The sequence below is a fragment of the Eurosta solidaginis genome, chromosome 1, assembly GCF_040869045.1.
Source record: "Eurosta solidaginis isolate ZX-2024a chromosome 1, ASM4086904v1, whole genome shotgun sequence".
Classification (NCBI taxonomy): Eukaryota; Metazoa; Arthropoda; class Insecta; order Diptera; family Tephritidae; genus Eurosta; species Eurosta solidaginis.
In genome coordinates, this window is record NC_090319.1 from 216,875,991 (window position 1) to 218,029,423 (window position 1,153,433).

Sequence of the window (1,153,433 nt, forward strand, 5' to 3'; positions counted from 1 at the left end):
GTTGGAAGCACACTGAGTTAACCTAGGCACATGCATTGGAAGGAATAACTAGAGAGGTTAGTAATGATGGTAACATTAGGCCCGGCATTATGGCATGGGTCCAGGCCACACATTGAGCGAGGGAATCACATGTTGCAGGCTGCGCTGCATTTTTTTACGCACTCGCTCCATAGTGCAGGCACCATCGACGGTTGCGAGCCTGTAACGCCAGCCTTTTACCACACGGGCATAAACGAGAGGCAACATGTGTCCATGGTAAGCGCAGCAGTATTGTTGCAGGTGGCAGAAACAAAAGGCGCTAGCAGCACGACGTTTGCAGCAGCCACAATGTTGCAGAAGGCTTAGCAACATTACGGAAAATACACGTAAGATTTACATTTAAGCCTAGTTAGTGTTAGTGTGTGGGTGTATTGTCACGGCTCTAGGCCCGATATAAAGGTAAGTGGTATCTGTGCTCTTTGTTGCTACGTGTTTCCCTTGGTTTACGAACGGGTGCATGGACGTCCAGTCCCCTACGTCAAAGCAAGGCAAATGAAACCCGCAACTGCTTTAACCCTTTCTGCTAGACAGGCTTATGTCGATGCAAGCAACGGAAGTCCAAGCAGACAAAGAAAAAATAATAATTTTTTTGTGTGTGCCCGCGTATAGTAGAGGCGGACATACATTTATATAGACCTAATTAGGACCTTTTCCTTGTATTTATTGTTTTAGTTCACATCCCATCCATGAGGAAGGAAGGGCCATCAACTCGCACAACACCAAACAACAACAACTGAACGACGCACTGGTATATACCGCACGCGCCCACTGTCACCTCGCACAACACACAAAAACAACACCAGGCAATACAATACCGTAGAGCAAATACCTCATAGGAGGCACAACTTTTTTAAAGTCGGTGACGGCAACAACAAAAACAACACCAGGAGCAAATATCTCATAGGAGGCACAACTTTTATAAAGTCGGTGACGGCAACAACAAAAACAACACCAGGTAATACGATACAGCCGTAGAGGAAATACCTCATAGGAGGCACAACTTTTTTAAAGTCGCTGACGGCAACAACAACAACAACACCAGGTAATCAATCAACAATTGTAGAACAAGTACCCCATAAGAGCCAAAACTCATTTGAAGCCGCACATGTTTTAGGTTAAACTATTTTTGGGCCCATTTTTAGGGATCTTAGCCTTTATAATTGCTAGGGCATAATTCAACCCCTACCTCGGACCTTCCGATTTCGCGGCTCCAAGCCGCACATTAGATACACACACCGCCCGTGTTTGGCCGCCTATATCTTCTTTAATTTTTTGGCAGTTTTTTTATTAACATTTTTTTTATTCCGATTTTTTAGTAAGACGACACGTTACTGCTGGGAGGGTGGGGCCGTGTGTAGAAGTCCACGAAAGTGGGGAAAGCTTCTAACCGCCATTCACCTGAGAATGGCTAGAGCGATTCTTTTGCATGCGGTTCAAGCAGCTCACTACTGCCGGTCGCTTGCGGCCAAGTATCCTCTGGGTAGCCGCTAAGCACCCGTTTAGCGGTGAGCTAATATGAGAAGGCGACAACCTGGCTAGGCCACTCTGACATAATCGGTTTAAGGGCTAGCCGTGGGAGATTTCATCGGCAGCGTCTGTACACCTCTAGGTGCGGCTGCAAGCGGGCGTCTGTCTGGGAGCAAGCGGCTCGCTATATAAACGTGCCAAGTAATATTTTCACCCCCGCTGAGCGGGTTGTGCGCTGGGCTTGGGACCCGTCACGTAAAACCATACTCCAATGAAATATAACAACAAGCCTCGGATAAATACACTCTCTATTGATGACGACCATGGCAAACGTTTGAAGGACAATGAATTGAGGGCATGCACCTGGAACGTCCGCTTCCTGAATGGGATTGGTGCAGATGCCCGGCTGGTTGATGTCCTCGTCAAAGCAAAATCTGACATCACCGCCATCCAAGAAATGCGTTGGACGAAGCAAGGAAGAAAGAATATCAAAAATTGTGACATATATTGGAGTGGCCATGCGAATAAGCGCAGTTTCGGCGTCGGATTCGTGGTGGGAGAGAGACTTTGTCGCCAAGTGCTGGCGTTCACGCCTGTGGACGAGCGTCTCGCCGCTATCCGAATAAAAGCAACATTTTTTAATATATCATTCATTTGCGCCCATGCGCCGACAGAGGAGAAAGACGATGAGGTGAAAGACACTTTTTATGAACAATTAGAATGCACATACGAGCGCTGCCCCCGTCTTGATATAAAAGTCATGCTTGGCGACTTTAACGCCAGGGTGGGCAAAGAAGGTATCTTTGGCCCTACAGTCGGAAAGTTCAGCCTACACAATGAAACTTCTCCTAACGGACTGAGGCTGATTGACTTTGCCGGTGCTCGAAACATGGTCATATCAAGCACGAGGTTCATGCATAAAAAGATACATCAAGCTACATGGCTGTCTCCTGATCGAAATACTCGCAATCAGATCGATCACGTTGTGATAGACGGACGGCATGCCTCCAGTGTTTTAGATGTGCGCACGATCCGAGGACCTAACATCGATTCGGACCATTATCTCGTTGCAGCCAAAATACGCACCCGCCTCAACGCGGCTAAAAACAAGGAACAAAAAACACAAGGAAAGCTAGACGTCGAAAAGCTTCAATCACAACAGACTGCCAATGATTTCGCAACTCGACTCTCACACCTGCTCTCTGAGGGCACAACTCATCCTGAAGGAATACAGGAGCAGTGGGAGCATATCTCCAAAGCACTTCGTACTGCCGCCGAGGAAAAAATTGGTTACCGGCGGCCACGATAAAACAACTGGTATGATGAAGAATGCCGCGTTGCAACCGAAAGAAAAGACGCTGCTTACAGGGCTACGTTAAAAGCGAGCGCGACAAGAGGAGTGTGTGAACGCTATCGTGAGTTGAAAAGGGAAGCGAGACGCCTTTTCAGGAAGAAAAAAGCAGAAGCAGAAAGGCGTGAGTGCGAGGAGCTTGAGCTGCTAGCCACCAGGAATAACGCCCGAAAATTCTACCAAAAAATACAGCGACAGACGGAAGGTTTTAAGACCGGGGCAAACTCCTGTAGGAATGAAAACGGCAACCTTGTAACTGATGTCCAGAGAGTGCTTAGATTATGGAGGGAACACTTCTCTGCTCTCCTAAATGGAGGCAGCAATTCACCGTGCAGAGATGAAGAACCCGATCCCGCAATCGATGATGATGGAATATATGTCCCCCCGCCCGATTATGACGAAGTTAGAATAGCAATAACCAGATTGAAAAACAACAAGGCCGTGGGCGCTGATGGATTGCCTGCGGAGCTATTCAAGTTCGGCGGCGAGGAGTTGGTAAGGCGCATGCAGCAGCTTCTTAGCAAAATATGGGCGGACGAAAGCATGCCCGACGGTTGGAATCTAAGTGTTCTTTGCTCAGTCCACAAGAAGGGGGATACTGCAAAATGCACCAACTATCGTGGAATCAGCCTTCTTAATATCGCATATAAGGTCCTTTCAAGTGTATTGTGCGAAAGATTGAAGCCCACCGTGAACCGGCTGATTGGACCTTATCAGTGCGGCTTCAGGCCTGGTAAATCTACCATCGACCAGATTTTCACAATGCGCCAAATCTTGGAAAAAACCCGTGAAAAGAGAATCGACACACATCACCTCTTCGTCGACTTTAAAGCCGCCTTCGATAGCATGAAAAGGAGCTGCCTATATGCCGCTATGTCTGAATTTGGTTTCCCCGCAAAACTTATACGGCTGTGCAAAATGACGTTGAGCAACACCATCAGCTCAGTCAGAATTGGGAAGGACCTCCCCGAGCCGTTCGAAACTAAACGAGGTTTCAGACAGGGTGACCCCCTATCGTGCGATTTCTTTAATTTGATGCTGGAGAAAATTATACTAGCTGCAGAACTTAACCGCACTGGAACAATATACTATAAACGCGTGCAATTACTGGCATATGCTGATGACATTGATATCATCGGCCTAAACACCCGCTCTGTTAGTCTTGCTTACTGAATGAGGGCAAAACGAAGTACCTGCTGTCATCGAGCAAAGAGTCAGCGCATATGCGCCTTGGCAACCACGCTACTGTTGGCAGCCATAATTTCGAAATAGTAAAAGACTTCGTTTATTTGGGAACCAGCATCAACACTAGCAACAACATCAGCACTGAAATCCAGCGAAGAATCAATCTTGCCAATAAATGCTACTTTGGACTAGGTAGGCAATTTAAAAGTAAAGTCCTCTCTCGGCGAACGAAAATCATACTCTACAAGTCACTTATCGTACCCGTCCTGCTATATGGGGCAGAAGCATGGACCATGACAACAGCAGATGAAGCGGCTTTGGGAGTGTTCGAGAGAAAAGTTCTTCGAAAGATTTATGGACCTCTACGCGTTGGCGATGGCGAGTACCGAAGAAGATTTAATGATGAGCTGTACGAGCTATACGCAGACATCAAGATAGTCCAGCGAATTAAAACGCAGCGGCTGCGCTGGCTAGGCCATGTTATGCGAATGAAAGATGATGCTCCGGCCAAGAAAGTGTTCCTATCGGAACCCGCCTATGGAAGCAGAGGTAGAGGGCGGCCCCCACTCCGTTGGAAGGACCAGGTGGAAAACGATTTAAACTCCCTTGGTGTGACCAATTGGCGCCGGTTGGCGGAGCGAAGGAACGACTGGTGCACCTTGTTGGACGGCCATAACCGTTTAGACGGTTAAGCGCCAATAAAGTAAGTAAGTAAGACACGTTACTGCAATGTGCATATAATTACGACCACATGGTGTTAAGTCTCACAAGCTAATACCCCAAAGTTAATGATAGGTGATAGAGCGTAGCGATCACGCTCACTTTATGTATGTATGTATGTATATTAGCATATGTGTTTCGAGTTACTTTTTTCAGCAAAAGGTGCTCAAGAGCGACGCTACCAGAGCGACGGAGTGACCAGGTGAGTGCAAATGCAAAACATAAAAATATATATGCGCTTATGTATGCACATATTGGCGGCCACCGTGGTGTGATGGTAGCGTGCTCCGCCTATCACACCGTATGCCCTGGGTTCGCACCCCGGGCAAAGCAACATCAAAATTTTAGAAATAAGGTTTTTCAATTAGCAGAAAATTTTTCTAAGCGGGGTCGCCCCTCGGCAGTGTTTGGCAAGCGCTCCGGGTGTATTTCTGCCATGAAAAGCTCTCAGTGAAAACTCATCTGCCTTGCAGATGGCGTTCGGAGTCGGCATAAAACATGTAGGTCCCGTCCGGCCAATTTGTAGGGAAAATCAAGAGGAGCACGACGCAAATTGGAAGAGAAGCTCGGCCTTAGATCTCTCCGGAAGTTATCGCGCCTTACATTTATTTATTTTTATTTTTTATGTATGCACATACATTAAGCTAGGCGCTCCTAATTCTATGAAGTTTGAATGATTAGTAGCTAGAGCAAGAAAATAGATGTATGTGCATACATTGTAGCTGAGAAAAAAAAATATTATACAAACATACATAAACATAAGCTTACCAGAAAAGCGATCTCGTCGAGCGTATTCCCCTTTCTTTTTATTTATTTTATTTTTTTCTCATATGAATTTTGTGGTAGGTCAGTAATCCTTCACATATAAAAATTTGCAATTTTTCGTTAGCGTTAGGCTAAGAGAGATTGTATCTTTTAGATTCGTTAGGTTTGCTTGTGCAAACGAAAACATTAAGATGGGGCGATATTTATATGATAATAAGAATAAAAATTAAATGTTTTTGGGTTAGTTAGGTTATAATTAAACTATACAAAGGCTAGGTGAAAGAAGCCATAGTTTAAGACATATTTTAGTGATAGCATTTTTTTTTTTTGGGTTTTAAAACACTTTATAAACTGAATTTGCCTTTAAGACTTGTACTTAAGTAGACTAGAAGAAACACAGTTAAATTGGATTATTATAGTTTAATCTTTTGCTGAGTTCGAGTTTTATGGGACTTTTTTTATTAAATTCCTATTTGTGAATATCTATTCTGGAGTTTTAATCGTAGAGATATGAATACTTAGACTAGGATATACCTAGATTTAAGAGAATTGTTTGTAAATAAACACCTGAAGAATGTATCTTTGAACTACGAGATCTTCATTGAAATGCAGGGCTGAGGTAAAAATAATTTTGGTGTGTGGTATGCCTTTGGCCGCGCTTCGGTAGGTGAAGGAGAACGGAGGAGAAATGGCTGAGTGACATATAAATACTTAAATGGACGTCAGGTTTGCGGGCGCTGTAAGAAAAGAGGAGTCAGCACAGCGCCCATGGTTCAGCGCAAGCTGCGCTCAAGAGGGTGGGAAGACTCCACCTGACAGGACAAGCTTTCAACCTTTTCTTCCCCTATTATTTTCCACAGGATTCTCCTATTTATTTCTTTTCAGCTAGGCATGAACCACTCTTATTTTTGTAAAGGTAACTGCGGGTAAGGAGGGTGTGCAAAACCCACCCCATTCGGCGAGTTAGCAGGGGCTTGCAACCATGCCGCATGCCACCTACGCTTTACAACCAAGTCAGTTACGTTACAGGTATTTAAGATGCAATTTGAGAAGACGTCAGCAGTGAACAACTGGAATGCGGAAGATAAAGTTGCTGCACTGTTCGTGGCATTGAAAGGGCCTGCAGCTGAAATATTACAGACTATTCCAGAGTACGAGCGGAGCAGTTATGAAGCATTGATCGCCGCTGTCGAGAGACGTTACGGAAGCGGGCATAGGAAACAGATATACCAAATTGAGTTGCAAAACCGTTACAAAAAGGCGAATGAAACTTTGCAGGAATTTGCGTCGGATGTTGAAATGTTGGCTCATTTTGCAATGCGGACGCACCCGTGAAATACACTGAAAGGGTAAAGATTCAGAGCTTTATAAATGGCATACGGGACGTCGAAACAAAGCGAGCTACATACGCAGACCCAAAGCCAACATTTGCTGAAACGGTATCCCCTGCACTGACTCAGGAAACAGCGTCACATTTGAGTTAGCCCGCATACAAAGCTCATCGCGTGGAAGTGGAAAGGGCAGATTGGGTAGAAATAATTTTGGAAGCACTGAAGGGATCACAATAGAAGCGTTATGAAGTGTTTCAAGTGCGGTAACCCAAGTCACATTGCACGTCATTGCAGCGGCGGTCATGGTAGTTCCAACTTGGCTGGTCTTAAACACAAAGCTGGATGAGATAAGCAAGAGCGAGTCAGATGTAAAGATCGAGAACTTGCTCCAGCTATTGAATGTCGTGTGATACCTACCTCGCAAATTGGAAAGAAATCGAGTAGGCTTACCGTCAAAAGAAATGTGGATGGCAAGTGGCGTGTACTAACTGTAGATACGGGCGCATCTCATCCTTTAATCCGATCTGATTTGGACAATAGGAGAGTAAAGCCATTACCTGGAGCAAGATTGCGTACGATTACTGGCGAATATAACCAAGTCCAGGGAGAAGTGTTATGTGAAGTCTTAATTGGGGAGGTCATGGTTCTACACAAATTCGTTGTGGCAGAGATCGTTGATGAAGTCATGTTGGGAGTGGATTTCTTAGTTGACTATGACATCAGGATCAATATGCAGAGAAGGATTATGCAGTATAAGTACAAGGATGGGCCACTTAACTTCAGTTTCGAGCAAGGGTGCAGCAGTAAACGAGTGCTGGTGAAAGGGGTTCGTCAAAAACCACAAAAGTCAAAGGCAGCAGATCGGGCAGGAGTTGATGGAACGAATGCGCCAAACAAATCAGAACCGAGGGTACCTGCGAGAAAATCACTGGCATTGACAAACCCTAATGGACGCACTAAAACGAACGAAAGAATTTTCGAGAAAGAATGCAAGAGTGGTTTCAAGCCAGGGCGCACTACTGTTGTGAAACGTCGGAACGATACTGATTATGCGAAATCAATCCGTTAAACGCAACCTCTACGAAGTAGTTCATTGGCAAAAAAACAGAGTGTGTGGGAACGGTCCAGGATAAAGAGTAGTAGGATGAAACACAGGTACGACAAAAACAATAATTCGGAAGGTTTCTTGGAGGGAGATTTGGTACTGCTATACAACACTCACCGGTGGAAAGGTGTTCCATCCAAACTTTGGTGCAGTTGGAAAGGCCCCTACAGAGTTGCTAAGAGGATCAGTGAGGTCATATACCGCATACAAACAATTGAGAAACCACGAAATAGAAGGGTGGCTCATTTGGAGAGGCTAGCAGCGGTTAGATCGAGAGATTTGTTTGATCGCGACGATCATACTTAGGTGGAGGGCAGTGTGACGAATATTAGTAAAACTAAGTAATACTCACATCACTAATCTGATACTAAGCCACAACAACAATAAAGGAAGCTGCCACATTTGTATGTACGTAAACAAATTAATCATCATATACACAAATACATACAAGCAGCAGAGAGATACTCACAAACGGATGTCATCATCAGCTACTGCTTCGCTCAAATATACACACGCATATGGTTACACACTACAAATAAACGCGCGTATGGCTGACGACCAGGTAGAGGATTCTAGAAGAAGCAACGTCTAGACATTTGGACAGAGAGTATAAAAGCAGCAGAAGCTGAGTAGTCCATTATCAGTTTGATTTAAGCACGCTATTGGTTGCGAAGTATAAGTGTTATTGTAGTCTAGTAAAGACCATTTTTACACTATTGAATATTGGAGTTATTTATGCAACAGTTTAGCAATGCGAACGTTAGAAGAAGGGGTAAAATAAGCGGAGTTTCACTAAATTCGTTACAATATATATTAATACGCCAACAAATTTTCCATATAATCAATTGCCAGGCTGTTTCACATATTAAGCGTACTTAGGCTGGGTGCGAGTTAACCTAAATTGTGGGTACCTAAACTAATATTCCACTGCAACTTTCCAGCACTGCAATAATTTAGGAAAAAAAACTGTCAAAACTGTGCGAGTCCATTTGACAACTAATTGTTGTTTGTTTATACAAACAATACATAACTGTAGTTTACTCAGGAACACATGCTTCTGCAGGACAGGGTTCATGGGGGAAAAGTATGCTTAGATCACATCCAATTTCAAAATTGGTGCCAGCCATCCAACCAGTCAGCCTGTCAAGTCAACCTAAATAAAAACGTTTAAAAACTAAAATATAATATAAACGCACATGGTTTCCACCTCACAAAATTTTTTTTGCGCTATATACCAATATATTACAGGTAATTCATATTTTATAAAATATACCGACATAAATATATTTTTCTAATATAGTTTTTATTTTTTAGTTTATGTTATTTTTTTTTTACTACTTTCTAGCTCCTTATATTTAATTTTTTCTAATATTCTTTTAATTCCACTTATTTTATATCAGTTCATCATATTATTTATTTAGCTTCCTATCACACGTTTTTTTTTAGGCATGCTTTTCCTTCCATATATTGCCCCGCTATATACATATTGTGACGAATATTAGTAACATTATGTGATACTCACATCACTAATCTGATACTAAATAAATAAAGCCACAACAACAATAAAGCAAGCTGCCACACTTGTATGTACGTAAACAAATTAATCATCATGTACACACCTACATACAAGCAGCAGAGAGATGCTCACAAACGCATGTCATCATCAGCTACTACTTCGCTCACATATACACACGCATATGGTTACACACTACAAATACAAGCGCGTATGGCTGATGACCAGGTGAGGATTCTAAAAGAGGAATATGAAATGTGGTCTTATACAAATAAAACAGGCGAATATAGATACAGAACATTACCTTAAAACAAGCTTAGATAAAGAGTACCAAAATTTATTTGAAGGTCTCGGTCACATAAATAGAAAGCCAATACATTTAAAAATAAATGAGATCATTAGGCCAGTTACAGATGCACCTCGTAAAATTCCGTAAATGTTGCAAGACAGATTAAGAAAAGAGTTATTAAAAATGGAGACTGCTGAAGTTATTGAGAAGGTCACAGAACCAACAGACTGGATAAATTCAATAGTTGTTGGAAAAACCAAATAAATCATTGCGCGTGTGTCTTGACCCAACAAATCTAAATAAAGCATTAAAACGAGAGCACTATCCACTAAATGATTAGGAGTTTAGTAAATCCAAACTAATGGGTGCTAAGTACTTTTCTACCCTAGATGCAAGTAACGGCTTTTGGATGCTAAAACTAGACGAACCAAGCTCTTACCTGTGTACATTTCAAACGCCATTCGGAAGATATTGGTTTAAAAGAATGCCGTATGGTGTTAATGTGGCACCTGAAATTTTCCACCGGGAAATGTCAGAAATTTTTTCTGACTGTGACGTCATAACTTATATAGACGACATACATATACATGTGTGTGGTAAAACAGTGAAGGAGCATAACAAAAGTTACAAATGGTTTTAGAGTATAAGTTAGCAAACAAAAATTAAACGAAAATAAATGTCACATCGGTTTAGGTCAAGTCAAATTTTTTGTAAGTTAGCAAACAAAATTTAAACGAAAATAAATGTCACATCGGTTTAGGTGAAGTCAAATTTTTTGGTCATATTTTTAGTGCAGAAGTTATAAACCCAGATCCAACTAAATTAGAGGCAATTATGAATATGCCAACACCAAAATGCGTGAAAGATTTCCAACGCTTTTTAGGACTAGTAAATTATTTTCGATCATTTATCCCTAACTTATATGAAAAACAAGTAAGGAAGGTTAAGTTCGGGTGTAACCGAACATTACATACTCAGTTGAGAGCTATGGTGACAACATAAGGGAAAATAACCATGTAGGAAAATGAACCGAAGGTAATCCTGGAATGTGTTTGTATGACATGTGTATCAAATGAAAGGTATTAAAGAGTATTTTATAGGGGAGTTGGCCATAGTTCTATAGGTGGACGCCATTTAGGGATATCGTCATAAAGGTGGATCAGGGTTGACTCTAGAATTTGTTTGTACGATATGGGTATCAAATGAAAGGTGTTAATGAGTATTTTAAAAGGGAGTGATCCTTAGTTCCATAGCTGGAAGCCGTTTCGCGATATCGCCATAAAGGTGGACCAGGGGTGACCCTAGAATTTGTTTGTACGATATGGGTATCAAATGAAAGGGGTTAATGGTCATTTTAAAAGGGAGTGGGCCTTAGTTCTATAGGTGTACGCCTTTTCGAGATACCGCCATAAAGGTGGACCAGGGGTGACTCTAGAATGCGTTTGTACAATATGGGTATCAAACGAAAGGTGTTAATGAGTATTTCAAAAGGGCGTGGGGTTTAGTTCTATAGGTATCGCCATTAAGGTGGACCAGGGGTGACTCTAGAATGTGTTTGTACGATATGGCTATCAAATGAAACGTATTAATGAGTCTTTTTAAAAGGGAGGGGGCCTTAGTTCTATAGCTGGTCGACTTTTCGAGATATCACCATAAAGGTGGACCAGGGGTGACTCTAGAATATGTTTGTACGATACGGGTATCAAATGAAAGGTGTTAATGAATATTTTAAAAGGGCGTGGGGCTTAGTTCTATAGGTGGACGCCTTTTCGATATATCGCCATAAAGGTGGACCAGAGGTGACTCTAGACTTTGTTTGTACGATATGGCTATCAAATGAAACGTGTTAATGAGTCTTTTTAAAAGGGAGGGGGCCTTAGTTCTATTGGTGGTCGACTTTTCGAGATATCGCCATAAAGGTGGACCAGGGGTGACTCTAGAATATGTTTGTACGATATGGGTATCAAATGAAAGGTGTTAATGAATATTTTAAAATGGCGTGGGGCTTAGTTCTATAGGTGGACGCCTTTTCGATATATGGCCATTAAGGTGGACCAGGGGTGACTCTAGAATGGGTTTGTACGATACGGGTATCAAGTTAAAAGTATTAATGAGGGTTTTAAAAGGGAGTGTTGGTAGTTGTATAGGTGGTCGCCTTTTCGAGATATCGGCATAAAGGTAGACCAGGGGTGACTCTAGAATTTGTTTGTACGATATGGGTATCAAATAAAAGTTGTTAATGATTATTTTAAAAGGGAGTGATCCTTAGTTTCATAGGTGGACGCCGTTTCGAGATATCGCCATAAAGGTGGACCAGGAGTGACCCTAGAATTTGTTTGTACGATATGGGTATCAAATGAAAGGGGTTAATGAGCATTTTAAAAGGGAGTGGGCCTTAGTTCTATAGGTGGACGCCTTTTCGAGATATCTCCATAAAGGTGGACCAGGGGTTACTCTAGACTTTGTTTGTACGATATGGCTATCAAATGAAACGTGTTAATGCATATTTTAAAAGGGCGTGGGGCTTAGTTCTATAGGTGGACGCCTTTTCGATATATCGCCATAAAGGTGGACCAGGGGTGACTCTAGAATGGGTTTGTACGATACGGGTATCAAATTAAAGGTATTAATGAGGCTTTTAAAAGGGAGTGGTGGTAGTTGTATATGTGAACATCAGAACATCATCTGTTGGATACCGCTAATTTATTTATATATATAATACCACGAACGGTATTCCTGCCAAGATTTCAAGGGTTTTTTATTTCGCCCTGCAAAACTTTTTCATTTCATTATACTTAATATGGTAGGTGCCACACACATTTTACAAAATTCTTTTCTAAAGTTATATTTTGCGTCAATAAACCAATCCAAATACCATGTTTCATCCCTTTTTTCGTATTTGGTATAGAATTATGGCATTTTTTTCGTTTTTGGTAATTTTCGATATCGAAAAAGTGGCCGTGGTCATAGTCGGATTTCGTCCATTTTTTATACCAATACAAAGTGAGTTCAGATAAGTACGTGAACTGAGTTTAGTAAAGATATATCGATTTTTGCTCAAGTTATCGTGTTAACGGCCGAGCGGAAGGACAGACGGCCGACTGTGTATAAAAACTGGGCGTGGCTTCAGCCGATTTCGCCCTTTTTCACGGAAATAAGTTATTGTGGCACATGGTTTCCACCTCACAAAATTTTTTTTGCGCTATATACCAATATATTACAGGTAATTCATATTTTATAAAATATACCGACATAAATATATTTTTCTAATATAGTTTTTATTTTTTAGTTTATGTTATTTTTTTTTTTACTACTTTCTAGCTCCTTATATTTAATTTTTTCTAATATTCTTTTAATTTCACTTATTTTATATCAGTTCATCATATTATTTATTTAGCTTCCTATCACACGTTTTTTTCTAGGCATGCTTTTCCTTCCATATATTGCCCCGCTATATACATATTGTGACGAATATTAGTAACATTATGTGATACTCACATCACTAATCTGATACTAAATAAATAAAGCCACAACAACAATAAAGCAAGCTGCCACACTTGTATGTACGTAAACAAATTAATCATCATGTACACACCTACATACAAGCAGCAGAGAGATGCTCACAAACGCATGTCATCATCAGCTACTACTTCGCTCACATATACACACGCATATGGTTACACACTACAAATACAAGCGCGTATGGCTGATGACCAGGTGAGGATTCTAAAAGAGGAATATGAAATGTGGTCTTATACAAATAAAACAGGCGAATATAGATGCAGAACATTACCTTAAAACAAGCTTAGATAAAGAGTACCAAAATTTATTTGAAGGTCTCGGTCACATAAATAGAAAGCCAATACATTTAAAAATAAATGAGATCATTAGGCCAGTTACAGATGCACCTCGTAAAATTCCGTAAATGTTGCAAGACAGATTAAGAAAAGAGTTATTAAAAATGGAGACTGCTGAAGTTATTGAGAAGGTCACAGAACCAACAGACTGGATAAATTCAATAGTTGTTGGAAAAACCAAATAAATCATTGCGCGTGTGTCTTGACCCAACAAATCTAAATAAAACATTAAAACGAGAGCACTATCCACTAAATGATTAGGAGTTTAGTAAATCCAAACTAATGGGTGCTAAGTACTTTTCTACCCCAGATGCAAGTAACGGCTTTTGGATGCTAAAACTAGACGAACCAAGCTCTTACCTGTGTACATTTCAAACGCCATTCGGAAGATATTGGTTTAAAAGAATGCCGTATGGTGTTAATGTGGCACCTGAAATTTTCCACCGGGAAATGTCAGAAATTTTTTCTGACTGTGACGTCATAACTTATATAGACGACATACATATACATGTGTGTGGTAAAACAGTGAAGGAGCATAACAAAAAGTTACAAATGGTTTTAGAGTATAAGTTAGCAAACAAAAATTAAACGAAAATAAATGTCACATCGGTTTAGGTCAAGTCAAATTTTTTGTAAGTTAGCAAACAAAATTTAAACGAAAATAAATGTCACATCGGTTTAGCTGAAGTCAAATTTTTTGGTCATATTTTTAGTGCAGAAGTTATAAACCCAGATCCAACTAAATTAGAGGCAATTATGAATATGCCAACACCAAAATGCGTGAAAGATTTCCAACGCTTTTTAGGACTAGTAAATTATTTTCGATCATTTATCCCTAACTTATATGAAAAACAAGTAAGGAAGGTTAAGTTCGGGTGTAACCGAACATTACATACTCAGTTGAGAGCTATGGTGACAACATAAGGGAAAATAACCATGTAGGAAAATGAACCGAAGGTAATCCTGGAATGTGTTTGTATGACATGTGTATCAAATGAAAGGTATTAAAGAGTATTTTATAGGGGAGTTGGCCATAGTTCTATAGGTGGACGCCATTTAGGAATATCGTCATAAAGGTGGATCAGGGTTGACTCTAGAATTTGTTTGTACGATATGGGTATCAAATGAAAGGTGTTAATGAGTATTTTAAAAGGGAGTGATCTTTAGTTCCATAGCTGGAAGCCGTTTCGCGATATCGCCATAAAGGTGGACCAGGGGTGACCCTAGAATTTGTTTGTACGATATGGGTATCAAATGAAAGGGGTTAATGGTCATTTTAAAAGGGAGTGGGCCTTAGTTCTATAGGTGTACGCCTTTTCGAGATACCGCCATAAAAGTGGACCAGGGGTGACTCTAGAATGCGTTTGTACAATATGGGTATCAAACGAAAGGTGTTAATGAGTATTTCAAAAGGGCGTGGGGTTTAGTTCTATAGGTATCGCCATTAAGGTGGACCAGGGGTGACTCTAGAATGTGTTTGTACGATATGGCTATCAAATGAAACGTATTAATGAGTCTTTTTAAAAGGGAGGGGGCCTTAGTTCTATAGCTGGTCGACTTTTCGAGATATCACCATAAAGGTGGACCAGGGGTGACTCTAGAATATGTTTGTACGATACGGGTATCAAATGAAAGGTGTTAATGAATATTTTAAAAGGGCGTGGGGCTTAGTTCTATAGGTGGACGCCTTTTCGATATATCGCCATAAAGGTGGACCAGAGGTGACTCTAGACTTTGTTTGTACGATATGGCTATCAAATGAAACGTGTTAATGAGTCTTTTTAAAAGGGAGGGGGCCTTAGTTCTATTGGTGGTCGACTTTTCGAGATATCGCCATAAAGGTGGACCAGGGGTGACTCTTGAATATGTTTGTATGATATGGGTATCAAATGAAAGGTGTTAATGAATATTTTAAAATGGCGTGGGGCTTAGTTCTATAGGTGGACGCCTTTTCGATATATGGCCATTAAGGTGGACCAGGGGTGACTCTAGAATGGGTTTGTACGATACGGGTATCAAGTTAAAAGTATTAATGAGGGTTTTAAAAGGGAGTGTTGGTAGTTGTATAGGTGGTCGCCTTTTCGAGATATCGGCATAAAGGTAGACCAGGGGTGACTCTAGAATTTGTTTGTACGATATGGGTATCAAATAAAAGTTGTTAATGATTATTTTAAAAGGGAGTGATCCTTAGTTTCATAGGTGGACGCCGTTTCGAGATATCGCCATAAAGGTGGACCAGGAGTGACCCTAGAATTTGTTTGTACGATATGGGTATCAAATGAAAGGGGTTAATGAGCATTTTAAAAGGGAGTGGGCCTTAGTTCTATAGGTGGACGCCTTTTCGAGATATCTCCATAAAGGTGGACCAGGGGTTACTCTAGACTTTGTTTGTACGATATGGCTATCAAATGAAACGTGTTAATGCATATTTTAAAAGGGCGTGGGGCTTAGTTCTATAGGTGGACGCCTTTTCGATATATCGCCATAAAGGTGGACCAGGGGTGACTCTAGAATGGGTTTGTACGATACGGGTATCAAATTAAAGGTATTAATGAGGCTTTTAAAAGGGAGTGGTGGTAGTTGTATATGTGAACATCAGAACATCATCTGTTGGATACCGCTAATTTATTTATATATATAATACCACGAACGGTATTCCTGCCAATATTTCAAGGGTTTTTTATTTCGCCCTGCAAAACTTTTTCATTTCATTATACTTAATATGGTAGGTGCCACACACATTTTACAAAATTCTTTTCTAAAGTTATATTTTGCGTCAATAAACCAATCCAAATACCATGTTTCATCCCTTTTTTCGTATTTGGTATAGAATTATGGCATTTTTTTCGTTTTTGGTAATTTTCGATATCGAAAAAGTGGCCGTGGTCATAGTCGGATTTCGTTCATTTTTTATACCAATACAAAGTGAGTTCAGATAAGTACGTGAACTGAGTTTAGTAAAGATATATCGATTTTTGCTCAAGTTATCGTGTTAACGGCCGAGCGGAAGGACAGACGGCCGACTGTGTATAAAAACTGGACGTGGCTTCAGCCGATTTCGCCCTTTTTCACGGAAATAAGTTATTGTGGCACATGGTTTCCACCTCACAAAATTTTTTTTGCGCTATATACCAATATATTACAGGTAATTCATATTTTATAAAATATACCGACATAAATATATTTTTCTAATATAGTTTTTATTTTTTAGTTTATGTTATTTTTTTTTTTACTACTTTCTAGCTCCTTATATTTAATTTTTTCTAATATTCTTTTAATTCCACTTATTTTATATCAGTTCATCATATTATTTATTTAGCTTCCTATCACACGTTTTTTTCTAGGCATGCTTTTCCTTCCATATATTGCCCCGCTATATACATATTGTGACGAATATTAGTAACATTATGTGATACTCACATCACTAATCTGATACTAAATAAATAAAGCCACAACAACAATAAAGCAAGCTGCCACACTTGTATGTACGTAAACAAATTAATCATCATGTACACACCTACATACAAGCAGCAGAGAGATGCTCACAAACGCATGTCATCATCAGCTACTACTTCGCTCACATATACACACGCATATGGTTACACACTACAAATACAAGCGCGTATGGCTGATGACCAGGTGAGGATTCTAAAAGAGGAATATGAAATGTGGTCTTATACAAATAAAACAGGCGAATATAGATACAGAACATTACCTTAAAACAAGCTTAGATAAAGAGTACCAAAATTTATTTGAAGGTCTCGGTCACATAAATAGAAAGCCAATACATTTAAAAATAAATGAGATCATTAGGCCAGTTACAGATGCACCTCGTAAAATTCCGTAAATGTTGCAAGACAGATTAAGAAAAGAGTTATTAAAAATGGAGACTGCTGAAGTTATTGAGAAGGTCACAGAACCAACAGACTGGATAAATTCAATAGTTGTTGGAAAAACCAAATAAATCATTGCGCGTGTGTCTTGACCCAACAAATCTAAATAAAACATTAAAACGAGAGCACTATCCACTAAATGATTAGGAGTTTAGTAAATCCAAACTAATGGGTGCTAAGTACTTTTCTACCCTAGATGCAAGTAACGGCTTTTGGATGCTAAAACTAGACGAACCAAGCTCTTACCTGTGTACATTTCAAACGCCATTCGGAAGATATTGGTTTAAAAGAATGCCGTATGGTGTTAATGTGGCACCTGAAATTTTCCACCGGGAAATGTCAGAAATTTTTTCTGACTGTGACGTCATAACTTATATAGACGACATACATATACATGTGTGTGGTAAAACAGTGAAGGAGCATAACAAAAAGTTACAAATGGTTTTAGAGTATAAGTTAGCAAACAAAAATTAAACGAAAATAAATGTCACATCGGTTTAGGTCAAGTCAAATTTTTTGTAAGTTAGCAAACAAAATTTAAACGAAAATAAATGTCACATCGGTTTAGCTGAAGTCAAATTTTTTGGTCATATTTTTAGTGCAGAAGTTATAAACCCAGATCCAACTAAATTAGAGGCAATTATGAATATGCCAACACCAAAATGCGTGAAAGATTTCCAACGCTTTTTAGGACTAGTAAATTATTTTCGATCATTTATCCCTAACTTATATGAAAAACAAGTAAGGAAGGTTAAGTTCGGGTGTAACCGAACATTACATACTCAGTTGAGAGCTATGGTGACAACATAAGGGAAAATAACCATGTAGGAAAATGAACCGAAGGTAATCCTGGAATGTGTTTGTATGACATGTGTATCAAATGAAAGGTATTAAAGAGTATTTTATAGGGGAGTTGGCCATAGTTCTATAGGTGGACGCCATTTAGGGATATCGTCATAAAGGTGGATCAGGGTTGACTCTAGAATTTGTTTGTACGATATGGGTATCAAATGAAAGGTGTTAATGAGTATTTTAAAAGGGAGTGATCCTTAGTTCCATAGCTGGAAGCCGTTTCGCGATATCGCCATAAAGGTGGACCAGGGGTGACCCTAGAATTTGTTTGTACGATATGGGTATCAAATGAAAGGGATTAATGGTCATTTTAAAAGGGAGTGGGCCTTAGTTCTATAGGTGTACGCCTTTTCGAGATACCGCCACAAAGGTGGACCAGGGGTGACTCTAGAATGCGTTTGTACAATATGGGTATCAAACGAAAGGTGTTAATGAGTATTTCAAAAGGGCGTGGGGTTTAGTTCTATAGGTATCGCCATTAAGGTGGACCAGGGGTGACTCTAGAATGTGTTTGTACGATATGGCTATCAAATGAAACGTATTAATGAGTCTTTTTAAAAGGGAGGGGGCCTTAGTTCTATAGCTGGTCGACTTTTCGAGATATCGCCATAAAGGTGGACCAGGGGTGACTCTACAATATGTTTGTACGATACGGGTATCAAATGAAAGGTGTTAATGAATATTTTAAAAGGGCGTGGGGCTTAGTTCTATAGGTGGACGCCTTTTCGATATATCGCCATAAAGGTGGACCAGAGGTGACTCTAGACTTTGTTTGTACGATATGGCTATCAAATGAGACGTGTTAATGAGTCTTTTTAAAAGGGAGGGGGCCTTAGTTCTACTGGTGGCCGACTTTTCGAGATATCGCCATAAAGGTGGACCAGGGGTGACTCTAGAATATGTTTGTACGATATGGGTATCAAATGAAAGGTGTTAATGAATATTTTAAAATGGCGTGGGGCTTAGTTCTATAGGCGGACGCCTTTTCGATATATCGCCATTAAGGTGGACCAGGGGTGACTCTAGAATGGGTTTGTACGATACGGGTATCAAGTTAAAGGTATTAATGAGGGTTTTAAAAGGGAGTGTTGGTAGTTGTATAGGTGGTCGCCTTTTCGAGATATCGGCATAAAGGTGTACCAGGGGTGACTCTAGATTTGTTTGTACGATATGGGTATCAAATAAAAGTTGTTAATGAGTATTTTAAAAGGGAGTGATCCTTAGTTTCATAGGTGGACGCCGTTTCGAGATATCGCCATAAAGGTGGACCAGGAGTGACCCTAGAATTTGTTTGTACGATATGGGTATCAAATGAAAGGGGTTAATGAGCATTTTAAAAGGGAGTGGGCCTTAGTTCTATAGGTGGACGCCTTTTCGAGATATCGCCATAAAGGTGGACCAGGGGTTACTTTAGACTTTGTTTGTACGATATGGCTATCAAATGAAACGTGTTAATGCATATTTTAAAAGGGCGTGGGTCTTAGTTCTATAGGTGGACGCCTTTTCGATATATCTCCATAAAGGTGGACCAGGGGTGACTCTAGAATGGGTCTGTACGATACGGGTATCAAATTAAAGGTATTAATGAGGCTTTTAAAAGGAGTGGTGGTAGTTGTATATGTGAACATCATCTGTTGGATACCGCTAATTTATTTATATATATAATACCACGAACGGTATTCCTGCCAAGATTTCAAGGGTTTTTTATTTCGCCCTGCAAAACTTTTTCATTTCATTATGTTTGCGGGGGGAATGTGGCACCCGTGTCGTAGGGCGCGATCGCACGCAAATATAAGAAATAAAAAGAGAAGAATTAATACCGAGTAGTTACAATTTATTTATAAAAGATAAATATTTCACAATATTTGTTCATGCAAGTGAAGCACTCACAGACTTCCTGTTCGTCAGGAAAGCTAATTATTTCACAGTATACTCGCAATTCAAAGCGTACAATTCTAATGTTATTAATCCAAATGCGCATGGATGAGCGCGATAAAGCTTCAGAAAAAGTTATATTGATTAAAGAGCAAAATTAATGAAATCGACAACTCACTCCTGGTAAATTCACATTTATGGAAACTATTAATTTGCGAATATTAATTACAATGACAAAATCGCAACTTGGTAAAAATTAAAAATGTCGAAAATGGTTGGTTTATACTACTCACCTGGGGCTAGCTGCTGGCTCGTGAACGTTCCAAAATAGAAAGAAAGTTTAAAAAACGAAAAAGGTCCGCACCACCTGCCGATAGCTAACTTTCGTCGAGTTTTCCCCTTTAAAGTTAGCGCTCGGCAGGGGTGGGCCGTTACCGGTAAATACTAAAATTGCCAAAAGTGTACATTAGGGTGGTAGCGAATATTTAGGCTGGTGGCCTAAACATGCCGGCCCCCTTGCGGCGAGCAACTCGAAAGAGCAAAGAAGGAAACTGATGAGTACGCCAGCAACCGACCCGAGGCGTGATAACTTAGATAAATTAAATAACTTAAAATAAATTAAAATTCCAATGGGATCTCCTGTGAACTCCCGGTCATCACTAATGCAGCCTCTCTTGGCGGAGCTGTGAATAAAAAGGGAAAAGTTAGTATGCATGTACGTGGGGTTGCTTGGTTTTGATGCACCTGGTTAATTGGATGTAATATGTATTATGTATTATATGAAGGCTGGATGTCGCTGTAGACGCGTAAGAACGCTGCCAGACCGTTATGGCTGGAACGCTCCTGAAACGACCAGTCCGAAGATCGTCGGCTGCGTGAGGATCCCATTGACCGTTACTGGGGCTGTGCCACTAACCATAATGGTGGCGTACACGTCGGCCCCGAGTGTTAAGAGGACCGGCGCAGATCGATAGAAAGTCGGGTCTTCGAGTCTCATAAATTGGAAGGGTGCCGTGACCGAGGAGTCAATCGTCGCGGTTGGGTTGAGACGCGTATGCCGTGATACCACCGTTGCCTGAGTCGTGACTCGATTCATTACTCCGTATTTCCCGCGCAACACTAGTGTGCACTTCGTAGTTCTGGCCGTATTAAGCCGTTCGAGTTGGAGGTCGTTGGCCAGGTGCGCGTCTATCACGGACGTCGGCGCGCAGGGATCAATGAGTGCGCGCACCAGATGGAGGCGCCCCCCTGCCTCTATCCGTATGATCGCTGTAGGAGCAATAGCAATAAATGCTCGGGTGATCGTCATCGCGTCATGGGTTTCCCGTAAGCGCCCTGTCCTGAAGCCGGCGGGGTGCGCCTGATGTGGAACGATAGTGGTGGTGGTACCCTTCTTGTATGGTTGATACGGGGCCGCTCTGCCAGTAGAGAGTCCGGTCGAGCGGAACGGACGCGGCTCCGCGCCGCCCCGGCGCCCACTGGCATTGCGGTGCGATGGGCGGAAAGGACGCGTCTCCGCGCCATCCCCGTGTTCCATGTGTCGCTGATTATTTTTCTGCTTCTCATGCTGAAGCAGCGGTCGGAAGGATCGTGCTTCTCCACTGGTCGTTGGGGCGATGGCTAAGGCGGCTGCACTTCGCGTGAACTCTTCCATCTCCTTCTCCTCCTCTTCTACCTGTTGGGCCCACGATCGTGTGTCCTCGGTGATGTTGATCGATAGCACCTCGTCGCTTTCGTCGTCGTCGCGCTCCCCGCAAGGGATCGGGCGTGGCCGTGCTTGCTCGTCCTCCATGTGAAGCGTAGTGTGGTGTGGTTCACGGCAGCGGTGGCAGCGGTCGTTGCTAGGGCATATCTCTAACCGATGGAACGGCGATAGGCAATTGGGGCAGTGCCGGTGTATAAGGACGGCCCGGAGGCGTTCTTCTGCCGACATTCCCCGGTACAGCGGGCATAGTCGCATGCCGTGGTTCTTCTGGCACAACCGGCAGGAGACGGTGAAGGAGTCAACGCGTTGCTCCGTCTTGTTGCGTTTGACCGAGAAACCCGTCATTCTGGAACGGGAACTTGTTATTATTTGGTTTGCATTTTAAGGGGGGTTGGGTGGCGTATGGGCGGAGAGTAGAGGCTTAATTGATCGAGCTTGTGGTTGGCGTACTCGGGATAAAGGGTTGTGTGGAACGAATAATCTTATTAAGTTATTCGGTCGATGTAATGATGGTTTGGAATTGGTTGAAACCACTGTTATATTTAATATAATTTTATTGAGATACGCCTAGAGGTATCTTTAATGTTGGTAAATATCCTCATCATAACGAAATTCTGATATTGAAAGCAGTCCCTTTTGGTGTTTGCCTAATACAGGCAATATGCGGTAATATACGCTACATTTGTGTAGCAGATGGTATCACGAGTTACCCGTGTATTTTCACGGCTCCTTGTAGTTGCCCTACAACAATTTGGTCACAAAACTCACCCACGCCGATACAAATGTGGCTGTGAATATAACCTATGAATCCCGGTAAAATGACTAGTCAAATGACGTCGTGCATACAAATGTGCGACAAATGTAAAGAGGCCTTTCCTCGCTGTCTGGGAACACTCTTTGTGTTGATTTGGGCCATGTTGTGTGAGAATCACAAATTGTGGTGTGTTTGTTGATTCCAACACAACCCTGGCGGGAGTAGCCTACGCTAACGAGTGTGGCAATTTGTAGAGCTGTCAGCTGTTCACTCTTCCAATCGTTGGAATGAGACCGCTGTGCGGTGCTGCCCATTGCAATGTATTGATGCATAATGGTCATGTCATGAAGTATTTAGGGACAGCTTGCGTCTGAGTCCTGACGCGACATTAAATTTATAGTCTGTTCTAAAGGGTTTAATTTCTCCCCTGTTTGTAGCATCGAAAGCATAGATGACACTACTTTATTCCTGCTGGGATTTCAAGCTAGAGGAATTGTCGAAACGTTAAAACACCAAAACAATTGCTCTCACGAAAGCGATGGCACTATTCCCCCAAAATTCGCGAGTTAGACCTGTTTTTGTGTAAGTTTTACTTTTTATTTTTGCATTAACATTTTGAATCAGGAAGAACAATGCAACGAACACGCGAAAATTATTTCGGTCCCGAGTGGTTCACCCTCTTCACAAGAAGGATGACTTTGATAGTGTTCTAATGCACCAAATTTCCAAACTAAAAGAAAGTGTTTATTTGTCAGAAGAAACCTATCGAAAATACGAACTGACTCGTTTGTTTTCAATGAACTAGGCTGTTTTATTTGTCAGAAGAAACCTATCGAAATACAAACTGACTCGTTTGTTTTCAATGAACTAGGCTGTATTTTTCGTGTTTCGTATTTCGTTAGTTTTGTTCGGGTACTAACACTGGAGTTTTTTGAATCCCACGGATCCGACTTGTTATCCCCTGGGATCGCGCGCAATGTGTTTAAGGTGTAAGAAAAGACAAGAGCAAATGTCATCGAGTGGCAACCGTGTTTGGGTCGTTCACAATGGCACTCATTCATGGATATATACTATTTCATTCACAATGACACTCCTTCATGGATACATACTATCTCGGAAATAAATTGACGAATTGGCAGAGCGTGGTTCCGGTAAGAATGTTGATTATTCTTATTACCGATTTACTAATTTGATTTCTCTTCTTTTTATTTCTATTTCAAGGTACCTGTTGGGGAATATCTACAATTTCCCTGGGGGATCGGTCAAAAATGACCGACGCTCACTTAGTGGTGACAGATGAACTCCTTTATTTGCTAAGTCCTGTAGCATCTATCATCCAAACCAGCGGATTCAGCCGAAGCGCGGCCATTGAGTGTAAAAAACAAGGGACAAGTATTTCCTCCAAATACTTTTCTAGTTGGTCACGCCGTTGTTTGAGAACTGCTGGACTCTTGTTGCCATCAGCTCTTCAGTACGCAAGCTCAGCTACTAACTTTCATGTAGCGGCCAAAATCTTTAGAGCGTCGCTCCCCTAACCATCCGACTTGGTGTACGCGTACAACATGCGTGCCAATCTGGTAATTGATTTCGAGCCCCATATAGTGGTGTTTTTACCTAACCCTTTCATCCGTTTTAGATGGGCTAACACTTTACAACTTGAATTGCGGAGCATGTCCTGAATACGCAGCCGGTGCCAGTGGTACTGCTGGTGACTTGCGCAATGGCCGAGGGGGCTTCCATCAACCTCGTCGAAAGCGCATCCAATTCGGAATATGGTACGCTACAAGGGGGGTGCGATGACACTTTGCCGAGACAACTGTAGGAAGGTCAATATGTGGCCATTACTGCCGATTATCGCTCTATATCCTACGGATCTTCTACAGGTATTTATGCCACAAAACATTTTACACGCATGAGTGAAATTTGGTGTACATTAGAAATGTGGTATGCATGATATATGGCCGATTTCCAAATAAGTGTAGTAATAATGTAGTTCTAATGCAAGGAAAACACGACGCCTATTTAGGCCAATGAATAAAAAACTGATTTATTAAATAAATTAACCGGTGCAGTGCTAGTCCCCCCTATGCGGCCGAGATAACAAAGGGAAGCCTTCAGTCTAAATTAGACGATCTCAACCGGCTAAACCTTCCTATTGGCTTTTTGAAAGGACATATGTTAGCCATCCGTCATATTGAGATTAGTCCTAATGACATTTAGGCGTTTCCCTTTGTTCTCTGGGTGCTTATTAAATGGTATGGTTGAGGGAAAAGGGAGCTTTCAACATTCTTTATTTAACCTTTCAGTTTTTACTCCCAACCAGATCTAATTTGTTCACTTGCATGCGTTGGTATGAGGTTATAGCCAATCATACAAGGTAGTCTGCATCCTTTAATAGACTCTGTTGGTGCAGGACTCAATCGACTGTCATTTGCGATAGGTGGTGTGGTGGGAAGAGGCTGCATCACTGGTATGATTGACTGTGATGACACCATAAGCGCTAGAGTATGTGTACGGGCATGTGCCTGGCAACCCTCAACATTGCCTAAGAAAGAGAATAATAACAAATGCACGAAAATGGTTTGGTTTACAACGAAAAAAAATGGTGTGATTTAACAAATTACACAGATGAACACAAACCGCTTGCCATCGTGGCTAGTGGCTTCCCGTTAAGGCTCGCAATGATCCAGTTATGTGGTCCAAAAAATTATGATGGTTTAACAAGGTCCCACCGATGTAATGTGGGATGGATCGGATTACTTGATTATTGAGACGGTCCTTCGTCAGATGAACATGTTGCTGTTATGGAATGTATGCGTGATGTGAAGTGTGAAGGTGCAATCCTGTCTACGACGCCACAAGGGGTTGCCTTTTCGGCTGTACGTGCGGGGTTAACATTTTGTCGGAGGACAGGTCTGCATGTTATGGATATTATGGAAAATATGGGTTGTTTGTCCACACTGCAGTGATTGCCCTAATATATTCGCATCTAACAGCGACGTTGAGTTAGCCAAAATTGCGAATGTCGCCCATTTGGGTACGTGACCAATTGAGCCGCGTCCAAATGGTTTAGTTGATTCTGGGTCAACTCCAATGCCGGATTCAAATACAGCACGTTTGGAAGTCACTAGTTACCCAGATAACAAGTAAAGAGTCTACATCCAGGCTAACGAGGAATCAAGCGTCAATTGATTCACTTTTATTTGAATTCTGGATTAAGGAACCGCTGCATTTTGACTAATACATTACGAAGCAATATACAAACTTTTAGGATATATGTAATACCAGCATGCCATCGTATTACTCCATGATCTTAAATGTTTCAGTGTGTTGACGGCGTGTCTCAGATCCCCTTTGGGAGCGTAGAGAGGCTGTTATCCAGACCCATGAGTTACTAAGATTATGTCCAATGTTGTCTTGGGCTTAATAAGCTTTCGTTTCGTAAGCGTTTCTTTACATGTTTAGAATGGTAGTTTAAAAATAACCTTGTTGTGCAATCCGTAAGCTTAAAGGGAGTTTTAATTGTGCAATCTTTTTTCACTTATCAGTTGGATTGGTTATTAAAGACCACAAAATGAGGCAATATGAGTGTCAGTGTTCCTCTTGGTTTTCCCTACAAATTGGCCGGACGGGACCTACATCTTTTATACCGACTCCGAACGGCATATGCAGGGCAGATGAATTTTCACTGAGAGCTTTTTCATGGCAGAAGTACACCCGGAGCGCTTGCCAAACACTGCCGAGGGGCGACCCCGCTTAGAAAAATTGTCTTCTAATTGAAAAACTTTATTTCTAAAATGTCGAGGTTGCTTGCTGGGGTGTGAACCCAGGGCATTCGGTGTGGTAAGCGGAGCACGCTATCATCACACCACGGTGGTCGCGCGTTTTAGCGCGTCGTTTTTAATCGTCGGAGCGGGCATCTGTCTGACTAAATAGTAGGATCTCGTACGATGGAACAAAGGAGATAACCACTGAACCATATGAATACTTCGATGATCGAAAACTGAATATAGTTTTCAATCATTTTTGGAGTCGTATGCGAATCGAATATGTTTACGTTAGATGGTCACCAATTTTTTAGTCATTTTCCATTCAGCTTTCTGAATCTTCCCTTATTATCTTGATTGACTGATTAATGAATATTCTACGTGTTAAAGTTTTACATCTCATCGGAGAATTTATTTGGTCTGAGATATGAATCAGGAATGATTATTTAAGCATAATCACATTTAAGATAAATTTTTTTTTTTTTTTCGAAAATAAATTAACTTTTGAACCGAAAATACCTTTGAATCTGACCGTTTTTAATCATCCTGGGGCATGATGTTTGAATGTTTTGAGTCGCTGGATATTCTGGTGGTGATATGATTTTTTTTTTTTTTTTTTTGGGGGGGTATGCGGTGACAGATAGTTTATCTGGTTTAGGCTTCTGTTGGCTTCGTTCGTGGTGAACGAGAGCTGGGTTAGGGGATTGGTTGGCCTCGTTCGGGGTGAACGAGAGCGGGGTTACGGGGTTTGTTAGAGCGGTTGGGAGTTACAAGTCTCCCTCACCCTCACTGGAGGGTGGCAGTAGGACCAATTTCGTGATTGGTCTGGTGGTTTGTCCCCTTGCCGTATCAAGTTCGACGACTCGAACTCGGTTATCGGGGCCATAATGGAGGTTGGCTATCCGACCTAGTCTCCATTCGTTGGGGGGCAGATTGTCCTCTTTAATGACGACTAAGTCCCCCTGTTTGAGATTCGATTGTGGATGCTTCCACTTAACGCGCTTCTGCAGTTCGGTGAGATACTCCGTTTTCCACCGCTTGCAGAAGGTTTGATGCAACGCCTTAAGTTTTTCCCATCGATTGACGAGCGAAGCGCGATTCTCGCTGACGTCAATCTCGGGTGGCGCTAGTAGGTGGCCCCCGACTAGGAAGTGCCCGGGGGTAAGTGGCTCCAGGTTGGACGGGTCATTTGAAGACGGGCTTAGGGGTCGGGAGTTGAGACAGGATTCAATCCTGCACAGGAGGGTGCTAAACTCCTCTAGAGTAAATTTATGATCCGATGCGATCTTTTTGAAATGAGTTTTGAAACTCTTGACTCCCGCTTCCCACAGCCCGCCCATGTGAGGAGCAGCGGCTGGTATGAAATGCCATGTCAGGGTTTGGTGGGCGTACTTCGAGAGGGTTTGGTCGCGCGCATCAACGAGGAATGCCTTGAACTCCGAGCGGAGAGCCCTCGACGCACCGACAAAGTTCGTCCCGTTGTCGGAGTAGAGGTTTTTCGGGCATCCTCGTCTGGAGACAAACCGACTAAATGCTGCTAGAAACGCGGCGGTGCTGAGGTCGCTAGTCGCCTCTAAGTGGATCGCCTTAGTTGCAAAACAGACGAATAGGCAGACGTAACCCTTTGACATGCGGCATCCTCGTCCGCTGTAAGACTTGATGTCAAAAGGCCCTGCGAAATCCACCCCGGTGTTGGTAAATGCCCTGCTAAAGGTAGTGCGTTCCGCAGGGAGGGTTCCCATGAGTTGCGTCGGGGAACGTTTGCGGAATAGCGTACAGGCCTTGCAGTTGTGTATGATGGATCGGATCATGTTTTTGACCCGAGGTATCCAATACTGCGTGCGTAGGAGCCGCAGCATTAGTTGGTTTCCGCCATGTATGGAAATGGTGTGGACAAACTGGACCAGGAGACGGGTGAGTCGGCAGGCGTAAGGGAGGATTATCGGGTGACGCTCGTCGACGGGAACGTCCCTGGATGCGTTGAGGCGACCCCCCACCCGAAGGACATTCTCTTCGTCGATAAAGGGGTTTAGAGAGAGAATCTCGCTTTTGGTCGCGATGGGTTTCCTAGTTCTCAGAGAGCTTATTTCTTCGGCATAGTGGTTGGTTTGGGATATCCTTATGAGGCGGCTAGTCGTAGCCTTGATTTCGTCGGGCGAGATCTGGTGAGACTCTGCTTTAAAGGACATTTTAGTTTTTGGACGTGTTCTATTCGAGAATCGTATAATGTAGGAGATTACCCGCAACGCTCTTGATAGATCGGAAAACCGATCAAGAATATCCTCGCTATTGTTGATGTTCGTTGCTACATGCACTTGTACTCGTTTTTCTTCGATGTTTGTGTGGTACTCCTGTTCGCCTTGAGATGGCCATTTTGCTTTGCCTTCTTGCAGCCAAGAAGGTCCCTGCCACCACAAAGAGTTGTCGACTAGGTCCGTGGCTGGAAGTCCTCTGCTGGCTAAGTCCGCTGGATTGGATGCGGACTCGACATGATGCCATGCTTTAGTTCCTACCTTCTCGACGATTTTCGTTACCCTGTGAGCTACAAATGTTGACCAGGAACACGGTGGTTTTCGAATCCATGCGAGGACGATGGTCGAATCTGTCCATAGGTGCATGTTAAATGTGCCTAAGTTCAGGTTCTCCATCACAGTTTCCAAAGTTTCTGCCAGCAAGACGGCACCGCATAACTCCAATCGTGGTAATGAAATTGTTTTTACTGGTGCCACCCTCGTTTTTGCCATGAGTAGACTAACGTATGTCCTGTCGTTGATCTTAGCTCGTACGTAAACCGTAGCCGCGTCGGCTTTTTCGGACGCGTCACAGAAGCCGTGAATCTCTATATCGTTGGTTGGGGTGAAGTGCACCCACCGAGGTATACGAATCCGGTTAATGGCGGGGTACTCCTGCATGAAGGTTTGCCACCGATCTAGAGTGATTGTGGATACCGGTTCATCCCAATCCGTCCCCTCCAGCCAAATGTTCTGCATTAATATCTTAGCTACGATGATAACTGGAGCAAGCCAGCCTAAAGGGTCGAAGAGTTTGGCGATGGCAGATAGGATCGCCCTTTTTGTTAAGATGTCCTGGTTTTCGATTGGTTTAGCTGTAAAATAGAAATAGTCGGAATGCGCGTTCCAACGGATGCCTAGGGTTTTTACCATGCTCGCGTCCTCGAATTCCAGAAAGTCTTCCGTAAGCCTGTGAGGTTTGGGTATGCCCTGTAGTATCCTACTGCAATTAGATGTCCACTTTCGCAGAGGGAATCCTGCTGACTTTAATGCAGCTGTGATTTCATCGCGGGCCGTGATTGCTGCCTCGATGCTATGTCCCCCTGCAAGGACGTCATCGACGTACATACTGTTTCGCAAGATGTGCGCTGCGGTTGGCAGAGACGCCTCGACGTCATCAGAAAGTTGATGTAGGGTTCTGATCGCTAGATAGGGGGCACAATTTACCCCAAAGGTTACCGTGTTGAGTTCAAACACGCTGACAGGGTCCTCTGCGTTGAGTCGAAAAACCATTTGCGGAGGAGTTAGTAACTATTTCACAGTGCGGTTGCACAGCCGGTGATTTGGAGCGTATGGCTGGTGTTATTGCCAATAAATTGGGTGTCCAAATGGGTACCAAACCGGTCACTGCCGTTACCATTTTGCGCGTCTTCTATGCTCTCTTCCGCAATTTAGCCAAAGAGGTGTGCGACGAATTCTATGAATTCTTTTTGCGTATGATCAAATTGGAAGATTTAGAAAATCGTTTGGAAAATTTGCTATGTGATGTAAAAACAACTGTTGTAACACCATCCACTTTGGCATTAATATTGATTTGCCTACATATGGATTTCCATATTAAGGCATCATACAAACGTGAACGACCTGAATTGAAACCCGTGTTCGAGTATATACTCTTTTTGCAACAATATTTGCGGATTCCCGATCGTGTATTCAGTTGTGTTTTTACCATTGTTGCTGACATTTTATCTCATTACAATGGTCAAAATAAGCAACCGTATAAGCAACGTTTAGTTTGGAAATTATCGAGTCGTACTATGAAAGTTTTACGTCCAACTAATCGTTTTTCTACCGATCTACCCACCATCGATGAGGGTCAAGTGAATATTATGGATGATGGATGCCGTTCTAGAACCGAAAGTATCAGCTCTGAGGAGGAAGAAGATTGGCCAACATCTCCAATTATTCCAATTTTCGAACAGTGTTAATACAGAACATACGCAAAACAGCAGTGTGCAGTCAATACATCAGATTTTTGCGTACAAACTCAACAAATAACTGCAGGATGATAATTATTTGCCAGTTAAGACGGTCAAAGTATAGAGGCAAGAAGCAAAATGAAAAAATGTGAAAAGCAAAAAAATTTGCTATAAAGAGATAAAAAGGTATTGTGTAGAAGTAGAAACAAATTTTGTATTATGAAACGTAAAGGAAAATTGAAGTTGTGAAACGTCAACGACAACAACATATCCTGCATGACACAATAACAAAACTTTCGTTCTCGTTAAAAAAAAAAAAATCAATGAAAAAGCGAAATCGTCAACGTAAGCAACTGGAACAGCGTACATTTAATTTTTTTTTTGTCATCTAAACAATAACACTCAACTCTCCACTGCGATGTGTGTATATTTTGCTATGCATCATAATAACGAAAGATTTAGAATTTGTTTGATTTTTCTTTATCTTTAAAAATAATGTATATGTATGCTTGTATGTACGTAAGTTAAGCGTAAGAAGAAGGTATTGGGTTTGATTTTCCTTTACCCAAATTTGCCTGTACATCTTCTCAATGTCGCTATTGAAGACGTACTTGTAGAATCTCCATCGGAGGAGCAGTATTGTTAAGTCGGATTGCAGTACTGGGCCGGTGTGTAGAACATCGTTCAGGCTTATGCCATTGGATGTCGGGCACGACGCGTTGAATACGACCCTTACTTTAGTCGTTGTGCTTTCTTCTTTGAAAACCGCATGATGCGGTAAGAAATAGCAATCAGTTGATTGTGGTGGTACTACGGTGTGCACCTTAGTCATGTGCCCTAACGTGACATATTCTGTCAGTACCCTATTGTATTCCATCTGTAGGGCCGGGGTCTTGGCTAGGCGCGTCTCGTTCCGATAGAACTGAGAGCAGACGCTCTTGAGAGATGGGCCCAAACAGACGGTTTTTGGGAAGCTTTGTTTGAATGGAAGGCCGACAGTATATCTTCCATCTGAATTCCTTTCCGTTGTGTTTTTATATAGTGCCTCGCAATAGGCATTATCTTCGGTCAGGGCCTTTTTTGTAGGTACGTTTTCAAGTTCCCAGAAAGCGGCTAGCTGCTTGTCTAGGCTAATTTCATTGAAAAAGGATACTCGTGTATTGGTTGGGTGAGGTGCATCTGCACGACCGGTTAAAATCCAACCGAAGACGGTTTCTTGGGCGAGAAGCGTATTTAGGACGTTCTTCCGTATACCGTTTAGTATGATCTGGGGATAAATATCGCCTCCAAGTATGAGGTCGACTGGTTCATTAATGAAGAACCTCTTATCCGCCAGAATCAGATCAGGGAATGCTTGCCGAGTCGTTGCGCTCACTTGGCAAGTCGGAAGGTCCCCTGTTAATTGAGGCAGGACTAGGGCCACTGTATGGATGCTTACTAAGGGGTCTGTAAGCGAACCTAAGTTAATTGAGCATGATTCCTTTACCTGTGCAGATGGTGTATTATTTATTCCTGACACCTGCACATGCAAACGTTTGGACGGAAGGTTTATTCGCTTCTTTAGTCTTTCAGTTATGAAAGAGCATTCGGACCCAGAGTCTATCAGCGCTCTGGCGGAAAATTTCACCCCGTTGTACATTATGTGAACCCGCGCTGTTCCTAATAACACCCCTTTAGTGGTGTTAGCATGACACGAAGAGACGTTATTAGTATTATCTTGTCTTTTTTCAGACTCCATCCTTGCCCTAGCCTGCTGTGAGGTTGAAGGTGAATTGTCGGTGGCGTTTTGAGTCCACCTTTGAGGAGTTGTCTTTGGTTGTGCTGTCGGAAGATGGAGCAAGGTGTTGTGCCTTGCGTGGCACGTGCTGCAATTGAATTGGCTAGTGCATCGTGTCACGGTGTGTCCACCCGACAGACAATTCAGACAATAACTATTGTTTTTGATAAATTCGATTTTGCCTGACGTGGACAACCTACGGAATTTTTGGCAATTTCGTAATTTGTGCTCCGTACTGTTGCACATCTTACATGCCGACTTTGGTACGCTTGCTTGGTAAACCCCAAGTTTCGTAGAATTCGAACTCTGACTTTTGGGTGTTTTTGTTGTTTTATTACCCCTCAGATCAGAAACCGTCTCCAATGTCTGGAAGCGATTGGACAGGAATTTGTCCATATCCTCCCATTTCGGAATATCTGTTTTCCGTTCTACGGTCTGTTCCCAAAGAGCCAGTGTAGATTCAGGGAGTTTTGTGGAGCATAAGTAAGTTATAATTGCGTCCCAATTTGTGATGTCAATATTATGACATTGTAGCGCAGAAATGCAATTGTTGATCTCACGTTGCAATTTTTTAATTGATGTTCCACACTCCTGCTCGACTGCCGTCAGATTAAATAAAAGTTTTAATTGTGTGTTGACGAGGATACGTTTATTTTCGTACCTGTCGCTTAGATTCTTCCAGGCGGTTGCAAAACCCTCGTTTGTTAATGAGCACCTGCCCACTATTTCTTTTGCCTCCCCTTGCGTTTTTTGCTTCAAATAGTATAATTTCTCGACATCTTTCAGATCGGTATTGTGGATGTATATCGCCGTGAACATATCTCGAAAAGCTGGCCAGGAGAGGTAGTCGCCTTTAAATACATCGGTGTCACAAGGCGGCAGCCGCATTTTATGTCCACGGCGCGAGGAGTCTTCCTCCTTTGCTTCATCTTTCGCCGGCTGTGGGGTGATAGCTTCGGCTTCAGCCGCCACAGCAGACATGCATTGCAGGTAGCATGCAAAGCAACTTTTATTTTTCTTTCTTAATGAGCTGAGCTCGTCTTTGGACAGTTCAGAATTGCCGAGAAGACTTTCATATGTGGACTTGGTCTTCTTCCATAGTGCCCTTAGCTCCTCTTGCAGTAGTGCAAGGGTGTGCTTGTTCCGGGATTCGGCCGGGGTGGAGTTGAACTCTTGTTCAAACTCCACTATGGAATCAGCCAATCTAATATAAGTCTCCATTGATTTTATTAATTTGAATATTTTGTCTCTTTGAAGGTGTCGAGCTCGGAGGTAAACGACTTAGTGGCTTTGGTGTCAATGCAACCACAACAAAAAATTATAAGAGTGTTTTCGTTTTTGCTGTGATTGCGCTGTATAAGTAAAAGCTTTAGGAACACACGAATTCTGATTGAATGTGTTAACACAGATAGCAATCTTATGTGAATAGTGCTAAGCAAAAATTTAATCAAATGTAAATTATGCCGTGTATGTAATGTGGCCGGTGATATGAACCACTTATAGAAATCCTTACGAGGATTGTGCAAGCCACAGATAGAAATCCTGACGAGGATTTAATGTGTATGCAGTGATATGGAAATAAACACAAATAGAAATCCTGACGAGGATTTAGTGTGTATAAAATGATATAAATGTAGTGATATGCAGCACAGATAGAAATCCTGAGGTTCTAGTCGGTGCAAAGTGATATTAAGCACGGATAGAAGTCCTGAAAGGATTTAATGTGTCTACAGTGATATGCAATGCAGAGAAGAGAATCGTCTGCAAATATTTAATGTGTCTTAACAGGTGTGTTGGACACAGATAGAAATATTTTGAAAACTTAGCGTGTTTAAAAAAAAATTAAAAACGCAGATGGTAATCCCAATGTGGATATAGTGTAAAAATGTGAACCACAAATAAAAAATCCCAATGAGGATTTAATGTGAAACACAGATAGAAAATCCCAATGAGGATTTAATGTGAAACACAGATAGAAATCCTGACGAGGATTAAATGTGTATACAAAGTGAAAGTGAACGCTGAGTATTCCCGAGTAGCCAACCAGGGATCTTTCCCAATATAAAAAATAAATTTGTTTATCTAACTTACTGTGGAAAATTACGATTTAAAGTATTTATTAAGAAAAAAAAGTGATAAAGATACAGCTATATAATATAAAACTCAGTATAAATTGTGTGATCAAGCCACTAGCCACCCAACGTAGTGATACTTTTTTGGCTTTTGGTAATATTTCAGCTCGCGAACTGATTACCAAAGTGAATTCTGTCATAGACAAGCTAAGGCTATCAACCAAGTGAAATTATGGTTCCTGCCTGGGAAGTTTGTCAATGTATGTGACGATGAGGGGGTACAACACAGTGCAGTGATGAGTGTGAAAGAAAAAACTAAAAAAAAATTCACTGACTGTCTGCCTTGAGCGGTGTCGAGTAACCCTTACCACTGGTGGGGGGAATTACCCGATCGTCAAAAGGCGTTGTGTGCTTAAAAAACACGAAATTTAGCAATTTCACTTGCTTTGCCTTGCATCAATCACAGAGTGCACCTTTTTACGTGAATCACGTACATAAAAAAAAGTTTGTGAAACCAAGCAACCACGTACGTACCTTAAGTTTTTATGTGTTGATGTGAAGTGATGATAATGTGTTTTCGATGTGATGCGAATGGACTGTATGTGATGTAGACGATGTGATGAACTAGGTAATGTGATGATGTGATGTGATTCGAATGGATGCGATATATTATAGTAATTTGATTGTGATGTTGTGTGATGAAGCTAATGGACTGTATGATATAATGGCTTGTCTGTGATGCTGGATGGATGTGATTATTTTAATGTATGTGATATCGAAGATGCTTTTATTCGTTGTTGCTGTCTGATGTGATGATTTGTGGCTGTATGTTACTGTATGACTGTAAGATGTGATGCTATATTGTGATGATTTAATGGACTGTATGTGTGTGTGAATGTTTTGTGAGATGACGAGTTGGTATTTGTATTAGTTTGTTTTCTCGGTGGTTTTCGATGATTTTAATATTGTAATAACCTCCTTCAAACTGTTATGTTTTCTCCAAAATGCGAATATTTCCAATAAGAATTTTTTAAAAAAAAGGTGCTGTTTTTGCTTGGGATTTTGAGGTATGTGTCTGTATATTACTTTCCTCGGCGCGTAAGGACCAAATGTTTGCGGGGGGAATGTGGCACCCGTGTCGTAGGGCGCGATCGCACGCAAATATAAGAAATAAAAAGAGAAGAATTAATACCGAGTAGTTACAATTTATTTATAAAAGATAAATATTTCACAATATTTGTTCATGCAAGTGAAGCACTCACAGACTTCCTGTTCGTCAGGAAAGCTAATTATTTCACAGTATACTCGCAATTCAAAGCGTACAATTCTAATGTTATTAATCCAAATGCGCATGGATGAGCGCGATAAAGCTTCAGAAAAAGTTATATTGATTAAAGAGCAAAATTAATGAAATCGACAACTCACTCCTGGTAAATTCACATTTATGGAAACTATTAATTTGCGAATATTAATTACAATGACAAAATCGCAACTTGGTAAAAATGAAAAATGTCGAAAATGGTTGGTTTATACTACTCACCTGGGGCTAGCTGCTGGCTCGTGAACGTTCCAAAATAGAAAGAAAGTTTAAAAAACGAAAAAGGTCCGCACCGCCTGCCGATAGCTAACTTTCGTCGAGTTTTCCCCTTTAAAGTTAGCGCTCGGCAGGGGTGGGCCGTTACCGGTAAATACTAAAATTGCCAAAAGTGTACATTAGGGTGGTAGCGAATATTTAGGCTGGTGGCCTAAACACATTATACTTAATATGGTAGGTGCCACACACATTTTACAAAGTTCTTTTCTAAAGTTATATTTTGCGTCAATAAACCAATCCAAATACCATGTTTCATCCCTTTTTTCGTATTTGGTATAGAATTATGGCATTTTTTCGTTTTTGGTAATTTTCGATATCGAAAAAGTGGCCGTGGTCATAGTCGGATTTCGTCCATTTTTTATACCAATACAAAGTGAGTTCAGATAAGTACGTGAACTGAGTTTAGTAAAGATATATCGATTTTTGCTCAAGTTATCGTGTTAACGGCCGAGCGGAAGGACAGACGGCCGACTGTGTATAAAAACTGGGCGTGGCTTCAGCCGATTTCGCCCTTTTTCACGGAAATAAGTTATTGTGGCAGAATCTAAGCCTCTACCAAATTTCACAAGTATTGGTAAATTTTTGTTCGACTTATGGCATTAAAAGTATCCTAGACAAATTAAATGAAAAAGGGGCGGAGCCACACCCATTTTGAAATTTTATTTTATTTTTGCATTTTGTTGCACCATATCATTAATGGAGTTGAATGTTGACATAATTTACTTATATACTGTAAAGATATTAAATTTTTTGTTAAAATTTTGACTTAAAAAAAAATTTTTTTTTTAAAGTTGGCGTGGTCGTTCTCCGAGTTTGCTAATTTTTATTAGGCATACATATAGTAATAGAAGTAACGTTCTTGCCAAATTTCATCATGATATCTTCAACGGCTGCCAAATTACAGCTTACAAAAGTTTTAAATTACCTTCTTTTAAAAGTGGGCGGTGCCACGCCCATTGTCCAAAATTTTACTAAATTTCCATTCAGCGTCGTCAATTCAACTCATCTACCTAGTTTCATCGCTTTATCCGTCTTTGGTAATGAATCGCACTTTTTCGGTTTTTCGAAATTTTCGATATCGAAAAAGTGGGCGTGGTTATAGTCCGATATTGTTCATTTTAAATAGCGATCTGAGATGAGATCTCAGGAACCTTCGTAACAAAATTCATCAAGATACCTCAAAATTTACTCAAGTTATCGTGTTAAGGGACAGACGGACGGACGGACATGGCTCAATCAAATTTTTTTTCGATCCTGATGATTTTGATATATGGAAGTCTATATCTATCTCGATTCCTTTATACCTGTACAACCAACCGTTATCCAATCAAAGTTAATATACTCTGTGAGCTCTGCTCAACTGAGTATAACAATGCCTTTACAACACCTCTTAAAGAAAAATGTAGATTTTCAGTGGAACGACAATTATGGGAAAGCATTACAAAGTTTAAAAATGTCTGTTGTTAGTCCACCGTGTTTAGCATTTATCGATCCGAAAAAGAGTATAACAATATCATGTGATTCGTCACAATTCGACGTAGGAGCAGTTGCATTCGCTTCTAAAACACTAACTGAGACCCAACAAAACTACGCGCAGATAGAAAAAGAGTTATATGCAATTGTATTTGCAGTGTCCAAATTTCATAAATTCGTGTATGGTCAAGATGTCGTTGTTGAAAGCGATCATAAACCTCTCATTCCGTTGTTTAAAAAACCAATAAGGTCAGTTCCTCCTCGTTTGCAGAGAATCCTACTTTCGCTTCAATCGTATAATTACGTTGTTTTCAAAAATGGGGCTATTTTTGTTCCCAAAGTGTTACAACAAAAAATGCTTGATTACGTTCATGAAAGACATTTTGGAGTAGAAAAATGTAAAAGCCGAACCTGAGGTCTGATCTACTGGCCAAATATGAGTCACGATATTGAGAGATATATTGCCCAGTGCACAGTATGCCAACAACATCAAAATTCGAAGCCAAAACAGATTCTCATGCCATATGATCTACCAGATTTACCTTTCGAAAAAGTCGGAACTGACATTTTTGAATGGCGGAAGAATCTTTGCATACTTGTCGTTGATTATTATTCCAAATTTGTCGAAATCTCCAAAATTGCATCTACTAGTGCAGATAATGTAATCCCCCAGCTAAAACAGATTTTCGCCCGACATGGCATTCCTAAAACCTTAGAAAAGATTTTAACTAAATGTCATAAGTCAGGAACAGATCCATATTTAGGCCTGCTAAGCCTTAGGACAAACACATTCTTAAAATATTCCCCTGCACAGTTTTTAATGTCAAGGAACTTACGTACAAGGATTCCCAGCTCAGTAATTAAGCTCTATCCTAAAGTTGTGGTTTACAATGAGTATCGTGACCACCATAAATACTATACAATGAAAATGAAAGCATATTATAACAAAACTGCCACTAGTCGCAAAGTTTGAAAATAACATGCCCATATTTTTTAAAAAATCTACGAACGATAAAAGATGGGAGAAGGGACGAGTTGTTAAGGTATCGAAAGAGCCGAGATCAGTCATAGTAGTAGATAGTAATGGCAAAAGATTTAGGCGAAACGAGATCCACGTTAGGTCCGACACCTCCGAAAGCAGTCAGAACACCGGAGCATTAAAAAGGAACAGCTTCAACGCTCCCATGAAATTGAGATCAGGGCGACACATAAGAAAATAGCGTAGCTTAGATTGCATAAGAATATAATGTAATAACCTTGTTATGTAGATGAATTATTAAACCACTACGTAGCTTTTAACACACAAAAAAACAAAAAAAAAAAACAACAAATAAATAAAATAACAATAACACAAAGAGGGGAGAGATGAAATATATAAATAAAATATCTAAAAGGGGGCGTGTTGTATACATATTGTTACGAATATTAGCAAAACTATGGGCTGCTGCCAACTCTAAGCCGATGCTAAACAGTGATATCATGCACATCCATAGATCAATCATTATGTATCTACTACATAAACGAATCAATAATTGCGTCTACACATATTTACGTATACGAGCTGCGGAGAAACAATGCACAAACACATGCATATATCTTATCTGAGTTGTCACAAGAGAGGGCAATAATTTGTGCAAGTATTAATCAAATGAGAAATTATACATCTGTAGTTGTAGCTGAGAAATTTATAACTAACTAAGTAAAATTCTGGAAGCGCCTAGAAGATGCCACAAGGAAATCACAGAGTATAAAACATGAGCGGTAGAGGCGCTATGGGCAGTTTCGATTAAGACGCTATCTAGCGAGCAATAGCAGTATTATTTTGATAGTAGAGTTTCATTTAAGTTATCAGTTTGGTTATTAAGCCAGCTAGTTGTAAAGTACTTTAATAAAGGCCATTTTTCCATTATTTAATATTGGAGTTATTTATTCAACATTTTAGTGATACGAACGTTGGCAGAAGATTGCAAATAAGGAGTTTTGCAGTAAATTCGTTACAATTTGTGTCAGGAGTGGAATTGTTGAATAAATTCCTGAGGACAACAAGGGCATGGCAAAGTTCAGTGAATTGAAGATCCAGCAACTGAAGAAGGAGTTGGAGAGCCGTGGATTGAATACAAGCGGCGTTAAACTCGAACTTCAGGCACGGATACGAGAGGCAATGGAAGCAGAAGGAGTTGATGTGGATGGGTATGTCTTTTATGCTGATGGGGACGAGGCAACAACAAAAATTGAAGAGAAAAACGAAACATCGCAGACAGTTACGAGCACAGACTTGAACATGATTTTGGCTGCAATATCTGCACAAACATCGACAGTAAAAGAAATGTCGTCAGAAATAACATCCAAGATGGAAACTCAACTGGAAGAACAGAAGACATATATGGCATCCCAACTAGAATCGCATGAGACACGCAAAACATCCAAGATGGAAACTCAACTGGAAGAACAAAAGACATATATGGCATCCCAACTGGAATCGTAGGAGACACGCTTAACATCCAAGATGGAAGAACAAGAGGAGCGCTTATCATTACAGGTGGCACAAAGGTCTTCACAGTTAGAAGCACAGGAAGCAAGGGTAACATCAATGCTGGAAGCGCAGGATGCAAAAATCGCTCAATTTCAGGCAGAAGTCGATGATTTGAAGGGTCGTATGGAGCAGTTTCAACTAAATCGCCCAGCTGTTTCAGCGCGTTATCCAAAGGTAAAAACACCATCCTTTGACGGATCTGTTCCCGAGGGAGAGCGGAACAACTACGAAACATTGATGAGCGCTCTAGAGAGGCGATACGGAAGCGAGCACAGGAAGCAGATACACCAAATAGAGTTGCAAAATTGCTACCAAAAAGCTAATGAGACTTTGTAGGAGTTTTCGTCAGATGTCGAAAGGCTTGCACATTTGGCGAATGCCGACGCACCCGTGGAATACACCGAAAGAGTAAAAATTCAGAGCTTTATAAATGGCATACGGGACGTCGAATCGAAGCGAGCCACATACGCAAACCCAAAGCCAACATTTGCAGAGACGGTATCACGTGCATTGACTCAGGAAACTGCCTCACTATTGAGTAAACCAGCATACAAAGCTCATCGTGTGGAAGTGGAAAGACCAGATTGGGTAGACACAATTTGGAAGCACTGAAGGGATCACAACAGAAAAATGCCGGAGTTATTAAATGTTTCAATTCCGGCAACCCAGTTCATATTGCACGACATTGCAACACCAACCCTAACAGTTCCAACGACGTGCGTGGTCGTAATCGCAGAGCTGAAGGAGATGAGCAAATCTCCAAGTCCACTCAATCGTTAAACTAAAGAGAGTCAGCCGCAAGGGGCGACAGCTGGCTCCCTCAATTGAATGCCCCATAATCTCTATCTCGCAAATTGGAGGAAGGTCAAGCAATCTTACTGTCGGAGGACATGTGGATGGAAAGGAACGGTTACTGACTGTAGATACGGGTACATCCCATTCCATCATTCGATAAGATTTAGCCAACAAAAAGATAAGGCCATTGCTTGGAGCAAGATTACGTACAGCCACTAGAGAGGACACACAGGTAATTGGAGAATTAGAATGTGAAGTAGCAATTGGGAACGTCACGGTACTACACAATTTTATAGTGGCAGGTATTGTTGATGAAATCATAATTGGAGTGGACTTCTTAATCAACCAAGGCATCAAAATCGACATGCAAAGCAAGACGATGCGATATAAGAACATGGCTGTGCCACTTAATTTCGGCTACGAGAGAGGCTACATAAGTAAACGAGTGCTGGTGGAAGAGTCAGCAAATACCACCAAAATCAGAAGCAGTCATCTGGGCAAAGGTTGATGGAGATTGTGGGTTGTCGAAGCAGCAAATAAATCAGCACTGAACATACTTGTAGGAAAAACCCTGGCTATGACAAAACAAGATGGACGTATTCCGGTAAGAGTACTCAATGAGTTCAAGTCACCATTCAATTTGACCAAAGGAGCTATTTTGGGAAGATGTCAAGTGGCCGAAGTAGTTATTAACTGTGAACAGCTCCAGGAACACGTTTCATCTAGTAATACTGATCTTTCAAATGACATCACGGCATGGACGCAGGGGCTAGAGGAAGCCTATCAGAGTAAGGCAAAACAACAGCTCCTAAAGTATGCGAACATATTTGACCAGGATGGTTCCAAACCAGGCCGCACCAATGTTGTGAAACATCAAATTGACACTGGAGATGCGGGGCCGATCCGTCAAGCTCCACGTAGTGTTCCACTGGTGAAGCGGGAAGTTGTGAGTCAAATCATACAAGAAATGAGCGACAGCGGCGTCATCGAACCATCAGCTAGACCATGGAGCTCACCGGTAGTACTTGTAAAGACGAAGGATGGAAAAATGAGGTTTTGCGTGGACTACCGGAAGTTGAATGTCGTTACGAAAAAGGATAGCTACCTATTGCCAAGAATTGACGACACTCTGGACTCGCTATCTGGTACGAAATGGTTTTCCACACTGGACTTGAAAAGCGGCTACTGGCAAGTTGAGGTGAAGGAGGAAGATAAAGAGAAAACAGCCTTCAGTGTCGGTGATGGTCTTTGGCAATTTACAGTGAAGCTTTTAGGAATTTGTAATGCACCAGTTACTTTTTTGACTCATGGACCAGGTACTGAAAGGACTACATTGGAAAACATGATTGGTGTACCTGGACGACATCATCGTATTGGGCAAAAATGATGAATTGATGATGAATTGATGAACATCTTAAGTTTTCCAGAGAATAGCTTGCGCTGGTCTGAAATTAAGTCCCAAAAAGTATGCGCTGTTTAAAAAGGAAGTAAATTATTTGGGTCACAAGGTAACAACAAAGGGCATCTGCACTGCGAACGAAAAAATAGAGGCTGTAAAGGATTGGCCAAGACCACAGAACCCATATGAATTGAGAAGTTTCCTGGGGCTGTGCACATATTACCGCCGATTTGTACCAAATTTTTCCAGCGTAGCCCATAGCCTCCATGAGCTTACAAGAAAACATAAAGCTTTTGAATGGAAGAAGGAGCAAGAAGTGGCTTTCCAAACATTGAAGGAGCGTTTGTGCACTGCCCCCATGTTAGCATATCCGATTCCAGGAGCAACATTTATTCTAGATACAGATGCGAGTGGATATGCTATAGGAGGCGTTTTATCACAGCTGGTCGATGGACAGGAGGAGGTAGTTGCATATTACAGCCGTTCGATTGGAAAACCAGAGAGGAACTATTGCGTTACGCGGAGAGAGCTGTTGGTATTGGTAGAATGCATTAAACATTTTCACAAATACCTCTACGGCCAGCGATTCCGTGTCAGGACAGATAACGAAGCGTTAAAATGGCTTCTGCAGTTCCGTAGTCCGGAAGAATAATTGGCACGGTGGATCGAGCGACTACAAAGCTATGACTTTTCCATTGAGCAACGAAAAGGTAGTATCCATGGAAATGCCGATGCAATGTCACGAAGACCATGTAGTTTGGAATGCAAGCACTGTTCAAAGGCCGAGGCTAAAGAAGACATGATAGATGTCCGGCTAATGACTATAACGTGTACGGATGAATGGGACAGGGAACAACTAAGAAAGTGTCAGCTAGAAGATACAGATCTGTCACATGTTATGCAAGGGCTCGAACGACACGAAAGACCAAGCAGAGAGGAGATGTCAACAGAGAGTCCCATTGCGAAGTCATATTGGGCACAGTGGAACAGTTTAGAATTGATATCCGGTTGCTTGCTGTAGCATTATACGTCATGCCCACCTATGCAATACATTTACGGCATTACGCATCATGAACTTCTATGCTAAATACTTCTTAGTAACAATCATATTACAATATTATACAACATAAATTATTGAACTAACCCAGCGGTTAGCTAACATCAATGGAATGCCGAATATGAAACCTTTGTCCGTTCACAGCTAATAAATTCTGCTTAGTACTTACATACAACCAAGAATATGAATTAACCAAATATTCCCATTGCACATGAATATCGATCTGCTGACTCTGCATACAAATCTGCATACATGCATGGTAGTACAAATATACATATATGCACAATAATACAAATCTACATATATGCATATTAATACAAATCTACATGCATGCATAGTAATTCAAATATACATATATGCATAGCAATACAAATCTACATATATGCATAATAACACAAATCTACATATACTGCATATATGCATATTAATACAAATCTACATATATGCATAACAATACAAATTCACATATATACTCTGTAATCCAAATGTACTTATTTTTAGTTGTTAGTATTAGGATATTTGTAAATGTGTAGGTTAAGTAATTAGCTATAAAAAGGGAAAGAATTTTTGTAATAAAGGCAATATTGATCTGACAACCAAAGACAACGCATCTTTTTAATTTTTTTACTTTTCATGGCTCTCCTGCCAGCTTGATCAAAAATCAGCAAAAATTGCTAAAGATCTTGCTGGAGGAAAAAATCCTGCCAATTTTATCTGCAATAAGCATAAGATTTGCTGACCAAGCAAATATCGCTTAAGATTTAGCTGCTCAGAGATTCTGCCCTAGAAACTTTAAAAAACAAAGTATAAAAAAGTTAATAATTTTACCATCCGGGCAAAAGTTGAAAGGATCCTGATACAAAGGATTACAACTGCTATCACAGCACAATAACGAAGAAACAAACAAAGAAGGCAAATAAGATTGAGGAACAAAATTAATCAACAGCAAGGATGAATTAAGCATAAGGCGAAGTGCAATAAATGGATTTAAAGGACACATTTTAGAAAAGGCAACCAAGGATGAATAAAGCATAAGGCGAAGTGGAATAAACGGATTGAAAGGACACATTTTAAACAGCAATATTCTGCTGGACCAATTGGTGGCATGACTGGCTGAAAGCAGTACTAATAAGTATATTTAGAAATAAATTGGGCGGCCTTGAAGGACGCTAAACCATTAGCAAAAACGAAAGTTTTTGCTTACGGATTTTTTTTAAAAACAGGAATTAAAAAAAAAAAATGTAAAACACTTCTTTTCACAAAATTTTTTTTTCTCTGCAAGAAAATCAAAATGTACTAAATTTTAAAGAATTTTTTTTGCTTGAAAATTTAAAATAATACATAGAAATCTACTTTGTTAAAAAAAAAAAGAAGAAAACTATTTTTTGAACAATTCAGCTATCTCCATTATTATGCAAGAAATAGAAACAGAAGAAGAATTTCATAGAATTTTTAAAAAGTGCGAAGACACTATAAAGAAATTCATAAAAATTTCTGAGAAAGTTATTAAAAACAGTAACACCACCAAACAGGGTCCGACACCAATTACTATAGAAGAGTATTGGCGACGGAACCAAACTATAAAAAAGGAAGAAACACCAAAAATGCCCACCCCAAAAATCATAAAAAGGAAAAAGGGGAGGTAAACAATTTAAAATAAAAAGAGAGATAGCTGAAACCTTCAAACAACTAAACTTAACCACAAATACCGAAGATAGGTTAAAATTAAAAAGGAAAATTAAAGAACTGAGAAACAAAAAATAAATATTTACAAAATAAAAAAATTTTTTTAAGTAAACTGGAATGCCAGCTAATTACGGGGAGCACCTCATTGCATGGGAAGATAGTGTAACAATAGCTAATGAAAGAAAACTGCAATGGTTAAAATCATTTTGGAAGAAAATAGGTATGACTAGGGAACCGACAATAGAAGACGTAACAAACCCTACAACAAGGGAAGAAGAAACAGTTAGGATGTTACTAATGGTATTCCCAAATAAAAAATAAATTTTTAAACGTAATTACAAATTTTAGAATTTAAATCTAATACTAAGTCGTATATTTGCTAACGAATAAATAAATAAATGAAAACTTAATACAAATTTTCTTCATTAATTGTAAATAATGGCATGGTGGAAAACCATATTAAATGGTATACTAATAGGTATTGCAGGATACGAAGTTGGTAAGGAAAATACAGAAAACAATGTTGAAAATAAATTGGTCAAGTACGAACCAAAAGAAATTATAGAAAATAAGGAAGAAATCTCCGATAAATGGCTAACTATTTTTGTTTGTGTAATTGCATTTTTGATTGTCGCAATTACAATTCTAATAAAAAACTATATAAAAAACAAACTGAGACAATTAAATAATGCACAAAGAGTTTAACGGAAATTCCAAAAAAAATTAGTACATGGGAAGAAATCTATAATAAATTAACAGAAGAAAAACTAAAAGCCGATAAATCATATAAGTGCATAAACAAAAGTATTACCATAAAAACAGAAACGATAGCAAAACATCTGAACATAATTTTAGAATCCCTAAATGCTGTTAAAGAATTGATTAGTAAAGTAAACCACATACTTACTAACGATCACCAAAAAGAGGCTCAACAAATTTTTTTCAACAGTAAGGGATAAATTAGTATCTTCGGTAGCAAGATATAACATCGAAATCCCCATACCAACTACTACAGAAGAAAGTTTCCAAATTGATTTCAACTCCGTTCTAACTGAACCTTCAAGAAACCGTACCCCTTCACCATCGTTTAGTCTAACCTCATCAGTGGAAGAACATAAACCACTGCTTAACCGACCCATAAACGTCACAATGTCACAAACAGTAGTAGAGATTATCAAAACTGCCTCATCAGTGCTACCAGAGTTTGATGGCAAGCCTGAAAATTTGCACAGTTTCTTAAATGCTCTTGATATTCTAGACCAAATCAAGGATAATCATGAAGCTTTGGCAATAACTATTATAAAGACAAAGCTAAAAGGCACTGCAAGAAACTTCATAAGTGACGAAAATACAATTGCACAAATAAAACAAAAACTAAGAAATGCAATAAAGAGAGAATCAGTAGAAGTTTTAACAGCTAAACTCCTGAATATCCAACGACGCAGCAAAACCGCAAACCAGTATACTGCTGAAATAGAAAAAATCACCAGATCATTGGAAGGAGCTTATATCTCGGATGGACTTAACCCAGATTTAGCAACGAGATATTCGACACAAGCAGCAGTAAAGGCCATGTGTAAGAACTGCTCCAATGATAAAGTGAAGATGATTATGCAAGCGGAACGTTCACAACGATGAATGCCGCAATTTCAAAATTCACAGCAGTTGCACAGAAATCACAGGCAGCTCGAATACAATTTTAAACATTCGTCAACAAAACCAATATCGCAGTAATTTCCGTGGAGGTTACCAAAGTAACAGCTATGGAGGTTACCGAGGTAGAAGATTTAGATACCCGACAAGATTTAATAACAACTTTAGAGGAAATAACAACAATAATAATTCCCAAAGAACATCACAAATCCGAAATAACAATAGACAGTACAATCAGACGCGCAACGTGCGAAATTGTAACCAGCAGGAAAACCAAGAAACTCCACTTCAAAATCAGTAGATAAGAAAATATGTGTACTAAACTTACACTTAAATAGTTATATATCTACAAAAACATCATTAAACAACTCAATTTCTAATTTTTTAGTAGACACAGGAGCAGATATCACCATAATTAAAAAGAATCAAGTACTTAATCATACAAAAATAAATACAGCACAAATAACAGACTTAAAGGGCATTGGTCAGGGTATAACCAGTACATTAGGCACAATTAAAGGTAATTTAAAGGCGATGACCTTCTAATTTATCATAAATTTCACGTCGTAGAAGAAGATCTTCCAATACCATGCGACGGAATAATAGGTTTAGACTTTATAAAGAAATATAATTGTATTCTAGACTATGGCAAAAAAGAGGATAAACTAATCCTAAGACCATATGATTTTCCCCAAACAATCACAATGTACCTAACAAATTTTCTGTCTGCTAACACAGTTACGATCCCTGCTAGATCTGAAGTCATTAGACAAGTAACAGTCAACACAGATAATAAAACCATCTTCATACCCCATCAACAATTATCTGAAGGCATTTTCATAGCGAACACAATCACAAATACAGAACAAACTTTTGTCAGAATTATAAACACCACACATAAAAATACAACTATTCAAAATACATACCGAAAATTTAGAAGACTACAATTTAATTAAAACAAACACACACAATAAACATAGTAATGACACAGAAAAATTAAAAAGATTAACAAAAAATTTCCCAAAATTTGTCAATTCACAACTAACCTCATTATGCACAGAATTCATAGACATATTTGCACTGGAAACAGAACCAATTTCCTCTAATAATTTCTACAAGCAAAAATTACACATGAAAGATGATACACCAGTATACATAAAAAACTATAGATTGCCCGAGACACAAAGAGGAGAAATAAGCAATAATAATAATAGGTTAATAAATTAATCGAAGATGACATCATAGAACCCTCAATATCAGAGTACAACAGCCCAATTTTACTGGTACCCAAAAAATAACTACCAGGTAATACTGAAAAAAGATGGAGACTGGTAGTTGACTACAGACAAGTAAATAAAAAACTAGCAGCGGACAAATTCCCACTTCCAAGAATTGATGATATTTTAGACCAACTTGGAAGAGCAAAATATTTTTCATGCCTTGACCTTATGTCAGGTTTTCACCAAATATAATTACACCAAGATTCTAGAGATATAACCTCATTCACAGCAGAAAATGGTACATATAGATTTAAAAGACTACCCTATGGATTGAAAGTAGCACCAAACTCGTTCCAAAGAATGATGACACTGGCATTTGCAGGCCTCAGACCATCCCAAGCATTTCTATATATGGATGATTTAGTTGTTCTAGAGTGTTCCGAAAAACACATGCTACAAAACTTAAGAGATGTTTTCTCTACCTGTAGGAAATACAGCTTAAAACTACATCCAGATAAATGCCTATTCTTCAGCGAAGAGGTAACTTATTTAGGACATAAATGCACAAGCGAGGGAATACTTCCCGACCCAAGCAAATTTGAAACAGTTCAAAATTACCCAACACCAAAAACAGCAGATGAAGTTAAAAGATTCGTAGCGTTCTGCAATTATTACAGAAGATTCGTACCGAATTTCGCAGAATACTCAAGAAAATTAACTAGGCTTTGCAAAAAGAATGTTTCCTTCGACTGGACAGAAGAATGTCAAAAAGCTTTTGTCTATTTAAAGGAAGCATTAATCAGCCCAAAACTCTTGCAATACCCCGACTTCAATTAAGAATTCTGCATAACAACAGACGCTAGTGGGTATGCTTGCGGAGCAGTCCTTAGCTAAGAATATGATGGCAAACAGTTACCAATTGCTTACGCTTCTAGATCCTTTACAAAAGGCGAAACAAACAAAGCTACAATAGAAAAAGAACTAGCAGCAATCCATTGGACCTTCTTCAGACCATACGTTTATGGCAGAAAATTCAAAATTAAAACCGACCATCGCCCTTTAACATACCTTTTCTCGATAAAGAGTCCTTCATCTAAGTTAACACGAATAAGACTCGATTTAGAAGAGTATGATTTCGAAGTGGAGTACATTGCTGGAAAAGAAAATCATATCGCGGACGCATTGTCTCGCATCAAGATAACAAATTTAAAAGAAATGTCAGTGGAAGCATGCAAAGTAATGAAAGTTTCAACTAGATCAGCGGCTAAAAATATAAAAAATAACATTAAAATTGAAGAAAGTCACACAGAGAACCCCAAAATATACGAAGCGCTAAATAAATTGGAAGTAAAAAGACTAGTCGAGCTCGTTTTCAACCCTTCGAAATTCTATTTCAAAAAAGGAAAGAAAATTTGTAGCGATTTTGATACAAGCAACCTAATTGTTGAGGATAAGATTGACTTAGGACAATTCTTTACCAGGCTCGAAAGAGAAGCCGGAAATTTAGGCCTTGTACGAATACAGTTGTCCTTAGGGGACAAATTGTTTAAAAGAAATTATACTGCAGTAGGAAAATTTATTGAAAAAGGAAACAAGGTTCTCAAAAAACTAACAATTGCACTAACCCCATAGGTTATACATGTGACTAATCCCGGGAAAATTAAGGAAATTTTGCAAAAATATCATGACGATCCTATTAGTGGTGGCAACCCAGGAATAAAACGCATGACAAATAAAATCAAGCAGAAATATAGCTGGCAAAACATGAAAAATGACGTAAGAAAATACGTAAAGAGCTGCATCCACTGTCAGAAAAACAAAATAAACAAGCATATAAAAGAGCCAATGACAATAACGGAGACACCTCCGAAGGCTTTTGATATAGTACAGATCGATACGGTTGGACCATTACCGAGATCAATAAATGGAAACGAATACGCAGTTACCATCATATGCCACCTCACCAAATATTTGGTAGCAATTCCAGTCCCGAGCAAACACGCGATAACAGTTGCTAAAGCTGTATTTGAGCACTTCATTCTGATTTATTGATGCATGAAAACAATCCTAACAGACATGGGAACCGAATACAAAAATTGCTTATTCGAAGAATTATGCAAACTGCTAAACATTGAGCATAAAACCTCAACACCATACCATCATCAAACTCTGGGCACCGTAGAACGTAGTCATAGGACGTTTAACGAATATGTACGTTCCTACATATCCAGTGACAAAGATGATTGGGACGAACACCTCAAGTACTTCGCATACTGTTACAACACAACTCCATCGACAGTACACGGGTATTGCCCCTACGAGCTGATATTTGCGAAAAATCCCCCGACATACGAATTCTTAAAAGAGAATAAAATAAGCCCATTGTATAATCACGAGGCATATGATAAAGAAGTTAAATACAGACTTCAAATAGCACAACAAAGAGCTAGAAAATTAGTAAAAGAAGCTAAGGAAAAACAAAAAATTAATTATGACAAAAGTAGCACCAGTAAGGAAATAAAATTAGGAGATTTAGTATTAGTAAGAGAAGAGGCTAGCCATAAGCTAGATAATAGATATAAAGGACGGTATAAAGTAAAGAAAATTGACAAAAATAACAATTTTACTTTAATACCACATAGAGAAAAAACTAGCAATAATAACAATAAAGATAAGGAATTAATAATCCATAAGAATAGGCTTAAACACATCTGAAATACCATTTGATATAATCTTAAAATAAGCATTCCACTTTACTTATCGCATATTAAATATCTAAGAAATTAAAAACGAAATTTTTTTTCTCAGTTCTACACAAATTATTATAAATATATAAAAAATAAAGAATATCTTCGAACAACGCGGATTTTAGGTGGGTGCACACATTTAAATTTCGCCTATAAAATAAATAAAATATATAAACAAGTAAAATACGTAAAATAATTGATAAATTTAAAATTTTTCCTATACGTAAAATAATCGGTAAATTTAAAATTTGAAAAAAAAAAGATTTTTACAAAATATTGAAAAAAAAAACATATATAAAATGTAAACATAATAAAAGTATCAAGGTCAGCAAATTAGAAACAAAATACACAGCCTCTCTCACTACAATTTCAAGTTAAGGTAAAATACCAAGATCACTTAAATTCGAACAAAGAGTCTTATACAATTGTTCACAAAACAATTATATAATACTCTTTTCCAAGGCGGATGGTGTAGCATTATGCGTCATGCCCACCTATGCAATACATTTACGGCATTACGAGCATGCGAGAGTGAGGATGGTCAAAGAAAAAAGAATCTGATAGTTGTTCCCAGAAAGAGGATTCCTGACGTGTTCAGTGAGCTGCATAATGGTCCAAGCGGAGGTCATCTTGGAATCACGAAGACGCTCGAGAAGATTAAACAGAGATTCTATTGGGTTGGTTGCCGTCAGTCGGACACTGAGTGGATTGCGAACTGCGAGGTTTGCAGCAGAGCGAAAGGGCCCAGAACCCGAAGTCATGGCCAGATGAAGCAATATAACTCTGGTCCGCCATTTGGAAGGATCGCTATGGATGTCGCCGGTCCATTTCCTACTAGCAACGGCGGAAACAAATATGTACTGGTAGTTATAGATTATTTCAGCAAATGGCCAGAGGTATACCCAGTCCCGAATCAAGAAGCGGAAACAGTAGCAGAAGTGTTTATAAACAATTGGGTTGCAAGGTATGGTGCACCAATGGAGTTACATTCTGACCAAGGCAGGAATTTCGAATCAGCTGTGTTCCAGGAAATGTGTAAATCATTGGGCATTCGAAAAACACGGACAACTGCATTGTATCCTCAATCCGATGGTATGGTAGAACGATTCAATAGAACATTGGAGAAGCACTTAAGGAAAGTAGTAGACAAGTACCATAAAGGGTGGGATACCCGCATACCATTATTCTTGATGGCTTACCGATCAGCAGTGCATGAGACAACGGGCCAAACCCCTGCAAAATTAAATTTTGGCAATGACCTAAGACTGCCAGCTGATTTGAAGTTTGGGATAGATGCCAATGCGGAGAGAAATGTCAAGAAATCCACTAGTGATTTGGAAGAAGAGCTAAGAGAAATACATGATCTGATAAGGCAACGAACAAAGATTATGAGTGACAAGATCAAAGCCAGATACGATAAAGCAATTAATTCGGAAGGTTTTCAGGAAGGAGATTTGGTGCTATTATACAACCCACAACATAAAAAAGGTTTGTCCCCGAAATTGCAGTGTAATTGGGAAGGGCTATACAAAGTTGTAAAACGGATCAACGATGTAGTGTACCGCATACAAACCATCGGTAAACCACGAACCAAAATGAAAGTGGTCCATTTGGAAAAGCTGACAACGTTTATATCGGGAGATTTGTCTGATCGGGACGATTACACTTAGGTGGAGGGCAGTGTTACGAATATTACCAAAACTATGGGGTGCTGCCAACTCTAAGCCGATGCTAAACAGTGATATCATGTACATCCATAGATCAATCATTATGTATCTGCTACATAAACGAATCAATAATTGCGTCTACACATATGTACGTATACGAGCCGCGGAGAAACAATGCACAAATACATGCATATATCTTATCTGAGTTGTCACAAGAGAGGGCAGTAATTTGTGCAAGTATTAATCAAATGAGAAATTATACATCTGTAGTTGTAGCTGAGAAATGTATAACTAACTAAGTAAAATTCTGGAAGCGCCTAGAAGATGCCACGAGGAAATCACAGAGTATAAAAGCATGAGCGGTAGAGGCGTTATGGGCAGTTTCGATTAAGACGCTATCTAGCGAGCAATAGCAATATTATTTTGATAGTAGAGTTTCATTTAAGTTATCAGTTTGGTTATTAAGCCAGCTAGTTGCAAAGTACTTTAATAAAGGCCATTTTTCCATTATTCAATATTGGAGTTATTTATTCAACAGTTTAGTGATACGAACGTTGACAGAAGATTGCAAATAAGGAGTTTTAAAGTAAATTCGTTACAATATTAAATAATGAACTTCTAGTATTACTTATGAGTATAATCTGGCTACCTTAAGCAAACATGAATTGTCATAACTATAACATTTATTATATCTGGCAGCCTTAATATGAATTGAAATAAAGATTGTAATTGTGTGGAACAAGTGATAACTACAACATGGTGTCAGGTGTAATTAATTTAAAATAAATTAATGTCGATAAAAAGTGAACCCGGGTCAAGCGAAAATAGTCCGCAAGAAGCAGTCAAAAGTATTTTATCGCCACCAATCACAAAATGATAAACCGTCGTCATGGAAAATTTTTTTCGTCTACCAGAGCAAATGAAATTTGCCGTCCCTAACCTAAGTCAGGCTTGGAAAGCATGGTCTCAAAAATTGAAGAATTACATAACTGCGTGTAATTTAGATGCGTAAGAAGTTTCGCGAAAAATAGCAATTTTATTACATTTACTGGGTGATGAGTGCATCAACACTTTCAACACATTTACGTCAAATTTAACTTATGATCAAGTGCTTGAAAAGTTCAACCTGCATTTCGAGCCAAAAAAGAATTTAATTTTTCAACGCTACAAATTCCTTCCGTCACGTCAAAAAGCAGCTGAAAAAATTTACTGCTTTCTAACTAACCTAAAGGAGAATGTCAAAGCATGCGAATACAATACTGACGAGTCTGAGATTGTCCGTGATGTTTTCATAATCGGATTATGCGATGACAAATTGCGTATGAAGCTTTTTGATATAGAAAATTTAACACTAGTGAAAGCAGAAATGACTGCCAAGTCGTACATTCCCAATCAAAGTCAAGCCAAGGAGATGTCCCGCCAAAACTAAGTAGTCCATGAAGATGCAGTCAACCTGGTAAGGAAATATACTCGAAAATCGAAGGAGCAAAATGAATGTCGACGTACACCAAGGCCAACAACGGCAACGTCAAACCAGAAAACTAGCGGGAAAAGTGAAAGCCAAAGTACGTGTCAAAGATGTGGTCAGCAGCATAGATCCAAATGCCCAGCACTAGGTAAAACATGCTTTAATTGTCAGGGTTCAAATCACTTCTCAAAATTCTGTAAAAAGAAAAATATTAATTCCATTGCGTTAGATAAAACAAAGAACAGTTTAGACGAGTTTGATAGTTCAGAAACAGGAAATTTTTTCATTGGCACTTTGAGTGTAAATATTAATAGCGTACATAGTTACAACGCCAATTTTTCTAAAGAAATAGTTGTTAATAATAGAAAAATTCAATGTGAGATGGATACGGGAGCGGAAGCAAATGAAATGTCTCTTAATACATTAAAACAAATAAATCACAATAATTGCATTGAAATTAGTAAGGCAAACGGTTTTCCTACTGCATTCGGTGGATCAAAGGTGCCCATTATAGGAAAATGTAACATTAATGCTACATTACGCAATATATTAGCATCGTTTGAATTCATCATAATTAAAGAAAATGTCAGAGCTATTATAGGTAAATTTGACCTTATGAAATATGGTCTTATACAAATAAAACAAGCGAATATAGATACAGAACATTACCTTAAAACAAGCATAGATAAAGAGTACCAAAGTTTATTTGAAGGTCCCGGTCACATAAATAGAAAGCCAATACATTTAAAAATAAATGAGAACATTACGCCAGTTATAAATGCACCTCGTAAAATTCCGTATATGTTGCAAGACAGATTAAGAAAAGAGTTATTAAAAATGGAGACTGCTGAAGTCATTGAGAAGGTCACAGAACCAACAGACTGGGTAAATTCAATAGTTGTTGTGGAAAAACCAAACAAATCATTGCGCGTGTGTTTTGATCCAAGAAATCTAAATAAAGCATTAAAACGAGAGCCCTATCCATTAAATGATTAGGAGTTTAGTAAATCCAGACTAATGGGTGCTAAGTACTTTTCTACCCTAGATGCAAGTAACGGCTTTTGGATGCTAAAACTAGACGAACCAAGTTCTTACCTGTGTACATTTCAAACGCCATTCGGAAGATATCGGTTTAAAAGAATGCCGTATGGGGTTAATGTGGCACCTGAAATTTTCCACCGGGAAATGTCAGAAATTTTTTCTGACTGTGACGTCATAACTTATATAGACGACATACTTGTGTATGGTAAAACAGTGAAGGAGCATAACAAAAAGTTGCAAATGGTATTAGAGAGGTGTAAGTTAGCAAACAAAAATTAAACGGAAATAAATGTCACATCGGTTTAGGTGAAGTCAAATTTTTTGGTCATATTTTTAGTGCAGAAGTTATAAACCCAGATCCAACTAAATTAGAGGCAATTATGAATATGCCAACACAAAAATGCGTGAAAGATATCCAACGCTTTTTAGGACTAGTAAATTATTTTCGATCTTTTATCCCTAACTTATATGAAAAATCAATGCCTTTACAACACCTCTTAAAGAAAAATGTAGTTTTTCAGTAGAACGACAATTATGGGAAAGCATTACAAGTTTAAAAATTTCTGTTGTTAGTCCACCGTGTTTAGCATTTTTCGATCCGAAAAAGAGTATAACAATATCATGTGATTCGTCACAATTCGCCGTAGGAGCAATCCTTATGCAAGATAATAAGCCGATTGCATTCGCTTCTAAAACACTAACTGAGACCCAACAGAACTACGCGCAGATAGAAAAAGAGTTATATGCAATTGTATTTGCAGTGTCCAAATTTCATAAATTCGTGTATGGTCAAGATGTCGTTGTTGAAAGCGATCATTCCGTTGTTTAAAAAACCGATAAGGTCAGTTCCTCCTCGTTTGCAGAGAATGCTACTTTCGCTTCAATCGTATAATTTAAATGTGATCTATAAGCCCGGTAGAGAATTAGTCGTTGTAGACGCCTTGTCTAGGGCACCTTTAAATAAAACAGAAGAAGATTTGATAGATATAAAGATTCAAATACACGTAGGCATGTTTAAATGCAAGTTAGCAATTTCCGATACACTTCTTAACCTCGTTAAAGCAGAGACGAATTGTGACTCAGAGATAAAAACAATCAAAACATTTATTAAAGAGGGATGGCCTGAACATAAAAGGCATGTACCTGATGACATACAGAAGTTTTGGAACTTTCGTTATGAATTTCACGAGGTAAATGACGCTGGTTTCCAAAATGGGGCTATTTTTATTCCCAAAGTGTTACAACAAAAAATGCTTGAATACGTTCATGATGTACATTTTGGAGTAGAAAAATGTAAAAGCCGAGCCAGAGGTCTGATCTACTGTGAAAGGTACTAAAATAAAAGAAGTGAAGACTTTGGTTGTCCAACATTAAATGTTCCTTTATTAATTAATTTCTCGTCTTTTATAGTAATTTGCTTAACCTATACATTCATAAATATCTTAATACTAATAACTAAAAATAAGTACATAGGAAATGGGTTATGCATACATGTACGCTTGTATACAGTCTTTGTATACATGTAGTTTTGTATGCATAACTCCATACATGTAGTTTTGTACATTTAGCAGCGTCAGCAGATCAATTTGAGTGTTTTGATATTTTCCCACCATGGGTTGTATGTTTGTATGTATAGTTTATTAACTGTGAATGGATATGGGTCTCATATTCGGCATTCCATTGATGTTGGTTAGCCGTCTGGGTTAGTTCAATAATTTATGTTGGAAAATATTGTAATATGATTATTACTAAAATATATTTGGGATTTGTTATGCGTAATGCCGCAAGTATGTTACAGTGGGTGTGACGTATAATGCTACACCATCCACCTTAGAAAAAGAGTGTTATACAATTGCTATGTGAATAAATTGTATAAGACTCTTTGTCGTATTGTTAATGTTTTGATATTTTGCTTTTTGTTTTTGATTTGCTGACCTTGATATATTTATTACCTCTATATTTATTGTTTACATTATTATTATCTTAAAAAGAAAAATTTTGTTTAATGATTATTATTATTATTTTATTTATTTTATTTATTGTATACATTTTTATATTCGGATTTTAAATGTGTGCACCCAATTAAAATCCGCTTGTCGGTATATATTCCCTAATGTTTATGTATTGATAATAATTTATATAAATATGGAATTGAGAAAGAAAAAAAAATCATTTTTTCGAGTTTTTAGATATTTAATGTGCAATGAGTAACGTGGTATGCTTATTTCATATGCCTATTCTTATGGATTATTAATTCCATATCTTTATTGTTCCTATCATTATGTAGTAAATTATGCAATTGGGGTTAAAGTGAAGTATTTTCCTAATATGTAAAAATATGACCTTAGACCTAGGCAATAAATGATTGTATTTATTTTATTTTATTAAACTAATTCTGTTTATTATTCAAGGAAAAAGATTTTTGTTTTCACTTGGCAATTTTTTCTTTTTTCATTCATAATAAGGTAAATCTGTAATAAACTGTATACAATAGAGGGGTTGCTGATGGAAGAGCGGGGTAGCTATGTATTGATAGTAGTTCTGTTAATGGATGAGTGGAAGGTACAGTGGGTGCAAAGAAGAATGTTTCGTATCTTTTAAATGTTATTTTTATATTTTCGATAACTTCCCTATTTTCCAGCAACATCTTTGATCTTATGAGTCATGCGATTTCTGCGGCGGCCACCAAGACAGAATCGTCATGACTTTTATCAAGAATTATTTTTATTTTTATACCGGGATTGTCACAGGCACAACCTCTTTGGTTAGTGCAATTATTTGATCTTAGAGAACATGGGTACCAATTATTATTTTATAAATTCGCCTACTGCAGTAAATATTCCATTATTTTCACCAATTTGTCCCTCAGGACAACTGTGTTTTCCTTATAAATTTCAAGTCCTGGATTGCCGGCATTTCTTTTATGTCTGGTCGAATATTGTCCTAAGTCAATAACTTCCTCAACAATCTGGTTGCTTGAAAATTTTTCTACACTACCATTTTTCTATCCTAAGATGAAAACGAGTGCGACTAGTCTTTTCTTGCAAATTTATATAGCGCTTTATTATATATATATATTCCCTTTGTGACTATTTCTTCATTCTTGTTGTTATGGGCTGGTTATAAAATATTAGTATTATTTATTTATTTTTTTTTTTTTTCGTTAGGTCTTGCTTACTTCCACTGTCCTAGAATTTCCTATTGCTTCCTGACCATCTTTGTCAGGGGCAATCGAAGGAATTATGCGAATTTTGGATTTGCTGTTCGCATTAGGCAGAGCTACCTTTACTGTCGATTGTGACATTTTGAGACACTATTTGAGATTTTACTCCAATTATTTATGGCTCTTCCTCAGCTTTGAGTTTGGAAATTTGGGTAGAAAGGGCAAAAAAAATTTGTATAAGCGTTGTTGCACGTTATTCGTTTGCCTATATTTGATGCTCATATAGTTTTTAAGAATAGCGGCTATCGCTATGATTAATAGCCCTATCGTGCATATTAAAGCACCCAGCCAAATGTCTGTAGTTTTTGTGTCCACTTGGGCTTGTGGCTCATATTTTACCAATTTGTTGTCAACTATTTCCTCTTCAGAGGTTTCTTTGCCGAATTCATAGCCAGCTATGGCTATCATAATGCCTTGGGCTATTTTTGTCCACCAAGATATTTTGGCTATCTTCCTGCTTCTATGAGTAATGAACTAAATTTTAATTTTTAATAAAATTTTTTGATTTTATTCTTTATCCTATGCATTCCATTTTATTTTTATAATTTTTCCTTATTTAGTTGACATAACAGTTTAAGAAAACTTGTGTTGGAAATATTTGTTTAATTTTAGTATTTTAATAAAAAAAAAATTTTTCAATTTACATAATATTTTAAAAATTAGTATTTATGCCATTTTTAACAAGTAATGAAGAAAATTTGTATTACGTTTTTATTTATTTATGTATTAATTCGTCAGCAAATATACGACTTAGTATTAGATTTTAATTCTAAAATTTGTAATTACTTTTAAAAATTTATTATTTATTTGGGAAGACCATTCTTATCATCCTAGCTATTTCTTCCTCTGTTGTTGTAGGGTTTTTACGTCTTCTACTGTAGGTTCCCTTTTCATGCCTATTTTCTTCCAAATTGGTTTTAACCATAGGAGCTGTTTTCATAATCTATCTCTTTTTATAAGCTTTTATTTAGTTTCACTTTTGTTGTCTATAATGGAATCTTGCAAGTTAAATTTGATACACTTCCCGGTGTCCGATTGAGCTGAAATTTTGCACACATGTATAACTCCGATGACAATGCAATATTACTTTGTTAGAATTCGATAAATTAATCGATAACACAGTTATCGGTAAAGATTTGTATTTACTTTGGCATAACAGCCTAACTCCCATACAAACCCGCCGGTACCTATCCGTGGATTGTGATATTTGGACGTGGTGAATCACGCGTGTCACGCGTGGTGAATCTCAACGCTTGCGAAAAGCGGAGACACAACCCTCTGTTGTATTTCTGTGTATAACCAACATAGCTGAATTTTTAAAGCTGTTTAACTCTGTAATCTTTTCTGTAATTTATTTTGCTTTTGGAAAAATTACCTATTTGAAAAAACTGGCAGAAAAATATTGGCATAACAGCTTAAGTTAAATCAAGAATGGAAAAACTTGGAAAATTTGAGCAGATGTGGCAATTACGCGTGCCCGTTGAACGAAATATTGACAATCTATTGATAATCGCTAGGAGATTAGCGACATTCCATCAACTTAGCAGCACTTTAGCAATACTACTGTTATTATTTGGCAGCTCAAACACACCCATATTAATTGTGCATTAAATTTAAAATATACAACTCAAAAATGACTCCGGTTGTTATGTCCGCAGCATTTATTTGGTGCAAATACAACATAATAATTTACACTGCCAAAGCCATAATAATTTGCACGGGTCATCAATTCTTTCTCTGATTCAAAAGCTGAACTACCAGCGCTACCGCCATCAGCTCAGTGTCATCAGTGCCAGTAGCGCCAATAACACCAAACTCGAGCCTGACACACAAAAGTCGTTTCACTCAATAGCGCAAGTGAAATGTACTACGCACTCACTACTAAGTAACGTCAAATATTCGATTGGAGTCATTTCGTCAATGAGCTACCATTGAGCTGGCACCGCATTGGCGCTGGCGCCATACAATTTACATCACTAAAATTGCACGAATGTCCAGGCTCATGACTTTGTTAATCCAGATGGTGAAAACGAAGACTCAAAGGAATGCAACCTTGCAAACAACAGCCGCCATTTTCAAAGTGTAAAAATTCTGTGATACAACGTACGCTAACGCCGTTAGGCTGTTATCGGTAAGTGTTGCCTACTTTTCTGCGCACTTGATTTTGTTTTACAGATTTTTGGTGATGGAATTTTAGCTAAGCGAAAGTAGAATTTTATTTTAAAACAGATTTAACCCACAGATGAGAGATCTGCAATAAGTAGTTGTAAACTGAACGCGGCATAGGCAGAGTTAAGTTATTTAACACTGTTTGACATAATTTTATATGTGCTCTCTGTCAAAAATGCTTCAACTAACTTAGTCACATTTTATTTCGATTATGAATATGCCCCAATATATTCGGATTATGATATAATAAAATTAAAGAAAAATATAAAATTTAAGAAAAAAAACTTTTTTTAAAATAAGCTTTTATTATTGGCTAATAAAATTAACTAAAAAGTAAGTTGGTGCATTAAAAGAAATGGATAGAATGAGAAACGTTACAAATAACTAAGTAAAGATTACGTAACTAATTTAAACAATATTTTACCCTACTAAAAATTTAAAAAAATTCCTATTTAAATTAAATTTAAGAAAAAGGCTTTTCTAAGAACAAGCTTCTATTACTTGTTAATAAAACGAACTAAAAAGTAAAAAATAAAATTAAAGAAAAAAAACTTTTTTAAAAATAAGCATTTATTATTGGTTAATAAAATTAACTAAAAAGTAAACAATAAATTGACTCTAAAGAAATATAACACTTTATAAGTTCATTGTTAGATTTAACGATAATTAGGCATTTTCGTCTGCGATAAAAGAATTCTATATTGTACATAATTATATATTTTTAACATTAAAACTTTACACCTAAATTATTAAACCTTACAGTTTATATCACAGTCCTAATTGTTCTAATAAAAGCGTGTTACATTGCGATAGCAAGAAAAGGAGATCCTAAATGTTCTTAATTATACCATCAAAATTCAACACGTTTTTTATTAGAACAATTAGAACTGTGATATAAACTGTAAGGTTTAATAATTTAGGTGTAAAGTTTTAATGTTAAAAATATATAATTATGTACAATATAGAATTCTTTTGTCGCAGACGAAAAAGCCTAATTATCGTTAAAGCTTACAATGAACTTATAAAGTGTTATATTTCTTTAGAGTCAATTTATTGTTTACTTTTTAGTTAATTTTATTAACCAATAATAAAAGCTTATTTTTAAAAAAGTTTTTTTTTCTTTAATTTTATTTATTTCTAATATCTTTATCTTCCCATATAATGGGGTGTTCCCTGTGATTAGATGACATTCCAATTTACTCAAAATTATTTTTATTTTTTCTTTCTCAATTCTCTAATCTTGTCTTTTAATTTTAATCTATCCTCGGTTTTTGTTGTTAAATTTAGTTGTTTATAACTCTCAGCTATTTTTCTCTTTTATTTTTCAACAAATAAAATTTTTGCTCGACGTTTAACTAATTTTCTTCGTATTATTATTTTGTTTCCTACTTAGAGAAAAAAAAAATTCTAAGCAAAAACTTTCGTTTTTGCTCATTGTTTAGCGTCCATAAAGGCCGCCCAATTTGTTTTCTAGAATTTAAATTAATTATGATACTTAAAAATTTACGCCGCCTTACTGCCCGTCAGAATGCTGCCATCAATATCTTCTTTTCATGTAATATTCCACCCTGTTATGCGGTCATGTCGTCAATGAAAATCTTCTTTCCGGGTAATATTCTGCTTCCTTTGCTGCTGGTTACCGTGTAATATTTTGCCTCTTTGTGTGCTAGTCATTTGATGGTTTTTATTGTTCCTTGAGATTAATGGCCAATTCTCCAAGTATTACTGTATTAAGTTGTTCATCATCTTCGATGGATTCAAAATATGTTAACCCGTTGTTACAAGGAAATAATTGATCCTCTTTCTTTTCAGAATTTAAATTTTAAGTCTTGCTTGAGAGAAGTTAATGATCTACTATACAACGCGAACAGGCAGGATCTCGTGTTGATTTGATTCTACACTGGATTCATTGACCATAAAATTTAATTGTCTATTTTAAGAACTAGCTGAGTTCCTCCAGTCGATCATTTTAGCAATATTTGCTTTTTCAGCAAATTTTTATGCTTATTTAGGATCGGACTGGCAGGATCAGATTAAACGTTTACAGGTGAATCCTGTATTTTTTATTTTTATTTTTATTTTACTGAACCGACAGGCTCTTCTGGCCAGCTAGATCTTTTAGCAGTTGTGCTAATTATTGACCTAGACTGGCAGGATCGCCATGAAAGGTACTAAAATAAAAGAAGTGAAGACTTTGGTTGTCCAACATTAAATCTTCCTTTATTAATTAATTTCTCGTCTTTTATAGTAATTTGCTTAACCTATACATTCATAAATATCTTAATACTAATAACTAAAAATAAGTACATAGGAAATGGGTTATGCATACATGTACGTTTGTATACAGTCTTTGTATACATGTAGTTTTGTATGCATAACTCCATACATGTAGTTTTGTACATTTAGCAGCGTCAGCAGATCAATTTGAGTGTTTTGATATTTTCCCACCATGGGTTGTATGTTTGTATGTATAGTTTATTAACTGTGAATAGATATGGGTCTCATATTCGGCATTCCATTGATGTGGGTTAGCCGTCTGGGTTAGTTCAATAATTTATGTTGGAAATTATTGTAATATGATTATTACTAAAATATATTTGGGATTTGTTATGCGTAATGCCGCAAGTATGTTATAGTGGGTGTGACGTATAATGATACAATACAGTGGGTGTGACGTATAATGCTACAACTGGCCAAATATGAGTCACGATATTGAGAGATACATTGCCCAGTGCACAGTATGTCAACAATATCAAAATTCGAAGCCAAAACTGATTCTCATGCCACATGATCTACCAGATTAACTTTCGGAAAAGTCGTAACTGACATTTTTGAATGGCGGAAGAATCTTTACATACTTGTCGTTGATTATTATTCCAAATTTGTCGAAATCTCCAAAACTGCTAATACTAGTGCAAATAATGTAAATAAAATGTAAAATTTTGGACAATGCGTGTGGCACCGCCCACTTTTAAAAGAAGGTAATTTAAAAAGTTTTGCAAGCTGTAATTTGGCATTCGTTGAATATATCATGATGAAATTTGGCAGGAACGTTACTCCTATCAGTATATGTGTGCTAAATAAAAATTAGTAAAATCGGATGACGAACACACCCACTTAAAAAAATTTTTTTAAGTCAAATTTTAACAAAAAATTGAATATCTGTACAGTATATAAGTAAATTGTGTCAACACTCAATTCCAGTGATGATATAGTGCAACAAAATACAAAAATTAAAGAAAATTTCAAAATGGGCGTGGTTCCGCACTTTTTCATTTAATTGGTCTAGAATACTTTTAATAAGTCGAACAAAAATTTACCAATCCTTGTGAAATTTGGTAAGGGAATAGCTTCTATGGCGATAACTGTTTTCTGTGAAAATGGGCAAAAGCGGTTGAAGCCACGCCCAGTTCTTACACACAGTCGTCCGTTTATTCTTCCGCTCAACCGTTAAAACGATAACTTGCGAAAAAATCTATATATCTTTACTAAACTTAGTTCACGTACTTATCTGAACTCACTTTATCTAGGTATTAAAAATGGGCGAAATCCAACTATGATTACGCCCACTTTTTCGATATCGAAAATTTCGAAAGATGTAAAAAATACCATAATTCTATACTAAATACGGAAAAAAGGGATGAAACTTGGTGACTGGAGTGGTTTTTTGACGCAAAATATAACTTTAGAAATAAATTAATTAAAAATTTTTTTTAAGTTAAACGGTTTTATTGAAAAGTATACTTACATGATGTAATAATACTAAAAGCTAGAAAATAATTGGGTAGTTCCTAGGTACTAGTAACATTCCTCATCAATCTAGGGCGTTGCTCAGACATTTAAATAAAAGCGTTGGGCGCGTGAAATTACTAAAAATGTGAGGCGTAGCATATCCTGATTAAGGTTCAGTTGATCTTATATATGACTTACTTACTTACTTACTTAATTGGCGCTTAACCGTCTGAACGGTTATGGCTGTCCAACAAGGCGCGCCAGTCGCTCCTTCGCTCCGCCAACCGGCGCCAATTGGTCACGCCAAGGGAGTTTAAATCGTTTTTCACCTGGTCCTTCGAACAGAGTGGGGGCCGCACTCTACCTCTGCTTCCGATAGAAACACTTTCTTGGCCGGAGCATCATCTTTCATTCGTATAACATGGCCCAGCCAGCGCAGCCGCTGAGTTTCAATTCGCTGGACTATGTAGATGTCTGCGAATAGCTCGTACCGCTCATCATTAAATCTTCTTCGGTACTCGCCATCGCCAACGTGTTGAGGTCCATAAACCTTTCGAAAAACTTTTCTCTCGAACACTCCCAAAGCCGCTTCTTCTGTTGTTGTCGTGGTCCACGCTTCTGCCCCATAGAGCAGGACGGGTACGATAAGTGACTTGTAGAGTATGATTTTCGTTCACCAAGAGAGGACTTTATTTTCATTGCCTACTTAGTCCAAAGTAGCATTTATTGGCAAGATTGATTCTTCGCTGGATTTCAGTGCAGATGTTGTTGCTAGTGTTGATGCTGGTATATATGATTATTAATAGAAATTTAGCGCCCAACGCTTTTATTTAATTGTCTGATCAACGCCCTAGATTAATGAGGAGTGTGGTGACTAGTACCTAGGACCTTCCTAATTATTTTCTAGCTTTTAGTATTGTTATTACTTCATGTAAGTAAGTTTTCAATAAAACCGTTTAAGTAAAACATTTTTTTTATTATTTTCTTTTCAAGTTTTTAGTCTTTATTTAATTGCCTATTATTTCTCACTCTACTTAGTTCATTTAGTGACTCATTATTACAAGGACTCTTTCCTGACAATTTGTTACAATCTTAGTGCTCAATACATAAACCTTGCAAAGATTTTCCTCTAACTCCAAAATATTTTGATGTCACTTCTACCGGATTGTATGTAATATTTGTTCCAAATATGAGCCAAATCGGACACCATAGGTCGCTTTCTATTCATGTATGTATTATTTGTTCCAAATATGGATCAAATCGGACCACAAATACGATTTTTTTGAATATCTCCATTTTGCGCCACCTAGCGTCGATTTTTTCATTGGTCGCTTTCTATTCTTGTATGTATTATGTGTTCCAAATATGAGTCAAATCGGACCACAAATACGATTTTTTGAATATCTCGATCCTTGCGCCACCTAGCGGCGATTTTTTCATGGGTCGCTTTCTATTCTTGCATGTATTATGTGTTCCAAATGTGAGCCAAATCGGACCATAAATACGATTTTTGTAAATATCTCGATCCTTGCGCCACATAGCGGCGACTTTTTTTCATAGGTCGCTTTATATTCTTGTATTTATTATGTGTTCCAAATATGAGCCAAATCAGACCACAAATACGATTTTTGTGAATATCTAGAACCTTGCGCCACCTAGGGGCCATTTTTTTCTTATTATTGCATTGTCATCGGGTTCTGAACTATATTTAAAGTTTCAAGCTTGTAGCTTATCGGGAATTTAGTTAAATTTCACTTACAAAATTCGTTCCAGCCAGCCAACCAACCAGCCTGTGAAGTCAAGCTAAATAAAACCGTTTAAAAACTTTGTAAAATGGGTGTGACACCTACCTTATTTAGTAGAAGAAAATGAAAAAGTTCTGCAGGGCGAAATCAAAAGCCCTTGCAATCATGGCAGGAATACTTTTCGTGGTATTACATGTATAAATAAATTAGCGGTACCCGACAGATGATGTTCTGGGTCAACCTGGTCCACATTTTGGTTGATATCTAGAAAACGCCTTCACATATACAACTAAGGGTCACTCCCTTCTAAAACCCTCATTAATACCTTTAATTTGATACCCATATCGCACAAACACATTCTAGAGTCATCCCTGTCCACCTTTATGGCGATTTCTCGAAAATAAATATGGCCCACTCCCTTTTACTATACTCTTTAATACCTTCCATTTGATACCCATGTCATACAAACACATTCCAGGGTTACCCTAGGCTCATTTTCCTACATGGTGATTTTCCCATATTTTGTCTCCAAAGCTCTCAGCTGAGTATGTAATGTTCGGTTACACCCGAACTTAGCCTTCCTTACTTGTTTACCTTAGTTGCGTTCAAAACCCATGAAATAAAATTTAACGAGCTAACTTTTTGATGAAACAAACTAAGCTAATTTTTAACAATTAATGGCAAATTTGCCTCAAAATTCTTTGGCATTTCCAGATGTTATGCTCATTTTAGAACAAAACAAAAGAGTGTGTTTCAAAAATATATCATAAATTTTATTTTTTTTTATGCCACTTTATTTTATTATTTCTTATTTTTTTATATTATATTCCCTTATTTTAACTTATTTTATTATTATGTAAATGCAACTGACTGAATCGGAAAATTTCACGTTGTATATTAAAACGAAAAAAAACGTTCAAAAAATTTTAAGTTTTAGGTTAAAACGGCAACCGGCATTATAGCGATATTTTTCCGATTTCAAAAATATAAACGCTCCCCGTTGCAACTTGACTCAATTTTATTATTTGTGCCAAGAAAACAACGCAATTTACCAAGATGTTCAAGATAATTTATGTTTTATAAATTATACCGACATAAATTTTGTGACGAATATTCACATCACTAAATAAATGCAGAACAACAAAAACCTTGTAACGTAGCAAAATGCTACGTCACAATAACCTACTCACAGCCCTAACATTAAATATATACATACCCTAACACTAAATATATACATACCCTACGTTCGCCTTGCACAGCGAACAACCATCCGCACATAATATGCCATTTAAACATACATACCCTACGATCGCCTTGCACAGCGAACAACCACCCGCACATAGTATGCCAAGTACCAACAGCGAACAATCAAACATACTCAGCACGTGTGGTACTGACTATCTGGCGTGCATTTTTCATTCGCTATCATAACGAGGAGTTATTGATGAGCTGAATTCTTAACCATTTTATACGCTAACTAGTATGAAATGGCAATCGCCACAACTCAATGCATACTTCACCTAGGTAAGTATCAAAGGGGCTCCAAGGTGAACGGGGAAGACTCCCAGCGAACCCATCGGGCTCATGGATCTCCCCCCCCCCCCCTCACCTATGGGAAACTAACCTTTGCACAACGTCCAACGGGGTAGAAGGGGATACGCTTCCTTTCTACCTTGAAAGACGGATGGGCACGGGTAGTTCCCCCAAGGCGCGTCCAGGGCCAGTCCTGGGCTCCACTTGAGGGACATGCCAGGCCCAATACATATATCCGAGGCTCCATGAGAGGGGTACTGAGTCTACCCAGCACCCATGTATATAAATACATCTAGACGTTGGGTAGTATTAATAGAAACTTTATATATACTTCACCTAGGTGAAACTGCGCCCTCCTTGCCCGCCGCTGTCAAGCATTAACCGTAGGAGCACTACCGTAATCCGCCGGAACCAATCCACGTGAAACTGAGCCCTCCGTGCAAGCATTAACCGTAGGAGCACCACCGTAATCCGCCGGAACCAATCCACGTGAAACTGCGCCCTCCGTGCAATCATTAGCCATAGAAGCACCACCGTAATCCGCCCGAACCAATCCGTAAGCTTTCTCTGGGGTAAGATACTTGATTATCACCACCGTTTCCTGAAAACCGCAACCCGTACTGTCATCTTTCCGCCGCTCCTGCGCTATTATCCGTGGCGTCTCTCTCTACCCCTCTCTCTCCCTCTGGGATCAAAGGCTGCCGGCATCGAAAGGCAAAAGCCGCATCGTGTGTGTGTGCGTGTTCGGAACAAAACAACAACTAATTGTGTTATTAATTGGTAGAGGTTAGTGGGACCTTCGCCTGACCCTGGAGCGGCTGAGCTTACCTCAGCCTTCGACAAAACCCACCTCACAAATGGCGCCCGAGCAGGGACCCATCTCCGGAGAGGAAAGTGTAAAAGCAACAACAAGCACCAGCCCGCCGGGAGATGGGCCACCGAACACGCAACCACAATCAGAGGAAAACACCAACCTATTGAATACCGACAGCTTGAGCTGGATATATTCGCTGAACAAAGAGAGACTCATCGAGGAGTGCAAGAGATACCGGATATTTGTTAACGGCAGCACTGTCGCTGAGCTACGCATAGCGCTCAGTGCCTACGTCAAGGCAAAACGAAATCGCAAGTCAACTGAAAATCTGCTGAGAGAGGTTGAAGACGAAATCAAGGCAGAAGAGAATAGCCAAATTAAAACCCCCCTCGACCACACTCCCTCCATCCATGTGACTACACCGTCTGCAGTTACAAAGGCCAATCAACGACCGTCACCACCCCGTACCGAGTTAACCGACGCCGAAGTAATGAATACGGTCCGCCGATGGGATGTACATTTCACGGGTGGAGAAACGCTTTATGACTTTTTGGAGAGAATTGAGGAGCTGGCCGAGTGCTATAGCATTCCATTGGACAGATTGCTCCCAACGCTGCCAGAGACGTTGCGCGGCAAGGCATTGCAATGGTTCCGTGTACGCAAAGCCGAGATACTCTCGTGGGCACAGTTCCGCACAGCGGCCGAGCAATTCTTCCTACCCAGACGGCATCTACACCAACTAGAGGACGCCATACGCCAGAGGAGACAGCAGGGGCGGGAAAAGGCTAAGGATTACATTCTCGCCATGCAAACCATGATCCGACAACATCTAATTATGTCACGAGAGAACCACCTAGAACGCATTTACGACGGGCTGCGCGTCGAATACCGGTTATTCGCAAAGCGTAGCGATTTCCGAACCATTGAAGAGCTGATGGAGCTCACCAACGAATTCGAGTTGCTAAAATTAGAGGCCACCAAACAAAGCAGACAAACAGCGCATTCTTTATCACCGTTGACCGAAGAATATAGCCGAGAGGAATCCTGTTAGAGATGCAAGGAGCGAGGACATAGGCGCCACCAATGCCGAAAAGCCCGAAGACTATTTTGCTCCAGATGTGGTCGGGACAAAGTTATGACCAGAGATTGCAGGTGCGATAAGGCGAGCACCTTGACTCCCGTCAGGCTACGACACTGGAAAATACCACAATCAGCAGTCGTCGATCAACAACCGCCGAATGAAAAGATGGATGGCCGTCACTACGTCAAGGTCACCATCGAAGGGTTAAACGTCCGAGCCTTGGTGGACACCGGCGCAACGCTCCCCTACGTAGGTGACACTATACGTAAGCATCTGGAAGGCAAGAAAATAGCATGCGCACCCAGCGTCGCAACGTACAGCTCGCCGATAGGACGTCCGTTGTTAGTTCGTACACCTACCAAGTAACCATACTCTGTAACAATAAACCGACCCACATGCGAGTGTCCACCCTGCCTAATTTGGCCGAATACATGATTCTAGGCATGGACTTTCTCATGGAGAGGGGGCTCACCCTCACCTTAGATGGACGCTTATTACCACCAGCCACGCCAACCCAGAACACCATAATTGCAAAACTAAGTACCGTGACAGAAGGAAAGCATTTAAGAGCAACTCAAAACGCCGAACTCGTAGTTTTTTTAAATCACCACCAACGGATATTCGGGGGAATAACTGGTCCCAGCAGGGCAGCAGAACATGTAATCTCGCTGAAACATGATCGCCCGCTAACACAGCGATATTACCCACGGAACTCAGCGATGCAACAGTTAATAAATTCTGAATTCGACGAACATCGAATAACCCACAAATTCACAGCCGCATACGCCCCCCACGAAAACCCGACCGAAAGAGCTAACAGAGTAATAAAGACCATGATAGCGCAGCGCTCAAAAGCCGATCACCGCACCTGGGACAGGGAAATTCCGCAAATCGCTTTCGCTATGAACACAGCACATCACGAAGCAACCCAAGCATCGGCTGCTGAAATCAACTTTGGAAGAAACATAGCGACAGCCCTGCAAATACGCACCGACGGCGCCGTCCCCGAAGAATCGCCGACCGTATCCCCAACAATAACCGACCTAAAGGAAGAGATCAAAAAGAACCTGGCTAAAGCAGCCAAGACACAGGAAAAATACTACGATCTGCGCCGTAGACTCTGGAAACCACAGTTTGGGGAAAAGCTGATGAAACGAGAGCATCCGCTCTCCTCCGCGGTCAATCAATTTACACAAAAATTAGCACCAAAGTTCTCCGGACCCTATGTGGTAGAAAAATACATATCATTCAATACCGTCCAGCTGAAACACACCGAAGAACATCACAAACGGACCGCGCATACGCATCTACAGGACTTAAAACCCTACGCTGACGAACGCCAACTCACTGCTGAACCAGTAATATCACCACCTAACACAACACGTACATAAATCTGCTCTTATCATTACAGATTACGATGCGTCAGCCAGTCCCACCGGATTCGCCACAAAAGGTAAATGAATGGCCATGGCCACCCAACAAGACGATAATACAGCAGGTACAAATATTTCACGACTTTATTCCAACTTCATGCAAGCAGTACACCCACTGCTAAGCATAAGCGAGTGCGGAGACAACACAACCGACCGTAACAAGGTAGAAGACAAAACAGCTCAACCCACCGAAACAGAGGCACCGGAAAAGATAAACGAAAATCAAAAAGAGAATAATGAATCCGTATCTTAGGCTCCGATGCATTCAATTTTTTTTTATATTTTTTTTTATATTATTTTTTTTTATTTATGTTATTGCATGGTAAAAATTGTAAAGAAAAAAAAACAAAAAAAAAATCCATGCAACCTTAGAAAACAAAGGAGTTAAATTTCTTTTTTTATTTATTTACACACAGATAAAAAAAAAATGGTTTTGTACACGGTACTAGTAAGAAGAAAAGAATATACTTTTATATGAATTGTTACTACCAAACAAAAGAAAAGAAAAAAACCACATGTGAAGAAAGAGATCTATTTTCTTAGTAATACACACCATTCCTCAAACTGCATACGACTTTACTGTTAGCTTGAGCAAATCATTGTCACAAATCTTTTTTGTTAACAATGGTAAATATAAGTTGAAAACAATTTTTTTGATGAACGTTATATATATATCATAAAAATTTACCTCTAAAACTAAGAAAAAAAATATATTGTTCAAATATATACCCATTTTTTTTAATGCAAAATACCTTTCAAACAAAATGTTCAACTTTATACAAACACTCCTACAAAAGAAAAAAAGGAGACTTACACAAGAATTTCAATTAATTAGTATTAAGCTAAAGGAAGAATTTTTTTTTCATAAACAAAAAATAATACAATGTACAATTTTTTTTTTGCTGATTTATATACAAGTTTAGAAAAAAAAAATATATATATAAGTAAATATATGAATAAAGGGAAATACCGGACAACAAACACACACACGTACGTCGGCCGCGCCACCTCATAGGCGGTAAAATATACCGGGACCACTTGGTCCACGGCAGTGCAGGCCGTAAGGCCACAAACTCCCGGATGCCAAAGCTTTTTTTTTCCCCCGAAGTGGGAGGGGGACTGCAACGTAGCAAAATGCTACGTCACAATAACCTACTCACAGCCCTAACATTAAATATATACATACCCTAACACTAAATATATACATACCCTACGTTCGCCTTGCACAGCGAACAACCATCCGCATATAATATGCCATTTAAACATACATACCCTACGATCGCCTTGCACAGCGAACAACCACCCGTACATAGTATGCCAAGTACCAACAGCGAACAATCAAACATACTCAGCACGTGTGGTACTGACTATCTGGCGTGCATTTTTCATTCGCTATCATAACGAGGAGTTATTGATGAGCTGAATTCTTAACCATTTTATACGCTAACTAGTATGAAATGGCAAACGCCACAACTCAATGCATACTTCACCTAGGTAAGTGAGGCTAAGGCCAAACTTCCAATGGTAGGTATCAAAGGGGCCCAAGGTGAACGGGGAAGACTCCCAGCGAACCCATCGGGCTCATGGATCTCCCCCCCCCCCCTCACCTATGGGAAACCAACCTTTGCACAACGTCCCACGGGGTAGAAGGGGATACGCTCCCTTTCTACCTTGAAGGACGGATGGGCACGGGTAGTTCCCCCAAGGCGCGTCCAGCACCAGTCCTGGGCTCCACTTGAGGGACATGCCGGGCCCAATACATATTAATACGGGTGGCATTTGTCGCGGACAGTTCACCCAGGGTTGCCGAGGATCATCCCGCTCCCCCGCTCTCTAGGTGGGGAGCCGAGCCATATGCAACGGTGGACCTTACTACACCCCTCACGGTCGCTAGGACTCCTGTCCGAGGCTCCCTGAGAGGAGTACTGGGTCTACCCAGCAACAAATGGGGGATGGCATGAGGCGCGGACAGTTCACTCAGGGTGGCCGAGGAGCATTTCCCTCCCCCGCCTCCTGATTGGGGTGCCGAGCCGAATGCAACGGTGGACTCCACTACCCCGCTCATGGTCGCTAGGACTCTCGTCCGAGGCTCCCTGAGAGGGATACTGAGTCTACCCAGCACCCATGTATACAAATACATCTAGACGTTGGGTAGTATTAATAGAAACTTTATATATACTTCACCTAGGTGAAACTGCGCCCTCCTTGCCCGCCGCTGTCAAGCATTAACCGTAGGAGCACCACCGTAATCCGCCGGAACCAATCTACGTGAAACTGCGCCCTCCGTGCAAGCATTAACCGTAGGAGCACCACCGTAATCCGCCGGAACCAATCCACGTGAAACTGCGCCCTCCGTGCAATCATTAGCCATAAAAGCACCACCGTAATCCGCCCGAACCAATCCGTAAGCTTTCTCTGGGGTAAGATACTTGATTATCACCACCGTTTTCTGAAAACCGCAACCCGTACTGTCATCTTTCCGCCGCTCCTGCGCTATTATCCGTGGCGTCTCTCTCTACCCCTCTCTCTCCCTCTGGGATCAAAGGCTGCCGGCATCGAAAGGCAAAAGCCGCATCGTGTGTGTGTGTGTGTTCGGAACAAAACAAAAACTAATTGTGTTATTAATTGGTAGAGGTTAGTGGGACCTTCGCCTGACCCTGGAGCGGCTGAGCTTACCTCAGCCTTCGACAGAACCCACCTCACAACCTTAAAGCCAGCTGCATAACCACACACATACACACATACATACAAACAGCAGATAAATACTCACAAACGCATGTCATCATCAGCCGAAGTAGTACTCACATATACACACGCATATTGTTACACACTACAAATAAACGCGCGTATGGCCGGTGACCAGGTAGAGAATTCTAGAAGAGAAACGTCTAGACTATTGGGCAGAGAGTATGAAAGCAGCACAAGCTGAGTAGTCAGTAATCAGTTTTGATTTAAGTACGCTATTGGTTGTGAAGTAAAAGTGTTATTGTGAAGTACCCTCAAAGTAGTCTAATAAAGACCATTTTGCATTATTGAATATTGGAGTTATTTCTTCAACAATTTAGCGATTCGAAAGTTAGCAGAAGGTTGCCAATAAGCGGAATTTCCCTAAATACGTTACATTTGGTGTCAGAAGAGGAATTGTTGAATAAATTCCGTAGATTTCGAATACAACTTGGACATGACAAAGTTAAGTGAATTAAAGATCCAGCAGATAAGAAAGGAGTTGGAGAACCGTGGATTGAATACAACCAACAATAAGATTGAACTTCAAGCACCGTTACGAGAGGCAATGGAGTCGGAAGAAATTAATGTGGACGACGATGTCTTTCATCCTGATGGGGACGAAACAACAACAAAAATTGAAGAGAAAAACGAAATATCGCAGACAGTTACGAGCATAGACTTGAACATGATTTTGGCTGCAATATCTGCTCACACATCGACAGTGTCATCTCAACTGGAGGAACAGAAGACATATATGACATAACAAATGGCATCCCAACTGGAATCGCAGGACACACGTATAACGTCTCAACTAGAATCGCAGGAGATTCGTATAACAACCAAGATGGAAACACAGTTAGAAGAACAGAAGACATATATGGCTGAGCAGTTGAAAGCACAAGAAACTCGCATATCCTCGTAACTCTCAGAACAGGAAGCAAGGGTATCATCAAAACTGGAAACGCAGGATGCAAAAATCGCTCAATTTCAGGCAGAAGTCGATAATTTGAAGGGTCGTATGGAGCAGTTACAACTAAATCGCCCAGCGGTTCCAGCGAGCAACCCGAAAGTAAAAACTCCATCTTTTGACGGCTCTGTTCCTTTCCAGATGTTTAAGATTCAGTTTGAGAAGACCGCAGCAGTCAACAACTGGAGTGCTGAAGATAAAGTTGCTGCACTATTCGTGGCATTGAAAGGATCTGCTGCTGAAATCCTACAGACTATTCCCGAGGCAGAGCGGAACAACTATGAAACATTGACGAGCGCTCAAGAGAAGCGATACGGAAGCGAACACAGGAAGCAGATATGCCAAATAGAGTTGCAAAACCACTGCCAAAAAGCTAATTAGACTTTGCAGGGGTTTGCGTTAGATGTCGAAAGGCTTGCACATTTGGCGAATGCCGACACACCCGTGGAATACATCGAGAGGGTAAGAATTCAGACTTTTATAAATGGCATACGTGACGTCGAAACGAAGCGAGCTAGAATGTGCCCAGATAAGCTCTTGTACCAAATTTGGTGAAGATATCTCAAAATTTACTCAAGTTTTCGTGTTAACGGACAGACGGACGGACGGACGGACATAGCTCAATCAAATTTTCTTTCGGCACTGATAATTTTGATATATGGAAGTCTATATCTATCTCGATTCCTTTATACCTGTACAACCTACCGTTATCCAATCAAAGTTAATATACTCTGTGTGCAAGGCATGCTGAATATAAAAACTCCGATAGTTGGCGCATGAATCGAAATATTTCAAAAAAATCGTATTTGTGGTCCGATTTGGCGCACATTTGGAACACATAATACATACAATAATAGAAATCGGTCTGTGAAAAAAATCGCCGCTAGGTGACGCAGGGATCCAGATATTCAAAAAAATCGTATTTGTGGCCGATTTGGTCCATATTTGGAACACATAATACATACATGAATAGAAAGCGACCTATGGTGTCCGATTTGGCTCATATTTGGAACAATTATTACATATCTACAGTCCATTAGAAGTGACATCAAAATATTTTGTAGTTCGAGGAGGGAAAAGCATACGTGGCGAAGGGTCGAGTAAAGCCTTTGGAAGGATTATGTATTGAGAACTTAGGTTGTAACAAATTGTCAGGAAAGAGTTCAGTAATAATGAGTCATTAAATGAACTAGGTTAGGTTGGGTGGTAGCTTTCCTGATAGGGGAAGCTCACTTAGATAACACGAAGGTCCGTTGTGATACCACATATAATAAACTAAAATAACGGTGACGTAGAGAATCGTTGGGTAGCAACGATAAAGCTCCGAATGATCCCGATCTCAACCTTAGATAGCTTCTCGGTGAGTCGCAACCGAAAAAATTTCGCCTAGTTCTGGCAAAAGTTGGGCAATCAAGCATAAAATGATTTGGTGATTCCAAATCATCATCCTCCATACACCTGCAGCAGGATGGAGTTTCCAATATATTGAGACGTACCGCATGGATGCCCACGGGACAGTGCCTTGTCAAAACCCCAATGACCATTGATAGGTGAGCCTTACTGAACCCAATTATTTCAGCAGACCTCTTGCCATCCACTTTCGGCCAAGAAGATCTTGCTACCCTGCAACACGTAGTGTCCGTCCAACGTTTGCTGAGCTGACTCCAGGCGCAGCTATGGAGGAGAAATCTACAGGTGGCTAGCGGAATCCCGAAATACCTACCGCCATCTTCATCCAGTTCAGTTGTACCGATTCGGGCTAAGACATCCGCTTGACAGTTACCCGGAATATCGCTATGGCCCGGGACCCAGATAATCTTGATTGTAAAATAATTCGATGCAATCGCTAATGCAGTCAGGCACTCCCAGACCACCCTCGATCGCACTGTAGTTGAGCTCAAGGCCTTTATAGCCGCTTGGCTATCAGAGTAGATGTTAAATTCCCTAACCGTACTAGCACTGGATAGCATTTCATCCACCGCATCCTTAATCGCAGCAACTTCCGCTTGGAATACACTCCAGTGATCAGCAAACTTAAACTTGCGGCTTACATTTAGCTCTTGACAAAAGACACCCCCCCCTCCCCCCAACCTTTCCATCCAACTTTGACCCATCCGTGAAAAAGTTAACCGGCCCCATGCCCCAGATAATTCGTCTTCCCCACTCCTCCCTCGGGGGAATGACTGGGGTGAAGGTTGCATAGGGAGCGGTTATCGGCCCTATCTTCCACATTGGGTCTCCAAGACAGCTTCTTGTCAAGAACAATCCCCAAATATTTAACCCTGTCAGAAAGTACCAACGGTACCCCTCCAATCGAGGGAGTTCTGAAGTCGGGTATCTTATATCTCCTTGTAAAAAAAAAAAACAATTCTGTTTTTCCCGGGTTGACCGCCAATCCAAATGATTCAGCCCACCTAGCCACAGTATCCAGGTAGCCCTGCAGAACATCGCGCAGGGTGTCCAGAAGTTTTCCTCTGGCTAGGATAGCGAGGTCATCTGCATAGGCAACCGCCCTACAGCCCTTGGCTTCCAGCTCCACGTTGACTACCAAAATCCAGAGCAGAGGAGATATGACACCAAATTGTGGCGTGCCCCTTCACACCTTCTTCTCAGTTATGGCCCCTTTCCACTCAGCTGCAACAATTCTGCTGCATAGAAGTTTGCTAATAAATTCAACAAGAGCCGACCCGACTCCTAGTCCCACCAGAGCTCTTTTTTTGATTGCCTTCGGTAAAACATTGTTAAAAGCCCCCTCGATGTCTAGAAAGGCACCCAGAGCAAACTCTTTGGGTTCCAGGGACCCCTCTATTTGCTTTACAATGGAGAGCCGTATCCGTCGATCTTCCCTTACAGTAAGCATGCTGTGAAGCCGACAATAACCCCCGAGGAATCCTTTCCCTTAGATACATGTCAGTCAACCGCTCAAACGACTTAAGAAGAAATGACGAGAGACTGATTGGTCTGAAATTCTTAAGTGATACATGAGAGCTTCTGCCGGCCTTCGGAATGAAGATTACCCTAAAGCTGTAGTCATTGGTGCCGTTTGTCGTATCGCTGTAGTCGTATCCCTAACGTAATCAGCTGTTTATCGTTACGGCGGTAAACCAAAAACCAATTGGTTGGCTACGATACGGTTATGACCTTAGCGGCACCAATAACCGATTGCATTGATTCTCATAAGGTTGGTCGAATCAGCTGTTATAAGGTTACCGATACGGTTACCGATAAAGCACCAATGTCTGCAGCTTAACCGTGTGCCAAAACTTCGGGCTATAGGGCTTGAACGAACTTATAGCCCAGGTTATTTGACTTTCCCGTAGTGGAATGATAGGCATTTCTGCATGGCCAGCGACCGCCGACCATGCATGCGATGATCCCTGCGCAACTGTGACATCGGGAATATGATTGTCTAGTAAAAGCCACCTGAGGGGCGGGATTACTAGGGAATATTTTTCTAAGCCTCGCGGATTCATTGCAGCCGTCCACATTTTCGCAGAAGCTTCGCCATGAATCCCCCTTGGCTATCCTTAAATCATATTTATAAATCAACAGACTCACCTTATAAAGCCCCCAGTCCGATGGTAATTTACTCCTCCTGGCTCTGCTAAAAGCCGCCTACTGGACGCTCTTAGGTCGTCAAGGGAATCAGACCACCAGGGCGGCTTGCCCTTCCCCCTGTAAGTTTTCAATGGGCAGGACAGCTGAAAGTCGCTATTGCTTGCCGAGGTGAAGTTTTCCACCAGAACGTCTATCTCAGATTCGGACAGGTCCGAACAAACGATAGGTGCCGTGGGCAATAACTCTCCCAGCTTCCTACAATTCAAGTCCCAGTTGGTACTTTTAGGGTTACTAACAGATATTTTACTGGGACGCTCTTTGTTCACCGAGAACTGAATATATCGGTGATCCGAGAAGGAGTGCTCGTTGAGAACCCTCCAGCCAGTTATCCGATCTTCCAGTTCTCTACTAACCAGGGTAAGGTTCTCTACTAACCAAGGTAGGCCGCTGATATGGCGCTGGCGACCCACGGCCACTCCTCTCGGGAGATGGCACCATCCTCCCTACTCCTATCCAGAGGGTGATGGAGCCCGCTCATTTAGCGATTTCGCTAAACGGAATTGCGTTCCCACCTCCTCGGTCCCTTTTTGTCGTTGAAGCATTCCGCTCATCCGACCTTTGCCGCTTCCTATCCCCCAGACCCTGCTGCTCACCCGAATGGTTCGACAACGGTGTGCGGTCGTCGCCAGCTACGACGCTCCTGGCCCACTCCAGCATCCGGGAATGTTTCTCAGAAGTATGAGCTGCATCCCTTCCGCCGCAGCGCTCCAAGATCTTCTCAGCCAGGCGCCGATCACCCAGTGCTTTCCTACGCGGCGTCGATTGCCTACCTTTCAGGCAGGCTTCGACCCCAGGGCTCCCGTTGGGAAAGCTCTTCGCGACAAGGCTTCCTTACTGGTGCTGTGCTGGCCCGTCGCATTCGCCGGACTTCTCCCTTTCCCAGTCACAGCCCCATATGGGTCCGCATTGAGTGTCGGTTTCGACACCCCTCCACTACCCGTACCTACGGGGATTGAAACCAAAACCCTGCGCTGATCAGTGTGATCAGCCCTTCTGATCTGCCGGGTGCCTTCCCGGCTGCCAGCGACCTGCTTCGGAGAGCTCTCCGCACCTGTCGCATCCCCCGCACCATGACGACCTTCGCCGTCACGCCTACCCTCCTTTTTATTTAAGTTCGTGTCCATTCTAAGAAGTCCCACCTCAAGGCCGCTATCCGGAGCCGATTGTATAGTCGCCCTTCAACGGCCTCGTGGCTATATATGCTGCGCAGGGAAGCCACGCTACGGTTGACGTGTTACCTTATGGGTAATGCGTTCAGAGCCAGACCGGACGCAAAGCGGGAAAATCTTCAATCGCACCTACACCACCAATTTAACGGCGACGGAGCCGGAACGTACCTTGAGGCACGCTACGGTTTTAACTGGACGTGGGCAGGTGCAGCATTAGCCTACCAGCTGTTTCGATAGGGTTTCACCCCGACCTACTATGGTGGCAGAATACCGCACTTACCAGCCCAAAATCATCAAGTCCAAAACATAGTCAAAATCAAAATCCCTAACAATCCAGGTCGTCACCGTTGTGTACCGTTCCTGACTTTTAACAGGGTCCTCTCTCCCCGATCCGCCATTATCAGTAGAAGCACGGGCACCTCGTGCAGGACGTGATAACTAATCACGTGTGATAATTCGTCACTATGGCCTGTTTAAGACTGGTACCAGTCCCTGATCCAGAGCTTGGAACCACGTATGTTATCCAAGCCAAGTATCTTAACCCCCACTAAATGAGCTAAATAGAATGAGAAATAATAGGCAATTAAGACTAAAACCTTGAAAATAAAATAATTTAAAAAAAGATTGTAAGTTAAACGGTTTTATTGAAAACAACACTTACATTAAGTAATAATAATACTAAAAGCTAGAAAATAATTAGGTAGGTCCTAGGTACTAGTCATCATACTCCTCATCAATTAAGGGCACTGATCAGACAATTAAATAAATGCGTTGGACGCGTAAAATTTCTATTGATAGTCATACATAAGACCAACTGAACCTTAATAAGGTTAAACATTTTTAGAAATTTCACGCGCCCAACGCTTTTATTTAATTGTCTGATCAACGCCCTAGATTTATGAGGAGTGTGATGACTAGTAAATTACTATAATTTACGTTTCTACATAACACGTGGCACCGCCCGTTAAAAATAAAATGTCTCCCCATTCTGTGGTTCGCTCGACAATCGCTGGAAAAGTAGACGGTTGCCTTGTCGAGGACAACCGTTGAACCGCTGGAAAAGTTTCCGGTTTTATGGGGAAGCTTCCCCACACAGTTGAACCGGCATGTATGTATATGTGTACGGACAACATAACCCTACCTATGTACACATATACATACATGCATGTGGGCGAACTAGTTGTCGATAATATAGTGCTATTAGGGTGGCGCAAATTAATAAGAATTTATGCTTCGGGCCTAAACATGCCGGCCCCTTGCGATACGCAACAGCTCAAACTCCGCCGGAGCGTCCCAGACCATGATTTGTCTTAAAACTGCATTGTAAAGCTAAGAGATGCGCGCCGGATGGCGCGGCAGCATCCCCTTGCCTTCGCCGTTACCCAGAGCTAGGATGATAAGAAAAAATTAACGAAACCTGCATGATATATATTTCTTGCCGTTTAATTAAAAAACTTTTATTTCGAGAAAAAAGATGTTGTTCATATATATAAACTTAAGCTTAAGTAACCCTTTAAGGTCATGTTAGATCAGGTGTGTCCCCGAGAGCAACCATCCAAAGATAGTGCTTTGGGCTAGGAGCGAGCCAAAGGACGGTGGTAACGTGCCCGGTGTAATAATTTCGGTGTAAACGTCGCCGCCCAGAACGAGGAGGATTGGTGGGGATGCATAAAATTGGGGGTCCGCCAGATGAATATGTTCGTATGGAGGTCGACGTTTAAGTGGGGCTGATGCAACTGAACTCATGGACGCAGACTGCGCGAGTCATCACCGCCTTGCTCTGTCCATGTTTGCCTCTAAATCTAATAAAACAGCCGGTTTCGCCGGCGGCGTTGGTTGTCGGCAGTGCTGACTCTCGCGCAAGCCTGCGGTCGATCGTTGTGCGGGGGGAACATGCGTCTATGAGTGCAGACGCCCCCCGGCTTCCACCTTTACGATCGCAGTTGGTGCCAGAGCAGCCATTGGCCGAAGGGTTGGACCGGCTGTAGCGCGGGCCGGAATGACCCCGTTCCGGAATGCACTGTGTTGAGATAGCTGGCGCGGCCGAGTGGCCAGTCTACCGTCCCGATGGTCTTCCTTCAAGTTTCGTATCGCGCGTAGCTGGCGCGGCCGAGGGGCCAGTCTACGCTCGTATGTTGGCCGATGTGCTTGCGTGCGTCGTTGCGTAGGTGGGCGGAAAAGCCGTGATTCCGCTCCACTTTTCTCTCGTCGTTCGTATGTTAGTAGGGGTCGGAACGGCCGTGGGTCCGATCCCCTGGTGTCGGAACGGACTATAGGGAGCCCGCTCCACTCCCGGATGTTATTTGTGGTTCATCTACAAAGGCCGACTCGGCCGCATGGAGAGACAGCGCCTCATCCATCGTCCCGTCGTCTACCTGCAGTGTCGTGGGCATCCTTTCATAGCCTTCTTCCTCCTCTTCTAAGACCAGCTGATTCCAGTTCTTGGGCTGCTCTGGCTCCGTTGAGAGGTCTTCCATCGAAAGGTGCAATGTGGTATAATTGTTGCTACCACATCGTCGGCACCTGCCCTCGCTGTTACAATTTTTCGCGCGATGCACCATCGATAAACAGTTTTGGCACTAGTTAAGGCGGATGATCTCGCGCAACCGTTGCAGCGGGGTTTTCGCCCTATAGACGGTGCACGAGCGAATCGGATGTCGGGCGTCACATAGAGGGCACATCTTGGGGTAGCAAGCGGCCTGCCGTTCGGTTCTTTTGCGTAACGATGCGTAGTGATTCATTCTATTCAGAGAATGTGGAAGAAAATAAACGGAAACTCTGTTTATCTTATCATGACTATGTCACGCGTTCGGCGGCGAGTAAGCCCTAATTGTATTGTCGAGATTTGTTAAATTTTATTAGCGCATTAGTGGGGGGGAATACAGTGGTATGTGTCTAAGAAAATATGCATTCATCATGCATGTCATTTGCATGGCCCCTTTCCATGCGCGTTATGTGTATGGGTCTTTAGTGCCCTATTTTGATTATTTTTGTGTTACCCGGTAGCGTTTTGGCTAGCCAGGCACAATAGTGCTGCAGAAAAATGAGCATTTAAGTTATTTGGTACTCACATTTTGGTACCGAACCGGGTAGAGGGTGTGTTATGTGGTTGATTTTTGCGTCGTTGTTGTTTGTGTTGTTGGTGCTAACACCCAACAACTTTCCTGTCCCCCGCAAAGAAATTTTGGGAAAACATAATTTTATGCAGAAGTAGACTTCTTCTTATTAACTTACCCACTCTGGAAAATCGGAGAATATTACTGGGGGTATTGTTCATCCATAAGCTCATTATTGGAGAAATTGATTCCGCGGACCTCCTCAGCCGCTTGTTTTTTGCGGTTCCCCCTAGAGTATCCAGACACTACGTTCCTTTCTATTTACCCCTTTGTCGACGAAAATTTGCTAAAAATAATCCTCTTCTTATCTGGTGCGCGCACTACAATGACTTGTATAGCTGCATCAGTCTTGAATGTTCTTTTGCCACTATACCTAATGCAATACTTGCCTATCTAATTTAAGAGATACAATCTAATTTAATTTGCCGGCATTTTATTCCTTCGATAAAAAACAGGAACTATCTCGCTTAAGGATGGAGGAACATTTATCAACATGTATCATTAAGGAACAAGATAGTACTGTGTTGATTGGAATCTGGTGCATTCCAACAACGTAAAAAACATGCTTTTTCAGGAGTCACTGACCGGAATCGTATGCATTCCGGCAGTATAATCTTATGGGTCAGGCATCGAGCTGATTGGAATCCGGTGCATTCCAACAACACAGATCATGTTACTTTTTATGCCTTGTGATGGCGTATCCTCATTACACTACTCTTAGCACTGCCGGATTCCCATGACATGCTGATTGGAATCTTGTTGCATTCCAACAGGGAGATTGGAATCCACTGCATTCCGAAATCATGCTGAGCGGAATCTGATGCATTCCGCCAGTATAAGATTTCGGCATAAGATCTTATTTCTGCTCATATTTCTTATTATTATTATATTCTGAAATTAAATAGTAATGTTCATTAATATTTCTTTGTTTGTAATATAACATTGTTGAAAGCTCGATATATCTTAAATTTTATCTTTTGAGTTGTATATTTATATATATTTTATATTATGCAGTCGACCATAGTTTGTCGTCGACTTTAAATAATAAATAAATAAATAAAAAATAAAATAAAAAACAATAAAATGATCTTCATTTGAGACAAATATGCTTGGGGTCCTGTTTATTTGGTGGCATTTCCCAAATGACACGATTCCCGAAAGGTATTTGGATCCGATACCGATTTGTCAGAAACGTGTCTTTGGGTACCCGTTTGCATCTTCTGATGCATCACTAATATAATGAACATTTAAAATAGGGATATATATGTACATACGTTGGTATAAGTATACCAACAGTCAGTGCGCGGACTTTACCATTATTGTTAGATGTACCAACCTTTTGGCCCATTTTAATTTTCAACTACTTCCAACTACTGCGATCATTATGTAAATGTATTGATTTTCCGAGCACACCTAAATAAGGTTCAAAGGTGACACCAACCCAACCAACCAATTTTGCTAATATTTCTGCGCTGTTTGAGCAAAAACTCAATTTTAACAAAGGAATCGTAAGTTCTTTGTTTTCAAAAAGATGTTTCCTTTAGGTATAATAAGCTTATTTTTATATCTGCAATTATCGTTAAGGAAACGCAAAAGAATTTACAGACCCGAATACATATAATATATTCGCAAAATAAATGTATGATTGCGCTTCTTTCATCAGTTTCTGTGCTCAATTCTGAACGAAAATAAAGTTTTAAGTGTACGATAACATGCCGATGTCGATTATTTGAAGCAGTATTTTTTGCACATTGGAAAAATCTACCACTACCAATATTTTCATTATTCAAAGTCCGCGCACTGGTATAAGCATACCAACAGCAAAGGCAAAAACGGAAAAAATACTCGGGAACATTTATACACACCTATGTATATAATGTAAATTCCACAGAATTGAAACAAACGATAAATTCGATTCATTGTTCCGTTTGCTTCATTCTTTTCATTTTACGCGTGGTTGGAGTACGATGTTGATCATTGATGAGAAAATGGTAAGTAAATTTTAATATTGATGATTTAATTTATAATTAACCATATATTATGTTAGTTTATACTATTAATTGTTGTTTTATTTTCCGGTGGAGATTGGGCATGGAGCATATTGGTTTGTTTGAATTTCGTTTTATGTTAGAGATACCGGCTGTAACGACAGCCTGTCGCCATACTGGCTTGAATGAGTGGCAGAGTGTATATGCGTCTATGTGTTTATGTGTTTTGTGTCCAGGTCCGTGCCTTAGCCGCAATGTTGCCATTAAAATAATATTAACATGATAACATTAACATTGACAACATTGTACCTGTAGTGAACCCAATGTTGCAACGGAAATTAGATGTTGCGCTTGGCATCATGTTGTTATAATAAGAAAAATTTCACCATGCTGCTAACAACCTAGCAGCCTTGACGAATGATATGTAACTATGTGTTTGTTCTGTTCGGTATTATGTAGGTGGATGTGTATTTGTGAAAGGCTATGAACGTGTGGATGCATCAGTGTAAGCGGCCAAGGCACGAACCAAATGTATCTGTGTAGGTGTTCGTTGTGTGGAGCAGTAAGCGTATGAATGTATGAGTGCATGATTGTATAGATGGAAAATACGGGAAAGCCGAAAAGAAAGTTTGGCATGTAATGGTAAAAATTCTCCGTTTCTGGGTAACGTTCCTTACCACGGTCATCAGTGCCAGTGAGTGTAAGTGCAGTGTTAAAGCCTTAAAAATCTTTAAATACACCCAGTTCTTAGTGCGCGCCTCAAATCGCAGTAAAGACTGTTTGCTAAATAGTTTAGACAGTTAAAGTTTTTTGTGTAGTGCGCGGCGAAAAGAGTATCGCGAACGCTAACCTTGCCACCTAGCTCCCGATCCTGACTGTGACAGCAGAAATGAGCTAAACCACAACGGGTGTCGCGACAGCTAAAAACCAGGTGAGTCTAATGGTTTTCGTTGGCTTTGGATGGGTTTTCTTTTTCAGCTTGGCAGGCCCACTGGGAAGTTGGCTTCCATATAGCCAATTTTCCAAGCAAGCCAAGAGAAAACTTGCATGCATGTATGCACGCCTACATACAGACATATGTGTGTCGGTGCGTATATTAATAATGCAGACAAAAAAAGAAAAAAAAAAAAAAATAATAAGTTTCAGCTTCACCAGTTTTTCCACATTAGGAATTCTTGAAGAATAATGTTTTTTTGTATATTACCAGGGCACTTTTGGAAAGAACGCACGCGGCGGAGAATTGAAAATTTCGGTTAGCGGCCTAAAAGCCAAATTAGCGACAGCGCACCCAACAACAAACATATATTTGTTCATCGACGGCACAACGCCAGTTACAAGTAAAACCCCTTTTTTCTATTGGCAATTACAATTCCCACCTGCGGCCACACTTAATTGGTATTGCAACAAAAGAAACGTGTCACAGAAAACATCAGCAACAACCACAACACATTTTGACAGCAACGTTTTTCCGACGGCACATCACGCATACAAAAACTACACAGAGGTTTTTCACCGACGGCACAACACCTAGCACAACACAGGTATTTATTGGCGGCGCAACGCCAACAACAACCACATATTTTGATACCGGCAATACATTGCCACCACAACAACAACTATAACAACACTATCTCCATCCACCAACCAGCCCAACAAAGTAATTGTTATCAGCATCACACGGATAAGAAGCTAACATATAAAGAAGCATAAAAGCGGTATCGGCGATATATCACCACAACAACTACAACCACAACAACTCCATCTTCATCCCTGCTCAACATAATAAATTTGCATCAGCTCGGTCAGCCTCCAGAGGCCAACAACAACACCATTTCACAACAAAACACAACACCACGGCGGCAGCAGAAATAACCACCAACATTTAACTTCAAAATTTCTTTTCTGTCCTTGTAACAAGTAACACGTTTGTATTTAACGCATACCTTTTTACATATGTATATTTCTATCCATATGTATGTTCCTTTTGGGATATAGATTTTGGTGCAAAAAAAAAGGTGTGAAGAAAGCGAAAGGCTTCGAGCTTTACTTTTGCTAGTTTCTAAATTGAAAATTTTTCGAAGTAAAGTTTTCGTTAAGTAATTTAACTTCACTTTTTAAATTTTTGTTGAGTAACTTTTCACTCACACTTTTCCTTTTCTTCTGACATTTATTTACTCATTTATTTTTTTTTTGATTCTTTACACTCCTTTTTTTTGGTTAATTACTATGTTCTGAGTACGCCGATCTTTATCGGTGCGCTCTGCCCACAGTTCCACGTCCGCACATGTTTTTTTTTTTTTTTTGGACTAAGTCGGAATTATGCAATTTTGAACTTACTTATTTTACTAATTTGGTTTGCCCAGATCGCACATACATACTTCTTTGCCGGAACGCTTCCGACAAACTTACCCCTGACTTCCGCACATTTAGCCTCAGGAGCTTGCTTTTAAACTCCTGAAACATTGTTGAATTTTTTTTTATAATTTTTTTGTTTTCTTTCGAATTTTTCTTTCCTTTCACTCGTTTTTTTTTTATATATATTGTCAGCACGGCTATAACTTTATCACTATTAATACGCTCACATCCAAGACCGTATGCGATCGATCTTGATCAGTGGTTGGGCGTGGTCATATGTACGTATGTATGTTTGAGTTTTTTTTGTTTCAGCTACTCAACTGCAGCGGCGCCGTTGGATAAGGAGAGTAACTTGGTGAGTGTTTTGAGTGAAATATAAAAAATTTATCAGAATACGCCTGTTTAGTTGTATGTACATGTGTTAGCACAGATTCCTGCTCTTGCAAAAATAGAACAGGAATTAGCAAGGCAGAAAATAAAAACAGAGTGCAACGAACATATGTGCATGCATGGAAAACGTCACAAACGTACTTACATACATACCATTTGTTTGCATATACACATGAATTCTTTTCCTTGATGACCTACTTTTGCTGTGTACATAATTGATCTTATGTTTATTTGAGCGGTTGCGGTAGGTCAGGGATTAGGGTACTTGAATTTTTTTTCTATTCGCCCTCTTATTTTATTTTATTTGAATTTGTATCTTTAGAATTAGAATTAGCTCCTATTAATAATACCGCATTAGGGTGGCCCTAAAAGTTTAAATTTTTTTGTTTGAGGCCAGACACTTGGTCTATTAGTCGTAGGTATTTTTTTTTATAGAATTGAATTTGGAATGTATCTACTGGTTCTTGCACTCTTATGAATTTTTAATGTTCGCCAGTAATAAAAGTTAGCATTAAGTTTGAGCAATTTTTTTATTGTTACTTTGAGTAAACTTTTGAAGGCCTTGGAAAATTATTTTGTAGTAAACTTTGAGTTTAAAGTTTTATTGAAATTATTGAACTGGTAGTAGGGTATTAGTCGGTAATTTGTAAACCAAAAATTTTGTAAATAAATTATAAGAATTATGTTTGGATGAAATTTTAAGACATTCATAATGCAGGGCTAAGTCGAATTTTGGTGTTGGTGCTGCGCTTGCGCGCGGTAAGGTAAGGTGAAGGTGAGTAATAGGGAAATGACTTATTGACGGATGGACAGACTCAGGTCAGGTTTGGGGGCACTGTAAGGTAAATAGGAGTCAGCACAGTGCCCACGGTGCAGTGCAAGTTGCACTGCAGAGGGAGGGTAGACTCCACCTGACAGGACAGGCCTTCACTTTTTCTGCCCCTCATGCTTTCCCCTCTATAACTTTGCCCCTCACGTCTATTTATATCTTTTTCAGCTTTTCTTTCATCCTTTTTTTCCATCATGCAGGTATGAACCCCAATTTTGTTCAGGTGGCTGCGGGTGAGGTCGGTGGTGCAATACCCCGCCCAAGACGACGAGCTATCCTGGGCCCGCTAGCATACCTGCTTGCCGCCGCTCCTCACCACCCAAACAGTCAGCCACGTAACAATGGCGCCCAACGACAATAGCCCGATCACTTTTTCACTCTTCCATTTCCCTTTTTATCAATTTTAAATTTGTATTTTGTTTTGCAGTTTTTTTTCTCGATCCCGATTAATCCTTCAAGTTCCGCTTACATTTTTTTTTTTTTAGTTTCCAAAATTTTCTATCAGTTTTTAGCGTTGGTATTACGAACGTTAATAGCTCGACCAATTTGTCATTTACACGTTAATTAATGATCTCTTCTTTTAAATTTCCCATTTTTACTTTAATTAATTATTTCCTATTTGTCATTTTTGAAATTCTTAATTTTTTCCCAACCTTTCCTTTCTTAGATTTTCCATTTTTCTTTTACCCTTCCAAACCCAATCCTTATTTCCGTCTTTTGACAGGACAGGGACAGTCATGATGGCAACGCCGGTTGGGTTCACCTGATCGACAAGTGTCATCATGACCAGAGGATAGGGATTAGCTGAGTGCCCATGTCAGGGTTCCTTTGTTGAACTTTAACAGCTCGACAAAGTGGTAACTGGTATGGCACTTAGCTAGCGACGGACTTAGGTAGGAGATCGTGGCGAGCTGTTTAAGCTACCTTACCGGGAGTCCAGCACTGCCGGTAAGTGAGGTTTACAGTCGTCGCCACGATATTTAGGAGTAGGAGGTGTGGCATCCACGCTTAGGAACAAGTTCTTGAACGTGAAGTGCCACACTTCCACGGACAGCACGAAGACTGACTACACAGGATATAGATACGAACGAACACACTGCCTTCACCGAACCTTCGCCAAGGCAGCACCGCACACACCAATACACACTCAATTTCAGTAGTGACTTTTTTTTTACTGGCTAATTTCCAATTTAGTCTTTTTATATTTTCTTATTGGAATTATTTTCAAACAAATTTGTTCAAACTGCGTTATAAAATTTTTGGTTTTTGCTATTATATCGTTCTTAGGGTTGTTTCATATTGCTTTCCATTTTTAGTATTAGGGACTTGAAAAAAAAAAAAATTTTTTTTTACACATACATATGTATATTGAAAGTCGTATACATTTTGTAGGTGTTTAGCATATTCCATAAATTACAGAGTATCTTGGAATTTTTTTGTAATAATTAGAACTAAGTTTTTATTTTTCTATTTTTATTTTTGAGCTTGGGTTTTAGGTGAACTTTATTAATTCCTTTCTAGGCGTTTAAGATATACAATTTCAGTTTGTTTTGTCATATCCACACCATTACTTGAATTACCATACACATATATACATACACACAAACATATTACCTATTAATTGATTGAATTTTTATATACCTACATTGTAATTTTTATATCTATTAGTTAATATCCATTATTTATATATTTTTTTTTATTGGGTTTTGGGTGAATTTGAACCTGTTATCTTATAGTGTTTACGCTTTTATTACTTAGATCTGCAAATACAAACAGTTTGCTTTTATTGGAATATTTTCTTCGCATCTTATCTTTTTTTTTTTTTTTTTTTTTTTCGCATAATTTTTTTTCTCTTCTTTTTTTCCATTTGGGTTGCGGTTTGGATATCGTGTCCTTGGATATATTAGGGTGTCTGGCTAAATAGATTCTTTTAATTTATTTTTTTTTTCAAATTTTTGACATAAATCTATTGTTCAGACAGTGAATGTCTGATAAAGAGACAGAGAACCGCGTAATTGGGGGATTGGGGATTTTAAATTCCGATAGGCGCGTTACGAGAAGTCACACTCGAGCGCTTGAAAATCAAATCGTGGGTTCAGTTTTCAACCAGATCGACACTGGTATTCCGAGGGCCGTCGACTTTGTGCCCACAGACTATTTTAATAGGTGCGCGTCGCGGATCTTCGGATCTTTTGGCCCTGAACGCCCGATTGGGATCTCTGTCGCGAACGGGGTGTCAGTCAGTGAGGCTGAAAATTCATTGAACTTTTCTCAGAAGATCGATTTGGTGTGCCAAATGTCGGATAGCGGAGATGAGGGTGCCCGAGGGGGCGATGTTCCAGTGGTGCGCGCACCGGTAGGGGATCCCAGAGGTCTTAATGCCCCTCTTCCTGAAGCCACCCGCCAAGACACCAATGTCGAACAGCTGAGCCGAATGATGGCTATGATGGCGCAACAACAAGACTTGGTTGTGCAAATGGCAGGGGAGGTCAGGAGCATTAAGACCAATGTTGATATCCTTGGTGGTCGCGTAGCGGATATGGAGGCTTCCGCCGTGGCATCAACGCCACAACCTCAAAACCAGAGGGGGGAAACTACTGCTCGTGACGGTACGCCGAATACCAATCGGACTGCCGAGCGGGACGGTGGTAACCCTCCAAGGTGGAAAAAATTAGATTTGGACAAGTGGCACATCAAATTCGATGGGACAAACAAGGGAATGAGCGTCGAAAGCTTCGTATTCCGGGTGGAGAGAATGCGGGAACAACACAACATCTCCTACTACCAGTTATTCACGGACTTTCATTGTCTGGTTTCCGGCGGTGCCTTGAAGTGGTATTGGCAGGTGCTCGAAGACCATTCCGATGATCCCGATTTTGGGTATTTTGGTCTGAAAGCAGAACTGCTAAGTCACTTCAAGTCCGCCGAGTCCGACTATGAAATAATCCGTGAAATAATGGAACGGAAACAGCAGCCCGCAGAAGCTTTCGACGACTTCTATAGCGAAGTCCACAACCTGACGTTCCGTTTGCGGAAGAGGATCCCTGAGGGGGAATTGGTTGGCATAATTAGGGGAAATCTTAAACCGTACCTAGCCAACCTGACCTTCGCCATTAAAATGGACTCGTTGGCGGAGCTCAAAGCTGAGTGTAAGAGAGCGGAAAAACTCATTAGGGAAAATAAGAACCGGTCCAGACCAGTTAGTGAGATAGGGTTCGAACAGCCCGACATACTGGGAGAGAGAAAGTTAGAAGCTTTTGATAGGAAGCCTCAGCGCCCACCCCAACACCAATCCCAATCCTTACCCCAACACCAAACCACAGCCAATCCCAATAGTGTTCGTCCTTCTGTTAGTCCTTCCGTGTCCAACTGTACCGTCAATTCCTTTTGTGCATCACCCTTCCACTTGATGTTGTGTTTTTCGTGCGGTATGCCGGTGGATCACTTTGTGAAAAACCCGGCAGCAGCACAAAAACCAAATAAATGTTCGTCCTCGTTCCACAATATGGTCTGTTTTGCTTGTGGTAGTGATTCGTCCTTTTGTGTATTTAAGCCTCAGCAGGGAAACCCGAGACTGGCGGAGTTGACCGGGGACTCCAGCCAGAGGACAGAAAACCCGGCAACCCAGCAGTAAAGATTTTGAAGAAGGAAATGAAAGAGAATAAAGTTAAGGTAGAGGAAAGGATAACAGAAAAACGGGAGGTCAAAAGTTTGCACCAGAGGAAGTTAGATTACGAGGAGGCAAGACGTAGGATTTTTTGTGAAGCAATACTAAACAATAGGAGAAATAGAAATTTTAAAAAGATAGAAAAGATGAGGGAGAAGGGGAAATATTTCAAACGCTTAAGAAATAAAATAATTTCAACAATTGTGACTGTAAAAGGCGATAACAGGTTTTTCGCCAAAACCGCGATAGGAGGTAGGGAAGTTTTAGCTCTCTTGGACTCAGGGGCGAGTGTCAGCTGTTTAGGGAAAGGCTCAGCGGCACTCCTGTGCGGTAAAGAGGCCTTGATTGTGCCAATCAGGGGCCAACATATCCGGACCGCGAACGGGGAGGAAACCGCCGTGGTAGGGGTCATAAAGTTACCAGTCGTGTGGGATAATACGACCAGGGAATTAGAATTTTTGATAGTTCCTGATCTGCAACAGGAAGTATATTTTGGGATAGATTTTTGGCAGGCCTTTGGTATGAGTGTTGTGAGTAAGGGTATGAATGGGAATGTGTGTCCAAATATAGCCAGTGTGGCGGAGCTCGTGCCCGCCGAGGGTGACTTGTCTTTCGAAGCTGTGCAGCACGTTTTAACGCCGGAGCAAAATAATAGGTTGGAGCGTGTGAAAGCCCAATTCCCGTCCTTCGCGGTATTAGGGTTAGGTCAAACAGATAAGGAGGAACACGTCATCGAGGTGGTTGACGAGAATCTGCCAGTAAAGCAGCGCCATTACCCGATTTCACCAGCTATTCAAAAACTCATATACGCAGAGTTAGATCGAATGTTGGACATGGGAGTCATCGAGGAGTCCAACAGCAGCTGGAATTCGCCGGTATCGCTGGTAATAAAAGGGACGAAAAACCGCTTATGCCTTGACGCTCGCAAAGTCAACGAACGAACAATTAAGGATGCCTACCCCTTACCCCACATTGATGGAATCCTCAGCCGACTAAAAAATACACGATTTATTTCCGCGATAGATTTGAAGGACGCTTTCTGGCAGATTCCTCTGGAGAAGAAGTCAAGAGAAAAGACTGCTTTTACTGTCCCTGGCCGACCCCTATACCATTTCACCGTCATGCCTTTCGGGTTGTGCAATGCAGCGCAACGAATGTGTCGTCTCATGGGCAAGGTCATTCCGGCCGCTTTACGTGAATGTGTTTTTGTTTATCTTGACGATTTGTTAGTTTGTTCTGTAGATTTCGAGTCCCATATGTGTTTATTGGAAAAGGTCGCTCGGTGTCTTCGCGAGGCTAAGTTAACAATTAACGTAGAAAAAAGCAAGTTTTGTTTTAAAGAAGTTCGCTATCTAGGATACGTAGTCGGGGATGGATGTATTAGGACAGACGCCAACAAAGTGGTAGCTGTGAGGGACTTTCCAGTTCCGAAAACCCCGAAGCAACTACGACGGTTCCTGGGTATGTCGGGCTGGTACCGACGTTTTATACAGGACTATGCGACTATTGCAGCCCCGCTGCACGACTGCCTCAAGAAAGACAAAATCAAAAAGTTTGCAATGACGGAAGAAGCAATAAAATCATTTGAAATTTTAAAGCAGAGTTTGGTTTCGGCACCGGTGCTCACACATCCTGACTTTAAGCGTCGTTTTTATATTCAATGTGATGCATCAACGGACGGAGTGGGAGGGGTTTTGTTTCAGTTGGACGATGACCAGAACGAAAGACCGATTGCCTACGTTTCGGCAAAACTAAATAAAGCGCAGAAGAACTACAGCATAACAGAACTAGAATGCTATGCTGCGATCGTGAGTGTTAAAAGATTCCGACCTTATGTGGAAGGAACCCCGTTCACCATCATAACTGATCATGCCAGCCTCAAATGGCTCATGAATCAGAAAGATCTTTCTGGGAGGTTGGCAAGGTGGAGTTTGAAACTCCAGGGGTATGATTTCGATATCCAACATCGAAAAGGTGCACAAAACGTGGTTCCCGACACACTCTCACGAATGCACATGGACGAAATACAGACGAATTACCGAGCCATAGACGTGTGTCTCGAGTCACCGTGCTTCGAGTAGGAGGAGTATACGGAGTTGAAAAAGACGGTCACCGAGAGCAAAGACAAGTTACCGGATCTGTGTTTATCGGACGGTTACGTTTACAAACGGACGCAATTCGACAGGGGGGACGATCTTCTAGCGGACCAGACCTGGAAGCTCTGGGTTCCGTCGGAACTGCGACCGGGGCTGGTAGAGTCGTCTCATAGCTCACCGTCCGCTGGTCATGGTGGCATCCACAAGACACTGTCACGACTACGTCAGAAATATTACTGGCCAGGAATGGTCACCGACGTATGCGCCCATGTAAAAGACTGCGAAACCTGCAAAACTAACAAAACTCAAAACGTGTTTAAACAACCGATGATGGGTAAACAGAAGCTAACAGAACGACCTTTCCAACGTCTGTTCATTGATTTTATGGGTCCTTATCCGCGTACTAGTGAGGGTCATGTGTATGTTTAGATCACTTCTCGAAGTTTGTGTTTTTAAAACCAATGAGAAGGGCAACTTCAGCTGAAGTCATAAAATATTTAGAGAAAGATGTTTTCCACATATTCGGCGTGCCCGAATATGTCCATTCGGACAACGGAAAACAGTTTGTGTCTGAGATCTTCAACAACTTTTTAGAAAAATATGGTACCAAACATATAAAAACTGCATTTTATTCGCCACAGGGTAACGCTGCGGAGAGGGTAAATAGATCTGTTCTGCAGATCATTAGATCCTTTATAAGGGATAACCAGAAAAACTGGGACAAATGCGTCAGCGATGCCGCATTTGCCCTCCGCAGCGTTGTACACTCAGCCATCAACATGTCTCCATATTATGCCACTTTCGGTATGCCTATGATACAGCATGCTGCATCATACGAGCTATTCCGAAAGCTGGCGGCGGTAAAGGATGTTGATTGTGAGATAGAGGCAACAAGCGATAGAATGCAAATGATTAGGAACAAGATTATGAAAGAGCTGAAGTTGGCCCATGATAGGAGTAAAAAGATATATGACACTAGAAGTAGAGATGTAAAGTTTCAAATTGGACAAGTGGTATACCGCCGAAACTTTAAGCAAAGTTCCCAGGTCGATAACTACAACGCCAAGCTAGCTCCGAAACAAGTAAAGTGTATCGTACTTAATTCTATAGGTAATTCGATGTACGAGCTTGGCGACAGCAATGGGAAAAAGATCGGCGTATACCACGCTAAAGACATTTTTGCAAAATAGTTTAATGTTTTTTGTAGTGCTAGTACTCTTGTTCTAAGTTATTTATTTATTTGTCGACTTATTGTATTTATTAATTTATTGACGTATGTGACTATATTATTAAATTACTTTTATTTATTTATTTTTTTTTTTTTTTTTGACTTTTTATTTATTTGATTATTTTTGCATTTATTTATTTTTTTATTTTATTTATTTTACCTACTTGACTATTTGATCTGTGATATTTTTTGCTATATACATTTTTTTTTTTGCCATCTGTGATATTTTATTTCATAAAATTTTTTTTTGTTCTGCTAACTGTGATATTTTATTTTTTTTCTATTTTATTTTATTTTTTTATTTATTGGTTTTGTTATTTATTTTATCTGTGATACCTTATTTACTATTAGAGATGTATAGGTGATATAGGTGTAAGTAGTAGCATTAGCCCAGTGATTTAGTTCGTAGTTAAGTAGTGTGAAAAGTTTAAAGGCGTGAAAAAAAATAGGCCCGGCATTGAGTCGTGGGTCGAGGCCACACGTCGGACGCAGGAAATAATACTTAGCAGGCTGCGTTTGGATTCTTTACGCACACGCTCCATAGTGCAGACACCATCGGCGGTTGCGAGCCTGTAACGACAGCCTGTCGCCATACTGGCTTGAATGAGTGGCAGAGTGTATATGCGTCTATGTGTTTATGTGTTTTGTGTCCAGGTCCGTGCCTTAGCCGCAATGTTGCCATTAAAATAATATTAACATGATAACATTAACATTGACAACATTGTACCTGTAGTGAACCCAATGTTGCAACGGAAATTAGATGTTGCGCTTGGCATCATGTTGTTATAATAAGAAAAATTTCACCATGCTGCTAACAACCTAGCAGCCTTGACGAATGATATGTAACTATGTGTTTGTTCTGTTCGGTATTATGTAGGTGGATGTGTATTTGTGAAAGGCTATGAACGTGTGGATGCATCAGTGTAAGCGGCCAAGGCACGAACCAAATGTATCTGTGTAGGTGTTCGTTGTGTGGAGCAGTAAGCGTATGAATGTATGAGTGCATGATTGTATAGATGGAAAATACGGGAAAGCTGAAAAGAAAGTTTGGCATGTAATGGTAAAAATTCTCCGTTTCTGGGTAACGTTCCTTACCACGGCGGTAGCTATAAGAAGGGGCAAAATGAGCCAACGGGCCAAAGTATTATTTCATCAGTGCCAGTGAGTGTAAGTGCAGTGTTAAAGCCTTAAAAATCTTTAAATACACCCAGTTCTTAGTGCGCGCCTCAAATCGCAGTAAAGACTGTTTGCTAAATAGTTTAGACAGTTAAAGTTTTTTGTGTAGTGCGCGGCGAAAAGAGTATCGCGAACGCTAACCTTGCCACCTAGCTCCCGATCCTGACTGTGACAGCAGAAATGAGCTAAACCACAACGGGTGTCGCGACAGCTAAAAACCAGGTGAGTCTAATGGTTTTCGTTGGCTTTGGATGGGTTTTCTTTTTCAGCTTGGCAGGCCCACTGGGAAGTTGGCTTCCATATAGCCAATTTTCCAAGCAAGCCAAGAGAAAACTTGCATGCATGTATGCACGCCTACATACAGACATATGTGTGTCGGTGCGTATATTAATAATGCAGACAAAAAAAGAAAAAAAAAAAATAATAAGTTTCAGCTTCACCAGTTTTTCCACATTAGGAATTCTTGAAGAATAATGTTTTTTTGTATATTACCAGGGCACTTTTGGAAAGAACGCACGCGGCGGAGAATTGAAAATTTCGGTTAGCGGCCTAAAAGCCAAATTAGCGACAGCGCACCCAACAACAAACATATATTTGTTCATCGACGGCGCAACGCCAGTTACAAGTAAAACCCCTTTTTTCTATTGGCAATTACAATTCCCACCTGCGGCCACACTTAATTGGTATTGCAACAAAAGAAACGTGTCACAGAAAACATCAGCAACAACCACAACACATTTTGACAGCAACGTTTTTCCGACGGCACATCACGCATACAAAAACTACACAGAGGTTTTTCACCGACGGCACAACACCTAGCACAACACAGGTACTTATTGGCGGCGCAACGCCAACAACAACCACATATTTTGATACCGGCAATACATTGCCACCACAACAACAACTATAACAACACTATCTCCATCCACCAACCAGCCCAACAAAGTAATTGTTATCAGCATCACACGGATAAGAAGCTAACATATAAAGAAGCATAAAAGCGGTATCGGCGATATATCACCACAACAACTACAACCACAACAACTCCATCTTCATCCCTGCTCAACATAATAAATTTGCATCAGCTCGGTCAGCCTCCAGAGGCCAACAACAACACCATTTCACAACAAAACACAACACCACGGCGGCAGCAGAAATAATCACCAACATTTAACTTCAAAATTTCTTTTCTGTCCTTGTAACAAGTAACACGTTTGTATTTAACGCATACCTTTTTACATATGTATATTTCTATCCATATGTATGTTCCTTTTGGGATATAGATTTTGGTGCAAAAAAAAAGGTGTGAAGAAAGCGAAAGGCTTCGAGCTTTACTTTTGCTAGTTTCTAAATTGAAAATTTTTCGAAGTAAAGTTTTCGTTAAGTAATTTAACTTCACTTTTTAAATTTTTGTTGAGTAACTTTTCACTCACACTTTTCCTTTTCTTCTGACATTTATTTACTCATTTATTTTTTTTTTGATTCTTTACACTCCTTTTTTTTGGTTAATTACTATGTTCTGAGTACGCCGATCTTTATCGGTGCGCTCTGCCCACAGTTCCACGTCCGCACATGTTTTTTTTTTTTTTTGGACTAAGTCGGAATTATGCAATTTTGAACTTACTTATTTTACTAATTTGGTTTGCCCAGATCGCACATACATACTTCTTTGCCGGAACGCTTCCGACAAACTTACCCCTGACTTCCGCACATTTAGCCTCAGGAGCTTGCTTTTAAACTCCTGAAACATTGTTGAATTTTTTTTTATAATTTTTTTGTTTTCTTTCGAATTTTTCTTTTCTTTCACTCGTTTTTTTTTATATATATTGTCAGCACGGCTATAACTTTATTACTATTAATACGCCCACATCCAAGACCGTATGCGATCGATCTTGATCAGTGGTTGGGCGTGGTCATATGTACGTATGTATGTTTGAGTTTTTTTGTTTCAGCTACTCAACTGCAGCGGCGCCGTTGGATAAGGAGAGTAACTTGGTGAGTGTTTTGAGTGAAATATAAAAAATTTATCAGAATACGCCTGTTTAGTTGTATGTACATGTGTTAGCACAGATTCCTGCTCTTGCAAAAATAGAACAGGAATTAGCAAGGCAGAAAATAAAAACAGAGTGCAACGAACATATGTGCATGCATGGAAAACGTCACAAACGTACTTACATACATACCATTTGTTTGCATATACACATGAATTCTTTTCCTTGATGACCTACTTTTGCTGTGTACATAATTGATCTTATGTTTATTTGAGCGGTTGCGGTAGGTCAGGGATTAGGGTACTTGAATTTTTTTTCTATTCGCCCTCTTATTTTATTTTATTTGAATTTGTATCTTTAGAATTAGAATTAGCTCCTATTAATAATACCGCATTAGGGTGGCCCTAAAAGTTTAAATTTTTTGTTTGAGGCCAGACACTTGGTCTATTAGTCGTAGGTATTTTTTTTTATAGAATTGAATTTGGAATGTATCTACTGGTTCTTGCACTCTTATGAATTTTTAATGTTCGCCAGTAATAAAAGTTAGCATTAAGTTTGAGCAATTTTTTTATTGTTACTTTGAGTAAACTTTTGAAGGCCTTGGAAAATTATTTTGTAGTAAACTTTGAGTTTAAAGTTTTATTGAAATTATTGAACTGGTAGTAGGGTATTAGTCGGTAATTTGTAAACCAAAAATTTTGTAAATAAATTATAAGAATTATGTTTGGATGAAATTTTAAGACATTCATAATGCAGGGCTAAGTCGAATTTTGGTGTTGGTGCTGCGCTTGCGCGCGGTAAGGTAAGGTGAAGGTGAGTAATAGGGAAATGACTTATTGACGGATGGACAGACTCAGGTCAGGTTTGGGGGCACTGTAAGGTAAATAGGAGTCAGCACAGTGCCCACGGTGCAGTGCAAGTTGCACTGCAGAGGGAGGGTAGACTCCACCTGACAGGACAGGCCTTCACTTTTTCTGCCCCTCATGCTTTCCCCTCTATAACTTTGCCCCTCACGTCTATTTATATCTTTTTCAGCTTTTCTTTCATCCTTTTTTTCCATCATGCAGGTATGAACCCCAATTTTGTTCAGGTGGCTGCGGGTGAGGTCGGTGGTGCAATACCCCGCCCAAGACGACGAGCTAGCCTGGGCCCGCAAGCATACCTGCTTGCCGCCGCTCCTCACCACCCAAACAGTCAGCCACGTAACACGGCATCGCAAAAGGGGTGCTCCAACTGCGGCGTCGGCCGCGCTGTCAGTTGTCACTTGTTTGCGATGCCCACTTATGCATTTATTAATGAATTTTTTCTTCGCAGGTTTTGGTACGGAACATCCTGGCGTGGGGCGACCAAATTACTAAAATTTTTTGCACAATGCTTGAAAAAAATCAAAAGCATGGAAATTTTACTTTTACAAACACCGTTTGGTATTTTAATCTAATGAAAGTGACATATTTTCTGGCGAATATGTCACAATTTTACTTACTGTACGAGTATGCTGCGGGCTACTCGCTCTTCTCGGTTAAGGATTTCGAGGAAATATCGATGTTTCTACCGCAGATGGAGTCATCCGAACTGATATTTTCAAATTTAATTCCACTGTAGAAGTAGTTGGATAAAACAGCCATTGCAGCGCTGGAAAATATTAACCCCCTCTCTGAAGGTCTTGCACCACAAAATCTGCTGGCCTTTTTGGATGTCTTCTCTGCTAAACTACAGCAAAAGAAATGTACTTTGGGCATAGCTGATGCTAAATTGGGCGCTGCCATCACATAATCGATTGGTGTACAATGTAGTCATTTTGGTGCAGTACCAGAGCTTGTACGTGGTATGCGTTTTTCAGTTCCAGAGACTGGTTAAGTTTTCACTCACAAATCGGCCGGTGTTGCACAACTTGGCTTGGGCCACAGCTACTCACGCGCCAAAGTGAAATTCCATGTACATCGTTCAGAAAATATCATACAGTCTATTGCTTCACTAGATCAGTTGGATTTGGACGTTAATAGATTCTCAATGCGCATACATGAAGGGTATTCCTATCATTTCCCAGCGTTGGTAAAAATTGTACCACTCAATTACTAGTTTGCCAAAACAGCAAAGTATATCAACAATCGTCTTCTGATGGTGGATATATTAGAATTAATTCTTTCACGTTCCAATTGCTTTAAGCGGATATTGATATCGTTTAATTCGGCCTCAGCGGTTTTCTGAGTTTGCGCTGCTTCCATAATTTTATTAGATTCAGTGAGTGCTACTTCCATTTCCTGTTGTGATTTATGTGTTTCATTTGTTTAGCTAATTGTATTCATACAATTTCCACAATTATTAGTAATCGCGTAAGGCTTTATTGAAGATTGGTATATTTGGAGTTCTTTCAACTCCTCTGTGGTGGCCGTGGTTGTTCCAGCATATTCGATTTATAAGAAATTCATATGCAGGCGGCACATCGGTGAAAAAATCTCTGCGGCTCCGCAATAAGCGATCGTCAAGGTAATCATCAGGGTGGTGAGTTAGCACAAGATATCGATTTGGCGCCATGTAAACGGCTCGGATCATCCTATTGTGCGTTACCACAATCACTTGTTCCGAAGAAATGCTCTGGACGAACACCATTGTGTCACGAATAATTAAATGATAAATGGGTCTCATTTTCTACATGGGCAAGCGAGGATTCGACATTTGTACCATCACGTAAAACACAGTTTGAGGAGACTAGTTACAGGAAGGAAGATGAACGCTACGAAGTAGATGTTGTAATTGAAACTAACAGTACACCAATTCGTGTTCTCGAGGGAGTCCAAAAGAAAATGTCACGCATGTCGCCAGAAGATTTGAGCCGATATTATTTAGACGAGTACTTGGGTGGTACCTCACAGACCATACACCAACGAGCAATACATTGTGTATATGGTGACAAAGCTGGAGAAATAGTTCAGGGCTTAAAAAATAATCCATCTGTTGCTGTGCCAATTGTTCTAAAACGTTTGAAAGTTAAAGAAGAGGAATGGCGGGAAGCTCAAAAGGTCTCCAATAGAGTGTGGCGTGAACAAAATGAAAAGTATTATTTGAAGTCCATCGATCATCAAGCAATCAATTTCAAGCCGAACGATATGAAGGCGTTACGTTCCAAAATCTGTTCAACGAAACTGAGACGTTGTATGATGAGCTTCACGATCAAGACGATGAGAATGGTGAACCTGTCACTGGTGCACATGTCGTGTTACTATATTAATATAAAACCATACTTGATGATTCTGCGAATTTTAATTCATTTAACGTCAGGCTGGTGTACAAAAGCAGGAAGTTGCTACTGCGGTCAGTAAAAAAAAAAAAAAAAACAACATAATACAGGTTGTATATTCATTGTAACATATTACGCATTTACGCAAATAGTTTTATTTTTAGCCACACGATTACCAATGAGGAGTTTAGTGCAGATTGGACAATAAGCACAAAAATGAAGTACGCATACGCAAATGAATACCGAGAAAAAAATTTAATTCAGTTCCATCAAATGGAATTGAACGAAAGACTCCAAAGGGCTACTTTCAAAATGGGATGGATGCAGCCAACACTTGTACAAGAAGCTGCCCTTCCATTGCTGTTGGAAGTTAGTGTTTGGTCTTTGGTGAGCTTAAAGTATGAATCAGTAAATGCAGCTGTGGAAGAACGTGTAAAAAGTGGCTACAGGGGCGACGATCAAGGTGATTAAGTATGATTGTTTAAAAAATGTGAATATAATATCTCAATTACTTAAAAGGCTGTCAATTTTTTGCTTCAGTTATTATCAATTCTCGCTGGAGGAAGCTGAACCATTTAGCTATCGTGCACAAGATGCATGGCGTGTGATAACCCGTATCGCAGTACACGAAGCGCGTATGTGTGAAATTGGTATAGAAAAGTGCAACCACATTTATCATACGTGCCGGAGTATATTGCACCCAAAGTTTTAAAGCGCGTGGCAGCAACAGCTTTAACACGCGCTCCCAAACAACCACGTGGCTATCAATCAAAAACGAAAGCGGTATATGAAAATCCAAAAGACAATCCTTTGTTATGTAGTGAGATTGATTATGGGCGAAAGCGTTGTGGTGGTAAAGAAGGAAATAATAGTCTCTATTGTTTTTGTGTGTGAAACTTGAATTGTTTCCTTTTTTTGTTTTACAGTGGAACCACCGTTATCGCATCACCGCGTAGCATATCCTTGGACTTGATCGTTTATTTATCATACGTAAATTACCGTATTCCTCAACTGAAATGGACACAAATTATTAAATTGCGCGCTCATACCGAAGGTCTACAATTGGAGGACGGAGGTTTAACCTGTCTCAGTGAGCGGGTGAGTTTGATTGAATAAACTTACACTTAAGCTGTTTGACTTAAGTTCCGAAATGCTATTGATTTGATCAAATCAGACAAGATTGGGTGGTTGCATGATTCAATTACCAGAGGTTTGTTCTTCAATGATGACAGATCTTTGACACTCCCAAATTGAAAAATCTGGACGGGTTGCTTTTACAAAGTAAGGAAAACGGGGAATAATTCAATCCCCTTCGTTGAATTTGTCGTAGACAAGTATCTTTGGTTTTATATTAGTAGTGATAATAAATTTGTAAATGCCAAAAGTTTTTGGGGAAATAATTCATTTTCTACTAAATATTTCGTGAATTAAAGTCATGTTGGTTTGGTCATTCTTTCAGAAATTGTTTGAAGAATGCCGTACGTTAGAATTTTATTCAAAACTGCACCATCTCAAAATTTGTAGCCAAAATTCCCTATATGAGCATAAGTTCAATGCATTTTGTCATAAGAGGGAGTTAATGAAAAGCGTTCCGATATGAAGCGTTCTTCAATCTAACTCTAATATAGGGCGGTTTGGTGGCAAATCCTGAATTAGGAAATTTTTGACAAATACTTTCAGATAGCATGATTTTGAACAGGCAGCCGACCTGGGGTGATACGCCACTCAGCAGCCGCAATGAACTGACAAAAACAAAAACAAAAGAAAATGGCTTATCGTCTAAGAACTTTATATTCCTACCTTGACTTTGACAGAATAGTCAAGCTTTTGTGCGGTCCTGCTACACAGGGAGTATTCATCTTTTTATTCTGAAATTTCGGAAAGCTCTTTTCCGTTAAGTATTCATGGAAGCGTTCCGGATGGACCCTTAATTTAGAATATTCGGAATACGTTCTCTGATACTACCTCACGAGGTCCGAATATGCATAATATTCCAACTATAAACCGATTCTCCGAATTCTCAAATGGAGACGAATGTTCCGAACATACGGAGTTAATAGAACAGAAGGTCGACTTTTAACACGCCCACAAATATTTCTTAAATTTATTCAAAAACAATGTTTCGACGCTGCATGCAGTTGGATAGCATTTATGCATGTATGCATTTCCTATGCTATGACGCTGAATGCTTAGATTTTTAAAATTATTTGAAAGTTTTGGGTTTTTAATTGGAAGTTTCGAATAGTCAAGTGATGTTCTTAAATATTCGGATTTCTAAAATAATAAATAATTTAACACTGCTATTATCTGGGGCAGAAGAGTTGCCCTTCTGCGGTAGGCTTTTCTGTTGTCCTCGTTATGGGATAACAGTTGAATTGGGGTTGCTTCTTGAAAATTATAAATAAGATAGGCCGAGGGCCTTTATGTTCTGTGGCAGATAGCGGATCTGTGTTAGGGCTTTTCTGGTATCTTCGTTATGGGATAACGAGTGAGTGGGATGGTATCTTCGCTCGGGGGGCGAGTCGATAGTGGGATATTTTCTGGTGCCCTCGCTCTGTGTGAGCGAGTGAATTTGGGTTTGATTTGGTTCTCGATAGGAAGGTGGAGTTCAGAAGGGGGTGAGGGAGAGGAATGGTTAGGAGGAGCTATTGGCCTTCTCGCAATCCATCTCCTCCGTTGGGAGGAGTATCAGTTTGACCAATGATCGTTACACCTGACTCTTCTCTGTCAGAAGATCAACTACACGTACTCGGTTATCTTCCTCGGAGTGTACCTTGACCACTCTACCCATCATCCATTCGTTGGGAGATAAGTTGTCCTCTTTGATGACAACTAGATTATCCACCTTAAGATTCGGTTTCGAATGTTTCCACTTCACTCGTTTTTGAAGTTCGGAAAGATATTCGGTTTTCCATCGCCGGCAGAAGGTGTGATGGAGGCCTTTGAGCTTCTGCCATCGGTTTACCATGGATGCGGGGGCTTCGTTCACGTCCGGTTCTGGCGGAGCTAGAAGATGGCTGCCGGTTAGGAAGTGTCCTGGGTTTAGTGGCTCCAGGTCCGTTGGGTCACTGGATGCCGGGGTGAGAGGCCGTGATTTAGACATGCCTCGATCCGGCATAAAGGGGTTTGGAATTCCTCCAAGGTATATTTATGGAGAGAAGCAACCTTTTCAGAGTAGCTTTTGATGTTCTTCACTCCCGCTTCCCACAGGCCGACCACATGTGGAGCGGCGGCGGGAAAAAATGCCAAGTTAATGCTTGATGGCTATACTTGGAGACTGTTTTATCTCGGCTTTCTGCCAGAAAATCTTTAAATTCGGATCGTAAACAAGTTTGTACCATTGTCTGAGTGGATGTTTTTCGGACATCCTCTTCTCGCGAGAAAACGCGAAAAGGCCGCGAGAAAGCATGGGGTACTAAGGTCACTAGTGGCTTTTAAGTGGCCTTAGTGGAGAAACAGACAAAAAGACATACGTAGCCTTTGGACAGTCGACATCCCCTACCGCGGTAGCGTTTGATGTCGAAAGGCCCCGTAAAGTCTACCCCGGTATTGGAGAACGCGCGGGTAAAGTTAGTACGTTCACAGGGAAGGGTGCCCATAAGTTGGGACTGCGCCTGCTTTCGGCGAATAATGCAGGTTTTGCAATTCTGGATGATGGCTCTGATCATGGTCTTGACATTCGGTATCCAATATTCAGTACTATCAAAGTATGGAACTCATTACCTAATCTTATTAAAAATGAGCCCAATGCATCGCGCATTTTTGATATCCGAAAAACACTATTCTAGCTATTTTCTCGAATCTACATTGTCTATTTCTGTTATTTCTTTTATATTAATATAAATATTGTTATACTCACATTATTATATTGTACACATATCCAAATATCGATGTACTTTAAGAGACAATAGTATCACTTGTACAAATGTGTTAAATAATAATTGAATATTGGGTTCGAATAAGACGGAGCCTGAGCTGGTTCTCGCCATGAAGGGAATCATGATGAAACATCATGACTGTAAGGCGAGACAGCCTGTAATTGTAAGGCAAGACGATCGGATGACGCTCGTTGTATTACATGTCTTTTGAGGCCCCTAGACGCCCCCCCCTCTAATAATATCATCTTTGTCGATGTATGGGTTGAGTGGCAGTATTTCACTCTTGCGAGCAATAAGTTCCCTATTTTTCAATTTTAAATATTCTGTACCGTAGAATTGTTTCTGGCAGACTCTTATAATGCTTTAATCTCATCGGCGGAGATTATGCACGACTTTTCTTGGAACACAGCTTTTGTTTTAGGGTGCGTTCTTGTTAAAAATCTCTTAACGTAGGATAGGACTCTTAGAGCTCGTGGCAAATCTGAAAAACGATCGAGTATATCTTCTTGTTCGGCCTTTGTGATGTCATATGACTGTGCTGTCACTTTCTTCTTCTCATATGATATATGGTAATCCATTTCCCGTACTGGCCATTGAGAGTTGTCTTCTTGCAACCAAGAAGGTCCCTGCCACCACAACGAATTGTTTACTAATTCACCCACTGGTAGACCTCTACTTCCTAAATCCGCTGGGTTTGATTCTGAGTCCACATGTAGCCATTCCTTGCTTCCGACCATGTCGATGATCTTCGTGATGCGGTGTGCGACGAAGATTGATCAAGAACAAGGCGGTTTTCGTAGCCATGCGAGTACAATGCTGGAATCAATCCATAGATGTATGGTGATTTGTCTTAATTTGTTGCTGCTAAAGATTGAGTCAATCATCTCTGCGAGCAATACCGCGCCGCAAAGTTTTAGACGTGGGAGGGAGATTGTCGTCAATGATGCGACTCTGGTTTTTGCCATAAGTAGATGGGTATACACATTGTTTTTTTTTTTTCGCGCGTGTACAAGGTTCCTGCATATTCTTTCTCAGATGCATCACAGACGCCGTGGATTTCAACCTCGTCTTCTGGTGAGAATTATACCCAACGTGGTATTGGAATTCTATCTATTTCCCGGTAATCTTGAGTGAAGTTAGTTTTTCCACCGCTCTAATGTCGTTGGTGAGACAGGCTCGTCACAACCTGTGTCTTCCAACCAAATGTTTTGCATAATTATTTTGGCCACTATGACCATTGGGAAAAGCCACCCTAACGAGACAAAGAGTTTGGCAATAACTGACAGTATCTCTATTTTGGGTAGCATGTTAGGGTTGTCTAGTGATCCCGCTTTGAAATAAAATAAGTCAGAATGTGCATTCCACCTTATACCTATTGCTTTAACTGTGCTGGTGTCTTCAAAGGCGAAAAAAGTCCGCACAGAGCAGGTCCGATTTTGGGATGTCTTTAGGAACCTCTTCCGAATTTGATGTCCACTTTCGTAATGGGAACCTGTTATGTAGTTGACTTTTGGGGTAAGGCGAAAGTGGCGTGTGGCATGGTTGCTGGCCCCTGCTAGCTCGTCGAATGGGGTGGGCTTCTGCTCACCAGCCTTACCAACAACTACGACAACAAAATTATGAGAATCATGCCTGATGAAATTTGTTAAGGAGAGACAAGTCCAAAATGTAGAAGAAGAGGAAAAAGCAGAAGAATAAGCGTTTAAGAAGGGAAGGCCCGTCCAAAGTCAGGGGGAGTCTACCCACCCTCTTCAGCGTATTATACGCGAAGCCATGGGCGCCATGCTGACTCCTCTTATTTTACAGCGCCACTGTGAGGACCCCAAAGCCGAGGACTTTGTATCCTCACAACATACACATATCCATACATTTTTTTAAAGAACATACATTTTGAAATAACTTGAAATTTATAATAATATTTGAATTTATCACTTATACATTTTGTATGAAGCACCAGAAATATACATACGTATACCTTTATGAATTACACCCTAAATACATATATTCTGTTGAACATTGAATTGATAATTATTAAATTAAAGAACAAATTAGACTTTCGCACTTTTGCACGCAAGCAAAATATTTACATTTTCGCAAACATAAATTTTAAATATAGGATCACCCTAACATGCATTGAATATTTGGAAGGGAGGTAGATACGCACAAAACATAAAAATGCAGTGGTCAATCAACCCTTTGCACACTCAAAATCCAATACACCCAGCAACAAATACAACATACATAATAACTTAAGTGAACTGAGATCAGCAGCAAGTCGTCAAAATAAGCGCCGCTACTAATTGAAATTTCGCTATACATATTTACGCACTAGCATACAACACACCAACGCACGCCATACAACAGAAGGCAGAAGTATTGGGCAAAGCAAAACACAACATTAGAATCAGGTGATCACAAACAAATGTACAAACACACAATAAGTATAGCAACGGCTGGAAATGCAGAGATTAGGAGACAGGCATACGAGTCGGTAGGATTTATCACTCCCGACCAAGAGTACACCTGAAGGTTTTTCACTTAATTTATACTAAAAGTATACTCGTCTGGAGGCTTTATTACTCCATTCGACGCAGAGGTTGGCCGAGGGCTTTATTAACTCAGTCACCTCTTACAAAGCAAGGGAATCAGCTAGAAGTAGGAAGAGAATTTTATTAAATAAATACTTTTATAACGTTTTATAAGAACTAAACAGTGTTATTCTTTTAGAAGGACCGGTAGGAATTTCTACTTTGAGGAACCCTGGACGGACTGAGGCCAACCCTGGCAAAATCAAAGGAAAAGTCCGTCATACCCCCAAAACCTGATTCCTGTGATTCTAATCTAACATTTAAATAATTCAATTCCAAATTTGATTCTAACCTAGCATTTAATTAAATTTTCTTAAATTTAACCGTACTACTAACTATTTCCTATCTTTATTAATTAAATTTCTTAAACAAAATAAAAAAGAATAAGGTAATTCAAACGCAAAAAACTTACAGGCAAAAAAGATAATGAACAGAAAGAATGACAAGATAAAAAAGCGCGGCCAGCCAAAAGCTGAACACCCTAATGTGTGCGATCCTTTTTGGTTCCTTGGTTTTTTTTTTTTGTTTTTTTTTCTAGACTCTTACCCAAGATACGTCTTTTTAAGATAAATTGCTCACGCTCATATGTGTTGCCGGGCAAATAAAAATTTATTTGAGATTTTCACACCTCTAATCCCTGACCTAGGTTCATATGTCCTTAATGTGTATATGAATGCCAATGTGCATAGGTAAGTGGAAAAATGGAACACCAAGTACCACTCACCTGATCACTTCAGCGTTGTTGGTACCAGCAAGTCGCAGAGAATCTGTGGAGGAAAAACAAAAAAGATTCGTACACATACCTACATACTGCGCCCAAGCAGGGTTCAGTGGGATTTAGAGTTGAATACCGGTCTCATTCACTCGTGATAGCGGGCAACGAGTGAATCATCCACGGCATTTAGCAATAAATACGAAAAAAATAAAAATAGCAAAAATAAAAAAGGGGGAAAATACTTCTGACGGCCGTAAATCAGATAGGCGAACAAATTATTATTTTTTTTATCGCACGCTGCCGCTAACAGCTAAAGAATTTACTAATTAACCGATGTAAATGAATCAAAAGTAAGCTCGAAGGAAAATTAATGAAACAAAAGAATTTGGAGACCAAAAGTAGTGCACCAGGTGCTTAACCAGAAAAACGTAAGCAAACAAAAAAATATAAAGAAGGTAAAGAAGATTCTAAATGTGATTTTTCATGTGAGTTGTCAAACAAAAAAAACAAACTAATGTGGAAATGAATTACGAAACTCAAAAATTGTACAATTCGAACCAAAAAAAGAAAAAGTCAAAGTTTTATTTTTGTGACTCCGGTGACGGTTAGCGTTGGCCCGCCTCTGAATTGCTGGTTGCGCTGTCAGCGATCCATCGCTGCTCTGCCGGTGATGTTGACGTTGGCGTAAGCAGCATTTATTTAATATGACGTTGCTGTCGGCGCCGCCGCTCCTGTTGCTCTGCCTCTTTTGGCACTGACGCTGTCGATGGCGCTAATAGGTGGCGTTGACTTGTCTCGGTGCTCTGGCACGGTGACCCAATCCCGGTACGTATCTCTCTCCCTCTCTGGTTCTGTGTAGAACAGAACTGCCGTCGCTATGTATTAGCGGTCGCTGCACCTTGAGGTATTTCCCAAATCCGAGTTGTATGTTGGTATGTATAGCCACTCTTGAGGTTTTTAAGGTTTAGGCCTTTATCTGCGTCCTGCTACTAATAATCTGTAAAGATATACAAAAAATATACACTTGGTAAATTTTGGGAAATATTCATGTATCCGCTATGCTATGCTATGCTTTCTTGGCCACGATTATTAACTTTTTTCTGTTGGGTGTACATATATTGGCCAATGGATTTGCACACCGGCATGTAAGTATGTATATATATATGCATCTGCAATTTATTTTATCGAATTTTTCCTCTAGCTTAACTTGATTTGGATTTTATTGACTTTATTTTCTCTATACCTTACTTTTTATTTAGTTTAATTTTCATTTAACTTAATTTTTATTTAACTTGCTTTTCGTCCAATTTCACATTTATTCTATTTACTTTTATCTTGGTTTTTATTTAATTTTATTTTCATTTTACTAGGCGTTTGTTTTATTTTCTTTAATTTAATCTAATTTTCATTTCATTTGGCTTCTATTTAATTTGATTTTGCTTTAATTTCATTTTTATTCAATCTAAATTTTTTTTATTTACTTTAGTTTTAATTTTAATTTAATCAAATTTTTAATTTAATTTAGTTTTTATTTGTCTAAATTTTTATCTAATTTAAGTTTTATTTAATTTAATTAAATTTTCATTTATCTTAGTTTTTGGTTTTATTTAATTTAATTTTCATTTAAGTTAGTTTTTATTCATTTTAATTTTTATTCAATTTAAGCTTTAAATAAATTTTATGGGCTTCACCTTTTTTCACTAATTTCACTTCATCACACATATATATATGTATATGCACTTACCTGTAGCAGGACTCACAGCGGCTTCCTTTCAGTTGCCTGGGCTTTGCGGTTCATAAACTGCCCACAACATTTATTTATTTATTATTACGGTCTTTAAGACCTTTAAGACCCTCATTGTACATTTTATACCATAAATATTCAAGAGACCTTTTGGCGAACTCAGTTCTTATTCTAGGCAGTCTTATATTATTGCAATTTCTAGTTCCATAATTGTGGATTTCATGATTATAATGTATTTTACTACTCAGGTAATTCGGTAACATTCCTAACCTAGTTGGTGTATAAATTTCAATGTGAAATAACTAACTGACGGTTTAATACTAAGCCAGTTTAATCTATTGAGCATTACAATTTTTGGCGTTCTAGGAGGACATTTTAAAATAAATCGCATTGCCTTGTTTTGCTGTATTTGAAGTTTCTTAATATATATATCATTACTTAGTAGCAGTATAGTAGGACAATAAATAAAGTGTGGTTCAATAATTGAACGATAAACCAATATTTTATGACTTTGACTGATAAGTTTACATGTTCTATACATGAAGCCTATTTTCTGTGCAATTTTCGATTCCAGATAAGTTACATGCTCTCCAAAATTTAGATTATCATCAATCAAAACTCCTAAATACTTAATTTTGTCTACTCTTTGGATTTCCATGTTTTTTACCTTCAGCGTAATATTATTTAAACTATTGTTAAAAATAAAAATAAATGTAAGGCGCGATAACCTCCGAAGAGATCTAAGGCCGAGCTTCTCTTCCAACTTGCGTCGTGCTCCTCTTGATTTTCCCTACAAATTGGCCGGACGGGACCTACATGTTTTATGCCGACTCCGAACGGCATCTGCAAGGCATATGAGTTTCCACATTTCATGGCAGAAATACACCCGGAGCGCTTGCCAAACACTTTCGAGGGGCGACCCCGCTTAGAAAAATTTTCTTCTAATTTAAAAACCTTATTTCTAAAATTTTGATGTTGCTTTTCTAGTGTTGCTTAGTGTTTTTACAAAATATCATGAACTTAGTTTTTTCGACATTTAATTTCAGTTTTCTAAGACATAACCATTTGTATAGCGAGTCCAGGTCTTCTTGTACTTTCAGCATTCCACATTCTGCATATTTTTCACTTATGATAAGCAATGCATCATCTGAAAATAGACGTATTTTACAATATTTTAAGCATCTTTTGATATCATTGATATACAATGTAAACAATATTGGCGCCAAGACCGAGCCTTGTTGTAAACCAATGTTAACATCCACCACTGAAGAAACCTCCTTTCCAATTATCGTTCTCTGTTTTCTGTCACCCAAATAATTCCGGAACCATTCCAATGCCTTTCCTCTTATACCAATTTTAAACATAACGTCCAATAACTCAGATCTATCGACAGTTTCAAAAGCCCGTTTTAAATCCAAGAAGACAGACAACGTAAATTTTTTGTCCGCCATGTCTTCTTTCTAATCTGCAATTACCATATTCAACGCTGTTTCACAAGAATGGCTCATCCGCAATCCCCATTGTTCTGGGATAATCACACTGTGCTTCTCTAAGTATGCCACAAGTTGATTCTTCACCACTGTCTCCATAATTTTTTCATCTGTAGGTTACGTGTTAATTGGACGTAGTTCCTCAGGTTTCATTGTATTTTTTACTTTTTCCACAGGTATTATTGTTGAAAATTTCGAGTAACTAGGTACAATACCGCTGTTTAAGGATTCGTTAATTATATCTTTGTAGAAAATAGCAGTATATATCATGGCATCTCTAAAGACACCCTCCGATAAAAGCTTGTCGCCGCCATATTTGTTTTTAAGTGATTTTGTGATAATAATAATATCGTCCACTACAATGTCAGTAAATTTAAATGTTTCAAATGGATTACTGTGATTTGCGCTTATTTCATCGCCATTTACAATTTCTTCGATGCTATCATTAATTTCAACAATAATTTGTGTTGGATATCTTACTTTTTCTTTGACGGATCCAAGTAGAAAAACATGATTGAATATACTATTCAATGTTACAAAATGTGGCTTTTATTCATTGTTATAAAAAAGGAAGCAAAAAAGATACAGAAAATTTGGTTTTGCTTTTACTATACAAAAACAACAATTCAGGTTAGCTAAAATATGTAAGTTGATAATAGGGTTGCATTTCAACACGCCCCCTCAACGAGCATATTTGAGCATAAAAGTTAATATATGTTCAACATTTTACAAAACTTTTCATGACAAGGTTTGGCTAGGTTCTTGGTAAATATGTCGGCAATCATATTGTTAGTGCTACAATAATTGAGCTCGATTTCGTCTCTTCGATAAACATCTCTTATAAAATTATATTTAATATCTATATGCTTACTTCGAGCGTGGTATACGGGGTTCTTAACTAAATTCATCGCGCTTAAGTTATCCCCGTTCAAAACCACCGCTTCCGGGCTTTCTAGTTCCATTTCATTTAAAATCTGTTTTAGATAAATGGCTTCTTTTGCAACACAAGTTAGCGGCCTCGGTACTGCTAAGGGCTACGGTTGCTTGCTTCTTACATTCGTATGAAAATACACCTCCGGCTAACATAACTGCATACCCCGTATACGATTTACGGTCACCTGTGCCCCAGTCGGAATCTACAAAACACTCAATTGGTTTGCCTGTCTTGTAGTACGTCAGTTGTTTATTTTGAGTTGTGCATAAATATCTCAATACCCGCTTTGCTGCCAATAAGTGCTCTACATGTGGATCATTGTTCCGTTGCGCTAGCTTAAAAACTGAGTGCAAAATGTCAGGCCTGGTGCACACAGCCAAATACATAAGTGACCCTATGAGAGATTGGTACTGCATTTGATCTGTTCTTTTGCAATTTTGGACATTGCACTTAACTTGGTGCCCTGGGTCTAAAGGGGTGGCGATCGGCCGACAATTTTCCATTTGGTACTCACGAAGTAACCTTTTAATATGTCCCTTTTGACTGACAGCTATGCTTCCAGTGTCGCCATCTCTTTCGACCTCCATGCTTAAAAAATGTTGGACTTGACCCTTGTCCACTACTTCTAGTTCACGCGATATCAAATTCTTAATGTGCTGTAAATCACTAAGTTCTATATCAAAAGATCATCAACGTATACGGCTATAATATTTATCTGTTTGTCTCTGTGCATAATGTATCCGCACGGTTCACATTTGCACTGCTTGAAACCTATCTGCTTCAATATGGAATCTAATGTCATATTCCACTGTCGACCGGATTGCTTAAGTCCGTATAGCACTTTGTTCAATTTCAAGCAATTATCCGAATAACGTTTATCAACAAACATTTCAGGTTGGCTAATATAAACATCTTCTGTCAATTCGCTGTTCAAATAGGCGGCGGAAACATCCATTTGGTGCAAGTGCAAACGATACTCCGCAGATATAGCAAAAATCATTCTAATAGTGTTATACCTTACAACGGGTGAAAACGTCTCGGTATAGTTTACGCCATACGTTTGCGAACACCCTTTCGCAACTAACCTAGCTTTATAGCGGTATACATTTCCATTCACATCCCTCTTGACAGCAAACACCCACTTGTTACGCACCACCTTTTGGTTTTTAGGACGCTTCACAAGCTCCCATGTCTTGTTCTTCAATAGCGATTCGTATTCAATCTTCATTGCTTCATACCACTTGTCTGATAGTGCACTGGATAAAGCCTCGTTTACTGTCGCAGGTATTTTAATATCGTCACTTTTCATCAAGCTTAAATAGTTCTGCTTCCCTCTAGGTCTAATCCTGTGCGAGTTACCTCAGGTCTGTCTGGTTCACGTTTAAGCTCAGTTTGGTCTTCTGAGAGGCGGTCTTCTTTAGCAGATTCTAAATCATCATCACTTCTCTCTAGCTGTACACGAGTCATGTCGTCACCGACGGCAACCTCATCTTCGTTCGCGTTCTTCGTAGCTTCATCGACTTTAATGGAAGGTAAAGGAGCTATCTCCTCATTTTCGGAAACATTTATATGTGCTGGATTCAAAACGTCAAAAATTACCTCAAACTGTTGTTTGTGTTGTAGTTGCTCAATAAAGTATACATCCCGACTAACAATTAAACGTTTCATTTCTCTATCAAACAACCTATATGCCTTAGACGTTTCGGAATATCCGACCATTACATACTCCTTTCCCTTTGGTTTGAATTTGTCTCGTTGGCGTTTATCAAGTGCTACTGCAAATGATCCAAATGCCCTCAAATGCGATACTGTTGGCTTGTACCCATGCTATGCTTCATATGGCGTTACACTATCTAACGCTTTAGTTGGAGATCGATTTCTCAAGTATGCAGCTGTGTATACTGCTTCACCCCACAATGACTGTGGTAGACCCGAATCTAACAGCATGCACATTGCCATTTCAATAAGCGTACGATTTAATCTCTCTGCAGCGCCATTTTGTTGTGGCGTATATGGAACCGACAGTTGCCTCCAAATTCCATTTTCTCTTAAAAATTCATTAAATTCATTGTTGACAAACTCTGTGCCATTGCCACTTCTTAATATTTTAAATTTTTTGCCCGTTTGATGCTCTACCATTGCCTTAAACTCTTTGAATTTGTCAAACACTTCATTTTTATTCCGTAGAAAATAAACAAAAATGTACCGCGTCTTATCATCCATAAAGGTTAAGAAGTATCGGGCTCCACCGATTGAAGAAACATTCACCGGACCGCATACATCTGTATGCACCACACCTAATATATCTTTTGCATAATTTTGTGAGCTAACATATGGCCTTTGACTACATTTACTTGCCATGCACAAAGCACACATCAGACGGGATGTTGAGAGAAAGTCCAAATACCATATTTTTATTAATTAGTTCCCGTAAACTAGCGAAATTAAGGTGGCCAAACCTTTCATCACGTCATCAGAAGTTTTCCTCGAAAAAAATAATTTATTCTCATTTGCTTGAAATATGTACAAATCACTGACCTTCTTAGCACAAACAATTATTCCTCCGTGCTTGTCAATGATCTTCGCCGTGTTTTCCTTAGACTCGACAATGTAGCCGCTGTTAACCGCTCTGGCCACTGACGTAAAATTGCACTGTAAACTAGGAACAAATAAGACATCTACGAGTGTTATATCAATTTCGCTTGTTCTTAACCGAACAACACCTCTTCCTTTTGCTAATATTTTGTGTTCCGCTGCTAGCATAATTATCTCTTTGCATGGTTCGAACTCTTCAAACATGTTGCGATTGCAACATAAATGCGACGAAGCACCGCTGTCAATACACCAAGCATTGATATTAAAAATTCTGTTAGTAACAGCAGCGAACAGCCCATTTCGTTTAACATTTTGATGCGATGTTTGATCTCTTTCTTTTGATTTGCATTGTGCGGCGAAATGACCTTTTTTTCCACAGCAATAACATTTTAGGTTCGTTCGTTGGCTACTACCAGTGCGCTTACTTGCACCATCGTATGATTTTGCATTTTCATAACACTTTTTCTTTACGTTTGTGTTTGGGTGTGCTACAAAAGCTTGCATGCTACTTTCGGTCTGTTCTGTCCGACATGTTTTACGCCGCTCGCCTTCTTCAATTAATTTTATTTTCACCGCACTGAGATTTGGTAGTTCGTCGCGAGATTCCAAGGCAACCACCAAATTTTCAAATGATTTCGGCAAACTTGCAAGAAGCATAATGACGAACAAATCATCTTGGAGACACACTCCGATTTTAGCCAACTTCTCTGCAACTGTTGTGAATTTGCAAACGTATTGCTGTACACACTCACCGTCATTCATTCGGATGCCAAGCAACTGCTTAAACAAGGTTACCTTTCTTACAGGTCCTTTTGGTCTATGCCCTTCCTGAAAACTTTTACAAGCCTCATTCGCCGTTTTGCAGTTTTTATATGGCCTATCTGCCAGGCGTGATGCTGAGGATTATTGTTGCTTTTGCCTTATCATCCTTAGCCTTCCACAGTTTTATAGTCTTTTCCGCTGCATCGTCGCCTGGCTGTGGTGATTCTCCGCATGTAACCGACCACAAATCTTGATGGACGAGCACACTTTGCAGTTGCAAGTTCCATGAGTCGTAATTGGACTCGTTCAGCTTCTCTATGTTGAAAAGCGAGGAAGTCATTTTTTCCATTTGCCACTTAATACGTTTTACTTGGTTCCCAGGAATTTGCACCTGTGCCCATAACCTGTTGGATATCTTACTTTTTCTTAGACGGATCCAAGTAGAAAAACACGATTGAATATACTATTCAATGTTACAAAATGTGGCTTTTATTCAATGTTATAAATAAGGAAGTAAAAAAGATACAGAAAATTTGGTTTTGCTTTTACTATACAAAAACAACAATTCAGGGTAGCTAAAATATGTAAGTTGATAACAGGGTTGCATTTCAACACTTTGTATAAAAAGTTACTTAGGGCATTAGCCATATCATGTTCATTTTCCAGGCATTCACCGTTATTTACAATTTTAGTGATATGTTTTTCAACATCATTAAGCACGACGAGGTCTTTTAGACACTTCCACATATGTTTCATATCGCCATTGTTATTATTTACTCTATCTTCCATGTATTTCTTTTTTTTATTAATTATGGTTCTTTTATATATTTTCTTAATGACGTTATATTCATCCCAAAATCCAGTATTTCGAGCAGTTTTATAAGATTATATTTTTCTTTTATGCAGGTTTGTTAATTCTCGGTCGTGCCACTTATTTCTTATTTGTATTTGGGTCCTCTTTATATAAGTCAGTGTTTGCATAGCTTCAGTTAAAACTTCGTTCAGGGCTTTAGTTTTAGTTTCTACTCCTGAAATTGACATACAGCTGAAATCGCATTTTCGTAGCAAAGTTAAAAGATTTTCAGCACTTTAGTATTCCCAACATGTAACAGTAGCATACCTTCTCATTTTACAAAGCTTTGTTGTTGGCACTTCGAAGTGGATTGTCTCATGGCCAGAAATGCGATGTTCACCTATATACACTGCTTTAAGTTTATCATTGTTACTGAAGAGAAAATCAATTCTTGTATGCGAGTACTCTGTTATCCTCGTGTCAAAGTTTATCTTTTGGATCATTGCTATTTGTGCAAATAAACTTTTTAGGTGGTTTGAGTATGTTGACGGTACATTTACATTGATATTAAATTCACCAGTGATGATTACATTTAGATAAGTAATAAAGGTGGAGTCACTGCTACTTGGTGAGTGATATAGTACACCGATTTTCCATTTTAACGCGTATTTGTTTATTTTACAATAATGCACCACACATTCATGTTGATGGCTTTATTACAAACTATGCTAAATTGTATATTTTCATACACATACATGACAATACCGCCAATATGCCTACTTTGAGAGTCACAACGAATGCATTTGTAGGTCGGAATACTAAGTTCAGAATCCAAGATATGTTCTGTTGTACACGTTTCCGTACATAACAAAATACTTGGTCTTCTTATTTCAATAATAAGTTCCAGCTCAATTTTATTTGCTATAATACTACTAATATTAAGATAAATGCTTTCCAAGTTGTATATATTGCTATCTCGCTTTAAATAATATTTTGAATTTTGCGCTGCAGTAAGGATTTTCTTTGGTTGCTAATAAACAACATTCCTTTTCCTTGCATCTAGCTTTTGTTGGTATACGGGACAAATTCTATCCAGAGTATCATGGTTTTCGTCAAGTCCTAGATTCAGATCCTTGTTTGCTCTTATGCAGTTAATGCACTTGTTTACTGCATCCTTTATGCATTGTGTATGTTTATGCACATCCAAGCATTTTGTGCATACTTCCTTTTCCTTGCAGTCAGCTGCTTTGTGATTGAATCCTTTGCATTTAAAACAACACAATACCTGCGCTGCATCATATACTCGGCAACGTTCCCAACCTACATTAAGCCTCTCTCCAGCTAGTACATTTGCGAACGCTTCAACATTCATTTCTATCACAGCATTATAGTAGTTTTTCGCGTTCTTTTTCACTTCATATTGCTTAACAATTTTGATGTCCGTTTCACTTAAACAAATGTTTTGTCGTTTAATTCTTTGCACCAGTTCCTCGTCGCTATATTAAAAATTTATACCAGTCACCATGACTGCTGGTTTCACTTTTTTGGGAATCTTAACCTCACAGATATTTCCCAGATTGTTCTCAATAGCACTTCAGCACTTCTTTTTTTTTTTTGTCTATCATTTTTTGTTATCGCTTCATATGACACTTTGGCTTCAACACTACTAACATTTTTCTTTATTTCATTGCACATTTTTTTATTCTCTTTACTTATTTCTTCAATCATTTTCTTGTCATCCTTACTGTCAACTCATCACAGACCTGCTCGCTGCTTCGCTTGAAGCCTTCAGCAATTTCCCGTATTTTGTTCACTTCTACAATACTCTTTTCGCATGATTCTTGCGCTTTTTGCATTGCCTTAATTCTGTCGCTAAATGCAACTTCCACTGCTTTTAAAACTTGCTTTATTTCTCTTTCATGTGTCTTGAGAGCATTATCAAATTCATTCCGGTACTCAGGTAGTTGTTTGCCATTTTTGCTCACTACCATCTGCATATCTTTTAGAATGTCATCTACGTTATGCACATACTGCACACAATCAGTACACATAAATCTAAGCATTTCACATTCGTCTGATTTATTAACACTGTATTGGTCTATGCCAGAGCATTTTTGTGCTAAATGATATTATTTCCCACACACCCCTTCGCAACGAATTTTTGACACTTCTCCACGTATTGTACTTTTGCACTTGTCGCATTTGCTCTCCATTTTTTATATAGAATGAAAGAAAAAACTTTTATTAATTTTTTTTTTGTTTCAAAAATCGCGCGAACTTTTTAGCTTTTTATTCAGGCGAGACTAAGGTTCACGAACGCACAATCAATAATGATCAAACCCGGAGTTCGTATCCAAACGGCATTTCCCTACAACTGTCGTACGAATTTACACGCACACAGATGCATCTGGCCTCGTTTGCATCCACACACACAGTCACACCGTGGGTGCATGAAAATACCCTTTCACTAGTGTTGCGCAACACGAGCGCATAAAAAAAAGGACTGTTGGCGGCGTACTTTCGGCATAAATGTTGGCGTAACAGGCTCGCACCCGTCGATGGTGCTTGCACCATGGAACGTGTGCGTAGAAGAAATTCAGACGTCGCCTTTGGCGTATTCTTTGCCCCTTTTGCCCAATGTGTGGCCTCGCTCCACGACTCCATGTCGGGCTAATGATCTAGGTCAGGTGAAGTAACGCATGGGTTAGGCATTTGTGTAACTATATCTCCTACGTACGCATTCATCTACGGACTATGCCACAGTGTCTACTTTTACTTTCAAATCCTTCTATTTCATTAAATATCACAGGGTAATTAGAGTAAGTAGTCAATAGGTGTAAAAGCCAAATATCACAGCGTTTAAGGTAAAAAAAAATAAAAAATTATAATATACAAAAAAAAATAGAAGTGATGCCGGAATAGTCCCGAAATGACACTTAAGGGGTCCTTGACGGATCCCGTAAACCATCCAGAAATGATCCCGATATAGTCCCGAAGAAGTCCGAAATGACGCTGACGGGATCTCGAACGCATCCCTAAATGACCCTGACGGGATCCCGGACAGATCCCGAAATCCATCCAGAAATGATCTTGGGAGGGACCCCAAATGATCCCGAAAAAGTCCCGCAATGATTCCGACGGGATCCTGAACGGATACCGAAAACCATGCAGAAAATGATCACCTAATACCAAAATAACCCTAACGGCCTCCCGGACTCATCCCGAAATCCATCCAGAAATGATCTTGGGAAGGTCCCAAAATGATTCCGAAATAGTCTCGGAAAAGTCCAGAAATTACCCTGACGGGTTCCCGGACGAATCCTGAAAGCCATCCTTAAATGATCCCGAAAAAGTCCCGAAATGACCCTGACGGGACCTCGAAAGGATCCCGAAAACTATCTAGAAATGATGCCGAAAGGTCCCGCAAATGATCCCGTATTAGTCGAGAAAAAGTTCCGAAATGACCCCGACGGGATGCCGACGAATCCCAAAAAACATCCAGAAATGATTCCGGAAGGGACCCCAAATTATCCCGAAAAAGTCCCGCAATTATTCCACCGGGATCCTGAACGGATACCGAAAACCATCCAGAAGTGATGCCGGAAAGGTCCTCAAATGATCACCTAATAGTCCCAAAATGACCCTGACAGCATCCCGGACAGATCCCGAAATCCATCCAGAAATGAATTTGGGAGGGTCCCAAAATTATCCCGAAATAGTTTCGGAAAAGTCCAGAAATTACCCTGACGGGATCCCGGACGAATCCTGAAAACCAATCTTAAATGATGCCGAAAAAGTCCCGAAATGACCCTGATAGGGCCCCGAAATTATCCCGAAAACTATCCAGAAATGATGCCGGAAAGGTCCTCAAATGATCTCCTAATAGTTCCGGAAAGACCCTGATGGGATCCCGAACGGATACCGACAACTATCCAGAAATGATACCGAAACGGCAAGCAAATGATCCCGTATTAGTCGAGAAAAAGTCCCGAAATGAACCCAACGGGATGCCGGACGAATCCCAAAACCCATCCAGAAATGATGCCGGAAGGGACCCCAAATGATCCCGACAAAAGTCCCGCAATTATTCCGACGGGATCCTGAACGGATACCGAAAACCATCCAGAAGTGATGCCGGAAAGATCCTGACATCATCACCTAATAATCCCGAAATAGTCCGGAAATGACCCAGATGGGATCCCGCACAGATCCAGAAATGATTCCGGAAGGGTCCAAAAACCATCCCGGAAAAGTAACAAAAAATTCCGAAATGGCTCCTATGGCATCCCGGACGGATCCAGAAATGATCTCGGAAGGGTCCCCAAATGATCGCAAAATGGTCCCGAAATGACCCTGATTGATCCGGCAAACCATCAAGAAATTATGCCGGAAGGGTCCCCAAATGATCCCGAAATAATACAGAAAAAGTCACGAAACGACCCCTAGAGGATCCCCAAATGATCCCCTAATAGTACCGAATTGACCGTGACGGGATCCCGAACGGATCCCGACAACTATCCAGAAATGATACCGAAAGGGCCCGCAAATGATCCCGTATTAGTCGAGAAAAAGTCCCGAAATGACCCCGACGGGATGCCGGAGGAATCCCGAAAACCATCCAGGAATGATGCCGGAAGGGATCCCAAATGATTCCGAAAAAGTCCCGCAATGTTTCCGACGGGATCCGGAACGGATACCGAAAATCATCCAGAAGTGATGCCGGAAAGGTCCCCAAATGCTCACCTAATAGTCCCGAAATTACCCTTAAGGGATCCTGGACGGATCCCGTAAACCATAAAGAAATGATCCCGATATAGTCCAGAAGAAGTCCCGAAATGACCCTGACAGGATCTCGATAGCATCCCTAAATGACCTTGACGGGATCCCGGACGGATCCCGAAAATTATCCAGAAATGATGCCGGAAAGGTCCCCAAATGATCCCCTAATAGTCCCGAAATTACCCTGATGGGATCCCGGACGGATCCCGAAAACCTTCCAGAAATGATGCCGAAAGGGTTCCCAAATGATCCCGTATTAGTCGCGAAAAAGTCCCGAAATTACCCCGACGGGATCCCGGACGGATCCCGAAAACCATCCAGAAATGATGCCGGTAGGTATCCCAAATGATCCCGAGTAGTCCTGAAATGACCCCGACGGGATCCCGGACGGATCCCGAAAACCATCCAGAAATGATGCCGAAAGGGTTCCCAAATGATCCCGTATTAGTCGCGAAAAGGTCCCGAAATGACCGGATCACGAAAACCATCCAGAAATGATGCCGGAAGAGCCCCCAAATGATCCCGAAAAAGTCCCAAAATGACCCCGACGAGATCCCGGACGGATCCCGAAAACCATCCAGAAATGACGCCGGAAGAGCCCCCAAATGATCCCGAAAAAGTCCCCAAATTACCCCGACGAGATCCCGGACGGATCCCGAAAACCATCCAGAAATGATGCCGAAAGGATCCCCAAAAGATCCCGTATTAGTCGCGAAAAAGTCCCGAAATGACCCCGACGGGATGCCGGACGAATCCCGAAGACCATCCAGAAATGATGCCTAAAAGGACCGAAAAATAACCCCGAAAAAGTCCCGTAATGATCCCGGAAACCATTAAGAATTTATCTCTCGAAGGTACGCAAATGATCCCGAATGTACCCCGACGGGAACCCGAAAACCGTCTAGAAATGATACCGGAAGGGTCCCCAAATGATCGCGAAATAGTCCCGAAATGATCCCGGAATAATCCGGAAAATATCCCAAAATAATCCCGACGGAATCCCGGACGGATCCCGAAAACTATTCACAAATGATCCCGGAAGGGTCCCAAAATAATCCCGGAATAGTCCCGAAAAAGTCCAGAAATGACCCCGGCGGGATTGCGGACGGATCCCGAAAAACCTCCAGAAATGATCCCGGAAGGGTCTCGATATGACCCAAACGGGATTACAAATAGGGTGAAGATAATTATAAAATCATGTTAATAAGGCAACAGGCGCGTTGGAGCGAATGAAGAGTTACATTGAAACATACAGGTAAAGCTAATAAAAGCGTGCTAATAAAAACAACTGAAGGAGGGCGGATGGCGGGAGGAGAAGGAGAGGACCACTGATCGTTTTTCCAAAATTGGTTAAATCTCGATCTGTATGTGCCAGATACCATAAACTCTTGATTTTGGAGAACATTTATTTTGAGTTGTAACAATTTATAGATTTTACACCAGAGGTGGAGAGAAGGGGGGAGGGAGACGGAGGGTGTCACTGCTCACTTTGTAAGGCCTCGACTTATTTGACCTCTTGAGTCTGTGATATTGGTGAAGGCCAGTATACGTAAAGTTATAATGTGTAAAAATTATTAAAAAGTAATTGCTCGAAGGGGTCGTGGGACCCCCACCCCTCTTTCCATGTTCGAAAAAAATTTCGCTAGTAGACTACTGTCTGTGTCCCAAATTTCATCAAAATCCGTGTAGCCATTCTGGCGTGATTCAGTCGCAAAGACCAAAAAATATAATAATTAAATTATAACTGTTCCTAGGGGGCGGGGACCTCCCCCCTTTTGAAAAATGTATAGCTAGTAGATCCTTCTAGACTATTGGCTATACGTGTGCAAAATTTCATCCAAATCGGTCCAGCCGTTCTTGCGTGATTGAGTCATAAAGCAAACGTCTGGACAAACATCCAAACATCTTCACATCCAAACTTTGCCATTTATAATATATATTAGATATTAGACGAGCCTTTACCCGCGTCCCCGTTCGCAAAGGAAAATAAAATATATGGGCCATTCACGTTAGCCTGCTTATCAAGTTATCTGTTTAAAAATTATTTTTGCCAATGTATTTTATTTTTGTAATAGAGTAAAAAAAAAACGTAATGAGCTCATAACCAGAGTCAGCCTTAGTTCTTTAGCTAGACGCCTTTTCGAGATATCGCAATAAAAGTGGACCAGGGGTGACTCTATAATGTGCTTGTACGATATGGGTATCAAGGAGTATTTTAAAAGGGAATGGCCCTTAGTTGTGTATGTGAAGGCGTTTTCGAATTATCGACAAAATGTGGACCAGGGTGACTCAGAACATCATCTGTCGGGTACCGCTAATTTATTTATATATGTAATACCACGAACAGTATTCCTGCCAAGATTCCAAGGGCTTTTGATTTCGCTCTGCAGAACTTTTTCATTTTCTTCTACTGAATATGGTAGTTGTCACACCCATTTTACAAAGTTTTTTCTAAAGTTATATTTTGTGTCAATAACAGTAGCGGGTTTGAGGGGGCGAAGGGGCGATCGCCCACCCCTGCGCCCCTCCCCCCCGACTAGATTTTTTTTTTTAAATTTATTCGGAACAAAATGTTTTCACGAAGTCCCAGAAACCCACTATTTATATGCAGTATTTGTATAAATATAATGATGGATATTTGATCGTTACTTTTCATAATGTAGTTTTTGTATGCATGCATATTAGCGCTCAACAGTAAGAATGCTCATGCAAATCAGTCCAATGCTCAGAAATATTTGCGCTGTTGATAACATACACTCTACACATTTTTCACCACTTTCTACTGGGCATTTGTCATCTCTGTAGAAACTGCAGTGCACATATTCAATTACAGTAGAATCGCGAGAAAGTTAATCGCCAGTGTTCGGACTTCTACCACTAAAGTGGTAGATCTACCACTATTTTTCTTTTATTTGAAGTTCTACCACTTCCACCACGCAAGGTTTTTGAAGAAACCTTTGCTTTTCCACAATTTTTTGAGAAGAGAAACAATATTATTTGTAGAAGAATAGTTTTATAAAACTCAAAATAAAACCTAGCGATACTTTGGTCACCAGTTAATCTCTTTTCCTTTAGGTTTTTAGTACATAACTGCCACTTCCACCTACCTATGTATATATAGGAAAAGAAGTGAGTAATATTCACTACTTAAAAACATTTCAAATATAACCCAATGCTACCACTTTTTCATAAATCTACCACTATTTTCTGAAAAATCTACCACTAAAAAAATTTTAAAAATGTAACTATGTATTGGTTAACTTTTCTGAGCTCATAAATTTTTTCAAATCTAGCCGTTTGTTTGGCAATGAAAAAAGTGCGGGTATTCCCCGAATTCCTGTGTGAGAAATTACTGTCGGTGTCGCGTGACACAAATGTAGTTAGTCCTGGGCATTTAAACTTTTGAGTTGTGTACTTGTGTTAACTTGTGTTAAAGCTTGTGTCTTGGTTATCTTTTTCGCGATTCTACTGTATTAACCTTAGAATATTAAAAAAATTAACCTAATTCATTCGATTTACCGACTCGTTCGGCATCGTGAACTATTAAATCTGTTTTACTAATCGACAATTGGGAATTCGAGTGACACATAACCAGCAAACTAAAAGACCGAGGGCGGAGGACCTCGAAAATGAAAATAAAATACGAATTTTCCATTAAAGTGTGATTCGGGTTTTCCATCGAGCATACATTGCTATTTTCATATAATCGTTAAACATTTAATAAAATTTCATGAATCATATTGCTTTTTAACAGTCGAGTATAAATAACAGTAGTGAGCAATATATTTGCACCAGCTTTTTTTCGTGAGATCACTTGGATATAGCATGTTTATGCATACACTGAAGTCGGGGGAAGAAAACCAATGCATATAGCTTGTTTTTTTTAGCTTTTTTTTAATATCAAAAGAGGAATCTTGTGTCTACGTATTTCTAATTCGCTACATCAATCAGCATCAAAAAAAATTCAAGTAGATAAACTTCATAACATGCAAATATTGCTCACTGCTTCTCCGTAAATCAAAGAGAATTCCAGGACGGAAACCCTGATGGAAAAGATAATAAGAAGCGACGAGCTATCAAGAGCAAAAAAGAATATATTTGCAAGCTGCCAAAACTTCAAGAACAGGTTTGCGATGATACAAATGTAGAAAACGGAAGTACTGTTCCACTCTTAACTCATACTGATCGCGACGCTAATACATTGTTGGTTGCTAATAATAATGAGAAAACCTTGCATTCAACATCTATGAATATTGAATCGGGTTCGAATGTAACTATATCACTTTCACAAAATTCTATTGTTGAAAAATACGACATAGGTAATTTTATACGAAAACATTAATTATATGATTATACGAAGTACAACTTACTAAAATGTCCTTGGGTACCACCGAAGGACTTATCTTCCCGTTTTCGAGTCATAGTAAAAAAGGAAAAATAGAAAAGCGATACTTTAAACATCATTTTTTAACTGAATATGAGTGGCTTGTATATTCTGAACAAAAAAAGTGTTTTTGTAAATATTGTTTCTTATTTGCAAGTGATACTCGAAATCGAATGTTCCTCTCAATGTACTTGTCAAAGTTCCGGTGAATCCTTTGCAAAGTTGTCCGGTAAAGAAAGTGTACCAAATTTTTTTATTTTATTAATAAATATCACTCTAAGTCAGCCCTTTTTAGTCAAGATTTCATAAATACTTATGAAAATCGAGGAAAGGAAATCACTAATTTGCTTTCTTCTCATCGCATGGAACAAGTTGAGAAAAATAGAAGATTGTTGGAGATTATTATAAAAACTGTTATTCTTTGTGGGCGGCAGAATTTAGCATTAAGAGGCCATAGAAATGACGGTAAACTTAACTTTTCTGAATCAGCAACAAACGAGGGTAATTTTAGGGCAATTTTGAAATTTTTAGTCGCTGCAGGTCATAAGGAGCTTGAATAACTTAAATTATACACATAAAAGAGCTACTTATATAAGCAACACAACTCAAAACGATCTTATTCAATGCTGCAAAGATGAAATTCAATCTATTTTGATAGAGAGGGTTAAAAAAGCTAGATTTTTTGCAATTATTTTCGATGAAACTACTGATTGTAGTCATATTGAGCAACTCAGCATTTGTTTGCGGTATTTATATGATGGCAATATAAGAGAAGAGTTTGTAACTTTCCTTGATGCGTACGATTCGATCCGAGAAGATGTTATAAATGGAGGAAAAAAGTGACGGGTGTAGCCTTGGCACACATAGTGATCGATATTTTTAATAATTTAGGACTACCCTTCGAAGATTGCGTTGGAATTGGAACGGATGGATGTTCTGTAACGACATAAGAAGTTAAGGGAGCTGTGCAGGAACTTCTTAAAATATGTAACACTACTAATCATTGTCCGTGTTTCAACCATTGTCTTAATAACTCGCTTGCGAAAACGTCGAAAGTTCTTCAAATAAAGAATTGTATTGCGTTGATGAAAAAAATTATCAGTTTTCCAAATCAGTCTCCGAAACGTACCATAGTTTTCAAAAAACATCTGCAGGAATCATTAAGTGGACTATGTGAAAGGCACTGGTCTGAAAATCATGATGGTATAATGCAGTTTGAAGAAAACATCACAAAAATTGTTGCTTCGTTTCAAGAAATTTCTACTTGGCAAGATTCAACAACAAGTTCTGAGGCCCGTTCTATATTGAAATTTATTTGCGAGACAGAGTTCGTGATTTCAATGATTTGTTTGAGCAATATACACGACCACTAAGCTTACTTTTGCAAACACCGTCAATAGATTTGAATCAAGTTTCTGAAGCATTGAATGACACTTTGCGAACATAATAAACGATAGACTTGAAGCAGAAAATCGTTTTTCGGAACTTTACAAAAAAATAGTCGCTTTAGCAGATGAGTTGAAGTTTGATATCGTCCTCCCACGAATTGCTAAAAAAACAAATACATCGACCGAATCAGACCCTGAAGAGTAGTATCGAAAAGCAATTTATATACTTTTCTTGATCATATCATTCTTGATTTACAAGGTAGATTACCTGAAGATACATTGCAAGTTTTTAATGTTAATTTGCTACTCCCATCGCGAATCATCAAAGATAATACACTGCAAAAAAAGAATTTGTCTAAAGAGCTTGTCCAAGATCTTGGTAAACGATACGCATCTCTTATTGGAGGAAATAAAATTAATGTAGATGTAGAGTACGAAGTGTGGTCAGAAAGCTGGTCTGATAAGCAACACAAAAAATCAATTCCACTATCAGCTGAAAAAGTTTTAAATGATTGCAATGAATATGTGTTTCCATCAATAAATGCTCTTATTAAAATTCTGGCCACGCTTCCAGCTAGCAATGCTTGTACTGAAAGGAGTTTTTCGACACTTCGCCGGTTGAAAACGTGGTTACGGTCCACAATGTCCCAGAACAGACTCACTGGTCTTGCACTTTTAAATACCCATTTCGATATTGCGATTGATATTGATCATATAATTGAAAGATATGTAAAAAAAAGGGAAGCATGGAATTAAATATGAACTATGCAGAAGATAAAAATGATGTCAAAAAATTGGATGTGCTATTGTTAATTTGAATAACTAAATGAATCCAAATATTTGTATGAAATTATTAAGCAATGTAAAAAAAATACTAATAAATTTACCCCTAAAAAATAACGGTCTGCTATACGTTTCCCTTGTTGTTTTGTCTTGAATTTTCACGTATAAAGTATCTTGATGTGAACTTTGGTCAAAACACATCAGCTATTGCGAGAAACAATTACTGACTGAAATCGCCCCCCCCCCCCTCAAAAAGCAGCCTGGATCCGCCACTGGTTAATAAATCAATCCAATTACCATGTTTCATCCCTTTTTTCGTATTTGGTATAGAATAATGACATTATTTTAATTTTTCGTAGTTTTCGATATCGAAAAGGTGGGCGTGGTCATAGTCGGATTTCGGCCATTTTTTATATTTTTATTTTTATTAGATAAAGTGAGTATTAAAAGTATTCTAGACAAATTAAATGAAAAAGGGCGGAGCCACGCCGAAATTTTCTTTTATTTTTGTATTTTGCTGCACCAAATTCATCATTCATCATTACTGGAGTTGAATGTTGATATAATTTACTTATGTACTGTAATGATGTTCAATTGCAGTTTGCAGTCGTTGAAGATATCATGATGAAATTTGGTAGGAACGTTACTACTATTACTATATATATGCTAAATAAAAACTAGCAAAATCGGATGAAGAACACACCCACTTAAAAAAAAAGCTCGTGCGGTGGGACGTGGCCAGGCAATTTAAACAATACTTGTGGACACGTGCTGATTCGTAATGTTCGTCGGTTGTCATGGCTAGGAATGCATTGCAGAATCGTAGTGAGTGATGACGGCAACACAGGCGGCATTGAGCAAGCTCCATGATACTAAACGAAAAAGGAAAAAGAAAATCGAAACACATGGGGTGTTAGTGAGTTATTAATATATGAGACAATCATATTTTGGGTAACAAGAATGACGAGGGGTGCTAGCCTGAGAACCAGGGTGCTATTGGGGAGGCAGTACGCATAGTTTTGTGATGTTTCGTGTGATAGTGCCTGCCTGAGTACGAATTTCAGCGACGCGGATGTTTTTATCATGCCCTGGGTGGAGTTTGGCAATGCGCACCAGCCTCCATTTATTTGGTGGCAGCAAGTCATCTTTAATGACCACGAGATCTTCTTCTTGAACGTTGGGTTCTTAACGCTTCCATTTGTGCCTCTTGTGAAGTTCCTTGAGATATTCATTTTTCCATCGGGAACTAAACTGCTGATGAATGACTTTCAGCTTTTGCCACTTATGTATCAAGGACAGGTTCTCAGTAGTCGGTTCGGGCAAGGCGAGCAATGGGGCGCCACGCAGAAAGTGTCCAGGCGTCAATACTAGCAGGTCAGAGGGGTCCTGAGACATAGGCGACAGTGGCCTTGAGTTGAGAACCGATTCAATGCGAACGAGAAGCGTGGTGAATTCTTCGAAGGTAAACTTGTGATTTCCTGCGACTTTCGTGAGATGTGTTTTGAAACTTTTCACCGCGGTTTCCCAGAGACCGCCCATGTGAGGGGCATAAGGAGGAATGAACTCCCAAGAGAAGCCTTGGGTCACATATTTGTGAGAGATGTCATTCCCGATTTCGTGTAGGAATTGTGAAAATTCCTTTTGGAAGCTTCGGCTGGCCCCTACGAACGTTTTTCCGTTGTCACTCATCATCCTAGAGGGGAGACCACGGCGTCCAACAAATCGGGCGAAGGCAGCATTGAATGCTTCCGTAGTCAAATCGGAGCATAATTCCAGATGCACTGCCTTGGTAGAGAAACACACGAACACACACATACCCCTTAGAGTAGGGGCGCGTCGTAGGATAGAGGTTTTAACCGAGAATGGCCCGCAAAATCCACCCCTGTGGTGTGAAAGGGAAGTGAGTAAGTACATCGCTCAGGGGGGAGTGCGGACATAATCTGCGTTTGCATTTTTTTGTTTGTAAATGGTACACGTCTTGCAATGGAAAATGCATTTCTTGAGTATTTGTTTCAATCGGGGTATATAATATTCCTGCTGCACCATGCGAACCATTAATTGCTTTTCAGCATGCAGCATGTTTTCGTGGAGAAAAATTAGCAGCAGTGAACACAACTTTGAGTTGCCAGGGAGAATAATCAGGTAACGTTCATTATCACGGACGTGGGCTTGGGATAAACGGCCATTAACTCGCATGACGCCCAACTTATCCAAAAGGGGGTTTAATGTAAGCAGAGGGCTCTTTTCACCGATGGGCATTGCCGATTGTAGTCAACGCATCTCGAGTAATAAGTTGTGTTTTTGCTCGAGTGACTTCACTCTGAGTCAATGTGAATGACTCGGGAATGGCATGATTCCGCGACTTGTTGATAAATCGATACACGTATGCCATCACTCTAAGGACTCGAGGTAGGGAGGAGAACCGTTCAAGAATATCAATATATTCGACCGTACGAAATGATTCAACCCGGCGTTGTTCGGGTGGCAAGAGGGAAGTTGGCCGTGCTTTTGGCCACATCGAAAGGATTTTTTGTAGCCAATCCGGACCTTTCCACCACAAGTCATATATCGCGAGTTCTTGTGGGGTACAACCACGGGTGCCAAGATCGGCGGGGTTATCGGCACTCGACACATGCCTCCATGTGGCACTGCTCACATGATCGAGAATGAGAGATATTCTGTTGGCAACATAAGTTTTCCAGGTGTGTGGTGGTTTCTCTAGCCATGCTAACACTATGGAGGAGTCTGACCAAAGAAAGAGTTCGCTTGACTGCAAGTGTAGTTCAGAACGAATTTGTTTTACTAGCTTTGAAAGCAATACGGCTCCGCAGAGTTCGAGTCGTGGGAAGCTGACGGTTTGTAGGGGTGCCACTTTGCCCTTCGCTACGAGTAGATGGGACGAGAAAGAGGTTTCATTTAGTTGTACGCGGAGGTATATACAGGCGCAGTATGCCTTTCAGAGGCGTCTGAAAAACCATGCAGCTGTATGTGCTGGTTTGGGGAGAATTGCACCCAGCGGGGTATGGAAATTTTATTGATTTCGGGGAGATTGTTGCGTAACGCTGTCCATTTGTGAAATGCTCCGGGCTTGATGTGCTCGTCCCAATCGGTTCCTTCCATCCATAATTGTTGAAGGAGCATTTTTGCTGTGATCATTATTGGCGTTAGCCATCCTGCGCGGTCAAAGAGTTTGGCTACCGCTGACAATATCTGGCGTTTTGTTCTCGAGTCCGCAGCGGGTTCAGGATCATACGTATACAAAAACGTATCTGTTAGGGCATTCCATTTTATGCTTAGAGTTTTCGTGGAGCTGGAGTCCTTGAATTTTAAGAAGCCTATATCCAGCACTTCGGAATCGGGAACTAATTCTAAAATTTTTGAGTGATTTGCGGTAATTTTTCGGAGGGGAAAGCCGGCTGATTGTAGAGCATATTTTACTTGAACCATTGAGCTGATAGTGGACTGTATATTGTGGCCACCCGAGAGTATATCGTCCACATATGTTTCATGTAGAAGAATATCGGTGGCTAGGGCGAATTGCTCTTTACAATCTTGCGCCAATTGATGGAGAGTGCGTATAGCGAGATAGGGTGCGCAATAGACACCGAATGTAACCGTTTTTAAAAGAAAGTCTTCTAAAGGCATATTTGGGGATCTACGGAAGACTATTCTTTGGAGGTCTAGGTCATCTCTGTGAACGAGAATTTGGCGATACATTTTCTCTATATCGCCGTCTAACACAAATTGATAAAGTCGCCATTTTAGAATTATGAGCATTAAGACGTTTTGCAGAGTGGGGCCCGTGTAAAGCAAGTCATTAAGGGAGCTGCCAGAATGGGATAACTTTGATGCATTGAAAACTACGTGAACCTTTGTAGCTTTACTGTCTGGCTTGATGACTGCATGGTGTGGTAAATAAAATGAGAAATATTTACCGTCCTTGATGATTTCTTGGGGTGAGGTGGGTTCCATGTCTCCCAGCGTGAGGTATTCTTCTAGGACCTCGGAGTACTTCTTCTGCAATGTCGGGTTCCTCTCCAAAGTCCGCTCAATGCTGAGATATTGTTGTTGAGCTGCAATGCGGGAATGTACAAGAGCAGTGGATTTGGGGAATTCTGGTTTCCGGGGGAATCGAACCATGTATCTTCTCTCTGCCTGTCGGGTTCTTGTGCGTTGATACAACTCTTCACAAAAATCTTCTTCGCTGGATCGTGCTTGAGTCGTAGAGATTTCTTCTTGCTCCCAAAATTTCCTAAGGAGCGTATTTAGGGAGTCATTTTCAGATGGTCGAATCTGAGTGGTGAACGTTGAGATCCTTTCGGGAATTGGGCCACTGAGAATCCATCCGAATATCGAGTTCTGGGCTACGAGGCAGCCGCTTATATTGGTGTGTAACCCTTCTAGGAGAATGCGGGGAATCACATCACTGACGATGACCATATCAATACGGTGAGGGGTGAAACAGTCGGGATCGACCAGTGTCAACTGAGATATTTTTTCCAAGTTTATATTTCAGATGTTAGTTGAGGGGAGAAAATGCGTCAATTGTGGCAGAACAATGGCTTGGGTACTATTTTTTTGTAATTTGTCTGCTGAGCAGAGTGTGACTTCGCAAATCTGTTTTGAGTTCTGTACCACTGTGCCTCCCATTCCCAAGATTTCAAACCTAGCTTCTTTAGTAGGGAGACGCAAAAGCTTTTGAATCCGGGACGAGATAAATGTTTTTTCGGAGCCTTGATCCACGAGAGCTGGAATATTGTTATATTCGCCATCACGATGTATGGGAATTACCGCTGTTGGGAGCAGCGTAGTGACTTGGGAACTTGAATGGTGTGACGCACTTTATTCACACCCGATTGAGGTGGACTTTGTTCCGTGGGTAAGTGAGTTGAATTTTTCGGGCAACAGGGTGTTTCATCAGCAGCATGATGTTGGGTGGTGAGTTGGCTCGTCGTTCGCTGGGGTAGCGCGTTATGAGCTTGATTTTGCGTGTTACGCGGGAAGTGCAGTAGGGAATGGTGTCTTTTTTGACAATACACGTACGACAAGCTGCTATGGCAATTATTGCTTGAGTGGGAGTTGGACAAGCATTTTTCGCAGTACCCGTTTTCGCGAACGTATTTTACGCGTTCGCCTACCATAACGCTTTAAATTTGATACAGGTTTTCATTGCGTGCCTGGAGTTGCATAATTTACATGAGATCCGCGGAGTTGATTCAGCAAGAAAATTTTGCTTTCGGTTTTTATTTGCGAACGTTGAGTTGTGAGATGGTGTTCTGGGAGTGAAATTTGAGTGAACTGGTTTTGGGTTGCCCGGCCGATAGGTATGCAGTCTTTCTACTACTTCATATCGGCTTGTGAGAAATTTGTTCATATCCGCCCAAAGAGATAACTCTTTCCGTGAGCTGAGTGATTGCTCCCAGAGAGAGAGATGGATTAACTGGGGAGTTTAGATGAGCAGAGATACACAAGAATGGGGGTCCCAATTGCTGGTTGGGATTCCATGTGTGGAGAGAGTTGCTAGGCAATTGTTGATGGTTGATTGTAGGTTTTGAATTTTTTCACCATTTTCCGAGTAGATGGGAAGAAGATTTAAAAGAATTTTTAATTGCGTGTCCACCAATATTCTGCGGTTTTCATACCGAGATTTCCCAGGCGAGTTCAAAACTTTCATCGGTGATGGGGAACTGTTTGACTATTTCTCCTGCCTAGCTTCTGGTTTTCTGACGCAAATGGTAGAGCCTTTCTGCTGGAGAGAGTTTAGGATGATTCTTGTAGACGGCTGTTAACATATCTCTGAACGCAGGCCAATCTTCATATCCACCGTGAAAAATTTCTGTGTCACATGCTGGCACCTTGAGAAACATTCCTTGAGAGTTGGAATTTGGTGGATTTGTGGTTTGGGCAGGAGATGGCTGAGACTGAGGATTCGGCTGTATAAGTTGTAATGCTTCAAGAATTTGGGTTTTGCATAGCTCGTAACTTTCTGAGCATTTGCTATATTTTTTATATTTTTGCTCGACCGAACCGCTAGATTCTGCGAATTCTGTTGATCGAGACACTGCTCTGAATGAGAATACTAAAGAATCCCATAGCTTATCGAGTTGCTGTATTTTTACATTGAGTAGGGTTGGGGTTAAATCGTTTATGATTACCGATGACCATTTTGAGTAAAACTTTTCGAGCCGGTTGCTTTCGAAAATAAAGTCTTGTAGACTTGCATCAATTTCTGACTCGTCTTTTTTGGCCATTTTCAATTTTATCAAGCTTTGGATCGGAAATTTGAGAATATTAAAAAATTTTTTTTTGTAAATATTATTGAGGCTCTACTGTATTGATTGTTAATTTGAAACGTGTCAACAGGAGTGGAGTGTATGTTTTTATTTGTCTCGCTTGTTTGAAATAAAAAATTTTGGTGGTCCTGTAGTGAGCAACCACTGTAGCTGATTGGTGGTGGTTTTTTTGTGTGTTTGTATTTGATGAGCTGCAACCTGCAGACCCACCTATTGTTAGCGACAGAGCCGCTAGAAATAACACTTGAGTGAAGGGAATGCAATCAACGTTGAGAATATGTATTTGCCTGTATGTGTGAGTGTTTATATATTTGGTATATGACGGTCGCGACGCTAATACATTGTTGGTTGATAATAATAATGAGAAACCCTTGCATTCAACATCTATGAATATTGAATCGGGTTCGAATGTAACTATATCACTTTCACAAAATTCTATTGTTGAAAAATACGACATAGGTAATTTTATACGAAAACATTAATTAGATGATTATACGAAGTACAACTTACTAAAATGTCCTTGGGTACCACCGAAGGACTTATCTTCCCTTTTTCGAGTCATAGTAAAAAAGGAAAAATAGAAAAGCGATACTTTAAACATCATTTTTTAACTGAATATGAGTGGCTTGTTTATTCTGAACAAAAAAAGTGTTTTGTAAATATTGTTTCTTATTTGCAAGTGATACTCGAAATCGAATGTTCCTCTCAATGTACTTGTCAAAGTTCCGGTGAATCCTTTGCAAAGTTGTCCGGTAAAGAAAGTGTACTAAATAACCACGCTATTAATAAATATCACTCTAAGTCAGCCCTTTTTAGTCAAGATTTCATAAATACTTATGAAAATCGAGGAAAGGAAATCACTAATTTGCTTTCTTCTCATCGCATGGAACAAGTTGAGAAAAATAGAAGATTGTTGGAGATTATTGTAAAAACTGTTATTCTTTGTGGGCGGCAGAATTTAGCATTAAGAGGCCATAGAAATGACGGTAAACTTAACTTTTCTGAATCAGCAACAAACGAGGGTAATTTTAGGGCAATTTTGAAATTTTTAGTCGCTGCAGGTCATAAAGAGGTTGAAGAACTTAAATTATACACATACAAGAGCTACTTATATAAGCAACACAACTCAAAACGATCTTATTCAATGCTGCAAAGATGAAATTCAATCTATTTTGATAGAGAGGGTTAAAAAAGCTAGATTTTTTGCAATTATTTTCGATGAAACTACTGATTGTAGTCATATTGAGCAACTCAGCATTTGTTTGCGGTATTTATATGATGGCAATATAAGAGAAGAGTTTGTAACTTTCCTTGATGCGTACGATTCGATCCGAGAAGATGTTATAAATGGAGGAAAAAAGTGACGGGTGTAGCCTTCGCACACATAGTGATCGATATTTTTAATAATTTAGGACTACCCTTCGAAGATTGCGTTGGAATTGGAACGGATGGATGTTCTGTAACGACATCAGAAGTTAAGGGAGCTGTGCAGGAACTTCTTAAAATATGTAACACTACTAATCATTGTCCGTGTTCCAACCATTGTCTTAATAACTCGCTTGCGAAAACGTCGAAAGTTATTCAAATAAAGAATTGTATTGCGTTGATGAAAAAAATTATCAGTTTTCCAAATCAGCCTCCGAAACGTACCATAGTTTTCAAAAAACATCTGCAGGAATCATTAAGTGGACTATGTGAAAGGCACTGGTCTGAAAATCATGATGGTATAATGCAGTTTGAAGAAAACATCACAAAAATTGTTGCTTCGTTTCAAGAAATTTCTACTTGGCAAGATTCAACAACAAGTTCTGAGGCCCGTTCTATGTTGAAATTTATTTGCGGGACAGAGTTCGTGATTTCAATGATTTGTTTGAGCAATATACTTTCTGTTACACGACCACTAAGCTTACTTTTGCAAACACCGTCAATAGATTTGAATCAAGTTTCTGAAGCATTGAATGACACTTTGCGAACATAATAAACGATAGACTTGAAGCAGAAAATCGTTTTTCGGAACTTTACAAAAAAATAGTCGCTTTAGCAGATGAGTTGAAGTTTGATATCGTCCTCCCACGAATTGCTAAAAAAACAAATACATCGACCGAATCAGACGCTGAAGAGTAGTATCGAAAAGCAATTTATATACTTTTCTTGATTATATCATTCTTGATTTACAAGGTAGATTACCTGAAGATACATTGCAAGTTTTTAATGTTAATTTGCTACTCCCATCGCGAATCATCAAAGATAATACACTGCAAAAAAAGAATTTGTCTAAAGAGCTTGTCCAAGATCTTGGTAAACGATACGCATCTCTTATTGGAGGAAATAAAATTAATATAGATGTAGAGTACGAAGTGTGGTCAGAAAGCTGGTCTGATAAGCAACACAAAAAATCAATTCCACTATCAGCTGAAAAAGTTTTAAATGATTGCAATGAATATGTGTTTCCATCAATAAATGCTCTTATTAAAATTCTGGCCACGCTTCCAGCTAGCAATGCTTGTACTGAAAGGAGTTTTTCGACACTTCGCCGGTTGAAAACGTGGTTACGGTCCATAATGTCCCAGAACAGACTCACTGGTCTTGCACTCTTAAATACCCATTTCGATATTGAGACTGATATTGATCATATAATTGAAAGATATGTAAAAAAAAGGGAAGCATGGAATTAAATATGAACTATGCAGAAGATAAAAATGATGTCAAAAAATTGGATGTGCTATTGTTAATTTGAATAACTAAATGAATCCAAATATTTGTATGAAATTATTAAGCAATGTAAAAAAAATACTAATAAATTTACCCCTAAAAAATAACGGTCTGCTATACGTTTCCCTTGTTGTTTTGTCTTGAATTTTCACGTATAAAGTATCTTGATGTGAACTTTGGTCAAAACACATCAGCTATTGCGAGAAACAATTACTGACTGAAATCGCCCCCCCCCCCCCCCCCCCCCCTCAAAAAGCAGCCTGGATCCGCCACTGGTTAATAAATCAATCCAATTACCATGTTTCATCCCTTTTTTCGTATTTGGTATAGAATAATGACATTATTTTAATTTTTCGTAGTTTTCGATATCGAAAAGGTGGGCGTGGTCATAGTCGGATTTCGGCCATTTTTTATATTTTTATTTTTATTAGATAAAGTGAGTATTAAAAGTATTCTAGACAAATTAAATGAAAAAGGGCGGAGCCACGCCGAAATTTTCTTTTATTTTTGTATTTTGCTGCACCAAATTCATCATTCATCATTACTGGAGTTGAATGTTGATATAATTTACTTATGTACTGTAATGATGTTCAATTGCAGTTTGCAGTCGTTGAAGATATCATGATGAAATTTGGTAGGAACGTTACTACTATTACTATATATATGCTAAATAAAAACTAGCAAAATCGGATGAAGAACACACCCACTTAAAAAAAAAGCTCGTGCGGTGGGACGTGGCCAGGCAATTTAAACAATACTTGTGGACACGTGCTGATTCGTAATGTTCGTCGGTTGTCATGGCTAGGAATGCATTGCAGAATCGTAGTGAGTGATGACGGCAACACAGGCGGCATTGAGCAAGCTCCATGATACTAAACGAAAAAGGAAAAAGAAAATCGAAACACATGGGGTGTTAGTGAGTTATTAATATATGAGACAATCATATTTTGGGTAACAAGAATGACGAGGGGTGCTAGCCTGAGAACCAGGGTGCTATTGGGGAGGCAGTACGCATAGTTTTGTGATGTTTCGTGTGATAGTGCCTGTCTGAGTACGAATTTCAGCGACGCGGATGTTTTTATCATGCCCTGGGTGGAGTTTGGCAATGCGCACCAGCCTCCATTTATTTGATGGCAGCAAGTCATCTTTAATGACCACGAGATCTTCTTCTTGAACGTTGGGTTCTTAACGCTTCCATTTGTGCCTCTTGTGAAGTTCCTTGAGATATTCATTTTTCCATTGGGAACTAAACTGCTGATGAATGACTTTCAGCTTTTGCCACTTATGTATCAAGGACAGGTTCTCAGTAGTCGGTTCGGGCAAGGCGAGCAATGGGGCGCCACGCAGAAAGTGTCCAGGCGTCAATACTAGCAGGTCAGAGGGGTCCTGAGACATAGGCGACAGTGGCCTTGAGTTGAGAACCGATTCAATGCGAACGAGAAGCGTGGTGAATTCTTCGAAGGTAAACTTGTGATTTCCTGCGACTTTCGTGAGATGTGTTTTGAAACTTTTCACCGCGGCTTCCCAGAGACCGCCCATGTGAGGGGCATAAGGAGGAATGAACTCCCAAGAGAAGCCTTGGGTCACATATTTGTGAGAGCCGTCATTCCCGATTTCGAGTAGGAATTGTGAAAATTCCTTTTGGAAGCTTCGGCTGGCCCTTACGAACGTTTTTCCGTTGTCACTCATCATCTTAGAGGGGAGACCACGGCGTCCAACAAATCGGGCGAAGGCAGCATTGAATGCTTCCGTAGTCAAATCGGAGCATAATTCCAGATGCACTGCCTTGGTAGAGAAACACACGAACACACACATACCCCTTAGAGTAGGGGCGCGTCGTAGGATAGAGGTTTTAACCGAGAATGGCCCGCAAAATCCACCCCTGTGGTGTGAAAGGGAAGTGAGTAAGTACATCGCTCAGGGGGGAGTGCGGACATAATCTGCGTTTGCATTTTTTGTTTGTAAATGGTACAAGTCTTGCAATGGAAAATGCATTTCTTGAGTATTTGTTTCAATCGGGGTATATAATATTCCTGCTGCACCATGCGAACCATTAATTGCTTTTCAGCATGCAGCATGTTTTCGTGGAGAAAAATTAGCAGCAGTGAACACAACTTTGAGTTGCCAGGGAGAATAATCGGGTAACGTTCATTATCACGGACGTGGGCTTGGGATAAACGGCCATTAACTCGCATGACGCCCAACTTATCCAAAAGGGGGTTTAATGTAAGCAGAGGGCTCTTTTCACCGATGGGCATTGCCGATTGTAGTCAACGCATCTCGAGTAATAAGTTGTGTTTTTGCTCGAGTGACTTCACTCTGAGTCAATGTGAATGACTCGGGAATGGCATGATTCCGCGACTTGTTGATAAATCGATACACGTATGCCATCACTCTAAGGACTCGAGGTAGGGAGGAGAACCGTTCAAGAATATCAATATATTCGACCGTACGAAATGATTCAACCCGGCGTTGTTCGGGTGGCAAGAGGGAAGTTGGCCGTGCTTTTGGCCACATCGAAAGGATTTTTTGTAGCCAATCCGGACCTTTCCACCACAAGTCATATATCGCGAGTTCTTGTGGGGTACAACCACGGGTGCCAAGATCGGCGGGATTATCGGCACTCGACAAATGCCTCCATGTGGCACTGCTCACATGATCGAGAGTGAGAGATATTCTGTTGGCAACATAAGTTTTCCAGGTGTGTGATGGTTTCTCTAGCCATGCTAACACTATGGAGGAGTCTGACCAAAGAAAGAGTTCGCTTGACTGCAAGTGTAGTTCAGAACGAATTTGTTTTACTAGCTTTGAAAGCAATACGGCTCCGCAGAGTTCGAGTCGTGGGAAGCTGACGGTTTGTAGGGGTGCCACTTTGCCCTTCGCTACGAGTAGATGGGACGAGAAAGAGGTTTCATTTATTTGTACGCGGAGGTATATACAGGCGCAGTATGCCTTTTCAGAGGCGTCTGAAAAACCATGCAGCTGTATGTGCTGGTTTGGAGAGAATTGCATCCAGCGGGGTATGGAAATTGATTTCGGGGAGATTGTTGCGTAACGCTGTCCATTTGTGAAATGCTCCGGGCTTGATGTGCTCGTCCCAATCGGTTCCTTCCATCCATAATTGTTGAAGGAGCATTTTTGCTGTGATCATTATTGGCGTTAGCCATCCTGCGGGGTCAAAGAGTTTGGCTACCGCTGACAATATCTGGCGTTTTGTTCTCGAGTCCGCAGCGGGTTCAGGATCATACGTATACAAAAACGTATCTGTTAGGGCATTCCATTTTATGCCTAGAGTTTTCGTGGAACTGGAGTCCTTGAATTTTAGGAAGCCTATATCCAGCACTTCGGAATCGGGAACTAATTCTAAAATTTTTGAGTGATTTGCGGTAATTTTTCGGAGGGGAAAGCCGGCTGATTGTAGAGCATATTTTACTTGAACCATTGAGCTGATAGTGGACTGTATATTGTGGCCACCCGAGAGTATATCGTCCACATATGTTTCATGTAGAAGAATATCGGTGGCTAGGGGGAATTGCTCTTTACAATCTTGCGCCAATTGATGGAGAGTGCGTATAGCGAGATAGGGTGCGCAATTGACACCGAATGTAACCGTTTTTAAAAGAAAGTCTTCTAAAGGCATATTTGGGGATCTACGGAAGACTATTCTTTGGAGGTCTAGGTCATCTCTGTGAATGAGAATTTGGCGATACATTTTCTCTATATCGCCGTTTAACACAAATTGATAAAGTCGCCATTTTAGAATTATGAACATTAAGACGTTTTGCAGAGTGGGGCCCGTGTAAAGCAAGTCATTAAGGGAGCTGCCAGAATGGGATAACTTTGATGCATTGAAAACTACGTGAACCTTTGTAGCTTTACTGTCTGGCTTGATGACTGCATGGTCTGGTAAATAAAATGAGAAATATTTACCGTCCTTGATGATTTCTTGGGGTGAGGTGGGTTCCATGTCTCCCAGCGTGAGGTATTCTTCTAGGACCTCGGAGTACTTCTTCTGCAATGTCGGGTTCCTCTCCAAAGTCCGCTCAATGCTGAGATATTGTTGTTGAGTTGCAATGCGGGAATGTACAAGAGCAGTGGATTTGGGGAATTCTGGTTTCCGGGGGAATCGAACCATGTATCTTCTCTCTGCCTGTCGGGTTCTTGTGCGTTGATACAACTCTTCACAAAAATCTTCTTCGCTGGATCGTGCTTGAGTCGTAGAGATTTCTTCTTGCTCCCAAAATTTCCTAAGGAGCGTATTTAGGGAGTCATTTTCAGATGGTCGAATCTGAGTGGTGAACGTTGAGATCCTTTCGGGAATTGGGCCAATGAGAATCCATCCGAATATCGAGTTCTGGGCTACGAGGCAGCCGCTTATATTGGTGTGTAACCCTTCTGGGAGAATGCGGTGAATCACATCACTGACGATGACCATATCAATACGGCGAGGGGTGAAACAGTCGGGATCGACCAGTGTCAACTGAGATATTTTTTCCAAGTTTATATTTCAGATGTTAGTTGAGGGGAGAAAATGGGTCAATTGTGGCAGAACAATGGCTTGGGTACTATTTTTTTGTAATTTGTCTGCTGAGCAGAGTGTGACTTCGCAAATCTGTTTTGAGTTCTGTACCACTGTGCCTCCCATTCCCAAGATTTCAAACCTAGCTTCTTTAGTAGGGAGACGCAAAAGCTTTTGAATCCGGGACGAGATAAATGTTTTTTCGGAGCCTTGATCCACGAGAGCTGGAATATTGTTATATTCGCCATCACGATGTATGGGAATTACCGCTGTTGGGAGCAGCGTAGTGACTTGGGAACTTGAATGGTGTGACGACACTTTATTCACACCCGATTGAGGTGGACTTTGTTCCGTGGGTAAGTGAGTTGAATTTTTCGAGCAACAGGGTGTTTCATCAGCAGCATGATGTTGGGTGGTGAGTTGGCTCGTCGTTCGCTGGGGTAGCGCGTTATGAGCTTGATTTTGCGTGTTACGCGGGAAGTGCAGTAGGGAATGGTGTCTTTTTTGACAATACACGTACGACAAGCTGCTATGGCAATAATTGCTTGAGTGGGAGTTGGACAAGCAGTTTTCGCAGTACCCGTTTTCGCGAACGTATTTTACGCGTTCGCCTAACATAACGCTTTAAATTTGATACAGGTTTTCATTGCGTGCCTGGAGTTGCATAATTTACATGAGATCGGCGGAGTTGATTCAGCAAGAAAATTTTGCTTTCGGTTTTTATTTGCGAACGTTGAGTTGTGAGATGGTGTTCTGGGTGAACTGGTTTTGGGTTGCCTGGCCGATAGGTATGCAGTCTTTCTACTACTTCATATCGGCTTGTGAGAAATTTGTTCATATCCGCCCAAAGAGATAACTCTTTCCGTGAGCTGAGTGATTGCTCCCAGAGAGAGAGAGGGATTAACTGGGGAGTTTAGATGAGCAGAGATACACAAGAATGGGGTCCCAATTGCTGGTTGGGATTCCATGTGTGGAGAGAGTTTCTAGGAAATTGTTGATGGTTGATTGTAGGTTTTGAATTTTTTCACCATTTTCCGAGTAGATGGGAAGAAGATTTAAAAGAATTTTTAATTGCGTGTCCACCAATATTCTGCGGTTTTCATACCGAGATTTCCCAGGCGAGTTCAAAACTTTCATCGGTGATGGGCAACTGAGCATTTGCTATATTTTTGCTCGACTGAACCGCTAGATTCTGCGAATTCTGTTGATCGAGACACTGCTCTGGATGAGAATACTAAAGAATCCCATAGCTTATCGAGTTGCTGTATTTTTACATTGAGTAGGGTTGGGGTTAATTCGTTTATGATTACCGATGACCATTTTGAGTAAAACTTTTCGAGCCGGTTGCTTTCGAAAATAAAGTCTTGTAGACTTGCATCAATTTCTGACTCGTCTTTTTTGGCCATTTTCAATTTTTATCAAGCTTTGGATCGGAGATTTGAGAATATTAAAACATTTTTTTATGTAAATATTATTGAGGCTCTACTGTATTGATTGTTAATTTGAAACGTGTCAACAGGAGTGGAGTGTATGTTTTTATTTGTCTCGCTTGTTTGAAATAAAAAATTTTGGTGGTCCTGTTTAGTGAGCCACCACTGTAGCTGATTGGTGGTGGTTTTTTTGTGTGTTTGTATTTGATGAGCTGCAACCTGCAGACCCACCTATTGTTAGCGACAGAGCCGCTAGAAATAACACTTGAGTGAAGGGAATGCAATCAACGTTGAGAATATGTATTTGCCTGTATGTGTGAGTGTTTATATATTTGGTATATGACGGCGGAGTTGTTATTATAATATTAATGTATAGCGACAGGAGATGTATGTACATTAGCCACGTATTAAAATATTGCAGCTTTTTTTTTTGTTTTATTCTTGAGGATTTTGTATATATATGCCTATATGTATATATATATTTTTAGAGCGGCTGAGTGCAATTAACGGGATCCTATTGAGAGGGTAGCATATTTTTCGAGAGAAATTTATTGGCACGGCCAAGAATTTGAGATCTCAATTACAAGTATATGAATCGATAGGTATGTGAGATCTACCATGGGATATATACTCGCGATGAGACGTGGGTATATTTAAATAAATATGTGCAGTGAAATAAACGTGATGAAATGCAATTGGAGTATTAGAGATATATTACGTAAATATCTTTGTAGCGGTTTATTCAGAGTACTTTTGCGAGTGGGAGTGTGTTTTCGAGTTGGAAATTGCGGTAATTATGTTTTTGGGGTATGTATCGCGAAAAAACATTCCAAGGGAATATTGTTACGGGAAATTAAAGTTCGACAACTTAATTATACCGTGTATAAAACCGCTACTTATTTACATACGTAATATGTGTATTTCGAGACTTACCGAGCTGCTTGTTACCCTCTAATATTTTGTGAGTTTTGTAGACTGTACCTCCTGAGTGCCTTTCCTGTTGTTGTTTTTTTTTTTTTTTTTGTTGAAATTAGTAGTTCTTCTGTCGTATATGTACCAGTAGTTATTAGAGTTATGTATATTTTTAAATGCCTTTACATAGGTTAGTATTTAAGTGATTGTGAGGATATTTTCGAAAGTGGTACAAGTTCACTATTTGAATTTTTTCGGATACTCATTTAAGTCACGTATTTTTTTGTTTGTTTTTCCCAGGAAGTGTGAGTATTTTTCTTCACTTAAATGTATTTTATTTTTTGTAAGGTAAGTATTTAGTTTTAGTTTTTTTTTCAACCTTTATTTGCACGTATATTTATTTTTCCTTTCTCAGAGAGTTTTCCTTAGGTAAGTGATTTTATTTTTTAACCACTTTCTTTTCTTTTTTCAGATTTTTGTTTCCAACAACATACACAACCTCGCCTTTGTTTTCCAAATTTTCTTTTCTTCTCTGTTTCAACTTTTGTACACTTTTTCGGCCACCCTAATGTGACGTATTTTACAATTGTTTTTGTTTTAAGCACTTAGTTTTGTTTTATATTTGAATTAATTTACCGCCCGCGTCGTTTCACGAATTATGTTGTATTAAATCAGTTTTTATTTTAAATTATTTCGCACTGCACCCAGTGCATGTATGTATATATACTATTTTTATTTTAGGCCGCGGTTCTTTTTTAGCCGCGAAGGATCATGTTTAATTCTAAAACATGGGGATCTGGGACTCAATGTATCGACGCACAAAGTGGGGACCTGAGGAATAGAGTGCCGATGCACCAGCGACTCCTATCTCCAAATAAATCACAACACTTCTTAATAATTTCTTCGTACTTTATTGTAAAGAATCTATAAACACTTTGTGTTGACGACCACGAATAATTCACGTGTTTTTCTTGTACTTTATAGTTACGCACTTATTCGATAAATATAAACGTTTAGATATTATTTAATTCAATTAAAATCGGAATTTTATTTGTTAATATTACAATAGATTTGTATTAGCTACAATTTTCAACAAGTTGAAGATAGCGTTTGCAATGAGATTATACGCTGCACGTTTTCAAACGCTTCGAACACAGCAATTAAATTTTTATGATAGAGTTTCCTAATTTGTCAACTTTGCTATTTGACACTTTTCAAAACTGAACTATGCGATGCGGACGCGGCGGCGTCTTTTACTTCTCTCGTTAATCGTCTATGCTTAACTAACTTCTTTGCATATAATTCATTTCAATATTAGCATTAATATGTATGTACATAGGTAAGTGTTTTGCATTCCAATAGTTAGCGGTGTTTTGGTTATACATAAATGGTAAATGTTCAACCAGATAAAGGTGAGTATATACAATTCCTTACAGGGTGAGGATAATTATTATATTTATAATTATTATTTTTCAGGTATGTATTTTGGTAAGTATAAAGCTAAGGATTTCATAAAGGTGTAAGTATACATAGGTATCTTAGTATAAGGTAAGTATAAAGGTAAGTAATTTATATATATATATATATATATATATACATATTATTTCAATATTTCAATTTCATTTCTGTATATATTAATTTTAGTCCTCGAATTGGATGAGGTTTTCATGCATATCTACAACAAACAGTTATCGTCATAGAAGCTATGCCCTACCAAATTTCACATGGATTGGTAAATTTTTGTTCGACTTATGGCATTAAAAGTATTCTGTATTTTGCTGCACCATATCATTACTCGAGTTGAATGTTGACATAATTTACTTATATACTGTAAAGATATTCAATTTTTTACTAAAATTTGACTTTTAAAAATTATTTTTTTAAAAAGTGGACGTGTTTTTCGTCCGATTTTGCTAGTTTTTTTTTAGCACATATATAGTAATAGTAGTAAAGTTCATGCCAAATGTCATCATGATATCTACAACAACGGCCAAATTACAGCTTGCAAAACTTTTAAATTACCTTCTTTTAAAAGTGGGCGGTGCCATACCCATTGTCCAAAATTTTACTAATTTTCTATTCTGCGTCATAAATTCAACCCACCGACCACGTTTCATCGCTTTATCCCTCTTTGGTAATGAATTATCGCATTTTTTCGGTTTTTCGAAATTTTCGATGTCCAAAAAGTGGGCGTGGTTATAGTCCGATATCGTTCATTTTAAATAGCGATCTGAGATGAGTGCCAAAGAACCTACATACCAAATCTCATCCAGATAACTCAAAATTTACCCAAGTTATCGTGTTAACGGACAGACGGACACACGGACATGGCTCAATCAAAATTTTTTTCGATACTGATGATTTTGACATGGATTTCTATATCTATCTCGATTCTTTTTTATACCTGTACAACCAACCGCTATCCAATCAAAGTTAATAATCTCTGTGTGCAAAGCGCCCTGAGTATAAAAATACATTTTGTTTTTAAGTTAAATTAATTGATATGACAGGCATGAAGGAATTAGTATTCACAGAACTACAATTAGCTAAAACCAAAGAGAATTTTTGAGATGAAAATAGTGTTGCGCTGTATAGCTTAATGGTTAGCGCAGCATGCCTAAAGCGTACTGATGATGAAGGCTTAGCACCCTTCGAAATGGATCTATCTGCGCAGCTAAGGCAGGTTGTCTGAAAAAATTTTCTCTTACTATTCCAAAAACAAAATACAATTTTTCAAATTTAGAAAAATTAAAAAATAACAATAATTATCATTAGAAAAAAAAAATTATTGTTCTGGCCTTGAGCTCGATCCAAACCTTGAATGATTTATCAATAGGCCGATAAAAACAAAAACAATTCTTTTTTTTTTTTAGTTGAATTTATTTCTTTTACTTTTTTTGAATCTTAATTGAATTATTTTTTTATTGTTTTGTTGTTATTTTATATAATCGCAATAGTTGATCTCTTTCACATTTTTTTTTTTTTGATTTTTCCATTTTATATTGGGTATTTGTTTTACGTTGCATTTGTTTTGCGGCATTCAAAATTTAAAAAAAATTTTTTTTCTAAGTTTGGGTTTGAATCCGTGGATTCTTCAGTATATATATATAAAAAATTGTTTTTTTTTTTCAACCGATTTCTTGTAGGCTCAGCGTGACTGACCTTGTGTGAATCAGTTTAGTGAGTCTGGGTACATGTTTGATGAAAACAACTGGGCAGAAAGAGCACCAGGTGGATTAGGCCTATTACGCATGGCTTTGCGCGGGAGTAAGGAAATTAGTTGGTTGGATCATTGTTCAATCAAATTGATACTGATGTTCAGCACCCAGTAGATTTCGTCCCTATAGATTACTTCAGCCAGTGCACAGCAAGGATCTTCGGCTCATTCGAAGGCGGGACTGGACGCGAAACTAGTGTGTCCATTGTTAGTCAAGTAGTGGCAAATAGGTCCGAAGAAAGTTTGAATTTTTCTAAACAACTCGAGGAAATCTTAGAAATGCCTTATAACGAGCAGGGCGCAGCTGAGGGGGAGTTGATCCAATGACGGGTTGGGCGTCAGCAGGACCGGCAGCTGGGGTTGCGACGGCAACGGGAAATAGGGTTACAATTTTAATGATTTAATGGCTTAGTGGAAAACGAGCTCGGAAACATAAAAACTTATGTTGCTAACTTCAGCGGCCGAGTAGCCGAAATCGAAACCTCCGCAGAGCAAGCATTGGATCACTACTCCACCCAAGCATCCACACCGAACAACAGGTGTAAAACAAATGGAAATGGTGGAACGGGCAGCAATACCAACGGCGAGGGACGACGATCGGACGTAGGAGGTCAAACCATGCAGGAGCCACATCGTTGGAAGAAGATGCACCTCGAGAAGTAGCATATAAAGTTTGACGGCACACATAAGGGGATTTCTGTGGAAAGTGTTTTGTTCCGCATAGAGAAGATGAGGGTCCAACATCAAATCACTCATCATCAACTCTTTGTGGATTTTCATTGCCTCATATCGGGCGTGGCTTTGAAATGGTACTGGCAGGTATTAGAGGACCATGCCGAAGATCAGAATTTCAGATACACGGATCTGAAGGCAGAAATGCTAGCCCATTTCAAAAACGCAGAGTCCGGCTACGAGGTGATAAGGCAAATCATGGAACGTAAACAGTTGGTGCATGAGGGATTTGATGAGTTCTATGGGGAGGTATACAATTTGACTTTTAGGCTTTGGAAAAGTATACCCGAGAAAGAACTGGTAGGTATCATTAAAGGGAATCAGAAACTCTTGGCTAACCTTACCTTTTCGCCAAAAATGGACACACTGGCAGAACTAAAGGCTGAATTTAGGCGGGCTGAAAAGGTCTTAAGGTTGAACAAAAGTAGATTTAAACGGCGTAAGTGGGCTGGTTTACCCGGATGTGCAGTTCCTTGAAGAAGGGGGTAGTTCCACGACACTGGCGGCGATTGGGAACCCATTCAAAAATAGGTCGAACAGTGGCCAACTTCCTGATAACAGGGCACAAAACACGGTGCCGCGTAGTGCAGCTGCCACAATATCTGCAACGGGTATCAAACCATCGAACCAACCCTTAATTTTTTCTGTCCCTTACCTTTCCACTTAATGTTGTGCTTCTCGTGTGGAATGCCGGTTGACCACTTTGTTAAGAATCCTTTGGAAGCGAATAAGGAGACGCGATGCAAGTCTATATTCCACAAAATGATCTGCTTTGTGTGTGTGTGGGGGGGGGGGGGGGGTGGGGGGGGGGGGGGGGGGGGGGAACAGCTCCTTTTGTGTCTACAAGTCACCGAAGGTACTCAGCCAGGAGAAGGAACTCCCCGACAAAAGCAGTAATAATTTTGAGAAGAGAAGATAATAATGAAGTTCAAATTAGTGTAGAGGTAAGGAAACAAAGGGAATTAAAGAGTCTACTTGTTAGGAAAGTAGATTATGAAGAAGCGCCGAGGGAAATATTTTGTGAGGAGATGATAAGAGAGAAACGAAGAAGCAGAATTTTAAGAAAATAGAAAGGATGTGGGAAAAAAGGAAAATAATTAAAAGAATCCGTAGCAAAATTATATAGAGAATAGTTAATTTGAAAGGCGAAAATCTAGTCGTCTTTTCGCCCAAACAAAGATAGGGGGAAAATGACGCGTTAGCTTTATTGGATTCGGGAGCAGGAGCAAGTTGCCTGGGGAAAAACTATGAAAAATGTTTAGTGGGTAACGATGAAAGGATTCTTCCAATAGACAACCAGTCTATTAAGACGGCAAACGGCGGGGAAATACCAGTGACAGGTGTGATTACTCTACCGGTGAGGTGGGGTGAAATGTGTAGAGATTTAGAATTTTTGATAGTGCCAGGACTCCAACAAGGAGTGTACCTCGGGATTAATTTTTGGAAAGTCTTCAATTTGAATGTAGTCAGTAGAGGCCCAACGGCTAGTCCAACCCACACGACTGTAGCAGAGCTCGTTCCCGTCGAGGGCGACTTGTCCTTCGATGCTTTAGAGCATGTATTGACCCCAGAGAAGACATTGGCCTTAAATAGGTTAAAGGCACAAGTCATGTCGTTCGCTGTCTTAGGATTAGGCCGTACCGGATTGGAAGAACACGTCATCGAAGTGCGCGATAAGAACCTCCCAGTTAAACAACGCCATTACCCAATTCCTCAGCGATTCAAAAATTAGTTTACGCGGAATTAGATCGAATGCTTAGTATGGGGGTAATAGAAGAATCCAACAATAGTTGGAACTCAGCAGTATCTTTAGTAATAAAGGGGACTAAGAATCGGCTGTGTCTTGACGCGCGTAAAGTTAATGAACGAACATTCAAGGACGCCTATCCGCTCCTCCATATCGACGGAATACTTAGCCGGCTGCAAAATACTAGGCTATATCTGCCATAGACTTGAAGGACGCCTTCTGGCAGGTTCCGTTGGAAAAAAGGTCCAGAGAGAAGACGGCGTTCACTGTGCAAGGGAGACCCCTATACCAGTTTACAGTTATGCTCTTCGGACTGTGTAACGCGGCACAAACGATGTGTCGATAAATGAACAAGTTTATACACGCTTCGTTACAGGAATGTGTCTTTGTGCACCTTGATGATTTATTAGTTTGTTCCGAAGATTTTTCGTCCCATATATGTTTGTTAGAAAAGGTCGCTCGATGTTTTCGCGAAGCAAACCTAACGATAAATGTAGAGAAAAGCTAATTTTGTTATAAAGAAATTCGATAACTTGGTTATGTGGTAGGTGACGGCTGTATTAGAACTGATGCAAATAAGGTAGCAGCTGTGAGGGACTTTCCCGAGCCTAAAACCCCGAAGCAGTTACGACGGTTCTTAGGCATGTCATGCTGGTACCGACGCTTCATACAAGACTGCGTGACTATTGCAGCCCCACTGTAAAGTAAAGAAAGAAAGAAAGACAGGTAAAGAAATTTACAATGACTGATGACGTCAGGCGGTCGTTTGACCAGCTGAAACAAATCCTCATATCGGCACCCGTTCTTACGCATCCCGACTTCAACAGACGTTTCTATCCAACGCGACGCATCGACAGACGTAGTGGACGGGGTTCTTTTCGCACTCGACGAAGACAATAACGAAATACCAATTGCATACATGTCAGCGAAGCTTAACAAAGCCCAGAAAAACTATAGTGTGACAGAGCTGGAGAGTTACGCCGCAATTTTGAGCATGAAAATATTTAGACCTTCAAGTTTCGATGTAATCCCGATAAAGTGGTTTCCTTTGCCCTTGACAGTTTCCCTGTCTGTACTCCCTTCCTCTGCGCTAACCCGAGAGAGCTTAATCGAAATTAGAGGGGACTCCCGTGGCGAGCCCAAGAATTCCAAGTTGGCACAAAGTGCTAAGGGTAGGGTTGGAATCCTCAGTGGGAAGTTAGTTGTCCATCCATGGGTCGCTGGTTCATATCCGGCTCGAAGGACCAATGATTACGCAGTTGGTGATGCCCAATCCGCTCCGGCGCGTTGACACGTAATAAAAGTAGAGAAAACAGCGAATTAGCAAATAAATAGTTACAATTCACTTTATTGAATAAAAGGTGTAAAGGAACGAGAAGTGTCAACGGTTATCTCTATAGTTGAGCGTAAATATCAACTTAGGGAAAATTCAAAGGGATAATTTAAATGTGACAATTTACAGTGAAGTAAAAATGCTAAGTTAATGTTATTGACTATGACGTATTACCTTGGCTACGGGCTCCTCTCGCTTTGGTGTCGAAAAAATAATAGAAAGAGTGTTAACTGTAAGTTCGTTTTAGGCTGCTACCGAAAGATGGCTGTCGTTACCATTCGAAGGGGTAAGCCCTGTTACCGGTTAACAGAGAAATTCATAGCAGATACACAGGATTGGATAGATATGAGGGGGGCAGTATTTTTAGGCCTGTGGCCTAAACAATCTTGATTCGGTTATACCGTTACGATCAACAGTTATGCCACCAAAGTTTATATACTCCTGGGATGCACCTTAACGTTAAGCTAATCGTTTATCAAAAAATTTCCAACGTTTCTGTTGAAACACTTCGAAATATTATCAAGAAATTATCAAGATTAATTGTATCTCGTTTTTAACCGAAACGAAAAGCTTTCGTTAACGTTAAAAACGTTAACAAAAACGTGATACTTTATGTTTGAATTGTGCTGGCAATGCTATAGCCATGGTGAAGCCGTAAGATTGTAACAGCGAGCGGACATATACACACAAACTCCATGTAATTTGTTTGTGTAATTCATTGGTGGTAATGTCAAAAATATTCTGAGAAATGTTCGTACTGTCAAAATTCATGAGAAAAGTTGCAATCAGCTTGGCTAATGCTTTCACCTTTAATGACTCCGCCATCAATCAGCTTTACCAGCATAGTTTGAAATTAATAATCAACATAAACAATTTGATTTCGTTTTGATAGTGCAGAAAACGAAACAAAATCATTTCGTTAATTTGACGTTCTTAACGTTAATAAACGAAACGAAATGACTTTGTTACGTTTATTAACGTTAATTATCGTAACGAAATGATATCGGTTCGTTGGTTAAGCATGCCTGATATACTCTTTGCAAAGCCTGCTAGGTATAACGATAATAACTCTTAGAAGGGACATAATAAATGTCGATAAGTATGCACCTACACAGATATGTTGAGGAACTTCAATTGAACATTTTAAAAAACAACAACTAAGTAAACTCAAAATTACATTCTAAATAATCCGTTCCTACCGGAAATAAGGTGTTAGATGGCATGATACTTATTAACTGTAGAGTCCCGGGTTTTAGAGATTGATGGTAATGAGCCTTTTATTTTTAAATCAGTAGTGTAGTCTTAATATGAACTCGACTAATAAAGACATATTTGACAAAGCCACTATAAGTTTTTTGTGTGTGCAAATTCGTCACAATGCCAAATCAAACTTCTCTTGTTATCCTCACTAAAAGAACTAAGCATATTATAAACCAAAATTAAACAGAGCAATGGAGATCAGCTTTTCACACCTTTGTTGGAGAATACATTTGTGCATCCTGCTTTTCATTATTATACAAGGAAACTAAGCAAAAACCAAATACTCTGTTTGAGAAAGTGAATGAGCAAGTAGAGACTGAGCATTAAATTGATGTTTAGAGGAGGAGGGGAAGAACTCAACGAGAGGCTGATTACAATAACGCTAAATTTGACAACGCTGCTAATAAAAATGAAAGTGACTCTGTGTAGCGGCCAGCCGACCGTTGTTTACGAATTTTGTAATTAAAATTTAAGTAACATCCCGATAAGCTACAAGCTTGAAACTTGAAATATACTTCAGAACCCGATGACAATGCAATAATAAGAAACAAACTCCCATAGGAGGTGCATGGGTCGAAATATTTCAAAAAATCGTATTTGTGGTCCATATTTGAAAGACATAATATATACATGAATAGAAAGCGACCTATGGAAAAAACGTCGCCTGGTGGCGCAAGGATCGAGATATTAAACAAATCGTATTTGTGGTCCGATTTGGCTCATATTTGGAACACATAATACACACATTAATAGAGAGCGACCTATGGAAAAAATCCCCGCTAGGTGGAACAGTTTCTATTGATAGTTGTTGTTGTTGTTGTTGTAGCAATGCTTCGCCCCACCTAACAGCCGCGACCGATCATAAATTGTCATCCAACGGGAGTCCAAGGAAACTTGCTGTTTCAACAGGGGTGGACCATAAGGAAAGGGGTGTTAGATGCGTTGGTTCCACATTACAATTAAAGAGATGGTTGGTGTCATGTGGGGACACATTGCAAGCGGGGCATACATTTTGTATGTCGGGGTTGATTCTGGATAGGTAAGAGTTTAACCTGTTACAGTATCCAGAACGAAGTTGAGCAAGAGTGACTCGCATTTCCCTGGGGAGTATGCGTTCCTCTTCCGCGAGTTTTTTATACTTTTCTTTGAGTACTGGATTCACCGGGCAATTCCCGGCATAAAGGTCGGACGCCTGTTTATGGAGTTCACCAAGCACCTGCTTGTGTTTTTTCTCTTCATACAGCTGGGTTCTCAGGTGCCGTATTTCCTCAAAATGCTTACGGAGATGACTCCTTAAGCCCCTAGGCGGTGCTGGTTCATCAATCAGATGTCTGTTGGGATGCTCAGGTTTCTGGGTAATCAACAGGAACTGTTTGGTCAGCATCTCATTTCTCTCCCTGATGGGGAGTATTCTCGCCTCATTATGCAGATGGTGTTCTGGGGACATAAGAAGACAGCCCGTGGCAATTCTGAGAGCAGTATTTTGGCAGGCCTGTAGCTTCTTCCAGTGGGTAATTTTTAGGCTTGGCGACCATATGGGTGACGCGTAGCACGTAATCGGCTTACTAGTTGCTTTGTATTTAGTCATGAGCGTTTCTTTATCTTTTCCCCAGGTACTGCCAGCGAGGGATTTGAGGATTTTGTTACGGCTCTGAATTCTCGGAACAATTGCGGCTGCGTGCTCACCAAAATATAGATCCTGATCAAACGCACCACCCAAGATTTTGGGGTGTAGGACAGTCGGTAGCGTAGTGCCGTCGACGTGGATTTTCAAAGTAGTCGACATTTGGGACGTCCATGTTGTAAATAAGGTTGCGGAAGATTTAGTCGGTGATAATGCCAGATTTCGCGAGGCGAAAAAACTGGAGAGATCAGGGAGGTAGCCGTTTATTTTATTGCATAGCTCATCGATCTTTGGGCCTGGGCCTGTGGCCATTATTGTGCAGTCATCGGCGTAGGAAACGATTGTGACTCCTTCCGGTGGTGAAGGTAGCTTAGATATGTAGAAATTAAACAAAAGTGGGGATAGGACACCACCCTGTGGCACCCCTTGTTTAATTCTCCTTGGTTTTGATGTTTCGTTTCTAAATTGCATCGATACCTGCCGACCAACCAGAAAATTTGCGGTCCACCTTTTAAGACATGGGGGAAGGGTAGACCCTCCCAGGTCTTGCAGTAACGAGCCATGGTTGACCGTATCAAAAGCTTTTGTTAGGTCTAGCGCTACGAGTACTGTTCTATGGTGAGGGTATTGACTTAAACCGCAATTTATCTGGGTGCTAACGGCATTTAGCGCGGTGGTAGTGCTATGGAGTTTTCTGAAGCCAGGCTGATGAGAGGCTAGCTGCAAATTTGCTTGGAAATAAGGGAGCAAAATGTCTTCAAGCGTCTTTGCTACTGGCGATAGGAGAGATATCGGACGATACGACTCTCCTATGTTAGCTGGTTTCCCAGGCTTTAGTAGCGGGACCACCTTGGCCATTTTCCATTTCTCGGGTATGACAAAGGTGGAAAGAGAAAGGTTGAAGACATGCGCTAAATATTTGAAGCCCTCTTTCCCTAGGCTTTTAAGCATCGGCATGGCTATGCCGTCTGGGTCCACTGTTTTGCATGGTTTAGCGCGACCAATGGCTTCCTCAACCTCTTTGGCGGTGGTCGTGATTGGTGACGTGCTGAATTTGTGTTTATGTGCGTGTCTATTGGCCCTCGGTCTATCTTTGTCGACCATAGAATGCATTATATATTGTCGGCAGAAAGCGCTCGCGCATTTTTTCGCATCCGACAGCACTTTGTCGCCAACGGCGATGGAAACTTTGTCTTTGTGCTCAGTCGGATTCGTTAGGGACTTTACGGTGGACCAAAGTTTACCCACACCGGTAGAGAGGTTACGACCTCTTAGGTGCTCCTCCCATTTCGCCCGCTTGTGTTCGTCCACAAGCAATCTGATGCGTTGGTTATATCCTTTATTTGGGGGTCGCCTGGATGAAGTTGTCTTATAAGGTCACGTTCTCTCGCTAAGTTTGCGGCCTCCGCCGGAAAGTGGGGCCGGATTTCGGGAATTCTCCTGGCGGGAATGAAACGTGCCGAGGCGGGTTCAATGACCTTACGGAAGGCACGCTCCCCTTGGCGGGCATCAGTCGGTATAGGGAGGGCAGCAAAGAGGTTGTCTCTAAAAGATTTATATTCTTCCCACTTTCCTTTTTTAAAGTTTATGGAAGTGCGTTTTTCGGTGACGATGAAGTCGGCGGTACGCTCGAGCGAAATAAGTATAGGCAGGTGGTCGGATGCCAATGTTACCATCGGCTGCCAGTTTACGTAGTTTACGAGTTCTGCGTTCACGATTGAAATATCCGGCCAGTTGTGACAGCTTCCTACCATACATGTGGGGGCGCCTCCGTTTATTGTGCAGAACGTCGTCTCTTCTATTTGATCCGCCAATATCTCACCCCTACTGTCCGCCCGCAAGTTTGAGTTCCATAGATCGTGATGGGCATTGAAATCGCCTAAGATAATGCGATTGTTGCCAGTGATTAAGGCTCTGATATTTGGGCGGTATCCACTGGGGCAACAGGTGGCAGGAGGGATGTAGATGTTGATGATTTCTATGTTTGCATCACCTGACCGGACAGATAGGACTTGACGTTCTAAGACATTGTCCCTGCGGTCGATGCCAGGATCAAATATATAGTATTGCACAGAGTGGTGTATGATAAACGCGAGGCCGCCTCCATTTCCTCTCTCGCGGTCTTTCCTGTGGACATTATACCCAGAGCAAGTCTGCAATGCAGATCTTGTTGTAAGTTTAGTCTCTTGAATCGCAGCAATGCGGATGTTGTGCCGCTTCATGAAATCGACTATCTCCGTAATCTTCCCAGTTAGTCCATTACAGTTTAACTGCAGAATTCTGAAGTGCGTAAGTGGAGACGCCGCCACTCTGGGGGTAAGTGACGGGTGACTACGCCTGGGTTGTGGAAGGCCAGGACGCAATTGCTGTTGTGGCCCTGGGACTGGGCGTCCTTGGGCAAGCATTGGGATACCCGGATGATTTAGGTTTGCGACCTGGCAACATGGCGCGATGAAATCCGTCGGGGGTTGCTGTTGCGGAGACCAGAACATCTAGGAAAGTGGCACCACCCAAGGCAGGAGCTGCATTGGGCGGATGTCGCAAACATATATATTCTGTGCTGGCAAAAGGTGCAAACGGAGGTAGGGACTAAGAGTCTGTTTCCCTGACCTACACGACTGCTGCCGGAAAAGAGGGGGGGGGGGGGGGAAGACAGGGGCAGGGGCTGATGCTCAGCATTGCTACAGACTCTACTACGAAGGTAGTAGTTATGAGTGGTAGCAGCTGTTTGAGTTGTTGGCACCGTGGGGCGCGAGCAGCAGCGGGTACTTGTTGTGGCTTTCTGAGCAGCGGGGCTGCTGGAAGGTAGTGTGGGGGGGGGGGTGATTAGGCGTGGACTACGGGACGCCCTTGGGCGTGAACAGCAAGGAGCCACAAAAGATTTATAAAAGTTACGTGGACGTCGGGTTTTGGGATCAAGCCCAGAACAACCTGTCCGATGCAACCATCCCAACCATCCCACGAGACACACTGAACAGAGTATGACCGTCCTAAAAAGATTCTTTTCTGGCAGATGCAGCAAAACTATTTCTCAGGACCGGGGTCAGGAGACGGACCCGGATTGGATTCGAGGCCTTCCCGGAGTAAGAGAATATGGAGCAGTCCTGCTGCAAGGAGCTGGGAGGCTGACAATTTGTGGGAGGGACGCAACAAATTAAATGGGGTTACACTGAAATGACAATTATTGGTCGGGAAAAATCCCGGGTCGCTCCGGTACATAGAACCGACTGCCTTGGGAAGCGATTGATAGTCATAAGTAAGAATAACTGAACCTTAATCAGGTTACACCTCACATTTTTAGAAATTTCAAGCGCCCAATGCTTTTATTTAATTGTGTGATCAACACCCTAGATTGATGAGATGTATGTGACTAGTACCCAGCTTTTAATATTATTATTATTTAATGTAAGTATTGTTTTCAATAAAACCGTTTAACTAAAAAAAATTTTTAAATTATTTTTTTGTTGTATTCTCAAATCTTCCAGCGTCATTCGTGTGCGTTATTTCCCCTCAATATCCGATATTTTCATGTTCGCTGTGTGTCCTGTGTTGGTTAAATGTTCACCTAGTGCTGTTGTTATTTTCTTATTTTTCTCGTCAAGTCTGTGTTTATTTATTCGGACGCCTAGCGATCGCTTTTGAAAATTTACTTATATTTTTTAGTAACAAAACTTTCTATTTACTAGGTGAATACAAAAAGTATATTAATTTTAGGGGAGCACAAATTACACTTTATAATATTGCCTGTCGCATTAAATCCGTAGAAAGACAAACACCGCCGTTGTCGATTTCTACTTTACTGTAACTTTAATAATTAATTTTCCTCTTTTTATAATACATATAAGCGGTAAATTCTTCGCCTGTAACTAAGAGCCTACGTATGTGTGTATATGTACAAGAGAGCGTGGACAAGCCGCGCTTGTTAGTAGGTATACACACACCGAATGCACATAGGTACAGTAGAATACAGACTGTAATCATGCATTTACTTAAATTAGGGTGGTGCGTAAAAGTTAAGGTAAGTAAATTGGTATGTAATTAAAATCATCAAAAGGAAAATAAGGTAAGTGTAAATTAATTATAAGGTAAGTAATAGAAAAACATATGGTAAGTATAAGGTAACTCTATTTTAATTATTTAGGTAAGTACGTAATTATTTCTATTTAACTTCATTATTTAATTATATTTCATTTTGTTTACATTTCATTTTCAGGTATTAATTTATAAATTAGTCTGCTTCAACACCGACCACCTGGAACGAATCTGCATTCTTCAACTTAATGGTAACACGGCTAGCTTGTGTATCGGACGCCTAGTTATTTCGTTTCTTGTTTGAACGCCGGCCACTACTTATCACCTTCCCATCCTGGCCGACGATCGTATCTGACACTCGGCTTAGAATCCATTGCTGGGGCGGGGCGTTGTCTTCGTGAACGATGACGAGCTCTCCTACCTCTACGTTGGGCTGTGGGTGCTGCCACTTGTTACGCTCCTGCAAACTCAGGAGGTAACTCTTGGACTACGTTTGCCAAAACCGACGCTTGATTGAGCAAACATATTGCCATCTGTCGGAGTAGCGCGTGCTGGCTTCCGGGAGTTCTGTTTCCTCTGGCATTTCTCTGAGCCGGCAACCGATTAACATATGCGCCGGAGTTAGAGCCTAGCCGTCGTTCGGATCCTGGCTGAGTGGAGCGATTGGGCGCGAGTTGAGCACGGCCTCTACCTCAACGAGCAGCGTTTCTATTTCTTCTGCGGTCAGACTCGCGTTGCCTACGGCTCGTACGAGCAGGTGCTTCGCCGACTTCACTGCGGCCCCCCATAACCCGCCGAAGTGGGGAGCCCTGGGAGGAATAAAGGTGAACTTGAACCCTTCGTCCGCGGCGTTTTGGGTTACCTCCTCCTTCTGACTCAGAAACGCTTCCCTCAGTCCCTTCAGCTTGCGACCGGCTCGTACGAAATTCGTCGCGTTGTCGCAGTGAATTGCCACTGGTGTTCCCCGGCGTCCAACGAACCTTTTAAGGGCGGGAATAAATTTATCAGAGCTTAAATCAGAAACAAGTTCTAAATGGACAGCTTTTGAGGTAAACACACAAAGACCGCAATGTAAATTTTTTCCGTATATCTTGTGTGACGTAAATTGGACCGCAAAAATCGACCCCACAAACCATAAAGGGTCGTAGAGCACGTAGCCTTTCGGCTGGTAAATAGCTTTTTAATTTTGGCTTATAATGAAAGCAATGTATGCAGTCTCGTACTGTTCGACTGCATGCTTCTCGAGCATTAACTAACAAAAATTTTTCACGTAAAATTGCAACCAATGCTTTCGCGCCTGCATGGGGGTTGCGCAAATGTAGGAACCGTATATACGAATTTACGAACTGCGAATTTTACTCAATAATACAGGAAATTTGGCACCGTACAGGATAGGCGCATTTAATAAACGACCGCCTAATCGTAACAATTTCAGCGACAAGGACTTTTCTGAGTACTCATGCAAAAATGGATTCAACTTTTGCAAGCTCCACGGTAGTGGAAGGTTTTTTGACAATTTTGTTATTTCTTGGCTATTTTCATCACCTTGGACTATGTGAACAATTTTTAAGAAGCTTAATTGCAACTATTGTGCCGATGGTGTTGGATCATACTTGATGGATCGATTTCTCACCTTTAAGACCCATTGCAGAACATAGGCAAAAACTCGTAATAATCTTTTGTGTGAGGAATATTTTTCAGTCACAGTTACGAGTGGATTACGGTCTTCACTAACTACTACTAAGGCGCTGGCATTTTTCTTTTTTTCCAGTGCTTGTTCTTCAGACGTTAATTCGAAATGGGTATTTATTGGCCAGCGGGGTCTTCTAAGAGGGACTGTGGGCCAGAAAACTATATTGAGTTCTGTATTTCATCCACGATACAACCCCGAGACACTTGATCCGCAGGATTTTGTTTAGTTGGCACATGCCGCCACGAAGTACTTTGAGTCAACTCTTGAATCTCGGACACTATTTGCAACAAAAGTTTGCAACGTTCATGGATGTCTTTTTATCCAATGCAAAACTATTTCGGAGTCTGTCCAGAATGTTATGCTGTCAATAGGTCGATTCAACATTGGCGCAATGCGGGACCATAACTTGGCCAAAAGATGCGCTTCCAGGAGCATTAAACGTGGAAAAGACAACCCTGGATTTTGCAGTTAGCAGAATGTATTTAACGTTGTTAGCGAATTGGCTTCGAATGTAAATACAACAACCATACGCCCTTATTGAGGCGTCGGCGAAGCCATGTATTTGACAATTAGCACTTGACTCAGTATAAACAAACCGGCGAATGCTGATTGACGGCAACTGCAACAAATTCGCTTTAAAATTCAGTTTCTTAATCCACAGCTCTTGCAATAAGATTTTAGCTGAGGTCTCTAGCGGGGCCAGATATCCAAGAGGATCAACTATTCGGGCAGATACCGATAAAATATTTTGTTGTGTCACCTGTTATCTTCGGATTCCATCGTGTCCGACACTGCTTATGGTACGCCATGTGCGTTACCTTCTTACCACTGGTTTACCGTCTTGGAGGTCGCCGCCTCCATATTGTTGCCATACTGTTACCTAAAATTCTTCGCGAGGCGGTCTCCTTCGCCAGTAACTCATTTAGGTTGTAATAAAAAACTTTAATTCGATTTAAAACTTCACTTGGCGTTTATTGAAGTAAAAAAATTGAGAACGCGTCGAAGTTGTACAGTGGCGAAAAAATAGTGACGCTTCGTTCTTTTTTCTCTATCTTATTTTCTATTTCCTTTGTGTGACGTTAGCTGCAGTTGTACTTGACATGCGTGTTGCCACTGCGCGCCTGTCAAGTACCACTAAAGCCCCAACCACGTAGGATACCTTATTATAATTTTGCTAATGCTACATCACCCTTCCTTTGAAAAAAGAAGAATTTGGCAAATTGATCATTTTTGCCACATTCTTCTTTTTGCATTCTATACAATTAATTGGTTCGAATGGACGAACATATTAGGGTGTACCTTCCTTTTGAATTCGTTCATTAGAAGCAATTTTAAATTTTTATTGTTATCTAAACTTTACATTAGGGTTTTTGAATTTTTGTTTTGTTCTTTTCTCTCTTTTATGTACATATATAAATCAGATTGTATGCATTTCCTCTTCTTACATTTATATTAAAATATATATTAGAAAAAATTTTACAAATTGTACATATTCAATTTAGTATAACGATTTGGTTTATATTAAATTTTTTCATTTTCATAGGAAAATAAATTTCTTAGATACTATTTAAATAGTTATCATTACATTATACATTAGTGATTATTTTTTTGGTTCTGTCATTTTTGATAATACAATTTAACTTTGAATTTTCATTTCCTTGATTTTACGTTAGAAAAATATAAGTATATACATTTGAAATTAGTTTTTTTTCAAGTTCTTTTTTTTGTTTTTTTTTTTTGTGCCTTCTGGCTATTTAACAGTGCTTATTTACCTAACACTTAAATTATTAGAATATTTTGGATTTTTTTTTTTTTATAAAATAATACTTTATTTTTATAAGTCGATTTTTGTGTACTTCTTTTTCCTTTTTATTTGTTTCGTCAATAATTGTTGCATTAGGCCCGTCTATTTTAGTTACCGTAAATGGACCTTGGTATATATTTTCGTATTTTTGATGAGGATCTTTTTGTAAAAGAATCTTAACCTGGATAGATAACGGACGTGCCGTTTTATCAAAATGTGTTTTAGTTTGAATTTTATGCTTATTTATTAAATGTTTTGCCAGTTCATGTGATTTTTGCATTCTAAATTTGACTTCTTTACTATAGTTTTCCACATTATAAATGGGATCTATTTGTTCTTTTTTTAATTCGTGTGGTAATGTAGCCTTTTTCCCAAATACTAACTCAAAGAGTAAATTGGTTATTGAAAGCTGTATGTGTTGTTGTGTTAAGGAAAAATGTGAAGTATTTCAGGTATGTGTCCCAATCGGAAAATGTTTCATCTAGGTATGCCCTTAAATATTCATTAAAAACTCTATGATTTCTTTCAACTGAACCAACCTTTTCATGGCAGTAGGCCGTTGAAAAAATCATGTTTAATATTTAAAAGTTTGGTTAATTCGAAAAATACTTCATTTTTAAACTCTGTTCCTAAATCAGATCTAATGGATTTCATTATTCCGTAATTTAAAATGAAACTCTCAAAATTTGCTGATGCTACTGTTTTAGCTGACTTATCTGGTATTGCAACTGTTACCAGATATTTAGTTAAATCACAAATCATGGTAACTGCGAACCTGTTACCATATTTGGATTCTGGTAAAGGTCCTATTGTATCTATTATTAAAATATCAAACGGTTTTCAAGGTGTAGGTGTAATAACTAATTGTTCTTTTGTTTTAGGTTTCGCTTTATTTAAAAGACATTTATTGCAATTTTTAACGAATTTAGCTATATCACGACTCATGTATTTCCAATAGTACTTAGTTCTCAATTTTGCATATAGTTTTTTCGTACCGCAGTGTTCGCCTAGAAGTGGGTCATCGTGAAAAATTGTCATCAGTTTCTGTTTTTTGTCGTTCTCTGTTACCGTTTCTACTGGGTCTGTTGGTATAATTTGTAAACTTTTTAAAATTTGATTTCCTCTATCTTTTAAATTTGTGATCGTGAAATATTTGAAAACTATATCATTTTTTGGCCATTCTAACTGCTTAATCTTGTGAATGTCGGCTACTTTTTCAAGCCTCAAAAGTAACTCATCTAAATTCGTTATTTCGTTGGCATTCGCAAAATTAAGTAACTCGATTTTTTTGTGTTTTAAATATGCACATAGTTGAAAATTTGAAATTTGGTCGCTTTTATCGTAGGTTAGTTGTGTTTTAACTCGCGGTATTTTCTTCGAGAAGTCGTACGAAAATTTGTCGTAAACCTGTACTGCTTGCATTTCACTAGTTTCGTCTGTCTTGGGTTTGTCGTCATTTTGTGGTTTTGTCTGTCTTGACTTTGACCTTGTTGTAACTGCTAAAACATATTTCGTCGAGTTTTTTATTTCATCTATCGTTATTCGTGAAAGCGCGTCAGCCACAACGTTCGATTTGCCTTTAACGTATACTATTGTAAAATTATATTCTGCAAGTTCTAATCTTATTCTTGTAAGTTTGGATGACGGATCCTTCATATTAAAAAGATAAACTAATGGTCGATGGTCGGACTTTACTATAAAATGTGTACCGTAAACGTACGGACGAAATTGTTTAATTGCGAAATATATTGCTAAAAGTTCTAACTCAATGATAGATTTTTTCTGTTCTGCTTTGTTAAAAGATTTTGAAGCAAAATAGATTGGTAAGTCAGCATCTTCATGCTTTTGACTTAGTATAGCACCGCATCCAACTTTTGAAGCATCAACTGTAATTATGAACTCTTTACTAAAGTCAGGATACTGTAAAATTTGTGGAGATATTAGAGCTAATTTTAATTTCGAAAAAGCAACTTCACAAGCTTCGTCCCAAACAAAGTCCACTTTTTTCTAATTAAACGATTGAGAGGTGCTGCCAGCAATGCGAAATTCGGAATAAATCGTCTATAATAGTTTGCAAAGGCGACAAAGCGCCGAACGGCATCTTTGTCAGTAGGCTTTATATATTTTTTAATCGCATTTATTTTAGAATCGTCTGGCAGCAATCCTTTCGAGGAACATTTGGAACGAAGGAAATTACATTTGTTGGGATTCAGCTTTAAGTTGAATTTTGTACAAGTTTCAAAAACTTTCTCTAAATTTTTACAATGATGTGTCTCGCTACACCCTATGACGATAATATCGTCGATATACATGAATGCTTGATTAGGCGCGATGCCTGAAAATGCTAGTGACATCATACGCGAAAATGAATTGGGTGCTACATTTAAACCAAAAGGTAAGACTTTCCACCGGAAAACTCCTCTATCAGTACTAAAAGATGTTACGTCCCTGAAGTTAGGATGCAATGGAATTTGATGGAAACCAGAAAAAAGATCTAAAGTTGAAAAATATTTTGCCCTACCAAGGTTGTCAAGTATATCGTCCACTCGTGCTAACGGAAATTTGTCAGCGATAAGCTTTTTATTAACCGCTCTAAAATCTACGCACATACGATATGCCTTTTGACCTGTGGGATCTTTTTTTGGAACTAAAACCAGTGGGCTATTGTAATTTGAAAAACTTGGCTCTATTAAATCGTTCTGCAGTAAATTATCAACCTGTCTATTTATTTCTTCCCGTTGTGAATAAGGCAAACGCTAGTTTTTAATGTAAACCGAATTTTTGTCAGTCAATCTAAGTTTCTGTTCGTAAAAGTTGTTAAGAGTAATACGGACCGTTTTTAAAGCAAATACATCGGCATATTTTAGGCATAAATCAAGCAATTGGCATTGGTCATATTTTGGCATTTGTTTTTGTAGAACACTTTTTAATTCTTCCAGACGCTTTGTATTTTCTGAAGTTTCACTGATTTTGTATACGTTGAAGTTGGTAATTTCTTCGGTTACTATATTGCATTTGTTGACATATTTTACCTCATCGGTTATATTTAAAACTTTTAAAATTGGGTTATTTTTGTCAACAATGCACTTTGCGGTAAAAACACCACCACAAATTTCTTGCGCGTCTACAAAAACAGGATTTTTATATTTTTTCAAATTAAACAAACGATAAACTTCACATCTTGGAGGAATCACTAAAGTGTCTGTGGTCATACCATGTAAAATTTTTATACTATGAGTTTCTGAGCCAATGCTAATTGTTATGCTACTGTTTGCATAGTCGATTATGCACTTATATGTTTTTAGAAAATCCTTGCCGAGTATGCCGTCCGGAGGTATGTTAAAATCGTCACTTACTACGTGTAATTTATGCGGAATGAAAAAATTTGATGCAATTAAATTTGTATTTACTGTACCTAACGTTGAAACCGAATCTGTTGTTACACCTGTTATGTTAATAATATCTTTACCGTTAATTTTAACTCTATCTGTTAAACTTGAAAATTTAATTAAGGAAATATCAGCTTGAGAATCTATGAGAAAAGTGCATGGTTTTTAAGAATCACTACATTTTAATTCGATGAAATCGGAATAGTTGAGATTCAAACAGTAAACAGCGTTTTTAGGAAAGTTGTAATCTAGTATTCTAGCTCTTGCTCCCCCAGTGTCCGCTCCTGAGGGGCATCCGCGTTTAAAGCACGCACATTAGCATTATTACTCGCAATTCCACGTCTGTTATTATTGTTTCCCCGAGAACTAGATCGATTGCCCGAATTATTGTTATTAGAATTATTACTGTGGCCTCTTCTACTATTGTTATTAAACCTATAACTGTTTCCATTATTATTGTATCTGTTGTTATTGTTATTGAAACGGCTGTTATTGTTATTGAAACGACTGCTATTGTTATTGAACCTATTACTGTAATTATGTCCCCTAAATCCGCCTCGAAAACTATTTGGCCTATTAACACGCGACTGAAACGCTAGCAATTGACGTTCTTTAACCTCATTATTACGCTCTACTATCATTTTTGCAACTACGTCCTTTGAGTTGTTGAAAGTAGTTGATGCTAAAATTGACTTTACTAATTCTGAACGAATGTTCAGCCTACATACGTTAACTGTTTGCTCTACAGCCATTTCGTGGGCTTTCGCTTGCGTCATACCTTCAATGATCAGGGAACGTTCTAATGAGTCTGACAATTCTTCAACACGTTTGGCAAATTCCGAGTAGTTATTGTTTACCACATGTAAAGACGCGATTTTACCCGCGACAACTTTTGAATTGTCGGGTTTAATTCTACTTCGTAACGCGGCTTTAATTTGACTAACGGAATTTACCTCAGTTGGAATTGCTTCGCGTGCTTTACCCTCGAGTTTCGATTTTAGAAACGATATGAAAGTACCAGTTAAATTTTCATCGGCGAACTCTTCAAGCAATTCAATTTTGTCTATAAAGGACTCAAGTGCTAACGGATCGCCGCTGTAGTTTTCTCTAATAGAAGTAGCACACATGGTAATGAAAGATCTCTTTTGCTCGAGTGTTGCCATGATTTGATCGTTAAGATCTGAAGCTGAATTAGAAGAAGTTGAGGCAATGTTTGGACTAATTGGATCGTTAAGATCTGGGTTTAAGTTAGAAGAAGTTGAAGTTAATTTTGCACTATTGGAATGGTTGAGACTTGATTCTAAATTAGAAGTTAAATTTTTGCTAGAAGAATCTTCAAAGCCTGGGAAATCTGTTGACAAAGATAATTTATTTTCCTGTTTTGTGACTTTTTCGGTCGACGATGAAGTTAAACTTTCCGAGCTTGACGTTAGTTTATCGGAATCTGGTTCTGAATCTGAAGTTTTGTGAACTCGCTTCCTATCTCTAAGGTTGTACATGTAGTTATAAGAAGAGCAAAAGAATTATGATTTTAATAATCGGGGATTGCCCATATTGCTTTTTTAAATGTATGAAAACATTTATTTGAAGCAATTTTTTAATTTATAATTAATAAAAAGATTTAAGTTTAAACTACTATGAAATTAATGAAGCACTTATTTGAATGTATACTTGAAGCTGAAATTTTGAAGGGAAAAATTGGAAAGGGAACTGGTTTACAGTGAATTGTCGCTAACGAAGCATTTGTAATTTACTGGAGAATCTAATTGAAGCAAAAATATTGATACTAGAAAGCTGAAAGAAGAAATTGAATTTAGAATGGGCTCAAAGATTTAAAAGTATGAATGGCAAACATCTCAGTAATGTGGTAATCACGGACGCACCGCTTTGTTAAAAAAAAGCTCAATTGGTTTTCCACAAACCAACGTTTATATCAAAATTCCAAAATCTATAGATTACACGTGAACTGCTTATCTAGTTCACTTATGTAGTGAAAAATAATTTTTTTGAGAATGTTAGTATTAAAAAACTGAAGTATAATGAAAATTTGGGAAATAGAAATACAGACATGTGAAACTTTGAATGAAAGATGTGTGAAATGATTTGAAAATTTGAAATTAAAATTGAAGCTTGAGAGTATGGGAATTTGTAAAATTAGTTGAGAAGCTTTTAAATTAGAAATTTGAAAATATTAAAAATTTGAAGAAAATGTGGATTCTCAAAATGAGTTGAAACTTGAGAAAAAAATGTAAATGTAAATTTGCAAATGTTGAGTTTTATAAAATGGTTCGAAAATTTTAGAATTGTTGAAAACTGAAAAAGTATTAATTGTTAAGTTTAGACGGAAGCACCGCTTTAATCAAAAAATGTATTTGGTTGTTCAATAGTACCACCATTTTAATCGAAATCCAAAATTATTTATATATATACGTAAATGTGTGTATGTAGAAAAAAAATTTGCACAAAAGCTACATATACATATGTAAGTAATATACTTAAGAGCTGCTTCCGAGGTTCTGCCTTAGCCGCCGCTGGTTTTTCTGCTGCGCTGCTGCCCCGATGTTGGTCCTGCTGCTGCTACTGGGCTGCCAGTATTATGCGCTGCTGGTGTAGAAATTTTACAGATTTTATATGGCGTGGTTTTCGCGCCGTTATGCGTCTATATGTATGTATATGGCGTGGGTTTCGTGCCGCTATATGAGCAAGTGGAGGAGTGCCGTTATGAAATTTGGTGACTGGTGGTACAGATTGCGAATTAATTTCGCACTTTAAATTATTTTCGTATAAATTAATATTGACAATTTTTTCTGCTTTTCTTAATTTTGTATTATCTCTGTTTGTTTTATTTGGTTTTATTATATCGAAGATTTTGTGTTATTTCCGTTTCGATTAAAATTTTGTATTATGGTTTTACTCTTTGTTAAATTTTGTTACCTCCTTTCTCATTAAAGATTTCGTTTATAAGTGTCTTATTTCTGCCGTACTTAAATTTTGTACTTTAGTTTTGTAGAATTTTAATTATCTCCGTAGAATTTAGGTTTTTTGTATATTATAGATTAATTTATGTTCTTTTATTTCTGTAAAATTTAGTACTTTGTATTATTATTTTTGATTATCTCCGTAGAATTTAGGTTTTTATATTATAGATTAATTTATATTCTTTTATTTCTGTAAAATTTAGTATTTGATGTTATTACTTTTTATTATTTTAAATTTATTAAGTTGTGTTAAATTTGTATATTGTATATTGTAACTTGTATTTCACTGCACCACCACTTTTCACTTTTTCACTCCACTCTACTGACTTTTTGACTGCCAAAATTAAACTGACCGAGGCTCCAGCCTCACGGTCGCCATGTTGTGTCACCTGTTATCTTCGGATTCCATCGTGTCCGACACTGCTTATGGTACGCCATGTGCGTTACCTTCTTACCACTGGTTTACCGTCTTGGAGGTCGCCGTCTCCATATTGTCGCCATACTGTTACCTAAAATTCTTCGCGAGGCGATCTCCTTCGCCAGTAACTCATTTAGGTTGTAATAAAAAACTTTAATTCGATTTAAAACTTTACTTGGGGTTTATTGAAGTAAAAAAATTGAGAACGCGTCCAAGTTGTACAGTGGCGAAAAAATAGTGACGCTTCGTTCTTTTTTTCTCTATCTTATTTTCTATTTCTTTTGTGTGACGTTGGCTGCAGTTGTACTTGACATGCGTGTTGCCACTGCGCGCCTGTCAAGTACCACTAAAGCCCCAACCACATAGGATACCTTATTATAATTTTGCTAATGCTACAATTTCGTTTTGTAGCTCGTAACTCATCAAATGTATCATCCAATATAAACCGAAATAAGTCGTCTTTTGGCGACCAGTGGATTGCCAGCGTTTTAGTGGAGTCTGAATCGTTGAAAATTAACGATTTTTCCAAGACTCTGACTTTCCAAAAAACTTGGGTGGTTGGAGAACCACTTAGCTAGATGGAATCCCGCCGACTTTAAGACGTCAGTTACCTCACAGCGAATTCTGTCGAGGGATTCAAAATCTTCAGATCAGGTTAACAGATCATCAACGTAGAAATCGGCATATCCGAGTGGATATACTTGTGCATTCATATCACTTAGCATCTGCAAACACCGTGTTGCGAGAAATGGAGCTGGCGCCGTGCCATAGGAAACGGTGTTTAAACGAAAAATTTGCAGTGGCTCGGATGGATGCTTTCTCCACACTATTAATTGAAAATGTCTATCATTTTCATTAGCGGGCTTCACTCGGATTTTTGTTATCAGTGGAGCTCATGTGGCCCAATGTCAAGTACTCTTCCATGAAGTCCAGATACATTTGACGAAGTTCTGGATCTTTCAACGTACGTCTCTCCAGCGCCTTAAACCGCCGAGCTGCGGTTTCAAATGACTGACCCAACGCATTTTGGTGAGTTTTGAACGGCAATATTATTTGAACCCATCCCAACGGTGAGACTTCAGTAGTCTTAACGAAGTAGTCTTCGCATTCCATTTGTTCGGCAGTAAACTTTGTAGCCTGTGATTCCGAAGGTATTTCTTCCATTGCCCAGAATCTTTGGACAATTTCATCAATTGCTTCGGAATGATCTTCGGCTTTGCATAACGCACTGCTAGCTTCGGAGTGTCCATTTTGGTGGGAGACGTATTTGCCTGAAATAACTCAACCCAAAAGTCTTTTTTGAAGCGTCGGAAACCTTGAGTCAGTTTTAATCTGACCAACCGACAAAAGAGGATTTATGGAACCTAGGATCAGCTAATTCAATATTAGTTGGAATTTTCCAACCTGTGCTGTTAACAGCCCGATCTGAGTGATTTGCCGAAATCGCTCCCATTACCCAAAAATCTGCGAGGAACTCGAAATTGTTAACTAGGGATTTTATGACTGCACTAACCTTGGACCGAACCTTTTGGGATGCATTACCAATCCCGATAACATTTAATGTTGCCTTCTCTCGCCCAATTCGCAGCCTTTGTGCAAGCTCTTCAGTCATGAAATTTACTTGTGACCCTGAGTCAAGTAACGCACGAGCTGACACATATCCACCGGAACAAGTTTTCACCTTGACCACTGCTGTCGCTAACATAACGCGATCCGGCACGCTCAATCTGTGCATAGCTTGTGAGGTCGAAGATTGTGGTGTTGTTTCGAACGATATAGGGTATTGGTGTAACATGGTGTGATGTGACCGGTTACAAACTCGACACCGTTCTAGTTGGCATTTAGAAACCGTATGTCCCTTGCGAAAGCAATTTATACCAATGGGACCGATTTCGCGAAATCGTATCTCTGCTGAGGAAAGAGTTTTGAATTTAGGCCAGTTGGTTAAGAAGTGGTCCTTGGAGTTGCAATGGAAACAAGTAGTTGGCTTAGCTTTCGCAGCCACAAAGGATGACTTTGCTTTTCAGCACTCTTGTTGTTGTCGACGCTTCTTCAGGCGAGAGGTGCGGGTATCTCTTATTGAGAACCGCTTCGCACTCACTCCACAGCGGAAGCTTGTCGTATCATGTTGCTCCTCCCATTTAGACCGCGTCGTGGGATCAACCTTCGACATTACTAAATGTATCAACATCGCATTGGAAATATTTCTATCATCACCCAAAGAAATCAGGGAGTAACAGGCAGCTGATAGGTGTCGATCAACGGCCGCAGCGAAAGCGACGATGGCTTTTGGATTTTCGGAAGCTCATAAAATTTCGAAACTGTGTTCGAAAATATAAGACATTTATTTTCATATACATTTTTCAGGCTTGCCAGCGCCTTCGGATAATTTTCTTCCGTCATTTGGAAGGCCTTCACCGTTCCTAAAGCTTCACCAGACAAGTACGAAACTAAATGTGTGAATTTTTCAATTTCTGAAAGCGCTGGGTTATTATGAACGAGGCTATCAAACAAACTCATAAAATTTTTAAACTCCGAATACTGCCCCCGAAACTTCGACAGCGACATTTTCGGAAGTCTTGAGCTGTGAGGCGCTGTAAATATCGATTTTAACATCGCCTTGGTTCCAATAATTAAATCTTCAAGGCTGTCACGAGTGTCATCATCTTCATCGATCTCTTCTTTTTCGGACTGACACGCAGAAGCTTTTCGTTGTAACTATTCAGCATTTCGAGTCAACACTCAGCTTCCGCGATGCGAGTGCCTGATTATGAATGCCCGTTTTAATTAGAGCTATAAAAATAAAAAAAATTAGAGCTATGCTTCTCTTTAAAATCGTCCTTTGTCTTTTTAAGGAAGTAGCGTCTTCCACCTGGCCTAGATGATTCTCACTTTTACTCATCTTGATTCGCTATGTAGAGTAACTTTGTACAAATTTATAGTTTGGAAGTTTTCAACGCGGCAATACGAAAACGAAAAAAAATCGCTGAAACTTCACCAGAACTATCGAAAAAAAGGCGCAAATCAAGAGATAAAAGCTTATAATTCCTTAATTGGGAAAACTAAACGCGATGTGGAAGGTTTTTTAAGGGCCTAACCGTGAGCAAAATTATGGTCAATGACTTAACCAAACACTTAAAGCTGTACAGCTTTCGAAAAATATTTGACAGAATGGTAATTGGAGCTTTGTCGGAAATTGTACGAGGTAGTTTTTCACTAAACAATCCCGAAATCTTGTTTCACGAAATTTGTTTATAAACAATTTAATTTTAAAGTGAATACAAGAGATGCCAAAAATTAAAGCTTGTTGGGTGATCTTTGCAGTAATTTAACACAACCAATAACCTCAACAGCTTTTAATTGTTCGCACTCAATACCTGTTATTTATGGACTGGTTCGTTTCCAGCTTCGACTTCCCTTTTGCAGAGTATACAGCTGCACTTCATTCCTGTCCAGAAATCCTTAAGTGGCCAAATATTTGATCAGGAGGGGTATCGCGTACAGGCGGCACTGGATATCAGCAGCAGTATTTTCGTATTTGCATGTGTGTGCAGCACAGTTTATTGCGCAAATAGCCTTTCAATAAACCCTTTTTTTGCACTTGTCGCTTTTTGGTGGTAAGTATAGAATTTCCTTTTGCCCTTTTAATTAGATATAGTAACGCACTTGTGGGTAAGTACCTCTTAATAACATAAATTTTTTGTATCTTTTTAGGTTTTTCACACTGGCACTACTATTATTTTGCGGGCTACTGTATACAAACGCTGGGTACACAGGTAAACTCTTGGCTTTGCTTTACTTTAAAACACTTCATAAACTGCTTATTATTTTTAAATATTTTTTGTGTGTATGTATTTTTAATTTTTTAACACTGTTTTAAGTTTTTGTTGTATTTTAATTTTTAGGTTGATATAAATATTTTTAATAAAGGTAAGTATTTTTAACCCATATTTTAAATTTAGTTATCAAGGTAAGTATATAATGGTTTTAAAAAACTCTTTTAAACTTTTTTGTTTATTTTCAGCCACTGCACTGCACTATCAATTTATGTATGTATTTTGTTTTTGCACACGCGACCGCGACAGGGAATTAATTGTTCAAATAAATTACTTCAATATTTGTTGTTTTTTGATATAGTTATCATAAAAATATTTATTTATTTAATTTTTTGTTTAAGTATTTGTTTATAGTTGTATGCACGTTTTTAATTTAACGCTTTTGCACTTTGTTTAAAAAATAGGCCATTACCAAACCAAATTATTAGTGGTTTTTTAATTAAGCACTCAATTGCACTTGTCACAATTTGAATAGTGTATTAAATTTTTTTTTTTATTTTTAATTTGCACTTATGTCGCTGCTTCGGGCGCCATGAAAATGTACTACTACGCCCAAGGGCGTCCCGTAATCTACGCTGCTCAGCAAGCCACAACAATTAACCGGTACTGCTCGCGTCCTACGGCGCCACCAAATCATACAGCTCATACACATCGTGTAGGTCAGGGAAACATACTCTTAGTCCCTACCACCTTTTGCACGTTTGCCAGCACAGAATATATATGTTTGCGATATCCACCCAATGCAGCTCGTGTCTTGGACGGTACCACTTTCCTATATGTTCTGGGATCCGCTAAGGAAACACCCCGACGGGCTTCATTGCGCCATGTTGCCAGGCCGCAAACCTAAATACACCGGGTACCCCAGTGCTTACCTAGGGACGTCCATTCCCAGGGCCACAACAGCAATTGCGTCCTATTCTTTCACAACCAAGGCGTAGTCACCCGTCAGTTACTCCCAGAGTGACGACGTCTCCTACGCTGCATTACAGAATTCTGCAGTTAAACTGTAATGGATTAACGGGCAAGAGAGCTTTCTTCGCCTGTACTCGTCTCTACGGCAAAACATGGGGGATTTGTCCAAAAATGGTATATTGGACATTTAATACTGTCGTAAGGCCAATAGTCACCTATGCTTCCATAGCTTGGTGGCAGAAGGCCACGCAAAGGAAGGCAGCGGCTAAACTAAGCAAACTTCATCGATTACTTTGCGTTGGTATAACGGGTACGATGAGAACCGTCCCTGCTGACGCACTTAGCGCTTTAGTGGGAATACCTCCCTTCCCTATTCTGATAGATAAAGAGGCAACACTATCAAAAGCTTTTGACACGGTCAACCGTGGGCCGTTACTGCAAGACCTGGAAGGGTTTACCCTTCCCCCAAGTCTGAAAAGGTGGACCGCAAATTATCTGGGTGGCCAGCAAGCATCGGTGCAATTTATAAATGCAACATCAAAACCAAGAAGAATTAAACAAGGGGTGCCACAGGTTGGTGTCCTATCCCTCTTTTGTTTAACTTCTTCATATCAAAGCTACCTTCGCCACCTGAAGGAGTTACTATCGCGTCCTACGCCGATGACTGCACAATAATGGCCACAGGACAGGCCCACAGATCGATGAGCTTTGAAACAAAATAAACGGCTACCTCCCTGATCTCTCCAGTTGTTTCACTTCGCGAAACCTGATATTATCACCGACTAAATCATCGTGGACTTTATTTACAACATGGACGTCCCAAATGTCGACCATTTCGAACATCCACGTCAATGGCACTACGCTACCGACTGCCTTACACCCCAAAATCTTGGGTGTGACCTACGATCAGGATCTACATTTTGGTGAGCATGCAGCCGCAATTGTACCGAAAATCCAGAGCCGTAATAAAATTATCAAATCTCTTGCTGGCAGTACTTGGGGAAAAGAAACGCTCAATACTACTTACAAAGTAATTGGCCAGCCGATTGCATGCTACGCGTCCCCGATATGGTCGCCAAGCCTAAAGACTACTTACTGGAAGAAGATACAGGCCTGCCAATATACCGCCCTCAGAACCGCCACGGGTTTCTTCTTATGTCCCGAGAACACCACCTACATAATGAGGCGAGAATACTCCCCATCAGGGAAAGAAATGAAATGCTAACCAAACAGTTCCTATTGAATACCCAGAAACCTGGGCATCTCAACAGACATCTGATTGATGAGCCAACACCGCCCAGGGGCTTAAGGATTCATCTCCGTAATCATTATGAGGAAATACGGCACCTGAGAAAACAGGCGTACGAAGCCAAAAAACACAAGCAGGTCCTCAGTAAACTCCACAAACAGGCGTCGGACCTCTATGTCAGGAATTGCCCGGTGGGTCCTGTACTCAAAGAACAATACCCTAAACTTGTAGAAGAGGAAGGCACACTCCTTAGGGAATCGCGAGTCACTCTAGCTCAACTTCGATCTGGATACTGTAACAGGTTAAAGTCTTACCTATCCAGAATCAACCCCGATATACAAAATGTATGTCCTGCTTGCAGGGTGTACCCACATAACACGAACCATCTTTTCATTTGTAATGTGGAACCAACGCCTCTAACACTCCTCTTATTATGGTCCACCCCTGTGAAACAGCAAGTTTCATTGGACTCCCGTTAGAGGATATTGATGACAATTTGTGATCGGTCACACCTATTGGATGGGGCGAAGCACTGCTACAACAACAAGAGTTGTCGACAGTTTTAGTCGATATTGAAGCGGTGCTTAGCTCACGCCCTATTGCACCACTGTCATCTGATCCAAATGACTACGAAGCATTAACTACTGGTCACTTCATCACTGGAAGCGCTTTGAAGCGTCTACAGAGCGAACAATATGAAACGATCTAAGTCATGTGGAGAAACGAGACCAAGTTACTGCCATAAAGCAACGTTTTTGAAATCGATGGTCAAATGAGTATCTGAACGAACTTCAAATATGTACAAGATGGGCTAAAGATACGATGGTTATCATTCATGAGCACAACGTACCACTGCTACGATGGAATAATTGTAAATGTCACACCAGGGAAGGATGCACGCGTGCGAGTAGTTGACATACGCACGTCGCGAGGAATCATTCGAAGACCAATAGACAAAATTGCCACATTACCTGCTTGAAAGTTCTTTCAACGGGCCCGGGATGTTGGGTCATAGATTGGGATGTTTGGTAATAAATTAGGGCACCTCATAACATATAATAGATTCAGAATCTCTGCATTACTGCAGACATTGAATCACTATCATGCATTTCTTCAATACAGCATATTCCCGCAGCTTGGCATTGAACTCAGATGTACTTTGATGACAATAGCCTAACAGCACAATTATTTCGCCATATGTAAATATGTATGTACATACCTACATAGCTAATCAAATATTTTTCACCTACTCTTTATGCAGACCTTTGTTAGTTAAGCACAATCACACGTACATATGTGTAAGCATAGGCGGATCCTAGGGGGTGAGGGCGTGAACGGGGGAACGTGTCCCCCTCGACGGAATAAAAAACCAACGCTTCAATGAAAAAAATTTGCAGCATCAATCCCTCTGCCCAAGGACTTACTAAGAATAACTCTGAACGAATAATTTTCAATACTTAAGTGAGTCACATCTTGGAATTTCAAGTTCACATATCTAAATTGATTTGCATTTCATCAATAAATTTCTGTTTTAGAAATAAAAATGTTTAGTTTTAATTCTTGTGTTTATTAAATGTCAATTTTCTATTTTCAAATATTAACTAGTAAAAAAATTTACAGTAAAAAATTTTAAATTTTTTGTGAAAATTCGTAAAAATTTTTTGATAATGAACAAATCTAATTTATATGTTTATCTTTACCTAAAATTTTGAAAAATAAAACTTTGGTACAATTTTGCTTATAAAACCGGCCTAATAGGTCAAAAAACTCCTTGAGGTATTATCAGAGTCGTAAAATATCTCTATCTTCTGTGTAATTTATTTTTAATTTCAGGTACACTACTAATCAGGCAAAAAGACGCGGTAGCTCTTACAGACGAAGAAAGGTACCAGTGGTTGAAATATAACTAGCAGCCTACAGCGGAATTCAAGTTTCCAATGGTGATTGAGGGAAAAAAGATCGGTATTTTCAAGTGAACCGGTTGAAACAGCATGAATGGCTAGCATATAGTAAAATTGCTGGTGGCGGATTATGCAAAATATGTATTGTGTTTGGACGATGTGAAGCGGGTACAAATGATGTGAAATTGGGAAAATTGATGTTGGAACCAACCAAAATTATAAGAAAGCAATCCAATCGTTTAGGCAACATGAAAGCGCGAACTACCTCATAGCGAACGTGGTAACTTCTAAACAATTTTTGATGTTAATGGAGGGAAAAGCTATGGATGTTGTTGAATAAATCAAATCCCAAGAAATGGAAACGGTCGGAGGTAATCGGAAATAAATGATACCAATTATAAAAACCGTAATATTTTGTGGAAGGCAAAACATACCTTTAAGAGATCAGAGAGATGACGGTCCTCTAAGCTCTAACGAGCACGGAGATGGAAACTTCAGAGCGTTGCTGAAATTTCGAATCGATGCTGGAGATGAAATACTGTAAGACCATGTAAACAAGTGTGCCCGAAACGCCTGCTTTATCAGCAAGACCACTCAAAATGACTTAATTGAATGCTGCGAGGAAGTGATCACGAACAAAATAGTGGCCAAAATTAAAAAGGCATAATATTTTACCATTATTTCCGATGAGACCACAGATGTTTCTATTCACGAGCAAATATCCATTTGTATTCGCTATTTCGATGTAGATACAAACGAAATTCAAGAAGACTTTCTAATGTTTGTCGAAGCTGTTGAGACTGCTGGGGAAAATAGTGCTCAACATATTTTAAAGGCTTTGGAAAAACTTAACCTGGACATAACATTGTACCGCGGACAAGCATATGATGCATGAGCTAACATTAGCGGTAAAATAAAAGGCATCCAGGCACGTATATGCAGCATTCAACCTTTAGCCTTTTTTACCCACTGCGCAAGCCACCAACTCAACTTAGCTATTAGTTCAGCCTGCACCGTAGCGGGCATAAGAAATGTCGTAGGCGTTATCTCGAGTGTAGTAAATTTTTTTCGAGAATTAGCTCAGCGAACACATATCATCAGAGAAGAAATGATATCTCATCTGCCGAATGAAAAACAGAATATGTTAAAAAAATTGTGTGAGACCAGATGGGTTGAAAGACATGAAGCAGTTTGACATTTTTGGGCCTATTGCCATGCTTTTTTCGCAATATTGCAAAAAATGTCGGATGAAGGAAACAAAAAACTGCTCACCTCCATTTTCGTTGATCCAGTCTATAACCTCATCGGAATTTCTGATAAGCTTGGTAATCCTCTCTGATATTTTAGGAATCACGCTGCCCTTATCCCGATCATTACAACAGAAAGAAATTGATATAATAAAAAAAATAAAAGAAATGTAAGGCGCGATAACCTCCGAAGAGATCTAAGGCCGAGCTTGTCTTCCAATTTGCGTAGTACTCCTCTTGATTTCCCCTACAAATTGGCCGGACGGGACCTACATGTTTTATGCCGACTCCGAATGGCATCTGCAAGGAAGATGAGTTTTCACTGAGGACTTTTCATGGCAGAAATACACCCAGATCGTTTGCCAAATACTTCCGAGGGGCAACCCCGCTTAGAAAAATGTTCTTCTAATTGAAAAACCATATTTCTAAAATTTTGGTGTTGCTTTGCCCGGGGTGTGAACCCAGGGCATAAAGTGTGGTAGGCGGAGTACGCTACCATCGCACCAAGGTGGCCGCCAACGAAATTGATATACTTTATGCAATTTAGCTTGTCAATTTGACCACAGCGAGTTTGCAGAGGCAACGTGAAACTAGCACAGTCACATTTATAAAACTATTCAATCAGGCTGAGGGCATCTTGTAGCAATCACAGTCCGCAGAGTCACAAGCCGTAAAGGAAATAGGCCAAACATTAAGACTGAGTCAGGTGAAGATTATTACCGACTTACAGTATACATCCCGTTTCTAGACTATATGCTAAGTGAAATGAAATCCAGGTTCCCTAGTGCTCCATTGAAGGAATAGGAAATTTGCAAAAGTTGTTGTCCCATAACTTAGCGACGAAGATGCAGTTCGTGTATTACAAGGCGCGGAAATAAATAAGGACAATGCTGCCAAATATAAGAACTCTTTGGCAATTACTGTGTATGCTTTCAGTGACTACTAGCACTGCCGAGCGCTCCTTCTCCACATTACGGCGATTGAAATCATATCTTCGTAACAGGATGACAGAAAATCGTTTTAATGGATTGGCTTTAATGCAAATTCATGGCGATATTGCGTGAAAAATGGACCCTAATGAGGTGCTGGACATCTTCAGTAGGAAACGTAAGAGAAAACTGTCTTTATTCAACATTTAGTATTTTTAATATTTACATTTTTACACGTTCCTACATACTATAACTTGCACTAATAAACTTAAAGTGTGTCACTTCTTGTATTTCTATCAGTTTTTGTAAATTTTTTTTTTGACCGTTCGTCCTTTGGGTCCCCCCAGAAAAAATCCTGGATCCGCCCCTGGGTGCAAACATATTCCAACACATAGTTCCTAAGAATTAAATATACATACATAACTACATAATAATCCCATATCAGCAGAGGCTGACAATTCTTAGCTTATTGTAATTTTGATACTTTGAAATAAATTAGTCACTTTTTGACCATCAATTGGAAAGATGACATTCTTATTTATTTGCACAGCCCGCATAAATTAATTAATCAAAATTAGGAATAGCCCTAATCTTACAATTGTATTTTAGGTCCTTTTATGTTAAATATACGGAAACTAGTTAGATTAAGATACACATACATTGATTAAATTCCAATAACAGAAGTGGGAACAGATGGTAACAGGCATCATAACAGCAGGGCTCACACTGTGGGATTTGTGTAGGAAAATGTTGCAGAAATTACGTGGGAGATTGCTTATTAAAATAACAGCGTGAAGTATGGGTTAGGTTAGGTTGAACTGGCCGGTCCATGAGGACCTCACATAGACTGATTGTGTCCGTAGCGTTACCAGAAGTTTGTTTTAACGACCAAACTGAAAAACCCTATCAAAAACTAGGACCTATGTTATAAAATAACTCCGTCCTCTTGGCAAATACTAGAAGCTTCCTAGGACTTAAGCCACTTGCTGCTTCTAGATCTTATGAGGTGGGTTTGGTCAAAGGCTAAGGTATGCTCAAGTCAATCCAGAGTCGGATGGAGGTCCCACTTCCCCCACCTAAATAAATACACAGTAAATTAGTGTTTTGATTTCAAACACACACACACGCGGCTTTCGCGCTAAAATATCCACAACCTTGAATCCAGAAGAGAGAGAGAGAGATGTTCACTAAGTAGTATCGCTGATATTATAATCCAAGGACGACGGCTCTCCGCAGAGAGAGAGATAGAGTGCTAGCTAGCGGTGGCCGAGATGGTGGAGACGACGGTGGCTCTCGCTAAGGGGTGCTAACGGCGGTACTAGTGACGGCGGAAGTTAGGATCACGCCCAGAGAGAGAGTACTGGATGACGGTGGCTCTCACCAAATAGCTATGACAACGGGTGGCTAGGCTTCGGGATGGGATGTCCGTGGATCGGGATCGCGATGATGATGGTACCTACGGCGAAGTGTGTGTATTAGTATGAGGCTAACTAACTACAATATATTGGCTAGGTGTTTCGATATTTCCTTCCATAATTCGGTAACGAGTGGTTGTGCCGTGGGCGGTTCTTCGGGTACCGTATATTTTGATCGCGCTTCTCTTGGTCCAACGGCGTTGCGGTTAAAGTTTATTTCGGCGGCGGATGTGTGCGTTGATTCGTGTTGCGCAGTATTTAGGGCGAAGGCGATTTCTGGTAGTTGCTGATCCCAGTTCCGATGGCCTTGTTTTGTTCGCTGTGCTATCATTGTTTTGACCACGCGATTAGCGCGTTCGGTGGGGTTTTCGTGCGGGGCGTATGCTGCGGTAAATCGATGAGTGATGTTATGATCCTTCAGGAACGTCGTCAAGGTGTTTGCGACGAACTGCTTACCGTTATCGCTGAGAAAGATGGCTGGGCATCCGAAGTGGTAGATTATCCTTTCTCTGAGTGCCTTAATGACGGCAGCGGTGGTGGCGCTGCGTACGGGGACCAGTTCGACCCACTTAGAAAATTTGTCGATCAGGACTAGTAAGCATGTGTTTCCCTGTCGTGATCGCGGAAGTGGCCCCACAAAGTCAGCCGTGACAATCTCCCATGGTCGTGAGCATTGCATTGTGGCCATCAGACCGGCGGGGCGTTTTTGTTCTACCTTATACGCTGCGCAGGAGAGACACCTGCGCACATAGTTGGCTACGTCCCGGTACATCCCTGGCCAGTAGTAGATTTGTTGTGCCCGTTTCAAGGTTTTTTTAATACCCAGGTGTCCTGCGGTGGCTGCGTCGTGGACTTCTTGCAGGATACCGGTCTTCTGGTTGGTCGGAATGCAAAGCTTCCACTGTGGCGCTCGGCTCAGGGAATTTTTCGGTGCTACGTGTCGGAACAGCCGGTCGTTAATCACTTGGAAGTCAGGGTTCTGCTTCGGGTTTTTGCGTACCTGCAGCATTCTCTTGTCGTACCAGTCGTTGTTGTTCGTATTGACGGTGAATAGTGTGCTTACCCCTGTGTCTGTGTCTGATAACGGGCATCTGGAAAGAGCGTCGGCTACCACGTTGAGGGTGCCCTTCCGATATTCTATGGTGAAGTTAAATTGGTGCAGCTCCAGGGCCCACCTGGCTAGTCGTCCTGATGGGTTCTGCAACTTGTGGAGCCATTTTAGCGAATGGTGATCGGTGATTACGGTAAATTGGTATCCTTCTAAATATGGCCTCATTTTACGTATTCCCCATAGTACAGCCAAGCATTCTTGTTCGGTAGCGGAATATCGTTTTTCTAATTCCGTGAGACTTCGGCTGGCACACGCTACTACCCTTTCCTGGTCAGTATGGCGTTGGAAAAGCACAATGCCTAGCCCTTCGCCACTTGCGTCGGTCTGTAGCACAAACGGCCTAGCGAAGTCAGGGCAGCAAAGAATTGGCGCGCTGGTGAGTCTAGTTTTGAGGGTTTCAAATGCATCTTGTTGTGGTTGTCCCCATTCCCATTTCTGGCCCTTTTTGAGGAGGCGATTAAGCGGCGCGGCAAGTGTTGAAAATTTTTCCACGAAGCGACGGTACCATGATGCAAGTCCAAGGAAGCGGCGTAGTTCTCGTATGGTTTGTGGTGGCGGCATTTCTTTCACGGCGGCTACTTTCTTTGGGTCGGTGTGGATACCTTCGCGGCTGACGATGTGGCCTAAGTAGTTTAGCTCTCGTCGCGCAAAGCTGCATTTGTCGAAGTTGATCAGCATTCGGTGCTTCTGTAGTCTTCTGAAAACCTCACGTAGGTAGGCCATATGTTCGGAGAAGGTGTTGCCGATTACGATGATGTCATCTAGGTAGGCGAATAGTTTTGGTTGTAGCTCGGGACCTAGGATGGCATCTAAAGCTCGTTGGAATGTAGCGGGGGCGGAGTGGAGGCCGAACGGCATCACTTTCCATTGGTAGAGTCCCCTGCCTGGAACGGTAAAAGCGGTGAATGGGCGTGATTTCTTGGCTAGTGGGATCTGCCAATAACCATTTTTTAAGTCGATGGTTGAGATGTATTGTGCTTCGCGAAGTTGGTCTAGCGTTGCTCCAATCTGAGGTAGGGGGTAGGCGTCAGGCTCGCTGGCGGCGTTAAGCTGACGATAGTCAATGCACATCCTCTAGGTTCCTTGTTTCTTCCTGACCAACACGATGGGCGAGCTGTATGCGCTCTTCGACGGTTCTATTCTTCCACTTGCGAGTAGTTCGTCGACCTCGACATCAATCACTTGCTGCATGGCCGGGTTGCGCGGATAGTAACGTTGTTTTAGCGGTTAGTTGTGTCTAAGAGTGATGACGTGTTCTGCGGCGGTAATCGGCCCTTTCAGGTGTGCGGATGCCTCTTGCTGTGTCTCTATGAGCTCGAGGAGTTCCCTTTTTTGTTCTTTGCTGAGATGTTCGATTTCCCTAATGCAATGCAGGGTGGCGTGTGTGTCTCCTTTCGTTGGACCGGCTGGGGAAAGGGGCTTTCCATCCAGTGAGAAGGTAAAGTTCCGTTTTGCCATAAAATCCATACCCAGGATGACGCTCTCGGCCAAGTAAGGAATAACGGATACTAGTGTACTGGTGGTTTGGCCATTGTACTTGATCTTGACTGGGTAGGAGTGAGTGCTCGAGATGCACGATTGATCGGCGAGTTGCACGTTGCGACGGTTGGGTAGCGGTGGAATCTTTCGTCGTTCCAAATGACTCCTGACCTCCTCATCGATATACGTCAGGGTGGCCCCAGTGTCAATCAGGGCGCGGCATGCTAATCCTTCGATGGACACTTGGGCGTAGAAACGTCCGTCGTTTTGCTTTCTCCTCGCAACGGGCGGTGGTGGTGTGGGTGTTATCGGTTCATCTCGGCTCCTTCCGTGGCAAGCACAATCCCTGGAGAGCGTTCCGTCTCGGCCGCACCTGGAGCAGAAAAGTCGTCTCTTGGTGTTCCTTGCGTCGTACCGGTTAGTGAGGGTGGACAGTGAGTGCGTTAGCTGATCATTCCGCTCCTCCAGCTCCTCGATTACTACTGTGCTTAAGCTATGCGCTACCAGTCGGCTCTGCTTGGCTTCTTCGCTTCGCAGCAGTTCGTACTCGTCGGTGAGCTCCATGAGCTGCTCTGTCGTTTGGAATTCGCTCCGCTTCACGAAAAGTAGATATTCCACCCGTAGGCCGTCGCAGATGCGTTCCAGGTGATCTTCCTTGCACAAGGTCGGATGTTGGCGAATCATCGTCTGGAGGGCGAGGATATAGTCTTTGGCCTTCTCTCTGCTCGTCTGTTTTTGCTGGCGGATAGCGTCTTCTAGCTGGCTAATGTGTCGCTTTGGCAAAAAGAATTTTCCGGCTTCAGAGCGGAAGTCAGCCCATGTTCGTAGTTGTTGTTTTCGCACGCGGAACAATTGAAGGGCTTTGCCCCGCAGGATCTCTGGAAGAGTTGGGAGGAGTCGATCTGGCTGAATCAGATAGCATTCTGCCAGTTCCTCAATCCTTTCCAGGAAGTCGTATAATGCGTCGCCTCCAGCGTAATGTACATCCCAGCGGCGGACCGTATTCATGACCTCCGTATTACTTATGCCGCTCTGATCGCGCTGGGGGGATATTGCTTTGGTTGTGAGGGCCGGCGTGGGGTTTTGGCTAGATTTGACTGGCCTGGCCTCTTCGGCGGCGATCTCCAGCTATGCCTCTCTCAAAAGATTTTCCGTCGACTTACGCTTGCGTTGGTCTCGGACGTATGCGCTGAGTTTGTTGCGCAATGTCCTTCGGTGTAGATTCGGTAGCGTTTGCATTCTTCGATTAGTCTCTCCTTCTTCAGCAGGTAAATCCACCCTAGAGAGTTGACGTTCAGCGTGGTGGTGGTGGTTTCGCTTATCTTGGTAATGATTGTTGGTTGTGTGTTCGATGAACCCGCTCCTGCAGTGTTGGTGCTCTCGTTGGTTTTGGCATAGTCGCCTGAGGAGACGGGTCCCTGCTCGGGCGCCATTTATGAGGTGGGTTTGGTCAAAGGCTGAGGTATGCTCAAGTCAATCCAGAGTCGGATGGAGGTCCCACTTCCCCCACCTAAATCAATACACAGTAAATTAGTGTTTTGATTTCGAACACACACACACACGCGGCTCTCGGGATAAAATATCCACAACCTTGAATCCAGAAGAGAGAGAGAGAGAGAGATGTTCACTAAGTAGTATCGCTGATATTATAATCCAAGGACGACGGCTCTCCGCAGAGAGAGAGATAGAGTGCTAGCTAGCGGTGGCCGAGACGGTGGAGACGACGGTGGCTCTCGCTAAGGGGTGCTAACGGCGGTAGTAGTGACGGCGGTAGTTAGGATCACGCGCAGAGAGAGAGTACTGGATGACGGTGGCTCTCACCAAATAGCTATGGCAACGGGTGGCTAGGCTTCGGGATGGGATGTCCGTGGATCGGGATCGCGATGATGATGATACCTACGGCGAAGTGTGTATATTAGTATGAGGCTAACTTACTTACTTACTTAATTGGCGCTTAACCGTCTAAACGGTTATGGCCGTCCAACAAGGCGCGCCAGTCGCTCCTTCGCTCCGCCAACCGGCGCCAATTGGTCACACCAAGGGAGTTTAAATCGTTTTCCACCTGGTCCTTCCAACGGAGTGGGGGCCGCCCTCTACCTCTGCTTCCATAGGCGGGTTCCGATAGGAACACTTTCTTGGCCGGAGCATCATCTTTCATTCGCATAACATGGCCTAGCCAGCGCAGCCGCTGCGTTTAATTCGCTAATGATGGCTAACTAACTACAACATATTGGCTCGGATATTCGGCTAGGGTAGTAGGGGAGTTTGTCCCGCCGCAGGCGTTGGGAACTGTTCCCCTCTTACCTGAGCCGTATATCCGTGCATTACCCTTCCTCTGAGTAATAGGGGGGTGAGTCCCGTCTTACTCAGAGGAGATGCTAACAAAATATTAGGGTTGCCCAATAGGCCGGGGGGGGGGGGGGGGGGGGGGGAAGTACCATCGGCGGAACCGACCTTGTAACTTTACCCCCCGTCGACCCAAAGGGAGCCCCTACAATGTATTTATATTGGCTCGAGCAGTCTACCAGGGTAGTGGGGAATTCCGCCCCGCCAATGGCGTTGGGACGGGTTTTCTTCCTACCCGAGAAGGCTGCTCGTGCATTACCTTTCCGATGAGTAATAAGGGGTGTAAATCCCGTCTTACTCACCGGGAATGTGGGTAAACCTGCGGGGTGTCCGATAAGCAGGGGGGCGTACCATCGGTGGAACCGACCTTGTAACGCACCCTCCTAACCCAAAGGGCACCCCTTGTCGACAGCCAGTGGCGGCCGACACGCACTTCACTTACCTACGGCGAAGTGTGCCTGGTGTATTCCGGCCAATCATTTTATTCATAGGTAGCTATGAACACGTTGGGAATTATGCTCGCATTGTCGCGCACAGCGCGCCACGAATGAAAATTCCCAAGCATTGTGCGTTCACCATCGCTGGCTTGCTTTGTGCTTGCGCGATGGGTGTTGGGCCGGTATGTATGTATATATGTATTTCGGTACATACACTACTAGGGGTGGGCAGTAAATGGAAAATATGATGTTAGGGGTGGGCGCTAAATAGGAAATAGATATTGTGGCGTAGCATTTGCTACGTTACAATCTGACAGCTGTATCACTCCTAATAGCTGGAGTCTTAGCCTGGCAAGTGCAGGGCACGAGCGAAGAACATGCTCGATCGTTTCCTCCTCCAACCCGCACTTCCTACATCTGCTATCACTGACCGAGCCTAATTTAAAGGCATGTGATGCCAGAAGGCAGTGTACAGTCAGAATACCCGTCATGAGTCTACAGTCCTCTCTTTTTAATGATAGAAGCAACTTTGTTAGTCTAAGGTTGTAACACACGCCTTTCCCACTTGGTCGATCATGTGCACCTCTCGCCTTCGCTTAATCTAGCACAGTCTAATTGGGACGTCTACGGAGCAAGCTTCAAGGGATGCGCCCTTTTTAGCTAGTTCGTCCGCTTTTTCATGCCCATCTATTCCCATATGCCCTGGGACCCAATATAGCTGTATGCTTTTCCCTGTCCCGATTCTCTCCAGAGACTGCTTACACTCTAACATGCATTTGGATGCTGTACTATGCCAGATTGCCTTAATTGCTGCTTGACTGTCAATATAAAAGTTAACACGGTTGCAGCTTAAGCTATTCTCTCCCAGGGTTTCAACTGCTTTGGTTACGGCTAATATTTCCGCTTGGAAAACGCTACAGAAATCCGACAGTCTGTAATATCTGCTTATTTCCGGATCAGCACAGTATACCGCAGACCCTACTCCTTCCACTACTATGGAACCATCTATGTACACATGTATCGCCTCGTCTGCAATTTGCGCACTCTTGCGCCAACTGTCCACATCTATTGTTGCCTTAAGATCTCCCTCGAAGCGCAGATAGGGAATCAGGCCATATGGTCGGCGCTCAAGCTGACCCGAGGCACTGAGCCTGGTTGCGATTGTTAATGCTTTGTTCTTTGCTACCAGGTCTACAAGTGGAATGTGCAGAATGGCATACAGTGCAGCCGTCGGGGTTGTTTTCAGGGCTCCCGTAATGCTAAGCATCAATAGTCTGCATACCCCCTCTAATTTTTTGAGGTATGTTGTTTTTTGAGTGGCTTTCCACCAAACGAGAACTCCATAGTATAGAATAGCGCTTACAATCGCTGTAAAATCCCAATGAGAAAGATGGGGCCGATAAGCCCCACGTACACCCCAGCATTCTTTTACAGGCATAGAGTGCCGTTGAGGCCTTCTTGAGCCTCTCCTCCACGTTGAGTTTCCATGACAGCTTACTGTCTAGGATGATTCCTAGATATTTTGTGCAAGGTTTTTCCTGTAAGGTCACCCCTCCTAACTTAGGCCTGGTCCAATTTGGGCCTTTGTACCTCTTTGTAAACAAGACCATATCCGTCTTCTCCGCATTGACTTTCAACCCGACAATAGATGCCCAGGTATGAATATCCCGAAGCGCCCGATCCATCAAAGAACTAATCGTTGGAAGGCACTATCCATTGATTTGACAAATGTAACGTCATCTGCGTAAGCTGTAAGTTTTACGGGTCCGTCATGGAATCGCCTGAGCAGTCGGTTGATGACCAGCGTCCACAGCAGAGGTGATAGCACCCCTCCCTGCGGCGTGCCCCTGTCCACTGATTTCGTGGCCTCGTACAATCCCTATTGTGATGTAATCTTCCTGCAATTTAACGTGAAGCCGATCCATCTGATTAATGCAGGATGTACTTTAATGTAATTAAGACCATCCATAATCGCCCATTTAGAAACATTATTGAAAGCCCCGGCAATGTCCAAGAAGACTCCTTGAGCATACTTCTTATATTCCAGGGATTTTTCTTTGCTTATTACCACCCTATGCAATGCGGTGTCTGCCGACTTGCCTTTGGTGTACGCCTGCTGTGTTGTGGAGAGCAGCTTTTCATCCACGTTGGACTTTGTGTACACATCTATCAGCCTCTCAAAGGTTTTGGGCAGAAATGATATTAAACTGATGGGTCTTTAGCCTTTAGGATACACGTGACCGATCTTCCCCGCCTTTGGTAGGAAAGCTACAAGAGCAGTTCTCCAAGAGTGCGTACATTCAGCCTTATGCACCCATCGAATATTATTTTAAGCCATTCCACGACCGCCATATTTGAAACTTGTAGCATCGCCGGGAATATACCGTCTGGGCCCGGTGATTTAAACTGCGAAAACGTTTTCACTGCCCATTCGATCTTGGTATCGGTCACCAAGCCCGGCACTACCCGCTCCGTGATCGAAGTGTGAGTGATGTCTGCTGGCTCTTCAAAAGCGTCTCCCGATGGGAAATGTGTGTCGAGAAGCACCTCAAGGGATTTCTTGCTATTACGTGACCATTCCCGTTCTCTTTCTTTATTAGTCCCCGGACTATGTTTTCCTTTGCTAGAACTTTTTCCAACCGTGCTGTTTCGCTGGAGCGCTCTATGTCCGTACAGAAACTTTTCCATGAATTTCTCTTTGCCCTGGTAATTTCACGCTTGTAGATACTCAGTAGATCCCTGTACTCGTCCCGACACGCTTCGCTTTCTGCGGTCTGTACGAGCTTAAACATTTCTTTTACCTGTCTTCTTAGAAGATTCAGCTCATTGCTCCACCATGGCGGATTTGCTTTTCCTCTGAATTTTCTTAGAGGGCAAGCTTTGTTATACGCAGTCATAAGCGTCCTTGTTAGGAATTCATTCGACTCCTCCGATTCCTCCACATTGGCCACCTCTTTGGGTTGTCCCAGTTTTGTTTCTACATGTTTCTGGAATTTAGGCCAGTTCATTGACCTAGGGTTTCTAAAGGTTCCTCCCTTCTCTACCCTCTTTAGGGGGATGCTGAAGCTGATATACGCATGGTCGGAGAAAGACCATCCAATCATACCATGATATACCACGCTCGGAGCTCAATGTAATATCCAGAACATTGCTGGATGTTGGACCAATGTATGTAGGGACATTTGCCCTGTTGGCCATCTGCAAATCAGTTTGCAGGATGTAACAAAATAGAGATTCACCTCTCTCGTTCGTATCTGCTCCTCCCCACGCATTGTGGTGCGCATTTTCATCTGCGCTTCGTCTTGACGTTGTCGTCCTCTCCTTGCCCTTTTGGTTTAGAGTTTTCCAGGCCCCCTTCAGCCTCTCGTTACTGTTGTGTCGGGTGTTCCTCTGTGCGAGTCACAGCACCATTTGGCGGTTGGTCCTCTGCTAACACCTTCGTGGTGACGTCGGGTACCTCCACCTGTCTTTTTTCCCTTAGGCTTTTGAGGTCCTTTTCGACATCGCCCACCTCTAGCGTGTTAGAGTTTTTATCCTCGGGACTTCTTTTCCTGAGTCGCATGTAAATTTTGCCAGTGCCAAAGAATATTTTTCCAAGCTGCGTGAACTGACCATTCTCGGTAGGCCGAGATACAGTAAGTACCTTCCAATCCTGGTTCGGTATGTTCAGATCCTGATTCTGCAGAAGTCGCAGTGTATCCTCCGATGTCATCACGCATGGTATCCAAACCTTAACTTTTGGTACCGTCGGTATTTGCGCTTTATACACCACCTCAAACCGCGCGTTCGTGCCTTGCCTTTGGAGGTTTGGAACCACTTCCTCCAGCCACCGCAAGCTCGCGATGTTGTCGCACGCAATCATCTTCACATCATTATACCATCCCCCCGAATCAAAGGTTGGAAGAGCTGACTTGGTTGTTCTCGCATCATCTTAAGCATTAAGCGAATAAGCTCCCTTTCCACAGATATCCACCTTTCAGTAGTCATTTTTCCAAAAGGACTGCTACGATCAACCAGCGCCACAGTCAGTGACTGCTTTGCCACATCACTCGGGAAAAGTCGGAGTCTTAGTGTTATCTCCCTTTGGCACCTCAAAGAAAGCCGGATTCTTAGCGTTATCTCCCTTTGGCTTATCTCCTACTTCCGTAGTTGGAACTTCCCTCTGACTCGCAGCTTTCGAGGTAGCTGCTACCTCGCTATTGGGGTCCATCTGACAGGTTTGTGCCTACATGTCTATGCGACTGTCCTGTTTCGCGGCTCTAGGACTGGATCCTTTCTGCCTCTTCAAAGCAGGCTTATCGCCTTCCGCCGAACGTTGCCTCTTCATTCTGCCATTCGACGCTTCGTCCTCCTCGTACCGGTTGCAGAACCGATGGTTACTCGCAGCAAACCTTTTGAACTGCCTTCGACCTACTTTTACCGCTTCATGGGCCCATTCTAAGCGCTCCGTATGGGAGTAAAATATAAATTCTATAGGTTTGAAGAGACTAAAAATATAAAAACTATACAAAGGAAAATAGTTCGAAAACAGCCGAATAGCGGGAAAAAATAGCTCGTAAACAATTTTTTTAATAGAAAATAGTTCGAAAACAATTGGAAAAAGATTACAAAAGTTGGAAAGGTCAGTTGCTGAAGGAGTTGAAACATGATCGGTTGTCCGGGAAAAAAGTAAAGGAAAAAAATAGACTCGTTTAATTTCCCGTCCATGCACCGCGTGTATTTTTTAATTTTTGAAAGTTGAAAAGAAAAATACATATATAAAGAAATAAAATCAAAATAAGTAAACTTATAATAAATCTAAGACACGTAAACCTAAAACGATCAACACTAAGCAAATAAATCTACGTTCGCCAATAATAATAAACGGTGTGCATATCGACCATTTTGCACAACGCTTCAAATAAGTAAATCGACGCGTTTTCAAGCAAGGTGATAAATGGATTGGATTTTTTTTCTTGGGAAATAACATACTTATAACGGAAATTTCGTAGCGCACGTATTTATCTAGAAAACCAAATAACAAATATGTACAGATACGAATAACTAAAAACATAAATAAATATAAACACAAATAAATGCAATTATAGCGAAGGTGCGACGCAGGATCATGTTGAGACTCCTTGCAAGCACATATATAACTGATCATGTTTAGGTAGGTGGATAGATACGAATGCCTCACGTCCTTCTTGTAGGGAACCAGTAACCATGTCCGATCTACAAAGCCCTACTGGCGTAGCGGGGGTGACAGCCTCACCAGCAGCTACTTCATTCCGAGCCAGAGGAGGAGCTATATCCCGAAATAGAGTAGCGACTCGATCAATAACACAGGCACTTCGAATCACTGGCACTGATTTAAATAGACCGAACGCATATCGTTCACCTAGACATGGCCACAGATTGCCTGCTACTGCTCCTATGTCAACCAGTAATATAGATTATTCTAGAGTTCGAAACATGATTCAGAAATCTTTGAGCGGCTTTCGCGAACAAATAACCGCCCAAATCGGTAGTGATTTGAGCACCCTCTGGCGACATTTAAATGTAGGAGAGAATTGCTCTCGCCAATCCACTCAAGAAACACCAAGGTGGCCACAGGAAATGCCACTTGATCAGGAGGAGCAGCCGAACCGACCGAACCGTGATAGTGAACCTCTGCCCCTGACGAGCACTTTACAGGCTAATAAGATCTCAAGTATGATTTCCAATACGTTTCACTGGTAAACCAAATGATATGTCGGTGGAGGATTTTATATGTCAATCCTTGAACGGAGATTTCAATGTATTGTGTCAATGTATCCACAAGCTTTTTGCAGAGAATGCGCAAGCCTGATTTTGGAGTCATCACCGGCAAACAGATCGACTAAATTGGTAGGAGATTTGTGAAGGATTGAGGCAAAAATATAAGGACTAGTTGAGCGACTACGACCGGAAAGAAAATATTTGTAGACGAAAACAGAGAACCAACGAACCATTTGACCAATTTTTAGACAAGGTGCTTACCATGAATAATAGGCTTTGAATTCCCATGACAGATCGGGAGCTCATAGAAATAATGATTAGGAACTTAAAACCTGACCTTAGATACGAGCTTTTGCATTTGGACATAACCGACTTATCTATGCTTCGAAGAGAATGTCACAGGCATGAGCACTTCATGGTTAATTTCATTAATAGTGCCCCTATCCGAAACTTCCCCGCTAGAAGAGACATATCTGAAATTGCTGAGGAAATTCAGAAGCGCGTTGATCCGCATACAACCGACTCATCGGATGTTGCCGAAATATCAACGGAAAATCTGAAGTGTTGGAATTGCGAAGTGATGGTTCATAGATAGACCCCTGCTTGAATGCACAAAGATATGCCTAAGAATACATTCACACAAATTTTGTACAAGCGCTCATTCAATTCACTGGCATTAGAATTGATGTGTATGCCTACAAAAGGTTGTGAGCAGTACCGCGGACTTTTAAAAAGAGAATTATCCCTGCAGTCAAGCCAACTAGTTGTATACTAGAAGAATACTAGTTTGCCAGAAATGCCAACTAGTATGAGTTCTGTAATTTTTCCATATTAGCAACTAGTATTTTTAACACGGTGATGTCCTACGAAATATCAATTGCCAGTCTCTGCATCAGCATCATATCAATTGACAAACTAGTCATTAAATACACCAACATCGTACTAGATGTCATACTAGTCAGCATACCCATCAGGATCATACCAATTAACATACTAGTCAGCCTTTGCGCCAGCATTATACCAGATGGCATACTATTTATTATATACATCAATATAATACCAATTGACACTAACTAGAGTGGATTAAACATCAACATACCAGTTGGCATACTACTAGGGCTATACACCATTGTAACACCATTTGACATACTAGTCGATATTTTCATCAGCATCCCACTAGTTAATATACTCAGTCGGGTTGAAAAATTACTTGAAAATTGATAAATTAGCTCAAATTCATTTTATTCATTATATTTCATATATATAAAAAGTATGTATATTAACCTGGGTCTATTTGTATGGACGAAAGTTAACCGATATCGCGCCATCGATTTTTCGATAGAATTTGGCCTCAGGAAAAAAACGTTCCACTACGCATACCCAAAAAAATAATTTTCAAGCGTGCGAAAAAAAAACTGTTGTAAAAACGTTGGCGATACCAGTTTTTTGAAAAAAAAAAGATTGACCCTTTCCCCCTTTTTTTCAGGCTCGAAAATTAGTTTTTTGGGTATCCTTTTTTTTCCTGAGCCCAAATCCTATCGAAAAATCGATGGCGCGATATCGGTTAATAAATCGAACAAGTCTAATGTATATATATACAAATATAACTTTAAAATTGATCACTTCAATACATTATACTTTTGAATAAATTTTGATAAAAGTACGTACATATATATAAAAACTAAAAAGTAGCGGAACAACACATGCCGATTTTGTGATCGATCAGTAGAGACGGCGGACCATATCCTCCTGGAATGTGACGTAATCTCAAGACGCAGGCCAGAATATTCCCACATTAAATCCCTCAAGCCAAGAGAACTGCTAGGGTTCAAGGAAGTCGGTTCGAATGCGGTGCTGTGAAGGAGGTGAAGGCACAATAGACCAATGGTCGCAGTGCAATCCTCAATAAATTATCTATCTATCGGAGAAGGAACAACCAGTCATGGTTGACTGTGTCAAAACAGGCGAAGCTGCACTAGCACCGTCCTATTATGAGTGTTAATGGAGTTCAGAACGGTGGTAGTGATATACACTTTAAGGAAGTCATGCTGATGGCTGGATAACCGAAGAATTTCATTTAATTGAGTGAATCATAATGGCTTTAAACGTTTTCGTTACTGACTAAAGGATTAATATCGGTAGATACTGGATGGGTTTCCGGTCTTTGGTAGTGGGTCATTCTCTGTTATTCTGGAATGGCAAAGGCTTTTAACGACAAGTAGAAAAATTGTGCTAGGCTTCTGATGCCGGCATGGCCAAGGTGTTTTGGCATCGGCATAGGTTTTCCGTATGGGACTATTGATATGGAAGGCTTGGCCTTTTCAATGGCGTCGTTAACCTCTGTTGAGGTGACGGTGAAGGTCGACTCGTCATGCTTGTATTTATGTGCCCGTTGATTTGGACGATATCTAGCATTGTCAACTGAAGTATGCATTGCAAATTGGCTACAGAAAACACTCGCGCATTTCCTCGAGTCCGACATATGAACTTCTAGTCGAGTAAATTATTCAAATACTAACTAGTATGATTAACATCACAAAGTTATGGTCAATGAACCATTCGAAAACTGACTAGTATGATGAATGCCACAAAATTGTAGTCAATTAACTACTCATACACCAACTAGTATGAATAACACCACAAAATTATAGTCAATGAACTATTCAAAAGCTGACTAGTATGAATACCCCCATAAAATTCTAGTCAATGAACAAGAATGTTTGCTGACTACTTTGGCTTTTGACTGCAGGGATGGTAGACGAAAAATGAAAATAGTGGTAGAAGTTGGTAGAGTTTTTTTTCAAGAAAACAATAGCTATAGTTTATATTTATAGAGAACAATTCATAATTTATTGTAAAACAAATAAAGCACATTTCACGGAAATAACACTTAAAAAAAAAACATGTAAACAAAACAAAAAAATGCATGTAAATTTGTATATACATAGCTTATGCCTATATGATACTTGCTGTTTTCCTCTATTTCGAGCTTGAAATACTAACGAAAATTTATCGATACTTCTAACTACAACAACAATTTTCCAATGTACAAAAAATACTGCCACAAAATAACCGACTTCGGCAAGCTATTATTTACTTGAAACTTTTTTTATTTTCGTTCAAAATTATTCGCAAAAACCGATGAAAATAGGGCAGGAAAATATTTGCTACATTTATTTCATAAAAAAATTTATTTTTTGTTTGAATTTGTGCACAAATTTTTCAAATTTGGTTAGCGTCACCCCTTATATGCTCGGCAATTAAATACGTTTACCTAATGATCGCAGTATTTGATTTGCGAATATATTGAAATGTTGGTAGATTTTTTGGGCTTTGGTGGTAGAAGTGGTAGAAAATGCAAATGGAACAAAAAGTTGGTAGATCTATAGATCTACCAATAAAGTGGTAAAGTCCGTGCACTGGCTGTGAGTAGCAAAATATACAATTACGTGCACGGTCTCATCTCATGCAGCACAACTACAACCAATGGCGTCAACACATGTGTGTAGTACAACTTGTATATTCAGTAGTACAACTTGTTTATTCAGTATATTCTTGTATATTCAGTAGAACTACTTGTATCGCAGGTATACTTGTGTACACAACTACAGTTTCGTGAATTTTAAGGAATTATAAAAATGTACACTAGTTGTAAAACCCATTTATTATAATAAAATAAAGGGCATAAATGTGCCATTTAAGGAGTTTATTTATTTTTCATATTAATGCGTTTTCTTATGTTAGATATTAATATCTATTTAACTAAGTAGATTTAACTTATATTATTTAAGCAAACAAGGTTTTTTTTATATGATATGTTCTAAATATTTTTCATATCGATATGTAAAAACATACTTTTTTCAACACATGTCGGGTTAAACCCTAGGGAACTAAGCTTATCTGAAAGTAATTGCTTGGCGCTTGAGCACTACTAGCAGGAGTAGCAAATATTTTTCGGTTTAGCTGGAATAACGGAGGATATTTAAGTTTATTATACTCATATCACCTTAGAACGTCAAAATCGTTGTGCATGACCTCGGAAATATTTTCATATAGCACCTATTCTTGTTGTACTCGGCCAATACTACTAGGTATGTTTTGAGGCTAGAGAAATCCGGAAAATATGCATTCTTTTTCGTTTGAAAGAGGATTCTGCTGACAGTTTTCATTGTTTATCAAACTGTGTTCATTTATTAGCCTTTCAAGCAAATTTTTACAATGTTCTTTGACTTCATTTTACTCAACAGCAGTAAACTGGGACAGATTGTTAGTCGGTGGGAACAGAAATAGAGCTATTTTATGAATCATTGTTAAATTACTAAGTACCTACAGAGTCCTTAAGCAAAGTGCGCAGCCGTAGCTTCAAATCTTGTATGCATTCTAACTCATCGTTGGTTGATTCACAATGCCACATTAAGTAGTAAACATGTACTATTACTAAATGTAAGGTTGGATAGCTATCGCCTTCTAACTCTTTTGATGTTTCCTCAAATTTAGCCAGCACTTTAAGGGTATCTGTTAAGGTATTTAAACTTATTCCACTAATGCGGCTCAGTTGACGATTTTCCTCCAAAATATTTCCAACGTCAAACCAGTTATTTTTGAGAGACTGTAGCATGTAGTAAACTCTGTTCCATCTTATCGGAGCAATGCTTCTAAGGGTTGTTGTTAATTGTGCATTGGCTCCAGATTTCTTGAAATACCTGACGACATGTGAGCATTTTTGTTTCATTTCGCTAATATCGGCTGACTCGTTAAGCCCTTTTTCCACGATGTTGTGCAATAAATGGGTAATACAAAATATGTGGTTGTGATGTTGGAAAGTGGCTTTCATGTTAGTTCCTCTATCCGTAACAATAATGGCTTTACCCAAGGAGCAATCAAATTCGTCCAGAGCTTCCGTCACTTTTTGCAGAATTCTTTAATCTATTGTGAAAAAGTTCGCGAAAAAACAATCAGGGATTCAGCAGGGTATAGAAATCGGCAATTCTTACTGGTACAGGGCTATGGACTTAAAAGCAAGCAATTCTGTGACTAATTTTGCATTCGTAATAAAGTGCACCGTTAGTGATAAGTAGGAATGCTTTGAAACAGTGTCTGTCCATAAATCCGAAATGAGTCCAAGAAATCCACCTCTTAGTTCTGTTCTCATTTCATCGTACGCAATTTTGTAGAGCTTGTCTATGTTTCTGAATACAGTGGTAGGGTGTGGTAGCAATTTTTCGACGTCTACATTTGGCCCATACTAGGCTCTTTCATCCTCGACAACCCATCCTGTAACAGATCGAACAACGTCCTTTCTTGTTTCGTTATCAACTTCGATATCCTGTAACACCTAGAAAACCTAAAAACTTCTTATGGTAGTGGTCTCGACAGCATTCCTTTTATTGTTCTAAAAAGTTGCAAGGTGTATTTCCCTGTTTCTGGAAAGAGTCTTTCATTATACCACTGTACAAAAGTGGCAGTAAATCATGTGTTGCAAACTATAGAGGCATTGCAAAACTTAGCGAAATACCTAAACTTTTCGAATCTATTATAACTAAACAACTAGCTCATTCAGTTTGTCCTATCATTAACCCAGCTCAGCATGGCTTCTGCATAGGCAAGTCAACTGAGACGAACCTGTTGGAATTTACTACTCATGTCTCCAAAAACTTTAGAAATAACCTACATACCGATGTAATTTACACGGATTTCAGCAAAGCTTTCGATAAGGTTTCCCACACTATGCTCACATATAAACTTAATGGTTTAGGGTTTCCACCTCAACTTCTGAGTTGGATTTCCTCTTATTTAAAAGGAAGGAAACAAAAGGTGTTATTTAAAAACAGTGAATCTCAATTCATTAGGGTTACTTCTGGCGTACCACAAGGTAGTCACCTTGGTCCTTTGCTATTTTTGCTATTTATTAATGATCTTCCAAGCGCGTTAACTCATTCCAAGATTTCTGACGATATAAAGTTTTTTAAACATATACTCACTCCGGAAGACAGATTGCTCCTTCAAGAAGATCTCGATAGTTTACTCAAGTGGTGCAATATTAATGATATGAGCCTCAACCTAAATAAATGTAAATTCATGAGTTTTGGCAGAAAATCATTTCAAGTGCACAATTACACGGTTGGTGACTACTGGCTGGAGCAAGTTACTAGATTTATTGACCTGGGTGTTACATTGGACCCAAAACTTGACTTTAAATTTCATATTGAAACTTGCGTGACCCGATCGAAAGGAGTTCTTAGTTTTGTTAAACGATGATCTAAGGAATTCAATGACCCCTACGTTACAAAATCTCTCTTTACTGCTTTAGTGAGACCTATATTGGAGAATGCATCAATCGTTTGGAACCCGCGGTATCAAATCTATCGTAACAAGCTTGAATCGGTTCAAAAACAATTCCTACTTTTTGCTTTGAGTCATTTGGCGTGGGATCCAACAAGAAGTCTTCCCTCTTACAAGAGTCGGTTAAAGCTTATAAACCTCCCTTCTCTCGAGAGTCGCAGGGAAATGCTTGGTGTGTTGTTTATGGTAAAATTATTGAGTGGAACGGTGAATAGCCCGTTTTTACTTAGCGAGATAAAATTTAATATTCCCATGAGGCTATCAAGGCATTTCCATCCACTTTTTTTGAGCACATGTAGGTCTAATTTCGAAATGCACGAAGCTCTTCGTTGTTTGTGCCTGGATTTTAACAAGCATTATAGTAATTTTGATACGTCGGACTCGCTTTTCAAAATAATGAGGTGTATTTTATTTGAGTTAAATTAGTATATATGTTTACATATTTCAAATAACTAACAATAACTTACTGTTACTCCATCTTATGTATATATAATATAGCAGCTCTTTCTGAGCGGTTCGCGTCAGCTCCCTTCTGAGCACCTTTCGTTAGCCCCCTACTGGGCAATCAGCTCCTTTCTGAGCAATTCTCGTCAGCTCCCTTCTGAGCACATTCGTCTGCCCCTTACTGGGCATATGTATACAAGACTCATACCCTCTTGTAAAGTTAAGTTATTTATTTAAATTATCGCGCATATAATTATACATGTCACCTCTTAATATCAAATATGTAACTATAACTCTTAAGATCGTTTACTTAATGTTTTACACTGCACATTCGTTTTGTATAAGACATAATATTTGTAAATGTACTGCTATTTGCTATTTAGTCTGTTTAAATTCCTCAATTTGTAGACTATTAAATAAATGAATAAATAAATAAATAAACATCTATTCTGGGCCTATTGTCAACTCAATCTGTAAAAGTTTTTTAACACTTGTGTTTGACTAAATCCGATGTGCTCTTTGTAAAGGTTAAAACGCTACTGCAGTCTTTGCAAGCTACTACTTTGTCCAAAAACGCCGCCAATATCTACTTTGCCGAAGATACCCCAAACTTTGCTCTTTCCGGCAGGTAAATGATTTTATAGTCTCCCTTGACTATTTTTTCTTTTATTCCGGCAAATTGGTGATTTTTTACGGATGTTGGTGAATTGGCTTATGCTAATTGGTCCATGATATAAGTATATATTTGTGCACTAAATATTAAAAGGCTTCAGAAAATGTATTGTGGTTTAGTTGGTGATACCTCAATGTAGTTATGCCTTGGTATGATCTTTCTTCAGTTAATTTCTCTATTTATATAGTTCTATTCCGCGCTTTATTTCAAAGGGTATGTACATGTATTCTTTATATACTGAAATGCGTTTAGTTATATAATAAATTAAAGAAATAGATAATGACATTTTTCTACATTACAATATGTATATACATAAATATATCCCAACCCATTTTTTAAGGCCATAATCGATGGTCTTCAGGCAGGCAAGTGTCTGTCATCATACAAGTGTATGTATGGTGATTAGCGATGCACAACATATGTACATATTTCAGGATCGTCAATTATAGGAAATCCCCACATAAATTGAGAATGCCTACCGTTGGTTTGTACCGCGGATTTTCATTGTCTAATGCAAATAGTTTTATGTACATATGTATGCATGTGTATTCATTTTAGGGAAATAACGTTTAACCAAATAATCAATGACCTTCAGCCTAGAATAATTCTATACATACATCATACAAGTTGATGGTGATTAAGGATAACGGCGCAATATATATTTTGAAGTCTTGTTAATTTTTGAAATTTTTGTATGAAAGGCGGGAAACATTGCAAATTTCCACAGCATGGCTGATTTGTAAACGTTTATTAGCTCTTAAGAAAAGATATCTAGTATTTTTATTTCTTATTAAAAAATTTTGTATTCGCCACTTAAAAATACCCATATTTAAACTCGGCGTGCTTTTCACACAGAGTATATTAACTTTGATTGGATAACGGTTGGTTGTATAGGTATAAAGGAATCGAGATAGATATAGACTTCAATATATCAGAATCATCAATATCGAAAAAAAAAAATTGATTGAGCCATGTCCGTCCATCCGTCCGTCTGCCCGTTAACACGATAACTTGAGTAAATATTGAGATATCTTCACCAAATTTGGTACAAGAGCTTACCCACTTTTTATATATATAACATTTTGGAAAATACAAAAAAACCTGATTATTTAGTAAATAATACACCTAGAAAGTTGAAATTTGACGTGTGGGCTGATATTGAGACTCTTGATAAAAGTATGAAAAATTTTTTTAAAATGGGCGTGGCACCGCCCACTTGTGATAAAATCTATTTTACAAATATTATTAACCATAAATCAAAAATGGTTAAACCTATCGTAACAAAATTTGGCAGAGCGGCTTCCTTTATTACAAAAAATGCTTTGGAAAAAAATTAACGAAATCTGTTAAGGACCACACCCACTTTTATATAAAAGATTTTTAAAAGGGTCGTGGACGAATAAAATAAGCTATATTTTTGCAAAAAAGAGCTTTATATTAATAGTATTTGATTTCCTAAATGGATATATAACAATAAATAACAAAAGCTTCAAATTAAAAAAAATGGGAGTGGCACCGCCCCTTTTATGACTAAGCAATTTTCTATGTTTCGGGAACCCTAACTCAAAGAAAAATCAACGGATCGTAAAAAAATTAGGTACAGAAAATTTCCCTATAGCAGGAAATATTTCTAGAAAAAATGGACGATATCTGTTAAATACCCAGCCCACTTTTATATAAAACATTTTTAAAAGGGTCGTAGGCGAAAATAATAAGATATATCTTAGCGATAAAGAGCTTTGTATCAATAGAATTTTACTTTGTAAATTGAGTTATAAAATTTAATTGGAAAACACTAAAATATTTGAAAATGGGTGTGGCACCGCCCCTTTTATGACTAAGCAATTTTCTATGTTTCGGGAGCCATAACTCGAAGAAAAATTAACATATCGTAATGAAATTGTGTACACATATTTTCTTATAGCAGAAAATATTTCTAGTAAAAATGGACGGTATCGGCTAAAGACCACAGCAACTTAGATAGAAAGCAAGTTTAAAAGGGTTGTCGACTAGAATAATAAGCTATAACTTAGCAAAAAATAGTTTTGAATCAATGATATTTCACTTATTAAGTTTTACTGTAAGATGAAATGGGGAGACATTTTTCTTTTAAACGGGCGGTGCCACGTGTTATGTAGAAAAGTAATTTATCTGAAAAAAATGTACAATTGAAGCTCACGCTGAGTATATAATGTTCGGTTATACCCGAACTTAGACACCTTTACTTGTTTTTGTTACGTTTTTCATAGTTTCAACGCAGACATTTAACTTTTCATAAATGCACACATAATTTTAGAGCGAAAACAAGTAGGTACTTAGTACTCGTAGTGTATTCATTGGTACAACTTGTACAACGTTCATCTCATTGTGCTTCTCGATGAGACATGTGTATGTATGAATTTCTTTGGTAATGATATGAATGCGCACATATACAACGCAGACAAAGTGCGGGCACATACAACTTCTCTTTGCATACCATTACTCATACAATATAAACTCATTGGCGTGTAGTACAATGGATACTGAGGCAGTATCAGTATGTCTCATTGTACATTCACGTATGAATACATCCATGCAGGACTCTATTCATAGGTATCAAGATTGCACGAACCCAGTGCGACGAATATTTTGTTATGGATGTGGGAAACCAGAGACGTACAAATCTACATGCCCAAAATATAATGGGGGTGCGGAAAACTCGAATCAGGATGTCCGCAGAAGGAGATATCCGAACCACAAGCCTCGGATGTAAATAATAGCATAAGTCTCGCGAACTCCAACGACATGATTCCCATGCCATCTTGTGAGCCCAAATTAACTCCAATAAGACCTTTTCATGTCCGATTAGCCGAGTACTCGGTTAGCGTCGCGCTGAAATTTTCTCAGCGCCACCAAAAATTGTTTCTCGTTCGCCACGACGAATGAAGAATTTCTGGGCTAAAAAAGCGTTTACGAAAATTTACCATCTCACCCATTGTGTACAAAATCTCAGATATTAGGCCTTATATACAAATTAACACTAAAGGTGAAAATGTTTTAGCATTATTAGATAGCGGCGCGAATAAAAGCGTAATAGGAGGCCAGTTGGCCAAAACAATTTTAGAGCAGAATTCCACTTCCCCAGCCTTTAGTGGCTATGTGAAAACAGCTGATGGTCAGCGACAATAAATAAGTGGTATACAACTGTAGCCGTTAACTATAATGGTCAAAATAAACACATAGAATTTGTTATAGTCCCATCTATAACTCAATCAGCCATTTGCAGTATGGATTTTTGGAATGAGTTCGACCTAAAAGTGAAGATTGAGACACAAAGCGGTCACCTAAATACATTAGAAACTAGTTCCGAGGGAGTGGCGTCTCTGAATACCCAGCACCAAAAGCAATTAGATATTATAATATAATCATTTCCGATCTTCGAGAGAGATGGGCTGGGATTAACCAATTTAGTGGAACATGTCATAGATACAGGAGATGCAAAACCCATAAAGCAGAGATTTTATCCGATATCTCCAGCCGTAGAGAAAATGCCATGCCAGGAAATATATAGAATGTTGGAACTAGGAGTGATAGAAGAAGCTCAAAGTTCAGCGTGGTCTTCACCAGGAGTGTTAACTGTCGAACCTGGAAAGGTTCGATTCTGCTTAGATTCGCGCAAATTAAACGAGGTGACGTTAAAGAATGCATATCCCATTCCAATTATTGAGGGATTGCTAAGTATCATTATATTTCCAAGATCGACTTGAAAGATGCATTCTGGCAAATTGTTCTTGAAGAGAAATCACGGGAAAATACTGCCTTTACCGTTCCTTACAGGCCACTGTACCAATTCAAAAGGATGCCTTTTGGATTGTGCAACGCGCCACACACTATGTGAAGAATTATGGATAAAGTGATACTATATAGCTTGAAAAATCACGTTTTCGTATATTTGGATGATTTATTAGTAGTGTCGTCATCAATTAATGAACATTTGGTTCACTTGTACGAAGTCTCCGCATTATTAAGAAAGGCTGGCTTGACCATTAATATTCGAAAGAGTACATTTTGTCTAAGCCAAGTCAACTATTTAGGTTTTGTAGTGGGGAACGTCTCTCCAGGTAGACAAAGAAAAGATTTCTGCGATTCGGACTTATTCCATTCGGAAGACTGTACGCCAACTTCGGAAATTCCTTCGCATGACCGTATGGTATAGGAGATTTATCAATGATTATGCTTCAACTACGTTTCATTTAACCCTAGGACTTATACCCAAGTACAGGTGTAGCCAGGAGCTACTTTGGAGTGATGTAGCTCCTAAATCGCTAAAGATATTGACTTGTCATGCTAGGTTCATGCATTGATGAGATATAAGCTTTCAAAGTTGACACCTACGACTTCTTATACCCGGGTACATGTGTGGCCAGTAGCTTTTTTTCTCGTTTTTTCTCATTTTTTGAAGGAAAAAAAATTTTATTTATTATTTTCTTTATAAAATATTATTTTATTGATTATTTCTTATAACTAAATACGCAAACAAATTTAAATTATTCAATTGTCTTCATTATTTTCACAAATATTACATGTAAATGTATTTGAAGAATGCTGTATGCATATTGGGCGCTAACATATTCTGCACATGTTACGCGTTCGTCTTCTGTGTTGGTCATGGATGTAGCAGAGAAAACAGCTTCCAACCTGCTGTTTCTTTGATTTTGCACCAGCAGCTGCAGACGTTGATGGCCTATTGCCAGCACTTCCTTGCAAGGCCGTACTTATGAAACTCGCGGCTGCATTTTTGTGTTGAAGTTCCGCACCACTTGCTGATTCACCGATCGCTCTTCAATTATGGGCATAGACAGTTCCTTGACGAGCTGGCGAAGAAATCTCTTAGGCTTCGCATTGGTGCATCTGATGTTGGGATTATTCTCATAATATATGATGTACGCTGCCAATGCCGTCAAATCAATCATATTGAAGAATAGGGACAACGGCCAAAGCTTTGCCATCCTTTGGCAAGTATATTCTCCAAGCAATTGGTCCATCACGTCCACTCCTCCTTTTGTCTTGTTATAAAACTCGATCATTTCTGGTTTGCCGCTTTCGCCAATGTGATCATCGTCATGCATTGATGATAGTAATATAACTGCCTTGTTTTTTTCGGCACATAGGAGCAAATGGATATGTTGGGCCTAAAACCGAATGTACTTGACCTCTCTGCACGATCTTTGTGTGCCAACATCTCCTTTGGTATGTAGGGCTTATTTTTCCGCAGGGTTCCAACTGCCGTCAAATTCATGGATGACAAGCTTTCCAGTAGATTTAGGGAAGTAAAAAAATTGTCCAACGTTATATTTCGGCCGGTTCCATGAAAGCGGCTTACTAAATCCTTGACCACACGTTCACCTTGGCTATTTTCCCGTCCCGTAGGTGCTTGGCCAGTATATATTTGTCCATGCAGTGGATATGCGTTTTTGGCATCACATACCCACCGCACTTTGATGCCATATTTTGCCGGTTTCGATGGGATGTATTGCGTGAAACGGGTGCGGCCACGATATGGAAAGAGCTGCTCGTCTACCGTTAGATATTCACTTGGCTTATATGACTGCTCAAAGTTGTAGTTCATCATGGTCCACAGCTCGGATGTTGGTGCAGCTTTGTCAGTTACCAAACGTTGTGCCCGTGTGTTGCCATCGTCAAACCTTATAAACCGCAGTATGGCCTGAAAGCGGTTAATGCCCATTGACGCACGATATAATGGAAAATTTTCCACCGACCACAAGTCCGGCGCACATTCGGCATTGCTGCGGTTAGCGCCAGTCATAATAAGCACTCCAATGAACGCATACATTTCCATGTTTTTGGTTCCGCCTCTGGATGTTTTGCGTTTGATTCCGCATATGTAGCTTCTGCTTTTTTGGTGGTGTAGCGTACTATAATATCCACCATTTCCGTAGTCACAAAACATTTATATGTGTTGACTATTGACATCATAGTAGTTGATCTTGCGGGCCCACTTCGCTGTCGCAAAATATTTTGTTGCCTAGTTTGGCGTGCAAGTCGTGGCTATGAGCTCCATATGGTACTATCACGTGCTACGAATTCAGCTGCACGCAAATTAATCTCCTCAGAATCATCTGCAGCATCGGATTCATTGTCAGATTCTCCGTAATCAGCCTCATCTACCTGGGCATTGTCAATTGTGTAATCAGGGTCTTCTACATCCGATTCAACCACGCCATCTGCTACTGCTACTTGTTCGCTTTCATCCCCTTCAGGGTCGGAAAATAATTCATCATCTGAGATTTCGTCAAACAGGTTTGTATGTACTGCTCTTTTTCAGCGTCAGATAATCTATATAAAAATAATTAATTTTTATTCCATTTATGAAATTATATTTGAGTTATTTGTATTAACCTCATATATTGATTCGAAGACAAATATTCCATGTTCCTTCTGCTATCCATGTTGTAATATTTTAAATTTTTTCTGACTTGTTATTTTCACAAATATAAATCAACTTCACACTTCAAAAGAACGCTTTACAATGAATATAAACTCGCAAAACTGCCGTTTATATAGCTGCAACCATTAAGTTACTGGAAGCAGGTTACCACTTACCTGACAGGTAGTTGGATTATATCAAATGTTGTTTGTCAGCAAATTCTAGCAAGGGTACAATATAATGTCTTCTTCTAAATAATTAAGAGTGGGCGAAAAAGGTTGTATTCTAAAAATTCTAACAACAATAGAAATTATTGACTTCTTAGAAATAACTTAGAATGCGCGCAATTCTTAGAAGCAGGCTACTAATATATGTTTATAACTACTCAAAATGTTCGTAAGACAGTCAGCTACAACATTGCATTAAAAAAAAAATTGTTTCTCAGAAAAAATGAGAAAAAACGGGTAAAACAGGCTACTGGCCACACCTATACCCGGGTATAAGAATTCGTAGTAAAAGTTGGGTATAAGTCCTAGGGTTAACCGAATTACTCTCCAAGAAAAAACAGTTTGAGTGTAATTCAGAGGTCCAGCAAGCATTTGAGGACCTCAAAGAAAAATTGACTTCAGCACCTATATTAATACACCCTAACTATAACAAACCTTTTATTATACAATGTGATGCTAGTCAAGTAGGAGTAGGACCATGTTTACTACATGAAGATGAGAACGTCCAAGAACGAGCTATAGCACACATGTCACAGAAGCTGAACAAAGCGCAGCGGAGCTTGAGTTTCTAGCCGTTGCTCTTGCAATAAAAAAGATTAGAATGTATATTGAAGGGATGGAATTCAAGGTTGTGACCGATCATGCTAGTTTGCGTTGGCTTATGCAACAAAAGGATCTTAGTGGGAGACTAGCGAAGTGGGCCATAAAACTGCAAGGTTTCAACTTTTCAATTGAGGACAAAAAAGGTAGTGAGAACGTAATCGCGGATGCCCTGCCTCGAATGTATGAAGACATGCCAGAGTCCCAAATTAAGGTAATATAACTTCCACTCCTACCGGAAATTGCATGGAGGGATAGCAAAGACTGTAGAACGTGATAGACGGCGGTTCTATTGGCCCGGCATGATCACACAGATACGCGACTATGTACTAAACTGCGACAGCTGTCAAACGACGAAAACGCCATCAAAGCCATTACGACCACCAATGGGACAGCAAATTGTTTCAGATAGGCCTTTTCAAATTTTATATATGGATCTCATAGGACCATTCCCGCGTTCCAAAAAGGGCTTGCTAATTGTACTTGATCATCTCACGAAGTTCGTATTTTTGAAGCCAGTAAAAAAATTTACATCGAATTTAATTATAGAATATTTGAAATATTCTCTATTTCTTATTGTTTTAGTATTCCCGAAAGTGTCGTAACCGACAATGGTAGCCAGTTTAAAAGTAAAGAGTTTGACCATTTTTTGCAAAAATATAGTGTTTCCCAAACCACAACAGCTGTTTATTCCCCTCAGTCTAATGCCTCTGAACGAGTTAACAGATCCATCAACGAAGCCCTAAGAAGCTATATACGAAAAGATCCGCGAGATTGGGAGGCATTTATCAGAAGCATTAATTGTGCGCTCCGAAACAGCTTGCACCAATCTTTAGGTTGTACGCCGTATTTCGCAGTGTTTGGACAGCATATGATTACACACGGCGCTGATTATAAACTTCTGCGGAATCTGAATCTACTTAGTGACAATACGGTAAAACTGGAGCGTAGCGACAATTTTCAGTTAATACAGGGAGTAATAAAAAAAATATGGAGGAAGCTCATCTCCGAAACGCCAACTCTACCCAGTCGGATTAGAAGTTTTCAGATGGGTCAAATAGTAACGCGTCGAAACTTCGCACAGAGCAATCTAATCAAAAATTTTAATGCTAAGCTAGCACCTACTGGAGTAAAAGCGAGGGTTAAGGCCGTGAAGGGAAATTGCTATTACCTTTTAGAAGACCTAGATGGCAAAGTCGTAGGAACATATCATGCAAAAGAATTGTGGTAATTAGTCGCGGTTATAATATCATTTTTGAACTCTCCCTGGTATGGTAATTTTATACTCATAGATTATGAATCTAGTACCTTCAGACCGTTTTCTCTCTGTGTATTCATATCAGCAGGAGCAAATGATCTGTGTTGTGAGGTTCGACTGATATCCGCCAGTTATAAGCATTGTATTTCCGGTAGCCATAGGAAATGCTTGTCGTGTATTAGTAGGTGGTATAGCAAACATGTAGTATGTTAACAGGGCATATCCAAATAGAGAGCGTTGTTTAACAGCATATGAGCAGTTTCGAAGTTCAAGTCAATGTTACATTAATGAGTTCGAACAAAAATTCCAATAACAGAAGTGGGAACAGATGGTAACAGGCATCATAACAGCAGTGCTTACACAGTGGGATTTGTGTAGGAAAATGTTGCAGAAATTACGCGAGAGATTGCTTATTAAAATAACAGGTTGAAGTATGGGAGTAAAATATAAATTCTATAGGTTTGAAGAGGCTAAAAAAATAAAAACTATACAAAGGAAAATAGTTCGAAAACATAACGGGGAAAAGTAGCTCGTAAACAATTTTTTGAATAGAAAATAGTTCGGAAACAATTTTTTTTAGAGCAAGTGGCTTAATTGCTGCGGATATCGAACTTGGAAAAGGATTACAAAAGTTGGACAAGTCAGTTGCTGAAGGAGTTGAAACATGATCGGTTGTCCGGGAAAAAGTTAAGGAAAAAAAATAAACTCGTTTAAAATCCCGCCCATGCACCGCGTGTATTTTTTAATTTTTAAAACTTAATAAAAATAAAAAGTTACAAAGTGAAACTTTATGAAAAAAATAAAACTATTTTTAATTTATAAAATCGAAAAAATCAAAAAAGAATTTCTATATGAACATGTGAACAAGTGGGAAAAGTTATACAAAATAAAGTAATTGCAATCTCAGTTGACAGCGAACAACCACACGAACTGCATTTTTTTGTAAAAATGGTTAAAATGTTTGTTCTTTTCAAGTCATGCAGGGTGGCACTGAACATTTTAAGTGGCTACAATTTCACAGGGCGAAGTGCGAATTTTAAAAATGTTTGCCTTGAAAGTGGCGACATTTTCGTGTAGAAAAGAAATCACCATAAATTTGGTGGAAAAAAAGAAGAAAATTTATTAAAATAATTATTTGGAAGTGTCAATACAAAAAAAAAAAAGAAAAAACTAATTATTATATATTAATCAAAAGTTTTTCCCGGCCGTGCACCGCATCAACTAAGAAAAATTTAAAAATTTTTAAAGTTAATAAAATTAAAAACTTATAAGAAAAAAAACATTACCAAATGGGAGGGAAAAATTATATCAACACGTGAAGAAGTAAGAAAAGGTTTATTTGTTAAAAAGGAAATAAAAACTAACTATTTGGATGAATTAGTTGAAAAGAGAAAAAAAAATATTATGAAATTGGAAGTTTGAATGGTTGAATGCAAAAACAAGAACAAAACCAAAAATATTATATACTGCAGAAGTGAACCGAAAAGTTATACAAAAATCGAGTAATATTGTCAAAAAAAACCATTCATTTGGAAGTTTAAAACAAAAAAATATACAAGACCAAATGGGAAAAAATATTTAATTTCGAAAAGCATTTACGCTAAGGAATTAGTTCTTGGGGAAAAAATATATATATATTTAATTTAGAATCGAAGAAACATCAACACGAGTGAGCCGAAAAGGTATAAACAGAAAAAAAAGACAGAATTATTTGTAATTAAAAAAAAAACATCTACAAGAAAAAAAAATCTTGAAGAAGAAAAACTATAATGTGTAAATTTTAATACGAAAGTTAAAATTTAAATAAAATGAAAGCCCTTTTATAAGCGAAACTTTATAATAAGAAAGAAAGAAAAAAATATTTTTTGAACACAAGTGAACAAAAACTTTATTTGTAAATTTTAAACTTGGCAAAGTAAAGTTCTGAATAGCGCAAGAAATGTTTTTATGTGTACAAATAATTTGCGCACTTATTATAAAAACAGCCAAAGCAAGAGGAAGAAAATTTTCAAGGAAATGAGGTCAAGACGGAGTCCCTAACATCGGCAGGAGTTTCGTCCAGGTGCAGGAGGCGCAGCGAAAAAAAAACATTTTTTTAGTTGTAGTCTTGTTGGATATATGTATAGGTATTTGTAACAAAAGAAAAAAAATCATTTTGATATATAGATATTTCTAACAAAATGAAAATTTATTGTGAAACGATTAATGTAGTCGCAGTGGTGAGTGAGCTCCAGAAAATATACCACTTGAGAAAAATGGGTGTTTTTAGGAAAAAGTACTAATAAAAAGTGATTGTGTTTTCCTCCTAATAATATTGTAGCTTCAACCGACAACACTCCATCACTGGCCAGCGGAAGGAGGATGAATCGGTGAGTGCCTCATCTTTTATACCCATTTATACATTATACATACAGACCTGTTACATATTTATTCACATGCTTTGAATTAGGTTATTTATTAATGGAGTTATACTGTTTTCACATAGAACCTTAATGATCTCATTTCACCTTCTAATGAAATCGTAAATTTTTTGCTTTCACACAGAAGTAACTGCTCGATTAGTATAAAGGATGAAATGTCAAGCGAACAAAATGAAAATGCTATATGACAGACTATCATGGCGGAACGATACAAGGAGGCAGCATGGTGACATACCTACAAACATAAAAAAATTCCATGTACTTGTAAATTCGATGGACAAATGTCAAAATCGTACTGTGCGGGTAGTTGATGTATCAAATCAAATAAAAAAGGTTATAGTCAGCTGTTCGATGCGGCCACCTTGTATCGTTCCGCCATGTAGACAATGACATTTACTTTGACAAATGACATTTTTAAGCACCGAACACACCAAAAACTAAGAAGCGGAAGGCTGCCAACAGAGTTGCATTGTGCTTTTGACTTCATTAGGAATTCGATTAGCTACTAATGAAATAATTATAGATTCGAATTTTGTAGGGAAGATTCAGCTCAATAAGCGTCTTAATGTAGAAATTGCCTTTATTATTCAATAAGCCATCTGTGTAGAATAGTATAAGAGCGATAAAATTAGCTAATCCAATTAGCTTGGTTCTTTGTTAAATCGTTCTAAAATTATTTAATTTTTGCATTTTTTTTTGTGCGATGAATATTGGACACATAGTTTTTTTCATTAAAATGATTACCTTAATGAAAAGAAAAAGTAAGTAATCATAGTAAAAATTAACCGGTCTGTATATCTGTAATCAACCTATTCATGTTTTTATTTGCACCACTTGAGGGGTTACATCGTCATAAAATTCTACTAAAAATTTTTCGTTAAAAAAAATTATGGTACAAAAAAAAATTTTATTGAATATTAATAAACTTTTGCGACAGGAGGTTTTGAATTTCTTTTGTTTTTTTTTTTTTTTTGTTTTTGTTCTGCTCTGGTAATTGGGGCATGTAACAACGTTAAATCAGATTATGTTGCAAGAAGGCTATGCTACCGCATTCACATAACTTCGATTTTTTGCTAAAGATTTTTTTGTTTTCCTTCTAATGCTCCGCTGCTCATTAACTTAAATTTTCTTTCGCTGTTGGTTCATACTCCATGCACCACCTCAATTAATTCTAAAGGCTCCATTACTTATACTTAGCATAGACTGAATTGACTTGGCGTAAACTTGGCAACTTAGCCCCGATTATACTCCACTTAGCGCATACAATCTGGCATCATAATCAATAAATGTCAATTTGTATGAAAAAAGGTCAAAATGAAATGGGAACAAACAAATGGCATCTCAAAATATAAACGTCACTTAGAACTTACATAGAAAATCAAAATTCAACAGCCTTCTAAGTCCAGTTAAATGTTGCTAAGGTTTGAGTAATCAGTAACATGCAATGATCATTTAACAGAACTTTAAGTGACAGTTCTCAAGTCAAGTCAAGTCTATGCTAAGTATCAGTAATTGAGCCTTAAGTGTCCTGAGCATATGAGAGCGCAACAACGAGAGATAACATACTGCTTATTATGCGCAGGCGGTGATCCTCGCTCAGTCGCAAACTGAGAGCGATGTATAGATATGTTTGAAACCATGTTAAATATCAACTTAGGAAGATCTCAGTGAGATAAGATTATTTTAAATGTGAGAGAAATAGTATTGACAGATAACAGATAACTTTGTTTCTTTTTTTTGAATTAGCATTAGGCTAATAAGAGAATATGTATAATGAGCGACCTTTTCAATTGAATTTAGTAAGGAAAGCTCAAATTAACATTTTTGACTAATGATAAGAAATAAGAAGAATTTTGGAGAAGGTAAAGAAATCATAGAAACCAAAGAGATGTTTTTTATTTGTTCAAGAGAATTAACTAAAGTATGCGAAACTTTTTGTAAATTGACTTTGAGAACTTAACTCAAATTGAGAGACTTCGAAATATAAATGAAATATTGAGAATCTGGTTTCGATAAACATATTCGTATGTAGGATAATAGATATGATGTAAGGAACAGTTTAAGTATGTCAACATATACATATACATAAATACATATCGCACAAAATAATAAATAAAAACAAAAAAGAATGAAATTCAAGTTTAGCGTAGTACTAGATATAGGAACAAATGATGTATGATTGAACAAACTTTAATTAAAATCTAAGGATTTGTAAAACGGAAAAAATTAAGGTTTAACTTATGTTGGATATTTGTGATAGGGGCAATGGTGAGTATGTGTAGGCTAAGAGAACAACTTTTACCATTCTTTTAACTGGTTGGGCGGGTGTAGACGGAAGGGCAACGACAGCTTAGCCATCCATCTCTGCCGGAAGAACCCAAACGATGCAACGCGTGGCAGGTAGTTTTGAATTAGTTAACCCTTTTCTTCTTTATTTCCGTAATAAATTTGATACATTCTTTTGGTTATTGTTTGATTTGGATGAGCCTAACCCTTCGACGGCTTCAAAATTTAAATTTTTTTTTGTAAATCTCTGTTTGATTTTTTTTATGAGAAACCGAGATAAAAGTCAGTGTAGAAGCAAGATGACAATGATGATGCTGACGATGATTTTAATGCTGATTTTCAAAATTTTCCTTAAAACACTCAGGATGACCTGAAATGGTAATTACAATCTTCTACATGATTTAATAACTAGATGTTTGTTCCCCAATGATGACGGGGTTTTGACGCTCCAAAATTTAAAAATCTGGACGGATTGCTTTTACGAAGTAAATAAAACGGGAATAATTCAATACCATTCAGCGGAAATTGTAGTAGAAAATTACCTTTGTTACTATTAGTAGTGATAACAAATTTGAGAATGCCAACAGGTTTTGAGGGAAATAATTAATTTTCTAATAAATATTGCGTGAATTTACAATTTTTGTTGTTGTATCGGCCTACTGACTTGTAAGATCGCGGGTTCGAATCGAAATCAATGCCTAACAATAATTATTTTATCTTATTATTGTTATGATACATTTTTTCTCAAATGAAAAAATTTCTGCAACAGATGTCGGAGCGCTGTGAAAACCAATTGGCAAGAAACAGGATAGAAGTAGAAATAAAGCAGACAAACAAACAACCGCTGTGATAGCTGAATGGTTATAGCAGAGGCGCCTAAACGTTGCCGATGAAGGAATTTAGCAGCTCCCGAAATGGACCTTTACAACGGTCTTTGACAGTTGTCTAAATTTTTTCTTTCTTCCATTCTAATTTAAAAAAAATTTTCATTTAAGAAAAAAATGTATCATAACAATAATCAGATAAAATTATTATTGTTAGGCCTTGAGCTCGATTCGAACCCGCGATCTTACAACTCAGTAGGCCGATATAAAAACAAAAATTGTTAGTACATCCCAGAGCACGGGAATAAACACTTTATGAATAGGACACTATGGCATCATTGCCATAAAACAAGTCCAATTTTCACATCGTTTCTGCAACAGATGTCACAGCGCTGTGAAAATCAATTGGCAAGAAACAGGATAGAAGTAGAAATAATTAAGACGAACAAACAACCGCTGTGATAGGTGAATGGATATAGCAGAGGCGCCTGAAGGAATTTAGCAGTTACCGAAATGGATATATACAATGAGCTTTGGCAGTTGTCTAAATTTTTTCTTTCTTCTACTCAAATTTAAAAAAAATTTCATTTATGAAAAAAATTATCATAACAATAATAAGTTAAATAATTATGTTAGGCCTTGAGTTCGAATCGAACCCGCAATCTTATTTCGTGAATTGATAAAAAGTTATGTTGGCTTGGTCGTTTTTTCAGAATTTGTTTGAAGAAAGCCGTACGTCAGAATTTTATTCAAAAATACACTATCTAAAATTTGTTTTCAAAAAATCCTTATCTGAGCATAAGTTTAATGCATTTTGACATAAGAGGGAGTTAATGAAAAAAACTCTGAAATAAGGCGTTCTTCAACCTAATTATGATATAGGGCGTTTTTGCGACAAATCCAAAAATGGGAAATTTTTGAAAAATATTTTGAAATAGGACAATTTTGAACTGGCTGCCGACATGGGGTGATACTATACACAGCGCCCGCACTGAACTGACAAAAAAAGTAAAGAAAAGAGCTCATTGTCTTATAAATTTATATTACGACCTTTACTTTGACAGAAGAGTTAAGCTTTGTCGCGGTCCTGTTACCTTTTTATTCTGAAATTTCGGAAAGCTCTTTTCGTTTAAGTATAAACAGTTAATTCGGAACACGTTCGTTCGATACTACCTCACGAGGGTGGAATATTCCAAATAAGTATATACATAATGTTTTAAATATATGTAAAACGATTCCACAAATTCTCAAATGATTCCACAAATTATAAATTTATAATAAAAAAAAAAAAAAATCGTTCTAAGGAATTATGCCGTTCAGTAATTTTCGGGTATTTGTAAAGTGATTGCTTTCGATTTCTACTAATAAATAAAATTCGAAAAATAGCAACGAAGCAGCACAGTTAACGGATATCAATTCGATTTGGGAGCAAAATGGCTGCAATTGCCAAAAAATTGAAATTTTCTAGAAATAAAAACTTTTATTTTGAATTAATTATCTCAAAACTATATTTTCATTTTGGCACCAACAAATAAAATTTTCTTTAGCAAAAACTAACTCAATTATTTTAAGAACAAAAAGTAAAGTATATAAAATTATTATTATTATTATTTTTTTTTTGTTACGTGGAAGGAGGAAATGCTTTATACACTAACCGGGTTGTTAAGCCTTGGCGCTACTCTCTGTAGCAGCGAGCTTCTCCGAGTTTAGGACTCCTTTTCTTTTTCTTCATGGGCTACCCACTAAAACCTAACCTCCCACGACCCGCGCATTTTCCGCACCAGGGGCCCCCTTTAGCATAACTTCGGGTACGGAAGCGCGCTACGTGAGCTCATTGGATACTCTCACGTTATTGGGCTAAGCAACCATCTTGCCGTTTATCGAGAAGAATATTTCTTGCATATATGTTGACCATGTCCCATCTGTCATTTCCGCGGTCATTTTATGGATGACACTGCCCGGGGATAGGTTACTTCCAATCTTCTTCGTTGTTGTGCGAAGTGATCGCTTTCGAAAAAGGTGTGGCGTACGCCGTCCATGAGCCCACAGTATAAGCAATTCGGATTTTCAACCTTGCCCATTCTGTGGAGGTATTCCCCGAAGTAGCCGTGACCACTTAAAAACTGTGTCAGGTAGAAGTCGACCCCTCCATGTGGCCGTTCTAACCATGGCTCCAGCTCGGGATTCAGTTCCCTGGTCCACCTGCCTGCAGTACTGCAGCTCCATTGCTGTTGCCAGCGTCGGATAGAATCTTTTCGCGCCTGCGCGGCAGCAACATATCTGCATACTTCTCCTCGGAGGTGGTAAATGGATTTCCTCTCCTCAGCGAGAAGATGTATCGGTATGGTTCCCGCAATAACAAGAACTGCGTCTGCGGATACCGTGCGGTAAGCTGAGGCAATTCGTAGCGCCCCTCTGCGTTGGACAGAAGTAATAGCTGCTCGGTACTTTCGGTTGCATCAAATTTCTGTACCGTACAAGAGTATAGAATCCGAAGCGGAAGCAAGCAGCTTTCTTATACATGGCCTTGGTCCGCCTTTGTTTGCCATTAATCGACTTAAATATCCTATGGTCTGTGCAGTTTTCTCGCAGGCTCCTCGAAAGTGTTCCGAGAAGCTTAGCTTGCTATCTAGCCTCACCCCAAGGTATTTCTTGGAACTGCGTGTTTATACTTGTTGTTCTCCAACCATCATATTCATAATGGTGGGAATTCGTCTCTGTCACACATCCATGGTCACGCATCCATCTATTTACCCTGCGCATTACTTGGTTTAATTTAAGCTGCGCCAGCTCGCAGTTCCGTGCTCTAAGAAGCACTTACTCTAGAAAAGCACTTTCTGGTATGTGCAAGCGAAGGAGGCTGTCATACGAAGCATTCCAGAGGTCGGGACCTAACACCGATCCCTGGGCTGCTCCGCCAGTTATCCTCACCTTTCTCTGACCTCGATTTGTTTCGTACGTGAGCCAGCGATATTGTAGGTAGTCCCTTAATATGGCTAGTAGATAAGCAAGTACTTTGAAAGAGTGTTTCAGCGCATCCAGCATGTCGTCCCACCTGACGGAATTGAAGGCATTTGTCACGTCCAGCGTGACCAGCAAGACAACCGGCCTAGCTTGGTGGCACGCGGTTTCGGCTTTCCTTATCGCATTTATAACCTCGGCTATGGCATCTATTGTGGAGTGACCTTTCCGGAACCCATGCTGCCGATGGGACACACCACCGCCATCTTAAATGGCTGCTATCAGCCGTTATTTAAGGAGGCTTTCCACCATTTTCCCAGCCGTGTGGAGCATGCATAATAGTTGAAAAGACGACGGGGAGTTCGGGTCTCCCTTGCCTTTCGGGATTAGCACGATGTGCGCTGTCTTCCACCTTGTAGGAAAGATCCTGGCTTCCAGATATTTGTTATACATGTGCAACAGCAACTCAGGACTGCCCTTAGCAGTCAGTCTTATTGCTTCAGCTGGTATACCATCCGGTCCTGGCGCTTTACCGGGCTTCAGTCTGTGTAGGGCCGCTTTTAGTTCACTTTTACTGAACGGCTGCACGTCGTGGCCCTCGTGGGTGACGTGGTCCTCTGTCTAAGCCTGCATTGCAGCCAGCCGATACAGATCTTGCCCTTGGCGAGTAAAAGGACGCCAAAAGCTTCGTCCACTTCAATGGCTGCCATCTGCTGTTCACGCTGGTTTGCCGAGAAAATAGACACACGGACCTGTCCCGTCATTTCCCCGCCAGCAGCTTTCCTAACAGCCTCGGCAACTTCTTTGGCGGTTGCCAGACAGTCCATGCCCAGCACCTCTATCCGCATTCGCCGCGTAAGCTGCTTGGTTTCGCCCGCTTCTCCAACAGCGCTTCCTATCGCTTGCATGAACGCTGATGCAGTTTCGATAAGTACACTCCCGGATTTGGTTTTTCGGACGGAGCGTATGACGGTCCCTGTATCTTCAGGCCGATGCTCGTCCCGGATGGCTCCTACGACTTCGGCGTAGTTCTTTCCCTGGGCTGGTCTAACTACGAAAGTTGCGGCCCGTCTCTTTCTGGCTTGCCTTTTCTTTTTGCCTTCTTGGCTTGCCCAGGTGGTGTCCTTTGTTCTTTCTCTGGGCGTGGTTTGGCTTTCCGGTTCCTTACGGTCGTACAGGCCTCGTCCAAGATTGTCTTCGCAGAACTCTCATCGCACTTGTTCTTGGCCTCCGAGGCCCCCGGTTGCGAGCCAGAGTTCGTTGCGTTCGTCGTGGGGTGTCCCTGGCCATTGCTGACCTGCCCCTTGTTTCTCCACTGGTGCTATTGTCGCATTGGCAGCGGCTTTTATTATTATTATTATTAATATTATTATTATTATTATTATTTTTTTTTTGTTTTTTTTTTGTTACGTGGAAGGAAATGCTTTATGCACTAACCGGGTTGGTAAGCCTCGGTGCTACTCTCTCTATAGCAGCGAGCCACTCCGAGTGTAGGACTCCCTTTCTTTTTCTTCATGGGCTACCCACTAAAACCTAACCTCCCACGGCCCGCATATTTTCCGCACCTGGGACCGCGTTTAGCATAACTTCGGGTACGGAAGCGCGCTACGTGAGCTCTTTGGCTACTCTCACGTTATTGGGCTAAGCAACCATCTTGCCGTTTAGCGAGGAGAATATTCCTTGCATATCTGCTGACCATGTTCCCATCTGTCATTTCCGCAGGTCATTTTACGGATGAAACTGCCCGGGGATAGGTCGCCTAGTGTTACTTCCACTCTACTTCGTTGCTGTGCGAAGTGATCGCATTCGAAAAAGGTGTGGCGCACGTCGTCTATGAGCCCACAGTATAAGCAATTCGGATTTTCAACCTTGCCCATCCTGTGGAGGTATTCCCCGAAGTAGCCGTGGCCACTTAAAAACTGTGTCAGGTAGAAGTCGACCTCTCCATGTGGCCGTTCTAACCATGGCTCCAGCTCGGGAATCAGTTCCCTGGACCGTGCTGTAGATCCATTGCTGTTGCCAGCGTCGGATAGAATCTTTTCGCGCCTGCGCGGCAGCAACATATCTGCATACTTCTCCTCGGAGGTGGTAAATTGATTTCCTCTCCTCAGCGAGAAGATGTATCGGTATGGTTCCCGCAATAACAAGAACTGCGTCTGCGGATACCGCGCGGTAAGCTGAGGCAATTCGTAGCGCCCCTCTGCGTTGGACAGAAGTAATAGCTGCTCGATACTTTCGGAATTTCATTGCATCCGCCAATTTCTGCACCATACAAGAGTATAGAATCCGAAGCGGAAGCAAGCAGCTTACTTATTCATGGCCTTGGCCCGCCTGTGTTTGCCATTGATCGACTTAAGTATCCTATTGTCTGTGCAGTTTTCTCACAGGCTCCTTGAAAGTGTTCCGAGAAGGTTAGTTTGTACTTGTTGTTCTCCAACCATCATATTCATAATGGTGGGAATTCGTCTCTTCGTGAGGATTACGATCTCAGTTTTCGCTGTCGCGAGATGAAGTCCATGGTCACTCATCCATCCATGTACACTGCGCATTACTTGGTTTAATTTAAGCTGCGCCAGCTCGCAGTTCCGTGCTGTAATTGCGGCAGCCACGTCGTCTGCGAAAGCGACAAGAAAAGCACTTTCTGGCATGTGAAAACGAAGGAGGCTGTCATACGAAGCATTCCAGAGATCGGGACCTAACTCCGATCCCTGGGCTGCTCCGCCTGTTATCCTCACTTTTCTCTGACATTGATTTGTTTCGTGCGTGAGCCAGCGATCTTTTAGGTAGTCCCTTAATATGGCTAGTAGATAAGGAGGAACCTTGAAAGAGTGTTTCAGCGCATCGAGCATATCGTCCCACCTGACGGAATTGAAGGCATCTTTCACGTCCAGCGTGACCAGTAAGACAACCGGCCTAGCTTGGTGGCACGCGGTTTCGGCTTTCCTTACCGCATTTAGAACCTCGGCTATGGCATCTATTGTGGAGTGACCTTTCCGGAACCCATGCTGCCGATGGGACAGACCACCTCCATCTTCAATGGCTGCTAGGAGCCGTTGTTTAAGGAGGCTTTCCATCATTTTCCCGGCCGTGTCGAGCATGCATAATGGTCGAAAAGACGACGGGGAGTTCGGGTCTCCCTTGCCTTTCGGGATTAGCATGAGGTGCGCTGTATTCCACCTTTTAAGAAAGATCCTGGCTTCCAGGCATTTGTTATACATGTGCAAAAGCAACTCAGGACTGCTCTTAGCAGCCAGTCTTATTGCTTCAGCTGGTATCCCATCCGGTCCTGGCGCTTTACCGGCTTCATTCTGTGTAGGGCCGCTTTTAGCTCACCTTCACAGAACGGTTGCACGTCGTGGCCTTCGTGGGTGACGTGGTCACCCTCTCTGCTTGTGCGAGTGAGGAACAGAGCATCTACTATATTTCTCATCTTTCCCTCCCTCATCCATCGTTTGGTTCGGTGGGCGGAATTTCCGTATTACTATTTTATTACCCTTGTCCCCAAAGATCACGATCAACTTCTTTGCAAAGCTTTTTTCCAGCTATCAAGTTTGCTTTGCTTTATGGCGGCACAGAGAACCTTTTTTGCTCTTTTGTATGCCTCCGTATGCTCTAGCGCGTCAGGCCTGCTGCGTGCGCGGGTTGCCAGCCTTCCGCTTTCTGTGGCATACCCTGCGTAGTTCGTTGATTTCGCTACTCCACCACTGCACTTCTTTTTTACCTCTCCTAGGCCCTTTTCGTGGCATTGAAGTCTTGCATGCATTGTTCAGGCAATGCATGGTGGCTTCTACCGCAGCCGTCGCCGCTTCGGCACTGTCGACTATCTGTCGTGCGCTCGCTTGTACAACAGCGGAGCACTTTGCAGCGTCAACCTCAGAGGCGTCCCATTTTGTTTTCATACGGGCGGTCTCCCTGTCCGACTTTGCCCTGAGTCATTAAGATGGAAGGTGATGTAGTTACGGTCACTACCCGTGAGATCCTCCATCGCCCTCCATCCAGCCGCCTTTGACAGCAGTTTTTCCGATTCTATGTAATATCAGGGATAGAGTGTCCAAAACCTGGTCGCCGATAAGTCGGTGTCGTGCTGGTATTCAGAATGACCAATCCAAGTCGGGCAGCCATTTCTAGCATTAGCCTTCCTCTGGAGTTAGGCTGGAGCATTCCCACTCAACACAGCCCTAGCATTGAAATCTCCAGCGACGACCACGTACCGGTTTCATCACGCAAATCGTCTTCGAGTAGTTCTAGCTTATCTTTAACCTTACGATTACTATAGATTTTTATGTACGAAGTTTACTAATACCCACCCGGGTGACCCGTGTTCAATTTGCTATGTTGCGTGGTAGATTTATATTTGTTACTTGTTACAGCGTAGAGATATTTATGACTGTTATAATAAACAATGTCTTGTAATCGTTCGCATATATAATTTTATTAAATGCCGATTAGTAAATTGTCTATTTTAATAATATTTTTCTCCTAAGTGGAATAAGTTGTGACCAAAGTTGTCCAATGAGAACGACACATATGGTCCAGCGAATTAATTATTAATTATTTGCTTTATTTCGCCCTCCTTATTTCAACAAATCAGCTGCTTTGTTATTGAATTCGTCCTGGAAAATACCGTTGTTCCTGAGAAAGCGGTATTATGAAAGCGATTCACCGTGTCCGAATAAGCAGAAGTTATTTTTCCTAGAGAGTGTGGATAAAATAAATAAAAATAACTTAAAAATAATAATAAATATGAGTGAAAATAAGTTTGATATCTTTCTGCCAGCAAGCTGTTGCAAGGTAAGCGAACATTTTCATTTCTTAGGTAAGTGAACATTTTGGTTTCTTGGTCATAGGCTTTCTTACGAAGATAGGGAAGCATATTATCGGAATTTGATTGATGCTGACTCTGAGGCGGACGATGAAATGTTTGAGGATGACGATGGTGAAATCGATGTACATATCAGACCAAATTGAGACTCAGATATGGAAGTATAAATGATGATACAGATAGCGATGAGGATGATGCCTATAATGAAGAACCATTATCTGCTTCTAATAATGACGGTTTTTTCTCTTCTAAAGATGGTACGAAGTGGTACAGGCACCCTCCTCGAATTAACCACCAACCAGCTCATAATATAATAAGAGATACATCCCTTATGGGGCCTAGTCCCATTACAAAAAAACCTTTAAAAAATTGATATATTCAAACTTATATTTAGTGAACCTATAAGGGACCTTATATGCAGATATTCAAACAAAAAGGCTGAGTATGTATACGCCCAAAGGAACGAGGTAAATTCTGAAAAGCCATCGCGATCATGGAAACCCATAACGGATGATGAACTACTAGCCTTTGTTGGAATTTTGCTTTTCACTGGTTGCCATATTTCGAGTAAAGAACCAGTAACTGAACTCTTGTAAAAAACGCTTACCCTCTATATTGCGCGACAATGTCTCGCAATAGGTTTACAGAAATATTACGATTCATCCGTTTTGACTGGCATACTTCTAGACTATCTCGTCAAGAAACTGACAAAGCTGCAGCTATAAGGGACGTTTTTGAGATGGTTAACTCAAATTTGGGCACTTACTACCGACCACACGAATATATTACTGTTGATGAACAATTATTTGCATATCGAGAACGAACTAGATTCACCCAGTACATGCCATCTAAGCCTTCTAAGTACGGAATCAAAATCTGGTGGACTTGTGATTCTTATAGCTACTACCCGCTTCGGGGACAATTGTATACAGGAAAAGAAGGTAATGTGCGGGAAAAAACTAAGGCGAGCGATTTTTGAAAGACTTGATAGCTCCATACAAAGGATCCGGGAGAAATATCACAATAGACAACTTTTTTACTATACTTTCATTGGCTAACGAACTAAGAATTTGGAAATTGTCTATGGTGGATACAGTAAAAAAAATAAAACATATATTCCAAACGAATTCAAACCGTCTCGAAATCGGGAGGAGCATTCCAGCTTGTTTGGATTTAACGAAACTACTACAATGTGCTCATATGTCCCAGCCAAGAATAAAGCTGTAGTTATGCTCTCAACTATGCACGCAGATGGACGTATTACTGGGCCAAAAAATAAGCCTGATATAATTATGTTCTACAACAAAACCAAGGGCGGAGTTGACATGATGGACAGAATGGTATCGCAGTATTCCACAAAGAGAGGAACGTTTCGCTGGCCTTTGGCAATATTTTTTAATATTCTCGATGTTGCAGCTCTTGCTGCATTTATAATATACGAAGAGAACCAATCCAATCGTGTGAACCGAATTAAAAGAAGGCGTGTCCTAGAGGATTTAGGTGAGGAGCTCTGCAGACCACATATATTGTTGAGATCTACAAATCGAAATATTACTGGAAGGTTCCATATAAAATCTGCAATAGAATGCATTTTAGGTACTTTTTATAGATATTGCTTCGAAAAGTATCTCTAGTGTTTATTTTTGTAGCAGTCCCAGCCTCCGAACCCCACGATCATGAGCAGTTTGAGCCAAATGAAGCCCTGGAAAGGGATGCAACTGGACGAATAAAGGTCAAAGGCAAATGTTACAAATGTCTTGTCGAAAAGAAAAAGAGAAACACTCGCCAAATCTGTATAAAGTGCAAAAACCCTATGCGCAGAGCATAGTGTAAGTCAAACGAAATGTGAAAACTGTCACGCGGGCCCTTCAACAAATCGTTTCGTACGGAAATAGTGTACATATGTTTTTAGTTTACGTTCAATGCAGTAAAGAGACATATTCCTTGCAAATATTTCAATTACATTCATGAATAAATCGTTTGCAACAACAGTATTCATGTATATGGTGGTCACCAGGGTGGGTATCGGTAAACGACGTATATAAAATGAGAAAGTCCAAAAAAATACATATTTCGAATTATAAAGTCAATTTAATTTTTGTTTTTATGAAAGAACTCAAAATTTTGATCAGCGAGTAAAAAGCATTTTTAGATTGAGTCAATGGTTGTCGAATAATCAATTAATGAAATTCCAAAAGGTCACCCGGGTGGGTATTGGTAAACCTTAGTTGAAACCCCTGAATTGGATCGTTTGGGGACAGGTAGCAGCTCACTAGTGTGGTGTGCGCCACTGTTACGCGTACGTAGCCGTTTCCGACAACACGGCTTCGTACGTGGGTGCCAGCGTCTAGGATCCAGATCGCTGCACCTATTAGGTCTACGTGCCAGTCACTCCTGACTCTATAAGGTTCGCTGATGATGGCATAGCTGGCTCTGTTTTCAAGAACCAATTGGTCCAGCAGACTATCGGCTAACCTGCTTCGGTTCAGGTTGCCTTGGATGAACCTGGTTACTCGCGCGCCTGTCTGGCCTTTTCGGCAGCGAGTGCCTCCCTGAAGGTGCTGCATGCTCCAGACCCGGGAAGGTGGTCGACCTTCTCTTACTGGCATAAAAAGCACCTTGTAGTTTCCGTACAGACCGAGGCCTGTGGCCACTCTGTCCGCATTTCCAGCAAGCAATGCTTCTATCAGAGCCTTTGCAGTCTGCTTTTTGGTGTCCGTAGCCTAGACACTTGAAGCATCGCTGCACGTCTACCATCTGTCTAGGCCTGCATTGCAGCCAGCCGATACAGATCTTGTCCTTGGCTAGTAAAAGGACGCCAACAGCTTCGTCCACTTCAATGGCTGCCATCTTCTGTTCACGCTGGTTTTCCGAGAAAATAGTCACACGGACCTGTCCCGTCATTTCCCCGCCAGCAGCTTTCCTAACAGCCTTGGCAACCTCTTCGGCGGTTGGCAGACAGTCCATTCCCAGCACCTCTATCCGCATTCGCCGTGTAAGCTGCTTGGTTTCGCCCGCTTCTACAACAGCGCTTCCTATCGCTTGGATGAACGCTGATTTATCACCGCAACGTGCAGTTTCGATAAGTACACTCCCTTATTTGGTTTTTCGGATGGAGCGTATGACGGTCCCTGTATCTTCAGGCAGGAGCTCGCCCCGGATGGCTCCTACGACTTCGGCGTAGTTCTTTCCCTGGGCTGGTCTAACTACGAAAGTTGCGGCCCGTTTGTTTCTGGGCTTGCCTTTTCTTTTTGCCTTCTTGGCTTGCCCAGGTGTTGTCCTTTGTTCGTTCTCAGGGCGTGGTTTGGCTTTCCGGTTCCTTACGGTCATCCAGGCCTCGCCCGAGATTGTCCTCGCAGAACCCTCATCGCACTTTGTTTTGGCCGCCGAGGCTCCCGGTTGCGAGCCAGAGCTCGTTCGTGCTCTTTTGTTCCCACGAGTCGCTTTCGGTTCGGTGTACTCTGCGCTTTTACCCTCTAATAAAGAGCGCATGCGACTCAGTGTCTCTTCAAGTTGTGCCATGCCGTTCTTTATGTCCATCGACACATTTTTCTTTTTGGCCGCAGCAGCCTGCATGCTGCGCAGCACAACTCTTGCATACTCGAGGAGGTCAACTTGACTTGTCCTCCCCGGTGTTGCACCGCATACGGAGGTTTCCCGCCCGTCATTGCCGTCACCTTGCTGTCCAGGGGTAGATGGGGTGGCATCTACTTTCCTACTGTTTTCCCTAGCTTTTGTCCCCCCTTGCGTTCGTCGTGGGGTGTCCCTAGCCATTGCTGACCCGCCACCTTATTTCTCTGCTGGTGCTATTGTCGCATTGCTAGCGGCTTTTAACACTGGCGTTCGGAGCAGCTTGCCGCTCCTTTGAAAATCGGTTACGCCGCTATCATTAACCTCGTTACTTTTACGCATTTCAATTGTTTGGCTCATTTCTTTTCAGTTGGGTCTCCGCTCCAAGCCGCTATCTCCGCCCGATGTGCATTCGCCGTTTTAGATTCCCGTGGTTATCTTTGCATGTGCACGGAGGCCACGCGAGGGTTGACACAGGTCCTTATGAGAGTCTGTTTTCAGAGCCAGAATCCGGCGTAAGTCAGGAGTCATCTCAACTGAGCCTGCACCGCCAACTTAATAGTGACATGGCTTCGAACGTACTTGGAAACCTGCCAAGGTTTTAACGAGACGGAGACGAAGACGATATTAGCGCACCAGCCGTTTCGACGAGGTGACATCCTCGGCTACTAAGATGGTAGAATACCGTCCACGCCAGCCCATAGCAATCTTTTCCTTAACATTTTCCAGTTGTCGCCGTCAGGATCTAACCTGGGCTTGATCCTGAGGATGCTTATTGAAGTTTTAGGGCAGCACCCACTCGCCCTGCCACCAAGATTCATTGGGTACTTGTGGCCTTTTGCGCCACGCCCTCCTCTATGGTCGCTCTTGGTCGGGGACTGCTTATTGGTTATTCGCAGCTAACCTACTGGAGGCCGTTCACGATCCGCCACCTTGTGACCCCGGTGGAGCCCTGAGCTCAGCCTCCACCATTATTATTATTATATAATTATTATTATTATTATTATTATTATTATTATTATTATTATTATTATTATTATTAGACAGTCTTTTAACGTGCCATATTTCATTTCATACAATATTTTCACAAGATTAAGGATTAGGGATAAATGACTTAAATCTACAAGTTATTTGAACTTTACAATAAATTTCAAGATACATAGATCAATAGATCAATAAGCAAATAAAAGGAATAAAGGAACACATAGAGAAAGAAGGAAAGAAAGAAAGGGTGTATTCAATGTTTTTATTTTTATTTTATTTTACATGCACATGCATGTATAAAAATAGTATGAAAGTAGCATTCGATACTATCTGATAATCACAATTTTGAAATACCCTGTTAAACTTAAGATAGGGATTGAATAGCCAGTTTGAATTACCGTGGATTTGCTACCATTTTTAATTTGTAAGGTAGTGAGTTCCAACACTTCACGGCTCTAACGAAAAACATTCTTGAGGTAACTGAATATTTAAAGTGTGGTACTATAATTTTACATGTTGTTTAGACCCAATGCCTAACTTTTACCTGATTGACGGCGCCCCTCCCTAATGTTTTAATAATATTTTCAGCCACCCACACTCACGCCTACATTTGTGTGCGTACAGGTTGTCAGCACCCATGCACGTATATGTGGGGGTGGCTGTATGTGTGGTCTTTCCCCTCCTTAACACCAGAGGACCTTTTCGCGGCTTAGCGGTTGTCCTCAACGGGATAACTGGCCTCTTTTATGATCGACCGCCAAGCAGTTCACATCGGCCAGGATCACCATCGTCAATTTATACGCAAAGGTAATATTGTATCCTCTTTATATTTCCTTACACTCTAATTAAATATTATTTTATAACGAGGAATTCCTCTTGTGTTCTTTTATTTTCTTTCGAGTGCACTATCAACGCGAGATCGACCCGTGTGCGCCTACCCACTGCCGGTTTCAGACGCACCCAGGCCGAACATTGGTCCTTACGCATCGAAAAAAGAACTAAAAGCCTAAAATTACAGTCCACAATGCAGCACAATTTTGCCTACTAGACAATTTGCCAAAGGATTTTGCCTACTAAAAATTTATTTGCCACAGCAGATCACAGCAGCCAAAAATTGACAAGGAAAAAGTTGGAGTTTTTATATTGTAGATAGGTGACCAGAGCCACAGCATATTCGCCAACCACAGCACAGCACAATCAACTTTTCTTACGACAAACTAAGAAGTAAGTGTTATATTTCTTCCCACTTTTTTTTTTGAGTGTTATATTTTTGCAAAATAAAGAAGACACCCGTGTAGTGCGCGAAAAATTAAAATCAAGAAAAAAAAGTGAAAACAGTGAAGTTATTTAGTGAGCACCAATTTATTTTTCTATTTTCAAAGGTTAAATCACTCGGTTTGTTAGCCTTTATTTCAGTCCTTGTGATTATCTGGTCTATCCCCCACCAGTGGTAAGGTTTTCCAGACATAACACAAGGAAGAGGGTAACCTAACCTCACTTTCCGCACCATACTAAATAGGTTTTTGTTGTGGTTTTTTTTTTTTGAACATCACAAACACGAAATTAAGGTCAATTTAATTAATTAATCCGGTGCTCACTTCACTTTTTAAACACTTTTTACACTTTTTTTTGCGCTTGTTTTGCAATATCGCACGCCTTTTTTCACTTTTTCAAAAATACACCCATTATCTGTGGAGGTGGCGCGTGGTCCCCCTTTTTTTGTTGTTGCCGCTGAGACAAAAAGTCTGTAAATTAAACATTTTTGCTGTTGTCGCTGCTGTGACAAAAAGTCCATAAAGTAAACCCTTTTCATTGTCGCTACTCTGGCAAAGTCTGCAATAAACAAAATAAATAATAAACTTCGAATTTCAATAGTGTTTATTTACGGCTGGGCAGGTATTTTTACTCTAAAGCGTTCCATTTCTATAATCCGCAATTTTCTCGTTAATAAACGTAAATAAAACAATGGAAACCTACATCCGTTTAGCAGAATCAATCGCAGATTCCAGCCTGAAAGGGGTGGAAAAGTTATTCCATCTCAATAACAAAACGCAGCGCGAAGCAAAAGATATCGTAAAAAAATGCCCTCTCACAAATGAAGGTTTCGAGATGGCCTGGAAAAACTTGTGTGAAAGATACGAAAACAAACGTATCTTAGTTAACACACAACTACAAATTTTATTTAACTTAAAAAAGGTAGAAAGTGAGTGTGGCAGTTCAATAAAAAAGCTGCAAAATGATATAAATAATTGTATTTCGTCCCTCAAATGCCACAAAATTGACACTTCCAATTGGGATGCAATCCTGACTTATCTCTGCTCAACCAAACTTACAGAGAGCACGTTGGCTCTATGGGAGCAAAATATAGATCATAAAATTGACATATCCAAGTGGGAGGATATGGATAAATTCCTGTCTAATCGGTTTCAGACACTTGAAACAGTGTCTGGTTTTACAGGGCATGCCACTTCGAAAGTGCAAAAACTAAACGCGTCGCGACAATAAACCGAACCCCCTACGAAAAGACTTGGTGCCTTTCAAACAAAGGTATCCAGACCAACGTCAAAGGCAATGTGTAAAATGTGCAAGTCCGCAGAGCACAGATTACGAAACTGTTCACGCTTTTTCGAGTTAACCCCTCCAGAAAGGATTAAATTCATAAAATCTACAAGTGGTTGTCTGAATTGTCTATCCCCAGGACACACAATGACCAGATACACCAGTTCCTACAACTGCAATACGTGCCACTCTCGTCACCATACGCTCCTGCATGCAGATACCCTACAGAAAAACACCACCTACAACCCGCCCCAAAACTCCTACGATAATAGGCCCTCTACTTCTAGACAGGCATTACCGAGACAGGAATCAGAAAAACCAGGTTCAAACGGGAACAAAAATGTGACATCCTGTCATACGAATTCCAGCACAGGTATGCTATTAGGAACTGCTCGCGTACACATTCACCATAATGGTACTGACTTCTCCGCGCGGGCATTAATTGATTCAGAGTCTGAATGTTCCTTTATAAATGAAAGACTGAAACGCAGAATCAATTTGCCAGCGAGGCAAATGCATGCCCAAGTTTCAGGCATCACAAATGCGGTGTCAGCTCAGGTGAAAGAGGCATCCAAGATTGAATTACGTTCACCAGTGGATGCCTGCTTCAGCCTGACTACACCCGTTCTAGTCCTAGCCAAACTCACTGGGAATCTTCCATCCTGCCATATCAACGCCATGACTATGCAGGCATTCCCAGACTTGGTGTTGGCAGACAAGAGGTTCTACATCAACGAAGACGTAGACCTCATACTTGGAGAAGACATATATCCCCAAATTATACTGAGCGGTCTGAAAAAGAATGTAATAAATACACTTTTGGCCCAAGAGACAGTGTTCGGTTGGATACTAACCGGTCGCATCGAAGCACCGAGTCCAACGAAGAGCATCATGTCATTTTATAACGAGGTTGCATTGGACAACCAATTAAAAGCTTTCTGGGAGATAGAAAATGTTCCCAAAAATAAAGTGCTTAATGAAGAAGAAAGGTATTGTGAACAACTGTTTAAGGAAACGACAAAACGTGATGAAAATGGGAGGTATACAGTTTTGCTACCATTCAGGCAGGATTACACTGAGAATATTAAATTAGGACCGTCCCTAAAGCGCGCATGTTCACAATTCTTCAGAAATGAGGGGCGATTACTGAAAAACCAAGAGTTAGGAAAAGAGTATGTTCGGGTGTTTTCAGAATACGAAACACTTGGACATATGAGAAAAATTAAGAATAATATACCATCCCACTCTTCGGATAATTATTTCCTGCCCCACCACGCCGTTGTAAAGGCGGAAAGTACCACTACCAAGGTGCGCGTCGTCTTCAACGCGTCAAGTCCGACGGCAAATGGCATTAGTCTAAACGACATACTCCACCCAGGTCCAGTACTCCAAGCAGACTTGCATATTTTAATTCTACGTTGGAGACTGTACCGCTTTGTCTTTAATAGCGACATAGAAAAGATGTATAGGCAGATTTGGGTGACCGATAATCACGCCAAATTTCAAAGAATTGTCCATCGAACATCCCCCAACGAACCCATCAGTCTTTACGAACTAAAGACTGTCACCTTAGGTGTAAACTGCGCTCCCTACCTCGCGATACGGTCACTTCTACAATTGGCTGATGATGTAGAAAATACCTACCCAATAGCATCGGGTATATTACGCGAAAGTATGTATATCGACGACGTTTTATCGGGAGGGCATACAACAGCGTCAACCATCAGAGCAAGAAACGAGGTTCGGGAAGCATTACACTCAGCTGGCTTTCCATTGCGCAAGTGGACACCAAATTGTGAGGAAATCCTTCAGGACATCCCCAAAACGGATTTGCTCAGCGTGGACTTCCTAGCGTTTGAAGAGGCTAGCTCGGTGAAGGCACTCGAAATACGATGGAACGCGCACTCAGACATGCTTTACTTTACAGCAGGAGCTTTAGGGAATGGCGAGAACACCACTAAACGCGCAATCCTATCCGCTATAGCCAAACTTTTCGACCCTTTAGGCTGGCTTGCACCAATGGCCATAGTGGCAAAAATACTAATGCAGCATATCTGGTTAGAGGGCACGGGGTGGGACGAACCTGTCTCCCCAACTACCTTAGAACGGTGGGAAAATTTCACCCAACACTATAACGAAATAGATAACATTAGGATACCGCGATGGGTAAATTTACGCCCGAGGACGACATCGAAATACATGGTTTTTGCGATGCATCGGAAAGGCATATGCACCAGCAATCTACATGCGCGTAAAAAGGGATGATAAAATTTTCACAAATCACTTGCTAGCCAAAACCCGAGTAGCCCAAGTGAAAACCATCTCACTACCACGTTTAGAACTTTGCGGCGCCGTGCTGCTCGCAGAAATCATGGAATCAATATTCCGAAACATTCATTTGGGGCCAGCAAAAGTTCACCTCTGGACGGATTCAACCATCGTACTCGCATGGATAAGAAAGCCGCCCTGTTCCTGGTCAACCTTTGTCGCACACCGAATCACTAAGATCATCGATATGGCCGGTAGAAAGAACTGGCTTCACGTGGACTCGGAATCTAATCCAGCGTATCTAGGAAGCAGAGGACTACTTGCATCAGAGTTGGTCAACAATTCGTTGTGGTGGCAGGGACCTTCTTGGCTGCAAGAAGACAATTCCCACTGGCCAGCACAAGAGACCGAATACAAAACGTCCGTTGAGGAGAAGAGGGCACAAACATATGCCACGCAAGGGTAGATCAGGTAGATATTCTCGACCGTTTTTCAAATTTACCCAGGGCTTTAAAGGTTCTATCCTATGTTAGGAGATTTTATAAACGAAATCACCCAAAAACTAAAGCAATGTTCCACGAAAGGTCGTGTATAATCTCAGCCGATAAGATTAAGGCAACGACTCAAGCATTAATACGAGTGTTTAGGCAGGATGCCTAACTTTTTCCGCATCTGTCTGCGATCCCACCAATGAAACCCTGCGAATCGATACTCGATACTCGAATTAATTTGTAACCACCCACACCATCACCGCCACCTGCATGTGCATGCGTGTGTACGTGTATGTGTGTTTTTTGTCAGCACTCATGCATATGCATGTCGGGGTTGATGTGTGGGTGCCTTTCCCCTCCAAAACGGAGGATTTTGCGGGTCAACGGTTGTAGCTTGCTATACAACCGGCCTCTTGGATTCTAACCGCCAACCAGCACGCATCTGCCGCCAACGATATCCACTGTTTTCAAGAATATATTCAGGTAATATTGTAACCAGGTTATATATATATTCACATAATAAATTACATCCATTATAACGAAAAATCTCGTCTACTTTCTTATTCCACACGCATATTCCCACTGAGATCGACCCGGTGCGCCCACCTCTCGCAAGGATCAGACGCACCCCGGCCGAACATTTGGTCCTATCTCACCAGGAATTGGAAACAGCACCTTAACAATACAGTCCACATCACAAGATACCATAGCTGACCGCACACACTTCAGAATTCCTAACATAAAATTTAGCCGGAGAATTTTTGCCACAACCACAAAAAGTCTATTATTTCATACCAGTGTGCAAAACACTGAGAGATCAAGCCATCTTGCCACATCAGCGGCAGTATAAGAATCACCAAAAAAGTTCAAAGAAAGTGCAATATTTCTTGCCACAATTTTTTTGGTTATAAAAAATAAGTAAAACCGAGTAAAAAATAAATATTCTCAGTGCCACACGCGTAGTGATTTGGTATTAAGTGCGAAAAGTGTAAACAATTAGTGACGAAAAGAAGAAGTCCAAATGCGTAACATTAACGCTTTTAATTTCTTGTGACTATCTGGCCTGTCCCCCCACCAGCGGTAAGGCTCTCCGGACACAGCACAAGGAAGAGGTACACATAACCTCACTTTCACAGAAAATTTCACGCCATTCGATTTAAATTTTCTTTTTGCATCACTTTAGTTTCACTAGTTTCTTAATAAATTTTCGCACAAGATTTATTACACGTTTTTACACTTTTCGTCGAGTTCATACCAGTGCGCGCACTTATTATACAATACAATCAAACTTGGAAGTGGCGAGTGGCCCCCTTTATTTACACAAAAGACATTGGTGTCGCTTCCCCCTGCTCCATGTTTTACAGCACAAATAATCTGCAAAGTCAGACAAAAATAAACAAATTAAAAGTAATAATCAATTCTGCGTAATTTAATAGTTGTTGGTTGGGTGATTCGCTCAGGTTTTCAAGTTTTATATCCCTTGATTAATTCGCTTTCCACTTTTCAACCATGAACATGGACTCTTACATTAGATTGGCCGATCGAATAATCGAATTCTAGGCCGATTTTAATGATATCAATGCGGCTCTGCACACTGTACACACTCTTGCAATACAGCAAAAAGAGTTGCAAGCTAAGTGGGAAAAAGCAGAGAACGCCCTAGAGGAGTTGCTTGGCTCTGACACGCTCGACGCAAAGAAAATTGCAGCGGTCAAGATCAAGCATAAAGCTGCATATGCCGTATTCTTGCGATGCATGTCGAACATGGCTGAACTTCAAGGCAAATTGAAACAGGAAAGAGATAGTCAGGTTCGACCTGAAGGAGAGCGTGCGCGCGAACACAATATCCGCCTGCCAGCTTGTGATACTGAGGTGTTCAAGGGCGACTACCTATCTTGGCCAACGTTTCGTGACCTGTTCACGGCCATATACAAAAACAACAGTCGCCTAAGCCCGGTAGAAAAGTTGTTCCACCTCAATCAGAAAACTCAAGGTGAGGCAAAGGACATCGTCAAGAAATGTCCCTTGACAAATGAAGGCTTCGAAACAGCCTGGAAAAACCTATGTGAGAGATACGAGAATAAGCGGATTCTCGTAAACTCACAACTACAAATTTTGTTTAATCTAAAAAAGATAGATAGCGAGTGCGGCAGCTCTATCAAAACCTTACAGCGCGACATAAATAATTGCTTGGCATCTTTAAAAACACATCAGATCGATGTTTAAAATTGGGATGCGATTATTACCTATTTATGTTCGACAAAATTACCTGAAAATACGTTGGCTCTATGGGAGCAGAGCATTGACCACAAGACGGACATATCCAAGTGGGAGGATATGGACAAATTCTTGTCAAATCGTTTCCAGACACTTGAAACCGTGTCTGGTTTTACAGGGAATGCCACTTCTAAAGTGCAAAAATCAAACACGTCGCGCCAGTCGACGGAAAACCCTACAAAAAGACTTGGTGCTTTTCAAACCAAAGTAACCAAGCAAACAACAAAATCAATGTGTAAAATGTGCAAATCTACTGAGCACAGATTACGCAACTGTTCACGTTTTTGCGATTTAAATCCGGTAGAAAGGATTAAATCCGTCAAATCCACAAATGGCTGCCTGAATTGTTTATCCCCAGGACACACAGTGACGAGGTGCACCAGTTCATACAACTGTTCCAAATGCCACTCTCGTCACCACACGCTCCTGCATGCGGACACACTTCAGCAATCGGCGGTGCGAAATCCCTTCAAAGATGCGGATAATGCCCCATCAACTTCGGCACAGTAAGGAAAAGACAGGAATCGGGACAACCACCTTCCTCTGCGAATCAGAATGTCAAATCCTGCCATGCCAATTCCAGCACAGGCGTGCTATTAGGAACTGCTCGCGTACACATTCACCATAATGGTACCGACTTCTCCGCGAGGGCATTAATTGATTCTGGGTCTGAATGTTCCTTTATAACTGAAAGACTGAAACGCAGAATCAATTTGCCAGCGAGGAAAATGTATGCCCATGTTTCAGGCATCACAAATGCGGTGTCAGCTCAGGTGAAAGAAGCATCCAACATCGAATTACGTTCACCAGTGGATCCCTGCTTCAGCCTGACTACACCCGTACTAGTTCTAGCGAAACTCACTGGGAATCTTCCATCCTGCGATATCAACGCAACGACTATGCAGGCATACCCAGACTTGGTTTTGGCAGACAAGAGGTTCTACGTCAACGAAGACGTAGACCTCATACTTGGCGGAGACATATATCCCCAAATTATAATGAAGGGTATAAAAAAGAATGTGCTAAACACACTGTTAGCCCAAGAGACAGTGTTCGGTTAGATACTGACCGGTCCTATCGAATCACCGAATCCAACGAAGAGCATTATGTCTTTCTACAACGAGGTTGCATTAGACAACGAACTCAAAGCTTTCTGGGAGGTAGAAAATGTACCCAAAAATAAAATATTAAATGAGGATGAAAGGTACTGCGAACAACTATTTAAAGAAACAACGCAGTGAAGTGAGAATGGAAGGTACACCGTGTCACTACCATTCCGGCAGGATTACCCTAAAAATATTAACTTAGGACCATCCCTGAAGCGTGCATGCTCTCAATTCTTCCAGAATGAGGGGCGGCTAATAAAAAACCCAGACTTAGGTAAAGAGTATGTTCGAGTGTTGTCAGAATATGAAACGCTCGGACATATGAGAAAATTAAAAAAGAATATCCCATCCGACGATTCGGATCATTACTTCCTGCCCCACCACGCCGTTATTAAAGCGGAAAGTACCACTACAAAGGTACGCGTCGTATTCAATGCCTCGAGCCCTACGGCCAACGGTAATAGCTTAAATGATATTCTACTCCCAGGCCCAGTTCTACAAGCCGATCTACCCATCCTTATCTTACGATGGAGACTATACCGTTTTGTCTTCAATAGCGACATCGAAAAGATGTATCGTCAAATTTGGGTGAACGAAAATCACACCAAATTTCAACGCATTGTATATCGCACTTCCCCGAATGACCCTATTAGTCTCTACGAATTAAAGACGGTTACCTTCGGAGTGAATTGCGCGCCATATCTCGCTATAAGAACGCTCCTACAACTAGCAGACGACGTCTCAAGTTCACACCCTACAGCGGCTAGCATATTGCGAGAATACATGTATGTAGATGACGTGTTAGCAGTTAGACATACGATCACATCGACCATTAAAGCCAGAGATGAAATTCGTCAAGTCCTACACTCCGCGGGCTTTCCACTTCGCAAATGGAGATCCAATTCAGAGGACATTCTAAGGGACATCCCCAAAGCAGACCTGCTCAGTGAAAACTTCCTGGCCTTCGAAGATACCAGTTCAGTTAAAGCATTAGGAATTCGATGGAATGCCCTCTCCAATTTATTTTATTTTAAAGCAGGGACGCTGGACAACCCGGAAAACATTACCAAGAGAGCGATACTATCAGCAATCGCCAAACTTTTCGATCCATTGGGATGGCTGGCACCAATGGTCATTGTGGCAAAAATACTGATGCAGAGTATTTGGTTGGAAGGCATCGCTTGGGACGAACCAGTATCTACCAGTATGCTGGAACGATGGAAAACCTTCACCGACCAATACAATGAAATCGATAAAATCAGGACACCTAGATGGGTCAACTTTTCTCCAGGAACCGACATCGAGATCCACGGATTCTGTGACGCATCCGAAAAGGCTTACGCAGCAGCCGTTTACATGCGCGTCAAATGGGATGATAATGTCTGCACAAACCTGCTTCTGGCCAAAACCCGAGTAGCCCCAGTGAAAACTCTCTCTCTTCCACGATTGGAACTTTGCGGAGCCGTGCTGTTAGCGGAAATCACCGAATAAATTTTCACGAATCTCAAGTTGGGACCAGTGAAAGTGCACCTGTGGACGGATTCAACGATCATCCTCGCATGGATAAGGAAACCGCCCTGTTCCTGGTCAACCTTCGTCGCACATCGGATCACCAAGATCATCGACATGGTCGGACTGGTTGCACGTGAACTCGGAATCTAATCCAGCGTATCTAGGAAGCAGAGGACTACTTGCATCAGAGTTGGTCAACAATTCGTTGTGGTGGCAGGGACCTTCTTGGCTGCAAGAAGACAATTCCCACTGGCCAGCACAAGAGACCGAATACAAAACGTCCGTTGAGGAGAAGAGGGCACAAACATATGCCACGCAAGGGTAGATCAGGTAGATATTCTCGACCGTTTTTCAAATTTACCCAGGGCTTTAAAGGTTCTATCCTATGTTAGGAGATTTTATAAACGAAATCACCCAAAAACTAAAGCAATGTTCCACGAAAGGTCGTGTATAATCTCAGCCGATAAGATTAAGGCAACGACTCAAGCATTAATACGAGTGTTTAGGCAGGATGCCTAACTTTTTCCGCATCTGTCTGCGATCCCCCCAATGAAACCCTGCGAATCGACACTCGATACTCGAATTAATTTGTAACCACCCACACCATCACCGCCACCTGCATGTGCATGCGTGTGTACGTGTATGTGTGTTTTTTGTCAGCACTCATGCATATGCATGTCGGGGTTGATGTGTGGGTGCCTTTCCCCTCCAAAACGGAGGATTTTGCGGGTCAACGGTTGTAGCTTGCTATACAACCGGCCTCTTGGATTCTAACCGCCAACCAGCACGCATCTGCCGCCAACGATATCCACTGTTTTCAAGAATATATTCAGGTAATATTGTAACCAGGTTATATATATATTCACATAATAAATTACATCCATTATAACGAAAAATCTCGTCTACTTTCTTATTTCTCTATTTCCACACGCATATTCCCACTGAGATCGACCCGGTGCGCCCACCTCTCGCAAAGATCAGACGCACCCCGGCCGAACATTTGGTCCTATCTCACCAGGAATTGGAAACAGCACCTTAACAATACAGTCCACATCACAAGATACCATAGCTGACCGCACACACTTCAGAATTCCTAACATAAAATTTAGCCGGAGAATTTTTGCCACAACCACAAAAAGTCTATTATTTCATACCAGTGTGCAAAACACTGAGAGATCAAGCCATCTTGCCACATCAGCGACAGTATAAGAATCACCAAAAAAGTTCAAAGAAAGTGCAATATTTCTTGCCACAATTTTTTTGGTTATAAAAAATAAGTAAAACCGAGTAAAAAATAAATATTCTCAGTGCCACACGCGTAGTGATTTGGTATTAAGTGCGAAAAGTGTAAACAATTAGTGACGAAAAGAAGGAGAAGTCCAAATGCGTAACATTAACGCTTTTAATTTCTTGTGACTATCTGGCCTGTCCCCCCACCAGCGGTAAGGCTCTCCGGACACAGCACAAGGAAGAGGTACACATAACCTCACTTTCACAGAAAATTTCACGCCATTCGATTTAAATTTTCTTTTTGCATCACTTTAGTTTCACTAGTTTCTTAATAAATTTTCGCACAAGATTTATTACACGTTTTTACACTTTTCGTCGAGTTCATACCAGTGCGCGCACTTATTATACAATACAATCAAACTTGGAAGTGGCGAGTGGCCCCCTTTATTTACACAAAAGACATTGGTGTCGCTTCCCCCTGCTCCATGTTTTACAGCACAAATAATCTGCAAAGTCAGACAAAAATAAACAAATTAAAAGTAATAATCAATTCTGCGTAATTTAATAGTTGTTGGTTGGGTGATTCGCTCAGGTTTTCAAGTTTTATATCCCTTGATTAATTCGCTTTCCACTTTTCAACCATGAACATGGACTCTTACATTAGATTGGCCGATCGAATAATCGAATTCTAGGCCGATTTTAATGATATCAATGCGGCTCTGCACACTGTACACACTCTTGCAATACAGCAAAAAGAGTTGCAAGCTAAGTGGGAAAAAGCAGAGAACGCCCTAGAGGAGTTGCTTGGCTCTGACACGCTCGACGCAAAGAAAATTGCAGCGGTCAAGATCAAGCATAAAGCTGCATATGCCGTATTCTTGCGATGCATGTCGAACATGGCTGAACTTCAAGGCAAATTGAAACAGGAAAGAGATAGTCAGGTTCGACCTGAAGGAGAGCGTGCGCGCGAACACAATATCCGCCTGCCAGCTTGTGATACTGAGGTGTTCAAGGGCGACTACCTATCTTGGCCAACGTTTCGTGACCTGTTCACGGCCATATACAAAAACAACAGTCGCCTAAGCCCGGTAGAAAAGTTGTTCCACCTCAATCAGAAAACTCAAGGTGAGGCAAAGGACATCGTCAAGAAATGTCCCTTGACAAATGAAGGCTTCGAAACAGCCTGGAAAAACCTATGTGAGAGATACGAGAATAAGCGGATTCTCGTAAACTCACAACTACAAATTTTGTTTAATCTAAAAAAGATAGATAGCGAGTGCGGCAGCTCTATCAAAACCTTACAGCGCGACATAAATAATTGCTTGGCATCTTTAAAAACACATCAGATCGATGTTTCAAATTGGGATGCGATTATTACCTATTTATGTTCGACAAAATTACCTGAAAATACGTTGGCTCTATGGGAGCAGAGCATTGACCACAAGACGGACATATCCAAGTGGGAGGATATGGACAAATTCTTGTCAAATCGTTTCCAGACACTTGAAACCGTGTCTGGTTTTACAGGGAATGCCACTTCTAAAGTGCAAAAATCAAACACGTCGCGCCAGTCGACGGAAAACCCTACAAAAAGACTTGGTGCTTTTCAAACCAAAGTAACCAAGCAAACAACAAAATCAATGTGTAAAATGTGCAAATCTACGGAGCACAGATTACGCAACTGTTCACGTTTTTGCGATTTAAACCCGGTAGAAAGGATTAAATCCGTCAAATCCACAAATGGCTGCCTGAATTGTTTATCCCCAGGACACACAGTGACGAGGTGCACCAGTTCATACAACTGTTCCAAATGCCACTCTCGTCACCACACGCTCCTGCATGCGGACACACTTCAGCAATCGGCGGTACGAAATCCCTTCAAAGGTGCGGATAATGCCCCATCAACTTCGGCACAGTAAGGAAAAGACAGGAATCGGGACAACCACCTTCCTCTGCGAATCAGAATGTCAAATCCTGCCATGCCAATTCCAGCACAGGCGTGCTATTAGGAACTGCTCGCGTACACATTCACCATAATGGTACCGACTTCTCCGCGAGGGCATTAATTGATTCTGGGTCTGAATGTTCCTTTATAACTGAAAGACTGAAACGCAGAATCAATTTGCCAGCGAGGAAAATGTATGCCCATGTTTCAGGCATCACAAATGCGGTGTCAGCTCAGGTGAAAGAAGCATCCAACATCGAATTACATTCACCAGTGGATCCCTGCTTTAGCCTGACTACACCCGTACTAGTTCTAGCGAAACTCACTGGGAATCTTCCATCCTGCGATATCAACGCAACGACTATGCAGGCATACCCAGACTTGGTTTTGGCAGACAAGAGGTTCTACGTCAACGAAGACGTAGACCTCATACTTGGCGGAGACATATATCCCCAAATTATAATGAAGGGTATAAAAAAGAATGTGCTAAACACACTCTTAGCCCAAGAGACAGTGTTCGGTTAGATACTGACCGGTCCTATCGAATCACCGAATCCAACGAAGAGCATTATGTCTTTCTACAACGAGGTTGCGTTAGACAACGAACTCAAAGCTTTCTGGGAGGTAGAAAATGTACCCAAAAATAAAATATTAAATGAGGATGAAAGGTACTGCGAACAACTATTTAAAGAAACAACGCAGTGAAGTGAGAATGGAAGGTACACCGTGTTACTACCATTCCGGCAGGATTACCCTAAAAATATTAACTTAGGACCATCCCTGAAGCGTGCATGCTCTCAATTCTTCCAGAATGAGGGGCGGCTAATAAAAAACCCAGACTTAGGTAAAGAGTATGTTCGAGTGTTGTCAGAATATGAAACGCTCGGACATATGAGAAAATTAAAAAAGAATATCCCATCCGACGATTCGGATCATTACTTCCTGCCCCACCACGCCGTTATTAAAGCGGAAAGTACCACTACAAAGGTACGCGTCGTATTCAATGCCTCGAGCCCTACGGCCAACGGTAATAGCTTAAATGATATTCTACTCCCAGGCCCAGTTCTACAAGCCGATCTACCCATCCTTATCTTACGATGGAGACTATACCGTTTTGTCTTCAATAGCGACATCGAAAAGATGTATCGTCAAATTTGGGTGAACGAAAATCACACCAAATTTCAACGCATTGTATATCGCACTTCCCCGAATGACCCTATTAGTCTCTACGAATTAAAGACGGTTACCTTCGGAGTGAATTGCGCGCCATATCTCGCTATAAGAACGCTCCTACAACTAGCAGACGACGTCTCAAGTTCACACCCTACAGCGGCTAGCATATTGCGAGAATACATGTATGTAGATGACGTGTTAGCAGTTAGACATACGATCACATCGACCATTAAAGCCAGAGATGAAATTCGTCAAGTCCTACACTCCGCGGGCTTTCCACTTCGCAAATGGACATCCAATTCAGAGGACATTCTAAGGGACATCCCCAAAGCAGACTTGCTCAGTGAAAACTTCCTGGCCTTCGAAGATACCAGTTCAGTTAAAGCATTAGGAATTCGATGGAATGCCCTCTCCAATTTATTTTATTTTAAAGCAGGGACGCTGGACAACCCGGAAAACATTACCAAGAGAGCGATACTATCAGCAATCGCCAAACTTTTCGATCCATTGGGATGGCTGGCACCAATGGTCATTGTGGCAAAAATACTGATGCAGAGTATTTGGTTGGAAGGCATCGCTTGGGACGAACCAGTATCTACCAGTACGCTGGAACGATGGAAAACCTTCACCGACCAATACCATGAAATCGATAAAATCAGGATACCTAGATGGGTCAACTTTTCTCCAGGAACCGACATCGAGATCCACGGATTCTGTGACGCATCCGAAAAGGCTTACGCAGCAGCCGTTTACATGCGCGTCAAATGGGATGATAATGTCTGCACAAACCTGCTTCTGGCCAAAACCCGAGTAGCCCCAGTGAAAACTCTCTCTCTTCCACGATTGGAACTTTGCGGAGCCGTGCTGTTAGCGGAAATCACCGAATAAATTTTCACGAATCTCAAGTTGGGACCAGTGAAAGTGCACCTGTGGACGGATTCAACGATCATCCTCGCATGGATAAGGAAACCGCCCTGTTCCTGGTCAACCTTCGTCGCACATCGGATCACCAAGATCATCGACATGGTCGGACATAAGGACTGGTTGCACGTGAACTCAGAGTCCAACCCAGCAGATTTAAGTAGCAGAGGATTTCCTGCGTCTGAATTGGTCAACAATTCGTTGTGGTGGCAGGGACCTTCTTGGCTGCAAGAAGACGCTTCCCAATGGCCAGCACAAGAAAGTGACTACATCACCTCCGTAGAGGAAAAGAGGGCAAAGACCTGCGCAACAACAACCGTAAATCCTACCGATATTCTTCAACGCTTTTCCGACCTACCTAGGGCTCTACGGGTCTTATCATACGTTATAAGGTTCTACCGAAGAACCCACCCCGAAACAAAAAATTCATTCCAGGTCATGTCGCACTTAATCTCCCTGATGAAATTAAGGCCACTACACGACTTTTAATTAAAATCTATCAGAAACAACATTATAGTTCCGAATATAATGATCTAAAGGCCGGAAAACCAATTTCAGGGAAAAGTGCAATACTCTCACTTAATCCCTACCTATACCAACATGGCGTCATTCGAGTAGGAGGGCGACTCGGGGCGTCAAAGGACTTAGCCTTTAATGAACGCCACCCAATCCTCCTCCCATACAACTGCCGGCTATCCCGTCTGACAGTCCTAATGTTTCATCAACAAAGTCTGCATTGGGAAAACCAACTCATGTTACGTCTGATACGCACCCAATATTGGATACCTAACATCAAAACCATGACTAGGGCAACCATTCATAATTGCAAAACCTGCACTATTCACCGAAAACAGGCGCAGTCCCAACTTATGGGTACCCTTCCCTGCGAACGGACTACTTTTACCCGCGCGTTCACCAATACCGGGGTAGACTTTGCGGGGCCTTTCGACATCAAAAGCTACCGCGGTAGGGGATGTCGACTGTCAAAAGGCTACGTATGCCTTTTTGTCTGTTTCTCCACTAAGGCCATCCACTTAGAAGCCACTAGTGACCTTAGTACTCCATGCTTTCTCGCAGCCTTTGCGCGTTTTATCGCGAGAAGAGGATGTCCGAAAAACATCTACTCCGACAATGGTACAAACTTTGTCGGGGCATCAAGATCTTTACCATCCGAGTTTAAAGCCTTCCTGGCAGAAAGCCGAGATAAAACAGTCTCAAGGTACAATCATCAAGCATTAAGCTGGCATTTTATTCCCGCTGCTGCTCCACATATGGGCGGCTTGTGCGAGGCGGGAGTGAAGAGCTTCAAAAGCCACTTCAAAAAGATCGCGTCTCCCCATAAGTACAACATGGAGGAGTTCCAAACCCTTTTGTGCAGGATTGAGGCGTGCCTCAACTCGCGCCCACTCAGTCCAGGGTCGAATGACCCAACGGATCTGGAACCACTAACCCCAGGACATTTCCTAATGGGCAGCCACCTAGTGGCTCCACCAGAACCAGATGCTAGTGAAAGCTCTGCCTCGATGATAAATCGGTGGTAGAAACTCAAAGCCCTCCATCATACTTTCTGCAAGCGATGGAAGGTGGAATATCTATCCGAACTTCAAAAACGAGTGAAGTGGAAGCATCCCAAAGAAAACATACAAGTGGAGATCTCGCCGTCCTCAAAGAGGACAACTTATCTCCCAACGAATGGAGGTTAGGTAGAGTCGTCAACGTACACCCCGGCGAAGATGATCGAGTACGCGTAGTCGACCTCAAAACCGAGAAGGGTCAAGTCAGACGACCTTTGGTCAAACTGATCCTTCTTCCACCGGAAGATATGGATTGCGAGAAGGCGACGCGCTCCTAACAATCCCTCCGTTCCTCCATATCCCTCCCTTCAAAAGAAAATCAAACCCGGCTCTCGTTCACCCGAAACGAGGCCAAACAACAACCCTAATGCAGTTCCCCCATCTGCCACAAAACCACTTATTTTTTCCTTTTTTCAAGAAAATCCCCAAATTCACTCGCTCACCCCGAGCGAGGACACCAGAAATCTTCCCACTCACTCGTTCTCCCATAACTAGGATACCAGAACAACCCTAATGCAGATCCCCCATCTGCCACCAAGCACTTATTTTTAATTCTCAAAGGCGAGGTCACCAGAAGCCCTAACGCTATCTGCCAAAGAATACAAAGGCCTTCATCCTATTGTATTTACAATTTTCAAAACAAACCCAAATTCACTCGCTATCCCATAACGAGGACAACAGAAAAACCTACCGCAGAAGGGCGAACCGCTCTGCCACAGAAAACAGCTGCACTCGTTACCGCGCAACGAGGCACATCGCAAGCCTACCGCGGATAAGAAAACTCATCTGCCCCCGATATTAGCAGGGTTAAATTCCTTATACTTTTAGAAATTTGAATGAAGTCAATTCGAATATTCTAGGACAGCACTTGAATGGAGAAAACTGATGGCAAACTGATATAGGGGCATGCAAATGGGCTGTGTAATTGGTAATAATTTGAACCTAGCAACATAAGTTTGTATGTTGTAATTTGCTTCGAATATTAAGTTAACTGAAAATATGTACTATTGATTATGTATTACAATACGTTTTAGCAATAGCTTCAAGCAAATTGTCACTAAAAAACAAACAAATACATAAGTGCTGGTAACATTATCCAGCATTTGGCACACACACGCAACAATTTCCTATTGCTTTCATATATGCATTTAATTAACTCAAAACTAAATATGCTAAACTTTCTGGAATCAAAGTTGCCCTAATCCATATTTATACCTCCCACCTTAGTACTGCTGCTGATGCCGCCAAAATTTGTGGCATTTCAATATACGAAAAGTATTGGAAGATATATATGTTGAAAGGAATTGGGGAAATTCAGAATTTAATCACCTACGTGCTGAGGGTAGGTGGAAGATGAAGGGTGTGTACGTACACAAATGCGAACATATAGAACTATATGGGCATCTACATTAGTAGTAATTCAAAGTTTAAACTCACCCTCTTTTTTTTGTTCATTGATTCATAGATCCCTTTTGTGAATGGATATGTATCTCGTTCCATCACCAGATAAATTCGGTACTTCCTGATCCATGCTTTCATACACCTTCATTCGTGTCATAACGTCCGCAATGAGTTGTGGATGCAAATAAGCGTCACGTAAATTATACTGAGGTAAATGACACCTAGTTTTATGGAAAATGAAATATGAGGTTTTCCATCGCACATCTTCATTTATGTAAATACGTTATATCATCTATGAAAGCTCAAACCACATATAAAACGTTTTCCACCATAGAAGGGTTGGCTGGAGCTTTCACCGACGATATTTTAGACTACAAGTTATACTACCAATGAGCTCCTGTTAATGAAGTTGGTTGAGAAACCACATTTTCATTTAATAAATATTGTATCAAGTCCTTCATTCTTATTGTATATGAGTAACTTAATTACAGTCACGCGGTATATATTCCCAGCTAAAACATCTACTTTGTTTTTGCGATTGGTGTCCAAATGTGCAATAAAATTTTCCAAGAAATTCATGGAGCCTTCGGTAGACACATAAAGTGAATAGTCTACAGCCAAAATCGTATTTGAAGCTGTTAAAAGAAATGGTGATCTGCAAAGACTATATAACCCAATATTTAGGTCACCTCGGATTTTTTCCTGATCCTCAATATAACTGGGTGTTGCAGATTATTTCCAGTACGTATTATAGTGTGAACCGTCGCTGGATATTGTTTTTGCAAATTTCCCACACCCAACTCTGTCAAACTTTGCAGGCTAGTTAAGCACTTCGATTTCCGAGTTTTTTTTGGTTGCTGTAAAAGATATTTCAGTGTTTATAAATTCATGAAAAATGGCACGTAAAAGAATTCTTAAAAACTATTGCTTAAATGTATTAACAGCACCGCCCTCAATATAACGATACGGCCTAGCGCGTATACGCATTGCAAATGCCTTTATATAATACTTTTCACGATGATACTCCACAGGATTGTAGAGCGGGCCCTCTGTTTCCAAAATCTATCCAAACTGTACATAGTGCGTACAAGTTGTGTCGCCAACAAAGCCAAATGATGCTTCAACAAGCTTTGAGTTAAAGAATTCGTCCAAAATTCCATTGTTTTCACAGCGGCACTGTTCATGCCATTATGCTGCCCATTCCCATAAATGCATATAGACCAAAGCGGGCTCTCTGCAGGAAAGTTACTACCTATACTTACATGACATTCCAGTTTAGCTGATCCACGTATAACAATGGCGCGATAAAAAAGATGAGTACTATTGACGAGCTCCAAATTGACGTTAGGTGCAGATGCAATATACTCCTCATAGCTAAGTGAAGTCCATTGTACAAGGCTGCAAGCAGAACGTGTAGTGGGTAAACATTCTTCCTTCAAGTATAAATCAATTTGCTTTTGAACCAGTGCACGTATTTGTTTAATCAAATTCAAGCGAGATCTCCAGAATTGTTGTATGCATTTTCAGAGTGCTGGTATCATTTTTTGTAACTTTGGTTACTCAGCTTGCATCGCGGCTGTAACAGTGAGCGATGTGTCATCGATGTTATTAACGACTTCTATGCAACACATTGACTGCAGCCAACGATAGGGACGTCCATATTCCTTCGTACTTAAATGATCCAAACATTCTTTTGGTGTCATGCTAATATGTTTCAACTCATCTTCACCGCCAGGCACGGGTATCGTATCACCCAAATCGTTGTCACACAAATATTTCAATGCGTCTTGTGTGAGCGCTGCATCAACAAAACTTTGTTCAACATCACTTAAGCTTACCACTGTAGCTGCCGTTACAAATCCTAAACGCCTGAAATAACGTAGCTTCATTACTATAGATTCCTCCATACTTTTGGCGTTATTACCAATTGTAATTCGTACTTCAAGTGGATGACGCTACACAAGCTATTGCAACTTCCATTCCTTATCCATTGGTACTAGCGGTGCATCTTTTAGTGGACGCGTAGCTTTCAACAACGTACGCAAGGATGGTGCAAATGATGGTAATTTCTCGGTCTCTAGTACAATTTCCCTAAATACTTGATGAGTGGTATTCAGTAATTCTTTGCACTGTGCAGCTGATTGTTCGTGGAATAAATTCTGCAAATGCAAACGATTACTATCTACTCGGACCTTTTCACGATGCAGATCTTCTCGTTCAGAACGTAGGCTGTCTTTAATCATGCGATTGGTTGACCTTTTTGATCAAAACAAATAGCAGTCCGCTCGCGTTCCCCCAAGCCATTCTTCATTTTGAGTACATTATCGAAGATGATGCGTAGTGTTTCGAAACCTTTATGCAAGGATTCCGCCATTTAACAAAAATTTTATAACCGATTCATACAAAAAAAAAATATATATACTGCACACAATTCAGCCGTATAAAATTTGTTTTGGATTGCGCAATTCTCGGTAAGTCCAGTAGCACAATCAACTGCGGAGTACTGTCAAAAATTATCATAACATTACCACCCTGACCCAGAGCTTTAGATGAAGCCGGAAATTGTGACTGACGTGAATTTAGTAACATTTTTTGCATTCGGCTATGCGATGGTGCAATTTATGTATTTCTCCAACTTGTTGACATTTTTTGGCAAATTTCCTCAGGATATTTAATGTCAACTTGTTCCCGAGGTGTCTTATGGAGAAACATTCCCTCTTTAATACTTGTATTTGATCGATTAATGCTACCAAAGCTGGTGCACCCATTTTGGCGGCGAAGTAACAAAGGCATACTATAATACAACGTACATATTTGGTAGTCTTTGATAACGATAGGCGTTGAAAGAGCAATGCAAATATCTGGCGCATATTAGGTTGTAATTGGTCGGCGGGATAATAGGCGAGCAAATTTTGTATAAGATAGAAACCCTCATGATCATTCGATTTTGAGGCAATCATTTTTTGGAAAATGCCTAAGACAGCGTTCAAGTTCTAAGATTTGCGAAGAACCTGGCCTAATAAACGCCGTTATCAAACGTACAAGTGGCGTAACATTTCCTGGCTGATCCCACAAACCTGGCACCAACAAACAAGGAAAAAGTGCCCAGTATGGCTCGGGTATAGTGCCGCTGCCCTCGCGTATTTCTAACAATAGCGAAAACATTTGAAAAAAAAAAAAACATAAGGCATAAATTCCAATATGTCTTGTTGCAATATGCCTTGTAAAACAGGAAATCCTGCTTCTTCAAGGGAACTAACCGCTGCTAGCTCTGGTTTGCACACGCTTTTTTATTGCCAGTATAGCGTTTCAAAGAGGTAGTGATTAAAATGCAGTTTTGTGCACAGCATATTATACAAATAGCAAAACCTGCAAAGAAAAAGAAAAGAAAGTCCATTAATACAAATGCATAAATGGGCATCGCAAACAAGGTGACAACTGACGGCGCGGCCGACGCCGCAGTTTGAGCACCCCTTTTGCGATGCCGGTAACCAAGAAAATAAAAAAAGGGAACGACACACCAAACCAATAATTCCCTGGATCACGCCAACCGCCTGCATCCATCACCAGTCACCTGAAAATAAAAAGAATATTAATTAATAACTTAAAATAAAAGAATACACCAAATGAACAAATCTTAAAATTCACTTACTATTTGCCTCCTCCAGTAGCCATGCATCTTACTCCAAGCGCCGTAGTCAAAGAATTGAAAGAACGAAAAAAATCATTAGATTTTTTTTACCGTTTCTTTCAATTCATCGGAATTTTACATTCTATACACGGGTGTGTATGAATGTTCATTTGTTTTGTCTTTTGCCGTTGGCATATTTGTAACCAACGTATGTACATATGTATGTATGTATGCCTACTTGGTTCGGCATATCCTATTAGTGCTGCATCAAATGACGCACACTGATACCGAAAACCCGCAAAAGGAACAAAATCGGGATCGGGTTTTTTGACCCGGGCAGTCCCAAAACATACTTACGCACAAAAAATAAAGGCAAAAACGTGCGCGGATTTTTTAAAGAGGAAAATGTTGGTAGAAAAAAAAATGAAAGTAGTAGTAGTTGGTAGATTTTTTTTACCAAGAAAACATAGATACAGTTCATATTTGTACCAAACAATTAATAATTTATTCTCAAACAAATAACACGCATTTCAAGGAAATGATACTTTAAAACACGTAAACAAGACAAAATTACTTGCACATTTCTATATACCTATGTACATAGCTTATGCCTATACGATACTCACTTTTTTCCTGTATCATGAGTGCGAGATACTGACAAACATGCACCAAAACGTCTAATCACAACAACAATATTCCAAAATACCAAAAACACTGCCACAAAATAACCGATTTCGGCATGTTATCGTTTGCGTAAAACTTTTTGTTTTTCTTCAAATTATTCACACAAAAAAAGGGCTATTTCTCTCATCAAAAATTTTTTTCTTGTTTAAATTTGTTCACAAATTTTTTCAAAAATTGACTGATTTGGTCAGTATCACTTCAAAAGGTTAGTTGGGTGGGCTCGGCAATTCAATACTTTAAAAATGATCGCAGTATACGTTTTCAGTGCGAAAATACCGAAATATTGGTAGAATCTAAGTTTTGGTGGCAGAAGTCGTAGAAGTAGTAGAAAATGAAAAATGGGTCAAAACTGTTGGTCACTCTACCAACGCGATAAAGTCCGTGCACTGACTGTCCATATACTTATACCAACGTATGTACATATACATGCCGAGTTTAAATGTACACTTTATTAGGGATGCATAAAAAGAGGCAAACGGGTACCCAAATATCCGTTTCTGGCAAATCGGTATCGGAGCCAACTACCCTTCTGGAACCGTGCCTTTTGCTAAAGGCCATCAATCAAACAGGACTGCAAGCGTACTTGGGGAAAAGTTGAAGAAATAAGCGAAGGGCAATACAAAAAAAAAAAAATGATTCATTCTACAAATTTTTCTCTTCGTCCAAAACATTATATAGCATACAATTTTGCTGTCCAAACATTTTTTTTGTGCGGGCAGGAAAGTTGTTGGGTTTTAGCACCAACAACACAAATAACAGCGACTCAGAAGAACCCACGCTATACACTTTCTACCCGGTTCGGTACCAGGATGTGCGAACCGAAAATCGTAAATGCTAATTTTTCTGCAGCACTAGTGTGCCCGTGGCTAACTAAAACGCTACCGGGTGACACAAAAATAAACAAAATAAGGCACTAAAGACCCGGGCACATAACGTGCGTGGAAAGAGCCATGCACAGGATGTCCGCCAAAGATGAATATTTTTATACTGCTACAGATGTTTGCCCCCTACGCACGCGCTACTAAAATTTCCCAAATCTCAACAATACAATTAGGGACCACTCGCCCCTGCACTTCGACAAGGACCCGACCTACTCAAACCCATTACATTCTTTTCAGAAAATGGGTCGTTTTGCCGCTTTGAAACGGAATGCCGCCGCGCACGCAGTGCGGTATTCATCTGAATGCCGAGTGTATCTTGGGCGACACCCTATCCGCTTATGCCCCATCTTTCGGGCAAAAAAGCCAGAAGAGCGCCTCTACGTAGCAATACGCGGAAGCTATTGCGGAAATTGTCTGGCCCCTGATCACCGCTCTAACGCGTGCCCAAGCCAAGGGCGATGTAAACGGTGCGGCGAGAAGCACCACACGATGCTACACATCGCTTCGATCGACGAGGAGGAGCAGCTACTCCGAGAAGCCCGCTCCAAACCATGGAGCGTCCAAGTGGAAGAGGAGCTAGATTCACCCCGAGAGCGGATAGACGACTCGATCTCTTTATATGCGTCGGACGCTGGAACGGAGACTGGACCTCTTCGTCCACCCCGAACTCATGATGCCAGCCGGACCGGAGCGGAGACGCGGTCTCTTCGCCCGACCACACCACTAACAGCCAAGTCATTTCGACCTCCATTGCAGCATGAGATGAAGCGGCTCCAACAAGGGACAGCGACAGCACAGCAATACATACATATAACGGCCGATCGGAGACCCGGTCTCTTCGCCGGCAAACCAGGAACCCCCAACGGAGACGATATTCGCGCGACTGCAGAGCGGAGACCAGGCCTCTTCGCCTGCAACAACGACAACACACCCATCATCAGCCACGAGATCGCAGCCACGGATCCAACTCGTTGCAGCTCACCACCGTGTCCGCCTTCCGGGCAGGGCTCCTAGCCCCGCATTCAGCTGCCACCGCCACTATGATACCAACGGTAGCGATCACACCCACCGCGGTCGTGAAGATAGAAGCGGGAGGTCGGCTACACCTCGTCGGTGCCTTAATTGACGGATGCTCCCCCACCACCATGATAGCAGATGAGCTCGCCCAGGAGCTCCAACTCCCTGTCAGCAACATTGGCGGGCAAGCAGGATGCCTACTACGAATCAGAGGAAGACACGGCCAAAACAAAAGAATTGCGACCCATGCTGCGGTCGTATCCTATTTTCGGCGCATGACACCCACAACCAGCATCGACAGTGCCATCGCAGCCCCGTACGCACATCTTCGTCTGGAGGATCCGCAGTTCTACTCATCCGCCCCAATCCGCCTCGTCCTAGGTACAGATGTATATGCCGAGATAATACTCCCTGGGATTCTGCCCACCACGTTTGGCCCTTTGCTAGCTCAGAGTACCATATTCGGTTGGGTACTCTCGGGCACAACGAAGGCATAATATCAAAATGTTCGGCAACGACCGAAATACATGAATTTTTAAACTCCTTTATCATCACAATCAGTTATTATTTATTGAATTTTCCTTCATACAAAATCCTTTGTTTGTTCCTTTCCAATTAATTTGTAATAAACGGCAAGAAATATCAACACGTATATCTTCTTACTTCTGTTCGCAATCCCTAGCTCTAGGCAAACCTGGCTCAGCCCTTGAACCATATCGCGAAAGTGCCGAATGACCGAGGCATCAGCAACCAAGCTCGCACACTGCGCAAACCATCTTGCGTGTCGCCAAGCCGGCGGACTGGCCGGCGTTATGTTAAGTTAGATATAATTAGTTATAAGTTTTTTATTCTTTTTTTTCTCTTCACGTTCGGTGATCCTTGGCGGACTGTAACGTTGCGTACCGCAAGGCGGCATGTTTAGGCCCAATGCCTAACTTTTTCGCCCAGGATCACCATCGTCAAGTTATACGCAAAGGTAATATTGTATCCTCTTTATATTTCCTTACACTCTAATTAAATATTATTTTATAACGAGGAATTCCTCTTATGTTCTTTTATTTTCTTTCAAGTGCACTATCAACGCGAGATCGACCCGTGTGCGCCTACCCACTGCCGGTTTCAGACGCACCCAGGCCGAACACATGTTCTAGTTGAGTATGCAAAAGGTAATTTCGAGAAAAGATAACTCGGACAACGGGTATGGATTAGCTTATGTGTAAATAACAATAAACGGCGTTCAAAAAATTTTGATAAACTGCAACCAAGAATTTGTACGGATAGTTCGGATATATGGTCATATTTGCTTTTCAGGTGTACATATCTAGCTGCGTTGTTTATTAGCAATTGTAATTTACTCATGGAACCCTTATCAAGGCAAACATACACTAGTACTTGATATGAGATTTTCATTTCATTTATTTGTTTAGAATTCAGTACAAAGATTTCTTCTTATATAAAAGCACTGAATAGTATTATAGTCATATTAAAAATGATTATATCAAAAACTAAAACTAACATAAGAACTTAAATTAATATTAGTTTACAATATAAAATCAAACAGAATCAAAAGTTTAAGAGTTTAAAAGTTAAGAATATAATAATATTATTCAAGATACTTATATATTAAATTCTTAAATTGCATTGCGTTGCTGACCAATTGTAAATATGGGGGTAATCGATTCCAAATTCGCATAGTGTTAATATAGAAATGTTGATCTGAAAAAGCAGTGTCATGTTCTATTTTAATAATACGGTTTCCTCTTTCTGACCTGAAGAAGTTTAGTTTTCGGTAAAGATAATCCGGTTGTTGTCTGTATATTTTCCTATGAAGGTATTTAAAGTTTTGCAGTTTAAAAGGTTCTGGAAGGTAACACCAAAAATTAGTTTTGAGTAATGAGATATTCTGCCAATTATATATCTTGCAATACTATTAAAAGCTATACATTAATTTACGCCTACTGGTTGCGTCACAATTTGAAAACAATTCACAACCATAGAGTAACGTCGGTATTAAATATGATTTAGCCAGAAGCATTCTGACTCCCAGTGGTATGAACCATTGGCTACAACACAAAGTCCTTAATATCCCGTATATTTTGCCGGTTGTGGTGATAATGTGATCATTCCAGTGAGGGTGTTTATTAAATGTGACAGCAATATTTTTTACTTTATCCACGTATTCAATTTTAGACTCACCCAGAACTAAATCGGGAAAAGATGTTACAATGTGTATTTTTTTGGATTTGCTTGGATTGAGACATAAACCGTTAATTGCAGCCCAGGTTCTGTCGCTGTCCAAGTCAACATTAATTTTGCGTACACAATCATCAATATCTGATGCTTTACAGCTTATATAGAGTTGTACATCGTCAGCGTACATTTGAACATTGCAGTGTTGTAACTGACTGGGAAGATCATTTGTATAAGCAGTATACAATAATGGACCTAAAATAGAGCCTTGAGGTACAACTCTTGTTAAGTCAACACTACTTGACATTTTATTACCATGGAAAACCGATGGTGATCTGCCTCTTAAATAAGAAGTCATCAGTTTCGCAGCTGTAGGCGAAAAATTAAGTAATTTGATTAATTTTAATATCAGAATTTCATAACCAACGGTATCAAAAGCTTTTGAGTTTTCCAATAGAATAAGAAGAGCTATTTTATCATTATCAATTTGTGATCTTAAATATTCCGTAACATCAATCAAAGCAGTTACACAACTATGACTATGACAACTTCCATATATCAAAATCATCAGGATCGAAAAAAAATTTGATTGAGCCATGTCCGTCCGTCCGTCCGCCCGTTAACACGATAACTTGAGTAAATTTCGAGGTATCTTGATGGAATTTGGTATGTAGGTTCTTGAGCACTCATCTCAGATCGCTATTTAAAATGAGCAATATCGAACTATAACTACACCCACTTTTTCTATATCGAAAATTTCGAAAAACCGAAAAAGTGCGATAATTCATTACCATATACGGATAAAGCGATGAAACTTGGTAGGTGCATTGAACTTATGATGCAGAATAGAAAATTCGTAAAATTGTGGACAATGGGCGTGGCACCGCCCACTTTTAAAAGAAGGTAATTTAAAATTTTGCAAGCTGTAATTAGGCAGTCGTTGATGATATCATGATATAATTTGGCAGGAACGTTATTCCTATTACCATATGTGTGCTTAATAAAAATTAGCAGAATCGGAGAACGACCACGCACACTTCTAAAAAAAAATTGTTTTTAAAGCCAAATTTTAACAAAAAATTTAATATCTTTACAGTATATAAGTAAATTATGTCAACATTCAACTCCAATAACCATAAGGTGCAACAAAATGCAAAACTAAAAGAAAATTTCAAAATGGGCGTGGATCCGCCCTTTTTCATTTAATTTGTCTAGGATACTTTTAATGCCAAAAGTCGAACAAACATTTTCCAATCCTTGTGAAATTTGGTAGGGGCTTAGATTCTGGGACGGTAACTTATTTCTGTGAAAAAGGGCGAAATCGGTTGAAACCACGGCCAGATTTTATACACAGTCGACCGTCTGTCCTTCCGCTCAGCCGTTAACACGATGACTTGAGCAAAAATCGATATATATTTACTAAACTCAGTTCACGTACTTATCTGAACTCACTTTGTATTGATATATAAAATGGCCGAAATCCGACTTTGACCACGCCCACTTTTTCGATATCGAACATTACGAAAAATTAAAAAACGAAAGATTAAAAATTCTATACCAAATACGAAAAAAGGGATGAAACATGGTAACTGGATTGGTTTATTGACGCAAAATATAACTTTTGAAAAAAACTTTGTAAAATGGGTGTGACACCTACCATATTAAGTAGAATAAAATGAAAAAGTTCTACAGGGCGAAATAAAAAGCCCTTGAAATCTTGGCAGGAATACTGTTCGTAGTATTATATATATAAATAAACTAGCGGTATCCAACAGATGATGCTCTGGGTCACCCTGGTCCACATTTTGGTCGATATCTGTAAAACGCCTTCACATATACAACTACCACCACTCCCTTTTAAAAGCCTCATTAATACCTTTAATTTGAACCCATATCGTAAAAACACATTCTAGAGTCACCCCTGGTCCACCTTTATAGCGATATCTCGCAAAGACGACCACCTATAGAACTAAGGCCCACGCGCTTTTAAAAAGATTCATTAACACCTTTCATTTGAAACCCTTTTCGTACAAACACATTTTAGAGTCACCCCTGGTCCACCTTTATGGCGATATCGCGAAAAGGCGTCCACCTATAGAACTATGGCCCACTCCCTTTTAAAATACTCATTAACACCTTTCATTTGATACCCATATTGTACAAACGCATTCTAGAATCACCCCTGGTGCACCTTTACCTATACAACTACCACCACTCCATTTTAAAACCCTCACTAATACCTTTAATGTGATACCTATATCGGACAAACACATTCTAGAGTCACCCCGGGTCCACCTCTATGGCGATATCTCGAAAAGGCGTCCACCTATAGAACTAAGCCCCACGCCCTTTTAAAATACTCATTAACACCTTTCATTTGATACCCATATCGTACAAACACATTCCAGAGTCACCCGTGGTCCATTTTTATGGCGATATCTCGAAAAGGCGTCCACCTATAGAACTAAGCCCCACACCCTTTTGAAATACTCATTAACACCTTTCGTTTGATACCCATATTGTACAAACGCATTCTAGAGTCACCCTTGGTCCACCTTTATGGCGATATCTCGAAAAGGCGTCCACCTATAGAACTAAGACCCACTCCCTTTTAAAATGCTCATTAACCCCTTTCATTTGATACACATATCCTACAAACAAATTCTAGGGTCACCCCTGGTCCACCTTTATGGCGATATCTCGAAACGGGGTCCACCTATGGAACTGAGGATCACTTCCTTTTAAAATACTCATTAACACCTTTCATTTGATACCCATATCGTACAAACAAATTCTAGAGTCAACCCTCATCCACCTTTTTGGCGATATCCCTAAATGGCGTCCACCTATAGAACTATGGCCCTCTCCCTCATAAAATACTCTTTAATACATTTCATTTGATACACATGTCATACAAACACATTCCAGGGTTACCCTCGGTTCATTTTCCTACATGGTTATTTTCCCTTATGTTGTCACCATAGCTCTCAACTGAGTGTTTAATGTTCGGTTACACCCGAACTTAACCTTCCTTACTTGTTTAATTTTGTTTTAGAGTATAATGTTTTGGCAATTATAATGCTTGTATTGTCTTTATTTCTTATTGTGCGGAAAGCAGAATGCAGTTCAGAGGTTTTAAACCTCTTCCATCTTGCGTAAGCTATATTACTTACTTACTTACTTAATTGGCGCTTAACAGTCTAAACGGTTATGGCCGTCCAACAAGGCGCGCCAGTCGCTCCTTCGCTCCGCCAACCGGCGCCAATTGGTCACACCAGCTATTTTACGTTGTTCAATTAAACTTTTAATTTAACCAAGGATTGTAATTTGGTATTTTCCTTTTCGTGTTCATGGGAAAAAATTCTTCGAAGAGTTGTTCAATATATTCTTGGACAAACTGAAGTGGATAACCCACATACGGCATATAATATATGCAACCCCAACCTGTGAAATTTTATCGTATAAGGCAGAAAGATCTATATTCTTAAAATCACGATAGTCTTCATTAACCTTTTTTAACTTAAAACCGTATGTGATGAATAGAAGATCATATTTAGAAAACACAGGTGCAGATATTTGTTCAACCAACAGAATTTTTAACAATGAATTAGTAAAGAATATATCGAGAAGCGAATTTGAGTTAGGGGTGTAGTGGGTAGATAAAGTTTTGTTAACAATATCTAGGCCAATATATTTCATTTCATCTGAGAACGAAGAATCTACAATAATGTTGCTATTAAAATCGCCTGATATTATAATATTACTATACCCCACTGTGATATTGGATAATTCCAAAAGAAAAATGCTTCTGAATAAATATTTTTATTTAGCCTATATACATTGCCAAGCAGTATTTTTTCATTTCCGTTATATAATTCCAAGAAAATGAATTCCATTTGATCGCCATCTTTTGATTTAGCTTTAAGTTTGCATCTAACATTATTTTTAACATAGATGGCAACACCGCCGGCTTTTTTGGCCTTTTTACCATTTTTTGCTTTCTATCAGACCTGAAGAGCTTGTATCCTCGCAATTTATAGCATTCATCATTAACTTTGTCATTGAACCATGTTTCAGAGGCACATATTATCTCCACATTGGAACACTCGAATATAAAACGAAACTCATATATTTTAATCTTTAAACTTTGAGCATTATTATGAACAACACTTAAGCAATTTTTAAGTTTAGTAAATATTCCAATGATTTTAGACATGGGGGTTGAGTAATTAAATACAAATATAAAGAAAATAATGACAGAATTTTAGAACTATAAAATAAATGCAAATTAACATTCAGCATACATATTACCATTTTGCGGACGAAATAAGTTATAAATATCATCGATGGTATTAAGGCGGTAAGGTTTATCAGACTGGTTCAATTTGGCAAACCCAACACCACGTGTTGAGAAAACTGAGGTTAGCTTTCTTTCCTTCCAAAGTTTAACAGCTTCAATATATATACCAACATTTCGAGGAGTTAAGTTCTCCTTTACATTAAAGGGAGTATCCGATGCAATACCGATGTCGTTCAAACGTAACGGACCTTTACGTATTCGTGTTAGACTTTAAATTGATTTTAACAGGGAGTTTCTTTCAAATGGTGTTCCGAGTCTAACGATTATTGCAGGGCCAGTATTACTCATCCCATATTTGGTTTTTTTAGGACGAAATATTGACTTTACTGCTCGACGATTAATATAAATTGTGTCACATAGAGTATTAAAAATTTGATTTACATCATCATTTTCATGCATAGGTACCCCATTTATGCGTATATCACAAACAACTGCAGCATTTTCTTGTTTATCGAATAGATTTTTTAAATCAATTATTTTTTTTGTTTACCTGAGACATTAGCTGCGACTGTCCTCTAATTCAAGTACTCTTTCTTTAACATCATTTAGCTTTTTCTTATAGCCTTCTAACTTCTGTTCAACCTCTTTGAGTGCTTGGCTTATTCTATGTTCAATTTCATTTAGGAGTCTATCTTCATGTTCGCGAAACATACGTTGTATGAGTGTTTGCAAATTTTCTGTTAGATCTACGCTTAACTTATCAAAACGTTCCGATGTTGTTATTGTTTTAAAGGAGATTCAACGATAGTTAATCGAGGTGATTTTACTTCACTTATAGAATTTTGCAAGACGTCTCTTAATCGTCTCTTGGCACTAATAGAGTCTCAACAAGTTTTGACTTAATATCCTGAGGGATATAAGCAGTGATTGTCAAAAGCTGTCTCAATATAGAGTACGACTTAGAAATTGTTGCATTTATATGATCAACGCATGAGAAGGAGGTATTCAACCTAAAGCCTAAGGTTTTAACAGAATTCTCATATTTGATAATTGTACCAATCAGTATAAGAGGATAAACATCTTCCATGCTATATGAACAATGAGATAGGGCTATAGCTTGTGTCTTGGACGCACTAAAGTTAAGCCTGTTATGCTTCGACCATAAATAATTTGATTCAAGATCTTCATTTATTCTGAACACCAAATCCTCTCTAAGCCCTAGAGGTGCAGATAGATATATTTGTGCATCATCAGCGTAAATATGAATAGCCTATAATAATTTTGAATTTAATAAAATCAAATTGGTCAGCAAAAATCGATTACATATTAAAATCTTATCGGAAGGCCTGCCGACAAACAATTTTCACATCTTTATTTACTTTCTACCAACACAAACAAGGAACGAAATAATCCAATATGAAACACTTCTAAACACATATGCGATATAAATACGGAGAAGAAACATACAAAACGCTTAAACAACACAGTAAACAGAAACAAAAACTAACAAAAATAAACAGCGCAACTGAAATTCCTATTGGAATGTAGAAAATACCAAATAATACCCCAACACCTGACTGATTCAACCAAGAGCATATCCATACAAACAACATCACAACATATAATTCAACAAGTAGAGAAGGCAAAAAGACTATTACATAAAAAAATACTAAATTTAGAAATCACACAAACAAACATCAACATAAAATAAACTAGAAATCAAATACCCAATATGCACAAGTACAACTTTTTTCCAACCTTTGAGAAATATGTAGTTCTCAAATGGAAATCCAACTTTTACAGCAATTGGAGATCAAATCGTTTTTCCAAAATTTGTTTTCAAATTGAGTGCTCTTGGAGGTCAATTTGAGGTATTACTTAAAATTTGTTTAAGATGGTAACGCGTTAATTCATTTATGTGTGTGACAATGCTGGCCAATCATGTGTCAAAAGATTGGGTAGCAGAGAGAGCAGTGAAACTGAAAAAGTGAATTAATTGATATATTTCGGGGAAGTATCCAATTTTAATATTGTAAGTATTTAATTAATTTAATATACATATGTGCAACTATTAAAAAGCATAGAAGCAAGGAAAATAAAAGTGAGGTAAGGCAGGTGGTGGCTTTGCTGTCGGAGTGCTCGCCAACAATTGAAAGTTTGCCAATGGAGCCTTCCACGTCAACTGCTGCATACAATCCTCCTTTGGAAAACTTTTCGAGTGAAGAAACTTCCTCGAAAAGCGATTCAGAAGAGATTGCTGATGATTTGCCCAACTTAAATGTTGAGTTAGCTAGTTGGTCAGTAGAAGTCAATATTACAAATGCAGCTGCCAATAGCCTTTTAAATATATTGGGTAAGCGCATATGTGGGATTCCAAAAGATGTGAGAACTTTGAAATTTATATACTATTTTATTTATATATTCTACTCTACTGTATACTTCCTTTACTAGCCTTTTAAATATATTGGGTAAGCGCATATGTGGGATTCCAAAAGATGTGAGAACTTTGAAATTTATATACTATTTTATTTATATATTCTACTCTACTGTATACTTCGTACTCTCTTTTTTCTGTCGGTTGTTGAACTCCAAACTATAGTTTGTGGGAATTCCTTACGCTTCATAAAAATGGTGCGGCGAAAAGTGATGTGCGATGAAGCTTCCAGACACTTCACTTGGAAGGGCACGTGCAATAAGAAAGCTTTAAGAGTGCTCAGTACAACGGGAGCCCTGAAGAGTAACAATTACATGTCCATTATTATTTTAATTTATAATTGAAATCTTTTTATTTCTGAGGCTTACAATCAAATATTTGCCCCCTCTTCCGATGAGAACTATGAAAGGACTAATATGTCCTTCTTTCATCAAGCCAACAATCGTCTGGTAAAAAAATGCAATACAGCAAGGAAGAGAATACTACTGAAGTTAAATAAAAATAAGATATTAATTTATTGCATTAATTTAATGATTCTAAAATAATCATTAAAAATTTGAACTAATTGTAATTCATTAATTAGATTCTTACAAATATTTAAAATTTCTTTGCACCAAAGCTGAGATATTTTTGTTCAAAGCACCGAGAAAAATGTGAAAAAAGTGGAGATCTACCGGAGAAATTCTGAGATAACTGAGGTTATCTACGCGAAAAACGGATTTTCCTCCACTTTTGAGATCTTGTACAGGGTACAACAATTTTTGGTGATTTCTCTCTCTGCTTTGAGCACGAAAAAAATATCTCAGCATTGGTGCAAAGAATTTTTAAAATTTTGTAAGAATCTAATTAATTAATTACAATTACTTTAAATTTTTAAATACTTTTAATTTATTTTTAAATATGTAAAATTAATTACTATCTATTTTAATGTATGTTTGTTCTATTAAACTGAAACCAAATTTATATACAACGCTGTTATTTTTATTCAATTGGGATGGGAAATTTAATTCTAGAAGCCTTTCTGTCTCACTTGAATCTAATTGGAGATTGATGTTGGATTTCAAATTTATATCAAAGAATTTCTCAAGTGGAGAACTGAAATTATTTACGTATAAAAATGTGCCGTTTTGTTTGAGAATGGGTTGGTTCTCCAATGGAGGTACAATGGATATTAAACATTGGAATGTGGAAAACGAGTTGGATTTCCATTTGACCTCAAAGCAATTTCCAACAAAAATGTTTATTGGGTAATTTGTGCTGAGCGACAACTACAACACAACCTTAATGTAAGTGATTTCTACTCTGTCACACATAATCAAACAATTCTAAGCCAGAGAGTGGCAGACGAAATAAAAACAACACAAACATCCAAACTTGAGAAACTTAAGCAGAAACAACTAAAAACTTTGGGCATAAGAGTGAACAGTGACTGGTTCATAAACTACACGAAAATACATTTTCCTGAAGAAGTCAAATGGCTTCTCTCCCTTGGGAGAAAATTTACACTTCCTACAACAAACACCACATTCAAACCTTTAAAAATCATAGCAGAGATTGAGCAAGTGATACAGCAATTTGAGAACGAGAGAGCAAAAGAAATGGAAAGATGCCGATTAAGCAACAGAATCACACAATACAAACGACAAATTAAACATAGCCCAACGGACAAATTTATACTGGAAACCTACAGCAAAGCAAAGGCTCTTCTAAAAAGACACAAAGACATCATCGTCAAGGATTCAGACAAAGGCAACAAGACATCTGTTATGTACAAGACAGATTACAAAGAGAAAATGGGCAAGCTACTTGAGGACAAAAGCACATACAGAACAGTTAGAAACGACCCAACAAACACGCTACAGAAACAAAACAACAACCTTATCAACGAACCTTACAATGATAAACTGTTTAGTCTTAAAGACAAACATCACCTCACATGTACGGCAGCAAATGTACCACGATTATACGGTTTACCAAAAATTCATAAACCGAATTTACCCTTACGTCCCATAGCTTCATCAATGAACGTTCCATGTTGTGGTCTTTCAAAGCTCGTTGGTAAAATACTAAGCAATTTAATCTCAGAAGAATACAATGTAAAAAACTCGTTTAGACTCAAAGATAAATTGGAAAACATTGAAATATGTAGCGACGACATATTAGTATCCTTCGATGTAGTCTCCCTATTCACCAACATCCCCATATATTTAGCCATAAAGATAATAATGGACAAATTCCAACAACTACAATGTAACATACCAAAAAACAAATTTTTAAAATTACTGAATTTCTGCCTAAAAGACAATAATTATTTTATGTATGATGAGAAAATTTACACCCAAAGTTTTGGTATGCCCATGGGTAACCCTCTTTCACCGACAATAGCAGATATCATCATCGATGACTTACCAGACAACACTATTTTGGAATTGAAAAAACTACATGAAATAAATATCAAGTTCATAGTTAAGCACGTGGATGATATATTTGCTATTGTAAAACGAGATGACTTAGACATCATACTGAGAACCCTAAATCAGTACCACAATCGGCTACAGTTTACAACAAGAAAAGAGGTAAACTCAAAAATCCCCTTCTTAGATGTGCTCATTCACAGAACTGACAATAGGATTTTACTCAACTGGTACTCTAAACCAGTAGCATCAGGAAGAATCATAAACTTCCTTTCTGCCCAACCTAAAAAATACAAAATAAACGCGGCAAAAAACATAATAAACCAAATATTCACATTGTGTCACATACCGTTTTTTAATTCCAACCAGGAAAAAATTTAGAAATTGCTTACTGACAACAACTACCCGAGCCACTTAGTGAAGACCCTAATAGAACAGAAATTAAAAGAGACTAACAAAAAGCAACATCATGCAACAACCACAAAAACACCTACCGAAACAAAACAATACCACAGCATCACCTACATACCAAAGTTCACGTAAACATAAGAGAATAAAAACAAAATATTTCTCTGGCATACAAATCCAACTGCACTCTCTCCACTATATTTACCAAGACAAAAAGTCCAGTAGAACCACACCAACACAACAATGTAATCTGCCAAGTACAATGCAAAGGTGGAGAAAACACACAATGTGACAAAATATACATAGGGACGACGAAAAGAAAATTGGGAGTTCGACTAGCAGAGCACGAAGCGGACATAAACAAAAAGAAAAGCGGCACGGCACTTGCTCAACATATTCTAATACATGGACACCAATGGCGGATACAGGGACCTACCTGAATAAATATTGGGCGTGCTTAATTTGCCAGAAATTGAAATGCATTTTTTAGATTTCCGTAAAATTGAGATTGAATGAAATATTCCTTATCTTCTTTTGTCTGCTTGTCTAGCGAAAAAAGGTAAATAATAAATGAGTTTTGCTTTTTCGCTTATTGCCGCAGATATGCCATGGTTTGTGAATAAAATAATTGAAACATGGTGACCTTGCAAAACATAAGAAAATTCTTCATATCACCAACCAACTTCATTTTTTTTTATAAAAGTTCCGGAACACACCTAATATGTCGTTTCATTTATGCAATTTCAGAGCCACTGATGACCTGATACGAAACTTGTATTCTCTCTCAATTCGTTTCCAGGAATGGGACTCGAAATTAGCTGTCTGTTCATTCAATTGTAAACAAAAATTCTTCATATCACCAACCAACTTCATTTTTTTTATAAAAGTTCCGGAACATACCTAATATGTCGTTTCATTTATGCAATATCAGAGCCACTGATGACCTGATACGAAACTTGTATTCTCTCTCAATTCGTTTTCAGGAATGGGGCTCGAAATCAGCTGTCTGTTCATTCAATTGTAAACAAAAATTCTTCATATCACCAACCAACTTCATTTTTTTTTTATAAAAGTTCCGGTACACACCTAATATGTCGTTTCATTTGTGCAATATCAGAGCCACTGATGACCTGATACGAAACTTTTATTCTCTCTCGATTCGTTTCCAGGAATGGGGCTCGAAATCAGCTGTCTGTTCATTCAATTGTAAACAAAAGTTCATTCGTTGTAAACAAAAGTTCATTCGTTTCCAAGAGTGGGGTCTGAAGTCAAATTATTCATCTCTTTTTTTCCTTTTTTGATTGCTGCAATAGATATAGATTCAAAATAACTCCACTTAGTTAAAGCCACAAGTGAAACTCTCTTATCAGAAAGAACTAGCTTCTACCTTTGAGCTGTATAAAATCATTTCTTGATTGTTTTTTGTTCGAATTCTTTCAATTAGTTGAGCTAATTTGAGTGTTTAAAGATAAATTCGATACGTTTATTTGTAATTATGTCAAAATGGTGTTCTGAAGTTAATCATTAATTTATATTACTGACTTCCATGGCAAAAATGGATTTTGAGCTTTCGGCCATGATCGCCCCCCCCCCCCCCCCGCCCCCCTCATCTGGAGACCTGTATCCGCCCCTGATGGACACACCGCTGATTTACAAAATACAAAAATAATAGACACACAGAGGAAAGAGAAAATGCGGTACACACTAGAGAGTCTTCACATACTAAAAAATAGAGAGAAAACAGTAAATAGACGAGAAGACACTGATCAATTTGCGGCAGCATATCTATTATGCTTATGATTTGAACTTAGTTTTGACAAATATACCAAAAATGTATGGTATCATATATTACTACGAATATGTCATGATTTTACAATGTTTATGTTACAACTTGTTTTTACAAATTTGTCTTTGTTATTGTTATTGTTTTTAAATAAGGATGTCCGCCCCCTGAGGATGCCAAGGAGCTTGGCGAAACGTCGGGTTTATGAGTGAAGTTTAATCTTGAACCGTTTAAATATCTGACCATACAATCCTCTAATAATTTTGAATTTAATATGAATAGAAACATTTTACAGCACTTAACAATGTCGTTGATGTATATGCTAAATAAAATGGGGCTAAGAATAGATCCTTGGGGTACTCCAGCTCTATTTGGAACCAAATCAGACCAGTTATTTTTTAGTACAATCTTTTGCCATCTGTTCGTAAGATAGCTTGTAATCAATCCAACTGCATCGTGGTTAAATCCAAAGTACGCGTAAATTTTTGCAAAAGAATCTTATGACAAATAGTATCAAAAACCTAAGAAAAGTCTAATAGTGTAAGAATAGTAAGATCTCCTCTGTCAAAAAATGGTCTAATATCTTCCGCCACTTTCAACACGGCTGTTGAACACCTATGTCCCCTTCGATAACTGGACTGATACTCAGATAGGAGGCCAATCTCTGATAGATATTCTCTCATTTGATTCAATATTAATCTTTCAAAAATTTAATAATGCCGGTAAAATACTGATTGGTCGAAAATCACATGGTTGAATTGCATTACATTTTCTTACTTCTTAGATTGTTCCACAACACTTTAGAATGAAGCTTGATATTGAGTTTGCTTTGGAAGTAAGATTTCTTAGCTCTGCGCGTTGCTTCGATAGCTCTGTTCATACATTTCGCTAAATCTATTGATCTGCTATAATAAGTTGCTTATCACATACAAACATACTAGGGTTATACACACATATCACAAGGCAGCTCTGAATGTTAGTTAAAAACTCAACCATCAAAAACGCAACCTCATCCAAATGGTTTGATTTGTGTACTATCTTAAGTTGCAGACCCTTCTTGGGATGTATCGCTATTCCCACAACAGAAAAATCACACAAATTGTAAAAATTGTCGCAGTTATCACCTCGAAACCAAGTCTCAGTCACACACGCATCAACACATGTACCCTCAAAGATGTAGCTAAGATACTCAAGTTTGCATTGATTTAAGCTCCTAGCATTTAAATGGCGTATTTGAAAACCCGAATGGAAATCACTAACCAACTTTAACGAAGTTTTAAGGTTGAAATCGCTAAAGCCCACAGTTGAGTTATACATATTCATAGGACATAATTCCAAGCAAATAAATTTGACTGTAAGAGTACGAATTTTAAACCATTGTACTTTAAGAAAAGGAATAACAGAAAGGTGATAGAAATTGAAATATAGCAAAGCCTGAAATAGAGAAGGTATGTATAATTAACCTACGTAAAAATAGCACGTAAATGCTAAAAATAAAGCAAACATAAGCAAATGCATTTTAAGCATTACACGTAAGTATGTATGTAACAATAAAAATAAAAAGAACATCAGGTTGCGCTGCTCATAAGAGAATCCACATCGGTTTTGGTGCATACAACTTTGGGATCTTCATTGCGTTTTACGTGTACAAAAATCATTACTTGAACTGAGAACACAGAGAACAATTTCTTTTTTCTTCTAAGCTCACAGGCATAAGTCATAACTTCTCTGAGCATCTTAGGCAAGCTTTCATGCAGGTAAACATTGCCATAACCCGGTTAGTCAATGCCCGATAGTGCAAGTGAGCTCTTATTTGTCTTGCAAAAACTAGCTGTTGCTCTTAGTAGTTTGGCACGTTCATATACAGAGAGCAACTTCACTACAATTGGTGAATAGTTATTGTTACCCTTTTGCGGCTTGCTTTCAGCATTTTTCATGCGGAACGCATCGCACAGTGGGGGTAGTTTGCATTGCAAACGACTGCAGATTTTGCAAAAATATCAGACACATTTTCATCAACAGCTTGTGGGATGCCGCTTATAATTATGTCGGTGGCGACTGCGCTGCATTCGATTTTACCGAGTTGAGCGCGAACACCCGCTATATCGCTATTTAAGGTGACAATATCGACACATGTGTTCTCAACTTCAGTTACTCTCTTCTGCACCTCCATTATGTTACGTTTCAAATTCGCTCTTTCAGCAGATAACTCACCATTATGCATTAGCCTTTCCTCGGTACTCTTCACTACTAAGCTCTTCAAAAATGTTTTTCCTTTGCTCTTGCAATATTCTTTCCTCCGTTGTCTTCATAACTGCAGTCAGCTCTTCAAAAATGCTCTCTCTTTCCTCTTCCATCTTCTTCTCAGTTTTATCAAATATAATTGATGGCGTTTTTGGAGTTGTTGGAGAAAGAGCTTTTCTTGATGGAACTCTGCAGTTAGACATTTTAATAAAATAACAAATGTTGTTCCGTAAACAAATGTAGCGCCACTTATGTAAGTATTTTTATGGAAAATTTTAACTCTAATAACGAAAATACGTCAGAAACTCAAGAGCGCTACACAAACACGCCTTACTCGTATGACACACTTCTTACTGAAAGTATTAAAAATAAGTAAAATCGTAAAAACATAAACATATGATAGAGCATATTGTATCCTAGGGTACCGCTACTAAAGCCTGGAAAACCAGCTAACGTAGGAGGATCTCATCGTTCGGTTTCTCTCCTATCGCCGGTAGCCAAGACACTTGAAGCCATCTGCTTTCCTATTTCACTGCAAACTTGCGTCTTGCAAATCATCAGCATGGCTTTCAAAAACTACCCAGCCACCGCGCTAAAGGCCATCAACACGCAGATAAATTGTGGATTGAATCAAAAACCCGACCACAGAACAGTACTCGTAGCGCCAAACTTATCAAAAGCTTTTGATACAGTCAACTACGGCAAGGACACCTTCTTTTATTAAGGACGCACCAAAACTCTTTTAACCCGGAAAAAATCAGGGCTTTCGGCCCTGGAAAGGTCACTGTTTGATAGATTTTAAAGCGTGCAACATTTTCTGTGCCACTGTCCGGCACTAAGTAGAAGGGGGTTAGCTGCCCTCGGTCAACTGTTTTTAAATGATCTTAAAGAGGTTTTCAAACTTGAAATTAGGGCGATAATAAAAACTATTGACTCCACTAAGTGATTCGATCCTCAGTAGCTGGTACAGTAAGGGTTACCTACCGTTAAGATCATCAAAATGGGCCTATAATGACCTTAGTGCCGGGCTTGGGTGCAACTTCTCCGCCCAAACCTTTAACCAATATAATAATCCATAATATGAAAAAATAATTTGGAATAAAACCGCGGGATTTCGCAAAGAGAATTAATGTCCATGGCATGAAAAAGTATTTATGATATTAATTCTCTTTGCAAAAGGGCGTTGATTCCAACATGATTCTGGCATTAATTCTCTTTCGGGTTTGGATTTAATGTCATTGTAATTAGTTCTCTCTAAAGCGAATAACTGTCATTTGAAGTTAGTTACATTGACACTATAACACCTCACCATAATATCAAACAGATATTGTAGAAAGCATATTTGACACTTTCGAAAATATATTTGATATTTGCATTGTGAATTCATATACGTAAGTGAAAAATATTTCCTCCATTGCCATACCTACCTGTCAAATAATAACTAATAGAGCGAATGGCCAGAGAATGGAAGGAAGGTTTGTTTTTTGTTCGCGGTCATTAAATTAAAGTACCATGAGTTGCCTATTTGTGTTTTAAATCAAATATTCAAATATTAATATTACTTAATTTCTGAAATCGAGTTACTGGATAAAATCTGAGCAGTCAGTTAAGCAAATATTTTAAAATATTTATATATTTTTTTATTTTTGTTTTTTTATACATATTGAGTGCTAAACGACTTATGTATATACATACGTAAATAAAAACAAACACCTTTTTGTCGTTTTAAAATATGTAAATAATGCAATATACCAGTCGTCTACAAAAATCTTTCTTTTCTTTTACTTTTCCGAAGTAAATTCCGTAATTTTTAAAATCGAACTGGTTTTTTCATAAGATCTAAAGTTTATTTGTTGTATTCTAAGGAACATATTACTCTTCTAAAATACATATGGTACATTCAATGAAGTAGTCACAAACTTACTAGTATAGATGACTAGTATGTTTGCATATTAGTATGGCATTTTACTGCAGGGATATTGAATTTATCAACCACATCTAGAATTCATGCCAAAAAAATGCAATTCAGGCCAGTGAGTAGTGTGTGTAGTGGTCAAAATAGGAAAGTAAGCTTTATTTTTGCAAAAATATTACAGTTTACGAAATTGACAAGCTGCTCGAGTTTTCATTGTGATTTTAAAATGTTGAATGGGCGCGTTTTTATGCCTCGTACTGTTCAGAAAACCATGCGGCAGCGGAAACTCTTATGCATGTTCAAGATAAAAGCTGAGTAATGAATAATGTATGAATATTTATCGTGTTTCTCCCTTATATTCATGAGTTTATAAAAAAAACTAGTTTTGTACGGAGTGAGCTGTATTCGAATCTAGACGCCTTTAATGAACTCGCTGTTTGTTTTTTATAAATATTGTTAAAATCGCTTTGAGAATAAATGGATTGACAAATCTCGAAGATGTTTTTGTTTTGCGGTTACATGATTACTATAGTTTTTATTTCGTACCTAATAACATTATACGAACATATCCGCAAAATCAGACTGATAAAGAATGGAGGTAGAACGCAAAATTTGGAAATATACCCGCAAGCACCGGGACCCTTTCCATGGCCACTATTTGGCAATCTGCATTTATTAGCTTCCAAAAATGCGCCTATAAAATCACTGTCGGTTCTTGCTATAAAATTTGGGGGTATATATTCGTTAACTCTAGGGTCAACTAGATGCGTTGTTATAAGTAATTTGGAGCTGATTCGGGAAGTACTAAATCAAAATGGAAAATTCTTTGGAGGGCGTCCCAACTTCATACGGTATCATAAGCTGTTTGGTGGTGATCGAAACAATTGTAAGCTCTTAACTTTCTTTTTATTTTCTTTATATGTAAGTATAATATAAGTTCGTATGCATAATGATTTACCGATTTCATAAAAAAATCCGTATTTCAACCCCGAAATAATGTCAACATGTATATAAATTAGGGCGGTTCTAATTAATTAGATAAACCAGTTTTTTTAGTGTCACTTCTTCAAACGGTAGCACAAAGTTCAAAATATCACGTATAAATATTGGACAAGATTGGAGACCGTTTAGGGGTGACGAACATGATATAAAATTTAAAATTCTCTGTGCAGAGTTAAAAAGTAAAAATTAGTTTTTGTTTTCCAAAAAAGTTAATGGGTTATCCTTCAGCTCCCACATTTAAATGTTTTAAAATTATAGCTAAATACTACTTTTTATCATGTACTCAAGTACTTTGTAATTCCAAACAATTGAAATTCCCTAGAAACCTGTTGTGTTTTATAAGAAAAAAGGAAGTAACCTTAGTCTGTGAAAAAGCTTTAATATTTCTTTTTTCACAGTAACTCATTATGAAAGAAGTAAAAACACAAAATTACCACCAAAATCTTATAAAAGCTTAGATAAGTTAAATGTATGTTTTATATTTACTCATAACTTCCACAAACAATTTAATGAGACATTAAGGTACCAGTACTTAAGGGCCTGGCAAAGTTGACATAGCCATAACCATATTTTTACTTATCCATTTCAATAAGCATAAGTTATTGGTGCCTTAACATAAAAATCGTGAAATTTTCATAAAAGTGAAGAAAACACAAAAAAATAAAACATATTCCACAAATAATAAGTCTCTTAGCGAAAACGTCTCCACAACAATAAATGAAATATACAAAAAGTTAATAAATTCACCAACTCAAAAAATTTTAGGTTATGGATATGGCGAAAAACCAAAAACCAATTGGTTGTCTATGGTATGGTTATGGCTAGGGCGTTATGGTACATCAACATTGACCAATTACATTGATTTCGATAAGGTTGGTTGGATCAGCTGTTTTATATGGATATGGATATGGATACGAAAAGTTTAAACGGCCCTTTATATTGTAACATAAATTCACCTTGTTATTGTTGTAGCATTGCCTCGCCCCATCCAATAGGTGCGACCGATCACAAATTGTCATCAAGTTTCTCTAACGGGAGTCCAAGGAAACATGTGGATGGACCATAGTGAGAGGGGTGTTAGAGGCGTTGGTTCCACATTACAATTGAAGGGATGGTTGGTGTCATGTGGGGACACATTGCAAGCAGGACATACATTTTGTATGTCGGGGTTGATTCTGGCTACGTAAGAGTTTCACCTGTTACAGTACCCAGATCGAAGTTAAGCTAGAGTGACGTGCGTTTCCCAAGGAGAGTTCGCTCCTCTTCTGCTATTTCTGGGTATTTTTCTTTAAGTACTGAATTCGCCTGTCAATTCCTGGCATAGAGGTCGACGCCTCTTTGTGGATATCACTGAGGACCTGCTTGTGTTTTTTTGCTTCATACGGCTGTGTTCTCAGGTGCCGCATTTCCTCAAATTGCTTACGGGATGTCCCCTTAATCCCCTGGGAGGTGTAGCCTCATCAATCAGGTGTCTGTTGGGATGCCCAGGTTTCTAGATATTCAACAGAAAATGTTTGTTTAGCATTTCATTTCTCTCCCTAATGGGAAGTACTCCCGCCTCATTGTGTAGATGCTGTACCCAACGCAGTCGGTTCTATGTCTCGGAGCGACTCGGGATTTGTCCCGACCAAGGGCTGTCATTACAGTATAACCCCATCTAATTTTTTGCGACCCTCCCATAAAGTGTCATCCTCCCAGCAGATCCTTGCAGCGGGACTGCGCCACATTCTCCTGCTCAGGGAAGTTATCGAACCCTATCCGGAACCTGTTCCTGATCCCGGACCAGAGAAATGGTTTTGCTGCGTTTGCCGGAAATACTCTTTTTAGGACGCCCACACTCTTGCCAGTGTGCAACGTGTAAGGGTTGGTTGCACCGGACGGGATGTTATGGGCTAGACCACAAAACCGGACGTCCTCGTAACTTTTACAAATCCTTTGTGGCTCTGTGCTGTTCACGCCCAAGGGCTTTCCGTAGTATGCGCCTTAGCGCTCCCCCCACTACCCTCTAGCAGCCATGCTGCTCAGAAAGCCACAACAATTTCCTCTTGCTGCTCGCGCCACCAGCTCATACGGCCGCTCCTAATCATAACTACAATCTCGGCATTAGAGTCGGTAGCAATGCCGAGCATTAGCCTCCGCCCCCGTCTACTTCTCCCTTTCCAGCACCAGCATTCGAGCAGGTCAGAGATACAGACTCTTAGTCCCTACCACCGTTTGTCAGCACAGAATACATATGTTTGCGACATCTGCCCAACTTTCTAGATATTCTGGTCTCAGTGACGGTAACCCCACGACGGGTTTCATCGCGCCATGCTGCCAGGCCGCAAACCCAACTACACTGGATACCCCAATGCTTACCCAGGGACGTCCAGTCCCAACGCCACAACAGCACTTTCGTCCTGGCATCCCTCAACTCAGACGTAGACACCCGTCACTTACCCCCAGAGTGACGACGTGTCCCCCGTTGCACTTCAGAATAAATCCAACCTCTTTGCAAATACTAGAAAATAGGTAAATTACTGCCGCTTGACCTGGCAGCTCTTTCACCCCTAGTAGCTAGAGCCTTGCCCTCGCGAGCGAAAGAGACGACCACAACACGTGCTCAACCGTTACTTCCTGCAGCCCGCACTTCCTACATCTACAATTACCGACGACGCTTAATTTACAGGCATGTGACGTCAGAAGGAAGTTTCCAGTTAGTATCCCAATCGCAACTTTTTTATTCGGAGGATTTGCCATTGATTTTAGAAATTTTGCAGCCCAACGCTTCTTTCCACCCTTTTCCTGCTCGATGGATCATATGCAACTCCTGTCTCCGTTTTATTTCCACAAGCAAATTAGAATGTCTAACTCATCGATATTTTCGTTACCTTTTGTCCCTGATGGCCGGGAGCCCAGTACAGACATATGGTTCGCCCTGAGCGAAGTCACTCCACACCCTTTGCGCCTATCCACGAACTCTACTGTGGCTCCGAGATCTCTTTCGAAGCTCAGGCACAGGATCATGTAGTATATGCACCCTATATAAGATAACGCTGTCCTGATAAGGTCATACAGCCTCCACACAATGCACCCTGAGGTCTTAAGCATTGTTACGCATAACTTTACCACATAATGACATATATACGAAGTATGTACTATGCATAAAGAAAATATGCAAAAAAGGCAATTGGGATAAGGTTTAGAACAACCATCGTAGGAGTGCGGGCTCGAATCCCACTCCCTGGAGAAAAGGTTTTGAAGAGATTTACAGGGTATAATAGAAACAGCTGTCGCCTTGTCCGTCCTGGTGTCACGTTGTTTAAATTTTTCCCAATTTATTAAATAAATTAAAAATTGTTTCAAATAAATGTTTTCATACACTTAAACCAATAAGGGCAATACCCACTTAAACTCATACAAATAGACAATATTAGTTAATTCATGTGGTTCTATAAATAGAACAAGGTATAATCGAAACAGCTGTCGCCTTGTCCGTACTGATGTCATGTTGTTTACATTTTCCCAAATTATTAAATAAATTATAAATTAAACATTGATTCAAATAAATGTTTTCATATATTTAAAGCAATAAGGGCAATCCCCGTTTAAACTCATACGAATAGACAGCATTGGTTAATTCGTTGTAGTTCTATTAATAGAACACAAGCAACAACACCAAGTTTCTTTGAAACCGCTTACTAAGGCATAACTTTACCACATGATGACATACGAAGTATGTACTGTGCATAAAAAATATGCAAAAGAAGACATTTGGGATAAGGTTTACAACAACAAAGGCATGACGTGGCTGAATGCGCTTGTAACACTTCAACCATCTTAGGAGTGCGGGTTCAAATCCCACTCCCGGGAGAAAAGGTTTTGAAGAGATTTACAAGGTATAATCGAAACAGCTGTCGCCTTGCCCGTCCTGGTGTCACGTTGTTTAAATTTTACCCAATTTATTAAATAAATTAAAAATTGCTTCAAATAAATGTTTTCATAAACTTAAAGCAATAAGGACAATACCCGCTTAAACTCATACAAATAGACAATATTGGTTAATTCTTGTGGTTCTATAAATAGAACGAGGTATAATCGAACCAGCTGTCGCCTTGTTCGTCCTGATATCATGTTGTTTACATTTTTCCCAAATTATTAAATAAATTATAAATTAAACATTGCTTCAAATAAATGTTTTCATACATTTAAAGGGATAAGGGCAATCCCCGCTTAAACTCATACAAATAGACAATATTGGTTAATTCTTGTGGTTCTATAAATAGAACAAGGTATAATCGAAACAGCTGTCGCTTTGTTCGTCCTGATGTCATGTTGTTTACATTTTTCCCAAATTATTAAATAAATTATAAATTAAATATTGCTTCAAATAAATGTTTTCATACATTTAAAGGGATAAGGGCAATCCCCGCTTAAACTCGTACGAATGACAACATTGGTTAATTCGTTGTAGTTCTATAAATAGAACAAAAGCAACAACACCAAGTTTCGAGTAATCGCCATAAAGGTGGACCAGGGGTGACTCTAGAATTTGTTTGTACGATATGGGTATCAAATGAAAGGTGTTAATGAGTATTTTAAAAGAGCGAGGGCCTTAGTTCTATAGGTGGACGCCTTTTCAAGATATCGCCATAAAGGTGGACCAGGGGTGACTCTAACATTTTTTTGTACGATATGGGTATCAAATGAAAGGTTTTAATGAGGGTTTTAAAAGGGAGTGGCCCTTAGTTGTATATGTGAAGGCGTTTTCGATATATCGACCAAAATGTGGACCAAGGTGATCCAGAACATCATCTGTCGGGTAACCCTAATTTATTTATATATGTAATACCACGAACAGTATTCCTTCCAAGATTCTTCTACTTGATATGGTAGGTGTCACACCCATTTTACCAAGTTTTTTTCTAAAGTTATATTTTGCGTCAATAGACCTTGTTTCATCCCTTTTTTCGTATTTGGTATATAATTATGGCATTTTTTTCATTTTTCGAAATTTTCGATATCGAAAAAGTGGGCGTGGTCATAGTCACATTTCGGCCATTTTTTACACCAATACAAAGTGAGTTCAGGTAAGTACGTGAACTGAGTTTAGTAAAGATATATCGATTTTTGCTCAAGTTATTGTGTTAGCGGCCGAGCGGAAGAACAGACGGTCGACTGAGTATAAAAACTGTGCGTGGCTTCAACCGATTTCGCCCTTTTTCACAGAAAACAGTTATCGTCCTAGAATCTAAGCCTCTACCAAATTCCACAAGGATTGGTAAATTTTTATTCGAATTATGGCATTAAAAGTATCCTAGACAAATTAAATGGAAAAGGGCGAAGCCACGCCCATTTTGAAATTTTCTTTTATTTTTATATTTTGTTGCAACATATCATTACTGGAGTTGAATGCTGAGATAATTTACTTATATACTGTAAAGGTATTAACTTTTCTTTTAAAATTTGGATTTAAACATTTTTTTTTTAAAAAGTGGGCGTGGTCGTTCTCCGATTTTGCTAATTTTTTATAAAGCAGACATATAGTAATAAGAGTAACGTTCCTGCCAAATTTCATCATAATATCTTCAACGACTGCCAAATTACAGCGTGCAAAACTTCTAAATTACCTTCTTTTAAAAGTGGGTGGTGCCACGCCCGTTGTCCAAAATTTTACTAGTTTTCTATTCTACGTCATAAGTTCAACTCACCTACAAAGTTTCATCGCTTAATCCGTATTTGGTAATGAATTATCGCAATTTTTCAATTTTTCGAAATTTTCGATATCGAAAAAGTGGGCGTGGTTATTGTCCGATATCGTTCATTTTAAATAGCGATCTGAGATGAGTGCCCAGGAACCTACATACCAAATTTCATCAAGATACCTCAAAATTTACTCAAGTTATCGTGTTAACGGACAGACGGACGGACGGACGGACGGACATGGCTCAATCGAATTTTTTTTCGATACTGATGATTTTGATATATGGAAGCCTATATCTATCTCGATTCCTTTATACCTGTACAACCAACCGTTATAGAATCAAAGTTAATATACTCAGTGAGCTCTGCTCAACTGAGTATAAAAAGGGGCAGTGCCACGTCCATTTTTTAAGATTTAAATTTTGTCTCATTTCTTGTTATATTGGCTATTTTTCGCTAAGATTAAACTTATTATTTTTGCCTACGACCCTTTTTAAAGTCATTTATATAAAAGTGGGCGTGGTCTTTAACCAATCTTATCCATTTTTACTAGAAATATTTCCTGCTATTAGGAAAATATGCGTACCCAATTTTGTTAGGATATGTTTATTTTTCTTCGAGTTATGGCTCCCGAAAAATTGAAAAGTGCTTAGACAAAAAAGGAGCGATGTCACATCCATTTTCTAAAATTTTAGTGTTTTCCAATTTAATGTAATAATTCAATTTAGAAAGTCAAATGTTATTGATATAAAGCTCTTTTTCGCTAAGATATAGCTTATTATTTTCGTCTACGACCCTTTTAAAAATCTTTTATATAAAAGTGGGCGTGGTCCTTAACCGATTTTGTTAATTTTTTTTCAAAGCATTCCTTATAGTAAAGGCAATTTCTCTGCCGAATTTTGTTATGATGGGTCTAACGGGTTCAGATTTATGATTAATAACCAACCGTTATCCACTCAAAGTTATAATACCCTGTGTACAAGTACAGCTGGGTATAAAAAGTATTTTTAAAGGGAGTTCGCCTTAGTTCTCTAGGTGGAGGCCTTTTCGAGATATCGCCATAAAGGTGGTCCAGGGCTGACTCTATAATATGTTTGTATGATATGGGTATCAAATGAAAGGTGTTAATTAGTATTTTAAAAGGGAGTGGGCCTTAGTTCTATAAGTGGACGCCTTTTCGAGATATCGCCATAAAGGTGGACCAGGGGTGACTCTAGAATTTGTTTGTAAGATATGGGTATCAAATTAAAGGTGTTAATGAGTATTTTAAAATGGAGTGGGGCTTAGTTCTATAGGTAGATGCCTTTTCGAGATATCGTCATAAAGGTGGGCCAGCGGTGACTCTAGGATTTTTTTGTACGATATGGGTATCAAATTAAAGGTATTAATGAGGGTTTTAAAAGGGAGTGGGCCTTAGTCCTATGGGTGGACGCCTTTTCGAGATATCGCCATAAAGGCGGACCAGGGGTGACTATAGAATTTGTTTGTACGATATAGGTATCAAATGAAAGGTGTTAATGAGTATTTTAAAAGGGAGTGGGCCTTAGTTCTACAAGTGGACGCCTTTTCGAGATATCGCCATAAAGGCGGACTAAGGTTGGCTCTAGAATTTGTTGGTACGATATGGGTATCAAATGAAAGGTGTTAATGAGTATTTTAAAAGGAAGTGGGCCTTAAGTCTATGGGTGGACGCTTTTTCGAGATATCGCCATAAAGGCGGACCAGTGGTGACTCTAGAATTTGTTTGTACGATATGGGTATCAAATGAAAGGTGTTAATGAGTATTTCAAAGGGGAGTGGGCCTTAGTCCTATGGGTGGACGCCTTTTCGAGATATCGCCATAAAGGCGGACCAGGGGTGACTCTAGAATTTCTTTGTACGATATGGGTATCAAATTAAAGGTATTAATGAGGGTTTTAAAAGGGATTGGGCCTTAGTTCTATAGGTGAACGCCTTTTCGAGATATTGTTATAAAGGTGGACCAGGGTTGATCCTAGAATGCGTTTGTACGATATGGGTATCAAATGAAAGGTGTTAATGAGTATTTTAAAAGGGAGTGGGCCTTAGTTCTATAGGTGGACGCCTTTTCGAGATATCGCCATAAAGGCGCACCAGGGGTGACTCTAGGATGTGTTTGTACGATATGGGTATCAAATTAAAGGAATAAAGGGTTTTAAAAGGGAGTGGCCCTTAGTTGTATATGTGAAGGCGTTTTCCTGATATCGACCAAAATGTGGACCAGGGTGACCCAGAACATCATCTGTCGGGTACCGCTAATTTATTTATATATGCAATACCACGAATAGTATTCCTGCCAAGATTCCAAGGGCTTTTGATTTCGCCCTGCAGAAATTTTTCATTTTCTTCTACTTAATATGGTAGGTGTCACACCCATTTTACAAAGGTTTTTTTCTAAAGTTATATTTTACGTCAATAAACCAATGCAATTACCATGTTTCATCCCTTTTTCGTATTTGGTATAGAATTCCGGCATTTTTTCATTTTTCCTAATTTTCGATATCGAAAAAGTGGGCGTGGTCACAGTCGGATTTCCGCCATTTTTTATACCAATACAAAGTGAGTTCAGATAAGTACGTGAACTGAGTTTAGTAAAGATATATCGATTTTTGCTCAAGTTATCGTGTTAACGGCCGAGCGGAAGGACAGACGGTCGACTGTGTATAAAAACTGGGCGTGGCTTCAACCGATTTTACCCTTTTTCACAGAAAATAATTATCGTCCTAGAATCTAAGCCCCTACCAAATTTCACAAGGATTGGTAAATTTTTGTTCGACTTATGGCGTTAAAAGTATCCTAGACAAATGAAAGGAAAAGGGCGGAGCCACACCCATTTTGAAATTTTCTTTTATTTTTGTATTTTCTTGCACCATATCATTACTGGAGTAGAATGTTGATATAATTTACTTATATACTGTAAAGATATTAAATTTTTTGTTAAAATTTGACTTTAAAAAAAAAGTTTTTTTAAAAGTGGGCGTGGTCATTCTCCGATTTTGAAAATTTTTATTAAGCATACATATAGTAATAGTAGTAACGTTCCTGCCAAATTTCATCATGATATCTTCAAGGACTGCCAAATTAGAGCTTGCAAAACTTTTAAATTACCTTCTTTTAAAAGTGGGCGGTGCCACGCCCATTGTCCAAAATTTTACAAATTTTCTATTCTGCCTCATTAGTTCTACTCACCTACCAAGTTTCATCGCTTTATCCGTCTTTGGTAATGAATTATCGCACTTTTTCGGTTTTTCGAAATTTTCGATATCGAAAAAGTGGGAGTAGTTATAGTCCGATATTTTTCATTTTAAATAGCGATCTGAGATGAGTGCCCAGGAACACACATACCAAATTTCATCAAGATACCACAAAATTTACTCAAGTTATCGTGTTAACGGACGGACGGACATGGCTCAATCAATTTTTTTTTCGATACTGATGATTTTGATATATGGAAGTCTATATCTATCTCGATTCCTTTATACATGTACAACCAACCGTTATCCAATCAATGTTAATATACTCTCTGAGCTCTGCTCAACTGAGTATAAAAATCATGTTTGCCAACCCAGCAGCTATTTTATGACTTAGCACAATTTCCGCACTCAAAACAAATTTTTTCTCCTGACTTAACACGTTTTACTCAATATGTTTTTCCATCACTCCTCCCCTTTAATGATTGAAATACACACTAAAACAATATATTTCACAAAAAATAATATTTATTTGTCAAACTATTTCTAACGGTTCTGATCTGGACTCTTTTGGCGGATGGTGCGTAGTCAATAATTTATTTTTAAATTCAAACAAATGCTTTGTCTTAATCTAAGAAAAAAAAACTGCCACATACTTTATCTACAAAATAAATGCTAAATCTCTTAATCGTTGTCCAGAGAGTAAACACTTGGGTGTAATTTTTGACTCCAAACTCTCTTTTTCTAGTCACATTGGCTTCATTGTTTCAAAATTTGTTGCAATGGTTGGCTTCAGTAGACGTAACACCAGTGACTTTAAGGACCCTATGACGTTGAGGGCACTTTATATATCCTTGTACAGAAGTGGTCTTGAATATTGCTCAATAATATGGAATCCTTTCAATGAATCTAACTCCTATAAAATTGAGGGAAATCAAAATTTTTTACAAATATTGCTTTACGTATGCTTCACTGACCAGACGGCCCCCATCACATACCAGCAGGCGCAAATCGCTTGGCCTTCAGGCTTTGCATGACAGAAGAACTTGTATCTCACTCTGCTTGCCTGTAATGTAATAAGCTTTGGCACGAATTGCTCTGATTTATCTAATTTGTTCATTCCATATATTCCACTGCGTGACCTTCGGCATAATAGATCCAGCAGCATCTCAGACGCAGCAACCAGACTATATATTTCCAAAGGATTTTGATGCGATGAATCGAAATGTGGCCTTAAAATTGCTCTATCAGCTCTGGTTTTCGGGATATCCTAACCTAAAAGTGCAAAAAACACCGTTTTTGCACATACTTGAGGTTATGTAGCCTTGCAGTTGTTTTCTTTCACCAAAATTAAAGGATGGCGTCTTTGTATACAAGTCTTATTCTTTCAAATGGCGTTGAGTTTGCTCAAATATCATTTTTTTTTTCGCTGATATATCGTATTCTGAAATTTTGTGGTGTGGTAGGAGTGGTTTCTAGGGGTTGGGGGATACGGAAGTTGATGGGTAAACAGTTAAGTTGGTTAGCCCACTTGTGGTGTGAGATGTCTATATAAATAAGAATTATTTCAGGAAAAATATGCGAGAAACGCTAACCTAAGGGCTAAGTGGGTTACCCTGCTTGCGGTATGATAGGAGTGATTTCTAGCGGTTAGGGTTGTGTGTGACTTGGTACCCGAGAGTTAGATAGTGTATGGGTGTGGTAAGTTAGCAGAGAGAGGTGTGAGACAAAATTTTAAGAAAAATAAGACTCAATTCAAGAAAATTATTAATCGACTATATCATGTCTATGTTATCTCAATCGATTTTTAGGTGTAGGGAAATTTAGAAACATGAAAATTTCAAAATGCGATATCTCAGCGAAAGAAAATGATATTTGAAACTCAACGCCATTTTAAAGAAGAAGACTTGTACTTAAAGATGACATCCTTTGATTTTGGTGAAAGAAAACATCTGCAATGCTACGGTGTTTTTTGCACTTTTAGGTTAGGATATCTCAAAAACCAGAGCTGATAGAGCAAGGCCAGATCTGGATTCAGCGCATCATAAACCTTCAAAAATATATAGTCTGGTTTCTGGGTCTGAATAATAGTTGAATTTTGTCGGCCTGTGTTATTTATCGAAATAACTCATACAACGAATTATGCTATGAATGAACCTATAACTAGGACTATACATCTACATAGCAAATAGATTCAGTAGTGTTATTAATTTTAGTAACAGCTTATATAAGTTTAAGCTTGAATTGCTTTCTATTTTTAACAAGTCTGTAAGAAAGTATGTAGTTATCGACATATAAAAATTAAAGTAGATAAGTCAGCGCAAAGCATTTATCAAACACCAAATGCATGTCTCAATTGGGTGAATCCAATTTCAAGGGGTTACCAACGCAATATATAGCTTCTCCAACCCAATTGTCAACCTCGCCTACGCGTGGCGAATCATGTTTCATTGACAGCCGAGGCTCTGGCGACCTCAAGTTCCTCATGGAGCTAGTGGTGGGAGGGCGGGATGGCATGGAAGGTTTAATGTGGGCATATAAATCGTTCCCGAGATGGTCGGGCTAGTACCTTAATAGTGCTTTATTACCGGAACGTACCGGATCTATATCCGGCAATGGACCATCAATATCGGCCCAAAGCCTTCGGGGAGTGTCTTTATCGTTAACACAACAACAACAACAAAGCATGTACTTTTGGACTGAATGAATTAAATAAGTAAATAAAATGCGCGCACAAAGAAATGACTAGAAATTCAAATTGATATTACTGACTGGTTGACATAGCACATTTTTTTTGAACAAATGACGACTTAGCACATTTACACATCATTGCCCACAGCACGTAAAAATAAAAATTTTTTTTGTGTGATCGTTGTATTTTGAATTCAGTTTTAAAACTGCATTAAAATACAATTTTTCAAAAAAAGTTACTTAGCACATTTTCACATTAAGCTAACGATTTTCGATAATAAAATTAAGGTATACGTCGTAAAGATATAAAAGTGTAAAATAAATGTTTAAGAAACACAAGGCTGTACACTGAGCATGTAATAGTTTTTATATATGACTAAAAAGCCAGTGAATTTAAGACATAAAAGGCCTTAATAACATATAAAACCAATATTCTCAACTCCTATCAAAGTTTACAGACGAAAAAAGAAAGCCCACTACTTTGATAAAATAGGAATTGAGCTGATTTTTGAAAAATCAATGTACCTGGATTTTACTACGCAGGAATATTTTTATTGTTATTTTTCCGGCAATTGCTATTGTATAGATTTGAAATTTGTTCATTGAAAAGTGGGGACTTCGTTCTGCGATTAGAGAAAACAAAAGCTGCATGGATCTAATGAATGAAGTAAACAAAGGAAAATACCCGTTGGTGAGTTAACTCAAAGACCTTTTCACAGGTTCAGGATTTCTTTGTTGAGAAAAAATCATAAAAGGCGACAGCTACACGAAAGGGCTTAAACTCAGCAATACAATACTTATTCAAATCAACAAAAGAGATTAAGGAAGTCACTAAGATAAATATGTCTAACGATAATGTATTTCAATATGCGCCCCTACAATCTTTTGTGAATCCAACATTTTGGCATCAATTACCTGATATCAAATTGAATCATGATCGACTATCCGATGCGCCGAAACCCATACATGGCTACTATACTAACTGCAATGCGAAGGGATGCTTGCACGAAACAGATTACTCTTCATTCAATGGCGACTTCCACGAAGTTTATGTGTTTGGAAAGCACACAAGAATAACAGTTCAAAGTTAAATAGTAACCAATTTACGTATAAAAATTTTGGAGCACATCGAAAGCAGTTTTAAAATACATATCATTAAGATGCTGATGTTACCTAAAATACCAAAAATTTTTACATAGAACCAAAGGGTACAACAAATGGTAATAAATAAGACATGCACAATTTGTAATATCACTAAATAGCAGTTAAAAAAAAAACTGAAAAACAAGTGCAACCGTTTTTGTTGAACTTAACAGGATTTCTGTTAAAAACATGCAATAATTTTGTTGTATTTGATTATACGAGTTTCTACTCATTCTATTATCGCTCAACAATTTATATTTTTAAAGCAAGATAGAAAGCTTTTCGATCAAAATATATATGCTTTCTTAATCCGTTTCCCTTTTACGCTTCCAGTCATCTTTGTATTAATAATGTCAGAAGTATTATTTTCAAATGCTTCCACTAAATACGTCGTACTTTAACTTGCGCCACGACATTGCCAGCCTGTCGCTGGCACACCAGCAAAAATACCATTGAGGAATTGAATGAATTACTGCGTTCAGAGGGTTGTAAATTAAAGAAGACTTTCGCAATGATCGAATACCCTATGATCCAACCCTACCGGCACGATTCTTTGTACTTTCCTTTTCGGATCTTTCCACTTACAATTACTATTATTGGTTTGCTTTTCCTTGCCCGCTTACCCCAACACTGACCATTCACACAGCTATTCAACAATTATCAAACATCCCAGAATGAAGCATTTTAATAATCTACTAAAAATTGCGAAAAACGACTAAACTTTGTTATCAAACACGGCAAACTTTATGAGCGTATGATATTTTAAGAGATAGCACAATAATAGCAGAGCAACTTGAGGCTATTTACTTCGCTTTTGCCGATCCTAGTGAATTTGAACATCCTTCATGGTTGATGCGTACATATGCAGCATACATATCTTACAAAATTCCTTTATTGATAGGTAAACCAGTAAAATTTTTAGGCATACGCTTCAAAACCAAAAATGAATCTGGCAACATTCTCGTTCATACTGTACAACAAACGGATAAAGTCAATTACGCTGAGCAAACACAATTCGTTGGCTGGGAACCGAATCAAAATCATCCAATGGGCCCACGAATGGTTTCGATGCGTGATAGCATGGACCCTACTATTTTAGTTGAAAGTGCCATAAAATTGAATTTGAAACTGATGAAATGGCGTTTGGTCCCTGAGTTAGATTTGGATATAATATCGAAAACAAAGTGCTTACTCTTTGGTGCCGGCACATTTGGATGCATATAACATTAGTTTAGATAAGTTTGGATATTGTCTTACGGTTTTCCATCCCGTTGTTACTGATAACACAAACAATACATTAAGAAAAGGCCGTTGTATATATTTGCATGAGGAGAAAATTTGAAAAGAAAAGAAGAAATGAATTAGGAAAAATATTACAATTTACTAGCTGCCATACTCACCACCGCGTGTTATATCAATGAATTTTTTCCATTCAGGAAATGGAAAAGCGTAGCAGATGTCAAAATCTCTACACTTAATTTCTGACTGTCAATGCACTGCGTTACTGACATTAGACCTTATGCGCTGCTACACGTTACGTGTCGCGCACTAAATATCGCGATCAATCATTCATTTGGATGAAATAAATCTACTAAATACTTAATACCACGAATCTCAACATTATCAACAATACACGTCGAAAATAATGTTGAATTGGTGGAAATGCAACTCTGTTGTACCCTTTTTTGCCAGGTTTCGAACCGTTCCGTGTGGTGGCAGGCCACTTGTGGTGAAAATAAAGTTCACCACAAATCTAAAATAAGTTTTAGGACTACTTCGGCGACATCTACCGACATAAATCGAATTATAAAATGTACTAGATGCGCTAAAGCACCAGCCACATTGCATGGATGAGTGCTAAGCCCGTTTTTCTTCGTCTCTTTGCGCACATAAGTTTTACATATATGACTTATGGCCTTTAATCCTTTATTTCAATTAAATTTTATTTTAAAATTTTTTTTATAATTTATATTATATATAGTTTTTTGTTTACGCCACCCAAACAACATTCCGACAACCTCAATTTGGGCATGATCAATGATACCAATATTCTTTCAGATCATGACCCGTTATCAAACCTTTTTGGCCAAGTCAGAAGGAGCTGCAAAGTCTTTCGACGTCGCTTGCCAGCTCTGCGGCAGGGACCATAGTCTCCGACTCTGTGCCGAATATAGAAAAAAATCCCCGGAGGAGAGTTTGCGGGCTGTGCTGCTGCACTAATACTGTCCAAATTGTCTGTCGCCCTTTCACCGCGTGAACAAGTGCAATAGCAAATATCGCTGCAAGCGGTGCCAACAAAAGCACCACACCACGCTCCACTTGAATGAGTGTAAATCAGAACGCGATGATGCAGCCACAATTGGCGACGACAACCCGTCCGATGACACGTTGTCAATCCACCTAATGGGGCCAACAAAATCCTGGGCGCAGGTGGAGGAAGAAGAGATGGAGGAAGAGAGAGCGAGAGCGGAACAAGAGCAGGTGGAAGTGGAGACGAGACCGTCGACAAGCAAGAATGGGATACGCAGCTTCCGGCCGCTTTTGCAGCATGAGCTAAACGCGGAAAAGGAAAAGCAAATGCGGAATCAACCAACCAATCGTCGGCACCGTCATACATACATCATAAAAGGCAGCAACGAAGAAATAAATCAACGCCATATCGTACGGACGCTCAAAATTTAAGAGCACTATCGCGCGACACAATAGGTTTTCGTACACGTCGACTCCTTCAAGCTACTCCAGCGCCCATCATGCGGCCTTTCGTCCCCATTGCGCCGACGGCCATCGTACGCATCGTATCGCGCGGACACTTACATTTGGTTCGTGACATCATCGATCCTTGCGCCACCAGCACCATCGTCGATGCAGAGTTAGTACGCGATTTACAGTTGGAGCGCCAAGGAGCAGGACAATGTACCCTTATTCTGCGCGGCACGTTCGGGTCATCGACGCATGGTCAACGGCCACTATCGCTTGAGTCCGCCGTCTAATGTAGACCCGAAGATTGCTGCGCCCTTCCAGTTCATGCGGCTGGCCGACTCACATTTCTACCGCTCATCGCCAATACGGCTTACACTCGGCGCAGATATATACGCCGAAATGATGGTAAGCGGAACGCCAGCAACAACAGTTGGTGGTCCCATGACCCAACCGACCTAATTCGGGCTGGTAGTCTCAGGAGCCTGCCAAAAATAGGAGCTTTCATACAAATAAGTAATTACTGCACGGAATCAAAAACCACGTACGTTTAATTAATACATTATTTCTTTCTTCACAGGAGAGCGAGACACGAAGTCCATCATACGACATGCAGTCCTTGCAGTCCGCATATGCACATCGACGTATAGCCTTACCAGGACGTGCGATGGCTTGTATGCTTTCGAATATTTGCCCTCCCTCGTAGCAATTTACCTAATTAACCAACAAATTCATAAATGTGTGTTCACAAATACACTTGTATATGTATACGCTGCAATTGTTGTGCACATATACTTTAAACTTTTTACTTTATTGCTATGGACCGACTATATAGGAACTTTCGGCGGGGAAACTCGACGAAAGTGGTTATATAGTGGGTTCATAGCTTTTCTCCGCGAAGCGTGTGGCCTCTTTTGATACAGCCGTCGAAGTGAAAGCATCCTGCCAACGTACGTTACGTAAGTGCTAATACTTTTCAATATTACTTATATATTCCAAAACAATTTTTAAATCTATTTCCTTAACATTTGTTGTTTCATTCTAATTGTTTAATAAAAACAAACACTTTTTCATTGAATTAATACGAGGCTTTTCTCGTGTTTTTTATTTCTTCCTTTTTCCGCCTTAATCATTCTATAACAAATACATACGGCGCGCACCCGTTGCCACCACACAATTTTACATTTACACATCTGCATTTTAAGAAAAACATACCTAAAACTTGAAGCTTTCGATATGTTTAAATATTATGAACTTTGGTAACATAACGGTTGATCGTAACGGCATAAACGAATCGAGATAAATATGGACTTCCATCAACATGCTGAGGATGAAAAAAGTGATTGATTTACCCATGTCCGTCCAGCCGTCCGTCTGTCCGTCCATCTGTGATGATGATAACTTGAGTAAATATTGAGATATATTATTTAAAATTTGGTACATGGGTTCTTTGGCACTCATCTCCCATCGCTATTTAAAATGACTGAAATGTGTGTATTGATAAGTACTCCGTGCGTGTTAATGTTGACACTAGCCCTTTCGAGTTTTTTTGTGTCGATAATTGTGATGTTGTCCAAGCCATACTTTCTGTGAAGTCTAACGCAATGGGGCTTGATGGTATATGTACAAAGTTTTTAAAAGTCATTCTTCCCAAAATCCTTCCCGACATTACTTACTTGGTCAACTCAATTTTGGCGACCGGTGTCTTCCCAATATACTGGAAAGCTGCAAAAGTTATTCCAATCCGTAAACAAAATAATGAGTATCGACCAATAGCCATACTCCCTTTCCTCTCTAAGGTCGTTGAACGTATTCTACATGGACAAATCGTATCATATGTACATGAATACAAGCTCCTGTCAGACAGTCAGTCCGGTTTCAGGTCAAAGCGGAGCTGTACAACGGCACTATTATCTGTGACAGAAGAAATTCGTGAGCGAGTGGATGAAAGTTACATTGCCTTCTTAACACTTCTTGACCACTCCAAAGCTTTCGATTCTGTAGACCACCCTCTGCTCTGTAGGAAGCTGGAAAACCTATTTAACTTCACTGGTCATGCAGTTGCCCTTATAAGATCATATCTTGGCGATAGGACTCAAGCAGTATGTATAGATGGTGAAAAGTCTGACTTCCTTCATGTCTTAAGAGGCGTCCCTCAAGGCTCTATCCTGGGTCCTCTGTTATTTGTTCTCTACATCAATGACTTACCCGATGTCCTTAAGTATTGTAATGTTCATATCTACGCTGATGATGTGCAGTTGTTTACGTGTTGTCCTCGTGATCAAACTAACTTGTGCATAAGTAACTTAAACCACGATTTGAATCAAATATTTTCATGGGCTGCTTTGAATGGCTTATGTATAAACCCGAATAAGTCAAAATGTATTGTTATTCATAGAAGGTCTTTTCCCACTAATGATTTAGAGAATGTAGTGTTCGATAATTCCGTTATAGAATACGTAGATACGGCGAAAAACTTAGGTGTAATTTTTAACAAAACATTGACATGGAAAGACCATATTTTTAGAACGGTTGGGAAAGTGTATGGAATGCTTCGTACACTATGGTTAACACAGTATTTCACGCCTTTGCACATAAGACTACTTCTGGCTAAAGCTTACTTAATACCTACGCTACTCCATGGTTGTGTGATTTACTCAAACTGTGACTATCTGTGCAAGAACAAACTAAATGTTGTTTACAACAACATTGCTAGATATGTTTATGGATTGAAAAGATTTGACCACGTATCTCAACATGCTGAAAGGTTGCTAAACATTTCCTTCGAAAATCTTTTAAAAGTCAAAACACTGTCCTTCCTCCATAAATTGATTTGATTTTCTGCAATCATCAAGATCGGTGCTTCTTCTTAAGCACATCAGATACCGCTCGCTAACCTCTGAGCGCCAATTCTTTGTTACTGCAATACGTCTTTGGAACTCGCTACCTACAAGTCTTCGACTCTTAAGTAATGCTCTGCACTTCAGAAGAGCTAACATCATTTTTTTAACGACTCTTAAACTGGATCTCAAATTGTTGTTATTAAAATGTTCATTTCTAAGTCCTTTTCCTTTCTCTGTGTCTTTTTTCTTTATTTGTTAAATACTATTCAATCTATAACCAGCCAAATGTTATCATCACTACTGCTGTCTTTTAATATTTATTAACTACTCTTCCTTAGTTTTAATATTTACATTTACATACATAAATATTTCACTATTGTCCGTTATATTTAATTTAATTTGATTAATCTAATTTATTATTATTATAAATGTTCAATTTTTATAGCTCATGCTATTCATGACTAGCACTGTTAAATAATTTGTCAAAATTGTTGTGCTAGGAACAAATTTTCAAATAAATACATACATACATACATCCGAGGATAACCACGACCAATTTTTATATATATAACATTTTATTTAGTAAATAATACAGCTAGATTTGATCTAGGCCATTTTTACTAGAAGAAATGTCTCCCAATTTCCTCTTACAATAAAACTTGGTAAGCGAAATATCATTGATACAATACTATCTTTCGCTAAGATATAGCTTATTATTCTAGTCTAGGACCCTTTAAAAATCTTTAGTTTAAAAGTGGGCGTAGTCATTAACTGATCCCGTCCATTTTTACTAGAAATATTTTCCGCTAGAAATAACGTATATAAGTTAATTTTTATTGCACGTGTGTGCTTTATTGAGCTACATTTAAAACTGAGTCTTATTAACTACCCTAACTGTCCACCTAGCCCATAACGTCGCGTAACACTGCTGCTACTCTGTTGGCGGCTAGCGACGTTGACACAATCGTCGCGCTAACGATGTTTACCTGATGATGTTGTGATAGCTGCTTTTGCTGCGCAATGACCACAGGTGATAGCAATAGCTAGTTTACCTGATGATGTTGTAATAGCTGCTTTTGCTGATGCAGGTAAACATGATGAAGAGAATTGTGGCGCTTGTGATGTTGTCATAGCGCAATAACCACAGTTGATAGCAATAGCTATTGCTTTACTGACACAGTGACGTGTGCCAACCACGATATGCGATCATACCGTGTGATCGCATTTCTGCTGATCTAGTTAGTTGCATGAAGTGGCATGCTGTCGTAATTTGGCTGAATGTGATTGACCTGGGCGAAGGCTTGGAAGGCAACTACGGCAATTGTTTAATGACATATGTGTGAATAAACTTATGATAACTCTTCCCCTTCTAAGTGGGGGACGTCCGCGGACGTTGTGGTGGCACTTTCAATAACGGCCTTGATGGCTTTGGCTAAAGACATTTTCTTTCTGTTCGCAGCTACCCTGTAAAATTCGTATGCGAGCATTCCTTCAATGAGTAGGGCCCCAATGCAGCGAAACGCGTTTGACGCTGTGGTCGTGGGCTGGTGGTCGTGGGCTACTGGAAAAATTCGATTTTCTTACATCTAATTCTAGGTATAGGATACTTCATTAAAAAGCATATTACGTTATTATATTGGACTATATTAATCTTAACTAATGGTATGATATCGGCTATCGTGAGGTTTTTGAAATGCTTTGTTTTGATTATTGCATTTATCTCCGAGTTATCCAAAAGAATAAGATTGAGTGTTCCAATTTTAGAGAAAGTAATGGATGTTATCAAGTTATCTAACTCTGTTATCATTGCCCTATTTCGGGCCATAAGAATGTCGTAAAGGTAACCTGTGTCTATTTCTCTTTGCTTTGCTTTTAGAATCTTATTCACTGTGATAGTAAGGCTGTTAATTTCTTTCTGTACCTCCGTATTAATAATGAAATGCCTGTTTTGCGAGTCGACTAATTGTTCCTCTGTGCTACTTAGTCTGTCGAAATCATCGTGGTCAGGAGTGTCAGTAATATATTTTAATAATGTCCCGAGAGCGTTTAAACTTCTCGCTTGCCTATGGTGAGTATTTGTCAGTCGTATCTATTTGGTTTATGTCTGCATGTTATATTTTCTTCATGTGTGATTGGGGGAAATGATCTGTGGCGTTAAACGTTTCATCTCGTAGCAGTTCGTAAAGAGTTAAGTTGGTGATATGCTTGATGTGTCCGAAATTTTCCCAGATTATTATGTCTCCATCTACCACTGGGATGTACTTTGCGTTAGTGTAGTCCATTCTCCGTCCTATCATCAACGATGCTACTTCATTTTTTTTTTATAAAAGTTCCGGTACACACCTAATATGTCGTTTCATTTGTGCAATATCAGAGCCACTGATGACCTGATACGAAACTTTTATTCTCTCTCGATTCGTTTCCAGGAATGGGGCTCGAAATCAGCTGTCTGTTCATTCAATTGTAAACAAAAGTTCATTCGTTGTAAACAAAAGTTCATTCGTTTCCAAGAGTGGGGTCTGAAGTCAAATTATTCATCTCTTTTTTTCCTTTTTTGATTGCTGCAATAGATATAGATTCAAAATAACTCCACTTAGTTAAAGCCACAAGTGAAACTCTCTTATCAGAAAGAACTAGCTTCTACCTTTGAGCTGTATAAAATCATTTCTTGATTGTTTTTTGTTCGAATTCTTTCAATTAGTTGAGCTAATTTGAGTGTTTAAAGATAAATTCGATACGTTTATTTGTAATTATGTCAAAATGGTGTTCTGAAGTTAATCATTAATTTATATTACTGACTTCCATGGCAAAAATGAATTTTGAGCTTTCGGCCATGATCGCCCCCCCCCCGCCCCCCTCATCTGGAGACCTGTATCCGCCCCTGATGGACACACCGCTGATTTACAAAATACAAAAATAATAGACACACAGAGGAAAGAGAAAATGCGGTACACACTAGAGAGTCTTCACATACTAAAAAATAGAGAGAAAACAGTAAATAGACGAGAAGACACTGATCAATTTGCGGCAGCATATCTATTATGCTTATGATTTGAACTTAGTTTTGACAAATATACCAAAAATGTATGGTATCATATATTACTACGAATATGTCATGATTTTACAATGTTTATGTTACAACTTGTTTTTACAAATTTGTCTTTGTTATTGTTATTGTTTTTAAATAAGGATGTCCGCCCCCTGAGGATGCCAAGGAGCTTGGCGAAACGTCGGGTTTATGAGTGAAGTTTAATCTTGAACCGTTTAAATATCTGACCATACAATCCTCTAATAATTTTGAATTTAATATGAATAGAAACATTTTACAGCACTTAACAATGTCGTTGATGTATATGCTAAATAAAATGGGGCTAAGAATAGATCCTTGGGGTACTCCAGCTCTATTTGGAACCAAATCAGACCAGTTATTTTTTAGTACAATCTTTTGCCATCTGTTCGTAAGATAGCTTGTAATCAATCCAACTGCATCGTGGTTAAATCCAAAGTACGCGTAAAATTTTTGCAAAAGAATCTTATGACAAATAGTATCAAAAACCTAAGAAAAGTCTAATAGTGTAAGAATAGTAAGATCTCCTCTGTCAAAAAATGGTCTAATATCTTCCGCCACTTTCAACACGGCTGTTGAACACCTATGTCCCCTTCGATAACTGGACTGATACTCAGATAGGAGGCCAATCTCTGATAGATATTCTCTCATTTGATTCAATATTAATCTTTCAAAAATTTAATAATGCCGGTAAAATACTGATTGGTCGAAAATCACATGGTTGAATTGCATTACATTTTCTTACTTCTTAGATTGTTCCACAACACTTTAGAATGAAGCTTGATATTGAGTTTGCTTTGGAAGTAAGATTTCTTAGCTCTGCGCGTTGCTTCGATAGCTCTGTTCATACATTTCGCTAAATCTATTGATCTGCTATAATAAGTTGCTTATCACATACAAACATACTAGGGTTATACACACATATCACAAGGCAGCTCTGAATGTTAGTTAAAAACTCAACCATCAAAAACGCAACCTCATCCAAATGGTTTGATTTGTGTACTATCTTAAGTTGCAGACCCTTCTTGGGATGTATCGCTATTCCCACAACAGAAAAATCACACAAATTGTAAAAATTGTCGCAGTTATCACCTCGAAACCAAGTCTCAGTCACACACGCATCAACACATGTACCCTCAAAGATGTAGCTAAGATACTCAAGTTTGCATTGATTTAAGCTCCTAGCATTTAAATGGCGTATTTGAAAACCCGAATGGAAATCACTAACCAACTTTAACGAAGTTTTAAGGTTGAAATCGCTAAAGCCCACAGTTGAGTTATACATATTCATAGGACATAATTCCAAGCAAATAAATTTGACTGTAAGAGTACGAATTTTAAACCATTGTACTTTAAGAAAAGGAATAACAGAAAGGTGATAGAAATTGAAATATAGCAAAGCCTGAAATAGAGAAGGTATGTATAATTAACCTACGTAAAAATAGCACGTAAATGCTAAAAATAAAGCAAACATAAGCAAATGCATTTTAAGCATTACACGTAAGTATGTATGTAACAATAAAAATAAAAAGAACATCAGGTTGCGCTGCTCATAAGAGAATCCACATCGGTTTTGGTGCATACAACTTTGGGATCTTCATTGCGTTTTACGTGTACAAAAATCATTACTTGAACTGAGAACACAGAGAACAATTTCTTTTTTCTTCTAAGCTCACAGGCATAAGTCATAACTTCTCTGAGCATCTTAGGCAAGCTTTCATGCAGGTAAACATTGCCATAACCCGGTTAGTCAATGCCCGATAGTGCAAGTGAGCTCTTATTTGTCTTGCAAAAACTAGCTGTTGCTCTTAGTAGTTTGGCACGTTCATATACAGAGAGCAACTTCACTACAATTGGTGAATAGTTATTGTTACTCTTTTGCGGCTTGCTTTCAGCATTTTTCATGCGGAACGCATCGCACAGTGGGGGTAGTTTGCATTGCAAACGACTGCAGATTTTGCAAAAATATCAGACACATTTTCATCAACAGCTTGTGGGATGCCGCTTATAATTATGTCGGTGGCGACTGCGCTGCATTCGATTTTACCGAGTTGAGCGCGAACACCCGCTATATCGCTATTTAAGGTGACAATATCGACACATGTGTTCTCAACTTCAGTTACTCTCTTCTGCACCTCCATTATGTTACGTTTCAAATTCGCTCTTTCAGCAGATAACTCACCATTATGCATTAGCCTTTCCTCGGTACTCTTCACTACTAAGCTCTTCAAAAATGTTTTTCCTTTGCTCTTGCAATATTCTTTCCTCCGTTGTCTTCATAACTGCAGTCAGCTCTTCAAAAATGCTCTCTCTTTCCTCTTCCATCTTCTTCTCAGTTTTATCAAATATAATTGATGGCGTTTTTGGAGTTGTTGGAGAAAGAGCTTTTCTTGATGGAACTCTGCAGTTAGACATTTTAATAAAATAACAAATGTTGTTCCGTAAACAAATGTAGCGCCACTTATGTAAGTATTTTTATGGAAAATTTTAACTCTAATAACGAAAATACGTCAGAAACTCAAGAGCGCTACACAAACACGCCTTACTCGTATGACACACTTCTTACTGAAAGTATTAAAAATAAGTAAAATCGTAAAAACATAAACATATGATAGAGCATATTGTATCCTAGGGTACCGCTACTAAAGCCTGGAAAACCAGCTAACGTAGGAGGATCTCATCGTTCGGTTTCTCTCCTATCGCCGGTAGCCAAGACACTTGAAGCCATCTGCTTTCCTATTTCACTGCAAACTTGCGTCTTGCAAATCATCAGCATGGCTTTCAAAAACTACCCAGCCACCGCGCTAAAGGCCATCAACACGCAGATAAATTGTGGATTGAATCAAAAACCCGACCACAGAACAGTACTCGTAGCGCCAAACTTATCAAAAGCTTTTGATACAGTCAACTACGGCAAGGACACCTTCTTTTATTAAGGACGCACCAAAACTCTTTTAACCCGGAAAAAATCAGGGCTTTCGGCCCTGGAAAGGTCACGGTTTGATAGATTTTAAAGCGTGCAACATTTTCTGTGCCACTGTCCGGCACTAAGTAGAAGGGGGTTAGCTGCCCTCGGTCAACTGTTTTTAAATGATCTTAAAGAGGTTTTCAAACTTGAAATTAGGGCGATAATAAAAACTATTGACTCCACTAAGTGATTCGATCCTCAGTAGCTGGTACAGTAAGGGTTACCTACCGTTAAGATCATCAAAATGGGCCTATAATGACCTTAGTGCCGGGCTTGGGTGCAACTTCTCCGCCCAAACCTTTAACCAATATAATAATCCATAATATGAAAAAATAATTTGGAATAAAACCGCGGGATTTCGCAAAGAGAATTAATGTCCATGGCATGAAAAAGTATTTATGATATTAATTCTCTTTGCAAAAGGGCGTTGATTCCAACATGATTCTGGCATTAATTCTCTTTCGGGTTTGGATTTAATGTCATTGTAATTAGTTCTCTCTAAAGCGAATAACTGTCATTTGAAGTTAGTTACATTGACACTATAACACCTCACCATAATATCAAACAGATATTGTAGAAAGCATATTTGACACTTTCGAAAATATATTTGATATTTGCATTGTGAATTCATATACGTAAGTGAAAAATATTTCCTCCATTGCCATACCTACCTGTCAAATAATAACTAATAGAGCGAATGGCCAGAGAATGGAAGGAAGGTTTGTTTTTTGTTCGCGGTCATTAAATTAAAGTACCATGAGTTGCCTATTTGTGTTTTAAATCAAATATTCAAATATTAATATTACTTAATTTCTGAAATCGAGTTACTGGATAAAATCTGAGCAGTCAGTTAAGCAAATATTTTAAAATATTTATATATTTTTTTATTTTTGTTTTTTTATACATATTGAGTGCTAAACGACTTATGTATATACATACGTAAATAAAAACAAACACCTTTTTGTCGTTTTAAAATATGTAAATAATGCAATATACCAGTCGTCTACAAAAATCTTTCTTTTCTTTTACTTTTCCGAAGTAAATTCCGTAATTTTTAAAATCGAACTGGTTTTTTCATAAGATCTAAAGTTTATTTGTTGTATTCTAAGGAACATATTACTCTTCTAAAATACATATGGTACATTCAATGAAGTAGTCACAAACTTACTAGTATAGATGACTAGTATGTTTGCATATTAGTATGGCATTTTACTGCAGGGATATTGAATTTATCAACCACATCTAGAATTCATGCCAAAAAAATGCAATTCAGGCCAGTGAGTAGTGTGTGTAGTGGTCAAAATAGGAAAGTAAGCTTTATTTTTGCAAAAATATTACAGTTTACGAAATTGACAAGCTGCTCGAGTTTTCATTGTGATTTTAAAATGTTGAATGGGCGCGTTTTTATGCCTCGTACTGTTCAGAAAACCATGCGGCAGCGGAAACTCTTATGCATGTTCAAGATAAAAGCTGAGTAATGAATAATGTATGAATATTTATCGTGTTTCTCCCTTATATTCATGAGTTTATAAAAAAAACTAGTTTTGTACGGAGTGAGCTGTATTCGAATCTAGACGCCTTTAATGAACTCGCTGTTTGTTTTTTATAAATATTGTTAAAATCGCTTTGAGAATAAATGGATTGACAAATCTCGAAGATGTTTTTGTTTTGCGGTTACATGATTACTATAGTTTTTATTTCGTACCTAATAACATTATACGAACATATCCGCAAAATCAGACTGATAAAGAATGGAGGTAGAACGCAAAATTTGGAAATATACCCGCAAGCACCGGGACCCTTTCCATGGCCACTATTTGGCAATCTGCATTTATTAGCTTCCAAAAATGCGCCTATAAAATCACTGTCGGTTCTTGCTATAAAATTTGGGGGTATATATTCGTTAACTCTAGGGTCAACTAGATGCGTTGTTATAAGTAATTTGGAGCTGATTCGGGAAGTACTAAATCAAAATGGAAAATTCTTTGGAGGGCGTCCCAACTTCATACGGTATCATAAGCTGTTTGGTGGTGATCGAAACAATTGTAAGCTCTTAACTTTCTTTTTATTTTCTTTATATGTAAGTATAATATAAGTTCGTATGCATAATGATTTACCGATTTCATAAAAAAATCCGTATTTCAACCCCGAAATAATGTCAACATGTATATAAATTAGGGCGGTACTAATTTAATAGATAAACCAGTTTTTTTAGTGTCACTTCTTCAAACGGTAGCACAAAGTTCAAAATATCACGTATAAATATTGGACAAGATTGGAGACCGTTTAGGGGTGACGAACATGATATAAAATTTAAAATTCTCTGTGCAGAGTTAAAAAGTAAAAATTAGTTTTTGTTTTCCAAAAAAGTTAATGGGTTATCCTTCAGCTCCCACATTTAAATGTTTTAAAATTATAGCTAAATACTACTTTTTATCATGTACTCAAGTACTTTGTAATTCCAAACAATTGAAATTCCCTAGAAACCTGTTGTGTTTTATAAGAAAAAAGGAAGTAACCTTAGTCTGTGAAAAAGCTTTAATATTTCTTTTTTCACAGTAACTCATTATGAAAGAAGTAAAAACACAAAATTACCACCAAAATCTTATAAAAGCTTAGATAAGTTAAATGTATGTTTTATATTTACTCATAACTTCCACAAACAATTTAATGAGACATTAAGGTACCAGTACTTAAGGGCCTGGCAAAGTTGACATAGCCATAACCATATTTTTACTTATCCATTTCAATAAGCATAAGTTATTGGTGCCTTAACATAAAAATCGTGAAATTTTCATAAAAGTGAAGAAAACACAAAAAAATAAAACATATTCCACAAATAATAAGTCTCTTAGCGAAAACGTCTCCACAACAATAAATGAAATATACAAAAAGTTAATAAATTCACCAACTCAAAAAATTTTAGGTTATGGATATGGCGAAAAACCAAAAACCAATTGGTTGTCTATGGTATGGTTATGGCTAGGGCGTTATGGTACATCAACATTGACCAATTACATTGATTTCGATAAGGTTGGTTGGATCAGCTGTTTTATATGGATATGGATATGGATACGAAAAGTTTAAACGGCCCTTTATATTGTAACATAAATTCACCTTGTTATTGTTGTAGCATTGCCTCGCCCCATCCAATAGGTGCGACCGATCACAAATTGTCATCAAGTTTCTCTAACGGGAGTCCAAGGAAACATGTGGATGGACCATAGTGAGAGGGGTGTTAGAGGCGTTGGTTCCACATTACAATTGAAGGGATGGTTGGTGTCATGTGGGGACACATTGCAAGCAGGACATACATTTTGTATGTCGGGGTTGATTCTGGCTACGTAAGAGTTTCACCTGTTACAGTACCCAGATCGAAGTTAAGCTAGAGTGACGTGCGTTTCCCAAGGAGAGTTCGCTCCTCTTCTGCTATTTCTGGGTATTTTTCTTTAAGTACTGAATTCGCCTGTCAATTCCTGGCATAGAGGTCGACGCCTCTTTGTGGATATCACTGAGGACCTGCTTGTGTTTTTTTGCTTCATACGGCTGTGTTCTCAGGTGCCGCATTTCCTCAAATTGCTTACGGGATGTCCCCTTAATCCCCTGGGAGGTGTAGCCTCATCAATCAGGTGTCTGTTGGGATGCCCAGGTTTCTAGATATTCAACAGAAAATGTTTGTTTAGCATTTCATTTCTCTCCCTAATGGGAAGTACTCCCGCCTCATTGTGTAGATGCTGTACCCAACGCAGTCGGTTCTATGTCTCGGAGCGACTCGGGATTTGTCCCGACCAAGGGCTGTCATTACAGTATAACCCCATCTAATTTTTTGCGACCCTCCCATAAAGTGTCATCCTCCCAGCAGATCCTTGCAGCGGGACTGCGCCACATTCTCCTGCTCAGGGAAGTTATCGAACCCTATCCGGAACCTGTTCCTGATCCCGGACCAGAGAAATGGTTTTGCTGCGTTTGCCGGAAATACTCTTTTTAGGACGCCCACACTCTTGCCAGTGTGCAACGTGTAAGGGTTGGTTGCACCGGACGGGATGTTATGGGCTAGACCACAAAACCGGACGTCCTCGTAACTTTTACAAATCCTTTGTGGCTCTGTGCTGTTCACGCCCAAGGGCTTTCCGTAGTATGCGCCTTAGCGCTCCCCCCACTACCCTCTAGCAGCCATGCTGCTCAGAAAGCCACAACAATTTCCTCTTGCTGCTCGCGCCACCAGCTCATACGGCCGCTCCTAATCATAACTACAATCTCGGCATTAGAGTCGGTAGCAATGCCGAGCATTAGCCTCCGCCCCCGTCTACTTCTCCCTTTCCAGCACCAGCATTCGAGCAGGTCAGAGATACAGACTCTTAGTCCCTACCACCGTTTGTCAGCACAGAATACATATGTTTGCGACATCTGCCCAACTTTCTAGATATTCTGGTCTCAGTGACGGTAACCCCACGACGGGTTTCATCGCGCCATGCTGCCAGGCCGCAAACCCAACTACACTGGATACCCCAATGCTTACCCAGGGACGTCCAGTCCCAACGCCACAACAGCACTTTCGTCCTGGCATCCCTCAACTCAGACGTAGACACCCGTCACTTACCCCCAGAGTGACGACGTGTCCCCCGTTGCACTTCAGAATAAATCCAACCTCTTTGCAAATACTAGAAAATAGGTAAATTACTGCCGCTTGACCTGGCAGCTCTTTCACCCCTAGTAGCTAGAGCCTTGCCCTCGCGAGCGAAAGAGACGACCACAACACGTGCTCAACCGTTACTTCCTGCAGCCCGCACTTCCTACATCTACAATTACCGACGACGCTTAATTTACAGGCATGTGACGTCAGAAGGAAGTTTCCAGTTAGTATCCCAATCGCAACTTTTTTATTCGGAGGATTTGCCATTGATTTTAGAAATTTTGCAGCCCAACGCTTCTTTCCACCCTTTTCCTGCTCGATGGATCATATGCAACTCCTGTCTCCGTTTTATTTCCACAAGCAAATTAGAATGTCTAACTCATCGATATTTTCGTTACCTTTTGTCCCTGATGGCCGGGAGCCCAGTACAGACATATGGTTCGCCCTGAGCGAAGTCACTCCACACCCTTTGCGCCTATCCACGAACTCTACTGTGGCTCCGAGATCTCTTTCGAAGCTCAGGCACAGGATCATGTAGTATATGCACCCTATATAAGATAACGCTGTCCTGATAAGGTCATACAGCCTCCACACAATGCACCCTGAGGTCTTAAGCATTGTTACGCATAACTTTACCACATAATGACATATATACGAAGTATGTACTATGCATAAAGAAAATATGCAAAAAAGGCAATTGGGATAAGGTTTAGAACAACCATCGTAGGAGTGCGGGCTCGAATCCCACTCCCTGGAGAAAAGGTTTTGAAGAGATTTACAGGGTATAATAGAAACAGCTGTCGCCTTGTCCGTCCTGGTGTCACGTTGTTTAAATTTTTCCCAATTTATTAAATAAATTAAAAATTGTTTCAAATAAATGTTTTCATACACTTAAACCAATAAGGGCAATACCCACTTAAACTCATACAAATAGACAATATTAGTTAATTCATGTGGTTCTATAAATAGAACAAGGTATAATCGAAACAGCTGTCGCCTTGTCCGTACTGATGTCATGTTGTTTACATTTTCCCAAATTATTAAATAAATTATAAATTAAACATTGATTCAAATAAATGTTTTCATATATTTAAAGCAATAAGGGCAATCCCCGTTTAAACTCATACGAATAGACAGCATTGGTTAATTCGTTGTAGTTCTATTAATAGAACACAAGCAACAACACCAAGTTTCTTTGAAACCGCTTACTAAGGCATAACTTTACCACATGATGACATACGAAGTATGTACTGTGCATAAAAAATATGCAAAAGAAGACATTTGGGATAAGGTTTACAACAACAAAGGCATGACGTGGCTGAATGCGCTTGTAACACTTCAACCATCTTAGGAGTGCGGGTTCAAATCCCACTCCCGGGAGAAAAGGTTTTGAAGAGATTTACAAGGTATAATCGAAACAGCTGTCGCCTTGCCCGTCCTGGTGTCACGTTGTTTAAATTTTACCCAATTTATTAAATAAATTAAAAATTGCTTCAAATAAATGTTTTCATAAACTTAAAGCAATAAGGACAATACCCGCTTAAACTCATACAAATAGACAATATTGGTTAATTCTTGTGGTTCTATAAATAGAACGAGGTATAATCGAACCAGCTGTCGCCTTGTTCGTCCTGATATCATGTTGTTTACATTTTTCCCAAATTATTAAATAAATTATAAATTAAACATTGCTTCAAATAAATGTTTTCATACATTTAAAGGGATAAGGGCAATCCCCGCTTAAACTCATACAAATAGACAATATTGGTTAATTCTTGTGGTTCTATAAATAGAACAAGGTATAATCGAAACAGCTGTCGCTTTGTTCGTCCTGATGTCATGTTGTTTACATTTTTCCCAAATTATTAAATAAATTATAAATTAAATATTGCTTCAAATAAATGTTTTCATACATTTAAAGGGATAAGGGCAATCCCCGCTTAAACTCGTACGAATGACAACATTGGTTAATTCGTTGTAGTTCTATAAATAGAACAAAAGCAACAACACCAAGTTTCGAGTAATCGCCATAAAGGTGGACCAGGGGTGACTCTAGAATTTGTTTGTACGATATGGGTATCAAATGAAAGGTGTTAATGAGTATTTTAAAAGAGCGAGGGCCTTAGTTCTATAGGTGGACGCCTTTTCAAGATATCGCCATAAAGGTGGACCAGGGGTGACTCTAACATTTTTTTGTACGATATGGGTATCAAATGAAAGGTTTTAATGAGGGTTTTAAAAGGGAGTGGCCCTTAGTTGTATATGTGAAGGCGTTTTCGATATATCGACCAAAATGTGGACCAAGGTGATCCAGAACATCATCTGTCGGGTAACCCTAATTTATTTATATATGTAATACCACGAACAGTATTCCTTCCAAGATTCTTCTACTTGATATGGTAGGTGTCACACCCATTTTACCAAGTTTTTTTCTAAAGTTATATTTTGCGTCAATAGACCTTGTTTCATCCCTTTTTTCGTATTTGGTATATAATTATGGCATTTTTTTCATTTTTCGAAATTTTCGATATCGAAAAAGTGGGCGTGGTCATAGTCACATTTCGGCCATTTTTTACACCAATACAAAGTGAGTTCAGGTAAGTACGTGAACTGAGTTTAGTAAAGATATATCGATTTTTGCTCAAGTTATTGTGTTAGCGGCCGAGCGGAAGAACAGACGGTCGACTGAGTATAAAAACTGTGCGTGGCTTCAACCGATTTCGCCCTTTTTCACAGAAAACAGTTATCGTCCTAGAATCTAAGCCTCTACCAAATTCCACAAGGATTGGTAAATTTTTGTTCGAATTATGGCATTAAAAGTATCCTAGACAAATTAAATGGAAAAGGGCGAAGCCACGCCCATTTTGAAATTTTCTTTTATTTTTATATTTTGTTGCAACATATCATTACTGGAGTTGAATGCTGAGATAATTTACTTATATACTGTAAAGGTATTAACTTTTCTTTTAAAATTTGGATTTAAAAATTTTTTTTTTAAAAAGTGGGCGTGGTCGTTCTCCGATTTTGCTAATTTTTTATAAAGCAGACATATAGTAATAAGAGTAACGTTCCTGCCAAATTTCATCATAATATCTTCAACGACTGCCAAATTACAGCGTGCAAAACTTCTAAATTACCTTCTTTTAAAAGTGGGTGGTGCCACGCCCGTTGTCCAAAATTTTACTAGTTTTCTATTCTACGTCATAAGTTCAACTCACCTACAAAGTTTCATCGCTTAATCCGTATTTGGTAATGAATTATCGCAATTTTTCAATTTTTCGAAATTTTCGATATCGAAAAAGTGGGCGTGGTTATTGTCCGATATCGTTCATTTTAAATAGCGATCTGAGATGAGTGCCCAGGAACCTACATACCAAATTTCATCAAGATACCTCAAAATTTACTCAAGTTATCGTGTTAACGGACAGACGGACGGACGGACGGACGGACATGGCTCAATCGAATTTTTTTTCGATACTGATGATTTTGATATATGGAAGCCTATATCTATCTCGATTCCTTTATACCTGTACAACCAACCGTTATAGAATCAAAGTTAATATACTCAGTGAGCTCTGCTCAACTGAGTATAAAAAGGGGCAGTGCCACGTCCATTTTTTAAGATTTAAATTTTGTCTCATTTCTTGTTATATTGGCTATTTTTCGCTAAGATTAAACTTATTATTTTTGCCTACGACCCTTTTTAAAGTCATTTATATAAAAGTGGGCGTGGTCTTTAACCAATCTTATCCATTTTTACTAGAAATATTTCCTGCTATTAGGAAAATATGCGTACCCAATTTTGTTAGGATATGTTTATTTTTCTTCGAGTTATGGCTCCCGAAAAATTGAAAAGTGCTTAGACAAAAAAGGAGCGATGTCACATCCATTTTCTAAAATTTTAGTGTTTTCCAATTTAATGTAATAATTCAATTTAGAAAGTCAAATGTTATTGATATAAAGCTCTTTTTCGCTAAGATATAGCTTATTATTTTCGTCTACGACCCTTTTAAAAATCTTTTATATAAAAGTGGGCGTGGTCCTTAACCGATTTTGTTAATTTTTTTTCAAAGCATTCCTTATAGTAAAGGCAATTTCTCTGCCGAATTTTGTTATGATGGGTCTAACGGGTTCAGATTTATGATTAATAACCAACCGTTATCCACTCAAAGTTATAATACCCTGTGTACAAGTACAGCTGGGTATAAAAAGTATTTTTAAAGGGAGTTCGCCTTAGTTCTCTAGGTGGAGGCCTTTTCGAGATATCGCCATAAAGGTGGTCCAGGGCTGACTCTATAATATGTTTGTATGATATGGGTATCAAATGAAAGGTGTTAATTAGTATTTTAAAAGGGAGTGGGCCTTAGTTCTAAAAGTGGACGCCTTTTCGAGATATCGCCATAAAGGTGGACCAGGGGTGACTCTAGAATTTGTTTGTAAGATATGGGTATCAAATTAAAGGTGTTAATGAGTATTTTAAAATGGAGTGGGGCTTAGTTCTATAGGTAGATGCCTTTTCGAGATATCGTCATAAAGGTGGGCCAGCGGTGACTCTAGGATTTTTTTGTACGATATGGGTATCAAATTAAAGGTATTAATGAGGGTTTTAAAAGGGAGTGGGCCTTAGTCCTATGGGTGGACGCCTTTTCGAGATATCGCCATAAAGGCGGACCAGGGGTGACTATAGAATTTGTTTGTACGATATAGGTATCAAATGAAAGGTGTTAATGAGTATTTTAAAAGGGAGTGGGCCTTAGTTCTACAAGTGGACGCCTTTTCGAGATATCGCCATAAAGGCGGACTAAGGTTGGCTCTAGAATTTGTTGGTACGATATGGGTATCAAATGAAAGGTGTTAATGAGTATTTTAAAAGGAAGTGGGCCTTAAGTCTATGGGTGGACGCTTTTTCGAGATATCGCCATAAAGGCGGACCAGTGGTGACTCTAGAATTTGTTTGTACGATATGGGTATCAAATGAAAGGTGTTAATGAGTATTTCAAAGGGGAGTGGGCCTTAGTCCTATGGGTGGACGCCTTTTCGAGATATCGCCATAAAGGCGGACCAGGGGTGACTCTAGAATTTCTTTGTACGATATGGGTATCAAATTAAAGGTATTAATGAGGGTTTTAAAAGGGATTGGGCCTTAGTTCTATAGGTGAACGCCTTTTCGAGATATTGTTATAAAGGTGGACCAGGGTTGATCCTAGAATGCGTTTGTACGATATGGGTATCAAATGAAAGGTGTTAATGAGTATTTTAAAAGGGAGTGGGCCTTAGTTCTATAGGTGGACGCCTTTTCGAGATATCGCCATAAAGGCGCACCAGGGGTGACTCTAGGATGTGTTTGTACGATATGGGTATCAAATTAAAGGAATAAAGGGTTTTAAAAGGGAGTGGCCCTTAGTTGTATATGTGAAGGCGTTTTCCTGATATCGACCAAAATGTGGACCAGGGTGACCCAGAACATCATCTGTCGGGTACCGCTAATTTATTTATATATGCAATACCACGAATAGTATTCCTGCCAAGATTCCAAGGGCTTTTGATTTCGCCCTGCAGAAATTTTTCATTTTCTTCTACTTAATATGGTAGGTGTCACACCCATTTTACAAAGGTTTTTTTCTAAAGTTATATTTTACGTCAATAAACCAATGCAATTACCATGTTTCATCCCTTTTTCGTATTTGGTATAGAATTCCGGCATTTTTTCATTTTTCCTAATTTTCGATATCGAAAAAGTGGGCGTGGTCACAGTCGGATTTCCGCCATTTTTTATACCAATACAAAGTGAGTTCAGATAAGTACGTGAACTGAGTTTAGTAAAGATATATCGATTTTTGCTCAAGTTATCGTGTTAACGGCCGAGCGGAAGGACAGACGGTCGACTGTGTATAAAAACTGGGCGTGGCTTCAACCGATTTTACCCTTTTTCACAGAAAATAATTATCGTCCTAGAATCTAAGCCCCTACCAAATTTCACAAGGATTGGTAAATTTTTGTTCGACTTATGGCGTTAAAAGTATCCTAGACAAATGAAAGGAAAAGGGCGGAGCCACACCCATTTTGAAATTTTCTTTTATTTTTGTATTTTCTTGCACCATATCATTACTGGAGTAGAATGTTGATATAATTTACTTATATACTGTAAAGATATTAAATTTTTTGTTAAAATTTGACTTTAAAAAAAAAGTTTTTTTAAAAGTGGGCGTGGTCATTCTCCGATTTTGAAAATTTTTATTAAGCATACATATAGTAATAGTAGTAACGTTCCTGCCAAATTTCATCATGATATCTTCAAGGACTGCCAAATTAGAGCTTGCAAAACTTTTAAATTACCTTCTTTTAAAAGTGGGCGGTGCCACGCCCATTGTCCAAAATTTTACAAATTTTCTATTCTGCCTCATTAGTTCTACTCACCTACCAAGTTTCATCGCTTTATCCGTCTTTGGTAATGAATTATCGCACTTTTTCGGTTTTTCGAAATTTTCGATATCGAAAAAGTGGGAGTAGTTATAGTCCGATATTTTTCATTTTAAATAGCGATCTGAGATGAGTGCCCAGGAACACACATACCAAATTTCATCAAGATACCACAAAATTTACTCAAGTTATCGTGTTAACGGACGGACGGACATGGCTCAATCAATTTTTTTTTCGATACTGATGATTTTGATATATGGAAGTCTATATCTATCTCGATTCCTTTATACATGTACAACCAACCGTTATCCAATCAATGTTAATATACTCTCTGAGCTCTGCTCAACTGAGTATAAAAATCATGTTTGCCAACCCAGCAGCTATTTTATGACTTAGCACAATTTCCGCACTCAAAACAAATTTTTTCTCCTGACTTAACACGTTTTACTCAATATGTTTTTCCATCACTCCTCCCCTTTAATGATTGAAATACACACTAAAACAATATATTTCACAAAAAATAATATTTATTTGTCAAACTATTTCTAACGGTTCTGATCTGGACTCTTTTGGCGGATGGTGCGTAGTCAATAATTTATTTTTAAATTCAAACAAATGCTTTGTCTTAATCTAAGAAAAAAAAACTGCCACATACTTTATCTACAAAATAAATGCTAAATCTCTTAATCGTTGTCCAGAGAGTAAACACTTGGGTGTAATTTTTGACTCCAAACTCTCTTTTTCTAGTCACATTGGCTTCATTGTTTCAAAATTTGTTGCAATGGTTGGCTTCAGTAGACGTAACACCAGTGACTTTAAGGACCCTATGACGTTGAGGGCACTTTATATATCCTTGTACAGAAGTGGTCTTGAATATTGCTCAATAATATGGAATCCTTTCAATGAATCTAACTCCTATAAAATTGAGGGAAATCAAAATTTTTTACAAATATTGCTTTACGTATGCTTCACTGACCAGACGGCCCCCATCACATACCAGCAGGCGCAAATCGCTTGGCCTTCAGGCTTTGCATGACAGAAGAACTTGTATCTCACTCTGCTTGCCTGTAATGTAATAAGCTTTGGCACGAATTGCTCTGATTTATCTAATTTGTTCATTCCATATATTCCACTGCGTGACCTTCGGCATAATAGATCCAGCAGCATCTCAGACGCAGCAACCAGACTATATATTTCCAAAGGATTTTGATGCGATGAATCGAAATGTGGCCTTAAAATTGCTCTATCAGCTCTGGTTTTCGGGATATCCTAACCTAAAAGTGCAAAAAACACCGTTTTTGCACATACTTGAGGTTATGTAGCCTTGCAGTTGTTTTCTTTCACCAAAATTAAAGGATGGCGTCTTTGTATACAAGTCTTATTCTTTCAAATGGCGTTGAGTTTGCTCAAATATCATTTTTTTTTTCGCTGATATATCGTATTCTGAAATTTTGTGGTGTGGTAGGAGTGGTTTCTAGGGGTTGGGGGATACGGAAGTTGATGGGTAAACAGTTAAGTTGGTTAGCCCACTTGTGGTGTGAGATGTCTATATAAATAAGAATTATTTCAGGAAAAATATGCGAGAAACGCTAACCTAAGGGCTAAGTGGGTTACCCTGCTTGCGGTATGATAGGAGTGATTTCTAGCGGTTAGGGTTGTGTGTGACTTGGTACCCGAGAGTTAGATAGTGTATGGGTGTGGTAAGTTAGCAGAGAGAGGTGTGAGACAAAATTTTAAGAAAAATAAGACTCAATTCAAGAAAATTATTAATCGACTATATCATGTCTATGTTATCTCAATCGATTTTTAGGTGTAGGGAAATTTAGAAACATGAAAATTTCAAAATGCGATATCTCAGCGAAAGAAAATGATATTTGAAACTCAACGCCATTTTAAAGAAGAAGACTTGTACTTAAAGATGACATCCTTTGATTTTGGTGAAAGAAAACATCTGCAATGCTACGGTGTTTTTTGCACTTTTAGGTTAGGATATCTCAAAAACCAGAGCTGATAGAGCAAGGCCAGATCTGGATTCAGCGCATCATAAACCTTCAAAAATATATAGTCTGGTTTCTGGGTCTGAATAATAGTTGAATTTTGTCGGCCTGTGTTATTTATCGAAATAACTCATACAACGAATTATGCTATGAATGAACCTATAACTAGGACTATACATCTACATAGCAAATAGATTCAGTAGTGTTATTAATTTTAGTAACAGCTTATATAAGTTTAAGCTTGAATTGCTTTCTATTTTTAACAAGTCTGTAAGAAAGTATGTAGTTATCGACATATAAAAATTAAAGTAGATAAGTCAGCGCAAAGCATTTATCAAACACCAAATGCATGTCTCAATTGGGTGAATCCAATTTCAAGGGGTTACCAACGCAATATATAGCTTCTCCAACCCAATTGTCAACCTCGCCTACGCGTGGCGAATCATGTTTCATTGACAGCCGAGGCTCTGGCGACCTCAAGTTCCTCATGGAGCTAGTGGTGGGAGGGCGGGATGGCATGGAAGGTTTAATGTGGGCATATAAATCGTTCCCGAGATGGTCGGGCTAGTACCTTAATAGTGCTTTATTACCGGAACGTACCGGATCTATATCCGGCAATGGACCATCAATATCGGCCCAAAGCCTTCGGGGAGTGTCTTTATCGTTAACACAACAACAACAACAAAGCATGTACTTTTGGACTGAATGAATTAAATAAGTAAATAAAATGCGCGCACAAAGAAATGACTAGAAATTCAAATTGATATTACTGACTGGTTGACATAGCACATTTTTTTTGAACAAATGACGACTTAGCACATTTACACATCATTGCCCACAGCACGTAAAAATAAAAATTTTTTTTGTGTGATCGTTGTATTTTGAATTCAGTTTTAAAACTGCATTAAAATACAATTTTTCAAAAAAAGTTACTTAGCACATTTTCACATTAAGCTAACGATTTTCGATAATAAAATTAAGGTATACGTCGTAAAGATATAAAAGTGTAAAATAAATGTTTAAGAAACACAAGGCTGTACACTGAGCATGTAATAGTTTTTATATATGACTAAAAAGCCAGTGAATTTAAGACATAAAAGGCCTTAATAACATATAAAACCAATATTCTCAACTCCTATCAAAGTTTACAGACGAAAAAAGAAAGCCCACTACTTTGATAAAATAGGAATTGAGCTGATTTTTGAAAAATCAATGTACCTGGATTTTACTACGCAGGAATATTTTTATTGTTATTTTTCCGGCAATTGCTATTGTATAGATTTGAAATTTGTTCATTGAAAAGTGGGGACTTCGTTCTGCGATTAGAGAAAACAAAAGCTGCATGGATCTAATGAATGAAGTAAACAAAGGAAAATACCCGTTGGTGAGTTAACTCAAAGACCTTTTCACAGGTTCAGGATTTCTTTGTTGAGAAAAAATCATAAAAGGCGACAGCTACACGAAAGGGCTTAAACTCAGCAATACAATACTTATTCAAATCAACAAAAGAGATTAAGGAAGTCACTAAGATAAATATGTCTAACGATAATGTATTTCAATATGCGCCCCTACAATCTTTTGTGAATCCAACATTTTGGCATCAATTACCTGATATCAAATTGAATCATGATCGACTATCCGATGCGCCGAAACCCATACATGGCTACTATACTAACTGCAATGCGAAGGGATGCTTGCACGAAACAGATTACTCTTCATTCAATGGCGACTTCCACGAAGTTTATGTGTTTGGAAAGCACACAAGAATAACAGTTCAAAGTTAAATAGTAACCAATTTACGTATAAAAATTTTGGAGCACATCGAAAGCAGTTTTAAAATACATATCATTAAGATGCTGATGTTACCTAAAATACCAAAAATTTTTACATAGAACCAAAGGGTACAACAAATGGTAATAAATAAGACATGCACAATTTGTAATATCACTAAATAGCAGTTAAAAAAAAAACTGAAAAACAAGTGCAACCGTTTTTGTTGAACTTAACAGGATTTCTGTTAAAAACATGCAATAATTTTGTTGTATTTGATTATACGAGTTTCTACTCATTCTATTATCGCTCAACAATTTATATTTTTAAAGCAAGATAGAAAGCTTTTCGATCAAAATATATATGCTTTCTTAATCCGTTTCCCTTTTACGCTTCCAGTCATCTTTGTATTAATAATGTCAGAAGTATTATTTTCAAATGCTTCCACTAAATACGTCGTACTTTAACTTGCGCCACGACATTGCCAGCCTGTCGCTGGCACACCAGCAAAAATACCATTGAGGAATTGAATGAATTACTGCGTTCAGAGGGTTGTAAATTAAAGAAGACTTTCGCAATGATCGAATACCCTATGATCCAACCCTACCGGCACGATTCTTTGTACTTTCCTTTTCGGATCTTTCCACTTACAATTACTATTATTGGTTTGCTTTTCCTTGTCCGCTTACCCCAACACTGACCATTCACACAGCTATTCAACAATTATCAAACATCCCAGAATGAAGCATTTTAATAATCTACTAAAAATTGCGAAAAACGACTAAACTTTGTTATCAAACACGGCAAACTTTATGAGCGTATGATATTTTAAGAGATAGCACAATAATAGCAGAGCAACTTGAGGCTATTTACTTCGCTTTTGCCGATCCTAGTGAATTTGAACATCCTTCATGGTTGATGCGTACATATGCAGCATACATATCTTACAAAATTCCTTTATTGATAGGTAAACCAGTAAAATTTTTAGGCATACGCTTCAAAACCAAAAATGAATCTGGCAACATTCTCGTTCATACTGTACAACAAACGGATAAAGTCAATTACGCTGAGCAAACACAATTCGTTGGCTGGGAACCGAATCAAAATCATCCAATGGGCCCACGAATGGTTTCGATGCGTGATAGCATGGACCCTACTATTTTAGTTGAAAGTGCCATAAAATTGAATTTGAAACTGATGAAATGGCGTTTGGTCCCTGAGTTAGATTTGGATATAATATCGAAAACAAAGTGCTTACTCTTTGGTGCCGGCACATTTGGATGCATATAACATTAGTTTAGATAAGTTTGGATATTGTCTTACGGTTTTCCATCCCGTTGTTACTGATAACACAAACAATACATTAAGAAAAGGCCGTTGTATATATTTGCATGAGGAGAAAATTTGAAAAGAAAAGAAGAAATGAATTAGGAAAAATATTACAATTTACTAGCTGCCATACTCACCACCGCGTGTTATATCAATGAATTTTTTCCATTCAGGAAATGGAAAAGCGTAGCAGATGTCAAAATCTCTACACTTAATTTCTGACTGTCAATGCACTGCGTTACTGACATTAGACCTTATGCGCTGCTACACGTTACGTGTCGCGCACTAAATATCGCGATCAATCATTCATTTGGATGAAATAAATCTACTAAATACTTAATACCACGAATCTCAACATTATCAACAATACACGTCGAAAATAATGTTGAATTGGTGGAAATGCAACTCTGTTGTACCCTTTTTTGCCAGGTTTCGAACCGTTCCGTGTGGTGGCAGGCCACTTGTGGTGAAAATAAAGTTCACCACAAATCTAAAATAAGTTTTAGGACTACTTCGGCGACATCTACCGACATAAATCGAATTATAAAATGTACTAGATGCGCTAAAGCACCAGCCACATTGCATGGATGAGTGCTAAGCCCGTTTTTCTTCGTCTCTTTGCGCACATAAGTTTTACATATATGACTTATGGCCTTTAATCCTTTATTTCAATTAAATTTTATTTTAAAATTTTTTTTATAATTTATATTATATATAGTTTTTTGTTTACGCCACCCAAACAACATTCCGACAACCTCAATTTGGGCATGATCAATGATACCAATATTCTTTCAGATCATGACCCGTTATCAAACCTTTTTGGCCAAGTCAGAAGGAGCTGCAAAGTCTTTCGACGTCGCTTGCCAGCTCTGCGGCAGGGACCATAGTCTCCGACTCTGTGCCGAATATAGAAAAAAATCCCCGGAGGAGAGTTTGCGGGCTGTGCTGCTGCACTAATACTGTCCAAATTGTCTGTCGCCCTTTCACCGCGTGAACAAGTGCAATAGCAAATATCGCTGCAAGCGGTGCCAACAAAAGCACCACACCACGCTCCACTTGAATGAGTGTAAATCAGAACGCGATGATGCAGCCACAATTGGCGACGACAACCCGTCCGATGACACGTTGTCAATCCACCTAATGGGGCCAACAAAATCCTGGGCGCAGGTGGAGGAAGAAGAGATGGAGGAAGAGAGAGCGAGAGCGGAACAAGAGCAGGTGGAAGTGGAGACGAGACCGTCGACAAGCAAGAATGGGATACGCAGCTTCCGGCCGCTTTTGCAGCATGAGCTAAACGCGGAAAAGGAAAAGCAAATGCGGAATCAACCAACCAATCGTCGGCACCGTCATACATACATCATAAAAGGCAGCAACGAAGAAATAAATCAACGCCATATCGTACGGACGCTCAAAATTTAAGAGCACTATCGCGCGACACAATAGGTTTTCGTACACGTCGACTCCTTCAAGCTACTCCAGCGCCCATCATGCGGCCTTTCGTCCCCATTGCGCCGACGGCCATCGTACGCATCGTATCGCGCGGACACTTACATTTGGTTCGTGACATCATCGATCCTTGCGCCACCAGCACCATCGTCGATGCAGAGTTAGTACGCGATTTACAGTTGGAGCGCCAAGGAGCAGGACAATGTACCCTTATTCTGCGCGGCACGTTCGGGTCATCGACGCATGGTCAACGGCCACTATCGCTTGAGTCCGCCGTCTAATGTAGACCCGAAGATTGCTGCGCCCTTCCAGTTCATGCGGCTGGCCGACTCACATTTCTACCGCTCATCGCCAATACGGCTTACACTCGGCGCAGATATATACGCCGAAATGATGGTAAGCGGAACGCCAGCAACAACAGTTGGTGGTCCCATGACCCAACCGACCTAATTCGGGCTGGTAGTCTCAGGAGCCTGCCAAAAATAGGAGCTTTCATACAAATAAGTAATTACTGCACGGAATCAAAAACCACGTACGTTTAATTAATACATTATTTCTTTCTTCACAGGAGAGCGAGACACGAAGTCCATCATACGACATGCAGTCCTTGCAGTCCGCATATGCACATCGACGTATAGCCTTACCAGGACGTGCGATGGCTTGTATGCTTTCGAATATTTGCCCTCCCTCGTAGCAATTTACCTAATTAACCAACAAATTCATAAATGTGTGTTCACAAATACACTTGTATATGTATACGCTGCAATTGTTGTGCACATATACTTTAAACTTTTTACTTTATTGCTATGGACCGACTATATAGGAACTTTCGGCGGGGAAACTCGACGAAAGTGGTTATATAGTGGGTTCATAGCTTTTCTCCGCGAAGCGTGTGGCCTCTTTTGATACAGCCGTCGAAGTGAAAGCATCCTGCCAACGTACGTTACGTAAGTGCTAATACTTTTCAATATTACTTATATATTCCAAAACAATTTTTAAATCTATTTCCTTAACATTTGTTGTTTCATTCTAATTGTTTAATAAAAACAAACACTTTTTCATTGAATTAATACGAGGCTTTTCTCGTGTTTTTTATTTCTTCCTTTTTCCGCCTTAATCATTCTATAACAAATACATACGGCGCGCACCCGTTGCCACCACACAATTTTACATTTACACATCTGCATTTTAAGAAAAACATACCTAAAACTTGAAGCTTTCGATATGTTTAAATATTATGAACTTTGGTAACATAACGGTTGATCGTAACGGCATAAACGAATCGAGATAAATATGGACTTCCATCAACATGCTGAGGATGAAAAAAGTGATTGATTTACCCATGTCCGTCCAGCCGTCCGTCTGTCCGTCCATCTGTGATGATGATAACTTGAGTAAATATTGAGATATATTATTTAAAATTTGGTACATGGGTTCTTTGGCACTCATCTCCCATCGCTATTTAAAATGACTGAAATGTGTGTATTGATAAGTACTCCGTGCGTGTTAATGTTGACACTAGCCCTTTCGAGTTTTTTTGTGTCGATAATTGTGATGTTGTCCAAGCCATACTTTCTGTGAAGTCTAACGCAATGGGGCTTGATGGTATATGTACAAAGTTTTTAAAAGTCATTCTTCCCAAAATCCTTCCCGACATTACTTACTTGGTCAACTCAATTTTGGCGACCGGTGTCTTCCCAATATACTGGAAAGCTGCAAAAGTTATTCCAATCCGTAAACAAAATAATGAGTATCGACCAATAGCCATACTCCCTTTCCTCTCTAAGGTCGTTGAACGTATTCTACATGGACAAATCGTATCATATGTACATGAATACAAGCTCCTGTCAGACAGTCAGTCCGGTTTCAGGTCAAAGCGGAGCTGTACAACGGCACTATTATCTGTGACAGAAGAAATTCGTGAGCGAGTGGATGAAAGTTACATTGCCTTCTTAACACTTCTTGACCACTCCAAAGCTTTCGATTCTGTAGACCACCCTCTGCTCTGTAGGAAGCTGGAAAACCTATTTAACTTCACTGGTCATGCAGTTGCCCTTATAAGATCATATCTTGGCGATAGGACTCAAGCAGTATGTATAGATGGTGAAAAGTCTGACTTCCTTCATGTCTTAAGAGGCGTCCCTCAAGGCTCTATCCTGGGTCCTCTGTTATTTGTTCTCTACATCAATGACTTACCCGATGTCCTTAAGTATTGTAATGTTCATATCTACGCTGATGATGTGCAGTTGTTTACGTGTTGTCCTCGTGATCAAACTAACTTGTGCATAAGTAACTTAAACCACGATTTGAATCAAATATTTTCATGGGCTGCTTTGAATGGCTTATGTATAAACCCGAATAAGTCAAAATGTATTGTTATTCATAGAAGGTCTTTTCCCACTAATGATTTAGAGAATGTAGTGTTCGACAATTCCGTTATAGAATACGTAGATACGGCGAAAAACTTAGGTGTAATTTTTAACAAAACATTGACATGGAAAGACCATATTTTTAGAACGGTTGGGAAAGTGTATGGAATGCTTCGTACACTATGGTTAACACAGTATTTCACGCCTTTGCACATAAGACTACTTCTGGCTAAAGCTTACTTAATACCTACGCTACTCCATGGTTGTGTGATTTACTCAAACTGTGACTATCTGTGCAAGAACAAACTAAATGTTGTTTACAACAACATTGCTAGATATGTTTATGGATTGAAAAGATTTGACCACGTATCTCAACATGCTGAAAGGTTGCTAAACATTTCCTTCGAAAATCTTTTAAAAGTCAAAACACTGTCCTTCCTCCATAAATTGATTTGATTTTCTGCAATCATCAAGATCGGTGCTTCTTCTTAAGCACATCAGATACCGCTCGCTAACCTCTGAGCGCCAATTCTTTGTTACTGCAATACGTCTTTGGAACTCGCTACCTACAAGTCTTCGACTCTTAAGTAATGCTCTGCACTTCAGAAGAGCTAACATCATTTTTTTAACGACTCTTAAACTGGATCTCAAATTGTTGTTATTAAAATGTTCATTTCTAAGTCCTTTTCCTTTCTCTGTGTCTTTTTTCTTTATTTGTTAAATACTATTCAATCTATAACCAGCCAAATGTTATCATCACTACTGCTGTCTTTTAATATTTATTAACTACTCTTCCTTAGTTTTAATATTTACATTTACATACATAAATATTTCACTATTGTCCGTTATATTTAATTTAATTTGATTAATCTAATTTATTATTATTATAAATGTTCAATTTTTATAGCTCATGCTATTCATGACTAGCACTGTTAAATAATTTGTCAAAATTGTTGTGCTAGGAACAAATTTTCAAATAAATACATACATACATACATCCGAGGATAACCACGACCAATTTTTATATATATAACATTTTATTTAGTAAATAATACAGCTAGATTTGATCTAGGCCATTTTTACTAGAAGAAATGTCTCCCAATTTCCTCTTACAATAAAACTTGGTAAGCGAAATATCATTGATACAATACTATCTTTCGCTAAGATATAGCTTATTATTCTAGTCTAGGACCCTTTAAAAATCTTTAGTTTAAAAGTGGGCGTAGTCATTAACTGATCCCGTCCATTTTTACTAGAAATATTTTCCGCTAGAAATAACGTATATAAGTTAATTTTTATTGCACGTGTGTGCTTTATTGAGCTACATTTAAAACTGAGTCTTATTAACTACCCTAACTGTCCACCTAGCCCATAACGTCGCGTAACACTGCTGCTACTCTGTTGGCGGCTAGCGACGTTGACACAATCGTCGCGCTAACGATGTTTACCTGATGATGTTGTGATAGCTGCTTTTGCTGCGCAATGACCACAGGTGATAGCAATAGCTAGTTTACCTGATGATGTTGTAATAGCTGCTTTTGCTGATGCAGGTAAACATGATGAAGAGAATTGTGGCGCTTGTGATGTTGTCATAGCGCAATAACCACAGTTGATAGCAATAGCTATTGCTTTACTGACACAGTGACGTGTGCCAACCACGATATGCGATCATACCGTGTGATCGCATTTCTGCTGATCTAGTTAGTTGCATGAAGTGGCATGCTGTCGTAATTTGGCTGAATGTGATTGACCTGGGCGAAGGCTTGGAAGGCAACTACGGCAATTGTTTAATGACATATGTGTGAATAAACTTATGATAACTCTTCCCCTTCTAAGTGGGGGACGTCCGCGGACGTTGTGGTGGCACTTTCAATAACGGCCTTGATGGCTTTGGCTAAAGACATTTTCTTTCTGTTCGCAGCTACCCTGTAAAATTCGTATGCGAGCATTCCTTCAATGAGTAGGGCCCCAATGCAGCGAAACGCGTTTGACGCTGTGGTCGTGGGCTGGTGGTCGTGGGCTACTGGAAAAATTCGATTTTCTTACATCTAAATCTAGGTATAGGATACTTCATTAAAAAGCATATTACGTTATTATATTGGACTATATTAATCTTAACTAATGGTATGATATCGGCTATCGTGAGGTTTTTGAAATGCTTTGTTTTGATTATTGCATTTATCTCCGAGTTATCCAAAAGAATAAGATTGAGTGTTCCAATTTTAGAGAAAGTAATGGATGTTATCAAGTTATCTAACTCTGTTATCATTGCCCTATTTCGGGCCATAAGAATGTCGTAAAGGTAACCTGTGTCTATTTCTCTTTGCTTTGCTTTTAGAATCTTATTCACTGTGATAGTAAGGCTGTTAATTTCTTTCTGTACCTCCGTATTAATAATGAAATGCCTGTTTTGCGAGTCGACTAATTGTTCCTCTGTGCTACTTAGTCTGTCGAAATCATCGTGGTCAGGAGTGTCAGTAATATATTTTAATAATGTCCCGAGAGCGTTTAAACTTCTCGCTTGCCTATGGTGAGTATTTGTCAGTCGTATCTATTTGGTTTATGTCTGCATGTTATATTTTCTTCATGTGTGATTGGGGGAAATGATCTGTGGCGTTAAACGTTTCATCTCGTAGCAGTTCGTAAAGAGTTAAGTTGGTGATATGCTTGATGTGTCCGAAATTTTCCCAGATTATTATGTCTCCATCTACCACTGGGATGTACTTTGCGTTAGTGTAGTCCATTCTCCGTCCTATCATCAACGATGCCGATAAAATTGTAAAAAATATCAAGAAAATCCTAAAACAAATAAATTTCTATTAGTTACTTAGCTTGTGCAAAGGTTGTCCTTATGGACCCTCCTTCCTCTTATAAGCACCATAGTGACGAGATCTTTTTCAACCTCCTCTTCAGTGTAGAGAGGCGTCGGTTTATTTCCTAGTCTTCTATTGTTTTTAACTAATACTTTCTCACCCACCGCAAACTCCCATCTTCTCGATTTCTATTATGCATTTCCAGTTCTTTATCTTGTGCGTTCTTTAGGCGAGATGTTACTAGTTCATCCTCTTTGCCTGACTGAAAAATTGTAATAGATTTCATTTTCGTTACCGTATGAATGAACCTATTGTATTTGATTGTGGCCAAAAGGATTATTTCTTCAATATCATCCATATTTGTATCGAGTTTGAGGCATCGGGATATTTCCATCAATGTGCTATGGAATCGCTCTACCTAACCATTTGATGTACTGTGAAGGGGTGGGGCATTCGCGATGTCAATATTAAAATGATTTTTTAGCATAGATTTGATGCTATGAGAATTCAGTGACTTTCCATTGTCACAGTAAATGGTTTTTGTACCTGAAAACATGTTGAGTAGCTGGAGAAGCTGTGGCTTTACGTCTACTATTGTCCTGGACTTTAAGGACTGTACTACAGCAAACTTTGAAAACTTGTCAATGCAGGTTAAGAAATAATTGGAGCCTGTTGAAAATATGTCGATGTGGAGGATCTCTCCACAATATGTGGGAATTGGCGTATGAGCAATAAGTTGCTTTTTTGTATGGCGATCGTACCTCGCTTGAGAGCATATGCGGCAGTTAGAGGCAAATTGTTTGGCTTTTCTCTCCATTTTGAGGAAAAAATAGTCCTCCAATATTTGTTTTACATTCTCTTGGGCCGCTCGATGTGCCCGATTATGTTCAGCAGCGATAATTTCTTGCTGCTCATTCGGGTCTGTTATGTCGTTAACAATTTTTTCCGTATGTCTAAATTTGACCGTTGGAAAAAGTTCAACCAGTTTGTCCTGAAATTGTGCAATATATTGCGTTAACAACATCTACTTTCACCGCTTCTTGTAAGAGGCTTATTAAATCCTCTTTACTCCTATACGAAATTAGATGCCTGGTTTTTTTCCAAAAATTATAAACGTCCTTTTTCCCTCTTCTATACCTTCTTCTACTAGTATCTGATTACGAAAGCAGTTCACTGGTTTATGAGTTCTTTCAATCGTGTTAGTTGACGAAATTTCGCTATGGATTGTTTCAGTACTCATATTATCCAGGGCGTTCATGTGCTGCCTAGACAATGCATCCGCGACTACATTCTCTTTATCTGGTTTGTAAATGAGTTTCGCGTTACATTCGTCTACGAAGGCTTTCCATCTTTTAATTTTTGAGTTTGGTTTTCTGTCTGAAACCGCAACAGTAAGCGGTTGGTGATCCGTATGAACCGTAAGATCTGTTACGCCGTACAGGTAGTTTCTAAGGGTTTTAAGTGCCTAAACGATGGCAACAGCTCTCTTTCGTGTGTGGCAAAATATTCCTCACTACTGGTCAAAGTACAGGATATCATTGTTATAGGCTTCCGCTCTTGTGACAGGACAGCACCTATTGCGTTCGACGACGCGTCCGTGGTTAAATCGAACGGTTTATTAAAATCAGGGTAGGTTAGTGTCACCTCCTCTGATGCTAATATTTCCGTTAAGGTAGTGAAGGCTTTTTTCTGTCCTCAGTCAAATCGATTTCGATTTTTTTCGACTGCGAAGCAGCAACTCGGCCATATATTAACCCCTCATTATACTTGAAAGTGGCTTCGCTATTTTAGCGAAATCCTTAATGAAACAGCGGTAGTACCCCGCTAAACCCAAAAATGATCTTAACCCCCACAGAGTAGTGGGCTCCTCGAATTTTCGAATGACATCTACTTTATCCGGGCACGTCTTGATTCCGCCCTGTGAAACTAAAAAACCCAGGAATTCCACTTCGGTTCTAAAAAATTTTGATTTTTCAGCTGACGCTCTCATGTTGGCTTCGAATAAACTTCTTAAAATCACTTCCACATAATCCAAATTTTGTTCTTCGTCTTTGGAAAATATAACGACATCATCCATATAGACAAAACATTTGCTTCCTATGTGTTCTCTCAACACATCATCTATTGCCCTCTGGAAAATGCTGGGAGCATTCTTTAGACCAAATGGCAATCTGCAAAATTCATACTTTCCACTTTTTACGGAAAATGCTGTTTTATCTCTGTCCCGTTCCAGCAGGTTGATCTGATGGAAACCAGATTTGAAATCAAGGGTAGTAAAAAATTTACTTCCACCTAGATTTGATAAAATTCCCGTGATACCCGGGATTGGATATTTATCGCTGATGGTTTTTTCGTTAAGCTTTCGAAAATCAATAACCATCAGCTTTTTTTCTTGCCCAGTGTCGTCAAGGCCCTTCTTTTTAACCACCCATATGGGATTATTATATGGTGACCTGGATGGTCGAATAATGCCGTTTGCTACCAGTTCTTGAATTTCTTTGTTTACGAAATCCGAGACGCCTAATGGGTACGGGTATAGCCTTGAATACACGAGGTCTTCGTTTGTAGTGCGAATCGTTGCCACTACGTTTGTGTTGTATGGGCGCGTCGTTAGGGTCTGCAAACATTACATTTATGCTACCAATCATTTTTGAGAATGCTTCTTCTAGATTTTGTGGGACGTTTTCCGCCTGCAGTCGTAACTGACTAACATCCTCGCTAGATACAAATAGTATAATCTCCTTACCAAAATCATGTGTTATTTTGTTTGTTTTTAAATTAATAGACGCATGTACTTTGTTCAATAAGTCAAGACCAATTACTCCTTCAAATGAAGTAAGATTAGGTAGTAGAAAAAATTCTGCTACTATCCCAAAAATTTTAACCTTGCATTTATGTTTGATAGGGGTAATGCCGTGAATAGACTTTACTAAAAATTAATTTTCTACTGGTTTTATTCCTTTTAGTCCTGGAAGGGGCCTGATATAGCTCCTCGATGTCCTTGTGTCGACAAGGAGATTGACCTCTTTCCCTCCTATTGACCTTGAAACCAAGGAAGGAGGGACTTTGCCCTAAAAGATCGACCTCAGCGGATTCGATGCTGTCGGCTGCCTGCTCCGCTTCGCTATTGTAATTTTCCTCATTTTGCGACTCTTGCTTATCAGTAAGATGGTTTACGCGCTGCATTTTAGGTCCTGTGTACCGTTTTGAGTTCGCTGCACGTTTTTGAACTTTCCCTTGTGGCCTACCGTATTGTTCCTGGCTAGGGTTACTTGCTTGGTTTTTAAATTGGGATATGGAGGGATCTATTTCCATTGGTCTTGTGCCAAAGTCAAGGCAGATGGGAGGTCAGATGGCCTAGATGCGAACAAGATATCACATAATGTTTTCCTTAAGCCTGATATAAACACTCTGAGTGCATCGGCCCTATATTTCTCATTTATGGTGTCTGCTACACCACTTTCATAAGACATTATGGTCTTATTTGCTAACAGAGTTAGCTTCCTTTCTTCTTCATCATAGAATTCCAGGCATATCATTGATCCCTGTCTCAGGGTGGATAATTCCTGCTCGATTAAGTATATCGGCCGTTTGTCTGCGTAAGTAAAGTCGAGTCTGGAGATATTAGCACTAAAGTTAAGCACTGTGTTAAAAGAAGAAAGTACTGCGTCGGAAGCACCTCTCACTTTGTTCCTGATAATTGTAACAGCGTGGTAGTGGCCTTCACTGCCATCGTACCTTCTAAATAATTCGTAAGCATTATGTGCGGCTTCCCGCTAGGACACATACGTGCCTTGATTTCCAAAATATTCCGGAAGGAATTCCGGAATTTGGGTTTCTTTAAACAAAGTAAACAAAACAAAACTTCTGTTATGAAAGTTAAAAATTAAAGTTATCTATATATTAATACGCTGACAAAATTTCCATACAATCAATTGACAGGCTGTTTCGCATACTTAGCATACGTAAAATCATATAAAAGTTATATAGATCGATTCGTATTGTTCAGCCGCAGTGCATAGGCCTATTTTTGTTAACAAATATTACTCTATTTGTTTATAATTAATAGAAAAAGTTTTTTGTAAATTCGAAAATCTGTGCAACTATCGAAATTGCCATCTGTAGGACGCATTATGTTCACAACCCCCCTGAGTACATAGCTCCAAATTCTCAATTGTCGCGTTGCTCAAATGTTTCATCTCTACTTATGTATATATTTGTACACGTCGCAGGTAGTTAGGGGGTTAGTTGTTACCCTACTATATTTCTCTACCTTATTATTATTACCTGATTCTGCAAAGCAAGAAGCTTCCTGTCAAACTCCGTTTTTTGTTCGGCTAAAGTTCTCTTCACCTCTGCTCTCACTATCTCGCTGACTTTTTCTGTATTCATTGTATTCTGTTTGTTTGCTGCTGCTTAAATTTAAATTCTTAAAGAGGACCTCTAACACCTCAGTCATCTAACATTCAAACTTTTCTTATAAAATTTTCACAAAGGACACATAGGTTTATTTAGCACCTTTTGTTTATTATTTATTTGTCTTTTTTTCAATTTCGCATTGCACTTTCACTAAATTCTTTTAGAGCACTTCACTTACCTCCTCATACTTAGGTGTTATCTTAGCCTATGTTAATTCTCGATATTCCTCTTTGCGTTGTAACGATTCTTGTTTCAACTCCTTCCGTTGTTGCTTGCTACTCCTCAGTCTGCTTCATTAACTTCTTATTCACCAGGATGCTTGATTCAATTTCAGCTTAGTAAAGCGTAATTTGTGATTTACTTTTTGTCCATCAGCGGCATGCTGTCGTAATGTGGCTGAATGTGATTGACCTGGGCGAAGGCTGGGAAGGCAACTGTGGCAATTGGTTAATGCAATCTGTGGGAATAAACTTATATTCCCAATTTTATTACGATATGATAATTCTTCTACGAGTTATGGCTAGCAAATTGCTTGCTAACAAAAGGGTGCTACGCCCATTTTCAAAAATTTATTATTTTCTAACTTTCCGCGCCCATTTTCAAAGATTTGAATTTTTCCGTTTTTTTTTTTATAAAACCAATTGGGAAAAGAAATAACATTGATATAAAGCTCTTTTTGGCAAAGATATAGCTTATTTTATTCGTCCACAACCCTTTTAAAAATCGTGTATATAAAAGTGGGCGTGGTCCTTAACCGATTTCTTTAATTTTGCTTAGAAGCATTTCTTATAGTAAAGGCAACCTCTCTGCCGAGGTTTGTTATAATAGCTTTTAAAGTCAAATGGTTCAAAACCTAATTTAAAACAATAGTTAAATATTTCCCCATCATTCCGGCACATGAAAAAAAAATTGTTCGAGGTCAAGGGTAAAGAAATATTATTTTGGTAATTTTCTTCAGAGCGGTAATTTTCACCGCCAATTTTTTTTATTCAGCCTAATTTTAAACAAAAATTTCGTGCAATTTTTTCCTTTCTCCCATTCCTCGTATTCGAAATACAAATTATTTTGGTTTTTTCACTACTCCCTTTCCTCCTATTCTGAACAATGTTCGAAAAAGCGGAAACCGGTTATGGGAGAAAAATAGGTATTATGAATGTGAGTGAGAGGGAGATTTCTCTACCATTTCTTAGGAGTTTTTTCACTTGTTAAATTAAAGGGAATGCACAAATAGTTAAAGGAAACTGGTTATTTTAAGAAAGAACACTTATTTGTACAAATTTGTGCTAAAATATGTACATTCTATCACAATATTCTTTATTTTAAGTCATACTCTTCGACTCATAAGCAACGGAAGAGCTCTTGGTATATTTGATGCAGCCATCCAGAAATTGCTCAAGGATTTTTTAAGAAGGCTTAAATAGATTTTTGCATATGACGAAAGACGAATTCAACTGGACTTGGCCGCCAGAAAATTGCTTTGCTGAATGGAAGCAGTCACTCCGGCCGATTTGTGTTATCCCGCCGTCTTCTTCTTCGTATGCTCCTCTGTTGATGCTGCTGTGGCACCAATTCATTTCTCATTTCAGTGAATAGCACATGAAATGCAATACTGTGCATTGTTTATATTTTATTTCTTAATTTCAAAAAAAAAAAAATGCGCAACGAAATTTCAATTGACAAAACTTCTGACTTCAAAAATTCGAAATTCCTATTCCCCAGTTATTGTTCTCCCTAGGAGAAAAGAATTGGAGGAATTTTTTCGCGGGAGTAAAAAAATCCGCGAGAACAAAATTCAGAGGGAATATTTAGAATTGGGCTGATTATGAAACCATTCCTCAAATGATCATCAAAGGCAACTAGAAATATTCCCTCTGGAAATTTAATCGCAATGATAATCATTGGCCTGAATCATATATGTAATACCCATATATTGCTACAAACGGCCAAGTACATTCCCAAACATCATAGTGCCGATATATTGCTGTTTAAACGTTTTTGTTTTTGTATTCAATAATCCAATGCACCTAAATTTAAATTTTTTCTTGACACACTTATGCTGCTACAATCACAAACATTTTATAGGCTGTCTTGTTTTGATTTCGAATTCAAAACACATTGCGAGCGTTTTCTATTATCAATATAGGAGTATTACATATATGGCCTGAATACAAGCTTGTCCGAAATCATTATCTATGACGTAACATAAAAACAAAAGTCACATTCCTGACTGTTTCCTCTGTCCGTCCTACCAGTAAATTACAGCAATTGGGCAGCTCCCATCGTTGTAGTCAGAAAACAGATGGATTCCCATTTTACTTATGGCTTCCCTGGTGTGTGCTTTTGTGAATCCACATAAGGACTCTGGACCATAGAATGCTGCTATAGCATGTCCCTGATGTCCCGGAACCCATCCAAACAAAACCTTGTTTTTGGCTCCCAGGCCATTAGAATTTCAGTGCAGTCATTCACTAGCTTAGATGTAACTGTGTAGGATTGCAAGGCAAACAGGGCCGCCTGGCTGTCCGACATAATGTAGATGCTCTTCTAGGTTGAGCCTCTCGGCAGACATTCTCTACCGCAGACTTCTATTGCATGGATTTCTGCCTGAAATATGGTGGGGTAGTATCCCATTCACAATCGGTTTCTTGAAGTTCGGCCCACAGATGCCAGCTCCAGTTCTTCCGTCATCGAAATTCGATCCACCGTGAACCAAACATCTGAGTCAGGGTCATTATAATGATTCCATCTTTTCTAGTGGACCTTTCCACAATGGACACTTCAAAGTTGCGTGAAATTCTGAGCTTAGGGGACATTACGTCACTCAGTTGTAATGTGGGGATTTTCTTATTACTTTCATATGCCCAATCATCTTTCCTGGCTTAGGTTAGGTTGAACTGGCCGGCCTATGAGGACCTCACGTAGACCGATTGAGTCCGTAGTGTTACCGGAAGTACGTTTTAACGACCAAACTGAAAAACCATATCAAAAACCAGGACCTATGTTATAAAATAACTCCGCCCTTTTGGCAAATACTTTAAGCTTCCTAGGACTTAAGCCTCTTGCTGCTTCTATATCTGACAGCTGTATTACACCTAGTAGCTGGAGCCTTAGCCTTTGGAACCATCTGTGTACACATGGATCGCCTCGTCCGCCATATGCGCACCCTTCCGCCAACCGTCCACCTCTATTGTGGCCTTAAGATCTCCCTCGAAGCGCAGATAGGGAATCAGGTAGTCTGTTCGTCTTGTGATTGATGACGCTATGCTACTATTGCCGTATGGTCGGCGCTCAAGCTGCCCCGAGGCACCGAGCCTGGTTGCAGTTGTTAATGCTATGTTCTTTGCTACCAGGTCTACAGATGGAATGTGCAGAATGGCACACAGTGCAGCCGTCGGGGTTGTTTTCAGGGCTCCCGTAATTCTAAGCATTGGTAGTCGGCATAGGCCCTCTAATTTCTTGAGGTATGTTGTTTTTTGTGTGGCTTTCCACCAAACAAGCACTTCATAGTATAGAATAGGGCTTACAACCGCTGTAAAAACCCAATGAGAAAGAGAGGGCGATAAAATCCACGTACACGCCAGCATTCTTTTACATGCCTAAAGTGCCGTTGAGGCCTTCTACACCCTCTCCTCCACGTTGAGCTTCCATGACAGCTTACTGTATAGGATGATTCCTAGATATTTTGTGCAAGGTTTCTCCTGTAAGGTCACCCCTCCTAACTTAGGCCTGGTCCAATTTGGGACCTTGCACCTCTTTGTAAACAAGACCATATCCGCCTTCTCCGCGCTGACTTTCAACCAGATATTATATGCCCAGGCATGAATATCCCGAAGCGCCCGATCCATCAAAGAACTAATCGTTGAAAGGCACTTTCCACTTATGACAATTGCAACGTCATCTGCGTAAGCCGTAAGTTTTACGGGTCCCTCATCGAATCGGTTGAGGTGTTGGTTGATTACCAGCGTCCACAGCAGAGGTGATATCACCCCTCCCTGTGGCGTGCCCCTGCCCACTGATTTCATGACCTCGTACAAATTCCCATTGTGATGTAATCTTCCTGAAATTTAACATGCAGCCGATCCATCTGGTTAAGGCTGGATGTACTTTAATGTAATTAAGACCATCCATAATCGCCCATTTAGAAACATTATTGAAAATTGCTTGAAATAAGTGTTTTCATACATTTAAAGCAATATGGGCAATCCCCGATTAACTCATACAAACAGACAACATTTGGTTAATTCGTTGTAGTTCTATAAATAGAACAAAAACAGCAACAACACCAAGTTTCTCTGAAACCGCCTTACCAACATGCATAACTTCAACACATAATTACATACGAAGTATGTGGTGTGTAGAAGATTAATAAATGCAAAAGAAGGCAATTGGGAAAAACTTTACAACAACTAAGGCATGACGTAGCTGAATGCGATGGTAACATTTTCAACTATCGTAGGAGTGCGGGTTCGAATCCCACTCCCGGGAGAAAAGGCTTTGAAGAGATTTACAAGGTATAATCGAAACAGCTGTCGCCTTGTCCGTCCTGATGTCACGCTGTTTAAATTTTTTCCCAAAATTTTTAAATAGATTATAAAATTAAAAATTTCTTGAAATAAATGTTTTCATACATTTAAAGCAATACGGGCAATCCCCGATTAACTCATACAAACAGACAACATTTGGTTAATTCGTTGTAGTTCTATAAATAGAACAAAAACAGCAACAATACCAGGTTTCTCTGAAACCGCCTTACCAAAATGCATAACTTCAACACATAATTACACACGAAGTATGTGGTGTGTAGAAGCTTAATATATGCAAAAGAAGGCAAAACTCCTAGAGCATATTCCTTATATTCCAGGGAATTCTCTATGCTTATTACCACCCTATGCAATGTGATGTCTACCGACTTGCCTTTAGTGTACGCATGCTGTGTTGTGGAGAGCAGCTTTTCATCCACGTTGGACTTTATTTACACATCTATCAGCCCCTCAAAGGGTTTGAGCAGAAATGATGTTAGACTAATGGGTCTATAGTCTTTGGGATACACGTCACCGATCTTCCCCGCCTTTGGTAGGAAAGCTACACGAGCAGTTCTCCAAGAGTGCGGTACATGATTCAGTCTTATGCACCCATCGAATATTATTTTAAGCCATTCCACGACCGCCCTACTTGAAACTTGTAGCATGGTCGGGAATATACCATCTGGGCCCGGCGATTTGAACTTAGAACTTCACTGCCCATTCGATCTAGGTATCGGTCACCAAGCCCGGCACTGCCCGCTCCGTAATCGAAGTGTGAGTGATGTCTGCTGGCTCTTCTATACCGTCTCCCGATGGGAAATGTGCGTCGGAAAGCACCTCAAGAGATTCCTCACTATTATGTGACCATTCCCCGTTCTCTTTTTTATTAGTCCCTGGACCATGCTTCCCCTTTCTAAGACTTTTTTCAACCGTGCTGTTTTGCGGGAGCACTCTATGTCCGTACAAAAACTTTTCCATGAAATTCTCTTCGCCCTGGACATTTCACGCTTGTAGATTCTCAGTAGATCCCTGTACTCGTCCCGACACGCTTCGCTTTCCGCGGTCTTTGCTAGCTTAAACATTTCTTTTACCTGTCTTCTTAGAAGATTCAGCTCATTGCTCCACCATGGCGGCATTTCATTTCCTCTGAATTTTCTTATAGGGCAAGATTTGTTATACGCAGTCATAAGCGTCCTTGTTAGGAATTCATTAGACTCCTCCAGTTCCTCCACATTGGCGACCTCTTTGGGTTGCCCAAGTTTTGTCTCTACCTGTTTCTGAAATTTAGTCCAGTTCATTGACCTTCTAAAGGTTCCTCCCTTCTCTACCCTCTTTAGGGGGATGCTGAAGCTGATATACGCATGGTCGGAGGCGGATGGTCTATCAAGAACCATCCAATCATAACTGGATATATCACGCTCGGAGCTCAATCTAATATCCAGAACATTGCAAATTGGTTTGCAGGATGTAACAAAATAGAGATTCGCCTCTCTCCTTCGTATCTACTCCTTCCCAGGCATTGTGGTGCGCATTTGCTTCCGCGCCTATGACCAACCGTCCTTTGCGCCCTTCCTCCTGTACTAGCCTCTTGCACTCCACCGGTGGAACCTCCACAGCATGGGCCATGTAGCAGGATGCGAGGATAAATGCCTGCTTATTATTTTGCTAAATGGCCCCCACTACGATGTCTTCAGTACTGTAATTAGGCAGCATATATGAATACAGCTGTTTCCTTACCATTACTACAACTCGCACCCGTCCTTCCGTTTGCGCGTAGTAAACGCCAAATCCGCGCTCTATAAGTCCAGAAACCTTTCCTCCCGATGAGAGCCACGGCACCTGTATCAGCGCCACGTCAAACGAACCCTCCTCAAGGGTTAGGAGGAGTTCGCTCGACGCCACTTTACTGTGTTGGAGGTTTATCTGTAGGACTCGCAGCACAATTGGGCTGTTTTTCTCCCTCCAGCACCTTCGCGGTGACTTCGTCCCTTACCCTTTTGCTTTAGAGTATTCGGGGCCACCCTCCGCCTCTCGTTACTGTTGTGCCATGTGTTCCTCTGTGCGACTCACAGCACCCTTTGACATTTGGTCCTCTTCTAACACCTTCACGGTGATGTCGGCTATCTCCACCTGTCTTTTTCTCTTAGGCTTTTGAGGTCCTTTTCGACTTCGCCCACTTCTAGCGTGTTAGGATTTTTATCCTCGGGACTTCTTTTCCTGAATGAAATGTAAATTTCCCTCGTCCCCCTCATCACCCCGTCTGCTTGTTTATTTGGAAAATGTACAACTGACATTCCTCCTTAGGCCGAGATACAGTAAGTACCTTCCAATCCTGTGCCGGTATTTTCGGATTCTGATTCTGCAGAAGTTGCAGCGTATCCTCCGACTTCATCACGCATGGTATCTATACCTTAACTTTTGGTACCGTGGGGATTTGAGCTTTATCCGCCACCGCAAACCGCGCGTTCGTGCCTTGCCTTTGGAGGTTTGGAAACACTTCATCCAGCCACCGAAAGCTGGCGATATTGTCGCACGCTATCATCTTCACACCATTATACCACACCCCCGAATCAATGGTTGGAAGGGTCTTACTAGGTTGTTTCCGCATCAAATTAAGCATTTAGCTAGTAAGCCCCCTTTCTATAGATCTCCACCTTTCAGTAGTCATCTGTCCGAAAGGACTGCTACGACCAACCAACGCCACAGTCAGTGACTGCTTTGCCACATCATTCATTTTCTCGGGAAAAGCCGGAGTCCTAGTGTTATCTCCCTTCGGCACCTCCGAGAAAGCCGAAGTCTTAGGGCTAACTCCCTTTAGCACCTCCGAGGAAGCTGGAGTCTTAGCGTTATCTCCCTTTGTCTTATGTCCTACTTTCGTAGGTAGTTGCTACCTCACTATTGGGGCCATTCTGTCTTACAGCTCGGGCCTACTTGTCTTGTCTATGTGACTGCTCTGCCTCGCGACTCTGGGACTGGGTCCTTTCTGCCTCTTGAAAGCAGGCTTGTCGCCTTCCGCCGAACGTTGCCTCTTCATTCTGCAATTCGACGCTTCTTCCTCCTGGTACCGAGGGTTTCTCGCAGCAAACGGTTTGAACTGCTTTCGACCTACTTCTACCGCCTCATGGGCCGATTTCATAGCGCTCGATCTCCACTTCTGTTGGGTCGGCCACTGCTCCCAGGCGGTGTATAATTCTTAGTGCTGCACGGTACTGCGAGAGAGCTCTTTTACTTCCTCTGCTCCGTACCCTTCTTCACTCTTTTACTCCGTTTTCATTTGTGTGATTCTCCAACACGGAATTCATTGAATCAGCACTACTCTCGCTCCCCGAAACCGACGCATCGCTTAATGCGTATTTGTCGTCCTTGGATTGCGACTCAGTCCTCTTCTTATCATCGTCCTTATTACAATAAGATAATGAGTCATTCATCTTGGTCGGACGACCACCTGCCCGACAAGGCGTGCTCAGCGGTCCAGTATTATATACGGGGAAAGAACCGACCGCCACAGCAGCACCCTTTACTGAGGTAAGGCCATCAATACTTCCCGAGGTGGCCCGTTATCGGGAAGGCTCCGTTCGAATACAGCCGAATTTATTCCCTGACTGTAAATCGTCCAATAGGGACGGTCCACATAATACCCTGGATTAGGGGGTTGTCTTGGTTACCGACTTCCCGGCGCCCTCCTATGAGGCGAAACGGCGTAGATGTCAGTCCTGAACAGCTCCGCCTCATAGTCGGGCTCCATGGAGTTCGGCTAAGCCCTCACACCACCGACAAGGTGCCTACCCTACTGAGGGGCCTTAGTGCGCCTAGTGTTGCCTCTTTCTCTATCAGGATAGGAAGAGGAGGTATACTAGAGCACTAAGTGCATCAGCAGGATCAGCAGGGGACGTTCTCATCACACCCGTTAAGCCAATGCAAACTAGTCGATGTAGTTTGCTTAATTTTTTTGTTGCCGTTCTTTGCGTGGCCTTATGCCACCAAACTAGGGAAGAATAAGTGACTATTGGCCTTACAACATTACCCCATTTTTGGAGATATCCCCCATATTTTGCCATAAAGTCTAGTACAGGCAAAGAAAGCTCTTGTTGCTTTGTTTAGGATAGCATCCAAATGAGCATTCCACGTTAGGGTTCTATCCTGTGTGACCCCTAGATATTTTGCCTCCATTGAGAATTGTATTTTTGTTCCACCCAGGTTCTGGGAAGGATGCTTTCCTTCTCCGGGTGAAAGGCTCTATGACAGTTTTGTCAGCATTGATAGAAAATCCTTTGGTATCGCACCAGCTCTCTATGATGCGAAGGGCTTGTTGCATGCGATCTGATATTGTTTCCTCGTGCATTCCTGTAAAGCAAATAATTAGGCCATCTGCATACCCTTGTGCGCCAAATCCCTTGGTTTTCTTTTACTGAAGGAGGTCACCTATGACCAGGCTCCACAGGAGAGGGTAGAGCACACATTCTTGTGGGCATCCTTTTGTGGCCGCAATTGATTCAGTTGTACTTCCCAGTTCCAAGTTGATTTTTCTACTCTTTAACATGGACAGCACCCATCCAATTATCATAGAGCTTATGTCCTTATCAATAATAGGTTGTTCGATAGCTTGATGTGTTGTGTTATCGAAAGCACTTGATATGTCAATAAAGGCGCAAAGGGCTCTATTTTTTGAATCTATGGCCTTTTCGATTTTTACCGTGAGGCTATGTATAGCCGTCTCCGTGGATTTCCCTGACTGATAGGCGAAATGATTCCTACACAGAGGGAGTTTATTTAGATTGACCTCCCTGATATGCAGATCTAAGATTTTCTCCATACCCTTTAAGAGAAACGAGCTCAGGCTTATTGGTCGATACGACGAGGGCACTTGCTCGGCATTCCCTGGCTTTGGTAAAAATACTACCTTAACCTCAACTCACCTGTTTGGGATATGGCCGAGCAGTAGTGATGCCTTATATAAAGTGGATAAGACTGGGGCTATATGATTAATCCCTTGCTGTAACACACAATCCGTACTCGTGACTTCAATGGGCTGAAATTAGACAAGGCCCATTCCACTCGTTTTGGCGGCCACCGTGGTGTGATGGTAGCGTGCTCCGCCTACCACACCGGATGCCCTGGGTTCAAACCCCGGGCAAAGCAAAATCAAAAATTTTAGAAATAAGGTTTTTCAATTAGAAGACAATTTTTCTAAGCGGGGTCGCCCCTCGGCAGCGTTTGGCTAGCGCTCCGGGTGTATTTCTGCCATGGAAAGCTCTCAGTGAAAACTCATCTGCCTTGCAGATGCCGTTCGGAGTCGGCATAAAATCATGTAGGTCCCGTCCGGCTAATTTGTAGGGAAAATCAAGAGGAGCACGACGCAAATTGGAAGAGAAGCTCAGCCTTAGATCTCTTCGGAGGTTATCGCGCCATACATTTATTTTTATTTTTATTCCACTCGTTTGACAGTGGTGAGCTTTGTTGTTAGGTTTTTTGTATTACCCTGACGGTTGGCAAATCTGCCATTATAGGTGTTGATTGATAGATTACTGTGCAGTGAGGAAAGTGAGTTTCGAGTAAGAGTTTACACGTCTCTTCCGGCCGCGTGGTGTAGCCCCCATCTGTTTTCAAAGTGCAAATTTCGAACTGCTGCTGGAAGATCATTAATCTTTTCACAGTCATCTCTCCAGGTAGCCCTTTTAGATTTCCTAAGTTCTTTATTTCAAGATGTTAGAGCAACTTTGTGCGAGTCCCAGTCGACCGTAGCTCTCGCTCTATTAAAGAGCTTCCTAGCCTGGCATCTTAGCTGCCAAAGCTTTTTGTTCCGCCAAAGCACATCGCGTTGTGTACTTATCTTTCCTTCCCAGTTCGTTTTCCTGGGATTTCTAAAACCTGGCATGTGTTCCGGAATGTGACCAATGTCGAATACAATGTGCTTGTTGTCCGATATTGACTCCTCCCCTGAGACATGCCAATTAGTGTCGGAGCTGGCCATATTATAGCTGCATAGAGTAAGATCTAAAACTTCCCCTCTAATAGCATTTACAAAGGTGAGTTCATTGCCCCGGTTTATAATGCTTATATTGTTACTACTAATAAACTCAAGGAGGTACTCCCCCTGTTGTTGATGTGCGTGCTGCCCCACGTTGTGTGATGGGAATTTGCGTCGCAGCAGAGGATCCATGTTATACCACTGTGCTGACAGTATTTGATGAGGGCTATTGTTTCGGTTGTTGGGACATTTCTTCTTCCCCCGGAAAGTAGGCGGAGGCCAAAATTGCTTCTAGTTCGCCTCTTGGGCTTGGAATTTTTGCCCATACTGCTACTAAGTGAGCCATCATGAACTGTAAAAGTGGAAGAAACATTATTTTTTTGCTTAAAAGCATTTCCGCTCGTGGGCGAGAACTGGAGGCATAGATTAACTTACCATCAATACTGTTCAGGCCTTTTACAGCACCGTGTTGAATCCAGGTCTCCTGGATGAAGGCTATTCCCAGACCTTCCTCGGCAAATTTTTTAAGTAGTACGTCTGAAGCTGCCTTGGCGTGGTGAAGGTATTTCAGATGTCTTTGCTTTTGGGCTTTAGTTTGTTAATCCCCCTGGCTAGAAGTCACTTAAAGCGCTTGTGAGCGACACCACTTAGCCGATCGCTCCCTACAGTTTGGCCGGGCTGCTCACTTTTCTCCGGAGAGGCAAGAAGCCTCTGTTCATCGTCCGGCGAGGTTGTAGATTGTGACTCTACCGGATTTGCATCCTGCAGAGTCCCCATATCTGCCATTTCCACATCATGCAGGGGACTATTCGGCCCCGGCATGTCTGTGGCGAGAGCTGATTCGGCTTGCACGGAAAGGCTGCAACCGGCCTGGTCTCTTGAGAGCTGTTCAGCCCCCTTTTTATTTAATTGGGTATAACTTTTTTCCCAATATAAATACCCACGAGTATGGGGGAAGCTAGGTCAGCTGGGACATAGCCCCCAATATCCCAGCAAGACTAATTACAACAAGAGGGCGTCAGGCATCTAGAGGCCACCGTTATAGGACACACTAACGTAGTTTCCTCAGGTGTCACCCCGAGGAGGCTCCGGTGACAATATCAGGTTTCACGAGGAGAAGAATCTGGAGAGATCAGGGAGATAGCTGCTTATTTTGTTACAAAGCTCATCTATCTGTGGACCTGAGCCTATGGCCATTATTGTGCAGTCATCGGCGTAGGAAACGATAGTGACTCCTTCTGGTGGTGAAGGTAGCTTTGATATGGAGAAGTTAAATAAAAGTGGTGATAGGACACCACCCTTTGGCACCCCTTGTTTAATTCCTCTTAGTTGGATGTTACATTCCTGAATTGCACCGATGCTTGCCGATCAGACACAGATAGTGTACGGTCCACCTTTTAAGACTTGGGGGAAGGGGAGAGCTTTCCAGGTCTTGCAGTAACGTGCATGCCACAGGTCTAACGCAACGAGTACTGTCCTATGGTGGGGTTTTGATTTAATCTGCAATTTATCTGAGTACTAATGGCATTTAGCGCGGTGGTTGTGCTGTGTAATTTTCTGAAGCCATGCTGATGATTGGCTGGTTGCAAATTTGCATTAAAGTAGGGCTACTGGCGATAGGAGTGATATCGGACGATAAGAATCTCCTATGTTAGCTGGTTTCCCAGGCTTTAGTAGCGGGACCACCTTGACCAAACTAACGTAGTGTCTTATAACGGTCCCATGAGCGCGGTTCGGATGACACTCTGAATTACGGGTTTTATCAAGTTGTCCTCTTTAGATCCGCCATATTTGTTGACAAAGCATGGGTACCTTAATCAGGGTGTGACTCTTCGCTACGTATGGCCGGTCTTGAGCTGAAAGGAGCCCCTGGTTACAAGAAACTTGGCCCTGTGAGGGGAAAGGGGGACAGATGGGAACTGGGACAAGAAGGAAAATCTAGTTATAAGGAGGAGAAAAGGGGTCGCGCTCGCATTCGCCGCTGAAGCGTTATCAGGTCTCACCGCGAGGAGGCTCCGCCAGAAAATGTGGGGCGAGGGTGCAATCACCTACGAGTCGACGTTTTGGGATGACACCGGTGTGTGCAAGGCGAGACATCCCCATCAAAGGCACCCATATAGATGGTGTTCTGGGGATATAAGAAGACGTTCTGAGGGCGGCATTTTGGCAGGCCTGTAACTTCTTCCAGTGAGTAGCCTTTAGTCTTGGGGACCATATCGGGGACGCGTAGCATGCAATCGGCTGGCCAATTGCTTTGTAAGTGGTAATGAGCGTTTCTTTATTTTTACCCAAAGTACTGCCGGCAAGAGATTTGAGAATTTAATTACGGCTCTGGATTTTCGGTACAATTGCGGCTGCATGCTCTCGAAAATGTAGATCCTGATCGAACGTCACACCCAATATTTTGGGGTGAAATACAGCCGGTACCGTGGTTCCATCGACGTGGATGTTCAATATGGTCGACATTTGGAGCGTCCCTGATTTAGCCGGTGAAAATGTCAGGTTTCACGAGCCGAAGAATCTGGAGAGATCAGGGAGATAGCTGCTTATTTTGTTACGAAGCTCATCGATCTGTGGACCTAAGCCTATGGCCATTATTGTGCAGTCATCGGCGTAGGAAACGATAGCGACTCCATCTGGTGGTGAAGGTAGCTTTGATATAAAGAAGTTAAATAAAAGTGGTGATAGGACACCACCCTTGTTTAATTCCTCTTGGTTGGATGTTACATTCCTGAATTGCACCGATGCTTGCCGATCAGACACAACGAGTACTGTCCTATGGTGGGGTTTTGATTTAATCTGCAATTTATCGGAGTACTAATGGCATTTAGCGCGGTTGTTGTGCTGTGTGATTGGCTAGTTGCAAATTTGCATTAAAGTAGGGCTACTGGCGGTAGGAGTGATATCGGACGATAAGAATCTCCTATGTTAGTTGGTTTCTCAAGCTTTAGTAGCGGGACCACCTTGACCATTTTCCATTTTTCGGGGATCACAAAGGTGGAAAGGGACAAGTTGAAGGCATGTTCTAGATAATGAAATCCCTCTTTGCCTAGGTTTTTAAGCACTGGCATGGCTATGCCGTCTGGGCATACTACTTTGGAAGGTTTAGCATGAGCGATGGTATCCTCAACCCCTTTGGCGGTGATGGTAATTGGGGACGCGCTGAATTTATGTTCTTGTGCGCGTCTGTTGGTCCGCTGTCTAACTTTGTCAACCGTATAATGCATTACATATTGTTGGCAGAAAGCACTCGCGGATTTTTTGTCATTGCGCTTAGACGGATTCGATAGGGACTTTACGGTGGAGCAAAGCTTACCCACACCGGTAGAGAGGTTACAATTCTTTAAATGCTCCCCCCCATTTCGCCCGCTTGTGTTCATCTACAAGCAGTCTGATGCGTTGGTTTATATCCCTTATTTGGGGGACACCGGGGTCGTGCAGCCTTATAAGGTCATCTTCTTTCGCTAAACTTCCGGTCTCTGCCGAGGCCGGATTTCCCGAATTCTTCCGGTGAGAATAAAACGAGCCGAGGCGGATTCAATGACCTTGCGGAAAGTACGTTCCTATTGGCGAGCATCAGTCGAAAAAGGGAGGGCCACAAAGCGTTTGTCTGGAAAGGATTTGTAGTCATCCCAATTTCTTTTCTTAAAGTTGATGAAAGTGCGGCTCTCGGTAATTATGAAGGCGGCGGTTCGTTCGAGCGAAAGGAGTATAGGCAGGTGGTCAGAGCCAATGTTACCATCGGCTGCCAGTTGACGCAGTTTACCAGAACTCCGTTCACGATGCATAGATCTGTCGAACTGTAACAGCTTACTACCATACGTATACGTTCATTGGGCAGAACGTCGTTTTCTATATTTGATCCGCCAACATCTCAACCCTGGGCATTGAAATCGCCTAAGATAATGCGATTATTGCCAGTGAGTTGTGCTCCGATATTAGGGCGTTATCCACTGGGGCAACTGCGACAGGAGGGATGTAGATTTTGATGATTTCTAGGGTTACATCGCCTGACCGGATAGATATGCCGTGACGTTCAAGGACACTGTGCCTGCGGCCGATGTCGGGATCAAATATATTGTATTGCACTGAGTGGTATATGATAAATGCAAGACCGCTGTAGCATGTCTTGAGATTCATTCATTTGTACATACATATATTTTGGCTCGTTGTACTACGGCCTGAGATTCATTGACCCTTACATACATATTCATTCATTTGTACATACTTATATTTTGACTCGTGCTATGACAGTCTACTCAGTTCGTTGTCTTGTACCTTGAACAAACCTTTGCTTGCACAACAGTTATTCCCACGATTTATTCTATTTATGCTTAAGTTGAATTTCCTGCAACTTATTCCGTTTATGCGTAGGTTGCAGGCCCACCCCTGCCGAGCGCTAACTTTAAAGAGGAAAAACTCGACGAAAGTTAGCTATCGGCAGGTGGTGCAGACCTTTTTCGTTTTTTAAACTTTCTTTTCTATTTGGAACGTCAAAGAGCCAGCAGCTAGCCCCAGGTGAGTAAGATAAAAAAACCAACCATTTTATACAGTGCGAGTGTCAGTGAGTTAAGATTTGCAAATAATTAATGTTATAAATCTGAATTGCCTAGTGAATTTATTTTGTATAATTTTGGCTCCTAGCCATTGTCACATAACCTTTAATTTTCAATTTGCCTTTTTTGCAAGTCATTTGCATGAATTTGAATGTGCCCAGTGCACTTTGTATTCCCATTAATTTCCTTCTAATTGCACCACTGCATATTAAATCGGAATAACTATTTATATTGTGAAATAATTAGTTTGTGAGAGTTTCATTTTTGTAAACACATAACGTAGCTCGTCGCTAATACCTCACTTTATATTTGATAAATAAATAATAATACATTGTGATTACTCGATATTAATTCTCTATTTTTTATTTCTTTACTTGCGTGCGATCGCGCCCTACGACCCGGGTGCCACATTCCCCCCGCAACACCTTTAATCACCTTTCGTAAATAGAAATTATTTTAAATTTCGACAAATTTTATAAATCTCAATACGAGATAATGCCGTTCAATTTGTCAGCAAATACAATTCAGACGTTTCAGAGAGTTGGGGAGTTGAAATTATCTTGAAACACATTTACTCAGCAAATTTTAACGAAAATCTGTCACCATTTGAATTGTTGAATGCTATCTGTACTCTAAATCTAGCTACAATTTTTCTGAACATTTGTCTTGCTCTACGTATTTTTTTGCAACATACCTGTTACAGTAGCTAGTGCTGAACGTACTTTCAGTGTTCTTGCAACGATAAAAACTTCCATCAATCGTGTTCAACTCAATAACGCCTTACTTGGCATGCTCTTAATTATTAAAGCATCAACAGCGAGACTGTTGGATTTTGCCACTATCATACACTGAAAGACAAAGACTGGTAAAATCAACCGAAATACGGGTCAATTCAAACGAAATTTCTGTCAATTTTATCCATCATAACAATATGTTGAATCAACTGCACACAAATCGTTGATTCGTAATTGACCGTTTTAGTAGTCAAATGAACAAACAAAAGTTCTTGCGACAGCTTCGTACGAAAGTACCTATGTTGCGGCATTTGCAAGGCAGATGAGTTTTCACTGAGACCTTTTCATGGCAGAAATACACTCGGAGTGCTTAGGAAAATTTTCTTCTAATTGAAAAACCTCATTTCTAAAATTTTTATGTTGCTTTGCCCGGGGTGTGAACCCAGGGTTTTCGGTGTGGTAGGCGGAGCACACTACCATCACACCACGGCGGCCGCCATATACATACGTAAATATATACATACATATAGTACACAGCATTCATAAGTATAAAGTAGAGAGCGCAGTGAGCGTAAAATTCTCTTTGCAATTTGTTCATGTATTGACTGTTGATCGCTGTTGAAATGACCAGTGAGATCAGTTATGTTAACAAAAAAAATCAGTTAGATTGATTAGGAATCCGTCAATTTTACAGAATTTTGTTAACTTAAGAGTGACAATTTCTCTGCTGTTGAAATGAATAAACTAATTTGCCCGCTTGACAAAAAACTCGGTCGAATTAACCATAATTCGATCAATTTCACCGAATCTCCGTTAAGTGAAGAACAACAGAACCGATTTGTTGATTTTACTAGCACCATTTCTTTCAGTGTAGATAATTTCGCAGCTGTTAAGGCCAGGAAAACCCACTTGTGTTAATTAAACTCTTTTAAAATACCAAATTACTACCAAAAAATATTTGTATTGTAATTTAAAGAAATTTATTTCATACAATTAATGCAATATTTAAATAAAACTCTATAAGTAATAAACTATACTTATTTTCTCTATTCACCGATTTTTAAAGTGTAATATTTCTCGCAATCAATATAATAATTTATTTTCTACAAATATAATACTTTATGAAGAATAGGTATATTTCTATGTAAACATATTTAGTCATATGTTGATCTGTATGAATGTGTAGATAAATTAAAGTTCGTAACTATATATTTATTAAATATAGAATACATGTATGCATGTAAAAAAAATAAATAAAATAAATGTAAGGCGCGATAACCTCCGAAGAGATCTAAGGCCGAGCTTCTCTTCCAATTTGCGTCGTGCTCCTCTTGATTTTCCCTACAAATTGGCCGGACGGGACCTACATGTTTTATGCCGACTCCGAACGGCATCTGCAAGGCAGATGAGTTTTCACTGAGAGCTTTTCATGGCAGAAATACACCCGGAGCGCTTGCCAAACACTGCCGAGGGGCGACCCCGCTTAGAAAAATTTTCTTCTAATTGAAAAACTTTATTTCTAAAATTTTGATGTTGCTTTGCCCGGGAGTTGAACCCAGGGCATACGGTGTGATAGGCGGAGCACGCTACCATCACACCACGGTGGCCGCCATGTATATGCTTAAATATACATATACATTAGGGCGGGTCGATTTAAAAATCGCTCATTGCTCTATGAAAATCGTATTCTAGGGATCAAACTAAGAAACTTTGCCGAAGGAACCATACCTCTAAAACGAATTCTGATGTCCCCCCATTTGGGTCGAACTTTTGGGTAGGGGCAATTTCAATTTTACCTGCTGTGTCTTGTGGTGGCTTAAAAAAAACAACACAAGCAATTTTACGATCTGCAATTGTGTCACAGTGATACGTTCATATTTTAAAACGGTTGAATAAAAAAACCACACAACTATGTTTACGACATGCAAATGCATCACAGTGATGCCTTGGTTTTAAAAGGGTTGTAAAAACGCTAATTTCTAATAATTTTTTTTAATTTCTTTTCTATTACTAAGTTAATTTCATTTTTTCATTTCCATATATTCTGACTAAATAAATTTCTAAAGAGAAAAATAAACTCCAAAAAGAAAAAACGTAGGCATTTCAAAGTGGGATTTTTCAAAATTTGCTCCTACGACCCAAAGGGGGGGACATCAGAATTCGTTTTAGACGTATGGTTCCTTCGGCAAAGTTTCTTATTTTGATCCCTAGAATATGACTTTCACAGAGCAAAGGGCGATTTTTTTGCCTCCTCACAAATCGACCCGGCCTAATGTACATATATACAAATGCATATAAATATATAAAATATGGTAATTTTGATATGAAGAATTTGTTAATTTTGGTATGGGGCCCGTATTTTTTTTCCGCGTGCCCGGAATTTCTTTCGGTGGCCCTGAATGTAGCTCATAAGAATTAATTAGAATAGTTTTGTATAAATATGAATGAAACTTCCCTAATAAAACAATCATTGGTTTGACCCCAACCACCAAACACGACCGTGTTTTTCATTATTTAGAAAGGTAAATTCACACATTTTACATGGCGATCCTGCCAACTCGAGTTTTATCAGCAGACTGCTATTTTGAAGCAGACTTCTAAACTCTTGCAAAGATCCTGCCAACCTAGAAAAAGGATCAGACTGATATTTTAGCAACAGTCTGCTGAAACTCTAAGGGACAATTTTTGCACAGTTATTGGAAGTTGGAGGAAATTCATTATTACATTCACAAATACTTTAAAGTCCTCCCGAATCGGATGTAACGCAATGCACACATCAACTTAAAACCCGATGAACGTATTATTTTCAAAGGATTTCTACTTACTCATCAAGCGATTTTGAAAGCACACTCAGATGATACAACTGATGACTTCATTGAAGGTCTACATAATTTTGATAAGGATGCAAGTGGTTCTATTTTGTCAACTGAATTGAGAAGTCTACATACTACAATTGGCAATTGGTGATGGTAGACTGGCAGTAAGCATAATAAAGTGGAATACACAACATTTTGACTGGCAGCAAAACATGACTGGCAGCATTTAAATAATAAGTATAATTAGATTAATTTTGGCAACCTAACGGTTGCTCAACCAGTAGCAGACATTTTTATTTTCTGCTTGGGAAAACACTTTTTTTAATTTTCTGCTTAAGACGAAATATAGATTTTTGTAACATAATAAAAATTCCTTTTAATAAAGAAAATTTTTTTCGACGAGATATTATACGAAATACAAGTAAAACTAGAAAAACAAAATTCTCCTAAAGTTATTGAAGAGGTTCCTCAAACCTCTACAATTTTGAAGCAAGGTCCGCTGCCGATAACCATCGAAGAATATCGGCGCCGGAACAAGCTAAATAAGAAAGAAGAAGAAATTAAAATTCCTGCCCCATTAAAAAGGAAGAAACAAAAACGGGGAGGCAAAAAATTTCAAAAGAAAAGGGAAATAGCTCAAATTTACAAATTGTTAAACTTAGAAACTAAAAATGACAAAAAACTAGAACTGAAAGAAAAATTATAATAACTAGGCAAAGCTAATAAAAATTGTAATAAAAAAAAACGAAAAGAAAAAAAAAACGAAAGAAAAAAAAAATAGAAAAAAAGAGTAAATTGGAATGCCCTAAAAATACTTTAAAAACCCATCAATTGGGACGAAAATGCTGTTCTAGAAATAGAAACTGGAAATTTTGAAAACGATTTGAAAAGGTTGAAAAAATTCTGGAAATCCATAGGTATGGAAAGAGAACCTACCATGTAAGACATTGAAAACCCAATCACAAGAGAAAAAGAAATAATGATGCTGATGGAAAAAGTATTTCCGGGTAGACATAGATAAATAAATAAAAACTTGAAAATAAATTTCGACTGTACACTTATTTAACAGGGTAACAAATAGTTTATTTTTAAAATAACATACAAGGTCGTATTTAACGGCATTATGATAGCAATAGCCGGATATGAAAAAGGAAAGGAAAATTCTGGAAATTCAGAAAATAAGGTATCAGAGAACAGAATAGTTAAATATTAGCTACTATCTGAAGAAGAAACAAAAAATATTCAAAATATACAAGATGCTTGGTTAGTTGTTTTATTTTGCGCATTCACACTATTGATCATTGCAATAGCTCTGATGCTCAAAAAGTATATAAAAAGTAAATTTAGACAGTTAAAAAGCATTCAAGAGCGTATCTAGAACTTCGTTTTAATAAGATGTAAATATCAACTTTAGTACCTAATTATTTAAAAATTTTATTTTTACTTCCCGTAAATATTTTTGTAATTTTTATATCAAAATTTAAAAATCAAAGTTTAGTAAGAATATGTCTTTATATAAGGAGACATTTTTCGATGATTTTTGTCCATTGATATAAAGGAAGTGCTTAAGATTTTTTTATTTTATTTTTATTTTCTCCTTTTCTTACATTTTCTCGGTGTCTTAACCCATCTGTCAAGTTTTACGCTTGTAGCTCAATGAGAACTTACATAAAAATCAATCCCAAAATTCCCTCCGTTCCGTTTGATTTTTCTAAATATTTCAGTCCGTGCGCCCACTAGCGCAACTTTTTGTATTGTGTCACCGCTTGTCATCGACCTCTGAATTAAGCTGTAAATTTTTAGCCTCTAGCTCATCGAAAAGTTACTTAAAACCCGGTTCCAAATTTCCAAATTATTATCTAATTTTTTCGATCCGTGCGCCACCTAACGGAATTTTTTCTCCTTTTGTTCCTTTGTCACGGTGTCTTAACCTGTCTCCGAGGTTTCATGTTTGTAGCACAATGAGAAGTCATTTTAAAATCGATCTCAAAATACCAAATTTTTTAAATATTTCGATTCGTGCGCCACCTAACAGAATTTTTTCCCCTTTTATTAAATTTTCTCCGCGTCTTATCCTATCTGTGAAGTTTTAAAGTTGTAGCTCAATGAGAACTTACATAAAAATCAATCCAAAGTTCCCACCGTTTCATACGATTTTTCTAAATATCTCATCCCGTGCGCCCCCTAGCGAATCTTTTTGTATCGTGTCATCGGCTGTCATCGACCTCTGAATTATGTTTGAAATTTCAAGTCTCTAGCTCATCGAGAAGTTACTTAAAAGCAGGTTTGAAAATTTTCAAATTCTTATCTAATTATTTCGATCCGTGCGCCACCTAACAGATTTTTTTCCTTTTGTTGCATTGTCAGGCTATGTGTAAAGTTTCACGTTTGGAGCTCAATGAGAGGTTACTTAAAAATCGATTGCAAGATTTGTATGAAAAGCGGACAAGCAAATTATTTCGATCCGTGCGCCATCTAACGGTTTTTTGCCTTTTTTTGCAACGTCACGGTGTTCTAACCTATGTGTAAAGTTTCACGTTTGTAGCTCAATGAGAAGTTACTTAAAATTCGATTGCAAGATTTGTATGTAAAGCGGACAAGCATTCAACCGACCTAATATAAAGGAAGTAAAAAAGATAAGAAATTCTTCATAAATATCATGACGATTCTGTTCTGGTGGCCGCCCAGAATATCGCATGACAAACAAGATCAGACAAAAACTGGAAAATATAGAAATGATATAAAAAGTATACTTAAAAATATGAAAAATGTTTGCATTCACTGTACCTTCGTTTTAACCATTGGTTTAACCACTCCTATTACACAACTACCTTGCCCTTGCAACAACTGTAGCTACTAAATTTTTTTTTGTACATAAGTAATATGCTCACAAACACTCGCCTTTTAGAGCAGTGTCGATTTTCATCTGACGATGACCGTAACTATCATCTTATTCTATATGTTGTAATTTTAGTCTCGCTCAAATAAAATGAAATAACAATGCAAAAGCTTTGCTTTACCGATTTCATCTAGGAAAACCTCGCCTTTTAGAGTAAGTAAGTAAGATAATAGGTATAAAGGATCCTATAGAGTAAAAAACATTGATAAGAACAATAATTTTACGTTAATCCCCCATAGAAGAGAAAATAGGGATAGAAAAAATAAAGATAAAGAACTATAGCGACAAGGGTTGGTTAGCAGAGTTTAGTTTGAATTGAGCCGGCACCAAGGCACAATCAACGAAAGTGCGCGAAGTTTATTAAGTTGAACTTGTTTCGCGTTCAAGTAGTTAGGTTTTTCTAAAACGTTTCGCGGAAATAATACATAAATTAAATAAAAATTAGATAAAAAAAGAAATATATTCTGTTTTTTAAATGGTTTTATTTAGCTTGACTTGACAGGCTGGCTGGCTGGTTGGCTGGCTGGCACGAATTTTGTAATTGAAATTTAAGTAACTTCCCGATAAGCTACAAGCTTGAAACTTGGAATATAGTTCAGAACCCGATGACAATGCACTAATAAGAAAAAAACTCCGATAGGGGGCGCATGTATCGAAATATTTCAAAAATCGTATTTGTGGTCCGATTTGGTTCATATTTGGAACACATAATACATACATGAATAGAAAGCGACCTACGAAAAAATCGCCGCTAGGTGGCACAAGAATCGAGATATTCAAAAAAATCGTACTTGTGGACCGATTTGGCTCATGTTTGGAACAAATGTTACATACAGTCCTGTAGAAGTGACATCAAAATACTTTGGAGTTCGAGGAGGGACAAGCATACGTGTCGCAGAGTCGAGTAGTCTTTGGAAGGATTATGTATTGACGACTTAGATTGTAACAAATTATCAGGAAAGAGTCCTTGTGATAATGAGTCACTAAATGGACTAAATAGAATGAGAAATAATAGGCAATTAAATAAAGACTAAAAACTTTTAAATAAATAAAAATAAAATGTATAAGTTAAAAGGTTTTATTGAGAACAATATTTACATGAAGTAATAATAATACTAAAAGCTAGAAAATAATTAGGCAGGTCCTAGGTACTAGTCATTATACTCCTGATCAATCTAGGGCGTTGATCAGACATTTAAATAAAAGCGTTGGACGCGTCAAATTTTTATTGATAGTTATATATAAGACCAACTGCACCTTAATAAGGTTATGCTACGCTTCACATTTTTAGACAAATACAGCGATTCGATTGTTAGCAGAAGATGCATAAATAAGCAGAATTTCCCAAAATTCGTTACAATTGGTGTCGGAAGAAGAATTGTTGGATAAATTCCAGAGGGCAAGAAGGACAAGGCCAAGTAGAGTGAATTGAAGATTCAGCAACTAAAAAAGGAGTTGGAATCCTTTGGATTTAATACTACAGACAACAAATCGTAGCTACAATCACGACGAAGGGAAGCTACGGAATTGGAAGGAATCGACGTTGAGGAACACCTTTTCATCCTGATGGGGAAGAGGCAACAACAAAAGTGGAGGAGAAAACCGAAAAACCACAGACAGTGACGAACACAGACTTGGACATGATATTGGCTGCTATATCTGCACAAACATCGACAGTGGCATCTGAACTGGAATCGCAGGAGACACGCACAAGAGCCAAGATGGAAGCACAGGAGGCACTCATTTCAGGAATGTCGTCGCTAATGTCATCTCAACTGGAATCGCACCTAAAAAGGGAGTTGGTAGCCCATAGATTGAATACTACTGGCAATAAATCCGAGCTACAATCACGACTAAGGGAAGCTACGGAATTGGAAGGAATCGACGTCGAGGAACACACTTTTCATCCTGATGGGGAAGAGGCAACAACAAAAGTGGAGGAGAAAAACGAAACACCAAAGACAGGGACGAACACAGTCTTGGACATGATATTGGCTGCTATATCTACACAAACATCGACAGTGGCATCTCAACTGGTATCGCAGGAGGCACGCATAACAGCCAAGATGAAAGCACCGGAGGCACTCAATTCAGAAATGTCGACGCAAATGTCATCTCAACTGGAATCGCAACAGACATGCATAACAGCCAAGATGGAAGCACAAGGGGCACACATTTCAGAAATGTCATCACAACTGGAAGAACAGAAGATGTATATGACACCACACACCGTATATGACACCACAGTTGGCTGAGCAGTTGAAATCAAAAGAGGCTCGCATATTCTCGCAGCTGGAGACACAGGAGATAGTGGCATCATCAAAGCTGGAGGCACAGGATACAAAAATTTCACAACTCGAGGACAAAATCGATGCCGACAGGAGTTGCAAATAAATCGCCCAGCTATCCCAGCGAGCAATCAGAAGGTAAAACTCCATCTTTTGAAGGATCTTTTCCTTTCCATATATTTAAGCTTCAGTTTGAGAAGACGTCAACAGTGAACCACTGGAATGCTGAAGGTAAAGTTGCTGCACTCTTCGTGGCATTGAAAGGGCTTGTAGCTGAAATCTTGCAGACTATGGGAAGGAACGTTTACTGACTGTAGATACGTGTGCATGTGTGGAGAAGCAGCATGTGAAGGTGCAATTGGGAACGACACCGTACTACGTAATTTTATAGTGACAGAGTTTGTTGATGAAATCATAATTGGAGTGGACTTCTTTATCGACCAAGTCATCAAGATCGACACGCTAAGCAAGACGATGCGATATAAGAACATGGAGGTTAATTTCGGCTACAACAAATACACTCGTAGGAAGAACCTTGGCTATGACAAAAGAAGGTGGACGTATTCAGGTAAGAGTACTCAATGAGTTCAAATCACCACACACTTACCAAAGGAGCCATATTGGGAAGATTCCAAGAGGCTCAAGTAGTTATTAACTGCGAACAGCTCTAGGAACACGTTTCAACGAGCAAGGCTGATCATTCAAATGACATCACGGCATAGGCGGAGGGGCTAGAGAAAGACTATCAGAGTAAGATAAAACAACTACTCCTAAAATACGCAAACATATTTGACCAGGATGGTTCCAAACCAGGCCGCACCAACGATGTGAAACATCAAATTGACACTGGAGATGCGAGGCCGATCCGTCAGGCTCCTCGTAGTGTTTCCCTGGCGAAGCGGGAAATTGTGAGTCAAATCATACAAGATATGAGCGACAGAGGCGTTATCGAATCATCAGCTAGTCCATGGAGCTCACCGGTGGTACTTGTGAAGGAGAAGAATGGAGAACTGAGGTTTTGTGTGGACTACCGCAAATTCAACGACGTCACGAAAAAGGATAGCTACCCATTGCCAAGAATTGAGGACACTCTGGAATTGTATTTATTCAAATATTTTCAGCTTATTTATACTAAATTATTCTAAACGTATTCTTATATACATATTTACTTTAACTTTACATACTTACTTAGTCTAAACATATTCTTACAAACATATTTAATTTAAACATACATACTTTCATATCTACATACAAATCGTCACAACTATGTACCTAAATATTTGTGTTGATTTGTGACGTCTGTGGGAAATGCAATATCAGCAAATTTGGCTAAATGCAAATTTGGTTTAGTCGCGCGGTGCACATATATCTGTATTAAATCGTGGGAATTGCGCTATCAGCAACAATTAGTAAATGTGCCGTTTTGTGTTGATTAAAATTTAGACTAATTTTGTCACAGGGTAGCACATTAACTGGTTTACTTATTTGGCATTGAAATTGTTGGCTGTTTACACTACATCTCCCTTTTTTTTCAGAATGCTTATGCATTTGGCGACTGCATGAGCATTCTATTTTTATTTAGTTAAATATAAATTAGTTCTATATTTTGTGTTTTATGTAAGTTGAAAATTTACTTATTCTATTAATTTAGATCTATTTTTGTGTATTATTATTTTCTTATTGTTAATGATATTGCTTTTTCTATGTTGACGGAAAATGTTTGCTTATCTATGCTTAATACCTTATAGGGTATTCGATTAAAATTATTATTTTTATTGATATTTTCTACCTTATAGGTTATTAATAAAATAATTTTTCCTATTGATATTTTTTATTCTACAGGTTATTAATAAAATTAGTTTCCCTATTGGTATATTTCTTTTTATTCTACAGGGCTCTATATATCTACTATTTATATATCTAGATCCAAAAATCCTATTATCTAAAGTTATGACCTCCTAGACGAAAACGGTTAAACAAAGCTTCTTTATTGTTAGTCAATTTCAAATTAAAATTTAAACGTATAGAATGAGATAATGGTTACAGTCATAAAAAAATAAATAAATGTAAGGCGCGATAACCTCCGAAGAGATCTAAGGCCGAGCTTCTCTTCCAATTTGCGTCGTGCTCCTCTTGATTTTCCCTACAAATTGGCCGGACGGGACCTACAAGTTTTTTATGCCGACTCCGAACGGCATCTGCAAGGCAGATGAGTTTTCACTGAGAGCTGTTCATGGCAGAAATACACCCGGAGCGCTTGCCAAACACTGCCGAGGGGCGACCCCGCTTAGAAAAATTTTCTTCTAATTGAAAAACCTTATTTCTAAAATTTTGATGTTGCTTTGCCCGGGAGTTGAACCCAGGGCATACGGTGTGATAGGCGGAGCACGCTACCATCACACCACGGTGGCCGGTTACAGTCATCATTGGTTGAAAATTGACATTGATCGAAAAGCGGGATCTCTGAGCGTATTATATACAGTAGATTGGGAAGATTCAGTTGCTGCTATAGCAAGAAGTAGTTATATAGTGATAAGTGGTTAAACCAATTGGTACAGCGGATGCAAAAAATTTTCATACCATTTTCATATTTTCCAGCATTATTTTTTTTTTAGATCTTATGTGTCATGCGGTTTCTTGGTGGCTTTCCTAGATGGGATCGTCATGATGTTTATGAAGAATTTCTTTAATTTTTGTCGACATTTGTCACATGAATAACTTCTGGAGTTAATGCAAATATTATATCTTTGAGAACTTGGGTACCTATTTTATTTTAATTTTTAAATATGCTTACTCAAGTATTCTTTATTTTTGACAATTTGTCTCCTAAGGGACGACTGTCTTTTTCTCTTACAAGTCCTAGATTGCCGGCATTTTTAAGCCTTGCTGAATATTGTCTTAAGTCAATAACTTCCTCAACAATCCGGTTGCTTGTATTTATTATGCTACAAATTTTCTATCCTTTTGGACGAAAACGAGCGCGACATGTCTAATTGCAAATTTATATATTTATTAAGCGCTTTATTTATAATAAGGTTCTCTTTGTGACTCTTAGCTTGTTGTTGTTAGCTTTGGGGAGTGTTATCGATGTGATGGTCCTTTACCGGATATAGATCCGGTACGCTCCGGGAGCACAGCACCATTAAGGTGCTAGCCCGACCATCTCGGGAACGATTTATGTGGCCACATTAAACCTTCAGGCCATTCCCTCCCTCCCCACCACCAAGTTCCATGAGGAGCTTGGGGTCGCCAGAGCCTCGTCTGTTAATGAAACAGGATTCGCCGCGGATAGGTGAGGTTGACAATTGGGTTTGGAGAAGCTATATATTGCGCTACACAGCCCCTTGAATCTGGTATTTTAGTCGCCTCTTATGACAGGCAGACCTACCGCGGGTGTATTTTGACCCCCTAACTCGCGTAGTTTCTTCATTACTGTTGGTAATAGTGCTACTGGCTGTCCACTGACATTTTCCTTTCTAGCTATGAACTCTTTGAAGCATTAATTGTGATATAAATATCAAATTCGTTATTTTTATAATGGGTATATAATTATTTAGAAGAATGTTAAGTACATGCATTTTTAAAAAATTGTCCATCAAAACTTTTGCAAAGATGTCGTGAGAATCCAAAAAGATTATTCAAATTTTTGGTTTGCTATCGAACTTAGACAGTACTAATAAAGCTGTCTCAAGAAAATATACTGTTAATTGAAGCATTTTGAGGGTTATTGTTTGGAAATGGGTTTTTAATAGTAAGGTAATAAGGTTTTTGTGTTTAAATACGCTCTAGAATACTTTTTTTTTGCTGTCTAAATTAAATTTTGATATAATTTTTGAGCATCATATCTATTGCAATGATCAATAGTATAAATGCGAAAAATAAAACGACTAACCAAACGTCGGGGATGTTTTGAATATTGTTGGTTTCTTCTTCGACTGGTGGCTCATATATAATTATTCTGTTCTCTGATACCTTGATTTCCGAATTTCATGAGTTTCCTTTTCCTGTCTCATAACCAGCTATGGCTATCGTAATGTCGTTTACCAATTTTTTCTACCAAGACATTGTGAATAATAAAAATTTCCTTTAATAACTTTCCTGTTTTGAAAAAAAGGAATAGAATATGAAAAAGGACTAATTTAGGCCTAATAAAATTATTGATTTTGTTCTTTATTCTAGGTATTCCAACTTACTTAAAATTTTATTTTACAACTTTCTTGTTGGTAAAAATTTTTCTTTTTAAAAATATTTTTTTTTCCAAATATCATAATTTATGTTTTCTTACTTAACTCTCTTTGCAGTATATTGGGATTTGAGAATTTATTTCTCTACTATTTTCATTTATATGCTTTTTTTATTTCTATTTCATTTTCTATGCCACTTTGGGCTTCATATTTTTCTTCATATTCATTTATCTGTTCTATTAGTTAAAAAAAATTTTTTCACAAAATTTTATTTAAATAAATTTTTTTCTTTTTTTTTTTTTTTTGTTACTTAATTTTTAGTCTTTATTTGGGAAAACCATTCTCAACATCCTCATGGTTTTTTCCTCTCTGGCTTTTGGTTTTTTAATGTATTCTATTGTGAGCATAATTTAGAGGGGGAAAAATATATTTATTTTACAGCAAATATATAAAATTTTTGCTTGTCAATAGGCAGCCGTTAGGTTGCCCGAATATTTTCTTATTTAAAAATAATGCCTAAATTCTCAAACCGACTTCAAAATTAAGCTAATTATACTTTTTATAATTATACGTATTATGCTGCCAGTCATGTTGTTTATTCCACCCTTTTTATGCTCTGACCGACCTAAATAATTTCTTCCCAATTATTTACCACCTTATCACCATTGGACATTTCTGGCTGGCTGTAGATTTGTGTTTGTAAAAATTGTGTTTAGTAACAACCTCCTTTGCTGTGACAATTCAAACGTTATTATGTTGTTATGTAGATAATGTCTCTGGCTGGAATATTGCTGGTGCCGCTGGTTGTTCTCCGCCTGGCCTTTCACTTTCTTCCTTTCCGTCTACTGCTGCTCGCACTATTCCGTTTTTTATTCATGAGTAAATTTAGAGAAACTATTGTGTTGATAACTTGGCTTTTTTATAAGGCTTAGGCTGTAATCAGCCAGTATTATCCTGCCAGTTATGAACTTAGGCTGAACAACCAGCAGTATCAAAGGCAGGATTGCCATATAAAAGGCGTATCCTTGCCAGTAATGAACTTAGGCTGAAAAATCAGCCAGCAATATCAAAGGCAGAATCGCCATATAAAATGTGCGTTTTGAAGTTTAAGTGCGAATTGTGTTTATTCAAATATTTTCAGCTTATTTATACTAAATTATTCTAAACATATTCTTACATGCATATTTACTTTAACTTTACATACTTACTTAGTCTAAACATATTCTTACATACATATTTAATTTAAACATACATACTTACATATCTACATACAAATCGACACAACTATGTACCTAAATACTTGTGCTGATTTGTGACGTCTGTGGAAAATGCAATCTCATCAAATTTTCCTAAATGCAAATTTGTTTTAGTCGCCCTATGCACACACATCTGTATTAAATCGTGGGAATTGCGCTATCAGCAACAATTAGTAAATGCGCCGTTTTGTGTTGATTAAAATTCAGACTCATTTTGTTACAGGGTAGCACATTAATTGGTTTACTCATTTGGCATTGAAATTGTTGGCTGTTTACACTACACTGGTACGAAATGGTTTTCCACACTGGACTTGAAAAGTGGCTACTGGCAAGTGGAAGTGAAGGAGGAAGACAAAGAGAAAACAGCCTTCAGCGTAGTAGATGGTCTTTGGCAATTTACAATGATGCTTTTTGGATTTTGCTACTTTTGAGAGACTCATGGATCAGGTATTGAAAGGACTACATTGGAAAACATGCCTGGTGTACCTGGACGACATCATCGTATTGGGAAAGAACTTTGATGAACATCATACGAACTTGGAGAAAGTTTTCCAGAGAATAGCTGACGCTGGTCTGAAACTAATCCCCAAAAAGTGTTCACTGTTTAAAAAGGAAGTAACCTCAATTGGCACGGTCGATCGAGCGACTCCAAAGCTATGACTTTTCCACTGAGTATCGGAAAGGTAGTACCCATGGGAATTCCGATGCAATGTCACGAAGACCATGTAATTTTGAATGCAAAAACTGTTTGAAAGCTGAGGCTAAGGAAGACATCATAGATGTCCGGTTTATGACTATAACGTGATCCGATGAATGGGACATGGAACAACTAAGGAAGTGTCAGCTAGAAGGTACAGATCTGACACATATTATGCAAGGACTCGAACGAAACGAAAGACCAAATAAAGAGGAGATGTCAGCAGAGAACCCTATTGCGAAGTCATATTGGGAACAGTTTACAATGGATATCCGGTTGCCTGCATCGAATATGGGAGAGTTAAGATGGTCAATGAAGAAGAAACTGATAGAAAAGGATTCCTGACGATCTCAGCGAGCTACGTAATGGTCCAAGTGGGGTCGTCTTGGAGTAACAAAGAAAATTAAGCAGAGATTCTATTAGTTGGTTGCCGTCAGTCGGTAACTGAGTGGTTTGCAAACTGCGAGGTTTGCAGCAGAGCGAAAGGGCCCAAAACCCGGAGTCATGGCCAGATGAAGCAATATAACTCAGGTGCGCCATTTGAAAGGATCGCTATGGATGTCGTAGGTCCATTTCCTACTAGCACCCGCGGAAACAAATATGTACTAGTTTTTATGAATTATTACAGCAAATGGCTAGATGTATACCGAAATCAAGAAGCGGAAACAATAGCAGAAGTGTTTACGAACAATTAGGTTGCAAGGTATTGTGTACCAATGGAGTTACATTCTGACCAAAGCAGGAGTTTTGAATCAGCTGTGTTCCAAGAAATATGTAAAACATTGGGCGTTCGAAAAACACGGACAACTGCATTGCGACCTCAGTCCGATGGTGTGATGGAACGATTAAACAGAACCATGGAGGAGCACTTAAGCAAATTATTAGACAAGTTCCACAAAGAGTGGATACACACATACCATAATTATTAATGGCTTATCGATCGGCAGTGCATGAGACAACGGGCCAAACTCTCGCAAAGGTAATTTTTGGCAGTGACCTTCGACAGCCAGCTGATTTGAAGTTTGGGATAAATACCGATGCGAAGATAAATGGCAAGAAATCCACTGGTGTCTTGGAGGAAGAGATGAGGGAAATACACGATCTTGTAAGACAGCGAACCAAGATTATGAGTGACAAGATGAAAGCCAGATACGATAAAGCAACTAATTAGGTAGGTTTTCGGGAAGGAGATTTTGCGCTGTTATACAACCCACAACGAAAGAAAGGTTTGTCCCCGAAGTTTCAGTGTAACTGGGAAGGCCTTTTCAAAGTTGTAAAACGGATGAACGATGTAGTTTACCACATACAAACCATTGATAAACCACAAAACAAAATGAACGTGGTTCATTGGAAAGGCTGGCATCGTTTAGATCGGCAAATTTGCCTAATCGAGACGATCAGACTAATGTGGAGGACAGTGTGGCGAATATTAGCATCACTATGCTGTTAGTAAATAATCACAAAAACAAATACAGCAAGCAGCCAAACTTATGTACATGCACACACATAACCAGCAGTTCAAAGTGAAGAGATATCTCACATACACACGTGTAGTCATCAGCTAAGAGCAGAAGTTTTTACTCACACATATACATGCTGTTGCGAAGTACGTGATAGGGAAGTATATTTGTACTACTCCCAAAATAGTCTAACTAGAGACCATTTTGCAATACTGAATATTAGAATTATTTATTCGACATTTCAGCAATTCGAACGTTAGCAGAAGGTTCATAAATAAGCCGAATTTTCCAAAATTCGCTAAAATATTCTCGCAATGGGTTTTGAAGTCGAAATCACACTGCTTATGGTGTGTGGGTCGTTAAAAAAAATATACAAAAAAGTTCAAAATCTAATTATAAAAATATTCAAAAACTGAGAAATTACTAAAAAATGATAAAATCAACAAAAACTACAAAGAAAAAATTTATAAAATAAAAAAAATAAATTTGATTAATCTGGCCAATACCTTTTGTATATGTATGTAATAGAAATAGGCTGCAAATGACCAAAAATTTTGCTTTAGTGCAAGTCAAAGGACTCCACTATTCAAACCCTATGTTTCGCTAATATCCTTAGCTTCCTCAGGGGCAGACTGCATTTATTAAATAATAATATAATACACCACAAACAACAACGTTGAACATGAAACATGAAAATTATAGAACTTAAAATTGAAGAACTTTCTGTGTAAATATCACATTAAGATAAAAAAACTTACAATTAATGTGTATAAATATGTAATTAGAATTTACATAATGCACAGCTGTCATTAATAAATAAATTAAATTCAAGTCAAAATTTAAAAAGGTTTAGATACCCTTCTATTTAGATATGCTTGTCAAATTGGACTTTGATCTATAAGTAGAAAAAACAACAATTATCATAAACATAATAAATAAGCGGATGAAATATCATCAGTGTCCGCCGAACTCTAAGGCTTCTGTTTTCTGCGAATAATGCAAAACAGAAGCCGAACTGTAAACAGGAAAGAGGACAGTGATGACATTTCATCCGCTTATTTGTTACGTTTATGATAATTGTTGTTTTTTCTACTTATGGATCAAAGTCCAATTTGACAAGCATACCTAAATAGGCGGGTATGTAAACCTTTTTAAATTTTGACTTGAATTTAATTTATTTATTAATGACGACTGTGCATTACGTAAATTATAATTACATATTTATACACATAAATTGAAAGTTTTTTATCTTAATGTGATATCTACACAAAAAGTTCTTCAATTTTAAGTTCTATAATTTTCTATTTTCATGTTTCATAATCAACGTTGTTGTTTGTGGAGTATTATACTATTATATAATAAATGCAGTCTGTCCCTGAAGAAGCTAAGCAGATTAGCAAAACGTAGGGCTTGAATAGTCCTTTGACTTGCACTAAAGCAAACTTTTCGGTCATTTGCAGCCTATTTCTATTACATACATATAAAAAAAATATTACAAAAAAATTTTTTAAGTTCGAGATACTTACGGAAATTTCAAAAAATTTTAAACTTCAAAAAATTTACACAAACAAATTATGAAATTAAACTACAGTAAATTCTAAATATAAACAAAATTCGAAAAACTACAAAAAATTTTTTTTTTAATATTAAAAAAAAACCACACAAAGGCAACATTTTCTAGCAAAAGAAACAAACCCTCACTAAAAGTAACAAAAGCTTACTACTAAATATTCAAAACTAAAAACTTCTACAAAACTATGAATTAAAAATACATTAAAATTTAAAAGTTTCTACAAAATTTTAAAATAAAACTTGTAAAAATTTGCTACGACAAATTAAAAAGTACAAAATTGTTACAAAAATATGGAAAATAAATAAAAAATTTTAATTTTCTACAAACTATATACATTTTCTACGAACTACATAAAAACTTAATTTTCTTTTAACAAAAATGAACTATGTGCAAATTTATTGCAAACCATTTCTATCTGTGAGCTAGCTGCCAACAGCATGGTTAGTGGCACATAATAACGTCAAAAACTATTTACTGTAACGACGAATAAATAACGGAACTAAAGCCGTAAACATAAAACTACACTTTTGGAGCTTTTGATTCTTTTTCGAAAATCATAATATTTAGCTTCCCTAAATTTTTCTTAACTAAATTGTAATAATTTAATGTAACGACGAATAAATAACGGAACTAAAGCCGTAAACACAAAACTACACTTTTGCAGCTTTTGACTCTTTCGAAAATCATAATATTTAGCTTCCGTAAATGTTTCGTAACTAAATTGTAATAATTCAAACCTACATTATGCCGTTTAATTAAAATTCAATATTTGCCGTAAAATCACCTTTACATATATTTAAAAGAAATTTCGTATTAATAATTACTATAAAGACATAAAATAAATTTTTTTTAATATAAAATCATGGAATACATTCCCCTCATTAGGGTAGGCACCTTGTCGTTGGTGTGAGGGCTTAGCCGAATTCCATAGCGCCCGACTATGAGGCGGAGCTGTTTAGAATTGCCATCTACGCCGTTCAGCCTCATAGGAGGGCGGCGGGATGTCGGTGGCCAAGAACTGCCAACCCCTTAATCCAGGGTGTTATGCGGACTGTGCCTATTGAACGATTTGCAGCCAGGGGATAAATTGGGCTGTATTTGAACGGAGCCTTCGCGATACCCGGCCACCTCGGAAAGTATGTATGGCCTTACCGCAGTAAGGGGCGCTGCTGTGGCGGACGGTTCTTTCCCCGTATATAATACTTGTAACGACAGCCTGTGTCCATACTGGCTTGAACGAGTGGCGTGTTTATATGTGTCTATGTATTTATGTTTTTTGTATCCAGGTCCGTGCCTCAGCCGCAATGCTGCCATCATGCAAACAACATCGAGCAATGACGACATTGTATTTTGTAGATATGTTGCAGCTACAGTAAAAAGTTGCTTGGGCATCACTTAGTGTAGTAGCAGTAACTATGTTGCCAAAGGCGTAGCAACATTGCGGTCAAGACACGAACCAAATGTATCTGTGTAAGTGTTGGTTTGCGTAAGCATGTAAGAGTGTGAATGTAGAAGTGCGTGGATGGGTAAAGAAAATACGGGAAAGCCGAAAATAGTTTTGTACTTATAGGTAAAAAATTGTCCATTCTAAGTAACGTTCCTGCCACGGCGGTAGCAATAAAAGGGCACAATGTTAGGCAACGCATAAAGTTTTATTCTATCAGTGCCCAGTGCAAGTGCCAAAATAAAAGTGACGTGCACGACTTTAACACCGAACAAGAAAAAGAGTGCCAAAGTACAAGTGAAGTGCGTGACTTTAAATCGGAACAAAAAAAATAGTTGTATTTGTTTTTATCGGCCTATTGATAAATGATTCAAGGTTAGATTCGAGCTCAAGGCCAGAACAATAATTTTTTTCTAATGATAATTATTGTTATTTTTTAATTTTTCAAAATTTGAAAAATTGTATTTTGTTTTTGGAATAGTAAGTAGAAAATTTTTCAGACAACCTGCCATAGCTGCGCAGATAGATCCATTTGGAGGGGTGCTAAGCCTTTATCATCAGTACGCTTTAGGCACGCTGCGCTAACCATTTAGCTATACAGCGGTGGTTTGTTTGACTGGCAAATTTGTTACTTCTATTCCTTTTACCAACTATATTTATTCAGTGTTGCGCCATCTGGTGCAAATCACTGATAATGGTGGATTTTTGTTTATTGTCAATTACTTTGTTTGACATTCCCAAGTGCACCGCTGTATAGCTAAATTGTTAGCGCAGCGTGCCTAAAGCGTATTGATGATGAAGGCTTAGCACCCTTCGAAATGGATTTATCTGCGCAGCTATGGCAGGTTGTCTGAAAAATTTTCTACTTACTATTCCAAAAACAAAATACAATTTTTCAAATTTAGAAAAATTTAAAAATAACAATAATTATCATTAGAAAAAAATTATTGTTCTGGCCTTGAGCTCGAATCGAACCTTGAATCATTTATCAATAGGCCGATAAAAACAAAAACAATTGGTAATAAACCATGAGCACTTGGGAATATCAAACAAAGTAATTGACAATAAACAAAAATCCAGCATTATCAGTGATTTGCACCAGATGGCGCAACACTGAATAAATATAGTTGGTAAAAGGAATAGAAGTAGCAAATTTGCCAGTAAAACAAACCACCGCTGTATAGCTAAATGGTTAGCGCAGCGTGCCTAAAGCGTACTGATGATGAAGGCTTAGCACCCTTCGAAATGGATCATGGATCTATCTGCGCAGCTATGGCAGGTTGTCTGAACAATTTTCTACTTACTATTCCAAAAACAAAATACAATTTTTCAAATTTAGAAAAATTAAAAAATAACAATAATTATCATTAGAAAAAAGTTATTGTTCTGGCCTTGAGCTCGAATCGAACCTTGAATCATTTATCAATAGGCCGATAAAAACAAAAACAATTGTTAATAAACCATGAGCACTTGGGAATGTCAAACAAAGTAATTGACAATAAACAAAAATCCAGCATTACCAGTGATTTGCACCAGATGGCGCAACAGGAATAGAAGTAGCAAATTTGCCAGTCAAACAAACCACCGCTGTATAGCTAAATGGTTAGCGCAGCGTGCCTAAAGCGTACTGATGATGAAGCCTTAGCACCCTTCGAAATGGATCTATGTGCGCAGCTATGGCAGGTTGTCTGAAAAATTTTCTACTTACTATTCCAAAAACCAAATACAATTTTTCAAATTTAGAAAAATTAAAAATAACAATAATTATCATTTGAAAAAAATTATTGTTCTGGCCTTGAGCTCGAATTGAACCTTGAATCATTTATCAATAGGCCGATAAAAACAATTGTTAATAAACCATGAGCACTTGGGAATGTCAAACAAAGTAATTGACAATAAACAAAAATCCAGCATTATCAGTGATTTGCACCAGATGGTGCAACACTGAATATATATAGTTGGTAAAAGGAATAGAAGTAGCAAATTTTCCAGTCAAACAAACCACCGCTGTATAGCTAAATGGTTAGCGCAGCGTGCCTAAAGCGTACTGATGATGAAGGCTTAGCACCCTTCCAAATGGATCTATCTGCGCAGCTATGGCAGGTTGTCTGAAAAATTTTCAACTTACTATTCCAAAACAAAATACAATTTTTCAAATTTTGAAAAATTTAAAAATAACAATAATTATCATTAGAAAAAAATTATTGTTCTGGCCTTGAGCTCGAATCGAACCTTGAATCATTTATCAATAGGCCGATAAAAACAAAAACAATTGTTAATAAACCATGGGCACTTGGGAATGTCAAACAAAGTAATTGACAATAAACAAAAATTCAGCATTATCAGTGATTGGCACCAGATGGCGCAACACTGAATAAATATAGTTGGTAAAAGGAATAGGAGTAGCAAATTTGCCAGTCAAACAAACCACCGCTGTATAGCTAAATGGTTAGCGCAGCGTGCCTAAAGCGTACTTATGATGAAGGTGTTACAGAGAATCAGTAGTAAGCTCTTAAATAAAACGCGCAAGTGAATGTACAAAAGGTTTAATTCAAACTGATAACTTCAATATGTACAAAGTAATGAATGTTGCGTACCACAGCTACTGTGGTGTAAAACTCAAATTGACATTTTATATGCAATGTTGCCACACAGGACAAATAGTAATCTTATTATTTGAACACTTCTTCTTAAGGTTAAATATTTGTTTCAAAAAACTAACTTTAATTTATTTATGTATATTTTAAGCTAGGCAGATCTATTGTGTTGGGTGCAAATAAAACAAAGATTATTCCACCTTTCAGCTCGACGTTTCGCCAATTTTCCTTGGCATCTTCAGGAGCGTGACACTGTATTTATTTAATAAACCAAAAAACAACAAAGAACACAATCAGAAACATATAAAATTAAAATTTAAAATATTGCAATTAAATATTGTTTGTACAAGAAGTATTTTCTTACTTACAAAATTGGAATTAAACGAAACACATAATTTTCACTAAAACATTTAAACATTTAAAAACATTTTAATATTAAAAAATTGTGTAAAGTTAATTGAAAAGAAAAAATCGATACCACCTACATGCGGTAAACTTGTCATACTAAAAACTAAATTACAAACATAATAGGTACGCGGCGGCGATATTGTCTGTATCTTCTTTTTTGTTTATTGTGTTTCCTCTTTTTTGCAAAATTCTTAGGCTTTCTAAGGTGTAACGCGCTTTTTCTCTCCTTTCGGTGTCTATTATTTTTATGTTTTCAAAATCAGCTGTGTGTTTATTTTCTATTGCATGCTGTGCCAAAGCTGTGCTTTGTTTTTGTTTACGTATATCGGATTCGTGCTCAGCTACCCGCGTGCCGAGCGCCCGCTTTGTGGTCCCAATATACACCTTATTGCAGCTATCTTCTTCATTCCCTTTACATTTAATTTCGTAAACTACATTGCTGCGTTGTTGGAGATCTATGGGTGTTTTTGTTTTTGTAAAGCACGTTGCCAAAGTGCAGTTCGACCTGTATGCTAGTTTAGTGTTTGTGTTTGATGTTTTTGGCAAGTCATGTGTGAAATTTTCTGTGAGCCTAGGAATGTAAGTGACACTGAAGTATCGCTTTGTCTGGTTATTTGTATCTGAAGACTGTGTTTTTTGGGTTATATTTTCTATTTCCATTTGTTTCTGATATATTAAATTTGATATGATATGGTGCGGATAATTATTCTTTTTAAGCGTCAATTTAATTTTCCTAATATTTGTGTCATGAAAACTTTGATGGCTGATAGATAGTATTTTGTCTATAAAGTTCTTCGCCGTATTTATTTTGTATTTGAAAGGCTGTGAAGATATAAAGTTTATGAGGCGCCCAGAAGAGGTTGGTTTCGAGTACCAATCCAATATTAGTTTATTATTGAGCCTGTGTATACGTGTGTCTAGAAAGGGGATGTTGTTGTTTTCTTCTTTTTCGATCGTAAACTTTAGTCGATTATGGTATTTATTTAAAACATCTAATATTGTATTTGTGTATTTTCTTGGGATGATGGCGAAAATATCATCTACATATTTGACTAGGAACTTTATTTGTATGTTGTGTTGTTTTTGTAATTCAATAAAAGTGTGTGAAAGCGCGTCATCCATTATTATATCGGCAATGGTTGGGGAAAGGGGGTTGCCCATAGGCATTCCATATGTTTGTGTATATATGTTGTTGTTGTGCACGAAGTAATTGTTGTCTTTTAAGCAGAACTCTAAAATATTGTGAAACTTGCTCTTAGGTATATTCGTATTTTCCTTTATTTCATCCCATTTTTGCATTATTATTTTGGAGGCCATATTTGTTGGTATATTAGTGAATAACGAGACGACATCAAACGACACTAACAATTCATCATCACGTATAGTTAAATTTTGCAGTCTTTCTTTTAACTCAAACGAGTCTTTAATGTTATATTCGGTGGAAATCAACGACTTGAGAATTGTTCCTATGTATTTGGACAAGTGATAACATGGAACATTGATAGACGAGACAATCGGACGTAAGGGACATTCTGGCTTATGGATTTTTGGCAGTCCATATAAACGAGGTGCTGTAGCTGCTGTGCTAGTTAATTGTTGTTTATCTTTTAGGCTAATGTGTTTTCCTTTGAATAGCTCGAGTATTATATTGTTGTTTTTCCTTTGAAGTGTGGATGTTGGGTCGGCTCTTATCGCTTTATAGGTATTCTTGTCTCCTAGTAGTTTTTAAATTTTCGTGTTGTAGTCCGCTTTATATAGAACGACTGTTTTGTTCCCCTTGTCCGCGTCTGTTACGATTATGTCATCTTTGTGAAGTTTTAGAAAAGCTTTTGTTTTTTTGTAAGTCTCTAGTACAAATTTCTCTACGGAATTATGTTTAATGTTGCGCCTAAATTGAAGAATCCTGCTGCACAATTTGTTTCTTGCTATTTCTTTTTCATTGTCAGTTTCTAGTGTTTCAAACACTTGTTCCATTTCTGCTATAGTGTGTATAGGTGAGAAATTATTGTTTGTTGTAGGGACTGTAAATTTTTTACCTAAAGACAACAACCACTTCACATCTTCGGGAAAATCTATGTTTGTAGTGTTGACAAACCATTCGCTGTTAATGTTGATTCCCAGTTTTCGTATTTGCTCGTGCTTGAGTTGGTTAATCTTAGAGGATAGCGTCGCTGCTTTCTGTTCTCCTATCTTTTTGCTGAGAACGTTTTGCTTGACTATAACTGCATTAAATTCTTCCTCATTAAGAGCTTTACGTATTTGTTGTTGAGTGTTGTATATTGTATCTTTGGTGGTTTTTATGTTCATATTTGTTTGTGTTATCTCAATGTTAAGTATTTTTAAGAAGAAATTGTGTTTTGTTTTTTCTATTTGTTGTGTTATTTTACCTGACGTTGTGTCAACTATTATACTATTTAATGTGTTGGATAGATGTTTGGGAATAAGCGCGTACCTTTTGCATTCTAACAAAAATTTAAGAGTTTCTGTTTGTTTCGAAAGCTTAATTTTCTGTTTACTAAAATGCTTAAGATTCATACAAATATGTTCACCATATTTATATTTCATGTGGTTGTAGTAGTTCTTCATGGTTCGGCTATGTTGTTCTTTATTGTTGTTGTAAATTATGATGTAATACAGAATTTTTATTATTACCGGCAGGCTTCCCGTGAATAATATATATAATTTTCTTCCGATCTGTTTGAATAATATTTATGTATATTTTAAGCTAGGCAGATCTATTGTGTTGGGTGCAAATAAAACAAAGATTATTCCACCTTTCAGCTCGACGTTTCGCCAATTTTCCTTGGCATCTTCAGGAGCGTGACACTGTATTTATTTAATAAAACAAAAAACAACAAAGAACACAATCAGAAACATATAAAATTAAAATTTAAAATATTGCAATTAAATATTGTTTGTACAAGAAGTATTTTCTTACTTACAAAATTGGAATTAAACGAAACACATAATTTTCACTAAAACATTTAAACATTTAAAAACATTTTAATATTAAAAAATTGTGTAAAGTTAATTGAAAAGAAAAAATCGATACCACCTACATGCGGTAAACTTGTCATACTAAAAACTAAATTACAAACATAATAGGTACGCGGCGGCGATATTGTCTGTATCTTCTTTTTTGTTTATTGTGTTTCCTCTTTTTTGCAAAATTCTTAGGCTTTCTAAGGTGTAACGCGCTTTTTCTCTCCTTTCGGTGTCTATTATTTTTATGTTTTCAAAATCAGCTGTGTGTTTATTTTCTATTGCATGCTGTGCCAAAGCTGTGCTTTTTAGTAAACAGAAAATTAAGCTTTCGAAACAAACAGAAACTCTTAAATTTTTGTTAGAATGCAAAAGGTACGCGCTTATTCCCAAACATCTATCCAACACATTAAATAGTATAATAGTTGACACAACGTCAGGTAAAATAACACAACAAATAGAAAAAACAAAACACAATTTCTTCTTAAAAATACTTAACATTGAGATAACACAAACAAATATGAACATAAAAACCACCAAAGATACAATATACCACACTCAACAACAAATACGTAAAGCTCTTAATGAGGAAGAATTTAATGCAGTTATAGTCAAGCAAAACGTTCTCAGCAAAAAGATAGGAGAACAGAAAGCAGCGACGCTATCCTCTAAGATTAACCAACTCAAGCACGAGCAAATACGAAAACTGGGAATCAACATTAACAGCGAATGGTTTGTCAACACTACAAACATAGATTTTCCCGAAGATGTGAAGTGGTTGTTGTCTTTAGGTAAAAAATTTACAGTCCCTACAACAAACAATAATTTCTCACCTATACACACTATAGCAGAAATGGAACAAGTGTTTGAAACATTAGAAACTGACAATGAAAAAGAAATAGCAAGAAACAAATTGTGCAGCAGGATTCTTCAATTTAGGCGCAACATTAAACATAATTCCGTAGAGAAATTTGTACTAGAGACTTACAAAAAAACAAAAGCTTTTCTAAAACTTCACAAAGATGACATAATCGTAACAGACGCGGACAAGGGGAACAAAACAGTCGTTCTATATAAAGCGGACTACAACACGAAAATTGAAAAACTACTAGGAGACAAGAATACCTATAAAGCGATAAGAGCCGACCCAACATCCACACTTCAAAGGAAAAACAACAATATAATACTCGAGCTATTCAAAGGAAAACACATTAGCCTAAAAGATAAACAACAATTAACTAGCACAGCAGCTACAGCACCTCGTTTATATGGACTGCCAAAAATCCATAAGCCAGAATGTCCCTTACGTCCGATTGTCTCGTCTATCAATGTTCCATGTTATCACTTGTCCAAATACATAGGAACAATTCTCAAGTCGTTGATTTCCACCGAATATAACATTAAAGACTCGTTTGAGTTAAAAGAAAGACTGCAAAATTTAACTATACGTGATGATGAATTGTTAGTGTCGTTTGATGTCGTCTCGTTATTCACTAATATACCAACAAATATGGCCTCCAAAATAATAATGCAAAAATGGGATGAAATAAAGGAAAATACGAATATACCTAAGAGCAAGTTTCACAATATTTTAGAGTTCTGCTTAAAAGACAACAATTACTTCGTGCACAACAACAACATATATACACAAACATATGGAATGCCTATGGGCAACCCCCTTTCCCCAACCATTGCCGATATAATAATGGATGACGCGCTTTCACACACTTTTATTGAATTACAAAAACAACACAACATACAAATAAAGTTCCTAGTCAAATATGTAGATGATATTTTCGCCATCATCCCAAGAAAATACACAAATACAATATTAGATGTTTTAAATAAATACCATAATCGACTAAAGTTTACGATCGAAAAAGAAGAAAACAACAACATCCCCTTTCTAGACACACGTATACACAGGCTCAATAATAAACTAATATTGGATTGGTACTCGAAACCAACCTCTTCTGGGCGCCTCATAAACTTTATATCTTCACAGCCTTTCAAATACAAAATAAATACGGCGAAGAACTTTATAGACAAAATACTATCTATCAGCCATCAAAGTTTTCATGACACAAATATTAGGAAAATTAAATTGACGCTTAAAAAGAATAATTATCCGGACCATATCATATCAAATTTAATATATCAGAAACAAATGGAAATAGAAAATATAACCCAAAAAACACAGTCTTCAGATACAAATAACCAGACAAAGCGATACTTCAGTGTCACTTACATTCCTAGGCTCACAGAAAATTTCACACATGACTTGCCAAAAACATCAAACACAAACACTAAACTAGCATACAGGTCGAACTGCACTTTGGCAACGTGCTTTACAAAAACAAAAACACCCATAGATCTCCAACAACGCAGCAATGTAGTTTACGAAATTAAATGTAAAGGGAATGAAGAAGATAGCTGCAATAAGGTGTATATTGGGACCACAAAGCGGGCGCTCGGCACGCGGGTAGCTGAGCACGAATCCGATATACGTAAACAAAAACAAAGCACAGCTTTGGCACAGCATGCAATAGAAAATAAACACACAGCTGATTTTGAAAACATAAAAATAATAGACACCGAAAGGAGAGAAAAAGCGCGTTACACCTTAGAAAGCCTAAGAATTTTGCAAAAAAGAGGAAACACAATAAACAAAAAAGAAGATACAGACAATATCGCCGCCGCGTACCTATTATGTTTGTAATTTAGTTTTTAGTATGACAAGTTTACCGCATGTAGGTGGTATCGATTTTTTCTTTTCAATTAACTTTACACAATTTTTTAATATTAAAATGTTTTTAAATGTTTAAATGTTTTAGTGAAAATTATGTGTTTCGTTTAATTCCAATTTTGTAAGTAAGAAAATACTTCTTGTACAAACAATATTTAATTGCAATATTTTAAATTTTAATTTTATATGTTTCTGATTGTGTTCTTTGTTGTTTTTTGTTTTATTAAATAAATACAGTGTCACGCTCCTGAAGATGCCAAGGAAAACTGGCGAAACGTCGAGCTGAAAGGTGGAATAATCTTTGTTTTATTTGCACCCAACACAATAGATCTGCCTAGCTTAAAATATACATAAATATTATTCAAACAGATCGGAAGAAAATTATATAACTTTAATTTATTTTAACCCAAGCAAATTTACAAAATGACAATGTTTTTTCTTGTTCAAACATTTGGTTAAAATATCGGCAACATTTTCATTGGTAGAAATATACTTTAAATCAATTTCATTATTTTCTACTTTTTCACGAATGAAATGGTACTTAATATCTATGTGTTTGGTCCGTTTATGATGAACTGGATTACGTGCTATATGCTGCGCACTGACATTGTCACCATAGAGAACCATTGGAGCTGTATTCGACCAACCTATTTCATTTAATAATCTTTGGATGAAAACCGCTTCCTTCGTTGCTGTTGCTAAAGCCACATACTCGGCTTCAGTGCTGCTTAAAGCTGTCACATTTTGTTTTGTTGAAGCCCATGAAAACGCACTGCTTCCCAAATAGAACGCATAACCCGAATATGACTTTCTGTCGTATGGATCGTTAGCCCAATCTGCGTCAGCGAACCCTTTCACATATTCACCAGTCTTACGATATACAATACTTAAATTCATTGTAGCCGAAAGATAACGCAATACGTGTTTAGCTGATGTTTCGTGTTCCTTATGTGGATCAGTATTACGCCTAGAAAGCTTACTAACAGCGTGTAAAATATCTGGGCGACTCAAGACTGCTAAATACATCAGAGAACCTATTAAAGATTGGTATTCAGTGACATTTACCTTAACACATTTCTCGTCTCTGCATCCAACTTGAAAACCTGGATCAAGTGGTGTTGCAACTTCTCTACACTCCTGCATTCCATATGTTTCAAGCACAGATTTAATGTACTTCTTCTGATTTAGAGAAATTGTACCTATTTTCCCTTGTCGCTGAATTTCTAAGCCAAGAAAATACCTTACAGCACCGCCATCATGCATTTGAAATTTCGACGCTATCTTCATTTTAATTGCTGATATTTCGATCTCACTGGAACAAACTATAAGTAAATCATCCACGTAGACTGCTATGTAACAAAACTGCTGCTTGTCTTTTCTCACATATAAACACGGTTCATATTTGCATTTTTTGAAGCCAATATCGTTTAAAACTGCATCCAAAGTACTATTCCATACACGGCCGGACTGCTTTAATCCATAAATCGCTTTCTGAAGTTTCAAAACTTTGTTAGGATACTCTTTGCTAATGAAACCCTTTGGTTGTTTCATATAAACATTTTCGTATAGCTTTCCATTTAAATACGCATTAGATATGTCCACTTGGCGCATAAACATCTGTTTTTCCGCAGCTATCGCAAAAAGCATGCGTATAGTTTCATACCGAATTACTGGAGAGAATGTCTCCCAGTAGTTGACTCCCAGTTGTTGCCCACAACCTTTAGCAACTAACCTTGATTTGAATCTCTCGATCTCACCGTGCTCGTCTCTTTTTATTCGAAAAACCCATTTCGACCCTATGACTTTTTGCCCCTTTGGAAAATTAACCATAGTCCACGTATTGTTTGCTATAAGCGCGTCGTACTCTGATTGCATGGAACTTCGCCATTCATCAGCATATTGACCATTTAATGCTTCTTCAGGAGTTTCTGGTGTCTCGCTGTCTTTTAAACCATTTATGTTATTAAGTGTTTGATACTGTTTCCTTGGCCTGCCTCGTTGACTTTTATAAACATATGCTGGTCGTCCAGGTCCGCGTTTTTGTATTTCATGTTTTTGTATTTCATGTTTTTGTATTTCTTGTTCATCACTTTCAGCTTCGTCAGGAGTTGCATACTCTTCTTCTTCGCCGGAGTCACTTTTTATTACATGCTCGACTACTTCATCTGCTAATTGTTCATTTTCTTTAATTTCAGTAGATTCCAGACGTATAATGTTTGTCGCCAAATCATCATTTATATCTGACAAGTCACTTTATGACGTAGTACTCTTACAAAAATCGCCTTCTACAAATTTAACATCACGCCGCTCTATAATAGCACGTTTTTGCCTGTCATATAAGCGATATGCTTTTGCTGTTTTTGAATATCCGACAAATATATACTCATGGCCTTTTGCTTCAAATTTCTTTTTGTTTTATTAACTGCATATGCTCTTGACCCGAAAATACGGAGATGTTTCACTGAAGGTTTGCGCTTTTTCCATATTTCAAATGGAGTAACTTGATCTAGTACTTGAGTAGGACATCTATTGCGCAAATACACTGCAGTTTGTACTGCTTCAGCCAACAAAAACTCTTCAAGGTTCGCATGAATCAATAAACTTTTCACCATTTCAATTATGGTTCTATTTGCTCGCTCCGCTACACCGTTTTGTTGAGGTGTATACGGTACAGTCAATTCTCTCTTTATGCCACATTTTTTTAAATAATTTTCAAAATCACCATTAACATATTCTGTGCCGTTATCGCTTCGCACAGTCTTAATTTTACAGTCCATTTGACATTCAACATAGCTTTTAAATTCTTTGAATTTTTCAAAAACTTCATTTTTGGCCCTCACAAAATATACAAATATTTTTCTAGAAAAATCGTCTATGAATGTGACAAAATAGCGATTGCCACCCAATGATTTTATATTCATAGGCCCACACACATCTGTGTGTATGAGTTCAAGCACTTTCTTTGTTGAACGTTCAACTTTTCGTGTAAATGGCAATGCACAAATTTTCGCTTTATTGCATGTATCGCAATTCACCTGCCTCGGCATATTTTTTAAATTTATACCACAAACCAGACCTTTCTCACAAAGTTCTTTTAGGCTTTGAAAATTCAAATGTCCATACCTATTATGCCACATCGTTGTCATTGAATCAACACTTAACATACTTACACTAGCTATTTTGTTTTCAGTGTACAAATACAAGTTATTTGTTTGTTTTGCTTGCAATACTATTGCATTCTTTTTATCTCTCACTGTGGCCAATTGTTTTTCAAACGTCGTGAAATTACCAAATTCTGCTGCTTTACTCACAGATAAAAAATTCATACGCAACGATGGCACATACAAAACATTTTGAAGGATTATTTTTTTATTACTATTTTGTATATGTGACGTAGCACCACTGTCTATGCACCAAATATTTTTCTTTTGCATATAATCGCTACTACAATACATCAAACAATTTGATGTTTCTAGCGCTTCTTCTTTTGTTTGAATGTTCTTTCTTTTATTTCGGCAATCATTAGCCCGATGACCTGTTTGTTGACAAACAAAGCATTTCCCCTTAAATTGAGATTTCTTCGGTTTCTTTGTCGCCTTTGAATTCACCTCACTTTGCTTATCGTTGTTTGTGTTATCCATGTTTGTATGCTTTGGTGCAATGCTTGTATTTTTAGTTTTATTTGCACATACATAAACTGCTTGCATGCCCTCTCGTTCGTCTCGCTCTTTTCTTCTTACACCTTCTTCTAGAATTTTCGACTTAATGGCATCGAACGTCGGCAAACTGTCGCGTGTCTCAACAGCAACAACAAAGTTTTCCCACGAATTGGGAAGACTTGGCAACAACATAATAACTTTTAATTCGTCGTTTACATGTATGTCTAGCTCTGCAAGCTTGTCGATCTTCTCAACAAATGAGTGTACATACTTTGATACATTATCATCTTGATGCATGTTTAAACGTAATAGTTTCTGGTACAACTGAACTTTTGTAACAGGACCGACTGGCATATGAATTTGGCGTAACTTTTGCCATGCTTCTGCTGCAGTTTTGCATGCTTTGATATGCATTAACTGCGTAGGTTTTACATTTAAAACTATGCATGCCAGCGCCTTCTGGTCTGTTACTTTCCACTTTTGCTCCAATTAACCAGTTGCTCCTTCCGGCAATTCGTCCCAAACAGCGCTCCATAAGTCCGTTGTAATTAGCAATCAGTAGTAAGCTCTTAAATAAAACGCGCAAGTGAATGTACAAAAGGTTTAATTCAAACTGATAACTTCAATATGTACAAAGTAATGAATGTTGCGTACCACAGCTACTGTGGTGTAAAACTCAAATTGCCATTTTATATGCAATGTTGCCACACAGGACAAATATTAATCTTATTATTTGAACAGAAGGCTTAGCACCCTTCGAAATGGATTTATCTGCGCAGCTATGGCAGGTTGTCTGAAAAATTTTCTACTTACTATTCCAAAAACAAAATACAATTTTTCAAATTTAGAAAAATTTAAAAATAACAATAATTATCATTAGAAAAAAATTATTGTTCTGGCCTTGAGCCCGAATCGAACCTTGAATCATTTATCAATAGGCCGATAAAAACAAAAACAATTATTAATAAACCATGAGCAATTGGGAATGTCAAACAAAGTAATTGACAATAAACAAAAATCCAGCATTATCAGTGATTTGCACCAGATGGCGCAACACTGAATAAATATAGTTGGTAAAAGGAATAGAGGTAGAAAATTTGCCAGTCAAACAAACCACCGCTGTATAGCTAAATGGTTAACGCAGAGTGCCTAAAGCATACTGATGAAGGCTTAGCACCTTTCGAAATGGATCTATCTGCTCAGCTATGGCAGGTTGTCTGAAAAATTTTCTACTTACTATTCCAAAAGCAAAATACAATTTTTCAAATTTAGAAAAATTAAAAAATAACAATAATTATTATTAGAAAAAAATTATTGTTCTGGCCTTGAGCTCGAATCGAACCTTGAAAAAAAAAATAGTATTTGCGTTGTTTTTTTTTTGCTGTGCGCGCCGCAAGTTAATGCGCGTACCCTTACAAGTGCCAGACGAGGACCAGGAAACATGCCGGGAAATCAAGGATCGAGGTAAGTCAAAATCGTCTGCTACTTGGCGTGCATACAGGCAATTTGCTCCCACCTAGCGAATTGCCTAAGCAACCCAAAAAGAAAACTGCATTAATGCAGATGCATATATACGCAGATGTGTGTATATCAGGTCGTATCTTGAATTATAGGTCAATACATCCGTTAACCCAAAAAATCAGCACCGCAAAAGGGTTAATAAACAGAGTTCTTTACTTAAGCGATGAAAAATACCACAACAAGAACAAATTAATTATAAAAGGCATCCTCAAAGCGAATGGTTATCCGCCAAAACTGGTTTCATGATTAATAAATCATTATAAGATGTCCATCAACAACAAAAACACCATCCCAATATTAACGAGCACCAACGCCCAACAACAATCAGCAGAAATTAAAACTATGACAAACAAATTCAAAGAGTTCACTGCCAACGTCCGTTTTGCGTACAAAAATAAAAACAATGTTGGGAAAATGTACAACAAGATTAAAGACAAAATACCAAAAAAGAAAGAAAAGAACGTTGTATACAAAATAGACTGCATCGACTGCCAGCGAAGAAAAAGTTACATAGGCACTACATCTCAACATTTATACAAAATCAACATAGAAAAACTGTTGAGAAGAAAGAAACAGAAAAAAGTGCACTTGCCCTCCACGCTATTACTTTTGGATATAAATTTGACTTCGAAGGAACTAAAGTATTGGCTAGAGAGAAAAGTTGGGGAAAAAGAATCCTATTAGAAGAAATATTTATTAAAGCTGATAAAAACTGCGTTAATAAAAGAAGCGTAGAAGCTAAAAACATAAGCGGCTTCTACACGTGTATTTTCTAATGATGTAAGCAATCATCAGCTGCTTTACATAGTCCACCAAGTACGAACCGACTGACAAAATATCAACAACCGTCAAATACGTATATATATAGTTTGTTGTTTGAATTTACATTGTGTTCATTTTATTACTTATTTCTTTTCAATTTTATTCAAATTTATAAAATACCATTCCCAAAGCCCTATAATTTAAAATTTTATATATGACCATTTCTGCACAATGCAGACAACAAAATATCTATACAAAACAACTGGACAAGGAAGAACGCAGTAATTTTGAGTAAGAATCTGTGACATCAATAATTGTGTTATATATGTACTTTTGTGTGTATATGCAATTGATAACTATCAACCCTCTTTTGCAATGCAAGGCCTTATATACTAAGTTTTATATTTTTTGTCATTAGGCCCTGAAGAAGACCAAAATAAAAGGTCGAAACGTTGGCGAGAAAATAAAAAAGGCGTTTTCTGATTTGTTGGAATGTAAACCCGAAACCAAAAAACAAATTAACAATAAATAAAGAAAACAGTCGGTAGTACAAAAAATATGAGATAGATATAGACTTCTATATATCAATATGATCTGGGCAAAAAAAGAAATTCAATTAGCCATGTCCGTCCGTCCGTCCGTCGGTAAACACGATAACTTGAGTAAATTTTGAGCTATCTTAATGAAATTTGGTATGTCAATTCCTGGGCACTCATCTCAGACCGCTATTTGAAATGAACGAAATCGGACTATAACCACGCCAACTTTTTCGATATCGAAAATTTCGAAAAACCGAAAAAGTGCGATAATTCATTACCGAAGACGGATAGAGCGATGAAAATTGGTAGGTGGGTGGCACCGCCCACTTTTAAAAGAAAGTAATTTAAAAGTTTTGCAAGATGTAATTTGAAGATATCATGATGAAATTTGGCAAGAACGTTACTCCTATTACTGCATGTGTGCTAAATAAGGATTTGCAAAATCGGAAAACGAACACGCCCACTTTTAAAAAAAAATTTTTTTTAAGTCAAATTTTAACAAAAAATTTAATATCTTTACAGTATATAAGTAAATTATGTCACCATTCAACTCCAGTAATAACATGGTGCACCAAAATACAAAAATAAAAGAAAATTTCAAGATGGGCGTGGCTCCGCCCTTTTTCATTTAATTTGTCTAGAATACTTTTAATGCCATAAGTCGAACAAAAATTTACCAATCTTTGTGGAATTTGGTAAGGACATAGCTCCTATGCCGATACCTGTTTTCTGTAAAAATGGGCGAAATCGGTTGAAGCCGCGCCCAGTTTTTTCACACAGTCGACCGGCTGGCCTTCCTCTTGGCCGCTAACATGATAACTTGAGCAAAAATCGATATATCTTTACTAAACGTAGTTTAGTTGCTTATCTAAACATACTTTATCTTAGTATTAAAGATGGGCGAAATCCGACTATGACCACACCTACTTTTTCGATATCGAAAAATTAAAAAATGCCATAATTCTATACCGAATACAAAAAAAGGGATGAAACATAGTGATTGGATTTGTTTTTTGGCTCAAAATATAACTTTAGAAAAAACTTTGTAAAATGTGTGTGAAACCTGCTATATTAAGTAGAAGAAAATGAAAAAGTTCTGCAGGGCGAAATCAAAAGCCGTTGGAATCATGGAAGGAATACTGTTGGTATTACATATATAAATAAATTAGCGGTACCCAACATATGATGTTCTGGGTCAAGCTAGTCCCCATTTTGGTCGATATCTCGAAAACGCCTTCACATACACAACTAAGGGCTGCTCCCTTTTAAACCCTCATTAATTAATTAATTTAATTTGATACCCATATCGTACAAACACATTATAGAGTCACCCATGGTCCACCTTTATGGTGATATCACGAAAAGGCGTCCACCTCTAGAACTAAGGCCCACTCCCTTTTAAAATACTTATTGACGCATTTCGTTTGATACCCATATCGTACAAACACATTATAGTGTCACCCCTGGTTCACCTTTATTGTGATATCGCGAAAAGGCGTCCACCTATAGAACTAAGGCCCACTCCCTTTTTGAATACTCTTTAATACCTTTCACTTGATACCCATGTCATACAAACACATTCCAGGGTTACCCTAGGTTCATTTTCCCACATGGTGATTTTCCTTCTCTTTTGACAAAGGATGAAGGTCTACAGTTTGATCGATATTTCCCAAACGTGTGTGACATGGAATTAAAAACCACTTATAAATCATCTACGAAACCAACGCAGCTAAGCTCTCAGCTGAGTATGTAATGTTCGGTTACACCCGAACTTAGCCTTCCTTACTTGTTTATACATAAGTTTTTGTAGGAAAAGGTTGATAAAAAGCTAAGGGCTTTGAGCTTTATTGTCGTGGTTTTCTTCAAAATCTTTTTTTTGTTTTTTTTAAATTTTTTTCTTTTTGTGTGCTAAGTAATTTCACCTCGCTTTTAAAGTTTTGTTGATAACTTTCAATTTTTACGCAGAGTAATCACACTCCGCTTTTTAAGTTTTTTGTTGAAAATTTTGCATATGCACGTTTTCTTATTTTTGACACTTATTTCATTTTCTTTTTGTGGATATTTACTATATTCAAAGTACACCGATCTTTATCGGTGTGCTCTGCCTATAGAGACCGCGACTAACTCGAAATTATTGAATTTTAAAAGTTTAGATTTTTCTTTGCACAGATTTCACATACAGATATTTGCCAGAACGTTTCCGGCAAACTGACCTGTGTCCTTCTGGCATTTAGCATTAGGGGCTTGCTTTTAGAACACACATTAAAATTTTTTTATCTTTTTAATATTTTTCCAATTTTTTTTTCTTACCCACGTTTTTTCACACTGTCGTCACTGCTATACATTTATTACTATCTATACGCTCATTATCCAAGATCGTAAGCGATCGATCTTGATCAGTGTATGAGCGTGGTCATATGTACATATGTATGCTTGGGTTTTTTTATTTTAACTACTCAACTGCAGCGGCGCCGTTGGAGAAGAAGAGTAATTTGGTGAGTGTTTTGAGAGAAACATAAAAATTTATCAAAATGCACCTGTTTAGTTGTATGTACATGTGTTAGCAAAGATTCCTGATCTTTTAAAAATAGAACAGGAATTAGCAAATAAGAAAAAGAACAACAGATTCCAACGAACATATGCACATACATAAAACCTGCACAAACATGCATTTGCACTTACATACCATTCTATACCATATACACATAAACTACTTTGTCTTTGATGACCTACTTGTGCTTTGTACAAAATTGAATTTGGATTTATTTGTGCGTTTTCCGTAGGTCAGGGTTTAGGGTTTTGAATAGTTTTTGTTTGCCTTTTATTTTGTTTCAATTTTGTATAAGTAGATTTTAAGATACATGAGTGTAGCTAGGATAATACATTAGGGTGGCTCATAAATATTTATTTGTACGTATTGTGACGAATATTACCATCTGAAAGCTGTTACTAAGTAAATGCACAACACCAAAAATATTAAAGCAAGCTACATAAACACATTAATCATCATTTGCACATGTACATACAAGGTAGCAGAGAGATACTCACCATCAGCCGAAGTAGTACTCACATATACATACGCATATGGCTATGCGAGATACTATAAACTACAAATATACATGTACATATAGGCTGTTAACCATGCATGGAGTTCGCGAAGTTACTAGACCTTAGAAGAAATGGGTAAACGAGGCAACAGAGAGTATAAAAGCAGCGAAAGCTGATTAGTAAGTAAGCAGTTTGATTTAAACACGCAATTAGTTGTGAAGTAAGAGTTATTGTGAAGTACTTTTAAAGTAGTCTAATAAAGACCATTTTGCATTATTGAATATTTGAGTTATTTATTCTACAATTTAGCAATTCGAACGTTAGCAGAAGGTTGGAAATAAGCAGAATTACCCAAAATTCGTTACAATTGGTGTCAGAAGAGGAATTGTTGAATAAATTCCAGAGGACAACAAGGACATGGCAAAGCTAAGTGAATTAAGGATCCAGCAACTGAAAAGGAGTTGGAGAACCGTGGAGTAAATACAAACGGCAATAAGATCGAATTTTAAGCACAGCTACGAGACGCTATGGGGTCGGAAGGAATTAATGTGGGCGATGATGTCTTAAATCCTGATAGGAACGAGACAACAACAAAAATTTAAGAGAAAAACGAAACATCGCAGACAGTTTCGAGCACAGACTTGAACTCGATTTTGGCTGCAATATCTGCTCAAACATCTACAATGTCATCCCAACTGGAATCACAGGAGACACGCATAACATCCAATATGGAAGCACAGGAGGCACGCATTTCAGAAATGTCATCTCAGCTGGAATCGCAGGAGAACTGTATAACATCGAAGATTGAAGCATAAGAAACGCGTATTTCAGAAATGTCAAAACAGATTAAATCTAAGATTGAAGCACAAGAGGCACGAATATCCAAAATGTCGGCGCAAATTTCAGCACAGATATCATCGCAGATCTCTTTTCAACTGGAGAAGCAAGAAGGACGTATTTCCTCGTAGTTGGAGGGGCAAGATACAAAAATTTTACAACTCGAAGACAAAATCGATGCCGAGATTGAAAGATTGAGAGGTCGTATACAGGAGTTGCAGCTAAATCGCCCAGCATTTTCAGCGAGCAATTCAAAGGTAAAAACTCCATCTTTTGACGGTTCTGTTCCTTTCCCGGCCTTTAAGCTACAGTTTGAAAAGACCGCAGCAATGAACAACTGGAATGCTGAAGATAAATTTGCAGCTCTATTCGTAGCACTGAAGGGGCTAGCAGCCGAAATCATACAGACGATTCCCGAAGGAGAGCGGAACAACTATGAAGCAACTATGAAGAACGACGATACGGAAGCGAACACATAAGCAGATATATCAAATTGACTCTGCAGGAGTTTGCGTCTGATATTGAAAGGTTGGCCCATCTAGCAAATGCGGACGCACCCGTGGAATACACCGAGTGGGTAAAAATCCAGAGTTTTATAAATGGCATACGGGACGTGGAAACGAAACGAGCTACATATGCGAATCCAAAACTAACATTTGGTGAAACGATATCGCATGCACTGTCTCAGGAAACAGCCTCACTTTTGAGTAAGCCTGCATACAAAGCTCATCGCGTGGAAGTGGAAAGGCCAGACTGGGTACACACAATTTTGGAAGCATTAAAGGGAACGTAGCAGAAAAACGATGGTGCCGTCAAATGCTATAAGCGTGGAAAGCTTGGGCATATTGCACGTTATTGCTGTACCAACCCTAATAGTTCCAACAATGTGGGTGGCCGTAAACGCAGAGCTGAAGGAGATGAGAAAATCTCCAAATCTACTCAACCGTTAAACTAAAGCGAGTCAGCCGCAAGCGCGACAGCTGGCTCCCGCAATTGAATGCCCCCTAATCTCTATCTCGAAAATTGGAAGAAGGTCAAGCAATCTTACCGTCGGAGAACATGTGGATGGAAAGGAACGTTTACTGACTGTAGATGCGGGTGCATCTCATTCCATCATTCGAGCGGATTTATTCAACAAGAAGATAAGACCATTGCATGGAGCAAGATTGCGTACAGCCACTGCAGAAGACACCACTGTTCTAGGAGAAGTAACATGTGAAGTCGGAACGTCAACGTGAATTTGGAACGCCACGGTAGTACACAATTTTATAGTGGCTGAGATTGTTGATGAAATCATAATTGGAGTGGACTTCTTAATCGATCAAGGCATCAAGATCGATATGCAAAGCAAAACGATGCGATATAAGAACATGGATGTGCCACTGAATTTCGGCTATGATAGAGGCTAAAGCAGTAAACGAGTGCTGGTGTAAGAGAGTGAGCAAATACCACCAAAATCCGAAGCAGTCATCTGAGCAAAGGTTGATGGAGATTGTAGGACAAACAAATTGTGGGTTGTTGAAGCAGCAAACAAATCAACACCGAACGTACTTGTAAGAAAAACCCTGGTTATGACAAAACAGGATGGACATATTCCGGTAAGACTACTCGATGAGTTCAAGTCACAACTCCAACTGACCAAAGGAGGTATTTTGGGAAGATGCCAAGAGGCTGAAGTAGTTATTAACTGTGAACAGCTCCAGGAACGCCTTTCATCTAGTAATACTGATCTTTGAAATGACATCACGGCATGGACGGAGGGACTAGAGGAGGCCTATCAGAGTAAGGCAAAATAACTGCTTGTAAAGTACGCCAACATATTTGACCAAAATGGCTCCAAACCAGGCTGCACCAACATTGTGGAACATCAAATAGACACTAGAGATGCGAGGCCGATCCGTCAAGCTCCTCGTACTGTTCCACTGGGGAAGCGGGAAGTTGTGAGTCAACTCGTACAAGAAATGAGCGACAGCGGCGTCACCGAACCATCAGCTAGTCCATGGAGCTCAACGGTGGTACTTGTGAAGAAGAAAGATGGGAAAATGAGGTTTTGCGTGGACTACCGGAAGTTGAACGAAGTTACGAAAAAGGATAGCCACCCATTGCCAAGAATTGACGAAACTCTGGACTCGCTATCTGGTACGAAATGGTTTTCCACACTGGACTTGAAAAGCGGCTACTGGCAAGTGAAGGTGAAAGAGGAATACAAACAGAAAACAGCCTTCAGTGTCGGTGATGGTCTTTGGCAATTTACAGTGATACCTTTTGGACTTTGTAATGCACCCACTACTTTTGAGAGACTCATGGACCAGGTACTGGAAGGACTACATTGAAAAACATGTTTGGTGCACCTGGACGACATCGTCGTATTGGGCAAGAACTTTGATGAGCATCTTAAGAACTTGGAGGAAGTTTTCCAGAGAATAGCTTGCGCTGGTCTCGAACTAAGTGCCAAAAATGGTTCGCTGTTTAAAAAGGAAGTAAATTATTTCGGTCACAAGGTAACGACAGAGGGCATCTGCACTGCGAATGAAAAGATAGAAGCTGTAAAGGATTGGCCAAGACCACAGAACTTGCATGAATTACGAAGTTTTCTTGGGCCGTGGACATATTACCGCCGGTTTGTACCAAATTTTGCCAGCGTAGCACATAGCCTCCACGAGCTTGCAAGAAAAAATAAAGCTTTTGAATGGAAGAAGGGGCAAGAAATAACGTTTGTGCACTGCCCCAATGTTGGCATATCCGATTCCATATACAGATGCGAGCGGATATGCTATAGGAGGCGTTTTATCACAACTGGTCGATGGACAGGAGAAGATAATTGCCTATTACAGCCAACCAATTGGAAAACCAGAGATGAACTGTTGCGTTACACGGAGAGAGCTGTTGGCATTGGTAGAATGCATTAAACATTTTCACAAGTACCTCTAGGGGCAGCGATTCCACGTCAGGTCGATCACGCAGAATTAAAATGGCTCTTGCAGTACCGTAATCCAGAAGGACAATTGGCATGGTGGATCGAGCGACTACAAAGCTATGACTTTTCCATTGAGCATCGAGAAGGTAGTACCCATGGAAATGCTGATGCAATGTCACGAAGACCATGTAGTTTGGAATTGAAGCACTGTTCAAAGGCCGAGGCTAAATAAGACATTATAGATGTCCGGCTAATGGCTATAACGTGTACGGATGAATGGGACAAGAAACAACTAAGAAAATGTCAGCTAGAAGATACAGATCTGTCACATGTTATGCAAGGGCTCGAACGAAACGAAAGACCAAGCAGAGAGGAGATGTCAGCAGAGAGTCCCATTGCGAAGTCATATTGGGCACAGTGGAACAGTTTAGAGTTGATATCCGGTTGCTTGCATCAAGTATGAGAGAGAGAAGATCGTCAGTGTAAGAGGATCCTGATAGTTGTTCCCAGGAAAAGGATTCCTGGTGTTCTCAACGAGCTACATAATGGCCCAAGTGGATGTCATCTGTTAATCACGGAGAAGCTCGAGAAGATTAAGCAGAGATTCTATTGGGTTGGTTGCCGTCAGTCAGTCATTGAGTTGATTGCGAACTGCGAGGTTTGCAGCAGAGCGAAAGTTCCCAAAACCCGAAGTCATGGCCAGATGATGTAACATAACTCAGGTGCGCCATTTGAATGGATCGCTATGGATGTCGCAGGTCTATTTCCTACTAGCAACTGCGGAAACAAATATGTATTGGCGGTTATGGATTATTTCAGCAAATGGCCAGAAGTATACCCAATCCAAAATCAAGAAGCGGAAACAGTAGCAGAAGTGTACATAAACAATTGGGTTGCAACGTATGGTGTACCAATGGATTTAAATTCTGACCAAGGGAGAAATTTTGAATCAGCTGTGTTCCAAGTAATCTGTAAAACGTTGGCCATTCGAAAAACACGGACAACTGCATTTCATCCTCAGTCCGTAGGTAGGTTGAAACGAGGAGCACTTAAGGAAAGTAGTGGGCAAGTTCCATAAAGAGTGGGATACACGCACACCATTATTCTTAATGGCTTACCGATCGGCAGGGCATGAGACAACGGGCCAAACTCCCCCAAAAGTAATTTTTGGCAATGACCTTCGACTGACAGCTAATTTTCAGTTTGGGCCAAATGCCGATGCGGAGAGAAATACCAAGAAATCCACTGGTGTTCTGGAGGAAGAGCTGAGGGAAATACATGATCTTGTGTGACAACGAACCAAGATTATGAATGACAAGATGAAAGCCAGATATGAAAAAGGAATTAATTCGAAAGTTTTGCGGGAAGGAGATTTGGTATTGCTATACAACCCACAACGAAAAAAGATTTGTCACCGAAATTGCAGTGTAATTGGGAAGGCCCATACAAAGTTATAAAACGAATCAACGACGTAGTTTATCGCATACAAACAATTGGCAAACCACGAAACAAAATGAAAGTGGTTCATTTGGAAACACTGGCAGCGTGTAGACCGGAAAATTTGTCTGATCGGGACGATCAGACTTAGGTGGAGGGCAGTGTGACGAATATTACAATCTCTAAGCTGTTACTAAGTAAATGCGCAACAACAAAAACATTAAAGCAAGATACGTAAACACATTAATCATCATTTACACATGTACATACAAGGCAGCAGAGAGATACTCACCATCAGCCGAAGTAGTACTCACATATACACACGCATGTGGATATGCGAGAGACTAAAAACTACAAATATACATGTACATATAGGCTGTTAACCAGGCATGGAGTTCGCGAAGTTACTAGACCTTAGGAGAAATGGGTGAACGAGGCAACAGAGAGTATAAAAGCAGCGAAATCTGAGTAGTAAGTAAGCAGTTTGATTTAAACACGCAATTAGTTGTGAAGTAAGAGTTATTGCGAAGTACTTTCAAAGTAGTCTAATAAAGACCATTTTGCATTATTGAATATTTGAGTTATTTTTTCGACAATTTAGCGATTCGAACGTTAGCATGGGGTTGGAAATAAGCAGAAATACCCCAAATTCGTTACAGTATATAAAGAACCTCACCCTTTTGCCTTCCTTTTTTTTACTTTTTTACAAAAGATTGAATTGAATTGAAATCTTATTGTGACGAGTATTACCATCTCTAAGCTGGTACTAAGTAAATGTACAACAACAATAAAGCAAGCTACCACACTTGTATGTACGTAAACAAATTAATCATTATTTCTACACACATGTACACACAAGCAGCGGAGAGACGCACAAACTCATGCATATATCTGAGATACTCACGAAAGTATGCAATCATCATTACTCACATATACACGCGCATATGGCTCTAAGAGAGGCTATAAACTACAGATACACACGCGACGTGTATAGCTGGTAACTAAGTAGTAAATTCTAGAAGAAGAAACGCCTAGAAGTATGCGAACTAGACAGCAGAGAGTATAAAAGGCGCGAAAGCTGAGCAAGCAGCAATCAGGTTGATTTAAGCACGCTATTGGTTGCGAAGTATAAGTGTTATTGTAAAGTACTTTTAAAGTAGTTTAATAAAGGTCATTTTGCACTATTGAATATTGGAGTTATTTTTTTAACAGTTTACTGATACGACCTTTAGTAGAAGGTGCAAAATAAGAGGAATTTCCCTAAATTCGTTACAATTGTTTTAGTAGTAACACAACTGGAAGAACAGAAGACATATATGCCATCTCAGTTGGCTGAGCAGTTGAAAGCGCAGAAGGTCCGCATATCCTCGCAGCTGGAGGCACTGGAGATAAGGGTATCATCGAAGCTGGAGACCCAGGATACATAAAGTTTGAGGAAAAAATCGAGGCCAAATTGGATGCTTTCGGAGGACGTATCGAGCAGTTACAACTAAATCGCCCCGCTGTTCCAGCGAGTAACCCAAAGGTAAAAACACCATCCTTTGACGTTTCTGTTCCTTTCCAGGTCTTTATTTTCATTTATTTATTTATTTATTTAAAGTCAACTAGCAAGAGTGGTCGACTAACAAAATACAAAGGAAAGTAACATAAAAAAATAGCGTAAAAATATATACAAGTATAGAATTAAAAATGGAATTAATTACAAATTGAAAATTTAGTTTGACGTTGAACAAGAACTAAAATTAAACTATCGTTACATATTAAACAAGTAAACTTTAAGATATGAGTTGAGACTGAAAAGTATTGCATTGCGTAAGGCAACAAACGAACATTCGATACTAATACAATTATACAAGTCATTATAGTACGAGCACCAAACACGTATAGGATCATTTTTGCCAAAATTTATACGACACAGGGGTAAATGGAAGGGCACGTAGTGTCTGGACGCCCTAGCAGGAACTGCAAAGTTCAATCGGCTTAGCAGCTCAGAGGAGTCAACCTCACCTAGAATTAGCTTATGCAGGAACATTACCCCGAGTAATATTCTACGATTTTCCAGAGTTGGAAAATCAATGAGAAGAAGTTTACTTCTATAAGACGGAAGATGAAGATTTGAGTCCCAGTTAAAGGCCCGTAGAACAAAAATTAAAAATTGTTTCTGCAAAAACTCAATACGCTTTATATGGGTAATATATAATGGACACCAAACACACGAGCAATACTCAAGTATTGGGGGACCAGCGAAGTGTAGAGGACTTTGGTCAGATACGGATCGCTAAACTCCTTAGCCCAGCATTTAACAAAGCCAAGAGTATCCATTGCTTTATTAGTAATAGCTTAAATATGCGAATTGAAGCTCAGTTTCGAGTCGAACAGAACACCTAAATCGTTAATCGAAGATATACGCTCCATAAGAGTGCCATAAAGTGCATAAGACGACAGGACAGGCTTCACGCGATGAAATGTCATTAACTTACATTTAGAACAGTTTAGAACTAATGCATTTATTGTACACCAATGTTGAAATGAGTCCAAATCAACCTGAAGTAGATTTGAGCGAGTTAAATCCGAAGGCAAGCATGTATAGCAAATTTTTACATCATCGGCATACATTAGAGCTCGTGAATGATTGAAAATCTGTGGCAGATCATTAATAAAAAGAGTAAAAAGCAATGGGCCTAAATGACTGCCTTGAGGTACACCAGAGGTAACATTAATTGATTTTGAAATAATATTTTTATAAAGCACCTTTTGGGTTCTATTAGAAAGATGGCTTGAGGGCCATAAAGTCAGATTCTTCGGAAATCCCAGTAAATCAAGCTTCGGAATCAGAAGTTCGTGATTCATTGAATCAAAAGCTTTACTAAAATCCGTATAAATCACATCTGTTTGCTTGCTGGCCAAAAAACCATCCCCAGCTAAAGAGATAAACTCAAGTAGGTTTGTGGTGGTTGATCTACATCTCACAAACTACAGTTTGAGAAGACTGCAGCAGTGAACAACTGGAATGTTGAAGATAAAGTTGCAGCTCTATTCGTAGCATTGAAGCGGTTAGCAAGCGAAATCCTACAGACGATTCCCGAAAGAGAGCGGAACATCTATGAATCATTGATGGCTGCTGTAGAACGACGTTACGGAAGCGAACACAGGAAACAAATCTACTAAATAGAATTGCAAAACCGCTGTCAAAAAGCTAATGAGACTTTACAAGAGTTTGCTTCGGATGTTTGAAAGGTTGGCTCATTTGGCAAATGCGGAAGCACCCGTGGAGTACACCGAGAGGGTAAAAATCCAGAGTTTTATTAATGGAATACGGGATATTGAAAAGAAGCGAAGGACATACGCAAACCCAAAACCTACATTCACAGCAACGGTATCACCGTGTGGAAGTAGAAAGTCCAGATTGGGTAGACACAATTTTGGAAGCACTGAAGGGATCACAACAGAAAAATGCTGGAGTTATGAAGTGTTTCAAGTGCGGTAACCCAGGTCTCATTGCTCGTCATTGCAGGACCGGTCCTGGTAGTTGCAACTTGGCTGGTCGTAAACGTAAAGCTGGAGGAGATAAGCAAGAGCGAGCCAGATGTAAAGATCGAAAACTTGCCCCAGCTATTTAATGTCCTGTGATATCTATCTCGCTAATTGGAAGAAACTCGAGCACTCTTACCGTCAGACGAAATGTGGATGGCAAAGAACGTGTACTGACTGTAGATACGGGCACATCTAATTGTTTGATACGATCTGATTTGGTCAACAGGAGGGTAAAGCCATAAGCTGGAGCAAGGTTGCGTACGGTCACTGGCGAGTATAACCATGTCCAGGGAAAGTGAGATGTGATTCTTAATTGGTAAGTTCACGGTTCTACACAAATTCGTTGTGGCAGAGATTGTTGATGAAGTCATATTGGGAGTGGACTTCTTAGTTGACCATGACATCAGGATCGATATGCAGAGACGGTTTATGCACTATAAGAACCAGGATATACCACTTAACTGCAGTTTGGAGAAAGGGTTGAGCAGTTAGCGAGTGTTGGTGGAGGCGATTGGACAAAGACCACCAAAGTCAAAGGCAGTAAGATCGGGCAAAGATTGATGGGCTGAATGGGCCAAATAAAGCGAAATCAAAAGTACCTGCGAGAGAAACACTGGCATTGACAAAACCAAAAGGACGCACAAAACCGAAGGAAAGAATTTCCCAGAAAGAATGCGAGGGTAGTTTAAAGCCAGGGCGCACTACTGTTGTGAAACGTGGGAACGATACTGATTATGCGAAGCCAATCCGTCAAGCGCAAGCTCTACAAAGTAGTTCATTGGCCAAAGAACAGAGTTTGAGGGAACGAATCAGGATAATGAGTACTAGGATAAAATACAGGTACGCCAGGAACAATAATTCGGAAGGTTTCCGGGAGGGAGATTTGGTACTGCTATACAACCCTCACCGGCGGAAAGGTGTTCCATCCAAATTTTGGTACAGTTGGGAAGGCCCGCACAAAATTGTAAAGGAGATCAGTGATACCATCTACCGCATACAAACCATTGGGAAACCACGAACTGGAAGGGTGGTTCATTTGGAGATGCTAGCAGTGGTTAGATCGAGAGATTTGTTGATCGGACGATCAGACCTAGGTGGAGGGCATTGTGACGAATATTACCATCTCTAAGCTGGTACTAAATAAATGCACAACAAAAATTAAGCAAGCTGCCACATCTGTATGTACGTAAACAAATTAATCATTATGTCTACACATATGTACATACAAGCAGCGGAGAGATGCGCACAAACACATGCATATATCTGAGATACTCACAAAAGTATACAATCTTCATTAACCACATATACACGCGCATGTGGCTATGCGAGAGGCTATAAACTACAGACAAACTAAGTAGTAAATTCTAGAAGAAGAAAAGCCTAGAAGTATTGCAAACGAGACAGCAGAGAGTATAAAAAAGATCGACAGCTTTGTAAGCAGCAATCAGTTTCATTTAAGTACGCTATTGGTTGCGAAGTATAAGTGTTATTGTAAAGTACTTTTAAAGTAGTCTAATAAAGACCATTTTGCATTATTGAATATTGGAATTATTTATTCAACAATTTAGTGATACGACCTTTAGTAGAAGGTGCAAAATAAGAGGAATTTCCCTAAATTCGTTACATTTTGTTATTATTTTTCTTAAAAGCTAATTTTAAGCGGGTTTTCATTCTTACAAATATCTTTGTTTTTCATTCGATGGATTAGATAGCTCTAGGGTGCAGACTTAAGCAAGATTAAATTGTTAATAAAATTATATAATGTATGGATGAAAACATGGATTTTTGATAATGCTGGGCTAGATCGTAATTTTTGGTGTAGGTGCTGCACTTGTGCGCGCAAAGGAAAGTGGAGGTGAGTGTTTAGGGAAAATCACTTAGTGACAGGGGATGGCCAAATGTCAGGTTTGGGGATGCTGTAAGGAAATAGGAGTCAGCACAGCGCCCATGTTCAACGCAAGCTGCTCTGAAGAGGGTGGGAAGACTTCACCTTACAGGACAGGCCTTCATCTTTTTCACGCCTGTTTCCATCTTTTTCAGCTTTCCTTTTTCTTTTCTATACATATGCAGATATGAATACTTTTTGTTCATGTGGCTGCGGGTGAGGTCGGTGGTGTAATACCCTGCCCAAGACGACGAGCCATTGTAATAAGGACGATGATAAGAGGAGGACTGGGTCGCAAGCCAAGGACGACAAGTACGCATTAAGTGAAGCATCAAGCCATGCTGCAAGTTTAAAGTAGAGCGGTCGTGGAATGACTTAAAATAATATTCGATGGGTGCACAAGACTGAATCATATACCGTACTCTTGGAGAACTTCTCGTGTAGACTTCCTACCAAAGGCGGGGAAGATCGGTAACGCGTATCCAAAAAACTATACATCCATTAGCTTAACATCACTTCTGCTCAAAACCTGATGAAAACTGGATCAAAACTGGATGAAAAGCTGTTCTCCACAACACAGCATGCGTACACCAAAGGCAAGTCGGTAGACACCGCATTGCATAGGGTGGTAATAAGCATAGAGAAAGCCCTGGAATATAAGGATTATGCTCTAGGAGCTTTCAATAATGTTTCCAAATGGGCGATTATGGATGGTCTGAATAACATTAAAGTACATCCAGCCTTAACCAGATGGATTGGCTGCATGTAAAATTGCGGGAAGTTTACATCACAATGAGGATTGTACGGGGCCACGAAATCAGTGGACAGGGGCACGCCGCAGGGAAGGGTACTATCATCTCTGCTGTGGACGCTCGTCATAAGTGGAAAGCGCCTTCCAAAGATTAGCTCTTTGATGGATCGGGCGCTTCGTGATATTCATAACTGGGCATCAAATGTCGTATTGAAAGTCAACGCGGAGGAGACGGATATGGTCTTGTTTACAAAGAGGTACAAGGTCCCAAATTCTACCAGGCCTAAGTTAGGAGGATTGACCCTACAGGAGAAGCCTTGCACAAAATATCTAGGAATCATCCTAGGACTCAACGGCACTTTATGCATGTAAAAGAATGCTGGGGTGTACGTGGGGCTTATCGCCCTCTCTTTCTCATTGGGTTTTTACAGCGATTGTAAGCTCTATTCTATACTATGGAGTTCTTGTTTGGTGGAAAGCCACACAAAAAACAACCTACCTCAAAAAATTAGAGGAGGTATGCAGATTATCAATGCTTAGCATTACGGGAGCCCTGAAAACAACCCCAACGGCTGCACTGTATGCCATTCTGCACATTCCACGTGTAGACCTTGTAGCCATACATGTATATACAGATGGTTCCAATGTAGTGGAAGGAGTAGAGCCTGCGGTATACTCTGATGATCCGGAAATAAACAGATCCTACAGTAACCAAAGCAGTAGAAACCCTGGAACAGAATAGCTTAAGCTGCAACCGTGTTAACTTCTATATTGACAGTCAAGCAGCAATTAAGGCAATAATATCGCATAACACAGCACCTAAATGCGTGTTAGAGTGTAAGCAGTCTCTGGAGAGAATCGGGACAGGGAGAAGCATACATCTACATTGGGTCCCTGGGATTATGGGAAAGAAAAAGCGGATGAACTAGCTAAACAGGGCGTATCCTTTGAATCCTGCTCCGTAGGCGTCCCAATTAGACTGGGCGAGATTTAGCGAAGACGAGATGTGCACATGGTGGACCAAGCGGGAAAGGCGTGGGTTCAAGCGCAGGTCTGTAAAGTGTCGAAGATTATGTGTAGGTCTTACAACCTTAGACTAACAAAGTTGCTTCTATCATTAAAAAGAGAGGACTGTATACTCATGACGGGTATTCTGACGGGACACTGCCGTCTGGCGTCATATACCTTTAAATTAGGCTTGGTCAGCGATAGCAGATGTAGGAAGTGCGGGTTGGAAGAGGAAACGATCAAACACGCCCTGTGCTCGTGCCCTGCGCTTGCCACGCTAAGATTCCAGCTATTAGGAGTGATACAGCTGTCATATCTAGAAGCAGCAAGTGGCTTAAGTCCTAGGAAACATCTAGTATTTGCCAACTGGACGGAGTTATTTTATAACATAGGTCATGGTTTTTGATAGGGTTTTTCAGTTTGGTCGTTAAAACAAACTTCTGGTAACACTACGGACTCATTCAGTCTATGTGAGGTCCTCATGGACCGGCCAGTTCAACCTAACCTATGGAAAAATTCGACAATTTAAAATATGAGGCGAAGCCAGTGTTGGGCAAAATTGCAACAAAACGAAATTGACAGAAAAACAATAAAGTTTTAAATTAAAATTTTAAATATTTTGAACACACAAAGAATGAAATTCACAAAAATGCTTATTTTTGAATTGAAAACTATATGAAACGATTTTTTGTTTATACTTTTTCTTTTTCTGCCTTGCCCCGTGCGATAACAAGTCATTTTCAAAATACAAGTTTGCAAAAAGCGGTGAGTCCCTGATACATCATAAGATTTTTTGATATAAAGCAGTGCGTCCGTGATACAATATACGCTTTTTTATACTTTTGATATAAATCGGTGTGGGCGTAAACATAACTGTATATTTTAAATGCAATAAAATTTATCTGGTTAGGCTTGTAAAACAAGCGCGGTTTTTATATTTTTTATCCATTAGTACAAAACAAATATACCAGCCTCTTTCGGTTTTCAGATGTGACAAATATTAAACAGATCTATAAAATATTTATAATTTATATTATATTAATAAAATATTTACCTGATTTACAAAAAACCAATTTTTCTTTCAAAATAATTTTCATTAAAATTACCCTGCCTTTAAACACATGTCCGATTCTAAAGGCAATTCAAGCGATGGTGCTTGATATACCAATGTAAGTTTCTCACTAACTCTTCAAGAAGATTTTTTAGGATCTAATGACTCAGATATGGTAGCAACTAATAATTCAAATTTTCATTCCATAACTAATCTAATAATTTCTCAGCCTTCAATTAATTCAGGCAACTTACTAACTAGTGTTCCCAATTTTCAGTCAGAAAATGACTTTTCTAATTCTCATTCTACTACAAATTCTTCTAATTTGCCTTCAACAAATAACTCTCCAAATTGCCAATTTTCTAATAATTCTTCAAATTCACAATCGAATCGTGCTCCTCCTACCGCACCGAAGATGATGGGTTAACGCCCCGTACAAAGCAACATCAAATTTTTATAAACAAGTTTTTTCAATTAGAAGAACATTTTTCTAAGCGGGGTCGCCCCTTGGCAGTGTTTGGCAAGCACTTCAAGTGTATTTTTGCCATGAAAATCTTCTTAGTGAAAGCTGATGCAGATACCGTTCCGAGTCGGCATAAAAAAAGTAGGTCCCGTCCCGCCAGTTCGTAAGAAAAATTAAAAGGAATACGACGCAAATTGGAAGAAAAGCTTGGCCTAAAACCTCTTCGGAGGTTATAGCGCCTTAAATTTTTATTTTTTTTTCATTGGAGCGTTCTTTGATCATTAAAGGTATGATACAAATCTGTTGCCAGATAACTAAAAAATATACGCAAATAAAAACTGCACGAACCCTAAAGACAAAGACGCTGTTAGGCGATTCGTTGCATTTGCAAATTATTATAGGCGTTTTATATATTATCGTATTCCTGACAGCCCTTTTAAATTGGGAAAAATGTTGAATTTGTTTGTGATGATGTTTGCGAAAATGCTTTCGAAAAACTAAGATTTTAATTAATGTCTCCTCAACTATTACAATCCCCAAAGAATTTATTATCACTGTAGATGCTTCTAAGAGTGGGTGTGGTGTATATAAGGATTTACCGATTTGCTTTGCATCAAATTCCTCCAATAAAGCCGAACAGTCAAAGGCAATCATAGAATTAGAACGTGAAGCAATATATTTTGCTATTAAACATTTTCGGCCGTATGTTTATGGTACACATTTCACGGTAAAATGAGACCATAGACCACTAGTTTATCTATTTAACATGAAATATCCTTCCTCGAATTAGAAATATCGGAATAAAAATTTACAATGGAATACATTAAAGGCTAGGTACATTCACAAACATCAGAGTGCCGATACATTGCTGTTTAAAGGTTTTTTTTTGTATTCAATAATCGAATTTACCTAACTTTAAAGTTTTTCTTGTCACACTTATGCTGCTACAATCACAAAAATTTTATAGGCTGTCTTGTTTTGATTTCGAATTCAAAAGACATTGCGAGCATTTTCTATTAGCAATAAAGGAGTATTACATATATGGTAAACGGAATAACGAATTTAGATGAGTTACTTTCGTGGCTTGAAAAGGCAGACAACAATCACAATATCGAAGAAGTAGAATGGCCAAAAAATGATATACTTTTCAAAAATTTTCAATTACAAAATTTGAAATCCGCGGAAATGAAGTTTTAAAATCATTACAAATAATATTAGTGGACTCTGTAGAGAACGTAACGGACAATAAAGAGAAACAAAAAATTATGAAAATTTATCACGAAGATCCACTTTTAGGCGGACATTGTGGTACAAAACGATTATATGCAAAATTAAAAACAAAATATTACTGGAAAAACATGACACGTGATATAGCGAAATATGTAAAAAATTGCCATAAATGTCTTTTAAATAAAGTAAAACCAAAGACAAGAGAAAATATTATCCTTCCTACAACACCCTGTTAACCATTTCACATAGTAATTGAAAGACAATAGGACCACTTCCAGAATCCAAATATGGTAACAAGTTCGCTGTTACAATGATTTGTGACCTGTCTACATATTTAGTTACGGTAGCCACACATATAAATAAGCTATAATAATTGCTTGCGCTATTTTTGAAAGTTGTATATTAACTTCCTGCGTAATGAGAGCTATTAGATCAGATCTAGGAACAGAATATAAAAACCAATTATTCATTGAATTAACTAAACTTTTAAAAATTAAACACGATTTTTCGACAGCCTACCGCCACGAAACGGTTGGTACTATAGAAAGAAACCATGAGTTTTTAACGAGTTCTTACGCGCATATTTAAATGGAACATACTCAGATTGGGATACATATATGAAGTATTTTACATTTTTGCATAATACTACAACTAGCTCGGTTTCCGGTAATAAATTTTTTCCATATGAATTAATATTCGGTAAAAAATCTACATTGCCACATGAATTACAAAAAGAAACGGTAGAGCCGATATATAACGTCGAAAATTGCGCGAAAGAATTAAATTTTCGAATGCAAAATCACAAGTAATGGCTAGAAATTTGATTAACAAACTTTGGTTTTATTGGGAAAAACTGAAAAGAACGAAACATTTACTGGCATATTGCGATGGTACCATTTCGAAACCCGGTTTTACCGGGAATCGAACCGCGGTCAAACTGCTGAAATCAAAATGGCCTAACCATTGGGCTACTGTGCTGTATTTTCTTTCTTGGCTTAATTCAGTTTTATTCCATTTCAATTTGAGACATTCTGTTTCTACATTAATTTGTACTAGGCGTGCTTTTTATACTCAGCTGAGCGGAGCTCACGGACTATAATAATTTTGTTCGCATAACAGTAATCCGTAACGGCATAAACTAATCGAGATAGATATAGACTTCTTGATATCAAAATGATCTGGGCGAAAAAAGAAATTCATTTAGCCATGTCGGTCCGTCCGTCCGTCTGTCCGTAAACACGATAATTGAGTAAATTTTGAGGTATATTGATGAAATTTGGTACGTAGGTTCCAGGATACTTATCTCAGATCGCTATTTAAAATGAACGAAATCGGACTATAACCACGCCCACTTTTTCTATATCGAAAATTTCGAAAAACCGAAAACGTGCGATAATTCATTACCAAAGATGGATGAAGCGATTAAACCTGGTAGGTGGGTTGACCATATGATGCAGAATAGAGAATTAGTAAAATTTTGGACAATGGGCGTGGCACCGCCCACTTTTAAAAGAATGTAATTTAAAAGTTTTGCAAGCTGTAATTTGGCAGTCGTTGAAGATATCATGATGAAATTCGGCAGGAACGTTACTCCTATTACTGTGTGTGCGCTAAAAAAAAACTAGCAAAATTGGATGAAGGACACGCCCACTTTTAAAAAAAAATTTTCAAAGTCAAATTTTAACAAAAATTGAATATCTTTACAGTATATAAGTAAATTATGTCAACATTCAACTCCAGTAATGATATGGTGCAACAAAATACAAAAATAAAATAAAGTTTCAAAATGGGCGTGGCTCCGCCCTTTTTCTTTTAATTTGTATAGAATACATTTATTGCCATAAGTCGAACAAAAATTTACCAATCCTGTTTTTATACACAGTCGACCGTCTGTCCTTCCGCTTTACCAAACTTAGTTCGCGTACTTATTTGAACTCACTTTATCTTGGTATTAAAAATGGGCGAAATCCGACTATGACTACGCCCCCTTTTTCGATATCGAAAATTTCGAAAAATTTAAAAAAGTGCCATAATTCTATACCAAATATGAAAAATTAAACCTTTAATTTGATACACATATCGTACAAACACATTATAGAGTCACTACTGGTCCACCTTTATGGCGATATCTCGGAAAGGCGTCCACCTATAAAACTAAGGCCCACTCCCTTTTAAAGTACTCATTAACACCTTTCATTTGATACCCATATCGTACAAACACATTCTAGAGTCACGCCTGGTCCACCTTTATGGCGAAATCTCGAAAAGGCGTCCACCTATAGAACTAAGGCCCACTCCCTTTTAAAATACTCATTAAAACCTTTCATTTGATTCCCATATCGTACAAACATATTCTAGAGTCACCCCTGATTCACCTTTATGGCGATATCTAGAATATGGCCCACTCCCTATACTCCATAACACCTTCCATTTGATACCCATTCCATACAAAAACATTCCAGGGTTACCCTAGGTTCATTTTCCTACATGGTGATTTTCCCTTATTGTGTCTCCAAAGCTCTCAGCTACATACTCATGTTCGGTTACACCCGAACAATTAAGGAAGAACTTGTTGTTATTGGTATTGTACCACTCCTCTTCAATGTAGAAAATTGTGTGTGTACTATATTTAAATTCGTTCTCCCTTTTATATAGTTCTATGTTTGTATGTTTAATGGTGTGTTCAATTACTTAAGATATTTAAGAATTAAAGAGTTTAACGCCGATAAATTATATTTGTTATTCAATTATTATTTTTGGTTTTATTGGGAAAAACTGAAAAGAAGGAAACATTTACTGGTATATTGCAATGATACCATTTCGAAAACCGCCACGTCATCATCATCAGGCAATTTCGTAATTTTTATTTATTTCAACAGGTTTCACCGGGAATCGAGCCGCGGTCAAAATGCTGAAATCACAATGGGCTAACCATTGGGCTATTGTGTTGTATTTGCTTTCTCTTTGAGACATTCTGTCTCTATATTAATTTGTACCAGGCGTACTTTTTGTTATTGGTATTTTACCAGTCCTCTTCAGTGTAGAAGATTGTTTGTATATTATTTTTAAACTCGTGCTGTGCTTTATATAGCTCTATGTTTGTATGTTTAGTGGTGTGTCCAATTTTACTTCAGATTTTCAAGAATTAATGAGCTTAACACCGATAAATTATGATTGTTATTCAATTATTATTTTTAGTTTTATTTGGAAAAACTGAAAAGAAGGAAACATTTACTGGCATATTGCGATGGTACCATTTCGAAAACCACCACGTCATCATCATCAGGCAATTTCGTAATGTTTATTTATTTCAATACAATTCGGGCAATACTTATGGATCAATACCACTCGAAATCTTTCTTCTGGTTCCTTGGCTCGGTAACGGAGGCAAAGCCTGATGCCGTGATTGTTGCTGCAGATGCGGCATGGTATTGGAAAAAAGTCCGAACCATTTCCGGACCTCTTGTGTGCTGCGACAAAGCGAGACATTCTGTAATGAAAAGAAGTCGTTTTAGTTGAGTACAATATGAACTTGAAAGTAGAGGCTACGGGTGGATGATGATCATGGTGACGAAGTATTTTGTAAACTAATTTCCGGATTCGTTCGATGGTAGTCGGACCAGTTTCACGATAGTCCTTTCTCGGTCCGAACATTCACTACTCGGACGCGATTGTTCGAATCGCGATGTACATCGACGATTCGGCCAAGTCGCAATTCGTTTGGAGGCACGTTATCTTCACGGATCACGACGGGATCATGCGCTTTCATGTCCGGCTACTGTCGCTTCCACTTAGTCTCTTCTGCAGCTCCATAAGGTATTCGTTCTTCCATCGTTGACGGAATGAAAATGCAATGTTTTTATCTTTTGCCATCGGTTGATCACTGATGCTGGATTGTCGCTAACCTCAATCTCCGGGGGAGATAATAGAGGAGCGCCTATAAGGGAGTGTCCAGGAGTCAATGGTTCTAAGCTCGATGGGGTCTTGAGTTAAGGTAAGCCTCAATTCTACATAAAAGTGTCGAAAACTCCTCAAACTTATATTTGAGTCCAGATGCTACTTTTCGAAAATGGGTTTTAAAGCTCTTCCCGCCAGCCTCCCATAAGCCCCCCATGTGAGGAGCTTATGCGGATATGAAATGCCAAGAAAGTTCTTGATAGAAGTACTTGGAAAAAAGTGCAGTACGAGAATCTGCTAGAAAAGCCTTAATTCAGCCTTAAAAGATCTGGAGGCTCTAACGAAATTAGTTACGTTGTCTGAATATATGTTTTTAGGACATCGCTTACGCGAAATAAATCTAGAAAAGGCTGCTAGAAAGGTGGCGGTGCTAAGGTAATTTGTGGGCTCTAGATTAACGGCCTTCGTTGCAAAGCAGACGAAAAGACATACGTACCCCTTTGTACACAAGCTCTACCTCTTTCTTATCTCGAAAGGTCCTGCGAAATCAGCGCTGGAGTTTGTGAAGGCCCTAGAGAAACTCGTTCTGAAGGTAGGGATGCCATGATTTGAGATTGCGTTTGCTTTTTGTATATAGTGCATACCTTGCAATTGTGGATGACTGACTTGATCATAACTTTGATCCGAGGGATCCAATATTGTGCTCGAATAAGTTGCAACATTAACTGTTGTTCTCCATGAAGTGCTATTTCATGGATAAACTTCAAAACAAGCTTGAGTAATGGCATTTATACGGCAGAAGGATTGGGTTCCGTTCTTTGTAACTGAATTTTCGCGATGCTCCGAGAGGACCTCCGATTCTTAGATTTAAGGTTAGAATTATATTTAAGGTTAGAATTTCTCTTTTGGCGCTTATCGAAAGTCTAGATTTTAAATTCCAAAAATGTTTTTGCTGGCAGAGGGCAATTATTTCCTGGGTTGTACCTTTTATTTCCTCCGGAGAGATTGATACAGAAGCTGCTTGAAATATTGATTTCTGAGTGGGGTGGGTCCTTTGGATGAAACGAAAGACGTACGATAGGAAGCCCTTGGAAGCGAAGAGACGCGTTGGAGTGTATCCGACACTTCGACGACTTTCATTGCGTAGGATAGCACGTACTTTCCTGACTGATGCCACCATTTCGGCCAAGAGTACTGCTCCACACAATTACAAGCGCGGAAGAGATATCGTTTTCACTGGAGCTACTCGAATTTTGGCTAACAGAAGATTTATGTGGACCTCCTCGCCTTCTTCCAAGCGTATATAAATGGCTGCCGCGTAGGCCTTTTCAGAGGCGTCACAAAACCCGTGGAGTTCCATTTTGTAGGATGGAGAAAACTTAACCCATCGTGGGATATGGATTTTGTCAATTGCGGAATACACCATGGAGAATTTATGCCAACACTCTAATGTGGCCGAAGACACTTGTTCATCCCAACCTGTTCCATCTAACCAGACATTTTGCATCAACATTTTCGCTACTATAATTATTGGAACCAGCCATCCGAAAGGATTGAATAGTTTCGCGAATCTTGCGTTTTGTCACTTCTTGGCATTGATCGACATCTGTAGCGGTGAAATAGAACTGGTCTGAACAGGCATTCCACCGGACGCCAAGGGCTTTAACGCTCATTGCATTTTCGAAATACAAAAAAACTTGGTTAAGCAAGTGGGTCACAGGAATGTCGCGCAAAACTGGCTTGCAATTGGCAGTCCACTTTCCAAGTGGGAAACTTGCCGAACTTAAAGCCCCGGAAATGTCATCCCGCGCTTTAATGGTGTATTCTAAGACATGCCCACCTGCAAGTACGTCGTCGACGTACATATGTCGCGTTAAAATGGTGGAGGCGACCGGATGTGAGTCTTGAACATCGTCCGCCATTGAAGCAATGTTCTTATTGCTAGATAGAGAGCACAGTTTACACCAAAAGTGACCGTATTTAATTGAAATTGACAGATGGGTTCATGTGTGGACTCACGAAAAATAATCCTTTGAAATCTCCTCTATTGAGGATGGACAAATATTCTAGATGTCGCTACTAAAGACGAATTTAAACAGTCTCCATCTTAGAATCAAGATCGTAAGATCGCTTTGTAGGATGGGACCGGGAAGCAGAGCGGCGTTAAAATTGACGCCATTTTCTGAGGGATATGAAGCGTTAAACACAACCCTCACCTTCAAAGAAGTGCTTTCTGGTTTGCTTACCGCATAATGGGGTAGGTAGTAGAACTCGGACGCATTTTCGGACTGTCTCGGTCGGATTTCAGACATATGGCCTAACTGATCATATTCTTTAAGGACTCTCGTATACTCCTCTCGTAAAGAGGGTTTTTGGCTAGCCGACCTTCACAACGAAAATATTGCGAGAACGCAGTTTTACGTGAACACCCTAAAGAAATATCTCCTGGGAAATTTTTTCGAAAGGGTAGAGAGACCGTATATCTCCCCATATCCGTTCGCGTCGTAGTTGGTTTGTAAATCTCCTCACAGTATTCCTCATCGGCCGTACGGATTGCGTTTCTTGGGATATCTTCCAATTCCCAAAATGCTGCCAGTTGTTGATCCAAAGAGATTTCATTGCAAAAAGAGACACAGGATGTGGCCTCTTTGTTGGCGTTGGTCCGTCCTGTAAGTATCCATCCGAATACCGTTTCCTGGGCGAGAAGATTACTCGTGAAGTCCTTCCGAATCCCCTCCAACATGATTTGCGGATAGACATCACCTCCAAGCACAAGATCAACTTGTTCGTTCTCAAAGAATCTGCTGTCTGCTAGTTTAATTCTCCGGGAAGTTCTGTTGGATAGCAGCGTCAATATCGAAGGCTGGAAGATTGCATCTCAATTGAGGTAACACTAAAGCTGTAGTGCTGACGGATACTGTTGTGTCAAGAGGTGAGCCTATATGGATAGGACAGGCTAGGCTGGAATGAGCAGACACCGCATTGTTGATACCTGACACTGTAGCGTTCACTTTTTTGTCTGGAAGCCCGATACGTCGGCGAAGCCGTTTCATATTAAATGAACACTCGGAGCCGGAGTCTATTAAGGATCGGGCCCTTTATGTGTGTTCGAAAAACACGATTGGACTTGAAAGACTCACTGTTGGCCTGAGTGCGACTAGGTTCAGAAGTGGTCCGTTTGGAGTAGTTCCGGTACCACTTGGCGTTGAACTCGAAGAGTCCTGTTTGGACGAGAAGGTTGCCTGAACTGGATACAAATGCAGGAGAGTGTGATGTTACGCGTGGCAAGCTGAACAGTTGTAGGCGCTGTTGCTTTTCGCCACAACTTGTCCGGAAGACAAGCAGTTCAGAGGGAGTCATCTTTAGGAAGCGTGAGCAGGATCGAAGGTGGTGAGTGTCACGACTGCAGAGTTTGCATTTCGCTTTTGATACGCTTGCCTGAAAAGTATTCAATTTTTGGCTGTTCCCCTCGTTATGTCATTTGGAGGGTTGAGATGTGGCCGGCTGTGAGCTTCGAAAATCAAATAAAGTTTCCAAAGTCTGGAACCGACTTGTCAGAAATTTGTCTATGTCACTCCACTTTGTGATCTCGGTTTTATCTTGAACCGATTGCTCCCACAACGAAAGTATAGTTTTCGGAAGTTTCGTGGAGCAGAGGTACGTAATGATGGCATCCCAACTTGATATGTAAACTTTGTGTATCTGGAGTGCCAAAATGCAATAATTTATTTCCCGCTGAAGCTTTTTGATTGCACTTCCAGATGGCTATTAACTAGAATTCGCTTATTTTCGTAGCGATCGCTCAGGTTTTTCAACGCGGTTTCAAAACCTTCATTTGTAAGGGGACATTTGCTTACTATTTCTCTTGCTTCGCCCTCAGTTTTTTATTAAATATATATATTAATTTTTCTACTGAGGTGAGCCCTTGATTCTTTATGTAAATGGTCGTGAATAAGTCACGTAATGTTGGCCATGACAAATAATCTCCCCTAAAAAACCTCGGTATCATAAGGCGGAAGCCTAATATTGCGTTATTTAACCGACTCATCGCTTGATTTTTCAGGGGCGTTATCCTTTTGCTTTGTAGCTAGGTCACCTATCAACTCTATGCACTTCATATAAGTCGTGTATGCTAACTTATACTTTTTCTTCGCTGCACTAGCATCTTTGGAAGATGTTGCAGCATCTGACCCCTAAAACTCACTATAGCTGCGTTTTATTTTGTACCACAGCTCTTTAGCCTTCTCCCTTTGGGTTTCGATGACGGATTGATTGGGGATTTCGAATTCAAGAAAGTCCGACTCGAGATCTATCAAAGACTCAACCAATTGACTGAAACTTGCCATTGTTATTAGCTTGCTGGATGAAACATTTACTTTGGATTATTAAAAAACTTGGACGAAATCCGTAAGATGAACGTAGTGCTGAAGTACTTTTATAATAAAAAATTACTAAAATTTACGCAAAACTTAAGTAGCCTACAGGTGTCGTAAACTTTTTCCCGCTAAAAATGTCAAGTTTGTCAACGAAATAGCGCTGTGGTTCTCGAAACTCTCTTTGTCTTTTTGTAGATGGGGTGAATTTGAAAGGAGCTATAAATTTCAGTAAGAATACCAACCAAAATCTAGAAATATTAGTACAATACAACTAAATAAGTGAGCAGAAAAATGATAAAACTGGAAATTTAGGTACAAAAATATTTATTTATTATTTCAAAAAATATCGCAAATTATTTGAAAAATAATTATACACTTTATTTAAAATAAATACCTTTCCAGTTTGCTGGCTCGAGGTCTATGTTTTTCTTGCAAAAACTAATAAAACACAAGTTTTTCGTTCTGCCAATATATTTCGAATTACCGTCGGTAATCGTCTTCAGGACAAAATTTATTTACACGTTTGTACTGCTTAACGTGGAGTATCATACTCCACGTTAAGCAGTACAAACGTGTAAATAAATTTTGTCCTGAAGACGATTACCGACGGTAATTCGAAATATATTGGCAGAACGAAAAACTTGTGTTTTATTAGTTTTTGCAAGAAAAACATAGACCTCGAGCCAGCAAACTGGAAAGTGAAGAAGAAAAGGTCGATAAATCAGTATTTTTAAAATAAATACCGGTAAAAATGTATATCTAAAACTTCCTCTTTGGGGTTTCGGGATTCGCAGTACTAATTTCGGGATTTTCACTACTATATCGACGTTGCTCACCACCCACCTCTATAATGCATGTAGATACGCAAATTCGCCGTGTTTTGTGTTATTTTTATTTTTTTATTAGGTTTTTCTTGCACTTGTTTTTAATAATGCGATCACAAATCGATATTATTATAATTTTTATAAATTAAAACGCTTATAATTATCGAAATAAACGCGTTGCAAGTGATTTTATATTCAAATGATATTGTGGCAATTAATTAATAAGTTAAGTTTCCTTTTTACGTGCAGTACGTGGTTTGTGTTATTATAAAAAATACACTGTGCCCACTTGTTATTTGGTTTGATTTGGTTGTATATTTGTGACACTAAACGATAGAAAATGTGTAAATATTCTGACGCGGTAAAGAATCGGAATTTGGACACTTGTTCAAGTATTTATTGGACTTTAATAGGAAAAAAACAAACAAGCATTCACTGCATAGCAATTAACTAACCACTTTTTGTTTTCATTATGTCCGTTCGGACGGACACAATTAAGATGGCGGTGGCCGAAGATATTTTAATTATTGGAATTAAAACGAAAAAACACAAAATCACTCGCGCACAATTTGAATTATAATTTTCATTGAAAATTTGCGGAAAATCACTTTTAATATGTATATTTTTGTTTTATTGTACTGACTCTGCTCAGAAAACAGAAAACTCACCCATATTTAAATTGTTCGGTGTATGTGGGAGTGAGATGAATATGTCGGCAAAGAGGATAAATATAATAAGAGCCATCACTCGGTTTTTTTTAGGCATTTACTCGATGTAAACTATGAGGTAGTCGCTACTTTTGTTTTACGAGGGACATTTTTGAATCGCCTTCCATTTATACATGCGGTGTTGTCACTTTATGCAAACGTGTTTTTTGGAAAGAGAATTAAATAATTAATTAAATACAGTAGGAAAAATAAACACAAATACCCCATGAAAATGTATAGAAGATATTTATAAACATCTCGCCTAAAAAAAAAGTAGCGACTACTTCAAAGTTTACATCGAGTAAATGCCTAAAAAATAACGAGTGACGGCTCTTATTATATTTATCCTCTTTGATGTCGGTACGTATTATGTTTGGCACCTTTTGGCTTGGTTTTCCTTCTTTGATATCAAAGCCTTTTTTCACGTACACGCTTGATCGTAGAACGGCTACGCACAAACGGCTGGACACAAATAGCGGGAATGAAACCAATTGTGTTTTGCGAAAAGAAATAAAAACAAGATTATTAGTATTTATACATAAAAATATGTATAATAATCAAAATATGTCTTTATTTCGTCAATATTAATTTAGTATCACAATAGGAATTTAGGAACTTACGTTTTGTGAGATATGAGAAAAAAACGCAGCAACAGCTGGTGATTCGTTGGCAGGCAAACGAAATCAGAGCCGATGGCAACCAAAGAGGATAAATATATTAAGAGCCGTCACTCGTTATTTTTTAGGCATTTACTCGATGTAAACTATGAGGTAGTCGCTACTTTTTTTTGGGCGAGATGTTTATAAATGTCTTCTATACTGGCTTACGGGCATACTGCTTCGGCTGCGGTAACGCTGTTTGCGGAGAACATAGCACACTTTTATATCGCTGCAACACTTGCGCACAGGGCGGGGGACAAGAAGTACACGCTCAACAACAATAATTTTTAAACTTTTTTAAAATAGTCTTAAGAAAATTAAAGCAAAACGAAAAGTTTAAAAATTGAAAAAATTATTTTTGTATGTAGAATTTAGTTATAAATAATAAAAACAAAAAAAAAAATAAAAAAAAATCTTTATATGAAGAAAACATGATTTACAAAAAAAGGTCCGTAGGGACCTTTTCACACGGCCGTGAAGTTCAGAACTGTCACTCATCGGAGGGTTAACGAAAGAAAATGCTGGATCAACAGGACGATTGGAAGTTAGCCGTTGCTTGCTGACAAACGAAAAAATAGTTAAGTCGAGGGCGGCTACCCGGTAGGAAATTAATTACGCCACTGGTCTAAGCACACGCCTTATACAAGCCACGATTGTCAACGAAGCATCAACACTTCCGCAAATAACTTGTAAGTACATATTAAATTACGTAGTATGAATTGGAATAACTTTTCAAAAATGTATAATCTTCTGAACTTGAAATGTAATTTTCTGAACTTTAGTTTTATTTTTCTGAATTTAAATTGGAATTTCTGAACTTTAATTGGAATTTTCTGAACTTGAATTGGAAATTCTGAACTTGAATTGTAATTTTCTGAACTTGAATTGTAAATTTATGAACTTAAACTGGAAAAGGTGTAGAATTTTGTGGGATTATTCATACTAAACCTTTTCCAGTTTAAGTTCAGAAATTTACAACTGAAGTTCAAGAAATTGCAATTCAAGTTCAGGAATTCCAAATCAAGTTCAGAAAATTACAATTAAAGTTTACAACTAGTGATAAGAATTTCCAATTCAAGTTCAGAAATTCTCATTTAAATTCAGAAAATTGCAATTCAAGTTCAGAAAATTACAATTGAAGTTCAGAATTTTCATTTCAAGTTCAGAAAATTACAATTCAGGTTCAGTAATTTACAACTCAAGTTCAGAAAATTACATTTTAAGGTCAGAAAATTACAATTCAAATTCAGAAAATTATAAGTAGGGTTTATTTTTCAAAAGTTATTCCTATTCATACTACGTAATGTAATACTTATATGTTAGTTGCGGAAGTGTTGATGCTTCGTTGACAATGGTGGCTTGGATATACTTTACCACATAATTTTCTCCAAGGCGTGTGCACGAGCAAAAAAAAATTGAAAACTGAAAATAAATAAATGCCAATTACATGCAACAAAAAATGTGCAAAGTGACTCTGCAAATATGTATGTATGTATGTATATATACACTTTATCAATTATTTTTAACATACAATTTATTTTAGTAAAGAAAATCAGAACTTTAAATTGCTGAATGCAGTACACAACGTGTTTACACCTATTTTTGGCACAATAATTATTTAAACGAACAAATTTATTGTATTAAAACAAAATAAGGCACAGTAGAAAACAAAACACAACTTCACAGCTTGACGTTTGCACTTGCACATCCTAATTGTATATCTGGAGGCTTTTAATGTATCTAAGTACCTCCTCAGGCTTTGTACTCCATATCACATAGGGATTAAGGGTCCCACCACCTAGACGGGATGGTCTCTGTTTAGCTAGATCTACGCATTCGCAAAGAATATGAATCGGCGTTTCATCATCCAGCTCACAGAAACGGCGAATTTTGGTATCGGATCGATTCAATTTACTTAGGTGATATCGTAGACCGCAGTGTCCCTTGTAGTACCCAGTAAGATTTGTTAGGTCCTCCCTGCTTAGGTTAATGAGTTTTGCTGATACTTTCGTTGCCGGAAGTATAAATAGTTTGGCCTGCCTTTTCCCTGGGCAATCAATCCAGTGACGTCTGAATTGTTTAGTTTCCCAGTTATAGTTTCCCTGGTGTGTGCTTTTGTGAGTCCACAAAAGGGCTCTGGACCATATAATGCTGATGTAGCACCCTGCTTTGCTAGGTAATCTGCATGTTCATTACCTTCATGTCCCTGATTTCCGGGAACCCATCCCAACAAAACTTTGTTTTTGGCTCCCAGAGCATTAAGGATTTCAGTGCATTCATCCATTAGCTTAGATGTAACTGTGTAGGATTGCAAGGCACGCAGTGCCGCCTGGCTGTCCGACATAATGTAGATGCTCTCCGATGTTGAGCCTCTCCGCAGACATTCTCTACCACAGACCTCTACTGCATGAATTTCTGCCTGAAATATGGTGGGGTAACATCCTATGGGTATCGATTTTTTGAAGTTTGGCCCACAGATGCCAGCGCCCGTTCTTCCGTCATCGAATTTCCATCCATACGTGTACCAGACCTCTGAGTCAGGGTCGTTATAAGGATTCCCTATTTCTCAGTGGGTCCTGTCCACAATGGACACTTCAAAGTTCCGTGAGATTCTGAGCTTAGGGGACATTTCGTCACGCAGTTGTAATGAGGGATTTCCTATGAATTTTCTTATTACTTTCATATGCCCTATCATATTTCCTTGCTTCAACTCAGAAATATTTGGAAGTCTTAGTGCGCCTAGTGTTGCCTCTTTCTCTATCAGAATAGGGAAGGGAAATATTCCCACTAACGCACTAAGAGCATCAGCAGGGGTGGTTCTCATCGCACCAAGGGGAACAAAACAGTCGTTCTATATAAAGCGGACTACAACACGAAAATTGAAAAAATACTAGGAGACAAGAATACCTATAAAGCGATACGAGCAGACCCAACATCCACACTTCAAAGGAAAAACAACTTTTGTACCTTTCGAATACCAACATACTTCAAATAAACAACCAGCCAGAAATGTCCAACGGTGATAAGGTGGTATAAACATCAGGACTGGCAGCATAATAAGTATGTATAATAAGTATAATTAGCTTAATTCTGAAGTCAGTTTGACAATTTAGACATTATTTTTAAGCAGGAATATATTCGGGCAACCTAAGGGCTGCCTATTGTTAAGCAAAAATTTTAATTTCTGCTGTAAAAACTTTTTTTTACTAATTTGGTTGAGCTAAGGGATTAGGAATAATAATTATATAAAAAAAAAACGGAATCCAGCTATGTAAACATTAGGGTGTTGAAAAAAAATACAATTTTGAAAAAATATTGATTATGGAAAGACAAAGGAAACTTAAAACTAATGTAAAAGTCCCACTTGAGGACCTTAAAAATGAAATTAAAATTGTAGATGGGGAAAAAACTCTAAATTGGTTGAAAAGTCATTGGAAACTTATTGAGATGCCTGGGGAACCAACAATACACGCAACCGCAGCTGAAGAGATATATAGATGGGAAGTAAAATTTATGGGAAGAACAGATTAAAATATTGCAAAAAAACAAAATTTTTTAATAAAAAAAAAAAAAAATTATTTGTCTTCATATTTCCTTACGATGGGAGGCCAAGAATCAAAAATAGAAAAACCAACGGCAAACGTTGTAAGCTCAGCCCAAGTAGTAGACCATACCAAGGCACTATTAAGATCATGCTTCTAATCAACCCATAACAAATTCCTAAAAAAGCGATATGCCAGCCGCGCCGACGAGTTAGATAAGGTTTAACTAAATTTTAACTGCCATCACCAATGGGAAGATATCGTTAAACTACTCATAGAAGAAAAAACGATAGCAGAAAAATCTTACAAATGTATTAATAACAAGTAAGGAAGGCTAAGTTCGGGTATAACTGAACATTACATACTCAGTTGAGAGCTATGGAGACAAAATAAGGGAAAATCACCATGTAAAGGAAAAACACCAATATAATACTCGAACTATTCAAAGGAAAGCACATTAGCCTAAAAGATAAACAACAATTAACTAGCACAGCAGCTACAGCACCTCGTTTATATGGACTGCCAAAAATCCATAAGCCACACTGTCCCTTACGTCCGATTGTCTCGTCTATCAATGTTCCATGTTATCACTTGTTCAAATAGATAGGAACAATTCTTACAATTCTTAAGTCGTTGATTTCAACCGAATATAATATTAAAAACTCGTTTGAGTTAAAAGAAAGACTGCAAAATTTAACAATAGATGATGATGAATTGTTAGTGTCGTTTGATGTCGCCTCGTTATTCACTAATATACCAACAAATATGGCCTCCAAAATAATAATGCAAAAATGGGATGAAATAAAGGAATATACAAATATACCTAAGGGCAAGTTTCACAATATTTTAGAGTTCTGCTTAAAAGACAACAATTATTTCGTGCACAACAACAACATATATACACAAACATATGGAATGCCTATGGGCAACCCCCTTTCCCCAACCATTGCCGATATAATAATGGGTGACGCGCTTTCACACACTTTTATTGAATTACAAAAACAACACAACATACAAATAAAGTTCCTAGCCAAATGCGTAGATGATATTTTCGCCATCATCCTAAGAAAAGACACAAATACAATATTATATGTTTTAAATAAATTTCATAATCGACTAAAGTTTACGATCGAAAAAGAAGAAAACAACAACATCCCCTTTCTAGACACAGGTATACACAGGATCAATAACAAACTAATATTGGATTGGTACTCGAAACCAACCTCTTCTGGGCGCCTCATAAACTTTATATCCTCACAGCCTTTCAAATACAAAATAAATTCGGCGAAGAACTTTATAGACAAAATATTATCTATCAGCCATCACAGTTTTCTTGACGCAAATATTAGGAAAATTAAATTGACGTTAAAAAAGAATAATTATCCGGACCATATCATATCAAATTTAACAAATAAGAAACAAATGGAAATAGAAAATATAGCCCAAAAAACACAGTCTTCAGATACAAATAACCAGACAAAGTGATACTTCAGTGTCACTTACATTCCTAGGCTCACAGATTATTTCACACATGACTTGACAAAAACATGAAACACAAACACTACACTAGCATACAGGTTAAACTACACTTTGGCAACGTGTTTTACAAAAACAAAAACACCCATAGATCTCCAACAACGTAGCAATGTAGTTTAGGAAATTCAATGTAAAGGGAATAAAGAAGATAGCTGCAATAAGGTCTAAATTGGGACCACAAAGCGGGCGCTCAGCACGCGGGTAGCTGAGCACGAAGCAGATATAAGTAAACAAAAACAAAGCACAGCTTTGCACAGCATGCAATAGAAAATAAACACACAACTGATTTTGAAAACATAAAAATAATAGACACCGAAAGGAGAGAAAAAGCGCGTTACACCTTAGAAAGCCTAAGAATTTTTCAAAAAAGAGGAAACACAATAAACAAAAAAGAAGATACAGACAATATCGCCGCCGCGAACCTATTATGTTTGTAATTTAGTTTTTAGTATTACAAGTTTACCGCATGTAGGTGGTATCGATTTTTTGTACTTTATTAACTTTCCGCAATTTTTTAATATTCAATGTTTTTAAATGTTTAAATGTTTTAGTGAAAATTGTGTTTTTCGTTAATTTTACATCATTGTAGGTAAGAAAAATTTTTGTGCAATCAATATTGTTCAAGCGAATGAGAGTAGTTAGTATTGAGTGAACTACGTAGCGAGATGGTTGTGCAACAAGATTCTGAATTTTCAATAAAGCATATAAATGAAACCTATCCGAACTGTGTTATTATTTAAAAGGAAACATAAATTGGTCCTACGAGCCGAACGGTTTAGTGTCTACAGAACACTCATTTCGAGCTATCGGCAATAAATTTAGAAAAAGTTGTAGTGTAAAATTCGGCGAGTATTGTTTCATTTATATGTACATATATATGTCAGAAAATTGGAAAAGCGAAATTCGGCGAATAGATAGAGTGTTTTATATCCGAAGATAAAATTCGATTGTCAGAAAAGTTCAATCGTTGAGCTTATTGCTCATAACGTCGGCGAGTTGCTGTGTTGCGTCTTCGTACATAATTGTCTCTGTATTGCGGCGAATATTGAGAGCACTTCTGTTGGCAGCAAAGTTAACTCATTTGAACAGTGCGCTCAACAATGCGGCGCATGTATGTTAGTCAGAGTTAGTAAATTGCATCGGCGCCTTGCGACTTTGGTTGTGTTGTGTTTTATATTTACGGCTTTTGCTTTGTTGCGTACGCGTTTGCTTTATATGTTAAGCATTTCGCCTACTTTGGTTAACTCGTTTGAACAGTGCGCTCATTTTTGCGGCGACATGTATGGTATCTATATATTAATACGCTAACAAAATTTCCATACAATCAATTGACAGGCTGTTTCGCATACTTAGCATACGTAAAATCATATAAAAGTTATATGAATCGATTCGTATTGATCAGCCGCAGTGCATAGGCCTATTTTTGTTAACAAATATTACTTTATTTGTTTATAATTATTAGAAAAAGTTTTTTGTAAATTCGAAAATCTGTGCAACTATCGAAATTGCCATCTGTAGAACGCATTATGTTCACAAACCCCCCTGAGTAAATAGCTCCAAATTCTCAATTGTTGCGTTGCTCAGATGTTTCATCCCTACATATGTTGTATATCAGAGCCGGCCAAAAGTAGCATATTGTGCAATTTGAGTTCGTATTTTCACACAGACACTAACGATGTGCGATCACGATCGTTTGCTTTCGCTTGTCACTCACTAAATTCAACAGTGAATGCAAAAGGAAAAGTCCATGGTACTTTTTGGGCACATAATAAAAACAATATGCTGCAATGTTAAAGTGACTTTTAATACGTTTTTGTTAGTATTATTAAGTTCCTTTGAACATACATATTAATATTGACAATTTAAGTATTAATAATTAATAATAATTAATTAATTATTAATAAATATTGACAATTTAATATAAGTAACTTTTTATACGTTCTACTTAGTTTTATTAATTTTATAAATTTTTTTTTATTGAATAACTTTATGTTTTGAAAATATATATATTTCTATCTTTACATTTACTTTGTTTTGTAGTTCTTTCTTAATGAAAAAGTGATTTTTTTAAGTAAATTTTGCATTGAAGAAACACCATACCTTCTTTTATAAAATTTTTTATCTGGCTAGCTGGACTTCCACGTTCTTAGTTATATGAATATAAGTAAATATTGTTAGGATTCGCTTGAAATCAAATAACCAGAGTCGTTTTTAATTTCGAACTTCACAGTCCACATTTTCTTTTGAAACACTGTGGGGAGTTGTCACTCAATTTTTACACACACTTATGCAATTGTTTTAGTATTTGTGTGGCCGGCTCTGCTGTAATACAAAGCCGGCCAAAAGTTGCACATTGTGCAATTTGAGTTCGTATTTTCACACCGACCCTAACGATGTGTGATCACGATCGTTTGCTTTCGCTTGTCACTCACTGAAATCAACAGTGAATGCAAAAGGAAAAGTCCATGCTACTTTTTGGGCACATAATAAAAACAATATGCTGCAATGTTATAGTGACTTTTAATAAGTTTTAATTAGTATTATTAAGTTCCTTTGAACATACATATTAATATTGACAATTTAAATATTAATAATTAATTATAATTAATTAATTATTAATAAATATTGACAATTTAATATAAATATATTTTTATAAGTTCTACTTAGTTTTATTAATTTTCATAAATTTTTTTTATTGAATAACTTTACGTTTTGAAAATAAATATTTCTATCTTTACATTTGCTTTGTTTTATAGTTATTTCTTAATGAAAAAGTGAATTTTTTAAAGTAAATTTTGCATTGAATAAACACAAAATTTTATCTAACTAGCTCGACCTCCGCCTTTTTATTTATACGAATATAAGTAAATATAGTCAGGATTAGCTTGAAATCAAATAACCAAAGTCCTTTTTAATTTCAAACTTCACATTCCACATTTTCTTTTAGCATACTGTGAGGAGTTTCACTCAATTTTTACACACACTTATGCAATTGTTTTAGTATTTGTGTGGCCGGCTCTGTTGTATATATTTGTACACGCCAAATAGTGAGAGAACTACTGCTTCGCTCATTTTCTGTTGAAATAAAATATTGTTTCCCATTGTTTCCAATTACCTATATTGGTTTGTACCAAAATCCTTAAAAAATTGTTCTAAAATAATTGTTAGCACACAAAAAAACTTTAAAGAGAAGTAATAACTTAACCGGCCTATTTTTTTTTTTTTGGACAAATTTTACTTACACGTAAAAGCATAGGTCTTTATTTAACAGATTCTTTGTTTTTCATTTTAGGTGCTTTAAAAAAATGAAATCAGAAAGAATGAGTCAACTTTTGTTCAAACTCACTAAATTTATTTATTTATAACAATTAATTGCAAATTTGACCCAAATGTTTTTTCTATTTCCAGATTTTATGCTCATTTTAGATATAGCACGTCTTATAGTGAACAAAAAATAAATAAATTTGCTACAAAGATATTACATTAAAATTTGTATATTGTCTTTTATGCTAATTTATTTTGATATTTCTTATTTATTTTATTATATTATCTTTTATTTCAACTTAGTTTATTATTATTTAAATGCAACTTGATTGAATCGGACAATTACACGTTGTATAATAAACGAAAAAAACGACCCAAAAACGTTTTCGATTTTAGGTCGAAATATTGCATAGGCAGTATATTACCCACCATCTATATATTAATACGCTAACAAAATTTCCATACAATCAATTGACAGGCTGTTTCGCATACTTAGCATACGTAAAATCATATAAAAGTTATATTAATCGATTCGTATTGATCAGCCGCAGTGCATAGGCCTATTTTTGTTAACAAATATTACTCTATTTGTTTATAATTAATAGAAAAAGTTTTTTGTAAATTCGAAAATCTGTGCAACTATCGAAATTGCCCTCTGTAGTACGCATTATGTTCACAAACACCCTGAATAAATAGCTGCAAATTCTCAATTGTTGCGTTGCTCACATGTTTCATCTCTACATATGTTGTATATATTAGTACACGCCAAACGGTGAGAAAACTACTGCTTCGCTATTTTTCTGTTGAAATAAAATATTGTTTCCCATTGTTTCCAATTACCTATATTTATTTGGACCAAAATCCTTAAAAAATTGTTCTAAAATAATTGTTAGCGCACAAAAAAACTTTAAAGAGAAGTAATAACTTAACCGGCGTATTTTTTTTTGGACAAATTTTACTTACACGTAAAAGCATAGGTCTTTATTTAAAAGATTCTTTGTTTTTCATTTTAGGTGCTTTAAAAACAAATGAAATCAGAAATAATGAGTCAACTTTTGTTCAAACCCACTAAATGATTTCAAGACAGTTAGGGTCAGAGGATCAACGCGACTTATTAATACTAAACTTCCTTGAATCCCGATTAGATAACATATCTCGTAGTCAGTGGGAAATGCACAATTTGCACAAAGACTTTTATACATGGCTGGAGCGTCGTAGCAGCGGGCTACTCAGTCATGCACCATTACCCACGTTCAATCCTGGTGATAAACGTTTAACTAACCAATCATTGGCGGCCACCGTGGTGTGATGGTAGCGTGCTCCGCCTATCACACCGTATGCCCTGGGTTCAACTCCCGGGCAAAGCAACATCAAAATTTTAGAAATAAGATTTTTCAATTAGAAGAAAATTTTTCTAAGCGGGGTCGCCCCTCGGCAGTGTCTGGCAAGCGCTCCGATTGTATTTCTGCCATGAAAAGCTCTCAGTGAAAACTCATCTGCCTTGCAGATGCCGTTCGGAGTCGGCATAAAAACATGTAGGTCCCGTCCGGCCAATTTGTAGGGAAAAATCAAGAGGAGCACGACGCAAATTGGAAGAGAAGCTCGGCCTTAGATCTCTTCGGAGGTTATCGCGCCTTACATTTATTTTTTTTTTTTATTTTAACCAATCATTAAATCAGCGGATAAGGCCAAACGTTTTGTCGATAGCCAACTACCATCATTGTTTTCATTGCTCCGGAGATCATGCCCTTCATCGGTGTCCTACAGTTGGACGAATGAGTCGAGAGGACACAGTTAAACGAATCTTTGAACTAGGATTATGCCAGAATTCTTTGAGGAAGGGACAAACATCGCGAAATTGCTTATCGACACGTTGTCCCAGATGTGCTAAGTCACCTCATAACAGCATCTAATGCCCAAAACTATTGACAAATTCCAAGGACGAAGTACCTCGCATATCGACTCTAGCAACAGTAACAGAGGAAGAACCAAGGGAGGAGCAATAGCAGTTAACAGATCGCAACGAAACCAGCCTCGAGGTTTTCTGCAATATTTTTTCCTCACAGCCTATCGAACATATAGAAGCTGCACACACACAGGGTGGATCTCTTAAGTTAAGCGACAATTTGTTAGCTACAGCACAGGTGAGGTTTCTAACCCGCAGTGGAACAAGTTTTAGGATGCGCGCCATATGCGATACGGGAGCTCAGGTAAATTTAATCAGCAAAAACGTGGTCACTCAAAACAAAATTTCGACGCGACGAATTAGAGTAGGTGTATCAACGGCGGTGGAGGTAGGGTCTTATATCTGCGATAAGTCGGTTACTGGCTGCTTGATGTCTCTTTATAATGACGACCTCCGGATGCAAATTACCTGTTTAGTAGTGCCTTCGGTATTGGGAGAAATGTTACAACCGCAACAACTTTTACAGAGGCGAGAACTGCCGAGGGATATAACGACATATTTAGCAGATCCAAACTTTAACCAACCGGCACCAGTCCAGTTACTTTTAGGGGTTGGAGTATGGGCACAGGTCATGCAAGATAACATGAGGCGGATATCTTCGCGATTTGTAGCACAGGAAACTCGTTTAGGTTGGTTGATGCTTGGAGAGGTTCCAACGACTACCAGCGTGGTGGCAGCTCACCTAGCAAATAACGTAGACCAAGCGACAAAGGACGCTATATTTTACAGATTCCCTTACGGCTCCATTGGGACCGTATCGGTTCCAATCGAGCAATAGCACTGCAACTATCTCCTAAGATTGGAGCAACGCTTTAGGCGCGACGACGAGCTTAAGCAGCAATATCAGTCGTTCATTAAGGAATATATAGCGAAGGATTGGCTACTTCCAGCCACTAGACTGCCGGAAGGCAAGGCCTATTATATTCCCCACCATGCGATAACAAAAAAGTTTCGTGTTGTTTTCGATGCATCCTGTTTGACTGACACGGGAGTGTCATTGAATGATGTCCAAATGATCGGACCCAAGTTGCAACCGGATTTGATTGATCTTCTTTGGGGTTTTCGTTTGCATGCATATGCAATCTCAGCAGATATCAAGCAAATGTTTCCCCAGGTAAGGATAGCAGAGCGAAACTGGGATCTTCAGCGCATATTTTGGAGAGATGATTCAGGTAAACTAATGGAATATTGGCTAACTCGAGTTACATTCGGGATGGCCTCAGCACCTTTCTGTGCTGTCCGTGCAATGCAACAGTGTGCGAGGGACAATTCATCAAGGTATCCCCGGGGGGCGCGAGCCATGTTAGACAATTTTTATATGAACAATTGTTTGGTAGGCGAGGATTCGGAGGAAGACTTATGGTCAATATTCCAGGAAATGGAGAATCTGCTAGCAGTGGGGGGTTTTGAACTTACCAAGTGACGATCCAATTCCAACCAGATACAATATTCCATCGATAAACAATCATCTGGAGGCGAAACTTGGTTAAATTCCCACATGGAAGCATCGGTGCTGGGTCTCAAATGGATTCCTTCAATGGATGAGTTCACTTTTGCAGTACAATCGTTGCCAGACATCAACGCTACTTCTTGGACAAAGCTCTCAGTGCTAAGCATAACTGCTCGAATTTATGATCCCGACGGCCTGGTGGCACCTTTTGTAATAAATGCAAAGATACTAGTTCAAAAAATTTGGAAGGAAAGGCAAGATTGGAACGTTTTATTATCGGATCCATTGAAGACAGCGTGGCAAAGCATTTTTTCCCAAATTCCGCTCTTTAATGATATCCGCATTCCGCGATGGGTAGGTTACGCGCGCTGATCTATCATGACTTTACATTGATTTTCGGACGCATCAATACAGGCATTAGGAGCGACAGTGTACGTAACGATACCTACCGATGACGGAGTCAAATCAAATCTATTGTTGACCAAATCCAGAGTGGCCCGCTATGGACGGAAACGATACCACGTTTCGAACTTCGAGCCGCAACGCTACTCAGTGAGTTAATCAAACGCGTATTGACTATCTGCGAAGCTCAACACAAAATAGAGAGATGATTCAGGTAAACTAATGGAATATTGGCTAACTCGAGTTACATTCGGGATGGCCTCAGCACCTTTCTGTGCTGTCCGTGCAATGCAACAGTGTGCGAGGGACAATTCATCAAGGTATCCCCGGGGGGCGGGAGCCGTGTTAGACAAAGGATTCGGAGGAAGACTTATGGTCAATATTCCAGGAAATGCAGAATCTGCTAGCAGTGGGGGGTTTTGAACTTACCAAGTGACGATCCAATTCCAACCAGATACAATATTCCATCGATAAACGATCATCTGGAGGCGAAACTTGGTTAAATTCCCACATGGAAGCATCGGTGCTGGGTCTCAAATGGATTCCTTCAATGGATGAGTTCACTTTTGCAGTACAATCGTTGCCAGACATCAACGCTACTTCTTGGACAAAGCGCTCAGTGCTAAGCATAACTGCTCGAATTTATGATCCCGACGGCCTGGTGGCACCTTTTGTAATAAATGCAAAGATACTAATTCAAAAAATTTGGAAGGAAAGGCAAGATTGGAACGTTTTATTATCGGATCCATTGAAGACAGCGTGGCAAAGCATTTTTTCCCAAATTCCGCTCTTTAATGATCTCCGCATTCCGCGATGGGTAGGTTACGCGCGCTGATCTATTATGACTTTACATTGATTTTCGGACGCATCAATACAGGCATTAGGAGCGACAGTGTACGTAACGATACCTACCGATGACGGAGTCAAATCAAATCTATTGTTGACCAAATCCAGAGTGGCTCGCTAAGGACGGAAACGATACCACGTTTCGAACTTCGAGCCGCAACGCTACTCAGTGAGTTAATCAAAGGCGTATTGACTATCTGCGAAGCTCAACACAAAATAGAGATCGGTTCTATCACATGTTGGTCCGACTACATGGTGGTACTCTGCTGGTTGAAACGGGGTGAGAATAATCTTAAGCAATTTGTAGCGAACCGCGTCCGGCAAATCAATGTGAATAGAACAAAATGCGAATGGAGGTATGTGCCCACCGATAAAAATCCAGCTGATCTCATTTCTAGAGGTATGTCAATGAAGGAATTGATGTCTTCCCAGCTTTGGTGGCATGGTCCTGATTTTCTTCGGTTGCCGGAAGCCAGGTGGCCAAAGTTACTAGAAGCGATATCGGAAAGGGTCGAAACAGAGGTCAAAAGGGAATGTCGCAGTGGAAAAAGTCGAACAGAATGAGCCAGTGACCGATTGGTGGCCAAGGTCAACATGATCTCTATCGAACAGACATCACTACTGGATCGTTACTCATCCATGAACCGTTTAATAAGAGTAACGGCTTGGGTACTTAGATTCACAAAAAAATGTCGGTCATCATTAGCAGGGCGGGTGAATCTTCACTTAAGCATTAAGGAGTTGGAACTCGCGTTGGCGTTTTGGATCAGACGAGAACAAAATCATTTCTACGGGAGCGATATCCGAATGCTTAACAATTGCACTCAGAGCAAGCAACCTGTGGAGTATTCTAAATTATCAACTTCCATTGGAATATTAGTTCCTTTTATACAAGATGGTATATTACGCATGAGTGGTCGGTTACAAGAAGCGGACCTGCCTGACGCTCAACGAAATCCAGCGATACTGCCAGGTAAAGGGAAGTTGGCCCTCTTGATTGCACGGGCGACACATTTGAAACTATTGCATTGTGGGGCGCAGCAGCTAACAGCGGCATTGAGACAGAACTATTGGATCATCGGGGTGCGGTCATTAGCGAGATCCCTTATCAAGTGATATATAATGTGCGAAAGGCTGCGAGCCAAAATATGCGAACAGATGATGGGAAATCTCCCAGCTTGTCGGGTGCGCCCGGCACGCCCGTTTGTGCACACAGGGGTCGATTATGCCGGACCCATACAAGTTCGTCCCGATCGACGAAGAGGAAATGTTATACTTAAGGGCTACATCGCGGTATTTGTTTGCATGGTATCGAAGGCAGTACATCTAGAATTCGTATCGGATTTATCCACCAAGGCGTTTATTATGGCGTTTATCCGCTTTACTTCCTTTTTTATCCGCTTTACTTCACGTTATGGCCATTGTCTACACCTCTGGAGTGATAACGGTACAAATTTTGTGGGCGCCGAACGATAATTAAGTCGAATGTTGCAGACATGGCAGAACTCCGACCTATTTGACCAACTATCTGTGCGACAAACTGAGTGGCATTTTATAACTCCATCTGGGCCTCATCAAGGTGGACTTTGGGAAGCGGCGGTTAAGGCTGCTAAGCACCACCTCCGGCGGGTGATGGCAGCCCGCTTATTAACCATCGAAGCAGTTCAGACATTGTTGGCAGAGATCGAGGCTGTCCTCAACTCCCGTCCATTGTGTGCTCAAAGTGCTGATCCACGGGACTTAACTCCTTTAACACCAGGGAATTTGCTAATTGGAAAACGTTGGTACCAGCTCTAGGCGAACAAGTACCGGTCGAATGGCCGGAGAATCGCCTCGACTATTGGCAATCGCGCCAGCAGACCACGGAAAGGTTGGGTCGCATCACTTCATTGCATCCAGGCAGCGATGGGCTAGTCCGCAACGTGACACTTTGGACTGGTAATAGTTATATCAAAAACTATGTGTGCTACCCGTAGAACCTATTGAGCCTCGAGAGACATCGAGTCTCAAGGCGGGAGGATGTTCCAGCGAATGAGAGTAGTATTGAGGGAACTGCGTAGCGAGATGGCTGTGCAACAAGATCCTGAATTTTCAATAAAGCGTATAAATGAAATCTATGCGAACTGTGTTATTATTTAAAAGGAAACAAATATTTATTTGCAATATTTTAAATTTTAAATCTATATGTATCTGATTGTGTTCTTTGTTGGTTTTTTTTTTTTCTTTTATTAAATAAATACAGTGTCACGCTTCTGAAGATGCCAAGGAAATTTGGCGAAACGTCGACCTGAAAGGTGGAATAACCTTTATTTTTATTTGCACCCAACACAATAGATCTACGTAGCATAAAATGTACCTAAATATTATTCAAACAGATCGGAAGAAAATTATATAACTTATTAAAAATTTCGTACTTTTAAGTTATTTATAGTGTAAATCCTGTAATTTATTAATAACTTTTGGTTACTTAACAGAGCTATGTTTCTTTCTTTGCTAACTCGAACCTAGGGAAATGCCCAATCATAATATGTACGTATGTACCTATTTTCATGTGCTCTGTTTCCAACTAACCTTGCTGGGTGTTAACACAAGAAAATTATAAATTTCGTTAGCTTAATGTGAAAATGTGCTCAGTCACTTTTTTGAAAAATTGTATTTTAATGCAATTTTAAAACTGAATAACAAATACAACGATCACACAAAAAAATTTAATTTTTAATTTTTACGTGCTGTGGGCAATGATGTGTAAATGTGCTAAGTCGTCAGTTGTTCAAAAAAAATGTGCTAAGTCAACCAGTCAGTAATATCAATTTGAATTTCTAGTCATTTCTTTGTGCGCGCATTTTATTTACTTATTTAATTCATTCAGTCTAAAAGAACATGCTTTGTTGTTGTTGTTGTGTTAACGATAAAGACACTCCCCGAAGGCTTTGGTCCGATATTGATGGTCCTTTGCCGGATATAGATCCGGTACGTTCCGGTAATAAAGCACTATTAAGGTACTAGCCCGAACATCTCGGGAACGATTTATATGACCACATTAAACCTTCCAGGCCATCCCGCCCTCCCTCCACTACCTCCATAAGGAACTTGAGCTCGCCAGAGCCTCGGCTGTCAATGAAACATGATTCGCACGCGTAGGCGAGGTTGACAATTGGGTTGGAGAAGCTATATATTGCCAGTTCGTAGGAAAAATTAAAAGGAATACGACGCAAATTGGAAGAAAAGCTTGGCCTAAAACCTCTTCGGAGGTTATCGCGCCTTAAATTTTTATTTTTTTTTTTCATTGGAGCGTTCTTTGATCATTAAAGGTATGATACAAATCTGTTGCCAGATAACTAAAAAATATACGCAAATAAAAACTGCACGAAGCCTAAAGACAAAGACGCTGTTAGGCGATTCGTTGCATTTGCAAATTATTATAGGCGTTTTATATATTATCGTATTCCTGATAGCCCTTTTAAATTGGGAAAAATGTTGAATTTGTTTGGGATGATGCTTGCGAAAATGCTTTCGAAAAACTAAGATTTTAATTAATGTCTCCTCAACTATTACAATCCCCAAAGAATTTATTATCACTGTAGATGCTTCTAAGAGTGGGTGTGGTGTATATAAGGATTTACCGATTTGCTTTGCATCAAATTCCTCCAATAAAGCCGAACAGTCAAAGGCAATCATAGAATTAGAACGTGAAGCAATATATTTTGCTATTAAACATTTTCGGCCGTATGTTTATGGTACACATTTCACGGTAAAATCAGACCATAGACCACTAGTTCATCTATTTAACATGAAATATCCTTCCTCGAATTAGAAATATCGGAATAAAAATTTACAATGGAATACATTAAAGGCTAGGTACATTCCCAAACATCAGAGTGCCGATACATTGCTGTTTAAAGGTTTTTTTTGTGTTCAATAATCGAATTTACCTAAATTTAAAGTTTTTCTTGTCACACTTATGCTGCTACAATCACAAAAATTTTATAGGCTGTCTTGTTTTGATTTCGAATTCAAAAGACATTGCGAGCATTTTCTATTAGCAATAAAGGAGTATTACATATATGGTAAACGGAATAACGAATTTAGATGAGTTACTTTCGTGGCTTGAAAAGGCAGACAACAATCACAATATCGAAGAAGTAGAATGGCCAAAAAATGATATACTTTTCAAAAATTTTCAATTACAAAATTTGAAATCCGCGGAAATGAAGTTTTAAAATCATTACAAATAATATTGGTGGACTCTGTAGAGAACGTAACGGATAATAAAGAGAAACAAAAAATTATGAAAATTTATCACGAAGATCCACTTTTAGGCGGACATTGTGGTACAAAACGATTATATGCAAAATTAAAAACAAAATATTACTGGAAAAACATGACACGTGATATAGCGAAATATGTAAAAAATTGCCATAAATGTCTTTTAAATAAAGTAAAACCAAAGACAAGAGAAAATATTGTCCTTCCTACAACACCCTGTTAACCATTTCACATAGTAATTGAAATACAATAGGACCACTTCCAGAATCCAAATATGGTAACAAGTTCGCTGTTACAATGATTTGTGACCTGTCTACATATTTAGTTACGGTAGCCACACATATAAATAAGCTATAATAATTGCTTGCGCTATTTTTGAAAGTTGTATATTAACTTCCTGCGTAATGAGAGCTATTAGATCAGATCTAGGAACAGAATATAAAAACCAATTATTCATTGAATTAACTAAACTTTTAAAAATTAAACACGATTTTTCGACAGCCTACCGCCACGAAACGGTTGGTACTATAGAAAGAAACCATGAGTTTTTAACGAGTACTTACGCGCATATTTAAATGGAACATACTCAGATTGGGATACATATATGAAGTATTTTACATTTTTGCATAATACTACAACTAGCTCGGTTTCCGGTAATAAATTTTTTCCATATGAATTAATATTCGGTAAAAAATCTACATTGCCACATGAATTACAAAAAGAAACGGTAGAGCCGATATATAACGTCGAAAATTGCGCGAAAGAATTAAATTTTCGAATGCAAAAATCACATGTAATGGCTAGAAATTTGATTAACAAACTTTGGTTTTATTGGGAAAAACTGAAAAGAACGAAACATTTACTGGCATATTGCGATGGTACCATTTCGAAACCCGGTTTTACCGGGAATCGAACCGCGGTCAAACTGCTGAAATCAAAATGGCATAACCATTGGGCTATTGTGCTGTATTGTCTTTCTTGGCTTAATTCAGTTTTATTCCATTTCAATTTGAGACATTCTGTTTCTACATTAATTTGTACTAGGCGTGCTTTTTATACTCAGCTGAGCGGAGCTCACGGACTATAATAATTTTGTTCGCATAACAGTAATGCGTAACGGCATAAACTAATCGAGATAGATATAGACTTCTTTATATCAAAATGATCTGGGCGAAAAAAGAAATTCATTTAGCCATGTCGGTCCGTCCGTCCGTCTGTCCGTAAACACGATAATTGAGTAAATTTTCAGGTATCTTGATGAAATTTGGTACGTAGGTTCCAGGATACTTATCTCAGATCGCTATTTAAAATGAACGAAATCGGACTATAACCACGCCCACTTTTTCTATATCGAAAATTTCGAAAAACCGAAAACGTGCGATAATTCATTACCAAAGATGGATGAAGCGATGAAACCTGGTAGGTGGGTTGACCATATGATGCAGAATAGAGAATTAGTAAAATTTTGGACAATGGGCGTGGCACCGCCCACTTTTAAAAGAATGTAATTTAAAAGTTTTGCAAGCTGTAATTTGGCAGTCGTTGAAGATATCATGATGAAATTCGGCAGGAACGTTACTCCTATTACTGTGTGTGCGCTAAAAAAAAACTAGCAAAATTGGATGAAGGACACGCCCACTTTTAAAAAAAATGTTCAAAGTCAAATTTTAACAAAAATTGAATATCTTTACAGTATATAAGTAAATTATGTCAACATTCAACTCCAGTAATGATATGGTGCAACAAAATACAAAAATAAAATAAAGTTTCAAAATGGGCGTGGCTCCGCCCTTTTTCTTTTAATTTGTATAGAATACATTTATTGCCATAAGTCGAACAAAAATTTACCAATCCTTGTGAAATGTGCATAGATTCTATAACGATAATTGTTTTCTGTGAAAATGGGCGAAACCGGCTGAAACCACGCCCTGTTTTTATACACAGTCGACCGTCTGTCCTTCCGCTTTACCAAACTTAGTTCGCGTACTTACTTGAACTCACTTTATCTTGGTATTAAAAATGGGCGAAATCCGACTATGACTACGCCCCCTTTTTCGATATCGAAAATTTCGAAAAATTAAAAAAATGCCATAATTCTATACCAAATATAAAAATTAAACCTTTAATTTGATACACATATCGTACAAACACATTATAGAGTCACTACTGGTCCACCTTTATGGCGATATCTCGGAAAGGCGTCCACCTATAGAACTAAGGTCCACTCCCTTTTAAATACTCATTAACACCTTTTATTTGATACCCATATCGTACAAACACATTCTAGAGTCACCCCTGGTCCACCTTTATGGCGATATCTCGAAAAGGCGTCTACCTATAGAACTAAGGCCCACTCTCTTTTAAAGTACTCATTAACACCTTTCATTTGATACCCATATCGTACAAACACATTCTAGAGTCACGCCTGGTCCACCTTTATGGCGAAATCTCGAAAAGGCGTCCACCTATAGAACTAAGGCCCACTCCCTTTTAAAATACTCATTAAAACCTTTCATTTGATTCCCATATCGTACAAACATATTCTAGAGTCACCCCTGATTCACCTTTATGGCGATATCTCGAATATGGCCCACTCCCTATACTCCTTAACACCTTCCATTTGATACCATGTCATACAAAAACATTCCAGGGTTACCCTAGGTTCATTTTCCTACATGGTGATTTTCCCTTATTGTGTCTCCAAAGCTCTCAGCTACATACTCATGTTCGGTTACACCCGAACAATTAAGGAAGAACTTGTTGTTATTGGTATTGTACCACTCCTCTTCAATGTAGAAAATTGTGTGTGTACTATATTTAAATTCGTTCTCCCTTTTATATAGTTCTATGTTTGTATGTTTAATGGTGTGTTCAATTACTTAAGATATTTAAGAATTAAAGAGTTTAACGCCGATAAATTATATTTGTTATTTAATTATTATGAAAAGAAAGAAACATTTACTGGTATATTGCAATGATACCATTTCGAAAACCGCCACGTCATCATCATCAGGCAATTTCGTAATTTTTATTTATTTCAACAGGTTTCACCGGGAATCGAACCGCGGTCAAAATGCTGAAATCACAATGGGCTAACCATTGGGCTATTGTGTTGTATTTGCTTTCTCTTTGAGACTTTCTGTCTCTATATTAATTTGTACTAGGCGTGCTTTTTGTTATTGGTATTTTACCAGTCCTCTTCAGTGTAGAAGATTGTTTGTATATTATTTTTAAACTCGTGCTGTGCTTTATATAGCTCTATGTTTGTATGTTTAGTGGTGTGTCCAATTTTACTTCAGATTTTCAAGAATTAACGAGCTTAACACCGATAAATTATGATTGTTATTCAATTATTATTTTTGGTTTTATTTGGAAAAACTGAAAAGAAGGAAACATTTACTGGCATATTGCGATGGTACCATTTCGAAAACCACCACGTCATCATCATCAGGCAATTTCGTAATGTTTATTTATTTCAATACAATTCGGGCAATACTTATGGATCAATACCACTCGCAATCTTTCTTCTGGTTCCTTGGCTCGGTAACGGAGGCAAAGCTTGATGCCGTGATTGTTGCTGCAGATGCGGCATGGTATTGGAAAAAAGTCCGAACCATTTCCGGACCTCTTGTGTGCTGCGACAAAGCGAGACATTCTTTAATGAAAAGAAGTCGTTTTAGTTGAGTACAATATGAACTTGAAAGTAGAGGCTACGGGTGGGTGATGATCATGGTGACGAAGTATTTTGTAAACTAATTTCCGGATTCGTTCGATGGTAGTCGGACCAGTTTCGCGATAGTCCTTTCTCGGTCCGAACATTCACTACTCGGACGCGATTGTTCGAATCGCGATGTACATCGACGATTCGGCCAAGTCGCAATTCGTTTGGAGGCACGTTATCTTCACGGATCACGACGGGATCATGCGCTTTCATGTCCGGCTGCTGTCGCTTCCACTTAGTCTCTTCTGCAGCTCCATAAGGTATTCGTTCTTCCATCGTTGACGGAATGAAAATGCAATGTTTTTATCTTTTCGGTTGATCACTGATGCTGGATTGTCGCTAACCTCAATCTCCGGGGGAGATAATAGAGGAGCGCCTATAAGGGAGTGTCCAGGAGTCAATGGTTCTAAGCTCGATGGGGTCTTGAGTTAAGGTAAGCCTCAATTCTACATAAAAGTGTCGAAAACTCCTCAAACTTATATTTGAGTCCAGATGCTACTTTTCGAAAATGGGTTTTAAAGCTCTTCCCGCCAGCCTCCCATAAGCCCCCCATGTGAGGAGCTTATGCGGATATGAAATGCCAAGAAAGTTCTTGATAGAAGTACTTGGAAAAAAGTGCAGTACGAGAATCTGCTAGAAAAGCCTTAATTCAGCCTTAAAAGATCTGGAGGCTCTAACGAAATTAGTTACGTTGTCTGAATATATGTTTTTAGGACATCCCTTACGCGAAATAAATCTAGAAAAGGCTGCTAGAAAGGTGGCAGTGCTAAGGTCATTTGTGGGCTCTAGATTAACGGCCTTCCTTGCAAAGCAGACGAAAAGACATACGTACCCCTTTGTGCACAAGCTCTACCTCTTTCTTATCTCGAAAGGTCCTGCGAAATCAGCGCTGGAGTTTGTGAAGGCCCTAGAGAAACTCGTTCTGAAGGTAGGGATGCCATGATTTGAGATTGCGTTTGCTTTTTGTATATACTGCATACCTTGCAATTGTGGATGACTGACTTGATCATAACTTTGATCTGAGGGATCCAATATTGTGCTCGAATAAGTTGCAACATTAACTGTTGTTCTCCATGAAGTGCTATTTCATGGATAAACTTCAAAACAAGCTTGAGTAATGGCATTTATACGGCAGAAGGATTGGGTTCCGTTCTTTGTAACTGAATTTTCGCGATGCTCCGAGAGGACCTCCGATTCTTAGATTTAAGGTTAGAATTATATTTAAGGTTAGAATTTCTCTTTTAGCGCTTATCGAAAGTCTAGATTTTAAATTCCAAAAATGTTTTTGCTGGCAGAGGGCAATTATTTCCTGGGTTGTACCTTTTATTTCCTCCGGAGAGATTGATACAGAAGCTGCTTGAAATATTGATTTCTGAGTGGGGTGGGTCCTTTGGATGAAACGAAAGACGTACGATAGGAAGCCCTTGGAAGCGAAGAGACGCGTTGGAGTGTATCCGACACTTCGACGACTTTCGTTGCGTAGGATAGCACGTACTTTCCTGACTGATGCCACCATTTCGGCCAAGAGTACTGCTCCACACAATTACAAGCGCGGAAGAGATATCGTTTTCACTGGAGCTACTCGAATTTTGGCTAACAGCAGATTTATGTGGACCTCCTCGCCTTCTTCCAAGCGCATATAAATGGCTGCCGCGTAGGCCTTTTCAGAGGCGTCACAAAACCCGTGGAGTTCCATTTTGTAGGATGGAGAAAACTTAACCCATCGTGATATAGATTTTTGTCAATTGCGGAATACTCCATGAAGAATTTATGCCAACACTCTAATGTGGCCGAAGACACTTGTTCATCCCAACCTGTTCCATCTAACCAGACATTTTGCATCAACATTTTCGCTACTATAATTATTGGAACCAGCCATCCGAAAGGATTGAATAGTTTCGCGAATCTTGCGTGTTGTCACTTCTTGGCATTGATCGACATCTGTAGCGGTGAAATAGAACTGGTCTGAACAGGCATTCCACCGGACGCCAAGGGCTTTAACGCTGATTGCATTTTCGAAATACAAAAAAACTTGGTTAAGCAAGTGGGTCACAGGAATGTCGCGCAAAACTGGCTTGCAATTGGCAGTCCACTTTCCAAGTGGGAAACTTGCCGAACTTAAAGCCCCGGAAATGTCATCCCGCGCTTTAATGGTGTATTTTAAGACATGCCCACCTGCAAGTACGTCGTCGACGTACATATGTCGCGTTAAAATGGTGGAGGCGACCGGATGTGAGTCTTGAACATCGTCCGCCATTGAAGCAATGTTCTTATTGCTAGATAAAGAGCACAGTTTACACCAAAAGTGACCGTATTTAATTGAAATTGACAGATGGGTTCATGTGTGGACTCACGAAAAATAATCCTTTGAAATCTCCTCTATTGAGGATGGACAAATATTCTAGATGTCGCTACTAAAGACGAATTTAAACAGTCTCCATCTTAGAATCAAGATCGTAAGATCGCTTTGTAGGATGGGTCCGGGAAGCAGAGCGGCGTTCAAATTGACGCCATTTTCTGAGGCGTTAAACACAACCCTCACCTTCAAAGAAGTGCTTTCTGGTTTGCTTACCGCATAATGGGGTAGGTAGTAGGACTCGGACGCATTTTCGGACTGTCTCGGTCGGATTTCAGACATATGGCCTAACTGATCATATTCTTTAAGGACTCTCGTATACTCCTCTCGTAAAGAGGGTTTTTGGCTAAGCCGACCTTCACAACGAAAATATTGCGAGAACGCAGTTTTACGTGAACACCCTAAAGAAATATCTCCTGGGAAATTTTTTCGAAAGGGTAGAGAGACCGTATATCTCCCCATATCCGTTCGCGTCGTAGTTGGTTTGTAAATCTCCTCACAGTATTCCTCATCGGCCGTACGGATTGCGTTTCTTGGGATATCTTCCAATTCCCAAAATGCTGCCAGTTGTTGATCCAAAGAGATTTCATTGTAAAAAGAGACACAGGATGTGGCCTCTTTGTTGGCGTTGGTCCGTCCTGTAAGTATCCATCCGAATACCGTTTCCTGGGCGAGAAGATTACTCGTGAAGTCCTTCCGAATCCCCTCCAACATGATTTGCGGATAGACATCACCTCCAAGCACAAGATCAAAGAATCTGCTGTCTGCTAGTTTAATTCTCCGGGAAGTTCTGTTGGATAGCAGCGTCAATATCGAAGGCTGGAAGATTGCATCTCAATTGAGGTAACACTAAAGCCGTAGTGCTGACGGATACTGTTGTGTCAAGAGGTGAGCCTATATGGATAGGACAGGCTAGGCTGGAATGAGCAGACACCGCATTGTTGATACCTGACACTGTAGCGTTCACTTTTTTGTCTGGAAGCCCGATACGTCGGCGAAGCCGTTTCATATTAAATGAACACTCGGAGCCGGAGTCTATTAAGGATCGGGCCGAGTATACGGTATCACTACATCGCAGGTGGATTTGAGCTGTTCCCAGTAGGATCCCTTTATGTGTGTTCGAAAAACACGATTGGACTTGAAAGAGTCACTGTTGGCCTGAGTGCGACTAGGTTCAGAAGTGGTCCGTTTGGAGTAGTTCCGGTACCACTTGGCGTTGAACTCGAAGAGTCCTGTTTGGACGAGAAGGTTGCCTGAACTGGATACAAATGCAGGAGAGTGTGATGTTACGCGTGGCAAGCTGAACAGTTGTAGGCGCTGTTGCTTTTCGCCACAACTTGTCCGGAAGACAAGCAGTTCAGAGGGAGTCATCTTTAGGAAGCGTGAGCAGGATCGAAGGTGGTGAGTGTCACGACTGCAGAGTTTGCATTTCGCTTTTGATACGCTTGCCTGAAAAGTATTCAATTTTTGGCTGTTCCCCTCGTTATGTGATTTGGAGGGTTGAGATGTGGGCGGCTGTGAGCTTCGAAAATCAAATAAAGTTTCCAAAGTCTGGAACCGACTTGTCAGAAATTTGTCTATGTCACTCCACTTTGTGATCTCGGTTTTATCTTGAACCGATTGCTCCCACAAGGAAAGTATAGCTTTCGGAAGTTTCGTGGAGCAGAGGTACGTAATGATGGCATCCCAACTTGATATGTAAACTTTGTGTATCTGGAGTGCCAAAATGCAATTATTTATTTCCCGCTGAAGCTTTTTGATTGCACTTCCAGATGGCTATTAACTAGAATTCGCTTATTATCGTAGCGATCGCTCAGGTTTTTCAACGCGGTTTCAAAACCTTCATTTGTAAGGGGACATTTGCTTACTATTTCTCTTGCTTCGCCCTCAGTTTTTTTATTAAATATATATATTAATTTTTCTACTGAGGTGAGCCCTTGATTCTTTATGTAAATGGTCGTGAATAAGTCACGAAATGTTGGCCATGACAAATAATCTCCCCTAAAAAACCTCGGTATCATAAGGCGGAAGCCTAATATTGCGTTATTTAACCGACTCATCGCTTGATTTTTCAGGGGCGTTATCCTTTTGCTTTGTAGCTAGGTCACCTATCAACTCTATGCACTTCATATAAGTCGTGTATGCTAACTTATAATTTTTCTTCGCTGCACTAGCATCTTTGGAAGATGTTGCAGCATCTGACCCCTAAAACTCACTATAGCTGCGTTTTATTTTGTACCACAGCTCTTTAGCCCCCTCCCTTTGGGTTTCGATGACGGATTGATTGGGGATTTCGAATTCAAGAAAGTCCGACTCGAGATCTATCAAAGACTCAACCAATTGACTGAAACTTGCCATTGTTATTAGCTTGCTGGATGAAACATTTACTTTGGATTATTAAAAAACTTGGACGAAATCCGTAAGATGAACGTAGTGCTGAACTACTTTTATAATAAAAAATTACTAAAATTTACGCAAAACTTAAATAGCCTACAGGTGTCGTAAACTTTTTCCCGCTAAAAATGTCAAGTTTGTCAACGAAATAGCGCTGTGGTGCTCGAAACTCTCTTTGTCTTTTTGTAAATGGGGTGAATTTGAAAGGAGCTATAAATTTCAGTAAGAATACCAACCAAAATCTAGAAATATTAGTACAATACAACTAAATAAGTGAGCAGAAAAATGATAAAACTGGAAATTTAGGTACAAAAATATTTATTTATTATTTCAAAAAATATCGCAAATTATTTGAAAAATAATTATACACTTTATTTAAAATAAATACCTTTCCAGTTTGCTGGCTCGAGGTCTATGTTTTTCTTGCAAAAACTAATAAAACACAAGTTTTTCGTTCTGCCAATATATTTCGAATTACCGTCGGTAATCGTCTTCAGGACAAAATTTATTTACACGTTTGTACTGCTTAACGTGGAGTATCATACTCCACGTTAAGCAGTACAAACGTGTAAATAAATTTTGTCCTGAAGACGATTACCGACGGTAATTCGAAATATATTGGCAGAACGAAAAACTTGTGTTTTATTAGTTTTTGCAAGAAAAACATAGACCTCGAGCCAGCAAACTGGAAAGTGAAGAAGAAAAGGTCGATAAATCAGTATTTTTAAAATAAATACCGGTAAAAATGTATATCTAAAACTTCCTCTTTGGGGTTTCGGGATTCGCAGTACTAATTTCGGGATTTTCACTACTATATCGACGTTGCTCACCACCCACCTCTATAATGCATGTAGATACGCAAATTCGCCGTGTTTTGTGTTATTTTTATTTTTTTATTAGGTTTTTCTTGCACTTGTTTTTAATAATGCGATCACAAATCGATATTATTATAATTTTTATAAATTAAAACGCTTATAATTATCGAAATAAACGCGTTGCAAGTGATTTTATATTCAAATGATATTGTGGCAATTAATTAATAAGTTAAGTTTCCTTTTTACGTGCAGTACGTGGTTTGTGTTATTATAAAAAATACACTGTGCCCACTTGTTATTTGGTTTGATTTGGTTGTATATTTGTGACACTAAACGATAGAAAATGTGTAAATATTCTGACGCGGTAAAGAATCGGAATTTGGACACTTGTTCAAGTATTTATTGGACTTTAATAGGAAAAAAACAAACAAGCATTCACTGCATAGCAATTAACTAACCACTTTTTGTTTTCATTATGTCCGTTCGGACGGACACAATTAAGATGGCGGTGGCCGAAGATATTTTAATTATTGGAATTAAAACGAAAAAACACAAAATCACTCGCGCACAATTTGAATTATAATTTTCATTGAAAATTTGCGGAAAATCACTTTTAATATGTATATTTTTGTTTTATTGTACTGACTCTGCTCAGAAAACAGAAAACTCACCCATATTTAAATTGTTCGGTGTATGTGGGAGTGAGATGAATATGTCGGCAAAGAGGATAAATATAATAAGAGCCATCACTCGGTTTTTTTAGGCATTTACTCGATGTAAACTATGAGGTAGTCGCTACTTTTGTTTTACGAGGGACATTTTTGAATTGCCTTCCATTTATACATGCGGTGTTGTCACTTTATGCAAACGTGTTTTTTGGAAAGAGAATTAAATAATTAATTAAATACAGTAGGAAAAATAAACACAAATACCCCATGAAAATGTATAGAAGATATTTATAAACATCTCGCCCAAAAAAAAAGTAGCGACTACTTCAAAGTTTACATCGAGTAAATGCCTAAAAAATAACGAGTGACGGCTCTTATTATATTTATCCTCTTTGATGTCGGTACGTATTATGTTTGGCACCTTTTGGCTTGGTTTTCCTTCTTTGATATCAAAGCCTTTTTTCACGTACACGCTTGATCGTAGAACGGCTACGCACAAACGGCTGGACACAAATAGCGGGAATGAAACCAATTGTGTTTTGCGAAAAGAAATAAAAACAGGATTATTAGTATTTATACATAAAAATATGTATAATAATCAAAATATGTCTTTATTTAGTCAATATTAATTTAGTATCACAATAGGAATTTAGGAACTTACGTTTTGTGAGAAATGAGAAAAAAACGCAGCAACAGCTGGTGATTCGTTGGCAGGCAAACGAAATCAGAGCCGACGGCAACCAAAGAGGATAAATATATTAAGAGCCGTCACTCGTTATTTTTTAGGCATTTACTCGATGTAAACTATGAGGTAGTCGCTACTTTTTTTTGGGCGAGATGTTTATAAATGTCTTCTATACTGGCATACGGGCATACTGCTTCGGCTGCGGTAACGCTATTTGCGGAGAACATAGCACACTTTTATATCGCTGCAACACTTGCGCACAGGGCGGGGGACAAGAAGTACACGCTCAACAACAATAATTTTTAAACTTTTTTAAAATAGTCTTAAGAAAATTAAAGCAAAAAAAAAGTTTAAAAATTGAAAAAATTATTTTTGTATGTAGAATTTAGTTATAAATAATAAAAACAAAAAAAAAAAATTAAAAAAAATCTTTATATGAAGAAAACATGATTTACAAAAAAAGGTCCGTAGGGACCTTTTCACACGGCCGTGAAGTTCAGAACTGTCACTCATCGGAGGGTTAACGAAAGAAAATGCTGGATCAACAGGACGATTGGAAGTTAGCCGTTGCTTGCTGACAAACGAAAAAATAGTTAAGTCGAGGGCGGCTACCCGGTAGGAAATTAATTACGCCACTGGTCTAAACACACGCCTTATACAAGCCACGATTGTCAACGAAGCATCAACACTTCCGCAAATAACTTGTAAGTACATATTAAATTACGTAGTATGAATTGGAATAACTTTTCAAAAATGTATAATCTTCTGAACTTGAAATGTAATTTTCTGAACTTTAGTTTTATTTTTCTGAATTTAAATTGGAATTTCTGAACTTTAATTGGAATTTTCTGAACTTGAATTGGAAATTCTGAACTTGAATTGTAATTTTCTGAACTTGAATTGTAAATTTATGAACTTAAACTGGAAAAGGTGTAGAATTTTGTGGGATTATTCATACTAAATCTTTTCCAGTTTAAGTTCAGAAATTTACAACTGAAGTTCAAGAAATTGCAATTCAAGTTCAGGAATTCCAAATCAAGTTCAGAAAATTACAATTAAAGTTTACAACTAGTGATAAGAATTTCCAATTCAAGTTCAGAAATTCTCATTTAAATTCAGAAAATTGCAATTCAAGTTCAGAAAATTACAATTGAAGTTCAGAATTTTCATTTCAAGTTCAGAAAATTACAATTCAGGTTCAGTAATTTACAACTCAAGTTCAGAAAATTACATTTTAAGGTCAGAAAATTACAATTCAAATTCAGAAAATTATAAGTAGGGTTTATTTTTCAAAAGTTTTTCCTATTCATACTACGTAATGTAATACTTATATGTTAGTTGCGGAAGTGTTGATGCTTCGTTGACAATGGTGGCTTGGATATACTTTACCACACAATTTTCTCCAAGGCGTGTGCACGAGCAAATAAAAATTGAAAACTGAAAATAAATAAATGCCAATCAAATGCAACAACAAATGTGCAAAGTGACTCTGCAAATATGTATGTATGTATGTATATATACACTTTATCAATTATTTTTAACATACAATTTATTTTAGTAAAGAAAATCAGAACTTTAAATTGCTGAATGCAGTACACAACGTGTTTAAACCTATTTTTGGCGCAATAATTATTTAAACGAACAAATTTATTGTATTAAAACAAAATAAGGCACAGTAGAAACCAAAACACAACTTCACAGCTTGACGTTTGCACTTGCACAGCCTAATTGTATACCTGGAGGCTTTTAATGTATCTAAGTACCTCCTCAGGCTTTGTACTCCATATCACATAGGGATTAAGGGTCCCACCACCTAGACGGGATGGTCTCTGTTTAGCTAGATCTACGCATTCGCAAAGAATATGAATCGGCGTTTCATCATCCAGCTCACAGAAACGGCGAATTTTGGTATCGGATCGATTCAATTTACTTAGGTGATATCGTAGACCGCAGTGTCCCTTGTAGTACCCAGTAAGATTTGTTAGGTCCTCCCTGCTTAGGTTAATGAGTTTTGCTGATACTTTCGTTGCCGGAAGTATAAATAGTTTGGCCTGCCTTTGCCCTGGGCAATCAATCCAGTGACGTCTGAATTGTTTAGTTTCCCAGTTATAGTTTCCCTGGTGTGTGCTTTTGTGAGTCCACAAAAGGGCTCTGGACCATATAATGCTGATGTAGCACCCTGCTTTGCTAGGTAATCTGCATGTTCATTACCTTCATGTCCCTGATTTCCGGGAACCCATCCCAATAAAACTTTGTTTTTGGCTCCCAGAGCATTAAGGATTTCAGTGCATTCATCCATTAGCTTAGATGTAACTGTGTAGGATTGCAAGGCACGTAGTGCCGCCTGGCTGTCCGACATAATGTAGATGCTCTCCGATGTTGAGCCTCTCCGCAGACATTCTCTACCACAGACCTCTACTGCATGAATTTCTGCCTGAAATATGGTGGGGTAACATCCTATGGGTATCGATTTTTTGAAGTTTGGCCCATAGATGCCAGCGCCCGTTCTTCCGTCATCGAATTTCCATCCATCCGTGTACCAGACCTCTGAGTCAGGGTCGTTATAAGGATTCCCTATTTCTCAGTGGGTCCTGTCCACAATGGACACTTCAAAGTTCCGTGAGATTCTGAGCTTAGGGGACATTTCGTCACGAAGTTGTAATGAGGGATTTCCTATGAATTTTCTTATTACTTTCATATGCCCTATCATATTTCCTTGCTTCAACTCAGAAATATTTGGAAGTCTTAGTGCGCCTAGTGTTGCCTCTTTCTCTATCAGAGTAGGGAAGGGAAATATTCCCACTAACGCACTAAGAGCATCAGCAGGGGTGGTTCTCATCGCACCAAGGGGAACAAAACAGTCGTTCTATATAAAGCGGACTACAACACGAAAATTGAAAAAATACTAGGAGACAAGAATACCTATAAAGCGATACGAGCAGACCCAACATCCACACTTCAAAGGAAAAACAACTTTTGTACCTTTCGAATACCAACATACTTCAAATAAACAACCAGCCAGAAATGTCCAACGGTGATAAGGTGGTATAAACATCAGGACTGGCAGCATAATAAGTATGTATAATAAGTATAATTAGCTTAATTCTGAAGTCAGTTTGACAATTTAGACATTATTTTTAAGCAGGAATATATTCGGGCAACCTAAGGGCTGCCTATTGTTAAGCAAAAATTTTAATTTCTGCTGTAAAAACTTTTTTTTACTAATTTGGTTGAGCTAAGGGATTAGGAATAATAATTATATAAAAAAAAACGGAATCCAGCTATGTAAACATTAGGGTGTTGAAAAAAAATACAATTTTGAAAAAATATTGATTATGGAAAGACAAAGGAAACTTAAAACTAATGTAAAAGTCCCACTTGAGGACCTTAAAAATGAAATTAAAATTGTAGATGGGGAAAAAACTCTAAATTGGTTGAAAAGTCATTGGAAACTTATTGAGATGCCTGGGGAACCAACAATACACGCAACCGCAGCTGAAGAGATATATAGATGGGAAGTAAAATTTATGGGAAGAACAGATTAAAATATTGCAAAAAAACAAAATTTTTTAATAAAAAAAAAAAAAAATTATTTGTCTTCATATTTCCTTACGATGGGAGGCCAAGAATCAAAAATAGAAAAACCAACGGCAAACGTTGTAAGCTCAACCCAAGTAGTAGACCATACCAAGGCACTATTAAGATCATGCTTCTAATCAACCCATAACAAATTCCTAAAAAAGCGATATGCCAGCCGCGCCGACGAGTTAGATAAGGTTTAACTAAATTTTAACTGCCATCACCAATGGGAAGATATCGTTAAACTACTCATAGAAGAAAAAACGATAGCAGAAAAATCTTACAAATGTATTAATAACAAGTAAGGAAGGCTAAGTTCGGGTGTAACTGAACATTACATACTCAGTTGAGAGCTATGGAGACAAAATAAGGGAAAATCACCATGTAAAGGAAAAACACCAATATAATACTCGAACTATTCAAAGGAAAGCACATTAGCCTAAAAGATAAACAACAATTAACTAGCACAGCAGCTACAGCACCTCGTTTATATGGACTGCCAAAAATCCATAAGCCACACTGTCCCTTACGTCCGATTGTCTCGTCTATCAATGTTCCATGTTATCACTTGTCCAAATACATAGGAACAATTCTTACAAATCTTAAGTCGTTGATTTCAACCGAATATAATATTAAAAACTCGTTTGAGTTAAAAGAAAGACTGCAAAATTTAACAATAGATGATGATGAATTGTTAGTGTCGTTTGATGTCGTCTCGTTATTCACTAATATACCAACAAATATGGCCTCCAAAATAATAATGCAAAAATGGGATGAAATAAAGGAATATACAAATATACCTAAGGGCAAGTTTCACAATATTTTAGAGTTCTGCTTAAAAGACAACAATTATTTCGTGTACAACAACAACAAATATACACAAACATATGGAATGCCTATGGGCAACCCCCTTTCCCCAAACATTGCCGATATAATAATGGATGACGCGCTTTCACACACTTTTATTGAATTACAAAAACAACACAACATACAAATAAAGTTCCTAGCCAAATGCGTAGATGATATTTTCGCCATCATCCTAAGAAAAGACACAAATACAATATTATATGTTTTAAATAAATTTCATAATCGACTAAAGTTTACGATCGAAAAAGAAGAAAACAACAACATCCCCTTTCTAGACACAGGTATACACAGGATCAATAACAAACTAATATTGGATTGGTACTCGAAACCAACCTCTTCTGGGCGCCTCATAAACTTTATATCCTCACAGCCTTTCAAATACAAAATAAATTCGGCGAAGAACTTTATAGACAAAATATTATCTATCAGCCATCACAGTTTTCTTGACGCAAATATTAGGAAAATTAAATTGACGTTAAAAAAGAATAATTATCCGGACCAGATCATATCAAATTTAACAAATAAGAAACAAATGGAAATAGAAAATATAGCCCAAAAAACACAGTCTTCAGATACAAATAACCAGACAAAGTGATACTTCAGTGTCACTTACATTCCTAGGCTCACAGATTATTTCACACATGACTTGACAAAAACATGAAACACAAACACTACACTAGCATACAGGTTAAACTACACTTTGGCAACGTGCTTTACAAAAACAAAAACACCCATAGATCTCCAACAACGTAGCAATGTAGTTTAGGAAATTCAATGTAAAGGGAATAAAGAAGATAGCTGCAATAAGGTCTAAATTGGGACCACAAAGCGGGCGCTCGGCACGCGGGTAGCTGAGCACGAAGCAGATATAAGTAAACAAAAACAAAGCACAGCTTTGCACAGCATGCAATAGAAAATAAACACACAGCTGATTTTGAAAACATAAAAATAATAGACACCGAAAGGAGAGAAAAAGCGCGTTACACCTTAGAAAGCCTAAGAATTTTTCAAAAAAGAGGAAACACAATAAACAAAAAAGAAGATACAGACAATATCGCCGCCGCGAACCTATTATGTTTGTAATTTAGTTTTTAGTATTACAAGTTTACCGCATGTAGGTGGTATAGATTTTTTGTACTTTATTAACTTTCCGCAATTTTTTAATATTCAATGTTTTTAAATGTTTAAATGTTTTAGTGAAAATTGTGTTTTTCGTTAATTTTACATCATTGTAGGTAAGAAAAATTTTTGTGCAATCAATATTGTTCAAGCGAATGAGAGTAGTATTGAGTGAACTGCGTAGCGAGATGGTTGTGCAACAAGATTGTGAATTTTCAATAAAGCGTATAAATGAAACCTATCCGAACTGTGTTATTATTTAAAAGGAAACATAAATTGGTCCTACGAGCCGAACGGTTTAGTGTCTACAGAACACTCATTTCGAGCTATCGGCAATAAATTTAGAAAAAGTTGTAGTGTAAAATTCGGCGAGTATTGTTTCATTTATATGTACATATATATGTCAGAAAATTGGAAAAGCGAAATTCGGCGAATAGTTAGAGTGTTTTATATCCGAAGATAAAATTCGATTGTCAGAAAAGTTCAATCGTTGAGCTTATTGCTCATAACGTCGGCGAGTTGCTGTGTTGCGTCTTCGTACATAATTGTCTCTGTATTGCGGCGAATATTGAGAGCACTTCTGTTGGCAGCAAAGTTAACTCATTTGAACAGTGCGCTCAACAATGCGGCGCATGTATGTTAGTCAGAGTTAGTAAATTGCATCGGCGCCTTGCGACTTTGGTTGTGTTGTGTTTTATATTTACGGCTTTTGCTTTGTTGCGTACGCGTTTGCTTTATATGTTAAGCATTTCGCCTACTTTGGTTAACTCGTTTGAACAGTGCGCTCATTTTTGCGGCGACATGTATGGTATCTATATATTAATACGCTAACAAAATTTCCATACAATCAATTGACAGGCTGTTTCGCATATTTAGCATACGTAAAATCATATAAAAGTTATATGAATCGATTCGTATTGATCAGCCGCAGTGCATAGGCCTATTTTTGTTAACAAATATTACTTTATTTGTTTATAATTATTAGAAAAAGTTTTTTGTAAATTCGAAAATCTGTGCAACTATCGAAATTGCCATCCGTAGAACGCATTATGTTCACAAACCCCCCTGAGTAAATAGCTCCAAATTCTCAATTGCTGCGTTGCTCAAATGTTTCATCCCTACATATGTTGTATATCAGAGCCGGCCAAAAGTAGCATATTGTGCAATTTGAGTTCGTATTTTCACACAGACACTAACGATGTGCGATCACGATCGTTTGCTTTCGCTTGTCACTCACTAAATTCAACAGTGAATGCAAAAGGAAAAGTACATGGTACTTTTTGGGCACATAATAAAAACAATATCCTGCAATGTTAAAGTGACTTTTAATACGTTTTTGTTAGTATTATTAAGTTCCTTTGAACATACATATTAATACTGACAATTTAAGTATTAATAATTAATAATAATTAATTAATTATTAATAAATATTGACAATTTAATATAAGTAACTTTTTATACGTTCTACTTAGTTTTATTAATTTTATAAATTTTTTTTTATTGAATAACTTTATGTTTTGAAAATATATATATTTCTATCTTTACATTTACTTTGTTTTGTAGTTCTTTCTTAATGAAAAATTGATTTTTTTTTAAGTAAATTTTGCATTGAAGAAACACCATACCTTCTTTTATAAAAATGTTTATCTGGCTAGCTGGACCTCCACGTTCTTAGTTATATGAATATAAGTAAATATTGTTAGGATTCGCTTGAAATCAAATAACCAGAGTCGTTTTTAATTTCGAACTTCATAGTCCACATTTTCTTTTGAAACACTGTGGGGAGTTGTCACTCAATTTTTACACACACTTATGCAATTGTTTTAGTATTTGTGTGGCCGGCTCTGCTGTAATACAAAGCCGGCCAAAAGTTGCACGTTGTGCAATTTGAGTTCGTATTTTCACACCGACCCTAACGATGTGTGATCACGATCGTTTGCTTTCGCTTGTCACTCACTGAAATCAACAGTGAATGCAAAAGGAAAAGTCCATGCTACTTTTTGGGCACATAATAAAAACAATATGCTGCAATGTTAAAGTGACTTTTAATAAGTTTTAATTAGTATTATTAAGTTCCTTTGAACATACATATTAATATTGACAATTTAAATATTAATAATTAATTATAATTAATTAATTATTAATAAATATTGACAATTTAATATAAATATATTTTTATAAGTTCTACTTAGTTTTATTAATTTTCATAAATTTTTTTTATTGAATAACTTTACGTTTTGGAAATAAATATTTCTATCTTTACATTTGCTTTGTTTTATAGTTATTTCTTAATGAAAAAGTGAATTTTTTAAAGTAAATTTTGCTTTGAATAAACACAAAAGTTTTATCTGACTAGCTCGACCTCCGCCTTTTTATTTATACGAATATAAGTAAATATAGTCAGGATTAGCTTGAAATCAAATAACCAAAGTCCTTTTTAATTTCAAACTTCACATTCCACATTTTCTTTTAGCATACTGTGAGGAGTTTCACTCAATTTTTACACACACTTATGCAATTGTTTTAGTATTTGTGTGGCCGGCTCTGTTGTATATATTTGTACACGCCAAATAGTGAGAGAACTACTGCTTCGCTCATTTTCTGTTGAAATAAAATATTGTTTCCCATTGTTTCCAATTACCTATATTGGTTTGTACCAAAATCCTTAAAAAATTGTTCTAAAATAATTGTTAGCACACAAAAAAACTTTAAAGAGAAGTAATAACTTAACCGGCCTATTTTTTTTTTGGACAAATTTTACTTACACGTAAAAGCATAGGTCTTTATTTAAGAGATTCTTTGTTTTTCATTTTAGGTGCTTTAAAAAAATGAAATCAGAAAGAATGAGTCAACTTTTGTTCAAACTCACTAAATTTATTTATTTATAACAATTAATTGCAAATTTGACCCAAATGTTTTTTGCATTTCCAGATTTTATGCTCATTTTAGATATAGCACGTCTTATAGTGAACAAAAAATAAATGAATTTGCTACAAAGATATTACATTAAAATTTGTATATTGTCTTTTATGCTAATTTATTTTGATATTTCTTATTTATTTTATTATATTATCTTTTATTTCAACTTAGTTTATTATTATTTAAATGCAACTTGATTGAATCGGACAATTTCACGTTGTATAATAAACGAAAAAAACGACCCAAAAACGTTTTCGATTTTAGGTCGAAATATTGCATAGGCAGTATATTACCCACCATCTATATATTAATACGCTAACAAAATTTCCATACAATCAATTGACAGGCTGTTTCGCATACTTAGCATACGTAAAATCATATCAAAGTTATATGAATCGATTCGTATTGATCAGCCGCAGTGCATAGGCCTATTTTTGTTAACAAATATTACTCTATTTGTTTATAATTAATAGAAAAAGTTTTTTGTAAATTCGAAAATCTGTGCAACTATCGAAATTGCCCTCTGTTGTACGCATTATGTTCACAAACCCCCCTGAATAAATAGCTCCAAATTCTCAATTGTTGCGTTGCTCAAATGTTTCATCTCTACATATGTTGTATATATTTGTACACGCCAAACGGTGAGAGAACTACTGCTTCGCTCATTTTCTGTTGAAATAAAATATTGTTTCCCATTGTTTCCAATTACCTATATTGGTTTGTACCAAAATCCTTAAAAAATTGTTCTAAAATAATTGTTAGCACACAAAAAAACTTTAAAGAGAAGTAATAACTTAACCGGCCTATTTTTTTTTTTGGACAAATTTTACTTACACGTAAAAGCATAGGTCTTTATTTAACAGATTCTTTGTTTTTCATTTTAGGTGCTTTAAAAAAAATGAAATCAGAAAGAATGAGTCAACTTTTGTTCAAAATCACTAAATTTATTTATTTATAACAATTAATTGCAAATTTGACCCAAATGTTTTTTGTATTTCCAGATTTTATGCTCATTTTAGATATAGCACGTCTTATAGTGAACAAAAAATAAATGAATTTGCTACAAAGATTTTACATTAAAATTTGTATATTGTCTTTTATGCTAATTTATTTTGATATTTCTTATTTATTTTATTATATTATCTTTTATTTCAACTTAGTTTATTATTATTTAAATGCAACTTGATTGAATCGGACAATTTCACGTTGTATAATAAACGAAAAAAACGACCCAAAAACGTTTTCGATTTTAGGTCGAAATATTGCATAGGCAGTATATTACCCACCATCTATATATTAATACGCTAACAAAATTTCCATACAATCAATTGACAGGCTGTTTCGCATACTTAGCATACGTAAAATCATATCAAAGTTATATGAATCGATTCGTATTGATCAGCCGCAGTGCATAGGCCTATTTTTGTTAACAAATATTACTCTATTTGTTTATAATTAATAGAAAAAGTTTTTTGTAAATTCGAAAATCTGTGCAACTATCGAAATTGCCCTCTGTAGTACGCATTATGTTCACAAACCCCCCTGAATGAATAGCTCCAAATTCTCAATTGTTGCGTTGCTCACATGTTTCATCTCTACATATGTTGTATATATTTGTACACGCCAAACGGTGAGAAAACTACTGCTTCGCTCATTTTCTGTTGAAATAAAATATTGTTTCCCTATATTTATTTGTACCAAAATCCTTAAAAAATTGTTCTAAAATAATTGTTAGCGCACAAAAAAACTTTAAAGAGAAGTAATAACTTAACCGGCCTATTTTTTTTGGACAAATTTTACTTACACCTAAAAGCATAGGTCTTTATTTAAAAGATTCTTTGTTTTTCATTTTAGGTGCTTTAAAAAAAAATGAAATCAGAAATAATGAGTCAACTTTTGTTCAAACCCACTAAATGATTTCAAGACAGTTAGGGTCAGAGGATCAACGCGACTTATTAATACTAAACTTCCTTGAATCCCGATTAGATAACATATCTCGTAGTCAGTGGGAAATGCACAATTTGCACAAAGACTTTTATACATGGCTGGAGCGTCGTAGCAGCGGGCTACTCAGTCATGCACCATTACCCACGTTCAATCCTGGTGATAAACGTTTAACTAACCAATCATTAAATCAGCGGATAAGGCCAAACGTTTCGTCGATAGCCAACTACCTTTCATCGGTGTCCTGCAATTGGACGAATGAGTCGAGAGGACACAGTTAAATGAATCTTTGAACTAGGATTATGCCAGAATTCTTTGAGGAAGGGACAAACATCGCGAAATTGCTTATCGACACGTTGTCCCAGATGTGCTAAGTCACCTCATAACAGCATTTAATGCCCAAAACTATTGACAAATTCCAAGAACGAAGTACCTCGCATATCGACTCTAGCAACAGTAACAGAGGAAGAACCAAGGGAGGAGCAATAGCAGTTAACAGATCGCAACGAAACCAGCCTCGAGGTTTTCTGCAATATTTTTTCCTCACAGCCTATCGAACATATAGAAGCTGCACACACACAGGGTGGATCTCTTAAGTTAAGCGACAATTTGTTAGCTACAGCACAGGTGAGGTTTCTAACCCGCAGTGGAACAAGTTATAGGATGCGCGCCATATGCGATACAGGAGCTCAGGTAAATTTAATCAGCAAAAACGTGGTCACTCAAAACAAAATTTCGACGCGACGAATTAGAGTAGGTGTATCAACGGCGGTGGAGGTAGGGTCTTATATCTGCGATAAGTCGGTTACTGGCTGCTTGATGTCTCTTTACAATGGCGACCTCCGGATGCAAATTACCTGTTTAGTATTGCCTTCGGTATTGGGAGCAATGTTACAACCGCAAAAACTTTTACAGAAGCGAGAACTGCCGAGGGATATAACGACATATTTAGCAGATCCAAACTTTAACCAACCGGCACCAGTCCAGTTACTTTTAGGGGTTGGAGTATGGGCACAGGTCATGCAAGATAACATGAGGCGGCTATCTTCGGGATTTGTAGCACAGGAAACTCGTTTAGGTTGGTTGATGCTTGGAGAGGTTCCAATGACTACCAGCGTGGTGGCAGCTCACCTAGCAAATAACGTAGACCAAGCGATAAGGGACGCTATATTTTACAGATTCCCTTACGGCTCCATTGGGACCGTATCGGTTCCAATCGAGCAATAGCACTGCAACTATTCCTAAGATTGGAGCAACGCTTTAGGCGCGACGACGAGCTTAAGAAGCAATATCAGTCGTTCATTAAGGAATATATAGCGAAGGATTGGCTACTTCCAGCCACTAGACTGCCGGAATGCAAGGCCTATTATATTCCCCACCATGCGATAACAAACAAGTTTCGTGTTGTTTTCAATGCATCCTGTTTGACTGACACGGGAGTGTCATTGAATGATGTCCAAATGATCGGGCCCAAGTTGCAACCGGATTTGATTGATCTTCTTTGGGGTTTTCGTTTGCATGCATATGCAATCTCAGCAGATATCAAGCAAATGTTTCCCCAGGTAAAGATAGCAGAGCGAAACTGGGATCTTCAGCGCATATTTTGGAGAGATGATTCAGGTAAACTAATGGAATATTGGCTAACTCGAGTTACATTCGGGATGGCCTCAGCACCTTTCTGTGCTGTCCGTGCAATGCAACAGTGTGCGAGGGACAATTCATCAAGGTATCCCCGGGGGGCGCGAGCCGTGTTAGACAATTTTTATATGAACGATTGTTTGGTAGGCGAGGATTCGGAGGAAGACTTATGGTCAATATTCCCATTCTGCTAGCAGTGGGGGGTTTTGAACTTACCAAGTGACGATCCAATTCCAACCAGATACAATATTCCATCGATAAACAATCATCTGGAGGCGAAACTTGGTTAAATTCCCACATGGAGGCATCGGTGCTGGGTCTCAAATGGATTCCTTCAATGGATGAGTTCACTTTTGCAGTACAATCGTTGCCAGACATCAACGCTACTTCTTGGACAAAGCGCTCAGTGCTAAGCATAACTGCTCGAATTTATGATCCCGACGGCCTGGTGGCACCTTTTGTAATAAATGCAAAGATACTAATTCAAAAAATTTGGAAGGAAAGGCAAGATTGGAACGTTTTATTATCGGATCCATTGAAGACAGCGTGGCAAAGCATTTTTTCCCAAATTCCGCTCTTTAATGATTTCCGCATTCCGCGATGGGTAGGTTACGCGCGCTGATCTATTATGACTTTACATTGATTTTCGGACGCATCAATACAGGCATTAGGAGCGACAGTGTACGTAACGATACCTACCGATGACGGAGTCAAATCAAATCTATTGTTGACCAAATCCAGAGTGGCTCGCTATGGACGGAAACGATACCACGTTTCGAACTTCGAGCCGCAACGCTACTCAGTGAGTTAATCAAACGCGTATTGACTATCTGCGAAGCTCAACACAAAATAGAGATCGGTTCTATCACATGTTGGTCCGACTACATGGTGGTACTCTGCTGGTTGAAACGGGGTGAGAATAATCTTAAGCAATTTGTAGCGAACCGCGTCCGGCAAATCAATGTGAATAGAACAAAATGCGAATGGAGGTATGTGCCCACCGATAAAAATCCAGCTGATCTCATTTCTAGAGGTATGTCAATGAAGGAATTGATGTCTTCCCAGCTTTGGTGGCATGGTCCTGATTTTCTTCGGTTGCCGGAAGCCAGGTGGCCAAAGTTAAAGGGGGGTGGCCAAAGTTCAAAAGGGAATGTCGCAGTGGAAAAAGTCGAACAGAATGAGCCAGTGACCGATTGGTGGCCAAGGTCAACATGATCTCTATCGAACAGACATCACTACTGGATCGTTACTCATCCATGAACCGTTTAATAAGAGTAACGGCTTGGGTACTTAGATTCACAAAAAAATGTCGGTCATCATTAGCAGGGCGGGTGAATCTTCACTTAAGCATTAAGGAGTTGGAACTCGCGTTGGCGTTTTGGATCAGACGAGAACAAAATCATTTCTACGGGAGCGATATCCGAATGCTTAACAATTGGACTCAGAGCAAGCAACCTGTGGAGTATTCCAAATTATCAACTTCCATTGGAATATTAGTTCCTTTTATACAAGATGGTATATTACGCATGAGTGGTCGGTTACAAGAAGCGGACCTGCCTGACGCTCAACGAAATCCAGCGATACTGCCAGGTAAAGGGAAGTTGGCCCTCTTGATTGCACGGGCGACACATTTGAAACTATTGCATTGTGGGGCGCAGCAGCTAACAGCGGCATTGAGACAGAACTATTGGATCATCGGGGTGCGGTCATTAGCGAGATCCCTTATCAAGTGATGTATAATGTGCGAAAGGCTGCGAGCCAAAATATGCGAACAGATGATGGGAAATCTCCCAGCTTGTCGGGTGCGCCCGGCACGCCCGTTTGTGCACACAGGGGTCGATTATGCCGGACCCATACAAGTTCGTCCCGATCGACGAAGAGGAAATGTTATACTTAAGGGCTACATCGCGGTATTTGTTTGCATGGTATCGAAGGCAGTACATCTAGAATTCGTATCGGATTTATCCACCAAGGCGTTTATTATGGCGTTTATCCGCTTTACTTCCTTTTTTATCCGCTTTACTTCACGTTATGGCCATTGTCTACACCTCTGGAGTGATAACGGTACAAATTTTGTGGGCGCCGAACGATAATTTAGTCGAATGTTGCAGACATGGCAGAACTCCGACCTATTTGACCAACTATCTGTGCGACAAACTGAGTGGCATTTTATAACTCCATCTGGGCCTCATCAAGGTGGACTTTGGGAAGCGGCGGTTAAGGCTGCTAAGCACCACCTCCGGCGGGTGATGGCAGCCCGCTTATTAACCATCGAAGCAGTTCAGACATTGTTGGCAGAGATCGAGGCTGTCCTCAACTCCCGTCCATTGTGTGCTCAAAGTGCTGATCCACGGGACTTAACTCCTTTAACACCAGGGCATTTGCTTATTGGCAAAACGTTGGTACCAGCTCTAGGCGAACAAGTACCGGTCGAATGGCCGGAGAATCGCCTCGACTATTGGCAATCTCGCCAGCAGACCACGGAAAGGTTTTGGGAATTGTGGAGTGATAGCTACCTACATGAACTACAGCAGCGTCCTAAATGGCGGGAAATTAGACAAAACCTCAAGGTAGGCGACTTGGCGGTCATAAAAAATGAATCTACACCACCAACTTTGTGGAAGATGGGTCGCATCACTTCATTGCATCCAGGCAGCGATGGGCTAGTCCGCAACGTGACACTTTGGACTGGTAATAGTTATATCAAAAACTATGTGTGCTACCCGTAGAACCTATTGAGCCTCGAGAGACATCGAGTCTCAAGGCGGGAGGATGTTCCAGCGAATGAGAGTAGTATTGAGGGAACTGCGTAGCGAGATGGCTGTGCAACAAGATCCTGAATTTTCAATAAAGCGTATAAATGAAATCTATGCGAACTGTGTTATTATTTAAAAGGAAACAAATATTTATTTGCAATATTTTAAATTTTAAATCTATATGTATCTGATTGTGTTCTTTGTTGGTTTTTTTTTTTTCTTTTATTAAATAAATACAGTGTCACGCTTCTGAAGATGCCAAGGAAATTTGGCGAAACGTCGACCTGAAAGGTGGAATAACCTTTATTTTTATTTGCACCCAACACAATAGATCTACGTAGCATAAAATATACCTAAATATTATTCAAACAGATCGGAAGAAAATTATATAACTTATTAAAAATTTCGTACTTTTAAGTTATTTATAGTGTAAATCCTGTAATTTATTAATAACTTTTGGTTACTTAACAGAGCTATGTTTCTTTCTTTGCTAACTCGAACCTAGGGAAATGCCCAATCATAATATGTACGTATGTACCTATTTTCATGTGCTCTGTTTCCAACTAACCTTGCTGGGTGTTAACACAAGAAAATTATAAATTTCGTTAGCTTAATGTGAAAATGTGCTCAGTCACTTTTTTGAAAAATTGTATTTTAATGCAGTTTTAAAACTGAATAACAAATACAACGATCACACAAAAAAATTAAATTTTTAATTTTTACGTGCTGTGGGCAATGATGTGTAAATGTGCTAAGTCGTCAGTTGTTCAAAAAAAATGTGCTAAGTCAACCAGTCAGTAATATCAATTTGAATTTCTAGTCATTTCTTTGTGCGCGCATTTTATTTACTTATTTAATTCATTCAGTCTAAAAGAACATGCTTTGTTGTTGTTGTTGTGTTAACGATAAAGACACTCCCCGAAGGCTTTGGTCCGATATTGATGGTCCTTTGCCGGATATAGATCCGGTACGTTCCGGTAATAAAACACTATTAAGGTACTAGCCCGAACATCTCGGGAACGATTTATATGACCACATTAAACCTTCCAGGCCATCCCGCCCTCCCTCCACTACCTCCATAAGGAACTTGAGGTCGCCAGAGCCTCGGCTGTCAATGAAACATGATTCGCCACGCGTAGGCGAGGTTGACCATTGGGTTGGAGAAGCTATATATTGCGTTGGCAACCCCTTGAAATTGGATTCACCCAATTGAGACATGCATTTGGTGTTTGATAAATGCTTTGCGCTGACTTTTATCTACTTAAATTTTTACATCTCGATAACTACATACTTTCTTACAGACAAAAATAGAAAACAATTCAAGCTTAAACTTATATAAGCTGTTACTAAAATTAATAACACTACTGAATCTATTTGCTATGGAGATGTATAGTCCTAGTTATAAGTTCATTCATAGCATAATTCGTTTTATGAGTTATTTCGATAAATAACACAGGCCGACAAAATTCAACCATTATTCAGACCCAGAAACCAGACTATATATTTTTGAAGGTTTATGATGCGCTGAATCCAGATCTGGCCTTGCTCTATCAGCTCTGGTTTTTGAGATATCCTAACCTAAAAGTGCAAAAAGCACCGTAGCATTGCAGATGTTTTCTTTCACCAAAATTAAAGGATGTCATCTTTAAGTACAAGTTTTCTTCTTTAAAATGGCGTTGAGTTTCAAATATCATTTTCTTTCGCTGAGATATCGCATTTTGAAATTTTCATGTTTCTAAATTTCCCTACATCTGAAAATCGATTGAGATAACATAGACATGATATAGTCGATTACTAATTTTCTTGAATTGAGTCTTATTGTTCTTAAAATTTTGTCTCACACCATAAGTCTGCTAACTCACCACACCCCTACACTATCTAACTCTCGGGTACCAAGTCACACACAACCCTAACCGCTAGAAACCACTCCTATCATACCGCAAGCAGGCTAACCCACTTAGCTCTGAGGATAGCGTTTACTCGCATATTTTTCCTGAAATAATTCTTATTTATATAGATATCTCACACCACAAGTGGGCTAACCACCTTAACTGTTAACCAATCAACTTCCGTATCCCCTAACCCCTAGAAACCACTCCTACCACACCACAAAATTTCAGAATACGATATCTCAGCGAAAAAAAAATGATATTTGAGCAAACTCAACGCCATTTGAAAGAATAAGACTTGTATTCAAAGATGCCATCCTTTAATTTTGGTGAAAGAAAACAACTGCAAGGCTACATAACCTCAAGTATGTGCAAAAACGGTATTTTTTGCACTTTTAGGTTAGGATATTCCGAAAACCAGAGATGATAGAGCAATTTTAAGGCCAGATTTCAATTCATCGCATCAAAATCCTTCGGAAATATATAGTCTGGTTGCTGGGTCGGAGATGCTGTCGGCCTGTGTAATCTATTATGCTGAAGATCACGCAGCCGTCTGGTCGGTGAAGCATACGTAAAGCAATATTTGTAAAAAAATTTTTGATTTCCCTCAATTTTATAGGAGTTAGATTCGTTGAAAGAATTCCATATTATTGAGCAATATTCAAGACCACTTCTGACCAAGGATATATAAAGGGCCTTCAACGTCATAGGGTCCTTAAAGACACTGGTGTTACGTGTTCTGAAGCCAACCATTGCAACAAATTTTGAAATAATGAAGGCAATGTGACTAGAAAAAGAGAGTTTGGAGTCAAAAATTACACCCAAGTGTTTACTCTCTGGACAACGATTAAAAGATTTAGCATTTAGTTTGTAGATAAAGTATGTGGCAGTTTTTTTTTTCTTGGATTAAGACACAGCATTTGTTTGAATTTAAAAATAAATTATTGTCTACGCACCATGCGCCCAAAAGAGTCCAGATCAGAACCGTTAGAAATAGTTTGACAAATAAATAGTATTTTTTGTGAAATATATAGTTTTAGTGTTATATTTCAATCATTAAAGGGGAGGAGTGATGGGAAAACATATTGAGTACAAAGTGCTAAGTCAGGTGAAAAAATTTGTTTTGAGTGCGGAAATTGTGCTAAGTCTTAAAATAGCTGCTGGGTTGGCAAACATGATTTTTATTTATCTTTTTCAAAGCTTCTACACTCAAAAGCATTGCAATTAAGGCATCCTCATTCACAGTTTTGAAAAAAGAAGGGTATTTCAAATATTATTCAGTTTTTTTCGTCTCCTGTAAAATTCGTAAAAGTTGACTTAGCACATTTTCACATTAAGCTAACGATTTGTATTCATTTTAGATGAACTACATTTTTAGATCAATCAAAGACATATGTAGGTAACCGTGATATTCCTCTAATAGGGCGTGGAACATAATATTTTACGGAGATTATGGATAAACTCCAATTTATCTATTGATAAGGCGTTTCGGAGCCATAAGCTGCCGGTCGAGTCAATTAATACACTTAATTTTTGCGATACTGACTACTTTTACAATGAAAAACCTCGATTTAATATGTTTTACTTCACCGCGATGTGTTCTGGTCCGCCGCTAAATTAAAAAGGACGGAAGCTAGCTTTGTCGAACTCCAGCAAACCGGTGACAGGAAAATCTGCCTCATTTTCTGGTGAACAGCTGATTGTCAAAGTATAGAGGGAAATTTATTAGCTGTGTTAATTTGGCACAAAAATCACATAACAGAGGTTTATTCAGGCAAACATGAATTGAAACCTTTTAAAAACGAAAGCCGTAAAGCATTTGGAATTCTCTATGTATGTACAAAAGAATGTAAAATGTAAAAGAATGCTTATACATTTGTGACATTAATTTCAATTAAATTTATGACATAGTAACCAATGTACTTGCCTTTGTTTGCTTGCTTTATTATTGGGCTTGGTTTTGTTTGTATTTGGAATTATGGTTTGCATTTGTGAAGTGTTATGCGGTATAATTATGTTCTAATTAAGTGCATAATGGGGTCAAAGAGATAACTCCTATTTTGTATACGCGGTTGCCACTTTGGTCCATTTGGACTAAAAATGGTCCCTTCCAAAACCGTTTGGTCCCTCTTTTTCAATGTTGAACCTTTTTAGGCAGTAGCCACGATTTTGGTACTTTTCTTTCTTTTTCACTGAGGAGAAACTTCAAAATACCGCTCACAAAATTTGCCACACATTCATTAACCCACATATTATTTTAACTTTTTTAAATGGAACTCTTACCACAACAATTGCTTTCACCTAGGATATAATTAGGCGAGGCATTAAAAAGTGAAGAGTTGGATTTTTGAGCAAACACATTGTCACTAATCTTTTATAGACTACGGACTTTCCGTGAGAGAATTTTGTCTCTAGTTGAGCTAAAAGAATTTATTTCAAATACACATGTGTCTCTAAGAAATATGTCAATGAACTGCAAACCATTGTGAATCAAACTAAGTGTGATATCTTATCTGTCAACTGCCTGACAGGATGTTCAATATGGTTACTTTCATGGTTCAATTATGTACAGGTTGGCTCATCTCATCAGCTGATTTTATTTATGTCATTGCATGATCGAAGGGATTGTCAAAAGGAGATGGCAAACTCAAAATGAAACCAACACATTGGCAACATTTTATTTACACATAAAAAACTGCTAAGTTTTATGTTTCCATTCCATACCATTCGCACCAACACCAACACACAGATTTTGACAATTTGAACAGACATATTTTGTTGCTTTACAGATGAGCCAACCTGTATATAGTTGAACCATGGTTACTTTTTAGCGTTTTGACAGGGTGTTCAATATGGCGGCGCATAGGGCCGGCTATCTTCAGCGGATGATAGAAAGAGATACAGAATGAGACAGCGATAGTCAATTACAAATCAGGTGATCCAATCATTTTGGAATTTTGACGTCTATGCAGAAGACATCACACTTAGTTTGATTCACAATGCTGCAAACTAAGGGAACGCTTATACAGCCACAGATTTTGATCGACCGATACAGGCCGAAATCGCCGATAAAAATAAACGCACGTATTTAGATCACAAATCACCTACCCAGATTGCGCATACGCGAGTTCAAAATTGCTTCGTCCTGCGCATCTGCGTCACGGACGACCCTTGAGCGAACAGCTGATATGCTATTCTACAGTTTTTCTTGCTAAATACAAGAGTGTGGTTTTGTGTAAATTTCTTTTATTTTAATGAATAATTTAATTATTTAAATTAAATGTTTTTACGGTTAAAACACATGTATCGTTAAAATGTATCGTTCCAATCGGTCAACTACTAAACAATGTCCCATCAACTATAATTTTAACATATCTAAAAACTATATTTGCCGAACGATTTGTACATTTTTGGGCTTGATTGAAGGATTTGAAAGAGCGTGATGAATTTGTTGAGGGTCTGAAGAAGCCTGAAGAAGCGATATGAGGGTAAACCCCGGAAAGTATTGGAATCAGCTCTAGTCGTAAAACTATCCAAGATGCTGCAAACCGACTAATAAAGGTTGAACATGAAGATCAAGACAATATTCTGCCACGTCGAAAGTATTTTGCGAAACGTAAAGGATAAAGTCGCTGAATTAGAGGCAGACATTTTAGATGATGAATATTTATTTGATGATAAAATGTAAGTTTTAATAAAATTGTACATTTATTCAATCCATTTACTATACAATGTTTCAGACTATCCATATGAGAACGCTAGGAAAGGGAATACAAATAAGAAAGGTAGTCTAAGTTCGGGTGAAACCGAACATTACATACCCAGCTGTACACTTGAAATGCTGTTGTTGTTTGTTTTGTGTGCTTAATGGTGTTACAAGGCTGCGCAATAATACATATACATATGTTTCTATTCTGAACTATATTTTCTTCCAGTTATGGCTCCCGAAACATAGAAAATTGCTTAGTCATAAAAGGGGCGGTACCACGCCCATTTTTTAAAATCTGAAGTTTTTCCTATTTATTGTTATAAATCCACTTGGGAAATGAAATACCATTGATATAAAGCTCTTTTTTTGCAAATATATAGCTTATTTTATTCGTCCACCGCCCTTTTAAAAATCTTTTATATAAAAGTGGGCGTGGTCCTTAACCGATTTCGTTAATTTTTCTTCAAATCATTCCTTATAGTAAAGGCAACCTCTCTGCCGAATTTTGTTACGATATGTTTAGCAGTTTTTGATTTATGATTAATAATATTTGTAATTTATTTTAAAAAAAATTTAAACAAAAAAATTTTAAATTTTTATAAAGAGTCTCAATATCAGTCCACACGTCAAATTTCAACATTCTAGGTGTATTATTTACTAAATAATCAGGTTTTCTGTGTTTTCCAAAATGTTATATAAATAAAAAGTGGTCGTGGTTATCATCCGATTTCGCTCATTTTCAATACCAATCTACTATGGGTCCAGATAAGCTCGTGCACCAAATTTAACGGGCAGACAGACGGATGGACATGGCTCAATCAAATGTTTTTTCGATACTGATGATTTTGATATATGGAAGTCTATATCTATCTCGATTACTTTATACCGTTATCCAATCAAAGTTATAATACCCTGTGTTCAAGGACAGCTGGGTATAAAACGTTGACTGTAGCATCATACTACATATGTGTAGAGAAATTTATTCAAAATGCTAGTTTCACAGAGTGAGGCCAGGTGCTGCAAGCATTAAGGAGCTTAATACACGATTTGTATCTACTAGTAGCCCAGTTGGAATCTGAACTGAATGCTGGGAATTTGACGCTATATAAAATGTTATTCTACGTACGACCCACTCTAAATACAATGGAAGTTTTGGCAGGTGCAGTTCCGGATATTTTAGAGAATGAGTTACGGCCAAGCTCTGGCGCTTCTCTGCAATAAAATCAGTGCTTTGACAGGGGACGAGCATTCGCAGTAGTTTTTCATACACTTGACACGAATTTTTGGTCTTTACGGCTGGAAAGTTGCCTGAACATTATTCAGACGACAATTGAGGGAAGCGAAATTTGGTACGAATCTTCGGTAATAATTACAGATTGCAACGAATAGTCTCAATTCGTCAGCAGTTTTGGGAGTTGGATAATTTTGGACAATTTCGAATTTGTTTGAGTCTGGCAAAACTCCTTTACTAACGATGATGGAGCTTACACGCTGGCTGAGCGACTGCCACAGTCGTCCGCAGCCAACCATATTTTTTCTTTCAAACAAAATGAATTTAAATGAATTTATCATGAATTTTAATTGAATTATTGAATTTATATGTACCTTTTATTTGTAAGCTACATACATGCAAAAATGTATACTAGAATTATTTATACATTGAATATGTATAGCCATCATGATCCTTAATAGTCATCACTTATACTCATCAGTTGAGGTAAGTTTTATACCAATTTGTATTTCGCCCCTCTGGCAACCCCAACTGATGAGTTGACAGTGACATGTACGTATGTACATATATATTTTTTTTTTGTTTTGACATTTCTTTTTTACATTTTATTACTTTCGAAATTCTTTTAACCATCCCGGTGTGACTAAAATAAGATTGTATAATTGTTAACTATAAAAGTTGAATTTACGAATATATTTCGGTGCTGATCATAGTCAATTGAAGTGTTTATGATTTAAGAAAGTAGTGTGAACCAACCGAAAGTGAATAACACTAAGACATAGTGAACCAAGAACAACCCTTTGAGAAAGTGCCGGTGTTAGTTGCCATACACCTTGATTTAAGGATAAACCGTGTCCAGCCACCATCCCACTACCACCAAATCCATCAAATCACCACCATCATCATCAAGGTAACCATCATCATCATAACATCACGACATCGTCGCCGCATCCACCATAGCTACATCCCGCCAGGAACAACAGGTAAATTTTATACCACACCCCCCTAAACAGTGGTCGTTCGACGCCACTATGGAAACCAGCGCAAGAAAAACGCAAGTAGCTTCGCCCTTTTCGTAAACCGTGAGTATTAAATGAGATATAATACACCCCAATCACGGAAAAAATACACATAAACGAGAAAAATCAAGGCAATTTTCATTTTAGAGGATTAGAATTTCCCGCCAATAATCCTCATTTCCCGCCAGATTTTCTCAAGTTCCCACCAAATTTGCACATACCATTTCGTATATATATATATATATATATATATATATATATATATATATATACATATAGCAATAACCCCATATTGCAAAACTCAGTACGGTATATGTGCAAAGCAAAATAAGAAAAACTCAGTAGTTAGCTACAGTGGGCACACTTGCTAAAAGCACCCCTTATATTTTAATGCGACAAATCTCTTACTAATTTAAAATTTTCTCATTTTAAATTAAAATATCTCTTGTCGTTAATTAAATATATTGCACAACCTCTGCTAACTTCTGATTTCTCCCCATTTAAATTAATATAAAACGCAAAAAACATTTGTAAATCTCCATACTTGCGTATACATACATACGGATAAACAAAAGAAAGAAAGCGACATAAGCGGTGAAACAAAATCTCATACAGTGGTACAAGAGTGGTTCAGTGCGTACACTAGCGTTTAAAAATATATCTCTCTTGTGTAAAGCTAAAAAATTTTCCCGAGTAATTTAGTATTTCACTCTGTATCCCCATTTATTCAGTCCACAAAAATATCGATATTGAAAATCTTAAAAATAATTACTCATATTTACATATATATATATATTTGTCTTTTTCCCACGTATATTTAATTCTCCGCCATATATACGCATTAAATACAGTGCAAACACAGCACAGTGGTCAAATTTGCTCAGTCTCAAATAAATTTAACTTAAAAACTTTTTTTTGGTTTTGAAAAGTATTCTCTCTTGCTATTTAACGTGAATATTTAAACGTAACTCCCTCACATAGTTAAAAGTAAATATTCTCTCTTCAAAAAAAAAAAAGTTTTCTCTCTGAATTTAAATTTTTTGTTAATTCTCAACTCTAAGCGTCATAAAACAAAGCTCAAAAATGAGTGACGATGAAACCAAAAAAGGTGGCTCCAAAACTCAAGGAGTTAAAAAATTTTAAATCTCGTCTGCCCCCAAAAAATTTACATCCGAAACGGACAATTTTATGGAATATTGTGCTCGGTTTAGGTCGACGTCGCTCCAAGACAACACGGAGTCCTCACTCAAAATAAAGAACTCGAATATAGAAAAATTCTGGAATAGAGTCCAACACGCTTTCGATAAAATTGTCGAAACACCAGATGAGGACCTGCCCGAAGATTTTCCAACATCTGCTAATAGCAAATACAGTTCCTGTCTCATAGCGTATGAAGACCCAAAAGCCCAGATAGAAGACTAGCTTCAGGTGCTTAAACAAGCAAATGCACCCGCGCCCCCTACCGTCACACCAGGTCCATCAGACAACTCCGGTATTTCGCTAAAAATCCCTCCCTGCGATACCGAAATATTTTATGGTGGTTATGAAAAATGGTCCTCATTTCGTGACATGTTCACAGCCGTTTATATTAACCATCCCAAACTCTCCCAAGCGCAAAAATTGTATCACCTCAGATACAAAACCCAAGGAAAGGCAGCTCAAATAGTCAATCAATTCCCCTTGACTGACGACAACTTTGCCTTAGCGTGGGAAGCCCTAAAGGCCCGATACGAGAACAGACGAGTTCTCGTAGATAATCAAATACGGGCCCTGATGAATTTAAAAACTATCACTACGGAAAACAGTGAAGACATCCAAAAATTGCAATCCTCAGTAAATAATTGTCTTCAGATTCTCGCCACGAAACAGGTGTCCACAGATAACTGGGACCCCATACTTATTTATCTCGTGACCTCTAAACTTCCTGAAAATACAGTGACGTTATGGGAGCTGTCTCTGACTTCAAGAAGAGAACTTCCTAACTGGTCCCAAATAGACCAGTTCCTCACAACTCGATATGAAGTCGTAGAGCGAGTCGATCAATGGCGACCAAATAAATTTAAAGCCACCCCACAAGCTAGGCCATAATTTAAACCCCAGCAGTCGCATCCCTTTCAAAATAGATCGACCTCCCACACCCAGTCTCATATGACAGAGCAGCGGACAATGTACAAGTGCGCTATGTGTAAAACCTCATCTCACCCCCTTATAGGTTGCTTCAAATTTAAGAAGCTGTCGACCTCTGATCGCAGAAGGTTTGTGGGAGAAAACAATATGTGTTTCAATTGCATCTCTCAGGCACACATATTGAAAGATTGTTCCAGTACTCAAACTTGCAATCAATGTCAAGATCGGCACAACTTAGTTCTTCACGAAGACACATCTCAAGTGCCGAAAAGACAACCCTCACGATTGCAAAGGACAGCCTCACAAGCCACGACCACGAATTCCACAACCTCCTCCGGTAATACTCCCGATCAAGCCAATGCCCTGGATGAAAGCCCTTCATGCTCGCAGAAAAGCCAAGTCCATAGAGCATAAAGGAGACATTTTCAAACTCAGAGCTCTTGTGGATCAGGGATCTGAACGAACCTTTATCTCTACCAGAGCCCAAGATAGACTCAAGCTCCCATTCAAACCCTCTAGATTTGAAATATCAGGGATGGGCGGCAAGGTAGTTAAGACCTCAAACAAATTGTGCTCTCTGACTTTGGTATCCCCCGATTTTAAAACCAGAATAAGTGCAGAGGCAATAGTATTACCCCGGCTAACAAAAATGCTCTCCTCGCTTAAGCTCACTAGCGAGCTTCAAGCAAAATGGGCACACCTCAACCTCGCAGACTCGAACTGTCACTCCCCCTCGCAAATAGATCTCGTCCTAGTCAGTGATGTAATACCGCAAATCATCCAAAATGGCGTTGAGACACTTTCCCCCATCTTCTAGCGCAGAAAACCATTTTTGGATGGATTCTGAGCGGTAGAGGCCCTGTGGTGGTCAACTCTTTCTGCATGCAAGTGTCAGAGGTGACGAACGAAGATCTTAACTCTCTATTGCGAAAATTCTGGGAATTGGAGGAAGTTCTCACGCGATGATAACGGTCGTTATATCGTAAGGATGCCGTTTAAACCCAGCTTCCCAGAGTCAATCTCATTATCCCACTCTCGGTCTTCAGCTCTAAGCCAGTTTCTTGGAATGGAGAGAAGTCTGCAGAAGAAAGGGGACTTAAAGACTCAATATGATAGTGTCCTAGAAGAATACCTCACCCTCGATCATATGGAGGAAACCGGCTCCTATGAAAAATTTGACGGAGGAAAATGCCTCTCATTTTATCTTCCTCATCACGCAGTTGTCAAACCCGAGAAAAAGACATCAAAGTTGCGGGTCGTGTTTAACGCCTCAAAAAAGTCGGCATCTGGACATGCGCTCAACGACGTTCTTTATACCGGCCCTACCCTCCAACCCGATCTGATGCTTCTGATTCTCAAATGGAGGACATATCAGTTTGTTTTCAACGGAGACGTAGAAAAATGTATCGTCAAATTATAATGCACGAAGACGATAGAGACTATCAGAGGATCGTCTTTCGCTCATCTCCGAGCGGCCCCATAAAAGACTATCGCCTGAAAACAGTCACATTTGGTGTGAACTGTGCCCCCTACCTCGCCATACGTACTCTTCACCAACTGGCCAAAGATGTAGAAGAAACTTTCCCCAAAGCCGTCCCTGTTTTGATGAAAGAAACATATGTAGATGACATTCTCTCTGGCAGCCATGAAATTCTCTCTGCTGAAACATCTCTCTCCCAAGTGATCCAAGTGTTAGCATCAGCAGGATTTCCATTACGGAAAATAACGGCCAATCACCCCAGTATAATAAAAAACATCAAAAAAGAGGACTTGCTAGATACCAATCTTTTGGAATTCGAGAAAGCAAGCAACACCAAAACTCTCGGCATACAGTGGAACGCTCTGACCGACACGTTTTCGTATACAGTGGACTCAATACCCCTCTCGTCCGCTAGTACGAAACGACAAATTCTCTCCTCGGTCGCAAAACTTTTTGACCCCGCAGGGTGGCTTACGCCGATTATGATTCAGGCCAAGATTTTACTCCAAGAGTTATGGATAGACGGAACCGGCTGGGACGAACCAGTGAAGCCCCTCCGCTTCATTAAATGGACGCAGTTCGCAAAAAATTTACCCAACATCTCAGACATAAAGATACCTCGATGGGTTGACTACATCCCGAACCAGCAGGTTGAACTGCATGGCTTCTGCGATGCGTCAGAAAAGGCATATTGCGCTACTATATATCTGCGAACAACCCACGGTGCCACCACGTCGTCTCACCTTCTGGTCGCTAAAGGCAAGGTTGCCCCTCTTCGCACTACCAGTCTTCCAAGACTAGAACTATGTGCAGCTCTACTCCTTGCCCGACTAATCGCCGTCGTACAATCCCATCTCGAACTCTCCCTTAAAAATCTTTACATGTGGTCTGACTCGGAAATTGTGTTAGCATGGCTCGAAAAGCCTCCCCACGCTTGGAAAACTTTCGTATCCAATCGAACAGCTGAAATTATGGATCTCGTCGGAAGCGCCTCCTGGAAGCATGTAGGCAGTCGCAACAATCCAGCAGACATGGGCACTAGAGGATGCAAACCCATGGACTTGGCAAACTCTTCGCTGTGGTGGAATGGCCCTGCGTGGCTGACCCAGCCCCCCGAAGCTTGGCCAAACCCATCAACCCGCCTGAAATGCGCCGAGTCGAAGCACTACGCTCAGCTGAAGATGACCCCGATGTATTGGATCGATTTTCCTCTTTTCCTCGCGCCCTCAGGGTCATGGCATATGCTTTTAGGTTCATTAATAATCTCAAGGACCGAATTCGAGGCATTAAACCCGCTCACACTCCCTCTCTGTCTCATGAAGATCTCCGCAAAACGAAAAATAAACTTGTGACGTTAACGCAAACCCGATATTTTGCTCGCGAAAGAGCATGCTTGGAAAATGCAAAACCCATTGATAAAAGAAGCTCTCTACTAACCCTCAACCCATACCTCGATTAAAAGGCTCCTCAGGGTTCATGGTATATTAGTTCATTCGACGTTGACTTACAATGAAAAACATCCCGTTATTATCCCAGAAAAATCTAGATTCGCTGTCCTCTATATACAGTATCTCCACGAACTTCTCCTCCACGCCGAAATACGTCTAATGCAGCAATGCCTCAGACAGGATCTCTATATTCCACGACTCAAACCCCTCATAAAGAGATGCATACATCAGTGCAAAACTTGTACCCTCCACAAACAGAAAATGCGATCGCAAATCATGGCGGCCTTGCCCCCGGAACGATGCACATACGCTCCGCCTTTTACCACTACCGGTGTCGACTTTGCGGGGCCTTTTCAAATAAAAGCCTCCTTGCTAAAGTCTCACACCTTACTGAAAGGCTACGTGGCCGTTTTTGTCTGTTTCGTGACAAAAGCTGTCCACCTTGAGCTGTGCTCGGACCTAACAACAAATGCCTTTCTCGCAGCATTCGCTCGCTTCGTCGGACGTCGTGGATATCCTGCCACAATGATGAGTGACAACGGCAAAACGTTTATTGGAGCTAAAAGAGCGACGGAAAAAGAGCTCGTTGACTTCATGAAAACTGCCTCTCAAGAAGTCATCGCAAAATACTCTTCCCAGGGCATTAATTGGAAATTCATTTCGCCCGGAGCTCCCCACATGGGCGGCTTGTGGGAGTCTGCAGTGAAGAGTTTCAAACTGCACTTCAAGAGGACTGCAGGAGCCCACAAGTTCATATTTGAAGAATTTATCACCCTCTTGGTAAGAATTGAAGCCGTATTAAACTCTCGTCCTATCTCACCTTTGTCCCAAGATCCCACCGAGTTTACCGCGCTGAACCCCGGCCACTTTCTCCGAGGTAGCCCCCTCCTCGCTATCCCTGAAGTGGATCACGCGGATTTATCTCTTATAAACCGATGGAACAGGGTATAAAGCTTACATCATCAGTTCAGCAAAAGGTGGAAGGAAGACTACCAAAAGGATCTCCAAAAAAGGCAGAAGTGGAAAAATCCACAACCCGAACCCAAGGTCGGTGAGTGTGTCTGCATTCACGACGACTCCCTTCCCCCGACTGAATGGCGCTTTGAACGTATTGAAAAAATACATCCCGGACCTGACGGTCATATACGTGTTGTTGACGTTCGTACTCAAACCGGCACCATCACACGACCACTTGTCAAGCTCTGTTTCCTCCCTCAGACTGAAAGCCCACCCTCTCGGGCAACCCCGGAGAATTCGTAGCTACTCTCAAACCACCTCTGTCCACTCTTACCACATCACCGTCACAAATATGTTGTATTTTGCAACATAATGCCAGCTGAAATCCCCTGAATCAGTATTTCTCTCCACTAAAATACTTTTACAGATCGCTATGGATCGTGCAAATCAGTCGTCGTCACGAAGACCAGTGCGGTCGGAGATCGTTGCTCCCAACCGCGCCAATGAATCACGCAGCTCGACACTAATAACGGATTACCGACGGTGCCGCATATGCACCCGTCAGCACGCTCTTCGGAACTGCGTCATATTCAAAAAAATGAAACCACCCCAGAGGTGGATGCTTGCACGAGCCCATAAGTTTTGCCTGAATTGCTTGGCATTATCTCACATCACCAGCGAGTGCAGCTCGTACGACAGATGCCGGATCTGTGCAGCGCGACATCACTCCCTACTCCATCGGCGGGACGCTACCCCAAGCGCCCATCGCGCCATCCAGGAACCCCGGCCTGGCAGATCCGCCGTACCGGCACCCCCTGCCGCCACCGGGCAACCCCGTTCTCGCCCGGGAAACAACATTCCCTCAGCAGCACCCAGCATCGCACGACGCACCATTTGATGCACCGCACAAGGGCTGCAGAGTGCCAACGCTAGAGGAAGAGTGTCCCAAATCCTCGTGCGAGATACATTGCGGACCCTTAAGGAGCTACAGGAGGCTCTAGCCGCTGAACGCGCCTAGGGCGGGGACGATGGCTGAGCGACTGCCGCAGTCGTCCGCAGCCAACCATATTTTTTCTTCCAAACAAAATGAATTTAAATGAATTTATCATGAATTTTAATTGAATTATTGAATTTATATGTACCTTTTATTTGTAAGCTACATACATGCAAAAATATATACTAGAATTATTTATACATTGAATATGTATAGCCATCATGATCCTTAATAGTCATCACTTATACTCATCAGTTGAGGTAAGTTTTATACCAATTTGTATTTCGCCCCTCTGGCAACCACAACTGATGAGTTGACAGTAACATGTACGTATGTACATATATATATATTTTTTTTTGTTTTGACATTTCTTTTTTACATTTTATTACTTTCGAAATTCTTTTAACCATCCCGGTGTGACTAAAATAAGATTTTAGAATTGTAAACTATAAAAGTTGAATTTACGAATATATTTCGGTGCTGATCATAGTAAATTGAAGTGTTTATGATTTAAGAAAGTAGTGTGAACCAACCGAAAGTGAATAACACTAAGACATAGTGAACCAAGAACAACCCTTTGAGAAAGTGCCGGTGTTAGTTGCCATACACCTTGATTTAGGGATAAACCGTGTCCAGCCACCATCCAACTACCACCAAATCCATCAAATCACCACCATCATCATCAAGGTAACCATCATCATCATAACATCACGACATCGTCGCCGCATCCACCATAGTCACATCCCGCCAGGAACAACAGGTAAATTTTATACAACACCCCTTAAAAACACACGCTAGATCCTTACCTGCTTAATGAAGCCTTTGTTATCTGCCCTACATCCGGTTCTCATCGGGCGTTTATCACCTGCTATAGCGCCTGTTATTCCGGTAATACGCTTGAATTTGAAGCTATATCGGACTGTGACATCATAAAGTGTATATCAAAAATTACATTGAATGCTACTGGCGTATACGGTATTCCCATAACATTTAAAAAATGGTGTCACCATTCATCATTAGAGCCGTAACTCATATTGTGAATCACTGCATCAATACGTCTTGCTTCCCTAATCAATGGAAGATTACATCAGTTTGACCTATTGAAAAGAAGAAGTCTGCTGATACTCCTTCTGAGTTCCATCCCATTAGCATACTATCTGCCCTGTCCGAAGCATTTGAAGCATTAATAGACGAACAAATCTCAAACCACGTGCAAAATATCAACTGCTATCACCTTTGCTGTCTTGATTTAGGGCTAAGCATGGTTGCGCTACTGATATGCTTAATATTCTCGACGATATTCGTACACTCAGGGAAAAAACATTGTAAAATCAATGAAAACGTGCTTAAATCAATCAAAAACGTATTTAAAAGTGATGTAACTATGCAAATTTTTATTTAAAAATGTGCATTATAACATTGTAAAATCAAGTAAAAACATATTTGATTTAAAATTTTTCCATTGTTATTTTAGACACTGTACATTTTTGATTCAAAAGCTTTAATTTTTAATTAAACAATTTTAATTTTTGATTCAAGCATACTTTTTGTTAATTTAAATGGAAAACGTGTTTGAAATAAAAATTTTCATATTTCATTCAAATATGATTGATATGAAATTACATACCTACATTTTATATTTTTTTATTCACCACTATTCATATATTCACCTTTTTTACGCTGTATAAACATTGTTAGGGCTTTTGTTATAATATAAGCTATAGCATAAAAACTAACTAAATTATGAAGAAATTACTACTTAGAAATAAGAAAATAAATTATGAATAAAGTTAAACTTAGAAATAATAAACCTTTTAACACATACAGGATAGCATATAACATATATATTATTATTTTGATGCAAAAATGAATTAATTTTAAACAATTAATAAGTTCCTTTATAACGTATTTCGGTTAAAAGTATTACAGTTTTAGGGTTAAAAGTATTACATATTCTGTACAAATTCCTTCAAAAATGGTTGCAAAAAAACCCGAGAATTTTCGCGTTCCTGGTGATATTTTAGAAAAAGAGTTTGAAACTTTTTGAAGCAGATATCTAAGCACTCAAGAAAGGATTGAAATTTATACAATGTTTTATCAAAGTATATAAAAAATCTACTTATATTACCCTCATCTATTCCCTCGACAATTATGAAAGGCTGTATTGTCATTCCTACAGAGTAGCACATGCTTATCAACTCATTAATTTTTCTTTTGTAATCGTTGATTGAAGTTAATCTCAAAACAAAGCTTTCTTGCGAGTCTGCTATTGTAGCTTTTTTCCATAGCTTGCCGCAGGAACTTTGAAACCTTGACGAAGAACTCCACTTAGCAGCAATGTCAGAATGTAGTCTTGCGTATCTTTAAAAATTTAATGAAAATTGTTTGATTTAATAGTTTTCTGTTGTTGGTTTGTTAGCCTTCATTTTTATTCACCTTTGTTCGTTGAAGCTTTGGCAATAGAAAAGAGCTGTTTGCAGGAATCCTTGTGGAGATTAGTTGCCTAAAATCGTTGAAAGTTGGTAAACATTTCCCATTTCGAATACAAAAATCTTCCTTGTCAGGGTACATGATCTTAAAATCAAGTTTTATCTGTAATGCGTAAATGTATTTTTAGAATCTGTGCACCAAATATGTAATGTCATTCTTACCAATTCAGGAGCCCGCGAGTCAGAATCCTTGGGTCACGCTGGGAGAAAATCAATGTTGGTCATTTCTTTTAGGTCATTCTGTCATTTTGTTCACAAAATATTAAAGAAAGTACGCGAAATTTACTTTTTGATCAGAATTGACAGAAAACAACAATAATGAACTCAACCAACTGCTTCTTCTTGCACATGTATGAGCATTGCCGCAAATTTAACTATGAGCATGTTTAAAATAAAAATGCTTATATTTGAAGCAAAGTTTTCATTTTTGGTTTAAGTATGGGAAGTTGTAATTTAACTATGCGCATATTTAAAGTAAAAATGTTTATATTTGAAGCAAAGTTTTCATTTTTGATTTAAGTATGGAAAATTATAAGCTGAAGATATTTTTAAAATAAATACGAGCATATTTAAATTGAAAATGCAACATTTTTAAATCAAATATAAAACATTTTAAAATGCAAAATGCATTTTTATTTTAAAAGTTCCATTTTTAATTTAAAGATGTTTTTCTATGTTTTGAAAATTTTCATTTTTAAAACGAGAATGACCTCCTTTAAAACGTGCATGGGAAGAAAAAATTTTATTTTTGATTTTAAAATGCGATTTTTCTCTGAGTGTAGTCACCTCGATGAAAACTTTACGCCATAATAAATAATAAATAATGAATAAATAACTCCAATATTCAATAAAGCAAATTTGTCTTTATTAGACTACTTTGAATAACACTTATACTTCGCAACTGATAGCGTGCTTCAATAAAACTCATGCCTCAGCTGGTGCTGCTTTATACTGTTCGGTTTCCTCGTTCGCATATTTCTAGGCGCTTCTCTTTCTAGAATTTACTAGTTCGCTGAAGATTGCATACTTTTGTGAGCATCTCAGAAATATACATGTGTATGTGCGAGAACTACTTTGCTGATGATTGCATGCTTTTGTGAGTACCTCTCCGCTGCTGTATGTACATATGTGTAGACATAATGATTGATTTGCTTATGTAGATAGAAGTGACTGCTTAGTATCGGCTTAGATAGTATCCCTTGGTGTTGCTAATATTCGTCACACTGCCCTCCACCTAAATCTGATCGTCCCGATCAGACAAATTTCCTGATCTAAATGCTGCTAGCATCTCCAAATGAACCACCCTTCTATTTCGTGGTTTCCCAATGGTTTGTATGTGGTCGATGTTATCACAGATATTCTTCGCAACTTTGTACGGGCCTTCCCAACTGCACCAAAATTTGGATGGAACACCTCCCCGCAGGTGAGGGTTGTATAGCAGTACCAAATCTCCCTCCCGGGAAACTTCAGAATTATTGTCCTTGTCGTACCCGTGTTTCATCCTAGTACTCATTATCCTGATTCGTTCCCTCACACTCTGTTGTTTGTGCAATGAACTACTTCGCAGAGCTTGCGCTTGAAGGATTGGATTTACATAATGATTATCGTTCCTTCACAACAATAGTGTGCCCTGAAACCACCTATACTCCATACTATAAGGTCGTTTGAACGAGCGGATCTTGTGAAAGAAAGCTTATTATAAAGATATAAGGGCGTCTTAGTGAGTATGAGTCGGAAAAGGAAAACTCAGACCCTGGCTTTTAAATGGTCGAACTGCGAAAGTCCATACACATAGCGTGTTATATGGTTAAAGGCCACGTCTACCCTATGAGCCGAGTGCGAATCTAGCTTATTATATATCAACTCGGAATATGTCAAATAAGGTAAAATTAGTTGGGCAGGCAATTTATGGCGGATGTTACGTGGAGTAAATATCGCCGATGGCCTCAGATTTCGCAGTGCGCCATACACCCTTCCTATAGCCAGGTTTACGTGGTCAACACAAATCAAACTGGAGTTGATTACAAAGCCGAGGTTTGTAATTTTACTCACCAGTTTAATTTGGTCGGTACCAATACAAAGCGGTGGAATACCCATCTCAGCAACTTTGATCTTAAGAATATCTGTTGCACAACCATGCTTAGCCCTAAATCCAGCCTACGAAGGTGACAGAAGTTGATATCTCTGCAAGTGGTTTGAGATTTGTTCGGCTATTAATGCCTCAAATGCTTTGGACAGGGCAGGTAGTATGCTAATGGGACGGAACTCAGAAGGAGTATCGGCATACTTATTCTTTGCAATGGGTCGAAGTGATGCAATCTTCCATTGATTAGGGAAGCAAGACCAAGTAATGCAGTGATTCAAAATATGAGTTACGGCTCCAATGATGAATGGTAACACCATTTTTTAAATGTTATGGGAATCCCGTCGACACCAGTAGCATTCGATTTAATTTTTGATATACACTTTACGAAGTCCAAGTCCGATACAGCTTCAAATTGAAACGTATTACCGGAATAACAGGCGTTGTCGCGGGGGATAAACGCCCGATGAGAACCGGGTGTAGGGCAGATAACAAAGGCTTCATTAAGCACGTCAGGATCTAGCGTGTAAGCTTCATCATTGTCACTGCCACTGCCACATACACGCAGCCGTTTAAGGTTCCACCATAACACATTAGTAGGCAGGGAGGCGTCAAGCTTTGCAACATAAAAATTGCGCTTTTCGTATCTAATAACGGAAGCTACTCTGTTCCTGGTGGCTTTGAACGAATTCCAGTTAGACTGGTAAGGGTTTGCTTTCCATTTAGATAAAGCCTTGTTACGCGCCTTAATTGCTGCCAACACTCTAGGCGTGAACCAGGGGGACACCGAGGATTTTCTCTTACCAATTCGCTCAGGGACATGCTTGTCAAAAATACTTAGCAGATTCTCATTTAGGAACTCAAGCTTATCATTAACACTACTAAAAATAGCAACAATTGGACCAGTTCACAGAGCTAACACCGATAGCCAATGAGTTCGTGTCAATGATTCGAAAGTCCCTAAATGAGAACATCGTCTCAGACTCACATTGTCCAAGATTTATGTCAAGTGTACAGAATATTAAGTCATGATCCGATATAAAAGCAAATTGGTCAACCCTTAAGAGACAATATAATAGTCAAATAGGCTTGTTTTATTTATGTTGGAATACCTTGTGGGAATGGATGTGTTTACTACAGAGAGACCAAACACAGATAAATTGTTCAACAAGCTAGAAGTGATGGAGTCACGCACAAGAAGATTAAATAAATAATAAAACAACCGCATAAGATTATATATTGTACTAATAAATTTGATCAATAAATTAAATGAAATGAAGGAAAATGAAATGAAATGATTTGATGTCCCAGATAAGTAACTTCTTGACTAAAAATAAGCATTTATCGGGACGTAGTTTTAAATTATATTTTATAAAAGTTGAGAATGCGTCTCTCATATGCTTTTCGGAGCAACCTAATACTTCTAAATCATCCATATACAAAAATTGTTGTGAAGGTTTAACGCCTGCGAATGCTAAGTTAACGTTCTTTGGAAGAAATTTGGCGCGACTTTGAGGCCATATGCTAATCTTTTAAAAATATAAGTGCCATCGTCTGCTGTAAATGACGATATATCTCTAGAGCCTGAGTCTAATTCAATTTGGTAAAAACCTGACATTAGGTGCAAACTTGAAAAACTAATCGAACTAGAAACAAATAAAGTTGCAAATATTCCAGATATTGTATCAATATACATATGTACATAACATAATATCACACGCACCAAAAGTACAATAAACTCTTGGACCGCTAGCATAAACAAAGCGCGCTTGGTTATATGATATTTGATTACTTTCGATTTTAGTTTCTCACGCGCTTGCATTTATACATATTGACACTTTTGTCAAAATTTTATTTAGTAATAGACTAAACCCGCGTGTCCGCCCTCGTGGTGTTTGATTATAGTGGCATGTCAGTCTTGGAAGGAATAGGAGAATATGACGAAGCTTAAGCATATGCTCATATTTGACAATTGTTTTTTATTCCCTGCAGTCAAAAGCCAAAGTAGTCAGCAAACATCCTAGTTCATTGACTAAAATAGTGTGGGGTTATTCATACTAGTTAGATTTTGAATAGTTCATTTAATAGAATTTTGTGGGGCTATTCATACTATTTAGATTTTTAATAGTTCATTGGATAGAATTTTGAAGGGTTATTAATACCAGTCAGTTTTTGAATAGTTCGTTGAATGAGTTTTGTGTGTCGGACTCTGTGAAATACGCGAACGCTTTCTGCCGGAAATTTTCAATGCATACTTCAACTTACATTTATTTATTTTACTTCAACTAACTCGTACAAATCAACACAAAGACGATCAAAGAACGATCTCCTTTACTTCTAATGTTGCAAACCGTTCTCCTTCCTTCATTTCAAACGCAAGTCTTCCGTTAGCCAGCCATAAACATGGCTTCCGTAAAATACATAGCGCTCCCACCGCGCTCAGCGCCATTAACACCATAATAAATTGCAGACTAAGCCACCAACTCCATAATAGGCGGTGTTTGTGGTACTTGACCTGTCCAAAATGTTTGACACAGTCAACAACCGCTCACTACTCCCAGACATAGATGGTTCACCCCTTGTATAAAAAGATTGACCTCAGATTATGTGAATGGTCGGCAAACGTCGGTTAAATTTAAGAGCGAAACGTAGAAACCTAGGAGCATTAAATAAAGGGTGGTGAGGGTGATTTCCTATCCCCGGTTTAATTTAATATATACATATCAAAGCTCCCTTCACCACCAGAACGAGATACTAACATACCAGCCTTTCTGTTTTTTCACCTCGCGCGATCTGAAACTATGCCGACCAAGTCCACGGCAACTCTGTTTAAAACATTTAAGGAACAGATGACGGAAATATTGGAGATTCACGTTGATGGCGTTACGCTACCGACTGTCAGTTACCCAAAGATCCTAAATAACATTCTCACCTTCAAGGCGCATGCCTGCGAAATCGTAACCAAAGTAGAGCTTACAATTTCTTCTCGAACACAAGCGAGATTTTCCAGATCTGAGAAATCGAGAACCCTACTTCCCGCGAGATTCTCGTGTCTCGAAGTACTCGTAAATCCCGCGGATTTCTCGATATAAGCTTAATTGCTGTAAGGACAGTATTTATACACTTGGTTTTTTTTACTTGTGAATTTTTTATTTTTATTTTTTTATTATATTGCTTTCCAATGACATTTAACTCAAAACATATTTATTATACATATAATTTTGTCACAATATTTTATTTTTTTAAGATACATCGAGAACACGCCTTCTCGCGAGATTCTCGAATCCCGAAAAACTCGTAATACTCGCGAGCTTCTCGACTTTCAATTCAGTCGCTGCATTGGCAGTACTCTATACATTTCGGTATTTTTTAGTTGTGTTTTTGTGGAAATTTTCGCTTGTGCTCCAGCAGAAATCGCAAGCTCCATATAAAACAGCCAATGAATCGATTGAATGTCGAGAAGCTCGCAAGCCTTACGAGTAATTCGAGATTCGAGAATGTCGCGAGAAGGCGAGACTCGCGAGAAATCTCTTCTCGTACAAGTTCGAGAAATCGTAAGCTCTAAACCAAAGTACAAAGCCACAACAAAATCCTCAAGTCGCTTGCCGGCAGCACAACTTACAAAGCAGTTAGGCGATTGCTTATATGATACGCGTCAGCGGTTTGGTTGCATCACTTAAAAATAACTCACTAGAAAATGCTGCAGGTGTGGTAAATACTGCACTCAGAACTGCCACGTCATATCTTCTTATGACCCCTGAACACCACCTGCATAGTGAGGCAAAAGAGCTAAACTTAAAAGAGTTTGTGGTACACTGTTACAAGGCGGGGAATCCAAGCAAATAAATGCCTGATCTAGCTTCGCCTCCCAGAGGGATAAGGAATCATCTCGTAGGCACTACGATGAGATACGGCACCTAATAGCTCAGCCTTAAGGAGGCCTTAAGCCTTATCCACACTGAGTCGGAAATATATTTGCTAAATGGCGTCTAGTGGACGCTGTTATCAATACACTGTTGCATAACTAACTAGAATGTCATTGGTGTTTATAACATCTAGTATGCCATCTGGTATAATGCTGACGCAGAGGCTGACTAGCGTGCTAAATGGTATGACTTTGATGCAGTTACTGACTAGTATGTCATCTGGTACTATTCTGGTGTATGCAATGAAGAGTTTGTCAACAGGTATGATGCTGATACAGATGCTGGCAATTGATATGTTGTAGGACATCGCCGTGCAAAAAATACCAGTTGCTAATATGGAAAAAGGACAGAAATCTAACTAGTTGACATTTTTCGTTTGACTGCACGGTTATTCCAAAAAGTGTTATACAAAAACTGCGAAAACATAAATGATAATTTAAAGGTACTATTTGATTAACTTTTTTTTTTTTTTTATTTGATTTACTTTGCATCATGATGCAATTACAAGGTGACTGACGTTGACAGGTTCTCTTTCCAATCCGCCATCTTGAACTCCCACTCTGAAACTCAATTTGCCTCTTTGGTAAACTACTTTTTCATTCAGAAGAAAGATTGTAGAAAAAGCATACAAATTAATTTTCCTGGAAAATTATGCAACGGCATCACTTTCTTCCCAACTCTGTTTTGTGTTGACTTTTCTTTCATTAAAAATGGTGAACATTTTCATAAAAATAATTTTGTTTATTTAAAAAAATTAGACAAATTTGAATATTATCCACACAAAACGAAGTTAATTTGTTTAAAATAATAATCATAATGTACATCTAAATTCTCTTAGCCTTTCCAGGTACTTTTTTCCTGGTTTTTGCCGTTCCGAGTGTCTTCTAAAAGCATTTCTTCCACCCGTCGCAACATGGTCGATGTGGTTTGATCGAAAGGCAGGATTATGAATTGGTTAGCCTCTATTGGGTGAGATAGCGCACTAGGCGCTATATTTTCATTAAAGCCAGTTACACTTGTTAACCCTTGCCAAAGTCGCCAAGCATCACTTTTATATTAAGGCAGAGGTAGCGCTCGTATGTGCATTACAATGCGATGTATTAAAATACCCCAGATCCGACATCAAATCAAACCTTTTCTACAATTAACCATATTTCTATCGCATATATTTGTGGCTGTTTTGTTTCCTTGTGTGCGTTGTTATATGTGGCAAGTGCCAATCCCAACGCATGTCTCAGTCTGCAGGCAATAGTGTTTGATTACACATTGTAAAACAGTTTTTCATCAGAAAACTTTCAACTTCAAACAAATTAGGGCTGAGTGATCCTGCCTGGTTTTAGCCTTAAGCACATCACTATACTGATAGTCGGTGTACCCGTGACTATTCTATGGTGAATGACGTTTAGGAAGCTTAATACTTGTGTGCATTCTTTATTACTTCACGCTTCTGTATCTTTTAGCCCTTGTTGAGTTACCATACCCGAAGTTCCTTTTTCGTGAACGGCATTTGGCGTTATCTTCTCCGCCAGTCTACTGTCTTGGAGGGCGCAGCCTCCATATCATCGCCATGTTTAAATGAAAGTTAAAACGATTAGCGTGGCGGCCTTCTCCGCCAGGTTTTCATAATTGATAAAAAATGATTGTATTTATTCAATACTTAAAAATATACTTTTTTATTTAGAATGTTCCAAAGTTACGTCCGCGAGTTGTAGCTGTCAAAATTATAATGGCGCAATATAAAAATGTAGATGGCACGATTGCCATTCGTCATTTTTATATTTCATTTCACATGTATACATCGTATTCCTTCTTATATACTGTATTACAATAGCTGAATACAAGTTAAGCCTCACAGCAAGCGAGGCGATAAAAAATTAAAGTTGTGGTGAACTGCCCGTTCACCGAATTAAAATAAACACGAGAAATATGTTAACGTTATAAAATTTATTCTGTGCTCTTGCAAGATTCAAATGGAACTAACTCGAACAAAGTATTTTACCTAGCAGCTAAGTTCTTGTGTTAAAGTAATTATGCTATGCAAACCAATTATTGTATAAAAAATAGTTTACTTAACTACAACAAGAATATGCTATTCAATCACAATTTCTGCAACTATACCAATCGTTGTCCCAATTATCTTCCGCTTATTCTGCGCGTGTGCTGTGTCAGCGAAACTTAAACACGCAACATGGCGCGGTCACATGTTCAGCAACGTGAGTAAGTGGGTCAACCGCTAGATACTGCTGTTATAACTCCTCCCCCTTTAAAGATCTGCGTTCCGCATATCGAAACATGAAAAATGTGAAGTGGATATATTTTTTATAGAGTCGATCTTGCTACTTGGCGTAATGTTGATTCTGACTGTCTTGACTGGTACGCTGTCGTCCAGGTTAGGGATTTCATGAGCAGATTGGCTCTTGAAGATCTTTGTGTTTGTGGCCCATTGCATCGGAATCTGAACTGGTGGAATATTTAGCTTCCTAGTATACCATTTCCATAGTATGGTGACGATGAGGGCTATTGCGAATATTGAGGCAGCTTCCGTGACTAACGAGAAGTTAGTTTCCCCATTTACATACCTTAGAAATCTAACGTTTTCCATTGTGATATCATGAACGTACTCCAGATTGATCTTTGTAGTGTGGTTTTTGACGTTTGCTAGTACGGCTGGCAAGGATTGAGCTGTGATTTCTTCGTTGCTGGAGAACACTTGGTTGCCAATTTTTACCGTTTCGTTACTTAACTGGATAACGTAGGTGCCATTTATATTGCTAGTATCGTTACTACTTTCCACTATACCTTGGTAGTTTGAGATAAAAATTGTGTTATCGTTTATCAATTCGATTATCATTCCATTGCGCCTGATGAATTGGCAGCTAGCGTCACCTCCTGTCAGCAACCGAGGTAGGCAGGTATTCTCTTCCAATTTGGTCAAGGACTTTGATTCACATACCGTAGATGAACTGATTGTCAAGCAATTTTCCTTGAGTCCATATGTTTCTTCCTGGTTGACGAGCATCTTATCCAATGGAAGGTCCAGTTGTTTGCCTTCGTAGATACCGGCGCAAGTAACCAGTAGGTTATAATTCTCCTCCGTTACTTTGGGTATTGATAGAACGTAGAGGAGCATAGTCCCATTTGTATATATTGATGATTTTCCGTATTCATTTGCCTCAATTATATTTTGGTAAGGAAGTGCTTCTATTTCTGACAGGATCTGATTAACTTCGTCCATGTCGAGTAGGTTAGTGTTAATAATTCCACGTTTAGCTAGTTGACATGCTCGTACTACTTCATTGGCCTCTTCTCGGACGAGCACGATATTATGAAGGGCGCTCTGCTCGAATTGTTCTGCCTCAGATTCCTTCATTACCGAATTGGTGCGGCTTACAATTTCATAAATTTTCTTGGAAATTTCTAAAGTTGAATTGAATAAATCCTTGTTTACTTTGTATTAGTGATTATTGTTTTCTATGATTTCACCCTGGCTGTGGAGGATATGGGGTGATCCTGCTAGCCATTTGCACGCAGAGCCTATCCAGTAAATAGATCGGAACGGTCTGATTCTTTTCGTGTTCGCCGTCAGCTCTTCGAGGCGCTGCAGAGTTTGGTTGATATAGAATTGCGCTAGGAGCTGGTCGTCAGTTCGTTTTAGTAATTGGTAAGCCAACTTTTCCATCTTCGATATGATAATAGCGTACTGCTGGAGGTTGATAGCATGTATAAGTTTGAAGGATCCGCTGATGATACACCCATTTCCGCTCTGGATACTAACGATTGGTTCCTTATAGTGGAAAATGTGGAGGCCGCTGATGGCCGACGCCAACAGTGGGAGTCTGCAATGGGAAAGACCATACCTAACATTATTGGTGTTAGTAGGTTAGTGGTTGTTGGAAGTTATTTATGTTATTGTGAGATTAGGAGATTAGTGGGAGTGAAAAAATTTTTAGAAAAGGGATGTTTTTTCATTTCATTTTTTTTTTGTTCAGTTGAGCAGAGCTCACAGAGTATATTAAATTTGATTGGATAACGGTTGGTTGTACAGGTATAAAGGATTCGAGATAGATATAGACTTCCATATATCAAAATCATCAGCATCGAAAAAAAATTTTATTGAGCCATGTCCGTCCGTCCGTCCTTTAACACGATAACTTGATTAAATTTAAAGGTATCTTGATGAAATTTGGTGTGTAGCTTCCTGAGCACTCATCTCAGATCGCTATTTAAAATGAACGATATCGGACTATAACCACGCCCACTTTTTCGATATCGAAAATTTCGAAAAACCGAAAAAGTGCAATAATTCATTATCAAAGACAGATAAAGCGATGAAACTTAGTAGGTGAGTTGAACTTATGACGCAGAATACAAAATTAGTAAAATTTTGAACAATTGGTATGGCACCGCCCACTTTTAAAAGAAGGTAATTTAAAATTTTTGCAAGCTGTAATTTGGCAGTTGTTGAAGATATCGTGATAAGATTTTGCAGGAACGTTACTCCTATTGTTCATTCCCGGAAAGTAGTATCGCTCTAGGATTTGCTTTCTATTCTCAGTGGGGTTTCGATGCGCTCTTCCATGCTCCTCCTATATGACTTCAAAGACTCTATCTGGGTTTCGTAGGTCTTCTACAAGAATTTGGGCTACCCGTATTTTATAGTGTAAAAAGTTTTCTAAATATACCTTCTGGAGCAACCCTAAGTGACTTTCTGGTGACTTGCGACGAATGGAATTAAATCTGAGTTATCCCGGTATCCTGAACGGTGTCGCAGGTTGAGCTGCCGTCGTTTGCCGAATACGACGTTGAGCCCATGGTTGCATTTTCGTTGGCATTTTCGGATTCGGACGTCATTGTCAGTTGATTTACCTGAGTTTTTAACTGAGAGAGAGCGTCAGCTACGACGTTCGATTTTCCTGGCTTATAGATGAGTTCGTAATTATACTCCTCTCTCCTAGATTTATATCGCTTGAGCTTAGCGTTATAATTAAGGTTGCTTAAAGAGAAGGTTAGCGGTTGATGATCGGTAAAAATTCGAATCTTTCTTGCACCGGAGGTTATCTAAGCCCCAGACGATGGCTAGAATTTATTTTTCATTTGTTGCGTACCCCTCCTCTGTGGTGGTTAAACTTCATGATATAAACGCTGTAGGCTTGTCTTTGCCATCGTGGTCTTGTGAGAGCACCGCACCGATCGCAAAATCAGACGCATCAGTCGTTAGATTGAAGGCCTTCTCAAAGTTGGGGAATGTCAGGACTTCCGCGTTCATCAGTATTTCCTTAAGATTACTGAATGCCTTTCGTTCTTCTTCATCCATTATTATTGCTACTTTTCTTGATTGTGTTGCTCTTACTTGTGCGTGTTCGCCCCGTGTTAGGTTGGTTAGTGGTTTGACGATTTTTGCATAATCCCGGATGAATTTCCTGTAGTAGGAAGTTAATCTTAAAAAACTTTTGAGTTCTTTTAAATTGGAGGGAGGGAGCATATTTCTTATTGAGACTACTTTTTTTGGTTCTGGTAGTATACCCTCGGATGTCACAATATATCCCAGAAACTACACGCCTGTTCTTAAGAATTTTGTTTTTTCTAAATTGACTTTAAGACCAGCTGTTAAGAGTCTAGCAAGAATCGCTTCGATATATTTTAAATGAGTGGCTTCATCTTTGCTAAAGTTGATGATATCATCAATGTAGACGAAGCAAATGCGGTCTATAAATTCTTTGAGCACGTCGTCTATCATGCGTTGGAAGATAGAGGGTGCATTTTTGAGGCCGAAAGAGAGTCGCAAAAATTCGTATTTTCCATTCATGGTGGAAAATGCGGTTTTTGGGATGTCGCTCTCCTTCATAGGAATTTGGTGGAACCCAGATGTTAAGTCTAAGGTAGTAAAGTATTCTGCATTTCCCAGGCTTGCGATGGTGTCATTAATGTCTGGTATAGGGTATGTGTCAGGAATGGTTGCGGCATATAGACGTTTAAAATCTATAACCATTCTGTATTTTTTCTCGCCATCAGGCTGCGATTTCTTTGGCACAATCCATATGGGCGCATTGTAGGGGCTTTTCGAAGGACGAATGATGCCTTCTGATAGTATATCCTTAATTTGTTTTTCTACTTCGCTGCGCATGTTGACTGGATAGGGGTAGCTTTTAGTGTAGATGGGGTTTTCTGTGTCGGTTCTTATCCCTGCACGGACGTTGGTTTCGATCTCCGTTCTACGATCGACTGGACCGAACACGTTTTCGTATTTGTAGAGTATCTTTCTCAGTCCTTTTCTAATAGAGTCAGAGATACTGGGGTCAAAAGGAATGTCTACGTTGATACTATTGACTTCTTGTACCTTTTTTTGCTTAAGGGGCAGAAAAATATCTGTTTATAGTATGAGAAGATTTAATTCCCTATCTAACACTGCTTTAATCTCTGTTAGTGTATCGTCACATATGATACCATCGAAGTATTTGAGTCCTGGAAGAACAAAGAATGTGATATGTAGATCTTTACCAACGAATTTAAAAAAATGTCCGCACACTTTTCTGTCTATTCATATTTCTCCCCCCGCGGAGAATGCATGGAACGGAGACTTCCACCGGTATGGTATTGTGCGCTATGCGCTCGCTAATATAGTTCTTGTTTGCCCCCGTATCCACTACAAACTTGAATGTTCCCTGACTTTGCGTGGTTTATTCTAAATACGGTACGCCGGACACGAGGCCACTACCGTAAAATTTACCTGATCCCCGGTGGGTTGTTCCTTATTGCTTTCTATAGTGCCTTCTACGCCCTCTTCTTCGTCTATTGGCACCAAATGGAACAATTTTTTTGTTTGTTTGCTGAAAACCCTGAAGAACAAGGTCCCCTTTTTATACTCAGTTGAGCAGAGCTCACAGAGTATATTAACTTTGATTGGATAACGGCTTGTTGTAGATATAGACTCTATATCAAAATCATCAGGATCGAAAAAAAAATTTGATTGAGCCATGTCCGTCTGTCCGTCCGTTCGTCCGTCCGTCCGTCCGTCAACACGATAACTTGAGTAAATTTTGAGGTATCTTGATGAAATTTGGTATGTAGGTTCCTGATCACTCATCTCAGAACGATATCGGACTATAATCACGCCCACTTTTTCGATATCGAAAATTTCGAAAAACCGAAAAAGTGCAATAATTTATTATCAAAGACAGGTAAAGCGATGAAACTTGGTAGTTGAACTTATGACGCAGAATAGAAAATTAGTAAAATTTTGGACAATGGGCCTGGTACCGCCCACTTTTAAAAGAAGTTAATTTAAAATTTTGCAAGCTGTAATTTGGCAGTCGTTGAAGATATGGTGATAAAATTTGGAAGAAACGTTTCTCCTATTACTATATGTACGCTTAATAAAAATTAGCAAAATCGGAGAAGGACCACGCCCACTTTAAAAAAAAATTTGTTTTAAAGTAACATTTTAACAAAAAATTTTATATCTTTACAGCATATACGTAAATTATGTCAACATTCAACTCCAGTAGTGATATGGTGCAACAAAACACAAAAATAAAAGAAAATTTCAAAATGGGCGTGGCTCCGCCCTTTTTCATTTAATTTGTTTAGGATACTTTTAATGCCATAAGTCGAACAAAAATTTACCAATCCTTTTGAGATTTGGTAGGGGCATAGACTTTATTACGTTAACTGTTTTCTGTGAAAATGGGCGAAATTGGTTTGAAGCCACGCCCAGTTTTTATACACAGTCGTCCGTGTGTCCTTCCGCATGGCCGTTAACACGATAACTTGAGCAAAAATCGACATATCTTTACTGAACTTAGTTCACGTACTTATCTGAACTCACTTTATTTTGGTATAAAAAATGAACGAAATCCGACTATGACCACGTCCAATTTTTCGATATCGAGAATTACGAAAAATGAAAAAATGCCATAATTCTATACCATATACGAAAAAAGGGATGCAACATGGTAATTGGATTGGTTTATTGACGGGAAATATAACTTTAGAAAAAACTTTGTAAAATGTGACACCTACCATATTAAGTAAAAGAAAATGAAAAAGTTCTGCAGGGCGAAATAAAAATCCCTTGAAACCTTGGCAGGTATTACATATATAAATAAATAAGCGGTATCCAACAGATGATGTTCTGGGTCACCCTGGTCCACATTGTGGTCGATATCTGGAAAACGCCTTCACATATACAACTACCACCACTCCCTTTTAAAACTCTAATTAATACCTTTAATTTGATACCAATATCGTACAAACACATTCTAGAGTCACCCCTGGTCCACCTTTATGGCGATATCTCGAAAAGGCGTCCACCTATAGAACTAAGCCCCACGCCCTTTTAAAATACTCATTAACACCTTTCATTTGATACCCATATCGTAAAAACATATTCTAGAGTCACCCCTGGTCCACGTTTATGGCGATATCTCGAAAAGGCGACCACCAATAGAAGGAAGGCCCACTGCCTTTAAATATACTCATTAACACCTTTCATTTGATACCCATATCGTACAAACAAAGTCTAGAGTCACCCCTGGTCCACCTTTATTACGATACCTCGAAAAGGCGTCCACCTATAAAACTAAGGCCCACTCCCTTTTCAAATACTCATTAACACCTTTCGTTAGATACCCATATTGTACAAACGTATTTTAGAGTCACCCCTGGTCCACCTATATGGCGATATTTCGAAACGGCGTCCACCTATAGAACTAAGGCCCACTCCCTTTTGAAATACTCATTAACACCTTTCGTTTGATACCCATATTGTACAAACGCATACTAGAGTCACCCCTGGTCCACCTTTATGGCGATATCTCGAAAAGGCGATCACCTATACAACTACCACCACTCCCTTTTAAAACCCTCATTAATACCTTTAATTTGATACCCATATCGTACAAACATATTCTAGGATCACCCCTGGTCCACCTTTATGGCGATATCTCGAAACGGCGTCCACCTATGGAACTAAGGATCACTCCCTTTTAAAATACTTATTAACACCTTTCTTTTGATACCCATATTGTACAAACAAATTCTAGGGTCGCCCCTGATCCACCTTTATGGAGATATCTCGAAACGGCGTCCACCTATAGAACTAAGGATTACTCCTTTTAAAATACTCATTAGCACCTTTCATTTGATACCCATATTTTACAAACAAATTCTAGAATCAACCCTGATACACCTTTATGGCGATATCCCTAAATGGCGTCCACCTATAGAACTATGGTCCACTCCCTCATAAAATACTCTTTAATGCCTTTCATTTGATATACATGTCATACAAACACATTCTGGGGTTTCCCTCGGTTCATTTTCCTACATGATTATTTTCCCTTATGTTGTCACCATAGCTCTCAACTGAGTATGTAATGTTCGGTTACACCCGAACTTAACCTCCTTACTTGTTAGACTATCGTTTCTTCGAAAATTGGAACTATTGGATTGCCGGCTTTGGGAAGATGGATCACCATCCATTCTTGTGGCGTCTGAGGGGCTGTTCTTGTTGCGCCAGCTCTGCGGATATTGATTACCAACGCGAGATTGTCCAGACCCTGGGTGGTATGGGTTTGATCCTAACTGGCTTGGGACTCTATTTATAAGACTTTTGTTTGTTGGGGCTGCGTACCTATATCTAGATTGGTACGGAGGTGGGTAATCACTGTTGCCTTGCTGCAAGTGACGCGATTGATACACATCAGTGATTATTCTGTTATTTCTCTTGAATGTTTGTGGGGCTCTATAAATGGCATTTCTGCTATCCACGTTCATAAATGTGAGGCATGATGAGTATGCCTCTGGTAAGGATTTTGGTTTCTGTATGAGGAGCAGCGTCGGCAAGTCCCCATTTAGACCTCTTATAAAGACGTCGAGTACCCTTCTTCGGTGCGTCTCCGCCAAAGCCTTAACTGTTTCCTTATGCTCGTATTTTTCCGTATTGATAGTGTTTATCATTAGAGATAATTTCTTGTTGATTTGAGCGTAAAATTCGGAGATTTTTGGCGTCCTTGAGTCATGTGGGTTAGTTGTTGAGCAAGCGTTTCGATGTCTCTGGCATCGGCATAGTGCAGGGAAAGGATTTCCTTAATATTTTTCCAATCAGCATCCAGGATATTGTGGGATACCAGTGCAGCGTCTGCTGACTCCCTAATCTTATACCTAATATGCCTTAATATGGCTCTATAGATCGGCTTGTGCCGAACAACCTGATAATCCCTAACGATTTGTTATGCGCTGTGGATCCAAGAGGAATAATGTTCTCGTGATCCATCAAATATTTGGAGTTCCTTGACAGAATCTGGAAGTTTGGAATTTTCATTCAGTTCGCCCTCAGTCCGAGGGCTTACGAGTGGCTCATCTACTGGTTGTGGGTTGTTGTCTGCAGATTTTCTGCGCACATCCTCTAGCTGTTCTTCTAGTCTTACCAAATTTTGGCTGAGTCCCTGTATGGACTCTACATTGCTCTTTGTTTCGACACTTTTTAGGCGTTCCTCGAAGCGGTTTAGTTGCGAGAGAATGGCTGTAGTGCCAAAGTAAAATACATTAAAATAAATTGTAGATGGCAACCCTCTTTAGAAATGTGCAAGATGCAACCATACATCAGATGCACTTGTCATCACTAAAATTGTTAGATTCGAACAACTTGTACTGCGCCATTCATTTCCAAAAGGAATTTTTTCATTTCCTCAGCGTTCATGTTTCTAGGAATATACAGAAAAAAAAAAGGTGTTAACAGTTGCGCTATCTACTCACAAATAGCAAGATTTCATTCGGCCGCTGTTGGTGTTTTGGTTCTTGGTACTTGTTTTTTATGATTTCGTTCTCACTCTGTTTTTTCTGAGTGATCGATTTACTAATTTATATTTTCCTTAGTACTTATTATTTTGTTTCACTTTACTTTATTTTTGTGTCTGCTTTAGATACTTTTTTCTTTAGTACGTATTATTTTGTTTCGCTTTACTTTCACTTAACTTTTTTGTGTTCGATTTAAATACTCCTTTTGCTAATTGGTCCTTTTTTACCAAATTTTGTTTCACTGTACTTTCACTCTACTTTTTTTGTGTTCGATTTAAATACTTTTTTATTAATTGGTCCTTTTTTACCAAATTTTATACACTCTTCACCGAGAACTGTAGGCCGATTCTGTAACAAATTTAAACAGCATTTCTTGTTGTTTTCTCTGTTTAGCAAATTTTTTTGTTGTTATGTGATTCTGTAACATTTTATACAATACTTGAACTTGCTTATTGGCAACAATAACAATCAGCTGATTTTCTTTGTTTATTTTTGTGGCTAGCCTAAATACATTTCATTTTGTGTTGCTAATAACATTTGTATTGTTTACACAGTTTTGAGGATATAAAATAAATAATTACAAATTTTGTGAATATCGTGAAAAATGGCTTTCGAGTATATTGGATTGCATCTGCCCCGTAATGAGCAACTAAATATGCCTACTGTTGACCGGCGCCGGCTCCGGGAAGTTGATGATCCATTCGATTTAACTTCAACGGAGTTCCGTAAATTGTATAGATTGAGTCCCGGTATAGCTAAGGATATAGTGTCGCAGCTGAATATACAGTTAAAAGGATCAATAATAACAGCGCTATCACCCGATAAGCAGGTAATAGGTCCTATAGGCTATAAACTTATTTTTATACATGCATTATATGTGATATTTAAAATGGTGATAGGTTCTAGCAGCGTTAAGGTTTTATGCCACTGGATGCTACCAGCGCCCGGTGGGAGAGCAGTGGGGAATTTCCATGAGCCAAACCTCAATAAGCCGTTGCGTACATCGTGTGACTGATGCAATAAACAATTCGCTGTTTTTCAATCACATAAAATTCCCTATGACCCAAATAGAGCGCCAGGCGGCAAAGGAAATGTTTGCATCAGCGCCTTCACCATTTGTACCGGGCACTATCGGTGCAATCGATTGCACTCACGTGTCAATTTTGGGTCCAAAGGATAATGAATCGAATTACGTCAATCATCATGGGTACCATTCGATCAACGTGCAAATGGTAAGAATAACACACTTACCCGAAAGAACTTTATCAATAGTGCCTGCTTGTTAAAATTTGCAGATATGCGATCCCCACCTTAGAATTTTAAACGTGAATGCGAAATTTCCTGGAGCAAGACATGACTCGTTTATTTGGACCTCCTCTGCAGTGCATCGGGTATTGCAACGCTCATACGAAACTGGAAATTTAAACACGTTTTTGATAGGTAAGTTGTTTTAATTCCGTTTGACTGTGCAATATCAAAAGCAACAAATTACAGGCGATTCTGGATATCCGTTGGAGCCATGGCTGATGACACCTCTACCAAACGAGACTGAAGGAACGCCTAAATTTCGGTACAACGAGGCGCTGTGCAAAGCACGCAATCCTATCGAGAGACTCTTTGGCGTCCTTAAAAGTACATGGCGGTGTTTATCCCGCCAAAGAGTACTCCTCTATAAGCCTAGTTTTGCCGGAAAAATAGTTAATGCGTGCGCAACATTGCATAATATACAGCTAAGCGATCAGACACCCGACTTCGACGTAGGATTGTTTATGATCCCGAAATACAAATACAAGTTGGTTCCGATGCTGGTGTGCCAAGTTCAATTGCAAAACGTGTCCAACAACGGATAATTGCAAACTTTTTTTTATAAGTAATATTATTTTTACACTCGCTGGATATTCTCCAAGGATTCCCAATGTTTTCCCTTTACTATTAAGAGACCTTAAAAACGGATAATATTGACCTGAGATATGATTTTGCTGAGAAACTTTTTTTTTACTGAAATTCCGTGATACAACTTTTAAACATATCCGCCCAGTTACTCCTTTTTTTATATAGGACAGATCGATATGTTTCTTGTTTTTTAAACATTTTTTTATTTGAAGTTTAGACATATTAAGCCGGAAATTCGAAACAAAAATCACTTCGAAATTTCGAAAAAAATTTTCTTCATTCCGAAGCCTTAAATTCCTAATTAGATATCGAATTAGAAAAAAGTAATATCAATATGTAACAAAAAAAAAAAACGTTTCTTACACTAAAACATGTAAATTCGAAAAAAAAAACAATGGATTTGTATTAGTTAAGTTTCTGACCAAAAACCGTGTGAACACTTTCGAAAAACTTTTTAAGCAAAATAAAATTTGGCTTTCGAATTTCGATTTTCTTAAAAAAGCCTTTATGGAAATATGTTAATATTTAAAAACGTGTTTTCAGGTATAACAAGTAAGGAAGGTTAAGTTCGGGTGTAACCGAACATTACATACTCAGTTGAGAGCTATGGTGACAACATAAGGGAAAACAAGTAAGGAAGGTTAAGTTCGGGTGTAACCGAACATTACATACTCAGTTGAGAGCTATGGTGACAACATAAGGGAAAATAACCATGTAGGAAAATGAACCGAGGGAAACCCTGGAATGTGTTTGTATGACATGTGTATCAAATGAAAGGAATTAAAGAGTATTTTATGAGCGAGTGGGCCATAGTTCTATAGGTGGACGCCGTTTCGAGATATCGCCATAAAGGTGGGCCAGGGGTGACTCTAGATTTCGTATTTGGTATAGAATTATGGCATTTTTTTCATTTTTCGTAATTTTCGATATCGAAAAAGTGGGCGTGGTTATTGTCGGATTTCGTTCATTTTTCATACCAAGATAAAGTGAGTTCAAGTAAGTACGTGAACTAAGTTCATTAAAGATATGTCGATTTTTGCTCAAGTTATCGTGTTAACGGCCATGCGGAAGGACAGACGAACGACTGTGTATAAAAACTGGGCGTGGCATCAACCGATTTCGCCCGTTTTCACAGAAAACAGTTAACATCATAAAATCTATGCCCCTACCAAATTTCAAAAGGATTGGTTAATTTTTGTTCGACTTATGGCGTTAAAAGTATCCTAGACAAACTAAATGAAAAAGGGCGGAGCCACGCCCATTTTGAAATTTTCTTTTATTTTTGTATTTTGTTGCACCATATCATTACTGGAGTTGAATGTTGATATAATTTACTTATATACTGTAAAGATATTAAATTTTTTGTTAAAATTTTACTTTAAAAAAATTTTTTTTTAAAAGTGGGCGTGGTCCTTCTCCGATTTTGCTAGTTTTATTAGGCGTACATATAGTAATAGGAGTAACGTCCCTGCCAAATTTCATCATGATATCTTCAACAGCTGACAAATTACAGCTTGCAAAACTTTTAAATTATCTTCTTTTAAAAGCGGGCGGTGCCACGCCCATTGTCCAAAATTTTACTAATTTTATATTCTGCGTCATAAATTCAACTCATCTACCAAGTTTCGTCGCTTTATCTGTCTTTGGAAATAAATTATCGCACTTTTTCTGTTTTTCGAAATTTTCGATATCGAAAAAGTGGGCGTGGTTATAGTCCGATATCGTTCATTTTAAATAGCGATCTGAGATGAGTGCTCAGGAACCTACGTACCAAATTTCATCAAGATACCTCAAAATTTACTCAAGTTATCGTGTTAACGGACGGACGGACGGACGGACATGGCTCAATCAAATTTTTTTTCGATCCTGATTATTTTGATATATGGAAGTCTATATCTATCTCGATTCCTTTATATATGTACAACCAACCGTTATCCAATCAAACTTAATATACTCTGTGAGCTCTGCTCAACTGAGTATAAAAATATTCAAAACGATATAACCTGCAACCTTATGTCCGTTTCGAAAATAAAATAAAAATTTAGATAAAAACTTTAATTTCATCGAAATTGCAAAAAAATCATTTACTGCCGCAATTAGTGTTGGCTCATTCCATTTCAAGACACCCGGTCCGCGCAGGACATGATTTTTGATTTCGATGAAATTTTAATATGTTGTTCTTTGGTCAAAATAATGAAACACGTGTTTTTTTCGTTGGATTTATCGGCAATTGAATTCCATAAAATGCAGTCGGTATTTTATTCACCTATTTCTTCAACTGTCAATAACGTTGTCAAAAATTAACCGATTCTCATGATTATTTCTTTGAAATGTTCGTTATTATATTTACTTTAATATATATTTATAAACAAGAGCATATAGTGCAAAAAAAAAGTTTTTTTTAGTATTTAGTAAAAATTTATGACTTTTTTCAAAAATTAATTTCTCAAAAAACGTTACTTTTTTTTTTGTTTAAACAATTTCTATATTGAGTGAACAGTTCATGTTTCAACTTGGCTAAATGCCTATAAGCCGAAACTTGTTGTTTTCGAGATATGAATTTTTGAATATTAAACATTACAGCATACAATAACTTTGTCGAAAATTAACCGATTCTCATGACTTTTTCTTTGAAATGTTTGTTATTACTTTTAATTTTATATAAATTTATAAACAATTGCATATAGTTACAAAAAAATTATTTTTTTAGTATTTAGTAAAAATTTATGACTTTTTTTCAAAAATTAATATTTCAAAAAAACGGTTATTGTTTTTTGTTAAAACTTTTTCTATATCGAGTGAGCAGTTTATGTTTCAACTTGGGTAAATATCCATTGGCCAACGCTCGTTGTTTTCGAAATATGAATTTTGAATATTAATCTTTTTTTTCGCCATGTATTGTTGCAATACATATAATAAAAGGCGATCAAATTATTTATTTTACTTTAAATGCCACTTATACAATGCCAAATTTTATTTGTAAAAATGACTAAAATAATGGTTGACATATAATTTGAAAAAAAAGAATAGTTATTTAAAAATATAATGCATCAAATTTAAGCCTAAATATTTTTAAATAACTGTTCTTGTTTTTTCAAATTATGCGTCAACCATTATTTTAGTCATTTTTACTTTAAAAATTTTTCTTGTAATATCTGTTGGAGAAGCATTACATTTGTATTACATTTTACTTTAAAAAATTTTCTTGTTGTTTCTGTTGGAGAAGTATTACATTTGTATTACATTTTACATTTCTAAATCATTTTACTTTAAGAAAAGACAAATGAAAACCATTGCACAAAAAGGTCAAAACAAAAGCAATTAAAGGCGTGAAGTGTAGTAGAACGAAGAAACTCAGTACAAAGAAAACTGTACTCAAATAGTAGGAGATCCAGATATACAACGACATTGACCCATCTGCTCAATGAACAAAATGCACTTCATATGCATTTTGGAATGCATGCAAATATTTTGAGGGTTGGTTGCCTGGAAATATCTTTGCAATGATACTTTACATTATTTTCTCTAAAGGACATTTTTTCGAATAATGCAACCATTTGCTTAAGGAACAAATTATACAGTAATAATATCCTCTATACAGTGAAATAAAATTTATTTATTAAACCCTTCGGGTTCCATAGGTTTTCTAATTTCGATTGGTGTATAATTTGTTCATTAAGTAAATGGGTACAAAATTTTAAGCAATAATGCACTTTTAAAAAATTAATTGAAAAAATCCTTGCTAGGAGATTTTCAGGCAACCCACTTGCAAAATATTTTATTGCATGCCAAAATGCATAAAAAGTGAATTTTGTTCATTAAGCAAAAAGGTCCGTTGTATTGCCGGAAATTAGACTAAATCTTTTAAGTTTCAAAATCTGTGGAGATAGTAGTTCTTTATTATTTTTTGTGAGAATCAGAGAAAATCTAATTTAATAAAATTTAAATATTACCCGTTCGCTTGCTTTTGTTTCGATTTGCGTACAATGCCTTTCATAAAATAAAAATGGACTTATAAAACATATTGATTAATATTTAAGTTATTGTTACAGTTTAGAAAGATACGGTGGTTTTAAAAAAATCATCTTGAGGCCAAATTTCCGAAATTTTTAGTATGCAAAAAAAGTTGTTTACTAACTAAGTATCTACTGCGGAGGACCCAAAGAATATGTAAATTGCGTGAAAGCATTCGCACAGATTTTCACCCCCTCGCTAAATGCTATCATTGCGTCTGCAATTTTTTCTGTCGCAGCAGCCATTCTATTTATTGCCTCAATCTGGTTCTGCGAGGACTCTACATGCATCTAATAAAAGAAACAATTTTTGAAAAGAAATGCAGTGTTTTACCACATGCGTATATACCCTTTGTGTTTCGGCTTGTGTTTCGGCAATCTTTAAAAATGTTGTTGTGATGGGTGATTCTTCAGACCGCTTCCTCTTACTTCCCCTACGTGGTGTACGGTTTGGGGTTCTTGGAGTTTCGCACCGTCATTCCGATTCGTCTTCGGGCAGATTTAATGACGGTAATTCAGGGGTCTCATCGTCATCTAAGACCAGTTGAAAATCTTCATCGTGTTCCATGAACAATTGCAGATCCTATAAACGCATGATTAAAATGAAATTTGATGAGCACATAAAAGATGATACAAAACGAATTACTTCTTGCATGGGAATATTCTCGTTAACATCTGACTCTCCTTCCATGTAGGTGATCCCTACTAAATCTATGACTTTTTTCTCCAAGTTGGTAAGAGCAGTTTGTTGAAGGGGTCTGTTTCCAGTCATATTCTGTTCCTTCTTCAGATCACGCACATGAGTAGATGTGCGACTTTTTAAATCTCGCCAGACCTATATAGAAAAAGATATTTTTATATTTTATTTGTTACAAGCGGACCCCACATACTCTGTTTTGTTATGCCCGAGCTTTGGCTTTAGTTTATTTAACAATTTCAAAAGTATATACAGAACTAAATTTTTAATTTCCACTTTCGGGTTTTGGTAACGAGGTCAAAACACATCTTTTGATACCTCTCTCCCGACATTTTTAGACGTGTCTTAGCAGTTGTAAGCTAATGGAAAGAAAGAACTCTCCCATGACAAAAGAAATGTTACAACTACATTTTATTAATAATGGTTTCACAGGGCAGAAAAAGTGACATTTTTACCATTCTAAAATCGGACATTTTATAAAAAAAACGCAAAAGTATTTCGAAGTTTTGCCTCTATTGTCCAAACGAACATGAAAAGGTGGGGACAAAAAGGCGTCTTTCTTGTTTGAAAATAAATAAACTTACATTTTGCCACTGCTCAACCGTCTTTACCGCCCCTCCAATGGCATTCAGCTTCGCCGCCATTTCGGTCCACTTTTTTTTGTTCTCCAACTTTCCATGCAATTTTTGGAACTTTCCGCTGGCAAGATTCGGGGTGGAAATAAAAAAATCGAGCATTGCACTCAACTGCTCACCCGAAGCACGACTCCTTTTTGCTTTATCACACATCCTAGTAAAATACAAATAGTTTAAACACTTTCAATTAGCAAAAAGTGCACTGCACTATGTACTTACCTTTAATTTATATAATAATAATAACCGCGATCAAAATTCCCGAATTAATTCCACTTTTGTAAAACTAATTTTGCGCGCACAAACTTATTTTGACATTTCCTCTTTGTGTTTTTCGCATTTTTTCGCCGGAGATGCCACATATCATTACTTTGAATAATCAGCTCAATGCCATTGTTTAGACCGAGTTACAGAATCAATGAATTGTTAGTGCAAACGGCAAAAGCTTTTGACTAAGCTAACAAGTTTTCTTATTGTTAAGAGTTACAGAATCGGCCTACTGCTCGGGCGTCAGTTAAGCCTCACAGCAAGCGAGGCGATAAAAAATTAAAGTTGCGGTGAACTGCCCGTTCACCGAATTAAAACAAACACGAGAAATATGTTAACGTTATAAAATTTATTCTGTGCTCTTGCACGATCCAAATTGAACTAACTCGAATAAAGTATTTTGCCTAGCAGCTAAGTTCTTGTGTTAAAGTAATTATGCTATGCTAACCAATTATAGTATAAACAAGTAAGGAAGGTTAAGTTCGGGTGTAACCGAACATTACATACTCAGTTGAGAGCTATGATGACAACATAAGGGAAAATAACGATGTAGGAAAATGAACCGAAGGAAACCCTGGAATGTGTTTGTATGGCATGTGTATCAAATGAAAGGCATTAAAGAGTATTTTATGAGGGAGTGGGCCATAGTTTTATAGGTGGACCCCATTTAGGGATATCGCCATAAAGGTGGATCAGGGTTGACTCTAGAATTTGTTTGTACGATATGGGTATCAAATGAAAGGTGCTAATGAGTATTTTAAAAGGGAGTAATCCTTAGTTCCATAGGTGGATGCCGTTTCGAGATATCTCCATTAAGGTGGACCAGGGGGGACCCTAGAATTTGTTTGTACAATATGGGTATCAAAAGAAAGGTGTTAATGAGTATTTTAAAAGGGAGTGGACCTTAGTTCCATAGCTGGACGCCGTTTCGAGATATCGCCATACAGGTGGACCAGGGGTGACCCTAGAATATGTTTGTACGATATGGATATCAAATTAAAGGTATTAATGAGGGTTTTATAAGGGAGTGGTGGTAGTTGTATAGGTGGTTGCCTTTTCGAGATATCGCCATAAAGGTGGACCAGGGGTGACTAGTATGCGTTTGTACAATAAGGGTATCAAACGAAAAGTGTTAATGAGTATTTAAAAAGGGAGTGGGACTTAGTTCTATAGGTGGACGCCGTTTCGAAATATCGCCATATAGGTGGACCAGGGGTGACTCTAGAATACGTTTGTACAATATGGGTATCAAACGAAAGGTGTTAATGAGAATTTTAATAGGGAGTGGGCCTTAGTTCTATAAGTGGACGCCTTTTCGAGGTATCGTAATAAAGGTGGACCAGGGGTGACTCTAGACTTTGTTTGTACGATATGGGTATCAAATGAAAGGTGTTAATGGGTATTTTTAAAGGGAGTGCGCCTTCGTTCTATAGGTGGTCGCCTTTTCGAGATATCGCCATAAAGGTGGACCGGGGGTGACTCTAGAATATGTTTGTACGATATGGGTATCAAATGAAAGGTGTTAATGAGTATTTTATAAGGGCGTGGGGCTTAGTTCTATATGTGGACGCCTTTTCGAGATATCGCCATAAAGGTGGACCAGGGGTGACCCTAGAATGTGTTTGTACGATATTGGTATCAAATTAAAGGTATTAATTAGAGTTTTAAAAGGGAGTGGTGGTAGTTGTATATGTGAAGGCGTTTTCCAGATATCGACCAAAATGTGAACCAGGGTGAGCCAGAACATCATCTGTTGGATACCGCTAATTTATTTATATGTGTAATACCTGCCAAGATTTCAAGGGTTTTTTGTTTCGCCCTGCAGAACTTTTTCATGTTCTTCTACTTAACATGGTAGGTGTCACAACCATTTTACAAAGTTTTTTCTTAAGTTATATTTCCCGTCAATAAACCAATCCAATTACCATGTTTCATCCCTTTTTCATATCTGGTATAGAATTATGGCATTTTTTTCATTTTTCGTAATTTTCGATATCGAAAAAGTGGACGTGGTCATAGTCGGATTTCGTTCATTTTTTATACCAAAATAAAGTGAGTTCAGATAAGTACGTGAACTAAGTTCAGTAAAGATATGTCGATTTTTGCTCAAGTTTTCGTGTTAGCGGCCATGCGGAAGGACACACGGACGACTGTGTATAAAAACTGGGCGTGGCTTCAACCGATTTCGCCCATTTTCACAGAAAACAGTTAACGTCATAAAGTCTATGCCCCTACCAAATTTCAAAAGGATTGGTAAATTTTTGTTCGACTTATGGCATTAAAAGTATCCTAGACAAATTAAATGAAAAAGGGCGGAGCCATGCCCATTTTGGAATTTTCTTTTATTTTTGTATTTTGTTGCACCATATCATTACTGGAGTTGAATGTTGACATAATTTACTTATATGCTGTAAAGATATTAAATTTTTTGTTAAAATGTTACTTAAAAAAAAAAAAATTTTTTAAAGTGGGCGTGGTCCTTCTCCGATTTTGCTAATTTTTTTAAGCGTACATATAGTAATAGGAGTAACGTTCCTGCCATATTTTATCACGATATCTTCAACGACTGCGAAATTACAGCTTGCAAAATTTTAAATTACCTTCTTTTAAAATTGGGCGGTGCCACTCCCATTGTCCAAAATTTTACTAATTTTCTATTCTGCGTCATAAGTTCAACTCACCTACCAAGGTTCATCGCTTTACCTGTCTTTGATAATGAATTATTGCACTTTTTCGGTTTTTCGAAATTTTCGATATCGAAAAAGTGGGCGTGGTTATAGTCCGATATCGTTCATTTTAAATAGCGATCTGAGATGAGTGCTCAGGAAGCTACATACCAAACTTCATCAAGATACCTCAAAATTTACTCAAGTTATAGTGTTAACGGACGGACGGACGGCTATGGCTCAATCAAATTTTTTTTCGATCCTGATGATTTTGATATATGGAAGTCTATATCTATCTCGATTCCTTTATACCTGTACAACCAACCGTTATCCAATCAAAGTTAATATACTCTGTGAGCTCTGCTCAACTGAGTATAAAAATAGTTTACTTAACTAAAACTAGATTATGCTGTTCAATCACAATTTCTGCAACTACACCAATCTTTGTCCCAATTAACTTCCGCTTATTCTGCGCGTGTGCTGCGTCAGCGAAATTTCAACACGCAACATAGCGCGGTCACATGCTCAGCAACGTGAGTAAGTGGGTCAACCGCTGGATACTGCTGTTATAACTTACATATTAACATATGTCACGAGACATGGCAACTCCGACGTGCGAACGCGACATTGTCGCGGACGCAGGGAAACAATAAGAACGAAACACAATACCAACACCAGTCAGTCATCTTTAATCGATCAAAATAACCGGTAAGTGTTAAGCTGTCCTGATAGCTTCAGAAGTGTGCCGAAATAAAAATCCCCGCCGCGGAAAAAAAAAAGATTAGAAGTGATTCGTAAAATAATATTATAAAACAAGTCAGTGAAAATACTGTGAAAACGCGTCGCGAATAGATTAAATAAATAGCGAAGAGAAAATAACTAACTCCTACATTGGGGTAAATATATATGTGTGCATGTGTGATGAAAGTACGAGCATAAAGCCATATGTACTTATCGAAACAAAAGCGAATTGTCTCGAAATAAATGCAAAGCACTTGCGACGCATAAGTGTTTGCATATACACAATATATATACGTGAATGTAACGCGCTTTTAAATACGTACATACATTCGTTGATGTACATATATCTAAATCGCATTTACCTACACATTCGTTGGTGGGTACAGCGTTAACATTCGTTGGTATATCGAAATTGAATTTACCTACACATTCGTTGGTGGGTACATCGTTAATATACATACACTTCTTGGTGTATACGACAACCACTCATATCAAAACTCAAAGTGATCGGTTATTTTTCGAAATTTCTTTTGTCGCGTTCCAACATGAATTTTCGTAGTATGAAAGTTAACGAACTACGGAATAAGTGTCGCGAAATGGGTTTGCCGACACAAGGCAACAAAAATACGTTGATCGAACGGCTCGAAGCAAATACAAAAACACACGCGAACGACGATTTTGTAAGTGCAAATGAAACAATGCTAGAGAGAATAAATACACTAGAAAAAACGATTGCCGAGTTACAAAAACAAACGCGAAACGAGCATGAGGTGCAAAACCAGAGAGGTTCGGTTGCTCATGGAGAATCAATTTTTCGTCCGTCGGTTGTGTCGTCGGCACAATTAAATAATCTACCAACAAGTGTAAATAATTATATACCGTGTGCTATACCGAGTGCATATACGAATGCTCCGGCGGTAGCAACAAACATGCACATGCCAAATATGGTGACAAATACACATATACCATTTGTATCAACGACCGAGAATGTATGCCAGTACATACAAAATACACAATTTCAAGAGAATTCTGATTGGAATAGCGCGAATGCTCGAAATAGGGGTGAAAATACTCATGTGTACTTTACCGAAGCGCAAACACAAAGGCATAATGCCAATAATTTCGTGAACGCGCCATTTAACTCAAATCGAAATATGTGTAACGATATTCATACAAATAATATGAATTCAGTGTTTCATGGAAATTGTCCGTATCCATATGATTATATGCGAAACCCGTACAATACGGTGAGTGAGGTAGTTACCCTATTACCCGAATTTGATCCATCAAGTGATACGTCACTGAATGCTAATCAATTCATACAAAGAATTGAAATGCTACGTAGAGCCTATAACTGGGCTGACCAAGTTATTTTGTTTGCGGTGCAACAAAAATTAAAAGGGTATGCAAAGTATTGGATAGATGGACAATACATGTTCAAATCGTGGGCAGAGTTCGTAGCAAAATTTCGTGCTGATTTTTCGATAACTAAAAACATAGCCGATATACACATAAAGATGGGTCGAACGCGTAGACAACGTACCGAAACACCACAAGAATATTATTTTAAAATGGTTGCAATCGGAAAAAAAGGAGAAATTCCGGAATCCGCGATCGCGCGTTATATAATAAATGGTATTAATGACTCAGATATGCGAAAAAAGATTTCGAACGAGTACGAAAATTGTAACACATTATTACGCGATATCCAAAACTATACCGTCTACAATGAAATAAAATTCGAACCATTCACGTATAAGAAAAACACAGGTGACAATACATCTGATTGGATAGATAAAGAAAAAAATGTTATTGAAGGTGCAACATCGAAAAACACTGCAGTTAGTGAAATATCCAAAGTGGTTAAATGCTATAACTGTTCAAAACAGGGGCATATTTCTGTAAATTGTCCACAACCACAGCGAATGGAAAGATGCGGAGTATGTAATCGTACCGGGCATAAAATGATAGAGTGTAAACAAACAGCAACTAAACCTATCTTAAACACGAAAATAAACAAAATAAATAGAAACGAAATTCAAAACGAAAACTTAACAAAAGAAATTAAAGTGAACGAATATGAAACAAAAGCAATAATAGACTCAGGTAGTATCTGTTCGCTAATACGTCGGAAATTAGCAACCCAAATTGGGGAAATAACTGAGTGTACGCGGGTTTTGAAGGGTTTTGCGGGTGGCACGTACCAGTGCAAAGCTAAAATCTTAGCCTCAATTCAAATTGACAACAATCGACATCCAGCTGAATTGTTGGTAGTTGACGACAATCATATCGATGAAGATGTGTTGCTTGGTAGAGACGTATTCTGCCAGAGTGGAAAACGACTTATAATAGAAAACGATAAATGTACGGTGGAAAAATTAGAAAATGTGTCAAATATTTCCAAAGAGGAACGATCGAAATTACAAGCGATTATACACTCAAATCGCGATATTTTTGCCGAAAATATTTCTGAATTGGGTAAGTGCACAATAGCAAAAATGTGTATTAAACTTACGAACGATAAGCCTATATGTATGAAACCTTATAGAGTACCATTTCCCAAACGAAAATTAGTGTCCGATATCGTATCCGAATTGCTTGAAAATGAAATTATCCGATATTCTGACGCAGCATACGCGTCGCCGGTGGTATTAGTTGAAAAATCAAACGGTGAATCTAGACTATGTGTAGATTACAGGTGTTTAAATAATATTACGATAAAAAACCCATATCCAATGCCAGTAGTTGATGAACAGTTTGCGCAATTATCAGGAAATAAATATTTTACAATTCTGGATTTGAGAATGGGGTACCATCAAATAGAAGTAGATGAAGCGTCGAAACAATACACGGCTTTTGTAACAACAGATGGCCATTACGAATATAATCGTATGCCATTTGGGCTCGTAAATGCGCCTTCGATTTTCCAAGAAGTAATGAATAAAATAGTTGCAAAAATGCATCCGGGAGAAGTTCTGGTATATTTAGACGATGTAGTAATACCGAGTAAAACGGTAAACGAAGGTTTAACGCGACTTACAAAATTATTAACACTTTTACGAGAAAGCGGATTAACGCTACGCTTTTCGAAATGTAATTTTCTATCGGAAGAAATAAACTATCTAGGTCACGTAATAAATGAAAGCGGAATTAAACCAGGGGAGAAAAAAATAACTGCTGTTAAAAACTTTAAAGTGCCCACGACCGTTACCGAAACTAGGCGTTTTTTGTGTTTAACCGGGTATTTCCGAAAGTTCGTGCCGGAATACGCGATCATCTCGAAACCTTTAACAACATTACTTACGAAACAAAATGAATTTTTCAAATGGGGTTCCGACCAACAACTAGCTTTTGAAAACTTAATAGAACTACTAAGTAACGCTCCGGTACTCGCGTTATACGATAGGATGGCCGAGCATGAAGTACACACCGATGCATGTAGTACGGGATTGGCGGGTGTGCTACTTCAGTCAAGCGATAACAAGACGTGGAAACCGGTATTCTATTTTAGCAGACATTGCAATCCAACCGAAAGCAAATATCACGCCTATGAACTAGAGGTGCTAGCCGTCGTAGAGGCCCTCGAACGGTTTCGAATGTACATTTTGGGGAAAAGATTTAAACTCGTAACAGATTGTTCCGCTATAGCAAAAGTTAAGGCAGATAAAGAACTAAAATCGAGAATTGCACGATGGTGGATGAGATTATTAGAGTACGATTTTGAGATGGTTCATCGTGAAGGAACTCGTATGGCTCATGTCGACGCTTTGAGCCGTGCACCAGATCAACCACCAAACGAAGTTGAAAGAGCAGGGTTTGTAATGAAAATAAACACCACGTCCGACGATTGGTTGCTAACCATGCAACTACAAGATCCAACGTTAGCATCACTTGTGGGGGTATTGAGAAAGGAAACAGTTTCCGAACAAGAGCATCAAATTCGTGAAGATTACGAACTGAAGGACCATCGATTATACCGTCGGACTGAGAAGGGCTTACGTTTTGTGATACCTAAAGCTGTAAGATGGCGAGTAGTTCACTTATGCCACGACGAAATGGGTCACTTTGCTCTCGAAAAAACGATCCAACGAATACAAACACATTTTTGGTTCCCAAAAATTCGAAAATATGTCAAAGAGTATATATCGGCGTGCCCAAATTGTTGTTATAATAAGACGCGACACGGGATGTCGGAAGGGCAATTACACTTCACCGAAGTATTGCCTATGCCATTCCGAGTTCTTCATATTGATCATTTAGGACCATTTACTAAAAGTAATCGAGGAAATTGCTACGTTTTAGCAATTTGTGATGGTTTTTCGAAATATGTAGTAGTAAAACCGGTACGGAACACGAAAACTACGCCAGTAATAAATGCCCTAAACGAAATGACGAGCTATTTTGGACTACCTGCCAAAATAATCAGCGATCGAGGTACAGCTTTTACCTCAAAGCAATTTCAACAGTTCTGCGAGAAAAATGTTATTCAACATATTAAAAATGCAGTTCGCACACCGCGAGCTAACGGCCAAGTGGAACGAGCAAATCAAACAATTTTAAATTATCTTCGAACTACAACCGAGAAACCGAAAGACTGGGACCTTTTATTGCGTAACGTCCAATGGGCAATAAACTCTCAGCGAAACGATACATCGGGATACTCACCAAATGAACTAGTTTTCGATTTTCGTCTGCGCGACGTAGTACAAAATCACTTAATCGCCGCTCTTCATGAGACAACAGAAAGCCCTGACTCGCAATGCATTTCAGAAAAACGACGAGAAGCAGAAGATAACATAAATCAAGAACGCGAAAAATGGAAGCAGCGTTTCGATGGGAAGCACCGAAAACCAACGCAATACGAGGAGGGTAGCCTAGTAGTCGTCGAAAACGAACCGGCAGCAACAGGCGACTCCAGGAAACTCGAACCCAAGTTTCGAGGACCGTACGTAATCGCCCGAAAGCTGGGAAATGATCGATATTCAGTGGAAGATATACCCGGCATGCAAATAACAAATAAAAAGTTCTGTTCGGTCTTCAGCTCGGAAAAACTGAAACCTTGGTGTAGTAATGCACCCGAGTTAGAAAGTTACGACGAGTCCGACGACGAATATGATCCAGACGAAATCGAGGACGATTTAGTAGCAGGAAAGGCCGAACTGTCACGAGACATGGCAACTCCGACGTGCGAACGCGACATTGTCGCGGACGCAGGGAAACAATAAGAACGAAACACAATACCAACACCAGTCAGTCATCTTTAATCGATCAAAATAACCGGTAAGTGTTAAGCTGTCCTGATACATATTTTTTATTCGTTCTTACAAAATGCACCATTCACAATGACACCTCTACCATTGCCAGCAATAGTGTTGCCAGATGTGTCGCTACGTAATAGGTAACGTAAACTATTATTAAGTTAGAGGATTTTATCTTTACATCACCCTTTTTGAGAAAAAGAAGAATTGACAAAGTGATCAGTTTTGTCACATTCTTCTTGCCCATATACTTATAAAAATTGTTGCGAACGAACGAATATGTTTACATTAGGGTGTTCCTCCCTTTTTGAATTCGTTAGTTCGGAGCCATTTCTGCTACTAATTGAAAAAAAAATTAGAAGTAAAAATACTCAAATCTTAGTTACATTTATGTTAGTTTATTGGAAGTAAATTAAATATAAGCTATAAATATTAATTAGATTTTAATTTAATAAAATTTTTTCTTTGAATTTTTCTTTATAAACATTTATATTTTATATATTCAACTTAAATTTTTGTTACACGTTTTCTGTTTGTGTTTTTGTTTTTATAAATTATTTGAGAAAGGAACTGGGTGTTTTTTTTTTTGTAACTTAAGAAATACAATTTTGTTATAATTATAAGCTTTTGTGTTTCATTTTGTTGCACATTTTGCTATAATTTTAATACCATACTCATGTATGAATAATTTCTATGAAATAAATTTTTTTCCTTTGAATATACAAAAATTTTGTTGTATTGTTTTTTGTTTTTGTGCCTTCGTGGCTATTTAAAAATGCCGAAAATAAAACTAATACTAATTTTTAGGTATTTTTTTCTTAATTTTTTGTGTATCGAATTTTAAAATTTGATGAATGTATTAAAGCAATGTTAATTTACTTTACTAAGGCGATTTTTGTGTACAACGTGTTCTTTTTTATATGTTTCATCAAAAATTGTTGCAATATTTTAGTTGCATTATTTTAGTTACCGTAAATAGGCTTTGCATTATTTTAGTTACATTATTTTAGTTACCGTAAATAGGCTTTGGTATATTTTGTTTTTGATGAGTCTCTTTTTGTAAAAGAACCTTGTTGCCTAATTGGATAAATAACGGACGTGCCGTTTTATCAAAATGTATTTTAGCTTGAGTTTTATGCTTATTTATTAAATATTTTGCCAATTCATGTGATTTTTGCATTCTAAATTTGTTTTCTGTACTATAGGTTTCTACGTTATAAATGGGACCTATTTGTTCCTTCTTCAATTCATGTGGCAATGTAGCCTTTTTCCCAAATATTAATTCAAAAGAAGTAAGTTGGTTATCGCAAACTGTATTTGTTGTTGTGTATTTCAGATACGTGTCCTAATCGCAAAATTTTTCATTTAGATATGCTCTTAAATATTCATTAAAAACTCTATGATTTCTTTCAACTGTACCAACCGTTTCGTGGTGGTAAGCCGTTGCAAAATCATGTATAATATTTAAAAGTTTGGTTAATTCGAAGGTGTAGATGTAATAATTAGTTTTTTTTTTTGATATCGCGGGTTCGAATCGAGCTCAAGGCCTAACAATAATTTTTTATCATTATTATTGTTATGATAAATTTTTTCTTAATTGAAAAAATTTTTAAATTAGAATAGAAGAAAGAAAAAATTTTAGACAACTGCCAAAGCTCGTTGTATAGATCCATTTCGGGAACTGCTAAATTCCTTCATCGGCAACGTTTAGGCGCCGCTGCTATAACCATTCAGCCATCACAGCGGTAGCGGCTGAATGGTTATAGCAGCGGCGCCTAAACGTTGCCGATGAAGGAATTTAGCAGTTCCCGAAATGGATCTATACAACGAGCTTTGGCAGTTGTCTAAAATTTTTTCTTTCTTCTATTCTAATTTAAAAATTTTTTCAATTAAGAAAAAATTTATCATAACAATAATAATGATAAAAAATTATTGTTAGGCCTTGAGCTCGATTCGAACCCGCGATCTTAAAATCAGTAGGCCGATATAACAACAAAAATTGTTTTTTTTTTTGTTTTAGGTTTCGCTCTTTAAAAGACATTTATTGCAATTTTAAACAAATTTAGCTATATCACGACTCATATTTTTCCAATAGTATTTAGTTCTCAATTTTGCATATAGTTTTTTCGTACCGCAATGTCCACCTAGAAGTGGGTGTTCGTGATAAATTGTCATTAGTTTCTGTTTTTTGTCGTTATCTGTTACCATTTCTACTGGGTCTGTTAGTATAATTTGTAAACTTTTTAAAATTTGATTTCCTCTATCTTTTAAATTCGTAATTGTAAAATATTTGAAAAATATATCATTTTTTTGCCATTCTGACTGCTTAATATTGTGAATGTCGAATACTTTTACAAGCCTCAAAAGTAACTCATTTAAATTCGTTATTTCGTTGGCATTCGCAAAATTAAGTAACTCGAATTTTTTGTGTTTTAAATGTGCACATAGTTGAAAATTTGAAATTTGGTCGGTTTTATCGTAAGTTATTTGTATTTTAAGTTGCGGTATGTTCTTCGAGAAGTCGTATGAAAATTTTTCGCAAACCTGTACTGCCTGTATTTCACTAGTTTCATCTGTCCTGGGTTTGTCGTCATTTTGTGGTTTTGTCTGTCTTGACTTTGACCTTGTTATAACTGCTAAAACATGTTTAGTCGAGTCTTTTATTTCGTATATCGTTATTCGCGAAAGCGCGTCATCTACAACTTTCGATTTGTCCTTAACGTATTGTATTGTGCAAGTTCTAACCTTATTATTGTAAGTTTAGATGACGGATCCTTCATATTAAAAAGATTGGTCGATGGTCGGACTTTACTATGAAATGTGTATCGTAAACGTACGGACGAAATTGTTTAAATGCGAAATATATTGCTAAAAGTTCTAACTCAATGATAGATTTTTTCTGTTCTGCTTTGTTAAAAGATTTTGAGGCAAAACAGACTGGTAAGTCAGCATCTTCATGATTTTGGCTTAATATAGCACCGCATCCAACCTTCGAAGAATCAACTGTAAATATGAACTCTTTAGTAAAGTCAGGATATTGTAAACGTTGAAGAGACATTAGTACAAATTTCAGTTTCGAGCTTCGTGCCACACAAAGTCCAATTTTTTTCTACTTAGACGATTGGAAGGTGCTGCCAGCAATGCAAAGTTCGAAATAAATCGCTTATAATAATTTGCAAAGGCGACAAAGCACCGAACGGCATCTTTGTCATTAGGCTTTGTCTATTTTTTAATCGCATTTATTTCTGAATCGTCTGGCAGCAAAGCTTTCGAGGAGCATTTGTGTCCTCGCAACGTTACCTCGGAACGAACGAAATTGCATATGTTGGGAATCAGCTTTAAGTTGAATTTTCTACAAGTTTCAAAAACTTTCTCTAAATTTTTACAATGGTGTGTCTCGCTACAACCTATAAAGATAATATCATCAATATACATGAATGCTTGATTAGGCGCGATGCCTGAAAATGCTAATAACATCATACGTGAAAATGAGTTGTGTGCTACATGTAAACCAAAAGGTAAGACTTTCCAAAGAAAAGCTCCTCTATCAGCACTGAAAGATGTCACGTCCCTGGAGTTAGAATACAATGGGATTTGATGGAAACCATAAAAAAGATCTAAAGTTGAAAAACATTTGGCTCTACCAAGGTTGTCAAGTATATCGTCCACGCGTGCTACCGGAAATTTGTCAGCGATAAGCTCTTTATTAACCAATAAACGATATGCCTTTTGACTTGTGGGACCTTTTTTCGGAACTAAAATTAGTGGGCTATTGTAATTTGAAAAACTTAGCTCTATTAAATCATTCTGCAACAAATTATTGACCTGTCTATTTATTTCTTCCCGTTGTGAATAAGGCAATCGAGAATTTTTAATGTAAACTGGATTTTTGTCAGTCAATCTAAGTTTCTGTTCGTAAAAGTTGTTAAGAGTCATACGGCCCGTTTTTAAAGCAAATACATCGGCATATTTTAGGCATAAATCAAACAATTGGCATTGGTCATATTTAGGCATTTGTTTTTGTAGAACACTTTTTAATTCTTCCAAACGTTTTGAATTTTCTGTAGTTTCGCTGATTTTGTAGACGTTGAAGTTGGTGATTTCTTGGGTTACTATATTGCATTTGTTGACATATTTTACTTCATGGGTTATGTTTCCAACTTTTAAAATTGGGTTATTTGTGTCAACAATGCACTTTGCCGTAAAAATACCACTACAAATTTCTTGCGCGTCTACAAAAACAGGATTTTTATATTTCTTCAAATTAAACAAACAATAAACTTCACATCTTGGAGGAATTACTAAAGTGTCTGTAGTCGTACCATGTAAAATTTGTATACTATGAGTTTCTGTGCCAATGCTAATTGTTATTCTATTGTTTACAAATTATTGATTATGCACTTATATGTTTTTAGAAAAACTTTGTCATTTACTACATGTAGTTTATGCGGAATGAAAAAATTTGTATTTACTGTACCTAACGTTGAAACCGAATCTGTTTTTACACCTGTTGTGTTAATAATATCTTTACCGTTAATTTGAACTCTATCTGTTAAACTTGAAAATTTAATTAAAGAAATATCAGCTTGAGAATCTACGAGGAAAGTGCACGGCTTATAAGAATCACTACATTTTAATTCGATGAAATCGGAATAGTTGAGATTCTAACAGTAAACAGCGTTTTTAGGAAAGTTTTCATCTAGAATTCTAGCTCTTGCTCCCCCAGTGTTCGCTCCTGAGGGGCATCCGCGTTTAAAGCACGCACATTAGCGTTATTACTCACATTTCCACGTCTGTTACTATTGTTTCCCCGAGAACTAGACCAATTGCTCGAATTATTGTTATTAAAATTATTACTGTGGCCTCTTCTACTATTGTTATTATACCTATATCTGTTTCCATTATTATTATATCTGCTGTTATTGTTATTGAAGCGACTAATGTTGTTATTGTACCTACTACTGTAATTATGCCCCCTAAATCCGTCTCGAAAACTATTTGGCCTATTAACACGCGACTGAAACGCCAGCACTTGACGTTCTTTAACCTCATTATTACGCTTAACTATCATTTTTGTAACTACGTCTTTTGAATAACTGAAAGTATTTGACGCTGTAATTGACTTTACTAATTCTGGACGAGTGTTCAGCCTACATACATTAAGTGTTTGCTCTACAGCCATTTCGTGAGCTTTCGCTTGCGTCATACCTTCAATGATCAAAGAACGTTGTAATGAGTCTGATAATTCTTCAACACGCTTTGCAAATTCCGAGTAGTTATTGGTTACAACATATAAAGACGGGATTTCATCAGGGAACGTTGTAATGAGTCTGATAATTCTTCAACACGCTTTGCAAATTCCGAGTAGTTATTGGTTACAACATGTAAAGACGCGATTTAACCCGCGATAGTTTTTGAATTGTCGGCTTTAATTCTAATTCGTAACCCGGCTTTAATTTGACTAACGGAATTTACCTCAGTTGGAATTGCTTCGCGTGCTTTACCCTCAAGTTTTGATTTCAAAAATGCTATAAAAGTACCAGTTAAATTTTCATCGGTTAAATCTTCAATTAATGTAACTTTGTCTATAAAGGACTCACCGCTGTCATTTTCTCTAATAGTAGTAGCACACATGGTAATGAAAGATTTCTTTTGCTCAAGTGTTGCCATGATTTGATCGTTAAGATCTAAAGCTAAATTAGAAGAAGGTGAAGCAAGGTTTTCACTATTTGGATCGCTAAGATTTAAATCTATGTTGGAAGAAGTTAAATTTTGGCTAGAAAAATCTCCAAAACCTGGGAATCTGTCGACAAAGATAATCTATTTTCCTGGTTTGTGACTGTTTCGGTCGAAGATGAAGTTGAACTTTCGGAGCTTGAACCTGATTTATCGGAATCGGGTTCTGAGTCTGCAGCTTTGTTTCTTATTTCGAAAGTTGTACATAAGAAGAACAAAAGAATTTAGTTTAAACTACTATGAAGTTTATGAAGCACTTATTTGAATGTCGGAATTTATAATTGAAGCTGAAATGTTGTGAAAACAAAATTTTGAAAAGGGAACTGATTTACAGTAAATTGTCGCTAACGAAATATTTAAAAATTTATTGGAAAATTTAATTGAAACTGAAATATTGATATGAGAAATCTGTAAAAAGTACTTGTATTTAAAATGGGCTCAAAAGTATATAAGAATGAATCGGTAAAAATCTCGGGAATATGGTAATCACGGACGCACCGCTTTATTCAAAAAAAATCTAGACTGATTTTTCACGGAACCACCGTTTTATATCAAAAAAAACTCAATTGGGTTTTCACGGAACCACCGCCTATAATGAAAAAATCCAAAATTTACAAGTTACATTCAAACGAACGCACCGTTGCTAATCAAAAAAATCCTAGTATATATTATATCAAATACGAACGCACCGCATTTAATAAAAATTTTGCTGTTTCGTATACATACATATATGTTTCCGCTGTTGCTGCTGCTGCTGCGCTGCCAGTCTTAAGTCGCTGCTAGTGTTGTTGCAGTATACATATTTATATAGCGTGGTTTTCGTGCCGTTATGTGATTAGGTGGAGGAATACCGTTATTAAGTCCAATGATTAATGGTACAGTTTGCCATAACTTGGCGAATTAATTTTAATTAATTATTTTTTTATATAAATTGCTTTCAATTATGTTGAAACTTTGTCCTTATTATTTCCGCTTTTCTTAGTTTTGTATTATCTCTTTTCTCATTAAAAATTTCGTTTATAATTGGCTATATAGTTGATTTTTTGTGCCGTACTTAAATTTTTGTACTTTAGTTTGTAAAATTTCCGATTATCTTCGTAATATTTAGGTTTTTATATTATAGATTGGTTTCCGATTATCTCCGTAGTGTTTAGGTTTTATATTATAGATTGATTTCCCTTCTATTATTTCTGTTAAATTTAGTATTTTATATTATAGTTGTAACATTTTCTGTTACCTCCGTAGCATTTAGGTTTTTAAATTATAGCTTTATTAAATTTGGTTTAGAAAGTTTTACTTAAATAAAATTTTTTTTTTCCACTGCACCAACACTTTTCACTCCACTCTACTCACCGCGTAATTTAAGATTGTCCCGAAGTCCCTTTTTCGTGAAGGCCATGTGGCGTTATTTTCTCCGCTAGTATACTGTCTTGGAGGGCGCCGCCTCCATATCGTCCCCATGTTTAAATCAAAGTTAAAACGATTAGCGTGGTGGCCTTCTCCGCCAGGTTTTCATAATTGATAAAAAAAACTTGTATTTATTCAATACTTAAAAATACAGTTTTTTATTTAAAATGGGCCAAAGTTACGTCCGCGAGATGTAGCTGCCAAAATTATAATAGCGCTATCTAAGCTTCGTGATTTGACAGGCGAATAGGTTTTTTGTTATTATATTATTTGTTGTTTAAGTGGACTGTGTGTCATTTTAGAGAGAGAGGTCGCTACACACCTGCTACACCTTGTATTTATTCATTGGGGCGAGCAATGGGGGCTCTAAGGTATTGGCTGCGGGTTCAGCAACCTTATTTTGCTTTGAGAAACCCCGCTTTGGGATAAAAAATTTAAACTATGTCTTTAGAATATTTCTCCAACCAGTTGAGAATTACTAGCGCACTAAATGGCTAATGAAACAAACGAACAAAAAATGTTCATAATTTAAGTCATTTAAACATACTCGCCCGCCTAGACGGCTTAGTCGTCTAGTGAAACTTCCATACGAGTCAGTTAGCCGGCTAGAAGGACCATGTCTAAGCTTTGGTGATTCAACGGGAGAATAGGTTTTTTGTCATTACATTATTTGTTATTTAAGTGGACTGTGTGTTATTTTAGAGAGAGAAGTCGCTATGCACCTGTTACACCTTGTATTTATTCACTGGGAGCGAGCACTGGGGCCCTAAAGTATTGGCTGCGGGTTGAGCCACCTTATTTTGCTTTGAAAACTCCGCTTTGGGATGCACAATTTAAACTATATCTTTAGAATATTTCACTAACCAGTTGAGAATTAAAAGCACACTCAATGGCTAATGAAACAAACGAACGAAAAATGTTCATAGTTTAAGTCACTTAAACAGCGCAATATAAAAATGCCGATGGCATGATTGCCACTCATCATTTTATATATCATTTCACATGTATACATCGTATTATATACTGTATTACAATAGCTGAATACATATTAACATATTTTTTATTCTCTCTTAAAAATGCACCGTTCACAATGGCACGTCAACCATTGCTAGCAATAATGTTACCAGATGTGTCGCTACGTAATAGGTAACGTAAACTATTATTAATTTAGAGGATTTTATCCTTGCGCCCTTTATATTATCCCACCTCTGCGGAGCTTAGGAGTGAATCTCGGATCGGGTTTTAAAACCTGCCCCATAAAATGCAGCAGCCACACAATTCGATTTGATCTCGCCAAAAAAACAATGCCTGGTAACAGCATAATAGTGTGTGCTGTCAAAACATAAGAAAACAATATAAATAATTAAGCTCTAAGTGAGATAAAAACAAAAAAGTCACCCTCTGGGTACAAGAAATATGTGTTTTCCCCCCTGAAAACAAAATACGGCAAAAAACAATAGTGCTTAAAAATAAAACATAAAAATAAAAGTGAGACTCCATATCGAACACATAAACAAAGTGAAACCAAAAAAAAGAAACACTAACAAATATATACGTATACATAATTGGCTCCAATTTTGGTATGTAGATATTTTCACCCACGCCTAAAGGTAGGCAATATATTGCAACCGTCACCAGCTCTGATGAATAATATTCTCCTTCATAAATAAGTGTTGCCAGGATACTCAAAATAAAAAAAATAAAAAATAAAAAATTATCCACATAACTTAATAAATTAAAATATAATACAAAATAATAAATGAATATATAATAATAATAATAGTAGCATATTAATAAAAATAATAATAATAATAATAATTTCATTTCATTTCATTTCCTTTATTTATTGACAGTATTAGCACAATAAAATCTTGTATGATCTTTTATAGTGCAACAATGGTTACATAATAATGAGTATAATTTTTTAAAACTTAAAACTTAAAAATGTATATATTATTCCATAAAGTAATAAAAGTGATAATATATAAGTTTCACAAGAATTGTGACAAGGACATTTAGCAACAATGATTGACTAGATTAATAAGTAGCTAAACTCATATTCTAATTTGTATAAACTTTACTAAAGAAAGAAAATATAACATTCTTAAGGTTGCTTCTACTTAAGCTATTGCAAACCAAGTTGGGGATATAGTTCCAAATGCGGATAGCATTGACAAAGAAAAGTCTTGCAGAGTTTAGATAATTGTAGCTGGGCACGATCAAGTCATTTATGCGAGCAGATCTAGAGAATGTTAGATTGTTATATAAATAAGTAGGCATTTTATCAGCAATCACACGACACAAAAATATACAGTACCTAGCCTTAAGATACTCAGATATTTCACAACCCAAGAGACTCGTTGGCCACGCCGATATATGATCATACCTAGCCAACCCGAAGACATACCGCGTGATATGATTAAAGGCGACATCAATCTTATGTGCCGATTTTGAATCTAATTTGCTGTATATACAATCCGCATACCAGATAATTGGTAGCATTAGTTGTATAGCAAGTCGCTTCCTAATTCCAAGTGGGGTGAAGGGGCAGACATTCGTAGATTACGTAGAGTGTAGTAAACTTTACTGATAACAGCGTTAATATGATCATCACAAGAGAGACTAGAGTTAATAACAACCCCCAGATTCCTTACTTTAGACACGTACTTAAGGCACTTATAATTGATATATAAAGCTGGTAGATTTGATGAGTTAATTTGCCTTTTAGATATAGGTAGCACATACGATTTATCATTATTAAGGGAAATAACATTTTTTTGCGCCCAATACGAAATAGCTGACAAATCACTATTAAACTTGACACAAAGTTCAGAAACTTGCGCATGTGTTCCAGATATATAAAGTTGAATATCATCTGCAGAAGCATGCATTTGGGCATACCTGCAGGTGGTAAATATGTCATTAATAAATAGGCTAAATAATAACGGTCCAACTATAGAACCTTGGGGGACACCATTAGATAACATCTTAAAACTAGAGACCTGCGATCCCACCTTCACTCGTTGCGCTCTACCACCCAAGTAACTCCTCATGAGACCTAAGGCAGAGGCCCCAAAACCAAAATAAGACTTTAGCTTCATGCATAACAACGTGTGGTTGACAGAATCAAACGCTTTGGAAAAGTCGAGCAGACACAACATAGTTATCTTGTTACTGTCATATAATAATAATAATAATAATAATAATAATAATAATAATAATAATAATAATAATAATAATAATAATAATATTAATAATAATAATAATAATAAAATAATAATAATAATAATAATAATATAAGAATAAGCCAATATAAAATAAGTGAATAGCGAGTGGCGAGAATGCCACTTAACCGCACTCCTCCTAAGGGAGGAGGACCGCTGCTATCTCAGCAAACCCCTACCCATCAAATCAGCCAACAGCAACACAACCTACCGCTGACCCAACCGACCCAATCTCAACCACTCACCTCACGACCACAACAGCAACAAAACTCGGAGCTACAAAAAACTCCAACAATCCCTGCTGGGAGTGCCGGAAGTGTTGACCCGCAGATAGAGTTCCTCCAGCAATAAATGCAACTACTTTATAGTCAGCAACAAGTCTCACCCACCCAAAAAGTCACTAGCCCGACTCCAACAGCCAACGAATGGAAGAACGTACTACCCTCTAAACGCCAACGCGAAAGCCCAGGTAAGAGTGCACAGTCAAAAAAACAGGCCAAGCTCGAACAATATTGGCTTGGTAAGCGCCAAGTAAATGCCCCAGATACGGAAAATAGATTTTCCGTCCTTGAAGACGAAGAACCAAGCCAACCCAAAGAGAGAGAACTGAAACCTCCCCCGATTTTCGTCGACAAAGTCAGTAATATATCTCCACTGATGAGTTTATTACAAGAAATTGCCCCAAACCCGTTTCACCCAAAGCTAATAGCTAACGACCAAGTCAAAGTACAGGCATCATCTCTCGATGTCTACAAAAGTATCGTGACCCTATTAGAACTAAAGAACACAGAGTTCTTTACATATAAATAAAAACAAGAACGTTCTTTTAAAGTAGTTCTTAAAAATATGCACTTCTCGATAGATACTAAAGAAATCGTAGACGCACTTAAACGTTTTGGCCACTCTGTTACTAACATATGGAACATGAAGCACAGAATCACCAAAAAGCCGCTACCCATATTCATAATTGAGGTCAAGCCCGACACCAAAAATAAAGAGATTTCCGACATTAAAAGTCTCTTACATTCAAAAATTGTATTCGAGTCGCCACACCCAAAGCGTGAAATACCCCAATGTGCTAACTGCCAGCAATATGGGCATACGAAATCATACTGCCGTCGAAAACCGGTATGTATAAAATGTGCTGGTATCCACATGTCTGCAGAATGTAGTCGAAAATCCAAGTCTGATGATGTCAAATGCGCTTTATGCGAAGGTAATCACCCAGCCAATTGCAAAGGATGCGCGGTCTATAAAAACTTACAAGACATAAAATATCCATCATTGAGGAAAAAACTCACCCAAATACTGTTGTCTTACATGGAAAACAGAAATTCAATCAACAAGGTGCACCCTCAAGCCATGTCAACCCAACCAGCAACACTATATCGTACGCTCAAGCCTTCTAAGGGCCCCAACCCAGCTCAAACTTACAAAACACCAAATACTCATCATTGAGGAAAAAAACTCACCCAAGTACTGTTAGCTCACATGGAAAGAATAAATCCAAAAAACAAGGTGCATCTTTAAGCCAAGTCAACCCAGCCAACAACACTATATCGTATGCTCAAGCCTTAGAAGGGTCCCAACCCAGCTCAAACTCTAGCAATGCTAACCCAAATAACATAGACGCACCTACCCCCACCCAAAATGGTAGTGAAATGCGAGAAATGATCGCTCTATTGAAAAAAAAAGTTATGCAGCATATCACAACAATGATGACACTTTTTGTCACCCTCACTACTAAAAACTGTTCACCCCCGGCTCCTAAAAGATCATTATCTGGAATGCCAAAGGCCTTTCCAAGCATTTACTTGAAGTAAATGCATTACTCCAGACCCACAATATAGACATACTTCTCATATCTTAGACCCACGTCACTGATAAAAGCTTCTTTAAAGTCCCCAAATATAAGCTTTATCACAAAAAACACCCAGATAACAAAGCACATGCTGGATCAGGTATCCTAATAAGGAGCAGTATTAAGCATTGTAATACAAACTCGTACCGCACGAATGCTATCCAAACCTCGAATGGCCCAATTACGGTCTCTGCTCTCTATAGCCCACCCAGACACGCTATCACTGCGGAAGAGTATGAAAATTTCTTTAAAACTCTTGGAAATCGATTCTTAGTTGACGGTGATTACAACGCAAACCACACCTTCTGGGGCTACAGCGAGAGCCCCCCTAAAGGAAGGCAACTATACCAGGCTATTAGCCGCCTCAAACTAACTCCATTCTCTACTGAAACACCCACATAATGGCCCTCAGATAAAAATAAACTACCCGACTTGATCGACTTCTGTGTGGTAAAAGGCATATCTTCTTCAGAAATAACTTGCAAATCGTGCTTTGAATTGTCTTCTGACCACTACCCAATATTGGTAACAATTGATAAAAATCTCACACCCACAGCTAATCATTGTAGCGTCTATAATCGGAAGACTAATTGGGAGTACTTCCGATCTATGATCTCGTCTAATATAGACTTAAAACTATCCCTGAAATCCGACGAAGATATGGCTGAAGCAGTTGACCACCTTAACAGGTGTATCCAACAAGCTGCATGGAACTCAACTCCTATCCTCAGCAGGAAAAAAAAATGGGCGTTACCCACGAAGTAAAAGACAAGCTTAAAGAAAAGCGCATCGCACGGAAAAGGTGGCAACAAACCCCCATCCCGATGACAAGAAACGGTTGAATGCATTAACTAATGAACTTAATATGGAGCGCAACAGGGAAATTCAACAATACCTCAGTAATATTGATGCAACAACTGCAACTGATTACTCCCTTTGGAAAGCGACTAGCAAGCTTAAGAGGCCAATTATCTCAAATCCACCCATACGAATGGAGAATAACGAATGGGCAAAAAGTTAATTTGAGAAAGCAAATACTTTCGCACGCCACCCAAAACTAGTATTCACCCCGCATGATATTGAACCCCCACTAAGAATAACTAAAGAAGTGGAAACCACCCTAGGTCATCCATATCAAATGGACCCGCCCATAAAAAAATTCTAAATATCGGAGGTAAAAACCGTAATTAAAAAACTCAAGGCAAAAAAAGCTCCGGGCTACGATCTTATCAATGGCACTATTCTAAAAAATTTACCCCACGAAGGCATACAATTCTTTACACAATTGTTTAATGCAGTACTAAAAACTCAATTCATACCCCCACAGTGGAAAATTTCGCAGAAGAAAATGATTCTGAAACCCGGAATGCCAGCTGATACAGTTGCATCTTACAGACCTATTAGTCTGCTTCCTATCCTCTAAAAGTCATGGAAGTTCCTTCCTTAAAAGACTCTTGCCCATCATAGAAGAGCGTAAAATCATACCCAATCACCAGTTTGGCTTCAGAAGAGGGCACGGAACAATTGAGCAGGTCCAAAGACCAGACGTAACACTTGCCCACCCGTTAAACTCAACGATGTTAATATACCACAAAGCGACGAAACAAAGTACCTTGGTATGCCCCTTGACAGAAAATTAACTTGGAGGGCCCACATATTCAATAGAAGAAAAGCCCTTGGTATCAAACTAAGAAATCTGTACTGGCTTATGAACCGAAATTCACAATTATCAGTTGATAACAAAGTCCTGCTTTACTCAGCCATCATAAAACCCATTTGGACATATGGAATACAACTGTGGGGAACTGCAGCAAACTCAAACATAGAAATTCTCCAAAGACTCCAATCGAAAACCCTTAGAATGATTGTAAACGCACCCTACTATGTGACTAACAACCAGCTACACCGGGATCTAAAAGTTCAACAATAGCTGAACAAATTAAAAAGTATGCTATTTCATACAACACGAGGCTTCTAACTCACCCCAACCCATTCATTCTAGCCCTGTCAGCAAGACCAAATAATTTCACGCGCCTGAAAAGAAAGTCAATCACAGATCTTCAACACTGATGAATTCTTAGTACAAGTGGTATTAATAAATTCTTAAAAAAATGGATGCACTACTGAGAGCAATCCATTCAGGTTTATTAAGTTTAATTAAATATGAATTATTATTAATTTGTTAGATGTATTCTATGTATACAGTTGGCAAAATATATTGAAAAAAAAAAAACAAATACATAATTACACTAACACTTACAAACTAAAAGTATTTTGGCCTAATTATAGCTATAGTGTAATGTCAATATGTTGGCAGTCACAATGACGAACCGACAATGTCGATCAGTCACGCTGATCGATAGATAAGTGTGTTGTCAATGTGACGCGTTAACAATTAGGGTTGACAAATGTAAACAGATATGTGCCTTGGTTGTCGGTATGTTTGTATGATATTGAACTCAAGCTGAGTTCAGAATAATTTATTTGGGTCGCTATGTATGTGGTTGATACTTGTATATGCATTTGTATATGCATAAAAAATGCATTGCAAAGCGTATTCTGGTAATGCTACACCATCCGCCTTAGATATAGTCATATATAATTGAAGACAATTGTATATGACTACTAAAGAGACTTAATGACCCACTTAAGCTTGAGTTTACAAAATTTTAATTGCTTTTGTATTCTATTGTAATTTATTGCATAGCGGTGACTTGATATTGACAGTAATGAGTTTGTTTATATCTATTTACATTTATTTCACATATGTGTTTGTTGTGCTGACTTTGGTTTTTTAGTATTTTTTTTTTTTTTTTTTTGAATAACATGTTGTTTTATTTTGTTTGGCTTATGTGCTTATTTATTATTATGAGTAAGGTGGAGTGCTTATAGTGAGGTTGTTTGTTTTTTTTTCTTTTAAAGATTTTATATTGATTTAAGTATATTCTTATGGATTATTATTTCCTTATCTTTATTGGTTCTATCACTATTTCCTATTCTATTCGGTATTAATGTGAAGTTGTTATTTTTATTAATGCTTTTAACTTTATAATATCCTTTATATTTATTATCTAACTTATGGGAGGCCTCTTCTCTAACTAACACTAAATCTCATATGTTTATTTCCTTGATATAGCTACTCTTATCATAATTAGATTTTTTTATTTTTTTTTTGCTTTAGCCTCTTTGACTAATTTCCTAGCTCTTTTTGGTGCTATCCGAAGTCTATATTTTACTTCCTTGTTATAAGCTTCGTGGTTGTACAATGGACTGATTTTATTTTCTTTTAGAAATTCGTCATTCGGGGGATTCTTTGCAAATATAAGATCAAAAGGGCAATATTTATGTATGGTTGATGGCGTTGTATTGTAACAATATGCGAAATACCTGAGGTATTCATCCCAATCTTCTTTGTCACGGGATATGTATGAACTTGAATGTCCTGTGACTGCGTTCTACAGTACCCAAAGCTTGATGATGATACGGTGTTGAGGTTTTATACTCATTTTTTAGCAGTTTATACAGTTCTTCAAATAAGCTATTTTTGTACTCTGTGCCGATGTCCGTTATGATTGTCTTCATTCGTCCATAAATCAAAATGAAATGCTCGAACACGGCTTTAGCCACTGTTGTGCGCGTTTGCTTGGGATTGGGATCGCTACCAAGTATTTGGTCAGATCGCATATAATGGTAACTGCATATTCCTTTCCATTTATCGATTTCGGTAACGGCCGATTTGTTCAATATCGAATGCCTTCGGAGGTGTCTCCGTTATTGTCATTGGTTCTTTTATATGTTTATTTGTTTTATTTTTCTTACAGTGGATGCAGTTCTTTACGAATTTTTTTACGTCGTTGTTCATATTTAGACAGCTATATTTCTGCTTGATTTTATCTGTCATGCGATTTATTCCAGGGCGGCCACCACTAATAGGATCGTCATGATATTTGTGCAGAATTTCTTTAATTTTCCCGGGATTTGTCACATATATAACCTCTGGGCTTAGTACGATTGTTAGATTTTTGAGAACCTTGTTACCTGTTTCTATAAATTTGCCTACTGCAGTATAATTTCTTTTAAACAATTTGTCCCCTAAGGACAACTGTATTTGTACAAGTCCTAAATTGCCGGCTTCTTTTTCAAGCCTGGTAAAGAATTGTCCTAAGTCATTCTTATCCTCAACAATTAGGTTGCTTGTATCCAAATTGCTGCAAATTTTCTTTCCTTTTTTGAAATATAATTTCGGAGGATTGAAAACGAGCTCGACTAGTCTTTTTACTTCAAATTTATTTAGCGCTTCGTATACTTTGGGAATCTCTTTGTGACTTTCTTTATTTTCGATATTACTGCTGGTAGTTTTAGCTGCTGATCTTGTTGTTATTTTTAGTATTTTACTTGCTTCCACTGACATGTCTGACGAGTCTTACTCGTGTTAGCTTAGATGAAGGACTCTTCATCGAGAAAAGGTATGTTAAAGGGCGTTGTTATGCTGAATTCTTTATTGAAGTCTGGGTATTGCAAAAGTTTTGGACTAATTAATGCTTCCTTTAGGAAGAAAAAAGTTTTTTGACATTCTTCCGTCCACTCAAAGTAAACATTCTTTTTGCAAAGCCTAGTCCGCTGAGCGGGTTGTGCGCTGGGCTTGGGACCCGCCACGTAAAATCATACTCCAATGAAATATAACAACAAGCCTCGGATAAATACACTCTCTATTGATGACGACCATGGCAAACGTTTGAAGGAAAATGAATTGAGGGCATGCACCTGGAACGTCCGCTCCCTGAATGGGATTAGTGCAGATGCCCGGCTGGTTGATGTCCTCGTCAAAGCAAACTCTGACATCACCGCCATCCAAGAAATGCGTTGGAAGAAGCAAGGAAGAAAGAAGATCAAAAATTGTGACATATATTGGAGTGGCCATGCGAATAAGCGCAGTTTCGGCGTCGGATTCGTGGTGGGAGAGAGACTTTGTCGCCAAGTGCTGGCGTTCACGCCTGTGGACGAGCGTCTCGCCGCTATCCGAATAAAAGCAACATTTTTTAATATATCATTCATCTGCGCCCATGCGCCGACAGAGGAGAAAGACGATGAGGTGAAAGACACTTTTTATGAACAATTAGAACGCACATACGAGCGCTGCCCCCGTCATGATATAAAAGTCGTGCTTGGCGACTTTAACGCCAGGGTGGGCAGAGAAGGTGTTTTTGGCCCTACAGTCGGAAAGTTCAGCCTACACAATGAAACTTCTCCTAACGGACTGAGGCTGATTGACTTTGCCGGTGCTCGAAACATGGTCATATCCAGCACGAGGTTCATGCATAAAAATATTCATCAAGCTACATGGCTGTCTCCTGGTCGAAATACTCGCAATCAGATCGATCACGTTGTGATAGACGGATGGCATGCCTCCAGTGTTTTAGATGTGCGCACGATCCGAGGACCTAACATCGACTCGGACCATTATCTCGTTGCAGCCAAAATACGCACCCGCCTCAACGCGGCTAAAACCAAGGAACAAAAAACACAAGGAAAGCTAGACGTCGAAAAGCTTCAATCACAACAGACTGCCAATGATTTCGCAACTCGACCCTCACACCTGCTCTCTGAGAGCACAACTCATCCTGAAGGAATACAGGAGCAGTGGGAGCATATCTCCAAAGCACTTCGTACTGCCGCCGAGGAAAAAATTGGTTACCGGCGGCCACGAAAAAACAACTGGTATGATGAAAAATTCCGCGTTGCAACCGAAAGAAAAGACGCTGCCTACAGGGCTACGTTAAAAGCGAGCGCGACAAGAGGAGTGTGTGAACGCTATCGTGAGTTGAAAAGGGAAGCGAGACGCCTTTTCAGGAAGAAAAAGCAGAAGCAGAAAGGCGTGAGTGCGAGGAGCTTGAGCTGCTAGCCACCAGGAATAACGCCCGAAAATTCTACCAAAAAATACGGCGACAGACGGAAGGTTTTAAGACCGGGGCAAACTCCTGTAGGAATGAAAACGGTGACCTTGTAAATAATGTCCAGAGAGTGCTTAGATTATGGAGGGAATACTTATATGCTCTCCTAAATGGAGGCAGCAATTCATCGCGCAGAGATGAACAACCCGATCCCGCAATCGATGATGATGGAATATATGTCCCCCGCCGGATTATGACGAAGTTAGAATAGCAATACCCAGATTGAAAAACAACAAGGCCGTGGGCGCTGATGGATTGCCTGCGGAGCTATTCAAGTTCGCCGGCGAGAAGTTGGTAAGGCGCATGCAGCAGCTTCTTAGCAAAATATGGGCGGACGAAAGCATGCCTGACGTTTGGAATCTAAGTGTTTTTTGCCCAGTCCCCAAGAAGGGGATATTGCAAAATGCACCAATTATAGTGGAATCAGCCTTCTTAATATCGCATATAAGGTCCTTTCAAGTGTATTGTGCGAAAGATTGAAGCCCACCGTGAACCGGCTGATTGGACCTTATCACTGCGGCTTCAGACCTGGTAAATCTACCATCGACCAGATTTTCACAATGCGCCAAATCTTGGAAAAAACCCGTGAAAAGAGAATCGACACACATCACCTCTTCGTCGACTTTAAAGCCGCCTTCGACAGCACGAAAAGGAGCTGCTTATATGCCGCTATGTCTGAATTTGGTTTCCCCGCAAAACTTACACGGCTGTGCAAAATGACGTTGAGCAACACCATCAGCTCAGTCAGAATTGGGAAGGACCTCTCCGAGCCGTTCGAAACTAAACGAGGTTTCAGACAGGGTGACACCCTATCGTGCGATTTCTTTAATTTGATGCAGGAGAAAATTATACTAGCTGCAGAACTTAACCGCACTGGAATAATATACTATAAAAGCGTGCAATTACTGGCATATGCTGATGACATTGATATCATCGGCCTAAACACCCGCGCTGTTAGTTCTGCTTACTCCAAACTGGAAAAAGAAGCGGTAAAGATGGGTTTGATGGTGAATGAGGACAAAACGAAGTACCTGCTGTCATCGAGCAAAGAGTCAGCGCATATGCGCCTTGGCAACCACGCTACTGTTGGCAGCCATAATTTTGAAAAGACTTCGTTTATGTGGGAACCAGCATCAACACTAGCAACAACCTCAGCACTGAAATCCAGCGAAGAATCAATCTTGCCAATAAATGCTACTTTGACTAGGTAGGCAATTGAAAAGTAAAGTCCTCTCTCGGCGAACGAAAATCATACTCTACAAGTCACTTATCGTACCCGTCCTGATATATGGGGCAGAAGCATGGACCATGACAACAATAGATGAAGCGGCTTTGGGAGTGTTCGAGAGAAAAGTTCTTCGAAAGATTTATGGACCTCTACGCGTTGGCGATGGCGAGTACCGAAGAAGATTTAATGATGAGCTGTGCGAGTTATACGCAGACATCAACATAGTCCAGCGAATTAAAACGCAGCGGCTGCGCTGGCTAGGCCATGTTATGCGAATGAAAGATGATGCTCCGGCCAAGAAAGTTTTTCTATCGGAACCCGCCTATGGAAGCAGAGTTAGAGGGCGGCCTCCACTCCGTTGGAAAGACCAGGTGGAAAACGATTTAAACTCCCTTGGCGTGACCAAGTGGCGCCGGTTGGCTGAGCGAAGGAACGCTGGCGCGCCTTGTTGGACGGCCATAACCGTTTAGACGGTTAAGCGCCAATTAAGTAAGTAAGTCAGTTAGTTTTCTTGAGTATTCTGAGAAATTCGGTACAAATCTTCTGTAGTAATTGCAGAAGGCTACGAATCTCTTAACTTCATCGGCTGTTTTTGGTGTTGGGTAATTTTGGACTGTTTCAAATTTGCTTGGGTCGGGTATTCCCTTGATGGTTCTACATTTATGACCTAAATAAGTTACTTCTTGGTTGAAAAATAGACATTTGTCTGGACGTAGTTTTAGGTTGTATTTTCTACAAGTGCAGAACACGTCTCTTAGGTTTTTTAGCATATGTTTTTCAAAACAACCTAATACAACTAAATCATCCATGTGCAGAAATGCTTGGGATGGTTTGAGACCTGCAAATGCTAGTGTCACCATTCTTTGGAATGAGTTCATTGCTACTTTTAATCCATAGGGTAGTCTTTTAAATCTATGTGTGCCATTTTCAGCTGTGAATGAGGTTATATCCCTTGAATCTGGGTGTAATTCGATTTGATGAAAACCTGACATAAGGACTAGGCATGAAAAATATTTTGCTCTTCCAAGCTGGCCTAAAATATCATCAATTTTTGGAAGTGGGAATTTTTCCGCTGCTAGCTTTTTGTTTACTTGTCTGTAGTCAACTACTAATCTCCATCTTTTTTCTGTATTCCCTGGAAGTGATTTTTTATGTACTAGTAAGATTGGGCTATTGTATTAATTTTTTATTTACCTGTCTGTAGTCAACTACTAATCTCCATCTTTTTTCTGTATTCCCTGGAAGTGATTTTTTATGTACTAGTAAGATTGGGCTATTGTATTAGTCATCTAAATTATCAGTATTAATCTTGTAATTTTGAACAGTGGTGTTATGTGTTGTGTTGATAATTCTAACGAAAGGTTGGTCTTTATTTGTAATTGTGTTTGCTATAAAAATGCCTTCAGATAATTGTTGATGTGGTATGAAGTGTTTTTATAATCGGTGTTTAATTTAACTTGTCTAATGACTTCAGATCTAGCAGGGATCGTATTCGTATTGACAGACAGACAATTTGTTAGATGCATTGTTATTGTTTGGGGAATGTCATATGGTCTTAGGATTAATTTATCTTCTGTTTTTCCATAATCAAGAATACAATTATACTTCTTTATAAAATCTAGTCCTATTATTCCATCACATGGTATTGTAAATTCGTCCTCTACGAAGTTAAATTTATGATAAATTAGGAGGTCATCACCTTTTAAATTCGCTTTGACTGTGCCCAATATGTTGGTTATGCCCTGACCAATGCGGTTTAAATCTGTAATTTGTTCTGTATTTATTTTAAGGTTACTACTAATTTGGTTCTTTTTAATGATGGAGATAACTGCTCCTGTGTGTATTAAGAAATTTGAAATTGAATTTCTTAGTGATGCTCTTGTAGATATTTAACTGTTTAGGTGTAAATTAAATACACATACGTATTTTCATATCTACTGATTTTGAAGTGGAGTGTCTTGGTTTTCCTGCTGGGTGCAACTGCGCACGTTAAGTATCTGATTGTAAGATCTATTACTATTTTTTGTTTGTCATCCTCTCTTGGAATTATGGTTATTATTTGATCTAAAGTTATTGTTGTATCTTGGCTGAGGTCTAAATGTCATACCTCGGTAACTCCCATAGTTGTTACTTCAGTAATCTCCATGGAAATTATTCCGGTATTGACTTTGTTGCCGTATGTTCAAAATTGTATTTGAGCTGCCCGTTATTTCTGTACAGCTATTTGTAAACTTTGAGATTGCATCATTCATTGATGTGAACGTACCTGCCTGCATGATCATTTTAACCTTGTCATTGGAGCAGTTTTTGCACATAGCCTTTACTGCGGCTTGTGTTGAATATCTCGTTGCCAAGTCTGCGTTCCCTGCGTTCCAAGTCCCTCCGAGACATAAGCTCCTTCTAATGACCTAGTATTTTTTTATTTTTCGGCGGTATATTGGTGTGCAGTTTTGCTGCGTTATTGGATGTTCAGGAGTTTTGCTGTTAAAACTTCTACTGATTCGCCTTTTATTGCGGTTTTTAATGTTAGCTTTATTTGTGCGATTGTGCTTTCGCTGCTAACAAAGTTTCTTGCCGTGCTTTTTAGTTTGGTTTTTATCATTGTTATTGCCAAGGCCTCGCGTGTATCCTTAATTTGATCGAGTATGTCAAGGGCGTCTGAGAAACTGGTCACATTTTCCGGTTTACCATCAAATTCTGGTAATACTGACGAAGCAGTTTTAATGAATTCTACTGTTTGTGCCATTGTAACGTTTATATTTGGTATATTTAATGGCTTTTGTTCTTCCACTGACGGAGTCTGACTCAAAGAAGGTGATGGAGTCCGTCTCCGAGAAGGTTGCGATAGAATTGAGCTAAAATCAACCTGGAGTTTTTCCTCTACTGTAGTTGGTATTGTTACTTCTACGTTGTGTCTAGCTAAGGAAGATACCAATTTATCTCATACGTTGGAAAAAAAATTGGTAAGCTTCTCTTCGGTGCTCTTTAAAAAAAAATAAAACTAATGTAAGGCGCGATAACCTCCGAAGAGATCTCAGGCCGAGCTTCTCTTCCAATTTGCGTCGTGCTCCTCTTAATTTTCTCTACAAATTGTCCGGACGGGACATACATGTTTTATGCCGACTCCGAACGGCATCTGCAAAGCAGATGGGTTTCCGCTGAGAGCTTTTCTTGGCAGAAATACACTCGGAGCGCTTGCCAAACACTGCCGAGGGCCAACCCTGCTTAGAAAAATTTCCTTCTAATTGAAAAACCTTATTTCTAAAATTTTTTTTGATGTTGATTTGCCCGGGGGGTGAACCCAGGGCTTACGGTGTGGTAGGCGGAGCACGCTACCTTCACACCACGGTGGCCGCAAGCTTCTTTTTGGTGCTCTTTAGTGAGTATATTTTTTACTGTATTGATCACCTGTCCTATATTATTTAGTGCTTCTAAGATTATATTCACATGTTTTACTATCGTTTCTGTTTTTATGGTAGTATTTTTGTTTATGCATTTATATGACTTATCAACTTTTGATTTTTTTTCAGATAATTTATCATAAATTTCTTGCCATGTATACATTCCTTGTTGTATCGAATTTTTCCTTGTTTTCCATGTTTTATGCCGACTCCGAACGGCATCTGCAAGGCAGATGAGTTTTCACTGAGAGCTTTTCATGGCAGAAATACACCCGGAGCGCTTGCCAAACATTGCCTAGGGGCGACCCCGCTTAGAAAAATGTTCATCTAATTTAAAAACTTTATTTCTAAAATTTTGATGTTGCTTTGCCCGGGGTGCGAACCCAGGGCATACGGTGTGGCAGGCGGAGCACGCTACCATCACACCACGGTGGCCGCCAAAATAGTGGCAACAAAAATAGTTAACCATTTATCTGAAATTACTTCTTTATTTGTCAATTCGTATTTTGGTTCATATTTGACCAATTTGTTGTCAACTTTTTCCTCTTCAGAGATTTCCTTACCAAATTCGTATCCTGCTATGCCTATTAGGATACCATTTATTATGGTTTTCCACCATGCCATATTTAAAGAATTACAAAAGTTTTATATATATATATATTTTATTTTTATTTTATTTTATTTATCTATATATTTTTCAATACTACTATGAATAAATTTAATCTATATTAGGGAATACCATTCTAATCATCCTACATATTTCCTCCTCCTTAGTTGTAGGGTTTATTACATCCTCTAACGTAGGCTCTCTAGTCATACCTATTAACTTCCATAATTTTCTTAAATTGTTTAATTCTTTTTCTAAATTCCTAGTTTCTAACTCTAATGTTGTACTTTCGTCCATTTGAGGGGGTTTTTTGTGAAATCCCTCGGCATTCCAACTTAGTCAATTATAATTAAAAAATTTTTTTTTTACTTTCTATTTCTTAGTTCTTTTATTTTTTATTTTAAGTTTAATCTATCTATTGTATTGGTAGTTAAATTTTGTAGCTTAAAGGTTTCAGCTATTTCTTTTTCTTTTTAAACTGTTTACCCCCCGCTTGCTCCTTTGACTTATTGGCGTAGGAATCTTGGGAATTTCTTCCTTTTTAGTAGGTTTAATCCCTCTCCGATATTCTTCTATAATAATCGGTGTCGGACCTTGCTTAACAGTTTTACGTTTTTTGAGAATTTCTTTAGAGATATTTATGAATTCCTTTATCTTGTCTTCACACTTTATAAATACTCTGTGAAATTCTTCTTCTGTTTTTATTTCTTGCATAGCAAAGAAATAACTGAACCTTTTTTTCTCTTCTTTAACAAACTATTTTAAAAATTTTCTTTAATTATTAGCAAGGTAGCTTTTTACTTTATCTTTTTTTTCTAATTGAACTAGTCCTATTTTTTTTTTTTTAATTCCTAAGCTGTTTTTGCTCTTGGTTAAGCGTCCATAAGGCCGCTCAATTTATTCTAAACCTTAAATATATTTATACATAAAATAGCTGCCATTTAGGGTAGTTGTTTTGCTGTTACCAAAATATCCGCGGTTTGCTTATGTTGTCATAAAATAGCTGCCAGTTAGGATAGTTGTTTTGCTGTTACCAAAATATCCACGGTTAGCTGATGTTGTCATTCCACTCGATTATGCTTTGTCTATCTGTAGCTATTGTTGTTGCTTGAAGTCTCTTATTTTTGCAATGGCATTTGGTTGTCCTATATTGTTGGATAATGCAATGGCATTTGATTCTTCTGCGGAGGAGCGCAATTTAATTCATCGTCTAGATCTTGATTTATATCCGTTTTAACATTACTGGATCAGTGGGTAAAATAAAGTATTCTAGCTCTACTGATGTACAGGTTACAACGCGTGATCTTTTTCCCGTTTTTTTTTTTTTAACTGGAAGGATCTCTTCCAGTAGGACCTTTTTAGCGTTGCTTGATCAGCAGCTTTTATGGTTAAAGATCGAACTGACAGGATCGCCATGTAATCTTTAAATAAATTAGAAAGAAACGCTGATGTGTCGCGTGAGAACATTATTCATTTTATTGGAGAAATGCATTTCCTTTTATACAAAATTTCTTAACTTACAAATACATAATTACACTAACACTTACAAACTAAAAGTATCTACGTTCCTATTGCCTGTATGCCAAATCAGCATATTATTACTTTGACCTAATTATAGCTACAGTGCAATGTCAATATTTTGGCAGTCATATTGACGAGCCGACAATGTCGATCAGTCACGTTGATCGAAAAGTGTGTTTGTCAATGTGACACATTAACAATTAGGGTTGACAAATGTAAACAGATATGTGCCTTGGGTGTCTGTATGTTTGTATGATGTTGAACTCAAGCTGAGTTCAGACTAATTTATTTGGGTTGCTATGTGTGTGGTCGATACTTGTATATGCATAAAAAATGCGTTGTGAAGCGTATTCTGGTAATGCTACAGAATCCATAACTCAAGGTATCTGCTAAGGCTGATGTAGGTTTTTATGGCAGAAATTTACTTGTAGGGCTTGTAAAACTATTATAAATGGACAATCTCCTTGAAAAAAGTGTTTGAAATTTTTCTACAGTATCCCGATGAATGGTTCCCCTCGACTTGATTAAGCACTCTCGATATATAAGGCCAACACTACTACTCTATACCTGCTTTGCTGCTTTGCTCTCCCTTGACTAGCGTATATTAATATGAGTAATATTTTTTTAAACACTTTAAAAAAACATCCAATTTCGTCACCATTTGTGGATTTAGTGCACTGATACAAAAAAGTACTTTATTTAATACTCTTTCACAAACCGGCCTCTTATATTCTTCCCCTTTCTCTCATCAGACATATTGTATGGGAGTTTTTAAAATGAGCTGTCACTACATAGACCACCTTGTCTTTTTACATCATGCCTTGTATAATGTCATTACTTCAAACATAGCGTTTGATATATCACAGCATATTTTCATACTTCCCCTGCAGTCAAAAGCCAAAGTAGTCAGCAAGCATTCTCGTTCATTTACTCGAATTTTGTGAAGTTATTCATACTAGTCTAGTCAGCTTTTGAATATTTCATTGACTATAATTTCCGGTGTTATTCATACTAGTTAGTGTGTGGTAGTTAAGTGACTTGAATTTTGTGGTGTTCATCATGCTTGTCAGTTTTAGAGTAATTAATTGTGGTTTTATTCATAATATGAAGTTAGTACTTGAATAATTTCTTCGACTATAATATCCGTCGGACTCGAGGAAATGTGCGAGTGCTTTCTGTAGCTAATTTGCAATGCATACTTCAATTGACAATACCCGATATCGACTCGCACATAAACACAAGCATGACGGATCGTAACTTACTGTTACCTCAAGATAGGTTAAAGAAGCCATTGAAAAGTCAAGCCTTCCATATCAATAGTCCTCGACGGAAAACTTATGCCGATGCGAAAACACCTTGGCCATGTGGGCATCAGCAGCTGAGCACATTTTTTCTACTTGTCGTTAAAAGCCTTTGCCATTCCAGAATAACGGAGAATGGCAAAGACAAACCCCTACTAAAGACCGGGAACTCAGCCAGTATCTACCGATATTATCCCTTTATTAATTCCCTCAATTAAACGAAATTCTTCGGTTATCCAGCCATCAGCATGACTTCCGTAAAGTGAATATCACTACCACCGTTCTCAACTCCATTAACACTCATCATAGATGGTGCTAGTGCAGCTTGGTCTGTTTTGACACAGTCAACCACGACGGATCTGCGACCTTATTTACAACATGGACGTCCCAAATGTCGACCATTTTGAACATCCTCGTCAATGGCACTACGCTACCGACTATCGTACACCCCAAAATCTTGGGTGTGACGTTTGATCAGGATCTACATTTTGGTGAGCATGCGGCTGCAATTGTAACAAAAATTCAGAGCCGTAATAAAATCCTCAAATCTCTTGCTGTCAGTACTTGGGGAAAAGACAAAGAAACGCTCATTACCATTTACAAAGCAATTGGCCAGCTGACTGCATACAACGCGTCCCCTATATGGTCGCCAAGCCTAAAAACCACTCACTGGTTCTGATAAGCTAATTCCTTGGATTTTGGCTCATTATTGGTATCGGAATCAGATATTATTATTGGCACCTCGTCCCTACAATCTTCTTTAAAAAAAAATATTGAAGGGCTGTCTTCTTTTTTGGTTAAAAAATGTAGTAGTTCGCTATGCGTGCCGTTGTGCCATATCTTTAATTTGTCATTGTCCACTGGCGTTTTCATTGATCGATGGAAATTGGCTTCTATTACTCCAATCTTCAAGTCTGGAAATAAGAGCGAGGTAGCAAATTACAGGTCAATCTCTAAACTATCAACCTGTTCAAAACTGTTTGAGAAAGTAGTAAAGGAGAAGTTGGCTTTTGCTATTAAAGGAATAATCGATCCATGTCAGCATGGGTTTGTTGCGTGTCGTTCAACAGTGACAAACTTAGCTGTTTTTTCTCAATACTGTGTTTCTGCTTTTAAGGATACTATATATATATACAGATTTCTCTAAGGCGTTTGATACAGTCTCCCACAAAATACTTCTTCAGAAACTTGAATATATTAGTTCCCATTCAGCCTTTCTGTCATGGTTAAAGTCATACCTGACAAACCGAATTTTATTTGTTGAAATCGAGAATATGAGGTCCTATGAGTTCTTGGCAACCTCTGGGGTGCCACAAGGTAATATTCTCGGTCCAATCTTATTTGTTATCTTCATTAATGACGTCGGCTAATATTTAAAGCATTCAAACTGTTTAGGCGTATCACCTCTGTATCTAATGCACTTAATGTGTGGACTTTTAATAATCATCTGAGACCTAACAGTAGCAAATGTTGGCATATCACGTTTTCTAGATCTACAAGTGCGCTTACGTCAACATACTATATCGGTAATACATATCTTGCCTCGATCAAAAAATTTCATGATCTTTTTGTCATTTTCGACTCTTCGTTCACTTTCGTTAACCATGTTAACTATCTTATACCAAAAGCGTATGCTAATTTAGCTTTTTTACGGCGTTATGCGAAGGATTTTAAGGACCCATACACTAGGAGTATATTGTATAATTCATTAGTGCGATCTAAATTAGAGTACGCCTCTATCATATGGAATCCCATTTACAGCACATACTCTGCTAGAATTGAAAGGGTTCAACGTAAATTCATTCGATTTGCCCTCCTACCCCTTCATTTTGTTAATCCCCTACCACCTTATATAAACAGGTGCATGCTTATAAATGTTATGCCACTACATGTCAGACGTTCAGTACAACATTTAATGTTTATTTACGATATTATCTCTGGTACTATTGATTGCTCAGCTCTGTTGGGGCAGTTATATTTTCTAGTTCCTAGTAGATCTCTACGCTCTCATAATATATTCTACGGTGAAGTTCTGAGAACCAATTACCTTAGCTTTGCCCCTCTCACAAGAGGTCTCGAAGAGCTTAATAATATTTCTAGAATGCTAAATCTTGACTTAGCAATGCCCACGTCTTTGTTTAAGTTAGGGATTGAGTCTTACTATCGAGAAAATTTATCTCATTCTTGAATAAATTTTAGTTATTTAGTTTTAAGTTAATTTGCAAACTTGTAAATCTAGTCAGTAAGGTTTCTGCCATTGACTCAATAAATATCCAGAATCAACCCCGATATACAAAATATATGTCCTGCTTGCAATGTGTCTCCAAATGACACCAAAATTGTAATGTGGAATCAACGCTTCTAACACCCCTCTCATTATGGTCCACCCCTGTTAAAACAGCAAGTTTCCTTGGACTCCCGTTAGAGGATATTGTTGACAATTTGTGATTGGTAGCACCTATTGGATGGGGCGAAGAACTGCGACAACAAGAACTGGCTCGTTCCATCTCCGTTAGATAGATAAATAATTTATTGAGGCACTGCGACCATTGGTCTATTGTGCCCTCGCCTCCTTCACAGCACATCATCCAAGCCGATTTCTTTGATTAACCCTAGCAGTTCTCTTAATGAGGGAAAGTTCGGGCCATGGTCAGCCCATAAACTTAGCTCTGCTTCTTGAGATTGCGTCACATTCCAGGAGGATATGGTCCGCCGTCTCCGCTGATCGAGTATAAAATCGGCATGTGTTATTCCGTTGCTTTTTAGTTTTTGTATATATGTATATGCGTATTTTTATTAAAATTTATTTCAAAGTATAATATATTGATGTGATAAATTTTAAAGTGATATATGTATACTTTTTATGTATATGAAATATAATGAATAGAATGAATTTGAGCTAATTTGTAGTATGCCACCTGGTATGTTGATGTTGAGTACACTAACTAGTATGTCAATTGGTATGATATTGGTGTATATAATAACTAGTATGCCATCTGGTGTAATGCTGGTGCAAAGGCTGACTTGTGTATTAATTGGTATGACCCTGATGGCTATGCTGACTAGTATGGCATCTGATACCATGTTGGTGTATATAATGAGCAGTCTATTGTGTCCTCACCTCCTTCACAGCACATCAACCAAGCCGACTTCCTTGATGAACACTAGCAGTTCTCTTGCCTTGAGGGATTTAATGTGGGAATGTTCTGGTCATGGTAAGCCCATAAACTTAGCCCTGCGTCTTGAGATTGCGTCACATTCCAGGAGGATATGGTCCGGCGTTTCCGCTGATCGATCATAAAATCGGCATGTGTTATTTCGTTACTTGTTAGGTTTTATATATATGTACGTATATTTATTAAAATTTATTCAAAAGTATAAGGTATTGAAGTGATAAATTTTAAAGTGATATATGTATATATATACATATTGTTGGATCAAACTTGCGACACACTGTGGTCGAATAATATTTTAACACACTGTATAATATTCCTACTCAAACAACATTTAAAACATATTTAGTAACATACGGCGACCACCAGAATGTTAATAAATAATTACATACAATTTATTTTCTATATATTCATATTCTATTGCACTTTTATGTCTATTTTGTATCCACCTATGTACTTTTCCTCCATAATTTCCTCTTTAAGTATATATTTACTCTTGTGCGAATTGTACAGCAGTGTAATTTGTAGGTGTCTGTTTTTAATTCCTTGTTATGGTTTCTTTTATATATGAGTGTTTATTTAATTAATAAAATAAGTTAATTGTTAAATTTTAAATTTAATGCGTAAAGTATATCAATTGAAAGATAAAAAAGTAATAAAGAAGAAGATAAAGAATTGTGTTGCCAGATGTATATATAAATAATATATTGTCGTGTCGCTGCCATCTCGTTTCATACATAATATTTTTCCCTCCTCTGCAAGGGCTAAGGTGGGTATCCGACAGGTGCCCTTCTCTGTCTGGTTGATCGCCGTGGAATTTGAGGTATCCACTTGTTTCGGGTGTTGTATGCGGTGTCGATGCAGGATTTTGCCCTATTGTACTATTGGCCGAAGCAAAGCCTTCGAAATCCTCCGATCCACACGATTCGTCTTGCGCCGTTTCAGTAACCACCGGTTGCGTTATTACTTCAGTGCTATCTACTTCAGCTGATGCCTCAGTTTCATTAGTGTTGTCTTCGGTTGACAGCCTCGCCTTGTAATAATCAACTTCCCGAGCTGTTTTATCAGGTCCCACCGGGGCTTTGCGTATTTGGTCCACATGCCGTTTTACACTTTTCCCATTGAAGAGTATTTCATAGTGCAGATCACCTAGACGCGCGTTTATGGTTCCCCTGAGCCACTTAAAAATTGGTGGATTTCCAGACAAAAAGTAAACATTTTGATTTGGTTCAAACTCTCTAATAGTTTTCTTGGACTTTACGTACTGCTTCTCTTTTACCTTCTTTGAAATTTCCTCTGGTCGAATCAGATTCAACCTTTTGCGCAACTGTCGCCCCATAAATAGTAGTGCTGGTGATGACCCTGTAGTTGCATGCGGTGCGTCTTTATATTGCCTCAAAAATTCATTCAAATTTGTCTTTAATGAACTACTCGTAGTACCCATCGCTTTCAATGCTTTCTTGACTGTTTGTACGCTACGCTCTGCTTGTCCGTTAGTTGCTGGGTGATACGGCGCTGAATATTTATGATATTTAACACCAACTGCTGTCAGAAAGTTGTTAAATTCTGCAGAAGTGAAATTTGTTCCATTATCAGAAACGACAGTTAGCGGCACGCCGTAAGCTGCAAACACTTCGTCCAACAACGCAATTGTCGCCGTTGCTGTTATAGATTTGGTAACTCTCACTTCTAACCACTTACTGTATGCGTCCGAGATTACCAGCAACATCGCTCCGTCGAAAGGTCCCGCATAGTCGATATGAATACGTTCCCATGGTCCATTGGGGTATTTCCAATGATGATCCTAACTCTTTGCCGGTTTGTTTGCTTGTTTTGCACATGCATCACATTGGTTCGCAATATTCTCGATATCATTGTCTATGCCCGCCCAGTATATGAATGAGCGAGCAATCCCTTTCATCTTAACAATTCCTAAATGCCCCGTGTGTAAATTGTCAAGCAGTTTGTTTCGATATTTTGGTGGAATAACAATACGATGGCGGCCACCGTGGTGTGATGGTAGCGTGCTCCTCCTATCACACCGTATGCCCTGGGTTCGCACCCCGGGCAAAGCAACATCAAAATTTTAGAAATAAGGTTTTTCTAAGCGGGGTCGCCCCTCGGCAGTGTTTGGCAAGCGCGCCGGGTGTATTTCTGCCATGAAAAGCTCTCAGTGATAACTCATCTGCCTCGCCACTTTCCAGTAGTTTAATTATTTTACCCATTCGTTCATCTGTTCTGGACTCTCTTGCCATGTGTTCTTAACTTAGTGGTAATTGGTTGATTTGGCGAATCATGAAGTGGTCGAACTCATTATATTCGTCTAGATTCGTCATGGCTGTCTGCTGCAACTGCTTAATTTGTAATGATTTCGGTGGCCGAAAGTGGGCGCGTGAATGATAGTCGGCATTCGCGTTCGCCTTTGAGTTCTTGTACACTACCTCGAAATCAAATCTGCTTAAAAAGTCTGCGTAGTTCGCCATTCTACTTATGCCTAATACTGGAAGCGATTTGTCAGGTTGTAATATTTGTGACAATGGCTTATGATCGGTGATTAGTGTCCAATGACGCGCGTATAAATATTGAAAAATTTCTGAACCGCCCACACAATTGCCAATGCCTCTTTGTCAATATGTGGATAGCGTTGTTCTGTAGCATTCAATGTTTGACTTGCTTATGCAATTGGTAGTTCGGTCCCGTTCTCTAAACGGTGTCAAAGCACGGCTCCTAATACTGTTGGACTCGCGTCTGTTGCCAGTAGTATCGGTAGTGTTGGGTCGTATGGCATCAACACTTGAGGTGAAACCAACGTCTCTTTCAATAGGGCCAACGCTGCATTTGCCTCCTTAGTCCAGTAAAATTACTCTCTTTTCAGCATATCCCGCAATGGCCGTGCACTTGTGGCCAAATCTGGAATAAATGCGCTATAAAACATGGTTTTTCCTAAAAAACAGCTGTAACTCTTCTAAAGTCGTTGGTTTGGGAGCGTTTAGTACCGCTTCAATGTGTTTTTCGGATTTATTTACGCCCTGTACGCCTGATGGTGTCGCAAAGACACACATTGACTTGTTCAAATGCAAACCATGTGATTTAATGCGATTTAGTTTCGTTTCCAAAACAATCAGTAGCTGCTCGAAGTTTTCAGCAAACACCAAGATATCATCAAAAAAATTTAAAACATTTGGAACTCCCTGTAACACAGTCTCCATTTACCGCACGAGTAGGTCGTATTAACCCATGCGTTACTGTATTAAATGTCAATACATGCGCAAACTCATCGTCAATTGTTAAATGCATATATGCATCTGTTATATCTAAGTGACAAAATATGGTGGCGTTTTTCATTTTATTAACTTTTGGAATCGGGTGTTCGTCGATGATAATTTTTGGATTGACAGTGGGCTTATAATTACCGGTAATGCGAATACCCCCATTCTTTTTTGCTACTATGTGTTGTTGAGGCCCATTCTGAATGCTCCACTCTCTTGTAAAAACCTGACTGAATCTTACGATCTATTTCCTGGGCATACTCCTCTCTCAGCGCCATCGGTACATCGCGCGCTCGCGCGAACACTGGTGTTGCTCCAGCTTTGAGCTTTACTTTTGCAGGTGGCCCACTCAACTTCCCAGCTGTCGTACTGAATATGTCCTCAAGACGTGTAATGAGATGTTGCAGTCGCGTTTGTTGGTTTATTGATAGTTTTGGTGCTGTTGAATTTATAGTATTGATTCGGTTAGACGATGAAAACAGTTCAGTGAAGTTTATTTCTCGTGCGAATTGCGATATCCATTATCGGCCGCAAAGTATATCACAATCTCCTTGAACGACATACAAATTAAGTCGTCGTGAAGTTTTTCCCATTGACGCAGTTACTACGACCCGTCCAATGCAGTTCACCTTGTGGCCCGTATAGCTTGTAAATCGTCGATCTGTCTTTAACAACCTAAAATTTGGTTTAATCGAACGCAACGTTTTGCAATTCATTACTGTACATGGTGCACCCGTATCTAATTCCATCTGAATTTGTTTTGCATCTATATATATAGGAATCATTTTTCTATCTACTGCATTGCATGCATTAACACTGTTTAGTTTTTGAACTGATTCACATTCATCCTCTGAAATCTAATCTGATTTGGTCTTGCACACTTTGACGATGTGGCCCACTCTTCCACATGCAAAGCATTTGGAATTATTAAATTTGCAGTCTTTTCTAAGGTGCTGCCCCCACATCCGTAACAATTGGACCCTTTCTATTTTTCCCTCTGCAACGGTTTTTCGAATTTGTATTTCTTTTTGTTTTAACTGGTGTGTATCCCAGTTTATACGTTGGCTCGCTTGTTTGTATTACCTCTCTGCACTTTAGGCCTGTTTTGGCGTTTTGTGTTAATTCGATTGTATGCGCAATTTCGTATGCTTCAGCAAAATTTTTTGGTTTATTTGTAATAACTTCATTACAAATAACTCGTGATTCTACGCCATACAACAGTTGCTCTAGTAGCATTCTATCTAAGAATTCTCCATACTCACAGTGTACAGCCGTTTCTCTTAACCGAAGTGCGAACTTGCAAATCGGCTCTCCCTTTTCTTGTTTGTTTTGCCGGAACTTGATACTTTCTGCATACTTATTCCTACAGCCATCAAAATGGCGAATCAAGATATTTTTTATTTCGCTGTAGATGAGGGAGTCTGGGGTTTTTAGGCTAACAAGAATGTTTAGCGCTGTATTAAGCTCTGCCCCCATGTGTACACGTACGAAATTGTGCTGTTCCGCTTCTGGAAACTTGCTCAACTGTAATGCCCAATCTACACGTGTGAAATAATCCTGTACTGAGGATTTATCTTCTGATGTGTATTCGGTAATACTAAACGGTGGCGGTTTGGGTGACACCGAACGATTTACGTTTGTATTTGCCGCGGCATTCCGTGCAGCCTCCTCCCCACCTCCTCGGATTGCTCCTGCTGGCGCATTTTTAAATCTTCCGGTGTAAGGCTCATTTTTAAAAAACACTTCTGACACCACTTTTATATATGAGTGTTTATTTAATTAATGAAATAAGTTAATGTTTCATTTTACAGTTAATGCGTCAAAGTATATCAATTGAAAGATAAAAAAGTAATAAAGAATGTTCTGGCAACACAGTTGCCAGATGTATATAAATAATTTATTGTCGTGACGCTGCCATCTCGCTTCATACATAACAGTTTCGTCATCTGTTAACGTTATGAGTTCCAAATACGCTACTTTTACTATGTTGCGTGTCCCATGCAGACAAGCGAGTGGACTGAACATAATTCACATAAATGCGCAAAGTTTATACAAAAAGATTGACGAGTTTAGATATATTTTTGAGCGCTTTGCCATTGACGTTCTTTGTGTATCCGAAACATGGTTTATGTCTCGCCAGATTAACGAATTGTTGAGGGTAAATGGTTACCAGATGTACAGAGCTGATCGCTATGGTCATGGTGGTGGTGTCGCAATTTATGTAAAAAATAGCTTGCCCTGTAGATTATGTTGTGTTTCTGGTGAGGGCGACCCCGTAGAATATGTGTTTGTCGAAATATTTTCTGTTCATAGTAAACTCCTTGACGGCCACCGTGGTGTGATGGTAGCGTGCTCCGCCTACCACACCGTATGCCCTGGGTTCACACCCCGGGCAAAGCAACATCAAAATTTTAGAAATAAGGTTTTTCAATTAGATGAAAATTTTTCTAAGCGGGGTCGTCCCTCGACAGTGTTTGGCAAGCGCTCCGGGTGTATTTCTGCCATGAAAAGCTCTCAGTGAAAACTCATCTGCCTTGCAGATGCCGTTCGAAGTCGGCATAAAACATGTAGGTCCCGTCCGGCCGATTTGTAGGGAAAATCAATAAGAGCACGACGCAAATTGGAAGAGAAGCTCGGCCTTAGATCTCTTCGGAGGTTATCGGGCCTTACATTAATTTATTTTATAGTAAACTCCTTATTGGATGTGTATACCGTCCCAATCGTCAAGTTAACTTCTTGGATTTCACAGAATTTATTCAGCGACTACTAGGCAATTACTGTAACATTATAACAGCCGGGGATTTTAAGAGCAACCTGCTTAAAGATTTCGACTTGAAACTATGTATGGAATATGTTGGACTTTACCCTGTGAACACCTCCTCACCTACACATTTTACCCGTACAAATAGTACTCTTCTAGATTTATTCTTTGTGAGTGACCTCCAAAAATCTCTCCACTATAACCAACTGTCTGCCCATAGTTTTTCTAAACACGACTTAATCTTCATGACCCACGATTTCCAGAATACTACAATACCTTGCTCCGTGACTTATCCCGACTTCAAGATAATTAATTATGATTTGCTCAACTCTGCGGTAGAGTCGGTGGATTGGAGTCTCATCCGGTGTTTCACATCAGTTGATGATCAAACTTGCTTCCAGCAAGATAAAATCGGCTGGCTTTTTGATTACTACGTCCCCTTAAAAACGAAATTAGTTAATCGGTGCAGTAAGCCTTGGTTTAATACTAGTATTAAAAATTTAATAGATGTGCGCAACAAGGCCTATTTTCGGTGGAAGGGGTATCGTAGTTTCGAAACACTTACACAATTTAGATCTGCTCAAATCACCGTAACCAAAGCAATTAATAGTGCCAAACCTCTGTGTTATAAGGTTAAGTTTAGCCAAGCAATGGATTCGCGTCAAACATGGAATAAGATGAAGGAAATTGGCTTGGGAAAACCCAGAGAAAGAGCACCTATTTTTGCTGACTTAGACGAAATGCACAAACATTTTACTTGTTTGCCTGTATCAAACCCTCGTATATGTTCTCCTAGCTATTGTGATAGTGTAAATATACATGTCAGTCCTTTAAAATTTGTGTGTGTTGACGAATGTGATATTGTACAAGCCATCCTTTCGTGCAAGTATAACGCCATTGGCTTTGATGAAATCAGTGCGAAGTTTTTAAAAATAATACTGCTTAAGATTCTGCCATATATGACCTACTTAGTGAACTCTATACTGACGAAATCTGTTTTCCCGAAGGGCTGGAAATTGCCAAGATTATTCCTGCACTCAAGAAAAATAATGAGTACATACCCATTGCTATCTTACCTTTTCTCTCTAAAGTTATGGAGCGTATTTTGCATAGGAAAATAATGTCATTTGTGCATGATAACAAACTCATTACAGACCGTCAGTCTGGTTTCAGACCGAAGCGAAGTTGCACTTCGCCGCGACTAGATGTAATCGAAAGCATCCGGATGGAAGTTGGTGGTAATTATTTAGCTTTCCTAACTGTTCTCGGCTATTCTAAGGCCTTTGACTCAGTGGATCATGAGCTTCTATGTCGCAAGCTAAAAAATTTGTTTAGCTTCTCATGTCATGCCATTGACTTGATCAGGTCTTACATTGTTGGCAGATCTCAGGCCGTGTGCGCTGGTGGACAAAAATCTAACTTTGTTACTGTACTCAGGGGTGTTCCGAAAGGCTCTCTCTTGTGCCCTCTGCTATTTGTGTTGTATGTTAACGACGTATCTAATATCTTAAGGCTTTTTAGTGTCCATATTTATGCTGATGATGTTCAATTATAAGTGTGCTATCCGTGTTAGTATGTGTATTAACGACCTTAACTCTGACATGGCGCAAATAAGTGCATTGGCATCTGTGAACGGTTTTTGAATAAATCGTGACAAATCTGAGTGTATTGTTATTCGCAGAAAAGCCTTCGATACACTAGACTTAGATAACGTATTGTTGGGCGAAGCAGTTATTGAATATGTTGACACAGCGAAACATTTTGGTTTAGTATTTAACAAAACTCTGACATGGAATAACCACATCATTAGTGCAATTGGTAAAGTGTATGGAATGCTTCTTACACTGTGGCTACCTCAGTATTTCACTCCTTTACACATTCGACTTCTTCTTGCAAAAGCGTACTTAATACCTACGCTACTGTATGGCTGTGAGATTTATCCTAATTGTGACTCTGTATATAAAAACAAGCTTAATGTTGTTTATAATATCATTGCCAGATATGTATTTTGGCTAAAAAGACTTGACCATATGTCTGCGTTTGCTGAGAAGTTGCTAAAGATTTCTTTCAATAATTTGTTAAAAGTCCGAACACTGTTGCTTATACACAAAGTTATTCATACAAAGGAACCTAACTATTTATACCAGAGGCTTCAGTTCCTACAATCATGAAAGTCAGCTCAGCTTGTTTACGTTAAGCACAGAACATTGACATCTGAACGTCAATTCTTTATTAATGCGGTACGTCTTTGGAACTCACTCCCAGTTAGTTTAGGACTTCTCTATAGTACACTGCAATTTAAAAATAAGGTGACTAGTTTTTTTAATACTCGTTAAGCATTACATCTCTCCCAGATATATATACTTTTCTCGAACCTGCCACGACTTATGTAATCGTGTTCTCATATTATTGTTATTATTATTATTAAATACTCTACTCTATTCTCCCTTGTACTCCCTCTTCCCATTGTTACATTCATCTGGTTCGGCCGGGGTGCGTGTGCTCATGGAGGGAGGTGGGCGCACCGGGGTCGGTCTAAGGGGAATATGCGTGCTGGAAATAAAAATAAGAGGAGACGAGATTTCTCGTTATAATTGGATGTTTTATTGGATGAATATAATGGTATACAATTTAACAATATTTCCTTTTGAATAGTTGTATGAAGCGGCGGAGATCGCTGGCGGCAGGTGCGTGAAGCTTGGCTGTTAGAATGCAAGAGGCCGGTTGCATCGAAGGCGACAACCGTTGGCCCGCAAAATCCTCACTTTTCGGAGGGGAAAGTCACCCACACATAAACGCCGACATGCATGTGCATAAGTGCTGACAAAACACACATACACGTGCATGCGCATGCATAGGGCGCTGATGGTGTGGGTGGCTATAAGTCAAATCGAGTTTCGAGTATCGAATTGCAGAGTTGCATCAGAGGGATCGCACTCAGATGCGGAAAAATTAGGCATCCTGCCTAAACATGCCGCCCCCCTTGCGATACGCAACATCGTTTTCCACCAATGATCTCCAACCGCTGAAAAAGAACGAGAAAAAAGAAAAGCCCTACAAACTAAACTTAATCTCGATGAGGAGTTCGCCAGCGTCGCGGATGGCCGGGAATCCTTCCCGACTTGCCCAACATGCCACCCAAGCTAGGATGAGAAATTAGCGGTTATGAAAAATATAAGCGAATATTTCTTGCCATTGGTTTATACGTAACTCTTAAATATAGAAATTCATAACGTAATATATGTATAGTCGAAGGTCAGTAAGGCTGGACGAAGAGGCCGCGGTCTCCGTTCCAGACTGGCACCATTTTTTTGTTATCCTTTGGTTTTTTTTTTGTTCCGGATGGAGAGGCCGAGGTCTCCGTTCCATATTTGCAGTTCTTTGGTTGGACAAAGAGGCAGAGGTCTCCGTTCCAGACTCGCAGGTTTTTGAGGTTTTTCTGGGCTGGAAGAAGAGGTCGTATCGCGCTCAGGGCGACTGTGGCATTTTATGGATGTGCCAGGTCGAGTGGCCGTGAGGTTGGTTGGGTGATGAGGAAGTGTTTTATTACAAAACGTATGTTATGATAGATAAATTAAGTGCACATGAAAGCGAGTTAAGCAGAGCGTAAAAAACGACGACATTATGCTTTGAACAGTGTACGCCAGCTTACAACGCATAGATGGCATCATAGTTAAATTCGAAGCTCCGCAACTGCATGTGCTTATATGGGGTGGATGGTTTATTTTTACCATCACCTGACATGAACTTGCAGATTCTCGATGCGTTCTCCACGACGCGTTCTATCGGAACGTACTATTCTGAGGTTGCATGCAACCCTGTCGTGTATTTATTGGTTAGCTGATAGCTGGTATGGTGAATTTGTGGTGTGCGAATATATATATACATATATGTATTTGCTTGTCCTTGAAAAACAAAACTAGGTCACTGGGGCAGTAGCACACTATGCCAGTAGAAACAGTTTGACTTTTTTCCAATTTCGGGACTTATTCTTTTCGGTACTCTTTAATTTCGGGACTCGGATTGTTTTTGTACCGAACCCTTTATAATGACTGTTTATGATGTTTGTAATGGTAAGTTAGTTTTAAGATTTGTTCATTTGATATATTCTTTTATTTTAAATTATTAATTAATATTCTTTTTATTTTCAGGTTGCTGTCGTGGAGATCCCGAAGGAGATGATTTTGTATCGGATTTTATTTTATTGTGTGTACCGGCATCGCAAAAGGGGTGCTCCAACTGCGTCGTCGGCCGCGCTGTCAGTTGTCACACTTTTGCGATGCCCATTTATGAACTTATTAATAGATTTATTTATATATTTGCAGGTTTTTGGTCTAAATAGATAACCAAAGTAATTTGGTATTCTTGATATTTGATACTCATCTCCATTTTGGTTAAGTACACTTCGGTTTTCATGAGAAATTTATGTTTAAATTGCCAGAAAATTACGCAAATTTGATTATGACTATTATTTACAAGGTTCAAAGATACACCACTGCAAATACCAATAAACATAATTTGCAGTATTTCTTCCCGAAATATTATTGCATACAGCATTTTACAAGATTTGGAAGCAGGTAGCCAGATATACGTATGTGACCTTATATCTCCAATGCAATCACACCTCGTAACGAGCTCGAAGAAAGTATTAAGAGTTTTAGAGGGGAGTAGTAATGGCGAGCTCTTGTTAGCTGGTTACAACAATGGCATGTGCCGCACTATTCGATGTGTTTACTTCGGACAAAATATTGAATTCGTGGTTTCCACTACACAAAATATACTTCCCGGGTGAAGATATTATATCAGCAACAGCGGCAAGAGCGTTTTTTTTTTCATAGCCAAAAGAAGGACTTGCCAAATTATGCTGATAAATTCGAGCGTTTAGAATATCGACCGACTGTATAAAACTTTGGAAGTGCCCCTGCTGAAGGCGCTATCATTATTACATCATCAGGTTTAATAGGAGCATTCACAATTCCTCATATGAAATATAAGACGAAGTAGTGAAAACGGGTGGACGACTTGGTGCATCCAAAGATACTACCGAATCTGAACGCCATCCCATAATACTTCCGTACAATTGTAGGTTTACACGTCTGTATGTCCAGTTTGTCCATGAAATGTCTCTCAAGCAATTAATGCTGCCCATCATTAAAACTCAATACTGGATACCAAAAGTTAAAACCATGACACGATCCGTAATTCATAATTGTAAGATATGCACTATCTTCAAGAAACGATCTCAAAATCAGCTCATGGGAATTCTACCTCAAGGACGCACCACCTTTTCGCGTGCATTTACCATTACAGGGGTAGATTTCGCCGGCCCTTCGATATTAAGAGTTACAGTGGGCGCGGGTGGCGTACCTCAAAGGGTTACGTTTGTCTGTTCGTTTGCTTTTCTACTAAGGCCATACATTTAGAAGCCACTGGTGATTTGAGCGTTTCCTCATTTCTAGCCGCTCTTTCAAGATTCGTAGCTAGACGAGAATGTCCAAAAAACACTTATTCGGACAATGGAACAAACTTTGTCGGTGCATAACGCGCATTAAAAGCTGAATTTAAGGAGTTTCTTGCCGATGCAAGAAACCAAACCCTGTCAAAATATTCCCATCTGGCAATAAGCCTGCATTTCATACAAGCAGGAGCTCCACACATGGGGGGATTATGGGAAGCGGGAGTGAAAAGCATTAAAAGCCACTTCAAAAAAGGTGCCTTAAACAACAAATTCACTTTTGAGGAATTTAACACATTGTTATGTAGAATTTAGTCGTGTCTCAACTCTCGTCCCCTTAGCCCCGCTTCAAATGAACCATCTGACCTTGAGCCTCCAACATCAGGACACTTTTTGATTGGAGGACATCTATTGGCACCAGCGGAAATCAGCGTTGATGAAAATACTGACTCAATTGTCAATCACTGGCAGAAACTCAAGGCGTTGCATCAAAACTTCTGCAGAAGATGGAAATCAGAATATCTTTCGGAACTACAGAAACGGCTAAAATGGAAGCATCCTAAATCAAATATGCAAGTCGGAGATATGGTGGTTATACGGGAAGACAATCTTCCTCCCAGCGAATGGAGATTGGGGCGTGTGATAAGGTTACACCCTGGATCAGACAACCGGGTTCGCGTTGTGAATATAAGAACTGAGAGGGGACAAGTAACAAGACCACTTATCAAACTAATATTATTACCATCATATACCGCGGAAACCGAAAACACGACAGTCCCTAATCATCAGCAGTGACGCTACAATTGGAGTTACAAAACCTCTACACAACATTAAAACCTTCTCCTAACCAAAACGAAGCAACCTCAACAAACTCATAGTGGAAACAAAGATTACTTTTTTTTTTATCCAGCCTAATGTTACATATGTACATGTACAGGCTTGCGCACACGAGTGATGTAATTTTCATTTACAAAAGCAACAATATTTTGCTACAATTGATGAACACATTTTATTATTAAATTTTCAAGTTTTTTAATGCGTTTTTACACACTCACTACCTAGTGAGGTTATCACTGGGTAGTCGCCACCGAAAAATTGTGCGCGGATATGTACATAATGACTATGTGCATTGGACTGCATGGAATCATGAAAAAAAAAATAATCGTGGGTTCACAAACCACATATTCAATCATGAAATTTCCCTCAAATAAATATTGCCTTTGTTCTTTTTGCCTAATGCATTATATATAAGGGTGCTCACATAAACATAATTTTTTATTTTTGTTACGAAGAAACGAAAAAAAGGATAGTACAATGGCAAAGGCAACGTTACTTAAATTAAACAAAACCGCTGCCAATGCCATTGCATACACCCGTTCTTATCAAAATAAAAATAAAAACAAAAATAAAATAAGTAAAAAACAAAAATCACGGAAATAAAAATTTTTCAATTAAGGACACCCTAATATAATGCACGGCACATAGCATAATTCCTTTTTTTTACTTTTCGAGTAAAAAGTTTTAAATACTAAACAAAAACAAAGAACAAAAAATTTTCTAACAAAAAAAAATAAAACAGAGAAATTTCGGATTGCTCGGTTCCCCCTAATGCAACATATTTCAATTAAGTTTTTGCTTTCCGAAGCAAAAACCAACACAAAAAAAAAAACTTAAAAACAAAACAAAATTTTTTTCTTTCACAATAAAAAAAAACACCGCACACCCTACTACACATGTTGTCACTCCACGATCACATGGTTTTATTGCGGATCGTTGCAAAAAACCAAAAAAAAAACACAATTCCACACTTTTCACTATTCTGGTTACTCTGCTTTGGTGGAGTATTTTGTGGGACCTTTCATAGATCTTCATTATCACCCTTTTTTTACCTCTCTTTTCATTTTCAATATATATGTATATACATATGTATATTTTATTGTTTCACTAAAACACTTCGCAAACACGAAATAAACACTAAAGATTCGCGATTTACATTTTTCGCCCGTACAAGTACTATTTTTATTGCAATTACAATTGTACTGCAATCACAAAACAAAAAATCACTCGCAAACACGTTTGTTTCATCTCGTTTTTTTCATTAATTACTTACGGAAGTTAGTGAAACATACAATATATCGATATTGCAAACAATCGATACTTTAGTACGGTAGCATAAGGGTGTTGACACATCTTCAATTATCCGTAAGGATACATGCTTCACATATGGAAAAGCATGACTTAGACATTTACATATTTGACAAACGAGTTAGTAATCAAAAATAAATGATATAAATGCTTGGAAATATATAAATTAGACATTGTTTGAGAAAATCTTGCCTGTTAATGTTTGGGTTGGCGTTGTTTCTGTCTTGGGGGTCCGAGGGAATCATTTGCAAAACAGATGAATATCAGTTATACTACATTACAATACAGCCATCGCGTATTTATATATATACCATACTGTACCCTGCTTCCACCAACAACCCCTTATAAGGTGAAGTTCACATTTACCTTATCAGAATTGCTCACCAACCGAAATACGCTCGCTACGTCGATAAAAACAGAGCCACCGATGGGGAAAGCGACACCCTCTCCATTAACGCATTGGAGGTCAAAGCAGAGTCCTCTGCAGCGGAAACGTCTGCTTTCCGTCCGGAAGCCTCAGGTGGAGTGGAATCATCTGCATTCCACCCACCTTCTACGAGCGGATTGGAAATGAAAACTTTCCAACTGAGCCGTTTTCGTCCTCTACTTCGACTTGAGGTGATCGCAAGCGGATTGGAAATGCAAACATTCCAACCGCCCAAAAATAGCTACAATGGAAAAGGGAAGAAGAATCGACGCAAGCAGCAAGCGCATCATTGTCGCGCCGCAAGTAGAGTGGAATCACCTGCATTCCACCTCCATCCAACGAGTGCCTTGATGTATTGTAAATACCTTTCTTATACAACATATTTTTTTACAAAAAAATTTATTTTGAATACTGCTTATGGATATACATGAGCAATGACATATTTTACACATACATACATGAAATAAAAATGAATGTGCCACTGAGATTGAACCATGTACATCTATTATTTGTTATTCTACATTTCAACTTTAGGTAATTCAAACGGAACCTGAGCTGAAAATAGTTTTAAGCTTAATTTAAACAAATTCTGCGAACCAGCGGCGAAATATGTCCAAATAGATCTTGCGTGTCGCAAGGGGGCCGGCATGTTTACGCCAAAAACCCAAACTCCAAACATAAAAGGTCGCCCTCGCATATTTTCTTATATTGGTTGACAGTGCCAGTCAAACTGTTTATGTTAACCATACAAATGAACATCGCTGGAATAAATAAACAGTTTGACTGGTAAGCGGTATTAACCTGTTATATATTTTTTACTTCACTTGTTTTCACACACCAAGTACAAAGGACGTATCCCACCAACCAAATTGTACAGGTAACCTAAAAATATATATATATCTATCAATTTTGTGCACAATCTTTACGTTCAATAAAGATTATTTTAATTATTAATACTAATATAAACTTTTCGTCTTTTCTGCACTATATCTTGACCGGCACCATCCCTGAGCTGTGGCCCGGCCAAGACAGCATCCCAATTTGAAACATCTATCTGATGGGTTTTTAGGGATGCCAAACAATTATTTATGTCGCGTTGTAAGGTTTTAATTGAGCTGTCGCACTCGCAATCTATCTTTTTCAGATTAAACAAAATTTGTAGTTGTGAGTTTACGAGAATCCGTTCTCGAATCTCGTATCTCTCACATAGGTTTTTCCAGGCTGTCCCGAAGCCTTCGTTTGTCAGGGGATATTTCTTGACGATGTCCTTTGCCGCACCTTGTGTCTTTTGGTTAAGGTGGACCAACTTTTCTACCGGGCTTAGGCGACTGTTGTTTTTATAGATGGCCGTGAACAGGTCACGAAACGTTGGCCAAGATAAGTAGTCGCTCTTGAATACCTCAGTATCGCAAGCTGGCAGGCGGATACTATGTTCGCGCGCGCATTCTCCCTCAGGTCGAATTTCCCTATCTTTTTCCTCCTTCAATTTAGTTTGCATTTCAGCCATGTTCGACATGCATCTCAGGAATACAGCATATGCCGCCTTATGATTGATCTTGACCGCTGAAATCTTTGTGTGTGTGTATTGTGTGCAGAGCCGCATTCATGTCTTTAAAATCGGCCTCGAACTCGATTATTCGATCGGCCAACCTGATATAAGATTCCATTTTCATGGATGAAAATTTGTGAACAAATTAAAACAAAGGGATGTAAAACTGAAGAAAATCTGGGCGAATCACCCAATCAACAACGATTAAGATATAATAAAATTGATTTTTAATTTGTTTATTTTCTCTGACTTTGCAGCTTATTTTTGTGCCATAAAACATGGAGCAGGGGGGAGCTACAACAATGTATTTTGTGGAAATAAAGGGGGCCACTCGCCACTTCAAAGTTAAATTGTATTGTATAATAATTGCACGCGCTGATATGAACTCGACGAAAAGTGTAAAAACGTGTGATAAATCTTGTGCAAAAACCGAAGAGACTGTGTAACAAAAATTTATTAGAAGAACTAGTGAAATTAACGCGATGCAAAAGGGAAAAATGCCGCAATAGAATGGCTTGAAAGTTTATATGAAAGTGAGGTTATGTGCACCTCTTCCTTGTGCTGTGTTCGGAGAGCCTTACAGCTGGTGGGGGACAGATCACACACAAGGAATTCTAAGAAAAACGTTAAAGTTTCGTAAACGTTACTTCTTTTCTTTTTCGACACTAAATTTTTTTACACTTTTCGCGGTTAAATACGATTACTACGCGTGTAGCACTTAGAATATATATTTTTACATGGTTTTTGTAGTTTATTATAACAAAAAAAAAAAGTGGCAAGAAATATTGCACTTGCTTTGTGGCGATTTCCTGGTTTGGTGTGGCAAGTAGTTTGTGCGCTGCAGTGGCTTCCGCTGGCTGTCGCTTGCTCAGTGTTTTGACGCTGTTGTGAAATACTAAACGTTCAAACTTTTTGTGGTATAGCTGTTGGGTGTAGCAAAATTCTCCGTATAGCTTTTTATGGCAATTTCTGCAATTTTGGTGCGGACAGCAATGCTCTTGTGTTGTTGACTGTAATTAAGGTGCTGTATTCCAAATTCCTGGTGAGATAGGACCAAATGTTCGGCCGGGGTGCGTGTGCTCCTGGAGGTAGGTGGGCGCACCGGGGTCGATCTCAAGGAGAATATGCGTGTTGGAAACAAAAATAAGAGAACACAAGATTTCTCGTTATAATTGGATGTTTTATTAGATGAATACAATGTTATACAATTTAACAATATTACCTTTTGAATAGTTGTATGAAGCGGCGGAGATCGCTGGCGGCAGGTGCGTGCAGGTTGGCTGTTAGAATCCAAGAGGCCGGTTGCATCGAAGGCGACAACCGTTGGCGCGCAAAATCCTTCGTTTTCGGAGAGGAAAGTCACCCACACATAAACGCCGGCATGCATGTACATAAGTGCTGACAAAACACACATACACGTGCATGCGCATGCATAGGGCGGTGATGGTGTGGGTGGCTATAAGTTAAATCGAGTTTCGAGTATCGAATTGCAGAGTTGCATCAGGGGGATCGCACTCAGATGCGGAAAAGTTAGGCATCCTGCCTAAACACATCTGTTTCTCTTTCCCTTCTCTTTCTTTGCTAATATTATATTAACTACTTATAAATCTAAGGAAACGTATTTATGTTATAAGCGACTAACACTGTAAAATAATTTTTTGTTAAATTGTTGTGCCAGGATAACCATGTTAATAAATTACAAATGCGTACAACAGAACACTAACCATTAATTTTAAACATAAATATACATACACACACATACATATTCGCAGTCATGCTTATTTTTGCACTCACTCTCTTCTTTACTTTTCATGCCTTGTATCTCTTTAATTTGCCTAAATAAATCATTGTAACATTGTTGCTCACATTGAGCGGATCGGTCGCCTCGTTATTTTATTTGGAATTAAATAGTTAAATAGTTCGTTTTGACATCACCAAAATATTTCGTACCAATTAAATAGCAAAGGAAAAAACTTTTTGCTCCCACATAAATTTTTGGCGCCCAACGTGGGGCCGTGCATCTTCGCGACTGAAAAAAAGAAAAACAAAAAAAAAAATAATCTTTCGATGGCGCCTCTATCGAAGGAAACCGCCAAGTGTAATTTTAATATACCTAAAACAAGAAATACAAGTTCATCAACCAACAACAATCAAGTCGCTGGACATCAAAAAGGTCATATTCGAACAATTCTGTCACATCAGGTGCGGTGATTGGACACTGGAAACGGCAACAACTACATTTCGTACAAACCATATATAAATCTATCGCTTGGTGTGTATGCATGAAATTTATTTACGCACCCAAAAACAATCCCTTGATTTACTTTGCCGTATTTTCGTACAATCAAAATTCAGTTGCCCTAACAATAATAATTGTTGTTGTTGTAAACCGGCGTTCTCCCGTTAAACTACGTACATTCATTTTAGCTAACAAAACTCTGCGCTGCTAACTTTAGTTACGTTCGCATTCCCTTTGCTGTTTCGCAGTCGCTGCATTTGCCTCCGCTGCCAGTACAAACCGCCTGTGCACTTTGCTGCTGCTATTTGCGCTGCTCTCGCTGAACTTCGCTGTTCACGCATATTGCTATTGTGGTGACTACATTTTCGTTTTCGTCGCTGCCGTCGTTTCCTTCATTGCGACACTCGGCAGAGCATACCCACCAAAAAATCATGTTGCTAGAAGAATGCAAGCGTAAGCGTTATAATATAAAGCGAAATATTTCGCGAATCTAATCAATTGTAGAATCAGCTAAGAATTCGGATAGTAAATTAATTAGTGCAGAGCTACAGTGCCGCTTAGGGATTTTAGAATCGTACTTCAAGAAAGCGATGTCGGTTCAAGCCGACATTGAAGACTTAGATCCTAGCGACAACGGCCGTGCAGATTTGGAAAACAGCTACGTCGCAGCGAAGCTAAGCATTCAAGCGGAACTAGATGCAAACAGCACTGTGCACTACCCGAAACATCTACAGCAGCCGTAACCCCATCGTCCCATTTGCCAACATTGTCGTTACCAACATTTAGTGGTGATTACGCCGATTATAGAAATTATATATCGTATACCCAACTTATTGCTCGTGAGCCGAGACTCACAAATATCGAAAAATTCAATTAACTGTTATCTTGTTTAGAAACGGTTAAGGCATTTCAAGTCACTAATGAGAATTATCCCAAGGCTCTGGATGGATTAAAAGAACGTTTCGATAACCCAACTCTCATATTCTTAGAAGGCATAGCTTCATTATTCGCATTACAATCCGTCGAAAACCAAACCCTCAACAACTTCGCAGTTTATTAGATAAGGCGTCAGCCATTTTCAGCTCATTGGAGTCATTGGGAAAAAGCACCAACATTGCACAGCCAATGCTAATTTATATTATTATGAGCAAATGTGACCAGCAAGCACGTAAAAAGTGGAATTAGTCCCTCGATTATAAATCACTCCCGACATGGTCCTAATGTACCCAGGTTTTAGAACGTCATTGCCAATTTCTACACTCATTGGAGTCGTCAGAAAAAAGAAAACCCGATGCTGGAAAAGCAAGTGGAGCAAACAATCATAACTAATAATCGTCTTTCGCAGTAACGAATTCCAAATGTGTGCTCTGCTCTAGCGTCAAACACAAGCTAACTACTTGTTCTCAGTTTAAGGAAAAGACTACCAATCAGCTTTTTGACATCTCGAAGAAGTACGACCTTTGCATTAATTGTCTAATTAGTGGTCACAGAATTGCTCAATGCCCGTCAAAGCATCGGTGCCACACATGTAATCGGACACATCACACGCTATTTCATCACGAAAACAACTCGCAGAGTACGGCCACTCGACATCCGTCAGCTACAACTTCGCAGGTTTTAGGTACGTCTCAAACGCCAGTCTCTTAATCAAATGCTTTGCAAGCTCCTCAAACTTCTTGGCAAACCATTCGTTCACACCCAATTCATCTAACAAATCCCAATCCTGCAATGAACAAGCTGCAACCCATTCGCATATGGAGGACTCGGATTGTGAAAAAAATTTTCTGGCTACAGCTATGATCCTAATCAAAGACGACACAGGGGCATACAAACTGGGAAGAGCTCTACTTGACTCTTGTTCGCAGCTAAACTTCATTACCGACGACTTTGAGCAAAAACTGCGTCTTCGACGCGAAAAGTATAACGTCGGAATTCGCAGTATCGGTGAATCACTTAACAATCTGAAGTCTCGTACCACTACAACTATAAAATCGCACACGTCGGATTTTAAACTCTCACTTCAGCTCGGACTCACGTCACATATTGCATACCAACCTGATCGGAATCTACATGGAATTTACCAGCAAACACGAAATTGGCAGACGAGACTTTCTTCAAACCACGTGGAATCGATCTGCTACTTGGAGCAGAGGCATTCTTCGAAGTGTTCGCTGTAGGCCAAATTCGCCTTGGTCCAAATCTACCTACACTTCAGAAAACGGTATTAGGGTGGTGGTGAGTATGATGTGGCGACACGATCTTGCATGACGTCAAGTGAAGGTTCGATAGACGAGAGCCTACAACGCATTTGGAAGTTGGAAACAGTCGACGTACGATCAAAACGGATTCAGCCAGATCACCCACCGTATTTGCAAGAATCACTTCGTAAAAACGACATATCAAGATAGTACTGGTCTCGTAGTCGTTAACTTATCCTTCAAATCAGATCCCAGTTGCCTTGGAGATTCCTTCGATATCGCTCGTCGACGATTCCTCGCCCTTGAGAAACGTCTTCTACATTCGTCCGAAATTCGTTCGCAGTACTTTACTTTCATGGAAGAATACGAAAATCTTGGTCATATGTCTGCCGTAGAACAGCCCAGGGTTTACGAGCCGCTTTACTTTATACCACATCATTGCGTGCTTAAACCCAGCAGCACCTCTACGAAGCTTCGAGTCGTATTTGACGCCTCCTGTCGCACTTCATCACAAACATCATTGAACGACCTTTTGTTGGTAAGCCCAACCATCCAACAAGACGTATATATTATATTACTTCGTTTCCGCTTACATCGTTACGCTATCACTGCAGATGTTACCAAAATGTACAGGTAAGTAGCAATGAACAAAGATAATTGTAAGTATCAATACGTTCTTTGGCGAGCTTCTCCTGACCTAGAACTTCAGACGTATCAGCTGAGTACGGTCACATACGGCACAGACTGAGCCCGGTTTCTCGCAATATGTGGTATACACTATTTGACAGATCAATGCATGGATGAGCTTTCAATCGGCGCTTCGGCAGTAAAATCATCATTTTACGTCGACGACTTTTTGTGTGGCGCATACGATGCAGACGCTTTGCATATACCGAAATCTCAAGTCATCGAAGTACTACAACGTCAATTTCCATTATCCAAATGGCATTCAAATCATCCCGAATTCATGGAAGGTTCAGCCTCAAAAGAGCTTAATATAACCGACGATTTTGTAACCGGTACAGTGCATGGCTGAGCTTTCAATCGGCACTTCGGCAGTAAAATCATCATTTTACGTCGACGAATTTTTGTGTGGCGCAGACGATGCAGACGCTTTGCATATACCGAAATCTCAAGTCATCGCAGTAATACAACGTCAATTTCCATTATCAAAATGGCATTCAAATCATCCCGAATTCGTGGGAGGTTCAGCCTCAAAGAGCTTAAAATAACCAACGATTTTGTAACCAGTACATTAGGAGTAACATAGCATCAGCGAAGCGATACGTTCTCGTTTTCATTCCAGCCAAAAAAGGAAAACAATACTGTGACGAAGCGGACCATATTGTCTATCGCATCATCTTTATTCGATCTACTTGAATTGTTATCACCGCTGGTAATTACAGCTAAAATAACTTTGCAGGACTTTAGCTATTGAAGCTCGACTGGGATGAGTCTGTACCTCAGCATGTCCATCAGGCTTGGACTAGCTGCTTGGAATCATTAAACTCAACCTCGTCACTCACCGTTTCTCAGTACTGATTGCAACCCAATACAAAAATTACTCAGATTCATATGGATTTTGTGACGCATCAATACGTGCATATGGCTGCTCGGTGTATCCACGTACTGCAGATTCTCACGGTCATGTATCAGTGCAGTTACTGACATCAAAGTCGATGGTAGCACCATACGCTCTTATTCCCATTGTTTACGACTCGTTTCCTGGTTATTCCGATTCTGCAAGATTCGTCCAGAAATATATCAACACCCACAGTTACTCTCTTGCCTGCAGTTACGACGCGCACTACACTGCATAATTTGAAATTTACAACAACAGCAACTCTTTGCTGATTTTCAATTACTCTATAAAAATCAGCCGTTAAAAAGCTATTTAAAACATCTCACTCCCTTTATATATAACACCACTGGGTTCGAACTCATCAAAGTTGGTGGCCGATTGGACTATGCAGACTTACCAGACTCTCAGAAACATCCTATTTTGCTACCCAAGTAGTTCGCATTTTGTACATAACTATATACTCCATTTACATATTCGAAATTATCACGACGGCTCTAAAGCATTGGTTGCCCTGATACGTCTAGAATATTGGATCATCAATGCCAGAGATTTGGCTCGTTGTAACGTTCGGTCTTGCGTACACTGCTATAAACCAGTTCTAGCTCAACAAGTCATGGAACCCTTGCCAGCCACACGTCTCACTCCGGCTCGCCCTTTTGAGGGTTGTGGAGTTCATTTCTGTGGACCAATAAATACTTACTTGCGGATTCGAGGCAAGGCTCCTATAAAATCTTACTTGGCCGTCTTTTTTTGCCTCGTCACAAAATCTGTACATATTGAAGTTGTGTCGGATCTCTCAACGAATTCATTTCCAAACGCGCTGAAGTGCATGGGTGGTCGCAGAAAACTGCCATGCGACATAATTTGCGATAACGCTACAAATTTTGTCGGGGCGTTCAACCAGTTAAGTGAACTAAAACAATTTCTGTTTGAAACTAATACAAAAAAAGAAATTTATAAATTTTGTTTGTCCGAATTTATTAATTTTCATTTTATTCCTCCCAGGGCACTTCACTTCGACGGTATTTGGGAAGCTGCGGTGAAAAGCGCAAAGGGACATCTAAATCGAACTTAAGCAAACACAAGATTTACCTTTAAAGAACTGTGCACGGTGGCCTTGGAAGCTTTTCTCAACTCTAGCAAACTTTGCCCGATGTCATCAGATCCAAACGACTTTGGCGCACTCACCCCAGCAAACTTTCTGGTTGGTTTTTCGCTACGCATCTTACACGAGCGATCTCTCGAAGATAGAATTTTTTCATATATATTAATGAACTACGCTCGCATGTAAAATGGATAACTTCCGTACCCAATGTCAAGGAAGGAACTCTAGTTATCATATATGACGACAACCTACCACCACAGCGTTGGAGGCTTGGCCGTGTAGAGCGCAATGTCCAAGGACGTGACGGTCACGTTCGAGTGGTGCACCTTCGCACTGCCAATGGTACCTGCGCCGTCCTATACATAAAATTGCTATACTGCCGGTTTCTTGAAAGTGGATACTTCCAACAGGGGAACGTAGGATCAAACTTGCGACACACCGTGGTCGAATAATATTTTAACACACTGTATAATATTACTACTCAAACAACATTTAAAACAGAGCCGGCCACACAAATACTAAAACAATTGCATAAGTGTGTGTAAAAATTGAGTGTCAACTCCCCACAGTGTGCTAAAAGAAAATGTGGATTGTGAAGTTCGAAATTAAAAAGGACTCTTGTTATTTGATTTCAAGCTAATCCTAACAATAAAAAAAAAAATAAATGTAAGGCGCGATAACCTCCGAAGAGATCTAAGGCCGAGCTTCTCTTCCAATTTGCGTCGTGCTCCTCTTGATTTTCCCTACAAATTGGCCGGACGGGACCTACATGATTTTATGCCGACTCCGAACGGCATCTGCAAGGCAGATGAGTTTTCACTGAGAGCTTTTCATGGCAGAAATACACCCGGAGCGCTTGCCAAACGCTGCCGAGAGGCGACCCCGCTTAGAAAAATTTTCTTCTAATTGAAAAACCTTATTTCTAAAATTTTTGATGTTGCTTTGCCCGGGGTTTGAACCCAGGGCATCCGGTGTGGTAGGCGGAGCACGCTACCATCACACCACGGTGGCCGCAACAATATTTACTTATATTCAAATAACTAAGAACGCGGAGGTAGAGCTAGCCAGATAAAACTTTTTTATAAAAGAAGGTATGGTGTTTCATCAATGCAAAATTTACTTAAAAAAATCACATTTTCATTAAGAAAGAACTATAAAACAAAGTAAGGGGAATATTTTGAATAAGGTGCCACGATTTTCCAGGGGTGGCGGTGGTCCTAAAAATCGCGAAATTATCATCTGTAACTCCAGTAGACTCTTAGTTTATGAAATATAAGCTTTTTTCGTTGCTGCAATTAAACAAACGAAAACATATGAAGGTTGTGAATAGAGTTGCCAGCTCCGCAACAATATCTTTTTAGAACATCTTGGTAGGACATTATAAGGTGGTGGCACGTCGACATAAATGCAAACAAACATACACTATCAATATATTTTGTTTTGTAATTCTCTGAATAATTTGAAATTAATGTATTTAATTGGAACAAGTGCAGAATACATACATTTGTCAAAAAAAAATAAATAAAAAATCGGACTTTATAGAGATTTTTATGCTGATTCCAACGGTAATTCTACGTAGAACACCCTTCTGTGCAGCACCCCAAATAATATTAGAATACAAATTATTAAAAGTGTTTTACAAAAACAAAATAATTCAAGGTTCGAATCGAGCTCAAGGCCAGAACAATAATTTTTTTCTAATGACAATTATTGTTATTTTTTAATTTTTCTAAATTTGAAAAATTGTATTTTGTTTTTGGAATAGTAAGTAGAAAATTTTTTCAGACAACCTGCCATAGCTGCGCAGATAGATCCATTTCGAAGGGTGCTAAGCCTTCATCATCAGTACGCTTTAGGCATGCTGCGCTAACCATTTAGTTATACAGCAGTGGTTTGTTTGACTGACAAATTTGCTACTTCTATTCCTTTTTACCAACTATATTTATTCAGTGTTGCGCCATCTGGTGCAAATCACTGATAATGCTGGATTTTTGTTTATTGTCAATTACTTTGTTTGACATACCCAAGTGCTCATGGTTTATTAACAATTGTTTTTGTTTTTATCGGCCTATTGATAAATCATTTAAGGTTCGAATCGAGCTCAAGGCCAGAACAATAATTTTTTTCTAATGATAATTATTGTTATTTTTTAATTTTTCTAAATTTGAAAAATTGGAATAGAAGTAGCAAATTTGCCAGTCAAACAAACCACCGCTGTATAGCTAAATGGTTAGCGCAGCAAGCCTAAAGCGTACTGATGATGAAGGCTTAGCACCCTTCGAAATGGATCTATCTGCTCAGCTATGGCAGGTTGTCTGAAAAGTTTTCTACTTACTATTCCAAAAACAAAATACAATTTTTCAAATTTAGAAAAATTAAAAAATAACAATAATTATCATTAGAAAAAAATTATTGTTCTGGCCTTGAGCTCGATTCGAACCTTGAATGATTTATCAATAGGCCGATAAAAACAAAAACAAAAACAAAATACATTGATAGTGTATGTTTGTTTGCATTTATGTCGACGTGCCACCACCTTTTAATGTTCTACCAAGATAAAAAGATATTGTTGCGGAGCTGGCAACACTATTCAGCACCTTCATTTGTTTTCGTTTGTTTAATTGCAACAACGAAAAAAGCGACAATAGTATCGACGGGTTTTCCGCGAATAACTTTTAAACGAGATAAAAAATATAGTTTCTGCTTTCGGATCTTGACGCAAATACGCGTCTTTTGATACCGCTATCGACATGTGCGACCCGAATTTTAAGTGCAGGACTTAATTTGAAATTTTACTAAATTTGGAAATTAAAAAGCTTATATTTCATAAACTAAGAGTTTCCTAGAGCTGCGGATGATAATTTTGTGATTTTTAGGACCCCTCTACCCCTACAAAAAAAAAAGTCGGAAAATCGTGGCACCTTATTCAAAATATTCCCCTTACAACAAAAGTATTGAAAATCGTGGCACCTTATATAAAATCCAACCCCAAAGTAAATGTAAATATAGAAATATATATTTTCAAAACATAAAGTTATTCAATAAAAAAAAAATGTTCAAAAATTAATAAAACTAAGTAGAACGTATAAAAAATTACTTATATTAAATTTTTAATATTTATTAATAATTAATTAATTATTATTAATTATTAATATTTAAATTGTCAATATTAAAATGTATGTTCAAAGAAACTTAATAATACTAACTAAAACGTATTAAAAGTCACCTTAACCTTGCAGCATATTGTTTTTATTATGTGCCCAAAAAGTAGCATGTACTTTTCCTTTTGCATTCACTGTTGATTTTAGTGAGTGACAAGCGAAAGCAAACGATCGTGATCGCACATCGTTAGTGTCTGTGTGAAAATACGAACTCAAATTGCACAATGTGCAACTTTTGGCCGGCTCTGTTCTAGTTCATTGGCTAGAATTTTATGGAGCTATTCATACTAGTCAGCTTTTAAAAAGTTTATTGATTATAACTTTGTGGTGTTATTAATACTAGTTAGTATTAATTTATTCGACTAGAATTTCGTCTGTCAGACTCTAGGAAATGCGCGAGTGTAATTTGCAATGCATACTTCAGTTGACAATGCTAGATATCATCCAAATAAACGGGCACACACACAAGCATGACGAGGCGACCCTCACCGTTACTCAACGGAGGTTAAAGAAGCCATTGAAAATGCCAAGACTTCCATATCAGTAGTCTCAGGCGGAAAATCTATGCCGATGACAAAACACCTTGGTCATGAGGGCATTAGCAGCTGACCACATTTTTTCGAATTGTCGTTAAAAGCTTTTGCCATGCCAGAATAACAGAGAATGGCAAGGATAAACCCACTACCAAAGACCGAATACGCAGCCAGTATCTACCGATATTATCCCTTTAGTCAGTTAACTTCATATAGGAAATATGTAAATTGAGAAAAAAATGTCTTTGCCTATTTCAAAAAATCTCTGCAATGTTTATATTCTAAGCCACGACGTGTTTAAACGTAATTTGCTTATAAAATAAAAATCTGGATTAGAGGTACAATAACAAAGTCTATAGTACGAGCACTCAATGGCAAATCGTTAGGATAGGAGGTTAGGTTAGGTTGAACTGGCCGGTCCATGAGGACCTCACATAGACTGAATAAGTCCGTAGTGTTACCAGAGTTTATTTTAACGACCAAACTGAAAAACCCTATCAAAAACCAGGACCTCTGTTATAAAATAATTCCGTCCTCTTGGCAAATACTAGAAGCTTCCTAGGATTTAAGCCACTTGCTGCTTCTAGATCTGACAGCTGTATCACTCCTAATAGCTGGAAACTTAGCCTGGAAAATCGTTAGTTTTCACCGATAGTCGAATTGCTTCCCTCAAAACCAGTATATTTTAAATATATCACACCTAAACATTCCAAGGAAGAATAATTAAAAAAAAAAATAATCAGCTTGAGCAAAAACAGTAAAAAATTCAAAATTGGTATAAAAAATGGAAAGAAAACACAAAATCAAATAATTCTCAAAAATTCCTTAGCAACCAATTTTATATTCCTTCATGTTATTTAACTGAAAAAATGCAGAATGTTCATATCTGAAAATCGACTTAGGCTGTACCTGGAATATATATGTGTATAAGTAAACTGGAGTAAATTTCCATGTATAAACATTGCTTTAAATAACTACTGCATACATTTTTCTATATAAAATATAAGGCGAGATATACTATCGAAGAGAATTTAGGGCGAGCTTCTCTTCCAATAGGTGTGGTGCTCCTTTTAATTTTTCCTACAGATTGGAGGGACTTGCCCTACATGTTTTATGCCGAATGACATTTGCAAGGCAGATGAATTTTCACTGAGACATTTTCCATGGCAAAAATACACCCGAAATCACTGCCTTCTGAAAAAGTTATAATTTTTTTATAGTTATGGTCTAGAAATGAAAAAAATGTGTACGATGTGTCCCTTTCCAACCGTGGAATGATCCAGTAAAATTATTGTGAAGAGCGGGGTGCTTCAACGCTGCCTCCGTTTAAGAGGACACAGAAGAGTTCCCTCTAGAATCTAAGTACTCTCTGAATATTGATTACAAGGCCGCCCCTTTTGTTTTGATAGAAATTTGACCGGGGCTTGAAACCTTCCGCCATTCGCCGAATTTTTGGTAACATTTTACATGTTTCCTATACTTTGTGCCGTATTTTTCGATCGGGTGACAGCCACGTAGCTTTATGGATCTTTTAATGTTTAAACTTTGAGAAGGATATGAAAACATTTCGGAAAACAGTGAAACAAATCTCAAATTTGTATATGTATTTGTATTTTTCATGTTTATATAAACATCTTTAATCGTTTTTGAAACCGATGCGAAAATTTTGAAAAGATTCGAGTGGTCTTAGTTGCCACGCCCTTTTTTCAAGATGATTAAATACAGTTTTTAAGTCAACCTTATGAGGTTGATCATATAAAATTGTATGATTATAGCATTAAAAAAGAAAAAAATATATCTATAAATTTTGAATTATCGTAGAATTATATTTTATTCTGAAATACAATTCTTTTTTACAGCAGCATTATTCGCGGGCAGGTGAAGTAGTGTGTTAAATTTTATTGCAATAAATTCCTTTAAATGAAAGTTATGGCAAAAAACTTATGATATTGATCGTGACGCTAATATTAATGTTAACTAAAAAAAGCAATCCTTTCTGTTGAAAGAATTCAGATTTTATAGGTTTACGAAATAAACGAAATAATATCACTTCGTTTTTTTACATATATGAAGTCCAATCGTTGATTTCAACACACGAGCAGCAGTAGCAGGTACACAGCTACACTCGCTCAAAAACAACACATGATTACCGTGGAAGCTCTCTCCGCCAGCAACGTCTTGTTTAGCACGAAAGCACAAACACATACCAGAGATAACACGAAACGAAATTATTTTGATAAGCTATTTTTGCGCATTAACGGAACGAAATAGATTTGAACGGTTTGTTAAGCATCTCTGAAGTTGATCCCCAGATCACGCATTAAACAATGAGAGAGCAAATAAATCCTAGTTAGCTGTGAAATAAATTTTCTCGGAGTTTCGTCACGCTTTTGACGACATGTTTTATTGCTGACGCAGTGTTCAGACTTTATTCCAATCCGAGTATTTTAATCCGATTGTTGTTGTTGTTATAGCAGTGCTTCGCCCCACGTAATAGCTGCGACCGATCACAAATTGTCATCAATATCCTCTAACGGGAGTCCAAGGAAACTTGCTGTTCCAACAGGGGTGGGCAAAAATGAAAGGGGTATTAGAGGCGATGGTTTCACATTACAACTAAAGGGATAGTTGGTGTCATGTGGGGACACATTGCAAGCGGGGCATACATTTTGCATATCGGGGTTGATTCTGGATAGGTAAGAGTTTAACCTGTTACAGTATCCAGAACGAAGTTGAGCTAGAGTGAGTCGAGATTCCCTGGGGAGTATGCGTTCCTCTTCCGCAAGTTTTGGGTACTGTTTTTTGAGTACTGGATTCACCGGGCAATTCCGGGAATAAAGGTCCGACGCCTTTTTGTGGAGTTCACCAAGGACCTGCTTGTGTTTTTTGCTTCATACGGCTGAGTTCTCAGGGGCATTATTTCCTCAAAATGCTTACGGAGATTACTCCTTAAGCCACTAGGCGGTGTTGGCTCATCAATCAGATGTCTGTTGGGATGCCCAGGTTTCTGCGTATTCAACAGGAACTGTTTGGTTAGCATCTCATTTCTCTCCCTGATGGGGAGTATTCTCGCCTCATTATGTAGATGGTGTTCTGGGGACATAAGAAGACAGCCCGCGGCGGTTCTGAGAGCAGTGTTTTGGCAGGCCTGTAGCTTCTTCCAGTGGGTAGTTGGGGAACCACCTTGGCCATTTTTCGGGTATAACAAAGGTGGAAAGAGACAGGTTGAAGACATGTGCTAAATATTTGAAACCTTCTTTCCCTATGCTTTTAAGCATCGTCATGGCTATGCCGTCTGGGCCCACTGCTTTGGATGGTTTAGCATGACCGATGGCATCCTCAACCTCTTTGGCGGTGAGGGTAATTGGTGACGCGGTGAATTTATGTTTATGTGCGTGTCTGTTGGCCTCCGTCTATCTTTGTCGACCGCAGAACGTATTATATATTGTCGACAGAAAGTGCTCGCGCATTTTTTCGCATCCGACAGCACTTTATCGCCAAAGGCGATGGAAACTTTGTCATTGTGCCTAGACGGATTCGATAGGGACTTTACGGTGGACCAAAGTTTACCCACACCGGCAGAGAGGTAACAACCGCTTAGGTGCTCCTCCCATTTTGCCCGCTTGTGTTCATCCACTAGAAATCTGATGCGTTGGTTTATATCCCTTATTTGGGGGTCGTCGGGATCGAGCTGTCTTATAAGGTCACGTTCTCTCGCTAAACATGCGGCCTTCGCCGGGAAGAGGGGCCGAATTTCGGGACTTCTACCGGCGGGAATGAATGAACCGAGGCGTATTCAATGACCTTGTGGAAAGCACGATCCCCTTGGCGGGCATCAGTCGGAATAGGGAGGACAGCAAAGCGGTTGTCTGTAAAGGATTTGTAATCGTCCCACTTTCCTTTTTTAAAGTTTATTAAAGTGCGTTTTTCTGTGACGACGAAGTCGGCGGTACGCTCGAGCGAAATAAGAATAGGCAGGTGGTCGGATGCCAATGTTACCATCGGCTGCCAGTTTACGTAGTTTACGAGTTCTGCGCTCACGATTGAAATATCCGGCCAGCTGTGACAGCTTCCTACCATACGTTCGGGGGCGTCTCCGTTTATTGTGCAGAACGTCGTGTCCTCTATTTGATCCGCCGACATCTCACCCCCACTGTCCGCCCGTAAGTTTGAATGCCATAGATCGTGATGGGCATTGAAATCGCCTAAGATAACGCGATTATTGCCAGTGAGTAAGGCTCTGATATTAGGGCGGTATCCACTGGGGCAACAAGTGGCAAGAGGGATGTAGATGTTGCTGATTTCTAGGTTTGCATCGCCTGACCGGAGAGATAAGCCTTGACGTTCTAAGACACTGTCCCTGCTGCCGATGTCGGGATCAAATATATGATATTTCACAGAGTGGTGTATGATAAACGCGAGGCCACCTCCATTTCTGCTAATCTTTTCTGTGGACATTATACCCAGAACAGGTCTGCATAGCAGATCTTGCTTTAGTCTCTTGAATCGCAGCAATGCGGATGTTGCGCCGCTTCATGAAATCGACTATCTCCGTGATCTTCCCAGTTAATCCATTACAGTTTAACTGCAGAATTCGGGGGCAGGAGCTGATGCTCGTCATTGCTCCCGATTCTACTACGGAGATTGTAGGTATGAGTGGGAACAGCCGTATGAGTTGGCGAGTTGAGCGAGCAGCAGCTGGTATTTTTTGTATAGAACCGACTGCCTTGGGAAGCGATTTTAATCCGCTCCTACCTACTAATCTTTAAATGGTTTTATTTAGCTTGACTTGACAGGTTGGCTGGCTGGCTGGCAGGAATTTTGTAATTTAAATTTAAGCCGTTAAGCTACAAGCTTGAAACTTGGAATATATTTCAGAACCCGATGATAATGCAAAAATAAGAAAAAAACTCCGATAGTTGGCGCATGGATCGAAATATTTAGAAAAGTCGTATTTGTGGTCCGATTTTTTTCATATTTGGAACATATAATACATACATGAATAGAAATCGACATATGAAAATAATCGCCGCTAGGTGGCGTAGAGATCTAGATATTCACAAAAATCGTATTTGTGGTCCGATTTGTCTCATATTTGGAACTCATAATACATACAAGAATAGAAAGCGACTTATTAAAAAAACGCCGATAGGTGGCGCAAAGATCGAGATATTCAAACAAAACCGTATTTGTTGTCCGATTTGGCTCATATTTGGAACACATAATACATACATGAATAGAAAGCGACCTATGATGTCCGATTTGGCTCATATATGGAACAAATATTACATATAGTCCGGTAGAAGTGACATCAAAATATTTTGGAGTTCGAGGAGGGACAGGCATACGTAGCGCAGAGTCGAGTAAAGTCTTCGGAAGGATTATGTATTGAGGACTGAGATTGTAACAAATTGTCAGGAAAGAGTCCGTGTAATAATGAGTCACTAAATGAACTAAATAGAATGAGAAATAAAAGGCCTTAAATAAAGACTAAAAACATGAAAATAAAATAATTAAAAACAAATTTTAAGACAAACGGTTTTATTGAAAACAACACTTACATGGAGTAATAATAATACTAAAAGCTAGAAAATAATTAAGTAGGTCCAAACTACTAGTCATCACACTCCTCATCAATCTAGGGCATTGATCAGACAATTAAATAAAAGCGTTGTGCGCGTGAAATTTATATATATATATAAGACCAACTGAACCTTAATAAGGTTATGCTACACCTCACATTTTTAGAAATTTCACGCTCCCAACGCTTTTATTTAATTGTCTGATCAACGGCCTAGATTGATGAGGAGTGTGATGACTAGTACCTAGGACCTATCTAATTATTTTCTAGCTTTTAGTATTATTATTAATTCATGTAAGTATTTTTTTCAATAAAACCGTGCAACTTAAAAATTTTTTTTAATTATTTTATCTTATTTCGAAGCTATATTTGGAGTTGAAAACTTAATGAAATTTTTAGTACCTAATGTCTTCGAGTTGAAAACTTAATGAAATCTTTTAGTACCTAATGTCTTCTGGTTGAATGTCTTCTTGTTGCATACGTATGAAAGGCTGATTGTTTACAAGTGACGATTGGATTAAATTTTGTTTGACTTGAAATCATTGTTCGTGTCTTAAAAAATGTTTGCTCACATTTTATTTACAGTTTTTGTACTTTTTCTGGACGGAATGAGAATAGAAGGAGTAAGCAAAAAATGTATCCGGACGCGATCTGTAAGTTCTTTCAAACTTCAACATACAGCACTTTTATAATTTTTATATAAAAATTAAGTACTTTGAGTCAGTAGTGGTAGAGGGTGGTGTTTATTTTTTCAAAACTGTAAGATCTTTAATAAGACAAAAATGCTTGATTTTCTTCCAAGGAAGAATCTAATCCAACCCTACAACCATGTACAAGCTTACGCTAGCATCATCATTAGTTGCAGCTTAACCGCCTAGGCGATTTTGGCCGTTTCGTAACAAGTCAGGTCAGCTATCCTTGTTTCGAGATAACAGTTGCCAATTGGGTGCCCCAAGGGAGGTCAAGTCTTCCACCGGCCTCTCCCAACTCAGTGGAGGTCCCTTCCTCTGCTTCCAAGCTGCGGTGTAGACGGAAATACTTTCTTGGCCGGAGCATCTTCGTCCTCTTGCATAACATGACCTAGCCAGCTGGGATATTATTCACTGCACTATCGTCATATCTACGTAAATCTCATAAAGCTCACCACTATACCTCCTTCGATAGTCGCCGGCGGCATCACGGACAGGACCATAAATCTTCCGAAGAACTTTTCTCCCGAAAACTCCAAGAGAGATCACATCTTAACTCGACACCGCCCATGATTCTGAGCCAAACATCAGCACAGGCATTATGAGGGACTTGTAGAACGTAACTTTTGTTCGCCGAGAGAGGACATTACTTTTCACTCTTTCTTGCATAACCACAAAGAGCCTAACTCACAGCGCTTTTCTTAAGGCCAATAATATTAATATCATCAGCATACGGCAGTATTTGAATGCTAAAAAATTTTACATGATGGTATAGTTCTACTGATAGAACTTCTTCTCCAGCATTATTTTAAAGAAATTACATGACAGAGAGCCGCGTTGTCTTAAACCTGGTATGGTTTCGAATGGCTCGGAGAGGTCCTTCACAATCCTTACGGAGCTGGTGGTGTGGTTCAACGGAATTTCAATGAGCCTTATTAACTTTGCAGGGAACTTAAATTCAAACATAGCAGCATAAAAGAAGCTTCTTTTGCACTGTTGTATGCTGCTTTTAAGTCGACGATAAAGTAGTGAGTGTCATTTCTCGATATCGTGAATCTTCTCCAGTATCTGGTGCCTCATAAAGATTTGGTCGATAGTATATTAACCAGATCTAAAGCTGCACTAATAAGGTCAGACTAGTTTGTTGACTATGGGCTTCAATCCTTCGCACAGTAGGCTAGATAGAACCTTATAAGCTATATTTAGCAGGCTGATTCCGAGGTAGTTGGCGCGGTTTGCGGATCGCCTTTCTTGTGGATTGGGCAGAATACACTCAAGTTCCAATCTGAAGGCATGCGCGCATCCAAACAACTTTTGCATAGGAGTAGATTCATGCCCTTTACCAACTCTTCGCCTCCGCGTTTGAACAGCCGGCGGACATTCCACCATTAACTGGAGCCATGTGATTTTTTAGCCTACCACTTCGACATAATTGGGTGCCGGAATGTGTTTTCCATCATCGGCGATTGGGGAATCGATTTCGTCCTTTCCCTTGCCAGATTTCAATGAGCAGTGCTCCCTTCACAACTTAAGCACACTCTGTACGTCCGTTGCCAGGCCGCCATTATCGTTCCTGCAGGATTCTTCCCTATCTTGAAACGTTCCGCCATTAAAATAACATGTAATATGTATGTAACAGCAAGCAACCAAGTTGACTGTTGTGTAATAATAATATTTTTTCGCGATATTTATCTGTGGAAATTAGGTCCGCTTCTCTTCCAGTATGTGATGTGCTGTTTTTAATTGTTCCCATTGATTGGCCATCCGACACGTTTTTGGCCGTCTTCGAACGCATCTGATAACTTTTTGCTGAGAAACGTGTCATGGCGAAAACACAAGCCACCAAATCAATTTGATATTAGTTGTTCGACCGCTTCCAAAAAAGAAAAGAAAATATATTCCGAAAATTTAACTCTAACTTCGGCGTAGTTGTTGTTGTTGTTGTTGTAGCGATAAGGTTGCTCCCCGAAGGCTTTGGGGAGTGTTATCGATGTGACTGTCCTTTGCCGGATATAAATCCGGTACGATCCGGTACCACAGCACCATTAAGGTGCTAGCCCGACCATCTCGGGAACGATTTATGTGGCCACATTAAACCTTCAGGCCATCCCCTAGTTCCCCAACCCCAAGTTCCATGAGGAGCTTAGGATCGCCAGAGCCTTGTCTGTTATTGAAGGGTTGCGCTACACAGCCCCTTGAATCTGGTAGTTTAGTCGCCTCTTACGACAGGCATACCTACCGCGGGTATATTCTGACCGCCTAACCTGCTGGGGGCGTAGTCGTTTACGTAGGTAACAGTTTTAAATACTCCGAACATTGGTAGCGAAATATGAGAAAAATGTTATAAGTAGAAAAATTTCAAAAGCGCTACGTCTATATAAACTTTTTTTTTTTAACTCGATTGCAAATTACAACATTTGTTTATGGGATTGACCGATGAATGGATGGGCAATGCTAACCTAAACTTTTTTCGATCGATACTGCCGATTTTTTCGGTTGACTTAAGTTGGATGTCAAAAAAAGCGCTAGGCGCTACTACCAGTGTTGCCGTTTTAGCTCTTTTCAAGCTTGATAGAGCCTTCTTTTTCTATATATGCAGAGATGGCAAACGGGTTGGCTAAGTTGGGCCACAACTACACCGCTTGGGATGTGCAAGTAAAGATTGCTAATATTACCCAGCTATACCGGTAAGAAAATATTAATTAAAAGTGGGACTAAGCAAACATAATTCTTTTTAGCAAAGAGAAAACGGAAATGGGTCATTCGGGTGGATCACCATCAATACGACCATTTTATGGCCGAGTTGATCAAATAATTGGTGGCATTAAGGCCAGTAGATTTTGCGACCTAATGTTGAAGAGCATCAACTGTATGTATGATTGTATGAGTAAACTATAATGAGCTCGGATCAGATGTTTGGCCCCCAGTACAGTGCTACGAAGTTCGTCGCTTCCAACGATATTGCAGCGTGTACGGCTGCTACAATAGTTAAAATTTAAGTAACATGCTCTGCAATGAGAAGCAATATGAGTATCGTGTGCCAGCCCTTATTATCCTTTCAAACAGAAACTTTTGATGGCCTCTCGGCCTTTATATGTCAGCGTGCATTACAAATCAATAGCAACTTACACGATCTTAACAAGGTGCGATGGATATACACTACTCAGAAACGAAATTAAATACTGAACAAAACACCCCACGCATCATAAATTAAGCTGCCTATGTGACTTTAGCCATTGCATAACAAGTTTTATTTGATTTGTTCCTTTCGCGATAACTGACTCCAATTGGTACCACCAACTTATCGTTAGAACAGCCGCAACAACCAAGGCAGTTCTAGTCGTGCTCCTACCAGCCAAAGAACCTCCGTTTAATTCTCAGCCTTATTTTCCTCCCCTCTCCCCTCTCGAATACTCACATATATTTTTACTGTGTTACGAACATACTAAAACATGCCTTATTTTTATTAAAATTTTAATTTTAAACAGAATCAAGTACCGCATCTTCAGAAGCCTCAACACCTTCACCACCGCTAATATCTCTGCCTTCTACATCGCAGCCCTCGGCCAAGCCACCGTCGCCAGTACCATGTTCGTCTGGTATCGATGCTTAAAAAACAAAGGTATTATTAGTGTTCACACAAAAGTCGTGGAGTTTGAGGCGGTGTCAGTGGAAATAACTAAGTACAGCTTTTCAGAATTTTTTTTTAGCTCTTTTTAGATTTTTTCAAAGTTTTTCAAAAATCTAGGAAGCAGTTTGGTATACGGCTTACCCAAACACCAAAAAATAGAAAAATTCCGAGCTTCCTTATATGTATGATGTGAAGTGCCCACAAACAATCGATTATTGCGATAGTTGCAATAGAAAATCAATTATTAACACATTTCTTAAACTATCAGCTATCGAGGATTTCACGGCAAGGGGATTGCCTGATTCAATTTTAAGAAAATTTAATGAATTTGGGTTGGATGTTAAACATTTGAGGGACTTAGGAACAGATAAGGCTAGCGTTATGGTAGGCAGAAACACAGGCGTAGTAATTTTATTAAAGCAACATCACCATATATCATTTTACTATATTGTACAGAGGCGCAGACCGCACTGAGACTTAGACAGTCTGGGTGTTGGAAGGATACACAGAAGGGGCATGGCAGCATCCTTAGTCTACTCGTGACGGTAGTACTAAATTCCGATATAGATTATAATCCGCTCAAGCTTCAGTTTGAAGGAAACATCACCACTATCATTCCAAGTAGGAATGATTGGAAGAGGGGAGCGGCTACAGTGGGTAGCGGCATACTAATCTACACTGATGGCACTAAGATGGACTCAGGGGTTGGAGCTGGTATCTTCTCGCACTACCTAGAAATTACTACGTCGCTCAAACTACCGTCATACTGCAGTGTATTTCAAGCAGAAGTCCTCGCAATTTGGCGGGCCTGTAAACTGCTCGAGGCCAGCAGCATAACTTACAAAGTGTCTATCCTTTCTGACAGTCAAGCAGCAATTAAGGCAATGGCTGCACCATACACTAGTTCAAAGCTGGTAGGGTCATGCAAACAAATCTTATCGGCGCTGATGGACACCCTGGAAATATCCATTATCTGAGTTCCGGGACATAGGGGAATCGAGGGAAATGAGATGGCTGACGAACTGGTACGTAGGGGCTCGGAGTAAGTATACCCCTGGGGGTGGCCAAGGGAGTTATTCGAGATTTTTAAGTAAACAAAGCTCGAGAAAAATGGAAAAGCACCGCGGGTTGTGCGATTTCAAAAGCCATTTGGCCGGATAACAACGAAAGGAAAACAAGGTATCTGCTGGGAAAATCCAGGGCCGACACCCATAGACATATAGCGGTCTGCACTGGTCACTTGGCTTTAGGCACGCACAGGGCCGTAGAGAGGCAATCCGGGCCCGGGACTAAAAAATTTACGGGCCCCCTATAAAAAATGATTAATTTGAATTAATGACGTCTCATTCATTAATCATTATTGATGGATTATATCAAACAAAAAATTTTCCACATCAACTAAATGATTTTTGGACTAAGAGCTGAAAATAAAATTAACACAGAATATTTACTATTTATACTATTTTATTGTAACGTAGAAATAAAGGTCTCTTTCATCAGCCACACATTGTTTAAAATAATCTTTTCTGGTTATTTGGTTACATTTTAATACATTTATGATAAATTTAATGATGGTTATAAATTTTAATTATTAAATATAGGCGGTTCGGATATCAAAAAGGCTTTTCTTGCTGCAACATTTTTCATAATAATATAAAAATTTTACTTTCTTGCCAAAACGGATTCAACACAAAGCGTGGAGAGTCCTGAAACTCGCTCTTGAACAAATGTAGATGGCATTTAGCAATTCCATGCATGTATTGTTTTTAAAATCAGACTCTGATTCATCCGTAATCATCTCATTTAAACTATCTTCAGCACGTATTTTGGTTTTCTCTTTCGAATGTCCGGAAACTTTGGCGAGATGTTCAATTGAATAGCAACTGTTTTACATTCGTTTAAAATTGTTTCCCATTGGTTCCTGATCAACTTCAAATCAGCTAATAGGGCATCTAGAAGTCGGACCTCAACATCTATGTCGGCGTCTCTAGCTTGGATGACCACGATTCTTTCATTAATTGTAGTCAGTATTTTGAACCAAATTGAGGACAGCAAGATACATTCGAACTTGTTGATGTACTCGAGAATACAGGTAACATCTCCGTATGCTTACTCAGTCAAATTTGGCTTTTGTCTGAAAGACTATGAAGAGAGCTCGGTACATTTTTTTTGAGGATGTCCCATCGTTGTGGAGTGCTGCTGAAAATAGTAAAATATTTTTGTACAACTCCAAAGAAAGTACATTCTGCAGCATCAACACCACATAAATTGAGACTGTGGGTTGCACAAGGCGAGTAATCAGCATTTGAGTTTTTGGCGAGAATGTGACGTAGTGCTCCGTTGTAAGCTTCTTTCATATTGGCGCCGTTATTGTACCCTTGTGCACGACAATCTTTTAATGGGATTTCATGGTTACCTAGAGTATGGCAAATTAGATCAGCGATTTTCTGATCAGTTTTTTGGTTACAATTCACCAAAGCCAAAAACCGTTCTTGAATTGTAAAATTTTTTGCTTTCGAATTGAAATGGAGTTAGCGCAAAATGAACGCAGTCAACGTGACTAGCATCAGGCATAGCATCAACGATAATAGCAAAATACTTGGCTTTCTTGCCTAGATCTAATATAGTTTCTCTCACGTGTTTTGCACAAATTTCTATAAACTCATTCTGAATGTCTGGGGAAAGATAGTGAACTTGCAGACGTTTGTGCTGCTATTGTGAAATCCTAACTATCTCCAAATGATCTCTAAGCATCGGATCTAATGAGATCTTAGATGTCCAAAAAATGTCCATCGTTTCGTTCACTAAGATATATACTTTCGTCTTTGAAAACTAGGCCTATTTCACCCAAAAATAGAGTACAAAATTCTATATAAAATTTCTTTCCCCTTTTGAGTTTCAGTGATTAGCTGTTCATTGGTAAGTGTATCAATTATAGCCTCCTTTTGAATTAGATTTTGTAAAGATCGCCATTGAATATAACATTTAATGTGATCTTGAGTATTTTAGTAGATTTAAAGTATTGGTGCTTAACAGACGACATGGTAGGCAATAAAAAGCATTGCTACTGGCACTCCACACTAACCAGTCACGCTCCACTTTCTCTCCATTTGGCAAGATTCTGTTTAACATCGAGTTAGGAAATGCCTCGTCATGAAAATCACGTGGAAAAATAACAGGACACTTTTGATGACCTCGACGAATTATTTCGTTGACTTCTTCAGATCGCAACTCATTATTCACGGTACCGAGATCTAAGTCGTTTAAATAATCTGGACTTTGATACAGAGTTGGTGGTATTGTTGGAAGACTTTTTGAAGATGAACTTTCATCAGTGTCACCACGAAAACTTTACGATTACGGATTCATGTAAACATACATTTTTGTTTGATGTTTTTATTGTCTCCTCACTGTTCGAATGCCCAGGCAAAAAATCATGATCAATATTCGTTGCTTTTGAAATTCGGCTTAAAATTTAAACATGGAACAACTTAAGACTCTCCTGAATTAAAAAAAATTGCTTAGTACCTCTAAATTGCGGGACCCCTGAGAAGCCTCGGGCCAGGGGGAATCTCCCTATTCCCCCTCCCCTCTCGCCGAGGCCGAGCACGCATGCGGAAAAGATGGGTATTCCGCACAATGACCACTGCAGAAGTTTTAAGGACATAGATGAAAAAGAGACTGTCGAGCCTTTTCTGTGTAAATGCCCGGCTCTGGCTAGAACCCGTTTAAGATCATTCCGGAGCCCTGTTTTGGAAGATTAGCGGAAATAATTTTAATTTAATTTAATTTATTTATTTCTTACAGCTTATACTAAGCCTAGCTTATACCTATATATAGTAATTAATATATAATCTAATTAAATTAATTTATCTGCATCTATTGACTGCACAAATGGAGTGAGAGATGGGTAGCAGACGAATGACACCAAAGCAAGTATTTTGCCAGTTGTATCTGACGCTGATAACGTATTTAAAGTGCGAAGGGAGTATCTGAATGGCGATGCACTTACTAGGATGAGTGATGCGTTACAGTATGAGCTTCGGCTACTTTTTCATACGTGGGAAAGCTTCCTAGTGCCAGCGTAGAGTAATGGGATGTATGCAATGCTATTGATGACTCGAAAGGTTGCCCATCTTGCACTAGAATAACAGTGTTCTACAGTAATTGTACAATTTGTTTTTAAATTCCCTTATGTTACTAGATTTAACATCATTTGGTAATTCATTGTAGAATTTTAGTCCTTTATAGTACGTATTACATTTGTCTGCTTCTTTTCTATAAGCAGGTAGAGTAAAATCATTTCTTCTTCTTGTATTTATGGAATGAACATTTCTTACATATTTTATGTTACTTTTCAAATATTCAGGCAAGTTGCTTCTATTATGTTTCTAATAAAATTCATCGTATGATAAAACAGTGCCTGTTTAATGCTTAGCCAATTTAGAGTCGCGAACATATCTCTGATAGGTGTGTCATAGCGTTTCCTAAGATTAAGTCGCATAGCTCGGTTTTGTTGCTTTTGCAATTTGTAAATTTGGTTATCTCTCATAATGAGAATAATATTGGAAAATATATGAAGTGAGGTTCGATTATCGATCTGTAAACCATTACCTTGTACCGTCTACTTAAGTACTTGCAGGTTCTTTGCTGAAATATATCTTTTTGGCTATTTTCCCAACCGTGTAATCGATGTGCTCAATAAAGTTGAATTTATCATCGATTTTGATTCCTAAGTACTTGATAGTACTGACTTTGTCAATAGCTTCGTTGTTTATATTTAGAAGTGGTAAGTCATTGTTTTGAAAATTCCTTCTTGAAATAACCATAAATTTTGTTTTGCTTATATTGAGTCTCAATCTATTCGAGCAGAACCAATCATATACTCTATTTATGTCTTCTTGTAATTTTATATATATTTCAGTGATATTATCTCCACTAAGCATCAACAATGTATCGTCAGCAAAAAGTTTAATAGCACAGTACTTTAGAGAATTGGTTATATCATTAATATAGATAATAAACAATATAGGTGCCAGGACAGACCTTGCGGAAGACCAACATTCTTTTTTCAGACAGGGATGATCCAATTACAGTTCTTTGACTTCTCTTCATGATAAAGTCTTGGAAACATTTTAGCTCCGTTTCAGTAACACCTATGCTATAAAGTTTTTTTAGCAATAAATTTTGATCAATAGTCTCAAAAGCACGTTTTAAGTCTAGGAATACAGCTATTATATGTGTATTTCTGCTCAGACCTTCTTTCCAGTTAGCTAAAACAAGTTTCAAGGCACTTTCACAAGAATTTTTTTTCCGAAAGACTGATTGCTGCGGTATAATAACTTTATTATCATCTAGGTACTTCACTAGCTGGTTTTTAACTACAGTTTCCAGTATCTTTTCCTCACACACTAACGTGTTAATAGGTCTTATCTCATCAGCTCTTATAGTATTCTTAACTTTCTCTATTGGTACCACAATTGAAGTTTTCCATAGTAGGAACTACCCCTTTGTCTAGACTTTCATTTACAATTTGACTATAAAAGTATCCCGTGTATGTTATAGAGTCCCTTATGACTCCTTCAGTTATAAGTTTTTTCTCTACTATTTTATTTTTGAATTTACTTACTATTTCTAGTATATCGCTTGCAGGTACCTTCTGAAATTTTAAAGAGTGCTACTTTCAACAGCCGAAAATGCTACGTTATTGTTATAAATTGGAATATTCGAGCTGATTTCGACTATGCTGTCAATGAAATAGTTATCGAGGGACTGGGCTATTTTATTCTCCTGAGTATATAGAGGTCGTTTATCAACATTTTATTGATTCCATTATTTTCTTTGGACATACATATGCTTTTCTTCAAATGCTTCCACATTGCCTTACTATCCCCAACATTATGTGTGATTTTTTGTTCCACATACTTGGCCTTTTTAATCTTTATAAGACGTTTATACCTACGCTTTGTAAGGTTGTATTCGTTCCATTCACCTGTCCTTTGAGCTATTTTGTATAGATTAAATTTATATTTGTGCAGATTCGCTAGTTCAGAGTCGTACCACTTGTTCATAAGCTTCACAGAGATTTCTTTTGATTATGTTAATGTAGTCATTGCATTCGATAATGTATTGTTTAGGAATGAGACCTTGTTTTCGACACTGAGATTCTCAAACCAGAGTAGTAACCGGTCGTAATTTTTTGACAAGGCTATCACATGCATAATATTCCCAAGATGTTATGGTTCTTTTAGCTCTCATTTGAAATTCTCTGTCTAACTTGATATTGAATTGTATGGTTTCGTGATCAGAAATGTGATTTTCCTCCAATTTTTCACATGAAGTTGATTCACTGTTCGTAAAGAGCAGATCAATCATTGTTTCGGGTGTAAAAATCTATTTTTTGTTCCATAGCAAAAGACCTAAATAGGTCAACTAACTGCTTGCTATATGTTGTGCTGCTGTTAAGATTTATTTTGTAATCCCCAATGAAGACGACTTTGTCATATGTAAGAGAGTTGTTGTTTACAATTTCGTTTAGATATGAAATAAAGTCAGCATCACTCGCACTAGGCGAATGATAAATCAATCCTATTTGATACTGGGGAAAGATGTTTTTGATTTTTATTATTATACACCAAATATTTTTGTTAATAGTGTTATTGTAAACTATTTTTAACTCTATTGAGTCATGTACATATACTAAAACATCCCCTGTATGTCTGCTATGTGAATTACACCGTAAAGGTTTATATGGTTATATCTCTAACTCTAGGTTTGTAATTTCATCTGTGCAACAGCTTTCTGAACAAAGAATCAGATGAGGTTTCCGAAGTTCGGTAAGGCGTTCTAGCTCACCTTTATTAGAAACAATACTATTTATATTTAAATATATACAGTTCAGTTCATTTAATGCTCTTTGCTAAACGCGCACTTTATTTTTTAACTGTGCGTGTTTTTTGTACGCTGGACAGTCTTTACTGAAAGCGTGATGATTGACAACTACTTCAATCACTTTCTTTTTCACCAGCTCACAACAGTTAATACATTTAATCGTATTTGACATTTGCTACAAGCCACTTTATTAGTACAATGGCTCACTTTGTGCTTATATCCCGCGCACTTAAAGCATCTCAAAACACTTACGTGTTCGTAAGCGACACAGATATCCCACTCTATATATAGTATCTTTTGCTGCAATATATCCTCAAATGTTATTGCATCAGTTTCTACTAATGCAATATAACTTTCCTCCTTACGATTCGTATTTTCATACACCTTTCTAACTACAAACTCTTTTCCTGCACATGAATCGTTTTGCTTCGTTAAACACTCTATTAACCGTTCATTGCTAATTTTTTCAGTTATTTTTATTTCACTTTTATTTTTTGTTTTCTCCGCTTCGTAATCTTTTCCTATAGTGTCTTGTACTTGCTCACAAGCTTCTTGTTTCTACATTCCACAATTATAGCCCCTTTATTTATCTGTTTAACAGTTCTGACAATGCCATATGTGGGCTCAACAACTTTCTTCAAAGCTTCCTTACTTTCCTTCGCTTTCTTTTTTTGATTTTTCGATTTAATAACGATTTTGTTCTCATTTGATTTAACGGCCTGACAAATGTCAACTTAGTGTTAACGTTCTCGCTAACTGCCTTCAAGTTACTAATAACTTCATTACTCTTTTGGAATTCATTAGCTATATCCTTAACAATTTCATTTTTCATTTCATTTATTTTTACTTCTATATTGTGCTCCAGAAGGAAGTTGAAATCTGTTAGGATGCTGCTTTTTAATTGAGAACATTTATTGATAAATATTTGTTCAATTATTTGTTTTACCTCAGATACTTTCATTTTTGTTTGCTCACTTTTGTTTATCTTGTTTATTATTCTAATTGGCATAATTTCAGGGGCTGTTGATTGTCCATAACTTTTTGATAAAATTCAATTTAATGTCCCATGCAGAAACTTCCGACAGTTTAAAAGCTTAAAAAATTGGTTTTCCAGAACTATTTATCTAGGGCTTGTGCTGATCTGAATATTGTTTTTGTCTCCTTAGGTGCTGACTACACTTTTCCTTACGCTTCCTTAATCAACCATTTAAAGTCTTATTTTTCTTAGCATTAAGCTAATGTAAAAATGTGCATAATATAGGCTGTGAGAATCTGTAAACTCAAAGACACAACTTAAATAAATAAATAATATTTCACGAAAACTTACTACCCTTGCGCTGGAAATTTGCTCGCGTCGAGTCCACTGTGTTCGCTGCGCACCTCCGTATCACTAATAAGTATTGTTGTTGCCGTTCGATACAAAAATTATCCATCCTACCTGTAACTTGAAGGAAGGCTCTTTAACGGGCCGGGAATCTCTATCACCTTAATGACATTTATAGCAAATATTAGAACACTCAACTCAATTTATTAAATAGTAACACTCAATTCATACGAAACGAACTCATTCCCTGCAGTCATAAGCCAAAGTAGTCAGGAAACATTCTAGTTCATTGGCTAGAATTTTATGGAGCTATTCATACTAGTCAGCTTTTGAAAAGTTCATTGACTATAACTTTGTGGTGTTATTCATACTAGTTAGTATTAATTTATTCGACTAGAATTTCATCTGTCGGACTTTAGGAAATGCGTGAGTGCAATTTGCAATGCAAACTTCAGTTGACAATGCTAGATATCATCCAAATCAACGGGCACACACACAAGCATGACGAGTCGACCCTCACCGTTACTTCAACAGAGGTTAAAGAAGCCATTGAAAATGCCAAGACTTCCGTATCAGTAGTCCCAGGCGGAAAATCTATGCCGATGCCAAAACACCTTGGTCATGAGGGCATTAGCAGCTGGCCACATTTTTTCGAATTGTCGTTAAAAGCTTTTGCCATTCCAGAATAACAGAGAATGGCAAGGATAAACCCACTACCAAAGACCGAATACGCAGCCAGTATCTACCGATATTATCCCTTTAGTCAGTTAAATTCATATAGGAAATATGTAAATTGAGAAAAAAATGTCTTTGCCTATTGCAAAAAATCTCTGCAATGTTTATATTCTAAGCCACGACGTGTTTAAACGTAATTTGCTTACGTGTGGCGAATAAAAATCTGGATTAGAGGTACAATGACAAAGCCTATAGTACGAGCACTCAATGGCAAATCGTTAGGGTAGGTTAGGTTAGGTTGAACTGGCCGGTCCATGAGGACCTCACATAGACTGAATAAGTCCGTAGTGTTACCAGAAGATTGTTTTAACGACCAAACTGAAAAAAACCTATCAAAAACCAGGACCTCTGTTATAAAATAACTCCGTCCTCTTGGCAAATACTAGAAGCTTCCTAGGATTTAAGCCACTTGCTGCTTCTAGATCTGACAGCTGTATCACTCCTAATAGCTGTAGACTTAGCCTGGAAACCGTTAGTTTTCACCGATATTCGAATTGCTTCCCTCAAAACCAGTATATTTTAAATATATCACACCTCAACATTCCAAGGAAGAATAATTAAAAAAAAAAAAATTAGCTTGAGCAAAAACAGTAAAAAATTAAAAATTGGTATAAAAAATGGAAAGAAAACACAAAATCAAATAATTCTCAAAAATTCCTTAGCAACCAGTTTTATATTCCTTCATGTTATTTAACTGAAAAAATGCAGAATGTTCATATCTGAAAATCGACTTAGGCTGTACCTGGAATATATATGTGTATAAGTAAACTGGAGTAAATTTCCATGTATAAACATTGCTTTAGATAACTACTGCATACATTTTTCTATCTAAAATATAAGGCGAGATATACTTTCGAAGAGAATTTAGGGCGAGCTTCTCTTCCAATTGGTGTCGTGTTCCTTTTAATTTTTCCTACAGATTGGAGGGACTTGCCCTACATGTTTTATGCCGAACGACATTTGCAAGGCAGATGAATTTTCACTGAGACATTTTCCATGGCAAAAATACACCCGAAATCACCTTCTGAAAAAGTTATAATTTTTTTATAGTTATGGTCTAGAAATGAAAAAAATTTGTATGATTTGTCATTTTCCAACCGTGGAATGCTCCAGTAAAATTATTGTGAAGAGCGGGGTGCTTCAACGCTGCCTCCGTTTAAGAGGACACAGAAGACTTCCCTCTAGAATCTAAGTACTCTCTGAATATTGATTACAAGGCCGCCCCTCTTGTTTTGATAGAAATTTGACCGGGGCTTGAAACCTTCCGCCTTTCGCCGAATTTTTGGTAACATTTTACATGTTTCCTATACTTTGTGCCGTATTTTTCGATCGGGTGACAGCCATGTAGCTTTATGGATCTTTTAATGTTTAAACTTTGAGCAGGATATGAAAACATTTCGGAAAACAGTGAAGTCGATCGTCCTCACTCTATTAATTAATATCTGAAATTGCTGTGTAAATGTATTTTTATTGTTCATAAACATTTTTTTATCGCTGAATACATGGGAACTAGCGGTAGATGCTACAAATCTCAAATTTGTATGTGAATTTGTATTTTTCATGTTTATATAAACATCTTTAATCGTTTTTGAAACCGATGCGAAAATTTTGAAAAGATTCGAGTGGTCTTAGTTGCCACGCGCTTTTTTCAAGATAATTAAATACAGTTTTTAAGTCAACCTTATGAGGTTGATCATATAAAATTTTATGATTATAGCACTAAAAAAGAAAAACATATCTCTATAAATTTTGAATTATCGTAGAATTATATTTTATTCTGAAATACAATTCTTTTTTACAGCAGCATTATTCGCGGTCAGATGAAGTAGTGTGTTGAATTTTATTGCAATACATTCCTTTAAATGAAAGTTATGGCAAAAAACTTGTGATATTGATCGTGACGCTAATATTAATGTTAACTAAAAAAAAGCAATCGTTTCTGTTGAAAGAATTCAGATTTTATAGGTTTACGAAATAAACGAAATAATATCACTTCGTTTTTTTACATATATGAAGTCCAATCGTTGATTTTCAACAAACGAGCAGCAGTAGCAGGTACACAGCTACACTCGCTCAAAAACAACACATGATTACCGTGAAAGCTCTCTCCGCCAGCAATGTCTTGTTTGGCACGAAAGCACAAACACATACCAGAGATATCTTTAAAGTAGAGATGTTGCATGCGCAAAAAATAGTGTGAAGCAACCTTCACAAAACATTCACCACTCACCACAGCAGGATGTGTTAAACTACCACTGTCTGTATTTGTTATTTAACAATTATTTGTACACTTTTTATTCAGCTAATCTGTTCAAAGTCCAATCAGTGTATTTTGTGTGCTTAAATTATGTTAAAAATTTTGTTAAAGTTTGTGGTGTGGTGGAAGTGTCCTACCAGAATTTTGTGAAGCTCCGCTGCTTTCCACTGAGGTGCTCGCATACATCTTTATGTTAAAAAATTTTTGCACATACGAAGCACAGAGATTTATTTCATTGACTCATTTCGTTTTCAGCGTTAACGATTGAATTTCGTTTCGTTAATTTAGTTCTTACACGAAACGAAATTATTTTGATAAGCTATTTTTGCGCTTTAACGGAACGAAATAGATTTGAACGGTTTGTTAAACACCCCTGAAGTTGATCCCCCGGACAAATAGGCTGACGGATAGACTCAAGAACCAATAAACAGATCACGCATTAAACAATGAGAGAGCAAATAAATCCTAGTTAGCTGTGAAATAAATTTTCTCGGCGTTTCGTCACGCTTTTGACGACATGTTTTATTGCTGACGCAGTGTTCAGACTTTATTCCAATCCGAGTATTTTAATCCGCTTGTTGTTGTTGTTATAGCAGTGCTTCGCCCCACGTAATAGCTGCTACCGATCACAAATTGTCATCAATATCCTCTAAAGGGAGTCCAAGGAAACTTGCTGTTTCAACGGGGGTGGGCCAAAATGAAAGGGGTATTAGAGGCGATGGTTCCACATTACAACTAAAGAGATAGTTGGTGTCATGTGGGGACACATTGCAAGCGGGGCATACATTTTGCATATCGGGGTTGATTCTGGATAGGTAAGAGTTTAACCTGTTAGAGTATCCAGAACGAAGTTGAGCTAGAGTGAGTCGAGATTCCCTGGGGAGTATGCGTTCCTCTTCCGCAAGTTTTGGGTACTGTTCTTTGAGTACTGGATTCACCGGGCAATTCCGGGAATAAAGGTCCGACGCCTTTTTGTGGAGTTCACCAAGGACCTGCTTGTGTTTTTTGCTTCATACGGCTGAGTTCTCAGGTGCCGCATTTCCTCAAAATGCTTACGGAGATTACTCCTTAAGCCACTAGGCGGTGTTGGCTCATCAATCAGATGTCTGTTGGGATGCCCAGGTTTCTGCGTATTCAACAGGAACTGTTTGGTTAGCATCTCATTTCTCTCCCTGATGGGGAGTATTCTCGCCTCATTATGTAGGTGGTGTTCTGGGGACATAAGAAGACAGCCCGCGGCGGTTCTGAGAGCAGTGTTTTGGCAGGCCTGTAGCTTCTTCCAGTGGATAGTTGGGGGACCACCTTGGTCATTTTCCATTTTTCGGGTATGACAAAGGTGGAAAGAGACAGGTTGCAGATACGTGCTAAATATTTGAAACCGTCTTTCCCTAGGCTTTTAAGCATCGTCATGGCTATGCCATCTGGGCCCACTGCTTTGGATGGTTTAGCATGACCGATGGCATCCTCAACCTCTTTGGCGGTGATGGTAATTGGTGACGCGCTGAATTTATGTTTATGTGCGTATCTGTTGGCCCTCTGTCTATCTTTGTCGACCAAAGAATGCATTATATATTGTCGACAGAAAGCGCTCGCGCATTTTTTCGCATCCGACAGCACTTTATCGCCAAAGGCGATGGAAACTTTGTCATTGTGCCTAGGCGGATTCGATAGGGACTTTACGGTGGACCAAAGTTTACCCACACCGGCAGAGAGGTAACAACCGCTTAGGTGCTCCTCCCATTTTGCCCGCTTGTGTTCATCCACTAGAAATCTGATGCGTTGGTTTATATCCCTTATTTGGGGTCGTCGGGATCGAGCTGTCTTATAAGGTCACGTTCTCTCGCTAAACTTGGGGCCACCGCCGGGAAGTGGGGCCGAATTTCGGGACTTCTACCGGCGGGAATGAAACGAGCCGAGGCGTATTCAATGACCTTGTGGAAAGCACGATCCCCTTGGCGGGCATCAGTCGGAATAGGGAGGACAGCAAAGCGGTTGTCTGTAAAGGATTTGTAATCGTCACACTTTCCTTTTTTAAAGTTTATGAAAGTGCGTTTTTCTATAACGATGAAGTCGGCGGTACGCTCGAGCGAAATAAGAATAGGCAGGTGGTCGGATGCCAATGTTACCATCGGCTGCCAGTTTACGTAGTTTACGAGTTCTGCGTTCACGATTGAAATATCCGGCCAGCTGTGACAGCTTCCTACCATACGTTCGGGGGCGTCTCCGTTTATTGTGCAGAACGTCGTTTCCTCTATTTGATCCGCCAACATCTCACCCCCACTGTCCGCCCGCAAGTTTGAATGCCATAGATCGTGATGGGCATTCAAATCGCCTAAGATAACGCGATTATTGCCAGTGAGTAAGGCTCTGATATTAGGGCGGTATCCACAGGGGCAACAGGTGGCAAGAGGGATGTAGATGTTGCTGATGTCTAGGTTTGCATCGCCTGACCGGAGAGATAAGCCTTGACGTTCTAAGACACTGTCCCTTATGCCGATGTCGGGATCAAATATATGATATTGCACAGAGTGGTGTATGATAAACGCGAGGCCACCTCCATTTCTGTTCTCGCAATCTTTTCTGTTGACATTATACCCAGAACAGGTCTGCAGAGCAGATCTTGCTGTGAGTTTAGTCTCTTGAATCGCAGCAATTCGGATGTTGCGCCGCTTCATGAAATCGACTATCTCCGTGATCTTCCCAGTTAATCCATTACAGTTTAACTGCAGAATTCTTAGACTTCGTCATTCTGGGAGTAAGTGACGGGTGTCTACGCCTGGGTTGTGGAAGGCTAGGACGCAACTGCTGTTGTGGCCCTGGGACTGGATTTCCTTGGGTAAGCATTGGGGTACCCGGTGTATTTGGGTATGCGGCCTGGCGACATGGCGCAATGAAACCCGTCGGGGGTTGCTTTCGCGGAGACCAGAACATCTAGGAAAGTGGCACCGCCCTTGGCAGGAGCGGCATTGGCGGATGTCGCAAACATATATATTCTGTGCTGGCAGACGGTGCAAAGGGAGGTAGGGACTAAGAGTCTGTTTCCCTGACCTACACAATTGCTGCCGGAAAAGAGGGGGGGGGGGGGGGGGGGGGGGGAGAAGACGGGGGCAGGAGCTGATGCTCGGCATTGCTCCCGACTCTACTAGGGAGATTGTAGGTATGAGTGGGAGCAGCCGTATGAGTTGGTGGCGCCGTGGGGCGCGAGCAGCAGGTGGTACTTTTTGTGGCTTGCTGAGCAGCGGGGCTGCTGGAAGGTAGTGGGGCGCTAAGGCGCAGACTACGGGACGTCATTGGGCGTGAACAGCAAGGAGCCACAAAAGATTTATAGAAGTTACGTGGATGTCTGGTTTTGGGATCTAACCCAGAACAACCTGTCCGATGCAACCATCCCTTACACGAGACACACTGACAAGAGTATGACCGTCCTAAAAAAATTCTTTTCCGGCAGATGCAGCAAAACCATTTCTCAGGACGTCAGGAGATGGACCCGGATTGGGTTCGATACCTTCCCGGAGCAAGAAAATATGGAGCAGTCCTGCTGCAAAGAGTTGCTGGGAGGATGACAATTTGTGGGAGGGACGCAAAAAATTAAATGGGGTTACACAGAAATGACAGTCCTTGGTAGGGAAAAATCCCAAGTCTCTCCGGTACATAGAACCGACTGCCTTGGGAAGCGATTTTAATCCGCTCCGACCTAATAATCTTTAAACGGTTTTATTTAGCTTGACTTGACAGGTTGGTTGGCTGGCTGGCATGAATTTTGTAATTGAAATTTAAGTAACTTCCCGTTAAGCTACAAGCTTGAAACTTGGAATATATTTCAGAACCCGATGATAATACAATAATAAGAAAAAAACTCCGATAGTTGGCGCATGGATCGAAATATTTAGAAAAATCGTATTTGTGGTCAGATTTTTTCATATTTGGAACACATAATACATACATGGATAGAAAGCGACATATGAAAAAAATCGCCGCTAGGTGGCGTAAGGATCGAGATATTCACAAAAATCCTATTTGTGGTCCGATTTGTCTCATATTTGGAACTCATAATACATACAAGAATAGAAAGCGACCTATAAAAAAACGCCGATAGGTGGCGAAAGATCGAGATATTCAAAAAAAAACGTATTATGTATTGAGGACTGAGATTGTAACAAATTGTCAGGAAAGAGTCCGTGTAATAATGAGTCACTAAATGAACTAAATAGAATGAGAAATAAAAGGCCTTAAATAAAGACTAAAAACATGAAAATAAAATAATTAAAAACAAATTTTAAGACAAACGGTTTTATTGAAAACAACACTTACATGGAGTAATAATAACACTAAAAGCTAGAAAATAATTAGGTAGGTCCAAGGTACTAGTCATCACACTCCTCATCAATCTAGGGCGTTGATCAGACAATTAAATAAAAGCGTTGTGCGCGTAAAATTTCTATATATATATAAGACCAACTGAACCTTAATAAGGTTATGCTACACTTCACATTTTTAGAAATTTCACGCGCCCTCGCTTTTATTTAATTGTCTGATCAACGGCCTAGATTGATGAGGAGTGTGATGACTAGTACCTAGGACCTATCTAATTATTTTCTAGCTTTTAGTATTATTATTAATTCATGTAAGTATTTTTTTCAATAACTTAAAAATTTTTTTTAATTATTTTATTTTATTTCAAAGCTATATTTCGAGTTGAAAACTTAATGAAATCTTTTAGTACCTGATGTCTTCGAGTTGAAAACTTAATGAAATCTTTTAGTACCTAATGTCTTCTGGTTGAATGTCTTCTTGTTGCATACGTATGAAAGGCTGATTGTTTACAAGTGACGATTGGATTAAATTTTGTTTGACTTGAAATCATTGTTCGTGTCTTACGAAATGTTTGCTCACATTTTATTTACAGTTTTTGTACTTTTTCTGGACGGAATGAAAATAGAAGGAGTAAGCAAAAAATGTATCCGGACGCGATCTGTAAGTTCTTCCAAAATTCAACATACAGCACTTTTATAAATTTTATATAAAAATTAAGTACGTTGAGTCAGTAGTGGTAGAGGGTGGTGTTTATTTTTTCAAAACTGTAAGATCTTTAATAAGACAAAAATGTTTGATTTTCTTCCAAGGAAAAATCTAATCCAACCCTACAACCATGTACAAGCTTACGTTAGCATCATCATTAGTTGCAGCTTAACCGCCTAGGCGATTTTGGCCGTTTCGTAACAAGTCAGGTCAGCTATCCTTGTTTCGAGATAACAGTCGCCAATTGGGTGCACCAAGGGAGGTCAAGTCTTCCACCTGCCTCTCCGAACTCAGTGGAGTTCCCCTTCCTCTGCTACCAAGCTGAGGTGTAGACGGAAATACCTTCTTGGCCGGAGCGTGTTCGTCCTCTTGCATAACATGACCTAGCCAGCAGGGCTTTTATTCACTACACTATCGTCATATCTACGTAAATCTCATAAAGCTCACCACTATACCTCCTTCGATAGTCGCCGGCGGCATCACGGATAGGACCATAAATCTTCCGAAGAACTTTTCTCTCGAAAACTCCAAGAGAGATCATATCTTAACTCTACACCGTCCATGATTCTGAGACAAACATCAGGACAGGCATGATGAGGGACTTGTAGAACGTAACTTTTGTTCGTCGAGAGAGTACATTACTTTTCGCTCTTTCTTGCATAACCACAAGAAAGCCTAACTCACAGCGCTTTTCTTAAGGCCAATAATATTAATATCATCAGCATACAGCAGTATTTGAATGCTAATAAATTGTACATGATGGTATAGTTCTACTGATAGAACTTCTTCTCCAGCATTATTTTAAGAAATCACATGACAGAGAGCCGCGTTGTCTTAAGCCTGGTATGGTTTCGAATGGCTCGGAGAGGTCCTTTACAATCCTTACGGAGCTGGTGGTGTGGTTCAACGGAATTATAATGAGCCTTATTAACTTTGCAGGGAACTTAAATTCAAACATAGCAGCATAAAAGAAGCTTCTTTTGCACTGTTGCATGCTGCTTTTAAGTCGACGATAAAGTAGTGAGTGTCATTTCTCGATATCGTGAATCTTCTCCAGTATCTGGTGCCTCATAAAGATTTGGTCGATAGTATATTAACCAGATCTAAAGCTGCACTAATAAGGTCAGACTAGTTTGTTGACTATGGGCTTCAATCCTTCGCACAGTAGGCTAGATAGAACCTTATAAGCTATATTTAGCAGGCTGATTCCGAGGTAGTTGGCGCGGTTTGCGGATCGCCTTTCTTGTGGATTGGGCAGAGTACATTCAAGTTCCAATCTGAAGGCATGCGCGCATCCAAACAACTTTTGCATAGGAGTAGATTCATGCTCTTTACCAACTCTTCGCCTCCGCGTTTGAACAGCCGGCAGACATTCCACCATTAACTGGAGCCATGTGATTTTTTAGCCTACCACTTCGACATAATTGGGTGCCGGAATGTGTTTTCCATCATCGGCGATTGGCGAATCGATTTCGTCTTTTCCCTTGCCAGATTTCAATGAGCAGTGCTCCCTTCACAACTTAAGCACACTCAGTACGTCCGTTGCCAGGCCGCCATTATCGTTCGTGCAGGATTCTTCCCCGATCCTGAAACGTTCCGCCATTAAAATAACATGTAATATGTATGTAACAGCAAACAACCAAGTTGACTGTTGAGTAATAATAATATTTTTTCGCGATATTTATCTGTGGAAATTAGGTCCGCTTCTCTTCCAGTATGTGATGTGCTGTTTTTAATTGTTCCCATTGATTGGCCAACCGACACGTTTTTGGCCGTCTTCGAATGCATCTGATAACTTTTTTTGCTGAGAAACGTGTCATGGCGAAAACACAAGCCACCAAATCAATTTGATATTAGTTGTTCGACCGCTTCCAAAAAAGAAGAAAAAATATATTCCGAACTTCGGCGTAGTTGTTGTTGTTGTTGTTGTAGCGATAAGGCTGCTCCCCGAAGGCTTTGGGGAGTGTTATCGATGTGATGGTCCTTTGCCGGATATAGATCCGGTACGATCCGGTACCACAGCACCATTAAGGTGCTAGCCCGACCATCTCGGGAACGATTTATGTGGCCACATTAAACCTTCAGGCCATCCCCTCCCTCCCCAACCCCAAGTTCCATGAGGAGCTTAGGATCGCCAGAGCCCCGTCTGTTAGTAAAGGGTTGCGCTACACAGCCCCTTGAATCTGGTAGTTTAGTCGCCTCTTACGACAGGCATACCTACCGCGGGTATATTCTGACCGCCTAACCTGCTGGGGGGCGTAGTCGTTTACGTAGGTAACAGTTTTAAATACTCCGAACATTGGTAGCGAAATATGAGAGAAATGTTATAAGTAGAAAAATTTCTTTTTTTTTTTTAATTCGATTGCAAATTAAACATTTGTTTATGGGATTGACCGATGAATGGATAAGCAATGCTAACCTACACTTTTTTCGATCGAGACTACCGATTTTTTCGGTTGACTTATGTTGGATGTCAAAAAAATCGCTAGGCGCTACTACCAGTGTTGCCGTTTTAGCTCTTTTCAAGCTTGATAGAGCCTTCTTTTTCTATATATGCAGAGATGGCAAACGAGTTGGCTAAGTTGGGCCACAACTACACCGCTTGGGATGTGCAAGTAAAGATTGCTAATATTACCCAGCTATACCGGTAAGAAAATATTAATTAAAAGTGAGACTAAGCAAACATAATTCTTTTTAGCAAAGAGAAAACGGAAATGGGTCATTCGGGTGGATCACCATCAATACGACCATTTTATGGCCGAGTTGATCAAATAATTGGTGGCATTAAGGCCAGTAGATTTTGCGACTTAATGTTGAAGAGCATCAACTGTATGTATGATTGTATGAGGAAACTATAATGAGCTCGGATCAGATGTTTGGCCCCCAGTACAGTGCTACGAAGTTCGTCGCTTCCAACGATATTGCAGCATGCACGGCTGCTACAATAGTTAAAATTTAAGTACCATGCTCTGCAATCAGAAGCAATACGAGTATCGTGTGCCAGCCCTATTTATCCTTTCAAACAGAAACTTTTGATGGCCTCTCGGCCTTTATATGTCAGCGCGCATTACAAATCAATAGCAACTTACACGATCTGTACAAGGTGCGATGGATATACACTACTCAGAAACGAAAGTAAATACTGAACAAAAAACCCACGTATCATAAATTAAGCTGCCTATGCGACTTTAGCCATTGCATAACAAGTTTTATTTGATTTGTTCCTTTCGCGATAACTGACTCCAATTGGTACCACCAACTTATCGTTAGAACAGCAGTAACAACCAAGGCAGTTCTAGTCGTGCTCCTACCAGAAAAAGAACCTCCGTTTAATTCTCAGCCTTATTTTCCTCCCCTATCCCCTCTCGAATACTCATATAGAAAAAATGTATATGCTCGGTATATATTTTTACTGTGTTACGAACATACTAAAAACATGCCTTGTTTCTATTAAAATTTTAATTGTAAACAGAATCAAGTACCGCATCTTCGTAGCCTCAACACCTTCACCACCGCTGATACCTCTGCCTTCTACATCGCAGCCCTCGGCCAAGTCACCGTCGCCAGTACCATGTTCGTCTGGTATCGATGCTTAAAAAACAAAGGTATTGTTAGTGTTCACACCAAAGTCGTGGAGTTTGAGGCGGTGTCAGTGGAAATAACTAAGCTTTTTCAGAATTTTTTTTTAGCTCTTTTTAGCTTTTTTCAAAGTTTTACAAAAATCTAGGAAGCAGTTTGGTTTCCGGCTTACCCAATCTCCAAAAAATAGAAAAATTCCGACCTTCCAAACAATCGATTATTGCGATAGTTGCAATAGAAAATCAATTGTTAACACATTTCTTAAACTATCAGCTATCGAGGATTTCACGGCAAGGGAATTGCCTGATTCAATTTTAAGAAAATTGAATGAATTTGGGTTGGATGTTAAACATTTGAGGGACTTAGGAACAGATTGGGCTAGCGTTATGGAAGGCAGAAACAGAGGCGTAGTAACTTTATTAAAGCAACATCACCATATATCATTTTACTATATTGTACAGCGGCGCAGACCGCACTCAGACTTAGACAGTCTGGGTGTTGGAAGGATACTCAGAAGGGGCATGGCAGCATCCTTAGTCTACTCGCAACGGTAGTGCTAAATTCCGATATAGATTATAATCCCCGCAAGCTTCAGTTTGAAGGAAACATCACCACTATCATTCCAAGTAAGAATGATTGGAAGAGGGGAGCGGCTACAGTGGGTAGCGGCATACTAAACTACACTGATGGCTCTAAGATGGACTCAGGGGTGGGAGCTGGTATCTTCTCGCACTCCCTAGAAATTAATACGTCGCTCAAACTATCGCCATACTGCAGTGCATTTCAAGCAGAAGTCCTCGCAATTTGGCGGGCCTGTAAACTGCTCGAGGCCAGGAGCATAACTGACAGTCAAGCAGCAATTAAGGCGATAGCTGCACCATACACTAGTTCAAAGCTGGTAGGGTCATGCAAACAAATCTTATCGGCGCTGACCGACACCCTGGAAATATGCATTATCTGAGTTCCGGGACATAGGGGAATCGAGGGAAATGAGATGACTGACAAACTGGTACGTAGCGGCTCGGAGTAAGTATACCCCTGGGGGTGGCCAAGGGAGTTATTCGAGATTTTTATGTAAACAAAGCTCGAGAAAAATGGAAAAGCACCGCGGGTTGTGCGATTTCAAAAGCCATTTGGCCGGATAACAACGAAAGGAAACAAGGTATCTGCTGGGAAAATCCAGGGCCGACACCCATAGACATATAGCGGTCTGCACTGGTCACTGGGCTTTAGGCACGCACAGGGCCGTAGAGAGACAATCCGGGCGCGGGACTAAACAATTTACGGGCCCCCTATAAAAAATCCACTAATACATTTGATTAATTTGAATTAATGACGTCTCATTCATTAATCATTATTGATGGATTATATCAAAAAAAATGTTCCACATCAACTAAATGATTTTTGGACTAAGAGCTGAAAATAAAATTAACACAGAATATTTACTATTTTATTGTAACGTACAAATAAAATTCTCTTTCATCAGCCACACATTGTTTCAAATAATCTTTTCTAGTTATTTGGTAACATTTTAATACATTTATGATAATTTTATGATGGTTATAAATTTTAATTATTAAATATAGGCGGTTCGGATATCAAACAGTGGCTTTTCTTGCTTTCTTCGCTGCAACATTTTTCATAATAATATAAAAATTTAACTGTCTTGCCAAAACGGATGCAACACAAAGCGTGGAAAGTCCTGAAACTCGCTCTTGAACATATGTAGATGGCATTTAGCAATTCCATGCATGTATTGTTTTTAAAATCAGACTCTGAATCATCCGTAATCATCTCATTTAAACTATCTTCAGCACGTATTTTGGTGTTCTCTTTCGAATGTCCGGAAACTTTGGCGAGATGTTCAATTGAATAGCAACTGTTTTGCATTCGTTTAAAATTGTTTCCCATTGGTTCCTGATTAATTTCAAATCAGCTAATAAGGCATCTAGAAGTCGGACCTCAACATCTATGTTGGCGTCTCTAGCTTGGAGGACCACGATTCTTTCATTAATTGTAGTCAGTATTTTGAACCAAATTGAGGACAGCAAGATACATTCGAACTTGGTGATGTACTCGAGAATACAGGTAACATCTCCGTATGCTTACTCAGTCAAATTTGGCTTTTTCCTGAAAGGCTATGAAGAGAGCTCGGTACATTTTTTTTGAGGATGTACCATCGTTGTGGAGTGCTGCTGAAAATAGTAAAATATTTTTGTACAACTCCAAAGAAAGTAATTGCAGCCGTACAACATTATGCAGCATCAACACCACATAAATCGAGACTGTGGGTTGCACAAGGCGAGTAATCAGCATTCGAGTTTTTGGCGAGAATGTGACGTAGTGCTCCGTTGTAAGCTTCTTTCATATTGGCGCCGTTATTGTACCCTTGTGCACGACAATCTTTTAATGGGATTTCATGGTTACCTAGAGTATGGCAAATTAGATCAGCGATCTTCTGACCAGTTTTTTGGTTACAATTCACGAAAGCCAAAAACCGTTCTTGAATTGTAAAATTTTTTGCTTTCGAATTGAAATGGAGTTAGCGCAAAATGAACGTAGTCAACGTGACTAGCATCGGGCATAGCATCAACGATAATAGCAAAATACTTGACTTTCTTGCCTAGATCTAATATAGTTTCCATCACGTGTTTTGCACAAATTTCTATAAACTCATTCTGAATGTCTGGGGAAAGATAGTGAACTTGTAGACGTTTGTGCTGCTATTGTGAAATCCTAACTTTCTCCAAATGATCTCTAAGCATCGGATCTTATGAGATCTTAGATGTCCAAAAAATGTCCATCGTTTCGTTCACTAAGATATATACTTTCGTCTTTGAAAACTAGGCCTATTTCACCCAAAAATAGAGTACAAAATTCTATATAAAATTTCTTTCCCCTTTTGAGTTTCAGTGATTAGCTGTTCATTGGTAAGTGTATCAATTATAGCCTCCTTTTGAATTAGATTTTGTAAAGATCGGCATTGGATATAACATTTAATGTGATCTTGAGTATTTTAGTAGATTTAAAGTATTGGTGCTTAACAGACGACATGGTAGGCAATAAAAAGCATTGCTACTGGCACTCCACACTAACCAGTCACGCTCCACTTTCTCTCCATTTGGCAAGATTCTGTTTAACAACGAGTTAGGAAATTGCTCGTCATGAAAATCACGTGGAAAAATAACAGGACACTTTTGATGACCTCGACGAATTATTTCGATGACTTCTTCAGATCGCAACTCATTATTCACGATACCGATATCGAAGTCGTTTAAATAATCTGGACTTTGATACAGAGTTGGTGGTATTGTTGGAAGACTTTTTGAAGATGAACTTTCATCAGTGTCACCACGAAAACTTTACGATTACGGATTCATGTAAACATACATTTTTGTTTGATGTTTTTATTGTCTCCTCACTGTTCCAAGGCCCAGGCAAAAAATCATGATCAATATTCGTTGCTTTTGAAATTCGGCTTAAAATTTAAACATGGAGCAACTTAAGACTCTCTTGAATTAAAAAAAATATCTTAGTACCTCTAAATCGCGGGCCCCCTGAGAAGCCTCGGGCCAGGGGGAATCTCCCTATTCCCCATCCCCTCTCGCCGGGGCCGAGCACGCATGCGGAAAAGATGGGTATTCCGCACAATGACCACTGTAGAAGTTTTAAGGAAATAGATGAAAAAGAGACTGTCGAGCATTTTCTGTGTAAATGCCCGGATCTGGCTAGAACCCGTTTAAGATCATTCGGGAGCCCTTTTTTGGAAGATTAGCGGAAATAATTTAAATTTAATTTAATTTATTTATTTCTTATAGCTTATACTAAGCCTAGCTTATACCTATATATAGTAATTAATATATAATCTAATTAAATTAATTTATCTGCATCAATTGACTGCACAAATGGAGTGAGAGATGGGTAGCAGACGAACGACACCAATGCAAGTATTTTGCCAGTTGCATCTGACGCTGATAACATATTTAAAGTGCGAAGGCAGTATCTGAACGGCGATGCACTTACTAGGATGAGTGATGCGTTACAGTATGAGCTTCGGCTACACTTTCATACGTGGGAATGCTTGCTAGTGCCAGCGTAGAGTAATCGGGATGTATGCAATGCTATTGATGATTCGAAAGGTTGCCCATCTTGCACTAAAATGGCAGTGTTCTACAGTAATTGTACAATTTGTTTTTAAATTCCCTTATGTTACTAGATTTAACATCATTTGGTAATTCATTGTAGAATTTTAGTCCTTTATGGTACGAATTACCTTTGTCTGCTTCTGTTCTATAAGCAGGTAGATTAAAATCATTTCTTCTTCTTGTATTTATGGAATGAACATTTCTTACATATTTTATGTTACTTTTCAAATATTCAGGCAAGTTGCCTTCTATTATGTTTCTAATAAAATTCATCGTATGATAAAATAGTGCCTGTTTAATGCTTAGCCAATTCAGAGTGGCGAGCATATCTCTGATAGGTGTGTCATAGCGTTTCCTAAGAATAAGTCGTATAGCTCGGTTTTGTTGCTTTTGCAATTTGTAAATTTGGTTATCTCTCATAATGAAGAATAATGTTGGACAATATATGAAGTGAGGTTCGATTATCGTTAGAACAGCAGCAACAACCAAGGCAGTTCTAGTCGTGCTCCTACAAGCCAAAGAATCTCCGTTTAATTCTCAGCCTTATTTTCCTCCCCTCTCCCCTCTCGAATACTCACATAGAAACAATGTATATGCTCGGTTTATATTTTTACTGTGTTACGAACATACTAAAAACATGCCTTATTTTTATTAAAATTTAAATTTTAAACAGAATCAAGTACCGCATCTTCAGTAGCCTCAACACCTTCACCACCGCTGATATCTCTGCCTTCTCCATCGCAGCTCTCGGCCAAGCCACCGTCGCCAGTACCATGTTCGTCTGGTATCGATGCTTAAAAAACAAAGGTATTGTTAGTGTTCACACAAAACTCGTGGAGTTTGAGGCGGTGTCAGTGGAAATAACTAAGTACAGCTTTTTCAGAATTTTTTTTTAGCTCTTTTTAGCCTTTTTCAAAGTTTTACAAAACTCTAGGAAGCAGTTTGGTATACGGCTTACCCAATCTCCAAAAAATAGAAAAATTCCGAGCTTCCTTATATGTATGATGTGAAGTGCCCACAAACAATCGATTATTGCGATAGTTGCAATAGAAAATCAATTGTTAACACATTTCTTAAACTATCAGCTATCGAGGATTTCACGGCAAGGGAATTGCCTGATTCAATTTTAAGAAAATTGAATGAATTTGGGTTGGATGTTAAACATTTGAGGGACTTATGAACAGATTAGGCTAGCGTTATGGTAGGCAGAAACAGAGGCGTAGTAACTTTATTAAAGCAACATCACCATATATCATTTTACTATATTGTACAGCGGCGCAGACCGCACTGAGACTTAGACAGTCTGGGTTTTGGAAGGATACTCAGAAGGGGCATGGCAGCATCCTTAGTCTACTCGCAACGGTAGTGCTAAATTCCGATATAGATTATAATCCCCGCAAGCTTCAGTTTGAAGGTAAAATCACCACTATTATTCTAAGTAGGAATGATTGGAAGAGGGGAGCGGCTACAGTGGGTAGCGGCATGCTAATCTACACTGATGGCTCTAAGATGGACTCAGGGGTGGGAGCTGGTATCTTCTCGCACTCCCTAGAAATTACTACGTCGCTAAAACTACCGTCATACTGCAGTGTATTTCAAGCAGAAGTCCTCGCAATTTGGCGGGCCTGTAAATTGCTCGAGGCCAGGAGCATAACTTACAAATCGTCTATCCTTTCTGACAGTCAAGCAGCAATTAAGGCGATAGCTGCACCATACACTAGTTCAAAGCTGGTAGGGTCATGCAAACAAATATTATCGGCGCTGACGGACACCCTGGAAATATCCATTACCTGAGTTCCGGGACATAGGGGAATCGAGGGAAATGAGATGGCTGACGAACTGGTACGTAGGAGCTCGGAGTCAGTATACCCTTGGGGGTGGCCAAGGGAGTTATTCGAGATTTTTATGTAAACAAAGCTCGAGAAAAATGGTTAAGCACCGCGGGTTGTGCGATTTCAAAAGCCATTTGGCCGAATAACAGCGAAAGGAAAACAAGGTATCTACTGGGAAAATCCAGGGCTGACACCCATAGACATATATCGGTCTGCACTGGTCACTGGGCTTTAGGCACGCACAGGGCCGTAGAGAGACAATCCGGGCCCGGGACTAAAAATTTACGGGCCCCCTTTAAAAAATCCACTAACACATTTGATTAATTTGAATTAATGACGTCTCATTCATTAATCATTATTGATGGATTATATCAAACAAATTTTTCCACATCAACTAAATGATTTTTGGACTAAGAGATGAAAATAAAATTAACACAGAATATTTACTATTTATACTATTTTATTGTAACGAAGAAATAAAATTCTCTTTCATCAGCCACACATTGTTTCATATAATCTTTTCTAGTTATTTGGTAACATTTTAATACATTTATGATAAATTTAATGATGGTTATAAATTTTAATTATTAAATATAGGCGGTTCGGATATCAAACAGTGGATTTTCTTGTTTTCTTCGCTGCAAAATTTTTCATAATAATATAAAAATTTAACTGTCTTGCCAAAACGGATTCAACACAAAGCGTGGAAAGTCCTGAAACTCGCTCTTGAACATATGTAGATGGCATTTAGCAATTCCATGCATGTATTGTTTTTAAAATCAGACTCTGAATCATCCGTAATCATCTCATTTAAACTATCTTCAGCACGTATTTTGGTTTTCTCTTTCGAATGTCCGGAAACTTTGGAGAGATGTTCAATTGAATAGCAACTGTTTTGCATTCGTTTAAAATTGTTTCCCATTGGTTCCTGATCAACTTCAAATCAGCTAATAAGGCATCTAGAAGCCGGACCTCAACATCTGTGTTGGCGTCTCTAGCTTGGAGGACCACGATTCTTTCATTAATTGTAGTCAGTATTTTGAACCAAATTGAGGACAGCAAGATACATTCGAACTTGGTGATGTACTCGAGAATACAGGTAACATCTCCGTATGCTTACTCAGTCAAATTTGGCTTTGGTCTGAAAGACTATGAAGAGAGCTCGGTACATTTTTTTTGAGGATGTCCCATCATTGTGGAGTGCTGCTGAAAAGAGTAAAATATTTTTGTAAAACTCCAAATAAAGTAATTGCAGCCGTACAACATTCTGCAGTATCAACACCACATAAATTGAGACTGTGGGTTGCACAAGGCGAGTAATCAGTATTCGAGTTTTTGGCGAGAATGTGACGTAGTGCTCCGTTGTAAGATTCTTTCGTATTGGCGCCGTTATTTTACCCTTGTGCACGACAATCTTTTAATGGGATTTCATGGTTACCTACAGTATGGCAAATTAGATCAGCGATTTTCTGACCAGTTTTTTGGTTACAATTCACGAAAGCCAAAAACCGTTCTTGAATTGTAAAATTTTTTGCTTTCGAATCGAAATGGAGTTAGCGCAAAATGAATGTAGTCAACGTGACTAGCATCAGGCATAGCATCAACGATAATAGCAAAATACTTGGCTTTCTTGCCTAGATCTAATATAGTTTCCCTCACGTGTTTTGCACAAATTTCTGTAAACTCATTCTGAATGTCTGGGGAAAGATAGTGAACTTGTAGACGTTTGTGCTGCTATTGTGAAATCCTAACTTTCTCCAAATGATCTCTAAGCATCGGATCTTTTGAGATCTTAGATGTCCAAAAAATGTCCATCGTTTCGTTCACTAAGATATATACTTTCGCCTTTGAAAACTAGGCCTCTTTCACCCAAAAATAAAATAGAGTCCAAAATTCTATATAAAATTTCTTTCCACTTTTGAGTTTCAGTGATTAGCTGTTCATTGGTAAGTGTATCAATTATATCCTCCTTTTGAATTAGATTTTGTAAAGATCGCCATTGAATATAACATTTAATATGATCTTGAGTATTTTAGTACATTTAAAGTATTGGTGCTTAACAGACGACATGGTAGGCAATAAAAAACATTGCTACTGGCACTCCACACTAACCAGTCATGCTCCACTTTCTCTCAATTTGGCAAGATTCTGTTTAACAAGGAGTTAGGAAATGCCTCGTCATGAAAATCACGTGGAAAAATAACAGGACACTTTTGATGACCTCGACGAATTATTTCGTTGACTTCTTCAGATCGCAACTCATTATTCACGGTACCGATATCGATGTCGTTTAAATAATCTGGACTTTGATACAGAGTTGGTGGTATTGTTGGAAGACTTTTTGAAGATGAACTTTCATCAGTGTCACCACGAAAACTTTACGATTACGGATTCATGTAAACATACAATTTTGTTTGATGTTTTTATTGTCTCCTCACTGTTCGAAGGCCCAGGCAAAAAATCATGATCAATATTCGTTGCTTTTGAAATTCGGCTTAAAATTTAAACATGGAGCAACTTAAGACTCTCTTGAATTAAAAAAAATGTCTTAGTACCTCTAAATCGCGGGCCCCCTGGGAAGCCTCGGGCCAGGGGGAATCTCCCTATTCCCCATCCCCCCTCGCCAGGGCCGAGCACGCATGCGGAAAAGATGGGTATTCCGCACAATGACCACTGTAGAAGTTTTAAGGAAATAGATGAAAAAGAGACTGTCGAGCATTTTCTGTGTAAATGCCCGGCTCTGGCTAGAACCCGTTTAAGATCATTCGGGAACCCTTTTTTGGAAGATTAGCGGAAATAATTTTAATTTAATTTAATTTATTTATTTCTTATAGCTTATACTAAGCCTAGCTTATACCTATATATAGTAATTAATATATAATCTAATTAAATTAATTTATCTGCATCTATTGACTGCACAAATGGAGTGAGAGATGGGTAGCAGACGAACGACACCAATGCAAGTATTTTGCCAGTTGCATCTGACGCTGATAACGTATTTAAAGTGCGAAGGCAGTATCTGAACGGCGATGCACTTACTAGGATGAGTGATGCGTTACAGTATGAGCTTCGGCTACACTTTCATACGTGGGAAAGCTTCCTAGTGCCAGCGTAGAGTAATCGGGATGTATGCAATGCTATTGATGATTCGAAAGGTTGCCCATCTTGCACTAGAATGGCAGTGTTCTACAGTAATTGTACAATTTGTTTTTAAATTCCCTTATGTTACTAGATTTAATATCATTTGGTATTTCATTGTAGAATTTTAGTCCTTTATAGTACGAATTACATTTGTCTGCTTCTGTTCTATAAGCAGGTAGATTAAAATCATTTCTTCTTCTTGTATTTATGGAATGAACGTTTCTTACATATTTTATATTACTTTTCAAATATTCAGGCAAGTTGCCTTCTATTATGTTTCTAATAAAATTCATCGTATGATAAAATAGTGCCTGTTTAATGCTTAGCCAATTCAGAGTGGCGAGCGTATCTCTGATAGGTGTGTCATAGCGTTTCCTAAGAATAAGTCGTATAGCTCGGTTTTGTTGCTTTTGCAATTTGTAAATTTGGTTATCTCTCATAATGAAGAATAATGTTGGACAATATATGAAGTGAGGTTCGATTATCGTTAGAACAGCAGCAACAACCAAGGCAGTTCTAGTCGTGCTCCTACAAGCCAAAGAATCTCCGTTTAATTCTCAGCCTTATTTTCCTCCCCTCTACCCTCTCGAATACTCACATAGAAACAATGTATATGCTCGGTTTATATTTTTACTGTGTTACGAACATACTAAAAACATGCCTTATTTTTATTAAAATTTAAATTTTAAACAGAATCAAGTACCGCATCTTCAGTAGCCTCAACACCTTCACCACCGCTGATATCTCTGCCTTCTCCACCGCAGCCCTCGGCCAAGCCACCGTCGCCAGTACCATGTTCGTCTGGTATCGATGCTTAAAAAACAAAGGTATTGTTAGTGTTCACACAAAAGTCGTGGAGTTTGAGGCGGTGTCAGTGGGAATAACTAAGTACAGCTTTTCAGAATTTTTTTTAGCTCTTTTTAGATTTTTTCAAAGTTTTTCAAAACTCTAGGAAGCAGTTTGGTATACGGCTTACCCAATCTCCAAGAAATAGAAAAATTCCGAGCTTCCTTATATATATGATGTGAAGTGCCCACAAACAATCGATTATTGCGATAGTTGCAATAGAAAATCAATTGTTAACACATTTCTTAAACTATCAGCTATCGAGGATTTCACGGCAAGGGAATTGCCTGATTCAATTTTAAGAAAATTGAATGAATTTGGGTTGCATGTTAAACATTTGAGGGACTTAGGAACAGATTAGGCTAGCGTTATGGTAGGCAGAAACAAAGGCGTAGTAACTTTATTAAAGCAACATCACCATATATCATTTTACTATATTGTACAGCGGCGCAGACCGCACTGAGACTTAGACAGTCTGGGTGTTGGAAGGATACTCAGAAGGGGCATGGCAGCATCCTTAGTCTACTCGCAACGGTAGTGCTAAATTCCGATATAGATTATAATCCCCGCAAGCTTCAGTTTGAAGGAAACATCACCACTATCATTCCAAGTAGGAATGATTGGAAGAGGGGAGCGGCTACAGTGGGTAGCGGCATACTAAACTACACTGATGGCTCTAAGATGGACTCAGGGGTGGGAGCTGGTATCTTCTCGCACTCCCTAGAAATTACTACGTCGCTCAAACTATCGCCATACTGCAGTGTATTTCAAGCAGAAGTCCTCGCAATTTGGCGGGCCTGTAAACTGCTCGAGGCCAGGAGCATAACTGACAGTCAAGCAGCAATTAAGGCGATAGCTGCACCATACACTAGTTCAAAGCTGGTAGGGTCATGCAAACAAATCTTATCGACGCTGACCGACACCCTGGAAATATGCATTATCTGAGTTCCGGGACATAGGGGAATCGAGGGAAATGAGATGACTGACGAACTGGTACGTAGGGGCTCGGAGTAAGTATACCCCTGGGGGTGGCCAAGGGAGTTATTCGATATTTTTATGTAAACAAAGCTCGAGAAAAATGGAAAAGCACCGCGGGTTGTGCGATTTCAAAAGCCATTTGGCCGGATAACAACGAAAGGAAACAAGGTATCTGCTGGGAAAATCCAGGGCCGACACCCATAGACATATAGCGGTCTGCACTGGTCACTGGGCTTTAGGCACGCACAGGGCTGTAGAGAGACAATCCGGGCGCGGGACTAAACAATTTACGGGCCCCCTATAAAAAATCCACTAATACATTTGATTAATTTGAATTAATGACGTCTCATTCATTAATCATTATTGATGGATTATATAAAAAAAAATGTTCCATATCAACTAAATGATTTTTGGACTAAGAGCTGAAAATAAAATTAACACAGAATATTTACTATTTATACTATTTTATTGTAACGTACAAATAAAATTCTCTTTCATCAGCCACACATTGTTTCAAATAATCTTTTCTTTATTTGGTAACATTTTAATACATTTATGATAATTTTATGATGGTTATAAATTTTAATTATTAAATATAGGCGGTTCGGATATCAAACAGTGGCTTTTCTTGCTTTCTTCGCTGCAACATTTTTCATAATAATATAAAAATTTAACTGTCTTGCCAAAACGGATGCAAAACAAAGCGTGGAAAGTCCTGAAACTCGCTCTTGAACATATGTAAATGGCATTTAGCAATTCCATGCATGTATTGTTTTTAAAATCAGACTCTGAATCATCCGTAATCATCTCATTTAAACTATCTTCAGCACGTATTTTGGTTTTCTCTTTCGAATGTCCGGAAACTTTGGCGAGATGTTCAATTGAATAGCAACTGTGTTGCGTTCGTTTAAAATTGTTTCCCATTGGTTCCTGATTAACTTCAAATCAGCTAATAAGGCATCTAGAAGTCGGACCTCAACATCTATGTTGGCGTCTCTAGCTTGGAGGACCACGATTCTTTCATTAATTGTAGTCAGTATTTTGAACCAAATTGAGGACAGCAAGATACATTCGAACTTGGTGATGTACTAGAGAATACAGGTAACATCTCCGTATGCTTACTCAGTCAAATTTGGCTTTTTCCTGAAAGGCTATGAAGAGAGCTCGGTACATTTTTTTTGAGGATGTACCATCGTTGTGGAGTGCTGTTGAAAATAGTAAAATATTTTTGTACAACTCCAAAGAAAGTAATTGCAGCCGTACAACATTATGCAGCATCAACACCACATAAATTGAGACTGTGGGTTGCACAAGGCGAGTAATCAGCATTCGAGTTTTTGGCGAGAATGTGACGTAGTGCTCCGTTGTAAGCTTCTTTCATATTGGCGCCGTTATTGTACCCTTGTGCACGACAATCTTTTAATGGGATTTCATGGTTACCTAGAGTATGGCAAATTAGATCAGCGATCTTCTGACCAGTTTTTTGGTTACAATTCACGAAAGCCAAAAACCGTTCTTGAATTGTAAAATTTTTTGCTTTCGAATTGAAATGGAGTTAGCGCAAAATGAACGTAGTCAACGTGACTAGCATTAGGCATAGCATCAACGATAATAGCAAAATACTTGGCTTTCTTGCCTAGATCTAATATAGTTTCCATCACGTGTTTTGCACAAATTTCTTTAAACTCATTCTGAATGTCTGGGGAAAGATAGTGAACTTGTAGACGTTTGTGCTGCTAGTGTGAAATCCTAACTTTCTCCAAATGATCTCTAAGCATCGGACGTTTGTGCTGCTAGTGTGAAATCCTAACTTTCTCCAAATGATCTCTAAGCATCGGATCTTATGAGATCTTAGATGTCCAAAAAATGTCCATCGATTCGTTCACTAAGATATATACTTTCGTCTTTGAAAACTAGGCCTATTTCACCCAAAAATAGAGTACAAAATTCTATATAAAATTTCTTTCCCCTTTTGAGTTTCAGTGATTAGCTGTTCATTGGTAAGTGTATCAATTATAGCCTCCTTTTGAATTAGATTTTGTAAAGATCGCCATTGGATATAACATTTAATGTGATCTTGAGTATTTTAGTAGATTTAAAGTATTGGTGCTTAACAGACGACATGGTAGGCAATAAAAAACATTGCTACTGGCACTCCACACTAACCAGTCATGCTCCACTTTCTCTCAATTTGGCAAGATTCTGTTTAACAACGAGTTAGGAAATGCCTCGTCATGAAAATCACGTGGAAAAATAACAGGACACTTTTGATGACCTCGACGAATTATTTCGTTGACTTCTTCAGATCGCAACTCATTATTCACGGTACCGAGATCTAAGTCGTTTAAATAATCTGGACTTTGATACAGAGTTGGTGGTATTGTTGGAAGACTTTTTGAAGATGAACTTTCATCAGTGTCACCACGAAAACTTTACGATTACGGATTCATGTAAACATACATTTTTGTTTGATGTTTTTATTGTCTCCTCACTGTTCGAAAGCCCAGGCAAAAAATCATGATCAATATTCGTTGCTTTTAAAATTCGGCTTAAAATTTAAACATGGAACAACTTAAGACTCTCCTGAATTAAAAAAATGTCTTAGTACCTCTAAATCGCGGAACCCCTGAGAAGCCCCGGGCCAGGGGGAATCTCCCTATTCCCCCTCCCCTCTCGCCGGGGCCGAGTACGCATGCGGAAAAGATGGGTATTCCGCACAATGACCACTGCAGAAGTTTTAAGGACATAGATGAAAAAGAGACTGTCGAGCATTTTCTGTGTAAATGCCCGGCTCTGGCTAGAACCCGTTTAAGATCATTCGGGAGCCCTTTTTTGGAAGATTAGCGGAAATAATTTTAATTTAATTTAATTTATTTATTTCTTACAGCTTATACTAAGCCTAGCTTATACCTATATATAGTAATTAATATATAATCTAATTAAATTAATTTATCTGCATCTATTGACTGCACAAATGGAGTGAGAGATGGGTAGCAGACGAATGACACAAATGTAAGTATTTTGCCAGTTGTATCTGACGCTGATAACGTATTTAAAGTGCGAAGGCAGTATCTGAACGGCGATGCACTTACTAGGATGAGTGATGCGTTACAGTATGAGCTTCGGCTACTTTTTCATACGTGGGAAAGCTTCGTATTCGAAAGGTTGCCCATCTTGCACTATAATGGCAGTATTCTACAGTAATTGTACAATTTGTTTTTGAATTCCCTTATGTTACTAGATTTAACATCATCTGGTAATTCGTTGTAGATTTTTAGTCCTTTATAGCACGAATTACATTTGTCTGCTTCTGTTCTATAAGCAGGTAGAGTAAAATCATTTCTTCTTCTTGTATTTATGGAATGAACATTTCTTACATATTTTATGTTACTTTTCAAATATTCAGGCAAGTTGCCTTCTATTATATTTCTAATAAAATTCATCGTATGATAAAACAGTGCCTGTTTAATGCTTAGCCAATTCAGAGTGGCGAGCATATCTCTGATAGGTGTGTCATAGCGTTTCCTAAGAATAAGTCGCATAGATCGGTTTTGTTGCTTTTGCAATTTGTAAATTTGGTTATCTCTCATAATGAAGAATAATATTGGAAAATATATGAAGTGAGGTTCGATTATCGATCTGTAAACCATTACCTTGTACCGTCTACTTAAGTACTTGCAGGTTCTTTGCATGAAATATATCTTTTTTCCTATTTTCCCAACCGTGTAATCGATGTGCTAAATAAAGTTGAGTTTATCTTCGATTTTGATTCCTACGTACTTGATAGTACTGACTTTGTCAATAGCTTCGTTGTTTATATTTAGAAGTGGTAAGTAATTGTTTTGAAAATTCCTTCTTGAAATAACCATAAATTTTGTTTTGCTTATATTGAGTCTCAATCTATTCGAGCAGAACCAATCATATACTCTATTTATGTCTTCTTGTAATTTTATATATATTTCAGTGATATTATCTCCACTAAGCATCAGCAATGTATCGTCAGCAAAAAGTTTAATAGCACAGTACTTTAGAGAATTGGTTATATCATTAATATAGATATTAAACAATATAGGTGCCAGGACAGACCCTTGCGGAAGACCAACAGGCACCTCTCTTTTTTCAGACAGGGATGATCCAATTACAGTTCTTTGACTTCTCTTCATGATAAAGTCTTGGAAACATTTTAGCTCCGTTTCAGTAACACCTATGCTATAAAGTTTTTTTTAGCAATAAATTTTGATCAATAGTCTCAAAAGCACGTTTTAAGTCTAGGAATACAGCTATTATATATGTATTTCTGCTCAGATCTTCTTTCCAGTTAGCTAAAACAAGTTTCAAGGCACTTTCACAAGAATGTTTTTTCCGAAAGCCTGATTGCTGCGGTATAATAACTTTATTATCATCTAGGTAATTCACTAGCTGGTTTTTAACTACAGTTTCCAGTCTTTTCCTCACACGCTAACGTGTTAATAGGTCTTATCTCATCAGCTCTTATAGTATTCTTAACTTTCTCTATTGGTACCACAATTGAAGTTTTCCATAGTAGGAACTACCCCTTTGTCTAGACTTTCCTTTACAATTTGAGTATAAAAGTATCCCGTGTATGTTATAGAGTCCCTTATGACTCCTTCAGTTATAAGTTTTTTCTCTCCTATTTTATTTTTGAATTTACTTACTATTTCTAGTATATCGCTTGCATGTACCTTCTGAAATTTTAAAGAGTGCTACTTTCAACAGCCGAAAATGCTACGTTATTGTTATTAACTGGAATATTCGAGCTGATTTCGACTATGCTGTCAATGAAATAGTTATTGAGCGACTGGGCTATTTTATTCTCCTGAGTAAATAGAGGTCGTTTATCAATATTTTATTGATTCCATTATTTTCTTTGGACATACATATGCTTTTCTTCAAATGCTTCCACAATGCTTTACTATCCCCAACATTATGTGTGATTTTTTGTTCCATATACTTGGCCTTTTTAATCTTTATAAGACGTTTATACCTACGCTTTGTAAGGTTGTATTCGTTCCATTCACCTGTCCTTTGAGCTATTTTGTATAGATTGAATTTATATTTGTGCAGATTCGCTAGTTCAGACTCGTACCATTTGTTCATAAGCTTCACAGAGATTTCTTTTGATTATGTTTATGTAGTCATTGCATTCGATAATGTATTGTTTAGGAATGAGACCTTGTTTTCGACACTGAGATTCTCAAACCAGAGTAGTTAACCTGTCGTAATTTGTTGACAAGACTATCACATGCATAATATTCCCAAGATGTTATGGTTCTTTTAGCTCTCATTTGAAATTCTCTGTCTAAATTGATATTGAATTGTATGCTTTCGTGATCAGAAATGTGATTTTCTTCCAATTTTTCACATGAAATTGATTCACTGTTCGTAAAGATCAGATCAATCATTGTTTCGGTATTATCGGTCTTTCGGGTGTAAAAATCTATTTTTTGTTCCATAGCAAAAGACCTAAATAGGTCAACTAACTGCTTGCTATATGTTGTGCTGCTGTTAAGATTTATGTTGTAATCCCCAATGAAGACGACTTTGTCATATCATTTGTTTACAATTTCGTTTAGATATGAAATAAAGTCAGCATCACACGTACTAGGGAATGATAAATCAATCCTATTTGATACTGGGGAAAGATGTTTTTGATTTTTATTATTATACACCAAATATTTTTATTAATAGTATTATTGTAAACTATTTTTAACTCTATTGAGTCATGTACATATACTAAAACACCCCCTGAATGCCTGCTATGTGAATTACACCGTAAAGGTTTATATGTTGATATCTCTAACTCTAGGTTTGTAATTTCATCTGTGCAACAGCTTTCTGAACAAAGAATCAGATGAGGTTTTCGAAGTTCGGTAAGGCGTCCTAGCTCACCTTTATTAGAAACAATACTATTTATATTTAAATATATACAGTTCAGCTCATTTAATGCTCGTTGCTAAACGCGCACTTTATTTTTTAACTGTGCGTGTTTTTTGTACGCTGGACAGTCTTTGCTGAAAGCGTGATGATTGACAACTACTTCAATCACTTCCTTTTTCACCAGTTCACAACAGTTAATACATTTAATCGTATTTGATGTACATTCTTGCTGTCGTGAGATCCAGCACATTTGCTACAAGCCACTTTATTAGTACAATCGCTCACTTTGTGCTTATATCCCGCGCACTTAAAGCATCTCAAAACACTTACGTGTTCGTGAGCGAGATATCCCACTCTATATATAGTTTAAACTCCCTTGGTGTGACCAATTGGCGCCGGTTGGCGGAGCGAAGGAGCGACTGGCGCGCCTTGTTGGACGGCCATAACCGTTTAGACGGTTAAGCGCCAATTAAGTAAGTAATATATAGTATCTTTTGCTGCAACATATCCTCAAATGTTATTGCATCAGTTTCTACTAATGCGATATAAATTTCCTCCCTACGATATGTATTTTCATACACCTTTCTAACTACAAACTCTTTTCCTGCACACGAATCGTTTTGCTTCATTAAACACTCTATTAACCGTTCATTGCTAATTTTTTCAGTTATTTTTTTATTTCACTTTTATTTTTTGTTTTCTCCGCTTCGTAATCTTTTCCTATAGTGTCTTGTAATTGCTCACAAGCTTCCTTGTTTCTACATTCCACAATTATAGCACCTTTATTTATCTCTTTAACATTTCTGACAATGCCATATGTGGGCTGAACAACTTTCTTCAAAGCTTCCTTAGTTTCCTTCGCTTTCTTTTTTTGATTTTTCGATTTAATAACGATTTCGTTCTCATTTGATTTAACGGCCTGACAAATATCAACTTTGTGTTAACGTTCTCGCTAACTTCCTTCAACATACTAATAACTTCATTACTCTTTTGGAATTCATTAGCTATATCCTTTACAATTTCATTTTTCATTTCATTTATTTTTACTTCTATATTGTGCTCCAGAAGGAAGCTGAAATCTGTTAGGATGCTGCTTTTTAATTGAGACCATTTATTGATAAATATTTGTTCAATTATTTCTTTTACATCAGATACTTTCATTTTTGTTTGCTCACTTTTGTTTATTAGGTGTTTGATCTCAATGAACTTTGTATTTGTATCTGACAAAGTGCATTGATTGCAGAACCTTTTAAATTCATGTTTTCTGAGAATTTTTTATCTCGTTTCGCTTTGTGTTACTACATTTGATAATAATAGATAAATAAAACTAAACGTGGTGGCAGCACTTCCAATATTCTTCTTCCCTTCGTATGCCACCCACCTTCCTTCTTCTGTAACTCACCAATGCACTTATAATGCTGAACAGGCGCAAATATTAAGCACTACGTCACATACAGAAGAAGCAAAGCGAATAACAAAACAAACAAAAAAGAAAATCAGCAGTGGGAATGCCGTACAACAGCAAATCAGTCAGGCAGGTTTTTGTTTTGCCTATTTAAGTGCAGGCAACTTGCAGGAACACTTGCTTGTCTACATTTATTTACCTTCGCTGCGCAGCGGCTGAGACGCTGACTCGTGACTCCACTGGAGCAGCAAAGCAAATCAGGATTACGATGTTACTCCCACGGTGCTTGTTGTCCACTTGCTTTAGATTTAGTTGATGTCCAGTAAGATGTTGTGAGTATTTAAGCGTTGTTCACGCGTTTATATCGTACGCAATTCACATTAAACAATAAAAAATGCGGAGCTAAAATATTCACAACTTTACCGCCTTTTTACGCAGCAGTGTAGATGGCAAACATTCTTGATTTTATAAACAACTCAGGTTGGTTGTAAAACACATCCATGTCGTACTCAGTAGATTCAGACGAGTTTTATGGCATCAAAACGGCTTTACATTAGCTACTTGGGCAACCATGGTCGCATCCATTATACGTACCTACCTACCTGTATCGTTTTAGTGTGTGCCACTCGATTCAATTGGTTGTTTCATCTGCTTCGAAGCTAGTTCCGTATGAAATTGAATTTTTGATTGCAGAAACATATAACTGGTTTTCTAAGTCCGCAAGTAGACAATGGAGCTATGCAATGCTAAATGCTGCCGTAAACGAAGGACTCGAACTATTGCAAATTTTTAGGGCATGCTCAACTCGGTGGTTGTCCATCGAAGTAGCCGTAAAAAGAGTGGAGAATCAATGGCTAGATTTGACCACCCACTTTGGTATGGCTGCTGTCGCGGATTCGTGCCATAAAGGAAAGCTTTTGATCCGCTGTCTTTCCCTTTAACGCCGTTATTAGTTCCTATGCCCAATTTTCATTACTCCTTTGAGAATTTTTAGCACCATGAACAATGTTAAAACGAAGCAGCGGAAAAGAATACATTTAAAAATGTTAAATTCAATTTTATATGTAAGGTATTGACTAAGGAAAGAAAATAAGTGCTGCCATGATTTTATTATAACAAACGATCGCATTGAACTAATGAACAAATCAAATATTTATTCCAATTCATCAGATGATGAAGAACCCTGTGATATCGAAATATTTTAATTTTTATCTCACACATATACTGTTGCATATGTAAATTATATTTGGAGTACAAATTAATTTAAATTTTTTACTAGATGTATAAAATGTTTAAAATGCTAAGCATTTTATGAAAAATGAATAAAATGCTTGAAAATTTGTCTTACATTTTTAGCTTTTTTAACTTTTTTAGCTTTTTTTCCGTCCATTTAGCTTTTTTTCTGAAAAAGTTCTGGCAACACTGCCAATGATGCATATTGGCATACTTACATCACCTATTTCCTTTTTACTTGCCGCCAGTAGGTTATTTTCTTCCATTACTTTCTTCATTAAAGATGCATTATAAATCTGTGGATCATTCCATCATCCGATGTTCGCATATAAAAAACGATATCTAAATTGAAAAATAACATAATGAGCACCAATTAAGGGCAAGAACTACAGCATAGTAATGAAAAGCTGCATATGCCGAACTTTAATAACTAAAAATTAAATTAGTTTTTGCGTGAGCGTTCAAAGTCATTTAGCTATCTTAGAACCGGTTTTCAGTTCGCAGTGAAAGTTGAGCTCAAGTGACCAAGGGTAAAGGCAACAATACGAGTTTAGCATAGACGTCCGGATCATGAAGTGTCCAAGACTTGAAAAGAATTAGGTCTGACTAAGGGCCCAAGGAGTTTAAAGAGCCAAAAACATTCGCATCGACCTTCGACTTGTATACCAAAGGAGCATATCATCTGGCATGGACTACTTTCCGACCGACATAAGGTAACCTTCGAGAAAAACTTGGGAGGTTGAGCTGTGCTCTACTCGAAGTATCTTCAGTCTTAAAAACTTCCCGACTTTTCAGTATCTTTCAGGCTGTGGACTATGCCATAAAGGTGGCACCTAGGATTCTGGACAATACAACCTCAGAAACCAAAACTACGACTTTTGCTGGTAATCAGACGATTGAAGGCATGAGGATACGCATAAAAAAGTGGAAGAAAATTGAGAAGTTGAAGAAAAAAGATAAGGAGAGGTACGGTGGGTGAAAAGAGGAAAGGAGGGAAGTGATGCAAGACAGGGACAGGGGTAAAGAAGCGGTAAAAAGAAAGATAGGTGAAAATAATAGGAAGGATAAGAAAAATTAGGAAGACATGCTGACATAAAAATATATTCTTTGTAGTAGCGAAAGATGTTGTTGTAGATATTGTTGTCTCTCTCATTAGTTTATTGTTTTCTTCATTCGTTCATAGATAAACTGGTGTACCTACCTGTAGTCCACTACAGCTAATGATATAATGGAATACCATCCTTTGAAGCTGTAATAATCTACTGCATCTTCTGGATTTGGTCTTATTTCTAGGTAAAAATGGTTATTCCTGTACATTATTATTATTATTATTATTATTTATTTATCTCAAAGTACATTAAGACTTGGAGTCTTTCATTGCACATATTCACGAGGTTAATTACAATTTTTCTTCTTAAATTTAAGCTTAAGCTAACATTAGTTCTAGACAATACGACACAGGCGTTGTAGGTAGGTAGGTTGAAACAGGAGGAGGGGAGGGTTAGTGTTTGAAGAGATCTGTTACTGCCGTTTTGAAGCATCCATATGACTTAATGCATTTTATTGGAATAGGTAGAGAATTCCACAATTTCACAGCACTAACAAAGAATAATCTAGAAGCCGCTACTGTGCTATGCCTAGGGACTACGAAGTTGTGAGTTCGCGAAGATTGTACAAATTTTAGTTTCTCATAAAGATATCTAGGTTGTTGAAATTTAATTATTTTATATAAACACAAAACATTTCGGACATTTAGATAGACTTCTATGCTAAATCCAAGTATATTTTTTGAGTATGGTGAAATGTGGTCAAACTTTCTTTTACAATAGATGAATCTTGCCACGTTGTTAATAGTCAAACTTAGTTCATTTTTAGATTCGCAGTCTAAATCTCCATACACATTTTCAAAATATCTTATTTGAGGCACAATCAGAGCCTTAACTAATTTAAGTTTTATGTTATGAGGTAGGCAAAAACAGGTATGCCACAGGTTTCTTAAAGTATTGTATATTTTTGATATACTACAGGAAATGTGGTGTGTACATGTTAAGCGGGTGTTGACTTTAAAGCCGAGACTAGTAACGACGGATTGATACTGTAATATATTTCCATCGAGAACTATGGGTGATAGCGCAGTTATATCAACCGAATCGTGCGATATTGGCAGGACCTTAGTTTTTTCCGCATTCAGGCAAAGGCCATTTGTTTCTGCCCGAACTGATATTTTATCAAGATCTTCGTTTAGCCTAAAGACAAGATCTTCCCCAAGTCCTATTGGGCGTGAAAAATAAATCTGAGTATCGTCAGCATATAAATGTATTGACGAATTTTGACAGCAATGAACGATGTCGTTGATAAAATTTGTAAATAGTATAGGACCCAAGATTGATCCTTGAGGTACCCCTGAGGGAATTTTACTACGTTCAGAAATTACTTCACCACACTGAACTTGTTGTTGCCTACTCGAGAGGTAACTTTCAATAAGCTTAATTGAAGTTGAGTCAAAACCGAAATAATGTTTCAGCTTCAAAAGTAATATATCGTGATTGACAGTATCAAAAGCTTTAGAAAAATCTAAAAGAATTAAAAATGTAAGTAATTTGCCATCGAGACTGGGGCGAATATCATCCATTACTTTGAGCATGGCTGTGGAACAGCTGTGACCAGCTCTAAAGCCAGATTGACTGTCAGCCATCAGGCTATTCTTGCTCAGGTGAGATGTTATTTGATTAGCAATAAACCTTTCAAACACTTTCGATAAAGCTGGTAAAATACTTATAGGCCTATAATTTTGAGGGCAGCCATAGTTTTTGCTGTTGGCTATAGGGACAATGTTTGCTACTTTCCATTGGTTTGGAAACGTAGATGAGGTTATGGAAAAGTTTATGAGATGTGTAAGAGATGGGAGCGCAGAGGGCAATATTAATTTTAAAAAGCGTAGACTAAGTCCATCCACACCCACAGCATTGGACTTGATGTCGTATACACACTTGGCGATCTCATCTTCAGTGCCTGAAACAAATGCTAATTTATTAGAGTGGTTGTATTCTAAGCTCTGATCCACAACAAATTTTGAAACATGGTCATGCCCTCTATTTATTCCTATGAAATACGAGTTCATTAAATTTGCATCAATAACGCAAGTTTTATCAGCCTTCGGACGAACTCCCAACGATTTTAAATTTTTCCACAGAATTTTTGAAGGAACGTTATCATTAAATTTGGTTTTGAGATAATTTATTTTGGCTTGACGCAAATCAGTTGTTAATTTGTTTCTTAATTTTTTGTATTCTCTCCACCGCTCAGTAGTAGGGTTACGCTTCCAATATTTATAAGCATTATTACGGTTTTTGATAAGCTGTAATATTCTATTATTGAACCAAGGCTTTTTATTGTCAATTGCATTGGTAGCGGAAATAGGAACATACTTTTCATATAAATAATTCACCAGCATTACGAAATAAGATAGCTTATCTTCAATATGCGGAAGAAGATAGCAGTAATTCCAGTCCATTGCGAAACTTTCATACTGGAGAGCATTCATATTTATTTTTTTAAAATCCCTATACATAAGTTTCACAGCATTTTTAGTTTTGCTGAACTCAACATCGTAAGATAACAAGATTAACTCGTGGTCAGAAATTCCAGCTAAAGGAAATTGGTCAATATGCATTATATTTCTAGTGCCACTTACACCAAAGAGATCCAGCATACTTGGTCTACATTGAGGCGCGAAACGTGTAGCGTATTTGTTAACAATGGTAATACCAACAGAGTTAAATTTACATAGCAAGTTCCTGGATCTATTACTATCAGATAATATATCTACATTAAAATCACCACAGATCAGGACATGTACATAGTGCATTGACAATTCGGATATTTTATTGAAAACCATGGTAAGGTCATTGCTGTTATGGGGGTTGTAGATGCAAACAACTAAACATTTTTGAACATTATCATAAAATTCTACAAAAATACTCTCAATTAGATCTGTACAGCCTGATGCATGTATAACTTTACATTGCAAGTAAGGTTTAAAATAGATGGCTATGCCGCCACCTCTGTTACCAGTGGATCGATCATTTCTTATCAATGAGTAATCACACAACGTATACATTAAGTCTCTCATACCAAACTTGAACCAAGATTCTGTTACGCATATCACGTCCATTTTAACATCATGAAAAATATAATTTAGATATTCGAGCTTAGCGACTGTTAAGCTACGAGAGTTAAAGTGACAGATATTAAAACCTCTGTTGTACTCACATGTTAATTGAAGCGCAAGTTTTAGATTATCTTGTTTAGTGCTCTCACTGATGTTAATCAGACCAACAAAACACAACAGATGCTTGCAAACGTTTAGTTACAAATATAGAATGGGAAAGAAAGGAAGAATATACAATGGGAACAGGGCAAAAAGAGAGGCGATCAAAGTATTTCTTAAGAGAATAAGCATTGGATATTAATAATATTTTCTTAATCATAAAAAAATACATATGATGACATATTTATGGCTCATGCAGCGGCTGCAATGCTATCGATGTTTTCGTGATTCAGAACCTTTACTGCTTCACTGGTGCGATGCTTTCGTACATAAATATGCCCACGAATTGTAAATGCACTCACCAAATGTTTTTGTCTCTTCAATCGTGTAGCATACTGCATTAATTCTCGATTCTTTTTGGTAAGACATTCGTGCACATACAATTTTCCATCAGCATCGATCCCAATGTCACGCAGAGTCAATGATTTGTTATTTGTTTGAAATAAACTAGCGTTTGCCTTGAATAAGAGAGAGCGTTCGTGTGGCGAATTTAGTTTAAAAATTATGGGAGGAGGGTTTCTGCTATTGGTACTGTTTTTGCTTTTGCTGCGTATTCTAAAACATGAGCGGATAGTGAGTGGGGCCACTTAAATTGCTTTGCATAGTTGAGAGAACAATGCAGGTAGGTTCTCATCAGTAAGTTGCGGTATTCCATACACAACAACGTCACTAGACACCAATGTATTTTCTAGATCATCGACACTTTTGCAAAGATTGTTTATGTTTTTACTTCGCTCACTGTTTTCGCCATAGCATCCTTCCAATGCCGTAACCCTCTCATCAATATTCATGACTTTCGTTTTTAGATTACATAGCTCTTCAGCAACTTCATCTATTCTTTTTATAACGCGCTCTTCACTTTCAGTTATTTTCGTGATTATGTTCTCCATGAATGTTTCTATCTTATTTTCCATTATTTCCAGCCTCTCAAACAAACTCATTGTTGATGGACTGCTCATTAGTTTAGTTCGCTTTTGCCCTGGGGTTAGCAATTGCGGAGGGGCACCGCGGAGAGCTCTTTTTTGTGACATATTTATTAAAGTTTGTTGAAGATGAAAATAAAAGCCGACAAAAACCACGAAAATAATGCGGGTAATGTCAAAATATTCCCAGCAGGTCAACGAAAAGCTGTTGTTTTAATTTATACTTGCTTATGCATAAATACATGTAATTTTCTTTACCTATTGCCCCTAGACATTGTGAAAAACTTAAACGATGAAAGCCACCCTCGCGATCAGCTAGAATCCCTGGAGTTGGTGGTTTAATAAATTGCGATGACATAGCTTCATAGACTTCCTCACAGAACTCCCATAAGATTGTGCATACCGTCGATATTCCAACACCAAAAAGTTCTGAGACCACTCTATATTCTCCAGCTGATCCCAGAGTAAATAGAGCAATAGCAACCCGTTTTGAAAGTGGTATCGCAGTTCGCCAGTTTGTGTCCGACTTCTGCAAATTTTTTAGGAAGCTACAGAGGGTTTCAAAACTGGTACGATGCATGCCGAAGTGTGTCTTGAAAAAATTGTCGTCGTTGCAATCACAAGTTACTTCCCAGAAAGATGACGGTCGGGTCTTGACTTACCAATTTCCAGAGTGATCGCCGAGAGGCTGTCGTTGCCATTAACCCGTAAAGGTACATCTGCTGTCGTCTCAGATGCTGCAAAATTTAAAAAATATTTTCCTTTCTTTTTCTTTGCTTTGCTCTAGAAAAATTTCCTTAAACTTTAAGCTTTTTTCATTAGCCTTGCAAATTGGCTTTTTCTACCTTTTTTCCCCATCTAGCCTTTTTTCTGATAAAAGATTTAGTAACACTGGCTACCACCGATGAAGTCGATTGTGGCTACTGAAAAATTCAAATCTTTTTCAGGGACCTAATTTAATTATTATATCAAATTTTGAAATTAAAAACATTGTCCGTATTAAAAAATGTATCAACAAAGTTGCTTTGTAATAATTTTCGAACGAAAATGCAAGTACTTTTTTTTAATAATTATTATAAGTCAACGTTTATTTTTCATGTTGCCTAATAATTATTACTAGTATCGCCTGTGGTCGAAATTCGACCAACTTATATTGTTTTCAACTCAATCTATGCATCCAGTGTGGGGGGTAGTGCAATAATGAGTTAATAGTTAAGCAGTGAGTGGAAATATAGCAAACTGGTCTAACTTACTTAAATGTTTCATTAAAATTTTGAATTTGATCTAAAACGTTATACTTTTTGCATTTTCTTAAATTTTCTACAAACTTTTCAAATGTAATTATAAAGTTTTGGTATGGAGCTCCTTAAATAAAAATATAAAAAATATGTAAAATCAAATGAAGTTGACATAGAATTATGGTGAAATTACTTGAAATTGAATTGAAAAATAGCTTTTTCCACTCCGCCGTTGGCGCGCTACCGAAGTCAGTTTTGCGTGCTCGTTTCCCCAGTAGGCCTATACCACTCATATAAACTACATATATATATATATATCGCCCATTTACTTCAATAGTGTTATAATTCAAAAAACACGGACTTTTAGTTAAAAACAAAGAAATGTGCTAAAGGAGTTTAGCCTATTTCACACCACCCGTTAGGTATGCAATTGGGGCTTTACCGAGTTTAATTTTGTATAAATAAAAATAAATAAATGTAAGGCACGATAACCTCCGAAGAGATCTAAGGCCGAGCTTCTCTTCCAATTTGCGTCGTGCTCCTCTAGATTTGCCCTACAAATTGGCCGGACGGGACCTACATGTTTTATGCCGACTCCGAACGGCATCTGTAAGGCAGATGAGTTTTCACTGAGAGATTTTCATGGCAGAAATACACTCGGAGCCCTTGCCAAACACTGCCGAGGGGCGACCCCGCTTAGAAAAATTGTTTTCTAATTGATAAACCTTATTTCTAAAATTTTGATGTTGCTTTGCCCGGGGTGCGAACCCTGGGCATACGGTGTGCTAGGCAGAGCACGCTACCATCACACCACCGTGGCCGCTGATTTTGCATAAATACATATGTAATATTTCAGTGTGACACAAAACGAAAATTTTGAATAGAATAGAGGATACCTTCATAAAAATAAAATTAAAAAAAAAAAAAAAAAATTATGTAACAGGAAAGAAGGCAGAGTTTATTAAAAAAATTTAAAATCAAAGAAAACCAGTAAAGGTGTCTAAGTTCGGTTGTAACCAAACATTATATACTCAGTGTGAGCTTCAATTGTACATTTCATTTCAGATAAATTACTTTTACAAATTACATAACACGTGGCACCGCCCCACAGTGTTTCGTGTAGAGCAAGCTAGCTGGACAAAATTATTTTATGAGATTTTCCGTTTCAAATGCAGTCATTTATTACAACTACGTAATTTTTTTCAGCCATATTTTCTTTTTTTTATTTTTTTCCAAAATTTTGCTTCATATGCATACATTTGCTTATTTCATATACAGTAACTCATGTGAATAAGTGACATAGATCCAAAAAAATTTCAAGGACTTAAGAATATTACTTTATTGTACTTAAATTGAATGGACTACAAATCTCAATACTCTAAAAAATTGTAAAAATTCCGAAAAAAATTAAAATTTTTTATGAAAATGCGTCGAATATTTCAAACATTTTTATACTCAGTTGAGCAGAGCTCACAGAGTATATTAAGTTTGATTGGATAACGGTTGGTTGTACATATATAAAGGAATCGAGATAGATATAGACTTCCATATATCAAAATAATCAGGATCGAAAAAAAATTTGATTGAGCCATGTCCGTCCGTCCGTCCGTCCGTCCGTCCGTCCGTTAACACGATAACTTGAGTAACTTTTGAGGTATCTTGATGAAATTTGGTATGTAGATTCCTGGGCACTCATCTCAGATCGCTATTTAAAATGAACGATATCGGACTATAAACACGCCCACTTTTTCAATATAGAAAATTTCGAAAAACCGAAAAAATGCGATAATTCATTGCCAAAGGCGGTTAAAGCGATGAAACTTGGCAGATGGGTTGACGTTATGACACAGAATAGAAAATTAGTAAGATTTTGGACAATGGGCGTGGCACCGCCCACTTTTACAAGAAGGTAATTTAAAAGTTTTGCAAGCTGTAATTTGGCAGTCGTTGAAGATATCATGATGAAATTTGGCAGGAACGCTACTACTATTACTATATATGTGTTAAATAAAAATTAGCAAAATTAGATGAAGAACACGCCCACTTTTTAAAAAAATTTTTTTTTAAATTCAAATTTTAACAAAAAATTTAATATCTTTACTGTATATAAGTAAATTAAGTCAAAATTCAACTCCTGTAATGATATGATGCAACAAAATACAAAAATAAAAGAAAATTTCAAAATGGGCGTGGCTCCGCCCAGTTTCATTTAGTTTGTCTAGAATACTTTTAATGCCATAAGTCGAACAAAAATTTACCAATCCTTCTCAAATTTGGTAGGGACATAGATTCTATGACGGTAACTGTTCTCTGTGAAAAAGGGCGAAATCCGTGGAAGCCACGCCCAGTTTTTATACACAGTCCACCGTCTGTCCTTCCGCTCGGCCGTTAACACAATAACTTGAGCAAACAACGATATATCTTTACTAAACTTAGCCCACCTACTTATCTGAACTCACTTTATCTTGGTAAAAAAAATGGCCGAAATCCGACCATAACCACGCCCACTTTATCGATATCGAAAATTACGAAAAATGAAAAAAATGCCATAATTCTATACCAAATACGAAAAAAGGGATGAAACATGGTAACTGGATTGGTTTATTGACGCAAAATATAACTTTGGAAAAAACTTTGTAAAATGGGTGTGACACCTACCATATTAAGTAGAATAAAATGAAAAAGTTCTACAAGGCGAAATCAACAGCCCTTGGAATCTTGGCAGGAATACTGTTAGTGGTATTGCATATATAAATAAATTAGCAGTACCCGACAGATGATTTTCTGGATCACCTGGTCCACATTTTGGTCGATATCGCGAGAACACCTTCACATATACATCTAAGGGCCACTCGCTTTTAAAACCCTCATTAATACCTTTAATTTCATATCCATATCGTACAAACACATTCTACAGTCACCCCTGGCCCACCCTAATGGCGATATCTCGAAAAGGCGTCCACCTATAGACCTAATGCCCACTCCCTCTTAAAATGCTCAGTAACACCTTTCGTTTGATACCCATATCGTACAAACATTCTAGAGTCACCTCTGGCCCACCCTAATGGCGATATCTCGAAAAGGCGTCCACCTATAGACCTAATGTCCACTCCCTCTTAAAATGCTCAGTAACACCTTTCGTTTGATACCCATATCGTACAAACATTCTAGAGTCACCCCTGGCCCACCCTCTTGGCGATGTCTCGAAAAGGCGTCCACCTATAGACCTAATGCCCACTCCCTCTTAAAATGCTCAGTAACACATTTCGTTTGATACCCATATCGTACAAACATTCTAGAGTCACCCCTGGCCCATCCTAATGGCGATATCTCGAAAAGGCGTCCACCTATAGACCTAATGCCCACTCCCTGTTAAAATGTTCAGTAACACCTTTCGTTTGATACCCATATCGTACAAACATTCTAGAGTCACCCTTGGTCCACCTTTATGGCGATATCTCGAAAAGGCGTCCACCTATAGAACTAAGGATTACTCCCTTTTAAAATACTCATTACCACCTTTCATTTAATACCCATATCGTACAAACACATTCTAGAGTCACCCTGGCCCACCCTAATGGCGATATCTCTAAAAGGCGTCCACCTATAGACCTAATGCCCACTCCCTCTTAAAGTGCTCAGTAACACCTTTCGTTTGATACCCATATCGTACAAACATTCTAGAGTCACCCTTGGTCCACCTTTATGGCGATATCTCGAAAAGGCGTCCACCTATAGAACTAAGGATTACTCCCTTTTAAAATACTCATTACCACCTTTCATTTAATACCCATATCGTACAAACACATTCTAGAGTCACCCCTGGCCCACCCTAATGACGATATCTCGAAAAGGCGTCCACTTATAGACCTAATGCCCACTCCCTCTTAAAATGCTCAGTAACACCTTTCGTTTGATACCCATATCGTACAAACATTCTAGAGTCACCCTTGGTCCACCTTTATGGCGATATCTCGAAAAGGCGTCCACCTATAGAACTAAGCATTACTCCCTTTTAAAATACTCATTACCATCTTTCATTTGATACCCATATCATACAAACACATTCTAGAGTCACCCCTGGCCCACCCTAATGGCGACATTTCGAAAAGGCGTCCACCTATAGACCTATTGCCCACTCCCTCTTAAAATGCTCAGTAACACTTTTCGTTTGATACCCATATCGTACAAACAAATTCTAGAGTCAGCCCTGGTCCACCTTTATGGCGATATCCCTAAATGGCGTACATCCATAGAACTATGGCCTACTCTCTCTTAAAATACTCTTTAATACCTTCCATTTGATACACATGTCATACAACCACATTCCAGGGTTCCCTAGGTTCATTTTCCTACATGGAGATTTTCCTTATTTTGTCTCCATAGCTCTCAACTGAGTATGTAATGTTCGGTTGCACCCGAACTTAGCCTTCCCTACTTGTTTAAATATAATTTAGTTTTTGTTATAGATCGTGACACATTTTCTTATGGGAAATTAGTTAAAATAAATTTGCGAAAGCGAAAATTGTAAGAATTGTCCAAAAAGGGGTGTCTACTTATTTATGTGAGTGGCTGTACATATGTACATACATATTTTTTATTTATTTGAATATTTATCCTGGCACTACAATTTTTACAAAGTATATAGTACCAGTCAGGAATGTAAAAGTGAATTACAATAATAATAATAACAATGTAAATAATTAAATTAATTATGTGAAAATTACTTATTACAAAAAAATTAAAGTAAAGTATCATACAAAGTAGAAAAGACAATAGATTTAAATTAAATAAAACCTGATCCAACAAAAAGTTATAGGGTAGTTTATTTTTTATAATTATGTTATTATTCGCCATCATAACTTTCATTCGATGAGTCACTTGTGGAATAGTCATGAGCATCAGCAACACTACTGTGAAAGCTTGAAACAACTGGGGTATTTTTTGACTCCTCAACATTATCGGGGGACAGTAAATTTAAGACTTCTGAAGTCAGACATTTAAATTTTTTCTTAGGTATCTCCCAAAAATTGTTAACTAAAGGATCCGATATTATAAGCAACGTATTCATAAGATCTCTATTCGTGGCTTCACGCGACTGCTTTTGTGTGTTATCGTCCCTGAATCGTCTCAAATCTTTGTTACGGGCTTCCTCAGAAAGTTGACCAATAGGTAGAATTGCTGATTTTATAATATCAGTACTATGCACTAAGATTTTATGAACTGTAACAGGCATATTAAACCATGGATAGAGATCTATATATAGTTTTTTAGTCTCGACCGCAAATTGTTCAAATCTTTGCGCGAAGGAGAGTGTCGAATATTTTGATGAGCGTTACATCCAATCCCGTATTCTCAGCACTAGCCTCAGAATTTTCGAACAACCTACGAGCAGTGGTGCCGTCATCGGTATTGCCGAAACCTAGTTTTGGTTTATCTACTATCAATCCAAGTACACTTTTAAATTTATTCTGGATTTCGTTGGAACGTAGCTTTACACTCTCTTTATCTGCCTCATTCATAAGCTGCCATTTTTTTACTTCGAGGCGATAACTTATGTGAAGCAAGAATTCAAAACATCTTATCCATGCATGGAGAGTAGACAAACCAAAACCAAGATTATCTAGGTTAGGCGTAAAGTCCCGTAACTCATTATTCATATCTTTTGGAGTGGCACCACAATGATAACACTTTTGTGCGGAAGAAGTTTCAGTCAAAGCATTGCAAACTTTTCTGTCAATCATTGTAAGAAGCATATTGTGATTTACGGAAACTTTGTATTCTTCGAGCAAGTACGTATAGCTATGAATTTATATATAACCCGTACCGTGTATTGTATTCGATCTCTTGAATTGTATTTTTTTCATATTGAATTACCCCCAAAATCAATACATGGCATTTACCCTTAAATTCCCTATTGGGAATGCTCATGGCCGTGTGGCAGCCTCCACCGCGCAAAATCCACCAAGTCAAATTCGCCGCAAGGAAAGGATGGCGATCTGGCATGATCGCCATCTGTCAGAAAACCACCACCTTTTGGCTATCAAAATTTTCTTTATAATTGTTGTCATCTTTGCCTGAAAAAGACAAGTTCTCCTAAATAAAGTTTTGTTTCGCGCAAATTATCTAAATACGAATATCCCGGTTGCAGAGTTTTTTTTGGAAATCAAAGTGCTGTTGAAAGATTGCGATTTGTGCTATCGTGCGAACCATCGTTTTCCTGGAAAATCATCACCTTTTCTACCAAGCAACACTGTGCGAGGAACATCCAATTTACATACGGTATTGTATTGTTATATCCATTTTATGCTCGCGTCAATTGTATATTACCAAAAGACGTGAATCTTGCCATATAAACCTTGCGATAATCGCGCATCAGTACGGGTATTTCATATCGTACAACCACAGTATTGTGTTCAACCGCAGTTGTTAAAATCACCCCTCAGGGAAATAAAGAATAAACCATAACCTAATCCAAGAAAGGTGTTATCAATTTGGGCACCACATTCTCGTGTTTGAGAACTTCCTCCTAGTGTGCACTACTACGCCGGAACTGCCGAAAATTATCTGACCAACATCAGCTGTTCAATACATAGTCCAAGCACCTGTAACTACCAGGCATTTGCAGTTGGAATTCTTGGTCTACACGTACACGTATTTGTCTAATCTCATTTGAATCTGGTGTGAAGAAAGGTCATCCACAGTTTGGTAAGAAGCCTCCACGAGGAAAAGGCGTAAGCGTGATCGAGTCAGCGGATAGCCAATCATTCCACCTCAAATCGGCGATTACCGAGGTGAGTCCCTAAAGTAACTAATGGTCCTTCGTCGCCATTGACGAAACCAGTCCCTTTTAAAATAATATACATATATTAAAATATATCCCTCCCAAAAAATTTTTGGCGGCTCCCAATTATATACAATTTTCCCGCCAAAAATACAATTTTCCCGCCATAAAATATATATGTATATTCCCACCACCATATACAAACGTTCATAAAAGCGGTGTATTACAAACCGGCATATCCCACTCATACTCTTACAAAGTTAACTTGTGTCCCTTGCGGTATAAATTAAATACATATCTCCACATTTACATTGTTGACGATACCCAGCAAAAAATTCGGCCACTTTCACATAGCCTGAAATACCCAGCAGCAAATTCTGCAGGTCATCCCAACTGGTCTCAGACTACTCCCAATTAATCTAACTGGTCCTAACCTACCCACTCTTGCCCGATAGGAAAGCTTCTGCCTTTGGTATTCCCTCATAAATAAACACCAGGCAGTCCCAAAAAATTCCCAAAATAGCTAAAGTAAAACTAAGCAAGTCCTTTTTTAGAATGGCTACCGTGGTCGAAAATAAATTTATATCCGAAACGGATCTCTTTACTGATTACTGCGCTCGGTTCGGCACAACCGAGATCCAAGATAACACCGAGGCATCCCTAAAGATAAAAGACAAAAATATTGATGTGTTCTGGGAAAGGCTACAGAGCGCATATGACGCTGTCGTGGAATGTGATGACAACGATCTTCCCGTCGACTTTAAGGCCTCAGCCTTCAATAAATACCGCGCCTGCCTTATAGCATATGAAGACACAAAGGCAAGAATAGGCGATCAGCTCCAGCTAAGGGTACTAAGCAATCCCGTCCCCACTACAACTACCACTCCCCAAGAAAGTTCCGGGATGCACCTCAAGGTACCCGCCTGTGACACCGAAGTATTTTACGGGAGTTATGATCAATGGCCGTCCTTCCGTGACATGTTCACGGCGGTCTATATCAACCACCCCAAACTCTCGAGCGCCCAAAAACTGTACCACCTCAGGTACAAAACCCAAGGAAAAGCCGGCCAGATAGTAAAACAATTTCCACTGAGTGATGACAACTTTGCTCTGGCTTGGGAAGCTCTTAAATCCCGTTATGAAAATAAAAGAGTCCTGGTCGACAACCAAATCAAAGCCCTCATGACCCTCAAGCCCATTCCGACTGAAAACAGCGAAGACATCCAGCGATTGCAATCCTCCGTTAATAACTGCCTCCAGATATTAGCAACCCAACAAGTCTCGACAGACAGTTGGGACCCCATATTAATATATCTGGTAACCTCAAAACTGCCGGAAAATACAGTTGCGCTTTGGGAGCAATCTTTAAGCTCCAGAAGAGACCTACCGAACTGGTCCCAAATGGATCAGTTTTTGACTACTCGCTACGAGATAGTGGAAAGGGTGGATCAATGGCGACCAGCCAAAACCCGATATAACCCACCCTCCACTACTTTCTCAAAGCCTCCCACAAGTCAAAACAATCCCCAGTTCAGGCAGGCTCAAACCCCTAACCAAAGCCGCAACCCCCCGCAGAACAACAACTACTCTCAAACTCGCACAAATGCTCATGTGGCCGAGCATCAAAAAGTATACGCCTGCAGAAAGTGCAAGCAGAACTCCCACAAGCTACAAAGCTGCTTGCATTATAAAAAGCTGGCAATCCCCGAACGGAAAAAATTCGTGAGAGAAAGCAATCTCTGCGAAAACTGCCTGTCACAGACCCACCTCGTAAAAGATTGCACAAGCACAGGAACGTGTCTATACTGCCAAGGTCGCCACAACTCCACCCTCCACGATACCGGAATATCACACCAAACCAATGGCCCTCGAAGAACGGCAGCCCAAGTAGCAACTACTCAGGACGTTACCAACCCAGATCCCAACGAGGAACTTCCCACCACCTCAAACGCTGCCCGCATTCAATCTTTGTATGCGGAAAATGATAGCAAGATCATTCTCCCAACAGCGATAGTGTCCATAGAACACCGAGGGGACTGCTTCAGGCTCAGAGCCTTAGTGGATCAAGGGTCAGAGCGTAGCTTCATCTCGTCGAAAGCTCAAATCAAGCTAGGCCTCCCATATACCCACTCCCTATTTGAAATATCGGGAATGGGAGGCGGAGTAGTACAAACCTCCAACAAGCTATGCTCACTGACCCTAGTCTCAAATGACCACAAGGTAAAAATAAAGGCCCAGGCAATCGTGCTACCTCGGCTCACTAGGCAACTCCCAACACTCACGCTAAATAACGACCAAATGCGTAAATGGTCCCATCTCAAGCTAGCAGACCAGAACACTCAGAACCCCTCCCAAATTGATCTGGTATTAGGCAGTGATCTTATCCCACAAATAATGCTAAATGGCATAGAAAAGATCTCGCCCACACTGCTAGCACAAAACACGATATTTGGCTGGATAATAAGTGGCCAAACCCCCGAAAAGGTCGGATCACACTCCTCTCAAGCGTGGGAAGTGACGAATGTCCAGCTGAATGAACAGCTAAGGCAATTCTGGGAAATCGAAGAAATACCCAGAGTGCGAGTGGAAACCCCAGAAGATAAAATGTGCGAAGACTTGTATCAAAGCACAACCACTCGCATGGATGACGGTCGATATATGGTTCGGCTCCCCTTTAAACCAACATTCCCGAACGATATCGACCTAGGTCAGTCCCGTACTGCAGCCCTACGACAGTTCCACGGCATGGAACGTTCCCTCTCAAAAAAGGGCGATCTCAAGCAGCAGTACGACCAGGTACTCGAAGAATATCTGTCCCTAGGCCACATGGAAGAATGCAGTCCCAACGAAATAGAATCCCTGGGTAAATACTGCTCATTCTATCTCCCTCACCATGCAGTCGTAAGGCCAGACAAAAAGACAACAAAAGTCAGAGTTGTGTTCAACGCCTCCAAAAAGTCGGGTTCCGGTCACTCCCTCAACGATGTTTTATGTACCGGACCAACCCTCCAACCCGATCTCCGACTTATGTTGCTGAAATGGCGAACATATAAATATGTGTTTAATGGCGATGTCGAGAAAATGTACCGCCAAATTCTCTTGCACCCCGATGACCGAGACTACCAACGGATAATATTCCGAACCCCCGAACACAGTCCAATAAAGGACTACAAGTTAAAAACGGTCACCTTCGGGGTTAACTGCGCGCCTTTCCTGGCTATTCGCACTCTACACGAGCTGGCGAAAGACATAGCCGATTCCCATCCACGCGCAGCCCCAATACTAAAATCCGAGACGTATGTTGACGATATTTTATCTGGCAGTCATGATCTTCAATCAGCCGAGCAATCCCTAACAGAGACTATAGATGCTCTCAATTCAGCCGGCTTTCCCCTAAAAAAGATCACGGCAAACCATCCCAACATCCTCCAAAAAATATCGAAAACTGATCTGCTGGAAACAAACTTTCTCGAGTTCGAAAAGACTAGCACAGCCAAGACCCTGGGCATCCAGTGGAACGCCCTAACGGATACATTCTCGTATACCATCGACTCAAATCCGGCATCCACTGCAGCCACGAAGCGGCAAATCCTCTCCTCCATTGCGAAACTTTTCGATCCCGCAGGGTGGCTAACGCCAATTATGATCCAAGCAAAAGTCTTGATGCAAGAGCTATGGCTAGACGGGACTGACTGGGATGAGCCTGTGAAACCCCTCCGTCTCATCAAGTGGGCGCAGTTCGCCGACAACCTCCCAACGATCTCGGATATTCAAATACCACGCTGGATAAATTACCACCCCGATAAACCAGTTGAGCTCCATGGCTTCTGCGACGCTTCGGAAAAGGCTTATTGCGCGACACTCTACGTAAGAACCACCGTAGGAACTCAAGTATTCTCTCACCTTTTAGTCTCTAAAGGGAAAGTGGCCCCCCTAAAAACCGTAAGTTTGCCACGACTAGAGTTATGCGGCGCGGTCTTATTAGCCAAGTTAGTCGCAGTTGTCCAATCCCATCTCGGCATCAATCAGCGAAAGTTAACCCTGTGGTCTGACTCTGAAATCGTTTTAGCCTGGCTTGAGAAACCACCTCATTCCTGGAAAACCTATGTCTCCAATCGAACTGCGCAGATCATCGACCTCATCGGCAATGCCACTTGGCGACATGTACGCAGCAAGGATAATCCCGCAGATATGGGCACCAGAGGATGCACCCCACTCGAGCTAGCTAGCTCATCGCTATGGTGGAATGGCCCAGAGTGGCTTTCCCGACCCCCCGAGGACTGGCCAACACCAACGGCCAGGAATATTGTACCATCACACGAGCGTGTGTACGTCCCGCGAGCGCTGTCACGTATGTGGGCTCCATCACCACACACTACTCCACCGCGAAACAGGGAGTCGCCAACCCCCGCAGCCGGGGCGCCATCATCGTCAGTCGCGCCGCCGCGAACCACCAAAACGCAGCACCCATCAACAACAACCGGCAGCAGCATCGCCCACACCCCGTTCCCGGCGTAACCAGCGCCCACCGACCGTGTCAGACCGCACCATCCGGTGCACCGCTACCGGTTTACGAACTGCCACGTACAAAACCAAAGTGGGCAAAATCCTCATCAAGGAAGCAGTTCGAGCTCTGACCGAGCTGCAGCACACGTTAGGCGCTTAGTACGCCTAGGCGGGCCAGGATGTTTGCGCGGCGTAGGCTGTCACCCGTCCCATTACCCTCTTGTACATACGTATAGCTATGAATTTATATATAACCCGTACCGTGTATTGTATTCGATCTCTTGAATTGTATTTTTTTCATATTGAATTACCCCCAAAATCAATACATGGCATTTACCCTTAAATTCCCTATTGGGAATGCTCATGGCCGTGTGGCAGCCTCCACCGCGCAAAATCCACCAAGTCAAATTCGCCGCAAGGAAAGGATGGCGATCTGGCATGATCGCCATCTGTCAGAAAACCACCACCTTTTGGCTATCAAAATTTTCTTTATAATTGTTGTCATCTTTGCCTGAAAAAGACAAGTTCTCCTAAATAAAGTTTTGTTTCGCGCAAATTATCTAAATACGAATATCCCGGTTGCAGAGTTTTTTTTGGAAATCAAAGTGCTGTTGGAAGATTGCGATTTGTGCTATCGTGCGAACCATCGTTTTCCTGGAAAATCATCACCTTTTCTACCAAGCAACACTGTGCGAGGAACATCCAATTTACATACGGTATTGTATTGTTATATCCATTTTATGCTCGCGTCAATTGTATATTACCAAAAGACGTGAATCTTGCCATATAAACCTTGCGATAATCGCGCATCAGTACGGGTATTTCATATCGTACAACCACAGTATTGTGTTCAACCGCAGTTGTTAAAATCACCCCTCAGGGAAATAAAGAATAAACCATAACCTAATCCAAGAAAGGTGTTATCAATTTGGGCACCACATTCTCGTGTTTGAGAACTTCCTCCTAGTGTGCACTACTACGCCGGAACTGCCGAAAATTATCTGACCAACATCAGCTGTTCAATACATAGTCCAAGCACCTGTAACTACCAGGCATTTGCAGTTGGAATTCTTGGTCTACACGTACACGTATTTGTCTAATCTCATTTGAATCTGGTGTGAAGAAAGGTCATCCACAGTTTGGTAAGAAGCCTCCACGAGGAAAAGGCGTAAGCGTGATCGAGTCAGCGGATAGCCAATCATTCCACCTCAAATCGGCGATTACCGAGGTGAGTCCCTAAAGTAACTAGCAACAACGCACTTATCTCCTCTAAAACTTTGTTCGTTTCAAAAAGAAAAAAACAATTTAATTGGTAGAAGAAGGTCGAGGATTCTGCCAAACAATGTTAACTTTTTCATCCTGTAATTGAAGAGGAACGAAAGAAAATATAAACAAAAACTCATCAGTGTCACAACTGCATGTAAACTTATGCTTATATGTGCTATGGCCAGAGCTTCCATCGCAACCCCACTTGCTGATTACAGTATACGTCAAGTTTGTGGGTAATAAGCTAACAAAAACTTCTTGATTTGCTAAAACTAAACGCTCAACAGTTTTATCTAATACGGACTGGACTTTAATTTCCGCACGTGTTTCACCCACATCAATTTCATTTGTATAGCATTCTGCTTAGCTTTTCTAAGACTATAAAATGATTGATAAACCTTATGGCCTGCTTTGATGCTCCACTTCCAAGTCGTTTTGTACCCATGAGTCGTCGACTTGCTATCTACGTAGTATGCTAAAGCTTCTACATTGCTCAATTATCTTGCATCTGGCTCACATGTCATCTTTTTGCCGGATATTTGAGTGGTTTCCTGTGATTTTTTTTATAATGTTAGCAACATTTCTGTTGCCGGACATACGCGTTGATACTTCTGCCGCATAAAGTAACTCACCAGGACTTCCAGATTGCAAGAGGTCATCCACTCGATGCCGTTTGGTTTTTTCACTGCAGCTAACAAAGTCCTTCTTTCGTTTCCGGGGTCGGGGTTACCTGAAGAAGTGGTTGGTTGGTCTGATGGCAACTTTGAATCCACCGTTATTGTAAATGTGAAGTCTGGACTCGAAAGCCACTCCGAGTTTTTATTCAAAAATCGCTCCTTATGTCTTCTAGAAGTGTTCCACTTTTGATCCAGCTTCGACGAATACCTATGCCATATTTGTAAGCTTAAACTTTTTATCGAATACTCTGCTGCTTCGCTTAAATCGTACTTAAGTACAACAAAACTCAATAATTCTTTATATATGGTTTCCTTCGAATGTTGAACCCAAATGTCAAAAAACTCCGTTCTTGGTACGGTTATAACTAAACTGCTTTGTGTTGTTGATTTTCCGACAGGGTGAATAGCTGATGATTGTTGTGCTGCCATATTAAGTGTCGTTGATCGTTCTGATTTGTTATCAGTTGTGCAGTATTTATATTACATTCAGGTATTGGCGTAGATGCTACCTAATGGGGTTGTTTTGTGGAGCGTTCCTGTGTGGTTATACCTGCATTAGGATTGTTTTGTATGTACCTGTTTTTATGCCTTGGTGACTGGTGTGGTAGGTTGTGGCAGGTTGAAGTCAGTGATCTTCGCCTTTTTGCTTTTGGTGTGCTCTGGTTGACCTTGCGCGTTTATTTTTGTGTGTTTTATGGCTACGTGTTTGTTCCCTGTACCTGGGAATTGGTTTTGCCGTTTGTAGATCAGCTTTAAAGGTTCAAATATCTCGTCGGAGCTGGTACATACATACATCCTATTTTATATGTGGAGATAACAAAATCTGCAAAAAAAAAATTAAAAATAGATGTGCAAAGAATTCGCAATGGTTTTTTCTTTCTACTATTAGAGAATACTTGCGATTATAACATATGTAAAATATAGCACGGACATCGGCGGAGGTATGTAACTTTTTTGTCCCTAAAATTAAAAATATAGACAAAAAATACCTTTTCTTATTAATAACGGAATGTTAAATATATTGAAAATACTCTAATTGCGAAAGAATTACTATTAAACAATTTTACTTACATTCGGGCTTAGAATGCATCAAAAAAATTATATAAAAGTGTTCAGTTAAAAGAAATATGAAGCTTAATATTCAACAAGAATTTTGCAAATTAATCAATGCATTTTACGGTCACTCCTGCCTTCTTACTTCAATTACTAAATATATATGAGCAAAAATATCAAAAAAATCAGAAATCCCGTTATTTTGTTTGTTTTCTTTCATTTCTCATTACACTTTTCTTGGAATAAGAACTTTGTTTTTGTCTAGCTAACTTGTTCTACACGAAACACTGTGCGCCCGTTTAAAAAAAATGTCTCCCAATTTCCTCTTACAATAAAACTTGATAAGTGAAATATCATTTAATCAAAACTATTTTTTGCTAAGTTATAGCTTAGTATTCTAGACCCTTTTAAACTTGTTTTATATCTAAGTTGCCGTGGTCTTTAACCGATCCCGTCAATTTTTACTAGAAATATTTTCTTCTATAAGGAAATATGTGTACATAATTTCATTACGATATGTTAATTTTTCTTCGAGTTATGGCCACACCCATTTTCAAAAATTTTGTGTTTTCCAATTTAATGTTATAATTCAATTTATAAAAAAAAATCTACTGATACAAAGCTCTTTTTCGCTAAGATATAGCTTATTATTTTCGTCTACGACCCTTTTAAAAATATTTTATATAAAAGTGGACGTGGTCTTTAACCGATCTCGGCCATTTTTTCTAGAAATATTTTCTGCTATAGGGAAAATTTTTGTACCAAATTTTATTACGATCCGTTAATTTTTCTTCGAGTTATGGCTCCCGAAACATAGACAATTGTTTAGTCATAAAAGGGGCGCTGCCCCACCGATTTTCAAAAATTTTAGTGTTTTCCAATTTAATGTTATAATTCAATTTAGAAAGTAAAATTCTATTTATAAAAAGCTTTTTTTCGCTAAGATATAGCTTATTATTTTCGTCTACGACCCTTTTAAAAATCTTGTCCATTTTTTAGAAATATTTCCTGCTATAGGGAAAATTTGTGTACCAAATTTTATTACGATCCGTTAATTTTTATTCGAGTTATAGCTCCCGAAACATACAAAATTGCTTAGTCATAAAGGGGGCGGTGCCACGCCCATTTTTTTAAATTTGAAGTTTTTCCTATTTATTGTTATAAATACATATGGGAAATCAAATTCCATTGATATAATGCTCTTTTTTGCAATGATATAGCTTATTTTATTCGTCCACGACCCGTTTAAAAATCTTTTATATAAAAGTGGGCGTGGTCCTTAACCGATTTCGTTAATTTTTCTTAAAGGCATTCACTATAGTAAAGGCAACCGAATTTTGTTATGATAGTTTTAACCATGGTATAAATATTACAAGGAAAAACCGGTGAGAGCCGAAATGAATTTTAAAAAAAAATTTTAAAATTCTCACTGCTCTCACATTTTTATTTTTTTATTTTGGTGTTGTTTTCATAACAAAAATATAACAAACTGTAATATGCTTGATAATTATATACGACAGCATGACACTCTTAATACACGTCCAAAAATATCAAGGGGGGTATCAAAAGACGCGTTTTGGACCCAGGATCGCGAATCCGAAAGCGGAGGTAAACAATATTGGGTATGTCAAGAGATATTTGCAAAGGAAATTTTGAAAATTTTCATGTGGTTCTTGTAATTTTGATGATTTCGTGGTGACCACAAAAAAAATTGTGAACATACATAAGTGTTTTCCGCGGATATAGTTTTGGTCTCCAAACCGGTGTTGAACCCACCCAATGTAATTTTTTATAAGGAGAAAGGTGTTCTGCGCAAAAATACTATGGATCACACCCTGGGTTTCGGAGCACTCCGGGTCATTTTTCGGTTTTTCGTTAATATCTTTTGAACTATCTAAAATTTTTATTTTCTGCCTGCGGAGTATTTTTGTCGAGGTCAATACGAGTCTTTTGACACTTCTCTCGGTATTTTTGGACGCGTATTACCGGTGTCATGCTGTCGTATAGAATTATCATATATTTTTGCGTTCTAACAATTATATTATATTTGATCCAAAACCGAATTTTTTATTGGTGGAAATAACCAGAAAATAAGAAATCTCAACGGTCAACCGCATTCCAGAATTTTCAATTCAAGAATTGTATTGTGGTTTCCCGCAAAAGGAAGAATCAGGCCACGATCCTCTTCTGAGGAATTTTCTTCAACAAATTGTTTAGAAATGTATCAGCGTCTGCGCGACAAGAAGAAAACCCCGACTTACCGCCAAGGTGTACGGAAGAGATATATATGTACTAATAATAACAATTTGGTGTATATATCTGAGTAGATTAAGGTCTGCTTTCATCCAATTCGAAGGCTACTTATCGTGGATTCGTTTTTCTATGAACTGGCTCACCTTTGTGCCGACCCAAAAATGTATCTGCTAATTCGGACGAACTTTTGGTGCCAAGATAATTCCGAGGGACAATCAGTACCATTTATAAAAATTTTCTTAAATATTTTTTATGGATAGGCCAACACACTAGCTCTACACCACGGAGGCAGACTTTGACAATTCATCCGGTAAATGCAGCCTCGAACTATCATACTCCAACTGGACGATGATGTTTAGCTAAGCTGCGAAGAGCTACAGCGTTTTTGGTGACGTGGGCAAGTTATGGGAAGATCTCCACTGGGTTCGGAGAAGCAGGTGGGGGGAAGACTTTGATCTCTCTTGGTGCCTCCTGTTGGCGTCAGTTATCGCGAAACAGAGTTAGCTGGAGTGACTTGTTACGCAACGACCAGCATCTCCTAAACGGCTAAGCGCCAATTAAAAAATGTATCTTCCAACAGCGAGGAAAAGAACCAAAACAAACCAAAGAATATCTCCAAGATCATTTTTTCCGCAGTAGCGAGGACAATTGAGACTGGTGATCTCTTATAAAGTGAAGTTTCAGCATATTTATGGGTTAAAGACGTATCAACCAAGTCATCATAAAAAATAAAATAAAAATATAAAAAAATTATGTAATGAGAAAGAAGGCAGAGTTTACTAAAAAAAAGATTAATTAAAGAAAAAAAATAAAGTACTAAATTGCGAAAAAATTAAGTGAAGTGAACAAACAGTTCCATATAAAAACGCAATAAGTGCACTTAGACTTTTTTCCGGGTTTTAATGTGATCATTGTGGAAATATGAAGATTCTAATCTTCGGATATTTAATGTTGGGATTCCCATTGAGATCTATGTACGTAATTAATTTGTATTATATTTGTAAACACTCCATTTCATGAATATATATGACCATATCTACCATAAAATATCATCTGTGAACAATATAATACTAAGATATAACAAAGCAGAATAAATTAGAAAGAAAAGAAAAACAAACAAAAAATCAAAAACGTTTTTGGGTCGTTTTTTGTGTCGCATTTAATATACAACGTGAAATTTTTCGATTGAGTCAAGTTGCATTTAAATAATAATAAACCAATTTGAAATCAGAGAATATATAAGCTGAGTTTTTTTCACGTCTATATACGTTCACGCTTAAACTTTATATGGACTGCTAAGCGACAAACTTTAAATACACCTCTGAAATTGCTACGCATAAAATTAGTAATACTAAATTTCTCTCCCTCTGCACTAATTCCGTGTATTCTATGCGTGTCCACTATCTATCACAACTGATTCAGCTATATGTTATACACAGAAATACAACAGAGGGTTGTGTCTCCGCTTTTCGATACACCCTGTAGCTGTAGCTAGTTGTTTAACCACTGCCGCTAGATGGGTATCCTAAGCATTATCTAAGCGAGGATAGACGTTTTTTTTTACGCGCAAACGCAACGTATACGCGTGTATAAAAAAACACGGCTATAATAAAATAAAATACGAACTAAAATAAATTAGCATAAAAGGCAATATAAATGATTTAATTTTATATTTTTGTAACTTTTTTTTGTTCAGTATAAGACGTACTTTATCTAAAATGAGGATTAAATCTTAAAATGCAAAAACATTTTCGGGCAAATTTGCCATTAATTGTTATAAATAAATTAGTTAGTTTCAACAAAAGTTAACTCATTATTTGTGATTTCATGTTTTTTTGAAAACAACTAAAATAAAAAACAAAGAATCTGTTAAATAAAGACTTATGTATTTACGTGTAAGTGAAATTTGCCACAAAAAATGGGCCGGTCAAAAATTAATTCTATTTAAGATTTTTTGGTACATTACAAATTATTTTGGAAAAATTTTTTAGCTAAATAAAATAAAATAAGAAATAAAATAAATTAGCATAAAAGGCAATATAAAAAATTTAATGTTATATTTTTGCAACTTTTTTTTTTGTTCAGTATAAGACGTACTTCATCTAAAATGAGGATTAAATCTGCAAATTCAAAAACATTTTCGGGCAAAGTTGCCATTAATTGTTATAAATAAATTAGTTAGTTTCAACAAAAGTTAACATTTGTTAACAAAAATAGGCCTATGCACTGCGGCTGATCTATACGAATCGATTCATATAACTTTTATATGATTTTACGTATGCTAACTATGCGAAACCGCCTGTCAATTGTTTGTATGGAAATTTTGTTAGGGTATTAATATATAGATAGTGGGTAATATACTACCTATGCAATACGGCCGCAATGATGCCGGTTACCGTTTTGACCTAAAATCAAAAACGTTTTTGGAACGCTTCTTTGTTTCGTTTAATATACAACGTGAAATTTTCCGATTCAGTCAAGTTGCATTTAAATAATAAAAAACCAATTTGAAATAAGAGAATATATAATAAAATAAAATAAGAACTAAAATAAATTATCATAAAAGGCAATATAAAAAATTTAACTGTATATTTTTGTAACTTTTTTTTTTTTTGTTCAGTAAAGACGTACTTTATCTAAAATAAGTATTAAATCTGCAAATGCAAAAACATTTTCGGGCAAATTTGTCTTTAATTGTTATAAATTAATTAGCTAGTTTCAACAAAAGTTAACTCATTATTTGCGATTTCATGTTTTTTTGAAAACCACTAAAATAAAAAACAAAGAATCTGTTAAATAAAGACATGTATTTATGTGTAAGTGAAATTTGCCACAAAAAAAGAGCCGGTCAAAAATTAATTCTATTAAAGATTTTTTGATACGCTACAAATTATTTTGGAACAATTTTTTAGGATTTTGGTAGAGGCTATTATAAGTAATTGACAACAATGGGAAACCCTGTTTTAATCTTTCACCGTGTAGCGCGTACGCTTATGTAGGTGTGTGTCTTAGAGCACTTACATATTTTGTCCAAAGATGGCGCGCTTTTGTGCAAGAAAGTAAATATCCACATTTGGAGAGATGGTTGGATTTACAAAAAACTTTTTCTATTAATTATAAACAAATAGAGTAATGATGCCGGTTGCCGTTTTGACATAAAATCAAAAACGTTTTTGGGAATTTTTTTGTTTCGTTTAATATACAACGTAAAATTTTCCGATTCAGTAAATAATAGTAAACCAATTTGAAATAAGAGAATATATAATAAAATAAAATAAGAACTGAAATAAATTAGCATAAAAGGCAATATAAAAAATTTAACTGTATATTTTTGTAATGTTTTTTTCTTTTTTTTTTTTTGTTCAGTATAAGACGTACTTTATCTAAAATGAGGATTAAATCTGCAAAAACAAAAACATTTTCGGGCAAATTTGTCATTAATTATTATAAAAAAATTAGTTAGTTTCACCAAAAGTTAACTCATTATTTGTGATTTGTGGGAGATGAGCTAATACATAAATGATAGCGCTAAATTGAACTATTTAAAGATGCCATTAGGTTAAGTTCTTGTATATGTCGATGTGGCAGTGCTATAACAAATGTCAAATAAAGAAACAAAAAAGGCGCTCTCTTCCGGTTGGCAAATTATACGAAGACGACTTTTTCCTCATGTTATTTATATATATTTAAATATATCACAGTGGCGACGAGCAGAAAACAATTCAAACTGATTTATAAACGCGTAGTAAGTGCTTCGTGATCAGCGGATAATAATATTTTGGCAAAATGGTGACCAACAATATTCCATTTTTTGACCACGAAAAAAACTCATGGTTTGTCTTTGAGAAGCAGTTGTTGCAATTCTTCATTGCTGCTGACATTGAGGATGTAAAAAATAAGGCAATTTATTAACTTCGTTATCCGAAAGTGCGTATACTCTGTTGGACAACTTAGTACGTCCCGATTTTCTGCGAGGCCATTATAGGCCAACAACATCTGCGTTTGTGGAGCGTTACAAATTTTGCAATGCTACAAAAGCAGCGTAAGAATCAGTAAAGGATTGGGCAGCTAGAGTGAGAGCGTTGGCGGTAAAGTGTAAGTTTGACGAAAGTTGAAATATGGCACTAAGAGGCAAATTTGTAATAGGTTTGGCAAAGGGTCCAGCCAGGGACAACATTTTTTTGGAAAATATAGGCGCAACTTTCGATAAAGTGGTAGCGATATCAAATACAGCAGAGTTCATTAAGCAACAACAAGGGGATACTATACAAGTAAAACAAGAAGACTTAATTTTTTTGGAGAAGAATCAGAAGTCGCAAGCAGAGCAAAAGAAGCAGCAAAATTGGAAACACAAATCACATCAAGGCCAGCAGAAACAGCAACCATGCGAAGTGTGCAGCTATACAAACCATAGCAAAAGTAAAATGTATGTTTAAGAATTATAAATGTAATAATTGTAAAAAAGGGGGCACCTAAAAAAAATGTGCAAAGAGAAAAGTTTAAATTTTTTGAATAACGCAGATGGGCTGAGCTTATTCTCACTTAATATTGCGAAAGATAAATCGATTATTGTAACCATTTTTGTCGATATTTGTATGTAAGTGAAGGATTTGGGCAAAACGACCACGCAGCTTCTGAATTGAGCGGGGTTACATAATAAGTACGTTTGTGTTTTTGAATTGAGAACTTATATAATTGCGCCTACAGATGGTGCGCTTTTGTGCACGAAAGTAAATTTCGATATTTGGAGAGATTGTTCGAATTTACAAAAAACCATAATTGGTCCTACAGATGGTGCGCTTTTGTACACGAAAGAAAATTTGAATATTTGGAGAGATTGTTCGAAATTACAAAAAAGTTTTTCATTTTGATAAAATTTAATAGCCTTAAATGTTGCAACTAATTAGATTTGTTGAGCTGATAGGCCGCGGAATTGAAAAAAACTTCCTTTTGAGTTGTTTTATATTCATAAATTCTAATTTTGGTCGATATTTCGACTTCAATCTGAAGTCATCATCAGGGCTGAAGACGAAACAATAACAATAGTTAATTACACAGAACATACATATGAACACATGAATAACAAAATATGACTTACACGTATGGACATGTATGATCGACTGATTGCGAATATGACTAAAAAATTACAAAGAGGTTGAGAAAACAAAAGAAGAAACCAAAATATAAATAATTTGTAAAAGTCCCGTAGAAATAAACAATTTTCATAAACAGTAAGTGTAAACAAAAATTATGTATACAATAACAACGCTCACAAAATAACTTTGCCTAACACGTATGTGTGTACATATTTCATAACTTTTAACTATTGGAAAATATTTCAAATGAGCGCCTTGTGGTGTTGTTGCTTCAAAATTAAATTCCTGTAAGACTGCGCACAATTTTCTGTGTCCATTTTGAAGTTCATTCTTCTTTCACTAGGGGTGCTCAAAATATGTAGCATTTCCAAATTGTATCGTTTGCTGTAATGTTTTTCATTGTCCAGTATACAAGTTACATTATCGAACTTGAGGAAGTGTCCTGTGTCCTTGCAGTGGGATGTTAAAGCCGTATTTAATTTAATATTAGTTCTATGACCGGAAATCCTTGTCTTGAGGTTTGGATTTGTTGTCCCCGCATATACTTTCTCGCATACGTGGGACCCGTCACCATTGCAAGGAATTCTGTAAACAACGTCAGATTTCTCCAGTTTTAAACTTTTGTCCTTAATTTTGCAGAAAACTTATTGCAGAGTGTTATGGTATGTAAACGCTATTTCGTATTTTTCCTTGTCATATATATTCGTCATCTTGATCCTCTCTGAGGTTCGAGAACATAGGTGATTGACTTGTATATTTCGCAATCTTTCTCCTTTTTCAAATTTTCATTTTTATTATTGGCATAATAATTCCGGACGAGCTTGTTAATCAAGTTTATGGGAAATTCATTTCCTTCTAAAGTTTTCTTGATTATCGCAATACTTTTTTCATGAAAGTTTTTATCACTTATCGTGAGTACCCTTTTAATAAAGGTTTTCGCAGTATTTATAATAGTTTTACGTTCATGCTTTGAATTATAATTGACTAATATACTCGAAGCCGTAGGTTTTTTGTACCAATCAATATATATTTTATTATTCTGATGAGTGTGTCCAAATAGGGAAGTTGGTTGTCTTTTTCCACCTCTATAGTAAATCGTATGTTTTTATACTCAGTTGAGAAGAGCTCACAGAGTATATTAACTTTGATTGGATAACGGTTGGTTGTACAGGTGTAAAGGAATCGAGATAGATATAGACTTCCATATATCAAAATCATCAGTATCGAAAAAAAATTTGATTAAGCCATGTCCGTCCGTCCGTCCGTCTGTCCGTTAACACGATAACTTGAGTAAATTTTGAGATATCTTGACGAAATTTGGTATGTAGATTCCTGGCCGCTCATCTCTGATCACTATTTAAAATGAACGATATCGGACTATAACCACGCCCACTTTTTCGATATCGAAAATTTCGAAAAATCGAAAAATTGCGATAATTCATTACCAAAGAGGGATATAGCGATGAAACTTGGTAGGTGCGATGAGCTTATGATGCAGAATAGAAAATAAGTAAAATTTTGGACAATGGGCGTGGCACCGCCCACTTTTAAAAGAAGGTAATTTAGAAGTTTTGCAAGCTGTAATTTGGCAGTCGTTGAAGATATCATGATGAAATTTGGCAGGAACGTTACTCCTATTACTATATGTACGCTTAATAAAAATTAGCAAAATCGGAGAACGACCACGCCCACTTTAAAAAAAATTTTTTTTAGTGAAATTTTTACAAAAAATTTAATATCTTTACAGTATATAATTAAATTATGTCAACATTCAACTCCAGTAATGATATGGTACAATAAAATACAAACATAAAAGAAAATTTCAAAATGGGCGTGGCTCCGCCCTTTTTCATTTGATTTGTCTAGGATACATTTAACGCCATAAGTCGAACAAAAATTTACCAATCCTTGTGAAATTTGGTAGCGGCTTAGACCCTAGGACGATAACTGTTTTCTGTGAAAAAGGGCGAAATCGGTTGAAGCCACGCACAGTTTTTACACACAGTAGGTCGTCTGTCCTTCCGCTCGGCCATTAACACGATAACTTGAGCAAAAATCGATATATCTTTACTAAACGCAGTTCACATAATTATTTGAACTCACTTTCTATTGGTATAAAAAATGGCCGAAATCTGGCTATGACCACGCCCACTTTTTCGATATCGAAAATTACGAAAAATGAAAAAAGTGCCATAATTCTATACCAAATACGAAAAAAGGGTTGAAACATGGTAATTGGATTGGTTTATTGACGCAAAATATAACTTTAGAAAAAAACTTTTTAAAATAGGTGTGACACCTACCATATTAAGTAAAAGAAAATGAAAAAGTTCTGCAGGGCGAAATCAAAAGCCCTTGGAATCATGGCAGGAATACTGTTCGTGGTATTACACATATAAATAAATAAGCGGTACCCGACAGATGATGTTCTGGGTCACCCTGGTCCACATTTTGGTCGATATCTCGAAAACGCCTTCACATATACAACTACCACCACTCCCTTTTAAAATTCTTATTAAAACCTTTAATTTGACACCCATATTGTACAAACACATTATAGAGTCACCCCTGGCCCACCTTTAGGGCGATATATCGAAAAGGCGTCCACCTATAGCACTAAGGCCCACTCCCTTTTAAAATACCCATTATCACCTTTCGTTTGATACCCATAATGTACAAACGCATTCTAGAGTCAACCCTGGTCCACCTTTATAACGATATCTCGAAAAGGCGTCCACCTATAGAATTAAGGCCCACTCCCTTTTAAAATACTCGTTAACACCTTTCATTTGATACCCATATCGTACAAATTAATTCTAGAGTCACCCCTGGTCCACCTTTATGGCAATATCTCGAAAAGGCGTCCACCCATAGAACTAATCCCATTCCCTTTTAAAATACTCATTAACACCTTTTATTTGGTACCCATATCGTACAAACTAATTCAGAGTCACCCCTGGTCCATCTTTATGGCAATATCTCAAAAAGGCATCCACCCATAGAACTAAGCCCATTCCCTTTTAAAATACTCATTAACATCTTTTATTTGGTACCCATATCGTACAAACTAATTCTAGAGTCACCCCTAGTCCACCTTTATAACGATATCCCGAAAAGGCGTCCACCTATAGAACTAAGGTCCACTCCTTTTTAAAATACTCATTAACACATTTCATTTGATACCCACCTACTTTTAAAATACTCATTAACACCTTTCATTTGATACCCATATCGTACAAATTAATTCTAGAGTCACCCCTGGTCCACCTCTATGGCAATATCTCTAAAAGGTGTCCACCCATAAAACTAAGCCCATTCCCTTTTAAAATACTCATTAACACCTTTCTTTTGATACCCATATTGTACAAACAAATTCTAGGGTCGCCCCTGGTCCACCTTTATGGAGATATCTCGAAACGGCGTCCACCTATAGAACTAAGGATTACTCCCTATTAAAATACTCATTAGCACCTTTTATTTGATACCCATATCTTACAAACAAATTCTAGAGTCAACCCTGATACACCTTTATGGCGATATCCCTAAATGACGTCCACCTATAGAACTATGGTCCACTCCCTCTTAAAATACTCTTTAATACCTGCCATTTGATACGCATGTCATACAAACACATTCCAGCGTTAACCGAGGTTCATTTTCCTACATTGTGATTTTCCCTTATTTTATCTCCATAGCTCTCAACTGAGTATGTAATGTTCGGTTACACCCGAACTTAGCCTTCCTTACTTGTTGTAATACTTATTGAGTCGTGCAAGCATGGTTTCTATTTCATCTGCTTTGACGATGGCAAATAGGTCATCTACATATTTGGTCAACAGGCGTGGATTGGTTGTTGACTCTTCCTCGAATTCCGTTAGCAGCTCTTCCAAAACTATGTCCGCTATAACTGGGGAGGCCTGTTGACCAAATATGTAGATGTAAGTATTACAAAAACATACGGTTTACTATGGAGGTGGATAAAGACAACCAACTCCCTATCTGGACACTCTCATCATTAGGAAAAATAATAAAATATATTATCGCTGCGCTCACAAAAACAGTTATGTGTTTTTCAGTAACTTTTCAGGAGATCAAAAAAACGTATTTCTGGTCGTATTTTTGAAATATTTTATGGAAAGTATGTTATTGATGTGTGAAGGAAAAAGTCATGTTTGTAATGGGTTAACGACGTCATAAATATTTGCGCCGTTTTATAGCACATAGCTGCTTTCAAACATGATTAAAATTTGCTTCTGGCGGTAGGGAAATATATGAAATTTTTGCCGTGTTTTCTCATAATGCTTACGGAGATGACCCCTTAAGCCTCTGGGAGGTGTAGCCTCATAAATCAGATGTATGTCGAGATGCCCAGGCTTCTGGGTATTCAACAGGAACTGTTTGTTTATCATTTCATTTCTCTCCCTAATAGGGAGTACTCTCGCTTCATAGTGTACGTGGTGTTACCGGGACATAAGAAGACCGCCCGTAGCGGTTCTGGGGCCAGAATTTTGGCAGGCCTGTATTTCCTTCCAGTGAGTAACCTTTAGGCTTGGCGACCACATCGGGGACGCGTAGCATGCAATCGGCCGGCCAGTTGCTTTGTAAGTAGTGTTGAGCGTTTCTTTCCCTTTACCCCAAGTTCTGCCAGCAAGAGATTTGAGGATTTTATTACGGCTCTGGATTTTCGTTAAATTTCGGTTGCATGCTCTCCAAAATGTGAATCCTCATCGAACGTCACACCCAAGATTTTAGGGTGTAAGGCTGTCGGTAGCGTGATGCCGATGTCGGGATTAATAGATTATATTGCACTAAGTGGTGGGTGATAAACGTGAGACCGCCTCCATTTCCGCTCTCGCGACCTTTTCTGTGGACGTTATGTCCAGAGTAGGTCTGCAGAGCAGATCGGATGCGGATGTTATGCCGCTTCATTTAATCAATTATCTCCGTGATTTTCCCATTACAGTTTAATTGCGGAATTCTGAAGTGTAACGGGGAGACGTCGTCACTCTGCCCTTGGGCGTGAAGAGCAAGGAGCCCCAAAAGATTTATAAAAGATACGAGGACGTCCAGTTTTGGATTCTAGCCCAAAACATCCTGTCCGATGCAACCATCCCTTTCACGTGACACACTGACAAGAGTGTGAACGTCTTAAAAAGATTATTTTCCGGCAAGCGCAGCAAAAACATTTCTCTGGAACGGGGTCAGGTACAAGTCCCGGATTGGGTTCGATACCCTCCGGGAGCAGGAGAATATGGCGCAGTCCTGCTGCAAGAATCTGCTGGGAGGATGAAAATTTGTGTAAGGGACGCAACAAATTAAATGGGGTTGCACTGAAATGACAGCCCTTGGTCGGGAAGAATCCCGAGTCGCTCCGGTTTATAGAACCGGCTGCCTTGGGAAGCGAGATGGTTTGTAATTATTTTTACATTGAAATCAAAGCACTTTCCCTAGCGATTAAAAAAATTATAAGCAAGTAAGTACATAACCGTTTTTCAGAGTACTTCTAGTACTGCGAGCACATAATTGTTTTCGATCGCACCTAAACCAAAAGAGATATAAAAAACGGCATATGCAGAAATGGGGGCTCTATATTGTGATAATAAAATATGCAATAAAAAAAATTTAAAAAAAAAAAACACATAACTATATTATATATTGATTGGTAGAAAAAAACTTACGGCTTCGGGGAGATTAACAAATTATAATTCAAAGCATGAACGTAAAACCATTATAATTACTGCGAAAAACTTTATTAGAAGGGTACTCACGATAGGTGATAAAAATTTTCATAAGAAAAATATTGCAATAATCAAGAAAACTTTATAAGAAAATGAATTTCCCATAAATTTGATTAACAGGCTCGTCCGGAATTATTATGCCAATAATAAAAAATAACATTTGAAAAAGGAGAAAGATTACAAAAGTCAATCACCTACGTTCCCGGAACCTCAGAGAGGATCAAGATGTCGAATATATATGACAAGGAAAATACGAAATTGCGTTTACATACAATAAAACGCTGCAACAAGTTTTCTGCAAAACTAAGGACAAAATTTCAAAACTGGAGAAATCTGACGTTATGTGCAGAATTCCTTTCAATGGCGACGGGTCCCACGTATGCGAGAAAGTATATGTGGGAACAACAAAACTAAAACTCAAGACAAGGATTTCCGCTCATAGATCTAATATTAAATTAAGGAATAATGCTTCGGACAACAAGGCGGCTTTAACATCCCACTGCAAGGACACAGGGCACTTCACCGACATCGATAATGTAACTTGTATACGGGACAATGAAAAACATTACAGCAAACGATACATTTTAGAAATGCTAAATATTTTGAACACCCCTAGTGAAAGATGAATGAACTTCAAAATTGATAAAGAACATTGTGCGCAGTCTTAGAGGAATTTAATTTTGAAGCAACAACACCACAAGGTGGTCATTTGAAATATTGTCCAATATTTAAATGGGATGAAATATGTACACACATACGTGTTAAGCTAAGTCTAGTTGTTATATGAATGTTATTATTGTATACTTGATTTTTGTTTACACTTACTGTTTATGAAAATTGTTTATTTCTACGGGACTTTTCCAAATTGTTTATATTTTAGTTTCTTCTTTTGTTTTTTCAACCTCTTTGTAATTTTTTAGTCATATTCGCAATCAGTCGATCATACATGTCCATATGTGTAAGTTATATTTTGTTATTCATGTGTTCATATGTATGTTCTGTGTAATTAACTATTGTTATTGTTTCGTCTTCAACCCTGATGATGACTTCAGATTGAAGTCGAAATTAAAATTTATGAGTATAAAACAAATCAAAAGGAAGTTTTATAAAATTTTATCAAAATGAAAAACTTTTTTGTAATTTCGAACAATCTCTCCTGTTAAGGGGAGCTGGCGATACAAAATTTACCTTGGGGCTGTAGTACCGGATTGACCTAGATCAATATCGTTCGGGAATGTTGATTTAAACGGGAGCCGGACCATATATCGACCAACACCCATGCGAGTGGTGGTGCTTTGATAAAATTCTTCGCACATTTTATCTTCTGGGGTTTCCACTCGCACTCTGGGTATTTCTTCGATTTCCCAGAATTGCCTTAGTTGTTCATTCAGCTGGACATTCGTCACTTCCCACGCTTGAGAGGAGTGTGATCCGACCTTTTCGGGGGTTTGGCCACCTATTATCCAGTCAAATATTGTGTTTTGGGCTAGCAGTGTGGGCGAGATCTTTTCTATGCCATTTAGCATGATTTGAGGGATGAGATCGCTGCCTAACACCAGATCGATTTGGGAGGGGTTCTGGGAATTCTGGTCTGCTAGCTTGAGGTGGGACCATTTACGCATTTGGTCGTTATTTAGCCTGAGTGTTGGCAGTTTCCTAGTGAGCCGAGGTAGCACTATTGCCTGGGCCTATATTTTTACTTTGTGGTCATTTTAGACTAGGGTCAGTGAGCACAACTTGTTGGAGGTTTGTACTACTCCACCTCCCATGCCCGATATTTCAAATAGGGAGTGGGTATATGGGAGGCCTAGCTTGATTTGAGCTTTTGAAGAGATGAAGCTCCGTTCTGACCCTTGATCAACTAAGGCTCTGAGCCTGAAGCAGTCCGCTCGGTGTTCTATCGACACTTTTGCTGTAGGGAGGATGATTTTGCTATCATTGTCGGAATGGAATGACTGGATATGGGCAGCGTTTGAGGTGGTGGGAAGTTCTTCATTGGGTTCTGGGTTGGTAACGTTCTGACTAGTTGCTAGTTGGGATGTTGTTTTCCGAGGGCCATTGGTTTGATGAGATACTCCGGCGTCGTGGAGGGTGGAGTTGTGGCGACCTTGGCAGTAGAGGCACGTTCTTGTGCTTGTGCAATCTTTTAAGAAGTGGGTTTGGGACAGGCAGCTTTCGCACAAATTGTTTTCTCTCACGAATTTTTTTCGTTAAGGGATTGCCAACTTTTTGTAACGCAAGCAGCTTTGTAGCATGTGGGAGGACTGCTTGCACATTCTGCAGGCGTATAGTTTTTGATGCTCGGCCACATGAGCATTTGTGCGATTTTGGGAGTAGTTGCTGTTCTGTGGGGGGTTGCGGCTTTGGTTTGGGGTCTGAGCCTGCTTGAACTGGGGATTGTATTGACTTGAGGGAGGCTTTGAGAAATTGGTGGAGGGTGGATTGTATCGGGGTTTGGCTGGTCGCCATTGATCCACCCTTTCCACTATCTCGTAGCGAGTAGTCAGAAATAGATCCTATAACCGCACTGCGTTACGCGCTTTACGCAACAAAATGCACCCCTGAGTGCAAGTGGCATCGCCGTCAGCTGTTGCTGAAAAGCAATGCCAATTGCACTCAGCAGTGGCAATGGCATTCAGCGAGATAGCGAAAATGAAATTAAGTTCGTGGCTGTGAAGAAAGAGTGTGGTCGTGCAAGAAAACAACGTGTGAAATTAAACGTAAAGACTATAACCTAAAAATAAGAATACATTTCTTTGAAAATTAGTTTAACTAAAGGTGAACAAACTATACATACTAAGATTAAAGAAATACTACACAAATTAAATACAAAACTAAATAAAGCAACTTAAATATAAATTCAAACAAATTTTGTACATTTATTGTTGGGTGAGTGTGTGTGGGCAGAACATTTTCATGGTGTCCAAAATGGACACCTTAAATGGCGACCGTGCAAGTGCGGCGAGTGGCCATTCAAGCCTCCGAACAGGCACTAATTAAAGTGCAAAAATCAAAAAAATTAAATATTAACAAAATTACAACATATACACAAAAAATCAAAAAGAAAAACTTAAAATCTTAAAAAATTTAAATCGTAACTTAAAATTCAAAAATTTAATTAAAAATGAACTAAACAAATACAGTTTTTCCTAAAGAATTACAATTTAATTTACATAAAATTTAAAAATCTACAAAAAAAAAAAACCATAAAAATCAAAAAACAAAAAAAATACAAAACTTACAAAAACCCTACAAAAAAATATAAAAATGCAAAAATCTTACAAAAAAATTTAAAAACGAAAAACTACACAAAAAAAAATGTTCTTTAAAAACTATAAAAACACTTACAAAAATATATAAAACTCTCAAAAAAAAATGCAAAAGTTACAAAAAATGCATACATACATATGAAAATCATGGGTTGGGGCTGTACCAAAAACCCAATACGCAAAATAACGGAGCATCAGACCATATTTCAATTGTACAAAAAACACGCCACGACAAGTATAACGGCGAAAAAACACACCACAAAACTACAAGTATAACATGATACATAAAACAACAAGTATGCTAACCAACGACTTATAAAGCGGCAGAAGAAAACCAGCAGCAGAGGCAAACCCTAGGAGCAGCAGCTGATTCGGTCAGCAATTCGGAAGCGGAGCAGCGTTAATAGCAGCAGCATAAAGCAGTATCATTCGGCAAAAATATGTATGTATGTATAACTTTTTGGAATTTGTAACTTTAAATTTTAAAATTTAATTAAAAATGAACTACACCTATATCGAATTTATTAAACTTGTATAACTAAAATTTCGCATTTTCTACTTGCGACCATTCAAAATAATCATTTCAAATTGCATACATATTTCAGTAACTGCCATATTAATTACATACTAAAATTTACGACTTTTTTTTACCTTTTATACATAAACTACAACAAATACATTAAATATTCTTGTGAATATGAATAATATATTGCTAAATAGATAGAACATTTGAGGAGCTTCAAATCAAGCCCATAAGTGTACATACAAATATTTTTTTCGGAATTTTGACATAATCTTATTCTCATGCGAATATCTAATTTTGAGAATTGTGAGACTAGCCTACCTAAGATGGTCAGCAAACATTGTGTTTTTCACCAGATCAATACTTTTTGCAAATTTTTTCTAACTTCACAAAATTTTTTTTTTTTGTCGATTGCATTTATCGTGTTTTGATATGAAGCCCCTGATATATAAATCAGAAGTGAAAAATTTAATTTTTGAGTAATCTTACATACTTAAGAAATATGGGATTTTTTTTTGGACATAAACAAAATAAAACCGTAAACAAACATACATAATTTTTTTTGCGTAAACGGTGGTTCCGTAATTAACCAAAAAGATTTTTTTTGCGTAAACGGTGGTTCCGTACAAAACCAATGACATTTTTTTTAATCCCGGTGCGTCCGAGGATATTCGTATAACAAATTTGAAAAGATGCGGTGCGCCCGTATCTATAAAAATAAAACCATACAATTTTAAACAAAAACGGTGCGTCCGTAAAAGCACAAACACATTGAGATCTTTTTAATAAAGCGGTGCGTCCGTTATCATCAGCCAAGTCCTTTTACGAAAATAAAATATTTTCCTTTGAAATCAATTTAAATTAAATTACTTCAATATACATTCAATTTATTATTAAATATTCAGTCTTTCATTAAATTGCCGGATAATTCTTTCAATTTCACATCAACATTCAATTCAATTTCAATTTCTGTTAAATTTTCGTAAGCAATTTCTACAAATTCGACTGTAATTAGTTTAAATATTTCTTCTTTGCTTCCTACTACATATGTTCCTTAGAAATCAAAAAGTGGTTCCTAGAATTTCAGAACAAAACTCAGATTCCGACAATTCCGAAAATTCCAAAAATTCAGATTCCAATTCCAAAAATTTTAATTCCGAAAATTCCGATTCCGAAAATCTCAATTTTAAAAGCCCAGTTTCCGAAGGCTCAACCACATATTCGCCCAATACAATCAAAAACCTTGTTGTTAGACTTTCTTTGTCCGGAGAATTTCACGGATTTGAGGAATTGCCCGAAACAAGTATTTCAAATCCTCCTAATTCCGATACAAATATGGCGACTCCTGAAGAAAAAAGAACGTTTATCGGCATATGTGCTGGTATTATGCGTGAAAACTATAGCGGTGAGCCCCTAGGTCTCGAATCTTTCATTACTAAAATTGAGTTAATCGAACAATTTGTCGACGAAAATTTAACTAGCATTTGTATTTCATATATTAAATCCAAACTCGATGGTAAAGCTCGAGAAGCGATACCAACTCAAGTACTTTCAGTTAACGATATAAAAATAGCACTACGTAACCGTATAAAACCCGACAACTCCAAAGTTGTGGCCGGAAAATTTGCAGCTTTGCAAGTTAATAATAATAATTACACCGATTTTGCAAAACGCGTTGAGGAATTGTCTGATGCTTTAGAGCGTTCGCTCATTATCGAAGGGATTACTCAGACCAAAGCCCGTGAAATGGCCATCGAGCAAACAGTTAACGTTTGCCGATTGAACGCAAAAACCAGTTTAGTAAAATCAATCCTTGCTTCAACCAATTTTTCTGATTCCAAGGACGTAGTAGCCAAACTGATTGTAGAGCAATCAAATGAAATAAAAGAACGTCAAGTTTTGGCATTTAGAGCGCGGAACAATAACAATTTTAGAAATTTTCAAAGTAATAACCGAGGTCGAAATTTCCAAAATCAAAATCGTAACTTTAACAATTATAGACAAAATAGACCATCCTTTAGTAACAGTAACTATGGCAACAACTTCAATCGCGGCAATCAAAGGCAAAATTTCCGTTCCAGCGGCGGAAATAGGAATCAGCCTAACAATAATAATAACAGCAACAATAGTCGTACTAGCAATAATAGCAGCTCTAACACATCCAATAATAGAGCTAGAAATGCAAGCGTTCGGGCTTTAAACAGGGAAGCCCCTCAGGAGCGAACACTGAGGGAGGACGAGACAAATTACTAACTGATTCAGCTCACAATTTTTCTTCAAAAAACGTTTATTGTCTTAACTTAAATTATTCCGATTTTATACAAATAAATATTACTGGCTCTAACAAATTTTGTACATTTCTAGTCGATACACAAGCCGACATTTCGTTAATTAAAATTTCCTCTCTTAATAAAAATTTGTCAATTAATAACAATGATACAATTAATATTACTGGAGTAACTACAGATACAGTTTCTACATTAGGTACTTTTACAACTAATTTACACTTTTCAAATTTTTATATCAAACATACGTTGCATGTGGTAGACAATGATTTCAACATTCCATCAGATGGAATACTTGGTAAGGATTTCCTAAAAACAAATAAATGCGATATCAGCTATGCAACAAATTGCATTTCCTTCTGGATAGGCAATGAAAAGATCGCACTTCCCATCCATCACGGAATGGAAAGCGATACATTTGTTATTCCACCTCGTTGCGAAGTTTATAGAATTTTCGCTTTAAAAAAAGACTCAGAACCACTTTTCGTGGATTCTCAAGAGATTTCCGACGGTGTTTTCACAGCGAAATGTATAGTTGATACTAGTAATCCGATCATTAAAGTAATAAACACCACAAATAGCGTAAAATACGTAAACAACCACAACATTCAAACCGAAAAACTTTCTAATTATCACGTTTATAAAATTAATAATCCAGTAAAGCAAGATAGTCGTATTAAAGAACTTAAAAGCATTTTAGAAAAACAAATACCTAATTATGCTGAAAACAAACTTATTAACTTATGTTTACAATACTCCGATATTTTTGCGCTAGACAATGATAAGATGACAATCAACAATTTTTATGAACAAAAACTAAGACTAAACGATACGACGCCAGTATACATTAAAAATTACCGCCTACCGTATTCTCAACGTGAAGAAATCAATAAACAAGTTAATAAATTATTGGAAAACGATCTGATTGAAAATAGTTGTTCAAATTATAATAGTCCCTTGATTTTGGTACCGAAAAAAGACCTAAATGGCCAAAAATCGTATAGAATGTGCGTTGACTTTAGGGCTGTAAATAAAAAGTTAATTGCCGATAAATTTCCTTTGGCACGCGTAGACGATATTTTAGATAACCTTGGCCGTGCGAAATTCTTTTCTACATTAGATCTTTTTTCGGGTTTTCACCAAATCCCACTTCACAAAGATTCAAGAGACATAACATCTTTTAGTACTGACCGCGGAGCTTTTCGATGGAAGGTTTTACCATTTGGTCTAAACGTAGCTCCAAATTCATTTTCAAGAATGATGTCAATTGCATTTTCTGGTATTTCACCCAACCAAGCCTTTATGTATGTAGACGATATAATAGTAATCGGATGTAGCGAAGCACATCATCTCAATAATCTAAAAAAAGTTTTCGAAACCTGTAGGAAGTTCAACTTGCGACTTAACCCAAAAAAGTGTAATTTTCTTAGACCTGAAGTAACTTTCTTAGGACATAAATGCTCAGCAAATGGTTTGCTACCAGACGATTCAAAAATTGAAGCAATTAAAAGGTATCCTAAGCCACGCGATAAAGATGCTGTCCGAAGATTCGTGGCATTTGCAAATTATTATAGGAGATTTATCCCAAATTTCGCTTCTTTAGCAGCTCCACTGAATCGTTTGAGTAGAAAGAAGGTTGAATTTAATTGGGATACGGCATGTGAGTTAGCTTTCGAAAAACTAAGAAAAAGTCTGATTTCTCCAAAACTTTTACAATATCCAGATTTCACCAAAGAATTTTTAATTACGGTTGATGCTTCAAAGTTAGGGTGTGGTGCGATACTGAGTCAAAATCATAACGGTAACGACTTGCCAATTTGTTTTGCTTCAAAATCCTTTAGCAAATCAGAACAAAATAAAGCAATAATAGAATTAGAACTTTTGGCAATATATTTTGCAATAAAGCAATTTCGTCCATATATTTATGGCACTCACTTCAAAGTTAAATCAGATCACCGTCCACTAGTTTATCTATTTAATATGAAAGATCCGTCGTCGAAACTTTCCAGAATACGTTTGGAACTGTCCGAATATAATTTTACCATAGAATATATTAAAGGAAAATCTAACGTAGGTGCAGACGCATTATCGCGAATTTCAATCCAAGAACTAAAAAATTCCAATAATCAAATTTTAGCAGTACAGACGAGGTCTATGACGAAACGTCACGAACAATTACAACAATCGGCTGAAGACGTAAACGAAGAAAATGTCAAATTACAGGTAGTCGACAAGTTTTCATATAATTTTTCCAAGAAAATCCATAGGATAAAAAGCCAAATATGTCATGACAACGATAATGATAAAATCAATTTAAAAATATATGCGCATTTAAAACATAAAAAACTCGAGTTACTTAATATTGTGTGTACTAACAAAATAATGCAATTAGATGAATTACTTTTGAAGCTTGAAAAAGAAGCTGGTAAACACAACGTTAAGAAAGTAGAATGGCAAAAAGATGATCAAATATTTAAATATTTTTCTATTTCAAATTTTAAAAACACAGGAAATTCAATTTTAAAAAATTTAAAAATACTATTAATAGAACCTGTTGAAACAGTTACAGACAACGACAAGAAACTTAAATTAATGGAAATTTACCACAATGACCCGATATCAGGAGGTCACTGCGGAAATAAAAAGCTTTACGCAAAAATACGTACGAAATATTATTGGAAAGGTATGACCCGTGACATTGTCAAATACGTCAAAAATTGCAAAAAATGCCTTTTGAATAAAGTCAAGCCAAAAACCAAAGAAAATTTAGTGCTTACACCAACACCCTGCAAACCTTTCGATGTCGTAGTTGTAGATACAATAGGACCTTTGCCTGAGTCGAATAATGGGAATAGGTTCGCGGTTACCATTATGTGCGACTTTAGCAAATACCTTGTTACCATATCAGTCCCTGATAAGACAGCAAAAACAATTGCAACAGCCATTTTTGAAAGCTTCATCCTCATTTATGGCATAATGAAATCAATTAAAACCGATTTAGGAACCGAATATAAAAACGAAATTTTCTCTGAATTAACCAAACTCCTAAAAATCGAACATAATTTTTCTACAGCTTACCATCATGAAACCCTAGGTACAATTGAAAGAAATCATCGGGTGTTTAATGAATATTTACGAGCTTTTTTAAATGATAACTTCCCCGAATGGGACGTTTATTTGAAATATTTTACATTTTTGCATAATACAACTCCTAGTACAGTTTTTGATAATGGATTCACTCCATACGAATTAGTATTCGGTAGAAATGTTACCTTACCAAATGAAGTTCAAAAGGAACAAATCGATCCAATTTACAATGTTGAAAGTTATGCAAAAGAAGTAAAATATAGACTACAAAAAACGCATAAATTAGCAAAAGATTTAATTAATAAACATAAAATTAAAAATAAAGATCTTTATGATAAGAGGGCGCGTCCGTTAGCTATTAATATAAACGATAAGGTAGTAATACAAAAAGAACCTAGAATTAAGCATGAAAGCATTTACCAAGGACCATATATAGTCACAAAAATTGATGGAGTTAATGTTACGGTTTTTGATGAAGTAAATAAAAAGGAAAAAACCGTTCACAAAAACCGAATCAATAAGGTTAACTGAATTTTTTTCTCATATAAATTTACAAACTAGCTTGTAATTAATTTTAAATTTTCAGTACTTTGTTATTAAAGCATGAAATATCAAATTAAAATTTATATTAATATTAATATACAAAAACAAAAAAAAAAATTTTTTTTAATTTGCATGTAAATAAAATCAAAAATTAATATGCACGCACTATTTGTAATAAATATATATAATACATTAATTTAGTGCAATAGAAATTAGAAAACAAATTACATGTAAGTAATTAAATTAATATTAACTTAATTTCATATGTGAAAGGAAAAAAAAATTGTTCCGATTGAACGAATGAGAAAAAAGGGGAGGAACACCCTAATATCATACATTCATTCAACCAAAACAATTTGAAAGTCAGAGAACAAGAAGAATATGACAAATCTGATCAACTTGTCAGATTCTTCTTTTTCTAAGGAAAAGGGGTATAACCGCACTGCGTTACGCGCTTTACGCAACAAAATGCACCCCTGAGTGCAAGTGGCATCGCCGTCAGCTGTTGCTGAAAAGCAATGCCAATTGCACTCAGCAGTGGCAATGGCATTCAGCGAGATAGCGAAAATGAAATTAAGTTCGTGGCTGTGAAGAAAGAGTGTGGTCGTGCAAGAAAACAACGTGTGAAATTAAACGTAAAGACTATAACCTAAAAATAAGAATACATTTCTTTGAAAATTAGTTTAACTAAAGGTGAACAAACTATACATACTAAGATTAAAGAAATACTACACAAATTAAATACAAAACTAAATAAAGCAACTTAAATATAAATTCAAACAAATTTTGTACATTTATTGTTGGGTGAGTGTGTGTGGGCAGAACATTTTCATGGTGTCCAAAATGGACATCTTAAAATCCATTTGGGACCAGTTCGGTAGGTCTCTTCTGGAGCTTAAAGATTGCTCCCAAAGCGCAACTGTATTTTCTTTGAGGTTACCAGATATATTAATATGAGGTCCCAACTCTCTGTCGAGACTTGTTGGGTTGCTAACATCTGGAGACAGTTATTAACGGAAGATTGCAGTCTTTGGATTTCATCACTGTTTTCCGATTTAATCGCTTTTAGATTCATGAGAATTCGGATTTGATTGTCGACCAGGACTCTTTTGTTTTCATAACGGGATTTCAGGGCTTCCCACGCCAGAGCAAAGTTGTCATCACTAAGTGGGAATTGCTTTACTATCTGGCCGGCTTTTCCTTGGGTTTTGTACCTGAGGTGGTACAGTTTTTGGGCGCTCGAGAGTTTGGTGTGGTTGATATAGACCGCCGTGAACATGTCACGGAAGGACGGCCATTGATCATAACTCCCGTAAAAGACTTCGGTGTCACAGGCGGGTACTTTGAGGTGTATTCCGGAACTTTCTTGGGGAGTGGTGGTTGTAGCGGGGACGGGATTGCTTAGTACCCTTAGGTGGAGCTGATCTCCTATTCTTGCCTTTGTGTCTTCATACGCTATAAGGCAAGCGCGGTATTTGTTGAAAGCTGAGGCCTTAAAGTCTTCGGGAAGATCGTTGTCATCTGACTCTACGACGGCGTTATATGCGCTCTGTACCCTTTCCCACAACACATCGATATTTTTGTCTTTTATTTTTAGGGATGCCTCGGTGTTATCTTGGACCTCGGTTGTGGCGAACCGAATGCAGTAATCCGAAAAGAGATCCGTTTCGGATATAAATTTATTTTCGACTACGGTAGTCATTCAGAAGTGGTGGAGGCTGAGCTCAGGGGTCCACCGGGGTCACAAGGTGGCGGATCGTGAACGGCCTCTAGTAGGTTAGCTGCGAATAACCAATAAGCAGTCCCCGACCAAGAGCGACCATAGAGGAGGGCGTGGAGCAAAAGGCCACACATACCCAATTAATCTTGGTGGCAGGGCGAGTGGGTGCCGCCCTAAAACTTCAATAAGCATCATCAGGATCGAGCCCAGTAAGATTCTGACGGCGGCAACTGGAAAATGTTAAGGAAAATATTGCTATGGGCTGGCGTGGATATTCTACCATCTTAGTAGCCGAGAGTAACACCCCGTCGAAACGTCTGGTGTGCTAATATCGTCTTCGTCTCCGTCTCGTTAAAACCTTGGCAGGTCTCCAAGTACGCTCGAAGCCACGTCACCATTAAGTTGGCGGTGCAGGCTCAGTTGAGGTGACTCCTGACTTACGCCGGATTCTGGCTCTGAACACAGACTCTCATAAGGACCTGTGTCAACCCTCGCTTGGCCTCCCTGCACATGCAAAAATAACCACGGGAATCTAAAACGGCGACTGCACATCGGGCGGAGATAGCGTCTTGGAGCGGAGACCCAACTGAAAAGAAATGAGCCAAACAATTGAAATGCGAACAAGTAACGAGGTTAATGATAGCGGCGTGACCGCTTTTCAAAGGACCCCACGACGAACACAAGGGGGGACAAAAGCTAGGGAAAACAATAGGAAAGTAGATGCCACCCCATCTAGCCCTGGACAGCAAAGTGACGGCAATGACGGACGGGAAACCTCCGTATGCGGTGCAACACCGGGGAGGACAAGTCATGTTGACCTCCTCGAGTATGCAAGAGTTGTGCTGCGCAGAATGCAGGCTGCTGCGGCCAAACAGAAAAATGTGTCGATGGACATAAAGAACGTCATGGCACAACTTGAAGAGGCACTGAGTCGCATGCGCTCTTTATTAGAGGATAAAAACGCAGAGTACACCGAACCGAAAGCGACTCGTGGGAACAAAAGAGCACGGACGAACTCTGGCTCACAACCGGGGGCCTTGGAGGCCAAGAAAAAGTGCGATGAGGGTTCTGCGAAGACAATCCCGGGCGGTCCAGACGGCCGCAACTTTCGTAGTTAGACCAGCCCAGGGAAAGAACTACGCCGAAGTCGTAGGAGCCATCCGCGGCGAGCTTCGGCCTGAAGATACAGGGACCGTCATACGCTCCGTCCGAGAAACCAAATCCGGGAGTGTACTTATCGAAACTGCACGTTGCGGCGATAAATCAGCGTTCATCCAAGCGATAGGAAGCGCTGTTGGAGAAGCGGGCGAAACCAAGCAGCTTACACGGCGAATGCGGATGAGGTGATGGGCATGGACTGTGTGGCAACCGCCGAAGAGGTTGCCGAGGCTGTTAGGAAAGCTGCTGGCGGGGAAATGACGGGACAGGTCCGTGCGTCTATTTTCTCGGCAAACCAGCGTGAACAGAAGATGGCAGCCATTGAAGTGGACGAAGCTGTTGGCATCCTTTTACTAGCCAAGGGCAAGATCTGTATCGGTTGGCTGCAATGCAGGCTTAGACAGAGGGTAGACGTGCAGCGATGCTTCAGGCGTCTAGGCTACGGACACCAAAAAGCAGACTGCAAAGGCCCTGATAGAAGCAGTGCTTGCTAGAAGTGCGGACAGAGTGGCCACCAGGCCTCGGACTGCACGGAAGCTCCAAAGTGCTTTTTATGCCAGTCAGAGACTGCCACGGAACTGCGAGCTGGCGCAGCTTAAATTAAACCAAGTAATGCGCAGTGTAAATAGATGGATGAGTGACCATGGACTTCAGCTCGCGACAGCGAAATTCTCACCATTATTAATATGATGGTTGGAGAACAACAAGTACAAACACGCAGCTTCACGAAATACCTTGGGGTGAGGCTAGATAGCAAACTAACCTTCTCGGAACACTTTCAAGGACCCTGTGAGAAAACTGCATGGACCATAGGATAATTAAGCCGAATAATGGCAAACACAGGCGGGCCAAGGCCATGTATAAGAAAGCTGCTTGCTTCCGCTTCGGATTCTATATTCTTGTACGGTGCAGAAATTTGGGCGGATGCTAGGAAATTCCGAAAGTATCGAGCAGCTACTACTTCTGTCCAACGCAAGGGGGCGCTAAGAGTTGCCTCAGCTTACCGCACTGTATCCGCAGACGCTGTTCTTGTTATTGCGGGATCCATACCGATACATCTTCTCGCTGAGGAGAGGAAATCAATTTACCACCTCCGAGGAGAAGTACGTAGAGATGTTGCTGCCGCGCAGGCGCGAAAAGATTCTATCCGACGCTGGCAACACCAATGGAACTGCAGCACTGCAGGCAAGTGGACCAGGGAACTGATTCCCGAGCTGGAGTCATGGTTAGAACGGCCACATGGAGAGGTCGATTTCTACCTGTCACAGTTTTAAGTGGCCACGGCTACTTCCGAGAATACCTCCACAGGGCGGGCATGAAAATCCGAATTGCTTATACTGTGGGCTCATAGACGACGTACGCCACACCTTTTTCGAATGCGATCACTTCGCACAGCAACGAAGAAGATTGGAAGTAACACTAGGCGACCTATCCCCGGGCAATGTCATCCATAAGATGACCTGCGGAAATGACAGATGGGACATGGTCAGCAGATATGCAAGGAATATTCTCCTCGCTAAACGGCAAAATGGTTGCTTAGCCCAATAACGTGAGAGTAGCCAAAGAGCTCACGTAGCGCGCTTCCGTGCCCGAAGTTATGCTAAACGCAGCCCCTGGTGCGGAAAATGCACGGGCTGTGGGAGGTTAGGTTTTAGTGGTCAGCCCATGAAGAAAAAGAAAGGGAGTCCTACACTCGGAAAGGCTCGCTGCTACAGAGAGTAGCACCGAGGCTTAACAACCCGGTTAGTGCATAAAGCAAAAAAGTCATTCTAAAGAGGGACTTCCTTAATTTCACTTTAGCTATTTTGGGAATTTTTGGAGATTGCCGAGTGTTTACTTATGCGGGAGACCCAAAAGGAAAGTTTTCCTATTGTTCGAGAGTGCAGTAGGCTAGGACCAGTTAGACTGAATTGGGGGTAGTCTGTGACTAGTTGAGATTACCTGCAGAATATACTGCTGGATATTTCAAGCAATGCAAATGTGGCTGAATTTTTTGCTGGGTATCGCCAACAATGTAAAAGTGGGGATATGTATTTAATTTATACCGCAAGGGACTCAAGTATTAAAGTGCAATGAGCTAACTTTGTGCAAGTGTGTGTGGGATTTGCCTCGAAATTTTTTTATGCACTGCTTTTATGTTCAGGTGTATATTGGGGTGAGAATGTATATATATATATATATATATATATATATAATGTATTTTTGGCGGGAAAATATAGATTTGTATTTGGCAGGAGCCACCAACACTTAATCGGGGGATATACTTAATATATGTACGTATGTATATTATTAAGAGGCTGGTTTCGTCAAGGGCGACGAAGGACCACTAGATAAGTTAGAGGCTGGTACTCACCGATTTGTATTGGTTCTTGCTGCTCTTGGGCAAAATTTCCACTGGCGTTGCTACAGATAGGCAGGTTGATCTTGGTGGCTTTTATTCCTAGGTTTTGTGACGACGTCCACGGACCTTTCGAAGATTTGCGGCAATTTAATGGGCTTCACTGATTTGTGAAGTCGAATGACTTGCTCAGAAATACCGCCGAATAATTATAACTTGAGCGGTAAATCGCAGCAAGAAGCAAGCGCAGATGGATATCTGAAAGGCACTTCTTTAATAATTGAAATCTAGCGAACTTTCACCATATAATTGAATATAATTTTAATAATTTCAAACTTTTGGTAATTAAAACTTTTATACAAGAAAACTTTGATTACAAGTAGATACACTAATCTGGTTTTGCAGAAAAAAGGAAAAACGATGATTTTCACAGTTTTTATACTCAAAAAAGAAATATAGTTGGTCAGCGAAAAATCTCGATGATTTGTGGTTTTGTTTTTTTGTACAATAATGACAATTGTGAAAAATGATACAAAGGTGGTGGTTTTCTGACAGATGGCGATCATGCCGGATCGCCAATGGCTGAGCGACTATTGCAGTCATCAGCAGCCAACTTCAGTCAACTTTATATTTTAATAGCTAATTTAGACGAAAAGAAAAGGACCTGAATTTTAACTGAATTTTATATTAAACATAAACTGAATTTGAACATGTACCTTATTTATAACTAGTATAACTAAGTTACATATATATAAATATGTAAATTGAACCTTTTTGTACATTACCATTTGATGTATAGCTATTATATTTCAGACTGATGAATTACGTTAAATCCATGAATTATATCTATAGTTATATCTACTAGAGTATAAGAGTTCACCCTATCTATCCGTGAGTTAACAGATCGGGTTGGTGTGTACATACACATATACATATGATTTGTTGACATTTTTCTTTTGCATTAATTAATCGAATTTTATCTGTCCCTTGTGTGACACGAAAAAATTTGTAAAGTCTCCTTTAAAAATTATTAAAAGAAATAGTTTCACTGCATAATATTATTTAATTGATTTGGTGAGGTGTGGTAACGGAAAAGAAGCAATTATTGTGTGAAAATCAGTATAGGAATCCTCTTAGAACATTAATAACTTTTTCTATGGTGCATAACTCTTTATGAATCTGGACTATTAAGTTGTGTGTGAAGTGAAGTCCTAAGTGTTAACAGCCTTATTTGCTGGCTGTGAACCAAAGTTATATGCAATATCTATACGGCCGCTATAATAGTAGAAATAAAGCATAAGTTAGCTTTGATGCAATTCTTGCCGAACCCGCTGCAGGCAAACTGAACGCTATATTATCCAGCCCAGGGGCCACCGCCACCAGCTTCAACCGCCACAAACATCAAAGCGCCATAGCCCAACCACCATCATAGCCAACACAGCTACGTCCCACAAGAAGAAAAGGAAGGTAAATTTTGTATCGCCAGCTCCCCTTAACAGGAGAGATTGTTCGAAATTACAAAAAAGTTTTTCATTTTGATACAATTTTAAAGCCTTAAATGTTGCAATTAATTAGATTTGTTGATCTGAAAGGCCGCGGAATTGAAAAAAACTTCCTTTTGATTGGTTTTATACTCATAAATTTTAATTTTGGTTTCAATCTGAAGTCATCATCAGGGCTGAAGACGAAACAATAACAACAGTTAATTACACAGAACATACCTATGAACACATGAATAACAAAATATGAATTACACGTATGGACATGTATGATCGACTGATTGGGAATATGACTAAAAAATTACAAAGAGATTGAGAAAACAAAAGAAGAAACCAAAATATAAACAATTTGGAAAAGTCCCGTAGAAATAAACAATTTTCATAAACAGTAAGTGTAAAAAAAAATCATGTATACAATAACAACGCTCATAAAATAACTTTGGTTAACACGTATGTGTGTACATATTTCATCCCTTTTAACTATTGGAAAATATTTCAAATGACCGCCTTGTGGTGTTGTTGCTTCAAAATTAAATTCCTGTAAGAGTGCGCACAATTTTCTGGGTCCATTTTGAAGTTCATTCTTCTTTCACTAGGGGTGTTCAAAATATGTAGCATTTACAAATTGTACCGTTTGCTGTAATGTTTTTCATTGTCCAGTATACAAGTTACATTATCGAACTCGAGGAAGTGCCCTGTGTCCTTGCAGTGGGATGTTAAAGCCGTCTTTAATTTAATATTAGTTCTATGAGCCGAAATCCTTGTCTTGAGGTTTAGATTTGTTGTGTCCGCATATACTTTCTCGCATACGTGGAACCCGTCGCCATTGCAAGGAATTCTGTAAACAACGTCAGATTTCTCCAGTTTTAAAATTTGGCCTTAGTTTTGCAGAAAACTTATTGCAGTGTGTTATTGTATGTAATAGTGTGTGTGATAGAATGCAAAGAGAATAGACGTGCGTGTGTTGGCTGGCAATAAATCACGACTTTTTGTGTGTCTAAACAAAGTATTCAAATAAGAAATCACAATTTAAGCTTCATAAAACCGCGTTGAACATTTTAAAAGTTTTTAAGAGGGGCCACCGATTGTTTATCGTGCAATATTTTATATTTTTCTGTAAATTTAATTACATATATTTGTTTGAACAAATGTCGGGCACGCGAAGCGCTGAATTTATGAAATTGCTGGAAGAAAGACTCAATAAACACGAGGAGAATATAATCAGACGGCTAAACGACTCCATGAGTGGTTTGGAAGAAAGATTTATGCCAGAGCCGGCCACACAAATACTAAAACAATTGCATAAGTGTGTGTAAAAATTGAGTGAGAACTCCCCACAGTGTGCTAAAAGAAAATGTGGACTGTGAACTTCGAAATTAAAAAGGACTCTGGTTATTTGATTTCAAGCTAATCCTAACAATATTTACTTATATTCACATAACTAAGAACGCGGAGGTCGAGCTAGTCAGATAAAATTTTTTTATAAAAGAAGGTATGGTGTTTTTTAATGCAAAATTGACTTAAAAAAATAATTTTTTCATTAAGAAAGAACTATGAAATAAAGTAAATGTAAAGATAGAAATATATATTTTCAAAACATAAAGTTATTCAATAAAAAAAAAAATGTATAAAAATTAATAAAACTGAGTTGAACGCATAAAAAGTTACTTATATTAAATTGTCAATATTTATTAATAATTAATTAGTTATTATTAATTATTAATATTTAAATTGTCAATATTAATATGTATGTTCAAAGGAACTTAATAATACTAACTAAAACGTATTAAAAGTCACTTTAACATTGCAGCATATTGTTTTTATTATGTGCCCAAAAAGTAGCATGGACTTTTCCTCTTGCATTCACTGTTGATTTTAGTGAGTGAGAAGCGAAAGCAAACGATCGCGATCGCACATCGTTAGTGTCTGTGTGAAATTACGAACACAAATTGCACAATGTGCAACTTTTGGCCGGCTCTGTTGTAAACAATGATGATGTGTGATTGCTACTCTTTCCTCTTCGCTCTTAGCTGCTGGCTACATGTATGAATGTAAAATGTTCCCTTCGCTATTAACTTCGCTGTTTACATCTATGTGTGGGTGCCCGCGTGTCGGTAAAAATTTAAATGTAAGTGCATGAGCATCCCAGCATTTATTAAAAACAGCTTTATCAAACCTTTTGGAAAATTAGATTTTTGATTCAGAGATAGTTTGAAATATTCCCAAGTTCATTCGTTCACCAAGTTGCAGCCGCTTCGAAGGGTAACCGATATTTTTACATGTAAATGCATATGAAACTTGGCTGGTCAAAGCGGCTTAACACGGCATGTGGCGTAAAAATAGTGGCGATCTTTCGCTTATAACATCATATCTCTGAAACTAATACGGGTACCACAACCAGAGAAGTGCAAAAAAGGTTTAAAAAATATGTTTTCGACTTAAAAAAAAAAAATAAAAATACATTCATTTTAATTTTTTGAATATTTTGCTAAGTTACTTTAAAAATTCTATAGTAATTTTTTTGCAGAGCAGTTAAATTTTTTTTGCTCAGAAAATAAATAAAAGAAACTCAAACTCGTATTGATGACCTATAACAAATCGAAAAATCCACCCTAAACATGGTCAGACCATGAGTTAACAACGGAAATGCTGTCTTAACAGTTGCGGTTCTCCCATCATAATATTTCTCACAGGAAATCTTAACATTTGTAAGGCACCCGTGGGCAATGTTTATTTCTTGCTGTCTTGCTAACGACTGAACGGTGGAGAGTAATGGTTATTCAACAATCAACTTTTTCATATAGCTGCGTTCAACGCAATCCTATGCATGCCAGTAACTTCGCCACAATCACGCAAGATGTTGCGTTTGTAAATTGAAGGAATTTCAGACTTAGCTTATTTTGCCTTGCCCATTCACATACAAAATTTTGCGAAGCACTGTTTTAAACATTCTCACTAAACAAGAAAAATATTTACTAACATATTTTGTCTCCCATTCATTTGTTTACATGACCTTTTAATTGTGAACAACTGTGGAAAAGTACCAAAAAGTGTGGAAAAATAATTTTACTTGCAAAATTTGAAAGCACCCTTAGCCAAAGCAAATGTCGAATTCTTCTTCATATGCTTTGTTTGCAACAAAAGTTGTCATGTCAGATGACGCTAGTGTCGATCGATCCGTCATTCTCTATATCTTCTACTCATCATGTACAAGATTGCGGTAAACGCATTTACATGACAAACGGTTTATAAGACAGGGCTTTAGGCACATGTGTGAATCCAGTCTGGCTCAATTGAGCTATGGCGCGCCGACCACTGCTTTAATCTTTCAATGTATGTAAGGATGTTTGCTTTGGTGTTGTTGCAAAGAGTATATATTTGTCAAGAGGCGTCACTCGATACTTTTGTTGTTGCCAAAGCAAATTACTCGATGTTTTCTCAAGGTAGTCGTTGGTTTTTTTTATCAGATGTATTTATAAAAACGCCTTCTATACATTTTCGTGGGGTATTTGTGTTTATTTTATTGATTGTATTAAATTAATTAATTAATTCTCTTTCCAAAAATCGTAATTATGCAAAGTCACTTTACCGCATAACTATATAGGATTAAATTTAAAAAAACTAAACAAAACTTCCTTGAGAATCACATTCGACATGACAGGGTTGCTTTGGCAACAACAAAGTATCGAGTGACGCCTCTTTACAAATATATACTCTTTGGTTGTTGTGCATTTATTAACTAGCACTACAGTGATGTATCGAAATGCTAATATTCGCCATACTGCCCACTACCTAAGGCTGATCGTCCCGATCTGATAAATTTCCCGATCTAAACACTGCCTCAAATGAACAACTTTCATTTTTTTTATATTCATCTGGCAATACTTCGGGTTTTGACTGACGGCAACCAACCTAATAGAATTTTTGCTTAATTTTCTCGAGCGTCCTCGTGATTCCAAACTGACCTCCACTTGGTCCATTATGTAGCTTACTGAGATCGTCAGGAATTAGGAATCGGAATCCCGTTAGAGGATATTGATGACAATTTGTGATCGGTCGGGCATATTGGATGGGGCGAAACACTGCTACAATAACAACCGTCAGGAATCCTTTCATTTGGAAGAACTATCAGTTTCTTCTTGCACTGACCATCCCCACTCTCCCATATTCGATGCAGGCAACCGAATATCAATTGTAAACTGTTCCACTGGGCCCAAAATGACTTCACAATAGGACTCTGACATCTCCTCTCTATTTGATCTTTCGCTTCGTTCGAGCCCTTGTATAACATGTGACAGATCTGTATCTTGTAGCTGACACTTCCATAGTTCTTCCAAGTCCCATTCATCCGTACACGTTATAGCCATAAGCCGGACATCAATGATGTCTTTCTTAGCCTCAGCTTTCGAACAGTGTTTCCCTTCCAAATTACATGGTCTTCGTGACATTGCATCAGCATTCCCATGAGTACTACCTTTTCGATTCGCGATAGAAAAGTCATAGCTTTGTAGTCGCTCGATCCACCGTGCCAATTTACCTTCTGGATTACGGAACTACAGGAGCAATTTCAACGCTGTGTGATGTGTCCTTACGCGAAATCGCTACCCGAAATGTTTAATGCACTCTACCAATGCCAACAGCTCTCTCCATGTAACGTAATAGTTCCTCTCCGGGTTTCCAATTGATCGGCTGTAATAGGCAACTACTTTCTCTTGCCCATCGACCAGTTGTGACAAAATACGCTCCTATAGCATATCCAATCGCATCTGTATCTAGAATAAACGTTGCTCCTGGAATGGGATATGCCAACAAACGCTCTTTCAATGCTTAGAAAGCCACTCCTTGCTCCTTGTTCTATTCAAAAGCTTTATTTTTCCTCGTGAGCTCGTGGAGGCTATGGTCTAAGCTGGGAAAGTTTGGTACAATTCGGCGGTAATATGTGCACAGCCCAAGGAAACTTCTTAATTCATGCAGGTTTTGTGGTCTTGGCCAATCCTTTACTGCTTCTATCTTTCCATTCGCAGTACAGATACCCGCCGTCGTTACCTTGTAACACAAATAACTTACTTCCTATTAAAACAGTGAACACTTTTTGGGACTTAATTTCAATCCAGCGCCATCTATTCTCTGCAAAACTTCCTCCAAGTTGTTAAGATTTTCATCAAATTTCTTTCCTAAAACGATGATGTCCTCTAGGTACACCAAGCATGTTTTCCAATAGTACTTTCAATACGTGATCCACGAGTCTCTCAAAAGTAGCTGATACATTACATAGCCCAAAGGGCATTACTGTAAACTGCCAAATACCTACCGACACTGAAGGCTGTTTTTTCCTTATCTTCCTCCTTCACCTCCACTTGCCAGCAGCCACTTTTCAACTCCAGCGTAGAAAACCATTTCGTACCAATTAGCGAGTCCAGAGTATCGTCTCACTAATAATCTTGGTTCGTTATCTTATAACCATGGCGGAACGATACAAGGTGGCAGCATGGTGACATACCTACAAATATAAATAAAAGTTCAATATACTTTGTGTTTGTAAATTCGATGGATAAATGTCAAAATCGTACTGCGTCGGAAGTTGATGTATCAAATCAAATAAAACAAGTAAGGACGGGACTGTCTTCGGCTATGCCGAAGACTTCATACCTTTCATGAATGGGGCTGAACAATAATCTTATCCCGTTCGTAATCTCCGAATAATCGGATGTATAAGATAAGAAATATCTAGCGAACAGATCTACATTCCTAAACGATTTTTAAGATTAATATAAAATAAAAAATAGGTAGGTACTTTGTGTGAGGATGCAAAGTTTCAGGTTTTTTGTGGTCTGCGTGTAAAAACTATGACTACGAATCAAGTATTTCAACAATATATGACGTAAACGTAACTATTTGATGAAATGTTTTGAATTTTGAAGCTTCTAGCCGTAAAAAAGGGGCAAAAAATACAGTTTATATGGGGTATATAATATATGTACCACCGATCTCTATGATTTTTTCAGGCAACAATATATGCTATATACGTAAGCATTTGGTGAAATTTGAAGCTTCTAGCTGCTAAAACGGGGCAGAAATTGCGCAAACTTTCTTATCTGAACAATCGGTTGTATGATATATATACTATATATACCTCCGATCTCAATGATTTTTTCAGACAATAAGTCTTCCTCCACCTGCCTCTCGCAACTTTGTGGACGTCTCCCCCTTCCACTTGAACATGAATTTTAATTTTCTGAAATTGAAATTAAAGTTCTGAACTTGAATTGTAATTTTATGAACTTGAATTGTAATTTTCTGGATTTAAATTGGAAATTCTGAACTTGAAAATAAATTTTCTGAACTTGGATTACATGCCAACCTAATAAAACCGCCTTCCGTTTTTTTAGCGCACGCAAACAACCGGCGCTTTTTGCTCTAACCGAAATAAGCATGCGTTGCTACAATGTAAAGCTGCACACAACGTCAAATCTAAATGTCACGCAGAGTTAGGTTTTCACGCAGCAAATTCAATTTGGGTTGCTCTCATACAAGTTGTATGTGCATGAGACATTTTTGACAGAAAATTACTTGCGTGCGTTTATATTAGGTTGGCATGTTAAACTGGAAAAGGTGTAGTTGGGATTTTTGGCAAAATATTATTCTTCTACTATACAACTAGTTGGTTTGACTGGAGGGAAAGACAACGCAAATCGAGTTGCCGAGAACAAGCACCTCGGTGCCCGTCCGCTTTCTTTGTCACCCCCTCCCTTTCGTGATTCACAACTCGAACTGTATTTTCAGTTGTAATTTTCAAAGTTCCTTTATGATTCAAATCATAAACAAAGCAAGTTTTAAAATTAGAAAAATGGTCGCCGTAAATTAAGCACACGTGCAACACATGCTCCAACAATTTTTGCAGTGTGGATTTAACGATATATGTATGTGAGCTGAAGAAATTTGAAAATTCCTCCATAATTTGAAATTTATAAATGAAAGCAGTTATGTTTATAATGAAAGTGGTAAAATTAGTCGTTGTTTTTGCGATTGGTACCTTTTTTTATTTGTAAACTGATACATTTCTTTCCAGGCTCACGGCAACACTGCCAACAAGTCTGAAAAGGGTTTCGTTTTCCCACGATTGTATACGAAACGTGCATTAGTACGTTTCTCTACTACTACTTCCTCTAATGTTACTACTTTAAACATACTTTTTTAAATACTTTTATGTATATATTGCAAAATGAATCGGCTTGCATATAATTAAAAGCGTTTTCTTTTCTGGCTAAAGTGTTACGCTTTTTGTACGCCGCGCAAGGGTTGTTGTTCTATTCTAAAAAACAGGCAACGCCTTTACGGGGTATTTCGTTCTTTTATGAAAATTGTTGCCTACTCGCAACGCAAAAGCGTTACACTTTTACCTTGTGTAAAATGGCGGTGTGGCAATGCAACTCTGTGAAACTCTCAATTCGCTCTTAAGTTCCACATATACTCTGTTAATATGAGTGCACAAATCACCTACACAGATTGCGCATTCACGAGTTCAAAGCTGCTTCGTTCTGCGCATATACGTCACAGTTGACTGCTTGAGCGAATGAAAGAAAAAGAACAAGAGCTAAAGGAAAATTACGTAAGAATTGGCCATAAAAAAGAGCTGATCTAATGTTTACATGCGCAATGCACAATCTTCTTGTGTGATTTGTGATATGAGTGAATATGGTGAGTTGAAATGTTCTTTTTATGCACTATAAATGTTGACAATTTTCTGGGGTAGGAGTAACTCTATTAAGGCTTTACCATTTACTTAGGCAACAATTTATTTCAGAAAAGAAAACGCTATAAATGTATGTGAAGGCGAAATGAATGTCAATAATACGCTGTTTAGCATAAAGTCGACTTCAGTCTATGTTCATTCCGTTTTTCGTATTTCTTGCCAAAAAATGTATGTTTTTGTTTTCGTACTATTGCAACACAATTTGGGAATTAGTTTTCGAGGTTGAGAGAGAATATTTTCATTTCAGTTTTTTAGTGTTTCCGCAACCTTCTTGTTCTTGTACAGGTCTACAAGTAAGATATGTAGCAGCACGCACATACACAGCCACGCTCACCTGATAACATGCTTGTTCTTGTTCGTTTTTTGCGTGGATGCTATTTGGCACTGTTGTACTTTTTAGGTCCAAGAAAAGTGTACTAGCTACTAACGAAAACTGTGTAAAATTTTTATTGCAAAATTACAAAGAAATATCCTTATTTACTTTCAAATGAGCACTTAATTACATCTCTCTTTAAAATCCATATGTTTTGGACAATTTTAATTAACAAATTGTGTTACTTTATTACCGGAGACGATTGCTAAAACATGACCAAAACCGTCGGGGGAGGTATTAATAGACGCGTTTTTGTCTCGCTTCCAATAATTGGAATACTTTTTCGCCTTTGAACTATTGATAACAGGACAAAACGCGTCTTTCTATTTCTCTTTCCACACTTTTGGACGGGTTATTGCAGTCGACCTCGGTTTCAAACTGTTTTTCGCGGAGAACTTTTGAACGGGTAGAAAAACTTAGCACTCGTGTTTGTATTCTTAATGCTGGAATAACTACGCTTCCTCAGATACCCCAATTCAAGACTTTTGTATAATTTTCTGTAGGACGCATATAGGTGCAATAAATTTTCATACTAAATTCGTAAAAAAATTTTACCTTCACGGCAACCCATATCTTATATTCCGCTCCTATTTTTGTTTTGTTTCCCTGCGTCGCTTCCCTGCAAAAATCGTGTGCCCAAAAACGCACACAGCCACACGAATTTTTGACATTTGGAATGAAAAATTCTCCAAATGAAATAGCATGTTGACAAATTTAGCTTTGCCACAATGTATCGTGCTCTCTCGCACCATCATAGGTATTGTGAAATATGTCATTTTTGTGTGGAAAAAAATTTTCTGCGAGTCCGCCATCATAGTACAGGTCTACAAGTTGGATATGTAGCAGCACGCACATACACAGCCACGCTCACTTGATAAAATGCTTGTTCTTGTTCGTTTTTTTGTGGATGCTATTTGGCACTGTTGTACTTCTTAGGACCAAAAAAAAGTGTAGTAGTTGCTATCGAAAACTGCGTAAAATTTTTATTGTTATATTACAAAGAAATATCCTTATTTACTTTCAAACGAGCACTTAATTACATCTCTTTTTAAAATCCATATGTTTTGGATAATTTTAATTAACAAATTGTGATACTTTATTACCGGGGACGATTGCTAAAACACGACCAAAACCGTTGGGTGAGGTATTAATAGACACGTTTTTGCCTCGCTTCCAATAATTCGAATACTGTTTCTCTTTGGACTATTGGTAAAAGGACAAAACGCGTCTTTTAATTTCTCTTTCCACATTTTTGGACGGGTTATTGCAGTCGACCTCGGTTTCAAACTGTTTTTCGCGGAGAACTTTTGAACGGGTAGAAAAAATTAGCACCCGTGTTTGTATTCTTAATGCTGGAATAACTACGCGTCCTCAGATACCCCAATTCAAGACTTTTGTATAATTTTCTGTAGGACCCATATAGGTGCACTACATTTTCATACTAAATTCGTTCAAAAAAATTTACCATCACAGCAATCCATATCTGATATTCCGCTCCGTTTTTTGTTTCCCTGAGTCGCTTTATACGACAGCAACCCCGATAATTTTGACACTTCGTTCAGTGTCAAACGCATGTTCCATGCAGGTTCCACTGAGTTCCACAACCGAACTGACCGAAGTGTCAAACCGCAGTGTGTTAGAAAGATAAAGTAATTATTTCCTTCTCATACATATCATACTTGTAAACCTGTACTATGCTTCTTGCGATGAATATCGTTTGAGACGGAGCGTATGATATTTCCAATGTATTTTTTTCCCCTAACACCCCAAAACACACAAACGTCTCACCTAGCACTCGCTGGCACTGAAACTGATTTAGGAGCCGAAAATAGGCCCATCCCTGGTCTAGAGTTTTCACGAATAGCCTTCGCGAACAGCTGTTTAGTTATTTCTCACTTCTAAATCTGATATTCACTTGTTTTCTAGTTATGTGTGTGAGTAATAAATTCTGCTCTTAGCTGATGATGACATGATGTGCATTGTAGATATTAACAAGTAGCACAACAGCTGATCGCTCAAAATGAGTACACACCCACAAACATTACTAACGTCTATATTACAAAAGTCTTTAAGAAAACTCAAGTTCTTAAACAAATATGAACTGTGATAATTTTGGAATATCAGCATTTAGGATACGTTATTTGCCGTTATTAAGAAAAAATGTTTGCTTATATTCAAGTATTTAGTTATTTTTTCTATAATTTATCTGTAATATTGATACAAAGATTGGAGGTTATATTGATGCAATGGAATTCTCCTCTTCCTGCTGTTCTTCATTCCACTCCATTCGACTGTCTTCTTTTTCTGCCTTCCACTCAATTCGCAACATAACTTTAATTTAAGCTGCCAAACTATATTGTAAACCAGAGCCGGCCACACAAATACTAAAACAATTGCATAAGTGTGTGTAAAAATTGAGTGACAACTCCCCACAGTGTGCTAAAAGAAAATGTGGACTGTGAACTTCGAAATTAAAAAGGACTCTGGTTATTTGATTTCAAGCTAATCCTAACAATATTTACTTATATTCACTGTTGATTTTAGTGAGTGACAAGCGAAAGCAAACGATCGTGATCGCACATCGTTAGTGTCTGTGTGAAAATACGAACTCAAATTGCACAATATGCAACTTTTGGACGGCTCTGATTTATGCAGCGGTTGAGTGAAATAGCTGGTGAGTTGTTGATTACAAAGAAAATAATAGACGTGATTGAAAATAGAGTCACTGCTATTGAGAGCTTGAGATCAACAGCAGTCGATGGCATGCATTCTGAGCTTTTATGGCTCAAAGCGGAAGCAGAAAAGGCGCGAAAAACAATTCAGCAGTTTGAGAGTGCGGCGGTGTCAACAGATCTCATTATAAATGGCATACCAAAATGTAATGAAGAAAACTTGAGTGAGATGTTTGGTGATGTGTGCCGGTCAATTGGTTTTGCCATGCGTAGTGTACGTGAGTGTTTTCGTATGCGAAAAAACAAAAGCCAAGCGCGCTCAGGCCAATACTGTTTAAACTCAATTGCCAATATGATAGCAGTCGCTGATTTTTGTAAACACAGAAAGAGATCAATGATGCTATCTGATATTGGTCAAGGCGGTGAGTGTAATTTCTACATACATGAAAATTTGACAAAAGCAAATAGAGCTCTAATGCAGAGCCGGCCACACAAATACTAAAAAAATTGCATAAGTGTGTGTAAAAATTGAGTGACAACTCCCCACAGTGTGCTAAAAGAAAATGTGGACTGTGAAGTTCGATATTAAAAAGGGCTCTTGTTATTTGATTTCAAGCTAATCCTAACAATATTTACTTATATTCAAATAACTAAGAACGCGGAGCTAGAGCTAGCCAGATAAAACTTTTTTATAAAAGAAGGTATGGTGTTTCATCAATGCAAAATTTACTTAAAAAATCACATTTTCATTAAGAAAGAACTATAAAACAAAGTAAGGGGAATATTTTGAATAAGGTGCCACGATTTTCCAACTTTTTTTGCGAGGGGTGGCGGTGGTCCTAAAAATCACGAAATTATCATCTGTAACTCTAGGAAACTCTTAGTTTATGAAATATAAGCTTTTTAATTTCCAAATTTAGTGAAATTTAACTTAAGTCCTGCACTTAAAATTCGGGTCGCACATGTCGATAGCGGTATCAAAAGACGCGTATTTGCGTCAAGATTCAGAATCCGAAAGCAGAAACTATATTTTTTATCTCGTTTAAAAGTTATTCGCGGAAAACACGTCGGTACTATTGTCGCTTTTTCGTTGCTGCAATTAAACAAACGAAAACATATGAAGGTTGTGAATAGTGTTCCCAGCTCCGCAATAATATCTTTTTATCTTGGTAGAACATTATAAGGTGGTGGCACGTCGACATAAATGCAAACAGACATACACTATCAATATATTTTGTTTTGTAATTCTCTGAATAATTTGAAATTAATGTATTTAATTGGAACAAGTGCAGAATACATACATTTGTCCAAAAAAATTAATAAAAAATCGGACTTTATAGAGATTTTTATGTTGATTCCAACGGTAATTCTACGTAGAACACTCTTCTGGGCAGCACCCCAAATAATATTAGACTACAAATTATTAAAAGTGTTTTACAAAAACAAATTACAATGATAGTGTATGTTTGTTTGCATTTATGTCGACGTGCCACCACCTTTTAATGTTCTACCAAGATAAAAAGATATTGTTGCGGAGCTGGCAACACTATTCAGCACCTTCATTTGTTTTCGTTTGTTTAATTGCAACAACGAAAAAAGCGACAATAGTATCGACGGGTTTTCTGCAAATAACTTTTAAACGAGATAAAAAATATAGTTTCTGATTTCGGATCTTGACGCAAATACGCGTCTTTTGATACCGCTATCGACATGTGCGACCTGAATTTTAAGTGCAGGACTTAAGTTGAAATTTTACTAAATTTGGAAATTAAAAAGCTTATACTTCATAAACTAAGAGTTTCCTAGAGCTGCGAATGATAATTTTGTGATTTTTAGGACCCCCTCTATCCCTACAAAAAAAAAAAGTTGGAAAATCGTGGCACCTTATATAAAATCAAACCCCAAAATAAATGTAAAGATAGAAATATATATTTTCAAGACATAAAGTTATTCAATAAAAAAAAAATTTATAAAAATTAATAAAACTAAGTAGAACGTATAAAAAATTACTTATATTAAATTTTCAATATTTATTAATAATTAATTAATTATTAATATTTAAATTGTCAATATTAAAATGTATGTTCAAAGGAACTTAATAATACTAACTAAAACGTATTAAAAGTCACTTTAACCTTGCAGCATATTGTTTTTATTATGTGCCTAAAAAGTAGCATGGACTTTTCCTTTTGCATTCACTGTTGATTTTAGTGAGTGACAAGCGAAAGCAAACGATCGTGATCGCACATCGTTAGTGTCTGTGTGAAAATACGAACTCAAATTGCACAATGTGCAACTTTTGGCCGGCTCTGCTCTAATGCATTACGCAACTCAACTGAAACGTTAAAAACTCATTTCGTCGGCATTTAGCATTAGAGGGAGGGTCTATGTGAGAGTACATCACGGAAAAGAGGCAGTTTTTATGGACAGCAAAGAGAGCGTTGTTGCACTTGTCAGCCAGTTAAGTCACGTTACATAAAAATTAAGACAAACAATGCTGACATATTTATTATATTCTCTTCATTTTCCCTATATATTTCTTCTTTTGTTTTTATATTGTGTATTTTTCTCTATTATCCAATTACTTCCACTGTAAACTTCCAAATTAATTGCGCCGATTTTGGATCTCAGCACGTTTAACGCAGATATGAGTTTTACTGCTGACAAAAGATGTTTAAATTTTCTCTTGAAGGTTGTTAGTAGGAAGTATACCGGGTTGCAATTATGCTACTTTAATGCTAGAAGCTTTAATAATCAAAAAGTTGATTACATTAATTATATTTTGCAGGGCCTTGATATTGATGTAGTATGCATAACGGAAACATGGTTTAGTGAGTCCGTATGTGATAATACTTGTGTACTGCGTGACTATAAACTATTAAGAAATGATAGGCAAAGGGGGGCGAAAGGTGGTGGAATCGGCATCTACTGCAAATCCGGGATTAATCGAAAAATTATATTTAAATCAAGTTGTGATGATCCGGTTGAGTATTTGGTGGTAGAAATTGAACATGGTTGCAGAAAGTGTTTGATCGTATGTGTTTACAATCCTAGTAGAAGATTTGATCTTAGTGGCCTTTTCAATGAAGTTGCTGAGTTAGCTCCCAAATATGAGCATGTCTTGTTATGTGGGGATTTCAATATTGATCTTCTCAATAGTGATAGCAGTTCCATTAATTTAACAGATAGGCTGATTTCTGCTGGTTTGGAAGTAATAAATAAATTTCCCACCCGCTTTGGTCATAATTGTAAATCAAGTCTGCTTGACATTATATGTGTGTCTGATCGTTCAAACGTACTTCATTGTGATCAGTTTTCCATTCCAGGAGTATCAGATCATGATATGATGTTTTTAGCGTATGATGTACAGTTTAATACTGATGTACACAAACAATTTTATTACAGGGATTTTAAATCTGTTGATATTGATGCATTAAGATATGAGGCTGGCATCCTTAATTGGAACACAGCTTGGTTCTTTCCAGATATAAACCAAAATCTAGACTTTTTCACTTCAAGCTTAAATTATCTTTATGATAAATATATCCCTGTAAGAATGGCCAAAGTCTCCAATAAAAAACCTCCATGGTTTACAAGAGTGGTATTACAAAGTATAAAAACGAGAAACCAGCTATACATACGTTGGAAACGTACACCAACGCGCGAAAACTGAGAAGCATACCACGTTGCCCGTAAAAAAGCTAATATGACCACGAAAAACTCTAAAAGGCAGCACTACCGTACCAAGTTAGATGTAAACTTATCTGGCAAAGTATTGTGGAGCCATCTAAAGTCTGTTGGAATTGGGAGTAAAACTAGTATAGAATGCAATTTAGACGCCAACTCTATGAATGATTACTTCTGAGAATCTAACATTATCCAAAGCAGCAGAGATTTTAAACTGAATGAAAGCTTAATACTTGCAACAGAAAAAACATTTGACTTCCCAACCGTGACTGAGTATGATATTCTAAAAAGTATTTTTTCAATTAAATCGAATGCCATTGGAGAGGACAACGAAAGCTTAAAATTTATAAAGCTGATAATTCCATTCATACTTTCAACCCTAACACACATTTTGAATTTTTCCATCACTACCTCGACGTTTCCGGACTCCTGGAAAATAGCTAAAGTTAATCCAATCGCTAAAAATCGTTCGGGTGTCATTCCATCAGATTTTCGGCCAATTAGCATACTTCCTTCTTTGTCAAAGGTTTTGGAAAGGCTAATGGTTACGCAAATAGTTGATTATCTATACAACAATAATCTTCTTGCCGAAAACCAGTCAAGATATAAAAAGGGTCACAGCTGTGCAACTGCTATGCTTAAAGTAATTGATGATATTAGACCGTCCTTCGATAAAGGTGATTTAACTGTTTTAACTGTATTGGACTTCCCCAAGGCTTTTGACAAAGTTGACCGTACAATACTTTTGCACAAGCTTGAAAAGTATTTTGGGTTTTCTGAAAGCGCGGTAAATCTGCTCAAAAACTACCTTAGTAATCGTTGGCAAAAGGTTGTGGCTAAAAATATAGCTTCTGAGCTAAGAAGATTGCATTCGGGGGTACCTCAGGGATCCATTTTGGGCCCGATTTTGTTCAGTATTTTTATTAATGATATGGTCTACTGCTGTAAAAATGTGTCCATACACCTGTATGCGGATGATACACAAGTATATCTATACCGTCCAACAGGACTATGTGAAGATTTGATAGCTAGAATCAAAGATGATTTGCAATCAATCTCTATTTGGGCCAAATGTAATAATTTGAGTCTTAACGCAAAAAAAACCAAAGGAATATGTATTTCACACAGGTCGAATTGTGAGGAATTCTTTCCCCCACTAATTTTAGAGGAATCGTCTATAAATTTCGAGTCAGTTGTAACTAGCCTTGGTTACAAAGTTAATTCATACCTTGGGTGCTCCTATTATATAAACCAAATCATATCTAGAATTTTTTTCATTCTAAGAAAGTTGTGGTACACAGCTAACTTCGTCCCGCAGGACACAAAATTACGTTCGGTGAAAACCTTTATATTTCCATTCATTTCTTTATGGCGAATTCATCTACGGGCACCTAGATAGCGCATCTGAGCGAAAACTTGCAATGACCATAAACAGCTGAGCAAGGTATGTGTTTTGTAGGCGTAAGTATGACCACATCTCACAATTTAGTTACAAGATACTCGATTGCAATCTGACTTGTTACTGGAAGTACCGTAATCTTATATATATGCATAAACTCATTAATATGAGAAATCCAAAGTACCTTTTTGAAAAGTTGGCTTTTGCGCATTCGATTAGAACACGCAACCTCATCGTACCAAAATATCATTATAATACTTCATCACGAACGTTTTTAGTCAGTGTTGTCAAACTCTGGAACTTTTTACCAAACAAAATTACATCGATAACAAATCCCAGGCGCTTTAAATTGGAAGTGTTTAAGTTTTTAAATATTTCTTCCTATTTTCTTTTACTTTTTCATTCTTATGACCTTTATTTCTGTTTTTCATATTTTAAGGAATAAAACTTTCTAAACCTAAAATATTTGTTATAAGTTGTTAATTATGATTTAAATTAATGCAATTTTTTATGATATGCATATACAGTAATTATTATTGTTATTAGATATTATTATTATTAATTATATATGAAACTATTGTAAATTAATTAATGATGATGGGCTTAAAAGACATTAGTCTTACGCTCAACTAACGAGTCTTATAAACGCTATTTTGTATTTTTCCTTGTCATATATATTCGACATCTTGATCCTCTCTGAGGTTCCGACTTGTATATTTTGCAATCTTTCTCCCTTTTCAAATGTTCATTTTTATTATTGGCATAATAATTCCGGACGAGCTTGTCAATCAAGTTTATGGGAAATTCATTTTCTTCTAAAGTTTTCTTGATTATCGCAATACTTTTTTCATGAAAATTTTTATCACTTATCGTGAGTACCCTTTTAATAAAGGTTTTCGCAGTATTTATAATAGTTTTACGTTCATGCTTTGAATTATAATTGATTAATCTACCCGAAGCCGTAGGTTTTTTGTACCAATCAATATATATTTTATTATTGTGATGAGTGTGTCCAGATAGGCGAGTTGGTTGTCTTTTTCCAACTCCATAGTAAACCGTATGTTTTTTTAGTACTTATTGAGTCGGGAAAGCAATGTTTCTATTTCATCTGCTTTGACGATGGCAAACAGTTCATCTACATATGTATTTGGTCAACAGGCGTGGATTGGTTGTTGACTCTTCCTCGAATTCCGTTAGCAGCTCTTCCAAAATCATGTCCGCTATGACTGGGGAGGCTGGTGAATACATAACGAAGGCATTCCCCTTTGACTTATATGCTTATGTATTGATTCTCCCTCCTAAAATTTGTGTAAATATGTCGTTGGCATACTGAAGAATGTTACGAAATCGTCCAAATATAATGTGAAAGATGCCACAGAGTTTAAGGAAATAGTCAAAGGTACATAAACATATTTACGATGATGAGAGTTTAGTGTCTTTTGACGTAGTTTCCTTGTTCCCCAGCATACCAGTGGATATTGCAATCCAAATCATTTCTTCGAAGTGGAATGATACCAAAGAATCCACGTTGCTATCTAAATAGTTATTTCTGAACATTCTTATATTTTGCGTAAAAGAAAATAGATATTTTAAATATAACGACAAAATCTACGAACAACGGTCAGGAATGCCAATGGGTTCACCAGCCTCCCCAGTCATAGCGGACATAGTTTTTGAAGAGCTGCTAACGGAATTCGAGCAAGAGTTAACAACCAAGCCACGCCTGTTGACCAAATATGTAGATGACCTATTTGTCATTTAATTTCTGTCCGTAATAGGGTGTACTCTCGCCTCATTGTGTACGTGGTGTTACGGGGACATAAGAAGACCGCCCGTAGCGGTTCTGGGGCAAGAATTTTGGAAGGCCTGTATATCCTTCCAGTGAGTAACCTTTAGGCTTGGCGACCATATCGCGGACGCGTAGCATGCAATCGGCCGGCCAATTGCTTTGTAAGTAATAATGAGCATTTCTTTCTCTTTACCCCAAGTGCTGCCAGCAAGAGATTTGAGGATTTCATTACGGCTCTGGATTTTCGTTAAAATTTCGTTTGCATGCTCTCCAAAATGTGGATCCTGATCGAACGTCACACCCAAGATTTTAGGGTGTAAGGCTGTCAGTAGCGTGATGCCGATGTCGGGATTAAATAGCTTATATTGCACTGAGTAGTGGGTGATAAACGTGAGACCGCCTCCATTTCTGCTCTCGCGATCTTTTCTGTGGACGTTATGTCCAGAGCTGGTATGCAGAGCAGGTCGGATGCGGATGTTATGCCGCTTCATTTAATCAGTTATTTCCGTGATATTCCCAGTTAACCCATTACAGTTTAACTGCAGAATTCTGAAGTGCAACGGGGAGACGTCGTCACCCTGCCCTTGGGCGTGAACAGCAAGGGTCCCCAAAAGATTTATAAAAGATAAGAGGGCGTCGGGTTTGGATTCTAGCCCAAAACATCCTGTCCGCTGCAACCATCCCTTGCACGTGGCACACTGACAAGAGTGTGAACGTCCTAAAAAGATTATTTTCCGGCAAGCGCAGCAAAACCATTTCTCTGGACCGGGGTCAGGTACATGTCCCGCATTGGGTTCGATACCTTCCCGGAGCAGGAGGATATGACGCAATCCCGCTGCAAGGATCTGCTGGGAGGATGAAAATTTGTGGGAAGGACGCAACAAATTAAATGGGGTTATACTGAAATGACAGCCTTTGGTCGGGGAGAATCCCGAGTCGCGCTGGTTTATAGAACCGACTGCCTGGGGAAGCGAGATCGTTTGTAATTATTTTTACATTGAAATCAAAGCACTTTCCCTAGCGATTAAAAAAAATTATAAGCAAGTAAATACATAACCGTTTTTCAGAGTATATAAAAAAACGGCATATGCAGAAATGGGGGCCCTATATTGTGATAATAAAATATGCAATAAAAAAAAATTAAAAAAAAAACACATAACTGTTTTCGTTAGCGCAGCGACGATATATTGCTTGGTACAAAAACTTACGGCTTCGGGGAGATTAGTCAATTATAATTCAAACCATGAACGTAAAACCATTATAAATACTGCGAAAAACTTTATTAGAAGGGTACTCACGATAAGTGATAAAAATTTTCATAAGAAAAATATTGCAATAATCAATTAAACTTTAGAAGAAAATGAATTCCCCATAAATTTGATTAACAAGCTCGTCCGGAATTATTATGCCAATAATAAAAATGAAAATTTGAAAAAGGAGAAAGATTGCGAAATATACAAGTCAATCACCTCGGAACCTCAGAGAGGACCAAGATGACGAATATATATGACAAAGAAAAATACGAAATAGCGTTTACTTACAATAACACTCTGCAATAAGTTTTCTGCAAAATTAAGGACAAAATTTTAAAACTGGAGAAATCTGACGTTGTTTACGGAATTCCTTGCAATGGCGACGGGTCCCACGTATGCGAGGAAGTATATGCGGGGACAACAAATCTAAAACTCAAGACAAGGATTTCCGCTCATAGAACTTATATTAAAGACGGCTTTAACATCCCACTGCAAGGACACAGGGCACTTCCTCGAGTTCGATAATGTAACTTGTATACTGGACAATGAAAAACATTACAGCAAACGATACAATTTGGAAATGCTACATATTTTGAGCACCCCTAGTGAAAGAAGAATGAACTTCAAAATGGACACAGAAAATTGTGCGCAGCCTTACAGGAATTTAATTTTGAAGCAACAACACCACAAGGCGTTCATTTGATATATTTTCCAATAGTTAAAAGGGATGAAATATGTACACTCATACGTGTTAAGCAAAGTTATTTTATGAGAGTTGTTATTGTATACATGATTTTTGTTTACACTTACTGTTTATGAAAATTGTTTATTTCTACGGGACTTTTACAAATTATTTATATTTTGGTTTCTTCTTTTGTTTTCTCAACCTCTTTGTAATTTTTTAGTCATATTCGCAATCAGTCGATCATACATGTCCATATGTGTAAGTCATATTTTGTTATTCATGTGTTCATATGTATGTTATGTGTAATTAACTATTGTTATTGTTTCGTCTTCAGCCCTGATTATTATAAAACAAAGCAAAACTAAGTTTTATTCAATACCGCGGCCAATCAGCTCAAAAAATCTAATTAAACAAATTTTTTCTATTAATTATAAACAGAGAGAGTAATATTTGTTAACAAAAATAGGCCTATGCACTGCGGCTGATCAATACGAATCGATTCATATAACTTTTATATGATTTTACGTATGCTAAGTATGCGAAACAGCCTGTTAATTGATTGAATGAACATTTTTTTAGCGTATTAATATATAGACAGTGGGTAATATACTGCCTATGCAATGCGGCCGCTATGATGCCGGTTGTAGCTTTGACCTAAAATCAAAAACTTTTTTGGGACCTTTTTTTGTTTCGTTTAATATATAACGTGAAACTTTCCGATTCAGTCAATTTGCATTTAAATAATTATAAACCAATTTGAAATAAAAGAATGTATAATAAAATTAAATAAGAACAAAAATAAATTAGCATAAAAGGCAATATAAAAAATTTTATGTTATATTTTTGTAACTTTTTTGTTTTTGATTTTTTAGTAATCGGGGATTGCCCATATTGCTTTTTTTTTTTTTTTTTAAATGTATGAAAACATTTATTTGAAGCAATTTTTTTTTTTTGTTCAGTATAAGACGTACTTTATCCAAAATGAGGATTAAATCTGCAAATGCAAAAACATTTTCGGGCAAATTTGGCATTAACTGTTAAAAATAAATTATTTAGTTTCACCAAAAGTTAACTCATTATTGTCGATTTCATGTTTTTTTGAAAACAACTAAAATAAAAAACAAAGAGTCTGTTAAATAAAGACTTATGTATTTACGTGTAAGTGAAAATTGCCACAAAAAATGGGCCGGTCAAAAATTAATTCTATTTAAGATTTTTCGGTACGCTACGAATTATTTTGGAACAATTTTTTAGGATTTTGGTAGAGGCTATTATAGGTAAGTGGCAACAATTCATTTCACCCTGCAGCGCGTACGCTTATGTAGGTTTGTGTCTTAGAGCACTTACATAATTTGTCCAAAGATGGTGCGCTTTTGTGCGAGAAAGTAAATATCCATATTTTGAGAGATTGTTGGATTTACAAAAAACTTTTTCTATTAATTATAAACAAATAGGGTAATATTTGTTAACAAAAATAGGCCTATGCACTGCGGCTGATCTATACGAAACGATTCATATTACTTTTATGTGATTTTACGTATGCTACCCTGCAGTCAAACCAACTAGTTGTATACTAGAAGAATACTAGTTTGCCAAAAATCTCAACTAGTATGAGTTCTGTCTTTTTTCTATATTACCAACTGGTATTTTTAACACGGCGATGTCCTACGAAATATCAATTGTCAGCCTCTGCATCAGCATTATACCAATTGACAAACTAGTCATTATATACACCAATATCATACCAGATGACATACTAGTCAGCATACACATCAGACTCATACCAATTAACATACTAGTCAGCCTTTGCGCCAGCATTATACCAAATGGCATACTGGTTATTATATACACCAATATCATACCAATTGACATACTAGTCAGTAAACTGGGTTGGTCCCATACAAAAAAAGCTAATGTCCGCCCCTAAATTTGAAGATTATGTTGAGAGGGTTTCGGAAATTTTTTTTAAAATTTTTTTTTTTTGATCCTTCGAAATACAGCCAAAAAGGTTTTTTCGTTGTAACTTGGTTATTTGACGACCGATTTTTAAAATTTATATGTCATTATTTTGGCCTTGAGAAGCTCCATATTTCCGTTTAATGTCCTTTTAAGCTATGAAGTCGTTTTCACATGATTAGGTCAGCTAACAAAATGTTACCCCCCCTAATGTATGTTTTTTTCCTTACCAAACGAAAGTACTTAAAAATTCAAGAAAATGTTGCTTTGAAACCATATTACTAAAATAATAAATAAAGTTGTTATAGCACTTTCATTATTTATTGCAACTGTCATTTTACCGGATTCTTATTATACTTAGACCTGAAACTCATGATATATTTGTAGGAAAAATTCCAGGGTTTGGATTGAGAAGTTAATAAAGATATGCCAAATATCAGGAAAAGGGGAAGTAAAAGTAAATAAGTGAGTCAAACCTGTAGTTTCGTATTTATAATAATAACGCTATGCGACAAAATAAACTTTTTTTCTGGGTATTGGACAAAACCCACTTTTTTTGTAGAAATTGAGGCTTAAGTAAACAAAGTACTATCACCGTTTTTCGAAGTTAGCCTCCAAAAAATAGATATCGGCTTCGAAGTTTGAAGTTCGAAATTCTACATTTCGAAATTTTATTTTATTTTTTTGTTAACGCGTTCAGCAAATTGAACAAGTAAAAATGTGGGCGTGGTCCGCTCTTTTCCCTAATTAGAAGGGCTGGATTCTTTTTTCAGAAGTTTAGTATAACAGCTGTTAAATGAGGAGAAAAGTCAGACTCTGACTTCTGAATACGACTTCTGACTTCTAACTTTTCTCCTTTACTTTTTCAATTTGCTGAAAGCGTTAACAAAAAAATAAAATTTCGGTTCGAAAAACGGAGATAGTACTTTGTTTATTCAAGCCTCAATCCCTACAAAAAAAGTGGGTTTTGTCCAATATCCAGAAAAAAAGTTGATTTTGTCGCATAGCGTTATTGTTATAAATACGAAACTACAGGTTTGACTCACTTATTTACTTTGACTTCCCCTATTAGTAATATTTGGCATATCTTTATTAACTTTTCAATCCAACCCTGCAATTTTTCCTACAAAAATATCATGAGTTTCAGGTCTAAAGTATAATAAGAATCAGGTAAAAAACAGTTGCAATAAATATTGAAAGTGCTATAACTTCTTTGTTTATTATTTTAGTAATATGGTTTCAAAGCAGCATTTTCTTGAATTTATAATTAAATTAATTTAAGTACTTTCGTTTGGTAAGGAAAAAAACATACATTAGGGGAGGGGGGGGGGGGGGGGGGGGGTGGTATAATTTTGTTAGCTGACCTAATCATGTGAAAACGACTTCATAGCTTAAAAGGAAATTAAACGGAAATGTGGAGCTTCTCAAGGCCAAAATAATAACATATCAATTTTAAAAATCGGTCGTCAAATAACCAAGTTACAACGAAAAAACCTTTTTGGCTGTATTTCGAAGGATCAAAAAAATTTAAAAAAAAAATTTCCGAAACCCTCTCAACATAATCTTCAAATTTAGGGGAGGACATTAGCAACTTTTTTTTCTACCCAGTCTACTAGTCAGTGTATTCAACATCAACATAGCAGTTGGCATACTACTCAGTCTATGCATCAATGTAATAACAGTTGACATACTAGTCGATATTTGCATCAGCATCCTACTATTTAATATACTAGTCTAAGTGTTTTTGATCGCTCTTCGAATTGTTATTCTTTTTACTTTGTAAACAAGTTTTGTCTTTTATAAATATTTATTCATATAATAGAAAACAGTTTATAAGTTTAATTTCGTATTAAATCTTTACACAGTGCAATATACATAGTGGCTTTTTGTGCAATTTAAACATTCAGTCTGTGTGTTCATATATCATAGATTTTCACGAAAATTGTGATAACTGCATACCTTTTTGTTGGTAGCTGCTATTAGCAAGTCATTGTGTGCCCTTTTTGCTTTGTGTTGTGTTCGCTGCTAGCTATACGCTGTCTTGCGATTTGCATCCAGTGCTCCAAAATAACTCTTGCCCATAATTTTTGAACAGCTGTTCAATTTATCTTATACTTATAGTTTCTTTTGCCTATTTTTCTTTTGGGTTTGTTTAACTTTGCAATTATGTTGGATTGCTGTGTCAAGAAGTGCACCAATCAAAAGAAAATTTCCCGTGGTGATACTTATGTTTGTTGTTGGCTCTGTGATAATATGGCTCATGTTATCTGTGCCGGTTTCTCTCACATAGGTGGTCGGGTGGTTGACCTAATATCCAGCAAAATTGGACTGAACTGGACATGTCATGATTGTCGTTCCGTAGAAAATGACATGCGAGCTTTTATGAGGCAAACTCAGAAAGAGTTCAACAACATTTTTATTGGGTTTCGTGACCTTAACGAAAGATTCAAAACGATGGAGGCTCACTTTAAAAAATTGAAAGTGATATCTGAATCCCCAAAACGAAAGAAATGTATGCCCAACAATGACTCCAACTTGTCTTCGAGTCAGGGGCAAAGCTGTCCTCCTACGAATGTCCCTTCAACCGCGTTGACTAATATGAACAGGCTAACCAAAGACGTTATGAACAATGCAGCTCAGGAATCTCCACAAGAATCTACACAAGGTTGTGTCGAGACTACTAGCTTTAAATTGCTCTAAATGTAAGCATATGACATTTCACCGAGTGAAGCCAGCATTGAAATCTTATGTAATAGATGGTACGCCTTTGGAGCGTATATCTATTGCAAATGATCTAGGTGTCCTTTTTGATCCGAAATTGAATTTTAACATGCATATTTCATCTATAGCCAACAAAGCGTTGGGTTTACTTGGATTTGTTAAAAGATGGGCTAAAGAGTTCGATGATCCGTACCTCACTAAGGTTCTTTACACATCGCTGGTTCGTCCAATACTCGAGTATTGCTCATGCGTTTGGTCCCCTGTTTCTCAAAAGCATATAAAGCGTCTTGAGTCAGTTCAAAAGCAATTTTTGATATTTGCATTGCGCGGCCTTAATTGGGACTCAAGTCTCCACCTTCCTCCATACAGAAGTAGACTTCTTCTTATTAACTTACCCACTCTGGAAAATCGGAGAATATTACTGGGGGTATTGTTCATCCATAAGCTCATTATTGGAGAAATTGATTCCGCGGACCTCCTCAGCCGCTTGTTTTTTGCGGTTCCCCCTAGAGTATCCAGACACTACGTTCCTTTCTATTTACCACTTTGTCGACGAAACTTTGCTAAAAATAATCCTCTTCTTATCTGGTGCGCGCACTACAATGACTTGTATAGCTGCATCAGTCTTGAATGTACTTTTGCCACTATACGTAATGCAATACTTGCCTATCTAATTTAAGAGATACAAGCTAATTTAATTTGCCGGCATTTTATTCCTTCGATAAAACACAGGAACTATCTCGCTTAAGGATGGAGGAACATTTATCAACATGTATCATTAAGAAGGAACAAGACAGTACTGTGTTGATTGGAATCTGGTGCATTCCAACAACGTAAAAAACATGCTTTTCCATGAGTCACTGACCGGAATCGTATGCATTCCGGCAGTATAATCTTATGGGTCAGGCATCGAGCTGATTGGAATCCGGTGCATTCCAACAACACAGGTCATGTTACTTTTTTATGCCTTGTGATGGCGTATCCTCATTACACTACTCTTAGCACTGCCGGATTCCCATGACATGCTGATTGGAATCTTGTTGCATTCCAACAGGGAGATTGGAATCCACTGCATTCCGAAATCATGCTGAGCGGAATCTGATGCATTCCGCCAGTATAAGATTTCAGCATAAGATCTTATTTCTGCTCATATTTCTTATTATTATTATATTCTGAAATTAAATAGTAATGTTCATTAATATTTCTTTGTTTGTAATATAACATTGTTGAAAGCTCGATATATATTAAATTTTATCTTTTGAGTTGTATATTTATATATCTTTTATATTATGCAGTCGACCATAGTTTGTCGTCGACTTTAAATAATAAATAAATAAATAAATAAAAAAAAAAAATTGGGTTGAAAAATTTCTTGAAAATTGATAAATTAGGTCAAATTTCAATACATTATACTTTGGAATAAATTTTAATAAAAATACGTACATATATATGAAAACTGAAAAGTAACGGAATAGCACACGAATGTGACCCAATCTCAAGACGCAGGGCTAAGTTTATGGGTTCACCATGGCCAGAACATTCCCATATTAAATCCCTCAAGCCAAGAGAACTACTAGGGTTCATCATGGAAGTCGGATGGGATGAGGTGCTGACCAAAGGTCGCAGTGCAATCCTCAATAAATTATCTATCTATCTAACGGAGAAGGGACGAACCAGTAGTGGTTGACTGTGTAAAAACAGGCCAAGCTGCACTAGCACCGTCCTGTTATTAGTGTTAATGGAGTTCAGAATGGTGGTAGTGATATGCACTTTACGGAAGTCATGCTTATGGCTGGATAACCGAACAATTTCATTTAATTGAGGGAATTATAACGGCTTTAAACTTTTTCGTTACTGACTAAAGGGATAATATCGGTAGATACTGGCTCGGTTTCCGGTCTTTCTCTGTTATTCTGGAAAGGCATAGGCTTTTAACGACAAGTAGAAAAAATGTCCTAGGCTACTGATGCCCTCATGGCACAGGTGTTTTGGCATCGGTATAGGTCTTCCGTCTGGGGCTATTGATATGGATGGCTTGGCCTTTTCAATAACTTCTTTAACCTCTGTTGAGGTAACGGTGAGGGTTGAATCGTCATGCTTGTGTTTATTTGCCCGTTGATTTGGACGATATCTAGCATTGTCAACTGAAGTATGCATTGCAAATTGGCTACAGAAAGCACTCGCGCATTTCCTCGAGCCGACAGACGAAATTCTAGTCAAATGAATTATTTAAATACTGACTACTATTAATAACACCACAAAATTATAGCCAATGAACCATTCTAAAACTGACCAGTATGATGAACGCCACACAATTCTAGTCAATTAACTACTCACACACTAACTAGTATGAATAACACCGCAAAATTATAGTCAATGAACTATTCAAAAGCTGACTAGTATGAATAAACCCACAAAATTCTAGTCAATGAACTAGAATGTTTGCTGACTACTTTGGCTTTTGACTGCAGGGTAACCATGCGAAACCGCCTGTCTATTGTTTGTATGGAAATTTTGTTAGCGTATTAATATATAGATAGTAGGTAATATACGGCCTATGCAATACGGCCACTATGATGCCGGTTGCCGTTTTGACCTAAAATCAAAAACGTTTTTGGGACGTTTTTTTCGTTTAATATGCAACGTGAATTTTTCCAATTCAGTCAAGTTGCATTTAAAGAATAATAAACTAAGTTTAAATAAAAGAATATATAATAAAATAAAATAAGAAATAAAATAAATTAGCATAAAAGACAATATAAAAAATTTTATGTTATAATTTTGGAGCAAATTTATTTTATGTTTATACTCAGCTGAGCAGAGCTCACAGAGTATATTAATTTTGTTCGCATAACGGTTATCCATAACGGCATAAACTAATCGAGATAGATATAGACTATCTATATATCAAAATGATCTGGATGAAAAAATAAATTCATTTAACCATGTCCGTCCGTCCGTAAACACGATAACTTGTGTAAATTTTGAGGTATCTTGATGAAATTTGGTATGTAGGTTCCTGGGCACTCATCTCAGATCGCACTTCTGGTCCACCTTTTTTGGCGATATCTCGAAAAGGTGTCCACCTATAGAACTAAGAATCACTCCCTTTTAAAATACTCATCAGCACCTTTCATTTGATACCCATATCGTACAAACACATTCTAGAGTCAGCCCTGGTTCACCCTTATGGCGATAACCCGAAATGGCGTCCACCTATACAACTATGGCCCACTCCCTTTTGAAATACTCTTTAATAACTTCCATTTGATACCCATGTCATACAAACACATTCCAGGGTTACCCTAGGTCATTTTCCTACATGGTGCTTTTCTCTTATTTTGTCTACCAAGCTCTCAGCTGAGTATGTAATGTTCGGTTACACCCGAACTTGGCCTTCCTTACTTGTTTTTTTTTTTCAGTATAAGACGTACTTTATCCAAATGAGCATAATGGAAATGTAAGAACATTTTCGTGTAACTTTTCATTAATTGTTATAAATTAATAGGCCTATGCACTGCGGCTGATCCATACGAATCGATTCATATAACTTTTATATGATTTTACGTATGCTAAGTATGCGAAACAGCCTGTCAATTGATTGTATGGAAATTTTGTTAGCGTATTAATATACAGATAGTAGGTAATATACGACCTATGCAATACGGCCGCTATGATGCCGGTTGCTGTTTTGACCTAAAATCAAAACGTTTTTGGGACTTTTTTTTTTCGTTTAATATACAACGTGAAACTTTCCGATTCAGTCAAGTTGCATTTTGTGAGAGATAAGCTAATACATAAATGGTAGCGCTAAGTTGAACTATGTAAACATGCCATTAGGTTAAGTTCTTGTATATGTCGATGTGGCAATGCTATAACAAATGTCAAATAAAGAAACAAGAAAGGCGCTCTCTTCCGGTTGGCAAATTATAAGAAGACGACGTTTTTCTCATGTTATTTATATATATTTAAATATATCACAGTGGCGACGAGCAGAAAACAATTCAAACTGGTTTATAAAGGCGTAGTAAGTGCTTTGTGATCAGTGGATAATAATATTTTGGCAAAATGGTGGCCAACAATTTGAATATAAAATTTTTTTACCACGAAAAAACTCATGGTTTGTCTTTGAGAAGCAGTTGTTGCAATTCTTCATTGCTACTGACATTGAGTATGTAAAAAATAAGGCAATTTATAAACTTCATTATCCGAAAGTGCGTATACTCTGTTCGACAACTTAGTACGTCCGGAGGCATTGGAAGATGGCAGCGTAACCTTGGAAAAGTGTCTCGATTGTCTACGAAGCCGTTATAGGCCAACAACATCTATGTTTGTGGAGCGTTACAAATTTTACAATGCTACAAAAACAGCGTCAGAATCAATAAATGATTGGTCAGCTAGAGTGAGAGCGTTGGCGGTAAAGTGTAAGTTTGGCGAAAGTCTAAATATGGCGCTAAGAGACAAATTTTTAATAGGTTTGGCAAAGGGTCCAGCCAGGGACAACATTTTTTTGGAAAATATAGGCGCAACTTTCGATAAAGTGGTAGCGATAGCAAATACAGCAGAGTTCATTAAGCAACAACAAGGGGATACTATACAAGTAAAACAAGAAGACTTAATTTTTTTGGAGAAGAATCAGAAGTCGCAAGCAGAGCAAAAGAAGCAGCAAAATTGGAAACACAAATCACATCAAGGCCAACAGAAACAGCAACCATGCCAAGTGTGCGGCTACACTAACCATAGCAAAAGTGAATGTAAGTTTAAGAATTATAAATGTAATAATTGTAAAAAAGAGGGCACCTAAAAAATGTGCAAAGAGAAAAGTTTAAATTTTTTGAATAACGCAGATGGGCTGAGTTTATTCTCACTTAATAGTGCGAAACATAAATCGATTATTGTAACCATTTTTGTTGATATTTGTATGTAGGTGAAGGATTTGAGCAACACGACTACGCAGCTTCCGACTTGGACGGGGTTTCATAATAAGTACGTTTGTGTCTTTGAATTGAGCAGTTATATAATTGGGCCTACAGATGGTGCGCTTTCGTGCATGAAAGAAAATTTGAATATTTGGAGATGGTTAGATAAGTTAGAGGCTGGTACTCACCGATTTGTATTGGTTCTTGCTGCTCTAGGGCAAAATTTCCACTGGCGTTGCTGCAGATAGGCAGGTTGATCTTGGTGGCTTTTATTCCTAGGTTTTGTGACGACGTCCACGAATCTTTCGAAGATTTGTGGCAAATTAATGGGCTTCACTGATTTGTGAAGTCGAATGAATTGCGCAGAAATACCGCCGAATAATTATAACTTGAGCGGTAAATCGCAGCAAGAAGCTCAATAAAGTTAGCAAGCGCAGATGGATATCTGAAAGGCACTTCTCGATGACGAGCTGACCTCATCGCTTATGCTAGCTGGCCTGCCTAATGGGTTTCAAGCACTAGTACTTGCCGTTGAAAACTCAAAGAAAACGCTGACTGTAGACGCTGTGAAAAATCTGCTTCTGCAAGATGCCAAATTTGATGCAAAGCAAGGTGTTGAAAATGCCTTGTACACCAAATCGACAACATTTGCAAAAATTCGCTGTCATTCGTGTAAACAATTAGGACACATAAGCCGAAACTGTCGTAAGAAAACAGCAAGGGACGAAAAATCAAAACAAAACACTCAAAAAAGTCAAGTTTTATTTGCTTCATCGCTTTATGCGAATATTCGCAATAATAAAGACTGGTATGTAGACTCCGGATGTTCTCAACATATGGTAAAAATAAAGAATTGATGACAAATCAGAAAAGTGTAAAAAACAAGAGTGTTGTTGTAGCGAATAATAGCAAAATTGCTGTTGAATGCACAGGCGATGTGCAGATTTCTTTACCTGTTAAAAATCAGAATACGAAGGCAACCATAAAGAATGCTGAATATGTTCCTAGCCTGTGTGCAAATTTGTTATCAGTGAGCCAGTTGACAGACAACGGGAAAGAGGTTAGGTTTAAAGGTAATATATGTGAAATATTCGACGAAAATAAACAGCTGATTGCAAGTGCAAACAAAACAAATGGTTTGTACCGTCTGAACTGCGCACCAAGCAATAATATAGCAATGACCGTGAAAAACTACGACCTATGGCATAGGCGATTGGGACATGTTTGCCGCGAAAGTGTCACAGCTATCCAAAATGCTTCTGATGGTATCAAAATTTCGTCGGGTGAAGGCAGCAAATGTGTGGTCTGCATAAAAGGCAAACAGACGCGAACATCGCACAACGAAAAAGGTAGGCGTGCTACACAGCTGTTAGAGCTAATACACAGTGACGTAATGGGACCACTAAATGTGTCTTCATTCTCTGGTGCGCGCTATTTGTTAACGTTTGTGGATGACTATTCCAGGAAAGTGTTTGCTACCCCAATTAAGTCGAAAGCCGAAGCTTTCAGAGAATTTGTTAAGTTCAAAACTTTAGCTGAAAATCAATGCTCGAAAACTATAAAAGTCCTTCGGACAGACAACGGGCGTGAGTATGTTAATGAAAAATTTAGTAAATTTCTTACAGAAAATGGCATTATCCACCAAAAAACAACACCCTACACACCGGAACAGAATGGCGTTGCCGAAAGGCTCAATCGAACTATCACTGAAAGAGTCAGATGCATGCTCCTCGATGCAAATTTGGAAGACAGATTCTGGGCTGAGGCTGCCGTAACTGCAGCATATTTATTGAACCGTACGCCGTGCAGAGGCAACGATGTTAGTCCAGAAGAGTTGTGGTCCGGTCAGAGACCAAACTTGAAGCACATCAAGATTTTGGGATGTAAGGCAATGGCTCACATAGCCAAAGAAAAGCGCAGTAAGTTACAAGCTAAATCACGAGAATGTATTTTGGTTGGCTACAGTACTGAATCAAAGGCATACCGGCTGTACGACCCTGTAACTAAAAATATTATAATCAGTTGTGATGTGGTCTTTCTTGAAAATCAAACTAATAATAGTCCACATACTGCAGTTGGAAAGTCAAATATTGTTAATTTAGGGCTTCCTGAAACAACCCCGATTGCCAATTCAGGGATGGGAAATGTAGAAGAATTGCCAACAGAATGCGATAGCCGAGCAACTATGGAAGACAGCAACCAATCACAAAATGATGGCGACTCCACTGTTGAATTTTTATCAACTGACAGCGATGATACGTTTGTCCCATAACATGATATTACCGCTGAGGACTATGAACAAATCCGGCGTTCCGAGCGATTAGAGAATGTACCACGACCAAATTACAACTTCTGCGCTACTGGATATGTAACATCAGATCCAAACACTCTGGAAGAAGCGATGGCAAGCCATGAGCGTGATCTTTGGCAAGCAGCAATGCGTGAGGAAATGGAATCACATAAGATCAACGGCACCTGGAAGTTGTCCGAGCTACCTGTTGGTAAGCTATCCCATCAAAATGGGTATTTAAGACAAAAGTAAATGTCGATGGAAACCCTGTGCGCCATAAAGCCAGGCTTATGGTTAAAGGTTTCAACCAAAAGCAGGGCGTTTATTACGCGAGACTTTCGCGCCAGTTGCGCGATATACCTCGATTAGGTTTTTACTCGCCTTAGCAGTCAAATATGGTCTGACCGTCTATCAGATGGATGCTGTAACTGCCTTTTTGAATGGCGATCTTGAGCAAGAGATATTCATGACTCAGCCGAGTGGCTTTGATGATGGCTCAGGTCGTGTGTGCAAGCTGCAAAAATCGCTATATGGTCTGAAGCAGTCCAGTCGCGTTTGTAACATAAAGCTGAATTCAACTCTAGTAAATTTCTGTTTGCAACGCAGTAATGGCGACCAATGCGTGTACTTTCTCATTTCTGACAACAAAATGCTGTTTGTTGCAGTCTACGTGGATGATGTCATCCTCTTCGCTAACGATACAGAACTGCTTAACAAACTTAGAGACACGCTTTCTAAAAACTTCAAAATGAAGGATCTGGGTATAGCATCGTCAGTTTTGGGTATCCGTATTACTCAAAATGTGAAAGAAGGAGTAATGAAGATCGACCAGTCCCGCTATATTGCCGATGTAATTCGACGCTTCGGCATGGACGAGTGCAATCCGGTAAGCACACCCCTCGACGTCAACCAAAAGCTATCCGAGGAGATGTGCCCAACTAATGACGACGACAAAAAGGAGACGGCTAGTGTGCCATACATGCAAGCCATTGGATGTCTGCTGTTTGCAGCTCAAGTCACCCGACCTGATATATTGTATTGTATTGTATTGTATTGTATTGTATTTTATTAAACATTTTCTAGATGCATACTTATTAACCTAAGATTACAATATTACATTAAATAATTTCAAATTACTATGCAGCATAGGAAAAGTATATGGCATTTTTTATTAAATTTTAACATAGTTCTAAATGCCAGTCCTAGCTTTGGTATATTGATTTGTGTGGAGTGTACAAAAATAAAAATTTCATAAAGAGTTTAAGATATACATTAAATTAAATCATCAAAGATATGAAAGAGAATCAATACTAAATATTTGCAGCTTCCTAAGGTATGTACGGTTTATAGGGTCGTCCTCAGCATCGTTTCTAATTCAAAGTGATTATAACCAAAAAGATACAGCTTAACTTCTTTTTTAAATAAGTTGACATTTCTTATTACCTGTACAGTGCCAGGAAGGGAGTTGAAAAATTTGCACGACGTGTATGTGTAAAAACTTCTAAAGTGCGACGTCCTAGTATGCGGAATTTGTACCATCGGAAGTAGATTTCTTCGTAAGTTGTAGACTTCCGAAGGAAAGATTTCCAGGTAGCCACACCGTATAAAGAATATTTTTAAAACTTTGTAAAGATAGAGATGTCGACACGGAAATATATCTAGTTTCCTAAAATATAGCATAGAGTGAGACATATAGTTTGCACTACAGATTCGCCTTATAACCCCCTTTTGAATTGTTACCACTGCTGACAGCTTATTAGCCGAAGCGCCGCCCCAGCATGTGATACCATATTGCAGTTTAGATTGAAATATTCCGTAGTAAACTGTTTTTAGAGTGGATATTGAACATAACTTTTTCAGACGATAAAAGTGACGAGTGGTATATAGAAAGTATTTTTTTAGAGCATTAATGTGCTCAGACCAACTCAAGCGGTTGTCTATTATAATTCCTAGGTTCTTGAAATTCTCAACAACTTCAACCCTGAAGCAGCTCTCACTACAGTTTCTATTACAATCAAAAGATCTCATCGCGTCACTTTGAGTGCACGCTATATGGTGCATGTTAAAGCGAGAGCACACTGCGGAGTGAAATATGACATCATAACTTGGTTGTTCTTTGAGAACATGACTGAAATACATAAGTCTAGTTTTACTACTTACAATCAGTTTGTGTGAAGCGAACCAGGTTCGTAACAAATGTATATCATGGTTAATGTCACATATTAATTCAAAGTAATTCGGTGTACTGTACGCAATTGCAAGATCGTCTGCAAAGGCAGTGGCCTTGCCTCTCAACGGAAGCTTAAATATTGAATTAATATAGACCAAGAACAATACTGGACCAAGAACTGATCCTTGGGGAACGCCCAGATTAACAAGCTGTAAGCTACTGTAGCTACATTCTACTTTAACTTTTTGTGTTCTGCCCGATATATACGATTTAAGCCACTTATGCATAACACCGCGGAATCCTGCATTATATAGTTTATCCAATAGTACACCCCTATCGACCATATCAAAAGCTTTTGTTATGTCCAAAAAGAGACCAGCACAACTTCTTTTTTCATCCAGAGCTTTGTAGACGTTGGTGCAAAAATCTAGCAAAGCGTCTTCTGTTGAAAGGTCAGAACGAAAGCCAAACTGCATGGAGCTAAAAAAGCTCGCTTTATTTAGAAAATTTACAATTCTGGTTTTAACAGCCTTTTCAAAAACTTTAGATATGGCCGAGAGTAGTGAAATAGGTCTGTAATTATTAACATCTTTTTTATCCCCTTTTTTCAAGATCGGAATTACAATCGCACATTTCAAACCATCGGGAAAAATACCCTGAGTAATGCTGGTGTTGAATAAGTATATTAGTATATCAACCACATTAAAATATATCTTTTTTAAAATTAAATTGGAAATACCATCCTCACCGCATGAACTAGAGTTTTTTAAGGTTTTTATAATGCTTATAATTTCGAAACCTGTGATAGGGTCAAAAAAGAAGCTATTTCGAGCATCTTGGCCCGATGGTAAATGGGTCGCAAACCGACAATTGCAGTTAGTTAATACTGTGTTCCCAACCGTTGTAAAGTGCGTGTTAAGTTTATTAGCTACTTCCACAGCATCCGTAATCGACTGACTTCCAGCTTGTAATGCTATTCGCTCATTATCTTTTTCACCGTTTCGATTAAGAAGATTATTGACAACTTCCCATTCTTTCCTAATATTACCAAGTGCTGAATTAAACTTGTTTCGAAAGAAGTTTTCCCGCGTCAGTCGTATGGCCTTATTGGTGCTATTACTTATTTTGTTGTATCTAGTGCGGAGCCTTCTATTACTAGGATACTTAGCACACTTTTTTCTTAGTTGGTTTTTGAGCTTTATTTTCTGTAGGAGATCCCGAGTAATCCAAGGCTTAAGTCTCACATTTTTTTTACGATTATTCACAGTATACGAAGAGTTGAGAATGTGCGCGTTTAAGGTATCTAAAAATATGTAAAAAGCTACTGATATATCATTTTCAGCGAGGACATTCGACCAACTTTCGAAACATAGCTTATGGTTCAGCATAGGGAAATTAACTTTGGTATATGATTTCCGAACGCGATTTGCTTTTGGTTTGTCGAAAACAATTCCAAATATTTGCAAACCCGTCATCGTGTGATCAGTTACTTGCAAGTCAATGTTAAAATTATTACAATATCTATATGGTACGGCAATAAAGCGGCAAAAAATATGATCAATACACGTACCCGAACTTAAGCGCGTCGGCTCATTAATATAGGAAGTATAACCATTTCCACCCATCAAGGCCAAATAATCGTCAGTTGTATTACAGTGATGCAAAAGGTCTAAATTAAAATCACCCAGTATGAAAAAGTTTGTAGTTTCTTCACACAGCACGAAACTGGAGTATTCTTGAATAAATACAGAAATAGGAACAGATTGTAGTCTGTATACCCCTAGGAAAACAAATTGTTCGCCTTTTATATTAAGAGAAAGTTGTAGCATATCAGCACTATAAAGATTTTTACTTACTGAGGTACACTCATAAGTATCGCGCACAAAGGCTCCAACACCTCCCGCACTGTATCTATCATTCGCATTGGCATAAAAATTGAAATGAGGTATGCTGTAGTCACTTACTTCATAAGAATATATCCAAATTTCCGTTAAAAATATAATATCTGGTAGGCAACCTAATGCATCGATATGACTTAAAAATAAATCAAAATTCTGCCTAAGGCTACGTATATTCTGATGCACAACTTTTATATCGTTAGAACCTACTGAGGGCGCTTTTTGAAAAAAATTTTTGCTAGCGATGATTGGGTTATCATCAATCATAACGTCAACAAACATCGAAGAAAAATAAATGAAGAAAAAAAGAACAAAGAGTATAGCTACAGAGTAGCTAATCAACAATAAATTTTATGTCTTCAAAAGTTCTGATGTTGATAACCCTCTCATTTTCTGCTCTTTTTAATAGAAAGCTCGATTTCCCTAACCATAAATATTTGTAGTGTTTCTCTTTCTTTAATTTATATGCTGCCGTAAACAAAGCTCGATTAAAACCCGTGAGTGCATCATTAATATATATTTTGCTATTGGTAGTTCCATCAAACATTCCCGCTGTCAGCTTACGTGCTTTTGTTTTTCTCGCTGCCATAACTCTCATCTTGGTATCAGTTGAGGAGAAGCGTCATTTTTTTGCTTTATGCTTCTAACTACGCATTTTTCAATCTCAGATGGTGTTACTGAGATGCCCAAGGTGTCCACGATTTTCTGCATACATTCTTCCGCATTGTTGCTGTGTTCTTGTGGAATGCCAGCAATTTCAATCACGTTGTTAAGGTCTCTCTGGTCTCTCCAGTTAAGCTTGCTCTCTAACGTAGTCACCTTTTCTTTTAATGCTTTGTTTTCATCAGCAAGCATACTCAGTGTGCTAAGCATTTCAGAGTTAATACTTCTGCTATGCCGTTAACTTGCTTAGTCGATACAGTACAAATCCAGGGAAAGCTCATTGGACTGCAGTAAAGAGGGTACTACGCTACCTCAAAGGAACTCTCGACAAGGGCTTAGTATACAAAAGGAGTTCAGATGACATAATTGGTTTTTGCGACGCCGACTGGGCAAATGACGTAAGTAACCGCCGCTCAACAACTGGGTATGTTTTTTTTATTTCAGAATGCAGCAATTTCTTGGGCTACCAAAAGGCAGCGTACGATAGCTTTGTCAACCACTGAGGCTGAATTAATGTCAATGGTGGCTGCGGTTCAAGAGTCAATCTGGCTTAAGCGTTTGGAAATGGAGTTAGTGCACAGAGCTTCTAAAACAATGACCTTGTTTTGCGACAACAAAAGCGCTATACACATAGCTGAAAACAACTCGTATTCAAGCAGGACAAAACATGTCGATATCAAATCAAAGTTTATCCATGAAAAACTTAAAGATGGGCAAATAACTCTACAATACATTGGAACGGACAAAATGCTAGCCGATATATTTACAAAAGCATTGTTTGCTCCAAAACTTAAACAATTTTCAAATGAATTTGGATTAATGTAATTTCTCATCTTAGCATAAGCAAAATCCTTTATATATTTTTTGATTGCACAACGTTGCCTAAACTGATTTCGATGTATGGTAAAACGTACTTATTATCTCAACATGTACCTATTATTGTCAGATGTCACATGTAAACACAGCCAACATTACTATTAATAAAGTTTCACCACTTCAGTTTAACTTTTAACCAAGAATACACGCTTTTTGCTAGAAGTCTCTGCCAGAGCAGTTACCACGCTAACAGAATAAAATACAAGATATGGGTTATATATAAATTTATAGATATTCGATATAATACAATTCAATAATCGAATATAATACAAGGTACGGTTTATATATGTATATAAATTCATAGATATACGTATATAAAAGGAGGGAAATGGGACGGCTGACAGCCTAAACCGCGTAAACATCCTGGGCCGCCTAGGTGCACTAAGCGCCTAATGTTTGTTTCAGCTCCTGCAAGGCGCGTACTGCTTCCCTATCAGGATTTTTCCCACCTTCCTTTTTTATGTGGCGGTGCGCAAGCCGGTCGCGGCGCACCGGATGGTACGCTCACCGACGCTGTGTCGCGGGGTTGGATGCGCGTTTGGCGCGCGCTCAGGCGACCTCGCAGGCCGCTGTTGACGACGACGACGGTGATGCGTAGCGACGCGACGGCGTGGTTGCGGATGAGATTCCTCTTCGCTGGGTGCTTGGCGGCCTCCGGTGCCGCCGTGTAGCAGGTTGTGGTGGAAGCCCCCGCAGTCTCGGCATCGTTCAGTAGATGTGCATTGGTTGGTCCGATGCGACAATGCCAAACAGTTGCTACAGAATTGGTGTGCCTTGACTATAACCAACAGTTGATTCGTGGGCATTGCCTTGAAGAGAAGGCACACCAAAAGCGCGTGATGCTGCAAGCAGAGACGGCATTTGCGGTAATCAGCCGGGGATGATGCGACGTGGCGGGGCTGTGGGTACTACGACTCGCGATTCCAGCGAGCGACGTGGTGTGGGAACCGGAGGGCGCTGACGATCCATCTGTGAAAGTGGAGGATATGAATTCGTATTAGTGGTATGTCTGAGAGGAAACGCCAGGTTAGGGACTGCCTGTGAGAGATACGGGATGATTCAGTTATGTTCTGAGATGGTGTCAATATTTAGTCTTAGTGCTCTGTAGTTGGCTCGGGAGATGGATTTTAAAGCTTTTGACGGCAGATTCCCATAATCCGCCCATGTGGGGTCCACCGAGGGGTATAAATTTCCACTCGAAGCCTTGTGGCGCGTACTCTTGGACAATATCTGTCGAGACTTTGTTGAGGAAGGTGACGAAATCTACTTCGATAGCTCGCTTATCACCAATAAATGTTGTGCCGTTGTCGCTCATCATTTGTATCGGGTACCCTCGATGCCCTACAAACCGGGCGAAGGCAGCGAGAAAAGCCTTACTGGTGAGATCCGAACACAATTCCAGATGGATCGCCTTGGTGGTGAATCAAACGAAAACGACCACATAACTTTCTACGAGGGTTGGAAATCGGAGCATCGAAGCTTTGATTTGAAACGGGCCGGCGAAATCTACGCCAGTAGTAGTGAAGGGGGCGCGAAAGTACATCGTTTGGGGGGTAAAGTTGCCATTATTTGGGATTGCGTTTGTCGCTTATGGATGGTGCAGACTTTACATTGGAAAATACATTTTTTCAGCTGAGGTTTGAGTCGGGGGGTATAGAATTCCTGCCTCATAGCTTGTTGCAAGAGGCGGACTTCCGCATGGAGGAAGCTCTCGTGCAGAAACCTTATATAGATGGTAGTAAATCTAGCCTTCTCGGGGAAAATGATGGGATGACACTCATTGTAGGTCATGTCGGCGTTTACTAATCGTCCGTTGGCACGGAGGATCCCGTTTGTGTCCAGGAAGGGGTCAAGCGTAAGTAGGGGACTTCGCTTTTCGATGGGTTTTGACTTTTCGAGGGAAGCTCTTTCGGAAGCGAAGAATCTCGACTGAGTCAAGCTCAGCAGACGGATTTTCGCGCGCATGACGTCGGCGTAAGAGAGGCCGGGATCGTTAGGGGTACGATTGCCTCCTATAGCATTTCTAAGCCCAGTTATAAATTTCAACACGTACGCTGTTACGCGTAAGGCGCGGGGGGTAGGAGGAGAACCGTGCCAGGACATCTACTGACTCTTCCGCTCGACTCGGCGAAGTTCGGGGGGTACAATATTTCTGGTCGTTGGTGTCGGCCAGTCCTCGGGGGGTCGGGAAAGCCACTCTGGCTCATTCCACCAGAGCGATGAGCTAGCTAGCTCGAGGGGAGTGCATCCTTGCTGCGCACATGTCGCCAAGTGGCATTGCCGATGAGGTCGATGATCTGCGCATTTCGATTGGAGACAAAGCTTTTCCAGGAATGAGGTCGTTTCTCAAGCCAGGCTAAAACGATTTCGGAGTCAGACCACATGGTTAACTTTCGCTGATTGAGGCCGAGATGGGACTGGACAACTGCGACTAACTTGGCTAATAAGACCACGGCGCATAACTCTAGTCGTGGCAAATTTATGGTTTTTAGGAGGGCCACTTTCCCTTTAGAGACTAAAAGATGACAGAAGACTTGAGTTCCTACGGTGGTTCTTACGTAAAGTGTCGCGCAATAAGCCTTTTCCGAGGCGTCGCAGAAGCCATGGACCTCAACTGGTTTGTCGGGATGGTAGTTTATCCAGCGTGGTATTTGTTTCTCCGAGATCGTTGGGAGATTTTCGGCGAATTGCGCCCACTTGATGAGACGGAGGGGTTTCACTGGCTCATCCCAGTCAGTCCAGTCTAGCCATAGCTCTTTCATCAAGATTTTTGCTTGGATCATAATTGGCGTTAGCCACCCTGTGGGATCGATAAGTTTTGCTATAAAGGAGCGAATTTGCCGCTCCGTGGCTGCAGTGGATGCCGGATTTGAGTCGACGGTATACGAGAATGTATCCGTTAGGGCGTTCCACTTGATGCCCAGGGACTTGGCGGTGCTCGATTTTTTGAACTCGAGGAAATTAGTGTCCAGCAAATCTGCTTTTGGTATTGACTGAAGAATATTGGGATGGTTTGCTGTGATCTTTTTTAGGGGAAGCCGGCTGAATTGAGAGCGTCTATAGTCTCTGTCAGGGATTGCTCGGCTGATTGGATCTCATGACTGCCAGATAGAATATCGTCAACATACGTCTCGGACTTTAGTATTGGGGCTGCGCGTGGATGGGAATCGGCTATATCATTCTACAGCTCGTGTAGAGTGCGAATAGCCAGGAAAGGCGCGCAGCTAACCCCGAAGGTGACAGTTTTTAACTTTTAGTCCTTTATTGGACTGTGTTCGGGGGTTCGGAATATTATCCGTTGGTAGTCTCGGTCATCAGGGTGTAAGAGAATTTGGCGGTACATCTTCTCTACATCGCCATTACCCACATATTTATATGTTCGCCATTTCAACAATATAAGTCGGAGATCGGGTTGGAGGGTTGGTCCGGTACATAAGACATCGTTGAGGGAGTGACCGGAACCCGACTTTTTAGAGGCGTTGAACACAACTCTGAGTTTTGTTGTCTTCTTGTCTGGCCTTACGACCGCATGGTGAGGGAGATAGAACGAGCAGTATTTACCCAGGGATTCTATTTCATTGGGACTGCATTCTTCCATGTGGCCTAGGGACAGATATTCTTCGAGTACCTGGTCGTATTGAGCTTGAGATCACCCTTTTTTGAGAGAGTACATTCCATGCCATGGAACTGTCTTGGGGCTGTAGTACCGGATTGACCTAGATCAATATCGTTCGGGAATGTTGATTTAAACGGGAGCCGGACCATATATCGACCAACACCCATGCGAGTGGTGGTGCTTTGATAAAATTCTTCGCACATTTTATCTTCTGGGGTTTCCACTCGCACTCTGGGTATTTCTTCGATTTCCCAGAATTGCCTTAGTTGTTCATTCAGCTGGACATTCGTCACTTCCCACGCTTGAGCGGAGTGTGATCCGACCTTTTCGGGGGTTTGGCCACCTATTATCCAGTCAAATATTGTGTTTTGGGCTAGCAGTGTGGGCGAGATCTTTTCTATGCCATTTAGCACGATTTGAGGGATGAGATCGCTGCCTAACACCAGATCGATTTGGGAGGGGTTCTGGGAATTCTGGTCTGCTAGCTTGAGGTGGGACCATTTACGCATTTGGTCGTTATTTAGCCTGAGTGTTGGCAGGTTCCTAGTGAGCCGAGGTAGCACTATTGCCTGGGCCTATATTTTTACTTTGTGGTCATTTGAGACTAGGGTCAGTGAGCATAACTTGTTGGAGGTTTGTACTACTCCACCTCCCATGCCCGATATTTCAAATAGGGAGTGGGTATATGGGATGCCTAGCTTGATTTGAGCTTTTGAAGAGATGAAGCTCCGTTCTGACCCTTGATCAACTAAGGCTCTGAGCCTGAAGCAGTCCGCTCGGTGTTCTATCGACACTTTTGCTGTAGGGAGGATGATTTTGCTATCATTGTCGGAATGGAATGACTGGATATGGGCAGCGTTTGAGGTGGTGGGAAGTTCTTCATTGGGTTCTGGGTTGGTAACGTTCTGACTAGTTGCTAGTTGGGATGTTGTTTTCCGAGGGCCATTGGTTTGATGAGATACTCCAGCGTCGTGGAGGGTGGAGTTGTGGCGACCTTGGCAGTAGAGGCACGTTCTTGTGCTTGTGCAATCTTTTAAGAAGTGGGTTTGGGACAGGCAGCTTTCGCACAAATTGTTTTCTCTCACGAATTTTTTTCGTTAAGGGATTGCCAACTTTTTGTAACGCAAGCAGCTTTGTAGCATGTGGGAGGACTGCTTGCACATTCTGCAGGCGTATAGTTTTTGATGCTCGGCCACATGAGCATTTGTTCGATTTTGGGAGTAGTTGCTGTTCTGTGGGGGGTTGCGGCTTTGGTTTGGGGTCTGAGCCTGCTTGAACTGGGGATTGTATTGACTTGAGGGAGGCTTTGAGAAATTGGTGGAGGGTGGATTGTATCGGGGTTTGGCTGGTCGCCATTGATCCACCCTTTCCACTATCTCGTAGCGAGTCGTCAGAAATAGATCCATTTGGGACCAGTTCGGTAGGTCTCTTCTGGAGCTTAAAGATTGCTCCCAAAGCGCAACTGTATTTTCTTTGAGGTTACCAGATATATTAATATCGGGTCCCAACTCTCTGTAGAGACTTGTTGGGTTGCTAACATCTGTAGACAGTTATTAACGGAAGATTGCAGTTTTTGGATTTCATCACTGTTTTCCGATTTAATCGCTTTTAGATTCATGAGAATTCGGATTTGATTGTCGACCAGGACTCTTTTGTTTTTATAACGGGATTTCAGGGCTTCCCACGCCAGAGCAAAGTTGTCATCACTAAGTGGGAATTGCTTTACTATCTGGCCGGCTTTTCCTTGGGTTTTGTACCTGAGGTGGTACAGTTTTTGGGCGCTCGAGAGTTTGGTGTGGTTGATATAGACCGCCGTGAACATGTCACGGCCATTGATCATAACTCCCGTAAAAGACTTCGGTGTCACAGGCGGGTACTTTGAGGTGTATTCCGGAACTTTCTTGGGGAGTGGTGGTTGTAGCGGGGACGGGATTGCTTAGTACCCTTAGGTGGAGCTGATCTCCTATTCTTGCCTTTGTGTCTTCATACGCTATAAGGCAAGCGCGGTATTTGATGAAAGCTGAGGCCTTAAAGTCTTCGGGAAGGTCGTTGTCATCTGACTCTAGGACGGCGTTATATGCGCTCTGTACCCTTTCCCAGAACACATCGATATTTTTGTCTTTTATTTTTAGGGATGCTTCGGTGTTATCTTGGATCTCGGTTGTGGCGAACCGAATGCAGTAATCCGAAAAGAGATCCGTTTCGGATCTACGGTAGTCATTCAGAAGTGGTGGAGGCTGAGCTCAGGGGTCCACCGGTGTCACAAGGTGGCGGATCGTGAACGGCCTCTAGTAGGTTAACTGCGAATAACCAATAAGCAGTCCCCGACCAAGAGCGACCATAGAGGAGGGCGTGGAGCAAAAGGCCACACATACCCAATGAATCTTGGTGGAAGGGCGAGTGGGTGCCGCCCTAAAACTTCAATAATCATCACCAGGATCGAGCCCAGTAAGATCCTGACGGCGACAACTGGAAAATATTAAGGAAAATATTGCTATGGGCTGGCGTGGACGGTATTCTACCATCTTAGTAGCCGAGGGTAACACCCCGTCGAAACGGCTGGTGGGCTAATATCGTCTTCGTCTCCGTCTCGTTAAAACCTTGGCAGGTCTCCCAGTACACTCGAAGCCACGTCACCATTAAGTTGGCGGTGCAGGCTCAGTTGAGGTGACTCCTGACTTACGCCGGATTCTGGCTCTGAACACAGACTCTCATAAGGACCTCTGTCAACCCTCGCTTGGCCTCTCTGCACATGCAAAAATAACCACGGGAATCTAAAACGGCGACTGCACATCGGGCGGAGATAGCGGCTTGGAGCGGAGACCCAACTGAAAAGAAATGAGCCAAACAATTGAAATGCGAAAAAGTAACGAGGTTAATGATAGCGGCGTGACCGCTTTTCAAAGGACCCCACGACGAACACAAGGGGGGACAAAAGCTAGGGAAAACAATAGGAAAGTAGATGCCACCCCATCTAGCCCTGGACAGCAAAGTGACGGCAATGACGGGCGGGAAACTTCCGTATGCGGTGCAACACCGGGGAGGACAAGTCATGTTGACCTCCTTGAGTATGCAAGAGTTGTGCTGCGCAGAATGCAGGCTGCTGCGGCCAAACAGAAAAATGTGTCGATGGACATAAAGAACGTCATGGCACAACTTGAAGAGGCACTGAGTCGCATGCGCTCTTTATTAGAGGGTAAAAACGCAGAGTACACCGAACCGAAAGCGACTCGTGGGAACAAAAGAGCACGGACGAACTCTGGCTCACAACCGGGGGCCTTGGAGGCCAAGAAAAAGTGCGATGAGGGTTCTGCGAAGACAATCCCGGGCGGTCCAGACGGCCGCAACTTTCGTAGTTAGACCAGCCCAGGGAAAGAACTACGCCGAAGTCGTAGGAGCCATCCGCGGCGAGCTTCGGCCTGAAGATACAGGGACCGTCATACGCTCCGTTCGAAAAACCAAATCCGGGAGTGTACTTATCGAAACTGCACGTTGCGGCGATAAATCAGCGTTCATCCAAGCGATAGGAAGCGCTGTTGGAGAAGCGCGCGAAACCAAGCAGCTTACACGGCGAATGCGGATGAGGTGATGGGCATGGACTGTGTGACAACCGCCGAAGAGGTTGCCGAGGCTGTTAGGAAAGCTGCTGGCGGGGAAATGACGGGACAGGTCCGTGCGTCTATTTTCTCGGCAAACCAGCGTGAACAGAAGATGGCAGCCATTGAAGTGGACGAAGCTGTTGGCATCCTTTTACTAGCAAGGGCAAGATCTGTATCGGCTGGCTGCAATGAAGGCTTAGACAGAGGGTAGACGTGCAGCGATGCTTCAGGCGTCTAGGCTACGGACACCAAAAAGCAGACTGCAAAGGCCCTGATAGAAGCAGTGCTTGCTAGAAGTGCGGACAGAGTGGCCACGAGGCCTCGGACTGCACGGAAGCTCCAAAGTGCTTTTTATGTCAGTCAGAGACTGCCACGGAACTGCGAGCTGGCGCAGCTTAAATTAAACCAAGTAATGCGCAGTGTAAATAGATGGATGAGTGACCATGGACTTCAGCTCGCGACAGCGAAATTCCCACCATTATTAATATGATGGTTGGAGAACAACAAGTACAAACACGCAGCTCCACGAAATACCTTGGGGTGAGGCTAGATAGCAAACTAACCTTCTCGGAACACTTTTAAGGACCCTGTGAGAAAACTGCATGGACCATAGGATAATTAAGCCGAATAATGGCAAACACAGGCGGGCCAAGGCCATGTATAAGAAAGCTGCTTGCTTCCGCTTCGGATTCTATACTCTTGTACGGTGCAGAAATTTGGGCGGATGCTATGTAGTTCCGAAAGTATCGAGCCGCTACTACTTCTGTCCAACGCAGGGGGGCGCTAAGAATTGCCTCAGCTTACCGCACGGTATCCGCAGACGCAGTTCTTGTTATTGCGGGAACCATACCGATACATCTTCTCGCTGAGGAGAGGAAATCAATTTACCACCTCCGAGGAGAAGTACGTAGAGATGTTGCTGCCGCGCAGGCGCGAAAAGATTCTATCCGACGCTGGCAACACCAATGGAGCTGCAGCACTGCAGGCAAGTGGACCAGGGAACTGATTCCCGAGCTGGAGTCATGGTTAGAACGGCCACATGGAGAGGTCGACTTCTACCTGACACAGTTTTAAGTGGCCACGGCTACTTCCGAGAATACCTCCACAGGACGGGCATGAAAATCCGAATTGCTTATACTGTGGGCTCATAGACGACGTACGCCACACCTTTTTCGAATGCGATCACTTCGCACAGCAACGAAGAAGAGTGGAAGTAACACTAGGCGACCTATCCCCGGGCAATGTCATCCATAAGATGACCTGCGGAAATGACAGATGGGACATGGTCAGCAGATATGCAAGGAATATTCTCCTCGCTAAACGGCAAAATGGTTGCTTAGCCCAATAACGTGAGAGTAGCCAAAGAGCTCACGTAGCGCGCTTCCGTTCCCGAAGTTATGCTAAACGCGGCCCCTGGTGCGGAAAATGCACGGGCTGTGGGAGGTTAGGTTTTAGTGGTCAGCCCATGAAGAAAAAGAAAGGGAGTCCTACACTCGGAAAGGCTCGCTGCTACAGAGAGTAGCACCGAGGCTTAACAACCCGGTTAGTGCATAAAGCAAAAAAGTCATTCTAAAGAGGGACTTCCTTAATTTCACTTTAGCTATTTTGGGAATTTTTGGAGATTGCCGAGTGTTTACTTATGCGGGAGACCCAAAAGGAAAGTTTTCCTATTGTTCGAGAGTGCAGTAGGCTAGGACCAGTTAGACTGAATTGGGGGTAGTCTGTGACTAGTTGAGATTACCTGCAGAATATACTGCTGGATATTTCAAGCAATGCAAATGTGGCTGAATTTTTTGCTGGGTATCGCCAACAATGTAAAAGTGGGGATATGTATTTAATTTATACCGCAAGGGACTCAAGTATTAAAGTGCAATGAGCTAACTTTGTGCAAGTGTGTGTGGGATTTGCCTCGAAATTTTTTTATGCACTGCTTTTATGTTCAGGTGTATATTGGGGTGAGAATGTATATATATATATATATATATAATGTATTTTTGGCGGGAAAATATAGATTTGTATTTGGCGGGAGCCACCAACACTTAATCGGGGGATATACTTAATATATGTACGTGTATGTATATTATTAAGAGGCTGGTTTCGTCAAGGCCGACGAAGGACCACTAGATAAGTTAGAGGCTGGTACTCACCGATTTGTATTGGTTCTTGCTGCTCTTGGGCAAAATTTCCACTGGCGTTGCTACAGATAGGCAGGTTGATCTTGGTGGCTTTTATTCCTAGGTTTTGTGACGACGTCCACGGACCTTTCGAAGATTTGCGGCAATTTAATGGGCTTCACTGATTTGTGAAGTCGAATGACTTTCTCAGAAATACCGCCGAATAATTATAACTTGAGCGGTAAATCGCAGCAAGAAGCAAGCGCAGATGGATATCTGAAAGGCACTTCTTTAATAATTGAAATCTAGCGAACTTTCACCATATAATTGAATATAATTTTAATAATTTCAAACTTTTGGTAATTAAAACTTTTATACAAGAAAACTTTGATTACAAGTAGATACACTAATCTGGTTTTGCAGAAAAAAGGAAAAACGATGATTTTCACAGTTTTTATACTCAAAAAAGAAATATAGTTGGTCAGCGAAAAATCTCGATGATTTGTGGTTTTGTTTTTTTGTACAATAATGACAATTGTGAAAAATGATACAAAGGTGGTGGTTTTCTGACAGATGGCGATCATGCCGGATCGCCAATGGCTGAGCGACTATTGCAGCAGCCAACTTCAGTCAACTTTATATTTTAATAGCTAATTTAGACGAAAAGAAAAGGACCTGAATTTTAACTGAATTTTATATTAAACATAAACTGAATTTGAACATGTACCTTATTTATAACTAGTATAACTAAGTTACATATATATAAATATGTAAATTGAACCTTTTTGTACATTACCATTTGATGTATAGCTATTATATTTCAGACTGATGAATTACGTTAAATCCATGAATTATATCTATAGTTATATCTACTAGAGTATAAGAGTTCACCCTATCTATCCGTGAGTTGACAGATCGGGTTGGTGTGTACATACACATATACATATGATTTGTTGACATTTTTCTTTTGCATTAATTAATCGAATTTTATCTGTCCCTTGTGTGACACGAAAAAATTTGTAAAGTCTCCTTTAAAAATTATTAAAAGAAATAGTTTCACTGCATAATATTATTTAATTGATTTGGTGAGGTGTGGTAACGGAAAAGAAGCAATTATTGTGTGAAAATCAGTATAGGAATCCTCTTAGAACATTAATAACTTTTTCTATGGTGCATAACTCTTTATGAATCTGGACTATTAAGTTGTGTGTGAAGTGAAGTCCTAAGTGTTAACAGCCTTATTTGCTGGCTGTGAACCAAAGTTATATGCAATATCTATACGGCCGCTATAATAGTAGAAATAAAGCATAAGTTAGCTTTGACGCAATTCTTGCCGAACCCGCTGCAGGCAAACTGAACGCTATATTATCCAGCCCAGGAGCCACCGCCACCAGCTTCAACCGCCACAAACATCAAAGCGCCATAGCACAACCACCATCATAGCCAACACAGCTACGTCCCACAAGAAGAAAAGGAAGGTAAATTTTGTATCGCCAGCTCCCCTTAACAGGAGAGATTGTTCGAAATTACAAAAAAGTTTTTCATTTTGATACAATTTTATAGCCTTAAATGTTGCAATTAATTAGATTTGTTGATCTGAAAGGCCGCGGAATTGAAAAAAACTTCCTTTTGATTGGTTTTATACTCATAAATTTTAATTTTGGTTTCAATCTGAAGTCATCATCAGGGCTGAAGACGAAACAATAACAATAGTTAATTACACAGAACATACCTATGAACACATGAATAACAAAATATGACTTACACGTATGGACATGTATGATCGACTGATTGGGAATATGACTAAAAAATTACAAAGAGATTGAGAAAACAAAAGAAGAAACCAAAATATAAACAATTTGTAAAAGTCCCGTAGAAATAAACAATTTTCATAAACAGTAAGTGTAAAAAAAAATCATGTATACAATAACAACGCTCATAAAATAACTTTGGTTAACACGTATGTGTGTACATATTTCATCCCTTTTAACTATTGGAAAATATTTCAAATGACCGCCTTGTGGTGTTGTTGCTTCAAAATTAAATTCCTGTAAGAGTGCGCACAATTTTCTGGGTCCATTTTGAAGTTCATTCTTCTTTCACTAGGGGTGTTCAAAATATGTAGCATTTACAAATTGTACCGTTTGCTGTAATGTTTTTCATTGTCCAGTATACAAGTTACATTATCGAACTCGAGGAAGTGCCCTGTGTCCTTGCAGTGGGATGTTAAAGCCGTCTTTAATTTAATATTAGTTCTATGAGCGGAAATCCTTGTCTTGAGTTTTAGATTTGTTGTGTCCGCATATACTTTCTCGCATACGTGGAACCCGTCGCCATTGCAAGGAATTCTGTAAACAACGTCAGATTTCTCCAGTTTTAAAATTTGGCCTTAGTTTTGCAGAAAACTTATTGCAGTGTGTTATTGTATGTAATAGTGTGTGTGATAGAATGCAAAGAGAATAGACGTGCGTGTGTTGGCCGGCAATATATCACGACTTTTTGTGTGTCTAAACAAAGTATTCAAATAAGAAATCACAATTTAAGCTTCATAAAACCGCGTTGAACATTTTAAAAGTTTTTAAGAGGGGCCACCGATTGTTTATCGTGCAATATTTTATATTTTTCTGTAAATTTAATTACATATATTTGTTTGAACAAATGTCGGGCACGCGAAGCGCTGAATTTATGAAATTGCTGGAAGAAAGACTCAATAAACACGAGGAGAATATAATCAGACGGCTAAACGACTCCATGAGTGGTTTGGAAGAAAGATTTATGCCAGAGCCGGCCACACAAATACTAAAACAATTGCATAAGTGTGTGTAAAAATTGAGTGAGAACTCCCCACAGTGTGCTAAAAGAAAATGTGGTTTGTGAACTTCGAAATTAAAAAGGACTCTGGTTATTTGATTTCAAGCTAATCCTAACAATATTTACTTATATTCACATAACTAATAACGCGGAAGTCGAGCTAGTCAGATAAAATTTTTCTATAAAAGAAGGTATGGTGTTTTTTAATGCAAAATTGACTTAAAAAATAATTTTTTCATTAAGAAAGAACTATGAAATAAAGTAAATGTAAAGATAGAAATATATATTTTCAAAACATAAAGTTATTCAATAAAAAAAAAAATGTATAAAAATTAATAAAACTGAGTTGAACGCATAAAAAGTTACTTATATTAAATTTTCAATATTTATTAATAATTAATTAGTTATTATTAATTATTAATATTTAAATTGTCAATATTAATATGTAAGTTCAAAGGAACTTAATAATACTAATTAAAACGTATTAAAAGTCACTTTAACATTGCAGCATATTGTTTTTATTATGTGCCCAAAAAGTAGCATGGACTTTTCCTCTTGCATTCACTGTTGATTTTAGTGAGTGAGAAGCGAAAGCAAACGATCGTGATCGCACATCGTTAGAGTCTGTGTGAAAATACGAACTCAAATTGCACAATGTGCATCTTTTGGCCGGCTCTGTTGTAAACAATGATGATGTGTGATTGCTACTCTTTCCTCTTCGCTTTTAGCTGCTGGCTACATGTATGTATGTAAAATATTCCCTTCGCTCTTAACTTCGCTGTTTACATCTATGTGTGGGTGCCCGCGTGTCGGCAAAAATTTAAATGTAAGTGCATGAGCATCCCAGCATTTATTAAAAACAGCTTTATCAAACCTTTTGGAAAATTGGATATTTGATTCAGAGATAGTTTGAAATATTCCCAAGTTCATTCGTTCACCAAGTTGCAGCCGCTTCGAAGGGTAACCGATATTTTTACATGTAAATGCATATGAAACTTGGCTGGTCAAAGCGGCTTAACACGGCATGTGGCGTAAAAATAGTGGCGATCTTTCGCTTATAACATCATATCTCTGAAACTAATACGGGTGCCACAACCAGAGAAGTGCAAAAAATGTTTAAAAAATATGTTTTCGACTTAAAAAAAAAAACATAAAAATACATTCATTTTAATTTTTTGAATATTTTGCTAAGTTACTTTAAAAATTCTATAGTAATTTTTTTGCAGAGCAGTTAAATTTTTTTTGCTCAGAAAATAAATAAAAGAAACTCAAATTCGTATTGATGACCTATAACAAATCGAAAAATCCACCCTAAACATGGTCAGACCATGAGTTAACAACGGAAATGCTGTCTTAACAGTTGCGGTTCTCCCATCATAATATTTCTCACAGGAAATCTTAACATTTGTAAGGCACCCGTGGGCAATGTTTATTTCTTGCTGTCTTGCTAACGACTGAACGGTGGAGAGTAATGGTTATTCAACAATCAACTTTTTCATATAGCTGCGTTCAACGCAATCCTATGCATGCCAGTAACTTCGCCACAATCACGCAAGATGTTGCGTTTGTAAATTGAAGGAATTTCAGACTTAGCTTATTTTGCCTTGCCCATTCACATACAAAATTTCGCGAAGCACTGTTTTAAACATTCTCACTAAACAAGAAAAATATTTACTAACATATTTTGTCTCCCATTCATTTGTTTACATGAGATTTTAATTGTGAACAACTGTGGAAAAGTACCAAAAAGTGTGGACAAATAATTTTACTTGCAAAATTTGAAAGCACCCTTAGCCAAAGCAAATGTCGAATTCTTCTTCATATGCTTTGTTTGCAACAAAAGTTGTCATGTCAGATGACGCTAGTGTCGATCGATCCGTCATTCTCCATATCTTCTACTCATCATGTACAAGATTGCGGTAAACGCATTTACATGACAAACTGTTTATAAGACAGGGCTTTAGGCACATGTGTGAATCCAGTCTGGCTCAATTGAGCTATGGCGCGCCGAGCACTGCTTTAATTTTTCAATGTATGTAAGGATGTTTGCCTTGGTGTTGTTGTGCATTTATTAACTAGCACTACAGTGATGTATCGAAATGCTAATATTCGCCATACTGCCCACTACCTAAGGCTGATCGTCCCGATCTGATAAATTTCCCGATCTAAACACTGCCTCAAATGAACAACTTTCATTTTTTTTATATTCATCTGGCAATACTTCGGGTTTTGACTAACGGCAACTAACCTAATAGAAGTTTTGCTTAATTTTCTCGAGCGTCCTCGTGATTCCAAACTGACCTCCACTTGGTCCATTATGTAGCTCACTGAGATCGTCAGGAATTAGGAATCGGAATCCCGTTAGAGGATATTGATGACAATTTGTGATCGGTCGGGCATATTGGATGGGGCGAAACACTGCTACAATAACAACCGTCAGGAATCCTTTCATTTGGAAGAACTATCAGTTTCTTCTTGCACTGACCATCCCCACTCTCCCATATTCGATGCAGGCAACCGAATATCAATTGTAAACTGTTCCACTGGGCCCAAAATGACTTCACAATAGGACTCTGACATCTCCTCTCTATTTGGTCTTTCGCTTCGTTCGAGCCCTTGCATAACATGTGACAGTTCTGTATCTTGTAGCTGACACTTCCATAGTTCTTCCAAGTCCCATTCATCCGTACACGTTATAGTCATAAGCCGGACATCTATGATGTCTTTCTTAGCCTCAGCTTTCGAACAGTGTTTCCCTTCCAAATTACATGGTCTTCGTGACATTGCATCAGCATTCCCATGAGTACTACCTTTTCGATTCGCGATAGAAAAGTCATAGCTTTGTAGTCGCCCGATCCACCGTGCCAATTTACCTTCTGGATTACGGAACTACAGGAGCAATTTCAACGCTGTGTGATGTGTTCTTACGCGGAATCGCTACCCGAAATGTTTAATGCACTCTACCAATGCCAACAGCTCTCTCCATGTAACGCAATATTTCCTCTCCGGGTTTCCAATTGATCGGCTGTAATAGGCAACTACTTTCTCTTGCCCATCGACCAGTTGTGACAAAATACGCTCCTATAGCATATCCAATCGCATCTGTATCTAGAATAAACGTTGCTCCTGGCCTGGAATGGGATATGCCAACAAACGCTCTTTCAATGCTTGGAAAGCCACTCCTTGCTCCTTGTTCTATTCAAAAGCTTTATTTTTCCTCGTGAGCTCGTGGAGGCTATGGTCTAAGCTGGGAAAGTTTGGTACAATTCGGCGGTAATATGTGCACAGCCCAAGGAAACTTCTTAATTCATGCAGGTTTTGTGGTCTTGGCCAATCCTTTACTGCTTCTATCTTTCCATTCGCAGTACAGATACCCGCCGTCGTTACGTTGTAACCCAAATAACTTACTTCCTCTTAAAACAGTGAACACTTTTTGGGACTTAATTTCAATCCAGCGCCATCTATTCTCTGGAAAACTTCCTCCAAGTTGTTAAGATTTTCATCAAATTTCTTTCCTAAAACGATGATGTCCTCTAGGTACACCAAGCATGTTTTCCAATAGTACTTTCAATACGTGATCCACGAGTCTCTCAAAAGTAGCTGATGCATTACATAGCCCAAAGGGCATTACTGTAAACTGCCAAATACCTACCGACACTGAAGGCTGTTTTTTCCTTATCTTCCTCCTCCACCTCCACTTGCCAGCAGCCACTTTTCAACTCCAGCGTAGAAAACCATTTCGTACCAATTAGCGAGTCCAGAGTATCGTCTCACTAATAATCTTGGTTCGTTATCTTACAACCATGGCGGAACGATACAAGGTGGCAGCATGGTGACATACCTACAAATATAAATAAAAGTTCAATATACTTTGTTTTTGTAAATTCGATGGATAAATGTCAAAATCGTACTGCGTCGAAAGTTGATGTATCAAATCAAATAAAACAAGTAAGGACGTGACTGTCTTCGGCTATGCCGAAGACTTCATACCTTTCATGAATGGGACTGAACAATAATCTTATCCCGTTCGTAATCTCCGAATAATCGGATGTATAAGATAAGAAATATCTAGCGAACAGATCTACATTCCTAAACGATTTTAAGATTAATATAAAATAAAAAATAGGTAGGTACTTTGTGTGAGGATGCAAAGTTTCAGGTTTTTTGTGGTCTGCGTGTAAAAACTATGACTACGAATCACGTATTTCAACAATATATGACGTAAACGTAACTATTTGATGAAATGTTTTGAATTTTGAAGCTTCTAGCCGTAAAAAAGGGGCAAAAAATACAGTTTATATGGGGTATATAATATATGTACCACCGATCTCTACGATTTTTTCAGGCAACAATATATGCTATATACGTAAGCATTTGGTGAAATTTGAAGCTTCTAGCTGTTAAAACGGGGCAGAAATTGCGCAAAGTTTCTTATCTGAACAATCGGTTGTATGATATATATACTATATATACCACCGATCTCAATGATTTTTTCAGACAATAAGTCTTCCTCCACCTGCCTCTCGCAACTTTGTGGAGGTCTCCCCCTTCCACTTGAACATGAATTTTAATTTTCTGAAATTGAAATTAAAATTCTGAACTTGAAAATAAATTTTCTGAACTTGGATTACATGCCAACCTAATAAAACCGCCTTCCGTTTTTTTAGCGCACGCAAACAACCGGCGCTTTTTGCTCTAACCGAAATAAGCATGTGTTGCTACAATGTAAAGCATGTGTGCAAACGTCAAATCTAAATGTCACGCAGAGTTAGGTTTTCACGCAGCAAATTCAATTTGGGTTGCTCTCATACAGTTGTATGTGCATGAGACATTTTTGACAGAAAATTACTTGCGTGCGTTTATATTAGGTTGGCATGTTAAACTGGAAAAGGTGTAGTTGGGATTTTTGGCAAAATATTATTCTTCTACTATACAACTAGTTGGTTTGACTGGAGGGAAAGACAACGCAAATCGAGTTGCCGAGAACAAGCACCTCGGTGCCCGTCCGCTTTCTTTGTCACCCCCTCCCTTTCGTGATTCACAACTCGAACTGTATTTTCAGTTGTAATTTTCAAAGTTCCTTTATGATTCAAATCATAAACAAAGCAAGTTTTAAAATTAGAAAAATGGTCGCCGTAAATTAAGCACACGTGCAACACATGCTCCAACAATTTTTGCAGTGTGGATTTAACGATATATGTATGTGAGCTGAAGAAATTTGAAAATTCCTCCATAATTTGAAATTTATAAATGAAAGCAGTTATGTTTATAATGAAAGTGGTAAAATTAGTCGTTGTTTTTGCGATTGGTACCTTTTTTTATTTGTAAACTGATACATTTCTTTCCAGGCTCACGGCAACACTGCCAACAAGTCTGAAAAGGGTTTCGTTTTCCCACGATTGTATACGAAACGTGCATTAGTACGTTTCTCTACTACTACTTCCTCTAATGTTACTACTTTAAACATACTTTTTTAAATACTTTTATGTATATATTGCAAAATGAATCGGCTTGCATATAATTAAAAGCGTTTTCTTTTCTGGCTAAAGTGTTACGCTTTTTGTACGCCGCGCAAGGGTTGTTGTTCTATTCTAAAAAACAGGCAACGCCTTTACGGGGTATTTCGTTCTTTTATGAAAATTGTTGCCTGCTCGCAACGCAAAAGCGTTACACTTTTACCTTGTGTAAAATGGCGGTGTGGCAATGCAACTCTGTGAAACTCTCAATTCGCTCTTAAGTTCCACATATACTCTGTTAATATGAGTGCACAAATCACCTACATAGATTGCGCATTCACGAGTTCAAAGCTGCTTCGTTCTGCGCATATACGTCACAGTTGACTGCTTGAGCGAATGAAAGAAAAAGAACAAGAGCTAAAGGAAAATTACGTAAGAATTGGCCATAAAAAAGAGCTGATCTAATGTTTACATGCGCAATGCACAATCTTCTTGTGTGATTTGTGATATGAGTGAATATGGTGAGTTGAAATGTTCTTTTTATGCACCATAAATGTTGACAATTTTCTGGGGTAGGAGTAACTCTATTAAGGCTTTACCATTTACTTAGGCAACAATTTATTTCAGAAAAGAAAACGCTATAAATGTATGTGAAGGCGAAATGAATGTCAATAATACGCTGCTTAACATGAAGTCGACTTCAGTCTATGTTTATTCCGTTTTTCGTATTTCTTGCCAAAAAATGTATGTTTTTGTTTTCGTACTATTGCAACACAGTTTGGGAATTAGTTTTCGAGGTTGAGAGAGAATATTTTCATTTCAGTTTTTTAGTGTTTCCGCAACCTTCTTGTTCTTGTACAGGTCTACAAGTAAGATATGTAGCAGCACGCACATACACAGCCACGCTCACCTGATAACATGCTTGTTCTTGTTCGTTTTTTGCGTGGATGCTATTTGGCACTGTTGTACTTCTTAGGTCCAAGAAAAGTGTAGTAGCTGCTAACGAAAACTGTGTAAAATTTTTATTGCAAAATTACAAAGAAATATCCTTATTTACTTTCAAATGAGCACTTAATTACATCTCTCTTTAAAATCCATATGTTTTGGACAATTTTAATTAACAAATTGTGTTACTTTATTACCGGGGACGATTGCTAAAACATGACCAAAACCGTCGTGGGAGGTATTAATAGACGCGTTTTTGTCTCGCTTCCAATAATTGGAATACTTTTTCGCCTTTGAACTATTGATAACAGGACAAAACGCGTCTTTCTATTTCTCTTTCCACACTTTTGGACGGGTTATTGCAGTCGACCTCGGTTCCAAACTGTTTTTCGCGGAGAACTTTTGAACGGGTAGAAAAACTTAGCACTCGTGTTTGTATTCTTAATGCTGGAATAACTACGCTTCCTCAGATACCCCAATTCAAGACTTTTGTATAATTTTCTTAGGACGCATATAGGCGCAATAAATTTTCATACTAAATTCGTAAAAAAATTTTACCTTCACGGCAACCCATATCTTATATTCCGCTCCTATTTTTGTTTCCCTGCGTCGCTTCCCTGCAAAAATCGTGTGCCCAAAAACGCACACAGCCACACGAATTTTTGACATTTGGAATGAAAAATTCTCCAAATGAAATAGCATGTTGACAAATTTAGCTTTGCCACAATGTATCGTGCTCTCTCGCACCATCATAGGTATTGTGAAATATGTCATTTTTGTGTGGAAAAAAATTTTCAGCGAGTCCGCCATCATAGTACAGGTCTACAAGTTGGATATGTAGCAGCACGCACATACACAGCCACGCTCACTTGATAAAATGCTTGTTCTTGTTCGTTTTTTTGTGGATGCTATTTGGCACTGTTGTACTTCTTAGGACCAAAAAAAAGTGTAGTAGCTGCTATCGAAAACTGCGTAAAATTTTTATTGTTATATTACAAAGGAATATCCTTATTTACTTTCAAACGAGCACTTAATTACATCTCTTTTTAAAATCCATATGTTTTGGATAATTTTAATTAACAAATTGTGATACTTTATTACCGGGGACGATTGCTAAAACACGACCAAAACCGTTGGGTGAGGTATTAATAGACGCGTTTTTGCCTCGCTTCCAATAATTCGAATACTGTTTCTCTTTGGACTATTGGTAAAAGGACAAAACGCGTCTTTTAATTTCTCTTTCCACATTTTTGGACGGGTTATTGCAGTCGACCTCGGTTTCAAACTGTTTTTCGCGGAGAACTTTTGAACGGGTAGAAAAACTTAGCACCCGTGTTTGTATTCTTAATGCTGGAATAACTACGCGTCCTCAGATACCCCAATTCAAGACTTTTGTATAATTTTCTGTAGGACCCATATAGGTGCACTACATTTTCATACTAAATTCGTTCAAAAAAATTTACCATCACAGCAATCCATATCTGATATTCCGCTCCGTTTTTTGTTTCCCTGAGTCGCTTTATACGACAGCAACCCCGATAATTTTGACACTTCGTTCAGTGTCAAACGCATGTTCCATGCAGGTTCCACTGAGTTCCACAACCGAACTGACCCAAGTGTCAAACCGCAGTGTGTTAGAAAGATAAAGTAATTATTTCCTTCTCATACATATCATACTTGTAAACCTGTACTATGCTTCTTGCGATGAATATCGTTTGAGACGGAGCGTACGATATTTCCAATGTATTTTTTTCCCCTAACACCCCAAAACACACAAACGTCTCACCTAGCACTCGCTGGCACTGAAACTGATTTAGGAGCCGAAAATAGGCCCATCCCTGGTCTAGAGTTTTCACGAATAGCCTTCGCGAACAGCTGTTTAGTTATTTCTCACTTCTAAATCTGATATTCACTTGTTTTCTAGTTATGTGTGTGAGTAATAAATTCTGCTCTTAGCTGATGATGACATGATGTGCATTGTAGATATTAACAAGTAGCACAACAGCTGATCGCTCAAAATGAGTACACACCCACAAACATTACTAACGTCTATATTACAAAAGTCTTTAAGAAAACTCAAGTTCTTAAACAAATATGAACTGTGATAATTTTGGAATATCAGCATTTAGGATACGTTATTTGCCGTTATTAAGAAAAAATGTTTGCTTATATTCAAGTATTTAGTTATTTTTTCTATAATTTATCTGTAATATTGATACAAAGATTGGAGGTTATATTGATGCAATGGAATTCTCCTCTTCCTGCTGTTCTTCATTCCACTCCATTCGACTGTCTTCTTTTTCTGCCTTCCACTCAATTCGCAACATAACTTTAATTTAAGCTGCCAAACTATATTGTAAACCAGAGCCGGCCACACAAATACTAAAACAATTGCATAAGTGTGTGTAAAAATTGAGTGACAACTCCCCACAGTGTGCTAAAAGAAAATGTGGACTGTGAACTTCGAAATTAAAAAGAACTCTGGTTATTTGATTTCAAGCTAATCCTAACAATATTTTCTTATATTCACTGTTGACTTTAGTGAGTGACAAGCGAAAGCAAACGATCGTGATCGCACATCGTTAGTGTCTGTGTGAAAATACGAACTCAAATTGCACAATGTGCAACTTTTGACCGGCTCTGATTTATGCAGCGGTTGAGTGAAATAGCTGGTGAGTTGTCTAGTACAAAGAAAAGAATAGACGTGATTGAAAATAGAGTCACTGCTATTGAGAGCTTGAGATCAACACCAGTCTATGGCATGCATTCTGAGCTTTTATGGCTCAAAGCGGAAGCAGAAAAGGCGCGCAAAACAATTCAGCAGTTTGAGAGTGCGGCGGTGTCAACAGATCTCATTATAAATGGCATACCAAAATGTAATGAAGAAAACTTGAGTGAGATGTTTGGTGATGTGTGCCGGGCAATTGGTTTTGCCATGCCTAGTGTACGTGAGTGTTTTCGTATGCGAAAAAACAAAAGCCAAGCGCGCTCAGCGCCAATACTGTTTAAACTCAATTGCCAATATGATAGGCGAGAGTTTCTTAAAGCAGTCGCTGATTTTTGTAAACACAGTAAGAGATCAATGATGCTATCTGATATTGGTCAAGGCGGTGAGTGTAATTTCTACATACATGAAAATTTGACAAAAGCAAATAGAGCTCTAATGCAGAGCCGGCCACACAAATACTAAAAAAATTGCATAAGTGTGTGTAGAAATTGAGTGACAACTCCCCACAGTGTGCTAAAAGAAAATGTGGACTGTGAAGTTCGATATTAAAAAGGGCTCTTGTTATTTGATTTCAAGCTAATCCTAACAATATTTACTTATATTCATATAACTAAGAACGCGGAGGTAGAGCTAGCCAGATAAAACTTTTTTATAAAAGAAGGTATGGTGTTTCATCAATGCAAAATTTACTTAAAAAATCACATTTTCATTAAGAAAGAACTATAAAACAAAGTAAGGGGAATATTTTGAATAAGGTGCCACGATTTTCCAACTTTTTTTTGCGAGGGGTGGCGGTGGTCCTAAAAATCACGAAATTATCATCTGTAACTCTAGGAAACTCTTAGTTTATGAAATATAAGCTTTTTAATTTCCAAATTTAGTGAAATTTAACTTAAGTCCTGCACTTAAAATTCGGGTCGCACATGTCGATAGCGGTATCAAAAGACGCGTATTTGCGTCAAGATTCAGAATCCGAAAGCAGAAACTATATTTTTTATCTCGTTTAAAAATTATTCGCGGAAAACACGTCGGTACTATTGTCGCTTTTTCGTTGCTGCAATTAAACAAGCGAAAACATATGAAGGTTGTGAATAGTGTTCCCAGCTCCGCAACAATATCTTTTTATCTTGGTAGAACATTATAAGGTGGTGGCACGTCGACATAAATGCAAACAAACATACACTATCAATATATTTTGTTTTGTAATTCTCTGAATAATTTGAAATTAATGTATTTAATTGGAATAAGTGCATAATACATACATTTGTAGAGATTTTTATGCTGGTTCCAACGGTAATTCCACGTAGAACACTCTTCTGGGCAGCACCCCAAATAATATTAGACTACAAATTATTAAAAGTGTTTTACAAAAACAAATTACATTGATAGTGTATGTTTGTTTGCATTTATGTCGACGTGCCACCACCTTTTAATGTTCTACCAAGATAAAAAGATATTGTTGCGGAGCTGGCAACACTATTCAGCACCTTCATTTGTTTTCGTTTGTTTAATTGCAACAACGAAAAAAGCGACAATAGTATCGACGGGTTTTCCGCAAATAACTTTTAAACGAGATAAAAAATATAGTTTCTGATTTCGGATCTTGACGCAAATACGCGTCTTTTGATACCGCTATCGACATGTGCGACCTGAATTTTAAGTGCAGGACTTAAGTTGAAATTTTACTAAATTTGGAAATTAAAAAGCTTATACTTCATAAACTAAGAGTTTCCTAGAGCTGCGGATGATAATTTTGTGATTTTTAGGACCCCCTCTACGCCTACAAAAAAAAAAAGTTGGAAAATCGTGGCACCTTATATAAAATCAAACCCCAAAATAAATGTAAAGATAGAAATATATATTTTCAAGACATAAAGTTATTCAATAAAAAAAAAAATTTATAAAAATTAATAAAACTAAGTAGAACGTATAAAAAATTACTTATATTAAATTTTCAATATTTATTAATAATTAATTAATTATTATTAATTATTAATTTTTAAATCGTCAATATTAAAATGTATGTTCAAAGGAACTTAATAATACTAACTAAAACGTATTAAAAGTCACTTTAACCTTGCAGCATATTGTTTTTTTATGTGCCCAAAAAGTAGCATGGACTTTTCCTTTTGCATTCACTGTTGATTTTAGTGAGTGACAAGCGAAAGCAAACGATCGTGATCGCACATCGTTAGTGTCTGTGTGAAAATACGAACTCAAATTGCACAATGTGCAACTTTTGGCCGGCTCTGCTCTAATGCATTACGCAACTCAACTGAAACGTTAAAAACTCATTTCGTCGGCATTTAGCATTAGAGGGAGAGTCTATGTGAGAGTACATCACGGAAAAGAGGCAGTTTTTATGGACAGCAAAGAGAGCGTTGTTGCACTTGTGAGCCAGTTAAGTCACGTTACATAAAAATTAAGACAAACAATGCTGACATATTTATTATATTCTCTTCATTTTCCCCTATTTTCCCTATATATTTCTTCTTTTGTTATTATATTGTGTATTTTTCTCTATTATCCAATTACTTCCACTGTAAACTTCCAAATTAATTTCGCCGATTTTGGATCTCAGCACGTTTAACGCAGATATGAGTTTTACTGCTGACAAAAGATGTTTAAATTTTCTCTTGAAGCTTGTTAGTAGGAAGTATACCGGGTTGCAATTATGCTACTTTAATGCTAGAAGCTTTAATAATCAAAAAGTTGATTACATTAATTATATTTTGCAGGGCCTTGATATTGATGTAGTATGCATAACGGAAACATGGTTTAGTGAGTCCGTATGTGATTATACTTGTGTACTGCGTGACTATAAACTATTAAGAAATGATAGGCAAAGGGGGGCGAAAGGTGGTGGAATCGGCATCTACTGCAAATCCGGGATTAATCGAAAAATTATATTTAAATCAAGTTGTGATGATCCGGTTGAGTATTTGGTGGTAGAAATTGAACATGGTTGCAGAAAGTGCTTGATCGTATGTGTTTACAATCCTAGTAGAAGATTTGATCTTAGTGGCCTTTTCAATGAAGTTGCTGAGTTAGCTCCCAAATATGAGCATGTCTTGTTATGTGGGGATTTCAATATTGATCTTCTCAATAGTGATAGCAGTTCCATTAATTTAACAGATAGGCTGATTTCTGCTGGTTTGGAAGTAATAAATAAATTTCCCACCCGCTTTGGTCATAATTGTAAATCAAGTCTGCTTGACATTATATGTGTGTCTGATCGTTCAAACGTACTTCATTGTGATCAGTTTTCCATTCCAGGAGTATCAGATCATGATATGATGTTTTTAGCGTATGATGTACAGTTTAATACTGATGTACATAAACAATTTTATTACAGGGATTTTAAATCTGTTGATATTGATGCATTAAGATATGAGGCTGGCATCCTTAATTGGAACACAGCTTGGTTCTTTCCAGATATAAACCAAAATCTAGACTTTTTCACTTCAAGCTTAAATTATCTGTATGATAAATATATCCCTGTAAGAATGGCCAAAGTCTCCAATAAAAAACCTCCATGGTTTACAAGAGTGGTATTACAAAGTATAAAAACGAGAAACCAGCTATACATACGTTGGAAACGTACACCAACGCGCGAAAACTGAGAAGCATACCACGTTGCCCGTAAAAAAGCTAATATGACCACGAAAAACTCTAAAAGGCAGCACTACCGTACCAAGTTAGATGTAAACTTATCTGGCAAAGTATTGTGGAGCCATCTAAAGTCTGTTGGAATTGGGAGTAAAACTAGTATAGAATGCAATTTAGACGCCAACTCTATGAATGATTACTTCTGAGAATCTAACATTATCCAAAGCAGCAGAGATTTTAAACTGAATGAAAGCTTAATACTTGCAACAGAAAAAACATTTGACTTCCCAACCGTGACTGAGTATGATATTCTAAAAAGTATTTTTTCAATTAAATCGAATGCCATTGGAGAGGACAACGAAAGCTTAAAATTTATAAAGCTGATAATTCCATTCATACTTTCAACCCTAACACACATTTTGAATTTTTCCATCACTACCTCGACGTTTCCGGACTCCTGGAAAATAGCTAAAGTTAATCCAATCGCTAAAAATCGTTCGGGTGTCATTCCATCAGATTTTCGGCCAATTAGCATACTTCCTTCTTTGTCAAAGGTTTTGGAAAGGCTAATGGTTACGCAAATAGTTGATTATCTATACAACAATAATCTTCTTGCCGAAAACCAGTCAAGATATAAAAAGGGTCACAGCTGTGCAACTGCTATGCTTAAAGTAATTGATGATATTAGACCGTCCTTCGATAAAGTTGATTTAACTGTTTTAACTGTATTGGACTTCCCCAAGGCTTTTGACAAAGTTGACCGTACAATACTTTTGCACAAGCTTGAAAAGTATTTTGGGTTTTCTGAAAGCGCGGTAAATCTGCTCAAAAACTACCTTAGTAATCGTTGGCAAAAGGTTGTGGCTAAAAATATAGCTTCTGAGCTAAGAAGATTGCATTCGGGGGTACCTCAGGGATCCATTTTGGGCCCGATTTTGTTCAGTATTTTTATTAATGATATGGTCTACTGCTGTAAAAATGTGTCCATACACCTGTATGCGGATGATACACAAGTATATCTATACCGTCCAACAGGACTATGTGAAGATTTGATAGCTAGAATCAAAGATGATTTGCAATCAATCTCTATTTGGGCCAAATGTAATAATTTGAGTCTTAACGCAAAAAAAACCAAAGGAATATGTATTTCACACAGGTCGAATTGTGAGGAATTCTTTCCCCCACTAATTTTAGAGGAATCGTCTATAAATTTCGAGTCAGTTGTAACTAGCCTTGGTTACAAAGTTAATTCATACCTTGGGTGCTCCTATTATATAAACCAAATCATATCTAGAATTTTTTTCATTCTAAGAAAGTTGTGGTACACAGCTAACTTCGTCCCGCAGGACACAAAATTACGTTCGGTGAAAACCTTTATATTTCCATTCATTTCTTTATGGCGAATTCATCTACGGGCACCTAGATAGCGCATCTGAGCGAAAACTTGCAATGACCATAAACAGCTGAGCAAGGTATGTGTTTTGTAGGCGTAAGTATGACCACATCTCACAATTTAGTTACAAGATACTCGATTGCAATCTGACTTGTTACTGGAAGTACCGTAATCTTATATATATGCATAAACTCATTAATATGAGAAATCCAAAGTACCTTTTTGAAAAGTTGGCTTTTGCGCATTCGATTAGAACACGCAACCTCATCGTACCAAAATATCATTATAATACTTCATCACGAACGTTTTTAGTCAGTGTTGTCAAACTCTGGAACTTTTTACCAAACAAAATTACATCGATAACAAATCCCAGGCGCTTTAAATTGGAAGTGTTTAAGTTTTTAAATATTTCTTCCTATTTTCTTTTACTTTTTCATTCTTATGACCTTTATTTCTGTTTTTCATATTTTAAGGAATAAAACTTTCTAAACCTAAAATATTTGTTATAAGTTGTTAATTATGATTTAAATTAATGCAATTTTTTATGATATGCATATACAGTAATTATTATTGTTATTAGATATTATTATTATTAATTATATATGAAACTATTGTAAATTAATTAATGATGATGGGCTTAAAAGACATTAGTCTTACGCTCAACTAACGAGTCTTATAAACGCTATTTTGTATTTTTCCTTGTCATATATATTCGACATCTTGATCCTCTCTGAGGTTCCGACTTGTATATTTTGCAATCTTTCTCCCTTTTCAAATGTTCATTTTTATTATTGGCATAATAATTCCGGACGAGCTTGTCAATCAAGTTTATGGGAAATTCATTTTCTTCTAAAGTTTTCTTGATTATCGCAATACTTTTTTCATGAAAATTTTTATCACTTATCGTGAGTGCCCTTTTAATAAAGGTTTTCGCAGTATTTATAATAGTTTTACGTTCATGCTTTGAATTATAATTGATTAATCTACCCGAAGCCGTAGGTTTTTTGTACCAATCAATATATATTTTATTATTGTGATGAGTGTGTCCAGATAGGCGAGTTGGTTGTCTTTTTCCAACTCCATAGTAAACCGTATGTTTTTTTAGTACTTATTGAGTCGGGAAAGCAATGTTTCTATTTCATCTGCTTTGACGATGGCAAACAGTTCATCTACATATGTATTTGGTCAACAGGCGTGGATTGGTTGTTGACTCTTCCTCCAATTCCGTTAGCAGCTCTTCCAAAATCATGTCCGCTATGACTGGGGAGGCTGGTGAATACATAACGAAGGCATTCCCCTTTGACTTATATGCTTATGTATTGATTCTCCCTCCTAAAATTTGTGTAAATATGTCGTTGGCATACTGAAGAATGTTACGAAATCGTCCAAATATAATGTGAAAGATGCCACAGAGTTTAAGGAAATAGTCAAAGGTACATAAACATATTTACGATGATGAGAGTTTAGTGTCTTTTGACGTAGTTTCCTTGTTCCCCAGCATACCAGTGGATATTGCAATCCAAATCATTTCTTCGAAGTGGAATGATACCAAAGAATCCACGTTGCTATCTAAATAGTTATTTCTGAACATTCTTATATTTTGCGTAAAAGAAAATAGATATTTTAAATATAACGACAAAATCTACGAACAACGGTCAGGAATGCCAATGGGTTCACCAGCCTCCCCAGTCATAGCGGACATAGTTTTTGAAGAGCTGCTAACGGAATTCGAGGAAGAGTTAACAACCAACCACGCCTGTTGACCAAATATGTAGATGACCTATTTGTCATTTCATTTCTGTCCGTAATAGGGAGTACTCTCGCCTCATTGTGTACGTGGTGTTACGGCGACATAAGAAGACCGCCCGTAGCGGTTCTGGGGCCAGAATTTTGGAAGGCCTGTATTTCCTTCCCGTGAGTAACCTTTAGGCTTGGCGACCATATCGCGGACGCGTAGCATGCAATCGGCCGGCCAATTGCTTTGTAAGTAGTAATGAGCATTTCTTTCTCTTTACCCCAAGTGCTGCCAGCAAGAGATTTGAGGATTTCATTACGGCTCTGGATTTTCGTTAAAATTTCGGTTGCATGCTCTCCAAAATGTGGATCCTGATCGAACGTCACACCCAAGATTTTAGGGTGTAAGGCTGTCAGTAGCGTGATGCCGATGTCGGGATTAAATAGATTATATTGCACTGAGTGGTGGGTGATAAACGTGAGACCGCCTCCATTTCTGCTCTCGCGATCTTTTCTGTGGACGTTATGTCCAGAGCTGGTCTGCAGAGCAGATCGGATGCGGATGTTATGCCGCTTCATTTAATCAGTTATTTCCGTGATATTCCCAGTTAACCCATTACAGTTTAACTGCAGAATTCTGAAGTGCAACGGGGAGACGTCGTCACTCTGCCATTGGGTGTGAACAGCAAGATAAGAGGGCGTCGGGTTTTGGATTCTAGCCCAAAACATCCTGTCCGCTGCAACCATCCCTTGCACGTGGCACACTGACAAGAGTGTGAACGCCCTAAAAAGATTATTTTCCGGCAAGCGCAGCAAAACCATTTCTCTGGACCGGGGTCAGGTACATGTCCCGCATTGGGTTCGATACCTTCCCGGAGCAGGAGGATATGACGCAATCCCGCTGCAAGGATCTGCTGGGAGGATGAAAATTTGTGGGAGGGACGCAACAAATTAAATGGGGTTATACTGAAATGACAGCCTTTGGACGGGGAGAATCCCGAGTCGCTCTGGTTTATAGAACCGGCTGCCTGGGGAAGCGAGATGGTTTGTAATTATTTTTACATTGAAATCAAAGCACTTTCCCTAGCGATTAAAAAAATTATAAGCAAGTAAATACATAACCGTTTTTCAGAGTATATAAAAAAACGGCATATGCAGAAATGGGGGCCCTATATTGAGATAATAAAATATGCAATAAAAAAAATTAAAAAAAAAAAATACATAACTGTTTTCGTTAGCGCAGCGACGATATATTGCTTGGTACAAAAACTTACGGCTTCGGGGAGATTAGTCAATTATAATTCAAACCATGAACGTAAAACCATTATAAATACTGCGAAAAACTTTATTAGAAGGGTACTCAGGATAAGTGATAAAAATTTTCATAAGAAAAATATTGCAATAATCAATTAAACTTTAGAAGAAAATGAATTCCCCATAAATTTGATTAACAAGCTCGTCCGGAATTATTATGCCAATAATAAAAATGAAAATTTGAAAAAGGAGAAAGATTGCGAAATATACAAGTCAATCACCTATGTTCTCGGAACCTCAGAGAGGATCAAGATGACGAATATATATGACAAAGAAAAATACGAAATAGCGTTACATACAATAACACTCTGCAATAAGTTGTCTGCAAAATTAAGGACAAAATTTTAAAACTGGAGAAATCTGACGTTGTTTACAGAATTCCTTGCAATGGCGACGGGTCCCACGTATGCGAGGAAGTATATGCGGGGACAACAAATCTAAAACTCAAGACAAGGATTTCCGCTCATAGAACTTATATTAAAGACGGCTTTAACATCCCACTGCAAGGACACAGGGCACTTCCTCGAGTTCGATAATGTAACTTGTATACTGGACAATGAAAAACATTACAGCAAACGATACAATTTGGAAATGCTACATATTTTGAGCACCCCTAGTGAAAGAAGAATGAACTTCAAAATGGACACAGAAAATTGTGCGCAGCCTTACAGGAATTTAATTTTGAAGCAACAACACCACAAGGCGCTCATTTGAAATATTTTCCAATAGTTAAAAGGGATGAACTATGTACACACATACGTGTTAAGCAAAGTTATTTTATGAGCGTTGTTATTGTTTATATGATTTTTTTTTACACTTACTGTTTATGAGAATTGTTTATTTCTACGAGACTTTTACAAATTATTTATATTTTGGTTTCTTCTTTTGTTTTCTCAACCTCTTTGTAATTTTTTAGTCATATTCGCAATCAGTCGATCATACATGTCCATACGTGTAAGTCATATTTTGTTATTCATGTGTTCATATGTATGTTATGTGTAACTAACTATTGTTATTGTATCGTCTTCAGCCCTGATTATGACTTCAGATTGATTAAAATTTATGAATATAAAACAAAGCAAAAGACAGTTTTATTCAATACCGCGGCAAATCAGCTCAACAAATCTAATTAAAAAACTTTTTCTATTATTTATAAACAAAGAGAGTAATATTTGTTAACAAAAATAGGCCTATGCACTACGGTTGATCCATACGAATCGATTCATATAACTTTTATATGATTTTACGTATACTAAGTATGCGAAACAGCCTGTCAATTGATTGTATCGAAGTTTTGTTAGCATATTAATATATAGATAGTAGATAATATACGGCCTATGCAATACGGCCGCTATGATACCTGTTGCCGTTTTGACCTAAAATCAAAAACGTTTTTGGGACGTTTTTTTTTGTTTTTGTTTACTATACAACGTGAAATTTTCCGATTCAGTCAAGTTGCGTTTAAAGAATAATAAACTAAGTTGAAATAAAAGAATATATAATAAAATAAAATATGAAATAAAATAAATTAGCATAAAAGACAATATAAAAAATTGTATGCTATAATTGTGGAGCAAATAAATTTATTTTTTATTTTCAGTATGAGACGTACTTTGTCTAAAATGAGCAACAAACCTGGATATGCAAAAACATTTTCGGGTAATTTTCCATTAATTGTTATAAATAAATTTAATTAGTTTCAACACGGCGGCCGCCGTGGTGTAATGGTAGCGTGCTCCGCCTACCACACCGTATGCCCTGGGTTCACACCCCGGGCAAAGCAACATCAAAAAAATTTTAGAAATAAGGTTTTTCAATTAGAAGAAAATTTTTCTGAGCGGGGTCGCCCCTCGGCAGTGTTTGGCATGCGCTCCGAGTATATTTCTGCCATTAAAAGCTCTCATTGAAAACTCATCTGCCTTGCAGATGCTGTTCGGAGTCGGCATAAAATATGTAGGTCCCGTCCGGCCAATTCGTAAGGAAAATCAAGAGGAGCACGACGCAAATTGGAAGAGAAGCTCGACCTTAGATCTCTTCGGAGGTTATCGCGCCCTACACTTATTTTTGTATTTTTATTCAATTATTATGTTTTTTTAAGAGAAACTGAAAAAATAGAAAGAAAGATGATGATTACGTTGGCGGATTCCGAAATGGTACCATCGCAATATGCCAGTAAATGTTTCTTTCTTTGTTTTCAGTTTATCTTAGAAAAACATAATAATTGAATATTCAATTATTTTAAGACGATGTTAAACTCATGAATTCTTAATAATAAGTATAAATTGAAGACACCATTAAACAAACAAACATAAATATGTAAAACTGAGCACGAGTTTACAAAGCTTCTCATTCTCAAAGAAAAATAACTCTTAATAATATGTATAAATTGAACACACCATTAAACAAACAGACATAAATAAGTAAAACTGAGCACGAGTTTACAAAACTTCTCATTCTCAACGAAAAGAAACTTCACAAAAACAAATCTACACAACCCACATATTAATAGAGCTAAAATGTCTCAATTGTTTTGTTAGGGTAGAAAAGAGAATAACTGAAATAAGCATGCAAACAAATACCAGCTGGACAGCGTAGTGGTTAAGGCAACTGCAGTTTCCCCGTGTGATTCGCGGTTCTAATCTCGGTGAAACATTGATAACATTACGAATTTGCCTGATGATGATTACGTTAGGTTTTTCGAAATGGTACCATCGCAATATTCCAGTAAATATTTCTTTCTTTCTTTTCAGTTTCTCTTAGAAAAACATTATAATTGAATATTTAATTATTACAAGCCGGTGTTTAAGCTCACGAATTCTTAATAATAAGTAAAACAAATTTACACAACTCACAAATTAATAGAGTCAGAATGTCTCAATTGTGTTGTTAGGGTAGAAATGAGAAAAACTAAAATAAACATGCAAACAAATACCAGCAGGATAGCCTAGGAGTTAAGCCAACCGCAGTTTCCCCGTGTGATTGGCGATTCGAATTTCGGTGAAACATTTGATAACATTACGAAATTGCCTGACGATGATTACGTTGGCGGTTTTATGGCAATATGCCAGTAAATGTGGTTTTCTTTCTTTTCAGTTTCTCTTAGAAAAACATAATAATTCAATATTCAATTATTATAAGCCGGTGTTAAGCTCATGAATTCTAAATAATAAGTATAAATTGAAAAAATCATTAAACAAACAAACATAAAGAAAATAAATTTCGGAGAAATTGTTCGAATTTCCAAAAAAATGTTTCTATAAATTATAAACAAATAGAATAATATTTGTTTACAAAAATAGGCCTATGGACTGCGGCTGATCCATACGAATCGTTTCGTATAACTTTTATTTGACTTTACGTATGCTACGTACTGTGAGGCCCCAAATCCAGCGGCTTTGGGGCCCACTCATTCGAACCTAGATAATCTACAATTACAAATTATATATCATTTTTCGAAACACTTTAATGTATATGACAATGGATTTATCTCAGTGCATATAGCCTGTAAAACATATACACCTGAATTATATAAATTGAATTTACGCACATAAAATAATCATTTTTCTGAAACACCCTAATATACATTTTTATATATTTATTATTTCGCAAAACCATAATTTTCTCTGCCCGCATACGGCAAATATTTTGGTTGAACATTTTAATTTTCACAGATATCCCATAGCCGGCTGGAATTCTAAACAACGATGGGAATACAGCAACGCAATAAGCAACGCACATAACCTCCCATTGCAAGAGCACCAAAAACGTACAAACATACGTATACAAAGAAATTGCAGCCAAGCACAACAGGCATTGAAGCGAATCGTCAAGGCGGACATCGCACAAAGAGGAAACAAAAAAAATGTAATACTAGAAAGACGTCACCTCGGCATACCAACAACACAGCGTGGGTACTAGGCAGGCATAAACATTACATTTGCAAGTTACTTACGAAGGGCAACCATTTCGTTGACAACAGCAAGGCACAATAAGCAGGCAGCAGAGGGAAATTGAAAGTAACTATGCTAACTAACTGGAGATGCGTACCAATGAACTCGCATGCTAGGGGGCAGTCCAAGGGGAATTACTGCATATGTAATTTAGAAATGAATACTTATATGCAAGTAGGTAATTGAATATATGGGTAGACTAATACCGTTAAACGTACGATTCCTTATGTAAATACATATAATAAGTAAGATTTATTGTTGCAGGATAACTGTCCACCTGCGCGTGAACAAGTATAAAAGGGCGACAAATTTTGCGAATTTGAGTAGTAGCCAGCTAGGTATTGTAGCCTGCTAACGCCTTGTTTAGCGGTGAATGGGACTCCTGGGATTTTTCCATCTCACGAGTTCTTTATTTTAGTAATTTTGGGGGTTTTTCCAACCCCATCGTTAGAGGGACTGTGGTGGTTCTTCCACCTTCGCAACCTTCAGGAAGAGCAGGGAGGAAGTGGTTGTTTTCCACCTCCGCTTTCTTTACAAATAGGTTCAGATTTTAGTTTAGTAGTTTTCCCAACCCCATCGGCGTATAACCGACGGTGATTTCCCACCTCCGTCCCCGTAACTTTAAGGGTAGTTTTGCAATTGATTTTAATAAAGATCTTTCTCTTTAAAATGAGACGACAGGGATTCTTCTCTCTTCCCACAGGGATCCTGGACGGACGGAGCAAACCCCGGCGTAAAGAGAAGTCCGCCACAAATGGCGCCCGAGCAGCGACGAGAGGGTACAATCAACAAGAGGATAACAGGTGGTAAAATCAAAGGAAGATCACACAGGGGAATTCAGAGTAGACGCGCACTATGGGAAAGGTAGCCTGGGTATATTACCTCAACGCCGACGAGCTGGTGAAATATACCACGGAGTTTGAAGTGGACAGTACAGAGACGGTAGAAGAGCTACGGAAACGCTTGGCGAACTATATCCAGGCACAGGGCAACGACTCAGCTCTTGAGAAACGTTTTGAAGAGCTAGCTCTTCAGCATACCCGGCCGGTCAGGCCACCGACACCAAACAACAACGAATTATGTGTGCCCGGCGGCAAGGGCCCCGCACCAAAAGTGATAAATCAGACGGCGGATCCAAGAGGAAGTTTGCAAATGCCGATATACGCCACGCACCAGCCGGTGTCGCACGCCAACGTAATGGACCGAGTACGTAAGTGGGGTTGAAGTTCGACGGCGGTAAGGAGCCACTTAGTTTCATTGAGCGGGTGGAGGAGATGGCCGACAGTTACGAAGTTGGTTGCGATTCCATCCCACGAGCGTTACCTGAGTTGCTGAAGGACAAGGCCTTGGTGTGGTATCGGAACAACAACAGGCAGTGGCAAGAGTGGGAAGCCTTCAAGAAGGACTTTCTAAAATTCTTCCTGAGCCCGAGGTATTCCGAGCGGCTACATGATGAGATCCGGCAGTGTATGCAACGAGCAGGTGAGCAGTTTAAAAAATACGTTTTAACGTTACAGGCACTCATGCGTCACGCTGACTACAACGGTGAGCACAAGCTGAACCGGATTTATAGAAATTGTCGACGAGAGTACCAGCTTTACATCAAACGGAGCGAGTTCACCAGTCTAGAGGAACTGGTAAGCATGGCAGGGGACTACGAGAACATCATTGCGGAGAAACAACCGCTGAGGCCAGCGGCGAAACCTCTTGTGCCTAACATTATCACTATATGCACGAAGATGAGAGATAAGGAGATCGGAGACCGGAGGTGCAACGACAAACGAGCGCGCCAGAGCACGCGACGACACCACACCAAGGGCCCACCGATTCACGGAACTCATGCAGGCGATGCGGAGAAAGCGGACACTACGCACATGGGTGTCGCAACGAACGAAGTGATTTCTGCTGGCAGTGTGGCCGGGTAGGTATACTAACGCGTTACTGCTGTCCACGACACGGGCAACGGGCAGAGACTCCATTGGTATCGAGGGGTGGCGTCTCAAAAAACCCAACCTCGTACTCAGCAAGCACATTTAGGCAGACCCAAGGGCGAATCTTGGCTGCATTAACCCTGGATGGTGAAGAACTCATGGCGTCAGTAGATACGGGGGCGACACGAAGTTTCATCAGCGAGAAGACAGCGGCGAAAATATACGCACGGAGGTTCAAGAAGATACAGACACGAGTGGTGATGGGCGATAGCAGCGCCGCATGGATAGCGGAGGCAGTGGACGCAGAGGTAAAACTGGGGGATCAAGTGCATCAGAGTGAGTTGTTAGTTCTGCCTGGGTTAGTCGACAGTGTGATGATCGGGACAGACTATCTGGCAAAGGCTAAATTTGAGCTGAGGTGTGGCAACGAAACAATAACGCTACGAGCAGAAGAGAGAGCGGAGGAGATGGTAACGTGTACAACCATGATGGAGGACGAAGATAGCGCAAGTATCGAGAAAGACGTGAGGAGTGACATGGCGGTGAGTACCTTTCTAAAGCGTGATTTACAGATTTTCGAAGAGATGGCAGGGGTATCCAATGTTGCCATATACAAGATAGTGATGCGAGATGACCGTACAACCAAACACCGGTATTTCCCTAAGAACCCAAAGATGCAGGAGATCATAAACAAGGAGATAGACGAGCTGATAGAGAAAGGTTGCATCGAACCATCTCACAGCCCACACAGTGCACCAATAGTTCTAGCCCGGAAGAAGAACGGCAAATGGAGACTCTGCGTTGACTATCGGCAGATCAACGCCCGCTCAGTGCCAGATGCGTATCCACTCCCAAGAATACAACATATCTTGGATAGACTACGTAGCGCGCATTTTATCAGCAGTCTGGACCTCAAAAATGGTTATTGGCAAATCCCGATGGAAGAAGATAGCAAGAGGTATACAGCATCCACCGTGCCCGGCCGAGGGTTGCATCAATGGAAAGTGATATCGTTCGGTCTACATTCCGCTCCGGCTACGTTTCAGCGAGCCCTCGACCGTGTTATTGGCCCAGAGTTGGAACCAAATGCGTTTGCCTACCTGGATGATATCATCGTCACCAGCACAACCTTGGAAGAGCACATAAAGCACCTAGGAGAAGTATCTCGGCGGCTACGGAGAGCGAATTTTGAAATATCTAGGCCACGTCGTCAACGAGGAAATACACACGGATCCCGACAAAGTTGCGGCTATCAAGGAGCTGACGCCACCACACAACATACGAGAGTTAAGGCGATTTCTGTGGAGAGTTTCATGGTACCGGAGGTTCGTACCCGACGTTTCATAAGTTATGCACACACTGACGTCAACGTTGAAGAAGGGAAATAGGTGGAAATGGTCCGCCCTTATGGCGATATCTCGAAAAGGCGTCCACCTATAGAACTAAGCCCCACGCCCTTTTAAAACACTCATGAACACCTTTCATTTGATACCCATATCGTACAAACATATTCTAGAGTCAAGCCTGGTCCAGCCTTTGGCGATATCTCGAAAAAGCGACCACATATACAACTACCGCCACTCCCTTTTAAAACCCTCTTTTAATATCTTTAATTTGATACCCATATCGTACAAACACATTCTAGAGTGACCCCTGGTCCACCTTTATGGCGATATCCCGAAACGGCGTCCACCTATGGAACTAAGGATCACTCCCGTTTAAAATACTCATTAACACCTTTCATTTGATACCCATATCGTACAAACAAATTCTAGAGTCAACGCTGATCCACCTTTATGGCGATATCCCTAAATGGCGTCCACCTGTAGAACTATGGCCCACTCCCTCATAAAATACCTTTAATGCCGGCGACATTCGAAAGGTTGAAGAAAGCACTAATACAAGCACCGGCACTAACTTGCCCAGATTTTACTAAAAGATTTCGATTACGGACGGACGCGAGTGATTATGATCTCGGAGCAGTTCTCACACAGGGGTTGGATGACGAGGAGCGAGTGATAGCGTATGCTAGCCGGTTGAATAAAGCCGAGATGAACTACTCACCAACTGAAAAGGAATGTTTAGCAATCGTGTGGGCAATAAGGAAAATGAGACCGTATCTCGAATGGTACAATTTCACGGTGATCACCGATCACCTGGCTTTGAAATGGTTGAACGCGATCGAAAGTCAGTCAGACCGGATCGCTAGATGGGCGCTCGAGTTACAGCAGTATTCGTTCGACGTACAGTATAGGAAGGGTCGTAGAATGCACTGGAGGAACAGCTGGGTAGCCTTACGACACATGAAGACAGTTTGAGTTGAAAGTGGTACACGTCAAAGATGGCTGAAGTAACGAGGACACCAGAGAAGTTTCCCGAATACGTCATAGAGGAAGGAAGACTATACAGACGAATTGGAAGTCAAATGGATGGTGATGATGCGGTGCCATGGAAGTTATGCGTACCGACATTGGAGAGGCGAAGAGTTCTTAACGAGATTCACAACACACCAAGCGCAGGACACATGGGGATACGGAAATCCATCGCGCGTGCAATGCGGTATTACTGGCCTTTGCTACCGTTTGTGTAGATTTCGTTGGACCACTCCATCGTTCGAAGCATGGCAATACAATGGCATTAGGTTTCGTGGACCGATTCTCGAAATGGGTAGAGGTCATAGCAATACGGAAAGCAACGACGCAGAATCTTATCAAGGGAATGAGATAGAGGATTTTGGCACGATTTGGCGCGCCAAAAGTTCTAATAACAGACAATGGAGCACAGTACACGAGCAGGCGTTTTAAGTAATTTTTAAAAGAGGCTGGCATAAAGCACTAGCTGACGGCACCATACACACCGCAAGAGAACCCGACGGAGAAAGGATGATAGCGCAATTCACTGGGAAGGAGCATAAGGCATGAGTTGTTGCCAGAAATGACACTAGCTCTGAATACGAGCGTATGCGAGTCAACAGGCTACAGTCCAGCATTCGTGGTACAGGGTAGGGAACCGAGGATCCCCAACGCCCTCTACGATGAGCAAACATTTGGTACAGGCGAGGAGAAGGTGGCTCTCAGTGAAAAGATGGCGAAAATGAAAGAGGTATATCAGATGGCACGTCGTAGACAACAGCAAGCATCAGCGGAACAGGCAAGGCATTATAATTTACGTAGCAGACAGTGGCAACCGGCGATGGGCGACTTGGTACTAATAAAAGTGCATCAGCTGTCCAAGGCAGTGGACAACTTCGCAGCAAAGTTAGTACCAAGATACAGTGGGCCTAATCGTGTAAAGAACTTCGTATCGCCCGTAATCGTCGAACTAGTCAAGGTGGATAATGGAAAAAGAAGGACGGCACATATAAGCGAGCTAAAAGCATACCATCAGGCGACAGTCAAAGAAGAAGCAAGACCGGAAACAGATAGAAGAATACGTTCACCCCGCGAGCGTGGTAAGTCAAAAGCGTCCCGCCACGGCGATGAACTACGCCAACAACATAGCCAGCCAATGCTATAATCTGATGACCGAATTCTGCATAACATTTCATTTTAGAACAAGGCCCAGATCGCGAGAGATTACCCCATGAAGAACGCAAGCATTGACCGCTACGAGAAATTGAATTTTACAATGGTGACAGTAAGTCACATTTACGGCAGGTGAGGGGAGAGTGTGATGACCCAAATCCACCGGCTTTGGGGCCCACACATTTGAACCTAGATAATCTACAATTACAAATTGTATATCATTTTTCGAAACACCTTAATGTATATGACAATGAATTTATATCAGTGCATATAGCACGTAAATCATATAAACCTGAATTATATAAATTGAATTTACACACATAAAATAATCATTTTTCTGAAACACCCTAATATACATTTTTATATATTTATTATTTCGCAAAACCATAATTTTCTCTGCCCGCATACGGCAAATATTTTGGTTGAACATTATGATTTTCATAGATATCCCATAGCCGGCTGGAATTCTAAACAACGATGGGAATACAGCAACGCAATAAGCAACACACATAAGCTCCCATTGCAAGAGCACCAAAAACGTACAAACATACGTATACAAAGAAATTGCAACCAAGCACAACAGGCATTGAAGCGAACCGTTAAGGCGGACATCGCACAAAGAGGAAACAAAACAATGTAATGTACTAGAAAGACGTCACCTCGGCATACCAACAACACAGCGTGAGTACTAGGCAGCCATAATCATTACACTGGCAAGTTACTTACGAAGGGCAACCAACTCATTGACAACAACAAGGCACTATAAGCAGGCAGCAGAGAGAAATTGAAAGTAACTATGCTAACTAATTGGAGATGCGTACCAATGAACTAGCATGCTAGGGGGCAGTCCAAGGGGAATTACTACATATGAAATTTAGAAATAAATACTTATATGCAAGTAGATAATTGAATATATAGGTAGAATAATACCGTTAAACGTAGGGTACCTTATGTAAATACATATAATAAGTAAGATTTATTGTTGCAGGACAAGTATAAAAGGGCGATACATTTTGCGAATTTGAGTAGTAGCCAGCTAGGTATAGTAGCCTGCTAACGCCTTGTTTATCAGTGAATGGGACTGCTGGAATTTTTCCATCTCACGAGTTCTATATTTTAGTGACTTTGCGAGGTTTTCCAACCCCATCGTTAGAGGGACTGTGGTGGTTCTTCCACCTCCGCAAGCTTCAGGAAGAGCATGGTATCTTTAAGTTTTATACTCGGTGGGGTTTTACCAACTCCACCGACTGGGAGGAAGTGGTGGTTTACCACCTCCGCTTTCTTTACAAATAGGTTGAGATTTTAGTTTAAGCGTAGTCCCGGTGGGGGTTTTCCCAACCCCATAAGCGTGAAGCCGATGGTGGTTTCCCACCCCCGTCGCCGTAACTTTAAGGGTAGTTTTGCAATTGATTTTAATAAAGAGTTTATAACGTTTAAACAGCAAACAGGATCTTTCTCTTTAAAAGGAGACGATAGGGATTCTTCTCTCTTCCCACAAGGGATCCTGGACTGACTGAGCATACCGCGGCGTAAGGAAAAGTCCGCCACAGTATGCGAAACAGCCTGTCAATTGATTGTATGGAAATTTTGTTAGCGTATTAATATATACATAGTAGGTAATATACGGCCCATGCAATACGGCCGCTATGATGCCGGTTGCCGTTTAGACCTAAAATCAAAAATATTTTTGGGACGTGTTTTTTCGTTTAATACACAACGCAAAATTTCCCGTTTCAGACAAGTTGCATTTAAAGAATAATAAACTAAGTTGAAATAAAAGAATATATAATAAAATAAGACATAAAATAAATTAGCATAAAAGACAATATAAAAAATTTTATGTTGTAATTTTGGAGCAAATTTATTTATGCACTTTATCTAAAATGAACAACAAATCTGCATATGCAAAAACATTTTCGGGTAATTTACCATTCGTTGTTATAAATAAATTTAGTTAAAAAAATTAAAAAAATAAATGTAAGGCGCGATAACCTCCGAAGAGATCTAAGGCCGAGCTTCTCTTCCAATTTGCGTCGTGCTCCTCTTGATTTTTCCCTACAAATTGGCCGGACGGGACCTACATGTTTTATGCCGACTCCGAACGGCATCTGTAAGGCAGATGAGTTTTCACTGAGAGCTTTTCATGGCAGAAATACAATCGGAGCGCTTGCCAGACACTGCCGAGGGGCGACCCCGCTTAGAAAAATTTTCTTCTAATTGAAAAATCTTATTTCTAAAATTTTGATGTTGCTTTGCCCGGGAGTTGAACCCAGGGCATACGGTGTGATAGGCGGAGCACGCTACCATCACACCACGGTGGCCTCCTATATATCTCTATATATCCTATAAATTTAGTTAGTTTCAACAAAAGTTAACACATTATTTGTGATTTCATGTTTTTTTTGAAAGCAACTAAAATAAAAAACAAAGAATCTGTTAAATAAAGATTTATGTATGTATCTACATGTAAGTGACATTTGCCAAAAAAATGGGCCGTCCAAAAATTGTTTCTATTTAAGGTTTTTTTGTACACTACAAATGATTTTGGAACAATTTTTTTTTAGGATTTTGGAACAGGCCACTATAGGTAAGTGGCAACAATGGAGAAACCATATTTGTATGCAAGTGAAGGATTTGAGCAACACGACTACGCAGCTTTCGAATTGAGCGGGGTTACATAATATGTAGGTTTGTGTCTTTGAATTGAGCACTTACATAAGTGGTCATACAGATGGTGCGCTTTTGTGCAAATTTCGATATTTGGAGAGATTGTTCGAATTTACAAAAACCCATAATTGGTCCTACAGATGGTGCGCTTTTGTGCACGAATTTTAATTTCGATATTTGGAGAGATTTTTCGAATTTACAAAAAACTTTTTCTATTACTTATAAACAAAGAGAGTAACATTTGTTAACAAAAATAGGCCTCTACACTACGGCTGATCCATATGAATCGATTCATATAACTTTTATATGATTTTACGTATGCTAAGTATGCGAAACAGCCTTTCAATTGATTGTATGGAAATTTTGTTTGCGTATTAATATATAGATGAACGATAAGTATTTTTTCGTTGACAGTAGGAAAATAATTTTAATATTTCGTTTCTTCATAATAGTGTTGCTAAATAAAGCTGTTGTGGGCACCAATATTTTGCAAGATCTGAGTATGCTGGGCTGTTGTTTGTGTGATAGCATTTCCTAAAGACGCTTCTAACTGCTATCTCCATGGTTTAATACATTAGGAAGTAGTAGATAATTTTATGGGCCAGTGTTCTTTGCCAACCGAAGTATTTCCATTTTATTTTTCATTAGTCCAACGGCACTGTCCATCTTTTGTAATTGGGAATCGGCCTCTTCATCGCCCTTGCCGTTTAGTAATGAGAAAAAGTGTCACCTCCATAACTTAAATACAATCTGCACATCGTTATCGAGACCTTTCGTCACTCGCAGGATTTTGTCGTAGCAATTTCTTTCGTTGTTCTGATCAGCATCAAAGTCATGTTCGTGCGGATATTTTTTTTAAGAACTTGATGCCGAATATGATGATCCCAGTCGACATTTATACCTTCTAGAGACATCGATAATTTTGTCATTGATTGATCATTGAATCATAGATTTCGCTCCGAGATTGTGATTCGTTTGTTTTCTCATAGTGATTTTTTTATGAAATAAAACTGTAAAACCCTTTGAAGTCGAAAAGAGATTCGTTTTCTACAGTTTACTAAATTATTATCATTGTACCCCCTCGTGTATGCCATTTGCAATAATTAAAAGTTGACCAAAATAAATTGTAAATTTACTCGAAATATATTGAGTTGTATAAACGTTTTTTTTCCACAAATTTCAACGAAATCGTTTTAAGTTGAGAGTACGCCTGGTGAGTTCAAGAGTTGTGTGAATAAGCCTGAAAATCGGTCCACCATTTTGAAACAACCTGCTGTAATCAGCGCATTGCAATATTGTTCCGCCACCAGCACCTCCATTCGCCACCGCCGCCAGGTATATCCACCCACATCACCAACATCAAAGCGCTATAATCAACTACCTCATCGCCATCACAGCAGCAGCCGTGTCCATCAGCAGCATCCACTGCCGTATACCAAAAGAGGTAAGGTAAATTTATACTGCCACCCCCTACCCATAGGTCAAGGCGCTTCGAAAGCGAAAGGACTTTACTTTTCAATTGTATACTTAGGCCAGTTATTAGATTAAGCCCTTCATTTTTCGAAAGCCTAATCTCAAATAGCGTGATAGCGGAAATGGATCTATTCGACCAAATTTTCTTCATTCTCAAAATTTATTTTCCTGGATTATATGAAACTTAGGTAGTGGGGTGTGCTAATATTTCTCAGTGAACATATAAATGCCAGCAGATATAATAATTCCAACAACTAGCGACTAAAAAAACATAGCCAACCCGTTTAATGTGCGAGATGATTTTGCAATGATTTCTTGGAAAACAAATTATGTATATACAACCAAAAAGTTTAAGTGAGATTGAGAATGAGTGCTGTAGTTAATGCTTAATGTTAAGTGTATGTGTATGTGTGTGTACGCACATGATTACAATGAGTTCGTTCGGTATAAATTGAAAGTGTTCCTATTTATCAAATTGAGTATTCTAATATTTGTTATAAAGGTGATCCAACATTATCATTGTCATTATCTTTCTTTTGTCCTATAGAATATCTTAGATCATTTATTAATGAAAGTTCGCACGTATGAAATGAAATTAAAAAGGTGAGATCGTGCGGCTACAAGCTTACTGTTACCTCCCTTCAGCAGTGGAATAATATGAGCAGCCGAATTTTCAAATGAGGTTCATCAAAATTATTGATGCTCTCACAATCGCGCTTGCAAAGCAATTACGCTGAAACGTTCATTTACTCTGCTCTTCACCCGCGCATGCATAGTTTCGCTTGCCAGGGCGCGCACCAAACAATGGACTCTCGCACACTAAATGCTATGGAAAATAGAGCCCTGACTCAATAGGTTTTTAGATTGCGCGCCTTATATACTTATTTCTAAAAAAAACTGTTCTGCGTTTCCACAGCAAATTCTGCGAACTTCATCAACGACTAGTCGGTTTCATGTCACCGCTCCGTTATTCGATGTAATGTTTTGTAGCCTTTTTTGCGTTCGCTGTCTCTGATTTCAGACCTTCATGCTTAAATAACCAGTTTCCCTTGCATAGTGGGTCGTTGGCTCTGTAGTTACATGCAAACACTTTCAATCGCCACTTACCTTCTTATTTAAATATACCAGTAACAGCTTGCTATAGTAATCACCGCTCATTCGCGATATATAATTTATAAAACTTGCCGCCAAGACTTGTACTTTGGACTTCGTACGAAGAGCGGTCAAATTTCCTTGTCCACTTTCTGGCGATGAATTGATGAAAACGAAGCGGGCATGCAAGAAAATGGCATTTAGCGTTGTTGTCATAGAAATGGGAGCCGTTCGGAGAGCAAGAGTGGGGTTGCATTCGCTTTGTAAAAAACATACTTGGCGATTAAGGTAAAAGCGAAAAATTGCATAATTTTTTGACTGATACGAGTCCTTAATTCTCTTTATAAACATCCGTGAATAACTCACGAAATATTGACCATCACAAATAGTCTGCCACGGTATCTTCTTGATTTGTAACTAGGTCACCTATCAACTTTATCAGTCCATATAGGCTGTGTAGCACCTGATGCCTCAAAACTCACTGTTACTTCGTTTTATCTTACTCCAAAGCCCTTTCGCATTCTCTTTTTTGGGTTTCGGATTCGAAATCGATAAGAGACTCTACCAGCTCGTTAAAACTAGCCATATTTATTTATTTATTGAAACAGAAAATTTTTCTTTGAACTTTTAAAAACTTGCACGAAATCCGAAAATTACACGTAGTGCTAAAGCGTTATTATTATCCAAAAGTGCCAACCGTGGCGTATAGGTCTCGAAAAAAGGTCTTCCCTTTTAACAAAATTGCACGGTGGGACTTGAAATTTGCATTTCTTTGTTAAATGAGTGAACTTGCAACTTACTTATGAATTTATGGAAGAACAAAAATACCCAAATAAATCGCCAAAATCTAGTAAAAACCGAAAATCTAGCTCCTAGTGTATCGATTTATTATTTCTAAAATAATCAAAAATTATATGGAACATAATTGCACGCTTTATTTAAAATAAACTCCATAGAAAAATGTATGTTTAAACTTTGTATTTTGCTTTTCGGGATTCTCAGTCCTGGCTTCAAGACTTACACACCTATTTATAAGTTGCTCACCGCATATGACCATCTGTATTAACGATGTATATTGGAACGATTTTCCGTCATCCCTTGTCAAATTTGGTTTTGTGACAAACCGGTTTCGGCGTCGTGCCATCATCAGTGTCGATTTTCGTTCTGATCTGTTGTTGTCGTTTGTCCTGTATTTATAGTTCGTAGGTATATGAGCAGGTATTGTCAAATTGATGCTTGTGTATATTTAGTTATGTGTATGTGCTGTGTGTTCATTCAGAACCGAGGGTGGTTTACTAATCGATTTGTGTGGCTGACTGGGGTAGGTAGAAATCTGTGATTTTAGTCGTTTGACCTTCTTTGTCGGTTTTTTGTTTTTGTGTGTTAATTGTTTTGTGTTTATTTGTTGTTGTGTGTTTGTCTGTTGTACCTGTGTGATTAAGTTGTTTCCTGTAAACAAGTTTTAAAGGCTCGAATATTGTGTCAGAAATTGTGTTTATCTGTTCGTTTATTATTCTACCGTCGAATGTTTTCTGTTTGTAGATTTCCATGTTTTCGAGTACGTTGAGACGTCGGGCCTTTTCCTGTATGTGCAGAACCCTAACTCTTTTATTGATGTTTGCTGGGGAACATTCATTCTCGACCATGTGATTCGCGAAGTTAGACTCGGGTATAATGTTTGGATATCGTATTTTTTTGTTGTAATCTCTAATATGTTCTCTGAACCTCGTTCTTATTTGCCGTCCTGTTTGTCCTATGTAACTATGCTGGCATCCGCAGGTAAGCTTGTATACGCCGTGGCTGCTAAACGGATCCTCTGAGTTAATGTTAGTTCTTAGTTTTCGCCCTAGATTGTTCGATGTTTTGAATGCTGTTTTTATGTTGTATTTTTTAAAGAAGTTTGCCAATTTATATGTTGCTTTTGCAGTATATGTCATAGTCGTCCAGCTATTATTTTCCTTTTCATTATTTCTTTTTGGTTCTCCATTTGTCCTTCTGAGCTTATCTACTAGTGCTTTTTTATATCCGTTGTTTGCAGCGATATTATATATGACCTCAAGTTCTCTCTTATATGACTCTTGTGTAAGAGGTGTTCTTTCAAGTCTATGTACCAAGTGCCTTAATGCTGCATTTTTATGCTGTTGATGATGATTTGAGGTATTGTGTATTATTGTGTCGGTGGCCGTTGACTTTCTATATATGTCATAGTTAAATCTTTTGGCTTTTTTATCAATATTTATCGTGAGGTCTAGATAGTTGATTCCTCCGTCTTTTTCGGTTTCCATTGTAAATTTTATATTTCCGTGCTGCTTGTTGAGGTACTCCAGTACAAGCTCCTCGTTATTAGTAGTTAACGCATATTATGTCATCCACGTATCTAGCATAAAATGACACGCCTAATTTGGACTTCAGCTCCTGTATGTACTTTTCTTCCAGATTTTGCATGAACACTTCCATAAGAATTGCTAATGTGGGGCTTCCCATTCCAAAACCGTTTGTTTGTCTATATATTTTATTGTTGAATTGAAAATAGTTTTGACGTAAAGTGGTTCTTAGCGTATTTGTGATTTGCATACTTTTCACTTTGTTTTTTGTGTTATGAACTATTGTTTTGCTAACTATGTCCCAAAGTCTCCGATAGTGGTATAGATGGGTATAAATCTTTTATATCAAAAGATACCAATTTGCTGTTTCTTGTTAGCTATACGGTCTCGAGTCTCTCTATTAGTTCTGTTGTGTTAGCTATTGCATATTCGTTCCTTAACTCCAGAGTATCTATCAATATCGTTTTTTAAATATTTGTACAGTTTGTAACATGGTGCCGATTTAAAATAATGATGGGCCTCATTGGCGTGTCTGGCTTGTGGATTTTTGGTAGCGCAACCAGTGGAGGAGCCGAAGGGTTCATTTGGACCAATCTATGTGCCATGTTAGAATCTACTATATTGGTTGCATTTTTTATAGCAACTTTGATTTGTTTTTGGTATTCATCTGTGGGATCCTCTCTCATTCTACGACATTTCATTTCCTCTATGAGATCCTCAGTTTTGGATATATATTGCTCTTTTTCGATTAGCACAGTGGTGTTTCCTTTGTCCGCTTTCGTTGTGACAATATTGTTTTTCCTTAGTTTATGCCGTAGATTCTTTATTGTTTTCTCCTCTGTATTTGATTTTTGTTCTTCCTGTGCTTTCACCTCTTTTTTATGATTTCCCTGCAAATGTGTCTTGCGAGCTCCTGTTCTTCCTGTGGTATCAATGATATTGCGATCTCCGCATCTACAATCGCTTGCTCCGTTTTTCTTACTGTATTCTGGTCCATGATATTGTGCTTCAGGCCCTTTTCGAGAAGTTGTGCCTCTTCCTTGGTGATGGCCACTGTTGTGATGTTAACGAACTTGTCATGAAACTGGTGAGTGTTTTGGTTTTGGTTACCCTCTCGTCGTCCTGCCAGCTTGTCCAATTTTCGGTTCAGCGACCTGTATTTTTGTTTTAGTTCCTGATCGACCTCTGTCTTAATGCGGTCGAAACATTCCATTAATGCAGTCGTAGGTAGTTGTTCTGCCAATCTTAAATGGATAGATAATAACTCGGCATTTATCTCATCCTTCTTGCGAGTATAAGCTTTCCAACTCATATTTTAAAAATCCTTTTCCGCTTTTCTAACTGTTTTCCTGCTAGATTTGGTATTTGTCTTTATTGTTATTTTTGCGAATTTCGGAGTAACATTCAATTCCAGGCATTGATTGTTGAACCAAATGCCTTTGCTTTATATATTTTCAGTAGGCGTCGCTTGTAAATTGTTAGTAGTCCGTTCACGTTCAAGTTAAAAGCCTAACAAGCAATAACTGACTTATCTTGTTTGGTTGATTTTCCGACAGAGTGGATAAATGATGTATATTGGAACGATTTTCCGTCATCCCTTGTCAAATTTGGTTTTGTGACAAACAGTTTCGGCGTTGTGCCATCATCAGTGTCGATTTTCGTTCTGATCTGTTGTTGTCGTTTGTCCTGTATTTATAGTTCGTAGGTATATGAGCAGGTATTGTCAAATTGATGCTTGAGTATATTTAGTTATGTGTATGTGCTGTGTGTTCATTCAGAACCGAGGGTGGTTTACTAATCGATTTGTGTGGCTGACTGGGGTAGGTAGAAATCTGTGATTTTAGTCGTTTGACCTTCTTTGTTGGTTTTCGTTTTGGTGTGTTAATTGTTTTGTGTTTTATTTGTTGTTGTGGTGTTTGTCTGTTGTACCTGTGTGATTAAGTTGTTTCCTGTAAACAAGTTTTAAAGGCTCGAATATTGTGTCAGAAATTGTGTTTATCTGTTCGTTTATTATTCTACCGTCGAATGTTTTCTGTTTGTAGATTTCCATTTTTCGAATACGTTGAGACATCGGCCCTTTTCCTGTATGTGAAGAACCCTAACTGTTTTATTGATGTTTGCTGGGGAACATTCATACTCGACCAAGTGATTCGCGAAGTTAGACTCGGGTATAATGTTTGGATTCCGTATTTTTTGTTGTAATCTCTAATATGTTCTCTGAACCTCGTTCTTATTTGCCGTCCTGTTTGTCCTATGTAACTATGCTGGCATCCGCAGGTAAGCTTGTATACGCTGTGGCTGCTAAACGGATCCTCTGAGTTAATGTTTGTTCTTAGTTTTCGCCCTAGATTGTTCGATATTTTGAATGCTGTTTTAATGTTGTATTTTTAAAGAAGTTTGCCAATTTATATGTTGCTTTTCCAGTATATGTCATAGTCGTCCAGCTATTATTTTCCTTTTCATTATTTCGTTTTGGTTCTCCATTTGTCCTTCTGAGCTTATCTACTAGTGCTTTTTTATATCCGTTGTTTTGCAGCGATATTATATATGACCTCAAGTTCTCTCTTATATGCCTCTTGTGTAAGAGGTGTTCTTTCAAGTCTATGTACCAAGTGCCTTAATGCTGCATTTTTATGCTGTTGAGGATGATTTGAAGTATTGTGTATTATTGTGTCGGTGGCCGTTGACTTTCTATATATGTCATAGTTAAATCTTTTGGCTTCTTTATCAATATTTATCGTGGCCAGTACAAGCTCCTCGTTATTAGTAGTTAAAACGCATATTATGTCATCCACGTATCTAGCATAAAATGACACGCCCTAATTTGGACTTCAGCTCCTGTATGTACTTTTCTTCCAGATTTTGCATGAACACTTCCATAAGAATTGCTAATGTGGGGCTTCCCATTCCAAAACCGTTTGTTTGTCTATATATTTTATTGTTGAATTGAAAATAGTTTTGACGTAAAGTGGTTCTTAGCGTATTTGTGATTTGCATACTTTTCACTTTGTTTTTTGTGTTATGAACTATTGTTTGGCTAACTATGTCCAAAGTCTCCGATAGTGGTATAGATGGGTATAAATCTTTTATATCAAAAGATACCAATTTGCTGTTTCTTGTTAGCTATACGGTCTCGAGTCTCTCTATTAGTTCTGTTGTGTTAGCTATTGCATATTCGTTCCTTAACTCCAGAGTATCTATCAATATCGTTTTTAAATATTTGTACAGTTTGTAACATGGTGCCGATTTAAAATTAATGATGGGCCTCATTGGCGTGTCCTGGCTTGTGGATTTTTGGTAGCGCAACCAGTGGAGGAGCCGAAGGGTTCATTTGGACCAATCTATGTGCCATGTTAGAATCTACTATATTGGTTGCATTTTTTATAGCAACTTTGATTTGTTTTTGGTATTCATCTGTGGATCCTCTCTCATTCTACGACATTTCATTTCCTCTATGAGATCCTCAGTTTTGGATATATATTGCTCTTTTTCGATTAGCACAGTGGTGTTTCCTTTGTCCGCTTTCGTTGTGACAATATTGTTTTTCCTTAGTTTATGCCGTAGATTCTTTATTGTTTTCTCCTCTGTATTTGATTTTTGTTCTTCCTGTGCTTTCACCTCCTTTTTTATGATTTCCCTGCAAATGTGTCTTGCGAGCTCCTGTTCTTCCTGTGGTATCAATGATATTGCGATCTCCGCATCTACAATCGCTTGCTCCGTTTTTCTTACTGTATTCTGGTCCATGATATTGTGCTTCAGGCCCTTTTCGAGAAGTTGTGCCTCTTCCTTGGTGATGGCCACTGTTGTGATGGTAACGAACTTGTCATGAAACTGGTGAGTGTTTTGGTTTTGGTTACCCTCTCGTCGTCCTGCCAGCTTGTCCAATTTTCGGTTCAGCGACCTGTATTTTTGTTTTAGTTCCTGATCGACCTCTGTCTTAATGCGGTCGAAACATTCCATTAATGCAGTCGTAGGTAGTTGTTCTGCCAATCTTAAATGGATAGATAATAACTCGGCATTTATCTCATCCTTCTTCGAGTATAAGCTTTCCAACTCATATTTTAAAAATCCTTTTCCGCTTTTCTAACTGTTTTCCTGCTAGATTTGGTATTTGTCTTTATTGTTATTTTTGCGAATTTCGGAGTAACATTCAATTCCAGGCATTGATTGTTGAACCAAATGCCTTTGCTTTATATATTTTCAGTAGGCGTCGCTTGTAAATTGTTAGTAGTCCGTTCACGTTCAAGTTAAAAGCCTAACAAGCAATAACTGACTTATCTTGCTTGGTTGATTTTCCGACAGAGTGGATAAATGATGTATATTGGAACGATTTTCCGTCATCCCTTGTCAAATTTGGTTTTGTGACAAACCAGTTTCGGCGTTGTGCCATCATCAGTGTCGATTTTCGTTCTGATCTGTTGTTGTCGTTTGTCCTGTATTTATAGTTCGTAGGTATATGAGCAGGTATTGTCAAATTGATGCTTGAGTATATTTAGTTATGTGTATGTGCTGTGTGTTCATTCAGAACCGAGGGTGGTTTACTAATCGATTTGTGTGGCTGACTGGGGTAGGTAGAAATCTGTGATTTTAGTCGTTTGACCTTCTTTGTCGGTTTTCGTTTTGGTGTGTTAATTGTTTTGTGTTTATTTGTTGTTGTGTGTTTGTCTGTTGTACCTGTGTGATTAAGTTGTTTCCTGTAAACAAGTTTTAAAGGCTCGAATATTGTGTCAGAAATTGTGTTTATCTGTTCGTTTATTATTCTACCGTCGAATGTTTTCTGTTTGTAGATTTCCATGTTTTCGAATACGTTGAGACGTCGGCCCTTTTCCTGTATGTGAAGAACCCTAACTGTTTTATTGATGTTTGCTGGGGAACATTCATACTCGACCATGTGATTCGCGAAGTTAGACTCGGGTATAATGTTTGGATTCCGTATTTTTTTGTTGTAATCTCTAATATGTTCTCTGAACCTCATTCTTATTTGCCGTCCTGTTTGTCCTATGTAACTATGCTGGCATCCGCAGGTAAGCTTGTATACGCTGTGGCTGCTAAACGGATCCTCTGAGTTAATGTTTGTTCTTAGTTTTCGCCCTAGATTTTTCGATGTTTTGAATGCTGTTTTAATGTTGTATTTTTTAAAGAAGTTTGCCAATTTATATGTTGCTTTTCCAGTATATGTCATAGTCGTCCAGCTATTATTTTCCTTTTCATTATTTCTTTTTGGTTCTCCATTTGTCCTTCTGAGCTTATCTACTAGTGCTTTTTTATATCCGTTGTTTGCAGCGATATTATATATGACCTCAAGTTCTCTCTTATATGCCTCTTATGTAAGAGGTGTTCTTTCAAGTCTATGTACCAAGTGCCTTAATGCTGCATTTTTATGCTGTTGAGGATGATTTGAAGTATTGTGTATTATTGTGTCGGTGGCCGTTGACTTTCTATATATGTCATAGTTAAATCTTTTGGCTTCTTTATCAATATTTATCGTGAGGTCTAGATAGTTGATTCCTCCGTCTTTTTCGGTTTCCATTGTAAATTTTATATTTCCGTAGAACTTGAGGTCATATATGTAGTAAAATAGATCTTTATTTAATGTTCATATGTTTATTTCATATTTAAATGTTTATTTTTATATTTAAATGTATTTAATACGCACTTAGATTTAGATTTAAAGCTATTTTTAATGTCTATTATATTTAAGTGTTGAAGCGTGATTATTCGCGAGCTGGACAGAACTGTAACTGTTTAAAATTGAACTTGTAAAACTGTTCTGTTGAAAAGACGCTTCGTTAAGCAGAGTTGTTTAGTTATTATGTTAAGATTGTATTTTAAGGTATGTAAGTTTAGGTCTTTCGTCCACTGCGGTATTCCCGTCCCAAATGCGGCCCTCCTGACGCTTCATTCGGCTCGAATGGTTGCTCGGGTCGAACCGAAGGCTCCCATTTCTGAATAAATTCAGCAACAGAAATTGTACGGCCGGGGCCTTCGTGGTCTCCTATTTTTACAACCTCATACCTCCCATGCTTTAAAACTTTACTGATTTTATACGGGCCTAGAAATTTCGGCTTTAACTTTAATCCAGCACCGAATTGTGTTCGCTTAATGGCTACTAAATCATTTACACGGTACCTATTCTCTTCTTTCCTGTTTTTATTAAACGCCTTCCTATTCTCTTCTTGAATCTTGCTAATATTTGCTTGTGCTTCTTTACGTATATTCTCACGCTCTTCGTCTAACTCTTGTATAGCTGCATCATCTAGCAATTCATCCAGCCTAGGTTCAGTATTCACTCGCATCTCGACTCCAGTTAACAGCTTAAATGCTGTAAATTTCGTGCTTCTTGGTGGAGAATTGTTTACGGTCTGCTGAACACGCTCTACGTGTTTGTACTACTCACCTGGGTTTTCTGAACAAAGCTTAGACAGCATCGATGTAATGATCTTATGGATGCGCTCCACTTGACCATTTCCACGGGGTACGCCGGTAGCAATCAAAAGATGTTCGATACCCTCCGCTTCGAAATACTCTCTAAACGATTTTGAGGTAAATGCGGCTCCTCGATCCGATACAATTCGTCCTGGGTTTCCAAACACAGAAGCCTGCCTTTTGAGTCGGTCTATGACAGCATCTGCCGCAGTATTTCTGGTTGGATAAAGCCACACAAACTTAGAGAATGCGTCACCAACCACAAATATGTAACTATAGTATTTAGTGGTCTGCTCCATTGGGCCTACGTGGTCGACATGGTAGGTACCCAAAGATCTGTCCTGCTTATCTATCGGGGTTAAGAACCCTTCCTTTTTACCTGACTTGCTCTCTCCAACAATACATTCCACACAGCTCCTTACAATCCTGTTGATTTTAGGGGTCGCTTGAGGAATATAATACGTTTCAAGTGCGTCTTTTGTTTTTGCAATAGAAAAATGACCTTGCCTATGTGCCATCCTAATTATTTCATCCTCCATAGCCGATGGGACGACTACTAGTTCCTTGATGGGATCCTTGTAGAGGATGTCATACTTAAGATAAAAATCTTCGTAGCTATCCTTTCCAAACACCGTACAAACTGCCCTTACCCAATGGTCATAATTTTGTGCCTGCCGAAACCTATGTATCAACGTATCCTCGAGCATCAAACACGACATTCTACTCAGTGCATCCACGTGCTTCATTTTCGAGCCACTGCGGTGTTCAATCTCATAACTGTAGTCCTGCAAAAACATTGCCCAGCAAGATACTCTTGACGGAATATCGCGCTTTTTCATCGTCATCGTGAAGCACTAGCCAACACTTCGTGCTCATACGAATGGTATCTTTCTTCAGCTGGCTTGCACTTACGGCTCATGAACTGCACAGGATGAAATGCCTGGTCATCTGTGTCTTTTTGCACCAAAACAGCGCCATAACCAAAGATGCAGGCATCTGCGTGCACTTCAGTAACTGCCTTAGGATTGTATAGTTTTAAAACGGGTGCTTTCATCAGAGCTGCCTTCAGCTGCTGAAAAGCGGCTATCTCCGCATCTCTCAATTCGAATTTTGAATCTTTTCTAAGGTTATCCGAAAGGGGTTTAGCTACCACCGCGTAACCTTCTATGAATCTCCGGAAATACGACGTTAAGCCGAGAAAACGCTGCAAAGACTTTTTATCATGAGGTATAGGGAAATTCGCAACAGCTTGAGTTTTTGCCTCTGATGGTGCTATGGTATCATTTTCCACTATGTACCCCAAAAAGTCCACTCTACGCACGAGAAATCTACATTTACTCCATTTTACTTTTAAATTGTACTCTGCCGCTCTATTTAGCACACGCTCTAGCTTCTGAGTGCCCTCATCTACATCCTTGGAGGGAATAATAAGGTCATCCATATAAGCCACGACTGTGCCATTCTGAATCAAATCCCTAAAGACAGCGAATATGAATCGCGAGAACACGGCAGGCGAATTTGAGATTCCGAATGGGACATAGCAAAACTCAAACTGATCGTTGTGGGTTACAAAAGCCGTATACTTTCTAGAACTATCCTCGACCGGTACATGGAAAAATCCGTTGGCTAAATCGAGAGTCGTAAAAACAAGAGCACCCGGCAATCTGTCAATAACGTCGTCTAATAGGGGCATAGGAAAATTATCTCTAACAATTTTCGCGTTTAGCCGCCTATAGTCACAGCAAAGGCGCTTACTACCATCCTTCTTGGACACTAACACAATAGCGGATGCATATTCTGATGTGCTCCGTTGAATTATACCTTCTTCTAGCCATTTTGCTACCTTGTCATCTACACATTTCTTGTCCGCGAAAGACATACGCCTAGGCCTTTCATTGATCGGAATATCATCGGCAAGTAGAATTTTCATTTTGACTGGAGATTCACTCACCTTTTCCGGCTTATAACTAGTAATCAACGATTTCACAACGTTGAGCTCGGAAATTTGCAAATGTGACAAGTCGACATCTGGTTCACTAGTCTCAAATTCTTCTACTATACAGCACATACTCTTATATTCTTCTAGCACTTCCAGATTTCCTTGCTGCTTTTCCTTCCCCCCAATCTCACTAACGCACGTACCCGGATCTCCTAAAATACTACCGCTTTTTGACTTATTTTCAGTTTCACTTTTGGCTTTAAATTTAGCCGACTCCTCCGACACAATTATATCTACTTTCTTGAGTATGGTGTTGCCGATTATCGCCGAGTAATGCATGTCACGCTCTCGCACAGCATGGAAAGTAATTTCAAGCTGCAAATCGTCAACTTGAACGGGAATTATAAAGCTACCTAATGTATTAAGAACACTACCGCTTATACCTCTTAGCTTACGTCTATCCTTGCTCAATTCGATATCCCCACCGGTGTCGATTAATGCCGAAAAGGCTACACCATTGTACAGCAAATCCTTAAAAATACATCGCCCTATTTCACCTGCTGTTGGGCATGACTCACCCCCAACGTATTTACGCTACCGTTTTCGATTTTGACCGAACGTTTCGTATCGCTACAATCAGCGGCACGATGACCTGGTTGTCCACATTTGAAACATTTTGGCTGAGCTTGTTTACAATCTTTTGCTATATGAGCAGCATCGCCGCACTTAAAACATCGTTTGACTTTTTCTTTCTGTTCACCTTGATTAGAACTCGGTGTTACTTTCGCATTCGCTTGACTGAAATTCGAGGTGACCACTTGTTGGCGACCAGATCGTATTTTTTCGTGAACGCGAATTTGCTCTTTTAAATCGGATATTGTCTTTGGCTGGTATAGATTGACTTTATTTTGCCGTGAGTCAGGTAATCCTTCTATAAAGTATTCAATTAAGCTCACGTCGTCAAGTTTAATTGGTTTGCCCAACTCCATTATACTATAAAGGTATTCTTTATAATCTTCATTTTGACGCTTCCGTCGATTTCTTGGCGTTCGGTATACCTCCACAGCCGACACTGTGATACTAAACTCCGACCTTAATGCCTGCGCTAAAATCTCGAAACTAGTTATTCCTCTTTGACCTCGTATAAAAAGTTTTGCCGCACCTTTGAGCAGCTGTTTTGCATATATAAATTTCTGTAGAGGATTCCAATGAACTGCTTCAGCATTTTCATTGAAATCTTCTAACCAATCTTCGATCGACAAAGACCCCGAACCGCTAAAAGACGTTAATGAGTCTGCAATATCTCGCAAAGTAAACGGCGTGCGACTAAATGTTGCGTACCTGACTTCACTTGGTGGTGATGTGCCGGCGTCGCCATATTGAGAGCCTTCGTCACCGTTGCCATCATCTACAGTTAGGCCGTAATGCTCCATTAATCTGTCTTGTAACGTCATCTTCCGGCCTGTAGTCGACAACCCTAACTCAGCTAACTTTACTTTTAATTCGTCTACTTTTAACTTCAAAATATCGTCCCTATCCATTGTGACTCGTCACACTCCAACTATAGACTATGATTAAATTTGTTTCGATTTAAAATTATACAATGCTATAGCGAACACCAATATTGAAATATTCACAGTACAACTTTTAAAAAACTATTTTCTTTCACAAGAGTGTACAAGTATTTATGAGTTACCACATTTAGTTCACCTGAAAATGTATGTATGTTTTGTTATAAATTTAACTCACCTTATTTACAAATGTTCGCTGTGCCATAATTTTTAATTCACCTCAGTTACAAAGTGCTTCTTCCCCAAATCAACAATTGTCTTGCTATGGTTTTCTCTTTCAAACTAATTAAACAATCAAAATATTTCGCAATACGTAGAAAATTTTACAACTCGATTCGCTTATATGCACTTCCTTGTTAATATAATGAACACAAACTTTAAATCCTTACTCATTATTAATACATATAATTTCACCATCCGCTTTTATTATGTTTTGTTAACCAAAATTATTTTACGTATGTAAATATGTATATATGGTGTTTGAAATGTTTACATAGAACCAAAAAAATGAGAACAAGGGTTGCATATGAAATTCGTTGATACTCGAATTTTCTGTTTTGTCTTATTATAAGCTACTCTACCAATATCAAAATTACGTTAAATAAAGTGAAAAAGAAATACAGTCTTTAAGCACAACATTTCAATTTAATGTTCTTTTCATTTACTCTCTTATCTACTACTCTACTTATACTCATCTGCTGTTCGCCTCTTCTGACTTCGTATTCGCCAACCTGCCAAACGACTGTTGCTCAAATCAACAGCTACTCTGTTCTAGCACAACTTGTGTTACTCCGCACGAACGTGTTGATCGAAACAATAACAATTTCTCGTCAGTTTTTGAATTAACGACACAATCGCTGTTCCAGCTTTGGGCTGATGCGAATATGCACTCGTTTTTGTGTTTTCAGCCACTGCCACACAAATCACCATTCGTACAATTAGCGCTATTCGGCCTCTGCCACGCTAGTACATCAACAACAACAAGGATTGTATGCGTTTTAGCATCTACACACAACCTTACAAACAAGCGTTATACGGCCACTGCCACGCTGTACTTTTCAATAAAGTTGTAGCTTTTACGAAATGTTTTGAATACGCACTGGATTTTGCGCTTTCAGCCTCTGCCACACAAATCAAAATTCATAGAATTAGCGCTTTTCGGCCTCTGCTACGCTAGTACATCAACAAAACAAGGATTGTATGCTTTTTACCATCTTCACACAACCTTACATACAAGCGTTATATGGCGACTGCCACGCTGCACTTTTGAACAAAGTTATATGTAGCGCACTGCCAATATATGTACATATGTATGTATGTAAACTTTTATTGCATACGATATTAGCGTATCGGGAAAAAATTTTCCGCAATCTACACGAATATTTCGTTTATTCATGCCACTGTCACTTAAATTGTAAAGTATTTTATTCTCTTGCCATTCGATTTACTCATGGCCACTCGCGAAAGGAACCGAATCCCTTTTCTGACACCAATTTGTAGTAAAATAGATCTTTATTTAATGTTCATATGTTTATATCATATTTAAATGTTTATTTTTATATTTAAATGTATTTAATACGCACTTAGATTTAGGTTTAAAACTATTTTTAATGTCTATTATATTTAAGTGTTGAAGCGTGATGATTCGCGAGCTGGACAGAACTGTAACTGTTTAAAATTGAACTTGTAAAACTGTTCTGTTGAAAAGACGCTTCGTTAAGCAGAGTTGTTTAGTTGCTATGTTAAGGTTGTATTTTAAGGTACGTAGATTTAGGTCTTTCGTCCACTGCGGTGTTCCCGTCCCACATATATAATATCGCTGCAAACAACGGATATAAAATGAAAGAACACCTCTTACACAAGGGGCATATAAGAGAGAACTTGAGGTCATATATAATATCGCTGCAAACAACGGATATAAAAAAGCACTAGTAGATAAGCTCAAAAGGACAAATGGAGAACCAAAAAGAAATAATGAAAAGGAAAATATTAGCTGGACGACTATGACATATACTGGAAAAGCAACATATAAATTGGCAAACTTCTTTAAAAAATACAACATTAAAACAGCATTCAAAACATCGAACAATCTAGGGCGAAAACTAAGAACTAACATTAACTCAGATGATCCGTTTAGCAGCCACGGCGTATACAAGCTTACCTGCGGATGCCAGCATAGTTACATAGGACAAACAGGACGGCAAATAAGAACGAGGTTCAGAGAACATATTAGAGATTACAACAAAAAAATACGGAATCCAAACATTATACCCGAGTCTAACTTCGCGAATCACATGGTCGAGAATGAATGTTCCCCAGCAAACATCAATAAAACAGTTAGGGTTCTTCACATACAGGAAAAGGGCCGACGTCTCAACGTACTCGAAAACATGGAAATCTACAAACAGAAAACATTCGACGGTAGAATAATAAACGAACAGATAAACACAATTTCTGACACAATATTCGAACCTTTAAAACTTGTTTACAGGAAACAACTTAATCACACAGGTCAAACAGACAAACACACAACAACAAATAAACACAAAACAATTAACACACCAAAACAAAAAACCGACAAAGAAGGTCAAACGACTTAAATCACAGATTTCTACCTACCCCAGTCAGCCACACAAATCGATTAGTAAACCATCCTCGGTTCTGAATGAACACACAGCACATACACATAACTCATATACCTACGAACTATAAATACAGGACAAACGACAACAACAGATCAGAACGAAAATCGACACTGATGATGGCACAACGCCGAAACCGGTTTGTCACAAAACCAAATTTGACAAGGGATGACGGAAAATCGTTCCAATATACATCATTTATCCACCCTGTCGGAAAATCAACCAAACAAGATAAATCTGTATTAACGGTTATCGCCGTTTAAACGCAAAAAGTTTTGTTGCTAATTATCGGCAAGTTCTGTTGTTTTTTGGGGACTGTTGTCGATGTTGGTGGTCTTTTGCCGGATACAGATCGGTACGTTCCGGTAACAAGCTCCATTAAGTTACAAGCCCGACCATCACGGGAACGATTTGATATGACCACATTGAACTTTCCAGCTTGATAATTGGGATGGGGAAGTTTTAAATTGTGTTACGTAGCTATCTGTTTGTAGGGGGCGGTGGAAAGCAGGTATGCTTGCATCCCACTCTAGCTCGTCGTCTTGGGCGTCATCCTTACGGTGCTCCAAACTTGACATAAGTCTTTAGATATGTCACTCAGTCATATTCCCCGTACTTACCTTTCACTTCAGTTATGATGGTGACCTCTCTTTTGCCTTGTTAAGTTTTGCCGAAACGTAAGCATGGGAAAGCCCCTAACAGACACCACTTTGTTTGCGTCCGTTCCAATGCAAGCATCCCCGACTTCGTACCCTAAGTAGCGCACCTCCTTAAAACAGAACTTGCTCTTTTCGACATTGATTGTTAGTTTAGTCTCGCGAAGGTACTGAACGACCCTTTCCAACAGACTTATATGAGACACAAAATCATCAGAACACACTTATATATCGTCCAGATACACAAAAACGCAATCGCGTAAAGCGGCCGGAATGACCTTGCCCATGTGACGACATATTCGTTGCGTCGCATTGCAAAAACCGAAAGGTTTCGAAGTTTATTCTTATAGGGATCGGCCAGGGACAGTAAAGGCTATTTTATTACGGTCGTTCCTTTCGAGCAGAATCTGCCAGAATGCGCCCTTGAGATGAATTGCGGAGATTAATCTTGCTCACTACACTCAAACGGAATGCATGCCAAAATCCCACGCCATGACATACCTCCTGCTGAGGGCCAGGAACAATCAGAAACTCTAGTTCTCTAATGGCGTTTTCACACAAAATGGGTAACTTTATAACTCTTACCACGGCGGTTTCCTCCCCGTTGGCGGTCCGGATAATCTAGCCCTTGATTGGCACAATCAAATCCTGTTTACCGCGTGGGAATGCAGCTGAGCCTTTACATATTCAGCTGGGCAATCGCCTGTGAGTGCAAGAGAGCCAGGATGGGAGGCCATGACTCCCATCTCCGTTTTTGCGAAAAACATATTATCCCATTTCGACGTCACAATGGTTGAAACTATTTTGTTCCTTAGCCTCCTTAAAACATTTTGTTCTCCATATTTTCTGTATTTTTGCAAATTTTCTACTTTTCGTACTACTACCTAACGATTCACAATTTCCTAGCTTCCTTTGATGTAAACTTTTCATCTCTCGTTTTTCACTTTTTCATCTACCTTTCCAACTCCCTCTCCCCAATCTCCTCTAGTCAAAGTCTTGATTGCAGGGTTACCGGGTTACCTTTCTTCTGGTCGTCGTCCACGGTTAACTCCGCCAGCCTCGGGTTTCCCCTGTTTAGGATTGGAAACACAAAAGGACGAGTGACTACCACAAGAAAACCAGACCATGTTGTGAAACGAGGGCGAACACTTATTTGGTTTTTGTGCTTCTGCTGGGTTCTTCAGGAAGTGATCCACCGGCATACCGCACGAAAAACTCAACATTAAGTGGAAGGGGATACCCAAAAAGTTGACAGTAGACTTAGACACTGGACTAACAGAAGGACTCACACTGTTGGATCTGACAGGGATTGGGTGCTGGGGTCGCTGTTGAAGTTTCTTAACAAAAGCAAAAGTTTCTTTCTTTTGACTCCCTAGCACATCAGGCTGCTCAAATTTAATTCATTAACCGCTCTTGACCTGCTCTTGTTTTCCATAATAAACTTTTCGGCCCTCTTACACTCCGTTTTGAGCTCCGCCTTAGAGTCCGTTTTGATGGCGAAGGTCAAGTTGGCTAAGTACGGCTAAAGGTTGCCCCTGATAATGTCAACCAATTCCCTCTAGGGATTCTCTTCCGAAAACGGAACATCAATTTAAGGACTTTGCTATAAATGTCAGCGAGCTCCACAGACTTGAAGTAGTTCAGCAGCCAAATTCGGGCTTATCTGTGGGTCTTCGAGGACCTGCTAATATAAACCATAAAAGTCCGTAAAAAGATGGATGGAGTAGAAAATAGCATATTTTTCCTGCGTTCTCTCAACTCGAAATATGAAGCTTTCAACGAGTATACTTTTACTGGTGCCATCGGATTTGATGTGCTATTTTTCAAGATCCAGTTTTTTCTACTTTGGAGTGTCACTACCATCTTGCTCAGTACTCCGATTGCCAGTCAACATTGGTTGCATTTTGCCATTGTCGTCGAGGAGAAGAAAATTAAGAACGCCGGAAAGCATTAGTGGTGCGTTCCACGCGGGAACATCGAACACCTGTGCGCCCACGTTCTCGTCGTCTGACATTTGGCCCATCAAATCCATTTTGTGTGAAAAATTAAGACTATCCACTGTTTTTTAAACAACACATCGTTCGCGAAGGAGTCCGTTCCGAAGATACGCGGTATTAAGCACTTAAAACTCTAGAGAGATATGTATATAAAATCAAATGAGGAAAAGGAATTATTCTCTTCAGCCCAACCTGCAAGCCAGTCGATGCTGAATGGAATAGGGTGTCATGAATATAGAGAAAGCCCTATATTTCCAGGAATATAAGGTCCACTAAGCCTAAGCTCGGAGGGGTAACCCTTCAAGAAAAATATAGCACAAAGTATCTAGAAATTACACTATATAGTAAGTTGTCGTGAAAACTACATGTACAACAGAGAGGGACGAAAGCCTCCCCGGCACAGTATGCATGCAAGAAGATGGTAAGATGCACGTTGGACCTATCTCCCAAACTCTCTCAGTTGGTATTTAAGGCAATTGTGAAACCAATATTTACTTAGTATGGAGTTCTTGTTTGGTGGACAGCCATACAAAAAGGTACGTATACCAAAAAACTTGAGAGGTATGCAGAGTATCAATGATTCGCATAACGGGAGCTCTAAAAACTACCCCTACAGAAGCATTGCACGCTATTGTACACATCTTTCCTGCAGACCTAATGACCAAAAAAATCGCGTTAGCAACTTCGGGAACTAAGTAGATCCTACAGGCTGCAAGATTACTGCAGCATTTTTCAGGCGGAAATTATAGCAGTGGAGAAATCTGGAGGAAGCGTGCGTAATAATGATAAAATAATTATTGTTAGGCCTTGAGCTCGATTCGAACCCGCGATCGTACAAATCAGTAGGCCTGTATAACAACAAAAATTGTTAATACATCCCAGAGCACGGCGAAAAAGTGTCAATAAATACGACACAATGGCATCGTTGCCATGAAAAAAGTTCAATTTTCACATCCATTCCGCAACAGATGTCGCAGTGCTGTGATAGCTGAATGATTATAGCAGCGGCGCCTAAACGTTGCCGATGAAGGAATTTAGCAGTTCCCGAAATGGATCTATAAAGTTGTCCAAAATTTCCAAATTTTCTTTCTTCTATCCTAATTCTTAATTGAAAAAATTTTATCATAACAATAATAATGATAAAATAATTAATGTTAGGCCTTGAGCTCGATTCGAACCCGAGATCATACAAATCAGTAGGCCGATGTAACAACAAAAATTGCTAAAATATTGTGACGAATATTAGCAACACTAGGGCATACTATCATCTCTAAGCCGATACTAAGCAGTCACTTGTATCTACATAAACAAATCAATCATTATGTCTACACATATGTACAAACAAGAAACGGAGAGATATGCACAAACACATGTATATATCTGAGATGCCCACGAAAGTATTTAATCATCGGTCGAAGTATCACTCACATATACACGCGCATATGAGAAGTTATAAACGTGCATCTGTAGTTATAGCTGGTGTGTTTATAGCTGGTAAACAAGTAGTAAGTTCTAGATGATGAAACGCCTAGAAGTACTCGAACGACACAGCACAGAGTATAAAAGGAGCAAAAGCTGATTAAGCAGGATCAGTTTGATTTAAGCAAGCTATTGGTTGTGAAGTATCAGTGTTATTGTGAAGTACTTTAATGAAGGCCATTTTGCATTATTAAATATTGGAGTTATTTATTCAACAGTTTAGCGATACGAACGTTAGTAGAAGGTGTGAAATAAGCGGAGTTCCCCTAAGTTCGTTACAATTGGTGTCAGAAGAGGAATTGTTGAATAAATTCCGAAGATTGCGAATACAACTTGAACATGGCAAAGTTGAGTAAATTGAGGATCCAACAACTGAAGAAGGAGTTGGGGAGCCGTTGATTGAATACAACCGGCAATAAACTCGAAGTTTAGGCACGACTACGAGATGTTATGGAGTCGGAAGGAATTAACGGGGACCATGATGCCTTTCATCCTGATGGGGACGAGACAACAACAAAAATTGAAGACAGTTACGAGCACAGACTTGAGCATGATTTTGGCTGCAATATCTGCTCAAAAATCGAGAATGGCATCTCAACTGGAATCACAGGGGACACGTATAACATCCAAGATGGAAACACAACTAGAATCCCAGGAGAACCTTATAACATCCAAGATTGAAGCCCAGGAAAGACAAATGTCATCTTAACTAGAAGAACAGAAAACATATATGGCATCTCAACTGGAATCGCAGGAAACATGCATAACATCAACGATTGAAGCACAAGAAACCGCATTTCAGAAATGTCGGCACAGATTACATCAAAGATGGAAACACAACTAAAAGAAGAAGAGGTACGCATAACAGTACAACTCGAAGTGCAGGAGGCGCGTATATCATCAAAACTCGAAGTGCGTATGGACGAGAAAATAACGAAGTTTGAGGAAAAAGTCGAAGCCGAGTTGGATGCTTTGAGAGGTCGTATACAGGAGTTGCAACTAAATCGCTCAGCTGTTTCAGCAAGCAAGGTAAAAACTCCATCTTTTGACGGCTCTGTTCCTTGCCAGGTATTTAAGCTACAATTTGAGAAGACGTCAGCAGTTAACAACTGGAATACTGAAGATAAGGTTGCTGCGCTGTTCGTCGCATTGAAAGGACCTGCAGCGGAAATCTTACAGACCACTCCAGAGGGAGAACGAAATAACAACGAAACTTTGATGAGTGCTCTAGAGAGGCGATACGGAAGCGAGCATAGAAAACAGATATACCAAATTGAGTTGCAAAACCGTCACCAAAAAGCGAATGAGACTTTGCAGGAGTTTGCCTCGGATGTTGAAAGATTGTCTCATCTCGCAAATGCGGACGCACCCGTGGAATACACCGAGAGGGTAAAAATCCAGAGTTGTATAAATGGCATGTGGGACGTCGAAATCTTGGCCAACATTTCGTGACCTGTTCACGGCCATTTATATCAATAATTCTAGCTTGGAAGGTGTGGAAAAGTTTTTCCATCTTAATAAAAAAACGCAAGGCGAATCAAAAGACATCGTTAAAAAATGTCCTTCCACAAACGAAGGTTTCGAGATGGCCTGGAAAAACTTTTGTGAAAGATACGAGAACAAACGTATCTTAGTAAACACACAGCTACAAATTGTATTCAATTTAAAAAAGGTAGAAAGTGAGTGCGGCAGTTCGATAAAAAAGCTACAAAATGACAAAAATAATTGCATTTCGTCGCTCCAATGCCACAAAATTGACACTTCCAATTGGGAGAGCAAGTATAGATCATAAAATGGACATATCCAAGTGGGAGGATATGGATAAATTCCTATCTAATCGTTTTCAGATATTGGCAACAGTGTCGGGGTTTACTGGGAATACCACTTCTAAAGTACAAAAACCACACGCGTCGCGACAATCGACAGAAATCCCTACGAAAAGACTTAGTGCTTTTCAAACAAAAGTATCCAAGCAAACAATAAAATAAAGATTACGAAACTGTTCACGCTTTTGCGAGTTAACTCCAGTAGAAAGGATTAAATTTATAAAATCCACAAGTGGGTGCCTGAATTTCTTATCCCCAGGACATACTGTGACGATGCGTTTACAACTCAGCAAACGGCGGTGCGCAATACTTTCAAAGATGCGGATAATATCCCAACAACTTCGGCACAGGCGCGACAATCTGCGAACCAGAATGTAAAATCCTGTCATGCCAATTCCAGCACACATGTGCTATTAGGAACTGCTCGCGTACACATTCACCATAATGGTACCGACTTCTCCGCGCGGGCATTAATTGATTCAGGGTCTGAATTTTCCTTTATAACTGAAAGACTGAAATGCAGAATCAATTTTCCAGCAAGGAAAATGCATGCCCAAATTTCAGGAATCACAAATGCGGTGTCAGCTCAGGTAAAAGAAGCATCCAAAATGAATTACTTTCACCAGTGGATGCCTGCTTCAGCCTGAGTACACCCGTTCTAGTCCTAGCCAAACTCACTGGGAATCTTCCATCCTGCCATATCAACGCCATGGCTATGCAGGCATTCCCAGACTTGGTTTTGGCAGACAAGAAGTTCTACGTCAACGAAGACGTAGACCTCATACTTGGAGGAGACATATATTCCCAAACTATATTAAGCGGTCTGAAAAAGAATGTACTAAATACACTTTTGGCCCAAGAGACAGTGTTCGGTTGGATACAAACAGGTAGCATCGAAGCACCGAGTCCAACGAGGAGCATCATGTCATTCTACAACGAGGTTGCGTTAGACAAAAAATTAAAGGCTTTCTGTGAGGTAGAAAATGTGCCCAAAAATAAAATGCTTAATGAAGAAGAAAGGTATTGTGAACAATTATTTTAAGAAACAACAAAACGCGATGAAAATGGGAGATATACAGTTTCACTACCATTCAGACAGGATTACCCTGAGAATATTAATTTAGGACCGTCACTGAGGCGCGCATGTTCACAATTCTTCAGCAAAGAGTGACGATTACTAAAAAACCCAGATTTAGGCAAAGAGTATGTTCGAGTGCTGTCAGAATACGAAACGCTCGGACATATGAGAAAAATCAAAAACAATATTCCATCCGACGATTCGGATAATTATTTGCTGCCCCATCACGCCATGGTAAAGGCGGAAAGTACCACTATCAAGGTGCGCATTGTCTTCAAATCATCCGACGGCAAATGGCATTAGCCTAAACGACATACTCCACCCAGGTCCAGTACTCCAAGTAGACTTGCCAATTTTAATTCTACGTTGGAGACTGTACCGCTTTGTCTTTAATATTGACATAGAAAAGATGTATAGACAAATTTGGGTGACCAATAATCACGACAAATTTCAAAGAATTGTCCATCGAACATCCACCAAGGAACCCATCAGTCTTTACGAACTAAAGACTGTCACATTTGGCGTAAACTGCGCCCCCTACCTCGCGATACCGTCACGTCTGCAATTGGCCGATGATGTAGAAAATACCCACCAATAGCATAGGGTATATTACGAGAAATTAGGTATGTCGACAACGTTTTATCTGGAGGACATACAATAGCGTCAACCATTAGAGCACGAAACTAGATTCGCGATACACTCAGCTGGATTTCCATTGCGCAAGTGGATATCAAATTGTGAGGAAATCCTTCAGGACATCCCCAAATCGGATCTGCTCAGCGAGGACATCCTAGCGTTCGAAAAGGCTAGCTCGATGAAGGCACTCGAAATACGATGGAAGGCGCACTCAGACATGTTTTATTTCAAAGCAGGAGCTTTAGAGAATGGCGAGAACATCACCAAACGCGCAATACTATCCGATATACCAAACTTTTCAACCCTTTAGGCTGGCTTGCACCAATGGTCATAGTGGCAAAAATACTAATGCAGAATATCTGGTTAGAAGGCACCGGATGGGACGAGCCTGTCTCCCCAACTACCTTAGAACGGTGGGAAAACTTCACCCAACACTATAGCGAAATAGATAACATTAGGATACCGCGGTGGGTAAAATTTTCACCGTAAGACGACATAGAAATCCACGGCTTCTGTGACGCTTCCGAGAAAGCATATGCGACAGCGGTATACATGCTCGTGAAAAGAGACGATCAGGTTTTCATACACTTACTTTTAGCAAAAACCAGAGTAGCTCCAATGAACACCATCTCGCTACCACGTTTAGAACTCTGCGGCGCCGTGCTGCTCGCAGAAATCATGGAATCAATATTCCAAAACATTCTTTTGGGACCAGCAAAAGTTCACCTCTGGACGGATTCAACAATCGTAATCGCATGGATACGAAAGCCGCCCTGTTCCTGGTCAACCTTCGCCGCACACCGAATCACTAAGATCATCGACATGGTCGATAGTAAGGCTGGCTTCACGTGGACTCGGAATGTAATCCAGCGGATCTAGGAAGCAGAGGACTACTTGCATCAAATTTGGTCAACAGTTCGTTGTGTTGGCAGGGATCTTCTTGGCTGCAAGAAGACAATTCCCACTGGCCTGCACAAGACACCGAATACAAAACGTCCGTTGAGGAGAAGTGGGCACAATCATATGCCACGACAAGGGTAGATCAAATGGATCCTCCCTACCTATTCTCAAATTTACCCAGGGCTTTGAAGGTCCTATCCTATGTTAGGAAATTTTATAAAAGAACTCACCCAAGAACAAAAGCCTCGTTCCACGAAAATTCGTGCATAATCTCAGCTGATGAAATTAAGGCAATGACTCAAGCGTTAATCCAAGTATGTCAAAAACGATTATACGGTACAGAGTACTTAAAATTGAAAAATAGGGAACCTATTGATCGAAAGAGTGAAATACTGTCACTCAACCCATACCTAGACAAAGATGATATTATTAGAACAGGGGGGCGTCTAGGGGCTTCAAAAGACTTGCCATATAACTGGCGTCATCCGGTCGTATTGCCTTACAATTGTAGGCTGTCTCGCCTTACAGCCATGATGATTCCCTTCATGACGAGAATCAGCTCATGCTCCGTCTCATCCGAACCCAATATTGGATACCGAATGTCAAGACCATGATCAGAGCCATCATCACAATTAGAAAACCTGCATTATTCACCGAAAGTAGACGCAGTCCCAACTTATGGGTACCCATCCTTGCGAACGTACTACTTTTACCCGCGCGTTCACCAATACCCGGGTAGACTTTGCGGGGCCTTTCGAAATCAAAAGCTACCGCGGTAGGGGTGTCGACTGTCCAAAGGCTACATGTGCCTTTTTGTCTGTTTCACTACTAAGGCTATCCACCTGGAAGCCACTAGTGCCCAGAGCACCCCAAGCTTCCTCGCAGCCTTTTCGCGTTTTATCGCGAGAAGAGGATGTCCGAAAAACATTTACTCCGACAATGGTACAAACTTTGCCGGAGCGTCAAGATCTTTATGATCCGAATTTAAAGCCTTTCTGGCAGAAAACCGAGACAAAACAGTCTCAAAGTATAGCCATCAAGCATTAAGCTATTGCTACAACAACATTACGCTGGCATTTTATTCCCGCCGCTGCTCCACATATGGGCAGCTTGGGGGAGGCGGCAGTGAAGAGCTTCAAAAGCCACTTCAAAAAGATCGCATCTTCCCACAAGTATACCATGGAGGAGTTCCAAACACTTATGTGCAGGATTGAGGGGTGCCTCAACGCGCGTCCACTCAATCCAGGATCGAATGACCCAACGGATCTGGAACCACTAACCCCAAAACATTTCCTAACAGGCAGCCACCTACTGGCTCCGCCAGAGCCAGATGCTAGTAAGAGCTCTGCCCCGATGATCAATCGGTGGTAGAAATTCAAAGCCCTCCATCACACTTTCTGCAAAGGTTGGAAGTTGGAATATCTATCCGAACTTCAAAAACGAGTAAAGTGCAAGCATCCCAAATAAAACATACAAGTGGGAGATTTGGCTGTCCTCAAATAGGACAACTTATCTCTCAACTAATGGAGGTTAGCTCGAGTCGTCAACGTACATCCTGGCGAAGATAACCGAGTTCGCGTAGTCGACCTCATAACCGAGAAGGGTCATGTCAGACGACCTTTGGTTAAACTGATCCTTCTTCCAAAGGAGCAGATGGATTGTGAGAAGGCCAAAGGCTCCTCCTAACAATCCCTCCGTTCCTCTCCCTCCTTCCCAAATATCCAAAAACCCAGCTCTCGTTCCCCCGAAACGAGGCCAACCAATAACCCTAACGCAGATCCGCGATCTGCCACCAGAACCTAAACGGACTCGGCCTACTTTATTTTTATTTTTTTTACAAATCAAACCCACAACTCACTCGCTCACCCAGAGCGAGGACACCGAATCCAATTCACTCGCTACCCCATAACGAGGACACCAGAAAAGCCTATCGCAGACGGACGAGCCTATCTGCCACAGAAAACTTGTGCACTCTTTGGCGCGCAACGAAACCCATCACATGCCAAACGCAGATGGGAAAACCCATCTTCTCCAGATATTAGCATTATTAAAATTATTTAGATTTTTAGAAATCGTCATCAACTCAATCCGAATTTGTAAGAAACGCACTTGACCATTCAAAATTCGGATGAAAACCCCCAAAACTTTCAAATATTCTTAAAAATTTAAGCCTTCAGCTTCATAACTCAATAATTTTCAGTGCAAGGTAATGCATAAAGGCTATAAAAGTGCATGCATTGTCTGAATGAATTTAAGCAATATTTTGCAGATGGCTTAAGTTCGAATAGAACATTTCATATACTCTATATGTATAGAGTAACATCTAAAATAATACAAAATTCTTTAAAAGCAATGAAAGTCTTGGGTTTTAGTACCTGAACATCGACAACACTGCTCAAAACCTTCGGGGAGTGTCTTTATCCCTATCTCAAACATCAAGTCTACTCTAGTATGTATCTATATATTACGCTTCTTGCAGTTGCTTGTGTGTTTATTACGTCAACAAATTAAAATTAATGAATATTTTTGCAAACAGGGAAAGAAGTATGCTTCCGACTTACCGTGCACATATTTGGTTGTAAGGAAGCTTGCACGCGCTCTATGTTGTGGCAACGGCACTGAGGTCAACAACGTCAATATATGCGTGATGTTCTACTTTTTCAATGTTTCCATATGTGTCGCTGAAGTGAGAGTACCTAAAGGAAAGCGGAAACAATTTACTATTATACCCATATATTAATTACTAGGCAAGCTTACCTAAGTAGAGTCCTGGTTCCATTTCATCTAGACTCACTGACCCGCCATCAAAAGCCTCCCGTCGTTCTGGTTGACATTAGTATTAGCGCCACCGCTGTAATTTTCGATATCGTTCGATGCGGCTGGCAATGAATTTTCGTCGCTGGTTGCACTCGTACCAATATCTAAACCTTTCTCCTTGCATATTATATTATATAGCGCACTTATTGGACGTAATTCGCTGCGTTCACCCACGGCGCGCTTCTCACCAGCGAAACGATTTGAATGACGCCCAGTTGATGTTGATGTATTTCCTCCACTTGCTGGTGATGCTTAGAGATGCAACATCGCCAAAAAAAAGCATCGATGTTTTTCAACATCGATGTTCTCACATCGATGCTAAAAAACATCGGTCTAAACATCGATGTTTTTCCGATGTTTTCATTTTAAATCAAACCGATATAAAGTATTGCCAGAAGTTTCTTTTTAACTTTGAAAGTACGGGCTTTTCCATACTAGCTCGCGTTACAAGTGAATGGAAAAGCCCATTAGTGTAACGCAAATTTCGGTATAAAATTATCAATATTTACAAGCCAATGGGTTTAAAAACAACACACACATTCTGAATAAAATAGGAACGTTTTTATATACATATGTATGTTTAGGGATTGCCTCCAAGGAACTTTAACATTAATTGCACTCATCAATATGGTTGAGATTCACAGGTACAAATGTTACTTGTTTAATTACATAAAAAGTTTTGAGATCGAGTTTAGGAAAATAAGCTTTGACAATCTACTTCCTATAAGCCTATTCCTATCCTGAGTGACGGTTTCGGCAGCTTCTGAGAACAGGCGTTCACTTGGCACAGATGTGGCGACGATGGAGAGGTATATCCTTGCAATCTTCGCAAGTTTTGGGAACACGGATTTAATATCCTCCCAAATTTAAATATCATCTGCTTTTGGTGGTGTAACAGGAGACGAAGGTACATATGAACTTCAGTTTCACCAGCATTTTTCGAAATAAAAGGTGAGTCATGTTTCATGTTCTTGCGAGTCAATTGTTTGTGATACTTCCAGATGTCAAATTCGGAGTCAGCATTATCAGATCCATCAGATATTTCACAATCAGCTACGGGTTCGTTGTATTCCCGCACATATATATTTAAATAGTTCATTGGTTTGGCTTTGGCGAAGGCATTTTTGAAATGCATAAACTTGAATCTAGGATCTAGAGCAGTTGAAATCACAAGAATCGCAGAATGTTCCAAATCAGCAAATCTTTCTAGTAAATTCTTTTTATTTTCCTCTTTGAAATTCAAAATTATTGTATTCTTCGGTTTAATATTTTCAAAGACTTCATTGACGCAAATTACTTATGGAATGACTTTGCTCACCGTAACGTAGCTGTCTCCAGAAACTTCTTTTGATAATTTTTCAAATGGACAAATTAATTCTACAATTTCTTTAAGGCAATCTACTTCGTGACTTGAGATCATTGCTGGAGCTAGGGGTCTAGTCAAAAGTAGTGCTCCTACAATGGGCGCCAATTCAATGAACCGCTGTAACATATAAAAGCACGAGTACCAACGTAGTATAAATTTTTTGATTTGACCTTCTTTTAGCCCCATCTCCTTTTGTCGTTTTCTTATTTCGTCGCTTGCACTAACACTCTTTTTATGAACTTTAAAATTTCTCGAACTTTATTTATCAAATCGGCACAGTCCCTTGACTCGTCAATAGATTTAGGTACGACTAAATTAATCGTATGAGCAAAGCAAGGAATAATTTTTTTTTTCTGCAAACAGTTCACGATTGACTTTCATCACCGTGTGGTCATTATCTGTAATAATTGGCGAAACTTTGTCTATAGAAATGCTCCACTCTGCGAAAATATCTCTAAGCTTCTATCTTATATATGCAGAGGTATGGCGTTCTGTCAGTTCAAATATTCCAAGGGTTGCACTGAGGAATCTAAGCTTATCCAAAAAATGTATTGTAACACCTACAAATGATTTATTCTGCATTGTGTCTGTCCAAATATCATAGGTAATGCAATAGTTTTCAGCATTGTTTATATACGCTTTAAAAAATTACTCACTGCCTCGTATTATCATCAATTCTAGATTTTATAGTCTCTCGACATGGTACTTTGTATAGCGGACAAACTTCTTTCATTAACTGCGTAAAGTCTTTACCTTCCACAGTGGAAAATGGTCTGTTGTCAATGATTATAAAATTTGCTATAGTATCGATAATTTTATTGGACTTTACTCCATCATGTGTGGATATGCTTTTTATGTTATGTTGTTAATGAAGTCATCAACATTCGGCTGTGTAAACTTTTTGACTTTACTATGAACAAGTGTGTGTGATGTACTCGTACGAGCAATCGAGTTTTTCGATACAAGTATGTATAGGTATACCGCTCTCAGAACTGCTCGAAGGATTGACATCTCAGCTGCTCGCATTTGAATGAGATTCGGGCTTATTTAAACCTATCAGGCGTTGCATCATCTTTCGCACGCTTGCTTGGTAGCTCTCCATTTTGAAATTCAAGCGAATGCACTTTGTTCAGATGACCATGAATATTAGATATATTGCCTGATGATTCACCTGGGAATGGTCAGAGCGATTCTTTTGCATGCGGTTCAAGCAATTCACTACTGGCGGTTGCTTGCGGCAAAATATCTTCAGGGTAGCCGCTAAATATCCGTTTAGCGGTGAACTAATGTGAGAAGGCGACAACCTGGCCACTCTGACATAATCGGTTTAAGGGCTAGCCGAGGAGATCTTATCGGCAGCGTCTGTACACCTCTAGGTGCGGCTGCAAGCGGGCGTCTGTCTTGGAGCAAGCGGCTCGCTATATAAATATGCAAGTAATATTTTCACGCCCTCTGAGCGGGTTGTGCGCTGGTCTTGGGACCCGCTACGTAAAACCATACTCCAATGAAATATACTAACAAGCCTCGGATAAATACACTCTTATTGATGACGACAATGGCAAACGTTTGAAGGACAATGAATTGAGGGCATGCACCTGGAACGTCCGCTCCCTGATTAGGATTGGTGCAGATGCCCGGTTGGTTGATGTCCTCGTCAAAGCAAAATCTGACATCACCGCCATCCAAGGAATGCGTTGGACGAAGCAAGGAAGAAAGAACATCAAAAATTGTGACATCTATTGGAGTGGCGATACGAATAAGCGAAGTTTCGGCGCCGGATTCGAGGTGGGAGAGAGACTTTGTCGCCAAGTTCGGGTGTTCACGCCTGCGGTCGAGCGTCTCACCGCTATCCGAATAAAGGCAACATTTTTTAATATATCATTCATCTGCGCCCATGCGCCGACAGAGGAGAAAGACGATGAGGTGAAAGACACTTTTTGTGAACAATTAGAACGCACATACGAGCGCTGCCCCCGCCACGATATAAAAGTCGTGCTTGGCGACTTTAACGCCAGGGTAGGCCAAGAAGGTGTTTTTGGCCCTACAGTCGGAAAGTTCAGCCTACACAATGGAACTTCTCCTAACGGACTGAGGCTGATTGACTTTGTCGGTGATCGAAACATGGTCATATCCAGCACGAGGTTCATTCATAAAAAGATACATAAAGCTACATGGCTGTCTCCTGATCGAAATACTCGCAATCAAATCGATAACGTTGTGATAGACGGACGGCATGCCTCCAGTGTTTTAGATGTGCGTACGATCCGAGGACCTAACATCGACTCGGATCATTATCTCGTTGCAACCAAAATACGCACCCGCCTCAGCGCGGCTAAAACCAAGGAACAAAAAGAACAAGGAAAGCTAGACGTCGAAAAGTTTCAATCACAACAGACTGCAACTCGACTCTCACACCTATGAGAGCACAACTCAGCCTGATGGAATACAGGAGCAGTGGGAGCATATCTCCAAAGCACTTGGTACTGCCGCCGAGGAAAAACTTGGTTACCGGCGGCCACGAAAAAGCAACTGGTACGATGAAGAATGCCGCGTTGCAATCGAAAGAAAAGACGCTGCATACAGGGCTACGCTAACAGCGAGCGCAACAAGCGGAGTGTGTGAACGCTATCGTGAGTTGAAAAGGGAAGCGAGACGCCTTTTCTGGAAGAAACAAGCAAAGCAGAAAGGCGTGCGTACGAGGAGCTTGAGCTGCTAGCCACGAGGAATAACGCCCGAAGATTTTACTAGAAAATACGGCGCAGACGGAAGGTTTTAAGACCGGGGCAAACTCCTGTAGGAAAGAAAACGGCGACCTTGTAACTGATGTCCGGAGAGTGCTTATATTATGGAGGGAACACTTCTCTGATCTTCTAAATGGAGGCAGCGATTCGCCGCGCAGAGATGACGAACCCGATCCCGCAATCGATGATGGTGGAATATATGTCCCCCCGCCCGATTATGTCGAAGTTAGAATAGCAATAACCAGATTGAAAAAGAACAAGGCCGTGGGCGCTGATGGATTGCCTGCGGAGATATTCAAGTACGGTGGCGAGGAGTTGATAAGGCGCATGCAGCAGCTTCTTAGCAAAATATGGACGGACGAGTGCATGCCCGACGATTGGAGTCTAAGTGTTCTTTGCCCAGTCCACAAGAAGGGGGATATTGCAAAATGCACCAACTATCGTGGAATCAGCCTTCTTAATATCGCATATAAGGTCCTTTCAAGTGTATTGTGTGAAAGATTGAAGCCCACCGTGAACCAGCTGATTGGACCTTATCAGTGCGGCTTCAGACCTGGTAAATCTACCATCGACCAGATTTTCACAATGCGCCAAATCTTGGAAAAAACCGTGAAAAGAGAATCGAAACACATCACCTCTTCGTCAATTTTAAAGCCGCCTTCGACAGCACGAAAAGGAGCTGCCTATATGCCGCTATGTCTGAATTTGGTTTCCCCGCAAAACTTATACGGCTGTGCAAAATGACGTTGAGTAACACCATCAGCTCAGTCAGAATTGGCAAGGACCTCTCCGAGCCGTTCGAAACTAAACGAGGTTTCAGACAGGGTGACCCCCTATCGTGCGATTTCTTTAATTTGATGCTGGAGAAAATTATACTAGCTGCAGAACTTAACCGCACTGGAACAATATTCTATAAAAGCGTGCAATTACTGGCATATGCTGATGACAACATAACTCACTCACATCATCTCAGTCAGAATTGGCAAGGACCTCTCCGAGCCGTTCGAAACCAAACGAGGTTTCAGACAGGGTGACCCCCTATCGTGCGATTTCTTTAATTTGATGCTGGAGAAAATTATACTAGCTGCAGAACTTAACCGCACTGGAACAATATTCTATAAAAGCGTGCAATTACTGGCATATGCTGATGACATTAATATCATCGGCCTAAACACCCGCGCTGTTAGTTCTGCTTACTCCAAACTGGAAAGAGAAGCGGTAAAGACGGATTTGATGGTGAAAGAGGACAAAACGAAGTACCTGCTGTCATCGAGCAAAGAGTCAGCGCATAAGCGCCTTGGCAACCACGCTACTGTTGGCAGCCATAATTTCGAAATAGTAAAAGACTTCGTTTATTTGGGAACCAGCATCAACACTATGTTATGGAATCGCATTTTCTACGGGAGCAGTAAGGAAGGCGGTCGGCATGATGTGTTGGTGCACAGTGGCTAGTCATTGTCGGCTGGGGCGGGTCCTTGCCAACCTTACTGTTCCTGCGCCATAAACAGAAACAAGTTCCTATCATGCCTATCAAAAAACTCAGCTGTCAAATTCAAAAAAAATCGACAGAAGCGCAGAGACCGACTCAAAACGCTTATAAATTCAAAATAAAACAACATCCGGCCGAACCGGATGTCACGGACAGACCGTTAACATTCAAAAAATTCAAAATTCAAAAAAAAAACTCAAAAAAATCTAACGCAAAAGAAGACAAAGCTAACCGAACCGGAAATGACCGGTTACTAAATGATAAAATCAAAATACAAAAAAAAAAACGCTGAAAATAAAATAAATAAGCTGAAAAGGAAAATAGGCCGAATATACATAGGGGCGCCGCGGGTGGTGTTGCGACGCCCGGTGCTTTTCCCACCCTCAAAACCATGGCCACCGACGCACCTAAATTTTCGGTGGCCCCTTACCTGGTTTACCCTATGCCTTCTAAATCATTGGCGACGCCAGCATTCCCATATTATTAACAACTTTTATTCAAAATTCATTATTACTACTAACATAGCTTTCTCCTTTTTTTTCTCTTACTTCTTACTACAAGGGTTTTGAATTTATTTAAGCTTATAAAAAAATTTTTTTTTTTTTTTTTAACTTTATAGCAATCAAAAAGGCTATATATGTAATAAAATAAAAATATACTATATATGTAATAAAAAAAATCTTTTTTTTGTAGAACTTTGGTCAAATGCCCTTTTCTCTTTTTTTTCACAGATCTATCTTAGGGCTGTACAGTTTGGATACAACTTCTGATAATTGGGGCCCCCTTACAAAATTAATAGGTTGTTGTATTAGACTTACTTTGAGTTTAACAGAACATCAATTTGGTATTACACATAGTCTAATGTCACTAATATGTACTATGCACTAAGAAATTAGTTATAAACGCAACTAGGACTAAACTTGGGGTAAATCCTACCCCTCAAAAATATTGTTTCACAAGCTCAAGTAAACCGTAAGCTTTTAGATTCATGGGAAAATTACCGAAGTCATTCACCTGTTCAGGTAAACATGAACCCTTTAAACTTATAGTACAATTAATGAAATTGTTTTACTTGTTCAGTTGAAACGTTAACTATTTTACATGTAACAGTCAGGGTTGGAATTGTTTCGGGTTTAGTTCGACTCAGTCACCAAAAAGTGTATACAACAAAAAGTTTTGTTTTGATAACGCAAGCTAACCCGCATTACTTGTTATTTGCGTCTCTCAATATAGAGTTAATGCATTTTACTGATAATGCAACTGAACTTGAATTACCAATAAAACTGTATTCCTTGCCGAAACAGTATCAACACTTTTGCTCACCCCAAAATCATACTCGCCACGATGGCATCAATTAAAAAAAAATGTAATAGTAAAATTCTACCACAACGCAAAGCAAATTTTAATACCTCAAACACCTTTTTCTTTGTTTCACAGGCAGTATAAATTGCACACCTATGACCATTAAAATATGCTTTGTTTGTGTTGGTTAAAATTTCTTTTCAGTATGCAACGACTTGAACGTACAATAAGAATTGCTTCTTTTCTTCTTAACTTTTCATTTCCTCCGGTCATTGTGCATATTGCATTCGTATTCACATTTGCTTTGATTCTACAATAGGGTGATAGCCCTAAATTTGAGTATGGTGGTACATTAACATTACATAATGTTGCGGAGTCAAAAATATAATTTTAAAAGATAGGGTTAAGGCTACAAATACATAACTTTAGTTCAGTAGTGGAACGAACTCACCGCTTTAACCGCTGATGTTCGTTATCGCAATTGGAATGCCCGCAGGCCTATACTCGCTGCCCTGTGATCGTCATTGTAGCTGGTTTATTGTAGCCCGTCTGGTCGTAGCTGATACGGGTTGTGCTAGTATTGTTATGGCCGGGATGGACGCAGCCAATAAGGATGCGCTAGTAGTATTATTGCCGGTATGAACGCAGCTAATAAAGATGCGGCTAGTATTTGGGTCGGTGGTACCGCCTGTTGTTGGTGTTACTATTAGTGGCCGCAAGCCTATGTACGTGGCCCCGCTACGTGCGTTGCAACTGGTGTGGCGGTACGTCTGATGGTTGTTGCGCTCGTGGTTACGCTTATGAAGGAGTTGGGGGAGGTACTACCGATGGTGATGCCCGTGGTGATAGTAGGCACCGTTGGTGGCGGTTGGCGCTGTGGTCCGAGGTGACCAAATGACCCAGGTGGCGATAAAGCTTCGTGCTGGCCTTTACGCCGGTGGTAGTGTCCTCACTAGGTTAAGATTTATTACCACCCAATTTTTTACATTTGCTGCGCTTTATACAATTGCCACTTGAACATGCCTAATGGTTGATAGGTTAAATGCAAATCTAATTCTGGCGTTGTTTCATTGAAGGGAAAATGTTCACGTTGTAAGTTCCAATAATCATTTATAAACACACTAGGTAAATACGTTTTACCACCATCCTCTTTTTTGGTGTCGATCTGGCCGGAAACTAGGCGATTTTTCTCGATTTTTATTTCTTACCAAAATTTTTTCTATCTTTTTTCGTGTGTATGCAGCCGAAACTCCTTGCCTATTTTTTTCCTCGTGATGGCAGGTCTGTCTTTTTCTGGTTTTCGATATTTTTTTATCGCCACTTTCGCCACATCGCTAGGTGTGTTCGCGTGAACACGCTCCCAAGTGGATCGTAGCCGTAGACCGTAGCGGCAGACCGTAACAAACCTGCTTCGCTTTGGAGACCTGACGATGAAGCGAACAGGAAACCGGATCATCTGTGGGAACCTACTGCCAGGGATCTTCGACGACAAGCAACGTGGGGCACGACTCACCCCTGAGATAAGAGTCTCAAAGTCCTACTACGAAGCTAGCCGGGCAACATAGGTCCATCAAAAAAAAACTAAGTCAGGTTGGGAATTAATTCTGTTTCCTAGTTTAAAAGGGCTTTGCGGCAATTAGACATTTGTTATGGAGAACTCGTCAAAACTCCGAAAGATGATTTCTAGTTGGTATCGCTCCCACAGGAATGCAAAACAAAAAGTGTAGACATTTTGATCTGCAGAACTCGTCCCAAACTCCGAAAGGCTAGTCCGACCTAAGCGTGAACTGCCAGGGTGTTCACGGTCCTCGGTGAGTCCGCGTGTGAACATCCCTATGAGGTCAGTGCTCGGGGAGAATACTGGGCGAGATGTCCCCGACCAGACAAAAAAAAATTGTAAGTTTAAAATAAAAAAAAAATCAATTTAAAAAAATCTTGGTAAAAAAAAAATTAAAAAAAATTACCATTACTCCAGGAAGGGGTGTGTGATGAGAATGCTGGCATCCCCTTCGAAGGCAGTAGGACTACAGGCAAAAAAATGTTTGCTCAAAAAAAAAAAAAAACAACACAAACTCATTCATACTCGTCCCTAGTGCTCCCAACCGCAACGCATAAGGGGGTCTTAAGGACCTGCCTCTGGGACTGGTTGGGACCACTAGGGTCAATTTCCTACACACACAGGTTGGTCCCAACACACCCAGCCGCAACGCAGAGGCGGTCTCTTGGACTCGCTAGTGGGACTGGCTGGGGGTGCTGAGGCCTCCCGATCATTCACCCGGGACACCCCTCCTGCCTCCGCCGCTATGGGTGGACCGCTTCAAAGGCCGCTCCCAAGACTGGTGGGACAGGAAGAGGTGCCGCTTGGGATCCCAGCTCAACCCGTCACAATGCAGGTGGTATTCTGTGGTACCACCTGAGACGTGGCTGAGCTGAGGTCCTACTATTCACTCACACGCTCACTCATACTGGACATCACAAATTCGGCAGAAAAACTATGTGGAAAAAAAAATTTTAATATTACAAAAAAAAAAAAATCAAGATCCCAATTAGCGGACATATATTCTCCTAAGCCGACTAACGGACAACATTCCGGAAACACAAAAACCCACTTACAAAAAAAAAATCAAGTGCGTGCAGCACTTGTCCGGAGGACAAGACGTTCAGTCCGTGGCTCCTTCGGCCACTGCCCCCGATGACCAGCCCGGACAACCTGATCCGTCTAACCATCCCCACCGCAACGCAGGTGGCTGCTCCTGCGGCTGCGCACCCCGGACTGGTGGGATGGTCGACTTCACAAGTCGACCCGAAATGGCCCTCGTGACCAGCGCCCCAAGAACCACGTTGGGCGCCCTCAGCAACTGTCAACGATGATCACTCCGGACAACTTGATCCATCTAACCATCCCACCGCAACGCAGGTGGCTGCTCCTGCGGCTGCTCACCTCGGACTGGTGGGATGATCAACTTCACAAGTTGGACCCGGAATTACCAGCGCGACAGCGCCTCGGGCACCAAATCCCGTTGGGCGCCATCTGTTATGGAATCGGATTTTCTACGGGAGCAGTAAGGAAGGCGGGTCGGCATGATGTGTTGGTGCACAGTGGGTAGTCATTGTCGGCTTGGGCGGGTCCTTGCCAACCTTACTGTTCCTGCGCCATAAACAGAAAAAAGTTCCTATCATGCCTATCAAAAAACTCAGCTGTCAAATTCAAAAAAAACCGACAGAAGCGCAGAGACCGACTCAAAACGCTTATAAATTCAAAATAAAACAACATCCGGCCGAACCGGATGTCACGGACAGACCGTTAACATTCAAAAAATTCAAAATTCAAAAAAAAAACTCAAAAAAAAAATCTAACGCACAAGAAGACAAAGCTAACCGAACCGGAAATGACCGGTTACTAACTGATAAAATCAAAATACAAAAAAAAAAAACGCTGAAAATAAAATAAATAAGCTGAAAAGGAAAATAGGCCGAATATACATAGAGGCGCCGCGGGTGGTGTTGCGACGCCCGGTGCTTTTCCCACCCTCAAAACCATGGCCACCGACGCACCTAAATTTTCTGTGGCCCCTTACCTGGTTTACCCTATGCCTTCTAAATCATTGGCGACGCCAGCATTCGCATATTATTAACAACTTTTATTCAAAATTCATTATTACTACTAACATAGCTTTCTCCTTTTTTTTCTCTTACTTCTTACTTTGAATATATTTAAGCTTATAAAAAAAATTTTTTTTTTTTTTAAATCTTTATAGCAATCAAAAAGGCTATATATGTAATAAAATAAAAATATACTATATATGTAATAAAAAAAAAATCTTTTTTTTTTGTAGAACTTTGGTCAAATGCCCTTTTCTCTTTTTTTTCACAGATCTATCTTAGGGCTGTACAGTTTGGATACAATACTTCTGTAATTGGGGCCCCCTTACAAAATTAATAGGTTGTTGTATTAGACTTACTTTGAGTTTAACAGAACATCAATTTGGTATTACACATAGTCTAATGACTATCTAATGATGTACTATGTCTATGCACTAAGAAATTAGTTATAACGCAACTAGGACTAAACTTGGGGTAAATCCTACCCCTCAAAAAAATATTGTTTCACAAGCAGCTCAAGTAACCGTAAGCTTTTAGATTCAGATGGGAAAATTACCGAAGTCATTCACCTGTTCAGGTAAATGAACTATGAAGACATTGAACTTTATACTAGTTAAGTTGAAATGTTTATACTTCAGTTGAAACGTTAACTATTTTACAGTGTAACTAGTCAGGGTTGGTATTATTTCGGGTTTAGTTCGACTCAGTCACCAAAAAATGTATACAACAAAAAGTTTTGTTTTGATAACGCAAGCTAACCCGCATTACTTGTTATTTGCGTCTCTCAATATAGAGTTAATGCATTTTACTGATAATGCAACTGAACTTGAATTACCAATAAAACTATATTCCTTACCGAAACAATATCAACACTTTTGCTCACCCCAAAATCATATTCGCCACGATGGCATCAATTAAAAAAAATGTAATAGTAAAATTCTACCACAACGCAAAGCAAATTTTAATACCTGAAACACCTTTTTCTTTGTTTCACAGGCAGTATAAATTGCACACCTATGACCATTAAAATATGCTTTGTTTGTGTTGGTTAAAATTTCTTTTCAGTATGCAACGACTTGAACGTACAATAAGAATTGCTTCTTTTCTTTTTAACTTTTCATTTCCTCCGGTCATTGTGCATATTGCATTCGTATTCACATTTGCTTTGATTCTACAATAGGGTGATAGCCCTAAATTTGAGTATGGTGGTACATTAACATTACATAATGTTGCGGAGTCAAAAATATAATTTTAAAAGATAGGGTTAATGCTACAAATACATAACTTTAGTTCAGTAGTGGAACGAACTCACCGCTTTAACCGCTGATGTTCGTTATCGTAATTGGAATGCCCGCAGGCCTATACTCGCTGCCCTGTGATCGTCATTGTAGCTGGTTTATTGTAGCCCGTCTGGTCGTAGCTGATACGGGTTGTGCTAGTATTGTTATAGCCGGGATGGACGCAGCCAATAAGGATGCGCTAGTAGTATTATTGCCGGTATGAACGCAGCTAATAAAGATGCGGCTAGTATTTGGGTCGGTGGTATCGCCTGTTGTTGGTGTTACCATTAGTGGCCGCAAGCCTATGTACGTGGCCCCGCTACGTGCGTTCCAACTGGTGTGGCGGTACGTCTGATGGTTGTTGCGCTCGTGGTTGCGCTTATGAAGGAGTTGGGGGAGGTAATACCGATGGTGATGCCCGTGGTAATAGTAGGCACCGTTGGTGGCGGTTGGCGCTGTGGTCCGAGGTGACCAAATGACCCAGGTGGCGATAAAGCTTCGTGCTGGCCTTTACTCCGGTGGTAGTGTCCTCACTAGGTTAAGATTTATTACCACCCAATTTTTTACATTTGCTGCGCTGCATACAATTGCCACTTGAACATGCCTAATGGTTGATAGGTTAAATGCAAATCTAATTCTGGCGTTGTTTCATTGATGGGAAAATGTTCACGTTGTAAATTCCAATAATCATTTATAGACACACTAGGTAAATACGTTTTACCACCATCATCTTTTTTGGTGTCGATCTGGCCGGAAACGCGGCGATTTTTCTCGATTTTTATTTCTTACCAAAATTTTTTCTATCTTTTTTCGTGTGTATGCAGCCGAAACTCCTTGCCTATTTTTTTCCTCGTGATGGCAGGTCTGTCTTTTTCTGGTTTTCGATATTTTTTTTCTCGCCACTTTCGCCACATCGCTAGGTGTGTTCGCGTGAACACGCTCCCAAGTGGATCGTAGCCGTAGACCGTAGCGGCAGACCGTAACAACTAGCAACAACATCAGCACTCAAATCCAGCGAAGAATCAATCTTGCCAATAAATGCTACTTTGGACTAGGTCGGCAATTGAAAAGTAAAGTCTTCTCTGGGCGAACGAAAATCATACTCTACAAGTCACTTATCGTACCCGTCCTGCTATATGGGGCAGAGGCATGGACCATGACAACAGCAGATGAAGCGACTTTGAGAGTGTTCGAGAGAAAAGTTCTTCGAAAAATTTATGGACCTCTATGCGTTGACGATGGCGAGTACCGAAGAAGATTTAATAATGAGCTGTACGAGCTCTACGCAGACATCCACATAGTTCAGAGAATTAAAACGCAGCGGCTGCGCTCACTAGGCCATGCTATGCGAATGAAAGATGACGCTCCGGCCAAGAAAGTGTTTCTATCGGAACCCGCCTATGGAAGCAGAGGTTGAGGGCGGCCCCCACTCCGTTTGAAGGACCAGGTGGAAAACGATTAAAACTCCCTTGGTGTGACCAATTGGCGCCGGTTGGCGGAGCGAAGGAGCAACTGGCGCGCCTTGTTGGACGGCCAAACCGTTTAGACGGTTAAGTGACAATTAAGTAAGTAAGTAACTTCCAAATTTTACTTTTCAATTTTATGGCAGGCATTGCTTCCTGTATAAATGCAAACTAAAGATTAACAAATATGCACATTTAACTTATGCACAGTTCATATATAATATACCAACAACGCAATAAATATGAACGAACCTAGGTGCTACCAACAGAAAATATAGTAGTTCCGCAAAGTAAAGTTAACTAATGATGCAAACTCATGTTTCGAAAACATCGATGTATCGTTTGCATCCCTAGTGATGCTGCTCCGCCGGCTGATGTATTACCTGTCGATGTGGGGGACGTTATGGGTATATGATTGTTTTTGTTGGTTTTGTTTATGTATGATGTGTCTATTTTATTAACTAAATGTCTAATTTTACTACTTTCACTACTCGTTTCATTTATATCACAAGCAACAAACCTACTATCATCTGTGATATTATCACATGATGTTTTGGAATCATGTGATGATGCGATATCACCACATGATGTTTTTGTGTCATTTAAATTTAAAAAATCACCTTTCTTTGCAGCGCGTCCAAATGCTGCTGGTGACGTGTTTGCACAAAGGGCTGGCAACTTTTTCTTTCTTTGTTGCCCACAGAACCGCCACGAAAAAAAAGCTGCACGCGCTGTTGCTGTTGGGGTAAGGTATGTCAACCGTTCCACTTAAAAAGCTTCATCGCTTCGATTTGAATGAAATTTGGTGAAATTGCTGTGCTATATAGTAGTGTTAATTTCACTTAAGTTCGCTTCTAAATTTTAGATGGTTACGGAGATATAAGCGTCTAAAATCTCAATTTTTTTTGCGGAAGCCTATAAATCATAAGTCGTGTAATTGTCTTTCTAAGAAGAAATGAATAAAACGGTTTCTAAAGTATTATTTCCATTCTTTTCGAATATAAATATAAAAAAAATTTTTAGGAACATTTTAGTAAAAATTTTATTAAAAATTTATTTTTTTTAATTTTTTTCAAAGAGGGGCATTTTTCATATTTTTATTTTTAAATAAAAGCTTGATGTTTTTCCTTTAAAATGATAGCTATTTTATTTTGGTACCAGAAAATTTCTTTAATACAACACTTTTTAAAATATCTTTAAAATCACTTCTTGAAGATTTTTCTATATTTTTATCTTCAAGAATTGATTTTAAGACATTTTAAAAATTATTGTATTAAAGAAATTTTCGCGTGCCAAAATAAAATAGGTATCAGCTTTTGTTTAAAAATAAAAATATGAAAAATGCCCCTCTCTGAAAAAAATTAAAAAAAATTTTTTTTTAATAAAATTTTTACTAAAATTTTTCTAAAAAATTTTTATATTTATATTCAAAAAGAATGAAAAAAATACTTTAGAAACCGTTTTATTCATTTCCTCTTAGAAAGCCAATTACATGACTTATGATTTATAGAAAAAAGGCTTCCATAAAAAAATTGAGAATTCAGACGCTTATATCTCCGTAACCATTCAAAATTTAGTAGCGATCTTAAGTGAAATTAACACTACTATATAGCACAGCAATTTCACCAAAATTTCGTTCAAATCGAAGCTATGAAGCTTTTTAAGTGGAACGGTTGATATACATACTTTACCCCTGTTGTTGATGAATGCTTTGTTGTTGCTGGTGCTGCAATCTTTTGCTGTTGTTTGGTGGGTTGGTAGTGATGACGCTCGCGTTCACGATCTCTTTTATCTCCGCACGATGTTGGCGATGTTGTATTGGCTCTACCAATTATTGCCGTTCCAGTACCAATTGGTGGTGGCACCACTGTAGCTGTTCTAGTTTTTGGGAAATAATGCTCACTGATAAATTGTAATGGTGTATTATAACCACTTTGATATTTTTCATTCAATGCAGCAATATCATTTGCTTTTGGTGTATGTATATGTAGGTTACCGTCTGTATAGAAATCTGGTGCTGTATGATGATGAAAATGTGGATGTACACCGTGATATCGTGTGGCAAACGTGGATTGGATAGTTGTACTAATAAACCATGTTTGGAGATTTCATCCTTTGATGCTCATTACTTTCTGTGCTGCCAATGCCACCACCATACTGGCTTCGTTGTTGTTGATGATGGTGCTTTGTTGAGTTGCCCAAAAATTAATCGTAAATAGATTTGCGCTCAACCTTCGAGGTTACACGTTCTTGGAGGCATCTCTGGTTTACTCTATCGGATATGGTTTTACTTAAAGTAGTACTTTTCGAGACAACCACATTCGAATTCTCGTCGCGTTTCTCCTTAGAATCGTCGCTTTCATTTGATATTTCATCGCTGGTATTATTCCCATTATCTTCGCGTTGGTCATAATTCTCGTCATTAAAACCACACAATTCAATTGTATCTAAACGTGATGTGGGTCCACAACTGAACCACTCTGGTTCCTCATTTTGATTACTGTAGCGGTGATGATGATGATCTGCTTTATCACGATACCTTGGATTCGAAACAACTAAAAATCCCGATGTTACCTGTTTTACATAACTTTCATTACCATCGCTACCTAGCGCACGTCCAAGATTCTTCGTAACAGCTGCTAGCGCAGTTAAAGTTGGTCTAGTTGCTGTTTTCTCATGTCTTGTATTATCAAATCAAAAGGACCTAAATTGAAAACACTATTTAATATCAATCCCCAACTAAGACCGACAACTTCGATATCTTTGCCCGGAACTAAATTATTTGCCAAACAATATTTACGTATGTGCGCCAACGACTTTGGAAGTATCCAATTATCGCTGAGTATATCACGTGCTTCACCCTTAGCTGCTAATAAGCCAGGAAGTGCTGTACCGGCGCCCAATTCGAGTATACTTTTGCCAAATAAATTTTGTCGCCGCCTCCACAAAAATCAAGCCAAAATAGGTGCACAGGGCCAAGTATAGGAAGAATAACCGCTTTGAAAGAGCTCTGGTATTTTGATTTCCAACTTATCCAGTTCTGCTCCAAGTGTTTCCGTTTCTATAGGGCTTGTGTATTGACTTGTAAAAACAAATTTTCTAACATGCTCCGCAATATTGCTGCTGCTGCCACAACCAATGCTATCGTTTATTGAATCGATATTTGTTGTTGTTGCTGTCACTGTTGCTGTTGAGGTGGTTTCCTTATTACCGTTTCCCTCATTCAACTGATAGCCACTAGTCATTTCTGCACAATTCGTTAACAGAAACGCAATAAATCCACATTAGGGAGTTACTTTAAACAAATGCAAATAAACGGAATAAAATTTCATAAAACCCGCGGGTTCAAAAAGCCAGTCAAATGGAAAACTAAAAACCTGATTTGGTTAGCTCTTTTAAAACGAAACGTATCTCATGAGGACTAGTTAAAATCTCACCCAAAGTGCCCATCACTAAGTAACCCCGAAATGCCGATAATACATAATACCACTCCGCAATAACCCAAAATGACTCCGAAATAACTGCGAACGCCCAACAGACACAAAGCAGATCGCTCCACCAAAAATACCACCAAATACCATTATTATATTATTTGCTCCGCTCTAAAACGCTAAGTAGGTAATAGAAGAGTCAGAGAATCCCTTCATTTTTTTATACTATTGCTCTCATCTATGTTCATATGTTCATGTCCAAAGCCCAAGCGGTAGCAGAGCAAATTTTTCGTTGAAACTTTGCTAGCCTCAAAAAGTTTTAGAAGTCTAAGTTTACTAGATATATCATTTTGATTTTCTCTGTTTGAGTTCTGTGGCATATCATAGGTAGATTGAGAGTTTTCCGATGCTACTGCGTTTGCTAATTTGACTTTAGGTAATCGACCGCTGCCAATACGACGTTGATTTGTTATGATAGCAGAGTCCCTTAGTTCAGGCTGTGGCGGTTGACTTTGTATGATAGAATCATCTAATGGAATCGTTGAATCGTTTTATTTTTTGAAAAAGCTGGCATCATATCATTCGATCGTGCCCATTGATATCTCCGAATGCCACTGCCGTTTTTATCTTCTTGCCTATTTGCTGATTTCCAAATATTTAAACGGTGCAAACGCACCTCTAATTTGATTACATCGCAGTCCACAATACATTTTCCACCATATCGTCTGGCTAATAAACCAGCAAAGAAAAGAAGAAAAAAATCATCCATTAATAAATTGCATCAATGGGCATCGCAAAGGTGTGACAACTGAGCGCGCGGCAGACGCCTCCGTTGGAGCCCCCTTTTGCGATGCCGGTAACCTAAAAACCTAAAAACAAGCAAAACCCCAATCAACCCGGTGTCCTGGCCCATCCCCACCACAAAAATAAAATAAAAATAATTAATAATGAAACAGTGCAAGAAAATTAATTTATAATAAGAGATAAAAGAAAATATTACAATTTACTTACCATTGATCACCACCATCATTCTTCAACCACGCGAAAAACGAAAAGAATGAAGCAACGGCGCCATGAATCGATTCGACCGTTTACCGTTTGCTTACATTAATATAGATGTATATTTGTGTCATGAATCGATTCGACCGTTTACCGTTTGCTTCAATTCATACAGATGTACATATGTATATTTGTGTCTATGAACATTCGTTTTGTTTTCTCTCTTGCTGCTAGTATACTTGTACCAGTGCGCGGACTTTTTAAAAAGGGAATGGTGGTAGACGAAAAAATTAAAATAGTAGTAGTTGGTAGATTTTGTCCAAGAAAACAACAGCTAGAGTTAATATTTGTACAACACAATTCATAATTTATTGCGTAACAAATAAAGCACATATCACGAAAATAACACTTAAAAAAACAGGCAAACAAAACAAAATATATGCTTGAAGTACTGACGAAAATTGACCGAAGCGTCTAATCACAACAATTTTCAAATGTACCAAAATACTGCCACAAAATCACCGACATTTTACGGTTAGCTTAAAACTTTATTTTCATTCAAAAAAATGAGGAATATAGCGCAGGAAAATGTTTGCGTGCTCATTTACTACATTTATTTCATAAACAAATTTATTTCTTTTTTGAATTTATGTACAACCTTTTTCAAAATGGGTTGGTTTGGGTTAGTGCCACCTCTTAATTTTATTTGGGTGTGCCCGGAAAATCAATACATTTACTAAATGATCACAATATTTAGTTTCAATGCGAATATATTGAAATGTTGGTAGATTTTTAGGATTTGGTTATATAAGTAGTAGAAAAGGAAAATAGGTCAAAAAGTTGGTAAATCTACCAATGCGGTAAAGAGGGTAGGAATTGTTGATTTCAACAACAAACATCAACACTCCGGAATTAGGATTCCGAGTCTCAACATGAAAGAGTCCCGAAATGAAGAGTTCGACATGACAAAATCCCGAAATGTGAAAAAGTCTGCTTGGAGAAATTATATTTAATATTCCGTTTTAAACCAGCTACACTGTTTCAACCACTTCATATAAGCATATGCAGTTGGTGGATCTCTACTCGTCATGAGCTGTCGCATGCTCTGCTTGACTCGCCTCCGTTTGCACTTGATGTATTTAATTTAACATACGGTTCTAATAAAATAAATTTATTTTTTTTTTTTCAAATCACAACTTCGGTTCGCTGAACAGAAAATTCTCGCTTCTAAGCACCGCAATCACATTGATACGTGTGACTCACTCCACGCAATAATAAAATATATAGTGGCTGCCTTCCAAGTAATTTTGCGCGGGTGGCTTGGAATCACGCCCGTCCCAACCTCCCACACACCGTAATTCTACAAATTGTGTCAAATATGCATCAGCTGCTCGAAATCACGTCCATTCCGACAGCACTAATTAATAATAATACATACTCTATAACATATATGCACGGTTGCGAGAATGCGACTCATCCAACCAATCTCACGGCCACTCGCCCCGGGACATCCATAAGATGCCACACCTCGTCGAACAAAAGAAAAGCAGTCACCCTGAGAGCGATACGATACGTCAAATGCTGGAACGAAGACCTCGGCCTCTTCTTCCAGCCTAGGAAAATCTCAAAAAAAACTGCGATTCTGGAACGGAGACCTCGGCCTCTCCGTCCATCAAAAAAAAAAATTATAAAATAAATTTTTTTTTGGCAGCCTGGAACGGAGACCTCATCCTCTTCGTCCAGCCCCATTGACCTTTTACTCATACTACTTTATGGAAGTCATATATTTAAGAATTGTTAATAAATGACAAGAAATATTCACGTATACTTTTTCATAACCGCTCATTTTCATCCTAGTTTAGGTGGCATGCTGAGCAAGTCGGGCAGGACTCCCGACCACCAGCGACGCTGGCGAAATACGCGATCTAGGTTAAGTTTAGTTTTAATGCAAATTTTTTGTCTCGTTCCTTTTCAGCGGTCGGAGATCGGTGGGGGTAAACGATGTTGCGTTTTGGAAAGGGGGAGGCATGTTTAGGCAGGATGCCTAACTTTTCCGCATCTGATTGCGATTCCCCTAATGCAACTCTGCAATTCGATACTCGATACTCGATTTAATTTATAACCACCCACACCATCACCGCCGTATGCATGTGCATGCATCAGAGCTGGTGAAGAATGAAATCATGTGCTTTTTGAAATTAGAGTTTTTCTGCAATCAGTATTTCACAATTTTTTCTTCATACGAGAATTATGATTTCATTTTTTTAATTCTGCAATCATGCAGAGAAATAAGGATTTCATTCAGCACCGCATGCATTTGAAAAGAATGCTCAATCAGACTGCAGAAATAAATATACTGAAATCAATGAGTGCACTTAGGTGATTTCACATTTTTGGTGTGTGAAATCATGCATCAGTACCAATCACTTACTACAAAAATGCGCAAATAGTACCTAAAATAGTACGAAAAAATTTTAGGTTCCTTTTTATGAAAGCTTATTTTAAAAAATTGGTTGAAAAAGTTTTTATGAAGATATTTAGAGTGAGAAGAGTTAAAACAACTTGCTCAAAAGCATTAAGCATGACAATTTTAAAAGTGTCGAGTTAAAAAATAAATAAATGTAAGGCGCGATAACCTCCGAAGAGATCTAAGGCCGAGCTTCTCTTCCAATTTGCGTCGTGCTCCTCTTGATTTTCCCTACAAATTGGCCGGATGGGACCTACATGTTTTATGCCGACTCCGAACGGCATCTGCAATGCAGATGAGTTTTCACTGAGAGCTTTTCATGGCAGAAATACAACCGGAGCGCTTGCCAAAAACTGCCGAGGGGCGACCCCACTTAGAAAAAATTTCTTCTAATTGAAAAACCTTACTTCTAAAATTTTGATGCTGCTTTGCCCGGGTGAACGCAAGGCATACGCTACCATCACACCACGGTGGCCGCGGAAAATAAATGCTTATAAAATTTTTTTTTTGGAACTTGTCATAGACAAAGTGCAAAACCACCCAAATAACACAAATCGAAAGCGTAAGATTTTACAGCTCTGAACCCCAGACACCCCGCTCTATACACAGAAATCATAAATTTTTTATTTGAACCTTAATTTTGAGAAATAAGGGTTGAATAATATGTTGCTTTCATAAATGCAATAGACTCTTTCAATAAGCAGAAGCATTTTTAAATTTAGAAAAAAATTTTCTTATCTTCTCATGGTAAAAATTGGAAAAGAAAAAGTTGTCTACAGTTAGTTTTCTACCCGCGTGTAAAGTTTGCCTCATCGATTTCAATCAATTTTTTCCCGTGATCATTTTGATACATGTAAATCTTTATTTTTCTCGATTAGTCTATGCCATTACGATGCAGAGTGACAGATGAAACCAATAACTTTATTATCTTGGGTAGAATAAAGTAAAACAGATATATCCAAAATTTTATATCATTTGCACGCCATACAACAAGATATGGTACATTTACTCGTATATAAAAATTGTGAAAATCGGCGTGATATCGAGCAATTTTTTAAGTGCGCTTTGGGTGTAAACTATTTACTTTACTGCAAAATTTCTAAATTGTACCTACTCGATGGATCTTACTGATCTTGGTATTCTTTATTAACGTTTTTTTTTGTGCTCTTTTTTTATAAAAAAGTTTCTTGCACTTTTATAGTTTTTTATGGTATTAGTAAAATATACATATATATACGTACTCACTGTACAGGTATTTGAGGTCTGGAAGACTAGTGTTTTAGATCATTTTTTCTAGTTTCCGAATAATACCAACATGTGCCGCCAAATGGGTTAATGCATATTCCAAAAAATTTTAAAACTACACCTTATATTAGGGATGTCAATATTTTATAATTTCGTAACCCCGGGATTTTCGGGATCTTGTATTTTAATTAATACCGGGATTTAGATATTATTTAAATTTCAAAATCTTAACCTACGAAAGTGCACAATATTATTTGGGATAACAATTTATGCATCAAATCATTAGGGTTAAAATTAATTCAGAAATAAATAGGTTTGAAACTTCGTTGCATAATATTTTCAATTCAAACTAACAATAACATATTTAAAAAAAATAATATACATTGTACAATTAGACCATAATTTCTTGAGAACCATTGAATCTATTGTGATCTGATAAGTCAAAGAAATTTCTTAACATTCTACTTATGTGTATGTTCGGCTTTTAATACTAAGCAACATTCAAAAACTTCAAAAAGTATTCCTACATTCAAAAAAGTACTAATACTATAGGTTTGTATGTTTCGTATGTATATTTATGCGCGCATGCTAAATTAATATTGAATTAGGTGAGCTTTAAAAAGCGGTTTTCTGACGGCACTTCATGTTTCTTAAGAAATTTGGAGTCCCGAAAATGCTAGAATTTGTATTAAAGGTGAAGTCTCTGAATTTACATCGTTAGCATGCAATTGGAAAATAAAAATAAAAAATGTATTCAAATAATTTTACACCCCAAGCGCACCAGTAGGAAATGAGCGCATTTATGGAGGTTTCCTTTTTTTCTTATTGTTACTATTTAATAATATAACTATCACTAATGCTTTTCGGACAATATTTTATTAAATGAGGACGCAAACTTTCGGGAGAGCTGCGAAAATCACACAATGTTTATTCCAGAAAAGAACACAAACATATCCAATGCCAAGAGTTGAGAAAGGGTTTTGTAAGTTTGTTTCATAAACTTTACCCTTAAATTGAACAATTGAAGTCTAAGCACTTCCGCAGAATTACTTTTACAATTTTTCTTGCATACTGACGGCCCCACAGTACACACTAATTCTACTTAATCGTTTCCCCAACATTTTTTTCAAAAAAATATACTTATCTACTTATTCTCAGTACTAAGAAGTTGTTTTCATGATATAAATCAATGTAGAAAATTGTGGTTCTTAGTGTACGTTTTAGCACCACCAATTAAAGGACTTAAAGGATTCAAGTTTTTTGTTACTTTCTTTTAAATTATCCCATCAAGTAAATGGCGCATTTTTGAAATATTTTCTTTTGAACAAAAAGTGCTCAGAACGGAAAGAGTTTTTTATTTTTTTCTTTTATGGACGTTGTGACAGCGCACTGCCCTCAAGTCGTCCAATGATACCACGCTAATCCTCAACAGCTAAGTTAAATAAGTGACGTATTAGTAATTAATATACGTACATATTATGTATAGAATTAGTAGAAAATGAATTCAATATGTTAATGAATACAGTTAGTTACTATTAAGAGAGGGAAGGACAGATTTTTGAATTCAAAAAAGCGAGTCCGAAACATCAAATGTGCTATAGTGGGAGTTGTAATTCTGACACAAACAGCAGAAGGGCTCATTTCATTCAAACTTTGTTCTACATTATTTTAAGCAGAGAGGTTTAAGATGTCTTGAAGGCCGGGAAGGAACATTAAAGTTGTTTACGTCGCTCAACAGAAATGAGTTAGAGACCGAACCATTTAGTAATTTAATCATAAATACAATTCCAAACATTTCCCTACGACTATCAAGGAAATCTCTTAAGGAGAAAAGTAAAAATTGTTTTCGGACTGATCCTAGCCGATCAATATGAACGTGGTAGCTCGGGTTCCAAATTATTGAACCATATTCCAATATCGGCCTGACGAATGTTGTAAAAAGAGCTTTAGCAACGTAGGCGTCGCTGAATTCTTCATACCATCGCTTCGCAAACGTCAGAACACCTATAGCCTTTTTAACTAACAGTTGCAGTAATATGAAGGTTTAAGTTACGTTCACTGTCCATATTAACCCCAAGGTCTATAAAACTGTATACCTTTTCAAGATTATAATTGTTAAGAATGTAGGAAGCTGGCTGAAGTAATCTACATAAATTTGCATTTTTTAAGATTAAGTGGCATATAGTTGATGGTGCACCAATTGAGCAATATGTCCAAATCTGATTTTAAAAGAGACCTTTCTTCGCTTGACGCATAGGATACAAATATTTTACATCTTCTCTTGCGAGATAAAAACTAATTATTATTATAAACTTACTTATTTGGGCGAAATCTAAAATTTTCTTGCTAACATATTCTTGTAGAAGACACGGCGATATTTTTTGTATGAGCAATAAAGTTTCCAATTGGGTAGGTAGTCCAATATTGTGCTTATGTCATTTAATGAAATATTATATATTTTTTTTTTATGACAATAGAAAAAAACATCGCCTTCCAGACACAGTGTAGCATTTTCAACAAACATGAAATATAAAGAAAAAAGCGTATAGCCAGCTAACGTGATTAAAAGTAAAACATAGTTACACTATTAATAAAAAATCACGTTGTTGTCATGCGAATTTCATCCTTTTTATGAACAAATTTTCAAAAAGTCTTCAAAATGATACAGGTCATATTTTTCGTTAAAAAATTGGTAAATTTTTATACCGTTAGCTGCCAAAACTTTCTAAACTTTCAAAACTATTGCAGGGACTTCAAGAAAACAAAAAAATTCGTTTTTATAAATAATAATCTTTCTCCTTGGATTTGATCCCCCTGATGCCTTTATGCTATTTGTACCAAACGCAACGGGAAGCTTAGTCAATGCCCAGAGACATCACACCCCTAGATCTAGTGGAAATTAACTATAAAATCTTGGTTTATTTGAAGTTATGCACACAATGTCGAAGACTTTGTAAATCGGAAAATTACTTTTTTAAGTTTCAGAGTAGCTTGTTTTTTTTTTTTTGTGATAATGACTTCTATTTTTAAACGGTTTTATATAGCTTGGCTTGACAGGCTGCACGGCCGTTGTGAACGAATTTTGTAATTCAAATTTAAGTAACTTCCCGATAAGCTACAATCTTGAAACTGGGAATATAGTTCAGAACCCGATGACAATGCAATAATAACAAAAAAATCGCCGCTATGTTGCTTTGTGGGTGCCTTTGCCCTCCAAAACGGAGGATTTAGCGGGTCAACGGTTGTCGCTTTCGATACAACCGGCCTCTTGGATTTTAGCAGCCAACCAGCTCAGATCTGCCACCAGCGATCTGTAGCCTAGCGATATTGTAGCCTAGCTACCACATCTATTATAACGAGAAATCTCGCCTTTTCTTATTTCCAACCCGCTTATTGAGATCGACCCGGTGCGCCCACCTACCTCTCGCAAGGATCCGACGCACCCGGGCCGAACATCGAGTTACATACGCAAGCCCAAAGCAAACATTTGCTGAAACAGTATCCCATGCTCTAATTCAGGAAACAGCACCGCTTCTGTGTAAGCCAGCGTTCAAAGCACGCCGTGTGGAGGTAGAAAGGTCAGACTGTGTGAACACAATATTGAAGGCGCTGAAAGGATCGCAAAAGCGGAGTGAAAGAGTTATCAAATGTTTCAAATGCGGGAGGCCCGGTCACATTGCACGACATTGTAATCTTGATCCTAGTGGTTTCAACCGCATGGGTGGTCTTCGAAGAATCGACATGCAGAGAAGGACTATGCGCTATAAGAACCAGGATATACCACTTAACTTCAGTTTGGAAAAAAGGGTTCGGCAGTAAGCGAGTCCTGGTAGAGGAGATTCAACAGAGACCACAAAAGTCAAAGAAAGTAAAGCGGGCAATGCTTGATGGAATGAATGGTCCAGACACATCAAAACCCAAAGTACCCGCGAGAAAAACACTGGCATTGACAAACCCTAATGGATGCACTAAAACGAACGAAAGAATTTCCCAGAAAGAATGCGAGGGTAGTTTCAAGCCAGGGCGCACTACTGTTGTGAAACGTGGGAACGATACTGATTGCGTGAAGCTAATCCGTCAAGAGCAAGCTCTACGAAGTAGTTGATTGGCCAAACAAGAGTGTGTAAGGGAACGATCCAGGATAATGGGTAGTAAGATGAAACGCAGGTACGATGAGAACAATAATTCGGAATGTTTCTTGGAGGGAGATTTGATACTGCTATACAACCCTCACCGGCGGAAAGGTGTTCCATTCAAATTTCGGTGCCATTGGGAAGGCCCGTACAAAGTTGTGAAGACGATCAGTAATACCATATACCGTATACAAACCATTGGGAAACCACGAAATAGAAGGGTGGTTCGTTTGGAGATGCTAGCAGTAGTTAGATCGAGAGATTTGTCTGATCGGACGATCAAACTTAGGTTGAGGGCAGTGTGACGAATATTAGCAACACTAAGGCATACTATCATCTCTAAGCCGATACAGTCACTTGTATCTACATAAACAAATCAAACATTATGTCTACACATATGTACACACAAGAAGCGGAGAGATATGCCCAACACATGGATATATCTGGGATGCTCACAAAATTATGCAATCATCGGTCGAAGTATCACTCACATATAAACGCGCATATGAGAAGCTATAAACGTGCATCCGTAGTTATAGATGGTGATTTTACAGCTGGTAAACATATAGTAAATTTTATAGAAGAAACGCCTAGAAGTATGCGAACGGCACAGCACAGAGTATGAAAGAAGCAAAAGCTGAGTAAGCAGAATCAGATTGATTTAAGTAAGCTATTGGTTGTGAAGTGATACGAACGTTAGTAGAAGGTGTGAAATAAGCGGAGTTTCCCTAAATTCGTTACAATATTCGGTTTAAGTAATAATATAAATGAAAATACCAAGGTTCGGAAAAATTAATGTTAATATGTACCTATATTCGCTCTTAGTTTACACACTAACGTGAATATTTAAAAATTTATTCCGAAATCACATTCACGAAGGCGAATATAGAAACAAATTTCAGACCCTTAGTGTTCGCGAACGATTGATTCGTTGTTTACAGTTTAAACCTGTATTCCGTAATCAACATAGACATGGCATAACATCATTTTTCAAGCCGAAAATCACAAATTCAAAACAAACAGTGGAATCAGTTAAACCAGAAAAATTAAAACCAGCGAAGAGGCCATAGCATGCAGAGGAGGACCATACTAATCTGAAACTAAGTTAAAAGCAATAAAAATTCTATAGGACAGTTCACGATAAGGTGCAAGTGGTCTTGCATCGTTGCATATCATATCCATTGCAAACCATTATAATACAAAAACAAATTGCAATATGCCCCTGTCAAGTATTACAAAATTTGCATTGGAAATGCAATGACCAAAGCAACATTTCGAATTGCTGATATTCGCTACAAGAACACTTTCGTCAGTAGTGGAATTCGCTAACTTGTTTAACCACATTTGCTATCGGTTTATTTGCGAATCGATAACTATAACGATTTCGTTATTCAGTAACTATTTTGTATCGATATTTGTTTATAGACGATCAGCTGTGTTGTTAAATAAACGGCAAGTAAATTGGCTGCGTTAAAAATCAAGAAATTAATTCTTTTAGTTAGAAAAGAAAATCGGAACTTTAATTAAATACTTTAAACACGAAACGCTGTTTTATAAATCAAATGGCATTTGAGTACTTGGCGTACGTTTTATCACAAGATGAAGAATTACTAAGTCCATCGCCAGTGGACAGACACGTTCTAGATAACCCATTCCACTTGAATGCAACGGAGTTTCGAAAGCTGTACCGACTAACCACAGATTTGGCCATGATATTATTTCTCAACTTGATGTTCAATTAACGGATACAAGAATAACTGCGATATCAACAGAAAAAAAAAGAAATTAATACCGCATTTACTTACCATTTCTTAAAATATGTAAAAACTTGCACAATAATGGCTTTTAAACGCAGTTAGTATACGGAATCTATTTTTTTTTTTTTGGCATTCATTTTGTGCTTTTCGCATATTTTAGGTCTCATTAAGCTGTGCTGCCACCTTTATACTATTAAAACGAAATATAAATGTCATTTATTTCAAGTCGTTGAAACCGAATTAGTGAATAGTACAATCGATAAGACAAGTGACAAAATCGTTAATTAAAATCTCGACAAATCGCATCGTTATAATGTTTCATAAGTTTTTTAAGCGTGAATTGATAATTATATGCACAGATGCGCATGATCATATTTTAATTGTATCACTGTGCATTTTCTCCAGCCATTTCGCGCTGTTGTTGTTGTTCAAAATAATTTGTTTTCTTTTTTTTTTATAAATAATTATTCTGTTAGTCGGGTTGTTTTTTGGTTTGTTGGTTGCTATGCTATGCACGATCCAGTGCATTTTTATATGAGAGCTTGAGTCAAGATTTTTGGAGCACCGAGAACTGCTTTCCAAAATTCAGATCATTATTCCAGCAACGTGTGCAGGAATGAAGGATGAGAAATTGGATAAGACCGTTTAGATCTTCGAAAAAGAGTGTCCGAATGAAGTCACTGAGTACACTCAAGAGTTTAAGACAGAGTTGAAGATGTGGAGAAGGTAATATTCATTAACATTCGAACAAGACCAGTTACTTATCATTGGTTCTATTCGAACGTACCAGCAGAAAACCGACCGAAAAACCTTTATTGACATTTGTGATATGCAGTTTTACAGACAAATACACAGTTTTCTCAATATAGGCTGGCTTCACTGCCAGTTACGGTAGCTTCGAGCGAACGTTCATTCTCTACTTTAGGGAGAGTAAAAACCTATTTGCGTAATAAAACTGGAGAAGAAAAAATTTAATATTCACAGAGATATCGAAGTTACTCATGACCAGTTACTTGATATTCTGAGAATGAAAGGAAAGGAAATTAATATTGCTCTATAGGTTATGTATGTACATTGATCTGGCGTGATCTCGTCATCGTTTATAGAAATTAGCATCATTACTCAGCACTTATTGTAATGATAGAAGTATAACAAAGACAGAAAGTCCGTAACGTTATATATATCAACGTATTTCATACCAAAATTTATGAATACATTGCAAATATATAATAATTGTACTGTCTACTGTGTACGTATACATATATGAGTGAGTTTTTGTTATTCATACCTCCGATTACTATCTTTCCATTTTTGTTGTGAATGTTCTATTGGAGATTTCAATTCTGGACCCTCCCGAAAAATTTTGCTGGATTCGCCCCTGTTGAATAAAGTGCGTGGCAAGTACACTAAATATAAAACAAATTAGTTTCATTCTTTTACTTAGTTTTCAATTAATTTAACTTGACGACCATCGTAATGGCTTCATCAGTAGCAAGTCTTGTTAAATTTCTTAGAGCCACAGATGCATTTGAAATACATTCTTTTAGCCCTACTAGTGACAAAAAACTTTCACTAATTGTTTGATAACCGATCGAAGTAACTAGCTATTATTATTATTATTATTATTATTATTATAAAACAAGAGATTCTTTTTATTTTTTTTGATAAATCGGTTGTTTCATCAACAACTGGCGACAATGTGTTTGACAACATTTTTCTTTTTAATGCCTCGCCTAAATTACCTCCTAGATGCAATGTCATTGGTCTGTACATATTATTAACTGAGAAATGTGTTGTGTGGAAAATTTTTCGGGCAATATTGTGAATTTTTACCTGAGTGAAAATGTACAAAAATTTGATTATACATTTTCTGCAATAATATAATTTTTTTTTTCATTTAAAAATGATACCGCATTCTTGTATTACACAAATACAATGGGTTTTGGTAAAGAAAATGTATAGATACTAGATAATATGTTTCTGGTATACCTTCCTGCTGCGTTTGAGAAGTTAGAAAAACTCCACGTTTTCTATGCTTCTTAGGCTCAGACAGGTATCATCATTTAATAAATTAAATTTTGAATGAAAATCACTAAAGAGCCGTTTGCAGCTCTAAAGAAAACCAAAAAATCCATACAAAATGACACTCAAGAAATGCTTAAGAAAGTTTTCGTTTGTCAACTTTTCTTTTGCAGTACGCAGTTTTTTCGAAATCTCTACATTATTTTCTAAAGAATTTTAGGAATAAAATAACAAATAATTAATTGGGCATTGTTTCTTAAGGAAAAAGTGCATTACAGAAGGCAAACGAACCGACAAAGTTAAGCATTTATTGAAATTCAATATTCTATGTGTATTGTGCGTGAACCACCATACGTTGTCAAACGACAAAATTTCTTGACCGCTCCTTTTCCCATGTAAAAGAAATATATCTTAGCACCCCTAACTCGGTACTGAAATTTTTCGCAACGACTTAAAACCCTGTTTCAATCGTTTACGTGCCTGCACAGAACCCTAGCAGGCACCGTTTTCAACCGACACAACGAGGGCAACCCACATTTTCCCGTTATGCTAACTTAACCGAGTGTATGTCATAAATAAGTCAACACACTTTTACTTATCCACAATGTTCAATAAACGTTTGATAATGAACAAAGCTTACAAATTTGTTTTTTATTTTGTTGCTCTTTATTTACATAAAACACAGCTTTGGCACTTTGCGACTGGTCAATTTTGCAAAAAAGGCGACGTAACCTTGCCAGGCGATACTGTTCACCACGCATCTCATCTCCTCATTTTATGAAAATGTCAAAGATTGGCTGTTTGGAGACTGATATTTTAATGGGGTATTTAAGTAAAAATATTAAGGATGGTAAGCCAGTATATATAAAATATATCATTCAACGGACCTGCGCAAATATGTTTTTCCGATACATGTGCTCAATACATTTTGATCATACTGATCGCGAGTTTTGCGAAGTAGTTAGATTGTTTGATCAAATATTTTGGGAAATAAATCAAGGTTACATTTTGGACTTCTTAACATGGTTATCCCCATTTTACAAAAACCATCTAGATAAAATATCAAACTGGTCATCGAAAATACGAAGCTTTATTTTACAACGAATAATAAATAAAAGAGAGCAACCCGATGAACGGATTGAAGATGATTTCACAGGGGCTTTGCTGAAAAGCCTCAATGATGACGAAAATATGTCTAGAGATAAAATAATATATATGCTAGAAGATTTTATTGGAGGGCACTCAGCCGTTGGGAATGTAGTAATGCTCACCCTAATGTATTTGGCTAAAAATCAAAGTGTTGCTAAAAAAATACAGTCAGAAGTAGATTTAGTTGCACGTAATAATGGACGGCGAACAATAAGCTTTTATGATATCGACTCTATGCCCTACACTATGGCAACAATTTACGAGGTTCTACGATGCTCATCTTCACCAATAGTGCCGCACGTAGCTACTAAACATACTGCAATAGCAGGCTATGGAATCGCGAAGGGTACCATTGTTTTTATCAACAATTACGCTCTAAACCATGATAAGCTGTTCTGGAAGAAACCCTACTGTTTCCATCCAGAAAGGTTTTTGGAACAGGCCTTTAATAAGTCTGGAGTGAGAAATGCCGTTTTAGATTTAGGTCGTTTCGAGAAATTTGACATCGACAAAAGCCCTAAAAATTCCCGAATAAAAAAAAATATTTCTTATTTTCTACCTTTTAGTATAGGGAAAAGAACATGTATTGGACAAAATTTAGTACGCGGTTTTGGCTTTATTCTAGTTGCCAATATACTGAGTCAGTACGATATCAATTATGAAAGCAATTCTGTTCTGAAAATAAAAACAGGAAGCATTGCACTTCTCACTGATTCTGAACCTTTAGTTTTAACGAAAAGATAAGAATAAATTTAAAAGCCAACAAAGTTTTAACACTTGTTTTTTGTAGGATTTTTTATGACATTTGAAACGAGTTTGAAATACCTAATTTTTTGCAGAGGTCGAAAACTATATTACAATATATCTGCAAGCAAGCAAAAAATCAGATTCGGAATTGACGTAAGTAAGAGCCCTAATACACACATCGACTGAAATACTTTAGTCAATCAAATTATTTGTGGGTATGTTACCAAGAAGATATTTTTGACTCCCACCCTTTACAAAAGTTCCAACAATCGAAACTGTGAGTAAATTATTGACAATTAAATTAAGTTGTTTACATACATGATGCAATTGGTTGAGGTTTGTTTTTTAATGTCAGCAGAGCTTTGAAATTCCAAAATTTAAATATCAGGACGGGTGGCTTTTACGAAGCAAGGAAAGCGGAGAATAATTCAATCACAATCAACGAAAATTGTAGTATATAATTACCTTAAGTGGTATATTAGTTGATTACGAGATGTGTGGCACCCGGAAAAACGGGCGCGATCGCTCGCAATAAAAGATAAAAAAGAAAGAATAATAACGAGTTAAAATAATGTTTTTATTGAAGATATAAACATCAATTATTAGCGAATTCAACGAAAGGTGTAAATTAATGAGTGTAAGAACAAATTTAAATTAATTACAAAATGTTAAAGAAATAAAATGAGTTACAAGGTGTAACACCGCTGTATAATATATTTCATATTTCATATATCTTTATTAAATCAAAAGGTAACAACCTTACTGGCTAGATTACATTTGCTTTTTTTTCATTGTTCATTCATTTATTCATTTATCAAAGACTAAGAGGTTAACAAGTATCATAAGTTCATAACCCGCGAAGCTGATGAGCTTGTATGCGGGTAGATCGATTAATTATTACATATTTTCATGTTTAAAGTGATAGCTTAATTCATTGTATCCAAATATCTTAAAAACTAAGCGGTAACGCGATTGTTAAATGATGGGATTTGATGATTCCTACAATAAGCTTTTTAAATGGTTTTTTAGAAGGATTTTCCTGTTAGGTGTGTTTGGCAAGTTAAATAGATGGAGTGGCAGTTCGTTTAGAATTGTTGGTAAAATAACTGAGAGCGCATGTTTTGAGTAGTTGTTCAGATATTTTGGCTCTCTTAGCCTGTTTTCTGAACGAATTCGTGTGGCATGGGAATGAGAAATTGTGATTTTATAGTCTGTTCTATCATAAAATTCGTGTAAGACTGTTAACTTAAATATAGATTTAACCCTATGACTTATACCCAAGTACAGGTGTGGCCAGTAGCTACTTTGGAGTGATGTAGCTCCTAAATCGCTAAAGATATTGACTTGAAATTTTTGATCTAGGAAAACGAGGTCCATGCTAGGTCCAGGCATTGATGAGATATAAGCTTTCAAAGTTGACACCTACGACTTCTTATACTCGGGTACAGGTGTGGCCAGTAGCTTTTTTCTCGTTTTTTTCTCATTTTTTGAAGGAAAAAAATTTTTTAATGGTAATTTCCGATCAGTTTTATTAATTTATATGTAGTTTTCCAGCTTTACTGATCTATTAGGGTCAAGTGCAAATAAAATGTTATTTATTCCACCATTTAGCCCAACGTTTCGATAATTATCCTTATCTTCTTCAGGGGACCGGTCTATATTTGACCGCCCCTGAAGAAGATAAGGATAATTATCGAAACGTTGGGCTAAATGGTGGAATAAATAACATTTTATTTGCTCTTGACCCTAATAGATCAGTAAAGCTGGAAAACTACATATAAAAAAATTTTTATTTATTATTTTCTTTATAAAATATTATTTTATTGATTATTTCTTATAACTAAATATGCAAGCAAATTTAAATTATTCAATTGTCTTCATTATTTTCACAAATATTACATGTAAATTTATTTGAAGAATGCTGTATGCATATTGGGCGCTTACATATTCTGCACATGTTACGCGTTCGTCTTCTGTGTTCGTCATGGATGTAGCAGAGAAAACAGCTTCCAACCTGCTGTTTCTTTGGTTTTGCACCAGCAGCTGCAGACATTGATGGCCTATTGTCAGCACTTCCTTGCAAGGCCGTACTTATGAAACTCGCGACTGCAATTTTTGTGTTGAAGTTCCGCATCACTTGCTGATTCACCGACCGCTCTTCAATTATGGGCATAGACAGTTCCTTGGCGAGCTGGCGAAGAAATCTCTTACGCTTCGCATTGGTGCATCTGATGTTGGGATTATTCTCATAATATATGATGTACGCTGCCAATGCCGTCAAATCAATCATATTGAAGAATAGGGACAACGGCCAACGCTTTGTCATCCTTTGGCAAGTATATTCTCCAAGCAATTGGTCCATCACGTCCACTCCTCCTTTTGTCTTGTTATAAAACTCGATCATTTCTGGTTTTCCGCTTTCGCCAATGTGATCATCGTCATGCATTGATAATAGTAATATAACTGCCTTGTTTTTTTCGGCACATAGGAGCAAACGGATATGTTGGGCCTAAAACCGAATGTACTTGCCCTCTCTGCACGATCTTTGTGTGCCAACATCTCCTTTGGTATGTAGGGCTTATTTTTCCGCAGAGTTCCAACTGCCGTCAAATTCATGGATGACAAGCTTTCCAGTAGATTTAGGGATGTAAAAAAATTGTCCATCGTTATATTTCGGCCGGTTCCATGAAAGCCGCTTACTAAATCCTTGACCACGCGTTCACCCTGGTTAGTTTCCCGTCCCGTAGGTGCTTGGCCAGTATATATTTGTCCATGCAGTGGATATGCGTTTTTGGCATCACATACTCACCACACTTTGATGCCATATTTTGCCGGTTTCGATGGGATGTATTGCGTGAAACGGGTGCGGCCACGATATGGAAAGTGCTGCTTGTCTACCGTTAGATATTCACTTGGCTTATATGACTGCTCAAAGTTGTAGTTCATCATGGTCCACAGCTCGGATATTGGTGCAGCTTTGTCAGTTACCAAACTTTGTTCCCGTGTGTTACCATCGTCAAACCTTATAAACCGCAGTATGGCCTGAAAGCGGTTAATGCCTATTGACGCACGATATAATGGACAATTTTCCACCGACCACAAGTCCGGCGCACATTCGGCATTGCTGCGGTTAGCGCCAGTCATAATAAGCACTCCAATGAACGCATACATTTCGCTCAAAGTAACCTTCTTTCATGTTTTTGGTTCCGCCTCTGGATGTTTTGCGTTTAATTCCGCATATGTAGCTTCTGCTTTTTTGTTGGTGTAGCGTACTATAATATCCACCATTTCCGGAGTCATAAAACATTTATATGTATTGACTATTGACATATAGTAGTTGATCTTGCGGGTCCACTTCGCTGTCGCAAAATATTTTGTTGCCTAGTTTGGCGTGCAAGTCATGGCTGTGAGCTCCATATGGTACTATCACGTACTACGAATTCAGCTGCACGCAAATTAATCTCCTCAGAATCATCTGCAGCATCGGATTCATTGTCAGATTCTTCGTAATCAGCCTCATATACCTGGGCATTGTCAATTGTGTAATCAGGGTCTTCTACATCCGATTCAACCACGCCATCTGCTACTGCTACTTGTTCGCTTTCATCCCCTTCAAGGTCGGAAAATAATTCATCATCTGAGATTTCGTCAAACAGGTTTTGTATGTACTGCTCTTTTTCAGCGTCAGATAATCTATATAAAAATAATTAATTTTTATTCCATTTATGAAATTATATTTGAGTTATTTGTATTTACCTCATATATTGATTCGAAGACAAATATTCCATGTTCCTTCTGCTATCCATGTTGAAATATTTTAAATTTTTTCTGCCAGGTAGTTGGATTATATCAAATGTAGTTTGTCAGCAAATTTTAGCAAGGGTACAATATAATGTCTTCTTCTAAATAATTAAGAGTGCGCGAAAAAGGTTGTAATCTAAAAATTCTAACAACAATAGAAATTATTGACTTCTTAGAAATAACTTAGAATGCGCGCAATTCTTAGAAGCAGGCTACAAATATATGTTTATAACTACTTAAAATGTTCGTAAGACAGTCAGCTACAACATTGCATTAAAAAAATAACTTGTTTCTCAGAAAAAATGAGAAAAAATGGGTAAAACAGGCTACTGGCCACACATGTACCCGGGTATAAGAAGTCGTAGTAAAAGTTGGGTATAAGTCCTAGGGTTAACGTCTAAGAGTTGTAGCTGTTTGTTAAGCAATATTTGCTCTTCGTATATATTTATTTTTTTGCAAGGATATTTAAGTTATACCTTTGACTTTCTTGAAGTTTTCTACAACCTGTCGATGTGCCCCATGCTGTGATACCATGTCTAATGTACGATTCTGTTAAACCAGTATATACATTTCGGAGGACCTCAAATGCTTTAAAAAATAAGATACGCTTCGTAATTTTTTTTGAGATAGGAGATGTGGTCGCTCCATCTAAAATGCCTATCAAGGACTACTCAAAGATATTTGTATGAATCTACGGATTCGATTATTGTTACGCACAGGCAATTTTTATACTTTTGTTCGTGTAAACACTCAAAGCCATGAAACTTGAGGTTGATTGTAGCAGGTTATCTTAGTACTAGTTTAACAATTTTAAAGTAATAAGACTCAATGCGTGCCTTAAACAGAAACCTTGGCAAAGTCCAGGTCAGGGCTTCTGGACAGTCGATTAAATTCTACAAGACCTCTTGGAATAGGTGCGAAACTGAAGCAATTCGAACGCAGCACCTCAACGCGGAATGTATTGTGAAAGCGGAGAGCTCCGTTAGGGATATTGAAAGTCAACTGAACAAGTAGTTCTGAGCAGTCAATGGCGCCGGATATTATGTCAAAAATAAACATTACGTTTTGAACAAAACGTATAACTTCAAGTGGCAAGACATTGATAAGCATGCATCGGATCTGCATCACGCTGGAACCCGCTTTGAAAAAATCCAAATTTTTTTTGTGATTTCTATAACTACAAACGATGCACTTGATTGTAGTGAAGTTCTTTTGTAGTTCTTATAGTTACTCCGAAAATATAATACATTGTGCGGAAACCAAGCAATTTAAGCAAATTTGGTTTTTTTCTTTTTGAAATACGTTTTAAATCGTTTGTAGTTTTTCATACGAAAAATAAATTTTTTTTTGGTCCACAGGTTTCGAAGATATCGCTAACGCATCTCAAAAAAACCAAGAACGCAGCAATTTGGAAGCACTAAAAGTACTTTTCCTATAACTACAAACGATGAAATTGAAATTGATTGTAGTGAAATTGATTTTTTTGTAGTTTTTATAGTTACTCCGAAAATATAATACATTGTGCGGAAACCAAGCAATTTAAGGAAACTTGGGTTTTTTCTTTTTGAAATACGTTTTAAATCGTTTGTAGTTTTTCATACGAAAAAAATTTTTTTTTTTGGTCGAAAGGTTTCGGAGATATCGCTAACGCATCTCAAAAAAACCAAGAACGCAGCAATTTGGAAGCACTAAAAGTACTTTTCCTATAACTACAAACGATGAAATTGATTGTAGTAAAATTCATTTTTTTGTAGTTCTTATAGTTACTCCGAAAATATAATACATTGTGCGGAAGCCAAGCAATTTAAGTAAATTTGGTTTTTTTGTTTTTGAAATACGTTTTAAATCGTTTGTAGTTTTTCATAGGAAAAAAAATTTTTTTTTTTGGTCCATAGGTTTCGGAGATATCGCTAACGCATCTCAAAAAAACCAAGAACGCAGCAATTTGGAAGCACTAAAAGTACTTTTCCTATAACTACAAACGATGAAATTGATTGTGAAATTCATTTGTTTGTAGTTCTTATAGTTACTCCGAAAATATAATACATTGTGCGGAAACCAAGCAATTTAAGTAAATTTGGTTTTTTTGTTTTTGAAATACGTTTTAAATCGTTTGTAGTTTTTCATACGAAAAAAAATTTGGTCCACAGGTTTCGGAGATATCGCTAACGCATCTCAAAAAAACCAAGAACGCAGCAATTTGGAAGCACTAAAAGTACTTTTCCTATAACTACAAACGATGAAATTGATTGTAGTGAAATTCATTTTTTTGTAGTTCTTATAGTTACTCCGAAAATATAATACATTGTGCGGAAACCAAGCAATTTAAGTAAATTTGGTTTTTTTGTTTTTGAAATACGTTTTAAATCGTTTGTAGTTTTTCATACGAAAAAAAATTTTTTTTTTTGGTCCACAGGATTCGGAGATATCGCTAACGCATCTCAAAAAAACCAAGAACGCAGCAATTTGGAAGCACTAAAAGTACTTTTCCTATAACTACAAACGATGAAATTGATTGTAGTGAAATTCATTTTTTTGTAGTTCTTATAGTTACTACGAAAATATAATACATTGCAAAATTGGGAAATTCGAATACACCCGGTTGGGTATTCCAAACAATGATTTTTGCACAGCAAATGGGTTCTTTGAATAATTCTCTCGATTTAAATTACAAGCATATTAAAGTTTTTGAATGTGCAAGTAAATATTGTTGCTTACAATTCATATGTTAAAAAATAAAACAAACTTCATTTCAGCATACCCCTTCTAACAAAAATTATTCTTACGCTCAAGCAAATGTACGTACATACATATGTATGTATGCTCATATGTAAGCTAAGAAATGTATGAACATGGTAATGTATCTGCTATGACGATCGTAGCGTATAAACAAACTTAGATATATATGCAAACACATACATATGTATATTCTTAAACTAAAGATCAACCAACACCCCACTTCACTCCACTTCACACCCACCTCATTGATACCAATATATCCAAGCATAAGCTAACATATGTATGTTTGTACATTCACATGTTCAAAAAAAAAAAAAAACTTCTATTCAACCAACCACTTCCAACAATAATTATTCTTACGCACAAGCATGTGTACATACATACATATGTATGTTCAAATGTAAATCACAAAATCCTGAAAACTAGCTTCCTCTTTTTCATTCATAATGCTTCTTCTTAAGTTGTCCAAATTGGTGATGCAATTTGGCAATATGGCATTTGATAAAATCGTCAAAAGAAAAATGTTTGTGATTTTATAAATACCAACTTCGATGCATATTGAGGGCTTTCATTATAACGCGCATAACTACTTCCATAACTAGGCACTTTTCCTATGAAATAATACCAAACTATTTATATGCCCTAATCGAAGTAATAATATGGTAGTAAAAAATGCAAATAAAGATGCGAGTATATTGCCCAATAAATGCCCAGTAACGTATTAGCAATATAATCTAAATATTTTCATGCATTGTTCATATACATTTTTGCAAATAATTTTCCAATATGCCGAATTGCCGAGTTGGCAGAGCTTATGGAAATTTTAATTTGCTATTTGAAAAACCTGATCTTATTCTGTCGAAAAATTGTTCGCGCAGTCGAACAACCAAGTTTTCAGCAGCTGTGTTGCAGTTAATACATAAAAGTTGAGTTTTACCCGTTTCTGGCCCGAATTCGCACTGTGACGTCATATTGTATATGCTGACTTGTTTATCACATGTCAGTACAAAGTAAGAATTTTACACTATTTTCATAGATAAATATAGTAATAAATGGGAGGGGCGAAATGAATTAAAGTAATTTTGCCAAGAAAAATAACATTATGTCGCAAAAGAGCAATAAATTCCTTTATTTTAGTATTAATAATAAATTCCCCTTTTAGCTGTCAGTTGATTAAAGCTGCAAACGGCAACACTTTTAACCACCGACGACACATAATTTGGCTCGTGCCTATTGTATTTCGTTGGCTAATTTATAGTTACTCCGAAAATATAATACATTCTGCGGAAACCAAGCAATTTAAGTAAATTAGTTTTTTTTCTTTTTGAAATACGTTTTAAATCGTTTGTAGTTTTTCATACGAAAAAAAATTTTTTTTTTGGTCCACAGGTTTCGGAGATATCGCTAACGCATCTCAAAAAAACCAAGAACGCAGCAATTTGGAAGCACTAAAAGTACTTTTCCTATAACTACAAACGATGAAATTCATTGTAGTGAAATTCATTTTTTTGTAGTTTTTATAGTTACTCCGAAAATATAATACATTGTGCGGAAAGCACTAAAAGTACTTTTCCTATAACTACAAACGATGAAATTGATTATAGTGGAATTAATTTTTTTGTAGTTTTTATAGTTACTCCGAAAATATAATACATTGTGCGGAAACCAAGCAATTTAAGCAAATTTGGGTTTTTTCTTTTTGAAATGCGTTTCAAATTGTTTGTAGTTTTTCATAGGAAAAAAAGTTTTTTTTTTGGTCCACAGGTTTCGGAGATATCGCTAACGCATCTCAAAAAAACCAAGAACGCAGCAATTTGGAAGCACTAAAAGTACTTTTCCTATAACTACAAACGATGAAATTGATTGTAGTGAAATTCATTTTTTTGTAGTTCTCATAGTTACTCCGAAAATATAATACATTGTGCGGAAACCAAGCAATTTAAGTAAATTTGGTTTTTTTGTTTTTGAAATACGTTTTAAATCGTTTGTAATTTTTCATACGAAAAAACAATTTTTTTTTGGTCCATAGGTTTCGGAGATATCGCTAACGTATCTCAAAAAACTAAGAACGTAGCAATTTGGAAGCACTAAAAGTACTTTTCCTATAACTACAAACGATGAAATTGATTGTAGTGAAATTCATTTTTTTGTAGTTCTTATAGTTACTCCGAAAATATAATACATTGTGCGGAAACCAAGCAATTTAAGTAAATTTGTTTTTTTTTGTTTTTGAAATACGTTTTAAATCGTTTGTAGTTTTTCATACGAAAAAATATTTTTTTTTTGGTCCACAGGTTTCGGAGATATCGCTAACGCATCTCAAAAAAACCAAGAAGTGAAATTCATTTTTTTGTAGTTCTTATAGTTACTCTTAAAATATAATACATTGTGCGGAAACCAAGCAATTTAAGTAAATTTGTTTTTTTTTGTTTTTGAAATACGTTTTAAATCGTTTGTAGTTTTTCATACGAAAAAAAATTTGGTCCACAGGTTTCGGAGATATCGCTAACGCATCTCAAAAAAACCAAGAACGCAGCAATTTGGAAGCACTAAAAGTACTTTTCCTATAACTACAAACGATGAAATTGATTGTAGTGAAATTCATTTTTTTGTAGTTCTTATAGTTACTCCGAAAATATAATACATTGTGCGGAAACCAAGCAATTTAAGTAAATTTGGTTTTTTTGTTTTTGAAATACGTTTTAAATCGTTTGTAGTTTTTCATACGAAAAAAAATTTTTTTTTTTGGTCCACAGGATTCGGAGATATCGCTAACGCATCTCAAAAAAACCAAGAACGCAGCAATTTGGAAGCACTAAAAGTACTTTTCCTATAACTACAAACGATGAAATTGATTGTAGTGAAATTCATTTTTTTGTAGTTCTTATAGTTACTACGAAAATATAATACATTGCAAAATTGGGAAATTCGAATACACCCGGTTGGGTATTCCAAACAATGATTTTTGCACAGCAAATGGGTTCTTTGAATAATTCTCTCGATTTAAATTACAAGCATATTAAAGTTTTTGAATATGCAAGTAAATATTGTTGCTTACAATTCATATGTTCAAAAATAAAACAAACTTCATTTCAGCATACCCCTTCTAACAAAAATTATTCTTACGCTCAAGCAAATGTACGTACATACATATGTATGTATGCTCATATGTAAGCTAAGAAATGTATGAACATGGTAATGTATCTGCTATGACGATCGTAGCGTATAAACAAACTTAGATATATATGCAAACACATACATATGTATATTCTTAAACTAAAGATCAACCAACACCCCACTTCACTCCACTTCACACCCACCTCATTGATACCAATATATCCAAGCATAAGCTAACATATGTATGTTTGTACATTCACATGTTCAAAAAAAAAAAAAAACTTCTATTCAACCAACCACTTCCAACAATAATTATTCTTACGCACAAGCATGTGTACATACATACATATGTATGTTCAAATGTAAATCACAAAATCCTGAAAACTAGCTTCCTCTTTTTCATTCATAATGCTTCTTCTTAAGTTGTCCAAATTGGTGATGCAATTTGGCAATATGGCATTTGATAAAATCGTCAAAAGAAAAATGTTTGTGATTTTATAAATACCAACTTCGATGCATATTGAGGGCTTTCATTATAACGCGCATAACTACTTCCATAACTAGGCACTTTTCCTATGAAATAATACCAAACTATTTATATGCCCTAATCGAAGTAATAATATGGTAGTAAAAAATGCAAATAAAGATGCGAGTATATTGCCCAATAAATGCCCAGTAACGTATTAGCAATATAATCTAAATATTTTCATGCATTGTTCATATACATTTTTGCAAATAATTTTCCAATATGCCGAATTGCCGAGTTGGCAGAGCTTATGGAAATTTTAATTTGCTATTTGAAAAACCTGATCTTATTCTGTCGAAAAATTGTTCGCGCAGTCGAACAACCAAGTTTTCAGCAGCTGTGTTGCAGTTAATACATAAAAGTTGAGTTTTACCCGTTTCTGGCCCGAATTCGCACTGTGACGTCATATTGTATATGCTGACTTGTTTATCACATGTCAGTACAAAGTAAGAATTTTACACTATTTTCATAGATAAATATAGTAATAAATGGGAGGGGCGAAATGAATTAAAGTAATTTTGCCAAGAAAAATAACATTATGTCGCAAAAGAGCAATAAATTCCTTTATTTTAGTATTAATAATAAATTCCCCTTTTAGCTGTCAGTTGATTAAAGCTGCAAACGGCAACACTTTTAACCACCGACGACACATAATTTGGCTCGTGCCTATTGTATTTCGTTGGCTAATTTATAGTTACTCCGAAAATATAATACATTCTGCGGAAACCAAGCAATTTAAGTAAATTAGTTTTTTTTTCTTTTTGAAATACGTTTTAAATCGTTTGTAGTTTTTCATACGAAAAAAAAATTTTTTTTTGGTCCACAGGTTTCGGAGATATCGCTAACGCATCTCAAAAAAACCAAGAACGCAGCAATTTGGAAGCACTAAAAGTACTTTTCCTATAACTACAAACGATGAAATTCATTGTAGTGAAATTCATTTTTTTGTAGTTTTTATAGTTACTCCGAAAATATAATACATTGTGCGGAAAGCACTAAAAGTACTTTTCCTATAACTACAAACGATGAAATTGATTATAGTGGAATTAATTTTTTTGTAGTTTTTATAGTTACTCCGAAAATATAATACATTGTGCGGAAACCAAGCAATTTAAGCAAATTTGGGTTTTTTCTTTTTGAAATGCGTTTCAAATTGTTTGTAGTTTTTCATAGGAAAAAAAGTTTTTTTTTTGGTCCACAGGTTTCGGAGATATCGCTAACGCATCTCAAAAAAACCAAGAACGCAGCAATTTGGAAGCACTAAAAGTACTTTTCCTATAACTACAAACGATGAAATTGATTGTAGTGAAATTCATTTTTTTGTAGTTCTCATAGTTACTCCGAAAATATAATACATTGTGCGGAAACCAAGCAATTTAAGTAAATTTGGTTTTTTTGTTTTTGAAATACGTTTTAAATCGTTTGTAATTTTTCATACGAAAAAACAATTTTTTTTTGGTCCATAGGTTTCGGAGATATCGCTAACGTATCTCAAAAAACTAAGAACGTAGCAATTTGGAAGCACTAAAAGTACTTTTCCTATAACTACAAACGATGAAATTGATTGTAGTGAAATTCATTTTTTTGTAGTTCTTATAGTTACTCCGAAAATATAATACATTGTGCGGAAACCAAGCAATTTAAGTAAATTTGTTTTTTTTTGTTTTTGAAATACGTTTTAAATCGTTTGTAGTTTTTCATACGAAAAAATATTTTTTTTTTGGTCCACAGGTTTCGGAGATATCGCTAACGCATCTCAAAAAAACCAAGAAGTGAAATTCATTTTTTTGTAGTTCTTATAGTTACTCTTAAAATATAATACATTGTGCGGAAACCAAGCAATTTAAGTAAATTTGTTTTTTTTTGTTTTTGAAATACGTTTTAAATCGTTTGTAGTTTTTCATACGAAAAAAAATTTGGTCCACAGGTTTCGGAGATATCGCTAACGCATCTCAAAAAAACCAAGAACGCAGCAATTTGGAAGCACTAAAAGTACTTTTCCTATAACTACAAACGATGAAATTGATTGTAGTGAAATTCATTTTTTTGTAGTTCTTATAGTTACTCCGAAAATATAATACATTGTGCGGAAACCAAGCAATTTAAGTAAATTTGGTTTTTTTGTTTTTGAAATACGTTTTAAATCGTTTGTAGTTTTTCATACGAAAAAAAATTTTTTTTTTTGGTCCACAGGATTCGGAGATATCGCTAACGCATCTCAAAAAAACCAAGAACGCAGCAATTTGGAAGCACTAAAAGTACTTTTCCTATAACTACAAACGATGAAATTGATTGTAGTGAAATTCATTTTTTTGTAGTTCTTATAGTTACTACGAAAATATAATACATTGCAAAATTGGGAAATTCGAATACACCCGGTTGGGTATTCCAAACAATGATTTTTGCACAGCAAATGGGTTCTTTGAATAATTCTCTCGATTTAAATTACAAGCATATTAAAGTTTTTGAATGTGCAAGTAAATATAGTTGCTTACAATTCATATGTTCAAAAATAAAACAAACTTCATTTCAGCATACCCCTTCTAACAAAAATTATTCTTACGCTCAAGCAAATGTACGTACATACATATGTATGTATGCTCATATGTAAGCTAAGAAATGTATGAACATGGTAATGTATCTGCTATGACGATCGTAGCGTATAAACAAACTTAGATATATATGCAAACACATACATATGTATATTCTTAAACTAAAGATCAACCAACACCCCACTTCACTCCACTTCACACCCACCTCATTGATACCAATATATCCAAGCATAAGCTAACATATGTATGTTTGTACATTCACATGTTCAAAAAAAAAAAAAAAACTTCTATTCAACCAACCACTTCCAACAATAATTATTCTTACGCACAAGCATGTGTACATACATACATATGTATGTTCAAATGTAAATCACAAAATCCTGAAAACTAGCTTCCTCTTTTTCATTCATAATGCTTCTTCTTAAGTTGTCCAAATTGGTGATGCAATTTGGCAATATGGCATTTGATAAAATCGTCAAAAGAAAAATGTTTGTGATTTTATAAATACCAACTTCGATGCATATTGAGGGCTTTCATTATAACGCGCATAACTACTTCCATAACTAGGCACTTTTCCTATGAAATAATACCAAACTATTTATATGCCCTAATCGAAGTAATAATATGGTAGTAAAAAATGCAAATAAAGATGCGAGTATATTGCCCAATAAATGCCCAGTAACGTATTAGCAATATAATCTAAATATTTTCATGCATTGTTCATATACATTTTTGCAAATAATTTTCCAATATGCCGAATTGCCGAGTTGGCAGAGCTTATGGAAATTTTAATTTGCTATTTGAAAAACCTGATCTTATTCTGTCGAAAAATTGTTCGCGCAGTCGAACAACCAAGTTTTCAGCAGCTGTGTTGCAGTTAATACATAAAAGTTGAGTTTTACCCGTTTCTGGCCCGAATTCGCACTGTGACGTCATATTGTATATGCTGACTTGTTTATCACATGTCAGTACAAAGTAAGAATTTTACACTATTTTCATAGATAAATATAGTAATAAATGGGAGGGGCGAAATGAATTAAAGTAATTTTGCCAAGAAAAATAACATTATGTCGCAAAAGAGCAATAAATTCCTTTATTTTAGTATTAATAATAAATTCCCCTTTTAGCTGTCAGTTGATTAAAGCTGCAAACGGCAACACTTTTAACCACCGACGACACATAATTTGGCTCGTGCCTATTGTATTTCGTTGGCTAATTTATAGTTACTCCGAAAATATAATACATTCTGCGGAAACCAAGCAATTTAAATAAATTAGTTTTTTTTCTTTTTGAAATACGTTTTAAATCGTTTGTAGTTTTTCATACGAAAAAAAATTTTTTTTTTGGTCCACAGGTTTCGGAGATATCGCTAACGCATCTCAAAAAAACCAAGAACGCAGCAATTTGGAAGCACTAAAAGTACTTTTCCTATAACTACAAACGATGAAATTCATTGTAGTGAAATTCATTTTTTTGTAGTTTTTATAGTTACTCCGAAAATATAATACATTGTGCGGAAAGCACTAAAAGTACTTTTCCTATAACTACAAACGATGAAATTGATTATAGTGGAATTAATTTTTTTGTAGTTTTTATAGTTACTCCGAAAATATAATACATTGTGCGGAAACCAAGCAATTTAAGCAAATTTGGGTTTTTTCTTTTTGAAATGCGTTTCAAATTGTTTGTAGTTTTTCATAGGAAAAAAAGTTTTTTTTTTGGTCCACAGGTTTCGGAGATATCGCTAACGCATCTCAAAAAAACCAAGAACGCAGCAATTTGGAAGCACTAAAAGTACTTTTCCTATAACTACAAACGATGAAATTGATTGTAGTGAAATTCATTTTTTTGTAGTTCTCATAGTTACTCCGAAAATATAATACATTGTGCGGAAACCAAGCAATTTAAGTAAATTTGGTTTTTTTGTTTTTGAAATACGTTTTAAATCGTTTGTAATTTTTCATACGAAAAAACAATTTTTTTTTGGTCCATAGGTTTCGGAGATATCGCTAACGTATCTCAAAAAACTAAGAACGTAGCAATTTGGAAGCACTAAAAGTACTTTTCCTATAACTACAAACGATGAAATTGATTGTAGTGAAATTCATTTTTTTGTAGTTCTTATAGTTACTCCGAAAATATAATACATTGTGCGGAAACCAAGCAATTTAAGTAAATTTGTTTTTTTTTGTTTTTGAAATACGTTTTAAATCGTTTGTAGTTTTTCATACGAAAAAATATTTTTTTTTTGGTCCACAGGTTTCGGAGATATCGCTAACGCATCTCAAAAAAACCAAGAAGTGAAATTCATTTTTTTGTAGGTCTTATAGTTACTCCGAAAATATAATACATTGTGCGGAAATCAAGCAATTTAAGCAAATTTGGGTTTTTTCTTTCTGAAATACGTTTTAAATCGTTTGTAGTTTTTCATAGGAAAAAAAATTTTTTTTTGGTCCATACGTTTCGGAGATATCGCTAACGCATCTCAAAAAAACCAAGAACGCAGCAATTTGGAAGCACTAAAAGTACTTTTCCTATAACTACAAACGATGAAATTGATTGTAGTGAACTTCATTTTTTTGTAGTTCTTATAGTTACTCCGAAAATATAATACATTGTGCGGAAACCAAGCAATTTAAGTGAATTTGGTTTTTTTGTTTTTGAAATACGTTTTAAATCGTTTGTAGTTTTTCATACGAAAAAAATTTTTTTTTTGGTCCCCAGGTTTCGGAGATATCGCTAACGCATCTCAAAAAAACCAAGAACGCAGCAATTTAGAAGCACTAAAAGTACTTTCCCTATAACTACAAACGATGAAATTGATTGTAGTGAAATTCATTTTTTTGTAGTTTTTATAGTTACTCCGAAAATATAATACATTGTGCGGAAACCAAGCAATTTAAGGAAATTTGGGTTTTTTATTTTTGAAATACGTTTTAAATCGTTTGTAGTTTTTCATACGAAAAAAAAATTTTTTTTTGGTCGTCAGGTTTCGGAGATATCGCTAACGCATCTCAAAAAAACCAAGAACGCAGCAATTTGGAAGCACTAAAAGTACTTTTCCTATAACTACAAACGATGAAATTGATTGTAGTGAACTTAATTTTTCGTAGATTCATTAAAAACTATGCAATAATAGCGAAACCTCTGACTGACTTGCTTCGGAAAAACAAAGATTTTAAGTGGGGAGATGAACAAACCGTCGCTTTTCAGCAACTGAAGGAGGCTCTTGTACAATCTCCGGTATTGAAGCTGTATGACCCAAAAGCCGTTACGGAAATTCACACAGATGCATCCAAATATGGCTACGGTGCTGTGCTTATGCAGCAAGATCCAGAAGATCAACAGTTTCACCCGGTAATGTACATGAGCCGAAAGACTAAGCCATCGGAAGAAAACTACCACTCTTATGAGCTTGAGGTACTCGCCATAGTAGAAGCTCTTAAGAAGTGGAGAGTTTACGTCTTAGGTTTACCATTTAAAATAGTGACAGATTGCAACGCTTTTGCAATGACTCTTAAAAAGAAAGACGTACCAACGCGAGTTGCTAGGTGGGCCATGTTCCTTCAGGAGTTTAATTATACGGTGGAACATAGGTCAGAAAAACAAATGAAACACGCAGATGCTCTTAGCAGATTGAGTTGCATGTTGATAAACGACTCGTTACGTCATAGATTGAAGGAAGCTCAGTTGGACGACAAATGGACTCGCGCAATCCGGAAAATACTAGAAACTACTAATTACGAAGACTTTTATATCCGCCATGATATACTATATAAAGACCAGAATAAGGAATTAATAGTAGTTCGTTGGAAGATGAAATAATACAGGTAGCTCATAGACAAGGTCATTTTTCAATTAAGAAAACACGAGACTGTATAGAGAAAGAGTACTTTATTCCGGAAATAGAATCTAAAGTTGAAAAAATAGTCAAGAATTGTGTAGAGTGTCTGGTAATAAACGCCAAAACCGGGAAGAAGGAAGGCTTTTTATCACCTATCGATAAAGGAGACCATCCGCTGGAAACATATCATATTGACCATGTAGGACCCATGACGGTTACAGGCAAACAATATAGTTATATTCTAGTAGTTGTAGACGCATTTTCGAAATTTGTGTGGCTTTACCCCACAAAAGATACTGGGTCAGACGCAGTTTTAGACAGGTTATCGAAGCAAGCGTCGGTATTTGGGAATCCACGTAGAATTATAACGGATAGGGGAGCAGCGTTTACGTCACATAATTTTGAGAACTACTGCGAAAGCAATAGCATACAGCACCTGTTAATTACGACTGGTGTCCCTAGGGGAAATGGCCAAGTAGAACGCATGCATCGGATTGTAGTACCTATGCTGGCGAAACTATCGCATGAGCATCCAGGACAGTGGTACAAGTATGTAGGCCAAACTCAACAGTATATAAACAACTCACCTAGTCGTAGTACTGCAATTTCTCCATTTAGACTACTTACCGGATGTGAAATGCGGATTAAAGAGGATTTGAGATTAAAGGAAATATTAGACAAAGAAGCAGTTAGCAGCTTTGATAAAGAGAGAGAAATTTTAAGAGATAACGCTAAAAAGAGTATTGAAAAAGTACAAGAAGAAAATAGAAACGCTTACAATAAGAATAGGCAGCCAGGAGCACAGTATAAAGAAAATGATTTGGTGGCAATAAAGCGGACACAATTTGGCGTAGGAATGAAGTTACGTCCAAAGTTTCTAGGACCGTACAAATTAGTCAAAAAACTGAGTCACGATCGATATAAAGTTGAACGGGTAGGAAATTGCGAAGGGCCTCGGACAACGACAACTTCTGCAGATAATATGAAAAGGTGGCAACCGCATTCGAGGGCGAACGTATTGTCAGGTAGGGCCGAGTTGTAGGAATTTGACCAGGCAACCTGTATCATAATATGATACACAAATATCCATTTCGGCTAAACACCTACACAAATACAATTTGCGAATAAACACAAACATCCATTTTCAGTCCAGCTACATGAGTTCAGTGCGCGTTATCGACTCAACCCGACCGGTCACAAATTATTAACAAATGTAAAATCGGTTATATTTCTTTAAAACTAGATGTGTAGAAATTAAAAAACAAATGTAAAATCAGTTAAAACTAGACGTGTAAAAACTAAAGGAACAAATTCTTAACAGATATGAAATCAGTTATCGTATACATTTCCTTAAAACTAGATGTGTAAAAACTAAATGAATCAAATATGAACAAATATTAAAACTACCATAAACTAAGTATCACAGATATTCTAAACTTTTCAAGTATGCAATTACTATAATTTAAAATTTGAATTAAATTGAATTATATAATACACCAAAAGTGCGTTTTATTGATGAAAAACCTACAAATGTATACTTGAAAAGTTTAGAAATATCTGTGATACTTAGTTTATGGTAGTTTTAATATTTGTTCATATTTGATTCATTTAGTTTTTACACATCTAGTTTTAAGGAAATGTATACGATAACTGATTTCATATCTGTTAAGAATTTGTTCCTTTAGTTTTTACACGTCTAGTTTTAACTGATTTTACATTTGTTTTTTAAAGGTTTTCATCAATAAAAACGCACTTTTGGTGTATTATATAATTCAATTTAATTCAAATTTTAAATTATAGTAATTGTATACTTGAAAAGTTTAGAATATCTGTGATACTTAGTTTATGGTAGTTTTAATATTTGTTCATATTTGATTCATTTAGTTTTTACACATCTAGTTTTAAGGAAATGTATTCGATAACTGATTTCATATCTGTTAAGAATTTGTTCCTTTAGTTTTTACACGTCAAGTTTTAACTGATTTTACATTTGTTTTTTAATTTCTACACATCTAGTTTTAAAGAAATATAACCGATTTTACATTTGTTAATAATTTGTGACCGGTCGGGTTGAGTCGATAACGCGCACTGAACTCATGTAGCTGGACTGAAAATGGATGTTTGTGTTTATTCGCAAATGAGTTGTAGGAATTTGACCAGGCAACCTGTATGATAATATGATACACAAATATCCATTTCGGCTAAACACCTACACAAATACAATTTGCGAATAAACACAAACATCCATTTTCAGTCCAGCTACATGAGTTCAGTGCGCGTTATCGACTCAACCCGACCGGTCACAAATTATTAACAAATGTAAAATCGGTTATATTTCTTTAAAACTAGATGTGTAGAAATTAAAAAACAAATGTAAAATCAGTTAAAACTAGACGTGTAAAAACTAAAGGAACAGTAGTGAAATTCATTTTTTTTAGTTCTTATAGTTACTCCGAAAATATAATACATTGTGCGGAAACCAAGCAATTTAAGTAAATTTGGGTTTTTTTTTTGAAATACGTTTTAAATCGTTTGTAGTTTTTCATACGAAAACAAAGTTTTTTTTTGGTCCACAGGTTTCGGAGATATCGCTAACGCATCTCAAAAAAACCAAGAACGCAGCAATTTGGAAGCACTAAAAGTACTTTTCCTATAACTACAAACGATGAAATTGATTGCAGTGAAATTAATTTTTTTGTAGTTCTTATAGTTACTACGAAAATATAATACATTGCAAAATTGGGAAATTCGAATACACCCGGTTGGGTATTCCAAACAATGATTTTTGCACAGCAAATGGGTTCTTTGAATAATTCTCTCGATTTAAATTACAAGCATATTAAAGTTTTTGAATGTGCAAGTAAATATTGTTGCTTACAATTCATATGTTCAAAAATAAAACAAACTTCATTTCAGCATTCCCCTTCTAACAAAAATTATTCTTACGCTCAAGCAAATGTACGTACATACATATGTATGTATGCTCATATGTAAGCTAAGAATTGTTGAACATGGTAATGTATCTGCTATGACGATCGTAGCGTATAAACAAACTTAGATATATATGCAAACACATACATATGTATATTCTTAAACTAAAGTTCAACCAACACCCCTCTTCACTCCACTTCACACCCACCACATTGATACCAATATATCCAAGCATAAGCTAACATATGTATGTTTGTACATTCACATGTTCAAAAAAAAAACAAACTTCTATTCAACCAACCACTTCCAACAAAAATTATTCTTACGCACAAGCATGTGTACATACATACATATGTATGTTCAAATGTAAATCACAAAATCCTGAAAACTAGCTTCCTCTTTTTTCATTCATAATGCTTCTTCTTAAGTGGTCCAAAATTGGTGATGCAATTTGGCAATATGGCATTTGATAAAATCGTCAAAAGAAAAAATGTTTGTGATTTATATAAATACCAACTTCGATGCATATTGAGGTCTTTCATTTAAAACGTATTTCAAAAACAAAAAAACCAAATTTACTTAAATTGCTTGGTTTCCGCACAATGTATTATATTTTCGGAGTAACTATAAGAACTACAAAAAAATGAATTTCACTACAATCAATTTCATCGTTTGTAGTTATAGGAAAAGTACTTTTAGTGCTTCCAAATTGCTGCGTTCTTAGTTTTTTGAGATACGTTAGCGATATCTCCGAAACCTATGGACCAAAAAAAAATTTTTTTTCGTATGAAAAACTACAAACGATTTAAAACGTATTTCAAAAACAAAAAAACCAAATTTACTTAAATTGCTTGGTTTCCGCACAATTTATTATATTTTCGGAGTAACTATAAAAACTACAAAAAAATGAATTTCACTACAATCAATTTCATCGTTTGTAGTTATAGGAAAAGTACTTTTAGTGCTTCCAAATTGCTGCGTTCTTGGTTTTTTTGAGATGCGTTAGCGATATCTCCGAAACCTGTGGACCAAAAAAAAAAATTTTTTTTTCGTATGAAAAACTACAATTGATTTAAAACGTATTTCAAAAACAAAAAAAAACCAAATTTACTTAAATTGCTTGGTTTCCGCACAATGTATTATATTTTCGGAGTAACTATGAGAACTACAAAAAAATGAATTTCACTACAATCAATTTCATCGTTTGTAGTTATAGGAAAAGTACTTTTAGTGCTTCCAAATTGCTGCGTTCTTGGTTTTTTTGAGATGCGTTAGCGATATCTCCGAAACCTGTGGACCAAAAAAAAAAATTTTTTTTTCCTATGAAAAGCTACAAACAATTTGAAACGCATTTCAAAAAGAAAAAAACCCAAATTTGCTTAAATTGCTTGGTTTCCGCACAATGTATTATATTTTCGGAGTAACTATAAAAACTACAAAAAAATTAATTTCACTATAATCAATTTCAATCGTTTGTAGTTATAGGAAAAGTACTTTTAGTGCTTCCAAATTGCTGCGTTCTTGGTTTTTTTGAGATGCGTTAGCGATATCTCCGAAACCTGTGGACCAAAAAAAAATTTTTTTCCTATGAAAAACTACAAACGATTTAAAACGTATTTCAGAAAGAAAAAACCCAAATTTGCTTAAATTGCTTGGTTTCCGCACAATGTATTTTATTTTCGGAGTAACTATAAAAACTACAAAAAAATCAATTTCATCGTTTGCAGTTATAGGAAAAGTACTTTTAGTGCTTCCAAATTGCTGCGTTCTTGGTTTTTTTGAGATGCGTTAGCGATATCTCCGAAACTTGTGGACAAAAAAAAAATTTTTTTCGTATGAAAAACTACAAACGATTTAAAACGTATTTCAAAAAGAAAAAAACCCAAATTTGCTTAAATTGCTTGGCTTCCGCACAATGTATTATATTTTCGGAGTAACTATAAAAACTACAAAAAAATGAATTTCACTACAATCAATTTCATCGTTTGTAGTTATAGGAAAAGTACTTTTTAGTGCTTCCAAATTGCTGCGTTCTTGGTTTTTTTGAGATGCGTTAGCGATATCTCCGAAACCTGTGGACCATAAAAAAAATTTTTTTTCGTATGGAAAACTACAAACGATTTAAAACGTATTTCAACAAGTAGGGAAGGCTAAGTTCGGGTGCAACCGAACATTACATACTCAGTTGAGAGCTATGGAGACAAAATAAGGAAAATCTCCATGTAGGAAAATGAACCTAGGGAACCCTGGAATGTGGTTGTATGACATGTGTATCAAATGGAAGGTATTAAAGAGTATTTTAAGAGAGAGTAGGCCATAGTTCTATGGATGTACGCCATTTAGGGATATCGCCATAAAGGTGGACCAGGGCTGACTCTAGAATTTGTTTGTACGATATGGGTATCAAACGAAAAGTGTTACTGAGCATTTTAAGAGGGAGTGGGCAATAGGTCTATAGGTGGACGCCTTTTCGAAATGTCGCCATTAGGGTGGGCCAGGGGTGACTCTAGAATGTGTTTGTATGATATGGGTATCAAATGAAAGATGGTAATGAGTATTTTAAAAGGGAGTAATGCTTAGTTCTATAGGTGGACGCCTTTTCGAGATATCGCCATAAAGGTGGACCAAGGGTGACTCTAGAATGTTTGTACGATATGGGTATCAAACGAAAGGTGTTACTGAGCATTTTAAGAGGGAGTGGGCATTAGGTCTATAAGTGGACGCCTTTTCGAGATATCGTCATTAGGGTGGGCCAGGGGTGACTCTAGAATGTGTTTGTACGATATGGGTATCAAACGAAAGGTGTTACTGAGCATTTTAAGAGGGAGTGGGCATTAGGTCTATTGGTGGACGTCTTTTCGAGATATCGCCATTAGTGTGGGCCAGGGGTGACTCTATAATGTTTGTACGATATGGGTATCAAACGAAAGGTGTTACTGAGCATTTTAAGAGGGAGTGGGCATTAGGTCTATAAGTGGACGCCTTTTCGAGATATCGTCATTAGGGTGGGCCAGGGGTGACTCTAGAATGTGTTTGTACGATATGGGTATCAAATGAAAGGTGGTAATGAGTATTTTGAAAGGGAGTAATCCTTAGTTCTATATGTGGACGCCTTTTCGAGATATCGCCATAAAGGTGGACCAAGGGTGACTCTAGAATGTTTGTACGATATGGGTATCAAACGAAAGGTGTTACTGAGCACTTTAAGGGGGAGTGGGCATTAGGTCTATAGGTGGACGCCTTTTAGAGATATCGCCATTAAGGTGGGCCAGGGTGACTCTAGAATGTGTTTGTACGATATGGGTATTAAATGAAAGGTGGTAATGAGTATTTTAAAAGGGAGTAATCCTTAGTTCTATAGGTGGACGCCTTTTCGAGATATCGCCATAAAGGTGGACCAAGGGTGACTCTAGAATGTTTGTACGATATGGGTATCAAACGAAAGGTGTTACTGAACATTTTAACAGGGAGTGGGCATTAGGTCTATAGGTGGACGCCTTTTCGAGATATCGCCATTAGGATGGGCCAGGGGTGACTCTAGAGTGTTTGTACGATATGGGTATCAAACGAAATGTGTTACTGAGCATTTTAAGAGGGAGTGGGCATTAGGTCTATAGGTGGAGGCCTTTTCGAGACATCGCCAAGAGGGTGGGCCAGGGGTGACTCTAGAATGTTTGTACGATATGGGTATCAAACGAAAGGTGTTACTGAGCATTTTAAGAGGGAGTGGACATTAGGTCTATAGGTGGACGCCTTTTCGAGATATCGCCATTAGGGTGGGCCAGAGGTGACTCTAGAATGTTTGTACGATATGGGTATCAAACGAAAGGTGTTACTGAGCATTTTAAGAGGGAGTGGGCATTAGGTCTATAGGTGGACGCCTTTTCGAGATATCGCCATTAGGGTGGGCCAGGGGTGACTCTAGAATGTGTTTGTACGATATGGATATGAAATTAAAGGTATTAATGAGGGTTTTAAAAGCGAGTGGCCCTTAGATGTATATGTGAAGGTGTTCTCGCGATATCGACCAAAATGTGGACCAGGTGATCCAGAAAATCATCTGTCGGGTACTGCTAATTTATTTATATATGCAATACCACTAACAGTATTCCTGCCAAGATTCCAAGGGCTGTTGATTTCGCCTTGTAGAACTTTTTCATTTTATTCTACTTAATATGGTAGGTGTCACACCCATTTTACAAAGTTTTTTCCAAAGTTATATTTTGCGTCAATAAACCAATCCAGTTACCATGTTTCATCCCTTTTTTCGTATTTGGTATAGAATTATGGCATTTTTTTCATTTTTCGTAATTTTCGATATCGATAAAGTGGGCGTGGTTATGGTCGGATTTCGGCCATTTTTTATACCAAGATAAAGTGAGTTCAGATAAGTAGGTGGGCTAAGTTTAGTAAAGATATATCGTTGTTTGCTCAAGTTATTGTGTTAACGGCCGAGCGGAAGGACAGACGGTGGACTGTGTATAAAAACTGGGCGTGGCTTCCACCGATTTCGCCCTTTTTCACAGAGAACAGTTACCGTCATAGAATCTATGTCCCTACCAAATTTGAGAAGGATTGGTAAATTTTTGTTCGACTTATGGCATTAAAAGTATTCTAGACAAACTAAATGAAACTGGGCGGAGCCACGCCCATTTTGAAATTTTCTTTTATTTTTGTATTTTGTTGCATCATATCATTACAGGAGTTGAATTTTGACTTAATTTACTTATATACAGTAAAGATATTAAATTTTTTGTTAAAATTTGAATTTAAAAAAAATTTTTTTTAAAAAGTGGGCGTGTTCTTCATCTAATTTTGCTAATTTTTATTTAACACATATATAGTAATAGTAGTAGCGTTCCTGCCAAATTTCATCATGATATCTTCAACGACTGCCAAATTACAGCTTGCAAAACTTTTAAATTACCTTCTTGTAAAAGTGGGGCGGTGCCACGCCCATTGTCCAAAATCTTTACTAATTTTCTATTCTGTGTCATAACGTCAACCCATCTGCCAAGCTTCATCGCTTTAACCGCCTTTGGCAATGAATTATCGCATTTTTTTCGGTTTTTCGAAATTTTCGATATCGAAAAAGTGGGGCGTGGTTATAGTCCGATATCGTTCATTTTAAATAGCGATCTGAGATGAGTGCCCAGGAATCTACATACCAAATTTCATCAAGATACCTCAAAAGTTACTCAAGTTATCGTGTTAACGGACGGACGGACGGACGGACGGACGGACGGACATGGCTCAATCAAATTTTTTTTCGATCCTGATTATTTTGATATATGGAAGTCTATATCTATCTCGATTCCTTTATATATGTACAACCAACCGTTATCCAATCAAACTTAATATACTCTGTGAGCTCTGCTCAACTGAGTATAAAAAGAAAAAAACCAAATTTACTTAAATTGCTTGGTTTCCGCACAATGTATTATATTTTCGGAGTAACTGTAAAAACTACAAAAAAATGAATTTCACTACAATCAATTTCATCGTTTGTAGTTATAGGAAAAGTACTTTTAGTGCTTCCAAATTGCTGCGTTCTTGGTTTTTTTGAGATGCGTTAGCGATATCTCCGAAACCTGTGGACCAAAAAAAAAATTTTTTTTCGTATGAAAAACTACAAACGATTTAAAACGTATTTCAAAAAGAAAAAAAACCAAATTTACTTAAATTGCTTGGTTTCCCGCACAATGTATTATATTTTCGGGAGTAACTATAAAAACTACAAAAAAAATGAATTTCACTACAATCAATTTCATCGTTTGTAGTTATAGGAAAAGTACTTTTAGTGCTTCCAAATTGCTGCGTTCTTGGTTTTTTTGAGATGCGTTAGCGATATCTCCGAAACCTGTGGACCAAAAAAAAAATTTTTTTTCGTATGAAAAACTACAAACGATTTAAAACGTATTACAAAAAGAAAAAAAACCAAATTTACTTAAATTGCTTGGTTTCCGCACAATGTATTATATTTTCGGAGTAACTATAAAAACTACAAAAAAATGAATTTCACTACAATCAATTTCATCGTTTGTAGTTATAGGAAAAGTACTTTTAGTGCTTCCAAATTGCTGCGTTCTTGGTTTTTTGAGATGCGTTAGCGATATCTCCGAAACCTGTGGACCAAAAAAAAAATTTTTTTCGTATGAAAAAACTACAAACGATTTAAAACGTATTTCAAAAAGAAAAAAACCAAATTTACTTAAATTGCTTGGTTTCCGCACAATGTATTATATTTTCGGAGTAACTATAAAAACTACAAAAAAAATGAATTTCACTACAATCAATTTCATCGTTTGTAGTTATAGGAAAAGTACTTTTAGTGCTTCCAAATTGCTGCGTTCTTGGTTTTTTTGAGATGCGTTAGCGATATCTCCGAAACCTGTGGACCAAAAAAAAAATTTTTTTTTCGTATGAAAAACTAGCATCAATTCCACCCTTAAATACGTATGTGCATATGTACACAAAAGCCTGTGCCTGTCGATCAGCTTTTGAGCATTGTATCATTGAATATATATGTATGAAAATATGAACCAAATTAGAAATGTACATACATACATATTCAATAATACTCCAAAGTAAAGGCAGATATAAAAAAAACTTGCCGCTTGCTACGTTCTAAAGCGACCAAAGACTTTATGTAAATCCGCGTATACAGAATATATATATATACATATGAATGCTCGTAGCAATTAGCCAACGAAATACAATAGGCACGAGCCAAATTATGTGTCGTCGGTGGTTAAAAGTGTTGCCGTTTGCAGCTTTAATCAACTGACAGCTAAAAGGGGAATTTATTATTAATACTAAAATAAAGGAATTTATTGCTCTTTTGCGACATAATGTTATTTTTCTTGGAAAAATTACTTTAATTCATTTCGCCCCTCCCATTTATTACTATATTTATCTATGAAAATAGTGTAAAATTCTTACTTTGTACTGACATGTGATAAACAAGTCAGCATATACAATATGACGTCACAGTGCGAATTCGGGCCAGAAACGGGTAAAACTCGACTTTTATGTATTAACTGCAACACAGCTGCTGAAAACTTGGTTGTTCGACTGCGCGAACAATTTTTCGACAGAATAAGATCAGGTTTTTCAAATAGCAAATTAAAATTTCCATAAGCTCTGCCAACTCGGCAATTCGGCATATTGGAAAATTATTTGCAAAAATGTATATGAACAATGCATGAAAATATTTAGATTATAATGCTAATAAGTTACTGGGCATTTATTGGGCAATATACTCGCATCTTTATTTGCATTTTTTACTACCATATTATTACTTCGATTAGGGCATATAAATAGTTTGGTATTATTTCATAGGAAAAGTGCCTAGTTATGGAAGTAGTTATGCGCGTTATAATGAAAGCCCTCAATATGCATCGAAGTTGGTATTTATAAAATCACAAACATTTTTCTTTTGACGATTTTATCAAATGCCATATTGCCAAATTGCATCACCAATTTGGACAACTTAAGAAGAAGCATTATGAATGAAAAAGAGGAAGCTAGTTTTCAGGATTTTGTGATTTACATTTGAACATACATATGTATGTATGTACACATGCTTGTGCGTAAGAATAATTATTGTTGGAAGTGGTTGGTTGAATAGAAGTTTGTTTTTTTTTTTGAACATGTGAATGTACAAACATACATATGTTAGCTTATGCTTGGATATATTGGTATCAATGAGGTGGGTGTGAAGAGGAGTGGAGTGGGGTGTTGGTTGATCTTTAGTTTAAGAATATACATATGTATGTGTTTGCATATATATCTAAGTTTGTTTATACGCTACGATCGTCATAGCAGATACATTACCATGTTCATACATTTCTTAGCTTACATATGAGCATACATACATATGTATGTACGTACATTTGCTTTAGCGTAAGAATAATTTTTGTTAGAAGGGGTATGCTGAAATGAAGTTTGTTTTATTTTTGAACATATGAATTGTAAGCAACAATATTTACTTGCACATTCAAAAACTTTAATATGCTTGTAATTTAAATCGAGAGAATTATTCAAAGAACCCATTTGCTGTGCAAAAATCATTGTTTGGAATACCCAACCGGGTGTATTCGAATTTCCCAATTTTGCAATGTATTATATTTTCGTAGTAACTATAAGAACTACAAAAAAATGAATTTTACTACAATCAATTTCATCGTTTGTAGTTATAGGAAAAGTACGTTTAGTGCTTCCAAATTGCTGCGTTCTTGGTTTTTTTGAGATGCGTTAGCGATATCTCCGAAACCTGTGGACCAAAAAAAAAAATTTTTTTTCGTATGAAAAACTACAAACGATTTAAAACGTATTTCAAAAACAAACAACCCAAATTTACTTAAATTGCTTGGTTTCCGCACAATGTATTATATTTTCGGAGTAACTATAAGAACTAAAAAAAAAAAATGAATTTCACTACAATCAATTTCAACGTTTGTAGTTATAGGAAAAGTACTTTTAGTGCTTCCAAATTGCTGCGTTCTTGGTTTTTTTGAGATGCGTTAGCGATATCTCCGAAACCTGTGGACCAAAAAAAAAATTTTTTTCCTATGAAAAACTACAAACGATTTAAAACGTATTTCAGAAAGAAAAAACCCAAATTTGCTTAAATTGCTTGGTTTCCGCACAATGTATTATATTTTCGGAGTAACTATAAGAACTACAAAAAAATAAATTTCACTACAATCAATTTCATCGTTTGTAGTTATAGGAAAATACTTTTAGTGCTTCCAAATTGCTGCGTTCTTGGTTTTTTTGAGATGCGTTAGCGATATCTCCGAAACCTATGGACCAACAAAAAAATTTTTTTTTCGTATGAAAAACTACAAACGATTTAAAACGTATTTCAAAAACAAAAAAACCAAATTTACTTCAATTGCTTGGTTTCCGCACAATGTGTTATATTTTCGGAGTAACTATAAGAACTACAAAAAAATGAATTTCACTACAATCAATTTCATCGTTTGTAGTTATAGGAAAATTACTTTTAGTGCTTCCAAATTGCTGCGTTCTTGGTTTTTTTGAGATGCGTTAGCGATATCTCCGAAACGTATGGAACAAAAAAAAAATTTTTTTTACCTATGAAAAACTACAAACGATTTAAAACGTATTTCAGAAAGAAAAAAACCCAAATTTGCTTAAATTGCTTGGTTTCCGCACAATGTATTATATTTTCGGAGTAACTATAAGAACTACAAAAAAATGAATTTCACTACAATCAATTTCATCGTTTGTAGTTATAGGAAAAGTACTTTTAGTGCTTCCAAATTGCTGCGTTCTTGGTTTTTTTGAGATGCGTTAGCGATATCTCCGAAACCTGTGGACCAAAAAAAAAAATTTTTTTCGTATGAAAAAACTACAAACGATTTAACACGTATTTCAAAAAGAAAAAAAAAACAAATTTACTTAAATTGCTTGGTTTCCGCAGAATGTATTATATTTTCGGAGTAACTATAAAAACTACAAAAAAAATGAATTTCACTACAATTAATTTCATCATTTGTAGTTTGATAAGCCAAGTCAAAGAGCACTTGACTAGCATCAATTCCACCCTTAAATACGTATGTGCATATGTACACAAAAGCCTGTGCCTGTCGATCAGCTTTTGAGCATTGTATCATTGAATATATATGTATGAAAATATGAACCAAATTAGAAATGTACATACATACATATTCAATAATACTCCAAAGTAAAGGCAGATATAAAAAAAACTTGCCGCTTGCTACGTTCTAAAGCGACCAAAGACTTTATGTAAATCCGCGTATACAGATATATATATATACATATGAATGCTCGTAGCAATTAGCCAACGAAATACAATAGGCACGAGCCAAATTATGTGTCGTCGGTGGTTAAAAGTGTTGCCGTTTGCAGCTTTAATCAACTGACAGCTAAAAGGGGAATTTATTATTAATACTAAAATAAAGGAATTTATTGCTCTTTTGCGACATAATGTTATTTTTCTTGGCAAAATTACTTTAATTCATTTCGCCCCTCCCATTTATTACTATATTTATCTATGAAAATAGTGTAAAATTCTTACTTTGTACTGACATGTGATAAACAAGTCAGCATATACAATATGACGTCACAGTGCGAATTCGGGCCAGAAACGGGTAAAACTCGACTTTTATGTATTAACTGCAACACAGCTGCTGAAAACTTGGTTGTTCGACTGCGCGAACAATTTTTCGACAGAATAAGATCAGGTTTTTCAAATAGCAAATTAAAATTTCCATAAGCTCTGCCAACTCGGCAATTCGGCATATTGGAAAATTATTTGCAAAAATGTATATGAACAATGCATGAAAATATTTAGATTATAATGCTAATACGTTACTGGGCATTTATTGGGCAATATACTCGCATCTTTATTTGCATTTTTTACTACCATATTATTACTTCGATTAGGGCATATAAATAGTTTGGTATTATTTCATAGGAAAAGTGCCTAGTTATGGAAGTAGTTATGCGCGTTATAATGAAAGCCCTCAATATGCATCGAAGTTGGTATTTATAAAATCACAAACATTTTTCTTTTGACGATTTTATCAAATGCCATATTGCCAAATTGCATCACCAATTTGGACAACTTAAGAAGAAGCATTATGAATGAAAAAGAGGAAGCTAGTTTTCAGGATTTTGTGATTTACATTTGAACATACATATGTATGTATGTACACATGCTTGTGCGTAATAATAATTATTGTTGGAAGTGGTTGGTTGAATAGAAGTTTTTTTTTTTTTTTGAACATGTGAATGTACAAACATACATATGTTAGCTTATGCTTGGATATATTGGTATCAATGAGGTGGGTGTGAAGAGGAGTGGAGTGGGGTGTTGGTTGATCTTTAGTTTAAGAATATACATATGTATGTGTTTGCATATATATCTAAGTTTGTTTATACGCTACGATCGTCATAGCAGATACATTACCATGTTCATACATTTCTTAGCTTACATATGAGCATACATACATATGTATGTACGTACATTTGCTTTAGCGTAAGAATAATTTTTGTTAGAAGGGGTATGCTGAAATGAAGTTTGTTTTATTTTTGAACATATGAATTGTAAGCAACAATATTTACTTGCACATTCAAAAACTTTAATATGCTTGTAATTTAAATCGAGAGAATTATTCAAAGAACCCATTTGCTGTGCAAAAATCATTGTTTGGAATACCCAACCGGGTGTATTCGAATTTCCCAATTTTGCAATGTATTATATTTTCGTAGTAACTATAAGAACTACAAAAAAATGAATTTTACTACAATCAATTTCATCGTTTGTAGTTATAGGAAAAGTACGTTTAGTGCTTCCAAATTGCTGCGTTCTTGGTTTTTTTGAGATGCGTTAGCGATATCTCCGAAACCTGTGGACCAAAAAAAAAAATTTTTTTTCGTATGAAAAACTACAAACGATTTAAAACGTATTTCAAAAACAAACAACCCAAATTTACTTAAATTGCTTGGTTTCCGCACAATGTATTATATTTTCGGAGTAACTATAAGAACTAAAAAAAAAAATGAATTTCACTACAATCAATTTCAACGTTTGTAGTTATAGGAAAAGTACTTTTAGTGCTTCCAAATTGCTGCGTTCTTGGTTTTTTTGAGATGCGTTAGCGATATCTCCGAAACCTGTGGACCAAAAAAAAAATTTTTTTTCCTATGAAAAACTACAAACGATTTAAAAACGTATTTCAGAAAGAAAAAACCCAAATTTGCTTAAATTGCTTGGTTTCCGCACAATGTATTATATTTTCGGAGTAACTATAAGAACTACAAAAAAATAAATTTCACTACAATCAATTTCATCGTTTGTAGTTATAGGAAAAGTACTTTTAGTGCTTCCAAATTGCTGCGTTCTTGGTTTTTTTGAGATGCGTTAGCGATATCTCCGAAACCTATGGACCAACAAAAAAATTTTTTTTTCGTATGAAAAACTACAAACGATTTAAAACGTATTTCAAAAACAAAAAAACCAAATTTACTTCAATTGCTTGGTTTCCGCACAATGTGTTATATTTTCGGAGTAACTATAAGAACTACAAAAAAATGAATTTCACTACAATCAATTTCATCGTTTGTAGTTATAGGAAAATTACTTTTAGTGCTTCCAAATTGCTGCGTTCTTGGTTTTTTTGAGATGCGTTAGCGATATCTCCGAAACGTATGGAACAAAAAAAAAATTTTTTTACCTATGAAAAACTACAAACGATTTAAAACGTATTTCAGAAAGACAAAACCCAAATTTGCTTAAATTGCTTGGTTTCCGCACAATGTATTATATTTTCGGAGTAACTATAAGAACTACAAAAAAATGAATTTCACTACAATCAATTTCATCGTTTGTAGTTATAGGAAAAGTACTTTTAGTGCTTCCAAATTGCTGCGTTCTTGGTTTTTTTGAGATGCGTTAGCGATATCTCCGAAACCTGTGGACCAAAAAAAAAAATTTTTTTCGTATGAAAAACTACAAACGATTTAAAACGTATTTCAAAAACAAAAAAACCAAATTTACTTAAATTGCTTGGTTTCCGCACAATGTATTATATTTTCGGAGTAACTATAAGAACTACAAAAAAAATGAATTTCACTACAATCAATTTCATCGTTTGTAGTTATAGGAAAAGTACTTTTAGTGCTTCCAAATTGCTGCGTTCTTGGTTTTTTGAGATGCGTTAGCGATATCTCCGAAACCTATGAACCAAAAAAAAAATTTTTTTTCCTATGAAAAACTACAAACGATTTAAAACGTATTTCAAAAACAAAAAAAACCAAATTTACTTAAATTGCTTGGTTTCCGCACAATGTATTATATTTTCGGAGTAACTATAAGAACTACAAAAAAATGAATTTCACTACAATCAATTTCATCGTTTGTAGTTATAGGAAAAGTACTTTTAGTGCTTCCAAATTGCTGCGTTCTTGGTTTTTTTGAGATGCGTTAGCGATATCTCCGAAACCTGTCGACCAAAAAAAAAATTTTTTTTCGTATGAAAACTACAAACGATTTAAAACGTATTTCAAAAAGAAAAAACCCAAATTTCCTTAAATTGCTTGGTTTCCGCACAATGTATTATATTTTCAGAGTAACTATAAAAACTACAAAAAAAATGAATTTCACTACAATCAATTTCATCGTTTGTAGTTATAGGAAAAGTAATTTTAGTGCTTCCAAATTGCTGCGTTCTTGGTTTTTTTGAAATGCGTTAGCGATATCTCCGAAACCTCTGGACCAAAAAAAAAATATTTTTCCTATGAAAAACTACAAACGATTTAAAACGTATTTCAGAAAGAAAAAACCCAAATTTGCTTAAATTGCTTGGTTTCCGCACAATGTATTATATTTTCGGAGTAACTATAAGAACTACAAAAAAATTAATTTCACTACAATCAATTTCATCGTTTGTAGTTATAGGAAAAGTACTTTTAGTGCTTCCAAATTGCTGAGTTCTTGTTTTTTTTGAGATGCGTTAGAGATATCTCCGAAACCTGTGGACCAAAAAAAAAATTTTTTTTTTCCTATGAAAAACTACAAACGATTTAAAACGTATTTCAGAAAGAAAAAACCCAAATTTGCTTAAATTGCTTGGTTTCCACACAATGTATTATATTTTCGGAGTAACTATAAGAACTACAAAAAAATTAATTTCACTACAATCAATTTCATTGTTTGTAGTTATAGGAAAAGTACTTTTAGTGCTTCCAAATTGCTGGGTTCTTGGTTTTTTTGAGATGCGTTAGCGATATCTCCGAAACCTGTTGACCAAAAAAATTTTTTTTTTTGTATGAAAAACTACAAACGATTTAAAACGTATTTCAAAAAGAAAAAACCCAAATTTCCTTAAATTGCTTGGTTTCCGCACAATGTATTATATTTTCGGAGTAACTATAAAAACTACAAAAAAATGAATTTCACTACAATCAATTCCATCGTTTGTAGTTATAGGAAAAGTACTTTTAGTGCTTCCAAATTGCTGCGTTCTTGGTTTTTTTGAGATGCGTTAGCGATATCTCCGAAACCTGTGAACCAAAAAAAAATTTTTTTCGTATGAAAAACTACAAACGATTTAAATCGTATTTCAAAAAGAAAAAACCCAAATTTCCTTAAATTGCTTGGTTTCGCACAATGTATTATATTTTCGGAGTAACTATAAGAACTACAAAAAAATGAAGTTCAATACAATCAATTTCATCGTTTGTAGTTATAGGAAAAGTAGTTTTAGTGCTTCCAAATTGCTGCGTTCTTGGTTTTTTTGAGATGCGTTAGCGATATCTCCGAAACGTATGGACCAAAAAAAAAATTTTTTTTCCTATGAAAAACTACAAACGATTTAAAACGTATTTCAGAAAGCAAAAACCCAAATTTGCTTAAATTGCTTGGTTTCCGCACAATGTATTATATTTTCGGAGTAACTATAAGACCTACAAAAAAATGAATTTCACTACAATCAATTTCATCGTTTGTAGTTATAGGAAAAGTACTTTTAGTGCTTCCAAATTGCTGCGTTCTTGGTTTTTTTGAGATGCGTTAGCGATATCTCCGAAACCTGTGGACAAAAAAAAAAATTTTTTTTCGTATGAAAAACTGCAAACGATTTAAAACGTATTTCAAAAACAAAAAAACCAAATTTACTTAAATTGCTTGGTTTCCGCAAAATGTATTATATTTTCGGAGTAACTATAAGAACTACAAAAAAATGAATTTCACTACAATCAATTTCATCGTTTGTAGTTATAGGAAAAGTACTTTTAGTGCTTCCAAATTGCTGCGTTCTTAGTTTTTTGAGATACGTTAACGATATCTCCGAAACCTATGGACCAAAAAAAAATTTTTTTTTCGTATGAAAAACTACAAACGATTTAAAACGTATTTCAAAAACAAAAAACCAAATTTACTTAAATTGCTTTGTTTCCGCACAATGTATTATATTTTCGGAGTAACTATAAAAACTAAAAAAAAATGAATTTCACTACAATCAATTTCATCGTTTGTAGTTATAGGAAAAGTACTTTTAGTGCTTCCAAATTGCTGCGTTCTTGGTTTTTTTGAGATGCGTTAGCGATATCTCCAAAACCTGTGGACCAAAAAAAAAATGTTTTTTCGTATGAAAAACTACAACCGATTTAAAACGTATTTCAAAAACAAAAAAACCAAATTTACTTAAATTGCTTGGTTTCCGCACAATGTATTATATTTTCGGAGTAACTATGAGAACTACAAAAAAATGAATTTCACTACAATCAATTTCATCGTTTGTAGTTATAGGAAAAGTACTTTTAGTGCTTCCAAATTGCTGCGTTCTTGGTTTTTTTGAGATGCGTTAGCGATATCTCCGAAACCTGTGGACAAAAAAAAAAATTTTTTTTCGTATGAAAAACTGCAAACGATTTAAAACGTATTTCAAAAACAAAAAAACCAAATTTACTTAAATTGCTTGGTTTCCGCAAAATGTATTATATTTTCGGAGTAACTATAAGAACTACAAAAAAATGAATTTCACTACAATCAATTTCATCGTTTGTAGTTATAGGAAAAGTACTTTTAGTGCTTCCAAATTGCTGCGTTCTTAGTTTTTTGAGATACGTTAACGATATCTCCGAAACCTATGGACCAAAAAAAAATTTTTTTTCGTATGAAAAACTGCAAACGATTTAAAACGTATTTCAAAAACAAAAAAACCAAATTTACTTAAATTGCTTGGTTTCCGCAAAATGTATTATATTTTCGGAGTAACTATAAGAACTACAAAAAAATGAATTTCACTACAATCAATTTCATCGTTTGTAGTTATAGGAAAAGTACTTTTAGTGCTTCCAAATTGCTGCGTTCTTGGTTTTTTCGAGATGCGTTAGCGATATCTCCGAAACCTGTGGACCAAAAAAAAAAATTTTTTCCTATGAAAAACTACAAACGATTTAAAACGTATTGTTGAAGACATGAGCGATAACCTTATAGAGTTTGAGGATTAAAATAAATTTATATATATAATACATACATATTATCTGAAAAGAAAAATTATAATTATACTGAAATGAATTAATTTCTAATACTTACATTATAAATATTTACCTTTTACTTACCTTTGAAATATTTACCTATATGAAATATTTGCTTAAAATTACTTACCTTTATTCTATACTCACCCTTTTTGGAATACCATGTATATTTACCTGTTTGAAGAACCCTGTAAATAAGAAACATAATTACTGTTTAGCGTACACATATCTATGTATACCCACATACATATGTATGCTCTCAGCAAAAGAAGTAAACGGTCCAGTGGAATGTGCTGGGCCGTTGTAAAGTTAGTTATTCGCCATCAACCTAACTAATCGCGCCGCTAAATATAATAACTACGAAAACGTGAAAATTGTTAAATTAAATAATTCAACAAATAAAAATAAAGTTTATATTTTTTATACGTTTAACCTGAAAGTTATCGCGTTTTTTATTTGATAAAGTGACGTACTACCGCCCCTTAATCCCTCAGTGCACCAACTTCATAGTGAAAAGATTATACATGGTCCTTTGGTACCATACAGTGAACTAGCGACCTAGGAAATAGTGAAAATAATAATTAAATATTAATTACATTGAAAACAATATATTAAAACACTAAAAACCGGTAGACGCGACGCGCTAACATATTAATCTAATACAAAGTGCTGAAAATATAAAAAGAAACAAAATTTTTAAAATACTTAAAAAATACATTACAAGTGCTGAAAACATAGAAAGACAAACAAAAGTTTCAAAATACCTACGATATATACATTATATTAAAAATTATTAGAAATAAAATAAAAATACAAATTAAGTGAGAAATATTAAAGAATACAAATATACAAGTACAGAAAAAGTAAAAGCAACAAAAGTGCATCCAATTTTACTGAGAAAGTGAGTGAGGTGAAGTGAAGAACGCAAACGGTGAAGCTACAGTGGCCAAGTTCTGAAAAAAAGACGGTGAAAATAAAAAAGGAATAAAAACCTAGAAATTATTAAAAAGAAAAAAAAAGATATTATATAGAAAAAGTTGTCGAAAAACAGGAAGAAAAACAAAAGTTTGAAAATATTAAAAAAGGAAAGAACGTAGGAAAATAAAAGAATTTTTATAATAAAAAAAAAAAAAAAACGTGGAGCGCTTGTTGAAAAAAATAAAAATAAAACCAAATTAGACATAATTTACAAAAAAAAAAAAACCATTTTCAAAGTGGTTTGGAAACGCATCCACAAAGTTTTTAATTTTTAAACCACGAGCAGTAGACCTGCAAAAGTGGTACCCGGCAGCAAAACCGACGCAACAACAACGAAGCAGTACTGCCGCTAGCGCAACAGCATCAGCGACACCGAGCGACAACAACAACAACAATCCAGCAACAGAAAAATCAGGTGGTAAAAGCAAATATGCCAAAGTAAGTACACCGTGCCCAAAACATATGCATATATAAGTGCAGCGGAATTCCCCTAAGCAAATAATCGCACGGTAAAGTTGACAGGATCTTGGAAAGAATCCGTACAAAACACCGCTTTGCGCAAATCTCTCTCATTTAATAAAATTCCGCTAAGCTCTTCTTATATATACATAGGTATATTGGTAATACTCTCAAATTTGTGATTCTTACATATATCCATATATACTCATACCCATATCACATATTTACTTATATACCAACCCGCTGTAAGATTTGTCGGGTCTTATACTAGAATTTCCCCTTAAAATTTTACCGTATACCGTTTCTCACAGCCACCACAACAAATTTGCTCTCCTAGAATAAATTACTTTAGATATTGGTTGCGACTTACAAAAGTACAATAGTTACATATATACACATATGTATTCCTCCCAAATCAAAAGGCAAACTCCGCCTTAAAACTGCAAAATATTTAATGCTGTTTCGGTCCCTGAAACATTCAAAGTTAATCAGCGCATTATTGACTCTCTCAATTCCTTTTAGGTGTACTTATTATAACACCATTTAATTTAGGTAATTTTCAAATTAACTCCGCCCAACACTATTTATTTCTGTTCGCTGAATATATATATTTGTATGCACATAAACATACTTGGACTTAGATGCGCTAAGACAAGTATTTCCCACCCTCACTTGTTTATGCAAATCCGGCTAGTCAAAAGTACAGTGGCCCTCAACTTATAAAAAACAACTCAAAATACAGTGGGTCAAAAGAACTCAAATCACCCTGAAACTTTTGATACAATTTTAGAACCCCTAAATCAACTTCTTCCTATTGAATTAAATTCACAATGGGCGGCACAGGTGAAGAAAAACCACAATCCCTTCTACCCCAAGCACCAAAGAAAACAAGAGCGAAATCTCAGAGTGACGAAGAGGAAGCAGCAATCTTTAATGAAAAATTCATGTTTGAAGCCACAAGATTAGAGAAATTTTGCGACAAGTGGTGGAACATTGCGGAAACTGACCACTCGGAAGCTGGCCTCAAGACCTATCTGGAGCAACTAAACAAACACATGGCTTTGGTGGACATGGCGAATGAAAACCTTCAGATGAGCAACATTGAAGAGACAATAAGGAAATCGAGTGAGGAAAGATACGACCACATCAACGATTCAGGATTAAATACGAGACTACGGATAAATGAGATCCTCAGTAGTATTAGGCCAGCCCCAGAAGAAGCTAGCAGAACCGATTCGACTCCGCTGGCAACGCTCCCCCCTTCTAATCAACCCAATTATTTAAAGGTACCTGCATGTGACACAGAGGTCTTCTACGGAGGATATGAAGACTGGCCATCCTTTAGGGACATGTTCACTGCAGTGTACATTAGTCACCCCAAACTCTCTCCTGCCCAAAAACTTTACCATTTGAGGCAAAAAACCCGAGGTAAAGCAGCCCTCCTTATTAAAAATTACCCGCTTAATGACCAAAGTTTTGAGCTTGCGTGGAATGCATTAAAGCATCGATATGAAAACCGCAGAATTCTCGTCGACAACCAGCTCAAAACCCTCTTTAATATCCAACCCGTAACCAGCGAAAATGGTGAACGCATACAATATGTGCAAACCACAATCAATAATTGCCTCTCAACCCTTCAGGCAAACGGAGTATCCACAGCTAATTGGGACCCGATGCTAGTATATCTTTGCTCCTCCAAATTGCCAGACGAAACCCTAGCTTTATGGGAGCAATCCCTCAACTCTCGTAAGGAGTTACCTCTTTGGTCCGAATTGGACCAGTTTCTGACTACTCGGTATGAGGTGGTTGAACGCCTAACCACATATAGGCCTAACAAACCAAAGCCTAATCAATCGAATTTCACCCCGCGGTCTTCTACTCCTACTAATAACTCGTTCCACTCAAGGAACAAGACACACTCATTGCACACTGACCCAAAAAGGCAGGCTTCGTGCAAATTGTGCAACAGTAATCACTCGCTGATGAATTGTGTCAAATTTAAAGAGCTCTCAGTTCAAGATAGAAACAAATTCGTAAGGGAAAACAGGTATTGCCAGAACTGTTTGGCTTACTCCCACTCAGAAAGACAATGCGGAAGCAGTTTCACTTGCGTTTACTGCCAAAAGCGACACCACTCCCTCCTACACTACTCAGCCAACAACCAAACGCAAAACAGCTCAAAACCGAAGAAAAATCTCGTCACATCTCACGTGACCATCGATGAAGAAAAGCCTTGTACCTCTCAACAAGCGGCATCGATGAACTCTGAGCTAGCTCCTCAAAACAGCACGAAGAACGTACTCTCACACTTCTCTAGTAGTAGAGAGCGAACCTTGCTCCCTACAGCAAACATTCCCGTGTTACACAAAGGAGAAACCTTTAATATTCGTGCTCTTCTGGACCAAGGATCCCAAACAACTTTTGTAACCTCTAGAATACAAAAGCTACTTGGTCTACCCGTTCAAAAGACCAATTACGAAATATTGGGAATGGGCGGACGAACAGTCCAGAAAGCAGATAAGGTATGCTCAATCACCATATGTTCTCCAGATCTCAATATTAAAATCGCAACTAATGCGATCATACTCCCTCAACTGACGCAATTCTTGCCAACGTTTAAAGTCTCTTATATAGACCTCAAAGAGTACTCAACACTCTCTCTAGCAGACCCCAACTGTTTCGCGCCTGCCAAGATAGATATGGTACTAGGTAGCGACATACTCCTTCAAATACTGATTCCGGGCCTCAAAACCAATGTAGCTGGAAGTTTAATAGCCCAGAACACAATCTTCGGGTGGATATTAAGCGGGCCACTTAAGGAACAGATCTCAACATTCTCAACTCAAGTAGTTGAAACGCAAAAGGAGTTCCTCGAAGACCTACTCAAAAGGTTTTGGCAACAAGAAGAAGTGCCATCGGCTTCCTCTCTCAAAGACGATGATCTAATATGCGAAGAGCTCTACAAAAGTACCACAATCCGAAGAAATGATGGCCGCTACGTAGTAAAACTCCCATTTAAAGACTCGTTTCCCAACTCAATAGCTTTAGGGCACTCTAGACCCGCTGGTCAGCAACAATACCTCAGCGTAGAAAAAAACCAGAGCTTCGAACGACCTACTCCAACGTCTTAGCGGAATACTTAACCCTAGATCATATGGAGCCCACAACCCCTCGGGAAATTATACGTGATGGAAAGTATTTCTCGTTTTACTTACCACATCATGCCGTACTCAAACCCGATAGTAAAACTACTAAAGTCCGAGTAGTTTTCAATGCATCCAAACGATCTCACTCCGGCATCTCACTCAACGACGTGCTTCATACAGGTCCCGTTTTACAAAATGATTTAATGGTCGTTATACTCAACTGGCGACTCTACAAATATGTATTTAACGGCGACATTGAGAAGATGTATCGGCAAATATATGTCCACAAGGAAGATCAAGACTTCCAACGAATACTCTTTCGTCAATTTCCTCAAGGCCAAGTAGAAGATTTTAAATTAAAAACAGTAACCTTCGGTGTTAACTGTGCTCCCTACTTGGCGATTCGCACCCTGCAGCAGCTCGCAGAAGACTGCAAAGCCGAACTCCCCCTCGCTACCAACGTTCTCCTGCGAGAGACCTACGTGGATGATATTCTCTCAGGCGGACATAACATACAGTCCATTCGCGAAACCATGACTCAGTTGATCGAAGCACTAAAGTCAGCAGGCTTCCCACTCAAAAAAATGACAGCGAACCACCCAGAAATATTGGAATCAATCCCCGAATCTGATCTTATCGATGCGGACTTTCTAAAATTCCACGACTCAAGCTCCACAAAAACTCTTGGAGTACGCTGGAACGCACTCGAAGACTCCTTCTCTTATTCTTACAACCCCATATCAGACGCACAACCGGCAACCAAGCGATATATTCTCTCGTCCGTCGCGAAACTTTTCGACCAGGCAGGATGGCTATCACCTATAATGATAGTAGCAAAAACTCTCCTGCAACAGCTCTGGATGGAAGGAACGGATTGGGATGAGCACGTCAAACCCGGTTCACTTCTCAAATGGAAATCCTTTACGGAAGACCTCTCAGCAATTGGAGATATAAAAATTCCACGTTGGGTTCAATTCACCCCCAACGTGCCCACTCAGATACATGGTTTCTCCGACGCCTCTGAAAAGGCATATTGTGCCTGCGTCTATTTAAGAGTTCAACACAGCGATAACTCTATATCCTCTCACTTACTCATAGCAAAAAGTAAAGTTGCACCCCTACAAACAGTGAGCCTTCCCCGATTAGAGCTCTGCGGAGCGTTACTCCTCTCAAAATTAGTAAAGCATATTCGAACTTCGCTTAAACTCACAGAGAGCAACTTGACTCTGTGGACAGACTCTTCCATAGTGCTGGCTTGGCTCGAAAAGCCACCACATACATGGAAAACCTATGTAGCAAACCGCGTATCCCAGATACTCGACAATGTCAGTAACGCAACGTGGCGACATGTACCCAGTGGAGAAAATCCAGCCGATATGGGCACTCGGGGATGTCGACCCCAGGACTTGGTCGACTGTTCACTCTGGTGGAACGGCCCAAGGTGGCTCGTACACTCCCTTCCTGACTGGCCGAAAGATAGCCATCATAATGACTCACCCCCAGAACAATGACGGATAGAAGCCCTGCACTCATTGGAAAATCATGACTTTCTGGACCTTCCTGACTGGCCGAAAGATAGCCATCATAATGACTCACCCCCAGAACAACGACGGATAGAAGCCCTGCACTCACTGGAAAATCATGATTTTCTGGACCGGTTTTCGTCATTTGCTCGAGCATTGAGAGTCCTCGCTTACATTCGCCGATTTGTCTCGAAGTCCAGGAAACAGCCAAAATTCATCTCACCCAAGAAGAGATTCGTCATGCAAAGGTGCAGCTCATTGCGAACGCTCAGAAAAACCAGTATGGAAAAGTGATTGCAGACCTCAAAGCCGCAAAGTCTCTCTGAAAAGGAAGTGCGTTGCTCCCGCTCAACCCGGTCTTGGACGAAATGGGACTATTACGCGTAAATGGACGCCTCGCCTATGCAGACATGAGTCACAACGAAAAGCACCCTATAATCATACCCGACAACTCACGGTACTGCGCTCTCCTTTTGGACTTCCTCCATGCAACCTTACTCCATGCCGATGCACAACTTATGATCCGCATGGTCCAACAAGAATATTGTATTCCCCGCCTGAAACAAAGGGTGAAAAAATGCATATTTCAGTGCAAGAAATGCACTATCTATAAGCAAAAAATGAAATCTCAAATGATGGCCGCTCTACCACCAGAGCGCGTAACTTACTCACTGCCCTTTCATACCACTGGAGTAGATTTTGCAGGGCCTTTCCTCGTCAAAACGTCAACTCTCCGACGTGCATCATACGCCAAAGCATACGTCTGCGTTTTCGTATGCTTTTCCACCAAAGCCATACATCTCGAAGTCTGCTCAGACCTCACCACTCAAGCTTTCAAAGCAGCATTCGCCCGTTTTGTGGGCCGTCGAGGCATCCCCTCAAAGATTATGTCCGATAATGGTAAAACATTTGTAGGAGCCCAACGCAGCCTGCAACGCGAGTTTACTACATTTCTCCAGGAAGCTGCCGAAGACATCGTAAGCAAATATGCTCTCCACGGACTCTCATGGCAGTTTATCCCTCCGTACGCCCCCCACATGGGAGGATTGTGGGAAGCAGCAGTGAGAAGCTTTAAAATTCACTTAACCAAGGTTGCCGGAAATCAGAAGTTTACCTTTGAGGAGTTCAACACTCTCCTCATTCGCATAGAAGCGGTCCTCAACTCCAGACCGCTTTCACCAATGTCACAAGACCCCGACGACCTAAAAGCTTTAACTCCAGGTCATTTTATACGCGGTGCTCCCCTTCTGTCTATTCCTGAGCCTAACTGAACAAATGGCAAAAGCTAAAGGTACTGCATCACCAATTCAGCAAACGCTGGAAAACCGAATACCTTCAGGAACTCCACAAGCGATACAAATGGCAACGCCAAGAAGCCAACATTAAGGAAGGTGACCTCGTCATCATTAAAGACGATCTCTTACCACCCAACGAATGGCGGTTAGGCCGAATCACAAAACTTTATACTGCTCGTGATCAAAGTGTTCGCGTAGTAGATATCCGAACCGAGGGCGGAACTGTCACTCGCAACATAACGAAACTCTGTCTGTTACCCCCCGCCTAATCGTATTCCTCAGTTTTTATAGGACCCCTCATGATACCCGAATGTAATCTCTCCTCATCACACATACCCCCTTCTAATAAGGTTTCGACGTTTCTTTCCCTATCCAAGGATTATCGGAAGTGCCGCCTCTGCTGCCGCATTCACTCACTTCGATTTTGCCGCGCTGTTCTGGCTATGACTCCAGACGAGCGCTATGAATCCGCAAAGGCGCACCGTTACTGCATAAATTGTTTAGCCACCTCACATGTAACGGGCGCCTGTGACTCTCCAACAAGTTGTCGTCGCTGCGGGCTAGCACACCATACTCTGCTTCACAGGCCCCCCGCGCTCTATCAAAACGCTCGCCAAATCATGACCGCGAAACAAATCGACCTCCGAGGAATCAGAAACAGCGAACTAGCACGGCAACCAGGCCGAAGTCCACTACTCACTCCCAGCGCAGTCGTGTAGAGAAGCCGCGCCAACCACGTCGTCCTATCCTCCAAAGGCGCCTTCGCGGCTTATTCAATCAAGCCAAGGAAACGCTGGAGGAGCTGCAGGATCTCATGCAGATCACCTCGCCCCAGGCCCGCCGGCATGTTGAAGACATGAGCGATAACCTTATAGAGTTTGAGGATTAAAATAAATTTATATATATAATACATACATATTATCTGAAAAGAAAAATTATAATTATACTGAAATGAATTAATTTCTAATACTTACATTATAAATATTTACCTTTTACTTACCTTTTAGATATTTACCTATATGAAATATTTGCTTAAGATTACTTACCTTTATTCTATACTCACCCTTTTTGGAATACCATGTATATTTACCTGTTTGAAGAACCCTGTAAATAAGAAACATAATTACTGTTTAGCGTACACATATCTATGTATACCCACATACATATGTATGCTCTCAGCAAAAGAAGTAAACGGTCCAGTGGAATGTGCTGGGCCGTTGTAAAGTTAGTTATTCGCCATCAACCTAACTAATCACGCCGCTAAATATAATAACTACGAAAACGTGAAAATTGTTAAATTAAATAATTCAACAAATAAAAATAAAGTTTATATTTTTTATACGTTTAACCTGAAAGTTATCGCGTTTTTTATTTGATAAAGTGACGTACTACCGCCCCTTAATCCCTCAGTGCACCAACTTCATAGTGCAAAGATTATACATGGTCCTTTGGTACCATACAGTGAACTAGCGACCTAGGAAATAGTGAAAATAATAATTAAATATTAATTACATTGAAAACAATATACTAAAACACTAAAAACCGGTAGACGCGACGCGCTAACATATTAATCTAATACAAAGTGCTGAAAATATAAAAAGAAACAAAATTTTTAAAATACTTAAAAAATACATTACAAGTGCTGAAAACATAGAAAGACAAACAAAAGTTTCAAAATACCTACGATATATACATTATATTAAAAATTATTAGAAATAAAATAAAAATACAAATTAAGTTAGAAATATTAAAGAATACAAATATACAAGTACAGAAAAAGTAAAAGCAACAAAAGTGCATCCAAATTTACTGAGAAAGTGAGTGAGGTGAAGTGAAGAACGCAAACGGTGAAGCTACAGTGGCCAAGTTCTGAAAAAAAGACGGTGAAAATAAAAAAGGAATAAAAACCTAGAAATTATTAAAAAGAAAAAGAAGAGATATTATATAGAAAAAGTTGTCGAAAAACAGGAAGAAAAACAAAAGTTTGAAAATATTAAAAAAGGAAAGAACGTAGGAAAATAAAAGAATTTTTATAATAAAAAAAAAAAAAAACGTGGAGCGCTTGTTGAAAAAAATAAAAATAAAACCAAATTAGACATAATTTACAAAAAAAAAAAACGATTTTCAAAGTGGTTTGGAAACGCATCCACAAAGTTTTTAATTTTTAAACCACGAGCAGTAGACCTGCAAAAGTGGTACCCGGCAGCAAAACCGACGCAACAACAACGAAGCAGTACTGCCGCTAGCGCAACAGCATCAGCGACACCGAGCGACAACAACAACAACAATCCAGCAACAGAAAAATCAGGTGGTAAAAGCAAATATGCCAAAGTAAGTACACCGCGCCCAAAACATATGCATATATAAGTGCAGCGGAATTCCCCTAAGCAAATAATCGCACGGTAAAGTTGACAGGATCTTGGAAAGAATCCGCACAAAACACCGCTTTGCGCAAATCTCTCTCATTTAATAAAATTCCGCTAAGCTCTTCTTATATATACATAGGTATATTGGTAATACTCTCAAATTTGTGATTCTTACATATATCCATATATACTCATACCCATATCACATATTTACTTATATACCAACCCGCTGTAAGATTTGTCGGGTCTTATACTAGAATTTCCCCTTAAAATTTTACCGTATACCGTTTCTCACAGCCACCACAACAAATTTGCTCTCCTAGAATAAATTACTTTAGATATTGGTTGCGACTTACAAAAGTACAATAGTTACATATATACACATATGTATTCCTCCCAAATCAAAAGGCAAACTCCGCCTTAAAACTGCAAAATATTTAATGCTGTTTCGGTCCCTGAAACATTCAAAGTTAATCAGCGCATTATTGACTCTCTCAATTCCTTTTAGGTGTACTTATTATAACACCATTTAATTTAGGTAATTTTCAAATTAACTCCGCCCAACACTATTTATTTCTGTTCGCTGAATATATATATTTGTATGCACATAAACATACTTGGACTTAGATGCGCTAAGACAAGTATTTCCCACCCTCACTTGTTTATGCAAATCCGGCTAGTCAAAAGTACAGTGGCCCTCAACTTATAAAAAACAACTCAAAATACAGTGGGTCAAAAGAACTCAAATCACCCTGAAACTTTTGATACAATTTTAGAACCCCTAAATCAACTTCTTCCTATTGAATTAAATTCACAATGGGCGGCACAGGTGAAGAAAAACCACAATCCCTTCTACCCCAAGCACCAAAGAAAACAAGAGCGAAATCTCAGAGTGACGAAGAGGAAGCAGCAATCTTTAATGAAAAATTCATGTTTGAAGCCACAAGATTAGAGAAATTTTGCGACAAGTGGTGGAACATTGCGGAAACTGACCACTCGGAAGCTGGCCTCAAGACCTATCTGGAGCAACTAAACAAACACATGGCTTTGGTGGACATGGCGAATGAAAACCTTCAGATGAGCAACATTGAAGAGACAATAAGGAAATCGAGTGAGGAAAGATACGACCACATCAACGATTCAGGATTAAATACGAGACTACGGATAAATGAGATCCTCAGTAGTATTAGGCCAGCCCCAGAAGAAGCTAGCAGAACCGATTCGACTCCGCTGGCAACGCTCCCCCCTTCTAATCAACCCAATTATTTAAAGGTACCTGCATGTGACACAGAGGTCTTCTACGGAGGATATGAAGACTGGCCATCCTTTAGGGACATGTTCACTGCAGTGTACATTAGTCACCCCAAACTCTCTCCTGCCCAAAAACTTTACCATTTGAGGCAAAAAACCCGAGGTAAAGCAGCCCTCCTTATTAAAAATTACCCGCTTAATGACCAAAGTTTTGAGCTTGCGTGGAATGCATTAAAGCATCGATATGAAAACCGCAGAATTCTCGTCGACAACCAGCTCAAAACCCTCTTTAATATCCAACCCGTAACCAGCGAAAATGGTGAACGCATACAATATGTGCAAACCACAATCAATAATTGCCTCTCAACCCTTCAGGCAAACGGAGTATCCACAGCTAATTGGGACCCGATGCTAGTATATCTTTGCTCCTCCAAATTGCCAGACGAAACCCTAGCTTTATGGGAGCAATCCCTCAACTCTCGTAAGGAGTTACCTCTTTGGTCCGAATTGGACCAGTTTCTGACTACTCGGTATGAGGTGGTTGAACGCCTAACCACATATAGGCCTAACAAACCAAAGCCTAATCAATCGAATTTCACCCCGCGGTCTTCTACTCCTACTAATAACTCGTTCCACTCAAGGAACAAGACACACTCATTGCACACTGACCCAAAAAGGCAGGCTTCGTGCAAATTGTGCAACAGTAATCACTCGCTGATGAATTGTGTCAAATTTAAAGAGCTCTCAGTTCAAGATAGAAACAAATTCGTAAGGGAAAACAGGTATTGCCAGAACTGTTTGGCTTACTCCCACTCAGAAAGACAATGCGGAAGCAGTTTCACTTGCGTTTACTGCCAAAAGCGACACCACTCCCTCCTACACTACTCAGCCAACAACCAAACGCAAAACAGCTCAAAACCGAAGAAAAATCTCGTCACATCTCACGTGACCATCGATGAAGAAAAGCCTTGTACCTCTCAACAAGCGGCATCGATGAACTCTGAGCTAGCTCCTCAAAACAGCACGAAGAACGTACTCTCACACTTCTCTAGTAGTAGAGAGCGAACCTTGCTCCCTACAGCAAACATTCCCGTGTTACACAAAGGAGAAACCTTTAATATTCGTGCTCTTCTGGACCAAGGATCCCAAACAACTTTTGTAACCTCTAGAATACAAAAGCTACTTGGTCTACCCGTTCAAAAGACCAATTACGAAATATTGGGAATGGGCGGACGAACAGTCCAGAAAGCAGATAAGGTATGCTCAATCACCATATGTTCTCCAGATCTCAATATTAAAATCGCAACTAATGCGATCATACTCCCTCAACTGACGCAATTCTTGCCAACGTTTAAAGTCTCTTATATAGACCTCAAAGAGTACTCAACACTCTCTCTAGCAGACCCCAACTGTTTCGCGCCTGCCAAGATAGATATGGTACTAGGTAGCGACATACTCCTTCAAATACTGATTCCGGGCCTCAAAACCAATGTAGCTGGAAGTTTAATAGCCCAGAACACAATCTTCGGGTGGATATTAAGCGGGCCACTTAAGGAACAGATCTCAACATTCTCAACTCAAGTAGTTGAAACGCAAAAGGAGTTCCTCGAAGACCTACTCAAAAGGTTTTGGCAACAAGAAGAAGTGCCATCGGCTTCCTCTCTCAAAGACGATGATCTAATATGCGAAGAGCTCTACAAAAGTACCACAATCCGAAGAAATGATGGCCGCTACGTAGTAAAACTCCCATTTAAAGACTCGTTTCCCAACTCAATAGCTTTAGGGCACTCTAGACCCGCTGGTCAGCAACAATACCTCAGCGTAGAACGAAGCATTGAGAAAAAAACCAGAGCTTCGAACGACCTACTCCAACGTCTTAGCGGAATACTTAACCCTAGATCATATGGAGCCCACAACCCCTCGGGAAATTATACGTGATGGAAAGTATTTCTCGTTTTACTTACCACATCATGCCGTACTCAAACCCGATAGTAAAACTACTAAAGTCCGAGTAGTTTTCAATGCATCCAAACGATCTCACTCCGGCATCTCACTCAACGACGTGCTTCATACAGGTCCCGTTTTACAAAATGATTTAATGGTCGTTATACTCAACTGGCGACTCTACAAATATGTATTTAACGGCGACATTGAGAAGATGTATCGGCAAATATATGTCCACAAGGAAGATCAAGACTTCCAACGAATACTCTTTCGTCAATTTCCTCAAGGCCAAGTAGAAGATTTTAAATTAAAAACAGTAACCTTCGGTGTTAACTGTGCTCCCTACTTGGCGATTCGCACCCTGCAGCAGCTCGCAGAAGACTGCAAAGCCGAACTCCCCCTCGCTACCAACGTTCTCCTGCGAGAGACCTACGTGGATGATATTCTCTCAGGCGGACATAACATACAGTCCATTCGCGAAACCATGACTCAGTTGATCGAAGCACTAAAGTCAGCAGGCTTCCCACTCAAAAAAATGACAGCGAACCACCCAGAAATATTGGAATCAATCCCCGAATCTGATCTTATCGATGCGGACTTTCTAAAATTCCACGACTCAAGCTCCACAAAAACTCTTGGAGTACGCTGGAACGCACTCGAAGACTCCTTCTCTTATTCTTACAACCCCATATCAGACGCACAACCGGCAACCAAGCGATATATTCTCTCGTCCGTCGCGAAACTTTTCGACCCGGCAGGATGGCTATCACCTATAATGATAGTAGCAAAAACTCTCCTGCAACAGCTCTCGATGGAAGGAACGGATTGGGATGAGCACGTCAAACCCGGTTCACTTCTCAAATGGAAATCCTTTACGGAAGACCTCTCAGCAATTGGAGATATAAAAATTCCACGTTGGGTTCAACTCACCCCCAACGTGCCCACTCAGATACATGGTTTCTCCGACGCCTCTGAAAAGGCATATTGTGCCTGCGTCTATTTAAGAGTTCAACACAGCGATAACTCTATATCCTCTCACTTACTCATAGCAAAAAGTAAAGTTGCACCCCTACAAACAGTGAGCCTTCCCCGATTAGAGCTCTGCGGAGCGTTACTCCTCTCAAAATTAGTAAAGCATATTCGAACTTCGCTTAAACTCACAGAGAGCAACTTGACTCTGTGGACAGACTCTTCCATAGTGCTGGCTTGGCTCGAAAAGCCACCACATACATGGAAAACCTATGTAGCAAACCGCGTATCCCAGATACTCGACAATGTCAGTAACGCAACGTGGCGACATGTACCCAGTGGAGAAAATCCAGCCGATATGGGCAATCGGGGATGTCGACCCCAGGACTTGGTCGACTGTTCACTCTGGTGGAACGGCCCAAGGTGGCTCGTACACTCCCTTCCTGACTGGCCGAAAGATAGCCATCATAATGACTCACCCCCAGAACAACGACGGATAGAAGCCCTGCACTCATTGGAAAATCATGATGGAGTAGATTTTGCAGGGCCTTTCCTCGTCAAAACGTCAACTCTCCGACGTGCATCATACGCCAAAGCATACGTCTGCGTTTTCGTATGCTTTTCCACCAAAGCCATACATCTCGAAGTCTGCTCAGACCTCACCACTCAAGCTTTCAAAGCAGCATTCGCCCGTTTTGTGGGCCGTCGAGGCATCCCCTCAAAGATTATGTCCGATAATGGTAAAACATTTGTAGGAGCCCAACGCAGCCTGCAACGCGAGTTTACTACATTTCTCCAGGAAGCTGCCGAAGACATCGTAAGCAAATATGCTCTCCACGGACTCTCATGGCAGTTTATCCCTCCGTACGCCCCCCACATGGGAGGATTGTGGGAAGCAGCAGTGAGAAGCTTTAAAATTCACTTAACCAAGGTTGCCGGAAATCAGAAGTTTACCTTTGAGGAGTTCAACACTCTCCTCATTCGCATAGAAGCGGTCCTCAACTCCAGACCGCTTTCACCAATGTCACAAGACCCCGACGACCTAAAAGCTTTAACTCCAGGTCATTTTATACGCGGTGCTCCCCTTCTGTCTATTCCTGAGCCTAACTGTGAGAACCTCTCTTTAGTGAACAAATGGCAAAAGCTAAAGGTACTGCATCACCAATTCAGCAAACGCTGGAAAACCGAATACCTTCAGGAACTCCACAAGCGATACAAATGGCAACGCCAAGAAGCCAACATTAAGGAAGGTGACCTCGTCGTCATTAAAGACGATCTCTTACCACCCAACGAATGGCGGTTAGGCCGAATCACAAAACTTTATACTGCTCGTGATCAAAGTGTTCGCGTAGTAGATATCCGAACCGAGGGCGGAACTGTCACTCGCAACATAACGAAACTCTGTCTGTTACCCCCCGCCTAATCGTATTCCTCAGTTTTTATAGGACCCCTCATGATACCCGAATGTAATCTCTCCTCATCACACATACCCCCTTCTAATAAGGTTTCGACGTTTCTTTCCATATCCAAGGATTATCGGAAGTGCCGCCTCTGCTGCCGCATTCACTCACTTCGATTTTGCCGCGCTGTTCTGGCTATGACTCCAGACGAGCGCTATGAATCCGCAAAGGCGCACCGTTACTGCATAAATTGTTTAGCCACCTCACATGTAACGGGCGCCTGTGACTCTCCAACAAGTTGTCGTCGCTGCGGGCTAGCACACCATACTCTGCTTCACAGGCCCCCCGCGCTCTATCAAAACGCTCGCCAAATCATGACCGCGAAACAAATCGACCTCCGAGGAATCAGAAACAGCGAACTAGCACGGCAACCAGGCCGAAGTCCACTACTCACTCCCAGCGCAGTCGTGTAGAGAAGCCGCGCCAACCACGTCGTCCCATCCTCCAAAGGCGCCTTCGCGGCTTATTCAATCAAGCCAAGGAAACGCTGGAGGAGCTGCAGGATCTCATGCAGATCACCTCGCCCCAGGCCCGCCGGCATGTTGAAGACATGAGCGATAACCTTATAGAGTTTGAGGATTAAAATAAATTTATATATATAATACATACATATTATCTGAAAAGAAAAATTATAATTATACTGAAATGAATTAATTTCTAATACTTACATTATAAATATTTACCTTTTACTTACCTTTGAAATATTTACCTATATGAAATATTTGCTTAAAATTACTTACCTTTATTCTATACTCACCCTTTTTGGAATACCATGTATATTTACCTGTTTGAAGAACCCTGTAAATAAGAAACATAATTACTGTTTAGCGTACACATATCTATGTATACCCACATACATATGTATGCTCTCAGCAAAAGAAGTAAACGGTCCAGTGGAATGTGCTGGGCCGTTGTAAAGTTAGTTATTCGCCATCAACCTAACTAATCACGCCGCTAAATATAATAACTACGAAAACGTGAAAATTGTTAAATTAAATAATTCAACAAATAAAAATAAAGTTTATATTTTTTATACGTTTAACCTGAAAGTTATCGCGTTTTTTATTTGATAAAGTGACGTACTACCGCCCCTTAATCCCTCAGTGCACCAACTTCATAGTGCAAAGATTATACACGTATTTCAGAAAGAAAAAACCCAAATTTGCTTAAATTGCTTGGTTTCCGCACAATGTATTTTATTTTCGGAGTAACTATAAAAACTAAAAAAAAATTAATTTCACTGCAACAAATTCCTTGTTTGCAGTTATAGGAAAAGTACTTTTAGTGCTTCCAAGTTGCTGCGTTCTTGGTTTTTTTGAGATGCGTTAGCGATATCTCCGAAACCTGTGGACCAAAAAAAAAATTTTTTTTCGTATGAAAAACTACAAACGATTTAAAACGTATTTCAAAAAGAAAAAAACCAAATTTACTTAAATTGCTTGGTTTCCGCACAATGTATTATATTTTCGGAGTAACTATAAAAACTACAAAAAAATGAATTTCACTACAATCAATTTCATCGTTTGTAGTTATAGGAAAAGTACTTTTAGTGCTTCCATATTGCTGCGTTCTTGGTTCTTTTGAGATGCGTTAGCGATATCTCCGAAACCTGTGGACCAAAAAAAAAATTTTTTTTCGTATGAAAAACTACAAACGATTTAAAACGTATTTCAAAAAGAAAAAAACCAAATTTACTTAAATTGCTTGGTTTCCGCACAATGTATTATATTTTCGGAGTAACTATAAAAACTACAAAAAAATGAATTTCACTACAATTAATTTCATCATTTGTAGTTTGATAAGCCAAGTCAAAGAGCACTTGACTAGCATCAATTCCACTCTTAAATACGTATGTGCATATGTACACAGAAGCCTGTCCCTGTCGATCAGCTTTTGAGCATTGTATCATTGAATATATATGTATGAAAATATGAACCAAATTAGAAATGTACATACATACATATTCAATAATACTCCAAAGTAAAGGCAGATATAAAAAAAACTTGCCGCTTGCTACGTTCTAAAGCGACCAAAGCCTTTATGTAAATCCGCGTATACAGATATATATATATATACATATGAATGCTCGTAGCAATTAGCCAACGAAATACAATAGGCACGAGCCAAATTATGTGTCGTCGGTGGTTAAAAGTGTTGCCGTTTGCAGCTTAATCAACTGACAGCTAAAAGGGGAATTTATTATTAATACTAAAATAAAGGAATTTATTGCTCTTTTGCGACATAATGTTATTTTTCTTGGCAAAATTACTTTAATTCATTTCGCCCCTCCCATTTATTACTATATTTATCTATGAAAATAGCGTAAAATTCTTACTTTGTACTGAAATGTGATAAACAAGTCAGCATATACAATATGACGTCACAGTGCGAATTCGGGCCAGAAACGGGTAAAACTCGACTTTTATGTATTAACTGCAACACAGCTGCTGAAAACTTGGTTGTTCAACTGCGCGAACAATTTTTCGACAGAATAAGATCAGGTTTTTCAAATAGCAAATTAAAATTTCCATAAGCTCTGCCAACTCGGCAATTCGGCATATTGGAAAATTATTTGCAAAAATGTATATGAACAATGCATGAAAATATTTAGATTATATTGCTAATACGTTACTGGGCATTTATTGGGCAATATACTCGCATCTTTATTTGCATTTTTTACTACCATATTATTACTTCGATTAGGGCATATAAATAGTTTGGTATTATTTCATAGGAAAAGTGCCTAGTTATGGAAGTAGTTATGCGCGTTATAATGAAAGCCCTCAATATGCATCGAAGTTGGTATTTATAAAATCACAAACATTTTTCTTTTGACGATTTTATCAAATGCCATATTGCCAAATTGCATCACCAATTTGGACAACTTAAGAAGAAGCATTATGAATGAAAAAGAGGAAGCTAGTTTTCAGGATTTTGTGATTTACATTTGAACATACATATGTATGTATGTACACATGCTTGTGCGTAAGAATAATTATTGTTGGAAGTGGTTGGTTGAATAGAAGTTTTTGTTTTTTTTTTTTTGAACATGTGAATGTACAAACATACATATGTTAGCTTATGCTTGGATATATTGGTATCAATGAGGTGGGTGTGAAGTGGAGTGAAGTGGGGTGTTGGTTGATCTTTAGTTTAAGAATATACATATGTATGTGTTTGCATATATATCTAAGTTTGTTTATACGCTACGATCGGCATAGCAGATACATTACCATGTTCATACATTTCTTAGCTTACATATGAGCATACATACATATGTATGTACGTACATTTGCTTGAGCGTAAGAATAATTTTTGTTAGAAGGGGTATGCTGAAATGAAGTTTGTTTTATTTTTGAACATATGAATTGTAAGCAACAATATTTACTTGCACATTCAAAAACTTTAATATGCTTGTAATTTAAATCGAGAGAATTATTCAAAGAACCCATTTGCTGTGCAAAAATCATTGTTTGGAATACCCAACCGGGTGTATTCGAATTTCCCAATTTTGCAATGTATTATATTTTCGTAGTAACTATAAGAACTACAAAAAAATGAATTTCACTACAATCAATTTCATCGTTTGTAGTTATAGGAAAAGTACTTTTAGTGCTTCCAAATTGCTGCGTTCTTGGTTTTTTTGAGATGCGTTAGCGATATCTCCGAAACCTGTGGACCAAAAAAAAAATTTTTTTTTCGTATGAAAAACTACAAACGATTTAAAACGTATTTCAAAAACAAAAAACCCAAATTTACTTAAAGTGCTTGGTTTCCGCACAATGTATTATATTTTCGGAGTAACTATAAGAACTACAAAAAAATGAATTTCACTACAATCAATTTCCTCGTTTGTAGTTATAGGAAAAGTACTTTTAGTGCTTCCAAATTGCTGCGTTCTTGGTTTTTTTGAGATGCGTTAGCGATATCTCCGAAACCTGTGGACCAAAAAAAAAATTTTTTTTTCCTATGAAAAACTACAAACGATTTAAAACGTATTTCAGAAAGAAAAAACCCAAATTTGCTTAAATTGCTTGGTTTCCGCACAATGTATTATATTTTCGGAGTAACTATAAGAACTACAAAAAAATGAATTTCACTACAATCAATTTCATCGTTTGTAGTTATAGGAAAAGTACTTTTAGTGCTTCCAAATTGCTGCGTTCTTGGTTTTTTTGAGATGCGTTAGCGATATCTCCGAAACCTATGGACCAAAAAAAAATTTTTTTTTCGTATGAAAAACTACAAGCGATTTAAAACGTATTTCAAAAACAAAAAAAACCAAATTTACTTAAATTGCTTGGTTTCCGCGCAATGTGTTATATTTTCGGAGTAACTGTAAGAACTACAAAAAAATGAATTTCACTACAATCAATTTCATCGTTTGTAGTTATAGGAAAAGTACTTTTAGTGCTTCCAAATTGCTGCGTTCTTGGTTTTTTTGAGATGCGTTAGCGATATCTCCGAAACGTATGGACCAAAAAAAAAATTTTTTTTCCTATGAAAAACTACAAACGATTTAAAACGTATTTCAGAAAGAAAAAACCCAAATTTGCTTAAATTGCTTGGTTTCCGCACAATGTATTATATTTTCGGAGTAACTATAAGAACTACAAAAAAATGAATTTCACTACAATCAATTTCATCGTTTGTAGTTATAGGAAAAGTACTTTTAGTGCTTCCAAATTGCTGCGTTCTTGGTTTTTTTGAGATGCGTTAGCGATATCTCCGAAACGTATGGACCAAAAAAAAAATTTTTTTTCCTATGAAAAACTACAAACGATTTAAAACGTATTTCAGAAAGAAAAAACCCAAATTTGCTTAAATTGCTTGGTTTCCGCACAATGTATTATATTTTCGGAGTAACTATAAGAACTACAAAAAAATGAATTTCACTACAATCAATTTCATCGTTTGTAGTTATAGGAAAAGTACTTTTAGTGCTTCCAAATTGCAGCGTTCTTGCTTTTTTTGAGATGCGTTAGCGATATCTCCGAAACCTGTGGACCAAAAAAAAAATTTTTTTTCCTATGAAAAACTACAAACAGTTTAAAACGTATTTCAGAAAGAAAAAAACCCAAATTTGCTTAAATTGCTTGGTTTCCACACAATGTATTATATTTTCGGAGTAACTATAAGAACTACAAAAAAATGAATTTCACTACAATCAATTTCATCGTTTGTAGTTATAGGAAAAGTACTTTTAGTGCTTCCAAATTGCTGCGTTCTTGGTTTTTTTGAGATGCGTTAGCGATATCTCCGAAACCTATGGACCAAAAAAAAAATTTTTTTTTCGTATGAAAAACTACAAACGATTTAAAACGTATTTCAAAAACAAAAAAACCAAATTTACTTAAATTGCTTGGTTTCCGCAAAATGTGTTATATTTTCGGAGTAACTGTAAGAACTACAAAAAAAATGAATTTCACTACAATCAATTTCATCGTTTTTAGTTATAGGAAAAGTACTTTTAGTGCTTCCAAATTGCTGCGTTCTTGGTTTTTTTGAGATGCGTTAGCGATATCTCCGAAACCTATGGACCAAAAAAAAAATTTTTTTTCGTATGAAAAACTACAAGCGATTTAAAACGTATTTCAAAAACAAAAAAACCAAATTTACTTAAATTGCTTGGTTTCCGCACAATGTGTTATATTTTCGGAGTAACTGTAAGAACTACAAAAAAATTAATTTCACTACAATCAATTTCATCGTTTGTAGTTATAGGAAAAGTACTTTTAGTGCTTCCAAATTGCTTGCGTTCTTGGTTTTTTTTGAGATGCGTTAGCGATATCTCCGAAACCTATGGACCAAAAAAAAATTTTTTTTTCCTATGAAAAACTACAAACGATTTAAAACGTATTTCAAAAACAAAAAAACCAAATTTACTTAAATTGCTTGGTTTCCGCACAATGTATTATATTTTCGGAGTAACTATAAGAACTACAAAAAAATGAATTTCACTACAATCAATTTCATCGTTTGTAGTTATAGGAAAAGTACTTTTAGTGCTTCCAAATTGCTGCGTTCTTGGTTTTTTTGAGATGCGTTAGCGATATCTCCGAAACCTGTGGACCAAAAAAAAAATTTTTTTTCGTATGAAAACTACAAACGATTTAAACGTATTTCAAAAAGAAAAAACCCAAATTTGCTTAAATTGCTTGGTTTCCGCACAATGTATTATATTTTCGGAGTAACTATAAGAACTACAAAAAAATGAGTTTCACTACAATCAATTTCATCGTTTGTAGTTATAGGAAAAGTACTTTTAGTGCTTCCAAATTGCTGCGTTCTTGGTTTTTTTGAGATGCGTTAGCGATATCTCCGAAACCTATGGACCAAAAAAAATTTTTTTTCCTATGAAAAACTACAAACGATTTAAAACGTATTTCAAAAACAAAAAAAACCAAATTTACTTAAATTGCTTGGTTTCCGCACAATGTATTATATTTTCGGAGTAACTAAAAGAACTACAAAAAAATGAATTTCACTACTCAATTTCATCGTTTGTAGTTATAGGAAAAGTACTTTTAGTGCTTCCAAATTGCTGCGTTCTTGGTTTTTTTGAGATGCGTTAGCGATATCTCCGAAACCTGTCGACCAAAAAAAAAATTTTTTTTCGTATGAAAACTACAAACGATTTAAAACGTATTTCAAAAAGAAAAACCCAAATTTCCTTAAATTGCTTGGTTTCCGCACAATGTATTATATTTTCGGAGTAACTATAAAAACTACAAAAAAATGAATTTCACTACAATCAATTTCATCGTTTGTAGTTATAGGAAAAGTACTTTTAGTGCTTCAAAATTGCTGCGTTCTTGGTTTTTTTGAAATGCGTTAGCGATATCTCCGAAACCTGTGGACCAAAAAAAAAATTTTTTTCCTATGAAAAACTACAAACGATTTAAAACGTATTTCAGAAAGAAAAAACCCAAATTTGCTTAAATTGCTTGGTTTCCGCACAATGTATTATATTTTCGGAGTAACTATAAGAACTACAAAAAAATGAATTTCACTACAATCAATTTCATCGTTTGTAGTTATAGGAAAAGTACTTTTAGTGCTTCCAAATTGCTGCGTTCTTGGTTTTTTTGAGATGCGTTAGCGATATCTCCGAAACCTGTGGACCAAAAAAAAAATTTTTTTTCCTATGAAAAACTACAAACGATTTAATACGTATTTCAGATAGAAAAAACCCAAATTTGCTTAATTGCTTGGTTTCCACACAATGTATTATATTTTCGGAGTAACTATAAGAACTACAAAAAAATTAATTTCACTACAATCAATTTCATCGTTTGTAGTTATAGGAAAAGTACTTTAGTGCTTCCAAATTGCTGCGTTCTTGGTTTTTTTGAGATGCGTTAGCGATATCTCCGAAACCTGTGGACCAAAAAAAAATTTTTTTTCGTATGAAAAACTACAAACGATTTAAAACGTATTTCAAAAACAAAAAAAACCAAATTTACTTAAATTGCTTGGTTTCCGCACAATGTATTATATTTTCGGAGTAACTATAAAAACTACACAAAAATGAATTTCACTACAATCAATTTCATCGTTTGTAGTTATAGGAAAAGTACTTTTAGTGCTTCCAAATTGCTGCGTTCTTGGTTTTTTTGAGATGCGTTAGCGATATCTCCGAAACCTGTGGACCAAAAAAAAATTTTTTTTAGTATGAAAAACTACAAACGATTTAAAACGTATTTCAAAAACAAAAAAACCAAATTTACTTAAATTGCTTGGTTTCCGCACAATGTATTATATTTTCGGAGTAACTATAAGAACTACAAAAAAATGAATTTCACTACAATCAATTTCATCGTTTGTAGTTATAGGAAAAGTACTTTTAGTGCTTCCAAATTGCTGCGTTCTTGGTTTTTTTGAGATGCGTTAGCGATATCTCCGAAACGTATGGACCAAAAAAAATTTTTTTTTACCTATGAAAAACTACAAACGATTAAAAACGTATTTCAGAAAGAAAAAACCCAAATTTGCTTAAATTGCTTGGTTTCCGCACAATGTATTATATTTTTGGAGTAACTATAAGAACTACAAAAAAATGTATTTCACTACAATCAATTTCATCGTTTGTAGTTATAGGAAAAGTACTTTTAGTGCTTCCAAATTGCTGCATTCTTGGTTTTTTTGAGATGCGTTAGCGATATCTCCGAAACCTGTGGACCAAAAACAAAATTTTTTTTCGTATGAAAACTACAAAGGATTTAAAACGTATTTCAAAAACAAAAAAACAAATTTATTTAAATTGCTTGGTTTCCGCACAATGTATTATATTTTCGGAGTAACTATAAGAACTACAAAAAAATGAATTTCACTACAATCAATTTCATCGTTTGTAGTTATAGGAAAAGTACTTTTAGTGCTTCCAAATTGCTGCGTTCTTGGTTTTTTTGAGATGCGTTAGCGATATCTCCGAAACCTATGGACCAAAAAAAAAATTTTTTTTCGTATGAAAAACTACAAACGATTTAAAACGTATTTCAAAAACAAAAAAACCAAATTTACTTAAATTGCTTGGTTTCCGCACAATGTGTTATATTTTCGGAGTAACTGTAAGAACTACAAAAAAATGAATTTCACTACAATCAATTTCATCGTTTGTAGTTATAGGAAAAGTACTTTTAGTGCTTCCAAATTGCTGCGTTCTTGGTTTTTTTGAGATGCGTTAGCGATATCTCCGAAACCTGTGGACCAAAAAAAAAATTTTTTTTTCCTATGAAAAACTACAAACGATTTAAAACGTATTTCACAAAAAAAACACCCAAATTTGCTTAAATTGCTTGGTTTCCACACAATGTATTATATTTTCGGAGTAACTATAAGAACTACAAAAAAATTAATTTCACTACAATCAATTTCATCGTTTGTAGTTATAGGAAAAGTACTTTTAGTGCTTCCAAATTGCTGCGTTCTTGGTTTTTTTGAGATGCGTTAGCGATATCTCCGAAACCTATGGACCAAAAAAAAAATTTTTTTTCGTATGAAAAACTACAAACGAGTTAAAACGTATTTCAAAAACAAAAAAACCAAATTTACTTAAATTGCTTGGTTTCCGCACAATGTGTTATATTTTCGGAGTAACTGTAAGAACTACAAAAAAATGAATTTCACTACAATCAATTTCATCGTTTGTAGTTATAGGAAAAGTACTTTTAGTGCTTCCAAATTGCTGCGTTCTTGGTTTTTTTGAGATGCGTTAGCGATATCTCCGAAACCTATGGACCAAAAAAAAAATTTTTCTTCGTATGAAAAACTACAAACGATTTCAAACGTATTTCAAAAACAAAAAAACCAAATTTACTTAAATTGCTTGGTTTCCGCACAATGTGTTATATTTTCGGAGTAACTGTAAGAACTACAAAAAAATGAATTTCACTACAATCAATTTCATCGTTTGTAGTTATAGGAAAAGTACTTTTAGTGCTTCCAAATTGCTGCGTTCTTGGTTTTTTTGAGATGCGTTAGCGATATCTCCGAAACGTATGGATCAAAAAAAAATTTTTTTTCCTATGAAAAACTACAAACGATTTAAAACGTATTTCAGAAAGAAATAACCCAAATTTGCTTAAATTGCTTGGTTTCCGCACAATGTATTATATTTTCGGAGTAACTATAAGAACTACAAAAAAATGAATTTCACTACAATCAATTTCATCGTTTGTAGTTATAGGAAAAGTACTTTTAGTGCTTCCAAATTGCTGCGTTCTTGGTTTTTTTGAGATGCGTTAGCGATATCTCCGAAACCTGTGGACCAAAAAAAAATTTTTTTTCGTACGAAAAACTACAAACGATTTAAAACGTATTTCAAAAACAAAAAAACCAAATTTACTTAAATTGCTTGGTTTGCGCACAATGTATTATATTTTCGGAGTAACTATAAGAACTACAAAAAAATGAATTTCACTAAAATCAATTTCATCGTTTGTAGTTATAGGAAAAGTACTTTTAGTGCTTCCAAATTGCTGCGTCCTTGGTTTTTTTGAGATGCGTTAGCGATATCTCCGAAACCTATGGACCAAAAAAAAAATTTTTTTTCCTATGAAAAACTACAAACGATTTAAAACGTATTTCAAAAACAAAAAAACCAAATTTACTTAAATTGCTTGGTTTCCGCACAATGTATTATATTTTCGGAGTAACTATAAGAACTACAAAAAAATGAATTTCACTACAATCAATTTCATCGTTTGTAGTTATAGGAAAAGTACTTTTAGTGCTTCCAAATTGCTGCGTTCTTGGTTTTTTTGAGATGCGTTAGCGATATCTCCGAAACCTGTCGACCAAAAAAAAAATTTTTTTTCGTATGAAAACTACAAACGTTTTAAAACGTATTTCAAAAAGAAAAAACCCAAAGTTCCTTAAATTGCCTGGTTTCCGCACAATGTATTATATTTTCGGAGTAACTATAAAAACTACAAAAAAATGAATTTCACTACAATCAATTTCATCGTTTGTAGTTATAGGAAAAGTACTTTTAGTGCTTCCAAATTGCTGCGTTCTTGGTTTTTTTGAGATGCGTTAGCGATATCTCCGAAACCTATGGACCAAAAAAAAATTTTTTTTTCGTATGAAAAACTACAAGCGATTTAAAACGTATTTCAAAAACAAAAAAAACCAAATTTACTTAAATTGCTTGGTTTCCGCGCAATGTGTTATATTTTCGGAGTAACTGTAAGAACTACAAAAAAATGAATTTCACTACAATCAATTTCATCGTTTGTAGTTATAGGAAAAGTACTTTTAGTGCTTCCAAATTGCTGCGTTCTTGGTTTTTTTGAGATGCGTTAGCGATATCTCCGAAACGTATGGACCAAAAAAAAAATTTTTTTTCCTATGAAAAACTACAAACGATTTAAAACGTATTTCAGAAAGAAAAAACCCAAATTTGCTTAAATTGCTTGGTTTCCGCACAATGTATTATATTTTCGGAGTAACTATAAGAACTACAAAAAAATGAATTTCACTACAATCAATTTCATCGTTTGTAGTTATAGGAAAAGTACTTTTAGTGCTTCCAAATTGCTGCGTTCTTGGTTTTTTTGAGATGCGTTAGCGATATCTCCGAAACGTATGGACCAAAAAAAAAATTTTTTTTCCTATGAAAAACTACAAACGATTTAAAACGTATTTCAGAAAGAAAAAACCCAAATTTGCTTAAATTGCTTGGTTTCCGCACAATGTATTATATTTTCGGAGTAACTATAAGAACTACAAAAAAATGAATTTCACTACAATCAATTTCATCGTTTGTAGTTATAGGAAAAGTACTTTTAGTGCTTCCAAATTGCAGCGTTCTTGCTTTTTTTGAGATGCGTTAGCGATATCTCCGAAACCTGTGGACCAAAAAAAAAATTTTTTTTCCTATGAAAAACTACAAACAGTTTAAAACGTATTTCAGAAAGAAAAAAACCCAAATTTGCTTAAATTGCTTGGTTTCCACACAATGTATTATATTTTCGGAGTAACTATAAGAACTACAAAAAAATGAATTTCACTACAATCAATTTCATCGTTTGTAGTTATAGGAAAAGTACTTTTAGTGCTTCCAAATTGCTGCGTTCTTGGTTTTTTTGAGATGCGTTAGCGATATCTCCGAAACCTATGGACCAAAAAAAAAATTTTTTTTCGTATGAAAAACTACAAACGATTTAAAACGTATTTCAAAAACAAAAAAACCAAATTTACTTAAATTGCTTGGTTTCCGCACAATGTGTTATATTTTCGGAGTAACTGTAAGAACTACAAAAAAAATGAATTTCACTACAATCAATTTCATCGTTTTTAGTTATAGGAAAAGTACTTTTAGTGCTTCCAAATTGCTGCGTTCTTGGTTTTTTTGAGATGCGTTAGCGATATCTCCGAAACCTATGGACCAAAAAAAAAATTTTTTTTCGTATGAAAAACTACAAACGATTTAAAACGTATTTCAAAAACAAAAAAACCAAATTTACTTAAATTGCTTGGTTTCCGCACAATGTGTTATATTTTCGGAGTAACTGTAAGAACTACAAAAAAATTAATTTCACTACAATCAATTTCATCGTTTGTAGTTATAGGAAAAGTACTTTTAGTGCTTCCAAATTGCTGCGTTCTTGGTTTTTTTGAGATGCGTTAGCGATATCTCCGAAACCTATGGACCAAAAAAAATTTTTTTTTCCTATGAAAAACTACAAACGATTTAAAACGTATTTCAAAAACAAAAAAACCAAATTTACTTAAATTGCTTGGTTTCCGCACAATGTATTATATTTTCGGAGTAACTATAAGAACTACAAAAAAATGAATTTCACTACAATCAATTTCATCGTTTGTAGTTATAGGAAAAGTACTTTTAGTGCTTCCAAATTGCTGCGTTCTTGGTTTTTTTGAGATGCGTTAGCGATATCTCCGAAACCTGTCGACCAAAAAAAAAATTTTTTTTCGTATGAAAACTACAAACGATTTAAAACGTATTTCAAAAAGAAAAAACCCAAATTTGCTTAAATTGCTTGGTTTCCGCACAATGTATTATATTTTCGGAGTAACTATAAGAACTACAAAAAAATGAGTTTCACTACAATCAATTTCATCGTTTGTAGTTATAGGAAAAGTACTTTTAGTGCTTCCAAATTGCTGCGTTCTTGGTTTTTTTGAGATGCGTTAGCGATATCTCCGAAACCTATGGACCAAAAAAAATTTTTTTTCCTATGAAAAACTACAAACGATTTAAAACGTATTTCAAAAACAAAAAAAAACCAAATTTACTTAAATTGCTTGGTTTCCGCACAATGTATTATATTTTCGGAGTAACTAAAAGAACTACAAAAAAATGAATTTCACTACAATCAATTTCATCGTTTGTAGTTATAGGAAAAGTACTTTTAGTGCTTCCAAATTGCTGCGTTCTTGGTTTTTTTGAGATGCGTTAGCGATATCTCCGAAACCTGTCGACCAAAAAAAAAATTTTTTTTCGTATGAAAACTACAAACGATTTAAAACGTATTTCAAAAAGAAAAACCCAAATTTCCTTAAATTGCTTGGTTTCCGCACAATGTATTATATTTTCGGAGTAACTATAAAAACTACAAAAAAATGAATTTCACTACAATCAATTTCATCGTTTGTAGTTATAGGAAAAGTACTTTTAGTGCTTCAAAATTGCTGCGTTCTTGGTTTTTTTGAAATGCGTTAGCGATATCTCCGAAACCTGTGGACCAAAAAAAAAATTTTTTTCCTATGAAAAACTACAAACGATTTAAAACGTATTTCAGAAAGAAAAACCCCAAATTTGCTTAAATTGCTTGGTTTCCGCACAATGTATTATATTTTCGGAGTAACTATAAGAACTACAAAAAAATGAATTTCACTACAATCAATTTCATCGTTTGTAGTTATAGGAAAAGTACTTTTAGTGCTTCCAAATTGCTGCGTTCTTGGTTTTTTTGAGATGCGTTAGCGATATCTCCGAAACCTGTGGACCAAAAAAAAAATTTTTTTTCCTATGAAAAACTACAAACGATTTAATACGTATTTCAGATAGAAAAAACCCAAATTTGCTTAATTGCTTGGTTTCCACACAATGTATTATATTTTCGGAGTAACTATAAGAACTACAAAAAAATTAATTTCACTACAATCAATTTCATCGTTTGTAGTTATAGGAAAAGTACTTTTAGTGCTTCCAAATTGCTGCGTTCTTGGTTTTTTTGAGATGCGTTAGCGATATCTCCGAAACCTGTGGACCAAAAAAAAATTTTTTTTCGTATGAAAAACTACAAACGATTTAAAACGTATTTCAAAAACAAAAAAACCAAATTTACTTAAATTGCTTGGTTTCCGCACAATGTATTATATTTTCGGAGTAACTATAAAAACTACACAAAAATGAATTTCACTACAATCAATTTCATCGTTTGTAGTTATAGGAAAAGTACTTTTAGTGCTTCCAAATTGCTGCGTTCTTGGTTTTTTTGAGATGCGTTAGCGATATCTCCGAAACCTGTGGACCAAAAAAAAATTTTTTTTAGTATGAAAAACTACAAACGATTTAAAACGTATTTCAAAAACAAAAAAACCAAATTTACTTAAATTGCTTGGTTTCCGCACAATGTATTATATTTTCGGAGTAACTATAAGAACTACAAAAAAATGAATTTCACTACAATCAATTTCATCGTTTGTAGTTATAGGAAAAGTACTTTTAGTGCTTCCAAATTGCTGCGTTCTTGGTTTTTTTGAGATGCGTTAGCGATATCTCCGAAACGTATGGACCAAAAAAAATTTTTTTTTACCTATGAAAAACTACAAACGATTAAAAACGTATTTCAGAAAGAAAAAACCCAAATTTGCTTAAATTGCTTGGTTTCCGCACAATGTATTATATTTTTGGAGTAACTATAAGAACTACAAAAAAATGTATTTCACTACAATCAATTTCATCGTTTGTAGTTATAGGAAAAGTACTTTTAGTGCTTCCAAATTGCTGCATTCTTGGTTTTTTTGAGATGCGTTAGCGATATCTCCGAAACCTGTGGACCAAAAACAAAATTTTTTTTCGTATGAAAACTACAAAGGATTTAAAACGTATTTCAAAAACAAAAAAACAAATTTATTTAAATTGCTTGGTTTCCGCACAATGTATTATATTTTCGGAGTAACTATAAGAACTACAAAAAAATGAATTTCACTACAATCAATTTCATCGTTTGTAGTTATAGGAAAAGTACTTTTAGTGCTTCCAAATTGCTGCGTTCTTGGTTTTTTTGAGATGCGTTAGCGATATCTCCGAAACCTATGGACCAAAAAAAAAATTTTTTTTCGTATGAAAAACTACAAACGATTTAAAACGTATTTCAAAAACAAAAAAACCAAATTTACTTAAATTGCTTGGTTTCCGCACAATGTGTTATATTTTCGGAGTAACTGTAAGAACTACAAAAAAATGAATTTCACTACAATCAATTTCATCGTTTGTAGTTATAGGAAAAGTACTTTTAGTGCTTCCAAATTGCTGCGTTCTTGGTTTTTTTGAGATGCGTTAGCGATATCTCCGAAACCTGTGGACCAAAAAAAAAATTTTTTTTTCCTATGAAAAACTACAAACGATTTAAAACGTATTTCACAAAAAAAACACCCAAATTTGCTTAAATTGCTTGGTTTCCACACAATGTATTATATTTTCGGAGTAACTATAAGAACTACAAAAAAATTAATTTCACTACAATCAATTTCATCGTTTGTAGTTATAGGAAAAATACTTTTAGTGCTTCCAAATTGCTGCGTTCTTGATTTTTTTGAGATGCGTTAGCGATATCTCCGAAACCTATGGACCAAAAAAAAAATTTTTTTTCGTATGAAAAACTACAAACGATTTAAAACGTATTTCAAAAACAAAAAAACCAAATTTACTTAAATTGCTTGGTTTCCGCACAATGTGTTATATTTTCGGAGTAACTGTAAGAACTACAAAAAAATGAATTTCACTACAATCAATTTCATCGTTTGTAGTTATAGGAAAAGTACTTTTAGTGCTTCCAAATTGCTGCGTTCTTGGTTTTTTTGAGATGCGTTAGCGATATCTCCGAAACCTATGGACCAAAAAAAAAATTTTTCTTCGTATGAAAAACTACAAACGATTTAAAACGTATTTCAAAAACAAAAAAACCAAATTTACTTAAATTGCTTGGTTTCCGCACAATGTGTTATATTTTCGGAGTAACTGTAAGAACTACAAAAAAATGAATTTCACTACAATCAATTTCATCGTTTGTAGTTATAGGAAAAGTACTTTTAGTGCTTCCAAATTGCTGCGTTCTTGGTTTTTTTGAGATGCGTTAGCGATATCTCCGAAACGTATGGATCAAAAAAAAATTTTTTTTCCTATGAAAAACTACAAACGATTTAAAACGTATTTCAGAAAGAAATAACCCAAATTTGCTTAAATTGCTTGGTTTCCGCACAATGTATTATATTTTCGGAGTAACTATAAGAACTACAAAAAAATTAATTTCACTACAATCAATTTCATCGTTTGTAGTTATAGGAAAAGTACTTTTAGTGCTTCCAAATTGCTGCGTTCTTGGTTTTTTTGAGATGCGTTAGCGATATCTCCGAAACCTGTCGACCAAAAAAAAAATTTTTTTTCGTATGAAAAACTACAAACGATTTAAAACGTATTTCAAAAACAAAAAAACCAAATTTACTTAAATTGCTTGGTTTCCGCACAATGTATTATATTTTCGGAGTAACTATAAGAACTACAAAAAAATTAATTTCACTACAATCAATTTCATCGTTTGTAGTTAAAGGAAAAGTACTTTTAGTGCTTCCAAATTGCTGCGTTCTTGGTTTTTTTGAGATGCGTTAGCGATATCTCCGAAACCTATGGACCAAAAAAAAAATTTTTTTTTCCTATGAAAAACTACAAACGATTTAAAACGTATTTCAAAAACAAAAAAACCAAATTTACTTAAATTGCTTGGTTTCCGCACAATGTATTATATTTTCGGAGTAACTATAAGAACTACAAAAAAATGAATTTCACTACAATCAATTTCATCGTTTGTAGTTATAGGAAAAGTACTTTTAGTGCTTCCAAATTGCTGCGTTCTTGGTTTTTTTGAGATGCGTTAGCGATATCTCCGAAACCTGTCGACCAAAAAAAAAATTTTTTTTCGTATGAAAACTACAAACGTTTTAAAACGTATTTCAAAAAGAAAAAACCCAAATTTCCTTAAATTGCTTGGTTTCCGCACAATGTATTATATTTTCGGAGTAACTATAAAAACTACAAAAAAATGAATTTCACTACAATCAATTTCATCGTTTGTATTTATAGGAAAAGTACTTTTAGTGCTTCCAAATTGCTGCGTTCTTGGTTTTTTTGAAATGCGTTAGCGATATCTCCGAAACCTGTGGACCAAAAAAAAAAATTTTTTTCCTATGAAAAACTACAAACGATTTAAAACGTATTTCAGAAAGAAAAAACCCAAATTTGCTTAAATTGCTTGGTTTCCGCACAATGTATTATATTTTCGGAGTAACTATAAGAACTACAAAAAAATGAATTTCACTACAATCAATTTCATCGTTTGTAGTTATAGGAAAAGTACTTTTAGTGCTTCTAAATTGCTGCGTTCTTGGTTTTTTTGAGATGCGTTAGCGATATCTCCGAAACCTGTGGACCAAAAAAAAAATTGTTTTTCGTATGAAAAACTACAAACGATTTAAAACGTATTTTAAAAACAAAAAAACCAAATTTACTTAAATTGCTTGGTTTCCGCACAATGTATTATATTTTCGGAGTAACTATAAAAACTACAAAAAAATGAATTTCACTACAATCAATTTCATCGTTTGTAGTTATAGGAAAAGTACTTTTAGTGCTTCCAAATTGCTGCGTTCTTGGTTTTTTTGAAATGCGTTAGCGATATCTCCGAAACCTGTGGACCAAAAAAAAAATTTTTTTCCTATGAAAAACTACAAACGATTTAAAACGTATTTCAGAAAGAAAAAACCCAAATTTGCTTAAATTGCTTGGTTTCAACACAATGTATTATATTTTCGGAGTAACTATAAGAACTACAAAAAAATTAATTTCACTACAATCAATTTCATCGTTTTTAGTTATAGGAAAAGTACTTTTAGTGCTTCCAAATTGCTGCGTTCTTGGTTTTTTTGAGATACGTTAGCGATATCTCCGAAACCTGTGGACCAAAAAAAAAATTTTTTTTCGTATGAAAAACTACAAACGATTTAAAACGTATTTTAAAAACAAAAAAACCAAATTTACTTAAATTGCTTGGTTTCCGCACAATGTATTATATTTTCGGAGTAACTATAAAAACTACAAAAAAATGAATTTCACTACAATCAATTTCATCGTTTAGGAAAAGTACTTTTAGTGCTTCCACATTGCTGCGTTCTTGGTTTTTTTGAGATGCGTTAGCGATATCTCCGAAACCTGTGGACCAAAAAAAAATTTTTTTTTCGTATGAAAAACTACAAACGATTTAAAACGTATTTCAAAAACAAAAAAACCAAATTTACTTAAATTGCTTGGTTTCCGCACAATGTATTATATTTTCGGAGTAACTATAAGAACTACAAAAAAATGAATTTCACTACAATCAATTTCATCGTTTGTAGTTATAAGAAAAGTACTTTTAGTGCTTCCAAATTGCTGCGTTCTTGGTTTTTTTGAGATGCGTTAGTGATATCTCCGAAACCTATGGACCAAAAAAAAAAAATTTTTTACCTATGAAAAACTACAAACGATTTAAAACGTATTTCAAAAAGAAAAAACCCAAATTTCCTTAAATTGCTTGGTTTCCGCACAATGTATTATATTTTCGGAGTAACTATAAAAACTACAAAAAATGAATTTCACTACAATCAATTTCATCGTTTGTAGTTATAGGAAAAGTACTTTTAGTGCTTCCAAATTGCTGCGTTCTTGGTTTTTTTTGAGATGCGTTAGCGATATCTCCCAAACCTGTGGACCAAAAAAAAATTTATTTTTCGTATGAAAAACTACAAACGATTTAAAACGTATTTCAAAAAGAAAAAAACCAAATTTGCTTAAATTGCTTGGTTTCCGCACAATGTATTATATTTTCGGAGTAACTATAAGAACTACAAAAAAATGAATTTCACTACAATCAATTTCATCGTTTGTAGTTATAGGAAAAGTACTTTTAGTGCTTCCAAATTGCTGCGTTCTTGGTTTTTTTGAGATGCGTTAGCGATATCTCCGAAACCTATGGACCAAAAAAAAAATTTTTTTTCTATGAAAAACTACAAACGATTTAAAACGTATTTCAAAAACAAAAAAACCAAATTTACTTAAATTGCTTGGTTTCCGCACAATGTATTATATTTACGGAGTAACTATAAGAACTACAAAAAAATGAATTTTACTACAATCAATTTCATCGTTTGTAGTTATAGGAAAAGTACTTTTAGTGCTTCCAAATTGCTGCGTTCTTGGTTTTTTGAGATGCGTTTGCGATATCTCCGAAACCTGTCGACCAAAAAAAAAATTGTTTTTCGTATGAAAAACTACAAACGATTTAAAACGTATTTCAAAAAGAAAAAACCCAAATTTCCTTAAATTGCTTGGTTTCCGCACAATGTATTATATATTCGGAGTAACTATAAAAACTACAAAAAATGAATTTCACTACAATCAATTTCATCGTTTGTAGTTATAGGAAAAGTACTTTTAGTGCTTCCAAATTGCTGCGTTCTTGGTTTTTTTGAGATGCGTTAGCGGTATCTCTGAAACCTGTGGACCAAAAAAAAATTTATTTTTCGTATGAAAAACTACAAACGATTTAAAACGTATTTCAAAAAGAAAAAAACCAAATTTGCTTAAATTGCTTGGTTTCCGCACAATGTATTATATTTTCGGAGTAACTATAAGAACTACAAAAAAATGAATTTCACTACAATCAATTGCATCGTTTGTAGTTATAGAAATCACAAAAAAAATTTGGATTTTTTCAAAGCGGGTTCCAGCGTGATGCAGCTATGCATCGGGCATTGTAGGGTGGAACGGGATTAACAAAGTATAGAGGTTGAAGAGCAAATCGTATGAACTTGCGCTGAATTCTTTCAATTCTTAAAGTGTGTTAAGAGTATATCGGATTCCAGATGACTGAAGCATACCATAGCTTAAAACGCACTAAGGCATTGTATAAGATTTTCCTGGTATATGGCTCCTTGAAATCCTTAACATTTCGCCGCAAGGAAGCTGAGTTGGTATAAGCCTTTGGTATGAGAAAGTTTACATAATTACCAAAAGTAAAAGATGAGTCAAAAAGTACGCCAAGATCGCGAAATTCATTAGTTGACGCAAGAGTTACATTTGAAATCGAGTACGCGAAAGAATATACATTCATAGACTTAGTATACGTTATGTGACGGCATTTACTAATATTGAGTAGCAGATTACTTTGAAAGGCCCAACTATCAATATCATTCAGATCTTCTTGCAGACGCAATGCATTAGAAGTACCGGAGATCCCCCGAAAGAGTTTTAAGTCGTCAGCATAAAGCAAATAATTCGAATTGTTTATGCATGAGCCAACATCATTAATAAACATTAAGAACAAAATAGGACCAAGGATGCTACCTTGTGGTACACCCGAGGTTGCTGCGAATACATAAGACTTAGTTTTCTCGATTTCAACAAAGAGATTCTATTTTCCAAATAGGACTTCAGCCACGACAGAAAACTTGAGTGAAAGCCCACGTTTTCAAGTATCCGCAGAAGTAATTTGTGCGAAACTGTGCCAAAAGCCTAAGAAAAATCTGTATATATGGTGTCAAATTGACATCCATCCTTAAACGCAGAGACACAAAACTGAGAGAAAACAGCCAGATTTGTGACAGCCGAACGTCCTGCAAAAAAACCATGCTGACATGGATCGACTATTCTATTGATAGCAAATGATAAATTGGGTTTAACTACCTTTTCAAAAAGTTTTGAACAGGTTGACAGTTTAGATATTGGCCCGTAATTCTTTACTTCATTTTTATTGCCAGACTTGAAAATAGCTTCCAGCGATCAACAAAAACTCCAGTCGACAGCGAAATATTGAAAGTGCCGCACAACGGCACATATAGAGAAATACTACACTTCTTAAAAAAAAAAAGAGGATAAGCCATTTATATCATTTTTGTAAGGAGGATATACCCAAGATAATATCGGTTTCAGTTACAGACAAGGACCCAAAGTCTAAAGGTTTGGGGCTATGATTAAAATACCAGTTATCCGCCTCGATAACAAAAATAGATTTAAAAAAGTCAGCAAAAAGATTTGCCGAATCGACCAACCTGTTGGAGCAAATATCATTAAATTTAACACAGGTTTGTATATTACAACAACCTTTCTTTGAACGAACATAGTTCCAAAAAGATTTAGGATTAAGTTTCAACTCATCCTCAACTCGAGAAACGTATTTATTGTACAAAAACTTATCCAGAGCATTGAAACGCGTCATTTGAAAAGTATACTGATCTTTAAAAGCACTATCGCTGGTTGCCTTGTATAATTTAAAGTACTTATTTCTTTCACTTTTCAACTTTTTCAACATGGTATTGTACCAGAGTAGTTTGTGAACCTTAACCGGGAGGCGAGAGAGATTTGTACTAAATATGTCAGCCAACTTTAGCATAAAAGCATCGAAACATGCAGTTGCATTTTTAGCAAAGAAAATAGATGTCCAATCTATTTCAGATATGAAGGAGTTTAGAGATGCATAGTTTGCATCCTTAAAGTTATAGGAGCTCCCATAATTATTAATATTGTTTCTAAAGATAATGCTACGTGATTATTTATATAGGAAAATCACATTCAGTCAAGTAAGTTATGAGGTTCTCATCTACAAAAATTAGGTCCAAATTATTGTTTAACTTGTTCCTCGAAACTGTTAATCTAAATTAGATTGGCACAAAACGGGTGTCTAAGAAATTAATTTCTTGGGGATGATGAACATTAGTAGGTGTTAAGATATCATCATCTAGTATTTTTGGCCAAACAACCTTACCAAGATTAAAATCCCCCAAGACACAAAAATTATTATGCAAGGCAGAATGTAAGACACGCAGATAAATAAATTGCCAGATGACCCAGTAATTCAGACACAAAGCTGGTCCAAGAGAGATTCACCATTAAAGATCGGAACAAAGGAAGAGAGAATGCCTTACAGCAATAAACACCCCACCGCCTCTGAGACGCCCTGTTTTGATAGGGTCTCTATCTTTTCAATAAGTTTTAAACAGACTTTGATCAAAAAATTCTGAGTCAGAGAAGTCATCATTAAGCCAAATCTCAACATTGACGTAGACATCATAATCGTACCGTGAAACGTCTGAAAATATATCTTTAGATTTCGTTCTCAACCCCCAAATATTTTGATAATAAATATTTATACTTTTTTTATATTACAGCATATAGCTAAGATTTGGCAGTTGAGCCCTTTGCTTTAAAAAAAAACGGAAAAGTTTAATTTTGTCGTTCGATGGCCATAGCGAAGACTAAAGTAGCTTATTATATATTGAAGGCGAGACTCTAAGTTTGAAATTACATCTTGACTACAAACTGGACTCTGCGTCCATCTTTATTAATTTAAAGCAATGAACTAATGATGGCGAGACGTTTGCATTATGTGAGACATAGTCGACAATATCGCTAGCGTTTACCGTCGGCTTAAACGATGACAAATTCAACGATTTCAATAGAACAGCTAAGCTAAGATTTGCATTTGAATTACTACCTACGCCAATGGTGGACGCTTTTATAAACTTATTTGAAATATTAATATTATTAGATGTTAAGTTAGAACTATTATTAGATGTTAGGTTAGTGGCAACTGATGCCTGAAGGCTAAAAGCTACAACCCCGGAATACCCAGTTTTATTATTACTAGGTGCAGCAAAATTGATATTTGCATCGCTAGTAGGACAAGCGGCAGCCCCACTAAACGAACTGGGTAAATAAGACAAATCAACAAACACACTGTTCATTTGATACAGTCGAGTTGTTGCGTGTATCATCTGAGTCCCATCATGTTGGTTGTTTTGTATTTACAGCATAGGTCGGAAAAGGTATCCCATCTGGGTATTACGCTCTTCACACCTATTCATATGCTCTTAATTTCAGTTGCTGTTGAGATCGAAAAATCAATTGCGCCACAGTGGTGTTAGAACAGAATTTTCATGCCAGTCGTGTTGCAGACAGCAAAGGGATAACATTTGTTAATTTTTTTTATGCAATAACAATAAATTATAGAAATGCGGAAACCGCGTTAAACAGAATCTGTCAAGCAGAGTTAGTTAAGCAATGTTAGGCAAGGAAACATTTTTTAGGCGATGTTTAAAAAAAATTGTTGTGAAACTGTGAGGAGATTTTTCTAATATGAAATATTTTCCTCGGCAACCACAATCACCTTCGCTTTGAGTTTTCATAATTCTTAATTTTGCATGCTCTTATTAACATATATACTTTTATGGCAATTTCTTGTTAGCAATGCATTTGACAAATTTCTAACTGGAAGAAGCTACAGGCCTGCCAAAATACTGCTCTCAGAACCGCAACGGGCTGTCTTCTTTTGTCCCCAGAACACCATCTACATAATGAGGCGAGAATACTCCCCATCAGGGAGAGAAATGAGATGCTAACCAAACAGTTCCTGTTGAATACCCAGAAACCTGGGCATCCAAACAGACATCTGATTGATGAGCCAACGCCGCCTAGGGGCTTAAGGAGTCATCTCCGTGAGCATTTTGAGGAAATACAGCACCTGAGAACCCAGCCGTATGATGCAAAAAAACACAAGCAGGTCCTTGGTGAACTCCGCAAACAGGTGTCGGACCTTTATGTCAGAAATTGCCCGGCGAATCCAGTACTCAAAGAAAAGTACCCAAAACTTGTGGAAGAGAAACGCATACTCCCCTCGCGTGTCACTCTGGCTCAACTTCGTTCTGGATACTGTAACAGGTTAAACTCTTACCTATCCCGAATCAACCCCGATATACAAAATGTATGCCCCGTTTGCAACGTGTCCCCATATGACACCAACCATCTCTTTAATTGTAATGTGGAACCAACCTCTAACACCCCTTTCATTATGGTCCACCCTTGTTGAAACAGCAAGTTTCCTTGGACTCCCGTTAGAGGATATTGATGACAATTTGTGATCGGTCGCGGCTGTTAGGTGGGGCGAAGCACTGCTACAACAACAACAACAAATTTCTGGAAGTCAGTCTGCCCCTTTGCTTTGAACAGATGAATTTCAAGTCAGAAAAAATGAGCTCACAGAAGAATGTTGATGGGAAAAATGACAAAATCTTAAGGGAAATTTCTGTAGGATTTGTAAAAAATTTGCTATCTAAGATTCTCCAGAAATCGGTAATATCTGTTTGATCATTAACTGACATTTCGCTTCTTAGAATTAATAATTCTTTTTGAATTTCAAATGAATATTGGGTTATGTCACAAGCTAACGGACTGTCAAATATGTCAGTTAAAGGCTCAATTTTTCGAAATTCTTCAAATCTGTCTTCAAAGTTGAAAAAGAGGGTCTACAATATGTTCGTGTGTTCATTGTTTACTTTTAAAATATCAATACTGTTAATTAAAGTGTAGGTTTGAGGAAAACTTGAATAATCGACAGCTTTGATTTCAGAAATTAGTAAAAATAAAATAGTTTGAAAATGAATAACTTCTCTGAATAATGTTGGTAAATTTTTTTCCTTTCCTTGTAATTTCAAATTGAGCTCATTTAAATAATTACAGAAGTCAGAAAGAAAAGTCGAATTAAAAGATAGCGAATCTTCTAAGGCCTGCATTAATTCTTTTGGACCATCCAATTTCTCCACTTTTAAAAACTGTAGAACTTCATTCCTCAGAGCAAATAATCTTTTCAGACATTCACCCCGGCTTAGCCATCGTACTTCGGTGAACATTTTAAGGTCGTTGTATTCAGCTTTTGAAGTTTTTAAAAATCCCTTAAATATCCGATGTGTAACTGAATTATGATCCCCCCCCCCCCCCCCCCCCCTTATTTTATTAATTATTTTCTCTGCAGTTTTCATATAGGAAAGCATGCTCAAAAATTTGGAAGCAAGAGACAGTTGGTGTATAATACAATGGAAAGAGTTAACATTAATACCATGCTTTTCCAACTCTCCTACGAAACCTTCTATTTTACCAGTCATGACGCTTGCCCCATCCATGCATACCCCGGCAAACTTACTTAGGTCCACTTCAGGAAGAAATGTTTGGTGCATAGTTTCAAATATTAACCTTCCTGTTACATTTGCATGAAAACTTTCTAACGAAAGCATTGATTCGAAGGTTTCATAGTTGGAGTTTACGCATCGAACACAAATGACCATTTGACACATGTCGTTTATGTCAGTGCTTTCATCCAAGCATATGGAAAAAAATTTGGAGTCATTAATCTTTTCTTTAATAGCTTTTTCAAGCGATGTGCCAATTTCATCTATATTTCTTGTTACAGTTCTGGCTGAGAGAGGAACTTTTTCAAAAAAAGCGTATGGGGAGCTATGGAGTTTTTCTAAAATTTGTAGAACAATTTCTTTAATAAAAAAGCCTTCTGAAAAAGGTCTTCCCTTCGTAAGTGTGCTTGTGCTTATAAAGCTTGACAGATCCCTTTTTAACATGGCTTCCGCATTTCTGCAATTTTCATTATAATTTTGGGAAACCCATTCCTTATACTTTCGCAAAAGCACATTTTTTCCCCCCCAAAAAATATTGTCTCTTTCCAGACCCTCATATTTATCAAAATCTTTATGAAAATAATTATAATGTCTCTTGATATTATATTCCCGGTTCCAAATAGAAGCGTGACATAAGAGAAATTGCATTTTCCCAAAGGGATCTGAAATCATGAAAAAATGTTTATCGGTAATTTTTAGGTCCATAAATATTATCATACAATTTTTGCGCTTAAACGATCACGTTGTTACTTTCTTGCTGTCGGTTAAGCAACTGACACGAACATTTTGTTCTTAGCACCACTGTAGCGAAGTTACTCTCCCATTCACCAATACAGCCTCACAAAAAAAATGCTGACCTATGATTTACAGTCGTATAATCTTTGGAGATTGATTTGCTTTTTACGCCTGACTGAATTGCTTTTGCACTTTCGAGAGGGGCTGCCTTGCAGCCGTATTAACTTTCGATTCAATTTTGCTTGTTGAGACATCCAAATCATTGCCTTTGCATTTACTTTTGGTTGTAGGTTGTTTTGTTATTGGAGGCTTTGTTTGCTTATTGTCGTCCGCAGCACTAGTGAGAATAGATTTGAGATCACTAGCAACTGCAGCAACAATACTACCTAGATTTTTTATTTCAGAACTCAGCGTAGAAATTATACCATTTTTATCTTCGATAATTGAGTATAATGGGCGGATTTCAGCAGATAAAAAATCGCACTCTGCTGATAATTGAGAGTTTTCGCATTTTGGAGCATCCATGGTCGATAGGATACGAGCGTTTTCACAACGTATGTCGGCAATACTTCTAACGATAGTACTTAAATTATCATTGCGCTCAACATTGTTAACGATAGTGGGGAGAGCAGTAGGTGGCGGAGTACGAATAGACGCGCGTCGCTCAACTGAACAAACTTTGCAAAAGTAAGGTTTATTTGATGAGATGAGAAAATCGAGATCAACGGATGACATGTTAACACACTTCAAATGAAAGATGTCATTGCACTTAGCACACAACACTTTCAGTTAGCCTCTCTCAACTTTTTGTCCACATTCACACGGCATTATGATATATTAATGATAACGATTTGACACTGATTATTTTATTTTATTTTATATTATGTTCATTTCTAACATTTAAATTACTTTAAGGATTAAAATCCAAACAACAGTCACTATTTCAATGTTGCAGAGGCACAAATTATCAACATTTGTTAAGTGAAGTATAAAAAATACACATAAATAGGGAGCAAAAATAAACACGTCCGTATCGCTTGACGACTTCGTAATATTCACGACGACTGGACGACTTCGTAATACTGATGACTTCATAATAGGATATTTGGTGATTGTGACTTACCTTGGGATAGCTGCTGGTCACTCACGTACTTTCGAAACAGAAGATAAAGTGAAGAGAAAAATCCCGCGGACCTTGCCGATAGCTAACATTCGTCGAGTTTTTCCTCTACTACGTTAGCTCTCGGCAGGTTATTAACCGTTACCGGTAATAAACAATATAAAATAGTAAGTGTGCGTTAGGGTGGTCCGTGGCTGATGGCCTAAACATCCCGGCCCCTTGCGGCGAGCAAACCGAGAAACCGTAGAATGCGCCAGCAACCGTCCCAATGTACGATATACTAATTAAATTAAATCTATGGCACGATTTTCGTCTGGACAGCACTGTTTTCAAGAAAGCGACCGCTATGGACGATGCTGTGAATGAAAAGAGAAAAATGTTAGTGTTCAATGACGTGCTACCATAGAAGCCTGGGTTGTGATTCGGTCCGTGACTCCATACTGCATACTTCACAAAGTACATTTGGTGTGTCTTGCTGTGTTAATCCGTTCGAGGTGAAAATCGTTTGATAAGTTCGCGTCAGTCACGGACGTGGGCGCACACCAAATGCCCCTATCCGTATAATAGCTGTGGGAACGATATCTACGAAGGATAGGGTGATCGTCACCGCTGTGTGTGTTTCCCGAAATCGTCCTCCCTGAAGCCAGTTGGTTTAGCCTGATGTGAGACTATGTTGGTGGTGGCACCTTCCTTGTGGGGTAGATACGGGGCCGTTCTACCAGAGGAGCGCTGGCAAGAGCGGAACGGACGAGGTTCCACGCCGCCCCACCGCCTAATGGCATTGCGGTGCGATAGACGGAAAGGACATGTCTCCGCACCATCCACGTGTTTCTGGTTCCCCTGGGTGCGTTCCCGGTCCGGTCGTGAATTCCGGTTCTCATGTTGAAGCAACGGTCGTAATGGTTGTGGTTCCCTGCTATGAGTTGGGGCGATGGCTAATGCTGCTGCGCTTCTGGCGATCTCTTCCATTTCCTCCTCTTCCTCTGCTACCTGTTGGGCCCATGATCTGGTGTCCTCAGTGATGTGGATTGAGAGCATCTCGTCGGCACTTGCTTCATCGTCGTGCTCTTCGTATGACATAGGGCGTTACCTCGTTTGCTCGTCCTCCATGTGCAGAGAAATGTGATGAGGTTACTGGCAGCGGTGACAACGGTCCTTACTTGGGCATATTTCAAACTGATTGAAAGGAGACAGGCAGTTGAGGCAGTGTAGATGTATGAGAACGGTTTGAAGGCGCTCTTCCACGACATTCCACGGTAGATCGAGCATAATCGTATGCCATGATTTTTCTTGCACAATCGGCAGGAGACGGTAAACGAATCTAGAAGGAACCTTACTCTTATTATTCTTCCGTTATCTGGGCAATCTTTTAATGGTAGGATGTCACCACGATATGATGGACTACACAGTATTTACAAATCCCAAACAACAGCGCTAAAAAATGCAATAAAAAGGGGGAGAAATCGCTCTTGAAGGAACTAGTGGAGATGCCAACGGTGATCCTTGGGGAATGGCTTACAATGAAAGGGCAGAAATAAGAGCAACCTACATGCCCAATACTAATGAGAGGAATCGTCAAAACTCTTTTTCCGACATAAGATCACTGGTCGTACCAAAGCGGGGACCTCGAAGGTGTGGAAATTCCACCAATAACACAGCAGGTGGTATTGGCTGCAACATATAGAGTTGCAGATAATAATTCCCCTGAAACCATTGGAGTGCCGAATATAGTTCAGAATATCAGTATTCATGGACTACTTCAACGCCTGTATCCAAGAAAGCATCTTCCCCCGCTCGGAGAACATCCAAGGCTGGTTCTTTTGCTGAAACCTGGTAAGACGCCCGCCCGAACATTCATCCTCATACAGGCCATTTTGTATGTTGGATTCGATAGGCAAGTTTCTCGAGCGTATTATCAGTGAGCGTCTGCCGCAGACCCTGGACAGCCCAGGTAGCTTGTCAAACAGTCAGTTTGGATTTCGTAAATCAAGATCCACGATAGAAGCAATAAAAACAGTTGTCAAAAAACACAGCGAACTGGATGCAGATAATGAACGCGCTACGAAACTTTGGAACACCTGCCTACCTGCTCAGATTATTTGATAGCTATTTTAGCTACAGAGTACTCCTCTTTGATACGGATGAGGGATCAAGAAAGCACAATATCACCGTGGGTATCCCTCGGGGATCTGTTTAGGGTCAACGCTATGGAATGCGATGTGCGACGTTGTGCTAAAAATCGAAATTCCTGGAGGCAAGGAAATTGTCGGCTATGCAGATGATATTGTCATAGTAGCAGTGGCCAAGAAACGGGATCTGCTCCAAGCATTATGCAAAGACGCCGTAGCAAGAATAAAGGAATGGTTGACTATCATGGAGCTGAAACTGGTTAGCAATAAGACAGAAGTGATTTTGGTAAGCTCAAAGCAGACTGTGGATAACTTAGTCCTAACCATAGGAGATTATTGTAGGGCTTATAATTCTACTTTACTTGTTTCAACTTTGTTAAAATTAGAAAATATAGATTTAAGTAGTTTTTGACTTGTTGCATCAAGAAAAGAAAATTTTTGGTTGTTACTTATTGATATATCATTTATATATATTGAAATAAAAATATTGAAGGATTAACATTTTAAAAAATTGTAAATATGTTTTTATGCGCGTTACCAACAAAAACAGCAACCATTGAGGAGCCATACAAAGTTGTGGAAAAGGATAAAAAGTATTTTAAAATCGAAATAAATAATGAAATTAAAACAATTTTTATAACACACAAAAATCTTATAATAACAGTAGCATAAATGACATTACACAAAAAAAGAAACGTGTTACATTTAATTTATTTAATATTAATTCTCCTGAAGGGAGAGTATTGTAGGCTCTATAGCTCTACTTTACTTGTTTCAACTTTGTTAAAATTAGAAAATATAGACTTAAGTAATTTTGGAATTGTTGTATCAAGAAAAGAAAATTTTTGATTGTTAATTATTGATATATCATTTATACTTATATATTGAAATAAAAATATTGAAGAATAACATTTTAAAAAATATTAATGATTAGAAATATGCGATTATCACTACAATTATCAAATAAGGTCAAAGCCTGCCTTGAAATATTTAGGAGTAAACATTGACCCAAAACTAACTTTTAAGGAGCACTTCAGGGCGGTGGGAGGGAAAGTCTCTAGAGTTAGTGGAGCCCTAACGCGAATAATGCCCAACATCGGCGGCCAAGGCGAAGCTACCTGTTAGCTATTATCTAACCTAGCCAGCTCGATAATATTATATGCAGCACCAGTATGGGCCACCAAAAATATATACTAGCAGCCTACCGCATTACTGCTATACGAATAGCATGTGCTTATCGGACGGTGTCCGACGACGCGATCCTTGTTTTATGTCGAAAAGTCCCAGTAGATCTACTGTCGAGTGAAATGGCCGATCTGTATGTCATTGGAATCGGCCGACCATCTGAAGATGCCAAGAGCAAGGTTACGAACATTACTTAGGTCCCAAAGAGGGTGGGAAGAATCGAGGAAAGGACACTGGACCCTCATGTTAGTTCGGAATATATTAGAACGGTACGAGCGGAACATGGTCATATCCAGCACGAGGTTCATGCATAAAAAGATACATCAAGCTACATGGCTGTCTCCTGATCGAAATACTCGCAATCATATCGATCACATTGTGATAGACGGACGGCATGCCTCCAGTGTTTTAGATGTGCGCACGATCCGAGGACCTAACATCGACTCGGACCATTATCTCGTTGCAGCCAAAATACGCACCCGCCTCAACGCGGCTAAAACCAAGGAACAAAAAACACAAGGAAAGCTAGACGTCGAAAAGCTTCAATAACAACAGACTGCCAATGATTTCGCAACTCGATTCTCACTCCTGCTCTCTGAGAGCACAACTCATCCTGAAGGAATAGAGGAGCAGTGGCAGCATATCTCCAAAACACTTCGTACTGCCGCCGAGGAAAAAATTGGTTACCGGCGGCCACGAAAAGACAACTGGTACGATGAAGAATGCCGCGTTTCAACCGAAAGAAAAGACGCTGCCTACAGGGCTACGTTAAAAGCGAGCGCGACAAGAGGAGTGCGTGAACGCTATCGTGAGTTGAAAAGGGAAGCGAGACGCCTTTTCAGGAAGAAAAAAGCAGAAGCAGAAAGGCGTGAGTGCGAGGAGCTTGAGCTGCTAGCCACCAGGAATAACGCCCGAAAATTCTACCAAAAAATACGGCGACAGAAGGAAGGTTTTAAGACCGGGGCAAACTCCTGTAGGAATGAAAACGGCGACCTTGTAACTGATGTCCAGAGAGTGCTTAGCTTATGGAGGGAATACTTCTCTGCTCTCCTAAATGGAGGCAGCAATTCACAGCGCAGAGATGAAGAACCCGATCCCGCAATCGATGATGGTGGAATATATGTCCCCCGCCCGATTATGACGAAGTTAGAATAGCAATAACCAGATTGCAAAACAACAAGGCCGTGGGCGCTGATGGATTGACTGCGGAGCTATTCAGGTTCGGCCGCGAGGAGTTGGTAAGGCGCATGCAGCAGCTTCTTAGCAAAATATGGGAGGACGAAAGCATGCCCGGCGGTTGGAATCTAAGTGTTCTTTGCCCAGTCCATAAGAAGGGGGATACTGCAAAATGCACCAACTATCGTGGAATCAGCCTTCTTAATATCGCATATAAGGTCCTTTCAAGTGTATTGTGCGAATGATTGAAGCCCACCGTGAACCGGCTGATTGGACCTTATCAGTGCGGCTTCAGACCTGGTAAATCTACCATCGACCAGATTTTCACAATGCGCCAAATCTTGGAAAAACCCCGTAAAAAGAGAATCGACACACATCACCTCTTCGTCGACTTTAAAGCTGCCTTTCGCCAGTAGGAAAAGGAGCTGCCTATATGCCGCTATGTCTGAATTTGGTTTCCCCGCAAAACTTATACGGCTGTGCAAAATGACGTTGAGCAACACCATCAGCTTAGTCAGAATTGGGAAGGACATCTCCAAGCCGTTCGAAACTAAACGAGGTTTCAGACAGGGTGACCCCCTATCGTGCGATTTCTTTAATTTGATGCTGGAGAAAATTATACTACCTGCAGAACTTAACCGCACTGGAACAATATACTATAAAAGCGTGCAATTACTGGCATATGCTGATGACATTGATATCATCGGCCTAAACACCCGCGCTGTTAGTTCTGCTTACTCCAAACTGGAAAAAGAAGCGGTAAAGATGGGTTTGATGGTGAATGAGGACAAAACGAAGTACCTGCTGTCATCGAGCAAAGAGTCAGCGCATATGCGCCTTGGCAACCACGCTACTGTTGGTAGCCATAATTTCGAAATAGTAAAAGACTTCGTTTATTTGGGAACCAGCATCAACACTAACAACAACATCAGCACTGAAATCCAGCGAAGAATTCATCTTGCCAATAAATGCTACTTTGGACTAGGTAGGCAATTGAAAAGTAAAGTCCTCTCTCGGCGAACGAAAATCATACTCTACAAGTCACTTATCGTACCCGTCCTGCTATATGGGGCAGAAGCATGGAACATGACAACAGCAGATGAAGCGGCTTTGGGAGTGTTCGAGTTCTTCGAAAGATTTATGGACCTCTACGCCTTGGCGATGGCGAGTACCGAAGAAGATTTAATGATGAGCTGTACGAGCTATACGCAGACATCAACATAGTCCAGCGAATTAAAACGCAGCGGCTGCGCTAGCTAGGCCATGTTATGGGAATGAAAGATGATGCTCCGGGCAAGAAAGTGTTTCTATCGGAACCCGCATATGGAAGCAGAGGTAGAGGGCGGCCCCCACTCCGTTGGAAGGACCAGATGGAAAACGATTTAATCTCCCTTGGTGTGACCAATTGGCGCCGGTTGGCGGAGCGAAGGAGCGACTGGCGCGCCTTGTTGGACGGCCATAACCGTTTAGACGGTTAAGCGCCAATTAAGTAAGTAAGTAGGTACGAGCGGAAGCACGGTGAACTAAATTACCACCTCACGCAGATATTGAGTGGGCACGGCGGTTTCAAGGAGTATCTACACAAGCGTAGGATAGACGAGGATCCTTTCTCTCCACACTGTCCCACCGAATTGGAAAACGCAAAACACGTAATGTTTCATTGCCTCGTTTTCACGTTCTCTGTACACAGAGTTTTTGGAGAGGAGCCTTCCATTAGGAATTTAGTTCCCTTAATGTGCAGAGACATTCCTTGTGGACTGCTGTGAGTAAAATGGCATTTCTAGTGATGACGCGATTGATGCATGCCGAAAGGAAGCGCAGAGAAATGCGGTTGCAAAGCAATAGCGGCTAAATCGCCTTTTCCGAAACTGTCAATCCTGGAAAATGCAGATTCATACATTTTCAGAATGAACGTGCTCTTATGGCAGGAAACGTTGTTGGGTAAGTATGGTTTTTACTCTACTATAATTTACAATTCCTCTAATTTGTTTTTTTTTTTTTTATTTCGTTTCAGGGTTTTTCATTTTCACGACAACTCATTTCTCACAAATTAGAATGCGAAACTGTGGTTAGACATCGAAAGCTGATGTAAATGTACTGCGCGATTTGGAAAAATTTAATACGCCTGCTTCGATGTCACATTCGTTTATATATGCTGTATCCGCTATAAACGGCGATGATGGTATTAAGGACATGCTTAATAGAAATGTACAGGCTGTTATTACGAGGTACGGTATGAAATCGCCTGTTACCGGTAACGATTTGACTGAACCAATTAAATTTAATCTTAGGTTTGCCACACACAAAAATTATTCACTATCTATTTATGCTGAGTAAAACTATTTCACTGAATTCGTTAGTTGCTAGGCTCCAGCTTCCGATTGATAGTATCTCTGACCATGAAATGCTCTTCTTGTACTATGATTTGAAATTTAATACAGCAGAGCCCGAATCTGTAATAACCTACAGAAATTACAAAGGTGTTAATATGGAACTTCTTAATGAAGAAGCCTCTCGTCTTGATTGGAGTGGTTGCTTCTCCATTTCAAATTTGGACGAGAAGGTAAAATATTTTAATAACCTGGTTTGGTACCTTTTCGATAGATTTGTTCCGCTAAAATCTTTTAAAATCCAGGGCCATAAAAAGCCCTGGTTCACACCGAAGGTTTTGAAACACATAAAAAAACGTGAGAGGGCTTACAGGGAGTGGAAGAGATATCGCGATGATAAGCACTGGGAAGATTACCGCCGTCTGAGAAAGCAAGCTACCCTTTTCATTCGGAATGCTAAAGTAGCATACCTGAATATTAAATTTAATACAAATTTGCCAACGAGAATGCTCCGGAAAAATCTTCGATCTTTCGGAGTCTGTAAAAAGCATAACATTGAATGCAGCCACGACCCAAATGTTATGAACTCGTATTTCTTGTGTGGTAATACAAACAATATTGAAAAAAATAATGATGTGAATAAGAATGATATCGATGACAGAATCGCTGTAACCTGTTTAGACAGAAGACTGTATATAAGTGCCTTTGATTTTTCAGTGGTCACCGAAAGCGATGTGCTGGATGCTATTTTAGCTATTAAGTCTAATGCCGTGGGAATTGACGGTATTAGCATACGATTTATAAAACTTTTTCTACCTTACGCCACCGCTTCGCTAACACATATCTTTAATTTCTCAATTATGTCCAGTATGTTTCCTAGTCAATGGAAAATTGCAAATATTATTCCGGTTCCTAAAACTAGGTCTCCGTGTTCTTACAAAGAATTTAGACCAATAAGTCTGTTACCTGCCTTATCTAAGGTGTTTGAGAAGCTATTAGCAATGCAAATAACTCACCATATACATAATAATAATTTGCTATCCGAAGGCCAGTCGAGATTTAGAAGGGGGCATAGTTGTGCAACATTTATGCTTAAGATTCTTGAAGATATACATCCGGCATTTGACAATAATGAACTTACCGTGCTCGTGCTTTTGGATTTCTTAAGAGCTTTTTACATGGTTGATTTTGAAGTACTAATTCACAAACTTGAAACTAGTTTTAACTTCAGCCCATATGCCATCAAGTTAGTGCAAAGCTACCTCTGTTTACTTGTTGAAACCAGTAAAATGTGCTGATAAAGTCTCAAATTTAAATTCCATAAAATCTGGTGTTCCGCAAGGATCTATCCTAGGTCCAATACTCTTTACGCCTTTTATACTCAGTTGAGCAGAGCTCACAGAGTATATTAACTTTGATTGGATAACGGTTGGTTGTACAGGTATAAAGGAATCGAGATAGATATAGACTTCCATATATCAAAATTATCAGTATCGAAAAAAATTCGATTGGGCCATGTCCTTCCGTCCGGCCGTCCGTCTGTCCGTTAACACGATAACTTGAGTAAATTTTGAGGTATCTTGATGAAATTTGGTATGTAGGTTTCTGGGCACTCATCTCAGATCGCTATTTAAAATGAACGATATCGGACAATAACCACGCCCACTTTTTCGATATCGAAAATTTCGAAAAATCGAAAAAGTGCGATCATTCATTACCAAATACGGATTAAGCGATGAAACTTGGTAAGTTAGTTGAACTTATGACGCAGAATAGAAAAGTGCTAAAATTTTGTACAACGGGCGTGACACCGCCCACTTTTAAAAGAAGGTAATTTAGAAGTTTTGCAAGCTGTAATTTGGCAGTCGTTGAAGATATCATGATGAAATTTGGCAGGAACGTTACTCTTATTACTATATGTCAGCTTAAAAAAATTAGCAAAATCGGAGAACGACCACGCCCACTTTTTAAAATTTTTTTTTTTTTAATTCAAATTTTAAAAGAAAAGTTAATATCTTTACAGTATATTAGTAAATTATGCCAGAATTCAACTCCATTAATGATATTGGGCAACAAAATACAAAAATAAAAGAAAATTTCAAAATGGGCGTGGCTCCGCCCTTTTTCATTTAATTTTTCTAGGATACTTTTAATGCCATAAGTCGAACAAAAATTTACCAATGCTTGTGAAATTTGGTAGAGGCTTAGACTCTAGGACGATAACTGTTTTCTGTGAAAAAGGGCGAAATCGGTTGAAGCCGTGCCAAGGTTTTATACACAGTCGACCGTCTGTCCTTCCGCTCGGCCTTTAACACGATAACTTGAGCAAAAATAGATATATCTTTACTAAACTCAGTTCACGTACTTATCTGAACTCACTTTGTATTGATGTAGAAAATGGCCGAAATCCGACTATGACCACGCCCACTTTTTCGATTTCGAAAATTACGAAAAATGAAAAAATGCCATAATTATATACCAAATATGAAAAAAGGGATGAAACATGGTAATTGTATTGGTCTATTGACGCAAAATATAACTTTAGAAAAAAACTTGGTAAAATAGGTGTGACACCTACAATATTAAGTAGAAGAAAATGAAAAAGTTTTGCAGGGCGAAATCAAAAGCCCTTGGAATCTTGGAAGGAATACTGTTCGTGGTATTACATATATAAATAAATTAGCGGTACCCGACAGATGAAGTTCTGGATCACCCTGACCCACATTTTTGTCGATATCTCGAAAACGCCTTCACATATACAACTAAGGGCCACTCCCTTTTAAAACCCTCATTAATACCTTTAGTTTGATACCCATATCGTACAAACAAATTCTAGAGTCACCCCTGGTCCACCTTTATGGCGATATCTCGAAAAGGCGTCCACCTATAGAACTAAGGCCCACGCTCTTTTAAAATACTCATTAACACCTTTCATTTGATACCCATATCGTACAAACAAATTCTAGACTCACTCCTTGTCCACCTTTGTGGCGATATCTCGAAAAGGCGTCCACCTATAGAACTAAGGCCCACTCCCTTTTAAAATACTCATTAACGCCTTTCATTTGGCTTATGGCGATATTTCGAAAAGGCGTCCACCTATAGAACTAAGGCCCACGCCCTTTTAAAATACTCATTAACACCTTTCATTTGATACCCATATAGTACAAAAAAATTCTAGAGTCACCCCTGGTCCACCTTTATGGCGATATCTCTAAATGGCGTCCACCTATAGAACTATTGCCAACTCCCTCTTAAAATAATCTTTAATACCTTCCATTTGATACACAGTTCATACAAACACATTCCAGGGTTACCCTAGGTTCATTCTACTAAATGGTGATTTTCCCTTATTTTGTCTCCAAAGCTCTCAGCTGAGTATGTAATGTTCGGTTACACCCGAACTTAGCCTTCCTTACTTGTTATTAAAGACATAGTCGCCTGTTGTCGCAATGCCTCCATTCATCTTTATGCCGATGATACTCAAATATATATGTCTCGTCCAATTGGTCTTTCCGAAGACCTATTTTTCAGGCTGAATGAAGACTTAACACGTATAGGAGAGTGGGCTCAATTTAATAAACTATCTCTTAATGCAACTAAATCAAAGGCAATAGCAATATCGAACGCCTCGTATTACTTAAACAACCTTCCTGAAATTATGCTTAATGGAGAAAAAATATTACCAATTTAGGATTTAAAATCAACTCCACTCTGACTTGTGTTGATCATATGAACCTTGTCATTGGTAAAATTTATAGGTCTCTACGAAGTTTATACAGAACTGCCTATTTGTTGCCGCGAGACACCAAGATGAAGCGGGTGAAATCTCTTATTGTACCTCATATTTCCTACAGCGAATTTATATACGGTAACCTTGACTCGATATCGCTAAACAAATTACAATTGGCCTTAAACAATGCGGCCCGGTTCATTTTTTCTAAAAGGAAGTATGATCATATATCTTCATCTTCTACACAAATCCTCGGATGCGATGTATATAATTTCTTAAAAATGAGAAATCTTTGCTTCTTGCATAAGCTATTGTATTCCCAAAATCCACCTTACTTATTTAAAAAACTAAAGTTGTGTCAGTCTACTCGAACTATGAATCTTTTGGTTCCGAACTTTAGGTACTCATCATCATCCAGAATGTTCTTTGTCAGTTCAATCCGTCTATGGAACTCACTTCCATCTAAGATAAAAGCTATACGAAAAGCAGGATGTTTCAAACAAGCAGTAATAACTTTCCTCAGCTCTTAACTTATCCTAAACGATAGTTCGAACTTTGATTCTTAATCTGTGTACCGAAAATGTTTTTGTGTTAAAATGTATAACGCTATTTTTAAGATATTAATGTTATTAGTGTTAAAGTATCGATCCGAAATGAAACACGTAGTGATTAATGGATTTAATTACTAATATTTCAAGTTTAATCAGATAATAAAGTTATGAAATATAAATTGTCAAAATTAAAAAGAAAATGCCACGTCTTGTTCGTTTGACTTGTTACTCGATACTCCCTTTTAATCTTCTTCCTTCTCCCATGCTTTTGTGTTTATCGCCTTGCCATCTGTATGGTATTCAATAGGCTTGCCATCTATCGTTGACAGCTCGGCCACTCCTGATTGAATTTCTCCCCTGGACGATTCGTCGTTTCCACCTTCATCCGTAGCCTCGTAGTCATCATCGACTAAACTACTGTTTACCCAAGTTTTCATGTGGTCATTCGTAAACACTCCTGCATACCGCTTCCGATGCTTAGGCACATCGGGAAGGTCCTCTACCACGTAGCGATCGTTGGGTAAAACCTTTGTCACTATATACGGTCCTTTGTATGATTGTTCGAGTTTACGGGAAGTGCCAGTGGCTGGAGGTACGTAGTCAATAACCACCAGATCTCCTTCATTGTATTGTCTTGGTATTCGATGTTTGGCATCGAACCTCTGTTTCCATTTGATTTTCTCTAAATTTATACGTTTGGCCGCCAATTCCGTTCGGACATCTTCATGTTCAATCTTGTTGTCGTCCTCGTAGTCTTGCACAGCTTGAATTAAGCGATTTGCCGTGACGTCACGTAGTTTGAAGTTGAAAACTAGACTATTCGGGCTTTGCCTAGTTGTTGCGTTGCTTTGGGAATTGAGACACCATTGAAGTTGCGGTAATGCATCATCCCAATCTTTGTCACTTTTGATACTGCACTTGAGTGATGCCAAAATTGGCTTATTAACTCGCTCGGCCTGACCATTTGCGCGTGGCGTGCGCACAGCCGCCTGTACATGTTGTATGTCGTATTGTTGAATGAAGTTCTGGAAGTCCTTTGACGTGAAAGCGGATCCCCTGTCGGATATGATCTGCCTTGGACTTCCATACACAGCCATGTATTCTCGTAGCGTAGTAAGCACTGGTGTCATTTTTGTGTTCCGTAATGCTCGTAGTACTACATATTTGGTAAAGGCACATACAATTACTAATATATAAAAGTTGCCTCTTTTGCTTCGTACGAATGGCCCTAGATGGTCTATTTGCACGCATCTGAAAGGTATCGGTAGAACTTCGCTGATGTGCAATTGTGCTTCCTTTTTACCGCCTGTAACCTTATTAATACAACATTCTGGGCATGACGCGATATATGATTTCATATATGATCGCATCCGTGAAAACCAGAAATCTTTCGATAGACGCTCGCATGTCTTATCTAGGCCAAAATGACCAGCTTCATTGTGACACGATCTTACGAGACGCCACCTAACACCTCGTGGGACAACTAGCCTTTTATTTCCGTTAACTTTGCGATACAATCGTTGGCCTTGCAATTCATAGTCCTCTTTAAGTTGACGTTCATTTGGTGCTGCCTTTCCATTGAGTACAGCGATTATGTCTTTCAACACATCGTCTTGTCTTTGCATTGCTGATACCCAGTCGTTGTCAATATCTACCACGCGGTATATGGAATCAGCAAGTGTTGTCATTTTTCTTGAAGGAAGTGATGGACATCTACTTAACCCATCCGCTAACATATTCTTCGCCCCTGCGCGATGAACGCACTGGAAATCAAACTCTTGTAATTTGAGCCACCATCTCGCTACCCGTGGTAACAATGGCGTCGTTGCTTTTGTGGACGCTACAGCATTGCAATCAGTAACTACCTTAAAGTGATGCCCAATTAAATACATCCGATATCTCTGCAATGTTTCCACAATCGCTAGAACTTCTAATTCGTAACTCGCATAGTTACATTCTGCGTCGTTGCATTGCCTGCTAAAATATAACACCGGTTTCCATTCATGTTCGTAGTCGTTTTGCATCAGAATACCGGATAGCCCCAGAGAGCTCGCATCTGTGTGCACTTCATGTGGTTTCGTCGCATCAAATATCGTTAGGACCGGTTTCGTAATTATGATTGATTTCAATGTCTCAAATGCGTCATTCTGCTCATTGTTCCAAATAAACTCTGAGTTCTTTTTCAACAACAATGTTAACGGCCTTGCTAAAATGCTATATTCTTTGGCCGGTTACTCCCAAGAATTGTCGTACTTCTTTAAGTGTTGTTGGTTTAGGAAATTCTTCAATCACCTTTGTTTTGTTTTCTCCTAGACGTATGCCATCGGAATCAATGTCATGACCCAAGAACTGTACCTGCGTTGCCAAAAATGTGCCGTTCGAGTGTCTAAGCGTAAGCCCAGCTGTGTTCACAGCTTCTAAAAATTCATTTAGTACATCGATGCCTTCCTCAACTGACGGTGTGGCTATAATTACCTCATCCACGTAGTTGACCACTTTATCGCGGTATTTAAGCGTTTTAGTCAAATTTACAATAACCTCCTGAAAAACCATTGGAGCATTCACCAGACCGAAAGGCATAACGTTGTGCTCAAATAATCCTTCGTGTGTTAAAAATGCGGTGTACTTCTTTGATTACTCATTCATAGGAATTTGGTAGTATCCTGATGTCATGTCCAGTGTCGTAAAATATTTATTACCAGCTAGGCGTGAAAGCTGTTCTTCTACGATTGGCATTACGTAATTCTTTTTGACCGTGACTTCGTTTAATGTTCGGAAGTCGATACACATTCGACTCTCTCCGTTAGACTTCTTTACCAAAAGTACCGACGCAGCGTGAGGGGAATTGCTTGGACGAATAATGTCGTTGTCCAGCAGTTGCTTTAAAATTTTCGATAACATAGGTCTTTGGGAAAACGGAACCTGGTACCGCTTACCTATTATTGGCTCTGACGTCTTTACGTCTATGGTCATTTGTACATTCTTGCATCTCCCAATTTGATTAATATCTTCTGCGAAACATTGCTTAAAATTTAATAAAAGATTTATTGTCTTGCTTTTATCTTCTTCCGATAAGGAGCTAGATATATTAAACTCCGCCTTTTTATCTTCTTCCAGACGTAATACCCCTTTGTCAATCACCATGTGATACCCGTCCTGTTGTAAAATATCACGACCCAATAAAACATCGTAGGGTAGTAATTCATCAGCAACTATATATAATGTCGCTTCTCGTTGAGAGCTGTCCATGGTCATCTTAACGTTGACCTGTTTCGAGACCTGCACCTTAGATCCGCCGAATCCTACAAAACATCTTCTAGTTTCCTTCGTTTGCATATCACCTACTGCTGATGCGCGTATCAACGAGCACACGCTACCAGTGTCGATGAAAGCCTCGAGCTGCCTTCCGTCCACCTCCACAGTTCTTATAACAGGGGGAACTTCGTAGTGATCGTGATGGTCACCAATCTTTGCAATTGACGTCTTTTTGTTGCAATTCTTGGCTTCGTGACCCGTTTTTGTACATATCGTGCACCGTGGTTTGCGCTGAGGTTGTGGGCACTTGGTTGTAATGTGACCATACTCGTTGAAATTAAAGCATTTAATCGTTGTCTGCTTCGCATTTGATTTTGCTTCTGATTTCATCGTTTCAACCGTCGACGTCGTTGGAATCACCGATACATTGCTGACCGTTGTTAAATTCTTGATTGCCACCAGTATTTGACTGCAAGAAGTAAAATTCATCGCTGCCAATGTTTTAGTTAATACACTGTCGTTAAGCCCGCCGATGATATGTGTGTTGATGGAAACATCATCCACCAAACCTTGTCGTCCTATAGTCAACATGGAATAATAATACTCCAGATAGTCTTCGTTGGGTTTTCGTTTGCGTTTCATAAGCGTTTTATGAGTTTCAGCCGCATTATGCGTTGTCGGAAAGTCCGCCTCAAATGCCTGCACAAATTCTGACCATGAACTAAAAACATTTTGTGCATCCAGCTACTGCTTGGCCATGCCTCTCAGTTTGTGCTGAACTGCAATCAAAACCATATCTTCCTTCCAACCATAGCATTGTTGCAGTTGTTGAGTTCGATTTCTGAATTGTATTGCTGTCGTAGTACCTTTGAACGGGTCAAATTCAGGCACTACCCCTATCATAACCTGAATCCTCATCGTTGCACATGATGGTGTTCGTCGATCATCCGCAGATTCCCAACTCGCAACACTTGAACCTGGCCTAACACCATCGTTGTTGTTTGATGTTTGTTGATTTACATTGTTACCTGATCTAGCTTCTGGGTTACAATTAATGGTACTTATAGCAGCTGTTAAACCTGCCATTGCCTCTCTCAAACTATTTAATTGTATTTGTAAATCATGTGTGGATATCGCACTATCATCTTCCAGCTGAACCGGATCTATTTCATCCGTACCCAAAACTTCTTGTAATTTTTCTACTTTAACTGTTTTGGTGCCAGCCGTTGGTAGATCATTAGCCCTTAACAACGTGTCCAATTGAGTGACCTTTAAAGTATTTAACTTTATCATGGTGACAAAAAAAAAATATTTTATTAGTAGAAAACTAATATTCTTAAAAAAAAATATTTCACCGTCCTTTTGTTCAGAGGCTCCACTGTGATTTGTTTCCTTTATTTTGTTGCTCGTTACTGTTTCAAATTTGTTTTGCAACTCCTCTTCACCTTCCAGGTCGCACACTGATCAATTGGTGTATGTATGTATTCGTTTTTAAATTTGTACGTCGGCTTCTTCGTAAAATCAGATAATTTTTTTTTCCCGCTGCGCCGTCACCTTTGCTTGTAATAAACTGGCGACTTTGTTGAACTGATGTTTTTTTTTTCCGAATATATGCAAACGAACGGCGGCCACCGTGGTGTGATGGTAGCGTGCTCCGCCTATCACACCGTATGCCCTGGGTTCAACTCCCGGGCAAAGCAACATCAAAATTTTAGAAATAAGGTTTTTCAATTAGAAGAAAATTTTTCTAAGCGGGGTCGCCCCTCGGCAGTGACTGGCAAGCGCTCCGAGTGTATTTCTGCCATGAAAAGCTCTCAGTGAAAACACATCTGCCTTGCAGATGCCGTTCGGAGTCGGCATAAAACATGAAGGTCCCATCCGGCCAATTTGTAGGGAAAATCAAGAGGAGCACGACGCAAATTGGAAGAGAAGCTCGGCCTTAGATCTCTTCGGAGGTTATCGCACCTTACATTTATTTTTTTATATGCAAACGAACTCTACGTTGGCTGTTGAGACACTTATTTGCAAAGGCAAATACAGTGTTTTTGCAATTAGTTACGACGTCTCTATATGGACACTCCTGTACAACTTTCCTCAATTCTTTCGTTGCTTTGCGTTCTATTCGCTCAACTTTGTACTGGATCGGAGTGTCGATTCTAATGTAATCTTGGTGTTTCGCTGTGGTTTCGTTTTGCAGCGCTTGTTCTTCGCTGCGCCGTTGAAAACCTTCTGTCCAAATTGACGATGCGCCGTTTTGCTTATACGTGCACGTTTGCGCTGCCGTTGAATGGAAGATTCTCGTCGTTTGTGTACTTAGCTGCGTCGTTGAAACCCTTCTGTCCAAATTGACGATGCGCCGTTTTGCTTTTACGTGCACGTTTGCGCTGCCGTTGAATGGAAGATTCTCGTCGTTTGTGTACTTACACTTGTACACTCTTGCCGCTGCTTTGACGCTTTCTTTCGTTGTAGGCGTATGGATATCAAATCCACCTTCTGAGATGTTAAAGTATCGATCCGAAATGAAACACGTAGTGATTAATGGATTTAATTACTTATATTTCAAGTTTAATCAGATAATAAAGTTATGAAATATAAATTGTCAAAATTAAAAAGAAAATGCCACGTCTTGTTCGTTTGACTTGTTACTCGATACTCCCTTTGAATCTTCTTCCTTCTCCCATGCTTTTGTGTTTATCGCCTTGCCATCTGTATGGTATTCAATAGGCTTGCCATCTATCGCTGACATTAGTATTATTATGGTTTTCTTTGTATTATTTATTTGGAATTATATTTATATGTGTCATATTTCCTTTGTAATCTTTAAGACTGATTGATGTACTACCTAAAAGACTTTAGTCTTACTTGTACAAATTGTTTATACAAATAAATAAATAAATAAATAAATAACATCAATCGGAGTCAAACGCCCGATTAAGAATTTTGCAAGCTAAAAGTACAAGGGACTCCACCACTCTGTTTAGTAAATTTCATGTCGCCACATCCTACCATTAACAGTTTGTGCAGATAACGAAAGAATAAGTTATTTTGCTCAAAGTGCACAACTTACGGAATTTTTGGCAGTTTCTTAATTTGCGCTCCGTGCTGTTGCACATCTTACATGCCAATTTTGGGACGCTGGCTTGGTAAATTCCAAGTTTTGTAGGGGTTTCCCGAGAATTAGGATTTTGACTTTTGGAAAGTTTGTTACCCCTGAGGTCAGAAACCGTCTCCAATGTTTTAAAGCTGTTGGACAGGAATTTATCCATATCCTCGCACTTCTATTTTCCTTTCCACGGTCTGTTTCCATAGAGCCAAGGTCGATTTATGGAGTTTGGTTGAACACAAGTATGTGATAATTGTATCCCAACGCGTCTTTTGAGACTCCTCCCGATATTTTTGGACGTGTGTTAAGAGTGTCATGCTATCGTATAGAATTACCCAAGCATTTATGCCTCCATGTAGGTGAATATATTTACAAATGCGAATTTTCTCGATCTTCCGCTTCGGAGTGGCGTTTTGTGTTACACAAAATATGTTGAGGAGAACGATATATGAAAGCACTGAAGCAGATGTCAAATTGCAATTGACGTTAACATCAAAGAAAACTCAAGATACTAATAGTGGTGTGTTTTGAAGGGGGGGAAAACAGGATCTCTAATTAAATGCATATTAGGCACCCTACGGCAGGATTTAATTATTTCGAACAACATTTGTATTAAAATACAACAGTTCTGTATGCAAATCCAACTATGGCAAAAAAAAGGCAGCAAAGCTTTAAACGCTGTGCAACAACGGTTTTAGGAGCGCAACACTTCCAACTCACAATGAAAGATCGGTGTTATATTTCCATTTTTTCTCTGTCTTTGGGCAAAATCGTTCCCTTGGAACGAAATTAGGGAAATTCCGCAACCTTCTGCTTACGTTCGTATTACTATACTGTTGAATAAAACACTCCAATATTCTATATTACAAAATGGTCTTTATTAGACTACTTTGAAAGTACTTCGCAATTAAACTTCACTTTGCAACTGATAGCGTGCTTAAATCAAACTGCTTAGTCATGTCTCAGCTTGTGCCACTTTTATACTCTTCGGTTTCCTCGTTCACCCAATTCTCTTAAGGTCTAGTAATTTCGTGAACTTGATGTGCATGACTTGAGTACTACTTTGGCTGATGATGAAATGCGTTTGTATCTCTCTGTTGCCTTGTATGTATGTTTGTACATGATGATTGATTTGTTTATGTACATACTGCTTAGTCTCGGCTTAGTGATGGTAGTATCGCTTAGTGATACTAATATTCGCCATACTGGCCTCCACCTGAGTCTGCTCGTCAGACAAATCGTTCGATCTAACCGCTGCTAGCCTCTCCAAATGAACCACCGTTCTAGTTCGTGGTTTTGCAATGGTTTGTATGCGGTAGATGGTATCACTGATCCTCTTCACAACTTTGTACGCCTTCCCAACTGTACCAAAATTTGGATGGAACACTTTCCGCCGGTGAGGGTTCTATAGCAGTACCAAATTTAACTCCAAGAAACCTTCCGAATTATTGTTCTTGTGAAACCTGTGTTTCATCTTACTACTCATTACCCTGGTTCGCTCCCTCACACTCTGCTGTTTGGCCAATGAGCTACTTCGTAGAGCTTGCTTTTGACGGATTGGCTTCGATTAATCAGTATCGTTTCGATGTTTCACGACAGTGGTGCGCCCTGGCTTCAAACTACCCTCGTATTCATTCTGGGAAATTATTTCCTTCGCTTTAGTGCGTCCATTTTGGTTTGTCAATGCCAGTGTTTCTCTCGCAGGTATCTTTGATTTTACTTTGTTTGGCCCATTCGTTCCATCAATCTTTGCACGATCTACCGCCTTTGACTTTGGTGGTCTTTTTCGAATCGCCTCCACCAGCACTCGATTACTGCTGAAACCTTTCTCCAAACTGAAGTTAAGTGGTATATCCTGGTTCTTATAGTTCATATTCCTTCTTTGCATGTCGATCCTGATGTCATGGCCAACTAAGAAGTCCACTCCCAATATGACTTCATCAACAATCTCCGCCACAACGAGTTATTCCAATTAAGGCCTCACATACCACTTCCCCTTGGACTTAGCTATACTCGCCAGTGACCGTACGCAACCTTGCTCCAGGTAGTGGCTTTAATCTGCTGTTGACAAAATCAGATCGGATTAAGGAATGAGATGCGCCCGTATCTACAGTCAGTACACGTTCCTTGCCATCCACATTTCCATTGATGGTGAGACTGCTTGAGTTTCTTCCAATTTGCGGGATAGATATCACAGGACATTCAATAGCTGAGGCAAGTTTTCGATCTTTACATCTGACTCGCTCTTGCTTATCTCCTCCAACTTTACGTTTACGACCAGCCAAGTTGTTGTGATCCCTTCAGTGCTTCCAAAATTGTGTCTACCCAATCTGGCCTTTCAACTTCCACACGGCGTGCTTTAAAAGCTGGCTTACACAGAAGCGATGCTGTTTCCTGAATCAGAGCATGTGATACCGTTTCTGTGAATGTAGCTTTGGGTTTGCGTATGTCGCTCGCTTCGTTTCAATATCCCGTATTCCATTAATAAAGCTCTGAATTTTTACTCTTTCAGTGTATTCCACGGGTGCGTACGCATTCGCTTAATGTACCAGCCTTTCAACATCTTACGCAAATTCTTGTCATGTTTCACCAGGCCTCTGGCAGCGGTTCAGTAACTCCATTTGGTATATTTGTCTCCTATGCTCGATTCCGTATCGCCGTCCTACAGCAGCCATCAACGCTTCATAGTTGTTCCGCTCTCCTTCGGGAATCGTCTATAGGATTTCGGCTGCTGGCCCCTTCAGTGCTACGAATACAGCTGCAACTTTTTCTTCGGCATTCCAGTTGTAACTGCAGCTTAAAGACCTGGAAAGGAACAGAGCCGTCAAAGGATGGAGTTTTTACCTTCGGATTGCTCGCTGGAACAGCCGGGCGATTTAGTTGTAATTGCTCTATACGACCTTTTAAATCATCGACTTCTGCCTGAAATTGTGGGATTTTTGCATCCTGCGATTCAAGTTTTGATGATACCCTTGCTTTCTGTGCCTCCAGCTGCGAGGATATGCGGGCTCCTTGTGCTTTCAACTGCACAGCCAACTGAGATGTCATATATGTCTTCTATTCTTCCAGTTGGGATGACATATGCGACGACAATTCTGAAAAGCGTGCCTCCTGTGCTTCCATCTTGGTTGTTATACGTGTCTCCTGTGATTCCAGTTGCTATACATGTCTTCTGGTTTTCCAGTTGAGATGACATTTCGTTTCATATTTGTGACGAAATTTGCTTCAACACTGCTAGTATCGCGTTAGTGTCAACACTTGCCAATAGATTCGGAGTCTCTATCTTCTCCTCTATTTTAGTCGCTGGCTCTTCCACATCAGGATAAAAGACATACTCGTCCACATTAATTCCTTCCAGCTCCATTACCTCTCGTAGCCGTGCTTGAAGTTCGATCTTATTGCCGGTTATATTCAATACTCGGTTCCCCACCTCCTTTTTTAGTTGCTGGATCCTTAATTCACTTAACTTTGCCATGTCCAAGTTGTATTCGAAATCTTCAGAATTTATTCAACAATTCGTCTTCTGACACCAATTGTAACGAATTTAGGGAAATTCCGCTTATTTTCAACCTTCTGCTTACGTTCGTACCGCTAAACTGTTGAATAAAACACTCCAATATTCTGTATTACAAAATGGTCTTTATTATACTACTTTGAAAGTACTTCGCGTGCTTAAATCAAACTGCTTAGTCATGCCTCAGCTTGTGCTGCTGTTATAGTCTCGGTTTCCTCGTTCACCCATTTCTCCTAAGGTCCAGTAATTTTGTGAACTTCTTGCTTGTTTACCAGCTATACACATGTATATTTGTAATTTGTATCCAAATGCGTGTGTATATGTGAGTACTACTTTGGCTGCTGATGACATGCGTTTTTGAGTATCTCTCTGTTATAATGATGTAATATTCGTCACAATATTATGACATTGTTTTTTGAATTGAAACTTTGAAATTTTTAGGAGCCGTTACTACACTTCCTTTTAAGGGATTAACTCCTGAAGATATGCTCCGAAAAGGATTGCAATTTGCAAAGTCGAAACATTTCAAGAAAGTCCACCGACAAAAAAATAGGAGTCATAATCATAAGTAAGTACATTGTAACAAAGGAGAATTCAGTAACAGGTGTTGTTATCCCAAGGGCTGATTGCTTCTTCTTGATTATTTTACATACAACGCCTTGTGACAACGATATGTCAGTTGATCGAAATCAATGCATATTTGGTTTTGACTTGACATTCTTCAGCACAGCGAATTGGGTTGAATTTACTTTGCCTTATTCTGGCAAGTTCGGCACGGGTTGGCTATCGTACTTAACTGCCTTTGAATTCTACTACGATCGGAGTAAATTTTACCATACGATTAAAAATAAAATAACTATATAAGCCGCTACCATAATTTTTTGGACTAAAAGATTAACGGTTCTGGACCAAAACTTAATAGTTAGTTTGAGGGTATATAATAATTTTATAAAAATTATAATAATATTAGAACTTTTCATTTTTTCAAAAGTTGTGCATAATAATACTCATTTAAAGCAACAAAAATTTTTGTGAATCAAAACGAAGTTAATCATTTATTTATGTGTACTACATTTGAACAAATATTTTGAAAAAAGTCAATTGTTATGAATTATTATTTTTCGTTTCTTCTAAGGTTTTATTATATACTACATTATGATGAATATTAGCAACACGAAGGCACACTATCATCTCTAAGCCGATACTAAGCAGTCACTTGTATCTACATAAACAAATCAACCATTATGTCTACACATATGTACATACAAGAAGCGGAGAGATATGCACAAACATATGCATATATCTGAGATACTCACAAAAGTATGCAATCATCGGTCGAAGTATCACTCACATTTACACGCTCATATGAGAAGCTATAAACGTGCATCTGTAGTTTATAGCTGGTGAGTTTATAGCTGGTAAACAAGTAGTAAATTCTAGAAGGAGAAACGCCTGGAAGTATGCGAACGAGGAAACCGAAGAGTATAAGCGTGATTTAAGCACGCTATTGGTTGCGAAGTATAAGTGTTATTGTAAATTACTTTCAAAGGAGTATAATAAAGACCATTTTTCATTATTGAATATTAGAGTTATTTATTCAACAATTTAGCGATGCGAAATTTAGCAGAAAGTGTAAAATAAGCGGAGTCCACTAAATTCGTTTCAATATGTATATTAGAGTGGGTCAAATTGTTTGGATGGCTTTTTTCCCATCAGGTGTATAGCAAAAACATAATCTAAAAATGATTCTAAGAAACATTGCTGAAGACAACATAGCTCTAGGTCGATTTCGAGGGCCCCACTTTTGCATTTGAATGTAGGGTTTGGCCAAAAAATCTTTATAGCTTCTGATAGAATTATACGAAAAATATCATATTAGGCTTTCTTTAAAGGTATTTTACGTACATTTCAGATTCTGTATTAATATCTATAGTGGTTTTGAATTTTAGTAGAGATATCAGGCTTAAATTATGAGAAATTAGCCTAAAATGAAATTTTAACTATTATATTATCATTTTTAACAAATTTCTTATGGAAAATCTTTTTTTCTTTACAGCTGAAATAAGTTCAGAACATTTCCAACAACTTTCATTCAGAAAGTTTTTCTTTTTTCGAATTCGTTTAAGTAGAAAACCTATATTTTCTAGTAATAAGCAAACAATTGTTTCTACTAAAACGAATTCCAAAAAAGAAAAACAGAATGAAAGTTGTTGGAAATGTTCTGAACTTATTTTAGTTGTAAAGAAAAAAATATATCCAAAAGAAATTATCCTAAATAGTTAGTTTAGAGCTGTAAACGACTCACACACACGACAATATAAAATTGATATACCGTAAAGTCGTTTAAACAATATATTTATTGTTTTTGTCTTTATTAAAATAAAAAAGCAAAACAATTGTTTCGACAAATACCTAGTGTCTTCATCAGTTGCTACGATCAACTAACCAAAACAAAATAAAAATAAACAAAATAAGCCTAATTAAGTCAAACATTCGAATTTAGAAAAAGCTAATACAATATAACAAGTTAAAGTCCTACCACTGCAATATCATCAGCATATCCCACAATTTGCGTGTTTTCTGTTAGCTCAATCTTTAGCACCCCGTCATACATTACATTCCAAAGCGTTTTACCGAGAACAGATCCCTGTGGGACGCCTCCTGTGATTTTGTACTCTTTTGCCCCTTGATCCGTGTCAAAAAGAAGTACTCTGTCTTTAAGATAGCTACCTATTATTTTGCGTAAGTAAGCTGGAGTGCCGAAGCTTTGCAGCGCTGCCATATTGACTATTCGATAAGCCACCTGGTCTTTCTAGAGTCAGCTGTAGGCGCTCACTAACTACACGCTCGAAAATCTTCCCTAGGGAATCCAGCATACAAAGTGGCCTATATGAGGATGGTTGGTCCGGCTGTCTTGCTCTGTAATTTGCGGAATTTCCGTACTTTCTAGATCCTCGCTTGGATACGTCCAGCGATCTTGCGCCGGGAAAAGTGTTTCAACAATAATATTCATCAGTATCGGGCACTTAGGTTGCTGTGATATCGGTCCTTTAACTTTGGCCATCTCAGTTCTGTAGGCTGATCCCCAGGGATCTAGGTCGACATTATCCTGCAGTTCCCTAAAGCATAACTTCTTGCTATTTTTTATGGCATTTTTAAGAGACTTTCTTTGTGCGACATTGGTGCTGTGTAACTCCGCATATCGTGGTGATGAGCGTGCCCTCTGCGCTATCCTTCGTGCTTTGTGACATTTTCTACGCTCTTCCGCAATTTCGTCATTCCACCAATATACCGGAGTGCGCTGTGCTTTTACGCGACTTCTGGGCATGGCAGCATCACACGCCATACATAGCAACTTAGTGATTTGAACCGACTCGTCTTCCGCATGCGACTCTCGTACTATGGCGTCCTTCCAGATAATTTCAAAATTTTGTGGGTCGAAAAGGTGCTGTTTCCATTTCCTACTTTGTCGATGTCTTGCTGCTACCGTTCTTAGAGTTTCGAGCAGCTCTACGCTAATAGCTTTATGGTCGCTGTGTGTGTAGACGTTGCTTATGGACCATTTTGCTTGTCTTGCTATTTCGCTGCTAGCGAAGGTGAGATCTATAATGGATCGTCTGGTACCTGTATCGAAGGTATATATCCCTGGTTCATTTAGGAGTTCTAGCCTCAAATAAGTAAGGCTTTAGAGAAGAACTCTCCCTCTTTCGTTGGTTCGTCTACTTCCCCACACAGATGACCATGCATTGAAGTATACACACAAAAAAAGCGGGTGTATACCTCGTGCTTCAATGGTGATCCCGAATATCAGTCTTCAAACTCGGCGATGGTCATGCTCGGAGGGGCAAAGCAACTGAAAACGTATATACCGTTGATTGTTGCCCACGTGACTCCTGCTACCTTTGGCGTCATATTCTCCTGTGGAAGAAATTTCCCTGGTGTCCATATTGAGGATTTCCCTGCTGAATCTGAGTGCCAACCCTGCTCCTGGCGATTTTTGTATTGTTCAGAGAGTACCACTATGTCATATCCTCCTTCATAGACTATTTGGGATAATAGCTCTTGGGCTGCCTAGCAATGGTTTAAATTGAGCTGCAATACCCTCATGAGACATTCATTTTGCTGCCCTTTTGTTGAGGGCATTTAAAACTGCCTGCTGAATGTTGTCCCCCACATAGCGCGCATTTCGGTGCGTTTTCGCAACTTGCAGCCTTATGATCTTCCTGGCCGCATTTCCTGCATAGGATAGACCTATCTACAGTCTCCTTACATTTCTGAGCTATATGCCCGTAGCCCCAGCACCTATAACAGCGTTTCTCTTGATTGAGCTCCCTAATTCGGAAGGAAACCCATCCTACCCGGATTCTTTGCGTATTAAGAACCGCCTTGGCATCATCCGCTGTAAGGCTTAAAAGTGCCGACTTCGTGCCACTGTACCCTGTGCGTATGCTTTTTATGGTAGCCACATCTGGAAGTTTGATGTTGCATTCCTGGTGGAGGGCGTTGCAAATCTCCTCGGGCGTAGTAATCTCATCGAGATCTCTGCACTGTAGTGTAACTATTTGGGACTTTGTTATAACTTTAGCCGAGTCCTTTAGTACCGCTTCAATTTCTCCTTGGTACGCGCTTGTTTTCCCATCTTGCAATTTTTTCAGCTCTAGTAACAGCTCTCCTTTCGCCGTTCTTCTAATCGTTTTGACGTCATCACCCAGGGATTTTAATTCGTCGCATCTTCTCACTTTACGCAATATGTCGGCGTACGTCGCATCCCCCGCCTTGGAAATGTTGATTGCTTTCGGCCTAGCCTTAGGTGCTTTTTTCTTGCTCTACTTTTTAGCTAACTGCCACTCTCCCGTCTTTTTGGCTGCAGTTTCTTCTTTCCCCTCCGTCTTCTCTTTCGTTTCTTGCCGTCGTTTGTGACCACCCACGTGCCCTGGCAAGACGTCTTTTAGTGTAGTAGTGGGTTTTACCACGTTGTTCTCCTTGGTCGAGTACGAATTATTCCTCGGTCGCTTTCCTGGTGGTGATGGATTTCTATCCTTGGCAAATTCGCTTGCACGCAATTTATGTTCTAAATTCTTTACCTCTAGGGCCGACTCGATGTACAGCACTTTTATTACGGAGGCCAAGCGCTTGATTTCCGCGTGTATATTATTACGCCCTATGAAGAAATGCATCAAGTCCTCAATCGCATTTCCTAGCTTGGTCATCTTTTTTTCTCCATGGGGTTTTGCTGATTTAACGCAGTTGACGCCTGCTTAATTAGCTCACTTAATAATGGTGTGCCAGTTTGAGCCTTGCTGTCGGAGTTCTTTTTGCAAAGCTTCGGTGTAGCACCCGGCGACAACGCTCCTTGCTTGCTTTCGGCCTCCGCTCCTTTGGGTTTCGTTACCACTTGCGACGAATTGTTAAGGCCCCCACCCGATGGGCCACGCCCTTCTGGAGAGCGAGCTAGATTCCTTCCTACGTTTCTATGCGATTTGTTCATGAACTGTTTTGAAGAACAACTTGTTCAAAACTCTCTATTCCCACGCTTCTATTGCAGATACGTTGACGATTGCTTCATTATCATTGAGAGGGAAAAAATCGAAGACACCCTGACTCTGTTCAATTCAAAAACAATGCAATACAGTTCACATGTGAATATGAATCCAATAATGAGCTACCGTTTTTGGACCTAAAAATAAAGCGCAATATCAATGGAAGTATCGAATTCGATATATATCGGAAGCCCACCTTGACTGATCTATTTATTCCGATTGAGTCCAATCATCACTTTTCCCACAAATTAGCCGCTTTCAATTCCATGGCTCACCGGCTAGTGAATGTGCCGCTCAGGGATTCGGCATACAAAAAGAAAAGGAAAAAATCGTGAGCATAGCGAAAACAAATGGTTATAGCTCCAGCAGTATATTGCAAATAATTAAAAAGCTTCCTTACTTACTTAATTGGCTCTTAACCGTCTAAACGCTTATGGCCGTCCAACAAGGCGCGCTAGTCGCTCCGCCAACCGACGCCAATTGGTCACATTGGGAGTTTAAATCGTTTTCCACCTGGTCCTTCCAACGGAGTGGGGGCCGCCCTCTACCTCTGCTTCCATAGGCGGGTTCCGATAGAAACACTTTCCTGGCCGGAGCATCTTCTTTCATTCGCATAACATGGCCTAGCCAGCGCAGCCGCTGCATTTTAATTCGCTGGACTATGTTGATGTCTGCGTATAGCTCGTACAGCCCATCATTAAATCTTCTTCGGTACTCGCCATCGCTAAGGCGTAGAGGTCCATAAATCTTTCGAAGAACTCGAAAACTCCCAAAGCCGCTCCATCTGCTGTTGTCATGTTCCATGCTTCTGCCCCATATAGCAGGACGGGTACGATAAGTGACTTGTAGAGTATGATTTTCGTTCGCCGAGAGAGGACTTTTCTTTTCAATTGCCTATCTAGTCCAAAGTAGCATTTATTGGCAAGATTGATTCTTCGCTGGATTTCAGTGCTGATGTTGTTGCTAGTGTTGATGCTGATTCCCAAATAAACGAAATCTTTTACTATTTCAAAATTATGGCTGCCAACAGTAGCGTGGTTGCCAAGGCGCATATGCGCTGACTCTTCGCTCGATGACAGCAGGTACTTCGTTTTGTCCTCATTCACCATCAAACCCATCTTTGCCGCTTCTTTTTCCAGTTTGGAGTAAGCAGAACTAACAGCGCGAGTGTTTAGGCCAATGATATCAATGTCATCAGCATATGCCAGTAATTGCACGCTTCTATAGTATAGTGTTCCAGTGCGGTTAAGTTCTGCAGCTAGTATAATTTTCTCCAACATCAAATTAAAGAAATCGCACAATAGGGGGCTACCCTGTCTGAAACCTCGTTTAGTTTGGAACGGCTCGGAGAGGTCCTTCCCAATTCTGACTGAGCTGATGGTGCCGCTCAACGTCATTTTGCGCAGCCGTATAAGTTTTGCTTGGAAACCAAATTCAGACATAGCGGCATATAACCAGCTCCTTTTCGTGCTGTCGTAGGCGGCTTTGAATTTGACGAAGAGGTGATATGTGTCGATTCTTTTTTCACGGGTTTTTTCCAAGGTTTGGCGCATTGTGAAAATCTGGTCGATGGTAGATTTACCAGGTCTGAAGCCGCACTGATAAAGTCCAATCAGCCGGTTCACGGTGGGCTTCAATCTTTCGCATAATACCATTCATTCATTTTTTGACACAGTGGGCGTGGATGATAAGAAGACTTGGTGTAGCATGACTTATGATCCAAACATTTAATGACTTACAAAAACTTTATAGGCAAGTAAATGTAATGTTTTCCCCAAAAGCAACAACAAAGTTAAAATCACTATTAAAAACAACGAAGGACAGATGTGAAAATTTGGACGCATATTCAATAACGTGCTCGCAGAAAAACGACGATGGGAATATATGCGCGCAAAGTACATTGGTCAGTCGTCCCGCACTGTACGAATTCGGTTAAATGAGAATGCTTTATTGAATAGGCACTCAATAAGCGACGACGATTTCCAGCAGAAACAAATAATAGCAGATTAAATATACTAGAATCTTTACATATATATGTTATAAGGTGGGTTTTGTCTAAGGCTGGGGTAACGCTCAGTCAATCCAGGGTCGAGTAAAGGTCCCACAAACCCCTACTGAATAAATACACAATATTTATGTGTTACGAACACACGCACACACGGCTGGAGATATTAGGCGGACAGCAGCTTTCCGTCGCAAGATGGCGAGAGGGGGGCGGAGCGTCGACTAACGGAGGTTCGGTAGGGCGGCTGAACGGTCGGGTAACGGACGGACTGGTACGGCGGTACGGAAGCAGCGGCGGGATAGAAGCAACGGCTTAACTGCGGTAGGATGGAAAGCGGCCAGCGGTCGTCGTCGCAGTGGCGGGACGGGTGCAGCGGCTTAACGGCGTAGGATGGCGGACGGCCAACGGACGTCGTAGCAGCGGCGGCACCAGAGGGGCGACGATACGGCGGCGGGCTACGGAGCGCGTACCAGGGCCGTGGTGAGAGGGGAGATGGGCTGGCGACGGGGTTTACCTGGACAGCGGCAGCGTGTTCCGGGCGGGATAGGATGGGCGTACCAGCGGACTTGTATTGGTCGGTCGGTCGGCTTCGGCAGGATCGGGCTGATCGAACGTCTTCGGCAGGCTCGGTAATCGGCGGGGTCAGTCACCTGCGGGAGAAACTGCGAGGACTCGGGTTAGTGCTGGTTTCACCGCTGGACACCCCCGCCTCCCTACTTGCACACTAGTAGAAGGTGCGTAAGGGGGGTGGGGTTGTACCAGCCGAGGCGCCGTGGGTCGACCCGTGGCGGAGGGGAAGTGCACCTTAACGGCACAGCGGTAGCCCCTTGTGCGCACGCATCGGCTCACGGCCGAAACCAGAGCTGCGGAGAGGGGGTCGTGCGGTCGTTCGGGCGGCGAGTCATTCCTTACCAGACCAGGACGACGGAGGGAAGGGTAGTCCGAAGACACCACTCGCGTCATCCTGGTGCAGCAGGGGGTGACTCGCGGCACGGCCGCACCCTCTTCTCCCCAGCTAACTAGAGGGAGTGGTTCCTCCGCTCCGGCCAGCCTACTAAAATCAGAGCTGAGGGGGGAGGGGGTTATTTGGTCATTAAGGCAGCGGGCCGCTCAACACCAGGGTGGGCGACGGAGGGAAGGATAGTCCGAAGACACCACTCGCGTCGTCCAGCCCAGGTGAAGGGTGACTCGCGCCATGACAGCGCCCCTTCCGCTCAGTCCGACCCGCGGGGGAGGGGGGTTATTTGGTCATTAAGGCAGAGGGCCGCTCAACACCAGGGTGGGCGACGGAGGGAAGGATAGTCCGAAGACACCACTCGCGTCGTCCAACTCTGGTGGAGGGTGACCCGCGCCATGACAGCGCCCCCTTCCACTCGGCTAGCTAGCCGGAGTGGCAATTTTGTCTTTAAAAAGACAACCACTCCCGCTGGCTTACCTGCGAGGACTGAATTGCAAAAATGCAAATTCAATGTTTATATGGGTGGTGCCGCAAACTGGTTGAGAAGTCAACGCACCATTATTGTGCTTTTTCATTCGTTTGCTATCAGTGGTTGTTGACTATGCTATACAAGTGGTTTTTGGCTATGCTATAGAAACTGGTTGAGAAATCAACGCACCATTATTGTGCTTTTTCATTGGTTTGCTATTAGTGGTTGTTGACTATGCTATACAAGCATAAGTACAAGTGGTTTATTGTAACGCTACGTTACAGTCCCCCTCCCACTTCGGTTGACGGAAAGCTGCGGTGGGGAAAGATGGATCTCCAGGCATGGGGTAGGTCTTATGCCGGTGTGCATGTGGGCGAAGCACTTTATTTAAAAAAAAATTATTTTTTTTTTCCAAAAATATACAGAGTCATTCCACTTATATCTAACAGAGTTAATGTTATTGTAATTGTTCTAACAAATTATTGATTTTTTTTTTTTATTAAAAAAAAATGTTCCACTGTTTTTTTTTTTTTGTTTTTTTTTTGTGTCGGGGTGGAGTCGTACTAAACTGTATCCGTTGTCGTACTTCTCTTGTTCCCTTTTTAATGTTATGTAGATATATATGTATGTATATAATGATTATTTTTTTTTTTTTTTTTTTATAATTCACAATTCATTTCTGTCTTAAGTCTAACAAGTTTTTGTAGATGGCATAAAAATATAAAAAAGAAATGCGGCGGCCTCTTCTCTTGATGTCTCATTCGACCTGACCATTCGGTTGATTCCCATCAGCGAAACTTTCGCCCGGTTCTCGCCCATCATCTTCACCTTGACGCGCTGGTTCTTCCAGTAGAATTGCCAGCACTTTTTGCTCAGTTTTGTCGGGTGTTTTAGCTTTAGTTCCCCGAAAAATTGTTCGGGATCGGGGTGCCCCTCTTCGTATGACGTTTTCTTCGTTTCGATGTATTCGGTGTCGCCCCGGCCCTGTGGCTCTGGTTGTGGGTCTTCTTTTATGGCCATTAGTTGCTCTATTGGTGGCCCATGAAAAATTTGGATTCTCTGAATCTTCGGTTTGTTTGCCGGCCACACTGTTGCCTCAAACGGCGGGCGCCACGGGCGTATCGGTTTCGGTGAGTCCGGTGGTGTGGGTTGCCGCTGTTTTCGACTCATTGTTGGACGGTTGGTTCCTGCAATGAGTAAGCAAAACGAGGGTTGTTTAGAATTTGTACGGCTTTAAATCTTGCACGTGCGCGTGTTGTTGCTTTGTTTGCCCCGGGTGGCCTACTTTCACCGTGTTCGTGGAAACATATTCCATCACCAAATATGGGCCGGAAAATTTTGGTGCTAACTTCTGGGCGAATTTGTCGGCCGCGGATGAGAGTGGGTGGTCCCTTTTCATCACCTGCTCGCCTATGCGTGGCTTCCATTGCCGTCTGCGTAAGTCGTAGTGTTTTTTCTGTTGCTTTGAAGCTTTGGCTAGGTGCCTTTTTATCTCGTCCCATAACTTGGTGATGGACGGTGGTACGGTTGGTGGCTCTGCTGGTACTGCTCCCTCCGTGCGCACTTGCTGCGGTGCTGTAAGGTCTCTACCGAAGTTGATTTCTGCTGCTGATGCTGTTGTCGACTCGTGGCTAGCCGTGTTTATCGCGAATGCTATTTGCGGAATCTCCTGGTCCCAGGTGCGGTGGTCGTCCTTGCATCGCTGAGCTATCATGGTTTTCACGACTCGGTTGGTTCGCTCGGTGGGGTTTTCGTGCGGGGCGTAAGCTGCCGTAAACTTGTGATCGATGCGGTGGTCGTTCAAAAACGCTGCTAATGCCTTCCCGATGAATTGTTTACCATTGTCGGTGAGGAAGGTTTTCGGGCAGCCAAATCGGTATATGACTCTTTCTTGGAGTGCTTTGATTACGCTTGTCGTTGTCGCTTGGCACACTGGGATCAACTCCACCCACTTGGAGAATTTATCCACCATGACGAGGAGACAAGTATTTCCTTGCTTGGAACGGGGCAGTGGTCCCACGAAATCAGCGGTTACTATTTCCCACGGCCGTGATGATTGCATGGTTGCCATCAATCCTGCTGGGCGCCTTTGCTCGACTTTGTATTCTGCGCATCTGATACACTTCCGTACGTGTTTGAGAACATCGCGGAACATCCCGGGCCAGTAATAGTTCTGTTGTGCTCTCTTAAGCGTCTTCTTCACCCCGAGATGTCCGGCGGCGGCGGCGTCATGGACTTCTTGTAGTACGTCCTTTCGTCGGTCGGCTGGGATGCACAGCTTCCAGAGTCGTCCACAGAGTTGATTTCTCGGGGAAATGTGGCGGAAGAGTTGGTTATCGACGATCTGGTAACCTGGATGTACTTGAGGTTTTTCCCGCACCTGTCTTGCTTTCCTCTCGTGCCAGTCGTTTGTTCCGTTGGTTATGGTGTACAAAATGTCATCATCGGCGTGTTGTAGCGGGCAGCGGGAGAGTGCGTCGGCTACCACGTTCTGTGCTCCTTTTCGGTATTCTATCTCGAAATTATATTGTTGCAATTCCAGTGCCCATCTTGCCAGACGTCCAGAGGGGTTTTGGAGCGAGTGCAGCCATTTTAGTGAGTGGTGGTCGGTGATGACGGTGAAGTGATACCCCTCCAGGTACGGTCTCATCTTACGGATACCCCATAGCACGGCGAGGCATTCCTGTTCGCTGGCCGAGTATCGTTTTTCCAGCTGGGTTAGGCTTCGGCTGGCGTAAGGTACTACGTTTTCGTGGTCGGAATGGCGTTGATAGAGCACGACGCCCAGGCCCTCTCCGCTCGCGTCGGTCTGGAGAAAAAACGGTCGAGAGAAGTCCGGACAACAAAGTATTGGCGCGCTGGAAAGCTTATCCTTGAGTGCTTGGAAAGCGTGATTTTGTTGCGCCTCCCATTTCCAGACTTGTCCCTTTTTCAGCAGTTGGTTAAGCGGCGCGGCGAGCGTAGAGAAGTCTGCCACGAAGCGGCGGTACCACGACGCGAGTCCAAGAAAACGGCGGAGCTCTTTGAGCGTTTTCGGTGCGGGCATCTCTTGTACAGCGGATACTTTTGCTGGATCGGTGTGAATTCCTTTCGAACTGATGATGTGTCCTAGGTAATGGAGTTGTTGCTGGACGAAGCTGCACTTTTCGAAGTTTACTTGCATCTTGTGTCTTTGTAGGCGCTCGAACACTTCCCTCAAGATCGCCAAGTGTTCTTCGAAGGTATCTCCCAATACGATGATATCGTCCAGGTAGGCGAAAACTTTTGGTTGGAGTTCGGGCCCAAGTATCGAATCCAGAGCGCGTAGAAAGGTAGCCGGAGCAGAGTGTAGGCCAAATGGCATGACTTTCCACTGGAACAATCCCCTGCCAGGAACTGTAAATGCGGTGTATGGGCGAGATGCTCTGGCGAGCGGGATCTGCCAGTAGCCGTTCTTCAAGTCAATAGTAGAAATGAATTTCGCCTCTTTCAGCTGGTCGAGTATGGCTCCAATTTGCGGCAACGGGTAAGCGTCTGGTTCGCTGGCGGCGTTGAGCTGACGGTAATCTATGCACATCCTCCACGTGCCCTGTTTTTTGCGGACTAGCACGATTGGCGAGCTGTACGCGCTTCGTGATGGTTCTATTCTTCCTCCGGCTAATAACTCGTCTACCTCTTCGTTGATTACTTGTTGCATGGCCGGGTTGCGGGGGTAGTATCGTTGCTTCAGCGGTCGGTTGTGTTTGAGACGAATCGTATGCTCGGCTGCAGTGCTCGGTCCGATGATTTCGCCAAACCGCTTTTGGTGATGCGCCAGGAAGTTTCCCAGTTCCGTGTTTTGTTCGTCGCTCAGGTGTTCTCGGCTCGTCAATGCACATAGCGTATCCAGTTCGGGTGCTCTCTTGGTCACGGTGGCCTCTAGCGGCTGGCCATCCAGCGTGAGGATGATTCCCCTATTTCTTAGGAAGTCCATTCCGAGGATTACCTGTTCGGCCAAGTTTGGGATAACGGACAGCATCGCGTCTGTGGCTCGTCCTTGATACACAATCCTTGCCGGGTAGGAATTCGAGGTAAAGACACACGTTTGGTCTGCCAGCTGGATACTTCGCTTGTTGGGGCGCGCCTTGATGTTGTTCTTTTCTAGTTGTTCCGTACGGTGTCATCTACATAGGATAGGGTGGCGCCGGTGTCCACTAGTGCGCGCACGCTCATGTCCTCGATGACCACTGGTATATAGAATCGGCCATCTACTTGTGTTTTTGCGGTTGATTTGCTGGCGGGCGGTTCCCTCGGCTTCTCTGGTCGGACGTACGGTGCTTGGCGGCTTCCTTTAATAGCGTTGAACGGCGTTCGGGATGCGTTCTCGGTAATTGGGCTCATCGGAGGGCATGGGCAGTCCCTGGAGAGGATGTTGTCTTGGCCACACCGGGAGCAGAACTTCCTCCAGGGGCCCTTACATTGGAAGCGGTGGTGTCCGCGTTCCTTGCAGCGCCAACAGCACTCTTTGCTGTCGTATTCCATGGGTAGGTGGTATAGGCTGTGGGCCACCATTTTTCCCTGTTTCGCTTCCTCGCCTCTTAACAGCTCATACTCTTCCGTTAGCTCCAGGAGCTCCTCGATCGTCCTAAACTCGCTGCGTTTGACGAAAAGGCGGTATCCCACGCGTAGACCATCACAGATCCGTTCGAGGTGATTCTCTTCGCACATCGTCGGGTGTTGGCGGATCAGCGTTTCCAGTGCGAGGATGTAGTCCTTGGCCTTCTCTCGGTCTTGCTGTTTGCGTTGTCGGATGGCCTCTTCCAAATGTCGTATGTGTCGCTTAGGTAGAAAAAAATTTTGCACCTCCCTCCGCAGATCGCTCCAGCGGTGTATGTGTTGCTTACGGACGCGGTACCATTGCAGTGCCTTCCCACGTAGAAGCTCCGGCAGTGTTGGGAGGAGTCGGTCGACGGGGACGCGGTAGCATTCGGCAAGCTCCTCTATCCTCTCAAGAAATTCGTGCAGTGACTCCTCCCCCGAAAAGTGCAAGTCCCAGCGGCGAACGGTATTCATAAGTTCACCGTCGCTCATTTCGTCTGGTTTCGGTAGTGCGTTCTCTCCTTTTCCTCCGTGCGGCTGTGGGCTGTTGATCTGGATTGTAGGGATCGGCTTTGTTGTTGGCTGGGGTAGCGTAGCGAACTTCCCCTCTTCCTCGTTCACTTCTCGTTCCAGCTCTTTCAACAGGTCTTCACTGGATTTCCTGGCGCGTTTCGCTCGCACGTAAGTACTCAGTGCGCGACGCAGCTCGGCTACGGTTTGGCCTTCCACGTCGATTCGGTGTTCCTTACACTCCTCGATCAGCTTCTCCTTCCTAAGTAGGTAGATCCAATTGAGCGAGTCGGTGTTCAGCAGCGTGCCTTCCGGAGCCTGTGTGTGTGTTGTTTCTAGCGATGTGTTCGTTGAACCCGCCCCGGCAGTGTTGGTGGTGGTTGTAGTTGTTTTTCCACGGTCATCTGCGGAGGAGGGTCTGCTCGGGCGCCATTTATGAGGTGGGTTTTGTCTAAGGCTGGGGTAACGCTCAGTCAATCCAGAGTCGAGTAAAGCTCCCACAAACCCCTACTGAATAAATACACAATATTTATGTGTTACGAACACACGCACACACGGCTGGAGATATTAGGCGGACAGCAGCTTTCCATCGCAAGATGGACCAACGGAGGTTCGGTAGGGCGGCTGAACGGTCGGGTAACGGACGGACTGGTACGGCGGTACGGAAGCAGCGGCGGGATAGAAGCAACGGCTTAACTGCGGTAGGATGGCAAGCGGCCAGCGGTCGTCGTCGCAGTGGCGGGACGGGTGCAGCGGCTTAACGGCGTAGGATGGCGGACGGCCAACGGACGTCGTAGCAGCGGCGTGACGGATGCAGCGGCTTAACGGCGGTAGGGTGGCGAACGGCCAACGGTCATCGTAGCAGCGGCGTGACGGATGCAGCGGCTTAACGGCGGTAGGATGTCGGACGGCCAACGGTCGTCGTAGCAGCGGCGTGACGGATGCAGCGGCTTAACGGCGGTAGGATGTCGGACGGCCAACGGTCGTCGTCGCAGTGGCGGGACGGATGCAGCGGCTTAACGGCGGTAGGTTGTCGGACGGCCAACGGACGTCGTAGCAGCGGCGCGAAGGATGCAGCAGCTTAACGGCGGTAGGATGGCGAACGGCCAACGGTCGTCGTAGCAGCGGCGGCACCAGAGGGGCGACGATGCGGCGGCGGGCTACGGAGCGCGTACCAGGGCCGTGGTGAGAGGGGAGATGGGCTGGCGACGGGGTTTACCTGGACAGCGGCAGCGTGTTCCGGGCGGGATAGGATGGGCGTACCAGCGGACTTGTATTGGTCGGTCGGTCGGCTTCGGCAGGATCGGGCTGATCGAACGTCTTCGGCAGGCTCGGTAATCGGCGGGGTCAGTCACCAGCGGGAGAAACTGCGAGGACTCGGGTTAGTGCTGGTTTCACCGCTGGACACCCCCGCCTCCCTACTTGCACACTAGTAGAAGGTACGTAAGGGGGTGGGGTTGTACCAGCCGAGGCGCCGTGGGTCGACCCGTGGCGGAGGGGAAGTGCACCTTAACGGCACAGCGGTAGCCCCTTGTGCGCACGCATCGGCTCACGGCCGAAACCAGAGCTGCGGAGAGGGGGTCGTGCGGTCGTTCGGCGGCGAGTCATTCCTTACCAGACCAGGACGACGGAGGGAAGGGTAGTCCGAAGACACCACTCGCGTCATCCTGGTGCAGCAGGGGGTGACTCGCGCCACGGCCGCACCCTCTTCTCCCCAGCTAACTAGAGGGAGTGGTTCCTCCGCTCCGGCCAGCCTACTAAAATCAGAGCTGAGGGGGGAGGGGGTTATTTGGTCATTAAGGCAGCGGGCCGCTCAACACCAGGGTGGGCGACGGAGGGAAGGATAGTCCGAAGACACCACTCGCGTCGTCCAGCCCAGGTGAAGGGTGACTCGCGCCATGACAGCGCCCCTTCCGCTCAGTCCGAGCCGCGGGGGAGGGGGGTTATTTGGTCATTAAGGCAGCGGGCCGCTCAACACCAGGGTGGGCGACGGAGGGAAGGATAGTCCGAAGACACCACTCGCGTCGTCCAACTCTGGTGGAGGGTGACCCGCGCCATGACAGCGCCCCCTTCTACTCGGCTAGCTAGCCGGAGTGGCAATTTTGTCTTTAAAAAGACAACCACTTCCGCTGGCTTACCTGCGAGGACTGAATTGCAAAAATGCAAATTCAATGTTTATATGGGTGGTGCCGCAAACTGGTTGAGAAGTCAACGCACCATTATTGTGCTTTTTCATTCGTTTGCTATCAGTGGTTGTTGACTATGCTATACAAGTGGTTTTTGGCTATGCTATAGAAACTGGTTGAGAAATCAACGCACCATTATTGTGCTTTTTCATTGGTTTGCTATTAGTGGTTGTTGACTATGCTATACAAGCATAAGTACAAGTGGTTTATTGTAACACTACGTTACAATGTAAACAAAAGTGACTCGGTAAATCGTGATACAGGCCCACTTTATTCGAGTCTCTTCACAGCTCTTCAGTAATGATTGATGGTTCCGATTATTGTTATACATACAGACATATATAACTACTTTGTTTTTTGTTTTTGTAACTCTCTTTAACTTGTTTGATTTAGTTAGGCTTACTTTGTTTATTTTTATTTTGTTTTGGTTAGTTGATCGTAGCAACTGGTGAAGACACTAGGTATGTGTCGAAACAATTGTTTTGCTTTTTTATTTTAATAAAGACAAAAACAATAAATATATTGTTTAAACGACTTTAAGGTGTATCAATTTTATATTATCGTGCATAATAAATTTGTTAAAAATGATAATATAGTAATTTAAAGTTCATTTTAGGCTAATTTCTCATAATTTAAGCCTAGTAACTCCACTAAAATTCAAAAACACTATAGATATTAATACAGATTCTGAAATGTACGTAAAACAATTCATTTAATTCATTCAGTCTAAAAGTACATGCTTTCTTACAGACTAGTTAAAAATAGAAAACAATTCAAGTTTCAACTTATATAAGCTATTATTAAAATTAAGAACATTACTGAATCGATTTGCTAGATGTATAGTCCTAGTTATAGGTTCATTCATAGCATAATTCGTTTTATGAGTTATTTCGATGAATAATCTATTATGCCGAAGATTACGCAGTGCAATATATGGAATGAACAAATTAGATAAATCGGAGCAATTTATGCTCAAGTTTATTGCATTATAGGCAAGCATTAGTGAGATACAAGTTCTTCTGTCGCGCAAAGCCTGAAGACCAAGCAATTTGAGCCTGCTGGTATACGATGGGAGACCGTCTGGCCAGTGAAGCATCCGTAAAGAAATTTTCGTAAAAACTTTTTGAACTCTTTCAATTTTATAGGAGTTAGATTCATAAGAAGGATTCCATATTATTGAACAAAATTCAAGGCGACTTCTGGCCAAGGAGATATAAAGTGCCTTCAACGTCATAGGGTCCTTAAAGTCACTGGTGTTTCATCTAATGAACCCAACCATTGCAAAGGACTTTGCAACAATGAAGTTAATATGACTGGTCGTCAGAAATAGTTTGACATCGTCCGCAAATATCAAACACTTTGCGAATTTGAGTTGCTGGGGCAAATCATTTATGAAAATTAAGAATAATAGAGGGCCACAATGGGTACCCTGCGGAATACCTGACCAGGCGTTTATATACAGAGATGACTTGTCGGCTCTAATTGCCACATAGAGCTTTCTGTTCGATAGAAAACTGGTGAAGAATTTCAACAAGTTTCCATTGATTCCTTACTTGGCTAACTTGCGTACTAGGATAGTATGATCAACCTTGTCGAATGCTTTCGAGAAGTCAGTGTATATGACGTCAAGTTGTTCAGAGTTCTCTAAAGCACCCACAATTTGATTAGTAACTAAAGCTAAATTTGTGGAAGTAGACCTATCTGGGAAAAATACATGCTGACTCTCCACTACAGCCTTGCCTACGAAATCGAACAATTTACGTTGAAGTACGTGGTCGAATATTTTTCCAGAGTACTCTGTTTAACAATCGGTCTGTAGTTGCAAATGTCATTGCGGTTACCAGACTTAAATATAGGATTTATGGAGCATAATTTCCACGAGTCCAAAAAAATTCCGCTGTTCAAGAAATCTTGAAAGAGATGAGCTAAGGGTTCTGCAATGGAGTTTGCTCATATTTTGAAAAATCTCGGAGAAAAACTCTCAGTATCTGATTTTGCACTAATTGTCAATTTAGAGATTGACAGCAGAACATCATCTGCGGTAACAACGAAATTAGAAATTTGGCATTGGTACCCAGTGTGAAATATAGTGTTAAAGCCTGCATTATCATCCCTAAACCTCACCTGGAGAGGTCGCTGGTGGAAACTCGCTGCAAGCACTCGTTGCGTTTCTTTTCCTTTTTTGGACTTTGCTCTACTAAAAACGGTTCCGTTAAATGGCATCAGTTCCTTAGAGCCTATAAAAGGGACGAACAGCTATAGGCTCTCCCTTTTTCTTTTACCAGCAACCACCAGGTGAGTGTTTTACCATATCATTTATTTTGCCATTATATTTGTGATTTACATATATTTTGAATAAAGGCCTGTGCGACAGGCTAGCATATATATATATATATATATACCTACCTCGTTGCATAGTTAATTTGTATCTTTATTTGTTGGTGGACAGCTAGGTAAAGCTGGTAAGTCTCGCATTATCCCGAGTTTCAAGAACCGGCTCCCCATAGGTTCCCCGTTTCCGGAATTCACAAGGAATTCCGGCTCCATTTATCCCCGCTCGAACATGGTCCTTCGAGCCGGATCTTGAAACATCTTTTTTAATTTTTTGGTAATAAAACCAGCTGCCATTAGGTTTTCTTATTGCCTATACGCGTCCAACAAAGAAAAATTCATATTTTTTTTTCTTTTCCAACAATGTTGCTTTTTTAAAACCTGTCCACCAACATTTGCCAAGTCCCACTGGAAACCAAACAAACACACCATACCAAAATCCATTGTGAATAAGCAGTGCAAGTAAGAAGCTGCTTGTTTACATTTGGTTTTTGACATTTAGAAGTTAGCCATTGGGAAAACCGATTTTGGTAAGTTTGCTGGAGAAAAAACACAGTAAATTCGTGGTTTTTATTGGAAATTCGGCGGCCGCGAGCACCAGCACATCTCCAGGATGGCCCAGGAAAAGGAAAACCACCGGAACAACAAAAAAGTGTTGGAGGAAAGCACCCAAAAGAAGGTAACCTTTTTACTTGGAAAAAGGTAACGTAGGTATTGTACTTTTACATGTACATATATTAAAAACTAAAGTAAAACGCATATTTTTTCTTGTGAGTTTGTATTAGCATTACAGCCTTCCGTACACGGCATATCCTAAGTGTGATTCACCGGGAAGGAGTCCAGTGAAAGACAAGATAAGCGTAACAACTAGTTGAGCGTTGACCAGTTTGCGCTCCGATACAACAAAAGAGTGTGGCCGCGACCACAATTAGAATACCGGTGCGATAAGGCTGTTAAGCGAACAGTCCCCACCGGTGGCCAAGGCATAATAAACTTTAGAAGACCAGATTAAAAGTCTCTGAGTAGCAGGGCAATAAAGTAGAAGTGTTTGTGAGTAAAGTCCCTGAAAGGCAGGGCAGTGAAGCGATAAAGGTGCCTAAAAAGAGGGTGAATATACCCCAAAAAAGCAGAGCATACTAGGCCAGTTGTGTGTGTGTACAAAGTCCCTGAAAAGCAGGGCAGAGAAGTGGGAAAGGTGCCTTAAAAGAGGTAAATATACTCCCCAAAAAAAGCAGAGTATCAAAGTAAAAGTGTTTGTGAGCAAAGTCCCTGAAAAGCAGGGCAGTGAAGTGGGAAAGGTGCCTTAAAAGAGGTGAATATACCCCAAAAAAAAAGCAGAGTATCAAAGTAAAAGTGTGTGTGAGTGCAAAAGTCCCTGAAAAGCAGGGCAATGATTCCACAAAAGGTGGTTTAAAGAGGGTGATAGCTACTGAAAACGCTCAAGAGCATATTTGACCGAGTGTAGCATTTTTTGTTTGCTAATCCAGTTTTTAAAAATTGAAATTTGTTATGTTAACAATTGAAGCTAGGGCAACTCGGCGCCAAACGAGGCTGTCAGGCAACATCAACCCTCCTACTGCATCCAGTAAAACTATACGGAGTCATCAAAAGGCAGAAGGTCAGCCACGGTCCAAGATTTCAGACGGTCAGCTATAAAACGGGCATAGATAGAAAGAAAACGTGTAGCAGTTACAGGCCAGGTAAATAATTTATACTGTACTCACCTCCCCACGTCTGTCTGTGTAGATATCGGCCCACACGAACGGCCCACCGCTTTGGAATCGGTTCAGCAGACCAGCACCACTTTAAAGGCCCACACGTACGGCCCACCGAATTGGAAAGATATTGTGTAGCGCAACATTTTCAAGGCCCACACGAACGGCCCACCGCGTTGGGAATCTACAAGCAGTAAGTCGACAAAACGTTAGGCACTAAACGGGTGAGTTTTTTTTACTTTGCCTATTTTAAACAGTTTATTGGTACTTAGTTTTAGTAACCCCTCAAGCTGCGGCGGACGCAGTACCCCTCTCTAGCTTTCCACCCCCCTCCGCAGTGTTAAGGCAATTTTACCTCCCTTGTGTACCCACACGACCGCGAAGAGTGGCCGATTTTTTTCTGATAGGTACTTAGTTTAGCAAGCCCCTTAGGTTGCGGCGAACGCAGTACTCCCTTTCTCGCTCCCCACTCCCCTCAACAGCGTTAAAGGCAATTTACCCCCCTTGCATACCCACACGACCACGAAGAGTGGCCGACTTTTTCTGAGGTTGAATTGCAACCTATCGTACCATTTTGCGAATATTTATTTATCCTGGGTCCTTGAACATGGCCAAACGCACAGGATTTCTCTCGCGCTTGTGATGCACTTCTGGAGTTTGAAAATCGGTTCAACGAATCTCCAGGGGCGCATTACACGGTGTTTTCCCTCGAAATTCAAAAGGAGGAACTTAAAGCCCTTTGGGATACAGTGAAAAAGTCTTTCAGCAGCTATTCCCGAGATCTTAATGACGACGATGACGGGGCCGCGGCCTTGCGAGAAGCGAAGGTTAAATACCAAAACTGCTACACAGCATATCTGACGTGCGCAGCCCTGATGGCTGAGACCATCCATAACCTCACCCTCATCCGTCAACCCTCCTCCACGGTAAATCACCTCTCACACGAGCCTGATTTGACAACGAAATTTTCTATGGTGACTAAACTGCATGGCCGTCCTTTCGGGATCTGTTTACGGCCATATATATAAATAATACGCGGTTAAGTGAAGTGTAAAAGTTATACCATCTAAATTACAAAACTCGGGGGGAGGCCAGGGATATTGTGAAGAAAACCCCACTCACGAATGAGGGTTTTGCCATTGCGTGGCAGAACCTTTCCGATAGTTTCGAAAATAAGAGAATTATGATCAATTCTCAGCTGAAAATATTATTTAATCTGCATCGGTGACAGGAGAGCGGGGAACTGAAATTAAAAATTTACAGCGATCTGTAAATAACTGCATCTCAATACTGCAGATGCATGGCATTGATACCGAAAACTGGGATGCAATCTTTATTTATCTGGTATCCAGCAAGCTGCCGGACGCAACACTAGCCTTATGGGAGCAGGGAATTACCAACAAAAGCGAGATTCCGGAGTGACAGGATCTGGACAATTTCCTGACGAGCAGGTTCCAAACCTTGGAGACAGTGTCGGACATTCAAGGAGTTCGAGTTTCCCGCGGAGCAATCAGTCGGCCCTCGACAACCACCCACGAAAAAAGGAAGGTATCTGCCAATCACGGCAATGTTTCGCAGGCAGGCTGCAGGCTGTGCCCCATTCCCCATACTCTGAAGTCGTGCCCCAAGTTTTTAGCAATGAAGGTAGAGGAACGCTGTAGGGAAGTAAGGAAATACAATTTATGTATGAATTGCCTCGCGCATTCACACGTTGCACGTAATTGTACTAGTACCTTTAATTGCATGACTTGCCATCAGCGTCATCATTCACTCCTGCATCGCAACCCAAATGGAAACAGGCAAATTCCATCAAATGCCAGTCCCTCCCCCCAAACTAATACATCTCAATTATCTCAGGACCCAATGACTTCAGGGAATGTAAACGCGTTATACGCGGTGAATTTTAAGAATATTATTTTAGGAACCGCCATGGTACACCAATGTCATAATGGAGTAGCATATGAAGCCAGAGCTCTTTAGCTCCAAATCGAGGCAAGAGGCCTCATTCTCCCCCAACTGAGAGGTAGTCTTCCCCAGTTTTCTAACGACCAAGCCTATCTTGGTCACCTCCCCCCGATGCAGTTGGCCGACGTCAACTTTCACAAAAGTCAGCAGGTCGACTGATTATCGGTGCTGACTTGTACCCCGCGGTAATAAAAGGGTGTGTAAAGAAGGATGTCTTAGGCTCCTTGATAGCTCAAGACACAGTATTTGGCTGGATCCTAACTGGCCCAGCCCCGCTCCCCCTCCAAGCGAGTTCAGAATCTTGCGTCTCCCTCTATACGGAATTTTCCAGCGCCCAGTTAACGCGGTTTTGGGAATTAGAGCAAGTTCCGAACAAAAATTCAGTTACCCCCGAAGAACAATTTTGCGAAAACCACTATGTAAGGACAACGATCAGGAATGATGAAGGACGGTACATGGTAGCATTACCATTTCGGCGTGAGTTCCCTGGCGACATCAATATTGGACATTCGCGAAGCAGCGCAGTGTAACAGTTCATCTGGAACGAAAGCGCTATGTGTCGAAAACCGGAGTTAAAGAAGAGTACCATAGGGTGCTGCGGGAGTACATCATGCTGGGGCATATGAGTCCAGTGAAGCCCACGGAGGGCAGGAACTCCTCAATTCCCTATTACCTACCTCACCATGCAGTCATCAAACCGGACAGTACAACCACGAAGGTGCGCGTGGTCTTCAACGCTTCCAATCCCACGTCGAATAGAGTTAGTCTGTATGATGTTCTCTACCCTGGACCAGTTCTACAGGCCGACCTTACTGCCCTATTATTAAATTGGCGCTTTTTTAAGTATGGGTTCAATGCAGACATCGAGAAGATGTATAGGCAGATCCTGTTACACCCCAAAGACACCCAGTTTCACAGGATAATTTTGCGGTAGTCCCAGAACGATGAGCTGGTAGACTACGAACTCCGCACAGTGACTTTTGGAGTAAACTGTGCCCCGTACTTAGCTATCAGGACCCTCCTCCAGCTAGCTGACAATATCAGGGCTCGTTTCCCTTTGGCTTCCAGGATATTGAAGCAGCATATGTACGTCGACGATGTTCTCACAGGTGCCCATGACCGCTAGACAGCACTACGAGCTCGTGACGAGCTCATAGAAGCGCTAAAAGGAGCTGAATTCCGCCTTCGAAAATGGACGTCAAACTCGAAAGAGACCTTGGCAGCGTTACCAATGGAGCACCTGCTAAAGGAGGAGTTCCTGGAAATTGATGACCTCAGCGAAGCCAGGATGTTAGGTGTACGGTGGAATGCGGTACACGATATGTTCCATTTTAGCGTCCAGGAAATCCCTACAAAACCAAATTACACCAAACGTGAGGTTTTGTCTTATGTTGCCAAATTGTTTGACCCCGCGGGATGGTTAGGACCAATAGTAGTAGAAGCCAAAATCTTGATGCAAGACATATGGCTTACGAAGATTGATTGGGATGATAGCCTTCCTCCAGACCCTCACCGGCGATGGGAAACTTTTCTAAAAAATTATACCCACATTTCAGAAATTAAAATTCCACGGTGGATTCATTTCACATCGTGGCATGAAATCGAGTTCCACGGTTTTTGCGATGCCTCGGAAAAGGCATATGCAGCCGCCCTGTATGTTAGAGTGTACGACTGCACAACAAACAGGACTCCTCATGTCAGTTTACCTGTAGGTAAAACCAAGGTGGCTCCAGTTAAAACCGTCTCTTTACCACGGTTGGAATTATGTGGAGCATTGCTTCTAGCTGAACTTATCCACGCTTTGCTCCCCCAATTCGACGTTACGCAGCCGACCATCTACAAATGGACGGACTCGACCATCGTGCTCTCCTGGATAAAGAAGCCACCGTGCTGCTGGACAACCTTCGTGGCGAATCGGGTCGCAAAAATTGATGAGCTCGTCGGAGTGGAGGGATGGAATCATGTGGAATCTAGCGATAATCCAGCGGACCTGGGCAGTCGCGGTGTGACTCTGCAAGAGTTGGCGGACAGCACGCTCTGGTGGCAAGGCCCAAGATGGCTGAAGGCGCCCCCATCGGAGTGGCCAAGCAAAACAGATGCCTTGCTTATGGAAACGGACCTAGAACAACGAGCTGTCCGAGCTCATACCACCAGCGCTCAAGAACTTCCGGATATTCTGGAGCGATTTTCGAACTTCTCTAGAGCCCTCAGAGTCATCGCACGGATCTTCCAGTTCTACCGCAACACGCATCCTGTGCATAAGTTAACCCCTCGCAAGGGCACCCCAGATATCTCACCAGAAGAAATTAAGATGGTAAAAGCCCGGCTTATTCGTTTAACGCAGAAACGATGCTACGCTGAAGAGTATCGGATGCTAGCTTCAACTGAGGCAGTGAGCTCAAAGAGTTCCATCCGTACCTTCAACCCCTTACTCGATGCGGACGGAATAATGCGCGTGGGAGGAAGATTGGAGCTGTCGACGATACTCTACAACGAACGTTGTCCAATTATTCTCCCATACGACTGCGCGTTTTCGCGGCTTGTAGTAAAATTCTCCCATTTGATTTCCCTACACGGGGGAAATCAACTAATGCTACGACTTTTGCGATCAGGATATTGGATCGTGAAGCTAAAAAATTTGATAAAAAATATAATAAATCTCATCTACAGGAAAAGGACACGTGAGCAGTTGATGGCAGCACTACCGCCGGAACGAACTGAGCTCTCGCGACCCTTCACCAATTCCGGAATCGATTTCACTGGTCCGTTCGACATCAAAAATTATACGGGCAGGGCATGCCTAGTAACGAAGGGTTATGTCTGCGAGTTTGTTTGCTTTGCTACGAAAGCAATACACTTAGAGGCAACAAGCGATCTATCGACAGCCACATTTCTCGCTGCATTTGCGCGGTTCATATCTCGGCGAGACTGTCCCCACCAGGTGTATTCGGACAATGGGACGAACTTTGTAGGAGCAAACAAAGCATTAAGGCAAGACTTTCGGAATTTCATGACTGAAGCTGCTCGGCATACCACTATGTCATATGCCCATAAAGAAATCCACTGGCATTTTATCCCACCAGGAGCACCCCACATGGGAGGACTATGGGAAGCAGGGGTGAAGGGTTTCAAAACCCATTTCCGCAAAATTTCAACTACCATGCGATTCACAATGGAGGAATTATCCACTCTACTGGCTAAACTAGAAGCCTGTCTGAACTCGAGGCCGATCAGTCCGATGTCTGACAACCCCGACTGCATTGAACCACTCACCCCTGGACACTTTCTGATTGGAAGCCCCATACTCGCGAATGCAGAACCAGAGGTTCAAGGAACACCGATGTCAATCGTCAACCGATGGCAAAAGCTCAAAGCTATTCATCAAGGATTCTGCCAACGATGGAAGGGAGAGTACTTGAAAGAGCTACATAAGAGGGTTAAGTGGCAACACCCCGAACGAAATCTTGAGGTTAAGGATCTAGTAATTATCAAAGAGGATAATTTACCCGCTAATGAATGGCGACTTGGTAGAGTGGTGAAGGTTTTCCCAGGCCAAGATAATCGAGTACGGGTGGTAGAAATACGCACAGCCCGTGGTGTGATTACACGGCCAATAGTTAAATTAGTCCTACCACTTATCGAAATCCCTAAGTAACCAATTCTCTCTTTTCAGCTTTCTTTTTTTCTTCTTTATTTTTTCTTCTCTTAGATAAAAGTCGTTCAAACCAAAATGGTCCGAGCCAATACTAAAAACACCCATCGATGCCCCTTATGTCAGCACGACCACCGACTTCTGTTCTGTCGCCAACTGCGCCATATGGAACCAGAGGAGAGACTACGCGCCGTCCTCCTCCACCGCTATTGTGCCAATTGCCTGTCACCGCGCCATTTAACGTGCAATTTTCCGTCAACAGGGCGATGTGACCGATGCCATGAGCAGCATCACAGCCTTCTCCACCTATGGGAGACCCCACGGCGAGAGGATGACGTGCCACAGGGCCTTGACGAGGTGGAAAATCGGCCAAGTCAGCGACCGCGACCATACCGGGCTCGAGAGCTGTCGGAGTCAAGTGAAGAAATACTGAAGATTGATGCCAGCGATGAAGACCTCCAGCAGATAAATGCTCTTGTGCCAGTCACCGCCGAAACACCGGTACTCAGACCACCCCTGTCGGGTATCCGGTCCATAGTTTCTCGGCCGCCTCCTTCGCCCCACCAGCGTCGAGTACAGCGACACCAACGAAGGCGCGTCGCACAACAAGGTCCACCCCGAGGGCTAAGAGACGCTTGAGAGCGAATTCAATGGGCTGCCAGAAATGCTACGGGTTTTTCTGTCCTTATGCCTACCGTGGTGTTCAAGGTAATGACAAGGGGACGAACTCATGCAGTACGCGCGATCCTCGACCTTGGACAACCCATATCCACCGTATCTCGGGGTCTTGCTCAACGACTCCATCTGCTGCCACGGAATGAAAGGAAACACTGCAGCCTTACCTTGAAGCGTCTGAATGAGAGGGTGCAAATCCAGGCAAAGGTCCTTGGGAGCCTCGTAAGGAGCGTCCCTGAGCGTACTATTGATGCGCGTGTCGCCGATGATTTCGACAACCTGCGCTTGGCAGACCCCTCATTCTACCGCTCAAGCGCAGTGTCTCTAATTCTGGGAGTAGACGCGTGTGGAGCAATACTCCGTCCGGGACTTAGGCCTGCAACCCCGACGCGACCGGCTGCTCAGAACACCGTTTTTGGATGGGTCATATTCGGAGTAACCCCATACTGAGCTGGCAAGCAAAAACCTTTTGCGTTAAGAAAAATGAATTTATAATGAAGTTTATAAGTATTTGAATTTATAATGAAGTTTGTATATTAATATTGAATTTATATTGCAGTGATGCTGCAAGGCGGGCGGCATGTTAAAGCCTGCATTATCATCCCTAAACCTCACCTGGAGAGGTCGCTGGTAGAAACTCGCTGCAACCACTCGTTGCGTTTCTTTTCCTTTTTTGGACTTTGCTCTACTAAAAACGGTTCCGTTAAATGGCATCAATTCCTTAGAGCCTATAAAAGGGACGAACAGCCATAGGCTCTCCCTTATTCTTTTACCAGCGACCACCAGGTGAGTGTTTTACCATATCATTTATTTTGCCATTATATTTGTGATTTACATATATTTTGAATAAAGACCTGTGCGACAGGCTAGCATATATATATATATACCTACCTCGTTGCATAGTTAATTTGCGTCTTTATTTGTTGTTGGACAGCTAAGTACAGCTGGGAAGTTTCGCATTATCCCGAGTTTCAAGAACCGGCTCCCCATAGGTTCCCCGTTTCCGGAATTCACGAGGAATTCCGGCTCCATTTATCCCCGCTCGAACATATAGGATAAGGTAAAGAGGTAAACTTCGAATAAACTTTTTGGAATGATTTAACAAATAAGTTGCAGGCATCCTGTGGATTACTGTACTCTTCGCCTTCATACTCCATAGTAGTTGGAAAGCCATTGGTTTTTCTTTTGGAGTTAATAACCGACCAGAAACTGTACGGCTTTGACTTTAGTTTTGATTCGAGTTTAAGCATATATTGCTTAAAAAGACACTTATTAAGGAAATCGAATTGCTTTTTAAGTCTTATATAACTAAGTCGATCAATTTCTTTACAGCTCTTCCTATGTTTTTTAAAAGCTTTATTTTTTCTATTTTTAAGATTATTTAGTTTTAGATTAAACCAGGGTGGCCTATTCAATAAGATCTTAATTTTTAGAGGTACAAAACTCGAAAGGGCTAGTAAAAGCCTCCTCGTAAAAATTTCATAGGAGGCCTCCGGGTTTCCGGAGAAGTTAAGAAAGGTCCAATCAGTAGCTACGAAGAACTCGTTTATCGCCACACGATCGGGCTTGAAATAATTATATTACAATGTAGATTCGGCAGGTTTTTTGTAAAAATCATAAAAATCAAAATTTATAGCCAAAGCACTATGGTGAAAACTATTTTCCAAAATTGGAAATGGACACTCAAGGCATGATATATTTAAATCAGTAGATCCAAAAACTAGATCTAAGAACCTACCATTCTTATTTGGTTGAGAGCTATATTGTTTCAGACCGTATGAAAATAAGGTGCTAACAACTAGCATATCGATGTCGAATTTAATATTTGAAGGTAAAGTATTACAATCATTAGACCAAGATATATTACTTGTTTGGGGGGGATAGCGACGAAAGAAAGCGCCGGTACGAACTCACGAGTTGGACAAGTTGATCAAGCAGCGAACCACAAAGAAAGAAAAAACAATGAATTAGAAGACAATTCAAGGATTGTTTATTTGCATAAAAATAAGAGATAAATTACATATATAGAAAGATATATATGAATTTATGCAAATATATACAATAATTAAATAAAGGTAGAAAGTAAAATAATGAAAGGCAGAAAAAGTACCTTGTAATGTTGATGACGACTGGAAGCGCAGCGGTTGGTGGATAGCCAAAGACTGTCTTCTCAAGTCGTACATCAATTTGTTCTCACTGCTTTCGCACATTCTCACCGGTGCATTTCCCGGCACGAGTAGTTTTGCAGCATACGGCTGCATCGAGAAATGTCCAGTGATTCCCAACTATTGCAAGCCTTTTGGCTTCAACATTGCCGCCAGCCTTGCAATACTGAGGAATTGCAAATGACTTGGAGATAAACGTTGGTATCTATGTATGTACAAGATTCGTTCTAAATGTGGTAGCTCTCAATTTACAATATAATGCTTAACTCTATAAATTCAAACATGCGTGTAAAGGAAATAAATTGTTGAGCTTTTATTTATATATGTGTATAACTACGTATGTTTTAGGAATTCAATATGTTATAGTATATTCTTACATCTAGTCCTCAGTAAGGAGGCGCCTTCGTAAATTTGTAAACGGTACCCAGTAGGGGGTAGATGTGTCTTAAAGGGCACATGGGCCAGAAAGGACCCAACCGAATATTGAGTTCTGGGCAGTAGGATACCCAGAATACGCTATGATCTCGGTACGCATTATTTTATTATGTACATCGCCGCCGAAGATTACGGCTACCGCGGACGAGGTATGAAAGTTCGGATCGGCTAATAGTAGGTTAACGAATTTGTCTCGCGTCGTTTGGCTGAGGTGGCGGACAGGGGTCTTCAACCCGACCTCCGCGACGACCCTAGCAGCAAACGAGAACTGCACGTATGGGTCATTAGACGAGCTGACGTGCAACTCGCACATTTCGGTGGTTGCCACCGGTAAGGTTCGCAAGCTGAGACGCTTGACCAATGACCCACAAACTTTACTCGTCTGCGAGCACGGATCGAGCAGGCCTCGGGTCAAAATCCTCCGCTGCCCCACATGTAAGTATACCGCGACGGTTGGCAATACAGTGATGGTTCCCGAGAGTTGCGTCAGAAGCTGAGGCACCTCTTTTTGGAGGTATAGAGGAGTTTTGGAGTGTAAGAGCGTGTGGTGAGTGTCATGGCAGTACTGGCACGTTCCACTACTTTGGCAATTTTTGGCCCCATGTGAGTGTGCTAGACAGCGCGAACAGTAGCGATGCAATAGTACGAGTCTTAAACGACGTTCATGGTTCGCTTGCAGAAACTTCTTACAGTACCGCAGTGGATGCGCGCGGTGGCAAACTCTGCATTTGAATCGGCCATCCGATTTTGATGGGGGTTGGATGGCTTTTTTCGGTGCAGTTGGCGCTGGGGGCGATGAGGCGCGTGCCGTGGAGGTTGTCGATTCATTTAAACGTGCCAATTCCATGATGCTGAAGTGAGAGAAATAGAATATACATAAAAGTTAATTGGGTAAGACTACTAACTTCCCGATGTGGCGCGTTATCATTCCCTTTTGGGTGCGAATGTCGGCGACGCGAATTCTTTTATCGGTGCCTTGGTAGACCTTAGTAACCCGGCCCAAGCGCCATTCATTGGGTGGTATATTTTCGTGACGTACAACTACTAAATCATCAATCGCGATATCTCTCTTGGGGAACTTCCACTTATAACGTTTGTGGAGTTCTTTTAAGTATTCCTCCTTCCATCGAAGGGCATGCTGTTGGCTCAAAGCTTTTAACTTCTGCCACCGATTAATTAGCGATGTGGGATTGGCTTCAATGGATGGTTCTGCGGGCGAGAGGATGGGACCTCCCGTGAGAAAATGACCAGGTGTTAAGGCGGCAGAGTCCGATACTTCAGTGGAATTCGGCGATAGTGGTCGAGAGTTAAGGCAAGCTTCTATGCGACATAACAGAGTTTGGAACTCTTCGAATGTGAATTTCTGAGACGCAGCGACTCTTCGGAAATGGAATTTAAAACTTTTAACCCCAGCTTCCCATAGCCCACCCATGTGAGGAGCGCCCGCTGGTATAAAGTACCACGACACCTCTTGATGACTATAGAGGTTACACAAGGATTCCTGAGATGAGGTTAAAAATTGCTTAAAATCCCTTTTAAGGCTGGTTGACGCACCAACGAAGTTTGTCCCATTATCCGAAAAGATATGTTTTGGGCAACTTCTGCGGGAAGTGAACCTAGAAAATGCCCGGAGAAAGGCTTCTGTGGAGAGATCACTGGCCGCCTCCAAATGAATTGCTTTTGTAGAAAAGCAAATGAAAATGCACACATATCCTTTGGTCACCTTATACGATCGTCCGGAATACGTCTTAATGTCGAATGGACCCGCAAAATCGACCCCAGTGTTTTCGAACGGTCTGGAGAGAGTTGTCCTTTCCTCTGGAAGAGCAGCCATGATTTGACTTTGGTCTCGTTGTCTATGCAGAACGCAAGGTTTGCAATGATGAATCGTAGTCCTGATTAGCTTTTTGGCTTGCGGAATCCAATACTGCTGACGAAGTAACCGTAGTGTCAGTTGATTGCCTCCGTGAAGGGAAATGCAATGTAGAAAGTAAACTAGCAATTTGGAAAACGAACAGTTGTACGGAAGTAGAATTGGATGTTTTTCGTTGTAGGGTATGGTCGGCGAGTTTGCTAACCGGCCGTTGACTCGTATTACACCCTGACTGTCAAAAAATGGATTCAAGGTCAAAATTTTACTTTTCGAGCTAATAGGAATTTTGGAAGTTAGATTGCGATGCTCTTCTGGGAAACAATTCATCTGAGCAAGAATAATTAGCCGTCTACGCGTTTTTGAGATTTCCTCTCCCGAGATGATAAGAGATGGATACAAATGAAACCGACGCGTGTGTGTACAAGTCCGATGGTAAAATCTCATGACGTAGGAAAGCACCCGAAGTGCTCGCGGAAACGAAGAAAACCTTGCGAGAAGGTCCTCATATTTGGATACGACTGAAGTGTGCGCCTTCACTCCCCTCGCTTCGAGGGTTAAGTCCTCGGTTTCAGGATAGTACGATGGCCATTGCCCCGCATCCTTTATCAGCCACGGAGGGCCGTGCCACCATTGCTGATTTTCTCGCAAGTCCACGGGGTAGGCTCCTCTGCTACCAAGATCTGCAGGATTCTCCTTTGAGTCCACATGATTCCAATGATCAACCTCGACTAGTTCCTGTATCTTTGCCACTCGATTAGCGACAAAGGTGGTCCAAGAGCTAGGTCGCTTTTTAAGCCACGCTAGCACGATAGTTGAATCTGTCCAACAGAAGATATTTTCCGGTTTAAATGGAAGTTCGCTGAGGAGAGTTTGAAGCATTTCGGCGATGAGAAGAGCACCACATAGCTCCAATCGAGGTAGAGAAATCGTTTTGATTGGTGCGACTTTGGTTTTTGCAAATAAAAGGTGAGAAGAAGTGATGTTTGCGGTTTCCACTCTCAAGTATATCACCCCCGCGTATGCCTTTTCCGAGGCGTCGCAAAAGGCATGAATTTGGAAGGGCGATTGTTCGTTGTATTCCACCCATCGTGGAATTTGTATCTCCTCGACATCTCTATAGTTTTCCAAAAAGGTTTTCCATTGGGAAAGAGTTTGAAGCTTTAAAGGCTGATCCCACAAGGTACCATCTGACCAAATTTGCTGCATGACTATCTTTGCTAATACTACTACTGGTGCTAGCCAACCGGCTGGATCAAAAAGCTTTGCTATGATCGAGAGCGCTTCACGCTTGGTATAGTTGTCTTTCATAGGAGGGGTATGAACTTGGAAGAAAAACTGATCTGACTTAGCATTCCATCGTATACCTAAAGCTTTTGTAGTGCTAGTTTCCTCTAATTCTAAGAAATCTTTATCTAATAAATGGTTTCGGGGAAGATCTACCAAAGTTTCCCTTGAATTTGACGACCACTTTCTTAGAGACAAACCTGCACTACCTAGTGTTTCAATTAGCTCATTTCGTGCCCTCAGCGCTGTAGATACGTCATGAAAGCCTGCTAGTACATCGTCTACATACATAGACTTTCGAAGGATTTGAGCTGCTAATGGATGAGAATCTTGGTTATCCTGGGCCAGTTGGTGAAGCGTCCTAATTGCTAAGTAAGGCGCGCAATTGACCCCAAAGGTTACCGTTTTTAATTGAAAGTCCCTTATGTTACCTTGTGGATCCTCTCTAAAAAGGATTCTTTGATAAGGTCTATGCGCTGGATTTATCAGAATCTGACGATACATCTTCTGTATATCACTGTTGAGAACGAACTTATACGTTCTCCATCGAATGATTAAAAGTGTTAAATCCGCTTGAAGAGCGGGACCTACATGCAGAATATCATTTAATGACACTCCATTGGATGTTTTGCTAGAAGCATTAAAGACTACTCGCAACTTCGTTGAAGTGCTTTCAGGCTTTAATACCGCGTGATGTGGGAGATAGAAATGACTAGGAGAATGTTCAAAGGTGGGAGAATCGACTTGTTCCATGTGGTCTAGTTCCAAGTATTCCTTGACCACCTTGTCGTATTCTACCTTTAAAGAAGGATTCTTTAATAATCTCGATTCATTGGTATAAAACTGGCGTAGCGCGATGGGTCGAGATACCCCTAACTTCAGATCCGTAGGATAAAACTGTTTGAAGGGCAGTGACACTATGTATCTCCCCTCCGCGTTCCGTATGGTGGTCTTTGCGTATAGCTCCTCACAAAATGAATCCTCTGCCGTTTGAAGGTTTCTTTTAGGAACTTCCTCTAATTCCCAAAACTTACGCAATTGGTTATCTAGTGGTGTGTCCTCTCCCATTGAGACTTTGGTGGCAAAGCAAGAGACGTGTGCAGTGGAAGATGCTCCGGTGATGATCCACCCAAACACGGTCTCTTGGGACAGTAAATTTTTATGGACATTGCGCTTTACCCCATCTAACATGACTTTGGGATACAAGTCTCCTCCTATGAGAACGTCTACCGGACTGCTTCGTAGGAAATTCGGATCTGCCAAGGTTACTTTGGGGATTTGTTCTAAAATTTCTTCGTTTATTGAAGTTGAGGGTAAGTTGCCAGTGATCTTTGGTAAAACATACGCGGTGGCTTCTATCAAAAGATTTGGGTCACGGGGTGAGCCCAAAACGAAGGAACAACTCTTCGAGGAATTATTACAAACTTTTTGATTTAGTCCCGAAATAACCGCGTTTGTTTTTGAGCATGGAAGCTTTAGAAGCTTGCGAAGTCGCTCCGAAATGAAGGATGCTTCCGCAGCTGAGTCAATCAATGCCCGAGCGACATATGTTGACCCCAAGTGACAAATGTGAACCATTGCGGTTCCGAGAAGAGCTGAGGATAAGCTTGACGATTTCAAGGTTTCTTCATCTGGAGATGAGTTTCTATTGGATGGTGTGGACTGTAGATTGGTGTGGAATGCTTGTGAAGCAGTTGCTACGGTGGAGTCTTTGGAAGGTTGGGTGTTAGAAGGGACTCTGTGCAGAAGAGTATGGTGTCTACTTTTGCACTTGGAACACGAGTATGAACTTTTACAGTCCTTTAATGAGTGGCCTTTTCCCAGACAATTGAGGCAGCAATTATGCTTTTTAACTTGCGCAAACCTGTCATTCACGGCTAGGGCTAAAAATTTGGTACAAAGTCGTAGAGGATGTTGTTGCTTAGGACATAATATACAATTTGATGAGGTGACTTTAGTTGCGAGTGCCACCTTCTTTGGATTTGCTGGATTATGTGACTGTGACGAAATCTTTTGTTGTTGGTTCGTTGAAGCCGCTGAACACTTCACATCCACTATCGATTCCAAAGTCCTATATCGCATGGTGAGGAAGGAATCCATTTGATTCCACTTCGGTATAGCCGTTTTGTCTACTAGAGATTGTTCCCAATGGGCAAGTGTGGTTTCTGGGAGATGGTTGGAACATATGAAAATAAGGATTGGATCCCAATTTTCAATGTTGACCTCGTGCATTTTCATCGCGGACAAGCATCCATTAATGCTCCGCTGTAGCTCTTTTAGAGCTGAAGCGCTTTCAGTCCGAATGACTGGAAGCGAGAAGAGCACCTTCAAGTGGCTATTAATTAACACCCGCTTATTTTCATACGCCGCTTTTAAATTGGACCATGCCATATTAAAACCCTGATTGGTTAGTGGGGCTTTGCTGACGATTTCATTTGCTTCGCCACTTGTCTTTTTAAGAAGATGAAACAGTTTTTCAACGTCACTTAGTCGCCCGTTATTTATATAAATCGCGGTAAAAAGATCCCGAAAGGATGGCCACGACACATAGTCCCCATGGAAAATGTCTGTGTCACATGGCGGTAAGCGTAAACTATTCGAGGAGTTGGCTACTTGGGCAAGGGTCTGGGAAGGTGCCTGGATAGGTACGACGGTTGCTTTCTGGATGCATTCAGTAATGCGTGCTGAACAAGACATATAATCCTTAAAGGTTGCAGATTGTTTGGCTTTTACAGCTTCTAACTCGTCCTGATCAGTCAGAGAGTATAAACATTTTTCGTACGCTTCCTTTGTTCTGGACCAAATGTCCAATACTTCTGCTTTTAAAATGTCTAGGGAAGCTACTGGATGCTCTTTTAACGTTGATTCATCGTATTCTGCGTTGAATCTGACGACCTGATCTGAGCATCTGGTGAAAAAGTTCAAAGCCATCTTTGCACTTCGAAGTAGAATGATTTACGTTCAATGAAAATTCAGATTGAAAAAAAGTCCTAAATATTCCTCAAAACCCGCGTAAGTTATAATGATAATGAGCTTAAAATGCGACCCGTATGAAGGGAATGATAAACGCTGCCAAATTATAAGCAAAACTCTAAGTGGTTCTAATGGAACCAGTACTACTCCACAAGTGACTACTGGGCTGATGCAAATTTTTTCCTACCAGGAAATTTACTACTGTGATATGCGTTCCAATGTAAATGGTCGTTTAGTGTGCAACTGATATTGCGAGAGCGGCAAATAACAAAGCGAAGTCAATGTTAACAAATGTTTGTAGTCAAAGTAGTCTAAATCAAAAAGTTTGAATCGGACAAAGCTAATAAAAATTAGTATTTGTGATTAAGGAATCTTATTGGAAAATTAATAGCAGAGTACAAAGAAAATTAGGTGCTTCAACGGCTGTAGTTTTTACTATGTTTTTAAGACCTTTAATCACTAGAAAATTCTAACAATACTCACGTTTGAGTTATATTGAGTTAGACAACTTTGACCAAAAAGAACAAGCATTTGATTTTGCGCCTATCGTTTGTGCACTGAGCAGACGTATGTATGTGCGTATGTATATGCAAATATGTAGCTACCACTGTTGGAGTGAACGTAGGCGAAAGAGTAAAAAAAAGCAAACCGTCGGGCACAAGGCAACGACCAAAAAAATAAACGAAATCGAAATTTATTAGAGTTTGCTCCGAACACTAAATGACAAAAATTCTTGTTATTAATTTTTCAAGGATGTAGGCACTTTGTACAGATAGGTTCTTAACTCACGATAGTTGTAAACCGGATAAATACGATCGTATTGACTTATTACGGCAGAAATTAAGTTTATTTAAATTATATAGCACAATCTATTTGCACATAGAAAGGTGCTTCGGAATCAAATAAAACAAACGCCGGCCCGTCTAATGTATGAAAGCAATCGTATTTATCACTCGATATTTGTACATATGTCCATATGTCACGAAGTAAACCTATTTGTACACTTGTTGCTTTTATCACTTTTTTCACTCTTTAAAAACGACAAATTTCACTCCACCACAATTAATTTAATTTAATAAAAACAACCAAAATTATATTTATTTATATGCACTCTAAATTCTTAATAAAGTAGCTCAACAAAATATTTTATTTTACACGCACCTTTTTGTTCCAATTTTCTCGATGAGTTGTTGGTTAATTTTGTTTCCTTCTTCGTTTTTGTTATTCTTCTCTCTCTAAGGCTGAAAAGATGTAGAGATGCTTTAGCGAATTGTTCGTTGCTTGTTGAGTTCGTAGGCTCGAAGGACCAAATGTTTGGGGGGGATAGCGACGAAATAAAGCGCCGGTACGAACTCACGAGTTGGACAAGTTGATCAAGCAGCGAACCACAAAGAAAGAAAAAACAATGAATTAGAAGACAATTCAAGGATTGTTTATTTGCATAAAAATAAGAGATAAATTACATATATAGAAAGATATATATGAATTTATGCAAATATATACAATAATTAAATAAAGGTAGAAAGTAAAATAATGAAAGGCAGAAAAAGTACCTTGTAATGTTGATGACGACTGGAAGCGCAGCGGTTGGTGGATAGCCAAAGACTGTCTTCTCAAGTCGTACATCAATTTGTTCTCACTGCTTTCGCACATTCTCACCGGTGCATTTCCCGGCACGAGTAGTTTTGCAGCATACGGCTGCATCGAGAAATGTCCAGTGATTCCCAACTATTGCAAGCCTTTTGGCTTCAACATTACTTAAGTTGAAATCGCCTAAATATATAATTTCATCAGACGGATTAGCATTATTGACAACTCGACTTAAATTATCCATATGCTTCTGATACATAGCAATGTCACTACTTGGTGGAATATAGGACAATAGAAAAATTATTTTTTTATTACTAGTAAACGTAACGCATATACAAATTTGCTCCACGTCACCGTTATAATAATCAATATTAATTTGTCTTCTACATAGATCAGATCTAACCGCAATTAGGACACCACCACCCCTTTCAAGACCGGTGGCGTTTGAGCAACAATCATTACGATATACGTAATAATAATTATCGAAAAACTCATTAGATGACACATTTTCAGTCAACCACGTCTCCGCAAACGTCATGCAAAATGACATTACTATATAATTGCGATGATTTCGTACGCATTCCACTTACATTTTGATAATAAAGCGTATATTTAGATTTTAACTCAATAGGTCTAAAAATACCCACGTTAGATTCAATGTTTACGATTTCCGAAGTACCGGTTTTTGGCGGAACCGAAAAGGGCAAACAGCCACACCAGCAGGTCAAAGCTCAGGTTTGAGCATACTGTTGAACCAGGATTCGGGAACACCTAGTTTAAAGGTGACTCGTTTTAGTGATTCCACGGCAGTGCCATTCTTAATAAGACTGTGGCATGAAAGCAACACTTTCTGTATCCCAGAATGTTTGGAAACATATTCAATTATATCAAATTCCGTGACTGATGGCGAAAAAGAAGAAATGTACAGCCACTTAGTTTTGGCGGCAACCCAGCAGTTTTGATATTTTCAACATCACTAGGATTGTTATTATCGTTTGCAATAACAACACTTTCATCAGTTGGTTCGACAATTTTCGAAGGCGACGTAAAATTGTTGTTGCTAGCGAGAGCAGAATTTTTTACAAGAGGGCGATCACTATTATCATTTGAATCGATGTTATTATTTGCTTGATTACAAACCGAAGCATAAGAAGGCAAACGTTTAGCCGACTTAGCAGGCGAAAGCTCAGCATCAGTGACGGAACGTTTAGCTGTTGTTTCGGTGTGCGAAACAGAAGAAGATAAACACGATGATAACTCAGCAGCATCGCCATTTGATTTACTAGCGACGCCAGCAGCAGCATCTTGTGTTGGTTGTTTAGTTTTCGTACGCTTGTTAAAATTTCGTATATTAGGCGAAATGCAGTTGGGCGAGTCAACGGACTTACCGCGAGAACGCGTTTTCATTGCATTGCTGTTGTTGTCACTCATTCTTTTTGCCATTGAAATATGATTGTTATTGGCACTAACAAATATTTGTTGGATTTCTGCCAATGATGAGCATACTTTATTAAACTCTGAGAGGCATATTGTTATTGTGCTATTCATGCAATTGTCACATTTAAACATTACATTCGCGTTTGATTTTAAAAGATTTGCGGCAGAGTTATTTAATTTAACACATTTTAAATGTACATTATGACCACAGATATCACATGAGATAAAATCTTCTCTCACGAATTCTATATGACAGCTTATACACATAAGCTTTGTAAAATAGATAGATACACGGAGCGATCAAATACACGTCCGCACGCAACGAATGCCACTATTGAATTTACCTTTACTGATAATTTTCCAATAATTGTATCAGAAGCTATGACGATTTTTTGGCCAAACCCTACGTTCAAATGCAAAATATCTATTTTGCAAAAGTGGGGACCTCGAAATCGGGCTTAGAGCTATGGTGTTTTCAGCAATGTTTCTTAGAATCATTTGTAGATTGCGGTTTTGCTATACTCGTGATGGGCAAAATATTTGAACCGCTCTAATGTATATATACTTAATTATTATGTGAATTAAATACATTTTTTTTTCAAAACAAACAAATATCAAAACAAAATTTAATACAATTTTACCACCGATAGTTAGTGAAATAATTAGCCAAGTTTTCTACATCAAGGCGTTTATTGAATTCAATCCTCCATACAAATTGCAAATTCCTAATTATCTCATTTTTGCTTTACTGAATGCCTATAGAATCAAAAATTTCGTATGTTTTGCTTCATGAGCCGGACAAATGAAAATAAATTATTTTCAATACTTTACAAAAAATATAAAATCACCAAAAAATTAAATAAAGATAATATGGCTTTTTCAAAAATAGGCACATACTTGGTTATGTGGTTGTGCACTTTATATTGATTGTATTTATAACATCGTGGGTTCGAATCGAGCTCAGGGCCTATCAATAATTATTTTGGCTTTATTATTTTTGGCGGCCACCGTGGTGTGATGGTAGCGTGCTCCGCCTACCACACCGAAGATCCTGGGTTCACACCCCGGGCAGAGCAACATCAAAATTTTAGAAATACGGTTTTTGAATTAGAAGAAAATTTTTCTAAACGGGGTCGCCCCTCGCCAGTGTATGGAAAGCACTCCGAGTGTATTTCGGCCATGAAAAGTTCTCGTCTGCCTTGTTTATGCCGACTCCGAACGGCATCTAGGTCCCGTCCCGCCAATTTGTAGCAAACATTAAAAATGAGCACGACGCAAATTAGAAGAGAAGCTTGGCCTAAAGTCTCTTCGGAGGTTATCGCGCCTTGCATTTTTTAAACGGTCTTATTTAGTTTGACTCGACTGGCTACACGGCTGCACGGCTGTTGTGAACGAATTTTGTAATTGAAACTTAAGTAACTTCCCGATAAGCTACAAGCTTGAAACTTTGAATATTGTTTAGAACCCGATGACAATGCAATAATAAGAACAAAAATCTCCGCTAGGTGGCGCAAGGATCGAGGTATTCACAAATATCGTATTTGTGATCCGATTTGGCTCATATTTGGAACACATAATATATACAAAAATTGAAAGCGACCTATGAAAAAAAATCGCCGCTAGGTGGTGCAAGGATCGAGATATTCACAAAAATCGTATTTGTGGTCCGATTTGGCTCATATTTGAAACACTTAATACATACAAGAATAGAAAGCGACCTATGAAAAAGATTCGCCGCTAGGTGGCGCAGGCATCGAGATATTCACAAAAATAGTATTTGTGGTCCGATTTGGCTCATATTTGAAACACATAATACATACAAGAATAGAAAGCGACCTATGAAAAAGAATTGCCGTTAGGTGGCGCAAGGATCGAGATATGCACAAAAATCGTATTTGTGGTCTGATTTGGCTCATATTTGAAACACATAATACATACAAAAATAGAAAGCGACCTTTAAAAAAAAATCGTATTGGTCCGAATTAGTCCATATTTGGAACACATAATACATACTTACATGAATAGAAAGCTATATGTCCGATTTGGGTCATATTTGGAAGAAATAGTATACACAGTCTGGTAGAAGTGACATCAAAATATTTTGGAGTTGGAGGAGGGACAAGCATACGTGGCACAGAGTCGAGTAAAGTCTTTGGAAGGATTATGTATTGAGGACTTAGGTTGTAACAAATTGTCAGGAAAGAGTCCTTGTAATAATGAGCCACTGAATGAACTAAATAGAATGAGAAATAATAGGCAATTAAATAAAGACTAAAAACTTGAAAATAAAATAATTAAAAACATTTTTTAAGTTAAACGGTTTTATTGAAAACAATACTTACATGAAGAAATAATAATACTAACAGCTAGAAAATAATTAGGTAGGTCCTAGGCAGGCCCGACGAGAGGGGAGGGGGAATGGAGGGATTCCCCCCGGGCCCGGAGTTTCTCAGGGGGCCCGCGATTTAGAGGTACTATCACATTTTTTTTAATTCAGGAGAACCTTTAGTTGTTCCATGTGCAAATGTTAAGCCGAATTTCAAAAGCAATGAATATTGATAATGATTTTTTGCCGCGGCCTTCGAACAGTGAGAAGACAATAAAAACATCAAACAAAAATGTATGTTTACATGAATCCGAAATCGTAAGGTTTTCGTGGTATTCGTGGATGAAGGTTCATCTTCAAAAAGTCTTCAAACAATACCACCAATTCTGTATCAAAGTCCATATTATTTAAACGACTTCGATGTCGGTACTGTGAATAATGAGCTTTTGCAATCTGAAGAAGTCGACGAAATAATTCGTCGAGGTCATCAAAATCGTCCTGTTATTTTTCCACGTGATTGTCATGACGAGGCATTTCCGACCTCGTTGTTAAACAGAATCTTCCCAAATGGAGAGAATGCGGAGCGTGACTTGTTAGTCTGGAGTGCCAGTAGAAATGCTTTTTATTGCATACCATGTCGTCCGTTAAGCACCAATACTTTAAATCGACCTAAAGTTTGTTGTGCGAATATTCGAAATTCCAGGTACGGAAGAAGCTATACGATAAACAGCCACCACACGAAAATATTCAAGATCATATTAAATGTTATATTCATTGACTATCTTTACAAAATGTAATTAAAAAGGAGGCTACAATTGATACATTTATCAATGAACAGCTAATCACTGCAACTCAAAAGGGGAAAGAAATTTTATATAGAATTTTGGACACTATTTTATTTTTGGGTAAAAGAGGCGAAAGTATATATATTGGTGAACGAAACAATGGACATTTTTTGGGCATCTAAGATCTCATAAACCATTATGATCCGATAATTAGAGATCATTTGGAGAAAGTTAGGATTTCACAACAGCAGCACAAACGTTTACAAGATCACTATCTTTCCCCAAACATTCAGAACGAGTTTATAAAAATTTTTGCAAAGCACGTGAGGGAAACTATATTAGATCAAAGCAAGAAAGTCAAGTATTTTGCTATTATCGTTGATGCTATGCGTTAATACACGTTGACTACGTTCATTTTGCGCTAACTCCATTTCAATTCGAAAACAGCAAATTTTACAATTGAAGAACGGTTTTTGGCTTTCGTGAATTGTAACCAAAAAACTGGTCAGAAAATCGCGGATATAATTTGCCATACTCTAGGTAAACATGAAATCCCATTAAAAGATTGTCGTGCACAAGGGTATGATAACGGCGCCAATATGAAAGGAGCTTACAACGGAGCACTACGTCACATTCTCGACAAAAACTCGAATGCTGATTACTCGCCTTGTGAAACCCACAGTCTCAATTTATGTTGATGCTGCAGAATGTTGTACGGCTGCAATTACTAGTAGTATGTAAATGCCGGTCCTGGATCACATTTTGTATGGAAAGCTCGGTGCATGTCTCACCCTAAAAGCTCTTTATTTTGGGCCAGTCTGCCACCAGTCTGGTCTTAGGAATGGGACCAGTTCATTATTTTCAGTTCAGTCTGGGTAGAGTCTGGCCGAAGGAATGAAACCAGGTCTATATTTATCTTGACCTGAAATTTTTACCACAATGGCAGATCTTCTGCTAGGTGGCGCATAAGAAAAAGCTTAGTGGTGTATAAGAAAAAGCTTAGAGCTTTTTACCTTTAGCAGAGCTTTTCTGTAAACATGACAGCATATAAATTATATATATATATATCAACAAACCGCAAAATACATACCGACACAGACACACCCATCCATATACATATATTTAGATAAGGGCTACTTGTCTCAATGTATATAAATTGGACATCTTTTGAGTAAAAAAATGAAGATCGTTAAATGGGGGGCCCTATATTTTTAAAGGGCTGCAAATTTTTAAATGTTCCCCCATATTTCTAATGAGTCCTAGACTTCACCCGAGCCGTTTTAAAGAGTCCCATAGATTTATAATCGAGCGACTGCTCCGCAATCCCCCCTCTTTTTTCTCGTCTACAAAAAGTAGCAGTTGGACACCTGTAGAACACCACAAACCCCCAACCCCCAACCCCAAACCCCAACCACCAACCACCAACCCCATCCCCCATTTTTCTCGTCTACAAAAAGGAGTCGATGGGCACTTGTAGTACCGCCCCCCTGAAAAATTAAAAAAAAACTTTAAACATTTTTTTGTATTTTTTCCGAAAAGTATTTAAAACCAAATTTAAAAAAAAAAAGATCCCAAACAGTCAATTTTTGAAAAAATTATAGCATTTTGAAAAAAACACCGTTTTTCAACTCAAAATAAGTTTTAAAAATTTTGAAAAAAAAACGGTATTTTCAAAAATTGACCGTTTGGGATCATTTTTTTTTTAAATATGTTTTTAAATGTACTTTTCGGAAAAAATACAAAAAAAATTTTAAAGTTTTTTTTTTCAATTAAATAAAAAAAAAAAAAATTCTCGGCCCACTCCGGGATTAGTGGGGATGATTGCAGAATTGATTGAAGTTTTTTATGAGAAAAAAGGGCGAAATTCGAAAAATCTCGAAAAATTGAAAAATTACAAAAAAAAACTCTAAACATTTTTTTGAATTTTTTCCGAAAAGTACATTTAAAAAAAAATTAAAAAAAAAAGATCCCTAACGGTCAATTTTTGAAAAAGTTATAGCATCTTGAAAACAAAAACGGTGTTTTTTTTTTAAATTCATAACTTTTTTTGAGTTGGACGAAAAAATTTGAAAAACTTCTGAAAAACGTCTTTTGTAAGCTAGAAAAAGAACAAAAACTTTCAGCCAATTCTAAAGGGGTCGGGTTCAAAATTGGTCGAAATGGGATGGAATACCCCATATGCATTTGAGAATTTCATAAGTCCATTTAAGCTCCTTAAAAATGAGAGCATATACATAAATTATATTTTTTTAAATATGAATATTGAACATTTTGTGTACATGCCATTACATATGTTTGTACATGGGAATTTTATTAAACCACACTGATAAGAAGCCTCATCCTTACAACATTGAAACATATTTATATGTTTATATGTAAATAAAACTTCATGCTGTATTTCATTTAATTAAATTCGTTATCAGAATTTTCGTAAGTATAAAACATAGAACACCGATCACTTCCCATTTAGTTGAGCTTTACAACTATTCCAAAATTAGCTACCCGTTGAGTTGAACTTTAGCCTGCGCTTCAAAAATCGGAGAAGAAAAAGCAAAAAGGAGAATTTTTTATTAAGATTTAGATCTCGAGCCGACAAAAACATCAAAAAACGAACCAAACATAGTAAAAACTCTAGAAAAAAGAAAATAAAAAAATAGTATGCCTTCATTTGTGTGCGAGTATTGTAACAAAGAATTTAAATATGATCGCAGTTTAAGACGACATATTAGAAACTATCATGCGAAAGAAGTGAGTTGCAATGTATGCAAACAAAAGTTTAATAACATTCAAATGTTGTTAACACATAAACGTTTACAACATACAACTAATACTAGGTACAAACACACACCAAATTGGCAATTTATATCATTTGGGCAATTTATTACGCAATTTATCATATAATAAATTGTAATAACAAATTGCCAATTTAAAAAAAATTTCGTAATAAATTGTTTCAAACTGCAAATACGACCTTGTAAATTGTGTTTAATGAGTAGATTTAAGTTGCACATGGCTCAACTATATGGTTGGCTCATCTCATCAGCTGATATCATTTTTTTCATTTCACTGGAGTAGGGTTTGGCAAAAGAGGATGGCAAACTCAAAAGAAAACCGAAACATTGAACACATTTTCTTACAACACACAAAAATTTCAAAGTTTTATGTTTTCATTCCATTCCATTCCATTCGCCTAATTCCAATACGCACATTTTGACATTCTGAACACAGGTATGTTGTTGCTGTAGAGATGAGCCAACCGGCTATCAGATTACTATTGTGTAAGCTAAATTGAGTTGTATGAACACCACTCAATTTAAATTGATATTGCCTCAATTTATTTTTCTGTTTGAACATAGTATAACGCGGATGACCCTATATATTGTGATGTTTGTGCAATAATATCGCAAAAAAACTGTGGTCATATCACATACGGACTAATACACACAAACAAAAGGCTAGACAGAACTTCACTTCTAATGTTAAAAGCATTAAATCAATATTCAGTAAGCGAATCGAAACATTTGTATTTGAAAATAATGTAAAAGAGGATTTGATTGTTGAACACTTACTTGCAACAATAAAAAAAGAACTTTGTAAAATTTTAAGAGAAAAACTAACTCATTATCAAAACATTAAGTTTAATTGCGAGCTGTTTTGTAAATATATTTCGATTAAAGAAGGCGTAGAGTGTTTGATGGAATTGAAATCACATCAAACCAAGATGATTTTGCTTGAATCAACTTCTACGGAAAATGATATTAATCTGTTTTACGAGGACCAGTGTGTTATTTTATCTTCAAAAATGAGCGAATTTCAAGAAAGAGATAGTGGTTGGTCCTAATTGAGATATCACATCTAGAAGCGAATATAAATAAATATGAGCCTATTAAAGGCTCAAAATATATACCTTTACCACCATCAATTCAAAACAAACATTCGTGTATAAATATTTAAAACACAGATGAGTGCTGTTTCAAATGGGCAATTATTTCAGTTCTATATCCTAGAAGTTCTAACACAAATAGATGTTCATCATATGAAGTTGATTATATAAAAGCAGATGTGATAGAACTGCGAAACAATATTACAATCAACTTCCATAATCTGAATTTTCCACTTGCGGTTAAACAAATCAAGATATTTGAAGAAAACAATCCTGGCATTAGTGTCAACGTTTTCGGCCTGGATAATATAGTGGTCCCATATTATTTTACAAAAGAGGAACGAGAACATGATATAAATTTATTGTTGTGAGAGGACATTAACAACTTCCATTACGTTTGGATGAAAAATTTAAGTAGATTAATGGGGCAGCAAGTTACGAGCCATGAGCATAAATTATATTTTTGCAACACATGTTTAATCCACTTCCATACAAACAAATCTTTAGCATACCACAAGGGTCATTGCAATAAAATAGTAACAGAGATGCCTTCCGAAAATGATAAAGTATTAAACTTTAGTAATTTTAAAAAACAATTAGATGTGCCCTTTGTTATTTATGCAGACTTTGGGTGTATTCTAGAACCAATAGATACTAAAAATTCTAGCAAAGTTAAATCAGCTCAAAAACATATTCCTTACACTTATAGTTACTATATCAAATGTTCTTATGGCAACAGTTTAGATAGTTTTAGAATATATAGTCGTGAGGATTGCACAAACCATTTTTTCAAAAATTTAATTGAAGATGTTTTGAAAATCTATGGTATTATAAGTAAAAAATACCGATGATCCCTTTAACTCCCTTTTAAGAACAATTTCATAAAGAATATTCAAAATGTCATAATTGCAATGAAAATTTTAATGAAGATGGCAGAGTTGCAGATCATTGTCATTTAACTGGTGAATATAGAGGTCCTGCTCATAACAAATGCAATTTAGAATATCAAATTTCGCGTTTCGTGCCAATATTATTTCACAATCTTTCGTCCTACGACTGTCATTCCTTTGTTAGAGAACTTTCGACAACACAAGGCGGCATTAAAGTTATTCCCTTAAATAAAGAGTTATATATATCCATATCTAAGAGAATATATATAACTGAAAAATATTCTATCGATCTTCGTTTTTTGGATTCATACAGATTTATGGCATCTAGCTTACAAAGTTTAGCAAGTTACTTAACCGATGAAGATTTACATATTGTAAAATCAGTTTATAAAAATAATGATGAATTTACATTAATGAAACGTAAAGGTGTATTTCCTTATGATTACCTAAACTCGATAGACCGTTAAAAAAACAGAACTACCTACTCGTGCATTTTTCTTTAACAAATTAAATAATGAATCGTGTAGTGCAGCTGATTACGAACATGCTCAAAAAGTGTGGAATATATTCAAATGCAAAAACTTAATGGATTATTTATTGTTATATTTGAAAGTAGATGTCTTACTATTATGTAACATTTTCGAAAATTTTAGAAAAGTATGCAAATATATCTAATAACTAAGATCCATGTCAATATTATACCACCCCAGGGTTATCTTATCTATAACTTAGATCCATTTCAATATTATACCACCCCAGGGTTATCTTGTGATGGTATGTTGAAGACAACAAAAATAAATTTAGAACTAATAACCGATAATAATATGTATAGTTTTATAAAGCGGGGTATTAGAGGAGGAATTGTTCAGTGCAGTATGCGATATTCAATAGCAAATAATAAATATGTGAGTGATTATGACTGTAATAAAGAATCAAATTATCTCATTTATTTAGATGTAAACAATTTGTATGGTTTTGCTGTCACAATATCTTCCGTTTAGAAATTTTGAATGGGTAGAAAATATTGAAGGCTTTAATGTAAACAATATTGCAGATGATTCGGAAATTGGTTATATATTAGAAGTGGATTTAGAATATCCATCTAGTTTACATGTTTATCATAATGATTTTCCTTTCTGTTCAGAAAACAAAAAAAATAAAATTATGAAATATACTAAGCTGATAACAGACTTATCCAAAAAAAGAAAAATATATAATACACTATAGAACTCTTAAACAATGTATAAAACATGGATTAGTTATAGTTAAAATGCATACAATTCTAAAATTTGTTCAATCAGATTAGTTGAAAAAATATTTAGATTTGAATAACCACCATCGAACATTAGCTAAAAATTCATTTGAACAACATTTTTTCAAGCTATTAAACAATGCAGTCTATGGAAAGACTATGGAAAATGTTGATAAACGAAAAGATATAAAAATAGTAACCGAATGGGAGAGTAGAGGCAGGAGATTAGGAGCTAGAGCTCTAATAGCAAAGTTTAATTTTCATAGTTCACAACAATTTACTGATAATATGATTGCAATACAATTGAATAAAGGTTTCGCAATTTGCAATAAACCTATTTATATACGTTTTGCCATTTTAGAACTTTCTAAACTGAAAATGTATGAATTTCATTATGATTATATTAAACTAAAATATTGTGAAAATGTTAGTCTTACCTATATGGATACTGACTCCTTTATTTACGATATTAAGACAAATGGCTTTTATGATGATATTCGTAAGGATATAAGCATGCAATTTGATACATCTGCATACCCAAATCCAAATGTGTTTGATTTCCATTGTTAAACAAAAAGGTTTTTGGTATGATGAAATGTGAATGTAATGGTAAATTAATGAAGGAATTTATTGGTTTGAGAGCAAAAATGTATTCTATTCGCATCGATCAAGAAGAAAAAGAGAAAAAAAAATTTAGGGTGTTAAACAATGTGTTACTCTCAAACTTTCTGCAAATGATTTTAAAAGATGTGTTCAGTTTATACTTATATTTAAGAATTCATGAGCTTAATACCGGCTTATAATAATTGAATTTCAATTATTATGTTTTCTAAGAGAAACTGAAAAGAAAGAAACATTTACTTGCATATTGCGATGGAACCATTTCGAAAACCGCCAACGTAATCATCATCAGGCAATTTTGTAATGTTATCAGAGGTTTCACCAGGATTCGAACCGTGAATCACATGGTGAAGCTGCAGTTGCCTTTAACCATTAGGCTATCCTGCTGGTATTTGTTTTCATGCTTAATTCAGTTTTTCTCATTTCTGCACTAACAACACAATTGAGATATTTTGTCTCTATATTAATTTGTGTGCAATGTAGATTTGTTTTTGTAAAGTTCTTCTTCGTTGCGAATGAGAAGCTTTGTAAACTGGGGCTCAGTTTTACATATTTATGTATGTTTGTTTAATGGTGTGTTCAGTTTATACTTATATTTAAGAATTCATGAGCTTAACACTGGCTTATAATAATTGAATTTCAATTATTATGTTTTCTTAGAGAAACTGAAGAGAAAGAAAAATTTACTGGCATATTGCGATGGAACCATTTCGAAAACCGCCAACGTAATCATCATCAGGCAATTTTGTAATGTTATCAAAGGTTTCACCGGGATTCGAACCGTGAATCACATGGTGAAACTGAAGTAGCCTTTAACCACTAGGCTATCCTGCTGGTATTTGTTTTCATGCTTAATTCAGTTTTTCTCATTTCTACACTAACAACACAATTGAGACATTTTGTCTCTATATTAATATGTGTGCCATGTAGATTTGTTTTTGTAAAGTTCTTCTTCGTTGCGAATGAGAAGCTTTGTAAACTCGGGCTCAGTTTTACATATTTATGTATGTTTATATAATGGTGTGTTCAGTTTATACTTATATTTAAGAATCTAGCAGCTTAACACCGGCTTATAATAATTGAATTTCAATTATTATGTTTTCTAAGAGAAACTGAAAAGAAAGAAACATTTACTAGCATATTGCGATGGAACGATTTCGAAAACCGCCAACGTAATCATCATCAGGCAATTTTGTAATGTTATCAAAGGTTTCACCGGGATTCGAACCGTGAATCACATGGTGAAACTGCAGTTGCCTTTAACCACTAGGCTCCTGCTGGTATTTTTTTTCATGATTAATGCAGTTTTTCTCATTTCTACACTAGCAAACACAATTGAGACATTTTGTCTCTATATTAATTTGTGTGCCATGTAGATTTGTTATTGTAAAGTTCTTCTTCGTTGCGAATGAGAAGCTTTGTAAACTCGGGCTCAGTTCTACATATTTATGTATGTTTGTTTAATGGTGTGTTCAGTTTATACCTATATTTAAGAATTCATGAGCTTAACACCGGCTTATAATTATTGAATTTCAATTATTATGTTTTGGGGGGCTTTTGTCCCATAGCAGAGGGTGGGATTCTATTTATGGAGGGTGACATTACACTCTCTTTAAAATACCAAAAAACAAAAATTTTAAATAAAGATTATTTTTATTTATTTATTTAAAAGGTTTATTTGAAAAAGTAAGTATTTACAGGGAAAATTTATTTACAATATTTACAACGAATTTGATTATAAATTTTTGTGTAAGTGTTCATAATTTTGTAGGCTTCCTCATCCAAATGCTCTAGGTGTGAGCAATTGCAAGTGTCTGGGCCATCTGTGCTATTAGAATTCGACCAAACACAGTTTTCAAAGTGTTCACCGAAATGATTTTTTATTTTACTTAATTTATATCTATACTCAATTTTTGAATGAATTTCGAAAAGTCTTTTCCTCTGCTCTTCAGGTAAAATAGGTTTAAATTGTTTCAGAAAATTAAATATGTCTACTGCTGCTGACGACGACCATGGCATGTTTGTGATTACTGAACCATCATATGCAATGTTTGATAATAACGATCAACATGAATTATTGTTGGATTTATATCGTACGAAGTGTGCTCATATAATGCTTCTCGTTTATGTAATGTCTCGGTATTGTCTTCCGGAAATTCAAAGCAATAAATATTTAAAGTACGCTGTATATAATTCTGTAATAAGAACATTTAATTCGTATTTCACAATTCTCGTAAACTAAATTGAAATGTCTATAAAAAACCTCTGGGCTTTCAAGAATGTCTCCTATTCTCTTTTCCTTTTCAACTAGTAATTATTTAAAATTGTCTATAGCCTCTAGAATGTATTCACTCTTTTCACACCATGTGACTCACTCCTTTGATCGCGGATAGTTGGTCGAAAAGATCCCCAGGGCTCTGCGTTGTTGTTGTTGCTGTTGTTTTTAATAATGATGGGTTGAGCTCAGGAAAACTCTGATCTAACAATTGAATTGTTACATTTATTTTTAAACGTAGTGAAGTCTTTGGAATATTGTATTCAAACTAGTCTGTTTACTATTTTAAAAATTTCTAAAGGTGTTTATATTTTGTTCTTGATTCATAAATGGATTATAGGGATAACTTGTTCCATAACTTAAGTGAAACAGGCAAATAAGTAAACTTTTTATTAAATTAGCTAATTTCATATCGGTTTTTTTTTATTTTTATCTATACATGTGTGAGTCACATTATACAATGATCATATTATATGTTTGCCTAGACTTTTTCACATCAATTATTTCTATATGTGGTCTTTTAAATGAAGTATCCTGGGCTAGAATCTTTTCAATATCACCATTACTAAGAATCCGTTCAGTTTCAATTTCACGATATTCAAAGCCCTTGATGCTCAACATTTTTTCCATGTATCTAATATCATAAGTACAACGAATTGGTAGATCAAAGTTATCATATTCCAATTTAAAATGTCGATAAAATGCTTGTTTTGCCTCAATGATTCCTCCAAAATCAGATTCCTTTTCAATGAGCTCTCTACGAAATGCCTCTATAGCTTCATCTATGCGATTGTTGTGGATGGTGAAAATAATGGTATCGTTGACAATACTTCAATTTCTTCTTCGTCATTCGTTAAAATAGGCTCACTTTGTTTTAGTAATAACTAGCAGACCCGTCAGACGTTTTTCTGCTCTAAATTTGGTCTATCTCCATACATTTTAATAAACTTTTTCCGTCTAACTCTGCCCTCCCCCCCTCCCCCTCCTCACCTTTTCTTAATCCTTTTATTCACTCCTCCCTCCATCTTTTCGCTTCATCTATCTCTATTTTCGTCTCACTCTATCTCTTTCTCAGTCTCCTTCTCCTTCCGTCTTTTCTCTTCTCTAAAGTTTTCCCATTCTTCTTCATCCCTTATTACCAGGCAAATCGAATAGGACGTATGTAAATAGTTATGTGGGTATCATTAATTCATATCTTTATTTCGGCTTCGCATGCACATTTATCAGTTTTGCCAGGTTAATGCAACTAAATCGAATCTCACAATGAAAATTACTTTAAAGCTATCAGCAACAACTTTCATTTGATATCCATATTACACACACGTTCTAGGGGTATCCGCGTCCCGGTTTTGCCCATATCTTGAGACCCTAGTCACCCAGCGGTATAAAAATTACTCTGTACTAAAGCACTCATCAACAGCTTCAATTTGATACCCATAATGTAAAAACACGCCCTAGTGTTACCCTGATGCACGTTTTGGCCTATACCTCGAGACCGTTCACAAATAGGTATGAAAACTACCCTGTACTAAAGCACTCATCAACAGCTTTAATTTGTTATCCATATTGTATAAACACTTTCTAGGGGTACCCGGGTCCACGATTTGGCCTCAATCTCGAGACCCTAGTCACCAATAGGTATGAAAACTACCCTGTACTAAAGCACTCATCAACAGCTTTCATTCGTTATCCATATTCTATAAACACATTCTAGGGATACCCGTGTCCACGTTTTCGCTTATATCTCGAGACCTAGTTACACGCGGGTACGAAAAATACCCCGTATCAAAGTACTCATAAACAGCTTACAGATCCACGGCGTTTTTTTCAAAATGCTATAACGTTTTCAAAAATTGACCGTTTGTGATCACTTTCTGAAAAAATACAAAAAAAATTTAAAGTTTTTTGTTTTCAATTAAATAAAAAAAAAAAAAAATTCTCGACCCACTCCGGGATTAGTGGGGATGATTGCAGAATTGTTTGAAGTTTTTTATGAGAAAAAAAGTGCGAAATTCGAAAAATTTCGAAAAACTGAAAAATTACAAAAAAAAAAAACGTAAACAATTTTTTGGAATTTTTCCGAAAAGTACATTTAAAAATATATTTAAACAAGTAAGGAAGGCTAAGTTCGGGTGTAACCGAACAATACATACTCAGTTGAGAGCTGTGGAGACAAAGTAAGGGAAAATCACCATGTTGTAAAAAGAACCTAGGGTAACCCTGGAATGTGTTTGTATGACATGTGTATCAAATGGAAGGTATTAAAGACTATTTTAAGAGGAAGTGGGCCATAGTTCTATAGATGGACGTCATTTAGGCAGGGATGCACCTTAACGTTAAGCTAATCGTTTATCAAAAAATTTCCACCGTTTCCGTTGAAACACTTCGAAATATTATCGATAAAGAAATTATCAAGATAAATTGTATCTCGTTTTTAACCGAAACGAAAAGCTTTCGTTAACGTTAAAAACGTTAACGAAAACGTGATACTTTATGTTTGAATTGTGCTGGCAATGCTATAGCCATGGTGAAGCCGTAAGGTGGCAACAACGAGCGCACATACACACACAAACTCTATGTAATTTGTTTGTGTAATTCGTTGGTGGTAATGTCAAAAATACTCTGAGAAATGTTCGTACTGTCAAAATTCATGAGAAAAGTTGCAATCAGCTTGGATAATGCTTTCACCTTAAATGACTCCGCCATCAATCAGCTTTGCCAGCATAGTTTGAAATTAATAATCAACATAAACGATTTGATTTCGTTTTGATATGGCAGAAAACGAAACGAAATCAATTCGTTAATTTGACGATCTTAACGTTAATAAACGAAACGAAATGACTTCGTTTCGTTTATTAACGTTGATTATCGTAACGAAATGATATCGTTTCGTTGGTTAAGCATGCCTGCATTTAGGGATATCGCCATAAAGGTGGACCAGGCCTGACTCTAGAATTTGTTTGTACGATATGGGTATCAAATGAAATGTGTTAATGATAATTTTAAAAGGGAGTGGGCCTAAGTTCTATAGGTGGACGCCTTTTCGAGATATCGTCATAAAGGTGGACCAGGGGTGACTCTAGAATTTATTTTGTACGATATGGGTATCAAATGAAAGATTTTAATGAGTATTTTAAAAGGGCGTGGGCCTAAGTTCTATAGATGGACGCCTTTTCGAGATATCGCCATAAAGATGGACCAGGGGTGACTCTAGAATTTGTTTGTACGATATGAGTATCAAATGAAAGGTGTTAATGAGTATTTTAAGAGGGCGTTGGCCTTAGTTCTATATGTGGACGCATTTTCGAGATATCGCCATAAAGGTGGACCAGGGGTGACTCTAGAATTTGTTTGTACTATATGGGTATCAAATGAAAGGTGTTAATGAGTATTTTAAAAGAGAGTGGGCCTTATTTCTATAGCTGGACGTTTTTTTTTGAATATCGTTATAAAAGTGAACCAAGATTGACTTTAGAATGCGTTTGTACAATATGGGTATCCAACGAAAGGTGTTAATAAGTATTTTAAAAGGGAGGGGGCCTTAGTTCTATGGGTGGACGCCTTTTCGGGATATCGCCATAAACATGGACCAGGGGTGACCCTAGAATGCGTTTGTACAATATGGGTATCAAATGAAAGGTGTTAATGAGTATTTTAAAAGGGCGTGGGCCTTAGTTCTATAGGTGGACGCCTTTTCGAGATATCGCCATAAAGGTGGACCAGGTGTGACTCTAGAATTTGTTTGTACGATATGGGTATCAAATGAAAGGTGTTGATGATTATTTTAAAAGGGCGTGGGCCTTAGTTCTATAGGTGGACGCCTTTTCAAGATATCGCCATAAAGGTGGACCAGGGGTGACTCTAGAATTTGTTTGTACGATATGGGTATCAAATGAAAGGTGTAATGAGCATTTTAAAAGGGAGTGGGCCTTAGTTCTATAGGTGGATGCCTTTTCGAGATATCGCCATAAAGGTGGGCCAGGGGTGACTCTAGAATTTTTTTGTACGATATGGGTATCAAATGAAAGGTGTTAATGAGTATTTTAAAAAGGAGTGGGCCTTAGTTCTATATGTGGACGCCTTTTCGAGATATCGCCATAAACGTGGACCAGGGGTGACTCTAGAATGTGTTTGTACGATATGGGTATCAAATTAAAGGCATTAATGAGTATTTTAAAAGGGCGTGGGCTTTAGTTCTATAGGTGGACGCCTTTTCAAGATATCGCCATAAAGGTGGACCAGGGGTGACTCTAGAATTTGTTTGTACGATATGGGTATCAAATGAAAGGTGTTAATGAGTATTTTAAAAAGGAGTGGGCCTTAGTTCTATATGTGGACACCTTTTCGAGATATCGCCATAAACGTGGACCAGGGGTGACTCTAGAATGTGTTTGTACGATATGGGTATCAAATTAAAGGTATTAATGAGTATTTTAAAAGGGAGTGGGCCTTAGTTCTATAGGTGGATGACTTTTCGAGATATCGCCATAAAGGTGGGCCAGGGGTGACTCTAGAATTTGTTTGTACGATATGGGTATCAAATGAAAAGTGTTAATGGGTATTTTAAAAAGAAGTCGGCCTTAGTTCTATATGTGGACGCCTTTTCGAGATATCGACTTAAACGTGGACCAGGGGTGACTCTAGAATGTGTTTGTACAATATGGGTATCAAATGAAAGGTGTTAATGAATATTTTAAAAGAGCGTGGGCCTTAGTTCTATAGGTGGACGCCTTTTCGAGATATCGCCATAAAGGTGGCCAGGGGTGACTCTAGAATTTGTTTGTACGATATGGGAATCAAATGAAAGGTGTTAATGAGTATTTTAAAAGGGAGTGGGCCTTAGTTCTATATGTGGACGCCTTTTCGAGATATCGCCATAAACGTGGACCAGCGGTGACTCTAGAATGTGTTCGTACGATATGGGTATCCAATTAAAGGTATTAATGAGGGTTTTAAAAGGAAGTGGCCCTTAGTTGTATATGTGAAGGCGTTTCCGAGATATCGACCAAAATGTGGACCAGGGTGATCCAGAACATCATCTGTCGGGTACTGCTAATTTTTTATACTCAGTTGAGCAGAGCTCACAGAGTATATTAACTTTGATTGGATAACGGTTGGTTGTACAGGTATAAAGGAATTGAGATAGATATAGACTTCCATATATCAAAATCATCAGTATCGAAAAAAAATTCGATTGAGCCATGTCCGTCCGTCCGTCCGTCCGTCTGTCCATTAACACGATAACTTGAGTAAATTTTGAGGTATCTTGATGAAATTAGGTACGTAGGTTCCTGGACACTCATCTGAGATCGTTATGTAAAATGAACGATATCGGACAATAACCACGCCCACTTTTTCGATATCGAAAATTTCGAAAAATAGAAAAGGTGCGATAATTCATTACCAAATAAGGATTAAGCGATGAAGCTTGGTAGGATAGTTGAACTTATGACGCAGAATAGAAAACTAGTAAAATTTTGGACAACGGGCGTGGCACCGCCCACTTTTAAAAGAAGGTAATTTAGAAGTTTTGCAAGCTGTAATTTGGCAGTCGTTGAAGATATCATGGTGAAATTTGGTAGGAACGTTACTCTTATTACTATATGTCTGTTTAATAAAAACTAGCAAAATCGGAAAACGACCACGCCCACTTTTTAAAAAAAAAATTTTTTTAATTCAAATTTTAAAAGAAAAGTTAATATCTTTACAGTATATAAGTAAATTATGTCAACATTTATCTCCAGTAATGATATATTGCAACAAAATACAAAAATAAAAGAAAATTTCAAAATGGGCGTGGCTCCGCCCTTTTTCATTTAATTTGTCAAGGATACTTTTAATGCCATAAGTCGAACAAAAATTTACCAATCCTTGTGAAACTTGGTAGAGGCTTAGATTCTAGGACGATAACTGTTTTCTGTGAAAAAGGGCGAAATCGTTTGAAGCCATGCCCAGTTTTTATACACAGTCGACCGTCTGTCCTTCCGCTCGGCCGTTAACACGATAACTTGAGCAAAAATCGATATATCTTCGAACAAAAATTTACCAATCCTTGTGAAATTTGGTAGAGGCTTAGATTCTAGGACGATAACTGTTTTCTGTGAAAAAGGGCGAAATCGGTTGAAGCCACGCCCAGTTTTTATATACAGTCGACCGTCTGTCCTTCCGCTCGACCGTTAACACGATAACTTGAGCAAAAATCGATATATCTTTACTAAACTCAGTTCACGTACTTATCTGAACTCACTTTGTATTGGTGTAAAAAATGGCCGAAATCCGCCCACGCCCACTTTTTCGATATCGAAAATTACGAAAAATGAAAAAAATGCCATAATTATATACCAAATAAGAAAAAAGGAATGAAACATGGTAATTGTATTGGTCTATTGACGCAAAATATAACTTTAGAAAAAAACTTGGTAAAATGGGTGTGACACCTACCATATTAAGTAGAACAAAATGAAAAAGTTTTGCAGGGCGAAATCAAAAGCCTTGGAATCTTGGAAGGAATACTGTTCGTGGTATTACATATATAAATAAATTAGCGGTACCCGACAGAAGATGTTCTGGATCACCCTGGTCCACATTTTGGTCGATATCTCGAAAACGCCTTCACATATACAACTAAGGGCCACTCCCTTTTAAACCCCTCATTAATACCTTTAATTTGATACCCATATCGTACAAACACATTCTAGAGTCACCCCTGGTCCACGTTTATGGCGATATCTCGAAAAGGCCCACTCCTTTTTAAAATACTCATGAACACCTTTCATTTGATACCCATATCGTACAAAAAAATTCTAGAGTCACCCTGGCCCACCTTTATGGCGATATCTCGAAAAGGCATCCACCTATAGAACTAAGGCCCCCTCCCTTTTAAAACACTTATTAACACCTTTCGTTTGATACCCATATTGTACAAACGCATTCTAGAGTCAACCCTGGTCCACCTTTATGGCGATATCTCGAAAAGGCGTCTACCTATAGAACTAAGGCCCACGCCCTTTTAAAATACTCATTAATACCTTTAATTTGATACCCATATCGTACAAACACATTCTAGAGTCACCCCTGGTCCACGTTTATGGCGATATTTCGAATAGGCATCCACCTATAGAACTAAGGCCCACTCCCTTTTAAAATACTAATTAATACCTTTAATTTGATACCCATATCGTACAAACACATTCTAGAGTCACCCCTGGTCCACGTTTATGGCGATATCTTGAAAAGGCGTCCACCTATAGAACTAAGGCCCACGCCCTTTTAAAGTACTCATTAATACCTTTAATTTGATACCCATATCACACAAACACATTCTAGAGTCACCCCTGGTCCACGTTTATGGCGATATCTTGAAAAGGCGTCCACCTATATAACTAAGGCCCACGCCCTTTTAAAATACTCATTAACACCTTTCATTTGATACCCATATCGTACAAACAAATTCTAGATTCACCCCTGGTCCACCTTTATGGCGCTATCTCGAAAAGGCATCCACCTATAGAACTAAGGCCCACTCCCTTTTAAAATACTCATTAACACCTTTCATTTGATACCCATATCGTACAAACAAATTCTAGAGTCACCCCTGGTCCACCTTTATGGCGATATCTCGAGAAGGCGTCCACCTATAGAACTAAGGCCCACGCCCTTTTAAAATACTCATTAATACCTTTAATTTGATACATATATCGTACAAACACATTCTAGAGTCACCCTGGTCCACGTTTATGGCGATATCTCGAAAAGGCATCCACCTATAGGACTAAGGCCCACTCCCTTTTAAAATACTGATTAACACCTTTCATTTGATACCCATATCGTACAAACAAATTCTAGAGTCACCCCTGGTCCACCTTTATGGCGATATCTCGAAAAGGCATCCACCTATAGAACTAAGGCCCACTCCCTTTTAAAATACTCATTAACACCTTTCATTTGATACCCATATCGTACAAACAAATTCTAGAGTCACCCCTGGTCCACCTTTATGGCGATATCTCGAAAAGGCGTCCACCTATAGAACTAAGGCTCACGCCCTTTTAAAATACTCATTAATACCTTTAATTTGATACCCATATCATACAAACACATTCTAGAGTCACCCTGGTCCACGTTTATGGCGATATCTCGAAAAGGCATCCACCTATAGAACTAAGGCCCACCCCCTTTTAAAATGCTCATTAACACCTTTCATTTGATACCCATATCGTACAAACAAATTCTAGAATCACCCCTGGTCCACCTTTATGGCGATATCTCGAAAAGGCATCCACCTATAGAACTAAGGCCCACTCCCTTTTAAAATACTCATTAACACATTTCGTTTGATACCCATATCGTACAAACAAATTCTAGAGTCACCCTGGTCCACCTTTATGGCGATATCTCGAAAAGGCATCCACCTATAGAACTAAGGCCCACTCCCTTTTAAAATACCCATTAACACCATTCATTTGATACCCATATTATACAAACGCATTCTAGAGTCACCCCTGGTCCACGTTTATGGCGATATACCGGAAAGGCGTCCACCCATAGAATTAAGGCCACCTCCCTTTTAAAACACTTATTAACACCTTTCGTTTGATACCTATATTGTACAAACGCATTCTAGAGTCAACCCTGGTCCACTTTTATAACGATATTCCGAAAAGGCGTCCACCTATAGAACTAAGACCCACTCTCTTTTAAAATAGTACAAACAAATTTTAGAGTCACCCCTAGTCCACCTTTATGGCGATATCTTGAAAAGGCGTCCACCTGTAGAACTAAGGCCCACGCCCTTTTAAAATACTCATTAATACCTTTAATTTGATACCCATATCGTACAAACACATTCTAGAGTCACCCCTGGTCCACGTGTATGGCGATATCTCGAAAAGACGTCCACATATAGAACTAAGGCCCACTCCCTTTTAAAATACTCATTAGCACCTTTCATTTGATGCCCATATCGTACAAACAAATTCTAGAGTCACCCCTGTTCCACCTTTATGGCGATATCTTGAAAAGGCTTCCACATATAGAACTAAGGCCCACGCCCGTTTAAAATACTCATTAATACCTTTAATTTGATACCCATATTGTACAAACGCATTCTAGAGTCAACCCTGGTCCACTTTTATAACGATATTCCGAAAAGGCGTCCACCTATAGAACTAAGACCCACTCTCTTTTAAAATCGTACAAACAAATTCTAGAGTCACCCCTAGTCCACCTTTATGGCGATATCTTGAAAAGGCGTCCACCTGTAGAACTAAGGCCCACGCCCTTTTAAAATACTCATTAATACCTTTAATTTGATACCCATATCGTACAAACACATTCTAGAGTCACCCCTGGTCCACGTGTATGGCGATATCTCGCAAAGACGTCCACATATAGAACTATTACTCTATAGCATAAGAAAGGTACATGGCATTTTTTATATTAAATTTTTAAAATAGTATTAAATGCCAGTTCACATATTAAAATTCTTTTTCAGTGTGGGGTGTATAGTTTTTAATAATATTATAGAATAAACTAATAATAATTCAGATAATTAGTTAAGATTACGATAGAGAAACAATTGATAATTCGTTAATTAGTTAAGGTTCCGATAGAGAAACAGTTGATATAGTTAAAAAAGTTACATATGACTTACAACAACGTCCTCAGCAAGGCTTCTAGATCGTAGTGGCTAAAACTAATCAGATACATTTTTATTTTATTTTGAAATAAGTTAAGATTTCTTATAACTTGTACAGAAGTAGGGAGAGTGTTGAACATTTTGCACGACGTGTATGTATAAAAACTTCTGAAGTGAGATGTCCTAGCATGCGGGATTTGTACCGATGGAAGCAGATTGCTCCTAAGGTTGTAGACTTCAGACGGATAACTTTCTAAGTACCCCGATCTAATAAAGAACGTTTTTAGGACTTTAAATAAATATAGATGACGACATGGTAGTATATCTAGACTCCTAAAGGATATCATAGCGTGAGACCTGTAGTTTGCGCCACATATGCGTCTTATAATTCCCTTTTGGAGTGTTACAATGGGTGACAACTTACTAGCCGAGGCGCCACCCCAGCAGGTAATCCCATATTGAAGTTTCGATTGGACTAGACCATAGTAAACAGCTTTTAGAGTGGACATAGTGCAACATTTTTTGAGACGATAGAAGTGACGGGTAGTGTACAGAAAGTAATGTTTTAGTTTCTGAATGTGTGCAGACCAATTTAAATGATTATCGATTGTAATGCCTAGGTATTTGAAATTTTCAACAACATCAATCCTGAAGCAGTTATCAGTGCATTTAACGTTGGTTGCAAATGAACTTTTCGTGCCATTCAAAGTGCACACCATATGATGCATGTTAAAACGTGCGCATTCTGCCGAATGAAAAAAAAGATCACAAACCTCAAATTCTTTGGGAGCAATGCTAAAATACATCAACTTCGTTTTGTTACTAACTAGTAGCTTGTGTAAAGCAAACCAAGTCCTCAGCATATGTACATCGTGGCTAATATCACATATTAGTTCGAAGTAACTCATTGTACTATACGCAATGGCAAGATCATCTGCAAAGGCAGTCGTTTTGCCCTTCAATGGAATTGAAAAAATTGAATTAATATAAATGAGGAACAGTACCGGGCCAAGGACAGAGCCTTGGGGTACGCCCAGATTAACTTCCTGCAGGCTACTGTAGTAACTACCCACTTTAACTTTTTGTATTCTATTAGACAGATAAGATGTAAACCATTTGTACATAAAGCCACGAAAACCTGCACTATGTATTTTTTCCAGAAGTATATTCCTGTCTACCATATCAAAAGCTTTTGTTATGTCGACAAATAAACCAGCACAGTTACTTTTACTATCTAGAGCTTTGTACACCTTTGAACAGAAATCTAGTAGAGCGTCCTCTGTTGAGAGTCTGGATCGAAATCCGAATTGCATGGGGCTGAAAAAGTTCGATTTATCTAGAAAGTTCACAACTCTATTTTTAACCGCCTTTTCAAATACTTTGGAAATCGATGGGAGTAGAGATACGGGCCTGTAGTTACGTGCGTCCCTCTTATCCCCTTTTTTGAAGATCGGGATTACAATGGCACATTTAAGATCATCAGGAAAAACACCCTGAGTTATACTTTTATTGAATAAATGTTTCAGTATATCTACTATATTGAGCGATATTTTTTTTAATAAACTATTTGATTTCATTAGTACCTTTCATTTGATACCCATATCGTACAAACAAATTCTAGAGTCACCCCTGGTCCACGTTTATGGCGATATCTCGAAAAGGAGTCCACATATAGAACTAAGGCCCACTCCCTTTTAAAATACTCATTAACACCTTTCATTTGATACCCATATCGTACAAACAAATTCTAGAGTTACCCCTGGTCCACTTTTATGGCGATATCTTGAAAAGGCGTCCACCTATAGAACTAAGGCCCACGCCCTTATAAAATACTCATTAACACCTTTCATTTCATACCCATATCGTACAAACAAATTCTAGAGTCACCCCTGGTCCACCTTTATGGCGTAATCTCATTTGATACCCATATTGTACAAACGCATTCTAGAGTCACCCCTGGTCCACGTTTATGGCGATATCTCGAAAAGGCGTCCACATATAGAACTAAGGCCCACTCCTTTTTAAAATACTCATTAACACCTTTCATTTGATACCCATATCGTACAAAAAAATTCTAGAGTCACCCATGGTCCACGTTTATGGCGATATCTCGAAAAGGCATCCACCTATAGAACTAAGGCCCACTCCCTTTTAAAATACTCATTAACTCCTTTCATTTGATACCCATATCGTACAAACAAATTCTAGAGTCACCCCTGGTCCACCTTTATGGCGATATCTTGAAAAGGCGTCGTCCACCTATAGAACTAAGGCCCACGCCCTATTAAAATACTCATTAACATCTTTCATTTGATACCCATATCGTACAAACAAATTCTAGAGTCACCCCTGGTCCACCTTTATGGCGATATCTCGAAAAGGCGTCCACCTATAGAACTAAGGCCCACGCCCTTTTAAAATACTCATTAACACCTTTCATTGATACCCATATCGTACAAAAAATTCTAGAGTCACCCCTGGCATACCTTTATGGCGATATCTCGAAAAGGCATCAACCTATAGAACTAAGGCCCACTCCCTTTTAAAATACTCATTAATACCTTTAATTTGATACCCATATCTTACAAACAAATTCTAGAGTCACCCCTGGTCCACCTTTATGGCGATATCTCGAAAAGGCATCCACCTATAGAACTAAGGCCCACTCCCTTTTAAAATACTCATTAACACCTTTCATTTGATACCCATGTCGTACAAACAAATTCTAGAGTCACCCCTGGTCCACCTTTATGGCGATATCTCGAAAAGGCGTCCACCTATAGAACTAAGGCTCACGCCCTTTTAAAATACTCATTAATACCTTTAATTTGATACCCATATCGTACAAACACATTCTAGAGTCACCCCTGGTCCACGTTTATGGCGATATCTCGAAAAGGCATCCACCTATAGAACTAAGGCCCACTCCCTTTTAAAATACTCATTAACACCTTTCATTTGATACCCATATCGTACAAACAAATTCTAGAATCACCCCTGGTCCACCTTTATGGCGATATCTCGAAAAGGCATCCACCTATAGAACTAAGGCCCACTCCCTTTTAAAATACTCATTAACACCTTTCGTTTGATACCCATATCGTACAAACAAATTCTAGAGTCACCCTGGTCCACCTTTATGGCGATATCTCGAAAAGGCATCCACCTATAGAACTAAGGCCCACTCCCTTTTAAAATACCCATTAACACCTTTCATTTGATACCCATAACGTACAAATAAATTCTAGAGTCACCCCTGGTGCACCTTTATGGCGATATCTCGAAAAGGCGTCCACCTATAGAACTAAAGCCCACGCCCTTTTAAAATACTCATTAACACCATTCATTTGATACCCATATTGTACAAACGCATTCTAGAGTTGCCCCTGGTCCACGTGTATGGCGATATCTCGAAAAGACGTCCACATATAAAACTAAGGCCCACTCCCTTTTAAAATACTCATTAGCACCTTTCATTTGATACCCATATCGTACAAACAAATTCTAGAGTCACCTCTGTTCCACCTTTATGGCGATATCTTGAAAAGGCTTCCACATATAGAACTAAGGCCCACGCCCGTTTAAAATACTCATTAATACCTTTAATTTGATACCCATATCGTACAAACACATTCTAGAGTCACCCCTGGTCCACGTTTATGGCGATATCTCGAAAAGGCGTCCACATATAGAACTAAGGCCCACTCCCTTTTAAAATACTCATTAACACCTTTCATTTGATACCCATATCGTACAAACAAATTCTAGAGTCACCCCTGGTCCACCTTTATGGCGATATCTTCAAAAGGCGTCCACCTATAGAACTAAGGCCCACGCCCTTATAAAATACTCATTAACATCTTTCATTTGATACCCATATCGTACAAACAAATTCTAGAGTCACCCCTGGTCCACCTTTATGGCGATATCTCGAAAAGGCGTCCACCTATAGAACTAAGGCCCACGCCTTTTTAAAATACTCATTAACACCTTTCATTGATACCCATATCGTACAAAAAAATTCTAGAGTCACCCCTGGTCCACCTTTATGGCGATATCTTGAAAAGGCGTCGTCCACCTATAGAACTAAGGCCCACGCCCTATTAAAATACTCATTAACATCTTTCATTTGATACCCATATCGTACAAACAAATTCTAGAGTCACCCCTGGTCCACCTTTATGGCGATATCTCGAAAAGGCGTCCACCTATAGAACTAAGGCCCACGCCTTTTTAAAATACTCATTAACACCTTTCATTGATACTCATATCGTACAAACAAATTCTAGAGTCACCCCTGGTCCACCTTTATGGCGATATCTCGAAAAGGCATCCACCTATAGAACTAAGGCCCACTCCCTTTTAAAATACTCATTAACTCCTTTCATTTGATACCCATATCGTACAAAAAAATTCTAGAGTCACCCCTGGTCCACGTTTGTGGCGATATCTCGAAAAGGCATCCACCTATAGAACTAAGGCCCACTCCCTTTTAAAATACTCATTAACTCCTTTCATTTGATACCCATATCGTACAAACAAATTCTAGAGTCACCCCTGGTCCACCTTTATGGCGATATCTTGAAAAGGCGTCGTCCACCTATAGAACTAAGGCCCACGCCCTATTAAAATACTCATTAACATCTTTCATTTGATACCCATATCGTACAAACAAATTCTAGAGTCACCCCTGGTCCACCTTTATGGCGATATCTCGAAAAGGCGTCCACCTATAGAACTAAGGCCCACGCCTTTTTAAAATACTCATTAACACCTTTCATTTGATACCCATATCGTACAAAAAAATTCTAGAGTCACCCCTGGTCCACGTTTGTGGCGATATCTCGAAAAGGCATCCACCTATAGAACTAAGGCCCACTCCCTTTTAAAATACTCATTAACTCCTTTCATTTGATACCCATATCGTACAAAAAAAATCTAGAGTCACCCCTGGCCCACCTTTATGGCGATATCTCGAAAAGGCATCCACCTATAGAACTAAGGCCCACGCCCTTTTAAAATACTCATTAACACCTTTCATTTGATACCTATATCGTACAAACAAATTCTAGAGTCACCCCTGGTCCACCTTTATGGCGATATCTCGAAAAGGCATCAACCTATAGAACTAAGGCCCACGCCCTTTTAAAATACTCATTAATACCTTTAATTTGATACCCATATCGTACAAACAAATTCTAGAGTCACCACTGGTCCACCTTATGGCGATATCTTGAAAAGGCGTTCACCTATAGAACTAAGGCCCACGCCCTTTTAAATTACTCATTAACACCTTTCATTTGATACCTATATCGTACAAACAAATTCTAGAGTCACCCCTGGCCCACCTTTATGGCGATATCTCGAAAAGGCATCCACCTATAGAACTAAGGCCCACGCCCTTTTAAAATACTCATTAACACCTTTCATTTGATACCTATATCGTACAAACAAATTCTAGAGTCACCCCTGGTCCACCTTTATGGCGATATCTCGAAAAGGCATCAACCTATAGAACTAAGGCCCACGCCCTTTTAAAATACTCATTAATACCTTTAATTTGATACCCATATCGTACAAACACATTCTAGAGTCACCCCTGGTCCACGTTTATGGCGATATCTTGAAAAGGCGTTCACCTATAGAACTAAGGCCCACGCCCTTTTAAATTACTCATTAACACCTTTCGTTTGATACCCGTATTGTACAAACGCATTCTAGAGTCAACCCTGGTCCACTTTTATAACGATATTCCGAAAAGGCATCCACCTATAGAACTAAGACCCACTCTCTTTTAAAATACTCATTAACACATTTCATTTGATACCCATATAGTAAAAACAAATTCTAGAGTCACCCCTGGTCCACCTTTATGGCGATATCTTGAAAAGGCGTCCACCTATAGAACTAAGGCCCACGCCCTTTTAAAATACTCATTAATACCTTTAATTTGATACCCATATCGTACAAACAAATTCTAGAGTCACCACTGGTCCACCTTATGGCGATATCTCGAAAAGGCGTGGACCTATAGAACTAAAGCCCACTACCTTTTAAAATACTCATTAACACCTTTCATTTGATACCCATATAGTACAAACAAATTCTAGAGTCAACCCTGGTCCACTTTTATAACGATATTCCGAAAAGGCGTCCACCTATAGAACTAAGACCCACTCTCCTTTAAAATACTCATTAACACCTTTCATTTGATACCCATATAGTACAAACAAATTCTAGTGTCACCCCTGGTCCACCTTTATGGCGATATCTTGAAAAGGCGTCCACCTATAGAACTAAAGCCCACGCCCTTTTAAAATACTCATTAACACCTTTAATTTGATACCCATATCGTACAAACAAATTCTAGAGTCACCCCTGGTCCCCCTTTATGGCGATATCTTGAAAAGGCGTCCACCTATAGAACTAAGGCCCACGCCCTTTTAAAATACTCATTAACACCTTTAATTTGATACCCATATAGTACAAACAAATTCTAGAGTCACCCCTGGTCCACCTTTATGGCGATATCTTGAAAAGGCGTCCACATATAGAACTAAGGCCCACTCCTTTTTAAAATACTCATTAACACCTTTCATTTGATACCCATATCGTACAAACAAATTCTAGAGTCACCCCTGGTCCACCTTTATGGCGATATCTTGAAAAGGCGTCGTCCACCTATAGAACTAAGGCCCACGCCCTATTAAAATACTCATTAACATCTTTCATTTGATACCCATATCGTACAAACAAATTCTAGAGTCACCCCTGGTCCACCTTTATGGCGATATCTTGAAAAGGCGTCGTCCACCTATAGAACTAAGGCCCACGCCCTATTAAAATACTCATTAACATCTTTCATTTGATACCCATATCGTACAAACAAATTCTAGAGTCACCCCTGGTCCACGTTTATGGCGATATCTCGAAAAGGCGTCCACATATAGAACTAAGGCCCACTCCTTTTTAAAATACTCATTAACACCTTTCATTTGATACCCATATCGTACAAAAAAATTCTAGAGTCACCCCTGGTCCACGTTTGTGGCGATATCTCGAAAAGGCATCCACCTATAGAACTAAGGCCCACTCCCTTTTAAAATACTCATTAACTCCTTTCATTTGATACCCATATCGTACAAACAAATTCTAGAGTCACCCCTGGTCCACCTTTATGGCGATATCTTGAAAAGGCGTCGTCCACCTATAGAACTAAGGCCCACGCCCTATTAAAATACTCATTAACATCTTTCATTTGATACCCATATTGTACAAACGCATTCTAGAGTCACCCCTGGTCCACGTTTATGGCGATATCTCGAAAAGGCGTCCACATATAGAACTAAGGCCCACTCCTTTTTAAAATACTCACTAACACCTTTCATTTGATACCCATATCGTACAAACAAATTCTAAAGTCACCCCTGGCCCACCTTTATGGCAATATCATGACAAGGCATCCACCTATAGAACTAAGGCCCACGCCCTTATAAAATACTCATTAACACCTTTCATTTGATACCCATATCGTACAAACAAATTCTAAAGTCACCCCTGGCCCACCTTTATGGCAATATCATGACGATATCTTGAAAGGGCGTCCACCTGTAGAACTAAGGCCCACACCCTTTTAAAATACTCATTAACACCTTTCATTTGATACCCATATCGTACAAACAAATTCTAAAGTCACCCCTGGCCCACCTTTATGGCAATATCATGACAAGGCATCCACCTACAGAACTAAGGCCCACGCCCTTATAAAATACTCATTAACACCTTTCATTTGGTACCCATATAGTAGAAACAAATTCTAGAGTCACCCCTGGTCCACCTTTATGGCGATATCTTGAAAAGGCGTCCACCTATAGAACTAAAGCCCAATCCCTTTTAAAATACTCATTAACACCTTTCATTTGATACCCATATAGTACAAACAAATTCTAGAGTCAACCCTGGTCCACTTTTATACCGATATTCCGAAAAGGCGTCCACCTATAGAACTAAGACCCACTCTCTTTTAAAATACTCATTAACACCTTTCATTTGATACCCATATAGTACAAACAAATTCTAGAGTCACCCCTGGTCCACCTCTATGGCGATATCTTGAAAAGGTGTCCACCTATATAACTAAGGCCCACGCCCTTTTAAAATACTCATTAATACCTTTAATTTGATACCCATATCGTACAAACAAATTCTAGAGTCACCCCTGGTCCACCTTTATGGCGATATCTCGAAAAGGCGTGCACCTATAGAACTAAAGCCCACTCCCTTTTAAAATACTCATTAACACCTTTCGTTTGATACCCATATTGTACAAACGCATTCTAGAGTCAACCCTGGTCCACTTTTATAACGATATTCCGAAAAGGCGTCCACCTATAGAACTAAGACCCACTCTCTTTTAAAATACTCATTAACACCTTTCATTTGATACCCATATAGTACAAACAAATTCTAGTCACCCCTGGTCCACCTTTATGGCGATATCTTGAAAGGGCGTCCACCTGTAGAACTAGGGCCCACACCCTTTTAAAATACTCATTAACACCTTTCATTTGATACCCATATCGTACAAACAAATTCTAAAGTCACCCCTGGCCCACCTTTATGGCAATATCATGACAAGGCATCCACCTATAGAACTAAGGCCCACGCCCTTATAAAATACTCATTAACACCTTTCATTTGATACCCATATCGTACAAACAAATTCTAGAGTCACCCCTGGTCCACCTTTATGGCGATATCTCGAAAAGGCGTGCAACTATAGAACTAAAGCCCACTCCCTTTTAAAATATTCATTAACACCTTATATTTGATACCCATATTGTACAAACGCATTCTAGAGTCACCCCTGGTCCACGTTTATGGCGATATCTCGAAAAGGCGTCCACATATAGAACTAAGGCCCACTCCTTTTTAAAATACTCATTAACACCTTTCATTTGATACCCATATCGTACAAAAAAATTCTAAAGTCACCCCTGGCCCACCTTTATGGCGATATCTCGAAAAGGCATCCACCTATAGAACTAAGGCCCACTCCCTTTTAAAATACTCATTAACACCTTTCATTTGATACCCATATTGTACAAACAAATTCTAGAGTCACCCCTGGGCCACCTTTATGGCGATATCTCGAAAAGGCGTCCACATATAGAACTAAGGCCCACGCCCTCTTAAAATACTCATTAACACCTTTCATTTGATACCCATATTGTAAAAACACATTCTAGAGTCACCCCTGGTCCACGTTTATGGCGATATCTCGAAAAGGCGTCCACATATAGAACTAAGGCCCACGCCCTTTTAAAATACTCATTAACACCTTTCATTTGATACCCATATCGTACAAACAAATTCTAGAGTCACCCCTGGTCCACCTTTATGGCGATATCATGAAAAGGCGTCCACCTATAGAACTAAGGCCCACGCCCTTTTAAAATACTCATTAATACCTTTAATTTGATACCCATATCGTACAAAAAAATCTAGAGTCACCCCTGGCCCACCTTTATGGCGATATCTCGAAAAGGCATCCACCTATAGAACTAAGGCCCACGCCCTTTTAAAATACTCATTAACACCTTTCATTTGATACCCATATCGTACAAAAAAAATCTAGAGTCACCCCTGGCGCACCTTTATGGCGATATCTCGAAAAGGCATCCACCTATAGAACTAAGGCCCACGCCCTTTTAAAATACTCATTAATACCTTTAATTTGATACCCATATCGTACAAACACATTCTAGAGTCACCCCTGGTCCACGTTTATGGCGATATCTTGAAAAGGCGTCCACCTATAGAACTAAGGTCCACGCCCTTTTAAATTACTCATTAACACCTTTCGTTTGATACCCGTATTGTACAAACGCATTCTAGAGTCAACCCTGGTCCACTTTTATAACGATATTCCGAAAAGGCGTCCACCTATAGAACTAAGACCCACTCTCCTTTAAAATAATCATTAACACCTTTAATTTGATACCCATATAGTACAAACAAATTCTAGTGTCACCCCTGGTCCACCTTTATGGCGATATCTTGAAAAGGCGTCCACCTATAGAACTAAAGCCCACGCCCTTTTAAAATACTCATTAACACCTTTAATTTGATACCCATATCGTACAAACAAATTCTAGAGTCACCCCTGGTCCCCCTTTATGGCGATATCTTGAAAAGGCGTCCACCTATAGAACTAAGGCCCACGCCCTTTTAAAATACTCATTAACACCTTTCGTTTGATACCCATATTGTACAAACGCATTCTAGAGTCAACCCTGGTCCACTTTTATAACGATATTCCGAAAAGGCGTCCACCTTTAGAACTAAGACCCACTCTCTTTTAAAACACTCACTAACACCTTTCATTTGATACCCATATTGTACAAACACATTCTAGAGTCACCCCTGGTCCACGTTTATGGCGATATCTCGAAAAGGCGTCCACATATAGAACTAAGGCGCACTCCTTTTTAAAATACTCATTAACACCTTTCATTTGATACCCATATCGTACAAACAAATTCTAGAGTAACCCTGGTCCACCTTTATGGCGATATCTTGAAAAGGCGTCCACCTATAGAACTAAGGCCCACGCCCTTTTAAAATACTCATTAACATCTTTCATTTGATACCCATATCGTACAAACAAATTCTAGAGTCACCCCTGGGCCACCTTTATGGCGATATCTCGAAAAGGCGTCCACATATAGAACTAAGGCCCACGCCCTCTTAAAATACTCATTAACACCATTCATTTGATACCCATATTGTAAAAACACATTCTAGAGTCACCCCTGGTCCACGTTTATGGCGATATCTCGAAAAGGCGTCCACATATAGAACTAAGGCCCACTCCTTTTTAAAACACTCATTAACACCTTTCATTTGATACCCATATCGTACAAACAAATTCTAGAGTCACCCCTGGTCCACCTTTATGGCGATATTTTGAAAAGGCGTCCACCTATAGAACTAAGGCCCACTCCCTCTTAAAATATTCATTAATACCTTTAATTTGATACCCATATCGTACAAACACATTCTAGAGTCACGCCTGGTCCATGTTTATGGCGATATCTCGAAAAGGAACACTCCTTTTTAAAATACTCATGAACACCATTCATTTGATACCCATATCGTACAAACAAATTCTAGAGTCACCCCTGGTCCACCTTTATGGCGATATCATGAAAAGGCGTCCACCTATAGAACTAAGGCCCACGCCCTTTTAAAATACTCATTAACATCTTTCATTTGATACCTATATCGTACAAACAAATTCTAGAGTCACCCCTGGTCCACCTTTATGGCGATATCTCGAAAAGGCATCAACCTATAGAACTAAGGCCCACGCCCTTTTGAAATACTCATTAATACCTTTAATTTGATACCCATATCGTACAAAAAAAATCTAGAGTCACCCCTGGCCCACCTTTATGGCGATATCTCGAAAAGGCATCCACCTATAGAACTAAGGCCCACGCCCTTTTAAAATACTCATTAACACCTTTCATTTGATACCCATATCGTACAAAAAAAATCTAGAGTCACCCCTGGCCCACCTTTATGGCGATATCTCGAAAAGGCATCCACCTATAGAACTAAGGCCCACGCCCTTTTAAAATACTCATTAATACCTTTAATTTGATACCCATATCGTACAAACACATTCTAGAGTCACCCCTGGTCCACGTTTATGGCGATATCTTGAAAAGGCGTTCACCTATAGAACTAAGGCCCACGCCCTTTTAAATTACTCATTAACACCTTTCGTTTGATACCCGTATTGTACAAACGCATTCTAGAGTCAACCCTGGTCCACTTTTATAACGATATTCCGAAAAGGCATCCACCTATAGAACTAAGACCCACTCTCTTTTAAAATACTCATTAACACATTTCATTTGATACCCATATAGTAAAAACAAATTCTAGAGTCACCCCTGGTCCACCTTTATGGCGATATCTTGAAAAGGCGTCCACCTATATAACTAAGGCCCACGCCCTTTTAAAATACTCATTAATACCTTTAATTTGATACCCATATCGTACAAACAAATTCTAGAGTCACCACTGGTCCACCTTATGGCGATATCTCGAAAAGGCGTGGACCTATAGAACTAAAGCCCACTACCTTTTAAAATACTCATTAACACCTTTCATTTGATACCCATATAGTACAAACAAATTCTAGAGTCAACCCTGGTCCACTTTTATAACGATATTCCGAAAAGGCGTCCACCTATAGAACTAAGACCCACTCTCCTTTAAAATACTCATTAACACCTTTCATTTGATACCCATATAGTACAAACAAATTCTAGTGTCACCCCTGGTCCACCTTTATGGCGATATCTTGAAAAGGCGTCCACCTATAGAACTAAAGCCCACGCCCTTTTAAAATACTCATTAACACCTTTAATTTGATACCCATATCGTACAAACAAATTCTAGAGTCACCCCTGGTCCCCCTTTATGGCGATATCTTGAAAAGGCGTCCACCTATAGAACTAAGGCCCACGCCCTTTTAAAATACTCATTAACACCTTTAATTTGATACCCATATAGTACAAACAAATTCTAGAGTCACCCCTGGTCCACCTTTATGGCGATATCTTGAAAAGGCGTCCACCTATATAACTAAGGCCCACGCCCTTTTAAAATACTCATTAATACCTTTAATTTGATACCCATATCGTACAAACAAATTCTAGAGTCACCCCTGGTCCACCTTTATGGCGATATCTCGAAAAGGCGTGCACCTATAGAACTAAAGCCCACTCCCTTTTAAAATACTCATTAACACCTTTCGTTTGATACCCATATTGTACAAACGCATTCTAGAGTCAACCCTGGTCCACTTTTATAACGATATTCCGAAAAGGCGTCCACCTTTAGAACTAAGACCCACTCTCTTTTAAAACACTCATTAACACCTTTCATTTGATACCCATATTGTACAAACACATTCTAGAGTCACCCCTGGTCCACGTTTATGGCGATATCTCGAAAAGGCGTCCCCATATAGAACTAAGGCGCACTCCTTTTTAAAATACTCATTAACACCTTTCATTTGATACCCATATCGTACAAACTAATTCTAGAGTCACCCCTGGTCCACCTTTAAGGCGATATCATGAAAAGGCATCCACCTATAGAACTAAGGCCCACGCCCTTATAAAATACTCATTAACACCTTTCATTTGATACCCATATCGTACAAACAAATTCTAGAGTCACCCCTGGTCCACCTTTATGGCGATATCTCGAAAAGGCGTGCACCTATAGAACTAAAGCCCACTCCCTTTTAAAATATTCATTAACACCTTATATTTGATACCCATATTGTACAAACGCATTCTAGAGTCACCCCTGGTTCACGTTTATAGCGATATCTCGAAAAGGCGTCCACATATAGAACTAAGGCCCACTCCTTTTTAAAATACTCATTAACACCTTTCATTTGATACCCATATCGTACAAAAAAAATCTAGAGTCACCCCTGGCCCACCTTTATGGCGATATCTCGAAAAGGCATCCACCTATAGAACTAAGGCCCACTCCCTTTTAAAATACTCATTAACTCCTTTCATTTGATACCCATATCGTACAAACAAATTCTAGAGTCACCCCTGGTCCACCTTTATGGCGATATCTTGAAAAGGCGTCCACCTATAGAATAAGGCCCACGCCCTTTTAAAATACTCATTAACATCTTTCATTTGATACCCATATCGTACAAACAAATTCTAGAGTCACCCCTGGGCCACCTTTATGGCGATATCTCGAAAAGGCGTCCACATATACACGCCCTTTTAAAATACTCATTAAAACCTTTCATTTGATACCCATATTCTACAAACACATTCTAGAGTCACCCCTGGTCCACGTTTATGGCGATATCTCGAAAAGGCGTCCACATATAGAACTAAGGCGCACTCCTTTTTAAAATACTCATTAACACCTTTCATTTGATACCCATATCGTACAAACAAATTCTAGAGTCACCCCTGGTCCACGTTTATGGCGATATCTTGAAAAGGCGTCCACCTATAGAACTAAGGCCCACGCCTTTTTAAATTGCTCATTAACACCTTTCGTTTGATACCCGTATTGTACAAACGCATTCTAGAGTCAACCCTGGTCCACTTTTATAACGATATTCCGAAAAGGCGTCCACCTATAGAACTAAGACCCACTCTCTTTTAAAATACTCATTAACACATTTCATTTGATACCCATATAATACAAACAAATTCTAGAGTCACCCCTGGTCCACCTTTATGGCGATATCTTGAAAAGGCGTCCACCTATAGAACTAAGGCCCACGCCCTTTTAAAATACTCATTAATACCTTTAATTTGATACCCATATCGTACAAACAAATTCTAGAGTCACCACTGGTCCACCTTTATGGCGATATCTTGAAAAGGCGTCCACCTATAGAACTAAGGCCCACGCCCTTTTAAAATACTCATTAATACCTTTAATTTGATACCCATATCGTACAAACACATTCTAGAGTCACCCCTGGTCCACGCTTATGGCGATATCTTGAAAAGGCGCCCACCTATAGAACTAAGGCCCACGCCCTTTTAAAATACTCATTAATACCTTTAATTTGATACCCATATCGTACAAACACATTCTAGAGTCACCCCTGGTCCACGTTTATGGCGATATCTTTAAAAGGCGTCCACCTATAGAACTAAGTCCCACGCCCTTTTAAATTACTCATTAACACCTTTCGTTTGATACCCGTATTGTACAAACGCATTCTAGAGTCAACCCTGGTCCACTTTTATAACGATATTCCGAAAAGGCGTCCACCTATAGAACTAAGACCCACTCTCTTTTAAAATACTCATTAACACATTTAATTTGATACCCATATAGTACAAACAAATTCTAGAGTCACCCCTGGTCCACCTTTATGGCGATATCTTGAAAAGGCATCCACCTATAGAACTAAGGCCCACGCCCTTTTAAAATACTCATTAACATCTTTCATTTAATACCTATATCGTACAAACAAATTCTAGAGTCACCCCTGGTCCACCTTTATGGCGATATCTCGAAAAGGCGTCCACCTATAGAACTAAGGCCCACGCCCTTTTAAAATACTGCTTAACACCTTTCATTTGATACCCATATCGTACAAAAAAAATCTAGAGTCACCCCTGGCCCACCTTTATGGCGATATCTCGAAAAGGCATCCACCTATAGAACTAAGGCCCACTCCCTTTTAAAATACTCATTAATACCTTTAATTTGATACCCATATCTTACAAACACATTCTAGAGTCACCTCTGGTCCACGTTTATGGCGATATCTTGAAAAGGCGTCCATCTATAGAACTAAGGCCCACGCCCTTTTAAAATACTCATTAATACCTTTAATTTGATACCCATATCGTACAAACATATTCTAGAGTCACCCCTGGTCCACGTTTATGGCGATATCTTGAAAAGGCGTCCACCTATAGAACTAAGGCCCACGCCCTTTTAAATTACTCATTAACACCTTTCGTTTGATACCCGTATTGTACAAACGCATTCTAGAGTCAACCCTGGTCCACTTTTATAACGATATTCCGAAAAGGCATCCACCTATAGAACTAAGACCCACTCTCTTTTAAAATACTCATTAACACATTTCATTTGATACCCATATAGTACAAACAAATTCTAGAGTCACCCCTGGTCCACCTTTATGGCGATATCTTGAAAAGGCGTCCACCTATAGAACTAAGGCCCACGCCCTTTTAAAATACTCATTAATACCTTTAATTTGATACCCATATCGTACAAACACATTCTAGAGTCACCCCTGGTCCACGTTTATGGCGATATCTTGAAAAGGCGTCCACCTATAGAACTAAGTCCCACGCCCTTTTAAATTACTCATTAACACCTTTCGTTTGATACCCGTATTGTACAAACGCATTCTAGAGTCAACCCTGGTCCACTTTTATAACGATATTCCGAAAAGGCGTCCACCTATAGAACTAAGACCCACGCCCTTTTAAAATACTCATTAATACCTTTAATTTGATACCCATATCGTACAAACACATTCTAGAGTCACCCCTGGTCCACGTTTATGGCGATATCTTGAAAAGGCGTCCACCTATAGAACTAAGTCCCACGCCCTTTTAAATTACTCATTAACACCTTTCGTTTGATACCCGTATTGTACAAACGCATTCTAGAGTCAACCCTGGTCCACTTTTATAACGATATTCCGAAAAGGCGTCCACCTATAGAACTAAGACCCACTCTCTTTTAAAATACTCATTAACACATTTCATTTGATACCCATATAGTACAAACAAATTCTAGAGTCACCCCTGGTCCACCTTTATGGCGATATCTTGAAAAGGCATCCACCTATAGAACTAAGGCCCACGCCCTTTTAAAATACTCATTAACATTTTTCATTTGATACCTATATCGTACAAACAAATTCTAGAGTCACCCCTGGTCCACCTTTATGGCGATATCTCGAAAAGGCGTCCACCTATAGAACTAAGGCCCACGCCCTTTTAAAATACTCATTAACACCTTTCATTTGATACCCATATCGTACAAAAAAAATCTAGAGTCACCCCTGGCCCACCTTTATGGCGATATCTCGAAAAGGCATCCACCTATAGAACTAAGGCCCACTCCCTTTTAAAATACTCATTAATACCTTTAATTTGATACCCATATCTTACAAACACATTCTAGAGTCACCCCTGGTCCACGTTTATGGCGATATCTTGAAAAGGCGTCCATCTATAGAACTAAGGCCCACGCCCTTTTAAAATACTCATTAATACCTTTAATTTGATACCCATATCGTACAAACACACTCTAGAGTCGCCCCTGGTCCACGTTTATGGCGATATCTTGAAAAGGCGTCCACCTATAGAACTAAGGCCCACGCCCTTTTAAATTACTCATTAACACCTTTCGTTTGATACCCGTATTGTACAAACGCATTCTAGAGTCAACCCTGGTCCACTTTTATAACGATATTCCGAAAAGGCATCCACCTATAGAACTAAGACCAACTCTCTTTTAAAATACTCATTAACACATTTCATTTGATACCCATATAGTACAAACAAATTCTAGAGTCACCCCTGGTCCACCTTTATGGCGATATCTTGAAAAGGCGTCCACCTATAGAACTAAGGCCCACGCCCTTTTAAAATACTCATTAATACCTTTAATTTGATACCCATATCGTACAAACAAATTCTAGAGTAACCACTGGTCCACCTTTATGGCGATATCTCGAAAAGGCGTGGACCTATAGAACTAAAGCCCACTACCTTTTAAAATACTCATTAACACCTTTCATTTGATACCCATATATTACAAACAAATTCTAGAGTCAACCCTGGTCCACTTTTATAACGATATTCCGAAAAGGCGTCCACCTATAGAACTAAGACCCACTCTCCTTTAAAATACTCATTAACACCTTTCATTTGATACCCATATAGTACAAACAAATTCTAGTGTCACCCCTGGTCCACCTTTATGGCGATATCTTGAAAAGGCGTCCACCTATAGAACTAAAGCCCACGCCCTTTTAAAATACTCATTAACACCTTTAATTTGATACCCATATCGTGCAAACAAATTCTAGAGTCACCCCTGGTCCACCTTTATGGCGATATCTTGAAAAGGCGTCCACCTATAGAACTAAGGCCCACGCCCTTTTAAAATACTCATTAACACCTTTAATTTGATACCCATATAGTACAAACAAATTCTAGAGTCACCCCTGGTCCACCTTTATGGCGATATCTTGAAAAGGCGTCCACCTATAGAACTAAGGCCCACGCCCTTTTAAAATACTCATTAATACCTTTCATTTGATACCCATATAGTACAAACAAATTCTAGAGTCACCCCTGGTCCACCTTTATGGCGATATCTTGAAAAGGCGTCCACCTATAGAACTAAGGCCCACACCCTTTTAAAATACTCATTATCACCTTTCATTTGATACCCATATCGTACAAACTAATTCTAGAGTCACCCCTGGTCCACCTTTAAGGCGATATCATGAAAAGGCATCCACCTATAGAACTAAGGGTCACGCCTTTATAAAATACTCATTAACACCTTTCATTTGATACCCATATCGTACAAACAAATTCTAGAGTCACCCCTGGTCCACCTTTATGGCGTGCACCTATAGAACTAAAGCCCACTCCCTTTTAAAATATTCATTAACACCTTATATTTGATACCCATATTGTACAAACGCATTCTAGAGTCACCCCTGGTTCACGTTTATAGCGATATCTCGAAAAGGCGTCTACATATAGAACTAAGGCCCACTCCTTTTTAAAATACTCATTAACACCTTTCATTTGATACCCATATCGTACAAAAAAAATCTAGAGTCACCCCTGGCCCACCGTTATGGCGATATCTCGAAAAGGCATCCACCTATAGAACTAAGGCCCACTCCCTTTTAAAATACTCATTAACTCCTTTCATTTCATACCCATATCGTACAAACAAATTCTAGAGTCACCCCTGGTCCACCTTTATGGCGATATCTTGAAAAGGCGTCCACCTATAGAATAAGGCCCACGCCCTTTTAAAATACTCATTAACATCTTTCATTTGATACCCATATCGTACAAACACATTCTAGAGTCACCCCTGGTCCACGTTTATGGCGATATCTTGAAAAGGCGTCCACCTATAGAACTAAGGCATACGCCCTTTTAAATTACTCATTAACACCTTTCGTTTGATACCCGTATTGTACAAACGCATTCTAGAGTCAACCCTGGTCCACTTTTATAACGATATTCCGAAAAGGCGTCCACCTATAGAACTAAGACCCACTCTCTTTTAAAATACTCATTAACACATTTCATTTGATACCCATATAGTACAAACAAATTCTAGAGTCACCCCAGGTCCACCTTTATGGCGATATCTTGAAAAGGCGTCCACCTATAGAACTAATGCCCACGCCTTTTAAAATACTCATTAATACCTTTAATTTGATACCCATATCGTACAAACAAATTCTAGAGTCACCCCTGGTCCACCTTTATGGCGATATCTTGAAAAGGCGTCCACCTATAGAACTAAGGCCCACGCCCTCTTAAAATACTCATTAACACCTTTAATTTGATACCCATATATTACAAACAAATTCTAGAGTCACCCCTGGTCCACCTTTATGGCGATATCTTGAAAAGGCGTCCACCTATAGAACTAAGGCCCACGCCCTTTTAAAATACTCATTAACACCTTTAATTTGATACCCATATAGTACAAACAAATTCTAGAGTCACCCCTGGTCCACCTTTATGGCGATATCTTGAAAAGGCGCCCACCTATAGAACTAAGGCCCACGCCCTTTTAAAATACTCATTAATACCTTTAATTTGATACCCATATCGTACAAACACATTCTAGAGTCACCCCTGGTCCACGTTTATGGCGATATCTTGAAAAGGCGTCCACCTATAGAACTAAGTCCCACGCCCTTTTAAATTACTCACTAACACCTTTCGTTTGATACCCGTATTGTACAAACGCATTCTAGAGTCAACCCTGGTCCACTTTTATAACGATATTCCGAAAAGGCGTCCACCTATAGGAATAAGACCCACTCTCTTTTAAAATACTCATTAACACATTTCATTTGATATCCATATAGCACAAACAAATTCTAGAGTCACCCCTGGTCCACCTTTATGGTGATATCTTGAAAAGGCGTCCACCTATAGAACTAAGGCCCACGCCCTTTTAAAATACTCATTAACATCTTTCATTTGATACCTATATCGTACAAAAAAATTCTAGAGTCACCCTTGGTCCACCTTTATGGCGATATCTCGAAAAGGCGTCCACCTATAGAACTAAGGCCCACGCCCTTTTAAAATACTCATTAACACCTTTCATTTGATACCCATATCGTACAAAAAAAATCTAGAGTCACCCCTGGTCCACCTTTATGGCGATATCTCGAAAAGGCGTGCACCTATAGAACTAAAGCCCACTCCCTTTTAAAATACTCATTAACACCTTTCGTTTGATACCCATATTGTACAAACGCATTCTAGAGTCAACCCTGGTCCACTTTTATAACGATATTCCGAAAAGGCGTCCACCTATAGAACTAAGACCCACTCTCTTTTAAAATACTCATTAACACCTTTCATTTGATACCCATATAGTACAAACAAATTCTAGAGTCACCCCTGGTCCACCTTTATGGCGATATCTTGAAAAGGCGTCCACCTATAGAACTAAGGCCCACACCCTTTTAAAATACTCATTATCACCTTTCATTTGATACCCATATCGTACAAACTAATTCTAGAGTCACCCCTGGTCCACCTTTAAGGCGATATCATGAAAAGGCGTGCACCTATAGAACTAAAGCCCACTCCCTTTTAAAATATTCATTAACACCTTATATTTGATACCCATATTGTACAAACGCATTCTAGAGTCACCCCTGGTTCACGTTTATAGCGATATCTCGAAAAGGCGTCCACATATAGAACTAAGGCCCACTCCTTTTTCAAATACTCATTAACGCCTTTCATTTGATACCCAAATCTTACAAAAAAAATCTAGAGTCACCCCTGGCCCACCTTTATGGCGATATCTCGAAAAGGCATCCACCTATAGAACTAAGGCCCACTCCCTTTTAAAATACTCATTAACTCCTCTCATTTGATACCCATATCGTAAAACAAATTCTAGAGTCACCCCTGGTCCACCTTTATGGCGATATCTTGAAAAGGCGTCCACCTATAGAATAAGGCCCACGCCCTTTTAAAATACTCATTAACATCTTTCATTTGATACCCATATCGTACAAACAAATTCTAGAGTCACCCCTGGGCCACCTTTATGGCGATATCTCGAAAAGGCGTCCACATATAGAACTAAGGCCCACGCCCTTTTAAAATACTCATTAAAACCTTTCATTTGATACCCATATTGTACAAACACATTCTAGAGTCACCCCTGGTCCACGTTTATGGCGATATCTCGAAAAGGCGTCCACATATAGAACTAAGGCGCACTCCTTTTTAAAATACTCATTAACACCTTTCATTTGATACCCATATCGTACAAACAAATTCTAGAGTCACCCCTGGTCCACGTTTATGGCGATATCTTGAAAAGGCGTCCACCTATAGAACTAAGGCCCACGCCCTTTTAAAATACTCATTAATACCTTTAATTTGATACCCATATCGTACAAACACATTCTAGAGTCACCCCTGGTCCACGTTTATGGCGATATCTTGAAAAGGCGTCCACCTATAGAACTAAGGCCCACGCCCTTTTAAAATACTCATTAACACCTTTAATTTGATACCCATATAGTACAAACAAATTCTAGAGTCACCCCTGGTCCACCTTTATGGCCATATCTTGAAAAGGCGTCCACCTATAGAACTAAGGCCCACGCCCTTTTAAAATACTCATTAACACCTTTAATTTGATACCCATATAGTACAAACAAATTCTAGAGTCACCCCTGGTCCACCTTTATGGCGATATCTTGAAAAGGCGTCCACCTATAGAACTAAGGCCCACGCCCTTTTAAATTACTCATTAACACCTTTCGTTTGATACCCGTATTGTACAAACGCATTCTAGAGTCAACCCTGGTCCACTTTTATAACGATATTCCGAAAAGGCGTCCAACTATAGAACTAAGACCCACTCTCTTTTAAAATACTCATTAACACATTTCATTTGATACCCATATAGTACAAACAAATTCTAGAGTCACCCCTGGTCCACCTTTATGGCGATATCTTGAAAAGGCGTCCACCTATAGAACTAAGGCCCACGCCCTTTTAAAATACTCATTAACACCTTTAATTTGATACCCATATAGTACAAACAAATTCTAGAGTCACCCCTGGTCCACCTTTATGGCGATATCTTGAAAGGGCGTCCACCTATAGAACTAAGGCCCACGCCCTTTTAAAATACTCATTAACACCTTTAATTTGATACCCATATAGTACAAACAAATTTTAGAGTCACCCCTGGTCCACCTTTATGGCGATATCTTGAAAAGGCATCCACCTATAGAACTAAGGCCCACTCCCTTTTAAAATACTCAGTAATACCTTTAATTTGATACCCATATCGTACAAACACATTCTAGAGTCACCCCTGGTCCACGTTTATGGCGATATCTTGAAAAGGCGTCCACCTATAGAACTAAGGCCCACTCCCTTTTAAAATACTCATTAATACCTTTAATTTGATACCCATATCTTACAAACACATTCTAGAGTCACCCCTGGTCCACGTATATGGCGATATCTTGAAAAGGCGTCCACGTATAGCACTAAGGCCCACGCCCTTTTAAAATACTCATGAATACCTTTAATTTGATACCCATATCGTACAAACACATTCTAGAGTCACCCCTGGTCCACGTTTATGGCGATATCTTGAAAAGGCGCCCACCTATAGAACTAAGGCCCACGCCCTTTTAAAATACTCATTAATACCTTTAATTTGATACCCATATCGTACAAACACATTCTAGAGTCACCCCTGGTCCACGTTTATGCCGATATCTTGAAAAGGCGTCCACCTATAGAACTAAGTCCCACACCCTTTTAAATTACTCATTAACACCTTTCGTTTGATACCCGTATTGTACAAACGCATTCTAGAGTCAACCCTGGTCCACTTTTATAACGATATTCCGAAAAGGCGTCCACCTATAGAACTAAGACCCACTCTCTTTTAAAATACTCATTAACACATTTCATTTGATACCCATATAGTACAAACAAATTCTAGAGTCACCCCTGGTCCACCTTTATGGCGATATCTTGAAAAGGCGTCCACCTATAGAACTAAGGCCCACGCCCTTTTAAAATACTCATTAATACCTTTAATTTGATACCCATATCGTACAAACAAATTCTAGAGTCACCCCTGGTCCACCTTTATGGCGATATCTCGAAAAGGCGTGCACCTATAGAACTAAAGCCCACTCCCTTTTAAAATACTCATTAACACCTTTCATTTGATACCCATATAGTACAAACAAATTCTAGAGTCAACCCTGGTCCACTTTTATAACGATATTCCGAAAAGCCGTCCACCTATAGAACTAAGACCCACTCTCTTTTAAAATACTCATTAACACCTTTCATTTGATACCCATATAGTACAAACAAATTCTAGTGTCACCCCTGGTCCACCTTTATGGCGATATTTTGAAAAGGCGCCCACCTATAGAACTAAGGCCCACGCCCTTTTAAAATACTCATTAACACCTTTAATTTGATACCCATATCGTACAAACAAATTCTAGAGTCACCCCTGGTCCACCTTTATGGCGATATCTCGAAAAGGCGTGCACCTATAGAACTAAAGCCCACTCCCTTTTAAAATACTCATTAACACCTTTCATTTGATACCCATATAGTACAAACAAATTCTAGAGTCACCCCTGGTCCACCTTTATGGCGATATCTTGAAAAGGCGTCCACCTATAGAACTAAGGCCCACGCCCTTTTAAAATACTCCTTAATACCTTTAATTTGATACCCATATCGTACAAACAAATTCTAGAGTCTGGTCCACCTTTATGGCGATATCTCGAAAAGGCGTGCACCTATAGAACTAAAGCCCACTCCCTTTTAAAATACTCATTAACACCTTTCATTTGATACCCATATAGTACAAACGCATTCTAGAGTCAACCCTGGTCCACTTTTATAACGACATTCCGAAAAGGCGTCCACCTATAGAACTAAGACCCACTCTCTTTTAAAATACTCATTAACACCTTTCATTTGATACGCATATAGTACAAACAAATTCTAGAGTCACCCCTGGTCCACCTTTATGGCGATATCTTGAAAAGGCGTCCACCTATAGAACTAAGGCCCACGCCCTTTTAAAATACTCATTAACACCTTTCATTTGATACCCATATCGTACAAACAAATTCTAGAGTCACCCCTGGTCCACCTTTATGGCGATATCTTGAAAAGGCGTCCACCTATAGAACTAAAGCCCACTCTCTTTTAAAATACTCATTAACCCCTTTCATTTGATACCCGTATTGTACAAACGCGTTCTAGAGTCACCCCTGGTCCACTTTTATGGCGATATCTTGAAAAGGCGTCCACCTATAGAACTAAGGCCCACTCCCTTTTAAAATACTCATTAACACCTTTCGTATGATAACCATATTGAACAAACGCATTCTAGAGTCAACCCTGGTCCACTTTTATAACGATATTCCGAAAGGGCGTCCACCTATAGAACTAAGACCCACTCTCTTTTAAAATACTCATTAACACCTTTCATTTGATACCCATATAATACAAACAAATTCTAGAGTCACCCCTGGTCCACCTTTATGGCAATATCTCGAAAAGGCGTGCACCTATAGAACTAAAGCCCACTCCCTTTTAAAATACTCATTAACACCTTTCATTTGATACCCATATAGTACAAACAAATTCTAGAGTCAACCCTGGTCCACTTTTATAGCGATATTCCGAAAAGGCGTCCACCTATAGCACTAAGACCCACTCTGTTTTAAAATACTCATTAACACCTTTCATTTGATACCCATATAGTACAAACAAGTTCTAGAGTCACCACTGGTCCACCTTTATGGCGATATCTTGAAAAGACGTCCACCCATAGAACTAAGGCCCACACCCTTTTAAAATACTCATTAACACCTTATATTTGATACCCATATTATACAAACGCATTCTAGAGTCACCCCTGGTCCACGTTTATAGCGATATCTCGAAAAGGCGTCCACATATAGAACTAAGACCCACTCTCTTTTAAAATACTCATTAACACCTTTCATTTGATACCCATATCGTACAAACTAATCCTAGAGTCACCCCTGGTCCACCTTTATGGCGATATCATGAAAAGGCATCCACCTATAGAACTAAGGCCCACGCCCTTATAAAATACTCATTAACACCATTAATTTGATACCCATATCGTACAAAGAAATTCTAGAGTCACCCCTGGTCCACCTTAATGGCGATATCTTGAAAAGGCGTTCACCTATAGAACTAAGGCCCACGCCCTTTTAAAATACTCATTAACACCTTTCATTTGATACCCATATCGTACAAACAAATTCTAGAGTCACCCCTGGTCCACCTTTATGCCGATATCTTGAAAAGGCGTCCACCTATAGAACTAAGGCCCACGCCCTTTTAAAATACTCATTAACACCTTTCATTTGATACCCATATCGTACAAACAAATTCTAGAGTCACCCCTGGTCCACCTTTATGGCGATATCTTGAAAAGGCATCCACCTATAGAACTAAGGCCCACGCCCTTATAAAATACTCATTAACACCATTAATTTGATACCCATATCGTACAAACAAATTCTAGAGTCACCCCTGGTCCACCTTAATGGCGATATCATGAAAAGGCATCCACCTATAGAACTAAGGGTCACGCCTTTATAAAATACTCATTAACACCTTTCATTTGACACCCATATCGTACAAACAAATTCTAGAGTCACCCCTGGTCCACCTTTATGGCGTGCACCTATAGAACTAAAGCCCACTCCCTTTTAAAATATTCATTAACACCTTATATTTGATACCCATATTGTACAAACGCATTCTAGAGTCACGCCTGGTTCACGTTTATAGCGATATCTCGAAAAGGCGTCTACATATAGAACTAAGGCCCACTCCTTTTTAAAATACTCATTAACACCTTTCATTTGATACCCATATCGTACAAAAAAAATCTAGAGTCACCCCTGGCCCACCGTTATGGCGATATCTCGAAAAGGCATCCACCTATAGAACTAAGGCCCACTCCCTTTTAAAATACTCATTAACTCCTTTCATTTCATACCCATATCGTACAAACAAATTCTAGAGTCACCCCTGGTCCACCTTTATGGCGATATCTTGAAAAGGCGTCCACCTATAGAATAAGGCCCACGCCCTTTTAAAATACTCATTAACATCTTTCATTTGATACCCATATCGTACAAACACATTCTAGAGTCACCCCTGGTCCACGTTTATGGCGATATCTTGAAAAGGCGTCCACCTATAGAACTAAGGCATACGCCCTTTTAAATTACTCATTAACACCTTTCGTTTGATACCCGTATTGTACAAACGCATTCTAGAGTCAACCCTGGTCCACTTTTATAACGATATTCCGAAAAGGCGTCCACCTATAGAACTAAGACCCACTCTCTTTTAAAATACTCATTAACACATTTCATTTGATACCCATATAGTACAAACAAATTCTAGAGTCACCCCAGGTCCACCTTTATGGCGATATCTTGAAAAGGCGTCCACCTATAGAACTAATGCCCACGCCTTTTAAAATACTCATTAATACCTTTAATTTGATACCCATATCGTACAAACAAATTCTAGAGTCACCCCTGGTCCACCTTTATGGCGATATCTTGAAAAGGCGTCCACCTATAGAACTAAGGCCCACGCCCTCTTAAAATACTCATTAACACCTTTAATTTGATACCCATATATTACAAACAAATTCTAGAGTCACCCCTGGTCCACCTTTATGGCGATATCTTGAAAAGGCGCCCACCTATAGAACTAAGGCCCACGCCCTTTTAAAATACTCATTAACACCTTTCATTTGATACCCATATCGTACAAACTAATCCTAGAGTCACCCCTGGTCCACCTTTATGGCGATATCATGAAAAGGCATCCACCTATAGAACTAAGGCCCACGCCCTTATAAAATACTCATTAACACCATTAATTTGATACCCATATCGTACAAACAAATTCTAGAGTCACCCCTGGTCCACCTTAATGGCGATATCTTGAAAAGGCGTTCACCTATAGAACTAAGGCCCACGCCCTTTTAAAATACTCATTAACACCTTTCATTTGATACCCATATCGTACAAACAAATTCTAGAGTCACCCCTGGTCCACCTTTATTCCGATATCTTGAAAAGGCGTCCACCTATAGAACTAAGGCCCACGCCCTTTTAAAATACTCATTAACACCTTTCATTTGATACCCATATCGTACAAACAAATTCTAGAGTCACCCCTGGTCCACCTTTATGGCGATATCTTGAAAAGGCATCCACCTATAGAACTAAGGCCCACGCCCTTATAAAATACTCATTAACACCATTAATTTGATACCCATATCGTACAAACAAATTCTAGAGTCACCCCTGGTCCACCTTAATGGCGATATCATGAAAAGGCATCCACCTATAGAACTAAGGGTCACGCCTTTATAAAATACTCATTAACACCTTTCATTTGATACCCATATCGTACAAACAAATTCTAGAGTCACCCCTGGTCCACCTTTATGGCGTGCACCTATAGAACTAAAGCCCACTCCCTTTTAAAATATTCATTAACACCTTATATTTGATACCCATATTGTACAAACGCATTCTAGAGTCACGCCTGGTTCACGTTTATAGCGATATCTCGAAAAGGCGTCTACATATAGAACTAAGGCCCACTCCTTTTTAAAATACTCATTAACACCTTTCATTTGATACCCATATCGTACAAAAAAAATCTAGAGTCACCCCTGGCCCACCGTTATGGCGATATCTCGAAAAGGCATCCACCTATAGAACTAAGGCCCACTCCCTTTTAAAATACTCATTAACTCCTTTCATTTCATACCCATATCGTACAAACAAATTCTAGAGTCACCCCTGGTCCACCTTTATGGCGATATCTTGAAAAGGCGTCCACCTATAGAATAAGGCCCACGCCCTTTTAAAATACTCATTAACATCTTTCATTTGATACCCATATCGTACAAACACATTCTAGAGTCACCCCTGGTCCACGTTTATGGCGATATCTTGAAAAGGCGTCCACCTATAGAACTAAGGCATACGCCCTTTTAAATTACTCATTAACACCTTTCGTTTGATACCCGTATTGTACAAACGCATTCTAGAGTCAACCCTGGTCCACTTTTATAACGATATTCCGAAAAGGCGTCCACCTATAGAACTAAGACCCACTCTCTTTTAAAATACTCATTAACACATTTCATTTGATACCCATATAGTACAAACAAATTCTAGAGTCACCCCAGGTCCACCTTTATGGCGATATCTTGAAAAGGCGTCCACCTATAGAACTAATGCCCACGCCTTTTAAAATACTCATTAATACCTTTAATTTGATACCCATATCGTACAAACAAATTCTAGAGTCACCCCTGGTCCACCTTTATGGCGATATCTTGAAAAGGCGTCCACCTATAGAACTAAGGCCCACGCCCTCTTAAAATACTCATTAACACCTTTAATTTGATACCCATATATTACAAACAAATTCTAGAGTCACCCCTGGTCCACCTTTATGGCGATATCTTGAAAAGGCGTCCACCTATAGAACTAAGGCCCACGCCCTTTTAAAATACTCATTAACACCTTTAATTTGATACCCATATAGTACAAACAAATTCTAGAGTCACCCCTGGTCCACCTTTATGGCGATATCTTGAAAAGGCGCCCACCTATAGAACTAAGGCCCACGCCCTTTTAAAATACTCATTAATACCTTTAATTTGATACCCATATCGTACAAACACATTCTAGAGTCACCCCTGGTCCACGTTTATGGCGATATCTTGAAAAGGCGTCCACCTATAGAACTAAGTCCCACGCCCTTTTAAATTACTCACTAACACCTTTCGTTTGATACCCGTATTGTACAAACGCATTCTAGAGTCAACCCTGGTCCACTTTTATAACGATATTCCGAAAAGGCGTCCACCTATAGAACTAAGACCCACTCTCTTTTAAAATACTCATTAACACATTTCATTTGATATCCATATAGCACAAACAAATTCTAGAGTCACCCCTGGTCCACCTTTATGGTGATATCTTGAAAAGGCGTCCACCTATAGAACTAAGGCCCACGCCCTTTTAAAATACTCATTAACATCTTTCATTTGATACCTATATCGTACAAAAAAATTCTAGAGTCACCCCTGGTACACCTTTATGGCGATATCTCGAAAAGGCGTCCACCTATAGAACTAAGGCCCACGCCCTTTTAAAATACTCATTAACACCTTTCATTTGATACCCATATCGTACAAAAAAAATCTAGAGTCACCCCTGGTCCACCTTTATGGCGATATCTCGAAAAGGCGTGCACCTATAGAACTAAAGCCCACTCCCTTTTAAAATACTCATTAACACCTTTCGTTTGATACCCATATTGTACAAACGCATTCTAGAGTCAACCCTGGTCCACTTTTATAACGATATTCCGAAAAGGCGTCCACCTATAGAACTAAGACCCACTCTCTTTTAAAATACTCATTAACACCTTTCATTTGATACCCATATAGTACAAACAAATTCTAGAGTCACCCCTGGTCCACCTTTATGGCGATATCTTGAAAAGGCGTCCACCTATAGAACTAAGGCCCACACCCTTTTAAAATACTCATTATCACCTTTCATTTGATACCCATATCGTACAAACTAATTCTAGAGTCACCCCTGGTCCACCTTTAAGGCGATATCATGAAAAGGCGTGCACCTATAGAACTAAAGCCCACTCCCTTTTAAAATATTCATTAACACCTTATATTTGATACCCATATTGTACAAACGCATTCTAGAGTCACCCCTGGTTCACGTTTATAGCGATATCTCGAAAAGGCGTCCACATATAGAACTAAGGCCCACTCCTTTTTCAAATACTCATTAACGCCTTTCATTTGATACCCAAATCTTACAAAAAAAATCTAGAGTCACCCCTGGCCCACCTTTATGGCGATATCTCGAAAAGGCATCCACCTATAGAACTAAGGCCCACTCCCTTTTAAAATACTCATTAACTCCTCTCATTTGATACCCATATCGTAAAACAAATTCTAGAGTCACCCCTGGTCCACCTTTATGGCGATATCTTGAAAAGGCGTCCACCTATAGAATAAGGCCCACGCCCTTTTAAAATACTCATTAACATCTTTCATTTGATACCCATATCGTACAAACAAATTCTAGAGTCACCCCTGGGCCACCTTTATGGCGATATCTAGAAAAGGCGTCCACATATAGAACTAAGGCCCACGCCCTTTTAAAATACTCATTAAAACCTTTCATTTGATACCCATATTGTACAAACACATTCTAGAGTCACCCCTGGTCCACGTTTATGGCGATATCTCGAAAAGGCGTCCACATATAGAACTAAGGCGCACTCCTTTTTAAAATACTCATTAACACCTTTCATTTGATACCCATATCGTACAAACAAATTCTAGAGTCACCCCTGGTCCACGTTTATGGCGATATCTTGAAAAGGCGTCCACCTATAGAACTAAGGCCCACGCCCTTTTAAAATACTCACTAATACCTTTAATTTGATACCCATATCGTACAAACACATTCTAGAGTCACCCCTGGTCCACGTTTATGGCGATATCTTGAAAAGGCGTCCACCTATAGAACTAAGGCCCACGCCCTTTTAAAATACTCATTAACACCTTTAATTTGATACCCATATAGTACAAACAAATTCTAGAGTCACCCCTGGTCCACCTTTATGGCCATATCTTGAAAAGGCGTCCACCTATAGAACTAAGGCCCACGCCCTTTTAAAATACTCATTAACACCTTTAATTTGATACCCATATAGTACAAACAAATTCTAGAGTCACCCCTGGTCCACCTTTATGGCGATATCTTGAAAAGGCGTCCACCTATAGAACTAAGGCCCACGCCCTTTTAAATTACTCATTAACACCTTTCGTTTGATACCCGTATTGTACAAACGCATTCTAGAGTCAACCCTGGTCCACTTTTATAACGATATTCCGAAAAGGCGTCCAACTATAGAACTAAGACCCACTCTCTTTTAAAATACTCATTAACACATTTCATTTGATACCCATATAGTACAAACAAATTCTAGAGTCACCCCTGGTCCACCTTTATGGCGATATCTTGAAAAGGCGTCCACCTATAGAACTAAGGCCCACGCCCTTTTAAAATACTCATTAACACCTTTAATTTGATACCCATATAGTACAAACAAATTCTAGAGTCACCCCTGGTCCACCTTTATGGCGATATCTTGAAAGGGCGTCCACCTATAGAACTAAGGCCCACGCCCTTTTAAAATACTCATTAACACCTTTAATTTGATACCCATATAGTACAAACAAATTTTAGAGTCACCCCTGGTCCACCTTTATGGCGATATCTTGAAAAGGCATCCACCTATAGAACTAAGGCCCACTCCCTTTTAAAATACTCAGTAATACCTTTAATTTGATACCCATATCGTACAAACACATTCTAGAGTCACCCCTGGTCCACGTTTATGGCGATATCTTGAAAAGGCGTCCACCTATAGAACTAAGGCCCACTCCCTTTTAAAATACTCATTAATACCTTTAATTTGATACCCATATCTTACAAACACATTCTAGAGTCACCCCTGGTCCACGTATATGGCGATATCTTGAAAAGGCGTCCACGTATAGCACTAAGGCCCACGCCCTTTTAAAATACTCATGAATACCTTTAATTTGATACCCATATCGTACAAACACATTCTAGAGTCACCCCTGGTCCACGTTTATGGCGATATCTTGAAAAGGCGCCCACCTATAGAACTAAGGCCCACGCCCTTTTAAAATACTCATTAATACCTTTAATTTGATACCCATATCGTACAAACACATTCTAGAGTCACCCCTGGTCCACGTTTATGCCGATATCTTGAAAAGGCGTCCACCTATAGAACTAAGTCCCACACCCTTTTAAATTACTCATTAACACCTTTCGTTTGATACCCGTATTGTACAAACGCATTCTAGAGTCAACCCTGGTCCACTTTTATAACGATATTCCGAAAAGGCGTCCACCTATAGAACTAAGACCCACTCTCTTTTAAAATACTCATTAACACATTTCATTTGATACCCATATAGTACAAACAAATTCTAGAGTCACCCCTGGTCCACCTTTATGGCGATATCTTGAAAAGGCGTCCACCTATAGAACTAAGGCCCACGCCCTTTTAAAATACTCATTAATACCTTTAATTTGATACCCATATCGTACAAACAAATTCTAGAGTCACCCCTGGTCCACCTTTATGGCGATATCTCGAAAAGGCGTGCACCTATAGAACTAAAGCCCACTCCCTTTTAAAATACTCATTAACACCTTTCATTTGATACCCATATAGTACAAACAAATTCTAGAGTCAACCCTGGTCCACTTTTATAACGATATTCCGAAAAGCCGTCCACCTATAGAACTAAGACCCACTCTCTTTTAAAATACTCATTAACACCTTTCATTTGATACCCATATAGTACAAACAAATTCTAGTGTCACCCCTGGTCCACCTTTATGGCGATATTTTGAAAAGGCGCCCACCTATAGAACTAAGGCCCACGCCCTTTTAAAATACTCATTAACACCTTTAATTTGATACCCATATCGTACAAACAAATTCTAGAGTCACCCCTGGTCCACCTTTATGGCGATATCTCGAAAAGGCGTGCACCTATAGAACTAAAGCCCACTCCCTTTTAAAATACTCATTAACACCTTTCATTTGATACCCATATAGTACAAACAAATTCTAGAGTCACCCCTGGTCCACCTTTATGGCGATATCTTGAAAAGGCGTCCACCTATAGAACTAAGGCCCACGCCCTTTTAAAATACTCCTTAATACCTTTAATTTGATACCCATATCGTACAAACAAATTCTAGAGTCTGGTCCACCTTTATGGCGATATCTCGAAAAGGCGTGCACCTATAGAACTAAAGCCCACTCCCTTTTAAAATACTAATTAACACCTTTCATTTGATACCCATATAGTACAAACGCATTCTAGAGTCAACCCTGGTCCACTTTTATAACGACATTCCGAAAAGGCGTCCACCTATAGAACTAAGACCCACTCTCTTTTAAAATACTCATTAACACCTTTCATTTGATACGCATATAGTACAAACAAATTCTAGAGTCACCCCTGGTCCACCTTTATGGCGATATCTTGAAAAGGCGTCCACCTATAGAACTAAGGCCCACGCCCTTTTAAAATACTCATTAACACCTTTCATTTGATACCCATATCGTACAAACAAATTCTAGAGTCACCCCTGGTCCACCTTTATGGCGATATCTTGAAAAGGCGTCCACCTATAGAACTAAAGCCCACTCTCTTTTAAAATACTCATTAACCCCTTTCATTTGATACCCGTATTGTACAAACGCGTTCTAGAGTCACCCCTGGTCCACTTTTATGGCGATATCTTGAAAAGGCGTCCACCTATAGAACTAAGGCCCACTCCCTTTTAAAATACTCATTAACACCTTTCGTATGATAACCATATTGAACAAACGCATTCTAGAGTCAACCCTGGTCCACTTTTATAACGATATTCCGAAAGGGCGTCCACCTATAGAACTAAGACCCACTCTCTTTTAAAATACTCATTAACACCTTTCATTTGATACCCATATAATACAAACAAATTCTAGAGTCACCCCTGGTCCACCTTTATGGCAATATCTCGAAAAGGCGTGCACCTATAGAACTAAAGCCCACTCCCTTTTAAAATACTCATTAACACCTTTCATTTGATACCCATATAGTACAAACAAATTCTAGAGTCAACCCTGGTCCACTTTTATAGCGATATTCCGAAAAGGCGTCCACCTATAGCACTAAGACCCACTCTGTTTTAAAATACTCATTAACACCTTTCATTTGATACCCATATAGTACAAACAAGTTCTAGAGTCACCACTGGTCCACCTTTATGGCGATATCTTGAAAAGACGTCCACCTATAGAACTAAGGCCCACACCCTTTTAAAATACTCATTAACACCTTATATTTGATACCCATATTATACAAACGCATTCTAGAGTCACCCCTGGTCCACGTTTATAGCGATATCTCGAAAAGGCGTCCACATATAGAACTAAGACCCACTCTCTTTTAAAATACTCATTAACACCTTTCATTTGATACCCATATCGTACAAACTAATCCTAGAGTCACCCCTGGTCCACCTTTATGGCGATATCATGAAAAGGCATCCACCTATAGAACTAAGGCCCACGCCCTTATAAAATACTCATTAACACCATTAATTTGATACCCATATCGTACAAAGAAATTCTAGAGTCACCCCTGGTCCACCTTAATGGCGATATCTTGAAAAGGCGTTCACCTATAGAACTAAGGCCCACGCCCTTTTAAAATACTCATTAACACCTTTCATTTGATACCCATATCGTACAAACAAATTCTAGAGTCACCCCTGGTCCACCTTTATGCCGATATCTTGAAAAGGCGTCCACCTATAGAACTAAGGCCCACGCCCTTTTAAAATACTCATTAACACCTTTCATTTGATACCCATATCGTACAAACAAATTCTAGAGTCACCCCTGGTCCACCTTTATGGCGATATCTTGAAAAGGCATCCACCTATAGAACTAAGGCCCACGCCCTTATAAAATACTCATTAACACCATTAATTTGATACCCATATCGTACAAACAAATTCTAGAGTCACCCCTGGTCCACCTTAATGGCGATATCATGAAAAGGCATCCACCTATAGAACTAAGGGTCACGCCTTTATAAAATACTCATTAACACCTTTCATTTGACACCCATATCGTACAAACAAATTCTAGAGTCACCCCTGGTCCACCTTTATGGCGTGCACCTATAGAACTAAAGCCCACTCCCTTTTAAAATATTCATTAACACCTTATATTTGATACCCATATTGTACAAACGCATTCTAGAGTCACGCCTGGTTCACGTTTATAGCGATATCTCGAAAAGGCGTCTACATATAGAACTAAGGCCCACTCCTTTTTAAAATACTCATTAACACCTTTCATTTGATACCCATATCGTACAAAAAAAATCTAGAGTCACCCCTGGCCCACCGTTATGGCGATATCTCGAAAAGGCATCCACCTATAGAACTAAGGCCCACTCCCTTTTAAAATACTCATTAACTCCTTTCATTTCATACCCATATCGTACAAACAAATTCTAGAGTCACCCCTGGTCCACCTTTATGGCGATATCTTGAAAAGGCGTCCACCTATAGAATAAGGCCCACGCCCTTTAAAATACTCATTAACATCTTTCATTTGATACCCATATCGTACAAACACATTCTAGAGTCACCCCTGGTCCACGTTTATGGCGATATCTTGAAAAGGCGTCCACCTATAGAACTAAGGCATACGCCCTTTTAAATTACTCATTAACACCTTTCGTTTGATACCCGTATTGTACAAACGCATTCTAGAGTCAACCCTGGTCCACTTTTATAACGATATTCCGAAAAGGCGTCCACCTATAGAACTAAGACCCACTCTCTTTTAAAATACTCATTAACACATTTCATTTGATACCCATATAGTACAAACAAATTCTAGAGTCACCCCAGGTCCACCTTTATGGCGATATCTTGAAAAGGCGTCCACCTATAGAACTAATGCCCACGCCTTTTAAAATACTCATTAATACCTTTAATTTGATACCCATATCGTACAAACAAATTCTAGAGTCACCCCTGGTCCACCTTTATGGCGATATCTTGAAAAGGCGTCCACCTATAGAACTAAGGCCCACGCCCTCTTAAAATACTCATTAACACCTTTAATTTGATACCCATATATTACAAACAAATTCTAGAGTCACCCCTGGTCCACCTTTATGGCGATATCTTGAAAAGGCGTCCACCTATAGAACTAAGGCCCACGCCCTTTTAAAATACTCATTAACACCTTTCATTTGATACCCATATCGTACAAACTAATCCTAGAGTCACCCCTGGTCCACCTTTATGGCGATATCATGAAAAGGCATCCACCTATAGAACTAAGGCCCACGCCCTTATAAAATACTCATTAACACCATTAATTTGATACCCATATCGTACAAACAAATTCTAGAGTCACCCCTGGTCCACCTTAATGGCGATATCTTGAAAAGGCGTTCACCTATAGAACTAAGGCCCACGCCCTTTTAAAATACTCATTAACACCTTTCATTTGATACCCATATCGTACAAACAAATTCTAGAGTCACCCCTGGTCCACCTTTATGCCGATATCTTGAAAAGGCGTCCACCTATAGAACTAAGGCCCACGCCCTTTTAAAATACTCATTAACACCTTTCATTTGATACCCATATCGTACAAACAAATTCTAGAGTCACCCCTGGTCCACCTTTATGGCGATATCTTGAAAAGGCATCCACCTATAGAACTAAGGCCCACGCCCTTATAAAATACTCATTAACACCATTAATTTGATACCCATATCGTACAAACAAATTCTAGAGTCACCCCTGGTCCACCTTAATGGCGATATCATGAAAAGGCATCCACCTATAGAACTAAGGGTCACGCCTTTATAAAATACTCATTAACACCTTTCATTTGATACCCATATCGTACAAACAAATTCTAGAGTCACCCCTGGTCCACCTTTATGGCGTGCACCTATAGAACTAAAGCCCACTCCCTTTTAAAATATTCATTAACACCTTATATTTGATACCCATATTGTACAAACGCATTCTAGAGTCACGCCTGGTTCACGTTTATAGCGATATCTCGAAAAGGCGTCTACATATAGAACTAAGGCCCACTCCTTTTTAAAATACTCATTAACACCTTTCATTTGATACCCATATCGTACAAAAAAAATCTAGAGTCACCCCTGGCCCACCGTTATGGCGATATCTCGAAAAGGCATCCACCTATAGAACTAAGGCCCACTCCCTTTTAAAATACTCATTAACTCCTTTCATTTCATACCCATATCGTACAAACAAATTCTAGAGTCACCCCTGGTCCACCTTTATGGCGATATCTTGAAAAGGCGTCCACCTATAGAATAAGGCCCACGCCCTTTTAAAATACTCATTAACATCTTTCATTTGATACCCATATCGTACAAACACATTCTAGAGTCACCCCTGGTCCACGTTTATGGCGATATCTTGAAAAGGCGTCCACCTATAGAACTAAGGCATACGCCCTTTTAAATTACTCATTAACACCTTTCGTTTGATACCCGTATTGTACAAACGCATTCTAGAGTCAACCCTGGTCCACTTTTATAACGATATTCCGAAAAGGCGTCCACCTATAGAACTAAGACCCACTCTCTTTTAAAATACTCATTAACACATTTCATTTGATACCCATATAGTACAAACAAATTCTAGAGTCACCCCAGGTCCACCTTTATGGCGATATCTTGAAAAGGCGTCCACCTATAGAACTAATGCCCACGCCTTTTAAAATACTCATTAATACCTTTAATTTGATACCCATATCGTACAAACAAATTCTAGAGTCACCCCTGGTCCACCTTTATGGCGATATCTTGAAAAGGCGTCCACCTATAGAACTAAGGCCCACGCCCTCTTAAAATACTCATTAACACCTTTAATTTGATACCCATATATTACAAACAAATTCTAGAGTCACCCCTGGTCCACCTTTATGGCGATATCTTGAAAAGGCGTCCACCTATAGAACTAAGGCCCACGCCCTTTTAAAATACTCATTAACACCTTTAATTTGATACCCATATAGTACAAACAAATTCTAGAGTCACCCCTGGTCCACCTTTATGGCGATATCTTGAAAAGGCGCCCACCTATAGAACTAAGGCCCACGCCCTTTTAAAATACTCATTAATACCTTTAATTTGATACCCATATCGTACAAACACATTCTAGAGTCACCCCTGGTCCACGTTTATGGCGATATCTTGAAAAGGCGTCCACCTATAGAACTAAGTCCCACGCCCTTTTAAATTACTCACTAACACCTTTCGTTTGATACCCGTATTGTACAAACGCATTCTAGAGTCAACCCTGGTCCACTTTTATAACGATATTCCGAAAAGGCGTCCACCTATAGAACTAAGACCCACTCTCTTTTAAAATACTCATTAACACCTTTCATTTGATACCCATATAGTACAAACAAATTCTAGAGTCACCCCTGGTCCACCTTTATGGCGATATCTTGAAAAGGCGCCCACCTATAGAACTAAGGCCCACGCCCTTTTAAAATACTCATTAATACCTTTAATTTGATACCCATATCGTACAAACACATTCTAGAGTCACCCCTGGTCCACGTTTATGGCGATATCTCGAAAAGGCGTGCACCTATAGAACTAAAGCCCACTCCCTTTTAAAATACTCATTAACACCTTTCGTTTGATACCCATATTGTACAAACGCATTCTAGAGTCAACCCTGGTCCACTTTTATAACGATATTCCGAAAAGGCGTCCACCTATAGAACTAAGACCCACTCTCTTTTAAAATACTCATTAACACCTTTCATTTGATACCCATATAGTACAAACAAATTCTAGAGTCACCCCTGGTCCACCTTTATGGCGATATCTTGAAAAGGCGTCCACCTATAGAACTAAGGCCCACACCCTTTTAAAATACTCATTATCACCTTTCATTTGATACCCATATCGTACAAACTAATTCTAGAGTCACCCCTGGTCCACCTTTAAGGCGATATCATGAAAAGGCGTGCACCTATAGAACTAAAGCCCACTCCCTTTTAAAATATTCATTAACACCTTATATTTGATACCCATATTGTACAAACGCATTCTAGAGTCACCCCTGGTTCACGTTTATAGCGATATCTCGAAAAGGCGTCCACATATAGAACTAAGGCCCACTCCTTTTTCAAATACTCATTAACGCCTTTCATTTGATACCCAAATCTTACAAAAAAAATCTAGAGTCACCCCTGGCCCACCTTTATGGCGATATCTCGAAAAGGCATCCACCTATAGAACTAAGGCCCACTCCCTTTTAAAATACTCATTAACTCCTCTCATTTGATACCCATATCGTAAAACAAATTCTAGAGTCACCCCTGGTCCACCTTTATGGCGATATCTTGAAAAGGCGTCCACCTATAGAATAAGGCCCACGCCCTTTTAAAATACTCATTAACATCTTTCATTTGATACCCATATCGTACAAACAAATTCTAGAGTCACCCCTGGGCCACCTTTATGGCGATATCTCGAAAAGGCGTCCACATATAGAACTAAGGCCCACGCCCTTTTAAAATACTCATTAAAACCTTTCATTTGATACCCATATTGTACAAACACATTCTAGAGTCACCCCTGGTCCACGTTTATGGCGATATCTCGAAAAGGCGTCCACATATAGAACTAAGGCGCACTCCTTTTTAAAATACTCATTAACACCTTTCATTTGATACCCATATCGTACAAACAAATTCTAGAGTCACCCCTGGTCCACGTTTATGGCGATATCTTGAAAAGGCGTCCACCTATAGAACTAAGGCCCACGCCCTTTTAAAATACTCATTAATACCTTTAATTTGATACCCATATCGTACAAACACATTCTAGAGTCACCCCTGGTCCACGTTTATGGCGATATCTTGAAAAGGCGTCCACCTATAGAACTAAGGCCCACGCCCTTTTAAAATACTCATTAACACCTTTAATTTGATACCCATATAGTACAAACAAATTCTAGAGTCACCCCTGGTCCACCTTTATGGCCATATCTTGAAAAGGCGTCCACCTATAGAACTAAGGCCCACGCCCTTTTAAAATACTCATTAACACCTTTAATTTGATACCCATATAGTACAAACAAATTTTAGAGTCACCCCTGGTCCACCTTTATGGCGATATCTTGAAAAGGCATCCACCTATAGAACTAAGGCCCACTCCCTTTTAAAATACTCAGTAATACCTTTAATTTGATACCCATATCGTACAAACACATTCTAGAGTCACCCCTGGTCCACGTTTATGGCGATATCTTGAAAAGGCGTCCACCTATAGAACTAAGGCCCACTCCCTTTTAAATTACTCATTAACACCTTTCGTTTGATACCCGTATTGTACAAACGCATTCTAGAGTCAACCCTGGTCCACTTTTATAACGATATTCCGAAAAGGCGTCCAACTATAGAACTAAGACCCACTCTCTTTTAAAATACTCATTAACACATTTCATTTGATACCCATATAGTACAAACAAATTCTAGAGTCACCCCTGGTCCACCTTTATGGCGATATCTTGAAAAGGCGTCCACCTATAGAACTAAGGCCCACGCCCTTTTAAATTACTCATTAACACCTTTCGTTTGATACCCGTATTGTACAAACGCATTCTAGAGTCAACCCTGGTCCACTTTTATAACGATATTCCGAAAAGGCGTCCAACTATAGAACTAAGACCCACTCTCTTTTAAAATACTCATTAACACATTTCATTTGATACCCATATAGTACAAACAAATTCTAGAGTCACCCCTGGTCCACCTTTATGGCGATATCTTGAAAAGGCGTCCACCTATAGAACTAAGGCCCACGCCCTTTTAAAATACTCATTAACACCTTTAATTTGATACCCATATAGTACAAACAAATTCTAGAGTCACCCCTGGTCCACCTTTATGGCGATATCTTGAAAGGGCGTCCACCTATAGAACTAAGGCCCACGCCCTTTTAAAATACTCATTAACACCTTTAATTTGATACCCATATAGTACAAACAAATTTTAGAGTCACCCCTGGTCCACCTTTATGGCGATATCTTGAAAAGGCATCCACCTATAGAACTAAGGCCCACTCCCTTTTAAAATACTCAGTAATACCTTTAATTTGATACCCATATCGTACAAACACATTCTAGAGTCACCCCTGGTCCACGTTTATGGCGATATCTTGAAAAGGCGTCCACCTATAGAACTAAGGCCCACTCCCTTTTAAAATACTCATTAATACCTTTAATTTGATACCCATATCTTACAAACACATTCTAGAGTCACCCCTGGTCCACGTATATGGCGATATCTTGAAAAGGCGTCCACGTATAGCACTAAGGCCCACGCCCTTTTAAAATACTCATTAATACCTTTAATTTGATACCCATATCGTACAAACACATTCTAGAGTCACCCCTGGTCCACGTTTATGGCGATATCTTGAAAAGGCGCCCACCTATAGAACTAAGGCCCACGCCCTTTTAAAATACTCATTAATACCTTTAATTTGATACCCATATCGTACAAACACATTCTAGAGTCACCCCTGGTCCACGTTTATGCCGATATCTTGAAAAGGCGTCCACCTATAGAACTAAGTCCCACACCCTTTTAAATTACTCATTAACACCTTTCGTTTGATACCCGTATTGTACAAACGCATTCTAGAGTCAACCCTGGTCCACTTTTATAACGATATTCCGAAAAGGCGTCCACCTATAGAACTAAGACCCACTCTCTTTTAAAATACTCATTAACACATTTCATTTGATACCCATATAGTACAAACAAATTCTAGAGTCACCCCTGGTCCACCTTTATGGCGATATCTTGAAAAGGCGTCCACCTATAGAACTAAGGCCCACGCCCTTTTAAAATACTCATTAATACCTTTAATTTGATACCCATATCGTACAAACAAATTCTAGAGTCACCCCTGGTCCACCTTTATGGCGATATCTCGAAAAGGCGTGCACCTATAGAACTAAAGCCCACTCCTTTTTAAATACTCATTAACACCTTTCATTTGATACCCATATAGTACAAACAAATTCTAGAGTCAACCCTGGTCCACTTTTATAACGATATTCCGAAAAGCCGTCCACCTATAGAACTAAGACCCACTCTCTTTTAAAATACTCATTAACACCTTTCATTTGATACCCATATAGTACAAACAAATTCTAGTGTCACCCCTGGTCCACCTTTATGGCGATATTTTGAAAAGGCGCCCACCTATAGAACTAAGGCCCACGCCCTTTTAAAATACTCATTAACACCTTTAATTTGATACCCATATCGTACAAACAAATTCTAGAGTCACCCCTGGTCCACCTTTATGGCGATATCTCGAAAAGGCGTGCACCTATAGAACTAAAGCACACTCCCTTTTAAAATACTCATTAACACCTTTCATTTGATACCCATATAGTACAAACAAATTCTAGAGTCACCCCTGGTCCACCTTTATGGCGATATCTTGAAAAGGCGTCCACCTATAGAACTAAGGCCCACGCCCTTTTAAAATACTCCTTAATACCTTTAATTTGATACCCATATCGTACAAACAAATTCTAGAGTCTGGTCCACCTTTATGGCGATATCTCGAAAAGGCGTGCACCTATAGAACTAAAGCCCACTCCCTTTTAAAATACTCATTAACACCTTTCATTTGATACCCATATAGTACAAACGCATTCTAGAGTCAACCCTGGTCCACTTTTATAACGACATTCCGAAAAGGCGTCCACCTATAGAACTAAGACCCACTCTCTTTTAAAATACTCATTAACACCTTTCATTTGATACGCATATAGTACAAACAAATTCTAGAGTCACCCCTGGTCCACCTTTATGGCGATATCTTGAAAAGGCGTCCACCTATAGAACTAAGGCCCACGCCCTTTTAAAATACTCATTAACACCTTTCATTTGATACCCATATCGTACAAACAAATTCTAGAGTCACCCCTGGTCCACCTTTATGGCGATATCTTGAAAAGGCGTCCACCTATAGAACTAAAGCCCACTCTCTTTTAAAATACTCATTAACCCCTTTCATTTGATACCCGTATTGTACAAACGCGTTCTAGAGTCACCCCTGGTCCACTTTTATGGCGATATCTTGAAAAGGCGTCCACCTATAGAACTAAGGCCCACTCCCTTTTAAAATACTCATTAACACCTTTCGTATGATAACCATATTGAACAAACGCATTCTAGAGTCAACCCTGGTCCACTTTTATAACGATATTCCGAAAGGGCGTCCACCTATAGAACTAAGACCCACTCTCTTTTAAAATGCTCATTAACACCTTTCATTTGATACCCATATAATACAAACAAATTCTAGAGTCACCCCTGGTCCACCTTTATGGCAATATCTCGAAAAGGCGTGCACCTATAGAACTAAAGCCCACTCCCTTTTAAAATACTCATTAACACCTTTCATTTGATACCCATATAGTACAAACAAATTCTAGAGTCAACCCTGGTCCACTTTTATAGCGATATTCCGAAAAGGCGTCCACCTATAGAACTAAGACCCACTCTGTTTTAAAATACTCATTAACACCTTTCATTTGATACCCATATAGTACAAACAAGTTCTAGAGTCACCACTGGTCCACCTTTATGGCGATATCTTGAAAAGACGTCCACCTATAGAACTAAGGCCCACACCCTTTTAAAATACTCATTAACACCTTATATTTGATACCCATATTATACAAACGCATTCTAGAGTCACCCCTGGTCCACGTTTATAGCGATATCTCGAAAAGGCGTCCACATATAGAACTAAGACCCACTCTCTTTTAAAATACTCATTAACACCTTTCATTTGATACCCATATCGTACAAACTAATCCTAGAGTCACCCCTGGTCCAACTTTATGGCGATATCATGAAAAGGCATCCACCTATAGAACTAAGGCCCACGCCCTTATAAAATACTCATTAACACCATTAATTTGATACCCATATCGTACAAACAAATTCTAGAGTCACCCCTGGTCCACCTTAATGGCGATATCTTGAAAAGGCGTTCACCTATAGAACTAAGGCCCACGCCCTTTTAAAATACTCATTAACACCTTTCATTTGATACCCATATCGTACAAACAAATTCTAGAGTCACCCCTGGTCCACCTTTATGGCGATATCTTGAAAAGGCGTACACCTATAGAACTAAGGCCCACTCCCTTTTAAAATACTCATTAATACCTTTAATTTGATACCCATATCTTACAAACACATTCTAGAGTCACCCCTGGTCCACCTTTATGGCGATATCTTGAAAAGGCGTCCACCTATAGAACTAAAGCCCACTCCCTTTTAAAATACTCATTAACCCCTTTCATTTGATACCCATATTGTACAAACGCGTTCTAGAGTCATCTCTGGCCCACCTTTATGGCGATATCTCGAAAAGGCATCCACCTATAGAACTAAGGCCCACTCCCTTTTAAAATACTCATTAATTCCTTTCATTTGATACCCATATCGTACAAACAAATTCTAGAGTCACCCCTAGTCCACCTTTATGGCGATATCTTGAAAAGGCGTCCACCTATAGAACTAAGGCCCACGCCCTTTTAAAATACTCATTAACACCTTTCATTTGATACCCATATTGTACAAACACATTCTAGAGTCACCCCTGGTCCACGTTTATGGCGATATCTCGAAAAGGCGTCCACCTGTAGAACTAAGGCCCACGCCCTTTTAAAATACTCATTAACACCTTTTATTTGATACCCATATCGTACAAACAAATTCTAGAGTCACCCCTGGTCCACCTTTATGGCGATATCTTGAAAAGGCGTCCACCTATAGAACTAAAGCCCACTCCCTTTTAAAATACTCATTAACCCCTTTCATTTGATATCCATATTGTACAAACGCGTTCTAGAGTCACCCCTGGTCCACTTTTATGACGATATCTTGAAAAGGCGTCCACCTATAGAACTAAGGCCCACTCCCTTTTAAAATACTCATTAACACCTTTCGTATGGTAACCATATTGAACAAACGCATTCTAGAGTCAACCCTGGTCCACTTTTATAACGATATTCCGAAAAGGCATCCACCTATAGAACTAAGGCCCACTTCCTTTTAAAATACTCAGTAATACCTTTAATTTGATACCCATATCGTACAAACACATTCTAGAGTCACCCCTGGTCCACGTTTATGGCGATATCTTGAAAAGGCGTCCACCTATAGAACTAAGGCCCACTCCCTTTTAAAATACTCATTAATACCTTTAATTTGATACCCATATCTTACAAACACATTCTAGAGTCACCCCTGGTCCACGTTCATGGCGATATCTTGAAAAGGCGTCCACCTATAGCACTAAGGCCCACGCCCTTTTAAAATACTCATTAATACCTTTAATTTGATACCCATATCGTACAAACACATTCTAGAGTCAGCCCTGGTCCATGTTTATGGCGATATCTTGAAAAGGCGCCCACCTATAGAACTAAAGCCCACGCCGTTTTAAAATACTCATTAATACCTTTAATTTGATACCCATATCGTACAAACAAATTCTAGAGTCACCCCTGGTCCACCTTTATGGCGATATCTCGAAAAGGCGTGCACCTATAGAACTAAGGCCCACGCCCTTTTAAAATACTCATTAATACCTTTAATTTGATACCCATATCGTACAAACACATTCTAGAGTCACCCCTGGTCCACGTTTATGGCGATATCTCGAAAAAGCATCCACCTATAGAACTAAGGCCCATTCCCTTTTAAAATACTCATTAACACCTTTCATTTTATACCCATATCGTACAAACAAATTCTAGAGTCACCCCTGGTCCACCTTTATGGCGATATCTCGAAAAGGCATCCACCTATAGAACTAAGGCCCACTCCCTTTTAAAATACTCATTAACACCTTTCATTTGATACCCATATCGTACAAACAAATTCTAGAGTCACCCCTGGTCCACCTTTATGGCGATATCTTGAAAAGGCATCCACCTATAGAACTAAGGCCCACTCCCTTTTAAAATACTCATTAACACCTTTCATTTGATACCCATATCGTACAAACAAATTCTAGAGTCACCCCTGGTCCACCTTTATGGCGATATCTCGAAAAGGCATCCACCTATAGAACTAAGGCCCATTCCCTTTTAAAATACTCATTAACACCTTTCATTTTATACCCATATCGTACAAACCAATTCTAGAGTCACCCCTGGTCCACCTTTATGGCGATATCTCGAAAAGGCATCCACCTATAGAACTAAGGCCCACTCCCTTTTAAAATACTCATTAACACCTTTCATTTGATACCCATATCGTACAAACAAATTCTAGAGTCACCTCTGGTCCACCTTTATTGCGATATCTCGAAAAGGCGTGCACCTATAGAACTAAGGTCCACGCCCTTTTAAAATACTAATTGATACCTTTAATTTGATACCCATATCGTACAAACACATTCTAGAGTCACCCCTGGTCCACGTTTATGGCGATATCTCGAAAAGGCATCCACCTATAGAACTAAGGCCCATTCTCTTTTAAAATACTCATTAACACCTTTCATTTGATACCCATATCGTACAAACAAATTTTAGAGTCACCCCTGGTCCACCTTTATGGCGATATCTCGAAAAGGCATCCACCTATAGAACTAAGGCCCACTCCCTTTTAAAATACTCATTAACACCTTTCATTTGATACCCATATCGTACAACCAAATTCTAGAGTCACCCCTGGTCCACCTTTATGGCGATATCTCGAAAAGGCGTCCACCTATAGAACTAAGGCCCAGGACCTTTTAAACTACTCATTAATACCTTTAATTTGATACCCATATCGTACAAACACATTCTAGAGTTACCCCTGGTCCACGTTTATGACGATATATCGAAAAGGCGTCCACATATAGAACTAAGGCCCACTCCCTTTTAAAATACTCATTAGCACCTTTCATTTGATACCCATATCGTACAAACAAATTCTAGACTCACCCCTGGTCCACCTTTATGGCGATATCTTGAAAAGGCGTCCACCTTTAGAACTAAGGCCCACGCCCTTTTAAAATACTCATTAACACCTTTCATTTGATACCCATAATGTACAAACACATTCTAGAGTCACCCCTGGTCCACGTTTATGGCGATATCTCGAAAAGGCGTCCACATATAGAACTAAGGCCCACTCCTTTTTAAAATACTCATTAACACCTTTCATTTGATAACCATATCGTACAAACAAATTCTGGAGTCACCCCTGGTCCACCTTTATGGCGATATCTTGAAGAGGCGTCCACCTATAGAACTAAGGCCCACGCCCTTTTAAAATACTCATTAATACCTTTAATTTGATACCCATATCGTACAAACACATTCTAGAATCACCCTGATCCACGTTTATGGCGATATCTCGAAAAGGCGCCCACATATAGAACTAAGGCCCACTCCTTTTTAAAATACTCATTAACACCTTTCATTTGATACCCATATCGTACAAACAAATTCTAGAGTCACCCCTGGTCCATATTTATGTCGATATCTCGAAAAGGCGTCCACCTTTAGAACTAAGGCCCACGCCCTTTTAAAATACTCATTAACACCTTTCATTTGATACCCATAATGTACAAACACATTCTAGAGTCACCCCTGGTCCACGTTTATGGCGATATCTCGAAAAGGCGTCCACATATAGAACTAAGGCCCACTCCTTTTTAAAATACTCATTAACACCTTTCATTTGATAACCATATCGTACAAACAAATTCTGGAGTCACCCCTGGTCCACCTTTATGGCGATATCTTGAAGAGGCGTCCACCTATAGAACTAAGGCCCACGCCCTTTTAAAATACTCATTAATACCTTTAATTTGATACCCATATCGTACAAACACATTCTAGAATCACCCTGATCCACGTTTATGGCGATATCTCGAAAAGGCGCCCACCTATAGAACTAAGGCCCACGCCCTTATAAAATACTCATTAACACCTTTCATTTGATACCCATATCGTACAAACAAATTCTAGAGTCACCCCTGGTCCATATTTATGTCGATATCTCGAAAAGGCGTCCACCTTTAGAACTAAGGCCCACGCCCTTTTAAAATACTCATTAACACCTTTCATTTGATACCCATAATGTACAAACACATTCTAGAGTCACCCCTGGTCCACGTTTATGGCGATATCTCGAAAAGGCGTCCACATATAGAACTAAGGCCCACTCCTTTTTAAAATACTCATTAACACCTTTCATTTGATAACCATATCGTACAAACAAATTCTGGAGTCACCCCTGGTCCACCTTTATGGCGATATCTTGAAGAGGCGTCCACCTATAGAACTAAGGCCCACGCCCTTTTAAAATACTCATTAATACCTTTAATTTGATACCCATATCGTACAAACACATTCTAGAATCACCCTGATCCACGTTTATGGCGATATCTCGAAAAGGCGCCCACATATAGAACTAAGGCCCACTCCTTTTTAAAATACTCATTAACACCTTTCATTTGATACCAATATCGCACAAAAAAATTCTAGAGTCACCCCTGGTCCACGTTTATGGCGATATCTTGAAAAGGCGTCCACCTATAGCACTAAGGCCCACGCCCTTTTAAAATACTCATTAATACCTTTAATTTGATACCCATATCGTACAAACACATTCTAGAGTCAGCCCTGGTCCATGTTTATGGCGATATCTTGAAAAGGCGCCCACCTATAGAACTAAAGCCCACGCCGTTTTAAAATACTCATTAATACCTTTAATTTGATACCCATATCGTACAAACACATTCTAGAGTCACCCCTGGTCCACGTTTATGGCGATATCTTGAAAAGGCGTCCACCTATAGAACTAAGTCCCACACCCTTTTAAATTACTCATTAACACCTTTCGTTTGATACCCGTATTGTACAAACGCATTCTAGAGTAAACCCTGGTCCACTTTTATAACGATATTCCGAAAAGGCGTCCACCTATAGAACTAAGACCCACTCTCTTTTAAAATACTCATTAACACATTTCATTTGATACCCATATAGTACAAACAAATTCTAGAGTCACCCCTGGTCCACCTTTATGGCGATATCTTGAAAAGGCGTCCACCTATAGAACTAAGGCCCACGCCCTTTTAAAATACTCATTAATACCTTTAATTTGATACCCATATCGTACAAACAAATTCTAGAGTCACCCCTGGTCCACCTTTATGGCGATATCTCGAAAAGGCGTGCACCTATAGAACTAAAGCCCACTCCCTTTTAAAATACTCATTAACACCTTTCATTTGATACCCATATAGTACAAACGCATTCTAGAGTCAACCCTGGTCCACTTTTATAACGACATTCCGAAAAGGCGTCCACCTATAGAACTAAGACCCACTCTCTTTTAAAATACTCATTAACACCTTTCATTTGATACCCATACAGTACAAACAAATTCTAGAGTCACCCCTGGTCCACCTTTATGGCGATATCTTGAAAAGGCGTCCACCTATAGACCTAAGGCCCACGCCCTTTTAAAATACTCATTAATACCATTAATTTGATACCCATATCGTACAAACACATTCTAGAGTCACCCCTGGTCCACGTTTATGGCGATATCTCGAAAAGGCGTCCACATATAGAACTAAGGCCCACTCCTTTTTAAATACTCATTAACACCTTTCATTTGATACCCATATCGTACAAAAAAATTCTAGAGTTATCTCTGGCCCACCTTTATGGCGATATCTTGAAAAGGCGTCCACCTATATAACCAAGGCCCACGCCCTTTTAAAATACTCATTAATACCTTTAATTTGATACCCATATCGTACAAACAAATTCTAAAGTCACCCCTGGCCCACCTTTATGGCGATATCTCGAAAAGGCGTGCACCTATAGAACTAAAGCCCACTCCCTTTTAAAATACTCATGAACACCTTTCATTTGATACCCGTATTGTACAAACGCATTCTAGAGTCACCCCTGGTCCACGTTTATGGCGATATCTCGAAAAGGCGTCCACATATAGAACTAAGGCCCACTCCTTTTTAAATACTCATTAACACCTTTCATTTGATACCCATATCGTACAAAAAAATTCTAGAGTCATCTCTGGCCCACCTTTATGGCGATATCTCGAAAAGGCATCCACCTATAGAACTAAGGCCCACTCCCTTTTAAAATACTCATTAATTCCTTTCATTTGATACCCATATCGTACAAACAAATTCTAGAGTCACCCCTAGTCCACCTTTATGGCGATATCTTGAAAAGGCGTCCACCTATAGAACTAAGGCCCACGCCCTTTTAAAATACTCATTAACACCTTTCATTTGATACCCATATTGTACAAACACATTCTAGAGTCACCCCTGGTCCACGTTTATGGCGATATCTCGAAAAGGCGTCCACATATAGAACTAAGGCCCACTCCTTTTTAAAATACTCATGAACACCTTTCATTTGATACCCATATCGTACAAAAAAATTCTAGAATAACCCCTGGCCCACCTTTATGGCGATATCTCGAAAAGGCATCCACCTATAGAACTAAGGCCCACTCCATTTTAAAATACTGATTAATACCTTTAATTTGATACCCATATCGTACAAACACATTCTAGAGTCACCCCTGGTCCACGTTTATGGCGATATCTTGAAAAGACGTCCACCTATAGAACTAAGGCCCACGCCCTTTTAAAATACTCATTAATACTTTTAATCTGATACCAATATCGTACAAACACATTCTAGAGTCACCCTGGTCCACGTTTATCGCGATATCTTGAAAAGGCGTCCACCTATAGAACTAAGGCCGACGCCTTTTTAAAATACTCATTAACACCTTTCATTTGATACCCATATCGTACAAACAAATTCTAGAGTCACCCCTGGTCCACCTTTATGGTGATATCTCGAAAAGGCATCCACTTATAGAACTAAGGCCCACTCCCTTTTAAAATACTCATTAACACCTTTCATTTGATACCCATATCGTACAAACAAATTCTAGAGTCACCCCTGGTCCACCTTTATGGCGATATCTCGAAAAGGCATCAACCTATAGAACTAAGGCCCACTCCCTTTTAAAATACTCATTAACACCTTTCATTTGATACCCATATCGTACAAACAAATTCTAGAGTCATCCCTGGTCCACCTTTATGGCGATATCTCGAAAAGGCGTGCACCTATAGAACTAAGGCCCACGCCCTTTTAAAATACTCATTAATACCTTTAATTTGATACCCATATCGTACAAACACATTCTAGAGTCACCCCTGGTCCACGTTTATGGCGATATCTCGAAAAAGCATCCACCTATAGAACTAAGGCCCATTCCCTTTTAAAATACTCATTAACACCTTTCATTTTATACCCATATCGTACAAACAAATTCTAGAGTCACCCCTGGTCCACCTTTATGGCGATATCTCGAAAAGGCATCCACCTATAGAACTAAGGCCCACTCCCTTTTAAAATACTCATTAACACCTTTCATTTGATACCCATATCGTACAAACAAATTCTAGAGTCACCTCTGGTCCACCTTTATTGCGATATCTCGAAAAGGCGTGCACCTATAGAACTAAGGCCCACTCCCTTTTAAAATACTCATTAACACCTTTCATTTGATACCCATATCGTACAAACAAATTCTGGAGTCACCCCTGGTCCACCTTTATGGCGATATCTCGAAAAGGCATCCACCTATAGAACTAAGGCCCACTCCCTTTTAAAATACTCATTAACACCTTTCATTTGATACCCATATCGTACAAACAAATTCTAGAGTCACCCCTGGTCCACCTTTATGGCGATATCTCGAAAAGGCATCCACCTATAGAACTAAGGCCCACTCCCTTTTAAAATACTCATTAACACCTTTCATTTGATACCAATATCGTACAAACAAATTCTAGAGTCACCCCTGGTCCACCTTTATGGCGATATCTTGAAAAGGCATCCACCTATAGAACTAAGGCCCACTCCCTTTTAAAATACTCATTAACACCTTTCATTTGATACCCATATCGTACAAACAAATTCTAGAGTCACCCCTGGTCCACCTTTATGGCGATATCTTGAAAAGGCATCCACCTATAGAACTAAGGCCCACTCCCTTTTAAAATACTCATTAACACCTTTCATTTGATACCCATATCGTACAAACAAATTCTGGAGTCACCCCTGGTCCACCTTTATGGCGATATCTCGAAAAGGCATCCACCTATAGAACTAAGGCCCACTCCCTTTTAAAATACTCATTAACACCTTTCATTTGATACCAATATCGTACAAACAAATTCTAGAGTCACCCCTGGTCCACCTTTATGGCGATATCTCGAAAAGGCATCCACCTATAGAACTAAGGCCCATTCCCTTTTAAAATACTCATTAACACCTTTCATTTTATACCCATATCGTACAAACAAATTCTAGAGTCACCCCTGGTCCACCTTTATGGCGATATCTCGAAAAGGCATCCACCTATAGAACTAAGGCCCACTCCCTTTTAAAATACTCATTAACACCTTTCATTTGATACCCATATCGTACAAACAAATTCTAGAGTCACCCCTGGTCCACCTTTATGGCGATATCTCGAAAAGGCATCCACCTATAGAACTAAGGCCCACTCCCTTTTAAAATACTCATTAACACCTTTCATTTGATACCCATATCGTACAAACAAATTCTAGAGTCACCCCTGGTCCACCTTTATGGCGATATCTTGAAAAGGCATCCACCTATAGAACTAAGGCCCACTCCCTTTTAAAATACTCATTAATACCTTTAATTTGATACCCATATCGTACAAACACATTCTAGAGTCACCCCTGGTCCACGTTTATGGCGATATCTCGAAAAGGCATCCACCTATAGAACTAAGGCCCATTCTCTTTTAAAATACTCATTAACACCTTTCATTTGATACCCATATCGTACAAACAAATTTTAGAGTCACCCCTGGTCCACCTTTATGGCGATATATCGAAAAGGCATCCACCTATAGAACTAAGGCCCACTCCCTTTTAAAATACTCATTAACACCTTTCATTTGATACCCATATCGTACAACCAAATTCTAGAGTCACCCCTGGTCCACCTTTATGGCGATATCTCGAAAAGGCGTCCACCTATAGAACTAAGGCCCAGGACCTTTTAAACTACTCATTAATACCTTTAATTTGATACCCATATCGTACAAACACATTCTAGAGTTACCCCTGGTCCACGTTTATGACGATATATCGAAAAGGCGTCCACATATAGAACTAAGGCCCACTCCCTTTTAAAATACTCATTAGCACCTTTCATTTGATACCCATATCGTACAAACAAATTCTAGACTCACCCCTGGTCCACCTTTATGGCGATATCTTGAAAAGGCGTCCACCTATAGAACTAAGGCCCACGCCCTTATAAAATACTCATTAACACCTTTCATTTGATACCCATATCGTACAAACAAATTCTAGAGTCACCCCTGGTCCACATTTATGTCGATATCTCGAAAAGGCGTCCACCTTTAGAACTAAGGCCCACGCCCTTTTAAAATACTCATTAACACCTTTCATTTGATACCCATAATGTACAAACACATTCTAGAGTCACCCCTGGTCCACGTTTATGGCGATATCTCGAAAAGGCGTCCACATATAGAACTAAGGCCCACTCCTTTTTAAAATACTCATTAACACCTTTCATTTGATAACCATATCGTACAAACAAATTCTGGAGTCACCCCTGGTCCACCTTTATGGCGATATCTTGAAGAGGCGTCCACCTATAGAACTAAGGCCCACGCCCTTTTAAAATACTCATTAATACCTTTAATTTGATACCCATATCGTACAAACACATTCTAGAATCACCCTGATCCACGTTTATGGCGATATCTCGAAAAGGCGCCCACATATAGAACTAAGGCCCACTCCTTTTTAAAATACTCATTAACACCTTTCATTTGATACCAATATCGCACAAAAAAATTCTAGAGTCACCCCTGGCCCACCTTTATGGCGATATCTCGAAAAGGCATCCACCTATAGAACTAAGGCCCACTCCCTTTTAAAATACTCATTAATACCTTTAATATGATACCCAAATCGTACAAACACATTCTAGAGTCACCCCTGGTCCACGTTTATGGCGATATCTTGAAAAGGCGTCCACCTATAGAACTAAGACCCACGCCCTTTTAAAATACTCATTAATACTTTTAATTTGATACCCATATAGTACAAACAAATTCTAGAGTCACCCCTGGTCCACCTTTATGGCGATATCTCGAAAAGGTGTCCACCTATAGAACTAAGGCCCACGCCCTTTTAAAATACTCATTAATACCTTTAATTTGATACCCATATCGTGCAAACACATTCTAGAGTCACCCCTGGTCCACGTTTACGGCGACATCTCGAAAAGGCGTCCACATATAGAACTAAGGCCCACGCCCGTTTAAAATTCCCATTAATACCTTTAATTTGATACCCATATCGTACAAACACATTCTAGAGTCACCCCTGGTCCACGTTTATGGCGATATCTCGAAAAGGCGTCCACATATAGAACTAAGGCCCACGCCCTTTTAAAATACTCATTAACACCTTTCATTTGATACCCATATCGTACAAACAAAGTCTAGAGTCACCCCTGGTCCACCTTTATGGCGATATCTCGAAAAGGCGTCCACCTATAGAACTAAGGCCCACGCCCTCTTAAAATACTCATTAACACCTTTCATTTGATACTCACATCGCACAAACAAATACTAGAGTCACCCCTGGTCCATCTTTATGGCGACATCTCGAAAAGGCATCCATCTATAGAACTTAGGCCCACACCATTTTAAAATACTCATTAATACCTTTCATTTGATACCCATATCGTACAAAATAAATTCTAGAGTCACCCCTGGTCCACCTTTATGGCGATATCTCGAAAAGGCGTCCACCTATAGAACTAAGTCCCACTCCTTTTTAAAATTATCATTAACACATTTCATATGATACCCATATCGTACAAACAAATTCTAGAGTCAGGCCTGGTCCACCTTTATGGCGATATCCCTAAATGGCGTCCATCTATAGAACTATGGCCCACTTCCTCTTAAAATAGTTTTTAATACCTTCCATTTGATACACATGTCATACAAACACATTCCAGGGTTACCCTAGGTTCTTTTTACAACATGGTGATTTTCCCTTACTTTGTCTCCACAGCTCTCAACTGAGTATGTAATGTTACGTTACACCCGAACTTAGCCTTCCTTACTTGTTTATATATGTAATACCACGATCAGAATTCATTCCAAGATTCCAAGGCTTTTGATTTCGCCCTGCAGAACTTTTTCATTTCCTTCTACTTAATATGGTAGGTGTCACACCCATTTTACCAAGTTTTTTTCTAAAGTTATATTTTGCGTCAATAGACCAATAAATTACCATGTTTCATTCCTTTTTTCGTATTTGGTATATAATTATGGCATTTTTTTCATTTTTCGTAATTTTCGATATCGAAAAAGTGGGCGTGGTCATAGTCGGATTTCGGCCATTTTTTACACCAATACAAAGTGAGTTCAGATAAGTACGTGAACTGAGTTTAGTAAAGATATATCGATTTTTGCTCAAGTTATCGTGTTAACGGCCGAGCGGAAGGACAGACGGTCGACTGTGTATAAAAATTGGGCGTGTCTTTAACCGATTTCGCCCTTTTTCACAGAAAACAGTTATCGTCCTAGAATCTAAGCCTCTACCAAATTTCAAAGGATTGGTAAATTTTTGTTCGACTTATGGCATTAAAAGTATCCTAGACAAATTAAATGAAAAAGGGCGGAGCCACGCCCATTTTGAAATTTTCTTTTATTTTTGTATTTTGTTGCAACATATCATTACTGGAGTTGAATCTTGACATAATTTACTTATATACTGTAAAGATATTAACTTTTCTTTTAAAATTTGAATTAAAAAATTTTTTTTTTTAAAAGTGGGCGTGGTCGTTCTCCGATTTTGCTAATTTTTTTTAAGCTGACATATAGTAATAAGAGTAAGGTTCCTGCCAAATTTCATCATGATATCTTCAACGACTGCCAAATTACAGCTTGGAAAACTTGTAAATTACCTTCTTTTAAAAGTGGGCGGTGCCACGCCCATTGTCCAAAATTTTACTAGTTTTGTATTCTGCGTCATAAGTTCAACTCACCTACCAAGTTTCATCGCTTAATCCGTATTTGGTAATGAATTATCGCATTTTTTCAATTTTTTCAAATTTTCGATATCGAAAAAGTGGGCGTGGTTATTGTCCGATATCGTTCATTTTAAATAGCGATCTAAGCTGAGTGCCCAGGAAGCTACATACCAAATTTCATCAAGATACCTCAAAATTTACTCAAGTTATCGTGTTAACGGACAGACGGACAGACGGACGGACGGACATGGCTCAATCGATTTTTTTTTCGATACTGATGATTTTGATATATAGAAGTCTATATCTATCACGATTCCTTTATACCTGTACAACCAACCGTTATCCAATCAAAGTTAATATACTCTGTGAGCTCTGCTCAACTGAGTATAAAACAAGTAAGGAAGGCTAAATTCGGGTGTAACCGAACATTACATACTCAAGGAAAATCACCATGTAGGAAAATGAACCTAGGGTAACCCTGGAATGTGGTTGTATGACATGTGTATTAAATGGATGGTATTAAAGAGTATCTTAAGAGAGAGTAGGCCATAGTTCTATGGATGGACGCATTAAGGTGGACCAGGGCTGACTCTAGAATTTGTTTGTACGATATGGGTATCAAATGAAAGGTGTTGCTGAGCATTTTAAGAGGGAGCGGGCCTTAGGTATATCGGTGGAGGCCTTTTCGAGATATCGCCATTAAGGTGGGCCAGGGGTGACTCTAGAACAGGGCTATTCATTTCATAGCACAAATGTGCCCTCTCAATTAACACGCATATGATTCGCTCTGTCGTCTTTAATTGAGTTAGTCGTCGCAACATCGGTGATGGGTATTGGCTGATCGGTATCAAATATGTATAAAAAACAAGTAGGGAAGGCTAAGTTCGGGTGCAACCGAACATTACATACTCAGTTGAGAGCTATGGAGACAAAATAAGGAAAATCTCCATGTAGGAAAATGAACCTAGGGAACCCTGGAATGTGGTTGTATGACATGTGTATCAAATGGAAGGTATTAAAGAGTATTTTAAGAGAGAGTAGGCCATAGTTCTATGGATGTACGCCATTTAGGGATATCGCCATAAAGGTGGACCAGGGCTGACTCTAGAATTTGTTTGTACGATATGGGTATCAAACGAAAAGTGTTACTGAGCATTTTAAGAGGGAGTGGGCAATAGGTCTATAGGTGGACGCCTTTTCGAAATGTCGCCATTAGGGTGGGCCAGGGGTGACTCTAGAATGTGTTTGTATGATATGGGTATCAAATGAAAGATGGTAATGAGTATTTTAAAAGGGAGTAATGCTTAGTTCTATAGGTGGACGCCTTTTCGAGATATCGCCATAAAGGTGGACCAAGGGTGACTCTAGAATGTTTGTACGATATGGGTATCAAACGAAAGGTGTTACTGAGCATTTTAAGAGGGAGTGGGCATTAGGTCTATAAGTGGACGCCTTTTCGAGATATCGTCATTAGGGTTGGCCAGGGGTGACTCTAGAATGTGGTTTGTACGATATGGGTATCAAACGAAAGGTGTTACTGAGCATTTTAAGAGGGAGTGGGCATTAGGTCTATTGGTGGACGTCTTTTCGAGATATCGCCATTAGTGTGGGCCAGGGGTGACTCTATAATGTTTGTACGATAAGGGTATCAAACGAAAGGTGTTACTGAGCATTTTAAGAGGGAGTGGGCATTAGGTCTATAAGTGGACGCCTTTTCGAGATATCGTCATTAGGGTGGGCCAGGGGTGACTCTAGAATGTGTTTGTACGATATGGGTATCAAATGAAAGGTGGTAATGAGTATTTTGAAAGGGAGTAATCCTTAGTTCTATATGTGGACGCCTTTTCGAGATATCGCCATAAAGGTGGACCAAGGGTGCTCCAGAATGTTTGTACGATATGGGTATCAAACGAAAGGTGTTACTGAGCACTTTAAGAGGGAGTGGGCATTAGGTCTATAGGTGGACGCCTTTAGAGATATCGCCATTAGGGTGGGCCAGGGTGACTCTAGAATGTGTTTGCACGATATGGGTATTAAATGAAAGGTGGTAATGAGTATTTTAAAAGGGAGTAATCCTTAGTTCTATAGGTGGACGCCTTTTCGAGATATCGCCATAAAGGTGGACCAAGGGTGACTCTAGAATGTTTGTACGATATGGGTATCAAACGAAAGGTGTTACTGAACATTTTAACAGGGAGTGGCATTAGGTCTATAGGTGGACGCCTTTTCGAGATATCGCCATTAGGATGGGCCAGGGGTGACTCTAGAATGTTTGTACGATATGGGTATCAAACGAAATGTGTTACTGAGCATTTTAAGAGGGAGTGGGCATTAGGTCTATAGGTGGAGGCCTTTTCGAGACATCGCCAAGAGGGTGGGCCAGGGGTGACTCTAGAATGTTTGTACGATATGGGTATCAAACGAAAGGTGTTACTGAGCATTTTAAGAGGGAGTGGACATTAGGTCTATAGGTGGACGCCTTTTCGAGATATCGCCATTAGGGTGGGCCAGAGGTGACTCTAGAATGTTTGTACGATATGGGTATCAAACGAAAGGTGTTACTGAGCATTTTAAGAGGGAGTGGGCATTAGGTCTATAGGTGGACGCCTTTTCGAGATATCGCCATTAGGGTGGGCCAGGGGTGACTCTAGAATGTGTTTGTACGATATGGATATGAAATTAAAGGTATTAATGAGGGTTTTAAAAGCGAGTGGCCCTTAGTTGTATATGTGAAGGTGTTCTCGCGATATCGACCAAAATGTGGACCAGGTGATCCAGAAAATCATCTGTCGGGTACTGCTAATTTATTTATATATGCAATACCACTAACAGTATTCCTGCCAAGATTCCAAGGGCTGTTGATTTCGCCTTGTAGAACTTTTTCATTTTATTCTACTTAATATGGTAGGTGTCACACCCATTTTACAAAGTTGTTTCCAAAGTTATATTTTGCGTCAATAAACCAATCCAGTTACCATGTTTCATCCCTTTTTTCGTATTTGGTATAGAATTATGGCATTTTTTTCATTTTTCGTAATTTTCGATATCGATAAAGTGGGCGTGGTTATGGTCGGATTTCGGCCATTTTTTATACCAAGATAAAGTGAGTTCAGATAAGTAGGTGGGCTAAGTTTAGTAAAGATATATCGTTGTTTGCTCAAGTTATTGTGTTAACGGCCGAGCGGAAGGACAGACGGTGGACTGTGTATAAAAACTGGGCGTGGCTTCCACCGATTTCGCCCTTTTTCACAGAGAACAGTTACCGTCATAGAATCTATGTCCCTACCAAATTTGAGAAGGATTGGTAAATTTTTGTTCGACTTATGGCATTAAAAGTATTCTAGACAAACTAAATGAAACTGGGCGGAGCCACGCCCATTTTGAAATTTTCTTTTATTTTTGTATTTGTTGCATCATATCATTACAGGAGTTGAATTTTGACTTAATTTACTTATATACAGTAAAGATATTAAATTTTTTGTTAAAATTTGAATTTAAAAAAAAATTTTTTTAAAAAGTGGGCGTGTTCTTCATCTAATTTTGCTAATTTTTATTTAACACATATATAGTAATAGTAGTAGCGTTCCTGCCAAATTTCATCATGATATCTTCAACGACTGCCAAATTACAGCTTGCAAAACTTTTAAATTACCTTCTTGTAAAAGTGGGCGGTGCCACGCCCATTGTCCAAAATCTTACTAATTTTCTATTCTGTGTCATAACGTCAACCCATCTGCCAAGTTTCATCGCTTTAACCCCCTTTGGCAATGAATTATCGCATTTTTTCGGTTTTTCGAAATTTTCGATATCGAAAAAGTGGGCGTGGTTATAGTCCGATATCGTTCATTTTAAATAGCGATCTGAGATGAGTGCCCAGGAATCTACATACCAAATTTCATCAAGATACCTCAAAAGTTACTCAAGTTATCGTGTTAACGGACGGACGGACGGACGGACATGGCTCAATCAAATTTTTTTTCGATCCTGATTATTTTGATATATGGAAGTCTATATCTATCTCGATTCCTTTATATATGTACAACCAACCGTTATCCAATCACACTTAATATACTCTGTGAGCTCTGCTCAACTGAGTATAATTATGCGCGATACATATGCTTGTCGTTAGCTCGTTGCTTGCTAGTAAGCGACTAAATGAAAAATAAATTCACCCGCACAAACATCGCGACGATTGCTGTCTCACTAATACAGGTGCACTTTCAGTTTTGAATAGCCCTGCTCTAGAATGTGTTTGTACGATATGGGTATCAAACGAAAGGTGGTAATGAGTATTTTAAAAGGGAATGGGCTTTAGTTCTATAGGTGAACGCCTTTTCGAGAAATCGCCATAAAGGTGGACCAGGGGTGACTCTAGAATATGTTTGTACGATATGGGTATCAATGAAAGGTGTTAATGAGTATTTTCAAAGGGATCCTTAGTTCCATAGGTGGATGCCGTTTCGAGATATCGCCATAAACGTGGACCAGGGGTGACTCTAGAATGTGTTTGTACGATATGGGTATTAAATTAAAGGTATTAATGAGGGTTTTAAAAGCGAGTGGCCCTTACTTGTATATGTGAAGGCGTTTTCGCGATATCGACCAAAATGTGGACTAGGTGATCCAGAAAATCATCTGTCGGGTACTGCTAATTTATTTATATATGCAATACTACTAACACGATATCTCGAAAAGGCGTGCACCTATAGAACTAAAGCCCACTCCCTTTTAAAATACTCATTAACACCTTTCATTTGATACCCATATAGTACAAACAAATTCTAGAGTCACCCCTGGTCCACGTTTATGGCGATATCTCGAAAAGGCGTCCACATATAGAACTAAAGCCCACTCCCTTTTAAAATACTCATTAACACCTTTCATTTTATACCCATATAGTACAAACGCATTCTAGAGTCAACCCTGGTCCACTTTTATAACGACATTCCGAAAAGGCGTGCACCTATAGAACTAAAGCCCACTCCCTTTTAAAATACTCATTAACACCTTTCATTTGATACCCATATAGTACAAACAAATTCTAGAGTCACCCCTGGTCCACCTTTATGGCGATATCTTGAAAAGGCGTCCACCTATAGAACTAAGGCCCACGCCCTTATAAAATACTCATTAGCACCTTTCATTTGATACCCATATCGTACAAACAAATTCTAGAGTCACCCCTGGTCCACATTTATGGCGATATCTCGAAAAGGCGTGCACCTATAGAACTAAAGCCCACTCCCTTTTAAAATACTCATTAACACCTTTCATTTGATACCCATATAGTACAAACAAATTCTAGAGTCACCCCTGGTCCACCTTTATGGCGATATCTTGAAAAGGCGTCCACCTATAGAACTAAGGCCCACGCCCTTTTAAAATACTCATTAATACCTTTAATTTGATACCCATATCGTACAAACAAATTCTAGGGTCACCCCTGGTCCACCTTTATGGCGATATCTCGAAAAGGCGTGCACCTATAGAACTAAAGCCCACTCCCTTTTAAAATACTCATTAACACCTTTCATTTTATACCCATATAGTACAAACGCATTCTAGAGTCAACCCTGGTCCACTTTTATAACGACATTCCGAAAAGGCGTGCACCTATAGAACTAAAGCCCACTCCCTTTTAAAATACTCATTAACACCTTTCATTTGATACCCATATAGTACAAACAAATTCTAGAGTCACCCCTGGTCCACCTTTATGGCGATATCTTGAAAAGGCGTCCACCTATAGAACTAAGGCCCACGCCCTTTTAAAATACTCATTAACACCTTTCATTTGATACCCATATCGTACAAACAAATTCTAGAGTCACCCCTGGTCCACCTTTATGGCGATATCTTGAAAAGGCGTCCAGCTATAGAACTAAAGCCCACTCCCTTTTAAAATACTCATTAACACCTTTCATTTGATACCCATATAATACAAACAAATTCTAGACCCCTGGTCCACCCTTATGGCGATATCTTGAAAAGGCGTGCACCTATAGAAACTAAAGCCCCACCTCCCTTTTAAAATACTCATTAACACCTTTCATTTGATACCCATATAGTACAAACAAATTCTAGAGTCACCCCTGGTCCACCTTTATGGCGATATCTTGAAAAGGCGTCCACCTATAGAACTAAGGCCCACGCCCCTTTTAAAATACTCATTAATACCTTTAATTTATTACCCATATCGAACAAACAAATTCTAGAGTCACCCCTGGTCCACCTTTATGGCAATATCTCGAAAAGGCGTGCACCTATAGAACTAAAGCCCACTCCCTTTTAAAAATACTCATTAACACCTTTCATTTGATACCCATATCGTACAAACAAATTCTAGAGTCACCCCTGGTCCACCTTTATGGCAATATCTCGAAAAGGCGTGCACCTATAGAACTAAAGCCCACTCCCTTTTAAAATACTCATTAACTCCTTTCATTTGATACCCATATCGTACAAACAAATTCTAGAGTCACCCCTGGTCCACCTTTATGGCGATATCTTGAAAAGGAGTCCACCTATAGAATAAGTCCACGCCCTTTTAAAATACTCATTAACATCTTTCATTTGATACCCATATCGTACAAACAAATTCTAGAGTCACCCCTGGGCCGCCTTTATGGCGATGTCTCGAAAAGGCATCCACATATAGAACTAAGGCCCACGCCCTTTTAAAATACTCATTAACACCTTTCATTTGATACCCATATTGTACAAACACATTCTAGAGTCGCCCCTGGTCCACGTTTATGGCGATATCTCGAAAAGGCATCCACCCTATAGAACTAAGGCCCACTGCCTTTTAAAATACTCATTAATACCTTTAATTTGATATCCGTATCGTACAAACACATTCTAGAGTCACCCCTGGTCCACGTTTATGGCGATATCTCGAAAAGCCCACTCCTTTTTAAAATACTCATGAACACCTTTAATTTGATACCCATATCGTACAAACACATTCTAGAGTCACCCCTGGTCCACGTTTATGGCGATATCTCGAAAAGGCATCCACCTATAGAACTAAGGCCCACTCCCTTTTAAAATACTCATGAACACCTTTCATTTGATACCCATATCGTACAAAAAAATTCTAGAGTCACCCCTGGCCCACCTTTATGGCGATATCTCGAAAAGGCATACCATAGAACTAAGGCCCACTCCCTTTTAAAATACTCATTAATACCTTTAATTTGATACCCATATCGTACAAACAAATTCTAAAGTCACCCCTGGCCCACCTTTATGGCGATATCTCGAAAAGGCGTGCACCTATAGAACGAAAGCCCACTCCCTTTTTAAATACTCATTAACACCTTTCATTTGATACCCATATTGTACAAACGCATTCTAGAGTCACCCCTGGTCCACGTTTATGGCGATATCTCGAAAAGGCGTCCACATATAGAACTAAGGCCCACTCCTTTTTAAATACTCATTAACACCTTACATTTGATACCCATGTCGTACAAAAAAATTCTAGTCATCTCTGGCCCACCTTTATGGCGATATCTCGAAAAGGCATCCACCTATAGAACTAAGGCCCACTCCCTTTTAAAATACTCATTAAATCCTTTCATTTGATACCCATATCGTACAAACAAATTCTAGAGTCACCCCTAGTCCACCTTTATGGCGATATCTTGAAAAGGCGTCCACCTATAGAACTAAGGCCGACGCCCTTTTAAAATACTCATTAACACCTTTCATTTGATACCCATATCGTACAAACAAATTCTAGAGTCACTCCTGGTCCACCTTTATGGCGATATCTCGAAAAGGCATCCACTTATACAACTAAGGCCCACTCCCTTTTAAAATACTCATTAACACCTTTCATTTGATACCCATACCGTACAAACAAATTCTAGAGTCACCCCTGGTCCACCTTTATGGCGATATCTCGAAAAGGCATCCACCTATAGAACTAAGGCCCACTCCCTTTTAAAATACTCATTAACACCTTTCATTTGATACCCATATCGTACAAACAAATTCTATAGTCACCCCTGATCCACCTTTATGGCGATATCTCGAAAAGGCGTGCACCTATAGAACTAAGGCCCACGCCCTTTTAAAATACTCATTAATACCTTTAATTTGATACCCATATCGTACAAACACATTCTAGAGTCACCCCTGGTCCACGTTTATGGCGATATCTCGAAAAGGCATCCACCTATAGAACTAAGGCCCATTCCCTTTTAAAATACTCATTAACACCTTTCATTTTATACCCATATCGTACAAACAAATTCTAGAGTCACCCCTGGTCCACCTTTATGGCGATATCTCGAAAAGGCATCCACCTATAGAACTAAGGCCCACTCCCTTTTAAAATACTCATTAACACCTTTCATTTGATACCCATATCGTACAAACAAATTCTAGAGTCACCCCTGGTCCACCTTTATGGCGATATCTCGAAAAGGCATCCACCTATAGAACTAAGGCCCACTCCCTTTTAAAATACTCATTAACACCTTTCATTTCATACCCATATTGTACTAACACATTCCAGAGTCACCCCTGGTCCACGTCTATGGCGATATCTCGAAAAGGTGTCCACATATAGAACTAAGGCCCACTCCTTTTTAAAATACTCATGAACACCTTTCATTTGATACCCATATCGTACAAACAAATTCTAGAGTCACCTCTGGTCCACCTTTATGGCGATATCTCGAAAAGGCGTGCACCTAGAGAACTAAGGTCCACGCCCTTTTAAAATACTCATTAATACCTTTCATTTGATACCCATATCGTACAAACACATTCTAGAGTCACCCCTGGTCCACGTTTATGGCGATATCTCGAAAAGGCATCCACCTATAGAACTAAGGCCCATTCTCTTTTAAAATACTCATTAATACCTTTAATTTGATACCCATATCGTACAAACACATTCTAGAGTCACCCCTGGTCCACGTTTATGGCGATATCTTGAAAAGGCGTCCACCTATAGAACTAAGACCCCCTCCCTTTTAAAACACTCATTAATACCTTTAATTTGATACCCATATCGTACAAACACATTCTAGAGTCACCCCTGGTCCACGTTTATGGCGATATCTTGAAAAGGGCGTCCACCTATAGAACTAAGGCCCACTCCCTTTTAAAATACGTCATTAACACCTTTCATTTGATACCGATATCGTACAAAAAAATTCTAGAGTCACCCTGGTCCACCTTTATGGCGATATCTCGAAAAGGCATCCACTTATACAACTAAGGCCCACTCCCTTTTAAAATACTCATTAACACCTTTCATTTGATACCCATACCGTACAAACAAATTCTAGTCATCTCTGGCCCACCTTTATGGCGATATCTCGAAAAGGCATCCACCTATAGAACTAAGGCCCACTCCCTTTTAAAATACTCATTAAATCCTTTCATTTGATACCCATATCGTACAAACAAATTCTAGAGTCACCCCTAGTCCACCTTTATGGCGATATCTTGAAAAGGCGTCCACCTATAGAACTAAGGCCGACGCCCTTTTAAAATACTCATTAACACCTTTCATTTGATACCCATATCGTACAAACAAATTCTAGAGTCACCCCTGGTCCACCTTTATGGCGATATCTCGAAAAGGCATCCACTTATACAACTAAGGCCCACTCCCTTTTAAAATACTCATTAACACCTTTCATTTGATACCCATACCGTACAAACAAATTCTAGAGTCACCCCTGGTCCACCTTTATGGCGATATCTCGAAAAGGCATCCACCTATAGAACTAAGGCCCACTCCCTTTTAAAATACTCATTAACACCTTTCATTTGATACCCATATCGTACAAACAAATTCTATAGTCACCCCTGATCCACCTTTATGGCGATATCTCGAAAAGGCGTGCACCTATAGAACTAAGGCCCACGCCCTTTTAAAATACTCATTAATACCTTTAATTTGATACCCATATCGTACAAACACATTCTAGAGTCACCCCTGGTCCACGTTTATGGCGATATCTCGAAAAGGCATCCACCTATAGAACTAAGGCCCATTCCCTTTTAAAATACTCATTAACACCTTTCATTTTATACCCATATCGTACAAACAAATTCTAGAGTCACCCCTGGTCCACCTTTATGGCGATATCTCGAAAAGGCATCCACCTATAGAACTAAGGCCCACTCCCTTTTAAAATACTCATTAACACCTTTCATTTGATACCCATATCGTACAAACAAATTCTAGAGTCACCCCTGGTCCACCTTTATGGCGATATCTCGAAAAGGCATCCACCTATAGAACTAAGGCCCACTCCCTTTTAAAATACTCATTAACACCTTTCATTTCATACCCATATTGTACTAACACATTCCAGAGTCACCCCTGGTCCACGTCTATGGCGATATCTCGAAAAGGTGTCCACATATAGAACTAAGGCCCACTCCTTTTTAAAATACTCATGAACACCTTTCATTTGATACCCATATCGTACAAACAAATTCTAGAGTCACCTCTGGTCCACCTTTATGGCGATATCTCGAAAAGGCGTGCACCTAGAGAACTAAGGTCCACGCCCTTTTAAAATACTCATTAATACCTTTCATTTGATACCCATATCGTACAAACACATTCTAGAGTCACCCCTGGTCCACGTTTATGGCGATATCTCGAAAAGGCATCCACCTATAGAACTAAGGCCCATTCTCTTTTAAAATACTCATTAATACCTTTAATTTGATACCCATATCGTACAAACACATTCTAGAGTCACCCCTGGTCCACGTTTATGGCGATATCTTGAAAAGGCGTCCACCTATAGAACTAAGACCCCCTCCCTTTTAAAACACTCATTAATACCTTTAATTTGATACCCATATCGTACAAACACATTCTAGAGTCACCCCTGGTCCACGTTTATGGCGATATCTTGAAAAGGCGTCCACCTATAGAACTAAGGCCCACTCCCTTTTAAAATACTCATTAACACCTTTCATTTGATACCGATATCGTACAAAAAAATTCTAGAGTCACCCCTGGCCCACCTTTATGGCGATATCTCGAAAAGGCATCCACCAATAGAACTAAGGCCCACTCCCTTTTAAAATACTCATTAATACCTTTAATTTGATACCCATATCGTACAAACACATTCTAGAGTCACCCCTGGTCCACGTTTATGGCGATATCTTGAAAAGGCGTCCACCTATAGAACTAAGGCCCACGCCCTTTTAAAATACTCATTAATACCTTTAATTTGATACCCATATCGTACAAACACATTCTAGAGTCACCCCTGGTCCACGTTTATGGCGATATCTTGAAAAGGCGTCCACCTATATAACTAAGGCCCCCTCCCTTTTAAAACACTCATTAATACCTTTAATTTGATACCCATATCGTACAAACACATTCTAGAGTCACCCCTGGCCCACCTTTATGGCGATATCTCGAAAAGGCATCCACCTATAGAACTAAGGCCCACTCCCTTTTAAAATACTCATTAATACCTTTAATTTGATACCCATATCGTACAAACACATTCTAGAGTCACCCCTGATCCATGTTTATGGCGATATCTCGAAAAGCCCACTCCTTTTTAAAATACTCATGAACACCTTTAATTTGATACCCATATCGTACAAACACATTCTAGAGTCACCCCAGGTCCACGTTTATGGCGATATCTCGAAAAGGCATCCACCTATAGAACTAAGGCCCACTCCCTTTTAAAATACTCATGAACACCTTTCATTTGATACCCATATCGTACAAAAAAATTCTAGAGTCACCCCTGGCCCACCTTTATGGCGATATCTCGAAAAGGCATACCATAGAACTAAGGCCCACTCCCTTTTAAAATACTCATTAATACCTTTAATTTGATACCCATATCGTACAAACCAATTCTAAAGTCACCCCTGGCCCACCTTTATGGCGATATCTCGAAAAGGCGTGCACCTATAGAACTAAAGCCCACTCCCTTTTAAAATACTCATTAACACCATTCATTTGATACCCATATTGTACAAACGCATTCTAGAGTCACCCCTGGTCCACGTTTATGGCGATATCTCGAAAAGGCGTCCACATATAGAACTAAGGCCCACTCCTTTTTAAATACTCATTAACACCTTACATTTGATACCCATATCGTACAAAAAAATTCTAGAGTCATCTCTGGCCCACCTTTATGGCGATATCTCGAAAAGGCATCCACCTATAGAACTAAGGCCCACTCCCTTTTAAAATACTCATTAACTCCTTTCATTTGATACCCATATCGTACAAACAAATTCTAGAGTCACCCCTAGTCCACCTTTATGGCGATATCTTGAAAAGGCGTCCACCTATAGAACTAAGGCCCACGCCCTTTTAAAATACACATTAACATCTTTTATTTGATACCCACATCGTAGAAACAAATTCTAGAGTTACCCGTGGTCCACCTTTATGGTGATATCTGGAAAAGGCGTCCACCTATAGAACTAAGGCCCACGCCCTTTTAAAATACTCAGTAACACCTTTCATTTGATACCCATATTGTACAAACACATTCTAGAGTCACCCCTGGTCCACGTTTATGGCGATATCTCGAAAAGGTGTCCACATATAGAACTAAGGCCCACTCGTTTTTAAAATACTCATGAACACCTTTCATTTGATACCCATATCGTACAAAAAAATTCTAGAATCACCCCTGGCCCACCTTTATGGCGATATCTCGAAAAGGCATCCACCTATAGAACTAAGGCCTACTCCCTTTTAAAATACTGATTAATACCTTTAATTTGATACCCATATCGTACAAACACATTCTAGAGTCACCCCTGGTCCACGTTTATGGCGATATCTTGAAAAGACGTCCACCTATAGAACTAAGGCCCACGCCCTTTTAAAATACTCATTAATACCTTTAATCGGATACCGATATCGTACAAACACATTCTAGAGTCACCCTGGTCCACGTTTATGGCGATATCTTGAAAAGGCGTCCACCTATAGAACTAAGGCCGACGCCCTTTTAAAATACTCATTAACACCTTTCATTTGATACCCATATCGTACAAACAAATTCTAGAGTCACCCCTGGTCCACCTTTATGGCGATATCTCGAAAAGGCATCCACTTATAGAACTAAGGCCCACTCCCTTTTAAAATACTCATTAACACCTTTCATTTGATACCCATATCGTACAAACAAATTCTAGAGTCACCCCTGGTCCACCTTTATGGCGATATCTCGAAAAGGCGTGCACCTATAGAACTAAGGCCCACGCTCTTTTAAAATACTCATTAATACCTTTAATTTGATACCCATATCGTACAAACACATTCTAGAGTCACCCCTGGTCCTCGTTTATGGCGATATCTCGAAAAGGCATCCACCTATAGAACTAAGGCCCATTCCCTTTTAAAATACTCATTAGCAACTTTCATTTTATACCCATATCGTACAAACAAATTCTAGAGTCACCCCTGGTCCACCTTTATGGCGATATCTCGAAAAAACATCCACCTATAGAACTAAGGCCCACTCCCTTTTAAAATACTCATTAACACCTTTCATTTGATACACATATCGTACAAACACATTCTAGAGTCACCCCTGGTCCACGTTTATGACGATATATCGAAAAGGCGTCCACATATAGAACTAAGGCCCACTCCCTTTTAAAATACTCATTAACACCTTTCATTTGATACCCATATCGTACAAACAAATTCTAGACTCACCCCTGGTCCACCTTTATGGCAATATCTTGAAATGGCGTCCACCTATAGAACTAAGGCCCACGCCCTTATAAAATACTCATTAGCACCTTTCATTTGATACCCATATCGTACAAACAAATTCTAGACTCACCCCTGGTCCACCTTTATGGCGATATCTTGAAAAGGCGTCCACCTATAGAACTAAGGCCCACGCCCTTATAAAATACTCATTAGCACCTTTCATTTGATACCCATATCGTACAAACAAATTCTAGAGTCACCCCTGGTCCACATTTATGGCGATATCTCGAAAAGGCGTCCACCTATAGAACTAAGGCCCACGCCCTTTTAAAATACTCATTAACACCTTTCATTTGATACCCATAATGTACAAACACATTCTAGAGTCACCCCTGGTCCACGTTTATGGCGATATCTCGAAAAGGCGTCCACATATAGAACTAAGGTCCACTCCTTTTTAAAATACTCATTAACACCTTTCATTTGATAACCATATCGTACAAACAAATTCTGGAGTCACCCCTGGTCCACCTTTATGGCGATATCTTGAAGAGGCATCCACCTATAGAACTAAGGCCCACGCCCTTTTAAAATACTCATTAAATCCTTTAATTTGATACCCATATCGTACAACACATTCTAGAATCACCCTGATCCACGTTTATGGCGATATCTCGAAAAGGCGTCCACATATAGAACTAAGGCCCACTCCTTTTTAAAATACTCATTAACACCTTTCATTTGATACCCATATCGCACAAAAAAATTCTAGAGTCACCCCTGGCCCACCTTTATGGCGATATCTCGAAAAGGCATCCACCTATAGAACTAAGGCTCACTCCCTTTTAAAATACTCATTAATACCTTTAATATGATACCCATATCGTACAAACACATTCTAGAGTCACCCCTGGTCCACCTTTATGGCGATATCTCGAAAAGGTGTCCACCTATAGAACTAAGGCCCACGCCCTTTTAAAATACTCATTAATACCTTTAATTTGACACCCATATCGTGCAAACACATTCTAGAGTCACCCCTGGTCCACGTTTACGGCGACATCTCGAAAAGGTGTCCACATATAGAACTAAGGCCCACGCCCGTTTAAAATTCCCATTAATACCTTTAATTTGATACCCATATCGTACAAACACATTCTAGAGTCACCCCTGGTCCACGTTTATGGCGATATCTCGAAAAGGCGTCCACATTTAGAACTAAGGCCCACGCCCTTTTAAAATACTCATTAACACCTTTCATTTGATACCCATATCCTACAAACAAAGTCTAGAGTCACCCCTGGTCCACCTTTATGGCGATATCTCGAAAAGGCGTCCACCTATAGAACTAAGGCCCACGCCCTTTTAAAATACTCATTAATACCTTTCATTTGATACCCATATCGTACAAAATAAATTCTAGAGTCACCCCTGGTCCACCTTTATGGCGATATCTCGAAAAGGCGTCCACATATAGAACTAAGGCCCACGCCCTCTTAAAATACTCATTAACACCTTTCATTTGATACTCACATCGTACAAACAAATTCTAGAGTCACCCCTGGTCCATCTTTATGGCGATATCTCGAAAAGGCGTCCATCTATAGAACTTAGGCCCACGCCATTTTAAAATACTCATTAATACCTTCCATTTGATACCCATATCGTACAAAATAAATTCTAGAGTCACCCCTGGTCCACCTTTATGGCGATATCTCGAAAAGGCGTCCACCTATAGAACTTAGGCCCACTCCTTTTTAAAATTATCATTAACACATTTCATTTGATACCCATATCGTACAAACAAATTCTAGAGTCAGGCCTGGTCCACCTTTATGGCGATATCCCTAAATGTCGTCCATCTATAGAACTATGGCCCACTTCCTCTTAAAATAGTTTTTAATACCTTCCATTTGATACACATGTCATACAAACACATTCCAGGGTTACCCTAGGTTCTTTTTACAACATGGTGATTTTCCCTTACTTTGTCTCCACAGCTCTCAACTGAGTATGTAATGTTACGTTACACCCGAACTTAGCCTTCCTTACTTGTTTATATATGTAATACCACGATCAGAATTCCTTCCAAGATTCCAAGGCTTTTGATTTCGCCCTGCAAAACTTTTTCATTTCCTTCTACTTAATATGGTAGGTGTCACACCCATTTTACCAAGTTTTTTTCTAAAGTTATATTTTGCGTCAATAGACCAATAAATTACCATGTTTCATTCCTTTTTTCGTATTTGGTATATAATTATGGCATTTTTTTATTTGTCGTAATTTTCGATATCGAAAAAGTGGGCGTGGTTATAGTCGGATTTCGGCCATTTTTTACACCAATACAAAGTGAGTTCAGATAAGTACGCGAACTGAGTTTAGTAAAGATATATCGATTTTTGCTCAAGTTATCGTGTTAACGGACGAGCGGAAGGACAGACGGTCGACTGTGTATAAAAATTGGGCGTGGCTTTAACCGATTTCGCCCTTTTTCACAGAAAACAGTTATCGTCCTAGAATCTAAGCCTCTACCAAATTTCAAAGGATTGGTAAATTTTTGTTCGACTTATGGCATTAAAAGTATCCTAGACAAATTAAATGAAAAAGGGCGGAGCCACGCCCATTTTGAAATTTTCTTTTATTTTTGTATTTTGTTGCAACATATCATTACTGGAGTGCAATCTTGACATAATTTACTTATATACTGTAAAGATATTAACTTTTCTTTTAAAATTTGAATTAAAAAAAATTTTTTTTTAAAAAGTGGGCGTGGTCGTTCTTCGATTTTGCTAATTTTTTTTAAGCTGACATATAGTAATAAGAGTAAGGTTCCTGCCAAATTTCATCATGATATCTTCAACGACTGCCAAATTACAGCTTGCAAAACTTCTAAATTACCTTCTTTTAAAAGTGGGCGGTGCCACGCCCATTGCCCAAAATTTGACTAGTTTTGTATTCTGCGTCATGAGTTCAACTCACCTACCAAGTTTCATCGCTTAATCCGTATTTGGTAATGAATTATCGCATTTTTTGAATTTTTTCAAATTTTCGATATCGAAAAAGTGGGCGTGGTTATTGTCCGATATCGTTCATTTTAAATAGCGATCTAAGCTGAGTGCCCAGGAACCTACATACCAAATTTCATCGAGATACCTCAAAATTTACTCAAGTTATCGTGTTAACGGACAGACGGACAGACGGACGGACGGACATGGCTCCATCGATTTTTTTTTTCGATACTGATGATTTTGATATATAGAAGTCTATATCTATCACGATTCCTTTATACCTGTACAACCAACCGTTATCCAATCAAAGTTAATATACTCTGTGAGCTCTGCTCAACTGAGTATAAAACAAGTAAGGAAGGCTAAATTCGGGTGTAACCGAACATTACATACTCAGTTGAGAGCTATGGAGACAATATAAGGAAAATCACCATGTAGGAAAATGAACCTAGGGTAACCCTGGAATGTGGTTGTATGACATGTGTATTAAATGGATGGTATTAAAGAGTATCTTAAGAGAGAGTAGGTCATAGTTCTATGGATGGACGCCATAAAGGTGGACCAGGGCTGACTCTAGAATTTGTTTGTACGATATGGGTATCAAATGAAAGGTGTTGCTGAGCATTTTAAGAGAGAGCGGGCCTTAGGTATATCGGTGGAGGCCTTTTCGAGATATCGCCATTAAGGTGGGCCAGGGGTGACTCTAGAACAGGGCTATTCATTTCATAGCACAAATGTGCCCTCTCAATTAACACGCGTATGATTCGCTCTGTCGTCTTTAATTGAGTTAGTCGTCGCAACATCGGTGATGGGTATTGGCTGATCGGTATCAAATATGTATAAAAAATTATGCGCGATACATATGTTTGTCGTTAGCTCGTTGCTTGCTAGTAAGCGACTAAATGAAAAATAAATTCACCCGCACAATCATCGCGACGATTGCGGTCTCACTAATACAGGTGCACTTTCAGTTTTGAATAGCCCTGCTCTAGAATGTGTTTGTACGATATGGGTATCAGACGAAAGGTGGTAATGAGTATTTTAAAAGGGAATGGGCTTTAGTTCTATAGGTGAACGCCTTTTCGAGAAATCGCCATAAAGGTGGACCAGGGTTGACTCTAGAATATGTTTGTACGATATGGGTATCAAATGAAAGGTGTTAATGAGTATTTTCAAAGGGAGTGATCCTTAGTTCCATAGGTGGATGCCGTTTCGAGATATCGCCATAAACGTGGACCAGGGGTGACTCTAGAATGTGTTTGTACGATATGGGTATCATATTAAAGGTATTAATGAGGGTTTTAAAAGCGAGTGGCCCTTACTTGTATATGTGAAGGCGTTTTCGCGATATCGACCAAAATGTGGACTAGGTGATCCAGAAAATCATCTGTCGGGTACTGCTAATTTATTTATATATGCAATACTACTAACAGTATTCCTGCCAAGATTCCAAGGGCTGTTGATTTCGCCTTGTAGAACTTTTTCATTTTCTTCTACTTAATATGGTAGGTGTCACACCCATTTTACAAAGATTTTTCCAAAGTTATATTTTTCGTCAATAAACCAATCTAATTACCATGTTTCATCCCTTTTTTCTTATTTGGTATAGAATTATGGCATTTTTTTCATTTTTCGTAATTTTCGATATCGATAAAGTGGGCGTGGTTATGGTCGAATTTCGGCCATTTTTTATACCAAGATAAAGTGAGTTCAGATAAGTACGTGGACTAAGTTTAGTAAAGATATATCGATTTTTGCTCAAGTTATTGTGTTAACGGCCGAGCGGAAGGACAGACGGTGGACTGTGTATAAACACTGGGCGTGGCTTTCACCGATTTCGCCCATTTTCACAGAAAACAGTTACCGTCATAGAATCTATGCCCCTACCAAATTTAAGAAGGATTGGTAAATTTTTGTTCGACTTATGGCATTAGAGGTATTCTATACAAACTAAATGAAAATGGGCGGAGCCACGCCCATTTTGAAATTTTCTTTTATTTTTGTATTTTGTTGCATCATATCATTACTGAAGTTGAATTTTGACTTAATTTACTTATATACAGTAAAAATATTAAATTTTTTGTTAAAATTTGAATTAAAAAAATTTTTTTTTTAAAAAGTGGGAGCGTTCTTCATCCAATTTTGCTAATTTTTATTTAGCGCATATACAGTAATAGTAGTAACGTTCCTGCCAAATTTCATCATGATATCTTCAACGACTGCCAAATTACAGCTTGCAAAACTTTTAAATTACCTTCTTGTAAAAGTGGGCGGTGCCACTCCCATTGTCCAAAATCTTACTAATTTTATATTCTGCGTCATAACGTCAACCCATCTACCAAGTTTCATCGCTTTATCCGCCTTTGGCAATGAATTATCGCATTTTTTCGGTTTTTCGAAATTCTCGATATCGAAAAAGTGGGCGTGGTTATAGTCCGATATCGTTCATTTTAAATATAGATCTGAGATGAGTGCCCAGGAATCTACGTACCAAATTTCATCAAGATACCTCAAAATTTACTCAAGTTATCGTGTTAAGGGACAGACGGACGGACGGACGGACATGGCTCAATAAAATTTTTTTACGACACTGATGATTTTGATATATGGAAGTCTATATCTATCTCGATTCCTTTATACCTGTACAACCAACCGTTATCCAATCAAAGTTAATATACTCTGTGAGCTCTGCTCAACTGAGTATAAAAAAAAGATCCCAAACGGTCAATTTTTGAAAAAGTTATAGCATTTTGAAAACAAAAACGGTGTTTTTTTTTAAATTTATAACTTTTTTTGAGGTGGATGAAAAAATTTGAAAAACTTCTGAAAAACGTCTTTCGTATGCTAGAAAAAGAAGAAAAACTTTCAGCCAATTCTAAAGGGGTCGGGTTTAAAATTGGTCGAAATGGGATGGAATACGCCATATATATACATATGCACATGCACATATATATGTTTCAATGTTGATCAGTTAAGGTTTCTTATCAGCATGTTTTGATTTTTTCTCTTATACAAACATTCCCAAGCATAGGTATTAATTCCATTATTTTTTACAAATCTCTTATCATCTAAAAACTTAACGTTACTTTATTTATTTCTTGTGTATACAATTCATGACATTTTGATCTAAAAATATACATTGAGTCAAAGTACAATTTCTTTTCGAATAAACATCTTCTAAAATCACTTAAACTCAGTGTAGAAGTTACACACTTCTTTATTCCCTTAATTTTTTTAGTTTCATTTATATCGTTATCAATTTTAAATGAATACGTTTTTGCTCTTAAACCTATAAACTCTTTTATTAACTTCTCATTACATTCATCTTTCATCATACCCAATCTAATAAAATACCAAACGAGTCCAAATGGTTGTAATCAATGTGAGAACGTGTTTTATTGAAATACAAAACATAAAAATCATTATTTCAATATTAAGATAACCTTTAGTTAAGAAATTCTCACATGCATATATACGGACCAGCATCAGCATGTGTACACAAACTTACAATCAAACAATCATATGTGTAAGTATGTACATTAGTGATGGACGATATGGCAATTTTGAGCTATCAGTGAAAATAGATATGCCTATTTTTGAATCGCGGCTATTTTTTATAGCTATAGCGATCGCTCTATTTTAACAAGCTGTTACGAATATTAGCAAAACTAAGGGGTGCTGCTATCTCTAACCGATGCTAAACAGTGATATCATGCACATCCATAGATCAGTCATTATATATCCACATAAACGAAACAATAATTGCGTCTACACATATGTACCATGTACTTATACGAGCAGCGGAGAACCAATGCACAAACACATGCATATATCTGAGATACTCCTGAAAGTATGCAATGAGAGAAGCTATAAAATCGTGCAATTGTAGTTATAGCTGAGAAGTTTGAGAGCTGATGGCAACTAGTAGATTCTGGAAGCGCCTAGAAGATGCAAACGTTGAAATCAGAGAGTATAAAAGGCAGCAAATGTAGAGGCGCTGGAAATCAGTTTGATTTGAGCCATCAAGCAGTTTCGATTAAGACGCTATCTAGCGAGCCATAGCAGTATTATTTTGAAAGTCAGTTTCATTTAAGCTATCAGTTTGGCTATTAAGCCAGCTAGTTGCAAAGTATAAGTGTTATTGTGAAGTACTTTAATAAAAGTCATTTTTCCATTATTCAATATTGGAGTTATTTATTCAACAGTTTAGTGATACGAACTTAGCAAAAAGGCAAATAAGAGGATTTGCAAATAAATTCGTTACAATTGGTGTCAGAAGAGGAGTTGTTGAATAAATTCCGAAGATTGGGAATACAACTTGGACATGGCAAAGTTGAGTGAATTGACGATCCAGCAACTGAAGGAGGAGTTCCGTGGATTGGCTAGTTCTGGCGATAAATCCCAGCTACAAAAACGACTAAGTGTAGCTATGGTATTTGAAGGAATCTACAATGCTGAGGAGTATGTCTTTCATTATGATAGCGACAAAACAACAACAAAAATGGAAGAAAAAAAGGAAACACGGCAGACTGTGACGAGCACAATATCTGTACAAACATCGACAATGGCATCTCAGCTGGAGTCATAGGATACACGCATTTCAGAAATGGCGTCGCAAATGTCATCTCAAATGGAAGAACAGAAGACATATATGTCATCTCAACTGGAAGCGCAAGAGGCACGTATATCTGGGTGTCGACAAATATCGGAACAGTTATCATCGCAGCTCTTTGCCAAACTGGAAGAGCAGGATGCAACTCGAGGACAAAATTGATGCCGAGATAGAAGCGTTGAAAGGTCTTATGCAACAGTTACAACTAAATCGCCCAGCTGTTCCAGCGAGCAATCCGAAGGTAAAAACTCCATCTTTTGACGGCTGAAGGGGCTAGCAGCCGAAATCCTACAGACGATTCCCGAGGGAGAGCGGAACAACTATGAAACATTGATGGCCGCTGTCGAGAGACGTTATGGAAGCGAGCATAGAAAACAGATATACCAAATTGAGTTGCAAAACCGTTACCAAAAAGCAAATGAGACATTACAGGAGTTTGCTTCGGATGTGGAAAGATTGGCTCATTTGGCAAATGCGGACGCACCGTGGAGTACACCGAGAGGGTAAAAATCCAGAGTTTTATAAATGGCATACGGGACGTAGAAACGAAGCGAGCGACATATGCAAACCCAAAACCCACATTTGCAGAAACGGTATCCCATGCACTGACTCAGGAAACAGCGTCACTTTTGAGCAAGCCCGCATAAAAAGCTCATCGCGTGGAGGTGGAAAGGCCAGATTGGGTAGACACAATTTTGAAAGCACTGAAGGGGTTACAACAGAAAAATGCCGGAGTTTTAAGTGCGGTAACCCAAGTCACATTGCACGTCATTGCAGCACCGGTCCTGGTAGTTCCAACTTGGGTGGCCGTAAACGCAAAACGGGAGGAGATGAGCAACAGCGTGCCAGATGTAAAAATCGAGAGCTAGCTCCAGCTGTTGAATGTCCTGTGATATCTGTCTCGCAAATTGGAAGAAAATCGAGTAGTCTTAACGTCAGAGGAAATGTGGATGGCAAAGAACGTGTACTGACTGTCGATACGGGCGCATCTCATTCCGTGATCCGATCTGATTTGGTCAACAGGAGAGTAAAGCCATTACCTGGAGCAAGATTGCGTACGATTACTGGCGAATATAACCAAGTCCAGGGAGAAGTGGTATGTGAAGTATTAATTGGAAAGGTTATGGTTCTACACAAATTCATTGTGGCAGAGAATGTTCATGAAGTTATATTGGGAGTGGACTTCTTGGTTGACCATGACATCAAGATCGATATGCAGAGAAGGGCGATGCGTTATGAGAACCAGGATATGCCGCTTAACTTCAGTTTGGAAAAAGGGTTCAGCAGTAAGCGAGTGCTGGTGGAGGAGATTCGACAGAGATCACGAAAGTCAAGGAAATTAGATCGAACAAATGGGCCAAACAAATCAAAACCGATGGTACCTGTGAGAGAAACACTGGCATTGAAAAGCCCTAACGGACGCACTAAAACGAAGGAAAGAATTTCGCAGAAAGAATGCAAGGGTGGTTTCAAGCCAGGGCACACTACTGTCGTGAAGCGTCGGAACGATGCTGATTATGCAAAGAAAATCCATCAAGCGCAAGCTCTACGAAGTAGTTCATTAGCCAAACAAGAGAGTGTAAGGGAACTAACCAGGGTAATGAGTAGTACGATGAAGCACAGGTGCGATGAGAACAAGAATTCGGAAGGTTTCTTGAAGGGAGATTTGGTGCTGTTATACAACCCACAACGTAAAAAAGGTTTGTCCCCGAAATTGCAGTGTAATTGGTAAGGCCCATACAAAGTTGTAAAACGGATCAACGATGTAGTGTACTGCATACAAACCATCGGTAAACCACGAACCAAAATGAAAGTGGTCCATTTGGAAGGGCTGGCAACGTTTAGATCGGGAGATTTGTCTGATCGGGATGACCAGAATTGTCAGTAGTGTCCGATTCAATTGGGAGTAAAACGAGTTTGGAGAGGGCTCGTTTTATCAATGACGATTTAGTACGTATTGTTGCCACGCGGACATTTCCATCATTTCCAGTATGCACGTTTTCAATTCGGCCTAAGAGCCATTGTGTAGGTGGTGCGCCTTCGTCGCGAATCAATACAAGATCCCCAATTTTCAACTTTAATCTAGTTTTCTGCCATTTGGTGCGGACCTGGAGGTCATGTAGATACTCCGCGCTCCACCGCTTCCAAAAATCTTGCTGCATCTGTTGGAGCTGTTTCCATTTAGTCAGGCGGTTGGTTTTTACATCCAGAAGATTTGGCTCAGGAGTGGCTGTTAATGGACCACCAACCAAGAAATGTCCCGGGGTCAACGCGAAAAGATCTGAAGGGTCATCGGACATTGCAGATATCGGCCTAGAGTTTAGAACGGCTTCGATTTGCTTTAGGACGGTGTAAAACTCTTCGAATGTTAGCATTGTGTCACCTATAACCCGACGAAGATGGTGTTTCATGCTCTTTATGCCCGCTTCCCAAATGCCACCAAAGTTTGGGGATCCTGGGGGTATAAAATGCCATGATACATTGTTCAGAGTCACCGAATGAGCCCCTGCTTCCATCTGAGCGCGAAAGGCTACAAAATCTTCCTTGAGGACTGTGTCAGCACCGACAAATGTTGTTGCGCAGTCACTATAGATATCGGAGCTATATCCGCGTTGAGAGAAAAACCGTCGGAGCGCCGTTAAGAATGCGTCTGTAGAAATATCACTAACTAATTCCAGGTGTATAGCACGCGTGCTTAGGCATACGAAAAGTGCCACGTATCCTTTGGAGCTGCGGCTGCCGCGTCCCTTAGTAGCTCGTATTTTAAAAGGTCCTCCATAGTCAAGTCCGCAGTGCTGAAAAGGGTGTGCTGGGTTACACCGACTTGAGGGCAAGTACCCCATTATCTGGTTGAGGCTCTGCGGTCTCTGGCGAATACATTTAACGCATCGATGTATGAACCTCTTTATAGATGATCGCGCATCGATTATCCAGTATCTTCTTCGTATAGCATGCATAGTTGCTTGGGTGCCCCCATGGAATGTAGCTTCGTGCGTGTTAAGTATTGGCTACCATCAAGAGTTCAACTGTTGAGAACGTATGATCGCTGTGCGTGACTAGCAGTGATTTACGCATATCGTGCATTGCTAAGAGAGCTGCTGTTTGTTGACATTCGTTCGTTTTTTATGGATACACACACGGTGGCGAAACATCAAGAATAATAATTTAATAGTTTTAGTTGTATATTTGAAGTGAATTTAATATTGAATTAAATAATGTACATATCATAATAATAATAATAAACGTTATATGATATTGTACAAATGGCGACGAGGATGGGATTTTGCCCATCGTATTAAATTTCATTTCAAACAACAAAATTATTGGAAGAGAAAACCTGTCGCTATTCCAATTTTCAAGGTGACCTTTTCGCATAATCCATAACATTCGAATAACCTTCAGCGAAAGATATCGTGTCATGTCGTAAGTGCACTTCCAATAACTCCTGCATACATTTTTTCGGCAACGGCAGTCGTAACATTCGATTGTGAAGTTAATACGCACATTGACACACAAGGTCTATGCCACTTAAAAAAGAGTCGGAGTTGGGGGAATCTTCGCCAAGTATTCTACGGGAATCAACCACCACTTCATCACAAACGCAATTTCCGTCAGCATCAAATCACGCAATGACCGCGTTAGGCACGTTAGAGCAATTCGACATCAATCACCCAGAGAACTGGAGAACATATTATGCGCGATTCGAGTTGTTTCTTCAAGCCAACGACGTACAGGTTGCAGAACGTCAGAAGGCAATTTTTCTGACATTGGCCGGCGCGACACTTTACGACCTCCTGTCGTCGTTGGCATCACCCAGAAAGGTGAGTGATCTTAATATTTCTGAAATTGAGACCATTCTAACAAAACATTTTTCCCCTCGACCGTCGGAAATTGCATCCTTCTATAAATTTCACAAACGTGACCAATTGCCGAGTGAATCGTTTGCGGAGTATGTAGCTGTTTTGCGAAGACTTGCAATTGACTGCAATTTTGGTGATGCTCTGGATCGTATGCTTCGCGACCGTTTGGTATGCGGCCTGAGAGACGAATCTCTTCAACGTAGCCTTCTGGCAGAAAGTGACCTGCACTTACAGAAGGTGATTGAAAAAGCTTCAACCGCAGAAGCTGCTTCTAAAAATGTATTGGTTATTCGTCAACCGGAACATGTCAACCAAATCGCAAAACGAAATCAACAACATGTAAAGAAAAATAAAAATCAACGTAGCACTACTGCTAATAAACTATGTAATGGCTGTGGAGGTGCACATCTCCGATCACAGTGCCCTCACAAAGAATCAACATGTTCTGCATATGGTGTCAAGGGGCACCTACAGCGAGTATGCCGCACGACGAATCAAAGTACTACGACTGACCACACAACGCATACATCGAACAAACAGCGGAACCAACAAACCAAATCAAAATCAAAATTACAATCAATTAATCAAATTTCGACTACAACGAGCCGTAAAAAGTCAAGAACAATTTCTGTTAATGGGAAGCCATGTGTATTTGAAGTGGATTCGGGTTCTGACTATACGATCGTATCATCCACTACCTTCGATAAATTGTGGCCTACGGATAAGCCAGTTCTATACGACAGCGGTGTCGAGTTGAGGGATTTTCAGCATAATGGCGTTCCTATCAAAGGTACTGTAGATGTCGAAGTAATTTATGATAAAAGGAAGGTTAAAAATTTGCCCCTTTTAGTGGTAAATGGCAATCAAACAAACGTGTTAGGATGTAACTGGTTTGATTCTCTTGGTATAAGCGTACAGGGGGTTCTATTAATCGATGAGTGTCGTAGCATTAAGACGGTTTTAAAGGAATTTGATCATCTTTTCTCCACGGAACTAGGGAAATTCACAGGGAAACCAGTTTCTTTACGCGTCAAAGAATTGGTTGAACCAATAAGACTTCCGGTACGGCGAATTCCTATTGCTATACGGAATCTTGTTGAAGTTGAACTTGACCGATTGTGTTCACAAAAAATCCTAGAACCTGTTGAATATTTTGAATGGGCAACACCTATAGTCCCGGTTCCCAAAAGCGATGGTTCGATCAGAATCTGTGGCGACTACAAGTCAACACTCAATAAGGCACTTCTGCCGCACAATTTTAAAATTCCTTCCATCAGCTCACTCCTATCTTCTATAGAGGGGGGAAACATTTTTGCAAAGCTTGACCTAGCCCAGGCTTACCAACAACTAGCTGTGGATAAAAAATCGGCCATGATGCAAACTATTGTCACTCATAAGGGTGCATTTAAGGTGAATAGACTTCAATTTGGCATTTCGTCAGCGCCAGGAATTTTTCAAAATCTTATTGAAACACTTCTTCGTAATATTCCTGGTGTCGTACCATATTTTGATGACGTAGTCATAATGGGTGCAACTGAGGCAGAGTTGGCAGACCGTTTAGGGAAAGTATTAAAACCTTTTGACGAATCGGGGTTACGCCTTCGGAGAGACAAATGCAAATTCGGTGTCCCCACTGTTAGTTTTTTGGGATACAAAATCGATAGCCTTGGCATTAGGCCATGCCCAGAAAAGGTACAATCTATACATAATGCGCCCGCACCGAAAGACAAAAAACAGCTGCAGGCATTTCTTGGTCTGTTGAATTTTTATCACACTTTCCTTCCAAACAAAGCTACAATTGCAGAACCCTTACATCGACTCCTGGAGAAAAATAGGAACTTTATTTGGAAGAATGAACATCAGGTAGCTTTCCACAAACTTAAGCAGCTTGTCACCTCTGATAGCGTTCTCATCCATTATGATGAAAAATTACCGCTGACACTCGTTTGTGACGCCTCTCCGTATGGTATTGGTGCTGTTCTAAGTCACATACTGCCTGGCGGGTCTGAAAGACCAATAGCATTTTATTCGAGAACCTTATCGAAGTCTGAGCGCAACTACGCTCAAATCGATCGCGAAGCAACTGCTCTGGTAGCAGGCGTAAAGAAGTTCCACGACTATTTGTACGTGCGGAAGTTCACTTTGGTTACTGACCACCATCCACTCCATATTCAGTACCACAAAGCAGACGCCCATCATTATATCACCCGTTATGCTCCGCCGCTGTACGTTTCTGAACGCCTATACTTTCGACTTAGTTTATAGAGAAGGGACGAAAATGGGAAATGCGGACTGTCTAAGTCGCCTACCTGTTGAAGATAAACTCAGCGAATCCAACCATGGGGAGGTATTCATGATAGAATTGGCAAGCTCACAAATTATACGCCCGAAAGACATAGCGACGGCTACCGCCAAAAATGCATTGCTCACTAAAGTCACTAGCTGGGCGTTAAGGGGATGGCCGTCATCCATGCCCCGCGAGGATGAAGCTTATGCGTATTATGTGCGCCGCAACGAAATTACCACTCTTAAAGGATGTCTTCTCTGGGGAAATAGAACGATTGTTCCTCCGACTTGTCGAAAAGCCATTTTGCAGGCGTTGCATGGGGGACATCCCGGTATAGTTAAAATGAAGGCGTTGGCTAGAAGCTATTTTTGGTGGCCGAAGATGGATACGGAAATAGAAAGCATCGTAAAAACTTGTTCACCGTGCCAGCAAACTCGCCATGAGAAAGCCCAGGGACAACCTCATATTTGGGAAACGGCAAAAAATCCATGGTCACGTCTACACATAGATTTTGCGGGACCCTTCCATGGCAAAATATTTTTTCTCACGGTCGACTCATATTCTAAATGGCTGGAAGTACATATTGTTAAGACTACATCATCACAGTGCGCAATTAAGTCACTAAGATCGCTTTTCGCAACTCATGGCCTTCCAGATGTCATCGTGTCCGATAATGGATCGGCCTTCACGTCCTCAGAATTCGAGGAATTTATGAATAATAACCTAATCCGACATGTGAGATGTGCACCGTTCCATCCATCATCCAATGGACAAGCTGAGAAGATGGTGCAAACAACGAAGGATTTCCTTAAGAAACTTCCGCCCAATTCCGATTTCGAGCTCAACCTGGTTCGATTTGTATTTAATCAACACATCAGTCCACATGCAACAACAGGTCGTTCACCAGCCGAACTCTTCTTCAATCGCCAACTAAAAACTTACTTTGACAAAATTCACCCGCATGAGCTCTCAAATGTCAAAGACAATCCTACTGAAAAGCATACGTTCTGTGAGGGAGATCTTGTCTGGATCCGTAATTATGCAACGGGTCCTAAGTGGACACAAGGGCGCATATACTCAAGAACCGACCCAGTCTCATATAAAATTCTGCTGGAAGATGGAAGAGTAATTAAACGCCATTTGGATCAGATCAGAGGCAGGAAACCCTCCGAGAGTATAGCGATGGACATTGAAGAAGACCAAAATGAAGGTAGCAATAACTCAGACAGTAACCTAGAATCAATTGGCGGAAATGAATCTGCTGAAAACGCTGTTGAGGGCAGATCCACTTCACCGCCTGCTAAATCATCATCGGAGCTTCTCAACATTCAACCATCGCCTATTTTGGCACCAAACACACCGTCGGGTACAGCAGATAATTCCACTCCGCCTCGCCAACAGACACCACGGCGCTCAAATAGACCGAGGAAGGTTCCAGAATTCTATTCTTCAGCTGGGCGTTAAGGGGTGTTAAGTATTGGCTACCATCAAGAGTTCAACTGTTGAGAACGTATGATCGCTGTGCGTGACTAGCAGTGATTTACGCATATCGTGCATTGCTAAGAGAGCTGCTGTTTGTTGACATTCGTTCGTTTTTTATGGATACACACACGGTGGCGAAACATCAAGAATAATAATTTAATAGTTTTAGTTGTATATTTGAAGTGAATTTAATATTGAATTAAATAATGTACATATCATAATAATAATAATAAACGTTATATGATATTGTACAGTGCGCTTGTGCAATAAGTAAATTGCTAAGTTGGCTATCTTTAGGCAAGATGATGGGAAAGCGTTCAAAGTTAGGCAAATTAACATTTTTTAGTCTACCATTTAATCGTAGGAGACCATCATCATCTAGCATTGGATTGAGCTTTAACAGTTTGCTTTTCGCATTGATTCCTTGGCCCTGCTGAAGACTGTATATTTCATTAGTAAAATGTTTATTCTGTATATACCTTATCCAAAATCTCAAGGCCGTAGCTCGCTCTGTCGCAGTACAATATTTTGTGTTTTCATGAGACCTCTTCAGGGCGGCATGTATAAAACGCTGACACCAAGCAGTGACAGCTACAAGTTTTTGAATACTCGAGTACTTCTTAAGAATCCAATCGTCGGACTGATGGGCCGCCAGTAAAGATGTGATGCAAGCATCGTCGTCACCGGTCACTTTGGAGGTTGCTGGCTCAACAACTATGTTCGTAGGCCAATATCTTTCGTCTTTCTGCAGCCATGTGGGGCTCGCCCACCATGTGGCAAGGCTTTCCAGTTGCGACGGAAAAACGCCGCGGGAGGCAGCGTCGGCAGGATTGCAGTTCGTGGGCACATAACGCCACTTGTCGATGTCAGTTAGCTCTTGAATCTTTGTTATCCTATTAGCACTGAAATGTTTATGCTGTCCGGGGTTGGAACGGATCCAACTAAGTGCTGTTTTCGAATCGCACCAACACCATATATTTTTAGATTTAAGCGGTAATGTTGACATGATTTTTGTGAGTAAGATACTTGCTAGTACTGCTCCGTTCAACTCCAAACATGGTATGGTTCGTTTTTTTAATGGCGCTACCTTTGTTTTAGCCATTAGAATTGACACTTTTATTTCACCACTAATTTGCGTTACCCGCAGATAAGCGACCGCTGCGAAAGCTGCTGTTGATGCGTCGCAGAATACGTGAAGCTGCAGTTCTTCTGAATTTTCCATCGTGAAGAGCCATCTAGGAACTTTAACATTTTCTATCAGCGGCATTTCGTTGCGGAATTTTATCCACTGACTTTGATGAGGTTCAGGTATTGGAGCATCCCAGATACATCCTGTGCGCCAAAGATCTTGGCACATACGCTTCCCTGTAATAATTACCGGTGCCAGCAAGCAAGCAGGATCATAGATCCTTGCGACGTCGGAAAGCTGGTGTCGTTTAGTGATTGCTGAGGAAACTGAGCTTACATTTACTTTGTAGCCAATAAAGTCTTCATGGCAGGACCAAAATACTCCCAGTGCCTTAGTGTCTTTGTCTAAGCTCAGATCGCAAGTTTGGTTGGGACTAATTTTTTGTATTTTTTGAAGAAATTCGTCAGAATTTGAATTCCATTTACGCAGTGTTAATCCGCCGCGCTGCAGTAAACACTGTAGTTGTTGTTGTAGTTCAATGGCCTTCCCGACAGAGTCAGCCCCGCATAAACAGTCATCCACGTAGAAGCATTCCCTTAAAGCAGCTGCGGCTTCAGGAAATTCCACGCCCTCATCCTTAGCCAAGGTATGAAGAACTTTTATGGTTAGGTACGGTGAGCAGTTCAGCCCGTAGGTGACTGTAAGCAAACGATATAAACAAGGCTGACCTCGTTCATCTTTCCAAAAAATTCGTTGCATGTCTGTGTCTTCGCGATCAACCAATATTTGTCTAAAACATTTCTCAATGTCCGCCATGAACGCAACTTTGTACCACCTCCTCTTCAAAATAATTGAAGACAGATCGTTTTGGAGTTTCGGCCCAACAAACAAGCAATCATTGAGCGAGACGCCGAGTTTCGTTTTACGTGAAGCATTAAATACCGTTCTTAGTTTTGTGGTTGAACTTGAGTCTTCTGTTCACTGGTCTTCTGTGGTTCACTGGCCTCTTTAATGGGTTCCATATGGCCGAGCTTAAGATACTCATACATGAACTCGTCATAAAGCGTTTTGAGATAATCATCCTTGCGAAGGCGGATGTTTTGATGATTGTAAAGCTTTAAAGCGTCATATTTAGTGTCTGCAAGCACAGACAGATCAGCTGATGGTTTAAATGGGTAGCGTACAATATAGCGGCCGGATCCGGTCCGGCGAACTGTACGTTCGAAAAATTCTTCACAATAAATTTCATCAAGGGTTAGCTTCGATGACGATTCAATGTCTTCGCATGCATTAAAAGTCCAAAGAGACTTAATTAACTCATTAAGCTCAGCTGCCGCTGTTGCACAAAAGCTTGTGCGCAATGGAGCTCTAGATTGAGAACAGCGTCCGTGTATAACCCAACCTAAGTGAGTATTCTGCGCCACTGGGGAGCTAGGAGACGACTGTTTCAATTCTTTACGAAGCAACTGCCCATAAATATCCGCTCCCAAGATACCATCTACTGGTCCAGGCTCAAAGAAGTTGGGATCGGCAAGGTTCAGATCGCAAAGATTAGAAAAAAGGTTAGGATACAAGGGAGCGCTTGGAAGTTGCTGACTTAAACGTGGTAAAATTAGCGCCGTACATCTAATATAGAAATCTGGTTCCTGGATTGAACAAACATTAAATTCGACGAACCCTGGAGAGACCACAGCATTCTTGCATCCAATTCCAGTTACTGGGACCTGCACGCCTCGTCGATGAAGGTGCAGTCGCTGTGCTGCATATTCCGTGATAAATGACGCTTGCGACCCGCTATCCAAAAGGGCTCTAAGGTGAAGACTATGTCCATTATCTGAGCATGCATTAATCTGAGCTGTAGCGAGCACTACATGGCTCAGTGTTGTTGGTGTAGGATTTTCATCACAGGTGCGCATATGGTGAGTACTAATGCCGGAGGTATTTAGACCGTCATGTAGCATGGTGTGGTGTTTTTGGTTGCATTTTTGGCAAGTGTAAGCCGATGTGCATTCGCTGTACCCGTGGCCACTCTTTAGGCAGTTCTGGCAGACGAAGTTGAGCTTATGAGCTGCTGACAGTTTGCGGAATTCGGGACAAAACATAAGTATGTGCTTACCTGGACAGATACCGCATCGACCGACGCCGCTAAAGTGACTGCGGACTGGTAACGCTGATGTTATTTTAGTTCCGGTGTCCTTTTGTTTTGACTTCGGAGAAACCCCCATCGATTCAAGACCTTGTACGCGACTCTCTAAAAACTTAACTAGCTCCGCATACGTTGGAATGTGATTTGGTGATTCAAGTGAAATTTCCCAATCACTGACAGTGTTAGGATCAAGTTTCTCGGTCACCAAAAATACGAGCCAGTCATCCCATTTTGAGGTTGGACATTTCAAATGCTCAAGTGCCCTAACCGCTTCAGAAACGCTGTTTAATATTTTACGTATGAATGCAGCAGATTCAGCTAGCGAACAAGGCAGATTGACTATTTCTTTTAGATACATTTTTACGAGTCGTCTTTTGCTGTCATATCGTTGGCATAGCGCATCCCATGCAATATTAAAATTACTTTCAATTACAGTGATATTTTTCATCAGGGCTTCTGCTTCGCCGCATGTACTGCTCTTGAGGTAATGCAGGCGCTGTACATCGGACAACGATTTATCACCAATTACAATAGCAGTGAACATATCCTTATATTGCAACCACCCCTGAAGCGTGCAATCGAATTTGAGTAGTTCAATTTTCGGCAAAATTGATATTGCGCATGAAGATGAATGCGGATGTCGAAAGTTTACCGAAGCAGATCCAGATGTCGAGAGCAATTCGATTGAGTCATTCAATTCACCCACTGCTTCGCAATAAGCCGCTTCGATTGAGTTGAAATGACTGTCGGCTTGCACATTTTGCAGCTGCGCTTCATTTTCTGCAGTTGCTTCGATATTACGAACTTCTTCATATGTCGCATTATATTTCTCCCAGTAATCTTCCAACAAACCCTTCCTCGCAACGAAGTAACCTTTCGTCTGCTTTGTCTTGGATACCTTATTGGTATTAATAGAAAAATTCTGGATTTACTTAGCAAGTGCTTCTTCTTTTTTAAGCGCCATGTTCTATGCAAGGTTATGTAGAATCTTGGTGTTGGAAAATTATGCTGTGTGTAAAGTATGTACACGGTATTCCCCGCAAGGGATGCCAAATTAATGTTAGATATATTAGCTTCGACAACGTTTATCGTTGTTAAATAAAAGAATACGATGTAACTTTATTAGTATACTCCACTACTTTATTTCATTTATTTTACTTGCACAAGAGCATGTGTGTTACGCAATATAGATAAGCACAAGCAAAATCATAATCAAAACAACATTATACTGATGGATAACTACGAATGACAAGAGAATGATATAAAACAAAATCAATGTTAGTGTTGCCATCTTGCCATTGGTCGTGCTTAGTTCTTAACACTCATTAACACCTTTCATTTGATACCCATATCGTACAAAAAAATTCTAGAGTCACCCCTGGCCAACCTTTATGGCGATATCTCGAAAAGGCATCCACCTATAGAACTAAGCCCACTCCTTTTTAAAATACTCATTAATACCTTTAATTTGATACCCATATCGTACAAACACATTCTAGAGTCACCCCTGGTCCACGTTTATGGCGATATCTTGAAAAGGCGTCCACCTATAGAACTAAGGCCCACGCCCTTTTAAAATACTCATTAATACCTTTAATTTGATACCCATATCGTACAAACACATTCTAAAGTCACCCCTGGTCCACGTTTATGGCGATATGTTGAAAAGGCGTCCACCTATAGAACTAAGGCCTATCCCTTTTAAAATACTCATTAACACCTTTCATTTGATACCCATATCGTACAAACAAATTCTAGAGTCACCCCAGGTCCACCTTTATGGCGATATCTCGAAAAGGCGTTCACCTATAGAACTAAGGCCCACTCCCTTTTAAAATACTAATTAACAAAATTAAACAATTTTGAACATCAAATCTAATGCTATTGGGGATGATGGTATCTCTTTGAAGTTCATCAAACTCGTTCTGCCATTCATTTTAGGAACTCTCACACATATTATTAATCATTGCTTCACAACTTCTTGTTTCCCTGGGGAGTGGAAGAAGGCGTTAATTATTCCTGTCGCCAAAACATATAATGCTCTTGAGCCTTGCAATTATAGGCCAATTAGCATCTTAGCTGCATTTGCTAAAGTGTGTGAGTCCTTGATGGCGGGTCAAATTTCAGCTTATGTTAAGGAGAACAACTTGTTGAGTCCAGTGCAATCTGGATTCAGACCTAAGCATAGTTGCTCTACTGCAATGATCAAAATACTTGACGACATAAGAACTAGTTTTGACAAAAGTGACCTAACCCTTTTGTGCCTCCTTGACTTTTCTAAGGCCTTTGACTCAGTGCAGCACAACCTCCTTTGCAAAAAACTCGAATTCTACTTCGGGTTCTCCACTACATCTGTTGAGCTTATGGCCAGTTACCTGGAGGGAAGAACCCAGAAGGTAGTTTGCAAAAACTCTGCATCCAAATCTCGTGTTGTCCCTACTGGTGTGCCACAAGGCTCTGTGCTTGGTCCTCTTCTGTTTAGTCTTTTTGTCAATGATGATTTCTCAGTGTGTCAGCACGTAAATGTCCACGCATATGCTGATGACATCCAGTTATACCTATCTAGTCGTGTTGGCCTTGTCGAAGATTTATGTTATAAAATAAATAGTGACTTGTCTGCAATCTGGAAATGGGCTTGTGAAAACTGTCTATGCTTAAATGCTGAAAAGTCATATGTGTTGCCCATAAGTAGTAGCGTTGTATATGTTGAAGATATCCCAAAGATAGTGCCCTCTCGTTTACTGGAAAGATTCGAAATTTGGGTTTTGTGATAAACTCCAAGTTGACCTGTATTGACCACGTTAATAAAATCTTAAGTGATGTTTATTCTATTTTGCGCCGTTTAAGAGCTTCTGCTTCTTTTACACCTTTGGAGACCAGGAAAAAGTTAGCTATACAATTGATTGTGCCACACATAACATACTCTGGGCTTGTCTACAGTCAATTAGATTCTGCTTCGAGCCATAAAATTGATGTTGCATTTAATAATATAACGCGTTATGTCTATGGCCTTAAAAAGTATGACCACATCTCCACATGGAGGTGCAAAGTTCTAGGATGCAGTATTTTTGATTATATTGCTGCACGAAACTGTATATTTATGTTCAAACTTATTGAATTCAAAACACCAAATTATCTTTATGAAAAACTAAAATTTTCCAAGTCTTCTAGACACCGCAAGCTAATAATACCACGATATTTATATTTGTCCTCATCGAGGCTGTTTTTTGTTAATGCTGTAAGGCTCTGGAACTCCATTCCTGACTCTCTCAAGGCTGATATGGGTAGGAGCAACTACGGGAAACTAATTCATAGTTACTTCAATTCAGTGTGATTAATGTGGTTACAACATAATTTCATCTATATTCTATTCTTTCTTTCTTAATAAACTTAAGCACTTTCATGTTCTTATCAAACGTGTATTCTAGGTTAAGTATTAAAGTTGTTATAACAACTTCAATTTTATATTATTTATTTTGTTTTAAAACTTGCTGATGTACTTAAAAAGACTTTGTCTTACAGATACAACCACTATGTCAAATAAATAAATAAATAAATAAATAAATTTGATACCCATATCGTACAAACAAATTCTAGAGTCACCCCTGGTCCACTTTTATGGCGATATCTCGAAAAGGCGTCCACCTGTAGAACTAAGGCGCACGCCCTTTTAAAATACTCATTAACACCTTTCATTGGATACCCATATCGTACAAACAAATTCTAGAGTCACCCCTGGTCCACCTTTATGGCGATATCTTGAAAAGGCGTCCACCTATAGAACTAAGGCCCACGCTCTTTTAAAATACTCATTAACACCTTTCATTTGATAGCCATATCGTACAAACAAATTCTAGAGTCACTCCTGGTCCACCTTTATGGCGATATCTCAAAATGGCGTCCACCTATAGAACTAAGGCCCACGCCCTTTTAAAATACTCATTAACACCTTTCATTTGATATCCATATCGTACAAAAAAATTCTAGAGTCACCCCTGGCTCACCTTTATGGCGATATCTCGAAAATACATCCACCTATAGAACTAAGGCCCACTCGCTTTTAAAATACTCATTAACACCTTTCATTTGATACTCATATCGTACAAACAAATTCTAGAGTCACCCCTGGTCCATCCTTATGGCGATATCTCGAAAAGGCGTCCCTCTATAGAACTTACGCCCACGCCCTTTTAAAATACTCATTAATACTTTTCATTTGATACCCATATCGTACAAAATAAATTCTAGAGTCGCCCCTGGTCCACCTTTATGGCGATATCTCGAAAAGGCGTCCACCTATAGAACTAAGGCCAACTCCCTTTTAAAATACTCATTAACACCTTTCATTTGATACCCATATCGTACAAACAAATTCTAGAGTCAGGCCTGGTCCACCTTTATGGCGATATCCCTAAATGGCGTCCATCTAAAAAACTATGGCCCACTTCCTCTTAAAATACTCTTTATTACCTCCCATTTGATACACATGTCATACAAACACATTCCAAGGTTACCCTAGGTTCTTTTTACAACACAGCTCTCAACTGAGTATGTAATGTTCGGTTATACCCGAACTTAGCCTTCCTTACTTGTTGTATATGCATTTGTATGTTTTTACTTCTCTGACTTCGCGCGTTAATGATCATTAGTTTTCCCATTAAATTAGTGGAACGTAAGAGCGAGTTGAGTAAAAGCGGAACGCCCTATGTTCCAAATGCAGAATTTGTCTTCCTATTAGTTATATTATTTTCTTCTTCCGAAATTAAATTAATGCTAAAACTTTCAAAAGATAAATCTAATTACATAAATTTTAATTTAAATTGTCTAAATTAGGATTAATTTGGTTTTTTTATTCCCCATTTCCCTAATATCATGGTATTGTTAATATAGTATAATTACTAAGGTGTTCCGATTCCATATTGTTCCCCGTATATACAAAGAGTTTTAGCACGGAAATAAAAAAATCCCTTTTGTTAACAGCTCATGATATTATTTATATATAAATAAAATGGATTGTTAATTAGTTTCATATAATGGCCTGAAATCAATTGCTGTTGTTATTATATTTGGGATTTCTCGCTAACATCTGAGAAGTCATGATGGGTGGGTTAAGAGCGGTAAGTTATAGGCAGTAGAACAGCGAGGCAAAGGCAGGGTTGTGTTACTTTTGCTAATATTTCATTCGACGGTCACTTTAAGTGTTTGAAATTATTCCCTCTCAACCCTTACGTGTGCGTATACACTTTTTTGTGAGGCCTCTGGTTTGTCTCAACTGATGGTTTGGTTGGTTGTTTGTTTAACAAATCCACATAAGTGGCTGAAGCTCCGGGACAGCTAGACGCACACGAGCAGACACCGCCCAATCAGGTAAACTTGGTACACCTTTAAAACAATTTTCAGCCCATGGTAAGTATACTAGTAAGGTTCCATAACAGTTCATGAGGACCTCACATAGACTGAATGAGTCCGTGATTTTAACAGAAGTTTTTTAACGACCAAACGGAGAAGCCCTATCAAAAAACCAGGACCTTTCTTATACAATAACTCCGTCTTCTTGGCAAATACTAAAAGTAATAAAAAACTAACAAATAAATCCAATTTTAAAATCCGGGAACCAAAATTACGTCTCTTATTTGATGCCTATTGCCAAACTCACAAGATGCTCGACGCTTTTCGAAAAAATCATAAAGGAGAAGTTATCTGTCCATCAAAGGCGTGGTTGGGCTGCGCCAAAATGGGTTTGTTGCTGGTCGCTCTGCTGTTACTAACTTAGTGTCATATTCCGATTTCTGCATTTAAGGATGGCTGTCAGTTTTTTGGTATTGACTGTAATGAAGTATATAATACTAATCTACATAGTGGTTTCTTATCACACAACAGTCGTTTTAGTCCGTAAAGAAAGCTCAACGTAGTTTGCCAGATCTGCAGGATAAAGGCGACAAAGTGCATATGCGAACAGAATATGCCAACGGAAATGAAGATAGGGAAGTTATGTGTTGGAAACTTTGGATTCCAACAGAGTTAATTCAGGATACAATAGGAAAAGTTCATTGTCCAAACAAGTGCCACGGTGGCATGGGAAAAACTTTGGAACGGCTTCGTTTAAATTTTTACTGGCCGTCCAGGGTGAACGATATTAAAACTTTCATGTCGCGTTGTGACACCTGTCAGCAAAATAAATCCACGAACACAGTTCTTCGTTCACTCATGACAGCTAATTTGTATTCCACACGTCCTTGTCCCGATCGAAGCAAGGAAATATCGGTATACTGATAGTCCCGGACCACTTAACCAAATTTCCTTTTTTTAAACCGATAAAAAAGTTTACTGCTACGCCAATTTGCGATTTCCTAAACGAACAAGTTTTCCCAATTTTGGCAAACCCGAATTCATTGTGTCTGACAACGGAGGTCAATTTAAATCCGTACAATTTAACAATTTCCTGTCGTCAAGGGGTATCAAACATTCATTTACAGCATTATATAGTCCACAAGCCAACGCGAGCGAAAGGGTAAATCGCTCCGTTATAGCTGGTAAAAGATCATATCTCCAAACTTATCAAACCAACTGGGACAAAAATCTTCAATTAATAGCTGAAGCTCTTCGGTCATCGTACCACCAAACTATAGGCCGAACTCGCACCAGTTTTTATCAAATCCTCAGTTCTTGCCACAAAAGGAAATAACATGTACAAATTGCTTGACATAATTAATGGCAAAGTAGGTTAGTATAATGGAAAAGACATAAAGTAATGTAAAGATTAAAGTAAATCTTGGGAAATAACTTCCCATAAAAACGCATTTAGGGACGGCTGCAGATATATTTTTATAATTCCTATCTAACCATCCTCTTCTAAAATTTCGCCACCTATTTCATGTCTATATAAGGCACAAATTTTCCAATATCGGTCTCAAGTCTTAGTGAAAAGTTAAACTTTCATGCTGACGTCATGCAAACGCGAATTTTAAAATCGTTTAAATGGATATTCAAGTTTAAAACTTAAAGTATTTCTTTTTGTACAGATTTCTCGTGGGAAATTCAAAGCGCTAAAAACGAATTAAAGCGCGAAATATTATAAACAATATAATACTGTGCAACATTACCTTTAAAAATGGATTCTAGTGAAGTGCAGTTTTCATCATCCAGGAAATATATTTACTAACATCACCTATTATGACCAGCGAAGAGAAGAATTTTCAGTGAAGGAGCTGACAGGCAAAATCTCCCAAAGGCATATATGGATAACTCGAAACTGCTTTTTTGCATATTTGAGATTTTTTTAAGTTTCAAGCTAAATCATTAATTATTCCAAATTTTGGAACTTTTTCGAAGACAGAGAGCTTCAAAATATTAGTTCTTTTATTACATAATAATTTCTATATAAAACCATAAATATATAGGTATATAACTAAAGATATACTCATGTACGAACTCAACTTTTTTTCGTCTTTTCTAGAGGCTTTCTTAGTTTCTAGCCCCTAGTTCTTTAGTAAGTTTAATGCGGTATAATTTCGTGCTTGGAAACAAATTTTTTCATAAAGATACAAGTTTTTATGTAGGATAAAATCCATGTAAATTTCGTCCAATAATCTATCATAAAAGAAGTCTTTGATGTGAGTGAAGGAATTTATTAATTAAAGGTATAAAATTATTGAATTAAACAAAAAAACAAATATATAGAAAAGATTAAAATATAAAAGTTCCTACAACTGGAAATGTACACAAAGAAAAAAGAAAAAATAAACACTTAGTTGTATTCAAAATTTCAAAAAAAAAATTGGTTTGAAATCGGAAAATTAAAAATATAAATTAATAAATAAATGTGTTAGTAGAAAAAAAAGGTAGATACACAAAATGAGTTAGAGAGAGAAAGATCAGTGATATTGGGAATTGAGTGAGAGATTTTATGGAAAGGATTCAACATCGCATCGGCGCTTACCTAAGTTGGAACAGTATTATTTTCTTAATAATACTAATATTTTGCTAACAAAAAGTTATAAGCAGAATTTTAAGGTTTTTTTGTTTTTTTAGGCATGGAGCAACAACGTCGGAGGCCTGCTACAAATATGCACGTAAGTCGAAAAATCTTTTATTTTTGTATATGCATTTGTATGTTTTTACTTCTCTAACTTCGCGCGTTAATGATCATTAGTTTTCCCATTAAATTAGTGGAACGTAAGAGCGAGTTGAGTAAAAGCGGAACGCCCTATGTTCCAAATGCAGAATTTGTCTTCCTTTAAGTTATATTATTTTCTTCTTACGAAATTAAATTAATGCTAAAACTTTCAATAAGATAAAGCTAATCAAATAAATTTTTATTTAAATTGTCTAAAATAGGATTAATTTGGTTTTTTATTCCCCATTTCCCTAATATCACGGTATTGTTAATATAGTATAATTACTAAGGTGTTCCGATTCCATATTGTTCCCCGTATGTACAAAGAGTTTTAGCACGGAAATAAAAAAAATCCCTTTTGTTAACAGCTAATGATATTATTTACATATAAATAAAATGGATTGTTAATTAGTTTCATATAATGGCCTGAAATCAATTGCTGTTGTTATTATATTTGGGATTTCTCGCTAACATCTGAGAAGTCATGGAGGGTGGGTTAAGAGCGGTAAGTTATAGGCAGTAGAACCGCGAGGCAAAGGCAGGGTTGTGTTACTTTTGCTAACATTTCATTCGACGGTCACTTTAAGTGTTTGATATTATTTCTTCTCAACCCTTACGTGTGCGTATACATTTTTTGTGAGGCCTTGGGTTTGTCTCAACTGGTTTGGTTGGTTGTTTGTTTAACGAATTCACATAAGTGGCTGAAGCTCCGGGACAGCTAGGCGCACACGAGCGGACACCGCCCAATCAGGTAAACTTGGTACAACTTTAAAACAATTTTCAGCCCATGGTAAGTACACTAGTAAGGTTCCATAACAGTTCATGATGACCTCACATAGACTGAATGAGTCCGTGATTTTACCAGAAGTTTATTTAACGACCAAACGGAAAAGCCCTATCAAAAAACCAGGACCTTTCTTACACAATAACTCCGTCTTCTTGGCAAATATTAAAAGTAATGAAAAACTAAAAAATACGTCCAATTTTTAGATCCGGGAACAAAAATTACGTCTCTAATTATATGCCTATTGCCAAACTCACAAGATGCTCGAAGCTTTTCGAAAAAATCAGAGAAGTTATCTTTCAATCAAAAGCGTGGTTGGGCTGCGCAAAAATGGGTTTGTTGCTGGTCGCTCTGCTGTTACTAAATTAGTGTCATTTTCCGATTTCTGCATTTAAGGATGGCTGTCAGTTTTTTGGTATTGACTGTAATGAAGTATATAATACTAATCTACATAGTGGTTTCTTATCACACAACGGATTTTTACTAATTTTTAATTTTTCTTGCTTTTTTATGTTATTATTATATATATGCTCACTTAATTTTGATGACCCAATGCAATCCTATTACTCGCCCTCCATGCTAATCTTTAGCATCTCGATCCAGGAGGGTTGTACATCTGCTAATGTTTGTCTATGATCTCATCCCTGGCTCTTTGGATTGCTCAGCTCTCCTAGCGCAGGCGTCATTTAATTTATTTATTTATTTAAAGTCGACAACAAACGTAAAATGGTCGAATACATAATAAAAATATACATATGTATGTATACAGTTCAAAAGCTAAGTTTACATTGTATTCGAAATTTCAACAATGTTATAGTAGAGCAAATAGTATATATAACAATACAATCAAATTTCTGAATATAAAGCCAGATATAAAATAAGAAAAAAAAAATAAAATCTTATGCTTGCGGAATCCATCAGATTCCGCTCAGCAAGTATTCGGAATGCGCAGGGTTCCGATCGGCTTCCTGTGGGAATGCAAGCAAGATTCCAATCAGTAGGTCGTCGGAATGCGGCAGAACTCCGATAGTATAATGTTGTTTGCCATCACAATGCATAAAAAAGTAACATGAATTGCGTTGCTGGAATGCACCAGATTCCAATCAACTCGATCCCTGACCTATAAAATTATTCTGCCAGTATGCATGCGATTCCGGTCAGTATCTCGTGAGAAAGCATGTTTTTAACGTTGTCGGAATGCACCAGATTCCAATCAACACAGTATTGTTTTGTTTCTTTTTAATGTTCCAGGTTGGAGAGTCAATGTATCCAACCCATCCTTATACGATATCCTGTCTGGGTTTTTTGCGAGACAAACAATGCCGGCGTGTAAAAAAAAAAAAAAAAAAAAAAAATAGATGCTACCTCTCAGGTTAGATAGGCAAATATTGCATTACGTAAAGTGGCAAAAGTACACTCAAGAGTATTACAGCTATACAAGTCATTTTAGTGCGAACACCAGATAAGCAGAGGATTATTTTTAGCTAAGTTACGACGACAAAGGGGTAAATGAAAAGGCACATAGTGTCTGGATACTCTAGGAAGGACAGCATAATTCAGTCGGCTTGGAAGGCAGCGGAGTCAATCTCTCCAATAATGAGCTTATGGTATAACCATACCCCAGGTATTAGTCAGGGTTTTTCTAGAGTGGATAGGCTAATAAAGAGAAGCCTACTCTGTATGGTGGTAGGTAAATATTTGAGTCCCAATTAAGACCACGTAATGCAAATATCAGAAATTGCTTTTGTACAGACTCAATACGCTTTATATGATTTTGAGAGACAGGACACCAAACGCACGAGCAATGCTCATGTGTAGAGAGTCTTAACGAGCTACGGGTCATTAAACTCTTTAGCCCATCTTTAAACAAATCCAAGTACACTCAACGCCTTGTTGTCAATAGATGAAATATGCATGCTAAGACTCAGTTTCGGATCAAAAAGGACACCTAAATCATTTGCAATAGATATACGCTCCAAAGGGATTCCATCTAGTGTGTAAGGATTCAAAAGTGGGTTAACGCGGTGAGCAATTTAAAACTAGTGAATTTGTTGAGCACCAACATGGGAACGAGTCTAAATAAGCCTGGAGAAGGTTTACGGAACCCGTATCGGCAGGACAATAAGTGTGGCAAAGTTTTACATCATCCGCATACATTATAGTATGGGAATGCAATTTAATCTGTGGCACGTCGTTTATAAACAGGGTAAAGAGCAAAGGGCCTGGAAGACTTCCTTGAGGTACACCGGAGGAAACTCTAAACGGTTCCGAGAGATTACATTTGAACAGGACCTTTTGGGACCTCTTAGAAAGAAAACTAGTCAGCCAAGTTAAAAGGCGAAACGGAAAGCCCAATAAATCGAGCTTATGAATCAGTAGCTCATGGTTGACGGTATCGCATGCTTTACTGAAATCAGTGTATATGACGTATTAAGGCAGCAGACCTACTATAGCAAACAAAAATATATTAAATAATTTATACCTAATTTGTTGGCAATTTATTAGCGCAAAAAAATGTATAGCTGCGTTCGGTTCCGAGAAAAGTGAGTGCCTGCTAGATTAAGACCCAAGCCAGCAGCCACTTCGTGAAAACACGACGTACGGCTTTCGAACGACTTGAATATTTTATATTACATTTATTGGCAATTTATTACCCAAAAAAAAAAAAATTATAGCTGCGTCCGGTTCCGAGAAAAAGGGTGTCTGCTTGCTTAAAACCCAAAAGCCAGCAGATACTTCGTGAAAACACGACGTACAGCTTCCGAACGACTTTAATATTTTATATAGCACATTTATTGGCAATTTATTACCACAAAAAAAATGTATAGCTCCGTCCGGTTCCGAGAAAAGTGAGTGTCTGCTAGCTTAAGATCAACGCAAGCAGATACTTCGTGAAAACACGACGTACAGCTTCGGAACGACTTTAATATTTTATATTACTTTTATTGGCAATTTATTACCACACAAAAAAATGTATAGGTGCGTCCGGTTCCTAGAAAAGTGAGTGTCTGCTAGCTTACGACCCAAGCCAGCAGACGCTTCGTGAAAACACGACGTACAGCTTCCGAACGACTTGAATAGTTTATATTACAATTATTGGTAATTTATTACCACAAAAAAAAATGTATAGCTTCGTCCGGTTCCGAGAAAAGTGAGTGTCTGCTAGGTTAAGACCCAAGCCAACAGAAACTTCGTGAAAACACGACGTACAGCTTCCGAGCGACTTAAATATTTTATATTACATTTATTGGCAATTTATTACCACAAAAAAAATTATAGCTGCGTCCGGTTCCAAGAAAAGTGAGTGTCTGCTAGCTTAAGACCCAAGCCAGCAGACACTTCGTGAAAACACGACGTACATCTTCCGAAAGACTTGAATAGTTTCTATTACATTTATTAGCAATTTATTACCCAAAAAAAAAAAAATTATAGCTGCGTCCGGTTCCGAGAAAAAGGGTGTCTGCTTGCTTAAAACCCAACAGCCAGCAGATACTTCGTGAAAACACGACGTACAGCTTCCGAACGACTTTAATATTTTATATAGCACATTTATTGGCAATTTATTACCACACAAAAAAATGTATAGGTGCGTCCGGTTCCTAGAAAAGTGAGTGTCTGCTAGCTTAAGACCCAAGCCAGCAGACACTTCGTGAAAACACGATGTATAGCTTCCGAAAATACGACGTACAGCTTCCGAACGACTTGAATAGTTTATATTACAATTATTGGTAATTTATTACCACAAAAAAAATGTATAGCTGCGTCCGGTTCCGAGAAAAGTGAGTGTCTGCTAGGTTAAGACCCAAGCCAACAGAAACTTCGTGAAAACACGACGTACAGCTTCCGAGCGACTTAAATATTTTATATTACATTTATTGGCAATTTATTACCACAAAAAAAATTATAGCTGCGTCCGGTTCCAAGGAAAGTGAGTGTCTGCTAGCTTAAGACCCAAGCCAGCAGACACTTCGTGAAAACACGACGTACATCTTCCGAAAGTCTTGAATAGTTTCTATTACATTTATTGGCAATTTATTGCCACAAAAAAAAATTATAGCTGCGTCCGGTTCCGAGGAAAGTGAGTTTCTGCTAGCTTAAGACCCAAGCTTCGTGAAAACACGACGTACAGCTTTCGAACGATTTGAATAGTTTATATTACATTTATTGGCAATTTATTATAAATGTATAGCTCCGTCCGGTTCCGAGAAAAGTGAGTGTCTGCTAGGTTAAAACCCAAGCAAGCAGACACTTCCTGAAAACACGACGTACAGCTTCCGAACGACTTAAATAGTTTGTATTACATTTATTGGCAATTTATTACCATAAAAAAATGTATAGCTGCGTCCGGTTCCGAGGAAAGTGAGTGTCTGCTAGTGTTTAGGCCAACAGCCCAAACTCAAAACATAAAAGGTCGCACTCGCACTTTTTCTTATATTTTTAACAGTGCCAGTCAAACTGTTTATGTTAACCATACAAATGAACATCGCTGGAATAAATAAACAGTTTGCCTGCAAGCGGTCAATCTGTTATACATTTTTTACTTCACTTGTTTTCACACATCAAGGAGAAAGGACATATCCCACCGCAGTTCCAGATTCACCAAATAAAAGGTAATCTAAAATTGTAAATATATTAATTTTGTGCACAATCCTTATGTTAGATAAAGATATTATATTAATTAAATTCTAATACCAAACTTTTCTTCTTTTTTGCACTATATCTTGACCGGCACCATCCCTGAGCTGTGGCCCGGCCAAGACATTGGTCCTTAAACCGTTTTCATCCAGCGACCATTTTGCGAACCACATCAATTCCACTGTTTATATATTATTAAAGAAGCAGATTTTACGAACCAACAACTCACAGTGTTTAAATATTATATTGCGTGCCAATAGCAGCGGATTTTCATTTTTGCGAGGACTAACACGTCGTGAATTCCATCAACAATTATAGTACTTGGTATTTGATTTGCGGAATGTTATTTTTGCCACAAGCAACAACAACTTCATATTGATTTCATCATTTCATCATTTTGGATTTCTACAAATTAATAAAAGGTACGTGGTTATTTTCAGTGAGCACATTATAATAAAATTAGTGAAAGTGAAAGTGTGCGAGTGATTTGTGAAACAAAATTAAAATTTAAATTTGTACAAATAGCCCTTTGGACCATCAGATATTACTTGTCACCAACGGTAAGAATATTTGACACGGCTTAAGGGTCTTCAGTGGCGCACCAACGCACACACATATTTGTACAAAACAGTGTTTGTGGATTAAATACAAGGAAAGTTGCAAGCAAATTCGTTGAAGATTAATTAATTCAATTTACATTTTATGTTGCTTGCACTTTTCTATTATTGATTGCTCACAACAACAACACTACATTGTGTACTTAACCTAACTTTCGTTTTTGGTTGATCACAGCTGAATTATAGAAAATTTGTTTCACAAAAATCACTTAGCTTTAAAACTAAATTCACTTTTTAAAACAAAACAATTTAAGATCGCGGGTTCGAATCGAGCTCAAGGCCTAACAATAATTTTTTATCATTATTATTGTTATGATACATTTTTTCTTAATTGAAAAAATTTTTAAATTAGAATAGAAGAAAGAAAAAATTTAAGACAACTGCCAAAGCTCGTTGTATAGATCCATTTCGAGCTTTGGCAGTTGTCTTAAATTTTTTCTTTCTTCTATTCTAATTTAAAAATTTTTTCAATTAAGAAAAAATTTATCATAACAATAATAATGATAAAAAATTATTGTTAGGCCTTGAGCTCGATTCGAACCCGCGATCTTAAAATCAGTAGGCCGATATAACAACAAAAAATTGTCAAAACAATTTAATTTGAGCGTTTATTTAGTGGACGGAACATTTTCCTCCAACTTTGCTCAGTTTATCACTTGCGTTTACTTTAAATTAGCACTGTCCTACATATATATACACGCACACGTACATAAATATAGTGGTTGTCGAGCAATAATTTTTTTCTTAACACGTATATTTACACGTACGTATATTTTATATACAGTCCACTGTTTTTTCACTTCTAAAAGTATTAAATTTTAGTTTATTTTCTTTCATATAAATATTTACATTTACGATTTTATACAAAATTCATTAGAATATCATTTAATTTGTTTGGGTTGATTTTGTTGGTGGAAAGCGTTAACTAATTTATATTAGCATTTTGGGGTATTCCACAGACACTGACTCTGTGCATTTAATATTTTTGGAAATATTCATTGTTTCCAATTTTTAAAAAATTTTCAATATGGAAGAATATAACCGCCTAGCAGACACCGTAATTGAACTCTACATCGAATTCTTAAGCAAACCCACAAGCGATCACTCCAAACATTCGCTGAAAATTCAGCAGCAGGAGTTGAAGTCCATGTGGGATTAAGCCAAAGCTGCTTTCGATGATCTGCTAGTGGCCGAGGACATTACCGCTAAAGACGTCACTGCAATTAGAAAGAAAAATAAATCATGCTATACCGTTTTTGTGCGGTGCATGACAAAAATTAATGACCTGGCGGAAAAATTTGAGAAGGCAGAAAAGGAAAACGATGCTGCCTTCACGCCACGCAATTTACATTTAGCACCTTGTGATACTGATATATTCAAAAGTGATTATTTGTCATGGCCAACTTTTCGTGACATGTTCACGGCCATTTATATTCTAAATAAAAGCCTGTCGCCAGTGCAAAAATTATATTATCTCATAAAAAAACCCAAGGTGAAGCCAGAGAAATCGTTAAGAAATGCGAATTGACGAATGATGGTTTTGATATAGTTTGGAAAAATTTGTGCGACAGGTATGAAAATAAGAGAATATTAGCCAACACCCAATTAAAGATTCTTTTCAACCTTCAATCAGTCGAAACTGAATGCGGTAATTCAATCAAAAGATTACAAAGGGACATTAATAATTGCATATCCTCGTTAGTAAGTCATCATATTGACATATCTAATTGGGATCCAATTCTTACATATTTATGTTCAACTATGCTTCCTGATGTGACCCTTTCGCTATGGGAACAGTCCGTAGAAAACAAGACAGAAACTTCCAAGTGGGCGGATATGGACCGATTTCTGACAAATCGTTTTCAAACGTTAGAATCAGTCTCAGGTTTAAGAGGTACAAAGAGCACAAAACCTCAAAAGGTACAAAACTCAAAGCAGGCCTCGGAACATCCCCCAAAGAAACTTGGCGCTTTCCAAGCAAGTGTAGCTAAAGGCACTTGTAAAATGTGTCAAAGCAATGATCACAAAATATATGCGTGTTCAAAGTTCATAAATTTGAACACGAATGAAAGACTTGCTTTCATAAAAAGAAATCACTTCTGCCTAAACTGTCAGTCATCGGGGCATTCAGTGTCAAAATGCACAAGTGCGCACAATTGCAGCAACTGCCATTTAAGACATAATACCGTTCTGCATTTACAGACAAGTAAAGCAAACCCTACACAGGCAAATAATTCTGCAGATTTATCGGATGAGCAACCGTGCACTTCAAAGCAAGCTCAATCTCAAAATGAATCTGCAAAACAAAAAAAAAACAGAAAGATAAAACTACAGTAAAATCTAATTTTATTAATACCAGTAAAGGTGTTTTACTAGGCACATCTCGCGTCACCATTCACTATAATGGTACAGATTTTTCGGCCAGAGCTCTCATAGATTCGGGATCTGAATGCTCTTTTATCACTGAAAGACTCAGACGAAGAATCAACCTGCCAACTCGAAAGATGCATGCTCACGTTTCGGGCATCAAAAATTCAGTTTCTGCGCAGGTAAAAGAGGCATGCGCCATTCAGTTGCAGTCCCCAGTTGACCCACTAATTTCTATTGACGCTTTAGTTCTAGTTCTACCACATTTGACAGGTAATTTGCCGAAATGCGATGTTAGTGCATTAACACAACAAGCAATCCCTGATCTCGTGCTTGCAGATAAACGTTTCTTCGTGAAGGAGCCAGTTGATCTCGTTCTAGGCGGGGATATTTATCCGCAAATCATATTAGACGGAATCAAAAAAAAAATATTCTTAGCACTCTTTTAGCTCAAGAAACTGTCTTTGGTTAGATACTGACTGGTCGTGCTGATGCAGCCAGTCCAACCAATCATAATCGGGTATCCTTTTACAATGAAGTGGTTAGACAAGCAGCTAAGGTCATTTTGGGAGCTCGAAGACACGCCGAAAGCTAAAGCCTCCACATTAGAAGATACATTTTGTGAGGAATTGATATGTCAAAATTAAATTCAATTCAATCAGCCAATGCAGTCGATAATTACTATTTACCACATCATGCAGTAATAAAAGAAGAAAGCATCTCTACCAAAGTTAGAGTTGTTTTCAATGCTTCTTCACGCTCTTCGAATGTTGTCAGCCTGAACGACGTTCTTCTTCCTGGTCCTGTGCTTCAGGCTGATCTACCAACTTTAATTCTTCGCTGGCGACTTTTCAGATACGTCTTCAACAATAGCGATATTGAGAAGATGTATAGGCAAATCCTAGTAGATGATAATCATACAAGATACCAAAGAATAGGTTTCCGCTCCAGTCCAGATGATCAAATCAGTCTGAATGAGCTCAAAACAGTGACATTTGGTATCAGCTGTGCTCCTTATCTAGCAATAAATTACCACAAAAAAAAATGTTATAGCTGCGTCCGGTTCCGAGAAGTGTGAGTATCTTCTAGCTTAAGGCTCAAGCCAGCAGACACTTCGTGAAAACACGACGTACAGCTTCTGAACGACTAGAATAGTTTATATTACATTCATTGGCAATTTATTACCCCAAAAAAAATGTATAGCTCCGTCCGGTTCCGAGAAAAGTGAGTGTCTGCTAGCTTAAGGCTCAAGCCAGCAGACACTTCGTGAAAACACGACGTACAGCTTCCGAACGACTTGAATAGTTTATATTACATTTATTGGTGTGACGGACTTATTCCTGCTGAGGTATGCCCAGTCCGTCCAGGGTTCCTATATATTTGATGGGAGAACCTATTCCGATGAAAATAAATAGACAAAGGAGTTCTGAAAAACGTTATAAAGTTTATTTAAAAAATTCAATGCCATTAAGAGCTACTCCTATTCTTTGTCCCTGTCTAAATAAGAGTAGCTGAGGTAGAACCCCTCCTCTACCTCTCCGTCAGTTGGAGTAGAAACCTCCTACTGAATATAAAATAATTCACGAAATGAAGTAGAAACCTTCAGGTCGTTTTGGTCAGTGGTAGAAGCCCACTGACTCGTATGCCTATCTCCTAGCTTCTGAACTTACAAGCTAATTTGCCGCCCTTATATACGATTTTGTACACCGGTGGACAGTTATTTCCTAAAAACAATTCATTGTAATAATTCGTCAGTTATAAAATTATGTAGGACTGCACGCAGGCAGTCAGTAATTTTACAATAACAATTATAAAAGTTGGAAATGCAAAAATCGAATTCTAGTTTAACGCTACTTTCGCTGTATTCTATTGTTACATACATATGCTTACATGCTAACATGCGTTTTCCCTCTTTCCATTATCATACATATGGTGGTACATCGGTATATATACATATATGCATATTTTCGATCATGTATGACGATCCGCTATCCCGGCATTTCATATCCCAATTTTAGGGAGCCCTAATATACATAGCGAACAATGTGTCAAATCTCGTACGTACACTTGTTGTATGCCTGCCGTGTTTTCCAGTGTTTGCTTTACCTATCGAATTCGATCATTCGTGTTTATGCGTGTGTTCGCTGTCACTTGGTTTTGATGGTGCGTTGGCCTCGTTTGGATGCTTTCGGCTTCTGCTTAGGGCGTGCGTTGGTGTGTCGTATGCTTGTACGTAAGTATGTAGAGAAAAGTCCCAATTAGTAGCGGCGCATAGTTTGCCGACTTTTACTGCTGATCTTTGTTTATCCAAATTATTATGTATGTTGTATTTGTGGCTGTGTGCATTGGATGCGCAAAGGGTTGGTTGACCGGCATAATTTTATGTTTTGTGCGTTTCAATTTTCCTTCCAAATGTTTTAGTGTATGTTAGGGTGACCTATATTTGAACCTTATGTGGGCGAAAAATGTAAATATTTTGCTTGCGTGCAAAAGTACGCAAGTCTGGTTTATCCTTCAATTTAGTAAATAATAATTCAATATGCAACCGCATGTATGTGTTTTGACGTGTAATTCATAAAGATATAATTCGTGTTATAAAAATGTACAAATGTTAAATTCGGAGTTAAGTTCAATCATTGTATAACATGTAAAAAATGAGAAAATAGATATATGTTGTGAGAGTACAAAACCCTCGGGTTTGGGGTCCTCACACTCCCCCCTCACCTACCGCAGCGAAGCTTGCGGTCACCGTGCCGGTGCGTGTGATCCGTACTCGGAAGCAGTGCTTGCCCACACTGTGTCGGAAGGATTGTCGGGTACGTCGCTCTGGTTGGTTCAGGTGCCTTTGTATTTCTTCTACGAGTTCCTGGGGTAGTGGGTCAATGCCGGACTGGTTGTCCCAGCATGTCGGTGGGTTGGTCTGGGCTTCGTTCAGCCAGCGCCTTATCTCCCTTGCGATACTGCCTGCGTCATCGTGGTTGTCGTCAGCCTCGCTGGACATTATGCTCAATGTGTCGCTATCTCTGTCTTCGGGGCTGCCGTCGACCCCGCTGGCCGTACGGCTAAATCCTTTGTTATCGTCCTCGTTGTTGTCATTGGGGCTGCCGTTGACCCCGTTGGCCTTACGGCTTAATATTTTCCTGTCGTCTTGGTTCGGTGCTTCGCCTATCGCCTCCACGATCCTCACCTTGGTCGGGGGTTCCATCCTTGTGTTGGGGTCGTATATCCGCATTCGGAGGCCGACGTGCCGCTTGTACTCGACGAACCCCCGGCCCTGTACCTCCTCATCGTTATGGCGTATCGAGAGCTCACCCTGCTGCTTTGGTGGTGGCTCGTTGACATCTTCGTCCTCGCTCTCTGAGGAGATGGGGATTGGTGTAGGGTCCCGAAAGACGGCCCAATCCTCGGGTTCGGACCTATACTCTTCGGTACTGTCGTCGTTACTTTCCTCCTCGTACGTGGCAGCCGGTGCCGTTCGCCGCAGCCACATCCTCAATGGGGCCCACTCGCACCCTTCACTTTGTTCTTCGGAATACTTATGTGTGTTCATTATTACTCGCTTTACGATACTTTGAGGTTTGGAGTGCCGCGGCCGGGCTTATATATGTTTTCTTCTGACGCTCTAGACGGTACTTTTCCTGGCAGCGGGTATCACCCAATCCTTCTTACCAAAATAGTTATTGTAACTTTCATCAGGATGTTGCTATGTTGTTGCTCGGCGCTGCCCTTCCAGTTGGTGGTATGTAGGATGCCAGCCTGTATTTTAAATTAAAAACTGGTGGATTTTCCTTAGGGTGTTCCCACCGTATATGGTGGATTTATTTTCTCTTTATTTTTTTTTGCGTAAAAACGTGGTATGTAATAAGCCTAGTTAAGTAGTGCATTTGTGTGATTATGTAATTTTGGTTAGAGCTTACCGGGCTTTAGTGGTTGATTCGAAGTCCGGGTACTTCTTGAAATGAAATTCCTTCGTGTATGATTTGATACTGTTGCGGTTGGGCGTGTACGTTACTACCGATTTGATTCGAGTTGCAGTAGAATCTCACGTAATAGTCCGTTATTCCGGAGTTGTCTCTGGGTGTGTGTTCATTTAGGGCTGCTATAGCAAACTTTCTTCTTAGGTGTAATCTTGCTCCAGGCATCGGTCCTCTGGCGATCTGTACTTGGGTTCCTCGAGCGACCTGTACCTGATTTTCTGGAAATGTTCGTACCTGATTCTCCGTTTTGTTTTGCACTTGAGCGTCTCTGTATACTATCAGTTGTTGGTTTGTACTTTGGTTCTCTCCTCGTTGCCTCCCGGTCTCTTCGCTGACTCGTGTGATCGTACCACAGATGGCTACCTCGCTGTTCTCTCTCTGTTGTTGTACCTCGGGGATATTGTTTGTTGTTCGATTGGACGATGTTGACGGGATTTGATCTTCACTAGCGTTCTCCTTGTTACCCTGTTCATTCCTTTGCTTTATGGATTCATTGTTGTCGGCGGCGTCTGTTGCGTGGTATGCTTTCAGCTCACTTAAGTGGGCTGTCCTCCTCCTTCCTCTGAAAACTTTGTCTAGCTCTACGATCACTGGTGATACAAAGTTCGTTACCCGATGGGGTCCACTGTACCTGGGCGCTAGTTTGGCTGAAAAGTTATCCACCGCTTTTGACAGCTGATGCTCCTTTACCAGTACTAGGTCGCCTATAGCCGGTCGCCATTGCCTTCTTCTTAAATTATAATGCTTTGCTTGCTCTACTGATGCTCGCTCTTGCTTCCGTCGTACCATCTCGAATATCTCCCTCATCTTCATCGATTTCTCCGCTGGATTAGCTACTCTCTCACCTGAAACGAATGTGTGCTCGTCGTAAAGGCTATTGGGAATCCTTGGTTCTCTACCTTGTACTACATATGCTGGACTGTACCCTGTCGATTCGCATACGCTTGTGTTTAATGCGAGTGTTATCTCTGGTATCAGCTCGTCCCATGTTCTCTGCTCATTCCCTGAAAACTGTGCTATCATCATCTTGATGTTGCGGTTCGCTCTTTCTGTCGGATTCTCCTGCGGTGTGTATGGTGCTGTCAGCTGGTGTTTTACGCCAAGCTCCTCCAAATACTTCTTAAAACGTTTGCTCGCGAACTGCGCTCCGTTGTCTGTGATTAATACCTTTGGAATGCCAAATCGTGCCAAAATTCTCTCTCTAAATCCTCGTACTACACTTTCTGTTGTTGCCTTTTTAATTGCCATTATCTCCACCCATTTTGAAAATCTGTCAACGAAAACTAATGCCATTGTATTACCATGTTTTGAGCGTGCCATTGGACCAACAAAGTCTGCACACACTTTTGCCCACGGTTCTTCTGGAATTTTTTACCCGCGGCCTGTTGTTGACTAGGTTTGTATACCTGACATCCATGACATTGCTGTACGTACTTCCTTACGTCTCTGAACATTCCGGGCCAGTAATATCGTGTCGTCGCTCGTGCAATAGATTTTCGAACGCCCATGTGTCCTGCGCTTGGTGTGTCATGAATTTCCGCCAGCACTCTGCGTCTCTGTGGGGTCAGTACACATAGCTTCCACGGTACTGCGTCTTCATCATCAACTTGACTCTCTATTCTCCTGTATGGCTTTCCGTCCTCGATCACATAGTCTGGGAATTTCTGCGGAGCCTTTCTCACCTCTGTAATCTTCGATTTTAGCCACTTGCGGTCGCCTTTGCCTTGCTCTACTGTCAACAAAGTTAGTTGCTCGTCCATCGGCTGTCTCGAAAGTGCATCTGCCACTACGTTTAGCTTTCCTTTCCGGTACTGTACGTCGAATGAGTATTGTTGTAGTTCTAATGCCCATCTAGCAATCCGTCCCGTCGGACTGTCTATTGCGTTTAACCATTTTAGAGCTAGGTGGTCTGTGATTACCGTGAACGTGTATCCCTCTAGGTAGAGTCTCATCATCCTTATCGCCCACACTATTGCCAAACATTCTTTCTCTGTCGGGGAATAATTTGTTTCTGCCTTGTTAAGTCGGCGACTCGCATAAGCAATCACTCGTTCTTCGCTGTCCGATCCCTGAGCACTGCTCCGAGGCCAAAATCGCTTGCATCCGTATGTAGGCAAAACTTCTTCGAAAATTTGGGCAAGCTAGTACAGGCGCTTGGGTGAGTGCGGCTTTTAATGCTTCGAATGCCGACTGCTGCTCTTCCGACCACTTCCACTTTCTTCCTTTCTTTAGCATTGACGTCAACGGGTGTGAAACTTGTGAAAAGTCTGAGACGAATTTCCTGTACCACGATACCACTCCTAGGAATCTTCGTAGTTCGCGTAAATTGTTTGGCGGTGTCAACTCTTTGATGGCTGCTATCTTGTCTGGGTCCATATGAATGCCTTCCTCGTTAACGACATGACCTAGATACCTTAAACTTTTCTTAAAAAACTCACATTTTTCCGGGTTTATCTTAAGGTTTGCTCTTCGTAGCCGTTGAAATACTTCCGTCAGGTGCCTTATGTGTTCTTCCAATGTTTTGCTCGTAATGATGATGTCATCTAGATATGCGAATGCGTAAGGTTCCAACTCTGGTCCTATAACGTGATCGAGTGCTCTCTGGAAAGTTGCTGGGGCTGAGTGTAGACCGAACGGCATTACTTTCCATTGATATAGCCCACGTCCTGGTATAGTGAACGCGGTGTATTGTTTGCTGTTTTCTTCGATGGGGATTTGCCAATATCCGTTTTTTAAGTCGAGGCTGCTGATAAACCGAGCACTTCTCAATCTATCCAGGATGTGTTGGATACGGGCTAACGGGTATGCGTCTGGTACTGACCTTGCGTTTAGTCGGCGGCAATCTACGCACAGTCTCCTCTTACCATTTTTCTTCCTTGCCAAAACTATTGGTGCGCTGTGCGGGCTTCTAGAAGGTTCGATGCAACCTCTCTCGATAAGCTCATCGATTTCCTTATTAATAATCTCTTGCATCTTGGGATTCTTCGGGTAATATCTTTGTTTTATGGGGCGGTCGTCTCTCATCACTATCTTGTGCGTGGCCACGTTGGATACACCTGACATTTCCTGGAACATCTGTAATTCTTTGTTGAGAAATTTAATCACCGACTCGTCTGTGTTCGCAACTTTTAGGCTGTTATCTTTGTGACTACTTTCATTTCTACTTTCGACCATTGTTGTACAAGTGACCGCATCCTCCTCCTGATTGTTTGTGTTCAAGGTTAGCGATTGTTCTCCGCATCTCATCTCCATGTTCACCTTCGCTAGGTAATCCGTTCCAAGCACCACTTCGTCAACTAGTCCTGGTAGGATTAGCATTTCATTTTGCAGCACTTGGTTACTCATTCCCACTTCTACATCTACCGCTTCTATGATCGTCTTCGGTTTGCCATCTCCGAGTATCACTCGTGTTTCTATCGCCTTGAATATACCTGTCTTCAGCCTTCTTGCCAATGTTCCACTCACAAAGCTTCGCGTCGCCCCTGTGTCGATTGCTCCTACTACCTCTTCGCCATTCACCGTAATATTCGCCAAGATCCGGCCCTTTGTTTGTCTTAACGTGTTTAGTTTTCCCGAGGTTGCGTTTGGGGAGACCCCACTCCTCGGTGCCAATGAGGTCTCTGGCCGTTTCCCTGCGTTCGTCTACAACAGTTTCATGTGAGTGTGCCTACTTTTCCGCATGTCCAGTAGAATTCGATGCGAGGGCTACGGCAACCGTATGCGACATGGCCTCCTCCTCCACATCGTCTCCACGCCGTGCTTGTATCGATGTATCTTGGGGCCGGGTCTGATTTCTGGGATTTCTGTCTGCTGTTCCCGCTCCACCGCCTGTATATATTGGTAACGTTCTTCTGGGCGCCTTGGTACAAATGGTCTTGCCGTTGGTCGCATCGAATCTCTGTCAGGGGTAATATTTTCATAATCTTCTACCAAACTTACCAATTATTCCGGGCTGCTGATCTCGCCTCTTTTAACATACAGCTGGATTTCTCTGCGGGAGTTCCTGTATATGCGGTTTAGCTTTTTGTCTTCGGTGTAGGCGGCATGTCGCATCAGCCCTTGTAGTGCTAGCACATAATCCTTGAACTTCTCTCCTGGTCTTTGCATGCGTGCCCGTATCTCGTCGTCCAACTGTTCAAAATATCTGGAGCTGAGGAAAAATTTTAGGAAGTCTTTCTTGAATGAGTCCCACTCTTTATAACTCCGGCTGTTATTTCGGTACCAAACCAACGCTTTGTCTTTGAGTAGCTCCGGCAATGCTCTTGGTATCGAGTTGACGTTTATTTCGTATCCTTCTTCCAGTTCTTCCACGCGTTCTATGAACCCTAGAGGATCCTTGCCCCCATCGCATTTCAAGCCCCATTTTCTTACCCGATCCATAGTGGTTGCGTATGTGCCTGGTTGTTGCATCGTATATAGTGGTGGTTCTGCGACCCCGTGTTGGATGGGTGCGCCGGTTGTATTCTCGTCCTCCGTTCTCGTAGCGCTTGGAGATGTCGACCGACTACTTGCCTGTGGTTTGTTTAGATTAGATGTCGTCCTTGCATGTTGTAGAGATAGTTCTGTAAGCCGATCACGCCATTTCTCGTTGTACTTTTCTACCTGTACGAACGCCGCCAATCGCTTCCTTAGTTCGTCTACCGTTCCTGTATCATCCAGCTCGAACTCCGAGTGGTAACTTACCAGCTCCTCTCGGGTGAGATAATACACCCATGATACCTTTACCATTTTCTTATTTGTGTATCCTTTCCTTGTTAGTTTCTGTGCTTAGCCTTCGTTGTTTTGCTTTCCTTATATCCTTGTTACCTTCCTTTGAATATCCTTTATGTAAAGCCTTGACGATTTCCTTGATCTTTCTTAAGCCTGCTAGGGCGCCATATGTGACGGACTTATTCCTGCTGAGGTATGCCCAGTCCGTCCAGCGTTCCTATATTTGATGGGAGAACCTATTGCGATGAAAATAAATAGACAAAGGAGTTCTGAAAAACGTTATAAAGTTTATTTAAAAAATTTAATGCCCTTAAAAGCTACTCCTATTCTTTGTCCCTGTCTAAATAAGAGTAGCTGAGGTAGAACCCCTCTGCTAGCTCTCCGTCAGTTGGAGTACAAACCTCCAACTGAATATAAAATAATTCACGAAATGAAGTAGAAACCTTCAGGTCGTGTTGGTCAGTGGTAGAAGCCCACTGACTCGTATGCCTATCTCCTAGCTTCTGATCTTACAAGCTAATTTGCCGCCCTTATATACGATTTTGTACGCCGGTGGACAGTTATTTCCTAAAAACAATTCATTGTAATAATTCCTCAGTTATAAAATTATGTAGGACTGTACGCAGGCAGTCAGTAATTTTACAATAACAATTATAAAAAGTTGGAAATGCAAAAATCGAATTCTAGTTTAACGCTACTTTCGCTGTATTATATTGGTACATACATACGCTTACATGCTAACATGCAGTTTCCCTCCTTCCATTATCATACATATGGTGGTACATCGGTATATATACATATATGCATATTTTCGATCATGTATGACGATCCGCTATCCCGGCATTTCATATCCCAATTTTAGGGAGCCCTAATATACATAGCGAACAATGTGCCAAATCTCGTACGTACGCTTGTTGTATGCCTGACGTGTTTTCCAGTGTTTGCTTTACCTATCGAATGCGATCATTTGTGTTTATGCGTGTGTTCGCTGTCACTTGGTTTTGATGATGCGTTAGCCTCGTTTGGATGCTTTCGGCTTCTGCTTAGGGCGTGCGTTGGTGTGTCGTATGCTTGTACGTAAGTATGTAGAGAAAAGTCCCAATTAGTAGCGGCGCATAGTTTGGCGACTTTTACTGCTGATCGTTGTTTATCCAAATTATTATGTATGTTGTATTTGTGGCTGAGTGCATTGGATGCGCAAAGGGTTGGTTGACCGGCATAATTTTATGTTTTGTGCGTTTCCATTTTCCTTCCAAATGTTTTAGTGTATGTTAGGGTGACCTATATTTGAATCTTATGTAGGCGAAAAATGTAAATATTTTGCTTGCGTGCAAAAGTACGCAAGTCTGGTCTATCCTTCAATTTAGTAAATAATAATTCAATATGCAACCACATGTATGTGTTTTGACGCGTAATTCAAAAAGATATAATTCATGTTATAAAAATGAACAAATGTTAAATTCGGAGTTAAGTTCAATCATTGTATAACATGTAAAAAATGAGAAAATAGATATATGTTGTGAGAGTACAAAACCCTCGGTTTTGGGGTCCTCACATTGGCAATTTATTACCACAAAAAAAACGTATAGCTGGGTCCGGTTCCGAGGAAAGTGAGTGTCTGCTAGCTTAAGACCCAAGCCAGCAGAAACTTCGTGAAAACACGAAGTACAGCTTCCGAACGACTTGAGCAGTTTATATTACATTTATTGGCAATTTATTACCCAAAAAAAAATGTATAGCTCCGTCCGGTTCCGAGAAAGTGTTTGTCTGTTAGCTTAAGGCTCATGCCAGCAGACACTTCGTGAAAACACGACGTACAGCTTCCGAACGACTTGAATAGTTTATATTACATTTATTGGCAATTTATTACCACAAAAGAAATTTATAGTTGCGTCCGGTTCCGAGAAAAAGGGTGTCTGCTAGCTTAAGGCTTATACTATGTTCAAACAGAAAAATAAATTTAGGAAATTTCGATTTGAATTGAGTGCTGTTCATACAACTCGATTTAGCTTGCACAATAGTAATTTGATAGATGGTTCGCTCATCTCTACAGCAAGAACATACCTTTGTTCAGACTGTCAAAATAAACACGCACATTATTTGGCGAATGAAATGGAATGAAAACATAAAACTTTGAAATTTTTGTGTGTTGTAAGAAAATGTGTTCAATGTTTTGGTTTCATTTTGAGTTTGCCATCTTCTTTTGACAATCCCTACTTCAGTGAAATGAAAGACATAAAATCAGCTGATGAGATGAGCCAACCATATAGTTTAGCCATGCGTAACTGACGTTTAAATTTACTCAATAAACACACTTTACAATGTTGCATTTGCAGTTTGAAACAATTTATTACGCAATTTTTTTTAAATTGGCAATTTATTATTACAATTTATTATATGACAAATTGCGTAATAAATTGCCCAAATAGTGTAAATTGCCAATTTGGTGTGTGTTTGAACCTAGTATTAATCCAGCAGACACTTCGTGAAAACACGACGTACAGCTTCCGAACGACTTAAACATTTTATATTACATTTATTGGCAATTTATTACCACAAAAAAATTTATAGCTGCTTCCGGTTCCGAGAAAAGTGAGTGTCTGCTAGCTTAAGACCCAAGCCAGCAGACACTTCGTGAAAACACGACGTACAGCTTCCTAACGACTTGAATAGTTTATATTACATTTATTGGCAATTTATTACCACAAAAAAAACGTATAGCTCCGTCCGGTTCCAAGAAAGTGTGTGTCTGTTAGCTTAAGGCTCATGCCAGCAGACACTTCGTGAAAACACGACGTACAGCTTCCGAACGACTTGAATAGTTTATATTACATTTATTGGCAATTTATTACCACAAAAGAAATTTATAGTTGCGTCCCGTTCCGAGAAAAAGGGTGTCTGCTAGCTTAAGGCCTATACTATGTTCAAACGGAAAAATAAATTTAGGAAATTTCGATTTGAATTGAGTGCTGTTCATACAACTCGATTTAGCTTGCACAATAGTAATTTGATAGCTGGTTCGCTCATCTCTACAGCAAGAACATACCTTTGTTCAGACTGTCAAAATAAACACGCACATTATTTGGCGAATGAAATGGAATGAAAACATAAAATTTTGAAATTTTTGTGTGTTGTAAGAAAATGTGTTCAATGTTTTGGTTTCATTTTGAGTTTGCCATCTTCTTTTGACAATCCCTACTTCAGTGAAATGAAAGACATAAAATCAGCTGATGAGATGACCCAACCATATAGTTTAGCCATGCGTAACTGACGTTTAAATTTACTCAATAAACACACTTTACAATGTTGCATTTGCAGTTTGAAACAATTTCTTACGCAATTTTTTTAAATTGGCAATTTATTATTACAATTTATTATATGACAAATTGCGTAATAAATTGCCCAAATAGTATAAATTGCCAATTTGGTGTGTGTTTGAACCTAGTATTAAGCCAGCAGACACTTCGTGAAAACACGACGTACAGCTTCCGAACGACTTAAACATTTTATATTACATTTATTGGCAATTTATTACCACAAAAAAAAATTATAGCTGCGTCCGGTTCCGAGGAAAGTGAGTGTCAGCTAGCTTAAGACCCAAGCCAGCAGACACTTCGTGAAAACACGACGTACAGCTTCCGAACGACTTGAATAGTTTATATTACATTTATTGGCAATTTATAACCACAAAAAAATTTATAGCTGCGTCCGGTTCCGAGGAAAGTGAGTGTCTGCTAGCTTAAGAACCAAGCCAGCAGACACTTCGTGAAGACACGACGTACAGCTTCCGAACGACTTGAAGAGTTTATATTACATTTATTGGCAATTTATTACCACAAAAGAAATTTATAGTTGCGTCCGGTTCCGAGAAAAGTGAGTGTCTGCTAGCTTAAGGTTCAAGCCAGCAGAAACTTCGCGAAAACACGACGTACAACTTCCGAACGACTTGAATAGTTTATATTACATTTATTGGCAATTTATTACCCCAAAAATAATGTATAGCTCCGTCCGGTTCCGAGAAAAGTGAGTGTCTGCTAGGTTAGGAACCAAGCCAGCAGACACTTTGTGAAAACACGACGTACAGCTTCCGAACGACTTAAATATTTTATATTACATTTATTGGCAATTTATTACCACAAAAAAAATTTATAGCTGCGTCCGGTTCCGAGGAAAGTGAGTGTCTGCTAGCTTAAGACCCAAGCCAGCAGACACTTCGTGAAAACACGACGTACAGCTTCCGAATGACTTGAATAGTTTCTATTACATTTATTGGCAATTTATTACCCCAAAAAAAATGTATAGCTCCGTCCGGTTCCGAGAAAGTGAGTGTCTGTTAGCTTAAGGCTCATGTCAGCAGACACTTCGTGAAAACACGACGTACAGCTTCCGAACGACTTGAATAGTTTATATTACATTTATTGGCAATTTATTACCACAAAAAAATGTATAGCTCCGTCCGGTTCCGAGAAAAGTGAGTGTCTGCTAGCTTAAGGCTCAAGCCAGCAGACACTTCGTGAAAACAAGACGTACAGCTTCCGAACGACTTGAATAGTTTATATTACATTTATTGGCAATTTATTACCACAAAAGAAATTTATAGTTGCGTCCGGTTCCGAGAAAAAGGGTGTCTGCTAGCTTAAGGCTTATACTATGTTCAAACAGAAAAATAAATTTAGGAAATTTCGATTTGAATTGAGTGCTGTTCATACAACTCGATTTAGCTTGCACAATAGTAATTTGATAGCTGGTTCGCTCATTTCTCGTTGTACTTTTCTACCTGTACGAACGCCGCCAATCGCTTCCTTAGTTCGTCTACCGTTCCTGTATCATCCAGCTCGAACTCCGAGTGGTAACTTACCAGCTCCTCTCGGGTGAGATAATACACCCATGATACCTTTACCATTTTCTTATTTGTGTATCCTTTCCTTGTTAGTTTCTGTGCTTAGCCTTCGTTGTTTTGCTTTCCTTATATCCTTGTTACCTTCCTTTGAATATCCTTTATGTAAAGCCTTGACGATTTCCTTGATCTTTCTTAAGCCTGCTAGGGCGCCATATGTGACGGACTTATTCCTGCTGAGGTATGCCCAGTCCGTCCAGCGTTCCTATATTTGATGGGAGAACCTATTGCGATGAAAATAAATAGACAAAGGAGTTCTGAAAAACGTTATAAAGTTTATTTAAAAAATTTAATGCCCTTAAAAGCTACTCCTATTCTTTGTCCCTGTCTAAATAAGAGTAGCTGAGGTAGAACCCCTCTGCTAGCTCTCCGTCAGTTGGAGTACAAACCTCCAACTGAATATAAAATAATTCACGAAATGAAGTAGAAACCTTCAGGTCGTGTTGGTCAGTGGTAGAAGCCCACTGACTCGTATGCCTATCTCCTAGCTTCTGATCTTACAAGCTAATTTGCCGCCCTTATATACGATTTTGTACGCCGGTGGACAGTTATTTCCTAAAAACAATTCATTGTAATAATTCCTCAGTTATAAAATTATGTAGGACTGTACGCAGGCAGTCAGTAATTTTACAATAACAATTATAAAAAGTTGGAAATGCAAAAATCGAATTCTAGTTTAACGCTACTTTCGCTGTATTATATTGGTACATACATACGCTTACATGCTAACATGCAGTTTCCCTCCTTCCATTATCATACATATGGTGGTACATCGGTATATATACATATATGCATATTTTCGATCATGTATGACGATCCGCTATCCCGGCATTTCATATCCCAATTTTAGGGAGCCCTAATATACATAGCGAACAATGTGCCAAATCTCGTACGTACGCTTGTTGTATGCCTGACGTGTTTTCCAGTGTTTGCTTTACCTATCGAATTCGATCATTTGTGTTTATGCGTGTGTTCGCTGTCACTTGGTTTTGATGATGCGTTAGCCTCGTTTGGATGCTTTCGGCTTCTGCTTAGGGCGTGCGTTGGTGTGTCGTATGCTTGTACGTAAGTATGTAGAGAAAAGTCCCAATTAGTAGCGGCGCATAGTTTGGCGACTTTTACTGCTGATCGTTGTTTATCCAAATTATTATGTATGTTGTATTTGTGGCTGAGTGCATTGGATTCGCAAAGGGTTGGTTGACCGGCATAATTTTATGTTTTGTGCGTTTCCATTTTCCTTCCAAATGTTTTAGTGTATGTTAGGGTGACCTATATTTGAATCTTATGTAGGCGAAAAATGTAAATATTTTGCTTGCGTGCAAAAGTACGCAAGTCTGGTTTATCCTTCAATTTAGTAAATAATAATTCAATATGCAACCACATGTATGTGTTTTGACGCGTAATTCAAAAAGATATAATTCATGTTATAAAAATGAACAAATGTTAAATTCGGAGTTAAGTTCAATCATTGTATAACATGTAAAAAATGAGAAAATAGATATATGTTGTGAGAGTACAAAACCCTCGGTTTTGGGGTCCTCACATTGGCAATTTATTACCACAAAAAAAACGTATAGCTGGGTCCGGTTCCGAGGAAAGTGAGTGTCTGCTAGCTTAAGACCCAAGCCAGCAGAAACTTCGTGAAAACACGAAGTACAGCTTCCGAACGACTTGAGCAGTTTATATTACATTTATTGGCAATTTATTACCCAAAAAAAAATGTATAGCTCCGTCCGGTTCCGAGAAAGTGTTTGTCTGTTAGCTTAAGGCTCATGCCAGCAGACACTTCGTGAAAACACGACGTACAGCTTCCGAACGACTTGAATAGTTTATATTACATTTATTGGCAATTTATTACCACAAAAGAAATTTATAGTTGCGTCCGGTTCCGAGAAAAAGGGTGTCTGCTAGCTTAAGGCTTATACTATGTTCAAACAGAAAAATAAATTTAGGAAATTTCGATTTGAATTGAGTGCTGTTCATACAACTCGATTTAGCTTGCACAATAGTAATTTGATAGATGGTTCGCTCATCTCTACAGCAAGAACATACCTTTGTTCAGACTGTCAAAATAAACACGCACATTATTTGGCGAATGAAATGGAATGAAAACATAAAACTTTGAAATTTTTGTGTGTTGTAAGAAAATGTGTTCAATGTTTTGGTTTCATTTTGAGTTTGCCATCTTCTTTTGACAATCCCTACTTCAGTGAAATGAAAGACATAAAATCAGCTGATGAGATGAGCCAACCATATAGTTTAGCCATGCGTAACTGACGTTTAAATTTACTCAATAAACACACTTTACAATGTTGCATTTGCAGTTTGAAACAATTTATTACGCAATTTTTTTTAAATTGGCAATTTATTATTACAATTTATTATATGACAAATTGCGTAATAAATTGCCCAAATAGTGTAAATTGCCAATTTGGTGTGTGTTTGAACCTAGTATTAATCCAGCAGACACTTCGTGAAAACACGACGTACAGCTTCCGAACGACTTAAACATTTTATATTACATTTATTGGCAATTTATTACTACAAAAAAATTTATAGCTGCTTCCGGTTCCGAGAAAAGTGAGTGTCTGCTAGCTTAAGACCCAAGCCAGCAGACACTTCGTGAAAACACGACGTACAGCTTCCTAACGACTTGAATAGTTTATATTACATTTATTGGCAATTTATTACCACAAAAAAAACGTATAGCTCCGTCCGGTTCCAAGAAAGTGTGTGTCTGTTAGCTTAAGGCTCATGCCAGCAGACACTTCGTGAAAACACGACGTACAGCTTCCGAACGACTTGAATAGTTTATATTACATTTATTGGCAATTTATTACCACAAAAGAAATTTATAGTTGCGTCCCGTTCCGAGAAAAAGGGTGTCTGCTAGCTTAAGGCCTATACTATGTTCAAACGGAAAAATAAATTTAGGAAATTTCGATTTGAATTGAGTGCTGTTCATACAACTCGATTTAGCTTGCACAATAGTAATTTGATAGCTGGTTCGCTCATCTCTACAGCAAGAACATACCTTTGTTCAGACTGTCAAAATAAACACGCACATTATTTGGCGAATGAAATGGAATGAAAACATAAAATTTTGAAATTTTTGTGTGTTGTAAGAAAATGTGTTCAATGTTTTGGTTTCATTTTGAGTTTGCCATCTTCTTTTGACAATCCCTACTTCAGTGAAATGAAAGACATAAAATCAGCTGATGAGATGACCCAACCATATAGTTTAGCCATGCGTAACTGACGTTTAAATTTACTCAATAAACACACTTTACAATGTTGCATTTGCAGTTTGAAACAATTTCTTACGCAATTTTTTTTAAATTGGCAATTTATTATTACAATTTATTATATGACAAATTGCGTAATAAATTGCCCAAATAGTATAAATTGCCAATTTGGTGTGTGTTTGAACCTAGTATTAAGCCAGCAGACACTTCGTGAAAACACGACGTACAGCTTCCGAACGACTTAAACATTTTATATTACATTTATTGGCAATTTATTACCACAAAAAAAAATTATAGCTGCTTCCGGTTCCGAGAAAAGTGAGTGTCTGCTAGCTTAAGACCCAAGCCAGCAGACACTTCGTGAAAACACCACGTACAGCTTCCTAACGACTTGAATAGTTTACATTACATTTATTGGCAATTTATTACCACAAAAAAAAAACGTATAGCTGCGTCCGGTTCCGAGGAAAGTGAGTGTCAGCTAGCTTAAGACCCAAGCCAGCAGACACTTCGTGAAAACACGACGTACAGCTTCCGAACGACTTGAATAGTTTATATTACATTTATTGGCAATTTATAACCACAAAAAAATTTATAGCTGCGTCCGGTTCCGAGGAAAGTGAGTGTCTGCTAGCTTAAGAACCAAGCCAGCAGACACTTCGTGAAGACACGACGTACAGCTTCCGAACGACTTGAAGAGTTTATATTACATTTATTGGCAATTTATTACCACAAAAGAAATTTATAGTTGCGTCCGGTTCCGAGAAAAGTGAGTGTCTGCTAGCTTAAGGTTCAAGCCAGCAGAAACTTCGCGAAAACACGACGTACAACTTCCGAACGACTTGAATAGTTTATATTACATTTATTGGCAATTTATTACCCCAAAAATAATGTATAGCTCCGTCCGGTTCCGAGAAAAGTGAGTGTCTGCTAGGTTAGGAACCAAGCCAGCAGACACTTTGTGAAAACACGACGTACAGCTTCCGAACGACTTAAATATTTTATATTACATTTATTGGCAATTTATTACCACAAAAAAAATTTATAGCTGCGTCCGGTTCCGAGGAAAGTGAGTGTCTGCTAGCTTAAAACCCAAGCCAGCAGACACTTCGTGAAAACACGACGTACAGCTTCCGAATGACTTGAATAGTTTCTATTACATTTATTGGCAATTTATTACCCCAAAAAAAATGTATAGCTCCGTCCGGTTCCGAGAAAGTGAGTGTCTGTTAGCTTAAGGCTCATGTCAGCAGACACTTCGTGAAAACACGACGTACAGCTTCCGAACGACTTGAATAGTTTATATTACATTTATTGGCAATTTATTACCACAAAAAAATGTATAGCTCCGTCCGGTTCCGAGAAAAGTGAGTGTCTGCTAGCTTAAGGCTCAAGCCAGCAGACACTTCGTGAAAACAAGACGTACAGCTTCCGAACGACTTGAATAGTTTATATTACATTTATTGGCAATTTATTACCACAAAAGAAATTTATAGTTGCGTCCGGTTCCGAGAAAAAGGGTGTCTGCTAGCTTAAGGCTTATACTATGTTCAAACAGAAAAATAAATTTAGGAAATTTCGATTTGAATTGAGTGCTGTTCATACAACTCGATTTAGCTTGCACAATAGTAATTTGATAGCTGGTTCGCTCATCTCTACAGCAAGAACATACCTTTGTTCAGACTGTCAAAATAAACACGCACATTATTTGGCGAATGAAATGGAATGAAAACATAAAATTTTGAAATTTTTGTGTGTTGTAAGAAAATGTGTTCAATGTTTTGGTTTCATTTTGAGTTTGCCATCTTCTTTTGACAATCCCTACTTCAGTGAAATGAAAGACATAAAATCAGCTGATGAGATGAGCCAACCATATAGTTTAGCCATGCGTAACTGACGTTTAAATTTACTCAATAAACACACTTTACAATGTTGCATTTGCAGTTTGAAACAATTTATTACGCAATTTTTTTTAAATTGGCAATTTATTATTACAATTTATTATATGAAAAATTGCGTAATAAATTGCCCAAATAGTATAAATTGCCAATTTGGTGTGTGTTTGAACCTAGTATTAAGTCAGCAGACACTTCGTGAAAACTCGACGTACAACTTCCGAACGACTTGAGTATTTTATATTACATTTATTGGCAATTTTTTACCACAAAACAAATGTATAGCTGCCTCCGGTTCCGAGAAAAGTGAGTGTCGTGAAAACACGACGTACAGCTTCCGAACGACTTAAATATTTTATATTACATTTATTGGCAATTTATAACCACAAAAAAATTTATAGCTGCGTCCGGTTCCGAGGAAAGTGAGTGTCTGCTAGCTTAAGAACCAAGCCAGCAGACACTTCGTGAAGACACGACGTACAGCTTCCGAACGACTTGAAGAGTTTATATTACATTTATTGGCAATTTATTACCACAAAAGAAATTTATAGTTGCGTCCGGTTCCGAGAAAAAGGGTGTCTGCTAGCTTAAGGCTTATACTATGTTCAAACAGAAAAATAAATTTAGGAAATTTCGATTTGAATTGAGTGCTGTTCATACAACTCGATTTAGCTTGCACAATAGTAATTTGATAGCTGGTTCGCTCATCTCTACAGCAAGAACATACCTTTGTTCAGACTGTCAAAATAAACACGCACATTATTTGGCGAATGAAATGGAATGAAAACATAAAATTTTGAAATTTTTGTGTGTTGTAAGAAAATGTGTTCAATGTTTTGGTTTCATTTTGAGTTTGCCATCTTCTTTTGACAATCCCTACTTCAGTGAAATGAAAGACATAAAATCAGCTGATGAGATGAGCCAACCATATAGTTTAGCCATGCGTAACTGACGTTTAAATTTACTCAATAAACACACTTTACAATGTTGCATTTGCAGTTTGAAACAATTTATTACGCAATTTTTTTTAAATTGGCAATTTATTATTACAATTTATTATATGAAAAATTGCGTAATAAATTGCCCAAATAGTATAAATTGCCAATTTGGTGTGTGTTTGAACCTAGTATTAAGTCAGCAGACACTTCGTGAAAACTCGACGTACAACTTCCGAACGACTTGAGTATTTTATATTACATTTATTGGCAATTTTTTACCACAAAACAAATGTATAGCTGCCTCCGGTTCCGAGAAAAGTGAGTGTCGTGAAAACACGACGTACAGCTTCCGAACGACTTAAATATTTTATATTACATTTATTGGCAATTTATAACCACAAAAAAATTTATAGCTGCGTCCGGTTCCGAGGAAAGTGAGTGTCTGCTAGCTTAAGAACCAAGCCAGCAGACACTTCGTGAAGACACGACGTACAGCTTCCGAACGACTTGAAGAGTTTATATTACATTTATTGGCAATTTATTACCACAAAAGAAATTTATAGTTGCGTCCGGTTCCGAGAAAAGTGAGTGTCTGCTAGCTTAAGGCTCAAGCCAGCAGAAACTTCGCGAAAACACGACGTACAACTTCCGAACGACTTGAATAGTTTATATTACATTTATTGGCAATTTATTACCCCAAAAATAATGTATAGCTCCGTCCGGTTCCGAGAAAAGTGAGTGTCTGCTAGGTTAGGAACCAAGCCAGCAGACACTTTGTGAAAACACGACGTACAGCTTCCGAACGACTTAAATATTTTATATTACATTTATTGGCAATTTATTACCACAAAAAAAATTTATAGCTGCGTCCGGTTCCGAGGAAAGTGAGTGTCTGCTAGCTTAAGACCCAAGCCAGCAGACACTTCGTGAAAACACGACGTACAGCTTCCGAATGACTTGAATAGTTTCCATTACATTTATTGGCAATTTATTACCCCAAAAAAAATGTATAGCTCCGTCCGGTTCCGAGAAAGTGAGTGTCTGTTAGCTTAAGGCTCATGTCAGCAGACACTTCGTGAAAACACGATGTACAGCTTCCGAACGACTTGAATAGTTTATATTACATTTATTGGCAATTTATTACCACAAAAAAATGTATAGCTCCGTCCGGTTCCGAGAAAAGTGAGTGTCTGCTACGTTAAGACCCAAGCCAGCAGACACTTCGTGAAAACACGACGTACAGCTTCCTAACGACTTGAATAGTTTATATTACATTTATTGGCAATTTATTACCATAAAAAAATGTATAGCTGCGTCCGGTTCCGAGGAAAGTGAATGTCTGCTAGCTTAAGACCCAAGTCAGCAGACACTTCGTGAAAGCATGACGTACAGCTTCCGAATGACTTGAATAGTTTCTATTACATTTATTGGCAATTTATTACCACACAAAAAATTTGTAGTTGCGTCCGGTTCCGAGGAAAGTGAGTGTCTGCTAGCTTATACACTTCGTGAAAATACGACTTACAGCTTCCGAATGACTTGAATAGTTTATATTACATTTATTGGCAATTTATTACCCCAAAAAAAAATGTATAGCTCCGTCCGGTTCCGAGAAAGTGAGTGTCTGCTAGCTTAAGACTCAAGCCAGCAGAAACTTCGTGAAAACACGACGTACAGCTTCCGAACGACTTGAGTAGTTTATATTACATTTATTGGCAATTTATTACCCCAAAAAAAATGTATAGCTCCGTCCGGTTCCGAGAAAGTGAGTGTCTGTTAGCTTAAGGCTCATGCCAGCAGACACTTCGTGAAAACACGACGTACAGTTTCCGAACGACTTGAATAGTTTATATTACATTTATTGACAATTTATTACCACAAAAAAATGTATAGCTCCGTCCGGTTCCGAGAAAAGTGAGTGTCTGCTACGTTAAGACCCAAGCCAGCAGACACTTCGTGAAAACACGACGTACAGCTTCCTAACGACTTGAATAATTTATATTACATTTATTGGCAATTTACTACCATAAAAAAATGTATAGCTGCGTCCGGTTCCGAGGAAAGTGAATGTCTGCTAGCTTAAGACCCAAGTCAGCAGACACTTCGTGAAAGCACGACGTACAGCTTCCGAATGACTTGAATAGTTTCTATTACATTTATTGGCAATTTATTACCACACAAAAAATTTGTAGTTGCGTCCGGTTCCGAGGAAAGTGAGTGTCTGCTAGCTTATACACTTCGTGAAAATACGACTTACAGCTTCCGAACGACTTGAATAGTTTATATTACATTTATTGGCAATTTATTACCACAAAAAAATGTATAGCTCCGTCCGGTTCCGAGTAAGTGAGTGTCTGCTAGCTTAAGGCTCAAGCCAGCAGAAACTTCGTGAAAACACGACCTACAGCTTCCGAACGACTTGAGTAGTTTATATTACATTTATTGGCAATTTATTACCACAAAAAAAATTTATAGCTGCGTCCGGTTCCGAGGAAAGTGAGTGTCTGCTAGCTTAAGACCCAAGCCAGCAGACACTTCGTGAAAACACGACGTACAGCTTCCGAATGACTTGAATAGTTTCTATTACATTTATTGGCAATTTATTACCCCAAAAAAAATGTATAGCTCCGTCCGGTTCCGAGAAAGTGAGTGTCTGTTAGCTTAAGGCTCATGTCAGCAGACACTTCGTGAAAACACGACGTACAGCTTCCGAACGACTTGAATAGTTTTTATTACATTTATTGGCAATTTATTACCACAAAAAAATGTATAGCTCCGTCCGGTTCCGAGAAAAGTGAGTGTCTGCTACGTTAAGACCCAAGCCAGCAGACACTTCGTGAAAACACGACGTACAGCTTCCTAACGACTTGAATAGTTTATATTACATTTATTGGCAATTTATTACCATAAAAAAATGTATAGCTGCGTCCGGTTCCGAGGAAAGTGAATGTCTGCTAGCTTAAGACCCAAGTCAGCAGACACTTCGTGAAAGCACGACGTACAGCTTCCGAATGACTTGAATAGTTTCTATTACATTTATTGGCAATTTATTACCACACAAAAAATTTGTAGTTGCGTCCGGTTCCGAGGAAAGTGAGTGTCTGCTAGCTTATACACTTCGTGAAAATACGACTTACAGCTTCCGAATGACTTGAATAGTTTATATTACATTTATTGGCAATTTATTACCCCAAAAAAAATGTATAGCTCCGTCCGGTTCCGAGAAAGTGAGTGTCTGCTAGCTTAAGGCTCAAGCCAGCAGAAACTTCGTGAAAACACGACGTACAGCTTCCGAACGACTTGAGTAGTTTATATTACATTTATTGGCAATTTATTACCCCAAAAAAAATGTATAGCTCCGTCCGGTTCCGAGAAAGTGAGTGTCTGTTAGCTTAAGGCTCATGCCAGCAGACACTTCGTGAAAACACGACGTACAGTTTCCGAACGACTTGAATAGTTTATATTACATTTATTGACAATTTATTACCACAAAAAAATGTATAGCTCCGTCCGGTTCCGAGAAAAGTGAGTGTCTGCTACGTTAAGACCCAAGCCAGCAGACACTTCGTGAAAACACGACGTACAGCTTCCTAACGACTTGAATAGTTTATATTACATTTATTGGCAATTTACTACCATAAAAAAATGTATAGCTGCGTCCGGTTCCGAGGAAAGTGAATGTCTGCTAGCTTAAGACCCAAGTCAGCAGACACTTCGTGAAAGCACGACGTACAGCTTCCGAATGACTTGAATAGTTTCTATTACATTTATTGGCAATTTATTACCACACAAAAAATTTGTAGTTGCGTCCGGTTCCGAGGAAAGGGAGTGTCTGCTAGCTTATACACTTCGTGAAAATACGACTTACAGCTTCCGAACGACTTGAATAGTTTATATTACATTTATTGGCAATTTATTACCACAAAAAAATGTATAGCTCCGTCCGGTTCCGAGAAAGTGAGTGTCTGCTAGCTTAAGGCTCAAGCCAGCAGAAACTTCGTGAAAACACGACGTACAGCTTCCGAACGACTTGAGTAGTTTATATTACATTTATTGGCAATTTATTACCACAAAAAAATGTATAGCTCCGTCCGGTTCCGAGAAAGTGAGTGTCTGCTAGCTTAAGGCTCAAGCCAGCAGAAACTTCGTTAAAACACGACGTACAGCTTCCGAACGACTTGAGTAGTTTATATTACATTTATTGGCAATTTATTACCCCAAAAAAAATGTATAGCTCCGTCCGGTTCCGAGAAAGTGAGTGTCTGTTAGCTTAAGGCTCATGTCAGCAGACACTTCGTGAAAACACGACGTACAGCTTCCGAACGACTTGAATAGTTTATATTACATTTATTGGCAATTTATTACCACAAAAAAATGTATAGCTCCGTCCGGTTCCGAGAAAAGTGAGTGTCTGCTACGTTAAGACCCAAGCCAGCAGACACTTCGTGAAAACACGACGTACAGCTTCCTAACGACTTGAATAGTTTATATTACATTTATTGGCAATTTATTACCATAAAAAAATGTATAGCTGCGTCCGGTTCCGAGGAAAGTGAATGTCTGCTCGCTTAAGACCCAAGTCAGCAGACACTTCGTGAAAGCACGACGTACAGCTTCCGAATGACTTGAATAGTTTCTATTACATTTATTGGCAATTTATTACCACACAAAAAATTTGTAGTTGCGTCCGGTTCCGAGGAAAGTGAGTGTCTGCTAGCTTATACACTTCGTGAAAATACGACTTACAGCTTCCGAATGACTTGAATAGTTTATATTACATTTATTGGCAATTTATTACCCCAAAAAAATGTATAGCTCCGTCCGGTTCCGAGAAAGTGAGTGTCTGCTAGCTTAAGGCTCAAGCCAGCAGAAACTTCGTGAAAACACGACGTACAGCTTCCGAACGACTTGAGTAGTTTATATTACATTTATTGGCAATTTATTACCCCTGATTACGTGTAATTCGGGGACGATGGGGATTCGCTCGCACGTAAAACCAAAAAGAAATGTAAAAGAAAAGGGACTAGTTAGTGACTTATTAAAAACCAACACTTTCACTAATCTAATTAACAACAAACTTTCTTTATTCAATAATTCAAGTAAATGGAAAAATTAAATTACGAAGTATTTCGGAAATCACTTTAATTTAATGGTTTGGAATTCGCACTTGAAACAATGAATGCTTACCTTCGGTGCGGTTGCTGGAGCTCACTTGCTGATGTTCAAAAGAAAAGTGAAAGTGAAAAAAAAAGAAAGAGTCCATGGCACCCGCCGATTGCTAACTTTCGTCGAGTTTTCCCCTACTCAATTAGTTCTCGACTGTGCAAGGACAGTTACCGGTAATGGTTAAGTATACGGGCCGTATTAGGGTGAACTAAAAGTTATTTTAAAAATATTTAGGCTGGTGGCCTAAACATGCCGGCCCCCTTGCGGCGAGCAAGCTGAGAACAAACAACCAGTCCGAATTGACATCTAAGATAATACATGTAGCGATATATTGGGTGTACAGAATATGAAATAAAGTAGGATTCGTACGTTGTTCTCTATCGCCTTGTGGTGATGGCTCCCATTTCTCGATAAATTCTGTGGATGAGAGAAAAATGGTTAATACATAAATACGTGGTTCCATTTAGTTCAATGCACCTTATTAGATTAAAATGTGGATGTGGAGCTATCTGTAGATATGTTGTAGATATAAAAATATTCTGCGATTGGCTTACTGTTGGTAGGCCCCCGAGATGACTAGGCCAAATATGGTGGCCTGAGCTAGTAGCCCGTTAGTCGTGGACGGTGGCGTGCCGCTGATCATAAGACTGGCATAAACATCAGCGCCGAGTGTAAGTCGCACTGGTGCGGCGCGGTAAAAATCGGGGTCTGCCAACCGCATAAACTGGGAAGGCGTTGCGATTGTGGAGTCTACGCTAGCGATCGGGTTGAGACGGTTATGGCGTGTTATTACTATAGCTTGGGTGATTACCCTCCCTGCTACCCCATACTTCCCGCGCAATATGAGTGTACATCTCGTTGGTGACGTGGAATTCATGCGCTCCAGATGGAGTTCGTTCGCCAGATTGGCATCAATCACTGTGTTTGGGGAGCAGGGATCGATGAGTGCGCGTACCAGATGCAGGCGTCCTCTGGACTCGATGCGAACGACTGCCGTGGGTGCGATCGCGATAAACGATCTTATTATCGATGGTGTCGCTGTGGTTGCTAAAACTCGGCCGGTCCTAAAACGGTTGGGCACTTCTTTTTGGCGGACAAGTGCTCGCCCGCGGTCTTCTTCTCGTGATTCATACGGAACCGTTCTACCCGATGTGCGCCGCGATGAGCGGAAAGGACGCGTTTCCGCGTCACCACGTCTCACATGAGTAGAACGGGGGGGTGGTCGGAAAGGACGTGTTTCAGAGCCACCGACGTGTGATTTCTGCTTGCTCCCAGTTGGTCGTACAGCTTCGGTTTCTAATTGCCGTTGTTGTTCGTGACGTAATAGCGGTCGGAAAGGACGTGTTTCAGAGCCGCTCTGTTGTCTACGAAGGGTAGCTAATGCCGCCAATCTTGCTTCTTCTTCTTCTTCGGCATCCCGATCATCCATTTGTTGCGCCCAAGACTTGGTTCTTTCGGTGAGGGCCAGGGATAAGGCCCCGTCTGAGCTTTCTCCGTCATCGAGAAGGTCGCTTGTGGTGTGCCTCCATTCCTTGGTTTCGTCTCGGTGAAGGGTAGTATGATGATGCTCGTTGCATCGATAGCACTTGTCCTTACTTGTGCATACCTCGTGACTGTGGAAAGGGGACAAACAGTTGATGCAATAGTTATGTTCGCGGGCCGCCTGCCACCTCTCTTCAGCGGACATCCTGCGGTATTGTGCGCAGAATCGTACGCCGTGATTTGCGGCGCAAAGGCGGCATGGTACGGAGAAACTTCTGGAACGCTCCCCTGTCTTGACGCGATTTGCCGTGAAACGAGTCATTCTAAAAACATAATCGAGCGTTATTACATTGATTTCGTCTACCTGGATGGCTAGTGGGTTTATGTATGAGGACGTTTTTTTTTTTTTTTTTTTTTATTTGCTATTATTATTATTAAGAAGGGGCAAAGGGAAAACCGCTAAACTGATTTTAGCACCCATCATCCCATGTAGATGGTGCTTTGGTATTTTACGTTACATATTTCAGCCTTTGGTCGGTCGATGTCGCTGAGCTGGCGCTACATATATTTTGTGGTGTGCTTTAATTTTACCACAAGTGGCGTGCCACCACACACCACGAATTCCGAACTTGACTGTTGTACGTGTATGAAAAATGCTTGCGCAGTTGCGATTTCACCACTCAACCTCATTTTTCGACGTGTATTGTCGATAAAGCTAAGGCCACACTGAGCTGCACTACACTGCGCTGCAAAATATTTTTCGCATGTATTCCTATGGAACAATTCACACCTAGCGGTAGCAGCACTGCGCGGCGCGGCCATGAGCGGCAATGTTGATCAAATAGACAAAAAGTGAAGCGCCGCTGCCGCTACATGTCGCACCGCTTAGTGTGCACGCACTTTAATTGCCGTCTTCCAGTGAGTTTTACAGCTCCACCTCACGCTCAACTCTCACGGGAATGCTCTGGAATCATTGAGAGACTTGAGAAGAGATGGCGTGAAATTTGCACACATGCGAGATGTGATAGTCAGATGCCGCCGCTGTTTTTCATTAACTCATACGGCGAAAGGCCGTGAGAAGAAAGAGGAAAAAAAAAAACACAAGAGCGGAAGGAGAATGACGTAAAAATTGCTCTTAAAAATACCGGAAGTCATGTTTACATGCGCAGTGCGCCACCTTCTGTAATTCCATCATGGTCAAGCATTGCAAAACAGACGTTAACCTCAGGCAATAATCACTTCGAAAACCCCATGTCGCGCTGCCACACTACATGTCGCGTATAAAATATCTCTACCAATCCTTCGCTGAAGCAGTCAAGTGTGACGGTACACGCGCAGAACGAAGCAATATTGAGCTCGTGAATGCACAATCTTCTGTGTGTGATTTGTGATGCTTGACTGCTTGACTGCTTGACTGTCAGAAGTGAAGTGTAGAAATCTTGACATCATGGAAAAATCTACTATTACTTTTTCACTTCCTGAATGGAAAAATTATTAATGTAAAACACGCGGTGGTGAGTATTTAGTATACTGGTAGATGTATATATTTAGTTTAATCATTACTTTCCCTCTTTATTTCCAGGAAACGCAATGGTTTTCTTCATAGCGTCGCTTTCTACGGTTAATCGCCCGAATTTGTTGCGCGATTTTTGCCTAGCAAATGTAAATGAAAAACGAACGTAGCGACCTTGGTAGTGGAGTTTTTAAATAAATAACCTGCAACATTTGCTAACCTAAATCGTTGCTAAAGAAGGGTAGTTAATAAGTAAAGCGGTTTGTGTAGAAAGGCAAATATTCGTGTAAGCCAGAAGCATAAAGTTGCATATATAAGATGAAAAAATAGCCATATTTGGGCATGTGACGACAATATCGAAATAAAATGAAAACGAAAATGGTAGAAATCTGATTAAGCGCAGTCTAGAAAATCGGTTGTGTATTGGAAAATAATGGTGAAAGTTTGGAAAAAGTGCAATAACGAATTTTCATACAATATTTAATTGACTGCCAGCTTTTACGTGCTCTTTCCATATTGGACTGAATACTTCTCGTGTGCGAGAATGTTAGAATCTTGTTGTGTTGAACCACCCGCATTACAAGACTATTGTACCAAAGATGATTATACAATTGCTCACTTACAATATTCCAGAAGTATTGCTGCCCAAGTATCAAGTACATGTTCGATGTCGCGGTGTCATTCCGGCAAGAAGTTACATTGTTGGTGCTAGCAGAAATGAAAATATGACGGTTTGAATAGCAGTAGCAGCAGCAACAACAGTATGTATTGTACAATGTATACAGCATTTTTTTGAAAATTTCTATCAAAATATTCAGATATCATTGTAAAATTGGGCTTTAATTGTTTTATGAGTAATATTTGAATGCTTTCCACAGTCATTCTCGGATCATATTCGTGAAGATATTTCAATCGCCTTGGTTGAGATTTTTGATACATTTTTGAATGCAATTATCGTGCATTTATTCTGCCGTATCTCATACAAAATAGGATACTACGACTTACTTACTAGTTAATCAGGGGAGAAAGCATGCGGAAGTGAGTTGTTTGAACCAAAGGTTCTCGCAAACAAACCATACCATACCAGTTCAAGAAGTGAAGTGTGTGTTTTGTGTTCGTTCAGAACTTTTTACTAAAATTGTGTGAGATTCAATAAATTTCAGCAAACAACGTTAGTAGGCTTAACCAGCAAATTTATTTTATATTCATTAATTAAATGTCGTATAAACGCAAACAGCCATACCAATATACGACCTGCGTCAAAATCTTAAAATACGATATGGTACGGGATGTTGAAGCCATATCCAGGTACATGTGTCAAGAGAGTTCACCCACCTGGGTTTCAAATAGTTCACAACCCTTGTATTGTCTAATGGTTGGAGTTGTATTTTCTGGGACGCCGAAGGTGGGGAAATGGTTTGGGACATCTCTTGTTAGGAGCAGTATACAGTATTTCTTGTCTTGAAGAATAACATTTTAATATATCGTGTCTGAACTTCAAGATTGAAAAAATGTAAAATTTTAACAAGTACAACGTTCATGATTCTGTGAAGAAAGATTATCAGAAAACATTCAGAGAGCTGAAAAATGTAAATGAATGTGATTGAAAAACCATATTCAGTTTTTGGTCATCAAAGGTATTCATATTTGATTATTTCTTTGTGTAATTGTATGATACCTCATTATTTAGTCAGAAAGAGTAATCAAATTGTATTGAACTGTAGGGAAATTCAAAATTTGATCACCTAAATGCTGAGTGGGTAATAGAAACCATAGAACAAAGGGCGTAGGCTCGGGACACCATATATTAGGCGGTAATTATATGCGTTTGATGCTAATATTGGAATAAGTTAGAATGGATCATAAGTAGCGTGCCTGCACTTTGGGGGTGCTAATAAATTGCTTACAAATTAAAATTGACCTCAAATATTGGGATGAGTAAGGACAATATAGGTATGTTTGTGGTAGCCGAAGAGAGATTTACAAGGGACTTCTACAAGGCCTTATTAGGGTCATTGCGCGCTCTAAACCTTATAATCGCTGATAAGACATACATGTACACACATACCTCCGTACATTGTTTTAGGAGTAGAGTAGCAAACGGAACTAAAAATGATCTAACATCCATATATATTTGTCAGACCATATATTTAGTACTATTGTAGCTTTTAGCATTATGAAGATGGATGGACCATAACGTGTCATGTTAACACCTTTTCGACGGCTTCCATATATGTATGTACATACTTATATCTTGATTTCTTAATATAAACTTAACCAATGCACCACTTCTGCATCACAGACAATACACTTTAAAATTATTCTGGAAAGCATGACAATAACCCATAGCAACCTGAGGTACTTCCACGCTATATTCCGAGTGGATACTGATCACGCGTCAACTAAGCAATGATAAGTTACCAGAATATACTATTGATAACTGAGTAATGCAGTTGCCAACGTAGGTATAACGTATGTAATTGAAGCTTATCCAACATTTATTAAACATGTTCGGGGTGGCGTAGAAAAATAAATAGACAGTGACGGAGAACGGTCTACATACACCCCCCTTTTCCACTGGATTGAAAGGCGAATAATTTTCCTGAAAAAATGGGATTATACAGTGGTATAACTGACTCACTTTGTTTTATTGATTTTCACAATAAACTACAAAAACCCTCCCTTTAGCATAAAATAGCAAAGCTATGGGGAAGAAACAAAAAAACAAAAAACCAACGTCCATACAGTACACAAATAATCTGTTTTAGTATGAATAACCTCACGTAGCTCTAAATAATGTTGTTTTATAATAACATCTTGAAACCGTCGTGGCGTTGAGGCTACTAAATTCGTTAACAGGAGTTATACTGTTCTAAATTTCTGTGATGCGTTCTTTGAGGACAGCAGCGCTAGAAACCGGGTTTTTTTTCCATGCCTAAAGCCGTTTAGTATGCTTTGGAGCCTAATTTCGGAAAACATAACTTCCCCAAAATTATCGTTTTGCTCCATTACCCTGATCGGTGCTTCATAGGGTAATTTTGGTTTTTTTTTTGAAATAAAGTTTAAATAAAAATGATTGGAAACCTTTTGTGCTCCACGCACGTGAGAAAAAAACTTTGCGCGCTAAGCTATCAGCTTTTAAATTTTAAGGAAAAACTTTTTTTGTCAGCCATGAAAGTCTTAGAGGAGCATGTTGAAGATATGCCATTATCATGAGTAAAATTTTGGGAACGTGTTGGTTTGGCCCCCATTTGTTTGTTTGTATGAATGTGACTCCGCCAAATAGGAGGTGTGTGAATGGCTCCGCTAAACATAGGAGCGTATAGTTCACTCATGCCAAAACAGGCAGTTGTATGAATGTGATTCCGCTAAAATAGGAGGTGTGTGAATGGCTCCGCTAAACATAGGAGCGTATAGTGCACTCATGCCAAAACAGGCAGTTGTATGAATGTGACTCCGCTAAAATAGGAGGTGTGTGAATGGCTCCGCTAAACATAGGAGCGTATAGTGCACTCATGCCAAAACATAGGCAGTTGTATGAATGTGACTCCGCCAAATAGGAGGTGTGTGAATGGCTCCGCTAAACATAGGAGCGTATATTTCACTCATGCCCAAAGCAAGGCCATGGGCGCATGAAAGCAAGTCTTGCGCCGATGTGAATTAGTTAAGTTGTATATAGATATGGCCTAACCCACGCGTTCCCTCTTGAGCTCGTATTCACCTTTATCCAAACATTAGGCAATCTTAACCCAATGCCATCTGCAAAGGTGTACTACTGTTTAGATAAAATATAGGTTTGCAGACAGGAAATTCTCCTGTTGTATAATAAGTTCATGGCTGATAGGAAAAGCTTTTAGACCTAGACCTAATTTAAAGAGCAATGCAATTGGCCAACCGCATCGTTGTTTTGACATTGGTTCCTAAGGAGTGTTGCATGAAGGGTTTGCTGGTCTTGGAGAATTTGTAATAGGAGAATAAGAATTAAGACAAGCTTCAGACCCCTAATTCGGTGTCACACCATGACTAAAAGGAAGTGGAATTAGGGAGAATGAGAAGTGGGATATTAAAGATTTCCGACCCTCTCCTCGCAGGGAGGAAGTAAGACCAACTTTGTGATTGGTCTCGTCGTGTGCCCTCTCGCCGTAGCAAGCTCGACGACTCGAACTCGATTGTCGGCTCCATAATGGAGTTTGGTGATTCGTCCTAACCTCCATTCGTTCGGAGATAAATTTTCCTCTTTTATGACTACCAGGTCCCCTTGTTTAAGATTGGCTTGTGGGTGTTTCCACTTGGTGCGTTTTTGCAATTCGGTGAGATATTCGGACTTCCACCGTTTGCAAAACGTTTGATGTAATGCCTTCAGCTTCTCCCAGCGGTTGACAAATGAGGCACGATTTTCACTGACGTCAATCTCTGGTGGGGCTAGTAGATGACCGCCAATGAGGAAGTGTCCCGGAGTGAGTGGTTCCAAGCTGGACGGGTCGTTGGAGGAGGGGCTCAGAGGTCTCGAGTTGAGACAAGACTCAACTCTGCAAAGAAGGGTACTGAACTCCTCCATAGTAAAATTGTAGTCCAACGCTATCTTTTTGAAGTGGTTTTTAAAACTTTTGACTCCAGCTTCCCACAGTCCGCCCATATGAGGGGCGGCTGCAGGTATGAAGTGCCATTGAAGGGTTTGGTGATAATACTTCGATAGGGTTTGGTTACACGCATCGGCGAGGAAAGCTTTGAGTTCGGATCGCAGTGCTCGAGAGGCACCGACGAAGTTTGTTCCGTTGTCGGAGTATATGTTCTTCGGACATCCTCGCCTGGCGACAAACCGATCGAAAGCTGCTAAAAAGGCGGCGGTACTGAGGTCACTCGCGACTTGTAAATGAATCGCCTTGGTTGCAAAGCAGACAAAGAGGCAGACGTAACCCTTTGATATGCGGCATCCTCTTCCGCTATAAGATTTGATGTCAAACGGTCCGGCAAAATCTACCCCCGTATTGGTGAAAGCCCGGGAAAAGGTGGTTCGCTCTGGAGGTAGATCTCCCATCAGTTGGGTTTGGGTCCGTTTGCGGAATATGGTGCAGATTTTGCAACTATGTATGACCGATCGGATCATATTTTTTACCCTAGGAATCCAATATTCTGTGCGTAGGCGACGAAACATCAGTTGGTTCTCACCATGCAGGCTATCTTTGTGGATGAACTGGACAAGAAGTCGTGTGAGCCGGCAGTCATATGGCAGAATTATCGGGTGCCGTTCACTGTAGGGAAGATCCTTGGCCCCTGAAAGACGACCGCCCACCCTCAATATGCCCTTTTCATCGACAAGGGGGGTAAGAGGCAGGATCTCACTCTTTGATCCAATGAGTTTCCCGGATTTTAAACTCGAAAGTTCCTCCGAATAATGCTTCCGTTGGTAGAGAGTTATTAAACGATTTGTCGTGGCCTGAATTTCATTGGGTGAAATGAAGTACGATTCCGCTTTAAAGGAAGATTTTGTTTTAGTATTGGTTCTTTGCGAAAACCTTATAATATATGATATGACCCGCAAGGCTCTTGAAAGTTCTGAAAACCTTTCTAGGATATCCTCATTTCCACTTATTTTTGATGTGGTAAAGGCTTTTACGCGCTTTTGCTCAATATTTGTCTGATACTCCTTTTCTTGATTTGGCCACTTTGAATTGTCTTCTTGTAACCAAGAAGGTCCTTCGCGGGCCGCCTGCCACCTCTCTTCAGCGGACATCCTGCGGTATTGTGCGCAGAATCGTACGCCGTGATTTGCGGCGCAAAGGCGGCATGGTACGGAGAAACTTCTGGAACGCTCCTCTGTCTTGACGCGAGTTGCCGTGAAACGAGTCATTCTAAAAACATAATCGAGCGTTATTACATTGATTTCGTCTACCTGGATGGCTAGTGGGTTTATGTATGAGGACGTTTTTTTTTTTTTTTTATTTGCTATTATTATTATTAAGAAGGGGCAAAGGGAAAACCGCTAAACTGATTTTAGCACCCATCATCCCATGTAGATGGTGCTTTGGTATTTTACGTTACATATTTCAGCCTTTGGTCGGTCGATGTCGCTGAGCTGGCGCTACATAATTTGTGGTGTGCTTTAATTTTACCACAAGTGGCTTTCTGGGACGCCGAAGGTGGGGAAATGGTTTGGGACATCTATTGTTAGGAGCAGTATACAGTATTTCTTGTCTTGAAGAATAACATTTTAATATATCGTGTCTGAACTTCAAGATTGAAAAAATGTAAAATTTTAACAAGTACAACGTTCATGATTCTGTGAAGAAAGATTATCAGAAAACATTCAGAGAGCTGAAAAATGTAAATGAATGTGATTGAAAAACCATATTCAGTTTTTGGTCATCAAAGGTATTCATATTTGATTATTTCTTTGTGTAATTGTATGATACCTCATTATTTAGTCAGAAAGAGTAATCAAATTGTATTGAACTGTAGGGAAATTCAAAATTTGATCACCTAAATGCTGAGTGGGTAATAGAAACCATAGAACAAAGGGCGTAGGCTCGGGACACCATATATTAGGCGGTAATTATATGCGTTTGATGCTAATATTGGAATAATTTAGAATGGATCATAAGTAGCGTGCCTGCACTTTGGGGTGCTAATAATTTTTAGCAGCTTTCGATAGGGTTTGGTTACGCGCATCGGCGAGGAAAGCTTTGAGTTCGGATCGCAGTGCTCGAGAGGCACCGACGAAGTTTGTTCCGTTGTCGGAGTATATGTTCTTCGGACATCCTCGCCTGGCGACAAACCGATCGAAAGCTGGTAAAAAGGCGGCGGTACTGAGGTCACTCGCGACTTCTAAATGAATCGCCTTGGTTGCAAAGCAGACAAAGAGGCAGACGTAACCCTTTGATATGCGGCATCCTCTTCCGCTATAAGATTTGATGTCAAACGGTCCGGCAAAATCTACCCCCGTATTGGTGAAAGCCCGGGAAAAGGTGGTTCGCTCTGGAGGTAGATCTCCCATCAGTTGGGTTTGGGTCCGTTTGCGGAATATGGTGCAGGTTTTGCAACTATGTATGACCGATCGGATCATATTTTTTACCCTAGGAATCCAATATTCTGTGCGTAGGCGACGAAACATCAGTTGGTTCTCACCATGCAGGGTATCTTTGTGGATGAACTGGACAAGAAGTCGTGTGAGCCGGCAGTCATATGGCAGAATTATCGGGTGCCGTTCACTGTAGGGAAGATCCTTGGCCCCCGAAAGACGACCGCCCACCCTCAATATGCCCTTTTCATCGACAAGGGGGGTAAGAGGCAGGATCTCACTCTTTGATCCGATGAGTTTCCCGGATTTTAAACTCGAAAGTTCCTCCGAATAATGCTTCCGTTGGTAGAGAGTTATTAAACGATTTGTCGTGGCCTGAATTTCATTGGGTGAAATGAAGTACGATTCCGCTTTAAAGCAAGATTTTGTTTTAGTATTGGTTCTTTGCGAAAACCTTATAATATATGATATGACCCGCAAGGCTCTTGAAAGTTCTGAAAACCTTTCTAGGATATCCTCATTTCCACTTATTTTTGATGTGGTAAAGGCTTTTACGCGCTTTTGCTCAATATTTGTCTGATACTCCTTTTCTTGATTTGGCCACTTTGAATTGTCTTCTTGTAACCAAGAAGGTCCCTGCCACCACAAGGAGCTTGCGACTAGGTCTTTTGCTGACATCCCTCTGCTAGCCAAATCTGCTGGGTTTGATGCAGACTCTACGTGGTGCCAGGCACTGTTCCCTACCTTTTCTACGATTTTGGTTACTCGATGAGCAACAAACGTTGACCAAGAGCAGGGAGGTTTTTTAATCCACGCTAAAACAATCGTTGAGTCAGTCCATAGATGTGTATGGAATTTTCCCAAGTTCAGGTTTTCGCGCACGGATTCTAAAATTTCGGCTAACAAGACTGCTCCACACAGTTCTAATCTGGGTAGCGAAATTGTTTTTACGGGAGCTACTCTTGTTTTCGCAATTAGTAGGCTGACGTGGACCTCCTCATTAACCCTTGCCCTAAGAAATATTGTAGCTGCATAGGCTTTTTCGGATGCGTCGCAGAATCCATGTAATTCAACGTCCGCATTTAGTGTAAAATTTACCCATCTTGGTATCTGAATATTGTTAATATCCGGGTAGTCTTCCATAAAGGTTTGCCATTTATCTAGGGTACGCGTGGACACTGCCTCGTCCCAGTCCGTTCCTTCCAGCCAGATGTTTTGCATGATGATCTTGGCTACTATGATGACTGGCGCGAGCCATCCCAAAGGATCGAAGAGTTTGGCGATCGCTGAAAGTATTGCCCTTTTTGTCAGGGCCTCACGATTTTCGATAGGTTTTGCGGTAAAATAGAAATAATCCGAATGCGCGTTCCATCTGATGCCTAATGTTTTGACTGTACTCGCATCCTCGAATTCCAGAAAATCTTCGTTTAGCAAGTGGGATTTTGGGATTCCTTTCAGTATTCGGCTGCAGTTCGAAGTCCACTTTCGCAAAGAAAAACCTGCTGACCGTAGTACGTGGGTGACTTCCTCCCGAGCTTTAATTGTAGACTCGATGCTGTGGCCTCCTGCTAGCACGTCATCGACGTACATGCTTGTACGCAGAATGCTGGCTGCTATGGGTGATGAAGTCTCTACATCATCTGCTAGTTGGTGCAGTGTCCTTATTGCCAAATACGGAGCACAGTTAACTCCAAACGTTACTGTCTTTAATTCATAGACGTTGATAGGATCCCCTGGATTATTGCGAAATACTATTCTTTGGAACTGGGTTTGGTTGGGCATTACCCATATTTGGCGATACATCTTCTCTATGTCGCCATTAAAGACATATTTGAAGAATCGCCAACGAAGGAGCAGAATTGTTAGGTCGGCCTGCAGTACGGGGCCGGTGTATAACACGTCATTCAAACTAGTGCCATTGGCAGTGGGACACGATGCGTTAAAAACTACTCTTACTTTTGTAGTCGTGCTCTCCTCTTTTATTACCGCATGATGAGGCAAAAAATAGCAATTTGTTGCATGGGGAGGGATAATTGTGGGAACTTTTGTCATATGCCCTAGTGTTTCGTATTCCGCTAATACTCTGTTGTATTCAGTTTGCAGGGCTGGCGTTTTCGATAGACGCGTCTCGTTTCGGTAAAACTGAGAGCAAGCGCTTTTCAGAGAGGGCCCTAATGTGATGCTGTTTGGAAACCCCTGCTTGAATGGTAGGGCTACGATGTATTTCCCATCAGTATTCCTTTTTGTTGTCGCTTTGTAAAGTGCCTCGCAATAGACATTATCCTCAGTGAGGGACCTTTTCTTAGGGATATCTTCTAGTTCCCAAAAGGCAGTCAATTGTTTCTCGATGCTGATTTCATTAAAAAAAGATACTCGGTTATTAATTGGCTGAGTTGCTTCTGTGCGACCGGTTAATATCCAACCGAAGACGGTTTCTTGGGCGAGAAGCGTATTTAAGACGTTCTTCCGTATGCCGTCTAGAATTACTTGGGGATAAATGTCGCCTCCTAGGATTAGGTCCACTGGTTCATTAACGAAGAACCTTTTATCCGCCAGAACAAGATCAGGGAACTCTTGTCGAGTCATTGCGTCAACTTGACATGTTGGAAGATCCCCTGTCAACTGAGGTAGGACCAGAACCACTGTATCAATGCATACTAAGGGGTTTATAAGGGAACCCAGTCTTATGGAGCAGGACTCTTTCACTTGCGCAGATGGTGTGTTATTAATGCCTGAAACTTGGACGTGCAATCGTTTCGATGGCAGATGTATTCTGTTTTTGAGTCTTTCTGTTATAAACGAACATTCAGACCCAGAGTCTATAAGTGCTCTCGCGGTGAAATCCACTCCATTATAGTTTATTTTCACTCGTACTGTGCCTAGTAATACCCCCTTTGTTGTATGTGCATGACAGGAAGAGACGCTATTAATATTTTCTTTTCTCTTTCCAGAGTCCATCCTTGCCCTTGCCTGTTGTGAAGTGGAGGGTATGTTATCATTGTTATGTTGGTTGCCCCTTTGGGGAGTTGTTGATGTTGTTTTTGGATGAGCTGTCGGAAGATGGAGCAAGGTGTTGTGCCTTGAGTGACATGAGTTGCAGTTGAATGGACTCGTGCATCTTGTCACTGTGTGCCCAGCCGACAAGCAGTTCAGACAACAGTTGTTGCTTTTCACATAAGCTATTTTGTCTGCCGTGGACAGCTTACGGAATTTTTGGCAGTTTCGTAATTTGTGCTCCTTACTGTTGCACATCTTACATGCCGTTTTTGAACGCTGGCTTGGTAAACTCCAAGTTTTGTAGGCATTTCCTTTGAACTATTCGTATGAGTTTTGGGCGGCTTGGATGGTTTGCTACCCTTTATGTCAGACACAGTTTCTAGAGTCTGAAAACGGCTGGACAGGAATTTGTCCATATCCTCCCATTTTGGGATGTCCGTTTTCTTCTCTACGGTTTGTTCCCATAGCGCCAAGGTGGATTCCGGGAGCTTTGTGGAACATAAGTATGTTATAATTGCATCCCAGTTTGTAATGTCGATTTGGTGACATTGAAGAGCCGATATGCAATTATTTATTTCGCGTTGTAATTTTTTTATTGCTGTTCCGCATTCGTATTCGACTGCCGTAAGATTAAACAAAAGCTTCAATTGCGTGTTCACTAGGACACGCTTATTCTCATACCTGTCTTTTAAGTTTTTCCAGGCTGTTTGAAACCCTTCATTCGTCAGGGAGCACCTTTCTACTATTTCTTTTGCTTCCCCTTGAGTTTTCTGCCTTAGGTAGTAAATTTTTTCAACATCTTGCAGATCCTTGTTGAGAATATATAAGGCCGTGAACATATCTCTAAAAGCCGGCCAAGAAAGGTAATCACCTTTAAACACATCGGTATCGCAAGGGGGCAGCCGGATTTTATGTCCATGATTCGGATTGGTTTCCACTTTTGTGGCAGGGGCATTTGCAGGTGGTGCTAATTTTTCCACTTCAGCAGCGATCGTAGCCATGCATTTCATATAGCATGCGAAACAGCTTTTATTTTTCTGCTTAATGGATTTCAGGTCCTCTTTCGTAATATCTGTAGAGTTGAGGAGACCTTCATAAAGTGACTTTGTCTTCTTCCATAGTGCTTTCAGCTCCTCTTGCTGTATTGCAAGGGTGTGTTTGTTTTGTTCAGCGATTGGCTTCGCATTGAACTCCTGCTCAAACTCCACTATGGAGTCTGTCATTCTTATGTAGGTCTCCATTTTTTTTATTATTTTAAATATCTTGTCTCTTTTAAGGAACGAGAGCGGAAGTAATGACTCTTAGTATTGTGCTTGCAACGACAGCGAAACTATAAGAATGGACACAGATAGAAATCTGTTTCAAGATTTAATGTGTCTAATTATTTGTGTATTATTGTTGAAATTTCTAAGAGTGACACAGATAGAAATTTGGATGCAAATTTAATGTGTCAAAATTGTTATTTGATGAAAAGGTGAAGTGGGCTAATTGTGCCAAACCAATTTAGTATTCCAAGAAAAAGGTATTGAATGCAATTCTGTACTTCTTCGACGATGAAAAACGTAATGAACTTATTTATTTTGATTTATTTTCCTGTTTGATACACAATTTTGAAAATAACTTTATTATGGACTGTAAGTAAATAGTGTCTCCTACCAGCCACTAGCCATCCAATGGTGTATATAAGTCGTAGTGGCTTGGATATTGTGTACAAGTGTATAAACTGAAGTGAATCTGTGACAAGTTTACAAAAAACATCAACCAGGTGGAAATAAAGGTGTTGTGTACTTCTTATCGAAATTTCGAATGAAAAGAGACTATCCCTAAGCCTTATGTTGCACAGTGCAGTGGAGGTGAGGAGAGAAAAAAAAATTTTTTTTTTTCACTGCCTGTCTGCCTTGAGCTGTGTCGGAGGACTCTTACCAATGGTGGGGGAGTCAACCGATAGTCAAAAGGCGATTGGTGTGTTTAAAAAACACGAAATTTCCACCTACTTCGGATTATAAACCTATCACGAGTTCACTTCTATACGTTCACGTATTGCAAAAAAAAAAAAAAAAATGGTGGTGCATGAACTAATAGAACCAACGTACCTTGTGTCACTTAAGTGATGATGTGTTTTATGATATGTGTAGATGTGCGGACTGTATGAAGTGTTGACTGTATGATGCGATGACTATATGATGTGCAGAATGTATGAAGTGTTGACTGTATGTATGCGATGACTATATGATGTGCGGACTGTATGATGTGATGACTGTATGATGCGATGATAATGTGATGTGCGGACTTTATGATGTGATGACTGTGTATATACAATGCTCGCTATTACCACTCGTCGCTAATTAATGGCTGATCGCTGGTATTTCTTTTAAGTCTCACTTATTTTATTGCAAATTTTCACCGTCGATTATAATATTTTGTGGAAAAATGTTCACTTTAAATTTTAATGTGCTGGCTGAATATTGTGTTCACTTCGATTTTCCTGGCGCGATAGGACCAATGATTACGTGTAATTCGGGGACGATGGGGATTCGCTCGCACGTAAAACCAAAAAGAAATGTAAAAGAAAAGGGACTAGTTAGTGACTTATTAAAAACCAACACTTTCACTAATCTAATTAACAACAAACTTTCTTTATTCAATAATTCAAGTAAATGGAAAAATTAAATTACGAAGTATTTCGGAAATCACTTTAATTTAATGGTTTGGAATTCGCACTTGAAACAATGAATGCTTACCTTCGGTGTGGTTGCTGGAGCTCACTTGCTGATGTTCAAAAGAAAAGTGAAAGTGAAAAAAAAAGAAAGAGTCCATGGCACCCGCCGATTGCTAACTTTCGTCGAGTTTTCCCCTACTCAATTAGTTCTCGGCTGTGCAAGGACAGTTACCGGTAATGGTTAAGTATACGGGCCGTATTAGGGTGAACTAAAAGTTATTTTAAAAATATTTAGGCTGGTGGCCTAAACAACCCCAAAAAAAATGTATAGCTCCGTCCGGTTCCGAGAAAGTGAGTGTCTGTTAGCTTAAGGCTCATGCCAGCAGACACTTCGTGAAAACACGACGTACAGTTTCCGAACGACTTGAATAGTTTATATTACATTTATTGACAATTTATTACCACAAAAAAATGTATAGCTCCGTCCGGTTCCGAGAAAAGTGAGTGTCTGCTACGTTAAGACCCAAGCCAGCAGACACTTCGTGAAAACACGACGTACAGCTTCCTAACGACTTGAATAGTTTATATTACATTTATTGGCAATTTATTACCATAAAAAAATGTATAGCTGCGTCCGGTTCCGAGGAAAGTGAATGTCTGCTAGCTTAAGACCCAAGTCAGCAGACACTTCGTGAAAGCACGACGTACAGCTTCCGAATGACTTGAATAGTTTCTATTACATTTATTGGCAATTTATTACCACACAAAAAATTTGTAGTTGCGTCCGGTTCCGAGGAAAGTGAGTGTCTGCTAGCTTATACACTTCGTGAAAATACGACTTACAGCTTCCGAATGACTTGAATAGTTTATATTACATTTATTGGCAATTTATTACCCCAAAAAAAATGTATAGCTCCGTCCGGTTCCGAGAAAGTGAGTGTCTGCTAGCTTAAGGCTCAAGCCAGCAGAAACTTCGTGAAAACACGACGTACAGCTTCCGAACGACTTGAGTAGTTTATATTACATTTATTGGCAATTTATTACCCCAAAAAAAATGTATAGCTCCGTCCGGTTCCGAGAAAGTGAGTGTCTGTTAGCTTAAGGCTCATGCCAGCAGACACTTCGTGAAAACACGACGTACAGTTTCCGAACGACTTGAATAGTTTATATTACATTTATTGACAATTTATTACCACAAAAAAATGTATAGCTCCGTCCGGTTCCGAGAAAAGTGAGTGTCTGCTACGTTAAGACCCAAGCCAGCAGACACTTCGTGAAAACACGACGTACAGCTTCCTAACGACTTGAATAGTTTATATTACATTTATTGGCAATTTACTACCATAAAAAAATGTATAGCTGCGTCCGGTTCCGAGGAAAGTGAATGTCTGCTAGCTTAAGGCCCAAGTCAGCAGACACTTCGTGAAAGCACGACGTACAGCTTCCGAATGACTTGAATAGTTTCTATTACATTTATTGGCAATTTATTACCACACAAAAAATTTGTAGTTGCGTCCGGTTCCGAGGAAAGTGAGTGTCTGCTAGCTTATACACTTCGTGAAAATACGACTTACAGCTTCCGAATGACTTGAATAGTTTATATTAAATTTATTGGCAATTTATTACCACAAAAAAATGTATAGCTGCGTCCGGTTCCGAGGAAAGTGAATGTCTGCTAGCTTAAGACCCAAGTCAGCAGACATTTCGTGAAAGCACGACGTACAGCTTCCGAATGACTTGAATAGTTTCTATTACATTTATTGGCAATTTATTACCACAAAAAAATGTATAGCTCCGTCCGGTTCCGAGAAAGTGAGTGTCTGCTAGCTTAAGGCTCAAGCCAGCAGAAACTTCGTGAAAACACGACGTACAGCTTCCGAACGACTTGAGTAGTTTATATTACATTTATTGGCAATTTATTACCACAAAAAAAATTTATAGCTGCGTCCGGTTCCGAGGAAAGTGAGTGTCTGCTAGCTTAAGACCCAAGCCAGCAGACACTTCGTGAAAACACGACGTACAGCTTCCGAATGACTTGAATAGTTTCTATTACATTTATTGGCAATTTATTACCCCAAAAAAAATGTATAGCTCCGTCCGGTTCCGAGAAAGTGAGTGTCTGTTAGCTTAAGGCTCATGTCAGGAGACACTTCGTGAAAACACGACGTACAGCTTCCGAACGACTTGAATAGTTTATATTACATTTATTGGCAATTTATTACCACAAAAAAATGTATAGCTCCGTCCGGTTCCGAGAAAAGTGAGTGTCTGCTACGTTGAGACCCAAGCCAGCAGACACTTCGTGAAAACACGACGTACAGCTTCCTAACGACTTGAATAGTTTATATTACATTTATTGGCAATTTATTACCATAAAAAAATGTATAGCTGCGTCCGGTTCCGAGGAAAGTGAATGTCTGCTAGCTTAAGACCCAAGTCAGCAGACATTTCGTGAAAGCACGACGTACAGCTTCCGAATGACTTGAATAGTTTCTATTACATTTATTGGCAATTTATTACCACACAAAAAATTTGTAGTTGCGTCCGGTTCCGAGGAAAGTGAGTGTCTGCTAGCTTATACACTTCGTTAAAATACGACTTACAGCTTCCGAATGACTTGAATAGTTTATATTACATTTATTGGCAATTTATTACCCCAAAAAAAATGTATAGCTCCGTCCGGTTCCGAGAAAGTGAGTGTCTGCTAGCATAAGGCTCAAGCCAGCAGAAACTTCGTGAAAACACGACGTACAGCTTCCGAACGACTTGAGTAGTTTATATTACATTTATTGGCAATTTATTACCCCAAAAAAAATGTATAGCTCCGTCCGGTTCCGAGAAAGTGAGTGTCTGTTAGCTTAAGGCTCATGCCAGCAGACACTTCGTGAAAACACGACGTACAGTTTCCGAACGACTTGAATAGTTTATATTACATTTATTGACAATTTATTACCACAAAAAAATGTATAGCTCCGTCCGGTTCCGAGAAAAGTGAATGTCTGCTAGCTTAAGGCTCAAGCCAGCAGAAATTTCGTGAAAACACGGCGTACCGCTTCCGCACGACTTGAATATTTTATATTACATTTATTGGCAATTTATTACCCCAAAAAAATGTATAGCTCCGTCCGGTTCCGAGAAATTGAGTGTCTGTTAGCTTAAGGCTCATGCCAGCATACACTTCGTGAAAACACGATGTACAGCTTCCTAACGACTTGAATAGTTTATATTACATTTATTGGCAAATTATTACCATAAAAAAAATTTATAGCTGCGTCCGGTTCCGAGGAAAGTGAATGTCTGCTAGCTTAAGACCCAAGTCAGCAGACACTTCGTGAAAACACGACGTACAGCTTCCGAACGACTTGAATAGTTTATTTTACATTTATTGGCAATTTATTACTACAAAAAAAATTTATAGCTGCGTCCGGTTCCGAGGAAAGTGAGTGTCTGCTAGCTTAAGACCCAAGCCAGCAGACACTTTGTTTAGGCCCGAAGCCTAAATTCTTCTTAATTTGCGCCACCCTAATAGCACCACTTTATCGACCCCTAGTTCGCCCACCTGCATGTATATGTGTACATAGATAGGGTTATGTTGTCCGTACACATATACATGCATGCCGGTACAACTATGTGGGGAAGCTTCCCCTTAAAACCGGAGACTTTTTCCGCGGTTCAACGGTTGTCCTCGACAAGGCAACCGTCTACTTTTCCAGCGATCGTTGAGCGAACTACAACACCGTCCGAGGAGCCCCGCCACATTTTATTATAAAAAGGTAATTGTTGTTCAAATTTAATTCTGCACTATAATAAAGAAATTATTATAACGAGAAATATCTCTTGCCTTTCTTTTCTTTTCTTTTAAACTTAACCTAAACGCAATTGTGGTGCCTCCACTCCGTTGCTGAGTTTGCGACACACCACAATTGTACATGGTCCTTTCTCCCCGTAAAAAGGAACCAAGACCTATATAAAAGATACAGTCCACATTGCGCAAATTTCAACAAAAATTATCCTGGTGATACACAAAACCGCGACAAATCCGGTCCTTTAGGGTACATTTTTGGTGATACGCTTTGATACACATCTTGGTGACACTTTCAACGTCGAAATACACTCAACACTTCTCATACAAATATCTTGGTGATACCAGCATTTAGTATATATATCTTTGTGGTCTTACACTCTTGGTGGTATTGTTTATTTCGTGGTGATACACTCAACATTTTTATTGGTGATATACACGCTAGGTGGTACACTCCTGGTGCAAGTTATCGTGGTGGTATTTTTTAATTTCTGGTGGCATTACACATCTAGGCAATTTATCGCAGCAAAACAACAACAATTTTCAAAAAATCATCTGGTGACACATTACTGGTGGTACTTTACATCGTCCATATACACAACACTTGGTATACTCGTGCATACAAATCACTACAAACTTCACGCAGCTACGTACGTAAGTAATATATTTCTTGCCACAATTTTTTTTGGTTATAATAATAAATATTCTGAGTGCCACACGCGTAAGTGATTAAATTTAACCGCGAAAAGTGTAAAAAACTATTCGGTGTCGAAAAGTAAAAAGTGCAAACGCGAAATACTAACGTGGTCAGATTCTTTGTGACTATCTGGTCTGTCCCCCCACCAGCGGTAAGGCTCTCCGGACACAGCACAAGGAAGAGGTGCACATAACCTCACCTCCATATAAAAAATTCTCACGCCATTTCGATTCCGGCATTTTTACATTCTTCCTTTGTTTCACTTTAATTTGCACTAATTCGATAAATTTTTGTCACACAGTTGCTTTTCGCCCAAGAGTTTTATAAAATTTTTACACTTTTCGTTGAGTTTTTTTATATCAACGCGCGCACTTATTTTTTGTATTATAATAAAATTGATTGCTCAAGTGGCGAGTGGCCCCCCTTTGCTGCACACAATACACATTGGAGTTTCTCCCCCCTGCTCTCTGTCTTAAACACACAAAAATAATCTGCAAATAAATTAACATACACCAATATATACATATATACATAACTTGCGTGCGGTTGGCGAGTAGGTTACACCATCCCCTATTCTTCCCTTGGAAAAAAAAAATATATCAGACGAATCGGCCAAGTCTGAAATAAATAAATAAATAAAAGCGATCTTGCAAAACATTGTTTCCATTTTTGGTCAAAGGATTAGTTTTGGTTTAGTTGGGTAGGAATAATTAGTTGAGAAAATGGAAACATATATCCGATCAGCTGTGTTAATCTCAGAGTTTGAACAGCAGTACAGCCTTATTCCAGAGGAAAGTCATAATAAACACACTCTTGCGATAGAGCAAGAAGAGTTGCGCTCCTTATGGAAGAAGGTTAAGTCTGTGTTTGACTCACTGATGGGATCAGAAGATGTCGACGCAAATGATGTGTTGGCCATCCGGAAAAAACAGATATCTACCTACGCAATATATATGCGATGCTTATCCACAATATCTGCTGAGGCAGAGAAATTTAAAAAAGTAGAGAATAGTGCTATCTCTGAGCAAGCACCCCCAGCTGCACCTCGCGGGCATAAGATCCGCCTCCCTCCTTTCGACACGCAGATTTTCAAAGGTGACTATTTATCATGGCCAACCTTTCGTGACCTGTTTACTGCTATATACATAAATAATTCCGACCTACAGGGGGTGGAAAAACTATTCCATCTGAACAATAAGACACAGGGCGAGGCCAAAGATATTGTAAAAAAAATGCCCTCTAACAAACAATGGGTTCGACATGGCCTGGAAAAACCTGTGCGAAAGGTATGAAAACAAGCGTATATTAGTCAACACGCAATTGCAATTTAAAGAAGGTAGAGAGTGAGTGTGGGAGCGCGTTAAAGAAATTACATAGCGATATAAACAATTGTCTATCGTCCCTCAAGTGTCACAAAATCGACACATCCAATTGGGATGCAATACTAACTTATTTGTGTTCGACAAATTTACCGGAAAGTACCCTGGCTCTATGGGAACAAAGCATAGACCATAAAATGGACATATCTAAATGGGAAGATATGGACAAATTTCTATCAAATAGGTTTCAGACACTGGAAACAGTGTCTAGCTTCACCGGCACTAACTCCCAAAAGGGACAAAAGCCAGCGAATACTCGGCATACAACCGAAACCCCCATAAAAAGACTTGGTGCCTTCCAAACGAAGGTATCAAAAGCTACCTCAAAATCAACATCAAGGGTTTTTTGCAAAATGTGCAAAGCTGAACACAGGTTACGGAATTGTCCCCGATTCTGTGATCTGACCCCAGTGGAGAGAATCAACTTCATCAAATCCACGGGGGGATGCCTGAACTGTTTATCCCCAGGACACACAGTGACGAGGTGCACCAGTTCGTACAACTGCGCCAAATGCCACTCTCGTCACCACACGCTCCTGCATGCGGATACAGTTCAGCAACCTATGAGGCGCAATCCATTCAAAGACGCGGATAATATCCCGTCGACTTCAGCACAAGCACAAAGAAGACAGGAATCGGGGCAACCAAATTCTTCTGCGAACCAGAATGTAAAATCCTGTCATGCTAATTCCAGCACAGGCGTGCTATTAGGAACTGCTCGCGTACACATTCATCATAATGGTACCGACTTCTCCGCGCGGGCATTAATTGATTCAGGGTCTGAATGCTCTTTCATGACAGAAAGACTAAAACGCAGAATCAATTTGCCGGCAAGGAAAATGCATGCCCAAGTTTCAGGCATCACCAACGCAGTATCTGCTCAAGCTAAAGAGGCATCCACCATCGAGCTACGTTCACCAGTGGACCCATGCTTTAGCTTGACTACTCCTGTTCTAATTTTAGCCAAACTAACTGGGAATCTGCTATCCTGCCATATCGAAACAATGACGATGCAGGCGTTCCCAGACTTAGTTTTGGCAGACAAGAGGTTCTACGTCAATGAAGATGTAGACCTCATACTTGGTGGCGATATATATCCCCAAATTATCCTAAGCGGTCTAAAAAAGAATGTACTTAATACACTTCTGGCCCAAGACACAGTGTTCGGTTGGATACTAACCGGTCGTATTGAAACACCGAATCCAACGAAGAGCATCGTGTCATTTCACAACGAGGTCGCGTTGGACAACCAACTAAAAGCCTTTTGGAAGTTGGAAAATGTACCGAAAATTAAAAGCCCTAGCGACGATGACAGATATTGTGAAAATTATATAGAGAAACCACAAAGAGAAATGAGGATGGAAGATATGTCGTTTCACTCCCATTTAGACAGGAATACCCGGAAGAACGAAAATTAGCAGGGTCCCTTAAACGCGCATGCTCGCAATTCTATCGAAATGAAACGCGGTTAACGAAAAATCCGGAGTTAGGGAATGAATACCTAAGGGTACTTTCAGAATACCAGACGCTCGGACATATGCACAAAATTAAGGGCACAGTCGCAGCAGATGATCCTGATTATTATTTCCTGCCCCATCACGCCGTGGTAAAGGCGGAAAGCACAACTACTAAAGTCCGGGTCGTTTTCAACGCTTCAAGTCCGACTGCTAATGGTACAAGTCTGAACGACGTTTTGCTCCCAGGCCCGGTACTCCAAGCAAATCTCCCGACTCTCATCATTCGTTGGAGAATTTATCGGTACGTCTTCAACAGTGATATAGAGAAAATGTATAGGCAGATTTGGATGAACGATAAGCATACCAAATTTCAATGAATTATTTTTCGAAAAGACATGAACGAACCAATAGGACTCTACGAATTAAAAACGGTAACTTTCGGAGTTAATTGTGCCCCTTATCTTGCTATAAGAACGCTGTTACAGTTGGCTGACGACGTACAAAGTTCCCTTCCCACAGCATCAAACATACTCCGGGAATGTATGTATGTAGATGACGTCCTCGCAGGAGGACACAACCTCACCTCCACCATTATGGCAAGAAACAAAATTCGACAGGTTTTACATTCGGCAGGGTTCCCATTACGAAAGTGGACATCAAACTCGGAGGAGGTTCTCAAAGACATCCCGAAATCGGATCTGCTCAGCGAGGACTTCTTAGCCTTTGAAGACACCAGCACAGTGAAAGCATTAGGTATAAGGTGGAACGCACATGCTGACTTATTTTATTTCAAAGCGGGATCACTAGACAACCCTAACATGCTAACAAAAAGAGAGATCCTGTCAGTTATTGCCAAACTCTTTGACCCGTTAGGGTGGCTTGCCCCAATGGTCATAGTGGCAAAAATAATTATGCAAAACATTTGGTTAGAAGGTACAGGGTGGGACGAGCCAGTCTCACCAACGACATTAGAGCGGTGGAAAACCTTCACCCAAGATTACCCGGAGATAGATAGGATTCGAATACCACGTTGGGTACAATTCTCACCAGAAGACGAGGTTGAAATCCACGGCTTCTGTGACGCGTCGGAGAAAGCATATGCAGCAGCCGTGTACATGCGCGTCAAAAAAGAGAATAATGTTTATACACACCTACTTATGGCAAAAACCAGAGTCGCACCAGTGAAGACAATCTCCCTCCCACGTCTGGAACTTTGCGGTGCAGTATTGCTCGCGGAGATGATTGACTCAATCTGTAGGAGCATCAAATTAGGACCAATCACCATTCATCTGTGGACTGATTCCAGCATTGTCCTCGCATGGCTACGGAAACCGCCCTGTTCCTGGTCCACCTTTGTCGCACACCGCACAACGAAGATCATCGACATGGTCGGAAGCAAGGACTGGCTACATGTGGATTCAGAATCAAATCCGGCGGATTTAGCAAGCAGAGGCCTACCAGCGGGTGAATTATCCTTCTTACCAAATTAGTTATTGTAACTTTCATCAGGATGTTGCTATGTTGTTGCTCGGCGCTGCCCTTCCAGTTGGTGGTATGTAGGATGCCAGCCTGTATTTTAAATTAAAAACTGGTGGATTTTCCTTAGGGTGTTCCCACCGTATATGGTGGATTTATTTTCTCTTAATTTTTTTTTGCGTAAAAACGTGGTATGTAATAAGCCTAGTTAAGGAGTGCATTTGTGTGATTATGTAATTTTGGTTAGAGCTTACCGGGCTTTAGTGGTTGATTCGAAGTCCGGGTACTTCTTGAAATGAAATTTCTTCGTGTATGATTTGATACTGTTGCGGTTGGGCGTGTACGTTACTACCGATTTGATTCGAGTTGCAGTAGAATCTCACGTAATAGTCCGTTATTCCGGAGTTTTCTCTGGGTGTGTGTTCATTTAGGGCTGCTGTAGCAAAACTTTCTTCCTAGGTGTAATCTTGCTCCAGGTATCGGTCCTCTGGCGATCTGTACTTGGGTTCCTCGAGCGACCTGTACCTGATTTTCTGGAAATGTTCGTACCTGATTCTCCGTTTTGTTTTGCACTTGAGCGTCTCTGTATACTATCAGTTGTTGGTTTGTACTTTGGTTCTCTCCTCGTTGCCTCCCGGTCTCTTCGCTGACTCGTGTGATCGTACCACAGATGGCTACCTCGCTGTTCTCTCTCTGTTGTTGTACCTCGGGGATATTGTTTGTTGTTCGATTGGACGATGTTGACGGGATTTGATCTTCAGTAGCGTTCTTCTTGTTACCCTGTTCATTCCTTTGCTTTATGTATTCATTGTTGTCGGCGGCGTCTGTTGCGTGGTATGCTTTCAGCTCACTTAAGTGGGCTGTCCTCCTCCTTCCTCTGAAAACTTTGTCTAGCTCTACGATCAGTGGTGATACAAAGTTCGTTACCCGATGGGGTCCATTGTACTTGGGCGCCAGTTTGGCTGAAAAGTTATCCACTGCTTTTGACAGCTGATGCTCCTTTACCAGTACTAGGTCGCCTATAGCCGGTCGCCATTGCCTTCTTCTTAAATTATAATGCTTTGCTTGCTCTACTGATGCTCGCTCTTGCTTCCGTCGTACCATCTCGAATATCTCCCTCATCTTCATCGATTTCTCCGCTGGATTAGCTACTCTCTCACCTGAAACGAATGTGTGCTCGTCGTAAAGGCTATTGGGAATCCTTGGTTCTCTACCTTGTACTACATATGCTGGACTGTACCCTGTCGATTCGCATACGCTTGTGTTTAATGCGAGTGTTATCTCTGGTATCAGCTCGTCCCATGTTCTCTGCTCATTCCCTGAAAACTGTGCTATCATCATCTTGATGTTGCGGTTCGCTCTTTCTGTCGGATTCTCCTGCGGTGTATATGGTGCTGTCAGCTGGTGTTTTACGCCAAGCTCCTCCAAATACTTCTTAAAACGTTTGCTCGCGAACTGCGCTCCGTTGTCTGTGATTAATACCTTTGGAATGCCAAATCGTGCCAAAATTCTCTCTCTAAATCCTCGTACTACGCTTTCTGTTGTTGCCTTTTTAATTGCCATTATCTCCACCCATTTTGAAAATCTGTCAACGAAAACTAATGCCATTGTATTACCATGTTTTGAGCGTGGCATTGGACCAACAAAGTCTGCACACACTTTTGCCCACGGTTCTTCTGGAATTTTTTACCCGCGGCCTGTTGTTGACTAGGTTTGTATACCTGACATCCATGACATTGCTGTACGTACTTCCTTACGTCTCTGAACATTCCGGGCCAGTAATATCGTGTCGTCGCTCGTGCAATAGATTTTCGAACGCCCATGTGTCCTGCGCTTTGTGTGTCATGAATTTCCGCCAGCACTCTGCGTCTCTGTGGGGTCAGTACACATAGCTTCCACGGTACTGCGTCTTCATCATCAACTTGACTCTCTATTCTCCTGTATGGCTTTCCGTCCTCGATCACATAGTCTGGGAATTTCTGCGGAGCCTTTCTCACCTCTGTAATCTTCGATTTTAGCCACTTGCGGTCGCCTTTGCCTTGCTCTACTGTCAACGAAGTTAGTTGCTCGTCCATCGGCTGTCTCGAAAGTGCATCTGCCACCACGTTTAGCTTTCCTTTCCGGTACTGTACGTCAAATGAGTATTGTTGTAGTTCTAATGCCCATCTAGCAATCCGTCCCGTCGGACTGTCTATTGCGTTTAACCATTTTAGAGCTAGGTGGTCTGTGATTACCGTGAACGTGTAACCCTCTAGGTAGAGTCTCATCTTCCTTATCGCCCACACTATTGCCAAACATTCTTTCTTTGTCGGGGAATAATTTGTTTCTGCCTTGTTAAGTCGGCGAATCGCATAAGCAATCACTCGTTCTTCGCTGTCCGATCCCTGAGCACTGCTCCGAGGCCAAAATCGCTTGCATCCGTCTGTAGGCAAAACTTCTTCGAAAATTTGGGCAAGCTAGTACAGGCGCCTGGGTGAGTGCGGCTTTTAATGCTTCGAATGCCGACTGCTGCTCTTCCGACCACTTCCACTTTCTTCCTTTCTTTAGCATTGACGTCAACGGGTGTGAAACTTGTGAAAAGTCTGAGACGAATTTCCTGTACCACGATACCACTCCTAGGAATCTTCGTAGTTCGCGTAAATTGTTTGGCGGTGTCAACTCTTTGATGGCTGCTATCTTGTCTGGGTCCATATGAATGCCTTCCTCGTTAACGACATGACCTAGATACCTTAAACTTTTCTTAAAAAACTCACATTTTTCCGGGTTTATCTTAAGGTTTGCTCTTCGTAGCCGTTGAAATACTTCCGTCAGGTGCCTTATGTGTTCTTCCAATGTTTTGCTCGTAATGATGATGTCATCTAGATATGCGAATGCGTAAGGTTCCAACTCTGGTCCTATAACGTGATCGAGTGCTCTCTGGAAAGTTGCTGGGGCTGAGTGTAGACCGAACGGCATTACTTTCCATTGATATAGCCCACGTCCTGGTATAGTGAACGCGGTGTATTGTTTGCTGTTTTCTTCGATGGGGATTTGCCAATATCCGTTTTTTAAGTCGAGGCTGCTGATAAACCGAGCACTTCTCAATCTATCCAGGATGTGTTGGATACGGGCTAACGGGTATGCGTCTGGTACTGACCTTGCGTTTAGTTGGCGGCAATCTACGCACAGTCTCCTCTTACCATTTTTCTTCCTTGCCAAAACTATTGGTGCGCTGTGCGGGCTTCTAGAAGGTTCGATGCAACCTTTCTCGATAAGCTCATCGATTTCCTTATTAATAATCTCTTGCATCTTGGGATTCTTCGGGTAATATCTTTGTTTTATGGGGCGGTCGTCTCTCATCACTATCTTGTGCGTGGCCACGTTGGATACACCTGACATTTCCTGGAACATCTGTAATTCTTTGTTGAGAAATTTAATCACCGACTCGTGTGTGTTCGCAACTTTTAGGCTGTTATCTTTGTGACTACTTTCATTTCTACTTTCGACCATTGTTGTACAAGTGACCGCATCCTCCTCCTGATTGTTTGTGTTCAAGGTTAGCGATTGTTCTCCGCATCTCATCTCCATGTTCACCTTCGCTAGGTAATCCGTTCCAAGCACCACTTCGTCAACTAGTCCTGGTAGGATTAGCATTTCATTTTGCAGCACTTGGTTACTCATTCCCACTTCTACATCTACCGCTTCTATGATCGTCTTCGGTTTGCCATCTCCGAGTATCACTCGTGTTTCTATCGCCTTGAATATACCTGTCTTCAGCCTTCTTGCCAATGTTCCACTCACAAAGCTTCGCGTCGCCCCTGTGTCGATTGCTCCTACTACCTCTTCGCCATTCACCGTAATATTCGCCAAGATCCGGCCCTTTGTTTGTCTTAACGTGTTTAGTTTTCCCGAGGTTGCGTTTGGGGAGACCCCACTCCTCAGTGCCAATGAGGTCTCTGGCCGTTTCCCTGCGTTCGTCTACAACAGTTTCATGTGAGTGTGCCTACTTTTCCGCATGTCCAATAGAATTCGATGCGAGGGCTACGGCAACCGTATGCGACATGGCCGCCTCCTCCACATCGTCTCCACGCCGTGCTTGTATCGATGTATCTTGGTGCAGGGTCTGATTTCTGGGATTTCTGTCTGCTGTTCCCGCTCCACCGCCTGTATATATTGGTAACGTTCTTATGGGCGCCTTGGTACAAATGGTCTTGCCGTTGGTCGCATCGAATCTCTGTCAGGGGTAATATTTTCATAATCTTCTACCAAACTTACCAATTATTCCGGGCTGCTGATCCCGCCTCTTTTAACATACAGCTGGATTTCTCTGCGGGAGTTCCTGTATATGCGGTTTAGCTTTTTTTCTTCGGTGTAGGCGGCATGTCGCATCAGCCCTTGTAGTGCTAGCACATAATCCTTGAACTTCTCTCCTGGTCTTTGCATGCGTGCCCGTATCTCGTCGTCCAACTGTTCAAAATATCTGGAGCTGAGGAAAAATTTTAGGAAGTCTTTCTTGAATGAGTCCCACTCTTTATAACTCCGGCTGTTATTTCGGTACCAAACCAACGCTTTGTCTTTGAGTAGCTCCGGCAATGCTCTTGGTATCGAGTTGACGTTTATTTCGTATCCTTCTTCCAGTTCTTCCACGCGTTCTATGAACCCTAGAGGATCCTTGCCCCCATCGCATTTCAAGCCCCATTTTCTTACCCGATCCATAGTGGTTGCGTATGTGCCTGGTTGTTGCATCGTATATAGTGGTGGTTCTGGGACCCCGTGTTGGATGGGTGCGCCGGTTGTATTCTCGTCCTCCGTTCTCGTAGCGCTTGGAGATGTCGACCGACTACTTGCCTGTGGTTTGTTTAGATTAGATGTCGTCCTTGCATGTTGTAGAGATAGTTCTGTAAGCCGATCACGCCATTTCTCGTTGTACTTTTCTACCTGTACGAACGCCGCCAATCGCTTCCTTAGTTCGTCTACCTTTCCTGTATCATCCAGCTCGAACTCCGAGTGGTAACTTACCAGCTCCTCTCGGGTGAGATAATACACCCATGATACCTTTACCATTTTCTTATTTGTGTATCCTTTCCTTGTTAGTTTCTGTGCTTAGCCTTCGTTGTTTTGCTTTCCTTATATCCTTGTTACCTTCCTTTGAATATCCTTTATGTAAAGCCTTGACGATTTCCTTGATCTTTCTTAAGCCTGCTAGGGCGCCATATGTGACGGACTTATTCCTGCTGAGGTATGCCCAGTCCGTCCAGCGTTCCTATATTTGATGGGAGAACCTATTGCGATGAAAATAAATAGACAAAGGAGTTCTGAAAAACGTTATAAAGTTTATTTAAAAAATTTAATGCCCTTAAAAGCTACTCCTATTCTTTGTCCCTGTCTAAATAAGAGTAGCTGAGGTAGAACCCCTCTGCTAGTTCTCCGTCAGTTGGAGTACAAACCTCCAACTGAATATAAAATAATTCACGAAATGAAGTAGAAACCTTCAGGTCGTGTTGGTCAGTGGTAGAAGCCCACTGACTCGTATGCCTATCTCCTAGCTTCTGATCTTACAAGCTAATTTGCCGCCCTTATATACGATTTTGTACGCCGGTGGACAGTTATTTCCTAAAAACAATTCATTGTAATAATTCCTCAGTTATAAAATTATGTAGGACTGCACGCAGGCAGTCAGTAATTTTACAATAACAATTATAAAAAGTTGGAAATGCAAAAATCGAATTCTAGTTTAACGCTACTTTCGCTGTATTATATTGGTACATACATACGCTTACATGCTAACATGCAGTTTCCCTCCTTCCATTATCATACATATGGTGGTACATCGGTATATATACATATATGCATATTTTCGATCATGTATGACGATCCGCTATCCCGGCATTTCATATCCCAATTTTAGGGAGCCCTAATATACATAGCGAACAATGTGCCAAATCTCGTACGTACGCTTGTTGTATGCCTGACGTGTTTTCCAGTGTTTGCTTTACCTATCGAATTCGATCATTTGTGTTTATGCGTGTGTTCGCTGTCACTTGGTTTTGATGGTGCGTTAGCCTCGTTTGGATGCTTTCGGCTTCTGCTTAGGGCGTGCGTTGGTGTGTCGTATGCTTGTACGTAAGTATGTAGAGAAAAGTCCCAATTAGTAGCGGCGCATAGTTTGGCGACTTTTACTGCTGATCTTTGTTTATCCAAATTATTATGTATGTTGTATTTGTGGCTGAGTGCATTGGATGCGCAAAGGGTTGGTTGACCGGCATAATTTTATGTTTTGTGCGTTTCCATTTTCCTTCCAAATGTTTTAGTGTATGTTAGGGTGACCTATATTTGAACCTTATGTGGGCGAAAAATGTAAATATTTTGCTTGCGTGCAAAAGTACGCAAGTCTGGTTTATCCTTCAATTTAGTAAATAATAATTCAATATGCAACCGCATGTATGTGTTTTGACGCGTAATTCAAAAAGATATAATTCATGTTATAAAAATGAACAAATGTTAAATTCGGAGTTAAGTTCAATCATTGTATAACATGTAAAAAATGAGAAAATAGATATATGTTGTGAGAGTACAAAACCCTCGGTTTTGGGGTCCTCACATTGGCAATTTATTACCACAAAAAAAACGTATAGCTGCGTCCGGTTCCGAGGAAAGTGAGTGTCTGCTAGCTTAAGACCCAAGCCAGCAGAAACTTCGTGAAAACACGAAGTACAGCTTCCGAACGACTTGAGTAGTTTATATTACATTTATTGGCAATTTATTACCCAAAAAAAATGTATAGCTCCGTCCGGTTCCGAGAAAGTGTGTGTCTGTTAGCTTAAGGCTCATGCCAGCAGACACTTCGTGAAAACACGACGTACAGCTTCCGAACGACTTGAATAGTTTATATTACATTTATTGGCAATTTATTACCACAAAAGAAATTTATAGTTGCGTCCGGTTCCGAGAAAAAGGGTGTCTGCTAGCTTAAGGCTTATACTATGTTCAAACAGAAAAATAAATTTAGGAAATTTCGATTTGAATTGAGTGCTGTTCATACAACTCGATTTAGCTTGCACAATAGTAATTTGATAGATGGTTCGCTCATCTCTACAGCAAGAACATACCTTTGTTCAGACTGCCAAAATAAACACGCACATTATTTGGCGAATGAAATGGAATGAAAACATAAAACTTTGAAATTTTTGTGTGTTGTAAGAAAATGTGTTCAATGTTTTGGTTTCATTTTGAGTTTGCCATCTTCTTTTGACAATCCCTACTTCAGTGAAATAAAAGACATAAAATCAGCTGATGAGATGAGCCAACCATATAGTTTAGCCATGCGTAACTGACGTTTAAATTTACTCAATAAACACACTTTACAATGTTGCATTTGCAGTTTGAAGCAATTTATTACGCAATTTTTTTTAAATTGGCAATTTATTATTACAATTTATTATATGACAAATTGCGTAATAAATTGCCCAAATAGTATAAATTGCCAATTTGGTGTGTGTTTGAACCTAGTATTAAGCCAGCAGACACTTCGTGAAAACTCGACGTACAGCTTCCGAACGACTTGAGTATTTTATATTACATTTATTGGCAATTTATTACCACAAAAAAAATTTATAGCTGCTTCCGGTTCCGAGAAAAGTGAGTGTCTGCTAGCTTAAGACCCACGCCAGCAGACACTTCGTGAAAACACGACGTATAGCTTCCTAACGACTTGAATAGTTTATATTACATTTATTGGCAATTTATTACCACAAAAAAAAACGTATAGCTGCGTCCGGTTCCGAGGAAAGTGAGTGTCTGCTAGCTTAAGACCCAAGTCAGCAGACACTTCGTGAAAACACGACGGACAGCTTCCGAACGACTTGAATAGTTTATATTACATTTATTGGCAATTTATTGCAACAAAAAAAATGTATACATCCGTCCGGTTCCGAAAAAAGTGTGTGTCTGCTAGCTTAAGGCTCAAGCCAGCAGAAACTTCGTGAAAACACGACGTACAGCTTCCGAACGACTTGAATAGTTTATATTACATTCATTGGCAATTTATTACACCAAAAAACAATGTATAGCTCCGTCCGGTTACGAGAAAAGTGAGTGTCTGCTAGCTTAAGGCTCAAGCCAGCAGACACTTCGTGAAAACACGACGTACAGCTTCCGAATGACTTGAATTGTTTATATTACATTTACTGGCAATTTATTACCCCCAAAAAAAATGTATAGCTCATTCCGGTTCCGAGAAAAGTGAGTGTCTGCTAGCTTAAGGCTCAAGCCAGCAGACACTTCGTGAAAACTCGACGTACAGCTTCCGAACGACTTGAATAGTTTATATTACATTTATTGGCAATTTATTACCACAAAAGAAATTTATAGTTGCGTCCGGTTCCGAGAAAAAGGGTGTCTGCTAGCTTAAGGCTTATACTATGTTCAAACAGAAAAATAAATTTAGGAAATTTCGATTTGAATTGAGTGCTGTTCATACAACTCGATTTAGCTTGCACAATAGTAATTTGATAGCTGGTTCGCTCATCTCTACAGCAAGAACATACCTTTGTTCAGACTGTCAAAATAAACACGCACATTATTTGGCGAATGAAATGGAATGAAAACATAAAATTTTGAAATTTTTGTGTGTTGTAAGAAAATGTGTTCAATGTTTTGGTTTCATTTTGAGTTTGCCATCTTCTTTTGACAATCCCTACTTCAGTGAAATGAAAGACATAAAATCAGCTGATGAGATGGGCCAACCATATAGTTTAGCCATGCGTAACTGACGTTTAAATTTACTCAATAAACACACTTTACAATGTTGCATTTGCAGTTTGAAACAATTTATTACGCAATTTTTTTTAAATTGGCAATTTATTATTACAATTTATTATATGACAAATTGCGTAATAAATTGCCCAAATAGTATAAATTGCCAATTTGGTGTGTGTTTGAACCTAGTATTAAGTCAGCAGACACTTCGTGAAAACTCGACGTACAGCTTCCGAACGACTTGAGTATTTTATATTACATTTATTGGCAATTTTTTACCACAAAACAAATGTATAGCTGCCTCCGGTTCCGAGAAAAGTGAGTGTCGTGAAAACACGACGTACAGCTTCCGAACGACTTAAATATTTTTCAAGCCAGCAGAAACTTCGCGAAAACACGACGTACAACTTCCGAACGACTTGAATAGTTTATATTACATTTATTGGCAATTTATTACCCCAAAAATAATGTATAGCTCCGTCCGGTTCCGAGAAAAGTGAGTGTCTGCTAGGTTAGGAACCAAGCCAGCAGACACTTTGTGAAAACACGACGTACAGCTTCCGAACGACTTAAATATTTTATATTACATTTATTGGCAATTTATTACCACAAAAAAAATGTATAGCTCCGTCCGGTTCCGAGAAAAGTGAGTGTCTGCTAGCTTAAGACCCAAGCCAGCAGACACTTCGTGAAAACACGACGTACAGCTTCCGAACGACTTGAAGAGTTTATATTACATTTATTGGCAATTTATAACCACAAAAAAATTTATAGCTGCGTCCGGTTCCGAGGAAAGTGAGTGTCTGCTAGGTTAGGAACCAAGCCAGCAGACACTTTGTGAAAACACGACGTACAGCTTCCGAACGACTTAAATATTTTATATTACATTTATTGGCAATTTATAACCACAAAAAAATTTATAGCTGCGTCCGGTTCCGAGGAAAGTGAGTGTCTGCTAGCTTAAGAACCAAGCCAGCAGACACTTCGTGAAGACACGACGTACAGCTTCCGAACGACTTGAAGAGTTTATATTACATTTATTGGCAATTTATTACCACAAAAGAAATTTATAGTTGCGTCCGGTTCCGAGGAAAGTGAGTGTCTGCTAGCTTAAGACCCAAGCCAGCAGACACTTCGTGAAAACACGACGTACAGCTTCCGAATGACTTGAATAATTTATATTACATTTATTGGCAATTTATTACCCCAAAAAAAATGTATAGCTCCGTCCGGTTCCGAGAAAGTGAGTGTCTGTTAGCTTAAGGCTCATGTCAGCAGACACTTCGTGAAAACACGACGTACAGCTTCCGAACGACTTGAATAGTTTATATTACATTTATTGGCAATTTATTACCACAAAAAAATGTATAGCTCCGTCCGGTTCCGAGAAAAGTGAGTGTCTGCTACGTTAAGCCACAAGCCAGCAGACACTTCGTGAAAACACGACGTACAGCTTCCTAACGACTTGAATAGTTTATATTACATTTATTGGCAATTTATTACCATAAAAAAATGTATAGCTGCGTCCGGTTCCGAGGAAAGTGAATGTCTGCTAACTTAAGACCCAAGTCAGCAGACACTTCGTGAAAGCACGACGTACAGCTTCCGAATGACTTGAATAGTTTCTATTACATTTATTGGCAATTTATTACCACACAAAAAATTTGTAGTTGCGTCCGGTTCCCAGGAAAGTGAGTGTCTGCTAGCTTATACACTTCGTGAAAATACGACTTACAGCTTCCGAATGACTTGAATAGTTTATATTACATTTATTGGCAATTTATTACCCAAAAAAAAATGTATAGCTCCGTCCGGTTCCGAGAAAGTGAGTGTCTGCTAGCTTAAGGCTCAAGCCAGCAGAAACTTCGTGAAAACACGACGTACAGCTTCCGAACGACTTGAGTAGTTTATATTACATTTATTGGCAATTTATTACCCCAAAAAAAATGTATAGCTCCGTCCGGTTCCGAGAAATTGAGTGTCTGTTAGCTTAAGGCTCATGCCAGCAGACACTTCGTGAAAACACGACGTACAGTTTCCGAACGACTTGAATAGTTTATATTACATTTATTGACAATTTATTACCACAAAAAAATGTATAGCTCCGTCCGGTTCCGAGAAAAGTGAGTGTCTGCTACGTTAAGACCCAAGCCAGCAGACACTTCGTGAAAACACGACGTACAGCTTCCTAACGACTTGAATAGTTTATATTACATTTATTGGCAATTTACTACCATAAAAAAATGTATAGCTGCGTCCGGTTCCGAGGAAAGTGAATGTTTGCTAGCTTAAGACCCAAGTCAGCAGACACTTCGTGAAAGCACGACGTACAGCTTCCGAATGATTTGAATAGTTTCTATTACATTTATTGGCAATTTATTACCACACAAAAAATTTGTAGTTGCGTCCGGTTCCGAGGAAAGTGAGTGTCTGCTAGCTTATACACTTCGTGAAAATACGACTTACAGCTTCCGAACGACTTGAATAGTTTATATTACATTTATTGGCAATTTATTACCACAAAAAAATGTATAGCTCCGTCCGGTTCCGAGAAAGTGAGTGTCTGCTAGCTTAAGGCTCAAGCCAGCAGAAACTTCGTGAAAACACGACGTACAGCTTCCGAACGACTTGAATAGTTTATATTACAGTTATTGGCAATTTATTACCACAAAAAAAATGTATAGCTGCGTCCGGTTCCGAGGAAAGTGAGTGTCTGCTAGCTTAAGACCCAATCCAGCAGACACTTCGTGAAAGCACGACGTGCAGCTTCCGAATGACTTGAATAGTTTCTATTATATTTATTGGCAATTTATTACCACAAAAAAATGTATAGCTCCGTCCGGTTCCGAGAAAAGTGAGTGTCTGCTACGTTAAGACCCAAGCCAGCAGACACTTCGTGAAAACACGACGTACAGCTTCCTAACGATTTGAATAGTTTATATTACATTTATTGGCAATTTATTACCACAAAAAAAATGTATAGCTGCGTCCGGTTCCGAGGAAAGTGAGTGTCTGCTAGCTTAAGACCCAATCCAGCAGACACTTCGTGAAAACACGACGTACAGCTTCCTAACGACTTGAATAGTTTATATTACATTTATTGGCAATTTATTACCACAAAAAAAATGTATAGCTGCGTCCGGTTCCGAGGAAAGTGAGTGTCTGCTAGCTTAAGACCCAATCCAGCAGACACTTCGTGAAAGCACGACGTGCAGCTTCCGAATGACTTGAATAGTTTCTATTATATTTATTGGCAATTTAATACCACACAAAAAATTTTAGTTGCGTCCGGTTCCGAGGAAAGTGAGTGTCTGCTAGCTTACACATCGTGAAAATACGACTTACAGCTTGCGAACGACTTGAATAGTTTATATTACATTTATTGGCAATTTATTACCACAAAAAAAATGTATAGCTCCGTCCGGTTCCGAGAAAGTGAGTGTCTGCTAGCTTAAGGCTCAAGCCAGCAGAAACTTCGTGAAAACACGACGTACAGCTTCCGAACGACTTGAATAGTTAATATTACATTTATTGGCAATTTATTACCACAAAAAAAAAATGTATAGCTCCGTCCGGTTCCGAGAAAAGTGAATGTCTGCTAGCTTAAGGCTCAAGCCAGCAGAAATTTCGTGAAAACACGGCGTACCGCTTCCGCACGACTTGAATATTTTATATTACATTTATTGGCAATTTATTACCCCAAAAAAATGTATAGCTCCGTCCGGTTCCGAGAAAGTGAGTGTCTGCTAGCTTAAGGCTCATGCCAGCAGACACTTCGTGAAAACACGATGTACAGCTTCCTAACGACTTGAATAGTTTATATTACATTTATTGGCAAATTATTACCATAAAAAAATTTATAGCTGCGTCCGGTTCCGAGGAAAGTGAATGTCTGCTAGCTTAAGACCCAAGTCAGCAGACACTTCGTGAAAACACGACGTACAGCTTCCGAACGACTTGAATAGTTTATTTTACATTTATTGGCAATTTATTACTACAAAAAAAATTTATAGCTGCGTCCGGTTCCGAGGAAAGTGAGTGTCTGCTAGCTTAAGACCCAAGCCAGCAGACACTTTGTTTAGGCCCGAAGCCTAAATTCTTCTTAATTTGCGCCACCCTAATGGCACCACTTTATCGACCCCTAGTTCGCCCACCTGCATGTATATGTGTACATAGATAGGGTTATGTTGTCCGTACACATATACATGCATGCCGGTACAACTATGTGGGGAAGCTTCCCCTTAAAACCGGAGACTTTTTCCGCGGTTCAACGGTTGTCCTCGACAAGGCAACCGTCTACTTTTCCAGCGATCGTTGAGCGAACTACAACACCGTCCGAGGAGCCCCGCCACATTTTATTATAAAAAGGTAATTGTTGTTCAAATTTAATTCTGCACTATAATAAAGAAATTATTATAACGAGAAATATCTCTTGCCTTTCTTTTCTTTTCTTTTAAACTTAACCTAAACGCAATTGTGGTGCCTCCACTCCGTTGCTGAGTTTGCGACACACCACAATTGTACATGGTCCTTTCTCCCCGTAAAAAGGAACCAAGACCTATATAAAAGATACAGTCCACATTGCGCAAATTTCAACAAAAATTATCCTGGTGATACACAAAACCGCGACAAATCCGGTCCTTTAGGGTACATTTTTGGTGATACGCTTTGATACACATCTTGGTGACACTTTCAACGTCGACATACACTCAACACTTCTCATACAAATATCTTGGTGATACCAGCATTTAGTATATATATCTTCGTGGTCTTACACTCTTGGTGGTATTGTTTATTTCGTGGTGATACACTCAACATTTTTATTGGTGATATACACGCTTGGTGGTACACTCCTGGTGCAAGTTATCGTGGTGGTATTTTTTAATTTCTGGTGGCATTACACATCTAGGCAATTTACCGCAGCAAAACAACAACAATTTTCAAAAAAATCATCTGGTGACACATTACTGGTGGTACTTTACATCGTCCATATACACAACACTTGGTATACTCGTGCATACAAATCACTACAAACTTCACGCAGCTACGTACGTAAGTAATATATTTCTTGCCACAATTTTTTTTGGTTATAATAATAAATATTCTGAGTGCCACACGCGTAAGTGATTAAATTTAACCGCGAAAAGCGTAAAAGCGAAATACTAACGTTGTCAGATTCTTTGTGACTATCTGGTCTGTCCTCCCACCAGCGGTAAGGCTCTCCGGACACAGCACAAGGAAGAGGTGCACATAACCTCACCTCCATATAAAAAATTCTCACGCCATTTCGATTCCGGCATTTTTACATTCTTCCTTTGTTTCACTTTAATTTGCACTAATTCGATAAATTTTTGTCACACAGTTGCTTTTCGCCCAAGAGTTTTATAAAATTTTTACACTTTTCGTCGAGTTTTTTTATATCAACGCGCGCACTTATTTTTTTTATTATAATAAAATTGATTGCTCAAGTGGCGAGTGGCCCCCCTTTGCTGCACACAATACACATTGGAGTTGCTCCCCCCTGCTCTCTGTCTTAAACACACAAAAATAATCTGCAAATAAATTAACATACACCAATATATACATATATACATAACTTGCGTGCGGTTGGCGAGTAGGTTACACCATCCCCTATTCTTCCCTTGGAAAAAAAAAATATATCAGACGAGTCGGCCAAGTCTGAAATAAATAAATAAATAAAAGCGATCTTGCAAAACATTGTTTCCATTTTTGGTCAAAGGATTAGTTTTGGTTTAGTTGGGTAGGAATAATTAGTTGAGAAAATGGAAACATATATCCGATCAGCTGTGTTAATCTCAGAGTTTGAACAGCAGTACAGCCTTATTCCAGAGGAAAGTCATAATAAACACACTCTTGCGATAGAGCAAGAAGAGTTGCGCTCCTTATGGAAGAAGGTTAAGTCTGTGTTTGACTCACTGATGGGATCAGAAGATGTCGACGCAAATGATGTGTTGGCCATTCGGAAAAAACAGATATCTACCTACGCAATATATATGCGATGCTTATCCACAATATCTGCTGAGGCAGAGAAATTTAAAAAAGTAGAGAATAGTGCTATCTCTGAGCAAGCACCCCCAGCTGCACCTCGCGGGCATAAGATCCGCCTCCCTCCTTGCGACACGGAGATTTTCAAAGGTGACTATTTATCATGGCCAACCTTTCGTGACCTGTTTACTGCTATATACATAAATAATTCCGACCTACAGGGGGTGGAAAAACTGTTCCATCTGAACAATAAGACACAGGGCGAGGCCAAAGATATTGTAAAAAAATGCCCTCTAACAAACAATGGGTTCGACATGGCCTGGAAAAACCTGTGCGAAAGGTATGAAAACAAGCGTATATTAGTCAACACGCAATTGCAATTTAAAGAAGGTAGAGAGTGAGTGTGGGAGCGCGTTAAAGAAATTACATAGCGATATAAACAATTGTCTATCGTCCCTCAAGTGTCACAAAATCGACACATCCAATTGGGATGCAATACTAACTTATTTGTGTTCGACAAAGTTACCGGAAAGTACCCTGGCTCTATGGGAACAAAGCATAGACCATAAAATGGACATATCTAAATGGGAAGATATGGACAAATTTCTATCAAATAGGTTTCAGACACTGGAAACAGTGTCTAGCTTCACCGGCACTAACTCCCAAAAGGGACAAAAGCCAGCGAATACTCGGCATACAACCGAAACCCCCATAAAAAGACTTGGTGCCTTCCAAACGAAGGTATCAAAAGCTACCTCAAAATCAACATCAAGGGTTTTTTGCAAAATGTGCAAAGCTGAACACAGGTTACGGAATTGTCCCCGATTCTGTGATCTGACCCCAGTGGAGAGAATCAACTTCATCAAATCCACGGGGGGATGCCTGAACTGTTTATCCCCAGGACACACAGTGACGAGGTGCACCAGTTCGTACAACTGCGCCAAATGCCACTCTCGTCACCACACGCTCCTGCATGCGGATACAGTTCAGCAACCTATGAGGCGCAATCCATTCAAAGACGCGGATAATATCCCGTCGACTTCAGCACAAGAACAAAGAAGACAGGAATCGGGGCAACCAAATTCTTCTGCGAACCAGAATGTAAAATCCTGTCATGCTAATTCCAGCACAGGCGTGCTATTAGGAACTGCTCGCGTACACATTCATCATAATGGTACCGACTTCTCCGCGCGGGCATTAATTGATTCAGGGTCTGAATGCTCTTTCATGACAGAAAGACTAAAACGCAGAATCAATTATCCTAAGCGGTCTAAAAAAGAATGTACTTAATACACTTCTGGCCCAAGAGACAGTGTTCGGTTGGATACTAACCGGTCGTATTGAAACACCGAATCCAACGAAGAGCATCGTGTGATTTCACAACGAGGTCGCGTTGGACAACCAACTAAAAGCCTTTTGGAAGTTGGAAAATGTACCGAAAATTAAAAGCCCTAGCGACGATGACAGATATTGTGAAAAATTATATAGAGAAACCACAAAGAGAAATGAGGATGGAAGATATGTCGTTTCACTCCCATTTAGACAGGAATACCCGGAAGAACGAAAATTAGCAGGGTCCCTTAAACGCGCATGCTCGCAATTCTATCGAAATGAAACGCGGTTAACGAAAAATCCGGAGTTAGGGAATGAATACCTAAGGGTACTTTCAGAATACCAGACGCTCGGACATATGCACAAAATTAAGGGCACAGTCGCAGCAGATGATCCTGATTATTATTTCCTGCCCCATCACGCCGTGGTAAAGGCGGAAAGCACAACTACTAAAGTCCGGGTCGTTTTCAACGCTTCAAGTCCGACTGCTAATGGTACAAGTCTGAACGACGTTTTGCTCCCAGGCCCGGTACTCCAAGCAGATCTCCCGACTCTCATCATTCGTTGGAGACTTTATCGGTACGTCTTCAACAGTGATATAGAGAAAATGTATAGGCAGATTTGGATGAACGATAAGCATACCAAATTTCAATGAATTATTTTTCGAAAAGACATGAACGAACCAATAGGACTCTACGAATTAAAAACGGTAACTTTCGGAGTTAATTGTGCCCCTTATCTTGCTATAAGAACGCTGTTACAGTTGGCTGACGACGTACAAAGTTCCCTTCCCACAGCATCAAACATACTCCGGGAATGTATGTATGTAGATGACGTCCTCGCAGGAGGACACAACCTCACCTCCACCATTATGGCAAGAAACAAAATTCGACAGGTTTTACATTCGGCAGGGTTCCCATTACGAAAGTGGACATCAAACTCGGAGGAGGTTCTCAAAGACATCCCGAAATCGGATCTGCTCAGCGAGGACTTCTTAGCCTTTGAAGACACCAGCACAGTGAAAGCATTAGGTATAAGGTGGAACGCACATGCTGACTTATTTTATTTCAAAGCGGGATCACTAGACAACCCTAACATGCTAACAAAAAGAGAGATCCTGTCAGTTATTGCCAAACTCTTTGACCCGTTAGGGTGGCTTGCCCCAATGGTCATAGTGGCAAAAATAATTATGCAAAACATTTGGTTAGAAGGTACAGGGTGGGACGAGCCAGTCTCACCAACGACATTAGAGCGGTGGAAAACCTTCACCCAAGATTACCCGGAGATAGATAGGATTCGAATACCACGTTGGGTACAATTCTCACCAGAAGACGAGGTTGAAATCCACGGCTTCTGTGACGCGTCGGAGAAAGCATATGCAGCAGCCGTGTACATGCGCGTCAAAAAAGAGAATAATGTTTATACACACCTACTTATGGCAAAAACCAGAGTCGCACCAGTGAAGACAATCTCCCTCCCACGTCTGGAACTTTGCGGTGCAGTATTGCTCGCGGAGATGATTGACTCAATCTGTAGGAGCATCAAATTAGGACCAATCACCATTCATCTGTGGACTGATTCCAGCATTGTCCTCGCATGGCTACGGAAACCGCCCTGTTCCTGGTCCACCTTTGTCGCACACCGCACAACGAAGATCATCGACATGGTCGGAAGCAAGGACTGGCTACATGTGGATTCAGAATCAAATCCGGCGGATTTAGCAAGCAGAGGCCTACCAGCGGGTGAATTAGTCAACAATTCGTTGTGGTGGCAGGGACCATCTTGGTTGCAAGAGGACAACATCCAATGGCCAGTACAGGAAACGGACTACCATACATCATATGAGGAGAAGAAAGTGAAAGCACAGTCGTACGCCGTCACTCAGGCTGAACAAGAAGATATACTCGATCGTTTTTCAGACTTGCCACGAGCTCTAAGAGTCCTATCCTACGTTAGGAGATTTATAAAAAGAACGCATCCTAAAACAAAAACGGTATGCCACGAAAAGTCGTGCATAATCTCAGCCGATGAGATTAAGGCAACGACTCGAGCACTAATAAAAGTATGTCAGAAAATATCCTGAGGTACAGAATACTTGCAATTAAAAAATAGGGAACCTATTGATCGGAAGAGTGAAATCCTGTCACTCAACCCATACATCGACAAATATGATATTATCAGAACAGGGGGGCGTCTAGAGGCCTCAAAAGACATTTCGTACAACGAGCGGCACCCGATCATATTGCCTTACAATTGTAGGCTGTCTCGCCTTACAGTAACGATGATTCATTATGATTCCCTTCATGGCGAGAACCAGCTCATGCTCCGCCTTATTCGAACCCAGTATTGGATTCCGAATGTCAAGACAATGATCAGAGCCATCATCCACAATTGCAAAACTTGCATTATTCACAGGAAGCAGACGCAGTCCCAACTTATGGGTACCCTTCCCTGCGAACGTACTACTTTTACCAGCGCTTTCACTAATACCGGGGTAGATTTCGCGGGGCCTTTCGACATCAAAAGCTACCGCGGTAGGGGATGTCGACTGTCCAAAGGCTACGTATGCCTATTTGTCTGCTTCTCCACTAAGGCCATCCACCTAGAAGCCGCTAGTGACCTAATCACCCCATGCTTCCTCGCAGCCTTTTCGCGTTTTATCGCGAGAAGAGGATGTCCAAAAAACATCTACTCCGACAATGGTACGAACTTTGTCGGAGCTTCCAGATCTCTACGATCGGAATTCAAAGCCTTCCTGGCAGACAGCCGAGACAAAACAGTCTCCAAGTATAGCCATCAAGCATTAACTTGGCATTTTATTCCCGCTGGCGCTCCACATATGGGCGGCCTGTGGGAAGCGGGAGTGAAGAGCTTCAAAAGCCACTTCAAAAAGGTCGCTTCTCTCCATAAATATACCATGGAGGAGTTCCAAACCCTTTTGTGCAGGATTGAGGCGTGCCTCAACTCGCGCCCACTCAGTCCAGGGTCGAATGACCCAACGGATATGGAACCACTAACCCCAGGACATTTCCTAACGGGCAGCCACCTACTGGCTCCGCCAGAACCAGATGCGAGCGAGAGCTCTGCCTCGATGATCAATCGGTGGCAGAAACTCAAAGCCCTCCATCACACTTTCTGCAAGCGATGGAAACCCGAATATCTCACTGAATTGCAGAAGCGCGTTAAGTGGAAGCATCCACAATCAAATCTCAAACTGGGGGACCTAGTCGTCATTAAGGAGGATAATCTACCCCCCAACGAATGGAGACTAGGTCGGGTAGCCAATCTTCACTATGGCCCCGATAACCGAGTTCGAGTCGTCGAACTGTATACGGCACGGGGACAAATAACTAGACCAGTTATGAAATTGGTACTCCTTCCGTCCCACGACAAGGAGGATTACATGTAAGGGGCCAAATTCCGCCTTAAAAAAAAAAACCAAAATTATATTTCCCCCGCCTACCTACAATCAGAGGCCCACGGTTGGTGATAGCATGGAAAACATATTTACGGAACCCGCGTCTTCGTGTCTCTCTATCCCTAAGCTTATGTCTCTCCCGAGGCCCTAATTATAATCAACCCCCCGGTCTCGTGAAGGTGCGAGTCTACCGGAGGGCGATCCTACATTTTCTCCTTTTTTGTTCTCTACCCCCGGTCTCGTGTCGAGTCTACCGGAGGGAATCCTACACCTGTCTACCAGTGGGCAATGGGGAGAGGGAGCGAGACGCACGAAAACGCGGGAGAGCTTCCCAAAAGCTCGCAAACAAAAAGCATTTTTTTTCTATTTTTTTAACAATACTAACCGGGGGCCCCTGAACAAAAAAAAACCCACAATTCACTCGCTCACCCAGAGCGAGGACACCAGAAAATCCCCAAATTCACTCGCTCGCCCCGAGCGAGGACACCAGAAACTACCCCATTCACTCGTTATCCCATAACGAGGACATCATAAAAGCCTACCGCAGAAGGGCGATCCGATCTGCCACAGAATCTAAGGACTTTCGGCCCTTGGTATATTTTAAATTTCCCAAAGTCACTCGCTTCCCCCAGCGAGGATACCAGAACCCTAATACAGACCCACGGTCTGCCCCAGAACACATATGCACTCGGTCAAGGCCCCGAAGCGGGCCTAGCAATCAGGATTCCAATAGTTATAATTCATAAGAACAAAGTACACGTCATGTAGGAAGTCCATAATAAAAGCTTTCCCAAACAAACATTAAGCTTACAAAGCGTTCATGTTTGTTCACAAATTGTGTAAACAAAAATAAATAAAACATCATAAAAATTTTCTAAAAGAAAGCATGTTATAAGTGGCCTCCAAAAAGCCTTTATAACTAACAATTCGTTTTTAGACGGATTGTCAAAATGCTTTGAACATTGATTTTTTGAATAAATTTCAAAAGGTCTTCAAACATTTCTCCAATTAAGGGGAATTTCAGTTTAAGCATAAACACCCCATGTCGCCTACATCTTCGAATCATGCTATCTCAATGTCAAACATAAAGCAGATGCACTCAGCCAAAGGCATGAGGCCAACAAAAGTTTTTGTCCAAGGAATAGGGACAGCCATATTTAAATATGTATTCATATCCCTTTACAAAATATGATAATAATAATAAACTTATAAATGCCTACAGGTTTAGGAAGAGAGTCTTAATTTTCTGGTCAATGTTCTGTGAATCGATAAAGAGTCATGTGGGTTTGCACCTTCTTGACTCTTCTGTTAAAGTCAAGGTAGGAATCTAAAGTTCTAAGACGAATTGGCAACATAGTGAATTTTTTTTGAATAAAAGTCCAACGTGCGGCATTTTCTAAACAATTTCTGAAAGAGTGACCAAACCAACATGACCTTATCAATCACGAAGTGTTCAGTAGAAACCGAATCATTTCCCCCACAACATATTGGCACTTGCAAAACCATTATCACTACTACTAGACTACGAGATTCTTCCAGCTTACTGAATTACGAATGGGAATTTCAAAAACCCCAATCCAAAAGGAATCGTTTCGTAATTTCACATAAGTCAAAAAAAAATTTGGAAGTGGGAAAAGGTTCCCTAACCTTGAGCAGTATCCGGCACCCCTTACCACTGGTGGGGGGAAGTGCCAGACTTACAAAAGGTCGTTGAAAGCGGGAGGGCATCACACCGGGTGGATACTCCCCTTACCTCGAACAGTATTTGATACCCCTTACCACTGGTGGGGGAAGTAGCAGACTGACGCAACGTTGTCCCTACCTAACGCAATCCCCACGTCAGAAAACCGTATTGAGTATTCTTATTAACCCCATCAAAGTGAGACCTTTATATATATATTAACACAACTGATCGTTTCGAACGGAGTGCGCTACATACATAAGAAGCAATCAATTTGTATTTGGAGTTTTTATGAGGTGTGTATTTGGAATAAAAATGGGTCCCAACGCAATGCACATACAATCAAATCGGCAGAGTACAAATGCAAGCTATAATCAAGATCAACCGAATGTTATTCCTTCGTCAGCCCGAACTATTATGCATTCAGCTAAATCTAATGAACTTAAGTATTTCGATGAACGGCCAAGGAATTCTCAAATGCAATCTCCTTATGAACACAAATGTAACGACAACACACCAAAGCCATCACAACCTCAACGCCGATCACGGCAATCTTCAACAAAATTAACAAAAGCTTTATTACATTCCGTCCAGTACAAGTAGCAACGATAATACGAGCACTCAACAATAACAACAATATCCTCAAAATCATACATTAAGTGGTTCAAAACATTTGTGCTTTATTTGTGGTGATAGGGCAAGTGGTAAATATTACGGTGTTTATAGTTGCGAAGGATGCTAAGGGTTTTTTCACACGTACCGTACGAAAGGATTTCACTTATGCTCGTCGAGAAGATAGAAACTGTATTATTGACAAAATACCACGAAATCGGTGCCAATATTGTCGCTATCAGAAATGTCTTGCATGCGGCATGAAGCGTGAAGCAGTTCAGGAGGAACAACAACGTGGCACACATTCACAGAATGCACGCCCCACTGATATTTTCAATCCCACTAGCACAGTGCGTGAGTTAACAATTGAACGTATAATTGAAGCTGAGGAAAAAGTGCTTCGTTTGCCTGCATGGCGTTCTATAAGCCTTAAGTGTTTTGGATCATCTGTGTTTCTTGTCGTATTATGGGTGACAAGCCCTGAGATCCATTGTTTATGAGGCACTAGATGCACACTTGGGTTACGCAAATGTTAATTAAATACCTAAATAGTTTACATACGCACAAATATATATGTCTACATATACACTTACCTGATTAAGCCAAGCATTAGTCCGAATCTTATCTTCTAAATGGTGAATGTGATTATAGGGGCTGTTTTGCGCCCCACAGCAGCGACATCCAGTGCAGGTGCCGGTCCAATACAAGGGACTGTGTACCCCACCCCGCCACCGGCAACCATACCCAACGTTAACTTGCTTAACACACATATATAGTTTAATTTGCTATAATGCAATAAACTTAAATGTTCCTATGGGTTGATTAAATGTTATACAGAGAGATGTTACATAATAAAAAGGTCAACTTACTTAATATAGTTATCCATGAATTTTTTATGAAATTCACTACGCAGTGAATCGTCAATGAAATTTGACCTCTTTTCACGTTCAGAGCGTGCGCAATTTTTAAAGCCAACATCCTCATCCCAAAGTCGTAAACGCGATGTAAAAACTCTCTACTATAAATTTGCATGCGAATGTAAAGATGAGGAGCTACGCGAGCTTTTGTTGGAGCATCTACAGAAAAAGGATCCCAAAAATTATGACGAAGATATTGCGCAACTGCAATTTTACTGGGATTTGCTACAGCAGCTGCAAAATTCCGGTGAACTATTCGCGAAATGCAAGATACAATTGCGGCGTGTTAACATCGAAACCTTGGTGCACTGTGATGACGCATACATGAATCGCTTATTAGCGGAGTTATATTTTGTAAATAGAAATCCATTACTGATACAATGCTTAAACAAATCCACTCTGTGGAATTATTTAGTTCAAAATGCAGAGCTGCAATATTTGGTACGTTGGTGCACCTTGGCCTCCCAAAAAGCAGGCACAGCCGCAGGGGAATTATATTGAATATTTGAGTTATTTATTCCACAGTTTAGATATTAGAACGTTACCAAAAGCTGCAAATAATCAGGAATTTCACAAAATTCGTTACAATATTTGACTCTTGATTGACTTTGTATGTTTTGTGCATTTTCCCTTAGTGTTACCAGTTAATCCAGCGAAGGAGCGACTGTTATAACTTGTTGCAAGACAAAAACCGTGTAATTGGTTAAGCGTCAATTGAGTCAGACACTTCTGGCGTTTACTTTTCTGAAAATATCACTGTGTTGGTTCTTTTAAGCACTCTCGTGAGTTTATGTGTTCCTTTTACAAAAATTGTTTCCACTGAATAGGGGAAGAGGTCTTATAGCTAAAAGTAGATCAACTTCGCATAGCGCGGGGTGACTTAGTTAGAATTTAGGCTTGATTGTAAAATTTATCTCAGAAAAGAAAACGTCATTTATATGTCGCACGCTAATTGGTGTGCTAAGTTTAACACTAAAGAAAATGCAACTGCAATTAATTTACAATAAACACCAACATCTCACATCAGATGCCTCGTTTTAAAATATTTTTCATCAATATATTGGCAAAATGCAACCAATTGTTTAAACTTCTGTACTGTATGTGCTAAAGCCATATTTGGTAAATTTGTTGTTAAGATCGCAAAAGGGTGTCCAAAAGCGATAGCATCCAATTCGCATGGCTGATCGTAATAAAAGAATGGTGTTTGTGGTGATTCTTCCAGTTTTAATGTTAATGTTTCACAACATTTCTCCACTTTTTCGATAACTTCATCAATTGTCATATCATTCCATTGATACACTTTCAGCATACGTAATGCATTGCGCCGTTTAGCATAGTTTTGCATTACATTTAATGGCCATGGAAATACGCAACCATTGCGTGGTGCTGTTACTTCCTCGTATACGCTTTTATTTACAAAACTGATATACAACTCAGCCATTGTGAATATGTTTTCAGCTAATGAAACATATGTACGCATATCAGCTTTGATATCATCATATAGCCATTGTCCAATAGCTGAAATTTATGTTCAACAAATTTTACTATGGGTTCAAAATCAGCCACAGTAAAAGCGTTAGCACGTAGAAATGGTAATTTTGTCATACGTCCACCTGGTGACATAAACTCAGCATTTGCATACGAACGCACCTCAAATGGTAGTTCGCACATTTTTAAATATGCCTTAACTGCTAAGCAGCTCGCTTGTTCTGGCAAAAGTATTTGCTCTGCTTCATATGGCTGGTAGAGTATTAGAGTTACTGTTTTGCAGTTGGATGCTTGAACCTGAAATGTATGAATACGCATTGAAAACGTTGCAAATGCCAAGTGAAACGCTCAGAAATAGTTTTGCCGCAGCGGGCTACTTTTTTGCAGATGAAAGGAACGATGTAACTGTAGTGGTAAGACGACTTTGTACTACTGACAGTTTGGAACATAATCGTGACTTGCTCGAAAAGTTACCATTAGGAAATTTTCTGTTGAATCGCGGACTGCATATGCTGATGTTGCGTGATTTTGTAAAGACGCGCGAGCTCGAAGAATTGTATGGAAGATATGCAGATGATGAGGAGTTTTTGAAATTTTTGGTATCACTAAAAGAAAATAAATTGGAACAACTGGAGGGTTTTCAAAGGGTCTCCCAAGCGACTAAGGTCTATTTGGAGCATCATGGCGTTGATTTTAATAGCACACAACCTCTAGTTACACTCTTCGAATTACTTAGCAATGAGCCGAGCATATCAACATTGAATTGCTATTTACATACAACCGCATAATACAAACAAAGCCACCCAATTTGTAGCTGTGAACCTGAAATGAAATAAAAGAATACAAAATTAGGAAAATTTATAAAAGTATAAAAAGGGAACGATACTAGTATACTTACCCAGCACATTTTTCTTCATAAAGAAAATTCATTCAAAAATGCGGTATACTCATTTCCATGAATGAATGACATTTTTGAATGAACGAATTAAGGTTGCCACTCGATGACATTTGCTTTTGTCTTTTCTTACGCCGTGAACACATTGCGCGCGACCCCATGGGATCACAAAGCGGATCCACGGGATCCAACAAACTAGAGTGTTAGGACCCAAACAACTACTTTTTTCGACAAATGAAAATAGTAGTAGACTGGTTTTATTTTTCAGAAAACAATAGCTGCAGTTTATACATGTATCCAAACAAAATATATGGAAATTTGTATAGATTTAGCTTATGCCTATATGATACTTGGTTTTTCCCCGTATTTCGAGCCTGAAGTACTGTCACCTCGTCCAAAACGAAGATTTTTTATTTTTTTCTTTATATAGCACAAACAAATTTTTTTTCCCTTTTTTTCTTCTCTCTGTGGCCGGCAGGAAAGTTGTTGGTTTTTAGCACCAACACCACAAATAACAATGACTCGCAAGATCCCACAGTATACACTCTCTACCCGGTTCGGTACCCAAATGTGAGTACCAAGCAACTTAAATGTCATTTTTTTCTGGAGCACTAGTATGCCTGACTAGCTGAAGCGCTACCGGATGACACAAAATTAAACAGAATAAGGCACTAATGACCCAGGCACATAACGTGCGGGGAAAGAAGCAACGCGCGATGAATATATTCTCGTAGGCATTTAGACATGTTTTCACCCTACTCACGCGCGAAATTTCAAAAGCGCCGATAATAGGATTGGGGCTTACTCGCCACCGAAAGCGTGACACAGTCATAACAACTCAACGAGTTTCCTTTATTTTCTTCCATACTCTCTCAATAGAATGACTTGTTACGCTTCGCTAAGAAGGAGTACTGAGCGCCATGCCGCTCGTTACCCAAAGCCGTGCCACTAATGCGACGCGAAACACCCAATCAGGTCATGCCCGATATACCGCGCGAAGTCCCCGCTGCAACGACTGCGCGAAATTATAAAGGCCAAGTACTGACAAAATTGCCTTTCAATGGTACATCGTGGACGAGACTGCACGAGTCAGGGCAGGTGCCGAAGATGTGGTAGCAACCATCATACCACGCTGCACCTGTCGATGGAGGACTTGTCGTCCGAGCCAGAGCCGCCGAAGAGCTGGAACCAGATGTTCATGGAAGAAGAGGAAGAAGGGTATGAGCGGATGCCCACTATGCAAGAGGTGGACCACGGGACGATGGATGAGGCGCTGTCTCTCCACGCGTCCGAGTCGGCCTTTACCGACGAGCAACTGTTACCATCCGGGAGTGGAGCAGGCACCCATATAGCACAACAAAACAGTAGGGGATCGGACCCATGGCCGTTCCGACCCCTACTAGCCCACGAGCGACGAGAAAAGAGTGGAGCGGAATCACGGCCTTTCCGCCCACCTACGAAACGACGCCCACGAATAAAACGAGAGAAGCGCGAGCGTAGACTGGCCCCTCGGCCGCGCCAGCTACGCGCTGTACGAAACCTCCACGAAGAAAACCGAGACGGTAGACTGGCCACTCGGCCGCGCCAGCTACCACACAACAGTTCCTTCCGGAACGGAGTCATGCCGGCCCGCACTATAGCCGGCCCAATCCTTCTTCCCTTGGAAAAAAAAAATATATCAGACGAGTCGGCCAAGTCTGAAATAAATAAATAAATAAAAGCGATCTTGCAAAACATTGTTTCCATTTTTAGTCAAAGGATTAGTTTTGGTTTAGTTGGGTAGGAATAATTAGTTGAGAAAATGGAAACATATATCCGATCAGCTGTGTTAATCTCAGAGTTTGAACAGCAGTACAGCCTTATTCCAGAGGAAAGTCATAATAAACACACTCTTGCGATAGAGCAAGAAGAGTTGCGCTCCTTATGGAAGAAGGTTAAGTATGTGTTTGACTCACTGATGGGATCAGAAGATGTCGACGCAAATGATGTGTTGGCCATTCGGAAAAAACAAATATCTACCTACGCAATATATATGCGATGCTTATCCACAATATCTGCTGAGGCAGAGAAATTTAAAAAAGTAGAGAATAGTGCTATCTCTGAGCAAGCACCCCCAGCTGCTCCTCGCGGGCATAAGATCCGCCTCCCTCCTTGCGACACGGAGATTTTCAAAGGTGACTATTTATCATGGCCAACCTTTCGTGACCTGTTTACTGCTATATACATAAATAATTCCGACCTACGGGGGGTGGAAAAACTATTCCATCTGAACAATAAGACACAGGGCGAGGCCAAAGATATTGTAAAAAATGCCCTCTAACAAACAATGGGTTCGACATGGCTTGGAAAAACCTGTGCGAAAGGTATGAAAACAAGCGTATATTAGTCAACACGCAATTGCAATTTAAAGAAGGTAGAGAGTGAGTGTGGGAGCGCGTTAAAGAAATTACATAGCGATATAAACAATTGTCTATCGTCCCTCAAGTGTCACAAAATCGACACATCCAATTGGGATGCAATACTAACTTATTTGTGTTCGACAAAGTTACCGGAAAGTACCCTGGCTCTATGGGAACAAAGCATAGACCATAAAATGGACATATCTAAATGGGAAGATATGGACAAATTTCTATCAAATAGGTTTCAGACACTGGAAACAGTGTCTAGCTTCACCGGCACTAACTCCCAAAAGGGACAAAAGCCAGCGAATACTCGGCATACAACCGAAACCCCCATAAAAAGACTTGGTGCCTTCCAAACGAAGGTATCAAAAGCTACCTCAAAATCAACATCAAGGGTTTTTTGCAAAATGTGCAAAGCTGAACACAGGTTACGGAATTGTCCCCGATTCTGTGATCTGACCCCAGTGGAGAGAATCAACTTCATCAAATCCACGGGGGGATGCCTGAACTGTTTATCCCCAGGACACACAGTGACGAGGTGCACCAGTTCGTACAACTGCGCCAAATGCCACTCTCGTCACCACACGCTCCTGCATGCGGATACAGTTCAGCAACCTATGAGGCGCAATCCATTCAAAGACGCGGATAATATCCCGTCGACTTCAGCACAAGCACAAAGAAGACAGGAATCGGGGCAACCAAATTCTTCTGCGAACCAGAATGTAAAATCCTGTCATGCTAATTCCAGCACAGGCGTGCTATTAGGAACTGCTCGCGTACACATTCATCATAATGGTACCGACTTCTCCGCGCGGGCATTAATTGATTCAGGGTGTGAATGCTCTTTCATGACAGAAAGACTAAAACGCAGAATCAATTTGCCGGCAAGGAAAATGCATGCCCAAGTTTCAGGCATCACCAACGCAGTATCTGCTCAAGTTAAAGAGGCATCCACCATCGAGCTACGTTCACCAGTGGACCCATGCTTTAGCTTGACTACTCCTGTTCTAATTTTAGCCAAACTAACTGGGAATCTGCCATCCTGCCATATCGAAACAATGACGATGCAGGCGTTCCCAGACTTAGTTTTGGCAGACAAGAGGTTCTACGTCAATGAAGATGTAGACCTCATACTTGGTGGCGATATATATCCCCAAATTATCCTAAGCGGTCTAAAAAAGAATGTACTTAATACACTTCTGGCCCAAGAGACAGTGTTCGGTTGGATACTAACCGGTCGTATTGAAACACCGAATCCAACGAAGAGCATCGTGTCATTTCACAACGAGGTCGCGTTGGACAACCAACTAAAAGCCTTTTGGAAGTTGGAAAATGTACCGAAAATTAAAAGCCCTAGCGACGATTACAGATATTGTGAAAAATTATATAGAGAAACCACAAAGAGAAATGAGGATGGAAGATATGTCGTTTCACTCCCATTTAGACAGGAATACCCGGAAGAACGAAAATTAGCAGGGTCCCTTAAACGCGCATGCTCGCAATTCTATCGAAATGAAACGCGGTTAACGAAAAATCCGGAGTTAGGGAATGAATACCTAAGGGTACTTTCAGAATACCAGACGCTCGGACATATGCACAAAATTAAGGGCACAGTCGCAGCAGATGATCCTGATAATTATTTCCTGCCCCATCACGCCGTGGTAAAGGCGGAAAGCACAACTACTAAAGTCCGGGTCGTTTTCAACGCTTCAAGTCCGACTGCTAATGGTACAAGTCTGAACGACGTTTTGCTCCCAGGCCCGGTACTCCAAGCAGATCTCCCGACTCTCATCATTCGTTGGAGACTTTATCGGTACGTCTTCAACAGTGATATAGAGAAAATGTATAGGCAGATTTGGATGAACGATAATCATACCAAATTTCAATGAATTATTTTTCGAAAAGACATGAACGAACCAATAGGACTCTACGAATTAAAAACGGTAACTTTCGGAGTTAATTGTGCCCCTTATCTTGCTATAAGAACGCTGTTACAGTTGGCTGACGACGTACAAAGTTCCCATCCCACAGCATCAAACATACTCCGGGAATGTATGTATGTAGATGACGTCCTCGCAGGAGGACACAACCTCACCTCCACCATTATGGCAAGAAACAAAATTCGACAGGTTTTACATTCGAAATCGGATCTGCTCAGCGAGGACTTCTTAGCCTTTGAAGACACCAGCACAGTGAAAGCATTAGGTATAAGGTGGAACGCACATGCTGACTTATTTTATTTCAAAGCGGGATCACTAGACAACCCTAACATGCTAACAAAAAGAGAGATCCTGTCAGTTATTGCCAAACTCTTTGACCCGTTAGGGTGGCTTGCCCCAATGGTCATAGTGGCAAAAATAATTATGCAAAACATTTGGTTAGAAGGTACAGGGTGGGACGAGTCAGTCTCACCAACGACATTAGAGCGGTGGAAAACCTTCACCCAAGATTACCCGGAGATAGATAGGATTCGAATACCACGTTGGGTACAATTCTCACCAGAAGACGAGGTTGAAATCCACGGCTTCTGTGACGCGTCGGAGAAAGCATATGCAGCAGCCGTGTACATGCGCGTCAAAAAAGAGAATAATGTTTATACACACCTACTTATGGCAAAAACCAGAGTCGCACCAGTGAAGACAATCTCCCTCCCACGTCTGGAACTTTGCGGTGCAGTATTGCTCGCGGAGATGATTGACTCAATCTGTAGGAGCATCAAATTAGGACCAATCACCATTCATCTGTGGACTGATTCCAGCATTGTCCTCGCATGGCTACGGAAACCGCCCTGTTCCTGGTCCACCTTTGTCGCACACCGCACAACGAAGATCATCGACATGGTCGGAAGCAAGGACTGGCTACATGTGGATTCAGAATCAAATCCGGCGGATTTAGCAAGCAGAGGCCTACCAGCGGGTGAATTAGTCAACAATTCGTTGTGGTGGCAGGGACCATCTTGGTTGCAAGAGGACAACATCCAATGGCCAGTACAGGAAACGGACTACCATACATCATATGAGGAGAAGAAAGTGAAAGCACAGTCATATGCCGTCACTCAGGCTGAACAAGAAGATATACTCGATCGTTTTTCAGACTTGCCACGAGCTCTAAGAGTCCTATCCTACGTTAGGAGATTTATAAAAAGAACGCATCCTAAAACAAAAACGGTATGCCACGAAAAGTCGTGCATAATCTCAGCCGATGAGATTAAGGCAACGACTCAAGCACTAATAAAAGTATGTCAGAAAATATCCTGAGGTACAGAATACTTGCAATTAAAAAATAGGGAACCTATTGATCGGAAGAGTGAAATCCTGTCACTCAACCCATACATCGACAAATATGATATTATCAGAACAGGGGGGCGTCTAGAGGCCTCAAAAGACATTTCGTACAACGAGCGGCACCCGATCATATTGCCTTACAATTGTAGGCTGTCTCGCCTTACAGTAACGATGATTCATTATGATTCCCTTCATGGCGAGAACCAGCTCATGCTCCGCCTTATTCGAACCCAGTATTGGATTCCGAATGTCAAGACAATGATCAGAGCCATCATCCACAATTGCAAAACTTGCATTATTCACAGGAAGCAGACGCAGTCCCAACTTATGGGTACCCTTCCCTGCGAACGTACTACTTTTACCAGCGCTTTCACTAATACCGGGGTAGATTTCGCGGGGCCTTTCGACATCAAAAGCTACCGCGGTAGGGGATGTCGACTGTCCAAAGGCTACGTATGCCTATTTGTCTGCTTCTCCACTAAGGCCATCCACCTAGAAGCCGCTAGTGACCTAATCACCCCATGCTTCCTCGCAGCCTTTTCGCGTTTTATCGCGAGAAGAGGATGTCCAAAAAACATCTACTCCGACAATGGTACGAACTTTGTCGGAGCTTCCAGATCTCTACGATCGGAATTCAAAGCCTTCCTGGCAGACAGCCGAGACAAAACAGTCTCCAAGTATAGCCATCAAGCATTAACTTGGCATTTTATTCCCGCCGGCGCTCCACATATGGGCGGCCTGTGGGAAGCGGGAGTGAAGAGCTTCAAAAGCCACTTCAAAAAGGTCGCTTCTCTCCATAAATATACCATGGAGGAGTTCCAAACCCTTTTGTGCAGGATTGAGGCGTGCCTCAACTCGCGCCCACTCAGTCCAGGGTCGAATGACCCAACGGATATGGAACCACTAACCCCAGGACATTTCCTAACGGGCAGCCACCTACTGGCTCCGCCAGAACCAGATGCGAGCGAGAGCTCTGCCTCGATGATCAATCGGTGGCAGAAACTCAAAGCCCTCCATCACACTTTCTGCAAGCGATGGAAAACCGAATATCTCACTGAATTGCAGAAGCGCGTTAAGTGGAAGCATCCACAATCAAATCTCAAACTGGGGGACCTAGTCGTCATTAAGGAGGATAATCTACCCCCCAACGAATGGAGACTAGGTCGGGTAGCCAATCTTCACTATGGCCCCGATAACCGAGTTCGAGTCGTCGAACTGTATACGGCACGGGGACAAATAACTAGACCAGTTATGAAATTGGTACTCCTTCCGTCCCACGACAAGGAGGATTACATGTAAGGGGCCAAATTCCGCCTTAAAAAAAAAAAAACCAAAATTATATTTCCCCCGCCTACCTACAATCAGAGGCCCACGGTTGGTGATAGCATGGAAAACATATTTACGGAACCCGCGTCTTCGTGTCTCTCTATCCCTAAGCTTATGTCTCTCCCGAGGCCCTAATTATAATCAACCCCCCGGTCTCGTGAAGGTGCGAGTCTACCGGAGGGCGATCCTACATTTTCTCCTTTTTTGTTCTCTACCCCCGGTCTCGTGTCGAGTCTACCGGAGGGAATCCTACACCTGTCTACCAGTGGGCAATGGGGAGAGGGAGCGAGACGCACGAAAACGCGGGAGAGCTTCCCAAAAGCTCGCAAACAAAAAGCATTTTTTTTCTATTTTTTTAACAATACTAACCGGGGGCCCCTGAACAAAAAAAAAACCCACAATTCACTCGCTCACCCAGAGCGAGGACACCAGAAAATCCCAAATTCACTCGCTCGCCCCGAGCGAGGACACCAGAAACTACCCCATTCACTCGTTATCCCATAACGAGGACATCATAAAAGCCTACCGCAGAAGGGCGATCCGATCTGCCACAGAATCTAAGGACTTTCGGCCCTTGGTATATTTTAAATTTCCCAAAGTCACTCGCTTCCCCCAGCGAGGATACCAGAACCCTAATACAGACCCACGGTCTGCCCCAGAACACATATGCACTCGGTCAAGGCCCCGAAGCGGGTCTAGCAATCAGGATTCCAATAGTTATAATTCATAAGAACAAAGTACACGTCATGTAGGAAGTCCATAATAAAAGCTTTCCCAAACAAACATTAAGCTTACAAAGCGTTGATGTTTGTTCACAAATTGTGTAAACAAAAATAAATAAAACATCATAAAAATTTTCTAAAAGAAAGCATGTTATAAGTGGCCTCCAAAAAGCCTTTATAACTAACAATTCGTTTTTAGACGGATTGTCAAAAGGCTTTGAACATTGGTTTTTTGAATAAATTTCAAAAGGTCTTCAAACATTTCTCCAATTAAGGGGAATTTCAGTTTAAGCATAAACACCCCATGTCGCCTACATCTTCGAATCATGCTATCTCAATGTCAAACATAAAGCAGATGCACTCAGCCAAAGGCATGAGGCCAACAAAAGTTTTTGTCCAAGGAATAGGGACAGCCATATTTAAATATGTATTCATATCCCTTTACAAAATATGATAATAATAATAAACTTATAAATGCCTACAGGTTTAGGAAGAGAGTCTTAATTTTCTGGTCAATGTTCTGTGAATCGATAAAGAGTCATGTGGGTTTGCACCTTCTTGACTCTTCTGTTAAAGTCAAGGTAGGAATCTAAAGTTCTAAGACGAATTGGCAACATAGTGCATTTTTTTTGAATAAAAGTCCAACGTGCGGCATTTTCTAAACAATTTCTGAAAGAGTGACCAAACTAACATGACCTTATCAATCACGAAGTGTTCAGTAGAAACCGAATCATTTCCCCCACAACATATTGGCACTTGCAAAACCATTATCACTACTACTAGACTACGAGATTCTTCCAGCTTACTGGATTACGAATGGGAATTTCAAAAACCCCAATCCAAAAGGAATCGTTTCGTAATTTCACATAAGTCAAAAAAAAATTTGGAAGTGGGAAAAGGTTCCCTAACCTTGAGCAGTATCCGGCACCCCTTACCACTGGTGGGGGGAAGTGCCAGACTTACAAAAGGTCGTTGAAAGCGGGAGGGCATCACACCGGGTGGATACTCCCCTTACCTCGAACAGTATTTGATACCCCTTACCACTGGTGGGGGAAGTAGCAGACTGACGCAACGTTGTCCCTACCTAACGCAATCCCCACGTCAGAAAACCGTATTGAGTATTCTTATTAACCCCATCAAAGTGAGACCTTTATATATATATTAACACAACTGATCGTTTCGAACGGAGTGCGCTACATACATAAGAAGCAATCAATTTGTATTTGGAGTTTTTATGAGGTGTGTATTTGGAATAAAAATGGGTCCCAACGCAATGCACATACAATCAAATCGGCAGAGTACAAATGCAAGCTATAATCAAGATCAACCGAATGTTATTCCTTCGTCAGCCCGAACTATTATGCATTCAGCTAAATCTAATGAACTTAAGTATTTCGATGAACGGCCAAGGAATTCTCAAATGCAATCTCCTTATGAACACAAATGTAACGACAACACACCAAAGCCATCACAACCTCAACGCCGATCACGGCAATCTTCAACAAAATTAACAAAAGCTTTATTACATTCCGTCCAGTACAAGTAGCAACGATAATACGAGCACTCAACAATAACAACAATATCCTCAAAATCATACATTAAGTGGTTCAAAACATTTGTGCTTTATTTGTGGTGATAGGGCAAGTGGTAAATATTACGGTGTTTATAGTTGCGAAGGATGCAAAGGGGTTTTTCACACGTACCGTACGAAAGGATTTCACTTATGCTCGTCGAGAAGATAGAAACTGTATTATTGACAAAAGACCACGAAATCGGTGCCAATATTGTCGCTATCAGAAATGTATTGCATGCGGCATGAAGCGTGAAGCAGTTCAGGAGGAACGACAACGTGGCACACATTCACAGAATGCACGCCCCACTGATATTTTCAATCCCACTAGCACAGTGCGTGAGTTAACAATTGAACGTATAATTGAAGCTGAAGAAAAAGTGCTTCGTTTGCCTGCATGGCGTTCTATAAGCCTTAAGTGTTTTGGATCATCTGTGTTTCTTGTCGTATTATGGGTGACAAGCCCTGAGATCCATTGTTTATGAGGCACTAGATGCACACTTGGGTTACGCAAATGTTAATTAAATACCTAAATAGTTTACATTCGCACAAATATATATGTCTACATATACACTTACCTGATTAAGCCAAGCATTAGTCCGAATCTTATCTTCTAAATGGTGAATGTGATTATAGGGGCTGTTTTGCGCCCCACAGCAGCGACATCCAGTGCAGGTGCCGGTCCAATACAAGGGACTGTGTACCCCACCCCGCCACCGGCAACCATACCCAACGTTAACTTGCTTAACACACATATATAGTTTAATTTGCTATAATGCAATAAACTTAAATGTTCCTATGGATTGATTAAATGTTATACAGAGAGATGTTACATAATAAAAAGGTCAACTTACTTAATATAGTTATCCATGAATTTTTTATGAAATTCACTACGCAGTGAATCGTCAATGAAATTTGACCTCTTTTCACGTTCAGAGCGTGCGCAATTTTTAAGCCAACATCCTCATCCCAAAGTCGTAAACGCGATGTAAAAACTTTCTACTATCAATTTGCATGCGAATGTAAAGATGAGGAGCTACGCGAGCTTTTGTTGGAGCATCTACAGAAAAAGGATCCTAAAAATTATGACGAAGATATTGCGCAACTGCAATTTTACTGGGATTTGCTACAGCAGCTGCAAAATTCCGGTGAACTATTCGCGAAATGCAAGATACAATTGCGGCGTGTTAACATCGAAACCTTTGTGCACTGTGATGACGCATACATGAATCGCTTATTAGCGGAGTTATATTTTGTAAATAGAAATCCATTACTGATACAATGCTTAAACAAATCCAGTCTGTGGAATTATTTAGTTGAAAATGCAGAGCTGCAATATTTGGTACGTTGGTGCACCTTGGCCTCCCAAAAAGCAGGCACAGCCGCAGGGGAATTATATTGAATATTTGAGTTATTTATTCCACAGTTTAGATATTAGAACGTTACCAAAAGCTGCAAATAATCAGGAATTTCACAAAATTCGTTACAATATTTGACTCTTGATTGACTTTGTATGTTTTGTGCATTTTCCCTTAGTGTTACCAGTTAATCCAGCGAAGGAGCGACTGTTATAACTTGTTGCAAGACAAAAACCGTGTAATTGGTTAAGCGTCAATTGAGTCAGACACTTCTGGCGTTTACTTTTCTGAAAATATCACTGTGTTGGTTCTTTTAAGCACTCTCGTGAGTTTATGTGTTCCTTTTACAAAAATTGTTTCCACTGAATAGGGGAAGAGGTCTCATAGCTAAAAGTAGATCAACTTCGCATAGCGCGGGGTGACTTAGTTAGAATTTAGGCTTGATTGTAAAATTTATCTCAGAAAAGAAAACGTCATTTATATGTCGCACGCTAATTGGTGTGCTAAGTTTAACACTAAAGAAAATGCAACTGCAATTAATTTACAATAAACACCAACATCTCACATCAGATGCCTCGTTTTAAAATATTTTCATCAATATATTGGCAAAATGCAACCAATTGTTTAAACTTCTGTACTGTATGTGCTAAAGCCATATTTGGTAAATTTGTTGTTAAGATCGCAAAAGGGTGTCCAAAAGCGATAGCATCCAATTCGCATGGCTGATCGTAATAAAAGAATGGTGTTTGTGGTGATTCTTCCAGTTTTAATGTTAATGTTTCACAACATTTCTCCACTTTTTCGATAACTTCATCAATTGTCATATCATTCCATTGATACACTTTCAGCATACGTAATGCATTGCGCCGTTTAGCATAGTTTTGCATTACATTTAATGGCCATGGAAATACGCAACCATTGCGTGGTGCTGTTACTTCCTCGTATACGCTTTTATTTACAAAACTGATATACAACTCAGCCATTGTGAATATGTTTTCAGCTAATGAAACATATGTACGCATATCAGCTTTGATATCATCATATAGCCATTGTCCAATAGCTGAAATTTATGTTCAACAAATTTTACTATGGGTTCAAAATCAGCCACAGTAAAAGCGTTAGCACGTAGAAATGGTAATTTTGTCATACGTCCACCTGGTGACATAAACTCAGCATTTGCATACGAACGCACCTCAAATGGTAGTTCGCACATTTTTAAATATGCCTTAACTGCTAAGCAGCTCGCTTGTTCTGGCAGAAGTATTTGCTCTGCTTCATATGGCTGGTAGAGTATTAGAGTTACTGTTTTGCAGTTGGATGCTTGAACCTGAAATGTATGAATACGCATTGAAAACGTTGCAAATGCCAAGTGAAACGCTCAGAAATAGTTTTGCCGCAGCGGGCTACTTTTTTGCAGATGAAAGGAACGATGTAACTGTAGTGATAAGACGACTTTGTACTACTGACAGTTTGGAACATAATCGTGACTTGCTCGAAAAGTTACCATTAGGAAATTTTCTGTTGAATCGCGGACTGCATATGCTGATGTTGCGTGATTTTGTAAAGACGCGCGAGCTCGAAGAATTGTATGGAAGATATGCAGATGATGAGGAGTTTTTGAAATTTTTGGTATCACTAAAAGAAAATAAATTGGAACAACTGGAGGGTTTTCAAAGGGTCTCCCAAGCGACTAAGGTCTATTTGGAGCATCATGGCGTTGATTTTAATAGCACACAACCTCTAGTTACACTCTTCGAATTACTTAGCAATGAGCCGAGCATATCAACATTGAATTGCTATTTACATACAACCGCATAATACAAACAAAGCCACCCAATTTGTAGCTGTGAACCTGAAATGAAATAAAAGAATACAAAATTAGGAAAATTTATAAAAGTATAAAAAGGGAACGATACTAGTATACTTACCCAGCACATTTTTCTTCATAAAGAAAATTCATTCAAAAATGCGGTATACTCATTTCCATGAATGAATGACATTTTTGAATGAACGAATCAAGGTTGCCACTCGATGACATTTGCTTTTGTCTTTTCTTACGCCGTGAACACATTGCGCGCGACCCCATGGGATCACAAAGCGGATCCACGGGATCCAACAAACTAGAGTGTTAGGACCCAAACAACTACTTTTTTCGACAAATGAAAATAGTAGTAGACTGGTTTTATTTTTCAGAAAACAATAGCTGCAGTTTATACATGTATCCAAACAAAATATATGGAAATTTGTATAGATTTAGCTTATGCCTATATGATACTTGGTTTTTCCCCGTATTTCGAGCCTGAAGTACTGTCACCTCGTCCAAAACGAAGATTTTTTATTTTTTTCTTTATATAGCACAAACAAATTTTTTTTTCCCTTTTTTTCTTCTCTCTGTGGCCGGCAGGAAAGTTGTTGGTTTTTAGCACCAACACCACAAATAACAATGACTCGCAAGATCCCACAGTATACACTCTCTACCCGGTTCGGTACCCAAATGTGAGTACCAAGCAACTTAAATGTCATTTTTTTCTGGAGCACTAGTATGCCTGACTAGCTGAAGCGCTACCGGATGACACAAAATTAAACAGAATAAGGCACTAATGACCCAGGCACATAACGTGCGGGGAAAGAAGCAACGCGCGATGAATATATTCTCGTAGGCATTTAGACATGTTTTCACCCTACTCACGCGCGAAATTTCAAAAGCGCCGATAATAGGATTGGGGCTTACTCGCCACCGAAAGCGTGACACAGTCATAACAACTCAACGAGTTTCCTTTATTTTCTTCCATACTCTCTCAATAGAATGACTTGTTACGCTTCGCTAAGAAGGAGGACTGAGCGCCAGGCCGCTCGTTACCCAAAGCCGTGCCACTAATGCGACGCGAAACACCCAATCAGGTCATGCCCGATATACCGCGCGAAGTCCCCGCTGCAACGACTGCGCGAAATTATAAAGGCCAAGTACTGACAAAATTGCCTTTCAATGGTACATCGTGGACGAGACTGCACGAGTCAGGGCAGGTGCCGAAGATGTGGTAGCAACCATCATACCACGCTGCACCTGTCGATGGAGGACTTGTCGTCCGAGCCAGAGCCGCCGAAGAGCTGGAACCAGATGGTCATGGAAGAAGAGGAAGAAGGGTATGAGCGGATGCCCACTATGCAAGAGGTGGACGACGGGACGATGGATGAGGCGCTGTCTCTCCACGCGTCCGAGTCGGCCTTTACCGACGAGCAACTGTTACCATCCGGGAGTGGAGCAGGCACCCATATAGCACAACAAAACAGTAGGGGATCGGACCCATGGCCGTTCCGACCCCTACTAGCCCACGAGCGACGAGAAAAGAGTGGAGCGGAATCACGGCCTTTCCGCCCACCTACGAAACGACGCCCACGAATAAAACGAGAGAAGCGCGAGCGTAGACTGGCCCCTCGGCCGCGCCAGCTACGCGCTGTACGAAACCTCCACGAAGAAAACCGAGACGGTAGACTGGCCACTCGGCCGCGCCAAATACCACACAACAGTTCCTTCCGGAACGGAGTCATGCCGGCCCGCACTATAGCCGGCCCAATCCTTCGCCCAATGGCTACTCTGGCGCCGACTGCGGTCGTGAAGGTGGAAGCCGGGGGGCGTTTACATCTCATCCGGGCACTCATTGATGCATGTTCCCCCCGCACAACGATCGACCGCAGGCTGGCGCGAGAGTTAGCACTGCCGACGACCAACGCCGCCGGCGAAACCGGCTGTTTTATCAGATTTAGGGGCAAATATGGACAGAGCAAGACTGTGACGACTCACGCAGTCTACGTCCATGAGTTTAGGCGAGTCAGCCCAACTTATAGCGTCGATCCCAGCGTCGCAGCTTCTTACGAACAAATTCATCTGGCAGATCCACAATTCTACGCGTCAACACCAATCCGCCTCGTTCTGGGCGGCGACGTTTACGCTGACATAATTACACCGGGCACGTTACCGCCGTCGTTTGGCTCGCTCCTAGCCTAAAGCACTATCTTTGGATGGGTGCTCTCGGGGACCCACCCAATCTAACACGTCTTTACGTTACGTAGTTTTAAGCTTTATATATATATATGTGAATCACATCTTTCCTTTTCACACAATAAATGGATTTCTGTAGTAAATGGCAAGAAATATATGATGCGTGTTCTTTTACTTTACCATTCCTTTCTCTCGTTCTAGCTACAGGTACCGGCGAAGGCAAGGAGGATGCCGTCGCGCCATCCGGCGCGCATCGTTCTTTTACTTTACCATTCCTTTATCTCGTTCTAGCTACAGATACCGGCGAAGGCAAGGAGGGTTATGTTGTTCGTACACATATACATGCATGCCGGTACAACTATGTGGGGAAGCTTCCCCTTAAAACCGGAGACTTTTTCCGCTGTTCAACGGTTGTCCTCGACAAGGCAACCGTCTACTTTTCCAGCGATCGTTGAGCGAACTACAACACCGTCCGAGGAGCCCCGCCACATTTTATTATAAAAAGGTAATTGTTGTTCAAATTTAATTCTGCACTATAATAAAGAAATTATTATAACGAGAAATACCTCTCGCCTTTCTTTTCTTTTCTTTTAAACTTAACCTAAACGTAATTGTGGTGCCTCCACTCCGTTGCTGAGTTTGCGACATACCACAATTGTACACACTTCGTGAAAACACGACGTACAGCTTCCGAACGACTTGAATAGTTTATATTACATTTATTGGCAATTTATTACCACAACAAAAATGTATAGCTCCGTTCGGTTCCGAGCAAAGTGAGTGTCTGCTAGCTTAAGGCTCAAGCCAGCAGAAGCTTCGTGAAAACACGACGTACAGCTTCCGAACGACTTGAATAGTTTATATTACATTTATTGGCAATTTATTACCACAAAAAAAATGTATAGCTCCGTTCGGTTCCGAGCAAAGTGAGTGTCTGCTAGCTTAAGGCTCAAGCCAGCAGAAGCTTCGTGAAAACACGACGTACAGCTTCCGAACGACTTAAATAATTTATATTACATTTATTGGCAATTTATCACCACAAAAAAAATTTATAGCTCCGTCCGGTTCCGAGAAAAGTGAGTGTCTGCAAGCTTAAGGCTCAAGCCAGCAGACACTTCGTGAAAACACGACGTACAGCTTCCGAACGACTTGAATAGTTTATATTACATTTATTGGCAATTTATTACCACAAAAAAATGTATAGCTCCGTCCGGTTCCGAGAAAAGTGAGTGTCTGCTAGCTTAAGGCTCAAGCCAGCAGAAACTTCGTGAAAACACAACGTACAGCTTCCGAACCACTTGAAAAGTTTATATACACTTATTGGCAATTTATTTCCACAAACAAAAATTTACAGCTACGTCCGGTTCCGAGAAAAGTGATTTTCTGCTAGCTTAAGACCCAAGCCAGCAGACACTTCGTGAAAACACGACGTACAGCTTCCGAACGACTTGAATAGTTTATATTACATTTATTGGAAATTTATTAAAAGAGAGTGTCTGCTATCTTAAGACTCAAGCCAGCAGAAACTTCGTGAAAACACGTGGTACAGCTTCCGAACGACTTAAATAGTTTATATTACATTTAGTGGCAATTTATTACCACAAAAAAAATTTATAGCTGCGTCCGGTTCCAAAGGAAAGTTAGTATCTGCTAGCTTAAGACCCAAGCCAGCAGACACTTCGTGAAAACACGACGTACAGCTTCCGAACGACTTAAATAGTTTATATTACATTTATTGGCAATTTATTACCACAAAAAAAAAAAAAATTATAGCTGCGTCCGGCTCCGAGGAAAGTGACTGTCTGCTCGCTTAAGACCCAAGCCAGCAGACACTTCACGAAAGCACGACGTACAGCTTCCGAACGACTTGAATAGTTTATATTACATTTATTGGCAATTTATTACCACAAAAAAAAAATGTATAGCTCCGTCCGGTTCCGAGAAAAGTGAGTGTCATCCAGCTTAAGGCTCAAGCCAGCAGAAACTTCGTGAAAACACGACGTACAGCTTCCGAACGACTTGAATAGTTTATATTACATTTATTGGCAATTTATTACCACAAAAAAAATTTATAGCTCCGTCCGGTTCCGAGAAAAGTGGCTGCCTGCTAGCTTAAGGCCCAAGCCAGCAGACACTTCGTGAAAACACGACGTACAGCTTCCGAACGACTTGAATAGTTTATATTACATTAATTGGCAATTTATTACCACAAAAAAAATGTATAGCTGCGTCCGGTTCCGTGAAAAGTGAGTGTCATCTAGCTTAAGGCTCAAGGCAGCAGACACTTCGTGAAAACACGACGTACAGCTTTCGAACGACTTAAATAGTTTATATTACATTTATTGGCAATTTATTACCACAAAAAAAAATTATAGCTGCGTCCGGCTCCGAGGAAAGTGACTGTCTGCTAGCTTAAGACCCAAGCCAGCAGACACTTCACGAAAACACGACGTACAGCTTCCGAACGACTTGAATAGTTTATATTACATTTATTGGCAATTTATTACCACAAAAAAAAAAATGTATAGCTCCGTCCTGTTCCGAGAAAAGTGAGTGTCATCTAGCTTAAGGCTCAAGCCAGCAGAAACTTCGTGAAAACACGACGTACAGCTTCCGAACGGCTTGAATAGTTTATACTACATTTATTGGCAATTTATTACCACAAAAAAAATTTATAGCTGCGTCCGGGTCCAAGGAAAGTGAGTGTCTGCTAGCTTAAGACCCAAGCCAGCAGACACTTCGTGAAAACACGACGTACAGCTTCCCAACGACTTGAATAGTTTATATTACATTTATTGGAAATTTATTAAAAGAGAGTGTCTGCTATCTTAAGACTCAAGCCAGCAGACGATTCGTGAAAACACGAAGTAAAGCTTCCGAACGACGTAAATAGTTTATATTACATTTATTGGCAATTTTTTACCACAAAAAAAATTTATAGCTGCGTCCGGGTCCAAAAAAGTGAGTGTCTGCTAGCTTAAGACCTAAGCCAGCAGACACTTCGTGAAAACACGACGTACAGCTTCCGAACGGCTTGAATAGTTTATGTTTCATTTATTGGTAATTTATTACCACAAAAAAAAGTTTATAGCTGCGTCCGGTTCCGAGAAGAGTATCTTCTAGCATAAGGCTCAAGCCAGCAGACACTTCGTGAAAACACGACGTACAGCTTCGAACGACTTGAATAGTTTATATTACATTTAAGTATTGGAAATTTATTAAAAGAGAGTGTCTGCTATCTTAAGACTCAAGCCAGCAGACACTTCGTGAAAACACCAAGTAAAGCTTCCGAACGACTTAAATAGTTTATATTACATTTATTGGCAATTTATTACCACAAAAAAAATTTATAGCTGCGTCCGGGTCCAAGGAAAGTGAGTGTCTGCTAGCTTAAGAACCAAGCCAGCAGACACTTCGTGAAAACACGACGTACAGCTTCCCAACGACTTGAATAGTTTATATTACATTTATTGGAAATTTATTAAAAGAGAGTGTCTGCTATCTTAAGACTCAAGCCAGCAGACGCTTCGTGAAAACACGAAGTAAAGCTTCCGAACGACTTAAATAGTTTATATTACATTTATTGGCAATTTTTTACCACAAAAAAAATTTATAGCTGCGTCCGGGTCCAAAAGAGTGAGTGTCTGCTAGCTTAAGACCCAAGCCAGCAGACACTTCGTGAAAACACGACGTACAGCTTCCGAACGACTTGAATAGTTTATATTTCATTTATTGGTAATTTATTACCACAAAAAAAATTTTATAGCTGCGTCCGGTTCCGAGAAGAGTATCTTCTAGCATAAGGCTCAAGCCAGCAGACACTTCGTGAAAACACGACGTACAGCTTCCGAACGACTAAAATAGTTTATATTACATTTATTGGCAATTTATTATCACAAAAAAAATGTATAGCTCCGTCCGGTTCCGAGAAAAGTGAGTGTCTGCTAGCTTAAGGCTCAAGCCAGCAGACACTTTGTGAAAACACGACGCACAGCTTCCGAACGACTTGAATAGTTTATATTACATTTATTGGCAATTTATTACCACAAAAAAAATGTATAGCTCCGTCCGGTTCCGAGAAAAGTGAGTGTCTGCTAGCTTAAGACCCAAGCCAGCAGACACTTCGTGAAAAGACGACGTACAGCTTCCGAACCACTTGTATAGTTTATATACACTTATTGGCAATTTATTACCACAAAACAAAATGTACAGCTGCGTCCGGTTCCGAGAAAAATGATTTTCTGCTAGCTTAAGACCCATGCCAGCAGACACTTCGTGAAAACACGACGTACAGCTTCCGAACGACGTGAATAGTTTATATTACATTTATTGGAAATTTATTAAAAGAGAGTGTCTGCTATCTTAAGACTCAAGCCAGCAGACACTTCGTGAAAACACGAAGTAAAGGTTCCGAACGACTTAAATAGTTTATATTACATTTATTGGCAATTTATTACCACAAAAAAAATTTATAGCCGCGTCCGGTTCCAAGGAAAGTGAGTGTCTGCTAGCTTAAGACGCAAGCCAGCAGACACTTCGTGAAAACACGACGTACAGCTTCCGAACCACTTGAATAGTTTATATACACTTATTGGGAATTTATTACCACAAAACAAAATGTACAGCTGCGTCCGGTTCCGAGAAAAGTGATTTTCTGCTAGCTTAAGACCCATGCCAGCAGACACTTCGTAAAAACACGACGTACAGCTTCCGAACGACTTGAATAGTTTATATTACATTTATTGGAAATTTATTAAAAGAGAGTGTCTGCTATCTGAAGACTCAAGCCAGCAGACACTTCGTGAAAACACGAAGTAAAGGTTCCGAACGACTTAAATAGTTTATATTACATTTATTGGCAATTTATCACCACAAAAAAAATTTATAGGCGCGTCCTGTTCCAAGGAAAGTGAGTGTCTGCTAGCTTAAGACGCAAGCCAGCAGACACTTCGTGAAAACACGACGTACAGCTTCCGAACCACTTGAATAGTTTATATACACTTATTGGGAATTTATTACCACAAAACAAAATGTACAGCTGCGTCCGGTTCCGAGAAAAGTGATTTTCTGCTAGCTTAAGACCCATGCCAGCAGACACTTCGTGAAAACACGACGTACAGCTTCCGAACGACATGAATAGTTTATATTACATTTATTGGAAATTTATTAAAAGAGAGTGTCTGCTATCTTAAGACTCAAGCCAGCAGACACTTCGTGAAAACACGAAGTAAAGGTTCCGAACGACTTAAATAGTTTATATTACATTTATTGGCAATTTATTACCACAAAAAAAATTTATAGCCGCGTCCGGTTCCAAGGAAAGTGAGTGTCTGCTAGCTTAAGACGCAAGCCAGCAGACACTTCGTGAAAACACGACGTACAGCTTCCGAACCACTTGAATAGTTTATATACACTTATTGGGAATTTATTACCACAAAACAAAATGTACAGCTGCGTCCGGTTCCGAGAAAAGTGATTTTCTGCTAGCTTAAGACCCATGCCAGCAGACACTTCGTGAAAACACGACGTACAGCTTCCGAACGACTTGAATAGTTTATATTACATTTAGTGGTAATTTATTACCACCAAAAAAATTCTATAGCTGCGTCCGGTTCCGAGAAGAGTGAGTATCTTCTAGCTTAAGGCTCAAGCCAGCAGACACTTCGTGAAAACACGACGTACAGCTTCCGAACGACTAGAATAGTTTATATTACATTTATTGGCAATTTATTACCACAAAAAAATGTAAAGCTCCGTCCGGTTCCGAGAAAAGTGAGTGTCTGCTAGCTTAAGGCTCAACCCAGCAGACACTTTGTGAATACACGACGTACAGCTTCCGAACAACTTGAATAGTTTACATTACAATTATTTGCAAATTTTTACCACAAAAAAATTTATAGCTGTGTCCGGTTCCGAGGAAAGTGAGTGTCTGCTAGCTTAAGGCTCAAGCCAGCAGACACTTCGTGAAAACACGACGTACAGCTTTCCAACGACTTGAATAGTTTATATTACATTTATTGGCAATTTATTACGACAAAAAAAATTTATAGCTGTGTCCGGTTCCGAGAAAAGTGAGTGTCTGCTAGCTTAAGACCCAAGCCAGCAGACACTTCGTGAAAACACGACGTACAGCTTCCGAACGACTTAAATAGTTTATATTACATTTATTGGCAATTTATCACCACAAAAAAAATTTATAGGCGCGTCCTGTTCCAAGGAAAGTGAGTGTCTGCTAGCTTAAGACCCAAGCCAGCAGAAACTTCGTGAAAACACGACGTACAGCTTCCGAACGACTTGAATAGTTTATATTACATTTATTGGCAATTTATTACCACAAAAAAAATGTATAGCTCCGTCCGGTTGCGAAAAAAGTGAGTGTCTGCTAGCTTAAGGCTCAAGCCAGCAGACACTTCGTGAAAACACGACGTACAGCTTCCCAACGACTTGAATAGTTTATATTACATTTATTGGCAATTTATTACGACAAAAAAAATTTATAGCTGCGTCCGGTTCCTAGAAAAGTGAGTGTCTGCTAGCTTAAGACCTAATCCAGCAGACACTTCGTGAAAACACGACGTACAGCTTCCGAACGACTTGAATAGTTCATATTACATTTATTGGCAATTTATTACCACAAATAAAAATGTATAGCTCCATCCGGTTCCGAGAAAAGTGAATATCTGCTAGCTTAAGGCTCAAGCCAGCAGACACTTCGTGAAAACACGACGTACAGCTTCCGAACGACTTGAATAGTTTGTATTACATTTATTGGAAATTTATTAAAAGAAAGTGTCTGCTATCATAAGACTCAAGCCAGCAGACACTTCGTGAAAACACGAAGTAAAGCTTCCGAACGACTTAAATAGTTTATATTACATTTATTGGTAATTTATTACCACAAAAAAAATTTATAGCTGCGTCCGGGTCTGAGGAAAGTGAGTGCCTGCTAGCTTAAGACCCAAGCGAGCAGATACTTCGTGAGAACACGACGTACAGCTTCCGAACGACTTGAATAGTTTATATTACATTTATTGGAAATTTATTAAAAGAGAGTGTCTGCTATCTTAAGACTCAAGCCAGCAGACACTTCGTGAAAACACGAAGTAAAGCTTCCGAACGACTTAAATACTTTATATTACATTTGTTGGCAGTTTGTTACCACAAAAAAATTTATAGCTGCGCCCGGGTCCAAGGAAAGTGAGTGTCTGCTAGCTTAAGAACCAAGCCAGCAGACACTTCGTGAAAACACGACGTACAGCTTCCGAACGACATGAATAGTTTATATTACATTTATTGGTAATTTATTACCACAAAAAAAATTTTACAGCTGCGTCCGGTTCCGAGAAGAGTGAGTATCTTCTAGCACAAGGCTCAAGCCAGCAGACACTTCGTGAAAACTCGACGTACAGCTTCCGAACGACTAGAATAGTTTATATTACATTTATTGGCAATTTATTATCACAAAAAAATGTATAGCTCCGTCCGATTCCGAGAAAAGTGAGTGTCTGCTAGCTTAAGGCTCAAACCAGCAGACACTTTGTGAAAACACGACGTATAGTTTCCGAACGACTTGAATAGTATATATTACATTTATTGGCAATTTATTACCACAAAAAAAAATGTATAGCTCCGTCCGGTTCCGAGAAAAGTGAGTGTCTGCTAGCTTAAGGCTCAAGCCAGCAGACACTTCGTGAAAACACGACGTACAGCTTCGAACGACTTGAATAGTTTATATTACATTTATTGGCATTTTATTAATACAAAAAAAATTTATAGCTGCGTCCGGTTCCGAGGAAAGTGAGTGTCTGCTAGCTTAAGACCCAAGCCAGCAGACACTTCGTGAAAACACGACGTACAGCTTCCGAAACACTTGAATAGTTTATATACACTTATTGGCAATTTATTACCACAAAAAACAATGTACAGCTGCGTCCGGTTCCGAGAAAAGTGATTTTCTGCTAGCTTAAGACCCAAGCCAGCAGACACTTCGTAAAAACACGACGTACAGCTTCCGAACGACTTGAATAGTTTATATTACATTTATTGGCAATTTATTACCACAAAAAAAAAAATGTATAGCTCCGTCCGGTTCCGAGAAAAGTGAGTGTCATCTAGCTTAAGGCTCAAGCCAGCAGAAACTTCGTGAAAACACGACGTACAGCTTCCGAACGGCTTGAATAGTTTATACTACATTTACTGGCAATTTATTACCACAAATAAAAATGTATAGCTCGGTCCGGTTCCGAGAAAAGTGAATGTCTGCTAGCTTGAGGCTCAAGCCAGCAGACACTTCGTGCAAACACGACGTACAGCTTCGAACGACTTGAATAGTTTATATTACATTTAAGTATTGGAAATTTATTAAAAGAGAGTGTCTGCTATCTTAAGACTCAAGCCAGCAGACACTTCGTGAAAACACCAAGTAAAGCTTCCGAACGACTTAAATAGTTTATATTACATTTATTGGCAATTTTTTACCACAAAAAAAATTGTATAGCTGCGTCCGGTTCCGAGAAGAGTATCTTCTAGCATAAGGCTCAAGCCAGCAGACACTTCGTGAAAACACGACGTACAGCTTCCGAACGACTAAAATAGTTTATATTACATTAATTGGCAATTTATTATCACAAAAAAAATGTATAGCTCCGTCCGGTTCCGAGAAAAGTGAGTGTCTGCTAGCTTAAGGCTCAAGCCAGCAGACACTTCGTGAAAACACGACGTACAGCTTCGAACGACTTGAATAGTTTATATTACATTTATTGGCATTTTATTAATACAAAAAAAATGTATAGCTGCGTCCGGTTCCGAGGAAAGTGAGTGTCTGCTAGCTTAAGACCCAAGCCAGCAGACACTTCGTGAAAACACGACGTACAGCTTCCGAAACACTTGAATAGTTTATATACACTTATTGGCAATTTATTACCACAAAAAACAATGTACAGCTGCGTCCGGTTCCGAGAAAAGTGAATGTCTGCTAGCTTGAGGCTCAAGCCAGCAGACACTTCGTGAAAACACGACGTACAGCTTCGAACGACTTGAATAGTTTATATTACATTTAAGTATTGGAAATTTATTAAAAGAGAGTGTCTGCTATCTTAAGACTCAAGCCAGCAGACACTTCGTGAAAACACCAAGTAAAGCTTCCGAACGACTTAAATAGTTTATATTACATTTATTGGCAATTTTTTACCACAAAAAAAATTGTATAGCTGCGTCCGGTTCCGAGAAGAGTATCTTCTAGCATAAGGCTCAAGCCAGCAGACACTTCGTGAAAACACGACGTACAGCTTCCGAACGACTAAAATAGTTTATATTACATTAATTGGCAATTTATTATCACAAAAAAAATGTATAGCTCCGTCCGGTTCCGAGAAAAGTGAGTGTCATCTAGCTTAAGGCTCAAGCCAGCAGAAACTTCGTGAAAACACGACGTACAGCTTCCGAACGGCTTGAATAGTTTATACTACATTTATTGGCAATTTATTACCACAAATAAAAATGTATAGCTCGGTCCGGTTCCGAGAAAAGTGAATGTCTGCTAGCTTGAGGCTCAAGCCAGCAGACACTTCGTGAAAACACGACGTACAGTTTCGAACGGCTTGAATAGTTTATATTACATTTAAGTATTGGAAATTTATTAAAAGAGAGTGTCTGCTATCTTAAGACCCAAGCCAGCAGACACTTCGTGAAAACACGACGTACAGCTTCCGAACGACTTGAATAGTTTATATTACATTTATTGGAAATTTATTAAAAGAGAGTGTCTGCTATCTTAAGACTCAAGCCAGCAGACGCTTCGTGAAAACACGAAGTAAAGCTTCCGAACGACTTAAATAGTTTATATTACATTTATTGACAATTTTTTACCACAAAAAAAATTTTTAGCTGCGTCCGGGTCCAAAAAAGTGAGTGTCTGCTAGCTTAAGACCCAAGCCAGCAGACACTTCGTGAAAACACGACGTACAGCTTCCGAACGACTTGAATAGTTTATATTTCATTTATTGGTAATTTATTACCACAAAAAAAATTGTATAGCTGCGTCCGGTTCCGAGAAGAGTATCTTCTAGCATAAGGCTCAAGCCAGCAGACACTTCGTGAAAACACGACGTACAGCTTCCGAACGACTAAAATAGTTTATATTACATTAATTGGCAATTTATTATCACAAAAAAAATGTATAGCTTCGTCCGGTTCCGAGAAAAGTGAGTGTCTGCTAGCTTAAGGCTCAAGCCAGCAGACACTTTGTGAAAACACGGCGCACAGCTTCCGAACGACTTGAATAGTTTATATTACATTTATTGGCAATTTATTACCACAAAAAAATGTATAGCTCCGTCCGGGTCCGAGAAAAGTGAGTGTCTGCTAGCTTAAGACCCAAGCCAGCAGATACTTCGTGAAACGACGACGTACAGCTTCCGAACCACTTGAATAGTTTATATACACGTATTGGCAATTTATTACCACAAAACAAAATGTACAGCTGCGTCCGGTTCCGAGAAAAATGATTTTCTGCTAGCTTAAGACCCATGCCAGCAGACACTTCGTGAAAACACGACGTACAGCTTCCGAACGACTTGAATAGTTTATATTAAATTTATTGGAAATTTATTAAAAGAGAGTGTCTGCTATCTTAAGACTCAAGCCAGCAGACACTTCGTGAAAACACGAAGTAAAGGTTCCGAACGACCTAAATAGTTTATATTACATTTATTGGCAATTTATTACCACAAAAAAAATTTATAGCCGCGTCCGGTTCCAAGGAAAGTGAGTGTCTGCGAGCTTAAGACGCAAGCCAGATGACACTTCGTGAAAACACGACGTACAGCTTCCGAACCACTTGAATAGTTTATATACACTTATTGGGAATTTATTACCACAAAACAAAATGTACAGCTGCGTCCGGTTCCGAGAAAAGTGATTTTCTGCTAGCTTAAGACCCATGCCAGCAGACACTTCGTAAAAACACGACGTACAGCTTCCGAACGACTTGAATAGTTTATATTACATTTATTGGAAATTTATTAAAAGAGAGTGTCTGCTATCTGAAGACTCAAGCCAGCAGACACTTCGTGAAAACACGAAGTAAAAGTTCCGAACGACTTAAATAGTTTATATTACATTTATTGGCAATTTATCACCACAAAAAAAATTTATAGGCGCGTCCTGTTCCAAGGAAAGTGAGTGTCTGCTAGCTTAAGACCCAAGCCAGCAGACACTTCGTGAAAACACGACGTACAGCTTCCGAACGACTTGAATAGTTTATATTACATTTATTGGCAATTTATTACCACAAGTAAAAATTATAGCTGCGTCCGGTTCCGAGAAAAGTGAGTGTCTGCTAGCTTAAGACCCAAGCCAGCAGACACTTCGTGAAAACATGACGTACAGCTTCCGAACGACTTGAATAGTTTATATTACATTTATTGGCAATTTATTACCACAAATAAAAATGTATAGCTCCGTCCGGTTCCGAGAAAAGTGAATGTCTGCTAGCTTAAGGCTCAAGCCAGCAGACACTTCGTGAAAACACGACGTATAGCTTCCGAACGACTGGAATAGTTTGTATTACATTTATTGGAAATTTATTAAAAGAAAGTGTCTGCTATCATAAGACTCAAGGCAGCAGAAACTTCGTGAAAACACGAAGTAAAGCTTCCGAACGACTTAAATAGTTTATATTACATTTATTGGCAATTTATTACCACAAATAAAAATGTATAGCTCCGTCCGGTTCCGAGAAAAGTGAATGTCTGCTAGCTTAAGGCTCAAGCCAGCAGACACTTCGTGAAAACCCGACGTATAGCTTCCGAACGACTGGAATAGTTTGTATTACATTTATTGGAAATTTATTAAAAGAAAGTGTCTGCTATCATAAGACCCAAGCCAGCAGACACTTCGTGAAAACACGACGTACAGCTTCCGAACGACTTGAATAGTTTATATTACATTTATTGGCAATTTATTACCACAAAAAAAATTTATAGCTGCGTCCGGGTCCAAGGAAAGTGAGTGTCTGCTAGCTTAAGACCCAAGCCAGCAGACACTTCGTGAAAACACGACGTACAGCTTCCGAACGACTTGAATAGTTTATATTACATTTATTGGAAATTTATTAAAAGAGAGTGTCTGCTATCTTAAGACTCAAGCCAGCAGACGCTTCGTGAAAACACGAAGTAAAGCTTCCGAACGACTTAAATAGTTTATATTACATTTATTGGCAATTTTTTACCACAAAAAAAATTTATAGCTGCGTCCGGGTCCAAAAAAGTGAGTGTCTGCTAGCTTAAGACCCAAGACAGCAGACACTTCGTGAAAACACGACGTACAGCTTCCGAACGACTTGAATAGTTTATATTTCATTTATTGATAATTTATTACCACAAAAAAAATTGTATAGCTGCGTCCGGTTCCGAGAAGAGTATCTTCTAGCATAAGGCTCAAGCCAGCAGACACTTCGTGAAGACACGACGTACAGCTTCCGAACGAGTAAAATAGTTTATATTACATTAATTGGCAATTTATTATCACAAAAAAAATGTATAGCGCCGTCCGGTTCCGAGAAAAGTGAGTGTCTGCTAGCTTAAGGCTCAAGCCAGCAGACACTTTGTGAAAACACGGCGCACAGCTTCCGAACGACTTGAATAGTTTATATTACATTTATTGGCAATTTATTACCACAAAAAAAATGTATAGCTCCGTCCGGGTCCGAGAAAAGTGAGTGTCTGCTAGCTTAAGACCCAAGCCAGCAGACACTTCGTGAAAAGACGACGTACAGCTTCCGAACCACTTGAATAGTTTATATACACGTATTGGCAATTTATTACCACAAAACAAAATGTACAGCTGCGTCCGGTTCCGAGAAAAATGATTTTCTGCTAGCTTAAGACCCATGCCAGCAGACACTTCGTGAAAACACGACGTACAGCTTTCGAACGACTTGAATAATTTATATTAAATTTATTGGAAATTTATTAAAAGAGAGTGTCTGCTATCTTAAGACTCAAGCCAGCAGACACTTCGTGAAAACACGAAGTAAAGGTTCCGAACGACCTAAATAGTTTATATTACATTTATTGGCAATTTATTACCACAAAAAAAATTTATAGCCGCGTCCGGTTCCAAGGAAAGTGAGTGTCTGCGAGCTTAAGACGCAAGCCAGAAGACACTTCGTGAAAACACGACGTACAGCTTCCGAACCACTTGAATAGTTTATATACACTTATTGGGAATTTATTACCACAAAACAAAATGTACAGCTGCGTCCGGTTCCGAGAAAAGTGATTTTCTGCTAGCTTAAGACCCATGCCAGCAGACACTTCGTAAAAACACGACGTACAGCTTCCGAACGACTTGAATAGTTTATATTACATTTATTGGAAATTTATTAAAAGAGAGTGTCTGCCATCTGAAGACTCAAGCCAGCAGACACTTCGTGAAAACACGAAGTAAAAGTTCCGAACGACTTAAATAGTTTATATTACATTTATTGGCAGTTTATCACCACAAAAAAAATGTATAGGCGCGTCCTGTTCCAAGGAAAGTGAGTGTCTGCTAGCTTAAGACCCAAGCCAGCAGACACTTCGTGAAAACACGACGTACAGCTTCCGAACGACTTGAATAGTTTATATTACATTTATTGGCAATTTATTACCACAAATATAAATTATAGCTGCGTCCGGTTCCGAGAAAAGTGAGTGTTTGCTAGCTTAAGACCCAAGCCAGCAGACACTTCGTGAAAACACGACGTACAGCTTCCGAACGACTTGAATAGTTTATATTACATTTATTGGCAATTTATTACCACAAATAAAAATGTATAGCTCCGTCCGGTTCCGAGAAAAGTGAATGTCTGCTAGCTTAAGGCTCAAGCCAGCAGACACTTCGTGAAAACACGACGTATAGCTTCCGAACGACTGGAATAGTTTGTATTACATTTATTGGAAATTTATTAAAAGAAAGTGTCTGCTATCATAAGACTCAAGGCAGCAGACACTTCGTGAAAACACGAAGTAAAGCTTCCGAACGACTTAAATAGTTTATATTACATTTATTGGCAATTTATTACCACAAATAAAAATGTATAGCTCCGTCCGGTTCCGAGAAAAGTGAATGTCTGCTAGCTTAAGGCTCAAGCCAGCAGACACTTCGTGAAAACACGACGTATAGCTTCCGAACGACTGGAATAGTTTGTATTACATTTATTGGAAATTTATTAAAAGAAAGTGTCTGCTATCATAAGACCCAAGCCAGCAGACACTTCGCGAAAACACGACGTACAGCTTCCGAACGACTTGAATAGTTTATATTACATTTATTGGCAATTTATTACCACAAATAAAAATGTATAGCTCCGTCCGGTTCCGAGAAAAGTGAATGTCTGCTAGCTTGAGGCTCAAGCCAGCAGACACTTCGTGAAAACACGACGTACAGCTTCGAACGACTTGAATAGTTTATATTACATTTAAGTATTGGAAATTTATTAAAAGAGAGTGTCTGCTATCTTAAGACTCAAGCCAGCAGACACTTCGTGAAAACACCAAGTAAAGCTTCCGAACGACTTAAATAGTTTATATTACATTTATTGGCAATTTATTACCACAAAAAAAATTTATAGCTGCGTCCGGGTCCAAGGAAAGTGAGTGTCTGCTAGCTTAAGACCCAAGCCAGCAGACACTTCGTGAAAACACGACGTACAGCTTCCGAACGACTTGAATAGTTTATATTACATTTATTGGAAATTTATTAAAAGAGAGTGTCTGCTATCTTAAGACTCAAGCCAGCAGACACTTCGTGAAAACACGAAGTAAAGCTTCCGAACGACTTAAATAGTTTATATTACATTTATTGGCAATTTTTTACCACAAAAAAAATTTATAGCTGCGTCCGGGTCCAAAAAAGTGAGTGTCTGCTAGCTTAAGACCCAAGCCAGCAGACACTTCGTGAAAACACGACGTACAGCTTCCGAACGACTTGAATAGTTTATATTTCATTTATTGGTAATTTATTACCACAAAAAAAATTGTATAGCTACGTCCGGTTCCGAGAAGAGTATCTTCTAGCATAAGGCTCAAGCCAGCAGAAACTTCGTGAAAACACGACGTACAGCTTCCGAACGACTAAAATAGTTTATATTACATTAATTGGCAATTTATTATGACAAAAAAAATGTATAGCTCCGTCCGGTTCCGAGAAAAGTGAGTGTCTGCTAGCTTAAGGCTCAAGCCAGCAGACACTTTGTGAAAACACGGCGCACAGCTTCAGAACGACTTGAATAGTTTATATTACATTTATTGGCAATTTATTATCACAAAAAAAATGTATAGCTCCGTCCGGGTCCGAGAAAAGTGAGTGTCTGCTAGCTTAAGACCCAAGCCAGCAGACACTTCGTGAAAAGACGACGTACAGCTTCCGAACCACTTGAATAGTTTATATACACGTATTGGCAATTTATTACCACAAAATAAAATGTACAGCTGCGTCCGGTTCCGAGAAAAATGATTTTCTGCTAGCTTAAGACCCATGCCAGCAGACACTTCGTGAAAACACGACGTACAGCTTCCGAACGACTTGAATAGTTTATATTAAATTTATTGGCAATTTATTAAAAGAGAGTGTCTGCTATCTTAAGACTCAAGCCAGCAGACACTTCGTGAAAACACGAAGTAAAGGTTCCGAACGACCTAAATAGTTTATATTACATTTATTGGCAATTTATTACCACAAAAAAATTTATAGCCGCGTCCGGTTCCAAGGAAAGTGAGTGTCTGCGAGCTTAAGACGCAAGCCAGAAGACACTTCGTGAAAACACGACGTACAGCTTCCGAACCACTTGAATAGTTTATATACACTTATTTGGAATTTATTACCACAAAACAAAATGTACAGCTGCGTCCGGTTCCGAGAAAAGTGATTTTCTGCTAGCTTAAGACCCATGCCAGCAGACACTTCGTAAAAACACGACGTACAGCTTCCGAACGACTTGAATAGTTTATATTACATTTATTGGAAATTTATTAAAAGAGAGTGTCTGCTATCTGAAGACTCAAGCCAACAGACACTTCGTGAAAATACGAAGTAAAAGTTCCGAACGACTTAAATAGTTTATATTACATTTATTGGCAATTTATCACCACAAAATAAATTTATAGGCGCGTCCTGTTCCAAGGAAAGTGAGTGTCTGCTAGCTTAAGACCCAAGCCAGCAGACACTTCGTGAAAACACGACGTACAGCTTCCGAACGACTTGAATAGTTTATATTACATTTATTGGCAATTTATTACCACAGATAAAAATTATAGCTGCGTCCGGTTCCGAGAAAAGTGAGTGTCTGCTAGCTTAAGACCCAAGCCAGCAGACACTTCGTGAAAACACGACGTACAGCTTCCGAACGACTTGAATAGTTTATATTACATTTATTGGCAATTTATTACCACAAATAAAAATGTATAGCTCCGTCCGGTTCCGAGAAAAGTGAATGTCTGCTAGCTTAAGGCTCAAGCCAGCAGACACTTCGTGAAAACACGACGTATAGCTTCCGAACGACTGGAATAGTTTGTATTACATTTATTGGAAATTTATTAAAAGAAAGTGTCTGCTATCATAAGACTCAAGGCAGCAGACACTTCGTGAAAACACGAAGTAAAGCTTCCGAACGACTTAAATAGTTTATATTACATTTATTGGCAATTTATTACCACAAATAAAAATGTATAGCTCCGTCCGGTTCCGAGAAAAGTGAATGTCTGCTAGCTTAAGGC

The 1,153,433-nt window shown here is 38.9% G+C and overlaps 4 protein-coding genes, 3 long non-coding RNA genes and 5 pseudogenes across 8 annotated transcripts; 8 read left to right on the forward strand and 4 right to left on the reverse strand.

Annotated features, from left to right (window-relative positions):
* Nucleotides 1-23,742: 23,742 nt before the first annotated feature.
* Nucleotides 23,743-24,700, forward strand: LOC137241099 (uncharacterized). Its single transcript, XR_010949908.1, has 3 exons — nucleotides 23,743-23,852; nucleotides 23,923-24,278; nucleotides 24,338-24,700. It is a non-coding gene; the product is annotated as an uncharacterized lncRNA (long non-coding RNA).
* Nucleotides 24,701-25,268: 568 nt separating this feature from the next.
* On the forward strand, nucleotides 25,269-25,942 carry LOC137239813 (cytosolic Fe-S cluster assembly factor Nubp2 homolog; annotated as a pseudogene).
* A 217,826-nt stretch (nucleotides 25,943-243,768) lies between these two features.
* Nucleotides 243,769-245,210, reverse strand: LOC137239825 (THO complex subunit 5-like; annotated as a pseudogene).
* A 34,707-nt stretch (nucleotides 245,211-279,917) lies between these two features.
* Nucleotides 279,918-281,848, forward strand: LOC137239832 (ubiquitin-like modifier-activating enzyme ATG7). Its single transcript, XM_067765543.1, has 3 exons — nucleotides 279,918-280,538; nucleotides 281,095-281,208; nucleotides 281,497-281,848. The coding sequence occupies exons 1-3, from the start codon at nucleotides 280,295-280,297 to the stop codon at nucleotides 281,817-281,819; spliced, it is 681 nt and encodes a 226-aa protein (XP_067621644.1). The 5' UTR covers nucleotides 279,918-280,294; the 3' UTR covers nucleotides 281,820-281,848.
* Nucleotides 281,849-293,471: 11,623 nt separating this feature from the next.
* Nucleotides 293,472-785,188, forward strand: LOC137237015 (cytochrome P450 307a1-like). The gene is made up of 2 exons (XM_067760156.1): nucleotides 293,472-294,215; nucleotides 783,290-785,188. The coding sequence occupies exons 1-2, from the start codon at nucleotides 293,828-293,830 to the stop codon at nucleotides 784,495-784,497; spliced, it is 1,596 nt and encodes a 531-aa protein (XP_067616257.1). The 5' UTR covers nucleotides 293,472-293,827; the 3' UTR covers nucleotides 784,498-785,188.
* LOC137237017 (uncharacterized) lies at nucleotides 475,579-476,183 on the forward strand. The gene is made up of 3 exons (XR_010948752.1): nucleotides 475,579-475,716; nucleotides 475,780-475,924; nucleotides 475,979-476,183. It is a non-coding gene; the product is annotated as an uncharacterized lncRNA (long non-coding RNA).
* Nucleotides 755,163-763,886, forward strand: LOC137237016 (craniofacial development protein 2-like). Its single transcript, XM_067760157.1, has one exon. The coding sequence runs from the start codon at nucleotides 756,362-756,364 to the stop codon at nucleotides 757,091-757,093; it is 732 nt and encodes a 243-aa protein (XP_067616258.1). The 5' UTR covers nucleotides 755,163-756,361; the 3' UTR covers nucleotides 757,094-763,886.
* On the reverse strand, nucleotides 769,199-769,795 carry LOC137247462 (histone-arginine methyltransferase METTL23-like; annotated as a pseudogene).
* Nucleotides 785,189-824,580: 39,392 nt separating the features above from the next.
* LOC137237018 (uncharacterized) lies at nucleotides 824,581-830,128 on the forward strand. The gene is made up of 2 exons (XM_067760158.1): nucleotides 824,581-829,777; nucleotides 830,110-830,128. The coding sequence occupies exon 1, from the start codon at nucleotides 824,637-824,639 to the stop codon at nucleotides 826,137-826,139; it is 1,503 nt and encodes a 500-aa protein (XP_067616259.1). The 5' UTR covers nucleotides 824,581-824,636; the 3' UTR covers nucleotides 826,140-829,777; nucleotides 830,110-830,128.
* A 37,300-nt stretch (nucleotides 830,129-867,428) lies between these two features.
* On the forward strand, nucleotides 867,429-884,563 carry LOC137241124 (uncharacterized). Of its 2 annotated transcripts, XR_010949918.1 has the most exons (4): nucleotides 867,429-868,466; nucleotides 868,540-868,753; nucleotides 883,453-883,579; nucleotides 884,147-884,563. It is a non-coding gene; the product is annotated as an uncharacterized lncRNA (long non-coding RNA). The 2 variants fall into 2 exon arrangements; XR_010949917.1 differs by lacking the exon at nucleotides 883,453-883,579.
* Nucleotides 884,564-1,120,649: 236,086 nt separating this feature from the next.
* LOC137239847 (metaxin-2 pseudogene) lies at nucleotides 1,120,650-1,121,437 on the reverse strand (annotated as a pseudogene).
* Nucleotides 1,121,438-1,133,237: 11,800 nt separating this feature from the next.
* Nucleotides 1,133,238-1,134,377, reverse strand: LOC137239850 (metaxin-2 pseudogene; annotated as a pseudogene).
* Between the last annotated feature and the right edge of the window lie 19,056 nt (nucleotides 1,134,378-1,153,433).

Coding starts and splice junctions, on each gene's coding strand:
- LOC137239832 (XM_067765543.1), top strand. CDS start 280,295: ATGTCTAACGATAATGTATTTCAATATGCGCCCCTACAATCTTTTGTG. Junction 280,539..281,094: donor CACAAGAATAACAGTTCAAA/GTTAAATAGTAA, acceptor TGTAAATTAAAG/AAGACTTTCGCAATGATCGA. Junction 281,209..281,496: donor TTATTGGTTTGCTTTTCCTT/GCCCGCTTACCC, acceptor CTTTATTGATAG/GTAAACCAGTAAAATTTTTA.
- LOC137237015 (XM_067760156.1), top strand. CDS start 293,828: ATGTTTTTGTTTTGCGGTTACATGATTACTATAGTTTTTATTTCGTAC. Junction 294,216..783,289: donor TGGTGGTGATCGAAACAATT/GTAAGCTCTTAA, acceptor CATAAAACACAG/CTTTGGCACTTTGCGACTGG.
- LOC137237018 (XM_067760158.1), top strand. CDS start 824,637: ATGGAGCCCACAACCCCTCGGGAAATTATACGTGATGGAAAGTATTTC.
- LOC137237016 (XM_067760157.1), top strand. CDS start 756,362: ATGCGTTGGACGAAGCAAGGAAGAAAGAACATCAAAAATTGTGACATC.